The sequence below is a fragment of the Canis aureus genome, chromosome X (assembly GCF_053574225.1).
Source record: "Canis aureus isolate CA01 chromosome X, VMU_Caureus_v.1.0, whole genome shotgun sequence".
NCBI classification, from domain to species: domain Eukaryota; kingdom Metazoa; phylum Chordata; class Mammalia; order Carnivora; family Canidae; genus Canis; species Canis aureus.
The window spans coordinates 92,654,882-93,808,314 of NC_135649.1; the positions used below are offsets into that span (position 1 = coordinate 92,654,882).

Here is a 1,153,433-nt window from a genome sequence, read left to right on the forward strand (position 1 = left end):
CAACACATGAAAAGGGTTTAGCTTATCCTCAGAAACCCCAGCCATGGTCAAGAGTCGAGCTACTTCTTCTTAAGGCTGGTAGTTGTGACCACCAGCTACAGGTGCATTCTCCTGCCTGTTAGTCCTTGGCTTGACCCAAGGCAACTCCAGCCAACCCTACTGAAACATTTTTACCAACTGCTGCAATGGCCTGCTATCTCTTAACAGAATCAGGCAATGCTGCAAGGTGGGAAAACCCAGCCAAAAAAAGAGCCAACTGGCTTTACCCCTCCAGCCTAACCGGTCATCCAGTCCCACCAAACTGTAGACAGCCCAACAAGAGGGCCAGAACCAGGAGTAGCAAAGCACCAGTAGCCTAAGACAACAGGTGAACAGCCCTGCCCCATAGCAACATCGTTGGCTCAAAAATTGGAACATCACCTGGGCCCAGGCCCTCAGCCGCCCTGCTCAGACTCCCAACCAGACTCGAAAAAGGTCCACATCACTGCCTTTCAGCTGCTTGCATGCATAGATGAGATGGTCACAAGTTTCCAAGTACTCTACCACCAATACCAGCAGTTCAATCAGCCACCAGAAGCCTGCCTGTCCAAGCTGACACAGTTCTTCTGCTCCCCATAATCCCAGGTCTCTGCGCTTATCTGTCTGACTTTGTTTCTGGCCCAGCCGATGTGGGCCAGAGGATCTGGGATCTCTGCATCCACCTCCCGAGTATCCTCCTTGGTCAGAATGTGGTGCCGCTGTTTCTGGGTTGGAGGTTTCTTCCCACTGGGCACACGTGAAAAATCACTGGGGAACTTAAGAGGTTCCTCCTCATCATATTCCTCTTCCAACTCTTCATCTTCCCCCCTAAACTGGAGAGGTACAATGGTGGCAAAAGTTGCTAGAAGAGCTATCTCCTCCCTCAGAGTAAGGTCCTTCAGGGATTCCAGGAGTTCCCTGGCAGTTGCAAGCAGATGGAATGAGAAGAAAAGAAGGGTTCCGGGATCCCTGGGAGGCGCAGCGGTTTAGCGCCTGTCTTTGGCCCAGGGCGCGATCCTGGAGACCCAGGATCGAATCCCACATCGGGCTCCCGGTGCATGGAGCCTGCTTCTCCCTCTGCCTGTGTCTCTGCCTCTCTCTCTCTCTCTCTCTCTCTCTCTGTGACTATCATAAATAAATAAAAATTTAAAAAAAATAAAAAAAAAAAAGAAGGGTTCCCATCTTCCTGGTACCCAGCCTCATTCTCTCTTGAGAGTTCCTGATCCACTCTTGACTCTTCTTCTGAAGATGCCTCACTCTGATCAGGGTCTTCTCCATCCCTGGGGGTCCAGGACCCTTTGGGGGGCCATGGCTTGGATTCAACCAGTGGGCTGCATGTACTTGGGACTAGAGTGCTCTATGAGGCAGCACATACTATTGGGAGCAGGCCTCCCTGAGTCCTGAGAATGAAAGTATTTCAGGGTCCACAGAGGATAAGGTAAGGCTGAGAGGAGGACTAATGCTTTCACTCTCCATTGAAAAGGTCACATCTGGGGATCCCTGGGTGGCGCAGCGGTTTGGCGTCTGCCTTTGGCCCAGGGCGCGATCCTGAAGACCCGGGATCGAATCCCACGTCGGGCTCCCGGTGCATGGAGCCTGCTTCTCCCTCTGCCTATGTCTCTGCCCCCCTCTCTCTCTCTCTCTGTGTGACTATCATAAATAAATAAAGAAAAAAAAATATTTAAAAAAAAAAAAAGAAAAGGTCACATCTTGGGCTGCCTCTCCCTTCAAACTTAAACAAGACTCTAGGAACTTGGCCTTATAATGGGCTCTGACAGAGGGAAGCCCTGAAGGCTTGATAAAAGGGGCTCACCGCAGCTCTCAAGCCAGCAGATGCTGTGGTGGATCAATTGCAATCAGTAACTTGTCACCACTGGAGACCAAGTTGAGGTCCAATTGTTCTGACCAAATTAAGAGATAAGATTACTAACTGAATCAGAGACTTCAGCCATGACTGTGAGCAGGGTTAATCACACCCAATGTTTACAAAGAATCTTATCCCAGAGACTAGAAGAATAGAGAGTATCAAATCTGAGGACTTTGGCTTTTTGTCATGTCAGGGAGATAAGTTAAAATCCTTCCCTCTTTTACCCTGGTACCATCTTCAGGAAGGAAGGAAGGGGAAGGGAAGGCTCTCTGAAAGATTAAATATTTTCTTCAAAATTTGATGATGTGCATTGTCTGCATATCTGAATGATGCTCCTCAATATTTTTGGATCACACTATCTTCAAACAAAATTGAATATTTAGTGATTTTTTTCTCCATTGACAAGTGGTGGGAAGGGTGGTCTTTGAATGACAAAACAAATTACATTTTATTTTGACTGACCATGCCAAAAGAGTATAGAAAGTGCTTCCTTAAGTTTATCTCTTTGGCAATGGTTCCTCCTAATTTCTTCTCTGTTAAGTAGGTAAGGGATCCCTGGGTGGCTCAGCAGTTTAGCACTTCCCTTCAGCCCAGGGCGTGATCCTAGAGTCCCGAGTTCGAGTACCGAGTTCGAGTACCGTTTCAGGTTCCCTGCATGGAGCCTGCTTCTCCCTCTGCCTGTGTCTCTGCCTGTGTGTGTGTGTGTCTCTCCATGAATAAATGAATAAAATCTTTTTAAAAAATACTTATTAAGTAGGTCAGTGAGAAAGAGAGAGAACATTACAGGATCCTTGTGTTTCTGACATAGTTTATGCAGTGGAATTGATGTGCAAATGTCTACTTATCTTAAGATAAAAGATTAAGAGAAGGAGCTCTAAGCTGCATCTTCAAAATACAAATCAGTTTTTAAAAATATTTTGTTTATTTGAGAGAGAGAGAGAGAGAGAGAGAGAGAGAATGAGTGGGGGGGAGGGGCAGAGGTAAAGGGAGAAGCAGACTCCCCACTGAGTAGGGAGCTGAAGGCAGATGCTTACCATGACCTGAGCTGAATGCAGATGCTAACCTGACTGAGCTACTCAGGTACCCCACAGATTAGTTTTTTTTTTTTTTTTTTTTTTTTTTTTTTTTTTTTAATTTTTTTAAATTTTTATTTATTTATGATAGTTACAGAGAGAGAGAGAGGGAGGCAGAGACACAGGCAGAGGGAGAAGCAGGCTCCATGCACCGGGAGCCTGATGTGGGATTTGATCCCGGGTCTCCGGGATCACGCCCTGGGCCAAAGGCAGGCGCCAAACTGCTGCGCCACCCAGGGATCCCCACAGATTAGTTTTTAATCAAAGTATAGTCTACTGAGTGTTTACAGCTGTAAATAAAATAGTAAGTGTTCACCCTGGTTATTGGCCTGTTCAGGTTTTCTATTTCTTCCTGTTCCAGTTTTGGTAGTTTGTGGCTTTCCAGGAATGCGTCCATTTCTTCTAGATTGCCTAATTTATTGGCGTATAGCTGCTCATAATATGTTTTTAAAATCGTTTTTATTTCCTTGGTGTTGGTAGTGATCTCTCCTTTCTCATTCATGATTTTATTAATTTGAGTCTTCTCTCTCTTCTTTTTAATAAGGTTGGCTAATGGTTTATCTATCTTATTAATTCTTTCAAAGAACCAACTCCTGGTTCTGTTGATCTGTTCCACAGTTCTTCTGGTCTCGATTTCATTGAGTTCTGCTCGAATTTTAATTAACTCTCTTCTTCTGCTGGGCGTAGGGTCCATCTGCTGTTTTTTCTCTAGCTCCTTTACGTGTAAGGTTAGCTTTTGTATTTGAGTTCTTTCCAGTTTTTGAATGGATGCTTGTATTGCGATGTATTTCCCCCTTAGGACTGCTTTTGCTGCATCCCAAAGATTTTGAACGGTTGTATCTTCATTCTCATTAGTTTCCATGAATCTTTTTAATTCTTCCTTAATTTCCTGGTTGACCCTTTCATCTTTCAGCAGGATAGTCCTTAACCTCCACGTGTTTGAGGTCCTTCGAAACTTCTTGTTGTGATTTAGTTCTAATTTCAAGGCATTATGGTCTGAGAATATGCAGGGGACGATCCCAATCTTTTGGTATCGGTTCAGACCCGATTTGTGACCCAGTATATGGTCTATTCTGGAGAAAGTTCCATGTGCACTTGAGAAGAATGTGTATTCAGTTGAGTTTGGATGTAAAGTTCTGTAGATATCTGTGAAATCCATCTGGTCCAGTGTATCATTTAAAGCTCTCATTTCTTTGGAGATGTTGTGCTTAGAAGACCTTGATAGAAGCGCGAACTCTTCTCACTGTAGCATTCCAGCCGTTCTCTCTTTAAATCTCAGGCCGAATTTGTAGATTTTCAGGATGATTTGAAGGTTATCTAGGTAATTTGGTGGGGACAGGTGATTTGGGGACCCTACTCTTCTGCCATCTTGCCCCTCCTCTTCCAATAGTAAGTGTTCAGTACAAGATGTCATCATCAGTGTGAAATCTGTCCTCTCATGTTCCCTGTCCAGTCTGTTATATATTAAACCAGATCTCCACCATTATTCTAAGTGATATTGTCAGGCTTTCATGTCTATCAGTCTATTAGATCTTTTTTGGTTTCACTAGTGTCTTCCTGGCTTGGACCACACATGCAGTTGTGTTAATGATGAAAATCAAATTTTGTGCCTTATGTTGACATTCTCCAGAGAAGAACCATCAAAAACATCGACAGTCAATAAAGTGAAATTTGTTGTTGCAACATGGGAGACTAAATCAGGAGGACCAGTGAGATACTCCATTAATAAGGATTTGGGGGATTTTTCTAGGATTTGAATTTATGCTGATCGATTTAGGGATGCCCTCAAAAAGTGAATGTCTGTTCTGGGATGCATTAAGAAAGCAAGAATAACTTGAAGATTGCGTCATTACAATTTCCTAAGTGGCAGGAGGAAAGGAGTGGGACTGAAGTCATCAATGGGCAAGAAGCAATAATTACCTATGTTAGCTGAAAGAAGGGGATGTTTGTGGTTGCATGATGACAGAATTCTTGTGTTTGTTCTTGTCTTGTTCAATCACAGTCTGATGATATTCTGTGGTTTTACCTTCAGTTGAGGAGTATCATGGTCTAGCTAGAAACAACTACATCAACTACTAGCTATCTTCTCTCATGGTTCTTATTTTCTTTTTCACATGGAGACGATCATGCTCTGCACTACCAGGTCTGTCATGCCAATTACCAAGCTTTTCAGTCAAGACTTGATCAGGGGATCCCTGGGTGGCGCAGCGGTTTAGCGCCTGCCTTTGGCCCAGGGCGCGATCCTGGGGACCCGGGATCGAGTCCCACATCAGGCTCCCGGTGCATGGAGCCTGCTTCTCCCTCTGCCTATGTCTCTACCTCTCTCTCTCTTTCTCTCTCTCTCTCTCTCTGTGTGTGCCTATCATAAATAAATAAAATTAAAAAAAAAGACTTGATCAGAAGAAAATCATGATCATTTACTTTGAAAATCCACTAAAAATTAATATTTCTTTTTTTCAGATTTTATTTATTTATTCATAAGAGACACACACAGAGAGAGAGAGGCAGAGACAAAAGCAGAGGGAGAAACAGGCTTCCCGCAAGGAGCCTGATATGGGACTCGATCCGGGATCCTGGGATCATGCCTTGAGCCGGGCAGATGCTAACCCACTGAGCCACCCAGACATCCTTAAATTAATGTTTTCTAACCTCAAGTGCTCCTTCACTGCTCCTCTACAATAAAAAAAAATACACTTCTTGCTGAATTTCTGTTATAATGACCATGGAAGCCGTTTCAAACTCTTCATGTACTCCACAGGGTATAATTTAATCACAGCACCTCTTACTCTTGATAAATGAATACACCTACAAACTAGTTGAAAGATTGAGAACATTAAAGATCCTCTAATTATGTCCTCTCCTCATGGCCACTAAATTTCCCTGTGAATTCTAGTTTTTCTTCCTCTCTTTCAAGAAGAGAAGGATTGCCATATTCCTGTCAGATCAACTGAAGCTTCTGATTCCATGCCATCTAATCACTTGTGTGACAATGTCCAATCAGGGATTTCTTCTCTGACCACCATCTTAATTGTGTTCTTTTATTTTCATGTATTTATTATGGACTAAATGGTTTTGTGCCTTCTTCCCCCAAATTCATATGTTGAAGCCTAACCTCCGATGTAACTATTCAGAAATAGGGCCTTTGCAAAAGTAATTAAACTTAAATGAAGCCATAAAGGTGCAGCCCTAATCCAATGGGATTTTTATTCTTATAAGAGTGAGAGGAGAAACCAGAGTTCTCTCAACCAACCAAGGACACAGCAATAAAGCAGTCTTCTGTAAGCTAGGAAGAGAGTTTAACCAGAACACAACAATGATGGTACCATGATCTCAAACTTCCAGCCTCCAAACTTTGAGAAAATAAATTTCTGCTGTATAAACTACCCAGTCTGTGGTATTTTGTTATGCAGCCTGAACTAAAACATACTAAGTAACTGTGTCCCTCTATACACATATATTCTCATCTTTCTCCCAACTAGAAATTAGCTAACTTATTCTTCCTTGTGTGCCCATTTTTTTAAAGATTTTATTTTTATTTATTTTTTATTTTTATTTTTTGAGAGAGAGAGAGACAGAGAGAGAACATGAGCAGAAAGAGGGAGAAGCAGACTCTCCACTGAGCGAGGCTCAATCCCAGGATCCCAAGATCATGACCTAAGTCAAAGGCAAATGCTTAACTGACTGAACCACCCAGGCGCCTGTATTCTCATTTTTATTAAGACTCACTTACTCTCCTTTCCTTCATTTATTGTTTTTATTTTGGAAAATTTTTAAGGATCAAAAAATTAAGAAAAAATAGAACACTGTGTTTTTACCACCAGGAATTAATAAATATTTATGCTCTGTATGTTTAAGATATTTTAATATCTTTAATATCCAGTGTCCTGGAATTGACATTTTGTAATTCTTACTGCCAAAATTGTCTTGGCTGAAGGTCAATATATGTTATAAATATCTATATAATAATACAAAAGCAACTAAGTTCTTTATTGAAATTTCATTTTTTCTTTTATAATTATTTAGATCACTAAGTCACTATAGTCTAAATTCTGATTCTTCCCTCCAGACAAGTACTTTAAATACTAATTATTTTATTATTATTATTATTTAATTTATTTTATCTCTCACAGTGGTACTTTGTATGGAAAATGTCAATATCCAAGTCTTACTCTATTATTTCATGCAGAAGCTATTCTAATATTTTTCTTATTAGCCTTCAAGATCTAATTCCAAATCATTTTTATGTGAAATTCACATAATACAAAATTAGCCATTTTAAAGTGAAAAACTAAATATGATTTAGTGCATTTAAATGCTGTACAACCACAAATTCTATTTAGTTCCAAAACAATTTTATCACCCTTAAAGTAAACAAGGAACCATTAAACAAATCTTATCATTCCCCCTCTGCCTAGACTCTGGCAACCACTAGTATGATTTCTGTTTTAATGAATATCTATTTTGGATATTTCATATATATGGAATCACACAGTATGTGATCTTTTCTTTCTGGATTCTTTCACTTAGCATAGTATTTCAGAGGTTCACTCATGTATCTATGTATCAGTACTACAGTCTATATATGGCTGAAATAAACATTTATTATATACATAATTAATAATATGTATTTCACAATGTATTTATGTGTTCAGCTGTTGATGGATGATTTCAATGTGTCTCAGTGTATATATTTCTGAGATTAGACTACTTGGTTTTTGTTGAGCTCTTAGATGGGTAGAGTCATTACTGTCTTTAAAGTTGGAAAGTAATAAGCTATTATTCATTCAAGTGTTCTTTCTGCCATTTTTATTCTCTCTTCTTCATGGACATCCATAATATGTATTGTGCTATTAAAGATAGTATCCCACAGGTCCCTTTAGGCTCTGTCCATTCTTCTTAATTCTATTTTCTTCCTGTTCTTCAAACTAGATAATAACTGCCCTATATTCAAGTTTGTTCATTTTCTCTTCTACTTGCTCAGATCTGCTATTGAAAGCTTCTAGTGAAGTTTTCATCTTGGGGATTGTAGTGTCAACTCCAGAATTTGTTTCCTCTTTATACATTCTATCTCTTTACTTCTAAACTGAGCCATAGTTTCCTATGGCTCTTTGAGCATAGTTCAGATAGTTGATTTAAAGTCTTTGTCTAGTTTGTCCATATCTGGCATTTATCAGGAATGTTTTTGTCAACCTTTTTTTTTCCTGTGCATAACCATACATTCCTATTTCTTTGTATACTGTGTAATTTTTTTTTGAAAAATGGTATTTCAAATATTTTGATATAGTATCTCTGGAAATCATTTTTCTACAGGATTTCTGCTATTGACTACTGTGGCTGAAGTTGTCCATTTGTTTAGTGATTTTTTCAAATGATTTCTTTAAAGACTGAATTCTCTGTTATGTGTGGTAAATTGAAGATTCCGTCCTATTATCCTAGTGGTCAGCCAGTGACCTAATAGGGAAATCCTTATGTGTCTGGAGATTTAAAAAAATATATATATTCTCCTGGTCTTTGCATATTGGCTCTGAGTTGGGATATTCCTCCAGCATTAAGCAGGCTACAACTCTGTCTCAGCTTGCATCTTCTGCTTGTGCAGAGCCCATAAATCAGACACAAGTGCAAAATCTGGGATCTTCTTAGGTCTTTACTAAGCATATGTCCTGTTCTGGGGCATAAGCTAAACACTCCAGCTTCCTTAGTATATATGAAAGCCCTACAGAGCCATTATTCCCCTAAATACCTTCCTTCTGATTCCTCCTTTCCATACTTTTGGGTTTGTCGGCAATGTGTCTTGTCCATTATCTTTTGCTTTAGATTGTTACTGGTAGTGTAAATCTTCAAATGATTTCAACAGATGTTGCCAACCAGAAAGCTACTCTAGTTAAAGGTGAGCAAAGCAAAAGTGTGCCTCTGTGTTGGTCTCTCAGAGAACCACTATACAGGAAAAACATACAATCACAATGTTTTAAAAACAAACTGTTCTGGGACCCGAAAGTCACACCAGAATCATGGGCTGCCATCTTTATGGACTGCTAATACCAAGGGGGGATGGGAGATTGTTATCTGGTAAGCAAAACATTACAACACTTTCTAGGCAAAATTTAGCAGCCTGTTTCTTCATTAAACACTCCCTTGGTAGCTGCAAGTTCTTTTAATTACATTTAAGAGCTCCAAATAAATTGATACTCAACTTTTTTTTTACAGTTTAATTGTTGCTTCAGTAAAGGGACTGAATCTTTTGAGCCCCCTACTCTGCCATTTTTTCTTCAACTCATTTCTTACACATCCAGATGTGCCTTCTTGAAATATTTCAGTGATACTCTCTCGTTTGTTAAAGCAACAATCAATTTTCTCACAAAATGTGTTCATATTCTTTCATGTGATCATCAAATTTTACCAACTGCAAAGGAGAATTTCATCCTGCTACTTTGGTGAAAGAAACCTGTCACAAGGGACAAAGACAGTATATAATTAAAAAAGGGGCAATTTATCAGGAAGATATAACAATTCATATATTTATGCACCCAACATTAGGGCACATAAATATATAATGCAATTATCAACAGAAATAAAGGGAGAAAAAACAATACTATAATAGTAGAAGATGTGAATACCTCACTTTCAAAAAGCAATAGATCTTCCAAACATAAAATCAATAAGTAAAGAGTGAACGTGAAGAAAGCTATAGACCAATAAACTCAAAATTTAAACGGAACACACCACCTAACAACAGAAGAATACACATTCTTCTCCAGGGTACAATGAATATTCTCCAGGATAGATCACATGTTAGCTCACAAAATAAATCTTTACAAATTTAAAAAGACTGAAATCATAACAAGTATCTTTTCCAACCACAATGATACAAAGCTAGACAGTAAATAACAGGAGGAAAACTGGAAAATTCACAGATTTGGAGAATTAAACAACACACTCCTAAATATCCTAAATGGGCCAAAGAAGAAATCAAATGAAAAATGTAAAAATACCTGGAGACAAATGAAAATGGAAACATTACAACATTACAAAATCTTTGGAATGCAAAGCAAAAGCAGTCCTAAGAGGGAAGTTTATAGTGATACAGACCAATCTCAAGAACAAGAAAAATATCAAACAACCTAACCTTTCATGTCAAGGAACTACAAAAAAAAAAAAAAGAAAAGAAAAAGAAAGAAAAACAAACTAAGAGCCAAGTTAGCAGAGAGAAAAAATAATGAATATTAGAATAGAAATAAATGGAGACTAGAAAAACAATTTTAAAAACATCAATGAAGCTAAGAGGTAGTTATTTGAAAAGATAAAATTGATACACCTTCAGCTCAATTAACTAGGAAAAGAGAAGACTAAAATAAAAAAAATCAGAAATGAAAAAGAGAGATGACAATTTTTGTTATTGCATAAATACAAAATATCACAAAGTACTGCTAAGAAAAATCATATGCCAACAAATTGGAAAACCTGGAAGAAATGAGTAAATTCTAGAAACATACACCCCTCCAAGACTGAATCATGAAGAAACAAAAAATCTGAACAAACCTGTAAAACAAATAAGATTAGATAAGTAGTCAAAAACCTCTCAATAAATAAAATCCCAAAACCAAATAGTTTCACTAGTGAGTTCTACTAAACATTTAAAAAGAAGTAACACCAATACTAATTAAATTTTTCTCAAAAAATGAACAGGGAAAATTTTAAAATTCATTTTATGAAGCCAGCGTTACCTTGATACCAAAGGAAGTAAAACACACTACAAGAAAAAATTACAGGCCAATATCCCTGATGAGCAAGACAAAAAAAATCCTCAGCAAAATACTAGTAAACTCAATTCAACAACACATTAAAAGGTTCACACACCACGATCAAGTGGGATTTATCCCTGGGATGCAAGGATGTTTCAACACATACAAATCAATAAATGTGGGAGCCTGGGTGGCTCAGCAGTTGAGCACCTGCCTTCAGCCCAGGGCGTGATCCTGGAGTCCCGGGATGGAGTCCCAACATCAGGCTCTCTGCCTGCCTCTCCCTCTGCCTATGTCTCTGCCTCTCTCTGTGTCTCTCATGAATAAATAAAATCTTAAAAAAAAAAATCAATAAATGTGATAAGTTCAACACGTTAACAAAATAAAAGACAAAAATTAGATGATGATATCAATAGATGCAGAAAAATAATTTGACAAAATTCAATAACTTTTCATGATAATAAATGCTCAACAAGCTCGGTATAGATGGAATGTACCTCAATAACGGTCATATACAATAAGCACACAACATGCTCAACAGTGACAAGCTGAAAGCTTTCCCTCTAAGAACAGGAACAAGACCAGGATTCTCATCCTTACCATTTCTTTTTTTTTTTTTTAAGATTTTATTTATTTATTCATGAGAGACACAGGGAAAGAGAGAGGCAGAGACACAGGCAGACGGAGAAGCAGGCTCCATGCAGGGAGCCCGACGCGGGACTTGATCCGGGGACTCCAGGGTCATGCCCTGGGCGGAAGGCAGGCGCCAAACCACTGAGCCACCCAGGGATTCCCCCCATCCTTACCGTTTCTAGTCAAAAAAGTACTGGTTGTCCTAATCAGGGCAGTTAAACAAGTACAAGAAATAAAAGGCATCAAAATTGAAAAGGAAAAGGTAAAATTATCACTTTGCAGATGACATGATCCTATATGTATAAGACCCTAAAGACTATGCACATAAAAAAATTGTTAAAATAAATAAATTCAGTAAAGTTGCAGCACACATAGCCAACAAATAAAAATCAGAGTTTAGACACTAATAATGAATTATTCAAAAAGGAAATTAAGAAAACCACCCTATTTAGAAAGGCATTAAAAAGAGTAAAATACTTAAGAATAAATAGGATCAAGGAGGTAAAAGACAGGTACACTGAATATTATAAAATATTAATGAAGGAAATTAAAGGAAGAAAAAATGCAAAAATAACTTGTTTTGATGGATTAGAAGACTTAATACTTTTAAAATGTCCACAGTACTCAAAACAATCTACAGTTTCAACAGTAATGCCACCAAAATCCCACTGGTATTTTTAATAGAAATTACAAAAAAATCCTAAAATTCATATGGAACCACAAAAGACGCAGAACAGCCACAGTAGTCTTGAGAAAGAACAAAGCTAGAGGCATCACACTTCTTGACTAAAAATATATTACAAGCATACAGTAATTGAAACAGAATGGTCCTGGCATAAAGACAGATATAGAGACCACTGGAATACAATAGAAGTCCCAGAAATAAACCCATGAACATATGATCAACTGATCTTTGACAAGGATTCCAAGAACACACAATGAGGAATAAATAGTCTCTTCAACTAATTATGCTGGGAAAAGTGGATATTCACATGCAGATGAATGAAATTGGATTCCTACCTTACACAATGAACAAAAATAAACTTAAAATGGATTAAAAACATATGTAAGAGATATTGATCTTATACCCCTATAGAAAAGTTGAGGCAAAAGCCTCTTGACATTGGTCCAAGGCAATGATTTCTAAGATATGACATCAAAAGTGCAAAGAACAAAAGCAAAAAAAATAGACAAGTGGATCAAAATAAAACTAAAACCTTCTGCACAGCCAAATAAAAAATCAAAAAAATGAAAAAACAACCTATGGAACAGGAGAAAATTTTTGCAAAATAAGTCTGATAATTTATTTCCAAAACATGTAAGAAATTTATACAATTCAATATCTAAAAAGTAAGTAATCTGATGAAAAAGGGGCAATGGAACTAAATAGATATTTTTCCACAGACATCACATAAATGGCTAATATATTTATGAAGACAGTCAACATTATTAATTATAAGGAAATACAAATCAAAACTACAATGAAATATCACTTCACAAAGAAAAAAGAAATATCACTTCACACCTTTTAGGATGGCTATTAAGAAAAACAAAAGATAACAAGTGTTAGTGAAGTTGTGGGAAAATTGGAACTCTTGCATGCTGTTGGGAATGTAAAACGGTGTAGGAGCTATGGAAAATAGTATGATGATTTCTAAAAAAATTAAAAACAGAATTACCACAAGATCCAGAAATTCCAGTTCTGGGTATATTGCCAACAGAATTGAAATCAGGATCTTCAAGATATATTTGCACTCCCATTTTCACTGCAGCACTATTCACAATAGCCAAGACAGGGAAGAAACCTAAACGTCCATTGATATATAAGTGGATAAGGAAAATGTGGTATAAGTAATGAAGCCAGTGTCAGAAAGAAAATCCTACACAATTCCACTTATATGAAGTATGTGAAACAGTCAAAATAATAGAAGCATAGAATACAGTAATGGTTTCCAGGGGCCAGAGTATGGGAGAAATAGTAAGTTGTTATTAAATGGGTAGGAAGTTCTGTTATGCAAAAATGAACAAATTCTAGAAATCTGCTTAATAATACAGTATTGTGCATTTCAAAACTTGAGAGAGTGGATCTCAAGTTAAGTGTTCTTACCACAAAAACAAAAACCAAACACACATATACAAAATCAAGAGGACACAAGGAAACTCTGGGAGATGCTGAATATGTGCATTAACTTGATTGTGGTAATGGCATCAGGAGTCCTTGCATATGTCTAAACTCATCAAACTATATGCATTAACTGTGTTCAATTCTTTGTATACCACTTATACCTCAATAAAGCTGTTATTTTAAAATATATGTATAACCAAAGAGTTTACATAGCTGTAATCAAAAGAAAAACATTAGATATTTAAATAACTATTGTATATATTCATCAATAAAGATTAGTAAGTTAGTTCTAAGAAAGGTGCTGCTGAGCCACAAATCCCTGCTAAGTGGCAATCTTCAATGTTTGGAATTTTATTCTGTGTTTCACATCACAGTCCTAGGAATATGAGTTTCCATGCATCACTGGATCCTTATCACAAAGAACTGTTGCTATTTCTGCTGGCCATATCCCAGCTTCTTTAGTGATTTTTTTTCCCCTCTGAATCATAATGAATAATGAAGCATGTTCTCTGTGCTCCACCCACCTATCTTCTGTTCCAAAACCAAAAATATAAACCTACATACACTTCTAAATATCTTATGGTGGATTTTATTTAGAATTCTATACCAGAGTGCTAAGACTTCCATTCTTACAAATTTTTTACAATGCTCGAACTGGTAATTTCTCCTAAAACTGGACAGAAAACCACTAAATTATTTTAGTATTACAAAAACAGTGTTTAGTCATATGTAAAATCATGCAAAACATTGAGTTTTTATTACTGAGGTTGCTTTGAAAACATGCAGAAAGAAAAGGCTATACCCCCCACCAAGAAGTCAGACTGAAAAATGAGAAGCTATTTATCATAAGTCAGGGAGTCTGGGTTGCCTATCCATGCAGAAAATTGATAATTCTCAGTCACTCATAGATTTGAGCCACCAGTGAAGAACACTGAGGGAGAAACATAAGGAGCACTTGGTCTTCAAAGAGTAGAGTTATGTTTTAGAAAAGACAATGACACCATTTCTGTATGTAAATAGCATGTAACACCAATAAAGAACCTACAAGGCCCACAGACATGAAAAATATCCCAGGAGAACCCCAGCAAAAACAGAAAGCTTCCAGTTTACAGGATAATACTGAGTCAGAAAAACGTTAAAAAGAAATAAATATTCCTAAGTCAGCACTGACCACTTGTCATCTAAGTTATGCTTTCTGGGTAGGAAATTGTTTATCTTTTTATACATACCTGCCTTATCAACAAGGACATACACTCCATTGTTTTGAGTGATAAGATGAACTCATGGCAAATTTTATTTTTTAAGATTTTATTTATTCATTCATGAGAGACAGAGAGAGAAGCAGAGACTTAGGCAGAGGAAGAAGCAGGCTCCTTTGGGGAGCCTGATGTGGGACTTGATCCCAGGACTATGGGATCATGACCTGAGACAAAGGTGGATGCTCAACCACTGAGCAACCCAGGCATCCTCAAAGTTTTAAAATACATACATACATTCATACCGAACTTAAGCAAATCCGTGACTCTGAGGATAAATTAGGACCCAAATCAGGCAAGCTAGTTAGATTTTCATTTAAACTCATGGCTGTTTGGCAGAAAACAGATTAAGAATTTACGTTTAAGGTAATGAATTAATCTTCACATTGTGGATGATGGAGGCATAGTCCCTTGAAATCCATCTCTAGTGTATTTGTTGGCGTGAGAGATGCACAGCATAGTTTCTTGTGGATGCTTATTTTCAAATATCACAATATTCCCATTGAATTCAATTACAAATCTTGGAGAAGAAAGACCACTTTGCTTTGCACAGATTCATATAGTTTATAACAACACTTGGTCTCGGGGTTGTGAATTCACGCCCCACACTGGGTATGGAGCTTACTTAAAAATTTTTTTTAAAAATAGCTATCTAGGGATCCCTGGGTGGCGCAGCGGTTTGGCGCCTGCCTTTGGCCCAGGGCGCGATCCTGGAGACTCGGGATCGAATCCCACGTCGGGCTCCCGGTGCATGGAGCCTGCTTCTCCCTCTGCCTGTGTCTCTGCCTCTCTCTCTCTCTCTGTGACTATCATGAATAAATAAATAAAATCTTAAAAAAAATAAATAAATAAATAAAAATAATAAAAATAGCTATCTAAAACATCCAAAGGCAGTATTACACTAATTCATTTCTAACAAACCTATGATTATACTGGTGATTTTTCCAATTTAACTTTATAGATGTTCTCAGTACTATTAACAGTAGAATCAAACTTCCAACTTTCAAGGTAGACTCATTGTCTTTGCATCCAATACATTAATTAAAGGAATACTGCCATGGAAGCTAAGGACCTAACATTCTCAACTTAAGAGGTATTAAAAGCCCAAGGTTTACATATCTCTAGGGAACCAAATATCCTCTGGAAACTTCACTAGGCATTGTTTTCATAAGCCTGATTGTAATATGGATACAGACTGGAAACTTGTTTGTTGTCTTGGTTATTATTTGAAGATACACAGTTATCCCAAGAGGATCTCTTCTGGATGTCCTCAAATCAGTATGATTGAAAATTCTTGAAGATGCTGAGAAGTAATAAATCTTTAATATTTCCAGTTAGTTGATGATGTTCAGTTAATTAAATTCAGTGGGCATTTCCTGACAAGAATGCATTTCATGGGAAGTGCAGACAGGTAGAGAGAAAAAGCCTATCATCAGAAATGAAGAAAAAAAAAATAGCTCAAAGTTTTAGTTACTTTAATGGGGATGATCACTTTTCCTCTAGGATTTTAAGTAATCTCTACACCCAATGTGGGGCTCAAACCAAGAACCTCAAGACCAAGAGTTGCACACTCTACCAAGTGAGCCAGTCAAGCAACCTGGTATGGTCTTTCTAATGATTATTCCAACATTCATTTTCTCCTGCTATACTTTTGGTGCATTATTATATAGAAGAAAATTAAAGCCATCCTATGAGACAATGCCAAATCCATCTTTTCCACATGAGGTCAAACATTCAATTTCTAAAACCCTGAAAGGTTAACAATGCTCTGAAGTTTTCTTTGGGTTTAAGCAATCCAGAAACTGGTAGAAGAAATGAAAATAATTTGACTGAAATTTTTATTGCCCCAGTGGGAGGGAAACACAAATGACTCAACTACTTTAATAAGGTTAAAGAATCATTTAAAGAATCTTCATGATTCATTTGCATTTATTTTTTGCTATCATGAAACCACTCAAAATCTGTTTCCCACCAGAATAACAGAAATGATAACAGGGGTGATACACCAAAATATAAATATCACTACTGAGAAAATTGTTTAAAGCAGAGCAGGACAGGGGTGCCGGGGTGGATTGGTCAGGTGAGTGTCCCGCTATTGACTACGGCACAGGTCATGATCTCAGAGTCGTGGGATCCAACCCTGGCCAAGGGCTCCGAGCTCAGTGGGCAGTCTGTTTCTCTCCTTCTCCCTCTGCTCCTCCCCTCACATTCTCTCCCTCTCTCAAGTAAACAAATCTTTTTTAAAAATGTAAATAAAAAATAAAGCAAAGTAGTACATAAATTTTAGACAGTAAATGGCAGTCTCAGGTTGATGTTTTTGTAAAGATTTTTCATCTTATGACAACCACATGTTAGTTAAAATCAAATTCATTTCTCCTTTCAAGATGGTAAGTTATTTATTTATATATTTATGAGAGAGAGAGAGAGAGAGAGGAAGAGGGAGAGAGAGAGAGAGAGAGAGAGAGAGAGAGGTAGAGACCCAGGCAGAGGGAGAGGTAGGCTCCATGCAGGGAGCCTGATGTGGGACTCAATCCCGGGTCGCCAGGATCAGTCCCTGGGCTGAAGGCAGCATTAAACCATTGAGCAACCCGGGCTGCCCTGTAAATTTTTTTTTTCTGTAAATTATTTTTTTCTTATTTTGGTCATCAATGGACTAGAAACATTGATCCATTAACACCTAATGATCGTGATGGCTGCAAAGTAACTCATTTAAGTTTGTTTTAACAGACTTCCTTTTTTTTTAAAAAAAAGATTTTATTTATTTATTCGAGAGAGAGAGAGAGAGGGGAAGAGACATAGGCAGAGGGAGAAGCAGGCCCCATGCAGGGAGCCCAACGTGGGACTTGATACCGGGTCTCCAGGATCATGCCTGGGATGAAGGCGGCGCTAAACCACTGAGCCGCCGGGGCTACCCAACATATTTCTTTACAAGCAGGCAACAGAGCTTACAGGTAAGATGCTCTGACTTTCAATGGTGCTTGTAAGAGACGTTGACAGAACACAGTCATTTCCTCTTGAACACCAAATTACAATAGTGAAAACTCCTGCTCATGGATACTTCAAGTTTATTCCAAAAATACTGCTGAAAATGATCAAACTCCACATGCTCCTTGAACTTTCTATTAACTAGATAAACAAAACAGATGGTAAGGTATTTGACAAGGGAAACACTGGAAATCACTCTAGCTCCATTAAACTGAAAGTAATTAAATATATTTTCATAAATAAATAAATAAATAAATAAATTTTCATGTAGTCTGGGATTTTTTTATAATTCTTTTTTATTCCAATACATTTTGTTTGGATACTCTTCAAAAGAAAATTTTCCGGGATGCCTGAGTGGCTCAATGGTTGAGCATCTACCTTTGGTTCAGGGCGTGATCCTACAGTCCTGGGATCAAGTCCCACATCAGGCTGCTTGCAGGGAGCCTGCTTCTCCCTCTGCTTATGTCTCTGCCTCTCTCTCTGTATCTCTCATAAATAAATAAATAAATAAAATCTTAAAAAAAAAAAAGAAAACAAAATTTTCCAACTATGGCATAGTTGTAGTGGATAAGGAAACAAGCAGAAAAGAAACTGATCGGTCTGTTGTGGCCAGGCTGGACCTGTGCCTTCCCAATTATCAGACTACCTTTTATTTCTTCAAATTCTTTTTATATCCATCAAAAAGACATTTTGAGGGCTTCACATTGCTCAGGAGCACAGAAAATCTTATACTTGGCAGTGAGTTCACCAAGTCAAACATGGACCAGAAATGCTATATTATACCAGCCTTGACCAAGTTCTTCCTTTGAGTTCTCTCTTGCTCTTCTGACCCATTCTCATCTCATGCCTGTTGTGTCTCAAATCTGCAGCCAGTCTCCTTTTGAACTCGTCCAATCCCCTCACCACTATTTCTCAACTTTACTATTTCTCATATTCTGCTCAAGACTTAACCCAGATTCTTTCTTGCTCTCATCTCCTTGCCTGGACAACACAGGGATGAATGATTGCACTCTGGTTGTTTTATTTTCAATTTTCCAGCTCACAAAATTCTCAATTCTCATACAACCTCTGAGACAAGGAGGCTGGCTGAAGGATTATTATGCCAAGTGTGGTCTGAGGACCAACAGCATTGGCATCTCCTGGGAGTTGATTAGGAATGCAAAATCTTAGATGTCACTTCAGGCCTGCTGAATCAGAATCTGCTTATCTGAGTTGTAACAAGATTCCCAAGGCAGTTCTGTCTATACATTAAGTATGAGAAGCACTGAGTTAGATCATCAGTCCACAAAATTATTTTTTCTGCTTTATTGATATAATTAAGATATATAAGATTAAGGTATACAGTGTGATGATCTGATACATGTATATATTGTGAAATATCTACAACAATAAGGCCAGCTAATACATCCTTTACCTCATGTAATTACCATTTTACTGTTGCTCATATGACAAGAACACTAAAGCTCAACTCTCAGGCACATACAGCCATGTAGGCCAGTGATATACACTGTGACCAGATCATGCCCATGAGCCTCTGTGGGGGACCTTGGCTGTCAGCCTGCATTTGTGTGGCTAATGGGGCTAACTGACAGTAAGCACAGAGCAGTGGAAGTTAGTGATGGGAGTTTAGGTCAGCAGTGTGCATGTGTACAACTGCAGTGGCTAGCTGCAGGTAGGTGCAGCAGCAAAGGCCAGTGACAGGAGTCAGGGTCAGATTAAGGCCCATGACCTGCTGTGGGAGCCTTGGCTGTCAGCATGTATTCATGTGGCTGCAGGGATTATCCACAGGCTCATACACAGCAATGAGAGTCCACTGTAGGGGCCTCGGCTAGCATCTTATACGTGTATAGGTGAAGAGGCTAGAGCTGGCTGCCAGTGGGGGGCCTAGGCTGCAACAGGAGGGTAGGTGGGCAGGGAACAGAGAAGGACTCAGACAGCTAGCATCTGCAAATGCCAAAACTTGTGGAGGAAAAAAAGATCGTTGTGGAATATGCAGGATGTCCATGATAGTTGTCTTAGCCATCGGTTTCCTCTGTGGCAAATGCTCCTGGGGTCCTCTGCAAAAGAGTCTTCTGGGATCCATGACAAGTGATGATAACTGGGGAGGTCTGCGACATCTGCAATGTCTGGTGAAGTCCTCAGGGGTAAAAGCCACTGGGATCCTCTGCAGAAATGACTGGGAATCCAGGTCACTCCCACCACGTGACTGATACTGGTAGCTCCTGCCCTTTCCTCCTTATTCTTAACTGTCTCTACAGGTCTCATCGTTCCTTCTCTTTTTTTTTTTTTTAAGATTTTTTAAATTTATTCATGAGAAACAAAGAGAGGGGCAGAGACACAGGCAGAGGAAGAAGCAGGCTCCCTGCAGGGAGGCCGATCTGGGACTCCAGGACCACACCCTGGGCTGAAGGTGGTGCTAAACCACTGAGCCACCCGGGCTGCCTTATGTGTATTTTTCTTAGAATTTCCTTCATATGCCTTGTGATGCAATTTGGTATATACACATTGATGGCCATTATTTCTCCATTATATTTTGTAATTTTTATAAAAAATGTAACCCCATATTTGATTTATGACTGAAATCTCAATTTGATAGTAATATTTTCATATTTGCAGTTCATCCTTACCTAATTTTTAAGCTTTTAATTTTGAGATAATTATATATTAACATTTAGTTGTAAGACATAACATAGAGAGGTCCTAGATACCTTTTACCAGGATTTCCACAATGATAACACCTTGCAAAACTAAAGTACAATATCACAACCAGGATATGGACTGTGATAGGTAAGACACAGAACATATCAATCATCACAAAAGTGTGCCATACCATGTCCACATCCATGTCACTCTCCTGCCCTCATTCATCTCAGCAACCACTAATTTGTTCATTTGTATAATCCTGTCATTTCAAGAATGTTTTATAAACAAAACTGTAAAGTATTTAACCATTTGTGATTGGTTTGTTTTAACTCAGCATCACTCCCTGGGGATTCATCTAGTTTGTTGCCTCAATAACTCCGTCCTTTTTATTTGCTGAGAAGTACTCCTTGGTATACACATTTTATAACTTGTCTATCTGCTAACCCATAAAGGACATCTGCTTTGTTTCCGAGTTTGGGCTCTTATTAATAAAACCGCTCTAAACATTCATGAACAGATTTTTGCAAGAACATACGTTTTCATTTCTCTAGGATAAAGGCCCAGATGTCCAATTGCTGGGTCTATGATACTTTCATGTTAGGTCTTTGTTTTTGTTTTTCAAATGGCCAGAACTTCTCCCAGAGAGGCTATACTGTTTAAAAAATTTTTGCGATGCCTGGGTGACTCAGATTTGGCTCAGGGTATGATCCTGGTCCTGGAATCGAGTCCCACATTAGGCTCCCTGTGAGGAGCCTGCTTTTCCCTCTATGTCTCTGATTCTCTCTGTGTCTCTCGGGAATATATAGATAAAATCTTAAAAAGAAAAAGAATTCTCAAAAGTTTAAGAACTATTTTAACTACTCATTATAGATATTAGAGGTAATCCAGTTTCTCCTCAGCCACACTAGCACTTGATATTGTCACAATTTTTTATTTTAATGAATATCAATTTATTCTTTTATTGATGATGCCTTGGTGTCAAGTCTAAGAACTCTTCCTAGCCTTAGTTCCAGTAGAATTTCTGCTGTCTTCTACCGTCTTATTGAAATGTTTTACACTTAAGTTTATGACCTATTTTGAATTGATTTTTACATACTATGTGGACACAGACAACCTTTTTTAAATAAATTGACAAAATTCATATAACATAAAATTAACTAGTTTAAATACTAAAATTCAGTGGAATTCAGTCCATTCAAGATTTGTACAACTACCACCTCCATCTAGATCCAAAAAATTTTAACTACCCGGAAAGCAAATCCTATACCCATTAACCAATCATTCCCCATTCATACTTTCCTTTAGCCCCTGACAATCACTAATCTGCATTCTGACTTTATAGATTTACCTTTTTGGATATTTTATATAAATGGAATCATAGGGCAGCCCGTGTGGCTCAGCGGTTTGGCGCCTGCCTTCGGCCCAGGGTGTGATCCTAGAAACCCAGGATCGAGTCCCGCGTCGGGCTCCCTGTGTGGAGCCTGCTTCTCCATCTGCCTGTGTCTGTGGCTCTCTCTCTCTCTGTGTCTCTCTCATGAATAAAGAAAATCTTTAAAAATAAGTAAATAAATAAACAAATAAACAAAATAATAATAAATAATAAATAGATGCATAAATGTGAACTTTTGTGTCTGACTTCTTTAACTTAGCATAATATTTCTGCAGTTTATACATATTGAAGCATCTATCAGTATTTTACTACTTTTACTTTTTTAAAATAGGCTCCACACACAAAGTAGGGCTTGAACTCAAGAGCCTGAGATCAAGAGTCAGATGCTCTACTGACTGAGTTATCCAGGTGCTCCCGTTACTTCTTTATATGGCAGAATAATACTATCTTGTATTGATATACCATATTTTGTTTATGCAGACATTAATGACATTAACCGATAGACATTTGGGCTATTTCCCAAATGTCTTTTTGGTTAATGCAAATAATGCTGCTATAAACATGTGCAAGATTTTTTTTTAACTTGTTTTAAATTCTTTGGACTATATACCTAGATGTGGAAGTGCTAGTTAACATGAATATTCTATATTTAAATTTTTGAGAAACCATCAAATGTTGACAGAGGCTCCAACATTTTACATTCCCAGCAACAGTGTATAGGGTTGAGGCTTCTCCAAACCCTCATCAACAATTGTTAGGACCTGACTTTTTATTCTAGCCATTCTAATGGGTGTAAAGTGATATTGTGAATTTGATTTGTATTTTGCTGATGAATAATGATGAGCGTCTTTTCATACACTTACTGGCAATTTTTATATCTTGTTTACAAAAATATCAATTCAAGCCATTTGCTCATTTGTAAATTGGGTTGTTTGTCTTTTGCGAAGTTTTAAATGTTTGTTTTTAAAATATATTCTGGATACTAGACCCTTTTCGGATATATAAGTTGCAAATATTTTCTCCCACTCTAAACTATATTTTCCCTTTGATAATTTCCTTTGATGTACAATTTAAAAACATTTTTTTAAAAGATTTTATTTATTTAATCATGAGAGACAGAGACACAGGCAAAGGGAGAAGCAGGCTTCATGCAGGAAGCCTGATGTGGGACACAATCCCGGGTCTCCAGGATCATGCCCTGGGCTGAAGGAGGTGCTAAACTGCTGAGTCACCTGGGCTGCCTAAACATTTTTTTTGATGAAGTACTGCTTATCTATTTCTTTTTTTGTTGCTTAGGCTTTTTGGTGTCATATCTAAGAATCCATTGCCTTATCCAAGGACATGAAGATTTACCACTATGCTTTCTAAGATTTTTATATTTTAATTCTTAGATTTAAGCCTTTTATCTCTTTGAGTTAACTTTTGTATATGTTGTGAGGTAGGTGTTCTACCTCATGCTTTGTGGATGATCTTGGCACTCCTGTAAAAAATCAAGTGTCCACAGATGTATGAGGTTATTATTTCTGAACTTTCAGTTCTATTCCATTGACCTATATGACAATGTATGTGTCTATATACATCATTTTGATCACTATCTTTTAGTTTTGAAATCGAACATTGTGAGTGTTCAAAGTTTATTCTTCTTTGAGATAGTTTTGGCTACTTGAGGCCCTTGCAATCCCTCATACATTTTAGGATTTTTGCACTCTAAAAACCAGAAATTCCAATGGTAACTACGCTAAATGTGTGTATCACTTTGTGGAGTACTGTCATCTTAAAAATATTAAGTGTTCTGATCCATGAACATGGGTGTCTTCTAAACATTAAGTTTTGTAGTTTTCAGTGTATAAGATGTACACTACCTTAGTTAAATTTATTCCCAAATATTTTATTAGGAGAATTGCTTTCTTAATTTCTGACTGACTATTCACTGCAAATGTATAGAAATAAAAATGATTTATGTTCATTTTGTATCTTGCAACTTTGCTGAATACACTTAATAGTTCAAATAGTTCTTTGGTGGATTTTTGGGGAGTTTTCTATATATGAGATCATGTCAAGAAGGGACAAAATAGCTTCATATCTTTCTTACAAATTTCAATATCTTTTACTTTATTATTTTATTTATTACCTATTTTCCTTGGCTAGGACTTCCAGGACAATGTTGAAGAGAAGTGACAAAAGTGAGTATCCTTTTCTTTTACCTTATCTTGGGAGGAAACCATTCAGTCTTTAACCACTGAGTGTATTAGATGTGGATTCCTAGACCCAGTTTTTTTCCTTATGATTTATCAGGCTTTGATATCAATGTAAGGAAGATCTTATGGAATGAATTAGGAATGGTTCTCTCCTCTTGCATTTTTTGGAAACATATAGAAATGATTAGTGTTAATTCTTTAAAAGTTTGGTATAATTCACCAGTGAAGCCATCTGGTCCTGTGCTTTTCTTTATTGGAGGTTTTGTTTACTGATTTTATCTTATTTCTGATTTTTAGTCATTTTAATCTTCTCTCCTTTGTTCTAAGTCATTCTAGCTAAATATTTCTTAAGTTTGTTGATATTTAAAGGAGTACCTTTCAGTTTTGTTGATTCCATTATTCTACCATCTGTTTCATTTATTCTCATCTAGTCTTTGTCATTTCCAACCTTCTGCTAGTTTGGGGATCAACTTGCTCTTCTCTTTTTAATCTCTTAAGATATAAAATTAAGCATTTCCCCCTTTTGATTTGAGCATTTACTGCTATAAATTTCCATATGAGCAATGTTTTCACCACATCCACTTTGAGATGTTTTGTTTTGCTTAATTCATCTCAGATAATTTTCTAAATTCCCTGTGATTTCTTCCGTACTGCTACAATGCTTAAGAGGTCTCTGTTGAATTTTCATGTATTTGTTATTTCTTTTCAATTTTCATTCTGTTATACATTCCTAGATTCATTCCATTGTGGTAGAAGATCCCTTGCATTGGGGCGCCTGGGTGGCTACATTGATTAAACATCAGACTCTTGATTTTGGATCAGGTCATTATCTCAGGGTCAGGAAATTGAGCCCTGTATCAGTCTCCATACACAGCATGGAGTTGGCTTGAGATTCTCCCTCTCCCTCTGCTCCTCTCCTCTATAAATAAATAAAGAAGATACCCTGTATTGCAGGGATATTTTTAAATATATTGAGGTTTGTTTTGTGGCATAACATAAGTTATATCCTGGGTATCCTGGGTATATCCTCTGTGCATTTCAGAAACATGTGCATGATGCTGTTAGATTACATATATCTATTAGGTCTAGTTGGCTCATAGTATTCTTTTTTTTTTTTTTAATTTTTTAAATTTTTATTTATTTATGATAGTCACACACAGAGAGAGAGAGAGGCAGAGACACAGGCAGAGGGAGAAGCAGGCTCCATGCACCAGGAGCCCGACGTGGGACTCGATCCCGGATCTCCAGGATCGTGCCCTGGGCCAAAGGCAGGCGCTAAACCGCTGTGCCACCCAGGGATCCCGGCTCATAGTATTCTTGAAGTATTCTTTTTCCTTATTGATATCCCACCTAGCTGTTCTAGTCATTATTAAAAGTGCAATATCACAGTCTCCATCTTTATTGTAGAACTATTTATTCCTTCAATTTTGTCAGTTTAGCTTTATATTTTGAGACTATCTCAAGTGTGTATATGTTAGTATTGTTATATCTTTTTAAGGGACTGACCCTTTCATAAATATATAATATTCTTCTATGTATCTTGTAATAATTTTTGACTCAATGAGGATTTTGTGTGGTATCAATATTAAGACCCTAGATGTCTTTTGGGTAACATATCCTTATAATATCTTTTTCTTTCCATTCACTTTCAAACTTTTTGTGTCTTTAGATATAAAATGAGTATTTTATAGACAGCATATAGTTGGATATTTTCTTTTATCTATTTTTGCAATCTCTTCCTTTGGAGAATTTATCCTTATATTTAAAGTAATTACTGGTAACAAACAAAGTAAGTAATTACTTATATTTAAAGTAATTCTTTTTACCATTTGGCTAATTATTTTCCATTTGTCTTATATATGTTTTATTTCTCAATTCCTCCTTACTGGCTTTTTTTTTTTTTTTTCCTTACTGGCTTTTTTAATGATTATTTCTACTGTACCATTTGGATTCCCATCTAATTTATTTTTCTATAGTTTTTTAAGTTATTTACTTAGTAACTACTCAGGATTGATTATAATTCAAGTATTACATGTCAACTAGATTTGGTGGACTAAAGGTGTTAGTCAGTTCAAATATGTCCTTGATGTTTTTCTACCTGATGCATCTATAAATTACTGACAGTGGGTAATGAAGTCTCCAACTGTAACAGTGGATTAATCTATATCTCCTTGCAATTCTATCAGTTTTGCCGCAAGTACTTTGATACTCTGTTGTTAGGTGCATACAGGATAAGGACTGTGATATCTTCTTTGAGAATTAATCACCTTATTATTATGTATGCCCCTCTTTTCCTTTATAATTTTCCTTGCTCTGAATTTTTTTCATCTGAAATTAATATAACTATTCTAACATTCTTTGATTAGTGTTGGCATGGTATATCTTTCTCTGCAATTTTACTTTTAATCTATCTGTGTTTTTACATTCAAATTAGGTGTCTTGTGGAAAACACAGAACTAGGTCTTATTTTTTTTACTTCATTCTGAGACCCTCTATTAATTGCTATAGTTAGACCACAGATATTAAAGTGAGTATAGTTAAGCTGTATTGATATCTACCATATTTGTTATTCTTTTTTTTTTAAGATTTTATTTATTTGACAGAAAGAGTAAGAGTGGGGGAGGGGTCATGGGAGAGGAAGAAACAGGTTCCCCCTGAGCAGGGGGAATGATTTGGGGCTCCATCCCAGGACCTAGGGATCATGATTTCAGTTGAAGGCAGATGCTTAACCAACTGAGCCACCCAGATGCCCCTTATTACATAATTCTATTCATTGCCCTCATTCTTCATTTCTTTTTTGTGTTTTACTCTTTTCCTGCTTTTAATTTATCATTTTATATGATTCCATTTTCTTCTCTCTGCAAGTACCAATTATGCTACTCTTACTTTATCAGTGGTTTCCCTTGAGTTTGCGAGTGTATAATTAATTAAAATCCTGTTTCAAATAACAGTATACCTCTTCAAGTTACTGCAAGTACCTTATAATCAGTATTTCCAATTGATTCTTCCTGTCACTATGACATCATTACCACTCATTTCACTTACACATAGGCTACAATCACCAAATGCATTGTTACCATTATTATTTTAAATGCCTATTATCCATTATATCAAATTAAGAATAAAATAATTCTCTAATAAAACCTCCTCTGTTGTCTTTGGGGCTCCCTAGAGACTTCTTTGATAAGGTCGAAGCCAAGCACTTCATTCAGTTATAGTCACCTGTTATTATGTAGGGATGCTACTGATGTACTGGTAATATGTGAGAAGACAAAAAGCATTCTGTGATCCTGTGATTAGTTCTTATTCTTCAGGTTAGTTTATAAAAACTATTTCTTATTAGATAGTCACGATACAGTTAAGTGTATCAAGCTTTCTTTAATGAATTGTGTTTACTTTGTTTTCTAATTAAGAAATGCTTATGCTATATTTTCCTAATTGTTTTAAATTGATCACATTTACTTAGATCAATTGAAATAGATTTCTAAAATTTATTTTTTGGTGAAGAGTTAGACAGCTAATTTTATTAATTTTTGTTGTCTGGCAGAAAGACCATTTTTCCAGCATTATTTATAAAGTAATTCATAACTTCTTTATCTGAAATATCACATCCAACACACACCAAGTTCCCAGATGTACAGGAGGGCTCTTTCTAATTATCTTACAGTGTTTCACTGATTTAGTTTTCTATCCCTCTGCCAATAAGACCGGTTTCAATTATTAGAGAATCTCAATAATTATTTGCTATTTGGTAATACACTTTCTACTTCCTTGAACTTCTTTAGAATGGTCTCGGCTTGGTGGGGGAGTTAAGATGGCATAGTAGTAGGGTGATCCTGGGCTTGCATAGTCCCTTGAGCACAGACAGATCAACATGAAATCATTTTGAACAACTAGAAAATCAACCTGAGGATTAAGAAAACAATCTGCACAATTGGAGGGAGAAAATGTGGAGATGGGAGGTTTTGGAGATGTGAATTGGGGGAGACAAAAGCCACAGTGCTGTGGAGGGGAAAGAGCCCTTTTTGTGGAGAGAAATCAGGGAGAGGGAGAGCAGGAGAGAGAGGAGCACATAGGGTTTTTGCACAAGACACTGTAGTGTGGGGATCCCCTGGGTCACATTGGTAGAAAATACTCCCCTGTCTGGAGTACATTTGGAAGAGGGTATATTGCCTCTCTAAGGACAAAAGACCCATGCAGCGTCAATGAGCTGCCAGTCAACAGCAGGGAATAGAGGTGCATACAGATCACAGAAAACCTGGTCACAGCTTTTCACTATTTTTCACCATAGACTCCAGGCACCTGTGTGGCACTTTCCTGAGACTGAATGGGTGCTGGGCTCAGCACTGCAAGGCTCTCCTCCAGGGGAGGGGAGTAGGTCCACACCTTGCCAAGTCATTTAAGATTTGGACTTTTGAATCCCAGCTGCATTCCAGAGATAAAACACAGGGGAACTGTATGTGCCAACAGCTCAGGTACAAACAGGTTGAGGGCGGGGATCTGACAAAAGCCTGGGACACAGGAGGAAAAATTGATCGCTTTTCTGTGAGGGCCTCCTGAATAGCGGAGGCCAAGAATTCTCCCCAGGACAAGAGGGCAGGGTGATGCCATCTTCCAATCCCTGTGCCAGCGGGGGCATCTTTAGTATAGCAGGTATGATCATGAGCCAGTGCAGCTGGCTTATCCTTCAGAAGAACAACAAGGCACCCTGCATGTACGAAGTCTACAGATCACAGAATGCTCCAAAGCATCAGCTTCAGTTCCAGTAGAAATAGGACCAGGCTTTCCATTTTATTTAATTTTTTTCTTTCCTCTTATTTCAATTGGGTTTTTGGAATCGGGCTTATAATCTTTTGATTGTCAGTTTGTTTGCTTTTGGTCCTTTTCTTTCTCATTTCTTGGATCAGATTTTTTTTTTAAATCAGGTTTATCTTAACAAAAACATCAAAGCACACTTGGTTAAAGGTTGAAATACTGCCCACTGCAAGCAAGAAGGAACTCAATACAACAGCAGAATGCACACATCATACATTGGAAACACTTCCTGAAGCACCAGACATGGACAGTGTATGACCCCTTCTTAATATAGTATTACTCTCAGAAGCAGGAAATATAACAAGCTGAAACACACACATGATGCTGAAACACAGACATGATGATAAGATGGAAGAATTTTTCCCAAAACAAAGGTCAAGAAGAAATTACAGCCAGGGATTTGCTCAAACAGATATAAGCAATATATCTGAACAAGAATATGGAGCAACAGTCATAAGATTACTAACTGGGCTTGAAGGATGCATAGAAGACATGAGAGAAACCCTTGCTGTAGAGAGAAAACACCTAAAACCTTGTCAGGCTGAAATAAAAAATGCTATAACTGAGATACAAAACTAACTGGATATAATCAAAATGAGGATGGAAGAAGCAGAGGACCAAATAGGCAATATAGAAGATAAAATTATGAAAAATAATGAACTGAAAAGAAGAGGGAAAGAAAACTATTAGATTATGGATATAGACTTAGAGAACACAGCTATTCCACAAAGCACAATAATATCCATATCATAGGAGTCCCAGAAGAAGAAGAGTGGGAAAAAGGAGCAGAAGGTCTATTTGAACACATTATAGCTGACAACATCTCTAATCTGGGGAAGGACACAGGCATTTAAACCCAAGAGGAATAAGAGAATTCCCCTGAAAATCAACAAATCAGGACAACTAGACATGTCATAGCAAAACTTGCAAGATACAAAAATAGAGAATTTTGAAAGCATCTAGGGACAAAAGGTCCTTAACTTAAAAGAGTAGACATAAAAGGTTACCAGCAGATTTGTCCACAAAAACATAGCAGGCAAGATGAAAAAGGCATGATATATTCTACATGCTAAATGGGAAAAATATACAACCAAGAATACTATATCCAGCAAAGCAATCATTAAGAATAGAAGGAGAGAGAAAGAGTTTCCAAGACAAGCAAAAACTGAAGGACTTTGTGAACACTAAACCAGTTCTGCAAGAAACATTAAGGGGACATTTTGAGTGGGACAGAGAGCCCAAAGGAAACAAAGACTAGAAAGGAAGAGACAATCTATAGGAACAGTGACCTTACAATACAATGGCACTAAATCACTCTGAATGTAAATGGACTTAATGTTCCAATTAAAAGAAAGAGGGCATCAGAATGGACAAAAAACAAGACCCAATGACATGCTGCTTACCAGAGACTCATTTTAGACCCAAAGACACCTCCAGATTGAAAGTGAGGCAGTGGAGAACCATATATCATGCTAATGGGCATATAAAAAAATAAGCTGGAGTAGTCATCCTTCTATCAGACAAACTAGATTTAAAACCAAAGACTCTAATAAGAGATGAAGAAAGGTACTATGTCATAATAAAGGGGTCTATCCAAGAAGAAGATCTAACATTTGTAAATATTTATGCCCCCAACTTGGGAGCAGCCAAATATATAAATCAGTTAATAACAAACTTAAACTTATTGGTAAAAATACAATAATACTAGAGGACTTTACAGCAATGGACAGCTCATCTAAGCAGATCAACAAGGAAACAAGGTCTTTGAATGAGACACTGGACCACATGGGAGTTCACAGATATATGTAGAGCATTTCATCCTAAAACAGCAGAATACACATTCTTTTTGAGGGCATGTGGAATGTTCTTGAGAAGAGATCACAGACTGGTTTCAAATCAAGTACAAAAAGACTGAGATCATACCATGCATATTTTTAGATCATAATGCTGTGAAAATTGACATCAACCACAAAAAAAAAAAAAAATGGAAAAAACACAAATACATGAAGGATAGAGAACATACCACTAAAGAATGAATGGATTAATGAGGAAGTTAAAGAAGAACTTAAAAAATACATGGAAGCAAATGAAAATGAAAACAGGACAGTTCAAAACCTTTGGGATGCAGCAAAGGTGGTCCTAAGAGGGAGGTACATAACAATACAAGCCTTCCTCACTCAAGAAACAAGATAAGTCTCCAATATAAAACCTAACCTTACACGTTAAGGAGCTGGAAAAAGAACAGCAAATAATGTCTAAAAGTTGCAGGAAGGGGAAATAATTAAGATTAGAGCAGAAATAAATGATATGGAAATTTTGTTAAAAAACGAGTAAAACAAATAAATGGAACTAGGAGCTGGTTCTTTGAAAGGATTAATATAATTGATAAACCCTAGCCAGATTTATCAAAAAGAAAAGAGAAAGGACCCAAATAAATAAAACCAAGAATGAAAGAGGAAAGATCAGAACCAATACTGCAGAAATAAAAACGATTATAAGAAATTAAAAATGATAATATACATCAGCAATTATATGCCAACAAATGGGGACAATCTGGAAGAAATAGATGCACTCCTGGAAACTTATAAACTACCAAAACTAAAACAGGAAGAAATACAAAATCTGAACAGACCTATAACCAGAAAAGAAATTGAATCAATAATTTAAAATCTCCCAAAAAAACAAGAGTACAGGGTTGGATGGCTTCCAAAGGGAATTCTACCAAACATTTAAAGAAGAATTAATACCTATTCTTCTGAAGCTGTTCTAAAAAAATAGAAATAGAAGGAAAATGTCTGAACTCTTTCTATGAGGCCAGCATTACCTTGATTCTAAAACCAGAACAAGACCCTACTAAATAGGAGAATTACAGACTGATATTTCCTTATGAACACAGATGCAGAAATTCTCAACAAGATACTAGCTAATTGAATCTAACAGTACATTAAAAAAGGATTATTCGCCATGATCAAGTGGGGTTTATTCCTGGGTTGCAGGGGTGGTTCAATACCTGCAAATCAATCAACCTGTTACACCACATTGATAAAACAAAGGATAAGAACCATATGATCCTCTCAATAGATGCAGAACAAGCATTTGACAAAATATAGCATCCATTCTTCATAAAAATGCTAAAGAAAATAGGGATAGAAGGAACATACCTCAAAATCATAAAGGCCATATACAAAAGACTCATAGGTAGTATCATTCTAACAGGGGAAAAACTAAGCTATTCCCCTAAGGTCAGGAACATCAAAGGAATGTCCACTCTCACCATTGTTTTTCAACATAGTACTGGAAGTCTTAACTACAGCAATCAGACAGCAAAAAGAAATAAAAGGCATTCAAATTGGCAAGGAAGAAGTCAAACTTTCACTATTTGCAGATGAAATGATAATCTATGTAGAAAACCCAAAAGACTCCACCCCAAAATCGCTAAAATGGATATATTCTGTAAAGCCACATGATATAAAATCAATGTACAGAAATCTGTTGCATTTCTATACACCTCAATAATGAAGAAGCAGAAAGAGAAATCAAGGCATCAATCCCATTTACAATAGCACCAAAAACCGTAAGATATGTAGGAATAAACCTAATCAAAGAAGAAAAGATCTGTACTGAAAAAACTATGGAATACTTATGAAAGAATTTGGGGGAGAAACAAAGAAATGGAAAAACATTCCATGCTCCTGGATTGGAAAAGTAAATATTGTTAAAATGTTTATACTACCTGAAGCCATCTACACACTCAACACAATCCCTATAAAAATAATGCCAGCATTTTTCAAAAGCTAGACCAAATAATCCTAAAATTTGTAAGGAACCAGAAAAGACTCCGAATAGCTGAAGGAATGTTGAAAAGCAAAGCAAAGCAGGAGGCATCACAATCCATGACTTTAAGCTACATTACAAGGCTGTAATCATCAAGACAGTATGGTATAAGCATAAAAGCAGACATACAGATGAATGTAACAGAATAGACAACCCAGAAATGGACCCTTAACTCTATCAACAAACTAAAAGCCAACCTATGGAATGTGAGAAGAAAGTTGCTAACGTCTTATGAGATAAAGGGCTCAAATTCAAAATCTATCTAGAACTTATCAAACTCAAATAATAATAATAATAATAATCCAGTCAAGAAATGGGCATAAGAAATGCACAGACATTTCTCTAAAGAAGACATACAAATGGCTAACAGACATATGAAAAAATGCTCAACATCACTCATCATCAGGGAAATACAAATCAAAACCACAAGGAGATACCACCTCACACCAATCAGAATGGCTAAAATTAACAACTCAAGGAACAACAGATACTGATGAGGATGTAGAGAAAGGAGAATCCTCTTACACTGTTGGTGGAAATGCAAACTGGTGCAGCCACTCTGGAAAACAGTATGGTGTTTCTCAAAAAGTTAAAAATAGAACTATCCTATGAATCAGCAATTGCACTGCTAAGTATTTATCCAAAAGATATAAAAATACTAATTTGAAGCAGCACATGCACCCCAATGTTTATAGCAGCACTATTAGCAATAGCCAAACTATGGATGGGGATAAATGTGGGATGTGAGGGAACGCACAATTTTGAGGAACAGCACGACGCAGGGTTCACTGTTCTGGTGAGGGGTGGGTGTGTAACAAATGTGCAGGGAGTGATTTGGAAAGGGAAGAATGAATAGCAGCAAAGCATACTTAGCCCCTGTTATTATTTGGTATGAACTGTACCCAGTTGGCTACTGTATATCAAGCTCTGTGGAGGTGGGTGAAGTTTACGCAACTGTGGCTTTGGCAAGCACAGTGAGGTGAGGGATTTGGGAGAAATGAGTTGCAAGCTTGGGAGAAAAGAAAGTGGAAGACATTTTCCCAGCAAAATCTTTCATCCAGAATTGTAGAAACATGCCTTTCTGCATCCATTAAAACCTTACATGCCATTTACTTACTATGTAAGTTCAGGAAGTTTTAAAATTATGCACGAGACGTTAAAATTGCATTGGAATGTGACATTGGACTTAACACTTCCACTCATAAAAATACGTACTGCGAATTTTAACCCCCACATATCATCAGAATTGATTTCTAATACTGGCACAAAATCCATTTATGACTGAGGTGAGCATGAACAAAACAGAGCGGTTATGTTATCCTTTCAGGAAGTGGCTGAACTTGGGCTCACATCGAAGCTCACTGGATTTCCCCTACACAGAATCAATGACTGGGAAGAAGACGAACTTGTCTGGACAGCAGCTCCTCAGGTGTCTAACGGCAGCTTCTGTGAGCAGGTGGTGGGTCCTGTCTCCTGAAATGCCTCTGTAACATGCCTCGTGTGACATCCTGATATTTCTATACTTTCGCTCCGCTGTGAGTTTGCCTTTCATGAGCACTAAATGATACTGCAAAAATGTGTTCTTATAAACTCTAACAAGGTTATTGTAAAATACACATCAATTTTAACTTGTTTAGAAATTATTATTTCTTAAAGAGACAAGCTGAGGACATAGCTCCACTAGAAAGATATAATTTAATCTCTTCTCAGGGACAGCAATGAAGGAACTCTCTTCCTGGTTCACAGATATATGGTCCCTTCGCAGGTGTCATTGACAGCTTAGTTCTGGGGGAGATGAAGTTCCCCCCGAAATAAATGATAAAGTGAAAACACCGTTGGGGCTCCCTGAAGAGCTCTTGCTTGTTTCTTCTGACTCTCTAGGCCGGGGCCCATGAACATCTTTATCGCCATTCTTTTCAATCCCTTGTAGGTTCCAGAACTTTTTTTTTTCATCTATGCTTCCTAAGAAAAGGGAACAACTTGTTGTTGCCTGTCTGATATGTGCCAGGAGCAAGAATGGCAGGCTACAGGGCTACAGTACTGGAAGGCATATCTTTTGAGCTTCATTGTCACTACAGTGAATTAGGTTATAATTTACTGTGCCTTAGGCACTGTGCTATGTCCCAGATATCACATCATCTGAAATTCTCATTTTGCACGGCAACTTTATACTGTTTGAGAGAGGTGAGTTAATTCAGATGAGTTGAAATGTTATTATATGATGAGAAGAGCATCAAAAACAAGGACAGTTCTTTATCATGCTCAGGCATCATGCTAAGCACTGAACATACATTAGATAGTTTCACCTACACACAGCCTGTGAAGAGAAGATTTACGGCTAACACTTGAAAATGACAAATGTAAAAACTGAAGGTCAGAGATGTTAAGAAACTTACCCAAGGTCACACAGCTGGAGAGTCTAGAGGCTATGCCCCTATTCTCCAGTGTACAATGGTGTGTCCATCTTACACGTAATCACAGAACCCATCAAAGGCTTCTAATACAGAAAGAACTGAAATATTTCAGAAGAGAATTCATTCTTTCTATAGACACTTATTATGGTTACTCTTGGCCAGGTATGTCTCTGGGCACAGGAGATACAGGCACAAATGAGACAGAGAAAGACTGCAAAGCTGATGATGATATTCTTGTGGATGGATGAAAAATGATAAGTCCCATAGTTTACCTAGTGTACATCAGTGAATTGTTTTCATGAACCAAGAAGTAATCTGGAGGCAGCCCAGGTGGCTCAGCAGTTTAGCGCCACCTGCAGCCCAGGGCCTCATCCTGGAGACGGAGGATTGAGTCCCACATGGGGCTCCCTGCATGGAGCCAGCTTCTCCCTCTGCCTGTGTCTCCGCCTCTCTCTCTCCTCTCTCTCTCTCTTTCTCTCCCTCTTTGTAGGTCTCTCATGAATAAATAAATAAAATCTTAAAAAAAAAAAAGAAGTAATCTGGATACTACAACTTTGGGCTGAAAACTCAGTGCTTTAATCATTATTTTCATTGTGATTATAACAGGAACTATGTCTTTCTCATGTGGACATCCCTCTAACTGCACACAGAACCTTGGTATCTAGCCTCTGATGGCTCCTAAAAAATTGTGTATTGAATGATGGATTATTACAGACTTCAAAAATTATGTATGGGTCTTGTGGGGAAGATAGCAGAGTAGGAGGACCCTAAGCTCACCTCATCCCACAGAAACAACTATATAACAGTCACATCAGTATAAATAACCCAGAAAATGACTCAAAGCCTGGCAGAACAAACTCTCCACAGCTAAATGTAGCGAATAGAACACAGAGAAGAGGGTAGGAAGGGCAGAGATGCAGTTAGGAGCTAAACAGACCCATGGGAGGGTTGCTGCAGGTATGGAGAGAGGACAGAAACAGGCTCTCACACAAGGAAGCTCCCACAGGGAAGAAGAAATCCCCATAACACTTGGCTGTGAAAACCAAAGGGAGCAAATTTCATGAGTTTTTAAAATCAGTGTGTCTAAAAACCTGGAACTTTAAAAATCAGTGGGCTTGGCTCTAAGATAGCAGGGGGGACAAGAGTTAATGGAGTCATCACTTTTTAAAAAGACCACAAGGATGGTCAAGCTGAGAAACAGTATAGAAGCAGCAGTTTGAAAAATACCTGCGTTATACAAGGGAGATTATTTACTCATCTCACAGTATGTGAGGGACAGGGATCATTGGGAGACTTCTCCAGGAGCAAGGAGCTGGCTGGCACCATGTCACCAGCATAAACATATGGACACCCACCAGAACCAACTCTGTGCCAACATTTCCATCTAATTTGCTAACAACGGGCCCTGCCTCCACATTCTCCTGCTAAAACATCACCCCCTGCCTGGCCACCTCCCACAGCAGACCCCTGCAAATCCTACTAACACATTGCGTCTTACCACTGTGTGCTTCTGCAAATCCAATCCCTTGAACCTGGCCTGCTTTGGTCTCTGAGACTGCAAGTCACCTCCTCAGAGGACCAGTATAAACCTTGCTGGTACCATGCACTCCACCCCTGTGTTCTCTTACATTTCCATGATACTGGATCTCTGGCAAATGCTGGTCTGACACAACTCAAGCCCAAGGTGGATCCAGACTGGCTAAAAAACAACATAGAGACCAAACCCTGCCTACAACAGGCAAAGAATACCCTTGTAGATGAGACCCTTTACAAAGAGACAGAAAACATAAAAAAAGAAACCAGAGATGAGTAACTCAACAAATGAGGTGAAAAATACATTAGAAGAATTAAATATTAGACTATACCACGCATCATTTCAGACCACAATGCTATGAAACAAGAATTTAACTATAAGAACAAATCTGGAAAGAAAATATATATGGAATTAAAATAAATTGCTACTAAACAATGAAAGGGTCAACGAAGAAATCAAAAATGAAAAGAAATATTACAGTCAAATGATGATAAAAACAAAATGGTCCAAAATAGTCAAGGATGCAGCAAAAGCTATTCTAAAAGGGAAGTTTATAGCAAAACAGGCCTAACTCAAGAATCAAGAATAATCTCAGGGATCCCTGGGTGGCGCAGCGGTTTGGCGCCTGCCTTTGGCCCAGGGCGCGATCCTGGAGACCCGGGATCGAATCCCACGTCGGGCTCCCGGTGCATGGAGCCTGCTTCTCCCTCTGCCTGTGTCTCTGCCTCTCTCTCTCTCTGTGACTATCATAAATAATAAATAAAAATTAAAAAAAAAAAAAAAAAAAAAAAAAAAAAAAAGAATAATCTCAAATAGACAACTTGAATTTACACCTAAAAAGGTAGAAAAATAAGAACATTAAAATCCAAAATCAACAGAAGGAAGGAAATAATAAAGATTAAAGGAGAAATAAATGAAATAGAAACAAACAAACAAAAAAAACCCAATAGAACAGATCAATGAAGCCAGGAGTTCGTTTTATGAAAATAAAATTGATAAACCTTTAGTCAGACTCATTAAAAGTAAAACAACACAAATAAAAAAATCTGAGATGAAAGAGGAGAAATAACAACTGACATCACAGAACTACAAAGGACTATAAAAGAGTATTATGAAAAATTATATGGTAATAAATTGGACAATATAGAAAAAATGGCTACAATCCTAGAAACCTAAAACCTTCCAAAATTGAATCAGTAAGAAATAGAAAATTTGAAAAGACCAATCACCAGCAATGAAATTGAATCAGTCATGAAAAACTGAAACAAACAAAAGCCCGGGACCAGACATCTTCACAGATGATTTCTATCAAACATTTAAAGATGAGTTAATATGTGTTCTTCTCAAATTATCCCAAAAAACAGATGAGGAAGAAAAGCTTTTAAATTCATTCTATGAGGCCAGCAGGATCCAGATACCAAAACCAGATAAAGATACAACAAAAAGAGAGAACTATAGGCCACTATATCTGATGGACATAGATGCAAAAATCCTTAACAAATCAAATCATTCACCACAGTCAAGTGGGGTTAATTCCTGGGATGCAAGTATCATTTAATACTTCCAAATCCATCAACATGATCCATCACATAGGTTTTGTATCCTGCAACCTTAACAGTATTAATTTAACAGTTATAGCAGTTTTTTGGTAGAGTCTCTAGGATTTTCTCATCTTGTTACATAAGAGAGAAACATAAAAACCATATGATCATTTCAATAGATGCAGAAAAAGCATTTGACAAGGTACAACATACGTTCCTGATAAAATCCCTCAACAAAGTAGGTTTAGAGGGAATATACCTCAACATAATTAAGGCCATCTATGAAAAACCCATGGCAAACTTCATACTCAATGGAGAAAATAGCTTTGCCTCCAAGATCAGTAACAAGACGAGGATATCTACCCTCACCACTTCTATTCAACACAGGACAGGAAGTCTTAGCCACAGTAATCAGACAACAAAAAGAAATACAAGGGATCCAAACTGGTAAAGAAAAAGTAAAACTTTCACTATATGCAGAAGACATAATAATGTATTATAGAAAATCCTAGAGACTCTACCAAAAAACTGCTATAACTGTTAAATTAATACTGTTAAGGTTGCAGGATATAAAACCTATACGCAAAAATCCATTGCATTTCTATACACTAATAATGAAGAAACAGAAAGACAAAGTAGGGAAACAGTCTCACAATTGCACCAAGAATAATAAAATACCTAGGAAAAAAACTTAACCAAGGAGATGAAAGATGTGTACTCTGAACATTATGAAACACTGATTAAGGAAATTGAAGATAACACAAATGAAAGAAGTACCATGCTCATGGATTAGAAGAAAAAATACTGTTAAAATGCATGTTCTACGCAAAGCAATCTACACATTTAATGCAATCCCAATCAAAACACCTACATCATTTTTTACAGAACCAGAACAAATAATTTTAAAATTCGTGCAGGACAAGAAGACCCTAATAGTCAAAGCAATCTTGGGGGAAAAAAAAAACCTGCCAGTATCACAATCCCAGATTTCAAGATCCACTACAAAGCTATAGTAATCAAAATAGTATGGTACTGGCACAAAAACAGAAACATAAACCAGTGCAACAGAATAGACAGCCCAGAAATAAACCCACCATTATATGTCAAATTAATCTTTAACAAAGGAGGGAAGAATATGTAATGGGAAAAAGTCGCTTCAACCAATAGTGTTGGGAAAACTGGACAGCTACATGCAAAAGAATGAAAATGAACCAGTTTCTTACATCATACACAAAACTAAACTCAAATTTGAGACCTAATAACATAATCCTAGAGGAGAGCACAAGCAGAAATATTTGCCATTAGCCATATCAACATGTTTCTAAATAAGTCTCCTGAGGCAAGGGAAACAAAAACAAAAATAAACTACTGGGACTACATCAAAATAAAAGGCTTCTGCACGGCAGAGGAAACAATAAACAAAACTAAAAAGACAACCTAATGAAGGGAGAAGATATTTTCAAAGGTCATAACCAATAAAGGATGAACACCCAAAATATATGAAGATCTTATATAACTCAGAAACCTAAAGCAAATAAAGTAATTGAAAAAAGGGCAGGAGATATGAAAAGATATTTCTCGGGGATCCCTGGGTGGCTCGGCGGTTAACTGCCTGCCTTAGGCACAGGGAGTGATCCTGGAGTCCCGGGATCGAGTCCCACATCAGGCTCCCTGCATGGAGCCTGCTTCTCCCTCTGCCTGTATCTCTGCCTCCCTCTCTCTCTGTGTCTCTCATGAATAAATAAATAAAATCTTAAAAAATAAAAAAATGAAAAAAAATATTTCTCCAAAGAAGATACCCAGATGGCCAACAGACACATGAAAAGATGCTCAACATCACTGATCAGCAGGGAAATGTAAATCAAAACCACAACAAGATCACCTCACACCTGTCAAAACGGCTAGTATCAAAAAGACACAAAAAAAACAAGTGTTAACAAAAATACAGAGAAAAACAAATCCTTGTTCACTGTTAGTAGGAATGTGAATTGGCATAGCCACTGTGGAAGACATTATGTAATGTCCTCAAAAAATTAAAAATAAAATTACCCTATGATCCAGTAATCACACTACTGGGTATTTATCCAAAGTATAAAAAAACACTAATTCAAAGGGTTACATGTGGGACCCCTAGGTGGCTCAGCAGTTGAGTGCCTGCATTCGGCCCAGGGAGTGATCCTGGAGACCTGGGATCGAGTTCCACATCAGGCTCCCTGCATGGAGCCTGCTTCTCCCTCTGCCTGCTTATCTGCCTCTCTCTTTCTGTGTGTGTGCGTGTGTGTGTTTGTGTCTCGCATGAATAAATAAAATCTTAAAAAAAAAAAAACCGAAGGGTTATATGCACCCTGTTTATTACAGCATGATTTACAAAAGTGAAACCATGGAAGTAGCCCAAGTGTCCATAAAGAGATGAATGGATAAAGATGTGGTGTATATATACAATAGATTATTCAGCCATAAAAAGAATGAAATCTTACAATCTGTAACAACATGGATGGATCGAGAATATTATGCTGAAAAAAACGAGCCAGTTAGAGAAAGACAAATATCATATCATTTTACTCATAAGTGGAATAAGAAACAACAAAGCTAAAAAAAAGAGAAACCAAAACATAGAGTTTTTACTATAGAGAACAAACAGATGGTTAAAAGAGGGGAGGTGGGTGGGGGTATGGGTAAAATAGGTGAAGGAGATTTTTAAAAAATTTTTTTAAATTTATTTATTCATGATAGACAGAGAGAGGCAGAGACACAGGAGGAGGGAGAAGCAGGCTCCATGCCGGGGACCGATCGCGCCCTGGGCCAAAGGCAGGCGCTAAACTGCTGAGCCACCCAGGGATCCCAGGTGAAGGAGATTAAGAGTATACTTATCTTGATGAGCACTGAGTAATTATAGAATTGTTGAATCATTATATTGCACACCTGAAACTAACATAATGGATGTTAACTATACTGGAATTTTTTAAAAAGCCAACAGAATTCTCTGGGGATGATTTTTTCTGATAAATTGATAAGGAATTCTTTAAAAAATTTTTTTCCGGGCGCCCCAGGTGGCTCAGCGGTTTAGAGCTGCCTTCAGCTGGGGGTGTTATCCTGGGGTCCCAGGATCGAGTCCTGAATTGGGCACCCTGCATGGAGCCTGCTTCTCCCTCTGCCTGTGTCTCTGCCTCTCTCTCTCTCTCTCTCTGTAGGTCTCACAAATAAATAAAATCTTTAAAAAAAAATTTTTTTCCTATGTTACATTCTGGGGTTTGATGAAAAAAGAGTGGCATTTTGTTCTTGTAACATAAACTATGTATAATTCTTAATAATGGACCATGTGTTTTTGAGTAGTTTTATAGCCAGCCTTGATCACAAACATGGAATTTCAGGGCAGTGCAAAGCTTAAATAAATGCTGATTTAACAGAGGTATGTAAATATTATTTATTATCTAAAAGTACTTCAATTTTGGGGTGCCTGGGTGGCACAATCGGTTAAGCATTGGCTTCCTGGTTTCCATTCAGTGGCTCGGAGCCTGATCTCAGGGTTGTAAGATTGAGCCCCACATCTGGCTCTGCACTCAGCATTGTCTGCTAAAGTTTCACTGCCCTCCCTCTGCCCCTCCCAGCCTCAGATAAATAAAGAAATCTTTAAAAACTAAAAATACTTTAATTTTTCAGTGAAAAAACTAACTAACATATTCTCAATAACAGCATCTGTTCTTATCAAATAAAAAATGACTATAGTCAAGCACTGGACAAATTGCATGCGAGCCAATGCCAGTGGGGGACGCGCTGTCAGAACCGAGGTGTCAAGGAAGGGTGGAAGAAGACACAGGCCCAGAGAAAGGCAGGCTCCAGCTTCCCTCTATAGCAGGCGTCAGCAGGGAGCCAGTAACATTGACAGAACAGCCCCAGTTTTCAAGCATATAGACTTTTAGAGCTGGAAGAAATCTCACTAAGGAAATACGATGCTTTTCCTTGCCTTCTTATAAATGTAGAAATTGAACTGAAGGCAGCACAAGAAAGCAGACAGCCTGAAGCCAGTCAGTTGTTCTTCAGTTCACTTATTTATTCTTATTTATGCAATGGGCTGACTTAGGGATAGCAGAGGAGCAGTCATAGGCCCTGTGCAGAAGAAACCTCATGTCCCCATAAGATGGCCTTATTACTCTGGGGGGCAGAAGTCTCAAAGCAAATGCAACAATGTGCTAGGAAGTGATGAGAAGGCAGTGACTAATTACCTAGAATGGGGCGGGTGGGGGGCCTGGAAAGGAGACTACACTGGAGCATAATAGAAAGGATCCTAACAATGGAACCTAGACAGCTCTGCATTTTGTCCCGATTCCTCATTCATAAAAATGCAAAAACAAAGAAATAAAGAAAAAAATGCAACATATTTTACTCAGAGCTAAATGAGCATTACAAATTTAATCACCTAGAATCACTGTGATCAGGAGTGTGCAGAGAGAAAAAATTAAAACGTGCATACATAGAATCATAGCTGGAGAGTTTTTCAGAACCATGGAACATAAGGCCTGGAAAGATGAAATATGTTTCATTAATAAAAATGAGGGAGGGATCCCTGGGTGGCGCAGCGGTTTGGCGCCTGCCTTTGGCCCAGGGCGCGATCCTGGAGACCCGGGATCGAATCCCACGTCGGGCTCCCGGTGCATGGAGCCTGCTTCTCTCTCTGCCTGTGTCTCTGCCTCTCTCTCTCTCTGTAACTATCATAAATAAATAAAAAAAAATTTAAAAAAAAAATAAATAAAAATAAAAATGAGGGAAATTTACCAAAAGCATTTCTTACTTTCAGAAAATTTTGCGTTTCTGTCAAAGCACTGAACCAAAACTGATAATGGTATGGGGGCCCAGATACGAGGGCTTAAAACCCACAACAACAAACTCTGCCTTCTCCTGCGATATTCTATAATCTCTGAGATTGCATCTACATTCAGTTTATCCTTCCAATGTGTAATGCAATTCCAGAGGAAGTGACCAAATGGGCTTGGGAAATATTAGGCTGCTAGAGTTGTCAAAAACATAGTTAGCTATTAATAACCTTTTAGATTAATTATATTTTCCCTCCTCCTGTTAACTTCCATTAGAAGTGCTTTCAAGTACCACTGATTTACTATTTAAAAGCATATAATGTTTCCTGGACAATCTTTTTTTTTAATTTTTAAAAAAGATTTTATTTATTTGACATAGCAAGAGGAAGAACACGAATTGGGGGAGGGGAGAGGGAGAAGCAAACTCCCCACTGAGCAGGGAGTCTGATATGGGGCTCGATCTCAGAACCTTGGAATTATGACCTGAGATAAAGGCAGAAGCTTAACGGACTAAACCACCCAGGGACTCCTTTCCTCAACAATCTTATGGGGGAAAAATTTTTAAGTCTTTTCTAAAATTTAATATAGTTAGAAAATTCATAAAACTGGATTTATAAGGTCCATAAATAAATACAAATTTAAACTATCTATGCCTGGCCTCTTAGCGAACCACTATAATTTCAATTTTCTAATTTTTTTTAGAGACTGGAGGGAGGGGCAAAGGGAAAGGTAGAGAAAGAATCTTAAGCAGGCTCCACACCTAGTGTGACATGGGGCTCAATCTCACAACTCTGAGATAATAACCTGAGCCAAAATTAAGAGATGGACACTTAAGCAATTAAACCATCCAGGTGGCCCTCAATTTAAATTTTAAATGCTATTTAATGAATAGAAATATACCTTTGTTTAGTATCATAGGTCCTGCTGTAATTTAAACAGGAAACCTTTTGCCCAGAAATGACCCCACAACTATATGGTCAATTTATCTATTACAAAAGAGGAAACAATATACAATGGGGAAGAGAGAGTGTTTTCAATAACTGATGTTGGGAAAATTGGACACCTACATGCAAAAGAAGGAAATTGAACCAATTTCTTACACCATACACAAAATTAAACACAAAATGGATTAAAGACCTAAATGTAGGGGCAGCCCCGGTGGCTCGGCAGTTTAGCGCTGTCTTCAGCCCAGGGTGTGATCCTGGAGACCCAGGATCGAGTCCCACATCAGGCTCCCTGCATGGAGCCTGCTTCTGTCTCTGCTTCTGTCTCTGCCTGTGTCTCTGCCTCTCTCTGTGTCTCTCATGAATAAATAAATAAAATCTTAATAAAAATATAATAAAGCAGCACTGCCTCATCTCCAACAAATAATCTCTGATGCTTACAGAAATGTGAGAAGTCCACACACTGTACTAAAACTCATCATTAAAAAAAAAAAAAAAACCTAAATGTGAGACATGAAACCATAAAACTTCAAAAAGAACACAGGTAGTAATCTCTTAAACATTGGCCTTAGTATTTTATTTATAAATAGGTCTCCTCAGGCAACAGAAACATAAGCAAAAATAAACTATTGGGACTACATCAAAATGGAAAGCTTTTGTACAGCCAAGAAAACCATCAATGAAACTAAAAGACACCCTACTGAATAGAAGAAGATATTTGCAAATGATCTGATATGGGATCAATATCCAAAATATATTTTAAAAATATTATACAACCAAACACTAAAAAACCAAGTTAACTCTATGTGAAAAATGGGCAGAGGGACGCCTGGGTGGCTCAGCGGTTGAGCAGCTGCCTTCAGCTCAGGGCATGATCTCGGGGATCCTTGCGGGGAACCTGCTTCTCCCTCTGCCTGTGTCTCTACCTCTCTGTGTCTCTCATGAATAAATGAATAAAATCTTTAAAAAATGGGCAGAGGATCTGAATAGACATTTTTCTAAAGAAACCATCCAGATGGTCAACAGACACATGAAAAGATGCTCAACATTACTGATCATCAGGGAAAACACAAATCAAAACCACAATGAGATAATCACCTCACACTTGTCAGAATGGCTAGAATCTAAAAGACAAGAAATACTGCTGCAGCCACTGTGGAAAACAGTATGGAGGTTCCTTAAAAAGTTAAAAACAAGAACTACCCCATGATCCGATAGTTGCAATACTGGGTATTTACCCAAAGAATACAAAAATACTGATTCAAAGGGGCACATGCACCCTGATATTTATAGCAGCACTATCAACAAAAGCCAAATTATGGAAGATAATCCTAGGACAAGAGTACCCAGAGTGTGGCTAGAAGTGGATTGCTGGTTGTCCCACAGGATGCAGTCAGAGGTTAGGAAGGGGCCTCTGTTGCCCTGAGGTAGCATTTCTGCTCCTGAAGCATACTTACTCCCAAGAAGACATAATGACGATCATATGTAAATAGTAGTTCCATATACATTTAAATTTTTTTAAATTTAAATTCAACTTAATTAACATATACTATACTATTAGTTTCAGAGATAGAATTCAATGATTCATCAGTTGCATATAACATCCAGTCCTCATTACTTCAAGTGCCCTCCTTTACGCCCTTCACTCAGTTACCCCATTCCCCCAACCACCTCCCATCCAGAGACCTTCAGTTTGTTCCCTAGACTTAAGAGTCTCTTATGGTTTGCCTCCCTCTCTCTTTTCGTCTTATTTTATTTTTCCTCTATACACATTTTTTGGAAATTAACATTTTCTCATCTGAGAAAACTAAGTGCCACATCCCATAGAAAATTCTCTATTCATAGCTTTTAATTCTTCCAAAGGCACTGCAAGTTGGACATTGATTCTCTTACTCTCATTTGCCTAGCACCAAGTCTAAAGCATAAGAGTGTCTGCCTACAAAGTTGCCATTCTTTCCAGTATACCATGTTCCTTCCAATCTCAACTTAAAGGCACACAACTGTATCACCGTTCCTATCTTTATTAATTGATATCCTCCTGGCTGTGCAATTTTCTCTCATAGTCATGCGTTTCTGCTAACAAGCAAGGAGGCTAATACATTTCTTAAGATAAAGCAATGCCTGTTACAGACTTTCATGAGAATTTAAATATGGAATAATATTTACCCAGAATCATTACAGATTGATTAATAAGTCAAAATTATCTAATCTTTTCCTCCAACAGAATTCATTCTTACTAGGCTAGTATATAAAGTGAAGAACATACAAATTTAAAAGATTTAAAAATCTCTTTAAAAGAGTTTATAAAAATACCCACAACATCCTGGTGGAAGAGATGAAGAATCAGGTGTCAAACGTTACTAACATCATCTATGTTCAAAGACACAAGAGTCATTAAAACAAAAATGTTCAAGAAATTGATACTAAATATAGTGACAAATACCATCTGTAAGCATGAAATATATTTCTATGTTCTTCTGTTTTCTTTAATTCCTTTGATTAGTATCTTACAGTTTTCAGTATACAGGTTTTTCACCTCCCTGGTTAAATTTATTCCTAGGTATTTTATTCTTTGTGATGCAATTATAAATTGATTTTGCTTCCTTAATTTCTTTAATAGTTTATTATTTTATAGAAAGGCATTTATATTTTTATTTGAGCCTTCTATTTTCTTGATAAGTCTAGCTAAAGGCCTGTTTTCGGGTTATCTTTTCAAAACATCACCTATAAATTTCATTAATTTTTTCTATTGTTTTTTTATCTCCATTTCATTTTTTTTTTAAAGATTTTATTTATTCATGAGAGACACAGAGATAGAGAGAGACAGAGAGATAGAGACACAAGCAGAGGGAGAAGCAGGCTCCATGCAAGGAGCCTCATGCGGGACTTGATCTTGGGACTCCAGGATCAGGCCTGGAGCTGAAGAGAGTCTCAACCACTGAGACAGGAGTCCCTGATCTCCATTTCATTTACATCCACTGTAATCTTTGTTCTTTCCTTCCTTCTGCTAATTTTAGGCTTGGTTCACCTCTGATGCTAGTTGTTGAGGCATAAAGTCATTTATGTGAGAACTGTCATCTAATACAGTGGTATTTTTATTAAAAACTTTGTTCTTAGTACTGCTTTTGCTTTATACCCTAAATCTCACTATTTTGTTTTTCCATTTTCATTTGTCTGAAGATACATTACTATTTTTATTTGGATTTATTCCTTGTTCCATTAGCTGTTAAGGTATTTATTGTTCAATTTTCCTATATTTACGAATTTTCCAGTTTTCTTGTGATTTACTTCCAGATTCACAGTATTTTGGTCTAAAAACCTGATTTATATGATTTCAATCTTCTTAATGATAGTACTTGTTTTATGGCCTAACATATGATCTATCCTGCAGAATGTTCCATGTGCACTTAAGAATGTGTATTCAGTTGCCATTGAATGGAATTATTTGTATGTGTCTGTAAGGTCCATCTATAAGGTCTGATGTATCACCTAAGTCCAATTTTTCCTTAATTTTTGTCTGAATGATCTATCTATTGTTGAAAGTGGCATAATGAAGGCCCTTACTATTATTTTATTTTTATCTATGTCTCCCTTTTATCTATGTTAAGATTTGCTGTATATTATTTAAGCGTTCCTATGTTTGGTTGATAAATATTTCTAAATGTTATAGACTCCTTTGGTCCCTTTATCATTATATAATAAATTAGCCTCTTGTTATAGTCTGTGATATAAAGTCTATTTTGTTTGATATGAATGTAGCTACTCCTGCATTCTTTTAATATCCATTTACATAGATTATTTTTTCCTATCCCTTCACTTCAGTCTGTGAGTCCTTTTGTTTTTTTTTTAAAGATTTTATTTATTTATTTGAGAAAGAGAGAGAGAGAGCACAAGCAGGGGAAGGGGCAGAGAGAAGCCAATTTCCCACCGAGCAGGGAGCCTGATGCAGGGCTCAGCCTCATGACCCTGGGATCATGCCTTGAGCCAACCATGCTTACCTGACTGAAGCACTCAGGCATCCTTATTTACTTTTTTCTGCTTACTTTAAATTTTATTTGTTGTTTATTTTATAGTCTACTAAGATGAAGGCTTACATTATTAATTTTATATTTTTCTCCTTCTATATTTATATTTAATCTCTCCAAGTATTTGGAGTGTGTCCATTCAGGCTGTTATAACAGAATACTATGGACTGACTGTGTTATGAACAAGAGAAATTTATTTCTTACACTTCTGGGGGTTGCAAAGTCCAAGATCAAGTTGCTGACAGATCCTCTGTCTGGTAAGGGCCAGCTACCTTATTCGTTGATAAATGTTTATGTTCTCAGTAAGTCCTCACATGGCAACGGATCCAATGGAGATCTCTGTGATCTCTTTTATAAGCACACTAATCCCAATCAGGAAGGGCCCACCATCATTATCTACTCACTTCCCAAAGGCAACTCCTCCAAATACCATTTCATTGGGGGGGAGGGGGGGGTTAGGATTTCAATATATGCATTGGGGGTGGGGGGATATAAACATTCGGTCCATCATAGGGTACTTCCAGCTAGCTTTGTTTTTGATTTCTAGTCTAATTCCTTTGTGGATTTCTGATTTCTAATCTTTTGAATTTGTTCAAGTGTGGTTTATTCACTAGAATGTGTTCTATCTTGGTGAATGTTTCATGTGATATGAGAAGAATGTGCCACCTCCGGTTGGTTGATGAGTATTCTAGAGAGGTCAATTAGCTACAGATATCAAGTAGATCCAGTAGATTGATGGTGTTGTTCAGTTCAACAGTGTCTTTACTATTTGATAGAGTTTAAAAATCTCCAGTAGTTGCAGATTCATCCATCTCTCCTTTCTTCAGTTCTATCCCTCTTTGTCTCACATTTTTTGATGCATCTCAAAGATATTTATGTATTCTTAAGAAATGAACTCCTTTATCAACCTGTAATGCCTATATTTATCCCTTATAATATTCCTTACTCTACAAAGTGTAGGTCAATAAATTTCTTTTCTTTTTTAGGGGGAGGGAGGGAGCTCGAAGCTTTTAAAGAAAACTATGTCAATTACTACTTACCACTAAGCTAAGGGAGCAGGGACTTAAGTGAACACAAATTACTAAAATTTCAATCTTTAAAATATAGTTTAAAATGCCACTAGAAAAATAAATGACTATAATCCATAATAAGCAGTAACAAATCTTAGAGAGAAAGGAGAATCTTATTTAAGTTACCACAGTTGCATGGCCGGCTTAGTCAGTAGAGCATGCAACTCTTCTTCTTAGGGTTTTGAGTTCAAGCCCAACATTGGGTGCAGAGCTTACTTTTAAAAATGAATAAAATAAGGCGCCTGGGTGGCTCAGTGGTTGAGCGGCTTCCTTTAGCTAAGGGCATTATCCTGGGGTCCTGGGATCGAGTCCCACATCGGGCTGCCTGCATGGAGCCTGCTTCTACCTCTACCTGTGTCTCTGCCAGGTATCTCTCTATCTCTCATGAATAAATAAATATAATCTTTAAAAAATGAATAAAATAAGATACTACATTATAACATTCAAAGTGTCAAATTTTCAACAAAAAAGTCATCCACAAAAAGAAGTAAGCATGACCCATTCACAGTAAGAAAAGAAATGAGCAGAAACCTTTCTATCTGTGAGGAAGCCCAGAGGTTGGAATTAATAGAAAACTTCTTTAAATTAAAAGTCTTGGATATATTCAAAGGGCTAAAGGATATCACGGGAAAAGAAGTAGAGGGGAACAAAATAACAATGCTACACCAAAAGGGGAATATCAATAAAGAGATAGAAAACATAAACAGGAAGAAAATGGAATTTTTCAGGGTTGAAAAGTACACATACTCAAGTGAAAAATTCACTGAAGAGATCCAACTGTAGATTTGATGAAGAAAGAATTGGTAGACTTGAATACAAGTCAACTGTAATTATGATGTCTGAGAAGCAAAAAGAAAAATAAATGAATAAAAATGAACAGAGTCTAAGAGACCTGAGGGGCACTATCAAGTATAACAGCATATGCATAACTGGTGCCCCAGCAGAGAGGAGATGTAGCATGGGACAGAAATAATATTTGACAAAATATTGTCCGCTGAAGTAACATCAGACAACTTCCCAAATTTGATGAAAGACCTAACTCTTTACATCCAAAAAAACTCACAAATTCCAAGTAGGTTAAACTCAGATATCCACAGTATGACACATTATAATCAAGTTGTTGAAAACCAAAAACAAAGGGAAAATATTGAAGTAGCAATAGAATATAAAATTCTTGATAGTTTTTTTCTTCCAGCATTTTAAATGTCATCCCACTGCCCTCTAGCATCCCTAATTTTTTATGAGAAACTGGCTCTTAATCTTAATGACTATTCCTTGTAAGTAATATACGATTACTTAAAAACAGTATAAGAAAATTCCCAGAAATAACTATATAAATTTCTAGAATGAAAGACCCTAGTGAATGTCAAACACAGTGGATAGGGAAAAATAGACCACTGCCACCCTCTCCCTTGACCCCATGACAACAACTGTTGTGAGCAGTTTATCAAGTTACTCTTAGGATCTGATTTCCAGTACAGACTTACCACGCTACATGATGCAACATTGAGTGAGAAGTACTTGGCAGCTCTGCCCTACCTCAGCCCCATTTGTATGGACCCATTCAGTAGGGAAGGGGGTAGTGAATAGGAATTGGTAATACCATGAAGAATGATATTAGTGAAGGAGATATTACAAAAGAGAGGTGTTTTTTTTTTTTAATTTTTATTTATTCATGATAGGCACACAGTGAGAGAGAGAGAGGCAGAGACACAGGCAGAGGGAGAAGCAGGCTCCATGCACCGGGAGCCTGACGTGGGATTTGATCCCGGATCTCCAGGATCGCGCCCTGGGCCAAAGGCAGGCGCCAAACTGCTGCGCCACCCAAGGATCCCAAAAGAGAGGTTTTTAAGCTGTAAGTTACTTTTTCCGATAAGCATTTGCTTATTTCACTGCTCATGTGATAGACACAGTTTTGGACCTTTCGTAACCTGTTAATACCCAGAATTTTCAACCAATATATAATGAACTAGGCACAATGTTTAGGAATTGTTTCATGATTGAATCTTCCCCTCCCCCAATATAGTTTCCACTTTCCACATTCCATAATTCCGTATTTTCTGAGACAAAGAAAAATGACAGAAGCTAAAAGATTAGTAATATGTGTACTTTGTAGAACCTTACAATATTAAATGTGATATGCAGGCAATAAGAGTTTTGAATTTTTGCTTAAAAATAGGACAAGCTTCCAAAATTTTTGTTCTTTTATTTCTTAGCACTATCTTATTAATACTGTGTGTCCGTAGGATCAATGGGGGTTTCTCAAAACTCATTAGCTAAAGAATGTGTTTCATTCATAGCCCTAGGGATTCCTGGCTGTGTTCTGTGACAATTAACGTGATATACATTATCATCCTGTCACCTTGGATGCCTATTGCAAAGTTCCTTAATCGTCGCCTGTTAAGTTGGTGGGGGAAAAAAAAAAAGTATTATTCAGGCACTTTGGCCGAGAACTAGGGACATTCTACTAGGCAGAAACATTGTGTTTGAAATATTATTCTCTTTGTTCAGAAATTTCAAATGCCAATTCCAGAAACAAAATTAACTAAACTAAGCAAGTTAAACCATGCTGCTAATGACACAACTTGAGGTGTCTGAGGCAGTGATCATGTAATTTAGTACTGTTTTATAATTCCAATATATCCTGCTGTGCTGCAGCTATCAAAACCCATAGAAAACCCTTTATTTCCTCCATTTAGGATTGTAACAAACGGACACCTAACATACAGAGTAGGAGTATTTAAGCCAGAAGTTTATACAGAGGGGACTATCCTGCTCTGTTTTCTTCCTGCCCTCAAGGCCTGACTGGTTTATATAATTTCTTTTGAATTATTTTACAAATCTCATGATCGGTTTTGCTTATTAGCAACTGATCCCAATTTTATTATGTACCCTGCAGGCCAGCGATCCAGTGCAAACTGGTACTAATGCCAATAATTCATCCCATCTTTTATGGTGCTCATATGCTGCCTGGCCCTGTTTGGAGTCCTTTACCACCAGCACAATTCAGGTTCCCTGACCACTAACACAGTCTGTTAACTTCTTCTCCCCCTCAAGGGTGGGTGTGCTCTGTATTCTAATTAAGTTAAAGACCATTTCCTTTAAATCCTCAATTCATCAAAGCTGGGGCATGATATATTGTTGATCAAAAATCTGACAATGGCATTGGAATTGAGGGGGGTCAGCTTACCATGCTAGTCACTGAAATGAATAATTAATAACTGTCAAATACAGGTAATTTAAATGAATATTTTGCCCAATCAGTTTTCTTGAGGGATGGTACAGTGCTCTGATTTAGTCTTGAAAGTATTCTTCTCATTATGTTGATTAAATCATTTCCCTACTGCTATTTCTTGCCTAATGATAGATTACACTTGAACCATTTCTCACCCCCTGGGCCCTAAGTGACCCACTGTTACATTTCAAATATGAATACATTTGTATGATTAGAATTTTGGTTTGGACGTTGAATGGCTCTACCCTCTGCCCCTAATAAGGGCTTCAAGGCAATGACAAACAATTAAATTGTCTCTGAGCACAGAAATTCACAAGTTCTGAAATCAGAAAGCAATCCTTATGTAATTCTTGGTGGAATGCATAGTTAGAAAGCCCAAACTGCTTGACATGAAAGCACATTCAGAGACCTTGTGATCCAATAGGCAGTCCCCACTCCTAAAGCACAACCTAACAGCACCACCTCCTCATTGAGCACTGCAGTGTGGGTCAAATTCTCTTCTGCTTTAGCAGATGTCAGCACCAGAGAGAAATCCTGCATCCTTCCCTGGACCCCTGCAATCACAGTAGGGAATTTGCTTATTGTTCTCATATTTAAGTAGAAAACCCACAGAGACTTGCAAACCAGGGGTAGAAAAATTCACTGAGTCACTGAGGGGAGCCTTCCTTCTGCAGATGTATCTGACTCAGGACAGTGGAAGGGATTCAGGCAAACCACACACTCTCATTTGGAATGTTCCCTGGATTTCACAATTTCACCATTTACCATCAGTCCAGAGGAAGTGGCTTAACTTAAACCTTGTTAGATTTAAGAACATCAAGTTTAACACTTATGAAATCAAACTAAGGGTCATTGACCTAAAATGATCTCAAAGAGATTGACAGGGGAAAGTATATAAAAAATGGATTTAAGGCCCCAAGGTCCCATGGTGGTAGTTCTTCATGGATTTCTCTTCCATTCACTTAAGCACTAAGGCCCCGTCTTGTATACAAGCCAGACACCATCATTGTCACTTCCCCAATAGCTGACAGGTTCCCTTTAACCGTAATGCCTATACTTGTGACATTTCCCAATGATTTCCAATTAAAATCATTTGACATCTGGGTGTTTGCTTTGAGATTTGATTATTGGGTAGTTTTAGAACTGTGCATCATTTGCTCTCAGACTCATTGTTGGCCCATTTTAAACGCAAACCAGAATCCCAGGCTGTCTTCAAATCATGAATACAGAGAGGGATATTGTATCTTGAGGAAGCTTGAGAAGAAAGAGAAGTATCCTTCTGAAAAAGAAAAGCCTGGAGCCTAACTCCCAGAAACCCTATTATAGTGAATGCTGGCTCTGAGATTTCTGAAGCTGACATTCAGCATATAAACAAGAGCAATGTCTCCTGATTACCTCAAGTAATTAGGGAGCACGCCCCACCCAAGACCTCTACATAATTAGAAGTATCTGGTAAGCAAGTATTTACATATCTTCAAGTCATATTATGTCATGAGGACAACTGAACTGATGAAAAGAGACATTTACCATAAAATAAAAACGGATCACACTGAAACCAGGAGTCATGTGAAACTCATAGCTGAGGATTTGGGAAACTGTTTTAATTGATGAGACACAGCAGCTCTGCCTCATGAAGCAAATCAGAGCATTACAGGAGGAATGTAAATATGCAGAGGTCAGACTATCACAGCAAGAAGAGCTGCAGACACTATGAATAGTATAGGTCCCTTGAAAGCGGTTTCTAGCTTTTCTCTTCTCTCCTCACTTGGGATGTATAAATCAGAATTTAGGGGAAAAGATTCTCTCTCTTCCTTCTCTCACTCAATTTTATCTTTGCTGTGCCATTTCTACTTACTAGAGAATTACCACCAAGTGCTTATGGTGATAATGAGTTTTGGACAACTGAAGCCAAGAGAAAGAAGTAGTTTTACAGTTCTGACAAACACACCATCATTTCATGTGACTGCATTTGCATCCCAATAATTATACTCCTTAGAATTACAGCAATAACGGTTTACTATAGGTCTAGCATGGTCATATGAATTCATTTAATCCTAACAAAAATCCTCTGAAGTAGGTGCTCTTATCATTCCTGTATTAATGATTAGGAATCTGGACTAAAGTGTGATAAAATGATTTGTTCAAAATAACCCAGTTTGAATTCGTAATTTGAAATTAACCAATCCAACTTCAGTCAGATTTTAGCAACGCTCGTTTGATTTAGTTGTTATTTTTCCAATATGTTTACACGCATGCATACACACAAATGCATTTTAAATCAATATTATATATGTTTCTTTGGTAATGTTGACTTCTAAGTATCAGTAGTCAACTATAAACTGGGGCAGCCTGGGTAGCTCAGCGGTTTAGCGCCGGCTTCAGCCCAGGGCATGCTCCTGGAGACCAGGGATTAAGTCCCATGGAGCCTGCTTTTCCCTCTGCCTATGTCTATGCCTCTCTCTGTGTCTCTCATGAATAAATAAAATCTTAAAAAAAAAAAAACTATAAACTGTTCTTAGATGTCTATGATGAGTTCATTTAAATCAAACAGCGCGGAGAACAGGGTGCCTCAATGGCTTAGTGGGCTGAGCACTGGATTTCAGCTCAGATCATGATCTCAGGCACCGGGGATCCAGCCTCGCTTAGCACGAAGTCAGCTTGTCATGAAGTCAGCTTCTTCCCTCTCCTTCTGCCCCTCCCTCCATGTGCACACTCTCCCTCTAATACTTCAAAAAAAAAAAAAAAAAGCACAAAGAACATTTTCCTATGCCTTTTTTCTATCTTTATTGGTCACATTTTTTTTTCCGTTGATCATATTTAAATTGTTTTTAAGTCATCCCGTGTAGAGGTCCTCTTGTATCCTTTTCTCTAACAGATTCCTTTTCCATAGACCACTTTCTTATCCGCTTCTGTCAGTATCCTGTGTCCAGAACACACAGAACAGAGGTGCTGGCCTCCGTGTAGAGGTATACAGCCTACCTAGACTAGGAGGAACAGTCAGCTGGTAAGCACATACAATTTGTTGCTTTTTCTGTGTCTTTGGATGCATTTTCCAGCAGTTGCATATCTTCCTCTCAAATATTTATTTTTTTTTTAATTTGTTGATGACAGACACAGAAAAAGAGAAAGAGATATAGACAGAGAAGCAGACTCCCTATGGGGACCACGATGCGAGACTTGATCTCAGAACCCCAGGATCACACCCTGAGCCAAAGGCAGATGCTAAACCACTAAGCCACCCAAGCATCCCCCTCTCTTACATTTGAACACACAAACATACACTTTTTCTCCGAATGTCTCAAGCTAATTTGTATCATGACTTTTCCTAACTATATCCTCTGTGTCATAGGTAAATAGCAAAGAGATTCTGTAAGAATCCTTCCCAGCTATGATAAATTTTCTATTTGAGGGTGGGCATACTTGGATTAAGATGCCTGGCAAAACGAATGTTAATAAACCCTAGAAACCCTAATAAACCCTAGAAAGACATACTAATACCTAGTGACATACAGGAGTTAAAAGCTTTTGGTAGTTTTAAAAATATGCAATCCAAACTCAAAGACAAATGTCCAATTTCATACTAACCTTAACAGTGGATATGTAAAAATTTCATTTTTTCTTAAAAAATGATTTAAAAAATTTTTTTTATTTCTTTATTTGACAGAGCAAGAGCACACAAGTAGGCAAAGTGGAAGGGAGGGATAAGGCTCCCTGCTGAGCAGAAAGCATGACGTGGGACTTTGATCTCAGAATCCTGGGATCACGACCTGAACTGAAAGCCACCTGACTTAGCCACCCAGGCATGCCAATACCTATTTATTTTTAAAATCAGTTTTGGGGATCCCTGGGTGGCGCAGCGGTTTAGCACCTGCCTTTGGCCCAGCGCGCGATCCTGGAGACCCAGGATCGAATCCCACATCGGGCTCCCAGTGCATTGAGCCTGCTTCTCCCTCTGCCTGTGTCTCTGCCTCTCTCTCTCTGTAACTATCATAAATAAATAAATAAATAAAAATTAAAAAAAAAAAATAAAAAAAAAATAAAATCAGTTTTGGATTCATAGCAAAACTGAGCAGAAGGTAGAGGGTTTCCCATATACCTAGAACTCTATATATGCATAGCCTCCCCATTATTAACATACCCCCAGCAGAGTAGTACATTTATTACAATTAATAAACATAAACTGACATGTCATCAGATTTCATAGTTCGCAGTAGAGTTCACTCATGGTGGTGTACATTCTACAGGTTTAGACAGAAGTATAATGACATGAATCCACCATTAGCATTTATTCAGGAGAGTACCAGAGAGGTACAGACACAGGGAGAGGGAGAACAAGGCTCCTCACAGGGAGGGAGCCCGATGTGGGACATGATCCCTGGATTCTGGAATCAGGCCCTGAGCCGAAGGCAGACATTCAACCACTGAGCCACCCAGGCATCCCACCATCATTATAGTAACTTAGAGTAGTTTCACTGCCCTAAAAATTCTCAGTGCTCTTCCTATTCAATATTTTCTCCCTTCTGAATCCTGGCAACCACTAATTTTTTGTACTTGTCCCCATAGTTGTGCCTTCTCCATGATGTCATGTAGTTGGAATTATCCAGAATGTTGCCTTTTCAGATTGGCTTCATTCACTTAATAATAAATATGTGAGGTTTCTCCATCTTTTCATGGCTTGATAACTCGTTTCTTTAACACTGAATCAAAAAAAAAAAATAACACTGAATCATATTCCATTGTCTATCCACCAGTTTATCCATTCATCCACTGAAGGATATGTTGGTGTTTTTTTTTTAAGTATTGGTAATTATGGATAAAGCTGTTATAACCCTCTACATGCAAAATTTTGAGTGGACAAGATATTTAACTTTTTTTGGTAAACACTAAGGAGTGCAATTGCTAGTTTGTATGGCAAGAGTATGGTCAGTTTTTTTTAAGAAACTGCAGTCTTCTAAAGTGTTTTTACCATATAGCATTTCTACCAGCAATGTATGAAGGTTACTATTGCTCCATATCCTCACCAGCATATGATATGTTCAATATTGAGGATTTGGCCATTCTAATAGGTGTTTAATGGTATTTCTTTTTTTATTTCATTGGTTTAATTTGCATTTTCCAGATGACACACAACGAGGAACATCTTATATACTACTTTCCACCGTTTTCCGTTTTTTTGTTTGTTTTTGGTAAGGTGTTTCTTATGGTCATTGGTCCAATTTTATGGTTTTTTTTTTTTTGGTATTGCTGACATTTAGGAGCATTGTGGACAAAAGGAAAATGGTAGTAGAGAATGTATTATTTGTTTATTCAAGAGGTGGGTATTGGTATTTGTAATAAGATAATCATTCCCTTTGGAAAGATAAAGCCACAATACACTATATATTAAACTGAACCCACTTCCAAAACAGGACAATATTGAAGATAGTTATATTTCTTGGTGAAAAGGTACAACACTTAAGTAATAGGTTAAAATTTTAAAAATTACATTAAAGGAAATTGATGTGGAGTAGATCAAAAATGAGTTTGTTCAAGAAAACTGCTTCCAGAACCAAAAACTTACCTATGATTTATATGTCTCTCCTCACATTAAACACCCCCCAAACAAAATCTATAAATAAAAAGCTGTCAAGATAGCTATTACAGTAGCATGACAGTGGAATTTGATCTTTTCTACTTGAAGTGTATGCACTTTCAGATCTGTGAGCTATTTGAGGAAAGACATTTTAAACTACAGCAGTTTAAAACACCCTTGCCTCATACAATCCATTAGAGCTGAATTACACAGGCCTTCAATCATTTGATGACTGAGTTTTGTGTGAGAAAAAGACCGATGTCAAAAGAAGAAGGACAGGGACAGTTTTTATGACATGTTTTAAGAGAAGAAACGTGGTTAATATGAATCTGCAGAAAGTCTTCCTCTGACAAAGTGCAAATTGCATCAAATTTGGGTAAATAACCAACATTTACAATGACAAAGGAAAATAAATGAGAAATTTTAGCCTTGGCACTTAACTGTATCCAGAAGAAACTACCAATACTTTAAGAAACAGCTATTTAGTCAAGCAATTCCTCAGGCAATAATTTTCTTATTGTTTTCTTTGTTACTTTATTCTAAGATCCTCTGGAAAATAAATGAAGAGGATTTTTTTTTAATGAAGAGGATTTTTAGAGAGAAATTCCCTAAGTTTTCCAAAGAGGAGAGGAGAACACCTTTCCCTAAGTTCTAAGGGAACTTATTATTAAATAATATTATTTATTATTTATTATTTATTATAAGATCCCTTATTATTAAGGGATCTTTATTCTAAGATCCTCTGGAAAATAAATGAAGAGGATTTTTTTTTTAATGAAGAGGATTTTTAGAGAGAAATTCCCTAAGTTTTCCAAAGAGGAGAGGAGAACACCTTTCCCTAAGTTCTCTGTAAACCTAAATGAATAAAGCATACACTTCTCCATCCCGAGTGATGTTTGATTTGAATCTTTTCTACCTTTATTAAATCTGTGTGTGATATTTGCCATTACTGTGTAGTTCTGATTATATGAGATTCATACTTCAGAAAGTTTATTTCCAGATAGAGTGTCTACAGTTCTAAGAGCTGAGTACAATCAGTCGTGCATCAGTAAACCTAAGATTTCCCTACATGTGTGTAACAGAAAGCACTGACTGGAACATAATTCAGTATCATGTTTTTTTCTGAAATTAAACTGTGAAAATATTGAATGCATATTGATAATCTCTCCTGGGCTGCCTCAGTGCCTTTCATCAATTCTGCCCCTTCTTCTCATGGACACACCAAATATACACGTGGAACAATTCCCTATGAAAGAGATTTAGAAACTAGCTGAGTAACTTCTACACATTGGGCAAGTAATAAAATACCCATATTGAAATGGTAGGAAAGGCTGAGACAAACTCTTAACATGAACTCCACCTCTGGCACATACCATAATGTCAGGGAAGAGGAGCAAAGGGTTTGAAAACCACATCTAGCATTCCAGCTTTTCAGACTCACACCCAAGGGTGGGCCCTCAAAACATCTAAATTTCAAAGTCAGTGGGGATTGTGTCCAGGAGACCCACGAGACTATAGCAATCAAAGAATATTTCTTATTGGTCACGAGAGCACTCACCAAGGCTATTCCTCCAAAACAAAGTGTAGAGAGATCAGGCAAAAACACCCATCTTTCATTCTTTCCCAAGAGGCTTATCTGGAAACATAAAGAGGTTGCCTCCACAGTCAGGCTTCTAATTTAGCATACACCTAGACGTTAGCTATACTCTTCCTCACAATTCTGTCTTCTCCCTCCAGCCAACTCCAAATCATCAATATCTCTCTGGAAGGAGCTGGTACACAGGACTACATCCCTGATTTTGCTACTGCTGCCCTGGATCACTTACCTCTGATGGCCAAAATGGTTTACATTTAAGAGTCCCATATGACTGTGCAATATAAAGAAGTAGTTTTTTTTCTTTTAAAGCTTTTATTTATTCATGAGAGACAGAGAAAGAGGCAGAGACATAGGCAGGGGAGAAGAGTCTCTAATAAGTAAATAAATAAAATCTTTAAAAAAAAGAAAAAGAAAAGAGAGGCAGAGGAAGAGGGAGCCAACTCCACACTGAGCATGGAACCTAATGTAGGGCTGGATCCCAGTACTCCGGGATCATGCCTGGGCTAATCAAATGAGCCACCCAGGTACCCCTGGAAAGGCACTTTTTTTTTTTTTGGAAAGGCATTCTTAATGCTAAAATACAGCATAATAACAAAAATATATAGATTTAGAAGGAAGAAATAAATCTGTCTTTATTTGCTGTTGACATGATTTTCAATGTAGAATATCTGATAGAATCAATAACAACAACAAAAACTCCTGGAACTATTAAATCATTAGAGTAAGGTTTCAGGATACAAGGTTAATATACAAGTCAAATGCTTTCCTCAATACCAACAGCAAACAATTGTAATTTGAAATTAAAAACACAATGCCATTTATACCAGCACCAAATAAAGATATATGTTTAGGTATACATTTCACAAAATGTGTACAAGATCTATATGAGGAAAATTACAAATCTCTGCTGAAAGAAACTGAAGATCGAAGTACATAGACATTCTGTGCATGATCCTAATGAATAGGAACATTAAATATTCTCAAGATATCATGTCTTCCCATTTTAATCTATAGATTTAATACAATCCCAGCAAGTTTATTTTAATTGGGGTAAAAAATCATCATAAAATGTACAGACTTAACCTGTTTTAAGTGCACAATTCATTAGTGTTAAGTATATTTACATTGTTGTGAATGGATCTCCAAAACCTATTCATCCTGCAGAACTGAAACTGTATACCCATTAAACAATTCCTTTGCCCCTTCCTATAGTGTCCAGTACCAACCATGTATCTAGTCTAATTCAAAGACTTCCTGTATGAATTTGTTGACTTTAGATATCTCAAATAAATGTAATGATACAGTATTTGTACTTTTTTAACTGCTTTATTTCACTTACCATAAAATCTTAAGTGTACATCCATGTGATAGCTTACGAGAAGATTTCCTTCCTTTTTAAGGGGGCATAGTATTCTACTGTATGTATACACCATATTTTTTTTGAAGATTTTATTTATTAATTCGTGAGAGAGAGAGAGAGAAAGAGAGGCAGAGGGAGAAGCAGGCTCCATGCAGGGGGCCCGACATGGGACTCGACCCCAGGTCTCCAGGATAATACCCTGGGCTGAAGGCGGTGCTAAAGCTTTAAGCCACTGGGGCTGCCCTATACCACATCTTTTTGAACGGTTTATCCAGCGACAGAAATTTGGGTTGCTTCCACCTCTTTGCTAGATCTGAAAAACTTGATTCTAAAGTTTATATAGAAAAGCAAAAGACCCAGAATGATCAACACAATAATGAAGGAGAACAAAGTTGGAGGCCTGACATTACCAAACTCAAGACTTACTGTAAAGCAGCAGTAATCAAGTAATCAGAATAGTGTGGGATAGGCAAAGGAACAGACAGACCAATGCAACAGAATAGAGAACTCAGAAGTAGGCTCACACAAATACAGTCAACTGATTTATGACAAAGGTACAAAGGCAATTAAATAGAGAAAGCACAGATTTTTCAATAAATGGTGCCAGAACTGGGCATCATTCACATACAAAAACATGAACACAGACACAGACTTTACACCTTCACAAAAATTAACTCAAAATGAATTATAGGAATAATATAAAATGGGAAGCTATAAAACACCTAGAAGATAACATGGGTGAGAATCTAGCTGACTTCGAGTTTGTTGATAACTTTTTAGATACAACACCAAAAACATGATCTGCAAAAGAAAAATTTGATACGGTTAACTTCTTTAAAATTAAAATCTATGGTAGCACAATGTGAATGGACTTCATGTCACTGAAATGTACACTTAAAATAGTTAAAATGTTAAACTTATATATATTTACCACAAGGAAAAAAAAAAACCTTCCCTTATCCATCTTGAAAAAAGCCCTGTTACTTTTGATGGGTCAATCTGACAATTTTCAAAGAAATATAAAAGCAAAGTCAGAAAAAAAGGCAAGTTTGAGATACTAAAATGTAATCTGGAATCAAAGCATTTTCTCATAATTTTCTAGTTCCCACACATTTTTCCTAATGTTAACATATTAGTTATGTTTTATTTCCTATTATACTTCAAAAATAATGAATTAAAAAGCAAAAAATAAAATTGCTTTAACTTCTAGTCTCCAAAAGATACTGTTAAGACACATACAGCCAATCACGAGAACTCTTTCATCTAGCATTATCTTGAACACAGTGGCTAGAGTCAATATATTATTGTGTACTTCAAATTTTGTTAATAGGGTAGATCTCAAATTAAGTGCTTAGAACACCAAAAACAAATAATAACAACAACAAATGTGATACGAGGTAACTTTTGGAGGTGTTGGATATGGCTATTACCTTGATTATGCTGATGGGATCAGGGATAATTGCATATAATCAAACTCATCAAACTGTACACATTATATGTATGCAGTTCTCTGTATATTAGTAATAATTTAGTAAAGATGTTTTTACAAAGCCAGAGGTACAAATGTGAATTTATAAAACAAATAGTTCACAGAGTTGAAAAGCAAAGCATAGGAAATGCAAGGCAATAATAAAATAATATTGTATGGTGATGGATGTTAACTATACTTATTATGACGAACAATGGATAATGTATAGAATTATTGAATCACAATGTCAGGAAGAAATTGCACTTAGTGATGTACCATGTCCATCTTTATATTATGCACGTGGCTATTCAAAGAATAAACACTTTTGGGCAGCCCAGGTGGCTCTGCAGTTTAGCGCCACCTTCAGCCCAGGGTGGGATCCTGGAGACCCGGGATGAGTCCCAAGTCAGGCTCCCTGCATGGAGCCTGCTTCTCCCTCTACCTTTGCCTCCTTCTGCCTGTGTCTCTGCCTCTCTCTCTCTCTGTGTCTCTATGAATAAACAAAATCTTTAAAAAAAAAATAAAAGAGAATGGAGATCTAATATGCAGATTATTCAGATGCTTGGAAGAAAATTCATAAACAAATGTAAAAGCAGTAATATTTAGATAAAAGAATAAAGTTTTCTTGAGATGAAAAGCGTTAATCTTCAGATGAAAATAACTTAAAATGTTCAATCAAAATTAAAAACTGTCCAATATTTATTTTTTTCTGTCCAATATTTAAATATGAATGTCTGACATTCTGAACTTCAAAGAAAAATAATCCAGCAGGTTTTCAGGAAAAAAATTCCCACAAGCACAAAATCAGGCTCCTCCTGAGTGTCAGAGAGTAAGGAGGATACAAAAGCAACAGCAAATAATAGGTTAAGGGGACAAGGCTGTGTCTGACTCAACAATTCTTTATCAAATCATATCTGAAAGCCCCAGAAATAATTCCAATTATATACACTCTGAAGATTCTACCATGTCTAAAAATATTCATCAAAATTCAAAAAAATTAATCAAAATAAAACCTTTGAAGTAGAAGTGCATAGTTAAAGTCCCGAAGGTGAATGGGGAAATCAATTAAATAGAGGAAGTAAGGCTGAATAGTTACCGTAAATAGGATTTCAAAGAAGTATAAATGTTAATAATTCCAATTTTTACCTATATTGGTTTTTAAAAACCTTTTTAGTCAAAGAAATTTGGTTTAATAATGCCTCCCCCCAAGTGTATGCTTATAACATGTATTTGAAAACGGTGATTGTGTTTGTCCTGGAAAACAATAAAGGGATTTAGTTTTATTAATGTTTTCACTTTATTTCTCTAAAATAATGAGTATCGTGGAATCATTTAGTTCTTTATTAATGTCTAACTCCCTACTTGTAACATAAACTTTTCAAATAGCATTAAAACTATGAATCACAAAAAAACCCCAAAACTATGAATCATCAGTGCCTATAACAGTGCCTTGTACATAGCAAATAGATAACAAATGTTTGTAGAATGAATGTATAAATGAAAGAAACTTACCTGGAAAACTAGAGGTTTCCCAGTAGGTCCCTAATCTTTGATGGAGCTTCCTATAAGATCCAAAGTCCTTTGAAAATGTTTTTGTAGTATGAATTGGTTGGATCTATAATCAGACATTAAATAGAACAGCCTCAGGGCATTAACCTGCATGGTACCTGACAATGTGAACTGGTTGTCCTGCATCAGGAAAATTCCCTTGGCACCATAAACTACGAGTCACCAACAGTTTATATAGAATCTTTGTATGTATTAGCTGGAAGCATTCCCTGGAAGCATTCACCATCAGGGAAGGTGAGCAGAGTGCTGGCTTCACTGTGAAGACCGGAGGCTCCCAGCATAAGGAGTGTTTAAGAAATGAAAGGTTCCCCTCTGGAATGGTGAAAAGGGTAGCTTTTCAGAGTGAAGAGGTACTATATCTAGGGGAATGATCTGGAATAGCTCCTACTTCCCATAAGAAATGTCTCCCTCTTATGAGAAGAGGACTCAGAAAGAAGTGCCTCTCTGCCAGATGTAGCAGGGGGTTTGCATGTTAGAGAGGAAACTCCAAGCTGCATATCAGTGTCCCCACCCCAGTGACTGGGCACTCAGTGCAGTGTGCAAACCACGCAACTGTGCAAGGTGGCCCCACCAAACCCTGGTTACACTCCTCAATGTTATTTTCTCACTTCACCTCCCAAACTTATTTCCTCTCCTTTCTTCCATGAACACCATACCCCTAACTGTTAAATATTGTCTAAAACTTTAGAGTATCTACCCATTAAACTTGATTTGGCTTATCTTTCTCAATCTATTTTAACTTTGGCACATTTAATACAGCACAACAATATAGTGAAAAACATCAATCTTGCTAGGTGGCTCCATGGTGAACACAGTGTTGCTTTCGATTGTCAGCTCCACAACCTTGAAAGAAAGGCAGCCCCTTTATTCCCAGAACAGAAGGAGAAGCATCCAGGACTGGTGTGTGTTCCTGCAAGTCATTCTGCTAACGTCCTGCAGCCTGGCCTGCAGGGATCACTTCCAGACTTAAGAGAATAATTCAGCGTTCACAGCCCACTGACTTCCTGGCCATGTCTGCGGAAATGTCAATAAGGCGCCAACTGTGGCAGGGTTGTCTTGTGATCCATTCTCTTTTCTGCTGAAACTTAATTTGTCAAGGCTGCCAGATAATCCATGAGGACTTTTAGTAACTAGAGCCTGGACTGGTTTTGGGTCATTTACTTGGTTTCCATGTTAGTTACCTAACATTCTAGAGTGTTACCATTGTGCATATTTATGTCAGGGTATATATCTTGGGAAATTATAGTGTCTGAAAATTTAGAACCTCAGCTTTTAGAGTCTTCAGTGATATATGTTACAAGATACACGACAGGCTCTGAGCAGGACGGCAGGAGAACTGGCTTTCCATTAACTATCTCAGTAGTATCTAGAAGGTCACCTCAAGCTCCAAAACAGCAGATCAGTCTATTGAAGATGAAATGTCTTATGACACTGTAACTATAAATCATGCTAGCATGAAGGCACACTTTTAATTCTCCTGGGGCACTGAAGTGCAGCACTCCAGTTCTTCCTAACTTGGGAGCGAACTGAGTTGCTGGCGGCAGAGCCATCCCTGGCTTCCCCCCAAAATTATGGTGGCAGAAATGCTGAGTCTGTAAGAGCACAGGTAGGGGTTTTCCCAGTGACTCCACTGCACCGATGCAGCGGAACTCTCAATAACTGCCCACAGTCACTCTGCTGTATTGATGGGGTACGGCTTCTCCTGTCCATTCTGTTCACACTGTACTTCACTACACTGATATGGTGGAGATCCTCCTAATTGCCCTTGTTCACATACACTGTCCATGTGTTACAGGGCACTGACGTGGCAGGGCTCTTCCTAAATGACCCACTCACATCACCTAACAGTTACTCCACTCTAGAGATGGGGCAAGGCTCAATCTAACTACCTCATTCATATACACTATCTAGTCATTTCATGCACTGAGTGGCAGGAGTCCTCACAATTGCCCTTTTCACTAACTTTATACAGTTACCCTCCTGCGATGAGATGGTAGGACTCCTCCTGACCCTGTATCACAAACTGTCTAGTTACTCCACTGCAGGGCTGGCTCCTCCCAATGGTCCCACTCGCATCTACTGTGTACTGCTCTACTGTACTGATGTTGTAGGGCTTTTCCTAATGGCCTCAGGGACCTACAATCCAGTAATACAGTTGCACTGACAAGGCAGGTATACCCCTACTGTCCCCATTCACATACACTGTCCAATAACTCCACTGTACTTCCGGGGCAGGGCTCCACAGGGCTCCACATATACACTGTAAGTTACTCCAGAGCACTAATGTGGATCATCTCAAACCACACCATGTCATATACACTGCACAGTTATGGCGCTATACTTTTCATCTTCTTTGCCCCATATGTAGCCCTGCCCAACTAAATAAGTTGCAAGACTCGGCTTCTTCATAACCATAAAACATTCTTCCCAATTATACCACTGCAAGAAAAATTTGGAGCTCTTTGTATTTGCTCCATTCACACTCTCCTTCCTATCCAGGTATTCATCTCCACTGACTGGGTGGGGTATTGCTTTTGGCCCAATTCATATCCCCTGTCCCATTACCCTACTACACTGGTGGTCTGGTGTTCTTGCTCTTGGTCGAGTTGCCAGTTCACCACTGTCACATTCACAGACCCAGCCGACCAACACCACCACACTGGAGTTAGAAAACTCTTGACTGCCCTGTTCACATTCCCTGTCCAGGCGCCAGTCCAATGAAGGAGCAGGGCTCTTCGTGTTTGCTCTACTGTTTGATCTCTACTTCTGCCTACTAATAATACTTCGCTGAATGTTCAGAAATCCTGCCATTTGGTATGTAAACATCACTATCCAGTCACCACCACTCCAGTGATGAAGAAGTGCTCCCGCCCTTAATCCCTTTCAAATACATGTCTCATGAGAGCCTTAATCTGAAGATGTGGGTATAATCCTCTTGCTGCTGAAGTCCCCCTCAAATCATGCCATTGAGATGCAAAAGGTTTTCGCAGAAGCAGATTCCCTGCTGAGCAGGGAACCAAATATGGGGCTCAATCCCAGGACCCCCATTCACACACCCTCTTCACTTACATAATTGGGCCAATGGTATGGGGAGGCTCCACTTCACCCAGTTTCTGCCTAGTTTCCATTTGTAGCTTTGTAGTAGTGATATAAGGATGTTAGTCCTTACCCAGTACACACTGTCCCACAACTTACGTGACCACGTCCATGCTTTCAGAAGGTTCTTCTTTGCCCTGTCTTCATCAATTTTCCATTTGCACCACTGAAGTGGTGATAGAAGAATCTTACTCTCCATCCCACTCCCACTACACTCCCAGGTATATATGGCCATGAAGTATTGTCCTCTTTGCCTTTTTTCCCATTCTCTCTCCATACACCCAACCACACATGGATGACAAAGGGCAGCTCCTGTGTGCAGTTCACAATCCCTGTGTGCAGTTCACAATCCCTTCCTGTTGCAGCACCACACTTGTGGTGTGAGGATGCTGCTAATTGATCTCGTTAAATTCTGTGTCATTATACCCATAGACTCATGTTTTGGAGTTCTATTCTTTGCCCAGTTCATATCAACCATCTAGTACTGCACTGCTGAGGTGGGGTTTCTTCCTTTACCATATTCACATCACCACTCCACTTACCCAATGCACTGAGGGGAAGGGCTCCAAAACTTGGTCCTGTTCAACTTCCCTATACTTTACTGGGTGATATGTGGGCTTTCTATTTACTCCTTTTCCATCCCTAACAACTCAGCTGATGATATGGGGTTGTTTCTGCTTGGGCAGTTTACTGTTTCTAACCAGTTGCCGAATCAGACTGCTGGTGCAGGGATGCTTGCCCTTGAGCTCTTCACATGCCAGGAATGCATCACTGTAATGAAGGCCTGAGTTTTTCCTCTTTGCCAGGACCCTAAGATCATGACCTGGGCCACTCAGTTGTCCCTCTAAGCGTCATTTGAATATTTTGCTTAATGACATCACTACACTGATGCTGCTGGAATGCCCTCTGCAGTTACACCTCTACACTGATGGTGTGGGCTTGAACCTCTGCCCCCTTTACATCTGTGGCCAGGCCACAGTGTTGTTTATTGTTCAGGCTCTTCCACTCTGCACTGCTCAGAATTTTGTGCCCTGGGCCCTCTTTCAACTTTACTGAGAAATGGTGCTGGGTCCTCCTCTTGCCTGGTTCACATGAACTGTACACATGCACCACTATGTTGACGGTACCAGGCTAATTTGACCGAGTCACATCCCCTGTCCAGTTACCTTCCTGCACTGATGCAGTCATTCAGAATTGTTCCTCCAGACCCTGATAACATGCCCTATACTGTTGCTTTGTACTAGTGCAGGGAAGGAAGTACATTCTCCTTGTGCCTTTCACATCTTCTGTCACTTATACCATGATAGTGATGGTGCTGGGCTCCTTTTCTTTGCCATGATCAAATTTGCTGTCCAGACTCACTATAATGATGGTATGAGCATGTGTCTCACTTCCGGTACACATCTGCCATCCAGGAGTAGGTTTTCCCTGTCATATCCATAAGGTTTGGGGATTGACATCTCGGCCCCCATCAGAAAACTTGTCATGTCACCCCCACTGCAGGAATCAACTGGGAATCCTCCTCTTTCACTTATCACCATCATTGTCCAGTTGCTCGACTGCCCTGATATAGTGGGGTTCTTCCTCTTTTTTCACATCATCTGTCCAGTTATACCACTACAATTGGTGTAGGGCTTTTACTCTTTGCCCCATCCACATGCTCTGTCTAGAAACTAACTGCATCTATGGAGTAAATGCTCCTATCTGCTGCATTCATACCCTCTGTCCAGCTGCTCTAATGAATTGATGATGTAAGGCCCTTTTCATTTGTCCCTTCTACATTCTCTGGCCAAGCACATCACTGCAATGATGGGGAAGGCCTCATCTTCCCTGCCTTATTCATATCCCATGTTCTAGTTCTCTCACCCAACTCACATTCTGCCATTACAGCACTGATGCCTCAGGGGTCTTCCTCGTTAGACTGGTCATATTACCTTGTCACCTACTCCCTTGGATAGAAAGGAAAGACCTTTTCTTTTTTCTTTTTTAATTTTTTTTTAAAGATTTTATTTATTCATTCACAGAGACACAGAGAGAGAGAGAGAGAGGCAGAGACACAAGCAGAGGGAGAAGCAGGCTCCATGAAGAGAGCCCGACATGGGACTCGATCCAGGGCCTCCAGGATCATGCCATGGGCTGCAGGCGGTGCCAAACCACTGCACCACCGGGGCTGCCGGGAAAGACCTTTTCTTTCCCCATTCACATCCTTTGTCCAGTGGTGGCACTATAATCCTGAAACAGGGCTCCTCCTCTTTGCCTTCTTCACAAGCCCTCTTCTTCAAACTGCTGTATAATACACTGGATGAGCTACTTTCTTAGCTCCATTCACATACTTTGTCCAATTAAAACAGCACAATGACTGTGCAAGCTACATTTCTTTTCCCCAATCATATCTTCTGCCAAGATCCCCCAGGGCACTGATAGCACATGACTTGCCCTCTTTGTTCTGTTCATACATAGTCCCTTGTTTGCTACTCCACTGGACTCACAGGTAGCGATCATTCATATTTGCTGCCAGAATAAACCACTGAATCAACAGATGGTCAGTCATACCCCTTGCCCTGTTTACACCCTAACCAGTTACAACACTGCACTAATGGTGCAGGCTTCTTTACACTCTACATATCACCCACCCAGTTCCTTCACTCCAATAATACACTGGCCTTCCTCTCTATTGTACAAAGAAATCACAGGGTGCATCCTGGATGTCATTAATAACCTAAAAAATGTTAGGAAATAGATCCTTAATGGACAGAACAACTGTATGGAGATGGTTATCATCTAGTTAGATGCTCATTTACCTGCCTTTAGCTCTCGTCTGAAAGGAACACGTGGTAGGAACCAAAACATCAGTTTTTAAAAGATCTGAAATAATGGGCCTGTGTCCAGCTCTACAGTCTTGTGGCCTGCATTGAGACATAATGACAATCATAATAGAAGGTGGAGGGTTCACGGGTTTACACTGAGCCAAGTCCGACAGCAAGTGCTACTGGTTTTGGTTTGTTCCAATTTAAGAGAATTTCATAAATGGTGTCCATGCCTCATTTCAGACAGATCAGAGACAGAGGGGCCACCACGACTGTAGATTTAATTAATTTTATAAATCTAATCATAACATCATGTGTGACTAATATGCTCTGAATGGGGTGATCCAATATGCCCTGCATTTTAAATAGGTTACCTTATTTTTCTTTAAAGAGAAGAGTTACCCAGAATAACTGACTTGTTTCTAGTATCTAAAAGAGCCAGGGAAAATTGGCTATTTTATAGGCTCCAATATACCATCAGATTAGTTTCTCTGCGGCTGTCCCCAGGCAGTGGGACAAGATCCAGGGAGTTGTCATCACTCTAGGGGTAGGGGCTAGGTGACAGCCATGTCAAAGGTCAGAATACGACATGAGGCATGAGGACTCCTTGAACTAGGAACTGATAATGCCAGCCTCTGGCTGAGCAGAGCTTCCCATATCAAATGAAGGAGAAAGAAAAAAAAAATGGGGGATCCCTGGGTGGCGCAGCGGTTTGGCGCCTGCCTTTGGCCCAGGGCGCGATCCTGGAGACCCGGGATCGAATCCCACGTCGGGCTCCCGGTGCATGGAGCCTGCTTCTCCCTCTGCCTGTGTCTCTGCCTCTCTCTCTCTCACTGTGTGCCTATCATAAATAAATAAAAATTTAAAAAAAAATAAATAAATAAAAAAAAGAAAAAAAAAATGAAGGAGAAACTCACTACAACATCTAATAAGTTTTTGAATTGCTGGAGTTTAAGGGTAGATTGGCCTGAAATTTTTTCATGAGGGATGCTCACGTCTCTTATGTTGCCAATATACAAGTTTGTCTGAGGATAATGGTTGAAAGCTCTGTACTGCCTCAGCAGGGGCAGGTTATGGATTAGGAAAAGGTCCTAAATTAAGAAATGCCTTCATAAGTAGTCCAAATATGTGAGATGGCTGCACAGCTATGAAGTCTGTAGAAGCCACAGGTAATCGAAGTTCCCCCAAGAGAAATTTTCCAGAGGTAGAGGAGGTTGCTAGGGGGGGAAATGCCTAGAGGATCCAGCCGGTGGCTGGTTCTGATAAACTAAAACCTGCTTATTGTTGGGGGATTCACTCCAAGTCCACTAGGGTATTTGTTCTCTCCAGGGCTTCCCTAAATTTGTGGGCTGAGCCTGTTAGAAGAAGGACAGGTTTATAACCTGCCAGTCCCATATTTAGGAAAAGTTTCTTGGACTCTGAGTTAAGGAGGGTAGACACTGGGTTTGAAACTACTTCATTATCTGCAGGGTCAGGGTTTTCTACAAAACAATAAACCCATCGAACCATGTCAATCTTGAGTAATAATGTTTTGGCCACCACTACTATTTGCCATTTATCAGGAGCCTTAGCAAAGACTGTGGCTATGCTACAGTGAACCCATTCCCAGGCCATAAAAACTCAATGTAGTAAGGGAAGGGGCTCATTCGGCATAGCAATTGTCTGGGAACTGCTCTGAACCGACTCATAAGTGTCACTTTCATCTGTTTGGTAGGTGTACTGAGTAAAGGTGTGAGTCTAGCCAGGGCATATAGGGAACAATCTAGCCCTATGAAAGACTTCTCTCAGGGAATGTGGACATTCCTGGGTAAAGTTGTATTTAAGGATTCTGGGCTATTCCCATGAATTGCCTCATTTCTTAGGCCACGAGCCAGAGTTTGGAGCCAGTAGTAAAGACCTTTAGAACCCATTATGCTGGGATCCCTGGGTGGCGCAGCGGTTTGGCGCCTGCCTTTGGCCCAGGGCGCGATCCTGGAGACCCGGGATCGAATCCCACGTCGGGCTCCCGGTGCATGGAGCCTGCTTCTCCCTCTGCCTATGTCTCTGCCTCTCTCTCTCTCTCTCTCTCTGTGTGTGACTATCATAAGTAAATAAAGAAAAAAATATTTAAAAAAAAAAAAAAAAAGAACCCATTATGCTCTCTTTTCCTGAACTCTCTGGAAAAAGGCCTAAAGACGGTTTGTATATTTGGCCTTATGAAGTTTTGAATTTTTATCTCAATTTCCCGTTCATTTCTCAGAGTTTTTATCCATTGGGTGTTTACAAGAAATACCTGCAGAAGTGGTTTAGAATTGGCCTGCCTTTCTAAAGGTATCCCACTCAACACACAAACAGTCAGTATCCACCTCCAAGAAGGCAACTGTGACACTGCCTGATTTATGCATATGCTTTGATTTTTAATATGCTGCAGAGCTAAGGATCCATAAATAGTGCTCTTGTAGTATTTTATAAGTATTAAACTGAGTCTATCATCAAAGGGTTTTTGGAGATGCTGGAACCAGAAGCTCCTTATTCTTCCATTTTTTTTCAATAATATTGTGCCAAGGGCTTCTAAGAATATGAACTCTTATAACCCCACAGGCTTCAGAGACAAAGTGCAATACAGCAACAAGACAGACAATAGCAAAGGAGCGTGGCCAACACAAAAGTGTTTGCAAGGAACCACAGTGTCTTTTGAAAAGAGTGGACCACGTCACTAGTCAACAGGTCTTTTCAGTTGTAAGGGTAGCTCTAGGTGGTTGGTTTTCTGCTACAAGAGGACTAATGTGCCTAGGAAGGAAATTGCTTTTAGTTGAGTAGTTCTACAGACTTCATCCTAGTGGAGGTTCAGTGGATTAGACACACCTATATTGGGACATAGGTAACCACTTCCTATTTCTTTAGAAGGACTTTCACACAGTACAATAGCCAACTACCCTAGGATCTCTTCCCCAGATTAGGCACATTATAAACACTTAAGGAGCCAGATGGGGACCACACTGCCCAGATTACAGCACCCTAAACCAGACAGCCACTGGGAGAAGACTAAGCTTTTTGAGCACTGCTATTATTTAGATTGCAGAACTACTGCAATACCATACAGACAGAATACAATGCAGTGGCCAGTAAAGTGCCAATAGCCAGCAGTGCCTTCCCACAGTATCTGCTGCCTGTTGGATTCACTTGGTAAACCCAGAGACATGTCAAGCTCATCTGTCACCAGACTACCCTGTTCATTGCACCAACTGTTTTAAAATGTACCCAAGATTTGCTTTGAGCACATTAAGATAACAGACATAAGAGGCAATCACCTTTCAAAGGAGAGTTTCTCAAAGTTCCCCAGAGGGCAGAAGGACCCAGCAAGCCACATGGTAACTTGTAGGGAGAAGCAGAGAGAGGGATAAAGTAGAATTAGGACCTTTATTACTACAGCAGTGTGAAGTAGCCATGAGAGGACATCACCTACTAGGCAAGAAGCAAAACAAATTAAAGTTAGTGAGTACATGGAGAGTTTAGAATAAGGTTATTACATGCTCAAGATAACACTGGGATGATGGAGATGAAAAAACTTTGGGCCACTAGAATGGCTCAGTGACTTCATGATGCCAAATCATCAATTACAGAATATCAAAAATAGTTATTAAGTGATCACAGCCTACTACTCATAAACCTCTTGGGCCAAATGCTCCCCTAAGCTGAAAGATCCTACCAGCCATACATGCCTTGGTCTACTCCTCCCTTAACCTGTCTGTACCCTCTACCTTATACCTCTTACTGAATACTTTTCCAGGCTCTCTGAATCCTCCACTTATACAGGTCTTACATGTTGCTCACCTAAAATGGCTATTTTACCCATGCACCGCTTGTCCAGTCCTGTCATAGACTACATGCTACCTCTTTCCACGCACCATCTTCTATGTCTGGCCCTAAGGTTCATCTACCATTTAGGCTCTACTAAATCCATCCTTAGAATACTCCTTCATCCTTTGCACTTCCTGTTAAGCCTCACCCAAGGTTATGTCCACCTACCACTCAAGGACTTCTTGCAGGGTTGTCCCCTACATTGGCTACACCCACCACGGCGGTACCTGTTGTTGCATACTGCACTAGGCCGATTTCCCCCTACCAACGCATAGCCTAGAAGTCTTCCTCTAGGCTAGATGCTCCCTTTAACCAGCACAGCCTTTTAGGTCCCAGCACAAAGTGGACGTTTCCTCCATTCATCCAACTCCTGCTCAATCCTCCTAGAGGCTGGGTTCTCCCTCTTGCCATACACCTTTTAATTGATCAGGCCTTACGATGGCTGCACCTTCCACACACACACGACCTTCTGATACATGCCCTATAGTTGCCGTATCCTACACTAATGAACTTCCTGATGATTCTTCACCTAACCTCATGCATTGGGCACCCATGCACTTCCAGCTACATTCTCAACTAGGTTTACTATACCTCCACCAATGCACCCTGTGCCAACTCCTTTCTTCAGGTAAAAAGTTCTTGATTAAATGTTAGCAGCTAACTGATTTTCTATCAAAATACACATGTAGGACTAGAAAACCCATCTGCTGTCCAGATTACACCTGTGAGCTGCCTCTCTATAATTTATGGTTTAGAAATGACGTACTGATGTTCATGGAAGGATTCATCTTTCTAACACCCTTCAAACACCTCTGTTCGCAAAGGTTGTTGTCAGTAAGAGGCCAGCCTAGTTAGTGTCCAGGCCTTGTGTTCATGCCAACACCAAACCCACATTACCCCCGCAGGTTCCTATCAAGTTCATCTCTTAGGCTAATCTCTTCTGACACATTCGTATTTTCCCCTGTACTGATCTGTGTCTAACCCTAGCCTGCCCTGATACTGCTTTGGATCACAGATCTGGTTTGGCAGCCACACCCTCCCCAGACCATCCCTATTCACTCCAGTTTTAATTTTTTTTAATATATTTTTTTAAGATTTTATTTATTTATTCATGAGAGACAGAGAGAGAGAGAGAGAGAGAGAGAGAGAAAGAGGCAGGACACAGGCAGAGGCAGCAGGCTTCATACAGGGAGCCCCACGTGGGACCTGATCCCGGGAAGCCAGGATCATACCCTGGGCCGAAGGCAGTGCTAAACCGCTGAGCCACCGGTGCTGCCCCAGTTTTAATTTTCAACTCACAATAGGGCACTTGTCATCAATAGTGTCCCTTGTCTCAGGCCCAAGCTACAGCTAATCATTCCTCTCTATCACCTACCTCCCAATTTTTGAAATGCACAAAATGCATAAACATCTATGGCTCATTCATTCCCAAGGGTAGTGACTCTCTCTCTCTGCCCACCTTCCTCCCCTGAGGGTGGGATTCCTGTGCCCAGGTAAGAGGGGGATTCAGAAAGGTGCTGCATTTACACCCATGCTATGCTGGCACAGACCCCATGTTTTGTGTGAAACCCACAAGCACAGGAGAAGGACTGTTTCCAAATGGGAGGGCAGTAATGCCCGGTTTGATTCTCCCATGACCCCGTGGCTGCAGAGGGCTCATGAGGTCATTAAGTCTCAAACTCCAAACTCCACCTAGGACCTCGGATAGTCTGAGGAGCCCAGGCAGCCTGGCTCCTCGCAAATGTCATAGTAACCATCAGTGTCGACTCCTGCGTGGACTGCAGGGGACCACCTGACCACACAGGTCTGCTAAGCCAACATAATTTATCAACCTACTCTCACATCTCTGGCCTTTAATGAATTTCTCCTTGGCTGTGCCTTCTGGTGAAGTACCCAGGAGATTATTTTGCACTAAAACAAGCCACTGCCATAGCCAAAATCAATAGTTTATAAAAATCAGCCACTTAACCAACATATCAACATCATAGCATAATGACTGATTCCCTGGCATTACCCACCCCAGAGGGACTTGCTGTTGGCTGAAGGACACTGGAATATGAGACACCATGCCCTGGACACAGAGATGCTCTGCTTCAGGGGTGGGGTAGCAATGTTGGTGCTACCTGTGACCAGGGAAGGACAATCTCACCTGCAGCTGCTGAGGAGAGGCCTGCTTGATACTCAGATGAACAGAAGAGTAATAGTTAAACTTGGCCGAGGCAATAAGGCCTCCTGGATCTCTAACAAATCCCAACGTTATGCGGTGGAAATCTTCACAGGGAGGTTTCTGGAAATATTTGACTGAATGGCATTAGAGAGAAAGAAACGTTTCTTGGATTTATACAGGCCCATATTCCAATGAGCTCTAAACACAACCCTGGCCCTATTATTGTCAGGACCCTCCTGTGAAGAAGGCAAAGGCACAGACAGCTCCACACTTTGAAAGATAACAGGAGGCAGAAAGAGGGGGAGTCACCATGCAGAGGGGAGGAGAGACACCAGGCTGAGACCTACCATGTTCCCAGGCATACTTCTGGCTTCTTCCTCTATTGGAGCACTCCTCTGTGTCTCCACAGGACTCAGCAGGCTGTGCTTTCACAGCCAGTGGCCCAAGCACCCAGCAGTCATGGGAAAACCAGGTGCAGGAACACTTGGGGAAGTACATGTAAGCATCTCGTCTACCAAAAGGGAGAGACACACACAGCTATTCGTTAAGGGCACACTCTGTGCCAGGCACTGTGTTATGTAGCAGTTTACAGGCACACATTAACTTTATGTTTTTGCAAAAATCCAATGATGGAGGAATTCTTATTATCCCCATTTCACACATTAGGAAAGTGTTGCTCAGACAGAATAGAGGACTGTCCAGGATCACAAGGCCAGAAAGTGGTGAACTGGGATGGCCAACCCAGCTCCTCTGACCCCATTGTTGAAGGCACCTGGGCAACCTCTGAGCAGCCCTCTATGACACACCAAGGGGAAACAGAGGGGGGGCCCTGAGCATTCGATGAACAAGAGAAAATGTTAAATGCGGACAGTCACAGGAAGAGTACAGGCTACAAGGACACTTGACGTGACACTATTTTTAACCTAAAACACACAAGACTGTTTATAAAAATTACATGTACTTGTGAGTCTCCCACTTGGGACAGAACTTACAGAAAACATAGTAATATCTCTCCAAATGTGCATTCAGACACTGATAAGTCTAGATTGCTCCATCAAATATATGACCATAGACAGGTTAGGTGTTTCTTCTGAGAATGAGGCTAATGTGCTTATGATGGAGTGTATTTAGAAATAAATCTACCACACATCTGAGTGGCACATGAATGGCTCAGTTGGTTTAGTATCGGACTCTTGATTTTGACTCCAGTCATGATCTCAAGGTTGTGAGATAATACCTTGAGTCAGATTCCACGTGGAGCCTAAGATTCTCTCTCTCCCTCTCCTCCTCCCTCCTCTTCCTCTCGAATCAATCAATCAATTATTAATAACCACTAAGAACTTCTAGGATTGCAAGTCTTAGGCCAGATAATACTTTTGATGTTACTAATGAACATACCAGTGTCCAGAGGAGAGGACACAAGGACATACTCCACAAAATGTTATCACAGCACTAATATTATCTGTCCTAGGTCCCTTTCTGGAATGAGGCAGGGTATCAGTGAATGAAATCAACCTGAGCACCGTTCCACTCTGTATACCTCTTCATGGGTTCCCCATCGCCCCTCAATCTTCACGTAAAACTCATGCCATCAAGTTCACGTCAACTGCTCTGCCATCCTCTCCATCCACCCGCACTGCCATCACCTCCTGACTTCTACACGTTCCCTTCTCATGAATAAAGCTCCTGGCACCTCAGTCACGAGCTTCGAGACCTCCCCAGTTACCACCATGGTTCTGGGAACTCAACATGCCTGGGAAGCCCCCCACCCGCTGCCGACCTCTCAGTCCGCAGGCCTTGACTTGCTCAGAGACCGTGAGGAAATCTCTCCTCTGCAGCCAGCTACTCCCCCCAGGGCCTTTCCCCCCAAACAGTCCCCAGAGAAACGCCTCCCTGAAACGCTGGACTGCAGCCTCCCACACTGATCACCCCTTCCGCCCTCCGCTCCCCACGGGAGATCTCCTCCTGGGTGTCTCACAGACCCCGCCGACTCGAAGGACAGAAACTAGTCAAAGGCACGGCCCTGGGCTTCAACCCTTTAATGGCTGGTGCCCCCAGAGGAGCAGGCCCCCCTCATCTGCGTGCCGCTCTGGCGACTAGACGAGGCTGTTGGCTCTGGCGACTAGATGCGGCTGTCGGCCCCAGTGCCCGGGCCTGACCACTTCCTGGCCTGGACCATCCCATCCCCCTGGGAGTAGGTGTTCTCCTCAAAGAGTTGGCTCAGGTACTGGTTGTTGCCCAGGGCCTTCTGCAGGTGCTCGGGGGTGATGCGCATCTTGTGGCTGTTGCGGGCCTCCTGGCCCGCGAGCTCCAGGATGTTGGATGTCAGGTACTCTAGGATGCCGGCCAGGAACACAGGCGTGGACGAGCTTAAGCGGTGGGCATAGTGACCCTCGCGCAGGAGGCGGTCCACGCGGCTGACGGGGAACTGCAGTTCAGCTCTTCTAGAGCGGGACAGGCCGTGCCTCCTCGGTCTACGGGAATGCCCGTGGCCTCTTTCTCCAGACATGTTGGTGGCTGCGTTTGGTCCTGATCAGCCCAACCCAATGATCCCACTGGCCTTGGTCCGTCAGGATACCAGTGCTCACTCCTGCTTACTGTGGGCCGCACTGGTCAGTGACTGGAGGTCATTGGGAGTCAGCTTTATGACAACTCACATTGTGATGTCATCGGGGTCACTGGGGCCTCATCATGACTGCCTTGGAAACGTCTAGGACAGAAATCTGGCCTCCCTGTTGAAACTCTGTATAAGGGAACGTTAATGTTCTACTTGACTATAGTATTCTAGCAAAACATATGTTTCAGAGAAAAATTTTTCCTTGGCTATAGGACACCACTTCAAGTATTCTAACCTTATGTTGTCTTTGAGCTCTTTTCTATCCTTTTTTATTTTTAATTTTTTAAGATTTTATTTATTTATTCATGAGGGACACACAAAGAAAGGTAGCAATATAGGCAGAGGGAGAAGCAGGCTCCATGCAGGGAGCCTGATGTGGGACTCGATCCTGGATCCCAGAATTACACCCTGAGCAGAAGGCAGACACCTAATATGTACAACCTTCAATGCAGGCTCAATTGATCCCCCTATCATGCATTGGGTAAAACAATTTTGCTTCCTTTTACATATTCATCTCAGTATTCCCAATTAATATTCCTGGTTCCGTTCTTTGGATTCTCTTGTAAACTAGTTAACAATATCTGCCAATTTGCTCATATGATAAACAAAATGTTTTTACCATGTGTTCATATCTGTATGAGTGCCATTTTATATTTCTTTAATAATTATCTTTATTTTTGAAGAAAACATCCATATGTCTAATTGTTTCATCTACCAGAGCCAGGTAAACCTCTATAATAGAAAAGTGGCCCATATGAACATCTAAAGCCCAGATGTCTTTTCTTAGCTCTTTGAAGTGACTCCAATGTATCAATTAGTACACTGTTAACTCTTTATAATTTATTTTTCTCTCTACTTCCTTACTGTTTCTGTTTTGGTTTTGGCTCATTTTGAGTCAGTATGTTTTTCCCTGCTATTGAAAGCCATGGTTGGGAATTTGGGTTTTGGTTTTCTTTTTTTTTTTTTTTTTTTTAATTTTTATTTATTTACTTATGATAGTCACAGAGAGAGAGAGAGGGGCAGAGACACAGGAGGAGGGAGAAGCAGGCTCCATGCACCGGGAGCCTGATATGGGATTCGATCCCGGGTCTCCAGGATCGCGCCCTGGGCCAAAGGCAGGCGCCAAACCGCTGCGCCACCCAGGAATTCCCTGGGTTTTGGTTTTCTTTTCGTTTTATTTTCTTAGTAAGGTAAAGTCCACATAACATAAAATTCACCATTTTTGCCATTTTTAAGTGTACAATTCAATGTTTTTTTAATACATTTGCAATGCTGTGACACTCTCACTTCTGATCCCAGAACAGTTACATCACCCCCAGAAGAAACTCCATACCCATTAAAGCTTTAACTCTTTATTCCTCCCTCCCCACAAGCCGCTGGCAGACAATCTACTTTCTGCCTATATAGGTTTGCCTACTCTAGACATTTATATAAATTGACTCATGTGAAACATTTTGTACCTAACTTCTTTCTCTTAGCATGTTTTCAAGGTTTGTCCATATTATAGCATGTGTCCTTACTTAATGTATTTTTATGGCTGTAAAATAATCCATTGTAAACATATATCACATTTTGTTTATCCATTTATCAGTTGATAGACATCTGGGCTGTTTCCAACATTTTGGCTATTATAAATCCTGCTGATACAAGCATTCGGGTACAAGATTTTGCGTTAACATATGGCTTCAATTTTCTTGTGTATATACCTAAAAGTACAATTGCTAGTCATGTGGTGAGAATTTGTATTTATGGTCTGACCATCTGGAGATCTTTCTAAATTGATTGATTGTTCATAGAGATCTGGTCCCCACTGGGTGAGAGACAACAGAGAATCTAGTTTGTCGGTCTCTTTGTTTGTCTATTTTTAGCACATATCAATGCAGAATTTCATGCCCTCTAGAAAGAGAACATCTACTTGATATCTGTGCCAGGAGTGTTTACTGTTTCTGTGTTAATGCTTGACCCAAGGATGAAATTGTAGGATTGAGGCTATAAACTGTTTTTGTCTGTGCCTGTACATCTATGTGTCTGTAATTCAGAAATGCCTTCTTCTGATTTTGTGAGTATATAGTTTTCCTAACCTCCACATGGTACTAATACATTAGATTATAAATTCTCAGAAATTAAAGGGGCTCTGTTCTGATTGGCAGGTCTAGATAAAAAATTGCTTACATAAATCGAATATTCTAAAATACCCTGAAAGTCATGAAACTAAATTTCTGACCCTTTAAATAAGCTTGATTTAAAAAAAAAAAAGATTCTCACAAAAAAACAAATCAGATTTCAAGAATTTAAATTCACAGTGAAATAAGTCAGTCAGAGAAAGACAAATAAATGATTATACTCATGTGGAATTTAAAAACAAAATAAATGAGCAAGGGGAAAAAAGAGAGAGAGAGAGAGGGAGAGACAAGAAATAGACTCTTGAGAACATAATGGTGTTCACCAGAGGGGAGGCTGGGGAACGAGAGAAACAGGTGATGGATATTTAGGAGGAAAGGTGTGATGAGCACCAGGTGATGTATGTTAGTGTTGAATCACTATACTGTATATCTGTAACTAATAGGACACTGTATATTACCTATAGTGAAATTAAAATATTTGTTAAAAGAATTTAAACTCATAATTTAAATATTTGGTTTAAAGGATTAATATTTAGCTTTTAATAAAAACAGCTGTGTCTTCTCTATCAGTATCAAGTTTAATATGAAACCATTTTTCTTCTTGGGTATATTTTTCCTAAACTTATATAGGTTTACTGATTAAGGATAGTAGCAACAGGCACCTGGGTGGCTTAATGGTTGAGCCCTTTGGCTCAAGTCAAGATTCCAGGGTTCAGGGATCGAGTCTCACATCGAGATCCCCTTGGGGAGCCTGCTTCTCCCTCTGCCTATGTCTCTGTCTCTCTCTGTGTCTCTTATGAATAAATAACATCTTTTAAAAAAGAAAGATAGTAGCATTAATTCTAGTTATTAACATTATAAAAATATAAATTTATATTTAATGAAATTCAAACATTACTCAACCATCTTTTATTGTCAGTTATTAAGGTTGTGTAGCTTGAAGAAAGTTCGAGACAAGATAATATAAAACGAAACAAATCTGTGTTAAAATTTTGCCAAAACTGTCCCCATTTTGATGGGCTTATTCATAATATTATAAAAATAAACTTGTGGTTCTTTTAGAATCAAATATTACAGTAATGCAAACTTAGAATTCAATTTTCTCTCTGGAAAAATAATGTTTCCTTAGAGGATTTCTCTGTTCTTAGTAAAAGGTTATGAAAGTTCACTCTTCATCCCATATGGTAATTTGTTTAAATAAAGATTTCATATCTCACCAAAATAACATTGTATATTTTATTTCTAATTTATATGTCATCAATTATTCTCCTTAAAATAAACAAATACCCTGAGCAGCCCAGGTGGCTCAGTGGTTTAGCGCCGCCTTCAGCCAAGGGCCTGATCCTGGAGACCCGGGATGGAGTGCAACATTAGGCTCCCTGCATGGAGTCTGCTTCTCCCTCTGCCTATGTCTCTGCCTCTCACTGTCTCTCTCGGTGTCTTTAATGAATAAAAAATTAAAATCTTAAAAAAATTTTAAAATAAAATAAACACCCTACATTTCTATACATGCTAAGGATTTTTGTTTTATCTTATTTTTTTTAGGATTTTTGTTTTAAATATTGTGTTTATTAAATATTATATTGTCACTTTTATTAATAGGTAGCTTTGCTACAATCATTCATATGCACCCAACTCCTCAAGGCTGGCTTCCCTCTTTATTCATGCACTTCTTGCTGAACTCTTCCTTATATGGGGTACTTCCTTCATTCTTAATGTTCCTGGTAGATTCTTCTCTAGACTGAAGATCACTCATGCACCTCTTGCCATTCCATCTATGCACTCTCTACCTAGTCATCCACAAGGCTGTCATCACACATCACCTTCATCCAGAATTCATTCTGGACATGTAAATTAGAAAGGCTGGAAGTCCAATATCATGGCACAGACATGGTCAGAGGAGGGCCCTTTTCTGGGTCACAGATATCTCACTGGATGCTCACAAGGCAGATCCCTCTGGATCCCTCTCCAGTGATCCCTCTGGAGCCCCATTTGAGGACACTAATTCCAATCATGAGGGCTCCACCCTCATGGCTTAAACACCTTAAAGAGCTCCTAAAGGCCCCACCTACTAATACCTCATTGGACATTAGGTTTTCAACATGTAAATTTAAGAGAACACAAACATTCAGACCATAGCATCTTCCCTTAGTCTGAATGCATTCAACCCCAGGAACCTCCTGCTGGATCTTCTCCAAGAAAAGATATTCCCTCTTTGAATTTCTCTATCACTGTGCAGTCTACAAACTTGACTGCTCTCTCCACCTAAGTCCTCTATTCCAGATATATCCTAGGCTGGCTATATTCACCATGCACTTTCTTCAATACCCATCGTGTGAATAAGTTGTTTGAGCTCTCCTCTTAAGTACTTCCTGCTGGGTCCTACCCTAATCTGATCACATACTCCACCTCCTGCCATGTCCTTTCCAAGGCAGTATGATCTCTATACCCATATACCTCCTGCCAAGTGTAACCCTAGACGGGCTGCACCCCATGCCAATACACCTCCACCATATGCTTCCCTATGAGGGCTGTAATTTCCATTCATGTACCACTTCCAATAACCTCTCCCATGTTGGATGTTCCTTCCTTCTAGGCATATCCTGCCAAATCCTCTCCTAGGCTGGCTGTACATTCCACCAATACACTTCCTGAAATATCCTTTCCTGGACTGGATTCTCTATGTATTCACGTACTTCCTATTCTAACCTCCATTAGCCTGGCTGCAGTCTCTATCCATACACCTATTTTAGAGTCTTCCCATAGGCTGCAAACTCTTCTAGAAATGAACATCCATTTTTAGACTGGCTGCATCCTCTAGTTATGCACTTCCCACTGAATCCTAATTTAGGCAGAGTGATTTCCATACCCATGCTTCTCCTAATGTCTGCAGTCCTAGGCAGGATGCTCCTCCTTCTCAGGCACTCCCTATTAGAGGTTACAGAAGGCCAGCTGTAATTTCCACATATGCAACTCCTGCACAGCAATCCTCTAGGACACATATGTCTACCAAGCATCATATACTGTCTAGTTCCATATAGGTTGTCTGAATCCTATACCCATATAGGTCCTCGAGTCCCTCTAATAGGCTGGCTATTGTCTGCATCCACATACCTCTACCAGGCCTGCCATAGGCTGGAACCTACCTCTACCTAGGCAACTCATACCATTTCTTCCCCTAGGCTGCCTGCACCTACAGCAGTTATCTCCTAAGCTAGCTACTCCCTGCACCATTTACTTCCTGCCGAATTCTGTCCTCGAATTCCTGAAAACTTCATTCATACATATCCTTCTAGTGTTCCCCTAAGTTGGGAGCTCCCAAAACATGTACTTCCTACCAGCTTATCTCCTAAATTGGCTTCACCTTGCAGGCAAGCACCTTCCTCAATGTCCTTCTTTACAAGAAGGACAAACACTGTACTTGATAGGAGTTTAACGTAGCTTGACTAAGACAGCTAGTCCCTCAACTTTGTGATATTCTCAAACTGTAATTTTCTCCATCTCAAAGCCTAGATATCTGTCACATGTACATGAAAACAAACACCTCCTGCCTAGATCTCCTATTTCACAATGTTCAAAAAATACTCCAGTAATTTTCAGCATACCCTTCCTCTTTCCCATAATCTCTACATGCAATAGCTTTGCTTATTTCCCCCATTCTGAGATATTTTTCCTTAAATTATGAATATCACTGTATTGCAGTACTACTTAATAAAGTCTTTCTTTACTAATATCTGGGTTTGCCTTTTTTTAACCTTTACACTATGGTGACATGACTTGAATGGAGTGGTGACTGTCTTATTAGACTCACCATATTCACCGAGTTAATAATGCCAGTCTCCTGGACCCTTAGAGTCCTTTCATGGATGGGGAAATTGAGATCTATGGTAAGTTGCAATTCCTTATCCTTTTCTCTAACATTTGTCCATTTTAGCACAGGAAGGACTTAATTTTATTTTCCCTTACTTTCTTACTCTCCTGTTTCTCTGTCTTCTCTGTTTCTGACTGAGGTGAATGACCCTTACTCTTTAATGGTAAATTACATCTTGTGTTTAAGACAAAGGACCTTAGCACTGAGAGGTGTTCCTTTCAGTATCCTGGAAAACCCTCAAAATCACTGATATTCACTAGAATATACTCGCACAGGATATATGCTCCATCATTCTAGTTTTACTTCCATCGAAATCTTCCAAAAGTAGCAAAAATTTGTTTAATACAACACAGAGCTTGAGCATCCTCTTTGGGGATCTTGGATTATCTCCAAACTGGTCACTTGTTAGGGGATCCATATATAAGATCTCATCAAAACAATGTTCTACTTATTTTGTCTAGTATGAAGAAGCAGAAAAGATCATATCCAATAGAATCTTTTCAGGAGCCATTATTTCCATCAAAGACCATCTTCCTTACCCAGTCTTCTAAGACAACTCACTTTACAACCTAACCCCCTCTTTCTACTTTCCCTTTTTTGAACCACCTTTTTCTTAAAGATTTTATTTATTCAAATTTTATTTATTTATTCATGACAGACACACACAGAGAGGCAGAGACACAGGCAGAGGGAGAGGCAGGCTCCATGCAGGGAGCGCGAAGTGGGACTTGATCCCCAATCACCAGGATCACACCCCAGGCTGAAGGCTGTGCCGCTGGTCACCGGGACTGCCCTTTTGAACCACTTTTAACCTAACCTAACTCCCTTGAATCCTCCATTCTGTCATCCTTCAACTCTCTGATCTCCTCTACCCTGCCAGACCATTCCCTTTCCCAGATCCAAAGAGTCACTTAAGCTTTAGGCTTCCCTCCTCCCACTATGGGCTCTCAATGAGCTCAAGAGACCCAAGATTAACAAACTAAGACTGTGGTTTTCAAACCCTTATCTCCCTCTGATATTCATGGCATAATTAACTATTTTCTGGATCTCTCAACAAACCAAGAGGAATTTTCCAGTCAGTTCTAACTATTTCTTACAATCTGCTTACCAAGGCATCCTGACCTTTACCAAATGGTCAATCTCCTTGTGGACCCAGGAGATGCCATCCATTGGTTTTAAGGGGCTAGGTAAGATAGCACAAACGAAGTCATTCAGATGGATCAATATAGCATGATTTCTTTTCATAAAGCCAAGAAATTTGGTGACAACTTTTTTGTTTCTAACCCCTAGGCTTTCACTTCTCAATTTGATTGGTCAGAAATATAAGAAACAAGAAGACAAATCTATCTCCAATTTTAAATACAGGTTAACAATATTAGGAAGGACTTTTCAGGTCTCTCTCCAAATGACCAAACACAATTCTAGCCTTAGTCACCAATTTTGCTAGTGGACTAAACTCCCTAATAAAGAAATTGTACAAAAGCATAACAAACTATCATTCAAATCCCCTCTCTGGATTCATGTTCTAATCCAACATTATGAGGATGTAATACTTGAAAAATCTGAATCGACATAGCTTAAGCTCATGGTTCATCAACTTAATCAACTATAAAGAATAATACATAACATATATAGACTTAATTCCTTTTGGAAACCCTCTACTGACAAAGATACATGAAAACCTGTATATTTCTAAGTAACCACTGGACTATAAATGGAAATCCAATCAGCTTCTTAGTGGAAACAAAGGCTTCTTACTCCATCATCAATGTCTCAGATTTTCCTATAAACCTTCCTCAGAATATACAAAAGGTTTAGGTGATAGAATCAGGTCACCTGTTGCACAACCTGCCAGTATTCCAACCACTAACCATCTCACTTGGGTGTCGATACTCGTAACACAGCTTTCTCCTTCACTGGACAATTCTAGTTAACTTTTTGGAAAGAGACCTGCTCTCCATCTGGAACATTCACTTAAGTTCTTCCCTCCAAAGAATTCATTATAAAAATTCCCTATGCCTTAATATATACTTTTGCTGCCTCACAGCTCTCAATGATCATCCTACTTTTCTTACATTCCTTAAAATTCCAAAGACTCTCCTAAACTCTAAAATAACTAAAAGCCTTCCTTACATTTTTGAAGCCCTTTGAAACTCTGAACCTACTTATACTGGCCAAATTTTACATGCAGGGACCTTAAAGGTGGCACATAATCCTTCCATACCTCTTCAAAGACTGATATAATATTCCTTAAATCCAGAGTCCATCCACCAGGAACTCTCATTCAGTATACCATTCATAACAACCTCAAGACCCTGTCACAAATGGAAAAATGATCTAGGCAAATTCAAGATGTACAGGACATCAACAAGATAATTAGACCTCAATTCCCTTCAGTCTCAAATCTTAATATCATCTTAGCAAACAAATACATGGAAATGATTTAATGTAGATCTATGCCCTGCATTTTTCAACTCTCAACATTTGTCTTATTTTACTTGGTAACATCAACAGAACACCTGAACATCAAACCATCACTGAAGTTCCTACCTAAGTTTCTTGTACTCTCAATGCAAATCTTAATAATCTCAGGTTTCCTAAAAAAAAGCTACTAAAAATATACTATGTCAATGATCTTCTGTTATAAGTTTCTAATTTTGATCATTCTATCATGGACACATTAATATTTATTCCAGGAATTACATAAAAAAGGTCTTAAGTTATCTAGGGATAAGATGAAACTCTGCAACCTTCAGATACTTTACCACAAGCATAGCATTTTCTATGAAGGCAAAACATTACCTCCACAGTGTATCTCCACCATTTTTGAGTATCCCCTACATGAAACAAAAAGACAAATTATGGTTTGTGGGCATTAACTGAATACTGTTGGGTATGGGTCCCAAATTTCTTTTCTATTGGCAGTTCAATACATAACATGACAAAGGAAAAGCACTCCAGATATCCTTTAATAGGACTCTCCTATCTTCACATGGACTAACAGACCCTCAAACTGCTGTTGTCTCTGCATGCAACTTATGGCTAACTACTCTATCTTTCTCTGTAAGAGGAAGGGGACACCCTTTGTGAGATTGCCCCAAAACACCGACAGAATCCACAGCCTCATCAATTACATTAGCCTGACTTTAGACAGTGTCTCCTTATCTAGGGACAGTCACCACAGCTGCCTATGCTTTGAAGTCCGTGCTGAGATGGTTTAGAATACCCTCTAGAATTTTATGTACCTCATGATATCCAAACTCTGTTCCTCACTGAAAATATTCAACATTTCTCCACATCCAGACTTACCTCTTGCCAAGTATTGCCATTATGTCCTTCCTAAGATTCTATTCATAGGTGCCAAACCCCCAACCTTGCTACTCTTCCATCTCTTCCTATTAATGAACAACCAAACAACTACATACATGCCACTTAGTCTCTTTCTTTCTTAGTCTCCTCCTTCCCTGATCCAGATCTCCCTAAAACACTTTTACGTGTCTCCTGTCTTTCACTATTTGTAGATAAACCTCTCTCTGAGAAAACTAAATATGTTTCTGGTTCCCCAGACCATCACAGACATTACTTAGAAATTGAAATTTGGCCCTTTACAAGTGTCAAATCAGTTGAGAGAGCCAAACTGACTATTTGTACACAGATGTGTCACTTACCCAAGACCAAAAGGTTAATACTTACACCGAGAGCAGGCATGTTTTTGGTGTTACACAGGACCTTAGAATGTTATGGAAATAGAGAATTTACAACAGCTATAGGCACTCACAAAAAATGGTCCATTGGTAAGCTATTTTGACTATTAGTCAAAAATTCTTAAGAGTCAGACTGATACCTCAAATGAGGTATCTGAATCTAAGGGAAACACACTGGTTGACAAACATAGTTACAAAGCAAGGCACATCCACCCCCACTAATAAACCTTCACCAAGTATTATGGCAACTAAACACCTACTAGAATCCTGATTGAGGTAATTCAAGGTAAAACAAATGTTGACACTAGATAAAGAAAAAGCTAAATGGAAACAAGTTAGATATTTTTTATACCTAGATCATACTCTGGAGATTGCCACAGTTCCCTGGTCTTTCCATAGGCATGCAAAATCAAGTTAATAACTTTCAGAAAATGACCACCACAAGAGAAATACCTTCCTAGGTCTTCTCCCTAAACACTAGTGGAAAATTTTACTTCAATTATCAAACATATCACCTTGACATGTCCCATCTGCCAAATGAACAATGAAAGATTATAAATTCTGAGACGTGGGTAAAAATCTGTTGCTAATGTTCCTTTCATGCACGGGCAAATGGATTTTATCCAACTTCCCAACTCCCAAGATGACAAATATCTATTGACTATTTATGCATATTTTCTGGATGGCTAAAAGCCTTCTTTTTTAGACAACCACAGTGAGTAAGGTACGTTTTGAAACTGTCTTCCCTATCTGGGGTAGCCCATATTTCCTTTCACTGGCAAGATGATTCATAATTGCTAAAATGTATTAATACTTTTTTTTTAATATAGTCTCCTGTAGAGTCCAAATCCAGACTAGAACTCACAACCATGAAATCAAGACCTGAGCTGAGATAAAGAGATGGACACTTAACCAACTGAACCACCCAGGCAACCCTGTAGTTGCTTTCAATGAAGCCCCACTGTCCCTATCACCCCCAATCCTCCAGGAATGTTAAAAGTTTGAAAAAAATGCTAACCTCAAATTAGCCATATTATCAATAAAATAAATCTTCCCTGGCCCAATGTTCTTCCTTTAGCCTTTATGATTCCTGGATCACTCCTCTACTAATTCAAACTGATTGGTTCCTGTAGAGGGCTAAATAATTGCTACCCAAAGATATCAAGTCCTGATCCCAGTAACATTTGTTTATTTGAAAAAAAGAGTCATTGCAGATGAGAATAAGTTAAGGATACTGAGATGAATAAATTGGCCTACACGATCCAGGTGGGTCCTAAATGCCACCGCATCTTTCCTTATAAGATAGAAGCAGAGGGAGATTTTACAGAGAGAACCACAAATACACATGCATGCGTGCGCATGCACACACACACACACACACACACACACACATGACAAGGTAATGTGAAAACAGAGTGTGAGACTGGAGTGAAGGATCAGAAACAGCAGGCATCCACCAGAAGCTACAGATAGCAAGATATAGGTTCTCCATATAGTCTCCGGAGAGATCATAACCCTGTGGCACTAAATCAGACTTTTGGCGTTCAGAGCTGTAAGTGAATACATTTTTGTTATTTCAAGCCACCAATATGCCGGTAATTTGTTACAGTAGGCACAGAAAATTAATGAAGCTCCTTATGAAATTATAACTGGAAGGCTCATGAAAATTTCATATTCTACCTGGAAACTCAGTAATTCAACCTAATATAGTCAGACATCCTTATGTACTATAAAGGACTTATTAAGTATACTCACTTATCCCCAATTGGTTAAGACTGCCTTTCCTTATAATAGGTCTTTCCATTCTCTTCGCAGTCTTCAATTGGAGGATAAAATCTTTTGCAAGTGCATCACCCAAAGATTAATCTTGAACCTAGATGGAAAGAATCTTATAGAACCCCTCCTATAACCAATAACACAACCAAACTTCACGAAATCAAACCCTGGGTTTATAATCCTCAACCTAAAAATATAATACGTACAGATGGTCCCCCACTTACAATGGTTCAACTTACAATTTTTTAACATTATGATGGCATGAAAGCAATATGCGTTCAGAAGAAAACATACTTTAAAAGAAATTATTTATTTATTCATGAGAGATACAGAGACTGGCAGACATAGGCAGAGGGAGAGGATCCCTGTGGGGAGCCTGAGGTGGGACTCCATCCCATGACCCCAGGATCACGACCTGAGCCAAAGACAGATGCTCAACCACTGAGGCACCCAGGTGTTCCAAAAACACGCTTTGGATTTTGAATTCTGATCTTTCCCTGGACTAGAAAAATGCAGTACGATATTTACTTATGTTGCTGGGCAGTGGCAGTAAGCCACAGCTCACATTCAGCCAAGTGATCACAAATGTTAAACAACCAATATATTGACAATCATTTGATAACCATATGAGTAACCACACAAATAACCACACAACCATAGGTTTTCACTTTCAGTATAGTATTGAATAAATTACATGAGATGGTCAACACTTCATTCTAAAATACGTTTTATGTTACATGTTGCACAACAGTAGTCTAATTTAAAAGTGTTCTGAGCATGTTTATGGCAAGCTAAGATAAGCTATGATGCTCAGTAAGTTGTATTGAATGCATTTTTGACTTACAATAACTTCCATTTACGATGGGTTTATTGGGACAAAATCCCATAATAAAGTCAAGCAAGATCTGTATTTTGCATGGGAATCCATTATAACTGGGAACCTTAAAATAGACTCTTCTACGAATCTCCAGAAAGAGATGATATCATGACTTAGGCAACTTTCTCAAGAATGATGAAAAAACAGTAGTCAGCTTCTACCCAGTATGCTAGACAAGACTCCTAGAGTTCCCAATCCCAATATTGCCCCCATTACCATTGGAGGCAAACATAATACATACTCTCTGCTTTGTTATATGTCTCTAACTGACCCTGATGCAACTGAAAGTTCACTTTGTGTTTGGAAATATCCTTACTGCGAACACCAAATTCAGGACTTCCCTTTTATCCAACAGAAAATCTAAATAAGTCTCTGTCTTAAGAGTTCCAATAAAAGTAAAAATGCAAATTCATGGGACAATTAACTCCATGATCCTGGGGTAGCCCCCAGTGAGATGAATTTTAGACTTGTTGATATTTTCCCTGCTAAATAAATTTGATACTGCTTTCTAGCTAATCTTTTTGTTTTGTTTTGTTTTTTTGAAAGAGAGAGAGACAGCAAGAGAGAAAGAGAAAGCATGAGCTGGTAGGGGCAGAGGAACAGGGAGAGAGAGAATCTTAAGCAGGCTCTAGCCCAGCACGGAGCCCAACATGCGGCTTGATCTCACAACTCTGAGATCATGACTCGAGCAGAAATCAAGAGTCAGGTGCCTAGCCAACTGGGTGACCCAGGTGCCCCTACCTTTACCTAATTCTTTAATGAGACAGCCATTTCCTTTCATATTAACTTTCATGTGACCTCTGATTGGGTTTTTTTTTTTTAATTTTTATTTATTTATGATAGTCACAGAGAGAGAGAGAGAGAGAGGGGCAGAGACACAGGCAGAGGGAGAAGCAGGCTCCATGCACCGGGAGCCCGACATGGGATCTCCAGGATCACACCCTGGGCCAAAGGCAGGCGCCAAACCGCTGCACCACCCAGGGATCCCTCTGATTGGGTTTTTAAAACTCCAGATGATCTGAATGATCTAAAAGGGACAAAATGTGTTCTAGTCTTAAGCTTGGTTCCAGTTCCAAAATGTGTCTTTTTTTTTAAGGTTTTGAGAAGCTGCCAAAATTGAAGGAAACAAATATGACTAAAATTGGAAAATCTACCCTAAAATCCTTGATTATGTGTGGACCACCGTTATTCCTGGGACCATCACTGTGTATGCCATGTGAGAAGTTATCTGAAATTCCCTCATTTTCTATGCTTTGTTCCAGGAGCTAACAACAACTGTGGACATCTCACGAAAACCACAAACATCATCATCAGAGGATTCCAAGAACAAGCGGTCCTTCGCAATCACAGAAATGATATGGCTTCCCCAGGGGGCACTTACACTGTAGTTGGAAGTAACTGCTGCGACTATGTTCCTTAGAACCTCCTGACATCTGTGTCATCACCAAATATTCAGATCACAAACTGGGATGGACATTCAACACATCACCACAGCTACCCTCATACCACCGACCTGAAATGCTTTAAACCCATGTCCTGGAATCCATTAGAAAGGCTACCTTATAGTGTAAAGTCCTGGTTTTAATCTCTTTCTTATCTAAGATCCACTAATCTTTATCTTCCCTCTTCTGTTTATTTTTACATGTAATCCCATAATCAAATGCCACATCAACAGAACTATCTGGCAACTACCAATTTAAGCAACATTTCCAGCACAAGTTATACCTGGTTTTCAAGGAACAACACTGAGTGCACTATAAACCTGAGGACTATTTCATTCAACCATTCCCTACTCCAAGATGTCCCTTAACCTTGAGTTGTCCCAGGACAGTCTCTCTGATCATATATTGTACTTGACATAACCTTAGGCTGACTTGAATAATACAGATTGACCTTAAAACACTTAAACAAAAAAACAAAAAAAACAAACAAAAAAGAAAAAAGAAAAAAAAAAAACCACTTAAAACAAAGTGACTTAAAACAAAGTGAATTTCCACACTTTTTTTCTTCCTTCTCATTCCCAGATCCCAGCTTCATGTGCCTAGGAGAAAATAACATTCTCTGTCTCTACTTTCATGTTCTTGTAATGTTTGGTGCAGTTCACTGGGTTACTAGAACTCCCCATAAGTATTTATCACCCTGCTTTCTCTTTCCACATCCATTGTCTCTGTATATAAAAGATTTGCTCATCCACCTCTTCCATGAGATGTTCCTGACTTAGGCTTTGAGAGTCTCCCTAATACAACAGGCTCTCTTAACTCTTTCATTAATATTGTCTAGATCTGCATTTGTTTTGATTTTTGACGTTCACAGGTCTGCTTGCACCCCCTAACCATGTACTTCCTGTTAATTCCTCCCCTAGCCTTGATATTCTCTCCACTCACGCACTTACTACAGAGCAGTCACCTAAGCTGGATATTCCTTCCACTCAAAAGCTTCAGGTCAAAACCTACACGAGGCTGGCTAGACACACCACATAGACATCTCCTGTAAAGTCCCCCTTTTGGCTCCATGCTTCTTCAATCATTTATCTCCTGCCAATTTCCCTAAGCTGAATATTCTCTCTGCCCATCCACTTCCTTCTGGATCATAAATTGGGATGGCTGTACCATGCATCCATGCACCTCTGTCCATGTCTTCTAGTAAGCTAAGAGTACTGCCCACCATTTACCACCTGCGAAGTCAAGCCTTAGGCTGGCCACAACTTTAAATCAGGAAACTACTTCCGTAGTCTCCCCATGATGGATGCACACTCGGTCTTGCACAATACCAAGAGTCCTCCAAAGGCTGGATGCTTCTACTACCCATCCATTCCAACCTGATCCTGTCCTAAGATGATTGCTTTATCCATTCACGGATGTCCTATTAGTCTTTCCCTGAGCTCCAAAGTCCAAACCTCATGTACCTCATGCTGAGTCTTCCCCTAAGAGGGCTGTACCCTGCACCCATAGATGCCATCCACGTTCTCCTCTATGATCAATGCATGCTCCATTTATCCACTACTTGCCAAGTCCTCCCCTAGTCTAGATAATCCTTTTACCCATTATAGTATTATAGTACTTACTAGTACTTACTATAAGTTCTTCCTCTAATATGTATTGTCCACCTGTGTACTTTCTGCTGGGCTATCGGCTAGACTGGCTGGACGAATCACCCATGCACCTCTTGCCAAAAAGGTCTCTAGGCAAGCTACTGCCCCTACACATAAACAGCCTGCTACAACCACCTTTGTACCTCCTCCTGAATCCTCCCCTAGGCAGGTTGCACCTTACACTAATGAACATCCTGCAGCATCCTTCTCTAGACTAGTTGCATTCTGCATTTGTGCACTTGTGCACTCCCTGCCATTTCCTTATGTGAGGTGGCTGAAACATACACCTATACATCTTTAGGCATGTCCCTTCCCTAGAGTGGATGCCACTAATGGACATCATGCCATGATTTTTCATGGAATAAATATTTCTTCCTTTGGAGTCCTGAGGATGGCTTCATCCCACATTCATGTACCACATAATTAGCTCTGACCCCTAGGTTGGTTGCATGTTTCACACATGAAATTCATGCAGAGTTCTTAACTAGGATAGATATCCCATCGACCTATATACCTTGTATTATGTTCTTCCTTGGGCTAGCGGCACTCTCCACCCATGTTCTTTCTTCCATAGAGGAATTTGGCTGCAACTTCCAACCATGCAGCTTCTAATAGGTCTTCCCAAAGGCTGGCAACACTCTGCAACCATGCAACTTATGCCAAGTCTTCTCCAGCAATGTCCTTCCTAAGACTGGATGCTCTTTCCACTCAAGGATCACCTGACTAGTCCTTCCCTAGGCAGGATATTCCCTCCAACCATTCTCATCTAGCAGGATCCTTCCCTAACCTTTCTGCACAATTGCCCCACTCAATGGCTGCTGAGTCCTGCCCTAGACTGGATGCTCTCTCAACCAATGCGCCCATTGCCATTAACACAACTAGTTTAGCTGTGGACTCCATCCATGCATTTCCTATAGGACCTCCTCTGGGGTGGCTGCATTCAATGTTCCTCTATCTCTGCCATCAATCAGGCAAGTCCTAGGATGATTACACCATATCCCTACCCTTCAGACTGGCTTAAACTCTCCACACATACACCTGTGAAGATCACCCTTAAGCTGGATGATTCCTCCACACTTCTGTAGGATCTTCCCCCAAATGAGGCCACAATCCGCATATACAATTCACTCCAATGACTCCATCCGGCTGGATGCTAGGTTCACCCATGAAGCAACTTAGGCTAGCTTCTATGAGCTTACTGTTTAATATTCTCCTGGACTGTTCACTTACCCTAAACACACACTTCCTGCTACCTTCTCTCCTAGGTTGCCTGTAACCTCCATCTATAGATCTACAGCAATATACTACCTTAACCTGGCTACAAGCCCCAGTCATGCATTTTTTTACCAAGGTCTCCCCTATGATTGTGACACCCTCCAGTACTATACCTATTAGTAGATCCAACTGTTAGGATGGGTGCTTCCTGGGTGTTTCCTCCATCCATGCATCTCCTGGTAGACGTACCCTAGTTTGGATTCTCCTTCCAAACATGCACTGTGTGAAGGTTCCTACCACAGGCTGCATCCTCCACTCTCCAATGTACAAACTGCTGTGACTTTCCTTAAGCTGGGTGATCACTTCCTTCATACATGTCCAAACTATTTTCCCCCTGTGCTGAATGAATGTTCTCTCCATCGATGGATGAGCCCACTCTCTACCATACATTTCATTATGGTCATTTCCTAAGCTTGCTAAATTCTATGCCAATGTAACTTGTATCACATCTTTCCAATGGTCCAAATGCTCTATTCCCACATATATTTCTTGTTATTCTAACTTAAGCTAGCTACATCTTATACTCATGCATCACCTGCCATGTCCTGCCTGAGGCTGACTGCCTCCTCCAACACAGCACATCACTGGGAGACCTCTCTTAGGTGAGATATCCTCTCCAACCAAATACCCCTTGCCAGAATCTTCTATAGGATATTGTACCCTCCATTCATGTACATCCCCTTACTTATTCACTAAGCTAGAAGCTCCATACACTCAGGTACTCCCTTGTTGAGACACCCCTCCTGCCACATCCTCTACTTCATTGACTGTACCTTGCACCCATACACCACCTGCTGTGTCCTTTCCCAGATGCAGCCCTTTGCACCTATGTACTTCCTGTAGATTCATCTCCTTAGAGAGGATGATCCCTCAACCGATGCCTCTTCATTATTGTGCTTCTATAGGCTGGAGACATCCTCCTTCCATAAACTTCCTAAAATGTATTCCTCTAATTTGTTTATTTCTATATCCATAAACGTCCTCCACAGTCCCATTCACCTCCTGCCAATTCCCACACTATGATGAATGCTTCCTTCACACACATCCTGATAAATCCTATCCTAAGCTAGTTTCTCCCTCCAGATAGGCATGTCCTACAGGGTTCTACTTTAGGCTGGCTGTACTCTGTAGCAAAGCATCTTCTATTATGTTTGCCATTACATTGGCTTCATCTTCCATCTGCCATCTTCCACTCATCAACCATTTGCCAGTTCCTAGCCATTGCTTACCTACATACTGAACCCCTAAACACACAACCATATCCTCCTCTATGCTGGCTGAATGTTTCATATACACCTCCTGTTGAGACTACTCTAGGCTGGAGGTTTCCTCTACTAAAGCATTTTGTACTGGATACTCCTATACACTCACTGGACCTTTCATCCATGTACCAAGGCTGGATGCTCCCTTCATCCATAAATTCCATGAAGTGTATTTCTGTGGCTGTACTCTCACTCAACCCATCAAATTCTCAAATTGCTAAAGACACAATGGACAAGGACCTAAAGAACACCATCAGAATGTTTCACCAAACAAGTAACAGTGATAATGGGATAGAAATTAGAAAAAGGAACCAAATATAAATCCTAAAGCTGAAAAGAATAACTAAAATGACAAATTCATCGAAAAAGTTCAATGGCATATTTTATCAAGCAGAAGACAATAATCAGCGAAATTGAACATAGGCAATTAAAATGAACAATCTAAGAAGAAAAAAGATGAAAGAATGAAAATCAATAAACAGAGCTTAAGAGATCTGTGGGACACCAACTCACATACCAACACATGAATGGAGCTACAAGAGAAAGGAGTGAAAGTACGGAGCCTAAAGTACATTTAAAAAAATAATGGCATAAATAAATAAATAAATAAATAAATAAATAAATAAAAATAAAAAATAAAATAAAAAAATAATGGCCAGCAGCTTTCCAAATTTGATAAAAGATATGAATCTCTACTTCCAGAGGTCAACAAATTCAAATGGAGTAAAAAAGCAAAGAGATCGATACTGAGGCATATCATAATGAAACTATCAAAAACCAAAGAAAAAGAGAAAATCGTGAAAGCAATAAAACTATACACTTATAAGGGATCCTCAGTCTGATTAGGAGAAGCCAATTTCTCGTGAGAAATGACAGAGATAAGAAGGCAGTGGGATGATGTATTTGAAGTGCTGAAAGAAAAACAACCTTTAACGAAAAACACTAAATCTTATAAAACTACCCTTTAAAAATGAAGCAGATTGACATAACTGAAAGGGGAAAGACAACAACACAATTATAATGGAAGATTTCAATACTTCACTTTCACTTATGGACCAAACAACCAGACAGAAGATCAATAAGTAAACAGAGAACTTGAAAAACACAATAGATCAATGCATGTAACAGACATAAACAAAACTGTCTGGCCAGTAACAGCAGAATATATATTCTTCAAGTGTACAGGAAACATTCTCTAAGACAGACCATATATTAGGGGACTAAACAAGTCTTAACATTTTCTTAACATTTAAGAAAATTGGACTGATATGAAGTATTTTCTCTGACCACAGTGGAATGAAACTAGAGATCAATAGCAGAAGGCAAACAGGAAAATGCACAAATATGTGGTATTTAAACAATGTACTCTGATTCAACCAATGGATTAAAGAAGAAATCAAAAGGGAATTTAGAGGGCAGCCTGGGTCTCAGCGGTTTAGCGCCACCTTCAGCCGGGGGTGTGGTCCTGGAGTCCCAAGATCCAGTCCCATGGAGCCTGCTTCTCCCTCTACCTGTGTCTCTGCCTCTCTCTCTCTCTCTCTCTCTCTCTCTGTGTCTCTCATGAATAAATAAATAAAATATTTTTTTAAAAAAGGGAATTTAGAAAATATATAAAGATAAAAAAGAAAAAAAGTCTTAAATTTTAAAAAGAAAATATTACGAGACAAATGAAAATTAAAACAGGACATTTCAAAAAAAAACAAAACAAAATAAAACAAAACATGACATTTCAAAACTTATGGAGTGCAATAAAAGCAATACTGAGGAAACATTTCACAGGAGTAAATGCTTATACAGGAAAAAAAAAAAGACCTCAACTCGACAACTAATTTCACACCTAAAGGAACTAAAAAAGAACAAATTAAACCCAAAATTAGCACAAAGGAGGAATAGACTGCAGCAGGTAGAAATGAAATAAAAAGAGAAAAACATCAATGAAACCAAGAACTGAATTTTTGGGAAAAAAAAAATCAATAAAACTGATAAATCTTAACCTAAAGTAAAAAAAGAGAGGACTCAAATAATAAAATTAGAAATAAAAGAGGTAGGGGCACCTAGGTGGCTCAGTTGGTTAAGTGACTAACTCTGGATTTCACCTAAGGTCATGATCTCAGGCATGTGAGACCCAGCCCAACCTAGAGCTCTGTGCTCAGAGCAGACAGTCTGCTTGAGATTCTTTTTCTCTCTCTCTCCCATCCTTCCTGCCCCTCCCCCACTCACAAGTGCAGTCCCTCTATAAAATATTTAAAAAAAAAAAAAAAAAAAACATTCTCTCTCTCTCCCTCTCCCGGTCCCTTACCTCTGTGTTCATTTATTTAAGTGTGTGTGGTGGGGGAAGAGGGGCAGGAGAAGTGAAAGCAGTAATATTAAAAACTGATGTCACAGAAATATAAAGGATTATACGATATTACTATGGGGGCACCTGGGTGGCTCAGTGGTTGAGCATCTGCCTTTGGATCAGGTGATCCTGAGGTCTTGGGATGGAGTCCCACATCAGGCTCCCCACAGGGAGCCTGCTTCTCCCTCAGCCTATGTCTCTGTCTCTCTCTCTGTGTCTCTCATGAATAAATAAATAAATAAAATCTTAAAAGAAAAAGATATCAAAATGAAAAAATCCCAATTTAAAAATTGGCAAAGGAGTTGAATAGGCATTTTCCCAAACAAGATACACAAATGGCAAATAAGCACATGAAAAATACTCAAAGACCTTAGTTATTACGGAAATGAAAATCAAACCTAAATAAGATACGACTTCACACACACTGGGATGGCCATAAAATTTTAAAAAGACAATAATAAAGCTTGGTGTGGATGTAGAGAATATTGAAATCCCAAAAAATTTCTTGGAGGAATGAATATAAACTGGTAGAGCCACTGTGGAATATAAACTGATAGAGCCACTTGTGATTCCTCAAGAAGTTAAACACAGAATTAACATAAGAACCAGCATTTATAGTCCTAGATATAAACTGAAAGAGCTGAAAACAGGTCTTCAAACAAAAACTTATTAAAAAACAAAACAACTTGTACATGTCTATTCATAGCAGCACTATTCACAATAGTCAAAAGGTCCAAACGTTCAAACAATCAAAATATCTCTTCACTGATGAATGGCTAAACAAAATCAAGAGACACATTCCCTGCATGGTATCCCTGTTCTCATGAAGGTAAAAAAGAAGCAAAGGCACAGCACCTGACTAACTTTATTACAGAGAGCAGCAAACTAGCCAAAAGGTACTTACTGGAAAGAGCAGCTGAAATTGGGATGGTGCAAGGAACATACCTCAAGAAGGACCAAAAGTACTAGAGAATAGCACCTGTGAACTTTCCCAAAACTGATGCCTGAGCATTCACTTCTACAACAGGACCCCATGATTAGCATGATTAGATAAAGCACCTAGGATGGAAAAAAAAAATGCAGTAGGAAATTTACAAGAAAAATAAAGGCAAGGAAAAAGTCCCAAATTTGCTCTCCACACATATGTACACATGTGGCTACTAAACATTTAAAACGTGGCTAGTCAGAATGGAGATCATGTAACAGTAAAATACATATATTTTACTCCATAATTTTATATTGATTCCATATAGAAAATATAATATATTGGATAGATGGAATTAAAAATCTTATTAAAATTAATTTCACATTTCTTATTACTTTTTGAATGTCTTACTACTAGATAATTGTGAGTTACATGTGTGGCTAGTATTAGGTTTCCTTCAATGGACAGCACTCTATACTACTCAAGTTTGAGATGCCTCTTAGGTCAAGCAGAAAAATCAATTAGGCAGCTGGATATACATGTACATGGAGTACAAGGGAATGAGTAAGAACAAACATACATATTTAGAATTTATTGAATTAAAATGACATTTAAAAACTCAAGACTACATGGGATTCCCTGGGAAGTGAATGTATATGGCAAAAAAAAAAAAAAAGACCAAACACTAAAACCCAACACACAGAGGTATGGAAGGAAGGTCTAGGAAAATACTAGGTAAACATAAAAAAGGAAATCTCTTAAGACCAAGGAAGAATATGTATCAAAGAAAAGGATGATCCAGCTTTGGAAATGCTTCCAAAGCTCCAGGAAGATGATGTCTAGTAATAGGTTTCCTCAGGATTCTGCACTGTGGAGATTTCCGTTAAGATGGATGGTATTTGGTACATTCTGAAAGAGGGAATATGGGACGGACTCAATGTCAAAGGGAGGAGGAAGAGCTTGTGGCCAGTGTGGCAGGCCTGAGTTAAGAACACTGAATTAGGGTCCCCATTCTGGCAGATCAAATGCCCAGGAGACTCATTAAAACACTAGGATGTAGAAGGGTGGTAGGATTTGTGATTCTACCTGCAATGCTGGCTCACTGAAGGAAGGAACCAAATCTAAAGCCTGAAATACTGTTTTCCTCAGCCTCTGGAATATGAAGTGTTCTGCGATCAGGGTACCTCCAGGGATAAAGTGTAGCTTCTTAAATATATAGGCCTGGGTACAGAGCTCATGACATATACAGGCCCACCATTAACCTCTGGTGCCTATGGCAAAAGGATAAATGTAGGCACCTGGTCCATATTCTGGATCTCTTCTCCCCATGGCCAGCTACATCCTACAACATGCAGTGCTTCACACCTAACTCAGGGAGCACTACAACCCACACTTCCCAGCTTGGTCTAGCCCTTGCTCCCATACTTTTTTTTTGCCCAAGATTGAGCACACCATAGGCTCAGCTCTTCTTTTCTTAGGACGGACTTTGAGAATAAGGACTTGCTGGCTCTGAAAACATCCTCAGAAAATTAGGATACTTGATACATTTTCTACAAAACTAGTAAGATGTCTAGACCTGGGGGCAGAGGGGGCCGGGTTCATCTCCTTGTCCCAATGGACTCTTATCTCTGGCATGAAATATAGAAGAGGAAGGCCTGAGCAGGACCCTCCAAAATATGGGACTCAGCCATTAGGGTTCCTCTTGACCAGGTCTAATGCCAGTAGTGGTCACATACCAGAAAAGCAAAAGGGAAGAGGAGAAATACAGGAAAGGAGCAAAAGGGAGTTCATTTTAGTAGTTTCATTTTTTAATCCATTTATTTTAAACATGGTCTCCTACCATGTTTCCACAAGTTAAATTATTTAAAAAACGGCTGAGTCTCATTACAGCAGGGATATGGTCAAGACAGAAAGACAACTGGACAGATACCCTGTTCAGAGTGCTGCAAGCCTACCTACTTTTATACAAATATGTTTACAAACACACTCACACTCCCTTATATGCTCACAAACTCAGTCACAACTATTTTTCAAATGGGATTATCCATTAACATATTTTTTCACTATTTGATCATTTACTCATGTCAATCAATAACCATAAATAGTTCTCCATCCTTCTACTGCCCACTCTTACAGACTTCAAAAGCCCCTGTTCCCAACATAGACATTTCTTTCTTTAAAAAAACCAAGACTTTCCTCCATCAGGTAACTAACCTCTGCCGTTTCTTTCTTGATTCCGTGTCTTCCTCCCTGCTCTCCCTATTCCCTTATCTTTGGTCTGTATCTGTGGTTATTCTCTACACCACATTGACCATGTACTCACTCTCCCTGTCTCTGCATACCATAATCACCTCTGTTTCTCCAGTCATCTTCGGACAAACTCTACTTCTCTTATCCAAGTTGTAAATGACCTATGCTAGAAAGGTATTAAGTGTCTAAATGGGAATTTTATGGTCATAACTCCATTTCAAACAAAGGCAATAAATGATTATTCTCTATCTCTCCTTAAGATTCAACTAACATGCTACTTTTTTTTAATCCTCTAAACAGAATATAAAATGGAGAATTCTGCAGATGTGTTTTTAAATTTCCTTTTTAAAACCGAAAATAGGCCGAGGCTGCCTCCGGAGTCGCCACCGCCGCACTACGCCGCGGCCTCCCGCCCGCTCGCCCCCCCCACCCCCGCCACCGTCGCCGCCCCCGGACGACGCCGCGGCCTCCCACCCGCGCCCGCTTGCTCGCTCCGTGCGGCTCTTGCTCGCCTCGCGCGGGCCCTTGCTCGCCTCGCGCGGGCCGTTCCGGGCCTACAGTCCCCTCCCCCCGCCCGCCGCTCGCGTAACGGGCCCAACGCCCCTGAACGCCGCCCGCCGCTTGCCGCTTGCCGCTTGCCATGGATGCCGGAGTGACTGAGAGTGAACTAAACGCGACTCTCACCATTCGGCTGCTCATGCACAGGAAGGAAGTGGGGAGCATCATCGGGAAGAAAGGGGAGTCGGTGAAGAGGATCCGCAAGGAGAGCAGCGCGCGGATCAACATCTCGGAGGGCAACTGCCCGGAGCGGATCATCACCCTGACGGGCCCGACCAATGCCATCTTTAAGGCCTTCGTCATGATCATCGACAAGCTGGAGGAAGACATCAACAGCTCCATGACCAACAGCACGGCGGCCAGCAGGCCCCCGGTCACCCTGCGGCTCGTGGTGCCGGCCTACCAGTGCGGCTCGCTGATCGGGAAGGGCGGCTGCAAGATCAAGGAGATCCGCGAGAGCACGGGCGCCCAGGTGCAGGTGGCGGGGGATATGCTGCCCAACTCGACCGAGCGGGCCATCACCATCGCGGGCGTGCCGCAGTCGGTCACCGAGTGTGTCAAGCAGATCTGCCTGGTCATGCTCGAGACGCTCTCCCAGTCCCCGCAGGGGAGAGTCATGACCATCCCGTACCAGCCCATGCCCGCCAGCTCGCCGGTCATCTGCGCGGGCGGCCAAGACCGCTGGGGCTACGCAGCCGGCTACCCGCACGCAGCCGGCTACCCGCACAACACCCACTACCTGGAGGGGCCGCCCCTGGATGCCTACTCGATCCAAGGACAACACACCGTCTCTCCGCTCGACCTGGCCAAGCTGAACCAGGTGGCAAGACAACAATCTCACTTTGCCATGATGCACGGCGGGACGGGATTCGCCGGAATTGACTCCAACTCTCCCGAGGTGAAAGGCTATTGGGCAAGTTTGGATGCGTCCACTCAAACCACCCATGAATTCACCATTCCAAATAACTTAATTGGCTGCATAATCGGGCGCCAGGGCGCCAACATTAATGAGATCCGCCAGATGTCCGGGGCCCAGATCAAAATTGCCAATCCGGTGGAAGGTTCCTCTGGTAGGCAGGTTACTATCACTGGTTCTGCTGCCAGTATTAGTCTGGCCCAGTATCTAATCAATGCCAGGCTCTCCTCCGAGAAGGGCATGGGGTGCAGCTAGAACGGTGTAGGTTCGCTTACAAACCACCACCACCACCACCCCACCCCCTTTCTGCTGTTTTCCCATGATCCAACTGTGTAATTTCTGGTCAGTGATTCCAGGTTTTAAATAATTTGTAAGTGTTTCAGTTTCTACACGACTTTACCATCTGCTAAGAATTAAAAAAAAAATAAAATAAATAAAATAAATAAATAAAAAAATCACATTTCTCTGTTCAGCTGTTAATGCTGGGATCCATATTAAGTTTTATAAGCTTATCCCTGTTTTTAGTTTTGTTTTGGCTCATGGATTTTATTTCGGTTTGTCGATAAGAAATGTTAAGAGTGGAATGTTAATAAATTTCAGTTTAGTTCTGTAATGTCAAGGATTTAAAAATTAAAAAATGGATTGGTTAAAAAAAAAAGAAAATATTTTTATTTTTTAAAAAATTCAGGACGCCTGAGCAGTTGAGCATCTGCCTTCAGCTCAGGGAGTGATCCCAGGATCAGGGATCGAGTCCCACATCAGGATCCTTGCGGGGAGCCTGCTTATCCCTCTGCCTATATCTCTGCCTCTCTGTCTCTCATAAATAAATAAAATCTTTAAAAAATTCATTATATGAAAATAGAATTGCCTAGAATTTTAAAAACTGAAGCTATCAAGTCATAGGATCAAATAGGACCCCTACAGACCTCAAGCAAGATAGAAACAAAGAAAACCACACCTACAAACAGATTAACACTACTGAAAAAATTATAAAAAATGTGATTAAAACGAACAAAAAAATGCCTAAATAAGATACACTATGAAAATAGATTCAGTATTACAATATATACTTCCCAAAACAATCTACAAATTCAAAGTAATTTCAAGCATGACCCTATAGGATATTTCATGCAATATGACAAGCTGCTTCCAAAATGTAATATGAAAAATATAGGGTCATAAAATGTGAAAAATATGATCATATTCCTGAGAGAATTGAGACACCTGCCCAACAACATATTAAAATTTTTTATAACACAGAGTAGTATAAACAGAGGCAAATGACCAAACTGTACAAGAAAGAGTCTATAGTTAGATCTATGCATAAATTAAAATCTATTTCATTTCAGTGCTGTCATGACAGATCATGGGGAAAGGAAGGAATTTTAACATTCTAATGGGCAACACATGACCCATATGGAAAATGGCAATAAAATGTGAACCTCTTCACTAAATAATACATGGAAACAAATTTCAGGTGGATTGTATTCTGTGAAAAGCAAGAGTTAAAGAATATAGAAAAAACATGGACTAATTTATTAGTGGTAGTAAAGGATTTCTTAATTATAATATAAAAAGCCAAACTGCAAAGGACAGGCAAAATCAGCTGCATAGTAATTTTCAAACTTTTGGTTACTAAATGAGAGTATTTAAAAGATTCAAGAAGTAGACAAAAAAACTGGGAGAAGTATTTGTCCCATATTAACCAGAAAAGGGGTTATTATTAATAATGTATATTTTTAAGGCAATGAAAAAAATGAACAAAAGGTATAAATAGGAATTTTGCAGAAACATACAAGCCCCCAAAACAACAAAAAAAGTATTTGCTCTTATATGTAATTATAGAAAAGCCAGAAGGAGATACCATTTTTAAAAATTCATTCAGTAAATGTCAACATGGAAAACAGAAATTTCAGCTCAGGAATAAAGGCAGCCCGTTTGAGGGGGCGGGGGACCTGGAATCAAGATTCAACAGCCAATTCAATACTCCATGGTGGAGTAACAGGGAGAAGAGGCTTTAAAATCACTCATAATGAGAAGTGCCTGGGTGGCTCAGTCAGTTAAGCTAATGACTCGATCTCAGCCAGGTCAGGATCTCAGGGTTCTGTGACCAAGCCCCGTAAGGGGCTCCCTGGTAGGCATGGAGACTACTTAAGATTCTCTCTCCCCTGCCTCCTTCTGATGTCCCTACCCCCTCACTCTCTCTTATAAAAAAAAAAAAAAAAAAAAAAATTTCATGATGATTGTTAGTGTCTGACAGGACTCTTGGAAACCTACCAGGTAACCAGCAGGCAAGGCCATTCATTCCAGGGGATGGATGTCCCTTCCAACTTTGCTTTGGAGATTGCTGAGAGAGAGTCACACCACTTGGGTTAGTTGCTCCCTCTTTTGACCTTTTCTGGATTGGCAGGACTCGGGGCAACAAGTTCAGGCAGTAAGACTGGCGTAACTCTAGGAGGGCTAGGCTTGGAGTGTGAGCTCAGGCAAAATCATCATCATGGGAGGACGAGGAGGAAAGGCAGCTCAGGCCAGAAAACCCAATGGAGATGGTGGGGTTCACACCAAGAGACTTACGGAAGGAAGCTCCCACCACACTGCCCAACAAAATGAAAACAAAATGTGCCTGGAGACCCGGATGGGGAGGCACACTATAATGCAGGTGGCATTACTGCCAGGCGGGAAGCAAGGCAAGAATCTCAGCCATCAAGAGAGTTTGAAAGACTACAGGAGACAAGCGTTCCCGAGGCGAACCTAGGAGCAAAAGCAGCTGGCAGAGGAGGAGACAGATGGCAGCAGAGTGCCGTTCTTACCTGTGTGCCGTGCTTGGGGGGATCAGTCTTGGTGTATGGTCGCGACTGGGAAGAGCTGGGCAGAGCTGGGCGAGGCTTTGCCGATGTGGCTGCCACAAGCCGAGCCTGCCTAAGGGCTACAGCTTGCACTGGCCGGGCCCAGCAGGAATCCGCGGCCCTGAAGAGCAGGGCCTGCCCGTGATGTTGCATTCCACATGGAAGCCCGAGAATGATGCCCGCTGCTGGGCTCAAGATTTGGAGAAGAGGGCAGGAAAGGCTGAGACCCCGGAGTTCCGGAATCTCTCGAAAACAGCCCACAGAGAAGTGTGTGTGTGTAGGCAGGTTGTTCCCGCTGGAGTGCTTTTGGGGCAGCCTTTTCCCAAGCCTCGATCACAGTTTATCCACCGACCATGCCCATGCCCCCTGTGGGTTGTCCCGGGACGGCTAGCCGCCAGGGGGCACGGTCTCGCTTCCGGCCCTCCTAGGCCACCATGGATGGAAGGTCTGAATGGTAACCAGGAAGCCTCGGAGGTCAGAACGCCTCTTCGCCAGCAGTTTTTGCCGGGCAAGTCAGCGCCCTCATAGACGATGGATAGGGAGGCTTCAGTGCAAGCCCGTGTAATCCTCGAGAGCTCAGTGGTGAAGGGGAATCTGGGCCGCAGGACGTGGGCTTCCAGTCTCGCTGGCAGCAACAGCGGTAAAGGTGACCTCATTCTTAGGCTCCTCCCTCTGACTCCGACACCCAACAAGGATTCAAACTGCTGCTCCTCTCTTCCTCCTCTGAGTAGGACTGGGCGACCAAAACGCAAGTTTGTCAGAAACAGCAACACTCCGCAGAGGTTACCTCAAGTAGAGCCTTGACTAGAGGAGGGAGGAAGGCGGGCGGGGCCTGGTGGAATCCTCCCTTCTGATTGGTGGGCTGGGGATCACGTGACGCATCTTCAGAAGCCGCCCAACCCAAGCCACATCTGGCAGCAAGCCCAAAGGTGAGCGCTCACCCTGTGGGGTCTACCCTGGACTGGTAGATAATGTGAATGTCCTGGGCTTTACACATAGCCTTTAAAAGCGTGCGTGTGTAGGGTGGTGAGGCTCTCTCTATATAAACAACGTGAGTGACCCAAAATCGGTGTGTCACCACCATTCTCGTGGCTCAAATTCAAGAAATCACTTGAAAGAAATACCACACTGGTCAAAAAGAGCGAATTCCCTAGCTAGGTCACCGTTATGATATCTAGTCAGACCCTGGGTGCATGGATGACTCCAGAGGGGACAGTTCTGAGACTCCTCCAGACATCTGAATCACTCCACACGGGGTTTAAAAGCTGGAGAGCAACTCAAAGAGTAGAACAGGGATGGGGCCCACAGTGTGCCTCCTGTACGTCCCAAGCATGAGAAAAGGGAGTTAGACTTCCAGGAAGACTACTTCTTCCTGCCTGTCCCGCTGAGGCACAGGAAAGAATTGCCTGGGATTAAGAGTGGTACTACCCTTATAATATATATTAACATTTGTATGAGCTAGGTAGTAATCTAGTGATGAATGCATGCTAATTAATTTGACATAGTCTTCATTCTTGGCCACAGATGTTAAATTTCTATTAATAGAAATATGTTCTGAGGCACAGACTTGAAGATTAATATTTGGATATTTTATTCACTATTACAAAAGGGTTGCATGCTCAGTACCCAAAATGGAAAGGCAAACTTGCACTTCCACTTAAAAAAAAAAAAGAAAAGAAAACTTGCACTTAAATTTTCACACACTCATAGGGAAAACAATTTTTTTCTCACACACCAATGGGTAACTACTGGAAATCTTTAATTATATACTGGCAGAACGGCCATTTATGTAGTTGTTTTCTTTTATCTTCCAAAAATGGAATTATTTATCCAGAAATACTGTTTTGTAACCTCGGTTTTGGATCCAGAAAATATACTTTCCATGTAAATAAACAAAGCCATTTTGTAATAGAAAACATTCCATTTATAGAGGTAGCCTGCACTTTCAAAAATTCTTATATTGCCAACATTTATCTTGTTTTCAACTTTGCACTCTATCACTGTGAGTCACATCCTGCAAGCTAAAATATGTTCATATCCTAAGTTTATCCTTGTTATGGATAAATTCCCAGAAGTGGAAAATTTTGGCATAATGCCAGGCACATTTCTGATTCTTTGATAAAAATGTTGGCAAGCAGATGTCCTGAAAGTCATTGTTATAACAATTTTGACAAAATGGAATGAAAGGTTCAGGGGAATGGATAAGCAACTGGAAATATGACACAAAATAGAATGGAATGGTACCTGGAGTGCTAAATAAGGAATGGAAAATGGATTTTAAACATAAAGCAGAATGGGATGAAATAAAAACTGGTTGCAGAGGAAACTGGAATAAAATGAGGCACAGAATATGGACTTGAACAGGATATGAAATGGAAAATTGAAGAGGATGGAAACTGAATGGAATATAATGGGAAAATGGAATGGAAAGGAGGATAGAAATAAATATCTAACAGCACGGAGAATAAAAGATATAATGTCATAGGAGAAAAGGAATAGAATGGAATATAGGATGAAATAAATTGTTAAAGAAAAAGAAGGAAAATATAATAGGAAGGAATGTAGAATTGGACTGAAAATGCAATGACATGAAATAAATGGAGTATGAAACATGTACTATAGATTTAAAAATAGATGGAATGGAAAAAATGGAATGGAATTTGGAATGAAATATAGTATACAAGGTTTTGAAAGATGAAATAGAAATTGAGTAAGAATGTAAAGGCACATGGAAAACAAAATACTGATGAAACAGTATGAAATAAAATGAAAAATAAATTAATAGAATGTGTTTCAATCAGTTACTGCTCTCTAACTTGGTGTTGTGAAATACTATTTTATTATGCTCATAGATTTTATACATCTGGAATTTAGGCAGGGCTTGTCTCTTCCTAGCTAGGTCCTCAGCTGGTAAAACTTGAATTGTTGCAAGGTCATGAGGGAAGAACAACAATCAGTGACAACACCTAAAATTTGGCCAGAAAATCTGAGTAGATGGTGGTACCACTTCTGCAATAGGCAAAACGTGCTTAGTAGAAGAGCAGAATGAGGAGAAAAGGGAAATTGGTGACCCTGTTCTGACCAAGTTGACTGCTATAACCTGTGTGACTGCACTACTAATTTAGGTGAATAAATTCCAATTTATCTCATAAACATTCCATTACCTCTAGAGGTCAGCTGTCACCAGTTTCATAGATCTAGTATTCCTCGGGAGTATCATTCCTCTGGGGTATCATTTCTGTTTACTGTCTGATATCTAGAATTCCCTCCTGTCTGGATCTTTCTGTGCCTTAGTTAGGACCTTCATTAAGTAATAAGCAAAATGCCTCCATTTCTCCCTGCCCTCATTTAAAGAAATATATATATATGTATAAATAGATTTCTCCTTACATATATATATTTATAGAAATTTTCTTTGGGGTACCTATGTGACTCTTGATTTCTGCTGAGGTCATGATCTCAGGGTCATGTAATCGAGTCTCTCCTTGTGCTCTGCACTCAGCGAGGAGTCTGTTACTCTCCCTTTCTGTCTGCCCTTCTCTCCACTCATGTGCTTTCACTCTCTAAAATAAATAAATAAATAAATCTTTTTTAAAAAAGAAATTTTCGGGGCAGCCCCAGTGTCTCAACAGTTTAGCATTACTTCTCTTATTCTCCTAGCATCTCTGTGTCAAATGAGAAAATGCGGGCAGGCCCGGTGGCTCAGAGGTTTAGCCTTCAGACCGTGGTGTGATCCTGGAGACCCGGGATTGAGTCCCACGTTCGCCTCCCTGCATGGAGCCTGCTTCTCCCTCTGCCTGTGTCTCTGCTTCTCTGTGTGTTTCTCAAATAAACAAATAAAATACTTTTAAAATATTTTTCTTTATATACATTATTATATGTGGGTATTTATATAAGATTCATATAAAATTAGGAACAAAGTTTTATTTTTAAAATAGGTCTTTAGGGATGCCTGGGTGGCTCAGCAGTTGAGCATCTGCCTTTGGCTCAGGGCCTGATTCCAGAGTCCTGGGATCGAGTCCAGGATCGGTTTTCCTGCATGGAGCCTACTTCTCCCTCTGCCTATGTCTCTGCCTCTTTCTCTATGTCTGTCATGAATAAATAACTGAAATCTTTTTAAGAAAATAAAATAGGTCTTTATATTTTTTTTAAATAAAAAGAGTGTGTTTTTAATTAATTTATTTATTTTAGAGAGAAAGAGAGAAAGAATGCATGCAAAGGGGAAGGGCAAAGGGAGAGGGAAAGAGAAACCCAAGCAGACTCTGCGCTGAGCATAGAGCTTGACATGGGGCCCAATCCCACAACCCTGAGATTATGACCTGAGCTGAAACCAAGAGTTGGATGCTTAACCAACTGAGCCGTCCAATTGCACCACCCAGGCACCCCTAAAATTATTTTTATTTATAAAAATTTCCTTATATTTCTAGAAGTATAGAAATTTTGCATTTCTTTCTCCTTTCCAATTACATACATAATTTCTTTGAATATATATTTCTATAGAAAATATATAAGAAAAAAAAGAAAATATATAAGAAGATACACATCACATATGTACATATGTTTCTTTAAATGATGGCAAGTGAAAGAAAGAAAATATTTTTCTTTCACTTACTGATTCAATAACCTCTAAGATCTCAAACTTTCTTCTGAGGAAAACCCTCTCTTTAACTCTATTAGTATTTCTTTAATATCTTCCTTCTCTTTCCATTTCCTCCTGTTTGGATGGTATATATGTCTGTATGTACTCAAAGAAAAAGAATATTCGAAAAGGAGGACTTCTTTCTTTATCCATTATGTCCTGTTTTCTATTAATATACATTACCATTATATTTGGAAAAATAAGTTATTTGTATTTAGAAAAATGTATCATTTTTGAATGTTTACTTATGTTTTAAAGTGTTATAAGAAACTAAGCTCTCTCCTATAGTACTACATGGATTTTTAAATTCCTAATATACTGGGCACCTGGGTGCCTCAGTGGTTGAGTGTCTGCCTTTGACTCAGGTCAAGATCCTGGAGTCCCAAGATGGAGTCCCGCATCTGGCTCCCCACTGGGAACCTGCCTCTACCTCTGCCTATGTCTCTGTCTCTCTCTGTATCTCTCATGAATAAACAAATAAAATCATTCAAAATAATAAAAAATAAATTCTGAACATACCGACAGATGGAAAATTGACAATATATATTTTTTTGAAAAATTGACTATATTTAAAGTCATAAACATGAAATACATTGGACTTTACATTTCCTCTTCTAAACATTAATTCTAAAGAAATACTCATATATATACACAAAGTTATTATGTCCAAAGGGGATTATTATACTGTCAATTACTTTATAAAGTCAAAACAGGAGCACCTGGGTGGCTCAGTCAGCTAAGTGTCTACCTTAAGCTCAGGTAATGATCCCAGAGTTCTAGAATCAAGCCTTGAATCCAGCTCCCTGCTCAGCTCCCTGCTCAACGGGGAGTCTGCTTCTCCCTCTGCCCCTCACTCTGCTTGTGCTCTCTCAAAAAATAAAATCTTTTTTTAAAAAAGTCTAAAACAGCCTCACTGTCCAAGAGGACACTGGATGTCCATAGAATCAACTTAAGTAGTTTCCCATGTTTCTTTTAATGCTACGAGAAAATAACTATGATATTATACAAGTAAAAACCATGATTACTATAAATATTGATCAATATTTACAACTACTTATCTGTGTATCCACCTAGTAGCTGCCTACTTATCCTTCTCTCCATCTACCTGTCTTAATTTTCTTTAGTTGCTATAAAAAATTACCACAAATGTGATGGCTTAAAATAACAGAAGTGTACTCTATCACAACCTAGAAGGCCAGATGTACAAATCCCTTAGCATTGGGGCAAAAATCAAGGTATTAGCAGGCCTGCAGTCTTTTGGAGGCTCTATGGGAGAATCTGTTCCTTGCATCTTTCAGCTTCTAGAAGCTGCCAGCCATCCTTGGCTCATTGATATCATCACCCCAATTTCCAACTCCATCATCCCATACCTTTCTCCTCTGTGTATTTGTATCAGATCTGCCTCTTCCTCTCTCTTATAAGAACATATGACTGATGCCCATCAATAGATGAATGAAGATGGGATATATCTATACCTATCTATATATAGTAGATTATTACCCAATCATACAAGAAGAATGAAATCTTGTCATTTGTGACAACATGGATGGACTAGAGGGTATTGAGCTGAAAGTAATAAGACAAAAAAAAAAGGCAAATACCATATTATCTCAATTACACCATAGAATCTAAAAACAAACAAATGAACAAACAAAACAGAAACAGACTTATAGAAAACAAATTCATGGTTGTCAGAGGGTTTGGACAAAATTGGTATAGGTGATTAAGAGGTAGAACCTTCCAGTTATAAAATAAATAAGAGATAGATATAATGCACAGAGTAGGCAATGCAGTCAGTAAATCAGAACAGCTTTGCAGGGTGATAGATAATAACTAGATTTATTGAGATGACCATTTTGTAATGTATATAATATTGAGTCACTATATTATACACCTGAAACTAATACTGCATGTCAAATATTCTTCAATAAAAATAAATGAAATAGGGCAGTCCCGGTGGCCCAGTGGTTTGGCACCGTCTTCAGCCCGGGGTGTGATCCTGGATACCCAGGATTAAGTCCCACGTCAGGCTTCCAGTATGGAGCCTGCTTATCTCTCTGCCTCTCTCTCTATCTCTCTCTCTCTCTCACTGTGTGTGTGTGTGTGTGTGTCTCATGAATAAATAAACAAAATATTTTAAAAAATGAAATAAAAATAAAAAACACATAATATTTCAAAAAATATAATTTTAAAAACTAAAGTTTAAAACTTAACATATAGGATTGCATTTAGGCCTCACCTGGTTAGAACAGAATAATCTCCCCATCTCAAGATCTATAATGTAACCACATCTGCAAAGTCCCCTTTTTTGCCATTTAAGATAATATGGACAGGCTCCACTGATTAGGATGGGAATATCTTTTGATGGATCATCATACAACCAACTGTACTATCAATTTACTTATCCATCTTTATACCTGCCTAGCTTTCAACAAGTATTAGGATCTCATTCACTAAGAAATAGTGACTCACAACCATATACATTTAGCCCCCAAGGGGACATTTTAACAATGCCTAGAGATATTTTTGGTTGTCCCAATTGGTAAGGGTAGAAGTACTATTGGCATCTAGTGTGTAGAGGCCAGAGATTGAAAGTAAACCTGCTCAATGCACAGGACAACATCCTACTACATGGAATTGTCGGTCTTATTCTCAATGTCTACTGTGTCAACTTGTTTGAAACTCTGGAATTTAAATTTAAGGATCTTAGAACAACCAAAAGGATACTAAAGGAATAAAGAGACTCCTAATATTAGTAAGAGACTTCTGTTGCCTTCTTGCTTACCTGCCTACCATCCTATTCCCTAGATAGGTGGTGGCTATGGGGATGACCTGCTGATGCCAACGGGGAATATAGGGACCTCTTTCTCAAACAATTGTGGCCTTGGAATTGATCGGTTTTGTGGTTTCCTACCGGATTAGCTCAGAGGCTGGCCTTGGCTTCACCCACCACCGAATTGTCAAGGCTGGAGCAGCCTCTTGGTTAGCATCTGTTGAAAGCACTTAAGGGCAAATACGATCCACAGCACCTGAGGCAGGAGATGGTGGAAGGGGCATATCCATCCTGGAGTTAGGCAGCATCACTCTCAATGAGACTAGGCTGGGATCCCTGGGTGGCGCAGCGGTTTGGCGCCTGCCTTTGGCCCAGGGCGCGATCCTGGATCGGGCTCCCGGTGCATGGAGCCTGCTTCTCCCTCTGCCTGTGTCTCTGCCTCTCTCTCTTTCTCTCTCTGTGACTATCATAAATAAATAAAAATTTAAAAAAAAATGAGACTAGGCTGCTTGTTGTGTCTTGGTTTGTTTTGCTGATATGCCTGCCACCCTGGTGGCTCTGTGTAGAGTTTCAAGCAGATAAAGGTTTCCGAGACCAAGTTGCTTGCTGTGACTTGATCTCCTTTAATCTATTCCCTGCTTGACACACCCCCAATCCCACAGACCAGTATCTCTGGGCCATAATAAGGACTTCCTGGCTTTTCCAGCTGTGGCACAAAGCAGCGAGAGGAGGAGCTCTTGGCTATGTTCCCAACCACTGGGACCTGAGGGTCCCCTGCAGTCCATGCAGGTCTCTGGACTCACAGAGGCAGCCACAGGAGTGGAACACTACAAACCTGGCAACAGCCTCAGCAAGGTGAATGGCTGGCCCTGGAAATCACTGAACCCTGCACGCTGTAATAGAAGCTCCTGGAATATGTTCTGCTTCTGGGGAAGGAGGGTTTTGCCGGGGTGGACATCTGAATCTGAGTGAAGGGAGGTAGTCATGTGGCACAGATTTCCACAATCTGCCAGTCTACCTGGAGCAGCCCTGGTGGCCTATTATCAGAAATAAGGGATCAAAGACATCCTCATCCAGTCAGACCAGCCCCGGCTGGTTGCTGATCTACGGCACTGGGAATCCAAAAGTTTGGTGGTCCTAGTTGCCAGTGCTCACTACCAGAAATCCTACTGTAAGCCCATCTTTACAGTAAGGGTTCACCTTTATAATAAATAATTGTAAAGGCAGGGATGGTGGTGAGAAGAGTTCCTGAGCCAGACAAAATTTGCCTTGGTCCCATCCCTGGATCTGCCCAGTTGACCCAGTGTTTCTGAATGGAGAGGAGAGTTTCAGGTGCTCAGACACTAAGGTTTTTCTAATATGTTCCTGCTTGGTGTGATAAGGTCTGTTTTTCCTCTTTAAGCAGCCAATCTTGGTTTTTCTAGAGGGGGGAGAAAATCTCAGATCTTATAAGATAAAAAAGCTTCCAGGACCAGGCCCCCTATGGCAGTTGGGTTCTGCCTGCCTACTTAAGTTTGCTCCTTGGAAAAGAGCAGTCCTAGTCCCAGAGGGAAAAGTGCTTCTCTTGGCTACTTCTTTCTGGTGAGGCTACAAATGGCTCCCCCTTGCCAATGCTGTCAGGCTCACTTGTTTGAAGAATTCCCATTTGATCTGGATTAGGACTAAACTTACCTGGATCTTCTGTTGTTAGGTCAGGGGTCAAAAAAATTTGAGTCCCAGAGGCCTTCCACTTTGGGAGTACACAAAACGCTGACCTGCTGTTTGGTTCCTCTGGTACTGAGGTCCTAAACCAGCTGGGCTTCTTCTTACTGCCCTTCAAAAATTTTCCTTTGGTTTTCTCTTATACCATTTCTATGATTTATAGGTGTTTTTGGAAAGAAAGACAATGAGAAATGGAACTATCTAGTCCGGAATGGAAGATTTCATCCACTTTTAAAAAATAATAGACTTTAGGGATCCCTGGGTGGCGCAGCGGTTTGGCGCCTGCCTTTGGCCCAGGGCGTGATCCTGGGGACCCGGGATCGAATCCCACATTGGGATCCCGGTGCATGGAGCCTGCTTCTCCCTCTGCCTGTGTCTCTGCCTCTCTCTCTCTCTCTCTGTGTGACTGTCATAAATAAATAAAAATTTAAAAAAAATAATAGACTTTATTTATAGAGAAGTTTAAAGTTCATAGAAAAATTGAGGGTCAAGTACAGAGGTCCCATATAGCCCCTGCCCACACCCATGCACAGCCACCCCTGCAATCAACGTCCCCAACCAGAGTGGTATATTTGTTACAATCAGTTAACATACATTAACACATTGTTGTCATTCGAAGCCCTTAATTTACCTCAGGGTTCAATCTTGGTGTTGTACATTCTATGGGTTTTGACAGACGTGTAATGACTTGAATCTACCAATATAGTATCCTACGGGATAGTTTCTCTGCTCTAAAAAGCAGCGCCCCATCAATTTATCCTTCCCTCCTGCTAATCCCTAGAAACATTGACCTTTATACCATTGTCGTATTTTACAGTCTTTTTCAGAATGCTATATGGTTAGAATATCATGACATATGTGGCCTTTTCAGATTGACCTCTTGTACATACTAATATGTATTTAAAGTCTTCACCAGGCCTGATAACTCCTTTTGTTTTAGCAATGAATAATAAAATATTCCACTGTCTTAAGGTACCACAGTTGATTTATCAATTCACCTACTTAAGGACATTTTGGTTTCTTCCAAGTTTTAGTAAACATAAATAAACCTGCTATAAACATCCATGTGCAAGGTTTAGTGAAGACATAAATTTTCAACTCATTTGGGTAAAGAGCAAGGAGTAAGACTGCTAGATCATACTGTAAGAGTATGTTTAGCTTTGTAAAAAGCCACCAAAGTGTCTTCCAAAGTGCCTGTACCATTTTGTGTTTTTACCAGCAGTGAATGGAAGTTCCTGTTGCTCCACATCCTTTCTATCATTTAGTGGTGTCACAGTTTGAGATTTTTATCATTCTTATAGGTGTATAGTGGGTCCCAATTCACTTTTAACTAGAGGTCCGACAGCCTTCATTAAAGCAGAACTGTTATGTAAATTAAATCTAAAGTGTGCCTGACAGCAAGAGCATTATGAAACACAAAAGTTTGGGTTTATCAGTCTTTTGTAAAATTTTTTGAGGTTATTCACAGCCGGACTTCAGAGTTGAACCAGGAAGGAGTAAAGTCTGGGGTCTTAAAATGTCATTTATCCCATTAGGGAGATAAAGTCATGTACAGCTTGTACTGGAATATATGTAAAGCATATTGGAACAAGTTTGGATGCCTCTCTCTCTGTGTCTCTCATTAGTAAATAAATAAAATAGAATAAATAAATAAAAAATAAATTAGGGGTCTTTCCCAGAATAAGGGTTATTAGTGGAGATAAATTTTATCTGACTGGCCCATCTGTATGGCAGGGCAAACATCCAATTACCAAACATCTGCTCTTCTTAATTGTCCTGTAAAGTGCATTCCTTTCCTCTGAAGTCCCAGACCCCTACCACCTTCTTCTTAGTTCAGGATGATATATATAACTCATTTTCCCTGACTGCATTTGGAATTCCCATGTCTGTGTGGATTCGCCATACATACCCTATTAAATCTGATATTCTCATTAATGCATCTAATGTAAATTTGATTCATAGAATACCTAAAAGAACCATTGAGAGAACAGGAATTCTTATTCTCCCAACAGAGCAAATATCACAACCATATTTAGATATATAGGTATTCAAAATATCAATGAATTTAATGAGTAATATGTTAAGGTCTTTAATGGATAATGCAGATAACATTTTAGTATAGTGTTGCCAAAGCGAGCATTATAATGTAGATAAAATACAAGAACAAATGTGTAATGTAAGCAGAGACATAGAAACTCTAAGAAAGAATCAAAAAGAAATTCTAGATATCAAAGAACAGAAACAGAAATCAAAAATGTCCTTGAATGATTCATTACTAGACTTAACACGTTTGAGGAAAATGCTTAAGATTAGTCAACAGAAACCTCCCGAAGTGAAATGCAAAGAAAATTTTAAAAAGGAAAAAAAGAGCTGAAATGAAAATAATTAATAAAATAAAAATGAAAATAGAACTTTTCAAAATCCGTAGGCTGCAACTAAAGCAATGCATATGGAAATTTAGAACAATATACATATATAAAAACACAAAAAAAGATCTAAAATCAGTAAGATAGGCTTCCACCTTAGGAAATGAAAATGAAGAGCAAATTAAATTTAAAACAACTAGAAGAACTAAGGTAATAAAACTAAGAGTGGAAATCAACAACACTGAAAATAGGAAAACAGAAAAAAAGCCAAAAGCTGATTCTTTAAAAACATTAATAAAATTAATAAGAAAACATCAGACAAATCTCAATTGAGGAACATTATAAAAAATACTTGACAAGCACTCTTCTCAGATGTCAAGGTTGTCAAAAAAAAGAAGCCTGAGAAACTATCACAGCCAATGAAGACCCTAAGAAGACATGATGTCTAAAAGGTATCCTGGATGGAATCCTCACATTCATAAATAGCACTGAGTAAAAACTAAGAAAATCTAGAAGAAGTATGGACTATCCCAGGGTCCCTGAGATAGAGCTCCTGTGGGGCTCCCTGCTCAGTGGGGAGCCTCCTTCTCCCTCTCCTTATGCCTGCTGCTCCCCCTGCCTATACCTGCACACTCTCACTTTCTCTCTGTCAAATAAATAAATAAATAAAACCTAAAAAAACCCCACATTTTTCTGTAAATGTAACAAGTGAATTTTCAGGAATATCTACTTTTTAGTCTTTTATTTCTTTAATACGTCTTTTATTCTATGAAATTTGTAGATCTATGGAGAACTTGTGATGGTAGTACAGAGATTTCTCATATACATATACCACACCTAGTTTTCTCTATCCTTTTTTTTTTTTTAACATTTTATTCATTTATTTATGAGAAACACAGAGAGAGGCAGAGACATAGGCAGAGGGAGAAGCAGGCTCCCTCTGGGGAGCCTGACACAGGACTCTGGGATCAGGCCCTGAGCCAAAGGCAGAAATTCAACCGCTGAGCCACCCAGGTGTCCTGAAAATAAATCTTTTAGAACAGAAGTTCCAGAGTGTTTAAATCTGGATGGAGAAGAGACCTCTGATGAAAAAAGGTATGGGTGTTCTCTGATAGTCCAGCAGTGGTTGTAGACACATGCATACTGTTGCTACTTCCCCAGCTAAAATCTAGCCTGAGACTCAGACTCAAACTCTAGGAGAGTTGCAGTCTGATAAATGTGCACAGACTCATAGATTACTGGCTGAATCAGTCAAGGTAGCTTAATTGAGGAAGTAATTAATCAACAGGACTATAGCCAAGAGAAAGACACTGAATGTGAGCTTAAGGTGGCCCACTCAGCATAGAAGAGAGGGAGGCCCTACAGAGCCATGCCCCCCACCAGCTATCAGCCCTAAGAGGTCTAGAATTACTGTCAGACTGAGGGGCCCCCTCATTTCCTCTGGGGGTGAGGGAAGGGACTCTGGGAAATGAGTACCTTGCTCAGGTGCGGGGTGGGGTGGAGGGGGGGGTGTCCCAGATAAGCAGAAGGAAAAGTCCTAGGTGAGGACTTGGAGTAAGGATTGAGGGGATTGCCCACCTCAGAAAAGAGAAAGAGACACACCTCTGCTGTAAGCCTTGGAAAACCGAATAGAGATGGAAAGAAGTGGTGCCACTAAGTTCTTCCTCAGAAGCCTCAGGTCTCAGGGTTGTGTAGGCCTGGTCTAAGGGGGTCACCTCAGGTCTGCAAATAGAAGATTCCCAGGCTCTGTCAGAGTCCATGTGAGGATCTTAACTGAAGAATTGTGAAACCACTCATCCAAGAATGGAGGGGCCCTGTAGAGCCCCATGCATGCTACCAACCCTAGCAAGCTCCATTCACACTAAGGTGACACATGACCTTTACTTCCCACAATGTGGGGAAGTGATCCCTGCCCTGAGGGGGCTTGGCCTTGGTTAACAGGGGGGAAGTGACCTAGCACCTTTAGGGTCAAGGTGAATGCTCTGAGAGAGGACTGAGGAGACTACCTGCCCGAGGTCCCACCCCTGCTGTTAGACCCAGGCAGCTCTGGGTAAATCTGTTATGGTTAGACTACTCCCTGATTTCCTATTCACCAGTCTCAGATTAGAGATGGTCTAATCTGAGGGAGGCAGCCCTCGTACGGGAGAGAGAAATGTTCCTATCCATGCCAGGAGTCTAGGTGAAGACCCTTAGGTAGGGCGGAGGGGAGGACACACCTGAGAAAAGAAGGGACCCCAAAGACCTCAAATCTGCCTGCCCTAAGAATTTGCATTCCAAGATGCCTGGCTGCACACTTAGGAGCCTTTTCGCTTCCTCTGTCAGGTTATTATCAAACAGGTGGTTCAGGACAAGAAAACCATGAGGCCCTAGAGTACTGCCCTGTGAAGACCTGTGGAGGCAGCCTCCATAAGAGCGGTTATGGCTGGGGGGCCTGGATGGTTCAGTTAGTTAAGCATCTGCCTTCAGCTCAGGTCATCATCCCGGGGTCCTGAAATGGAGCCCCACATCTAGCTCCTTGCTCAGTGGGGAGTCTGCTTCTCTCTCTCTGTCCTTCCCCCTAGTCCTGCTCTCTCTCTCCCTCTCAAATAAATAAATAAAATATTTTTTAAAAGGAGCTATTATGGTTAAGTTTTCCAGTTAAGATGAGTCATATCCTCCCTCTTTCCCCTGGACTGTGGGCCTTCTTTGCCCACCCTCCTGCTGACATTCCTCTGCTGCCACCAACACAAGTCCTCACATCTTATGGTGGTAATCCCACTTCAGCAGAGCTTTCAGGTTTACAATGAAACCCAGGGCCTGGAGGGAATACACTTTCCAGAAGTTAAAAATGAGACTGCTCCTTCCTCCTCATCTTCACTGATCCCCTGCACCATGGAAGAGGTTTCTACTCCTGGGACACACAGTACTTCCCAGGATCCTTGGAGTGCCTACACCTCTTCCATTGTCACCAGAGCCATGTCAATAAGCAAATCAGATGAGGGCTCTAGCAACCAAGAGATGGAAAATACAAGCACTTTGAAATCCCTGCCAGGGACTGAGAACTTGCCCATAGACTCCATAGATGAACAGATGGAATTGTTTGTCAATTTCCGGCTGCTGAAGTTTCAAATAAATGAGCCCCATCAGAAAGGCAGGCATGCAGAAGAGTGTCATCAAAAAGCACAAAAACCACTTCTCTGAGATCCTCGGGAGAGCCTCTGAGTGCACAGGACGGGTCTCTGGCATTGATGTGAAGGAGTAATCCCCACCGGCCACTGCTTTGCTCTTGTTAACAAACTGGATCTCACCTATGATGGAAGGGGGAGTGGTGGGGAGGACATGTCCAAGACTGGCCTCCTGATAGTTATCCTCAAGTTATCTCCTTAAAGGGCAAACATGTCACTGAGGAAGAAAACTGGGAACTACTGAATATGATGGCTATATACTCTGAGAAAGAGTACTTCATCTTTAAGGAGCCCAGAAGACTCATCACCAGAAATCTGGAAAAGTACCTGGAACATCAGCAATACCCAATAGTGATCCTCCACAGTATGAATTCCTGTAGGGCCCAAAAGCCCATATTGAAACCAGCAAGATGAAATTGCTACAGTTTTTGGCAATGATCCATTGGAACAACCCTAGGTGCTTCCCATTCCAGTATGGGGAGGCTTTGAGAGATGAGGAAGAGAGGCTGAGCCAGAGTTGCAGCCAAAGCCAGCACAACTGCCATGGAAAGGGTACATCCCAAGGCCAGACCCGGCAGCTCCTCCCACCTCTAGTGAAGTAGGAGGCAGATTCTTCACTTCGCTGTTGAAGAGAGAAGTCAACATCTAAAATAGTGAAAGCTGGAGTAGGATTGGAGGAAAACAGTATATAAAATCTTTTAGGGATCCCTGGGTGGCATAGCAGTTTGGCGCCTGCCTTTGGCCCAGGACGCGATCCTGGAGACCCGGGATCGAATCCCCCGTCGGGCTCCCGGTGCATGGAGCCTGCTTCTCCCTCTGCCTGTATCTCTGCCTCTCTCTCTCTGTGACTATCATAAATAAATTAAAAAAAAAAAAAAAAAAAAAAGAGTCTCTAAATAAAATAATAATAAAAAAAAAATCTTTTACTCCTATTCTATATGTATGACCTGGGAGATTTATATCCTTTTTGGATATTTTTTAAATGTTATTTATTTTATAGGAAATTTGATTAGATTTAGAGTCTACACTTACAGAGACACCTGGTGGCTCAGTGGTTGAGTATCTGCCTTTGGCTCAGGTCTTGAACCTGGAGTCATGGGATTGAGTCCCACAGGAGACTCCCTGCAGGAAGCCTGCTTCTCCCTCTGCCTAGGTCTCTGCTCTCTCTGTGTGTCTGGTATGAATAATTCAAATCGTTTTAAAAAAAGAATATAAGTTTATAAATGACCTGTTCACACATTTATTACTATTTAACAGATTTAAGTATGAGATTTGTTATTTTGTAATATAAATTAGAACCATTCATTATCATTAGTGATCTAGAATTAGAGAACATGGAACTGGAGATTTTTAAGAACTCAGCAGTAAAACGGCTGAGGTGCATTAGTAGACAAAAAAGTAAGAGATGGTCAAATCTTAGCATCTTTTATCCCTGTTAGTCCATTTGATAAAACTAAAAATGATATATATCTCATTCAAGAGAATAAATGGAACATTAAATGGACAAATATTCTCCAAACATTAACTGGACAGCTGCCCTTTGGAAGGTACCACATTAGTACTGGGGTCATTAGCTTAAACATGACCCAGACCCTATCCAGAGTATTCTGGCATTGATGAGCAGTAATTATATAACAATAATGGTGGGGGGCAGCCCAGGTGGCTCAGTGGTTTAGTGCCACCTTCAGCCCAGGGCGTGATCCTAGAGATCCGGGATTGAGTCCCACGTCGGGCTCCCTGCATGGAGCCTGCTTCTCCCTCTGCCTGTGGCTCTGCCTGTCTGTCTGTCTGTCTCTCTCTTTCTCTCTGTCTCTCATGAATAAATAAATAAATAAAATCTTTAAAAAAATAATGGTGGGTATCCTCTAAGACCTAATGGATAAGCAAAAACAAGTGAGAGGGATGGGAGATCCATATGAAGCAGTCAGGTGTAAATGCCCCAAGACAAAGACATACTAGAGCCCTATGAAACAAGTCATTCAGTGGCAGAGAATTTTAAATAAAGCTGAGCTGGGGGCAGTGGCAGGGAGATGAGGCTGTGGGAGTGGTGAGCAGGGACCAGAGCCTCCAGTTTACCTCAGAGTTGAAAGTCAATAAACTAGAATGCAAAACTGCACGTAGCATTACTTTGGGATCATGGGTAAGCCACAGATATCTGTACCTGGGGCAGGAATGGAAGTTGTCCTGTGCTCTTGTCACAGTGCATTGGAACATAATGTACAAACTAGGGATCCCTGGGTGGCGCAGCGGTTTGGCGCCTGCCTTTGGCCCAGGGCGCGATCCTGGGGACCCAGGATCGAATCCCATGTCAGGCTCCCGGTGCATGGAGCCTGCTTCTCCCTCTGCCTGTGTCTCTGCCTCTCTCTCTCTGTGTGTGTGACTATCATAAATAATAAATAAAAATTTAAAAAAAAAGATTAAAAAAAATGTACAAACTAGTTGTTTAATGTGCATGGTCTCCAAAGAGTTTCTGAGAAGTAAGGGTAATAGTCCTTAAAAGTGACTTAAAAGTGACTTAAAATAGTCCTTAAAAGTCCTTAAAAGTGACTTAAAATAGTCCTTAAAAGTCCTTAAAAGGTAATAGTCCTTAAAAGGGTAATAGTACCTTAAAAGGTACTTGTCTGGCACCATTTTCCTTGATCTTGGAGAGCCAGAATCCACTTCATTCAAAAGACATTTTTATGAGGTTACCTTGAGTGTAATTTCCCAAACTCTTAAGTGAGATCTAGATTTTTGGTGGGGGTAAAATGAATGAAAACGGAAGTACTTTAAGTAGAAGTGCAGCTAGAAGGGATGGATGGACGGATTTGAGATTTATACAAATAATGGAAGCTTTGAGTTACATCCACCTGAAGAAAACTGTCCAAACCCAAATTATATAATACAGTATATCCTCTAAAGGGGAGGATTAACTTAGGTTTTCTTGCTAATCAGCATTTCCTTTTTGAGAGAGAGAGACAGAGACAGTGTGTGTGTGTGTGTGTGTGTGTGTGCACGTGTGTATGTGTGACCACGGATAGGGGCAGAGGGTGAAAGAGAGAATCTCAAGCAGACTCCATGCTCAGTGCAGAGCCCAACTAGGGGCTTGATCTCAGGACCCTGAGATCATGACCTGAGCCAAAATCAAAAGTTGGAACACTTACCGACTGAGCCTCATAGATGCCCCGCAAATCAGCATTTCTTACTGATTTGCTATATTATGTCCTAGAGCACTTTATATTCTCTGACATCTTCTGGATCAAAAAATACCAGATAAGGTGATAGAGTGTGAAGTCAAAATAATAATAGTACTAAATGCCAATCACTAAAGACCCAATGCATTTCAGGCAGTGAGTTAGTTGCTTTGTATTCAGCACGTACATTCCAATAGTCCTATAAGATAGGACATATTAATCCCACTTCACAGAGGAATAAACCAAGGGTCAGAGCCCTTGGTAATATGCTCAAGTTCACACTGATAGTATGTGGAAGACTTGGCACCAGACCCCTGATCAGAAACTGTCTGAACCCCACACGCTCCCATGCCTCCCAGCCTGAGGTCCACCTTCCATCTCTTAATTCATTTCTCTTTTCACTACTCCAAAACACTGTTCAGTTGAGAAAGAGAAAGAAAGGAAGAAAGGAAGAAAGGAAGAAAGAAAGAAAGAAAGAAAGAAAGAAAGAAAAGATCCTGTGGCCAAAGCACTAACAAGCCTAAAGAAGGGAGGTAAACATGAGAAACACACTTTAGGGTTTCTCTATGAGCTTTCTATATATAGGGTTTTGCTGTCCTTAATGCCAGCACACATGTAAGAGCTACCTCTGCCCAGGCACCATTTTTGTTGAGCTCCAACTCTTTCCCATGTTACAGCATCCTTCACCTGGTTCTTCCTCAGTGTCCCCTCCTGTCCAATTTTGGAACCTGACCTACTTCCTAGCTCTTCACTACGTCATCCTCTGGAGGCTAAGCCCTGCTTGAAGTGGAACAGACAGTCCAGGGGCACCTGGATGACTCATTGGTTGGGGGTTTCCCTTTAACTCATATCATGATCCCAGGGTCCTGGGATAGGGTCCTAATTCAGGCTTACCCCAGGGAGCCTCCTTCTCCCTCTGCCAATGTCTCTGCCTCTCTCTGTGTGTCTATCATGAATAAATAAAGAAAATCTTAAAAAAAAAAAAAGGCACAGTCCAGAATCACCTGCCCTCCGCTCCCCTCCCCCCCCCCACACACACACAATTTTCCAACTCCCTGCAGATATCTCCTGGCCTATCTTCCCCATGACACCCCTCTGAGAGCAGTCAACCTTTCTATATAAAATTCAGTTTGGACACTGAATTGTAAAAATGGTCATCTTCCATCAGCATCTCCATCACTCAAGGGTTTTTCAAATGAGCTGGTTAGTAGAGTATGATTTAGCAGAACCTACGGCTTTTTGGCATATAACTCTGAAGTCAGAGACGGGTTTTCTGAAATCACTTTAATATACAAACTAGGATTTTAATAGTGCCTTCCTTGCAACTGAACATATTACACCTATAAGTGAGAATACCTAAGTGGTAAAAATCAAAGTCTCTTCCATATGTAGTAGATAAGGAAAGACCATGGAAATCACTGCATGAGCAAATATCTAGAGAGAAGCTGAATTCCTAAAAACCCTAGAGTTCTACTAAAAGGTAGAAAAAGTTTCCTTGTCAGACATGCTAGCCTTGACTTAAAAAGAAAAAATAAGGGATCCCTGGGTGGCGCAGCGGTTTGGCGCCTGCCTTTGGCCCAGGGCGCGATCCTAGAGACCTGGAATCGAATCCCACGTCGGGCTCCCGGTGCATGGAGCCTGCTTCTCCCTCTGCCTGTGTCTCTGCCTCTCTCTCTCTCACTGTGTGCCTATAAAATAAAATACTTTAAAAAAAAAAAAGAAAAAATAATTCATCGTCCTTCTCTTGCCTCTTATCTTTATACTTTTCCCAATAGAAAATCCTGATTTTCAACGTGCCTAATTGCCAGCACACAGGTGGTCAGGTATAGTCAGTGAGGTGGTATGCAGTAGGGACTTGCAAATTAAGATACTGAAAATGCACCAAAAGAAAAGAGAAAATTCTCAGTCTACTGAGATTATAGAGGTTATTGCAAAGAGCAGTACAGAAAGGTGCTCTTGAGTAAAGTTGGGTGAACATTTCCTATAAATATTTTCAGAGTCCTTTTGAAAATTAGATGTAATACTAAAAAAAGAAAGAAAGAAAATTAGATGTCCTGTATTTGAAAGCAACTACTGGGGTACCTGGGTGGCTCAGTTGATCAAGCATCTGCCCTGGCTCCAGTCATGATCCCAGGGTCCTGGCATCAGGCACCCTGCGCAGTGGGGAGTCTGCTTCTCAATCTCCCTCTGCCCTCCCCCGCTTGTGCTTTCTTCCTCACTAAAATAAATAAAATATTTTTTAAAAAAAAGAAAAGAAAGCACCTATCACATGTGGGCTCTTGAGAAAAAGTGGGTGACATACCAGATAAATTTGCACTTCTCAGAAACTTCAAGAAATAAAAAAGGTTGTTGTAACAAATTATGTAACAGTTTTTCTTAACTGAACACACACTAACAGTTTGTGCTAGAGACTGTAAATGCTCATCCATATCCTTGCCTTTATCTACTAGGTTCACAGAAATGCTACATTACCACATGGACTCTTAGCTAGAAAGGATTATATGACTAGTCCTTGCCACTGAAATATAGGCAAAGTAGTATTTTCCACCAAGCCAAAACATCTGAGAATCCCGTGTGACACATTCATGCATTTTTTTCTGTTCAGCACCAAACACAGAGAGCTTATGTTGAGATAGTGAAACTAGAAGAAGGAAGAAGCCTAGATCTCTAGTTCAACTGATATCAGAGAGCCCCTACTGACCCTCCTCCATTTCTCAGTGCAGAATGAGTAAAGTTTTGATTTATTAAGTAAGCCATTCAGATTTCGGATTTTTGTCTGTTTCACCAGGTAGGAGAAGTTTTATTTTACTGATGCACAGATGGTATTTCTGTTGTTAGACCTATTTAAACTTTAATTAAAAGGTAATAGTACAGTGTTGTTGAAAAAAAAAAAAGGCGTAACAAAACAGATAAATCACAATTCAACTCCTTAACAATGTTCCTCCAAAATTCAGCCCTTTTTCAGAGCCAACCACAATTAGTAATGTGCTGTTAAAGTTGATTCTAGTTTTTATACGCAGATGTGTTTAGTAAACATATACTGTGATTTTTTTTAACATACATGGGTAGTGATATGTGTGCCACAATTCTACTATGCTTCTGCTGATAAGACACTCCTTTCCCACTTGATGTTATGATCAATAAAACAGAAATAAGCACTTGTGATCATGAATTCTTTGGAATGTGTGCATGTTTGCTTAAAGACATAGGAGAGTGAAAATTGTGTTAAGGTAGAAAATGTGATTATTTTAAATTTTTATAAATATTGCTAAAATTTCACTACATAAATGCTCACCAATTATTTTATGTGAATACCCTACATTTTCATAGACACTTTATTTTGTCATCTTAAAAAATTCTGGTCAAATTTAAGAGAAAAAATGTAATGGAGGCGTTATTTTAATTTCTGTATCCCGGTTTTCAAATTAGGTTGAACAGAAGAGCAACTTGACTAGGTTATGGTCCAAATTTATTTAAACACTAATGGGGGGTTTCTGTGAAGGTATTCATGATGGCTTTTATTTTATGTATCAACCTGGCTAGGACATGGTGTCTAGTTATATGGCCAAATACTACTCTGGATGTTTCTGTGAAAGTGTTTTTGGAGGAGATTAACATTTAAATAGATGGACTCTGGGGTGCCTGAGTGGCTGAATCCATTAAGCATCTGTCTTTACCTCAGGTTGTAATCCTAGGGTCCTCCTGGGACTGAACCCAGGGTTGGTGGGTTGGTCTTCTCTGCTCAGTGGGGAGACTGCTTCTTTCTCCCTCTCCCTCTGCCACTCTCCCTACTTGTGCTCTCTTGCTCAGGTGCTCTCTCAAATAAATAAAATCTTTTAGATAGATAGATAGATAGATAGATAGATAGATAGACTTTGAGCAAAGCATATTGCATGTGTCTGAGCCTCATCTAATTAGTTGAAGGCCTGAATAGAACAAAAAAACTAACCTTCTCAGAGCAACAGGGAATTCTGCGAGCGGATAGTCTTTTGATTGGAATTGAAACATCAACTCTTCCCTTAGTGTCACCATGCCAGCCAACCCTGAAGATCTTGGAATTGCAGCTTCCATAATCACAAGAGTCTATTCCTTAAAATCAACCAATCTCAGTCTCAGTATCTCTCTCTTTCTGTACCTCCCTTCAATCTCTAATGAGATATCACTACACACCTAGCAGAATCACTAAGATAGGGCAGCCCCGGTCCCGCAGCGGTTTAGCGCCGCCTGCAGCCCAGGGTGTGATCCTGGAGACCCGGGATCGAGTCCCACATCAGGCTCCCTGCATGGTGCCTGCTTCTCCCTCTGCCTGTGTCTCTGCCTCTCTCTCTCTAGCTGTGTCTCTATGATTAAATAAAATCTTAAAAAAAAAAAAAAAAAAAAGAATGAAGGCAAGGTGATGAAAACACTTTTAAAAAAAAGAATCACTAAGATTAAAAAGTCATCAAATGCTGGTTATGATGCAGGGAAACTGGATGGATCACTTGTACATTGCTAGTAGGGATGTAATATGCAAGTGCTCTCAAAAACAGTCTGGTAGTTTATTGTAAAACTAAACACACAACTACCATACAATCTAGCAATTATATTCTTAAGTATTCCAAAGAAATGGAAATATATATTTGCACAAAAACCCATGCATAATTTTATGGGAGCTTTTTTATTAACATTTTATTTATTTATTCAGGAGAGTCACAGAGAGAGAGAGAGAGAGAGAGAGAGAGAGGCAGAGACAAGGGCAGAGGGAGAAGCAGGCTTCATGCAGGGAGCCCGATGTGGGACCCCAGATCTCCAAGATCACACCCCAGGCTGAATGCGGCGTTAAACTGCTGAGCCACCCGGGCTGCTATGGGAGCTTTATTCATAATAACCAACAACTGAAAAAAACTCCGATTTCCTTCAATGAATGAAAGGTTACACCCAATGTGTTATGCCCATACTATAGAACACTACATTACTAAGCAATAAATAGGAATTAGGAATTAACTATTGACATATGCAACAACTCAAATGAATACCCAGGGATTTATGCTGAGTATGATTCCATTTACATAACTTTTTTAAATGATAAAGTTATAAAGATGGAAAACAGATTAGTGGTGGTCAGGCATTACAAAGTGGGTGTGGGCAGGACAGAGGGAAGGTGGTTACAGCTATAATAGAGAAATGTGAGGGATCGTCGTGGGGATGAAAATATTCTGTACCTTATCTCCACCAAGGCTCTATCCTGGTTTTATGACTGCACTATGGTTTTGCAAGATGTTGCTATTTGGTGGGCAGGGGTACTGGGTGAAGAGTATATGGCATCTCTGTTTTATTTCTGCCCTCTGGTTAAACGTTGACTTATACACTGAGGGAAAATACTGAATAAAGAAAACAAAAGGAAATACCAAGATACTCACTTCAAGCTGTGTGTGAGGATGGGGAGGGAAGAGACAGATTTGAGAGTTTTAAGTAGTCAATAACTGTTGAAATAGTGCAGGAGGTGCAGGAAGAGTCTGTAATAACAATGTTGGCTGACTAAGTTGAAACCATTCATCTTAGTTCAGATTGAGAACACAGAAGGTCGGTAGCAATTCGAGGTTTAGGTAGATAGGAGGAGGTGTTGAGGTCAGTTTGGGCCACTTAAGGAGCTGGCTGTACAGGTGGGCAATAGAAAACATGGATCTGGGGACGCCTGGGTGGCTCAGCGGTTCAGCGTCTGCCTTTGAATCAGGTCATCCTGGAGTCCCGGGACTGAGTCCCACATCAGGCTCCCTGCATGGGGCCTGCTTGCTTCTCCCTCTGCCTATGCCTCTGCCTCTCTCTCTGTGTGTCTCTCATGAATAAATAAACTCCTAAAAAAAAAAAAGACTTTAAGCATGGATCTGGCTATCAGGAGAGGGTCTGAGGCTGCATATTGGGTTTGGCTGCATTAATGGAAGTCACTTGAGACCATAAATTTGGGTAAAACCTAGAATACATATAGCAGCCTACATGCTCTACAATATCATCCTCTCTCCTCAAAACACAGCTGGAAACCAAAATTAGCTAAAGCTTAATAAATCCATGGGAGAGATTGAAAAGGGAAAGTCCTCACCAGAAATCCACCAATTAGAGCAAGTTTTCCCATGTTTCCTTAACCTCGTTTCTAATCATAGATCTGTGCCTTTGCATAGGCCTGTGTATTTGTGGCTCATATGTAAAGTTAAATATCCTGATTATTCATTTTCACATCTTTTGTCTTGGGTTCCTTTCAGGACTCTACTCCGAATAGCCTTTACCCAAGGCTGAGTTTACAATCCTGCACCAATACCCAGACACTTTATCTGGTATAATGTCTGTGTTTGTTTTAAGCAGCTGGTAGCTCTGCAGTTAACTCAAGTTTCTTACCACATATAGAGCAAAGGACTGAAGGAAATCTTGGGCCTAGAGTACGGGAGGTCAGAACTTCATGACACATTCTTCATCTAACTGGGGGGCAGTGATTGTCAAAATTTTAGACATGTGACTGATTATTCCAGCTGCAGCTTTCTCCAGAAATCCAACCCATGAACCTAAAGAAGGCTGAGCAGTCTGGGTAAAATGGGGACTGCAATCCCAGAGTACTGTACACTCAGCTCCTTCTTCCCTCTGGGGACAGTGGGCCCTCCCACCCACAGAACTCTGGGTTACTATCTGAGCCTTGCTGGGGAAGCTTAGTGCTACAGGATCCTGCCTCACATATGGACTTCATCTAGGGCTGACAGCCATCCTGAACATATACAACATGCCGTCTTTGTAATTTTGTCCTGTATGCTATATTGACTGTCAGGACATACCCTAAATTGTCCTGTATTCAGCTTTTTTCAGTAAGTCACAAAAGTTCAGCAGTTAGAGTCGGTTTTCAATCACAAAAATTGGTTATTAAATCACTTAAGGCAACACTAGTTGAAAACCATACCTCCACAAATAAAGATCTGATTTCTCTGCATTTTTGGCTGAAGGAAGTTCAAAGAGGATGGACTTAGAATTAAAGGAAATATTCAAGAAAGAGTACTTTTGGCCATAGTCCCAAGTCATGAACAAGTAACCATCATTAACTACTTTGTGAGTTTGATATGTACAGCCAGATTGTTGACGAATGCTTCTCCCCAGTAACTAAGCTTCTACAACACAGCATGTCAATGTCAGCTCCAAGCTTCTGAACGTCAGCCAATCAGAGACAGCCTCACACTTCCAGATGGCATCCAATCAGGGGCCAGGATTTTGAACATCAGGGGATTGGTTGCAGCCTTACTCCAGTCACCACAGGAACACCCCTGAATGTCTGTCTGTCCCTAAACACTCTGATCCTGAATGTCAGCCACTCCTTGAATCCCCACATAGCTAAATCTTATTTAGAGTCACCTGTGGCTTTGTTCAGAAAGACTGCGCCTTACAGGTACAGTTCTCCCTTCAGGCAAACAGGGAGTTCACCTTTTTTGGATCAAATAGGGAGTTCAAGTCATTCTTAGTTCACCAGTTCACGACACTTTCAACCGTTCAACCCTTTTAGGGACCTGTTCGGACTTGCTCATGGCAGGCACATTGAGTGATGTGCAAATTCAGTCTTTTCAGTTCTTGCAATGCTTGTTTACATCTGTCTTTATTTGTGTATATGTGAACCTCAAAATGCCCAACACAAGTGTAAATGCTGTGACAAATTTTATGAACGGTGGACATTTCTTAAATGAGGAACAAGTCCTTTCATAGCTTCTTGTGAGTATGCAACTGTTCATTCAATATAGAAAATGAGGGAAAGTCAGATATAAACCAGTATATACTAACAGGTGAGCATGAGATTTCCTCGACTGGTACCAAAGACTGTGAAAAAAATAACTTTTTTATTGAGAAATTCACATGAAGAACATAAAATAGTCACAGTAGAAGTTGTAATGGCCTTCTATACTATATATAAAGACATCAGTCTTTCAGCTCAAATGACTGTTCAAATGTACTACTACCAGAAGTATTTTCTGATTCCAAAATTGCAAGCAAATTTAGAAGTACCAAAGAGAAATCATAAAAACTGTAATAGTTCCATTTACTATCAGAGAGATTACCAAAGATCAGAATGGTAATTCTAAATGATCCACGCTAAAATATCTAAACCTTTTTACACCATGGCTATATTATATATCCAACTAATAACACTGCAGGAAAACTTTTTTCCTTCGCTTGAAGGATAGCTTTCATATGAAAAAACTTGCCATTATGAGCAAAATCCCTTCCAGATGAAACTTCAGAAAGAAAAGATTTTTGCAGACTCTATTAGAGTGAATGAGGAAAATGTACTGCTTTTTGTAAAGGTAAAACAAGTACAAATTTTGTTGGATATTGGTAGATGGGTGTAAAGTTTACAAAAAATTGAAGCAGAACATGAATGATTCTATGGAAAATGTTGGCTGTACTCCTCGTATTCTACAGAATTCTACTCAAATAGCATCTGATGTCCTTTCTATTCACATTAAAGTAATTGGCATAAAATTGTCCTTTTACTTCAGCATTTGTATGGTTTGCATTTAACAGATAATTTTTGTGATTTTATTGGCATCCACTATTCTTCAATCCTCTCCCATTCAGAAAGCAATTGGCTCTCTTTAACAATTACAGCTGAATAGCTCTTCAGCTTTTTTTATTTATTTTTATTTTTTTATTTTTAAAAGATTTTATTTATTCATTCATGACAGACACAGAGAGAGACACAGAGAGAGGCAGAGACACAGGCAGTGGGAAGCAGGCTCCATGCAGGGAGCCCAACACGGGACTCAATCCCGGGTACCCAAGATCACGCCCTGGGCTGAAGACAGGCACTAAACCGCTGAGCCACACAGGGATCCCTCTTCACCTTTTTTTAAACACTGAATTCACACTTTATGAAGAAAAGACCACCCAAATTTTTCTTAACTTTTAAAACTATACTTTGAGTTAAGCCTACTTATTTCTCATTCATGGTTTTCAATATCTCTTTTGTAACAGGATTTTGCAAAGTGAAAGAAGAGCAGGGTTATTGTACTCAATTGCTTAAAGGAACTTGACTGTGTAAAAGAAATAAATGATGAAAAAATTCATCCTCGTAAGTGTCAAGGCTTTTCTTAAAACGGACAATATGACCTCTGAATGGGAAAGAAATTATACTGACTTGAAGTGGGATAATTATTATGGTACTTGCCATGACCATATTTTGAAACAGATTTAATAGAAGAATTTGATTTTTTCACACAGATATTACTATATACTCTTCCAGCATGCGAACAATTGCAATCGTGTAATGTTAAAGAAAGGAATTTAAAAAATGATGACAATGTTCTGTCAATAGACAACAATGAAAAAACTTGTTGATCAGTAGGTATAAATAATCTTGAGAATGGAAAAATAAATTGTCATGCTTAAATCAAGTTGGAAGAAAAATCCTCATAGTTGTTAACTTTATGCCAATACATGTTTTGTATACTGGCTGACAATGCTTAACACTGAATGTATGCTCTTATTAATGATTCTTCAGTAGACAAAAGAATGGAGTAAGTTGATGGCAACCAGTGTGGAAGCTAATGCTACAATGTTAAGTAAACTCTAACTGCAAGGAATTCTACGAGCAAATTTTGTAAGATAAGGAATTGTTAAAGATGCAAACAATCAGGGAAATATAATTAATGAAAGAGATATATAACTTAGATAATTGATAAATAATAGTTTTTATAAGTATGTTCTATGTAATATTTTTCTATCAGTGTATATCATACACATAGGAAATTAGAACTGATTCAACTCAGTTTCCAAAGAAAGCAAGACAGAAAAGGATATATCCAACTCTATTCTGTTTATATAAAGTTCAGGCTAAATTAAACAGCATATTCTTTATAGTTTCATACATACACAGTAAAACCAAAAGGAAGAAAGAGCAAGAAGAGAATTCAAAAGTGAAAATTTAGCAGAAAGAGAAGGAGATGTTCCAGGCAATAAAATCATATGGGGCTTGGGGTGTGTTGGTGTTCTGCTTTCTTACTTAGAAGGGATTTACACTATTTCCTGTTTTGTAATTATTCTTAAAACCGTACATAGGGCAGCCCAGGTGGCTCAGCGGTTTAGCGCCGCCTTCAGCCCAGGGCGAGATCCTGGAGACCCAGGACTGAGTCCCACGTCGGGCTCCCTGCATGGAGCCTGCTTCTCCCTCTGCCTGTGTCTCTGCATCTCTGCCTCTCTCTCTCTCTCTCTCTCTCTCTCTCCTCCTTGTGTATTCTCATGAATAAATAAATAAAATCTTTTAAAAAAACCCAACTGTAAATATATGTATTTTATATACGAATATTGTCTTTCAATAAATATTAAAATGTCATTTTAAAGTTATCTCATAAGTTCGAGGAGGTCTGAAGTGAGATTTTTGAAAATTACCCAACTTTCTATTGATAATAAAAAGCAAAACTGTATGGGCACAATCTCAAAACCTGATTATCATTTGGAAAATATTTAATGCTATAAGGCCACAGAATTAATAATTTAAAGCTCATTTTTGACAATGAAATGGCAAATTTTAAAATAAAGATGGCGCAAAAGATAGCTAGCATTCCTAGACACATTTAAATGTGCCCAACTTTACCTCTAAGGAGATCCTGGTTTTAGGAAATTATAATGAACTCATTATTGCAATGTCTTAATTCAGTTAAGTATCGATGCTGGGGCCATATTCCTCTGTTTATTTCACTATCACATATTTATTATGCTCCATAGAAATGCATTCTATCTCAGTGTCTTTATGAAACTGATAATTGGAAGTGATCTGTCACTCTAAAATTAGGCAAGTTGTCCACAAACAGTTGCTTGAGTAGCTAAAGATACATTTTCAGTTCATGTGTTAATGGGGAAATTAACACTGCTGGTAATGTTAAATAAGAAACAATGCATCCTGAGCATTTTGAGAGACAGCTGGTCTCCCTTTCACTTGTATTACCCTTGTTGCTCTGGGACTTCTGGCCAGAGACCAGTATGCCAACACTACCCTTTATTTTAAGGCTCCCAGTGTGTTTCTTTCTTTTTTTTTTTTTTTTAAAGATTTTATTTATTTATTCATGAGAGACACAGAGAGAATGAGAGACAGACACAGGCAGAGGGAGAAGCAGGCTCCATGCAGGGAGCCCGGTGCGGGACTCCATCCTGGGTCTCCAGGATCACACCCTGGGCCAAAGGCGGTGCTAAACTGCTGAGCCACCGGGGCTGCCCTCCCAGTCTGTTTCTGTAATAAATAGCAGAGCACTGGAGTCTGCGGGGCTTTCAAGATACATCTTTCTGAAAAGGTGCACTTTATATATGAATGAGCTAGGTATTGTCAGTACATGCTTTAGGAAGGAAGGAAGCCTAAAAACAACAAACTAATTTGTCACTTAGGAAGTTTCCCAGTTGGGACGCCTGGGTGTGGTTAAGCATCTGCCTTTGGCTGAAGGGATGGTACCAAGGTTCCCCGATCGGACATCGGACTTCCTGCATGGAGCCTGCTTCTCCCTCTGCCTGTGTCTCTGCCTCTCTCGTGGTCTCTCAGAGAGACAGACATACAGACAGACAGACACAGACAGAGGGAGAAGCAGGCTCCATGCAGGGAGCCTGATGTGGGACTCGATCCCAGGACTCCAGGATCATGCCCTGGGCTGAAGGCAGGCACCAAACCGCTGAGCCACCCAGGGATCCCCAATAAATAAAATCTTAAAAAAAAAAGTTTCCTAAGATATTAAAAGTACCATGCTCATTTTAGAAGCTGCCATCTCACCCAATTTCCCCTAAACATGTGCCAGATAAGAAATGCAAGCACCTGAAGGAACTGGTCAGAGTGAACCAAAACGTGGGACTCAAGAATGTCTTTCTGGATAAGGCGCTGGGCCATGCCTTAGAGTAACAATGGCTCTTTTTTAGTTGGTCCTGAATGATTTTGTCTATTTCCATTGACCAATGGAAAATTTACGACCCGGCTGCTCTGTGATGTTAGTAGGACAGATGTATCACAACGTGGATTTTCATTCATGTCTGAGGTGGAGCACAGCAACATTTTCACAGACTAAATGAAGAGAATATATTAAATTCAGAGGAGATTCTCTCACAAATGAGTGCACCATCTTCTGGAGCACAGCCTAACAGTAGATTGAGTATAAATGGCCTTGGGTGGAGTATGTAAATAATTCATTAGGCAGGAAATGAGAGTTTTACTATTAGAAACATAGTGAGATTCTTTTTGTCTCTATAAGAAAGCTTTTCGTGACAGAGGAGAATCAATCATCTGATCAAATGCCTTTTCTGCCTTTTGAAACAGCACAGTGCTAATGCATTTTCCCTTCTTCCTCTTTGTAAAATGTAAATTCTTATAACACACATTTTATTGTTGGCAGAGAGAAGCTAGGACTTCTAGCTTCAGAGTGAGGACACTCTCCTGAGGTTCAATAGAAATGTAGCAGCATCCTGCCCCTTCTCTGAGCTGACCTATAGCAAGTGAGTCCCCTCTTCCAATGTTTTCAGGTTCTATAGTACAACACTTCTAAGGTAGCACTTTTACTTCACTATAATAAAGAATAGATTTTTCAAAAGGTTTGAACTATAAAATCTATTCTTGAGCAGCAATCTTTTCAATTCTTTCCAGTTTTTTCAACCAATAAACAGCTAGTTTCCCTAAAATTCTCTGAATTCTCTCATACTCACTCTCACACCTGTAAATGCTATATTGTATGAACAATCTTCAAATTTAATTCAAATAATACCTGGAAGAGAAGATTCTATTACTTAATAATAGGTTCTTATTCCTGTCACTTGAAGGGAGAAAAAGGCAAGAAATTAAGAAACAAAAAGATCAGGAGATGGAGCGTTCAGTACACTAAGTCAGTGATGAGCACTGAGCATTGTATACAATAAAAAAATAAAATATTTTTTAAAAACACATGGTTTTTTAAGATTATAAAGACAATATTAGGGAATTTAGATAAGCTACAAGCATAAAAACAAAATTAAAATATGTACCTATAACCTCATCATTTCATTATTCACTTAATTAAGATTTTACATATTTTTTAAGATTTTATTTATTTATTCATGAGACACACAGAGAGAGGCAGAGACACAGGCAGAGGGAGAAGCAGGCTCCCTGCAGGGAGCGGGATGCAGGACTATATCCTGGGACTCGGGGATCACACCCTGAGCCAAAGGCAGACCTTCAATCGCTGAGCCACCCAGGCATCCCTTATTTTATGTATTTTAATACTTTTAATTGTACAAATGCTCCTACCACCACTGAGGGTGAGGATGATAAGAATAATAATGGCTAAGCGCTTTCTTTGTGCTAGATCAGTTTTAAGTACTAAACTGTCCTTCACCAAAAGCCATGTGTAGATATACCATCTCCATTTTGCATGTGGGGAAACTGAGGTCTTGAACTACTAGGTAACATGGCTAACATTATTAGCAATAAAGCCAATATTAGCAATAAAGCCAAAGTTTAACCATTCTAAGCTGCCTTAAATTTGCACGTGTGTGCGGGCATGTGTAATTCCAGGATGTGATTAATATCCAACTATTGTACAGCTGCTTCAAAGCCCAGTCAAGTGGGGTAAATGGGAATAATCTTTCCTTGACACTAGAGGGACATTTTGGTTATTCATACATCTACAGATATTTATTCATACATCCATGGTTGGATACTTTGGCTGCTCAAGTACCTCTTCGCTATTGTAAATAGTACTGCTATAAAAACATGAGTGTGCAAATAGCTCTTTGAAATCTTGATTTCAGTTTTTTGGATGTATATCGAGAAATGGAATTGCTGGATCATATGGCAATTTTACTTTTATTTTGAAGAAATGCCATACTATTTTCCATAGCTGCTGTACCATTACATTCCCATCAACAATACACAAGGCCTCCTATTTATCTACATCCTTACCAATACTTATTTTTTATTTTGATAATAGCTATCCTAAGGAGGTGTGGGGGGATATCTCATTACAGTCACTTTAACCTTTTGAGAGAGGCTTTCCTTCTCGGATCCTCTCTGACAGTGTTATTAATCTGAAGCAAATGGGTAAGCAAATAGACAACATAGGCTATATAAATTGAGCCATCATTAATAGAAGGCGGACTTGGGCAGCCCCGGTGGCTTAGCAGTTTAGCGCTGCCTTCAGCCCAGGGCCTGATCCTGGAGGCCCGGGATCAGGTCCCTGTTGGGCTCCCTGCATGGGGCCTGCTTCTCCCTCTGCCTGTGTCTCTGCCTCTCTCTCTCTCTCTCTTTCTCTCTGTGTGTCTCTGATGAATGAATAAATAAAATATTTTTTAAAAATAGAATGCAGATTTTAAGATATTCACTAGTAACTACAACACAGAGAGAAACACGTTAAATGTACTTAGAGGGAAATTTTTCAATAAAAGGGGCAGATTCAGAATCTCCTATCTACCTAACTCCTTACTCTATCTTCAAGAGACACCGAAAATTACATATCATAAATTCTGAATGCCTGAGATCATCTTTACGTTTAATTTCTTTCAATCCACATGAACAGCCAATTGCTGTATCTAGGCATCTTTCTTTGTGGCAAGGCTAGATTTTAAGCCAAGCCCCTTGTCCAATTTTGGGCTGATTTTATCTAAACCAAAACATGGCAGGTACTAAATTTTAAATCATCTTCTATTTCTAATTTCAGATATTGTATGCTGCTACTCACAGAAATTCAGGAGCACCCCAGGATTAGATATAAATTTCTGACTAATCTTCAACATATCCACCTAAAATTCAGTGTTAAGAACATATATGTCCTCAACTCTGAATAATCATCCCAAATTTATGGGTACAATTCTCCATTTATTCCCGGAAAATATCTTCATCCATTTCTTTTCAGAATCCTGTACTTAAAATGATCGAATCTAGGATCCTTTGGAAGAATTAATAATAGGTTAGTCCAACCATTAACATTTTATACTTTCTCCATCAATCTTGCCCCAGTGGAGCTTCCATTTCCCAACCAATAGAATTGTGTCCCTGCCAACAGTTTGCTAACGAGCTTCCTGTGCAGGAAACTGCCTCTGATGTGAGGAATAAGAGGAGGAAGTTGGGCTTGCCAAATAGTGTCCCTACTAGTAGTTCTAATTCCTAAAGTGCTGTGACAGAAAAAATGAGTCAAAAAGTTTTGGAATAAGGGAATAGAAGTTTGGAGGTACACACACCAAAAATAAAAAAAACAGGGATCCCTGGGTGGCGCAGCGGTTTGGCGCCTGCCTTTGGCCCAGGGCGCGATCCTGGAGACCCGGGATTGAATCCCACGTCGGGCTCCCGGTGCATGGAGCCTGCTTCTCCCTCTGCTTGTGTCTCTGCCTCTCTCTCTCTCTCTCTATCATAAATAAATAAAAATTTAAAAAAAAGAAAATTTCCTTTAAAAAAAAATAAATAAAAAACAAAAAACAAAAACAAAAACAAAAAAACCAAGAATATATCTTGGAGGAGTTAAGCAGGGGCAGGGAAAAGGAGAAGGGAAAGACTCAGCAATGAGAGAATAAAGCAAATTATGTGAAATGTAGAGAATCTTCCACCCTGTATAGGGCCCTGTATGCTCCATAGACTGAGGGTGGGGCTGGAGAGGGGCTGTCCTACTATCTGGCTTTTTCATGAGGTGCCCTTGTATCAGTGCTTCTTCAGATCGGCCTGAAGAAAGGCTGCTGTATGGGGTCTTTAAACTGTTGCCCCATGGAACATTGCAGAAAGACCTCATGAGTCCAGAATGTCCTAAGCAATCCTTCATGTGCCTCAACATCTCTTCGCCAATGACTGAGGTAAGCAGGTTGTGAAGAGGAGCATAGCTGAACAGCTCTCTGTGAAGACTGAAAATTAAGGTCCATCACTGCTTAACTAAAGAAAGACTAACATGCAAAATATGAAACCAGAACAGAAGCCACCTCTTATCTATAAAACTCAAAAGTAGGTAGCTGGAAGGTTGGCAAACCCTCGGCACATCAGGTGCAAGGATTAGAGAAGTAAGATTATTTGCCAGATCTGGGTAGGAGGCTAATGTTACAAGCTTTAGTCAAGATCTAGTCAAGATCAGAAGCTAGAAGTGACTAGCCCTACCATTTGAGCAATATCAGTGTGTGCAGCTGAGTGAAGTGCTGGGTGAATACCCACTATTAAATTAAGGAACACAGGGACGCCTGGGTGGCTCAGGCGTTTGGCGCCTGCCTTTGGCCCGTGCGTGATCCTGGAGTCGTGGGATCAAGTCCCACATCGGACTCCCTATGTGGAGCCTGCTTCTCCCTCTGCCTGTGTCTCTGCGCCTCTGTGTGTGTGTGTGTGTGTGTGTATCTCTCATGAATAAAATCTTTAAAATAAATAAATAAATTGAGGAACGCAGAATAAATGATTATTGGTCAATATTCACTGATAACCCAAACGAATACTAGCAATTTAATCATTATGCAAACTTTCAATTTTGGGGGGACTTAAGAAATATACCATTAACTGAACTTTTCATTCTGTTTTTCCTACTCTCATCTCACATTTTGTCGTTTGGTAAAGCAAGCTTCAGGATACCAAGTGTTTGATTTTGGAAAGAATTTGGGGGATCCCTGGGTGGCGCAGCGGTTTGGCGCCTGCCTTTGGCCCAGGGCGCGATCCGGAGACCTGGAATCGAATCCCACGTCGGGCTCCCGGTGCATGGAGCCTGCTTCTCCCTCTGCCTGTGTCTCTGCCTCTCTCTCTCTCTGTGTGTGACTGTCATAAATAAATAAGAAATTTAAAAAAAAAAGAAATATAAACATTAAAAAAAAAGAATTTGGGTGGTTTTAGTGAGATAGGAAATTGGACCATCTAGTGTTATCTCTGCATGCAATGGGAGTCTAAATACCCCAAGACTGGCCAACTACCCTACCCACATAAAAACCAACAATTCTCTAGATTTTGTTTTTAAAGATTTTATTTCTTTATTTGGGAGAGAGAGAGAGAGCTTGCACAAGCAGGGGGAGGAGCAGACTGTGGGAGAAGGAGAAGCAGACTCCACTGAGCAGGGAGTCTCATGCGGGGCTCTATCCCAGGACCCCAAGAACATGACCTGAGCAGAAGGCAGATGCTCAGCTAAATGAGACAGACACCCAGGGGCCCACCAATTCTCTAGATTTACTGAATTTCTCCAAGAGCTGCACTTCATTATGAGAATTTATTTTCAAGCAGAGCACTGTTTTTATTTGCTTAAAGAATAAAAGTTAAAAGGAATGGATGAAGGACTAAGACTTTTAAAAAAATTGTCGGCACCTCAGGACAACTCGCAGCCTGGCAGGGTGAGCAGAGCCATCCTAGTCTGCATGGAGATCCTAGAGGAAACTTCCTCCAGTTGACCAGGGATCAGTATCCACCAGCTCCTGATGACAGAGGATTTTCCCCAAGGCAATAGCATGAACCAAAATGGAAAATAAATTCCTGTCACAGATTACAAAGTGAAACAGAAGCAGGGAACAGAATGAGGGCTGATGAGCAAAAGATGGACCCCTGTGAAGACCTGGAAAGGTCCAGCGGTAAATCTCTGGATTTCAGGGGGACCAAACCTCAGGAACTTGAAGGACCATAGGACTGTGGAGGAGGTGTGGAGCCAGAAATCTCAACAGCAGAGGCTCTACGGGTAGAGCAGCAACAGTGAACAGCAAGATCGAAGCAGAGTTTCTGAAGAGATTATACCAGTTGTGCAAGAAATGGAAAAACACCTCCCATCAGGAAGACACAGTAAGCCAAGCACTGCAGATGCCCTCAACTATGCCCTTTGCAGTGTACACAGTGTACAAGGTAAATGAGCTGGAGAAAAAGTACTGTTGTGCAAATACATCATTTTGATCATAAACATCGGGCAAGCCAGAAGAGTTGTCAGTGTGATTCTAGTCCTGGAAATGTTTTGAGCTTTTTATGGTGCTTGATGTGAAATGAGCAAATCTACACGGATTCTATTCATGTCTTTGTTTTGCAAATTAGGAACAGCAGGAGAACCTTATTTGTGTAATAGTTTAGGAACTGCTGTTTAGTGACTGTTCCATATTTTGATGATTTGTTGCAGGAGAGTAGAGCACATTCTAAAGACTCACTTTTTAAAGGATTGTCATCTACTAGAGATATTGGGGAAAAATGCATTTGGCAAAATGCAGCTTCACCTTTCCCTATCATCCACATACTGTTAAAATGCATTCACGAAGGGCACCAGGGTGGCTCAGGTTGTGATTCTGGGATCCGGGGATCTAATCCTGCAGGGAGCCTGCTTCTCCCTTTGCCTATGTCTTTGCCCCTCTCTCTGTGTCTCTCATGAATAAATAAAAATCTTTAAAAAATACCAGGATATACCAGGAATTTGCCAAATTAAAAATGAACAATTACTTTAAAAAAAAGACTTAAGGGATCCCTGGGTGGCGTAGCGGTTTGGCGCCTGCCTTTGGCCCAGGGCATGATCCTGGAGACCTGGGATCGAACTCCACGTCAGGCTCCAGGTGCATGGAGCCTGCTTCTCCCTCTGCCTATGTCTCTGCCTCTCTCTCTCCCTCTATATGACTATCATAAATAAATTTAAAAAAATGTTTAAAAAAAAAGACTTAAAAATGCAATATTTTATTCTTTCCATATGTCTCATACTAGCCTTTCAACTTCCTAAAATTACTAAAATGAGCAACAATAGGGCCTCATGAAGACCAAACCTTCTAGAGAGAGCTGAACATTACAGTTTGGAAGGTATGTAGTATCCCTTTTTCTTATCTAATATAGCATTTTTTTCCAACTAAGGAGATTCCTTTTGCAAGACTGTCTCGGGATTGTATCAGAATTCCCCTTGGAGATTGTAGTGTAGTAAAGAAAATTGCTTCCTCTGCTTTTTTACCTGGTGAGTTCTCTAGGGATATATAAATCCACAGCAAAAAACACAACAAAGAGGAAGTCTAATGATTCCAGAAGGGATGTCACCAATGGGACTACTATTGCCAATTCATTTTTAGAGAAGTTCTTGCACAGTGACCCACAGGCACTTTGTCTCTTGAAAGAAACAGGTCCTGTGACTCTAACATATTGCCCAGATTGGATTTTAGGAGATGCTCTAAGCAAGAACCCAAATAAAGGACTCACCCAAAAATTTGTAGAGTCCATAACTTTCTTCTTCATTGGCTATTCTGATACAGAATGATACAGAGTAGTATCAAAGTTTAAATGAACAAACTATTTTCTTATCTATTTCTAGCTCACTCCTTTTTTTAAATGATTTTATTCATTTATTTGACAGAGAGAAAGAGAGAGAGCGTGTGCACATAAACAGTGGGGCTGGCAGGCTGAGGGAGAAGCAGGCTCACTGCTGAGCAAGGAGCCGGATGTGGGGCTGGATCCTGGGACCCCTGAGCCTAAGGCAGCTGCTTGACCCACTGAGCCACTAAGGCACCCCTCTACCTCACTCCTAACTCCGTATTTTTTACTTCTTTTACCTAAATAACTCACTTTATTATGGCATCCAGTTTTTTCATTACTGTTTCTCCTCTTATATATACTCCCAAATTTCCTGGGTGTGACGTCAGCTGTTTTCCATATTTACTTTCATCTTTCCATTAATGTGTGATGCAGTCATAACACTTCTATGACCATCACCTTGGCCAGGTCCCCAAAATACTCTTTTCTACATATGTTCCCTATAGGTTACCAAACTCCAACATTCAAAAATTAAAGTGTCTGCTTATCTAGCTTTATTGTTCCTAAAGAGGATTTAATTCTTAGGAATCAAGTTAGTGAAGAAGATAAATTAAGGCTTATTTTAATAAAATTCACTTTTTGTAAGTATGTAACTCAACAGAAGCTAGGAAGATATGATTGAGGCTAACTTTGAGATCCAGTGCCATTTATTAGAACTGATGCATAGGGTAGAACATGAATGAGAAATCAGCAAGTATTGGTGGCCAACAATCTATCTCAAAGCATTCTTAATAATTTGTTGCTATGAAAAGTTTTTTAAAAATAAAAAAATAATTTGTCATTATATTTCAGCCTAAATTTTATACATGTGTGAGTGTCGGGGATTATGGTTTATGTTGATAGGAGATACAACAATCATATGTCAGATGCTTCCTATTGTCCATTTTCTTAATCTCAGTGGAGGTAATTTCAGACACCTTTTCAGAAATGTGTTACAAACAGTATAACTGATGTGATTCAGGGATTGTAGCAACAGATATTTCACCCATTGTCTGAGTTATTTTGAGGGGAGGCATTTTGATCAAATCGATCTTTCAATTAAGACTAAATCATAAAAAAAAAGACTAAATCATAAATTCAGGCATCGTGGTTAGTACCATGTAAGTATAGGTAACTTGGTTTGTGCTTCACTCTTTTTTAGCTTATCTAATATTAGCCAATCAGTAACTTAGTAACATTCTTAGACTCATTTCTTTTTCCATAGAGGGGATTACACTGTACACTGCATGTAATATAGCTAAGAAAATGACTACTGCTTTCTTTTAAAATCAGTGGATTTTCTCCATAAAGACTTCATTTATGGAAAGATTTTTTTGAACAGTTTGATTTCATATAGTGTTCTCTTCACTTTTTACCTCCTATACACATATATAATTGCAAAAAATTTATTAGTGATTTAATGAAATGAAAATGGGTCAGGAATATCCCCAAGTGTCAATATGCTCAATGGCTGACTCTGCTTAGTGGATATAGTACTTTTAGTTTGAGGGCAAGTGAAAGCACAAAAAGCTCATTGTTGAATGAGAAGACTGGAGAAAGGAGTTGTAATGAGCAAATTAGAAGCATCATGAATGATCTGGTATATATTCAAGGTGGCCCAAAGAGTGTCCCTGGAGGATACTATCTTCCCACTCCCACCTTTGACCCATGGCTCACAACGACCCAAGTATGGTGCGTGTATGCAATACAAAGAATGTTGCTAGATTGCTTCATTCCTTCCCCACCTGCTTTGAAACATTCATTTGATTCAACTATGACCCTCCTACAACTTCATTTGAGTCGGTATATAGTTTGATACTGGAAAAAGCAGGCCTGACAATATATTGGATAGAGGTAGGAAGGGTCTCTCTACCCTTCAATGCCATCTTCCTCTGTGGTCTGCTGACAGATCAAGAACTTCATGCTAATTTAAAACTATTTATTTTAAATAATGAGCCTACTCACCGTTAAACCTGATAATCAACTACAGTTTTGTAATAAAGAGACAGAGGTGATGACCACCTGTTGCCAATATTTTCTGAAAAACTCTATGCTCATTTTTGGTGTCTAGAAAAACTGTAGCAAGTATGAACAAAGCAAAATAAGTAACCAGCTCCCTCCCAACTTCTGAAAGTGTGCAATCATCCTACCTAAGATGCACGTGTGCATGCACTTTATTAAGACCAGATGCACACTATTAAGACCAGAAGCTGGATAAGCATATCAAGCATATGAGTATGTGGGTGAGCCAGGGCATAAACAACTATAATCATAATCAGTGACTAGCCCAATGGAAAAATGCCTTCTGTAAACTTGAACTATAGCACATATTCTTTACATCAGGAGTGATCAACCTTGACCACCCATATAAAATCACTTTGAAAGTGGTTAAAAATATGGATGCTAAGGACAGCTTCCCATTAAATCAGAATCACTGAGGGTTGGGTTAGTCAGCAATAGTTTATAAACTCCCCAGGTGAATCCAATGTACAGCCATGTTTAGGAATCAGTGCTTTACATAATAGTTTACAAGTGAGAAAACCAGGGCAGCCCTGGTGGTGCAGCGGTTTGGCGCCGCCTGCAGCCAGGTGTGATCCTGGAGACCGGGGATCGAGTCCCACGTCAGTCTTCTTGTATGGAGCCTGCTTCTCTCTGCCCCTCTCTCCCTATGAATAAATAAAATCTTAAAAAAAAAAAAACATTGCAGGAAATCTATAATGGACATAGATCTGACATAATGCAGAACTCCAAAAATACACAATCACTTTGACAAGATGTAAATTTGTGGCAGGTGTGGTATTTTCGTAAGTCAGATGTTTTAATATGGGCTGTGGCTCTAAGAGCAAATGTTCTTCATCCACAAACTGCTCTCACAGGGCTGAGGGTTCTGATATGATGCATTCTTCCCGTGGTGCATATTAGCATATACAGTAAAAGCTCACAGCAGCAGTCTTCATTAGCAGGATGCCAGTGGAGTCGGGGGGTAAAAAAAAAAAAAAATCAATGTAGCCCACTTACTGCTAGCATTGCGAAGCATTTGATATTTAATATTCGCTAGAGTACAATGCTGAAATGCCATTTCCTATTGATTTGCATTCTGTGGTAAGGTGGTAGAAGGCACAGCTGTCTTTTAAGAGCTCTCCAAACCCACCAATGTGGTTTTCATGCTATTATATTTAGTGTTGTAACTGGTCTCAGTTTTATATTCCCAAATTCTGACTGGGGACATATGTCACTTATTACTTATTAAATAAGAGTTCAGTTCTACTCTTTAAGAACCTGAGTACTTCTCCTATATAATCTTTATTTTCCAAATTTATACATTTCTGAAATCTGCATAACTTGAGATGAAACACTGAATCATCCCAGATGCTAATTTTTGCCAAGGTAATTTCCCACTATTCTGCTTTTTATCCTTTACTTTTCACTTCTTTAAGTCAGTGTTAGAAGTATAGAGAGCCAAGACAGGGAGATGAAATAATGTACAGTTGACCTTTAAACAAGGTGGAGCTGAGGAGCACCAACACCCAGAACCATCAGAAGTTCACATATAACTTTTGAATCTCCAAAAACTTAACTGCTAACAGCCTACTGCTAAACTGAAATGAAAGCCTTAACAGTAACATAAACAATAGATTAACCCGTATTTTTCATGTTACATGTATTATATACTATATTCTTATAGTAAAATAAGCTAGAGAAAATGTTTTTTTAAAAGAATCATAAGGAGGAAAAATTACATTTGCAGTTCTGCATTGTATTAATCTCAAAGAATCCACACATAAGCGGACAGTTCAAATCTGTGCTGTTTAAGGGCCAACTGTACACTCAATTGGAACTGCAATGGCTTTGTGTATGGGGATGCTATGGGACCACAGCAAAGGCCATGCTGACATTTTTCTGAGATACTCAGCAATATCAGTGTTGAGACAATTATATTTGAGTTGATTTTTGAAATGTGAGGGAGTACACAGGAAAGAAAGGAATGAAGGAACTCCAGGAAGAGGTAAGACACAAGTGACTACAAACAACACAGGGAACGTGGTAGGGACTAGACTCTCAGAAGAAAGCTGGGCCCTTACAAGTGATGAGGCCTAAGGAAGAGCCAGGGCATTGGAACTCATGCTAAGGAGGCTGAATTTCATTCTTTGGGAAATCACTGCAGGTTAAGGCATGCATGGTCAGTTTTTCCATTTTGAATGATGAATCTGACATTAGTAGAGATGTCATGACCCAATGTAGAAAGACAGTTTAGAAGATAAGGCAACAACAGTACAAATGAGAGTCTAAGTATCTTTAGCTAAAAACAAAGCTGCGCTTTAGGATTGCGGATTAGGTGAGGTCAGTGAGATGGCCGACTAGGACTTCCCAGCTTTTGTCCCCTCACAAAAACAATTTAACAATTACCCATCAATTTAACAATGAAATAGCTCTGGGAGAGCTCTGAAGTCCAATGCAGAAGCTGAAGCAACCCAAGCAGTACAAAAACTGAGGATGGCTACAACGGAATGTGTGGAAAGCAGTTTACCCAGGTCATCGCATCCCCTAGCCCAGCACAGTTTATGGACAAGAAACAACCACAATTTCCCTCCAAGGAGAGCAAGAGGACCCTGGCCTGTTTACCACCAAAAAATTCATCACCCTCACTGCTGTGGACACTTAGAGCTTTTGCAACAGAAGATCCACCCCAACCACACATCCTTGAAGATGGTGACTCCACCTTATGTAGCTGCCTGGAGTCCACGTCACTGCAACCTCCTCCAGCTGGAACCACCACACACCTCTCTACTCCTCTCCCTGGGGCTACCACCACCATTTTTACACCAACACAACAGGGTTGCAATTGACAGTAATACAATAATAGTAGGAGACTTCAATATCCCACTTACAATGATGGACAAACATTCAGATAGAAAATTACTAAGAGGGTCACCTGGGTGGCTGAATACATTAAGTGTCTGCTTTCAGCTCAGGTCATAATCTCGGGGTCCTGGGATTGAGCCTGGTGTCATTGGGCCCCCTGCTCAACAAGAAGTCTGCTTGTCCCTCTCCCTCTGCCATTCACCCCTGCTTATGCTCAAATAAATAAATAAATAAATTCTTTAAAAAACAAAAAGAAAATTAGTAAGAAACAACTGACTTGAACAATACTATAAACCAAGTGAACATGACATAAAGAATTTTTCATTCAATAGCATAAGAATACATGTTGTTCTCAGGCACCTGGATGGCTCAGTAGTTGAACATATGCCTTTGTATCAGGTCGTGATCCCAGGGTCCTGGGATTGAGTCCCACATCAGGTTCCCCACAGGGGGCCTGCTTATCCCTTTGCCTAGGTCTCTGCCTCTCTCTGTGTCTCTCTTGAATAAATAAATAAAATCTTAAACAAACAAAAAAAAAAAGGGATCCCTGGGTGGCGCAGTGGTTTGGCGCCTGCCTTTGGCCCAGGGCGCGATCCTGGAGACCCGGGATTGAATCCCACGTCAGGCTCCCGGTGCATGGAGCCTGCTTCTCCCTCTGCCTGTGTCTCTGCCTCTCTCTCTCTCTGTGACTATCATAAATAAATAAAAAATAAAAAAAAAAAAAGAATACATGCTGATCTCAAGTATACTCTGAACATTCTCCAAGATATGTTAGGTCACAAAACAAGTCCTTACAAATTTAAGGTCGAAATTATTCCAAGTATTTTTTCTGACCAAAATAGAATTAAAGTAGAAATCAACAACAATAAAATTTCTTTTTAAATTCACAAAGATGTGGAAACTAAACATACTCTTGTACAACCAATGGGTCAGAGAAGAAATCAAAAGGGAATTTAAAATGTACCTTGAGACAAAGGAAAAAATGATTTTTTGAATATTAAAACAAAATCAACAAACACATAGCTATATTTAATAAGAAAAGAGAGGAAAAGAGAGAGAAGGCTAAATAAATAAAATCAGAAATGAAAGAAAAGACATTACCACAGATGCCTCAGAAATAAAAGGGTCATAGGGACTATTCTGAACAATTGCATGCCATCAAATTGAATAGCCTAGAAGGAATGGATAAACTCCTAGAAATAGGCAACCTATAAAAAGTGAATAAAAAAGAAATGTAAAGCCTGAATAGATCAATAACAAACTTCCCAGTAAGGAAAAGCCCAGGACCAAGTAGTTTCATCAGTGAATTCTATCAGCTATTCAAGTTGGGCAGCCGGGTGGCTCAGCGGTTTAGCGCCACCTTCAGCCTAGGGCCTGATCCTGGAGACCTGGGATTGAGTCCCAGGTCGGGCTCCCTGCATGGAGCCTGCTTCTCCCTCTTCCTGTGTCTCTGCCTCTCTCTCTATCTCTTTCTCTCTCTCTCTCGGTCTCTGTCTCTCTCTCTCTCTGTCTCTCATGAATAAATAAATAAAATCTTTAAAAAAATTTCAGGAAGAATTAATGCCAATTCTTAGACTCCTCCAAAAAACAGAAGAGAGAACACTATGAAACTGATTTGATAATAGCAAAACCAAAGACACCATAATAAAAAGAAACTTTAGTCCAGTATCTCTAATGCACATAGATGCTAAAATACCTAATAAAGGAACGCCTGGGTGGCTCAGCGGTTGAGCTGCCTTCGGCCCAGGGCGTGATCTCGGAGACCATGGATCAAGTCCCACATCAGGCTCCCTGCATGGAGCCTGCTTCTCCCTCTGCCTGTGTCTCTGCCTCTCTCTTTCTCTGTGTCTCTCATAAATAAATAAATAAAATCTTAAAAAAAAAAACTAATAAAATAAGAGCGAACTGAAAATTCAATAGCATATTAGAAAAGCATGACCTAATGGGATCTATCCCTGGGATGCAAGGATGGTTGTAAATACACAAATCAATGTAATACACCACTTTAACAAAATGAAAGGGAAAAAACCCACATGATAATTCAGCCAATGCAGAAAGAAGTATTTGACAAAAATCAACATTCATTCATCATTAAAACTTTTAATAAAGTAGGTATGGAAGGAAATTACTTCAACACAATAAAAGTTATATATGAAAATCTCACAGCTAACATCATAATCAAGGAGGACAAATGGAAAGCTTTACCCTATGATATGGACAAGGCAAGGATGTGTGCTCTGTACTATTCAACATGTACAGGAAGTCCTAACCAGAACAATTAGACAAGATAAAGAAATGTAAGGTACCCAAATTGGAAAGGAAGAACTAAAATTATCTCTCTATGCACATTATATGATTAAACATGTAAAAAACTTTAAAGACTCAACAAAAGTTTGGACTAACAATAATTCAGTAAAGTTGCAGGATACAAAATCATTGTACAGAAATCAGTTATGTTTCTATACACTAACAAAGAAATATCTGAAAGAGAAGAGTAATGAAGAAAACAATCCAATTCACAATAACTTAAAAAACAGTACAATACTTAGTAATAAATTTAACCAAAGAGGTGAAAGCTCTACAAACTGAAAATTATGAGACACTGATGAAAGAAACTGAGGAAACACAAAATGGAAAGATAAACCATGTTCGTAGATTCTAAGAGTTCTTATTGTTAAAATGTCCATACTGTCTAAAGCCATCTACAGATTAAAAAAAAAACTGCATAAAAATTCCAATGGTTGGGGGGCACCTGGGTGGTTCAGTGGTTAGGCATCTGCCTTCCGCTCAGGTCATGATCCCGGGGTCCTGGGATGGACTCCCACATCAGGCTCCCCACTGGGAGCCTGCTTCTCCCTCTGCCTGTGTCTCTGCCTGTCTCTCTCTCTGTGTCTCTCATGAATAAATAAATAAAAATCTTTAAAAAATAAAAAAGTAAATGGTGTTGGAAAATCTGGATATCCACAAGCAAAAGAATGAAATAGAACCCTTATCTCACACCATATACATAAATCAACTCAAAATGAGGGCACCTGGCTAGTCAGTAGAACCTGTGTCTCAGGGATTTGAGTTCATGCCACAGGTTGGGTGTAGAAATTACTTAAAAATGTTTTTAAAAAATTAACTCAAATTAGATTAAAGACATAAATGTAGACCTGAAACAGTAAAACTATTAGAACAAAAGCTTCTTGACAGTGGCCTGGGCCATTATTTATTTATTTTGTTGGGGGTGGCTGGATGACACTAAAAGTATAGACAACAAAAGCAAAAATAAACAAGTGGGATTGCCTCAAACTAAAAAGTTTTTGCACATCAAAGGAAAAAAAATCCACAAAATGAAAAGGCAACCTACTGAATGGGACAAAATATTTGCAAATCCTATTTCTGAAAAGAGATTAACTTCTGAAATATGTAAGGAATTCATGCAACTCAATAGCAGGAACACAAATAACCTTTGCATTTAAAAATGTGCAAAGGGGGGATCCCTGGGTGGCGCAGCGGTTTGGCGCCTGCCTTTGGCCCAGGGCGTGATCCTGGAGACCCGGGATCGAATCCCACATCAGGCTCCCGGTGCATGGAGCCTGCTTCTCCCTCTGCCTATGTCTCTGCCTCTCTCTCTCTCTCTGTCTCTGTGACTATCATAAATAAATAAAAATTAAAAAAAAAATTTTAAAAATGTGCAAAGGAACGGATAGACATTTTTTTAGAGAAGACATATTAATGGCCAACAGGTTTATAAAATGGTGCTCAACTTAACTAATTAGGGAAATGTAAATCAAAACCACAATGATAGATCCCTCACATCTCTTAGAATGACTTATCAAAAAGACAAAAGATAAGTATTGATGAGGATTTGGGGTAAACATATCCCTTGTTAGTGAGGTTGTAAATTGGTAAAGCCATTACCAGAAAAAAGGAGTATGGTGGTTCCTAAAATAATTAAAACCAGAAATACCATATATGATCCAGCAATCCCACTTATGGATACAAAAGAACTGAAGTCAGTATCTTGATGACATCTGTGTCAGACCTCTGACTTCCAGAACAGTAAGATAATAACTTTGTATTTAAGACATTAAATCAGCAGTAATTTGTTACAGCTGCAATATGAAACTAACATACATGCTATCCCTAGATTTTAGATTTGCTCTTTATCTGAGATCAAGGCATCTCTAGCCAATATTTGATCAGAGTCAGCATTTATTAAAAAGAAGAGATAAAGAGAGGTTGTCTGTTGGATAGGAAAACCTAGGGCTTGCCACAGAAACCTTCCTATAGTACTTACGTATTATAAATTTGTCTATTTACATAGCTTCTTCCCTTAAATTATGAACTCTTCATAGACATGAATGGACCAGGATGTATTAATTTTTATATTTATATTGTCTATCATGTGACCTGACCTATTGTAGGCTTTAATAATTTTAAAATTAATGGAAAACAGAAGAAATACAGAATTATGAAAGTCAACATTTTGAGAAACATTGGCCTGAAAAGTGGGTAAATATAGTGGTCCAAAGTGAAAAAGAAAAAAAAAAGGCTTCTGTCAGTTAAATGTTTTCCTTTCCCTTACTTTACAGATATTAGAATGCTTTCTTTGGGAGTCTGACACTCCTGGGCCCAATACTTTCTATAGTCAATTGTGTTTTTTGATGATTTAAAAAAGTGGACTGACATCCATAACAATCCTTTTTTACAAAATTTAGCTATCTTTAAGAGGAACTATGATTCTGCTTCAGAGTAGAAAAGTGTCATTCTTTATAATATCAACATTTCATGAGTTGTCTAACAAAATTGTATCATGGGCATTACAATTTTCTTTTCAGTACTGTGAGTTTGAGATACTGAAGGTTGTAATAGAATATTAAAAGTTTTGGCTTCATGGTGTAAGATTACCTAAGAGTATACACCTTCCCAAAAATTTCAAGCAGTTAATTATTAATCAAAATGCAAAAAGTTTCTGAGTGCAAAGTTTTCAAATATCTCTTCTTATCCTTGAAAAAACTAAACATAGTAAGAATAAATCTTAGCTCTCTGTTTTAGTTATAATCATTGTAATTATATAGTGTAGGTTGTTACTCTGGCATACACAATACTATTATTTACCTATTAGATAATCCATTTGTCTGAAGAAAAAAATCTAAAATGCTCTGTGCTCTGGTAATTTTCAATAGGTTATTTTTTTTTTTTTAAGATTTATTTATTCAGGAGAGACACAGAAAAGAGAGAGAGAGAGAGAGAGAGAGAGAGAAAGGCAGAGACATAAGTAGAAGGAGAAGCGGGCTCCCTGCAGGGAGTCTGATACAGGACTAGATCCCAGGCCCCATGCCCTGAGCTGAAGGCAGACGCTTAACTGCTGAGCCACCCAGGTGTCCCAATAGGTGATTCACTATCTAGTAAAACAATTATTCAGTGAAATAAATGACAAAAATGGAAGTTAGTAAATACTTTAGCACTATGTAATTTGAAGCTCAGATTTCATCCTGAAAATGCAGGTATGCCTATTCTTCCTTTACAGCTAGTGAATGTATGGTCTTAGAAGACTACTAATAATAATGTCTGATTATAAGACGAGGAACCAATTATTTTTAATTAGGGATCCCTGGGTGGCGCAGCGGTTTGGCGCCTGCCTTTGGCCCAGGGTGTGATCCTGGAGACCCGGGATCGAATCCCATATCAGGCTCCCGATGCATGGAGCCTGCTTCTCCCTCTGCCTGTGTCTCTGCCTCTCTCTCTCTCTCTCTCTCTGACTATCATAAGTAAATAAATAAAAATTAAAAAAAAAAAAAAAAAGAGAGAGAATCTAGGATCCAGTCTCACATCAGGTTCCCTGCAGGGAAGCCTGCTTCTCCCTCTGCCTCGCTCTGCATCTCTCATGAATAAATAAATCTTAAAATGTGTGTGTGTGTGTGTGTGTGTGTGTGTGTATAATTTAAGAGAGAGAGTGAGCGCATGCAGGAGGGGGGATGACCTAGAGAGAGGGAGAGAATCTCAAGCAGACTCCCCACTGAATGTGGAACCCAATGCAGAGCTGTAACTCATGATCCTAAGATTATGACCTAAGTCAAAACCAAGAGTTAGGGGCACCTGGGTGGCTCAGTGGTTGAGCATCTGCCTTTGGGCTCAGGTCATGATCTTGGGGCCTGGGATCTAGTCCTGTATCAGGCTCCCCTTGGGGAGCCTACTTCTCCCTCTGCCTATTGCCTCACACCTCTCTCTGTGTGCCTTCATGAGTAAATAAAATCTTTTAAAAAGCCAAAAGACAAAAAACCAAGAGTTGGAAACTCAACCAACTGAGTCACCTATGCACCCCTAATGTGTTAGTTCTAAAGGATCTTAGTTTTTTTCTTTTTCTTAAAAAAAGCACATTAATCATTTCACAGAATTTTATCACCCAAGAACGGTAAAAGACAAGTGCAAATATCAAGGGGGAGGATCATATCAAGCAAGATAATTTGAAACTCTCTGTTAGAACCAGAAACCGAACAGCATCAGGAATTTTATTAGAATTCAATAGCCACTGGGCATAGGAGAATTTTTTTTTTAAGATTTTTTTAATTTATTCATGAGAGACACAGAGAGAGGCAGAGACACAGACAGAGGGAGAAGCAGGCTCCATGGACAGAGCCCAACATGGGACTTGATCCTGAGTCTCCAGGATCACGCCCTGGGCCAAAGGCGGCGCTAAACCACTGAGCGACCTGGGCTGCCCTGGGCATAGTAGAATTATTAGATTGTTATTAATAGAAAGGATCAGAGAGTTCAGATAGATGCTGGAAAGACTGGATCTCGATATAAGGGAAACAAAGCAACAGTTATGATTGTTCCAATCAAACTAGGCATATAAACATTGGGAAACCATGCACAATGGGACTTGCCTGGGCAGTTTCTGTTTTTACTTCTATCCAGTTTTGTGTCCCTCAGTATGAGAAATGATTGTGGTAATGCAGATGCCCAAGGTCAAATCCTGACACAAATTCACATAGATCTGTGTTTTTCAGCAGTAGCGCTCTTATATTTGAAGTAGATTAATTTTGGCCTTATTCTGAGAGCCAAAATCCACCAGAAAAATCACAACTATACACTTCGTTTCAAATGGCTTTTGCTCAAGTCTAGAAAAGTAAAATAAAGCTAAGGAATGAGGTATCTTTGCAACATTCTGGTGCCTTTAGGTAACAGTAATGTATTAGAATGGTAGTGCTGTTACACAGAATTACTCAAAATGGATCGCTGAGTGTGGGAGAAAGTAAGAACACTTGAGTGAACCCAGGAAAAATATTCTTGAGGGTGAAACTTTCCCTTAGTGATAAAATTGCTGGCTACATGGAAACTACCCTGAGATCACCACAATAGTTCTCTGCCAGTTTTATGGGCAACTTAGAGTAATGAAAATGTATCGAATCTAGAAATTCTCATGGCGTTCAGCAATCCCTTTAGCACCTTTGGGTCTCAGTTTCCCACACATGGAGACAAAGAGCTAGCACTCAATGATCCGTAGACCCTTCAATCTTTAACATTTTGAGAGTCCTTTTTTTTTATTTTCAACACAACTCTCTCCCTTTTCTTGTTTTGTGCTCAAATCCATCTTATTTATTCCCTCTCCTCCAATCCTCAGTAAGTCTCCCTGGGGTTTCTTGTCATGTCTGACACAAAGGAGACAACTCTAGAGACTATTCACCAGAATTACTGCATAATCATCATCAGTACCAGACAACCAGTCTTCATCAAGGAAGAGAAGGGCTGAGCGAGCAACCATGAAAGCAAGTCACTGGACTGAAATGAATGAGCAAGAAACATCACCAGGGCAAAAATGAGTATTGCTCTGGATTATCCATGCATCCTTTTCTTTATACTCTTTTCTCTTCTGCCTATTTTTCTCATCTGATAATTCCAAGGATTTTTTTTTGCCAAACTATATAGAAATGGCGAATCATAATGACTTTGTGGTTCTTCTACCTCACTTCCCAGGTTGGAGGGTGGGCACTAATTTATTACAAACAAACCCATGCAACAGCTGGCTGGACAGAGTGCTTGCTGGTCATTTCCAACCGATGGGCTGCCTTTGAGCCTACTGCTTAAATATGTAGCAAAATAAGTACAGACGTGTTTGTGTGTGTGTGTGTGTGTGTGTGTGTGTGTCCACAAGCATATATATTTGTTTTGGCATTAAGGAGAGGTTAAACTTTACCCGTTCGTGTTAAAAAATAATAAGAATCAGGGATCCCTGGGTGGCGCAGAGGTTTGGCGCCTGCCTTTGGCCCAGGGCGTGATCCTGGAGACCCGGGATCGAATCCCACATCGGGCTCCCGGTGCATGGAGCCTGCTTCTCCCTCTGCCTGTGTCTCTGCGCCTCTCTCTCTCTCTGTGACTATCATAAATAAATAAATTAAAAAAAAAATAAATAAAAAATAATAAGAATCATGATATTTAATGGTACATAAATATAGGAATCATTTATACTAGATAGAATTAACTAAATTATTCTAAATTTAACATGGATATTGTTGCTCTTCTATTAAACAACAACAAAAAAGCCTCAATATGCTCTGTTGTTGAAATGAGTTCAAACATCAACTATGGTCCCTTTGAGGAGCTCCAGGTCAGTCATTGTATATAACACCAGAAATTTATTGCCAACTACAGGCAGAAAAAAATTAAAATGTAGCCTTTTGTTTAATGAACAGGATTTTAAATTTCTGAAGAGCTGCAGTCACATAAGAGAATGGAGGAAGATTAAAAGCATTAATTTAGGGATCCCTGGGTGGCACAGCGGTTTGGCGCCTGCCTTTGGCCCAGGGCGTGATCCTGGAGACCCGGGATCGAATCCCATATCAGGCTCCCAATGCATGGAGCCTGCTTCTCCCTCTGCCTGTGTCTCTGCCTCTCTCTCTCTCTCTCTGTGACTATCATAAGTAAATAAATAAAAATTAAAAAAAAAAAAGCATTAATTTATGCATCAATAGTATACTACTATATCCTACTCTTTCTTCAGAGCAAAAATATGAAGGAATATTATGAACTGCTGTTAGAAACATTAACTGGATGTGAACAGGATATTGATAACTATATTAATATTTAGAAAAATGAAAGTTTCTGAAGAGGCTGAGAGCCAATCAATCTGGTTTGTATCGATGTTATTGTACTAACTTAATCCATACAAGACATGCTCAGCGTTGCTATGGTGCTAGGTCCATAATGTCCTTTTTTTTTTTAAGATTTTTAAAATTTATTTATTCATGAGAGACACACAGAGAGAGGCAGAGACATAGGCTTCATGCAGGGAGCCTGGTGTGGGACTTGATCCCAGGACTCCAGGACCACATTCTGGGCCAAAGGCAGGCGCTAAACCGCTGAGCCACCCAGGGATCCCCATAATGACCTACTATCTTAACCAACAACACTCTACCACTCATGAGGAATCCAGAACTCATTTGTCTTCTTAAAGGGCCTACAAAGAAATGTAACTTATACATGATGTAAGGAAGAATCGGGAAAAAGGTCACTTAACTACATGGTCTTCTATTAGGGCAACCTTTTCAGATTGCTGCATTGTGATGCCTTGCAGGGTTTCACCATTTAGAAGTTGTCTGTAAACTAGAGTTAACTCCCAGACACTGCTGCTGCCAATAAATCTCAGGTTTTCATGGATTTTTTAAAAAGGAAAATAAAAGGATCAGCAAAAAAAAAAAAAAACAAACTGGAAAGTATCTATTTGTTCAATCATTAAGCACACATTGTTAAACAATTCCCTAGAAATCAGAGAAAAATATGGTACATCGTGATTATTCTAAAAGAACCTGCAAAATGTACATTAAGACAGATGTGTTAACAAATTATTTGAATGCCACATGCTAACGTTTTTTAATTTAATTTTTTTTAAGTAATCTCTATGACCAATTCGGAGCTTGAACTCATGACCAGAGAGCAAGAGTCACATGCTCCACGGACAGAGCCAGCCAGGTGCCCCAACTCTACGCTAAAGTTAAGTGATATCCACGGGTGCTGTAAAGGGATGGCAAAGGGAGGAGAGAAAGCCTGGGTTTGCAGGTCATTGACATTTTTCCTTTACCACATTTGTTCCTCAAGTGTCACATAGTAAATTGAGAAAGAAAAAAAATAGAAAAGAAAGACAAGAAAAATCACTGTCAACACCATGTATGAATGATTTCCATTTGCTATATTTTAGAATGAATTTAAGTTTACTTTTGTATCTTTAGTTGGATTTGTTTTCCTTTGATGTTTTTCTCGAATGGGACAAATGAAAAGGTGTCAGAGATAGGAGGAACTATGTCATCCTTCTTTATGTCACTGTCAGAAAGAAGTACTCTAATAGCCAAGAGTACTTAGCAACTTCGAAGTTGCTATTTTACTTACCCTTTCTTATACCAGTAATAGGTTTTATAAGAAATGTTTAGAAGGAGAAAATCAAGTGTGACTAAAAGACAATCTGTGCTCATATTTTCTTTAATCTTGCAAAATAATTTGGGGGAGGTTTTCATTAAATTCTGGGCATAGAAAAGGGAACATGTCACTCATGAAAGTGCCTCATACTGGAAAAAATATCCAAGATCCACTGACTTATAAGATTCAAGAATAGAAGGAAGGGGCATCTGGCACATTGAGGAATCTGGGTTTATCAAAATGGGATAAAAATATTTTAAGCAAGTCACTTATATGATTATATTTGCATGTTAGACCTGTCTCTCTTCTAGATGTGTAGAATTTAATTTTGTGTTGGCTGAATATAAACAGGGGCACCTGGGTGGTTCAGTCGGTTAAGTATCTGCCTTCGGCTCAGGTCGTGATACCAGGGTCCTAAAATCGAGCCCGCCTTGGGCTCCCAGCTGGATGGGCAGCCTATTTCTCCATCACCAACACTTGTGCTCTCCCACTCTCTTCCTCTCTCTCTCAAATAAAATCTTTTTAAAAAAGGATCTGTCAATTAAAAATCACTGATTATGGGATCCCTGGGTGGCGCAGCGGTTTGGCCCCTGCCTTTGGCCCGGGGCGTGATCCTGGAGACCCGGGATCGAATCCCACGTCGGGCTCCCGGTGCATGGAGCCTGCTTCACCCTCTGCCTATGTCTCTGCTTCTCTCTCTCTCTCTCTCTGTGTGACTATCATAAATAAATAAAAAAAATATATAAAAAAATAAAATAATAAAATAAAAATCACTGATTATACTAGCGAGAGCAGAATTATGTAAATGCTATTAAGAAAACAAGGTTTCAGTGGGTTCAAAAGTTAATGCAAGGTGATACAGCTGAGCTGAAGCATCAGGTGACCAAACTCCTGGATTTATGCTTCCTTGCAGGGAAGTTCACAAGAGTGACATGTTGAAATCTTTTTCTCAACGTTTCCTCTTTTTTTTTTTTTTAAGATTTTATTAATGTATTAGAGAGAGCACAAGCAGGGGGAGGTGCAGGCAGAGAGAGAGAGAAGCAGGCTCTCTACAGAGTGGGGAGCCTGATGTGGGGCTCAATTCCAGGACTCTGGGATCATGACCTGTGCCCAAGGCAGAGGCTTAAATGACTGAGCCACTCAGGCCCCCAATTTCCTCTCCTTTTTATCATCTGTCATTCATTTCCTAAGATAAATCAACAAAAAGTGTTGATGTGACCAACCAAACACTTTCTACACTCCAGCTCTTCCTTTTACTGAAGTGGCTAACTTATTGAAGGAGTACCACCTTTCCAGCAAGAAAAGAACTTTTGGTTGGGGCAGGCCCAGGTTATAGGATTATGCATGTGCTTCTGCTAAAGTCTCCAAATAAGCCCTCAAGTTTCATTTGTCGGGAGAGAGAACTAGTCAAGGAAGAACACTCAATGTACTGGGGACGCAACCTTATATTTGTGGTGGCATATTCTGGGTGGTTAACATCAGTTTTTGTCAAACAAATCTGAGAGGTTAAACACAATAATGGTTTGATTCTTATTCATACAAAGCCTGGTTATGTGACTCTCCTGAAAAGGTGATAGGGGTCTCCAATCTCGCTCCATGATGTGCAACTGCATTCTCAACAAATGGTTTCAAATTTCATTATACCATCCATTGAGCAGAAGGTGTGTCAGTGAACATGAATCACATCCACTTTTAAATGCCTCATTCCAGGGGCACCTGGGTGGCTCAGCTAGTTAAGCACATGCCTTCAGCTCAGGTCATAATATCAGGGTCCTGGGATCACCTGCATTGAGCTCCCTGTTCATCAGGGAGCCTGCTTCTCCCTCTCCTCCCTGCTTGTGCTCTCTGTCGCTATTTCTGTCTCTCTCTCAAACAAATAAAGTATAAATAAATAAATAAATAAATAAATAAATAAATAAATAAATAAATAAATATCTCAATCCAGAAACAGTAGGTTATTCCCATCTGCTTCCCATTGGCAACAATTTAGCATATGGCTCCAAATAGACTCAAGGTGGCTGAAGAATATAGTTTTAGCAATGTGCCTAAGATGAGGGAATAGGGTTTGGTGAATATCTAGTCCATTTCTACCAATTATACTTCTCCCGATCATATATCTCTTTCTCTACTTCCTCACACCTAGGAAATACCCCCCCTCTTTCAAGGAGCTACCTCAAGAGCTCTCTAGTTGCTTCCTTCATATACAATTATTCTAAGCCCTTTCTGCAATTTTGAGAAAATTAATCTTCCCTTTGATATGCTCATAAATTCTCCCTATTCTTCTAAACCCTTTGTATCTCATAAAGATATATTGGCTGTCTGTGATTGGTTTTCTTTTCTATCCTGATAAATCGACTCCAGATTTACGAACTCCTCTCCAATCCAATTTTTCTTTCCTGCTTTGAAAGCTGATTCTTGGGCAGCCCTGGTGGCGCAGCTGTTTGGTGCTGCCTGCACCCTGGGGTGTGATCCTGGAGACCCAGGATCGAGTCCCACATTGGGCTCCTTGCATGGAGCCTGCTTCTCCCTCTGCCTGTGTCTCTGCCTCTCTCTCTCTCTCTCTGTGTTTATGAATAAATAAATAAAATCTTTAAAAAAGAAAATAAAGCTGATTCTTTAAATATCCAAGATTCCTGGATCGTATGAAAATTTTCAGTTCATAAAGGGCCTTTATTTTTGGTTAGGTAAATACTATTATATCTTCATATACTTCTGTGGTTTTTTTCAAAGGCCCATAGGAATTGACAAAACTAGAGAAAGCTACATACAGGGGAGAACATGTACACAGAAATAAACAGCATCATAGAAAAAGAACAAAGAGCCAAAATAGTACCAAAAATCAGAACAAAACAAAAGATTATGTTTTTGGCAAAAGGCAGTCATTCTGTTGTTTCTTTATTTCCGGTTATTTCAATTTCAGTAAAGAGGAAAAAGAAGAACAGCAAACAATGCATTTCAGAACTTTTCTGAATCAACATTTTATTTAATGGATCTCTTCTGGATCTCTCGAATGAAGACTACTTTTCTAGCATTACCTGTGTCCTGAACTCACACACTGAAGTTTAGCTTCTGGATATGTTTCCAAGAATAACAGGAAGGTGAACAATTCCTGCTTAAAGGTTTTGCACAATCTTTCTAATAACAAATTGAAACGAAATATATTCGACACCTGTCATATTAGGGATTGATATGGGAGTTTATGGGCAAGGGATAAAAAGAGAAGACAAATATTTCTTTAGTCTCTAATCCTATGCTCCCTGGGCTTCATTTAACAGTACCAAGAGATTTCTCAATTACCTGCAAACTTTCCTTTCCTTACCAACTCTGTAATTTTGCCCTTTATTTCCCTTTATTTTTCTGTATTAATTCCCTTGCTATTCCTTTTATTTTTCTTGAACCTGTATTTGAGCCAAAGATACATATCCTGTCCAGATTTCTTAGCAGAGAATCTAGATATTGTGGAACATAAAGCTTCTATAGTTTTGGTGTGGGAGACTCATGAAGAAAAAGGATGTTACATTATTAGAACTAGTCAGAGCCTGGAAGTGGCCTGATAAAGTTAAGGCCCTGAAGATTGGGCTTCATTAGTTTAATGGTAAATCTGCCAATCACAGTCCACCCCAGATCCATTTTCTTTCATACCAATTTCTCATTATATATTCTCTAGAGGCCATATAACAGAGTTTTTACTATATTTATTCAACATCCCACTTTCACTTTCTACGAAGCAGCTACATGTACAAAGAAACAGCAGCAGACTTGTCAAAAATCCTCAGAGATTTAGTTCTTGATGTAAATCTGGCTGTGAATAAAATTGGAGCTGCGTGGGATTCTGAACCAGGTAGGCAATGAAACTTTTACTTTGAAGGAGAGGAAGGTGAAGTTACAGAGTCATAGAAGAAGAGAGGGGACATACAGGAAACCAGCTTTGTATTACTTATTGTGAAAAATAATATATAAATGCAAAGGGAGGGGCACCTGAATGGCTCAGTCAGTTAAATATCTACCTTGGGCTCAGGTCATGACCTCTGTGTCCTGAGATCAAGCCCAGCATGGGGCTCCCTTTTCAGCAGTCTGCTTCTCCCTTTCCTTCTGCCTGCTGCTCTCCCTGCTTGTGCTTTCTCTCTCATTCTGTCTCTGTCAAATAAATAAAATCTTTTAAAAAAATGCAAAAGGAATTTTGTAAATGGTTGACAATAGTGAGTTAACAGATATATCAACCAATATTTTTAATCTTCAACCCCCTATTTCTATTGCTCCAGAGACAGTGTGAATTGAGAGAAAGACTCCAGTCTTTAAAATTAAATAGACCTCAAAGCAAACCCTGGCTTTGACACTTACTAGTTGTGAAATTCCAACATCTTTGCTATACTATTGCACCGAGCATGAATGGAGAGAATTTCCACTTTGTTGTTAGAATTTGTCATATTTATGTGTCACATAAATGATACTAAATAAATCACAGCCATCATTAAATTACTATACTAAACAGTGTGTTGATATACATACATGTATTTATGAATGATAGGTATATTACACACATAACTGATACAATGGCATTAAAAAAGAATTAGAAATTAAAAGTTTATAAATATTCATATTTAAGGCAGAAAAATAAGCCTGTTATTTTCTTTTAAGATTTATTTATCATGAGAGACACAAAGAGAAGCAGACATGGGCAGAGGGATAAGCAGGCTCCCCAAGGAGAGCCTGGTATGGGACTAGATCCCAGGACCCTGGGATCATGACCTGAGCCAAAATCAGATGCTCAACCATTGACCCACCCAGGTGTCCCCTAAGCCTGTTACTTAAATTATTTTCGCTGTAATCTATTTTCTGAAGATCTTTTCTCATAAGGATTTTGCTATTATTTAATTGGAGTAATAACTTTGTAGATTAACAAATGTGTCTTTTACTTCTTAAATTGTACCGCTTGAACCAAACTGCCACACTCCATCACTACCTGCCCCTCTCTCCAAGTTGCATGCTAGCAAAAATAATTTATTTATTTATTTATTTATTTTTTAAGCAAAAAATAATTTAAACCTACGTTCTAGGGACGCCCGGGTGGCTCAGCAGTTGAGCGCCTGCCTTCGGCCCAGGGCGTGATCCTGGAGACCCGGAATCAAGTCCCACATCGGGTTCCCTGCATGGAGCCTGCTTCTCCCTCTGCCTGTGTCTCTGTCTCCCTCTCTCTGTGTCTCTCATTAATAAATAAATAAAATCTTAGAAAAAAAACCTACGTTCTATTAAACATTTGTTTTAGAGGGAAAATTTATCAAAATGCCAACTGTGTTTCCATTCTCATACCACTATTCTGTTATGAACCATCTTGAGTTTGGATTTATAAGAAAAAACTGAGTAAAAAAACTGACTGAGATTGCAAGGTAATTTAATAGAATTTCACGCAGAGTCACAGAATTGAGAGCGGCAATATTTGAAAAGAAAGAGGTAAGTAAGTAACTTCTGAGGAATAAGCTGGAAACCTACATCATAGGGGTACCTGGCTGGCTCAGTTGGTAGAGCATGCGAATCTTGATCTCAGGGTCACGAGTCCAAGCCCCATGTTGGATGTAGAGATTACTTTTAAAAAAATAATTTCAAGAAAAAAATCCTATATCACTAACAGTTTAGTCCAGTGTTTTTCACACTTCAGGTCAGGACTTATAGTGAGACTTAAGAATCAGTGAGTCCTGACTAGCATTTTATTTTATTTTATTATTATTTTTTTTTTCTGACTAGCATTTTAAAATGGAATGGAGAGGCACCTGGCTGGCTCAGTTATTGGAACATGTGAGTCTTGATCTCAAAATTGTGAGTTCAAGCCCCATGTTGGGTGTAGAGATTACTTTTAAATAAGAATCAGGGGCACCTGGATGGCTTGATCGGTTAAGCATCTGCCTTCGGCTCAGATCACGATCCCAAGGTCCTGAAAGCATGCCCTCTGCCTGCCACTCTGCCTACTAGCACGCTTGTGCTCTGTCAAATAAAGAAATAACATCTTAAAACAAAATTGGTTATTCTTTTAAAAAAATTATTTAAAAAAATAAAATGGAAACAAGAACAGCACATTACATAAACAGTTCTAAAGAATATTACCTCCACATCTTTGATCATTCACTAAAAGATTCGCTATCTCAAGAGAGCATCCAATTAAACAAACCTAGGTTATGATCTTGCTTTCTAACATTTTCTAAAATTCACTTCTTTCTACTCCAATAAACAATTAGGCCTGAATATAGTGCAAAAGAATTAAGAGGGTCTGAACTTGGGGCTTCTGAACTAGTATTATCTATTTATACCTGGTGCAAAACACAAATACTTTTGGTCTATATCTCTCATGACTCTTTCTGCTACTGTAAATTTAATAACTTCAGCATGTACATCCAGCTGGGAGAAAAAAAAAAAAAATCACAAAAAGTTTTCTTTCTACCATTTTCCCTAAAGCATAAATGCTTGGAAAGCTCAGCTTGGAAGGCTCAGCTTGTTTCTATGTAGGCCTTAACAAGGACTAAATGGCTTTCTCCTTTGGACAGTTAATCCTTGTGTCAGCAGACCCTGCTTGGTTAAAAAGGCAAAGCTGATGTGGGTCAGGGTGAGGTCAGCCTGATGCTCTGTTGTCTATGCTTACTGAGGCTTGTCCTACCTGAGCTAGTTAAAAATCAAGGTCAAAAAATCCACAAGACTTAGGAAAGCATTGAAACCTGATGCCTCCTGACCAGGCTGTCAGAAGGACGAATCTTTCTTCCTCAAATACCAGTTCAAATTTTCCAGTCAATGATCCAAGGTGCTGGGGTATCAGGTGGCAGATGAATAGCACTCCTGTTCATTTCACCTAAGTTAGAAACCAATTTGGTGACAAGCAAACAAGTCTAACAGAGAAAAAAAAATTAAAGTATGTTTTATTACTGAGGACGCTGAAGGAGGATTCAACTCCCAACATCAGAAAAACGTAAAAGGTATAAATAACTGCAACAAATGGTACTTAAGAATTGAATGGATAGGGCAGCCTGGCTGGCTCAGCAGTTTAGTGCTGCCTTCGACCCAGGGTGTGACCCTGGAGACCCGGGATCGAGTCCCGTGTCAGGCTCCCTGTATGGAGCCTGCTTCTGTCTCTGCCTCCCTCTCTCTCTCTGTGTCTCTCATGAATAAATAAATAAAATATAAAAAAAATAATTGAGTGGATAAAATGACCAAACATCTTTAAGATTCTAAGAAGAGTTTAATAACTTGATTTATCATGTCCTAAAATGAGAAGATGCCATATTGTAAAGATATCATTATCCCTCAATTAATCCATAATTTTGATAGTTCTAATAAAAAAATCACATTAGTTCTCCCTTTTTTCCATGAAACTTAAGGATATTATTCTAAACATATTTGACAAAGTGACTAATACTAATGAAGACCATTTGGGGAAAAAAGAACACGGACTGTTATTACAACATGTTACGAAAATGCATTGTGGTTCAAAACATGAGATTTTTGGCAAAGGGATAGAAAATCATACAGCAGGGGAGGTGGGCGGGGGAATGGGGTGACTGGGTGACAGGCACTGAGGAGGGCACTTGATGGGATGAGCACTGGGTGGGTATATGTTGGCAAATCGAACTCCAATAATAAGATTGGATATATATATATATATAAGAAAAACATAAGCAAAGAATACAACAAAGAATACAACAGCACAGAAGGATACACAGAAATAAATAGGATCTGTACATGTGACAGAGACAATGATTAATCAGTGGAACAGGAGTTATTTATTGATAGTAAATTATCCAATTGAAGTAATAAAATTAAATTGGAATCATTACACTTAACCCATAAAGTAGTTCCAAGTGGATTTAAGCATGAATTTTTTTTTAAATCTTAAGAAATGCCAGATATGTATTTCAGACCAAATGTATGTACAGATATGTATTTCAGCCAAAAAGTTACGGAGTGATTTCTTAAAATCAGTATCATCTATCAAGAGAATTAATTTAAAATGACTACCTTTCTTTTTTTAAAGTTTCATTTACTTAAGTAATCTCTACACCCAAAATGGGGCTCGAACTCATAACCCCAAGGTCAAGAGTCACATGCTTTTCTGAGCCAGCCAGGTGCCCCTTGACTGCCTCAATATTATAAATATCATTAACAATAATCACAACCATCAAAAGGGTAAAAGCTGGATCACTTTTCCCAACTTGTGGCCCACATATCCCTCTCAGAGCCACAGACAGATCTTGGAGAGATGCTAATGGTGAACAAGAGCCACGGATAAAATGCTCACCAAAACTTACCTGCTTGAGAAGTACATTGCAATTGAATGCTATTCAGAACACTTCCTTCTGTCTCCAGAAATACTTACACAGTTACTATTAGAGAATGTCCACATTTCTTCTGGCAAGTCTTTACACACCTTGGGTCATGTATCACTAATAACTACTGTGTGTGGACAGCAACCCTTCTTTCTCAATTGCACGGTCCCAAAGGGAGTTTTGTTTAGAATGGCGTTTTTTAAAAAGGACACTTTAAATTGGATATTTAGGGACACCAGGGTGGCTCAGCGGTTGAGAGTCTGCCTTTGGCTCGGGTTGTGATCCCGGGGATCAAGTTCCACATTGGGCTTCCCTCAGGGAACCTGCTTCTCCCCTCTGTCTCTGTTTCTGCCTCTCTCTGTGTGTCTCTCATGAATAAATAAATAAAATCTTTAAAAATAATAATAAACTGGATATTTAAATACAGAGAAAAGGAAGAACTTCGAAAAACCAAAAATTCCTATGTTTAATGCTAGTAGCAATGTTTTTGTCTTTTCCTCTCAGACAAGAAACCATTTCCTGGATGCTCCACTGCTTGGCTGTATCCCAGTTCAGCTACTGAGTACTTGGAAGATTCATTGGTGTCACCTACAATTTCCAGTGACAAATTGGGCAGGTAGCAATAGTGTTGCTCTAGTCACTGGGCAAAATAAATGAAATCAGTCCTGTGCTAAAACGGGTCATCCAAGAAATACTTTTTTTAAAGATTTTATTTATTTATTTCAACGAGAGAGCATGTGTGTGAATAGAAGCAGAGAGAGGGGCAGAGGGAGAGGGACAAACAGACTTTGCACTGAGCAGGGAGCCCACCTTGGAGCTCCATCCCACCACCCCAAGATCCAACCCACCCTAAGCAGAAATCAAGTCAGATGCTAAACTGACTAAGCCACTGAGGCATCTCCCAAGAAATATTTTTCTACTCAAATTATAGTAAAAAGAAGAAATCAGACAACTTTCCAGTTGTATTCTAAAAGATGTAGCTCCGGGCACCTTGGTGGCTCGGTGGTTGAGCATCTGCCTTTGGCTCAGGTCGAGATCCGAGTCCCTGGAGGCCCCAGATTGAGTCCTGCATCAGGGTCCCAGTGGGGAGCCTGTTTCTCACTCAGCCTGTGTCTCTGCCTCTCTCTGTACCTCTCATGAATAAATAAAATCTTTAAAAAAAAAAGATATAGTTCATTTTTATGTGAAACCATTCCCTTCATAGGCAGATATTACAGTATAATCAATCACTTATGTCATTTAATCCAGGATGGAGAGTGGTAGGAAATTAGGCCCTAAGGCAGTTTTATTTTACTGTTGGTAGAATGTTTAGGACAAACTATCTTGCAACTCCCAAAAATAATGTATTAATGAGCATTGTACACTACAAGGGCACACTTTCCAATGGAATGAGCTAGGGTACAAGAAAACTAGTATATTCTCCCTCCCATGTGCACGGATACTTGCATTTAAAAATCTCCATTTTGGGATCCCTGGGTGGCGCAGTGGTTTGGCGCCTGCCTTTGGCCCAGGGCGCGACCCTGGAGACCCGGGATCGAATCCCACGTCAGGCTCCCAGTGCATGGAGCCTGCTTCTCCCTCTGCCTGTGTCTCTGCCTCTCTCTCTCTCTCTGTGTGACTATCATAAAAAAAATAAAAATAAAAATAAAAAAAAAAATCTCCATTTGAAGAGAAAAATCTCCATTTGGGTGCTTAAATAGTGAAAGAAATAATTAAGCTTTAAATCCACAATGTAGGAATAGTACCCATTGGGATTCAGCAGCGCCAAAAATAGCCCTAAGGCTGTTATTAAATGGATCTGGCATTGTGTGATTAGACGCATGAAGTCATATTACTGGTTATAATTACAAAATGATGTCAGAGATTAGGGATTTGGGTTTATGACAAAGAAAAATCCATCTGTATAAAGTGCAAGTCTATTATGATTTCTTTTGGAATTTGCCAGCTTTTATATAGAATAGCATGTGAAATCATCTCTTTTACCCTTTTATATCTCCATGAGGACTACATTTTTTAGGAAGCTCTTCTGAAAATTTCCCAATTATCTTCAATATTTCATCATCTACTGAGAAGCATAAGGTTCCATCTAAAGTGAAGCAATGATTCATAATATTTCTTTTTTATATATATAACCTCTATGCTCAATGTGGGGCTTGAACTCACAATCTTTTTTTTTTCTTTTTAAAGATTTTATTTATTTATTCATAAGAGACACAGATAGAGACAGAGGAAGAGACACAGGCAGAGAGAGAAGCAGGCTCCATGCAGAAAGCCCAATACGGGACTCGATCCAGGGGCCTCCAGATCCCGGGACTCCAGGATCATGCCCTGGGCCAAAAGCAGACACTGTACCAACTGAGCCACAAGGTGCCCTCTTGACTCTTGTTAATCACAATCCAGTTCATCTACATGGAAGGAATTGAATATAGAAAAATGTGTTGAATTTTGTCTCTTTCGATTAGCCTTTGAATTTTGAGGGATTAAAATTAAATACATTTCACTCCTCAAAGGAAATATGTAAAAATAAATCCAAGTTATATGCATTTCCTCTTAAGCTTCTTTATCTCTAGTTGTCTCAAACACTCAGAGCTAAAATTCTCCCAATTATACAAGCTCAAAAGCTCAAAACCATCTTTCATTTTTCAGATCAGTAATGAACTGGGCTAGGATCTTAGAAGATAAAGTAGAGGATTCTTCTCCCAAAGAAAATCACACTTAAGTAGATAGCCACCAAGATACTCCCCAATGATCCTCTTTTCCAGACCTATACCCTTCCCTTGCGTACTCTCTTCCCACTTCGAATTAGGGCTGACCTATAGGACTTTAATAGGGTTCTTTGGAAGAGATAAGACTTCTGAAGCTAGGTTATAAAAAACATTGCAGCTTTCACCTCGGCCTCCTTGATCACTCCCTCCAGAGGAAACAAGCTACCCTGTTGACAGAATTCTGAAACAGCCCTATGGAGAGGAATGTATGAAGAGGAACTGAAGGCTCCCACTAACAGCCAGCACCAACTTGCCAGCTATGTCAAATAATTCTTTGGGTGGATTATCCAACCTAATTCAAGTCTTCAGATAACTATCCACAATCTAAGGAAGTATCCCGAGCCGGAATCACCAAGCCAAATCACTCCCAAATTCCTGACCCTCAGGAAATGTTAAGAGATAATATTTATTCTTCTTTACATCACTAAATTTCAGGAGCAATCTGTTACACACACCCCTTACCTCTATCTAATCAATCAAGTGCAGAGTCCGCTTGAGATCCTGTCTCCTTCTGCATCTCCCGTTCTTGCATGCTGGTTCACTTGCACTCTCTCTCTCAAATAAATAACTAGAAAGAAAGAAAGAAAGAAAGAAAGAAAGAAAGAAAGAAAGAAAGAAAGTCTACTTTCATAGCTCACATCATCCCCTTTTCCATTTCTCTCATTACAGCTCACAACTTGAGCCCTTCATTACATGATCACATTTGTTCCTCAACTGGTAATGCTCCACAACAAAGTCAGATAATGTGCTGATAATGCAAGATAATGTCAAAAGGTACAAATTTTCAGTTATAAAAGAAATGTCCTAGGGATGTAATATGGGGGGAGGGAGAATGAAAAGAAAAATAATGTGCTGAAATTACAGTTCTTTTTCATTCCCCTGATGAAAAGCATTAAAAAGCTGCCCATTCATTTCCAAAATTGATGCCCAGTTCTTTATCTTAATGTTTAAAGGCCTTATTGTTTATGTAATTTTCTAAAAGATTTCATTTATTTATTCATGAGAGACCGAGAGAGAGAGAGAGAGAGAGAGAAAAAGGCAGAGATACAGGCAGAAGGAGAAGCAGGCTCCATGCAGGGAGCCCGATGCGGGACTCGATCCCGGGATCCCAGGATCACGCCCTGGGCGGAGGACAGCGCTAAACCCCTGAGCCACCCGGGCTGCCCTGTAATTTTTTTAAAGATTTTTTTCAAGTAATCTCTATACCCAGTGTGAGGCTTAAACTCCCAACCCTGAGATCAAGAGTCATGTACTCTATCAACTGAGCCAGCTGGGCATCCTCATGTGATCCTATTTTGCTTAGCTGCCATGTTGACATGTGTTTGCCCAAGGCATGGCCAGAGAGACCAAGTAAATCCTGCCTAGGTGTCTTCGCCTATGCTGTTTCCTCCTTATGCAGGCTCTCTCTACCCATCTTGGATTATCAAAGAACAGATCAAATACTTCTTTCTTGGAGCCATTGCTGAGAGTCAACCTAGATAATGTTTCTGCCTCTTAATTTTCCACGGAACACACTACTTCTCTTATGGGGTTTATCGTGTTCTGTTTCATGTTATAAAATTTTGGTCCTTTTATTTTAGTCCAAGAATCCTCTATTACTCTACTTTTTATTTCCCAAAGTACTTAGCATGGTGACCTGCATATAGTGGACACAGAATATTTTATTAAGTCGAAATAATTTATTTTTAAATACTAGCAAAGGAATCAGTACCATTGCATGAAATTTTTTTTAAAAGATTTTATTTATTTATGAGAGTCACAGAGAGAGGCAGAGATATAGGCAGAGGGAGAAGCAGGTTCCCCGCAGGGAGCCTCATGCAGGCAGGACTCAATCCCAGGACCCTGGGATCACGACCTGAGCTGAAGGCAGGCACTTAAACAACTAAGCCACCCAGGAACCCCCAGGGAAATGTTTCTAACTCAACTTTTTGACTAAACATAGAATTCTCATAAGCAATACTTAGCACATCAATTATGTATCTCAACACTCTTGCCATCCCAAAACAATATTTTCAGACAATTATGCATCTGTTTTAATTATAAGCTTAGTCTTTTTTTTTTTTTTCTGAAGTTTTTTTATATACTCTTTTGAGAGAGAGAGAGAGCACTGAAGAATCCAGGCAGAAAAATCTTTAAAAAGGCAGGGGGGGAGGATCCCTGGGTGGCTCAGCGGTTTAGCGCCTGCCTACGGCCCAGGGCGTGACCCTGGAGGTCTGGGATCAGGTCCAACATCGGGCTCCCTGCATGGAGCCTGCTTTTCTCCCTCTGCCTGAGTCTCTGCCTCTCTCTCTCTCTCTGTCTCTCATGCATAAATAAACAAAATCTTCAAAAAAAAAAAAAAAAAAAAAAAAAGAACCCAGGCAGAGGGGAGGGCCAGAGGGAGAGGGAGAAGCAGACTCCCCACTGAGCAGGGTGCCAGATGTGGGGCTCAATCCCAAGACCCCAGGATCATGACCTGAGCCAAAGGCAGATTCTCAACCACGGAGCCACCCAGGCATCCCCAAAATTTTATCTTGCAAGTAAATCAAATCCCTCTAGAATTTATTAAAGTATGTCAAATGAGTTTACATAATTAGAATTATTTTACCTTGAACTCTATATTTAATGATAAGAATACTTATTTTTATATATTACCTAGTTCTACATTGAAACTGCAAAACTTAAGGCAGCAAATTCTTTTTTCCTTTTTAATCAAACTACAATTGAAACACGATGTTGGCAGCAGATTCTTAAGTAATTGCCCCATTTAGGAACTGTCACATAGTTGATAAGATATATATTTTTGTTTTCTTTGAGCATACACTGTTTTATAGTTTAGGTAAAATTTTATAAGGGCAAAGACTATATTTTTAATTAATTGATTTAGAGCATCTCTCAATTTCTATAGTCATATATTCTGTTTGCTTTTTTTTTTAATTTTGTTTATTTATTCATGATTGAGAGAGAGAGAAGCAGAGACATAGACAGAGGGAGAAGCAGGCTCCACGCAGGGAGGCTGACGTGGGACTCGATCCCAGGTCTCCAGGATCACGCCCTGGGCTGAAGACAGTGCTAAACCCCTGAGCCACCCGGACTACCAGCTTGTTTTGTTTTTAAACCTTATCACATGAAAAATACAGAGTCAGAATGAACAGTATAACAGACATTAAGTAAAATTACAATGATGATCAATGTTTGCTTGTTTTATAAACTATCTTATCTTAAAATTAGTGCATGTTTTCTAAATTTTCCTTTAGGCTTGGTATGAAATTTTGTAGTGGGGAAAAAAAGGCCAGAGAGTAGGCATCTAGAGACCCAATTCTAGGACCGGCTTTGGTCTTCTGACTATTCTATGTTAATTTTCACTTCAGTTAAAAGAAACCTCATTAGGGGCACGTGGGTGGCACAGTCAGTCAAGCGTCTGACTCCGGGTCCTCAGATTCAGCCCCATGTCAGGCTCCCATACTCTGCACAGGGTGTGGCTTGGGATTCTCTCTCCCTCTCCCTCTGCCCTTCTCCACCCCCTTATACATACTCTCTCTCTTTCTCTCTCTCTCTCAAATAAATAAATCTTAAAAAGAAAAAGGAACTTTATTAGTTACTCTGTTATTGTCTTATACAATCCTAAATGCATTCCAAATGTCTGCTAGGTCTCCCAAGATTCGAGCTTGCTGAGGTCACCCTTATGTTTTCTTTAATAGCCAAATAAAATGGTTCAAGTCCTCATCCCAGATACTAGGGAAAGTTCTGGGAGTCCAAGGGTTCCCTCAAAAGAGAGCTGCACTTTTCTTTGTCCCTTTGGCTCCTATTTCTTGTTCCTGCAGCATTTTCAGTTGCTTTTTCTAACTGCTATTCTCTTGCCCTGCACCTTATCCTATGCTGGACCTCATCAATTTCCCTTCATTTTCCCAGAATACAGTTTGTTAAAAAGCTATTGTTTATATTAGACTTTTAATAAAAGTCTGGGATAATGAAGGAAGATTATAGACTACTAAGAAGCACATTGATACTGGAAATATCTCTTCTAAAAAATCACCAGTAAAAGCTCCAGAATATTACTGTTTGTGCTTCTACTCTCTTAACCCCCCTTACATTGCCCTCATATCCTACATCCTCTCTCCTTTACTGCTTGCAATATATTTCTTTCGTTGTATGGCTAAAAGTAATAATAATAAACTTTCTATGGCTCACCTTGGAATTCACCTATTCTCTAGTGGCCTTTCTCTTCTCACCAGAAGTCCATATCGGTCTATTTAAGAGGATTCTAGGGACACCTGGGTGGCTCAGCGGTTGAGTGTCTGCCTTTGGCTCAGGGCCTGATCCCAGGATCTGGGATTGAGTCCCACATCCGGCTTCCTGCATGGAGCCTGCTTCTCCCTCTGCCTATGTCTCTGCCTATCTCTGTCTCTCATTAGTAAATAAATAAATCTAAAAAAAAAAAAAAAGTCTCAGCCTGCAGAGACTTAAAAAAAAAAAAAAGATGATTCTAGAAGGAGTAATTTCCGTGACATAGATTCTGCAACACTGTTTGGGGTGGGGGAAGATTCCTCTCTTAAAATTGAGGTATAATTGACATACAACATTATATTAGTTTCAGGTGTACAAGTGATTCAATATTTTTGTATATCTTGAGAAATGACCACCACAACAAGTCCAGTTAATATCCATCACCTCACATAATTACAGAATTTTGTTTTCTAGTGAGGAGAACTTTTAAGATCTACTCTTAGTGACTTTTGAATATGCAATGGAGTGTTATTAACTACAGTAACGATGCTGTATATTACACCCCCAGTCTTATTTTATAAATGGATGTACCTTTTGACCTCCTTCAGCCATTTTGCTCACCTGCTTTTGGCAACCACAAATCTGTTCTAACTATAAGCTTGTTTTTTTTTCCTTTTATCTTTAGATTCCACATAAAAGTGAGATCATATGGCATTTGTCTGTCTTATTTCCATCACATGTTGTCCCCAATGGCAATCATGCATTCTAGCACTACGAAAACCATGAAATATTAAGTTAATTTTTCCCTAATATTTTTGTTTACCTTATAAATTTTATGATTCCTTTTTATTTCTCATATTATATGGATCTTTGACAACTTTAAACCAAAAACAGCAACTAAGTTCAACTTAGTCTTTCTCATGACAAACACTGATTGGTTGTCATCTTTGTATGAGGGCTTCTTTTCACCCGAAGTCTTTCAGGTCCCCTTTTGCCTGACTGAAAGCCCTGTCTTTAAGTATTTGCTGCTTAACAGCCACTCAGTGAATTTTTCTCCTCCATTGCTCAACTCTAGATCTCTGGGAAAAAGTGTCTTCTCCCTTCTCGGATAGATTCTCTGAATCTTGACTGCCTAGAACTCTTAGGCTTATAACAAATCTGTCTTCAATCCTCATATAATCCTTGATGATCTGTCATACAACAATCTCTCTTAACAAGACAAAGATAAAGGAATAGTATTTTTCTCCTTTTCATCAAAGGAAAAGGAAATTAGTTCAATGCCTCTGATTGAAACACTAACTTAATGTTGGAATAGTCACCTCAACTAACTTTTCAGTAAATATACACTAAGAAAGAAAGGAAGAAAAGAATGGACTTTTGTTGGGACATATATGTTCAAGTCTCTTTGTTTCTAATGGACCCTCCATGAAGCAGCACTTCCAGAATCATTTTTTGGTAGGATTAACTTAAATCATATTCTTCTGCTTCTCAGAAAGATTTCAACTCTTTCCCTACCTGATGAAGACACCAAATCAAAACTCCTTTCAGCAGTTGCTTATGATCTAGTGGGTATCCAGCCTTACCCCCAGGACTCCTTATCCTGACACTTCAACTTTCCTTTTTGTCCAGCAATGTTCTTGTCTGGGATGCCTTTAGGATCCTGCTGAGCCTCTGACAAACTCTTCGAAGCCGGTCTTTTTGATCATCCTACTACTGTTTACAGTATCACAAAATATGATATGTAAAAAGAGGGACTTGACCTAGACTTGCCTTTTATCCCAACCTTATCCCAATTCAAGACCATTCTGAAAGAGAACAATTATCCAAATAGAGTTTCTCTACCTTAGGGCACGGATTTCATAACCTAAAATTGCCTGGTTTCTGAAATTAAAAAAAAAAAAATCAATACCATGACTATGATCTTGGTTTGATGCACAATTAATTAGATGTCTCTCCTTAATAATTCTCAAAGGTGTTCTTTTTTTTCCTAAAGGCACATGGGGCAAATCTTTTTTGTTTTTTTTTTAAGATTTTATTTATTTGGGATCCCTGGGTGGCGCAGCGGTTTGGCGCCTGCCTTTGGCCCAGGGCGCGATCCTGGAGACCCATCGAATCCCACGTCGGGCTCCCGGTGCATGGAGCCTGCTTCTCCCTCTGTCTCTGTCTCTGCCTCTCTCTCTCTCTCTGTGTGTGACTATCATAAATAAATAAAAATTAAAAAAAAAAGATTTTATTTATTTCTTCATGAGAGACACAGAGAGAGAGGCAGAGACATAGGTAGAGGGAGAAGCAGCTCCATGCAGGGAGCCCGATGTGGACTCAATCCTGGGACTCCAGGATCACAACCTGAGCCGAAAGTCAGACGCTTAACCACTGAGTCACCCAGGCGTCCCTCAAATGAGTTCTTTATTAGGATTTTATAGACAACAAAAAGAGGTCACAGTAAAAGTATGAAAGCAAAGGAATGAATTGAGCTATATTCTATTAACCAATAGTCAAGCAGGAAATTACAAATTCATACATAATAAATGAATCATGGCTGTGGTACCAACCTTGATTATTGGGAGTGATTAAAGTAGCCCCTTCATCCCAAATTTCCTCTAGATCTTCTTTCATTGCTCTGATTTTTCATCTCCCATTTGGCAATAGATTTCTCAAATTCTACATCACAACACTCCTTTGTGAAAGACTAGGCCCTACCAGCTTTCATAATTGGAACAATAATCACAGACTTTTTAGTCTCTATTACCCAGATATTCTGCTTCCTAAAGTTCAGCAACTATGTTTTAGTGTTCTAGCTTTTCTACATTCATTTTTTAAGTGGTGTTGTTGAAATCGATGCAATGCATAACTTCAAAGACTAAGCATTTGCAGTTTGAGGGTTTATACATGCTTCTGTATTTTAGAAGGACTTGTATTACCTCCTGGGGAATATGCCCCATCATTCAAATGCTCCTTCTTTATGTGTACTTTCTTGTTCTATACAAAGAGCCTCTCTGCAAATAAGAACAAGCCTCTGGGGCTGAGTTAACCAATTCAGGTCTTTGCTGCTTAACTGCTTTTTTATTTCATTTATCTTACCCATTTATCTTATTTTTACTATGGTGCCAAACACCATCACATTCTCTAGGGGACAAATAAAACACAACTTTATTACAGAAGGTGAATAGAATATTCTACTATAGAAGGTAGAGTATTTCAGACATAGAATTGGTTCCAGAAAGGTCTTAAGCTTCTTCCCCTACAAAAAAAAAAAAAAAAGTTTCTTCCCCTACAAATGAACATGCAGTGGAGATGAAGGAGAGAGCTCTTCAGGCTTCTGGAGGAAGCGATTCATGCCTAGGATATAAGGCTTACAGCAGTACAGAAGACAAAGACAGATGACAACATTAGTAGTAGTCCACACTGCATCAGACCACAGTGCCTCACAAAGGGCGCACATCAGTGGACATGCTCTTATAATACTCAATTCATTAAATTCACCAATGTTCCATGAATGTCAGCTCTCTAACACTGATAGGCCTTGAAAGTCACATTCAAAAACAGGGGATTTTTTTGGCTGATAAATATTTTTGAAGATTCTAAGGGACCTTAAAGATCTGATAGTTCAGAATCTGAACTTGCACAGGTATAAATAATTTGAATTGACATCATGTATAAAGAACCAAGCCGGGGCAGCCTGGGTAGCTCAGCGGTTGAGTGTCTGCCTTTGGCTTAGGGTGTGATCCTGAAGTCCCCGGGTGGAGTCCCACATCGGGTTCCCCACAGGGAGCCTGCTTCTCCCTCTGCCTCTCTCTCTGTGTGTCTTTCATGAATGGATAACTAAAAATCTTTAAAAATAAAAATTAAAAAGTAACAAAGTAAGCTCTATACACAAAAATAAAAATAAAACAGTAATAAAGTAAGCTCTATACACAACATGGAGTTTAAACTCACGACCCTGAGATCAAGAGTCCCATGCCCTACCGACTGAGCCAGCCAGCTGCCCCATTAGTAGTCTATGTTTAAATCATTGTTGCCCACGATAGCCAAACTGTGGAAGGAGCCTCGGTGTCCATCGAAAGATGAATGGATAAAGAAGATGTGGTTTATGTATACAATGGAATATTACTCAGCTTACTAGAAATGACAAATACCCACCATTTGCTTCAACGTGGATGGAACTGGAGGGTATTATGCTGAGTGAAGTAAGTCAGTCGGAGAAGGACAAACATTATATGTTCTCATTCATTTGGGGAATATAAATAATAGTGAAAGGGAATATAAGGGAAGGGAGAAGAAATGTGTGGGAAATATCAGAAAGGGAGACAGAACGTAAAGACTGCTAACTCTGGGAAACGAACTAGGGGTGGTGGAAGGGGAGGAGGGCGGGGGGTGGGGGTGAATGGGTGACGGGCACTGGGGGTTATTCTGTATGTTAGTAAATTGAACACCAATAAAAAATAAATTAAAAAAAATAAAAATAAAATAAATCATTGTTGATACTGACATTGGAGTTACAATGAAATAAGCAACATGTCTTGTCCACAAAGAGTGCCTATCAAGAATGGTAAGTACTACAAGAACCCTTTTGAGACACAATGAGTGTGATATAGGAATCCCTGGGTGGCTCAGCGGTTTAGCGCCTGCCTTTGGCCCAGGGCGCGATCCTGGAGACCCGGGATCAAGTCCCACGTCGGGCTCCCGGTGCATGGATCCTGCTTCTCCCTCTGCCTATGTCTCTGCCTCTCTCTCTCTGTGTGACTATCATAAATAAATAAAAAATTTTAAAAACTGAGTGTGATATATATAACACTCCTCTAATAGGAACAGCTTTAATGGAAAACATGGTGCTTAAGCATAATCTGAATGAATGGCTATAAGAAAATTCTCCACAAAGTACCAAGTGAATCAGAAAACCTGTAAGCATTACTATGTTAATTTTTCCATTTTCCTAGAAATATGGTCTTTGTGCCAAGCTATGTAGGGCAAATCACAGAACTTTTATGTCAAAGATATACTGCATATCCTCCTTGAAGGAAAATGGATGACAACTAATCTGGTTTAAAAACTTCTTTAGGGGCAGCCCCCGTGGTGCAGTGGTTTATCGCTGCCTGCAGCCCAGGACATGATCCTGGGGACCCTGGATGGAGTCCCACATCAGGCTCTATGCATGGAGCCTGCTTCTCCCTCTGTGTCTCTGCCTCTCTCTCTTTGTGTGTGTCTCTATGAATAAATAAATAAAATCTTTAAAAAAAGACTTCTTAAAAAAAATAAATAAATAAAAGCTTCTTTATTGGGACACCTGGGTGGCTCAAGCGGTTGAGCGTCTGCTTTTGGCTCAGGTTGTGATACTGGAGTTCCAGGATCGAGTCCCACATCAGGCTCCTGCATGGAGCCTGCTTCTCCTCCCTCTGCCTATGTCTTTGCCTCTCTCTGTGGCTCTCATGAAGAAATAAATCTTTAAAAATTTTTTAAAAATAAAAACTTCCTTATTTAGTAATACTGGTTGTTCTTTTGACTTGTCTATCTCCATAAATATATTTGGGGCATCTGTCCTGCTGTTTCATATATTGGCCCATATTTTTTTGTTCCAGGCAAAGAATACAGTAATTCTTCTCAAAACAGGTTTTGTGAGAACAACACATACTGTAACAGAGTACTCATTCCATGCTGTGCCACCACTAATAAGGGACTGAACGGTGACAGATCAGAGACACAGGATTGTAGGGACAACAGAAGGCCTACTCCTTTTTTTTTTTTTTTCTACTCCTGTATATAAAGATGGCACATGTTGTGGGAAATATCTGGGTATTTTTAGGCACTCGTGCTAAAAAGGGAATAAAGGATACTAAGAAAACCCTTTTTTCAGTTTCTATCCACTAATTGCCTGAAATGTATGTGTGTTTATGTTTTTTTTTTAAATCAAAGGGTGCTCTGGGGTTGCCTGGGTGACTTAGTTAAGTGTCTAGCTCTTGGTTACAGCTCAGATCAGGATCCCATGGGTGGTGGGATTGAGCCTTGCTTTAGGCTCCACACCTCAGTGGGGAGTCTCCTTCAAAATTCTCTCCCTCTAGGCAGCCAGTGGCTCAGTGGTTTAGTACTGCCTTTGGCCCAGGGCCTGATCCTGGAGACTCGGGATCGAGTCCCACATCAGGCTCCCTGCATGGAGCCTGCTTCTCCCTCTGCCTGTGCCCCCCCCTCTCTCTCTCTCTCTTTCTCTCTCTGTGTCTCTCATGAATAAATAAATAAAATCTTTAAAAAAAAAAACCTCTCCCTCTGCCCTCCCCCAACTCTCACACATACCCTGTTTCTTTCTCAAACAAATAAATAAAACTTAAAAGAAAAGGTGGGGGGGGGGCAGCCTGGGTTGCTCAGTGGTTTAGCACCACCTTCAGCCCAGGGAGTGATCCTGGAGACCTGGGATCGAGTCCCATGTCGGGCTCCCTGCATGGAGCCTGCTTCTCCCTCTGCCTGTGTCTCTGCCTCTGTGCCTCTCTCTGCCTCGGTATCTCTCTGTGTCTCTCAAGAAAAAAAAAAAGGTAAAAATCATACGATGCTCTGGACCAGATTAGGGAGAAAACAGAAACTTAAATAAATGAAGCTGATCATATGTGAAATCTAAAACACAAAACAAAAAGCAGAATCAGATCTATAAATGTAGAGAACAAACTGTTGTCAGACATAAGGTAATGGGCTGGGGGCAAGGGGAGCAGGTAAAATGGGTGAAGAAGAGTGAGAGGTATAGGCTTCTAGTTATGGAATGAATAAGTCATGGAGGTAAAAAGTACAGCACAGGAAATATAGTCAATGATCCTGTTATAGTGCTGTATGCTGACAGATGGTAGCTGCACTTGTGGGGAGCATAGCAGAACATAAAGATGTTGAATCACAATGCCACACACCTGAAACTAATATAACACTGTGTGTCACTCAAATTTAAGAAAAATCCAGAAGTAGCGGCACCTGGGTGTCTCAGTCAGTTAAGCGTCTGCCTTCGGCTCAAGTCATGATCTCAGGGATCCTGGCATGGAGCCTCACGTTGGGCTCCCTGCTCCAAGGGGAGCCTGCTTCTCCCTCTCTTCTCTGTCTCTATTGTCTATTGCTATCTCTGTATCTCTCAAATAAGTAAATAAAATCTTAAAAAAAAAAGTAGGGGCACCTAGTTAGCTCAGTCAGTGAAGCATCCAACTCTTGATCTTAGCTCAGGTCTTGATCTCAGGGTCGTGAGTTCAAGACCTGCATTGAGCTCCATGCTGGGCCTGGAGCCTACCTAAAAAAAATCTTTAAGTAAATGAAGCTGATTTTAATTAACAAAGAGAGAACTTGCTAAGATATTTGAAGTAGAAGAAAGCAGAGAAGAGGTAGACCAGGGACATGGTAAATAATCCAATTTGGATAATACTATGACGTGATACAGTGCTGTAACTATAGTGAGAGTTGGAGACACGAATGTAAAGCTAGAAAGAAATCATGTGGCATATTGCCCAGAGCATCTGGATTTTGTGAAATATGTGTCACATGATCCTCAATGCCATACATGTCTCTTAGTGGTACCGTGTAATGATAGAATAATCCCACTATGGATGTAGGGGGGATGTAGGATCTTGCAAACCAGGAATATACAGGCTAGATCTGAGGTAAAATAAGAGAGGGATACTTCTATCAAGGTGGCATCAACACAATTTTAGATTCACAAATGCGAAAGATGAAGATAAACGCAAGGCAGTAGCAGTATCCAGGGAGCCTGTGTAGAAAGCAAAGTACATGATGAGGAGCTACAGGGAGTAAAGTTTTTAATATTATATGAACAGTGGGAAAGAAAAGAGGCCAAATCATGACTCAGGAGCAGGCTTTAGGTATAAAAGAGCAGGACAAAGTAAGAGATGCAACAATGTTCAATAAAACAATACCAACAAACATGTAATTTCAACCAAAGTGCAGTTTAACAACAGAAGCACCACATTACAACATGGTGTATGTTACAGTTAACTCCTCTTTTCAACATACAGAAAAGCCTACAGAGTATTTCAAGCCAAAGTATTCACCCTGTCATGTTAAGTTATGGGAATTCCTCTGTAGGGCAGCTCTGGTGGCCCAGGGGTTTAGCGCCACCTTCAGCCTGGGGTGTGGTCCTGGAGACCTGGGCTCCCTGCATGGAGCCTGCTTCTCCCTCTGCCTGTCTCTCTCTCTGTGTCTCTCATGAATAAATAAGTAAAATCTTTTAAAATAATTACGAAGCAGTATAATGAACTCTAATATCCCTTCTTGTAACATTTTTTTTAATGCAAACTGAGCCATTTTATAACATAACCACTCCCCTAAAAATATATTAATAAGGGATCCCTGGGTGGCGCAGCGGTTTAGCGCCTGCCTTTGGCCCAGGGCGCGATCCTGGAGACCCGGGATCGAATCCCACATCAGACTCTCGGTGCATGGAGCCTGCTTCTCCCTCTGCCTATGTCTCTGCCTCTCTCTCTCTCTCTCTGTGACTATCATAAATAAGTAAAAATTAAAAATATATATATATTAATAAATGCCAGGTATTGACCTAAGTTCTCTACATACACGATTTTTAAAAATGATTCTATGATAATAAACTATAATTATATAAAACATAAAAATATAGAAATAGTTACTATTCTCATACCTACTTTAAAAGTGAGGAACTAAAGATTAAAATGTTTATTAGCTTAACAAAACCCAAGATTTATACTCAAGATATCATCAGGACCTTCATACATCAACAAAAATTCTATACAGTGTAATAAGGATGAATTTCCTTACTATTCACATGGCTAGTCCCTTAAGTGGAATAAAATTCAGCTATTTATTTAAGGTCACACAGCAAGTAAGAGATTGAAATAAATTTAGATTGTAAAATAACATGTGGGACGATAGCAGTAAAATTAACTGGTAAAAGAATTAATTACTGGGATCCCTGGGTGGCGCAGCGGTTTAGCGCCTGCCTTTGGCCCAGGACGCGATTCTGGAGACCCGGGATCGAATCCCACGTCGGGCTCCCGGTGCATGGAGCCTGCTTCTCTCTCTGCCTGTGTCTCTGCCTCTCTCTCTCACTGTGTGCCTATCATAAATAAATAATAAAAAAAAATTTAAAAAAAAGAATTAATTACTATATAGATTGCCTTCCCATCTCAGGCAACTAGAAAAGTAAACAAAAAATATGAAAACAACTTTTCAGATTAAGGGGAACAGAATTTGCCACCACAACATATGCCTCTTAGGCATAAGGTTATTTTAGGCTGGTTATTTTTAAAAAATAGCAAACACAAATTTATATTCATAAGGGAAATCTGTGTGTAAGAGGGTTTCCCTTCTGCACCAGAAAGAGAAATTAACTAAATTTCTAGAAACTCTTCAATTGGGCAGCCCTGGTAGCTCAGCAGTTTAGCGCTGCCTTCTGCCCAGGGCATGATTCTGGAGTCCCGGGATTGAGTCCCACGTTGGACTCCCTGCATTGAGCCTGCTTCTCCCACTGCCTGTGTCTCTGCCTCTCTCTCTTTCTCTGTCTCTCATGAATAAATAAGTAAATAAATTCTTTAAAAAAAATAAAAAGAAACTCTTCAATGAAGACATGGACTTAAATCCGCATAACCATGCCCTCATCTACTGTGCTTTGCCTAAAAATTGCCTTGAACTGGCTCCCCACCCCCAACATCCTTGGTCTTTAGCTGTCAATGATATTCAAGGTTATGGGTTGGACTATTTGGGGAATTAATCGGTTTTCCTGGGCATCTTCCATGTATACAGGAGGTACACATTTTATTCAATTTTTGTTTTTCTCCTTTATTACAGTGAGGTCTTAGCCAAAAACCTAGAAGGGTAGGAAAAAAAATAGTATTTCCTCCCCCCCACAGACATTGGTCAATGGTAGTGCAAGACTAATCCATGAGAGAAGAGATACATGTTAAACTGAGGCTATGGCTGTCCCAGCTAGCATATAGGCACTTTACAGAGACAACAGGCTCAAAATGAAGTCACTTGTGCTAAGCCGACATAATCAGATCAAGACTTAATACCTACCTTAATTATAGTTTCTTGCCCCCTTCTACCTATTAAAGTTTCTCATTTTGTACAACTCTTTGGAATTCCTTTCAATCTGCTAGATGGAATGCTGCCCAATTCACGAATCATTGAATAAAAGGCAAGAAGATCTCTAAAATCCACTCCCTGAATATTTTTTTTAACACCAAGTAGTTTGAAGTGCAAGAAGGGGGAAAGAAACAGACTCCAGTGATCTTACTAAGTTAAGGAGACAAAAACTCTGAGTCAGAGAGGCTGAGTAATCTAGAATTTAAGCAGCAAAGTACTAAAAAGAGGAAGCAGAAAAGAGGGAGAATTCTGCTCTGTTGTGTTTAATTCATCCTTTTAACTACAGAAAACACCCCTTGAATCTTTGCTGAGTACTGATCTGTGTGTACATGGAAAGAATCTTCAAAAGAATGAGGAAAGAGGAGGATGATGACGATACCTGCCTGATAGGGTTTTGTAATCTATAAAAGTTTATATCTATTAAAAAAAAAGTTTATATCTATGTCCTTTATATCTATTAAGGACATAGAAGAGCAACTATGAAATAATGAATGTTCAGTGAATGCTCGCTGTCCTCAGCTTCAGATTCTGCCACCAAACTAATGACATTAATCAGGTCATTTAAATTCTATTTTGCGGGCAGCCAGGGTGGCTCAGCGGTTTAGCGCCTCCTTCAGCCCAGGGTGTGATCCTGTAGACCCGGGATCGAGTCCCGCGTCCTGCATCCGGCTCCCTGCATGGAGCCTGCTTCTCCCTCTGCTTGGGTCTCTGCCTCTCTCTCTCTCTCTCTCTCTCTCTCTCTCATAAGTAAATAAAATCCTTAAAAAAAAAACTCTAAAAACATGCTAAAACATATTTAATAAATAAATTCTATTTTGTTTTCTTCAACTTTAAAAATTCAGGATTACAGGGGATCCCTGGGTGGCGCGGCGGTTTGGCGCCTGCCTTTGGCCCAGGGCGCGATCCTGGAGACCCGGGATCGAATCCCACGTCAGGCTCCCGGTGCATGGAGCCTGCTTCTCCCTCTGCCTGTGTCTCTGCCTCTCTCTCTCTCTCTCTCTCTGTGTGACTATCGTAAATAAATAAAAATTAAAAAAAAAAAAAAAAAAAAAAAAAATTCAGGATTACATAGATCCCTATGGTCTTTCCAGATTTCTGATACCCTAAAGTCTATAAAGACATGGAATGGGACGCCTGGGTGGCTCAGCAGTTAAGCATCTGCCTTTGGCCCAGGGCGTGATCCTGGATCCCAGGATCAAGTCCCACATCAGGCTCCCTGCATGGAGCCTGCTTCTCCCTCTGCCTGTGTCTCTGCTTCTCTCTCTGTGTGTCTCTCATGAATAAATAAATAAAATCTTAAAAAAAAAAAAAAGACCTGGAACAATTTTTGTACTCTTGGAAGATATCCTTTGCAAAATTGATTAAAAGAAAGTTTCTTTTTTCTTTTCTCTCTCTCTCTTTTTTAAGGAAACATAAGTTTATTGAATACACCATAAGGGAACAGTTGGCAGGACAGCAGAGGAGAGGCTGCCTCTAAGGAAACATTTCCAAAAATAATGGCACCCTGAAAACATTTGTCCAATAGAGAAATTATCTATTTATTTGGCAAAACTGTTAGGATGATATGCACCCTTTCACCCCAGATAAACCATGTTTTGCCCCCAAGATAGACTTAAAAATATTTATTTCACCAAAATCTATTTTGACAGTTTTGCCAGTAGCATAAGCTCTTTGGTAAAGCTTTTACTTTCATTTCTGGTAAATCGTGTAAAATTGTTTTTCAAGATTGATAAAAGCCTCCTGATTTAACCCAGTGCAATTCAACAGGTCCACAAGCTCCTTGTCATGTAGACTACTGAAGACATCAAACCCAGCAGCTTGTAGTTGATTAGCACTTTTGCCCTAGGTACCTAGTCTCTCCTCTCACTTAATGATGCTGTCCTTGATAATGTAGTGATGCTCAACTAGCTGGAGGCCATATGTATTAAGCAGTAAAGTCTTGACAGATATTTGAAAGGATTATTAGTTTTTTCTATTCAGTATGCCTCCCTTAAAGTGATTTATAGGAGGACAAATTAGAATCTAATAGTGAAAAGGCTGAACACTCAAGAGTTATATAGTAATCAGTGTATAGAATCCAGGTGGAGAGTCCATTCTCTTTGAAAAATGTCAAAGGATCTTTAGCTTCCTACAGGAAGAAGGGAACCTGATTCTAAAGCTCAGCCAAGTTAAGTTCATACACATAAATCACACATTTTCCTTCAATAAAATACAATCCCTGTTTTCAAATTTCTTGGAAATATATATCAAGATTAATTTCAATGAATGAAATTTCCAGACATATTCTTGGATTCCTTTTTATGAAAATTCCTGGTGATTGATTGCATGTTTAATAAACAAGAAAACTTACAGCTGTCATGTTCTTGCTAAAACTCTATTTCCCCTCTGGTAATTGTGTGAAGGGAGAGGAGTGTGATTACATTTCTTGTCAAGTATTTCCTTGAAAGGTGTTTTATGCAAGGATATCCAAGCTCTTGAGCCTAATTCACTCAGGCCTGCAGCCAATATAAGTGCTTGGTGCACTGCTGGATACCAATGCATGCTTCCTTCACTGAAGATAAAAATTGCAAATTATTACTCAGCCATAAAAATAAAAAAAAAAAAAAATGGGGGATCCCTGGGTGGTGCAGCGGTTTGGCGCCTGCCTTTGGCCCAGGGCGCGATCCTGGAGACCCGGGATCGAATCCCACGTCGGGCTCCCGGTGCATGGAGCCTGCTTCTCCCTCTGCCTCTGCCTCTGTCTCTGCCTCTCTCTCTCTCTCTCTGTGACTATCATAAATAAATTAAAATTAAAAAAAACTGGAATTTTGCCATTTGCAACAACATGGACAGACCTTGAGGGCATTATGCTAATTGAAACAAAGCCAGAAAAAAAGAAAAAAAAAATCCTATAATCTCACTTATATGTGGAATCCAAAACAAAAAACAAGAACAGAGTTTTCAGATACAGAAAACAGATTGGTGTTTGCCAGAGGTGGGGGGCAGGAAGTAGGAGAATTGGGTAAAGGTGGTTAAAAGGTACAACCTTTCAGTTATAAATTAAGTCCTAGGGATATAATGTACAGCATGGTGACTAAAGTAAACACTCTATTGCATACGTGAAAGTTTCTAAGAGATTAAATCTTAAAAATCCTCATCACATGAAAAAAAACTTTGTTAACTACATACGTCGATGGATGTTAACTAGACTTATTGTAGTGATCACTTTGCAACATATACAAATTTTGAATCATTATGTTATATACCTGAAACAGTATTAGTTAATTTTATATTAAAATTATGTCAAGGGATCCCTGGGTGGCGCAGCGGTCCCACGTCGGGCTCCCGGTGCATGGAGCCTGCTTCTCCCTCTGCCTGTGTCTCTGCCTCTCTCTTTCTCTGTGTGACTATCATAAATAAATAAAAATAAAATAAATAAATAAAATAAAATTATGTCAATTACAGATTAATAAAAAAATTGGGGAAAAAAAAAGATGAAAACTTCACAATGGTTGTTCACCTCACAACTCCAAGAGGCTCTCGGAGTGTGAAATTAAGGCTCTAACTCCTGGGCTTATGTGTTTTATCTTGAGTTGTTCCCAACTTGGAAAATATCTTTCACTTTGAGACATTGCTTCTTAATAGTGAAATCACACATAAGAGTAGAAATGTTTCCTCCCTGCCCAAAGCTTCCATTATTCATTATATAAAAGGGAAAGCATATAGGTATTTTTACCATGCTGCTTCCATGTGACAGTAAAATTGCATTTAAACTCAGGGGATCCCTGGGTGGCGCAGCGGTTTGGCGCCTGCCTTTGGCCCAGGGCGCGATCCTGGAGACCCGGGATCGAATCCCACGTCGGGCTCCCGGTGCATGGAGCCTGCTTCTCCCTCTGCCTATGTCTCTGCCTCTCTCTCTCTCTCTCTCTGTGACTATCATAAATAAATAAAAATTAAAAAAAAAAGAAGTAAACTCAGTTCTCCCATGTTCAGGAAATTGAGGTAATTAATTTTAATTAGTAATTCATCCAGAAATTAATTAGTGAACACACTCTGTGTACATTTGATTTTTCTAGAAACTAAAGCTTTGAGTGAGATTTCAGTCTAGGAGGGGACATAATTAAAGGCAATTAAAAGTAAGCCAAGATAGAAAACACAGGTGGGTTGCAAATTTTACACAATAAATTTAATAGGTAGAGAAACGGCGTTTATTTTTTATTTTGTAACTAATCTGGTCTTTGTCCAAGATACACCTGCTTCTTAGGTGTAAAATACACACACACATACTCACACACACACGTTATATAAAAATATAAATATAAGATGTATACACACATACATAATACATACACATACTTATTATACATATGTATAGGTGTATGTATATATGTAATTTAGTTTAAACTTATCTGATTTCTGACTTAAATAATTTATGCATTTTAGGTATTGCTCCATGCCTCATTTGGATTAAACTTTCACTCAGCTTCCTCTGCCCCTTGTTCTCCTGAAAATGAATTCCTGGCAGGATGCTTGGGAGGCTCACTGGGTTAAGAGTCTGACTCTTGATTTCAGCTCCGGTCATGATCTCGAGGTCATGAGGCTCTGATCAGCAAGGAGTGTGCTTGGGATGCTCTTTCTCCCTCCTCCTTGGCCCCTCGCCACACTGTCTCTCTCAAATAAATGCATAAGTCTTAAAAAAAAAAAAAAAAGATTTCTTGGGTAAATGTCTTCATTGAGGCAGAGAGTGTGGTCTTTGGAGTTGATATCCTCACCCTTCTCTGATATCCAGGGCAATACCCTATAAGGCAACAGCACTATAAACCAAAAATGAGAGAAGACATTGAAGTAAGTTCAAGGTTCAATTTTCACTAACTACATTCCTAGGGAGGATGAATTGAGAAGCATATTCTCTAAACTAGAACAAGGCAGATGTCCCCAAAGATGGCATGAGCCTAATTCTAGGCTTTAAAGCTACAGTGGCCGGAACAATAAATGTCTTTTCCCCACCAGAAGAGAACCAATTTATGAACAAATCATAGTCCTCTCTTCTCCCTTCTTTTATCTATTTCCTCTTCTGGATTTATTCAAAGATTAAAAAAAAAAAAAAGGTTTTTATATCCCAATACGCAATTCAAAAGAAAATAGCAAGAAACCAGAAGTGATTATTTGTATCCAAGTATGTTTGGCTGCCTAAGAAACAACAATGTGAACAGGGACAGAGACAAGAAAGGCTCTGAAAGTAGTAATGCTACAGAGGATAACATTTTATACACTTCATTTTTCAAAACAGAATTGCAAATTGCATTGGAGTCACTTGCTGATGTGTAGAACTTGAAATTCAAAGCAGGAAAAGAGCTTTCCAACTAGGGCCCGGCAGAATGGCTCTGGCAAAGAAGGGTGGCAAGAAGGGCCGTTCTGCCATCAACAAGGTAGTGACTAGAGAATACACCATCAACATTCACAAACGTATCCATGGAGTGGGTTTCAAGAAGCATGCCCCTTGGGCACTCAAAGAGATCCAGAAATTTGTCATGAAGGAAATGGAAACTCCAGATATGCATATTGACACCAGGCTCAACAAAGCTGTCTGGGCCAAAGGAATAAGGAATGTTCCATAGTGTATCCGTGTGTGGTTGTCCAGAAAACGTAAGGAGGATTTAGATTCACCAAACAAGCTCTACATGCTGGTTACCTAGGTACCTGTCACCACTTTCAAAAATCTACAGACTGTTAATGTGGATGAGAACCAATTGCTGATTGTCAAATAAAGGTATAAAACAGCAAAAAAAAAAAAAAAAAAAAGGCAGGAAAGATCCAGCTTCTCTCAAGCATCTCACTAAATGTCTGATTTCTCTCAACAATTATCCTCCTTTGGCTATTCCATATTGATCCAGGTAGCATGCAACTCAACCTCAGATTTAGGACTCAGAAAGCTCACATGATTAACATCAATATTCAGTTCACTTTGACCAAGGCTGAGGCTGAGGGAAATGGTCTTAAAAACTAATGAGGGAAAAAAAAAAACTACTGAGAGGGATGACGAAGGAGGAAACCTCAGAGTTCTAAAACTCCAATATAAGTAGATAATAATAGGCCTGGGTGGCTCAGTTGGTTAAGCATCTGCCTTTGGCCCAGGACGTGATACTGGAGTCCCAGGATTGAGTCCCACATCAGGCTCCCTGCATGGAGCCTCTCTGCCCGTGTCTCTGCCTCTCTCTGTGTGTCTCTCATGAATAAATAAATAAAATCTTTAAAAAAAAGCAGGTTATAATAGAAAAGTTGTAGTAAACACAAAGGTTAAGCATGGAAAATGCTGGCTAAACTATTAAAAGCATGGAACAAATAGAAGTTAAATCAATATTTCATTTGTCAAGTATTTCAGAACTGAAAGTTGAAATAAGACTATGTAAAAAATGCCTAAGAATTCACTTATCTGAATTCTCATTTACTTGAAAAAAAGAGTTAATTTTCCTCATTATAAATAAATTGAATTGGGCAGCCCAGGTGGCTCAGCAGTTTAGCACCGTCTTCAGCCCAGGGCCTGATCCTGGAGATCCTGGATGGAGTTCCACATCAGGCTCCCCGCAGGGAGCCTGCTTCTCCCACTGCTTGTGTCTCTGCCTCTCTCTCTCTGTGTCTCGCATGAATAAAAATAAATAAAATTTTAAAAATAAATAAATAAATAAATTGAATTTATATTGTGAAATACTAAAGAAAACTGTTTATCTTAACCGAATATCCAAATATGTATGGAAATTGTATGCTACATTGTATTGTAAGCAAAGAGTCCTAGCTACAAGTCATGTGCTGTGATTAGCTATAGATGTGACTTTACCCAAATCACTTCACCAATGTCAGCCAGCTCCAGGGTGGTTATGTGAGGATGTGCCAGCTGTCATTGCAAATCTCCAGCAGGAAGGCTTCACTCCTAATCTATGTGAATGATGCTGCCTGTGGTGCAAATATATTCCTTTCTAGATGAAGAAATCAAGTTCCCATGGGCTTTGAATGGGAAATTATGAGAAAAATGAGAATGTGGCAGCCTGGATTCAAGAACTTGTTTGAAAAGAATTTCTATGCAAAAGTCACCATTCTAAAGAGGCAGAACAACTCTCAATAAGCAATGGTTTTGTCATTATCTTGACATCCTTCTCATGGCTAGTCATTTTTGTTAAAGTTTGTTTACTTTTAGTTATCTCTACACCCAGAATGGGGCTCAAACTCACAACTTTGAGATAGTCACATGCTCTTTCCACCCAGGTGCCCCAGGACTAGTCTTTTTTTTTTTTTTTTTTTTAGTCAAATAGTATATAGAGTAAAATGCCATAAAATATAAAATATAAAACTCAACATAACATTTCTGAAATTTCACTGTTGTTACTGAGAATTAAAAAAAGGAATCCCTGGGTGGTTCAGTGGTTTAGTGTCTGCCTTTGGCCCAGGGCGTGATCCTGGAGTCCCAGGATCGAGTCCCGCATCGGGCTCCCTGCATGGAGTCTGCTTCTCCCTCTGCCTGTGTCTCTGCCTCTGTGTGTGTGTATGTGTGTGTCTCTCATGAATAAATAACTAAAATCTTAAAAAAAATTCTTGGCACATTCAAACCCATGCATGCACTTAAAAAACTTAACCAAATTCTAGCATTGCTTCTAGAAGCTTGAGACCATGTCTCTAGGATGACTCCAGCTGCCCTGCCACTGCTCCCACTACCCTACCCCAGAAAATGACTACCTGAAAAAGTTCAAACTGACAGGATAATTTACTGTTTGGTCCAGCTAAAACTTGGTGATAAGCAAATAGGCCTCTAAATCCTCTGTTAAATGCAGTTACTTTAGGAAGCTTTCAATTATAAATCCTTTCTCTGCCCCTTTGAGATATAAATCTTCTAGCACCCACAACTATCTCCTCAAAGACCCTAGAGCCATCTCTTTGAAATGCACACAATCAAGGAGATGACTCTTTTTCTTGGTCTTAGTCCCTATGGGAGAGTAAAACCCTAATTTCAGTGTGTGTACCATTGCCTCCTTTCACAAAGATAAAGGAAGTTTGTTTCTTCTCCAGATAAGCACCAATTAGCAAGTCAGATGGTCTAGTCACACCAACATTCCTCCCCACCCCCTTAATGCCCTCAGTGTCTTTAAAACACCTCAGTCTGGGATCCCTGGGTTGCGCAGCGGTTTAGCGCCTGCCTTTGGCCCAGAGCACGATCCTGGAGACCCGGGATCGAATCCCACGTCGGGCTCCCGGTGCATGGAGCCTGCTTCTCCCTCTGCCTGTGTCTCTGCCTCTCTCTCTCTCTCTCTCTCTCTGTGACTATCATAAATAAATAAAAATTAAAAATAAATAAATAAATAAAACACCTCAGTCTATAAAGTCTGCCTTTTGTTTCAGTGGAGTTGAGTTCAGATGACATCCAGTCCCCCACTGCAAAAGTTACTACCAAATAAAATCTGTCTTTACAACTTTAATGTCTGGCTGTATCTGTTATATTACATATAGCAATATTTTTTATGCTGCTGAATAGAATTTCATTAAAGGAATATGCCACCCATAAATTTCTCCATTCCACTTATCAATCAGTTTTTAACTCAAACTCCTTAAGAATTAATTGTAAACTAAGCAAAAACAATTTGGTTATACTCGATTAATAGATTGACTTGGTGGATATTGGTAACCTCTAATTGAGATAGAAAAAGATCTCTAGGTCTCCTTCCCTGGGATCTCACTACCAAATGGAATGCTACAAGTCATAGATACTATTCTGCTATATACTCCACATTTATGAGAAAAAGTGGGCATACTTTGTCCTTTCAGGCATTTCAGGAAACATTCTGCTTCAATTTTCTAAGACAGACATGGCACTAGCCAGAAATCCTCCAAACGTGGCTACATACAAAAAACATATAATCATAGACCTTGAGAACCAGTGTAAAGGGTACAGGATTCTGGTTTCTCTAGATCTCTCTGAAATAAGTGATCTTATTCATAACATGAATATAGACAGAAATATAGACAATGATTCTAGCCAATCCACATGTTAAAACCACTCAAGTCAGCAATTAAAATCATTCTTTAAAATTTATGGGCAACCTGGGTGGCTCAGCGGTTTAGCGTAGCCTTCAGCCCAGGGCGTGATCCTGGAGCCCCGGGATCAAGTCCCACATCAGGCTCCCTGCATGGGGCCTGCTTCTCCCTCTGCCTGTGTCTCTGCCTCTCTCTCTCCCCTCTCTGTGTTTCTCATGAATAAAAATATAAAATCTTTAAAAAAAAAAAAATTTACTAATTAACGAACCATTTGGTATTGATCAGAGATAAAGATAGCTGAAGGGCACCCATGGAGCCTGAATTTCTGAATACAGATTCTGAAGTGCTAGGTAACAAAGCCCAGTAGTGTACCCTCTTGATTAGGAGACTCAAATGTTGGGACACCTGGGTGGCTTGGCAGTGGAACCTCTGCCTTTGGCTCGGGTCATGATCCTGGAGTTCTGGGACTGAATCCCACATGGGGGTCCCTACATGGAGCCTGCTTCTCCTTCTGCCGGTCTCTGCCTCTCTGGGTCTCTCATGAATAAATAAATGATTTTTTTTTTTTTTTTAAAAAGGAGACTCTGGGACGCCTGGGTGACTCAGCCATTAAGGGCCTGCCTTCAGCTCAAGACATGATCCTAGAGTCCCGGGATTAAGTCCCACATGGGGCTCCTTGCATGGAGCCTGGCTTCTCCTTCTGCTTATGCCTCTCACTCTCTGTGTCTTTCATGAATAAATAAATAAAATCTTTAAAATAAAACAAATTTTAAAAAGGAGACTCAAATGTTCATTTAATGATTTCTAGAGGGTGGACTGAAAGCCCTCTCTTCCACACAGACAAAACATTTAAAAATAAACTGTAGGGGTGCCTGGGTGGCTCAGTAGGTTAAGCATCCAACTCTTGATTTCAGCTCAGGTCATGATCTTAGGGTCCTGAGGTGAGGCTCTGCATTCAAAAAGGTGTCCCCTTGAGATTCTCTCTATCCTCCCTCTGCCCCATCCCCCACTTGTGGGAGCACACTTGCTCTCTTTCAAAAGGAAAAAGAAAATTGAAGACAATATTACAAATTTTCCTGTAAACATCCAAGTCTAACTTGCTAACACTAATCTTTACATTAATGAGTTTGCTAAAAAAATGTTTTTTTAAAAAAGGAGTTTTCTCAGGGAGGCTGTTCTTAACAGATTGGGGAATGCTTGTAGGTGTTCATTTGGCTGACTTTTTCCTGGCGTCTCAGCCTTGGACTGTCTCTGAGGTTTAATTGTCTTTAAAGAATCAAAAGGTGAGAGACAGAGAGCAGACTGTTATCTGTTATTATAGCATATTGCTGACCTAGAGCCTCCGGCATTTAACTCTAAAAGCAATGGGAACATCTGTATTCATTAGCCATTGCCACAACACTCAGTGGCTTTGACAGAAATTTTTATTTCACTGAATCTGCAATTGGATGAAAGTTCCACACAACTGGAAATTGAACAAACTAGGGTGGGCCTAGTTAACTCAGTTCTACTCCACAGGACTCATTTGGGTCCGGGGGTAAGGAAATCTTTATCAGGGTAATGCCTAAAAAGTACAACAGGGCAAGCAGAAACACTTGAAGACTTCTAGGGTCTACATTTATTTTATTTTATTTCTTAAGATTTAATTTATTTATTCATGAGAGACACAGAGAGAGGCAGAGACTTAGGCAGGAGAAGTAGGCTCCCTGTGGGGAGCCCAATGTGACGCTTGATCCAAGTACCCTAAGATCACAACCTGAGCCAAAGGCAGATGCTCAACCATTGAGCCACCCAAGTGCCCTAGATTTAGAGATGAATCTAGGTCCCTTCCACCCTCATGTCATAGGCCAAAGCAAACAAGTAGAACAAGATGAAAATCAAGGGGCAGAGAGGTGTGCTTTTGTCATGATGAGGCAACCATAGAGCAATAGGCACAGGACAGGATGGAGCATTTGAGACCGTCATTCAGTTATCACATTCTCCCTATACACCCATCACTGAATTAATGGTTTTCCTTTTCATTTATAATTATTTAAACGTTGACAAAGAGGGAAAGAGAATTTGCTTTTATTTTTCCCCCCATTTTATGTCTCAGCCTCTGGCAGATATTAAGACCTGATTCAGATCATTTTATAAAATTGTATTTATTCATTCATTGGACAATCAAATATTGAGTACCTACTGTATAGAAATCAACTGAAAAAAATCAGGTGAAAGAGGGGCACCTGGGTGGCTCAGTCTATTAAACATCCAACTCTTGATTTCAGCTCAAGTCATGATCTCAGGGTGGTGAGATCAAGCCCCGCCTCAGGCTCTGTACTGAACATGGAGCCTGCTTCCTGCTTAAGATTTTTTCTCTCTGCTCCTCCCCCTGCTTGCACACACTCTCTCAAATAAATAAATCTTTTTTAAAATATCAAGTGAAACAAATGTGAGAAATATAAAAATGGATCAGATGTAGATTCTTTCTCAATGATCTTGGAGGTTTGGAGGTTGAGCCTGTAAGTTTGGGGTGGGAGTAGCATCCAGTACTGAAATAGAGTAGGTGGATAAAACCATCAGTTTGGGGCTCAAGCAATCCTAGATTTGAGTCTCAGCCCCACCACTTCAAGAAAGCTATTTATTCTCTCTTCCTTAGTTTTAGCCATTGACAAATGAAACAAGAATACTTACTTCATAGATTAAGGATTAAAAGTATATAATTTGGGGATCCCTGGGTGGCTCAGTGGTTTAGCGCCTGCCTTCGGCCCAGGGCGCTATCCTGGAATGCCAGGATCGAGTCCCACGTCGGGCTCCCGGGATGGAGCCTGCTTCTCCTCTGCCTGTGTCTCTGCCTCTCTCTGTGTCTCATGAATAAATAAATAAAATCTTCTAAATAAATAAATATATATATATGTATATATATATATATACACACACATATATATATAATTTATGCCAGTCACCTATAGGTGCTCAATTAATAAATAGTTAGCACGAGGCAACAGATCATTTTTACCAGATTGGACACCATTTCCCCATCAGCTAGACCCTACCTCATCATTTCTTCACAAAAATTATTGAGAGTTGCTTTTAACAGATTTCATTATAGAATATACCCTTGAAAAAGGCTTAACTTCCTATAGCTTGTGTTTGTATCTGTGTATTATCCTTTTTTTTTATAAGGGCATAATCATATCCAATTAGAACCCACTTTAATGATCTCATCTTAACTTGAACATCTGCATTTATGTCACCAAAAGAATTATAGTTCCTGAGGTGCTTAGAAAATAAGAGGAGAAAGCTACAATCTTGTCCCATGTATATTACTTCATCAGAACATCATCTTACCCTCTGGGACTCCATGCGGCTGCTCCAGCAACATCATTTCTCATCAGAGGGGGCAGCCAAAAGCCTCCAGTGATGGATGCCTATGAATATAACCTTACTGAGAATTCGGGTCTTTGCAGACACAGAAGGAAGGACGCTCTATGAACATAAAGGCAGTGCTCAGGGTGATGAATCTGCCAGTTAAGGAATGCCAAAGTCTGCCAGTAAACCACAGAAACCGAGAGAGATATAAGACAGATTCTTCCTCACAGCCTTCAGAAGGAACCAACCCCACCAACACCCTGATCTTGGACTTGCAGCTTCCAGAACCATAGGACAATAAATTCTTGTTGTTGAGGCCACCCAGTTTGTGACACTTTGTTACAGCAGCCCTAGGACACTAATACAGTGATAAAGACTAGGATGGCCCTGATAGTCTGTGAGGTCAGCAGAGTTACAGGTAACTCTATCCACCCTGGTGTATTTTATCGACCCTTTCTTCTTCCTTCTCAAGTTCTGATGTGTTTCAGGTATCCCCTCTACTCCTGCCACCACCCTCCTACTCTGTCAATTCACCTGCAAGTGCTTTCTGGTTGTAACACAGGAGGAATGCAAAAGTAAGAGACAGGACATCTGTGCACCTTGAATTCATTCAGTCAGCCAACAAATAATTCCATCTGCTACATGGAAGCCACTCTTCCAGGTGTTAGGAATGCATCCAGGAAAAACAAAACAAAAACAAAAACAGAAAAAATATCCCTGTCCTCTCAGAGTTTATATTCTAGTGGATTTATGGCCTGGAATTAAATCCAATTCTCAAATCCTTCTTTTACACCAAAGTATAATAGTGAAATGTGTTTATTCTCAAAAAGAATAAATCCTAATTTCATTAGTATTTCTCAAAGTACTTTCCAAGGATGAACTTTATCAGAATCTCTTGACATGCTAGTCAAAGGATTGGTGGGCTTCACAGCAGGCACACACAAACTGTGAGAGTGGGCTGCAAGAACCTTAACATTCTTGGCAGGAATGTTCCCAAACCTTTGGAAGGATCTGTTCAAACTAAAAGGCTTAAGCTCAAATAATGGAGATTCAGGTTCTTCTGTGCAAACTAGTTTGAGATCTGCTGCTCAACCAAAGAGAGAAACTACAATGATGGAGCTTCAAGCACCAGCTATAGCAATATTTCAACTTCCTGTAAAATCACCATGGGAACTGGCAATACTGACGCCTCCCTGACTTCTTTCACAGATTCTGACCCAGAGGGTCTCGGGTCAATGGGTTGGCAGCATTGTTTTTAAAAACATGGAGCTTAAATAAATAAATAAATACATAAATAAATAAATAAATAAATAACATAGAGCTTAAAAAAATAAAAATAAATAAAAAATAAAAACATAGAGCTTTACAATGAAATACAAATTAGGGACATTAGAAATATTCCACGCTTAGGGAAAAGTCCCAAGAGTGATAGATTAGCCACTCTTATTTTTTCCCCATTTAGTGATTTTTTTCTCACAGAGATTTGCCCCCTTTTCTTCTCCATTTTCTTTCTCTATTGAATAGATCTTTAAAGATCAGCTGTGAAAAAATAAATACATACATAAATACATAAATAAATAAATAAATATCAGCTGTGTGAGCCCTAGGCTTGAAGAAACAAGCTTTCATCACAAGGTTCATCATAAAATCTTCAAGGGTGGAGATTAAACTTGCCAACCTAGTACCCACCTCCACCCTCTCCCCAGTAGGTGCCTCAAAAATATTTTCTCAGTACTAGTCTGGTTAGTAATATTCTGAGAGGTTATAAGATTTTTGGATCTAATTGAGACCATATCTTGGAATCCTGTGGCCCTGTAGTCAGTTCTCAACTCTTCAATAAATGAGACACCAAATGTCAGTTCCTTTGCAGAACACCCTGCAATACCCACTGATTCCCCCTAGGGTCTCCTCTGATCCCCCCATCCCAAGGACAAGAGCAGAAAAGAGCAGTATGTGCTGATGGACAAGATCAGACCTGCACATGAAAGAGACTAATTACACCTTTTGATTTTTCTGGCTTTTGGCTTCAAATTGGTTACTACACCATTGCTATAACATTTTAGTAGTAAGTAAAAATGCACTGTTTAAAACAAATGCTTTTATATTTAATTCTTTAGATTAAAAAGTCAGTAAGAGTCTCCTTTTCTTTGATCTATAGGGCAAACTGAGGTTTGAAATTATACATCTGAAATAAATTTGGGGAAAAGATAAAGGATAAAAGACTGAAATATGTCAAGCGAGTTTAAAAAAGGAAACACAAAAACAATGTTCCTTGAAGATAGCTTTCATAAAAACCTCTCTCATGACTTTTCTGAGCAGGAACCATGGTTGAGCAGAGTGGAAAGAAGCAGTTCAAATAAGATAGAACACTTGGCAGATAAGGACAGCAGAAAGAGAACAGGTTTCAGAGGTAGTAAGACCCCTTGAGAGAATCCAGATTTTTATTTGGAATAATGACTATGTAATCGTGGGCACATCACCAACCCCTCAAACATTAACGAAACACCTCTAAATTTTTTTTAGTAATAACACTTATGAAGACAAATATCCATCTTCCCTTTTTTTTAAAGATTTTATTTTATTTATTTATTTATTTATTTATTTATTTATTTATTTATTTATTTATTCATGAGACACAGAGAGAGAAAGAGAGAGAGAGAGAGAGAGAGAGAGAGGCAGAGACGCAAGCAGAGGGAGAAGCAGGCTCCATTCAGGGAGCCCGACGTGGGACTCGATCCCGAGTCTCCAGGATCACACCCCTGGCTGCAGGCGGCGCTAAACCGCTGCGCCACCGGGGCTGCTCTCTTCCCTCCCTTTTAAATGAATTGGTGTCACATGAATTTTTAGAAAAGGAATAATGCAAATTAGATGAATTGTAAACTACTCTATTGATACAGAAAATACAGCTAATGTCTGTCTTAACTCTGATTTCAGCTAAGCAAAGTAAAGTAAACAAATCCATAATCCAGCTGAAACTCATTCAGCTATTCAGATTATCATACGTTAAAACAAAAAGCAGAACAGAGCAAAAACAAAACAAAACCAAAAATAATCTGGATGCCTGGATGGCTCAGCAGTTGATCTGCCTTCAGCTCAGGGTATGATCCCAGGCCCAGGGATGGAGTCCCGCATCAGGCTCGCTGTGAGGAGCCTGCTTCTCCCTCTGCCTGTGTCTCTGCCTCTCTCGGTGTCTCTCATGAATAAATAAATAAAATCTTAAAAAACAATAAAAACAATCAAAATACCTACTTATCACACAAGAGATCTTTTTCTTTTTCTTTTTTTTTTTAAGATTTTATTTTAAACTTACAACCCTGAGATCAAGTTGCACACTCTACTGAGCCAGTCGTGCACACCTCAATAACCTTTGGATAGCCGTGAAACAGATTTCTTAGGTAAACTCCGAGTTCATTACCCTTTAGTACTGTGCCCTTAGGTAGCTACCATTTCATACACAAAAAAGTCATCAACGTATCCAAGTAGGCTATATTTAGATGTAGATCTGGCAACAAAACGATGGGAAAGCCCAACCCCAAGCCCCAAATGGAGTAGGGTAGTTTGGTTTAAGCCGTAGGTAAGGGTAATTAACTACACAAAAGAGTTGCTCAGAACCACGTGAAAACTACTTCAGTCCAACAATGTATTCTTGTATGTTATCACTTGGCAAAAAAAAGAGAGAATATAGTTCTACACAAGTTCCTCCATTTCCAGTTTATCCAACACATCCATAACATAAAGCACGAACAAATGTGTATCATTATTTGTAAAGATGAATCATTACAAATGAGTTGGGACACAGCCTTCAAAGAATTCACATAAATTCAGAGTTCATAACCTGAAGTAGAATAAACACTTAGCTCTAGTCTCTCTTTGGAAACTATGAAATACGCTCCATCTTCACATGTAAAAAAAAAAAGGTTATAAGCAAGATTAATCGGTTTATTATGAACAACACCCATCTTTTGCAAATAAGCTATTGTCATTCTGAAGACCGTATGTACAAATATGAAGTCAAAGCATACATCTATATAAAGGTAAAGGTGTTCTTTTTTTTTTTTTTTTTTTAGGTAAAGGTGTTCTGCACATCGATTCCAATGTGGGAGAGAGGAGAGGGAATTCCCTCACACCAATAACCCAATTCTCTGAACACCAGCCAGATGTCCTCAAATTCAAGTTAATTCTGATACTATCTACCCACAGGACTCAGTCCTACAATACTGCTACCCCAACCTCCACCACTACCAATATAGGTGTCAAGTTCAGGCCATTACCTGTGCTTCGGACCAACTGATTATAGATAAGGCTACAACAGTCCTGTCTTAGGGTTTCCTTAATTTGCTAGAGCAGGTCACAGAACTCAGAAAAACATTTTACTTACTAGATCACCAGTTTATTATAAAATGACAGAACTCAGGAACAGCCAGATGGAAGAGATGCATAGGACGAAAAAGGGAAGAAAGGCGTGGAATTTCCATGTATTCTCCAGGCCCACCACTCTCTCCACATTCACGTGTTGACCAACCCAGAAATTCTCCAAACCCGGGCCTTTGGGGTTTTTATGGAGGCTTCCTTGCATAGGCATGATTGATGAAATCATTGGCCACTGGTGATTGACTCAATCTCCAAACCCCCTCCTCTCCCCTGAGGTCAGGGGGTTGAAACTAAGAATTCTAACCCTCTATCTGTGATTGGTTTCCCTGGCAACCAGCCCCCACGTTCAGGTGCTTTCCAAAAATACTCCACGATCGGAGACCCAGTTGTGTTGGGAAGGGATTTGTTATGAATAACAGCTCCTGCTGCTTTTCGCTCAGGAAATTCCAAGGATTTGGGAAGCCATGAGCCAGAAACCTTGAACTATATTTCTCATCAATCACAATATCACAACAAGAAAAATTCTCAAGAGAGCAGAATTTGACCCCAAATACGTCTCTTTGGCATAAAGGTTACTTTAGGCTGATTATTTCTAAGAAATAGCAGACACAGAAAAAGCTCTGAAAAATGAGAAGTTACTCTTTTGTAAGAGACATTTACATTTATAAGGGAAATCTCCATTTGTACGGGTGACTTCCTCTCCCTACCAGGATGACTAAATCTCTAAAAACTAATCTGTGGAGAAGGCAAGGATTTAAATCTGCATAACAAATTTACCCTTGCTTACCCTGCTTTTCCTGGTGACCTCCCACTCCGGGCCTGCTCATCTTCCAACATCTTCTTTGTCATTAGCGGGAGATATTATTTAACATAGTGACTTGGGCCATTTCTGGGAGTTACTCAGTTTTCCTCGATCTCTCCCATGTATACAAGAGGTGTTTTATTAAACCTGCTTGTTATTTTCTATTAATCTTTCCTATTTCAGGGAGTATCTAGCCAAGAATCTAGAAGGATAGAGGGAAAAAATAGTTTTTCCTCACCCACGTCTTTAAAGGTCTTGCCTGCCATTTAAAATAAAATCTTCAAAAAAATAAAATAAATAAAATAAAATCTTCTAGAAATTAGTCAAATCAGAATTTACCAAGCTTGTGCCTAAAATGTCACAGCTAATTTAAATGAAAAACTGACACAAGTTGGTGCAGAAGTATCTCTTCCAGCGTTTCAATATCCCTGTCTGCCTTTTCTGCTGCAAGGAAAATTTAAGCATGCCCTCACTGAGGGATAGTGACAAAGTAGAAAAAAAAAAAAAAAAAACAACTTTCAGCTAAATCCTTGATGTTCCTCTCCGTTAAAAGATAAAAGTCAAAGAAAATATTTCCTTGTTTGTTAATATTTTATACTGACGAGCACAGAGTTCTTGGGAACTAAGAATGCCATCAGGAACCAAGTAGGAAAATGACAGGGTCTTAAACAAGCTAATTGCTCCTTAGGCAGGGGGTAAATAGTTAGGAATTCTAGCTCACTGAACCAGAAATCAGAAAGTAGGTTGGATACTTCTTTATAAATTACTATCTTAAGGATGGTATATTTATTTTGAATTCTGAATTACCTGCAATTCTCTTTGTTGTACGTCTTACCAAGGCATGTATGGCTGTTGTTGATCGTAGTGGGGCCCGATTTCCTAGCTATTTTGAGGAGACCATGCTCATTATGATGTTGCTAAAGACATGGAAAACAAAAGCAGAGGAAAAATTATTAAATTTCCTTACTATCTACAGACAAGTCCTTGAAACAGGCAGAGTAACATTCATCTAAGGGACTCAGCTGCCTCAAGGTTAATACTTTGCTAAGGGCAACAGGTAATCTTAACCTGATACCCAGGATCTGGTAAGTCTACTTTAACATATAAAAATTCCTTTAGAAACTTCCTTTATCTCTAAAAGCCCTAAGATACGTGTTGGCAATCACGCTCCAAACATATGGCCTACCCATATACATCTGAAGGGTCTCATAACTCACGTTTTATTAGACAGTAATAAATGACCTTTTCCCAACAATAGCTAGCCCCCTCAAGGTCCTGGAAACCTTGCTTAGAGACTTACACCCTTCCTAACCTCCTCCCATCTTGAAAGTATATAATAGGTCACGCCTCACAACCCCAGTGCAGCTCTTCCTGCCCATGGGTCCTGTCCCCTTGCTTTAATAAAACCACCTTTTTGCACCAAAGACATCTCAAGAATTCCTTCTTGGCCATCGGCTTTGAACCCTAACATCTTTTCCTACATCACTTCTATACCTCCTTGCACAGATAATGAACCAGGAAAAAAGCTCTAACTGGGTAAATCCAAGGTTCAACTTAGGAAAAAATGATGCTTGCTTTAATAAAAACTACCTTTTTTAAAAAATATTTTATTTATTTATTCATGAGAGACACAGAGAGAGAGAGAGAGACAGAGACAGAGACACAGGCAGAGGGAGAAGCAGGCTCCACGCAGGGAGCCCGACATGGGACTGGATCCCGGGTCTCCAGGATCACACCCTGGGCTGAAGGCGGCACCAAACCGCTGAGCCACCAGGGCTGCCCAAAAACTACCTTTTTTGCACTGAACTTAAGAATTCTTTCTTGACTGTTCACTCCTTGACCCCAACATTTCACATGACTCTAGACTCTGTTTTCAAGGATATTTGTATAAACAAGCAGTTGAATGATAGAAATAATGTCACTCCTTGGTCACAAGACAGATTTTTTACTAAGGACCATAAAAGATAATGTCTCCCTTGGGGCAAAGGTTAGGCAGGCTTGCTGGAAGTCCTCTCTAAAGAATCTGGTTCTTGGGGCAACTAGGTGGCTCATTCGGTTAAGCATCTGCCTTGGGCTCAGGTCATGATCTCAGAGACCTGAGATGGAGTCCAAAGCAGGGACTGCTCCCTTCAGGGAGCCTGCTTCTCCCTCTGCCTCTCTCTTTCTGTGTCTCTCATGAATAAGTAAATAAAATCTTAAAAAAAAAAAATCTGATTCTTAAGTTCAGGGTTCCTCATTTGTGACATAAATCCACACTGTGCACAGTATCTATCCATTGGGACTGCTCCGTACCAATTCTATGCAACTTAAAGGACAAGGAGAACAGACGCAAATAAGAAGCTCATGCTCCCTGCTGTCTTATGAGCAACAAAGATCTTTGGCTCTGACCTTGGAGTATTGTACCTTCTGCCAGAATCCATTAAAATGTGACAGACTAACTTGTTATCTTGCCAGTAGGATAAAATCTCAGACCAGTGGTAGTTATTGTCAAATATCTCCCCTGTGCTTACTCTGGAAACTATGGTGCAAACTTTTATTTTTTATTTTATTTTATTTTTTTATTGGAGTTAAATTTACCAACATATAGCATAACACAAACTGTCTTTTAAAACCTATTTCAAGAAGGGGCACCTGGCTGGCTCAATCAGTGAGCATGGGATTCTTGATCTTGGGGTTGTGAGTTCAAGCACCACATTGGGCATAGAGATTACTTCAAAATAAAATCTTATGGGATGCCTGGGTGGTTCAGTGGTTGAGTGTCTGCCTTTGGCTCAGGGTGTGATCCCGGGGTTCCGGGATTGAGTCCCACATCCGGCTCCCTGCATGGAGTCTGCTTCTCCCTCTGCCTGTGTCTCTGCCTCTCTCTCTGTAGGTCTCTCATGAATAAATAAATAAAATCTTTAAAAAAAAAATAAAATCTTAAAAAAACTATTTCAGGGATATGTGGTATTGATGTAGTTTTGAGCAGTGTTGTTTTTGGGGTTAAGAGCCAATGGCCAAGAAAGAATTCTTAAGATGCCTTTGGTGCAAAAAGATGATTTTATTAAATCATGGGGACAGGGCCCATGATCAAAATAAGCTTCAGCACTTGGGTTGTGAGGAGTGGCTGATTATATACTTTGGAGTTGGGGGAGGTAAGGACAACTTTCATATGCTTTTTTTTTTAGCACTTTTTTTTATTTTTTATTTTAAAGATTTTATTCATCCACTCATGACAGACAGAGAGAGAGAGAGAGAGGCAGAGACACAGGCAGAGGGAGAAGCAGGCTCCATGCAGGGAGCCCGGCGCGGGACTCGATCCCGGGTCTCCAGGATCACACCCCATGCTGACAGCGGCGCTAAACCGCTGAGCCACCGGGCCGCCCCAAGGTTGTTTTTCTTTAGGAATGTTACACTCTGCCTGCCTCAAATATTTGTCAATGGGCTGCAGATTATAAGGAAATTTAATTTTATTTACATTCCCTTCTACCTTTGTTTCCCACTTCACTATGGAAGGGAAGGTGATATTAGGGCTCCAGGAAATTGACTTATGGGTCTCTGAAAAGCTATTGATAAGAATGCTTTTTCCTTGTAAATCACTGAAACATTTGTAAACTGATGGAGACTCAGGTCCTGCAGGACTGTGATCTCTATCAGTTAACCATTTGTTTTTTCCCTTCCCTTAGTTTTAGGGCAGTCAGGATTGTGTGAAGAGGGGTGCCTGGGTGGCTCAGTGGTTGAGCTTCTGCCTTTGGCTCAGGTCGTGATCCCGGGGTCCTGGGATCAAGTCCCGTATTGGGCTCCCTGCGGCAAGCCTGCTTCTCTCTCTGCCTCTCTCTGTTGATCTCTTATGATTAAATAAATAAAATCTTAAAAAAAAAAAAAAAGGATTGTGTGAGGAATGTCACAAAGATCCCACCCTGGCGGGGATGAGGGTGCAGGGTGTCAGCTTGTGCTTTGCCCTCAGCTTGCCTTCTATTCCTTCATCAGTTTGGGTAAATACACCACAGTGAACATTTCTCAATCCTCCACATTGGACTAAGGATGATGATTTAAGGATCTGACAGTTCAAACAGTCTTTAGTTGACCTAAATGTGTTGCTCTTCCTGTCAGCATCTTTTTCACATTATCCATATTACCCATAATGTAATCACAAAATTTCAACAGAATTCTTTTTTTTTAAGACTTTATTTATTCATGAGAGACACAGAGAGACAGAGACACACACACACACACACACACACACACACACACAGACACAGGCAGAGGTAGAAGCAGGCTCCCTAGAGCCCAATGAGGGACTGGATCCCGGGACTCCAGGATCATGCCCTGGGCCAAAGGCAGGCACTAAACCACTGAGCCACCCAGGGATTCCTTTTTTTTTTTTTTTTTTTTTTAATTCTCAGTAACAAGAGTGAAATCTCAGAAATGTTGAGTTTTATACCACTGAGCCACCTGGGCATCCCTCTCTCTGTGCCTCTCTCATGAATAAATAAATAAAATCGGGCAGCCCCGGTGGCACAGGGGTTTGGCTCCGCCTGCAGCCTGGGGTGTGATCCTGGAGACCTGGGATCCAGTCCAGCATCAGGCTCCCTGCATGGAGCCTGCTTCTCCCTCTGCCTGTGTCTCTGCCCCTCTCTCTCTATGTCTATGAGTAAATAAATAAAATCTTTAAAATAAATAAATAAATAAATAAATAAATACTTAAAAAAAAGAACTGCAAATCTTTTTTTTTTTAATTTTTATTTATTTATGATAGTCACAGAGAGAGAGAGAGGCAGAGACACAGGCAGAGGGAGAAGCAGGCTCCATGCACCGGGAGCCCGACGTGGGACTCGATCCCGGGTCTCCAGGATCGCGCCCTGGGCCAAAGGCAGGCGCCAAACCGCTGCACCACCCAGGGATCCCAGAACTGCAAATCTATAAATTTCATAATCAATACACAATTACAAAAAAGAAGAGTCTAAGGTATGAACCAAAAATCAGTTATTATGTCAGTACAAGATATGACAGACTCCAATGCATTAAATTTTAAAACATTTGAATTAATGTATTTTGTTTTTAATTACCATTTTAAAATATTTTATTTTATTTTTTTTTAAGATTTTATTTATTTATTCATGAGAGACACACAGAGAGAGAGGCAGCGAGAGAAGCAGGCTCCATGCAGGGAGCCCGACATGGGACCCGATCCCGGGTCTCCAGGGTCACGCCCTGGACTGAAGGCGGCGCTAAACCGCTGCGCCACCGGGGCTGCCCTAAAATATTTTAATACTATGTTAAAATTTATAACTCAATCAAACATTTATAGAATTCCTAAGACAAAAAAAAAAAGAATCCCTAAGACAGAGGTGCCTCGGTAGTTAAATGACTGCCTTTCCTTCAGGTCATAATCTGAGTCTTGGGATCTGGCCTCTTGGGGATCCCTGCTCCATGAGGAGTCTGTTTCTCCCTCTCTGTCTACCCTTCCCTGTCCCCCAACTCAGTGTTTGTGCTCTCTCTCAAATAAAAAATAAAATCTGGGGAGCCTGGGTGGCTCATCAGTCGAGCATCTGCCTTTGGCCCAGGTTGTGATCCTGGAGTCCCAGGATGGAGTCCTGCGTCGGGCTTGCTGTGTAGAGCCTGCTTCTCCCTCTGCCTGTGTCTCTGCCTCTCTCTGTGTGTCTCTCATGAATAAATAAGTAAAATCTTTTAAAAATAATAATAATTTTCCAGTGGGAATATTTTATCTCAACAATGAATTAGGAAGTCTCAATTACAGTCTTGTTTAATTGCTAATTTACATATTACCTTGTAGGGGCTATTAACTTCTGCATTTCAATTTATATTGAAGGGGAGCTGAATTTGTCTACAAAATAGGTCTCTTGGGCATAAGGATTATTTTAGGCTGATTATTTTTAAGAAACAAAAGACATAGAGGGAGCTTTAAAAACTGAGTAGGGGGTGTCTGGCTGACTTAGTAGAGCATGTGGCTCTTGATTTCAGTGTCACAAGTTTAAGTCCCATGTTGGACATAGAGCTTACTTAATAAAAAAAAAAAATAGTAGAAGTTACCCTTTAGTAAGAGACATCTACATTTATAACAATGCTTCTCATTCTGTATCAGGATGACTAAATCTCTAGAAACTTATCAGTGGGGAAGACATGGACATAAACCTGCATAACATGGGCAACCTGGGTGGCTCAGCGGTTTAGTGCCACCTTTGGCCCAGGGCGTGATCCTGGAGCCCCGGGATTGAGTCTCGCCTCAGGCTCCTTGCATGGAGGCGGCTTCTCCTTCTGCCTGTGTCTCTGCCTCTCTCTCTGCGTGTTTCTCATGAATAAATAAATAAAATCTTTAAAAGAATAATAAACCTGCATAACAACCACAGCCTTGATTACTGTGCTTTGCCTGATCACCCCCCACAACTGGCCCCCTGTCCCTCAACATCTTTTGTCTTTAGCTGGAGATGAGATTTAAGACAGTGGCTTGGGGCATCTCTGGGAGTTACTTAGTTATCCTGGTTCTCTCCCATATATATAAGAGGTATACATATTATTAAACTCTTTTTTTCTAGTTAGTCTGTCTTTTTTTTTTTTTAAAGATTTTATTTATTTACTCACGAGAGACATAGAGAGAGAGAGAGAGGCAGAGAGACACAGGCAGAGGGAGAAGCAGGCTCCATGCAGGGAGCCTGATGTGAGACTTGATCCCTGGTCTCCAGGATCATAACCTGGGCAGAAGGCGGCGCCAAACCGCTGGGTCATCAGGGCTGCCCTAGTCTGTCTTTTATTACAGGGGTCTCTGCCAAGAACCTAGAGTAATGGAGGGAAAATTATTTTTCCTCTCCTACACTATATTTACAAAACAAACAAAACAAAGCAAAAAAAAAAAAAAAAAAGGAATGAGACAAACATTGACAATGAATCTAGAAAGGATTGAGTTTTTGTTTTTGTTTTTGTTTTTATGAAAGCACAGAGAGAGAGAGAGAGAGAGGCAGAGACACAGGCAGAGGGAGAAGCAGGCTCCATGCACCGGGAGCCCGATGTGGGAAGGATCGCGCCCTGGGCCAAAGGCAGGCGCCAAACCGCTGCGCCACCCAGGGATCCCAGGATTGAGTTTTAGATCTATTCCCTCCCTTAATTCCCTCAATAATTCCAATAGGAATATGTTGTATCTCCATTTTGCAGACAAGAAAAATGAGGCTGAAATATGTTAATTTGTCCGTATTAATATAACTATTAAGAAATCCAGTTGGGACACTTGGATGGCTCAGGCAGTTAAGTGACTCTTGGTTTTAGCTGAGGTCATGATCTCATGATCCTGGAATCAAGCCCCAAGGTGGGCTCCACACTCAGTGCAGAGTCAGTTTCAGATTCTTTTTTTTTTTTTTTTTTTTTTTTCAGTTTCAGATTCTTTCTCCCCTTCTGCCCCTCCCTGCTTGTGCTCTCTCTCTCTCTCTCTCAAATAAATAAATAAAATCTTAAAAATAGAAAAAAGAAATCCAGTTAGAGTCTAAGCTGAGTATTTTCTAGCTCTATTGTAGATGCTCACTACTCTGCTACTGCACATGTATATATACAGCTACTCAGAAAGCTTGCAAGACACATGAACTAAGGATTAAAGCATATATTATTGGGTGCTTGGGTGGCTCAGTGGTTTAGCATATGCCTTTGGCTCAAGGAGTGATACTGGGGTGTGGGATGGAGTCCCATATCTGGCTCCTTGCAGGTAGCCTGCTTGTCCCTCTGCCTATGTCTCTGCTTCTCTCTCTGTGTCTCTCATGAATAAATAAATAAAATCTTTTAAAAAATAAAAATAGGGGGATCCCTGGGTGGCGCAGTGGTTTGGCGCCTGCCTTTGGCCCAGGGCGTGATCCTGGAGACCCGGGATCGAATCCCACGTCGGGCTCCCGGTGCATGGAGCCTGCTTCTCCCTCTGCCTGTGTCTCTGCCTCTCTCTCTCTCTGTGACTATCATAAATAAATAAAAATTTAAAAAAAATAAAAAATAAAAAAAAAATAAATAAATAAAAAATAAAAATAAAAATAGGGATCCCTGGGTGGGTCAGCAGTTTAGTGCCTGCCTTCAGCCAAGGGCATGATCGTGGAGTCCTGGGATCAAGTCCCACGTCAGGCTCCCTGGATGGAGCCTGCTTCTCCCTCTGCCTGTGTCTCTGCCTCTCTCTCTCTCAGTGTTTCTCATGAATAAATAAATAAAATATTTAAAATAAATAAATAATAAAATCTTAGAAAAATAAAGCATATATTATTATCACTGCTTGAAATATATTACAAACAGGGAAGGACTCTATCTCAAGGATTATATTGTTTAATACAAACTAAAATATAAGAAAAACATATATTATTGGAACACCTGATTGGCTCAGTTGGAAGAGCATGTGACTCTTGATCTTAGTGTCATGGTTTGAGCCTCAGGTTGGGTGTAAAGATTACTAAAATATATATATATAAACTTTAAAAAATTATTTCACAAGTAGTACTAAAGAGGTAGATTTAGCTAAATAGAAAACAAGCATATAATGGAAAATAAAAGGAAAAATTCATTTTTTGGACAATCTGACATTAATTAATGAACACTAAGCATATTTTGTCATGATAGGAGATAAAATTACCAATATCAGGGATGCCTAGATGGCTCAGCAGTTGAGCGTCTGCCTTCATCTCAGGTTGTGATCCCGAGGTCCTGGGATCAAGTCCCTCATTGAGATCCCTGCATAGAGCCTGCTTCTCCCTCTGCCTCTGTCTGCCTCTCTCTCTGTATGTCTCTGATGAATAAATAGATAAAATCTTTTTTAAAAAATTACCAATATCAAAAAAAATTTTTAAATTTAAAAAATTTTAAAAAATTACCAATATCAGAGTTTTTAAAAAGGGACATCAATACAAACCTTAAAGGCATTAAAAACAAAACAAAACAAAACAAAAAACAAAACAACAAAAAAGGCATTAAAAACATAAAAAGAAAAAAGAAAAAATAATAAAAACAAAAACATAAAACATTAAAAATAGCTTTTTAGCAAAATATTTGAAAATTTATATTAAATTTTTATTTTTATTTTTTTTTTAAGATTTCACTTATTTATTCATGAGACACACAGAGAGAGGCAGAGACATAGGCAGAGGGAGAAGTAGGCTCCACACAAGGAGACTGATGTGGGACTCAATCCCAGGACTAGGATCATGACCTAAGCCGAAGGCAGACGCTCAACTGCTGAGCCACCCAGGCATCCCTATATTAAATTTTTAAAATAATAGAGAAACACCAATTACCAAAAGTGGTAAAAGAAGAAACAGAAAGCCCAAATAAGGGATCCCTGGGTGGCGCAGCGGTTTGGTGCCTGCCTTTGGCCCAGGGCGCGATCCTGGAGACCTGGGATCGAATCCCACATCGGGCTCCCGGTGCTTGGAGCCTGCTTCTCCCTCTGCCTGTGTCTCTGCCTCTCTCTTTCTCTCCGTGTGACTATCATGAATAAATAAATTTAAAAAGAAAAAAAATTAAAGAAAGCCCAAATAATCCTATCTTTTAAATAAATTGGATTTGCAATTTAATATCTCCTCCCTTCCGCCTCCACCCCCAGAAAGTACTGTTTAGCCCCAGGTGGTTTTACCCATGAATTCTATCAAATATTTAAGGAAAAAATAACAGCAATACTATACAAAAGATATGAAAAATTTCCAAGTCTTTTATTAGTGTAGTGTAACCTTGGTGCCAAAGATGAAAAAGACATTACAAGGGCACCTGAGTGGCTCAGTTGGTTAAGGATCTGCCTCTGGCTCAGGTCATTATCTTAGGCTCCTGGGATCCTGCATTGGGCACCCTATTCAGTGGGGAGCCTGCTTTTCCCTCTTTCTCTGCCCCTCCCCTTGTTCGTGTTCTCTCTCTTTCTATCTCTCTCTCTGAAATAAATAAATGAAATCTCTTTTAAAAATGAAAAGAGCATTTCAATTAATAAAAATATGGGTCAATCTCCTTCATAAACACAGACAAAAAAATCCTACATAAAATATTAGAAAATAGAAACTTTTAACCTAGAGACATTTGGTTTAATACCACCCCCAAATTCTTGAATCCCTAAATTTCCCTAAATCCCTTGGGTCTTATAAAAGTAGCCCACTCCTGGGACACCTGGATGGCTCAGCAGTTGTGCATCTGCCTTCAGCTCAGGGTGTGATTGTGGATTCCCAGGATCAAGTCCCACATCAGGCTCCCTGCATGGAGCTTGCTTCTCCCTCTGCCTATGTCCCTGTCTCTCTGTGTGTGTGTCTCTCATGAATAAATAACATCGTTAAAGAAAAAAAAAAAAGTAGCCCACTCCTATCTATTAATGGCTAGCCCTATTCTCTTGTTTGAAGATGATGTGAAAGTTTCCACTCTACAGGGCAACATGCATCTGCTTCCCCAGAAACTACTATCTTTTCTCCTGGATACTAAGCCACAACTAAAACTTAGTTTATAAAAGACATTCTAGGTCTGATAAAGGAGGAAAGAGACTATTTTATAAAAAATCTGAAATTTCTAGTAAACATACCCCACCAAGAGCTGTAAAAGTTAATATAGGATTGCAATCAGAGGACACTGGATCAAGTATGGGCAGAACACAAATTTAATGTAGGGGCCGAGGGCAGGCAGCCCCAGTATAGGCCACTTTGGCATGAAGATCATTCTGAGTTGAAAGCAATCAAGACCCTATGAGCACAAGACAAACTTCTGCCTCTCCCTTAACTACACAAAAGAATCTAAACTGGAGGTCTTTCCCAAAATAAGAGTTATTACTAGAGATAAATTTTATCTGACTGACTCATCTGTATGGCAGGGCAAACATCTAATTACCAAACATCTGTTCTTCTTATTGCCCTGTGAATTATATTCCCTTCCTGTGAAGTCCCAGACCTCTACCCCTTCCTTAGTTCAGGATGACATACAGACCTCATTTTGCCTGACTGTCTTTGGAATTTCCATGTCTGTGTGGATTCTCTGTTTGTATTAAATTTCATTTTCTTCTGTTAATCTCTCTTATGTCAATTTGATTGTTAGTCCAACTAGAAGGACCCCTGAAGGGGACAGAAATTCTTACTCCCTGATGTTAGAAAATGGAAAGTTTATTGATTTGTGAGAGCTCGTCTGGGATATAGGATTTAACACCTTGACAAGGACCTACAGCTATTGTATGAATATGATGAAGCATGGGAAAAGCAATAGTCTTTATAATTGGATAGAAAAACCAGACATAACACTGCAGACAGTAGGGGCAAGTATTAAAATGCTCATAATTTTTTTTTTAAAAAGCTTATAAAAGGGAAGCCTGGGTGGCTCAGTCAGGTGAGCATTTGCCTTTGGCTCAGGTCATGATCCTGAGGTCCTGGGATTGAGCCCCACACTGGGCTCCCTGCTCAATGGAGAGTCTGCTTCTCCCTCTCCTCCCTGCTTGGGCTCTCACTATCTCTGTTGTTATCTGTCTCTTTCTCTCAAATAAATAAATAAAATCTTTAAAAAAGAAGCTCATAAAATGCTCATAGCCTACTGGACCATCCTATTATACTATGTAATATCAAAAATCCACCACAATGAATATGCTTCAGTAGGACCCAGAGGATACACCTTATATGAAATGGTAAAAATATGCTGGTGATATGGGCAATCATACTACTAACATTTTCAGTGATGATTCTCCTTTGTAGGTAGGGGCTGAGATAAGTTATACTATTATAGAATCTGGCTCGCAAGAAAAGTGGTAGGAACTTAAAACAATAAACAAGTGGCAGCATGTAATGATCAGGAGTCAGATGAATCAAATTATTATTTTGAGCAGAAAAAACAAAGCGGCAGCCAGGAAGTCTGACCTGTAGAAGGTTATGGAGGTGATTAGCAGAATAAAATTTCTCTCTCAGAGCCAAATATATGGGCCTCTGACAAGGGTTCTCTTCAATCAGTACAATCAAAAGAAGTAAAAAATAGATTATCAGGAGACTTATTACATAATGCAAATCATCATCCCCTGCTAAATTTCCAGAACTGAGCCAATTTTAAGACCCAAAACTCATGGATTGAAGGAGAGGCCTGGTCCCCAGAAAGCAGAACACTTTGAAACAATGACAAGTGTATGCAATAATAATTCTTTTGGTGCTTTCCCAATTAAAACTATGACAATTTACTTAATTAGCTGTTACCTGGGCTACATAAATATACAAACACCTCAAGGACTATTGGACATAGGATCAAACTGATGCTCAAATCCAAAAATTCAAAGCATCCCATGGACCCCTGTCCATGAGTTAGGACATACAATGGCCCCGTAATAAATGGAGTCCTAGAGCACCTGGTTGGCTAGGTCTGTAGAGTATGTGACTCTTGATCTTGGGGTGGTGAGTTCAAGCTCCATGTTGAGTATAGAGCTTACTGTGAATGAATGAATAAATAAATGAATGAATGTAGTTCTGGCCCAGCTCCATTTCACAGTTAATCCCTTGGGTACACAGTGCAAAATATGAGATAGAATAGGTAATGTTGGCAGTTGGCAGAACCCCACCTTGGTTCCTTGGCCTGTAGGATAAGAGTTATGATAGTGTGGAAGGCCAAGTAAAAAACTTTAGAAATTGCCCCCATTCTCAACCAAGACAATAAAGAAAGATCAATCCTGCATTCCAAGGGTAGCAGAACCTAAAGAATGCGGTATTGGTGGTCATAATATTATCTCCTTTTCTCAGTCTCACACTTTCAAAATCCAAACACAGGGATGCCTGGGTGGCTCAGCGGTTGAGCATCTACCTTCAGCCCAGGGTGCGATCCTGGAGTCCTGGGATCAAGACCCACATCGGGCTCCCTGCATGGAGCCTGCTTCTCCCTCTGTCTGTGTCTCTGCCTCTCTCTCTGTGTCTCTCATGAATAAATAAATAAAATCTTAAAATCCAAACACATTCCTTATTGTATTAGTGGACTGCTGCAAACTCAAACAATATCCTCAACTGCAGCTACTGTGTCAGATGGGGTGTCTCTGCTAGAGCAGATTTATATAACCAAAGTACATGGTAAGTAATCATTGATGTGGCAACTGCATATTTTTCTGTTTCTATCAAAAGAGAGGATTATAAATAGTTTGTATTTACTGGCAGGAGATAACAATGTATATTTATAGTCCCATCCTAGGTATATATTAAGTCTCCTACCCTCTGTCATAATATACTCTGAAGACACCTGAACTGTCTGGACATTCTGTAGAACATCAAAAATTTCCAACATACTGACTATAGCTTGCTAACTAGACTAAGAAGTAGCAAATATGCTGAAAGTCCTCATAAGGCACATGGATTCCAAAGAGAGGGCCTACAACATTGGCAAAAATGTTAAGAGTCCAGTGGTCTGAGATATGCCAGCACATTTCCTCTGCATTAAAGGGCACATTATTGCATCTCAAACATTCCTCTGCAAAGAAAAAAGCACAATTCCTGGAAAGCCCTTTGGGGTTCTGCACAAAGCATAACTCATAACTGGCAATACTGTTGGATCCCATATCCTGAGTGGCACAAATGGTCTCCGCTTGGAGTGAGGCGTAGAGCAGAAAAGGGCTCTGCATAGGGAAGAGACTACAATGCAAGTGTTCCTACTGCTTGTCCCATATCATCTGGGAAACTATGTTACCTTGTACCAAAGTTGACAAAAGACACAATTTATTTATTATATTTTTTAAAGTAGGCTCTACTCCCAATATGGGGCTAAAACTCAGGACCCCAAGATCAAGAACTGCATGCTCTACCAACTGAACCAGGCAGGGACCCCTCACAATTTACTTTTATAGGTTTTTAATTCCAGTTAATTAACATGCAGTGTTATATTATTTTCAGGTGTACAATATAGTGATTCAACACTTCCATACATCACCCTGTGCTCATCATAACAAGTACACTCCTTAAATCCCCATCCCCTATTTCCATCCCTCCACCCACCTCCCCTCTGGTAACCATCAGTTTGTTCTCCATAATGAAGAGTCTGTTTCTTGGTTTGTCTCTTTCTAAAAGACACCATTTAGAGTTTATGGCAAGCCTCGATGATGACTCGTAACACAGATTCCTAGGGTTCTGGAGTAAGACTCAACCATCTGCAGAACATATTCCAAAAAGAAGTGTCTGATTTTATAATATTGATATTTTTAATAAATATAGTTTAGTTATTGTGTAGAACTTCTACCATTTCTTTCCTCATCATTTGATCATGATATACTTTTTTCTTTTTCCCAGGAATATTACAGCAGTGATACGTGTCCTTTTTTAGTGCATCATACCAGGCAGCATATGACTGGCAATTTACTTTTGATCCCTTAGTTAAAGTGATACCTTCCAGGGTTCTCCATTATACTTATTCTTTTCTTTCTCTTTTGAGGAAGATTCTTTCAAATGATGCCACTACCTTATTGCACTATAGATTTTCACTCACTAGTTTTCGAGTTTATTGATGATTCTAGCCTGGATTGATTTTTATCATGATGATTACCAAATTTATTTTTTGTGCATCTAGTAGTTGGTTTTCTACTATAAAGTATAATTTTCCATCAAATTCTTTGGTTCTTTGGGTTCTGCTTGCCCAACGACAATGTGGGGGGTGGATTCCCCCTACACCAACAAGCAATTAATTCTCAGACACCAGCTGGATGCCCTACACAATTCAGACAGTATCTACCAGAAGATAACATCAGATTCCAGTTGAGGGCTGTCATACAAGGCTGTCTCCACTCTAACTTCACATGCCAATCACAAACCCAGGTTATCACTGTGGGTTTTTTTTTTTTTTTAGATTTTATTTATTTATTCATGGGAGGCAGAGACACAGGCAGAGGGAGAAGCAGGTTCCATGCATCACTTGTGTTTCTGATCAACTAGATACAGGTTACAGTTTCCAATGACCCCCACCTTGGGTTGGATTAATTTGCTAGAGCAGCTCACAGAACTTAGAAACATTTTACAGTTGACCCTTGAATAATGCAGGGGTTAGGGGCACTAATTTTCAGCTGAAAATCGCCACATAATTTTGACTCCAAAAACTTATTAACAGCCTACTGTTGACTAGAAACCTTACCAATAGTGTAAATACTTAATTAACACATATTTTGCAGATTATATGATTATATAATAAGATAAGCTAGAGAAAATAAAATATTAGGAAAATCATAAGGAAGAGAAAATACATCTACAGTGCTGTACTGTATTTATTTAAAAATGTGCAGTTGTTGGAAGAAGAAAATAAGAAAAAAAAATAATCCTGAAAGTTGTTGGAAGAAAAAAAAAATCCTTAAAGTTGTTGGAAAAAAAAAATGTGCATATTGGGATCCCTGGGTGGCTCAGCGGTTTAGCGCCCAGAGCGCGATCCGATCCTGGAGTTCCGGAATCGAGTCCCGGGATTGAGTCCCACATCAGGCTCCCTGCATGGGGCCTGCTTCTCCCTCTGCCTGTGTCTCTGCCTTTCTCTCTCTCTCTCTCTGAGTAAATAAATAAAACTTAAAAAACAAAAAACAAAAAACAAACCACTAGCCTTTAAAAAAAAAATCTTTCTATACATCTATATATACTCTATTGCTTTGACTTGCTCTCTCTTCTTATTTTTTTTTTTTAATTTTTATTTATTTATGATAGTCACACAGAGAGAGAGAGAGGCAGAGAGAGAAGCAGGCTCCATGCACCGGGAGCCCGACGTGGGACTCGATCCTGGGTCTTCAGGATCGTGCCCTGGGCCAAAGGCAGGCCCCAAACCGCTGCGCCACCCAGGGATCCCAGCTCTCTCTTCTTCTTAGAAATAACCTATTAGCTGGGGCACCTGGGTGGCTCAGATAGTTAAGCATCTGACTTCGGCTCAGGTCGTGATCTCTGGGTCCTAGGACCAAGCCCTGCCCTGTCAAGCTCAGCTCACATCAAGCCCCAGCCACATCAAGCCTGGCCTGGGCCTCTGTGTTCTTGTCCCTCTCCCTCTGCCTCTCCCACCACTCATGTTCTCTCTCTCTCTTTCTCTCTCTCTCAAATAAATAAAATCTTAAAAAAAAAAAAGAAAAAGAAATATCCCATTAGATGATGAAAAATCAAGTATTCTCTCTCCCACAATTTTAACTTTATTTTTCTTCTACTACCTAAAGCAAATATCAATAATTTGATTAAGTAGGAAAGGAAACCATGTAAGTTTTTAAGATCTTGTTTGCTTGATAAATATTGATTTTATCATCTTTGGCTGGAAGGTATTTTATTTCTTTCTGAGATTCTGATTTCTTTTCTATCCTCCTTTTGTCCACTGAATATGTTTAAATTTGTGGAATTCAAAAAGATGAAATAGTAACATAAAATCTACTTCTGTGTTTTATATCCATCCCTTCCCTCTTGGATGTTTGCTTCTTTGCTTTCTTCAAATATATACACCCACTGTTTTAGGCTTCTACTGAGACTTTATCAAACTCCTCCATAAACATGTGTGTTATATTTAATTTTTTTATAAGAGCAGCATGATACTTCATTCAGAGTAAACTTTTAGAAATCATATTTACTTATTCATTGAGCACTTATTTTCATCTATATTCTCTGACTTTTAATAATGGAAACTGAAAACTACACAGTAAAATTCTAAGACAGGATATATATAAATTGGGCAGCCCCGGTGGCGCAGTGGTTTAGCACCACCTGAAGCCCGGGGTGTGATCCTAGAAACCCAGGATGGAGCCCCACGTCGGGTTCCCTGTATGGAGCCTGCTTCTCCCTCTGCCTCTGTCTCTGCCTCTCTCTCTCTGTGTCTACACAGAGGGACTAAACCGCTGAGCCACCCAGGCTGCCCTAAATAAATAAAATCTTAAAAAAAAAAAAAAAAAAAAAAGTAAATAGGGATCCCTGGGTGGCGCAGCGGTTTAGCGCCTGCCTTTGGCCCAGGGCCCGATCCTGGGGACCCGGGATCGAGTCCCACGTCAGGCTCCCGATGCCTGGAGCCTGTTTCTCCCTCTGCCTATGTCTCTGCCTCTCTCTCTCTCTATGTGTGACTATCATAAATAAATAAATTTTTTTTAAAAAAGGAAATAATCTTTTACAGTCTAGTTTAGCATCACTTGACAAACTGCTACTGAAGCTAAGGAGACTATTTATTCTTTGAAATTGAAATCTTTCTATTTGATTTTAAGAGCTGTCTTCCTTTTTTGAAGTGTCCTCAATTTTTCAATTTTTTCAATTGAAATTTTTCTTTTTTGAGAGAAAGTGCAGGGGTGCCTGGCTGGCTCAGTCAGAAGTCACAAGTCACAACCTTGGGGTTGTGAGTTTGAGCCCCATGTTAGGTGTAGAGATTACTTAAATCAATAATTTTTTTTAAGTGCAAATAATCTTTTTTTTTTAAGGGCAAATAATCTAATAGAAGATACAAAGACATGAACAGGTTTTTCACAGAGGAAGAAGCATATATAGAGAAAAAATTTTGAAAAAATGGTCAGCTGCAGTGGTGAGCAAGACAATGAAAATAAATACCAGAATGACATGCCATTTCGTACTCATTTTATTGGTGAAAGTAAGAAATTGATAATGCTGGGGCACCTGGGTGGCTCAGTGGTTGAGTGCCTGCCTTTGGCTCAGGGAGTGATCCTGGGATGGAGCCCCACATCAGGTTCCCCACAGGGAGCCTGCTTCTCCCTCTGCCTGTGTCTCTGCCTCTCTGTGTCTCTTATGAATAAATAAATAAAATCTTTAAAAAAGATATCTGATAATACTAAATACTGTAGAAGATCTGGATTATTGTGATCTTGCAGACATTGCTAGAAGAAGTATGGCTTACTATAACCACTTTGGAAAGCAGCTGGCAATATCTTGCAAAGATGAGCATTCATATATCATATAGCCCAGCAATTTCCCTGCTAGTCATATACCCAAAAGAAACTTTTGCATATATCCTCCTCCTCCTTCTCCTTTCCTACTACCATCACCACTATCATCATAAAATGTGTACAAGAATGTTCATAGAAACTCTTAGTCATAAAATCTGAGAACTAGCAGCCACAGAATGGGAAAAGAGAACACATATATGACTGGACAGCAGCTGCATGCAATAAGGATGAATGTCAGCAGTGCAATTTTGAATAAAAAAAAATGAATCCCGGGGATCCCTGGGTGGCTCAGCAGTTTGGCGCCTGCCTTCGGCCCAGGGCAAGATCTTATGTGGAGGCCGAGAAAATGAAGGCCGTTCCACTTTAAGTCCAGCGCTAGCACCAGTACAGCCACCCCAGGCCCCTGTGAATGAGAGCTGAGCTTTACCTTGCTTCAGTTACAGGAAGAAAACAGCTTGCAGCTTAACGCCCTAGAAAGCCCCATATTAGAATAAAAACAGAGCCCAAGCCGAGGGCAGGAAGCCCCTATTAGAATGAGAACAGAGCTCAATGCCCTTGAAAGCCCCATATCAAAATGTAAAGAGAACTTGAGAAATTCCTCCGCCCCTTCTGAAGATCCCCTAAACCAGTCCTTAAAACTAAGTTGAAACCCACCTCGGGGTCCAAGTCCCTGCTCCGCTGTGTCGCTGTGTCGGGTATACTTGGACCCAAGCTCGAGCTGGTAAATAAACCCTCATGTGAAAAAAAAAAAAAAAAAAAAAAACAACCTCGTGTGTTTGCATCAGTGTCAGCTCCTTGGTGGTTTCTCGGATTCGCAATCTTGGGCACAACATTTAGAGTCCCGGGATCGAGTCCCTCCTCAGTCTACTTGCATGGGGCCTGCCTTCTACCTGTGTCTCTGCCTCTCCTTCTCTCTCTCTGTCTCTCATGAATAAATGAATAAAATCTTTAAAAAAAATCCTGTGTCATGTTGGGAGATAAAATCTTGAGATAATAACTGATTTTTCTGTTACTTCTGTCAATTCTTTTTATTTGAACCACATGATCCTTCCCTATTAAAACAAGACTAGGAGGTTGAGGCACTCCATGTTTCTTGCCCCAAATAGCAACATAGAGGAAAATGCTGAGGCAGATTAAAATTGTTTTAGTACATAGGGAAGGAAAAAAATGTTCTTTTACCCATCAAGGTTCCATGGCTAGTCTAATGGTTAAATTAACATAAGACAAATCAACAGAAGACAAATTTAATTTCATACATATGGGAGCCCCACAAAAATAAGAGATCCCTGGGCAATCAGGCAGTTGAGGCTTACATGCCATCCTGAGCTAAGGAATGGAAGAGGGGCTTCAAAGAAGAGGGTAATTCATAGGACAGCAAGAGGAACAGATGTTTGGTGATTAGATATTTGCCCTGTGTTGGGGAGGAAGCCCTTCCTCTGCCCTATGCTCCTTCTAGCTGGACTCAGAATCATACTGACATTAGACAGATTAAAAGGAGAAAAATCAAAAAAAAAAAAAAAAAAAGGAGAAAAATCAAATTTAATAGGTGTACATGCAGGGAATCCACACGGACAGGAAATTTCAAAGACAATGAGGCAAGCTCACAGGAGTTAAGGAGGGGGTAGCCTCTGAGGACGCAAAGGGGAGGAAAAGACCATTAGCAAGAAGGTGAGAGGGGATGTTTGGAAAAACAAAGTTTGCCCTATGATGCAGATGAGGTTCTGAGGTGAAGGGGAGGCTCTGTTAATAGCTCTCTTCCTGCTACTGGCTCTCCTTTCCAATGTAAATTTAGGCAGTTGAGGGAGGAAGAGAGTTTATCCTGTATCTGCGGGATTTCAGATTACTTTTAACTCAAAATAATCTTTATGCCAAAGTGGCCCATCTTGGGGCAGCCTGCCCCTGGCTCCTATACCTACCATACAGATGGGTCATTCAGATAAAAGTTATCCCCGACAATAACTCTCTTGGAGCCAAGCCCTCTGTCTAAATTTTTCTAGGTCAGTAAGGGAAAGGTAAGTTGTTTCCTAAATCTGCTGGGTCTTGATTGCCTTCAGCTCAAAATAATTCATATGCCAAAGTAGCATATTTTTGGGATTACATATCCTTTTCCCCTTCAAGCACCATCAATTTGGTGTTGGGTATTTAAAAAGAAAAAAAATTTTTTTTAAATTTTATTTAGATAGACACACACACACACACACACACACACACACACACACACACACACACAGTGTCCTGGAGCAGGGAAGAGGGGCAGAGGGAGAGGGAGAAAAAATCTCAAGCAGACTCCATGTTCAGCACAGAGCCCTAGACAGGGCTCTATCTTAAGAACCCAAGATCAGGGATCCCTGGGTGGCGCAGCGGTTTAGTGCCTGCCTTTGGCCCAGGGCGTGATCCTGGGAACCCAGGATCGAATCCCACGTTGGGCTCCCGGTGCATGGAGCCTGCTTCTCCCTCTGCCTGTGTCTCTGCCTCTCTCTCTCTCTCTCTGTGTGACTATCATAAATAAATAAAAATTAAACAAAAAAACTTAAAAAGAAAAAAAAAAAAAAGAACCCAAGATCATCAACCCAAGCTGAAATCAAGAGTCAGATGCTTACCAACTGAGCCACCCATGCGCCCCTGGTGTTAGGAATTAAAAGCAAATCTCTAAAATAATTAATAAATACATTTTAGGCTTAAACAATAGCTTAGAAAAATAAGGAGAAATGGCATGCCTGGGTGGCTCAGCAGTTGAGGGGCTGCCTTGAGCTCAGGGAATGGTCCTGGGGTCCCAGGATCGAGTCCCACTTCGGGCTCCCCTTGAGGAAGCTGCTTCTCCCTCGGGCTGTGTCTCTGTCTCTCTCTGTGTGTCTTTCATGAATAAATAAACAAAATCTTAAAAAAAAAAAAAGAAAGAAAGAAAAAGAAGGAGAAACTTACCCAAAACATCATCAACCCCAATAAAAGTTTACACCTGATGGTGACTGGCTAAGACTATTGTTTTTGAAGTGAGGAATAGGAAACCGTGTCTACCAGCACTGCTACCTTTTAATTCTATGTTTTCAATTCTAAGAAATGCAGACACAAGAAGTATAAGGATGGGAAGGAAGGAAGAAAACTGATTTTTCTGCATAAGATACAATAGTCCATATGTCGAGATGAAGCCTCCATCAGCATAGAGTCCTGAATAACCTTATGGAAACACCATCCCCGCCAATCCACACAGAACATTTGGTGTGAAATGGAAATAATTTTTTGTTGTTTTGAGCTACTGAGATTGAGGCATTGTTTGTTGCTAACTTATTCAAACTGGTACAGACGGCTTCAATTCAATCTGTAGTGCTTTCTATCTAACTGGAGAGCTTCACATCTAATCTGGATAGCCAATATTTTAAACACCTGAATTAATTTTAACATGTATTTATAAATAAATAAATAAATAAATAAATAAATAAATAAATAGAATTTTTTTTTTTTGTTTATTTATGATAGTCACACAGAGAGAGAAAGAGAGGCAGAGACACAGGCAGAGGGAGAAGCAGGCTCCATGCACCAGGAGCCCGATGTGGGACTTGATCCCGGGTCTCCAGGATCGTGCCCTGGGCCAAAGGCAGGCGCTAAACCGCTGCGCCACCCAGGGATCCCCAATAAATAAATAAATAGAATAGGGGATCCCTGGGTGCTCACCAGTTTGGCTCCTGCCTTCGGCCCGGGGCGTGATCCTGGGGACCCAGGATCCAGTCCCATGTCGGACTCCCTGCGTGGAGCCTGCTTCTCCCTCTGCCTGTGTCTCTGCCTCTCTCTTCATGTGTCTCTCATGAATAAATTAATAACATCTTTAAAAAAAATAGAATGCATGAAAATACAAATTTCCCTAACCTGGAGATTAGACAAAGTTAATTCAGCTAGAGTAAGAAAGAGTCAGAGGAGGGTATGTAATTGTTAGCTGGTGTGAATCTCTTAGATGGGGGGGGGGGGGTCTGAAATTTCTCCTTTTCTTTCTCAGAGGAGAGACACTGTGTGTGTGCACGTATGTGTTTTAAAGAATGGTTTGGAAAATAGCACACAGAGAAGAAATGGCAGCGCAGGAGATCAGGATTGAGACAACCTGAATCACACCCAGAATCTATCTCATCAAACAGTATCTGCAAGTTTCCTTAGCTTTACCCTATATCCCAGTACGGTGGTGCAGAAGGGCTGAGAGATAGTAAAGGGCCTCGTGCCTGAGAGAAACAGGACACAGAGTGAGTGGATGGACTTACAGAGAGAGTCTGCAGTATTGGCACAACTGGGACCCAGGTGCTGATATAAAGAGCTGTCAGGGACCAAAAGGGGAGTCAAGTGCCTGTCAGATGACATCTGCAAGAAGATCTGCTGACAATCCAGTTTCAGGAGTTTCCTAAAGTGCTATTATTCTACATGAGCCCTTGAACATATTTGCCCCCTTAAGAGAAAGGGGGATATGCAAAAATCCTTAATTGCCTGAGTTTCAATTGGATTTGACTGAGGCAATTCTATAATGGTGCTGACTGCGTTCAATTTTTTGCCTTCATGCTGAACTGGGACTCAAAATGAAGACTGAACATTTACAAAGTTAAAAGTACCAAAAACGGGGCAGTCCCGGTGGCGCAGCAGCTTAGCGCCGCCTGCAGCCCGGGGTTTGATCCTGGGGACCCTGGATCGAGTCCCACATCAGGCTCCCTGCATGGAGCTTGCTTCTCCCTCTGCCTGTGCCTCTGCCTCTCTCTCTCTGTCTCTATGAATAAATAATTAAAATAATTAAAAAAAAAAGTACCAAAAACAGGGCACCTGGGTGGCTTAGTGGTTAAATATCTGCCTTTGGGGGCAGCCCCGGTGGCGCAGCGGTTTGGTGCTGCCTGCAGTCCAGGGTGTGATCCTGGGGACCCAGGATCGAGTCCCACGTCGGGCTCCTTGCATGGAGCCTGCTTCTCCCTCTGCCTGTGTCTATGCCTCTCTCTCCGTGTGTGTGTGTGTGTGTGTGTGTGTGTGTGTGTGTGTATCTCTCATGAATAAATAAATAAAATCTTTAAAAAAAAAATATCTGCCTTTGTCACAGATCATGATCCCAGGGTCCTGGGATCGAATTTGCAACAGGCTCCAGACAGGAAGCCTGGTTCTCCCTCTGCCTATGTCTCTGCCTCTCTCTGTGTGTCTCTCATGAATAAATAAAATCTTAAAAAAAAAAAAGTTTTTTAAAAAAAGTACTAAAAACAAAAAACACAGTTAAAAGTACCATTATTTGCTTATGTGCATTTTGCAGCAAATTAAACACTCCCTCAAAGAGCTTGTTGGGCATCGTTAGTAAATTAAATATACTGAGAGGGAGAACACTGGGGAGTGGATTAGATTTGGATAGCAGAGCAATTAGAAGTTCAATTTCTAGGCATGGTGAATTTGAGATGCCTAATAAACCTCAAAGTAGAGGAAGCTGGGTGCCAGTAGAGAGATGTAAGGTAGATATACACATTTGGAGGTTTTTAGATATGGATGAGGATTTAAAGTGAGGGACCTGGGAATTAGATTATATAATGAATAAATACAGAAAAAGAACAGATCTAGAGATGTGAGCTACAAAGCTTCCAACATTTACAGATTAAGAGGATGCTATTCCAACAAAGAAGATAGAAACAGCAGCAAATAAAGCAGTAGTAGAAAACAGGATCGTATGGTGTTCTGGATGCCAAATAAAGTTTCAAGAAGGATGTGATCAACCATGTCAAATACTGAAAGATATGGATTGAATAATGACCATTGGATTTGGCACCATGGGCATAATAGATAACTTGGAAATGCAGTTTTGTGAGTGTTGGAGATGAAAACATTGTGTAACTGCCCAAATCTGGAATAGTTGGTCTTCCCCTTCTTGTGTGATTTTTCAAAAACGTTTTGTTGACTTGGCATGAAGAAGCTCCTTGATGAGGAGGTTATTCATTTGAATATGTCTAGAAACACAGCATATTACATCCCACAACGTAAGTCAAAAAGAAAATAAAAGATGTAAGAAATCCAAAAAGAGACCTATTTATTTCACCTAGAAATTCTTTTTTTTTTTTTTAAGATTTTATTTATTTATTCATGATAGTCACACACAGAGAGAGAGAGAGAGGCAGAGACACAGGCAGAGGGAGAAGCAGGCTCCATGCACCGGGAGCCCGACGTGGGATTCGATCCCGGGTCTCCAGGATCGGGCCCTGGGCCAAAGGCAGGCACCAAACCGCTGCGCCACCCAGGGATCCCTCACCTAGAAATTCTTAAACTTGTGTCCTATAAAGTGTATATACATGCATGCATGCGTGTGTGTATAAGGCCTCAAAATCTCTTATGTGAAGCCCTTTGGGTCAGATATAATTTGAAAATCAAAATGTTTCAGATTTCAGAAAGGTAATGAAGTGAATAGTGGATATTTTATGTAATTCCACCAGCAGGAAATCAAACATATGAACATTTTTGCAATTTTCTTATACAAAGTTTTACCCTGGGATAAACAAAGACTAGCTTCATACTCCTTTAAATTTATGCACCAAAGAATCGTGTGCCAAAATTTCTAAGAAGATTATTTCAGTTTCAGAATTTTGGGGGTTTCAGAGTTGTGGGCTTATGTTAGGATTCAGTGGAAATGTTTCCTAGGGATCCCTGGGTGGCGCAGTGGTTTGGCGCCTGCCTTTGGCCCAGGGCGCGATCCTGGAGACCCGGGATCGAATCCCACATCGGGCTCCCGGTGCATGGAGCCTGCTTCTCCCTCTGCCTATGTCTCTGCCTCTCTCTCTCTCTCTCTCTCTGTGACTATAATAAATAAATAAAAATTAAAAAAAAAAAAAAAAAGAAATGTTTCCTAGAATGAAGATTGTGTAGGGGTGACATATGACCCTGAAGTAAGGGTCAAGAGCTAGTAGTAACCTTTGGGGTAAAATACAAACATGGGCATTCGTTAAGCACAGTTTAGTTTTAGCAGATAATATTTTATGCAAGCCACATATGGATTCATATCATGAGAGAATAAGTATATGCTTTATAATTTCAAAATGATATATAATGGTATAAATGATGACATGAAAATGATAACAAACACAGTGTTTTTGTGTTTTATTTTTTTAATTTTTAAAAAAATTTTTAAAAGATTTTATTTATTTATTCATGAGAGGCACAGAGATAGAGAAAGAGAGAGAGGCAGAGACACAGGCAGAAGCAGAAGCAGGCTTCACTCAGGGAGACCCACGTGGGACTCGATCCTGCGTCTCCAGGATCAGGCCCTGGGCTGAAGGCGGCGCTAAACTGCTGAGCCAACCGGGCTGACCTGTTTTTTAAATTATTTTTTAAAGATTTAATTTATTTATTCATGAGAGAGACACACAGAGAGAGGCAGAGACACAGGCAGAGGGAAAAGCAGGCTCCATGCAGGAGCTCCATGCAGGCATCCCAGTTTCTGTGTTTTAAAAATGAAAACAAATGGGGTGCCTGAGTCAGTCAGTTGAGCATCCCACTCTTTTTTTTCAGCATTCCATTGTTGGTTTTGGCTCAGGTCATGATCTCATGAGTCCTTAGTTGGAGCCCTGTAGCTGGTCCCAGCTCAGTGGGGAGTCTGCTTGAAGATTCTGTCTCTGCCTCTCCGCTCACTAACAAGTGCACATGCTCTCTCACTCTCTCGCTGTCTCTAAAATAAATAAATAAATAAATAAATAAATAAATAAATAAATAAATAAATCTTTTAAAAAATGAAAACAAGAGGATCCCTGGGTGACTCAGCTGTTTAGCGCCTGGCGCCTTTGGCCCAGGGTACGATCCTGGAGACCCGGGATGGAGTCCCACATCGGGCTCCTGGCATGGAGCCTGCTTCTCCCTCTGCCTGTGTCTCTGCCTCTCTTTCTCTCTATGTCTATGATGAATAAATAAAATCTTAAAAAAAAAGAAAACAAAATTAATTAAAATAAAAGCATTACTGAAACATTTTGAAGGGGATCCCTGGGTGGCTTAGCGGTTTAGCGCCTGCCTTTGGCCCGGGGCGTGATCCTGGAGTTCCGGAATCGAGTCCTGCATCGGGCTCCTGGCATGGAGCCTGCTTCTCCCTCCTCCTGTGTCTCTGCCTCTCTCTCTCTCTCTCTCTATCATAAATAAATAAGTAAATAGGGATCCCTGGGTGGCGCAGCGGTTTAGCGCCTGCCTTTGGCCCAGGGCGCGATCCTGGAGACCCAGGATCGAATCCCACATCAGGCTCCCGGTGCATGGAGCCTGCTTCTCCCTCTGCCTGTGTCTCTGCCTCTCTCTCTCTCTCTCTGTGACTATCATAAAAAAATAAAAAAAAAATAAAAAAAATAAAAATAAATAAATAAATTAATTAATTAATTAATCTTAAAAAAAACATTTTGAAAAGGAAGATGAGGGGAGCAGATGGAGAGAAAGAGGGTCTCCCTGAAACCCTTGGTAAACTAAAGACAAATTTTTTTTTAATTTTTTTAAATTTTTATTTATTTATGATAGTCACAGAGAGAGAGAGAGAGGTAGAGACATAGGCAGAGGGAGAAGCAGGCTCCATGCACCGGGATCCCGACGTGGGATTCGATCCCAGGTCTCCAGGATCGCACCCTGGGCCAAAGGCAGGCGCCAAACCACTGTGCCACCCAGGGATCCCTAAAGACAATTTTTTTTTTTTAAAAGACAAATTTTTTAAAAAGATTTTATTTATTTATTTGAGAGAGAGAGAGAGAGAGAGAGTGCATGAGCAGGGGGAGAAGCAGGCAGAGGGAGAGGGAGATAAAAACTCTCCACTGAGCAGGGCACCTGATGCTGGGCTCCATCCCAGGACCCTGGGATCAGGACCTGAGTCCAAGGCAGATGCTTAATGGATTTAACCACCCAAATAAAGACAAATTCATAAGCAATTTCAAATCCCTATTTTGTTTTTAAAGTTTTTAATATATTTTTAAAGATTTTATTTATTCATGAGAGACACAGAGATAGAGGCAGACACACAGACAGAAGGAGAAGCAGGCTCCATGCAGGGAACCTGATGTGGGACTCAATCCCAGGACCCAGGGATCACGCCCTGTGCTGAAGGCAGACACTCAACCACTGAGCTACTCAGGTGTCCCATAAATTTTTTAGTATTTATTTAAGTAATCTCTACACCCAACATGGGGCTGGAACTCACAACCTTGAGATGAAGAGTCACCTGTTCCTCCCACCAAGCCAGCCAGGCACCCTTGCCTATTTCTTATAATAGTGCATTTAGTGTTATGGGAGACAGCTTTCCCATCCTTTCCACTCCATAAAAACAAAACAAAACAAAACAAAACAAACAAAAAATCCTTAAAGGTGCCCTGGATCCCTTGGAGATTATAGCTAATGGAATGTTCATCTTAGAAAGTGATCAAACTAGAGCTGTACAGAGCCTATGGTTAGAGCAAACCTGGTCATAGGAAAGCCAGTGCCAATCTACTCATGCAACTCCTCATGTTTTTAGGTTGTTCATTCCATCCAAATGCAGCAGTCATAAAGAAGAGCTAAAATATCCCATTCTTATACTTTTTTCTTTTTTTTTTTTTCCATTCTTACACTTTTAAACTGTTTTTCCAGCTTCTGTAAGTAATTTTCCACCCAAAAGTGATGAGTTGTCCTCACTCCGCAATGAGATTCACCAGATGGAGCCAGGATTTCTCATATCCTAACCACAGCCTAACAGAGGGAAATCCCACGGGAACCTGTGACGAATTTGGAAATAGCAGTTAAAATAACTTAGTCCCACTTGCTTTCCATGTGGCCCCTGGGAATGGCTGTGAGAAGCAGGGGACTGGAAGGGGAGCAATGAGGGCCTCGAGGACTAAAATGAAATACTTTTATCCACACATAAAAGAAAATAAAACGGGGGCCTACAGCATCTGAAAATACAAGCCGGAGAGGTTGTATGATGGAGGGATTGGAGTATGGGGCATTTTCCCTGTGCTATGGTCGTGCTGTTTATTGTGGTCACACAACCTTCACATCCATTCCACACTTGCTTATTCTGCTTGATTGGATGCCTCCTTGTGAACACAGTTTGTAACAGTTTGTTAACCGGTCCGTGCAAGTAGTCAGATATGTTCCGGGAAACTTCAGGAGGCTTCAGGATGAGTCTCCCGGAAGGTGGGACCATGAGCAGTTTCAGGAAAGCCTATGAGGGAGCCTCAGCTCGACGGGGCCCTGGTTTCGGAGAAATCGCCTGCGTCCACGCGTTCCTCCAAGGAAGAAGGTGGGGCGATGCCGTACTAAAAAGTAAACAATGCCAAACACCTTTGAGAAATGGTTTCTTTTCTTTTTTTTAAGATTATTTGTTTATTTATTCATGATAGACATAGGGGGAGAGAGAGGCAGAGGGAGGAGCAGGCTCCATGCAGGGAGCCCGACGCGGGACTCGATCCCGGGTCTCCAGGATCGCGCCCTGGGCCGAAGGCAGGCGCCGAACCGCTGCGCCACCCGGGGATGCCCCGAGAACTGTCTGCAGCCACAATATGCTGTGCGGCGGATTCGTGCCTTTCCGTGTGATGAACGGAGTCGTATCTGGAGGCAGGTACTGACCGACAAGGGAAGGCCTCGGGAAGCACGTTCGCGCGGTCCCCTCGTCCCGGGTCCTATTGCGGCCTCCTCCGTCTCGGGATGCAGCACATGCAGGCGTCCCTCGAAGACCTGGCGGCCTCGGGAAAACAATCTATGGCCCTGTGCGAATCACATTTTGTCTTCCCCGGAGACTATCAGGAAAGGAATACATCTGAGAACCATTGCACAAGACCTACTGGCGACATAAATTAAGTTTGATGAAGTCCCGAGCAGCTCGGGGGAAGAGAGACACATTTGTCAGGCTCCTTGGCTCTCCAGAAGGGCAACGGCCTCCGGGATCGGTGCCGAGAAGGAAGCTGGGGGGCAGGTAGGGGCAAAGGGGGGGATGGCGACTCTCCTGGGACCCTCACCGGGGAGGAAAGGCCTCTGGCTGCACAAGGCTCCCCCGCATGAGTCTCGGTGTTATTCCAGGGGACCACCTTCAAGGTCATACTTTATCAGGTTCTACTAGAAACCCTCGATCAGCGGTTTTGGGGTTGCTTGGGAGTCAAGCAGTTGAAACAGAGGGGCCAGGCTACAATCCCGTCGGACAACAATCGCCCACAGCCCGTTTCCCCGGCGAGTGTTTGAGGAGTTGAGCGGCGCTGTGGCGAGAGCACAGCCCCTGGAGCGGGCGGGGGGGGGGGGGGGGGGGGGCGATGCGGGTTTGGCTCGCTACGCACTAGACCCGGTTAACTGGCACTAGCAGCCAACCCTTGCTGAGACTCAGCTTGCGTGTCTCTGAAGCAAGAGTACTTCCCATCCCAATCTCACAGAATCCTTGCGAGACACGCATGCATGAGAGAGTGTGAGAGCGCCACTTGCACAAGGTAAAGCAATATACAAACACTCCTTAGAATTTATTTTAAAATTTGCTATAAGGTAGAACAAAGATTTGACTAGGATATAGACCTAAATCCTCACAGAAAAAAAAAATGAGAAAATTTAATTTAGACAGTTAGGTGCTTATTTTGTAATTTTTATATTATCTCCTTTCTTCAAAGGCAAACTGATGGCTTTTTTGCATACTATATTCATTCTCCTTGCTAATCTTTAATTCACATTCTTCCACCTTGGGGTAATGGTACCCCAATTTCGGTAACTCACTGTTTAAACATCTGAATGACTTTCTTTGATACTTGGCATTTCGCTTTTTTCATTTTGATTTTTTAAAGATTTATTTATTTATTAGAAAGAGAGTGTGTGTGTGTGTGCCAGCATGAGTGCGAGGAGGGGCAGAAGGAGAGGGAGAAGCAGATTCCCCACTGAGCAGGGACCCCAATAACAGGGCTTGATTCCAGGACCCTGGGATCATGACCTGAGCCAAAACCAAGAGTTGGATGCTTGACTGACTGAGCCACCCAGGCACCCTGATCCTTGGTTTTTTAATACTATCAGTACAATGTAATTGATACACAGGATCTCGATACATAGTCTATTAATCATGATGATAAGTGATACCAGTGCTTATTTTGTCCAGGTCCAGCTCACCAGTGCGATGATATCGCTTCTACTTACATTATAGAATTTAGTTACATTTGTCATATATTTATGTGCTCATATTTATGCATCCTTGACCAAGCTCTGAACTTGTTGGGGCTCAATAGTGTGTCTTTTTTTTTTTTTTTTTTCAGCTGGAATGTTTCTCATTTTTTGGAAAAATATGAGATCTTTTAAGGGACTGTATTTCCCTTTTTGCTTTGACTACTAGGAAGCTCATAGGCAAAATGAAAGCCCGACTTTGCTAACTCTGAAGGATGAAATAGTATGTATTTGTGTGCATACACTTTCCCAGACCTCTTACTATTCTACCTTCATCTTTTACAGATTTCTTTTTTTAAGATTTTATTTATTCATGAGAGACACAGAGAAAGACAGAGACATAGACAGAGGGAGAAGCATGCTCCTCACAGGAGCCTGACGCAGGACTTGATCCTCAGATCTGGGATCATGCCCTGAGCCAAAGGCACTCAACCGCTGAGCCACCCAGGTGTCCCTTTTACAGATTTCTTTATTTTCATTTTGTTTCATGGTTATATGTTCTGTCAATCTGTTACAGATTCTTTCATTCTGCTTAGGAGATGGTTCTTTGAGTTCCTTCTTATTTTTTTGACCCTTTTGCCCAGAATGGTCTTCTCCTAAACTTATGACAAGTTCACTCTCTGAATCTGAGTCTAAGCCCAAATGTACTGTTTGAGAATCCGTTTCATCTTTCCCCCTCAGTTTATCCTTTATGAGAGGAGGCAAGGCTTTCACTTTTTCTGTAAAGTCCTTCTCAGGCTGGGGACTTGCCTTTTCTTTGAGCCTGGATCCGCTTTCCCACTAGTCGGCCATGCACTTTTCAGTTTCTCCTTAATTTCCACTGGGTTTGCCAGTTTGAGCCTTTTGTTTTTATTTATTTTATTATTATTATTATTTTTTTTTTACTGTAGACAGCTCTTTGTCCTTCGAACTACCTTCTTTGTGTTCTGCATCTTCTGGCTCATTCTTAGACTTCTGCTCACTATCAGTGATATACTCATTATCACTACTATCTGACTTCTCAGGATCTTCTGAATTGCTGTGCTCTACAGCCATGTAAACATCATCTGAGATTTCATTTATGCCTAGCTGTGCTTTGCAACTCTCTATCATCTTGTCGAGATTTAGCTGGAACTTGCTGTGACTCTGCCAGTTGGGCAAGATGAGAAGAACAGGCACCAATAGCATAGCTAGCTGCTGTGCTGACATGGCTCCTGCCTGCTGGTTTATCTATTGTGTCTCATTCTTTTTTTTTTTTTTAAGATTTTATTTATTTATTCATGAGACACACACACACAGAGAGAGAGAGAGAGAGAGAGAGAGAAAGGCAGAGACACAGGCAGAGGGAGAAGCAGGCTCCATGCAGGGAGCCCGATGTGGGACTCAATCCCAGGTCTCCAGGATCAGGCCCTGGGCTGAAGGTGGCGCTAAACCGCTGAGCCACCCGGACTGCCCGTGTCTTATTCTTTTTATATCCCCCCTTATACTAACTCTAAACAAAGGATGCACCTAGAAATTTCCTGGAGAAATGGTCTTGGGACTAGATACACCAATAAGGTATAAGAGCTTGAAAGTCATCTCAGAAGAAGAAGTGAGGGAGCCCAGAGTTCAAAGGGAAGGCTTCAATTTTAGTATATGTGCTGCCGAAGGGAGCACAAAAGGAAGGCTTTAAAGAGTCATTAGGATGTCACAGGGGATGCTGGATCTTCTTAGTGCATCCTACCATGAGGAAAGACAGGAAGAGTATGCCCTTTTATCGACAATGTTAATCTTTTGGCTTTTTAAAAGATTATTTATTTATTTGAGAGACAGACAGACAGAAAGAGAGAGAGGCAGAGGGAGGAGCAGACTCTCCACTGAGCAGGGAGCCGGATGCTGGGCCTGACCCTAAGATTCTGACATCATGACCTGAGCCTAAGGCAGATCCTTAACTGACTGAGCCACCCAGGCACCCCTGGCAATATTAAGGTGGTATCTGTCATGTCCCTTTACTGTGAAGTTACCATTTTTCCTTTTTTATTAATACGTATTTCACGTGGAGATACTTTGAGACTAGGCAAATATCCTATTTCTTTTTTTTTCTTTTAAAAAATTTTATTTATTTATTCATCAGAGACACAGAAAGAGAGGCAGAGACATAGGCAGAGGGAGAAAGGGGCTCCTTGCAGGGAGCCCAGTGCAGGACTCAATCCCCGGACCCGGGATCATGACCTGAGCCTAAGTCAGGTGCTCAATCACTGAGCCACCCGGGCGTCCCTATCCTGTTTCTTTCTTTCTTTTTTTTAAAGATTTTATTTATTTATTCATGGGAGATACAGAGAGAAAGAGAGGCAGAGACACAGGCAGAGGGAGAAGCAGGCTGTATGCAGGGAGCCCCATGTGGGACTCGATTCCAGGTCTCCAGTATCACACCCTGGGCTGCAAGTGGCGCTAAACCGCTGTGCCGCCGGGGCTGCCCATCCCTATCCTGTTTCTTATCATACCTTGTCCTATTAATTTTAACACCCAATAATAATTTTCTGGGGTTTATCCAGAAATAGGTATTTTCTATTCCACTATCCCTGAGTTAATTATTAATGAGACTTTTGCTCCTAGAAAAGAAAATAGAATTTTACTGTTAGAAAGAGCTGTCCCCTCTTCACAGTTTCAGTTATGGTTTGGTTTCAAAGAAGGTGAAACATTAGAATTCATCAAACACATTAGAAAGGCTAATGCATGAAAATGCTTTTTTTAAAGATTTATTTTATTTATGGGGTCCTTAGGTGTCACAGTTGGTTAAGCATCCAACTCTTGGTTTCAGCTTAGGTCATGATCTCAGGGTCCTAAGTTTGAGCCCTGCATTAGGCTCTACTCAGTGAGGAGTCTGCTAAAGTTTCTGTCTCCCAGAAAAAAAAAAAAGTTTCTGTCTCCCTCTGCCCCTCCCCACATGCATTTTATTTATTTATTTGAGAGAGAGAGAGAGAGAGAGAGAGAGAGAATAGGAGTGGAGGGAGGCAGAGGGAGAGGGAGAAAATCCCAAGCAGACTCCTCAATGAGTGCAGAGCCAGACACAGGGCTCTATCCCGCCACCCTGAGATCACAACCAGAGCCAAAATCAGGAGTTGGACGCTTAACCCACTGAGTCACTCAGACACCACTGAAATTATTGTTTCAAATGCTTTAATAAGAATTCACTCTTTGGGCAGCCCTGGTGGCTCAGCGGTTTAGCCCCACTTTCAGCCCAGGGTGTGATCCTGGGGACCCAGGATCAAGTCCCACGTGGGGCTCCCTGCATGGAGCCTGCTTCTCCCTCTGCCTGTGACTCTGCCTCTCTCTCTCTCTCTCTCTCGAATGAATAAATAAAATCTTAAAGAAAAAAAAAAAAAAGAACTCACTCTTTTTGATTTCCATCCAAGTGAGTGTATGTGGCAAGGAGTTGGTATATATGTGTACCTTGAACATGTAGGCCCATTTACTCTTGAAGTCATGACAGACAAGAATAAATTAACACCATGGGTTTGACACATGCAGAAGTACAACTCAGCAATGCAGACCCTCTCTTGGGTAACATCATATAACATAATGAGAGACACAAGGCCAGCATATTATATCTCAACATAGTAGGCAAAATTGAAAGAAAAAAAAAAGGAACGGTTCTTTGGAAAAAATTGAATAAAGTAACCTGTAGGAGCTTCAGAAAATTGTTGGTTAAATTCATTTTTATTTTCATCTCTAAAGTAATGAATGACAATTCTTTAGGCCTTTCTTCACAAAGTACCTATATTCTGAAAGTGTGAATTCCTTTCATAGAATCACACCCTAACTGTCTAGGACAGAGTCTTAAATGACCTCCATATTTCAGATGAACCATCTTTGCTTCATTGAAAAGAGTGGCATTATGGATGGTCTATACTCTTGGATAGTTAAGAAACAAAAATACTCACTTATGGTACAAATTGCCTTATTGTAAAGCCTGACAGAATTTGGGATCTAAGCCAGAGAATTTTCTAACATTTCTGCCGCAAAAGGGCAGCAAAATCACATGAAAATCTTTTCTGGGCCCAGATCAAACAGTACATTAAAAGGTTTTGCTACTGCACAACTTTCCCAAAGGCACTAGTCCTTCTCAAAATATTTATTCCAAGTGCTTTGAACTTGCTCTAACAGGTGAACACAGGACTGCAGATATTGTGGAAAGTTATATACAACCCCTACTCCCTTGATTTCCTTTATTAAAGAGATTGAAATCTAAATTAGTCACTGGTTTGCCTCTCTTTCAGCCAGCGTGGCCAGAGGAGAGGCAATTCTAGTCATTAGTGAGATGTATGTTAAGTCTTGAAAAAAGGGAGAAAAGGAAAAGCTTTGGGAGGAAGAAGATTTTGGCTTTTCTTCCTGCTTCACACCAGAAATATGAGCAAAGAAAAATGGAGTGGGAAGACAGAAGGAGCCATGATTCCCTGTAGACATCTTATTGCATAAGCTACCTCCTGACAGGTTAGCTAATTAAAATATGCCCCAATGTGTTTAAAGTACTGTCCTTGGGTTTTCTTTTGTTTTTAAGATATCACCCCACATAAGAAAGGTGTTTTGGAGATACTGAATTAAAAAACAAACAAACAAACAAACAAAAACCCCAGAACGCGTAGGTGGCTCACTGGTTGAGCATCTGCCTTTGGCTCAGGACCGATGGGGTCCTGGGATGGAGTCCTGCATCGGGCTCCCCCTGGGGAACCTGCTTCTCTTTCTGCCTATGTCTCTGTCTCTCTCTATGTGTCTCTCATGAATAAATAGATTAAACCTTTAAAAAAAATTTAAAAATAGGGCAGCATGGGTGGCTCAGCAGTTTAAGCACCTGCCTTCAGCCCAGGGCATGATCCTGGGGTCCTGGGATCAAGTCCCATGTCAGGCTCCATGCATGGAGCCTGCTTCTCCCTCTGCCTGTGTCTCTGCCTATCTCTCTCTCTCTCTCTCTCTCTCTCTATCATGAATAAATAAATAAAATCTTTAAAAAAATTTAAAAATAAAAAACCTTTAAGTAACAACTAGTGGTACAATTAATTTTCAAATTTTGTCAACATAGAGGATTCAAATTCAGATTGGTTAGGGCAAATATTTTTGTATATATTTACTTCATATATAAATATCTATTGTATATAGTAGGAATAAAGCAGTCACAGAAAATAAAGGACTGATTTAATAAAAGTAAAAGGTAGTAACATTTCATCAAGTAAATGTTTTGCATTCTACAGGAAATATTTGAGTTACTTTAATAGGTAAACTACAAGGATCTATGATTCAACTAATTTATTTGGTGAGGAATACTAGGTACCAGAACAAGTTCTTTATTTTTTACAGAATGTTTTACTGAGTTTTGTTTTCACTTTTCAATTAGCAGTGTTGGTATTACAAATGAACCATATATAAACGAACCATTTGCAATACATATAATTATTCAAACTTACATGGTAAAAAATGAAAGTTTCACATCAATGTCATTTAGCTATGCACACTTTTGAAATGGAAGTGAAATGGAATATGTTGGTTAAGAATAAATTGGTGAATGTTTCTGTGATTACGTTGTAGGGGTAAGGCACTTTCATAATTACTGACGGGAATGTAAATGTGACAAAAACTATCAAAATCGCAAAAGCACATTTCCTTGGAATCAGCAGTTCTACATTTAGGAATTTATTCTAAAGATGTACTCACATGCATTCATGGAAAATCATACATGCACAAGATTATTCTTGCAGCACAGTTTGCAATAGCAGTCTGGAGACAAATGTTCATAAACAGGGGATTGGCTCTATGAATTACTGTGTATTCATAGAAGAAAATATTGAAAAGAATGAAGTAACTCATGTACTTATATGAAGCAATCTCCAACTTGTTATAGGTAAAAAGAAAAATGTTGAAAAAATGGATGGACAGTATATGGATATACCATATATGGGTATGTAAAAATATATATTTATATATATTTTCCCCCCTGGTATAGATATAACTGTGGGAGAAACTGACATTTGCTGCTTTTGGTGACTAAGAGTGATACGTGGGTTAATGTCACTAGGAACAGGGTAGGAGAAAAACTGCAAACCTATTTTCTTAATTATAAGCAATGTGTAAGCTATTACTTATCTTACAAAAGAGAATTAAAATATATATTACAGGGGAAAGAGTACAGGTTTATTTTTTTATTTATGATAGTCACACAGAGAGAGAGAGAGGCAGAGACACAGGCAGAGGGAGAAGCAGGCTCCATGCACAGGGAGCCCGACGTGGGATTCGATCCCGGGTCTCCAGGATCACGCCCTGGGCCAAAGGCAGGCACCAAACCGCTGTGCCACCCAGGGATCCCAAGGGCAGGGTTTGAAAGATGGCAGACGACGTGGACCAGCAACAAACTAGAAGAAGACCGTAGAAGAGCCCCTGGATCTCATCAGGCTCAGCCTGGATAAGCGAATTTATGTGAAAATGAGAAATGACCTAGAGCTTCGAGGCAGATTACATGCTTATGATCAGCATTTAAATATGATATTGGAAGATGTGGAAGAAACTGTGACTACTATAGAAATTGATGAAGAAACATATGAAGAGATATATAAATCAACAAAATGGAATATTCCGATGCTTTTTGTCCGGGGAGATGGTGTTGTACTAGTTGCTCCTCCATTAAGAGTTGGCTGAAACAAAGAATTTATCGTGTATGGAATATAGGAGATTTTGTATGATTGCCTCTTTAAATGTAGAAGACATCCAAGAGAGAAACCTGCGTTCATTTTGATATTAAGAAATGACCAAGGATTCTTCCACCCTGAAATGAGTTGATTTGCAGATAACTCAAAAATTCTTTATTTTTATTTTTTAAAGATTTATTTATTTTATTCGGGGGGGGGGGGGGGAGAGGCAGAGACACAGGTAGAGGGAGAAAGAGGCTCCATGCAGGGAGCCCGACAAGGGACTCGATCCCAGGTCCCCAGGATCACACCCCAGGCTGCAGGCGGCGCCAAACCGCTGCCCTAACTCAAAAATTCTTTTATTTTTTATTTTTTATTTTTATTTATTTATTTATTTATGATAGTCACAGAGAAAGAGAGAGGCAGAGACACAGGCAGAGGGAGAAGCAGGCTCCATGCACTGGGAGCCCGATGTGGGATTCAATCCCGGGTCTCCAGGATCACGCCCTGGGCCAAAGGCAGGCGCCAAACCGCTGCGCCACCCAAGGATCCCTAACTCAAAAATTCTTAAACTAAAGGGCATTTTAATTTTTTTTCAACTCTTTCAATAAATGTGATCACCAGGATGCAGAACTCTTTGTTCAGGAATTCCTTTGCTCTGTTGTTTTCTCAGACAATTTCTGATATTTTTTTCCTTTGAATTAAATTTCATGTTTTCTTTTTTAAAAAAATAAATAGGGCAGCCCCGGTGGCGCAGCGGTTTAGCGCCGCCTGCAGCCCAGGGCGTGATCCTGGAGACCCTGCATCGAGTCCCACATCGGGCTCCCTGCATGGAGCTTCTCCCTCTGCCTGTGTCTCTGCCTCTCTCTCTCTGTCTCTATGAATAAATAAATAAAATCTTTAAAAAAAAATATATATATATATATTACTGGGGTGCCTGAGTGGCTCAGTCAGTTAAGCATCTGACTTGATCTCAACTCAGATCTTGATCTCAGAGTTGTAGATGCAAGCCCCATGTTGGGTTCCATGCTGGGTACGGAGTCTACTTAAAAAAATAAATAAAATCGAAAAAAAATAATATAATAAATGTGTTTCTACATGCATTAGAGACACCAGACTGTTCAATATCCTCCAGAGTGTGCTTCCTTTTTTGAGACCTTCAAGGACTTTATTAAAGTCTGGATATTAATAATCTTCACTCATTAAAAAATGCACATTATATGTGGCTTCAGTTATAGAACCTAGTTATGCTCATCAAGGATGAAATCCTCAAGTATTCTTTAGTCAGCTACCCTCATTCCCATCTATTCTAATCATAAAACCAAGTGGGTCAACTCCAGAAGCACATGATGGATGCTTAGTAAATACCAGATGGGTGAGGAATGAGTAAATGGGTAATAATAAACTGTATAAACTATATATTATAGTTAATAATATTAGTGCTTCGGCTTCCACTTTAGCTCTTAGTTTAGATACAAAATGGCAAAAGCTTTGCTTGGAATGTCCTTTGTTGTTAAGATTTCTGACATCCCACTCAGCCACCTGAGAGGCCACAACATTCTCTCTAGGTTTGAGAGAATCCTTACAGCCACATCAGAGTTCCTAAATGTTGCTATGAAGCCAACAAGCTGTAATCTTAAACCAAATTCCAATACTGAAATGTGACATGATGAAACAGATTACTACCCCCTTCATAACTGATAATGCAGAACACCAATTATTCTATTGGGAGGTAGTAACATTAAGGTCTGCCCTCTGAGTGAGAACAATGCCCTTTTGTTCTCTGATGGGTAACACTTTCTTCCCCCTGGATATGGCATTGTCCCTCCATTGTTAAATTAAATCTTGCAGAAATCACCAAGGATTATCATGAATGTCAGCATTAATGTCAGCCTCCGTTAACAACAAAGCCAACATCTGGGAGTTTGCAGAAAGGGAGCAGCCCACTCAGGAAAATCAGGCAGAGTAGTTTGATGTGCCTGTCAAATTTCACATCAAAAATGATATAATACAATATGAAATGAATGAAACCTGGGGTGGGGGAGGGGGATATCGTTAATCAGAAGAGTTAACATATTGCCTCCCTAAACCCTCACTGTCAGCTTTGCCAGAAAAATACACATATCATAGAGGAAATACTGATAAAAATGTTGCAATACCCTTGTCTCAATATGTCTATAATTTATCAAGAAGCCAGAAAATGTGAAAGTTAACCCAAAAGTTATCGCAGGGGAAAGACTCCACTTAGACTACTAAGTAGAATGGCAAAATGATCCATGTGACAATGAAACAGAAAGGACTAACCTCACAGGGCAAGCTTAATGACAGGATTACTTTGAAAGATATTTATACAAATTAATACATAGAGATTCATAAAGTTTTATTTGCCTTAAAATCATACATTGCAAAACTATACTTTGTTGCTTGCTTTTCTGACCTGTTATCACAATAACATTTATTCCCATATCAAGCCCATGCTCCACTGGATCTGTGAAATATCGAACTTCTCTGCAAAGGAAGGCTCATCAGAAAGAAATTTGAGGGCAGCCCGGATGGCTCAGACGTTTAGCGCCACCTTTGGCCCAGGGCGTGATCCTGGAGACCCAGGATGGAGTCCTACATTGGGCTCCCTGCATGGAGCCTGCTTCTCCCTCTGCCTGTGTCTCTGCCATTCTCTCTCTCTGTCTCTCAGGAATAAATAAAATCTTTAAAAAAAAGAAATTTGAAATATGATATTCTGAAACTAATAATATAAAATAAAGTCCTTTTTGCTGAATAAGTGATTTGTTTTATACTTTATCTAAAATCTTGTAATATGTTTTTAAAGTGTTCAGTTCAAACAACCAAGAAATAAAAGTGAAGAATAGAAAGAAAATATATAACTAGATATTGGAAAATCTATGGTAAATTTAGAAATATATTGCAAATTAGAAAAGCAGGACAAAAAAAAAAAAGCAGGACAAAAAACATTTTAAAGCACCTTGGATCAAGATCTTGCAACTATATTCACGTAAGATAATTCTATCCTAAGTGAAAATAATGTGTTTACTACTGCAACTAGCTTTCTATATAAGAGTTGGTGAAATGGCACATAGCTGTACCATAAAGTCATATATAAATGATATCCAATATAATGATAAAAACTGACAATGAGTTCCTGTCTTCCCCTCTTTTATCCTTCCTTCCTCCATCCCTCTGTCCTTTACCCTTTTCTTCTTTCTTTTTTAATCTCTGCTTGAAAGTATAGTCTAGACTAGTGTGCATAACATAATTAGTGCAACTAGTTTTTACCGAACCTGAATTAACTAAAATCCAAATCCAATTGATTTTTTAAGATTATTTTTATTTACATAGGAGAGAAATAGAGAGCACAAGGGTTGGGGGGCAGAAGCAGACTCCCTATTGAGCAGGGAGCTGGACACCAGACTCAGGGCTCTATCCCAGGACCCTGAGATCATGACTTGAGCCAAAGTCAGATGCTTAACCGACTGAGCCACCCACTTGCCCCCCAAATCTAATTTATTTTAGTTGTTTTTTGTCACTCCCTCATGTCTTGACACCCTCCAGGAATGTGCCTTGACAGGATCACTCCTTGATCAAATTCTAAGCAGAGAGCAGCACATACATATGCAGCATGTGAATATGCTCTAATGGAGCTAGGTGTGAGAAGCTGTGTGCTGACAAGAGAGGAGGTAACTGATCGAACCTGAGGGAACGTGGCAGACTTCCTATCAGGAGTAACATATGTATGGAAGGGTAAAATAGGAATTTGCCATATAGACAAGATGGGGAGGCAAGATACTCTATACTAAAGGGAGGTAGAGAAAAATGTGGTTAATCTAGTCAATAACAACAGATTACCTGATTTAGGAAATATTTTGTGAAATCTTACTTGAAAATGTGAATTTCTATAGCCAGGGTCTAACCCTACTTGGTCCCTGCTTGAATTAAGTGTGATGTATACAAACTCATGTGGGACCACATTTAAGTAATGCCATACTGCACTTGAAAGGACAAGAAAGTGCTGGTGACCATCTTCTAATATCGTTTACATGGTGCTCTCCATGCCAGGGTGGCCTACATTGTCCTCAAAGTGATCGTGCAAGTCCCTGGGAATGTTAGCAGTTCCGGATGACGAGGTGTTGGGGAAACATCCCGGAAGCTGGCATCTATAAGTGTATATTTCTAATTTGTAAGATTTCTCAGAAATCTGAAACTGCCTGTTAAAATACCAAGTAATTTGTGCAAGACACTATTTGAAGCATTCAAATATTTCCTTTTTTTTTTTTTTTTTAATTTTTATTTATTTATGATAGTCACAGAGAGAGAGAGAGAGGCAGAGACACAGGCAGAGGGAGAAGCAGGCTCCATGCACCGGGAACGCGACGTGGGATTCGATCCCGGGTCTCCAGGATCGCGCCCCGGGCCAAAGGCAGGCGCCAAACCGCTGCGCCACCCAGGGATCCCCAAATATTTCCTTACACATCAAATAATATTGATGGAAACTCTTAGCCATTTATGATGTTTTCTTTTAGAAGCAAGGAACCTCTTCATATTCATATTTGATGTTTTCTTTTCCCCAGACTACTGGCATATTCATAAAAATGCAATTCTCAGGTGGCATGTACTATGAGTTTATTTGTTGTATAAATGCATTTTTATACTCTGTTGGTTGCCTAAATTATATTTTTCTATAAAAACAGACTGGAATGCTATTCACAGAACAGGTGTGTAAGTATGAAAATTGTCTTACAAAAGGACTTATTTATTTCTATATTTTCTTTATATTATTGGTTTGAAACTTAAAAACTATACACTTATAATAAGTAATAAGTGATCTGAAATTATCTTAATGTAATGAAACTCGAATGCATTAAAGTTGTGGAATTTTATAGCCTATATTCATCTTAGAAATGATTTATTTCAGTCACCTCATATTGAATATAGGAGGCTTAGGTCAAATGAGATTATGGCTTGCTTCTGATTCCTTAATTTTGGTAAAAATTCTGAAATTAGAGTATTATTATTATTATTATTTTTAAAGATTTTATTTATTCATGAGAGACAGACAGAGAAGAGAGAGAGAGAGGCAGGGACACAGGCAGAGGGAGAAGCAGGCTCCACGCGGGGGAGCCTGATGTGGGACTCGATCCTGGGTCTCCAGGATCACACCCTGGGCTGAAGGCGGTGCTAAACCACTGAGCCACCAGGGCTGCCCCATGAAATTAGAGTATTAATTTCTACATTTCCAGCACTGTGTTCCTACCTCTGCTCTCTGATGGGTACCCCTATATGACTACCTTTTCTTTAAATAATCATAAAATAAGAAGCTTTGAGGACCCTCAAAGATCCTTTCATGCCCCTGTTCTTTGAGTGGATAGTCCTATTGTGTTCTGCATAGACTTTAAATTATTAATTTCTGGAGAAACTGACATATAGTAAATGAGAGTATTACTCAAATGTCATCCCCAAATTACCATCTTTCTCTTTATATAAATGAAAGTGAGCTTCATTCTTAAATAGGATATTATTGTATCTTGACACAAACATTCTTTTATATTATGGAAATATTCAATGGAAAATGGGATATAATTTGTCAGCAAAAATGCATTCTAAAATAAAGAAACTGTGGCACCTGGCTGGCTCAGTCAGTAGAGCATCCGACTCTTGACCTCAGAGTCATGAGTCTGAGCCCCACATTGGGTGTAGTGATTATCTAAAAAAAAATTAAAAAATAAAGAAACCTCATTATTATCTTTGAAAGAACAGTATCATTAAAAGATGCATATGAATTGTCTCAACTGTCAATGATTCATTTCATCCCAATGAGTCAATAATGTAGTAGAAGTCCCTCCCTCTCGCTCCCAACACCCCCACTGGGATTTTTGGCCACAAAAGTTCAGCCTAGAGATATATATATATATATATTTTAAAGATTTTATTTATTTATTCATGAGAGACACACAGAGAAAGAGAGAGAGAGGCAGAGACACAGGCAGAAGGAGAAGCAGGCTCCACACAGGGAGCCCGACATGGGACTTGATCCCAGGTCTCCAGGATCAGGCCCTGGGCTGAAGGCGGCGCTAAACCGCTGAGCCATCAGGGCTGCCCCTAGATATATTTTTGTAAAAAGAGAAACAGACTGCTCAAAGATCTGATGCCATCAGTTCCCTACAGTTTGTAAGTCAACTCTCGAAAGCACCAGGAAAAATTTAACCTATAAAATCAATGAGTCATTCACCAGGTGATTACCACAAAGTCCACTTGAATTGGATTTGGTCAACTGTGTATAGGTGGCACTGCCACATTATTCAACAAATATCTACTGAGACCATATCCTGTGTGGAGCACTATGCAATGGAGGCACTTTTGCAAATCGGGCCTCAGACTCTACCATCACACTGTCATGGCCCACCCTCCCCTATACCTCTGAGAGAGGGTTTTGGAAGCAGGGGGTCTGGGTTCCAGTCCCTGCTCTAGCACATGCTAGCTGAGCAACTCCTCTTTTTTTTTTTTTTTTTTTTTGAGCAACTCCTCTCTAATCCTCAGTTTCTTTATCTGTAAAATGCAAACAAGAATACCTTATCCATAAAATTTTAAGGGAAGTCAAATAAAATAATGCTTGAAAATTATTTAAGCGAATTGTCCAGAGTATAATGTGGAATGGAAATGTTCAACCACCAAATACTGTGAATCACTTTGGTTATAATAAAACCATAAACCAAATATTTCAGTAGTATTTAATAAGAAAACTTGATACAAGTGCTTTTGACAGTGCAGGATACAAGGTTCTCTGTTAATCCTTATTGAAAAGATAATCGAGAAGATTGAAAAATATTTACATATTAATTATCATTAAGGCACAAGGTATAAGAAGCATTAATTTTGGGCTGATTTAATTTAATATCTCTATATATTATTTATCCTGTCATTGTCAAGTTGATTTGGGGTCAAGTCTGTTACAAATGGAAGAAATTCTCTTAGAACATTTTGTTTTCTTTGCAGGGTTTTAGTTTTATCCCTAGTGCAATATAATCCTTAATCTCAAAACTATAATTACAAGGGGTTTGCTTTCTATAGAAAATGCTGTCAGCTGGAGCATTTATTACAGGAAATTGGATTTACTCACCAAAATTGTGAAGTACACACTAGTCTTCTGATGTTTGGCTCAATATCCATTTATCCTTGCTAAATATCATAACACATTTCCTATATATGCGATATAGATTTGCTAGTCCATGAGTAAGCTTTCTAATTTTGAATTTCTCCATTTATGCCTGTTGGCAAAAAATAAATTTGTGACTAACAAATTCATATTTATTTATTTATTTATTTATGATCTTTATTCATGAAAGAGAGAGAGAGAGATACAGAGACAGAGAGACAGAGGCAGAGACACAGGCAGAGGGAGAAGCAGGCTCCATGCAGGGAGCCTGATGTGGGTCTTGATCCTGGGACTCCAGGATCCACCCTGGGCTAAAGGCAGGCTGTCAACCGCTGAGTCACCCAGGGATCCCGAATTCATTTTTAAACAAAACACAGAGATTCTTTCTTCTACAATGGTAAGTACAAAACCAATGTTGATTGTGATGAGTTATACTTTTGTTACTTATGCTCTCTTCCACCATTTGACAACTATTCTTAGGCTGATGGGATAAGGGAAGTTGAGTCATTTTGCCTTCTCTTAGGGGAAAACAAAGTTTAACAAGCCAGGGCTCAGAAGCAAGTTAACTGTCCTGCAGCCCCCTGGGCTTATCTTAATCCTTGCCTCTACCTTCCTGTAACAACTCCCTGGGAATACTGAGTCCCTCCTGGAATTTGGAGCTCTTGCTATTTCCCTTACTAAATACTGGTGTCCTGGCCAGAAACCCAGGCTTACCGCCGCCTGCTGAGAGTTTTCCCCCAAGTCCCATGGCCTGTTGGTCTGTCTGAAACTCTTTTCTTTTTTATTTATTTATTTATTTATTTTTTAATTTTTTTTTATTTATTTATGATAGTCACAGAGAGAGAGAGAGGCAGAGACACAGGCAGAGGGAGAAGCAGGCTCCATGCACCGGGAGCCCGACGTGGGACTCGATCCTGGATCTCCAGGATCGGCCCTGAGTCAAAGGCAGGCGCTAAACCGCTGCACCACCCAGGGATCCCTCTTTTCTTTTTTAAATTTATTTTTATTTTTTTTCTTTCTCTTTTTTTTTTAAAAGATTTTATTTCTTTATTCATGAGAGAGGCAGAGACACAGGCAGAGGGAGAGAATCAGGCTCCCCGGAGCCTGATGAGGGTCTGGATCCCGGAACCCCAGGATCACGATCTGAACCAAAGGCAGGTGCTCAACCGCTGAGTCCCCCAGGTGACCGTGTCAGCAACTCTGAATAAGGCCCTCCACGAGATTCCCTGGGCGCTTGCCTGCCAAAGACATGACAACAGAACGTGGGCTTTGGTTACACTGAACCCGCTATAGAAAGGTCAAGATGGAAGTTAGGATGGGCACCCTTGTGCTTCGGGCAGGGCCTGACTTTGTTTGTTTGTTTTTTAAGATTTTATTTATTTATTTATTCATGAGAGACACAGAGAGAGAGTGAGAGAGACACACAGAGAGAGGCAGAGGGAGAAGCAGGCTCCACGCAGGGAGCCCCACGTGGGACTCGATCCCGGGTCTCCAGGATCACGCCCTGGGCTGAAGGTGGCGCTAAACCGCTGCGCCACCTGGGCTGCGGGGCCTGACTTTGAACACATTTTCCTCCTCATTGTGGAAGCCTCCCCCTCTCTTCAGTTGTCTTTCTGTAGAATCCTTCGCTCCGGGAACCTGGCCTGGGTAGTGACATGTCGCTGACCTCGACGCACCTTCCTAAGGGGACCCTCCCCTACTCATCGCCTCACGGAGGAGCTCTGTGCGTTCTAGTGTGTCTACGGGAAACGGACGTAATGGACTCACGTGTGAGCAGGAGCTCATCCTCAGAACACAGAAAGGGACCCCGTCGTCACCTGTGGACGGATGTCCGGGCAGCTCACCTGAGCCTGTACTCCTGGGTCACCGCGGCAACCCCCAGCACCGAGCAGCGGGCGGAGCCCTCGCCGCCTCAGGTCCCTCCAGCGACGCAACCTCCTGGGGCCTCATCGGCCCATCCGCAGGAAGCTGCTCTAAAAGACGCGGCTTGGGCAGCCCGGGGGCTCAGCGGCTGAGCGCTGCCGTCGGCCCGGGCGTGATCCTGGAGACCCGGGTTCGAGTCCTGCGTCGGGCTTCCGCGTCGGGCTCCCGGCGTAGGGCCTGCTCTTCCCTCTGCCCGTGTCTCCCCACCACCCCCCCCCCCCCGCCGTCCCGTCTCTCTCTCATGAATAAATAAATGAAAATCTTTAAAAAATAAATAAATACGCAGCTTGAGGGACAAGGCGCGTGATGCGCCCCGCAGGCGCCGGGCCAGGACGCGGAAGCCCCGGGCACTACCAGGGCGCTGGGCGGCGGCCTCGCTGGGTCCCGCGCGTGAGCTCCAGGCCGCTCCAAGGCCGCTCCAAGGCCGCTCCAAGGCCGCTCCAAGGCCGCTCCAAGGCCGCTCCAAGGCCGCCCCTCCCCGCTCCTCAGCAGCTCCCTGGTTCTCACCCGCCCTTGGCCCCGCGCCTCAGCGCGCGGGGCTCCCCCTCCCCCTCACCGCCGGGGGTGGGGGGCGCTGGGGGCGCGGCCGGCCCCCGGGACCCCCCTGCGGAGGCCCCGCTCCTCGCGTCCCCCCCGCCCTTGTGCGTTAGTAGCTCAGCGGCAAGAGGACACACATTCCCGCACTTTGTTTCCCTCGCTTGTGGTTTTGGCACTGTTGGACTTACCCGAATCCTGTGGTCTGGGAAAACAGCAGTTTAAGGAATCTCTCCGGAGCATCGGTTTGTGTTTAAGGTGTGAAAAGAAATGAAATGGGGTCACCACGCCAAGGGGTTTTAAGGCGCGCCGGCGGCCACGAAGGCCGAGGGCCTTAGGCAGGTCCTCATCCGGTGCAACTAGGAGCATTGAACCGGGCCGGGCCGCAAAGCCCGAGGGCTCTGCAGGAACACCTCGCGCTCGCTACCCTAACGCACATTTGCTTAGTGACAACCTTAGCAACCAATTCTGTTTAACCAAGATTAGTTTTCTGCCCCCAACAACAATCAAAATTCTTTGTAAACAACTTACATAAGCATTCTTTTTTGTCTTTTGAGACCTCTGATTTTCCTCCCTAATGGGACACTGGGCTGCTGCCCAAATCTGTGCACCCTGAATGGCAATTCTGTGATCCCAAATAAACTGGTTTGCTTAATTATTGCTTCCTGACAGTTTTAGATTGACAAAGGCAATGGCTTACTGCAAAGAAACACCCTTCTCCAGATGACTTAGAAAAGACTCAGATGCTCCCTTTGTTTACCTAAGACAAGGCCTGATACACAGCCTCCTGATTCCCAGGCTTTGTCTCATAAAAGACAAGCTGATCTGCGTGTTCCCACTGATCAATGGGAACAAAATGCTTTTTAATCAAACTTTCATTAAGCTTCTCTACTTACCCCTGATCCCTAACCTTTGACCCACCTCAGCCTGAGCCAACGTATAATGCCTTTTGTCAACAGAATGGCCTCAGAGTAAAAATTTCTCAGATGTAATTTGCAATCTTCCCTTTCAACCCACTTCCCTGCACCTAATTATTTCTAGCCTTGTTTATTCCTCCCCATGAAAGAAAACTCCTTTTTACCTAATACTCCAAAGGCTCCCAGATCTCATGATATTTTTTTTGTTGTTGCTTGTTTGTTTTGACTGTTTACTGCTTTGCTTTTTCAAAGCAGAGCTGGGCAGGAAAGGTAGGCAGCGTGTAGTTGAAAAACTGATTGAAAACAAAAGTGATGAAGGAAATTTGTGGGTTTTGTGTGTTTGCTTTCATGGACAATGTTCCCCTTATACAAACAAGAGGTGGAGTAGGGAGTGGAGTCAAAATGAGGCAGGCCCAGAAGGGGGTAAGGTAGAAGCAGGCTCTGGATCCCTTAGTCCCAAATTGAGTTCTGCACTCAAGATCTGTGACTATGGGGCAATCTCATCCCTGGAGGTAGGAACTGCCTGCAAACAGTGCCCCTCCTCATCACTTTCTTCTCTATGAGCTCAAGTGTAAATCTTCTCTAGGCTGAATCTATGGGTAGTAATGTTTCCTGTGAAGCCAGCAGGAACCAGAGGAGAGAAAAGGAAATTAATCTCGGACCAAGCTGTTAATCAAATTCAGCAAAGGTCAGAGATGGGCTTAGGGACAGTTTTTTAAAAACTCCCAATGACTCTTATAGTTTACTGTTCTATTACTTTGAAATTCAGTCTTACCAGTTTCCTCTGACTTCTAGAGGAGAATCTTATCTGAATAGACCACTTTCTATCAACATCATAATCACGTTGTATTTTCATCATTCTTTTTTTTTTAGATTTATTTATTTAATTATTGGAGAAGGGAAGGACAGAGTGAAGGGGGGCCAGAGAGAGAGAGAATCTCAAGCAGGCTCCATGCTGAGTGTGGAGCCCAACACAGGGCTTGATCTTACAGCTCTGAGATCTCCAGCTGAGCCGACTTACCCCTATCAGAAGAAAGCCTTCTCTTTTTTTTTTTTTTTTAAAGATTTTATTTACTTATTAATGAGAGACACAGAGAGAGAAGAGAGGCAGAGACACAGGCAGAGGGAGAAGCAGGCTCCATGCAGGGAGCCCGACTTGGGACTCGATCCCGGGTCTCCAGGATCAGGCCCTGGGCTGAAGGCGGTGCTAAACCACTGAGCCATCCAGGCTGTCCAAGCCTTCTCTTTAACAGTAATTACTTCCTTTTTTGCTGCTATAATAATTATGTCCACTTTATGGTCAATATTTGTAAGTCATCTATGTATGATAAAAAATAATGCGTATTGTGTTTTGAGTGAAATAATTTGCATGCACACACACATACATGCATAACCATTAAGCCATGTTTGTTAATGATGTTTACCTCTTCTATATCTAATTGATTTTTTTTTTGCATGGTGATTACCAGAAAAGGCATATGCTAAAATCTCCTACAATGCTTATTGTGTTTATTTCTTGTTATAATTTTACATTTTTTAGATCTATTGATCAATCTATCAATTGATTGAGCAATTCATCTCTCAAATCTGTTTTATCTCTTTAATGAGATGAGGCTTTCGTCTTTACAAACAAATTCTCTTGATCTCCAGTAAAATATTTTTTGTTCTAATGTATAGTAGAGCTGGTCCAAACCTATGGTTTTTTTTTTTTTTTAAGTAATCTCTACACCCGGGATCCCTGGGTGGCGCAGCGGTTTGGCGCCTGCCTTTGGCCCAGGGCGCGATCCTGGAGACCTGGGATCGAATCCCACATCAGGCTCCCAGTGATGGAGCCTGCTTCTCCCTCTGCCTATGTCTCTGCCTCTCTCTCTCTCTCTCTCTGTGACTATCATAAATAAATAAAAATTAAAAAAAAAAAAGGAATCTCTACACCCAACATGGGGGTCCAACTCATGACCCCAAGGAACCTCGAGATTAAGAGTCATATGTTCTACCAACTGAACCCTCCAGGAGCCCTGGGCTATGATATATTTTCACTTCTCTTTTTTTTCCCCATTCTGCTCAACACCAGGATGACCTTCCTACAACTCTGGAGGTAAGATTTGTTTGGTTTACTTTAACACTAAGGTTATAACTCTTTTGGATTCAGGACTTTTCTGCTTTTGACTTCTGTACTCTTCCTTATTTCTTTTTCTTGAAGGGGAGAATATGCTACCCCCAAATGTGCTGCATTGGCATGTGGATTGTTTTGAACTGAAGGCAAATAAGACCCATTAGACTCAGGAAAAGCTTTTACTTCCCCCTTAACTACTTAATAGAATTTATTTATTTTTTTTTAATTTTTATTTATTTTTGGTAGTCACAGAGAGAGAGAGAGAGAGAGAGAGAGAGGCAGAGACACAGGCAGAGGGAGAAACAGGCTCCATGCACCGGGAGCCCGACGTGGGATTCGATCCCGGGTCTCCAGGATCGCGCCTTGGGCCAAAGGCAGTCGCCAAACCGCTGCGCCACCCAGGGATCCCTACTTAATAGAATTTAGATTGGGGTCCTGTGCTAAGAAGAGATAACATTTTTTAAAGATTTATTTATTTATTTATTTATTTATTTATTTATTTATTTATTATTCATGGGAGACACAGAGAGAGAGAGAGAGAGACAGAGACAGAGACAGAGTCACAGGCAGAGGGAGAAGCAGGCCCCACACAGAGAGCCCGTGGTGGGACTCGATCCCGGGTCTCCAGGATCAGACCCTGGGCTGAAGGCAGCACTAAACCGCTGAGCCACCAGGGCTGCCCTAAAGAGATAACTTTTTATATCAAAAAGGCTTTTTTTTTTTTTTGAGAGAGAGAGAGCATGAAAGTAGGGGAGAGGCAGAATGAGAAAGAATCCTAAGCGGGCTCCATGCTCAGCCCAAAGCCACATGTGGGCCTTGGTCTCATGACCTTGAGAACATGACCTTAGCTGAAATCAAGAGTCCAATATTTAACCAACTGAGCCACCCAGGTGCCCTATCAAAAAAACTTATTTGCATGGCTTGGCAAATGCCTGATCACCAAATATTTGCTCTTCCCATCTTCCTGTCCATTGTCTTCTTCCTCTTTGAAGCCCGACCCCTACTCCCTTCTCCTTACCTCAGGATGGTACTATAGAAGCCTCAATTGCTTGACTGCCCAGGAGTTTCATGTCTCTATGGGGCTCCTGTACATATGTAATTAAATTTATTTTCTCCTTTGTCTATGCTTTATCAATTTCATTATTAGATCAAAGAACCTAGAAGAGACAACTCTTCTGCCCAACACCCTCCTTCCTACTCCTTCCAGAAAATCTAGACCTCCAGAATGAAAGAAACTTAGTCTTTGAATGTGAGGGAATAGAAGGTGAGATTGTTCTGTGCTCTGCTGTTTGTTTTATTTTTATTTTTTTAAGAGTATTTTTAAAAATAATCTCTACATCCAAGATGGGGCTCAAACTCACAATCCCAAGATCAAGAGTTACATGGTTTTACAACTGTGCCAGCCAGGCACCCCTGCTAAGCTCCATTTTATTTTTCATTTTATTTTTATTTTTTATATTTTTAAGATTTTATTTATTTATCTATTTTTAAAGATTGTATTTATTTATTCATGAGACACACACACACACACACACACACACGCAGAAGCAGACACACAGGCATAGGGAGAAGCAGGTTCCATGCAGGGAGCCTGAAGTGGGACTAGATCCTGGGACTCCAGGATCATGCCCTGGGCTGAAGGCGGCGCTAAACCGCTGAGTCACTGGGGCTCCCCAAGATTTTATTTATTTACTCATAAGAGACACATAGAGAGAGACAGAGACAGAAGCAGAGGGAGAAGCAGGCTCCATGCAGGGAGCCCAATGTGGAACTCCATTCTGGGACGGCGGGATCACATGCTGAGCAGAAGGCAGATGCTCAACCGCTGAGCCACCCAGGCGTCCCTCATTTTATTTTTAAATTTTTTATCTATTTTATTTTATCATTATTTTTTTAGTTCTTATTTTATTTATTTCTTTATTTTAAAGATTTTATTTATTTATTCATGAGAGACACACAGAGAAAGGCAGAGACACAGGCAGAGGGAGAAGCAGGCTCCCCACAAGGAGGCTGATGTGGGACTCAATCCTGGTGTGGGACTCGATCCTCCCCTGACCCCAGGATCAGGACCTGAGCCAAAGGCAGAAGCTCAACCACTGAGCCACCCAGGCATCCCAGTCCTTATTTTAGAGTACAGGTTTGACCTGGAATTTTTCAAGAGTGTTATCTGCTCTTTGATGTTTTTAAAGTGAGGTTTTAAATTTTGATCCAAAGTTTTGAGTTGTTTTTAGAGGGAACATTCATCTAAATAATTACAGAATTTTTTTTGCATGAAACAGAAAAAAATTAGCTGCATTTCCATGGAATTTAAAAAACTCAGACAAAATATTCTTGCTATCCAAAGCTTCTAACCTTATGAGGTGGGCTCTTTGTATTGAAGAAACCATTAGAAACAGTATTTCCTGTCAACCCAGAAAACCTCTCCACAAAAGAAGAGAAAGACAATAGTTTTATTATGAATATGCAATAAATCAAACTGCAATGTGGATCACAGACACCAGCTAAAGTGACTACTAAGACAAAAGTCTTACCATTTTATATAGCTAAGCAGATATAATCCACTATATACATATTCTTAAGATAAATGATAATTAATCTTCATGTAAAAGGACACAATAGTGCCATCTGTTACACATACTTTATCCTAAATTTACTAGGTAATTGAGATGGCCATTTCTTTCAGCTAATTACTTTTATCCAAAGGAATAATACAACTTATATCTATAGAACAGGTAAATAGTCACAACGTGGTATCATGCTGAAATACAACTTTCAGAGAGACCAGAAGATGGTCTCTGATGGGGGCGGGCAGCTATTTCTCTCTCTCTTTTTTTTTTTTTCTCTCTTTTTTTTTTTTTTAAAGATTTTATTTATTTATTCATGAGAAACAGAGAAAAAGGCAGAGACATAGGCAGAGAGAGATGCAGGCTCCATACGGGGAGCCCAATGTGTGACTCGATCCCAGGACCCTGGGATCATGTTCTGAGCCAAAGGCAGACACTCAACCACTGAGCAACCCAGGTGTCCCTACAACTATCTCTTTTTGATGACTACATTTCAAAGAGATATTTCTAGGCCTGGGTTGTAAAATCAGCAAGAAGCTTACTTAACCTTTATAAATCCTTACATACATCTCAAAGAATAGAAAACAAACAATTACAAGTTTTCTAAAGAAAATAAGGAAAGCAAGGGGAAAGTTTCTGTCCTTTTTTATGTCATGGAGAATTACTTTTTTCCTTATTTTTGATTTCCATTTACGCTAAGATTTGAAACAACAAAGTCTTTCCCTGTGTTCCAAGATCTCTTCTTTGAACACTGAGAGGCAAACCTTGAAGTCCCTGAACAACAGGTTTGAAGGAACCTGTAATGATGAAAGAGCTGGTCTTTCCTCTCCTAGGAATAAGCCTCTTGGAAGAGAAGAGAGAACTTGGAGATTGAGAGTCATTGATGTAGGTCCAGAGGGAGTGCTGTTGGATGATGCTAAAGAATTCTTAATTTATGATAAGCTAGGATCACAGAAATGACGTATTCCCCTCTTCCTATCTGGCATTTCAAGAGATCGACATGCAAACATCTATTAGCCTCACGCTAAGAATGGTCATAAGCCAAGGGTAATTGTAGAGAAATCCTGAGACTGTCCCAAGTTGCCTACATTCTCGTTTCTTGCAGTCTAGAGTGGCTTTCTAAGATTATTGCAGGTTTGGAACCACTCAAGACTCCTGGTGAACCTGAAAGGTATGTGGAAATAGTTTGGGAAAGACTCTCTAGATTTGAGGGGACTCAGTGTTTTAGATGGGGAAGATTTGGTATCAGATTTTGCAGATCTGGCATCAGAGGGCATGTCATCATGGGAATGTTGACCAAATCAGAGGTATCTCTGCAGAGGCCTTTGTGTGCAGAAAGTGGCTGTGGACAAAATATAAAACCTAATGTGTCAATACAAAGCATTCCACTGTAGGGGAGGAGGAATAATTTTCCCTCTACCCTTCTATGTTCTTGGCTGAGACACCTGTAACACAAGACAGATTAACAGAAACAAAACAAGAGGTTTAATTACATGTACATCTCCTGTATACATGGGAGACACCCAGGAAAACTGAGTAAGTCTCCAAATAACCCCAAGTCATCATCTTAAATACTATCTCCAGTTAAAGACAAAAGATGTTGCTTGGGGTGTTTGGGGCTAGTTATGGGAGGTTATCAGGAAAGCATGTTAATCAAGGGTAAGGTTGTTATGCAGATTTAAGTCTGTGCCTTCCCCACTGATAAGAGTTTGTAGGGATTTAATCATTCTTTCTGGTACAGAGAAGGAGACACTGTGACAAACGGAGATTTCCCTTATATATATAAGTTTATTTTACAAAAAGGTAACTTCTCAGGTTTTAGAGCTTTTCCTTTGTCGGTCTCTTAAAAATAATCAGCCTAAAATAATCCTTATGCCAAAGATACCTATTTTGAGATTTCAAATCCTGCTCCCCTCCTCACTGTTCACAGTAAAAGTAACTCATAGGGAAAGAGATGATAAAGGTGAAAACCCAGATTTTCCTTAGAAAATAATACTGAGAAATCAAGAAGTGGCTGAGTTTACCATAAGTGTTTCTTTCTTTTCCTCAGCAAATTGGGAAGTGGAGAGTAAAGTTTACTAAAATGTAACAGTACATCTTTATACATGAAATTATGTAGCTTCAGTAATTGCAGTATGCTAAGTGGGGCCTTGCCAGAGTTTCCCAAGAATTTTTGTGCAGTGTGTATCTGCCTCAAGGACTAACACTGGATGGGAAGAGGGGCAAATCAACTAGAAGCCATGCCTTTGACCTTGTGAGAGAAGGGAGATGGACTCCTAGAAGTCATTGCTGACTTGCAAACAACGGATGGTAATGAGACTCAGAGGCTGAGTGTAAGAATATTGCATAATCCATCACATCCCCTGGGCTGACACAGGAATGTCAGCATAAGGAAAAACAGTTATGGATGGCTATGGAAAAATATGAATGCTTCTATGTGAACTCTGAGCTGCTCCTGCAAGTTATAAACTTCTAAGAAAGGAAAAGGCAATTCCAGCTCAGAGTATAAGTGTGTCTAATACTATGGCTTTCCGGGAAGTGGAAGTCCACACCTGAGCTAAAAAGCCAAATCAGTTACTGGGTGGGGAATTAAAGGTTCTGGGCACCAATCCAATGTGTGGGTGTGTGTGTCTGGTGGGGGGGGTTCCCCACACTGACAGGCAATTCTCAGACACCAGCTGCGTGTTCTACAATTTAACTCAACTCTACCTAGAGAGTACATCAGATACTTCAGGGGAAGGGTTTAAGCACCCCCCCCCCCCGCCCCATTCACTTCAGATGCCAGTTCCCAGGCATCTTATAAAAGGACAGAACTTAGCAACAGGAGGATAGAAGAGATGCACAGGGCGAGATAGGGGGAGAGGATGAGGAGCTTCCCCACCCTCTCCAGGCCTGCCACTCCCCCCACATCTCCATGTGTTTATGAACATGGAAGCCCTCTGAATCCGTTTTGGGTTTTTATGGAGGCTTCATTGTGTAATTGATTCAATCACTGGCTACTGGTGACTGATTCTCCCCTCTAGCCAGTGAGGGGAGAAGGGTAAGTGGGCCTGAAAGTTCAAACCCTCTAATATGTAGCTGGTTCCCCTGGCAACCAGCCCCCATCCTTAGGTGCTTTCCAGAAGTTGCCTTATTAACATAACAAAAGATACCTTTATGGCTCTCACCTCTTAGAAAATTCCAAGGGTTTTAGGAGCTCTACGCTAGAAATGGAAGACCAAATATATATATTCATTATAAATTACAATATCACAGGAATTAGAACATTTCTATGACAGCTGAAGCCCTCATTATAGCACAAGCATTCTATTCTTTTTTCTTTATTTATTTAAAGAAAAGATTTTGCTTATTTATTTGACAGAGAGAGAGCACAAGCAAGCAGAGTGGCAGGCAGAGGGAGAGGGAAAAACAGACTCCCCGCTGAGCAGGAAGCCCACATGCGGGGATGCAGGGCTCCTTCCCAGGATCCAGGGATCATGACCTGAGCTGAAGGCAGACGCTTAACAGTCTGAGCCAGCCAGGTGTCCCTATTCTGTTGTCTTTAAAAAAAATAAAAGCAAAACCAACAAATTATGTAATAAACTATAACCATCAAGAAAACATGGCCAAAAAAAAAAAAAGAAAAGAAAAAGAAAACATGGCCAGTAATATGGAAGGTGAGGCAGTATTAGGAGGTTGCTGAGGCCCAAGAGATTTTAGGTGTAGGGTTACTCTAGTACTGAGAGAGCCTGAGGGTTGTCCTTACTTACTTTCTTTTTTTTTTTTTTAATTTTTATTTATGATAGTCACAGAGAGAGAGAGGCAGAGGGAGAAGCAGGCTCCATGCACCGGGAGCCCGACGTGGGACTTGATCCCGGGTCTCCAGGATCACGCCCTGGGCCAAAGGCAGGCGCCAAACGGCTGTGCCACCCAGGGATTCCCCTTACTTACTTTCTTTGGAGCCAGTTAACCCCAAAAGACAAACCATGACTTTCTTTTATTTATTTTTTTTAAGATTTTATTTATTTGTTCATGAGAGACACACAGAGAGAGAGAGAGAGGCAGAGACACAGGCAGAGGGAGAAGCAGGCTCCATGCAGGGAGCCCGACTTGGGACTCAATCCCCGGTCTCCAGGATCAGGCCCTGGGCTGAAGGCGGCGCTAAACCACTGAGCCACCAGGGCTGCCCCATGACTTTCTTATAAACAAGAAAGCATGGCCAGAGATTTGTGTTGTGAAATCAGACCATTTTATGTGCACTTTTCAAAGAAAGACATACTCTGTCCTGTTTTTGCAATGTTATTTAAGACTGAGCACTACTATCACTAGGATTAAAATTTCTTTGTTGAGGCAAGAGGAAGACAAAGCAGGTGCTGAGAGGATGCAGTCTCCTGGGAGAAAAAAATATCTATTCCCAATGGAAGAAGTGGAGAACATACCCTCCAATAGAAGGAGTTGAAAATGGCATTCAGGATCCAGGTTACCTATATGATGGCAGTGAGCAAGGGTGTTACACTGTTTGTAATTAAAATTCTATGTACACATGATGCACACAGATGTACACACATATGTAATGTGCCTGTTATTTAAATGGTTACTTCGAACACCAACCTGGGTCCAGATATCACACTAAAGAACAAGACACAGATTAAGAATGGTCAGCTGGCACTCAAATAGGAAGTCCAGATAGCCACTGAAAGTGCTTCTGTTGTTGATTTTTTTAAAAGATTTTATTTATTTATTCATGAGAGACACAGAGACATAGATGGAGGGAGAAACAGGCTCCCCACAGAATTGGATGCAGGACTCGATCCCAGGACCCTAGGATGCTTAACCACTGAGCCACCCAGGTGGTCCCCTGTTCTTGTTTTTCAAACAAGTTGTTTGTTTAGCAAACTAGGCTTTGCAAATGAACGTATTAAATGCCAGAAATGGATTGTTATTGGTGAAATTAAGCATGTTGACTACAGCAATCATTTTTGTAAGTGGGTCTCCTAGAGAAGTAGAAAGTAGTTAAGGTTTATGGACTGGGTGAATCTAGTGTAAGTGGTACTGCCCACCTTTGCACAAAAGGTTTTAAGGATCTAAAAAGATTGGTAGACTTTACCCCTTGGCATGGAGGCCAAGGCTTGATGCCTAAACAGTCCTGTGTCCTGAAACTGCTTTAGGAATATAGTTCTTAAACTTGGCTGCACATTAGATGTACTTAGAATGCTTTAGGAAGCTGCAAATGCTCAAGTCACACCTCAGGACAATAAAATGAAAATCCTTGGGGGAGCAGTCAAGGCATTAGTGGTTTTAAAAGCTTTTTAGGTAATTCCAATGTGCAGCCAAGGTTGAAAACCACTAGTTTGAGAGGACATATAGTGGCAGTTACAATAACGTTTGCAGATTCCAGACTCTGTAATAGTTTTGGATCTATCTAGAGTGACCTTCTTTTTTTTTAAAAATATTTTTATTTTAATTTTTATTTATTTATGTATGATAGTCACAGAGAGAGAGAGAGGCAGAGACGCAGGCAGAGGGAGAAGCAGGCCCCATGCACCGGGAGCCCGACGTGGGACTCGATCCCAGGTCTCCAGGATCGCGCCCCGGGTCAAAGCCAGGCGCTAAACCGCTGCGCCACCCAGGGATCCCTAGAGTGACCTTCCTGTGCAAAGAGGTGGGTGAAGAACATAAAGAGACAGACATCTGGACTTCACAGAATCCCACCGAATAGGTTATATGAACTGTTTCAGGTGTGCTTGATAATTGATGTTTGATTATCCTATGGCTGTATATGTGCCAGCAATTGTTCTAAGATTTCATTTATCCTGACAGAAAAGTTTATAGAGAAGCAACTACCCTAACTCACTTCCAACTTTTGGGCAGTGTTGTTTATCAAAAATAAACTATGGATTGTGTAAGACCATATTGGCCTAAGTCAGATAACAGTGGGTGCTGTGGATATGATTTGCTATCCACCCATCTATGAGCAGTTTTGTGTAAGCCAATCACTATTTTAGGATGCTCAATTCTGGAGAGAGACTTAATTACCATATTTATCAAAGCGTAGCGGTATTAGGTAATATATAAATAGTTTGTCTCTAATCAGGAAAGTAAAATTGTCCTAGGTGGAGAAATATTTATTGGATACAGGCACCAACCACAGGAGGGCAAACAAGTCCCTATCTTTTGCCTCTGTAACTAAATTTTGATCTTGAATTTTCATTTCAGCTCAGTTGTGGAAAATGTAATCTTCCAAATTGAAGGTACATTCAGTAAGTTCTGGTTTGAAATTCAATCTTTTTAAGTAGCTCTCTCTTAATTCAGGAACTTCCTGTCATTCCTCTCCTTCTATACGGGTCCAGGGCAGGCCACCCCAAAATGTAACATAATGGCATGCTGATTATTTTGAATTGAAGTTACCCGAGAAACAAACAGTCATGCAAGGACACTCAGACCCTCCTCTGTCCCCCTGAAAGCAGAAAACAAATTTCTCATGTGAAAGGCACCCTCTCTTTCCTAGGAAGTAAAAAAGACATTCTTATCACCGGAGATAGGGACTTCAAAATTGAGAAAGTTATAGAAACAAACCTTGTTACTTTTTCACTAATCTACTACTTCACCCAAATTCTGATTAGAATTACTAATTGAAGTTCCCCAACACCTATTTTCTTTATCCTGTCAATTCCTCACAAATTTCTTATCTCTTTGTCTAAAATGTATAGAACCTGCCTGGGTCATTTCTTTGGGTCTCAATTTCAGTTGTGGGCCTCCATGCTTACATAATAAAGTTTTGCCTTTTTCTCTTATTTATCTGTCTCGCATTAATTTAATTCCTAAGCAGCTAGAAGAACGCTGGGAGGGGATTAGGGAACTTCTTCCTCCCCAACACTTTTATTTGCCCTGTTCTGGGAAGATTTACAAATCACTGGCATTTGGGATGGATGGATAGATGGATGGATCAGACAGATTGGTAATGTATAACTTAGCATTGGAACTAAGAACCTGTTCTGGCTTTGATTGACATGTGTCTTTCTTTTTTTTAAATTAAAAAAAAAATCTTTTCAAGGAATCTCTATGCCCAATGTGGGGCTTGAACTCATGACCCTGAGATCAAGAGTTGCATTCCTTACCTGCTGAGCCAGCCAGGTGCCCCTGACATATATAATCTTAATTTATTTTATTTATTTATTTTTAAGATTTTATTTATTTATTTATTTATGAGAGACACAGAGAGAGAGCGAGAGGCAGAGACACAGGCAGAGGGAGAAGCAGGCTCCATGCAGGGAGCCCGATGTGGGACTTGATCCTGGGTCTCCAGGATCTCACCCTGGGCCGAAGGTCGGCGCTAAACCGCTGAGCCACCCAGGGATCCCCCTAATTGATTTTATTGATTGACATCTATACACTACTTCTGTGGCTCAAACGCCCATGTTGTTTCTGCTCTGTGATGCCTAGTTTACTGCAAACCAATGTGTGTCTTCATTGTCCTATCATTTTGAGGGCTTTAAAAAAAAATGTATTTATTTGAGAGAGAGAGAAAGAAAGAATGAATGGAGGGGAAGGGCAGAGGGAGAGAGAGAACCAGACTCCCCTGAGCAGGGAACCTGATGTGGAGCTCAATCCTAGGACCCTGAGATCATGACCCAAGCCAAAGGCAGATGCTTAACTGACTGAGCCACCCAGGTGCCCCTTGAGGGGCCTTTGAGTCTCCAGCTCATTCTTTTTTTTTTAAATTTTTTTAATTTTTATTTATTTGTGATAGTCACAGAGAGAGAGAGAGAATGAGGCAGAGACACAGGCAGAGGGAGAAGCAGGCCCCATGCACCGGGAGCCCGATGTGGGATTCAATCCCGGGTCTCCAGGATCGCGCCCTGGGCCAAAGGCAGGCGCCAAACCGCTGCGCCACCCAGGGATCCCTCTCCAGCTCATTCTTAGTCATTTTTATATCCCTCTGAAGGGAATAGGCCACTTTTGGATGCTCTCCTACCTATCACATAGAGGGATGTGCACTCACAACTTGCTATTCTAGATTTCAGAGGCCAAAATGGCTTTGGGACTTCTCCAGGGGACTTGCACTAATCCTTCTTTATGTTTGGGCCCACTAATCCTGTCTAGATTTCTACTGCATTCCAAACCCTAAAACACAATCCTGGGATATTTTTAATCTACCAATTAACTCCTTTGATCACCTCTGCCAAATATTTTGCTTTCCCTAAAGCAAATACATGGATTTATTTATTTATTTATTTATTTATTCATTCATTCATTCATTCATTCATGAGAGACAGAGAGAGACAGGCAGAGACATAGGCAGAGGGAGAAGCAGGCTCCATGCAGGGAGCCCAATGTGGGACTCGATCCTGGGACTCTGAGATCACACCCTGGGCAGAAGACAGGTGCTGAGTCACCCAGGCGTCCCAAATACATGGATTCTTTATGTGCCCAGGGGCAGGAAATTGTTCTCACATCCTCATATGGTTTTTTGAGTTAAATGCATATGGCTTAAACTCTAGGTTCTCTTCCTTTGAGGTAGAGTTTACTGGAAGGTAAGTTTTCACAACCTCTGTTTCTAGAAGTTTAAAAAACCTCCTCAGGAATTCATTTGATTAAAAAAAAAAAGGAATTCATTTGATTTATTTATAATCAGTTGAGCTAGCCCTCCCCTGACTCAAGGAATACCACTAACCCAATGGATGGAGTGCCCAAGATCATCAGAAATAATGGGAGAAAGAAAAACCTTGGTTATTATTAAAGTATTGCTTCCTGCCATACTTGTAACAAGGATTTGTGGCTAATTGGATGACTGGGCGTGGGATAACATTTTATCAGGTTATCTGTGTTAGCTGATACAGATGTGAGAAAACCGAAGTTCTCTTATGTTAAGTGACATATCTGAAATCACAGTACTAATTAATAGCAACTCTGGGTTTAGGAAAGTGTAGTGTTTTTCTGTTGCTGGAGACTCTATAAACTTGAGTTGGAGAAATAGAAAGTGATTTCCAGGTATCTCAATATCAATGATTCACAAATATGGCTGTCCATTAGAATCAACCGCAGAGCTTTTGCAAAATACAAAGGACTCTCAAATAGCAAGCATGCAAATTTACCAGGCCTTTATTAGGTTCCACACCTCTGTATTTAATTACACACAGATAATTTCTATGCTTTATAAAATAAACAAAGCTGAAGATCATGTGTAATGCACATGCAATCACCCTCAAATGTTGCCTTCCCTGGGCATCCTTCCAGCAGCTTTTTCCCCTATCTCTTCCAGCCCCCAAAGACCAAATGGGAGGTGGCTAATGCAGGCTTCAGCCCTGATCTGTGCACAGCTTGAGGCAGTGGTTTTAACATCTCTGGGTGTTTCAGGATCCTCTAGGACGCTTGCTAAAAATGCAATTATTAGATGCCACTCCCAAGTTGCATGAATTGTATTATGGACATTTATTTTATTTATTTATCTTTAAAAAAGATTTATTTATTTATTCATTCAGAGAGAGAGAGAGGCAGAGACACAGGCAGAGGGAGAAGCGGGCTCCATGCAGGGAGCCTAACGTGGGACTCGATCCTGGGTCTCCAGGATCACACCCTGGGCTGCAGGCGGCGCTAAACTGCTGAGCCACCGGGTCTGCCCTATATGGACATTTAATAATGGATAATTAATAAATAGGTATATGCTAGAATTTGGTCTGAAGCTGGGGTTTATTATAACCTGGAAGTGAGGCTTTGGGGCCCTATTCATCTCAAATTCTTTGACTGCGCTTGCATATCTACCCAAAATAACTTAATAAACATGCATGACCAAATTGATTTAGATCACAGGGCTTATTTACTTGAGTGTTTACCTTTTAATAGTTGAACCCTCCCTCTTTTGGAGGCTGCAAACAGTCTGTATACTGGCCCTGCCTTTGGAACATAGCTTGGCATTGAGTAGGAAGTGAGCATATTTGTCTACTGGGGGATTTGGCAGGAAAGCACGTAAAAACATTTCCCAAAGTACTTCTGAGCCTGCCCATAGAAATACCAACATTCTTCCACACCTATAAAATGAGCTGTGATGTTTACTAAGTGTTGAGTCTGAAAGTAACAAAGTTGTTGATAAATACCTGTTTGGAGAACAGAGAATGTCTGCCAAGCATAATCTGTCACCCAGTATTTTTCAGGGAACATGGATGGCAAGAGCATTTGGACCTTAAAAGCTCTGATGACCTAGAGAATTTTTTAATACTCTTTTTTTTTTTAAGATTTCATTTATTTATTCATGAAAGACACAGAGGAGAGAGAGGGAGAGACACAGGCAGAGGGAGAAGCAGGCTCATGCAGGGAGCCGGATGTGGGACTCCATCCTGGGACTCTAGGATCACGCCCTGGGCCAAAGGCAGACGCTAAACCACTGAGCCCCTCAGGGATTCCCTGACCTAGAGAATTTGTTTCCAGTTTAATTACTTTGTAGGTAAAACAGAGGATAGATGTGTCACACTGGATCTAGCAGTAGGATGAACCTAGGTATTGGCTCAAACCATCACTTCTTGGCTCCTGGCCTGAATGCCTGGGAGTCGGAAGACAAGAGCACACAAATCTGTGTGGTGAGCTCCAGCTCCTGATCCATCAGACAAAACAGGTAAGAACTTTTTTGAGAAATGGCCCTGTCAGGATAATTATTAGGGCAGCCTCCTTACCAACAGATTGACATATAATGGGAGGAACACCTGAGAGAGGGCGGAGAAAAATAAGAGAAACAGACTAGAAGAAGTGGAAGATGAAGTTGCAAAATTAAACTTGATCCTGGCAAGACACTAAGGAAATCCTATGTCAGCCAGGAAGAGTCTATCTCCTGATTTGCTTTGCTGTCTGCTCCAGATCCAGGAAAGCCTAAAAATAGTAGGGTTGTCAGAAAACATAGGAGAAGTGACACCTGAAGAGCACTGAAAGGAAACAAAACAGAACAGAAAACATGTTCTTATGGAAAAAAATATCTTCATTGTGACTGATTTTATTCACTGAAGTGACAGCGATGTAATTGTCTTTTTTACATATTACACTAACAGCACTCTGAAAACTATGAATGAAGGCATGATGTGATATTTATTGTATTCTCAGCACAAAGCATAACACTTACGAATGGTAGATGTTTAATACACATTTGTTGAAAGAATGAACATAACGAAAATGTCTCTGTTTAAATGGAAGAGCAGAATGAGGCCAGGAGATGAGATAGTAATTCTCTGGGCATATGTAATAACAATCATGTTTCTAAAATTGTATCCCTTTCTTATTTATTGTTTCCTTCCTTTCACCAATATTTCTTTATTTCCTTCCCTTCTCTTTGCTTGCTGTACCTCTTTCTTCTCCCCTCATTAATTTTCTCCCTCCCTTTCTTCCCTCCTCTTCCTCACTCTCTCCCTTCTTCACGAGTTGAGAGAGCTGAGGCCAAAAATGACGTTTCCAAGTTCTTCCACTAAGCTGGTGGCTGATCTGGGTCAAAGACAACTTCTTTTGTCACTCAAGTCAGGTCTCTTTACAATACATCACACTCTCCCTCATTCAGATTTTGCAATTGAAGAGAGCCAAGCTGTCACCAAGACACCTAATGAAGATCCTCATTATGCTCTATGCATTGCTCTGAAAGTACTACATCTAAAGAAATTAGTGGCATTTCACACTCTGCTCTATCTCAGGCAGAGGAAATGCCTTACTGTCCTGGCCATTAAAAGGACAGACATGGGATCCCTGGGTGGCGCAGCGGTTTGGCGCCTGCCTTTGGCCCAGGGCGCGATCCTGGAGACCCTGGATCGAATCCCACGTCGGGCTCGAATCCCACGTCGGGCTCCCGGTGCATGGAGCCTGCTTCTCCCTCTGCCTATGTCTCTGCCTCTCTCTCTCTGTGTGACTATCATAAATAAATAAAAATTAAAATAAAAAAAAGGAGACATGATTGATAGGAAACAGATTCTGTTAATATGTGTCAAAAATTACAATATATATAGATTATTTCTCAAATTGACTGTTCTGAATTTCAGTTATGATCTTGGACTTTGTTACACTTCAGCTGTATCTTCACAACACCCAATTTAGCATGAAAATCTGTCAGTTCCTATTTGTTTGAGTATATAATTCCAGAAAGGTACATGTAGTTTTTCCAGATAAATCAGTCTGTTATTTTGCTATCATCTAGACATATCCACAATTATTGTTTTGTTTGTTGTATTGCCACATGATTATTTCAGCAAGGACAAGACTGGAGTACTCTTAGGGCTTTGACAGCCTCTAGGTAACCTGGAAATAAGTTACTTAGTGACAGTCCTAGCCAGGAATATTAAAACTAATAATAAATACCCATCCAGTATTTCACAGAGGTAATGAGGGCAAATTAAGTGACATTCAATGCATAGGAGGAGTTTTTCAAGGACCAATACAAAGCATTATCCATTTAAGTGGAGAGAAATGTGATATTTGCTAAGGGAATAGGAAGTACTATGAGGAAGTGACCAACTTTATTTTCCCTCATGCATATTCTTACTTTTCTCTAGAACTAATGAGCCCTGACAGTGGCAATAGTGAATATTAACATCTGAAGTTCTATTCAAATTGTGCTGTGCTGCTGATTTTTTTCTCTTGCATTTGGACCTTTCATTTAAATTGGCTTTCTCATATATACTGCATTTATTAGAAATTGTGCTGTAGGGAACCTGTTTTAATTTTTTATTATTTTACCTTTAGCAGCAATTATTGCTTGATATAATTTAATTTAAAGGATTGGAAGGGAAGAATCTGTAGGCAGGGAGGGTTAATTTGGAGGACACTAGATTGTGAATCAGTTAAGTTCTTGGTGAGTGGTAATCAAGAAAATCATAAATTATAAACAAGAAACATAATACTGTTTTTTACAATTCCGACTCAGAATTCTGGCTTTTTTTTTTTTTTTTTTTTAGAATTATTTATTTGGGACAGTCTCAGTCGTGCAGCAGTTTAGCACCGCCTGTGGCCTGGGGCGTGATCCTGAAGACGTGGGATCCAGTCCAACGTCGGGCTCCCTGCATGGAGCCTGCTTCTCCCTCTGCCTGTGTCTCTGCCTCTCTCTCTCTGTGTCTCTATGAATAAATAAATTTTAAAAAATCTTTAAAAATATATTATTTATTTGGGGCAGCCCGGGTGGCTCAGCGGTTTAGCTCTGCCTTCAGCCTAGGGCCTGATCCTGGAGGCCCAGGATCGAGTCCCGCGTCGGGCTCCCTGCATGGAGCCTGCTTCTCTCTCTGCCTGTGTCTCTGCCTCTCTCTCTCTCTCTCTGTGTCTCTCATGAATGAATGAATAAAATCTTAAAAAAAAAAAAGAATTATTTATTTATTTTAGGGGAAGGGGCAGAGGGAGGTGGAGAGAGTCTCAAGCAGACACCCTGCTGAGCACAGAACTGAAGTGGGGCTTAATCCCATGACCCTGAGATCATGACCTGAGCTGAAATTAAGAATCAGACGCTCAATCTAGTGGGCCACCCAAGTGCTCATTATTGGTTTTTCTAAAAACATCAGTGAGTATTTTCTAAAATATCAATATTTCCTAACTATTGGGATTTCATTTTATATTTTTAAAAGATTTATTTATTTATTCATGAGCGACTCAGAGAGAGAGAGAGAGGCAGAGACATAGGCAGAGAGAGAAGCAGGCTCCCTGCAGGGAGCCCAATGTGGGACTCCATCCCGGGACCCTGGGATCACAACAACCTGAGCCAAAGGCAGATGCTCAACCACTGAGCCACCCAGGCGCCCCCCGCCCCTTTTAAAAAAATATTTTATTTTCCAGGATTACTTCAAGGCAGAACTATAATCCCATGCAGAAACTGGTGGAAATCTATTTCTCCTTGAATAGTACACTTACCAGGTTTAAATCAACTTCAAGCTAAACATTCTTCCTCCCCTAAAGTAAGAACTTCTGAAATGTACTGTATGTGTTGTCATATTGTGTTATTTAATGCTTTATTAGTTGTGACTCTTGGTTTCCTATAATGTTAAGCAATGCAATTCGTGTTAGTTCAATAAACTACATCACCTCTTGATTTCTGTTTTGCTTATTTGTTTTTGGCTTTTACCAAATTCTATGGTTTCAAATATTAAAGACTTTGAAGCAACTTATTAAACATAGACCAGGGACTTTGTAAATCCCTCTCTTACTAATGACTAGAAAGGCACTCTGAGGCCACCTTTTTAAACTTTTTCAGTTTTCTTATTTGGTAAATTAGTGGAGAGAAGTGGTATTTGGACTCCTGGTTGATATGGTTGTGAGAATTTCATTACATATCATAGCTCATAATAAGAAAGTGTCAAACTCGTAGTAAGCATTCAAGACATTCATGGTCAGCTACTATAATTATTCAGGATATAAAACCTATTTTCTTCTTCTAGTGATTTGATTGTTATTTAGAGGTGAACTCAGCATGATGGTAGAAGAGAAAACCTCAGACCTTGTTCCCCACAGAGACACTGACTTAACAATCTATGGTCCAGAGAGCTTTTGTGAGAACTCCAGAAAGCAGTTAAGACAACTCAGCATCCCAGGAAATGACAAAGCCAAGAACAGCCTCATTGACATGGGTAAAAAAAAAAAAAAAGTTGTTGCATTTTCCCCATCATGGTTCTTCCCCTAAGCCAGCACAATTTGTCGTGATTGGAAGAAAACACTCAACTCAGTGCTTCTTCCTTGGAAGGGAAAGAGAAGAATGGAACATACATCCAATGTTCCAGCTTTGTGAGGGGGCTGCCCAGGGACTGGATCCTGTCACATCTGATTCATAGTGCTAATGTGGAACCAGCTGACTATTAAAGCCTAGGGACTGCTGAGAGCAAAGACGACCTCAGTGGTCTGTTGTAGTACCAAAGAACCTAGAGAACCATAAAAAACACCAGAAGGAACACAGAAATCTAAGCTCCTGGAAAAGTAACTGGAAAATTTGTATAACTGAGAAATCACATTTCTTTTTTTAAAAAAATTTGATTTATTTATTTATGAGAGATACAAAGGGAGAGGCAGAGACATAGGCAGAGGGAGAAGCAGACTCCCTGTGGAGAGCCAGATGTAAGACTTGATCCCAGGACCCTGGGATCACAACCTGAGCCAAAGGCAGATGTTCAACCACCGAGCCACCCAGGTTCCCTGATCAATGAGCTTTAAAAAAAAAAAAAAGGCAGAAAACAGCACGTGAAGGTGAAAATGTAGAGAAATCAGAACCCTTGTACACTGGTGGTGGAAATGTAAAATGGGGCAGCTGCTATGGAAAACAGTATGGAGTCCCCTCTAATAATTAAAAACATTATTATCCTATGATCTAGGAATCCCACTTCTAGATATATATTTAAAAGAATTGAAAGCTGGATCTCCAAGCAGTATTTGCCTATCCATGTTCACTGCAGCATTATTCTCATCTGCCAGAAGGGGGAAGCAAGCTAAACATCCATCACATATGAATAGATAAAGTAAATGTAGTATATACACACAATGAAATACTTATCCTTAAAAAAAGGAAGAAATCCTGCTTGTGTGCTACAATATGGATGAACCTTTAACACATTAAGTGAAAGAAGCTAGTCATAAAATGACAATGAGCATGCAGTCTAGTTATAGGTGGTATGTAAATTAATTAGTCTCTGAGAAATAGGAAATGGAATGGTAGTTGCCAGGAGCTACAGGGATAGAGAAAAGGGGAGTTGCCTTTTGTATAGAGTTTGTTCTGCAAAAGGAAAATTTTCTAGAGATCTGTTGCTCAGCAATGTACTTACAGTTAACACTACTATATGGTACACTTAAAAATGGTTAAGATTTATTTATTTTATTTTATTTTATTTTTAAATATATATTTTTAAAATTTTATTCATGAGAGACAGAGAGAGAGAGAGAGGCAGAGACACAGGCAGGGGGAGAAGCAGGCTCCACGCAGGGAGCCCGACGTGGGACTCGATCCCAGGTCTCCAGGATCATGCCCCTGGCTGAAGGCGGTGCTAAACTGCTGAGCCATCCAGGCGTCCCAAAAATGATTAAGATTTAAAAAATTTTAAGGATTTATTTAGAGAAAGAGAGTGTGTGTGAGTAGGGGGAAGGGCAGAGGGAGAGATAGAGAATCTCAAGCAGACTCTGGCTGAGTGTTGAGCCCCATGTGGGGCTCTATCTCATGACCCTGAGATCATGAGCTGAGCTGAAATCGAGAGTCAGACGCTTAACCGATTGAGCCACTCAGGGGCCCCTAGATTAAAAACATTTTTTTTTTTTAGATTTAAAATTTTTTTTTTTAAAGATTTATTTATTTATTCATTCAGAGAGAGCGAGAGAGAGGCAGAGACACAGGCAGAGGGAGAAGCAGGCTCCATGCAGGGAGCCCGATGTGGGACTAGATCCCGGGTTGACAGGATCACACCCCGGGCTGCAGGCGGCGCTAAACCACTGCGCCACCGGGGCTGCCCTAGATTTAAAATTTTTAATGTGCTTTTTAATGCAGCAAAAAAGGATTTCATTTCATTTCATTCTGGCTCTGATGGCTCTTGTCCTCACAGCTACACCATCAGAGCGTGGCTGAGCAGAGCTGAAGTCCCAGAGAAGAACTCTGGCTGGCTGGCACAGCATCCACCCCCATCATTGTGTCTAGGAAGGTGACAACTTTGACTGGCAGCCGTCACTAGAATCCCTTTGTTCTGGTGAAAGTGCAAATGACTGAACTGTGGGCATATGCTTTGAATAAGTATTTTGTTCAATCAAAACTAATTTGGAAGAAAGTCCTCTCCCCCTACGCCTTGCTAGTTGAGCAAAACAAAAAGGTGTGGATGGTTCTAATACTATTCTGTGTGGCATTTCTTGCAATCATTTTTCACCCATATATTATTCCCTTTCAGAGAGAAAGTTTAAAACAGCCCTGTTTGAAGGAAATACCTAGTTTTCTATCTGGAAATGATCATTTTTTCCTTGAAAGAGTCTTCATCTATAAGTCCTAAGTTTAAAATTACTGCCTGTATCTCACCATTTTCTCCTCCTCCTAATCCTCCTTCCAATACATGGCTGAATTTTGCTTGTGATATTTTATGTCTCGGCATCTATTCAGGTAAATTTTGTTAACTTATTTCCCCACAGGAAGGAGAAAACCACATCCCCTCCTGGCACATGGGAGGATTTTATCTTATTTTATAGAATGTTTTATACAGCATTCATTTTAATCATCCTTCATATGATGGATTGCAGATATCTCTCTTCTATAATGTCATTTTGGTGCTAAAGGAAAATGTGAACATTTACAGGTATCATTTCAAAAGAAATATTTTCTAGGGGCATCTGGCTGGCTCAGTCAGGAGAGCACATAGGTCTTGATCTTGGGGTTGTAAGTTTGAGCCCCATACTGGGTGAAAAGATTACTTAAACATAAAATCTTAAAAAAGGAGAAATATTTTCCATTCACTCTAAAACAATTAAAAAATCACTGGAGAATGTAGCAGAAGGTGGGAGAAATCTTGATAGTAGGGAAAAATATCCCAGATGTAGTATGTTCGTTTGTTAGACCAGAGGGGTACCATCTGAAATGGTGAGCAGCACAGTGTGCAGAGGGATTTGCATGACAACGCTGCACTCAAAAGTAAACCTCCGCATGACAGGTGTTTGACCCAGGTCATAAAGGGCCGATGTAACAGGAGAGAGATACTGATTTCTGCCTCCTGAAAACATCCTCAAGGAGCTCGTGCTGAGAAACCATGCCATACTGGCTGAATCTGCAAATCCCTTAAGATTTCTAATTCTACCCTCTCGAAGTATAGTCTCCTGCAGCCAAGGGACCCCCTTCTTTTCCCTGGTTACCCTAAGTGGCTTTACCAGTGAGGTTGTTACTTTACCCTTGATTTGCTACACGGGGTTGTGAGTTGATGAGTCATTTGTGAGTGCCATGGGGGTATAAAGCTCAAGACTTCAGTGCCTGGTTTACTGATCACCACACACCAGGTACAGCAGCCCCGGTGGGCAGCAAACGTCCCGGCGGCCTTATGGGGAAACAGAAGAAGCCCATTTCCTTCTCAGACTTGTAGATGTGACCCTACATTCAGCTGCCAACCACCAGGCTGTTGATGCCTGGTCAGGGTGGGAATTGCTTGCTCATAAGAAGCAACTGATAAATGATAAGTCATAAGAACATCTCTGCAAAAACCTACCATAAATATGACCAGCAGATAAGGCTCCCCACTGCTTTTCTCACAAAGAAATTTAACACTCTATTCCTGGGGAATAAAATGGGATCTGGGCCCATCAATTCTAGCAATTTATGCTTTTGAGTAATCAAGCCCCCCACCCCCTTTTTTTCTGAAAAGTGTGTGGAAATTTAGTGGACTACCCCAAGCACATTTATTAGTTTCCTGTTGGCTTTTTTCTTCTTTACTTTCTGTGCCTTCATTCCAGAAGCACTTTGAGTTTTCCTTACCCTTCAACCATTGCCTCTCCTGCTTCAGCATCACCGGGTCACACACTCATTTAGTAAATGGGAAAGACCAGGCACAGAGCAGCTCTGACCTTCAAGATGCCCAGCAGAGGGAAGAGGACATGTGGAAGAAAACCAGAATTGCAGCGCTCTACCATGGGATGAAAACCGAGCAGCTCTGAGTCAGCCTGAGGATGATGAGGATGCCTATGAGGAAGGGTTAGCATCAAGCTAGCCGATTCTTGAGTAACAGATAAGGGTTAGCCAGAAAGATCGGCCTATGGGAGGAAAAGAAATCCTAACAAGTGGAAGAGCATGGCCAAACACTCAGAGGTTTGAAGGATCTTAGCACACAGAAAGAACCGAATATAGACGGTGGATATGAAGCAAGTGATATGTGTGTGTGTGTAAGTGCATGTGTGCACTCATGTGCGCATGTTCACACACATGTGGCAGTGGTGGTGGGGATGACACAGTGGAAGATAAGTCTGTGACCTTATAGATTACCTGGCTTACTACGGTGTTCAAATGTTTCCTGGGCATAGGGGATCCTTTCACTGTAAACAAGAAATGAAAACATTTCTTTCTCTCATGCACATGAACATGAAATGGGAAAAAAAAACCCTGAAACAAACATGTGATGGTCTTTGTATGGGCATAAACCCAGAAAGAGATGAAGAGATGAAAGAAGTTGAGGACTGAGGTGGAGGGGCAGTTTTTAAGCCCCTCTTGTTCTAAATCTTTACAGTGTAGCTTCCTTATTATTATTATTATCAAAATTTCTTTGAAGAGCTGCACATTTATACTGCTATCTACGTTTACCCCAATACTCAATGAAAAATTCAAATATAGACTCCAACGTAAAAATACATTATGTCCCCAAATTCCATTTCTAAGTTAGATGTTTTATTCACAATGTGTTCACCCATAGAAACAGTGTTATAAAAGGCAGCGAGCACGATCACCTCAGTTCATTCACTGCACACATGAAGTCTCCTTCTTTCTACTGCAAAGTTCCATGGGTTTTGACAAAACAATAATGTGATGTGCACACCATTACATTATCATACAAAAGAGTTTCCTTGCCCCCTCAAATCCCCTTTGCTTCACATATTTAATCCTTACCACACCCTGATCTGCTGATAATCCTGATTTATTTACTGTTTCTATAGTTTTACTTTTTCCAGAGAAAAAAAACGGTCAGTCAGATAGAAACAGTCAGTATATAACCTTTCAACTAGCTTCTTTCCCCTAGCAATGATCATTTAAGAGTCATCCACGTCTTTGTATGACTTGATAGTTAATTCCTTTTATTTTTATTTATTTTTTATTTTTAAGAAAGATTTTATTTTTTATTCATGAGAGACATACAGAGAGGTAGAGACATAGGCAGAAGGAGAAGCAGGCTCCTCACAGAGGTCCCGATGTGGGACTTGATCCCAGATTCCGGGATCACGTCCTGAGCTGAAGGCAGATGCTCAACTGTTGAGCCACCCACGCATCCTAATTCTTTTTATTTTTAAAAATTATTAAGAGCAGTATTAGTTTATAGAAAAATGGAGAAAATACAGAAGTTCCCATATATCTCTTCAATCTCCACCCCTCCCCCATTCCAGAGCAGTTTCCCTCTTAATGTGTTGCATTAATATAGTACATTTTTTACAATTGATGAGCTGGTATCAATACGTTTTTTGGGGGGTATTGATACTTTTTAATTAATTAATTTTAAAATATTTAATTTATTTATTCATGAGAGACACAGAGAGAGGCAGAGACACAGGCAGAGGGAGAAGCAGGCTCCATTCAGGGAGCCTGATGTGGGACTTGATCCTGGGTCTCCAGGATCACAGCCTGGGCTGAGGGCGGCACTAAACCGCTGAGCCACCAGGACTGCCCTTGATACATTTTTTTTGTTTGTTTGTTTGTTTTGTTTTTGTTTTTTTTGTTTTTTTTTTTGTTTTTTTTTGATACATTTTTAAAAACTAAAGTCCATAGTTTGCATCAGAATTCATTTGTTATATTTTACATTCTATGGGTTTTGAAAAATGCACAATGACATGTATCCAGCATTACAGTGTCATACAGAATAATAATTTCTCTGCTCTTAAAAATCTCCTGAGCTCTACCTATTAGCCCTCTCTCTCTCCCTATGAGCCCCTAGCATCCAGTAGGATCTTTCTACTGTCTCCATAGTTTCACTATTTTCAGAATGTCATTAGTTGGAATCATTCAGTAAGTAGCCTTTACAGATTGGTTACTTTCACTTGGCAATATGCATTTGAGTTTCCTCCATTCTTTTGGTGGCTTGATGGCTCATTTCTTTTTAGCAATGAATAATATTTCACTGTGTAGGTGTACTTCAGTTTATTGACCTGTTGAAGGACATCTTGGTTGCTTCCATGATTTGGCAATTATGAATAAATTTGCTGTAAACATCCACACATGGGTTTTTATGTGCACATAAGATTTCAGCTCAATTGGGAAAACACCAAGTAGTATGATTGCTGGATCTTATGATTAAACTATGCTTCCTTCTTTCTTTTTCTTTTTTTTTTAAGATTTCATTTATGAGAGAGTGAGAACATGCACAAGTAAGCGTGCACAATTGGGGGACGGGCAGAGGGTGAGAGAAGCAGGCTCTCTGTCAAGCAGGTGCCTGAGGTGGTGCTCCATCCCAGGACCCTGCAATCATGACCTGAGCAGAAGGCAGACACTTAACTGACCGAGCCACCCAGGTACCCCAAACTATGTTTATTTTCATAAAAAATCTTCCAACCTGACTACCACTTTGCACTCTCATGAGCAATGAATGAAAATTCTTGTTGCTCCAGCTCTTCACCAGCACTTGGTGTTGTCAGTGTTTTGGATTTTAGTCATCATAATAGGTATGTAGTGTTTATTATTTTATTTTATTTTTTTAAAGATTCTTTTTTTTAAGATTTTATTTATTTACTCATAGACAAAGAAAGAGAGGGGCAGAGATACAGACAGAGGGAGAAGCAGGCACCACGCAGGGAGCCCGATGTGGTACTCGATCCTGGGTCTCCAGGATCACACCCCTGGCTGCAGGCGGCGCCAAACCGTTGCGCCACCAGCACTGCCCGGTATGTAGTGTTTAATTAGCAATTTCCTAAGGACACAATGCTGAGCATATTTTTAAAAAGTTTTTTATTGAAGTACGGTTGACACACAATTTTAGAGCATATTTGTATAGGATTATTTGCAATTTGTATATCTTCTTTGATGAGATGTCTGTTCAGATCTTTTGCCTATTTTGCTAATTGGGTTCTTTGTTTTCTTATAGTTGAATCTTGAAAGTTCTTTGTATATTTTAGATATTTTATCATTTGTAAAGATTCTAAGTGTGGGGAAGCCTGGGTGGCTCAGCGGTTTAGTGCTGCCTTCAGCCCAAGGTGTGGTCCTGGAGACCCGGGATCGAGTCCCACGTCCGGCTCCCTGCATGGAATGGAGCCTGCTTCTCCCTCTGCCTGTGTCTGTGCCCCCCCCCCCGCCCCCATGAATAAATAGATTAAAAAAAAAAAAGGATTCTAAGTGTGTGGCTCTTCATCTACTAATAGTGTCTTTCACAGAACAGTTTTAAATTTTAATGAGGTCCAACTTATTTTTTCGTTCATGAGTCATCACATTCAATGATACATGCATTGTATCTAGAAAGTCTCTGTCAACCAAAGGTCACCTAGATTTTCTATGTTAATCTGCATTTTAAATTTAGGTCATGATCCATTTTGAATTAATTTTTGAGATGACAAGATTTGTATCTAGATTTTTTTTTTTTTTGCATGTAGATGTCCAGATGTTCCAGAACCATTTGTTGAAGAGATTATCTTTCTCCATTTTATTGCTTTTACCCCTTTGTCAAAGACCAGTTGATTATATTTGTGGATATCTACTTCTGGGCTATTTCATTCCATTGCTCTATATAGCTCTTCTTTTTCAATTCCATATAGTATCTTGATTATTATAACTTTATGTCAGATCTCAAAATGAAGTAGCATGAGTTGTTCAACTTTGCCCTTCTTCAGTATTACTTTGGCTATTCTACATATTTCACTTTTCCACATAAACTTCGCTTTGCCAATACTTACACAGTTGCTTATTGCCATTTTGGGTCGGATCGAACTGAATCTATAGATTAAGAATGATAGGGGATCCCTGGTTGGCTCAGTGGTTTAGTGCCTGCCTTCAGCCCAGGGTGCGATCCCGGAGTCCTGGGATGGAGTCCCACATCAGCCTCCTTGCATGGAGCCTGCTTCTCCCTCTGCCTGTGTCTCTGCCTCTCTCTCTCTCTCTCTGTGTGTGTGTCTCTCATGAATAAATAAATAAAATCTTAAAAAAAATAAGAATGATAGATATTGTAGCAATAGTGAATCTTCTAAATCATGAACATGGGTTAGCTCTCATTTAGATCTTGATTTTTTTTTTCACCAATGCTAAGTAGTTTTCTGCACAGGATTCCTGTACATATTTTATTAGAGTTCTACCTAAGTGTTTGGTGCCATTGTATATAATATATTTTTTTAAAATTTCAGATTTCGATTGTTCATTGCTTATTGACCTTTGTATATTGATCTGGTATTTTGAAAACTTGTTTTACTTGCCACCCATTAGTTCCAGGATTTTTTTCCCTATGATTTTCTCAGAAGACTGAGAATTTTCTAGATAAACATATGTTAATAAATACAGTATTATTTCTTCATTTATAATCCGAGTAGCCTTTTATTTCTTTTGCTTGTCTTATTTATTGCACTAGCTTGGACTTCCAGAATGATGTTAAAAGGGAGTGGTAAAGGGCAGCCTGGGTGGCTCAGCGGTTTAGTGCTGCCTTTGGCCTGTGGCCTGGTCCAGGAGACCCAGGATCGAGTCCCACATCAGGCTCCCTGCATGGAGCCTGCTTCTCTCTCTGCCTGTGTCTCTGCCTCTCTCTTTCTCTCTCTCTCTCTCTTACTGTGTCTCTCATGAATAAATAAATAAAATCTTAAAAAAAAAAAAAGGGAGTGGTAAAGAGGGGATAACCTTGCTTTGTTCTTTATTCTAGGGGGAAGCTCTCCATCTCTTACCTATAAACTACAAATTTTGGAGATACACTTTTTTTTTAAGATTTTATTTATTAAAAAAATTAAAAGTTTTTATTTATTTTTGTTTTTTAAAGATTTTATTTATTTATTCCTGAGAGACACACAGAGAGAGAGAGAGAGAGAGAGAGAGAAAGAGGCAGAGACACAGGCAGAGGGAGAAGCAGGCTCCATGCAAGGAGCCTGATGCAGGACTCGATCCCAGGTCTTCAGGATCACACCTCGGGCTGCAGGCAGTGCTAAACTGCTGCACCACCGGGGCTGCCCTTAAGATTTTATTTTTAAGTGATCTTTACACCCAGCATGCGGCTAAAACTCACAGCCTGGGGATCAAGAGTCACATGTTCTATTTACTAAGCCATCCAGGCCCCAGTAGATATTCTTTACAAAACTGAGAAAAGTTCTTCTCGATTCTTAATTTGCTGAGAGTTATTATGTGAATGCATGCTGTATTTTGTTATTATCCTTTTTCTGCAGGAATTGATATAATTATACAAATTTTCTTCCTTAGCCTGTTGATATGGTGATTTTTTGGGAAAGATTTTATTTATTTATTCATGAGAGACAGAGAGAGAGAGAGAGGCAGAGATACAGGCAAAAGGAGAAGCAGGCTCTCCGTGGGGGCCTGATGCAGGATTCAATCCCAGGACCCCAGGATAACAACCTGAGCTGAAGGCAGATGCTCAACCATTGAGTCACCCAGGTGGCCCTGATATGATGATTAACACTTATGATTTTCAAATATGATCCAGCTTTGCATGCCTGTAATAAATTGTACATGGTTGTTTTCTTTTGTTTTTGTTTTCTTTCTCATGTTTATCCTGATTGGAGTTGTCCAAGCTTCCTGGATTTTTGGTTTAATGTCTGTCAATAACTTTGGCAAGTTCTAGGTCATGAGTATTTCAAATTTTTTTGTTCTTTTTTCTTTTTTAAGTGTATTTATTTTTAGAGAGAGATATTGCAGGGTGGGGGGAAGGAAAAAGGGAGAGGGTGAGAGAGAATCTGCAGCACACTCCCCACTGAGCAGGGAGTCTAGTGGGGGGCTTGATCTCACGACCCTGAGATCCAGACCTGAGGTGAAACCAAGAGTTGGACACCTAACCAAATGAACTACTCAGGCATCTCATTTTGTTCTGTTGTTTTTTCTGCTTTTGACATTCCAATAACACATAATTTATACCTTTTGATAGTGTACCTCTGTTCTTGGATGTTGAGTTGATTTATTCTTTCTTCTCTTTTCATTTATGTTTGAGAGTTATCCATTACCTACAGATAAGCCACTGAAGATTTGCTTCATTTTTTGAAGTTTTATTTATTTGGGGCATCTGAAAGGCTCAGTGGCTGATCATCTGCCTGTGGCTCAGGACCTGATCCTGGGGTCCTGGGATCGAGTCCCACATCCGGATCCCTGCGAGGGAGCCCACTCCTCCTCTGCCTATGTCTCTGCCTCTCTCTCTGTATGTCTCTCATGAATAAATAAATTTAAAAAAATTTTTTTAAGATTTATTTATTTATTCATGAGAGAGACACACACATACACACAGAGGCAGAGACATAGGCAGAGGGAGAAGCAGGCTCCATGCAGGGAGCCTGATGTGGGACTCAATTCTGGGTCTCCAGGATCACACCCCCGGCCGAAGGTGGCACTAAACCTCTGAGCCACCCGGGCTACCCAAATAAAATCTTTTTTTAAAAAATAAAGTTTTATTTATTTAAGTAATCTCTACACTCAACATGGGCTCAAACTTAAAACCTTGACATCAAGAGTTGGCATGGTCTTCTGCTAAGCCAGTCAGGCACCCCTGTAGGTTTTCTTCATTTCTGATGCTGTTTTTTGTTTGTTTCTAGCATTTACTTTTGATTTTTTTCTTAGCATTTCATCACTTTTTGTACTCTACCCATCTATATCCATTCTTTCGTATTGTAATTTTTCTCCCACTAGAAATATTAACATATTCATCATAGTTATTTTAAATTTCCTTTCTAGGGCACCCCGGGTGGCTCAGAGGTTTAGCGCCACCTTCAGCCCAGGGTATGATCCTGGAGACCCAGGATCGAGTCCCACGTTGGGCTCCCTGCATGGAGCCTGCTTCTTCCACTGCCTCTGTCTGTGCCTCTCAATCTCTCTCTGTGTCTCTCATGAATAAATAAATAAAATCTTAAAAAAAATAAATTTCCTTTCTAATAATTCCAACATCTGTGCCATATCTAAGTCTGATCCTGACACTTGTTTTATTTCTTCAGACTGTTTTCCCTTGCCTTTTAGCATGTATTTGTGTTTTGTGTTGAAGTTTGGACATGTATCAGATAATAGGAACTGAGGTAAATAAACATTTAGTGTGTGTGTGTGTGTGTGTGTTTTGCACTTTGTTTGTTTTTATGTTAATCTTACTAGGACTGTGCCTGTGCTTAATGTTTGGTGTAGTTGGAGGTGCCAGAGATTTTTTTTTCTTTTTTTATGATTTATTTATTTGAGAGAGAGAGAAAGAGAGAGAGAGAGAGAGAGAGATTGAGAGAACATGAGTGGGAGATGCAGAGTGAGAGGGGGAGAGAATTTAAAGCAGACTCCATGTTGGGTGTGGAGCCTAATGTGGGGCTTAATCTCACAACTCTGAGATCACAACCTGGGCTGAAACCAAGGTTTGGCTGCTTAACTGACTGCATCACCCAGACTGCCCAAGTGTCAGAGATCTCTAACTCTTGTAGCATCCTTATGCTCTTTAATCCTCTTGAATTTCATTTTCTCTAAGTATACTTCTTCAGAGAAAGCCTATCTTGCAGCTCTTTTATCTTTCTTCCACTCTTATACTGGAGTCCTGTTGGGGAAGTGGTAAGATATTATGGGAATGGGAACATATTCTACAGTTTTTATTTTTTTATTTTATTTTATTTTATTTTATTTTATTTTATTTTATTTTTATTCTACAGTTTTTAAATGCAGTCTAAGTCTTTGAGCTGCCCTGTGTATTGCAGCCTTTCCAAGAGTTTCTCCAGTGGTACAGTTCTCCGTTCACCCCCTCAGCCCCATATTGCCTTCCCTGGCTGCATCACCCCAATCTATGTCCTTGAAGCCATGAATCCTGTTGACTGTGCTTCCCTCCCCCCAATTCTGTGAGACAGAGAGACTGGAGGAGGCTGGCATGGGAGTAATCCCCTCATCTTATATGTGATAAGACTTTGGAAAGGTCCCTTTCCCTGTAGAATTTTGTTATGGAGAAGGTTTAGTGTTGTTTTTTTTTTTTTCTATTTTTTCAAAGATTTTTAGTTATTTATTCATGAGAGACACACACAGATAGAGAGAGACACAGGCAGAGGGAGAAGCAGGCTCCATGCAGGGAGCCCAACGTGGGACTCGATCCCTGGTCTCCAGGATCAGGCCCTGGGCCGAAGGCGGCGCTAAACCGCTGAGCCACCCAGGCTGCCCAGAGAAGGCTTAGTCTTATGTCTGAGAACTTACAAGGCAAAAGTGAAATGAAAGTTTGCTTGCACTAAATTTATGCCGCTATAATTGCATCTGTGTGAATTTGTTTCCAGGAAACATATATATGCTTTAGACTGTGTGTGAAACATGCCACTGTTCTCCATTAATACAGAGATGCATAAGAGTAAAACCACCAAACTCAGGGAGCTGATACTCAGGTGTAGATAGACCAGTGAATAAGGAATATATGTTATAAAGAAATATAACTGTGATGTTATGGGGAGAGTAAGGTGATGCTCAATATGAAAATGCAATCTCAGGGTCACTTTTCCATATATTCATTTAGGTTTCTGTGCTAAGCACTCTGAAATGTTCTCAGTAATGGTGCTTGTTCCCTATAGACTGTGTGACTTTGGAAGATGCCAGGGACATATGTTAGGGGGAGTTCTGCACATAAATTACATTAACATCAGGGTTAATCCCTATTTCCCTCATCAATTCACTGAAAAACATCTCTAATATTGACATTTCTCTATCTTTTTTTCTTATGGTCTAGTTTTTGATAGGAATACATATGTAATTCTTAAAAAATGTACATAGACTGAGATATCACAGCCTTCAAATGGTAAAGAAAAAAAAAACCACCCCCAAACTATTATTGCATCCTTGAAAAAAAATGTGATCCTTTGTCTCAGAGAGCAGAGATAGGCACTCTATAAAGAATAACAGAGTCACCTGACTGGCACGAGAACGTGCATTGCCTAGCAACCTTCTGTGATTTGCATTGATTAAGTCAGCAAGCTCCATGGTATCAAGGCAGAAGGAGATCTCTGTATTATTCTTCAAAGTATATATTAAATTTTTGGCTTCCAAAGTTTGTACTCAGTTATCTCCCTTTGCTTTTATATTGTCCTCCTTGTCTGGGCAAGGATTGATATGTGAATCTCCTTTGTGTTTTGACAATACAGACAGACCACTTGCTTAGAAAAAATGCTATAACTCTGAGCTATCTATCAGGTCACTTAATAAAACTCATTTTTTGGGATGCCTGGGTGGCTCACTGGTTGAGTGTCTGCCTTAGGCTCAGGTCATGATCCCAGGGTCCTGGGATCCAGCCCCACATCAGGCTTCCTGCAGGGAGCCTGCCTCTCCCTCTGCCTATGTCTCTGCCTCTCTGTGTGTCTCTCATGAATAAATAAATAAAATCTTAAGAAAAAAATTAGATTTAGATTTAGCTAGCTGGATTCAGTTTAGATGATCCCTATTTTGTTGGCAACATTCAAAGCATCATAGTCAGCAGCCAGTTGACTCACAGCATCTTATTTTTATTCTTATTCTTCAGGGGACTACCATTTGTTCTTTTTTGCTAGACCAGAAAAATAAGACAGAGATATGTACCCAAGTGAAAGACTTATCAGAATCCCCTTTCAGAGAATAAGCAGTGGTTGTTTGGACTCTGTTCACGCCACAGCCTGCTGCCAAATAAGTAGTGTTCCTTTCCTGCCCTCTCTTACTGCTCTGTCATAAAAAAAAACTGCAAAATTTAAAAGGACTAAAGGTTCTTATAATTCTTGGCACACTGCAGTCCTCTTCCCATATGTTCCCTATCTTTACCGGCCTTTAAAATGTCTCTGTATCTCTAGCTTCCCCTCTCTAAATGCTACAACATGAAACTTGAACGGCTTCCAAGGTGAGCTCCTAGCTTTGCTTTGCAAGCACTGGCCAGCTAGCCAGTGTAGTTACAGCAGGGCCTGAGGCTGGCCTTTGTGAGAGTCAAAGTTCAAGGCTGTCACACTTGAATCTTTCTCTCCATTGGTAAACACACTGGAGACAGAGATTAGAAAATAAATCTTGTCAAGTTGCAGAAAGGCAGAATTTTCTTCCTTTATTAAAGGGACTTGCTTAGCAATTATGAAAATGAAACCCTGCAGCTCCAGGTCTTTATGCCTTTTCAAGTAAGATGAGCTAACCACATGATCTGTTTCTCACCTGAGAAGTGAGTGCAGGTCTCAAGTCAGAGCAGACTGGGAGAAGCCTTCCATTGTGCTGGGTGGAGTCAGGAATGCTCCAAGTTCTGCAGTGGACTTGCTCCTCTTCTGTGGGGATCAGAGCTGCCAATATCTTTTGTTTTCTTAAGATTTTTTATTTATTTGTTAATGAGAGAGAGAGAGAGAGAGAAAGGGAGAGAGAGAGAGAGAGAGAGAGAGACCGAGGGAGAAGCAGGCCCCACACAGGGAGCCCGACTGGGGACTCATCCCGGGTCCCCAGGATCACACCCTGGGCCAAAGGTGGTGCTAAACCGCTGAGCCACCCGGGCTGCTCAGAGCTGCCAATATCTATGTCTACACATTCCCCCTAGATCCAACAGGGCTTATTTGAGGTAGATTTGAAGGATGCTTAGGAAACATTAGCCTACGCCTTAGAATACACTGTCTCCATCTCAGTGATTTTGTTATTAAAAAGTTTTTGGAAGAGAGAGCACATGAAAAAAGCAGAGGCTAAATATACCAAATGTTCACTGGGTTGTTCTAATACTTTCTTGTGAGAATAAATTAATGAATTTATGGATTATTGGTAACACACTGCTAAAAAGTCCCTCTAGTCTTTTGAAAGTCGCAAAAAAGACGAGAACAAACGATACACTTATTTCTTTCATTTAGCATTCATTGATCATCTGAGGCACAACGTCCAGTGTGTGATCCCAAATACAAATGTTAAAAACAACTTCTATAGCATATGTTTAAGAAAGACACAGTCAACTGGGAACTGGCATATGTTTCTCAGAGCAAATTTTAGAGCTAGTTTAATGTACTAGTTAATTCCCTGGGATTATTTGATGTCAAGTGCTTTTACATATTTGGGGAAGCCTGGGTGGCTCAGCGGTTGAGTGTCTGCCTTTGACTCAGGGCATGATCCTGGGGTCCGGGATTGAGTCCCGCATCAGGCTCCCTGTGGGGAGCCTGCTTCTCCATCTTCCTGTGTCTCTGCCTCTCTCTGTCTCTCATGAATAAATAAATAAAATTAAAAAAAAAAAAGAAACTTCTAAACTAAAATTACGTATTTGGCTCTTCCCTACTTCATTCCCCATTATTCGACTTATGTTATTTAAATCTGAAATAAAAAACCCGTCAAAATAAGTAAAGACATTATGTTCAGTAAGCATCCTGTAAGGAACATAGGCCTCTGGAGAACTTGCCTTATTTCTTCCCACAAGTGAACTATGAACAGAACAATTAGGCAATTCCACACATATCAAATTCAAATACTGTTTATTTGAAATATCCAAGAAATGGAGGCTATAATATTTTCTTGACTTGAAGTATTGATATTTCTTCCACCTTCCATCTGCCTTTGCATAAACAGACCCAACTCCAAATCTGAGAGACACCTCTTTGTCTCAAAGCATATCATCTATGGTCATGGCTTCTACTGTGACTGTTGAAACTCCCATGGGCTAGTTGTTGACTGGGGGCATATTGTTGAAGGCAGGTTGACAAAGGAAAATAGAAATGGGAGCTTCAGTGAAGAGAATGTTGTTCAGCTGCAGGTGGGTTGAACTTAGACTTAATTGAGGGCTTGAGAAAGGAGGGTCCTCTGAGAATGTTAAATAAAACTTACCAGCCTGAAGTCTCTTGAGATGAGTGGGGTAAAGGATGGTATTTTTTTTTAAGACTTTATTTATTTATTCATGAGACACACACACACACACACACACACACACACACACACACAGAGGCAGAGAGAGAAGCAGGTTCCATGCAGGGAGCCGACGTGGGACTCGATCCCAGGTCTCCGGGATCACGCACTGGACTGAAGGTGGTGCTAAGCCGCTGAGCCACTCGGGCTGCCCAAGGATGGTATTTTTTTAATGGCATCATACTTACGCTTCCAGCCAAGATCTATTAATGACACTTGGGCACATAACTAAAATGACAACAAAAACAAACCAAAAACAAATAAGAAAAAACCCTCCGACAAAACAACCCCCCCACCCAAACCCTGAAACTGCCCCAAATACATGAAAAACTAGTTTTCAAGGCATTATGCAATGAGACTGGGAAAAGAAACTGGTCAACCTAACTCCTGATGAGATGGATAGGATAAATATAATTAAAAAGTAGCAACAGATTTCAAGTGCTGGGAGATGGGACAGGTCATGTGCTATAAAAGGAAGCACTTAGACAAGCCAAGACTCTATAGACTGATGAAGGGTGATGTTTTATTTTTATTTTTATTTTTTTTAAGATTTTATTTATTTATTCAGACACACAGAGAGAGAGAGAGACTGAGACACAGGCAGAGGGAGAAGCAGGCTCCATGCAGGGAGCCCGATGTGGGACTCGATCCCAGGATCTAGGATCACGTCCTGAGCCAAAGGCAGACGCCCAACTGCTGAGCCACCCAGGTATCCCAAGGGTGATGTTTTAGTTTGGGTTTTACTTTGATTTTTATTTTTGCTTGTTTTATATCTGTTTTTGGCTAGACATATGCTCCAAATTTAGAGGTGAGATGGAGAGGCCCTAAATATAGTGAAATGTATAACCCAAAGATCAGGAAATTAGGACCAGGAAAGAGGAAATTTTAAAAAATCATACACTGACCAGTGTACTTTTTTTTTTTTAAATTTTATTTATTTATGATAGTCACATAGAGAGAGAGAGAGACAGAGACAGAGAGACAGAGGGAGAGGCAGGCTCCATGCACCGGGAGCCCGACGTGGGATTCGATCCCGGGTCTCCAGGATCACGCCCTGGGCCAAAGGCAGGCGCCAAACCGCTGCGCCACCCAGGGATCCCTGACCAGTGTACTTTAAAGCGGATAGGAGTTCTGCAAGGGAGTTCAAGTCAAAAGAGTTAAGCATTAAAACTAACGCATTTTCCCTAGAAAGTTGGTGAGATGTATTTCATTTTATCTTATACCAGATCTTTATAACCCAAAACTGTTGTGGAGGAGTACAAATTGTCCACTGTGTTGAGGTGGTAAATAACTCAGCCTGAATCCTAGTATGTTTTCAATTTTTCATAGCAGAGTAGAAAAGCAGATGTCTAGAAATAGTTCTAATTTGTCTGCATTTGGAAGATTTTCTTCTTATCATTATCAGTGACCTCAGTAGGAAGAAAGTAATTTCACAAGCTAGTAACATTATTTAAATATTCTCCCTCTCTCTCTCTCTCTCCCTCACACACACACACACACACACACACATGCAAACTCCTTTAGTTTTAGCATAAACACATAGGCACTCCCTCCCACTAAAGGCTCTCCCATCTTTATGACATTTGTTTGCTCATTTATAGCTGGGATTTTTGCCAAGCTTCTAGCAAAATAAGGCGTGTTTATGACTAAGGCTTATTTTCACAGCTTCAAAAAACCTTTCAACTAGATACTTGAGGAACTTAACAAAATCTTTTTTCCCTAAAAGTCACCATAATTTATGGATATATCAATGTCAGACAATTTGAATTTCTTGTGGTTGCCAAGAGTTACAATCAGTATTTTATAGTTAAGGGATCTATTACGAACACCTTTAGTTCCCTCTGGAGTTTCCCGGAAGACTAACTCGATTTCTTTGACCCTCTTTCATACCTTTTACCTTATGGTACCAACCCATGGGTTTTGTTTTTTTTTTTAAAGATTTTATTTATTTATTCATGAGAGACACAGAGAGAGGCAGAGAGAGAAGCAGGCTCCATGCAGGAGCCTGATTCGGGACTCGATCCCGGGACTCCAGGATCACACCCTGGACCAAAGGCAGGTGCTAAACCGCTGAGCCACCCAGGGATCCCCAACCCATGGGTTTTATATTATTTCTCCCAATGGAAAATAGAAAAGACTTCCATAGAAAAGAGCCTGATATTTAAAACGTTGATTGCTTATCAGATACAAATATTTGCAAATATTTTCTCCCATTCTGTAGGTTGCCTTTTCATTTTGTTGATTGTTTCCTTTACTGTGTAGAAGCTTTTTAGTTCGAAGTAGTCCCACTGTTCATTTTTGCTTTTGTTACCTGGGTTTTAGTGTCTTATTCAAAACTTTATTGCTAAGATCAATGTCAAGGTGATTTTTCCCCTATACTTTCTTTTTTTCTTTTTGGAGTTTTATGGTTTCACATCTTAAATTTAAGTCTTTAATACATCCTCAGTTGATTTCTGTATACAGTGTAAGGATCTAATTTCATTCTTTTGCATGTGGATATCCCATCTCCCTAATACCATTTATCAAAGAGACTATCCCTTCTGCATTATGTATCCTTGGCACACTTGGCAAAGCAAATACTATATAATCTCACTTATATGTGGAATCTTAAGGCCAAACTCATAGAATCGGAGTAGAACAGTGGGCTGCTAGGGGCCGAGAGAGTGGTGAGGAAAATGGAGAGGTATTGGTCAAAGAATACACTTTCAATTATAAGATGAATAAGTTCTGGGGAATCTAATGTACAGCATGTTGCCTATAGTTAATAATACTATATTGTATATTTGAAATTTCCTAAGAGAGTAGATCTTAAGTGTTTACACCATACATAAAAATTGGCAAATATGTGAAGTGATGGATATGTTAATAAGCTTGATTGTGGTGATTATTTCACAGTGTATATGGATATCAAACCATCATGTTGTACACCTTAAGTATATACAGTTTTCATTTGTCAATTATATCTCACTAAAACTAGAATAAAATAAGTGTTCAGTGCTTCATAATGTTTCCATTTGCTAATGAGATCCAGGATTGCAATGCCACTAGCTATGCAATGTATTTGAATTTTAAAATTTGCTTTAACATGCACTTTCAAAACAATTTTGCTTTGATTTTGAACATGTTACCAGCAGAATATTAATTCCTGGATGACTTAGCTCAAAGTTCAATTCCAGAAGAGCTTCTGGAAACACCCACATGCTCTTTAAACAGATTTTTAAAAAAGATTTATTTATTTATTTATTATTTCTCTTGAGAGAGAGAGAGAGAGAGAGAGAGAGAGAGAGAGAAAGCAAGCATAAGCATGGGGAGGGCTCAATCCCACAACCCTAAGATCATATCCTGAGCCAAAATCAAGAGTCAGACTGACTAAGCCACCCAGGCACCCACTAGTAATGGATTCTAATAAGAAACACAAACATAGGGGCACCTGGGTGGCTTGGTGGGTTAAGCGTCTGCTTTTGGCTCAGGTCATGATCCCAGGGTCTTGGGATTGAGCCCCAATTCAGGCTCCCTCAGAGAGCCTTATTTTCCTTCTCCCTCTGCTGCTCCCCCTGATTGTGCTCTCTCTCTGGCTCTCCCTCTCCCAAATAAATAAATAAAAATCTTTTTTTTAAAAAAAGGAAACACAAACATAAAGCTCTTATAACCCCAAGCTTCAAGCACTACTTTGGAACTACAAGAAAAAAATGGTAGTAAAACAAAAACTATTGTATTTCCATATAGCTTCTCTACCAGGCCTACAAACTCTTATTTTACAGCCCTAAGATCAGCCAGGACACTCTCTATTTCCTGACATTTATTATTTATTTATTTATTTATTTATTTATTTATTTATTTATTTTCATGTATTTTAAAATACTCTTATTGTAAAATTAATTAGTATAGAAAATTCAGAAAATCTAGAAAATCATAAAGAAGTAAAATAACCTAGAGTTCTATACTTTACAGAGAACTTTATTTTTGTGTGTTTGCTACAGATATTTTGTATCTTTTTGTTTTTGCTATGTTATCATGACCATCTTTTCATATCCTTAAGCATTCCATAAAATCAGTTTTAATGTTTAATTTTTTTTAATAATAAATTTATTTTTTATTGGTGTTCAATTTGCCAACATGCAGAATAACACCCAGTGCTCATCCCATCAAGTGCCCCTTGTTTGTTTAATGTTTTATTGTATTCTAGCAATTCATAATTTATTTAGCCATCTCTCTATAGTTATCTGTTTTTAATATTTTTTAAAAAAGACTTTTTTATTCATGAGAGACACAGAGAGAGAGGCAGAGACATAGGCAGAGGGAGAAGCAGGCTCCATGCAGGGAGCCTGATGAGGGACTTGGTCCCTGGTCTCCAGGATCAGGCCCTGGGCTGAAGGCGGTGTTAAACCACTGAGCTACCCGGGCTGCCCACATTTTCTGGTTTGACACAGAGATGCTAGGAGAATAAGAGAAGTAATGCTCTTTTACCTCTAGAGTTCTTAAAGCAGAGAGAATGAGGATCTGCAGCTGTTGGGGGCCATATTTTCCTCTTAAGAGGAAACCTATATGAAGAATGAAGTCAAGTAAAATGATAGATGGTGTCCAGGACAATCCTGGCATATTCTGGTTATTACTGCCTGACCTTGGGCCCTGGGTATTGCAATTCTTCCTTCAATTTTGTGGAACTTCCTTAGTATTCTTTCTAACTTTAGGAGCAGCCACATTTCTACTTTTTGCTTGAATTATTTTGAGTTGGGTAATCATCACTTAAAACTGAAAAATAATTTATTTGGGTATCTCATATTTTTTGGGGGGTATCTCGTAATTTTTTAAAGGATTTTATTTTTAAGTAATCTCTACATTCAGTGTGGGGCTTGAACTCACAACCCTGAGATCAATATACTCTACTGATGAGCACCCCTAATGATTTCCTTTTGAAGACTGCTTTTTAGGAAAATTTATGGCTAAAAGAATAATAATATTTTAAAGTTCTTGCTATGTACTGTAAAGCTAAATTTCAGAAAATTTACATTGATTTGTACTCCGTTAGTAATGAACGTACGCCATAGACAGGTTTCTGAAAAATCCCCATATGATAAAGCATCTGTGGGTTTGAGGCTGTTTATAGCTCTGAATCTTCATTTTATTTATTTTACCAATAATTATAGATCAGCTGCTATATACAGTGTGCCAGGAATTATTCAAAATTAGGGTATGAAGATGAATAATACAAAAGCTTAACTTAAAGGAGCTCATGTCCAGTGGGGAAAGGAGGACTTCCCATCCAAATGTATCATGAGGTGATCAGTGATGTAATAATAACATGGTTGAGGCACCTGGGTGGTTCAGTGGTTGAGCATCTACTTTGGACTCAGGTCATGATCCCAGGGTCCTGGGATGGAGTCCTGCATCAGCCTGCTTCTCCCTCTGCCTATGTCTCTGCCTCTCTCTCTTTCTCTGTGTCTCTCATGAATAAATGAAATATTTTTAAAATAATAAAAAATAGTCAAGTAAAATAAAGTTACAACACTTCTTTTGCAATTTACAGGTGATTTTCCTTTTTCATTTAGCAGTCTTATTCTCCCCTCAATTTGTACTAGTAATATACTATTTATGGTAAAAAGGCATGAAAGAAAGAGCCTAATGGTTGGACAATGAGTACCTTTTTTTTTTTTTTTTTAAGATTTTACTTATTTATTTGTCAGAGACTCAGAGACAGTGGCAGAGACATAGGCAGAGGAAGAAGCAGGTTCCCCATGGGGAGCCTGATGTGGGACTTGATCTCAGGACCCTAGGATCACTACCTGAGCCGAAGGTAGACACTCAACCACTGACTCACCCATGTGTCCTAATAAATAAAATCTTTAAAAATAATGCTTGAGCAGTGAGCAACACAGGAGACTTTCAGCACCTAGCCTGGCTTTGTAGGAGTGATAAAATGTATAGAATCTTAAGATTATTTCCAAAATAAGAAGTATGGAGCATAGTAAAGATCTGAGAAAACCTCAGAATCCCTAACAGAGTTACAGGAAGGTATTTCTCTTGCAAAGCAGTCAGTAAAATTACCACATGAAATCAATTGCATTTCTATACACTGACAATAAAATATCTGAAAAAGAAATAGAGAAAACAATCCTAATTATAATAGCATCAAAAACAATAAAATACATAGGAATAAATTTAACCAAGGATGTAAAAAACCCATATACTGAAAATAAGACACTGAAGAAAGAGATTTCAAAAGACACAAATATGGAAAGATAGCTCATGTTCATGGTTCAGAAGATTAATACTGTTAAAATGTCCATATTACCCAAAGTCATCTACAGAGTCAATGTAATCCCTAACAAAATTCCAAAGACAAGGACGCCTGCGTGGCTCAGCGGTTGAGCGTCTGCCTTTGGCTCAGGATGTGATCCTGGATTCCTGGGATCGAGTCCCACATCGGGCTCCTTGCATGGAGCTTGCTTCTCCTCCCTCTGCCTGTGTCTCTGCCTCTCTTTCTGTGTCTCTCATGAATAAATAAATAAAATCTTTGAAAAAAAATTCCAAAGACATTTTTCACAGAAATAGAGAAACCATCCTAATATTCCTATGAATCTATAAAAGACCCTGAATAGCCAGAGCAATCTTGAGAAAGAAGAACAAGGCTGGAGACACTGAACTTCTTGATTTCAAAATATGTTATAAAACTATAGTAATTAAAACAGTGTGGTACTGGCATAAAAAAAGTAGACATGGACCAGGGGCACCTGGGTAGCTCAGCCAGTGAAGTGTCTGATTTCAGGTCAGGTCATGGTCTTGGGGTCCTGGGATCCAGCCCCAAATCGGGCTTCCTGCTCAGTGGAGAGTCTGCTTCTCCCTTTCCCTATGGCCCTTCCCCCACTCATGCTTTCTCTCTCTGAAGTGAAATAAATAAAATCTTAAAAAAATAGACATAAAAAATAGACATGGACCAATGTAACAGAACTGAAAGCCTGGAAATAAACATTTGCATAGATAGTAAACTAATATTTGACAAAAAGCCAATAATACATGGGAAAAGGACAGTCTTTTCAATTAACAGTGCTGGGAAAATTGGATATTCACATGTAGTAGAATGAAATTGGTCCCTTATCTTACATCAGTCAAAAACATTAACTTGTATGGAATAAAGACTTAAATCTAAGACCTGAAACCATAAAACTTCAAGAAGTCAACATAGGGAAAAAAATCCTTGACATAGGTCTTGGCAATGACTTTTATTTTTTTCTTTTAAGATTTTATTTATTTATTCATGAGAGACACAGAGTGAGAGAGAAAGAGGCAGAGACACAGGCAGAAGGAGAAGCAGGCTCCATGCAAGGAGCCTGATGCAAGACTCGATCCTGGGTCTCCAGGATCACGCCCTGAGCGGAAGGCAGATGCTCAACCTCTGAGCCACCTATGCATCCCAGCAACGACTTTTTGGATCTGAGACAAAAGCACAAGGAACAAGAGCAAAAATAAACAAGTGGGACCATGTCAAACCAAAAGGCTTCTGCACAGCAAATGAAACAATCAACAAAATGAAAATGGAACCCATGGAATGGAATTAAATACTTACAAACCATGTATCAGATAAAGGGATAATGTACAAGAAATGCGTACAATTTAAAAGCAAAAAAAACAATCTGACTAAAAATGCACAGGGAACATGAATAGATTTTTTTCCAAAGAAGATATTCAAACAGCCAAGAGGTACATAAAAAAGGTGCTTAACATCTTTGTAGACATTCCGCTAAAGAATCATGAGATGCAACACAAGATTAGAAATGGTGGTGTGGTATGTTCCACGTATAAGGGGCAATGACTCTCTCTTTCTCTCTTAATAGTCCATGGTTCCAAACAGATAGCAGAGAACATTAAAAAATTCAACTGATGCTCCAAGAGAACATGCACATTAGTTGAGAGAGAAATTGCTGGGAGATCTGTTAGATGTCAAAGCTAGTTCAAGGGAATGATGCAACAGAGGGTGCATTTTGAACTTGCTTTGGGATTCAACTGAGTTTGTCATTTTCTCCTGATGGTGAGGTGAGAGGAAACAAACTTAAAAAAAAGACTGCATACATTCTAGCATTTTAGATGCCAGCAGGGGACCAACATAGAACAAGATAGAGAAATAAATGCTGCCTCCCTACCAAGGACAGAGTAGTATTTGTGTAGGCCAGTAGGGTCAAGCTTCAGTCCCAAAGAGTTGGAGTCCAAATCATGAATTTGAGTTAAAGCTTAAATGAATGAGAAATCACCAAAGTAACTAGGCTTATCTGGAGGTGATGATAAGATCCTATTAATAATAATATCATTATTACATCAGAGAGGCAAAGGGGCTAATGCAGAGTATGCTGTGATAGAAATTAAGTCAATCTGTGGAAAGACACAAAAGTTACATTCTGTCACCTAATGCTTAAGTTTGTGGTCTATCAAATTTACATCGCTAGGTTTTCTTTAACCAAGTCTACTCTATTTTTTTTAAAGATATTTATTTATTTATTTATTATTTATTTATTTATTTATTTATTTATTTATTTATTTATGATAGACACAGAGAGAGAGAGAGAGAGAGAGAGGCAGAGACACAGGAGGAGGGAGAAGCAGGCTCCATGCTGGGAGCCCGATGTGGGACTTGATCCCGGAACTCCAGGATCACGCCCTGGGCCAAAGGCAGGCACCAAACCGCTGAGCCACCCAGGGATCCCCCCAAGTCTACTCTATTTTTTTTTCCAAGTCTACTCTAAATAGAATATTGGATGGATGACTTTCTAGATTTTCATGTACCTATACAATATTATATAAAAATTAAAGATTTCATGTATCTTACTAGTGGGAAAAAGATTAAGGGTAAAACCTATATTATGCTTTTTGGGAGTCAAATGATCAATGTTCCTTGCTAATCTTCAATATCAAAAAATAAATGGATGACCTGAAATCATATAGGAAGAGGACTTGTCCCTTTTTGTAATATACCCCCTTCCAATGGTTACTTATGACGACTTATTCACTCTTTACGGCCAATCAATTTACTCAGGGAGACAGGACCACAGCCTCCCTGCACCCCGCCGCCCTCAGGTGCTTGTCCTTTTCCGTAGCAAGCTGACTCAGGACCATCAGTTCTGCCTTCCAGTTTCTGCCCTTCCAGGTTATGCACAGCCATTATACCCCATTCCCTTCTTTTTTTTTTTTTTTTTTCCCATTCCCTTCTTAAAGTCTAATGGCTCTTATAATAACTTGTGATTTGGAACAACAACAACAACAACAATAAAACAGCTTCCTAAACCTGCTACATGTTATGCATAATACATATATTTAGGAGCATCAATCTCTTTTTCACTGTTTTCATCCCTTTTCTAATAATATATCTTTTCCTTTGAGAAGCCTAGCATGCCCTTTGTGAGGACGAGGCACACAAGGGTTTCAAGAATATCTCTTGCATTCCGTTTTGGCTTCCTTGCCTTGGTGCACCACACATCAAGATCCTGCATAATGAATAAGTCTCCCCTCACCTGACTGCCAAGCTGGCTGCATGGCCTCAGAGCAACCCATGTAATAACACTCCTGATGACCTGGTCCCTCACTGATGGCTCCTTCCCTCTTTGCCTGGGTCCACAATCATTTTACTTCTCAGCTTTTCCTAGAATGTAACAACCATGTTGAGGAATGCTTTCTCTTTCCCTCATTCTTGCGACCTTCTTATAGGAATTTACAATAATCTGCACAGTATATTGTGACACAAGGATGGAAGACCCTCTTTTTATGATCCTTTGTAGGTTCTGATGTTTAAAGATTAGAACTTGGGCATCCCGGGTGGCTCAGCGGTTTAGCGCCACCTTCAGCCCAGGGCGTGATCCTGGAGACCCAGAATCGAGTCCCACATGGGGCTCCCTGCATGGAGCCTGCTTCTCCCTCTGCCTATGTCTCTGCCTCTCTCTCTCTCTCTGTTTCTCATGAATAAATAAAATCTTAAAAAAAAAAAAAAGATTAGAACTTGTCCTAGTAGTCAGGACAACTGTAGAGGAACAGATAACCTGTGTTAACTAATATCACTGAAAAGGTTTTACACCAATTTGCAAGGTACAAAAGATGCCCTTATTTTGATTTGTTTTTTTCATTCTTGTTAAATAAAACTAGATATTTCACAAAATATTCATGGTTACTACACTCCTTTCAGGAATGGGTAGTCTGTTAACAATATTTCCATGGATATATGAATAAGCAAAGGCAATTTATAAAGAAAAACGTATATTGGGCAGCCCGGGTGGCTCAGGGGTTTAGCGCCGCCTTCGGCCCAGGGCCTGATCCTGGAGACCCAGGATCGAGTCCTGCGTCGGGCTCCCTGCATGGAGCCTGCTTCTCCCTCTGCCTGTGTCTCTGCCTCTCTCTGTGTGTCTGTCATGAATAAATAAAAAAAAATCTTAAAAAACAAAAAGAAAAATGTATATTATTGTAATAATAATTACTGTTATCATTCACACTACCCTGTCACATAATTCTCAATTTAAGTATTTAAGTACATTTCCATATAAATTTTACACTCCTCTAAGAAAGAAAAATCCTTTATCATGTGTTTTAATTTTACCTGGGGTACTTACCAAGAGTCTTTTCACATAGGGCTTTCTTATGTATGTACTGTATGTACATGCATGTATATGTTGCAAATACATCATATATAAAAAATATACACATATATTATAGCTCATATATATGTTTAATATTTTCATACCTGGTGTGATTCTTGCTTTATTTTTTTTTTTAATTTTTTTTTTATTTTTTATTTATGATAGGCACACAGTGAGAGAGAGAGAGAGAGGGAGGGAGGCAGAGACACAGGCAGAGGGAGAAGCAGGCTCCATGCACCGGGAGCCCGACGTGGGATTCGATCCCGGGTCTCCAGGATCGCGCCCTGGGCCAAAGGCAGGCGCCAAACCGCTGCGCCACCCAGGGATCCCTGATTCTTGCTTTAACTGGCTTAATTTTCTTTCGTTAGGGAGAGGAAGCCAAAGAAAAAGATTTAGAATCTTAAAGAGAGAGAAAAAAAAAGAATCTTAAAGAGAGCCACGTTAGACCTTGAAAGGTTAACGCTCTGGGGGCTCCTGAGCTGTGCGCTAACCGGGACCGCTGAATGGGTGAGGGCGAAACAGGGTGGCGTCGGCGGGAGCGCCCCCCCCGCCCCCCGCCCCCTCCCTCTCCCCCTCCCCCCCACCCCTCCCCCCCGCCCCGAGTCCCTGCGCCGCGGCCCGCGGAGACCTGCCTGGGCGCCCGCCTGTCCGTGCGCGCTCGCACCTCTCGGCTGGGCCTGTCCGCGCGTCGCCCCCGGCGGTCGGTCGGTCCTCACCGCTCTTCCAGCTCTTTCTCTGGTCCGCAGCTCAGGCCGTGGCAATCGGCTTCCTCGGGCGCGCCCTCCACTGACCTCTCGCTGACCCCGGGACCCGGGACCCGGGGCGCTAAGCACCCTTAGAGCGCGCCACTTCGTTCTCGAGGCTTCCGAAGCGGGTTCTCCTCGTTGCCTCTCCCTTCCCGCCTCCCTTCTCACTTCGGGGGCTTCATCCATGCAAGTAGGGTCCGCCTGAGACCCGAAACTGCATTGCACCGGACACATTCTGGCCCCTTCAGCATCAAAAGGGTATCATCTTTGCCTTAATTTCAGTATCATCTTTGCCTTAATTTCTCTCTTTGGTAAGAGGTGGGAGGATTAGTATAGGGAAGCCAGGCAGGACAATAAACCAAATCCATCCACATTCCACATTTTTCTAAATGGATTACTAAATGCATATTACTAATCACATCATTTTGTGTATGCAAAACAAACCAAGAGAGAGAGAATCAAGATGTTGTTATCCACTGCTAATTACAGATTAGAGGATTAAGTTGGAAAGAATCTCACTGCAGGGAAATGGTAAAGGAAAAACAACAAATAAAGAAGCCTAATATTGTTACTATTCAACAGAGACAACAAATAAAGAAAACAAAGTTTAAGCCTTTCTTCAAAGGATTGTAGAAGCAATTTGATGGATTTTTACAACCCAATTAGCTCGTCTTTTTTGTTGTTTGTGTTGTTTTAAACAATCAAAAGTTCAAACTCTACCATCAGTACATTTCTAAAACAAAAGAACTCAGGGAATGGAGAATCCCCCCGGCACAGACAGAAAAGGGGCTCACTAATTTCATAGCAATGGGTTCCCTACCATGGAATTCCCCATTTCGGTCCCAGTTGTGCCACCTTCTGCAGACTATCCTCTCTTCCCTGTAATATTATCAGCTTTATACCCACACCATCTAGGCAGGTGCACTTTCCCAATATGACTTTGAAACCTTATTGGTCATGCTAAATTAATCTTAGCCTACAAAGTAGAATACATGTTCTTGTGCCTCAGAAATGTATTTGTTCAGTTTTAGGTGTTTCGAGAAATAAATTATATCACTGCATAATGCAACATAACAATTCCATGCCTCGTTGTGTTCGTTATACTGATTGAACTTGTCTGCTAAGAGAGAGGTTTTGAAAGTTAACAGCTTCAAAGCTCCAAACCCAGTAAATTGATATTATCTATCAAGCAAACACGATGTGGCCTAGAGAAGTGACAAGAAAAAATGTGTGCCTTTCATTGAAAATAAAGAGCATTTAAATTTCTGTGAGTCTCCATTACTAAGGAATAAAATGATTCTTCTTTTAATTTAAACTAATAGTTTTGAGTGGGATAGCAGAAAATAAAATTTTCTTACCATTTTTTAAAAATTTTCTTACCATTTTTGAAATTATATTGGCACACCTCGTGATTTACTTGATCCATGTCCTATAATGTATAATGTAGCTAGCCTGTCTAAAACTTCCACTATTCTTCAGACAATATGGAAATACAACTAATCATGAATATTTACAAAAATGGGAGTAATATTTCTTTAGATAAGTTACGATGAGTTCAGTTTTGTGGGAAAAGAAGAACCTAAAAGCTAATGTGATGCTATTTTGTCTGCTAATGCACATAAATCTGCCCCTAATAAAAGCCAGAGGTTTATTGCAAAATGCCATTGCAGGGATCCCTGGGTGGTGCAGCAGTTTAGTGCCTGCCTTTGGCCCAGGGCACGATCCTGGAGACCAGGGATCGAATCCCACGTCGGGCTCCCAGTGCATGGAGCCTACTTCTCCCTCTGCCTATGTCTCTGCCTCTCTCTCTCTGTGACTATCATAAATAAATAAAAATTAAAAAAAAAATTTATAAAAAAAAATGCCATTGCAGAGACGAGTTGATTGTGATGTAAATAAAACAATTTTATCTCGTAGGGGAAGCAAATGTAATTGAAATCTTTACATCATTTCCACATTTTAAGTACTCATTTATCCTTTTTTTCCAAATTAAATATTTTGCCATTTCTATAGTGTTGTAACTTTGGAATCTAAATATAGTGATAAAAGAGCAACTTGGATTTAATTTTTAGAATTGACAAGTCGTTCAATCATTTATTCTAAAACTCATCATGGAACATCTTGTAGATGCCACAGGGAGTTCGAACTGTAAGACATTCGTAACTAGAGCCCTAAAGGAGGTTACAGCTTAGCAGTTTTGTGTTTGCAGTATTTATTTTTCCAAATCCAACAGTCACCTCAATCTCCCTTGACTAGCAGCTGCCTCCATATTAAAGCTGTGACCTGTGGCTGTGGCACAGAATTTTCCCTTTGAGAGGAGACCTCACAGGGTCAGGGGAGAACCTGCCAGTGCTGCCAGCATCTCTGCCGCCAGAAACAGTGACAGAGAAGCTCAACCCGGGCAACTTGGAATCCAAATACCATAGTTTGTGCTTTATTTTCTTTTTTAGGTTGATTTGCATATCAGGAGGAGTTGCTAATCTAAGAACAACCCAAATTCCTCTTATCTTCCTTCATTCCATCTCCTTCATGCCAGCTATGTAATGACTTCTTCCCAGAGGACTCTGCAGCATGGCTTGCTGGAGTAAGAACATGCTTCAGAGGTGAGAAGATATTACTGTTTCCTGTTTGTGCTACTTTGGACATTTTATGTAGCATTCTGTTTGTTTTTTTCCAGTTGTAAGAGGTGCAACTGACATAAAATAAACTATTTGGGTTTAAAACAGTTTGGGAAGCGTTGATACATTTGTGTGTGTATCTGTAAAAGCACATCACAGTCCAGATGATGAACAAATCAATAACCTCAAATATGCTTCCGAATAATGCCCCTCTGTTACTTAGCATTCTAAACCCCGTATTTTTCATTTGTAAAACCAGCGTGAACATATCAACCTCATAATGTTTTAGTAAAAATGTACAAAATTCAAAAGAGCACACTACGTAGCAAGGCTTGTGCTAGATCCTTACCCCCACTGTGCATTTAGTGAATATCCATGCGTAATTGGGTTCTGACTGACTGTACCATTTTATGCTTCTCCTTCTTCTCCTTCTCTTCCCTCTGATAAGTCAAATTTTTTCTCATGCTTACAACCAGAAATAATAGATTCCTATGTAAGCTCCACATGGGTTTATCAAGCTAGCTGTGGAGGAGAGAACTGGGCATTTTGAACTATCCAGGGAGTGTATGGTAACTACAGACACAATCCCTAGTCCTGGCTGACCACTAACCAAAAGTCTGTATGTGAACATGGAAGGGAAGAGTATATCAAGGGCATTGATGTTACTACCTGAAGAGAGTGTGTGATCTTTCATCAATAGCTGACACCGGGGGGTGGAGATTCACAAAATTGTGTCAACAAGGAAACCACTACCGGAATGAACAGGGTGATTCAGAGGGACTCTTAATTCCCAGGAAAAAGCTGTGCTTGCTTGAGTCCACATGGAATCAGTGTATAGTTCTGTAGACATTTAAATGAAAATGGTTGAGACATAACACTTCTTTGAGAATAGACTGTTTTCATGTACCTGTATAGGAAAAACAAGGGAAGAAATGGAAGGGGAGCAGAATCTGCCACCCTAAAATACCCATCTTTGGTATAAAGATTATTTTAGGCTGATTATTTTTAAGAAACAGCAGACATGCCAAAAGGTCTGAAAACCTAGTAGAAGTTACACTTTTGTAAGAGAAATGTCTCTACACAAGAGAAACTTGAAATTATAAGGGTATTTCCCTCTCTGTACCAGGAAGAGAAGGACCATTCCAAATCTAGAAACTCCCATCAATGGAGAAGGCATGGACCTAAATTGGTATGACAACCTTACCCTTGATTACTGTACTTTTCCTGAAAGCCTGCAATAATAGACTCCCCACCCCCTACATATTCTTTTGTCTTTAGCCAGAGATGGCATTTAAGGTGGTGGCTTGGACTATTTCAGGGAGTTACTTAGTTTTCCTGGGTCTCTTCCATGCATATAGGAGGTATTAAACTTCTATTTTTTCCCCTGTTAATCTGTCTTTTTATGTGTGTGTGTGTGGGGGGGGAGGGTCTCAGCCAAGAACCTAGAAGAATAGAGGGGAAATTGTTTTTCCTCCCCCCAAAATACCTTAAGGAACCCAATTGCTTGTGAGAAAAGGAATGGATGGAATTATTTCATATTTTAAAAGAACTCAGAAGGAAGTCCAGGCCTGACTGTAACCATTTTCTAATTTAAAAACTGACATTTAGTTGGTTAGGTTGTTTTGAATTGAATCTTGCTAAGTTTTCCGTTAAAATTCACATGTTTAAAATAATGTTCAAGTAATATATGATTCAAAGTCATATAAGTTTGTCCAAGTGGAATTTGGGAAATTTATTTTAAAAGCACACTATGTCATTAAATGATCCATACCCCAACACACGCAGGCCTATAAAATATGTCAATTCATTGTTTCCCAGCTTGGGATCTCACATTTCTAGCATAGCCCATTTTTTATTGTGTTTTCTAAAATAGTATCTTGAGGAACATTGGAGATGGTAGATTTGGAACTATTTTCTGAAGTTTTGAAAATAGATGAAATGGATTAGATTCAATCATAATAGACAACCATTTTGGGGCACCTGGGTGTCTCAGTTGGTTGAACATCTGCTTTCCTTAGGTCATGATCCCAGGGTCATGGGATGGAGCGGCACGTTGGGCTCCCTGCTCAGTGGGGAGTCTGCTACTCCCCCTTCCCCCGTTCCTCCTCCATCGCATGGTCTCTTTCTCAAATAGATAAAATCTTAAAAAAAAAAAAAAAAAGAAAAAACAGCCAATTGCTAGGTCAAAATCATTCAAGTATAATGATTTTTTTGGTATATTTTTTTATTGGAGTTCAATTTGCCAACATATAGCATAACACCCAGTGCTCATCCTGTCCAGTGCCCCCCTCAGTGCCCATCACCCAGTCACCCCATCCCCCCCGCCCACCTCCCTTTCCACCACCCCTTGTTTGTTTCCCAGAGTTAGGAGTCTCTCATGTTCTGTCACCCTCACTGATTCAAATATAATGATTTTTATGGTTCGTCCTGAATACTTGGGATTCTCTAAGAGAATCTCAGGACAGAGTCTACTTCTAGAAGGGTACATTTTGTTTTTTTGTAAAGCATATCTGTTGACAAACGAAAACAACAGAAAGAGGCTGATAAATACAGAAAATAAACAGGTGATTGCCAGAGGGGAGATGGGTAGGGTGATGGGCAAAACAGGTGAAGGGGATTAAGAAGTACAAATTTACAGTTATAAAATATATAAATCACTGAGATGAAAGTACAGCACAGGAAATATAGTTAATAATACTATAATAACTTTGGTGACAGATGGTGACTACATTTATTGTGGTGAGTATTGAGTAATGCATGAAATTGTTGAATCATTATGTTTTAACATGTGAAACTAATGTAACCTGGTATGTTAATTATATGTCTATAAAAATACTAATGCAAAAATCGTTATCAAATTACTATGAAACAGAATTTACTACCATATTAAAAGGAATATACACTGTGACTGATTAATATTTCTAGAACGCAAAATCATTCCATGTATAAAAATTCAACGTAATATAGGTTAAAGGAAAAAACCCCACATAATCATCTCAACACATGCAGAAAAAAGCATTTGCCAAAACTCAATACCATTTCATGATAAACACATTCAAAAAAGAGATTAAAAAATTTCTTTGAAATGATAAAGACTATGTATTAAAAAACCCAGAGCTAAAATACTCTATGGTGAAAGACAGGAAGATTCCCCCTAAGATTAAGCACAAAATATGAATGTCAGCTTTTGCCACTTGTATCCAACATATAATTGGAAGTTCTAGCCATCAGCAAAAAAGGCAAGAAGTAAAAGACATCTAAATTCTAAAGGATAAAGTAAAATTATCTCTCTTTACAGATGACATGATCTTATATGTAGAAAATCTTAGATATGCCACAAAAAACCATTAGATCTAGTAAACAAATTCTGAACACAAAATCAACAAACAAAAATTAGTTGTGTTTCTCTATACCAATAACAAACAATTTGAAAAGGAAATTAAGAAAAAAAATTCCATTTAAAATATCACCAAAAGGAATGGAATACTTAGGAATAAACTTAATCAGAGAGGTTAAAGATTTATATACTGAAAAGTACTAAATATTGCTGAAAGAAATTGAAGAAGACTTAAATAAATGGAAAGACATTCTATGCCCATGGATTAAAAAATGTATACTGTTGAGATGACAACAGTACCCAAAGAGATCTAAGGATTCAGTGGTATCCTTACTGATACCCCCTGATTTTTTTTTCAAAAAAAAAAAAAAAAACCCATTCTAAAATATATATATAATCTCAAAGGAACATGAATAGCCAAAACAATGTTGAAAAGAAAAAATTTGAAGAATTTAGCCTTCCTAATTTCAAAACTTAAAAAAAAGCTACAGTAATCAAAACAATATGGTACCATTAGTGAGCCCTCTTGCTTCACTGTAGACCCTGACAGTTATTTCTTACCACAGTTTCTTGAGGTGTTGACAATGACTGGAACATTCCAATCACCAGACCAGAAAAGTCCTGATAACAATGGAATGCCTAGAAGGTCCCACCCCACATGTCACCTTCCCAGCCCATGATCACTGCTGAACACAACTGACCCCCCCAATTCATGATCATACACTCTCTACCTGCTCTTTTGCATGTTCTCCCCTGAACCTCTGCCTATAAAATACTAGGTGTCCATCTTAAAGGTGGAGAGGTCAGTAATTAAGGCTTGAGCCACCACTTTCCCTATCTGCCAGCACCCAAAATAAATTTCTCCCTTTCTTTCTTCCAAATTCTTACCTCTTGAGTTATTGGCTTCTCTTGTGATGAGTTCATCTGAGTTTGTTGGGCAACAATGTTGGCAAGCCCAGCCAAGACCCATGCTTTCAATTTGTCCAGCCTTCTCAGGATTTCCCAGGATGGAGGAGTTGGCCACAGCAGTTCCAGGGCTTGCTGGTTCATTCCTGAGTTTGCAGCCATAATACATTGTTCGGTAACAGTACTGGCAAAAAGACAGATATATCAATGGAATAGAAAACCCAGAAATAAACCTTCTCATATATGGTCTGATAATTTTTGACAAGGCTGCTAAGACCATTAAATAGGGGAAAGACAGTCTTTTAATAAAATGGTGTGAGGAAACTGGATATTGACATGCAAAAAAAAAAAAAAAAGTGGGACTCTTACATCATATACACGAATGAACTCAAAATGGGTCAAAGACCTAAATGTAACAGCTAGAACTGTAAAACTCTTAGAAGAAAGTGGGAGAAAACTTCATGATTCAGGATTTGGTATAGATTTGCTTGGGTATGACATTCAAAGCACAGCTTTAGAAAAAGGAAGAGATAATTTGGACTCAGGCAAAATGAACAACTATTATTGTATAGCAAAGGATAGTATCAAGAGAGCGAAGTCATAAAATGGGATAAAATATTTGCAAATTTTATATCTGATGAGAAATTAATATCTAGTATATATAAAGAATTCTTAGAACTCAAAAGCAAAAAAACCTACCTAAATTAAAGCTTGATGAAAGATTTAAATGGACATTTCTCCAAAGAAAATACACAAAGGCCCACATTGCACATGAAAAGATGCTCAACCAGTATCCATAGTCGGGGTGTCTGGGTGTTTCAGTTGGTTATGCACCTACCTTTGGTTCAGATCGTGATCCCAGAGTCTTGGGATCGAGCCCCTCATCAGGTTGCCTGCTCAATGGGGAGTCTGCTTCTCCCTCTCCCTCTGTCCCTCCTCCCTGCTTGTGCTCTGTCTCTCTTAAATAAATTTTAAAAAATCCGTAGTCATCAGGGAAATGCAAATCTAAACCACAATGAGATACTACTTCACATCCATTAGAATGGCTACTATACAAAAAAAAAAAAAAAAAGGAGAACTTCAAATGTTGGTGAGATTATAGAGGAATTAGAACCCTTGTGCATTGCTGGTGGGAATGTAAAATAATGCAACCACCATAGAAAACAATTTGGCAGCTCCTCAAGGTAAAATAAAAACTTCTATTTTAAACATTTTTTATGGGATCCCTGGGTGGCGCAGCGGTTTGGCGCCTGCCTTTGGCCCAGGGCGCGATCCTGGAGACCCGGGATCGAGTCCCACATCGGGCTCCCGGTGCATGGAGCCTGCTTCTCCCTCTGCCTGTGTCTCTGCCTCTCTCTCTCTCACTGTGTGCCTATCATAAATAAATAAAAAAAAAAAAAAAAAAAAAAAAAAAAAAAAACATTTTTTATGATTTTCTTGAAAAACAGTTAAAAATAATAATAGCAACAGTGTATTTGACTATGTATGCAAATATACACACGTACCATCATGTAAGCTTACGTATAAGTGAAGTGAAATGACTTCCGTTATACAAGGAACTGGAGGGAGGAATTAAGAACATTTCGTTTTTCTTCCCATCCTGCAAGGTGGCAGGTAAGAAATTTGGTTAAGTCAAATACCAAGGAGATACCTGAAGCCAAGAAGGCTGATACTGGTGGCAAAATTAAGAAGGGTAATCCTAAGGCTAAAATGCCAAGAAGCAGCAGCCCCATAGCAGCCAAAACCCTGTCCTAGTCAGAGAAATTGGCAGGTATTCCCAATTGGCTATATATTTTAGAAAGGCTATATACAAGAGGAAATATTCAGCAGCCAAATCCAGGATTGAAAAGAAAAAGTAGAAAGTTCTTGCTACTGTCAGGAAACCAGTTGGTGGTGACAAGATCAATGGAAACTGAGTGATTAAACCATAAAACGCCTAGGTTTTATCCTACTGAAGATGTATCTTGAAAACTGTTAAGTCACAGTAAAAAAATGTTCAGTTAGCATGTGAGAAAACTGGAAATGGCATCACTCCTGGCACCATTCTGATCATCCTCACTGGGAGCCACAGAGGCAAGAGAGTGGTTTTCCTGAAGCAGTTTGACAGTGGCTTGCTACCTGTAAAATGGCCTCTAATCCCCAATAGAGTTCTTCCACACAGAACAGAACACAAATTTGTCATTGCGACCTCCACCAAAATTGTATCAGGGGTGTGAAAATCCCCAAACATTTCACTGATGCTAACTGCAAGAAGAAGAAATTGTAAACCCAGATACCAGGAAAGTGAGATCTCCGACACAAAGAGAAATAAGAGATTACAGAGCAGTGTAAGGTTGACCAGAAATCTGTGGACTCACAAATTCTGCCAAAAATCAAAGCTGTTCCTCAGCTCCAGGGATACCTCTGCTCTGTGTTTTCTCTCACAGATGGAGTTTACCCTCACAAACGGTATTCTAAATTTCTTACAAAGAGCCTAATTAAATAATTGATCCATTATTAAAAAAGAATATTTTTTTCTTTTTAAAGATTTATTTATTTTAGAGAAAAAGAGCATGCACATGCATGCATGGCAGGGAGAGGCAGAGGGAAAGAATCCCAAGCAGACTCCCCACTGAACATGGAGCCCAATGTGGTGCTTGAGATCACAACCTAAGCAGAAATCAAGAGTTGATGCTTAACTAGTTAGCCACCCAGGCACCCCAAGAATATTTTTTTTTGTAAGGTACTTGTACTTCATGTGAAGCAGTGTAGTGTTATTTGAATATATACCTGTATTGATCGTAAATATATATTACAAACTCTAGGGCAACCACTAAAGACAGTAAAAAAGTAAATCTACATATTAAGAAAGAAGAATCACATAAAATGCTGAATTAAAATCACAAAAGGCACACAAAAATGGAAGACAAAAATAAGAAACCAACAAATAGAAACTGTAACAGACATGATAGATATTAATCCAACTATATGCCAATTAAGACAGAGACTGTCAGAGTGGCTCAGAAAATAAGACCTAGCTGTACATTGTCTATAAGAAAACCACGTTAGGGGCACCTGGGTGGCTCAGTTGGGTAAGCATCTGCCTTCAGCTCAGATCATGATCCAGGGGTCTTAGAATTGAGTTTCGCATCAGGCTCCCTGCTCCATGGGGAACCTGCTTGTCCCTCTGCCTCTGCCCTCTGCCTTTTAAATAAATAAATAAATAATGTCTTTTTTTTTTTTTTTTTTTTAAAGAAAACCACTTTAAATGTTAAGACACATGTAGGTTAAAAGTAAAGTGATGGAAAAAACAATCCAGTTAAAAAATGGTCAGAAGACTTGAATGGACATTTTTCCAAAGAAGATGTACAAATGGTCAACAAGTATATGAAAAGATGCTCAACATCACTAATCAAATAGTGAAAATATGAACCAAAACCACAATGAAATATCACCTCAAACCTGTTAGAATGGCTGTCAACAAAAATGAAAGAAGTAACAAGTGTTGACAGGAATGTGGAGGAAGAGCACCATTGAGCCCTCTTGGTGGAAATGTAAATTGAGGCAGCCACCATGGAAAAGATTATGGAGGTTCCTCAAAAAATTAAAATTAGAACTACCATATTCTAGCAATTCCACTTCTGAGTATTTATCTGAAGATACGAAAACACTAATTTGAAAAGATCAAAGCACCCACACATTCATTGCAACATTACTTACAGTAGCCAAGATATGGAAACAACCAAGAGTGGGTGAATGGATAAAGCATATGTGGTATGTTTGTAGTTGTGTGTGTGTGTGTGTGTGTTTGTGTAATGGAATATTATTTAGCCATTAAAAGAGAATGAAATCTTGCAATTTTCTTTTTTTTCTTTCTTTTTTTTTTTTTTTTATTTATGATAGTCACAGAGAGAGAAAGAGAGAGGCAGAGACACAGGCAGAGGGAGAAGCAGGCTCCATGCACCGGAAGCCCGACGTGGGACTCGATCCCGGGTCTCCAGGATCGCGCCCTGGGCCAAAGGCAGGCGCCAAACCGCTGCGCCACCCAGGGATCCCTAAATCTTGCAATTTTCAAAGACATGTATGATCTAGGGAGTATAATGCTAAGTGAAATAAATCAGTCAGAGAAAGACAAATACCACATGATTTCACAATCTGCCAAAATTCATGATTGTTAGAAAAAACTTGGATACCAAGTAACTTTTTTTACTCTTAGGAAAGCATCCTACATAAATTGAAAGGAACACAAATTTATTACAGCCTCACCACGTAAAGCAGGTAGATAGTTCTTGAATATCAATGATAAGAGAGTTCTATTTATCCATAGTGATTTTCTCCTATTAGCAGTAGAACTTATGTGGTAAATACTCCTTTCATGTGGTGTTCTCTATTATTAGAAAAGCTCCTGGTTCATCAACTCTTCTATGAGGACAGAAGCTGGGATCAAAATTTTACTATATAGCAGATTTCAGAACTTAAAATGCCAATGGAATTAGTTTAGCCTGCAGTATTATATGCCACCATTTCAGTGCAGGGGAGACATTTTCAAGATGGATACTTGATTGGTAACAGTATGATTCCTCAAGTTAATGTCTCAGGCAAGGGATTAATAAGCCTATTGGCAACAACTGCCTTTTTTGTACACCAGGCAAGCATAATAGCTTAAACAAATGCCATTTGAATGTTTTGGATCTCCTGTTTGTTTTGGAATGGCATAATCCTCTTTGACTTTAGAAAGAATCTTTCATTTGTTTCCTCTGTCACTGATCATAGCCATCATGCCTTCCAGCTCAAAAAGACATATGGCATCATGGGCTATGAAATCCATTGTGAAATAGAGTAATGCCAAGTAAGGAGGCTTAAAAAACAATTGTAAAAAGTTTACCCTCCTCTGCTCCTCTCTTTGCATGATCTGAGTATCTCTTTTACCAGCTTAGCTTAATTGTTCAACCAGTGTCCTTTGGGTGAAAGTACTATTTTGTAGATGGCCCTGTGGGAATGAATTCATGTTCAAAGAGGGGCTAATAAAGAGACTAGAATACAGCAGGGGCTCAATAAATATTTGCTGAATGAATTGTTTTTCAAATGCAAGACTCTTCTAGGCAAATTATAGTTTGGATTTAGTGTTGAGTTCAAGATCATAAAGAAAAATTCTGGGGCACCTGGGTGGCTCAGTCGGTTAAGCATCTGCTTTTGGCTCAGGTCATGATTCCGAGGTCCTGAGATAGAGCCTTGCATGGGACTCTCTGCTCAGCGGGGAGCCTGCTTCATCCTCTCCCTCTGCCCCATTCCCCACTTGTGCTCACTCTCTATCTCAAATAAATAAATAAAATTAAAAAAAAAAATTCTATGAGGCTGTGACCCAAGACAGAGAGATATCACTAAACTGGGGCAGGATATAGAGCAGGAAGTATGTGAACACTGAGGACTATGAGCATCTAGTAGAATTAAGCTTCAAAAAAATGGAGTGACCTTGACTGACATCCTCCTTAAAGACAACCAGTGCCAAGAACAGTGCATGGCAACCTACAAGGTGTTAAGTATTTATAGTAACAGAGAATTAAGTCAAAATTCACTCATATAAAAATTTTGTTTGAGGGCACCTGGGTGGCTTAGTTGGTTAAGTGTCTGCCTTCAGCTCAGGTCATGATTCTAGGATCCTGGGATCAAGTCCCACATCGGGCTCCCTGCTCTGCAGGGAGAATGCTTCTCCCTCTCCCTTTGCCCACCACTCGCCTGCTTGTGCGCTCTCTGTCAAATAAATAAATTTTGAAAATCTTTAAAAAAAGAAAAAAATTCCCTTGAAATTATCTGTTATCTTGCTTTGTATTGTTAACAGCCATTTTCTTTCCAGATCTAAAATTATTGACTAGGGAGTGCTTCACACATACCTTACCCTGTCCTGTGAACAACTTATTTACAATCCTTAGAACGAAGGTAGCAATCAATCTCCAACATATTGATTCTCTGATTCTTCTAGAGAAGCCAGCATGATATCCAACAAAGAGTTCAGTATTCAGTATCTTTAACATCCATTAGAAAAAAAAAAGGATAGAGAAAATGTCCCAATGAAAAAATGTGTTTAATAATGATAGACAGGGAAGCTTGGGTGGCTCAGTGGTTGAGCATCTACCTTTGGCTCAGGGCATGACCCCGGGGTCTGAGGATCAAGTCCCACATTGGGCTCCCTGCATGGAGCCTGCTTCTCCCTTCACCTGTGTCTCTGCCTCTCTCTCTGTGTCTCATGAATAAGTAAATAAAAATCTAAAAAAAAAAAAAGAAAGACAATTCCTGACAGAATAAATGCAAATGCACAATCAGCATATGAAGATATATTCAATATTAATTATTAAGCATAGAATAATGTTATAATTTTATTACATTTGCCTATAAAAACAGCAAATACTTCAATGCTCCCTTTTTGGTGGGTGATGAACAAGACAGATATTACAACGTCATATTTGTTTTTTTTTTTAATTTTTATTTATTTATGATAGTCACACAGAGAGAGAGAGAGAGGCAGAGACACAGGCAGAGGGAGAAGCAGGCTCCATGCACCGGGAGCCCTACGTGGGATTCGATCCCGGGTCTCCAGGATCGCGCCCTGGGCCAAAGGCAGGCGCCAAACCGTTGCGCCACCCAGGGATCCCTACAACGTCATATTTGTTGATCACTGGTACAAATTCTCTGAAAGGCAATTCAATGTGTTATCAAAAGCCTTAAAAATAAAAAAAAAAGCCTTAAAAATGTATGTGCCCCTTATTAAGAAATTTAGAATCTGACAATTTAGTCTCAGTAGATAATTATGAATGTGCACAAACTAGCTACAAGGATATTCATCATAATAACAATTATAAAAGTAAAACAATAAACTATTCAACAAAAGGTGACTGGCTAGTTAAGAATGAATAGGAAAGATTTTTTCAAGATCTATTTATTTTAGAGAGAGAGTGTGTGAGTGGGAGAGGGGCAGAGAGAGGGGGAGAGGGAGAGTGAGAATCTCAAGCAGACTCCCTGCTGAGTGTGGAGCCCAATGTGGGGCTCAGTCTCATGACACTGAGATCATGACCTGAACTGATATTAGGATTCGTACACTTACCTGACTGAGCCACCCAGGTGCACCAAGGAACAGATTTTCTTAGTACAAAACCAAACTTATGGGACAATATCAAATAGTATAAAATACAATGCCAGATAGGGCAGCACATGTATGTGTGAGTGTGTGTGTGTGTGTGTGTGTGTGTGTATGATATAATACAGGAAATGATTAGAGACTAAAAATTGGAGAATGGTCTAAGGGTTCAACAAGAAATTACTCCCTTTCTGTGTAGAAAAATAAAGAGGAATAGAAGTGGGCAAAATAGTCTGTAAGTGAAAGAAAATAAGGGTGAATAGTGAGAGAAGGCAATTAAGAATTTCCTTCTATTCTCTTCTGAGGCCTCAGGTATTCATTCCTTGCATAGTTTGCCAACTATGTTGTGGAGCACTTTTGTGTGTTATCTCATTTAATCCTAACAACAGCTATGAACTTACATCTGCTATCATCTGTATTTTATAGATGTGGAAACAAAGACATTGAAGTTCATACAGCTAATAAGGGAAAGAGCTGAGATACTAGCTTTTAGAGCTTTTGAATAGATTGAACAGAGAGTAGAGGACATGAGGAATTGTTTATGTAAATAACTTCTAGGGAATGGTGATTCTGAATTTTGTGTAGGTAGGCAAGATGGGCCCATGAGCTTCAGGTGGTGCTTTGGCTCTGAGACACAGAGATGCCCTGTGTCCTCAGCAATAACAATGCAGAGACGCAGAGGTTTTGTAAGAGAATGGCATTTGGGTAAACCAAGGTCATGGGGAGAATTTCATCTTTTGTATGCCAGCACTGTCCTTCTACTGATTACTTATTTCTTTGTGAAAATTTAAAAAATCGAACATATGTCTAAGAGGACTCACTAGGAACCATGGTATTTGTTGGGTGGCGGGGCAGAGAACAATATAACGGAAAAGAAGACAATGTATGAGGAGACACAAATATTCCTGGGAATCCACTACACACTAAACTGTCTGTATATTTTATTTCATTTAATCCTCAGAAATAAAAAATAGGGAAAAAGTTAAAAAAATCTTATGAAATCAGGACTAGTATCATTAAGAATTGAAGAGACTTATTTTGTCTTACAAACATGAGAACTTGGGATGCCTGGGTGGCTGAGTGGTTGAGTGTTTGCCTTCAGCTCAGGGCATGATCCTGGGATCCCAGGATTGAATCCTGCATCTAGCTCCCCATGGGGAGTCTGCTTGTCCTTCTGCCTATGTCTCTGCCCCTCTCTCTGTGTCTCTCATAAACAAATACATTATCTTTAAACAAACAAACATGAAAACTTTTTCCCAATGCCAAAGTGCTAATAGATGGCAGAGTCAGAATTGCTCTCTAAAAAATGAACATCACAGTGAATGACAGAACCCAAATGTCTGTCAACTGAGGAATGGTTAACAAGTGTGGCCTATTCATATAATGGAATATTTGACAATTAAAAGGAATGAAGTACTGACCCATGCTACAACATAAATGAATCTTTAAAATATGCTAAAGAAGCTAGTCACAAAATACCACATGGTGTATGATCTATCTGTGTGAAATGTCCAGAAGAGACAAATCTGTAAACACAGAAAGTAGATTCACAGTTGCCAGGGGCTTTGAGAAGTGGGGACTGGGGAGTGGCTGCTAATGTGTACAGAGTTTCTCACTGAGGTGGTGAAAATATTCTGAAACTAGATAGTGCTGACGCTTGCAGAACCCTGCAGAAATACTTTGAATATATTCAAATTCACTCATTTGTATACTTTAAAATGATGAATGTTATAGCCTATGAGTTATAGCTCAATAATAAAAGGAAGAATGAATGATGATGATGTGGTGTTGGGTTGAGGGATTATGAATTTTCTCTTATTTTTTCCAAAATTTTCTGTCACATGGTTAATTAACTTTCAAAATAAAACAGAGAAAAGAAAAAAATCAGACACAGGGCTAAACAGAACCATGAGCACTGGTGGCTGCCACATGGTAACAAGTTACCAGATTGGTTCCCAGCTAAAACTAAGGAGAAGGGATCATTGCTGCACAGGAAATGAGTTTACAAGCACCTGCTCTCCGTTACCATGGCAACCCAAAGGTCCTCACCTCCCTGAGATGCAGCACCAAGTAAAATCTACGAAATCCATGCTAGAAAATGCCTTCAATCTGCCCCTCTAAAGGAATCAAGATCAACAGCTTGTTCTCCCTGGAAGACACATGCATCACCCCTCTAATTAAGCTGAGGATGATGAGAAGAGTGAGGGGAGACATGCTTTTGATTGAGTGAGCTGGCCGATGGTGGCCCTGGGAACCCTTGAACATTATCGTGGACACAGCACTGACCAACTGTGTGACCTTGAGCAAGTTACCTGACTTCTGTGAGCCTTGGTGTCCTTCCTTGTTACCTGTGGCTCAGTTGTCATGAGGACTCAGGGCCACATTAGCATACAGAGTGCTTAGCTCTGTGCCAGGCTCCTAATGAGTGCTTACTAAATATGGCTGGTCCCATTGTGGACTTCTATCATTTCTTCTGTTCCTTTGACAGATGTGTATGGATCGCCCACTCTGCCAGGCACTGTTCTAAACACTGGGAACACAGCAGGAAACAAAACAGATAAAAATTATGGCGCCGGACGCCCAGGTGGCTCAGCAGTTGAGTGCCTGCCTTTGGCTCAGAGCATGATCCTGGGGTCCCGGGATCGAGTCCCACATCAGGGTCCCTGCATGGAGCCTGCTTCTCCCTCTATGTCTCTGCCTCCCTCTCTCTCTCTGTCTCTCGTGAATAAATAAATAAAACTAAAAAGAAAATTATGGTGTTTACATGCTGGTGGGAATGTACACAGATAAGAATTTAAATTAACGTGTGTAGTGTATTAAGTGGTGCTAAGTGCCAAAGAGATAAAAATTAAAGAGAGGATATTAAGTGTCAGTATGGAGAGCTGAGTGGCCAGGGGAGGCTTCACGGAGATGGGACTTTTGTGTTTTTTGTTTTAAAGATTTTATTTATTCAAGAGAGAGAGAGAGAGAGGCAGAGACACAGGCAGAGGGAGAAGCAGGCTCCATGCAGGGAGCCCGACGTGGGACTCGATCCCGTGACTCCAGGATCACGCCCTGGGCCGAAGGCGGCGCTAAACCGCTGAGCCACCCGGGCTGCCCGACTTTTTATACTTTATTCTTTTTTTTTTTTTTTTTTTTATACTTTATTCTTAGTGAATCTATACAAGATTCTTGTGATTAAGGCTCACTTTAAAAAGTCTATTTTAAAAAATGACAGTATTTAAAAATCCTATTATTTATCCATAATAATGTCTGACTCTCTGATGATATTACCGTAACCGGGCTGTAGATCATACCATTTTTTCTCTTTCCCAAACTGAAAACTGGAAATATGTGTGTGTGTGTATCTAACATTCTGGCAAATTTCCCTATCTTTCTGATTCTTCAGAGAAATTAAAACTTCTTTGATAACCTCATTACATATTATTCCTCAATAGAGCAAAATCTTTTAAAAATAAATTTGATTTTTCAAACAATTCTCATACTTTCAAGTCTTTAGGTGCATTTTTAATCTGACAACTTGGCAGTAGAGCACTGGGAGAGGAACAGGCAGGCTGTCCACCCAGATTTCACTTCACATCAAAGAAACTATATTTGGAAAGATCCATCAAGTACTCTAAAAACATATTCCTCAACTGGATACTGTTCTCCTTGAAACACTTCACCAGCCTGAAGCCAGAATTTCTTTTTTTTAATTCATATGTTTGTTCTTCAATTTTCTTTTTAATAATCACTCGATAAGAAAAAAAACCATAAGGAACATAAGATGAGATGTTTCCTTTCTGTAATCTATTATCATAACATCAGACTATCTTTTTCCTTATTCTTACTGTGAATTTAATTCAGAAGTAAGTTATTCTTGTTTTTCACATTACTTTCTCAAGCCTTCATATATTATAGACTTTAATTGACCTGATGCTATTCTTATAGTTGCATTCTTTCTTTTCTATTGGTTCTATTTTCCATATATAATCTTGAGAATGAGTCTTCTTTATTTATAATAATATTTGTTTTATTCTTTTAAAGATTTAATTTATTCTAGAGAGAGAATGAGCTAGCAAGGGGAGGAGCAGAAAGGGGAAGGACGAGGGAGAGGGAAAAGCAGAGGGAGTGGGACAAGCAGACTCCCTGCTTAGTGCAGAGCCTGACCTGGGGCTTGATCCCAGGACCCCCAGATCATGACCTAGGTTGAAATCAGGAGTCAGATGTTTAACCGACTGAGCCACTCAGGTACCCCATAAGAATAATTTTAAAAAATTAACACATAGAACTTCCTAACTGATGAGAAATCCTAACTGATTTGAGAAATTTTCTCTTTCCTCTCAAAATTCATTTATAGTACATATTGGCAACTACAATTGCTTTACTTTATTTCTTTTTAAAGATTTTATTTATTTATTCATGAGAGACACAGAGAGAGAGAGACAGAGACACAGGCAGAGGGAGAAGCAGGCTCCTCACAGGGAGCCCAATATGGGACTTGATCCTGGGACCCTGGGATCATGCCTTGAGCCAAAGGCAGACGCTCAACTGCTGAGCCACCCAGGCGTCCCTACGATCGCTTTAAAACAGATAAAGGTTTCCCTCTGTAATTTTAAGATAGGGATGGCCATGCATATAATCTTTATAGAGCCAACATTCTGGGATTAAACCCCCACCCCATATTAATGACTGATGAAGTCCTTTTTGAAATCAAGTTCTGCTATGAAGAAAAAGAGGGGAGAGCACAAATCTGCTTAAAATGGAAGAACACCCAGGAGATCATGTTCTTTATACCTCTAAACATCACTTTCTCTGACACAACATTCACTTTTGGAAGCCAGCCACATCATTAAGGCCAGGGTCCCACGATTTCCTCTATGCAGTCTCCCCAGTCACCCTGGCCACAGCCGTGCATCATCTTGGAACTGCCAAACATCAGCTTTCCCCTCCTTTCCTTTATTTTTTGGTTTTTATGTTTTATTTGAGTCTTTTTTTCAAGTGTTTCAACAAATTTAGTGAAGCTGTTTTCATTTAAGGAAACACAAATTTTCCCTTCAAAAAGAGTCAAAGCTTGTCCTTATTTCATGCAAAATGGCACTCTGGTCCTGCTAGAAACAGCCTTTTTTTTTTTTTTTTTTTAAAGATTTTTAGTTATTTATTTGAGAGACAGAAAATGGGGGGAGGGACAGAGATAGAGGGAGAAGCAGACTCCCCCATGAGCAGGGACCCCGGGATCATGACCCAAACTGGAGGCAGCTGCTTAATGGACTAAGCCACACCAGGCACTCCAGAATCAGACTCTTTGTAACATTTTCATTGAGAAGAATGACATGTTTTCTTTTTAGATAAACTATTCTCCATCTATCTGCTCATAGGAATCATTGGGGATCTTTAAAAACAGTGATGCCTGGGGATCCCTGGGTGGTGCCGCGGTTTAGCGCCTGCCTTTGGCCCAGGGCGCGATCCTGGAGACCCGGGATGGAGTCCCACGTCGGGCTCCCGGTGCATGGAGCCTGCTTCTCCCTCTGCCTCTGTCTCTGCCTCTCTCTCTCTCTCTCTCTCTCTGTGTGACTATCATAAAAAAAAAAATTTAAAAACAGTGATGCCTGGATCTTATCCTCAGACTGATTTAATTGATTTGGAATGAGGCCAAAATTTTGGAGCTTTTAAAAGTTCTAATATGCAGTCAAGATCCATACCATTGGCCTAGTCCATTTTCACCTAATACAGTTGAATCATAGAAGTAAAGAACTATTTGTCTCATAACCTGCGTAGTCTATATTTTAAGACAAATTCAATCCTACAATACAGCTGCTAATGCTTTGATAATTCCAAACAGCAATTTTTCAATGTCTCTTTGATTTCTCACCGCAGATATTCAGAGAAATGCTTGAGGGCATCAGATTTGCCTCATGAAAATAAAAAGAGGTACATATATGCTTTAGCATCTTTTTCCCCTCCATGAAACAGAAGGAAGCCAAAAGATAGATATGTCTATTACTTAGACTGTGGTGATGATTTCACGGTGTATGCACAGCTCCAAACCTATCAAGTTGTACATTCAATGTGTAGTTTTGTATACCAATTATACTCAATAAAGCTGTTTTTAAAAAGTTATTTCAGCTAATCCACCCAGATAGTTTTCCAGAAAGATTTACTTTATGCCTGTGTAGCAGAAAAAAAAACTGCTATAGGATAAAATTTTTATAGAGAATCATAATGCAACTGCTAGCTATTTATGAAACACCCATTAAAAAATTTAATTTTCAAATGACCAAAGAAATGAAGTGGAAATGATTTTTAGCCCTCCATTGTAAATCTTTCTAGAATGGTCTTGGTTCTAAACTTCACATTTGTTCTTCTGACAGTCTCCCATGGATATTCAGTAAGAGAATTTCTTACTTTTTTCCTTGTAATCATAGATCTTAAAATGATGTCTTAGATTCAGATAAAATATCACCCTTCCAATGTTTGGCTCCCAGTTTGGCAATATAAGTATCTCCTAGAAACATTTTAGAATTTCAGATTCTCAGCTTCACCTCAGAACTACTGAATTAGAAACTCTGGATATGGGATCCAGCAACCTATGTTTTAATAAATCCATGATTTAGATATATACTCAAGTTTGAGAATCAATGATATAGAAGATAATAGACATTTATATTTGTACTTTGGCCCCGAAGAACTTTTCTTTTTTTAAATTTGCATTTAGCTTTATTTTTTATTTTTATTTTTTTCAAAGATCTTATTTATTTATTCATGAGAGACAGAGAGAGAGGCAGAGACATAGGCAGAGGGAGAAGCAGGCTCCCTGCGAGAGTAAACAGCCAAGCCATGCCCCTATCTGTTTTATCTTAACAAGTAACAGTGTTGATTGTAATATAAATATCTGCATGGAATTCTTTTCCTAAAAACCTTCAAGGGCAAGAAGGAAGACAGATTCCTGACAGGCTGCCTCTCTTCTGAGAATTCATATTTGTTCTCTATCAACAAGACTCTTCGTTTCATATTTCAAATTCATTACCCTTCTGTGCCCCTAAGAAAAACCTCAAGGGAAGCTTAATGCTTAAATCTGGCAATTCCCCCCCTTCATGATGTCCATGTTTCTGTTTTCTTCTTCTGTTCCACACATCTCACATTGCCTCATTTCTCTTCGTGATTTTCCTTACAATTGACCTCTTGTTCCTGTTTATGACAAGAAGTCTCCCTCACCTTTACAGGATTTCCTCTTATATATAATGCACTGCATACATGCACTGAATCATTAAACATCCTTATCTGGGTCCAAGTTCCTTAGAAAACAGTTTCTAACAACGCTTAAATTCTAATGTTTCATTGCAGAGGGAGTAGGAGGAGTGAGAAATCCCAGGGAAGCAAGTGATGTGACAGAGAAGGAGCTGAGACAAAAAGGAAAGCACACACGCAAAGAAAGGAACGTGAAGATAACGGCCTGTCTTAACAAGTTGGCCACAGTTTCATAAGAAAATGTAGCTGTTTGCTTGATCTCATGGGCCAGCCCCTTGAGAGGCTATATAAAGCCATTTTACTTCAGAAGAATATGTGTGGAGAGGAAAATAAGTAGGAATTAACAAAATCTTGTTGACTGTATAACACTGATTCAAGGTTGTCACACAGAACATTAATTTCCCCAGCCCCCAGGCTATGTCACTGAGCTTTTCCAGGTAACCACTAGGAAAGTCAAACCCATTTCATGATGCAGGACATCATATCAACTACAAAGGGGTGAGATGTGCAATAGATTCTCTGGGGTGCAGCCTTGGGGTGTCTAAGCTGTGGTGGCTCCTGCTCTGGGACCATGGGGAAGCCTAGTATCATCCTGAGAGGTCGAGACAGCTAGTAGTGTTACGACATGTGTCCATGAAAGTGATAGATGAGGCTGTCCAATAAGCAGGTGGGAAAGTCTTTAAGCAGTGCTTGTGGGGTCATATAGATCCAAGAGAACCTGGGGAAGCACAAAAAAGCAGGGTAATTAATTGTTCCCCTCCAATCTAGTTGCACCATGAAGGTGAAAACCCAATCCTTGTCAGCTATAATCTTCTAAAAATGTACTTTTATGATTACTGTTGAACCTGGTCTCAAGGCTGTAATAGACATACATCATCTTTTCTTTCACTGGAACTCAGAGATTTCCATCATCATCTGCCCACACTGAGTCTCATCTGGGTTGCTTTCCTGGTAGGATGAACCACAACTTCATTTCTGAAGGATCTATGCTCTTAGCAGCTTTTCACTCACTGAGCTGGTGGATTTCTAATACTTCCTATTTATAGCAGTTCTTGGGATAGAGGCAACAAGAAATTCCCCAGTGAAAAACCTGGGTGCAAAGTACACTCCCCTTTGCCCCTATCGTACAGTAGCCTCCTTGCTCTTCACAGTCATCAAAGTATATTCCATCGCCCAGTTCAGTACCTCTTCGCTTGCTTTCCCACTGATAGGAGTCTCAAATTGAAATGTGGTAGTTGTACCTTTCTTTTTTTTTAAAATATTTTATTTATTTATTCATGAGGGGGGAGGGCAGAGACACAGAAAGAGGGAGAAGCAGGCTCCATGCAGGGAGCCCGATGTGGGACTCGATCTTAGGACTCCAGGATCATGCCCTGGGCTGAAGGTGGCACTAAACTGCTGAGCACCCGGGCTGCCCTGTACCTTTCAATTCAGGGGAATTCTTCAAGTGTCCCTTGTTAAGTTTATTCCCCCTCTGGAAACTAGAGCTTGTAATCTGGCAGAGTTAAAGATCCTACAAGTAGAGCAGTGCAAGTGCTGGTGAAATGGGCCAGTGCTACTTTCTGTGTATTCTAGCTACTGAGGACAAAGCACTATATGTTGTTTGTTGCATACATACATACATACATATATATATATATATATATATATATATATATATATATATATAAAACACTTGGGGACATTGCTGCTATCCATATATGTGATGACTCATATCTGTTTTGAGTGGGGCCCATTTTGAGAGAGAGCTTTTCACAAGCCCAGTGTGAAGAATAAGTTGCATTAACACTTGGGCCATATGACTTAGATCTGCTGATGCCAGAGGTATCCAGTGTGGATAACAATACTGTGTGAAGTCTCTGGCAAACCCCGATAGGAAGGTTGTAGAGCAGAGCCCTAGAGTTCTGAAAATATACTATATTCAATACAACAACTATTTCTCTGAAAAAAGCCCCCCAGGTGAGCTCCTGGTGTGTTACTAGACCCCTATAAAGACTGTGCACCTAGATACAAAGTGGCCAAGAGACTTGAGCTGCTCATGTAAACTGGGTGTTATCAAACCCATTGAGTTGTAAATTGAAACTGATTTAAATAAAGATGAGGGAGGCTTATAAATTGGGTACAGAATCAATCATATAAGAGACTGTTATGGACTGAAAATTTATGTCACCCTAAAATTCATATGTTGAAGCCCTAACCCAAAATGTAATGGTACTTGGAGATGGGGCCTTTGGGAAGTAATTAAAGTTAGATGATGGGTCCCTCATGACCTGATTAGTGCCTTTATCAGAAATGATACCAGAAAGCTTGCTCTCTCTCTCTGCACAAAGAATAGGTCATATGAGCTTGCAGTGAGATGGCGGCTGCCTGCAAGCCAAGAGAAGAGATCTCAAATCAACTCTACCTTGCCAGCACCCTGACCTTTGCTTTCCCTAGACTCCAAAACTAAAAGAAATACATTTCTATTGTTTAAGTGGTGTATGGTATTTCACTATCACAGCCTCAGTCTACTAACACAGAAACCAAAACAAAACACAAAGACTTACAGGTACAAAACATTAAATACCAGAGCTAGAAGGGATCTTTGTGAATTTATCAGTTTATAGGTAACTTGCAGAGTTCCACAGAGACTACAGAAATTGAGAGAAAGATCAAATTCCAGATGTCCCAAAGCCAACTAATGACCACACAGGATTAACTCAAGGTCATCAACTCCTATTCTTTCTATTAAGGCACTTGGAGGCATTTAAAGGCAGACAATGTGAATGAGAATCTGGAAAAGCTCCATTTCACAGAACCAGCTATTGAAATAAGGCAGTGTTCAAATTCAACTTAACACATCATCCAGTACCTCAAGACTGTTATCAAGGAAGGTTCTAATGATGTCATAAAGTATACAACTTAGGTAAAAATGAATGTCCTTTAATGTATACAATATCTTTGTAGAAAACTTTATAGCTCCTTTTTGCATCTAATATGAATGGAAAACAAAAAGAGAGAGAGAGAGAGAGAGAAAGAGAGAGAGAGAGAGAGAGAGAGAGAAGGGTAGCTGATTTAGGTATTTTATTTGAAAAAAAACGACTATATAAAACTTTATCAGTACTTCATAAGTATTACACATTTAAGTTTATAACAAACTTATAAAGCTCCATTATCATCCTATTTTTACAGATAAGAAAAGTTGTGACATTGAACAACTCACTTAATTTTCTATGTCTCCATTTTCTAATCTGAGGTTGATAACTGCATTACAGTCTTGGAATCAAATGTCCTTATTCTTAGTAAATTCAGGCAGGAAGTGAACAATGAGAGGAGATTTCATTTTCATAAGTCATACTGAATGTCATAATTCAAAAGTTTCAAAATTATCATAAATCAGCAAAAATCATCCCCAGAGTTTAGCTTTTTATAAGACTCACAAATAATAAAGGAAGGCTAGTACTCCTGTCATGACATAATTAACTGTTCTCCTTTCATAAAACAATGCTGAAATAGAACTCAAATTTTTAGTGACTGAAATGTTAGTAAGCCAGTTATAAAAATGTCTGTGGATTCCAAAAAGAACCTTCAAACTGCAAAGAAAATGTTTACAGATATTGCAAATGGTCCATATTTGCAGCAGTAAGAACAGAGTGTTTTTCATTTAAGTTGAATGTGTGAATGTCACCACTGAGATTCATTTTGGGTGGAGAGGCTAGAACCTACTTTCCCCAAAGTTCTAACTCTGATGGAAAACCAACTTACAAAGACAATAACAATAATGTTGGGCAAGTTTCTCATCTGGGAGACTCAGTAGGGGAGAAAACCATCCTTCTGGCTGTTGACAGACTGCATTAAGCAGTGGATCATGATATAGAACAATAACCTTCTACTGTGCAGTAAGCATACCACTCAGGAATTGCCATGCACTGGAAATCCTCAGCAAGCCCATGAGATTTCACCAGGATACTTAATGAGCAGATTTCCTAAATGGGTGTGCAGCTGTCACAGTGTGTAAAACTGCCCATACATTCTGCACAACACTGTATCTGGCCTCTATCTTCATTCTCTGTGATATTTGCCACAGAGAAATAATTGGCATGCTGAATGGTCTTGCAGAAGAAAAGAGGCTTTCAAAGATTTCTACCAGGGTAATCTAGATTTTTCTGGGTAGGAAATGGAAGTTAATGTTTTTTCAACAGATTGGGGCCCTTACCTGTTGCTGTTAGTGCCTTATCTCTCTACTGTTGGCATTTACCTCAACATATTAAATATTGCCTCCTGCAAACACTTGCTACTCTCTGCCTCAGGGCTTTGTTTGGAGTGGGATTAGTCTCTGTAGTGGGCAGACCAAGATGTCCAGGAAGCAGTTCTTAACCCATAATGGGAAGGCCAGTCGTCTCCAGTGGGTCTAAGCTCTACTTGTTTGAAGTAGTAGCTACCTTACTAATACACCATTTATGCCTTCCTCCCTTTCTTGTCTCACTTCACTATCCCCTAAAGAGTCTCCAAAGAATAACTTGCAAATAAAAATACTTGTCTCAGGTTCAGCCTTTTAGGGAACGCCACGCAAACACAGACTTCCATTGAAAAAAATCTGAAGTTCTTTAGATGGGAAGAAATATCCCCTCTAGGCCATCAAGCTCAGAGTAAATCATATATATCTTATTAAGGATGAAATTATTTTATAGTAAACATGAATTATGTCCCTTAAGAATCTCACAAAATGGGTACACAGCTTAAAAGATTTTTGAAAGGCAGAAGTTATACCTTCTTTGACCTGCTAGCAATATGGGGTTCATCTCTTATTAGATGCAATTTATATTTATATAGGTAAACTCCAGTGTTTTAAGTACCACTTGTAGGAACAATTTTTTTTTTTTCATTTACTTGGCCTTCGCCTTTGCATGCCTCGGGAAAACCCTTGAATGGCTTCCCTTGAGAAGTTGGGAACAGCATATTCAGGGAAGAGGCATGAACCAGGAGCAAAGGAATGAATACAGATTTACATGAGAGAATTAGGAAGGGTAATGTTCCCAATGTTTAGATTTCTCAGTTTTGTTGACATACATTTTCCTCTCCACCAAGCATTATTGCCATTGATGAATTTTAAGCCTTTTAGATTTGTATCATGCTTTGAGGAAAAAAAATCCCATGGGTGCTTTTTTCAAAGTTATGCCTTTATCATTAGGATAAATATAGCACTTCTTGGTGGCCAAGCAGTCCCAGACAAAATTCTACAAGAGAAAGAGTATATATGCTGGAGCCCATGACCTCTTTTTCTTTGACAATTCATGATCCTCTCAATCAAGTACTGTCTTTCTTTCCTACTTTATCCTTATTTGGACTCAGTGTCAGGAGGTATCTTGATTCCAGTTACTTATAAATTAGCTGCACTAGCTCTCCTAAGAGTGTTTGAGATCTCCTAATTATGTACTGGAAAGTTTTGTATCTTGTTAATGATATTTTGAACACAAGTAAGTAGGTGAGTAATGACTGTAGAAGTGGGGAATCTCCTATTTAGGATTAATTCACAATTGCCTGTTTATTAGCCATCTCTTGAATTTCCCACAGCCATTTCTCCATAGAATTTATTTTTCACGGACCTTAAGTGAAAACATTCTGTCTGTAATTTTGGTTCAAATAATCACTTTATCTGACTACATGGCAAGATACATTGGTTCAATGTATATTCACTGAACCAATGGAAATAAAAAGTGTGGTGAGGATAATAATTTCTTTAAAACTTGCAACCTGATTCTTTATGGTCTTTTAAAACTAATTTTATTCGAGGGGCCAAATGTTGCTTTCCTGAGCAATGAAAAGTTTAATGTGAAGTCATCCTGGCTCTTTAAAGGAGAAGACTAAATGGGGTCAGTAGGTCTTCAGGGAAAGCCTGTAGGAAAACCCAGTAACACATGCCTATTCCACACCATTTTATTGAAAAGAGAGAGCTGCATTGACCCCATTTCTACTCCATGAAGCTTGATGCTAACTTAATCTCTACTCAATTTAAGGTAAAACTTAGAGGCAGAGGTAAAAGGTACTGGTAGAGAAGATTTGTTCTCTTCCTTGCAATTGTGTAGCATGTATGGTTACTACTTAATATTTTTTTCTGACACATTAGAGTATGAGAGCACATTACTCTTTTTAAATAATGCTGGTTACAGTTGTATTAGTAAATGAAGGTACTTCCTTCATAGTTAATATAAAGATAAACATTTAAAAATGAATAATGAATAATGGTGTCAGAAGTTTGTCCAGGATTTATACCTTCTGAAAAAAAAAAACCCCACAAATCATATTTGATTTTTTTAATTTTTTAATTTTTTAAGGATTTTATTTATTTATTCATGAGAGACAATGAGAGAGAGACAGAGACACAGGCAGAGGGAGAAGCAGGCTCCATGCAAGGAGCCCGATGTGGGACTCGATCCGGATCCCGGGATCATGCCCTGAGTTGAAGGCAGACGGTTAACCGCTGAGCCACCCAGGTGTCCCTATTTGATTTTTTTTAAAGGATTTTTATATTTCTGTAAAAATGGCACTGGAAATTTTGGTAGGGATTGCGTCAAAACTGTAGGTCGCTTTAGGTAGTATGATAATTTTAACAATATTAATTCTTCCGATCCAAGAACACAAGATATCTTTCCCATTTATTGTCTCCTTTAGTTTCTTTTTTTAAAAGATTTTATTTATTTATTCATGAGAAAGAGAGAGAGAGAGGCAGAGACACAGGTAGAGGGAGAAACAGGCTCCATGCAGGGACCCCGATCCTGGGTCTCCAGGATCACTCTCTGAGCCAAAGGCAGACACTCAACCGCTGAGCCACCCAGGCATCCTTCCTTTAGTTTCTTTTATCAGTGTCTTATCTTTCAGTTTACAGGTCTTTCATCAGCTTAGTTAAATTTATTCTTAAGCATTTTACTGTATTTAATGCTACTGTCACTGAGATTGCTTTTGTAATTTCTCTTGCAGATAGTTTGTTGTTAGTATATAGAATTCTGGTGGGTTTTTACATGTTGATTTTGTATTCTACAGGTTTACTACATTTCTTTATCAGTTCTAACAGTGTTTGGGTGGAACCTTGAGAGTTTTTTATAAATAAGATCCTATCATCTGCAAACAGAGACAATTTTACTTCTTTATTTCCAATTTGAAAGCCTTTTCATTCTTTTTCTTGCCAAATATCTTTGGTTAGGACTCCCAGTTACTATGTTGAATGAAATAGAGAGAATGGTCATCCTTTTCTTGTTTATTTTAGAGAAAAAGATTCAATCTTTTCATTTGAGGAATAAGGTTATCCGTGGACTTGTCCTATATGGCCTTTATTTTGTTTGGGTACATTCCTGCTCTCCTTGATTTGTTGAGAGTTTTTATCATGAAAACATGTTGTATTTTGTCAAATGCTTTCTTGAATGTATTGCGATGATGATTTTTATCCTGCATTCTGTTAATGTGGTGTTTCACATTTAACTTGCATTTGTTGAACCATTCTTGTATCTTAGGGGTAAATGCCACTTGATCATGGTCTATGATTCTTTAAACATGCTGTTGAATTAGGTTTGCTAGTATATGTTGTTATAGATTTTTGCATTTATGTTCATCAGGGATATTGGCCTTTAATTTTCTTCTCTCATATTATCCTTTCCTGACTTTGGTTTCAGGGTAATGCTGGCCTTGTAAAATGAGGTTGGAAGTATTTCTCCTCTTCAAATTTTTGGAAAAGTTTGAGAAGGACTGTTGTTAATTCTTCTTTAAATATTTGGTAGAATTCACCAGTGAAGTCATCTGGTCCTGAACTCTTTTTTTCTTGGAAAATTTTTGATTACTGATAATTGAATCAGATTATTATTAGTTATAAAACTATTCAGATTTTCTATTTTCATGATTCACTCTTATTAGGTTGCATGTTTCAAGGAATTTATCTATTTCTTCTAGTTTATATAATTTGTTGGTGTATAATTGTTCATAGTAGTCTATGATTTGTATTTCTGCAGTATCAGTTGTTATGTCTATTCTCATTTCTAATTTTGAGTCTTGTCTTTTTTTAGTTTATCTCACTAAAGGCTCATTGATTATGTTCATCTTTAAAAAACAGCTCTTAGTTATATTGATCCTTTCTATTGTTTTTTATGGTTTCTATTTCACTTATTTCTGTTTTGATCTGTATTTCTGTCTTTCTGCTAACTTTGGGCTTTTTCTTTTGTTCTTAGTTCTTTCAGGTATTGATTTACATTGTTGAGATCTTTATCAATAGCCATTTGTTACTATAAGCATCCCTCTAGAACTGCTTTTGCAACATCCCTTCAGGTTTGTTGTGTTTTCATTTTTGTCTCAAAAATTTTTTGATATCTTTTAAAAAAAAAATTTGGCTCCACACCCAGCATGGAGCTTGATGCTATGCTTGAACTCATAACCCTGAGATCAAGACCTGAGCTAAGATCAAGAGTTGGACCCTTAAAAAAAAAAAAATAAATAAATAAAGAGTTGGACCCTTAACCAGCTGAGCCATCCAGGTGTCCCTTGATATATCCTTTGATTTCTCCTTTGATCCATTAGTCGTTCAGGAGTGTTTTTCCACATATTTGTGAATTTTCCTGTTTTTCTCGTTATTGAATTTAGTTCCACTAAATAACATTGTCAGAAAAGGTGGTTGGTGAGATGTCAATCTTCTTACATTTGTTAACACTTGTTTAAAAAAAAAACCTGCTCCAGATCCCTGGGTGGCGCAGCGGTTTGGTGCCTGCCTTTGGCCCAGGGCGCGATTCTGGAGACCTGGGATCGAGTCCCACGTCGGGCTCCCGGTGCATGGAGCCTGCTTCTCCCTCTGCCTGTGTCTCTGCCTCTCTCTCTCTCTCACTGTGACTATCATAAATAAATAAAAATTAAAAAAAAAAAAAACCTGCTCCGTGTTAAATGACTATTTTTCCTTAATTTGATCAAAATAGTGTTCAGAGGCCTGTGAGATAAAGTGGGCAGCACCCATGAATTTGTCTGTTTGCTGCCCCAAAAGAAGGATCCTACTATTTATAATACTTTTTGCAACTTTTGTGCTAATAATATAACGTTTGCTTTTCAAATAGTCCATTGCTCACTAAAAATAGTACTCAGCTATGGAAAAATCTGACTTTCCCAGAAAACAACATTTCAACTCGTCTTTTTAAGAGTTTGGGAATTAAATTATTTTAAAAGAAAGAAATTCTAGAAAGAAGGTTAAATAAGACATTAAATCGATTTATTCTCACTTTTCATGTAGCCCAGTATGAATCTTCATCCTTCTAAACTGCAGAATTGGGCACCCCAGGTGGCTCAGCTGTTTAGCGCCCCCTTTAGCCCAGGGCCTGATCCTGGAAACCCGGGATCAAGTCCCACATCAGGCTCCCTGCATGGAGCCTGCTTCTCCCTCTGCCTATGTCTCTGCCTCTCTCTCTCTCTCTGTGTGTGTGTGTGTGTCTCTCATGAATAAATAAATAAAATCTAAAAAAAAGAAAAACAAATATTCCAACTTTATAAAAATAAAAATAGAAATAAAAAAAATAAACTGCAGAATTACTTCAACAAGTGCCCTAGACCAGGGCTTTCCAAACTGCGATGTGCATAGAAATCCCCTGGCTATCTTAGTAACATGCAGATTCTGATTCAGTGATTCTGTTGTGGGGCCCAATATTTTGCACTCCTAACAAGTTCCCAGGTGATGTACCACACTGAGTAGTGAGGAGTTAAATACACTGAATGTTGTGCCCAAGATCGCGAATCCGAGAAACCACCAAGGAGCCGACACCGATGCAAACACACGAGGGTTTATTTACAAGCTGGAGCTTGGGTCCAAGTATACCCGACACAGCGGAGCAGAGACTTGGACCCCGAGGTGGGGGTCAGCTTAGTTTTTTATAGGCTGGTCTAGGGGACCTCCAGAAGGGGGGGAGGAATTTCAAGTTCTGTTTACATTCTGATATGGGGCCTTCAAGGGCATTGAGCTCTGTTCTCATTCTAATAGGGGCTTCCTGCCCTCGGCTTGGGCTCTGTTCTTATTCTAATATGGGGCTTTCTAGGGCGTTAAGCTGCAAGCTGTTTTCTTCCTGTAACTGAAGTAAGGTAAAGTTCAGCTCTCATTCACAGGGGCCTGGGATGGCTGTACTGGTGCTTACGCTGAACTTAAAGTGGAATGGCCTTAATTTTCTCTGCCTCCACACTGAAGGGCAAATTTATTCTGCCAAAAGCCTTGGTAAGAACAAATTACTTTAATCTTTATTGCTTTTCGCCTGTTTTAGCTTGGCATGAGTACAAGTGACTAACTTTGGGATAAAATTGTGGGGTTCAACCATAGTTTTAGGTTCTCTGAGAAAGAACCAGGTTTATTCATTTTTTTTGGTGAGTTTTGCACAAAAGTTGGGCTATCTCTTCCTACAGCCTGAATTGCCACCATTTAGCTTTTTGCATTTTGCTTACTTTGAATTGATCAATACCAATGTACTCCCTTCCCTGCCTCCTCCATTTCTTGCTCTCAGACCTGTAAAGAACTCAAATACTTGCATTCGGCATGGCAGCCACACATTCTTTTGAAAATCTTATAGAGCACATGCAAAAGGAGAAACAAATTGTGAAATGTATTTGAAGCCTACTGTTTGCCTTCTTGTCTCTGCCTTTTTTTTAATCTTTTAAGGATTGTATTTATTTTTTAATTTATTTTAGAAAGAGAGCATGCATACACTTTCTATGGGAGCAGTGGTACAGAAGGAATCTCAAGCAGACTCCATGCTAAGCATGGAGCCAAATGTGGGGCTCGATCTAATGACCCTGAGGTTATGACTGGGGCTGAAATCATTAGTCGGTTGCTTAAACGAGTGAGCCACCCAGATACCTTCTCATCCCTGTTTAGTTTCTTTGAATACTTGCTCAGGGCAACCCCGGCTTTTCTGATTGCTGTAGTCCAAAAGATACTCCACTGGAGAAGTTGGCAACTGTCTCTACAAATGGTCCTTCACTCTGACCAGGGTCTTTCTAAGGCTCATTGCAGTTTGCAATACCCTGCAATGGTGAGTATGACAGTATTTTGATTAGTTGTAGCAAAGAAGATATAAAAATGATGGAGTAGTTTGTACATCAGGAAAACTTGCTAAGACTTTCCCCCCCTTACTATAAGAAGAGAAGCCATTTTAATAAAACTGAGTTGATTGGCCCTATAAAGCTTTCTCATTAGAGGCTAATGTAATAGCTAACCGATTCTGTTCCATCCAATATAGTGTCTCCTTAAGAGACCAGCAGCACATGTGATTTGAGAAAGAGAGGAGGAGGAAGAAGAAGGAGGACTGTTTACAAAGGTTCCTACTAGAAAGGCCTTAATTAATTAAGCAATAATATCTGACAGACCTCATCTGTATACTTTGCAGGGAATGCTGTGAGGAATGGTGCTTTGAGGTAACATAATCTGCAGGATATACACTGCCCACAGCACTAGTTTATTATTAGGAAATGGCATTCTTAATAAAATTAAAGTAAAATGCCAGGGCTTTTTCATTTCCTGGGCATTATTAGCATGAGCCTGACAATTACTGATAGCTAGTCAGAACCTTGTTTGTTTTCTTTGCTCTTTGGGCATTTCTTAATTATGAATAATAATTCCATTAATCATGCATTTGAAACAAGTAAATTATCCAGCAGAACATCCTAATCAGTTGCATCAAAGAGCCTTCAGGAAGCCCCCATATGGCTTTGTTTTAGCTTCCCCATTTGCAGCTCCCCCACCTACCTCCAGGAAGTCAGGACTCAATGTGTATCTCCTAGCTGGGAAAAGCATCCTTCAGGCACACCTTTGCAAATGAAGCCATATCCTGTGACACAACTGATTTTGAATTACCTATTTAGGTTTAAATAGGTATGAATAGGTATGAATCTTGCCAGGTTCATCCTGTGGATGGCCACCAGGAGATGCTATGGACTGATGGTCACCACTGAGTCCCTTCTCCAAAGCTCACCAAGGACAGGTCCTCCTTTAGTAGCTAGTAGGTATTCTTGACATTCATGTTTCATCCAAACTACCAGCTGGCCTTCACTATTGTATGTACAAGTCCTGATCCTGGAAGTAAGCCTCCCATAATCAAAAGTTTCCTCAGTCCATGGACAAAATGAAAGTTGTTAGTAATTTGCTCAGAGAAGCCTCTCAGCCCTCCCAACTTTACTTTTATACAGACTTTCTCCTTTTCTCTCTTCTTCTTGCCTGCTCTTTTTTCTTTCTAAATGTGTGTTGACATGTGACTGCTTGGATCCCTCAGTCTGTAACATATTTTGATCCCAGACATCACTGTGGTGTGCTGGAAAGATTACCTTTCTGGAGATGTCCTTTGCAGGTCCCAGAAAATGGTAGTTCAATTTTTAAAAATATTGTATTTTTTCTTCTGAGTATTTCTTTTATAATGTCTTACTATTGGGGATTATGTTCCTTTCATAAAGAAGAAAACAGACAAAATGAATTGATTGCAAATCAGAACCAGTAATAGCAAGCAACACAAAGGCTATTTGCACTGATCTTTACTGTGATCTTCCTGGGCAGTAGATGCCCTGCCAGGTTCTGTATTTTTGTGTGTGGGGATAAAAAGGAATGAAGAGATATAAAATATGAATAAAAGATATTCTTTTTTGTCTTGGAATCCACACTTTATTTGATCAAATGAAAGGAGAGCTGTGACACAGAAATGAGTCAAGTCATACAATGACTTCAGTTCCATGTTTACTAAATTGACTCTTCTTTATAGCTAAACATGTTGGGTAGCCAAACATTTTTTGGCTGTATGGAAGTGGTTGATAAGCATCTAATGAGGCATTACAAAACATTTATTGCACTTCTAAAACAAATAGAAAAGCTGGGGATACAGAAATTTAATGTGGGAAGGAGTTAAGATCACAGGAGTAGTAGGGGGACCCTAAGCTAGTCTAGTACACAGATAGTTATCAAATCATTTGGAACATCCAGGAAATCAATTAGATGTCTGAGAGAACAAAAACTGCAAGTCTATAAGTAGAAAAGCAACCACCTTTTGCAAGGTAGGAGGTGTGGAGAGTTTAAGTGGGGGAGATATAGCTGTGGATATGGCAGTGGGAAGGAGCCCACTTACAGAGGCAACCACAAAGTATTAGAAGCAGTGGAGCACAAAATCTAAACTTTTAGAAGTCCACTGCAGTGGAGAAGTGCCTGGCTTAATGCTGCTCAGGGGCAAAGAGAGACAAATTCTCAGGAGTCACAATGTGGTCTGAGGATCCCCTGCGTGACAAGAAGAACTGGTGGTGCCAACGTGCTTCACTGTTTCTAGGCATAGGAACAGGGAATCCAGCTGAGAGCAGCAGGTCCAGGTGCCAGCTCTCTCTGTATTTTCACCATAAACTATGAATTGCTGTGCGCTTGTGCAACTGCTTTCCTGGGACTGGCTGGTAAATGGCAAAAAGCACAGTGAGACCCTCCTGGAGGAAAAGGAAGGGTTTGCACCATGGGAATCCCTAAAAGTTGGATTTTTGAAACTCAGTCATGCACTTGAGATAAAAATGGTTGGACACAGGAGGGATAAATGCAGGGTTCAGACAGAAACCAGGAACACAAGTGGGGTAATTGCTCCTTGGTGAGAGCTCACTGAGGGGTGGGACCATCAACTTTCAACTCAGGGGCTAGAGAGGAGGTGTTACCATATTCATCCTGGCCAACAGCACTGAAAGCCTGCAGGTAGCAAAACAGCACCACCTAATGGAGGCCAGAGCTGCTTACACCAAGCATCTTCCACCCCCCCACTACCCCCCCCCCCCCCCCCGCAGGCACATTTTCACTGAAACAAGTCAGCCCCTGAGAATCAGCATAGCAGGCCCTTTCCCCAGAAGACCACCAGAAACAACTTGCTGGCACAGTCTACTGATCATAGAATGCTGCAAAGCTTCAGATCTAAGGGAACTAGGATCTAGCTTCCTGTTCATTTTTATTTTTTATTTTTATTATTATTTTTTCACTTATTTTCTTTTTTAAGTTCCTTTTTTAACTTAAAAATTTTATTTATATACATATATTTTTTATTTATTTCAGTTTTTTTTTCTTTCTTTCTTTTTAAATTTTTATTTGGGATCTAGATTTTTTAACAAGCAGACCAAAACACACCCAGGATCTAGTTGTTGTTGTTTTTTCCTGGAGTTTTTTTCTTTGTTTTGTTTTGTTTTCTTTTTGTTTGTTTTTGTTTTCTGGACAAAATGACAAGATGGAGAAATTCTGTCTAAAAGAATGAACAGGAAGTAGAACTCACAGCCAAGGAGTCAATCAATATAGATATAAGTAAGATGTTTGAAATAGAATTTAAAACACTGATTATAAAAAAACAAACAAACACACTGATTATAAGAATACTAGCTGGTCTTGAAAAAAGCATGAAAGACACTAGAGAATCCCTTTCTGCAGAGATAAAAGAACTAAAATCTAGTGGGGCTGAAATTAAAAATGCTATAACTGAGATGCAATCCCAAATGGAGGCTTTATAAATGAGGATGGATGAAGCAGAGTAACAAATCAGTGATACTGAAGATAAAATTAGGGAAAGTAATGAAGCTGAAATGTATAGAAAAGTAATTAACCACAAAAGTAGATTTAGGAAAATCAGCAACTTATTAAAATGTAATAACATTCATATCATAGATGTCTCAGAAGATGAAGAGGCAGAAAAAGGAGCAGAAGGTTTATTTGAACAAATTATAGTTGAAAATTTCCCTAATCTGGGGAAGGACACAGACATCAAAATCCAACAAACACAGAGAACTCCCACTAAATTCAACAGAAGCTGACCATCACCAAAACATATTATAGTCAAATTTACAAAATATACAAATAGGGAAAGAATCCTAAAAGCAGAAAGGGAAGAGTCCTTAACCTATAAGGGAAGACAGATCAGGTTTGCAGCAGATCTTTCCACAGAAACAGAGCAGGCCAGATAACAGTGGCAGAAAATATTTAATGTGCCGAATGGGAAAAACATGCAGTCAAGAATTCTTTATCCAACAAGCCTGTCTTTTGGAATAGGAGAAATAAAGAGTTTCCCAGAAAAAGAAAAACAAAAGGAGTTTGTGACCACTAAATCAGCCATGTAAGAATTTTTATGGGGGACTCTGTGAGTGGAGAAAAAAAAGATTAAAAGCAACAAAGGCTAAAGAGACCAGAGAACATCACCAGAAATACCAACTCTACAGGGTACACAATGGCACTAAATTCATATCTTTCTATTGCACTGAATGTAAGTGGACTAAATGCTCTAATCAAAAGACATAGGGTATCAGAATGGATTAAAAAAATAAGATCCATCTGTATGCTGCTTACAAGAGACTCATTCTAGACCTAAAGACATGTGCAGATGAAAGTGAGGGGATAGAGAACCATCTATCATGCTAATGGATGTCAAAATAAAGCCAGAATAGCCATACTTATCTCAGACAAGCTAGATTTAATTTTATTTTTAAATTTATTTTTATTTTTAAAAAGATTTTATTTATTTAGTTATTTACTTGAAAGAGAGAGATAGTGCACAAGCATGAGTTGGGGGAGAAATAGAGAAAGAGGGATAAGCAGACTCCATGCTGAGCATGGAGTCCAACTTGAAGCTCAGTCCCATGACTTTGAGATCGTGAGCTGGGCCAAAATCAACAGTCATTTGCTCAATCAACATTGGGATCCCTGCAAGGAGCCTGCTTCTCCCTCTGCCTGTGTCTCTGCCTCTCTCTGTGTCTCTCATGAATAAATAGATAAAATCTTAAAAAAAAACAAACATGATGATTTCACACCCATCAGAATGGCTAAAATTAACACACAAGAGACAACATGTGTTGGTGAGGATGCAGAGAAAGGGCAAGCCTCTTGCACTATTGGTGGGGATAAAAACTGATACAGCTACTGGGGCAAACAGTATGGAGGTTTCCTCAAAAAGTTAAAAACAAAAATACCCTATAACCCAACAACTTCATTACTAGGTATTTACCCAAAGGATACAGAAATACAGATTTGAAGGAGTACATGCATCTCAATGTTTATAGCAGAATTATCAACAATAGCCAAACTATGGAGAGGACCCCAATGTCCATCAACTGAGGAATGGATAAAGAAGGTATGGTCTAAGTATACAATGGAATATTACTCAGCCATCAAAAAATGAAATCTTGCCATTTGCAATGATGTGGATGGAGCTAGAATGTATTATGCTAAGTGTAATGAGTCAGTCAAAGAAAGACAAATACCATGAGATCCCACTCATATGTGGAATTTTAGAAAGAAAACAGATGAACATATGGGAAAGGAGAAAAGAAAAAAAGGAAAGAAGGGAACAAAAAATTTTAAAATTAAAAAAAAATTATTTATTTATTTGACAGAGAGAGAGTACAAGTGGGGAAGTGGCAGAAGGAGAAGCAGAGGGAGAAGCAGGCAACCCACTTAGCAGGGAGCCCAATGCAGGGCTCCATCCCAGGACCCTGGGATCACGACCTGAGCTGAAAGCAGATGCTTAAATGACTGAGTCACCCAGGCGTCCCCATAAGAGATTCTTAACAGTAAAGGACAAAATGAGGGTTGATGAAGGGATGGGCGAGATGGGTATTAAAGAGAGCATTTGTTGTGATGAGCACTAGGTATTGTATGTAAGTGATGAATCACTGAATTCTACTCCAGAAACCAATATTGCACTGTATGTTCACTAACTAAAATTAAAAAACAAAACAAAACAAAATGAAATGTAATGTGCCATCAGGATGGGATATGTGCAGTATATATGTCCTCTCATGTGAGAGCTTGTTTAACTGTAAGACATGCATTTGGCTGACAGCCTCCAGCTGCCTCACCTTCAGGATCCACCTCAGGTGTTACAAACCAAATAGTTATGTCTTAAAATTTATGTGTTGAAATCCTAACCTTCAATGTGATGGTATTAGGATGTGGGGCCTTTGAAAATTAATTAGGTCATGAGGGAGGAGCCCTTATGAATGGAATTAGTACCCTGATAAGAAGGGACATAAGGGATTACTTTCTCTTTCTCTGTTCTCCACCATATGAGAATAGAGTAAGAATAAGATCACCATTTTCAAATGAGGAAGAGGGCCCTCCCCACACACCACATCTGTCAGCATCTTGATCTTGAACTTCCCAGCCTCTGGAACTATAACCTGAGAAATAAGTGTTACTTATTTTATTTATTATTTATTTATTTTTTTCATGAGAGAGGCAGAGACATAGGCAGAGAGAGAAGCAGGCTCCATGCAGGGAGCCCGACGTGGGACTCGATCTGGGGTCTCCAGGATCACACCCTGGGCTGAAGGTGGCACTAAACCGCTGAGCTACCCAGGCTGCCCAAGAAAAATATAATTTTAAATCAAGGCCAGAGATTGTAAAATGTCTGCAAAATTCTCTACTTGCCGCTAATAAATTTCCTTTCCCTGTGAAAAGAAATTTTGTTTCCTTGGACAAATCACTAAGCCAGTATAAAGGTCTTGTGGGGGGGAGTCTCAAATGGCAATTGTGTTAACAAGAAGGAAAGAAGGAGGTTTTGTAGACACTGTTCTAAGTACAGGGACTGCAATGTCTCTAGAGAACAATAAAGTCTACCAAAAGTTTGTATGCGTTTATTATTAGTATGTGACAAATAAAATTTTAAAATATCAGTGTCAAAATAGTTTTCTCTGTCAGGGTGGAATTGCTCCCATACCTTCCACTTGCCACTTTGGTCCACCACTGTGAAGTGACTAAATTATAAATGTGAACTAGTCTAACTACTTCTTACTATGAAATCTCAAATTTTCCCTTTTCCAGTTCTTTATAAAATTTGGTAAATCTTTTCTTTTGGGGGGCACCTGGGTGGCTCAGTGGTTGAGCATCTGCTTTTGGCTCAGGTCATGATCCCAGGGTCCCGGGACTGAGTCTTGCATCGGGCTCCCCACGGGGAGCCTGCTTCTCCCTCTATGTCTTTGCCTCTCTCTCTGTGTCTGTCATGAATAAATAAATAAAATCTTAAAAAAATCTTTTCTTTTGGGCTATTAAGATTTGTCCTATTTAGATTCAAATATCCCATTTATTATTTTAGAGATCTTACAGCTAACATTGAGTTTGTATGTCAAGGGAACTGGAGAGATACAGGTTGTAATCTGTTCCTCTTCTTATTTCTTTCGGTGTAGTACTGTGTGTGTGTGTGTGTGTGTGTGTGTGTGTGTCAGTGGGGTTGGGGATATTTCTTCTACACTGCTCTTACATATAGACCTCCTGTAGGTTTGGGAATGGGGAAGAACATTAGGGGCACAGAAATGCTCACATATAACTGTTGCCCGTTGGAGCCTGATGTCTCACTTTGATTTCTAATTCTGCCTGGGGCTACTGCTATGTAGGTGGTTTGATAGGCATCAGCTTTACTCAGCAACACTCCAGAACCACGGACCCCTACAGAGTATTATCTGTATTGTCTCCCTCTGGCCCCCTGCCAGTACTCCATACTTCCAATACCCCTCTGATTTGAACATCCCAATGTTTAGCCAGCCAGTGGTTTGAGAAATGCTGGAGCTCCTCCTGGAGCTATCAGAACCACTGTTATCCCCTTCTCTAAGGACTATGGAAAACTGGGATGGAAGAAGATGCCTCTGATTCTTTTCAAGCCCCTCCTACACCATAATCTCTAAGGTCTTACTGGTCTAAACCACTTCAGTGGAATCCTCATCTTGAGAAACGTCTAGATGAGAAAACAGCATTGATCTTTCAATTCATGATGCCACGAATGTCTACAGAATGCCTGTCAAACTACTCCCAAAACTCTGATCACTCTTCCTTAGACAGTGGTACCAGAACATCCAGATGATAAAGTAGGAAAAAAGAACAGAGTCTCTCCTTCTTTAAGACTCAGCCACAATTTACGAGTGATTCTCTTAGAACAAACCCATCATTAGGACCACTTGCATTTAGAAGGAATATCTTGGAGAGGGGAAAGGAAGAATCTTTTTGTTTGGCCACTCTTCATGCTCCCCAAACTGTCAAGCATGAGGACTCTCCTTCCTCCCATCTCTACATCTTGGCCAATTATGAGGTGAGAAGGTGCATGACAGTAATAGAGCTGAGTCTATTGCCTCTAAATGCCTTTGTTTTTTTTTTAAAGATCTTATTTATTTATTCATGAGACACACACACACACACACACAGAGAATGGCAGAAGCACAGGCAGAGGGAGAAGCAGGCTCCATGCAGGGAGCCTGATGTGGGATTTGATCCTGGGGCTCCAGGATCACACCCTGGGCCAAAGGCAGGCACGCTAAACTGCTGAGCCACCCAGGGATCCCCTCTAAATGCCTTTGAGTAGATGGTACTCATAGAGAAGCCCTCTTGAGATTAAATGGATTCATAGGGTCTTTTTCTTTCTTTCTTTCTTTTTAATTTTTATTATTTATTTATTTATTTTTAATTTTTTTTTTTCTCATTAAACTTTTGTTTTAATGGGTCTCAAAATTCTGTGACAGATTTTTGGTCAAGTTGTTTCCATTAAAAAGTACTGATTTTAAAAACTAATAATTTAAAACTGCCACACAGACACACACACATAAAACAAATGGTCCACAAAACATTCTCCTTTCCTTCTGAAGGTTTTACGATGCATTGTTATCATTAACCAGTCTTTTACTATTAAACTTAAATGGCCAATTGACACAAACAGTTCTGAGACTGTTCTTCCACCACTGATTAAGACTGGGGCGGGGATCCCTGGGTGGCGCAGCGGTTTCGCGCCTGCCTTTGGCCCAGGGCGCGATCCTGGAGACCCGGGATCGAATCCCACGTCGGGCTCCCGGTGCATGGATCCTGTTTCTCCCTCTGCCTGTGTCTCTGCCTCTCTCTCTCTCTCTGTGACTATCATAAATAAAAAATAAAAAAATTAAAAAAAAAAAAAAAGACTGGGGCGGCAGGTATGGGGGATAATATTCAGTTAGCCTTCTGAGCTTTCTGGGGAGACTTAGTGACTTTGCCAGCTCCAGCTGCCTTCTTGTCCACTGCTTTGATGACACTCACAGCAACCGTCTGTCTCATGCCATGTACAGCAAAACAACGGCCCAGAGGAGGATAGTCAGAGAAGCTCTCAACACACCTAGGTTTGCCAGGAACCATATCAACAATGGCAGCATCCCCAGATTTCAAGAACTTGGGACCATCTTCCAGCTTTCTTCCAGAATGACGATCTCTCTTCTCCTTCAGCTCAGCAAACTTGCAAGCAATGTGAGCTGTGTGACAATCCAGCACAGGTGCATATCCAGCACTGATTTGGCCTGGAAGGTTCAGGATAATCACCTGAGCCATGAAGCCAGCTGCTTCCATTGGTGGGTCATTTTTGCTGTCACCAGCCACGTTGCCACGACGAACATCTTTGACAGATCCGTTCTTGACATTGAAGCCCACATTGTCCCCAGGAAGAGCCTCACTCAAAGCTTCATGGTGCATTTCAACAGACTTTACTTCAGTTGTAACATTGACTGGAGCAAAGGTGACCACCATGCCAGGCTTGAGAACACCAGTCTCCACTCGACCCACTGGGACAGTACCAATACCACCAATTTTGTAGATGTCCTGGAGAGGCAGACGCAAGGGCATATCAGTTGGATGAGTTGGTGGCAGAATGCAAGCCAGAGCTTCAAGCAGTGTGGTCCCGCTGGCTTTCCCATCTTTACGGGTGACTTTCCATCCCTTGAACCAAGGCATGTTAGCACTTGGCTCCAGCATGTTGTCACCATTCTAACCAGAAATTGGCCCAAATGCTACTGTGTCGGGGTTGTAGCCAATTTTCTTAATGTAGGTGCTGACTTCCTTAACGATTCCCTCGAATCTCTTCTGGCTGTAGGGTGGTTCAGTGGAATCCATTTTGTTAGCACCAACAATTAGTTGTTTTACACCCAGTGTGTAAGCCAGAAGGGCATGCTCATGGGTCTGCCCATTCTTGGAGATACCTGCTTCAAATTCACCAACACCAGCAGCAACAATCAGGACAGTCAGCCTGAGATGTGCCTGTAATCATGTTTTTGATAAAGTCTCTGTGTCCTGCGGCATCAGTGATGGTCACATAATACTTGCTGGTCTCGAATTTCCACAGGGAGGTATCAATGGTGATCCCACGTTCACGTTCAGCTTTCAGTTTATCCAAGACCCAGGCATACCTGAAGGAGCCTTTTCCCATCTCAGCAGCCTCCTTCTCAAATTTTCCGATAGTTCTTTTGTCGATCCCACCACATTTGTAGATCAGATGGCCAGTAGTGGTAGACTTGCCCGAATCTACATGTCCAATGATGACGATGTTGATGTGAGTCTTTTCCTTTCCCATTTTGGTTTAGGTTTAGCGATGGTTTTCACGACAGCTGTGTTCTGGCTGTAAACCCATTGCAAAAAAGCTCTTTCTTTCTTTTTTAACCAACAGTTTTTCTTCATAGTCAAGTTTGGACTTAATAGGGGAAATCCCATTCAACATCACAGTACTTCAGGTTCTTACCTATAAAATGAGAGATTAGACAAAATAATCCCTAAAACTTTTTTTCAGTTCTAACAGTGCATGTGTCCAATATTTCTTACCATAATCAGGATTAGAATTCTCCATCTCCACTGAAGCTTACTTACTCATCACACATTTATCAAATTTTAACAACTGGTCTATAGCACATCACTGCATAATTTGTTTACATATGTCTCTTCCTATTATGCCAGAAGTTCCTCAATGGCAGCAGAACTATGTTTTATTCTTATGTCCCTATCACAAAATGGACTCAAAAAATAAATTCTTTTTGGAGGAATGTGTTCTTTATGCAAATTACAAATAACTATCAGATGTAGTTTTTGGATAAAAAAGTAGCAGTGAATACACCAACATTTGTTATTCCCTTTTTATGAGCTTAGCACCATGCCATGATTCTAGAATATTGAGGGGAAAGAGAAGGTATGGTTCCTGAACTCATCAAGAACAAACTATAACTGCAAAAGAAAAAGTGAAACTAAAGTAGACAGTTATGTCTTAGCACACAAGCTAGAGTTTTCTTAGAAAGCATATGAACAAGAAATCCAAAAGCAATACACTTCCAGCCACATGCTCTTTTTTTAATAAATTTATTTTTTATTGGTGTTCAATTTGTCAATATACAGAATAACAACCAGTGCTCATCCTGTCAAGTGCCCACCTCAGTGCCCGCCACCCAGTCACCCCCACCCCCCGCCCTCCTCCCCTTCCACCACTCCTAGTTCATTTCCCAGAGTTAGAAGTCTTTCATGTTCTGTCTCCCTTTCTGATATTTCCCACTTATTTTTTCTCCTTTCCCCTTTATTCCCTTTCACTATTTTTTATATTCCCCAAATGAATGAGACCATATAATGTTTGTCCTTCTCCGATTGACTTATTTCACTCAGCATAATACCCTCTAGTTCCATCCATGTCGAAGCAAATGGTGGGTATTTGTCATTTCTAATCAGCCACATGCTCTTAAAACTACTATGATAAAATGTGAAATAAGTGGTCTTCCACAGTGAAAGAAAAGCATTTATAGTTGAAGACCACCACATCAAAAATATCACATACCTATTAGTTTGTGTGTAGCTGGGCAAGGGAGCAGAATGTTGTAATTAAGCTCCTACACACCTTATTAGTTCTGTTATGCTGGAAAAATTAATATTGCTGTGTCTTAGCTTCCTTATATGTAAAATGAGAATAACAGAATTCACCTCATGGCTTGTTGTGATCATCACATAAGTAAATACAAGTAAAGAACATGGCTTGGCACTTAATTACCACAGTATCAATGTCTGACCTTCCTTATTACCGAATATATTACACTGCTGAGGTTGTGAAAATACTAATGCAAAATTTGTTAATCTTAACTAAAATCAGAGTCTTTGATAAGAGTTACACATACACACACACACACACACACACACATTGTTTATCCACTGCCCTCCTGACTTCAGTAAGCATCTTTATGTTATTTTAAATTCTCTGAGATAGTATTGAGACAGCTAGGAACAAGGAGGAAAGCAGAGGCTGTTATTAGCATACAATGGGAACAATCATGATTTTCACAAACCTGCTCTTCAACCTCAACAGAATTTACCACTTATGAAGCCAAGGGCCAGTGTAGCCATTGCAGATCCCTGAAGATCTCTTTAGCTCTCACCCAATAGGTTTTCACATTTGCTGATGCTAGGTGCCTGAGTCCTTCCCCATCCCTACTGGAGTTTGAGAGTCACACTCACAGCCAGATCTGGCTTTTGCATCCAGGAGGCTGAAGATGCCAGCCTAAGACCCTCTGGCTGAACCCCATCATTGAGTCAGTGCTCAAGACTAGCACATCCAGCTGTGCACCTGCATGCCACCCACCTGATGCCAGCCATTAGCCTCCAGTGTGAATGCCTGGGGGGAGAGTAGATAGCCACAGGCAAGCACGGTGACAACCAGGGCCCTAGCAGCTGCTTGTGGGCCAAGATCAGGTGCTTCTTTTTATCACTGGTCATGACCAATGTTCTTATGCAGAGCTAGGCCCTCCAGCTGTGCACTTGCACACCCCCAATCAAACCTTTGTAATTGGACTCCATGGCAGCATGCATGTCCATTGGAATACTATGCATCCGTAGGAAAGCATGCCAGCAGGCAAGGCCTCCATAGAAGTCAGTGAGCCCGTAGTGGGCCTTGGCCCTTGCTACCTGACTGGCCACCATCACTATGAATGTGTCTGCAACTGGTTTCTGCCACTACACAACTAGCTGCACATGGCCCCATAGCTGAGTGTGTGCAAACCACTGGATCTGGCCACCACCACTGCCTGCCCTGGTCCCTAGATACCAGACCTAAGGCACATATTAGGACCCCAAAATCTCTTGCAGCCATTATAATCCTCTGACAGTGCTCACCAAGGATTACAGGGTTGTCAAAGATATGAACTTAAGTAACTTGAGCTGAAGAGGCCTTACATGCTCTTTGACCTGGTGCCATGATGTGCCTCCACACTTGGCACCCTACTCCACTAAACCCAGGGTCATACTACAAGCTACCATGCTCTCATCCATAGGTAAAAGGTCTTCCTTGCTGAAGTCAGTCCATAAAGTCTGGAACACTTCTTCAAGTGTGCAGACATCTACCCAAGGCTACAGAGATTATGAAGAATCACAAGGGGAAATATCTGTCCGTCAAAGGAATACAGCAAATGTCCAGCAATTAGCCCCCAAAGAAGTGGATAGTCACAAATTACACAATAAAGAAATCAAAATAATTGTTCTATGGATGCTCAGAGAGCTATAAGAGAATATACATAAACAATTTATTGATATCAAAAAATGATACAGGAACAAAATGAGAAGTTTCACAAAGAAATAGAAAACATAAAAAATAACCAAACAAATTTTGGAGCTGAAGAATATAATGAATGAACTGTAGAAGTCAATATAGAGTTTCAACAGCAGACTTAAATAAGCAGAAGAGAGAATCAATGAATTATAAGACAAATCAATTGAATTACCCAGAGATTAAAAAAGGAAAAACAATGAAAAAAAATGATGAAAGCCTATGGAACTCATGGAACATCATCAAAAGAAATAATAAATGCATCACTGCAGTTCCAGAAGAGAGGGAGAAAGGGGTAGAAAGCTTTTTAAAAAAATAATGGCTCAGAAATTTCTGAATCTGGGGAGAGATTTGGATATCCAAGTTCATGAGGGTAATAAATCACTTCAAAATTCTATCCAAAGTGATCTTCTCCAAGATACAATATAAAACTGTCTCAAGCCAAAGACAGAGAATTTTAAAAGCAGCAAGAGGAAGAAAAATCTCTCATAGAAGGGAACCCCAAAAAAGCTATCAGAAAATTTTTCAGCAGAGACCTTATAGGCCAGAAAAGATGCTATATTCTAAGTGCTGAAAGAAAGACACTGCCAGCCAAGAGTACTTTACTCACCTTTCAGAACTAAAGCCAAATAAAGGCTTTCCCTAATAAACAAAGCAGAGGGAATTCATCTCTACTAAATCTGCCTTACAAGAAATGCCAAAATAGTTCTCCAAGATGAAGCAAAAGGTCAAAAAATATAAAAATAAAAATAAATGAATATATATATCACACTGGTAAAGGTATATATGGTCAGATTCAGAAAACCCTAATACTGTAATGTGGTGGTGTGTTACCTGATTAACTCTAGTATAAAGGTATTTGTGGGGGTTTTTAACTCTAGTGTAAAGCTTAAAGGAGAAAAAAATTAAAAATAATGACAATTTAATTGGTTAATGGATACAAAATATAAAAAGATGTAAATGGTGGCATCGAACATGAAATAGGGGAGCAAAAGCATAATTTTTGTATTTGATTGAAGTTAAATTGTAATTTGCATAAAAGAGATGGATATATATATATCTCTGTATAGAGATATAGAAAGTTGTTTTATGTAAGCCTTTTGGGAACCACAAGACAAAAATCTGCACTAGATACCCCAAAGAGGAGAGAATCAAAGTGTACCACAAGAGAAAATGATCAATTTACAACACAAAGCAACAAGAAGAAAAGAAAAATAGCACTATAAAACACCCAAAAAACATTAAGATGGCATTAATGAGTCCTAATATATCAATAACTACCCTAAATGTTAAAGGATTAAATTTTCCAATCAAGAGGCATAGAGAAGTTGGGATGGATAAAACAACAAAACAAGACCCTACACACTGCTGACAAGAGACTCACTTCAGCTTTAAGGACATATATAGATTCAAAGTGTAGGGATATCAAAATATTTTTCATGCGAGTGGAAACTAAAAGAAATCAAGGTAGCCATACTTATATCAGTCAAAATAGACTTTAAGCCAAAAATAGTTAACACATAAAAATGGTCATTATGGGGACACCTGGGTGGCTCAGCAGTTGAGCATGTGCCTTCAGCCCAGGCTGTGATCCTGGAGACCCAGTATCAAGTCCCATGTCAGGCTCCTGCATGGAGCTTGCTTCTCCCTCTGCCCATGTCTCTGCCTCTCTCACTCTCTCTCTCTCTCTCTCTCTCTCTGTGTCTCTCATGAATAAATAAATAAAATCTTTAAAAAAAGGTCATTATGTAAGGGGTCAATTCATCAAGAAGAATAAATATATATGCACCCAACATTGGAGCACTTATATGTATTAAGCAAATTGTAATAGATCGGAAGGAAGAAATAGACAGCAATCCAATAATAGTAGGGGACTTTAATGCCCCACTTTCAGCAATGGATAAATCATTCAGACAGAAAACAAGAAAACTTTGAACTTGAATCCTACTTTAGACCAAATGGAATTAACTGACGTATACAGAACATCCTACCCAATAGTGGCAGAATACACATTCTTTTCAAGCACATGGGGATTATCTCCAGCCAGGTCATATGATAGATCACAAAACAAGTCTTAGCAAATTAATGATTTCAATCATATTATCTTTTCTGACGACTGTGGTATAAAAATATAAATCAGTAATAGGAGGAAAGCTGGATGAAGCACAAGATTTAACAACATGCTCCTTAACAACCAACTGGTCAAAGAAAAAAAAGAGAAATTGAAAAATACGTGGAGACAAATGAAAATAAAAACACCACATACCAGAACTTGGGGGTGTTGCAAAAGCGGTTCTATAGGGAAGTTTACAGAGATTAATGCTGACATTAAGAAATAAGAAATATATGTCAATTACATCTCAAACAAAACAAAACATGAAAGATCTCAGCCTCGTTTTACACCTTAAGGAACTAGAAAAAGATTATACACAAAGTTAGAATAAGGAAGTAACAAAGATCATAGCAGGAATAAATGAAATAAAGACCAGAGGAAAAAAAAATTAAAAAGATCAATAAACTAAGAGCTAGTTCTTTTTAAAAGGTAAACTGATAAGCCTTTAGCTAGACTAGCTCAGTAAAGAGAACCCAAAATAAGAAATGAAAGAGGAGACATTACAACTGGTACCACAAAAATACAAAGGATCATGAGACTACTATTTGCAATTATATGCCAATGAACTGGATAACCTACAAGAAATGGATAAATTCCTAGAAACGTACAACTTACCAAGGCTGAATCATGAAGAAATAGAAAATCTGAATAGACAAATAACATCTAAAGAGATTGAATCCATAATCAAAAACCTCTTAACACAAAGAATTCCAGGACCAGATGGTTTTGCTGGTCAATTCTACCAAACACTTAAAGAAGAATTAACACCAATTCGTTTGAAACCCTCCCCACAAAATCAATGAGAAGTAAATATACCCAAACTCATTTTGCAAGGCCAATATTGCCCTGACACCAGAGCCAGAAAAACTTACCACTAGAAAACTACAGACCTACATCCCTGATAAATACAGATGCAATAATTCTCAACATAATATTATCAAACAGTAAAAGAATCATACATCATGATTAAGCAAGTTTTATCCCTGGGGTGCAAGGATGATTCAACATACATAAATCAGCGTGATACACATTAATAGAATGGAAGATAAAAATCTTTTAATCACTTCGTTAGATGCAGAAAAAGCATTTGACAAGATACATTTCACAATAAAAGACTCAACAAATTGGGTATAGAAGAAATGTGCCTCCACATAATAAAAGCCATATATTATAAATCCCCAGTTAAATCATACTCCATGATGAAGGTTGAAAGCTTTTCCTCAGTGACAAATGTGCCCACTCTCACCATTCTCATTCACCTTAGTACTGGAAATCCTAGCCAAAGCAATTAGGCTAAATAAATAAATAAATGGCATTAAAACTGGAAAAGAAGTAAAATTATCTTTGTTTACAGATGATATGGTCTTATATATATAGGCAATCCTAAAGACTTTACAAAAAAAATCATTAGAACTAATCTGCAAATTCAGTAAAGTTGCCAGAAACAAAATCAACATAAAGAACTCAATTGTACTTTTGTATGCTAACTGCAAAATACCCAAAAATGAAATAAAGAAAGCAATTCCATTCAAAATGGCATCAGATACCTTAAAATACTTAAGAATAAGTCTAACAACATGGTGAAAGACCTGTACAATGAATACTGTAAGATTTTGATGAAAAAAAAAACCCTGAAAAATAAAAAACAGGAACAAATGAAGATATCCTGTGTCCATGGATTGAAAGAATATTGTTGAAAAGTCTGCAATACGTTAAAAAAATTAAAAAAAAAGGGGGGGGATCCCTGGGTGGCTCAACGGTTTCGCGCCTGCCTTTGGCCCAGGGCGTGATTCTGGAGTCCCAGGATCAAGTCCCGTGTCGGGCTCCTTGCATGGAGCCTGCTTCTCTCTCTGCCTGTGTCTCTGCCTCTCTCTCTCTCTCTGTCTATCATAAATAAACAAAAATAAATCGTTAAAAAAATTTAAAAAAAGAAATGTCTGCAATAGCCATCTATAGATTCAGTGTAATCCCTATGAAAATTCAAATAGCATTTTTCACAGAAATAGAAAAAAATTCTAAAATTTGTATGAAGCCACAAATGACCCTGTATAGCCAAAGTAATAATTAGAAGAACAAACCTGGAGGCTTCACAATTCCTGGTTTCAAATTATACTACAAAGCTATAGTCATCAAAAAGTATGATACTGGTAGAAAAATGGACACATAAACATAATCAAGAGCCCAGAAATAAACCTCTGCATATATAGTCAACTAATATTTAATAAGGGAGCAAAGACTATTCAACGATGATAGAGTTTAATAAATGTTGCTGGAGAAACCTTGTAACTACATGCAGGAGAATGAAATTAGATGTCTATCTTATGCCACTCATAAAAATGAACTCAGAATGGATTAAAGACTTATTTTTTTTAAGGTTTTATTTATTTATTCATGAGAGACACACAGAGAGAGGCAGAGACACAGGCAGAGGGAGAAGCAGACTCCCTGCAGGAAGCCTGATGTGGGACTTGATCCTGGGACTCCGGGAATACACCCTGAGCCAAAAGCAGACGCTCAACCACTGAGCCACCCAGGCATCCCATAATTTTTGGATTTTATTTTATTTTTTTATTTATTTATTTTTTTAAAGATTTTATTTATTTATTCATGATAGTCACAGAGAGAGAGAGAGAGGCTCAGAGACACAGGCAGAGGGAGAAGCAGGCTCCGTGCACCAGGAGCCCGACGTGGGATTCGATCCCGGGTCTCCAGGATCGCGCCCTGGGCCAAAGGCAGGCGCCAAACCGCTGCGCCACCCAGGGATCCCAATTTTTGGATTTTAAATTAAAATCTTCCAGGGAAAAAAAAATCTTCCAGGGATAATTTCCTTTACTTCTGCTAATTGATGATGTGTTCAGCCACAGGGGCGGTGAGAATTCTAGTTCCCATACTTTTGAAGAAAGAGGCAATTTGTCAGAAAAAGTATAGCAGGTAGATTAGCAAAGGGGCCAATTACTCTCTAGAAAAGAGATCTGTATGGGATCTTACTTCTTTCCATTTGGTGATCCCACTTTCTCTGAAAACTTTTTATAAATGAACCAGGTCAGAGAGCAGTAGGAAGCCATTTGGTCTAAATCAGATCTTAAACTACTAGGAGGCATTAGACTGGGAAAGTTAACCACTGCAACTATCAACCTCCAAATATTAATGGCCTAATATAACTCAAAAGTAGTTCTACTTTTGAGTTATGGTTCCTCATGGTTCCACATGGGTGTTTGGTGGGTGACCTTCAAGAAGGATGCAGAAATCAGGTACATCCTCCTTGTAGCACTACTGCCTCATAAGACCTCAAGATCTCCTGCTGGTTTTTATGTTTCTTTCTGCCAAAAGAGAGTGGAGGATAGTTTAAGAGATTGTCGTGTTGGGCTTGGAAATGGTGTCCATCACTTCCATCCACAATGGCCCCATCTGCTGCTAGGCAGGTCAGACAGGGTATATATGAACAAAAGGAAATGGGCTTGGTAAACAACGGGCTTGGATCCAAGGTCCGTGATGCCTGGGGTTATAAGCATCACAGGCTGAACCTGAAAACTTTCCAGGACTAAATAACTCAAATACTACAGGATGGCTTTCAGAATAATGGTTGCATATGAATGGCAAAAACTAGTTGTAATGTAGCTTATAACATAGTCTACAGTGATCTATGGTGGTATGTGGCAGCCAGGGCTGACTGTGACAATGGGAGCAGAGAGAGCATTTTATCTCCATTCTCTCATACCCTCCTCACCTCTTAACCCCTAGATGACAACAGGAACCAAAAGATTTTCTTTTGTACTTGCAAAGGGATTACTGTATCAATATGCAGGAATGACACGGGACTGTTGAAACCACCTGTGAGGTGACCCTGTCAGGTAGCAGTAGTGTGGAGTCAGATCTGGCTCTGTGGATTATGCTTACAATGAATCACCTTGGCAAAAGTAGTAGAAGTTTGGGAGCAGTCTGCCCAGACTTCATGAGCAGAGAAGTTAGTCTTTAGCTTCACTGTGAGCTACCTGTCACCTGCTTTCAGTAGTAGATGCAGAATTGCTCAACTTCTAGTTGGGTTTCAACTGCAGACATGAGGTAGTTCCCACAGTATACAATATTCCAGAAAGTGATCCCTGATCCATCTACCAAGAGTGGGGTGATGCTGGTGATGAGCCTATGGGAGGAGAAGTGGATAGTCTTGCAATGCAAAGATGGGAAGGACTTCATAGAAACACTGACTTTATTAAAATCATTGTGACCTCACTTGAACCGCAAGCCTGTGAAGAGGGCTTTATCAGTTACAGTTAGAATTGAAAAATTTTTATTGCTGCCTGTTATGGGGAGAATGAAATTGATCATCATAAAATATAGCCACATTTTCCCACCAGAGTGAGAGAGCTATGCACTTCCACAGTTTGCATGACTACTTGGCATAGCTTTCGTGCCCCTATAACTTGTGAGTCCTCTGAAGCAGCACATAGATATCTGCAGGGGAGGACTTTTCTTTACTCAGAAAGAAACTGTCCTTGAACATTGCTGTAAGCTGGCAAGGTAATGATCCCATTTCCTGTCAAAATAAGATATCCATTTGCTCCAAAAATATCCATTGTAAAAGAGAGAGAGAGAGAAAAAACCCCAAGGTTAAAAATGCCCTGAATGAAGAAGGTTTGAGTTCATGAATACCATGGTTTATACCCCGAATGCTGGAAGCACTGTTATATGCCAATTCTTTTTCTTTTGATTATCTCACAAGGTTGCCGGGCCCATGTGATGGGAGAGTGGTAAGCCAGTGGTCTCCTGGAATAAATCTGGCCAAGGTCAGTTTTTATTTCATTTCATTCGTATCCTGCTTTTAATTTTCCTCAAATTTCTTGTGTTTTTTTTTCATAGTGATTACAGGATGTTCTATTTGTGCTCAGTGCACCTGAAGGAAAGGCTGACTCACAGGGACTCCTTCAACTCTGATGCTTACATCCTCCGTTGCATATTCTGTATTCTAGACCAGGTTGTTAATCCTTGATTTTGAGCTGGAGATTCTCTGTCCCCATAACATCAAACCATATTGCTCACTAGTCCATAGATTCTCAAGAGACTGCACTAATTTATTATAATAAATTATTCCTTGTTTCTGACCTCTGTCTGAGACTTGGCATTAGTAGATGTAAATCACGCAGAATCAAGACTTAGCATCTAGAATTTGACTTTTGCATTATATATTGGAAATATCTCCTAGGCAGAGAGAAGAACTAGGCAAGTATTAACCATGCAAGGAAGATTCTGATCTCGAATTTTCAAGATGAGATCCCAATGGGTGTGACATTTAAATCCTAGGTTCCCTGCAGTCTGAGCTCCAGACACTCATGGGTAAAATAAGCTTCTTTTAGGAATTAAAATGGTTTTATCACAAATCCAAGCAAATATCAGGAATGCAAGGAAAAAAGAAAGGACACTGGGGCTCCACCGGATGCAAAAAAGCTACCATGATATACCATCTAAACAATTCTAGTGTATGGTAAAACAAGGCGGCACTGATTGTATCCCAGGTTCTGTCTTAACACCTATGCCATGAAGATGAGGCTCAGCAACATATGCGCACTCCTTGAATCAGGCTCTAGAGAAGGCCAAGTGAAAGAGTCCTAACAGGGTTCTAAGAAGAAGGTCAGGATGGGTTCTACATATACGCTTTCAGGGAATGAGCCTCAAGTGAGGGCCAAAAGACAAGGAGTCCTATGGTGGTTTCCTTAAGAGGAACATACAGGAAGTGGCCCACTTATTTGCATTCAAGGAATCATAGATAAGAGAAGGCATGGCAAAGGGGCATCCATTACAGGATCCCTATAACTGAAGGAGGGAAAGGCGCGCCTGCATGCTTAGATTCAGGTATCAGACTGGAGAGAAGGCCAAGTGAAAGAAAGTCTATGGTGGATTACTAAAAGGAAAGGAAGGACAGTACCAGCATGTGTGCTCTCAGGAAAAAGGCCTGAGAAAAGATGAAGTGCTTTCACTTGGTCCTACCATAGGGGCCTAAGAAGTAAGGATGAGAAGTGTCCAATATGTGTGCACTCAGTGAATCAGCCCCAAGAGAAGGTCAAGTGATGTCTAGACTGCTTTCCTAAAAGGTAAGAGTCAGAAGAGAACATGAGGGTGGTTCTCTCAGTCACATCTGTTATAAATTGATGAAGAGCATTTGACCATATGTCATATTCAGAGAGAATGGGTTTAACTAAACTCTTTCCTTCCACTTTGGTTTTGCATCAGTGCAGTGAATGTCAGAGCAACTGTTCCTATACTGAATTCGTTTATGAGAGTTTGTGTTATTGAAAACAATAAGGTACCTTTTCTTAGAGGTCTCTGATTAGACATAATTACAGACATAATTCCAGGAGGCAACATATTGATAACACACATCCCAAGGGTGGAAAAATTAGTCACAAAGAAGAGATCAACCTCAGACTGCAAAGCATTAGGACCCAATTCTCCATGGGTCTCATGTACTTCTGTACGTCTTATGAACAGAAGCACTAAATGCCTTCGTTCTAGACTATCTTTTCAAGGATATTTGTATAATGAACAATTTTGGAAGATAGAGTTAGTGTTTCTGAAACAAAGGGCAGGTTCACTTACTGTCCTATAATTAGCATAGTATTTCCCTCCAGATCAAAGGGAAGGCATGTTTATCGCCCATTATAAAATGGTGGAGATTTTTTTATCTCAGGGTTGTTCTTCTGAAATGCAATCTACTGTTTGTGCAGACATCTATATAGACCCATTTGTTGGCTCTATAAAACTTGGTGCAAAGGGAACTGATGCAAATGTTCTGATACACATGCTGCTTGCTGTGAATAATAATGTATCTCTGACACAGGAGTCTTGTGTTTTCTGACAATATCTTTGAAGCAGACTAATTTACTAGTTTGCAAGTAGTGTAAATTCTGAGACCTTTCATAGTTGTTGACTTAGCTTTGGTAAAAACTTGAGCCCCAAGCTCAAAAAGAAGCATATTAGTGATCTAGGGTTTTCACCTTAGGGTATTTTGCTGTGGTTTACAAAAATTGATTACTCACCAAGAACTCAAGACCTATGTATTAGACATCATTCTACTAGAGATTTTCTTATGACGGCATAGAATTTTCTGTTACCTGAACTAAATCATGAAGCTGAGAATAAGGAAAAAGTTTAGGCGACACAAAAAATTTCCTGAGAAAGCTTGAGCTATTTGAGATTTATAATATGTTCATATTGCTAACTAGAAATAATTCAAGGAGAAAAATAAAAAGGCAATTAAGAGAAGGAAATTTGGTGTATGCAAATTATATGCACATTTAACTTAGGGAAATTCAATTTTATGTTTGTAATAGAGTGATAGAGTGACAACCAGGGGAGATGGGGTGGGGTGAAGTTTGAGGAAGTTCAAATGATGTGAGCAATTCTGTCTACTATTCCAATAAACATATCCGAGAAGAAAAACAAAGGCGAGAAGCATTAATATACTGCTGCTTTGGCTGGTCCCAATGCAGGCATGCCTCTCAAAGTTTGTGGCTGTTTGTTTTGAGTATTATTCTAGTGTTTAAATTCGTGTACTTTTCATATAACACGGCTTCTAAAAGCCAGCTGGTTGCTTCATTTGGTGCTGGAGAACAGCAACTTACTCTCATGCTTAGGAAACAAGTCATGTGTTAGACTTTTTTTTTTTTTTTTAAGATTTTATTTATTTATGAGAGACAAAGAGAGAGGGAGAGAGGCAGAGACATAGGTAGAGAGAGAAGTAGGCTCCCTGTGAGGAGCCTGATGTGGACCTGATTCTAGGACCCCGGGATCATGACCTGAGCCAAAGGCAGATGCTCAACCTCTGAGCCACCTAGGTGCCCATGTGTTGGACTCTTTAGGTAATTTTTTAAGCCCCTAAATGTGTCATCTTTCTAAGGAATTTTGAAGCATGGTTTTGACTTAATGTAATGACTTTTGTTCCTAACTTTCTCAACACTTCTTGGTTGGCATGAGATATGGATCCATGATTATTCATCAGAAATCAGTCTGCATGACGGATGCTACTCTGAGCATCTCAAGTAGAAAGGGATTTAATACAGGGAATTAGAGTATTAATCATTGAATGCACTACAGAAGTAAAAGAGAAATAACGCTAGACTTTCAGGAAACTGGAAGTGCTGGAATCTGTCCAAGCCACCAATGATGGCCTCAGCTGTCTGCAGGACAAAAGCAAGTGATCCACAGGAACTCACTGCAAGCCTTCTGCAAACTCATCTGCAACTTCCCACGAGTTTCTTTTTAATGCTTCTGGGTGATAACAGCTTCTATTTCTCTTCTGCTTTTCAAATCTGACATAGATGCTTCTTATTGGCAAAATTTAACCCAGAACTCTACTGGCAGTAGAGTCTTACACATGTAATTTTGAAGCTTCCCTACTGTGATACAGAAGTAAGTGTAAATCAGGGTCTGGATTGTGTTGATTTGACACAATGTGGCACATTCTACCCCTTTGACAAGTCAACTTCTATACATATCATAGTTAACTTTCAAAGGACAAAAATGGCAACAAAATCCTGCTTACACTGAACATGTGGTTACCTCTGATATAAATAAGACATGCTCACTTTCTACCCCAATATGAAATCCTAACCTCCCAATATTCTCTTATTATTCTGTGATATTTATTCTTCTGTTTCAGTCACAATTCTTTTTTTGATATCCTGTAATCTTAATATTAAATTTTAAGGTTAACAATCTTGGATACACATTATAGAAAAAATAGTACTTCAAGAAAAGATAGGGGCCATAAATTGATTAATATAGATGAGTATATGACAAAGCAAGGAAGAAAAAAGAGCTTAAAATCTAACATCTTGATTTTTTACAGTTGGTCACAATGTAGGTATACATAACTGCCTTCTTCCATTACCCAAGCTTTCCTTTGCTCACAGCTGATCATGGTTGTTTATCTTTACTCCTAAAAGATGCAAGCCCTTAAAGATCCTGTCTGCCTTAGGTTGCTCTATATCCCATCAGGTTTTTAAAAAAATTTTATTTATTTATTCATGAGAGACAGAGAGAGGGGCAGAGACATAGGCAGAGGGAGGAGAAGCAGGCTTCATACAAGGAGCCTGATGCGGACTCGACCCCAGGACTCCGGGATTATGCCCCGACCCAAAGGCAGATGCTCAACCACTGAGCCACACAGGTGTCTCCTAGCCTATCAGGGTTTAACATTAGACACAGAAATACAAAAAGTCCTCCAGAGAATCACTTGAACTCCATACTCTACACATGTTCACTTTGGCCCCACTGCAATGCAACCACTCTACTTTCTCCTAATAATCAGGGTCAATTAGCACAGGAAATAGGGTAATATTTTGCCTGTTAATTAACTGGCATGCCAAATCCTAAATGGGTCATTTGGCAATTTCAGTTTTCACATTACTGGGAGAATTATGGCTCTGGTGGAACTAATCTTCTAAAGCAGCAGAGCTCTCAAGGATGTAAAGGATTAATTGTAATCAATCTGCCACCTGTTAAATCATTTCCCTCTCCCTCATGATGGCGCCATTTTAAGTTCTCAGTGTTTGTCTTTGCTATTGGCAGATTTGTTACTTGACAGCATGAGGAATCAGTAGGAAACCCAAGAAATAGTGACTTGCCTAAGGTAAAGGGAAAATCAGGGCAAGCCTTTTTTTCTCATACTTAGGTATTCTCGATCCTAAATTACCATTCACATCATCTATTTAAGGTTTTGTCCCCATTGGATAAAAAAAAAAATCTGTGAATTAATGTAGTATCTTTCCCATTCACACCTTATTGGCTCCAAGGAATCTGGAGAAAAAAAATCCTTTAAGATAGTGCAGCCAGATTATTGTACACCATCTCAAATGGCTAGATCACATGCTTTCTTCATATTGAAAGCTGGAGACTTGACTCAAAATATTTGAATTTTAATAGGTACAATATGATATCTATTGATAATTGATATTTTGGCACTGATAATGCCAAAATAATGTAATAAATAATAACAATTTAAAGGCACTTAAACCACTGTAAATTATTTTCATGTAATGGTTCATTTAATCTTCATAATACCCTCAGGAAGTATGTACTAAGTCAAACCCATTTTACAGATGGAGAAACTAAGGCAAGGTGGTTAAGTTACTTGTCAAAGGCTACACGGTTACAGTCTAGTGCAGAAGGGATTCAAATTCAAGCATTTTGCCTTCAGAGTGTATGTTTCTGTTCTCTTATGCTATATGTCTCACACTCAGCCAACAATAGCACTTTTTTTGGTAAATGCATATTTTTAAGATTTTATTTATTTGTTCATGAGAGACACACACACACAGAGAGGCAGATACATAGGCTGAGGGAGAAGCAGGCTCCTCACTGGGGTCCTGATTCAAGACTTGATCCCAGGACCCCAGGATCATGACCGGAGCCAAAGGCAGACACTTAACCACTGAGCCACCCAGGTGCCCCTTGGCAAACACTGAATTTTCATCATTAATCTACCTCCTAGTTTGCTGATAAATTTCTCTAGGAGAATGATCAGCACACACTCTAAAAGAACTGTCATGCTTAAAAGATGTTGAATTATTTTATGACATTATTCTAAATTGAATATTAAAATTTTTGAATTTAGACAGATAGCCTATTTTGATCATTATTGGAGTTTCCAAAAAAACCCAACCCCAACCCCCAAAACCTTGGATTTCTTTTTTTTTTTAAGATTTTATTTATTTATTCATGACAGACACATACAGAGAGAGAGAGGCAGAGACACAGGCAGAGGCAGAAGCAGGCTCCATGCAGGGAGCCCGATGTGGGACTTGATCCCAGGTCTCTAGGATCACACCCTGGGCCAAAGGCAGCGCTAAACCACTGAGCCACCGGGGCTGCCCAAACCTTGGATTTCTTTTTTTTTATTTATTTATTTATTTATTTATTTATTTATTTATTTATTTATTTTTTTTCCTTGGATTTCTTTTTAGTGATGTTCAAGTCCCTTATTAATCAATTAATCAGATATAGTCTTAAACAGTGTATATCCAAAGGCTTTGTCTATTTTCCTGTGTCAATTTATTCTCTCACTTAAAAGCATCATGCAATTTTATGGTATCTTAAAGCTTTTACATTTTTTAAAAGATTTTTATTTATTTATTCATCAGAGACACAGAGACAGAGAGAGGCAGAGACACAGGCAAAGGGAGAAGCAGGCTCCATGCAGGGAGACTGACACGGGACTCAATCTCGGGTCTCCAGGATCATACCCTGGGCTGAAGGCGGCGCTAAACCTCTGGGCCACCCAGGCTGCCCAGCTTTTACATTTTTTAAAGCTAATCCTGAGCCCAGATATCTAAACAGGTTTGAGAAAATTAAATTGGTAAAGTTGGAAGAAAAGCACAGAAACATTACTGATCACAAAAGCACGCCTGGTTAATAAGTGTGTTGGTACCAAGTGCTGTTTCAACTTAGTATATTAAATTGGAGGGAGAATTGATAGAGTAGAAACCAAATGAATATTTGCCAAATACATAGGATAGCTATTGGCATCCTCACTGCTACTCTGGAGTCATTTAGTCTTACAGTTGAATATACGGCAGTTTGAGACAGGGAGGAAAGATCTGAGAACTACATCTCCACTTTCATCAGTACATTCCGTTTCAGCCTACAGATATTTACAACATACAGACCATGCCAGCAATATTAAGTGAGAGCGTGAGTCTCACATGATTTAGAGCATTCTGCATCGGTGGATGGTCTGAAGGAAACAATATTGGGAATGTAGATGAATCCATACTTTCAGAGCAAAATCTAAATCATACTTCAATAAAGGAATGGAATGGAATTATCCTGGGATGTTTTTGGGAATCTATAACCACAGACCAAGCCCTCCTCTTCTCTGAGGCAGGCAAGGAATCGTACTTTTTTGGTGAAGTAACAGCTGCCTGAGCTCTTTAAATATCAGCATAATTAGCATAAGGAACAAGTGGTCACCGCCAACAAGCCACCTACAAACACTTAATATTCAAAGGAAGAATACTGTCATTTAATTGTGGAGACAGTCACACTGAAAAATGACATATAAAAATTATTAAGAAAATGTGACTGATGTGTAAAAGAAAAAAAAATGTCCCCACAATCAGAAAGAACCTTCACAAGGTTAGATAGCATAAGCTGGATAGCCAGGATAAGCCTTCCTAAACACCTAATGTGAAACGTTCACCCTGGAGCTTTGATCCAGGTTGCCCCTTTATGTAAAATAAAACGCAATTCTCTCTTCTCTCATCTGCCTCTTTCCTTCCTGCTCTATAAATCTTTTTTTAAAAGATTTTATTTATTTATTCATGAGAGAGAGAGAGAGAGGCAGAGACACAGACAGAGGGAGAAGCAGGCTCCATGCAGGGAGCCTGATGTGGGACTCGATCCCAGGACTCCAGGATCACACCCTGGGCGGAAGGCAGGAGCTAAACTGCTGAGGTACCCAGGCTGCCCCTGCTCTATAAATCTAACTAAAATTTCTCACTTTTCTTTCATCTCTTTCAGGTCGAATTGTGTCCCCCCCACCCCCACCAAAATATATTCAAATCCCAACCATTATTTGGAAATAGGATCTTTCCAACTGTAATCTAGTGAAGAGGATATTATACTGGATTAGAGTGGGCCTTAAATCCTTATGTCGTGTCCTTAAAAGAAGAGTCAGAGGCACGAGGAAAGATGACCATGTGATGATGGAGGCAGAGGTTACAGTCACCCATTTACAAGCCAAGGAACACACCAAGGACTGGCTGCTGGCCATCGCAAGAAGTTAGGAAGAGTCAAGAAAGGATTCTTCCCTAGAGTATTCAGAGGGAGTGTGACCCTGCCAACATCTTGGTTCTGGACTTCTAGACTACATAACCTTGAGAGGATAACTTTCTCTTGTTTTAAGCCCCCCAGCTTGTGATATTTTGTTATGGCAGCTCTAGCGAACTAATACAGCATCTATTAAATTATTGGTGGATGACTATAAAAATAAACTGACCCCAAGTTCATTCGTTTTGGTGTGCCTGCAACCTAAGAATTCCTAACTCAGAATTTCTGCTGACAAGTCTCTAATTTTAGGTAACCCTCAGAATATATTTTTTTCTTTGATTGCATTAACGTTATGCATTGATGAAGGAAGTTACAAAAGTAAACTGACTCCAAATCAAAGCAATGCCTCCAACTTCAGCCAGGCCCTCATTATGACTTGGTGTTTGCTGTTTTTATTTTTATATTTTTTAAAGATTTTATTTATTTATTCATGAGAGACACAGAGAGGCAGAGACACAGGCAGAGAGAGAAGCAGGCTCCCTGTAGGGAGTCTGATGACGGAGTAGATCCCAGGACCCCAGGATCAAGACCTGAGCTGAAGGCAGACACTCAACCACTGAGCCACTCAGGTGTCCCAGGTGTTTGCTGTTTTTAAATACGCACGGACTGTTCTGTAATGATTAATATTATGTTCTTTCATCAATTATCCCAAATTCCTAACTTCAATTCTGAAGTATCCAATTCTACCTCTATGAAATTCTGTTCATCACTTGATGTTATACCTCATGTTTTTTTTTTTTACCTCATGTTTTTAATACTATATTTTTCTCCTAAAGTTTCCCTCATTTATCACAACCAAATGTTTTTTATTGACATAAATTTTATCTGGATATGCATGTAGTCTTTTATTCTTTTCCCATTCTAGAGGGAAAATTATCCTTCCTCTTTCCCAAAGGTTTCTTCTTTCTTTTCAGTGAGAATGGAACTATTTTTTCAGTTTTTTTTTTTTTTAAGATTTTATTCATTCATTTGGCAGAAAGAGTGAGAGCACAGCAGGGGGAGTGGTGGGCAGAGAGAGAGGGAGAACCAGACTCCCTGCTGAGCAGGGAGGCCAATGTGGGGCTTGATCCCAGGATCCTGGGATCATGACCTGAGACAAAGGCAGATGCTTAACTAACAGAGCCACCCAAGTGGCCCAGTTTTTTAATTTTTCTTAAGCATTTTAAAAAATTTCATTTATTTATTCATGAGAGACACACACACAGAGAGGCAGAGACACAGGCAGAGGGAGAAGCAGGCTCCATGCAGGGTGCCTGACATGGGACTCGATCCCAGGTCTCCAGGACCACGACCTGGGCCAAAGGCGGTGCTAAACAGCTGAGCCACCCGGGCTGCCCTATTTTTTATTTAACAACTAAAGAAATGTAATTCACAGAGCATAAAATTCACCTATTCAGGTTTGTAAAATTCAGTGGTTTTTAGTATAGTCAGAGTCACACATACTTACAAGGATAATCAATTTTTAAATACTTTCTTCATCCCAGAAGAATACCCTGTAGCAATCATTCACAATTATCCTCTCTGTCCATGCCATGGCATTCTATTTCTATGGATATGCCTATTCTGGACATTACATGTAAATTGAATCACTCAGTATATGGCTCCTGTGACTGACTTCTTTTACTTAGTGTAAAGTGTAATATTTTCAAAATTCATCCATATTGGGACGCCTGGGTGGCTCAGCAGTTGATCTTCTGCCTTCGGCTCAGGATGTGATCCTGGGATCCGGGATTGAGTCCCAAATTGGGCTCCTTGCACGGAGCCTGCTTCTCCCTCTGCCTGTGTCTCTGCCTCTCTCTCTCTCTCTCTCTGTGTGTCTCTCATGAATAAATAAATAAAATCTTTAAAAAAAATTCATCCATATTATAACATGGTCACTACCTCTTTATTTTTGCCAAGTAATATACCACATTTTGTTTGCCGAATCATCTGTTGATGGACATTGGGACTGCTTTCACTTTGAGGCTATTATGAGTAATATTATGAACATTTGAGTATATGAGCAGATATGTAGGAATAGGTTTTCATTTCTCTTTGGTGTAAGTGTAAGAGCAGAATTGCTGGGTCACATGGTGACTATGTTTAACATTTTGAGGAACACTCAAAATTTTTTTTTAAGAGACTTTTTTTGGGATTTTTTTATGACCTTTTTTTTTCAGGTGTCCCCACTCAAACTTTTTTTTTTTTTTTTTTAAAGATTTTCTTTATTCATGAGACACAGAAAGATAGAGACATAGGCAGAGGGAGAAGCAGACTCCTGGTGAGGACCCGATTCCAGGACCCTGGGATCAGGATCTGAACCAAAGGCAGACACTCAACCACTGAGCCACCCAGGTGCTCCACACTCAAACTTTACTAAAGCAGCTGCACCATTTTACGATTCCACTATCAGTTTATGAGTGTCCCAGTTTCTCATATATTTAGGTGTATGATCCATTTTGAGTTAATTTCTGTGTGGGTCTGGGATTTAGCTTTACTCTTTATATATAGATATCCAGTTGTTTTAGCATCATTTTTGAAAAGAAAATTATCTCCCCAGTGAACTGTCCTGACACTCTTCAAAAATCAATTAACTAGAACTGTAAGGTTTTATTCACTCTCAATCTGATTCCATTGTTCTATGTATTTGCCATTATGCCAGTACCACACTATCCTGATTAATGTAGTTTTGTAGTGAGTTCTAAAATCATGAAGTGTGAATCCTTCAAGGCCACCCACCCCATGGTTTTTGCTATTCTGAGAAGCCTTTGCATTTCCATATTAACTTGAAGATTGCTTGCCAATTTCCATAAGAATGCATGTAGGGTTTTGATAGGGATGAACTATTGATTACCTTGGTGAATATTGCTATCTTACTATTTATCTTTTGATCCATGATAATGAAGACTCTATTTAGATCTAGTTTTTTCAACAATGTTTTGTAGTTTTCAGTATACAAGACTTGCACTAAAAAAAAGAATCCCTATTATTTTTTATGCTATTTTACATGAAATTATATACTTATTTTTGGATTCTTCATTACTAGTATATAAAATTGCAAGTGGCTTTTGTATATTGATCTTGTATCCTTTATCCTTTCTAAACTACTTTATCAATGGCTTCTTTAGGATTTTCTTTTTTTTTTAAAGATTTATTTATTTATTTGAGAGAGAATGAGAAAGAGCATGAGAATGGGGTGAGGGGCAGAGGAAGAAGCAGACTCCCCACTGAACAGGGAGCCTGATGTGGGACTCAATCCCCAGACTGCAGGATCACGAACCAACAGAGTCAAGAGCCCTTTTAGGATTCTCTACATACAAGATCTTATTATTTGTGAATAGTTGTTCATTCTTTTCAACATGGATGCCTTTATTTTTTATTTCTATTTTTAAAATATTTTATTTATTTATTCATGAGAGACACACACAGAGAGAGAGAGAGAGAGAGAGAGAGGCAGAGACACAGTCAGAGGGAGAAGCAGGCTCCATGCAGGGAGGCCGATGTGGGACTTGATCCCAGGACTCCAGGATCATGCCCTGTGCCAAAGGCAGACACTTAACTACTGAGCCACCCAGGGATCCCTTTAAATTTTTTTTCTTGTTTAATTGCCACAATAGAACCTCCAATGCATTGCTTAATGAAAGTGGACAGAGTGGACACCCTAGTTTTGTTCTGGAGCATAGGGGAAAATCATTAACTCTTTTATAATAGAGTATGATGTTAGCTGTGGGTTTTATAGACTCTTTTTATGTGGTTAAGAGAAGATCCCTTCTTTTTTATTTTTAAGATTTTATTTATTTATTCATGAGACACAGAGAGAAGGCAGAGATATAGGCAGAGGGAGAAGGCGGCTCCCCATAGGGAGCCCAATGTGAGACTGGGTCCTGGGACTCTGGGATCACCCTCTGAGCCAAAGGCAGACACTCAACCACTGAGCCACCAACACGTCCCAAGAAGGTCTCTTCTATACCTAGTTTGTTCACTCTTTTATATATATATATATATGAAAGTGTGTTAGATTTATTCAAATAATTTTTCTCCATCTATTAAAATGACCCTATGTATTCTGTTACTTATTCTATTAATATTTTGTGTTACACTGACTTTCAGATACTGAACAAATTTGCCTTCCTGAGATACCACTCCTCCACCCCAGCTTATAGTATATAATCCTGTATGTTTAAGGCTGAGTATACATACTAGTATTTTATTGAAGATTTTAAAGGCTACATTCACAAAGGATATTGGTCTGTAGTTTTTCTTGTGATATCTTGACCTGGTTTTGGTATCAGGGTAATGCTGGTCATCTAGAATGAGTTAAAAAGTGTTCTATTGTGGGCAGCCTGGGTGGCTCAGTGGTTTAGTGCCGCCTTTGACCCAGGGCCTGATCCTGGAGACCCGGATTGAGTCCCACGTCCAGCTCCCTGCATGGAGCCTGCTTCTCTCTCTGCCTGTGTCTCTGCCTCTCTCTGTGTGTCTCTCATGAATAAATAAATAAAATAGAAAAAAAAAAAAAGTGTTCTATTGTTTGGATGCTTTTGAGAGAATTCAGGATTATTTATTTTTAATGACTGGTATAATTCACTAGTAAAGACATTTGGGCCTAGACTTTTCCCTGGGGGAATTATTTATTTATTTTTTTAAAGATTTTGTTTATTTGAAAGAGAGAGAGAGAACACAAGCAGGAGGAGTGGCAGAGGGAAAGGGAGAAGCAAGCTTCCCACAGAGCAGGGAGCCTGATGCCTGTGTGGCTCAGCCCTTGAGTGTCTGCCTTAGGCTCAGGGCGTGATCCTTGGGATCCAAGATCGAGTCCCACATTGGGCTCCTTGCACGGAGCCTGCTTCTCCCTCTGCCTGTGTCTCTGCCTCTCTCTCTCTCTCTCTCTCATGAATAAATAAATAAAATCTTTAAAAAAAGAACATCTATTTCTTTAGTGTTGGTACTTTGTCTTTCTAGAAATTTGTTCATTTCATCTAAGTTATCAAATTCAATGACTTTTATTTGTTCAGAATATTCACATATAATTCCATTTTTCTAAGATCTGCAGTAATGTCCTTTTTCATTCCTGATTTTCATAGTTTCAGTTTTCTCTTTTTCTAAAGTCTAATGTTTTATCAATTTTGCTGATAGATTTTGAAGAATCAATATTTGATTTTATCTATTGTTTTTAGTCTTGTGTTAACTCTGTTTTTAAATGTCTTTCTTTCCTTCTGCAAAGCTTTGATTTTAGTTTACTCTTACTTTTCTACTTCCCTAAGGTAGGACAGATTACTTAAGATCTTCCTTCTTTTTTCATATAAACATTCACAGGTATAAATATCTCTCTAAGTGATCCTCTAGCTGTATCACAAAAGTTGTTCTTTTTTTTTTTTTAGATTTTATTTATTTATTCATGAGAGACAGAGAGAGAGAGAGAGAGAGAGAGAGAGAGAGAGAGAGATAAGCAGAGGGAGAAGCAGGTTCCATGCATGGAGACTGACGTTGGGACTCCATCCTGGGTCTCAGGCCCTGGGCTGAAGTTGGCGCTAAACTGCTGAGCCACCTGGGCTGCCCGAGTTTTGGTATTTAAAAAAGTTTTGTTCATCTAAATATATACTCTGATTTTCCTTGTGATATCTTCATTGACCCCTTAGTTCATTAAGAACATGTCATTTTATTTCTAAATATGTGAATTTCTCAAATTTCCTTATGTTACTGAGTTCTAATTTAATCCTGTTTAGTCAGAAACATCCTTTGCATGATTTCAGTCCTTTTACATTTGAAAGTTGTTTTATTGCCCGTTATGTGGTCTACACTGGAGTGTGGTCCATGTGCACCTAAGAACTTATATCATCCTGTTTTGGGTGGAGTACTGTATAGGCCTCTATTAGTTTTAGTTGATTTATAGTGTTGTTCATGTCTTTTATTTCCTCACTCATCTTTTGATTAGTTGCTCTGTCTATTCTTGAAAACAGGATACTGAAGTCTGAGTGTATATATAATTGTATACATAAAATTTTAATTGTTATATCTTACTAATACATTTACTCTTGTCATTTTAAAAGGTTTCCTGCTGTTTGGTGTGATAATTTTGTCTTAGAGTCTGTTTTCTGGTAGTAACAAAGCCATTCCAACTTTTTTTGGGCTACTATTAGTGTATATTTTCCCTTTTTTTTTACTTTTAAGGTAGTTGTGCCTAAGTCCTAAGTGAATTTCTTATAGAAAACATATAGTTAGATTCTGGTTTTTTCTTTAATCAGTTGTACCATTTCTCCCTTTTCATTAGAGTGTTTGACCCTTTTTCATTTAATGGAATTACAAGTAAGGTAGGATTTATGTTTGCCAACTTGTTATTTTTTTTCTTGTTTTTTCAATGATTTTTATGTCTCTAAGTCTGCCATTATTGCTATCCTTTTTTGCTTCATTGTATAACATTTTAATTCACTTGGTTGTTTACCTTAAAATATTTTTAAATTATTGGTTGTTCTTGCTGTTTAATTAGCATATAAACTAAGCTAATTAAAATCTGATACTGTTTTTGTCATTACAGTGACCTGGACATACAATTTATGTTTGTTGCTTTTTGCCATTATATTTTAAAGCAGATAAAAGAAAGGCATAAAAATATACATTTATACTATCTTTTCTATTTACCTAACTTTACCCTTAGTGGTGCTCTTTATTCCCTCATGTAGATTCATGTTCCCTCCAAGAGTCCTTTAATTTCAGTCTAAATGATTCCCTTTACTATATTAGGGCTGGTCTGATGATGACAGATTGTTTCAGTTTTTGGTTTTCTGGAGAAGTGCTAATTTCTCCCATCATTTTCCAAGGCTAGTTTCACAGACTACAGATTCTTTGGTTGTCAGTATTCTTATTTAGCAAATTGAATGTGTTATCCCAATACCTTGTGGCCTCTGGAGGAGAGAGGGATTGGAGTAGGCCAAGTTAAAATACAATAATACCTGCTATTCTTACCAAGGTTCCAGTTTTTTCTTGAATACATGCTACCTAGGTTTTTTCCAACTTTTGGTTAATTTCCAGAGTTATGAAAAAGTTGATTTTGACATTTCTTTGGCCAGTGTTTTAATGGGGGAATAGATTTATGGAGTTCCCATTTCCATCATTCTAGAAATCCCACCCTTTTTATAGTATTGTAAAGCACATGCTTATCAATTATATACAGAACTGAGAATTTTGGATCTTAATCCAAACAAGGACACATTCAATTACAGCTTTGGTTTACTGGGGAAATCTCAGTTTCATGATTATAAGTACTAACATGATTTCAGTACTATGTTGAGAATATTTAGTTATCAAGGGCAAGGCACTATGTTAGGTATAAACTATCATCAGAAGAATAGAAATAAGTGGGTTTTTTTACAGTTCTATCTCTCTTCACACTCAAAGAAATTCCTTTATTGCGGTAATAGGCATACTGATAGACTTATAAACTCCTAAAACACTCAGTGCTCCACTTAGGTCCTCCAAACACATACTATGCTAATATCTAGATGTAAATCAATTATTTTTCACTTGTCTTTATTCTGAACACAATAAAGAGAAGTATAGATATTAAGCATTGATGTGATCTAGACCAGCATTATTTTGGGCCTACGTAGTAGTCACCTTCTCTACCAGAATGTACTCTCTCTATTAGGCCCACAGCAACAGCACTGGAGTATTTAAGGAGAAGCTTTCTGATCTCTACACAGAATCATTCACCTTCTCCACATGGTGATCAAGAGTATCCTGTGATATGATGGCCTTCTGATGAACATTTAGGTGAAATAGAATAATCTGAAAACATTTTGCCTACTCACAGAGGCACATGCCCATGTCTTTCCCAGAAATCTTTCTCCCAATAGTCCAATCTTGTCCCTTCCGGAACTCTAACCAGCCAGCCAGGACATTTCCCACTGTCCAGGAGTCCATGAACAACCATTCTCAAGGCTGCCTCTCATTTCATATGAAGTAAATATGCAAGTGAACTATTCACAGATCTACCACTTGGAAGACCTTCCTTCACTACTGCGTTTTAGGACTATTGCTAGCATTAGCCCTGAATAGGACTCCAGTAAAGCAGCAGTATAGTTTTATATTGATACACCTGTGAAGGGGAAGGGATGCAAGGGCAAAGTCCTTTCTTATTTTTCATTTAATTGTACTGAATTCCTTATGAGGTCATAAGAATAAGTTTAGAAGATAAATCAGTGCAATGAAATTAGGTGATATGGTAGTCTTTCCCCTATGTTCATATAATTTTCTTTTACCTTTGGGCCTACTTAGGTCTGTTTCTAACCATGTATACAATGGTTTTTGTGCCTGTCATAATTTATGACTAATTGAATTTGGTAATACCCATTAATCATAGGAAAATATAGTTGCATTATCATTTAGCACAGAAAGGAGGAAATGTGAAAACCTAGAGGAAGTGCTATCAGATCCTATCATGAAGCCAGAAAATCCTTGCTACCCAAACCTGACAAAAGCATTATAAAATAATTGCAGACCAATATCCCTCATATGTACAGACAAAATACCATCAATAATATACCAGGGAACTGAATAGCTAATGTTAAAAAATATCACAATCAAGATTTTATATAAATAATGCAGCATTTAAAACCCAAGTAATTTACTATGAAAGCAGAATAAAAAAAATCATAAAATCACTTCAACTAGACCTTGAAAAAAAGTTGATAGAATTCACTATCCATCAATGATTAAAATCATTAAAATGCTCTTGCAAACCAGAAATACCAGGAATTTCTCAAAGTGATAAAAGACATCTATAAAACAATCTATATAAGGGATGCCTGGCTGGCTCAGTTGAAAGAGCATGCAACTCTTGATCTTCGGGTCATGAGTTCAGGACCCATGTTGGGTGTAGGGATTACTTAAAAATAAAATCTTTAAAATAAATAAAACCATCTGTATCTACAATGTTATTATTGGTGAGAAAAAAATATATGCTTTCTCACTAAGCACAGAAAGAAACAAATGATGACCATTCTTGCCATGTCTTCTTTTTTTTTTTTTTTTTAAATTTATTTATGATAGGCACACAGTGAGAGAGAGAGAGGCAGAGACACAGGCAGAGGGAGAAGCAGGCTCCATGCACCGGGAGCCCGATGCGGGATTCGATCCCGGGTCTCCGGGATCGCGCCCTGGGCCAAAGGCAGGCGCCAAACCGCTGTGCCACCCAGGGATCCCCTTGCCATGTCTTCTTATTATTACACTAGAGGTGCTACTAGGTACAATAAGGCAAGAAACAGTATAATCTATCTGCATATGACACGATTGCCTAGAAAACTAAGAAAATTACAAAAATAACTAGAATTGATGAATTCAGCAGTCACAAGATATATAGTAAATAAAAAGGCCAATATATTACTATGAAATAGCAAACAACTGAATTATAAAGACCATTAAAAATTATAAAATAACTTTCACAAAATACGGGCAAGAAATAGAACATGAGGATTCACTACTGCTAAGATGTCCAAACTCCCTAAATTCACTTACAGATTCAACACAACTGTAATAAAAATACCAGCAGTCTACTTATAGAAGTGTATAAGCTTGTTCTAAAATTATATGGAATTGTAAAAGACTAGAATAGCCAGGACAATTATGGAAAACGAGGGGATAAAATCAAAATAGCTATACTATCTGATCCAAGAGCTGGTATAAATCTAGAGTAACATCACAGTGTGGTATTGGCATAAAATAGACATACAGATCAATACAACAGAATACACAGTCCAGAGAGACACCCACACATATGTGTTTAATTCATTTTCAACAGACGTGTTGATCTATTCCAATTGGAAAAGAATAATCTTTTTAACAAATGGTCCTAAGGTGCTGGAAGAGTTAGATATCTAGAAGGGAAAAAATAAATCTTAACTCATCGTGCCATACCAAAAAAAAAAAAAAAAAAATCCTAGATTGGACTTAAACATAAAAACTAAAACTGTTAACATGTGTCAAAAAAAAAAGGGGGGGGGAACTCTGATACTACAATATTTTTGTGGCCTTCAGATATACAGAATACAAAAAACACAAACTATAAAGTAAAAAATAAATTGCAACAGGGGCACCTGGCTAGCTCAGTGCGAAGAGCATACAACTCTTGATCTCAGGGTCCTGAGTTCAGGCTCCACATGGGCATAGAGCTTACTCAAAATAAATAAATAAATAAATTGATTAACTTCATCAAAATGGAAAACCTTGGCTCATTAATAAAACTAATAAAACCATAACCTAGGGAAAATTATTCCCAAAGCACTCATTTGACAGAGGACTAGCATAAATTATATAAATATATTTAATATATCATCAATATATATAACAAATGGATGTTTTAAAATTCATTAATAACAAGACAAATGACTTGAATGAAAATTAGGGAAACATTTAAAGAGATATTTCTTTTTTTTTAAAGGATTTTATTTATTTATTCATGAGAGACAGAGAGAGAGGCAGAGACAGAAGCAGTTTCCATGCAGGAAGCCCAATGCAGGACTCAATCCAGGGACTCCAGGATCACGCCCTGGGCTGAAGGTAGGCACTAAGCTGCTGAGCCACCCCAGTGTCCAAAAGAGATATTTCAAAAAAGAACATAAAGGAATGGCCAATAAGCACATGTGATGATCAACATCATTAGTCATCAGGGAAATGCAAGTTAAAACTACTGTGATACACATCTTCCAGAGGACCAATCATTAGTGCAGATGTGGAGCAATTGGAGTTCTCATACTTTATTAGAGGGAACCACTTTGGATAACAATTTAGCAGTTTCTTTGAACATTAAAAAATACTATAACCCAGCCATTCCCAGTTACTTATACAAGAAAAATGAAATGAGCATTTTATGTCCACATAAAATCTTGAATATATATCTCTTAGGACCCCTATTCTTAATGTCCAAAATCTAGAAGTGATCTGTATGTCAATCAACTGATAAATGGATAAAAGGACTATATTATATTCATATAATGAAAAACTACTCAGCCATAAAAAACAATGAACTACTAATATACACAACAACATGGATGGATTTCAGGAACAGGTTTATTGAAAGAAGTCATACACACACACACACACACCAACAACAAACAAAAACCTAGACTCTAATTTCATGTATATGTTGTTAGAAAGGGCGACCTTAATTTATAAAGTAACCAGAGCAGTGTGAGTGGGGGGGTTAAATAGGTTATGAGCATTAGGTAATATATGGAATTGTTGAATCATTATATTGTACACTTGAAGCTAACATAACATTGTATGTTACCTTGAATTAAAATAAAAAAAAAAAAAGAAAAAAAAAAGAGCCAGTCAATATTATCTGGGTCAGGATGTAGGAAGGGTTGACTGCAGGCAACATGGGTAAGCTTTCTTGGGTAATGGAAAAGTCTATATTTTTATTAAAATACTGGTCAAAATGGGATGTAAATTTTTTTTGGAGCTCAAACCATATCCAGAAAATGGGTGCATATACATGTGAATTTTATTTTAATAAAGTAATTCATAAAATAAAATAATTGGAGAGGAGAATAACCTTTTAGGTAAATATTCATCCGAATATGACTTTCAAAAGCAATGAAGTCAGAAAATAAAGTGTATTCTATTAGCTGTAACAAAGTACCACAAACTCAGTTGCTCAAACTAAAGAAATTTATTGCCTCATAGTTCTGGCTTTTCTCCTAACTTTTGGTAATTCTTTGGCTTGTGCCAACAGAACTTCAATCTCCCCGTGGTATTCTTCCTATGTGCAGGTATATCTGTCTTCATGTGGCTTTCTTTTTATAAGGACACTTGCCATATTGGATTAGAAGCTCACCTTACTCCAATAGGACATCATCTTAACTTGCTGCATCTGCAACAATCCTTCTTCCAAATAAGGCCACAGTACCAGGGGTTAGGACTTTAAGATACAGACTTTTTTTTGGGGGGGGGAGGGTTGGACACAATTCAATCCATGTGTTTAAAATAAAGCTTGCTGCATCTATACATTAAATTAGTATTCAGCTTTTATAAATCATATTTCCAATTAAGGATATCATAAAATACTAAGTATGTTGTGTTGTTAAATGAGTAAAATCACATTAATATATACATACACTATATATAGATATATATATTTATGTATGCTTATCATGTATGTGTATGATTTTTATAATTCTGTGCATAATATAGGCATGACAACATTAATATTCTGTTAATTTTGTGGTGGTACAATTATACATTTTTTGAGTGGGAAGCAAATTATTTAGCTTTCTGAATCCTCTTATCCACCTCAACTTCACATGAAATAATGACAAGACAAAATGACACAAATGAAAATTGGGGAAACATTTGAAGAGATTTTTCAAAAAAGAATATAAAGGAATGGCCAATAAGCACATGTGATGATCAACATCATTAGTCATTAGGGAAATGCAAGCTAATTGTTTTAGGTGACAGTTGGAAGCTCTTCTATCATGCAGATATAGTCTGTATCAATAGGCTTATTGCATCATTGTTTGAAAGAAATTTCTCCAAATGTCTCTAGATGTAAGGAACATAAAAAAAATATTTTATTTCAGACAGTATAGCAAATAATGGACAAAGAGTTCACTAAGTCTAAAACTTCAGATCCTATAAGCAAGTTGTCCAAGTCCCTTAAGAAAAGCAATTTAAACTAGCTGGCTTATTCATAATTCTACTTCCATACAGACCAAAGAGTAGCCAAGTTTGACAGGAAAGCAGTGAGTGAGGCAGAAAACATTACAAAGACTCTGAGCATAATAACAGTAATGATTTGATCCTAAACATACTTTAGATATTTCACATTAGTATTATGAATTAAGAAACTAAGAAGAATGAAGAAAAAATTAAGAAAAAGAAAACTCTAAGGTATGATTACATGCAATGTAAAGAAAAATCTCTTTTTTGAGCACTCAGACTGCTTGGGTGCATTTTAAATGGAGGATGGGCATGTAAGCTGCCTCAGTTTCCCCAACAAAACTGAGTACAGTCCAGGTTAAGAGAGACTAAGATTCCTCAAAGTTCAAGATTGATTTAGGCCCCTTCTGGGCTGGTAGAAGACAGACAGCATGGACATGATGTTCATCTGTGAGCACACAGTTCCTGCATCCACACCACTAAGTTTACCCTGAATAAGACTACTTGGTAGTTGCTGAGGTTTTATTTCCACTTACTTGAAAATTGCATCTACACTTTCTCTGGAAGAACAGTATATACATAGTTCTGGGTTTGACTGGACAGAGACCAAGTGAATACCTGGGAACCTTTAACAGTTCCAGTGTCAAAGACCAGACTCTATCTTGCTTAACTTATGAGGTCACACGTTTAGTTTCAAGGTCAATTATGGGCCCATGGCAAAGCCCCGGGGATATACATGTTGTCCTAGGTGATGTCAGACATCTAACCATTTTACTGCATTTACTGACTTCACCAGGCCAGCTCTCAGGTATGAGAAGTTGAGTAGTCTGGACTCCTCATGTTAAAATGCACTGACATTTCCCGTCTGTGAAAGGCACCACTCCTGTGCATTTAATTTTTGCCTTCTTCCTATTTGTGCTCCCATTTTATTCTCTCCTGTAGTTGCTTCCTCTAAAACATTAGACATTAACCTACATGTGTGGAATCTTATAAAAAAAATATTAGTGTACTTTTCTCGGAATATTTGTGTATGTGTGTATGTGTTTATGCATACTTAGGAGTTTGACTTTAGACATGAGGAATTTGAGGTTTCTTTTTTTTAAAGATTTTTATTTTATTTATTCATGAGAGACACAGAGAGAAGCACAGACACAGGCAGAGGGAGAAGCAGGCTCCATGCAGGCAGCTTGGGCTGCCCGAATTTGAGGTTTCTGTGCAGGTATCCAGATGGAGTGAAACTTGCATACCTAGTTCTGTAGTTTCACAACTCAGAATAGAGATCTTGGTTACAGGTAACACTGAGGACTCACCAACTTTCAGGTGACAGTAGCAGATAAAGGACTAGTGTAGAGAAAGAAGATACACATGCATGAAATAACGTGGTGCATTTAAAATTATACTATAGATGCTCTGTGCTGAGGTAAATATGTATAGTGAAATATAAAATTGAAGAAACGATCTGCTAACTTAAGGCCAAAGCAGATACTTGAATCTAAAATGATGACTTGAATCAATCAATCAAGTTTAAATCATCTTCTTGGATTTCAACTGCATTATGTAAGGACCTAGCAATGGTAATTTTGATATGTTACAGCATATTCAAGTAAGGAATTGTTTCCAAAATCTATTAAAAATATTATCTTTGTAGCATTTTTATAAGTAATAATAATTGTCAGAAGAGTATTTTTCTGATATAGAAGCTATAAAGGGGCAATGAAGATATTTCCCTAAGATTTGAGGTAAATATCATGAATGAAATAAGTTAGCCCTCTATTCTGATAATGTTTTCCCAGCAGTTGTAGCTGAGATCTTGTTTTCTTAGTTGGTTCTACTATTGCTTCAAGAGTTTGCACAACTACACTTCAATGTTGTGCAAATATGTACTATACTATACTTTAATGTTGGTTTAGAGAAAAGATTTTATGGAAAACCACTTAATATGTCCAAACAAAAGTGACTCACCATTATTGTCAGATGGCAAAAGCAAGACTAGAGAACATGGGATCATGCCATTGGCATGCTTTAACTTGACTTCCTCCATTAATATCAGCCTCATCTGTAAAGGAAGACTGTATATTTCTATGCTATGAATTTTTTAGAATGGAAGGAATGATGTTCCCTGGCTAGCGTGGGGTCTTTGGCTCGGAGCACAAAAGATCAGAGTGACATCAAAGCCATATGGTTAATGGGCATTAGGAGCTTGTTGGGAATTTCCAAGCAGTGAGTGGGATTTACTCAATGTTCTGCATCAATGCACTAGCTGCTGAGGTTAACAAGAACCCTGTGGAGAACTTTCCATAAATATGACACCTTGGAGAGTGTGACTTCATGCAAATGAGAGTAGTGCTGGTGTCTATATGTTGGTGATAACGTTTCCTGGTTTTAATTATAACATTAAACACATTAGGTGAGTGGCTTAAAGCTGTATAGGGACTACAGAAACAGTGCTACTTTAGCAAGTTCCTGGCAACACAGTTTACTAGCAAATGGGATTTCAATAGGGTCCTCAAGCCAGTTTCCATTTTCAAGTGTGGAAGTTTAGACAATAGTTATAAGATTTATCAGTGCTGACAAGAATAAGACACCTTCTGTTCCTGGCCACACATTGTTCCTGGTCTCATTATGCCATGATGTAGTGTTTGTAGGAATGAGAGGTGCACTGCCCAGAGAGAGGCCAGACTCGGTGGGGTTCATGGTTCAATCCAGATCCTAACATAGAAACTCATGGCAGGAAGTAAATTTAGAACTAAACAGTTTTCATGGACGAACTATTGCTTATATTTGTTTCAGCAAAATTCTGAATGACAGAAGAGAGGAAATTATGAATGATTCATGTTACCATTAGATTTGTATCCTAAGAAGAATCATGTCTTTAGCTAAGTGATCTGATCCATCAGAATAATTTTCAACTTACCTAAGATTTTTTGACTGAACTTAGCTTTTCTGTACATTTCATGTAATACTGCTTTAGTACTTTTTGAAACGGTTCTTCAGGAGTTAGCATACACTGTGGACTGAATGTTTGCGTACTCCCAAAATTCACTATGTGAGTACACAGCAAAAAGATGGCCACGTATGAACCATAAAGGAGCCCTTGACTCTAAATATGCTGGTGCCTTAATCTTGGACTCCTCATCTTTTGGACTTTCTCCCAGACTGTGAGAAGTATCTTGTTGTTTAAGCCATCCAGTCTAAGATATTTTGGTTGTAGAAATCCAAAAGGACTAAAACAGTGTATTACTTTAGCATATTATTCTGGAGTCAAAGAGATCTTAATTAAAATCTTGGTTGTGTCCTTTTCTAGCAGTGTGACTTTGGGTCTCAGTTCTTTTATCTAAAAGATGGAGATAAAATGGTACCTCCCTCATAATAGGCGGCTATAAACTAGTATTATTTTAATTTTGATATATTCAACTCCTTGCCTTTCTTTGAACTACACTGTATTCATAATTACTCAGATTTAACTTTTTTGACTATAGTCATTGAGGTACTGGTGAACTCCTTGAATTCTTCATAAATTGTAGATTTTTTTCTAACCTAAGTATCCATATCATGATTTTCCCAATTACCCACTCAGATATATTTTGACTTTCAATGAAAGGGGTTAATTTAGTTAAAAGGAAATTCTTTAAAAATAAATATCTTTTAAGCATTGAAGATTATTAGAGTCACAGCATACAATAAGGAATGAGTGAGATGTTAGGTCTCAACTCAATGATCTTACAATGCACTGAGGGAGATGAGAATAAAGATGGAAGTAAGAGCATAGAGGGAGAAAGCTAACTCTTCTGGGGAAGGACAATCAAAATTTTACATTAAGGAGGTGAAGTTTGAGCTGAGTCTAGAAGTTCCAGCGCATTAGGAAGACAAGGATAAAGGGCATTTCTGGCAGAGGGAATTGCATTTGCAAAATCATACTGGGATAGGAAGGCATAGAGGTTTGAAAAATCTAAAAGTAGTGTGGTACTTGTAGAGTAAAAGGTATGTGGATGATGGATGGGGTTGACGCAATAGAAATAGGGCTAAAACACAATGTATATTGAGTACAAACTAAAGGCATTCACCTTTATCAATCATCAACTGTATGAATAATTATCTATAGCCTCAGGCTGAGTAGTTAGTGGCAAAAACCTGAACACACATGCAAGAGAATAGCATATACTGAGCACCAATTATGTGCCAATCTCAAAGTGAAGGACCTTTAACATATGGTCATATTTAACTGACATAAAATATATGGAGAATTCCATACCCACTCATATTGCCACAGATCAATTTCCATGCAAAAGTTCTGAGGGAAACACTTTGGGAAGAAAGATCTGTGCCTGCTGGCTACTACCAATGAGCTGTTTAAGAATATTAGTTCTGGGGGATCCCTGGGTGGTTCAGTGGTTTAGAGCCTGCCTTCGGCCCAGGGTGTGATCCTGGAGTCCCAGGATCGAGTCCTGAGTCAGGCTCCCTGTATGGAGCCTGCTTCTCCCTCTGCTTGTGTCTCTGCCTCTCTCTCTCTCTCTTTCTCTCTGTGTGTGTCTTTCATGAATAAATATATTTAAAAAATTAAGAATATTAGTTCTGGTGTAGGAAAGCAAGGACCAGATGAGGATATGATAGTGTATGTCCCTGCAGTGTCTGGCATTGGGTAAGTCTACCTCTCTGGACATATTTCCACTGTAAAAGATGAAGGGATGGATCAGATGGTATCTGGTATTATTTCCTGAAAGAAATTTTAGCTAGACTAAAAAAAGAGGGAAGATACAAATTAATGGACGTAGAAATGAAAGAAGAGACACTATCACCTATGCCACAGAAATAGAAAGGCTCATCAGAGACTACTATGAAGGATTATACACCAGCAAATTCGACAACCTGGAAGAAATGAATAAGATCCAGCAATATACAACCTACCTAGACTGAACCATAAAGAAATGGAAAATCTAAACTGACCTGTAATTGTTATGGATGTTGAATCAGTATTCAAAAACCTCCCATCCAAACAAGCCCAGTACGGGGTGGCTTCATTGGCTAATACTAACATTTCAATGGGAATTAATAACTATAGTTATAATGTTGTATTGTATACTTGAAATTTGCTATGAAAGTAGATATTAAGTGTTCTCACCACATTAAAAAAAATTCACTATGCGATGCAATGGATATATTAATGAATTTGGTTGTGGCAACTGTTTCACAAAGTACACATGTATCAAAATCATGCTGTACACCTTAAAAATATGCTTTTTCAGTCAATTATACTTCAAAAAATCTGAGAAAAAAGGACAAAAGCCAATCCTTTTCAAACTTTCCAAAAAATTGAAGAGGAAGGAACACTTGCAAACTCATTTTATGAGACCACATTGCCCTGATACCAAACCCAAACAAAGAAACCACAAGAAAACTAAAGGCCAATATCCCTGATAAACATAATTTCAAAAATTCTCAACAAAATACTAGCAAACTGAACTCAACAGCACATTAAAAGGATCACATACCTTAAACAGTTAGGATTTATCCTTTGGATGAAAAGATGGTCCAACGTATGAAAAAAAATCAATAATGTGGTATACACATTAAAAGAATAAAGGAAAATTTACATAATAATCTCAATAGATGTGGAAAGAAACATATGATAAAATTCATACTTTTTTGTGATTAAGAAAATCTCAACAAATTAGGTATAGAAGGATCTTACTCTTAACATAATGAAGGCCATTAACAAAAGGCCCACGGCCAACATTGCACTCAGTGGTAAAAAACTGAAAGCTTTTCTTCTAAGATCTGGAACAAGGCAAGAATGCTTATTCCTGTCACTTTGATTCAATGTAGTACTGAAAATCCTAGCCAGAACAATTAGGCAAGAAAGAAAAATAAAAGGCATCCAAATTGGAAGTAAAGAAGTCAAACTGTCCCTGTTTATGGATGATATAATCATATAGAAAACTCTAGAGACTGTAAAAAATACAAAAACAGAACTGAAAATGAATTTAGAAAAATTTTAGAATACAAAGTCAAAATGCAAAAATCAATCACGCTTTCCTACACTTATGACAATATTTGAAAAGGCAATTAGAAAATTGTCCCATTTTACAATAGTATCAAAGAATAAAATAATTAGGAATAAAAGTAACTAAAGAAGTGAAGGACTTGTACACTGAACATTAAAAAACATTAATGCATTAATGAAAGCAATTAAAGAACACATAAATGGAAAGACATTTGTGTTCATGGATTGAAAGAGTATTAAAATGTCCATACTCCCCAGTTTGATTTACAGATTCAATGTAATACCTATTAATATCCCGGTGGCATTTTTTCCAGAAATAGAACAATTCTAGAATTCATATGGAACCACAAAGGACCTCAAAGAGCTAAAATAACCATTAAAAAGATGAATCAAGCTCAACTCATTATACTCCTCATTTCTACATATATTACAAAGATGCAGTAATAAAACCGGTATGGTACAGGCACAGAGACACATAGATCAATGGAACAGAATAGAGAGCTCAGAAATAAGTCCACATGTATATATAATTAACTGCCAAAAATACACACTGGGCAAAGTCTGATCTTCAACAAATGGCAATAGGAAAATTGGATATTCCACATGCAAATGAATAAAATTTGATCCTTATGCCATACACAAAAATCTACCCAAAATGGATTATTTAAATGTAAGATGTGGAACTGTAAGATTCTTAGAAGAAAACATAAAGGAAAATATTAATGACATTGGTCTTCAGTGATTTCATGGACAAAACACTAAGCACAGGCAGCAAAAAACAAAAAGACAAATTGGACTACATTAAACTAAAAAGCTTCTATGTAGCAAACAAAACAATCAACAGAATAAAAAGGCAATTTAGGGAATTGTAGAAAATATTTGCAAAGCACATCTGATAAAGGGTTTATTCCCAAAATATATAAGAAACTTCTATAACTTATTAGCAAAATAAACAATCTTAATTTAAAATTGGGCTAAAGACCTGGGATGCCTGAGTGGCTCAGTTGGTTAAGCATCTGACTCTCGGTTTTGGATCAGGTTATGATCGTAGGGTGGAGAGAGAGACTGAGCCCAGCACAGGTGTCTGCATGAGATTCTCTCCCTTTCTCTCTCCCTCCTCCTCTGTCCCCCATTTCCCCCCACCCTGGGTGCTCTCTCTCTCTCTAAATCTTTTTTTAAAGGGCTGAAGACCTAGATAGACATTTTTCCAAAGAAAATATGCAAATGACCAACACCTATATGAAAAGATGCTCAACCTTACTCATCATCAGGGAAATGCAAACCAGAACCACAAAGACATATCCCCTCACACTTGTTAGGATAACTATTATCAAACAAAAACACAAGATAGCAGATGTTGGGGAAGTTGTGGATAAACTGAAACCTTTTGGTTAAAGATTTTATTTATTCATGAGAGAGACAGAGAGAGAGGCAGAGACATAGGCAGAGGGAGAAGTAGGCTCCCCACAGGAAGCCCAATATGGGACTCAATCCTGGATTCCAGGATCATGACCTGAGGGAAAAGCAGATGCTCAACCACTGAGTCACCCAGGTGCCCCTAAGCCAAAACACTTTTATACTGTTGATGGGAATGCAAAATGGTGCAGTGACTATTGAAAATAGTCTAGAAGTGCCTCAAAAAATTAAAAATAGAATAATCATATTATCTAGGCATCCCATTTCTGGGTATTTATCCATGAAAAATGACAATTAGGGTCTCAAAGAGGTAATAGCTCTCCCAGTATAGCACTGCTCACAATAACCAAAATGTGGAAATAACCTAAGTGTCCATCAAGGGATTAATGGGTAAAGAAAATGTGGAAAATGTGGTGTACACATACAACAGAATATCATTCAACCATAAAAAAGGAAATTCTGCAGTATAAGGCAACATGGACAAACCTAAGATATGTGAAATAAGCTACTTACAGCAGGGCAAATATTGCAAGATCCCCCTTACAGGAGATATTCAAAAGAGCCAAACTCATGGAAGAAAACAGTTACAAAATTTCAGTTAGGCAAGATGAATAATTTGTAGAAATCTGCTACACAATATTGTGCTACAGAATATAATACTGTATTGTACAATAAGATTAAGGGTTTTAAGTTCTTATGTTACACATTAAGCATTTTAACCTCAGTAAAGTCATGAAAAGAAACCAACCTTGCCAGCACCTTGATCTTAGACTTGCAGCCTCCAAAACTGTGAGAAAATAAATTTCTGCTATTTAAGCACTCCAGTCTGTAGTATTTGGTTATGGTGGCCTGAGATGACTAAGACACCAGTAAACTCACTGCCATGTTATGCCTCAAGTCCCAAAGTCACTAGTCATTTCATTGTCTTTCTGCTTTTCAAAGTTTTCCTAGCTTGGTCTGTTAGGTTCAGGGCTTTTGGTTATAAGACTGAAGACATAGGGGCTCATTGGTGGCTCAGTGGTTGAGCATTTGCCTTTGGCTCAGGTCGTGATCCTGGGGTCCTGGAATCGAGTCCCGCATCAGGCTCCCTGTGAGGAACCTGCTTCTTCCTCTGCCTATGTCTCTGCCTCTCTCTGTGTGTCTTTCATGAATAAATAAAATCTTAAAGGAAAAAAAAAGAAAAAAAATCTTAAAAAAAAACTTAAAGAAAAAAATCTTAGAGGAAAAAAGAGGTTTTACCATCTTGGCTGGGATTGGAAGTCTGCTGCTCTGCTCTTTGAATGCAATGAAGAGCCACCAGGCAGAAGTATGGAAAGACTGCAATACTTAAAACCTTTCCAATTTGTAAGGATCACATGAAATAGGCTTATCTCAGATATGTGTCAGGACCAGATACTTTTTCTGTGACCCTCCTCTTTATATCACTATAACCTCAGCATGAATGGGAATAAGCATCAGATTTAGTCCCCACTTGACTATTCTTTTCTCTTTTAATTTACACTCTAAATAAGAATACCTGCCTAGAGACTGACTAGCTTCCACACCTAGACTTGTTTTGTCTTTGCTCATCTGTGCGTCCATGGGGATTTACCTTAAGGCACACATAAATGCCTATTTGTGCCTTTACTCCCAACCCCCATACTTGCAGCCTCATATCTGCTCCTTGTATGGTTGAATTCTAGCCTATTACTGTCAATATTTACAGCTATTATTATTATTATTTTTTACGTTAAGTGTCTCCTTTATCCGTAAGACACTTATAATCCATAATAGGCCACTATGAGGTCCCAGCATATCTTGACACTCTCCTGGTCTCACATTACACTGTTCTTTAACAGTGACTGGAAGGAGTGAGCAGCAACAATTAGAGCCATCCTAGTGGCTTCCAGGCCCCTGAAGTATACTATCAGCATCTGGAGGGTTGCACTGCACGATAAACAGAGGAAGATCTGGCCTTCTTCCTTGCATCTCAATCACATCTAAGAAAATGAGCTCTTCTTGGCTTCCCTACTTCCAAATGCAGCCTTTGGTTACACACCCTTCCAGGTCCAATACGCCTTATAGTCCTCCTTGCTTGGCTATTATTTTCAAATGCTCAGCCATGGGAAGATCCTGGCAATTAATGGTGAAGCTTCATAAATATTATTCTTAGCCCCTGACCCCCAGTTAATGTACCCTATCCCCTCCCTAAGGATGACTCAGAATGGCCAACAGTTCATGATACTTTGAATTTTTAACATCTTTCTTTCTTTTTTAAATTTTTTTTTAAGATTTTATTTATTTTTTCATGAGAGACACACACAGAGAGAGGCAGAGCCATAGGCAGAGGGAGAAGCAGGCTCCACGCAGGGAGCCCGATGTGGGACTCGATCCTAGGACCCCGGGATCGCGACCTGAGCCCAAGGCAGATACTCAACCACTGAGCCACCCAGGTGCCCCTTTAACATCTTTCTTAAGATTTTATTTATTTATTTTTATTTTGAGAAAGAGAGAAAGAGTGCATGAGTGAGTGAGGGGAGGGGCAGAGGCAGAGGGAGAGAGAATCTCAAGCAGATTCCACACTGAGCCTGGAATCCAATGTTGGGCTCAATCCCGTGGACTCTGAGACCATGACCCAAGCCAAAACCAAGAGTCAGACAGACGCATGACTGAGCCATCCAGGTGCCCCATTGAATTTTTTTAAAAAGATTTTTATTTATTCATGAGAGACACAGAGACACAGGCAGAGGGAGAAGCAGGCTCCATGCAGGAAGCCCGATGTGGGACTCTATCCTGGGTCTCCAGGATCACACCCTGGGCTGAAGGCACTAAACCACTGAGCCACCTGGGCTGCCCCAACCCCATTGAATTTTTAACATCTTTTTGTGAACCAGAGGAGTGTGGCTGGCTTGCACAAACACCTGAAATAGTTTGGTGCTTAAAAGTCCTTTAAAAACACCTTTTTGATACATAATAAGATTTTACCTATAATCAGTTACAATTAGAAGCATAAGTGTTAGTTTTTTTTCAAGATTTAATTTATTTATTCATGAGAGACACAGAGAGGCAGAGACACAGGCAGAGGGAGAAGCTGGCTCCTCGCGGGGAGCCCGATGTGGGACTTGATCCCAGGACTCCGGGATCACACCCTGATCTGAAGGCAAATGCTCAACCACTGAGCCACCCAGGTGTCCCAAGTGTTAATTTCTTAAATGGTTATAGAAAGTAGAAGTACCTACTCTGCATCAAATAGAACACAGGACTATAAAAACACAGGTAAATCACCCCTAATCATCTATGCTTAAAAGGAACACCAATGACTACTGTAATGAAAACCATGAAATCCTTTCTATTTGTGAAACCATATTTACATTTTCTGACTGTATTTAGAGATAAAAGTGAACCCTCTTCCAGGTATACACAAAGAACCCATTAAAGACAATTATTTACTTACTAGCAGTTTGCACAGCCCACTAAGCCTCATAATTTTCTGAGCTCTGAAGAGCATTTCCTTATCTAAGTTGTTTGAATCAGAGTCACTGTGGAAGGCCGAACTGGAAAGGGTCCAAGAAGCCAAAAGATTCAGACTTCCTTTGGAGTTGAGAAAACTAACACTCAGAAAAGGCAAGTGGCTTGTCTAAGGTTATACAGCCAGTTGACCCTGGACTAAAATGCATCCGACTGTTGTTTGGAAATGTCAGGAGCTCCCCCTGCTGAAATTTGAAACTGGCCCCTCTACATGTATTTGTGTTGAGCTGCCATAAGACTAGTAGATCTCTGCACCTGTCCATCACAATCTTAACAGTTTCTATAGAGGCCTTAACAAGATTCAGTTGCCTGTGTAATATCAGATGATTTCACTAACACATCACTCTCAAGGCTGCGTCCTTGAAGTGGCTCCTAGGATGGGGCTGGGGTGGGCGTAAGGAGTCTCTGACTGCTTAGGTTCAGCTGGAGGGTGAACCAGCGGTCGTCCTCCCAGTGACTTCCTTCAACATTGGCCAATACTATTTTCACTATGTTAGTGATTTTCACGTTTTTAGAAGTGTATCAGAATCACTTGGAGGACATGCTAAAACAGATTGCTGGGTTCCACCCTCAGAGGTTTGGATTCAGTTTACGTGAGATGGGAACTCAGGAATTTGTATTTCAAATAAGATCCTACATAGCTGCTGATGCTGCTGGTCTCAGGGACTGCTCTTTGAGAACCACAGCACCACAGTAGTTTCCTCCTATATTTATATGTTATTTTAATTTTAAATAATTTATTTTTTAACTTTTTATTTTGGAGAATTTTGAATGTATACAAAAGTGGACAGAAGTATATTGGGGATCCTCACAAATCTATTGAGCACTGGCAGCCATCTAACTACAGGCAATCTAAAGGACTTTAAAAAGCCACTTTATTTCTTTTTTTTTCTTTTGGGAGCTAGGCACTCTCATGAGTTCCAAAATTCTAATGAAAGTTGTATTTTCTAGTCTTACTCTATTAATTATTAGTTTGCACTGTTAACTAATGTATACTATTTCTGCAACTCTAAGAAAAGGTAGAGACAATGGTTTACCAGCTTCCATGTTACCATGAGGGAAACGGAGGCTCAGATGATTATTAAGCAACTTACCCAGGACTCATACTAAAGTCTGACCTCAGAACACATTATGATAGACATAATTATTCAATTGTTTCAATTCAAGTCAAACTCATCTGCTTTTAAGGCAAAAGCACAATTCTGGCTGTACTTCTATTCATATGTGTAGCCAGTAATGGCTTAGCACTTGTGACACCTTAGCTCTTGTGGCCAAGTATTCTGTGGTTGGTGGCCTGGGAAGATTCAGACCTCCCGGTGGAGTGGAGGTGGCTGCATTTTCTTTCTTTCTTTTTTTTTTAATAATAAATTTATTTTTTATTAGTGTTCAATTTGCCAACATACAGAATAACACCTAGTGCTCATCCCGTCAAGTGCCCACCTCAGTGCCCGCCACCCAGTCACCCCCACCCCCCACCCTCCTCCCCTTCCACCACCCCTAGTTCGTTTCCCAGAGTTAGGAGTCTTCCATGTTCTGTCTCCCTTTCTGATATTTCCCACTCATTTTTTCTCCTTTCCCCTTTATTCCCTTTCACTATTATTTATATTCCCCAAATGAATGAGACCGTATAATGTTTGTCCTTCTCCAACTGACTTATTTCACTCTCAAACTCCCAGTGTGATTAATTGCTATTAGGATTCAGATACCACCACCCAACTCAATCTATATGCCAGAGTATGGAGATCTTCCTTTATTTAGCACCTGAGTCTCCCTGGGACTCTTGCTTCTTGCTATAAGAAATGTGCAGTTTTTGTCATTTATGTGCCTTGGACAACTTGTGAGTCTTAATGAACTATTAAGAGCCTTTTAGACAAACGCTCGTTTATAATGGCATGTGTCTCTGAATAGTTCTGTACGTTGTACACACATATTCATAAACATTATGAGCAATACATATGCATTTATGACTCAGTACTCAGAGAAAATTATAGAACACCTATGTGTGTCAAAATGCCACTAATCATGTCTTACAAAATCTTATCTTAAACTCCTAACCTTGCAATACTCTAATAGTTATCACCTTTCAGACATAACTGATTTAGTCAACGTTATCATATGCCTCTCTGATTATTTGTGATGGACATTGTGCTCTGGACATTTTATGATTAGCACAGATAAAAAAGTGAAAGATTGGAAAAGCTCTGAGATAAAGCTTGGCAGTTACAGTCCTTTCTTGTCAGTGGCCTGTGATTTTGTTATGTGATTCTGGGTTCTTTTCTTCAACTTGATTAAATTGAAATAATAATGAATGATCTTAGGGAATTTGTGAAATGACATCTGTTTTAATCTAAGATCTATAAAGAAAAATAGGGGTGCCTGGGTGGCTCAGTTGGTTGAGCATCTGCCTTCAGCTTGGGTAGTGATCCCAGGGTTCTGGGATCCAGGCTGACATTGGGCCACCTGCTCCATGGGGAGCCTGCTTCTCCCTCTCCTCCTCTGCTCATGTTCTCTCTCTCTCAAATAAACAAATAAAATCTCAAAGAAAAATGAAGATATCTAATTTATGATTCCTTATTATTGAGATATAATTGACATAACATTGCATAAGTTTGAGATGTATGTGTTGGTTTGACACACTTATATATTGCAACATGATTACTACAGTAGCAATAGCTAACGCCTTTATCACATCACATAATTACATTTCTTCTTGTGTAAATAGTTAAGATGTAGTCTTTTGGCAATTTTGAAGTTTATAATACAATATCATTGACTATAATCACTATGTTGTGCATTAGATCATCAGACCTTATTCATCTACTAGCTGCAAGGCTGTGCCCTTAAACATGTCCCCAGTTCCCCCACACACAGCCCCTGATAACCATAATTCTAACTCTGTTTTCACACGTTCAGTTTTTTTAGGTTCCACAATGAATGATATACAGTATTTGTTTTTGTCTGACTTATCTCACTTAGCATAATGCCCTCAAAAGACAACATGGATGGACCTTCAGGGTGTTATCATAGTTTTTATATTAGAAGAGCTTGCTTCCAATTCAAATTGCTAATTAGTATATGAGAAGGTGCTCAATGTCATTAGCCATCAGGAATTGCAAGTTCAAACCACAGCGAGATATCAGTAGACTCCCCACCAGAATAGCTAAAATTTAAAAGACTAGATAATAGCATTGTTGGCAAGGATATAAAGTAACTGAAACTCTCACACATTGTTGGTAGGAGGGTAAATTGTAAAACCACATTGGAAAACTCTTTGATAGCAACTAGTAAAGCTATAAAACAAACACCTTAGGATTCAGCAATTCCACTCTTGGTTACATAAACAATTGAAATGTATACACGTGTGCACCAAATAACATGGATAAGAATGTTCTTAGCAGCTTTGTATATAATGACCAAAACCTGGGATCAACACAACTATCCGTCCATAGGTGAAAATGTAAATACATATGGTATCTTCATCTAATGTGGTATGTTCATACAATGAGATATAACTCAGCAATAAAAAGAAAAAACTTGATAGAAGCAAACGTGGCTAAATCTCATAGACAACATATTATGTGAATGAAAGCCAGACAGAAATGAGGATGAACTATCTGATTCCATTTACATGAAGTTCAAAACAGTCATATGACCTGATGGGGAGTGGTAAAGAGGAGATAGTACAGCAGAGCTTTCCTGAGAACCGGTTATGTTCTATATCTTGATCTGGGTACTGGTATCATAGGTGTATACACATGTAAAAGTTCATTGAGCTTTACACTTGGGATGTGTTTACTTGCTAAAATAGTTTTTAATAGATATGATTATATATTCAGAACTGTAGAGAGGCCCAGTTGAAGTGACACGTCTGGACTGGCTGATTTCCAAGCACCCAGCCCCAGAGTGACCTTATTTCTGGAGATTCTCCATGGGCAATATAATTTAAATGTGCTTAGGAGCCAGTGAGGCTGAAATATAGATTTAGTATCATCTCTATTATAAAATGCCACTCAGTCATATGACTCATCATTTTCTATTCTTAAACACAGAAGTTCACAGCTTTAAAACAATTTATAGCCTGCACACATCTATGTAGCCAGTGCAACTTACATAACTCCTTGTAAGCTACTATTTAAGTAGGGACAAGGTATATCTATTCTTGGAGGACTGTGGTAGAAGTCTAAGCTTTGTTTAATAAAAATATTTATCTTTTTTAAGGTTCATAAAAAAGAAATGTCTTATAAACATCTTATTTCCTATATTTTCATATACATACTTTATTTTCAGACATAATATATCACTGTTTCAAAGAATGATAAACAACATGCAGACCTGGAAGAAAGGTACAGCTCACATGTCCAATTTTGTATATGTGCTGCCGAAGCAATCATCAGCCTATATCTCTAAACCACATTCTGGATAGGACAATTTTCCACCTGTACTGGACTATCCTACAAAGGCAAACAGGCAGGAAGGTGCTCTCGACACTGAGAAAATTGAAGCCACTAAGACTTCTGCTGAGGTGTTGACTTTTGCTTTTGCTAAAGTTTTATATGGTCCTCTGTGAGTGGTTGTCCCAGATACAAAATCACTCAGGGATGAAGCCGAAGTCACAGGTTTTGTTTGTCTTTGGGAATTTCAGAATTCTTTTTTAGCACTCCCTTTCTGATCTTCGAAATGGAGCAAAGCCTCATACTCTGGAGACGATTTTTCACACCAGAGAATATGCTTGCATATCATTTTTCTTTTGGGGAGTGTCTGTTTCTTAAATTGTAACCTTGACATATTATTAAATGTGTCACCTCTCCCAATTAAAATATCCTTTTGTAAGCCAGGTGCCACTCTCAGCATTGCAATGGCTGAAACGAAGAATATGGAAGAAGATTTTTCACATCAGTGGAAGTGGTAGAGCCAGAAAATGAATTGGATTCCTTTTAGATGAATCTTTTATGGATCAGCAGGTTTATTCAGAGTTACTTAAAAAGCAGTTAACATTCCATTAGCAACAAACTGTGATCTGTGTCAGCAATAAGACATTCCTCAGTCATTTATTTTAGTGCAAGAAGTCACTTTAGAAAAAATGCAAATATTTAATATCTAAGGGGCAAATAAATACAGAGGCAAAATTAGGTCATTTTTCTTATAGAATTATGGACTTTATGCTTGATTCTTTGCTTCATTTAGTCAAAGCATTCGGCTGTTTTATTTTTGTCAGTAAGTTTATGATCAGGAAAGATGAAATGATTTTAAAAGAACAGTAAAGCTAACACATTTCACAAAGTTCACAGCAATGACTTCAGTAGCAAGTGCTTGGAGCTACTGTACTAAGTGGATAGGAGACACTCATTGGGGTTCCCCAAGCCTGTGTTGTGGGACAGGGCACTTCTAGACATAAAGTGAGGCGTGGTCTCAAATGCTGGGGAATCTTGCAGAAGCCAGAGTTCAGAGGCTCACCAATGCAGAGTGCCCTTTACCTTGACTGCATTGGGTTTAACCTCAAGGCCCTACACTTTAGAATTTCTCTTGGTCTTGACAAGATGGAAGCAGATAGTAGGAAAATCCCAAAGGGCTTTCGGAGTCATGCTGAAGGTCAGCTTCCCACCGAGTAGAGAAGTTAATTGGCACCAAGCTTCTTTTGACTTTTGAGAAAAACGGATGACAATCATGCTGGAGGAAACTGAAAGCATCCATGTTATATTTTCCTCTGAATTAATTTGATGAATATGAAGCTAGAACTCCTCTTCTGGGAAGATGGAGTAAATGTATGCAATCCCTTGTCTTCCCAATAAGCACAACTTCAGTATGTATAATATTAGGTATCTAACTCTGAAAGATGAAGAGAAGAAGGCAAACTGGCTAAGGACAACCTTGGAACTCAGGAAAGGACTAGGACAAGGTCAGCCTAGCAGACAGAAAAATTAGACAATAACTTCTTTTTAAAAATATTTTATTGGGGGGGATCCCTGGGTGGCTCAGCGGTTTAGCGCCTGCCTTTGGCCCAGGGCGCGATCCTGGAGTCCCGGGATCGAATCCCACGTCGGGCTCCCGGTGCATGGAGCCTGCTTCTCCCTCTGCCTGTGTCTCTGCCTCTCTCTCTCTCTCTGTCTGTCTATCATAAATAAATAAATCTTAAAAAAAAAATATTTTATTGGGGCCCCTGGGTGGCTCAGTGGTTGAGCATCTGCCTTTGGCTCAGGTCGTGATCCTGGAGTTCTAGGATCGGGTCCCATATCCGGCTCCTTGTAGGGAGCCTGCTTCTCTCTCTGCCTGTGTCTCTGCCTCTCTCTGTATCTCTCATGAATAAATTTAAAAATCTTTAAAAAAATCTTTTATTTATTTATTTGACAGAGACAGAGCACAAGCAGGAGGAGCTGCAGAAGGAGAGAGAGAAGCAGATTCCCCACTGAGCAAGGAACCCCAAAGTGGGGTTCAATCCCAGGACCTGAGGATCATGACCTGAACTGAAGACAGATGCTTTCCTGACTAAGCCACCCAGGTGCCCCATTAACTTCTTTACTCTAGTCAAACACCATGGACAAAGCTATGGCCCCACACTTACTCTTGCCAATAAAAGTCAAATGGAGGCTGGACTTTCACAGCCACACTTGCCAGACTGTAATAAAGTGCCACAACTCCCTACTAGAGTGGTGTCAGAGAAGGTCGAGTAGGGGACAGTGCTTTCATATTTAACCCTGCTACGTGGTAATAAGATTCTGCCCCCAATGCTGTCAGAAAAAGCCACGTGGAAGGCCTGTACATCTACCTATACTCTAGGGTAACAAGATTCTCCTGCCCCTCCAACTGGAGTGATGGAGAGGCAGGACTTTCACCACTCTCTCTCATGATGAAGAAAACCCTCCCTGTGGTGTCACTGGAGGCCATTTGAGGAGCAGGAACAAGATACTCCTAGCCCTTCTTGTCATAGAGATGTCAGGGGAAGCCAGGTAGAAAGGAGGAACTCCCCCCCCACCCAGCAGTAAATAAGTCATCTACCCCTTGAGTGTCAATGGAGGCTGAGTGGGAAATCTGCACTTGTGCAGTAACAAGTTGGTATCCTACATTCATTCTCCTGCTGGAACGCTCTCATATGAAACCAACTAAAACAGAAGGTTTAAATAAGATTCAGGATCTCATAACATAATATCCCAAAAGTACAAGTTTCAGATGAAAATCTTTCTTCATAAAAATGACCAGGAAGATTTTTATTTGTATGAAAAAAGACAATCAATAGATGCCAACACTGAGGTGGCAGGGTTGATAGAATGATTTGACAAAGATTTTAAAGCAGCCATCTTCAACAAAAAATAAAACAAAAGCTTGAACAAGCAATATGAGCATCTCTGAAACAATAGAGAGTATCAGAAAAGAAAATCTCAACAAAGAAATATATCGGAAGAATCAAATTTTAGAAGTGCAAAACCCAAAAATGAATTTTTAAAAACCCAGTGTTTGAGCCCAAAAATATAAAGCAGGGGACAGATAAAAAGGCTACTGAATAGAAAGACAGAACAATTCTGACTCTAATCTGAATACTACCAGAGAATAGGAGAATAATAAAAAAAAATAACAGAGCCTCAGGGACAGAAATCTAATACTCATGTCATCAGAATGAGAGGAGAAAAAAGGGCTGAAAATGTACTTGAAGAAATAATGGAGAAAACTCCTAAAATTTGGCAAAAGACTTACAACTGCAGATTAAAGAAGCTGATAAAATTCTAAACAGGATAAATCCAAAGCAATCCATACCAACACACATCAGAATCAAACTTCTGAAAAATGAAAACAAAGAAAAAGTCTTGCAAGTATCTACAGGGAAATGACACCTTACCTAGAGGGGAGAAAACCATGATCATGATAATGAATTTCTCATTAGAAACCATGTAGGCACAAAGGAAGTGGCACATTTTTAAGCTCTGAAAGGAAAGAACTGCCAACCTAGAATCCATTTATCCAGTGAAAATTTTGTTCAGAAAGGCAGAAGAAGCCAAGATATTCTTAGCAAGGGAAAATTAGTGGAATTTGTTACCAAGAGACCTACTCTAAAATAAAGGTGAAAGAAATTTCTCTAAGCAGAAAGGATGTCCTAAAAGAAGGAATACTGGAACATAAGAGGGAAGAAATAATACAGTGCACAAACGTATAGGTAAATACTATAAACTTTCCTTCTATTGAGTTTTCTAAATTATAGTTGATGTAGGAAGAACAAATTATAACACTATCTGATATGGTTCCAAATACATGTAAATATTTTTTAAATTATATAAAGGGAGATGATGATACTACACTTTATTCAAGCTGATAAAATGATGATACAAGCAAACTGTGATAAGTTATGAATACTTAATAAGAAAATTATCATAACAAAGTTATGCAAAGAGGTACTCTAACGGCAACCCATAGTAGAACAGGAGAGTAGAGAAACATAAAGTGGAATGAACACTGAAAAATTTTAAAATAAAAAAAGAGGGAAAATAGGGAGAAAACTAGTATTTTTTTCCACAGTAGGAAAGAGACAAGTTGTATCATTACAGACCCTGCAGACATCAGGTTAATAAGGGCATAATGCAAAAAATGCCTACACATACACATGTAACAACTCAGTCGGCAAGGATGTGCATAAATCAAAACCCTTGTGCGGTGCTGTTGCCAATGTAAAATGGTACAGGCACTATGGAGAAGAGTACGGTGGTTTCTCACAAAATTAGAAATAGAATCACCATATATTCCAACAATTCCACTTCTGGATACATACCCAATAACTGAGAGCAAGTACCCAAATATTCATACACAAATACACGAATTTGTACATTAATACCTGTGCACCCAGGTTCATAGCACAACATAGTACTATTCACAACACCAAAATGTGGAGGCAACCCAAGTGCCCATTGACGTGTAATGGATAAACAAAATGTGGTCTATACATACAATGGAAGATTATTCAGCTTTAAAAAGAAGGAAATTCTGTTGTATGCTACAACACGAATGAACCTGGGACATTATGTTAAGTGAAATAAGCCAGTCATAAAACAATAAATGCTATATGACTCTATTTATGTCAAGAATCAAGAGTAGTCAACTTCATAGAGACAGAAGTAGAATGGTGGTTGCCAGAACTGGAAGGAGGGGACAATGAGAGTCATTGTTTAATGGGTATGCAGTTTTGGTTGGGAAAGATGGAAAGTGTCCTGGGATAGGTGTTTGTCATGGTTAAACAACAATGTGAATGTACTTAATGCTGCTGAACTGTAGGACTATACTTAACGCTTAAAATGGTAAACTTAATGCTTAAAATGGTAAATTTTATGTGTATTTTATCCCACACACACACAAAAATGTTAAAAATGAAACAAAAGTACTTCACTCAGATATATAAATATGATACCTCATGGCATTTATTTATGTATCTGGTTATACACTTATCTCCCTCACCCCAGCTTGATCTGGCTCCAGTAAAATGTGGAGGCCATCAACATCATATATCCCTTATTCCATATATTAGTATTCTTGTGCTTCCTCTTTAAACAGATCCAGAAGGAAATCTTTTGGTAAACTCATTTAGAGTAAAGAATTAGTGCCTGAATTTTAAGCATAAAGGAGAAATCTGTCAGGATTCAGGTGTAATTCAAAGATAAGCAAATACAAACAGGCCTCCTCAGGGATATGAACAAACCACTGGAATGGTATTAGTAAGCAAGCCACATCATAGCTTATTCTCTCTCTGAAGTCAGGTCTTACTGGTGTTTTGCCTGCTGCATACATTGCCACTCCTCAGCTCCCAGGTCTTCCTAACTAAATAACTGAGACCAAAAGAGCCTCTTGTCCGATGCCAAATTCCTAGAGAGGGAATCTGGTGGCTTTCCCCAGGTCAGTTCCTTGCTCTTTATCCAATTGACTGTGGGATCATGTGGGAGGATGAATATAGTTATTGAGGACTCGGATCTAGAGTTCAGTGATATAGCCTTTGGAAAGAGATGATGTGCAACAGGAAACTATTGTTTAATAGAGAATTATAGGCATGAATGGAGCAGATAACTTTGGATGAGCACTATCTTGGGGTCTCACAAATTCTGCTCACCTGAGCATGTAGTGAGGATGGTCTTATCTCTCTGTTATATAGATGTCAAAAGTTCCTGTATCAGTTATTAGGAGGTGAGAGTGATTCATCAGTTCCTGTTGTGCCTCCCTCACACTCTTAACACTCATTGTCCAGTACCTGACAACCCTGTTCCATGGCAAATTTCTGCTGAAGGTTTTCTTTCATACTTGTGAAATGTCTTATAGTAACACTGCTGAAGAAATGATTACTGACTTGGAAGATAGCACTGAATACTTCACCTACCACACAGAGAAGAGATAAAAGAGGTAAAATATATGCACAAGCTACAAGACCTAGTGAGGTCCTTTATACTTAAGCTTTAGGCCCTGATATCTTGGGATGTCTTTCCAGAATAAACAGAATACAGGCAATGGCAGATAAGGAATATGTGATAAGATATTAACTGAGAATTTTCTGCCATTGAAGAGAGATCAAAGTACTCAAATTGGTAGTATACTTTGAGTAAGAAGTATAATAATAATAATAATCATCATCATCATCATCATCATCATCAAAATAGTGACATGATAAATCCATTGCTAGATATAACATAGAGACATTTTTAGGAAATCAAGCATGAAAGAAAGAAATCTTAAAGCTAAAAAGAAATATTAGTTTACCTAAAAGTTAACAACTTGACATACGATAGACTTCTCATTATAAACTAGGAAGGCCATAGAAAGTAGCTTCAGGGGCACCTGGCTGACTCAGTGGGAAGAGCATGAGACTCTTGATCCTGGAATTGTGAATTTGAGCCTCATGTTGGGTGTAGAGCTTACTAAAAAATAGATAAACTTAAAAAGGAAAAGAAAATAGCTTCAAAGTGCTGAGGTAATAGCTTCAAAGCTCTGGGGAGAAAAATAATTATGAATTCAGAGTTCTATACAAAGAAAAAGTATAATTCAAAAGTAAGGACAAAATGAAGACTTTTTAGAAATAAAAAGACTGAAAGAAGTTGTGTGAAAGGTGAAATGAAATGGGGTCACTTATGTCCAGGGGTTCTAAAATGGAGTCAGGAGGCCATTAAGGTGGCGGGTCTAATGCATGTCCTCACTGGGTAGAACCGTCAACTTTTGAACGGGGCCGAATAGGAAATACTCCACGGACTCAGGCCGTACTCCTCCAACTTTGCTACAGTAATGCACATTTGCTTCATGATAGCCTTAGCCACCAATTATATTCAGTCCAAGATTAGTTTCCTGTCACCAACACCCATCAAAATTCTTTGTAAACAACATATACAAGCATTCCCTTTGGTCTTTAAAAACCTTTCACTTCTGTTCCCTGAGGGGACACGACTAGAGTTGCTGCCCAAATCTGCGCCCTGTGAATTGCAATTCTAAGACACCAAATAAATGCTTTCACTCCAGCTCTGCCTCTTGTCTGAGTCAACAATTGCTACAAACAAAACCTTACAATATTGATTTTGGTTAGAAAAAAAGACCCTATGACAGAACATGAGAGACACCTAACTTTGGGAAACGAACAAGGGGTAGGAAGGAGAAGTGGGCGGGGGGTGGTGGTGGAGGTGACTGGGTGACGGGCACTGAGGGGGGCACTTGACGGGATAAGCATTGGGTGATATGCTATATGTTGGCAAATTGAACTCCAATAAAAAAAAAAAAAAAGAAAAAGAAAAAAAGACCCTAAATGAATAACACTTTTTTCTTCCTGCAAGTATGTTTCAACAATCTGTTTATAAGGAGGTTGGAAAGGACTCAAAACTTCCCCAGGCTTCTTATGACCTCCCTTTAACACTTTCCTTCCCAGTGGTGAATACCCCACATTGTCCTGCCTGTTCTCTAGGAACTATGCTATGTAGTTAGTTGGCTCAGTGGGCACAAGACCCCTGACTGGTGTACTCCAAAGTCAGGAGTGGGATCTAGGTGTTTCTTCTCTTTTTAGCCAGTGTCTTCTCAGTTGACACGACTGCCTGTTTTCTCTGCTCGCTACTCTTTAAATGTTTTTCAGAGTTTTATCCATGCCCCTCTTTTCTTCTTCAATATTGCATCTTAACGTGCAAACCTTAGAGGCACCTAAACACATATTAAAATGTAGAGTCTTGCATCTAGCTCCAAATATACTGAATCAGAATGAAGAAGAGTGGCCCTTATAACTCTTGCCAAACAAGAAAGAACTAAGGCCACAAAGCGAACCAAATTTTATTTGGGGTCTTTAGAATTCAAATACAGGAGCACAGATTTAGGAGAAACCTGAAATGTGCTCTGAGGAGGAGAGAGAAAGACAAAGTTTATAGAGGCAAAAATGGCACATTTGTATAAATTGTTTTGAAAGAATTATGACTGGCGTAGGCAAAAATAGTTAGCATTGGTATATATACGAGAGGTTACTTTGCTAGTTGCTTGGTCGTAGTAAAAAAAAAGCCTCATTCTGAGAATTACTACAGGCTGTGGCAGTTTGTGGTTGGCAGAGTCTAAAAGCTCATGTTTCACTCCAATGTGGACATGCAGGGATCCCTGGGTGGCTCAGCAGTTTAGCACCTACCTTCGGCCCAGGGCGTGATCCTGGAGACCTGGGATCGAGTCCCGCGTTGGGCTCCTTGCACGGAGCCTGCTTCTTCCTCTGCCTGTGCCTCTGCCTCTCTCTCTCTGTGTCTCTCATGAATAAATAAATAAAATCTTAAAAAAAAAAAATGTGGACATGCAGAAGACCAACTTTCCCAGGGGCCTCCCAGCAACATTTTAGGGCCCCTTGACCTTCCTATGTTCTTTCAAATGTTTCTTTAAAATTTTTTTAAAATTTATTTGAGAAAGAGAGAGAGAGAGAGAGAGAGAGAGAGAGGGAGAGAGAAAACACACATGAGCAGGGTTGGGGGAGAGGCAGTGGGAGAGGGAGAAGGAGAATCGCCCTGCTGGGTGTGGGGCTCCACGCCGGGACCCTGGGATCTTGACCTGAGCCTAAAGCAGAGGCTGAAGTGACTGATCCAACCCAGGCACCCCCTTTCAAATGTTTCTGTTCACACTTTGCATTTTTAGCAGTCAACTCAGATAGTTCTAATGCATACTAGTTTGAGAACCACTGCTTTTGTAAGCTTTCTATAAGCATTATCATGTATAGCTTTGCTTTTGACGCATACCAACTCACCAATAAATCATAAAACTTTTATCAGAATCAAACCCATATTCTAAGTTCCATATGACTATATCTACTTACTAACTGGCCATTTCAATATACATAGCTTATAGTTACCTAAAGTGGTGCATCCAAATTTGAACGCATTTTCTTATCCCATCATTTCATGTAGTCCCTGAGCTAAGAATGCTAGTTTAAGCTCTTCTGTTCCCACCTACATTTGTTCCCATATTTTCTATCACTCCCCTAATCATTTATTCTGAGCTATAACCACTGCTTGTCTCTGGACATGCTATGATCTGTCACATTTGTATGCTTTGGCACATGTTCCTCCTCCCAGTCTGAGAGGTCATACTTCACCTGGAAGACTCCAACTCCATTAATATCATGTCTTCCTTGAGGCCTTTTCTCACTCCTTAGCCAGGTCCTCACCCCTGTGTTTTTACACCAAGGTCTCAATCACAATGCCTTCCATATGGTATGGAAACTCCCTGCTCACACCCGTTTTCTCCATCAGTCAGGGGGCACTTGCAGGAAAGGTCTGATCAGGGCTCATTTGTTTTTATATCAAGGTTGAGTAGCTTGGAGCAGTACTTAAAACCGGTTTATTAAGTAAGGGCATAAACATATGAGTGAATTAATAGATATTTAAACAAGCTACAGATAATCTACAATCAAACTCCAAATCAGCATATGTATATTTAAAAATGTATAGTGGTAGCACATGGAACTTTTAGATTCCCAGAAAAATCTTATCTTTCATTCTATAGGAAATTCACTTGCTAATGAGCAAATTGTGGTCCTCAAATAAGAAACTTCAAGTAAAACCTCTGACTGCTTTTTCAGACTCCTTTTTCAATAGAGAGATATAAACATTAGCACACTATAGCATGTTCTTTGTCCTCTAGAGATAAGGAAGAAGTTTGTGGATATTGTTAGACTTCTTTCTGGTTACGTGCCCTACTCCCCATGTAACTGCTGTAGTCTCTGAATTTATTTGATGCCTTTTGGTCTTCAAGCCACTGATATTCACAAATGTTGTACTAAGAAATAGTGGAAAGTATACAGTGCAATAGTTTCAAATTATTGGAGAATTTCAGATAGGAGAGCAATTATGACTCTTAGAAGGCTCAATATAAGAGGTTTAAGATTATTTAACTATTATGTATTACCATATACACCAAAATACAAAAACACCACTATAAACATTGTATGTTCATAGCAAATATGATTTTCCTTTCCTAAGGATTTGGAGAAGTTTTATAAAGGCTTTGTGAGAAATATACTCAGAGACTGACCAAACCCCTTCTCACAAACGCGATACAGAAAAAGAAAGGACAAATAATCTATGACTCTACTCAAAGAATTATCTTTAGAGAGCCAGAGAATAAGAAAGGCTTTTGGAAATTTACAGAATTTTGGCTTTTATCCTTTCTGAGGATGACAAATCTGGGGTATATGGGCTTCTCCTCTACTGCAGTACCTACAGACAAGACTAATTAATTGCATAGAGGCATCCCTAGAATTCCATTTAACACCATGGGAAGAAATTATAATCAATCTATAGTGGTTCCTAAAGGCCATTCCTGCTGTAGCATAAAGTTGCCATTTTTTTTTCTGTAAAGTACCAGAAAGTAAATATTTAAAACTTTGTAGTTATATGGTTTCTGACCATGGGACCTTGTGGTTACAGCACAAAAGCAACCACAGGTAATACACAAACATATGACTGTGGCTATGCTTTCATAAAACTTTATTTATAGACAATGACATTTGAATTAAAAAAAAAAGATTTATTTATTATTTGAGAGAGAGAGAGAGAGAGTGCCAGCACACGGCAGGGAGGGGGTAGAGAGGGAGAGAGAATCCCAAGCAGACTCCCTTCTGAGCATAGAACCCGACCCAGGACTCGATCCCATGCCCCTGAGATCATGACTTGAGCCGAAATCAAGAGTGGGACACTTAACTGACTGAGCCACCGAGGCGCCCTTGAAATTTGAATATTATGCAATTTTCTTGTTACTCAATATTCTTCTATTAATTTTTTCAATTATGTAAAAATCTTTATCTTTTCATAAGTATATAAAAATAGGTAGTAGAGTAGATCTATAGTTTGCAAATTTTTGTCCCAGTATAGTTCTTTTGTTTTGCACATAAGAAAACAGAACCCAAAAAGGATAAGTGAATTCTTTAAAATGATATGAGTGAATAATTTGTAGCAAAGTCAGTCACTTCATGTCAAATTCTCTTAAAGATGATCCATATTTGCTGTTTATTATTATATTTTTCCTGAATGGTAAGTACCGAGGAAAATACTCTCCTTTGAGAAAATGAATTTTCCCCAGGATCATTTTGAAGTATATCTATATTATCTAAAGATTCAATATAGAAGTGGATGGACTACGTATACTTACATGCATGGATTTTTTTTTTTTACTACAAATGTATCCCTGTACGTTAAAAGTGAACCAATCCCAATAATTGCAATCAGTCCATTTTAAAAGACACACACAGCAGAAATCAGGTACAACATATTCAGAGAATAGATTTAGTCAGACTTTTATTTTTATTTTATTTTATTTTTAAAATTTTTTTAATTTTTATTTATTTATGATAGTCAGAGAGAGAGAGAGAGAGAGAGAGAGAGAGGCAGAGGGAGAAGCAGGCTCCATGCACCGGGAGCCCGATGTGGGATTCGATCCCGGGTCTCCAGGATCGCGCCCTGGGCCAAAGGCAGGCGCCAAACCACTGCGCCACCCAGGGATCCCCTTTAGTCAGACTTTTAAAAATAAAATAGAGAGGGCCTATTATCATTAAAACATTATTCATCAGAAATATTCCAAAAGATGAAAGAACAATCATGAAAATATGTTCAAATCTACTTAAGGCCAAGAAATATTTTGGAAAAAAGTATTTATTTATTCTTCAACATCAAAGGCGCACCCTTGATGGGAGAGGACACCCCTGTCCTCAGGAGTTTAGCATTTTCATGAATAAAATTGCGCTGATGAACTGGCTTGCTATGAAACCTCTTATTAGTTGAGTCAATTTTGGCTTTTACATTCATTGGTGGCATGGTAACTTGAGGTAACCCATTGACATCATACAACCAGTACATGTCCGGTGTCTGGAAACAAAGAGAGGAGAGATTTTACATGAAAAATCAGGGACTGAGAAAACTATAGGAAAAAATTTACCAAGTTAATATGGTCTCTCTTCTCCATGCAAGGTATGGGAGAGGTACAAAACTGGAAGTGTGCCAGTAATAAATAATGACCACGGGAAATAAAGTCAAGAAAGCACTTAGCTTTATGAATTAAGAACCACTCACTAAAAGGTCTCTCAGAGTTAGAGGTCTGCCCTGTGGGTGAAATAAGCATCCATCTGATCTGAGCAGAAGCAGTCTATTTTCTTTGCACGAAACTGTTGCCCAGCATGAACGATATAACTAACTGAAACCATATTTTGCAAGAACTTATCCATGACAATTTAAGTGTGGCTATAGAACTGACTGGTAAAATATGTTGAGCTTCTGTTTTTTTAGATTATGAAAGTCTGTAATTAATAGAACCATTTGAAATTACTGAGAATTGTGTAAAATCATTAATGACAGTCACAATCTAAGTCCAAGTTAGTACAACTTAGGGATTTATTTAAAAATTCATCATTTTTTTCTGCTTATGCATGGATGGCAATACACATCTGGAATGACCCTATTTTAACTAGAACTGGCCCTCCTATCAGTGTTCATAGTAACTGTGTATTCTGAATCAGGAGTCAAAAGCAGAACAAACCAAGGACTATAGTATAACTGGATTGAATAACATTTTACTTCACATAAGGATGTTCAGTTTGAAAAACCAAGCTACGTTCTGGTGATTGTGCATATGTCATGGTAAATTTTTGCATTACAGGTGACCTACTTCATGACTACAGATGCATGAGGTACTTGAAGGGACTTGCATCCATGCCCAACACTCATGTGCAGGAGCGAGGCACATGAAGGGATGTACACTATATGAAATGTAGTGGGTACCAATAGGAATGACATATATGGATTTGTACCTTCACCCGACCCATCTCCAAGACCCTTTGAAAATAATTATCTATAAAGACAGTATTTTTAAAATCCTAAATATTATTGTATGCATTTCAATTAAGATTCAAATAAATTTTCCATAAGTGATGCTGAGTGGGTATGTGTGTGTGTGTGTGTATATATATATATATATATATATATATATATATATATATACATAAGATATATAACCCAAGTATAAAATATATTTGGAAGAAGTCATTCATGTCCTTTATTCCAACACTCTATATGGTCATAAGAATATGTTTATTTTATAAAGATTAAATATTACAGTTCTCATATCTACAGTCAACTTTCTTCAAGTTGTAAATAAATACAATGACTCATGTTTTTGAGAACACTTTAAAGATATAGCTCTATACCTTCCACTCAGAATCTCCCTTTGAAAATATAAATTAAAAAGCTTAAGTTAAAATAATATAAGAATAAATCAGTATCTCCAAGTCACTAGTGCCTCAGAGAATCACTGTGCTGATTTTTTTTTTTTTTAAGATTTTATTGGGCAGCCCGGGTGGCTCAGCGGTTTAGCACCGCCTTCAGCCCAGGACGTGATCCTAGAGACCCAGGATCGAGTCCCACATCCAGCTCCCTGAATGGAGCCTGCTTCTCTCTCTGCCTGTGTCTCTGTCTCTCTCTCATGAATGAATAAATAAAATCTTTTATTTTTATTTTTTTAAAGATTTTATTTATTTACTCATGAGAGACAAGGGGTAGTGGAAAGGGAGGTGGGCAGGGGGATGGGGTGACTGGGTGACGGTCACTGAGGGGGGCACTTGATGGGAGGAGCACTGGGTGTTATGCTATATGTTGGCAAATCGAACTCCAATAAAAAAAATACAAAAAAAGAAGGACACATTCTTAGGAATGGAAACAGCACATTAGTAGAAATGGTACTTCCATTTCATTTCCTGATCCAACTTCCAATTGCCAATATCCATACCTCTCGACTCAAGAGTTTTTCAGAAAACAAAACAAAAACAAACAACCCCCCAACTCTCTAGCCCCATCAGATGTAAATATTCTACAGTGTGTGTTCCATACTATTTTCCATAGAAATCCCATGGGATTAAATTCCAGTTGGTGGTAGCTGCTTTGATAAAGCACCCTTTATTGGTTTCCATTCCTTTTCTGTCTCATATCCTGGCTTCCCTGCATCTGTTTCTTGAGATCACATAGGAAATATGCTACTTGGATTTGAATCCGTATTTCAAGTTTGCTTAAGAGAAAATACAAACCAAGATTTATATATATAAATGAAATGCTATTTCTTACAGTTTCACAATGATTTATTCCTTCAAAAGCAATGCATTTACATACCTATTACTTATGTCTCGTTATATCTCTAGTTATAACAGGTCCAACGATATTACTTTTGTACAAGCATTATATGTTTTATCTTGGATAATTCTAATAGCTTTCATATTTTTGTATAAACTAAGATTTCTCATGTCCACCATGGAAAGCTGAGTGGACTATTTATCCTCTTTGGGTAGCATTGTTTTTTGTATCGATCAAGTTAACATAAGTCTCTCTAAGCTAGTGCTATATGCCTTGTTTAATAATAGGGAAAAGGCAGTTTTTAATCATTCTAAATATGGTTTCATTGAAAGGGAACTTTCTATGATGTTTGCTAAGGAAGTTGAAGTTTCCACAGGCTAATATTTAACTAAACTGTTCTTAAACATCCTCATTTTTATTTCTAAGTAAAGCACAATGAAAGTCATATGTTTCATATATAAGTATTAATTGAATTAATGCTTAAAATCAACAGTTTAAAAAAAGATAATACAGTGAACAGTAATTTTTATTTAGATAATGAAATAATCTTTAAAATTCTTCACATATTATCATGTGGGACATCATGATATTGTCATTAAGAGCAAGGTTTTACTTATTTATTTTTTTTAAGAGCAAGGTTTTAGAATCAGTGTTTGAACCATGATTTAAAAATCATTGATTTGATGTATGCAATAACTTTTATGAATCTCAAGGGCATTATACTCAGCATAAAAAGCCAATCTCAAAAAAGTTACATGGAGTATTATTTCATTTATGTAATATTCTAGAAATTAGAAAATCATAGAGATGGAGAAAAGATTAGTGGTTGCCGGGGTAAAGAAGGAGTTAGCCTTTTTTGGATGTTACCATAAAGAGTTAGCAGGACACGGTTTCCATACTGTTACTGGTTCCCACAGTTGTGTTGGAACAGTTCTGTATCTGTATCTGTTGTTACTGTAGTTATACAGATCTCTGCATGGGTTCAAATTGCCTAGAACCACACACACACACACACACACACACACACACACACACACGTGAAAAATGCTGAAAATGAAATAGGTCTCTAGCTTAGTTCACAGTATTTTGTCAATGTCAATTTCCTTCTTCTGATATATTATTACAACTATGTAAAATCTCACCATTGGGAGAAGCTAGGAGGATTCACAGGACTCTATGTACTATTTTTGTGACTCCTTGTGAGTCCTTACTTTAAGTTAAAAAATATGAGATTTATGAGTCCATAGAAAATTTGAACACCAAATGGTATTTGGTATGTCATGATACTAAGGAATTATTGTTAATTTTTAGATGTGATAAGGGTATCATGGTTATGATTTTTGTTTTTTAGAGAATGGGAAATAGTTGAAGAGAATAGGATGTCTGGGATTTTCTTCAAAATAATATGGAATATGGGGAAGGGGATGAGAATGTATTTGAATTGGCTCAGATAAGTGTTCATACTGGATGATAAGTATATGTAGATTAATTATTCTATTTCTACTAACATTTGGAATTTTCCAAATAATAATAGAATCAACAAAATAGTGATTTCTTAAACACATTTCCATCTCAATTTTCCCTACATAAGCTTTATCAAACTGTACCACTTCAGACTAAATGAAAATTTCACATTTCCATTTGATCCCATATGTCAACTTCTTCTCTCACAGAAACCTTTCAATTGTGCTGCCAGTGATTTAATTGTCAAATCAACATAGGGAAACTGGGCACAGATTTTGTTGGGAAAACCTCCAACATAGTTCATTTCAGAAATGTTCACTGTGCAGTAGGTAAAATAAACATCATTTTCACTTGCAAATCTGTTTTTAAATATGTCATTTAATCTCCTTAGAGTAAGAGTATGTCCTCGCTTCTTAAGAGGCAGGTACAACATGATCATTTTAAATTAAGCATCAATATAGCAAAGGGCGATGTGTAGCAAGGCTCCAGAGGCTTTATATTTTTATTACTTGAGGTGTAAGAATTCCCAGAAAGATGAAAAATATAAATAATTTTCTTGAGAAATATTCAACATTATTCTTTTCTCTATTCATTAAAACAGTAACAACACATTCTTCTGCCCATGGCACTGCCTAATTAGTGTCTGATTTAGAAGTCTAGTAATCACTTTGGCACCAGTAGTTGTGTCTTGAAACATAAATACACATCCTTTGTGCCTGTGCTACTGAAAATAGGCACTGGCATTCATGATCTTTTCATAAATAATTTCAAAGTTGTCTTTAGCCTAAAAGCTATTAGTAAAATACATGTGTGAAATCTGATGGAGAAATTTTGCTTACTGCATAAATTTTCAAAACTATGTTTACCTTAACTTTTAATAAGATGATCACTCAAGCAGACTTTCATATTAATGGCCCACTTCACATTGTGTCTTTCTCAATTCAAAATAAGTTTTATCTTCTATTTAATCTCCTTCATTTTAGACCTTAACATTTTGGCAATACTTTATGCTTTAATTAAAGATTCCAAAATATCTCTCCCAAATCACCTGAAGTCCTTGAATAGATTATTACAATGAAAGTCATATGTTTCATATATAAGTATTAATTGAATTAATGCTTAAAATCAACAGCTTAAACAAGATATTACAGATAACAATGTGTGAATATACAAATCACTTTACAGTCAATATTTATCTCTTCTACATTTTCTTAATATGGAAGGGGAAGAATTCTTTTTTAAAAGATTTTGTTTATTTATTTGACAGAGAGAGCACAAGCAGGGGGAGCAGCAGGCAGAGGGAGAGGGAGAATAAGGCTCTCCATTGAGCAAGGAGCCTGATGACAAGGGGCTTGAACCCAGGTCCCTGGGATCATGACCTGAGCTGAAGGTAGATGCTTAACCGACTGAGACACCCAGGTGCCCTGGGAAAGAATTTCTTACGTCCCACTGGTGATGATAACTTTTTTGTTATATTACATATTTACAAGTTCTTTACAGGGCAAAAGGAAATTAAAACTAGATAGAGTAGTTGAAATAGGTTGGCTTTTGAAAGGTAATGTTGCTATTCTTTACCTGGGTGAAACCTTTTCTCCTTTAATGCCTTCAGGGACATCAAACATCCTTGACTATTAGCTTTATTTTTTTATTATTTTTTAAAGATTTTATTTATTTATTCATGAGAGACAGAGAGAGAGAGAGAGAGAGAGAGAGAGAGAGAGAGGCAGAGACCCAGGCAAAGGGAGGGGCAGGCTCCATGCAGGGAGCCTGACGTGGGACTTGATCCTGGGACTCCAGGATCAGGTCCTGGACCGAAGGTGCACTAAACCTCTGAGCCATCCGGGCTGCTCGACTATTACCTTCAGAGAACTCACCTGTATTACTAATGTTGCTTTGTATTTCCTACTGTACATTTGGGGTTTAAAACCCACCATGATGACAGTTCCTTCAGTATCAAAAGGAGGAAGTTCTCCAACCTGAGGTTTTACAAAAAACTCAGGATCACTGCCAGGTAGAAAGTATGCGGTGAATGGCTCAGGATCTCTAGAACAAAAATATAAATATTAACCTTTAAATTTTATCATTACTGTTTGTGAGAACTTGATGCATTGGACTACAGTTAAACATTAATGCTGCCATGCAGCTGTGAACCTCATGCTTGTTGCTTTATAATAGTGAGGAGGTCTTTTAAAAATTACTGAACAGTGTCATTCTTCCCAGGGTGACAAAATGGAATCTTAAAGATTTTTAAATTATGTCTTACATTTTTAGTGCACAAAGAATAAAATGTTGTCCATATAAAAATTTGAAGAACTCAATGTCCCAAATTAAAATGCAATCATTTGTAAATAAATTCATATCCAAAATGCATGGCTAGAACGGCTATCATGAAGCCTTTGTTTTTATCATGATTCCAATGTGATTGCTCACTCTCCTTTATCTTTCCACTTGTGAAGTGAGATGAAAGTACTTTGCAGGTTCATTAAAGATTCTTGAGCCTCAAGATGACTTGCTATGATTAGAAGTGAACTGAGTGGCATTTAGGATTCAAGTGACCATTTTCAGTCAAGGTTGATTACATTTGAGATGAAGACAGTGAGAGAAGCTGAGGAACTCCTTGGTAGAATAAAACAGGGGAGGAGCACACTGCATGGAAGGTTGTACATGAAGGGTTTTAAACCCAAACTTTCTGAGGAGGTGCAAGTAGAAGGTAAAGAACAGTTTCCTAGAAAAGATCCAGCAATGACTCATAAAAAAGAAGATGGGTGATTCAGGTTGGGACTCAGTGATTCAGCAAATGTAATGAGTATCATCTCAGAGGGTTTGAGAAAGTGGACTATGGTTATGGATGGCCTAGATTGGAACCCCAGCTCCATGTAGGTGCATAACTTTAGACAATTTACTGTTTTGTACCTCAATTTTCATATCTGTTAAATGAACTTAGAAACCCCTACAAAGTCATTAGATCAGTACCTGAAATGTGGGATGTGCTCTATAAGGATTCATCAATATTAATATAATAATTATTATGATTATTGTTGTTTTAAAATATCTTATTACCAGGCAATGATGCATGATGTAATAAATTTTAAAAATGTATAAAACAGAATACCCAGGTGTTCTGGTGCAATAGGAGACTCAGACCCTTTTTACTCCCAAGGAACCACAATACAAGGACCAATTTCCATTGTGAAAAATTGAGAAACCAGTTAAGAGACTTGTGCCTTCCACATGAGCACAAAATCAGCTGTTTTGAAGTTAGTAGGAAATTTTGTGGCACGCTCTCCCCAGTCTCCCCTCCACACCAGTGCAGCAGTACACAATTGTAAAGAAAGTATCAGCTTCCATTTTTTTTCCCTGGGGAATGAAAGAGAGGAATGGATCAAATATCCAAAAATTGGACTCTTGGATGGAATGTGAGGGTGTGCTGCCTGAAGGACTGGCTTCTGTCCTGCTTGTCTTGAAGTACTGATGGGACCTGACATACGGTAGATGCATGAGGGTTTGTAAGAACAAACTGGACAGGGTGCTGGTGCTCCAGAGGTCCCCTGGTGGAGCAGACAGAAACTGATATAGTTCAGAAGCCTCTCCCTAAGTGTGTAAAAAGAAGGGTGGAGGGACGCTTGGGTGGCTCAGCGGTTGGGTGTCTGCCTTCAGCTCAGGGCATGATCCCGGGTCTGGGGATCGGGTCCCACATCAGGCTCCCCTTGGGGAGCCTGCTTCTCCCTCTACCTATGTCTCTGCCTCTCTCTCTCTTTGTGTCTCTCATGAATAAATAAATAAAATCTAAAAAAAAAAAAAAAAAAAAAGAAGGGTGGAACATGTGTCCAGATTTCTGGCTTTTCAGTGGGCTGCTGAGGGTTCTGGTATCTGTCTATCCTATCTTAGTGAACTGACAGAACTTGGTGAAATCTTGATGCCTAAAGGCTGCTGAGGAAAAAAAAAAAAAAAAAAGATCTGGTTGGTGTACTGCTGCTTCAGAGTGCCAGGGTACAGAAGACCGCAAAGACAGCAAGAAGTTAGGAATTTCTGAACAATTAGAAACTAGCAAACCCCTCTAATTAGTAATCTTCACACACAGTAATCTTCACATATATCTATATCTATATATCTATATCTATATCTACTCACAAAAGAGATCTGAGGTGTTCCCAGGATCTCTAGTTGGTCTGAGTGGTGAAGGTCTTTCCCTGCATGAAACTAGTCTATAAAGACCAAGAGAGGCGGCTGTTTTTTTCAAATATGTGAGGATATCAACACAAAGTTACAAAGACCATGAAGAAACAGGAAAAAATTACCCAATTAAAGGAACAAAAGAAATCTCTCTAGAAATACGCTATAAAGAAATGGAAGTATAGGAATTATTGACCAATTTATTCGAAATAACTATCATGAAGATGCTCAATACTATCAGGAAAGTAATGCATGAACAAAATGAAGAGACAGAAAATATAGAAAAAGGCCAAACAAATTTTAGAGCTGAAGAAGGGAATAATTGAACTGAAAAACTCACTAGAGGGGTTCAACAAAGGATTTGATCAAGCAGAAGTAATTGGGGAATCCAAAGATAAGTCATTTGAAATTATCCAGTTATAGGAGCAAAAAAAAAAAAAAATGAAACAGAGTAAAGAAAATCTAAAGGAGTTAAACAGCAACATCAAGTGTCCAATATACATATAATGAGTCTCAAAAGAAGAGAGAAATAGGGGCAGAAAGCTTACATAAAGAAATAACAGTCAGAAAATTCCCAAATCTGAGGAAGGAAAGGGACGTGCAGATTTGTGAAGTCCAACATATTCCAAATGGGATGAAACTAAAGAACTCCACAATGAGACACAGAATCAAAATGTCAACAGTTAAAGACAAAAAGAGTTTTGAAGCAAGAAAAAAATGACTCCTCATATACAATGCCACTCTTGGAAGACCATTAGCAGATTCCTTAGCAGAAACCTTGTAAGCTTGAAGTGAGTGGGGTGATATATTCAAAGTGCTGAAAACAAACTGTCAACCAAAAATACTATATCTAGCAAAATTGTCCTTCAAAAATGAATAAGATAAAGACTTTCCCGTGATTAACAAAAGCTGAGGGAGTTAATCACCATTAGACTTATCCTACAAGACATAGAAGAGGGAGTCCTTTGAATTGAAATGAAAAGATGTTGAACAGCAACACAAAAGTATTTGAAAGTAAAAATTCACTGCTCAAGGTAAATATACAGAAAAATACACAACGTTGAATGCTGTAATGGGGGTACATAAATTATTTTTATTTGTGGCATAAAAGTTAAAAGACAAAAGTATAAAAATAACTAAAATTATAAAATGTATTAATGGATACACAATATTAAAATGTTATCTATATATCACTAGCAAAGTATAGAGATTTTGTATGCGATTAAAGTTATCAGATTTTGCATGCAATTAAAATAGATTGTTAAGCCTATAAGTTATTTTATGTAGGCCCCATATTAGCCACAAACACCTACAGAAGATACCAAAAAGAAAATGAGAAGGGAATCAAAGCATGTCACTACAAAAAACATAAATATGCACAAAGGAAGACAGCAAGAAAAGATGTACAAAAGAGCTATAAGACATACAAAAAACAACAAAATGGCAACAGTAAATCCTTTCCTATCAATAATTACTTTAAATACAAAACAGTCAGACTCTCAGTCACAAGACACAATAGCTGATTGGATAAAAAAAAACAAGATCCAAGTATATGCTGTCTACAAAAGACTAGATTTAAAGATACGCATAGGCTGACAGTTAAAGGAAGGAAAGAGATATTCCATGCAAATGGTAAATGAGAGAGCATGGGTAGCCTTACTTATATTAGACAAAGTAAACTTAATAACAATCTGTAGCAGGAGACAAAGAAGGCCATTATATAATGACAAAAGATTAATTTAACACACACACACACACAGCAGCAGCAGCAGCAGCAGAGCACCTAAATTTATGTACCAAAGATGGACAGAATTAAGGAAGAAATAGACAGCAATAGAATAATAAATAGTAGGAAATTTTAATACTTTGTTTTCAACAATGGATAGAAAACTCCAACAGAAGATCAGCACGAAAAAAGAAGACTGGAACAACACTACAGACCAAATGGATCTCACAGCCATATATAGAAATTCCACTCGACAGCAAAAGCATTTACATTCTTCTCAGGTGCATATTGAACAATCTCTAGGATGGATTGCAGGTTAGGTCAGAAATCAAGTCTGAATTCACTTAAGAAGACTGAAATCATACCAGTTGTCTTTTCCCACCACAATAGAATAAAACTCGGTATCAACAGCAGAAAGAAAACTGGAAAATAAATAAATATGTGGAAATTAAACAATAAACTCTTGAACAACCACTAAGTCAAAGAAGAAATCAGAGAGATATTAGGAAATATCTTGAGACAAACAAAAATGAAAACACAACATCCCGAAGCTTATAGAATGCAGCAAAAGTAGTATTTAAAGAGAGGTTTACAGTGATAAGAGCCTACATTAAAAAAGAAAGATCTCAAATAAGCAACTTAATTCTACATCTCAAGGAAGTAGAAATAAAGAACAAACTCAACCCAAAGTTAGCAGAAAGAAGGAAATAATAAAGATGGGAACAGAAATAAATCAAATACAGAATTTTAAGAAATCAACTAAGAGTCAAACTAAGATTGGGTTTCTGAAAAGATCAACAAAATTGACATTGAGCTAGACTAAGAAAAGAAGAGAGGAGACTCAAATAAGTAAAATCATAAATGAAAAAGGAGATGTTAACTCCAGAAATAAAAACAATCATAAGAGACTGCTGTGAACAATGCTCCAGATGCTTCAGAAATAAAAACAATCATAAAAACTGCTATGAACAATTATACACCAAAAAAATTGTACAACCTAGAAAAAATGAATAAATTCCTAGAAAAATGCAATCTACCAAGACTGAATCATGAAGAAATAAAAAATCTGAATGGACGTATAAATATTAAGGAGATTGAATCAGTAATCAAAATCCTCCCAACAAAGAAAAAACCAGGACCAGATGGTGAATTCAACCAAATATTTACAGAAGAATTAGCACCAACCTATCTCAAACTCTTCCAAAATATTGTAGAGCAGGGAATACTTCCAAAGTTAATTTATTTATATCAATATTATCCTGATACTAAAGCCAGAAAAGACACAAGAAAAGAAAACTACTGGCAAATATTCCTGATGAATATAGATGCAAAAATCCTCAACAAATACTACCAAATGGAATTCATCTGCACATTAATAGGATCATATACCATGTTCAAATAGGATTTATCCTTAGGATGTAAGGAAGGCTCAACATGAGAAAGTCAATATGATAAGCCACTTTCACAAAATGAAGGCTAAAAAATACATAATAATCTCAATCTATGCACAAAAAATGCAAAATCTATGCATTTGACAAAATTCAACACCCTTCTATGATAAAATCTAGGAGCAGAAAGAAATTACTTCAACATAATAAAGACCACATATTAAAAGCCCACAGCTAACATCTTACTCAACATTAAAAAGCTGAAGCTTTTCTCTAAGACCACTATCTCTGTTAGCAGATGGCATGACCTTATATGTAGAATTATTACACAAAAAGACTGTTAGGACTAATAAATGAACTCAGTAAAGTTTCAGGATATAAAGTCAACATGAAAAAATCAGTTGCATTTTTACACAATAGCAATGAATTATTTGAAAAATAAATTTAAAAACCATTTCATTTAAAATAGCATGAAAAAGAATAAAATACTTAGAAATAAATTTAAGCAAGAAGGTTAAAGATCTGTACACTGAAAACTATAAGACAATGATGAAAGAATTTGAAGAAGATAACGAATAGAAAGATATCCCCATGTTCATGGGCAGGAACAATTAATATTGTTAAAATGTCCATAGTACCCAAAGCAATCAACAGAGTCAATGCAATCCCCATCAAAATCCCAATGGCCTTTTTTTAAAAAAATAGGAAAAATATTTTAAAATTCATATTTATTGTCAAATTGTCAAAGGATCTTGGATGACTTAAAAAAAAGAATATTCTTTTCAATAAATGTGGCTGGGAAAACTGGATAGTCACATGCAGAAGAAGAATGAAACGGGATCTCTATCTTACACCCACACAAGAATCAACTCAAAATGATTAAAGACATTAATATAAGACCTAATCCCATAAAAACAAACTGTAAAAACCCCAGAAGAAAACAGAGGGAAAAAGCTCCTTGTCTTGGAAATGAGTTTTTGGACATGACATCAAAAGCATTGGCAACAAAAACAAAAATAAAGAAGTGGGACTATAAACAAAAGAAAAAATTTCTGCACAGCAGAGGAAAAAAATCAACAAAATGAAAGCAACCTATGGAATTGAAGAAAATATTTATAGACTGTAAATCTGATAGGGGGTTAATATCCAAAATATATAAGGAACTAATGCAAGTCAATAGCAAAAATACTCAAATAACACTATAAAAAATAGGCATAGGGCCTAAATAGATGTTTTTGCAAAGAAGACATAAAAATGGCCAACAAGTATATGAAAAGATGCTCAGCATCACTAATCATCAGGAAAATGGGAAATCAAAACCACAATGGGATATCACTTCATTCCTGTTAAAATGGCTATTATCAAGAAGTAAAAAAATAAGAGTGGCATGCATGTGGAGAAAAGGGAACTCTTGAATACTGTTGGTGGAATTTAATATTGGTACAACCATTATGGAAAAGAATAAGAAGTTTCCTCAAAAAAGTAAAATTGAATTATCATATGATCCAGCAATCTCTCTTCTGGGTATATATCCAAAGGAAATGAAATCAGTATCTCAAAGATATATCTGTATCCCCATGTTTATTGCAGCACTAGTCATAATAGCCAAGATACAGAAATAAGCTAAGTGTCCATCAATAGATGAATAGATAAAGAAAAAGTGGTATATATACAAAATAGAATATTATGAAGCCATAAAAAATAACTGCAACAACATAGATGAACTTGAAGGACATTATGCTAGTTAAAATAAGCCAGACACAGAAAAACAAATTTTACATGATCTTACTTTTAAGTGGAATCTAAAAAAAATGCAGAACACATAAAAACAGAGAGTAGAACAATGATGGCCACAGGCTGGGGATTAGAGGAAATGGGAAGATTTTGGTCAAAAGGTACAAACTTTCACTTTAAGATAAATAAGTTCTAGAGTTCTAATGTACAGCATGGAGACTATAGTTAGTAATAATGTATCGTAATACCTGAAATTTGCTGAGAGTGAATCAGTGTTCCTACCAGACACAAAAAAGGTAGCTATGTGAGGTGTTGGGTATGCTAATTACCATGATTGGGAGAATCATTTCACAATACATATGTATATCAAATTGTTGAGTTGTACACCTTAAATATATACAATGTTTGTTTGTGAATCATACCTAAGTGAGGCTGGAAAAAGTTAAAAAAAATAAAATTAAAAAATAAACTTAATGGAAAAAGATAAGCTTCTGAGAGAAGAATTTCAAATCCCAGTTACGACAGTCATAGAAACTATCCCTTCATGTATGTGGCATTTCTTATATTATACTGCCTGGTAGGGTACCTATTCTGCTTATATCTGCCAAAGTTACTGCTGGATATAATCCTCTAAAGGAAGAGAAATGTTTATCAGCGTTCCCAGGGCTATTGATACTGAAAATACAGCTCAGAGGTTGGACATGTTCTCTAGCCTACCACAATCCAGAATGGTCCGATCTGAGGTTCACAGGATACCAAGCTGGGATAAGGATGTGAACAAAGGTTTTTCTGTTGAGATGGGATTGGAGGAGAGGAGACAGGAGGTGAGGTATCTTATCTAAGTGGACACCTTGTCCACTAAACACTATCAGACCTGGTAAGTTTGTACGTGTGTGTGTGTTTAGGTAAACTGGATATCTATTTAGTAGTATCTTAAAATTAAATAATTCTACATATGCTAAATATTTAGTAGGAATGAAACAGATATTTACTATTTTGTTTATTATGTTGTTCTTAGGTAAGGCAGACAAAGGAATAAGAAAAATGAGATGATAATGAATAATTGCTCAAGTGGGCTTATATTGTCCTATATTTGAGACAGCTCTGATCTTTATTGGAAACACATTCTTTTCAGTTTTTTAAATTTTTATTCATTCATGAGAGACATGGAGAGAGAGAAAGAGGCAGAGACACAGGCAGAGGGAGAAGCAGGCTCCTCGCAGGGAGCCGGATGTGGGACTCGATCCCGGGTCTCCAGGATCATGCCCTGGGCCGAAGGCGGCGCTAAGCTGCTGAGCCACCTGGGCTGCCCTCTTTTCAGTTTTTTTATAACAATATCACCAAGAACAATAGATAAGCTGTTTTGATATTTTGAATTCTATCATGTGTTTCTCCTAACTCTTCAGAACACTTTGCATCCATAAATCATCATACCTAAAATCCCTCAACAAAATATGGACTGTGGTCCTTTTTTAAAAGATTTTATTTATTTCAGAGAGAGAGAGCACGAGCTGGCAGGTGGGGGCAGATTCCCGCCCCCCCCGCCCCGAGCAGGGAGCCTGATGCGGGGCTCAATCCCAGGACTCTAGGATCACAACCTGAGCTGAAGGCAGATACTTAACTGACTGAGACATCCAGGCGCCCCATGAAATGTATTTCTTAAAACAGTTTCTTGGCTCCTTCTCTTTCCTCCTCTCCTAGAGACTCTTACATTTTAGAGATAATTTATTTACTTATTTTTTTTAATTTTTTATTTATGATAGTCACACAGAGAGAGAGAGAGAGAGGCAGAGACATAGGCAGAGGGAGAAGCAGGCTCCATACACCAGGAGCCCGATGTGGGATTCGATCCCGGGTCTCCAGGATCGCGCCCTGGGCCAAAGGCAGGCGCCAAACCGCTGCACCACCCAGGGATCCCCTTTAGAGATAATTTAATTTAGGAGACAGAAGAGCTACCACTTCATAGCTTCCCATGCAGTTTTTTTTTTTTCCTCCTTTCCCCTCCCTGAATGCTCAGCAGACAAGAAAAAATGGGTAGCATTAGGACATAGAGTCATTTACCTTCAGAACTTATTTTACTCTTGGTCATTGAAAAAAGAAAAAGGAGATCCTGAGTTGGTTTGTGGGGAATCTGGTCAAATGCTGAATGTGATTAGGTCCATCTGTCTTCCTGACCCATTTTGTGTCTTCCATATGTTTCCCACTAGTTTCATAGATCTTCTGAATGACTTGAGATTTCTAATACTAATTGGGTATAGCCTCCCCAGAGGTAGAAAGTAAACTGGATATATTCAGTAGCTTATTTACATCATTGAGTCATCTAAAATATATTTTTTTCTTTTTAAAGATTTATCTATTTATTTGAGAGAGATAGAGATAGAGATAGAGATAGAGAGATAGAGATAGAGAGATAGAGCATTAGAAGGGGAGGGGCAGAGGGACAGAGAAACTTAGTAGACTCTGCACTGAGCACAGAGCCTGACACGGGGCTCTATCTCACAACCGAAAGATCATAACCCCCAGATCATGACCCCAAGATCACAACCAAGAGTCAGACCTTCAACTGACTGTGCCACCCAGGTGCCCCTATAATAAATTTAAAGACTTTGTATGGGGGGTGCCTGGGTGGTGTAGTCAGTTAAGCACATGACTCTTGACTTCGGCTCAGGTCGTGATCTCGGGGTCCTGGAATCCAAACCCCATGTTGGGAGAGTCCATGCTTAGTGGGGATTCTGCCTGAGGACTCTTTCCCTTTCCCTCTCTCCTTCACCATAAAATAAATAAATAAATCTTAAAAAAAAAAAGACAGACTTGGTATGGGGTAGTTTTCAAGTATTTTAGAAAACTGATCCATGAAGAGAAAATAAGTGCACTCCCTTTTGCTGCTTGGTACGTTGCCCACCATGAACTGAACCTTGCCACTCAAAAAGTATTCCTGCTAGTGATAATATCCAGGAGGAATCTGGAGAGAGTTTATTGATTTAGCAAAGGCTCATAATACTCAAGTAAGTAGATTCCACTGTAGCATGCTTACACATTCTTTAACACTTTTGCCATGAAATGTGGTGCCTCTGTTCCTTTCATAAATCCAAGCCAACACAGTGACTCTTGTAACCATTAGAATGTGGCTGAAGGGATGCTGCATAACTTTTAGATCTACATCAGAAAATGCCACGCAGTTCTTTTGAATACACATTGTTAGGAACAAGTCACCATGTACAAAATCCAACTACTTGAGACACATGAAATGGAGACAACATGTAGGCACTAATTGCCAATAATAGCTGCTCTATTAGCCAACAACTAGCATTAACTGCTAATTGTAAGAGTTAACTGTTTTGATCAGCTGGCTCAATCATGCCTTCAGATGACTGCAGACATGGTCAACATGTAATTGCCTCCCCATGAGGTAGCCTCAATCATTAAAATGTACCAAAACTGCACCCCTAACCTGCACATTAAATGTGCTTAATGAGGATAATTCTATTTCCTGTTAAATTTTTTAAAAAAGATTTTATTTATTTATGAGAGAGAGAGAGAGAGAGAGAGAGAGAGAGGCAGAGACACAGGCAGAGGGAGAAGCAAGCTCCATGCAGGGAGCCTGACGTGGGACTTGATCCCGTGTCCCCAGGTTCATGCCCTGGGCTGAAGGTGGTGCTAAACCACTGAGCCACTGGGGCTGCCCATATTTCCTGTTAAATCTTAAAAAAGATCCTCCTGTGTCAATAATATATGGGGTGCATTATTACATCCTCAGAAACAAAACTGAACAAAGTTAAAATCTATACTTTAGAAAATATTCTGTTGGTATTTTTTATATTTCAGTAATTTTCATTCACTTTCTCAATATAAGAGGGCTATCAGAGTTCAGGACATATGAATCAAATTTTATTTCATACTTTGAGTGCATTTGACATATATGACTATATATTCTAAAATTTCTGTTAAATGCAATCATCCATTAGGAAAATGTTCATTGAAATCTATAGAAGTGTAGTTATATTTAAGATTTCTGTTGAGATTCTCTTTGAACTTAATGCTTGCATAAATGCATCAAAATAAAAGATATTAGATGCTTCTGATTTTAAATACATCTGAAAGAATATTTGTAATATTAATTAAAAGTGAACTCAGGAAATTATGGTTGTAATGAAGCAGAACGACTATTTCCCTTTTGCTCCTTTTACACAAATATATTGCTATAATTGCCTTTTTTTATTTAAAAATTATACAAGGGCATAAGGAAGCAGATCTAATTATTTTGGAAACTGAATTGTATGCCATATATTTTCTGGTTGTAGTCATAAAAAAACCCCTCAAGATATTAAAAAAAATCATGATACCCAGTGAAAACACAAAAATAAATTGAATGGCATTTTGAAGAAATTGATTTTGTAACTGTCTTATTTTTTTCCAAACGCCTACTGAAAATATGAAGGTATGTTCAAAATCAGCTGGGACTGAATTGAGAAAAAAATTAATAAATGTAAAGAAATCAAGAAAATGAGAACTGAGCTCCTAACTTATTACTTTGAGAAGGCTGAATAAAACATAGATGCAATCTTGACCTTTTATCATAAACAATATCAGATTCAGTATATCTGTAAAATATTAACATTAGCATTATTATGGTCAGAACCTATACAAGTTAGGATATTACTCAAGACATTGGGGGAATGAATCATATTGGAATCTGAATTAAAATAGATATTCAGTAGGATGTAACATGCATGTTCTTTCTTCCTTCTGGCAGTAAACATGGGCCTTGGTTGATGTCTCCAATTAACTAAATAAATGCAGGGGATTTCCGAATAGATTTGGAGAGAAAGTAGACCAATAAAAGTAATTTTTCAATTTAGACAGAAATAATTATGATGATATTCTTCTCTAAAACTCACACATTTCATTTTATATCTTTATTGAGTATTTTCCTTCATGAATACATTCAAAATTTTTACTTTTAAAATTGTAATCTGATGATTGAATTATATAATTGTATCTGTCAAAAACAGTCTCAAATGAGGAAATGAAGGATGGAATTTGTGTTATTTTGAATTCAAATGCTTTAGCTCCTATGTTTTCATTAAATTAAATACAGGATAATATTACACAGTAATTAATTAACAAGGACAGAATACAATGGCTCAGATACTCTGAACTCTATGAATTATTTATTTGCTGCAACCTGGAAAGAATATAGATAATTTCACTCATTAAAGGCTTATACAGGTTAGAAAATCAGTTCACTTATATTTTAGGTAGCAACTCTTGCATCTCTCTTTAGTTAATTTTCACCTAGAAGAGAAACATGTTGTAGATGATCTAAAATAGACCTGCAATAACAGGCTGTGGGCAAAGCCCAAGGGTTGTGTAGGCCAGATGTACATATAAAACTGGATGAAGGAGCATTGATGTCCTACTCAAGAGGCAGTTTTCTCAGAGTAACAAGTATGATATTAAAATTTACACCTGCCAATAAACAGAAAGTCATTTTTTCTTCTTGATGGCAAAGGAGAAGGTTATACAGGCCAATCAGTAAAGAATATTAAATAAGTTATTAGACGAGCAGAGTTCTAATCATGCCCATTACTGTGTTTATTTGTAACTGATTAATCCATTAGAAAATTCTGTTGATTGCAATAAACAATATATTTTGAAAAGACTCCAAATATATTGATGTAATGGTTTTATGCAATAAATAAGGATACAAATAAGGATACTTCTTTTAAAGAGCTATGAAATTTAAAAATATTTTAAAAGAGTTTTACAAGATTTCTCAATAGAAATTGCAAATAATCATATGTGCTAGTATTCATCAGAAATCTAAGAAATACAGTAAGCTTTTGTTTTGTCCATAAATACATTTTAAGGCAAATTTATATTAAATAATCACTATTACTTATTGTCATGGAAATCAAGGTACTTGGGATTTTCTTTCTTTTGGAGTATACTTATTAAGCATCTCCTATATATTTGGCACTGACTAAAACAGTCCCAGTCCCTGTCTTCATTGAACTCAAGCTAATGGAGATAGCAGACACTGCATGACAAGACTAATAGTCAAACTTCTGAAAACTAAAATCAAAGAAAACATCTTGAAGGAGACTAGAGAAAATGAAATGTTACCTATAGGGGAACAGTACTAATGACACCTCATTTATCCTCAGAAACCATGCAAGCCTGAAGAGAGTGGCACGATATTTTTCCACTGATGAGAGAAAGAACTCTGAACCATGCATTGTATATCAAGCAAAAATATTGTTCAATAATGAAGGTGGAATAAAGACAATATCAGATTAAGGAAAGTTAAGAGAATGTGTCACTAGCAGAGCTAACCTTATAGAATAGGTAAAAGAAGTTCTCTTAACAAAAAGAAATGAAAATTGAAGGAAGTTGGTACTTTATGGGGAAAGGAAAACAATGGAATGGGTAAAAATAAGGGTAAGTATAATGGATCATCCTTCTCATGAGTATTTTTTTTTAAGATTTTATTTACTTATTTGACAGAGAGAGAGAATGAGTGGGGGGAGGGCAGAGGGAGAAGGAGAAGCAGACGCCATGCTGAGCAGGGAGCTGGATGTGGGGCTTGATCCAAGGATCCTGAGATCATGACCTGAGCCGAAGGCAGACACTTAAACTACTGAGCTGCCCAGGTGCCCCTCATAAGTTTTTACAATTATATTTTACAATTGAAGCAAAAATTACAGCATCATCAGACATGGTACTCAGTATATTCAGTGAAAACATTTATGATACTTACATTTAAAAAGTGAGGAGGGTAAAGGAACCAATAGAAGTGAGCTTATACATTTATCTTGAGGTGGCAAAATGTTAAACAGTAGACTGATCTGTTGTACATGAATATGGCAATATTGACATCAACTACTAAAAACAAACTATACAATGATACATTTTTAAAAAAACTGTGGGTAAATAACAGTGGATTCTAAAAACAGTTCAGATTACCAAAGAAAAGCAAGGAAAGGGAAACACAGGAAATAAATAAAATGAACAATGAATAATAAAATGGCATAAATAAATCTAATATATTAATCATTACTTTAGATATTAGTAATGTAAATTTACACCAATGGAAGATAAGAAATTGGCAAGGTGAATCAAAAATAGATGATCAAATTACATGCTGTCTACAAGAAATATACTTCAAATTAATGACATAGGTAGATTAAAAATAAATAAAAATAAAAGGATGAAAAAACATTATACCATGCAAATATTTATTTTTTAAAAAGCAGGAGTGGGGGCGCCTGAGTGGCTCAGTGGTTGAGTGTCTGCCTTCGGCTCAGAGCATGATCCTGGGATCCAGGATCAAGTCCCACATCAGGCTCCTTGCAAGGAGCCTGCTTCTCCCTCTGCCTATGTCTCTGCCTCTCTCTCCGTGTGTCTTTCATGAATAAAGAAATAAAATCTTAAAAAAAATAAAAAAATAAAAAGCAGGAGTGAAGCAGTAGTGACTATATTAATATCAGATAAAATAGACCTCAAAGCAATACATTTACCAAAGAGATATATGTAACAATAAAGAGTAAATATGCCAAAATGACACAGAAATCCTATATTTGCATGCACCAAATATCAGAACTTTAAAAATACATGTAGCCAAAACAGAGTTTAAAAAAGAAACAGATAATGTTTCTGGTGCCTGGGTGCCTGGGTGGTTAAGTCAGTTGAGTGTCTGACTGGATTTGGCCTCAGGTCATGATCTCAGGGTCATGGATCTGTGCTCAGTGCAGTCTGCTTGTCCCTCTCCCTCTGCTCCTCCCCGTTTGCACTCTCCCTCAAATAAATAGATAAAATCTTTCTAAAAAAGAAATAGATAAATCTACAATTATGTCTAGAGATTTCAACTCTGCCCCCTCATCAATGTTTAGAACTATGGGGCTGAAAATCATCAAGGAAACAAAAGAACAATATGATCAACCTATTAGCTCCAATAGATATTTACAGAATACTCCACCCAACAAGAGAAAAATATATTCATTCTTTTCAATAAATATAAAATGATTTAGATCAGAGTATGTTCTCTGACCATAGTAGAATCAAACTGCAAATCGGTAACAGAAATCTAAAATATTTGTAAATTAAATACTTTTCTAAATAAGAGGGAAAGTCCAAAAGAAACCAAAAATACATTTAGAACTGAGTAAATAAAAAAAAAAAGAAAGAAAAAGAACCGAGTAAATATGAAAACACAACATGTCAAAATTTGTGAAATGCAGCTAAAGCAGTACCTAGAGGGAAATTTATCACAATAGATGCTTAAAAGAGAACAAAGGAAGATTTCAAGTCAATAATCTTTTTTTTTTAAAGATTTTATTTATTTATTCATGAGAGACATAGAGAGAGAGGCAGAGACATAGGCCGAGGGAGAAGCAGGTTCCCTGCCAGGGGCCCGATGTGGGACTTGATCCTGGATCCTGGGACCACACCATGGGCCAAAGGCAGAGGCTTAACCACTGAGCCACCCAGGCATCCCTGAAGTCAATAATCTAAGCTCCCACTTCAGGAAACTAAAAACTGATCAGAATAGAAGCAACGTCATCAAGATCTCTGAATAAGATGTCCCTCGCTCATATATATTCCATAACAACAATAATTTGGGTATCCATCTATAGACAAAAGTACCTTTATGGGAGCTTTGGAATCCAGGCATAAATTGTGAATGAAACTCTAGTGTAGTCTAAGACCATTTTGAGAATGCAGTTCCATATCCTGATGACTGACTTGCTTCCTATGGTCACGGCCACAGGCAAGAAAATAGCTTCCTATCCCTGCAGACTCCTCCTGTCAGGGGACCAGCTGGAAGAGCTGAGCATAGGACTCTCAGAGGACATTAAAGGGACATAGATGTTCTTATGTCACAGATTCTATCAAGAAGCCCACACAAAAGCCAACAGGGGCGCCTCACCTGCAGATGCCCCAGCTGGCCCAGAAGAACCCTGAGCACTCTGGGTGCCTCACACCCAGACATTCTCACCCCATGGCTAGTTCCTTGTGTGTGCTCCCCACTAGAAACCAGAAAGTGGAGCATTGAGAATCGCCTTATGGAAAGCAAAAAGAAGCCTGTCAGCTCTCAGAGTAGCTTGATAAAATGGACAGAATTTGGCCATGAGATTAGAGTAAGAGGTGTGAAGCAGGTATAGACATAGAAAAGCACTGAGAAAGACTCAGAATCCCAAGAAGGACTGAAAGTGACATTTCCTTCCTGAAATTAGTCAGCAAAGACTGGTAGAAGTGATTGCTACTTTATTTTTTTAAAAGATTTTATTTATTTATTCACAAGAGACACACAGAGAGGCAGAGACGCAGGCAGAGGGAGAAGCAAGCTCCATTCAGGGAGCCTGACGTGGGACTTGATCCTGGGTCTCCAGGATCACGCCCTGGGCTGAAGGCGGCGCTAAATCGCTGAGCCACCCAGGCTGCCCTGATTGCTACTTTAAAGGTGAAGACAGTAACATGAGTCAGGAGATTGAATCAATGATTAAAAGCCAGCCAACATAGAAAATCCCAGGACCAGATGGTTTCACTGGTGAATTCTACCAAATATTTAAAAAAGAATTAATACCAATCCTTTTTAAAATTCTTGCCAAATATCGAAGAGAAAGGAACATTCACCAACTCATTTTATGAGATCAGCATTGCCCTGTTGGCAAAACCAAATAAGAGCACTACAAGTAAAGAAAATATCCCTGATAAATACAGGTATAAAAATTCTCAACAAAAGACTAGCAAACTGAATTCAACAGTGCATTAAAAGTTTCATATGCCACAATCAAGTAGGATTTATCAGATGCAAAGATGGGTTGAATAAACCAATTAATAAATATGACATACCACATTAGCAGTGTTAAAGATAAAATTTACATTATCATTTAGACAAGTACGAAAAAGCATTTGACAAAATTCAACATCCTTTCACGATAATAACTCTCAACAAATTGTATTTAGAATGAACACAGCTCAACATAATAAAGGCCATATATGACAAGCCCACAGCCAACATCATAATCAATGGTGAAAGGTTGATAGCTTTTCCTCTAAGATCACAAACAAGACAAAAGTGCCCACTCTCACTATTTCTACTCAACACAGTACTGAAAGTCCATGCCAGAGTAAGCATATAAGAAAAAGAAATGAAAGGTATCCATATCAGAAAAGAAGTAAAATTGTCTCTTTTCTTATGCATGATATGATCTAAGATATAGAAAATCCTGAGAACTACACCAAAAAATTTAGAATCAATAAACAAAATTTTAGGTTATAGGACACAAAACCAACATACAAAAATCAGTTGCCATATATAACTAATCAGTTTCCATATGCTAACAACACATTATCTGGAAAATAAATAAAGACAATGGTCCCATTTTTCAATTGCATTTAAATGAATAAAATACTTAGTAATAAATTTAACCAAGGAGGTTAAAGATCTGTACACTGGAAACTCGAAGATTTTGATGAAAGAAATTGGAGACAAATAGGAAGATATACTGTGTTCAGGGGTCAGAAGAATTAATATTATTAAAATATCCATACAACCAAAGCCATCGATAGAGTCCATGTGATCTCCATCAAAATCCCAATGTCATTTTTTATATATAGAAAAAATGAATCCTAAAATTTATATGGAACCACAAGAAACCCTGAAAAAACAAAGCAATCTTGAGTAGAACAAAGCTGGAGGGATAACACTTTTTGATTTCAAACCATATTACAAAGCTGTAGTAATTAAAATAGTATGGCCCTGGCATAAAAACAGACACAACAGTAGAACAGAATTGAGAGCCCAGAAATAAACTCTCACATATGCAGTCAACTAATATATGGTAAAGGCACAGAAATAACTCCATGGGGAAAGAGGACAGTCTCTTTAATCAATATTCTGGGAAAACTGGATAATTACATGCAAAAGAATGCAATTGGACACTTACATCATTCATGAAAAATTAAAAAAAAGGATTAGAGAATTAATTTAAGACCTAAAACTATAAAATTCCTTAAAGAAAGCATAGGGAAAAGCTCCTTGGGATTGGTCCTGGCAATGATTTTTTTCAATGACACCAAGAGCCCAAACAATGAAAGTGAAAACAAACAAGTGGGACTAACTCAAGCTACAAAGGTTCTGCACAGCAAATAAACAGTCAACAAAATTTCTTGCAAAAAATAGAAGATGTTGTTGACCAACATCTCCCCGTTTCCTCCATCTCCCAATTCCTCACAACCACCATTCTACTCTCTGAGTTCAGCTTTTTTAGATTTCACATATAATTAAGATCATACAGATTTGAGCATTTCTGAAACTCATTTTTTTGAGTACAGCATTACTCATTTAGTAAAACGAGAGACAGCACCCTAATCATAATAATAGTAATGATAATAATAACAATTTATAAGTAAACTATAATCTGATATTTCTCATAAACTTGGGCACAAAAATCCTGACCAAATTTTAGCAAACTTAACCTAGCAATGCATAAAAAGAAATATATACCAAGACCACGTTGGCTTTATTCCAGAAATGTAAATTTAGTTCAGTATTTGAAATTTGACCAATGTAATCCACCATGACAACAACCAAAAGAAGAAAGATGGCCTGATAATATCAATTGGTGCAAAAAAATCATTTGACAAAATTCAACACCCATTCATGATAAAGGCTCTTAGAAAATCAGAGTAAGGAAATTAGGAATTGTCTTCCACAAAATGTATGTTGAAGTCTTCATCCCCAGTGCCTTCAATATGACCTTATTTAAAAGTAGGGTCATTTCATATGTAATCAATTCAAGATGAGGACATTCTGAATTAGGGTGGGCTCTAATCCAATATGATAGATATCATTATGAAACGAGATACAGAGAAAGACACACAAAGAGAATGCCATGTGACATCGCAGCAGAGATTGGACTGTGTCCACAAACCAAGGAAGCTTAAGGTTTACAATCAACCCCAGAAGCAAAGAAAAAGGGATGGATCCAATTCTTCCCAAGAGTGTAGAGACCTGCCAACACCTTGATTTCAGATTTCTATTCTCCAGAACTGTGACAGAATAAATTTCTATTGTTTAAAGCCACCCAGATTATGATAATTTGTTACAGCAGCTCTAGGAAACTACAGCTGAGGGGAAACAAATTTCTCAACTTGATGAGCGTTCTCTGTAAAAATCCCACAGCTTATATCATATGTAATGACAAATGACTAAATCATTTCCCTTTAAGTTTGGAAAAAAGGCAACTATGTCCACTCTCATCATTCTCATTCAGTATAGTACTGGAAGTCCTAGCCAGTGAAATAAGGCATAAAATAAAATAAAGTCATACCGATTGGAAATGAAGAAATAACTGCCTTACTTATAAAAAACACGATTGTCTATGTAGAAAATGCCAAGGAATCAAAAACAAAGCTTGTAGAAACCTTTCAGCAAAATCAGAGGATGTGAGATAAATACATAATAACAATTGTACTTCTGCAATAAACATTTGGAGACAAATTAAAAACAATGTACCTTTTATAATCACCCCAAAATCACAGGTCCTATATCCAACATCCACCCAGTATTATGATACCTTCTACCTTATAGGTAATCCTAGGGTTCATGATTGAATAATCTCTAACAAGGTGTAACATCCTGATTTCTAAATCCATTGCTAAATTCGTAGATTTTATCTCTGTGAAGCTTCTCTCTAATTTATACACATTCCTTTTCTACTTCAGCTCCCAAATATTCAACTAATTCCTTATTGCCTAGACAATAGCATTAGCCAACTAACTAAATGGTCTACCTCCATTTATATTTATCCTTCCTATACATTTTAGCTAAGGTATTCTTTTTCCAAATACACCACTTCTGTGATTTTTAAAAAAGATTGTATTTATTTATTCATGAGATACACAGAGAGAGAGGCAGAGGGAGAAGCAGACTTCCCACAGGGAGCCTGATGTGGGGCTCAATCCCAAGACCCTGGGATCACAACCCAAGCAGAAGGCAGACACTCAGCCAGTGAGCCACCCAGGCGCCCCTGCTTCTCTGATTATAATACTTTAATGACTTTCCATTATTCTTTAGATAAAGAGCAAACTTCTTACCATAGCCAGAAGTGTTGGTTTGCTCAGATCTGCCTGGCTTACTTCGTTGCCAAGCCTGATTATTAATTGAGTCTTTAATTCCAGTTTGGATAGTGAATTTCATGGCCATTTTACCTAAAAAGCCTTGTATTTTCTGGCTTCAAATGACCTCTCCAGCATCTTCCCATCTCCTCCATATCCCTTTATACCCATTTCTCATCCACTCTGGTATTCCTTGGTCATCTGTTCATATCTAGCACTCTCTCACTAAAGAATCTTTGCCCATATGTTTTTTTTTATGTTCACAATGCTCTTGCCTTCCTCCTCATTCTCTTATCTCCTATAAACTTTCAAACCGTTCCCCAGAGAAGTTGCCCTGGCCTCTGTGACTTAGCCAAATCTCCTCATTATATGCATTCAGAACATCCTTCATTCTTGTCACAACAAACTTTTATATTTGTCTAAATGTTTGTGTGATAAACATATCCACTGAATAAATGAATAATAAAAATAAAGGAATGAATGATTGAAAGTACGATGTCCTATTATTGGTTTGAGTGATGAAACTATTTTTTTTTTTTTTTTTTTAGATATGGGCATCATTTCTCTTCAGTTCCCATAGGGTAAGTTTATTTGTTATCTTTTGTTTTCTAGAACCTTGGTGAAAGATTTTAGGAGAGCTCCTCCTTCTGTTTTTCTCATACTTCTAGATACCCTTGAGACTTAGTGACTCTCTTATAATCCAAAATTCAGAATAGATAAGTTATTCATGTTTCTCTAACCAACTGTACCACAGCATTATACCTCAAAATGTCCAGATTTCCCTTCCTTATTATTATGATAATTTCTCATACCCATAATTGCTACATAATCAAGGAGTTATCACCATAAAGTTAAAACTAATTACAGAGCATAGTATGCCTTCTGATAGTAGACCCATCAGTAAGATGGGTTATTTAAATATTCTTATCAAATATACCAAAAGAAGATATATGGATAGTAGTTGACTCTTCTCTGTCTTGTTTCTTTGCCATTTTTATCATCAGCATAAGAAGGTTATCCCACATGGCTAGTATCCTTCTATATGACCTATAATCTTCTTTCCATTTTCTCTTCTTTAAACCTCAATCCAAAGTTCAACATGATGTTTCAACCCTTATATTCTTAGATTTTTACAGGGGAATATATGGCAGACAGATACATAACAGAAGTCTTTGCACTTTGCCTTAGATACTTCTTAAAAAAAACAACAACAACTATATGCATCTTACTGGCAAATTCTACCAAATATTTAAATAAGAAGTATTATCAACTTTCTATAATCTCTTCTAGAAATAGAAGCAGAGGAAACATTTCCTAATTCATTTGTGAGGCTAGCATCATCCTAATACCAAAGCAGTAAATTTGGTTTTACAAGAAAATAAAATTAAAGACCAATATCTCTCGTGAACACAGATGCAACATTCCTCAACAAAATATCAGCAGATCAAATCCAACAATTTGTAAAAAGAATTATATGCCATAAACAAGTGGGATTTATTCGGGGTATACAATGGGGCCTCAATGCTTGAAAATCAATTAATTTAATTTATCACATCAACAGTCTAGGAAGAGAAATCAAATGACCGTTTCAACAGATATAGATAAAGCATTAGACAAAATCCAGTACTCATTCATGATAAAAACTATTAGCAAAGTAGGAATAAAAGAGAACTTCTTCAATGTTATTAAAAACATCTATAAAAAACCTACAGCTACAATCAAACTTAATGATGAGAAAACAGACGTTTCCTTCCTAACATTGAAAACAAGACGAAGATGTTTCCTCTCACCACTCCTATGCAACTTCATACTGGAAGTCCTAGATAGTATAATAAAACATGAAAAGGACGTAAAAGATATCCAGATCAAAAAGTAAGAAATTAAAACTGTCCTTGGTTGTAAATGACATGATTGTCTATATAACAAATCCCAAAGAATTGACCAAAAAATTGCCTGGAACTAATAAGCAATTACGGTAAAGTTACAGGATACAAAGTTAATTACAAAAATCAACCATTTTCCTATGTACCAGCAAGGAACAACTGGAATTTGAAATAGAACACACAACACTATTTACATGAGCACCAAAAAGCGAAGTTAATAGGTATAAATCTAACAATATATTTACAAGATCTAGATGAGGAAAACTACAAAAGTCTTTTTTTTTTTAAGAAAAAGTGTTTATTATTTACACCACTGAAATAGTCCCGTAAGAACAATATACACCATGAAAACTACAAAATTCTGATAAAGAAATGAAGAACTAAATAAATGGATATTCCATGTCCATGACTAGGAAGTCTCAATATTATTAAGATATCAATTCCTCCAAACTTTATCTGTATATTTAATTCAATCTCAATAAAAATATAAGAAAGCTACTTTGAGACATGTATAAACTGAATATAAAGTTACACAAAAAAGTAAAATACCTAAAATAGTTAACACAGTAGTGAAAAAGAAAGTTCTAGGACTCACACTACCTGATTTCAGATCTTACTATAAAAATGGTATAGAAGAGGTGAAAAAATTGACACAGATAGCAATGGAACAGAGTAAATAAACCAGGTATAAGCTTGCATAAATACAGGCAACTCTTCTTTGACAAAGAAGTAAAGGTAATTTAATGGAGAAAGGAGTCTTTCAACAAATGGTGCTATACAAATTGGAAACCAATATGTAATTAACCAAAAATCAATCAATCAAGAACCTACATTCAAACCTTACACCTTTCAGAAAAATTAAGTCAATGTGGATGATAGGCCTAAATGTAAATGGGAAAACTATAAGCTATCTAGAAGAGAACATACAAAAAAATAAAAGCAACTTTGCATTTGGTAATGAGTTTTTATTTTTTATTTTATTTATTTTTTATCTGAGAGGGAGAGGGAGAGAGAGAGAGAGCGCGTGCATGGGGAGGGGACCAGTAATGGGAGAACCAGGCTCCTGCTAAACATGGAACCCAACATGGGGCTTGGTCCCAGAACCTCGGGATCATGACCTGAGCTGAAGGCAGATGCTTAACCAACTAAGCCACCCAGGTGCCCCTGGTGATGAGTTTTTAGATACAAAACCAAAAGCATAACACAGGAAAGAAAAAACTGACTAGTTAGGCTTTATTAAAATTAAAAAGCTTTTCTCTATGAAAGGCACTGGTAAGTGTATGAAAACACAAGCTACACACTGGGAGAATGACTTTTCAGAACAAGTACCTGTAAAGGATTTATATCCAAAATTTATAAATGATTCTAAAAGCTCAACAAGAACAAAACCAAAAATCCAATTAAAATATCTTAATGAAAAATAAAATATGTTAATGATATTTTAAAAAGATCTTAATAAACTACTCACAAACGAAGATATACAAGTGGCAAATAAGCATATAACATGCTCAGTGTCATTAACATTAGGAAACAGCAAGTTATAACAATGAGATACCACTATTAGAATGGCTACAACCAGGACACCTGGGTGGCTCAGCGGTTTAGCACCTGCTTTCGGCCCAGGGTGTGATCCTGGAGTCCGGGGATCGAGTCCCACATCGGGCTCCCGGTGCATGGAGCCTGCTTCTCCCTCTGCCTGTCTCTGCCTCTCTATCTCTCTCTCCCGTTCTCTCTCTGTGTCTCTCATGAATAAACATAATCTTAGAAAAAAAAAAAAAAAAGAATGGTTACAACCCAAAAAACCTAACACCACCAAATACTGGTGAAGATGTAGAACAACGGGAAATCTCATTCACTGCCCCTGGAGATGCAAGATGGTGCAGTCACTTTAGAGGATAATTTGGCAGCTTCTTACATATCTAAGGATATGCTCACTATACAATCCAGCATTTATAATACTAGGTGTTTATCCAGATGATTTAAAAACATACATCTATGCAAAAACCTGAGCAAATGTTTACAGCAACTTTTTTCATACTTGCCCCAAACTATAATCTATCAAGATGTCCATTATTCAGCTATGTAAAGAAGTGAAGTATGAAGCTACAAAAAGACCAACCTTTAATGCATATTGCTAGTGAAAGAAGCCAGTCTGAAAAGGCTACATAATATATAATTCTAGCCATATGACATTCTAGAAAAGATAAAACTACAGAGTCAGTAAAAAGATCAGTGGCTGCCAAGGGTTCAGAAAGTAGGGAGAATAAATAGGTGAAAGATGGGGGGATTTTTAGAGCAGTGAAAACTATTCTGTATGATACTATAACGTTGAACATACATTTGTCAAAATCCATAAAAGTGTATAACACAAAAAGTAAATCCTAATGTAAACTATGGTCTTTAGTTAATAATAATATATCAATATGGGTTTGTCAATTGTCACAAATGTGACACATTGATGCAAGGTATTATTAAGAGAGGAAACTGTGCTGGGGTTTGGGGAGGAGGAATACAGGAAGTCTCTGTGCTTTATGTGCAATTTTTCTGTATACTTAAAAAAATGGCTCTAGAAATAAAGTCTTATTAAAAATGTATGTTTCAATATTATCTATTCCCACCAAATCTCAATGGTATTATACAATAAATTTCTGCTTCACAGTCAAGATAATACTTTGCTTGTTCTCCATTTGTGGTATATATGGCTATGCTAAGCAGCTGAAAACATGAATATTGTTTCTAATAATTTTCCTTCTTAATCCTATTCCTTCAATTAATATTTTCTCTCTTTTCTAAACTAAGGCTTTTTTCCTCCTCTTCTTTTAAAAAAAATATTTATTTATTTATTTATTTGAGAGAGAGATCATGTGAGTGGGGGAGGCGCAGAGGGAGAGAGAAAATCCTGAAGCAGACTCCCCACTGAGCATGGAGCCCAACATGGGGCTCAATCCCAGGACCCTGAGATCACGACCTTAGCTGAAATCAAGAGTCGGATGCTAAATCAACTGAGCCACCCAGGCACCTCTCCTTCAATTAATACTTATGGGATACCTGTTTATGAGCCAGTCACTATACTTGCCATGAATTTCCTGGCACAGACTACAGTCTGTCACCCTTTCTTTTTTTTTTTTTTTTTAAAGATTTTATTTATTTATTCATGAGAGATATACAGAGAGAGGCATTAGCAGATGAGAGAGAGAGAGACATTAGCAGAGGGGGAAGCAGGCTCCCTATGGGAAGCCTAATATGGCACTTGATCCTAGGACCCTGGGATCATGACGTGAGCCACAGGCAGATGCTCAACCACTAAGCCCCCCAGGTGCCCCTCTGTCACCCTTTCTTGTATTACAGGGGCTGTTCTTAATAACCAGCCAGTTTGCAGTACTGTATGTATAAAACCCTCAGCAATTCCTTACTGCATGCTGTGAAGAAAGAGATCTTTATTCTTTACTCCTAAAGATTAAATTACTTAACATGATAATTTTATAGAAGAACTGAAAAATATAATTGCTTTACTCATTTCCTGATCCAAATGAGTTTAGTTCTATGACCACAAAAATTATTAATATTTATTGATTAAATCCTCTCTAAATAGTACTATTTTTTAAAGTACCATCTTGTGATTTAAGGTCTTATTTGCCACATATACTATAAACCTACTCAAAGTGTGTTTTAAACTATTAATAAAGCTGATGCTTTAACATAAAGCAATATTTATAACCCCTGTTTAATGAAGATAAACAGTAATACCTTTGGATTGTTATAGAATGGTAAAGGATATTTTTTGACTCAAGATTTGAGAATTTTACATCATGGTTCCCTCCCCTTCCTTTTTTTTCCTCTTAACTAATCTCAATGATTACATTTTATGAGGGAACATTAGAGCTCTGTATACCTATCAAATTTCAATCAGCAAATTACATTTCTTCCAGATAAAAGTGTTTCTTTTTTTATTATTCACCCAAAGCATATATTTTTTAAGTTGATCACTTATGAATTTTGCTATCAAGATTTGTAACATCTTGATGTTACGTGCATTGACAAAGTTTTAAATGGCCATGTTAATTTTCAGTTAAGGAAAATAAGGTATTATATAGAGATATGACATACATATTTATCGATAAATACTAATATAGACATCAAGATATGGAACAGGAAATTAAAATAATGACACAATAGTATATAATCCATATATATCTATTCAGTACTTTATTTTCTAACTTTTGTGATTCTGAATAACTGACTAGGTGGATCCTCGAGATGTTTCTCTTTATTCTGATTTCATGAATTTATTCATTTACTCACTATCAATATTTACTGAAGCCCTAGGATGTATAAAGCACTTACTAAATGATGATTTTGTGCTCTAGAATCTCATGTTCTGAAGAATGAGAGATAAAGAAGATGCCAAATATTTACTCTAATTGTTGACCACACAACAGACGTATGAGCACAGACAAATGGAACAAGGGAGGTGTGCAATAATTATTGAATTAATGAATTTGAAATGGTCACTACATGGAACAAGGAGATGTGCAATAACTATTGAATTAATGAATTTGAAATGGTCACTACATTATTCTACTCTTTCCCTCAGGCATGATGAATGAATAGAATAATAGAATCCAGGAGCCTTATGGTTCTCTAGTTGAGAACCATAATGCCAATTCTGTTACCTGCTCCCAGTGTCTCCATGGTGCTCCTAACTGCAGCTATTCTAACTACTTTCAGTTCTTTCAATAGAACTCACTGTCTCATCCCTCTAGAACTTTGTACATATAATACCCTCCTCCTGGAGCTCTTTCAATTCCTTCCCTAATCTGCATTTCAAGTGACAACTTAAGTTTCAAGACTTAGTTTAAAGTATCTGTTGATTGAAATAGTTTATTGCATACCTAGGTAGAGAGTTTACAAAGATGAATAAAACATGGTCCCATGGGGATCTTGCTTTCTATAGAGTAAACTATAATTGGAATAAAACACCACCTTATCCAATGCTTATTGTCTATTGATATGCAATAATTACAAAGCTCTATATTCTTTGAATTTGCCTGCAGAAATCAGCTCGGTGCCTTTTAGTTGGTTTCACAATTAACTTAACATTTATTGAATACTAACTTTGATTCAAGCATTTACAGAAGAAAAACACAATTTAGAGTCTTAGAACCTTCGAAAATAAATGAAACTCAAACTATGAGTTTCATTATGGGTTTATATTTTCATATTAAAGTAGAATGTCATTTTGTTCTCTTGCACACAATAACAGTAATTTTTCTAAGAGAATACCGTATTATACTGGCCTAACTGGAATATTTATCTTTGGAAATTTTGTTGAATGAATAAAATAAGTAATTCTAAATTATTTTTCTAAGTTTGATTCATTACTAGATATCTAATAGAAACTAATTTTGAACAAAGCTTAGTATTGCAAATACAAAAGACACAGAAGAAATTGCAAAAAAATTCTATATATTATGCTTAAGAAATACATATAATTACATATATTATATGTATATATATGGTGTATTTACATATGTACACATATATATAAGTATATATAAATTGTCAAGTAAGATTATTTTGTGATGAGAAGAACAATGAGTAGAATTTAGAAATGTGGAGAGGATATGAAGGGCATTTTAGAAGCAGACAGAAACTGAAGAAAGGTGAGGAGTAACGGATAAGACACTCTGAGAATTGTGATATTTTTTTCCTTAAGACTGAGGCAGAAGATCTGTTTTAGGCAGTGGAAAGAAGAAATAGGAAAGGTCAGAATGAGCTAGGACCATGAAGAACATGCATAATTTAGATGCAACTTTGGGTAAGCAACAGGAAACTATCAAATGCTTTTGACAAGGGGAGTTACATGTTAATAACATTGTTTTTGTTTTTTTTTAAAGATTTTATTTATTTATTCATGAGAGACACAGAGAAGCTGAGACACAGGCAGAGGGAGAAGCAGGCTCCATGCAAGGAGCCTGATGTGGGACTTGATCCTGGGTCCCCAAGGATCACACCCTGGGCTGCAGGTGGCACTAAACTGCTGCGCCACCGGGGCTGCCCAATAGCATTGTTTTAAGGAGATTGGTTTTACTGCAATATATAAAGTAAGTTGGAATGAAAGGCCTACAGACAGAGAATCTAATGAGACAATTTCAATTGCTCAAACATAAAGGAAAAACCATCTGAACTATTACTGAGCTAAAATATATATAAGCAAAGGGAAACAACATTGAGTATAATCGAAAAATACAATTTGGGGAGCTTATTTCCAACTGTTTTTATTTTTTTTTTGCCAATATTGCATTTGAGAAAATATTGGTTATGATAAAATCTGAAACTATTTCACTAGTCCTGAAAAACTTTCTGAGTGCACTTAATATATCTACATGTAAACAAAAATATCTAATAATTTGAAATATCTTTGGAAGTTGTAGAATAAGACTACCCAACTTCAAGACTTACTATAAAGCTACAGTAATCAAGACAGTGTGGTATTGGCCAAAGAACACGCAAATAGATCAGTGGAATAGAACAGAGGGCCTAGAAATACACATACATATATTGATCAGTCAACCGATCTTTGACAAAAGAGCAGAAGCAATACAATGAAGCAAAGAGTCTCTTCAACAAATGGTGCTGGAACAACTGCACATCTGCATGCAAGGAAACAAAAAAGAATCTAGACACGTACTTTATACTCATACAAAAGTTAACTCAAAATGGATTATAAACCTAAATGCAAAACACAAAACTATGTAGTAGAAGATAGCATAAGAGAAAACCTAGATGACTTTTGGTATGGTGATGCCTTAGATATAACAGCAAAGACACAATTCATGAAAGAAAAATCGGTTAGTTGGACGCTGTTAACAGTAAAAACTTCTCTGTGATGAACAGTATCAAGAGAATTAGAACACAAGCTACAGACTGGGAGAAAGTATTTGTAAAAGACACATTGATAATGGACTATTATGCATTATATGGAGAGAACTCTTAAAATTCAACAATAAAAAACCCCAAGCAGCCCAATTTAAGTGAGCTGAAGACCTTATCACATTCCTCACCAAAGGAGATATGCAGATGTCAAGTAAGCATTTGAAAAGATGTATTGTGTACCGTATGTTATTAGGCAATGCAAACTAAAACTACAATGAGATACTGCTACACTTATTTTAAAATGGCCAAAATCCAGAACACTAACAGAATCACATGCTGATGAGGATATAGAGCAACAGAAACTGTCATTCACAATTGGTGAGAATACAAAATGGCACAGCCACTTAGGAAGACAGTTGGGGGGGGGGGGGCGGAACAAGATGGCGGAGGAGTAGGGTCTTCACCTCACCTGTCCCCACCAACTTACACGGATAACTTTCAAATCATTCTGAAAACCTACGAATTTGGCTAAGATTTAAAGAGAGAACAGCTGGAAAGCTACAGAGAGAAGAGTTTGCGCTTTTAACAAGGTAGGAAGACAGAAAAATAATAAATAAATAAATAAATAAATAAATAAATATCCAGTGGGGGAGGGGCCCCACGAGGAGCCGGGCTAAGGGGGGCGGTGAGAGCCTCCAGGACAGGAGAGCCCAGTCCGGGAGGAGCAGAAACTTTACCAACCTTCCGGGAAGGAAAGGCGCTCAGGGAACTCGGGCAGGACCCCAAGAGGGGCAGTGGAGCCCCCAGGTTCCCGGGGTCACTAACAGGAGGTGCGCCCAGGGGAGAGAGCCCCACACCCCGCGGGCAGAGCACGGTAAAGGCTTCGAGCCGTCCGGCGTGGCGTCGGGGAGAAGCCAGTGGGTCAGGCAGCAGCTCAGCGCGGAGGGGGCTGTGCGGCCCCGGGAGCGTGATTCCAGCAGCGCAGGCCCCGGATCCCAGGGCGCCGGGGACACAGCCCGGGATCCGACGTTCCCCTCAGACAGGCTGAGGCGGGGAGGGCCCAGGACAGCGAGGACGCTCCTGCCTCCGAAGGCCCCAAGCTGTGCAGATCAGCGCCTCCTGCCTCCGGAGCGCCCAGGCCAGTGCCGACTGGGAGACTGAGGTAGTTACTGTGGGAGCTGACTCTAGGGCTGGGGAGCTGGCCACCGCCTGTGTGGTTGTTCCTCCTGGTGTCACCTCCTGCCTTGGACCGAGTAGGGCCCCAGGGAACAGAGTCCTCACTGGGTCAACAGCTCCCACTGAGCCATGTACCTGGCAGGGGGCGGGGCAGCTCCCCCAGGTGCACACACCTGAGAATCAGCACAGCACCCTCTCCCCCAGAAGACCAGCTGCAAGGACAGGGGAAGAGCAAGTTTTTGACCAAGCAGCGCTGGAAAGCTCCAGGGGAAGTCGAGGGATTTACAGTATATAGAACCAGAGGATACCCCTCTTGTTTTTTTGTTTTTGTTTTTGTTTTCTGTTCCTTTTTTTTTTGTCTGTTCAATTACAATTCAATGTCAGAAAGCCAATTCAGAAGCACAATTATAAAGCTACTGGTGGTCCTGGAAAAGAGCATAAAAGATTCAAGAGACTTCATGACTGCAGAATTTAGACCTAATCAGGCTGAAATTAAAAATCAATTAAATGAGATGCAATCCAAACTGGAGGTCCTAACAATGAGGGTTAATGAGGTACAAGAATGAGTGAGTTGACATAGAAGACAATTTGATGGCAAGCAATGAAGCTGAGGAAAAAATAGAAAAACAATTAAAAGACCATGAGGAAAGGTTAAGGGAAATAAATGACAGCCTCAGAAGGAAAAAATTCTACATTTAATTGGGGTTCCAGAGGGTGCCAAAAGGGACAGAGGACCAGAAAGTATATTTGAATGAATCATAGCTGAGAACTTCCCTAACTTGGGGAGGGAAACACCCATTCAGATCAAGGAGATAGAAATCCCCCCCCTAAAATCAATAAAAACCGTTCAACATCTTGACATTTAATCGTGAAACTTGCAAATTCCAAAGATAAAGGGAAGATCTTTAATGCAGAAAGAGACAAGAGATCCCTAACTTATATGGGGAGAAGTATTAGATTAACAGCAGACCTCTCCACAGAGACCTGGCAGGCCAGAAAGGGCTGGCAGGATATATTCAGGGTCCTAAATGAGAAGAACCTGCAGCCAAGAATACTCTATCCAGCAAGGCTCTCATTCAGAATAGAAGGAGAGATAAAGAGTTTCCAACATAGGCACAAACTGAAAGAATATGTGACCACCAAGCCAGCTCTGCAAGAAATATTAAGGGGCACTCTGTAAAAGAAACAGGAAGTCCAAGGAAACAATCCACAGAAACAGGGACTGAATAGGTATCATGATGACACTAAATTCATATCTTTCAATAGTAACTCTGAACGTGAATGGGCTTAACGATCCCATCAAAAGATGCAGGGTTTCAGACTGGATAAAAAAGCAAGACCCATCAATTTTCTGTTTACAAGAGACTCTTTATAGACCTAAGGACACCTACTGCCTGAAAATGAAAGGTTGGAGAACCATTTACCACTCAAATGGTCCTCAAAAGAAAGCAGGGGTAGCCATCCTCATATCAGATAAATTAAAGTTTACCCCAAAGACTGTAGTAAGAGATGAAGAGGGACACTATATCATACTTAAAGGATCTATCCAACAAGAGGACCTAACAATCATGAATATTTATGCACCTAAAGTGGGAGCTGCCAAGTATATCAATCAATTAATAACAAAAGTTATGACATACTTAGATAGTGATACACTACTACTGGGAGACTTCCACATGGCACTTTCTGTAAATGACAGATCTTCTAAGCACAACATCTCCAAAGAAATAAGAGCTTTAAATGATACACTGGACCAGATGGATTTCACAGATATTTACAGAACTTTACATCCAAACACAACTGAATACACATTCTTCTCAAGTGCACATGGAACTTTCTCCAGAATAGACCATATACTGGGTCACAAATCAGGTCTTAACAGATACCAAAAGATTGGGATTGTCCCCTGCATATTTTCAGACCATAATGTTTTGTAACTAGAACTAAATCACAAGAAGAAATTTGGAAGATATTCAAACACGTGGAGGTAAAAGACCATCCTGCTAAAAGACGAAAGGGTCAACTAGGAAACTAGAGAAGAATTAAAAAGATTCATGGAAACTAATGAGAATGAAGATAGAACCATTCAAAATCTTTGGGATACAGCAAAAGCAGTCTTGAGAGGGAAATATATTGCAATACGAGCATTACTCAAATAACTGGAAAAAAACTCAAATATTCAAGCTAACCTTGCACCTAAAGGAACTGGAGAAAGAACAGCAAATAAAACCTACACCCAGCAGAAGAAGAGAGTTAATAAAGATTTAAGCAGAACTCAATGAAATAGAGACCAGAAGAACTGTAGATCAACAAAACCAGGAGTTGGTTCTTTGAAAGAATTAGTAAGACAGATCAACTTCTAGCCAGCCTTATTAAAAACAAAAGAGAAAAGACTCAAATTAATAAAATCACGAATGAAAAAGGAGAGATCACCACCAATACCAAGGAAATACAAACGATTTTAAAAACATATTATGAGCAGCTATACGCCAGTAAATTAGGCAATCTAGAAGAAATGGACGCATTTCTGGAAAACCACAAACTACCAAAACTGGAACAGGAAGAAATAGAAAACCTAAACAGGCCAATAATCAGGGAAGAAATTGAAGCAGTCATCAAAAACCTCCCAAGACACAAAAGTCCAGGGCCAGATGACTTCCCAGGGGAATTCTTTTTTTTTTTTCCCCCCCAGGGGAATTCTATCAAACGTTTAAAGAAGAAACCATACCTATTCTACTAAAGCTGTTCCAAAAGATAGAAAGAGATGGAGTACTTCCAAATTCGTTCTATGAGGCCAGCATCACCTTAATTCCAAAACCAGACAAAGACCCCACCAAAAATGAGAATTATAGACCAATATCCCTGATGAACACAGATGCAAAAATTCTCAACAAGATACTGGCCAATAGAATCCAACAGTACATTACAAAGATTATTCACCATGACCAAGTGGGATTTATCCCTGGGAGGCAAGGCTGGCTCAACACTCATAAAGCAATCAGTATGATAGATCATATCAACAAGAGAATAAACAGAACCATATGATCCTCTCAATAGATGCAGAGAAAGCATTTGACAAAATACAGCATCCATTCCTTTTTTTTTTTTTTTTTTTTTTTTTACAGCATCCATTCCTGATCAAAACTCTTCAGAGTGTAGGGATAGAGGGAACATTCCTCAGCATCTTAAAAGCCATCTCCAAAAAGCCCACAGCAAATATCATTCTCAATGGGGAAACACTGGGAGCCTTTCTACTAAGATCAGGAACACGACAGGGATGTCCACTCTTACCACTGCTATTCAACATAGTACTAGAAGTCCTAGCCTCAGCAATCAGGCAACAAAAAGAAATAAAAGGCATTCAAACTGGCAAAGAAGAAGTTAAACTCTCTCTCTTTGCAGATGACATAATACTGTACATAGAAAACCCAAAGACTCCACCCCAAGATTGCTAAACTCATACAGCAATTCAGCAGTGTGGCAGGATACAAAATCAATGCCCAGAAACCAGTGGCATTTCTATACATTAACAATGAGACCGAAGAGAGAGAAATTAAGGAGTCAATCCCATTTACAATTGCACCCAAAGGCATAAGATACCTAGGAATAAACCTAACCAAAGAGGTATCGGATCTATACCCTAAAAACTACAGAACACTTCTGAAGGAAATGGAGGAAGACACAAAGAGATGGAAAAATATTCCATGCTCATGGATTGGCAGAATTAATATTGTGAAAATGTCAATGTTACCCAGGGCAATTTACACATTTAATGCAATCCCTAACAAAATACCATGGACTTTCTTCAGAGAGTTGGAACAAATTATTTTAAGATTTGTGTGGAATCAGAAAAGACCCCGAATAGCCAGGGGAATATTAAAAAAGAAAACCATAGCTGGGGGCATCACAATGCCAGATTTCAGGTTGTACTACAAAGCTGTGGTCATCGAGACAGTGTGGTACTGGCACAAAAACAGACACATAGATCAATGGAACAGAATAGAGAACCCAGAAATGGGCCCTCAACTCTATGGTCAACTAATATTCAACAAAGCAAGAAAGACTATCCATGGAAAAAAGACAGTCTCTTCAATCAATGGTGCTGGGAAAATTGGACTGCCACATGCAAAAGAATGAAACTAGACCATTCTCTTACAGCAGACAAAGATAAACTCAAAATGGATGAAAGGTCTAAATGTGAGCCAAGAATCCATCAAAATCCTAGAGGAGAACACAGGCAACACCCTTTTTGAACTCGGCCACAGCAACTTCTTGCAAGATACATCTATGAAAGCAAAAATGCACTATTGGGACTTCATCAAGATAAAAAGCTTCTGCACAGCAAAAGAAACAGTCAACAAAACTAAAAGACAACCTACAGAATGGGAGAAGATATTTGCAAAAGACGTATCCGATAAAGGGCTAGTGTCCAAGATCTTATAAAGAACTTATTAAACTCAACAGCAAAGAAGCAAACAATCCAATCATGAAATGAGCAAAAGACATGAACAGAAATCTCACAGAGGAAGACATAGACATGGCCAACAAGCACATGAGAAAATGCTCCGCATCACTTGCCATCAGGGAAATACAAATCAAAACCACAATGAGATACCACCTCACACCAGTGAGAATGGGGAAAATTAACAAGACAGGAAACAACAAATGTTGGAGAGGATGGGGAGAAAAGGGAACCCTCCTACACTGTTGGTGGGAATGTGAACTGGTGCAGCCACTCTGGAAAACTGTGTGGAGGTTCCTCAAAGAGTTAAAAATAGAACTGTCCTATGACCCAGTAATTGCACTACTGGGGATTTACCCCAAAGATACAGATGCAGTGAAACCACAGGACAACTGCACCCCGATGTTTCTAGCAGCAATGTCCACAATAGCCAAACTGTGGAAGGAGCCTTGGTGTCCATCGAAAGATGAATGGATAAAGAAGCTGTGGTCTATGTATACAATGGAGTATTCCTCAGCCATTAGAAATGACAAATACCCACCATTTGCTTCCATGTGGATGGAACCGGAGGGTATTATGCTGAGTGAAGTAAGTGAATCAGAGAAGGACAAACATTATATGGTCTCATTCATTTGGGGAATATAAAAAATAGTGAAAGGGAATAAAGGGGAAAGGAGATAAAATGAATGGGAAATATTAAAGAGGGTAACAGAACATGAGAGACACCTAACTCTGGGAAACGAACATTGGGTAGTGGAAAGGGAGGTGGGTGGGGGTTTGGGGTGACTGGATGATGGGCACCCAGGGGGGCACTTGATGGGATGAGCACTGGGCGATATGATATATGTTGGCAAATTGAACTCCAATAAAAAATAATTAAAAAAATAAATAAATTGCAAAAAGAAAGGAAGAAGATAGTTTGGCAATTTCTTATAAAACTAAACATACCCTCATCATAAGATCTGGCATCATGCTCCTGGGTGTTTATCCCAAAGACTTGAAAACTTATATCCACAGTAAAACCTGTACCCAGATGTTTGCAGCAGTTTCGTTCACAATTGCCAAAACGTTGAAGCAACCAAGACATCCTTCATCAGGTGAATGGGTAAATAAGCTGTGGTACATCCAGACAGTGGATTACTCAATGCTAAAAAAATGAGCTACCAAGCCATGAAAAAACATGGATAAACCTTACATGCATATGTCTAAGCAAAAGAAGCCAGTCTGAAAAGCCTACATACTATATGATTCCAATTATTGAACATTCTGAAAAAGGCAAAACTAGTAGACTAGGTTTCCCGGGGTGGGAGAGAGTTAAATAGGGAGAGCACTGAGGAATTTTTTAGTGCAGTGAAAATACTCTGTATATTATAATGATGTATATATGCCATTGTTCTTTCCAAATTAATAGAATGTATAACACTAACCTAAGGGAACTATGGACTTTGGGTGATTATGATGATAAATGTAGCCCCATCCTTGGTAAAAAATGTACCATTCCAGTGAGTGAAGTGAAGTTGACTATCAGAAAGGCTATGCATAGAGTTGGGGCAGGAGGTATATGAGAAATCTCTGCACCTTCTTCTCAATTCTGTCATAAACCTAACACTGTTTAAAAATAGTTTAAAAAATACTACATATTGGGCAATTTTATTTATATGAAATATCCAGAAAATGCAAGATTATAGAGACATAAAGCAAATCACTGGTTGCCTGAGACTGGGGGTGGGAGCAGGGGTTGAGTGCAAAGGGGGTTGAGAGATATTTGGAAGGAAATGGAAGAGTTCTAAACCTAGAATGTGGTTATGATTGCAAATTCTATAATTTTTCAAAGAAATTATTAAGATGTATACTTACAATGAAATTTTACGGCATGTTCATTATATCTCAAAAACAGGTGTAAAATGTGTTTTACATGTGAGATTAGTAAAAGTATTGTGGTCATGCTGCCTATGTTATCACAAGTATAACTAGGGTAGCTATGGTGGAACAAATAATAACAAAGAAAATAGAATCAATATAGGTTACCCAGTCATCTCTAACTAGTTAAACCACTTCATAACTCCAAACCATTAAAGTTTACTGAAAAATATTCCATCTATCTTTAAATTTTTTTCTAGATATGTCTTCTTTGGCAAGGGAAATAAAAGCAAATAAACTATTGGGATTACATCAAAATAAACAGCTTCTGCCCAAAAAAGAAACAATCAACAAAACTAAAAGACAACCCACTGAATGGGAGACGGTATTTACAAATGACATATCTAATAAAGGGTTAGTATCCAAAATGTATAAAGAACTGATACAACTCAACACTCAAGAAACAGATAATCCAATTAGAAAATGGACAGAAGTCATGAGCATACATATCTCCAAAGAAGACATACAGATGGCCAAAAGACACATGAGAAGATGTTCAACATCACTGTCATCAGTGGAATGCAAATCAAAGCCACAATGAGATACTAATTCATGGTTGTGAGAATGGCTAAAATTAACAACACAGGAAACAACGGGTATTGATGAGGATGTGGAGAAAGGAGAAACCTCTTGTGCTGTTGGTGGGAATGCAAGCTGGTTTAGCCACACTGGAAAACACTACAGAGGTCCCTCAAAAAGCTAAAAATAAGGCATGCCTGGGTGGCTCAGTTGGTTAATCATCTAACTCTTGGTTTCAGCTCAGGTCATGATCTCAGGGTTATAAAATGAAGCCCCCTGGCAGGTTCTGCATTCAGTGTGGAGTCTGCTGGAGATTCTCTCCCTTTCCTGCTTTCTCCCTCTTTGCCCCTCTTCCCACTTATATGCATGGAGGCTCTCTCTCTCTAACATAAATAAATAAAGCCTTTTAAAAAAAATTTAGAAATAAAACTACCCTATGATCCAGCAATTGCAGTACTAAGTATTTACTGAAAAGAGACAAAAATACTGATTCAAAGAGATACATGCACCTGCATGTTTATAGCAGCATTATCAGCAATGGAAAGAGCCCAAATATCCATTTACTAATGAATGGATAAAGAAGAGGTGGTAAAAGTATACAAAGGAATATTACTCAGCCATCAAAAAGAATGAAATCTTGCCATCTGCAACAATGTGGATAGAGCTAGAGAGAATTATGCTAAGTGAAATAAGTCAGTCAGAGAAGGCCAAATATCATACGATCTCACTTCCATGTGGAATTTAAGAAACAAAACAGATGAACATGGGGGGAAAAGAGAGGCAAACCAGGAAACAGACTCTTAACTATACAGAAAAAACAGAGGGTCACTGGAGGGGAGATGGGTGGGGGGATGAATGAAATAGGTGATGGGGATTAAGGAGGGCACTTGTGATGAGCATCAGCTACTGTATGGAGATAATGAACCACTGTATTACACACCTGAAACTAATATTACACTGTATGTTGACTAACTGGAATTTAACAAAAACTTGAAGAAAAAAACACAATGAGATATCACCTCACACTTGTCAGAATAGCTAAAATCAAAAGCACAAAAAACAACAAGTGCTGGTGAGAGTGTGGAGGAAAAGGAACCCTTGTGTACAGTTGGTGGGAATGTAAACTGGTGTAGCCACTGTGGAAGAGAGCATAGAGCTTCCTCAAAAAATTAAAAATAGAACTACCCTATGATCAACTAATCTCATTATTGAGTATTTACCCAAGAATACAAAAACACTAATCTGAAAAGATATATGTAGCCCAAATATACATTTATTTTTTCTTGCAGCATTTTTTTTACAATAGCCAAATTATGGAAGCAGCCCAAGTATCTATTGATAGATAAATGGATAAAGAAGTGGTAAAAATACACACACACACATACACACAATAGAATATTATTCAGCCATAAAAAAGCACAAAATTTTGCCATTTGCAGTAGCAAGGATGGAGGGAGAGAGTACAATGCTAAATGAAATAAGTCAGAGAAAGACAAACACCATATGATTTTACTCCCAGGTGGGATTTAAGAAACAAAACAAATGAAAAGGGAAAAAAATAAAGAGAGATGAACGAAGAAACAGACTCTTAATTATAGATAACAAACTGATGATTACCAGAGGGGAGGTGGGGGGATGGGTGAAATAGGTGAAAGGGATCAAGAGTACACTTATTATGATTAGCACCGAATGATGTATAGAATTGTTGATCATTATATTGCACGCCCAAAATTAATATAACACTGTATGTTAACTATACTGGAATTGAAAATAAAAACTTAAGGTGAGTGGGCTATAAAAATACATTAATAACATCCTTTGAAAAACAGAGGAGTGCCTGGGGGGCTCAGTCAGTTAAGCATCTGACTCTTGGTGTCAGCTCAGGTCATGATCTCAGCGTCCTGAGATCAAGTCCTTCATTGGACTCTGCACTCAGTACAGAGTCTGCTTAAAATTCTCTCTCTCTCTCTCTCTCTCTCCGTCTGCCCCTCCCAATACTCATGTGCTCTCTTTCTCTCTCTCAAATAAATTAAATAAATAAATAAATAAAACCTTAAAAAAATAGAACTATTATCCTAAATTTCAGCATCTACTAACTTTTGTTACCTGTTTTCTTGGTCCTCACTTTGTAGACTCTATTTTTCTAATTTTTATTGAAAAATTATGAAATATATAAAGCTTTCATTCATAGAAGCAATATTCCTCTGGCTTCACAGCAAAAGAGGACATAATAGAATTTTCCATCTTAAATTTTGTTTCTCAATTCAGCATAAATTACATTTACAAAACCTGTTACATACTTTTGCTAGATATATTACCTTGTCTGACTTGTCATTCTGAAGTCAACAACTGCTTCCTTAAATAAACCAATGCCTTCAATATCAATGACATCATCCACATCAGGCTCAGTTGCAACCAACATTATGGGAAACTTCCAAATCCCATCTGTTATGCACTCAATTTTCAGTGTAATTTGTGTCCTTAAATATAAAAAGAGATTACAGAGGATACTAAAGGAAAACAAGCAAAAAGAGAATACAATATAGCAGATCAACATCCATGCAGAAAACGTTAGCAAACCTTGTGATGTTGGTAAAAAGGCTGGGACTTAAATGCAGGTGACCGTTAATTACATTTTAGGAATAATTTTTAGGTCTTTCGTTATATTATCAATCTCCTTGTGAGATAAATATATTGTAGCACATCTTATCTACTCTCTAGTTATTTACTAAGAACCAGTAGAATATGCAGAATTGACTGCAAATTTTCTGTAACCAGCACAGAATATGATAATATTTAAGAATCCAAGGTGAGGTCAGTGAAGGGAACCAGGTGTTATACAAATAGGTCGGTATGGAAATTTTGTTCAAAAGGAAACATTGTGAGGAGGTTTTTTTCAATTCTTGCTTCATGTAGAAAAATTATATTTTCTGTGAATACTTACAAAGCTCATAAAATTAACTTAAAGATTTTTAAAAATTAAATTGCAATTTTAATTTAAATTATTTAAATTATTTGATTATTTTATTTTTATTTTTTAAAATTTTTATTTATTTATTCATAGAGATGCAGAGAGAGAGAGAGGCAGAGGGAGAAGCAGGCTCCATGCAGGGAGCCCGATGTGGGACTCGATCCAGGGTCTCCAGGATCACACCCTGGGCTGCAGGCGGCGCTAAACCGCTGTGCCACCGGGGCTGCTCTTATTTGATTATTTTAAATTATTTTACTTTCTTCACTTATCTAGGTAAAACATAGCTTAGGTATAATTATTTTCTTGTTGTTTTTCATAATTTAGAGCTGTTGGTTTTATTTTGTTTTTTCTCATTTAACTGTATATCTTCCAGCAAATCACCTCAAATAAATAAGGAAGAAAGAATGACAAAAGTAAACGAATATATACATATTTAAACGGAATTCTTAAACTACATCAGAATATCACAGAACACACAAAAATTTATGAATCATGCATACAAGTTGTCCTAAATCAGGTTTGCAAACATTCACCAAGAAACTCTAAATCCACAAAATGTTGAATAGGTATAAATTCACATGGTAGTGCTCATATTCACCAAGGAAAACATACTCTCTTTCTGGTTGTTGCTGGTAATTTCTATATCACTAAGTCAACAAAATACAAATCTAAATGTGAAAAAAAAATACTTATGCAATAAACACAGAAAACTATCATAATGAAAAAGAAGATAAATGTTTACAGCATACTATCTTCTTGTAGCTTGGTTTTTATTACTGTTTTCTGAAGATGACCCTCATATGTTTTAGTGATTGAACTACATATTCAAAACCACTTTAAATACTTGCCTGGCTCCATAAAATACATAGTTAAATTACAGAAATAATTAAAAACACAGCTAATACTTTAGCTGTCTTTTCTTTTTCTTTTTTTTTTTTTTTTAAATTTTATTTATTTACGATAGTCACACACACAGAGAGAGAGAGAGGCAGAGACACAGGCAGAGGGAGAAGTAGGCTCCATGCACCGGGAGCCCGACGTGGGATTCGATCCCAGGTCTCCAGGATCGCGCCCTGGGCCAAAGGCAGGCGCTAAACTGCTGCGCCACCCAGGGATTCCCTTTAGCTGTCTTTTCATTACTAGATTGTATTTTGTACTTTTTTTAAAAAAGGTTTTATACATTTATTTATTTGAGAGAGAGGGAGAGAGAATGAAATCATGAGTAGCAGGGAAAGGCAGAGGGAGAAGCAGACTCCCTTCTGAGCAGGGAGCCAGACTCAGAGCTTCTGGATCCTGGGATCAATACCTGAGGAGGCAAACACTTAACCAACTGAGCCACCCAGGCACCCCCGTATTTTGTACTTTGTGTGTATTGTGGTACTGATCAGTGTCTGCATTAAGACATAAAGAAATCCCTGTTTCAGATGCAGCATTTGCATGTGCTAAGTACCAGTTGCCCAACAAGTAAATATAAAGACACTGGATGCGGTTTCCCAGAAGAAAGACATTCAAAGGTCACTATTCTCAGAGATTCCAATATGATCCTCTTAAATCTTACTACAGGATGTGCAATGTTATAGTTTTGGTGATAAAAGCAACTACGAAGTAGAACACGGCTGAGGCATTTTTAATCATTCGAACTGGTTCTGAGAAGTAGTATCCAGAAACATCATGTTGGGGTGCCTGGGTGGCTCAGCAGGGTAAGTGTCTGACTGGTGATTTTGGTTCAGGTCATGATCTCATGGATCCTGAGATTAAGCCCCTCACTGGGCTCTGTGCTCAGCAGGGAGCCTGCTTGAAAATTCTGTCCCTCTGCCCTCCCCCCATTCTCTCTCTCTCTCTCTCTCTCAAATTTAAAAATCTAAGAGAGGGCAGCCCGGGGCGGGGGTGGGGGTGGGGGGTGGGGGGTGGGGCTCAGCGGTTTAGCGCCGCCTTCAGCCCAGGGTGTGATCCTGGAGACCCAGAATTGAGTCCCACTTCCGGCTTCCTGCATGGAGCCTGCTTCTTCCTCTGCCTGTGTCTCTGCCTCTCTCTGTGTGTCTCTCATGAATAAATAAATAAAATCTTTTAAAAAAAATAAATAAAAATCTAAGAGAGAGAGAGAGAAACATCATGTTGCCAATGGACAGCACCAAGGCAGTGGTTTTTGAAAAAAATTTACAGAGTGCACCACTCTTTTGTGAATATTCTACCCTAATGACCTTTGGGAGTTCACAGTTTGTGAAGGATTTCTTAGATTTCTAATCATTTTAACTATTTTTTTTCTTTATCAGAATACTTTTCAGAGCTTGATAGCTAGAGAGAATCTAGCCCAAAATATTTACCTCAGTAGCATCAAAGTAGTAATACAATCTAAATATAAAATATGGAAAGAAAAATCAACATTGTTTAAAAGAGTAATAATATGTAGTTTCAAAGAGTCATAATATTATTTAAAGAAAAAAGTTTACCTCAATGGTTTCTTTGGTGCAAACACCACATTGAAGACCAATGTTATCATTTCATCTTTGATGTGATAAATTTTTTTGATCATATATAAAGCTACACAGGATCCCAACTTAGACTTCATAGCTTCAGATTCAAATTGAATTTCATATTCAAATTCACGTTTTAGAGGTATACCTAAGAAAATCAAGATTAAAATGATTTCAACTTAAGTATATATAGATTGAAAAGCAATCACCTGTCAACACTAATCATGCACAGATATTCAGACGGAGGGAGAAGATTTATGTTATTTAAATTGCATTCATAATACCTAGTGCATTACCAGATGTATAATAATACTCAGTAATGTTTTTGTTAAAAGGTTAATAAATAAATTATTGAATAAAAACATAAATGCAGAAGACAACTCCCACTACCTTAAATCTTTAAAATTTAGATTTATGAAATAAGAAATAGCTAGATGGAAATTAATAATCAATACTTACCATAAAATATAAATAATATGGCATGGTCTATATAATAAATTTATTAAAAGTTTATAGATTTGTAACTTATAAAGAAATATTTGAATTAAGTTTAAAAAATATTAAAACGGCATCCTAATCTATTAGGGCAGAATTTTCAAGTTCTGATATATTTTAATAGAAGAGAGAATTTTTCATGTTTTAGTCTTGGGGTATTACAGACCACCTAGTTAACCATATTTTCTTAACCAGTAGCTTACCAGAAGAAAGTACTAGCAGGGTTTTGTTGGATACATGTGAAAAATATCTTAAATCCAGTACTAGCATGTATAAGAGAAGAACAAATATCTATTATATTAACTCTCCACATACGCAAAAGGAGCCCAAATGCCAAATTGAGAAGTTTGTTGCATATGGGTCATGGAAGAGAGGTCAGGAACCCATAACTTGACCTGGTCCACAGCTGAGGTAATTTCTGCAGTCTGTCTCCAGTATATAAAGGTCAACATGATCTTTGGGTTCATAGAACTGAGGCCACCTTTCTTTAAGCAATCCAAGCAGAAAACTGACCACCTTTAAGACGTAGTTGATTATAATATCTGCTGTAGAACTCTGAAAAATAGTATGGCTGTAACAAGCCCAAGTCACATTTAATGATTATCCAGCAATATCTGGATTAATGTAAAATAACTGGCTGACCCACACTCTTATAAGATCTCTCTCTCTCTCTCTCTCTCTCTCTTTTCTTACTTTTTCCACATGTAAAAGTATATTTTTCATCTCTGGAATTGCTGATTTTTTATCCTGGTGACAAAATCAGCAATTATTGTTCCTATCAATAACCTGTCTTTGCAATAGCAAAATCAATGTGTCTACATATAATGTGTCTATTTGTTCTAGGGAGATATGGAAATGTTCCATAGGAAGCCATAATCCATACAAAGAAAGAGCATTTAAGAATTTTAGATTGGTTAATGGGAGATGAAATTTCCATTGCATTCAAATAACATAATATTTTTAAAGCAAATACTGTATGTAGTTGAGCTCTGCATCTGTTTCTACTTAATTACTAAAATCTTTATGGGAATGTTTATGTCAGAATGAAGACAAGAAATGAGAAGCTAAATTTAGTTTCAGAAGCATTGAACTCCCTGTGGAGAATCTGTCCTATGGATGTTATAATTGTAATCATAAGAAGATCCATTGCTACAAAATAGAGACACGATTATCAGCTAAGAGATAGGAGGTGAAACAAGTAGAAACAATGTGAATATATTTTTCAAACTACACATATTCTCCTCGTCTGTAACTGGAATATATTGTTCTGAGCCCATAAAGGAGGGGGAAAGAAGAAGGAGAAAGTCACAATAAACTGACATTCTGTATTGTATCTTAAAAGCAATCTGTTAGTCTCTCCATTTTATTTGGAAAGTCATATTACCAAGTGAGAAATATGGTTTTTGTTATGCTCCTAATTTGGAGAGAAACTATACAGTATTTTTATGTGGACTGGGTGGATAAGAGCGAAGTCAGTGAGGCCAGTTTAAAATAATTATCTTGATTGTTGGATAAAATTAATCTCTCATGGCAAACATAGCTCATAACTCTAAGAGAATACCAGCACATTTCTAAAACAAAATTTAAATAAATGTAGTTTCCCATAATACACTTTACAATTTCAAAATTACAACCCAACAGCGTTTGGGACTACTGTAACAAAGTTTTCAACATGGAGGGAAAATTCTACTGTTTTTTAGCAAACCCTTAAAAAGGCACTTAAATTCATGAACCTAATAGGATAAATATATATTTATCTTTAATTGTGTTTTAAAGATTTTGTTTATTCATGAGAGACAGAGAAAGAGAGAGAGAGAGAGAGAGAGAGGCAGAGACATAGGCAGAGGGAGAAGCAGGCTCCATGCAGGGAGCCCGACATGGGACTCGATCCCGGGTCCTCAGGATCAGGCCCTGGGCTGAAGGCAGTGCTAAACCGCCGAGCCACCCGGGCTGCCCTTTAATTGTGTTTTAACAGTATGTAAAAAACTTTCCTTGAAATGACAAGTATGGTTTTTCCCTCATGGAGCTGAAGACTGAGAGGCAAGAACTGGCAATAAACTAACAGTAATACCACTAGTTTTTAATTACTGTGATAATTGCTATTATGGAGAAGTAAAGGAGGTTATGAGAGCATCTGTTCTGGGATCCTGGCTGCTAAGGTACTGAGGCAGAAACCAATATACCAAAATTGAAAGGTGATAAAGGTTACCTGGATGAAGAAATTTAAAAAATGCCTCCTAAGCATTGGAGCAGCGTGGGGTATTTTGCCAGAATGGAAACGACCTTAGCCCATTTGAGAAAGAACTCATGGATGGAGCAGAGGAAGTGGCAAGAATTTGTCAAAAGATAAAGTGGAGAAAATAGGCAAGACTATACAGGGGACGGTGAGGATTTGGGACTTCTATGAATAACAGGAGCCCACTGAATGTTTTAAATATGTCAGTAACGTGCTCTTTTAATAGCAAATTGAGCAACAGGGGATTGGGAGAGAACTTAAGGAAGTTTCCACAGTAGTTCAGGCCAGGTGATGGCTTGCACCAGGGTGAGAGGAAGATGTAGATTAAGATCAGATAATGCCCTGCTCTGTATAAAGTGGGAGAGACATGAGCAAGCATGACTGGCAACAGAATCACCAGCTTATTGCTTCTGTCCTGTATCCATATCTTTACATATATACAAAATATTTAATCAAACAGGTTTCAGAGAATTTCAGAGTATGATACCTGTATCTTATCTGTATCCATATCCATATCTATCTATTGTGTCACAAAATAATAATGCCTATAATCATTTGGGTATGTCAGCAGAGTCATTATATTGAACAAAAGGGGCATGTCTCCCATCCGGATAATATCCCTGCATAATTATCATTCAACCTAATGCCTGTATCATAGTGCCAATAAATCATGCAGTGGGAGCTACGTTGGCCAACGGTTCCTGTTATTAAATTTACTAAGGTGAATTTTCTCAGGACAATGACTGAATTTTATTCAATGTGGAGGAACATCAGTCATTTTTTTTAAAAAGAACACCTGACTAAATATAATCAGAAACTATAGAATTATAACAAATTCATTATAAAATATGCTTTGAAATTATGTATTATTATAACATATACATTTTAATCTGTAAGAAATACATGTCAAAATAAACCCAACAAAAAGATTTCAATTATGGAGAAATGACTATCAAAGAATAATGAACATTGTATTTCATGTTTTTCCCCTAAATGTCTGTTCTCGCTTCACTAATAATGGGCATGCCCATTTGTTAGAACATCATAATCACATAAGGAATGAATGGAATGCTAGGGACAAATTTGAAACAGATGAAGACAGCAAAGTATTCAAAGAAAACAGAGAAGGCTGGATAAACTCACTAAAGCTATTTTCTTTGAACAAGTAATGAAGAACAAACAACTCTTACTTTTTTTTAAATAAAATTGCAAATCTTTCTGAAGGAAGATTTCATTGACATGTTTTTACTTCACTTTCATAAGGCCATTTAACAGACCAGACATTTTGATTAATTTAATATAACTGCATGTTCCTCTGCTCTGACTACAAGTACAGTAAACTACAAAATGAAAAATTAAAGAAGGTGGCCTCACATCTGATGCTCTTCTTACACATTTTATTTGAAACAAGATACCAAAAAAAAAAAAGATAAGGGAACTTCTTGCAACATAAATATTTGATCTGAGCTTTCAGCAATTAGCATCCAATTTCAGTCTCTATCTAATATGTAGGCACCATATTTTTGTATTTTCTTTTTCCAGGGATATTCTTCTGTGTACTAATGAGAATACTCACTGAATGACAATGAGAGGACTACGTTTCCATTATAAAACATCATTTGTCAGTAACTGAAGATGGTCACTCTAGTATATAACTGTCACAAAATGCCCCCACTAGAGCTTTGAATGACAATAATGATAAGATCTAACACTTATGGAACACATACGGAGAACAATAGGCTTTCTAAGGATTCCATGCATTTACATATTTAATCCTCAGAAACAGCCTATGAAGTAGATGCCATTATTATCTCCATGTCACAGTTGAAGAAACTGAGTTTATAGAGAGATAAAGTAATTTTCCCAAGGCCCTAAAGAGATGAAATAGAAGAACCCAAGGTGTCTGGCTTTATACTTCATAACCTGGGATATGAGGCCAGTCAAGTGGCACAATTGCTGAAAAGATACCGTTAGCAGCAGCTTCTGGAAATATGCTGGACATAACTGGCGCAATGGAATGTGGTGTCCCTCAGGGCAGAGCCCTTGGTCACTCAAACATTTAGATCCTGGTCAGAAGAAGAGGTGCTAACCAGAAAAATGGAGGAGAGGCAACCAGTGAGATAATAAATAATAAGACTAGTCATGAAAACTAAGAGCAGGAAGTCCTTCAACTGGGTCAAATGTTGAAAGGCTGAGTGAGCTCAGGACAGAAATCTGACCATAGGTTTATACTGGATAAAGGTGACCATCTTGTGAAGGGCAGTCTCGTTAGGACAGTTAGGACAGAAACCTTAACAGAATGAGTTGAGCAAAGAAAGTAAAATGAACAAAAGCAGGGGAAAAGATCAAATCTAGAGGCCAAGGTAGGGTCTTGGAAGGGCCAATGACAGGTTTCTCAGGAGCTGTGAGTGATTACAGACCAAACAGGGCATGAGAGTTTACATATGACGTGCAAACAACATACAGCAAGATGATGGAAATGAGACCAGTGTGACACATAAATTAGCAAATCAGACACACAAAAAGGATAACAGATTAATCAAAGAACAATGGCCTCAAGTTATAGAACATCTGGAAAATAAAAGGAAGAGGCATGAATCTGATATGCAGTTAAACAATAAAACCACCCTCACAGAAAAAATCTCATAGAGATAGTTACTGAACTAATCCTCAGGGAGGCACAAAGAAGGCATAGACCAAGAATTACTTAGGAAGAACAAATACAATTATGGGGGAGATTATGCCCACACAGAATAATTTGTAATTTGTAATTTTAAAGAAGTGACATTGCAAAATACAGTCTAAATATCCACATATAATAATATTCCAGTAGGGCAATACCAATTGATTTAAATACTGCAGCTGCATAAATCCAACACGTTGGACAGATGTTCTTTGAATTCCTTGACAACAGTCTGTGTGTCTTATTAATTTTGGTATCTCTGGGGCTCAGCAAAGTATCTGGCAGCAAAGATGCTCACAAGATTGTTGTTGAATGAAAGAAATATAAAAGTGATCAATCCTGGTTAACTCAATGGTGTATATGAGGAATCAGGGTGGAAGGAGAGCAGAGAGGTCCTGGCATTTTCATTTAATGAGGCTTGGTAAGGTTCTTTGGACTCTTAGGGAAAGATGATGAAGATAAAGGGCAACTGATGGGAAGGAGTGTTGGGGATTCTGATCTCCTGCTTATCATGTCTATATAGAGGGGCCTATTCACTCACAAGAAAGGAAAAGTATAGGAGGAAAAAAGTCTCAGCATCAATCTGCCTCCTCCATCATGACTTGCCATTGGGGGAAAAGCAACATATCTGATCAGTGAATATGGGTGAAGGAATGGAACATGAGTAGATGAGCAGACCTCTTTCTTTCCTAATGTCTTGAATCCAGAATGTGCACTTTCTTTTCCTCCTTCATGTGTAGGTTGTTTGCTCCTGCCAGGAATCTACAACTGGCTAGTCTCGGGTAAATGCACTTCACTTCATTTTGGTGGAAGGTATTAATAAACCCAAATGAATCCATAGTGCCAAGTCACTTTATAATGAATAGAGGTAACATTTTGATCTCCATCTGACCTATTTTGAATCTACTTCTCATTTGGTCACAAACCTGTGTGCAGGAATATAAGGGTTTAATTAGTGATCATGCCTAAAACTGCATCATAGTCCAAGCCAGAGAGTTTTAAAATTTCCACCATAATGGATTTAAGAGACTTTAATTTCCACCATAATGGATTTAAGGGACCAAAGGAAGTACAAACTGGCATGAACAACATGACTCTTTTGAACACTATTTAATGTGTTGGGTATACTATAATTAAATTACACACACAGGGAGAAAAGAGCTGGTTTGTCTTTGCATATACTGAAGACTAAAATAGTATTCAGACTTCATGGTCAGACTTGTCCTTAAAGAAATAGGTAAGAAGGGAAAGGCAAGCAGGTAGACTTATAGAGTGCAGGCAAGTTGATTACCTCTTTCGAATATGGGCAGAAAAGGAATCAAGTTATTACCAGATGCCTTTAAGGAACCCAGACAAAGGAGAGGTTAATGGATTTATCAAATATTCAGGTACCATAAAGACAGAGAAAAACATTAAGTTTGGGAGGGGACTGAACAAATCTACTTCTATATAGGACATGCTTCAGAACAGAAACATTCACAAATTAAAATGTCTTTAGTCAAAAAATAGATAAACTTCTTAAGTTTGGTGGTATTGAGCACAGAAAAAGCTATTTTAGAGGGAATCACTGGAAGATATAAGCCTGCGAACCTTCCAAATTGTTATTTTCAATATTAAGTATTATTTTTCATCATGAGACGTAATGAAGCAATAAAATAAGAGCCATATCAAAAGCTGTACTTTCAAGAGCTATTTTCTTAATTTGCCTTTCAAATGTCCCAAAATGATACTGGCAGCTTCCTTAGAGACCCTGCTTATATAGAAGGAAGTAGACTTTTTTTTTTTAGTAATAACATTTAATCAATTTCTATTTTTCAGAATTATAATTTCTTTAGCTTGCAACCTAAAAAAAGGTATAAGTAATTTCATGTAGCAAGAACATATTAAAATGGATACTATGTATAAGCATTTTTTTTACCTTCCTTCACAATGTCACAGAAACATCAATATTTTGCCTTCAACAGGATAGATTTCAAATAGAAATCAAAGTTTGAACACTCAATTATTAAAACTCACTTAAGCACAGCAGAATGACACACAAAACAATTACTTTAGAAATATACTGGACATTTACTGGGGTACATTTACTAAACGTTGGCTGCTTATTAAAATATGTTCCATTTCAATAAAAAGTGCTTATTTTATTTCTCACTGGATATTGACAGTTGTGTTACACATTTGAACTCTGAGGTTAATCTACACTGATATTTTTTATCCATGATCTGCATAAACAAGCAGAATTCCCTTTAGTTTTATCTACTGGTTGAAGAAAAGGAAGTCGGCAGGGTTTCACTTACTTAAAAATTATAATTCCTACATTTCTTTAATGCTTCTACATTATTCACTAAAGCAAAATCTGTATTAAACTTACAACATTTCTGAGATAAATGGAAATGGTTTCCATCAGTCTGATTTCATTTTGAATAGATACTCTTTAAAATAGAGTAATTGAACAGACTTCCAATAGAAAATTCCCCTCTCCTGACATGTTTATTTCATTTTTTATAAATTTAAACAGTCTAGGATTCCGTTGGCATTTCTGCAATTACAAAACTAAAATTCAAAGAGAAAAAAACAAATAACTAATAAATTAACATAATTACAAATTAAATGTCTGTGCAACTTAATATTTTCTTAACTCACACAATACATACTATCAATACCTAGCTAGTAAATAAATAAGACAATAATTAGTGTAAACCATTTTTTTTTGTAACTCCAAAGATTTTATGAAGTACATTGGGTACTTGTAACATAGGTACTCATTTCATAATTCCATCTCCAGTCTTTAAATTATTACCTTCCAAACCATATAAGGAAAGAGTATGGGGGAGATTGTTTTAACATTTTCATAATTCATTTAAGAATATTTATTATTTCCAGATCCTCTCCCATATTTACTCTCAGAATACTTGTTTGCAAACAACAAAACTCTAGTTTGAATGATCTATTTTGGAAGACACCAAGGAGTATCCAGAAAAGTGAAAGGTAGTTGACTCTTCATGACTGAGCCATGTGTATAAGTTGATGAGTAGACAGAGAAAGTAGGCCTGATTAGAGAGGAGAAAAGCAGACATGCAGAGAAAAGAAAGCAAAAAATAAAAAAATAAAAATACTTCTCATCTTTACATATTACAGCTTCAACAAATACAGATAAACAGTAAGGGATTTGACATGCTGCCCAGAAAGTGACTGAAACTCTGTCCTAAAGAGTGGGGACATGAGTTTCACGGAAGGAGAGCTATGAGAGGTATGAGAGGTAGGAGTTTCTAGGCCCAGATAAACATTTAATGTGTAATAAGTTTTTAATAAGTACCTTTGGATAGATTGACCACAGATAGATTTTATCAGTCCATGGTAAATAAAGTAGGGCAGAGACTGCTCACTGTCTTTTCAATATTTATTTTTTCCTTTCTTCTTTTTTAGTAATAGAAAGTACTCAAATTTTATCTGGGCCTGGATAAAGAGATTACATTTCCCAGTTTTCACCACAGCTAGACATGTCCATATGACTGAGTTCTGACCAATGGCATACAAATACAAGAGATGCAAATATAAATGACGTATGCAACCCCAGGCCATGGCTTTTTTTTTTTTTTTTCTGTTTTTTTAGGCCATGGCTTTCAAGGGAACCAGATTGCTCTCCACTGCAGATGTGACAGCACAATTGACCTGCAGAAGGGGACAACACAGGGGATAGCAACAAGAGAAAAGGAATCTTGGTCCCTGGATGATCTAAGGGACCACACTCCCTGGGACCTCCTAGAAGTCCAGGCTTTCTTGTGAAAGAGAAATAAGCCTGTCTTATTTGTCATTGTCATTTGGTCTTGGTTAAAATAGCTGGTTAAATTCCTAGCACGTTTCCACCCCTTGGGTGTGGCTGGAAGCTCAAGAGGGTATATATCAAATTTATTAAGGTGTAACAACCACCCAACTAGGACTGACTTGAGCTGGGGATGACTATTCGTATCACTTTAGAAGTTTCTGGAATTATTTAAAAATGAACATTTCTTATTTATTTATATATTTATTTTAAATGATTATATTTATTTATTCATGAGAGACACAGAGAGAGAGGCAGAGACATAGGTAGAGGGAGAAGCAGGCTTCCTGTGGTGAGCCCGATGGGGGACTCCATCCCGCACCCCAGGATCACGCCCTGAGCCAAAGACAGATGCTCAACTGGGGAGCTACCCAGGCATCCTGAACATCTCTTATTTAATAGAAACAGCCAACATTATAAAAAATAAAAAATTAAAAACTATTTTACTCTTATATACTCTCTCTATACTCATATATTCTATCTCTCTTCACTTATATCTCATTTATATTCTTTGATCACAGAAATAATTAAATCAGACACAAAGATAATAATACTAAATTCAATGTAAAAAAAACTATAGATATGAATGAGAAAACCAGAGAAGATATATTATTTCTGCAGGAATTTCATACTTAATTTTGTGGTCAATTTGTTTTTTAAATAACACTTAAACACTGATTTTCCCCCCTGATTTTAATAAAATACAGCCATAGGAGATTTCCCTTTCAATGAGAAATAGGAACATTCTACCTCAGTTCATCTGGAAGACAGCTGAAAAATAAACCTTGTATCACTGGGATTTGATTTTGCCAGATCTTCATATTAACTTGTTGAAAAGTTTTCTTTAAAATTTTAAATGCCAGAGGGATTATTATACAAAATTTATTTGGGGATTGCATCTAATTTATGTCAATTTTTCAATTTCTTTAAATACAGAACACTTTTTGCAAGGTCGTGTTTCTGAATTTAAAACTGTAAACGTGGCTTCAATCATATTCCTTAAATAAAGGAAGAGTTTAAAAGTGAAGGGATGTGGATTTTAGTTACTACAGTTTTTTCTCTTCTCACTGATGACAGAATAATAATCTATTCTTATAAATACATTAACAACTATAATTATTTTCCTTTTGGAAATGACCACTATATGAAGAGAACAAACATCACTGAACACTTGCTAAACAGTATTTTAAGGATATATTGTAACTGAAACATATTGGGTGTGGATTTTCATGTAACTGAGGAATCAGCAAATCGCAACTATTTTTTTAAATAGAATGAGTTATCTTCTTTTTTTTTTTTAAGATTTTAAATATTTATTTGAAAGAGAGACAGAGATAGTGAAAGAGAGAGAGAGAGAGCAGGAGTGGGGAGGAGAAGCAAGCTCCCCACTGAGCAGGGAGTCCAACATGGGGCTGGATCCCAGGACCCTGAGATCATGACCTGAACCCAAGGCAGGTGTTTAACCAGCTGAGCCACCCAGGTGCTCCAGCAAACTGCAATTTAAAGAAATTGAGTTTTTATTTATTATCATTTTTTATATCCATGACTGTGATTCTCTTACCATCAATATCTTCATAAGAACCACGTGAATTTCCTTTTGGAATCACTATAAAATCTGTCGAATCTAAGATAGGACTTTCTCCAAAAAAATCACCAGTCAGTGTGACTTCCACCTCCTGTTCTATCCTCTTCCTGGACTGACATTCTACGACAACTATAGGAGAGAAACATTTCCAGTTGAGATGGAAGAAAATGAATTATGTCATGAAAAATATCCTTTAGCATACTTTGACTTACTGTGTCTGGCATTAACACACACACACACTAACATTTTGGAAGCAAATAAGAATATTAAATAATATGTAAAAATAGCATGACAAAGATTAACCTGGAAGATATACACTAGATTACAGAAGATTATATTAAGATGTAAAATTTGATTCAGGAACTCACCTAGTTATATCAATAATTCAACTGGTGGTCATGAACATGTGAATTTTTCAGCTATCTGTATGTTCATTGTGGCAAATACCCAGCTCTACTTACATAGTAATACTATAGCAAATACCTTCAAATAATTTTTAAAAATAAGTTCTATAACATTTATTTTGTAATAATACTTTAAAAATATTTCCTATTCTTTATTCACATGTACCTTAAAATTCATATTTATTTATTTATTTATTTATTTATTTATTTATTTTTTTTTATGATAGTCACAGAGAGAGAGAGGGGCAGAGACACAGGCAGAGGGAGAAGCAGGCTCCATGCACCGGGAGCCCGACATGGGACTCGATCCCGGGTCTCCAGGATCGTGCCCTGGGCCAAAGGCAGGCGCCAAACCGCTGCGCCACCCAGGGATCCCTAAAATTCATATTTAAATTATTTCAGTAAAATATTTTGATTTTCTCTTGTGAATTGCTTTTAAATTTACAAAGTACACTAACAGTTAAAAATAAAATTGAAAAAAATGATAATGATTTAAAATTCATGTTAAAATGTGATTATAATTTTAATTTAATATACAACATTAAAACTTTATCCATATATTTTTAAAGATTTATTTATTTATTTGAGATAGAGAGAAAAAGAGAGAGATCACAAACAGGGGAAGGGGCAGAGGGTGAGAATCTTCAAGCAGACTCCCTGCTGAGCAGGAAGCTGGATGCAGGGCTCCATCCCTATGACCCATGAGATCATGACCTGAGCTGAAACCAAGAGTTGGATGCTCAATCGACTGAGCCACCCAGGTGCCCCTGAAACTTTTTATATTTTTTTATATATATTAAATTTCAGTGTTTTCTTATATCAAGTACAGAGGTTGTCAGTGATCTTGTGAGAAACCAAAATATAATTTCTAAATACAACTACTAATTACACAAAGGAGTAATAATGCATTCCCCTGGCATTAGTTCTATAATATCATGGGGCCAAGTATATTAGAGTCCACATAAATAAAGATATTATTTCTCAAAAATATATTAAATGCTTGGGGCACTTGGGTGACTCAGTTGGTTAAATGTCTGACTCTTGATTTTGGCTCAGACCATGATCTCAGGGTCTTGAGATTGAACCCCATGTTAGGCTCTGTGCTAAGGCAGGGTGGGGGGGGATGGAGCGGGGAGTCTGCTTGAGATTCTCTCTTTCCTTCCTCTTCTGCCCCTCTTCCCTTCTAAAAAATGATAAATAAATCTTTAAAATACATATGTTAGATGCTATATTTTTGTCAATTCAGATGCACATAAAACATTAATATAAGGGATAAATGGGAATCATAATATAAAAAAGCTTTAAAAATGTATTATATCATACTGTTGTGGCATCAGTAATAATATATTCATCTAAACTGCACAATCAAATAATGTCCTCAAATTTATGTTTTTTCACAATACATACCACATTTATAAATATCTAATATAAATTCATTTTTAATTCTCAAATTTACAGGTTGATATGGAACATTTTGAACTTAGAATAAGTAGTGAAATGCAAGATGTAAATTAAGAGGGTTGAAATGACTGAGGAAAATGTACAGGCTTCTCTGGTTTTAATTAGCTTCAGTCTTAAAGCATTAAATTGGAAATTAGTGTGATCAAAGTTACAATTAGTATCATGTCACTGGTCTTGTCCTCTAAGTCCTTCGGAAATTAGTGCCCTGGCAATGCACGGATTACTCAATCACAATGGATTCGCATTCCATTGTCTTCACACTGTGACAGTAGTAGAGTCCTTTCCAATTATCTGCCCCAATGGATAGGAGCAGATAGGAATACACAAAAAGAAGGGGTGGCTCACAGTACAACAAAAGTATCCTGGGTTTAAGAATAACCTGAGTGACAGACACACAAAAACAGAAAAGAAACAGTAAACATCGATGATGATGCAGTTGAGCAGGGAAAGCAATAGGTTATGTCTGATGTGTTCAGAAGAATGAAGGATGGACTGTACAGAAAGTAAGCAATATGTATTTATGTAATTGTACTTATTTTTTTCTCAAGGGCATTTGTAGACAAAAATAATTACCAGAATAGGCTTTAGACTTCTGCTAAAATGATTTAATAACTAATACACAATCTGTTTCAGAACACTGATGTTACTACTGGGTTGTGCTAAAGCAACATAGGCTATTTATAGAACTCACACTTGATTTAAAAATTGAGTAATTACCAACAGAAGTGACTTGATGGAAAATGCCTTTTTGTTTCTGCAGCATGTTTAACTTTCTTTGAAGAAAACTGCAAGAAATTTATGATTTTATGTTTTCGCAGGCGTTGTTTCAGACTGAAAAAAATCTGCTTTAAATCTTTAATCTGGGAAAAACAAAACTGTGTCTGCAGTCAACATGAGCAACGTTGCTGCTAGTATTTCAACAGAGTAATGTCTAGGCTTTATTATATCACTTTGATCAGATGACTGTATTATAAATTTTGAACCATTCAGCTCTATGGAAAATATACAAACAATTATATTCCAGAAGGAGATAAAAGAAACGCTTTGGCATTTTTCTGGAGCATTCAGAAGATAATTTAGTATATTTGAAACATTTATGTGTTGATAATTTTTTCACTTAAGACCAAAAATACTTCAAGTAAAATAAATGACATTTACTGTCAAAGGTACTGCTAGATATGTGGATTTTTCCTTCAGTTAAAATTAAATGACATAAGGCATTATGTAACCTTGGCCTTCAGTGTATCTGGGGAAATGTCATTATCCACAAGCAAAATTTACTATTTTCTCTTCTTTTGAAGGGTGGTGAAATAATATATGCCAGTAGAAGACTAACTCTGTTTCACTACCAAAGATTGATACTGGAAGGAGAAGAAAAATTCAAAATTTCAGGACTCCTTTTGGCTCATATGTATTGCTCAAGTGAGAGGCTCCAAAATAGGTATCTCTTTGCGGAGATGAGCAATTCAGTATTCCTTAGTTAGGAAGAACTATGTGTAAGGCCTGGTAAGAGGTTGCTTTACAGATATCTAAAAGGATTTGTGTTTCTTAGGCTTACTCTGGAAAGAAGATGAGAAAAGCAAGCAATGTGGAAAAAGTGAGAAGAGTATTGAGGAAAGAGAACACACAGAAACTTCAGAGAAGTTTGGAGTATGGGAAAGAAAAAGAGCGGTCGCTGAGAAAAAGAAAGGCATTTTAAGAGTAGGAATTTTTATGTTGTGTATATGGTAGTGAAGTGAACCTCCTTGAAAACTTCAGTACATTCCGACTGGTTTTTGGAGGACATCATACAAGTTTAGTGTCTGGGACAACAGAGAATAGAGGGATCAGTGTCCCCATAGGACAGTTCTTAGATGAGACTTAGAGTTACACAGAAGCTGGAATCTGGCAAATAAATGTGACGCAAGAACCAAAGTACCTGGGAATCTTATAGATCCAGGGCAGGTCTCTGAGTCCCTCACAGAATGTGGGATAAAGGGGCCTGAAGTTAATGTTATTTTCTATATTAGCTGATCCCGGGGTTTCAGCAACAGGAAGAACAACAGGAAATGGTGTGGTTTGGTGGAAACATCATTGGACTTACGGTTAGGAGACCAGATTCAGTCCTGGCGCTCCTACCAGTAGGGTTATTCACTTCACGATTTACTTTCTCTGGACCTCAGTTCTCTTGCTTGTACCAGAAGAGACAGGATTAAAGGAGCCTCTAAGATCACTTGGAATCTTAGTGTTTTGTGACTCTACAGCATACCTACCTTGAGGGCATTTAGAATGTAGTGCCTGAGGAAGTCCAAGAATAGGGTATATCCAGTGTATTGCTTGGATTTCTCCACTTTCTATTCCCAGGGTTCTAGTTAGGAAGAGTGAACAAAAAATATGAACACTTTCAATATTAGCATAAAAGAGAATATTCATTATTAACTTAATGGTATTTTAGCAAAGCTCATGAATTTAAACTCTGATAGAGAGAAACTATGAAATACACCACATTTTCTGCAAGTGTTATGAACACTTCAAAGCAAACCCTGGGGAATTATCACAAAGAAAAATGTAATGCAAAGATTGTGAGATGGAACTTAAAACTGAAGAGCTTTTCCCCTGCTTTTAAAAGTTGGTATTTATTGATGTGACTAAAATGTGATTAATCAGAGGTAATACAGTTCCTATGGGTTGTATTCTAAATTGGATAGGCAAAACACAAAACACAAAAAATGCCATTAAGTACAAGACATCAGAAAGTGATAAAGAGGGACGCCCGGGTGGCTTAGCGGTTTAGCGCCTGCCTTCGGCCCAGGGCCTGATCCTGGGGTCCCGGGATCGAGTCCCATGTCGGGCTCCCTGCGTGGAACCTGCTTCTCCCTCTGCCTGTGTCTCTGCCTCTCTCTCTTTCTGTGTCTCTCATGAATAAATAATAATAATAATAATAATAATAATAATAATAATAATAAAAGAAAGTGACAAAGAACCTACTTTTTGGGGATATTGGTTAAAAAAGGCCATTTGTCAAAATATTGTTAAGTCTGTCATACACCATCAAGACAACAGTAATTGTACAAAATGGTTCTGATCATTGTTGACAATTGGCTTTTCTTGTTAAAAATGAAACAGAAGACACAGCAGGCAGGACCAGCTTCACGAGCACATGACTTGAGCAACACACAGCACGTGGACCCCACACCTAGAATTGTTCCATGATTGTTTAACACACCACTGTAACCGTCCTGAAATTCTCAACCACTTTTGAACAAGGGCCCTCTCATTTTCATTTTACACTGGGGCCCACAAATTCATAGGGTGTCTTGACTATAGGAATGGTGAAAATCGTGGCAGAATGGACACTAATGGGCTCACAGAAAAGAATTTTTTTTTTTAATGTGGAGAAGAAATATATACACATAAGGCAAAGACAGAATTTCCTTTTAATTAAGATTTCTAGATCATTATTTAATTAAATTATAAAAGCAGAGAAAACATATATTTTGGATCATTATTGGAGTTGGCTTAAACTTCAGTGAAGCAAAGAGAATCCAAGCAATCTGTATCCTGGCAATAACACAGTACAGCAGTAGTCATAGTGGTGTTGCCTCAGGGTGTCATACACACCTGGCACAGGGCCATCACTTGGTGAATGTCAGCATCCCAAGTCCCAATACTTTGCCAAGACAAGCTGCTTCAGGTTGTTCTCTAGAGATTTATTATTTGTTGTCTCAGCAATAAGTATTTTCCCAGTCAAAAAGAATCCCTTTGCATGTCTCTGACTCTGATTCATTGACATGATACTTAAGGTTGACTTGCTCATCACTCTGAACTTCAAATCCCTCTGAACGTCAAATGATATATATTCTACCCACATAACAAATGTATTTTCCTCTTCGGAACATATAAATTTCAACACCTCAGAGAATATAAAATCATGAGCTTTACATTACATAACACAGAACAGAAAGTGATCACGTCAGCGCCAGTCAAAATAAAACCATTTTTCTTCAATTATCCTTACTTAAAAGTTACCTTTTCATCTCTGGGCTCAATTCGTCAAAATTGTCAATTGGCCAGTTTTCTCTGTTTGCCCTCATCATTTGAACAATGACCGCTGTTTTGTGTAATTTCATAATGTTGGGCATGAATAACACTGGGATATCTATATTCCCCTTAGGAGGCAATACGATTCCTATAAAAACCACAAAAATAATTTTTAATGTGGTAAACATTTTTAGAATATAGACAGCTGAAAATAATCTCCTAATTCCTGTATTGACTACCAGCTTTTCAAAATCACTTCGGAGCAAGAAAATGCTTTATGCTACATTATAAGTACCCTGCACTGGCTTCACCAATTTTCCTCACATGCCATCAACCCTATTAAAAAAACATATTTTATCCTGAGGCAAGAAGCTTCTCCTGAAGAGTCTGGAAGGGATGAGGAAATGTCAAAAGTGAAGGCTTGGGTTTCCCAGAGTGGTAAAAGAACCATAAAACCCACGAGTCTTTCCAAGTCTTTCCACAGTTTTTTTAAGGATTTTATGTATTTACTGGAGAGAGAGAGTGTGCGAGCATGAGATGGGGGAGGAGCAGCAGAAAAAGGAGAAGCAGGCTCCTCGCTGCTGAGCAAAGCTCCATCCCAGGACACTGGGATCATGACCTGAGCTGAAGGAAGACCCTCAACCGACTGAGCCACCCAGGCGCCCCCCAAGTCTTACTACACTTTGCAAAAGCCAAAGCACAGCAATTTTTGACTCTTTAATTATTTTGTGTATTTCTTTTTCCTAGACCATAACAGCTCCAGGTTTCTGTTTGGAGTACTAAAGTTGTTACCAGTAAACTGTTCATTTATTTAATTGATCCACCAGGGAAGTCAAAGCTTATTTGTGAAAGAAAGGGGGATTTGCTCCAGGCTGTAAACACCAGAGGACAGAAAAACTGACAGAAAAACTGACGGCATTTTCTTGTGTTCTAATAAAATTCAAATTTTTCAACCTTCACTTTTCATAAGAACTGCGTACAAAATTTGTTAGACGTGAGCCTGCTCAGCTCCACCTATAGATTCTGGTTTATTCAGTCTGGGCTGGGGCCCAAAAGCTGCATGTTTAAGTACAGCTCCTTATGCATTCCAGAAGCAGATAGTCATGTGGCCACACTTTGAAAGAAAACATGCATCCTACTTACTGGACAAGTATGGGGAGATGGGGAGGTTGGAAGCATGGTGAGCTTCTGGGTATTTAAAGCAGTGAGGATTTCCAAGGGATAGATGTCTTCTTTTATTTTGGAGAGTAACACTATTTCTTTATAAGAACAGAAGAGATTTTTGATTGTATTCTGGTTTTTATATTCTTTGTTATAAAATCAATGATTTTCAAAGCCATTTTGTCTCAGATGAGAACACTGTACTAAACTATTAAGAACATCAAGAAAAGACTTAGAAAATGGCCCTCTGGGGCATCTGGGTGGCTCAGTGGTTGAGCAACTGCCTTTGGCTCAGGGTATGATCTCAGGGTCCTGGGATTGAGTCTCGAGCTCCCCGCAGGGAGCCCTGCCTCTCCCTCTACCTATGTCTCTGCCTCTCTCTTTCTCTCTCTCTCTCTATCATGAATAAATTAATAAAATCTTTTTTAAAAATAAAAATAATAAAAAGTAAATATCAGATAAATATTCATATACATTAAATTCTGGGTTTTTAAAAATAAATAAATAAAATCTTAAAAAAGAAAAGAAAAGGGCCCCTCTGCAAAATGTCCTGTCTCAAAATTCTTATCAATTTTTAAACATCACTCCTTCAGGAAATGAAACTGTTCTATCTCATAGCATAGTTAATAGTAGTTAATAATTAATATGATTACTACTTAATATTTATTAAGTACTTACTATATGCCAGGCTCTGTGCTAAGTATTTTTCACACAATACCTCACTTCATGTTCAGAAAATCACTGTAAATTACACGCTACTATGTTTCTCATTTTAGAGGTGGAGAAACTGAGACAGTTTGGTTAAAAAACTTGCCAAAGTCCCAGTGAAAGTTTGTGTTGCTAACTAAGATACCTAAGCAATGTCTGCCGTCTTCAGCTTTGTCTTTATGAACTCTAGATGTTTAATGAATCATTGCATTCAGTGGATAAAAGCAGCAAGAGCTGGAATAGGATAGGGTAAAGAGTTGGAATAGGATAAGAAGAACAAGAGCTGAGTCAAATAAATGATTTACACATCCCCAAGGAAATCAAGTTCAGGAATGATCATTTACCCTTACAAAATTCTATGTTACCACTAAAAATAGATTTCACTATGGCTAAAAATAAAACCTAGACATTTAGATGGTGTAAGGAGCCAAGAGAAAGATACGAAGGGGTAATTCATTACCAACACCATGTTTCTTATAATATTTGAATTGAAAGTATAGAAAGACAATGCTATGATAAATAAGCCCATTTAATTACAAATCCAGTAGCCTATTTGTGACTGTAATGTCTTACCAGTCTACAAGTAGAAATAGCTCCCTGCTGAAGTGATCTTAAGTTTCCTTAATTGTCATGTTTGAATAGTAAGAATCACTGTGCTATTATTAACTTCCATGAAATCAATAAAATTTAACAAAAAGAACTTGGAGAATTTATCAAGTTCATTTTGTGTCTCACAAATGAGTTTTATTTTCTGTGGTTTTCCCATTATCCTGTAAAACACTATTAGTGTTTCCTTCTTTTTTTTATTTTAAAGATTTTATTTATTTATTCATGATAGACATAGAGAGAGAAAGGCAGAGACACAAGCAGGCTCCACGCAGGGAGCCCGATGCGGGACTCAATCCCGGGACTCCAGGATCGTGCCCTGGGCCAAAGGCAGGCGCCAAACCGCTGAGCCACCCAGGGGTCCCGAGTGTTTTCTTCTAATACCTAAATGCTTTGGTTTTTATAGTTATTTGATCCATTTGTAACTTAACCATACATATGAAATGAGGAAGAAATGTATCCAATGTTGCTGATTTTCTATATGGGACTAATTATACAAAACCACTTATTTAAAAGTTCCCTGACTTGAAATGCTGCCTTCATGGCATGTCTATACATATTTTACTTTTTTTTCTGAATTCCCTAGATTTCTTTGGTCTTTCTTTCTCTTCACTTGTACATGCCACATTGTTGTAATTACACATGTGTTATTTTCTAGTGGGACTAACTGCCTCCTCCTCCAGCTCATTTTTAAAAAGAATTTTTCCACGTATGGAATGAAGGGTTCTTTAGCTCCAGGGGTGGCAAATAGTTATTTTATTTTATTTTATTTTATTTTATTTTATTTTATTTTATTTTATTATTTTATTTATTTTTAAATAGTACTTTTAATGGAATCACCCTACATTTATACTTTTGGGGTAACTGACATTTTTGTCTATTCATGATCTATCCAAGAGCAAGCATTGGCCTTTATTTTATATTTTTCATCTGGGCATTGTATTAGGTGCTTCTAGGTTCTTGGAGTTGCTTTTCTGCCAGTTTCAGTTTTCAGTCTTGCTAGAGGTTTGTTTCAGCATCTTCACATGTATTTAGCAGGAAGCTGAGAGGAACCACATCAATTTTTTCTTCCTTCTGACAAGGAAATCCAGTTAGTATGATGATTACTATACTTCTTAGGTTGATAAACATATTCTAAACTCAAACATTTTCTGAGCTTGCTTCTTTCTGTTTTCTCCCATTTCCATATGGTAACCACACAAACAAACTTACTTTTTTCTATTACAGTTATCATTCTTCAGGTTCAAAACCCTAATAAGCATGGGGGGATATGCACATTTTATTTTACATAATTAATTTTGTGGATTTATATATTTTATGAGAGGTATATATTATTTACAGAATTTTTGAAACCTTGATAATACTTCATGCTTAGTATCTGAGAAATGTTACAAAGTGTGATATTACTGTTTTGCCTTTGAAATCTCCTATGGCCTTGTTGCACTTAGCATTCAAATTTTATTCAGTATATTTTAAAACTGCTACTTTGATTGCTCTTTTGATTAAAGGTGTTAGAAATATTTATGGACTGATCTCTCATTTGAAATACAGAAATTGTACAATGCTTTAATGGCTATGAGGTTTCCTTCCTTCTTAGAAGAAAATCTTCTCAAGAGAGTAGCATAATCCTCATTTTAGAAATGAAAGTATTTCATTCTAGGAGATTCATTTTTAATCACTTTAGTGATATGACATTACTGCTTTCCACAGCATAAGTTCTAATATTTAGCATGGCAGTAGGAATGACCCATGTCAGGTAATCAAAGAGATACTAAGAAACATATTAGCACCCTAAGTCATGCTATTATTTTGGTTATCACGGTTTATTTTAAATAAGAGTACAAGTTTTATTTTTTTATTTTTTAAAAGATTTTATTTGTTTATTTATTCATGAGAGACACACACAGAGAGAAGTAGAGACACAGGCAGAGGAAGAAGCAGGCTCCATGCAGGGAGCCCGATGTGGGACTTGATCCCAGATCCTGGGATCACCCCCTGAGCTACCCAGGCGTCCCAAGAGTACAAGTTTAAATTTTAATTTAATTTAATTTTTTAAAGGGTTTTTGGAGAAATCTTTTTTTTTTTTTAACATTTTATTGATTTATTCATGAGAGACACACACACAGAAAGAGAGAGAGAGAGAGGCAGAGACACAGGCAGGGGGAGAAGCAGGCTCCATGCAGGGAGCCTGACATGGGACTCGATTCCGGGTCTCCAGGATCATGCCCGGGGCTGAAGGCAGTGCTAAACCGCTGAGCCACCCGGGCTGCCCTAAATTTTAATTTTAAATAAGAGTATAAGATGAACATGACTTGTCATCAACCATTTCAAACATGAAATCTATGCACTTTCTACTTGGATGCTTTATAGTTTCAATAACCTATTTCAAAAGTCTTTAAGTTATAACTAAAAAATGGAACAGAATTGTTAATGTGGTAGTTTGGAGAAGAGTCCTTTCATTGGTTCCTGTGGAGATGCTATGGGCTGAATTATGTGTGCCATTGGTCTCCAGCCACTGACAGGATGAAGCCCTGATCTCCTGTATCCCAAAATGTGACTATATTTGGAGTTAGGGCCTTTATAGAAGTGGTTAAGTTAAAATAAGACTGTCAGGGTGGGCCTTTGTCCAATATGATGGGTGTCCTTATAAAAAGAAGAAATTCAGACACACAGACACACACCTGGAATGTGCAAACCCTGAAGGAAAGACCATATGAAGATACAGTGAAAAGGCAACCATTTAAAACCCAAGGAGTAATGCCTTGGAAGAAAACAAACCCCCCAATTCCTTGATCTTGGACTTCCAGCTTGTAGAACTGTGATAAAATAAATTCATTTTGTTTAAGTAATTTTTAATAGCCAGTCTAGTGTTTAGTTATTACAGCCCTAGCAAACTAATCCATGAAATTATATTTTCTTATGTTAGAGGCTGAAGTATGGGATGCCATTGAATTTGCTTACAGAAATTCTACTTCCAGATTCTCATAACATAGAGCAGATAAAGAAAGTTGACTCGGATTGCTGTTTGGCTGCTATGATCATGGAAAAACTAGGGATGAAGCATTTTTCCCTTTCTACTTGTATCTCATCAACTGAATAGAGGCATCTAATGAATAGCAAAAAGGACATATCAGAGATTGTGTTTTCTTCGTCAAGGATTAGAGACTGTTGCTGCTTTGCGTTGTCTATCTTTTGAAGAGCTAGCTAATGCTTGAGATTTAACGAAGAAGTTGTTCAAGGAAGACACTACCAAGGGGACTAGTGTAGAAAAAGTAAGCAGTAAGTGGAAGGTCATATTTACTAAAACAGGTAACTGGGGCAAAGACACATATCCATGCTTCTTAGAAAAAAAATGTTCAGTTTGGGATATATAATGCTTTAAAAGTAGATTTTGGAGTTATTCAACACAAATATGGTTGCTGAGGTAAATTTTACACCAGGAGCTAAGCAACTGTAAGGTGAAGTTTTGTGTTCGCTTTTTAAGTCTAAGAATTCATTAGCAAAAATAAAAACAAAGTAACACTTAAAATATTGATTTTAATGTAAACACTTCATTGTTGACTCAAAATGAGTGAAAAAGCCTCCTGACCAGATGCACAATGAATGAGAGTTTTCCATGATTAAAGGCCATCAAATACATGCTGCATAAGCACTGACAGTGATGAGAGAATGGTTTTGGACTTTGAGTGCTGGAATAGAATATTTTCATGTTCCTTCCAGTCCTAATATTCTATGATAACATTTTTCCTCATAAATAGAAAAGATAAATAAGATTGAAAAATTAATTTCAGGGAATTGAATATTTTCTTGGAAAAGTAGCTAATTTTATTTTCAATTAAAACTATCCACAGAAAATTCTAAGATAAAATAAATGTCTACTACTACAACTAATATACTTTACTGATCAATTACCATGTCCTCCCTGCTCCTGCATCATACTGTGTGTGTGTGTGCATGTGCGCATGCAAGTGTATGTGTATGTATGTGCATGTAAGATCTCTCTCTTTACTACAGGAATACTCTATGATATAGTGTAGAGCATGAGCTTTAGAAGTTTCAATGTTTGCTCTGTTATTTGCTAGCATTGGGAAAGTTATTTAAATTTCTAAGTGAGATTTTCCTCCTATGAAAAAAGCTAATGTAATATACATATCAGTGTTTTGCTATGGAAAGGTACTATTCCAATTCCATTCATATAATCCCATTTTGTACAGTATACATTATTTCTACACTGTTTTATACTTTCATTTATTCATTCAGAAAATATTATATGTCATGCACTATAATAAGCGCTGGGGATAAAATGGTGGAAAAAAATGTATCCCCCGCTTTCCTGAGTCATGCATTCCAGAATGTGTCAGGGGGTGAGGGTAGGAGTCAAACAATAATAAAATGTATTTGTATGTATGGTATAAATAAAACAATAAAGGGTTAGAGAGTTATGTGGATGTAAAGATAGAGTGGTCCAGGAAGGCCTCTCTGATGAGGTGTCATTTGCCTAGAGCAACTAAGGAAGTTTGAGAAGCCTTGTAGACATCCATGGTGGGGACTATGGAGATAGCAAGTGGCTATATGAACTGTATTTAAGGAGAGATTGAAGGGGGACATCTGGGTGCTTCAGTGGTTGAGTGTCTGCTTTCAGCTCAGGGCATGATCCCATCCGGGATCGAGTTCCACATCGGGCTCCCTGCAAGGAGCCTGCTTCTCCCTCTACCTATATCTCTGCCTCTCTCTCTCTGTGTGTCTCATGAATAAATAACTAAAATCTTAAAAAAAAAAAAAAAAAAAAAAGGAGAGGTTGAAGCTGGAGTTATCAGTTTAGAAGTTCTTAGAACTTCATGTGTGACTGAATGGGGAGACCTTATCAGGAATGAGTGTGGCTAGAAATGAAGAGAAGACTGAGCCTTGGGCCTCTAGGAAGTCACAGGACGGGAACAGGGGGCAAACGTGCAAAAGAGAATGAAGAGGACTTACTAGAGAGAGAGAAGGAGAATCAAGAGAGAATTAAGTCCTGGAAACCAGGACTCCAAAAGAGAACTTTTCTGATATAATGGGAGGGAATGCAAGACACAGGGATGAAAATAAAATTAGGCTGGTTGGTATAATGGAAGAACAATTAGACTCTGATTTCACCCTATATTTTCAATGAAACAGGAAGTATATCAGATGTGAGAAGAGGAAATGCTGCATGTCAGTAGTAGTTACCAAGTTTCAATTCACTGTAGGAAATTTTATTATAAGCATATTTTACTACAGGAAAACCATGTCTCACCAAAAGTTCATCATTTAAAATTTCTCTACTTTCCTTTCTCTCCATCCATCCAAATATCAACCATTCTACCTGCTTTAAAGGCCTATAATGCCTGAGCAGATATTAGTCTTCTCTCTTCTCTCTGTCAGAATATTCACCTATATTTCTGCAACTAAGAAAATTGCATGAAATGCCCCCCCCCCCAAAATGGCACTGCACCTTGGGCTCCATTTTACAAGCCTAGACCTTACATAAACTATTTAAATAAGTTCAATTTCTGTTTTCTGAGTAGAAATATTCTAGTGATGTTAGTGGTCTAAATTTCAGGTTTACAGACTTTTCTAAAGGGCAGGCATCCAGACATCTTTGCATAAGCAAAGCTGTAGCTTTGTCTTTTACAATAAAATCAGTAGCTTCACTGACTAGCTAAGAAATCCACCTGCTTTATGCTATAAATCGTAATTACAAATCTATGTGATTGGAACCTGTGCTTATTTGTGTGGAAAATTGGTCATTTGACATAATAGGAAGAGAAATTTTATTAAAAATGTGAAGTCATGCTCAGCTGCAGACATAATTTAATAAACATTCATGACAATTATCTGGAGATCTGGGCATGCTTTACGTTAGGCAGCAGCATGCACAGTAAATGTCACTAAACACTGAGCTCTTTTTTTTTTTTTAAAGATTTTATTTATTTTATTTTTACAGAAAGGGAGGACATGCGATTGGGAGGAGGGGCAGAGGGAAAGGGAGAGAAAATCTCGAGCAGGATCCATGCTGAGTGCAGAGCTGGATGTGGGGCTCAATCCCACCACCCCAAAATCATGAACTAGCCCAAATCAAGAGTCAGATGCCTAACTGGCTGAGCCACCAGGAGCCCCTAAACACTGAGCTCTTAAGGACATTCTCCAATTCATAAATAGCAACATTTAGTTTCAAAAACATATTACTTTTCAAATAACATTTTATTGTTGATTGTCAAACTACATGATATATGTTAACTAAATCAACATGAGACACAGCAATTATCTCTCATAAAGAGTAAGCCAATATACTCTTTTTTTTTTTTTTTTTAATGTATGATAGTCACAGAGAGAGACAGAGAGAGGCAGAGACACAGGCAGAGGGAGAAGCAGGCTCCATGCACCGGAAGCCCGAGGTGGGATTCAATCCCGGGTCTCCAGGATCGCGCCCTGGGCCAAAGGCAGGCGCTAAACCGCTGCACCACCCAGGGATCCCCCAATATACTCTTAATAAATGGTAATGCTAGGGCAGCCCAGGTGGCTCAGTGGTTTAGCGCTGCCTTCAGCCCAGGGCGTGATCCTGGAGTCCCGGGATCGAGTCCTGGGATCGAGTCCCACATCGGGCTCCCTGTGTGGAGCCTGCTTATCCCTCCGCCTATGTCTCTGCCTCTCTCTCTCGGTGTCTCTCATGAATAAATAAATAAAATCTTAAAAAAAAATGCTAATGCTAGAACTCTGCTTATTTAGCTCTGATTATTAGCAGTCATATAAACATAAAAGATGAATGGTTTATCTTTTAAACAATAGATACTTGGATACCAAGCAGTGTAGATCTATATCCTTTGGATTATTCTCTTATATCACTCATATAAGATACAAAAATATTTAAAATAATTATAAATATACAGTTTTAGGATATAAAAGAGAGATCCCATGTATCCTTTACCCAGTTATATCCCACAGTAACATCTTGTAAAACTATAAAACAATATAAAAACCAGAATATTTCAGGGCTCCTGGGTGGCTCAGTTGGTTAAGCATCTGACTCTTGATTTCAGCTCAGGTCATGACATCAAGGTTGTGGCATCAAGCCTTGCATTGGATTCAGCAGGGAGTGTGCTTGAGATTCTCTCTCCCTCTCCCTCTGCCCCTTCCCACTGCATGTTCACTTGAGCTCTCTCTCGCTCTCTAAAATAAATAAATAAATCTTTTTATAAAGGAGAAAAATAGGAAATAAACCCCACAATATTTATATTGATATAGTCAAGATACAGAAAAGCCTCATCACCACAAGGATCCCTCTGTTGACCTTTTTTTTTTTCTCTGTTGACCTTTTAAAGACACCCCTACTCGATCCCCTGTTCCAACCCTGAATCATTATAACCACTAATCCATTCTCCATTTCTGTAAATTTGTCAAATCAAGAATATTAAATAAATGGAATCATATCATAAGTAAATTTTTGAAACTGGCCTTTTCACTCAGCTTTAAATCCCTGGACACTTGATCAAGTTGTGTTTATCAATGCTTCATTCCTTTATATTGCTGTCCTTCATGTTATCAATGGGCCAGTTTGTTTAACCATTCACCCACTGAAGGGCAACTGGGTTGTTTGCAGATTTAGGCTATGATGAATAAATCTGCCATGAACATTCATGCACATGTTTTTATGCAGAAATAAATTTTCATTTCTCTGTGATAAATTCTCAGGAGTGCAACTGTTGGGTGATAAGGTAGCCACATGTCTGCTTTTACAAAAAAACTCCCAGTTTCCCAGGATGGTTGTACCCCTTAACATGTCCACCAGCAGTATATGAGCAATCCAGTTTCTCTACATCTTTCCCAACACTTCATGTAGTTAGGATTTTTTAGTTTAACCATTCCAATGTGTTTGTAGTAAAATCTCATTGTGGTTTTATTTTGCATTTCCCTAAAGACTAATGATCCTGAACACCTTTTCATGTGCTTATTAGCCCTCAGTATATTCTCTTTGGTGAAATACTTGCTTATGTTCTTTGATCATATTCTACTTTAACTGTATTTTTGTGAGTTTTTAGTACTTTTTATGTGTTCTAGATACTAACTCTTTATCTCATGTTTTGCAAATATCTTCTCCCACTCTGTACTTTCCCATTTCATCATCTTCTCATGGGCTTTTACAGAGAAAAATATTTTAGTTTGATGATGTGCAATTTATTAATTTTTCCTCTTACAGAATTTGCTATTAGTGAAACATAAGAACTATTTGCTTAGCAGTGTGCTGAGTTAAATTTGCATAAGGTGTGAGTACCTTTTTTAAAAATGATTTTATTTATTTATTTTAGAGAGAGATAGTGTGCAAGTGCCAGGGGGAGGGGCAGAGGGAGAGGAAGAGAGAGAATCCCAAGCAGACCCTGTGCTGAGTGCAGAGCCCAACTTGGGGCTCCATCCCAGGACCCTGAGATCATGACCTGAGCTGAAACCAAGAGTCAGATGTTTAACTCATTGAGCTGCTCAGCCACCCCAAGGTGTGAGCATCTTGACAGGAATTGCATCAAACCTATGGATTGATTTGGATAGAACTGTTATCTTTACTATATTGAGTTTTACAACCATGAATACAGCATATCTCTCCATTCATTTATTTGTGATTTGATTTTGTCATATCAGTATATAAGTCCTATACACATTTTGTTAGATTTATTTCTAAGTATTTCATTTATTTGGAGAGACTATAAATGGTATTATGTTTCTAATCTCAGTCTCTACATTTTCACAGGTAGTATATATAAAGATATAAATATGATTTGTGTTACTGTAGGCTTGCTGAACTCAATACTTCTACCAACTTTTTTTTTTAAGATCCCTTGGGATTTTCTGATAGATCATTAATGATATGAAAATAGGAACAGTTGATTTCTCCCGTTGCATTCTATTTGCCTTTTGCTTCCTTTGCTTGCCATTTTGTACTGGCTAGGACTTTCAACAGTATATTAAATAAGTGATGAGAATGGCATCCTTGGGTTACTGCCTATTTTAGAAAGAAAGTACTCAATGTTTCATAATCGAATCCCACATTAGCTGTAGTTTTATCAAGTCAGCTCTTTATCAGGTTGAGGAAATTCCTTTTATTCCTGGGTTGTAAAGAGTTTTCTAAGAAATGGATATTGGACTTATTCTAATGCTTTTTTTATATTAACTGACATGTGAATTTTTTCCCCTTAATCTTTTTAACAAGGTGGATTACATAATGGAATTTCAAATACCAAACCAGCCTTTACTTCTGGAATAAACCCCATTTGGTTGTGGATGTATTTTTTTTTTTATATAGTGATGGATTCAATTTACTGACATTTTGTTTAACAGTATTAGTCTGTAGTTTGTCTTTATTGTGGTTTTCTGGGTTTTGTGTCATGGTAATGTTGGCCACAGAATAGGTTAAACAGTGTTCCTTCCTCTTCTTTTTTTGGAAGAGTTTGAGAAGGATTAATGTTAATTCTTTAAATATCTGATAGAATTTGCCATTGAGGCCAACTGGGCCTGAAAATTTCTTTTTGGAACTTTCTCAATTATGAATTCAATTTCTTTAATAGTTACAGGACTATTCATATTATCTGTTTCATCGTTGCTGAATTCTGGTAGTTTGGAATTTCCTAGAAATGGATCATTTTTTCCTAAGTTGTTGGATTTACGTGTTTAGAGTTGCCTGCAATACTGCTTTATTTCTTTAATATCTTAGGGTTATCTGTAGTGATATTGTCATGAGTTACTTGAACATATTTTAGGATTCAAACTGATTTATAGTGTTTTGGGGTATATTCACATAATTTTCTTAGTTGTTTTAAATGGTAATTCAATATACATATACAACCTATTGTTGTCCACAGGCATCAATATTTAGCTACTTTGAATGAAGCGTATATACTTTACATTTTAAAATGCACCCAGGATTTGTTTTAATCACATCTGGTAACACATGCAGACATAGAAATGACTGTCATGAAGAAGTTTTTGTACTCGCCTCTACCTAGAAACAGAAGGCATGCCATGCCATGCAGGGCTATATGGAGAAGTACCAGAGTCAGTCATGAGGTGGAGGAACAGGCAAGAGTCTTTATTGTGGTTTTCATAAGAAGGAATGAGCAAGATATGGTAAACAGGCTAAGCAGGTTTAAGATTGGCTAGTTTGAATAATTTCAGTAGGTTTTGGAATGAAAGGGTTCCCAGCCTGGGGGTGATAGAGGTAGAACATTGGTCTAGAATGTAAAAGCCTTACAGAAAGGTGTGGGAGGCGGGGGCTCTAAATTTGTTAGTTTGCATATAAAAGGTGATCACAAATGAGTCATTTACTATCTCTAGGAATTAGCTAACCCTGGGAGAGGCAGTTCCCAACAAGATTCCAGATACCAGAGCATCAAAAATATAGAAAATAGGAAAATATAATCAATATATCTTATTTCTATTTAGATCAGTTTATGTACTCCATATTTCATATATAATTATCTTAAGATTTTTCTCTCCTTCTAGATAGATACATAGTGATATATAGATAAATAGACTCCATAGCACAAAGTGTTGTAATTTTTGTTTCAATCAGCAAATATAATTTAAGGAATTCAATAGAAGTAAGAGAGTTTACTAATATTTTACTCATTTTGATATTCTTCACTTTCTGAAGTTCTAATTCTCCTTATGTTAACCATTTCCTATGTGTTTAGAGAATATTCTTCAGTCATTTTTTAAGGGCTGGTTTGCTTGTAACAAATTGTCTTTCTTTTCCCTCATCTAAGAATGTTTATTTTTCCTTTATTCATGAAGGATATATTCTCAGGATATAAAATTTACAGTTCACAGTTCTTCCTTTTCAGTACTTAGAATTTAAGTATTACTTTCTTCTTGCCTCTATGGTTTTAGATGAGAAATCTTTTGTCATTTGAATTGCTCTTTCCCTGTAAGTAATGCACTTTCCCTTTGGCTGCTTTCAAGGTTTGTTTCTTTGTCTTTTGTTTACTGAAGTTTATTTTATTTATTTATTTTTAAATATTTTATTTATTTATTTATTCATTCATGAGAGACACACAGAGAGAGAGAGAGGCAGAGACACAGGCAAAGGGAGAAGCAGGCTCCATGCAGGGAGCCCGACGTGGGACTCCATCCTGGGTCTCCAGGATCACACCCTGGGCTGAAGGCGCCTCTAAACTGCTGAGCCACCGGGGCTGCCCAGTTTACTGAAGTTTAATTATTGTGTCTTACCATGGATTCCATTTGCTTTAAACTATTTGGAATTTACTAGCTTCTTGAATCTCTAGGTTTATGTATTTCATCACAAGTTTTCAGATATTTATATCTTTGAATTATGTTTTAGTCACAGACTCTCCTCTCCCTTGGGGGCTCTGATATGACTATTATTTCTTTAATTATTTTCCTACAGGTCCCTGAACTGCATTTTTTTTCAGTTTGTCTTTTCTCTGTTGTTTAGTCTGTGATGATTCTATTGATTTGTCCTCACACTCACTGATTCTATTCTCCATCATCTCCAGTCTTTTTTTGATCACATCCAGTGAAATATCTATTTAACTTAATGTATTTTATCAGTACCAGGACTTCAATTTGATTCTTTAATTTACTTTTTTCCCTTCAGCTTCTCTGTGTCTTCATTTGTTTAATGAGAATTCAAAATTATTTGTTTAAGTAGAATGTGGGGCATTGACTTACATTGTCTCATTGCAGAAGGGTGGGGTGGGGTGGGGGGGTCTTTTCCCTGATGAGCTTAAGAGAAATGACCAAGAGAAGAGATGGGAAGAAGCAGAGTGCCAACTAATTTTACCTGTCACCACTTCATTCCACTTCATTGATGCTAGGTGCAGTTGGAGGCTCAGTTCTCCACTGTTCCTGGCTCACATGTTGAGAGAAGGAAAAGAGAATGCCAACTACCTTGCCTCACATCACTTTATTTTACCTTGTTGATGCTTGTTAGGTGTGTAGACCGTGGTCCCCACTAGATCTCACTGACTCCAGAGAATGGGATGGAATAGGAGCGGCTACTGGCCCTGCTTTATACCCTACTGGATCTTACTGACACCAGTAAAGGGAAGAAAAGTGAACTGCTTACTAGCCCAACTTGCACCAATTTGCTTAGTCCCATTGACGACATGCATAGAAGTGACTAGATCGTCCAGACACCAGCTCTTTAAGTCTCATTATGCCTGGGTGAGGACAAGCTCTCAGCTTACAACAACACTGTTGACACCTTCTTGGTGGGGTACTTTGAGCTCCACCTGCTTCTGCCAGGGAAGAAATAGAAGATAAGCTCCCCTCTTGGCTCCACCAACACTATTGTGGCAAGGGACCTGGAGCACTGCCTACTTCAGCTGGCAGAATGATAGATGAGTTTTCCTGCTTGGCCTCATCAACACCACAGACAGGCCAGGGGAAGGGAATCAGAGTGTGCTGCTTGTAAGGCATGAGGGTGAGAGGGTGCAAAATCAATTACCTGTTTGGCCCTACTGAGGCTATCGAGATGGGGGACATGTGATTTTTCCATTGATGTTTGGCTAGAGTAGGGTAGGAAGAAAAGGACTATGCTGTCTTGGCAAAGCCAGAAATCCAATAAATAGGAGTATTTAAAAATATTTTGGCAAATATGAATTGTTTCCAATATTTATAGACAACCCAAGACAGATCTTTCATTTCTATATTATGATTCTCTTAGTTCTATAATTTCTTTTGGAATGAAAAAAATGTTGTTAAACATTAAAATGTAAAAATCAAGGAACATAAAAAATTAGAAATATTTAATGCAACTATCAATAACAATAGTTATTCAAAATATAAATATATTTCAAAATGGTGATGAGGATTTTTCTAATTACAGGGAAACAGTATCTTCTCAGGGGAGAGTCAGGTTTCAAGAAGGTACAGGAAACATTCCTATTAGTTGACTTGGAGATAGAGGCTATCTTCCCTATGGCAAATCGTGGATTCTAGAGAATTGTGTGGTAAAGTCTTAGAGTTTGGAAAGGAGAGAAAGTTGTGATAAAAGAGTGGATGTACTGATGAGCATTGGGTGATGTGTAGAAGTGCTGAATCACCATATTATACATCTGATAAGAAAAGACTATACGTTGACTAATGGGAATTTAAATAAAAGTTTAAAAGAAGTGGATGCATTGCCCTTGAGGATATGAATGCTGAGAATGAGGGGTGACACAGAGGAACTGGTATTCATTTGGTAACAGATATAAAGAGGGATAACTGTATAATTACATACTTTAACATGGAAGAAAGATAAATAGTGATGGTAAGATCTCACACTCCCACTACTTTTGGGGATGAGACTTTGGAGGTGGGAAAGATTGATAACTTAGTAAATATACATTATATATAAGGATTTGCCAATGGTTTGAAAATAATCCACCAATTATTCAACACTCTCTGACTCCTAAATATATGCATATATTTTGCTATATATGAGCTTAGCGGTCTCAAAACTCAGCCCTCACAAGTAACAAACACAATTGAACCCTTGAGCAATGTGGGGGTTAGGAGTGCTAATTCCCCTGCAAAGCCAAAAATCTGCATAAAGACTTAACTACTAAGAGCCTACTGTTGACTGGAAGCCTTATTGATAACATAAACAGTTGATGAACACACATTTTTATGTTATATGTATTATATACTGTATTCTTACAATAAAGAAGCTGGAGAAAAGAAAGTGTTATTAAGGAAATCATAAAGAAGACAAAATACATTTAAAATATTGTACTGTAAAAAAAATCCCGTGTATAAGTGGACCTGAGCAGTTCAAATCCATGTTGCTCAAGGGTCAGCTGTAATATTAAATATGGAGAGTTGGCTAATGTACTCAGGAATTGAGTGCTTATCTGCAAGATAAGTGTCTTACCATTTACCTTTTATCTCATCAGTTTTCTTCCTGATAGAAGTTGTGATAAGATCACAGTACCATTTACATAAGATAATAAAATGAATAACATGTAATGATGACTTCTGTTTCTATCAAGGACTCAGGGATTCCAATATATGCCCAGTTGCACAGGAAAAAAAATCTATTATAGCTACCAGAAGTCAGGAAGAATAAAAGTGGCAAAAGGTAATGAGTGCTTGTGCCTAGTCAAAATAGAGAAATCCTAGAATGAATGTTTTCATAAAATGCATTTATCATATTCTTTTTTATGAGATAACTAAAAAATATATAAATCTAATCCTTTCTGTAAGATTAAATTTTGACCTGCCCACAGAACTGGTGACAGTAGAGAGTTTCAATTGTGTATTTATTTCCCACTCATGGAGCCCACGACAACTTATATGCATTTGATCTTACTTTTAGACTTAAATATACATAGGATTGTCAGCTAAATGAAGAAGAAGAAAAAAATGATAACAACTTCAGTTCAGGTGTAATTGGATTTTTGACATATCAGATAGAGCTCTGATTCCATTTGACAGATGCATATTGATTTTCATTTTAAACTCTTCTGATCCAACATACATACATATTTCTGGATTTTTTTTCCTTGAAATTAAATAAAGGTTTGAAGTGATTGAAAATTTTAATTAACCTCACTGACTGGATGTAATACTTATCCTGGAATTGGAGTCTGATAGTATATATTTTTCATATAAAAACAATAAAAACATATAATATTTGTATAGCATAAAGCAAAAATTTTGTTTTTTAGAATGTATCAAACAGGTCATAAGACATAGCTTAGAATATGTTCTCACTAATCAGAATCTAAGAATTAAAAAAGTAAAAAGTTTATACAATTGCATTAAGCTTCTCAAAAGTGACCCAAATGTGCTAAAGCTGTCACCACTTTTACTATCTCTCAACACTTTCTTTACAGCTTCCATCTCTTGAGGCTCTTGTACAGAAGCTAATGCCTTTTATGTTTTTTCATACCGGATTCTGTGCCAGTGACCTTCAGTATTTTTGCCCTGATTTCTTCTCTCTTGTATACAAGTGGATAAATACTCAATTTTAAGCATGTTTTATTATGTTTCTCCCAAGACAGGCACTTGAGCCTTGATCCCAACATAATAAAAACATTATTAGACCAATAAAACTTGAAAGAGCATATTCCATTTTACAAAACGCAATTTTACTCTCAAACTCACATCTTATTTGATTCCAAAGTACTCAAAAAGTATATAATTTGTATCTGAGCACTTTTATTCCAAATTTTTCTTTCTTATGTCTTTTCTAGCACCTAAGAAAAAAAGCATTCCATTTTATTAAGAAAGAGAAAACATTGTAAACTTAGCATCAAAATTAAAATAACTATTCTAAAAGGAAACAAACCTGTATAGATCTGTTTTTGTTAATGTCATTAACATAGAATGACAGAATCTTTGAGTTCTAATTTAATGGTCTTCATTTATAACCTCCCAGTGAATGTAGGAATATATTCTAAGAAGTATTCAGAGGATGGCCCCACAACAACCACTTAAACTCATCATCTGATGAGGAATTCCTATATCTTAAGGTACACAGCTCCTTTATGAAATAAAATTGGAAGGTTTTCATTGTTCTAGGCCCTGGTTCCACTGCTTACAGCTACTAGTGTCTGTTTGAAGTTCTGCTATTAGCAGCCATACAGAAAATTAAACTCCATCTTCCACATTTAGAGAAGCCACTTTTCCATGCTCACTATAATTTATTACCTCAAGCACTAGACATAGTTCTATATATTTGTCATGTCTTGCTAGTTATTTAAATCTAAGGATTTAAGATTTGACTGTCTGACTGTCTTCGCTAAGTCCTTCAAGAGGCAAATCCAAGGGGACTCTAGGCTTTGGCCTAGGTCATGGTCTCATGGATCATGAGATGGAGCCCCACATTGGGTTCTGTGCTCAGTGGGGAGTCGGCTTGGGGATTCGCTCTCTGCTCCTTCCCCAAACCCAAACCAATAAGGTCAGCTATGTGTTACATTTCCACCTATGATGAATGATTTCCTGGAACTCCAAATACTGTCCTTGAATTCCTATCTCCATGGGCTACCAGCCCATTGGGACACCACCATTTCTACCTAAATTACAACATGTTGACCATTGCCTTACTCATAATGTAAGATCTTCCAAATTTCTGATTTCACTCTTTCCTAATATAACTATGTGTGGTTTCTTCAGCATCAATGGAAATCCAATCAGTATGTCTCATTGGACATTTTGGTTATAAGTGGAGTTGTCTAGTCATTTATCAGATATTTACCAGCCATTTCTTAAGATATGACAAAAGACCCTTCATACTCAATATCCACAAAAAGAAGTATTTTATTTTCCAGTATCTTAATATTTAGCATGTTTAATTGACCCAAATTATCCAGGTGTGATATAATTAGTGCAAAGCAATTTGGACCAATTACATATGTTCTTACACCTGCAAAAAGCTATTTTGCTATTATGGCTCAAATTTACTTTAAATTTTTAGATAATCTGACTACAAACTATGTTGTCAAAAATTAAATAAGACAAAACCAAAAATGTGCTCCCAAGCTGCACACCACCATATTCAGTTTATGTTACTGATGCTTTGTACCCCCGTGTCAAACATTCTATCATTTCCTTAAAACTCTGTCTTGAAGACTTAAGCCAAATATTACAGAATACAGAGATTAAATATCCATTTAAGCATTCTAGCATATTGGCTTTCTCTTCCTGCTTTTTGTGATACATCAATTTGCTGAATATTCTCTGGTTTTACATAAATCATTGATGGTATGAACTCAGATAAGACTCCATTAGCTATTTATTATAGCCATCTCTGCAGGCTAATTCATTCATGTTGTCCCTTCACTAAGGGCTTTTCTAACCAGTCTCTTCAAAATTGCACCTTCAACACCATGACTTACCTTATCCTCCTCCCCTACCAATTTTCATTCCCCATCCTATGATTATTGTTTATCTTTTCCTACTAGCATGTAAAGCCACTAAGACAGAGATATTTGCCTGCTTAGCTCCCTGCTGCATCTACAGACTTTAGAACAGGATCTTAGCATATTGTAGTTCTCAATAAATATTAGTGTGTGAATGAGTTGAGCAAGGAACTGTTTTAGTTGCTGGAAATACCACATGAAATTAGAGAAAATATCATTTGTGCTGTGGAACTTAATAGAAAGTGGGGGAAAAGAAGAGGAATAAATAAGTAGATAACTACACAATAGGTTTTAAGTTAGTTATTTAGGAAGAGAGAATTGGTTGTGGTTGTTTTCAGGGAAAATTTCTCTAAAGAGGTGACACTGAGTAGAGGCATTTAAAGGTAAACAAGAAGTTAGGGTAACGGTATTTCCAGAAGGGGAAGCAACCTAAACGCTTAAATAGGAATTGACTCAGGGGGCACCTGGGTGGCTCAGTGGTTGAGTGTCTGCCTTCAGCTCAGGTCATGATCCCAGGGTCCTGGGATTGAGTCCCACATTGGGCTCGCCGCAGGGAGCTTACTTCTCCCTCTGCCTATGGCTCTGCCTCTCTTTCTGTGTCTCTCATGAATGAATAAATACAAAATCGAAAAAAAAAAAAAAGAAAGGAATTGACTCAGGATGAGTCCGCAGCAGGTCAGTGAAGGGGGTGGGGGAGATTAGAGAATGTGAGATCAGGGGAAAAAAAAAAAAAAGCAAATGATGGACAAATGATGTGGTGCCTTTCTGACCTCACCTCCTAAAACTGAATGTATAACACAGGGAGGTTTTTAAAAAGCATATTGATATGATCCAGTTTATGTTTTACAACAGATCACTCTGTCTTCTGCATGGAGATCAGAATTTAGGGTGCAAGAGGGAAATAAAGGAAGCAATTATAGCAGTTCAGGTGGTGTAGACTAGGGTAAAAGTGGCAGAGGTTGTAAAAAGGGGCCAAGAAATAAGATATACATTTATGGCTTTCTGATCAGTGTTCACTGATGGGCTGGGAATTTCCACTGAGAACAAAAAAGAAATCCAGTATGACTTCTAGGTGTTTGGCAAGATGAACTAGATAAATAATGGTGCCTTTAAGTGAGATGGAGAGACCTTTGAGGAATAAATTAGCATGAGAGTGAGGGAGGGGACAGGTATATCAAGAGTAATATTTAGTAAGAGATACCTACTAGATACCCACGTGAAAAAGGAAATAAGCAGTTGAAACTCAAGAGAAACTCAAGAGATATAAATGAGGAGTTCGTGATGAATAGACAGGATCCACAAGCCTGAAATAAATGGCCAGGAAGATAATAAACCTGGAAAAGAGACAGGACTGAACCTCAAGTCAAGCCAATATTTTGAGTCCTGAGAGCAGATAAAAGACAGAAAAGATGACTCACAAGGGCTAAACAATGACATAGGAGGAAAACCAAAAGTCAAGTTAATATAGCATTTCAAGAAGAAAAAAGTCAACTATGTCAAAATGCTACTGAGAGATAAAGATAAGGACATAGCATTGAATGGTAGATTCTGCAACATGAAAGTTATGATCTCCCTGACAAAAGTAATTTCAGTTGAGTTGTCAAGATTAAATTCTCACTGAAGTGAATAGGAGAATTGATAATAGAGATAGTGAGGATAGACAACTTTTTCAAAGAATTTTTTTAAAAAAGATTTTATCCATTTATTTATGAGAGACACACACACACACACACAGAGGCAGAGATACAGGCGGAGGGAGAAGCAGGCTCCATACAGGGAGCCCAATGTGGGACTTGATCCCAGGACCCCAGGATCACGCTGAAGACACACTTAGCCGCTGAGCCACCCAGGTGTCCCTCTAAGAATTTTTCTTCAAAGAAAAAGAGAGAAGTGGGTTGGGGGCTACTGGGGCCATCAGATCAAGGTGTTAATATATATTGATATTATCCTGGTATATATATATATATTTTTTTTTTTTTCCACCTTCATTGATCCTAAGCATGACTTGATTTGACCAACAGAATGTGGGTGTAGGTGATAGTATCCAAGTTGAGGTCTTAGAACTCACTTGTGCTCTTGTTCTTCTTCCAGACACAATAAGAAGAACATATTCTAGGTTATGTCCCTTAATAAATAAACATGTAGAGCAGTCCTGAAACTGATAACAAAATCTAAATAAGAGCTACCCAGCTAATCAAAAGATCCACAGGCAAGAAAAATGAACATTTCTGGTTATAAAACATTGAGATTATGAGGTTGTTATGCAGTATTAATGAAGCAATCACTGACTAATTCACCATAGTTGTGCGTTTACTTGGTGAATAGAAGAAGGAAGATAAACAAGGGAGATGAAAGCATAAGGAAGGGAGTGACTATAGTGACAGAGTAAATGACTATTTATCAGAAGTCTTGGATATAAATGTTCAAAATACTAGAATACATATGTTTGTATCCCAAAGATCTCATGATGGAATTTGTCCAATGCCTTGTAGAAAATGAAGAACATAATTATTACATCTTTTCTGAGATTTGAGAGTTTAGCAAAATATAGACAGTCTCTTATGATAGTGCAAAAGTACAGTGGAAATTGTACTTTGAATTTTGATATTTTCCTAGGGTAGTAATATGCTGTATGATACTCTCTTATCATGCTGGGCAGTGGCAGTGAGTCAACCATGAGGGTAGACAACCAATACACTCACAACTATTCTGTTTTATCAGTTTCACTACAGTATTCAACAAATTCCATGAGATATTCTACAACTTATTATAAAATAGGCTTTGTCTTAGATGATTTTGTCCAACTGTAAATGTTCTGAGCAGGTTAATGTAGACTAGGCTGTGCTTTGACGTTTGGTAGACTAGGTGTAGCAAATGCATTTTCAACTTATGATATTTTCAACTTACAATGGCTCTATTGGGACATAATCCCATCGTACATCAAGGAAGATCTGTAAGACTAGGTTAAAGTGTTAGAACTTGCTCTTAACATAAACTAACTGGCTAGCATTGGAATCCTCCTTGTTCTACTTTTTGTACAGTAGCAATCAAAACTCAGTTTATCTTCACATTACCATCCTAAATTTACCTTACACAAAGAAAGACTCACACAGTCTTACAGAAATTATAAAACATGCTATGGATTTTTATTTTTTATTTTTTATTTTTTTTAAATTTTTTTTTTAATTTTTATTTATTTATGATAGTCACAGAGACAGAGAGAGAGAGAGAGAGAGAGAGAGGCAGAGACACAGGCAGAGGGAGAAGCAGGCTCCATGCACCGGGAGCCCGATGTGGGATTCGATCTGGGGTCTCCAGGATCGCGCCCTGGGCCAAAGGCAGGCGCCAAACCGCTGCGCCACCCAGGGATCCCTGCTATGGATTTTTAATAATAAAATTCAAAAATAGTTGGTGTTTGGAATAATTCCAGAGATAATATTTTCTAACAGGCTTTAAAAATAACCTTTTATATGAAAATGTAGAATTATCAAAACTAAGAAAGTAACATTGGTACAATATGATGAACTAACCTATATACTTTATTCAGATATTAACTATTCTATTATGTCATTTTATATCATTTGATCCAAGCCAAGATTCTGCATTGTATCTAGATGGCATGTCCCTTGAATATCCTTCAATCTGTGACATAGCTTTTCCTTGTCTTTTATGCTCTTTTATGATACTTTTAAAGTGCACTGGTCGGGACGCCTGGGCGGCTCAATGGTTGAACATCTGCCTTTAGCTCAGATCCTGATCCCAGGGTTCTGGGATCAAGTACTGCATTGGGGTCCCCGCAGCAAGTCTGTTTCTCCCTCTGTCTATGTCTCTGCCTCTCTCTCTGTGTTTCTCATGAATAAATGAATAAAATCTTAAAAAAATAAAGTGTACTGGTAAGGTTTTTTATAGAATGCCCTTCAGTTTGAATTTGTCTGATGTTTTCTTCTTTTTTTTTTAATTTTTATTTATTTATGATAGTCACAGAGAGAGAGAGAGAGAGGCAGAGACACAGGCAGAGGGAGAAGCAGGCTCCATGCACCGGGAGCCTGATGTGGGATTCGATCCCGGGTCTCCAGGATCGCGCCCTGGGCCAAAGGCAGGGGCCAAACCGCTGTGCCACCCAGGGATCCCTGTCTGATGTTTTCTTATTAGATTGAGGATATACATTTTGGGGAATGATATCAGAGAGATGATTTCTTTTTCTCTGTGTTTAATTATCAGGGGATATATAATGATATATTTTAGTATTGGCCATGTTAATCTTTATTTGGTTAAGGTGGTGTCTGCCGGGTGCTCCAATGTAAGTTAGTATTTTCTCTTAGTATTTAATATACACCTTGTGGAAATAATTTGAGATTATGCAAATATTCCTTCTCTTTGAACTTTCATCATCTAATTTGATGACCTATCAGCAGAACTTGCTTGTATCAATTATGTGTTTAGTATTTCTTCAGACCCCAAAACATTCAGTTGACTATATTTGCTTGGGTCTAAATCTAGGTTTTCCCTCCTGTTCATTTGATCTTCATGCTCATCTTTAGTCAGGACAAATTGTCTGTATGTCTGTTTAATCAGTACAAAATAATGTACATTTTAGGTACAAGCATACCTCATTTTATTGTGCTTCACTTTATTAAGTTTCTCAGGTAACTTTTTTTTTTTTTTAAGTTGAAGGTTTGTGGCAACCCTGCATCAAGCAAGTCTATTGGCACCATTCTTCTAACAGCATTTGCTTACTTTGTGTCTCTGTGTCACAGTTTGGCAATTGTACATTTCAAACTTTTTCAGTATTGTTATTTTTGTTATGGTGATGTTTGATCAGTGATTCTGACTCACTTAAAGTTCAAATGATGGTTAGCATTTTTTAGTGATAAAGTATTTTTAATTAAGGTATGCACATTGTTTTTTAGAGATAATGCTATCATATACTTAATAGACCACAGTATAGTATAAACATAACTTCTATATGTACTAGGAAACCAAAACATTCATTTGACTCATTTTACTGCAATATTCACTTTACTGCAGGGGTTTGGAGCTGAACCCGCAGTATCTCCAAAGTATGCCTGTACATCTTAAAATCTGTTAGTAAAAGCCTTCCAATTTCATTCTTTCTTATTTGTTTTGAAAATTCTACTTTTTTGTCTTTTCGTATATATTTTAGAATCAGCTTATCAATATCTACAAAAATTGCCTAATGAGAAATGGATTGGAAATGCACTGGATCTATATATCAAATTGGAGAGCATTGACATTTTAACAATATTATGTCTTCGGTCGATGAACATGATGCATCTCTATTTATTTAGGTTTATTTGATTTCTTCCATCAGTGTTTTTCTATTATTTGATACACAGATACTGTACATATTTTGTTAGATATTTACCTACGAACTGTAGGTTTTTTTTATCCTTGTTGTAAATGACATTTTTAACATCACACTTGAATTGTCTGTTGCTAGTATACAGAAATGCAACTGGGTTTTGTACACTGACTTGAAGAAGTCTTTTTTTTTTATTTTTATTTATTTATTTATTTATTTATTTATTTATTTATTTATTTATGATAGTCACAGAGAGAGAGAGAGAGAGAAGAAGCCTTTAATTCTACACTGTAAAGAGTATTTTTGGGTTATAGAGTTATGATCGACAGTACTTTTTTCCTTGCATCTTTATAGACGTCACTCTGTTACCACCTAGTTTGCACGGTTTATAAAGAGAAGTCTTTATTCTTTTGTATGTAATGTGTCTTTTAAAAAAATCTGGCTACTTGGGGTGTCTGGGTGGCTCAGCCATTGAGCGTCTGACTCTTGATCTCAGCTCAGATCTTGATCTTGGGGTTGTGAATTTAAGCTCCATGTTGGGCCCATGCTGGGTATAGAGTCTACTTTTAAAAATAAATAAAAATAGGGGGGAGGAGCAAGATGGCGGAAGAGTAGGGTCCCCAAGTCACCTGTCCCCACCAAATTACCTAGAAAACCTTCCAATCATCCTGAAAATCTATGAATTCGGCCTGAGAATGAAAGAGAGACCAGCTGGAATGCAACAGTGAGAAGAGTTCGCGCTTCTATCAAGGTAGGAAGACGGGGGAAAAGAAGTAAAGAAACAAAGGCCTCCAAGGGGGAGGGGCCCCGCGAGGAGCCGGGCTGAGGCCGGGGCGAGTGTCCCCAGGACAGGAGAGCCCCGTCCCGGAGAAGCAGGAGCTGCACCGACCTTCCCGGGCGGAAAGGGGCTCGTGGGGAGGTGGAGCAGGACCCAGGAGGGCGGGGATGCCCTCGGGCTCCCGGGGACAGTAACAGCAACTGCGCGCCCAGGAGAGTGCCCCGAGCTCCCTAAGGGCTGCAGCGCGCACGGCGGGACCCGGCGGGACCCGGAGCAGCTGAAGGGGCTCGGGCGGCGGCTCCGCGGAGGGGGCTGCGCGGCCCCGGGAGCAGCTCGGAGGGGCTCGGGCAGAGGAAGAGGCTCCGTGCGGAGGGGCCTGCGCGGTTCCAGGAGCAGCTCGGAGGGGCTCGGGCGGCGGCTCCGCGGAGGGGGCTGCGCGGCCCCGGGAGCAGCTCGGAGGGGCTCGGGCAGAGGAAGAGGCTCCGTGCGGAGGGGCCTGCGCGGTTCCAGGAGCAGCTCGGAGGGGCTCGGGCGGCAGCTCCGCGGAGGGGGCTGAGGCCCGGGAGCGTGAATCCACCAGCGCAGGCGCCGGGACACAGCCCAGGATCCGGCCTCCCCCGGGACAGGCAGAGGCCGGGAGGGCCCAGGACAGCAAGGACGCTCCTGCCCCAGCTGAGCACATCAGCGGCCCCGCCCGGGAGCCTCCAGGCCCTGCAGACGGAGTTCCTGCCGGAGCTGAATCCAGGTTTCCAGAGCTGCCCCGCCACTGGGGCTGTTCCTCCTGCGGCCTCACGGGGTAAACAACCCCCACTGAGCCCTGCACCAGGCAGGGGCACAGCAGCTCCCCCAACTGCTAACACCTGAAAATCAGCACAACAGGCCCCTCCCCCAGAACACCAGCTAGACGGACAACTTCCAGGAGAAGCCAAGGGACTTAAAGTACACAGAATCAGAAGATACTCCCCGGTGGTTCTTTTTTTTTTTTGTTTTGTTTTGTTTTGCTTTTTGATTTGTTTCCTTCCCCCACCCCCCTTTTTTTTCTCCTTTCTTTTTCTTTCTCTTTTTCTTCTCTCTCTTTTTTTTTTTCGTTTTTTTCTTCCCTTTTTTTCTCTCTTTCTCTTTTCTTTCCTTCTTTCTTTCCTCTCTTTTTCTCTTATTCCCAATACAACTTGCTTTTGGCCACTCTGCACTGAGCAAAATGACTAGAAGGAAAACCTCACCTCAAAAGAAAGAATCAGAAACAGTCCTCTCTCCCACAGAGTTACAAAATCTGGATTACAATTCAACGTCAGAAAGCCAATTCAGAAGCACTATTATACAGCTACTGGTGGCTCTAGAAAAAAGTATAAAGGACTCAAGAGACTTCATGACTGCAGAATTTAGAGCTAATCAGGCAGAAATTAAAAATCAATTGAATGAGATGCAATCCAAACTAGAAGTCCTAACGACAAGGGTTAACGAGGTGGAAGAACGAGTGAGTGACCTAGAAGACAAGTTGATAGCAAAGAGGGAAACTGAGGAAAAAAGAGACAAACAATTAAAAGACCATGAAGATAGATTAAGGGAAATAAACGACAGCCTGAGGAAGAAAAACCTACGTTTAATTGGGGTTCCCGAGGGCGCCGAAAGGGACAGAGGGCCAGAATATGTATTTGAACAAATTCTAGCTGAAAACTTTCCTAATCTGGGAAGGGAAACAGGCATTCAGATCCAGGAACTAATGAGATCTCCCCCTAAAATCAATAAAAACCGTTCAACACCTCGACATTTAATAGTGAAGCTTGCAAATTCCAAAGATAAAGAGAAGATCCTTAAAGCAGCAAGAGACAAGAAAGCCCTGACTTTTATGGGGAGGAGTATTAGGGTAACAGCAGACCTCTCCACAGAGACCTGGCAGGCCAGAAAGGGCTGGCAGGATATATTCAGGGTCCTAAATGAAAAGAACATGCAACCAAGAATACTTTATCCAGCAAGGCTCTCATTCAAAATGGAAGGAGAGATAAAGAGCTTCCAAGACAGGCAGCAACCAAAAGAATATGTGACCTCCAAACCAGCTCTGCAAGAAATTTTAAGGGGGACTCTTAAAATTCCCCTTTAAGAAGAAGTTAAGTGGAACAGTCCACAAAAACAAGGACTGAATAGATATCATGATGACACTAAACTCATATCTGTCAATAGTAACTCTGAATGTGAACGGGCTTAATGACCCCATCAAAAGGCGCAGGGTTTCAGACTGGATAAAAAAGCAGGACCCATCTATTTGCTGTCTACAAGAGACTCATTTTAGACAGAAGGACACCTACAACCTGAAAATAAAAGGTTGGAGAACCATTTACCATTCGAATGGTCCTCAAAAGAAAGCAGGGGTAGCCATCCTTATATCAGATAAACTAAAATTTACCCCAAAGACTGTAGTGAGAGATGAAGAGGGACACTATATCATACTTCAAGGATCTATTCAACAAGAGGACTTAACAATCCTCAATATATATGCCCCGAATGTGGGAGCTGCCAAATATATCAATTATTAACCAAAGTGAAGAAATACTTAGATAATAATACACTTCTACTTGGTGACTTCAATCTAGCTCTTTCTACCCTCGATAGGTCTTCTAAGCACAACATCTCCAAAGAAACGAGAGCTTTAAATGATACACTGGACCAGATGGATTTCACAGATATCTACAGAACTTTACATCCAAACTCAACTGAATACACATTCTTCTCAAGCGCACATGGAACTTTCTCCAGAATAGACCACATATTGGGTCACAAATCGGGTCTGAACCGATACCAAAAGATTGGGATTGTCCCCTGCATATTCTCAGACCATAATGCCTTGAAATTAGAACTAAATCACAACAAGAAGTTTGGAAGGACCTCAAACACGTGGAGGTTAAGGACCATCCTGCTAAAAGATAAAAGGGTCAACCAGGAAATTAAGGAAGAATTAAAAAGATTCATGGAAACTAATGAGAATGAAGATACAACCGTTCAAAATCTTTGGGATGCAGCAAAAGCAGTCCTCAGGGGGAAATACATCGCAATACAAGCATCCATTCAAAAACTGGAAAGAACTCAAATACAAAAGCTAACCTTACACATAAAGGAGCTAGAGAAAAAACAGCAAATAGATCCTACACCCAAGAGAAGAAGGGAGTTAATAAAGATTTGAGCAGAACTCAACGAAATCGAGACCAGAAGAACTGTGGAACAGATCAACAAAACCAGGAGTTGGTTCTTTGAAAGAATTAACAAGATAGATAAACCATTAGCCAGCCTTATTAAAAAGAAGAGAGAGAAGACTCAAATTAATAAAATCATGAATGAGAAAGGAGAGATCACTACCAACACCAAGGAAATACAAACGATTTTAAAAGCATATTATGAACAGCTATACGCCAATAAATTAGGCAATCTGGAAGAAATGGACGCATTCCTGGAAAGCCACAAACTACCAAAACTGGAACAGGAAGAAATAGAAAACCTGAACAGGCCAATAACCAGGGAGGAAATTGAAGCAGTCATCAAAAACCTCCCAAGACACAAGAGTCCAGTGCCAGATGGCTTCCCTGGGGAATTTTATCAAACGTTTAAAGAAGAAACCATACCTATTCTCCTAAAGCTGTTTGGAAAGATAGAAAGAGATGGAGTACTTCCAAATTCGTTCTATGAGGCCAGCATCACCTTAATTCCAAAACCAGACAAAGACCCCACCAAAAAGGAGAATTACAGACCAATATCCCTGATGAACACGGATGCAAAAATTCTCAACAAGATACTGGCCAATAGGATCCAACAGTACATTAAAAAAATTATTCACCATGACCAAGTAGGATTTATCCCTGGGACACAAGGCTGGTTCAACACCCGTAAAACAATCAATGTGATTCATCATATCAGCAAGAGAAAAACAAAGAACCATATGATCCTCTCATTGGATGCAGAGAAAGCATTTGACAAAATACAGCATCCATTCCTGATCAAAACTCTTCAGAGTGTAGGGATAGAGGGAACATTCCTCGACATCTTAAAAGCCATCTATGAAAAGCCCACAGCAAATATCATTCTCAATGGGGAAGCACTGGGAGCCTTTCCCCTAAGATCAGGAACAAGACAGGGATGTCCACTCTCACCACTGCTGTTCAACATAGTACTGGAAGTCCTAGCCTCAGCAATCAGACAACAAAAAGACATTAAAGGCATTCAAATTGGCAAAGAAGAAGTCAAACTCTCCCTCTTCGCCGATGACATGATACTCTACATAGAAAACCCAAAAGTCTCCACCCCAAGATTGCTAGAACTCATACAGCAATTCGGTAGCGTGGCAGGATACAAAATCAATGCCCAGAAGTCAGTGGCATTTCTATACACTAACAATGAGACTGAAGAAAGAGAAATGAAGGAGTCAATCCCATTTACAATTGCACCCAAAAGCATAAGATACCTAGGAATAAACCTAACCAAAGATGTAAAGGATCTATACCCTGAAAACTATAGAACACTTCTGAAAGAAACTGAGGAAGACACAAAGAGATGGAAAAATATTCCATGCTCATGGATTGGCAGAATTAATATTGTGAAAATGTCAATGTTACCCAGGGTAATATACACGTTTAATGCAATCCCTATCAAAATACCATGGACTTTCTTCAGAGAGTTAGAACAAATTATTTTAAGATTTGTGTGGAATCAGAAAAGACCCCGAATAGCCAGGGGAATTTTAAAAAAGAAAACCATATCTGGGGGCATCACAATGCCAGATTTCAGGTTATACTACAAAGCTGTGGTCATCAAGACAGTGTGGTACTGGCACAAAAACAGACACATAGATCAGTGGAACAGAATAGAGAACCCAGAAGTGGACCCTGAACTTTATGGGCAACTAATATTCGATAAAGGAGGAAAGACTATCCATTGGAAGAAAGACAGTCTCTTCAATAAATGGTGCTGGGAAAATTGGACATCCACATGCAGAAGAATGAAACTAGACCACTCTCTTTCACCATACACAAAGATAAACTCAAAATGGATGAAAGATCTAAATGTGAGACAAGATTCCATCAAAATCCTAGAGAAGAACACAGGCAACACCCTTTTTGAACTCGGCCACAGTAACTTCTTGCAAGATACATCGACGAAGGCAAAAGAAACAAAAGCAAAAATGAACTATTGGGACTTCATCAAGATAAGAAGCTTTTGCACAGCAAAGGATACAGTCAACAAAACTCAAAGACAACCTGCAGAATGGGAGAAGATATTTGCAAATGACATATCAGATAAAGGGCTAGTTTCCAAGATCTATAAAGAACTTCTTAAACTCAACACCAAAGAAACAAACAATCCAATCATGAAATGGGCAAAAGACATGAACAGAAATCTCACAGAAGAAGACATAGACATGGCCAACATGCACATGAGAAAATGCCCTGCATCACTTGCCATCAGGGAAATACAAATCAAAACCACAATGAGATACCACCTCACACCAGTGAGAATGGGAAAAATTAACAAGGCAGGAAACAACAAATGTTGGAGAGGATGTGGAGAAAAGGAACCCTCATACACTGTTGGTGGGAATGTGAACTGGTGCAGCCACTCTGGAAAACTGTGTGGAGGTTCCTCAAACAGTTAAAAATAGACCTGCCCTACGACCCAGCAATTGCACTGTTGGGGATTTACCCCAAAGATACAAATGCAATGAAACGCCGGGACACCTGCACCCCGATGTTGATAGCAGCAATGGCCACGATAGCCAAACTGTGGAAGGAGCCTCGGTGTCCATCGAAAGATGAATGGATAAAGAAGATGTGGTTTATGTATACAATGGAATATTACTCAGCTATTAGAAATGACAAATACCCACCATTTGCTTCAACGTGGATGGAACTGGAGGGTATTATGCTGAGTGAAGTAAGCCAGTCGGAGAAGGATAAACATTATATGTTCTCATTCATTTGGGGAATATAAATAATAGTGAAAGGGAATATAAGGGAAGGGGGAAGAAATGTGTGGGAAATATCAGAAAGGGAGACAGAACGTAAAGACTGCTAACTCTGGGAAACGAACTAGGGGTGGTGGAAGGGGAGGAGGGCGGGGGTGGGAGTGAATGGGTGACGGGCACTGGGGGTTATTCTGTATGTTAGTAAATTGAACACCAATAAAAAAAAAATAAATTAAAAAAAATAAAAATAAAAATAAATAAAAATAAATAAAATAAAACAATAAACTGGCTAGCTTCATGAGTTTCTTTTTGTTGCTTGCTTTCTACAGTTTAAATATCATTTGCCTAGGCTTTCTAAACAAAAACAAAAACAAAACCTCAGTTATTATCTTTTCAAATATTTCTTCTTTTCATCTGTGGTGTTCTATCTCTCTGCCTTCTGGAACTGTCATTATAAATATGTGAGGCTGTTTGATACTCTTCTATAACTCTTCAATGCTCTCTTTTTCTGCTTTATTTTCTTCTTATCTTTACATCAGTGTAATTTCTACTAACCTAATTAAAGACCATGAATTTTCTTTCCTTGGCTGTGTCAAATCTGTTGATAAGTCCATCAAAGATATTATTTATATTTTTTTATGTGTTTTCATTTTGAGCATTTGATTCTTTTTAAAATAATTTCCATCTCATTGCTTAAACTAATCCAATCAGTCACTTCATCCAGCTTTTCCATTCGAAGCTTAGAGTAATTTGTATGCCCTATCAGATAGTTTGAGCATCTGTGCTATGTCCCACTTTGGTTCTAATAATTCACTTCTCTCTTGAGAGAATGTTATTTCCCCCTTGTTATTTGTATGTCTCATAATTTTATAGTTGGGAGTGGTACCATTTTGTTTAGCGTGGGGGCTAGTTAGCCAAAGGGCTTTTCTTAGCTGTAGCTAAGCTGTAGCTTTTCTCTCAGCTGTAGGTGTTCCTTTTGTAGGGTAGGTCATATGGGGTCTGCCTCTTGCAACTTATTCAGTGTTATTTGTGATTTAATGCTTGTTAATCCTGCAGTGGAGTTAGTGAAGGCAGGGTTCTCTGTTATTCTGATGAAGTCTGATTCTTTTTTTTTTTTTTTTTTTAATTTATTCGCGAGAGACACAGAGAGAGAGGCAGAGACACAGGCAGAGGGAGAAGCAGGCTCCATGCAGGGAGTCTGACATCGGACTCGATCCCAGGTCTCCAGGATCAGGCCCTGGACTGAAGGCAGCGCTAAACCACTGAGCCACCCGGGCTGCCCCTGAAGTCTGATTCTTACACAGGCATCATGTTTCTTGGTCTTAGGGATGTGGCCTTCTCAGTTTTACTGACCCTCTGCTGGTTGTAGTTCTGGGTCTTACATGAATTCCTGCTCCTCTCCAGGATTCGAAGTTTTTTACTCTGTCCTTCCAGCTGAAATGTTTTTTTTTTCCAGTGCCCTGATGACTACAATATTTGTTGTTCTTCCCTATGTAGGTTAAGGCTTTTGCTCCCTAAGGACTATAAGTGAGATGAGTCTAGGAGATTTTCACGACTTTCACAGAGAAGCTGTAGGTTTCCCCTCCAAGTCTGTAGCACAAGGGATAATTTTTCAGAAGTTTCTCTAATCTTCTTGATGAGCACCAACAGGGGCTTCCAAGAGGGTGCCCCCTGAGATTTTTCTACTCTTATAAATTTAGCCCTTGAGATCTTTCTTCTCTTTCAGGAGTGCATATTCAGTGTCTCAATTCTCCAAACTCCCCAGTTGACGCCTTCTTCCAAGTGTGCAAATGCAGTTTTCTCCACAGATAAAACCGTACTTGCATCTAGTATCTTTCTGTGGGTGCCAGTTGTTGCCTAGATTTTGGACCATTTGATTTGTCTATGACTTCAACTCTCTTGATTTTTTAAAAAAAATATGAACTTTCAGTTTTTCCATCTTTTCATTATTGTTATAATGCTTCTTCCATTGCTAAACATTTAAATATTGCTGGGCAGAACCTGGAAATGTTTTAAGTGAAAAAACATAAAAAGTCTAGAGGCTAGGTTTCTTGCCTTAAGTTATGTTAACTGGCATCAGCGTAGAGTTAACTGTAACCAATATCTGCAAAACACTATTCCTATGAACCATTTACTGGGCCATTAAAACCTTTTATTACAAAGAAACTTTCTCTGAAATATATTTCTCTTAAATGGTATTTATGATCATGGAATTTTGTTTATACAGTAATACCTAAAGACATACTAATTTTTAATCTCCTTTGGCTTGTTTCTCTTCTGGAGATATTTATTTTATATTTTGAAGTCGTATTAGTAACAATCTGTTTTAAGTGTAGCAGCTTTTATTTCTGGATGAAATGGATTTTCACTGGTAAGGAATTATTTATATATCTTTTAAAATCTTTGTATTTTATACTTTACCAAATAGTAATAGCTGAGAAAACATGGTTGTTGCCTTTAAAGCTATTGACTTCTAAACGACATATTCTTTAAGTATATAATTTTTATTCATTATAGCAAAAATTCAAAAATTAGAATAACATCCATAGTAACAATGAATGTGATAGCAACAATAATAAAAGCAAAATTATTATCCTATAAATTCTTTAAGACACAGAGTTCTGGCTTCATGTTTATTATCTGGATTAATGCTGAATTAGAATATGTTATCTTGGTGAATCATTATTAGTATAACTCATATCACTTAAAATGTGCCTTCATTTGGAGGATAATGAATGATATTTTATATAATAATATAGCAACAAAAAGTAAGGAAAATTATATTATTTTATTTTGGAGAAATATTTTAGCTTTCATTCACTGGCAATAATATAACTGAGTTGTAGCTATGAAATTCACTTTTGAGAGTTTATGAAATCATTTTGGGAAAATAAGCATTTAAGTTGAGTGATACATGTCACCAATTAAACATTATAGGCAGGTAATGTAAGTAGAAGAGAAATTAAATGATTTATCAAAAAACACACATAAAACTATGAATTACTGTTTTAAGATGGAATAATACAGTCACTGATCATTTTTAAATTCTTATTATTTTTATTATTTAAAAAAATATTTTATTAATTTATTCATGAGAGACACAGAGAGAGAGGCAGAGACGCAAGCAGAGGGAGAAGGAGGCTCCACGCAGGAAGCCGGATGTGGGACTGGATCCCGGGTCTCCAGGGTCACAGCCCGGGCGGAATGGAGGTGCTAAACTGCTGGGCCACCGGGGCATCCCTCTGTTCATTTTTTTAAAGTGAATTCTATACTCAACATGAGGCTTGAACTCATGACCCTGAGATCAAGAGGTGCATATGCTCTACTGACTGAGCCAGCCAGGCACCCCTTAATATAGTCACTGATAGAATTTTGTTCTTATTTCTAAAACAACATCTTTTTTTAAAAAAATTTTTATTTATTTATGATAGTCACAGAGAGAGAGAGAGGCAGAGACATAGGCAGAGGGAGAAGCAGGCTCCATGCACTGGGAGCCCGATGTGGGATTCGATCCCGGGTCTTCAGGATTGTGCCCTGGGCCAAAGGCAGGCGCCAAACCGCTGCGCCACCCAGGGATCCTTGTTCTTATTTCTTAAATATCCTATGCTGATAATGAGCTATTTTTAAACATCAAAATTAATAATTTATAGCTGTGGGGGGTTTTTATACTTTTTTAAAAAAAAATCTTATTTATTTATTCATGAGAGACAGAGAGAGAGAGAAAGAGAGAGAGCGAGAGAGAGGCAGAGACACAGGCAGAGGGAGAAGCAGGCTCCATGCAGGGAGCCCAACGCGGGACTCCATCCCGGTCTCCAGGACCACACCCTGGACTGATGGCGGTGCTAAACTGCTGAGCCACACGGGGCTGCCCTATACCTGTGGTTTTTGATGTTGTACTGAGAACAGAGAAGGGGACTAGCCTTATTGGATACTAACACATAAAGTAAAAAAAAATCACAATTTTTACTAAAAGACAACCTACAGAATGGGAGAAAATATTTGCAAATGACATATCTGATAAAGCATTAGTATCCAAAATATATAAAGAACTTACAAAAAAAAATCTTACACAAATCAACTCCAAAGGAGGAGGGGCAAGATGGCGGAAGAGTAGGGTCCCCAAGTCACCTGTCCCCACCAAATTCCCTAGATAACCTTCAAATCATCCTGAAAACCTACCAATTGGGCCTGAGATTTAAAGAGAGACCAGCTGGAATGCAACAGTGAGAAGAGTTCGCGCTTCTATCAAGGTAGGAAGACGGGAAAAAAGAAGTAAAGAAACAAAGGCCTCCAAGGGGGAGGGGCCCGCGAGGAGCCGGGCTGAGGCCGGGGCGAGTGTCCCCAGGACAGGAGAGCCCCGTCCCGGAGACGCAGGAGCTGCACCGACCTTCCCGGGCGGAAAGGGGCTCGCGGGGAGTTGGTGCAAGACCCCAGGAGGGCGAGGATGCCCTCGGGTTCCCTGAGACAGTAACAGAGCAACTGCGCGCCCAGGAGAGTGCGCCGAGCTCCCTAAGGGCTGCAGCGCGCACGGCGGGACCCGGAGCAGCTGGAGGGGCTCGGGCGGCGGCTCCGCGGAGGGGGCTGCGGCCGGGAGCGTGAATCCAACAGCGCAAACTGGGAGCACAGGGCGCCGGGACACAGCCCAGGATCCGGCCTCCCCCGGGACAGGCAGAGGCCGGGAGGGCCCAGGACAGCGAGGACGCTCCTGCCCCAGCTGAGCACATCAGCGGCCCCGCCCCGGAGCCTCCAGGCCCTACAGACGGAGAGCTCCGGAGTTACTGCGGGGGCTGAATCCAGGGCTCCAGAGCTGGCCCCGCCACTAGGGCTGTTCCTCCTGGGGCCTCACGGGGTAAACAACCCCCACTGAGCCCTGCACCACCAGGGGGCAGAGCAGCTCCGCCAGGTGCTAACACCTGAAAATCAGCACAACAGGCCCCTTCTCCAGAAGACCAGCTAGAAGGACAAGTTCCAGGGGAAGTCAAGGGACTTAAAGTATACAGAATCAGAAGATACTCCCCCGTGTTTTTTGTTTTTTTTTTTGTTTTGTTTTGTTTTGTTTTGATTTTGATTTGTTTCCTTCTCCCACCCTTTTTTTTCTCGTTTTCTTCTTCTTTTTTTCTTTCTTCCTTTTTTCTTTTTTCTCTTTCTCTTTTCTTTCCTTCTTTCTCTCCTCTCTTTTGCTCCTTTTCCCAATACAACTCGCTTTTGGCCACTCTGCACTGAGCAAAATGACTAGAAGGAAAACCTCACCTCAAAAGAAAGAACCAGGGGATCCCTGGGTGGCTCAGAGGTTAGTGCCTGCCTTCGGCCCAGGGCGTGATCCTGGAGTCCTGGGATCGGGTCCCACATCAGGCTTCCGGCATGGAGCCTGCTTCTCCCTCTGCCTCTGTCTCTGCCTCTCTCTCTCTCTCTATCTCTCTGTCTCTCATGAATAAATAAATAAAATCTTAAAAAAAAAAAAAAAAGAAAGAACCAGAAACAGTCCTCTCTCCCACAGAGCTACAAAATCTGGATTACAATTCAATGTCAGAGAGCCAATTCAGAAGCACTATTATACAGCTATCGGTGGCTCTAGAAAAAAGCATAAAGGACTCAAGAGACTTCATGACTGCAGAATTTAGAGCTAATCAGGCAGAAATTAAAAATCAATTGAATGAGATGCAATCCAAACTAGAAGTCCTAACGACGAGGGTTAACAAGGTGGAAGAATGAGTGAGTGACATAGAAGACAAGTTGATGGCAAAGAGGGAAACTGAGGAAAAAAGAGACAAACAATTAAAAGACCATGAAGATAGATTAAGGGAAATAAACGACAGCCTGAGGAAGAAAAACTTACGTTTAATTGGGGTTCCCGAGGGCACCGAAAGGGACAGAGGGCCAGAATATGTATTTGAACAAATTCTAGCTGAAAACTTTCCTAATCTGGGAAGGGAAACAGGCATTCAGATCCAGGAACTAATGAGATCCCCCCCTAAAATCAATAAAAACCGTTCAACACCTCGACATTTAATAGTGAAGCTTGCAAATTCCAAAGATAAAGAGAAGATCCTTCAAGCAGCAAGAGACAAGAAAGCCCTGACTTTTATGGGGAGGAATATTAGGGTAACAGCAGACCTCTCCACAGAGACCTGGCAGGCCAGAAAGGGCTGGCAGGATATATTCAGGATCCTAAATGAGAAGAACATGCAACCAAGAATACTTTATCCAGCAAGGCTCTCATTCAAAATGGAAGGAGAGATAAAGAGCTTCCAAGACAGGCAGGAACTGAAAGAATATGTGACCTCCAAACCAGCTCTGCAAGAAATTTTAAGGGGGACTCTTAAAATTCCCCTTTAAGAAGAAGTTCAGTGGAACAATCCACAAAAACAAGGACTGAATAGATATGATGACACTAAACTCATATCTGTCAATAGTAACTCTGAACGTGAACGGGCTTAATGACCCCATCAAAAGGCGCAGGGTTTCAGACTGGATAAAAAAGCAGGACCCATCTATTTGCTGTCTACAAGAGACTCATTTTAGACAGAAGGACACCTACAACCTGAAAATAAAAGGTTGGAGAACCATTTACCATTCGAATGGTCCTCAAAAGAAAGCAGGGGTAGCCATCCTTATATCAGATAAACTAAAATTTACCCGAAGACTGCAGTGAGAGATGAAGAGGGACACTATCTCATACTTAAAGGATCTATCCAACAAGAGGACTTAACAATCCTCAATATATGCCCCGAATGTGGGAGCTGCCAAATATATAAATCAAGTAATAACCAAAGTGAAGAAATAGTTAGATAATAATACACTTCTACTTGGTGACTTCAATCTAGCTCTTTCTACCCCCGATAGGTCTTCTAAGCACAACATCTCTAAAGAAACGAGAGCTTTAAATGATACACTGGATCAGATGGATTTCACAGATATCTACAGAACTTTACATCCAAACTCAACTGAATACACATTCTTCTCAAGTGCACATGGAACTTTCTCCAGAATAGACCACATACTGGGTCACAAATCGGGTCTGAACCGATACCAAAAGATTGGGATTGTCCCCTGCATATTCTCAGACCATAATGCCTTGAAATTAGAACTAAATCACAACAAAAAGTTTGGAAGGACCTCAAACACGTGGAGGTTAAGGACCATCCTGCTAAAAGATGAAAGGGTCAACCAGGAAATTAAGGAAGAATTAAAAAGATTCATGGAAACTAATGAGAATGAAGATACAACCGTTCAAAATCTTTGGGATGCAGCAAAAGCAGTCCTCAGGGGGAAATACATCGCAATACAAGCATCCATTCAAAAACTGGAAAGAACTCAAATACAAAAGCTAACCTTACACATAAAGGAGCTAGAGAAAAAACAGCAGATAGATCCTACACCCAGGAGAAGACGGGAGTTAATAAAGATTCGAGCAGAACTCAACGAAATCGAGACCAGAAAAACTGTGGAACAGATCAACAGAACCAGGAGTTGGTTCTTTGAAAGATTTAATAAGATAGATAAACCATTAGCCAGCCTTATTAAAAAGAAGAGAGAGAAGACTCAAATTAATAAAATCATGAATGAGAAAGGAGAGATCACTACCAACACCAAGGAAATACAAACGATTTTAAAAACATGTTATGAACAGCTATACGCCAGTAAATTAGGCAATCTAGAAGAAATGGACACATTCCTGGAAAGCCACAAACTACCAAAACTGGAACAGGAAGAAATAGAAAACCTGAACAGGCCAATAACCAGGGAGGAAATGGAAGCAGTCATCAAAAACCTCCCAAGACACAAGAGTCCAGGGCCAGATGGCTTCCCAGGGGAATTCTATCAAATGTTTAAAGAAGAAACCATACCTATTCTCCTAAAGCTGTTTGGAAAGATAGAAAGAGATGGAGTACTTCCAAATTCGTTCTATGAGGCCAGCATCACCTTAATTCCAAAACCAGACAAAGACCCCACCAAAAAGGAGAATTACAGACCAATATCCCTGATGAACATGGATGCAAAAATTCTCAACAAGATACTGGCCAATAGGATCCAACAGCACATTAATAAAATTATTCACTATGGCCAAGTAGGATTTATCCCTGGGACACAAGGCTGGTTCAACACCCATAAAACAATCAATGTGATTCATCATATCAGCAAGAGAAAAACAAAGAATCATATGATCCTCTCATTAGATGCAGAGAAAGCATTTGATAAAATACAGCATCCATTCCTGATCAAAACTCTTCAGAGTGTAGGGATAGAGGGAACATTCCTCAACATCTTAAAAGCCATCTACGAAAAGCCCACAGCAAATATCATTCTCAATGGGGAAGCACTGGGAGCCTTTTCCCTAAGATCAGGAACAAGACAGGGATGTCCACTCTCACCACTGCTATTCAACATAGTACTGGAAGTCCTAGCCTCAGCAATCAGACAACAAAAAGACATTAAAGGCATTCAAATTGGCAAAGAAGAAGTCAAACTCTCCCTCTTCGCCGATGACATGATACTCTACATAGAAAACCCAAAAGTCTCCACCCCAAGATTGCTAGAACTCATACAACAATTTGGTAGCGTGGCAGGATACAAAATCAATGCCCAGAAATCAGTGGCATTTCTATACACTAACAATGAGACTGAAGAAAGAGAAATGAAGGAGTCAATCCCATTTACAATTGCACCCAAAAGCATAAGATACCTAGGAATAAACCTAACCAAAGATGTAAAGGATCTATACCCTAAAAACTACAGAACACTTCTGAAAGAAACTGAGGAAGACACAAAGAGATGGAAAAATATTCCATGCTCATGGATTGGCAGAATTAATATTGTGAAAATGTCAATGTTACCCAGGGCAATATACACGTTTAATGCAATCCTTATCAAAATACCATGGACTTTCTTCAGAGAGTTAGAACAAATTATTTTAAGATTTGTGTGGAATCAGAAAAGACCCCGAATAGCCAGAGGAATTTTAAAGTGTTTTTTTTTTTTTTTAAAGATTTTATTTATTTATTCATGATAGTCACACAGAGAGAGACAGAGAGGCAGAGACACAGGCAGAGGGAGAAGCAGGCTCCATGCTGGGAGCCCGATGTGGGATTCGATCCTGGGTCTCCAGGATCGCGCCCGGGCCAAAGGCAGGCGCCAAACCGCTGCGCCACCCAGGGATCCCGCCAGAGGAATTTTAAAAAAGAAAACCATATCTGGGGGCATCACAATGCCAGATTTCAGGTTATACTACAAAGCTGTGGTCATCAAGACAGTGTGGTACTGGCACAAAAACAGACACATAGATCAATGGAACAGAATAGAGAACCCAGAAGTGGACCCTGAACTTTATGGGCAACTAATATTCGATAAAGGAGGAAAGACTATCCATTGGAAGAAAGACAGTCTCTTCAATAAATGGTGCTGGGAAAATTGGACATCCACATGCAGAAGAATGAAACTAGACCACTCTCTTTCACCATACACAAAGATAAACTCAAAATGGATGAAAGATCTAAATGTGAGACAAGATTCCATCAAAATCCTAGAGAAGAACACAGGCAACACCCTTTTTGAACTCGGCCACAGTAACTTCTTGCAAGATACATCCACGAAGGCAAAAGAAACAAAAGCAAAAATGAACTATTGGGACTTCATCAAGATAAGAAGCTTTTGCACAGCAAAGGATACAATCAACAAAACTCAAAGACAACCTACAGAATGGGAGAAGATATTTGCAAATGACATATCAGATAAAGGGCTAGTTTCCAAGATCTATAAAGAACTTCTTAAACTCAACACCAAAGAAACAAACAATCCAATCATGAAATGGGCAAAAGACATGAACAGAAATCTCACAGAAGAAGACATAGACATGGCCAACATGCACATGAGAAAATGCCCTGCATCACTTGCCATCAGGGAAATACAAATCAAAACCACAATGAGATACCACCTCACACCAGTGAGAATGGGGAAAATTAACAAGGCAGGAAACCACAAATGTTGGAGAGGATGCGGAGAAAAGGGAACCCTCTTACACTGTTGGTGGGAATGTGAACTGGTGCAGCCACTCTGGAAAACTGTGTGGAGGTTCCTCAAACAGTTAAAAATAGACCTGCCCTACGACCCAGCAATTGCACTGTTGGGGATTTACCCCAAAGATACAGATGCAATGAAACGCAGGGACACCTGCTCCCCGATGTTTCTAGCAGCAATGGCCACAATAGCCAAGCTGTGGAAGGAGCCTCGGTGTCCATCGAAAGATGAATGGATAAAGAAGATGTGGTTTATGTATACAATGGAATATTCCTCAGCCATTAGAAACGACAAAAACCCACCATTTGCTTCAATGTGGATGGAACTGGAGGGTATTATGCTGAGTGAAGTAAGTCAATCGGAGAAGGACAAACATTATATGTTCTCATTCATTTGGGGAATATAAATAATAGTGAAAGGGAATATAAGGGAAGGGAGAAGAAATGTGTGGGAAATATCAGAAAGGGAGACAGAACGTAAAGACTGCTAACTCTGGGAAACGAACTAGGGGTGGTAGAAGGGGAGGAGGGCGGGGGGTGGGAGTGAATGGGTGACGGGCACTGGGGGTTATTCTGTATGTTGTTAAATTGAACACCAATAAAAAATAAATAAATAAAAAAAAACAAATCAACTCCAAAGAAAGTAATCATCCCATTTAATACAGGCAGAAGAAAGTAAACAGAGACTTCTCCGAAGAAGACATACAGATGGTCAACAGACACATGAAAAGATGCTCAACATCACTAATCATCAAGAAATGTAAATCAAAACCACAATGAAATATCACCTCACATCTGTCAGAATGGCTATAATCCAAAACAGAGGAAACAAGTGTTGGCGAGGATGTGGTTAAAAAGGAACCCTAGTGTACTGTTGGTGGGAATGTAAACTGCTGCAGCCACTGAGGAAAACAGTATGGAAGTTCCTCAAAAAATTAAAAGTTGCATTACCATATGATCCAGTAATTCAATTACTGGGTATTTGCCCAAAGAATACAAAAATACTAATTCTAAAGGATATATGTACCCCTGTGTTTATTGCAGCATTATTTATAAGAGCCACATTATGGAAGCAGCCCAGGGCCCATCCATAGATGAATGGGTAAAGATGTGGTCCTATATATACAATGGATTACATAGACCACAAAAAAGAATGAAATCTTACCATTTGCAGTGACATGAATGGATCTAGAGAGCATAATGCTAAGTGAAATAAGTCAGTCAGAGAAAGACAATGCCATATGATTTCTCTTATATGTAGAATTTAAGAAACAAAACAAACGAACAAAGAAAAAATGAGTCAAATAAAAATCAGGCTCTTAATGATAGAGAACAGACTGATGGTTACCAGAAGAGAGGTTGATGGGGGTATGGGTGAAATAGGTGAAGGGGATTAAAAGTATATTTATCATGATGAGCACTGAATAATGTATGGAGTTTTGAATCACTATATTATATACCTGAAACTAATATAATGCTGTATGTTAACTATATTGGAATCAAAAATTTTTTTAATTCACAATTTTGAAAAAGACACTGGCTAGTTATAGACTAGTTAATTGATGAAACAATCTAGAAAATGACCATAAATCAGTTGTAGAGTATGTGCATATGAAGATACTATCTTATTAAACATACCCATCAATTAATTAATATATCAATAATACTAAAGGTACTAAACAGTTCATATATGCAATTATGCATCATTATATTATATAATGATAATATATTCCATATAAATCAAGTTATAAATTATTGATTACATTAAATGTAATAATTAACAATGTATTATTTATATATTAATTACATTAATGATGCTTCCATTCAGTGAAAGATCTAGTTTATTTCACAAATGATACAATTACAATTTGCTATCTGGCTTGGGGAAAAACAAATGGAAAACTTTGCACACCAAATACAAAGATCAATTTCAGATAAATTGCATACGTAAATATTTTTAAAACCTTTAAGTCTTAAAAAAGTTTAATGATCTATTTTCACATTGTTTGAAGAAGAAAAATCTTTCTAACCAAGACAGGGGACCCAGAGGATATAAAGACAGCATTTTACCATAAAATTACAAAAATTATGGGAAAAATTCTATAATTGAAGACAATAAATAATAGATTGGAAGAAATATGTCTCAGGGAGATATCAAAAATGTTTTTCAATGGATAACATGAAAAAGTTTTACAAATTCATGGCAGACGTAAAAACAACCTAGTATCATTTAAAATGAGCAAAAGTTATGCAAATAGAATTTACAAAAAGCCAAATGCAAAGAGCAATATTAGATGTGCAAGTTCTGCTTCCTGGAACCCAAAGAACTTGTATTTGCCAACTGAATGGCTTCATGTTGACAACAGAGGCATTTATTCTCAAAGAAGAAAGAGGGATGTTACCTAAAATTTATCTGTCTGCCTATGTATTTATGCTTATATAAAGCTAAAATAGAATATTGAAAAATTTTAAAGTTACATGGAAATGACACTAGCTAAAATTATATCTGGTTAGTTTTATTTATATGTAGAAAATTATGTGAGAAAATAATGGCCTGATGTTTTAGAGAAAAAAATAGATTTAAGTGGAATAGAGCAACATGGTTAAAGGTATTTTCCCTATGTATTTTTCTGCCAGGAATATTTATGTAACCAGAAGTAGGATCTCCTAATACTGTTATTACTCCAATGACAACCACCTAAACTGAGGCTCGAAATCTTTTCTTTAAGTTAAGTATAAAATTTAATTAGCCCATACAGATATTATTCAACATTCTATAAAATGTTTTGAATATCAAGAAAACAAAAGTGATATAATAGTCATTATATAATAATATTTTTTAATTATATTAATCTTTCTCATGAAAATGATTAAAGGTTTTCTATTCTTTTTTTTTTTTTTTTCAAATACACGAGGGTTTATTTACAAGCTCGAGCTTGGGTCCAAGTGTACCTCACACAGCAGAGCAGGGACTTGGACCAGGTTTTCTATTTTTGAGCAAAGAATACTCTCATTGTTTTAAGTAAAGCCTTTATGTTTTCTAAGAAGCAATAGGAGAAAAGAAATAGTGAGCTGTTGTATTTAAAATTAGTAATAAAATATTAAGTATAAATAAACATAGAAGTAGCTTATAGTATGTGACAACAAATTGTGTATTTACTGTTGCTCTAATATCACAAAAAATGAGATATTATGTTAATAGTCTTGCTATTTTTAAAGGGTGATCTAAAATCGTCTTGAGTATAATTTGTCCATTAGGCAAATGCAAAATATATAAAAAATATATAAAAAAATAAAATTTAAACATTTCTGAAGACATAAAGTTGATTAACTAGTGAAAATACATAAAATGACATTGATACAAAGATTCAGAATCACAGAAATGTCATTTTTCCTACATGTACAAAGTTAAAATTTAAATGACAAATTTAAAATAATTCCAATAAACATTCTATTAGGTTTTCTCTGGAGGTAATTGAGTTCATTATAACGGTCATATAGCCAGTATAACTCTGAAAAGGAAGAGTAATATGAGAGAACTAACCTCAACACATATTAAAACACATTATAAAGCCTCTCTAATTAAAATAATGTAGTTTTGGCTCTCAAAGAAAGATCAGTGGAATAGTAGTGATAACCCAGAAAGAAACCAAGTACACATGGCAGCATAGTCTAGGATAATGCTGGTATATTGAATCAGTACAGATAAAATGGGCTTTTAAATAAATCTTGAAGATTTATTTGGATAAACAGATGGAGGGGAAAACCATATTCTTAGATTTAAAAAATTCATCATTCAATATTTCTAAGATGCCAGTTACCCCCAAGTTGATACGTAATTTCAATATAATTCAAATACAAATCCTAGCAGGGACATGTGTGTGTGTCTATGTATCTGTATAGCTGTGTGTGTTTGAAAGTTAACTAGCTGATTCTAAAATTCTTATAAAAGTACAAAGGATTTAGAATAACTAAGGAAATCTTGAAGAGCAGGGAAAACTTGAAGGATTTATGTTACCACATATCAAGACTTGCCATATAGCTACAGCAATTAAGGAAGTATGGCATTGGTAAAAGGATGAATGAATGAGTAGACAACTGGAACTGAAAAGAAAGTCCAGAAACAGACTCACATACATACTGACATTGGATTTGGGAGAAAAGCGTCCCTGCTATACAATGAAGGAAAGGATGGCCTTTTCTATAAGTGGTGCTAGGGCAATTTGGTATACATAATGAATAAAATGAATCTTAACTTCCACCTCACCATATTTAAAGTTATTGAGATATGTATCAGGAAAAGTAAACAACAATGCTTCTGGTAAAAAAGAGAAATAGATCTTCATGACTTTATGCCCCAAGCTACCAAGACAATGGCCAGTACTTAGTACCTAGATATCAGCTCTCTGGGAGAAGTGCCTTCAGCTGTAGAGTCACCTGACTAAAGCCAAGCTCCTTTCCTGGGGCAGACCATATTTCATGATAGATCTATGTAGGCCCAGAGGGGTCAAGGAAATGGAGGTATAAGATCGGGGCATCCTCATCCCAAATTGGGCAACTCTGAAGAGGTAGCCTAGTTTCTATGCTTGCCATGGTGTGGGCCAACACTTCTGTCTCCACCTTTCCCTCTGTCCGGTCTTACTTTGTTCTCTTCTTCCCCAGGGCTGTTGATCCTGAAAGCACTCCCTAATAGACTTCTGCTTACTAACCCCCTTCTCAGAGACTGCTTCCTAGGAAAACTGTTTTGCAACAATGCTACTTGAGGTAGTTCTGAGTGAAACTTGGACAGATATTTAACATTTTTGTTTCATTATCTGTTGATAGATGTTTTACAGCTCTCTTCTATTTGTAGTAGCAGTATTATGTGGTTGGGTAAGAGCCCAAACCCAAGCTCCAGCATAGACTGTGGGTGTGATCTTGGACATTACTCCTACATATCTCAGCATACTCACCTAGCATAATGGTATGAATACAATCTATCTCATAGGGTTATTGTGAGGACTAAATCCATTAAAATATGTAAAGTGTGGGCAGCTTGGGTGGCTCAGCAGTTTAGTGCCACCTTTGGCCTAGGATGTGATCCTGGGGACCTGGGATCGAGTCCCATGTCAGGCTGCCTGCATTGAGCCTGCTTCTCCCTCTGCCTGTGTCTCTGCCTTTCTCTCTCTCTCTCTGTGTCTCTCATGAATAAACAAATAAAATCTTAAAAAAAAAAAAGTAAAGTGTTTCAAACAGTTCCTTGCACAGAGTACATTGCTATTGCTCACAGCAAGTGACACTGTTTTCCACTAAAATACTATTAAGTAAATTATTATATAGGTGACATGCCAAAATACGTGAAGATGGTATATGAACAACTGAAATTTGGTGATATTTTTAGTGAAAATGTTGAGTAAAAGTAGAATACATAAAGAATTAGAAATATCAAAAGGAAGAACAAAGCTGGATAATTTTAAAAGTATAGATACAAATATAGAAATGGATATCTACTATTCTGTAAGAAATTCTTTTCTAGAAAACTAGTATTCACCTAAGGCAACAAGACTCTTCTCAATGAGTAAGTGATGAAAGTTAAAAGCATCTGTTTACCAATTGTTTCACCTAGAAAACAAATGGATTTCAGAAGAAAAAAGCCTAGTATTTATTTCTTTATTCATTTTTCAGAAATATACTTCCTGGCATGTATTGGCAGAATTCTAGTCTTGTTTCTAATAAAAACTGAAGAAATGAAAAAAAAAAAAAAAAACCCTGAAGAAATGGGGCGCCTGGGTGGCTCAGTGGTTGAACGTCTGCCTTTCTCTCAGGTCATGATCCCGGGGTCCAGGGATTGAGTCCCACATCGGGCTCCCTGTGGGGAGCCTGCTTCTCCCTCTGCCTATGTCTCTGCCTCTCTCTGTGTGTCTCTCATGAATAAATTAAAAAAAAAAAACTGAAGAAAGCCAGGAATTCATCTTTGTGTTGACTTATTTTCACCTATACAAATAATACTCATGACCAGTACATAATTTTAGTGTTTAGAAATGTCTTCACAGGGGCACCTGAGTGGCTCAACAGTTGAGCATCTACCTTTGGCTCAGGTCGTGATCCTGTTGTCCTGGGATGGAGTCCCACATCAGGCTCCCCGAGGGGAGCCTGCTTCTCCCTCTGACTATGTCTCTGCCTCTCTCTCTGTGCCTCTCATGAATAAATAAATAAAATCTTAAAAAAGAAATGTCTTCATATACACAATTGCAATTGTTCTTCAAAATATATCCTGTTTGGTAAAACTAATTTTCACTTTTTATGATGTCCAGGTTAGGACCTAGAAAATACAGAAACTAGCTCAAGCTAACAACTTTTCTAGGTTACAGTCAAAACCAAAACACAACAGACTTTCAGACTACACATCTAATGCCAGTCCCTGTAGCTTGGATCTCCTCCTAGGGTCCTAGAAGTAGCACCTTATTCTCTAGATCTACAGTATGATATCTAATTCAACTAACCCCTTCCCCTCCCCTGGCCCTGATTTTTTAAATGTCACAGTCAGAGGACCCAGGAAAATGTTACAGCTAAAATTTTTTTCTCAAGGGTTTAATCTTGATTTTGCTTCAGTGACATTTGATTACTTCCTGGTGAAGGAGAAAAAGAACACTTCAAGTCTTATAAATGTATGAGCTTTGTAGCAGGATGTCTTCTGAGATCACAATTCACCTCTACTCTTATCTCATTCTTGGTTACTCAACCTAATTAGATGTGTAGACAAGAATGAGCTTCAAAGTGAAAGCCTGGCAGGTTAACATTCTTCACTGACAGGAAGACCCTTTTTTCTCCCCCTCCTGTCTAGTTCCTGTCACCAATTTTGAGAGAAAGATAACAAAAAGGACAGTGAACTTATTAAAAACAAAATGAAATATTGAGCTATTACAACATAGCATGGAACTCATCCTAAAGAAGAAAAATTCTAGGAAGAAAAAGTTTCTGTAGAGGACATGAAACTTTTTTTTTTTTCCAATGTCAAAACAAACAAAAAAACAAAAAAACAAAAAACAAAAAATCAAAACCAGTGTCAACGGCTAGAATTCTAGTCTTGGTCGATATCTTCATATATAGAGATGTGATTTTATGAGAGGATTTTATAAATACAAAGGAACTTAAATTTCAGAAAGAAGTTAATATGAGAAGGTTTGCAGAAATTATTTGTACCTATGTCCTTTTGTCACATATTGATCAAAATATTTCAGAAGTTAGATTGAGACTGGGATGATGCCTAGAAAAGCTTAGCATGAAATGATGCAGCAGCATTCACATTTGAGAAACATATACTAGTCTTCACAGCTGTCACTTGGTCTCCCTTTAATGCTGAGCCCTTCGCTGAATTGAATTGAATGCACTGTCACAGGATATGGCACACTGGAGGGTAGGAGTTTAGAACTTCTTTGCTGAATTAGTTCATCGGAGAACAGTATTTACAAATGTATGTTTCTTAGATATATATTCCAAAAGCATGTTATCTCCTCTATATGGAAATATAGACAGCATTAGAAGAAAAAAGGTCCTAGGAAATCCTGCTATAAAGGAAATTTTGTTTAAGCTGGTATTTCCCAAATTTATCAAAGCATAGAACTTAGTGTTTTGTTTTTTTTTAAAATCTCATATCACACCTATTTCTATCTCTTGAAATTAGTATTTCACTCTACACACTTAGGTAAACACTGGTCAAGAATAAGATAATCTCTATAGTTCTCAAGGACTCACCAAGGAAATGTTCCATGTAAAAGTGGAAAGAGTTTTAAAGTTATAAATGCTTTATATGGTGTAAGAGATTATACCTACAGGTAATTTTTATAGTATGATCAATGAATCTCAAAGTCTCTAAAAATGTCAATAGCAGTATTAGAAACAGAGCTCCCATGAGATCATGACCTGAGCTGAAACCAAGAGTCGGATGCTTAACTGACTGAACCACCCAGGCGTCTCTGGGTGAAATAAATTCTTTAAGAGATCATGAAAAGAAAGAAATGGAATAAGGAAACACAAAAAAAGAAACATAAAATTGTAACATTTAAACTGTATGGCACTTGAGCAAGGCCTGAAATATAGATCCATATAATAGAATATATATGATCTGAATATAGGTTGCAAAAATAAATAGCTTCAGAATGATGATTATTATCAGATGAAAAGATGGGAAGCTTGCTAGTTAAGTAGGGGAATCAAATTAGATTATAATTACACAGCAAAAAAGCAAAACCTGGATGATTTAAGAGAAAATTTAAAAGCTGCCCTTTTATGTATAACTCCTTCCCCATTACAAAATAGAAGAAAAAGAAAATGTAGGTGAATTTTTGATGGATTTCAGGATGTAGGAAGCCTGAAAGTGTAGAAACAATGGAAAAAATTTTAAAGAAGAAAATGTCTCATATACTCAATGGGTAAGTAAAATTAAAATATAAGAAGAAATGTAAATAATTAATACAAATATAATAAAGTTGTTATTTGGCATTCACGGGTTTTCCAACTTTTTGCTATTAATAACAATGCAATATTTTGATTCTTTCTGTAAGTGTTCTCAGCAGAGGGGTGTCTGTGTGGTGCAGTCAGTTAAGTGTCAGACTCTTGATTTAGGCTCAGATCGTGATCTCAGGGTCCTGAGATTGAGCCCCATGTTAGGCTCCACACTCACGTGAAGTCTGCTTAAGACTCTCTCTCCCTCTCCCTCTGCTCCTTCCCCTCTAAAATATATAAACAAATCTTTAAAAAAATGATCTCAGTAGAATTGCAACTGCTGGGTCAAAAGGGTGACAATTTCTAAGTTTCTTTATATACATTTACACAAAGTGCTTTACAGAAGCTATGCTGTGATTTGTATTCCCCAACCATTACGTGTTCAGATTTCACCATGGTTTCGAGGAAATACAAAAGTAAATATCAAAAAGGAAAAAGAAAACCTACATGGCTATCATTTAAATCAACATCTATTTGAATATCAATGACTATGAAAATATTTTCAATCATTCCTTGGCCATCTGCACTCACTCTTTTGTGAACTGCTGTTCACACTCTTTTTAATGTGTTACAAGAAAATTGAAAACAAACACTTTGAAGTCGTCCACAAGGAGATTTTGCTTTGCCATTAAGCAACTTTCTGAATCGCAATCTCCTTGATTTGACAAGAGTAATAATACCACTTACATATGGAGTTGTATCAAATGAAATAAAATAATGAGATTGAGGATGCTGATATAAATAGTACAATAAATAGAAAAAAGTCATGAACCCATTTGTATTGGGATGCTAGTAGTAGTCACTGATTGCAGTTAGTATTTTAGTATTATGCTAATTCATATTTTATCATGTTTACCATAACTATTATGATTAAATTATGTAAATAAAATATTATTATTTTTCAAAGATTTTATTTATTTATTCATGAGAGACAAACAGAGAGAGGCAGAGACAGGCAGAGGGAGAAGCAGGCTCCCCACAAGGAGCCTGAGCATGACTTAATCCTGGACCCTGGGATCACGCCCTGAGCTGAAGGCAGATGCTCAACCACTGAGCCACTTAGGTTCCCAATAAAAATATTATTTTAAGCAAATTAGTATTTTTTGAGCTTTAGATTTTAAGCAACTTCATTATTTATGTCTTAGGTTTTTTCCTATTCATCAATGTGCAAGTGGGATGATTAATACATAGTACAAATAGATGTACACTCCCTAATAATTTTTCAGGGAATCATTAGGTTTGTAAAGATGCAATTATTTTTCATGATTATGAATAGCTTTAACATATTACTTATGTTTAATTTCCCAAAATAATCTTTGATTCACACACAAGTATTTTTTTTTAATTTTATTTTAAAGTAATCTCTACACCCAACATAGGGCTCAAACTCACAACCCAGAGATCAAGAGTCACATGCTCTACTGACTGAGCCAGCTAGATGCCCCTCACATGCTTAAGTATTAAGTGGTATGACTTTTCAACTAGTCAAAATCTCAAAGATAAAATATTTTACAAGTTGTACTTATATATTATGGAAAAAACAGCAAAGATATAATGAATATATATAAAGATTATACTACCCATGTTTTTCTATCAACTTACTAAAATTCATGTCCAAATTTTTAATTGTGTAATTGTTATTAAAATATACTAAGACAACAGACATAATTTCATCATCTCTGAAATACAAAAGCATACAGAATGACAGACTATAAAGTAGAGATCCATACCTTGTGTGTGACTCAAACCACTAAACTTGAAGGCAGAAGTCTCATGGAAGAAGCAATCCCAGTAACAGTTAATGCCATGATACTTGAGTTTTTCCCAACCTAATAAAAATATAAAGAGATATTCTCCAATGTCACATTCAAAAGGAAAAATAGCAGCGGAGATTGAAATAGAATCCAAACTCTCCTCTAATGGGAAATTTTTCAGATGATTATTTTTCAAAGTATATTTTAAGATGAGATTTAAATGTCATTTTTGAAGAACATATTCAACATTATGAAAGTTTTTCTCTCTAATATTACAAAATATTAAAAAAACAATTCATACATTCTTAGAATTTAATGTATTCTACTCAAATAACAGATATTACTGACAGCCTGTTTGAGTCTACCACCTAAAAATGGATTGTAAAAAAAAATGGATTCTAGTAGTTTATATTTACATATGCATAAATGTATATGCATTGACAATAATTTAAACCAATAAATACAAAATCAATCAATTACCCAAAATGTCCTGGCTGTATAACAAGTAGTTGCTTTTAGTGCTGCTTTATGAAAGATAAAAACCTCTTGTCAACACAGACATTTATGATATTAGGTACACTGAACTAGATATTAGCTGACACTGGCCTTGGAAAGGAATGGGAGTGCATATTACAACCCCTATGAAGGAGATTTTTGTAACATATGATAAAATTGTATATATATTTCCCATTTTGCTAATCAATACTGTTTGTAGAAATACACCTTCAATATACATCTGAAACATGAAACAATATACATGTAAGGGGATTATTTGTTTTATTTGTTTGTTTATTTATTTATTTATTTTTTATTGGAGTTCAATTTGCCAACATATAGCATAACACCCAGTGCTCATCCCATCAAGTGCCCCCCTCTGTGCCTGTCACCCAGTCACCCCCACCCTCCGCCCAACTCCCTTTCTACCACCCCTTGTTCGTTTCCCAGAGTTAGGAGTCTTTCATGTTCTGTCTCCCTTTCTGATATTTCCCACTCATTTTTTCTCCTTTCGTAAGGGGATTATTTGAATAGTAATATGCACTGGGGCATTATTTATATAGCAAATTATTAGAAATAATGAGAAGTTCCATCTATTGGAGACTAGACTATAATGCAGCAAAAACTGAGGTACTAATAAGTTATAGAAATCAATGAGAAAGGTGTTCATTAACTATTTTACTGGGATTTCAGATATATACATAATGTTAGGTGAAGTTGGCAAGGCGCAAAAAAAAATGATATGGTACTTCACGTTTGCATGAGAAAGAGGATGACACAGCACAGGACTAGATATGTATATATGCATTTATTCATATATGCTCATTTTTGCAAAACCAAACACAGTATGGATAAATAAGAATCAAATGAAAATGAAGATGGCTACCCACACAGTTGGTTGAGAATGTGGTAGAGGGTATAGGCCTGGGAATGAAATTTCTTTCAGTAGAACTTTTTATATAGTTTAGAGTTGTGAACAATATGTTTCACAAATTCAAAAATATAATTGAATTTAAAAAGTCTCAAAAAGCAAACTTTAAAACTGGATTTAAATTTAAAAAATAGTAAATCCATTTTTTGTGTAAGTTGACAACAAAACTACACAGAATAAAGAATTAATCAAAGAATATTTTGGCCATAGTTCCCTGACTGCTGTACTACAGTACAATATACTTTAGGCAGAAAAAGTATTGTAAAGATAGTTTTAATTTTATTTAGTAGTTTTCAGTTCTTTCTTCTTTTCTTCCCTTTTCTTTTTTTTTTTTTTTGTAGTTGTAAGAATATAGTAATTTTGACAGCATTAGCTAAAATAGTGACTATGATAGAGCAAATAAACTACACTGTTGTGTTGAGAACCAGGTTTCTCATGTGGGAGAAGGGAGAGAGAGTGATGTAAATTAAACAAGAACTCTGTGGTGTAGGATTGAAAGGGAACTATCAGTATGAAACAACATTTTTAAAAAAGATTTTTATTTATTCATGAGAGACACAGAGAAAGAGAGGCAGAGACATAGGCAGAGGGAGAAGTAGGCTCCCTGTGGGAAGCCTCATGTGGGACTTGATCTCAGGATCCTGGGATCATGACCTGACCCAAAGGCAGACGCTCAATTGCTGAGCTACCCAGGTGTCCCTGAAACAACATATTTTTTAAAGTAGCCTCATGCCCAGCAATGAACCCAACATAGGGCTTGAACTCATAGCTCTAAGATCAAGACCTGAACTGATATCAAGAGTCAGATACTTGGGACACCTGGCTTGCAAAGGATCCTGCTGGCCAAACTAGAAAATATCCAAAAGAATAATAATGAATAAAAAAACAAAAACATAAAGACAAAGTAACTCCAATCCTCCTAGGCTCTCCCTCTTATAACTAAAACTTGTCAAACATAACAGACGACCCTGGGGAGGCTTTAAAAGCATGGGAAGAAGGTAATTTGAGGAACAACATGGTAGTGAGGTCCTGATTTCTTTTTTCTTTCTTTCTTTTTTTTTTTTTTTTTTTTTTTTAGGAGGCACTATGCTGGGCATAGAGCCCTATGCAGGGCTTGAACTCACAATCTTGAGATCAAGACCTGAGCTGAGATCAAGAGTTGGATGCTTAACCGACTGAGCCACCCAGGTGCCCCAAATTCCTGGTTTCTATACTGCCTTTTCTATATACTGGACAAGGCATCGCAGAAGCCTCAAACCCAGATCAGCAAAGAGGGGTAGACAAAAAAAAAAAAAAAAAAAAAAAAAAGAGGAGGGAAGAAGCTGATCTTTTAGATCCTGCTGGTAGACACAGGCAGCACTCTGATTCTCTGCTCGGCAGCAGGTTGAGAGAAACGGTAACAAGGGTAGAGTGTATCTAAATGAATGAATGAATGAATGAATGAATGAATGAATGAATAAAAATGGTCCGACAATATTCTGTCCACAAGAAACTTTTTCAAATTTAGTAACATTGGTAGTTTGAAAGAAAAAGGATGGAAAAAGATGTACCATGCAAATGTTAATTATAAGAAACAGGAATGGTTACATTAATACCATATAAAATAAATTTCAGAGAAAATTAAATTACTAGAGACACAGAGAGGCATTACATAATATAAGATATTGATACACGAGGGAGACATACAATCCTAACATATCTATAATAGATAATGGAGCCTCAGTTTACATAAAGCAAAAATCGATGGAGCTGAAAAAAGAAATAAACAAATACACCATTATAGTTGTGTCATCCCTCTTTCAGCAACTGATAGAATCACTAGTCAGAAAATCAGCAAGGATATGGAGGACTGAAATAACAAAATTAACTGACAGAATTTAAATGACATGTGTAGAACATTCTACAAAACAACAGAAGAATACGTATTTGTTTCAAGTGCCTGTGGGACGTTCACTAAGACAAACCATATCCTAGGTCATAAAACAAACCTCAACAAATTGAAAATAAACTAAGTTATACAGATCATGTTCTTTTGACCATAGGAAATCAATAATGGAAAGAAAAAGGGAAAAAAAAGAGGGTCTTAACACAGCCTTTTCCAGTCTGTCCTGGCGCCATTCTTTGAATGTCTTCTCAAAACCAATAAAAATTTGTTGTAATTCAAAAACTCCACAAACAAGCTCAACAGTCCTCAGTGCAAGAGGAAAAATGAAAAAGTAAGAGATTTCTTTTTCTGTTGGTGTAAGAGTTATGGATTTTTACAAATATTAGCTTTAGGGTTTTTAAAAAAATGTTTATGTGTGTGTGTGTGTGTGTGTTTGTGAGAGAGAGAGAGAGAGAATGAGGGGGGAGGGGCAGAGAGAGAGAGAGAATCCAAGCAGATACTGTGCTGAGCACGGAGCCGGACACAGGGCTCAATCTCAAGAGCCTGAGATCATGACCTGAGCCAAAACCAAGAGTCAGACATTTAACTGACTGGTGCCCCTAATTTGTTTTTTTTTTTTTTTTTTTTTTTTTAATTGCTCTTAAAAGTCATAAGGTCCTCCTGGAGATTTGGATACAGAGAAATCCAGAGAAGAAAGAGATAGGTGTCAAAATCAATTCTATTAACATTTTGTTATGTTCTTGTTTTCCCAGACTCAGGGACATTACTCAGAAATAAAATGGTAATGACACTCTTAAACAAAGAGATCAAGTAGCCACCCCTGAATAAAGTGTGGGCCATCAGACAATACATGTTTGGTGGTCAAAGAATCATCAGAATCACTAGCTACAAGCAACCTTAGTGATTACGTGGTGCATCCTACAGTGTGTTAGGAGATGAAGAAGCCAAAACATAAAAAATAATAATAAAAAATAAAAAATAAATAAATTCCTTGCCTAAGGTCACACAGCTTGTGTCTTCTGAATTTACATCCCCACATGCTTTTATACATTAAATATTCTGTGAATAAATGTGATGATGTGATCATTTGAAAATAATAAAAGTTGAGATGTAAAAGACCAAAAAGAAAAAAATCCATGAAGCTGTACTCATACTTAAAGATAGGAAAAGTGGGGGGAAGAGGAAAAGCAGAGGAAAAAGCTTTTTTTCCCCCTAATATAAGAATATCCAGGGGCACCTGGGTGACTCAGGTGGTTAAGCATCTGCCTTCTGTTAAGGGTCATGGTCTGAGAGTCCTGGGATCAAGCCCTGCATTGGGCTCCTTGCTGAGCGGACAGTCGGCCTCTCCCTTCCAATTGGCTAATGCTTGTTCTCTCTTTCTCTCACTGCCTCTCTCTCTCTCTCTCTCAAATAAATAAAATCTTAAAAAATATATGTTACCTCTAGCTAATAAAAAACAGCGAGAGTGATAGACATAGAAACTGATACTAGTAGGGATACTAAAACTTTTCATCAAGTGAAATGTTGTAAGGGAAGAGGTTATTCACATTGTTTCAAATTATCACCCCCCTCATGCACAAATTATTTATTAGTTATAAGGGGGAAAGATGACCTTATGACATAAAGATCTGGTGGACACAACCTTAACCAAGTGATTAAGCTCAGCATCCCCAATAATGGGCCTTGGTGTCTCCTGATGTGTTGCAATAAGTACACAGTATGTGATATTCTTCCCAAAATCTTAGTCATAATTGAATAATAAAGACACAAAGATAAAATAAATCAAAGTACGTCAATGCAATGTAGTTATTATAGAGCTGTTAATATATTTAGGTAGTTCTATATTTTCTAACATAAAATAATCTCCAAGATATGTAACATGAATTTATGAACTGGAACTTTTTGTACAAAAAAAAGAGAGAAATCCATAATGTGCAATATTATATAAAACAACTGGCCTGGACTCTTTGAAATTCCAGTATTGTAAGAGACTAAACAAGGTGGGAGGGAATTTTTAGATTTATGGGACTTAAGAGATCTGATGACCAAATGCAATGCACAGTCCTTAATTGGATCCCAGATTGGAAAAAAGATAAAATTTTTAAGTTATAAGCAACGTTTTGGGGACAACTGGCAAAGTTTTACTGTGGAGTATATGTTAAATATTAACATATGTATATTAAATCTTTGTGTATGATATGGCATTGCAGCTATGTTGTAGAAAGTTCCTTCTCTAAGGCTATAGATGCTTTAGAGATGAAATTATGTCTATAGAGATGGGATATAAAGCAAATTCCCCCAAATTAACAACTGATGAAGCAGATAAGTCTATACCAAAAGTATAGGACTATTCATTGTACTGTACTCTTCTGTAGGTATGAAAATTTTCAAAATAAAAGTGTCTTGGGGTGCCTGGGTGGTTCAGTCAGTTGACCACCTGCCTTTGGCTCAGGGTCCTGGGATCGAGCCCCGAATCCAGCTCCCTGCTCAGTGTGGAGTTTGCTTCTCCCTCTCTCTCTGCCCCTCCCCATCACTTGTGTGCATGCTCTCTCTCTCAAATAAATAAATAGGAAATAAGCTCTATTGATTGACATTAAGTATATGAGATGATAATGTTACATGTATATATTTCACAAATCAATATATACACATAAAACTGAATGCTGAGAAATAGTTACTAGTTGAGGTATATGATTTTTAAATATATTTTGAGACCTCTGTGTAAAGACCAGTGCTTCTGAAAGTGTAGTCTTCTGACAGCCTACACTAGAAAAAATTATGTTGGTAGAGTCTTATCATAGACATAATGAATCAGAATAACTGAATGTGGACCTGGGAATCTAAATTTTGATAAGTTCTCAATTATTGGTTGTTGACTTTTAATAGCTACTAAACAAGAAAAAGAGGAGTTCCAAATATTAAGTCTCCTAAAAAGTATCTAGAGTAAAACAAAACAAAACAAAGATTATAAGCAAGTTGAATCTCAGATTACTTTTCGAAAAAGCGGCTATAACAGTAATTTTATATTTAATTTTCCACACTACAAAAACATTAGCTATTTGCTGTAAGCAAAGCAAACTAAGACAAACAATCTAATTAAATTAGGGTAGAAAGGGACTGCTTTATATTTGATACTCCAACATCCCTGCCTGCCAATCTCAAAACTCCTAGTACTATTTATTTATTTATGTATTTATTTATTTATGTATTTATTTATTTATTGAAATACTTAAAAAGTTGATTATCTCAATTTGGGAGAGACTTTGAGAGTGTGGTACTTTTTCTTACACCTATTTCTCTCTCTTTTTATGTATACATAAAGCTATGCACCCCTTGATTGGCAATATAAAATGATTACTACATATTTAACATAAATATTTTAGATAAGATTCAGGGGGTCTCCAGGGACAAGATTTTCATAAACTAATTCTAACATGTCAAATCAAATGCACTAGACGTTGTCTCTCTGTCCTGTATCATTAATATGTCATAACTACGCTACACTGTGTGCTTTATTACTTTACTGCTGGTGAACACCATGGTCATAAAGAACCCTGAGTCAACAAGAAGTCAACATAGTATTTTGTTTACATCAATCAACTCTCAAAATGGAAGTTGATATTTGAAAAACTAATATGATAATTGGTAGGTATACCTCTATCCCTATGTTACTTTGTTTTTGCTCTTCAGTAAAACTATTGATGTCTAGAAAAGTATCCACTTAAACATTTGAATCAAATCACTAATACTGCATTTAAATTTGAATTCAGTAGGAAGAGTGAATAATCTCAAGACTATAGCTATTTTAGTAGAAATCAAAACTGCTACTTTACATGCATCAGTTACTGCTTCATTCACTTATGTAACTTTGAGGTATATAACCCATAGTGATATTTCACAAATAGATTGCCACATGAGATCAAAATCTGGTGTATATATGTATATTGCCGATATAGTTATTTTGAAATTTGCATATGTTTTCAGCATAAAATAGATGCTCAGTAAATAACCAGTGACTGAAGATTCAATTCCTGCTCTATCAACAATGACAACACTGAAATACTCATTTAGGTAAAAATAAAGCTATGAGTTAATGTAACCCCTGCCATTAATGAGCACAGATTAGCAGGTTTGGAATGTGGTTACACGAACAAGGGCACATACATACATATAATGGAGATGTGTCCTTAAGTTCCTAAATTCATCAGGTCCTATTTTCTAATGTTTTGACTCAGACCCATTCATGGCTACCTTTCCTTTTTCCACCTTTATTTCTGGCTAAGTGGGGTAGCAACTTGAAAGCAGGGATAGGGGTGGAGGGCATAATTACTGATCGGAGAGGATTGTGGGAACTGAGTCTACTGAAAGCAGTCAGAGCAAGGATACATGTCCAGGCTGAACAAGTAGGCCAAGATAGGAAATCCAAACATGTGTTGATGAGACAGAGCCAGAGTCTGATGGCAGAGTTAAAAAGAGAAAGGAAAGATCTGAAGAGCTGAGAAAATGCAAAAGGAGTGGCAGTCAGAGGTATTTCCTGAGGTCCTTTGATTGGGCAGGGGGAGGCTTGTTTTCCTTGAGATCTTAGGGGAGGAAGCAAGTGCCATTCTTTAGAGCCTTATTGGGATGGGGATTTATAAGTACCATCTGTAAGCAGACAACTTAGAATCCCAGTTAGGTGGTCCTGGAGAAGACAGCTAGATGTGATGAGTTCAAGACACTGTTCAATCACTTACTCATTGTATGGCTTTGGGAGATTTCTAAGCTTCAGATTCTACATCTGAGAAACCTCTCAGAGTGTTTTTAAAGATAAGGTATAGTCACATTTACAGAGCTCAAATGTGGTACCAAGTGAATGTATAACAAAGTGAGTTTCGTAGGTTATTTGAAGCTTTTGTGTACCATCCTGCTCCTCATGGGACTCATAATGGTCCCCTTTGGAGAAGTCTCCACTATTCTCTGAGTGTTTAGGCCATTTCCTCTCTAGCCACCCTACCTCATTCACCATTTAAAGGTGGCATGAATTAAGATATGAATAGATCCTTGAAATATAAGCTTTTCAACACCTTGCCTTGTGTAATGTTCAACTGAAAGAACTTAGAGACAACGTACAATAGAATTAAAGAATTAAATAGAATTTAATTAAATAGAATTAAAAGATTTTTGAATGTCAAAAGGCAGTATTTCTGAGATAAGTGATTAAAATGGAAATAGCTAAAATATCAGCAGAAGAAAAGACATTAGAGAATTGGCAATATAAAAGTTTGAGAATGAGTTTGCAATTCTAAAAACATTGCCTTCTTGGAAAATGATGTGTTTTGAAAGATATCTTTTCCTATATATCTTATCTATCTTATCTGTCTGTCTATCAAAAGAAAAATCAGGAATGCAGGATCTGAAATACTGTGAGATCTCTCTCTCTCAGCAGCCACCAACTTGATGCTATCAACTTCCCTTAGGGGATTCTGTGAATTCTGTAGCATCTGCAGAAATACTGACATCTTCTTTCGAAAGATAGCAAGGGAATACATAGTCCTATCATGAGGTAATTTTTTAAAAAGATTTAATTTATTTATTCATGAGAGATACACACACACAGAGAGAGAGAGAGAGAGAGAGAGAGGCAGAGACACAGGCAGAGGGAGAAGCAGGCTCCATGCAGGGAGCCCGACATGGGACTTGATCCCAGGTCTCCAGGATCAGGCCCTGGGCTAAAGGTGGCGCTAAACCGCTGAGCCCCCCGGGCTGCCCTCATGAAGTAATTTTAAGACATTTGTAAATATTTAAATCAGTAGGTATTAATTTATTACCTTTTGAAATGAGTATATTAGGCATACATGTTAAATATTTTTATCCTTGTCAGTCATGTTTCCTTGTGGCCCTTCAACAATTCAGGCCAGCTTATGAGGCTTAGTTGCTAAGGAATATGAATGCGAGAAGTCATGAACATGGTGGCTAGAAAAAATAGAACCCACAAAGAAAGAAGGAAGAGGTGAGAGAGAGAGAGAGAGATTTCATTACCACGAAAAGGAAAGGAGAAATATTTTCATAAAGGAAAAGGAGAAAGTGAAAGAAAGGAAGATTTCAGAGGTTTTGTCTTTTTTTTTTTTTTTTTTTTGTCCCTGGTCTCCTCAGGTTGAAGCAAGGAGGAGAACCAGAGTCTGAACATTTACTCAAGAGAGAGGGAGTTTGGGGCGCCTGGGTGGCTCAGTTGGTTAAGCGTCTGCTTTGGCTCAGGTCAGGAGCTCAGGGTCCTGGCATTGAGCCCCATGTTGGCTCCCTGTTCAGCGTGAGTCTGTTTCTCCCTCTCCCTCTTCAGTTGCCCCTCTGCCTGCTTGTGTTTGCTCTCTTTCAAAAAAATAAATATAATCTTAAAAAAATTTTAAAAAAAGAGAGAGGGAGTTTGCTTAAAAGAGACTGTTTTATTTATTTATTTATTTATTTATTTATTTATTTTAATTTATTTTTTATTGGTGTTCAATTTACTAACATACAGAATAACCCCCAGTGCCCGTCACCCATTCACTCCCACCCCCCGCCCTCCTCCCCTTCCACCACCCCTAGTTCGTTTCCCAGAGTTAGCAGTCTTTACGTTCTGTCTCCCTTTCTGATATTTCCCTCACATTTCTTCCCCCTTCCCTTATATTCCCTTTCACTATTATTTATATTCCCCAAATGAATGAGAACATATAATGTTTGTCGAGACTGTTTTAAATACAAAAGACTAAGAAATCTTTCATTGTCAAACTTACTGTTTTTTTCTGTTATATAGCAAAACCATTTTAGACCAATTAAAGAAAACCAAGAAGCCACAAATTACTTCATATTCTATTTTTAATGTTAACAATCTTGATCCAATATGTTTTTATAACATTCTCATAGTTATGAGGTGATTTGGCTGCAATTCCCTTGAAAATTCCATCCCTTGGACAGATCCATTTATCAGCCTTGTGTGTTGTTCCCATACCAGGAATTTTGAGCACCAGAAGTGGTACAAACTTCACAAACATGTATTTTCTTGGTGCCTATCTAAATTTGTGATTTCTAATCCCAGCCAAATACAATAACTTTTATATTTTAATTGTGTCAGCTCCATCCTCAATTCCTTCCAGCAATGATTTCAAACCACTGGGCCACTCTTCAAATCTCTTATTCTATCGCCTTTCCTCAGCAGATAAAAATATTAACATAACTGCACTTAATTCCCAAGTCCCTCTGCGATCTAACAATTTATCCACAGTCACATTTGTTTTATCCTATTTCCACCTGTTCAAAGGCATAAATGCTGCTCCTGTTCATGGCTCTTCCTTCAGGTCGGATCTTAGTCCTCCTAGAGCCTTACCCATCAGTAAAACCCTAACCCTTTTACAGTTGTAAGTTCTGCTCCACCCTGGCTTCTTCTTTCTGCCTATACATAGGTTCACATCTCTTTCATATTAAAATGCTGACTTCCTTGAGTTTCTAATCAACTTTTAGTAAATACTGCCGTGTCTCTCCTCAGCACAGCCCAAGTCTTCATAAGGGAATTGTACATTAGATGACATTATGTTCTTAGTTTTTACTTAATTATTTCATACCAGGAGTAAATGATCAGGAAATGATCAGGAAAGATGAAAACTTCAACAGGTAAATGATAGTGTTCAGCTTCAACTTTAATAAAAAAAATAGTCATTTGCAATCATGATAAAATACAGCTTTGCCTCAATCAGATTGATGGAGATTAAGGAGAATACTACTGGTCAGGGTTTACAAGGTTCAGGAAAAGTGAAGTGTGTCTGTAATACATTCCTGAGAGCAGCATGAATTGCAACAGTATAACTATTCTGGAGAGCAAGTTGGTTATTTATCTCAAAAACCTTAACATATATGCATTCCTTTTGGCCCAATGTTTGAGCTATATACAATGAATTGTGGTAGTAGTAGTAGTTTTAGTAGATGTAGTAATATTTGAAAAGATAAATTAGTGATGTCTAATACTAGATTTAAAATGTGTTTCAGAAAACTCATAATGAGTTGGTTTTCAGACCTTCATTATTTGATCTTTTAATAAAAAGTAAACAAACTCCACATGATCTTATTTAAAAACATGTATCTTCAATATGACATGAAAAAAAAACACAAGTTTTGTTAGAACCAAAATTTAATCCAAATATGCTATTTATAAAAAAAAACTGGGTGAAAACAGTATGAAGTTTCCTTCAAAAGCTAAAATAGAAGTACCCTACGATCTAGGAATCACACAACTGGGTATTTACCAAAAAAATACAAAAACACTAATTCCAAGGGATACATGCACCCCTATGTTTAAATGATGACGATAATGGGTGATATGTGAAATTATTAAATTTCTATGTTGTACACCTGAAACAAATATAACACTGTATGTTAACTATATGAGAATTAAAATTTTTAAAAAAGAAAAGGGAGAAATGAAACAAGACCAAAACACAAACCAAAAACAAAAACACTAGAATTTCTAAAAACTGTTAAGGAATCAGCACTGGCATATTTGAGTCATATCACAATTATTTCATAAATCTATTACTTTACATATTTGGCTTTACAGATAAAATTGGAAGAACTTGACTTGGTACATAGATTCTTAATTTCTTAATCTGGCTCCACCATTTATAAGCTGTGATTTCAGCCAAGATATTTCGTCTCTCATATCTTGTTTTCTCTTTTATAATATGATGCTGTTGAAATAGCTAATGGATCTCTAAATTGTAAATTATCTCTATCATGGTCTGATTCTGTGATACAATCAGTTCGACTAATGATTACAAAATAACATATGCAAAATATAAAAAAAAACACTTACTTGTTAGTACAATATTGACCAAAACCTCTTCCTTGGTGGGATTTTGGAAAGGTATAACAAGAATCGATTGAAGATGGAGGTATGTGGTTATTCTCTCTGTGTCTATAGGCTGAGGGAATAGTCCTACTCCAGAGAGGCAAAACATCCATTCTTTAAACTGTTTAAAGATAAAATATTCGTGAGATATATATCCTAATCACATACATTTTCTTCGCAACCCTTAATAAATGTGATATGCATAAAAATCTTGGTAGATAAGAAACATTTCGGGGTGCCTGGGTGGCTCAGGGAGTTAATTCTTGATTTCGGCTCAGGTTGTGATCTCAGGGTCATGAGATCAAGCCCCATGTTGGGCTCCATTCAGTGGGGAGTCTGCTTCTCTCCCTCTCTCCCTTTGCCTTTCCTCCTTGGTCTCTCTAAAATAAATAAATGGATCTTTATTAAAAAAACAATTTGTTGTTAATATTTAATATGCATTGTTTTATATATTTTTCTTTTCTGAATTCCTTTTGATTTTATTGAATAGTCAATGTATTTCTACACTACAAAAAGGGGCAAAAAAACAATACTCGGGCAGCCCGGGTGGCTCAGTGGTTTAGCGCCGCTGTCAGCCTAGGGCCTGATCCTGGAGACCCGGGATCGAGTCCCACATCGGGCTCCCTGCATGGAGCCTGCTTCTCCCTCCGCCTGTGTCTCTGCTTCTCTCTCTCTGTCCCTCATGAATAAATAAATAAAATCTTAAAAAAAAAGAGAGAATACTCAAATATTAAACATATTTCTATGCTTAAAAGGTTATTTATAGCAACATAAAAGAGAAATCTTTATGAAAACCTTGCATTTCTGCTCAAGGTTTTTTAAAAAATCAGTTTGCCTAGTGAACCGGATACTAAACACTACATGAAGTTCCCAAAATTTTAGGGTGAATTTCAAATGAAATTCAGGTAGTTATCATATGAAGGAAAAGATGGTGAGGCACAGATTGAAGTCCCACTAAAAGGAAGTGCACAACTGCATGCCATTCTGTTTATCCCTACTGTCTAGTACAGTGTATGTTCCGCTATGACAGGAAAGGAAAAAATGACTCAAAAATGATGTGAAGGAGATTGCATGTAGCCATTGTTCTTATTTGAGTTTCACAAACCTGCAAAGCACTGTTTGAAAATGTTCCTTTGTGTTCATTTAGAATAAAAGTCCCAAGAGTACAACTGACTGTGACTCAGTTCTGCACTGAACACTGCTAATGTTACAGATGAATAAAGAGGTCACAAAATGAAAACCAACAAACAATAACCTAGCCTATAATCTCTTAAACTACATCAATGTGTCCAGGCTGAAACTCCAACAAAAGAGGAAAATTTTTAAGATCATTTCAAACTAGGACAGATGGTGACAGTAAATCCATAAAATGCTGTCTCGGTATAGGAAGGATTAAAGGTAAGTTTTATCTGCATAGATCTTCAAATGATTGCATTACTTTTAGTTAGAGATTCTACTAGAAGAATACAAGTACACTATATTTTCACTTGCAATGTCCTAACCTGATTCCGCACAATTGAATGACTGGAATCAAGCATCAGAGCTCGATTATATTAACAACTGTTCTACACAAGTTACTCGCTTTTTTGGCTACTTAATAAAAATCAATCCTGGATAACAGAAATGAAGTTATTTTAAACCACTGAGAATGAGCCAAACTACAAAAACGAGAAGGTCATGTTTTCACATCTCACCAAGTGGCCTAGAATAGTGGAGCTTCTAAACTAAGCTACATCCCACCATCATTGAACACTAGTATCCAACAACTGCCCTGGCATTGCTTAAATTATGCCATTAGGTTCAGAGAGGGAAATTAAAAAGTATCCAAATGAACATGGCCATTAAAAAAAAAAGTCACATTTTTAGCTTATCTTTATCTCAAACTTTTTTGAAAAAAGACACAGCACCACCTTAGAGACCCAATTCTAGGGGTGCCTGAATGGCTCAGTTGGTTAAGCATCTGACTCTTGATTTTGGCTCAGGTCATGAGGCTCCACACTCAGCAGGGAGTCTGCTTGAGATTCTTTCCTTCTCCTTCTGCTCCCTCCTGCATACTTTCCTCTCCCTCTCCCTCTCCCTCCCTCCCTCCCTCTCTCTCTCTCAACTAACTAACTAAATAAATAAATCTTTAGAAAAAAAAGATCTGCCTTGTTAAAATTATTTTTGTAGAAGGAAATAATCTCCACTATACTTTCCCTCTTCTGTATGAAAAGGATAATTATTTTTCATTCTTTAGTATTTTTGAGAATCAAGCATACTTCCAGAGCATTGCTTCAGTTTACATAAAAGTTAGTCATCATGTAGGAAATTTAATAGCCTAAATTTCTTCTTCTGAAGGTAAATTACACATGTTTTAGAAAAGAGGATATTCCAGTCACCCACAGGTCTTGCACCGACATGGATTATATTTGATTCCCCTGCCTCTCAGGAAATTTTTGTAAGTTCCTTGGTGTCCCAAAGGATTTAAAGCACATTTTAAAGGTTTTGTAAGCTCCTTGGTGTCCCATAGGATTTAAAGAACATTTCTCCACTTACTTCCCTCATCATTAACACTTAAAGAAATAAAAAATAATAATAACTGTCAAAAGTCATGTAAAAACGTATTAGCAGTAAGAGAGTTATAATCACTTAGCAATCTGCAGGTAGCTCCAAAAACAGTCAAGAAGACAGGTTGAAGTCACATGTTCTGAGTTCAGGTCTGAGTTAAACATCTTACTAGCTGCCTGACTTTAATTTCTTTGTTTCCTAATGCATAAAACAAGATTGATAATACTTCTACCATAGGACTGTGGTGAAAATGAGTTGATATAATTCTCTGAATGGCATGTAGCAAGTTGAGAGATGCTTAAAAATTATTAAGCAAAATTATTATTGTTTTATTATTATTATTATTTTTTTTTTCAAAAATTTTTTTTTCCTTCTATTTTTTTTTTAATTTATTTTTTTATTGGTGTTCAATTTACTAACATACAGAATAACACCCTATTATTTATTTTTTTAAAAGATTTTATTTATTTGAGAGAGAGAGAGAGAGCGAATGGGATAAGGGGCAAAGGGAGAGAATCTCAAGCAGACTCTGCAATGAGCACGTAGCCCAACATGGGGTTTGATCTCACGACCCTGAGAACTTGACCTGAGCTGAAATTAAGAACCAGATGCTTGGGACCCATGGATGGCACAGTGGTTGAGCATCTGCCTTCAGCTCAGGGTGTGATCCCGGGGTCTAGGGTTCAAGTCGGGCTTCCTGCATGGAGCCTGCCTCACCCTCTGCCTATGTCTCTGCCTCTCTCTGTGTGCCTCTTATGAATAAATAAATAAAATCTTAAAGAAAAAAGAGTTGGACACTTAACTGACTGAGTCACCCAGGTGCCCCTTAAGTCTTGTTGCTTCTCAAACTTTATTATTAATCAGTAAAACTGTGTAGATGAAATAGAATGAAAAAATAATACAATATTTGCAAGATTACAATTTGTATAGTTTTATATTTAAGTTCATGCAAATATGACAGAATAGTAACATAAATGCCAACAAAATGGCATTTCCATTAAAATACCTGTATTTCAAATCTCGTAGTACATTTCTCCTTCATCCAAGTAATCTAAGAATTTAAAAATGCCTTCTTTAGATGCCTCCAGGTGCACAATATATACTGTATTTCCAAAAGTTCATTTAATTAATAATTTACAATGAACTTATTTTGCTGGCAAAGTACATTAAGTGAATGAATTAATTTTACTTATTCATTGATTATGAAATTTAATGAACTTGACTTGGTCCAAGAATAGTCTATCATACCTGAGCACAGTGGAAGATGATAGAAGCTTGATGACCAGTTCTTCCAAGAGCTGAAGGAAAAAAGTGAACAGATACTTTTTTGCTCGAGTGAGGAGGTAAGGTCAGCTGCATAAATTCAGAGAGGAAAAAAATAATCAATGCTTTTGTTTGAGTCAGGATCTTTGCATGCTAGGTAAATGCCAGGTTGATTTTTGTGTGAGTAGTGTGTTGCCTTGTACGTGTTATCCGTTCTTAGTAGGCCTGTTTGGCAAATATTGGTGTAATGGCCATGGTAAACAGTATTTAGTAGTGTTTACTCCATGTTCTTTCCCCAGACAATGACCACATGGGGTTAACATCAACAGTTGTAGAATGATAAAATAAAAAGGCATATGTCTGAAAGTAAGTTTATTTTTTTCACTCCTTTATTTTTCCAAATAACCTTTGAAAATATAAAATTGCAATATAGCAGTGCTGTTCAAATCCTTGTAGAATATAGCACTTAGTGCTTAATAATTATGCTTTGACAATGACCATGAAATACAAATACAACTTAATGTTATATTTAGAATAGTCACTCCCTTACTATATATATGTGTGGCTTATCTACAGCAAATATTTTTATCTTAAGCTGGCTCTCCCTCTGATAGTTAATCACTTAAGTTTATGCACACATAAGGAATATACATTAATTTCAATATCTACCTTACCAAAAAGAGAAGAAAAGTTGTATTTCATATATTCTTTCAATTAAGCAAATATGAAACAAGTTTTATATATATATATATATATATATATATATATATATGTAAAAGGAAATCATGTATTACATTAGAAAAACCAAATACTACTACATAAACTTGGATTTAATTTTAGTTCCACCACTTACTAACTACATGGTTTAAATAATTTTAGCTTCTCTGACCTCAAATTCCTCTTCCATAAATATATGTCAGAAGCATGTGGTGCAGACTGAGGTAGTGTGTATAACCAAATAGTAACTAAAAAAAAATCCTTTATTTTCACCTAAAATTCACTGAAAAATACCATGGCTTCAGGGAAAGAAAGGTAAACGCTACTGGCTGGAATATATCTGCAGCAAATGTACTGGTTTAGTGTAACGGGATATAGATAATATGCTAAATATAGGATCGTTTTGAAACTTACAAACATTTAATTACAAACAAATGTTATCATAATAACCAATTCCAATATGTGATTTTACACTGGATCTTAGTTGAAGAGAGAAAGATTATTGGGATAGCTGAGTAAACTTAAATTTGGACAGGATACTAGATGATGTGGGAGATTAATTATGCTATTAAGAAATATAATCTGAAGTATTTAGTGTTGAAGTCGCATGATGCCCACAACTTACCTTCAGACTGAACAGTAAAAAATGTAAGAGAAAGAAGAAAGAGAATAATTTAGCAAATCATTAACGTAAGAACCAAGGTAGAAGGTAGAAGGTTTGTGCATTGTATTATTCTTTCAATTTCTGCATCTGTTTGAAATTTTTCATAGAATATAGTTGAGGGGAAGCAAGTTTTTTATATCAGTTGCCTGGATAATGTTTATGCTTACTTATTGTAGCATTTATGAGTAATCATCAATATTTTAAAATCCTTACTTGCATAAACACGAATTCTATGCAACAAAACCAAGAATAAAATTATATATGTATGTGTGTGTGTATATATATAATCTTTCTATTTATTATCATTACCATTAATGTGTTCTCCTATTTGTTCTATAATAGTATTTTTCTCATCTATAAATTTATTTTTGAGCTGTTTCCCAATATTCAAGTTAAGTGCATATTCAGGGCTCAAAAATATGTGATAAATGTATAAAACAATGGATGGATTAGAAACCACAGTTAAAATGTTGAAGTAGAGTCTATATTCTTCATTATGTAATATAAAGTGACACCTGCAATATTACATTTGTTTTCCCTTAGACCACAGTTTATATTCTTCTATAAAAGTGGTGATATAAAGGACATAAAAACACCAGTTTCTAATGAGGAATTTCAGTTATTTGTAAACTATATCCTGACCACCATATTCTGTTTAATCTATGGAAAATACAGTGTTAATAACATGCATGTGTGCACATTTTAGTATAGTTATTCTAAGATTAAACTATATATACAATTTTAGCTATATAATATTTAGTGATATCTAATTTGACACATTATGGAAGTTAAGAACTAATTTCATATCAAGCTATTATTAATTGGTAACCAGTATCATACGTATTAAGATACAAATGAAATCACATTGTAGATTTCTTAAACAATCTTTAAACAGCAAATAATAAAAGCTTTTGTTTAAATACTATATCTATTTACTAGGGCTTCATGATTTACTGTGAGATCCTCTGAAGAAAATAATCTATCACAATTATTTTGGAGCTTATCCAAAACCATGGTTTTGGTATTCACTGTACATATTTGGTATCATTTGCTTGGAAACAAAGATATTGATGTTAAACCTTCAGATCTTGTTTAGTTACTTGTGGGAGGAGAAAAGTGATTGGGGCCCACTGACTGGTTCTAGTGTCTGCTAGGGTTCAAGGAATGAGAAATGGGGTAGAGAACGGAAAGAGGGTCAGAGCTGTTCATTGTTTGGAAGTAGGGGACGGGTGATGGGCAGGAACTCATGAAGGGCTGGAAGGAACTGGCCTCTTGGGACCCTGAAAACATAGAAGATTCCTGAGTCAATATCACATTTAAATCTGATTACGAAAATGGTCAGAAATACAGCACAACTAGTTTATTTAGAGTTTAGTGATAATGAGTATGACACTAGCATATAGAATTCTAAAAATTTAGATGGACATGATTTGGGTTTTTTGATCAATTAAAATTGTGGGAGGGAGATATATAGTATATAAATTCTATTTTTAAATTTTAAGCATTTGAAACCTTATTAATAAATCAAATGATACTTAATAGTGTCCCAAAATCAGTACTGGAAAATGCTTCTAGTAGTGGTAGGTTACTCGGCTTTCCAAATATACTTACTGGTGATTTGCTCATATCAAAGACAAAATTTTCAGGATTAGTGTTTGTTGCTTGCAATTCTAAAGTCTCATGTGTAGGATTAACTAAAGGAATGATCTGAGTGACATACCTGGAAGGAAAAATGAAGTTAGTAAACTTGTTCATAAACTTGTTCAGTGATAATTTTATAAACTTGATGACTATTATGGGTTGAGCTGCATACCCAAAAAAGATAGATTTAAGTTCTAACTCCCAATAACTCAGAATGTGACCTTATTTGGAAATAGGGTCACTGCAGATGTAATTAGTTAAAATGTGATCCTACTGGAGTAGGATCCATTAATCCATTATGACTGGGGTCCTTATAAGAAAATGATGTGAAGACACATGAGAAGATAGCCATATAGTAATGGAGGTGGAGACTGGAATGATGCACTTCTAAGTTAAGAAATACCAAGGATTGCTGGCAAGCACTAGAAGCCACAGGAGGAAAGGAAGGATTTTCCTTTATTGGTTTCAGAGGGAATATGGTCCTGCTGAAAACTTGACTTCAAATTTCTAGCCTCCAGGACTGTGAGACAATACATTTATGTTGTTTTAATCCACCCAGTGTGTGGTATTTGTTATGACAGGTCTAGGAAACTAATACAATGACTTGTATGAGTTTCAAAATAAGAATACTCGTGGATGAACTAATGACATTTTGCTAAATTTGTCCTTGATTTTCTATTTCTGAGACCAAATGTTATTCTACACTGGGCAATGGAATATATCCCAGTTTTATTTATTTATTTATTTTTTTATTTTATTTTTTATGATAGTCACACAGAGAGAGAGAGAGAGAGAGAGAGAGAGAGGCAGAGACATAGGCAGAGGGAGAAGCAGGCTCCATGCACCGGGAGCCCGACGTGGGATTCGATCCCGGGTCTCCAGGATCGCGCCCTCGGCCAAAGGCAGGCGCCAAACCGCTGCGCCACCCAGGGATCCCTATATCCCAGTTTTAGGAGCAATATTTACTCATCATTATTTTATAACTGTTAAATTTAGGCAAAAAAGTTAACATAGTTTAAAAATAATAACAATGAGTAATAAATTCACAAAGTTCTGTTCTTTACATTGAAAAGATCCAAATCAATGATGAGTAAATACTGAAAAAAATGTGGCTGGTATTTTTGCTCAAAGCAAAGGATAATCAATTTTATATTTGATTCTCACTCAACCACCATTTCTAACACCTTTTGATGTATAGCATGAAAACGGTCATTCTGCAGAAATGCAAAACAAAACCACACTGAGATACCAACTCACACCTGTTAGGATGGCTGTCATTTAAAAAAATAATAAGTGTTGGCAAGGACATGCAGAAAATGGAACACTGGTATACCACTGATGGGAATGTAAATTGGTACAGTGACTATGGCAAACAACAGGAGTTCCGCAAAAAATTAAAAAAATAAAACTACCATACGATCCAACAATTCCACTATTGAATATATATCCAAAATAAATGAAATCAGTATCTTGAAGAGATAAGTTTGCTCCCATGTTAATTGCAGCATTATTCACAATTGCCAAGATATGGAAATAATCTAAATATTCTTCCACAGATGAATGGATAAATAAAATGTGAAATATACAGTAGAATATTACTCAAACTCAAAAAAGAAGGAAATCCTGACATTTGCAACAATATGGATGAACCTAGAGGACATTATGTTAAAGGAAATAAGTCAGACAAAGAAAGACAAATACTGTGTGATCTCATTTATATATGGAATCTAAAAAAGTGAAAAATAGTGTAAGTTCTATGGGAATTAAAATCAATTTCATTGCAAAGTTTAGTATAAGTTGATGACATTTGAAATGGGCAAAGATATAAAAAGTAAGAGGTGTATGTAGACTGTGAATGCCAGTGGACCAAGAAGCAAAATATATAAACTAAAGAGGTACTTGATTCATTGTTCATCCAGAAGTTTTTCAATTGAATCAAATCTAATAAACCTTCTCTTTTTTTGCTAGTTTTCCTAATAATGAGAAATGAAGTTTGTATTTACAGATGTGTATCCTGAGGATTGTTGATGCATATATTTATTACTTAGGGACAAAATTAAATTTCTTGAGTTTAAAATGTTGTTATACTTTTTTCTTGGGTTCCTTATTTCTAAAGAGTCACAATAAAATATTTTTTTCATCAAGACTGTTTCAAACTTGTTAATATAGAGTATCAAAGGAAAATGAAATAATATTACCTGTCAAATCAATGAAAACCAAGAAGGTAATTAAAATATATATATATAGAGAGAGAGAAAGAGAGAGAGTGTGTGTGTACAAGTGGAAGGAGGGGTAGAGGGAGAGAGAAGTATCCTGAAGCAGACTCCCTGAGAGGCACAGAGCCCCATCTGGGGCTTCATCCCAGGATTCTGAGATCATGACTTGACCCAAAATCAAGAGTCAGATGTTTAACCAACTGAGGCCCCTAGATGCACCAAGAAGGTAATTTTAATGTGAACCAAGTGGTAGCACCTTAAAAAACCATTTCCAGGATGAAGTGTATGTGTGAACTCTATTACAAAATAAAATGACACTAAAAAAAAAAAAAAAAAAAAAAATTCCAGTGCCAAGGTATCTGGGTGGCTCAGTGAGTCAAGTGTCTGACTCTTGATTTTGGCTCAGGTCATGATCTCAGGATTGTGGGATTGAGCCCCACATCCAGGTCTGTGCTGAGTCGAGAGTCTGCTTGAGATTCTATCTCCCTCTCTCTCTGACCCTCCTCTCACTTGTGCTCTCTCTCTAAATAGATAAATAAAATCTTGAAAAAAAAAAGTGTCAAATGCTTGTTATGAGAAAATATCATGAACCAGTGAGAAGAATGCAGTTACCATAAAATGGTAAAACAAAAAAATGCCTCCAATATGTAAAGGTTCCTGGGGTGACTGAATTCAATTAATTTCATTTTGCAAATTATTTAGTAAGTGACTATTTTAATTCTGAAATTCATTAATAATCTGTAAGGCAAATCATAGATTATAATTAAGGCTGATTCAAAAGTGCAGAGTCCTACTATTTACTCCACTTACACTTGACATAAACCTAGGAACAACTAAATAATGTATCTCCAACATGAATATTTCCACTGTTCTCCAGGCTTTGTCTCGAATTTCCTACACATCATTCAAATGTTTAATAGAAACTTCAAATTTACAAGTCCCAAGCTGAGCTCTTGATCCCTACCCTCAAACCAGCTTTTCTTAGTCTTCTCTGTCTCAGTTAATGTCACATCTTGAGTTCCAAGTGTTCAGGTAAAAAACTTCAGTGTCATCCATGCCCTGCTGTTTTCCTTATGCCTTAAATATTAGCAGTCAGCAAAACTCATTAGCTCTCCTTTCAAAAATAAACCATAACTGAACACTTCTCTCCACACTCACTGGCAAACCTCTGGTCCAGGCTGCTATCATCTTGGTCCTGAGTTAGCGTAAGGACCTCCTAACAGATGTTTCTCTCACATCACATACAGATACCAATTCCAGGTACACTGTGGACCTAAATATGAGATGTATAGACAGTACATTTTTTGAGAAATGAAAAGAAGTTCTTAATGATGTTGGTGTACGGAGGAACTGGAGAAAACAAAAAAGTTGATAAACTACATTACATTAAGAATTTAATTCTTAAGAATTTAATGTCATTAAAAGACTCTATTAAGAGACTGAAAAGGTAATTCATAAGATAAGGTATTTGCAACATATATAACCCATAAAGGTTTGTATCTAATATATACAAAGAACTACAAGATATAAAGGAAAATATAGACAAACTAATAGTAAAATGGTCAAGGGACATGAACAAGAACTTCAAAAAAGCCTATATAAAAATGGATGCTAAACACATGGCAGGTGCTCAACCTCATTAGTCATGAGGGAAATGTAAATTAAAAGTACACTGATGTGGGTGTGCCTGGCTGGTTCAGTCAGAGAAGTGTGCAACTCTTGATCTCAGGATTGTGAGTTTGAACCCCATGTTGAGTGTAGAGATTACTCAAAAACAAAATCTGAAGGTGTGCCTGGGTGGCTCAGTCAGTTAGGTGTCTGACTCTTGATTTAAGTTCAGGTCACAGTCTCAGGGTTGGGAGATCAAGCTCTGGGCTCGGGTTCTGGGCTCAATGTAGAGTCTGCTGAGATTCTCTCTCTTGGTCTCCCTCTGCCTCTCCCCTATTCTCTCTCTCTCTCTCATAAATAAATAAATAAATAAATAAATAAATAAATAAATAAATATTTTAAAACATCTTAAAAATAAAAGTACATTGACGTACTACTTTACACACATCACAATGGTTAGAGTTAGTCTTAAAATACCATGTTCTTGAGGATGTGAAGCAACTGCAATTCATATATGGCCAGTGGAATGTACATAAGTACAACCTATTTTGAACTCTTTGTTGTTATCCACTAAATTAAAGTGATTGCATTCTTATGTTTGTACCCAATAGAAACAATCATTAAATGTGCAACAAAAGCATGTACAATGTTATAAACAACATGTTTCATTATATAACAAACTGGGGGAAAAAACCCCAAGCCCATCAATTAAAAAAAAGGAATTTTTTTTGCAGTAATGAAAAAAAAAATGAAGAATGGTACATGAATGGGTCGGTAAGTCCTGACTATCATTTTAGAGCCTCCCATTTAAATATGAGTGAGGGGTGTCTGGGTGGCTTGATGGTTTAAGCATCCAACTCTTGATTTTGGCTCAGGTCACAATCTCAGGGGGATGAGACCAAGCCCCACATTGGGTTCCATACTCAGCAGGGAGTCTTCTTGAGTTTCTCTCTCCCTCTGCCCCTCCTTCATGCTCCCTCATACACTCTCTCTATATATATATCAAATAAATAAATCTTTAAATATGAGCAAAACAAGTATCAGGAAAGTTTTGAATAGGCAAAAAAGGAGAACAAAATTTATTTATTTTTATTTATTTATTTTTAAGATTTTATTTATTTATTCATGGGAGACACAGAGAGAGGCAGAGACATAGGCAGAGGGAGCAGCAGGGTCCTCATGGGGAGCCTGATGCAGGACTTGATCTCAGGACCCCAGGATCACCACCTAAGTCGAAGGCAAATGCTCAACTACTGAGCCACCCAGGAGTCCCAGAAGAACAAAATTTATGATTAAAGACAAAGACCATGACCATTTAAAATGAAATTATATCTTAAGCATATCAGTAAAAATATTATCAACATGGGATAAGAACAGATTGTTATGATTTAAAAACAAAAACAAAAACATGTAAAAGAAACACCCAAACAACAACAACAAAAATGGTCTTGGACGTTGATAGCAGACATGAAAATTCAACAGAAAGCATGGAAAATAAATTCAGGTTAATGTATCTGAATGCAAAAGCACAAATGTTGGTAATAAAGGCCAAAGAATAAGAAAACTAAAATAGCCCCCACATTCCAAAACTAAAACATGGATGTTGTAGAAAGAGAGAAAACAGAGGGAGAGCATATTTTGAGACTTCCAGAAACTGAAAGTCATGTGTTTCCATATTGAAAGAGACCCCAACTACCTAGAAAAATGTATGAAAATAGAACCACACCAATTCCTTAAAAATTTTAAAGACACTGGATACAATTAATGGCTGTGCAAACTTCCAAAGAGGATAAGGATCCAGAATACAACTGGTTAAAAATGTAGTTACTATGAAACATCTATTAATATTATGCAACTTTTAATTATATACAGTATGACTTAGATAAAAAGAAATTATGCTTTAGAACAACCTGACCAAAAGTAACAAGAACTTAAAAAGAAAGAGAAAAGCACCTTTTAGTGGAGTGAAAACAAACCATCATTATAAAACCGGTTGTGCTAAGTATGTTCACATAAGTGTATCACATTTGTTAATAATTTTATATATACATAATTTTCATACATTAATGAATTTTTAAAACAAGAAAAAATATAAAACTAGAAATAAGTTTGTTAATAAGGTAAAGCAGACACTGCTAGCACCCTTCCCAGTTCCCCTAGAAGATTTTTACCAGTTCTCTACCATCAGACCCCAACGTCTACATGCTTGCTGTTCATCTTCCATCTGAGACTTTCAGATGGTCACCCTTGAGTCCTGCTGCCTCCTCAACTGTACAAACAGTAGAAGTTTATACCTCTTCCCAAGGAAGCTTATAGTGACCAGTATGAGAATTCAAAAGCTGAACATCGTTGCACCAAGACAGGGCAAACTCTGAGATGTGATTTATGCTAGAGCTCTCTGCAGGATCAGGTAGTCTGGGGCTGTCCCTGCAATCACATCCTTGCTTGGTTTCTTCTCTTTTCTCATCCTGCTTCCCCTATCTCTTACTGATTGTTCTTAATGGGACCACTTCCTTAATAAATTACTTGCTACAGATTTATTTGGCTACAGATCTGGCCCTGGGAGAATTCAACATTCTTCTGGAGAGCCAAGGGAGAGAGATTAACAAAGAGGTACTGATTTGCCCACTGGTGCACGTGCTCTTTAAAAGTAGGGATTGTGGGGACGCCTGGGTGATTCAGTTGGTTTAGCGTACAACTCTTGGTTTCAGCTTAGGTCATGGTCTCAGGGTCTTGAGATGGAGTCTCGAGAATAAAGATAAAAGTGGGAATTGTGACTCAGTACCACTATGTATCAGCATCAAACCTGGTACCAGACATCTAATAACAGCTCAATGATGCAAATATAAATGGTCATAACTCCAGGGCACATGGTATTAGCCAAGTGACCAAGTATTCTCCACTGTCCATTGCTGACCCCCTGCTTTGCCTTGACCAAACTTTAGTCAGTCTCCTATGTTTCCTATGGGCCCCTGAGCTCTGCTTGTCCCCAAGCCTAAGCAAGCATAAAGCATAACAGGCCTCCTTCCTTTGGCTTCCTCTGGGAATCGGCTTAGCATAGGGCAAGGCTTTCCCCATCAGTGCCCACCAGTCATTTTCCTTTCCTTGTCTGGCTTTCTCTCCAAACAGTCTGCTTATCTCTTCTTGTCCCACCTTTAACTTCTGTTTGATTTTGAGATGCTTGCAGATTGCTGAGATCAGCGTTCTCCAACTATTTCAATAGTCCCTTTCTCTCCCTTGTTAACAATCATTTTGAAGAAAAGCCTCTCCTTACTAAGTCCTAATTTGTTTTCCTTTCACATAAGTTTTCCATGGGGTAGTTTAAATGTCAAAACTTCCCTGGAAAAGAAAATTAATTGCTCAAAATATATTTATGTCTTCCCAAGAAAGATTAAGGGGATTATAACAATATTCTTTTAGATAATGTTTTTTCCTTCCACAAAATAACTTTATCCATACTTACTTTCCAATGTCACATTGCATTTCTGGTACTGTGGTTGGTTTTGGTAATTCAGTAGTTAATCTCAGTAAATACCAGAACTCTAGAGCCATATCAGGCTGGAAAATAACGCTGGTGGAGAGAAATATACAAAATCCTGTCAGTGGTTTTAGTTTGTGTAATAAAGTTGGCAGAAAAAAAAAATCCTAAATAGGTAGTTTCAAATGCAATATTTGAAAACTGCTCTGTGATCCATTCTATTCTTACTGGAGATATATTTAAAATTTTTTCATTTTTGTTGAGAAGATCACTTCATTATTCAGAAAAACTGTCATCTTTAATATCTGTTTAATAAATGCCTGTTGAATGAATTAAAAATATTTAAACGTTAATGAATTCAAATGTATTGCAGGAGCAAGAACAAGAAAATTCCTGCTTTCTGTGATTAAATCCAACTCAGTTTGTTGAATTAGACACATGTATATTTTCATGTGAAGGCTATCAAGTGACAGGCAACTCTGGAGAGCTTTATTATCAGCATGTGCTTGCCTTTGGGGGAAATAGAGACAGAACCTGTGACAGTCTAAAAGTGTAACTGGAAAAAATAAACAAATGAAAGTACAGCCGGGCTAGTATCTCAGCTCTGTCATCTTTTATTTAAGTAGACTTGAACAAGTCACTTAAAATAATTTAGAAGGCTTTATTTCAAAGTATCAACAATAAAATATAATGCCACACTAAAACCATACCTTTCATCTCTACAGCCTGTAGTTGCTGGAGTATACCGTACCACATAGCTGATACATTCTAGCGGATACAGTATAAATTGCTTGAGTCCATTAAGGGCAGCATTGGATAATTGCACGTCTAAGTGAATCATTGTCTCTTTGGGATTCGAGAGAGGTATTTCAATGCAAATGGTCTCCTAGAATTACAGAACAAATATATAATCAGCTCTTAGTGTCAGCATAGAGTGAATCATTGTTCTTTTTTTTTTTTTTTGAATCATTGTTCTTTAAAGGAAATGCAAAGAAAACTTTTATGCAACATAAGGCCATTTGTTTTATTTTTCTCCTTGATCCGCTATTGAATATGTCTCACTCACTTTTAATCTCTTACATGTTTTCCTTGACTAATCTTGGTAAATGATAATGTTATTTTTTTTTCAACAACAAATACCCCAAGACATTCATCTAGCTAAATGGTAAGGAAAGTGTAAAATTACATTTAAAATATAGTTTTCTTCAGTACTATTGCCATTTATCAATGTTTTCTCTAGCTGTGGTACTCAAACTTTAGCATGGCATAGGAATCATTTGCAGAGGTTGCTAAAACATAGATTACTGGCCCCCTGCCCCAAAGATTCTGATTCAGTAGCTCTGAGATGGGGCCTGAAAATACATATTTCTAAAAAGTTCTGCCGATGCAGAGGACATACTTCAAGTATCTCTGTACATCAGCAACAAATACCAGGGAAAATCTAAACTAAGAAGACAAATTATGTTGATAATTCAACTACCTTCTTGTTTAGATTCCTTCTTTCCATACTGGTTTCTCCTGTCCTGCCTCCCTAGGTACATCCACTCAGCCCTGGAAGACACTCTTCAAGTTCCAAGACATTTCTTGATCCCCATTCTGACCTATTCTGGCTAATGGCTTATGTTTCATCCCATTACAGTCATGATCTCCACTATAGTAAAAGTCATTAGTTAAAACAAAAGTGTTGAAGGTGATTGATAGGACATATCTCAATCTTGAACAAAGATGAGTTGTCTATAATGCCTTAACCTAACAAAATAGAAAATATTGGACATTTCAATCATATTTCAAAGCTTGGTAATGAATGTACTTCAGGACTTGGAGGTATTTTGAAACTTAACACTTTAGAGGAATGACAAAAACAACCTTGCTACTGAGCTGGTAGGGACAGGCGGTGATGAAGAAAGAGTTATTCACAATACATATCTTCAAGATACAGCTTCATCCACGGAATGAATGTTTGCTTGATTACAGATATATAAATAATTGAGTGGATAAATGTTACATTTTAGGGGAATGGAAACAGCATTGAGTGTGGTGAACAACATCTGGTAAGGAAAGATGAAAATCAAGAATATATACAAATTTACAATTAAACTGGGATATCATATGTTATAAATCAGATTTAATTATAAATGCATTGGAAAATGGCCATCTACAATAGTTTCAGGAGATACTAGAATCATGGATTTCTAAAATATATGGGCATTTAAATTGCAATAGTAAAATAACCAATGCTCATAATTATAAAGAAGGAAAATAAAAATATAAAATTTAAAAAACCCAATAATTACATTATGTCACAGAATTTATCACTTCCTAGGCAATCTGAAGTATTTCATGAGACTGTTAGAGAATTTAGCCTCCTAGGAAGTTTCTAAGGGTCTAACAGATCAACAACTAAACCATATGCCAGGATAACAAATACCAACAACCATATATTGGTCTAGAAACTTTGCCCAGGTCTTTAGACAGAAAACCAAAATGAGATATCTTTGGACTAGACATTTGTCCTAGTCTATATTACTTGGATATTTCTCAGAGAAGGTCAGTGTCAGTTTAAAACAATGCTGTGGCTTATTCTTCACAGAAGTAAAAAAAATACTAGGATCTGAACCAGTGATTTTCAAAATGTTTTCATCACAACCTAGAGTAATTCATTTTACATCATGACCTGGCTCACATACACACTGGAAAAAAAAAAAAAGATTCACAAAACAATTCCTACTCTTCTCACATGTGACATTCTCTGATACTTTCTATTCTCTTTTATTCTATTCTATTTCTTAAAAAAAAAAATAATGCTCGTTTTGACCCACTCACGTTTTTGAAACCTATACTTTGAAAAACTCTCATCTAAAGAGGAATGAAGTACTGGAATATCGAATTGCTTTATGTCTTATCACATATAGACTTTGAACAAAAGGTAAAACAAAACCACTTTCAATCTACTGCTATCTCTGTGAACTACAAGTCATTTAACAGAAGCATGCCCTAGTGTTACAAATGTGTTAGGGCATTCTACGGTTGGCCGAATCTTAAGAGATGAAAATGGGGATGGCAGCTCTGGGGCACTTGTGTAACAGCTCCTGTTTGACACATCCGTGGCAAATATCACTACTTGATCACTTCACTCTTACCCAGTATGTCTGGACACTCCCTCAAAATTGAGCAGCCTTCCAGAGAGCAATCGTTAATTGCTTCCAACTACTTGCACTAAGCAGTACTGCAATCTCTAAAGAAAGCCTGCAATCAAATTCTCTGGGGTCTCAAAACCAGCAATAGACTCAATAGAAATGAATGATTCATTACAGTAAAAAGCTTTAAATTTCCAATTAATTAAGAGTGTGGTATTTCTAGTCTGGTAAAATATATGTCAATTTTAGTTACAATATTATAAAAAACAATTTCTAACTTTCATTATAATTTGAATATTTAAAAAAATAATTTGAATATTTTTTCAAGTTTAAATAGATTAAAAACTCCTAAATTACACCTTTAAAATATAGTATTGTATGAATAATCTCTTTTAAATATACATCTGCCAAAATACTGTCAAAATTAATTTAGACAAGATTAATTTTCTAACTATATTTCTTAAGGCCATAAAAATTAGATATTTCTTTAAATATTTCATGTATTCAATAAGAGAAGAGATTTTTGTCATTCGTGATTTGATGAGATGATCCAAATTTGTAAGTTTATTCTTAAAATACCTCCTTTGTGTTAGCTATATTCTCCAAAAATACAGAACTATTTTCAACACATGAAGCAGAATGTATAAAGTCATCTGCAAAGATGGCCAATAGTCTTGTTGTCTAAGGCATTCTGTACCCCCCATTCCATTTTATGACAAATAACTCTCACTCAATAAGAAGTATAAAGCCTGCTGAATTTCTGTGACTATTTTCCCCATATAAAAGGTGTGAAATATTTGGCTAGTGTGTGTGTCTTGCCAATGGTATATTCTTCCAGTTTGTTTTGTTTTTTTTTTTTTTTTTTTTTTTGGTATTCTTCCACTTTGATGGGTGATTTTATAAGGTTTTTTAGAATCAAATGTACATCTATTTGGACTGATTTTGGTTTTGGAAATTCAAGTGAAACAGTGATTATACACAGTGACTTCAAAAATTGTCTTTTTTCTTTACATGGCCTCCTTTGGGTGCAATGACACAGTATTCTTTTATAAGGTGTCCAGTACTTTTCTCTGGATTGTACTGAAGGAATATTTTAACTAACATAATGACTGTTGAAAGAAATTGCTTCCATTTTTCATAATCCTTTTATAAAAGGAATAAATTATGTATATTTAATCCCATGGAATATAAAGATTTTAAAGCATGAAGACGTTCATAAAATGTTGAAATTCAGAATGCCGAAAAAATTCAAACATGCAGCTAAGATTGGAATATGTTTAAAATGTGTACAAACAGATGTATTGAATTTTGCAAATTATAAACTTTTTCAGAGGTAGTTTGAATACTTACATCTATTTTTTTTTAAACAAATTATTTATTTATTTGAAAGAGAGAGGGAAAGAGTGGTTGGGGAGGGTCAGAGAGAGAAACTTAAGCAGGCTCCACTCCCAGGGCTCAATCTCACAACCCTTAGATCACGAGCTGAGCTGAAATCAAGAGTCAAATGCTTAATTGACTGAGCCACCCAGGCGCCCCTCTATATTCATTTTAAAACAAATATAAAATATTTTCAGGGGCGCCTGGGTGGCTCAGTTAGTTAAATGTCTGACTTTGGCTCAGGTCATGATCTCCAGGTCCTGGATCAGACCCCACATGGGGCTCCCTGCTCAACGAGGAGTCTACTCGTCTCTCTCCCTCTCTGCTCACTCATGCTTGTGCTCTCTCTCTCTCTCTTTCTCATAAATAAACAAATAAAAGAATAAATAAATAAATAAAATCTTTAAAAATATTTCAGTATCTAAATATAACTTATATGTTTCTTATTTTCTTAAAATAGGAGAAACATTTTTGAGAAATTTAAAGACAGAAATTTTAGATCAGGTCATTCCCATTTTTCCACTCTCTAGTAGCTTCTAATTGCACATGGAATAAAATCTCTTATCTCACTTTCTGAGGTCCTGAAAGACTTGGCCCTGCCAGCTCCTCTGATTCAAAGTACTTCCTCCCCACTGCTATTTCTGTCCAAGCTCCAGCCTCACAAGCATCTTTTCTGTTCCTGGAGTGCCTGGGCTCTTACCTATTACCTCCCTTCCCACCAAGCTCGTTTTGTTCTGAACATCTGTTAGTTGCTCTACCTGGGTACATTTCCCCAGTCTTCATGCCACAGTCAATGAAACTCTGGACTATTTTTGTTGGTACAATCATCACTAAATTTAGATTAGGCATTTATTGTCATGGTAACAGATAAACTGGATGGACTAACTTGGTAGAGTACCATCTGAAAATGGTTTCTCTTCCACTACTGATCTTCCAATCTGGCAGGATCTCCCTTTCTCCATCTCCTTGTTTTCTCAGGGTAGTTCCTAATGCTAGAGGAGTCTCATTATCAGATCTTGAAAGAGGTACAATAACAATCAACACTTTCATTTGAAATCCAATGAATATTTTTGGTGATCTTTCCTCCTGGCACTCCCTTCTTACCCTTAGGACATGTAGTAATTTTTCAGACTGTTTGTGAGGAAGAAAGTAGACATGACCTGCTCTTTTCAAGCTCCTGCTCTACCTCTCCTGCAGTCACTGCGTTAATATGGCTCCTACAGGTTACAGGATGAATATGGTGCAAGAAGTAAAAGAACAAAGACCATTTACTTAATTGATACTGACTGATCTTTTCCAGTTGACTTTCTAGGTCCTTCTCTTTCTCCTCTTTCTAGCATTACGCCATGTAGACTTTTTCTCTTGGGTTCTTCTTACTCTAGCCAAATGTATATTGAGCAGATCCTTTTAAAATAGCCCAACCCAGTCCCCAGACACTGAGGAGAATCCACTTTGATCTACAAGGTTTTGTCATGTGCCATTAAAAGTGCAGCTGCTGGGGATCCCTGGGTGGCTCAGCAGTTTAGCGCCTGCCTTTGGCCCAGGGCCTTATCCTAGAGTCCTGGGATGGGGTCCTACGTCGGGCTCCCTGCACGGAGCCTGCTTCTCCCTCTGCCTCTATCTCTCTCATGAATAAATAAATAAAATCTTTTAAAAAATAAAATAAATAAAAGTGCAGCTGCTGTCACTCTAGCCATTTTCCCTCCATTCCATGGTCCAGACTTTTAGCGAGAACTCACCAAAATCCAATGGGCATTAAAGTATCAGTTTCCATTCTTTAAAGAAGCCACTCCCCCTCTCTTTGTGATCTGGCCAATGCATACAGAAGCTGGACAAGGGTGATAGGCTAAAGGGTTCTTATCTCTTGGCATGGCAGAAATATCATCCCTCCAGCAAAATTCTGTGCTCTCCTTCATGATATGAAGACATCATTGGGCAGGAGCTGCCCAACCAGAGGTTACATTTCCCAAACTCTCTTGCACCCAGGCATAGCCATGTGATTAGTTCTCTCTAGTAGGTGAGTGGAAGTGAAGTGTGCTGCCTCTGTGACAAGATGATTCAGAAACCAGTGGAAATTCTTTTCTGTTTCCTTTTTCTTTTTCCATCTATATGCAGCTATTGTGTTAGGCCATTGAAATTTTGGACTTTGTCATGTCAACTAAAAACATCATAACTAGAACATTTAGTGACTCCTTAATAAATGGCAGAGCAGCACCTTTCATAACATGGAGACAGAATTATCTATGGTTCTCAGGTTGTGTCTTCACTTGAAAATGTAAGATAACAGAAAACCTTCCCACGAAATATGTTATTCCAAGGTTATTTTTGTTTTCTGTCTGACTCAACTAGAATGTTAGCTCCATGCAAATAGGGGCCTTGTTTGTAATATTCATCACCGTTCCTCAGCACCTAGAACAGTGTGAGGGATACCAGACACAATAAATATTCATTAAATAAATGTGCAATTTATAAGAGACCTTAGTGTTTGTATATAAATCTAATGGTTAATGTGTCTGATATTCTAGATACTTCAAACTGAATAACACAGCTTCCATTGATAAAATCTTACTCAGAAGGAGTTTAAAAATCTTAAGTTAACCTAGGCCACCTCCTTTCATGAAAATTACGGGTAAGGACAGCTGTGAGAAAGACAGTGGGTTAATTTTATCATTTGGTTGCCAGTTCACACCTTCTCCGAACAGGGAAAATTCAATTCACTGACTTTTGCACTGAAAACCTCATCACTTCCCACTCTAACTGGGTCAGAGTAAGTCAACATTATGATTTTTGCCCATTAAAGCCTAATGGAGTCAATGACAATTCAATATGTACCAGCAGGAAGTATTTCCCACCATATCCTCTCCCAGGAGATAATTATGAGTTCATTTAAAATGGACTATTTCTGAGGTGGCTGGCTGGTTCAGATGGTAGAGCATGCAACTCTTGATCTCAGGATTGTGAGTTCAAACCCCATGTTGGGCATGGAGCCTATTTAATTTAAAAAAACTTAAAGTGATTATTTCTGAGGTCCAAACGTACAATATTAATTTAAGTTAGGCACAACTTATATTAAGGAAATTTTCAATTTTAATTTTATTCTATTTAAAAACATCACCAAGTCAATAAACAAACTATATTAAAGGGTATTTAAAAATGTACCATGTAATTCAGAGGAAGTGATAACTATAGCCTATTTCAGTAATTTTCCAAAATTGAAAAGTCAGTGCCAGCAGTTCAGAACTCAGAGGAAACAGGCAGATAGCCGTAAACTAGAAACACCCTTGTCATTCTTCTGCTACTGCCACCTGCATGTCCCTATACCTAAGGAAGTGATGCTTCACACCTCTACATCCAACGTGGACATACAGAACGCAGAGGTGCAATCAAGAAGGGCTGCCAGTGTCAGACTGGGGGATGATGTGGGAGTGAGGATGTACTTGACAAGCACTGAGGAGCTGTGGAAAAAGTCAGAAACTCCTGCAGAGTCTATAGGCTCGTTCACATGTATTCAGACATTTATCATAACCTTGGGGGCAGGGGTGGGGGTGCAGGAACTATTAAAAGCAGCGACAAATAGAAATATAATTGATTGCAGGGAATGCTCCCTAGGAAGTAGCCTCTAGCTTAACTTTTAAGACAGGGTCTCTCTCCCTCTCCCTCTGCTTTCTCTCTATACACACACATATGTATACACATAGAAAGCAAAACGGATCTCTCCTGTCAAGAAGGAGCCTGTGTCAAGCAGTGACGCAAGCATTTAAAGATACTGCAGCTACAAGATACCACCAGGACTAGCATCAGCTGGCTGACACCCCAGAAATGAGAACAAGCAGAAGCAGGGCAGGTCTGCAGGGGCCCAAGACTGATGAAATCCCTTTAAAAAGGGGAGGATTTTTGCAGCAAACTCTCAGACTCTTCAGACATGACTTCTCTATGTCTGACCACTTGAAAAAGGCAGCTGCTGTTGAAGGCCCTGCCTGATTGATCTCTGAACAGAACTGAGATCCTTCACTGCTTGAACACAATAGGCAGTTAGTGCTGAGAGCTGACTCAGACCAGACCTTACCTCAACTGCGTCCACAGACTGACTTTGCGGTTGGTTCATTAACTTCCTATACCCTTCTGTTATCTCGTTTGTTGTGTGGCTTGTCTTATGTTCTGTTCTGTGTGCCATGTGAGAAGCCAAGTTTCATCACATGGTGAAATATCATTGAGTTTGGAATCCTGAACCTGCTTTATAATTATGATTAACTTTGCTTTATGACTGATTAAAGCTGACATTGTGGAAAGGCACAACTCGTGTGTGTGCCTTCATGGCATGCTCAGGACTGTATATGTAGATACATACATGTACATGTACACATAGGGTCTACATTTTATCTTCTCAAGATAAATTCAAAGCAGAATTTTAATTTTTTTACATCAATGTTTCATGAGGAAGAAAAATTTCAATATCATGTACAACACCAATTATATATGATCTTTCACCTGGAAAAAATAAAGAATATAAAAACACAAAGAAAAGAAGAAAAACATAGCAAAATGAGTAAATCAAAATATATACATTTTTATTATGAAGGGTAAAATTTTTTTTTCAGATTTTATTTATTTATACATGAGAGAGACAGAGAGAGAGGCAGAGACATAGGCAGAGGGGGAAGCAGGCTCCCCATAGGGAGCTGGATGTGGGACTTGATCCCGGGACCCCAGGATCACGACCTGAAGGTAGACGCTCAATTGCTGAGCAACCCTGGTGCCCCCGAAGGGTAAAATTTTAAACTAAAAATTAGTTGAAAATGGTTGGCAACTCACAAATGTTTTGTATGAACGTTTTTACATTTGACGCCAAGGGCATTAGTAGTGTTTTTAACTATGCTCCTGAAGGGGAGAAAATTTTGCCATCCCAAGATATGCCTCTTTGGCATATTGATTATTTTAAACTGGTTATTTTTAAGAAACAACAAACACACTAGAAGCTCCTCGGAAAACCAAGTAGGAGTTACCCTATTGTAAGAGACATTTACATTTATACAGAAAATCTGCATTTGTAAGAGTGTCTCCCACACTACACTAGGAAGCGGTGAGGGATGACTGAATCTCTAGAGACTCTTAATCAATGGAAAAGGCAAAACTTAAATCTGTATAACAATATTCCTCTTATTTACTATGCTTTTCCTATTCACCCCCCATAAAACTGACTTCCCACTCCCAACATTTTACTGTATCTTTAGCTGAAGATGGGACTTAAGATGAAGGCTTTGGCCATTTTGGAGTGTTATTCAGTGTCTAGGGTCTCTCCCACGTACACAGGAAGGATGTATACATGTTATTAAACTTCTGTTTGATCTTCTCCTGTTAATTTGTCTCATATCAATTTAATTCTTAGACCAACCAAAAAACCTTCAAAGGTATAATAAATGTTTTCCTCCCTGACACTCTTCTCTTACTAACTTGTAGAAAGACTTCTGAGTTTCACCATTAACAATACAGTGAATTTAACTAAAAGTTGATTATAAGATGAATAAATTAGTCATTCAATTGTCACTGACAGCAGAACAGATATTATAAAGGCTATGACTGATCTAAAGCTTAAAGCATACGTTTTATTCAGACACTAAGGTTTTGTTTTCAGAACACATTTATAACACTGCTGTACATTGAAATTATTGTCAGTAGGAAGATAGTGGATTGCTCTCATCATCCTCACATAGCCAAACTATATGACATACGATAAATTTTTTAAGGTTAAACAAGATGGAATAGCAGATATCATGCTAAAATTTCCAAGAGAATACTAAATAATTTACACCAAGAGATAATGGACTGCTAACAACCAATTATTGTTTACTGTGAATATAATCTGATTTTTGGAACCTACTCTAAGAAGTAACCAAATTTATGTGCCTCGAGGGTATAAATATTTCTTACATGAACCCTATTTTATAGAGATTCTGACCATTCATTTCTAAGGAAGATGTGAAAATTGGGTTGAATGTAGCAAAAGCTGAGATACAGATGGAAAATCAGCTGGCTTAGTATCTTGAAAACTCCATTGCTACATCTGATGATCTAAGGTTTAAATAAAATATTTCTCAAAAGTTTGGCAAAACAGCAAATGCAGTAAAAAAAATATTAGGAAAGAGTATATAGGTAAGGACAATAATTTTAGCATACTTTTGAAAGTATTTGGAAAACTTCTTCAAGAAGTGCACAAAGATTTATGTGATGGGATTATTTAAAAGAATCCATAGGGCAGCCTGAGTGGCTCAGCGGTTTAGCACTGCCTTCAGCCCAGGGTGTGATCCTGGAGACCCAGGATGAGTCCCACGTCGGGTTCCCAGCATGGAGCCTGCTTCTTCTTCTGTCTCTGCCTCTCCCTCTCTCTCTGTGTCTCTCATGAATAAGAATCCATAGCATCTCCACCAACTAAATCATCTTGTCTGAGAGTTAAAGAGTGCGTATGTTTTCACCTTAGGCAGTTACTATTAGAGAGGTGGGAAAATGTAATAATTTGGCAACATCACTGTCATTAGTAGCCTAACTGGACTGAGGTAGTCAAAGAAGATTCCCCTTTGCCGCCAACCTTAGCTGAAAGTGATCGCTTAGTACAGCACACCTACCAGTAGTGACAAACAAAGCAATCTGACAATTCATGCACTAAATTCTGCTCCTGCATTGCAATGTAAAACTACTAAATGGAACGGAGGCTCAGGAATTGCATTTTCATTTATGTAGATCTTGGAAGTAAATTATTAAATATTTTTATGAAATAACTATTTAACTATTCATAATGAAAAATAAAAGCAATATTGAAATTGGTAATAATCAGAAGAACATATGCAAACAGGATGAGTTATAGGTATCACACTGTGGTACCGAAATCAGAAAGTTTTAAAGTAAAAAATAACGGGAAATCAACGCAAACTGAATGAGAATTACATGTGTTTTTTAAAAAACAAAAACAAAAACAGAAACAGGGCGGCCTGGCTGGTTCAGTTGGAAGAGCATGCAACTCTTGATCTCGGGGTTGTAGATTTGAGCCCCACATAGGGGGGAGAGATTATTAAAAAATAATAATAAACTTAAAAAAATCAAACCAAGCCAAACAAAATTAAAAGGAACCATAGGTTCCAAATGGTGTCACCTAGGCCAAGTCTCCAAAGCAGAGGCTTAATACATAATCTAATTGCAGTTTCAACTCCCCCAGAAATGTAGTCTTAACTGGTCAGTTAGGAATTTTTTGATGGGTGTCAATGAATCTGTCATACATACTTTCCATCCCTTAAAGGAAGATGAGCTAATCAGCATGATAAAATCCCTCACTCTTTTCCCTTAAGGAAAAGAGCTACCTTGGCTGAAACAATCTTTTTCTTTTGCTAATAAATTTCTTGCCCTACCTTCCATCTATAATAACCTTCCCTTTTGTACAACTCCTTAGAGTTCCCCTCTACTGCCTAGATGGGATGCTCCGAATTCCAGAATTGTTGAATAAAGCCAATTAGATCTTCAGATATACTTGGTTGAATTTCTTGTTAAAAATAATTTATTTGCTTTAGAGAGAGAGAGAGAGAGAGAGAGAGAGAGCATGAGCAGGAGGGGCAAAGGCAGAGGGAGAGAGAGAATCTCAAGCAGACTCTGTGCTGAGTGTGGAGCCCAATGTGGACCTGAGGACCCTGAGATCATGAACTGAGCTGAAACCAAGAGTTGGATGCAAAATTGAATGCACCACCATGGCACCCCACTTGATTATATATTTTTTAAACACAATAATAATGAAATTTATTACATAGGGAGGGGCAAGTCTTTTATGGAAAATGGACAAGGGCTATTATTTGAAAATTATTTATGAAAACAATGTGCTCCTGAAACTGTATATGCATATATTAAATTTAAAAATGAAAACATATTTGAAGTACATTAAAAGAAACTGTTTTCTTTTTGCTCAGTCTTACTTATCCACATAAAGTACCCTGATGGTGTATGTTTCTCAGTTTGTGTGATAATCTTTACCATTCAAAGTTGAGAGTTAAAAACTCTTGAGTTCTATCAGTTTTGCTTGAAAGGTTAACATCTCTTCCCAAAAGGGGGGCACATTATATACCATTTTGTGAGAATATATGGAGTTGTTTGTCTATTAGTATTTTAGAATCACATCCTTTTTTGTTATTTTGGATTGCATAGCTATACTCACCTCTATATTTTAAACATACAGTTAATAAGGGACTCAATGTCTATCTTTTTTTGAGGTGCCACCTCATGGTCCCAATTTCTCCTGGACCCATTTAAAATGTTTTTTTTTTTTTTTTTTCCCTCCTGTGTCCTGACAAAGAGATTTCTGTTATTCCAGTGATCATTTTCCACTGCAAGTAGTTTTATAAAGTTTTGTCATTTAAAAATAATATTTAAGAAATATTTTATTCTCCAGTGATAACAGGGTCACAGAAATGGGACATTTTCATTGAGTGAAATGACCCTATCATCATCATATTAAATCATTTTCCACTTAGAAGAGAATGCTTTTGCAAGCTACACTTGAGTGCATCTCGGTAGTTTAACCACCCATTTTCTATGTCTCAGTGGAGATTTACCCAGAAATCAAGTGGGCAAGTAATTGATTTACAGACAAAGTATTTTTGTCTTTTTAAAGTTTTTTATTTGTTGGAGCAAAAGTTCAAGATTCTAGGGACGTCTGAGTGGCTCAGTGGTTGAGCATGAGCCTTTGGCCCAGGGTGTGATCCTGGGGTCCCGGGATCGAGTCCCACATCTGGCTCTTTGGTGGAGCCTGCTTCTCTCTCTGCCTATGTCTCTGCCTCTCTCTCTGTGTCTCTCATGAATAAATAAATTAAATCTTGAAAAAAAAAGTTCAAGATTCTAAATATTCAATTTTATGAAAAATCTATCTGCAATTTTTAAAAATGAAAATAACTTTTATCATCATTTTAAATATTTGAGTACTAACAATAAGAAAATTAAGTCAAATTAAAACATGGTTAAGAGCAATTAATACTGTCCTCATGTTTCATTTAAACCAAGACTCAGTATGGGGCACCTGGATGGCTCAGTCGGTTAAGCATCTGACTTCAGCTCCATGATCTTGGGGTCTTGGGATTGAGGCTCCATGTTCAGTGGGGAGTCTGCTTCTCCCTCTCCCTTTGCCCCTCCCCTCTGCTCATCTTGTCTCCCCCTCTTGAAATAAATAAAATCTTTTTTTAAAAAATAACCTACCAAGATCCAATATTTATTTACTTTATTAAGTAATCAGAACAATAATGGACATAGATTTAGTAACACTTTAATAATTCATATAAGACAATCCTATTCTTAGTCACTATTATTTAAAATGCCAAATCTATGTCTGTTACTTCAAATGTGTTTCAAAGTGAAAGGCCTGATGTAGAAACCCGAAAGAAACAGTACTGTAAGAGTCAATAGACTATAGGAACCAAAGGCAGGTCTCCTCAAAATGAACCACTTTGGTACAAAGATTATTTTGAGTTAAAAAGCAACCAAAACCAAGCTGATTCAGGAAAATCTCTTTACCTCTTTCCTCAATTGCATAAAAAGAATTCAAACAGAAGACCTTCTCCAGGAAGATAGCTATCACCACAGATAACTACATTATACAATGAACTGGGTGTGGAGGCAGGGAGGAACCGAGCAAGGCCTGTTTGATCAAAGTTCTCTGTATCACCTTCTTTCTAAGAGGCCCAGCAAACATTTGCATACCAAATATTTACTCTTTTTCATCTTTATGTAAATTGCATTCCTTCCCTTTGAAGTCTCAGACCCCTACCCTCTTCTCCTTAATTCAGAATGACATATGTGCCTCATTTTGCCTGTGTTTGGGATTCCCATGTCTATGTGCATTCCGCATACATACACTATTAACTTTGATTTTTCTCCTGTTAATCTGTCTCATGTCAATTTGGTTCTTAGTTCAGCTAGAAAAACCTTGAGGGGACAGGATATTCCAGATCCCTGACAAAAACATAATTCTGCTTTTATCGTATGTGTGAGGGTATGCATGTAGGCTAAGGTTAAGTTTGCTCTTGGTAACTCTTGAAACATTCATGTAGCATATTAATCAGTAAAGCTACTATAAGATACCATAGAGCTGGAATGTCTGGGTGGTTCAGCGGTTGAGCGTCTGCCTTCCGCTCAGGCCGTGATCTCTGAGTCCCAGGATCGAGTCTCACATCGGGCTCCCTGTATGGAGCCTGCTTCTCCCTCTGCCTGTGTCTCTGCCATTCTCTCTGTGTCTTTCATGAATAAATAAATAAAATCTTAAAAAAAAAAAAAAGATACCATAGAGCTAAAATAGGTTTTCCATAAGCACTTAAGGTCCATATTACTGGATTTAGAATAAAACTGCTATAATTTGAATAATTTAACCTAATATGCTCATTTAATCTGGATTTTTTTAGGGAATCGCAATTTAAATGTACAACAAAAACTCTGTTTATAAAAAGACAGAGTCTATGAACATTTAATGGGTTCTTACCAGAGAAATGCATTTCATTTCAATAACTTTTACTGGTGGTCCTGGAGAGCTATGGATCTCAAGAGAATACCAGACTTGGAAGTTGCTAACATCATCATCTGGGAAAAAAAAAAAAATCTCTTAATGTGGCTTCAGAATACCATACTTAACATAAAAATTTGAGAAACATCAATAGATATCATGTCCAAACTCTTTTTGATAAACTCATTTGTCAAGAGAGCCAAGGAGAGGGTGAAAAGCTGGCTGCATTACAATTTTTGAGTGTGAAGAGAAGCATCATCTTGCATGGCCATGAGCATGCCCCATAAAAGCTCCCCATCCTCTACCTGCCCCTGGAATTCATTATAGTCCCCACTAAAATAAGAATATTTTACTTCTAAGTTAAGAATTAATATTTCAGGGGTGCCTGGGTGGTTCAGGTCATGTTCCTGGGTCCCTGAGATCTAGCCCTGCGTGTTGGGCTCCCTGCTCAGTGGGGAGTCTGCTTCTCCCTCTCTCCCCCCTCACACTCTCTTTCCTCACCTCTGCCACTATTTTCGTTGCTCTTTTGTAAATAGATGAATAAAATCTTTTAAGAAATTATTAGGGGCGCCTGGGTGGCTCAGTTGGTTAAGCATCTGCCTTCTGCTCAAGTCATGATCCCAGGGGCCTCAGATGGAGCCCTGCATCCAGCTCCCTGCTCCATAGGGAGTCTACTTCTTCCTCTCCCTCTGCCTGCCACTCCCCCTGCTTATGCTCTCTCTCTCTCTTTTTTTTTTTTTTATTTATGATAGTCACACACAGAGAGAGAGAGAGGCAGAGACACAGGCAGAGGGAGAAGCAGGCTTCATGCACTGGGAGCCCGACGTGGGATTCGATCCCGGGTCTCCAGGATGGCGCCCTGGGCCAAAGGCAGGCGCCAAACCGCTGCGCCACCCAGGGATCCCTTATGCTCTCTCTCTATCAAATAAATAAACTCTTTTTAAAAAAAGAATATTTCAAAAGAAATAACTAATCATTTCCCCCTAATTGCCAAAACATTCACATATTATACATAGAACTATCTAAGTATTGTGTTATATTTCACAGTGGTACATTTCAAGTACCATAAGAATCCAGTCTAAGGACAAAATCAGGAATAATTGATGAGATTTTTCTTTTCTTGAAAGTGTGAAAAAGGATCCTAGCAATTTAGCCTAAAGGAAGCTGGATTGGGAATGAACTAAGTGGTGACAAAGTAATGTTTACATCTGGGTTCCTGAAAAATTTTTTTTTTAAAGCAAGCATTTCTGTCACTGGTGATATCTAAAGTCATACTTCCAAATCCTGTTACTGGAATCCTGGTCTACTGCAACAGTATTGTGTAGCAGGGTTTGTACTTGCATCAAACTTAAGCTTTCCATTTGGTTAGTCTGATCTGTTCGGTTTCTACTTTGATATTCTTTTTTTTTTTAATTTTTATTTATTATTTATGATAGTCACACAGAGAGAGAGAGAGGCAGAGACACAGGCAGAGGGAGAAGCAGGCTCCATGCACCAGGAGCCCGACATGGGATTCGATCCCGGGTCTCCAGGATCACGCCCTGAGCCAAAGGCAGGTGCCAAACTGCTGTGCCACCCAGGGATCCCATACTTTGATATTCTTTATTCTCCAGTGTTGAGCTAGTATATGGTTTTAGATGCCCTCCAATTTCCATTATTCATATGCATATTCATATCAGTATTGTCATATTTTAACGATTCCAGGTACTGCTGACTTACTTAGGTAAATCATTAGCCTCTTTGGGCCTCATTTTCCTCATCTGAAATAAGGGGCCCAGACTCATGGAATTCTCACTCCCTTCTGAAAGACAGTGTTGTGTATTTCAGTACATAGCATGGCACTGTGTTGTACTGTAAGGCACCCAATGACATTGTGTTGTATGAAATTGTACTGCATGGTGAAGTGGAGTAGAATTTGCTACCCTACAATACATCTTTGGTATAAATTTGGTATATATTTTGCACTGACTATTTTTAAGAAGCTACAGATACAGAAGCTCTGAAAATTGAGTAAAGTTACCCTTTAGTAAGAGACATTTACCTTATAAAGGAAATCTGCATTTGTAAGGGTCTCCCTCTCTGTACTAGGAAGCTGGAATGATTACATCTTTAGAAGCTCATATCAATGGAGAAGACAGTGGCCTAAATCTATCAAACAACCTTACTCTTGTTTACTGTACTTTTCTGCTAACTTTGCATTTTTGGCTCTCCTTCCCCCAACATCTTTGTCTTTAGTAGGAGATGGTATTTTAAGATAAGGGCTTGGACCATTTCAAGGAGTTACTCATTTTTTTTTCCCTGGGTCTCTCCCATGTATACAAGGAGAGAGAGAGAGTGTGTGCGTGCATGCACATGTTGGGGAGGGGGAGAGAATAGCAAGCAGGCTTCACACTCATCACAGAACCCCACACAGTGCTCAGTCTCACCACCCTGAGATCATGACCTGAGCCGAAATCAAAAGTCAGATGCTTAACTGACTGAGCCACCCCGGCACCCCACTTTACTGAACTTCTGTTTATTTTTCTTCTGCTTATCTTTTTTTTTTTTTTTTTTGTTATTACAGGGGGGGTCTTGGCCAAGAATTTAGAAAAGTAGAGGGAAAATTATTCCCCCCTACCAAGAGCATTGTATCTTATTGTACTGCAATACACTACTTCATACCATATTATATTATATTATATTATATTATATTATATTATATTATATTATATTCCATTCTATTCTAATACTTTAGCTATCAAGAAATACTTATCAAGTTAGTGGATCTCAGAACAATCCAGACATTCAGAACAATTAGCTAGTGAGAGGGAGACAGAGAAGGTCCATGTGAATTCTTATTCCAAATACTTGTGAGAAGTTCTTGAGGGTGAACTTACTTCTGCATTTTTATTGCCTTCTGTGTTTATTTGTTTTACAGACACCAACTAAATGGTTACCTTGAAACCATTAATGAACAGAGAATAAGTTACCAACTTTATATTGATATTAGGCTACTGAGAAAACCTCTGCTCATGTTTGAAATGGCTGCTCCTTCAATTCTATGACTGTGCTTTACATGCTTTTATGATGTTTAAATGTGAAATCTCAAAATAAACCAAAGTTGTTGAAATGAAAAATGTTTCCCCTTCTAGGTTGCTCATGTATATTTTACTGGCTTTTCTAATGCCTTAATCCACATTGAACTTACAGGGACAGTAATTCTGGAGAGAAAGGGCTTTGTGACTATAAAGCCTGAATGCCCCACGATTCTGGGTTGGCACAAAGAATAGTCAAACAGTCTGCCCATCTATGGAACAAGGACGGTCTTGGTCAAAGTTCTCCAGAGGAAGAGAACCAAGAGGATATGTGTGTGCATATATAGAGACAGAGACAGAGAAACAGAAGCAGAGAGAGATTGATTTTAAGGAAATGGCTCACATAATTGACTTGGTAGGTCCAAAATCTTCAGGTTAGGTCAGTACGCTATAGATCCAGGAAAGAATTGCGGTACAAATCCAAAGTTGGCCTATGGGTAGAATTCTTTTTTGTTCTGGGGACGTCATTCTTGGTTCTATTAAGACCTTCAACTGATTGGATGAGACCTACCCGCAATATGGAGGGCCATTTTTATTCAAAGTTCAGAGATTTAAATATAATTCTCACCCAAAATCACCTTCAAAGAAACATCCAGAATAATATTTCATCTATTATCTGGACAGTATAACCTAGCTAGGTTGACACATAAAATTAGCTATCACAGAAACAATAACACTTAATATTTGTGATTGCTGTGACTATCACATAAGGCAGTGTTGTAATGTAGCTGATTTAATTCCTACAGTGCTAAAAATGTACACTGAATATGAGTTTGTTGGTTAGACTAAGATTAAAGATGATTTATCAATGAGAACAAAATAATAATTATTAAGCACTGTTTAGCTAAAGGCCTTAAACATATTAAAACTTTTTGCTAATTATAAAATCAATAACATTCACTATAGTGATCTTAGAAATTCCTGAAAAGCTTAAAGATGAAAATTATTCATGATCTCATGACTAAGAGTAAATATTTATTTTTTCTTGTATAAAATGCCAGGCTTGATATATCAATAAAGACATAGATGTAGGGACGCCTGGGTGACTCAGTGGTTGAGAGTCTGCCTTTGGCTCAGGGTGTGATCCCGCGGTCCCAGGATCGAGTTCCACATCGGGCTGCCTGCATGGAGCCTGCTTCTCCCTCTGCTTATGTGTCTGCCTCTCTCTCTGTGTCTCTTATGAATAAATAAATAAATCTTAAATAAAATAAAAAAGGACATAGATGTATAGATACACACACACACACACACATATATAAATACACTGGGGTATACAAATAATATAAATTTGATATGTCCATATCTATGTATTTGTGTGCAAACATTTTTATCGTTCAGACAATATTTGCTATTACAATTTAAGTTTTATCCCTAATCATTAGGGAAATGCAAATCAAAAACAACAATTAGCTATCATCTCACACTCATTAGGATGGCTACTATCAAAAGAACAGAAAATAGCAAGTGTTGGTGGGATACACAAAAAAGGTAACCCTTGTGCTCTTTTGTTGGCAAATACAGATTGGTGCAGCCACTGAAACTGCCAAGAGATTTAAGTCTGCAGAAAGGCATATAGCCCATGGTTAAAGATAATTGAGAAAAACACCAGGAAGGAACTTAGAATATGCTTTGCTTAAGATAATGAAAATGTAGGGGCACCTGGCTGGCTTAGTCAGAGGAACATGAGACTCTTGATCTCAGAGTTGTGAGTTCAAGCCTCATGACAGGTGTAGAGATTACTTAAATAAATAAACTTTAAAAAAGAAAGATAATGGGATGCCTGGGTGGCTCAGCAGTTGAGCATCTGCCTTCGGCTCAGGGCATGATCCTGGAGACCCGGGATCGAGTCCAACATCAGGCTCCCTGCATGGAGCCTGCTTCTCCCTCTTCCCTGCCTGTGTCTCTGTCTCTCTCTCTCTTTCTGTCTCTCATGAATAAATAAATTTAAAAAAATCAGTTATACCACTATGGAAAACAGTATGGACAATCCTCAAAAAATTAAAAATAAAACTTCCATACTCACATTTGGGTATTTATCTGAAGAAAACCAAAATAGTTACTTGGAAAAGATGTATGAACCCCCATGTTTTGCAGCATTACTTAAAATAGCCAAAATATGGAAACAGCTTAAGTGTCCATTGAGGGATGATGGGATAAAGAAGTTGTGAGATATACATATAATGCAATATTATTCGGCCATTAAAAAAAAAAAAAAAACAAGGAAATCCTACCATTTACAACAACATGGACAGACCTTGGAGACATTATGATAAAGTGAAATAAATCCGAAAGAGAAAGAAAAAACTGTATGACCTCACTTCTATGTGGAATCTTAAAAAAAAAAAAACCAACTCAGAAAACGAGATCAGACTTGCGGTTATCACAGGTAGAGCATGGGGCGGAGAGGAGGAAAGGTGGTCAAAAGATACAAACTTTCAGTTATAAGAGAAATAAGGACTACAATGTAATTACAACATGATGAGTATAGCTAACAGTGCTGTATGATATATAGGACAGCTGTTAAGAGTATAAATCCTGAGTTCTTATCACAAGGAGAATTTTTTCCTTCTTTTTCTTTCTTCTCTTTTTATTGTATCTATATGAGAAGAGAGATATTAGCAGGATCTATTGTAAGCTTTTCACAATATGTAAAGCAAACCAGCATGCTGCATACCCTAAACTTATATAGTGATATATAAGTATATATATTATATATACAATATATATAATATAGCATGTCAATTATTTTTCAATAAAAGTGGGAAAAAATTATGTGGGAGTAATATGTATTCAAAATTATATAAATAAAAATTACATAATTACAAAATTATATAAATATAATTGTAAAAGTAAAAACCTTAAGTTTTAATTATTCAACATAATAGATCACATAAGGAATGTTCTTATAGAAAAATAAATGTGCATATCTCTGATTATTTTATTCCAACTAATTTCTTAGACTGAAATAATTGGATCAAGTGTATAAAAAAAAATCTTAAAAGTTTTAGGGGTGTCGGGCTGGCTCAGTCAGTAGAGTATGTGACCCTTAATCTTGGGGGTGTAAGTTTGAGTCCCATGTTGGGCACTGAGATTACTTAAAATTAAAAAAAAAAGTTTTAAACATTGTAAATGCTCTCAAATTCCCATTATAATGCATAAGATTGTCTCTTTAAACGTGACGCTCCTCCAAAAAAAAAAAAAAAAAAAAAAAAATATGTGACCCTCCTCAAAACTGTCACTAATATTTTTCAAGTTTTTCTATTTGGAAGGTTAAAAAATTCTTATTTAGTTGTTTTCATTTCTTTTTTTTTTGTCCTAGCTTTATTGAGGTATAACTATTAAAAATTATATTTAAGGTGCACTTTGGTTTGATATGGTATGCATTATAAAATAATCACTACAGTCAAGCTAATTAACACATCCATCATCTCATCTCACATAATTACTGATTTTTGGTGGGGGTGGTGAAGACACTTAAGGCCTACCTTCTAAGCAAATCTCAAGTATACCCACCCACTGTAGTGTTAACTGTAATCATGTTGCTGTACATTAATTAGTTCTCCAGAACTTATTCATTTTACCTAACTGAAACTTCCCTAATTGAAAAGAGATTCACTGCTGAGCAATTGGTAAGAAAAAGTCCTGTGTTATTACAGGAGATGGAAAGGTTAATACTGTCTGATATCAGCAGACCACTTTGAAAAACTGGGGATACTTGGAATATTATTAGATGCATTTTTCCTAGCTCTTAATCTACCTTGCAACCTGTCATCATGAAGATTTTAAAATTAGATATCACTCCTTTTTATTCCATTAACATGATGCCATAATATTCTGATTTTCTTTCAAACACTTTTACCTGGCTTTCCTTCATAGTTCTTTGCATTAGATTTCTTTCTTTCTTTCTTCTTTCTTTCTTTCTTTCTTTCTTTCTTTCTTTCTTTCTTTCTTTCTTTCTTTCTTCCTTCCTTCCTTCCTTCCTTCCTTCCTTCCTTCCTTCCTTCCTTCCTTTCTTTCTTTCTTTCTTCTTTCTTTTTTTTTGCATTAGATTTCGATGAGGGTTTCACTCCTAGCATAATCCATCTACAACAGTCCTCTATTCTTTGATCTTAAATCTTTACAACCTATTTTTTTTGTCTCAGCTCCAAATATTCGAATGATGACTATTGCCACATAAATGTCTAGCTGTCACATCAAAATCAGGAAGTACAAAACTGTGCCAAGCATTATAATCTCCCAGCCTTTTTATTTCTTCTTATTGATAGTTCAACTAAATTACTCCATAATATGGCTGTCTCAGCATCCATTTTGTGTGGCCACATGGGCTGCATGGGATTTATTTATATATTTATATATATATTTATTTATTTATTGAATGGGATTTAAACTGACAGTAGCCTCTCTGGAGAGTGCACACATCAGATACCAGCCTACATGGTTACAAGTAAATATAAATTTCTGATATGGCTCCCTAACCACCCTTGTGATAAGCACCCTTCTCTGCCTCTCAGGGCCTTCCCTTTGTGCAGCGCTTGGATGAGACCTCCATGATGCTTACCAGAATCCTACTCTTTTTGGTTTGAATTAACCAAATCTGGCCTCAGCCTGGAACCCCGAAGCATTCTGCCTGAGAACCCTAATGTCCAGGTCTTTCTTCTCTCTTTGTCTGCACCCTGCCTCAACCTCCCTATGTGGCCTGTCGAGGAGTGAAGTATGCATTCTCCAAGATCTGTGAGTAATGAGCTCTATTTCACTTTTCCTTGTGGCCTTTTGTTGAACTATGACACACCATCTGACATCCCAGGGGTCTACTTAACAAATGTTATTTTAACCAAGTCCCAACATTTCTAAATGAATAGTTTGATATTTTTCTATTCACCAAGATACAAACAAACCTTGTTCATGTTTGAGATCAATCCTCTCTTTCCATCTCCTAAGAGAGTCATCTAGTGGCACCTGGGTGGCTCAGTCGGTTAAGCGTCTGCTTTGGCTTGGGTCATGATTCCAGAGTCCTGGGATTGAGCCCCACATCGGGCTCCCTGCTGAGCAGGGAGTCTGCTTCTCGCCCTCCCTGTCCCCAATCCTGCTTGTGCTCTCTCTCTCTTTCAAATAAATAAATAAATAAATAAATAAATAAATAAAATCTTTAAAAAAAAAAAAAGAGTCATCTAATGCTAGTCTCTAATGCTTTCCATCCTTAATGGTATGTCTCTATCCTCATTGCCACCATAAAATACATTGTTCTCTTCATTTCAAAGCCAGTTTGCTGTCCCAGTGGCCTGTCTAGCTGGCCTCAACTGCTGTTCCCTTTCCAAATCATTTTGAATAGTGCCTAAATATCACTCTTAATCCATGTATCCTGTGATGGTTAATTTCATGTGTCAACTTGGCTGGGCTCTGATGCCTAGTTGTTTGTTTAAACACCAGTCTTAGATCTTGCTGTGAAGGGTCGCCCTCCACAGTGGAGTTTGAGTAAAGCAGATTACCCTGCATAATATGGGTGTACCTCCTCCAATCAGTTGGAAGCCTTAAAAGCAAATACTGAGGTTACCTGAAGAAGCCATTCTTACTCAAGACTGAAAGAGAAACCCTGTCTGAGTTATAGCCTACCTGGCCTGCTTCAGGCATTTGAACCCAAGATTGCATTAGCAACTCTTTTGTAATTATCTGCCCTGCTTGCTTGCCCTACAGATTTTGGATTTGCCAGTCCCCATAATCATGTCAGCCAATTTTTAAAAATTTCAACACCTGTCTGTCTATATATAAATATGCACCTATTTACATTACATTATATTATGGTAGTGTCTGTTTTATTGAAGAATCTTGACTAAACGCAAAGTCATTCAATAAAGATTTCTTCTTTGATATACCTCATTGTCTCCACAGCTGTGCTCCTGATGACCCACTCTTCTCTATCGTCCTCTTATGTCCCTGCTACTCACCCATAAGAGAATTCAGTCACCCATTCTCCAGGAAATCTGCCCTGTGCCTTCCAATTCTCCATTACCTCAATTTCCTTTGAATTTCTACTAAAAAGATAGGATGTTTAACAATACTCAAATCTTTATAACACAGGAAGGAAAAAAATAGCACTGATTTTCTTCTGCATATGAGGAAGATTGTTATCATCTCCTACGCTGAAGAAAAGCATATTACATTGTTAAAATTATATACTCATTAACATTTTATCAGAAATGTACTGTAATTTTTCTGTTTAATAACAAGTATATGTAAAGCTTTTCACTTATGGAAGAGTAGACAGCCTTCAAGCTGAAGTATTTTAATCTATTAATGTTAGTAGCTGTACAAATCCAGAAAGAAAACTACATAAAGTTAATCCTGAAATAATACAATAAGTTTTATAGATATATGCAACACACAGCTGTATATACATTATGAATGCAAAGCATGTATTCATTTTAAAAGTGAATGATTGAGAAGTGATCATGAAACTCCTTCATCATAAATTTACCTGAGTCTTCCTCAACAGACTTGTGGAATAGTTCTGATAATGAGTTCTCAAAGGAAGGTACTTGATATTGATCTTGATCTGACTCTTCCGGAGAGTCATTGACTTGTCTGCTTTTAACAGAAAACGAAATTGCACCTACAACACATAAGTACAAGATGCCAGATTAACCAGGGATTAATTTTCTAAAATGAAAGGTCAATTTTAGGTACTAAAGATGCTTCAGCTTGAAACTACTGAATATAAAGCCAAACATAAATTCTAGGAGTTAGTATTAGACTTAAACCTGATGGTGGTACAGAACAATTTAATAGAAAATTCATTAAGATTTATTTTTTAAGTATAAGAGATAATCAGTTTTTAATTAAAACCAGCAATGTGATACCTAGGTTCACACCCCGGGATGTCTGTTACCAGCTATGTGCCTCAGTTCACCCAAATATGAAACAGAGGTTGACAGTGGATATTACTAAGTGTCTCTGGTGTTACACTGGCTCCCTCTGGGTCTCTGGGAGTGCTTCCAACAGTGTACCAACTTCTGAGTGGGCAGGATTGGCCCCAGACTGTGGCTGAGAGGGTCTGGAACCAGATCAGACTGCTTCAGGATCTGTAGTCGGATTGAGGTTGGCAGGCTTGGCCACGTGCAAACAGATCATGGTCAATGGGCCTACTTCTAGGGCATGGACAAGCATATGTCTCAAAGATTGTTCTCAGACCATGGCTGAGAGTGGCTGGCCAAGTTACAGGGCCATTTAAGGATCTACAGTTCCACCAAATTGGAGGCCCTGCTTCAGGTGCACAGGCAGGTGTATCTTCCCCAAGGTCCTACGTGGGCAGGAATCGTGGCTGAGAGGGGTTGAAGCTGGGTCATGAGCCACTTCAGGGCCCACAGGCGGGACCAAATTCCATGGGGTTCTTACACAGGATATGGATAGGCAAGGACTCCTGTCAATTCCTCCTCAGAAAGTGCTGGCGGCAGAACGAGAACCCAATGGGACTATAACTGAGTCAACACGGAAACGGGACTGTTTCTTGATCTGTAGCCAGAACCATGGTTGGCAAGTCTACCACACGGGCACAAGCCTGCCTTTTCTTCTTTCTTTCTTTCTTTCTTTCTTTCTTTCTTTCTTTCTTTCTTTCTTTCCTTCCTTCCTTCCTTCCTTCCTTCCTTCCTTCCTTCCTTCCTTTCTTTCTTTCTTCTTTCTTTCTTTTTTTTTTTTTTAAGATTTTATTTATTTATTCATGAGGGACACACACACATAGAGAGGCAGAGACACAGGCAGAGGGAGAAGCAGGCTCCATGCAGGGAGCCCGACGCAGGACTCGATCCCAGGTCTCCAGGATCACACTCCAGGCTGCAGGCGGCGCCAAACCGCTGTGCCACTGGGGCTGCCCAAGCCTGCCTTTTCAAAATGGCCCTCCTCAGTCTTGGATTCCACTGGGGTTTCATAATTTCCCACCTGGATCCCACAGCTCCCACAAAGGCACTTTTGCCATGGATGGCTTTCAAATTATTATTACTGAATAGGGATACAAGTGATAGCTCTCCTAGGTTGCCATCCTGCTGATGTCACTCCTATCTTAGCATTTTCAATTTCTTGATTTTGAACTATCATAAAGTCACTTAAATTTCAGGTTAAATTTCATATCCTATTATAAACACTTTCTTATTTTACATAGGAGCTTACAAACACATTATAAAAAGACAGGGTACATAGTGGAAAGAACACAGGCTTTGGAGAGAACCTGGATTCAAACACTTGTCCTGCCACTATTAATTTAGCCTTGAACATGCTATTTACCTCATCTGTAAAATGGTGCTAGCTGTTTTAAAGATTAAATAACTGAAGTTTATGCTTATGTAGGACTTACTATATAATACATTGTTCTAGGTGATTTAACATATATTAACAAGTTTTTCCAAACAATATGAGGTAGGTCCTAATATCTTCTCCATTTTATTTTTTTTCATCATAAGTGTACTCTTTGATACCCATCCCCTATTTCCCTCATCCCCCCACCGACCTCCCCTCAGGTAATCATCAGTTTGTTCTCTATAGTTAAGAGTCTGTTTCTTGTTTTTTTTCTCTCTTTTTTTCCTTTACTAGTTTGGTTTGTTTCTTAAATTCCACATATGAGTGAAATTATATGGTATTTGTTTTTCTCTGACTGGCTTATTTTGCTTGCCATTATACTTTCTAGCTCTATCCATGTTGTTGCAAATGGCAAAATTTGATTCTTTTCTGTGACTGAATAATATTCCATTATATATTTTATTCATATACATATATATGTACGTATATACACTACTTCCTCTTTATCCATTCATCTATTGATGGACACTTGAGCTGCTTCCATAATTTGGCTATTGTAAATAATGCTGCTATAAACATAGGGGTACATGTGTCCCTCTGAATTAATTTTCTGTTGCTTGGGTAAACACCCAGTAGTGCCATTACTGGAGAATAGAGTAGTTCTATTTTTAACTTTTTGAGGAAACTCCATACTCTTTTCCACAGTGGCTGCACCAGTTTGCATTCCCACCAACAGTGCATGAGTGTTCCTTTTTCTCTACATCTTCATCAACACTTGCTGTTTCTTGTGTTTTGATTTTAAGCATTCTGACAGGTATGAGGTGATATCAATGGTAGTTTTGATTTGCATTTCACTGATGATGGGTGAGAGCAAGTATCTTTTCACTGTTGACTATCTGGATGTCTTCTTTGGAAAAATATCTGTTCATGTCTTCTGCCCATTTTTCAATTGAATTATTTTTTGGGTATTTAATATCATTAGTTCTTTAATGTATTTTGTATACTAACCCTTTATTGGCTATGTCATTATTATTTTTGGTGCAATTGTAAATTGGGTTGTTTCTTCATTTCTCTTTCTGCTGCTTCATTATTAGTATATAGAAATGTAACACATTTCTGTATGTTGATTTTGTATCTTGTGACTTTACTGATTTCATTTATCAGTTCTAGTAGTTTTTTGGCAGTCTTTAGAGTTTTCTATATAGAGTATCATGTCATCTGCAAATAGTGAGAGTTTTACTTCTTCTTTACCAATTTGGATGCCTTTTATTTCTTTATGTTGTCTGACTGCTATAGCTAGGACTTCTAATACTATTTTGAATAAAAGTAGTGAGAGTGGATATCCTTGTGCTGTTTCTGACCTTAGCAAAAAAGCTCTCAGTTTTTCACCATTGAGTATGATATATTATTTCCATTTTAAAGAAGAGAAACTGACACAAGAAAGTTTAGTTGCTTGCCCAAAGTCAATTAGCTCATAATAATACAGCTGGAATTTGAAAACATGTATTCTGCTTCAAAGTTCATACTATTTTTTACTTAATTAATAGATTTAATTTTTTGCGCACAGTTTAAGGTTTATTTAAGAAATGGGTGTAGGGCAGCACGGGTGGCTCAGCGGTTTAGCGCAGTCTTCAGCCTGGGGCATGATCCTAGAGACCCGCGATTGGGTCCCGCGTCAGGCTCCCTGCATGGAGCCTGCTTCTCCCTTTGCCTGTGGCCCTGCCTCTCTCTCTCTCTCTCTCTCTCTCTCTCTGTGTCTCATGAATAAATAAATAGAAATCTTTTTTTAAAAAATGGGTGTAAAGTACAGAGTTCCTATATATCCCCTCTTGTTTCACATATTAGAAACATCTTGCATTAGTGTAATATATTACTTGCAATTGATGAGCCAATAATGATACACCATTATTAACTAAATTCCATAGCTTACATTCTGGCTAACTTTTTGTGCTGTACATTCTATGGCTTTGGCAAATATGTGATATCATGTATCTACCATTACACTATCATGTGGAATAGTTTCACTGCTCTAAAAATCCCCTGTACTCCACTCTATAGAACTGGCAACCACTAATCTTTTACCTCTCCGGAATGTCATATAGTTGGAATCATACAGCATGTGGCCTTCTCAGATTGACTTCTATCACTTAGCAATATATATTTAAGCTTATGTTTTTTTTTGTGTGTGTGTGGCTTGATTGGCTATTTTTAAAAAAGATTTTTTATTTATTTCAGAGATAGAGAGAGGTGGGGGCAGAGGGAGAGGGAGAGAGAATCTCAAGCAGACTCCATGCTGAGCATAGAGCCTGATACAGGGCTCGATCCCACAATCTTGAGATCATGACCTGAGCTGAAATCAAGAGTCAGACACTTAACCAAATGTGCCATTCAGATATTCTAGGCCATTTGTTTTTATCACTGAAAAATATCCTATTGTACAGATATACCACCACTGTTTATCCATTCACCATATAGAACACCACAGTTGCCTCCATGTTTTGGCAACTATGAATAAAGCTGTTATAAACATTCATGAGGGTATGTCTTGGTGGCTCCATGGCTGACTGTCTGCCTTTAGCTCAGGGCATGATCTTGGGGTCCTGGGATCGAGTCCTGCATTGGGCTCCCTGCAGGAAGCCTGCTTCTCCCTCTGCCTATGTCTCTGCCTTTCTCTGTGTGTCTCTCATGAATAAATAAATAAAATCGTTTAAAAAAACAAAACAAAATATTCATGAGCAGATTTTTGGGATGGACATAAATTTTTAACTCATTTGGGTAAATATGAATATTTATGATTCCTGTATCATGTTATGAGTATGTTTAGTTTTGTCAGATACTGCCAAACTATCTTCCAAAGTGGCTGTGGCATTCTATCATTTTGCATTCCCACCATCAATGAATCTAAGTTCCTGTTGTCCCACATCTTTATCAGCCCCTGGTGTTGTCAGGGCTTTTGAATTTACTTATCCTAATTGGCAGGTAGTGGTATCTTGTTTTAATTTGCAGTTCCCTAGAGATATGATGTTGAACATCTTTTTATACATTTATTTGGTATCACAATATTTTCTCTGGTGAGGTATCTTCAGATCTTTTGCCAATTTTTAGAATTGGGTTGTTTGTTTTCCTATTGTTGAGTTTTAAGATTTTCTCTTTTTTTAAGGCTTTTATTTAAATTCCACTTAGTTAACATACAGTGTAATATTAGTTTCAGGTGTACAATATAGTGATTCAATACTTCCATACATCACTCTGTGTTCATCACAAGTGCCCTCCTTAATCCCATCACATATTTAATCTGTCCCCCTGCCCACTCTCCTTCTGGTAGCCCCTTGTGTGTTCTCTACAGTTAATAGTCTGTTTCTTGGTTTGTCTCATTCTCTTTTTTCCTTTGTTCATTTGTTTTATTTCTTAAATTCCACATATGAGTGAAATCATATGGTATTTTTCTTTTTCTAACTGATTTATTTCACTTAGCATAATACTCTCTAGTCCCATCTATGTCATTGCAAATGGGAAGATTTCATTCATTCTAATATTCTTCATATATATATATATATATATATATATATATATATATATCCTTGTCCATTCATCAGTTGATGGACACTTGGGCTGTTTCCATAATTTGACTATTGTAGATAATGCTGCTATAAATATCAGGGTGCATGTATCCCTTTGAAACAGTATTTTAAGATTTTAAAAATATATTTAAGATACCATTCATGTATTAGATGTCCAAAAAGTTTGTAAGAGATAGGTAAGGACACTATAAATTGATAAAGATTCAATTCACTAAAACAAAAACAAAAACACTTGAGCTCATATATACAGAGAATAGATTGTGGGTGGAGGGTGGGTGAAATGGGTGAAGAAGGTCACAAGGTACAAAATTCCAGTTATAAAATAAATAAGTCAGGGGTGTAATGTATAGCAGGTAATTACAGTTAATAATCCTGTATTACATATTTAAAAGTTGCTAAAAGAGTAGACCTTAAGTTTTCATCATAAGAAAAAAGAATTTTGTGACTATGCATAGTGACAGATGTTAACTAGATTTACTATGATGGTTATTTTGCAATATATATAGATATCAAATAAAAAATTCAACTTGGCAAGATTATATAACATTATAGATCTATACAAACCTAAAAACCAAGGCCAACAATATTTGAAACGAAAATTGACAGAACTGGAAGGAGAAATAGACAATTCTACAGTAAGAGCTGGAACCTTCAGTACCTCACTTTCATCAATGGACAGAACAACTAGACAGAAGGCCAATAAAGAAATAGAGGATGTGAACAGCACTATAAAACCAGTAGACTCAATTGGATTATATAGAACATTTCACACAACAATAGTAGAATGAATACACATTCTTCTTAAATCAACATGGAACACTGTCCAGGACAGATCAGATGTGAGGCCCCAAAGCATATCTTAATACATTTAAAAAAATGTAAATCATACAAAGCATCTTTTCTTATCACAATGGAATGAAAGTACAAACCAATAATGGGAGAAAATGTGGAAATTCAATTTGGAGATGAAACAATAAACTCTTAATCTATATTTTAAAGAAGAAGCTACAATGGAAATTAGAAAATATCTGACGATTGAAAATGAAAACACAGTATACAAAACTCATGTGGTGCAATGAGAGCAGCACTAAGAGGGCAATTCATAGTAGCAAAAGCATACTTTAAAAAGATTAATCTAAAATCAACAACCTGTGGTGCCTGGGTGGCTCAGTAGGTTAAGCATCTGATTCTTGATTTCAGTTCAGGTCTTGATCTCAGGGTCATAAGTTCAAACCCACAAAATAAAATAAAATAAAATAAAATAAAATAAAATAAAATAAAATAAAAAACAACTAATCGCACATTGTTATGGAACTAGAAAAAGAAGAGCAAACTAAACCCAAAACTAACAAAAGGAAGGAGATAATAAAGATCAGAGTGGAGGTAAATAAAACAGAGAAAAACAATAAACAAAAATATTGGCTCTTTGGAAAGGTCAACATAATTGGCAGACCTTTAAAGTAATTAAGAAAAGAGAAATGGAGAGTCAAATTAATAAAATCAGAAATAAAGTGGGGACATTATGTTGTTTTCACCAAAATAAAAAGCATTATAAGAGAATACTATGAACAACTATATACCCCCCCACATTGGGTAACTTAGATGAAATGACCTATTTCCTAGAAGTACAGAATCTATTAAAACTGCTCATGAATAAGAGATAACCTGAATAGACATAAAACTAGTAAAGGGATTGAATGCGTAATCAAAACTCTTCCTACAAAGAAAAGCCCAGGACGAGATGGCTTCATTGTTGAATTCTATCAAATATTTAAAGAAGACTTAATATTATTTTTTTTCTCAAACACTTAAAAATTGAAGAGAAGGGAAAACATCCTAACTCATTCTAGGAGGCCAGCAATGTCCTGATAGAAAAACAAAGATAGGACAAGAAAAGAAAACTAAAATCCAATATCCCTGATAAACATTAATATAAAACTTTTCAACAAAATACTAGCAAGTTGAATTCAGCAGCACATTATAAAGATTATATAGTATGGTCAAATGGGATTCATTCCAAGAATCAATGAATGAATGAAGGAAGGAAGGAAGAGTGGTTCAACATACACAAATCAATCAACATAATAAATCACATTAACAGAATGAAAACAAACATGATCACCTCAACTGATGGATAAAAAGTATTTGGCAAAATTCAACATCATTTCATGATAAAAATAAATTAGGGATAGAACTTCCTCAAAAAGCCACATATGAAAATTCGCAGCTATTATCAAATGAGTGGTAAGAGGCTAAAATCTTTTCCTCTAAGATCAGAAACAAGAGAAGGATGTCTGGTTTAGCCACTTCTATTCAACATAATACTGGAATTTCTTGCCAGAGCAATTATGCAAGAAAAAGTAATAAAGGTATCCAAATTGGACAGGAAGAAGTATAATTATATTTGCAGATGACACAATTTCATATAGAGAAAACCTTAATGATTACATACAAAAAAATGTTAGACCTAATAAATGCATTCAGTAAATATGCAGGATACAAAATCAATAAACAAAAGTAGTTGAATTTCTATACAATTGTAATGAACAATTTGAAAAGGAAACTTTTAAGAAAAACAACTCAGTTAGATAAAGCTTATTTAGATAAGCCTACATAATGTTAAAAAATATGTTTGCACTGAATAATAAGGGAACCTAATCAATATTTCAAATACTATGAAATACTCTCAAGAATTAAAAGCACACATTCTCCATTCTTTCTCATTTCAGCCTATTTATATACTCAGCATATTTTTCTTCCTCCAACATACCCATCTAAACATTACAGTTTCATTGTCCCTTAACAAAAAGAAATTGAACAATAATTTGTAAAACAATTCAAAAGCCTTACATGAGTATAACAAGACTGTATATTATATGCCAGCATGAGAAATTAAGTATTTATCTCAAAAATTAGAAATAAATGAAGAGAACTATGGAATTATAGGTCTATATAGTAGCTAATGTTTTAACTGAAAGAACACTTTAAAACAATGTATCTTAGAATTATGCCGTGAATTTATACACAATTTCTTTCCAGTAAAAAAAAACCTTTCTCTTGACAATTTAATTTTATTTCTATACAATTACATTTTTATTTTTTATTTTTTTTTAAAGATTTATTTATTTATTCAGAGAGAGAGAGAGGCAGAGCCACAGGCAGAGGGAGAAGCAGGCTCCATGCAGGGAGCCCGACGTGGGACTCAATCCCGGGACTCCAGGATCAGGCCCTGGGCCGAAGGCGGTGCTAAACCGCTGCACCACCGGGGCTGCCCCACAATTACATTTTTAAATTGCATCTTAATTTTTGGTTATGAATTGCTATGGTAGAAGAGACAAGCATCAAATTCTTCTAAACTTATTACAAAGAGTAACATTAGACTCAGTAACTATCAGCAATGAACCCTTGATCCAAATGCTGGAAATAATGATTATGAAGATACGTGTTTCAAAAGGTGATAATATTTTTCCACACTAAGCATGTGTGGTTATTTGACTTCCTATATTCCTCTGTTCGGGCTAAAGCCAACCAATCCAAAGGGGAACAATAGTAAATAAAAGGTTGTTTGTTGGTGCCTCAGTTTATCAGAGTGATAAAAAAACTATAAGACTATTTTGGAAAAACTCTGGGTATAACAGAAATAATAGTAGTGTATAAAGCAGCTCTCTAAGATAGAGCATCACTGACTTAATGGAGGCTTTCAGTTTGTCTGAAATGAGTGTTACTAAAAAAATCTAATAGGGATTGTAATTACAGCTGTTATATTTTCAATAGCTCAAGCTTTTATTTTGACAAGTGGATTTTTTTCTCTACTAAACAGTCTACGTATTTGATTTTTTCAAAATGCATTTGTAACGGTCAAAACAAACATTTCCTAGTATATAGCTTGTTTTTCATTAGGAATTGTTTTTCTCTAATGTCATACTATCTTGTAAAATGTCAATATCAGGCTCAAGTTTAAAGCCTGAGCAATGCAGTTTTATATCAATGGTTAATCTTTTGAAAATAATGTAAAATACTGTTTATTGAATTTGGGCATATGCTGAATGCCTCCCATTCATTATCTATTGAACCCCTTTAATGAGCATAGACATTAATTCCTCGTTAGACTCATTTTAAAGCTGAGCAACCTGGGCTGTACAGAAGTTCAGTAACTCACTCCAGGTCCTATAGTTAGTAAGTGACAAAGGCATACGTTTACCTGACATAGAACGTGGAAAATGGCACATTATGTCTAACTATCACCAAATATACCACAGAAGAAATGGGCTTTTTGCTGGAAAAATAGCAAAATAGCTCACATACTTACAAAACACTTATTTTGACCTAAAGTAATAGGTTTCAGATACTGCTCACTGATTATCTAAACTATTTCACCCTTTAGAAAACTTCCCAAAGCAAGTTTCCATGGCAACAGCTGAACCTGGCAAGGTCTTTGACCTCTTTGCACTTCGTTCCCCCACACCCATCCTGCTTTCTCTCTGGCTTCATGCTTCACCACTACCTATCACTAATGAGGAATATTATGGTTAAGGAAAATTTCTGAATGGCTGGGCCTTTATCACCTTGTGAATTTCTTGGAGGTATGTTAATTCTGTTGAGAAGGGTTTTCATAAATATCTGCTCTATGCACATTATACTACACATGATAAAATGAATTTTAATTGTTTTGTTTCTCTAATACACTACCTGAAAATATCTGAAGCAAGACTAAAAATGAAAGCCAAAGGATATCTCTGTTAACCCTTTTCCTTCCTTTCTCTCTCTTTTTCTTACTTCCTTTTAACCACATTTCTAACTCATTTTCTTTTGTTTTATTTTCCCTCTCTAGAGGACCAAAAGGCAAGCTGGAAAAACAAAATTTGATGGCTAAGAAACCCAGTGCTGTGGCCATATCTGCTTTTATTTTGTGTATAATAACAGCTCTTGTCTTCTATTCCTTTTAAGCTCTTAATTTTTAAGATAAAATATATAGTAGTCTAGCATCCAATTGTAGTTGTTTAGGAATCCATTTTTTTTTGTGGTATTATACTGTTTGTTCTTTCTATAACACATTTTTGAAGTGTGTATAACAGAAGACACAATAGATAATAGAGAAAGATTAATAAAATCTACAGGATTCAGATTTCTGTTGTAGAGGATGGTTCATTATATTTTAGCTTTAGCAAGAAGCTATGCTTTCATTACTGGGGCAAAATGTGAAAGCAGTAGTAATCTAGGTTGTCATTAAAACCACGTTTCTTCTAGATTCATGAAAGAAAAAGTGATAAATTGCATTTCATCAATATCAAAAACTTGTATAATCTTTCACAGTGTATACATATATCAAATCATCATACTGTGCATCTTAAATATACACAATTTTTATTTGTCAATGCTGGGAAAAAAAATTCTGCTACTCAATAGACACCATTAAGAAAATCAAAGCAAAAACCACACTTCAGGAGAGAAAATTTTAAAGAATGTATCTGATAAAAAACATGCATCCAGAATCAATTTTTAAAACTCTGAAAATTCAGCAACCAAAAAACAAACAACTCAATGTAGGGAGAGGGATGGGCAAAAGATTTGAAAAAGCATTTCAGAAGAAGACACATGATGACAAAGAAGCACGGGAAAAGATGCTTAACATTATTATTCATTATAGAAATGTAGGTTAAAACCACACTGTAATTGTACTACACATAGGTTAAAGTGGATAAAATTGAAATGGCAAACCCTACTACGTATGGTCTAAGATATAGAGAAACTGGAACTTTTTTTTTTTAAAGATTTATTTATTCATTCAGAGAGAGCGAGAGAGAGGCAGAGACACGGGCAGAAGGAGAAGCAGGCCCCATGCAGGGAGCCCGATGCGGGACTCGATCCTGGGTCTCCAGGATCACACCCCAGGCTGCAGGCGGCGCTAAACCGCTGTGCCACCAGGGCTGCCCGAGAAACTGGAACTTTTATGCAGTGCAGGTGGGAATGGAAAAAAGGAACAATCTCCTTGAGAAACTGTTGGCAGGTATTTCTTTAAACATTATAAATTCAACTACCATATTACGCAGCCATCCCACATATAAGTGATTTACTCGAGATGAATGAAAGTATATGCTCATGCAAAGATTTTTAAATGTGCTCATATCAACTTATTTGTTATTACCAAAAAATGGAAAATCCCACATGCCCATCAACAGGTAGATGAACAAATTGTGGTATATCCATTCAACAGACTACTCCTCAGGAATAAAGGAATACTATTGATACAGGCACTGTGTGGATAGATCTTAAAAGAGTTATGTTGCATAAAAGAAAACAACCTCTCAAAAGGGTATACATTGTATGATTTCATTTTTATACATTGCTACCAAATGCACATAAAGTGACAAAAAAAACCCCAGATAAATTATTGCCTAGGGCAAGAGTGGTTTGTGGCATGAAGGGAGGGAAGGGGAGGCTGAAAGGATTAAAAATGGACACAAGGAAATTTTGGGGGATGACATATTCATTATTTGATTTGTAACCTTGGATTCATAGTTGTATGCATGTGTTAAACTTCTCAAATTGTATCCTTTAAATATGCATGGTTTATTGTATGTTAAATATACCACAATAAAACTGTAAAAAGCATACTTTGTATTTCAGATATTTTACTCATTGCTACTGAGCAGGATAACAACAGGATTTGAGAACTGTCACCCCAAATTGAATGTAATGTTTAAGCAGGATGTGTAAGTGAAGTTCACAGCCAATTATGAGTATCTTTCCAGCAGTATATAGTATCGTGTATGAGATAATTAATGCAGGATAATTAATGCAGCATCATATTAAAGTCTTCATTATAAATCTATCTCTCATTTATTATTTTTTTATCTCTCATTTATCTATCACTTCTATTCATTTACATCTCTCAGTTCCATAAATTCATGTATGTTTCACTGATATCAAATGCAACTGTTTGCTCATTTGTTTGGAATCACCATTCGAGGTGTCTTCTCAAGCTTCCGTGTAAAGCCTTCATTTGTTTTGTTAATTTTACTTTAGACTTATTTCTATGAGTAATTTCTGCATGAAAAAATGCATTTAAATATTAAAAAGCATCCTTAGGCTCTATCTGAACAATAAAATGGGGGAGATTGCTTTTTCATAAAAATGCTGTGTGGTGAGAGGCAAATGTTGACAAGTATTTGTAAAATATTTTGAAGTTCCGTGTTAAAAAAATACTAAAAAAAAGTATTAGTTTCAGTATTTCTTTTTTTCTTTTTATTAATTTAAGGGCAGGGATGAGGCCAAGGGAGAAGGAGACAGAGAGAATCTTAAGCAGGCTTCATGCACAGAACAGAGCCCAACGTAACGTCTCAAGACCCTGAGATCATGACCTGAACTGAAATCAAGAATCAGATGCTTTATCAACTGAGCCGTCCAGGCATCCCTAGTTTCAGGATTTCTGAATGATCTTATAAGTCTACTAATCTCAACCAGTTCTGCTTAGTTCCCCACATATTAGGAAATTATCTTTGAAGGGTGATTAGAATTTTAAAATTTTCATAAAAATGTATGAATAAATTATAATAAATCCATGTATCTGAGATTCTTAAGCAAAAGTCTTACATGAGAAAAGCCAATGATCTGCCAAATCATATTTTTCTTTTACTGTAAATAACTCCTCACAAAATACACAATTCTTTTGACTGTTAAAGTAGGACACACACACACACATACATACTCACACATATACACATACCCAGATTAAAAGAAAGATGTCCTTTCCGTAACAATGCTACATATACCTTAGCAGTTTAAAATTTGAATATAAAGAGCAACCTAAATTTATATTCAATAGAGCATCCATAGCCTGCCTTGCCCTCCCAGGAAGAACTATGTTTCTGACACATAATCAAGAATTACAAGTGAGTGTTGTGTCAATTAAATGTGAGCCTCATGGCAAACACTGGAGATGCAAGAGTATCTTCCTTCAGTTTAATGAAGTCAATCCAGTTATCAAATTTATGTTTTTCTCCAAGTTTATAAACCTTTGTTCTCAGATTGTTGCTGCACTCCTATTATTGTACTACCAAGTAATTTCTGAAATATTTTAGAAGCAATTCTATTTTTGAAATGTATTGATTCTTCTATTCAGCATTGACCAGATACCTGCAGCTATATGCCAGATGTTGGTCTGGAGGCCAATGCTTGGCCTGGCAGTCAAAGGACAAATTATCTAACATAAAGGCATAAAAAAACAGTATATGCCATCACTTACTGATCTAGTAATATGGATGAATTTATCTGTAACCAATCATCTGAGTGGTCCTTGAGACTAGAATATTTATTTTGATTTTGGGAACAGGTGCTGGAAGAAAAAGTTTAGTGCTCACAAACCCTGAAGGGTAATGCCACACAGATGGCCAAAGCTGTCATGAAACATCAGAGCACAGGTGGCAGGGGAAAGCAGACATAGTAAAAGCAAAGAGGAGAGCCCAAAGGAGCACGAGAGGATCCAAGCAAACCCAATTCATTCTCTCCACAATACCTCAAGGCCCTGCTTTTGCAAAATATTTCCTTCACCTAAACAAGCAAGAAAAATGCTTTATAGCAACCAACATTTGTTTTGAAGACTAGTGGAATATGACTGGTTTTCATGCCTCCACAACTATGCCCCAGTCCACAATGGCGATGGGAAGAAGCCAGTAAGATCCAAGTTCAGTTTCAGCCAAGTTTCTGTCATTTTCACTGAGACAAACTCGGATAGAGTGGGGATTAAAGAAGCTGCAAAGCCCACTGGAAATTCATATTGTATTAGGGGATTTTTAAAAAATGGGAGATAACATATTAAGTAAGCGTGCTAAACATAATTTGAGCACCTACTAGATGAGCAGTTTTTATAAACTCCCATTTTAATGCCCATGACCACCCTGAAAGATTAAACACTATCAATATTTTACATGTAAGAAACCTGAGGTCAGTGAGGTGAGGTCAAGGTCACAGAACCGGAGAATGATATAATTGGATGCAGAAGTCACGTTTGACTTCAGAATATATTCCTTTGCAACACAATAACAGTAAAATAGGAAACAGCAAAGTTAAAGATATGCAATTTTACCAGTGCAGTGTGGTGGTTCACATGAATATAGTACCCAAGCTTTAAATGAAAAATGCAAATTTAAATAGCACTACTTTTGCTCAGCATCACGCTCTGAAAATACATGTGATAGGCAGTGCCTCTCATCACATACAATATTAGAAATCAAATTTTGAACTTAATTTGTATTTTAAAGATGGCAACTGGTAATATACATCTTTCTGGAGAGTGTATAATTTCAGAGAGTAGCAGAATGCTAAATATAAAAACGATTTCTATCTTGTTTAAACATAGGCCTAACATAAGAACTTTATTGTGCACACAGAAAAATTTTGTTTTGACACTAAACAGAAGTTTATGGGAATTTTTTTTTAAAGTCTTTAGCAAAGCTGACTAAAAGCTTTGTTTGCAATTGTTTGGACGAGGCTTTCTTGTGCCAATGTCATAACAGATTTCATTCCAGTGTAAGAACTTCCGAACTGCAAATTTGCAGAAATGAATCTTAGCTATAATTTACAATTGTATTGAACTGAATGAATACAATCACTTTCCAGCAAGTAAAAGACCACTTTTAGCTGCTATTGAAAAAATACAAGGTAATTGCTGGCTACATCAAAAATGATCATTGCTACCTATTTTCTGGAGCTACCATATTATCAAGGGTCATGGATAACAGGAGAGAATCTCAGACTACTCTATCGTGAATGTTCAGGGCAGAGACTAAATTTACTAAAATGACTGGAAACCACCTTAAACATGGATTCTCAATATTTGGTTTTGTAATGTGGAACAAAGAGTTAAAACACCCTGAAAAGGGCATTGTACCATCGAAAGCCTTGATAGTGTAAGTAAATGCTATGTGAAAATATTCTTTAATTTTTTTCATTTTTAATTTTTTACCTGAGATACAATGAACATATAACATTGCATTAGTTTTAGGTGTAAAAGTATTCTTGTTGTTTAATATTTTTTTTATTTTTATTTTTTTAATTTTTATTTATTTGTGATAGTCACAGAGAGAGAGAGAGAATGACGCAGAGACACAGGCAGAGGGAGAAGCAGGCTCCATGCACCGGGAGCCCGACGTGGGATTCGATCCCGGGTCTCCAGGATCGCGCCCTGGGCCAAAGGCAGGCGCCAAACCGCTGTGCCACCCAGGGATCCCTGTTGTTTAATATTTAGAGATCATTTTAGGCTAACATGCCATGATCAACATACTAAATTGTTTCAGCCTGAGTTTTGCTCATACATTTAAATGACTTGCAATTCAATAAATTATCCTTGTCACTGCCTTTCTCTTTTGTACTTCTGTCAACTCTGTGGACAAAGGTAAGATATTCAACTACTCGAGTTCACGTTACTCCTTTCTTTGGTCACAAATAAATGCTATTAATGATTGTAAGAATTTCTAAAGACTTTTTCCTAGGAGATGAAAGTCTGTTTCTCAAAAGTAAGAGTTCGGAGGAGATAATTATCAGATCTTATACTTAGGTTAATAAAGTCAAATGTACTAATTAACAATTAGATAAAAGTTGTTTAAAAATATTCAGGGGAGCACCTGGGTAGCTCAGTCAGTTAAGCATCCAACTCTTGATTTTGGCTCAGGTCATAATCTCAGGGTTGTGAGATCAAGCCCTGAGTCAGGCTCTGCACTCAGCAGGGAGTCTGCTTGTATTTTCTCTATCCCTCTTCCTCTATCCATCTCTCCATTTGTGCTCTCTCTCCCACCATCTGTCTCAAATGAATGAATGAATGAATAAATAAATAAATAAATAAATAAATAAATAAATAAATAAATCTTTAAAAATATATTTAGGGATTGTCTTTTCTATAATATGTTGGAAGAGATGCTCAGAAAATCCTCTCTCAACTGAAAATTTTAGGTTAAACACACATAGAAGCTAAGAAAGCAGGGATCCATTGTATTGAGTCATCACTGGAGATGACATTTGTTCTGAGAAATGGGCTACTTTGTGATGGCCTGGAGTGTTAGATCTTGGGGCCATAAATGGGAATCAGGGAACAAAACTGTCAGCTAAAGAGCCGACACTTACATGGCTTGGAGTCCAGGTTTCACATTATATTTTTGGACCACCAGGCCCCAAACTAATTATTTAGCTTCTCAGCTCTTCATCTTTCATCATACAAAGGAAATGAAGAGGTATTCCTACAAGTTTAGATAGTCTCCTGTTTGTTGTTATTAGATTTGCTTTTTAAAGTTATATTACAACCCTGATATTCACAAGCTGGAGGGTACTGAGCAGATCAGTGTGATATCCTCATAAGGAGCTCAGAACAGTTATACCAGAGACACAGGCATTCCTATGTAGACTATTAAAGAGCAACTGGAGTGAATTATTAGAAAAGAGTGATATGTATGTTATATAAAATTGTACAAACTTAATTCTTACATGTACAAGTTCATTTTCTTATGCTATATAGGAGTGAGTTGCTCTATGTTGTAAACATATATGATTATAGTTATCCCTAAATCATATTCATGAACCATGTTATCACCATCAAAATAAATTTAAGGATTATTGTTACTAACATATATCCCAACCACTAAAGCCTAATCATCTTCACCTCAACATTAGTCTTGTATAAAAACTCAAGCCTCTACCTGAGACAAATGGAAATTTAGTTATCTATTTCACAACTACAAATAGAAACAACTTATTACTATATCTCTATATTTTGCTACATAGTAATCCTGTAATAATGGGACAGTAATATTAGCTTTTTGCATTCTAATATTGATCCAGACCAATGAGGTCACTATCTGGGCATTAGGGAGAGAGTTAAGTCATCATGTTTTCATGCATTCAGTCATTAACACAGGATTTCTGTCACGCCTTCTTACACAGTAGTTTTGTTTGCTGGGTTTTGTCTGTGTCTGTCTGTTTTCCTCTAAGATCACATGCTTTCATTTCTAGGTTGACCGATTCAGTATTTTTCCAATTTTTTTTGAAATTAGTTGGCATAAAAAGATAATTTTCAAATCAAGATAAAACTAGGCTTTCCCTCTTTTTTTTTTTTTTTTTAAAAAAAAAGATTATTTATTTATTTGAGAGAAAGAGAGCATGCAAGCAGGGGAAGAGCAGAAGGAAAGGGTCAAGCAGACTCCCTGCTGAGAGGGGAGTCTGACTTGAGGCTCGATTCCATAACCCTGAGATTATGAACTGAGCCAAAATCAAGAGTCAGTTAACCAATTGAGCCACCCCAGCACCTACAGGCCTCCCTTCCTGCTCGCTTCAATTTCTAAATTTAATTTTTAATAATTTTTTTAGCTTTTGTCAGTTTTTTATATTAAGGTTTTATTTTAATTCCAGTGCAGTTAACAAGCAGTGTTCTATTAGTTTTAGGTACAATATGGTGTTTCAACAATTCTATACATTACTCACTACTCATCATAATTGTACTTTTTAATTCCCTTCATCTGTATCACTCATTCTCCCGCACCAACCTCCCTTCTTGTAACCATCAATTTGTCCACTATAGTTAAGAGTCTATTTCTTGGTTTGACTTCTTTCTCTCTCTCTTTTATCCCCCCTTTGCTCATTTGGTTTGTTTTTCAAATTCCACATACGAGTGAAATCATATGGTATTTGTCTTTTTCTGATTTATTTAACTTAGCATTATAATCTCTAGCTCCATCCATGTCATTGCAAATGGTAAGATTTCACTCTATCTTTATGCCTGAATAATATTCTGTTATATATCTATCTATCTCACTTCTCCATTCCTTTGTCGATGGACACTTGGACTGTGTCCATGATTTGGCTATTATAAATAATGCTGCTATAAACATAAAGGTGCATGTGTCCCTTTGAATTAATGTTTTTCTATTGCTTGGGTAAACACCCAGTAGTGCCATTACTGGATCATAGGGTAGCTCTATTTTTAACTTTTTGAGGAAACTCCATACTGTTTTCCACAGTGGCTGCACCAGTTTGCATTCCCACATCCTCGCCAACACTTGTTGTTTCTTGTGTTTTTTATTTTAGGCATTTTGACAGGTATGAGGTGACATCCGTTCTAGTTTAATTCCAGTATAGTTTTGATAGTCCTGTTGATTGTTTTCTTTGCTATGCAGAAACTTCTAATTTTGATGTAGTACTAATATTTTACTTTTGCTATTTCTCTTGCTTCAGGAGACATATCTAGGAAAATGTTGTTATGGCTGATATTAGAGAAATTACTGCCTGTGCTCTCTTCTAGAATTTTTGTGGTTTTGGGTCTTTTAAGTATTTAATCCACTTTGAATTTATTTTTGTTAATGGCATAAGGACGTGGTCCAGTTTCATTCATTTGCATGTAGCTGTCTAGTCTTCTTGGCACCATTTTTTGAGGAGACTTTTTCCCATTATATATTCTTGCCTCCTTTGTTGAAGATTAATTAACCATAGAATTGGGGGTTTATTTATGGATTTTCTATTCTGTTCTACTGATCTATGTGTCTATCTTTGTTCCAGTACCATCCTGTTTTAATTACTACAGCTTATGGGGTGTCTGGGTGGTTCAGTTGGTTAAGCATCTGACTCTCGATCTCAGCTCAGGTCTTGATCTCTGGGTTGTGAGTTCAAGTGCTGCACTGGGCTCCATGTTGGGTGTAAGGACTACTTAAGAAAAAAAATTACTACAGCTTTGTAGTATAACTTGAAGTCTGGTATTGTGATACCTCCAGTTTTTTTTAAGATTTTATTTGTTTATTCATGAGAGACGAGAGAGAGAGAAAGAGAGAGAGAAGGAGAGAGAGAGGTAGAGACACAGGCAGAGGGAGAAGCAGGCTCCATGCAGGGAGCCTGACGTGGGACTCGATCCCGGGTCTCCAGGATCACACCCTGGGCTGAAGGTGGTGCTACACCGCTGAGCCACCGGGCTGCCCCCAGTTTTTTTTTTTTCTAATATTTTATTTATGTATTCATGAAAGACAGAGAGAGGCAGAGACATAGGCAGAGGGAGAGAAGCAGGCTCCTCACGAGGAGCCTGATGTGGGACTCCATCCCAGGACCCTGGGATCACAACCTGAGCCGAAGGCGGACACTCAACCACTGAGCCACGCAGATGCTCTTCAGTTTTGTTTTTCTTTTTCAAGAATGCTTTAGCTATTCGGGGTCTGTTTTCAGTTCTATGAAAAATGCTGCTGGTATTTTGATAGGAATTGCATTAAGCGTGTGGATTGCTTTGGGTAGAATAGACATTTTAACAATATTTGTTCTTCCGATTCATGAGCATGAAATGTCTTTTCATTTCCTCGTGTCATTTTCAATTTCTTTCATCAGTGTTTGATAGTTTTCAGAGTACAGTTTTTGCACCTCTTTGGTTAAGTTTATTCTTAGATACTTTACTATTTTTGGTGCAATTGTAAATTGGATTGTTTTCTTAATTTCTCTTTCTGCTGCTTCATTATTGATATATAGAAATCCAACAAATTTCTATATGTTGATCCTGTATTCTGCAACTTTAATGAATTCGTTTATCAGTTCTAGTAGTTTTTTTTGGTGAAGTATTTCAGGTTTCCTACATTGAATATCATGTCATCTGTGAATAGTAGAGTTTTATTTCTTCCTTAGTGATTGGATGCCTTTTATTTCTTTTTGTTGTCTGATTGCTGTGGCTTGGAGTTTCAGCACTATGTTGAATAAAAGGGGTGAGTAGACATCCTTGTCTTATTCCTGACCTTAGTGGAAAAGCTCTGTTTTTCCCAATTAAGTATGATGTTAGCTGTGGGTTTTTCATATAAGGCCTTTATTATGTTGAGGTATGTTCTCTCTAAACCTACTTTGTTGAGGGTTTTTATCATGAATGGATGTTGTACTTTGTCAAATGCTTTTTCTGCATCTATTGAAATGATAATTGGTTTTTATCCTTTCTCTTACTAATGTGAAGTATCAAGTTGATAGATTTGTGAAAACTGAACCACACTTGTATACTGGGAATAAATCCCACTTGAACATGGTGAATGTTTGAAATTTTTAATAAAAAAATTTTTAAAGGAAGTATAGTTGACAGACTTCTCAGTTAATTATATCACCTTCCTTAGTGTTGCTTACTATCAGAAATACATTTGACTCTCCTTTCTCCCTTATCTCTCCATATCCAATTTTCATCAGATGGAACTGTGGTGGACCCTATACAGCCCAGCATCAATCACATTCCTCATCAGGAATGAAGGACTTATTCCTGTAGCTGCAGGGTATGACACTGGAAGACACAAATGATGCCAGCCTTCTTTGGGCATTGCCTTAGCTTGAAAAAAATGCCTTATCCAGGGTCAAACCCACTTCCGCATGTAGTCCACTTTCAATTACTTATTAACACAGCAGCATAAAGGTCCAGTCCCCTTCTCCTAACTTCGGACAATTCCAAAGGCCATCCTAGCTTAAGAGACCCCAATGAATTGACTAAAAGCCTTCACTGGACCTGTCTAGAAGCCTAATTTCTTTGTCTTCCTGGTCAACATACCTTCTTACCTTTCCTTTCACAAGTGTTTATCATAATACATCCCCTAATAAATGTCCAGCTAATCTCCCATCTCAGAGTTTGAATTGCTGAAAACCCAAGTTGTTAGCACATCATTTCCCATTTTTATTTCTTTGAAAACTCTTCCTCTGTTGTTTAATCCACTATCACTGGTCTAGTTCAGCTGCCATTAACTTTTTTCTTTCTTTTGTTTTAAAGATTCATTTATTTGAGAGAGAGAGAGAGAGAGAGAGAGCCCATGCACTGATGCGCAAGCCGGGGGCAGGGAGTGGGGGGTTGGGGTCGCTGCAGAGGGAAAGGAGAAAGAGAATCTCAAGCACACTCCTCACTGAGCATGGAGCCCCACAGGGGGCTCAGTCTAGCGACACTGAGATCATGACCTGAGCTGAAATCAAGAGTTGGACACTCAACTGCCTGAGCCACCCAGGTGCCCCTACCCTTAACTTTCATTTAAAATGATCAATCTTCATTCTTTGTTCCATGGCCAAAGAGGCATTCAAATTCAAGCCTCCATAGCACACACTTGAAACATGATCGTAGCTCACTGCAGGTTGCTCCAAAAATTCCAAATCCATCCATTTTTCAAAATTGCTACCTACCAATCAGTATGACATGATACCCACTGTAGTATGTGCTCTTGGTGTCCCACAAAAGTCCCCTCTGCAGACAGTTTCCAAACACAGCATTGGTTTCCTATAACTTTTTGAGTAGGGATTGATGCATTGCCATGGGAATCTGCCCTAAGAGCAAACCTTAGCCAATGAGGGATTGGAGTTAGTGGATGATTACCACAATTTGCTTGTCCTTTGGCATGACAACATTCCCTGAAGGTTCCCAGTGAGCTTCCCCATGTCTCACCAGTAGTGCGATATCTAGCCTACTTTGTGTTGACGTTGTCCTTATAGCATCTTACCTTCCCATTCCCTCAGAGTGCTTCCTGTGATCAACTCTCATCTAAGCCACTTGCAATTAAACTCTTTTCTCAAGGTCTGCTTTTAAGACAAGAAGCACAAATATTGAGAACTGATAAACTAGAACATTACCAAAGGCTTTGAAAGGATCTCTCAGATCCAACTGCCCTCTCTTGTCCCTCCTATCTGTTTTGTAGTTTACCTTTAGATTTTTCTTTCTAAAACTCTGTTGACTTATGCCCCTCAGACATCCTCAATGGCTCCCACTGTAGTAAGAAGTAAAACAAAATTCTGTCCGCCAAAGTCTGTCTGTATTTGTAACTGCATGTAAGCTGGCATTTTCCTACCACACACACTACAGACACACTTTTCTACTCATTACTGACATGAAGTATCTTCTCTGTGTTTTCAATAAGGTTGTTTCCTCTGCTGTAATGCCCTCTCCACCATATTGGCTAAGAAATCCCAGCTTATCCTTTTTTTTTCCAGCTTATCCTTTGAAGTCCAAATCAAACCCATTATCCCCTAAAAAGACTTCTCATATCCCCAGTGTTAGGGTTAATATTTCCTGCTACTATGCTCTCCAGTCCCATGTTTTAAGCTTTTGGTATATCAGAGTGTACCTCGTACTGAGATGATTTATGGATATATATTTCCACCAACAGATATGAATTCCTAGGAGGCAGGAGCCATGCTACTCATCTTTGTACCCATGGCTAATATTTGATATAATTAACAAACTTATATTCTAGTCTGGCCAATGAGAAAGGACACCAAATCAAAGTCCTGGGGCACCTCAATGAGTCATATTTTAACCCTTTAGTTGCTGCTGGCTTGCTGAGAAGTCTTGAGGCGCCTGAGGGAGGGGCTGTGGTGGTTATCATGGCAAGGGTTTTCTTATAGTGGAGCTGAATTAATTGAGTATTTGCCAATACATAAGGAAAAGCATCTGTTATAATATTTTAACAAACAGATCATAATTGGTTGGATGTCAGCTTTGTTCACAACTACTATACTTATAGAGGCTTCCCAAGTTATAGGCCTTTTGTAAATAATTGTTATATCATTAAGAACAAACTGAAAAGGAACACAAATTTTTTTAAAAGACTGCTGATACATACATGCACATGGATACATTTCTTTAACCAGTACAAATAGGAATATTCTCATATACATATGAAAATTTTATAGTCTGGTTTTTTAATCATGTTAGATTAACAGCTGTTCAGAAACAACTACATTTACACTGCTTCAAATATTGTAGACGTTTTCTAACAATAATATCAATAAAAATAGACTTGCCCTTCTTTCCAGGCTCACCTTCTCCAAATCATATCAACATTAATTCCCCTCTAAGGGACTGCCCTGGAAAGAGCAATCATGATAGTGTCTTGCAAATATTTTTCAAAATTATGAAGCCAGCAAAGCCTCTTGTGTAGCCAGCAACATTTACTAATTCATCCTCAACAGTATACCTGGAGTTGCCTTTAACTCTGCTAAATTCCTTCTAAAGTCCTTCAAACCAGCATATGAAATGAGTCCATATCTGTTCAGTGAAAATATGTACTGAAATTTTATGGTCTCAGAAAGGCTGCCAAAACTAACAAAAATGACTATACAAAGGAAATACATGTTAAATATGATTACTTAACTATTCTTAGCTCCATTTCCATAACTTTGAGAGTTTGATTCACAGGTAAGGGGTTTTGTTTCTGTAAGGGAGTCATAAATATTTCTAATACAACAATGTTGTGCAGTGAGGTTCCTCAAATTCCTTCTCATACATAGCAGAACTCTTTGCCTTTTGTAGAACAGGAAACAGATTTCATATGTTTATCAAAAATAATGGCAAATCTGAATGATTTACTGTCCTTTACAAAAGACTAGTTACCATGCCAAAACTAAGGGAAATCTACCAGATTTGTCATTTGATTATTAAAATGAGAAGTGAAATTTATATTTCACTGTCATTTGTTTATTAAAATGAGAAGTGAAATTTATATTTCTTAAAATCAATTCACATCTTCTGAATTGGGACACTTGGGTGGCTCAGCAGTTGGGCATCTGCCTGAGGCTCAGGGTGAGATCCCGGGTCAGGGGATCAAGTCCCACATCAGGCTCCCTGTGAGGATCCTGCTTCTCCCTCTTTGTCTCTGCCTCTTTCTCTGTGTTTCTCATGAATAAATAAATAAAACATTTTCAAAAAATCTTCTGAATTACATAAAAAATGACATAATGTGCTACTTTATTGAAATGCTAGGAATAGGTTCACTGTAGCTCAAAATCTGCCTATCACACGAATTATTAATTGGTTTTGAAAAGCCAAATGTCTGAAAAATGATGAGAAGATTTTGGAAGATGCTAGTAACTATGACTGGTGATATGTGAGTTCAAGCCTGCTAGGAGACAGTGGGGGTGGGCAAGTTGGCTCTTGCTGTACAGTACATTGTTACTGAGGTATTGAATGGATCACTATGTTTGCCATTCTGAAGTTTCCCTTCTGCTTATTAATAGCATTGGCTATTAATATGCTTGTGTATAGACCCTTCTACGCTAAGTATGAACCCTCTCCTAAAACATTCTTTGTTGAGGCAAACAGGGTTGAGACACTAGTTTTCCATGTAGCACAAGATTGCTACTAGGTGTATACTAACCACACTGCTTCTTTTTTTTTAAGATTTTATTTATTTATTAATGAGAGATAGATAGATAGAGGTGGGGGGCAGAAACACAGGCAGAGGGAGAAGCAGGTTCCACGCAGGGAGCCTGACGTGGGACTCGATCCTGGGTCTCCACTGAGCTGAAGGCGGGGCTAAACCACTGAGCCACCCGGGCTGCCTCACACTTCTAAATTATATCCATTTACCTACATTATAATGATTTCCTCAGAAGGATCCAACAGGGCATTTGATTCTCTCCCGAAGAAGACAACTTATTCCTTTGATAAATCATAGTCCCTTAGTTCTTCTCTATTACTCTTCTACACTTCTCAAGTACCTTCCCTTCAAAAGTTTATAGAAACACCCCTCAGCACTATTCCCATGCAGGCAATTCTGTTCTGGGACCATCAGGGCAATTTTTATAAATGAATACTTTATTAGAGACAAGGAAGGAAACTTCACACACTAAAGACTGTAACCTATTTTTTCATGTATCAATTCAGTGCATATGCTTGTTTTTACACTACCTATTCCCATAAACAGACATTCTCATGAGATGTTGTCTGGCTCATAAATTGGTATAAGTATTTTAAAGTATTTACCACAATTTTAAGTGTAAATACCCTTAACTAGATATTTCTACTTCTAGAAATTTGTCCAACACATACGTTCAAATAAATGGCTAAGAATGTATAGCACTAGACATAAAATGTATGTCCCAAAGTTCAGATTATTCAGAAAGCTAATGACCAAAGTAGAAAACTAAATGTCCCTCTGAGTCATTTATTAGAAAGGGAAAATGTAAGCTATATTTTTAAATTCCTTCTCATTGTGTATCTATCCTAGAATAATATTTCACTAATGGTTTTGTTACCTGTGAATACACCACGTTTCCAAGGGGATACATGGAGAATATATGGAACTGCATTATCAGGGTCTATGGTGATGTTTGGATTTCCCCACACTATTGGAAGATCTGAAGTTACCTAGAAAAGAGATTTCAAAGAATTACATAATGCCAATATTTACATGAAATTTATGTAACAAGTTAAAGCATAGAAAAAAATGAAAATGTAAATACTTCCATTAAAACTGTTCACCTTAAAAAAATAAAAAAAATAATAAAACTGTTCACCTTTAAATGAAAAGCAAACCAGAAAAACACTATATACAGTAAAAGAAAGATCAGAGGAGAAACTTCTGAAAAAATAGGACAAAAAATGATTCTTATGAAAAGAACAATGCTTATTTTCTGTTGCTACTTGTAACAAGATCACTGATGCTTAGATATCCTGAATATCTTTTATAGGCCATGCATAATTTTCTTTATGCTTTTCGATGTACAAAAGATGAACCATTTCAATGCATTCTACATCAATATTAATACAGCAAATAAAGTATATTTAAGCAGCATTCGACCATAACTCTGATTGAATCCAACTTTCAGGTCACTGAATGGTACATTTTACTACCCCCCACTGTCTAGGAAAACACTAATCTACTTTGGGTCTACAGACTTGCCTCTTCTGAACAATTTGTAGGAAAGAAATCATAACATGTGGTCATTTGTGACTAGCTTTTTTTTTCACTTAGCATCATGTTTTCAAGGTTCATCTGTATTGTGGTATATATCAGTACATCATTTCTTTTCATGATACTAAATTGTCACGATATGCCACATTTTGTGTATCCATGTATAAGCTGATGGTAATTTGGGTTGTTTCCACTTTGGTCTATTATGAAAAATATTGCTATAAAAACATGTGTGAGCTTTGAAGTGGACATAGATGTTCATTTCTTATGGATGTGTATGTATCTAGGAGTGGAACTACTGGAGCAGATGGTAACTCAATGTTTAACCTTTAAAGTTACTGCTTTCCAAATCTGTGTTTCAAAGTGACTGTACTATTTTCTTTTCTACCAACAAGGCATAATGGCTCCTATTTCTCTACATCTTCCCTCCAAGTTTTTACTGTCATTTTGCTTATAGCCATCCTAGTTAAGTGTGAAGTGGTATCTGATTGTGATTCTGATTTGCATTTTTCTAATGGCTAATATGCTGAGTATCTTTTCACGTGCTTATTGATCACGTGCATATCCTTGCTGGGGAACTGACTACTCAAAGTCTGTACGTTTTGGGGGTGCCTGATAGCTCGGTGGGTTAAGCATCTGACTCTTGATTTTGGTCCCCCAAGTTTTTCTTGAGTAAACACTCTTCAGATTGTTCTAAGTTTTTGTTTAATTCAAGGTCTGAAAATGTTCACATTGACAGTTTTTTGCCAGGGTTTTATTGCTTTTGAGGAGGAACAGATGTATGCAACTCCTTGCTCTACCATTCTGGAAGTCCCATATCTGCTGTTTTCCATATTGCATAACTATTTTCTACTACTTGATCACTTGGATAAAATGCCACAGCATTTTACCTGTGTCTCAATTGTGTTCTCTGATTTTTTATTTTCTCTTTCATATTAAGGAAGTCTCAACCTGCTACTGAAAACTATTCTTGCAGCAGTAAGATGAAATATAACTTAAAAGGCTATTTAAAAAGGTATAAAAATGACTACTAGCTGGGGCACCTGGGTAGCTCAGCCGGTTAAGTATTGGACACTTGATTTCAGCTCAGTCATGATCTTGGGGTCATGAGATCAACCTCCGTGTGGGCTCTGTGCTGGGCGTGCAGCCTTCTTAAGATTTTCTCTCTCTTCCTATTCTCTCACACTTTCTCTTTCTCTCTAAAAAAAACAACCAAACAAAAAAAAACCCAAAACCAAAACCCTACAGCAATGAAAAATAGAATAAAGATATGAAAAGAATATACTGAGTTTGCGTTGTTAGCAGACTGTCAAAGTGCAGGTGCACAGCAAGCAGTTGAGAATGAGGGACAGAGATAACACATATGTCTTGAGTAAAAGTGTAGATTTGGTATTTGTACTTTGATGACAGTTTAGAGCCAAGAAATTGCCAGGTGAGATGTAAAAACATAAGAATACTTTGGAAGATGGAAACTTGAAAAGACATCAGAAGGTTAGAGGAATAAAGGAACCAGATAAGTAATAATCAAGAAATGGCAGGGAAATGAAGAATACAGAATGATATAAAATAAAAGGTGGAGAGTATTGAGAAGGCAGACTGACACTGTCAAACACTACATGAGTTTTGAGGCAGATCTGTTGGCAGAAAAAGTGATTTTTATTTTCTTCTTTTTTTTTTAAGATTTTATTTATTTACTTGAGAGAGAGCAAAAGAGAACACAAGCAGAGGGAAAGGGAGAAGCAGGCTCCCCACAGAGCAGGGAGCCCGATGTGGGGCTCGATCCCAGGACCTTGAGATCATGACCTGAGCCAAAGGTAGACGCTTAACCAAGTGAGCCACCCAGGTGTCCATAAGTGATTTTTCTTGACCCAAAGTCCAGAGCGATTTCTGTGGCAGCAGTTTCTTTCTTTTTTTTTTTTCCCTGTGGCAGCAGTTTCATAGCACAGCTGTGAAAAACAATAGAGCTATAAATTATCCACCACAAATTAAGAAGTGATCATGTAATCACCACTTTTTAAAAAAGTTTAGCAATCGTGGACAATAAAGATGATAATAGTTGAAGGATAAGTAACATACAGACATGTTTTCTCTGATAATGGAAACATTTGAGAATATTCATAGTAAGGGAAATAATCCCACAAAGAGGAAGATACTGAAAGAGACAGAAAGAGCAGAGGATAAGAGTGTGAATCAGTCTTTTAAAATATTTTATTTATTTATTCATGAGAGACACAGAGAGAGAGAGGCAGAGACACAGGCAGAGGGAGAAGCAGGCTCCATGCAGGGAGCCCAATGTGGGACTCGATTCTGGGACTCCAGGATCACACTCTGGGCTGAAGGCAGATGCTCAACCCCTGAGCCACCCAGGCGTCCCTGTGAATCAGTCTTGAGTGCACTGAGGTCAACTTCATTTCACTGAAGGAATGAAGATGGAGAATCAAAAGCACTTTAGTGGTACCAAAGAGTATGATGAAAGCTGGAAGTATAAAGCAACGATTCTCAGCCCAGCCTTTCTCCTTGTTGCTACCTCAGTTGTTCCTCAAGAGAATTTCTATTGAAATACAAGCAATAAACTTGTATTATGTACTAAATTATGGGGCAGCCTGGGTGGCTCAGTGGTTTAGCGCCGCCTTCAGTCCAGGGCATGATCCTGGAGACCTGGAATTGAGTCCCGCTTCGGGCTCCCTGCATGGAGCCTGCTTCTTCTGCCTGTGTCTCTGCCTCTCTCTCTCTCTCTGTGTCTCTCATAAGTAAATAAATAAAATATTTAAAAAATTATGAATGAAATGAGAGGGCAAATTTGTAATGCTCATTATTCTGTGTTGATTAAAAACAATGGTAAATTTTAAACTGAGAAAGGCGCTACTGTGTCTTTTGACAGTATCTCTAGGAACAAATGTTTCTTAAATACATGTGTGTTCTTTCATAATTGTTGGAGCTCTTTAAATATAAAAAGTATGGAAAATCTTCCTGGAAAAACTATTATGTGATCGATACTATAATTTATGTTTAAAATGTAGATAGGAGAGGCATGCCCCTTTTCTCAGTTTATAATCTGGTGGAGAACAATAAAAAGGTAATAGCAATATGATATAGTATGTTTGATGGTGGAACAGGTAAAAAAAATGTTGTGTAAGCATATGAAAGGCATACTCCCTAATTCTATAATCCATAAATGTTAAAAGCTGTTCAAAAATTTTTTTGAAAATACTGTTGACTATCATTCTTGGAAAAGTGGCATCTAAGACTTACCCTAAAGAATTAAAAGGAGTAAAATAATCCCAGATAAATGGTAGAAAGGGAGTTGGGTAGAGATTTCTTGATGGGAACAAAAGGAAATACTGTTTACAAAGGGCTGAGTGCTGCTGGAGCCAAGAGTGGCAACAGATGAAAATGAGCAGATGAGCTTTTAAAGGACAGTGAAAGCCCATTCAGGGAGTATGGATTCTATCCCCTCGGCAAGAAGCGATACTGACAAATTTCAGCAGAGGAGTGACAAGATGAGATTTTCATTCTTAATATTCACTTCATTTGCCATCCAGTAAGGAGAGAAGAAAACCAAAGCACATATTTTTTTTCAGGATTACAAACAAAAATCAGAGCGCAAACTTGGAAAATTTCCAAACTTCTGCAGTACCCTCTGAAACCCAGGCACCTATGATGAATAGATATGTGAAGCTTCTTTCAAGGATTCTATTAGACAAACAACAATTTATTGATAAATGTGGGAGCAGGGAGTGGGAAAAATTATTTTGGGATTGGTTTGAATCAGGTGAGGGAAGCCAAATGTAAAACTTCAAAAAAAAAAAAAAGGATGTAAATAATTATGCACTTCTTCACATTCCAACTATTATTCACCCTGATAAATGACAAGATACACTTTTAAAACTTGGATCTACAGATTTCACATTAAAATTTTAAGAGCTGGGATGCCTGGGTGGCTCAGCGGTTGAGCAGGCTCAGGGTGAGATCCCCAGTGTCCTGGGATCGAGTCCCACATCCGGTTCCCCACAGGGAGCCTGCTTCTGTTTCTGCCTCTTTTTCTGAGTCTCTCATGAATAAATAAATTAAAAAATTTTAAGATCTGTCAAAAATATTTTGGAAAATACCTTTTATTATCATATATAATTTCTCCAGGTAAAAATACATGATTCGAATAAGTAGATTTCAATGTGCTTTATGATTATGTAGTAATACTTAGGTACAAAACTTGTTTGGTGCTATTTCTTCTTTACAATTGAAATGAAATCTAATAGCTGTTGGCCTAACAAAAAATAGAGTTTTAAACATTTCCTTATGTGACACTTCACCCAGTTATGTAAAATTAAATGTTTTTAAAATTCCGTATAATTCAATAGCCCTTCTGAAAACACTTTCATCCTTAAAAAAGAAAACAATCTTACCTTAAATGTTTGGATGGTCTTTGTATAATTGGGCACCATTATGGACTTATTTGTTATGTTCCCTACTTGACAGTTTATAGTGATGTGTTCCAAGGCCAGGGGTCTTTTTCCAATCCCTTTTATGTCAAAGACATGCTCCATACCATCTACTTCATTTTGTAGAATAAGTCTGCCCTATGAAAAATCAGCCAAATTTCAGCTCTATAGGAGTCACAGTTGGATGTCAAACAATCTCTGCTATCCTATTAACTTTGAATCTGATTAATGAAATGAGCTTTCAAGGAGGTGTCAATCACTGACTTTTCTAGTTTATGTATAAATACTTCTACTGAAAGAATAAAGATGAATATCCTGTAAAAAGCTCTATATTTCTCTTTATATTCTATAAATGAGAGAATGAGAGTTTATATAGGCATTCTCATACATAGCAATTATATGCATTTTTATGTCCTTGTCAAAGAAATATGTCTTAAGGAAATATTCTCTGAAGTACCAACTACCTTAATGAATAAAAACAAAGGAACAATGATTTTACTTTGTTAAATGTGTTATGTAAAGATAATCTAGACATAGGTACTGGCAGCCAATGGCATTGTGAATTTCAGAAATTTTATCCCTTAAGTTAAAAGATTTATTAAAGTTTGAAGCAGAGTAAATATTAAAGATCAAAGCATATAGTATATAACTTTTATGCAAAAAGGCTTATAAATTATAAATGTTAATATCATACATCAGTTTATTGACAAATTAATAGTAGGAAAAAAATAATGAGTTCATACCATAATCTCACATTCAAAAATGGGTTTGAATGTAAGAGGATATTGCACAGTTTCACCTGGTCCAACATATAAAACAGGAGGTCCATAAAACCATTCTCCTTCTATAGTAACTTGACATTTCCATTCATTCTTTGTTTTGTTATTCTAAAGCATGAAAAAATATAGAGAAATATCAGAAGGGTGATATTGATGAAGCTGAATTATGTATTAATTCTTGGTATTTTTAATAAAATTATATATTGTATTTTAAATTACATTTCATAAGAATCACCTTTTGAAAGTTATGGTTGTTAAGAACAACTATCAACAATGTGAACATACAGCATAAGGATGACTATGCTTTCACTGTCATATAGGAGCATCGTCTAATAGGTTGTTCCATGGGTTATTTAATATTTAAAGAGATATTTGTTTGATTTATCAATTATTGTAAAAATTATAAAATGGTCTTAGAATTACACATTCTACTTCTAATTATGGGCAATCTATCTGGTAGATTGTTCAGATAGCAAAGCTTACACATTTCATCATTACAAATTTTTGTTCTTTGAGCAGATTTTTTTTGTATCCTTAATAATTAAAGAAACAAAACCAATTTCTAGTCTAGAAAGTCCAACATTCCTTACAAACATATTACCTTCTTCTATGCTGTATGTCACTTTGAGAGCCAAGCTACAGTCAATAATTGTTCTCAGTAACCATGAACTCATCTTAATTGTGAAGATCACACCTGAATTTGGAGCAGATATTGGAGAGATCATAACGCTGCCTGGTGAGAGCCAGAATTCCTTTTGAGTAGGAATGTGATGATAAGTTAAGGAAGTTGAAGTTTATTTTTGAAGGAAAGAGATCCAGTAGAAGTGATTAGTGAGGTACATAACATGATAACATTTATATTGAAGAATAAAGCTCTGTCCTCAATGTGGAGAAACAAATGGCAGCAGATAATGCAATTAGAAATAGCAATCATTCAAGACGAGAGGTTTGGAGGACTTTAATTGAGACAGTGGCGATGGGAATGAAGAAAAATACCAAAAAAATGTTTGCACTTACTAGTGGAATATGCTGGGTAAGGGCTTCAAATGCTGGTGTTTCAAATTCAAATCTGGCCTCTGGATGTTCTTCATTTACCACACCTTCAATGCAATAGAGACGCACATCATATTGTGATGTCAGCAAAATTTTACAAGGGTACCGTCCAGGACTGACAGGAACAAATTGTAGAGGAACTAGAACAGATCCATCTGCAACTATTAAAAAATTTTAAAAAATATCTTGGTCATTTATGATGGCACAAATCCCAAAATTTATTTTGGAGTAAAACAATATTTAATACTAATGCATTTAATTATATTATATAATCCAGAAAAGATTAGCTTATCCTGAAATTACACATTACCAGTAAATCACTAGGGCATAACCAGCAAGTTTATCAATGACAGAATATATCCTGCATAGGTCACGGGAAGGTCTACTCCATAAAGTCACTCAGGGATCCATGTTGTGAAAGATACCACTATCTTGCAGGTGGTAGTAGGATACCTCTCTTCCTTTGTTGACAGATCAGGGAAAGAAAAGTGGCTAGAAGTTTGCTCAAGGGCTTTTCAGTGCTCAACTTAAAAGTAATACACATTACTGATGACCTTTGCACAACACAGGTTTGAACCACGCAAGTCTACTTATACATGGACTTTTTTCAATAAACACAGTACAGTGCTAGAAATGCATTTTCTCTTCCTTAGGGTTTTTTTTTTAAGATTTTATTTATTTATTCATGAAAGACACAGAGAGAGAGAGAGAGAGAGAGAGAGAGAGAGAGACAGGCAGAGGGAGAGGCAGGCTCCACACAGGGAGCCCGATGTGGGACTCCAGGATCACGCCCTGGGCTGAAGGCAAGTGCTAAACCACTGAGCCACCCAGGAATCCCCATTCCTTAGGATTTTCTTAATATTTTCTTTCCTCTAGCTTACTTTATTGTAAGAATACAGTACATAATACATATAGCATACAAGATGTGTGTTAGTCAACTGTTAATGCTATTGGTTAAAGCTTCTGGTCAATAGTAGGCTATTAGTTAAATTTTGGAGGAGTCAAAAGTTACACAGGGATTTCTGACTGTGTAAGGGATAGGTGCTCCTAACACCTATATTGTCCAAGGGCCAACTGTGCATTTAGTTGGCCAGAACCAACCACATGGCTCTATCTAACTGAATGGGGGCTGAGAATGAGACAGGTACATATATTTGGTGAGCATTATTGCTTGCCACAGTAATCAAAATAATTTGCAGCTTGACAAGCAGATGGAATAATTTTTCCTAGTTAATAACCAAGGGAAGCAGTTAGAGGAATGCCCAATTAATACTTCTCATATCACCTTGTTATACCATTAACCTTAAATCAATAGCTAATATCAATTCTTACAGTAGGCAGCTATCTATGTTGGTCTTTTCTTTCCAAGCAACACTAATTTTTTTCTGAAGGTCACCATTTTCTTATTGTCCATGAAATGAGAAAATAGTTATAAAAATCTCTCAATGCTAAAATAGAATGCAGTATAAGAGTATAATGCAAATTTCACTGCTAATGGCAAAGTGTTTAAGCAATAGATAAAAAACAAATGATTAAAAAAATGTTCAAAGTCTAATTCTATATGAGGAAGTTCTCTGAAACCAAGAAAACAAATCAAGCTTATTAACCAATAGACCAGACAAGTATTTGACATTAATTAGCTATAATTTTAATTCATTCACATTTAACACCTCAAATGTTAAAAATGCTAAACCTGTTGTCAAATACACTGAGGTTTATGCCAAGAAAACCAGTCACTTTGCAAGAACATTAATTGCTTTAAATCAATTTAAAATTAAATGGAGGATGTGTGTATATATGTGTTACATGTTAGGTGTTATATGTTATAAAGACATATTAGTTACATATTATATAGCATGTTGCATGTTGTATACTGCTATATGTCATATACACTACATATGATGGTAGTGTTATACATCATATAAAAACACACTGACAATGGACCACTTTTGAAATCTATGCTACATCTAACTGAAGTTCAAGATTATCAGCTAGTCTAAAGAGAAAACAAAGGCTGTCAGAATGTTGTTATTTTTATTCCATCCTATTCAAGTACAGATTTAATTTTAGAATAAAATTTTTTCCTGTCGAAAAGGACTCCAGGCACATTTTATCATCTGTTATTCATTGATTGTTTTCATTCTGAGAGAATTATTTGAGTTGTGGCAACATCATGAGAACAAAACAGGTGAGATAAACATTCGATCCAAATTTGTTGCTTTATTAACAGAAATAAAGAAACCTCATTGTTCTCTTTCACAAACAGACTGGAATGAAAATATTTAGATTAGGTAATTTAAATAAAGTTAAACTGCTTAGAACAGGAAATTTAAGCAACTCAAGAGTAATTACTATTCTCATCAAAGATAAAGAATAACTAGCCATTTAATAGTAAACAATGATTGAAATGCACAAGTCCCAGTATAAAGCTTCTATCAAAAGCTTTAGGTTATACTCTATTTCCCTTTCCCTAAAAATATCCACTTCCTAATGATATGAGTCTGAAAGTGAAAGCCAAGGACGTTCTTAAGTGTACATTTTCCAACTCATGAAATGTTTATGAGTAAAGACCCTAAGGATTGCACAGTGCCAGCCTCTCTCCTTTACCAGTCCAAACAGGAATCCATCATAACGGAATTCACAGAAATGATCGCTTTATTTCTGAAGGTACATTGGTAAAACAATATTTGTTTCTTTTCTTAAACATCTGAAGTAATTTAATTGATTTGTGCCAGAAACATAAGTAGGAATATTATCATAAATTATCAACAAGAAGTCGCTTCTGTATTAAGCCATTCATTTTTTAAAAAATTTTTAAAAAAATTTTATTTATTTATTCATGAGAGACAGAGAGAGAGACAGAAACATAGGCAGAGGGAGAAGCAGGCTCCATGTGGGAGCCTGATGCAGGACTTGATCCCAGGACTCTGGGATCGCACCCTGAGCTGAAGGCAGATGCTCAACCACTGAGCCACCCAGGCGTCCTTGGATTAAGGCATTCAACAGTCAGTATCCACATTCCCTTAAATATAAAATGGGCAGAAGTAGAAATGATTTTGATTTTTAAAAATTTAGAAATATTACTGGCCACATTATGCTATCAAACTATCATTCTCCTGCAGGGACATGTTTTCTCAAAGTCGCATCCAATTCTGCATTGTAGCAGATGCCATTCATGTCCTGCCTGGTCCCCTTGGCGTTTAAATCCTCCATGCAGGCAAATGGCTTTATGGAAAACCAACTTTCTCTCTGAGGACTTTCTCTGAGCATAGGAGAATATTCAGTCCTCCTATGTACCAGGCCAGAAGTGACAGTTAATGGTTGCATTTGTAGTCCTCAACAAATAACATATTAAATCAGTAGAAAAATAACCCAGGGTCTTTGACCTTTGGTAGGAATAATTGTGAGGTGAATTCTACATGAACTCCTAGGGATTTCCAGTGCACCTGAGCCCAAGTTCTTAACAGTGGCAGCTGCTCGTTAACACTCCCTGAATTGGCTTCTCCTTGCTGTCTCTCACTTTCTCACACTTCTACCTATGGTTCTTGAGATAGCCTCTCAAACTACTTGCTCTCGAGACCTGGTTTCAGAGTTTGCTGCTGGGGATCCCCAACCAAACACACACCTTTAAGCCCAGGAAGGAGACCTTCCAGTCCAGAGCCTCAGGCTTTCTAGGGCCTCTGAGTCTCCTCAGTCATTGTCTCCTTGCACATCCAAGGAGTACATGGGCCCATTGGGACAGGCCCACATGGAACCCAGCTCCATCCATGCTCCCAGTTCATGTGTTGCCATAATTCACAATCCAAAGCATTGGATCCCATTTCCAGGGCTTGCATAGGACTTTTCTCTTTGACAGTCTCCTGTTGGAATGCTCCTAGAATTGAAACCTAGGATGTGACTATCAAGGGGAAGATGTAGACCAAGATTAGTTATGGGCTGAGGCATCCACAAATTTGTACATGAGATCCCTTATGGCATACACTGTTGAAGCTGAAGGAAGGGAGAAAATAGAGTGGGCCCTTGGAGAGGGCCCAGCTATTCTGTGCTATCATATTCTAGTGCAAAACTCTGAGGTGGTCAAAAAAATTCTAAATTCAAACTTGGTCTTACAAGTTGGTATAAAGTTATATTTGTCAAAGTGGGATAACAGAATACATTCTATTTAAAAATATTAGTTTGATTTACCACCTAAAAAATTCAGACATATGGTATACGGGTTTCCATTTGTACTTTTGACCTGATATCACATATGTTAGGGACAATTTGGACCTGTCCTTCCCTACTCTACTCAGATGTAGCTCCCCTACTACCTTTCCTTCACAGATGATTCTGGTAACTGTGGCAGTTCCCAGGGTTCTATGATTCAAGATAACCAAATATATTTCATCCACCAGATCACAGTTATGGAAGGAAATAAAGACAGACTCTCTCTAGTGAAAGAATACATAATTTTAGATAACATCAGCTACTAGAAGAAGTCAGTGTGATCTACACTTTTTGAAATGACCCATAAAAATATGCTGCACTCAGATCCTAGGAAAGGTCATGGTTGGCACAATAAGTCAATACTGCTCTTTGTGTCAGCCATCACTGCAAAAACAAACTACAGCAAAACTAATGTTATTTAAAGAAACAACCATCTATTTGCTTATGATTCTGTGGTCTGACCTAATTTGGAAAAGCTTATCGACTTTCTGTGGTCTTAGCTGGGCTCACTCTTGGTTTGGGACCTCGATTAGGAATTTTGTCCTGGAGCTCTCTAATCTATGAGATGAGCCACATATGTTTCATATAGTACATGAAAATTACCAGCTGCAAAAGAGAATCCGAATGTATAAATAGTTATCGGAAGTCTGCTACTTTCACATTCCTTAGTAAACCATTGGCCAAACCAAGTCATGTGGCCAAGATCAGAGTGAACAAGGGAGAGGAGACTACATAAAAGCTGTGTACAGGTAGATGTGATCCATTTGAGCTTTACTGAAACAATCTACCATGTCTCTTTTTTTAAAAAGATTTTTTAAAAATTTATTCATGAGAGAGAGAGAGAGAGAGAGAGAGAGAGAGGCAGAGGGAGAAGCAGGTTCCATGCAGGGAGCCCGATGTGGGACTCGAGCCCGGGTTTCCAGGATCACACCCTGGGCCGAAGGCAGATGCTCAACCGCTGAGCCACCCAGGGATCCCCTCTACCATGTCTTAATTGCAAAGAAAGACATATGTATAAAACTGGTAAGGTGAGAGTTAAAAATCCTGTTTTTTAGTTTTAGCTCCCATTCCTATATTGTGTGACCTTTGGGCAGATAATTTAAAGAGGGTTTTTTTTTTTTTTAGCACATAAATTCTTAATCTTTAAATTCTTAAAGGAATAAGATTTATTCAGTGGCTTTTAAACATCTTATGTTTTGGCTTGGGGGGGTACTGTGTCTGAAAAATACTTAAGACAGAATCTTCAACATACAAATATAAAGCAAAGTACCCTAGAGTTGATCTGGTTGAAGATAAGAAGCTAGAAGCTTCCATTGATTTCCACAGCCCCCCTATAGATAAACAAAAGCACCTTAAAAGAATGCCAGGGCTCTATAGACTATAATTTGATTAACTGACATCTACTAGGTTTATTTCCACCTTAATATTTCATGATTAGATGAAAGTACATCAGAAATTTGGAAGAGACTGAGTAATGCAGCAAAATGGTTATAATCTTCTATAATTAATTATTTAGATATATTATTAGCAAGCATATCTTAATTCAGAAAATGAGGTACCAAGAGAATTACTATATTTATGATACAAATTCATTTGTATAAATGTATTTATATAATAAAAGTACTTATTTGTTCTAAATTAATGCATGAGTAATTATATTTTCAGAGAATATTTTGGCCTATTTGCTAATCCCACTTCCACTACTACAGGAAAGTTTCAGTGTAGATTTTTTTTTCCATTGTACAAATAAAAAGACCAAATCACATGCTAGCTGAAATTTTATTCATTTTAAGTTACTTTATTATGCTCTTATCAGCACAAGAGCATCTGCCTCACAAATACTTTGGTAAAGTAAGTGATAGATTCATTGTGTGCTAATGATTGCTCATTACTGAGCTTCCTCATTTAATATAAAAAACATTGGGATGCTTGGGTGGCTCAGCTGCCTTCGGCCTAGGGCGTGATCCCAGGAGTCCCAGGATCGGGTCCCACATGCGGGAAGCCTGCTTCTCCCTCCGCCTAAGTCTTTGCCTCTCTCTCTCTCCGTGTCTCCCATGAATAATAAAGTTAATAATAATAAATTTTAATAAATTAAAAAAATAATTTCAAAAACATGAAGTATGCCATAGACTTCATACAGACAAGAAAAGGATTCAGCAATTACAAATTGTAGGGTATGTTTGATTTGTTTTGCGAAATTTTTTTTTTATTAAAGATTTATTTTTTTATTTGAGAGAGAGAGAGATAGCATGAGCATGAGTGGAGGGGAGACAGGAGGACGCAGAGGGAGAGGGAGAAGCAGACTCCCTGCTGAGTAGAGAACCTGACAGCCATGGAGGAGGGGTCTTAATGGGGGTTCCTTGATGCCAGGACCTTCATATCATGACCTGAGCCAAAGGCAGACACTTAACCAACTGAGTCACCCAGGCGCCCCAAATGTTTTCTTTAGCACAAGAGTAGTTTAGTATCATCCACTCGGGAAAAACTGTTTTCTGAAATGACTTGCTGCTTAAATTGTTAAATTTATTATACTATTCAATAGAGTAACAGCAATTTAAAATGATAAGGACCCATATTATTTATTGACAAATTCAATTTTTGATATTGGTTAAAATGGATTTTATCACTTCAAAAGAGGCCAACTACTTTTGCTTTTCTCTTCCAGAAAGATCTCAAGGAATATAACATTTAAGAGTGAAAAGAGAACTAAAGAAAGAGATAGAAAAAGGAAAAAAAGGAAGAAAGGAGGATAAAAATAGAGAATAGAGGGAAGTAGGAATCAATGAAGGGAAAAGAAAGTTTGGGGAATGCTAAGAAAATGGCATGTGACCTTTTTTTCACCTAACCAATTCTAAATGACTGAGAATACTGGACTTTTCTCCTCATGAAGTTTCTATCTATAACCAAGAAAGACTGGTATGGAGTTCCCTGTCAGATTTTGCTGAAAGGCAATACTTGCACACCTCACAGGTGTCCTAAAGCATAGAAAGAAGTCCAGAGAAAGAGAGAGATCAAAGTGCAATAATAACTAAAAGGCAAAAATTGACAATTATTTGCAGCAAAGCCATGGTAGGCTTAATAGGTAGGGGAAAGCCTAATCTCATTAATTGTGCTGGTCAAGTCTAGTAGGGCTTGACTAACATCCATGTCAGCTTGATGTTTCAATTATTGAAAGAAACATAATAAAATCTCCTACTCTGTGGATTTGTTCATCTCTCCTTCCATATTTGTCAAATTTTGCTTTACACATTTTGAGATTATGTGGTTGGGGGAAATAAGTTTGGAATTGTTCTTTACATTGGATGATTCTTTTTGAATTAATATATTTATTTGCTTTAAAGTCTACTTAGTCTAATATATATATGCCAGTTAATTTTTGATTAGTATATACCTTTCTAGATATATACATTTCTAGACATCTTACCCAGTAATTTTGTCAACAGCATAAAGCTGCATTTCACTTTCTATTTTGAAAATATCAATTTTCAGTTTAGTCTGTTTATATTTATCATGATTAACAATATATTTGTGTTGAACATTTCATATGGTACCTTTTTGTACTATATCCTTCCCTCAATTCTTCTCTGTTCTTGCATTCTATTGGACTCATGAAAGTTTTCCTTATTTCCTTTTACGCCTCCACTAGTTCAGAAATTATATATTCTGGGGTGCCTGGGTGGCTCAGTCAGTTAAATGTCCAACTTTGCTGATCAGGTACTAATCTCAGAGTCTTGAGTTCAAGCCCAGTATTGGGATCTATGTTGGGCATGAAGCCTACTTTAAAAATGGGTGCCTGGGTGGTGCAGTCAGTTCAGTGTCTGACTTGGTTTCAGCTCAGGTTGAGACCTCATTGTCTCTCCGGAGCGTGGGATGGAGACCCTAGTCAGACTCTGTGTTCAGCGTGGAGTCTCCTTCAGAAAATGACTTTGTCTCCCTCTACATCTTCCATCCTCAAATAAATAAATAAATAAATCTTAAAAGAATTAATTATATATTCTATTTCTATATTTTTTGCTTGTCCCAAGTTTACAACATTTACACTTTATAAAAAATGTATTAAAATACTTCAAACCTCTTCCTCCCAAATACAAGAACCTTACACGTCCATGGCAATACCCATCCCCCTGATAAAGTTATCTAATAATTGAGTTCACTTTGCTTTTAGAGCATCTGAATTATTCATTATTATTTCCATAGTCAATGCTCATTGAGATTTACACACATTTATTGATGATTTTAATAACCACTGTTACTGGATCCTAATTCTTTTTTTCTGAATTCAATTTCCCTCATTCCTAAGTAGGTCCTCCATTTGTTCTTTTTTTTTTTTTTCCATTTGTTCTTTAAGCAAGTATCTGTGAGTTTTAAATTGTCTCAATCTCATTGTTGGATTGAAAATATTTTTATTTCATCCTTACTCTTGAGTGATAGTTTACTGGGATTTAGAATTCTAGGCTGACAATTTGCTTCCGCACTATAATTCCACTGTCTTCTGGCTTCTATTCTTACTGTTGGGGATTCTACCTTTGGTATAATTTTTGTTCCTTTGAAAATCATGTGTCTTGTTGCTTTTCAGAATTTCTCCTGTCTTTGCCCTTCTGTTGTTTGACTATAAGCCAACTAAGTGGGAATTTAGGTGTCACTCTTTTATCTTCTAGCACTAAAAGATATCATTTCTGCCTTTTCTCGTTTGCTCCTATAAAAAGGAAAGGGGTATCTTTTCTAGGTGGTCACTTGTACAGGGTCTCAGCCTCCTCTTATTCTACAGTGATATCTTAGATCTGCTTGTGGAGGTAGCTCAATGCATTCCTATGGGCCAATTTCCTGTGGCAAACAAGCATCCATTAGATGTAGGGAGGATATTTTCTTACATCCATTGGCAGTTTGCAAATAATCTAGGGAAGATTGACATTTTAGAAAATTGCATTATCTTCCTATTAGTGGATAAACTCTAATGTCACCAGTAACATGCACCACAAATCGCTTGGACTCTTCGCATCACGCTACCACCACCAGATCTACATGCTAGATTCTATACATCCTAGATAAATGATGTTCCTCCACATTTTTCCCTACCATTACAGTCATTTTAAGTCCAGGTGGGTTGGATTTTCAAGAGGGATGCAGAAAAAGAAATGTCAATAGAGGGCTTCCTTTGAAAGTATTTCACATAGATTCATTCACTCATTAGAAAAAAGTTTTAAAACACCTACTACGTGCCAGGAGGGATGCAACGAGGAGGCAGCTTCCTGGTTTTCTAGTAGGTGCAGATAATAAATTTCTGAGGAAAAGACAGATCTTGGGACTAGACTGTTTCCTTTTTATACCTAAATTTTCTTTTAATTAGGCATGAGCTGTGGAGGCTATTAAACGTGTTTTTCAATCAGGCCACATCAGCTCAGTAATTACTGGGAATTCCTCATAGGACTTATGTAAATGGGTGGCTGTTATCTTCCCTTTCCATTGCTACCGAATTTTTGAGTTTCTGTGTGTATTCATGGATCATTTAATGGAAAATTAGAAGAGAGCTTATTATGGAGTTGCAGCTTGCCAATATTTTAACTAGGAAGTTGTCTTTTCTTTCTACATAATTTTTTAAGACAAAATTTCCAAAAGAAAAGAACTGAAATAAAATTTCTAATTAACCCCTCCATGAGGAAGGAAGCAAGGGATTACTGACAGCAAATTAACTGCCTTTTGCATTTTCAATTCTGAATACCATAAACTTTCTCTAATTGTCATGTGTTAAAAATGAAATCTGTTTTAAACAGATTTGATTTTTAAGTTCTCGTAGATTCATTTACCAAGAGTGCAAATTAGTTTAAGCTGTTAGCAAGCCAATAAACAACACATTTTCTAGGACTTAAACTAGGGGAAAAAGCTTATGCAATTTTTGATTAAATGTCTTCCTAAATGTATTATTGCATAGCATATGTTCACTATTGAAGATCTAATAGAAAGATTAAGATGCTGTGTAAAGTTCACATTTGTTTTTGCTTGCAGGCTCTATGTCCATAGATATAAAACAATAAAAGGCAAAGTGGTCAAGAGTTGACATTGACCAAACTCAAGGTATCTTATAATAAAACTAAGAATAAATAATATATACACAGTCTTGGATATTACAATTATGTTGATTTGGTTATAGCAAATGCTTTGACTTACAGTATGTTTTCTTTGATAATATAGGACACAATCTTGTTTCATTAATGTGTGGATCAAAGGAGAGAGACCTGAGGCTGCTAGAACCCTGACGTGTTGGGACAAGACACAGATTAACAACTGAACAAAGCTGGAAGGTCTGCCTCTGGGAGGAGGACAAGTATGGGAGGCCAGCCAGCCGAGAAAGGCAGATTAGTCAAACATCTGTAGCTGGGATTTTCAAAAACAGAAGTGAAAGTATCATCAAGTATGTGGACCAGAGATAAGAAAAACTAGGTCCAATGGAAGTCAGAGACCAGTCGTACACTCAAGAAAGACCCAGGATCCCAAGTTCAGAGGCCAGATTCTTCTTTGAGGGAAGCTTGGGCTGTCCAGGACAAGAGTGGATGGCAGGAAGAGTCTATCAGCTCTTGGGGAGGGAGTGTAAAAACAACTAGCTTGGATTTTAAGAAATAGACTAGAAACTTATACCTGGATACTGAAATACAAGGGATAAAGGAAGATGCATCGCAAGGATAGGAGCAAACAAAGAAGGTACCAGGGCTGCTAGGTTAGTATTCCAGTAGTACTCATGAGACTTCAGGCATGACGAGAGACTCGTGGACAGCACAGATGGGTGCGTAGACCCCAGGTCCCAGATGACAGTTGGCTCAGGACCTGGGATGAAGTATGTGAGCAGCAATGGTAGGGGAAAGGGAAAGACATTGGATATTGCCTATGAAAGCTGCTGACAGTGTGAGGATTCTTTAAAATATCAACAGTGAGACAACATTGCTTCCTGAGATTCCCTGGGTCCTGCCACCTCCAGCAACCTCAGCTACTTGTCTCACCTCTATGCTCTTCTGCCTGAGGATGACCTGCAAATTCCTTCAGAACTAGTGGAGCCAACCACTTGGTTGCTGCTTGATGGACAGGTAGATCGGTCCCATGTTCAGAATTTCTGGCTCCTCTTCCCCGGTAGGGCATAGAACCTGGCATTCTGTGGGGGCCAGGGAAGGCTACTTCAAAGCCTATGACCATTAACTCCCATGGAGTAAAGTCTGGCAGGTTTTAGGTACAGGTACAGGAGACAGGAGGTAAATATGGGGACAAATTTCCTTTCCATCCTCTCTTGCAATGATTGCTTGGGAGCACTTTTCATGTAGTTTTTCAAAGTGACACCTGCTCAGCAATCTGTTGTATCTATTCATGGAGGTAAATCGTGGACATTGAGATAGCAGCTCAAGCATCATTCATTGTTTTGCATCCCATTCTTCCCTTCCTTGTTTCTCTTCTCACTCTCATTGCCCTGAGTTTGCATCTCCCAAGTAAAGCATCAGTATTTAATTCTTGCATCAGGCTTCACTGTCTAGGGGACTCAAACTAAGATAATCACTAACCTAAGAATAAAGAGCCATATGATTTTTTAATGCAGTATTGCATAATGGAAAAGGCAATAGACAAAGACTTAGACTTGGGTGCTTACTCAGGAGACTGGATGTGACCTCTTACATAACCTCCTAAAGGGATTTTAATTTTCTGGGCCTTATTTTCTCCATTTGTAAAATGGAGATGTAACATGGAGGCACTCCACTGCACAGCAATGGTCCCTAACTCTAATACGTGGATTAACTAAGACAGTGATTTGGAAGGAAACTTTTATTTGTTTTAAACATTCATTCAATTATTTTAGAGAGAAGAGAAAAGGGACAAGAGGGAGAGAGAATCTTTTTTTTTTTTAATATTTTATTTATTTATTCATGAGTGACAGACAGAGAGAGAGAGAGAGAGAGAGAGAGAGAGAGAGGCAGAGACACAGGCAGAGGGAGAAGCAAGCTCCACACAGGGACCCCGATGTGGGACTCGATCCCGGGTCTCTGGGACCACACCTTGGGCTGCAGGCAGGGCTAAACCGCTGCACCACTGGGGCTGCCTGAGGGAGAGAGAATCTTAAGCAGACTCCACACTGAGCATGGATCCTGAGGTGGGGCTCAATCTCACAACCCTAAGATCATAACCTGAGCTGAAACCAAGAGTCCAATGCTCAACTGACTATACCACTGAGGTGCCCCACTTCCAATATATATATATATATATATATTTTTTTTTTTTTTTTAAAGTAGGCTCCATACCCAGTGTGGAGCCCATCACAAGGCTTGAACTCAAGGCCCTGAGATCAAGTCCTTAGGTAAGATCAGGAGTTGGACACTTGACCTACTCAGCCTCCCAATGACTCTGGAAACTTTTAAAATACAGGTTCCTAGAGTACCTGCGTGGCTCAGTTGGTTAAGTGTCTGCCTTTGGTTTAGGTCATAATCCCAGGATCCTGGAATCGAGTCTCACATAGGGCTCTCTGCTCAGGGGTGAGTCTGCTTCTCCCTCTGCCCCTCTCCTCTGCTCATGCTCTCTCTTTCTCCCTCTTCTCTGCTCTCTCTCTCTCAAATAATAAAATCTATAAAATAAAATAAAATAATAGGATAAGATAAAATAAAATACAGGTTCCTAGACATCTTCCAACCTAGGAGTGATTCAATAGGTCTAGAGTTGGGCCTGGAAACTGTTTTTTGTAAAAGGTATCCAGGTGTCACTGATGGATAACCAGGGTTGGCAACTAACAGCAACGTGTAAAGAGCACAGGCTTTGGATACTGCAGTTCTCAAGTTATTTCCATTTGTGTCAGAAACTCAACTAAAACTAGTAGGAACCACAGAGGTAATTTGTTGACCTGCAAACTGGCAGGTACACCAGGAATGACCACCTTTACAATGACAGCATCCAGAAATACACCTAAAATCATAAGACTTCATCCTTTTTTCTCTACTGACCTCATTCTTGGAGGCTCCACCCACTTACTCTAGACTTCCATCCTACCAGCTTAGCTGACCTGCGGAGGCTGCAGAGGAGAATCCCTTTTCTAAAATTCCAGGCAAGTTCCCAAGTCTGACTGTCCCCGAATCAACTGTGGACAGCTGAAGCCCTGAAACAATTTCTGTAACCAGGTGAATAAACACTTGAATGACCAGAAAGCTATAGAAACAAGCACTTATCAGTTTGAATCATGTATCAGGGTTATTGTGCACCCAATTGCTGTCATTTTTACTGATCTATAAGCTTCCTGAGGATAAGAACTTAGTATTATTTCTTCATCATTTGAATCCCTTTAAAACAAATCCAAATGAATGAGTTAAACTCTTAAATCTTCATTAAATTTCATGAAGTTTCTAAAAAAAAAAAAAAAAATTTCATGAAGTTTCTAACAAAAATAGATTTTAAAAAGTAATGAAACATATGAAGAATGTAAGAGGTACAAATATTACAATTAAACAATGCATTTTTAGGACAAATAATTAAATAAAATACAACTAAATCATTTTTATTTGTTTAAAATCATTTTTATTTGTTTAAAATCATTTTTATACGTGAGAAAACATATACTATGTCCAGAAAATCAATCCACACAATCAATCCTCCACAAAATTCTTTATTTTTAAAATTTTTTTCTCCATAAAAATTCTTTCCTAACTTTTCTAGTAAGCATTTCTAGTTCTTTCTCTCCATATTAAGATTGGAATCACACAATTACAGACCAAATATTCTGATAACAATTTATATATTACTATATAGTTTCCATCTCAAAAATCACAATGTTAACTGCAAGTCTAAAATCTGTCTTAAGTCAGAGAAAGACAAATATTATATGATCTCACTTATATGTGGAATCTAAAAAACAAAAAAGAATGAATAATAAAAAAAATCTAGAAAAAGAACCACAAATACACAGAACAAAGCAATAGTTGCCAGAGGGGAGGGAGTGGGGGGATGGGCAAAATGGGTGGAGAGGAGTGGAAGATAGAGGCTTCCAGTTATGGGATGAATAAGTCATGGAGATGAAAGGTACAGCATAGGGAATATAGTCAATGATATTGTACTGGCATTGTATGGTGACAGACGTCAATACACTTGTGGTGAGCACATACATGTAGCATAAGATATAGACGTCTCCAATCACTATGTTATATACCTGAAAATAATGTATTATTGTACATTAGATATACTTCAGTCATTCAATCAATAAATATAAAATATCTTTTTCTGGAAAAAGAAAAAACAAGGTTGTTGGCTAGAAACAAAATTTTAAAAACCATGACCTTTCTAAAAGGGAGTTTATACAAAGGGGAGACACTCAAGGTTCCAATCAGGTTATAAACTGCCACAGGTCAGACAAAGGAAAGAACTGAAGAAGAGATACCCTGAAATAGAAAGATATAGTAGTGAACGTTCTCAGCAGCTCAGTCATTTGCCCACCCTAGAGGGGGCTTGGGCTGAGGCCAGAATGCCAGAACACATGACCCAATTTTCAGACTCAGCTGAGGAATCCCTGAGTAGTGATATGGTCTTAACAATAGTTTGATCAACAGGACTGATCCCTGTACCCAGTAGCATGATTAGGGAAGAGGCTCAAAAGTTTCAGTTACTGCCCATGAATACATTCTCTAAAGGTGATGCATATCAGTGACCCAGAATAGGATAAAAGGTGTTACAGGAAAGCAGGATAATCAATAAAATATAAATATCAATGGTCAGACCTTGAAATTTGTACATAAAGTGTTAATAGGTTCATCTTTTAAGTGCCCACTCACCTGCTGACCACTGAAACTACATCATTTCTTCTTTCACTCCATCACCAGAACCCCGTTTCCTAATGTTAGATTCCCCACTATGCATTTACACGAAATCAGAGAATTAGGTGCACCTGGGGCAGCCCTCCACATCCCAGAAGTGGTTAGGAGGCACCTCTCTGAGAAAAGACGATTATTTCCTTCCACAAGAATTGTGATCACACCTGCTGTCATGATACTTATTAAAACACAAAAGAAAAAAAAAACACAAAAGACAATGATCCAAATATTTTAAGCATAAAGGACAAGAAAATTCTCTAAGATTCTATCTTTAACGGTAAAATAAAGAAACTTAGTAAACATAGGAATGGTAAATAATTATAGACATAATACTGAAAAGAAGCTGACTTCAAATACTTCATTATGTTTTAATTACACCTATGTGTGATATTACAATGCAATGTGCCACTAGTTAGCATTCATTGCATTCAAATGAGTACTACCATTGCCCCTAAGCTTAAAAGAACAAAATTCTATTTCAGACATTATTTTTCCACTGGCTTTTTTTTTTTTTTTTAGTTTTTTCTGTTCACACACACACAAAATGATATATTAGAATAAAAACTGATCAAACAGGGAGATAAGACCATGTAATTATTTTCAATCAGATACTATGTGGATAGATACAACTGATTTAAGGTAGAAATGGCTGAAAATTATAATCAGAGCTAACAATTATACATACCTAATATGTCATTCTTTTTTTTTTAAGATTTTATTTATTTATTTATTCATGAGAGACACAGAGAGAGAGAGAGAGAGAGAGAGGCAGAGACACAGGTAGAGGGAGAAGCAGGCTCCATGCAGGAAGCCCAACATGGATTCAATCCCGGGTCCCCAGGATTAGGCCCTGGGCTGAAGGCGGCGTTAAACTGCTGAGCCACCTGGGCTGCCCCCTAATATGCCATTCTAGTCACTAACAACTTGTAGACCATTTGAAACTGAAAATCAGAGGCTGGGTCTTTTTTATTAAAACAGTGAAGTCAAAGTTTGGGTTAAGTTCTCATTCGGCTAGTCATATTTTTTGATGCCACAACCACTGTCAGCATATCCAACCAGCTAGTTATCCAAAGAAGTAATACCCTAGGTCACAAGATAGAATGAAAGAATGAGCCACAGAAGAGCGACAACCAATAATGAAAATGTCATACTCAGCGAATATGCCCCAAGGATGCAAACACTAGGAACAATTTTCCACATGAAATTCTAAAAGACAAGGATCTTCTCTATTGTGGTCACTGCTATGTCTTGGGGGTCTTAACATTGCTTATTTATACACAGTAAGCTCTCAATAAATATTTGTTGAATAAAGTATCCCATAATCTAGCATCTTTGTTCAAAAAGGCTGAAGATAATAAGTTCTAGAGTGAAATATGCCACTATCTACTTGATTCTAGTTAAATTGCTTACCCTCTCTGTGTTTCAATTTCCTCATTTTATAAAATGTGGAAGCTGGGCTAAATCAGCAGCTTTCAAATTATATTAATCAGAACCCCAGGTTTATGAGAATGTGTTTCATGGACCATTGCTGGGGATAAAATAACAGGTCAGAGGAGGATAAGCAGACAGTTCTGAAGCATCTTCTCTGGTTTTGAACAGAGAAGCTTCTCATTTACCTGATTTATATATTGGGAGTTTCATAATATTTAAATCTCCCTTCCAAAACAACTATTGTTATTGTTGATACACTCTCAAATAATCAATGGGTCAAGAAAAAAATCTGGGGAAATTAGAAAATACTTTATAATTAATGAAAATAAAGATAAAGCATACAGAAATGTATAAATTCAGCTCAAGCAGTAATTTATAGCTGTAAATGCCTATAAGGAATTTTATATCTATAAATTCATATAACAAAGAAGAAAAGAGATCTGAAATTAATAACCTAAATGTTCACTTTAAGACACTGGAAAAAGAAGAGCAGCCTAAACTGAAATAAAGTAGAATGAAAAAAAATAAAGATTGAAAGAGAAATTAATGAAATAGAGAAAACAGGGAGAAATCACTGAAACCTAAAGCTAGTTCTTTGAAAAGATCAACAGAATTGACAAACATTTAGCTAAATGAAACTAGAAAAAAAGAAAATATTCAAATTATTAGAATCAGAAATGAAAGTAGGGATGCCTGGGTGGCTCAGCGGTTGAACATCTGCCTTTGGCTCAGAGTGTGATCCTGGTCTGAGGCTTGAGTTCCATATCGGGCTCCCTGCAGGGAGTCTGCTTCTCTCTCTGCCTATGTCTCTGCCTCTCTCTCTCTCTCTCATGAATAAATAAATAAATCTTAAAAAAAGGAAGTAGAGGCATTACTTTTGCCTTACAGAAACAAAATGGAATTTAAGAGAATGGTATAAACAATTGTATGCCAAAAATTACACAATTTAAGTGAAACAAACCACTGAAACTGACTCAAAAAAAAAGAGACCATCTAAATAGATCTACATAACAAGTAAAGATATTGAATCAGTAACTAAAAATTTCCCAAAAAAGAGAAGCCCATGACCAGATGGCTACATTGGTGAATTATACCAAACACTTAAAAAAGAATCAACACTAATCCCTCTGAAATGCTTCTACAAAAATAAAAAAGGAAGGAATATTTCCTAACTCATTCTATAAGGCCAGCATTACCACACAGATATCATAAGAAGAACTGTAGACCAAAGTTTCTTATGATTATAAAAACAAAAATCAATGAAATTCTAGCAAATAGAATTCAGCAACATATAGAAGAATTATCAGCATTATTGTCTTAAGGTGCTTGGGATACTATAAAAAATGTCTTATAAACAACACATTCATTTATCACAATTCTGGAGACTGAAAGTCTAAGGATGGGGTGCCAGAAGAGTCAGGTGAGAATCCTCTTCTGGGTTTCAAATTTTTCTTTGTATCCTCACATAATAGACAGGGTGAACTAGCTCTCTGGGGCATCTTTCACAAGGATACTAATCCCACTCATGAGAGCTGTGTCCTCCTGATCTAATCACCTCCCAAAGACCATACCTTCTAATATACAATCACCTTGGCCATTAGGTTTTCAACATATGAATTCTGAAGGGATAAAAACATTCAAACCATAGCAATTACCAAATGGTATTTATCACAGGGATGCAAGTTTGGTTTAACATCCAAAAATTAATGAATATGCTATAACAAGAGAATAAAAAAACAAAATCTACATGTTCATCCCAATTATGCAGAAAAATAATTTGAAAAAATACAATACTCTTTCATGAGAAAGACACCCAACAAACTAGGAAGAGATGGGAACTTCCTCAACTCATACAGGGCACCTATAAAATACCTATAGCTACCATGCTATTTAATGATTAAAGACTGGATTATTTCTTCACAAATTAAGGAATAAGATAAGAATGTGCCCTTTTATCACTTCTAACATTCCACTGGAGGTATTAACCAGATCAATTAGGTAAAAAAAAGAAATATAAACAATCCATTTCAGAAGGGAAGATGTAAGACCATCTCTGTATGCATACAAAATTATATTGTATATGGAAAATCCTAAGGAATCCAGTAAAACATATTAGAATTTAGAAATCAATCCATTAAAGCTACATGATATAATTTTAATATACAACAATAAATTGCATTTCTATACATTTGCAATGAATAATCCAAAAATGAAACAAAGAAAACAATTTCATTTATAATATTATGAAAAAGAATAAAATATTTAGGAATATATTTAACAAAAGAAGCGCAAAACTTATACTCTTAAAACTACAAAACACTGCTGAAAGAAATGAAGGAATATCTAATAAAATGGAAAAATATTGTATGGTCATGAATCACAAGACTTAATATTTTTAAGATACTATCCTCTCCAAATTGATTTATAGATTCAATGCAACGTCTATTGGGTGGCCTGTTGGCTTGCTTGCAGAAACTGACAAGCTGATTCTAAAGTCCATATAGAATAGTGAGAATATCAGAATAGCCAAATAATCTGGTTAAAAAAGAGCAATATAGTTGGAATAACACTTTCTGATTTCATAACTTACTACAGAGCAATAGTAATCAGAAAAGTATGGTATTAGCCTAAGGAAAGACATATAGATCTATGGGATAAAATAGAGAACCCAGAAACAAACCACATATTTATGGTCAACTGGTTTTCAACAAAGGTGTCAAGATAATTTAATGCAGAAAGAACAGTATTTTCTTTTTTTAAAACCCATTTATTTATTTATTTATTTATTTTAGAGAGAGTGAGAGAGAGAGAGCACAAGCAAGTGTGGAGAAGGGCAGAGAGAGAGAGAATCTCCAAGCAGACTCCCCACTGAGTGCTGAGCTGGATGGGGGATGGGACACAAGACTGTATCTCACTACCCTGAGATCACAACCTGAGCCAAACTCTCACAACCTGAGCCAAAACCAAGAGTTGGATGCTCAACCGACCGAGCCACCCAGGTACCCCACAAGAACAGTATTTTCAACAAGTGGTTCCAAGACCACTGGGACAGCCACATTCAAAAGAATGAAGTTAGACCCTTACCTCAAACAATATAAAAATATTAGCTCAAAATGGGTCAAAGACCTAAATGTAAGGACTAAGGCCATAAAATTCTTAAAAGAAAATAAAATTAAATCTTCATGCCCTCAAATTTGGCAATGGATTCTGAAATATGATATCAAAAGCAAGAAATACAATCAGTAACAAAAATAGATCAGTTAGATTTCATTAAAATCAAGTACTGCGCTTCAAAGGACAGTCTCAAGAGAGTGAAAAGACAACCCATGGAATGTAAGAAAATATATGCAAATCGTATATCTGATAAGGTATCTAGAATATAGATTGGACGCTTGCAAATCAGTAAGAAAAAAGACAACTCAACCTAAACAATGAGTGAAAAATCTGAATAGACGTTTATGCAAATGATATATAAATAGCCAATAAAGATATGAAAAGAAGCTCAACATGCTGAGGCACCAGGTAAATACAAATCAAAGTACATAAGATACCATTTCTACCCACTAGGATCACTAAAATTAAAAAGTTAGATAATAAGTATTGCGGCGATACCCCTCGCGTACTACTGTTGAAATGTAAAATGGTATGGTGACTTTGGAAAACAGTCTGGCAGTTCCTCAAATGTTTGAACATAGTTGCCAGGTGACCCAACAGTTCTACTTACAGCTGTATATACACACCCAAGAAAAATGAAAACATATGTTCACCTAAAAACTTGTACAGAAATGTTTATAGCAGTATTATTCATGGTAAGCAAAAGGTAGGAGCAACCCAAATGTTCATCAAATGATGAATGGATAAACCAAATGTGTTAGCCAAACAATGTAATATTATTTGGCCATTAGAAGGCATGAAATATGGATACATGATACAACATGGATGAACTGTGAAAACACTATGCTAAGTGAAAGAAGCCAGTCATAAAATACTACATGTGACATGATTTCTTTTATGTGAAATCTCCAGAGTAGGCAAATCTATGTAGAGAGAAAAATTAATGATTGTTTAAGGCTTGGGGGAGGGGTGGATAATAGGAAGTTGATAGCTACAGGGTTCTGAGTTTCTTTTTGAGGTGATATAAATGCTTTAAAATCAACTGTGCTAATGGTTACACGTATCTATGCAATGTATTGAAAACTATTGAATTGTACACTTTAAATAAATTGAAGTGTATGGCATGTGAATACTTTATAAAGTTATTAAACATGAAATACATAAGTAGAAGAGTAAAGTTTTAAGCATGAGTACAGATAAATACCCTTTTATTTTTCTCTTGATGTAAATTAAAATTTATATCAGGTATTTATAAGACAGGTATTGTCTTTAATGATTATGATTACAAGTCTTGGAAGGTAGACTATAACAGAAACTATTACATTTATAATTAAATATAAATTTAAAGATCACAGATAGAGAATTACATTCTTTTCTTTTCCTGGTTTTTATTCTTTTTGATCTGATGAGATTTAAATGTAGTATATGGATTGCTGATTTCCTTCTGGAATTTAATAACATTCTTTTATACACTGTCATTGGACTTGATGGTTTACAATTGTGGCAATCCTATATGAAAAATTCATTTGAATTATATTTCTAAGTGAATTAAAGAAATTCCATTTCAAAAAGCTTTTGTAAATTTAAAGAGTTTTTACTAAAACAAAAACCAAAAACCAAACCTGTAACAAATTTATCACCACAAGTTTAACTATAGCTATTTTGAGAAAAATGAACTATAGCACACTTTTAAGATTAGGTGATTTGGTGATATGGACAATAAAGTATAGTGGATCGCTTTAACTCAGTTTAATCATTAAAACTAACATTTTAAATGGTACTCTGTTAAATGAAATTTACTTTTATTTTATTTGAAATGCATTTGTGATTATTTGATATAACTTAAGAGATGTAGGGTTTATTTGTCAAAACAGTTAATAAATTTTAAGTGGGAATTTAAATTCTTTTTTATTGCAATAATTTTGCAGTCTTATTTTCATACTGAAGGATAATTTAGCCATTACAATAATATATAGAATTCTTATAAAATGGATAGAACCATATATAGTGTTTGTTACTAATAATAAATTTTCAGTATAGTTTATAATCACATTACATATTAAATAGCTGCCATGGAAAAAATGAGTGAATATTTGTCACCTATTAGGCTGCTGATTATTAGTAAATGTTAGAAAATTAAGAAAATTGCAACCAAATGGGAGAAGATACAGAACAGTGTTCTTACAAAATGTATTTCTAATATGTCTGCCATAGAGCCCTTGAGAGAGAACAAGAAATTGGGTCAATGTGAAATACTAGAAACTGAAGAGACAACCTAGAAATGAGGGTTTTGAACTCTGTGTAAGTGATCAGCAAAACCAGCCTAGAGCACTTTGAGTGTTCTTGCACATATTTTTCATGGATGGCATAAAATACACAGGACCCTCTATACTGGGGAAGTAATAAGTGTTCCTGGACCCACTGGAGATTTCCTGTTTACCTGTATCCATTTAAGGTCCATAAAACTCTTCATGTTATAAATTTCAACATCCCCAGAACCACAAGTAGATGAGACTTGAGGTCAAGATCTACAACCAGGTAAAAGTCTAGGTTTTATGAGGCCTGAGACTTAAAATTTAGGGATGTTCTTGAAGAGAAAGAATATAAAATTGCAAATATAAAACTAGGTACAGGAACTAAGAAGTGGGGGTCAAAAAAGTGAAGAATCATAAAATTTATGTGTCTTTGGTAGTATAGTAAATCTGCCTCTGAAATCACTAAATGTTTCAGTAATATTTCACGGTCAGATTTAATAGTTCTTGTGCCTAGAGTTGAAGTACTTTAAAGGTGATGAGACTAGAATAGAATTAATAGGTATATCATATAGCGTTTAAATTCTTAACATATGTTATCCCATTAAATCTGCACTTCATTGAGAAGAAATAGATGTGATTACTTTTTCCATTTGTGAAGTACTGATGAAGACCTGAATCATTAACAGTGGGAATAGAGAAGAGAAAGAAATAAATTACAGAAAATTTAGAACTACAAGATGAATTGTAGGTAGGAGTTCAAAAGAGAGAAGCTTCAAGCAGTATGCCCAGATTTCTAATATAAGAGACAGGATGGATATATGTTCCACCATATGAAAAGACGAAGATTATATGATAAGAAACAAATCAATGGAGAATAATAATACATTCATTTTGAATCTGAGGGGTAAATCTCTCTATTTGTGTATCTATTTGCAGATATGTATCTAGGTAGGCATATCATATGCCTCTGAATAAGTTGAAAAGAGAAGAAAAAGGGTAGGAATAAATATAAATGTTAGTGATGTTAAGGGTAATTTTAACTATGGGAGCATACAAAATCCCCGATGGGATATATTAAAAGTAATAATAGCCCCACTAGGACAAGTATAACCTTGAAGATTCCCATATTGATGTAGTAAACAGAAGAACTCACAAAAAGACTAAGAAGAAATCTTGGCAAGGGGATGGAGAAGCAATGCAGGGAACAAGGATAAAGCCTTAATATCAAATGTCTAGAATTCTGACCAGACGCCTAATCATCCAGGTCAAATGCAACAGAGGTCCAAGAAGATGAAGACTGAGAATGATCCACTGGATTTAGTAAGTAGAAAGCAGCTAACCATTTTACTACAGCAGTAAAGCAGAACCCAGATGTGAGAGGTTGCAAACTAGTTATGCAAGAATAGAAACTACAAATGAAGATAGCGCTACTCAGAAGTATGTTTGTCTTGGGAAAGGTATGAATGTCTTTAGGTATTGAAGCTTGAGAAAGTTGGGGAGCCAAAAGTGAAGGAATTACTCTCAGAGACGGAGCCGTGATAAATGGCAGAACAGAACTCAAGAGCAGGCTATCTGGGATAAGATAAAGGTTGATAGAGTAGATTCCTATTATTTGGAGACTGAAGGGGAGGTGGTAAGGGGGTAAGGAAGAGTGTATGCTCATGTAGTCCCCTCTCCTCTATGACAGAGATGACACAGTCATTTGTCCAGTGGACGTTGGGAGATGGGGAAAAACTGGTGTAAAGAGGATGTTTGAAAAGACTCAAAACTGCTTGGAAAGATTGTTATGAGCCATGCAAGGGTCCATGGAGAAGCAAGTAGAAGGATCGATGCCTAGATGCGATCTGAGACAGAATATCTACTGGGAGAACTAAATGAGAAGAACTATAAAACCACCTGTCACAGCGTTTTGCATATTGTTGGTGCTCAACAAATATTAGACCCACTCTGGTCCACTAACAAAAAGGAGTCACAGGATCTTTGAGACCTATGAAGTGGAACAAGTAATACCTCTTCCATGGGAAAATGTTGTCATGTAGGTACATCTGATGCATCTGTAGAGATGGATGCACCTACTTGTGTGCATACACTCTTTCTCTACAGCTTCATCTCCTTCAGTTGAAAGCATGAGAATGTTAAAGGGTGGGATGGGAAAAATAATACCTTCCTAAATGATGGAGCTAAAAGAAATATGAATTTAAGTAGATTATTTTAAATAATTACAGTAGTAGCTATTGTTAACCAGAAATGTAGAATTTTCATTAGGAATTTCAGAAAGGTAAAGACTAATAGGCAACATTAATATGAATGGACAGAAGACAGCCACTTTTCAATACCTCAAAACTAGTTCCTTCTGATGACATTAGAACTTCAAGAGATTATGAAAATGATCCACTTCTACCCCTTTCCTGCAATTAGCAGGAACACTGGGATCTTGACTTCTCCAGATAAACACTTATCATTTCTTTCTTTCTTCATGCCACCCATTTAAAAAAAAGAAAAATTAGAGGTGTCCGGCTGGCTCAGTTGGTAGAGCATGTGACTTGTGATCTTGGGGTATGAGTTTGAGCCCCACACTAGGTGTAGGGGTCATTTAAAAAAATAAAATATTTTTTTTAATAAAACAAGATTTGTTTCTATATTAGTATATTCATTGCTAGGAATTTGCTGGTTCTCTTCAAAGTGGCTTACATCACAAAGATAAGCTTTTTTTCCCCTACAAAGATAAGCCTCTTAAATGCTTAACTCCACTATTCTTTGTCTCAAATTCTAATAGAATGTTATTTATTAAACTTAAAAAAATACGTTCTTTTCTTTTTCATTAATCAAGTCCACTGCTTAACAACAGAATGTACACTGCACTGTTTAGGCTATGTATTTTATTTGACCTGTTACTATCTTGAGTTAGAATATTCTGTTTTTGTAAACTTAATTTATTTAAATGTATGCTGAAGGAAGTGGAAACAGAAACTTGGGCTTCAGGCTTCCTCTATAAAGTCAACTGCATAGAAAATCAAGTTGGACAGGAACCGCAATATGCAAATCATATTTTAAAACTTTTGTGCATGATCTTTTAAAATTCACAGCTCTATTTTTCTTAATTCTCACAATAATCTTCTCACTAAAATGGATAGTTCACAATTGATATGAAAGAAAAATATTAACTTTTGAAAATTATCTGAATGAAAGGCCTTTCAATATAGATAACTTCATGCTTATTTATAATTAAACAGCATCTTAATATGCCAATTTTCATCATCTTGTCCAAAGGATTTGATGCTCAAGAGTATTGAGTGAATGGCTGAATAAGTGAATTGTTTGGACCCGGAATCCTAGCTGGGCTTATACACACACAATTTTATCCAGTTATCTCAAAGGGGTTAAAAAATTATCATTATAAAATCTTCATTTAAAAATTTAATAGTACATTGAAAAGCTGGAGGTAATAAAGATTAAAAAAAAAAAAAGACAACAATTTCACTTAAGAGCTGTCACCAGCCTGACAGCTGATGAGTTAAATATACCCTCACCGTGGTCAGGAGGATTTAAGCTTTTCTGTTTATTGTTTTGATTTTGAATGTTTAGACCGGGTGCCTACTCTCCAGCTTGTCTCAGGCTCCATCATCCTTCTTGCCTTAGACCAGACCTAATTCATAAATCCTTGTTACCTGCTTGGCCACTTAGCATTTGAATCTGGGATCTCAGATCTCCCAGGAAGGTAAAAATGGACAGATTACCCTGTATACTTGTTTTTTGTAACCACCTTTTCAGATTTAGAAACATTTTATAGTTAACACAAAGCCACAGGAAAAGAACAAAAGAAAATATAAACAAAACCTAAGTTAGCAACAATATAGAGTTATTGGAGTTATGATACATTGTGGGAACATCCCTAGTAAAGAAATTACAATCCTATTATCATCCACCAGCTTGGAAAGGAGTGCAATGAAAACAAATTAATTTTGGACACTTTTTTTTTTTTAAGATTTTATTTATTTATTCATGAGAAACACACAGAGAGAGGCAGAGACATAGGCAGAGGTAGGAGCAGGCTCCATGCAGGGAGCCTGATGTGGGACTCGATCCCAGGACTCTGGGATCATGCCCTGAGCCAAAAGCAGACGCTTAACTGCTGAACCACCCAGGTGTCCCAATTTTGGATACTTTAAATTATTTAGTCACATTGTTTAAATTTTATTGTTTATATTTGATAATGTAAATGTACTAATATTCTATGAAATCTGGGTTAGTCTTTCCTAATTACAATAACAGAATAAAGGGGAACCAGGAGACCAAGAGTAAATATTCAGTCATTAAAGGCCCTAGTTCAGATCAAAGATAAATTACTCATAAATAACACATTGTCTCCTTTGATATGCTCTTGCCACCAACATCCCTCCTACACTTTAAAGCTAGCCAGAGCCTCAACTCCAGCACAACTCCTGTAACCAATTTCACTGTCACAGCACGACCTTAATGTTTCTCAAAGAGCACTTACTGTCTTTATCAGACAACTACTTTTTAAGAAGGAGTAATAACAGGTCTGCAAATTTCAGTGCCAGCAGTTTAGCATTTAAACACAGTACATAATTTAGATTATTGTGCTACAGTATGTTGGTTATTTATAATACAAAGTAGTCAATAATTGATATTTATGTACACTGAACTATCTCTTTAATAACATTATAAATATAGCCTATTAGTAGAGATAAGCTCTTTAAATTTTAGTATATCATAGAGCCTGGGACAGAGCTAGATATTGCAGTCCACATGTTACTGATTACCTGTTTTATTTGCAGGTTTAATTCCTCGAGAGTGGGTCAATTTAGCTTGAGTTTCTGAAATCTGAGGAATGTAGATTTTCTTGGGGATATCAAAATGTTCTGGAAGGCTCAGTTCTGCTGTGTATAAAATGGATTTAGGCTTCTTGAGCTTTGAGGTATTAAAGAGCATACAAGTCTGCAAATAAACAGAGAGTAAAATTGGAATGTAATTCTGTTAGCCTTTACCTCCAAAACACACCAAGGAAAAAAAGAGCATTATATGCATTTAAAGTCCACATTTGGGGAAAAATTCACCAAGGGATGGAATCTGTTCAATCTTTAGACACGTTATTATTTTAATTGGTGGAAGATAACACTAACATGTTTTTAAGAACCAATGGAATCATCCTTTATTAACAGATGCTCAATGTCCCAAGCTCTAATCCTTTCAGTGTTGAGGAATTCATTGCTTCAGGGAAAAACCAATTCTACTGCTGAATAGCAGCATTGAGAAAGTGCTTCCCTCCTTCAGTTGGTCCCTGTGTTCCCTGATATCTAACCCTTGAGTTCGAGTTCTTAGCAGAAGCACAGTTAGTCCTCTCTCTTTTCCTAATAACAATTTTGTGAATATATGTGTGTATATGTGTGTATGTACACATATATGTGTAGAAAATTAAGGCCTGCCTCTCCACAGACAACCAAATACATTTTTTATTTTTTCACTTTTTTCTTCCTCCCTCCCCCATCCCAAACATACCTTTTAAATAGGTTTGATATGTTTAGTCCCTTCAACCACTGCTTATAAATGTGGGTCACAATAACTCAGCAACATGCATATGCTCCTCAAGACACAATCTAGTCAACATTCTCCTTCTTAAAATGTAACACTGAAGGGAAAGCCAGTTCTCTAAGTGTGAATCAAGCAATGCAAAGCCCAAAGGTAGGCATTCATTTATATTTATCTGGATGCTCTATTGCTAACCATATAGTACAGCCCAATGGTTAGTCCAAGCACTCTTGAAGACAGACTGGCTGCATTCATAACCAACTTTAAGTAAGTGTGGCCAGCCTATTAACCAAAGCCACAAAGTTTTCATTTGTAAAATATGGGCAACAATAGTACACCCTGCCTATATCCCTGGTATGAACATTTAAAGTGAAAACAAAAATCCAGGTCCTTGAAGCATATTTTGCATACTCAATAAATGCTGGCTATTAGTATCATTATTGTCATCATCGTCATCTTGATCATGGTCATGGTATCTTTACTCAACAAAAATAAATGTTGGTGCCATCAGCAATTTTCCTCATTCACTGGGTTTGTTATCTACAAAATCCACAGGGATTTTTTTTTTCCCCATAAAGTAACATTTTTCAACTACTTTAGTTTGGTAATTAAAATCATGTAAATCAAAAAACTTAATTCATTTACATTCATCATCACTTGTGTTTGGTTCATTTTTCTAGTCACTGTAAACAAATTATATATTCACATTAGCAACCGGCTCTTTAACCTAAATGTGTATCATCTGCCTTTTATATCTTCAAGTCATTAAGTCATGATATATTGACATAGACCCTCTTCTTGGCAAAACTCTAGTCAGGCTCCTCCAACTCCTCTTCTCAAGTAGCCCTCAACCTTGGCCTACAATAACTACAGATTTTCAGCACAAAAAATTTTGTCTACCCCTTTCCCCCCGCCCCGACTAAGAGACTTAATTAAACAAGCACTGACATAATTTCTAACAGCTTAAGGCCATATCCCTAGGATGATCCCACTTCCCCTTAAAGTGCCTACCTGAGAGAGCTTAATACTGCCATGAGAATATACTGTTTGTTCCAGCCAAGACCCAATGACAGGTAGATAGGCCCCTAAACCCCCTCTTATTAGAGCAGTTACTTTAGAAAGCTTACTATTGTAAGTCCTTTCTCTACCTCCCTTTTTTTCTTCCACTCCCATCCATCCCTTTCTCTCTCCTTTCTGAGATGTAAGTTTTCTGCCACCCAGAGCTATTTTCTTAAGGACCTCAGAATGCAAACATTCAAGGAGATAATGATCCCAGCCAGGTAGGTACCTTGTTCTAACTTGTATCACTATCTCCAGTCATAAAGATTCCAAGTTTGTCTTCTGCTGATAAGCATCAATTAACAAATCCAGATCACACTGACCAACGCTCTCCCACTTATAAATGTCCACTTCCCTGATTCTGCCCATTATTATTAAGTTCCCAGCTCATTATCCCTCTTCACTTTCTCATCCTCCCTTTAATACTCCCAGCTCCTTCTGCATAAATTTCAGTTTAGTTCATGCTGGATCCTTCTCCCTATTGCAACAGTTACTGAATAGAGTCTATCCTCATTTCTTTATCTTTGACAGTATCAATAGATTCAGGATTCAGAGTACATTTAAATCGTACAAATACAAAAACCATTTTCTTTACCCTTCTGAATCCTCACAAAGAGATCTTTTAGGCTTCCTTTTTAAAACATATTAAATTTCAAAATTTCAATGATTTTTCCTACCATTTATCCCAGAGTATATATAGCATGGCTTTTAAAACATAAACTTGAAAAAGTTAACAGAAAATAGAAGGAAACTACCCTGTAAGTTCTGAATCTTTCCAATAACACTGAGTATATCGTTAGAGTTGATTTATTAATGGCCAGAAGAATGTGAATTCAATAAATGAGTGCTAAGTGGTAAAGTGTCAGAAACTCATGCTCCTGACAAAAGATCCTGTCTCTCACAGTATAAAGTAGATACATCATACGGCTATTACTCTATAAATATTTCAAAAATTAAAACTTCACATGGTTGTCTACCAAAAAAATTTAGTCAAATGTGTCGCTTTTCTTTGGTAGAAAAGTGATCACATATATTTGATTAGATTTAGTTCTAAACAGACTTATTTCAAGGATTATTTTAGGTTTTGTTATGTAGTTATTTTATGCTCTAACTGAGTATTCTAGACTTTCATTCATTCCATTATACAATTTCCTGGTAGTAGACTAAGAAGTGAACATACGACCTGAAGACTATGCAGGAGAAGGAAAAGAGTAATGGATGAAGGGGCAAAAACCTGGGTCTATTCTTATTCTGTCACAAATCAGTGGTGTGACCTTAGGCTGCCATCCTACTATTTTGGGGTCTTGGTTTGCAGTCTGTAAGAATAAGAAGTTGGACTATGTGTCTCTCTGTGTCTTTGATTTTTTTTTTTTCAGCTTTATTTTTTTAAAAAGATTATAATCATTTATTTGACAAAGAGAGAGAGGGAGCACAAGCAGGAGGAGCAGCAGGCAGAGGGAGAGGGAGAAGCAGGCTTCCTTGCTGAGCAGGGAGCCTGGCACGGGGCTCCATCTCACGACCCTGGGACCATGACCCAAGCCAAAGGCAGATAACCAACTGAGCCACCCAGGCACTCCTCTTTTTCAGCTTTAAAATACAATGATGTCTCTACCATGATATGGGTGTAACTGCCACCTGTCATTAAGGGCAACAGAAGTCTTTTTATGCCTCAGTCATTTTATTTTTTTATATTACAGGTATCATTCTACCTTTTCTACATTTCTCCATGGGGTCATTGAAATAATTTGGAAATGTGCACATAAAAACATGTTGGAAAAAATGGTATAAAATACTATATAAGGAGAGAGTATTTTTGAAGTTAATCTTGTTTACTGTTCCCCTGCAAAAATTATCAGCATTGTTGTATTTCAAGAGTGCATTGATAATTGCACTTGAAAAGAACGCTTTATGATTAGATGTATATGAGCACAATAAGGTGCATTTATGAGTTCTGATTTGCTGCAGCTGGTTTTCTTAAACTGGCACATTCAACTCTTCTCTAGCTACTTTGTAGATTTGGAAAGTTTTTGCTGAAATCGAAAAATGTGTGATATTCACAGAATTCAAAGAAGTAGTAATCTTCAGGTAAAAAAAACTTGGAATTTTTAAATTTAGGGACTATTTAAAACATTTCAATTTTAATTTTAAAGAAGTCAACATTTTTTTCATAAATGATGATGATGATGATGATGATGGTTGCTGTTATTTCCACCAACCAGTCAGAAGTATACACATACAGATACCCATCCTGCAAATGTGGGAGATAAACAAGGATAAGTAAACAAGATGACTGTGACTGAAAAATCAGGCTATGAGGCAAGCTGGATAGACACAAAGACCTCAGGCTTACAATGTTATTTGTCTGTGTGGGCACATGTTCAATTCAATTAAACAGTGACAGAGCACCTGTCACACACAAGACAATAAGGGCTAAACAAAAAACACATAACAAAGATTTTTAATTTCATGGCACTTGTAATCCTAGAGAAGCAGGGAAATATAAAAATAAATATTATACAAAACATAGTTTGATAAATACAATAATAAACACAGAGTGTGCTGGATTCCAGAGAAAGCTAAAAGAAGGAGAAAAACAAACTATATACATGCATAAATAATAGAAAGGGAATCCACTGAAAAAATCCATCTCCTTCTAGCATTTCTCATTTAAATAAAATGTTTTGATAAGAGGTAAGAATGAAGAAGCTCAATTTTTTCTTTTTTTAAGGTTTACTTATTTGAGAGAGAGAGAGAGACAGCAGGGGGAGGTGCAAAAAGAGACGGAGAGAGAGAATCTCAAGTAGACTTCCTGCTGAGCACAGAGCCCAAGAAGGGGGCTTGATCCCATGACCCTGAGATCATGACCTGAGCCAAAATCAAGGGTCGGGACACTTAACCGACTGAGCCACCCAGCACCCCTAAGGAAAACAAATTTAAAAGGAAAGAGAGATGGGATGCCTGGGTGTCTCAGCAGTTAAACATCTGCCTTCAGCTCAGGGCATGATCACGGAGTCCAGGGATCGAGTCCCACATCGGGCTCCCTGCATGAAGCCTGCTTCTCCTCCCTCTGCCTAGGTCTCTGCCTCTCTCTGTGTCTCTCATGAATAAATAAAATCTTAAAAAAAAAATGGAAAGAGAGACAGCAAGAGAGTGTACTATGATAGGGTTAAGGTTTGAAAAGGTCACATATCAAATATTTCTATTGTAATTCTATACTGAAAGTTGGATAAAAACCTTCCCAAATTCACTGCTCTGTAATAGAAGTAACCATGTTGGTATGAACTGAAGAGAGCCATCAGCTTCTTGAATGCATAGTGCAGATGGGTCATTCCAGGGGGCATCAGAGACTTGGGCCTTGATATTTTTGAGCTAATCAGAACTTAAAAGTCCAGGTCATCCATAAGATATCATCATTAAATGTTAGATATTTGTGCTTAGACTGTACTGATTCTAGCATTCTAACAAAAAAAGAAATCATCCCTATGATGCTGAGTATTTTGTTGTAATATATATAAGGTAATATATGAAGGTAAATCTCAAACAAGGATGAAAACATTTACCGTTTGTTCCTACACTGATCAAAGATTTATTGACTACCTTTGGCATAGCATACTTTTCTAGGCACTGGTGACATGAGAGTTAACTGAACAAATATCTTCTCACAAATTCCCTTGCTGGAGATAGATAATGAGTAAACAAACAAATATATTACTCTCAGGTGGTAAATGCTATCTACAGAGAAAGTGGAAGGATATTTAGCATTTGGAAAGCACCTGGTAGAAGTGAGTAATTCTTTTAAAAAAAAATACAAAAAGTACAAGCATACCTCATTGGTAGCATTCTAGCAGGCCTGAAGTAATTGAGGGAAGTAATCTCTAATATCTAGGGAAAACTCACCACAGAAGTGCACAGGGCATGGGGAGCATGCCTTGGGATTTTTAGATGAGGAAGGAGGCCTGTGCTGAGGAAGTGACATGAATGAATGGGCTCCAGTGGAGAAGGTGAGATCAGGGAAGGGATGGGACTGACTGGGAGGGTCATGAGGACCGTCCCAAGGATGTTGGGGTTTATTCTGAATGAGCTGGAAAGCCAAGAGAGGAATCTGTGCAGGGGAGCAACCTGACCAGGTTTACATTTTAAAAGAATCACTTTGGTGGCTCTGTGAGATTAGACTGTACCTTACTTCATTTATACAATGGAGTTCAAGATATAATAATAGAATCAATAGTAATAGTAGTAACAAGAACAACAATGCTGCATTATAGAGAACACTTATTTATATACTAGGTAATGTGGTAAGCATTTTACATAATTATCTCACTTAGCTTCCATCAATTACCAGTATCTTTGGATTAAAAATTTTAAAAAATGAAGATTGATGATTTTGAAGTAACCAGCCCACATTCACACAGGTAGACAGTGTCAGAGTCTGGATTCTTAACCTGGTAGTCTGACCCCAGGGATGAGCCTTTCTGGATGCACAGACTATCCTAGACAACTTTTAGAACCTATCCGTCTTCACTCCCTTCCAGAGATTTATATTTAATTGTTCTAGAGCAGGGCCGGACACTACTATTACTTTAAGTTCTCCAGGGCATTCTAATGTACAGTCAGAACTGGAGGCAACTGGGGATTCAGTGGCCACACTGTAATGCCTAAATGTACTAGTATCCTAAGTCACCACTAATTTAGTTATCACTAATAAAATTAGCAGTCATGCTAACATTCGTAGAACACTTTGTTTCAGACTTATTATTTAATGAGGTAGAAAGAAAGAAGTTACTGAGCTTTTTTGAGAAAACCAGCATTCATCATTTTCCCATGTAAAAATGTTACAACTAAGTAACAACTCTGCATCATTTTATTTATTTTATTTTAAGATTTTATTTATTTATTCATGAGATATACAGACAAGAGAGGCAGAGACCTAGGCAGAGGCAGAAGCAGGCTCCCTGTGGGAAGCCCAATGTGGGACTCAATCCCAGGATCCAGGGATCATGAACTGAGCCAAAGGCGGACACACAACTACTGAGCCATCTAGGTGCCCCTCTGCATCATTTTAAAAAGAGAATAGTTTATGTGCATCACCTGCCCTGCATTCTCACCTCAATCTTGGTCAGCCCCAGGAGCGCGACGGCCACACGAACACTACTGCTTTCCAGAGTACCTGTGATCAACCGTCGCTCATACTCTATATCTGACATCTGCTGCTGTGCTGCAAACGCCAAAGCTTTTTCCTTGGCTTCATTCGTCAGTGGCAACTTAAGGTCCACATCCAAGATTTGACGGAGCTCACATTTCAAATACAGAACTGGATTTTCCTTACTAAGCGCTAGGGGAAGCAAAAGCATTCATGACTGCAATGATCATTTATGCCCTTGACAAGCTATCCAGAATGGACTTGGAAGGTTTGAAATACAGAACTGTAGCTGTGGTCTTTATCAACCAGAGTAACATGGGTAACTCATTTAGAGTAGTTCTGATTCAGTAATTCAAGAAGAGTAAGTCTTCTGGAATTAAAGGTATTTTGCCAGCATTCTCTAAAAAGAATGCTCAAAAGAACTCAAAGGATTCTTTTGTAGAAATATTAAGTTTTTAAGTTCAAACATTAAGTGATCATTGTGCTATCAGTGATTAGAAGGTAAGGGAAGTAGAAATAAATGTGAAGACATCTGTTGGGGACCGGCAAGAACTGGCATTTTCTTTCACTAACAACCTAACACTTCAGAATGTAGGGTAAAGTTCAGGTAATATATTACAATATATAGAATTTGAGAGCATAGCCATTTCTCAATTATTTGGGAAACTGAAAATTTGCTGAGTAAATATTTTGAATGCCACATTTCAATATTTAACAGAAGAATGAAAAATAAGGATTTAAAGAAAAGCACCACTGACATTGTTTTCATTGTTAAACTGGTGCTCTACTCCATGAATGTTGACATAATAAAGTTAAAGGGAGCCTTCCAAAAGACTTCCCAGTTTTTACTGGGAAAAATTTGCTGTGAGTACGTTTGGACGACTCCATGAGGAACAGCACCGTCCTTAACATTTTAAATGAAATAAAACATATGTTTACTCTACCTTCCTCTGGTGAACTGCTGTAGTCAAGTGGAGTTGAAGAATCCTTTGGGAGAAAGGAGGAAGGCAAGGGGATCATGCCTTTTCCTTCCACAATGTAAATTAATTCTCCAATCTAAAACACAACCACACAATGATATTAAATTTCAAAAGCCCAGAAAAAATCAGGATAAATCTTTCTGCTTTGAGAACAATCTGTATGCTATAAAAACATCCATGCATTGTGCATTGCTAAGCAACTGTAAGCCCTAAATGAGGAGTGAAAGGTAAGGCTTAAATATAGCCCTCCCACAGTGTGGAGGAAACTTTGTATGCATCCAGAGCAGGGAGGCCTATTAAGAAGGCCCCAGGATGGCACTGACAGCAATTGATCTTTGCAGCTGTAAATATCCTTGGTAGACTGCTAGCTTAAATCACATAAACAATCAAGGAAGAAAATATTTTTTCCTTCGTTCTGTAATTTATTGTTGGAGAGAAGTAACATCACTTTTGCATGTCTGAGTTCTCAAGTGTTGATATTTTAAAGTGTAGTTTTTTTTTTTTTTAAGTGAGCATATGAGAATCTGTAGATCTTTTAGAATAAGTAATTAGGCAAGAAATACAAAAGAGTAAACAGAAAGAGTAAAAATAAAAGTGGGGTCAATGCAAGGGCAGCAACACAATATGGGGAAAGATCAGTAGAGGTCAACATGCTCGGTTTCAATTCTAGTACTGCCATTTACTAGCTACTAAGCCTCCGGTAAATTTAGTAAATCTCTGACTTTCAGTTTTGGCCTCTGTAAAATGGGATGATCAAAAAAAAAAAAAAAAAACAAAAAAAAAAACAAAAAACCAAAACCCAGTTCCTTTTAGAAATCTAGAGATTAAATGAAAAGGAAGGGGACAGAGGGAGTCTCTAAAGACATATGATCCAATTGGATGAATATTATTTAAATCTTGATTCTGAAGGGAAGGAGAAAATGTCACCCCAGAATATGCCGCTTTGCTATATTAATAATTTTGAAATGTAGGCACTTAAAAGACAGCAAATGCAAGGAGAGGCTTTCTTGAACTTGCCTTATCTGCCTAAAGACAGATCCTCCAAAAGAAACTCAAATATCATAAATTCCCTCCTTGTGGATTTCACAAACCAAGGACTGACTCTTATCAGAAGGAGCCTGAAAGTTGATACTGTACACCAAACTTTATCACAAAGTATCAGGTGTCCTGTCTATTCTTCTAAGGGCCCATTCATCTTTCCTAAAAATCATTTACTCTCCTCTAAGTGGCCAATGTCCCTTTTTCCCTTTTCTCTCTTAAGATGGTATTGAGCCTGAATTCTAAGCTACCTTGAGGAATTCCTCATTTTCCCTTGGGTACCTCTCATGTCTATAGGAAGTATACATGTTAATAAATGTGTATTTTTTTCTTGTTAATCTGTCTTTTATTACAGGAGACTCAACCAATAATTCAGAAGGGTAGAGGAAAAATAATTTTTCCTCCCCTACAATTTGAACAAAGACACTTAAAAAGAAATGACAGAAAAAATGTACAAACAATCATGAGATAATCAGGAAATACAAACAATGCCTGGTTGTTTGATGTTAAGAAAAAAAACTTTACAATATTTTTAGTAATATCAGTATCAATGTTATGTCAAAAAACCAAAGTCTTCTTGTTGTAGAGATTCTTACTAAATGATCTGTGGAAAAAATTATGTGATGATTGGGATTTGCTTCATTATAATGATGTAACAAGTTAGGCCATGCACTGTTGAAGCTGGGAAGAGAGTACAGGGGAGATTAATTGCAGTTTTTGTTTACAGAATGGTATTTTATATTTTCCATAAGAAAGTCTTAAAAATGCTTATTTATATCTTAAGAAGTAGAATCATAGTAAAGCTGTAGCAAAGACTAAACAAGGTAACACATATGAGGAACCCAACCCTTTGCCTGGCACTTAGTAGGCACATAAGAGAGATCCATTTAAATGGAGAGGAATCATTTTTTGAGAGCAAGGCTTCCCAAACTTTCATGACATATAAATCATTTGAAGATATGGTTTAAATACAGGTCTGACTGAAGAGATCTAGATTAGGGCCAAGACTTGGAGGATTAATGAAAAAGAGCACTGGCAAATCTAGTGCTAAGCCATGCAATGGAGAATCTTCTGCCAGAATGACCTTGTGAAAGGCATGTAACTAACTACTGGGAAAGCAAAAGGAAACAAACTTAGCTTCCAAGCTGGGATGGTAACTAGTTTGAACTGCCCCACCATCTTAAAACAATGTTAACTGTATGCTTGAGAGACTATTCCAGAGACAGAACACATAAATTATATAAAAGGAAATTAATCACATAACAAAAATACATAACCTAAGATATTGTAAATATCCTAGATAACATATGAAATGGCAAAAACTGAAAATTAATCTAGAAGTTATAAGAATAAACAATTTCTGATCACGAAGTCAATTTATTTATAGCTACCCTATAAATAAAAACACTGATTGAGATTTGTTTACAATAAGGTTAATGGTCATCTACTCTCATATGATCATGTTCCACAGAATTTTATTAATTATAACCCACAATTATCTTCAGTTTATGCTGAAAAAAGAAGTATGGAAAACTTTGAATATTTTACATTGTTTAGCAAAGGGCAGCCTGGGTGGCTCAGCGTTTTAGCGCCGCCTTTGGCCCAGGGCGTGATCCTGGAGACCTGGGATTGAGTCCCACGTCAGGCTCCCTGCATGGAGCCTGCTTCTCCCTCTGCCTGTCTCTGCCTCTCTCTCTCTGTCTCTCTGTCTCTCTCTCTCTCTGTGTGTCTCTCATGAATAAATAAATAAAATCTTAAAAAAAATATTTAGCATTTAAATCCATACAGTCTGGGTAATAAACAGTACATTACATAAAATTTTCATATAGTACTTTTTCCTAAGCAACCTTGTACTCTGCAAACATAAATCCAAGCTAGCCATCTGAAATGTGTTTTCTGTGTGTGCATGTTTTACTACAAATACAACGGGTATTTGTATTTGTAGCATTGAGTGATCAATACTAATGACATGGAATTTTCGATGATAATTGAAGTACTCAACAAAGACCAGGGAAAATATATTAAGTTTTTACTTTTATTTTACTTTTTTTCTCATTTTTATTTTTATCTAAAGAAAAATCAGTTGTTTTACCCAAAATATAATATTCATAAGAAATCAGACTTGGTGAGTGTAGAGTTGCCAAAATTACACTTTTTCTTAAAAGTGTGCCTGAATGAAACCTGATCTATAGCTTGTCTTCTCAATCAAAATGAATACCAACTCATGGGAGTTGATACAAAAGCAAACTGCTATTTGCCAGGGTATTTCCCTTAAATATACATTATAAAAAAGCCTTCTAGCCATGGATTAGTCAACTAAAATATCAGTAACTAAAACTCCACTCAATTCCATTTAATTCCACCTCTTACACAGACGATATATTATCATTTCTCAAAAAATTATTTTGTCTAACTTGTTCATTTTCAGTGTTCTTTTTCATTAAAAAGAAACTTAATTGAAAATAATGCCTGTGTCAGAAAATTGTTCAGGAAAATCAACTGTGGTATCATCTAATTATTTCCCTCTACTTTTCTTGCAATAAAATCAGACCAGGAAAGGAATAAAAAAGCAATAAAGAACTCCCTTAAAGCAGAGAAGTCCCTTACATTCCAAGTCTGGAAGCTATGACAAGAGAAATGAAATTATCTGACACATAACAGATACTTGTCAATGTGAGCTATTCTAATAGGCTATTAAATTTCCTTTCTGCCCTTAATTTCATATTTTACAGCCAGGATGTTTACTTGGATTTTGATTATATTTTCCAGAAAGATGCCAAAGCCCATTGTCCATTGTAAGAAACTCTCACAAAAGATATTTTGTTCTTCCTGTGTATCTAGTTAAGTGTAGTCCTCAGATAAGACAGTTGCACACAAATTTACAAGACCAGCTGTTAACGACCTAGAAATGAGGAACACAAACAATGAATCGGCAGAAAAATTTTAATCCCAGCTCTGTTACTAATTAGCTGGGTAACCTTGGACATGTCATGGATACCCTCCAGACACAAATAACCTTAATCTTAAAAAAAAAAAAAAAAAAAAAAGGCATTTTAGATAGAAAATCCCCATGTTGTTTCATAGGTCTTCAAATTCTACTTATTTTTTAATCTTGGGCCTAGACTTTGCTGTTTTGTGATTTATTTGTTTAAACTAGCTGAGCAATATTATATTATTTTGATGGCTAAACAGGCATGTGAGAGCTAAGCTAAAATTCTAAAATGTTAAATTCCATACACTAGAGAGAGATCATTAATCACTGTAGGTGGCTATTTGGCATTGGCATAATTATGATGTGAAACTGACCAGTAAGAATAATTGCTGTTCTTTTAAAATATGATCTTTCATAGAATGAGTGTTCTAGGAGACTCAGGGTGAACAGAAAATATATAAAGAGATTTGTAAGCTTGCACTAAAATGTTCAACTTTCTTAACACAATTTATTTTTTAAAGACTTAGTTATTTATTTGAGAGAGAGAGAGAGAAAGAAAATCCTTAAGCAGACTCTGCTGAGCAGGGAGCCAGAGGCTGGGGATCAGTCCTAGGACCCTGAGATCATGACCTGAGCCAAAATCAAGAGTCAGATGCTGCCGGGAGACCTGCACCCTGATGTTTATAGCAGCAATGTCCACAATAGCCAAACTGTGGAAGGAGCCTCGGTGTCCATCGAAAGATGAATGGATAAAGAAGATGTGGTTTATGTATACAATGGAATATTCCTCAGCCATTAGAAACGACAAATACCCACCATTTGCTTCAACATGGATGGAACTGGAAGGTATTATGCTGAGTGAAGTCAGTCAATCGGAGAAGGACAAACATTGTATGTTCTCATTCATTTGGGGAATATAAATAATAGTGAAAGGGAATATAAGGGAAGGGAGAAGAAATGTGTGGGAAATATCAGAAAGGGAGACAGAACATAAAGACTCCTAACTCTGGGAAATGAACTAGGGGTGGTGGAAGGGGAGGAGGGCGGGGGGTGGGGGTGAATGGGTGACGGGCACTGAGGGGGGCACTTGACGGGATGAGCACTGGGTGTTATTCTGTATGTTGGTAAATTGAACACCAATAAAAAAGAAATTTATTATATATATAAAAAAAGAGTCAGATGCTTAAGTGACTGAGCCACACGGGTGCCCCTAACTCAGTCTTAATTGCCCGAGAGATTATTCCACAGACATTTTGAGAAAGCAACATATACTTAAATGCCATAAAACATGAATCATTTACTAAAATGTATGGCATACTGTCGGAAAACATCTCATCAAATAACAGAAAGCTGGGCTTAGGATCCAGAAGTTACTGTGGCAATGAGACTAGCAATCTCTCTTTGTCTTTTTCACCATATTTCTCAGAACAGTTTCTATTCATTTTTTTTGCCATCAGTTTGTTCTGCACATAAATGAAACTTTGCTTCAAGTGTGAACATCATGCAAACTGTCATTAAGATTGATCTTTGTATCAACATTCATCTTTGTGGTTCTCTCTTGTTCTCTTGCTCCTTCCCCCAAATCCAACATCATCACCTCTTCTTCTTTTTTTTTTTTTTCATTACCTCTTTTTTCACCGTTGCTTTTCACATCCTTCTGTCTGTCTTTACTGCTGGTATGCAAAAACCAGAAGGCAGTAGAGAATGGAGGTGTGTGGAGTAGTATCATAGACTACAAGAGTCTCTGAGCCCATCTCTTGGTCTCCAGTCTCTTTCTCCAACTCTTAATCTATTCTCTGTTTTGGCTTCAGAGACACTTTCTCAAACAAAGATGAAATCAGGTCATGTCTATGCTCAATCCCTTCCTGCTTTTGATAACAATAATTATAATAATATAATTAAGTTATTCAGCTAAAAATTTCACTGCCCTCCTCATTATCAGTCTGCCTTATCCATCCAATCAATTTTCTGTCACTTCCAACAAACTTCTCTCAGAATAGGCAATTCAAGTGTGAAATTTCATGCTCAGCTGCTTGCCTCATGTTCTCAGAATCTTCTCCTGAGCACACTTCTCCCCTGCCCAAACTCTGCTTTACTAGCAAATTTCCACTCATCCTCTTAACTAAATTCCTCTCTGAGTCAATTATCCTTGCCTTTGCTATCATATAGAAATGCATTCTTCCCTCTATTCTAGAAATGGTCACAATCTGGCTCTGTTATAGAATTGGTGGATATGTTTCATGTATGCAAGCATGCCTTCTCCATGAAATGTGATTCCCCTGAGTTCAGGCTTCATTTCCTTTCTGTGTTCACTCTCTATATGCCTACAAAATTGGCTTTATACTCTTGGTGAATCAAATTGTACTGGGAGAAGTGAACACAATAATACAATGAAATTATTGAGAATATGGCTTGAGGCTGTTAAATTTTAAAACTTGCAAGAGTCATACTCCATATTCTATAGTTTCCTTCATGAATGACGGAGTTCCAGACTAGCAGCTATCAGATAAATAATTTATGGACATCAAATTCACAGCTTAGTGATTATAGTCAATAATACTATGTTAAAAATGTTGAACTTTCTAAGGGACTAGATCTTAATTGTTCTCCACACAACAAAGAAACAATAATTGTGTGATGTGACAAAGGTGTTAGCTAACACTATTGTAGTAATCACATTGCAATATATGAATGTATCAAACCAACATGTTGCATAGTTCAAAGTTATACAATGTTATCTGTCAGTTATATCTCAATTTAAAAAAAGGTTCATAAAATTAACATGGATTTGGGAAAATAGGTATTGTTCCCTTGTATTCTAAATGTCATTTGAAAGGATATCCCCTGGGGCTAAAATATTGGTATCCCAGAGGCATGCGGAATCTTTACAGACTAACTGGTAGGATCATTGATTAGAAACCCAGAGGATAATTCCAAGAATAAATAACTACCATTAGGTACAAAATTCTCTTTAACAGATTTTCTTCTCATGCTTTTTCTTTACAAAGGCTGCAGGGCTTATTGCAGGATGATAGTTTCACAAAAAGGAGAGTAGGTGAAGAGGGAGAAGGCTCTGCAGTGAGGGGGCTCAAACTATGTGTAACTTGGTGAACCTTTACCACACTGACCTAGAGTTTAAAGTTCACTTATCCTGTTTCCATATTGTCAGCAGGCATCATAAGGTTAATAAATGCTTTCAAAATGTGTATGGGCCAGATGGGATTAAATCTTCTGTTTCCCTGGGAATAACTCAGGGGTATGGGAAGGAGTGTACTTACCAAAACAACAGCAACAACAAATATGCAGTGTAACAAATCGAATGGAAGAAGTCAAAAGGTGAATGAAATGTGGCTTGCCATTAAAAATCATGGAAAATTAAAAAAAAAAAAACACACACCCTCAAATGATACTCAGTCCCTCCAGTTATAAAAATAACTTTCATGGGACGCCTGGGTGGTTCAGTGGTTGAGCGCCTACTTTCAGCCCAGGGCATGATCCTAGAGTCCCAGGATCGAGTCCTCCATTGGGCTCCCCGCATGGAGCCTGCTTTTCCTTCTGCCTATGTCTCTGCCTCTCTCTCTCTCTGTGTCTCATGAATAAATAAATAAAATCTTTAAAAACTTTCACAAAACTGAAATTACTCTGTCTAAATATAAAATTATGTAAGATTTTAACATAATTTAATGTTTTTACCTTCATGTTGAATAAAATTAAACCAAAGCCAGAATTACTGAAGTCTGCATGTTAACTATGATTGAAAAAAGTTGTACTTTGATCATAGAATCTTTAAAAAATACACACAATAGAGACTGCCAGCTTAATCTCTGTACCAGCAGAGACAGAAAGACACAAAAGGCTGAGGGGGAATGAAATGAGGGATAGGGCAAAAAGTCAGATGAGTAGTTCCACCTACTCATGCAAGCATGAGAGAGATGGAAAGACTGACACATAATATAACAACTGGTAAGATGTAGTCTTAGACTAAATTGTTGGAGATCATAAATCAAGAAGAAGATCTTGCCTGCTCTTCTACGTGGGAGTGGGCACCCTTGTCCTGTCAACTGTTTATTTGACTTGGTAAGGCTGAAACTCTCTTTGCTGTATTAGGGCCCTGGTGTGGGACTGGACTGATTCTTATAAGTTGCTCAGGGATGCTGACTCCCATCCTGGCTTTCTCGAGTCAACAATACCTGGACTTTGGTTTCTATTTGTTCAGACCAAATTCTGTTGACAGAAAGGGAGGACATAGGACTGCAAGATAAAGAAGTCTGGTTTGGTTTCATAAAAAGGCTCATGGGTTGGCACCAGAGGGCTGGTTAGGCCACAGAAAATTGTTGCAACTGTGTGGAACCCAGTATTAATGCAGGCCCCATGTCAAGGATTCCTGTTCTTGCTTGAATGGTCCCAACAGTGATAGGTGGCTTCCTATTTGGGAACTGAGAATGATGTAGAGCATCTGCTCTATGTACTATGTTCACACAGGCATGAAAGGAAAGACAGAGCCCCTGGGGTTGTGTCAATATATTGCTTTGTACTTTGCAATGTTTGCATAGGGGTCTGTCAAGCCCTCCTTCCAGAAAGTGCAGTTCCTCAGGGACTGGGTCATATTTCTACTCCAGGTTCCTCCATTCAATCTGCCCCATCCACACATGGGCAAAAATGCTTTTGGAGTCTTGGCATTTGATAGCATAAATGTTTTGGGATTTTGTAGGTTTTCCCCTAAGCTAAGAATTTCTATGAACGTTGATGGAAGTTTTGTAAACAGTTTGTACTTTCAAACAGCTATTACATAAGTCATCTCATTTTTTTTATTTGAAAGTTCAAATGGAACAGCCAAAATGAAACAAATGGCCTTTCCTTGATAGCAATATTAGTAGAAATGTTCCTGTTTTACACATGGAAAGCTATCAAATTGAGGCCTAATTACTTTACAGTTTTCAACAGGTGGTTCTTAATGGCAAAGCAGTTATCACACATTTAATAAGAACAGGAACTAACTAGGTGGACTTGGATGTTTGATTATCTATTTGAGCGTGTAATTGCATTTTCAATATAATTAGCAATAAATTGAATGTGTAAATTAATAGATGTGTTTGCCCACATAAGTCATTGTAATTCAACACAATACTTTAGACCTAGGGCATTATTTCTCAGTTGATAGCAATATAATTTCATGATTACTGTTTTTCTTAATATTTTTTCTGACAGCAACAAAATATACATAATCAAAAGACATATTTTAATAAGTTGAGATACCAAATTAAGTATAATTATTTTGATTAATTTAGACAAAATTTACGGAAGTAAATAATATTCCAATAGTTTAATTCAAATAATAAAACCAGACTCCTTACTATGCTATTGAGAATTAACCCTAGGATTTTCTAGTTCTATATTATAAATTAATATAAAAAAGGGATTGTGAAATATTTGATTAAACTACTAGTCACACTATTGTTACTATTTTCACACATTTTCATGTAGAGGAATTCAGTTAAATCCTGAACTCTTTTAGGGGAAATAAAAAACAAGATTTAGCATTACTATAAAACAGCATTTTTTCCTCCTAAATGGTAATTTTAAATAAAGTTAAACTATTCTTTACATATTTAGTGGGCTATATTATTTTTTCATGTGTGAAGGGCCCTACAGGCACCAGGTCAATATAATACTTCTTTCCAATTACCATTATTTCATTGAGTATGAATTTACTATAGCACATAATTGATACATAATTGATATAGTTGGGGCTATCTACTGGGCATTATAAATTCCCTCCTCAGGTCAACACATGGCAGTTTCTTTCTGGAAGGGGCTAATACCATAAAATGTTTCTTCTACAACCTGTCTTCTCTTTCTGTCTCTCTGCCTCCTTCTCTGTTCTTCCATCCCTCCTTTCTTTCTCTCTCTCTCCTTTGCTGGATTTATTTCTTTTTAAGATTTTATTTATTTATTTGAGAGAAAGAGAGAGAGAGAGATCACAAGCCAGGGGAGAGGCAGAGGGAGAGGGAGAAGCAGGCTCCCCATTGAGCTGGGAGCCAGATGCGGGGCTCAATCACAGGACCCCGGGATCATGACCTGAGCTGAAGGCAGATGCTTAACTGACTGAGCCACCCAGCTGCCCCCTGAGCCACCCAGGCGCTCCATTTGCTGGCTTTAAAGCAGCAAGTTACATGGATGCCAGAGCCACTAGAAAATTAATTCTGTCAACAACTTGAGAGATCTGAGAAGCAGCTCCTTCCTCAGTAGAGCCTTTGAGGATGATCCAGTAGTAGCAGGTCCCTTGACTGAAGACTTACTAGACCTTAAGCAGAGGACCCACTTAGATCATGCCCAGACCTCTGATCCATGGAAAACGTGACATAACACCTGCGTATTGTTTTAAGCCCCTCAGTGTTTGGTAATTTGTTATGCAGTTGCATAAAGCTAATACAGACAGAGCTGCAGCAAGGTTAGGCATGCCACCAATCTGCTCCCGTGGGACTTCCTAAGGCAGTCATTATAAAGCTTACTCACAACTAGTGTAACTCTTCGCTTATTTGTGAGGATAAGCTCTTCGTTTAGCAACCAGGAGGCTGAAATTGTTGTCTACATTACTAGAGTCTTCAGCTACCTTCCAGTCACGTGTACCGGCTAGTCCATTCAATTGCCAGCCTGTGATGAAATGTGCCACAATTCTGTTCTCACCTCTTTGCTGCTGAGGATGATGACACAGTAGCGCGTGTGCATGTCAAAGGGAAGAAACACGAGCTCCAGGCTTGAGGTCCCTTTTACTTCCAGGTGAAGAGTGTGTGTGGAGCAGAAGAACTCTCTGATGAAATTGGACTTAATTGCTACCAAAACATGAAGTAGAGCTTGTTTACATATCATTTCATAAGTGCTGTTCAAATAAAGCAGCTGTTTCAATTAGTGCTTCAAGTTTTGAAATGAATAAAAAAAATGTTCATAGCATTAGCACACCAAATTAGATGACACATGCATTTGTTAATGAAAGTACAGGTGACACCAACACAAGCCTGATATCATAAAAATGTAAAATTATGACCCTCTATTAAAGATTCCTCAAAAAGGAAACTTTATTAGTATTTAAAATTAGCCTAGATATACATATATAAATAGCAAAGTGGTTATCCAGGTAACTTCAACTTTTTTTGTGGACTATGTAAGAGTTCATATAACATGGTATAACAGAAAACTTGAACTGGAAATAGAGGAATGTTATATACATATTTTTTCCTATCGTTTTTGTTGACTTTAAAACATGTCTACAAGTTCTTCAACACTGCTGTGAGTGTGTTGATATGGTGGGGCAGTCTCAGTGACTTGATCCTAACGAATAGTATGCTGGGAGATAGCAATGTGACTTCTGACACTAGAGCAAACAATGTAATACAATTTCTTCCCAATCATCCCTTTCTTGGCCCACTTGCTTTTAGAACCAACTTGTCATCCTGTGAAGAAGCCTAGGCTACATGAAAAGCCACATGTAAGTATCTAGGCCAACAGCCCTACCTGAGGTCCTAGCCAATAGGTATTAACCATCAGACATGTGAGTAAGGAAGCCTTTGGAATGACTCCAGCTGCAGCCTCCATCTGACTATAACTGCATGAGGATGCTGAGCAAGAAGAGTCTAGTTGAGGCCAGTTACTCCAGAAGTGTGAGAAATAATAATGCTAACACATTTTTATTGTTTAAGGCCACTACATTTGGGGTGGTTTGTTCTGTAGCTAGACAGCCACATGACTCCTATATCCATTGTCCTATTCACATTCTATTCATCTTTTCCACATCTATAGTTATTTCATAAAACAAAGTAGATCTGTGTTCTCTTTGTAATTTTAAACATGGTGAGACCTGTCACCTAAATAGGTTTAAACAGTTCAGAATAAGCCAAAAGAAACATAAAAGTCATTTATTTAAATACATTCATCATACGGGTAAGGAAACCAGGACTTGTAGTGAAAAGAAAGCAGGGACAGATTCCTCCAAAGGGTCATGAACAGGAAAGGCTGAGGATCAGCACTTGGGCCTCCCACTCTGCCAGTAATCCCCAGGGCTTGCCTTTCTGGCTATTGTCATAACCATCCTTTGTTGGGCATTTCATTTACTGGTATGCCATGCACACAAAAGTCAGACATGAAGACAAATGAAAGCTTTCATTTGAGGTACTCACAAGTTCTTAAGGCATTTGGGGAATGGCAATCACTCTCAGGGCTATTCTCAGCATTACTGTCATAAGTAAACAGGAGAACAATATCAACAACACAAAAGAAAAGAAAAAAAATAATTCTCTATTTTCATTAAATCTTATAGAATCTTAAAAATTATGGCTACCTACATGATATGCAAAGACCACAGATGTATTTCATATATCAGCCTTATGTTTATATTGTTTCAGAAATTTGAAAAGAAAAATGCAAAAAGGAAACTAATAATCATCCATATTTCCACCACTGTTTCATACAATTTGGTAAAAACAATTCCTTTTTACTTTTGAATATGGAGAAATAAACATTTGATAATAATAATAAAAAAACAACAAAAACAAATCCTGAGGCCCAAAAGTAGTGGTCTCAACTTAGGATTACATAGGTATTTTCTCTAAAAGTGGTTCTAGAACTTGATTTCTTGGAAGATTCTCTTCTTTCAGCTTATTGTTTCCACATTTCTTTTTTCTCATAAAGAGAGGAGATATGGACAGCTGCTTAAGCTCTGGTTGCATTTCTGAAAATTAATTAGCAGATCACAGCCTGAAGCAACTGCCTCCCTTGAAAGTTTCCGTATCTTCCAGAACCCATCAATTTTCCCCCAAACTGCTCTTCTCTTAATATTCATGATTACTTTGCTCAACAAGCTGGCAATTAGCATCTGGGCTCTCAGATATTGTTTGCCTGATTTTTTTCTGAGAATACAAAACTCCATATTTTCTCACCTTGTCATCTGCGTTTGCCTGAATTTGATGCTGTAAAAATATATGGGCTCTTTCCAAGTAAAGTTCTAGCCATATTGATTCATTTCTCCACTGCCTTTTCTTGATACAACATTCTTAATAAGGTTTACAGATCTTGTAATTTTTTCTCTGCTTTATTTCAACTCACAGACATTCTGATTAGCTGTTTTAATATTTTATGTAACTTGAACATTTGATAGACACTTTAAGGCTATCAGAGATATATTAGATATTTTTAGCATTTATAAGGGAGATTATACAGAGAATGGAAAAAACAACAAAGAATGCTTATTTCTCGATGTATGGCTCCACCTCCATCTCAATAATGGAGCTCTGGGTAGAATGCCTGATTAAAATCCTCAGATAATTTCAGAACTTCATTTTGCTCAATACTTGCAATCTCTAGCCCTTTAGTCATTTTCTTTCTCATAATGAATAGAAAAGCAGAGCAATTTGGGCTTCATCTCCCTTTTCTTTTCTTTAAGTATTTTCTTAGAGAATAGCCTTTTGAATAAATCAGAGTTGTCTTATCCTCAAAGGAGATTTTTAAGCCCAGAAAAATTGAGTTACCTGTACTACTTACGGCAAAGATGGATGAAAAAAAAATGCAGACATAGAAATGTTATTACCTTGCTCATATAAATTGATTATAATGATTAATTTGGAGACATCAGAAAAAAAATAAATAAAATAATTTGGTTTAGGAAAATTCTATTTTACCTGATCAACATTCTTGAGTCTAGAAATTCAGTGATAAACCCACCTTGTTTACAAAACCATTATCTTGCAGGTCAAAAGACAGAACAGGAAATCAACTCTGCCTTTTGGTTACTCCCTGTGCCTCAGTCTATGCTATCATTTTCCTAAATGCTTATCAATTATTGTTGAAGCTATGGAAGAAGGAGTATTTTTAAACCCTTGGTTTTAAAGAAGAAATAGCATCAAAAGAGGTTAAAATTATACAAAATACAGTTGATCAAGGAAGAGAATATTTTCTACTCATTTAGCAGTGGGCTAAAGTGAGTGAAACCTACTTAGGAGGTGTGAAGGGATAGCATTTTTTTTTTTTTTTCTCTGCAGTAGTAGTACACAGCTGCTTTCAAACTAAAATAATCAAAATGACATTGAACTGGTTCTATTCAGAGTATGAATGAATCAACCCCAAGAATGACTTCCTATTCAACCCTTTTCCAGTGGGGAGGGAAGATCTTTTTTTATAAGCCTTCATGAAGCTACTCTTGGGCTAGCATTCACGGCCATGCTCAAATCAAAGAGCAAATTTTCTGGTTAAAGACTAGTCTTCAGGCATCATGGGAAGGAAATGCAAGAGGATCGATTTTGATAATTCTCTATCTTCACTCTATCCTCCATATGTCCAGGGCTTCTTTAGAAAAGGACCTAGTGGCCATCTGAAGGGCAATAAAAATGGGATTTTAAAAAAATATTTTATTTATTCATGAGAGACACACACAGAGGCAGAGACACAGGCAAAGGGAGAAGCAGGCTCCACGCAAAGAGCCTGATGTGGGACCCAATCCCGGGACTCCGGGACTCCAGGACCACGACCTGAGCCAAAGGCAGACGCTCAAATGCTGAGCCATCCAGGCGTCCCCCAAATGGGATATTTGCTGGAGTTTTTTGTACCACTTTGCCCCTGAGCCAATTGAGTAAGTCTGTAAAGCAAGGTGTACCAACCTGAGGTGCAAGGACAGAGTGTATCTATGAATTCAAATGGAGAAAAAATTCCATCTTGACTTCCACTCTATTTTTTTTAAGATTTTTTTTTCATTTATTTACTCATGAGAGACACAGAGAGAGAGGCAGAGACATAGGCAGAGAGAGAAGCAGGCTCCCCTCAGGGACCCTATCCCAGGACCCCAGGACCACGACCTGAGCCAAAGGGAGACGCTCAAATGCTGAGCCACCCAGGTCCCCCTCCACTAACTCTTAATGGTAATTTAAACCAAACCAAAGTAGCATTAGCTGTAATATGACTTGGTCACCAAATAATCATGGATATGTTTATATCACATTTCATCCACCAGTAGATTTTATTGTGTTTTATGTTAATGAAGAAGCACATATCTTCACATATTAAAATTTTTAAATATGTATATTATCTGCTGGAGTATTAGTTTCCTCTATGCCATAGACTGAATTGTGTCATCCTTAAATTCTTATGTTAAAGCCCCAATTCTCCAAATGACTATATTTGGAGATAGGATCTGTAAGAGGGTAATTAAGGTTAAAGGGTAGGGCCTGATGCAACAGAATTAGTGTCCCTATAAGAAAAGACAACAGTGAGCTTACTCTATCTATGTACAAAGAGGTCATGTAAACCCACAGCAAGAAGGCTGCCACCTACATGTCAAGAGAAGAGGCCTCCAAATGAAAATTATCTTGCCTGTACCTTGATCTTGGACTTCCAACCTCCAGAGCTATGGGAGATAAACTTCTATTGTTTAGGCCACCCTTTCTATATTATTTTGTTATTGCAGCCTGAGGGAAATTACAACACTCTGTAATCCTTGCATCTTATTTTAAGTATTTATAAAACTTTATTCTGTGAAGTAGAATAGGCTTCATCAGACTGGCACAGACTGTGGTGATATTAAAAACAGATATGAAATCCTCATGTAGAGCAAGACGATCATGGCAAATTGTGACTCTTAGTACATACATTTGGCTTTTGATTCACTGTACTTCCATTGGAGATTTGCCTAATTCTAATTGTCACCAATTATTCAGTGTAGTAAAATAAACTATTTTAAAACAATGGCCATGCAGAATCCATCTTTTCTGGGTTTTTAGCAAGAATCAAGACCCAGAAAAATATCTCTACCAGGGCCTTCTTTTATTTGGGTGGCTACTCTGGGCCAAGTTACTCTGAGAGACAAGGATAAATGACAAAGCCCCTAAGCTCATGGCGTATAGTCTGTCATACAAAGTAAATCTGCAAGAAATAATTACAAAGCAGAAAGATAAACACTTCAACACCTTTTCAACTTCCATTCACACTCTCCTATAATCCATATGCATGAGCATATGTCTTGTATGTCCCCTTGCCTGTCCCTTCTCTCCTTCAGCAATTCTTTCTTCCTATGATCCTTTTCTACTTGTAGGAAAGTCCTCCTCTGCTCTAGATTCGGGCCACCAAAATCTTACTCACATTTCAATCCCAATTTGTATATGATGAAGAAGAACAGCAGAGTATAGCATATGCATGAGAAAAAAGTGCTTCGTACCTCATTATTTTCCTTAAATCCCTTCTCTTTCTAGGTCTGCAATTTTTTTTCTACTAGTCTTTGCCATAAATAATATAGTTAACTCAATTTTTCTGGGTTTGAGGGTCTTTTTGAGGAAAAGGCAACTCTAATTTATTCAAAAGATACTTTCATTAGCTATTTTCCAAGGAAATATGGAAAGAGAAGATAAAGGAGATGAAGCTCAGGAAAATCTCTATATCTAGATAGTGATATTCCTTGTCAATGAGCTCCAAGAACTTTTTTTTTTTTTTTTGGTACAACATATATTACTGAATGCATTCTGCCCTGTACAATTGTCTCCACTTGTGTAGATATTTTTTTCTTCTCTACTTGATGGTTGGCTCCTTGAGAATCAGATCTATGACTTATTTATCTGATAGTCCTCTGATACTATGAGCACTGCTTGAGGGGCCACTTAGTAAGAATTTATTAAATGATAAATAATTCAATGTTGCTGGAAAAAATAGCAAGTCATATTACTATAGGAAATTATTTATATAGTGCTCATTTCTGAGCACCGCTGACCCACCATTTAATTTTATTTTAAAGTGTGGCTAAAATCAATGTCCTGTCCTGATCCTTGCTGGCAATCCTTAGGATTTAATTAGAATAAAAAGTTCTTAACTGCTCTTGCTTATGCTCATTGGATCATTTTCCCATAAAGTAAAAGGTGTGATGAATATAAAGTTTTATCATCCATGTGGTTTCAAATGTGCTGTTTTATATGTATCTGTTGCTTAAGAAGAGTAGCCTATAGATAGAGGTATTTTACAACTTTTTAATAGGAGACTTTACCTTTTTTATGCCACCTGGAAGATAATTTCAGCACTTTACTGCTCATTTGAGAATATTTATTATTTGGGGAGATATTGAGTGAAGTGATCTGAGGAAGAGTATCAGCATCTGCTAGATTGTGCTGCTGTGACACCCCATATCTCAGTGGATTAGCACAATAGTTTACTTCGTGCGCACATTACATGTCCATCTTAGGTGAAGGGTATGTACTCAAAGATCTCTGGTGAAGGGAACTCCATTTCTATATATGCTTCTTTAGTCATTGTATCAGGAAAAGGGAACAAGAAAAATTTTCCACTGGATCTTAAAGCTATCCTTTGGAGAAAACATTCAGTACTTTTTCTCATATGCTATTGGCCAATTAAGTTATATATTCACACATCAACTGGGGGAATGCAATATTATCACATGCCTAAAAAGAATAAAACAGGGATTTTTGTTAAGAGCTCTAAAAAAGATTACTGATAGTTTATGGAGTATTTTTTTAACCTTTTCTTGATCTCTTATATTGTTACCTTGTTGATTAGACCTAGAGATCAGAGTGGGTGTTATTGAGACAATGTAATGCTTATTGTATGGCATATATTACCTGCAAATGTTATTAATCATAGAGGTACTACACCAGACTTCCATTCTGGTCATAATTCAAAATGCATGTTCTTAAATTTTATTTCTAACTGGAAATCTATTCAAGACAAACATTAAGGAGAGCTTTAAGAAAAACGATGTGTAACATTACTAAGTATTATTTTATTAAGACATTTAAAGATCAAAAGGCCTCATTATGCCAATGAAGCCAGACTGATGAAACACTAGAAAACTTTGTGCTATTTGGAATAGAACTCTCTTTGGTGTCCCCTCATGGTGGAACCTGTTGATTGCCTATCCCAATAACCATAGGCCCTTCCTCCTCACTGACAAAACCCTCATTTTGCTTTGATGTGTATGCAGAGAAGGGTGGTTTCTCAGTCTTCCTTCCAGCTAGATTTGGCCAAGTGGCTACAAGTAGAAGTGCTGTGTGCTATTTCTGGGAAGTTGCTCTAACAAAGAAAGAAAGGGCACACTTCTATTGTGCTTCATCCTTTCTGCTGCCTGTAAAGTGGATTTGATTGTTGGAGTTCTGGATACTTCAGCTGATCCTTGAGAAAGTGAATAAAGATTTGCCTGCTATATGAAGGAGCCTGGAGGTGTTGTATAGCAAGCAGTCAGGACTCCAAAAGAAGAAGCCATAATAAGTGTTTCTAATAAATCTCTTAAGAACTGTCAGAAAAACAGCCTTTGGGGTCAATTTAAGACTATTCTGTTTAAATCCAACATATAAATTTGGGGCTCAGCATTCAGCCCAGACCAGTACTGACACGATAACCCAGGTACCTTCCCTTTTCCTTGAAAAACTGTAGCCTTTGACTTTTTAAATCCCCCTCTTACCTTTGATCTGATAGACAGTCTTCACAGAGGTGCGTAGGAGTAAATCCTCAATCCTTTAAACAAACGGCCCTGAGACTTAATCTAAGAAGCCTGATTAATCTATGTTGGATTGTGTCCTCCCTGACCAGTACTCAATATCACTATATCTTTATGTTAATTTTATCACAGGAAGCCTTGAGCAAGGAACTAAGAAAGCAAAGTATTATAGATATGAAAGAGACTATATGAGAAGGAATGATCCATAATGTTTGAGACCATGATAGGCACATTTCTTAAGCTGTACTTCATGCTGAGTTGGTAATTATTTTGGATGAGTACTTGCAAAGTGTCCTTTCTAGCCAAAATTAAATTATAAATGTCTTAATAATTGTTTATTCCATCATATTTTAGATTTGAGAACTATAACATAGAAAATATAGCTTTATCTATAGTTTCAGTAATTATGAAACTTTGGATCTAATCAAAATCATTCCAGAATATTGTATGAAAAAAAAAAACATGTTAAAATTTGGGATACAGGGACGCCTGAGTGATGCAGTGGTTAAGCCTCTGCCTTTGGCCTGGGGCATGATCCTGGAGTCCCGGGGTTGAGTCCCACATCAGGCTTCCCGCATGGAGCCTGCTTCTCCCTCTGCCTGTGTCTCTGTCTCTCATGAATAATAAAAATAAATAAATAAATAAATAAATAAATAAATAAATAAATAAATAAATTGGGATACAGAATTCCTATACTGCATTCCAAATTAAGAAAGACTTGGAGCACCTGAGTGGCTCAGTAGGTTAAACATCCGACTCTTGATTTTGGCTCAGGTCATGGTCTCAGGGTTGTGAGATGGAGCCCCATGTCAGGCTACATGCTCAGCAGGTGAGTCTGCTTGGGATTCTCTCTCTCCCTCTCCCTCTGCCTCTCCCCCTCCATTCACATATGTTCTCTCGCTCTAAAATATATAAATACATATTTTAAAATAAGAGAAAGCTAAAAATAAAATAAAATAAAAAAATAAGAGAAAGCTGATTCAATTTTGCTGTTCATTAAACTGATCCAACTTTGAGTTACTTAAGCTCACAGATACTGATAGCATTCCTTTGAGATTTGATTCCAGTTTAATATGTGATACTATAAATTATTTGTAATTAATGTGGAGAAATTATTTCAAGGCCATTCAGGTAAAATCTACCATGCCACACAGCTGCTTAATCAAGAAACAAGGGACTTGGGGATCCCTGGGTGGCGCAGCGGTTTAGCGCCTGCCTTTGGCCCAGGGCACGATCCTGGAGACCCAGGATCGAATCCCACATCGGGCTCCCGGTGCATGGAGCCTGCTTCTCCCTCTGCCTATGTCTCTGCCTCTCTCTCTCTCTCTCTCTGTGTGACTATCATAAATAAATAAAAATTAAAAAAAATTTAAAAAAAAAAGAAACAAGGGACTAAAGAGATAAAAACTTAGGAGAAGTATTTACTGAAGAGTTTTTAGAAACACCAGCACTTCATACTACAAAGAAATTAACATAAAATACCTACAATATTCTATTCTTATGGTATCTGTACTGATGCTTTATCGCTGAAGGTATTAATTCATATTTTATTGTTCATTAAAGCAGAATGTAAAAGGAAGATTTTGAATGCCTTAGTTAAGCATGTAATTAGCATTCAATAAAACAAATGCTGTGAGACAAAAATGGTTTCCCCTTTAACAATTTTTTTCACAGAACAACCAATGAAGAAATTAAACATAATAAATATAATCCTTATAATCTCATAATACTATTGCCTTAAATTCAATTTGCTTTTGGAAAATAAGCTATATTCGTTTAAATCTTAGCAAGATCTGCACAAATCATTTGCCAAATCCTTGACTCCTGATACATTTTTGCATCTAAAAGGATGATACTATCATTGTTAAACATTACACCGAGACAAAGGTATAAAATATACTAACAACGTAGTAGCTATCCTGCAATTATGTTATAGTAATGGTCAACATATGCATGCATTTCACTAATACATACTTGCATTATTTTCTTTCTGCCTGACTTTCTTTAACCTTGGCTTGGCAGTGTTGTTTTTATTGTATTTCACATTAAATAGTTATACTATAAATTTAAAATAGATAAGAAATATAAAACAATCTAACTTTTAAAAATTCTGCTTCTTTCCTCCGAAGTCAAAGTTTCTTTCTAAACCAAATACAGACCTCATAACGTAGGTGGAATAAATTTAAATACAGTTGATCCTCATTATCCACAAATTCTGGTTATTTGCAAATTTGTCTCCTCACTAAAATTGATTTGTATCCCCCAAATCCATACTCACAGAGTTCCCTCTGTTATTTTTGGACATGTGCAATGTGGCAAAAAGTTCTAGTCAGTGGTCACACAAGTTCCCAGTGAAGGTCAAACAAAGTGACACTGGGCCTTACTGTTTCAGTTCTCATATGTAGAAGACTAGAGGAGGGAGATAGTAGGAGGCAGTACAGAAGTACAAACGCTCAAGGACCTCCACCTCTGGCGCCAAATAGACATGGTTTGAAACAATTTGCCAGCACCTTTTAGTGGGTTAGCCTCATGCAAGTCATTTAATACTACTGAACTTTATTTTCTCTATGTGAAGAAGAAAAAAATCTACCAGGATGGATTGTTTTGGGGATTTACAATTATAACCTATGTGATTAAATATATTTCTTCTAGGAATAATGGTTCAGTATTCACTTGCTGAGTGCCATAATTTTATGGAATATGACTATCACAAATAATAAGAATCCACCGTATTTAATCAAGTGCATATTTATTCAATTTTCATGCACATAGCCTAGTAAAATATAAGAGAATAGAATAAGTGGGAATAATATAAGTTTTATATATATTATAAATTAAATATTTCAAATAAATGAATACTATACAATTAATAAAAAGTTTAGTTGAATGCTAATTTCTTAGAAGTTTTCCTTAGACAATTATGAGCATAAAATATGTTCACATTTACCTATCGTTCATGTGGTGAGTGACTTTTCCAGATTCTGTTAATTGAGATGGTAAAGAGAGAAATGTCGAGGATTCCACCAACCTTACACTAAAACAAATGGAAAAAAGGATTATTTTGAATTCTACTATAACAAAATTAAAATGACCACAAAACATACTTTTAGATTTTTTTCCATCATTCATAAAATATAATTAGAATCAGAATAAATTACAGTTAAAAAATCCACATGCCCTCATTCTGCATCTCAAAGCATATATGTTTTCAAAAAAGGAAAGGTCAGGGTGCCTGGCTGGTTCAGTTGGTAGAGCATGCAACTCTAAATCTCAGGGTTGTGAGTTCAGGGCACATGTTGGGTGTAGAAAGTACTTTAAAAGGCGGGGTGAGGGGGGAGATCTGGAATTGAAATATGTAAAGAATAATATTCTATTATATGGAAAGGCAATGCTAAATTTTAATAGCAAGGAAATTTAGAATATAAATGACTGCCAAAATTATATTCCAGAAACAAAATGGAATCATATACTGGTCTCAGTGTATTGTCAGAGCTGTAAACATTTCATAACTTCTAATCTTATTTCCAAAAAAAAAAAGAGAGAAATGTTTCCTTCAGGACTGGACATGAGATGTGGATACCTACTTAATCAGTCCATTAGTAATTATGCCATCTACAGGAATTACATAGCAATGCTGTCCTACTTACAAGATAATGCTCATTCATTCAAGAAACAGTTATGGGGAATCCATTATATGTTAGATGTGGACTAGCTGCTGGAAATACAAGGATGAATCTGTTATCGTCTCTGCCTTAGGTTGCCCACATTATAGTGGAGGTTAGTTTGGAAATGATCCTCTGGATGTGGGTCAAAGATGTCAGGAATGCCTAATTCTATCTGCAGAGTTGAAGAGAATCTGTATGATATTAAGAACAGATTTATTAAAACTTAATTCTGTAAGAACTAAATGCAGGCTACACCAAGATGGGGCACTTCAGTGTGAAGATTATTTTGAGTTAAAAGAAATAAAAAACTAGCAGGTTCGGGTCAAGCTCTTCAACTTCCTCTCGACTTACTAAATTTTCATTGGAAAAAAGATATCCTTCCTGTAGCAGGAAAAGAGCTATTAACAGAGATTCTTCTTTAGCTAAGAAATGTATCTGCATAATAGGACAACCCCTGTTTTCCAGACATCTCCTCTCACTTTCTTGCTAATGGTCTTCCTCCCCTTTGTATCCTCACACCTCTCTCTCTCTGTTTAGCTCATATAAGTCTCATATTGTCTCACTGTATTTGGAGTTTCATGTGTGTGTGAATTCCCCTTATGTAAGAAACTAAATTTCATTTTCTCCTGTCAATCTGTCTCATGTCAATTGGATTCTTAGTTTAGCTAAAAGGATCTTGAAGAGCAGAGAAAATTTCTTCCTTCTCAACAATTCGTTAAAATAAATCTTTATTATGTAACAGTTATTAATCTCATAATACAAGCTTTACAATAAAAATAGATCAATAATAAAATTAATCAAATGTTTTAGTATTGAAACACAAACACACATACAACTGCATACAAAACTAAAATGTAGCACATTCATACATCTTAATGTTTCAATGTTGAAGGGGTTCAAGGCAGCCTCTGCTCCCCAAATGTACCACTTTGGCATGCAGATTATTTGAAGCCGAAGGCAATCAAGACCCTGTGGGCTCAAAAAAGCTTTTTGCTTCTCCCTTAATTATAAAGAAGAATCAAAATTGGGAGTTTTTCCCAGAATAAGGGTTATTAGCAGAAATAAATTTTATCCAAGTGAATAATAAATTTTATCCATCTGTATGGCAGGGCAAATGTCTAATTACCAAACATCTGCTTTTCTTCTCTCCTTGTGAGGTGCATTCCTTTCCTCTAAAATCTCAGACCCCTACTTCCTTCTCTTTAGTTCAGGATGACATATATATCTCATTTTGCCTGTCTTTGGAATTTTTTTGTCTGCATGGATTCCCCATACTTACATTATTAAATTTGATTTTCTCCTATTAATCTGTCTCATGTCAATGTGATTCTTAGTCTAACTAGGACCCTTAAAGGGGACAGGAATTCTTGCTCACCAACAATGTTAATGTCACTTTCTTTCCTTTTAAGTTGGTAGTTCTGATAGTTTCATATATAAAGATTGTAAGGAATTATATTAATATCAAACACTAAAAATTTTTAAACAGACAAAATTTACTATAGGAAAATGTAAACTATGAACTATGTAAGACATGTATCAGACTACCAGATTTGCTTTTATCATTTTAAAGTTATAGTTAAGCAAATCTAGGAAGAGTTCCTCTTGAGAGAATAATTTTAATTTAAATTAAGGTGTTGAACTCTCATTCAAATCTCATAAAATTATGAGGCAGAAAAAATTTACAATGTTTCTTTATATTTCTATAAATCCAAGGTGAATCATCAGGGCAATTTATTTAGGTCATAATTTGTTCTGGCTAAAAAACAGTCACAAGGATAATACAATTTTATACACAAATAAAAAGAGTAAACCAATAAAGTAAATATTAGGTTTTTTGCATACTGTGCATATACCATTTTGAGATAAAATAGCATTTGAAAAGTCCCTGCATAATTACATTGAAGATGTCCTCCTTAAAATAGAAATATTAACTGTAAAAATGAAATACAAACTGCCATTAAAATGGAGAAAAATCCTATTTGATTACTGTAGTTTCTAAATTGGTGGTTTTCACACTTCAGTGTTTATTATAAACATCAGCAGTGCTTGGTCCAAATGCATATTCCCAAGCTCTATTTGTATGAATTCTGACTTAGTTAAGTCTGGTATGGCTTCCAGGAGCCTCCATTTAAAACAAGCTCTCCAGATGCTTTTTAAACAGCTTATATATGGATTAAACTTTGAACAATCTTAACTTAGACCAGCATTGCTCTAACATTAATGTACAAACAAATCCTTAGGAGATGTTAAATGCAAAGTCTGACTCAAATGGATTGAGGTGGGCCTAAGATTCTGTTTGTGTAATAAGCTCCCAGGTGATATTGAGTTTGCTGATTCAAGGATGATACTTTGGGAACAGTCTAATCTAAAACAAAAACTATTTTTCAATAGTTTTTTTCTGGCTACCAGAAAAAGAAAGGCAAGAAATGGCAGAGTTAGAAGCACCACACATTCCCTCCCCTATAAAAGCAATAAAAACACTGGAAAAGATTGTAAAAATTAACTTTTTTCAGAACTCTGGTTAATTAATGAAAAGCTTGCAGCAATTTGAGTCATATTTATTCAAGGAGAACCACCACACCTTGATAAGTACAGCAGAGTTTGTGGCCTTGTAGCTTTAGTGTTGTAACTCCCATCTTTCCACTGCTCTGTAGTAACCTTGAAAATCAGCAGTCTTGCAACTAAGGTAGTTGTAAAAACGGGCAGGCTTATAGCCACATGAGGGCACAGACTGAGATTGCAGCTCTTCAAAAAAAGTCCCATCCCTGAACATTGTTACTTTTTCTCTGTCTCACAGCTCCCTAGAAAAATTCAGTTTGCAAGGTGTTGTCTTTACTGACCTGGCTCAAAGGAAAACAGCAATATCCAGGATGTTTGCTGAAAACAATCAGTAGCAAATGCACCTGAGTTTCCTATAGCAGTTGCATCAAATAAGAGCTTGCCAAAACATCAAAGGAAGATCTGGGGAACAAGATGATTATGGGAGGGGTTGAAGGAGCTTGCTGGATCCCCAAACTATGTAAAAGGTCTTCAACCTTGTTTATGAATGACATTGATGTTCCACCAAATAAAGAATACTAATAAAGAGAGAAATTATTCAAAAGAACCAATTATAAATTTTGGACTTTAAAAGTATGATACCTGAAATAAAAGATCACTAAAGGGACTCAACAGGAGGTTTGCAGTGGCAAAAGAAAGAACCAGTGTACCTGAAAATAGGCCAGATAAAATGATTATTTCTAAAGAACAGAAAGAGAAAATAATGACAAAAAATTAACACAGCTTCAGAAAACTGAGAGACACCATTAAGCATACAAACACAAGCCTTATCAGAATCCTGAAGAGACAGGAAAGAAAAGCAGAAGAAAATGCAAAGAAATAAGTGATGAAAAACTCCCAATTTTTTTTTAATTTTTTTTTTTAATTTATTTATGATAGTCACAGAGAGAGAGAGAGAGAGAGAGGCAGAGACACAGGCAGAGGGAGAAGCAGGCTCCATGCACTGGGAGCCTGATGTGGGATTCGATCCCGGGTCTCCAGGATCCCGCCCTGGGCCAAAGGCAGGCGCCAAACCGCTGCGCCACCCAGGGATCCCCAAAACTCCCAATTTTTTAAAAAGATTTTATTTATTTATTCATGAGAGACACACAGAGAGAGAGGCAGAGACACAGGCAGAGAGAGCTGGCTCCACGCAGGGAGCCCGATGTGGGACTGGATCCCAGGACTCCAAGATCACGCCCTGGGCTGAAGGCAGACGCTCAACCACTGAGCCACCCAGGTGTCCCGAAAAATTCCCAAATTTTATGAGAAACATTAATTTACACACCTAAGAAGTCTAAAAAATTTGATTCAGGACAAACCCAAGGCAATCCCAAACTAGAAAATAATAGTCAAAGTATATTAGTAAGCCAAGACGTGGTAAGCAGAAACAAGACAAAATTGACTTAACACTTAAATCATTCCTTTGTAAAATTAACAGTTGAATTTCCATCTGAAACTTTAGACTACAGAAGGCAATGGGATGATACAGTCAGTGTGCTGAAAGAAGACTGTCAATAAAGAATACTGTTTACAGCAAAACTGTCCTTCAAAAATGAAGGAAATACTAACAAATAAGCAAAAACTGAAAAAAAATTCATTGCTAGCAGACCTGCCCTACAAGAAATACTAATGGGAGTCCTTCAGGCTGAAATAAGAGGACATTAGAAATTAACTCAAAATCACATGAAATAAAAAGCACCAACATAGGTAACTATATAGCTATATATATAAATCAAAACAAAAATTATAAGTGTAACTTCTTTTTTTTTAATTTAAATTCAATTATCCAACATATAATACATCATTAGTATTTTCTGTGCAAACTTTTAAATTCTGCTTTCTGATTTAAATGAAAAGAATGCAAGACAATAAATATAAAACTGTTCTAGGGGCTTATAACGTATAAAGATGCAATAGGTGTAACAGTAATAGCACTAACAAGTAGCTATGTAAAGCTGATACATTGCAGCCAAGTTTCTGAATTTTATTGAAATTAAGTTGGTATTAATTTGAGCTACATTATGCTAAATTAGGACGATTATAATCTTCAGGGTAACTAAGAAAATAAGAAAAATACAGTAGAAGACAAAAAAGAACCAAAAATTTACACTAAAAATAAATACACAATACAAAACCAAGAAGTAATGGAGAAATAGAGGAACAAAGACATAAGATAGAAAACAGGTACTCAAATGGCAATCTTAAATTATGTATCAGAGATTAAATGAACTTTAAATGGATGGAACACTCCAATCAAAAGGCAGAGGTTGACAAAAGGGATACAAACAGATTAGAAAAAAATATAAACATTAGTTCAAAGACAAACAGATTAGGAGCAAAAGGTCAATAAAGACATACCATGCAAATGATATAACAGAGACCTGGAGTGTCTATAGTAGTAATGGGCAAAATAGAATTTAAAGCAAGCATTGTTCCAGCATGACAACATGAGAGCTCCATCCACCCGCTCCCCAGGAAAATGAGGAAAAGATGTAAGAATCAACTATTTTAATTGTCTGGAGATTATCCTAAGGGTATAGAGGAAATGAAGAAAAATCTATTCAGTAATATTAACTAAATTCAGTAAGAAAGGCTGTAATGTGTGGCATCTGCACCAAGACCCCTCACTCCACCTTCCTTCCCTACTCAGTAAGACAGAAACCCTAGTCCTCACTGGCACAGCTAAGAATACAGGGTCACAACTTCCCCAGCTCCCAGTTGGAGAGCTACTTTTCTGGGAGGCGTAGGACATCAACATTTCTCATCCTGCCCCCAGTACATGCTGCTGAAGCTAAGTTTTGGGCAAGTGAAGCTGAGAGTAGTAGGGGGGAATCCCACTTCTGCCCAGCAACCACTCGCAGGATGGAGGCTCTACATGGGTGGGAAATTGTCCTTGACTTAGCTTTAAAATGGTTGTTCATGGCAGAAGCAAGCCAAGAATACCTAAAGCTATCGTCCCCTCTCTCACCTCATACTCAGATCCTAATGAACGGGTGGTACTCTGAGAAAAGTAAGCGCAACACTATCCCCACCTCCAGCTACAGAGCCAGGGTTCCGAGATTTTGCCTGGAGGGAGAAGCTGGGTTTAAAACAGCTCTTAGGGCAGCCCCAGGGGCTCAGCGGTTTAGCACCGCCTTCAGCGTAGGGCCTGATCCTGGAGACCCGGAGTCGAGTCCCACGTTGGGCTCCCTGCGTGGAGCCTGCTTCTCCCTCTGCCTGTGTCTCGGCCTCTCTCTCTCTCTCTGGCTCATGAATAAATAAATAAAATCTTAAAAAAAAATAACAAAAAATTAAAACAGCTCTTAATCTCTCCCCAAAGGAATCGGTTTCATTTTCAACAAAGTATGAAGAGGACCAGGCCAAAGGATCAATGAAAAACAGTGCAGGTTGTGGTGAAAGGCAATTGGGAGTAGATTGGTAGATTCACTGGAGATACAGACTAAACTGTAGGCCTGCTAGTTTGGTAATAAACTAGTTTGGAGAGGGGAGTCTGCTTCTCCCTCTCCCCACCCACTGCTCATGCTTGCTCTTGTTATGTTTCTCTCTCCCTCTCTCTAATAAATAAATAAAACCTTTTAAAAAAGTTAACCAATACCATTAATGATCCTGTGGGAGATGGGACCAGTACTCAGCTGCTACAATATACATATATTCTAAAATGCATAGTTTTCAACCTTAAAAATGATGAAACACGAAAAGAAATGGGCAACAGAAACTGCATGTTAAAATGACCAGTTATCAGATTTAACAGAACACTGGGACGTCTGGGTGTGTCAGTGGTTGAGCGTCTGCCTTCCGCTCAGGGGATGATCCCAGGGTCCTGGGATCTAGTCCCACATCGGGCTCCCTGCATGAACCCTGTTTCTCCCTCTGCCTGTGCCTCTGCTTCTCTCTCTCTGTCTCTCATGAATGAATAAATAAAATCTTTAAAAAAAAATCATTTATTTATTCATGAGAGACGGAGAGAGAGGCAGAGACACAGGCAGAGGGAGAAGCAGGCTCCATGCAGGGAGCCCGATGTGGGACTCGATTCTGGGACGCCAGGGTCACACCCTGGGCTGAAGGTGGCGCTAAACCACTTTGCCACCCAGGCTGCCCAAATGAAATCTTAAAAAAAAAAAAAAAAAAAAAAAAAAAGATTTAACAGAAAACTGATTCAAAATTGCCATTATAAATGTCTTCAAAAAGTAAGGAAAGTATGACTAAAGAAGCAAAGGGAGGTATGATACAATGTAACATCAAGTAGAGAATATCAAAAAAGAGACTGAAATTTAAAAAAGAACAAAAAATTTCTGGAGTTGGAAACTACAAAAACAAGTATTTTAAAAAATCACTAGAGGGGTTCAATCATAGATCTGAACTGGCAGAAAAAAAAGAGCTAACAAATTGAAGATTGGAAGAGATTATGCAATCTGAAGGACAGAAAATAGAATAAAGAAAAATAAACAATCTCATACACATAATGGTGTACCAACACATGGTGTAATACAATTACTGGAAGGAGCAGAGAGAAAATAAAAGAAAAACTTTAAAAATGAGGTGGGTGAGAGTGAAGCTGGATTTAGCCATAGAAGTTATTCCAGAAGGTAACGTGAATCCATAGAAACAAATAAACCAGAAATGATAAATAAGAAGGCTAATGTAATGAAAATTATAAATGTGTATACTTTCTTTTATGGGCTAAATTGTTTCCTTCCTCAAATTTCATGTTAAAGCCGTAACTTGTAGTACTCTCACAATGTGACAGTTATTTGGAAACAGGGCCTTTAAAAAGGGGACTAAGTTATAATGGGGCCATTAGAGTGGGCCCTAATTCATTCCAACTGGTGTTCTTACAAGAGAAAATGTGGACACACAGAGACTCCAGGGATGTGCACATACAGAGAAGAGACCATGTGAGGGCACAGCAAGAAGGTGGCCATCTATCTGCAAGACAGAGAGGCCTCAAAGAAACCCAATCTGCCAATACCTTGACCTTGGACTTATATCCTCCAGAAGTGTGAGAAAATAAGTTTCTGTTGCTTAAGCCAACCAGTCCGTGGTATTTTGTTATGGGAGCCCTAGCAAACTAATACAATGTCTTTTCTTCTCTCAGCTTTCTTAAGACATAAAAATTACACAAAATTAAATAAAGAAATACCTCAGAATGTTAGTAACATTACTGATTATTGTGACACCTTTGATGCAATATGTCTGACAAAAATACCATGAAAAGCGGGGTAAATGCAATAGAGTTATACAAGACTAATGTAAAAATGAAAAGGCAACCTATGAAATGTGAGAAAAATATTTGCAAATCATATACCTGATAAAGGATTATTTTCCAAAATCTATTAAGAACTCATAGAGCTCAGAAGCAAAAAACTAACCAAAAAACAAACAAGCTAATTAAAAATTGGGCAGAGGATATCAATAGACATTTTTCTAAAGAGGACATACAGATGGCCAACATGTATATGAAAACATTTTGAACATCCATACTCATCCAGGAAATGCATTTCAAAACCACAGTGAGATATCATCTCATCCCTATTGGAAAGGCTATTATAAACAAAGAAACACCAAAACATACAAACAAAAAAGATATTACAATATTGGTGAATATCTAGAGAAAGGAAACACTGGCATGCTATTGGTGGGAATACAAAATGGTACAGCCACTATGGGAAAGTATGGAAATTCCTCAAAAAATTAAAAGTAGAAGTACCATGTAGTTCAGCACTTCCACTTCTGGGTATTTATCCAATGGAGCTGAAATCAAGATCTCAAAAAGGTATCTTTACTCTCATGCTTATTGTAGCATTATTCACAATAGCCAAGATATGAAAACAATCTAAAAAACCCAAATGTCCATCGATAGACAAATGAGTAAAGAAAACATGGTGTGTATATATATTACAGTAGAAGACTATTCAGCCTTAAAAAAGAAGGAAATCCTACAATATGTGACAACATGTTTGAAACATGGGGACATTATGCTAAGTAAAATAAACCAGTCTCAGAAGGACAAATACTGTATGATTCCATTTATATAAGGTATCTAAAATAGCCAAATTCAAAAAGCAGAGGATAGAATGATGGTTGCTAGGAATTCATACTAGGATGAAATGGAGAGTTGTTATATATAAAGTTTCAGTTTTGCAAGATGAATAATTCCTAGGGATGTGATATACAACGGAGTTAATTAACAACACAGTACGGAGCACTTAAACATCTGTTAAGAGGATAAGTCTCATCTTAAGCATTCTTACCACCACCACAGCAAAAAAAGTAACAGAGGAAACTTTTGGAAGTGATGGATATGTTTATTACCTTAATTGTGGTGATAGTATTATGGTTGCATGCATATGTCCAAACTCATCAAATTGTATACATTAAATGTGCGGGTTTTTTTGTAGGTCAATCCTACCTCAATAAACAATAGAGAATATCAAGGAAACCAGAAAAAATGTTCTTTGAAAAGATTGATATCATTGACAAATGTTTACCTAGACTGATCAAGAATGAAGGAAAAAAGATCAAATTATTAAAATTCGGGATGGAAGAAGGGCCATCACTATTGACTTTCCAGGGGGAAAAAAAGGATTGTAAGAGAATATTATGAAAATTTATGTGCCAACAAATTACATAATTTGGAGGAAATGCACAAATTCCTAGAATGGTACAAACTATCAAAACTGATTTAAGAAGAAATAGAATATCTGATTAGGCCCATAACAAATAAAGAGATAGAACTGGTAATGAAATAAATTACCCATAAAGCAAAGCTCAGTCCTGATGGCTTTAGTTGTGAATTCTACTGAAGATTAACAGAATTAATACCAATCCTTTACAAACTTTTCAGAAAAAATATAATAAAAGGGACCATTTCCCAAATCACTCTTAGAAGCTAGTATTAATGACACAAAAAACTGATAGTCATCAGTAGAAAAGGGAATTAAACCATTAAACTCTATGATTATAAATGTAAAATCTTCAACAAAATATTAGGAAATCAAATATTATAGTGTATAAAAAAGTATTATATAGCAAGAAATAGTTGCATTCTGCAAAAGAGGAATTTGAGAACCACTAATCTGGTAGAGAGAGGCATGTGGGCGAATCCTGTCTGTTAAATCTAGTTTGGGTTGCCATTTTTGTTGAAAGTACTGTTAGATTTTGATTAAAAAGTGATCAAATCTGGTCACTGCACTGCATATAATTTTGGGGAAAATATATGGACATTTTTGTTTTATTTTAAAGTATGTGGGATCCCTGGGTGGCGCAGCGGTTTGGCGCCTGCCTTTGGCCTAGGGCGCGATCCTGGAGACCCGGAATCGAATCCCACGTCGGGCTCTCAGTGCATGGAGCCTGCTTCTCCCTCTGCCTGTGTCTCTGCCTCTCTCTCTCTCTCTCTCTCTCTCTCTCTGTGTGTGACTATCATAAATAAATAAATAAATAAAAAATAAAAAAAAATAAAGTATGTTTCATATTAGATTGTTAATAATTAAATTCTGGTAGTTTTTAAAGTGTAACATTAAAAGCTAGTTCACTTATTGTTATGGTGTTTGTAACATTAAAAAATGTCTCTATAAGAGTTAATTGGCAATTAAATCTCCTTTCTTTTCTAGTGTATTATTTTTATATTTTAAAATACATGCCTGTTGTAAAATGCTGATTTTACACATTTTGTAAGTGGTTTTAAAATTTTGAGTTTATATGCCCATTGACTAAATTTGAGGGCCACATTCATACAAAGAAGAAAGAGTCTTGTGCTCTACCAAACAAATCATGCACCACCTCTCGTTGAATTTTAATTTAATCTGAGATAAATCATAAAGTAACAATAAAATAATATAATTTTTGAAAAACATACAATTATAATAGTCTACCAATTCCTGGAACTTTGAGATTTCCTTTCAGCACTACCACTAGAATGTAAGACTAACTATGTTTGATCTTGATTTCCTCTGAAGAACTGCAGTCAGTCATTTGGTTCATTTAAGGGCATATTTTAATACTGGATTAATGCTACATATTCTGACATTTTTTTTGTTCTTTGCATTCTAAAACTTTAATAAAATTACAGTAAATAAAACTCTCCCCACGTAAACAAAAGAACCATAAATTCACCAGTAACTGTTTTAACAAAAACAAACTGTTTTGTCAACAATAAATGATGATTAATAAGAAACTACCAACAGCCTAGGAATACAATGATTTTAAAAACTGGAAATTATCAAATACTAAAATAATAAGCATACTTACAACTTCTAGTCTCAACACAAGTACTGTTGTGAGGATCTGATTTCTAAAGCTGATGGCAACAGTGCATAATTGAAGCAATACATGGGTATCACTGACCAACTTCTCTTTCAGTATGTAAGTTTACAAAGAGATTTGTCTATTGCGACCTTAAATAGTACTTAAGCATTTTATATTCTTTTCATCTCAAATCTGTGTTGCTGTTATTGTTTTTGTTAAATCTCAAGATGCACGAATGCATGGTTAATGCACAGTTTAAATTAATCATGATGCCTTAAGCTAAAATGCATGTTCTGCTTGAATCAATATTTCGCTTTCAGAAATTAACAGATGGAATAAAATTAGAAGTAAAAATGTCTATTAATTAAACATTTTTAAAAATTAAAGGATTAGTACATCTCAACAAACTTAAAGCTCTTAGACAAAAATCATAAATTTGATATGACCAATCTTAGCTTTAAATAGATCAAATAGTATTTCCAGAAAAATTGATTTATCATCATTTGTTGTTTTATCTGATGATGTCCATAAATTTACTATAGTGCAAACATATAAAATTTCTCAAAATGGCTCACATTGAAAAAAGTCACTTATTCCCTTTAAGATTGGATATGACTAATTGCAAAGAAATTATACAAAAATGTTATATTAACACACCTGAAGTCCCCAGCAGTGTGGAAGGGATTTTTAACATTCACAGTGATTTCTTTCCATTTATAACATGGAGATTTGCAATGTATAATTTCCTAAAGTAAAAAAAAAATTAATTCTATATGAAAATAATAAAGAATAACCTGAATTGTAACATATAAACTTAAAGTATCTAAAAAATAGTACATTTAAACATTACACTGATATTAGTTTATGTAATTCCCCTTATCCCACAAATATTGTACTGCTAAAATCTGTGCAGGAACAAATAGAAATAGATCTTACCACATTACTGAATTATTTGTCACAATAGTGTCTCCTAAATTGATTTCCTTGAAATTGCTTTTGTTAATGACTGAGCATGATTCCACATTTGAAAATTAATCAATCATATATATACCTAATATACTTGACATAAGGAAGAGGCAGGGTGTGTGTATGTGCACGCTCATAGCTCATGTGAGTGCATGAATATCTCTTTGTGAGTGTGATATGCCTGTGTTTATGATGTGGTGGCTACACTGACATATTTGTACTGTAATAAAAGCACAAATGTAAAATTAAAACTTCAAATTACCTGAAGGACTTTCATGGAAAATAAGATGCTAGTAATTCTACATTTTTAGACTGATCATGTTATTATTTTATTTCTCCATTATTATCCAGGCCCCTTCCTGGCTTACTAAAACCATGAGTAGCCAGATGGAGAAACTAACAGACCACATGAGCTTCAGGTGTCAGCTTTTCTGCCCCAGAACCATGTAAATGACAAGCTAAAATCATCCAAGTCTCATAGATACATATGGCAGGGCAATGTTTCGTTTCGGAGAATTTGTGTGGGAGGGTTGGGAAGTCTAAGAATTTATCATTTAGGAGGAAATCTGAAGATCAGGACGCACATCTCAGTGATAATCAAATGTCCGCTTCCTGTTCTGAGCGTCTGTACCTTGTCAACCAGCCTGTCCATGTGAGCAACTTAATGCTCTCCTTACACAACTGGCCATTACTGGAGTCAATCTCTTTATTTCCTATTCACCCCAAATCCTTTATAACCCATATGGAAATCTGGCAACATAACAAGTTTACTTCTTTACTATACAGCCATGGTATAAAATAATATTTAGACAAAACAGCTACAAGAAGTCAATGATAGCAATATCACGACCATTTTATAGAGATTTAAAAATCTTTCTCTCTCATTCTTTGAGATATAAACAGAATTCTGTCTGGAACATTATTGCCTCTCAATAAATGCCAGTCTTAGCATTATCTTTCGAATGGATTTGAGCCACAGGACACTCAAGATAAATTGATGAATGTCCCTATCAGAGAAGAGAAACATTTTCTCTGCCACATAAAACACCAACCCTTAATTCAAACAAAAACAGACAGAAGCCCAGGGACTGCTTTACCTTAAATCACAAGTCTCCACAGCAGAAGGGAATGTAAGTTGCTACATTGTATATAGTAAATGATTCCATTATGGAAAGAACAAATATAATCCTAAAAATCTGACCTTAAAGGAACACTCAACACAAGTCCTTTCAATTATCTTATAAAACTGAAGAATTATTTCCACACTCTTAAAAAAATAAATAAAAAAGAATTATTTCCACAGAAAGAATATCAAAGCAAGAATATCAGAGACACAGAAGGCAAGAATTGTGCAAATGTAATTATGTGCACATGTGTCTGTACAAACATGACTTCAAAGAACAGAAGCTGTATAGAGATAAAACTTGGAAGAACAGCTGTGCTTGGGGCACTGAGAAGGGAAGCAAACATACAAAATAGGTAAAATTTACTTACAATGGCTTTAAAATTGAGGACTTCACCCTTAAGAGCAAAAGTCATTGTAGCGCCTCCTATTGCATGCCTACGTTTTGAAATTAATAGTAGTGAAGCTTCAGCGGGACGAAGAAAGCGACTGGTGAATTTCAGAGTGACACTAATTTGGTTTCTATTTAGTAAAAGATAAAAGAGGAAATATTTTACTGAAAAAACACAAGTATCTTTTCAGCATAGATCATGTGCCCAGTGCCTACACTCTGCGATATACTCACTTCTACAATAAAATTGAAGACTGCTACACATCTCAGCAAGTCTACAATCCAGTTTTTGTCATCAGTTAAAACATCTTGATCCTATCTGTAAAATCTACAGTTACCTTCAAATGTACATAGAATTTACCAAGTACTGGATTTCCAATTAGCTGCAGGAAATGATGTAGGTATTTTTGAGGTGAAATTCATGGACTTTCTGTGCTGTTTAGGTGAACTCTTAATCATATCACTGTTTTTTTTTTTCTTTATCACATAGACAAAAAATGAGAAAGATTAAGAATTCAAAAAATACTTAAAGCCATGGTTGAAAATAAAATTTAAATCTGGAACCAAAGTAATAGCACATACGTAGCAGGATTTTTATTGAGACAAACATAAATAAAAGAAGGAAAACAGAAAGTCATGTCCATCTCCCTTGAACCTCAACTTCCTAGTCTAAAAACACAGTAAAATGGTGAGGAGCCTATGGATTTGGAGGAGATTTCACTTACCAGTTTGTAGGGGAATGACTACACATAGCACCCTGACAATCTGGCATGCCAACACACAGGCCACATATACAAGGCTTAACTACAGTGGTTAAAAGTCTTGGCAGAAAGCCAAGATCCACCCATAACATAAGAGCATAGAGACACATGAAGAGCTGCTACAAGAACCTTTCTCACTTGCCTCTCTACCTTCCCTGAGAGGGTATCCTCAGTTTCTCATTGCCTCCTAGATTGTGATACAGTAGGAGGGTTGCTACCTAGCTCCCTTCAGGGGAGAGTTACAGGCTATAAAACTGCTTAGTTGCAGCATGAGATTGGCTGTCAGCAACAGGGTGCCCTACCATGCATGATGTATTCATCAACAAAAGCCCTTTTGCTGTGGCATTAACCTGCACAAGGGACATGGGATCTGGCCCTTTTGAGAACTTTAATGGAAGTAATGAAGTCCTTGAATTAAAAAAAAAAATGGGCTCAGTGTTTCTTAACTGTCTAACTCTTTCAGCCTTGCCTTGCCTTGGCACAGCTGTGGGTAAAAAATCTTGAGGAAATTTTATATTTGCTTTTGCTCTGGCTTCTAGCATAGTTATCACAGTTATTCCTTTGTACAAACTATCACCTACTGCCTTCTCTTAGGATACTCATATTTGGAAATGAAGATGGGAATAGATTCAGTGTCCAGCTTTGGCTTAGCTTCCCTCAGATCCTTGTGGAATTAATGTTAAATAGGTAAGTCTATGGAGCAGCAAAAAGTAAAGTGAATTAAGGACTTTCAAAATCAATAGAAATACAAACCTGCTTTTTAGGGAAAATTACAACTCACATGTAGTGGGAGTGGGGCTGGTCTTTACTCAAATATGTCATCACTAATCTCAACTTGTGCAAAGGGATATTTTGTTGGTCATTAAAAAGCTCATGGATTTGAATTTAATTAAGAACAAAGAATATTTGACCTTGAGATCTTTTTCAGGATGTATAGGCTCAAACTCTGTGTTAGGATACCTGTGAATGACTTAGGATTTTTATAGATATCCTAAAATTCATCATTAGATCAAGTCATTCATTCATTCATTCACTCAATTGATATTTAGAGAATTTATAATGTTCCAGGTACTGTTTTAGATTTGGGGATATAGTAATTAGAAAAATCCCTCAGTATTCCTGATCTCCTGGATCTTACATTCTATAGGGCATTCAGACATTAATTATGCCATCACGAAATAAGTGTGAAAATTATAAATTACGTATGTGCTAGGAAGTGGTATGATATCATATAACAGGAAGTGTGGTATAGTTTGAAAAATCTGAGGAAGGGATCTGCTAGGTGGGATATGAAGGATGAGAATGAGTTAGCCAGAACGAACAGGGAAAGAAAGAAGGCATCCAAGGCCTCTGGTTTGAGGAATTATGTGTTTGAAGAACTTACCAAAGGCCAGTGGTGATGCAGCTTAGAGAGCAAGAGTGTTAGCAATACAGATATATCCAAGAGCCAGTGATGAAAATCACGTTGAGATATTCAGCCTATATCTTAATGGTAATAGGAAGCTATGGGAATATTTTAAGCAGAGGAGTGATAAGCAAATTTGCATTTAAAAAATGTTTCCATTCTAAGATAGAGGATGGATTGCAGAGAAACCTTTTAGTAGTCTATTGTGGCAGTGCAGTTTAAAGATAATGGTACATTAAACTAAATGTGGAATAGGTGACTAAGAAGAAAAGATGTCAAATTTAAGATATATTTGGTAAAATCAAGAAGACTTGCTAACAGATTGGATCTCCATGGAAGTTGATTTAAAAAAGGTATTTGGGGATCCCTGGGTGGCGCAGTGGTTTGGCGCTTGCCTTTGGCCCAGGGCGCGATCCTGGAGACCCGGGATCGAATCCCACGTCAGGCTCCCGGTGTATGGAGCCTGCTTCTCCCTCTGCCTATGTCTCTGCCTTTCTCTCTCTCTCTCTCTCTCTGTGTGACTATCATAAAAAAAAAAAAAAAAGGTATTTGAAAATGGCCATAATCTAAATAACATGCATTTGATAAATGAATTTATGGATCTATACTTAAATCCTATGAAACACATTTTAAAATATAATATCCTTTTTATAAAATCAATGTCTGGTTTTAGGACCATGAAGATTTGAGCCTCTCTTGAGTATAGATGTTTCTTTTGAAATTTTGTAGTCAGATGGAGGCATGTAAATGACAAGGATTCCTTCCTGAATGTGTTAGAAAGTTCAGAATCAAATGGGTGGTCTACTTGGGTAAATGTCTTAGGTCTCTAAAAATGTGTATAATCATAGGCTTCATATTAATTTTCTTCCTTTTATTTTCTTTTTGTTCCAATTGCCTTCCTCTCATTAAAAAAAAAATCTTGATATTACACGTCTCTTGTAGGGTACTTCAACTTGGCTTTTGGAAAAGATGGAAAATAATTTATAACGTATCATTCAGTATCAGTGCCCAAAAGGTTCAGTGAGAATAACGTGGAAAAAAAGAAGCAGACTGCTTTTCCAAAAGTATACTTTTACTTTTATGCAGTAACTCTATGGTTAAAGCTAAATTTAATCATCAAATTAGATGCAAAAGTAAACATGTTTGTTTATATGTTGCTGTAGCTGTTTAATCTATTCTATGTAAATGATTATCTCTGGGAATTTAAATCCACAGCTGCCAGAAAGAGCCATTATTAATCATGATTTAGACAGACTCTAAGGATGTGGTACACATAGATAATTATATAATACCTAATAATAATAATGCTGCCATTTCTTTTTTATGAAAACAAAATATTTTCTGAACCCTATTTGTAAAAAAACAAAAGACTAGGAAATTACTTAGCCTAGCTAATAAAGATGCTTAAAGAACCACCTAATAATAGTACTCAACCCTACAAAATAAAATGCATCTAGAAAAGGAAATAATTATTTTGTATGGGCAGCCTGGGTGGCTTAGCGGTTTAGTGCTGCCTTCAGCCCAGGGAGTGATCCTAGAGACACGGGATCGAGTCCCACGTGGGCTCCCTGAATGGAGCCTGCTTCTCCCTCTGCCTGTGTCTCTGCCTCTCTCCCTCTCTCTGTCTCTCATGAATAAATAAATAAAATCTTTAAAAAAATTATTATTTTTTAAATATATTGAGAATTAAGTTTTATATATATTGAGAATCTTTTCTGGAAACACTTCCATGGTTATTCCAAGAATACTTAGGTGCTTCTTTCTATTTTCCTCTAGTTCTATACACACAATATAGATAAAGCAATTATCAAATTATATCCTCATTGTGAATTGGCTTATTGTGCTAGATTGCAAACACTGTGAGTAGTGTTAATATATTTTCATCTATGAATCACCAGCACTTCAAATTGGGAGTGGGGGCAAATACTTATTGCTTCCTAATATGTTCCAGCTACAGTACTAGGTGCTTTGCCTATTTAATTACATTTATTCCTGACAAAACTGTGGGTAAATATAATGATCCTTGTTTTCTTTTTCTTTGTTTTTTTTTTTTCATTTTTTATTTATGAGAGAGAGAGACAGACAGACAGAGAGAAGAAGAGCAAAGGGAAGGGAGAAGCAGACACCACACTGAGCAGAAAGCCTGACATGGAGCTTAATTTCATGACTGAGATCAGATCTGAGCCGAAACCAAGAGTCGGTCCTTTAACCAAATGCACCACCCAGTCGCCTGATCCTCGTTTTCTAAATAAGAAAAATGAGGCTGGATCATAGAGCCTGTGCATAGCAGTATCAAAGCCCAGCATTTAATTGTTAAATGACATGACAGTAGAGTTCTAGACCACAATGGCTTCTGAAGCTCAGATTTATCGCCTAAGAGAAATCTCATTAAAATTATAAGAAAGAAAAAAAAAATAAAATTATAAGAAAGAGATTTTTTTAAAGCTGCTAATTAGAAGAGGCTATTGATGAGCATCTGAACAGAGGTTAATAAAGGAAACAAAGCCGCCCCACAGACTCCTGGAGAGGCCATTTCCAGAAATGCCCACTTGCATGGAGCTCAAGATGGGGTTCAGACAACTTCACTGTCCTCAAGGCCAGTACAGTATGTTGGGCAATTGGGCATTAATGTTTTTCATCCTAAGATAAAGATTTGTGTGTATACACAGAACAACTATACTTTTCTATTGCCGTGTTATTAAATATGAATGGATAAACAACTACCACAAGGCATTAGAATAAATCCTTAAACATAATACACTGAAAACAAAATAAACATTAACAAATGACCTAAAAGAAAATAAAAATATTTACATAAGAGATGAGTACATCAGAGTCAGAGACATTGATGAAGATAACCCCAATTTAAGAACAGGATGCCATGCAAGAGATACTCAGTAAAAATGAAAATACTCTTGCAAATATACATGTAGAGGGGATTCTCATTTTCTCTCCCTTTCTTTGCTTCTCTCCTCTAAAGAAACACTTAGAAAAGAAAGCTTGTTGAAAAAAAGGGGAAAAAGCAGTGACATGAAAAATACTAGTGATAAGACAGGATACATAAAGAATACAATGAACAGGTTCAATATCCAACAACTAAAGGTTGGAAAATGAGAAATGAGAAAGTAGAGGAGAGAGAATTATGAAATTATTTAAGAGAATTTGCCAGGGCTTATGAAAAACTTCATATTTAAAGGACTCATTATGTACCCAGACAGTGAATAAAAAAAGACCCTCCTTGAGGCATTCTAGAGCAGTCTCAGAACACAATGGAAAATCCTAAAACCTTCTAGAGGTGTTGGAAAAAGAATTATAGTAGACTTTCTCATCACAAATAATGAATACTATAAGGCAGCAGAACAATTATTTTAAGAGTAATGAGGAAAAATCTTTCCAACTTAGCAAAATAAACCAAGCAAAATATAAATCAAAGGTAAGGGTAGTCAAAAGACATGCTTAAAAATGCAAAATCTTGGAAAATTTGTCTCTCATATATATTTTTTTAAAGATTTTATTTATTTATTCATGAGAGACACAGACAGAGGGAGAAGCAGGCTCCCTGTACGCAGCCTGATGTAGGACCCGATCCCAGGACCCCAGGATCACATCTTGAGCCGGAGGCATACGCTCAACCGATGCGCCACCCAGGTGCGCCTCTCATATTTTTTATTAGGCTTCATAAGGCTTTTTTAAAAAGTAAATATATAAGTAGATTAAGAAAGATATTAGTTTCTATCCAAAGAGAAATAAAAAATGTCCAATATTGACATCTCTTCAGTAGGTCTGGAAAGCAATCAGTCCAAATCAGAGGAAAAGGCAAAGTGCTCTAGAAATGGTATACTTGAAAGAAAGAGACTACAAGGATTATATGAACTTCTTTAGAATTTATTGATTTTCTCAACTTAAAGAAGGAGGAGTCAAAAGATACTTTTTATACTGATGGTATAAGAAACATATTAAAATAGATTTTCACTCTTGGAAAAGTAATAAATAGAGGACAGACTAGTGATGTTTGGAGGGATGGCAATAAATCTGGAGAAGTAAATAAACTAGATCATTAAATATTATAGCTGTACATCAACATATTATTTCTGAAGTTGACATAACAAAAATACTAGCAAATATAATATAGATTATTTCAATTTATGGAGGTAACTACTGGAAGAGCTAAAATGAGACCTAAATGAAGGAGTGAAAAGTAGGTGGCTCAAGAAGTGGATTTCTAGAGACAGATTTGAGGGGAGAGGGACTTGCTTTTCATTCTAAACTCCTCTGCAGGGGCACCCAGATGGCTCAGCCAGTTAAGCATCTACATTTGGCTCAGGTCATGATCCCAGGGTCCTGGGATGGAGTCCCACGTCGGGCTTCCTGCTCAGCAGGAATCTACCTCTCTCTTTCCACCTGCCTCTCCCTCAGCTCATGCTCTCTCTCACACACTCTCTGCCTCAAATAAATAAAATCTTAAAAAAATAAATTACTCTGCATTTTTTACTTGTTAAGCATGTATAAGTTAAATTTTGATTAAAATATATAAGTTGATAACAAGAATATAGGCATGTGTGTAATATAGTCAAAACATGAATATATGTACTCATGATTACATGTGTGAGTAGGTATACATGAATATATGGTCAGTTAATGTTCACGTGGCATGTATTAAAATCTCAAGAAGCTAATATTTACAAATATGTCTATATTTATATAGACAATAAGTGGTGCAATGGTGAATAAAGAGAAAACAAGGCCACTACTGAGAAGTTAATAGGAAGTAGCCTGTTGGGTTCACCCAAGTGAAATATTCTCACAAACCAGCTCCTGGAGAAACAGAAAATGATACGTCATGAATCTTCAGGATTACTTACAAATAGTCAAAGACACGTTTTATTGAATGTCAAGGGCTTTGCATGCATGTGATACACACACACATGCATACACACATGATATATACAGGTATCTATTGAATAAGAGTGCCATCTCTGGATTTAGATTGCCTGGTTTTAAATCTCCACTTGATCATTTAATAGCAGGGAAAATTGGGCAAATGATTTAATGTCTCTGCTCAATGTCTTCTTTTGGAAAATAAGGACACTAATATGGCTGTTAGGATGTTTAAATATGAAAAGGTACACAAAGTGCATGTTATATAGATTTTGTACATAGCAAGTGTTTAATAAGCATTGTTTTAATATTTACATATATAATGCATTTATTTTGTAAATATTTAACTATACATATGCTATAATAAACATATACTTGTGCATATAAAAAGACTAGAAGGAAATGAACTGATGAATTGTTTATCTGATGGAGTTCTAGGTGATTTTGTTTCTTCTTTATACTTTTCCGTAACAAATTTTCAACAAGGCGCAGATTTTACATTTATAGTAAAGACTATAAATGTTAATTTTGTTAACTGAAATGTGATTTTTAGGTTAAAATATCAGAGGTTTTATGTGGTTGTTAGGAAGAATTTCCACCTAATGAAAGCTGTGAAATCTGAAAGACGCTATTGGGTTTATGAGTTAAAAAAAGTGGAGAGAAACCTGAAACCTTTTCACTTGTATCAACCTATTTGAAAGGCAGAGAACAGATCTCAATTATCCAAGTCCTGTGGGAAGAAAAACGGTACTGTGACAATGTTTAAATGAACTAGTATTACTAAAGTTGTATTTTATAACAGACACGTAATAACTTAAAAAAAATGAGTGGGTTATTTTTACAAGGAGTCTTATTCTAATCATTCAATTTATAATATAGAAACAGGTGAGTGGAGAATTGTTTCCCCCACATTCAGTTCAATCTGGATATATACCAACCATGAATATTCAGAATTTATAAATTATATACTCCTTAGCATGGAGCAGTAACTGAAGAAAACAAACACAGGCTAATGACACAAGCCAAGGGCACTGTTAGAACTGGGTTTCTTGGTATTTTAAATGTAATTAAAATGGCCCTTATTTCCAATTATTTCTGTATTTCATATACTAGAAGTAATAATAATTACAATGTGAAAAGTAACTCAGGTTAATGTATAATTAAAAACCAAAAAGATAACCAGGTGAAGTAACTTTAGTAGTTATAACCTGTCACTCTGTACTGCAAAAAAAATAATTGAATGCAAAGGCAATGACTAAAATTCTAGCTGGCTGAAATCAATTACTGGTTATTAGTCTGTGAACCATTGTGATACTAGCATGGCTATTCTCTTATCATCCTTGTATTTTGAAATAAGAATATTTGCCATCATTAAAACCGTTGACATATCTAATAGGATTTGTTGATCTGGGAAGAGTCATACATTATGCTTATATTTAATTTCATACATTATGCTTATATTTAATTTCTCAAAATATTCCTAATGTGCACTAACTAACTATTTTTGGGGGTTTCATTTGTGCTTTATTTTTGAAAGTAGGATAGTATAAGAAACATTAAACAAAAGCATCATGAGAAAAGAATCAGATAGAAATGAGACTTTAAAGAAAATCACTACAATTTGTGAGTGTGTACACACTAGGTATACACCTATATATATACACACACATGTACACCTAGTGCATATATATATTATATATATAACATATATATATATGCATCTAGTCACACATACAAACACAATGACAGTGAAGGGATGGAGAAAAATGGCAACAGTGAAGGTGGCTTTGAGGTAAGATTATCAGTCTTTCACTTTCTTTGTTCTTTGTACTTTCATAGTTTCTAAATTTTCTACAATGAGCACATTGCTCAGCAACAACTATATATAACATATAAACAGAATGATATATAATAATGTTATATATAATATCTATAAAATATATATAAGTAAGTAATATAACTATATAACAGATATATATACATCTAAATTTAGCACACACTGATTTGAATTTCCTACAGGAAACTGAAGCACAGTACATAAACAAACAACTTATAATCTAATCTCTATGGCCCATATGCATGTAAAATAAACTAAAATTAAAAGCATACATAACAAGCAACTGTTTTATGTTGTTAAAATTGTTTTAACAAAATTGGTGAGGAATCTCAGCAACATACACATAATTTATCTATACCTGAGTGATAATCTTTTCATTATACATATACTAGTTAAAAACAAATCCAGGCCACTCTTTTATAATTATAATACACATTAAAACTCTAAGGTTATTTTTAGTGAAGCAAAATTTAAAAAGAAAAAAAAAAAACACTTACTTTGGAGATATTGTCACAGTGTTCCTTGCCTGGGAAAGGGAGAAGTCAGAGGCATCTTTTCCAATAATTGTAGCATTATACACTAAGTGTTTCAAGCTTGGATTTTTCAGTAGAATCTATATTGAAGAGAGTATACATAAGATCATGAATTTTAAAAATATATAATTTAGCACTTATTTTCATCAAAGCAAGTTATACACTTCAATCATGAAAATATTCCTAATGTGCACTAACTGGAGGAAAGCAGACTTCGTATTTAAAAATAACACATATATAGATAGTTTACCAGAATAGGCAAGGAGAAAGAGCTTTCAAGCTTTCAAGTAAGGAAATGACAGATGTAGAAACACCTGACCATCAAAGGTTTGAAATCCAAAGTTAGCAACTTGGATTTTGTTCTTACTGCGAAGGGAAATCTTTGGAGAATTTTAAACAGAGAACTTAGATAATCCAATTTACAAAAATACTACTCAGGCTGCTCAGTGTAGAAAGTATTATAAGGAATGTACATTTAAAAACAGAGGCCCAGGCTGAAAATGATGGTGGCCTTGACTTGAAGCAATAGTATAACATTGGGTTGGGTGTTCCTTTCTTTCTGATGCCAAGATAGGGAGGGTACTTGAGGACAAGTTAGAGAGAATATCTCATGAAAACTGTGAATATCCAAGTGTTTATGTAGAATATAATGGAGATTTAAAAAAAAACAGACACAGTGGAAAGATTCCAGGTTATCATGGAAAGTACTGACTCAGAGGAGGAAGATGACATGGGGAAAAATGCATGATTGGCCAAATTAGAGTGACAACAGGTGAGTGCAACTTACATAGCCCAAGAAGTATAGTCACAGAGATCGGAAGAGTCAACAATTAGCACCATGCATGATTATAGTGACTTACAGTGATAATGGTGACTTATACAGAATTTGGTAGATTTGTTAAAGATTAACTAGGGGCGCCTGGGTGGCTCTGTTAGTTAAGTGTCTGGCTCTTGGTTTCTGCTCAGGTTGTGATCTCAGGGTGGTGCAATTGCGCCCTGCATCAGGCTCCATACTCAGTGCAGAGAGTGCTTGAGATTCTCTGCCTCTCCCTCTCTATCTGTCCCTCCTCCTGCTCTTTCTCTCTCTACCTCTCTCTAAAATTAAAAAAAAAAAAATCTTAAAAAAAATAAAAGATTAAATTAACTAGTTTTATATTTCAATGAGAATTTTTGGTAACTACCAGGACAAGTACATTGTTGCCAAAGAGTTTCTTCTATCTTTGGTTACACCGAGGAATTGGGGCTCTCATGTTGTTTGCCTACTTGTGCATATCATTTATACTGGGGGCAAGACAAACCCAGTGTGTTATTTTTTATGTATGTATGTATGTATTTATGTATGAATTTGAAGTACTAGTAAATGATTTTAAGTTCCAGAGAACTAGTTTCTGTTTTCTGAAAGGAAATGTAGAAAATCATGAGGATTCTCTGTGAAATGTTTTTGTTTTATAGTCCTGGAACTTCCATAACCAGCTCTGAAATCTGAAAAAAGCCACTCATTCTCATTATGTCATATCCTATATATGACACAAAGGCATTGGGCTCACCTGTGGTCAGATTATTCCACTCAGGATTTCACATTGGGGTAGTAAGTGGCAAATGGGGACAAAGGAAATCTGTTCAAGGAAAGGAAAAAAAGCTTTGGAGCCTCAATTCCCCTTGTGCATCTTTTGTAACAATAGCTTATCTTTCACTATTTAATAGTTATCTTTAACTACTGTGCTTCTGTGTAAATTCTGCTTCAAAAAAGTAAGAAGAAAAGTTCAATTGCATTTTAAAAATACCTCAGAAAACCACACAATCTACATTTTTTTTTTCACTGATCACTATTTTTTTTTTTACTGGTTCTAGGATTCTATGTTTCTATTAGTGACATATAGTTACACAAATACTTTTTCAATTCTAGTAGCCATTTCTTGAGATTCTTCTTTTTTCTAGAGTGATGAAAATGTTGATTAAAATACTCAACAACTGGCAGGGGGTGAGGGTGACTGGGTGGTGGGCACTGAGGTGGGCACTTGACGGGATGAGCACTGGGTGTTATTCTGTATGTTGACAAATTGAACACCAATAAAAAATAAATTTGTTAAAAAATAAAATAAAATAAAATACTCAACAACTTAAGCACTGCCATTTATGGTGTTGATGCATAGGGGCAAATTATGCCAAACGTTCTCAGCAATTTCCAAATCAGTGATTTTCTTAAATTAAATTTAAAATTAAAGCTTATTGTAACTGACAGTTTTTTGCATTCATATTTAATTTTTGTTGCCTTCAAAAGACATACTCTACATTTGTGGAAAATAAAAGCTGTATCTGTATAATTTCATCTATAATCTTTTTTTTTTTTTTTTTAAAGTAGGCTCCATTCCCAATGTGGAGCTTTAACTCAAGACCTGGAGATCAAGAGTTGGATGCTCTACCTACTGAGCCAACCAGGTGCCTGTCATCTATAATCTTAAGATATGAACATTATTTCTAGTAAAGAGCTAAATGTGGAAAGAACTGTTTCCATTTTAATTGCTTTAATTTGATTTTTTTTTTAATTTTTTTTTTTTTTAATTTATGATAGTCACAGAGAGAGAGAGAGAGAGGCAGAGACACAGGCAGAGGGAGAAGCAGGCTCCATGCAGGGAGCCCGACGTGGGATTCGATCCCGGGTCTCCAGGATTGCGCCCTGGGCCAAAGGCAGGCGCCAAATCGCTGCGCCACCCAGGGATCCCTTTAATTTGATTTTTAACATCACAATTAAAATTTATGTTGAAACAGTTTCTGTTAAGTACTTTTAAAAAATAATGGCAATTAAATGGCATAAAGAAATACAAACACATGGACAGAATTAAAGAACTGGAATTAAACCTTACTATAATAAATCACTGCTTAATCTAATCCAGACTCCTCCTAGTTTCTGCAGGCTTAATCAAAACATTTCTAACTCTTTAGAAATTTTATTTTGAAGTCAAAAGATCTCTCCAACATAATTACAGCTCCAGGCTTTGAGAATCATTGCAGTTAGGGAATTATCAGAGTAAATACTGTTGAAAAAACTTCCAAAGAGTTTTATGTCTTTTTTTCTGACAAAAAAAGAAAAAAAAAATCCTTAAAAGGAATCATATCTCAACATATACTAAGAAAAAATAAGGAGAGGTTTTCCTCACCCTAAACTGAACCCTTTACATGCTGAGACAAGTACCTGATTTTCCCTGATTTTTAACTGAATCCTTACCAACCATCAATCATCTTGTCACAGAGGCTACATATTTATTCAGAGGCACAATTACAAATCAAAGATCACCAAGACATATCTTTTGAAGACCAAATATGGACAAGTTCTGCATCAAAAGTATAAAATCACATCCTCTCAACTAAATATGAGGAGGAATACATAGAATAGCCAAAGAAAAGGAATAGATATGATCTGACCAAAGAGGTAAAGTAACTTTTGTATGAAATAAGATTCTATCAGCCACTAGTGTCCTCAAAGAAACAATGAGAGACCTATAAATCTAGTTGAAGATTTTATGAAAATTTGTAGAAGGAACAATCTGACATAAACATAAGCTATTTGAAGCTGTATGCTAGGAGTGCCTGGGTGGCTCAGTCGGTTAGGCATCATACTCTTGGTTACAGCTCAGGTCATGATCTCAGGGTCCTGGGGTTTAGACCTGAGCCAGGCTCTATGCTTAGTGCAGAGTCTGCTTGTCCCTCTCCTTCCCCCTCTGCCCCTCACCCTTTTCTCTTTCCATCTCCCTTCTTCATGTGCATGCTCTTTCTCTCTCAAATAAATAAAATCTTTTAAAAAAATTGGAAAGAATTTTAAAAATAAAAATTGTGTGCTAGAAGATATTTCAAAGTGTAAATATGAAACAAACAGCTTGAAAAACAAATTGAGGCCAATGGTCCTTAACAAGATATTTCTCCTTTTTTTTTTTAAAGATTTTATTTATTTATTATTTATTTATTTATTTATTTATTTATTTATTTATTTATTTACTTACTTACTTACTTATTTGAGAGAGAGAGGGAGAGAACAAGCACAAGCAGGGTGAATAGCAGGCAGAGGGAGAGGGAGAAGTACGCTTCCTACTGAGCAGGGAGCCAGAAGTGGGGCTCAATCTCAGGACCCCAGGATCATGACCTGAGTCTAAGGCAGATGCTTAACCGACATAGCCATCCAGATGCCTGACAAGATATTTTTCAATCAAAGAGAACACTTCATAAATATAGACATATTTATACAGATTTGTTATTGTCATGGGATTTCAAATTTTATTTTCATTTTTGATTTTTTTCTGCATATTAAAAACTTCACTGTTATACATTTAGCAGCTCCTGCACATATAATATCCTTTAGTGGGAATTAGATGGTCCTGGTTTTTTCCTGAAGTTTTTCCTGAAAACTTTGATTTTTATTTCCATTTCTATATCCTCATCTGAATAAATTCAACTAGATGTGTAAACTGCTCCCTTGTGGAAAGCTGAGTACATTCAGAACACAAGTTTACACTCCTGGGGTCAGTCCCCTTGCACGTGAAATGCGTGTCAAGTACTTTGAGAAAATTTGCCCTTTGAAGTGCCTGACTTTCCATTTTCTACTTCCCCAAGCCGCATTCATCAAATGAATCATCTAGGAATCATCATTTCATTGCAGGTGGTTACTATTATGCAAAAATTGTCTCACTCTGCTAAACCTTCTTTAGAAAAAGCAATATTTGCTAAGGCTTACTATATCATATTGATACTTTCGTTAATTTGGGGTTGGAAAAGAACTAATTAAAACCCCTGTGAAGTGTTTAACTTCACATATTTTGGCCCCAAATATTCCATACCTGTCTCAGCACAGTGTCATGTAGAGTACAATGAAAGGGCACCACCTTCTTGGGGAGATATGTCGGGAGCCTTTCATACATATAGACACAAAGCATGAGCATCAGGATTGGATTAGGGTCACAGATGTCCGTGGCCTAGTTTCAAAGAAAAGAAATATACATCAGAGAGGATATGTCGATGAAATATATAAAAAGGGCTAAGGCATAATACAGCAATTATTGAATTACTTTAACATATTTTAAAATATTACTAATTGACATTGACACTGAACTGTAAACACAGTAAACAGAATATTGCTGTGAATCAGAAAAGCTTGACTCAGGTGTTAAAAGATGAATTAGATGTGTTCTCAGTATAACACTGACCTCACGGCCTCAAAGTCTTCACAAAAGCTTGTCAGAGATCATAAAAATATTAGGCACTAGAAATACTGACCGATGTGACTAAGACACTGCTCCTGATGCAAAGTACCATAAACAGCAATAAAAAAGAACAGAGAAGTAGACAAATTACTGAGGTAAAAGAAGGCAAGAACTTCAAGCAAAAGCTCAAGGCAGAAGGCAGCACAAGAGATGGCCTTGAAGAGTGCTTGGATCTTAAATAGGTTGTGCCTGGGGTGCAGAAAAGGATGTTTTCCATCAGAAAGGCACAGAACTACAGTGCAAGGATATAGGGAAGTATAGTGTTTATTTGTTAAAGAAGTACAATTCGAATCATGTGTAAGGCAAGAAAGGCGAAGCACTGCGTGAAAAGACTAAGGAGCGCCAAGGCCACACTGTGGAGGGTGTCATCGATGCCAAGGTGAGGGACTTGATTTCTGAATGAGGAATAACACAAGAGCAACAATGCAGGCAGATCAGGTGGGGGTGGGGGTGGATAGGGAGTACTTTTTCTAGAACAAATTGTAATAGGTCAGAAAATGTAATCATACTGATAACCAAGGTAAATTAGTGATGGTTGCTGGAAAAGATTTGAGATAAAAGCCAGAATTGCAAAGGAATAATAGCAGGGACAATCAACATAGCCTGAATGTACACTGAATATAAAAAGTAGAGTCAGGAGCACCTGGGTGGCTCAGTCAGTTAAGCTGACTTAGGTCATGATCCCAAGGTCCAGGGATGGAGTCCTGGGATCAAGTCCCGCATCAGGTTTCCTGCTCAGTGGGGAGTTTGCTTCTCCCTCTCCCTCTGCCCCTTCTCCCCACCCGGCTTGTGCTCTCTCCTCAGTCAAATAAATAAATAAAATCTTAAAACCTTAAAAAAAAAAGTAGAGTCAGGAGTAGGAGGAAAGATTCTTTGTATCAGCTCATGTAGTATCTATGATGTCCTAGAAAAATGCGAAGGTCGTAGAGAATTACTCATAGCAAAGAAGTATTGAGAATGGTCTAAGGCATGGATTAGAAGACATAAAACACCGCTGATGGACTAACAACTCTGTCATTGTCAGTACACTTCTATAAAATGAAGATCTAGTTAATGGCTCATATTCAAGTCAGTAACTGAAAATGATCCAGGTCTGGCTTGGAAATGCAAATAGTGTGTGAGCCAAGGAGACCTAAGCCATTATGTGGAACTAATACACTTAACTCTGAAGTATAGCAGCAGTTCCCAGCAAATAAAAAACAGCTCCTCTGATCATCTGCTGGTTCATATTCCTAAATATATTCTTTTACTTATTTGAAAGAATAGAAGAGTTTGTTGTTTCTTGTGTTTTTTTTCTTAAGATTTTATTTATTTATTTATGAGAGACACCGAGAAAGAGGCAGAGACATAGGCAGAGGGAGAAGCAGGCTCCCTGTGGGGAGCCTGATGCAGGACTTGATCCTAGGACTCCGGGATCACGACCTGAGCCAAAGGCAGACAGACTCTCAATCACTGAGCCACCCAGGTGTCCCTGTTGTTTCTTGTTTTGTCAATAAGCAGTAAGGCTAACCAATAAAGGTGCCTGGGTAGGAGATTTTTAGTAAAAAATAAAGGAGCTGGCCTTCCTCGGCAGGGTAGAAAGCTGCTAGTGAGTATGATTTGAGGAAAACGGAGAAACACACCAAGACTCCAAAGTTACTCATCAGTATTCTGTGGTAGCACATTTCTTCATGAAATACAATGTTAGTCAACATGTGAAGGAAAAATATTAAAGATAAGAACAAACTAAAAAACTAAAAACTAAATACAGAGTTTAATTCTCACAAAGTGAAGACTATGGCTCTGCTGGGCTCTTTAGGATGGGCCTACCTATGAGTGGGATCAAAGAGGGCTGTGGGGCACCTGGGTAGCTGTCAGTTAAGTGTTTGCCTCTTGATTTCAGCTCAGGTCATGATCTCAGGGTAGTGAGACAGAGCCCCAAATGGGACTCCATATTGGGAGTCTGCTGGAGATTCTCTCTCTCTGCCCCAACCCCATGGTCTCTCTTTCTCTCTCAAATAAATAAATAAATAAATAAATAAATATTTTTTTAAAAAAGAGGGCTGTCTAAGGTGATGAGAAATGTGTTTGTTGGGGGAAGGGTAAGACTAGTGGCAGAACACTGTAGGCTCAAGTCTGAGGTCAATAAAAAGCCTTTTGAACACTTTTTTAGTGACTACAGCATAAAATATAGGTAATAATATTACCTAGATAACAATATTACCTCATATAGGTAACAATATTATCTAAAATATAGGTAACAATATAGAATTATACCTAAAACTCATCTTTGGAAAATATATAATGGGATGAAAATGCAATACTTTAGAAATTAAAAAAAAATATGTTTATCTTAATGGGAAAATATATTTGATTATTAAGATATTAGACTGAAAAAAAAAGAGAAAAGAGCATCCTAACTTTCCTTATAAGTTTCGATGAAAATGACCTAAAGCAATTACACTTTAGTCGATCCTAGGCTCAAAAATCCAAATGTTAAAATAGGTTTATTATTATTATTTTAAGTTAGGTTTGTTTAAAAGAAGATTTCCTTGTGAAATATCTTTCAAAGATATAATCATTGCTTTCTCTATACAGGTCTAACCTAGAAGAACTTCAACTGTATTGGTCCATTTCCCACCAAAGAATTAAACAAAATAGGTCATAATAGAGAAAAATGCTGGAGTAGAAATCTGGTAAACCAAATTCCAGCCCTGCTACTACACAGTGCCATGATCTTGACTAAATCAATTGGTTTCCCAAGGCCTCAGTTTTTTCATCAGTAACAAGAAGAGGTGAAATAATGTCGACCTTTGTGGAGGATTTAATTTTCTATGACTTCAAGATATTACCAGCTTTTGTACTGGACACCAAATATAACTAGCAGTACCCACTGACATACTTTAATTCTACAGAGAACACTTGATTACCTTCTGCAAAGCAATTTTTTCCTTTCTTCTTCCCTAAGAATCCCAATTTTTGTGGCTGTTTCATTACTTTTATCAAACACTGGTTTGGCTACAAGCATGGAATGTAATTATGGCTAATGACACGTAACAGGAAATATGCAGTTAACCATTAGAAAAGGTTTACCTTATGGAAAAAGAGAAGTGAAAGATGAGGTGCTATTCAACTAGCCCCAAGAGTAACTGTATAGCAGTGTTACATGAGAATTTCAATAGAAATTTGGTGGTTATTAGTGCACACACCTAAAACAAAACCAGAGGCTGAGAAGGGCTGAGCAAAAATGAATCTCTAATAACTTTATTGAGTAACTGACTGACTATTCCTATAATCTCCTAATGCCTGACTTAATCTAACATAAAATATTGAATTTATTTTTTAAAGATTTTATTTATTTATTCATGAGACACGCACAGAGAGAGGCAGAGACACAGGCAGAGGGAGAAGCAGGCTCCATGAAGGGCCTGATGTGGGACTCGATCTTGGCACTCCAGGATCACACTCTGAGCGGAAGGCAGACACTTGACCACTGAGCCACCCAGGTGTCCAAGAATTTGTTTATTTTTAAAGTGTTTTCACTCCTGAATTGTTTTTTAATGCTAAAAGCATCAAATTTGCTAAAAACAAGTGTTTTTTTTTTTTTAGAGAAGGAGAGAAGAAGAGAGAGAGAAGGGGAGGGGGCAGGGAGAAAGAGAAGCTCAAGCAGGCTCCAAGCCCAGTGCTTGTGGCTTGATTCCCACAACCCTGAAATGATGACATGAGCCAAAATCAAGAGTCAGATGCGAAACAGACTGATCCACCCAGGAGCCCCAAAAGCAAATGAAAATTTTAAGAGAAAAGTCAAATTATCTATTCAACTTTAGCTCCCATCACTACTCAGTGAATTAGGTGTAGTACAATCTCTATAAATGTTATATTTATTTTCATATCCATTTCTTTACATGAGGGAATAAAAATACATTCTATACTGAGTCCAAATAATTCCCACTATATTTTTGCTTTAAATATAATGTATGTCATGAAAGAGAAGATATGTAAACAACTGTTATATTTCAAATGGCAAGATTCCACAACAGGACATAACACAGGTACAGAAACTTATCTAGCTGATTCCACAGCTGCAAAGAATATAATAAAGGAGAAACTTAAACATTAATAAATATTTTGAATTTCTTTGGTTTTAAATGTGAACCAGTGCTATGCATTGGCATTAATTCACTATCGCTTAATTTAATATTTTTGAATTTTGTGATTTAATGTGGTTGGTAAATTTAAGTTGATAAAAAAAAAAGTTAAGGAATTGAAACTGGTTATTAAAAGCTTGATAATTATCAGTTAACTGCCAGTTTCTCCATTCATCAAATCTTTCACTGCATTTTTATGTATTATTCACATTTTAAAATATCGTTTGATTATACAATAAAATAAAAATTTTGAGTCAACATATCTGAGGAAATAATAAAGTAAAGGAGAGGGCACCTGGGTGGCTCAGTCAGTTGAGTGTCTGCTTTTGGTTCCGGTCATGATCCCAGGGTCCTAGGACCCAGGGTCCTGGGATCAAGTCCCACATTGGGCTCCCTGCTCTACGAGGAGCCTGCCTCTCCCTCTGTTTCCCTCTCTCTTTCCCTAACTCTCATGAATAAATAAATAAAATCTAAGAAAAAAAAGCAAAGGAGAGAATCACAACATATAATGATTTACATTGTCCAAACAAAAATATTTAAGTTTCTTTTGAGTCTGATCAAATTCTCAAGGGCCACCTTGAACACCAAATGTCTCCTGTAACTCTTCTTGGTTCCCTTACCAGAATGATTTCTGTCCCTTTTGATTCCTATAGCACATTGCTTCTATGTATACTATGGCATTCACTATCTTCTTTGCATCAGATCTTTTTTGTGTACTGGTCACTATTAATAACATCTTTGAAGGCATGATTGTGGTTTAATCATATCTGTACCACTTACAGGGTCTATCCAGTGTCTTTTCTGGAGGATACTCAATTTGTTGAATTCATGAGAACTACAGTATTTTTACTCTTTCAAACCAAAGTCTTTCATTGAAGTTTATCTCTAAAACTCTCTTATAAAAGAAATCTCTAGCCAAAATCCTAAAATACAGTTTCTCTTTACACCTACATCAATATAAAAGAAGGTAAATGTCAGACCTGAAACAAAGTGACTTTAACACGCAAGTGACTTTCATACAAGGAAAAAGCAAATCATTATGAAATGTCATTTTTCCACCAGGTGTGAGGAACAGCTTTATACCAAGCCATATGTGGGCATTGGCATCATCAATGTCTCTTGTGTCATGGAACAGAAAACTCAGTTAGCTGTAATGGTCTTTCTCCCGTGTCCTTCTTTTGTGACTGTTCACAAGGTCTAGCAAACCTCAAATGTTTCCTATATCAACTTATTATTTTAAGTTCCCAAATGACATGAGTAGAGAAAATATCTTCCTCTTTGACCAACTGAAATTATATTTTGTTTGGTCTATGATCCCTGTCTCCAGGCCCTCTCCTATGAGTCCTTTCCAATCATAGTTGTAAGAACAAATACCTTTATTCCCATTATACCACATAATTCTGACTTTTTATGCTGATATCCAATATCCCAATATATATCTATATTGATTTTTCTAATCTCGAAATTCAACTAAGGCACTCTCTTCACAGAATTTCCTTAATGTATGTCATGTATTACATTTGACATGCTGTTTACTCCATATCCTCTGAGTAAACAACTTCGTCTCTTACCACTACCAATCCAACTCCAATCTACCTTCAAGACCCCAAATAAGTCCTGCCTTCTCTATAAAATCTTTGGTGGATCCATCTAGATCATATTGATCTCTTCCCTTATCTGAATTTTATACTTTGTTTTTTTGCATACACCGACAATTACATGAGTAGAATGTTTTTTTTTTTTATCATTGACTATGCACATATCTTGATAATTCAATGGTTTTGTATATTCTTCAAAGTAAGAAATCATTTATTTATTTTTAAAAAATTATTTACTTGAGAGATAGAAAGAATGACCTTGAGGGGTTGGACAGAGGAAGAGGGAGAAAGAAACTTAAGTAGACTCCGTGCTGAGCAGAGACCCTGACATGGGGCTCAATCTCACCACACTGAGATCAGGATGAGCCAAACCCAGTGGGGTGCTCAAGCAACTGCACCACACAGGCGCCCCAAGAAATAATTTGTTATACTATTTCATTACTCTAACAAAGGGCTCAAAATTGTAAGCATATAATGATTATTGCTATTGAGGACTTGATGTGAAAGGCCAGGTGGAATTATAATGTGAAGATCCAAATATAATAATGTATATTGCCATTCTGATCTCAACATGAATATTTATTTTAAAACCAAAATGAAAAGTTGTCTTTTTAGCTACTAAATTAAAAAAATGATAATACATCTATATTCAAAGAAGTCTGCTCCTTTAATTCAATTTTAGAGCTTGGGTAGTGCTACTAAATCACTCAAGCTTCATTCTCGGGGTTTAAGAAAACTGGACAAATCACTAGAACTATTTTCTTATCATGCACAGTTAGATATACATAATTATATATATTTAGAAATATCCAGATTTCTATGTAGTCATATTTCAAATTCCACATTTTAGCTACATCCTACAAAAACACTGCTCAATTTAGATTTAAAATATATGAACAAAGGAATGTTAAAAGGAGTCAACTAACATTTTTCCATTTTTCCAAAGAAGACATACAAATAACCAATAGGTACATGAAAAGTTGTTCAGCATCATTAAGCATGAAGGAAATGTAAATCAAAATCACAATTCAATATTACCGCACACCTGTTAGAATAACTACTATCAAAAAGAGGAGAGATAAAGTGTTGGCAAGGATGTAAAGTAAGGGGAATTTTTGTATGCTGTTGGTGGAAATGTGCCTTGTTATAGTCATTATGGGGAACAGTATGGGATTCCTCTAAAATATTAAAAACAGAACTACTATACAGTCCAGTTACCGTATTTCTGGGTATATATCCAAAGGAAATGAAATCAGCATCTCGGAGATATCTACACTTCCATGTCCAACTGCAACATTATTCACAATATCAAAGATATGGAATAACCTCTCCATCAGTGGATAAATGAGTAAAGAAAATGTGGTATATACTCACAATGGGATATTTAGTCATAAAAAAGAATGAAATCTTGTTGCTTGTGATAACATGGAAGAAACCAAAGGACATTATGCTAAACAAAATAAGCCAGGCACACTAAGACAATTATTTTATGATTTCAATTGTATGTGAAATCTAAAAAAGTCAAACCCATGTAATCTGAGAGTAGAAAGAAAGTTGCCACAGGAGGGGGATGGAGGAAATGAGGAAATGTTGGATCTTAAGTGTTCTCATCACAAACACATACACATACTCACACACACAAAATGGTAACTATATGAGGTGATGGATGTGTTAATTAACTCGATTGTGGTAATCATTTCACATTGTGTGTATACACACACACATATAAATGTATAAATCATCATATTGTATACATACAAAATCACATTGTACAAACTAAATATACATTATTTTTATTTTCCAATCATACCTAATAAAGCTGGAAAAATATGAAAAGAAATTTACATGTATGGAATATGTGATACATAGGCACTCACCTGTATGTCCATGTCAAAGCCAATTTCATGAAGTACATTCACAATAATCAGGCAATTGTGCAGATATTGTTCAGAACTTTTTGGTTGTGTGTACATTTTTACTAAATGAGACTCAATCTGGAAAAGACAACAATCAAATCTTTTAGTGATAAAAGAATAAAAATTACTGCTTTTTAATTGTTCTTTTTTAGTTCAGCAAAGAATCATTTAAATATTAACATCTGTCAGTAGTAAATTATTTTAATCAAAATACCAGAATAAACAAAAAGGGAATGCTGGCCATTCAGATTCAAGTGTAACTTAAATTAAAATATAAAGAATCAGTTTATAAAAAATACTTTGAGTTTTAATTACTAAGTTCTTTTTTTTTTTTTTACAACACACATTTTCTTTATTCATAAATGAATCAGACTCTAACAGAGTCTATCTTGGCTTCCTTCTCTTCTGTCTCCCTTCTCTCAATACCTTCCTTGAGCTTCCTGGGATCACCCCAAATATACTTCTGTTCACATTCCTGGGTGGAAGTCTACAGTCTCCTTTCTCTTCACATCCCAGAGCTCCTTCTCTTGTTCCAAAATATGACCAGATCTGGCTTCCAAACAACAAGACCCAGAAGAGGAGGTGTCCGTAGTTCTCTAACATCACATCCCTGTACAGTTCCCGCTGAGTGTGGTTCAGGCATCCCCACTCCTTCTGAGAGAATTCTATGGCCACATCCCTGAATGTCAGCAGTCCCTGAGAACTGGCCATTTCTTCTTCTTTCACTTTGTCCTCTAGATTTCTTTCTCAGAAGAGATTCATGGAGAAATCCAAGTTCTTTTTTTTTTAAAGATTTTATTTATTTATTCATGAGAGAAACACACACACACACACACACACACAGAGATAGAGAGAGAGAGAGAGAGAGAGAGAGAGAGAGAGAGAGAGACATAGGCAGAGGGAGAAGCAGGCTCCAGGCAGGAAGCCCGATGTGGGACCTGATCCCGGGACCCCAGGATCACGCCCTGAGCCAGAGGCAGGCGCTCATTCGCTGAGCTACCCAGGCGTCCCAAGTTCTTCTTTCAAATAATAGAAGACCATTCTTCATTAAACCGACACTTACCAAAAATGGACAATAGGCTCCCAACTGTGTCGCAAAAACAAGGCCATCTAAAAGGTCTCTGTCAAAATTTACTATCCATCTCTCAGATGGAATAACTCCTGTTCCAAAAAAGAGAGTAAATATAACATTAGTTTTACTTTTCTAAAAAGATCCTTTACAGTATCTGTCTGAATATATTCTGATCTTATCACTATATGATACAGAAGGTATTTAAAATTGACAAACATTATAGAAAAAAATGCTTTCAAAATCATTCCCATTGTGGAGACCTTTAGTGCCTAGTTCAAACACAAAGGAAAACAACATATGTCTATCTTTATTTCACTGGTTTTCAAGGAATCACTGATCCTTAATAGGTTTTCTCCCAAAGTGACATACAAAAGAATAAATAAATGATCTGGAATTTTCTATTCCTTCAAAAGGAAAATGGATCGATGAATAAAGGACAATGGGGAAAATTAAAAAAAAAAAAAAGGAAAAAGGATGTCTTATGGAATTTGAGTAATAGTTTAAAAAATTTTGTCTTTGCTTAGAAAAGAAAAAGTGTAGTATTTTGGGGAAAAAAAAATTTAAACCTCCAAACAATAATAAGAGAATATGAAAAACTATATGCCAACAAATTGGACAACCTAGAAGAAATGGATAAATTCCTAGAAACATATAAATCACCAAAACTGATGATTTTAATCAAATCATTAATTAAAATTAATAGGAATTAATAGAAATTTGAACAGACTGATCATCAGCAAAGAAATTGCTGCAAAGAATTTTTGAATACTCCCAACAAACTAAAGTCCAGGACCAGATGGCCTCACAGGTGAATTCTACCAAATATTTAAAGAAGAGTTAATATGTATTCTTCTCAAATTATCCCATGCAATAGAAAAGGAAGGAAAACTTCCAAATTCATTCTATGAAGCCATCATTACTCTAATATTAAAACCAGAAAATGACACCGTGAAAAAAGAGAACTACAGGCCAATACCTCTGATGAACACAGATGCAAAAATCCTCAATAAAATACTAGCAAATGAAATCCAATAATACATTACAGAAATCATTCACCACAATCAAGTGGGATTTATTCCTGGGTTACAAGGGTGGTTCAATATTCTTAAATCAATCAATGTGATATATCCCATTAATATCTGACAGGATAAGAACCATATGATTCTTTCCATAGATGCAGACATAGTATTTGACAGAGTACAATACCCATTCATGATAAAAATCCTCAACAAAGTAGGTTAGAGGGAACATACTTCAACATAATTAAGGCCATATGTAAGAAACCTACAGCAGCTAACATGATCCTCAATGGGGGAAAAAAAACCTTTTCCATCAACATGAGGAATAAGATAAGGATATCCACTCTCACTGCTTCTATTTAACATAGTGCTGGAAGTCCTAGCCACAGCAATCAAACAACAAAAAGAAATAAAAAGCATCGAAATCAATAAAGAAAAAGTAAAACTTTCCCTATTTGCATATGACATGATACTATATATAGAAAACCCAAAAGACTCTACCAAAAATCTGCTAGAACTGATAAATAAATTCAGTAAAGTTGCAGGATACATAATCAATCTACAGAAAGCAGTTGCATTTCTATAAACTAATAATGAAGTAGCAGAAAGAAAAATTAAGGAATCAGTCTCATTTACAATTGCACCAAAAGTAATAAGATACCCAGGAATAAACATATCCAAAGTGGTAAAATGCTTGTGCTCTAAAAATTATAAAACACTGATGAAAGAAATTGAGGATGATGCAAAGAAATGGAAAGACATTCCATGCTCATGGATTAAAAGAACAAATATTGTTAAAACATCTATACTACCCAAAGCAATCTACACATTTAATGCAATCCTTATCAAAATACCAATAGCATTTTTCACAGAGCTAGAACAAGCAATCCTAAAATCTGTGTAGAACCACAAAAGACCTCAAAAAGCTAAAGTAAGCTCGAAAAAGAAAAGCAAAGCTGGAGGCATCACAATTCTGAACTTCAAGTTATATTACAAAGCTAGTAGTGGCACACAGCATGGTACTGGCACAAAAATAGACATAGATCAACGGAACAGAATAGAAAACTCAGAAATGAACCCAAAACTACTTGGCCAGTTAATCTTTGACAAGGAAGGGAAGAATATCCAATGGGAAAAGGACAGTGTCTTCAACAAATGGTGTTGGAAAACTGGACAGCAACATGCAAAGGAAACTGGACCACTTTCTTACACTATACATAAATATAAATTCAAAATGAACTGAAGATCTATATGTGAAACCTAAAACCACAAAAATCCTAGAACACAGGCAGCAACCTCTTTGAAATTGGCCATAGAAATTTCTTTCTAGATATGTCTCCTGAGGCAAGAGAAACAAAAGCAAAAATAAACTATTGGGACTACATCAAAATAAAAGTCTTCTACACAGCAAAGGAAACAATCAACAAAACTAAAGGGTAACCTACTGCATGGGAGAAGATACTATCAAATGACATATCTGATATAGGGTTAGTATTCAAAATGTATAAAGAACTTATATAACTCAATACCCAAAACACAAATAATTCAATGGAAAGATGGGCAGAAGACATAAATAGACATCTTTCCATGTAAATAGCAGCATTATTTGCAATATCCAAAATGTGGAAGCAGCCCAAGTGTCCATCAATTGGTGAATGGATGAAGACGATGTGGTATATACATACAATGGAATTTTATTCAGCCATGAAAAAGAATGAAATCTTGTCATTTGCAACAATGTGGATGGAGCTGGAGAGTATAATGCTGAGAGAAAATAGGTCGGTTAAAGAGGGATAGGTGCCTTATAATTTCACTATTGTGTGGTATATGAGAAACAAAAAAAAAATGAGCAAAGGGAGAAAAGAGAGAGACAAACCAATAGGCAGATCCTTGATCATAGAAAACAAACTGGTGGTGGCAGGGGGATGGCAGGGGTTAGGGAGATACATATGATGAGGATTAAAAAGTAGTACGCTTGTGATGAGCACTGGGTGATACACGGAGTTATTGAATTTCTATGTTGTACACTTAAAACTAGCATAACACTGTACGTTAAGCAACTGGAATTAAAATAAAAACTTAAAAAGAAATCAAAGCCAAAACCAAAAAACAAACAAAAAAGTTTCCAAAAGGACCTAGATTCTTATAGGTTTGAGAGGATGTCTTGTCTGAAAACAAGGGGAAAAATTGGCTATCTTCCTAAGTCCTTGCAAATTCTTTGTTTCTCATTTTCTGTGAATAAGAAACTATGACAGGATATCTTCATGATATGTATATTAACTTCACAAATCAAGATTACTGTACATCTGGGGTGTCTGGCTGACTCAGTTGATTAAGCATGCAACTCTTGATTTAGGCTCAGGGTTGTGAGATTGAGACCAGTGTCAGGCTCCATGCTGGGTGTGGAGCCTGCTTGAGAGATTTTCTCTCCATCTCCCTCTGCCCTTACCCCTACCCCCCACCCTCCACCTCCCTCTTGCATGCACTCACATGCTCTCTCTCTCTAAAACAAGAAAAAAAAAGATTGCTTTACATCTGGTACTGGAAGACTAATTTCTCTGGAACCACTGATGTTCTTGATACTTCACAAAAATAGTACCTGCTATTTTTTCATCTGAGATACTACAACATTGAACAATTCTGTAGGATTTCTATAGCACGATATTGCAGAAACAGTCTAGCAAACAAAGATCACTAGAAATTTTCAGCTAATGCACAGCAAAGAACTATATATTTCAAAGTATATTTTTTTTTGCTGACAAAGACTTATAAATAACTATATCTGATATATAATGTGATGCAATCAAAGTAATGAGTTCAAAATGCACATTTCTGGCAGGCTGGATGTTTATAACCTAAAAGTGCTTCTCTTAACGTTTATGTGCCACCTATGGCTTTTAATAAAAGCAAACGGTCTCACATTTTTCTAAGAACTGTAAGCAAATCTAACTTTAATCTGAAAAAGGCAATTTACTAGTCTTTCAAGTTGATTGTGAACCGGACAGTATTTGATATAGACAAAGATCTCTAAACATCCCAATATCATCTTGTATCATTAAAGAGACAGAAATTCCCCTAAAAATGTTCAACATCTTGTTGAGGATAGGTCACATCTGTAACAAGAAAACAAGTAATGAAAAATCTCCTAACTGAAAGCTAATAGATAGATTACAATATAACAATAACTGTTACGCTGTTACTTCCAACTCCACCAACTGCAATACAGCACCACAGGACTCATTATAACCTTCCCCCTTTCCTTATTTCTAACTCGGTTCTTCAATACTGAAAAGCCTGGCTCTCATTACCAACAACATATTTACTTATTTGTTCAACCCTAGTATACATATAAAGCAATTTCAAAATTGCAACCCCATACCCCTACAAGAAACTAAAGTAACATGTGCATGCACCATTCCTTTAGTCTTTAGTTCTACAGTATTCAGTCATGATTGTTTTCACAAGATAATTTAGTCAGAACCTTTCTTGTCCATTATATTCAGTGAGGTTGTCAAACATTTGCAATGCAGTTAGATTCACTTGTTATAGTCTACATTTAATCCTGAATTACTTCCATGTTTTGCCTGATTAAAAAAAAAAAAACACATGTACTAGCATTCTTTCTTTGTGTTGTAAATTTCTAGGATTTTGAGAGACATATTGTCATGTATTTATCATATTTCCATTACAGAAAAGTTTCATCACCCCCAACATTTCCATTTGCACTGTAGAGTCAACTAATTGATATCTACAAAAAAAAAAGGGAAGTAGGATTTTTCACTAGGGTTATATTGAATCTATAGATCAATTTGACAATAAAATATCTTACTATTTGTCTTCTACCCCCATGTGCATGGTATATTTCTCTATTTATTTAGTTCTCTTTGATTTCTTTCTTGTTTCATAATGCTTAGTACATATATCCTGTGCATATTTTGTTGGGTTCATACTTAAGCATTTTATTCTATATTGCTATGGTAAATAACATGTATAATTATATATATATAATAATACATATATATATTTTATTATTGCAAATTCCAATTGTTTACTGCCACTATATGGAAACAGTATTTTTATATACTGATTATTTATCAAACTACAACCATAACAAACCCTATACTAATTCTAGGATGTTTTTTGTAGATGCTTTGGGATTTTCTACTTGACTGTCATATTGAATTCCAGCCCCTTTTTCAAGGTTAGAGGTGATTTGTTGTTGTAATTATTATTATTCAGTTTCTTTTTATAGCTGCAATGTGTTTTCATCACGGCCCTGAAGATGACTGTATGTGTGGTCCTTCTTCCTATTTATTAACGTTTTTTGTTCTATAGGGAATAGAGAAGTTGGGCAAGTTGCTTGCCCCTCCCCCCAGGTCTACACTATGAGGAACACATTCTCCAGACTCACTCCTCAGTCATGTCTGTGAGCAACCAGAGACGTTTGTGGGGTAAAACTCTGTAAGATATGCAAACTTTCTCTATTGCTGAGGCCCCTAGGACTTCACGCTCTCTCACTAGTGTATACTTGGTCTCTACCAATTCACCAGCCACCTAACTCAACTCTTCTTATCAGTCTCCAGCTGTCTCTACCACAAGTAGATAATTACTATCATCTAATTTCTTCCTGTAAACACCTCGTCCTTCTTGGACTTCAGGGTACTTTGTTGTCCTACAGCCTTAGCTTCCCAGGAGAGCTTAATGCATTTGGGGATTTGCTATTTAAATGGTATTTGCTGTTGTTTTGTATATGTTTTTGTTGTAATTTTAAGGGTGGTAGCTAAAGGTCTTTCCAGTCCTCTATCTCCCTGAGTGCAAAACCAGTGGCACCTATTGGTGTTCAGTCCACTACAACTTTGGAGCTGCTGTGTTATTTCTTAAACAGCAGTTGGCATGAATTGTTGCTGTTCAAACATGGCTCTCTGTGCAAAGAGAATGGCAATAATCCTCCAAAACAGTGTTGAGAAGTAAAAACCACACTTCTCTGATCTGATCCCACACCTATAGCCTATCATTCACAAGAAGGCTGCTTACAAGCCTCCGCCAGTTTACCACAACCTTAGGTATATCAGGGATTTTCTCTGCTTTTTTGTTAATTCCTTTGATCTAGGCTACTCTCTTTTGTATACTCCAAGATTTTGCTACCCAAAGTGTGCTATGTGAATCAGCAGCACCTTTATCAACTAGAAGTTTGTTATGAATACAGGATTTCAGGTCCCACTTAAAACCTACTGAAATATAAAAAGTTTAGCAAAATCATTTTTTTATTTTAAATTTTAATTTAGAAGTTGTATTTAACCTGTTTATACATTACATTACTTCAAATATTCAGAAATATTAAAATACTCCTAGTGTTATGAATTAGAGATATAACTGCTAAACATAAAACTGAATCATTTTATGCATTAAAGCAATAAGTGCACATATTATGTTTATGAATAGCATAATAATTATTTAAATTGGGCACTTGGGTGGCTCAGTTAGTTAATAATCTGCCTTCAGTTAAGGTCATGATCCTAGAGTCCTTAGATCAAATCCTGCATCAGGCTCCCTGCTCAGCAGGAAGTTTGCTTCTCCCACTGCTCTTTTTCCCTGCTTATGAGCTCTCTCTCTCAAACAAATAAATAAAATCTTTTATAAAAAAATTATTTAAGTTACATTTTAGGTGATTAAAACAGTACATTTTTAGAACAGCTTTATTGATATATAACTCATATAACATAAATTTTATCCAATTCAACTGTCCAATTCATTAAATTATTTAATATATTTATAGAGCTGTGAGATCATCACCACTATTTAATTTTAGCATAATTTTATCAACACATAAAGAAGCCTCATACTCATTAGCTATCATTCCCCATTTCCCTCTTCCCTCACTCACTGGAAAAAAACAAACCTACTTTCAATCACTATGGATTTGCTTATTCTAAACACGTCAGAGAAATGGAATCAAGATATGTGTCCTTTTGTGTTATGGCTTCTTTTACTTAGCATAATGTTTTCTTTTTTTATTTATTTATTTATTTATTTTTTTATTTATGATAGTCACACAGAGAGAGAGAGAGGCAGAGACATAGGCAGAGGGAGAAGCAGGCTCCATGCACCGGGAGCCGGACGTGGGATTCGATCCCAGGTCTCCAGGATCGCGCCCTGGGCCAAAGGCAGGCGCCAAACCACTGCGGCACCCAGGGATCCCAGCATAATGTTTTCAAGGTTCATCCATGCCTTATCAGTGCTTTGTTTCTTTTCATAGCTTAATAACATTCCATTTTATGACTATATATATACACCACATTTTGTTTATCCTTTCATCAGTTTATTGGCATTTGGGCTGCTTCCACACTTTGGCTATTAACATTTATTTAAGAATTTTTGTGAGAATATATGTATTTTCAAACATTTTGAGTATAAACAAATGAATGGAATTGCTGAATCATAGTATTCTCTGTTCTCATAGACAAATAATCTATTTTTTTTTTTTTTTTTACCATTTTGAGAAATGTTAAACTCTTTAACATTAAACTGTTTTCCAAAGTGGTTGCATCATTTACAATTTCTCTAGGAATGTGCAAGGCTCCAATTTCCATAAATCTTCCCCAATTCTTGTCATAGTTTTTCTTTTCCCTTTTTTTAAAATTTTAGTCATCCAAGTTGGTGTCAAGTGCTAGGACACTGTGCTTTTGGTTTGCATTTCCCTAATGACTAGTATTATACTGAGTCTCTTCATGTGCTCATTGACCATTTGCTTATCTCCTTTTCTTCTTCTTCTTTTTTTTTAAGATTTTATTTATTTACCCATGAGAGACAGAGAGACACAGAGAGACAGAGAGGCAGAGACCAGGAGAGGGAGAAGCAGGCTCCATGCAGGGAGCCCGATGTGGGACTCCATCCTGGGTCTCCAGGATCATGCCCTGGGCTGAAGGCGGTGCTAAACCGCTGAGCCACCTGGGATGCCCCCTGTTTTTTCTTTTTAATTTGGTTATTTGTTGTTTTATTATTGTGCTGTGTTTTTATATATTCTTGGTATAAGTCTCTTGCTAGATATGTGTTTTCATTGTTGTTGTGTCCTTTGGAATGGTCTCTTTTACTTCCCTTAATATTCTATTAATATGGAGTTTTGCATTGATTAGAATTCTATTCCTTTTTAGAGATGTATTTATTTTAGAGAGAGAGGGAGAGAGAGCAGGGTAATGGGCAGAGGGAGAGGGAGAGAATCTCCAGCAGACTCCCCACTGAACAGGGAGCCCAACGCAGGGCTTAATCTCACAAACCCGAGATCATGACCTGAGACAAAGCCAAGAGTTGGAGGCTTAACAGAGTGAGCCACCCAGGCACCTCAGAATTCCTATGTAAATCAATCTTGCACTCTGGGGATAAATCTCATGTAGTAATTTTGTTTAATCCTTTTAAAATGTTTCTGGGGGATCCCTGGGTGGCGCAGCGGTTTGGCGCCTGCCTTTGGCCCAGGGCGCGATCCTGGAGACCTGGGATCGAATCCCACGTCCGGCTCCCAGAGCATGGGGCCTGCTTCTCCCTCTGCCTGCGTCTCTGTCTCTCTCTCTCTCTCTCTCTCTGTGTGACTATCATAAATAAATAAAAATTAAAAAAAATAAATAAATAAAATGTTTCTGGATTCTGTTTGCTAGTATTTTTGAGGATTTTTGTGCCTACATTCAGAAGATAACATAGTACATTTTTAATTATTTTAAAGCACTTTAGAAATGCAAAGTAATATATACTTTAATGCAGAAACCATCTTGTTTCTAAAGGTAATTGAATCATGAAGATATGTGAGCTCTAAATAATTATAAGACCTGCCAAATATAATAATTAGAAGATCAGCCACATGAGATTGAGGTAATGTATATAATATTTGGTAGAACTTCCACATTAAGTGCATCATTAAACTAGAAAAAAATAAAGAATCTTGTCATCTTGTGTACTAAGATGATAATTACTATGGACAAAGATTGATTAAAAAAACAAGAAGTATAAAGAAATAATAGGTCCAGATAATCTTACCAGTAAATTCTACAGAATTTAAGAAACAAGCAATTTCACTTTTCTAGAAATTCTCTCAAAGCCTACAAAGAGGGAATATACTACAATTGTTGAGATTTGCAAAAAAACAAAAACAAAAACAAAAACAAAACAAAACAAAACCCTAAAAAGTACAGAGAATAATTACAAATCATCACTCATGTAAACTAAAGCAAAAAACTAAAATATTAGTAAACTATTCTAGAAAGATATTAGAAAAAAGATCAGCTACCACGGCAAAATTAAATTTGTGCCAGGAATGAAAGGTTAGTTTACATTTAAAAATCACTTTAATATATTGTAAGTATGACAGATGGAGAGAGATAGAGATAAATAGAAAGAGAGATACATGCATATACAGTTGACCTTTGAACAATGTGGGGTTTGGGGTACCATCTCCTGCACAGTGAAAAAATTGTATATAACTTTTGACTCCTCCAAAACTTTACTAATAGCCTACTGTTGACTAGAAGCCTTACTGAAAACATAAGCAAGTCAATTAACACATATTTTGTCTATGTATTCTATATTATATTTTTACAGTAAAGTAAGCTAGAGAAAATAAAATGTTATTAAGAAAATCACAAGGAAGGGGACACCTGGGTAGCTCAGCTGGGTAAACATCTGCCTTCGGCTCAGATCATGATCCCAAGGTCTTGGGATCAAGTCCCACATCAGGCTCTGTTCTGCCTGCTTCTCCCTCTCCCTCTGCTTGCCACTCCCCCTGCTTGTGTGCATGCTCTGTCTCTGTTAAATAAATAAATAAATAAATAAACAAGCAAACAAATAAAATGAAATAAATAAATAAAATCCTCTTTTTAAAAAAAGAAATCACAAGGAAGAGAAAATATACTTACAGTCCTGTATCATTAAAAAAAAATCCACACATGAGTGGACTTGCACAGTTCAAAACCATGTTGTTCAAGGGTCAACTGTATATAATATATATAATTAAATAGTATTCATTATAAAAATTCCTGGAAAATTGAAAGGATATAAATTCTAGAACACAATCTACAAAGTAATTGTACAGTAAATATCACAATTAATGATGAAATGTTGAATGTATTTTGCTTAAGCATGAAAAAGGTCAGGTATAAGATCATCCGTGTTAATAAAAGGTTAGAAAAAGCCTCATTTCACCCTTTATTTTTTCCACCCTTTTCTTTAAAAACAAAACAAAACAACTCATATCCTGTAGTGTCTTACAAATATAAAGTCCACCCTTTTCTTTAAAAAGAAGAAAGAAAAATCCTCTTCATGACTCAGTTTCAACCAATATCTTTCACCTCAACAGGAATACAGTAAATACTTCCTATGCCAAATTTACAAACTAAATGTTTAGAACAGGTTTCATACTCTTGTACACACCACCCACTTTGTGAATATAAATAAGTTTAGAGTCAAACAAAGCAAATCACTTATAGGGGAGAAATCATCAGCCTGATCTCCAATCTGCCAAGCTATTTTATAGACATAACACAATAGGACGCCCTACATAGAGTCTGGAGAAAAATAAAGGGTGACTCAAATATTATTCCTAGTCAAGATGCAATCATACTTTTTTTTTTTTTTTTTTTTTTTTTAAAGAAGATATTTACAAACAGAACTCAGAGACCCCTGGAAAGGGTTTTCTTAGAAAAACAAAACAAGGGCAGCCCGGGTGGCTCAGCGGTTTAGCGCCACCTTCCGCCTGATCCCGGAGACCCATGACTGAGTCCGACGTCGGGCTCCCTGCATGGAGCCTGCTTCTCCCTCTGCCTGTGACTCTGCCTCTCTCTCTCTCTCTCTCTCTCTCTGTGTCTCTCATGAATAAATACATAAAATCTTAAAAAAAAAAGAAAAAGAAAAAGAAAAGCAAAACAATTATGAAAGCCAGCCACCCAATAACTGAATCCAAAAAATAAATAAAAATGGAGAATCCAGGTAAAATGACACCTAATGGACTATCGACAGAATAGAATAGAAGTGGTTATAAATACTGACAATATAGGCATAACGAATGTAACGAGATGATACACTTGGGCAGAAAGGTGAGAAGAAATGAGAGCAAGAATTAACTTACCTGTCACAGCAATGGTTACCGTTGCTATGTAAAATCATAATGGCTAGCAACGAAACAGAACCAAAAAACCCTCAGAATTCATAATGTTATTTATAAGTTTCTTCTTTTAAATTTGAGACATATTTTGGAAAATATATTTCTTGTGGTGAACGAAGATTTATGTTATTAGGTACCTCTGCACTATTTAATCTTATTCTCTATTTTTAAATTTGCACATATTAGAGTTTTTAACCTTCACTGTACACCAGAGCCACCTAGAAAGCTTTTAAAAGCTGCAGATGTGCAGGCAACACCCCCACAAATTCAGTTTCAGTTGGCCTGGAGTGGGGCATCCATTTTCATTTTTTTAATTTCCCAGGTGATTGCAAAAGGGCATCCAGATTTGAAAACTCACTCTTGGTGGATGAAAAGGGAAATGAGATATCTCTCTGGACATTAGGAAAGAATTTGCAAGAATTGCACAGATCTAAGCTAAAGAAGAATTAACATTTTGAAGGAGTAGCATCACACAATGATACTTAACATGAGCCTTGGAGGTCAAACTGCTTGGATTCAAAGCCCAGTCACACACTTTCCTAGGAAAATAAATTAACCTCTCTGCCTTAGTTTTCCTGTTAATAATAGCAATAGTTACTTGATCGTGTTGCTTATTCTGAGGATTAAATAAACCATTATATGTAAAATTCTTAGTTCTTTAATCAGCATACTACAAAATACTGTGAAAATGAGTAATGGAAATCTCATTTAAAATTGAGTTAGGGAAGCCCTGAAGGGGGAATCAAAGTAGTACCAGTCACCGCAGCCTGCATAACAAGCAGGAAAAAGGAAGTATTTTATCTCTTGCTCTTAAGGAAAAGAAGGAAGACCCTTCCCTGCCCCAGCAATAATGCATCTGTAACCAATGAAAAACCACCACATCCTCAAACTCTTGTTCCTCTCCAATGAACTTCTGTTCAAAACAACCCTCCTCAATTTCCTCCTAAACCTAATAAAAGTTGATCTTCCCCTTTTCCCCTTGTCTCTTCATACTTCCTATGGTTTGCCATAGTCTGCTTGTCCAGAATTGCCATTCCTCTGATATTCTCAAATAAATTCATTGCCTTAATAAAATTATTATTTTTAAGGTTGACAATACCAAACATCCCTCTCTCCTGACTAATAAAAGTGGTCATTGCTTTTCTACCAATTAAAGAATTGACCTCAATTATAGTCTTCTTTCCTCGAGATAAGATTTATTAAGTTACCGATAGAATTACCACTGCCCCTGATAGCATACAATTAAGGTAAATCCTTTTTTCCTTGAACCTGTCCCCAATTTACCTAGGCAATGCACAAATCCTGTCTTCCATATTATCTTTTACTGTGAGACACTCCATGATTCTTCATAATGTATGGTCTGCCTCATTGCAATGAGCATTGAAAAGAATTCCTTCAACTATCCATGTGTTCCCAGTGGTCTCTGGCTCAGAGCATTGACATTGAGTAGGTATGAACATGAAAGACAGAATGTGGTCTGGTTGTGGATGAATTTTTACATCCTTCATTTTCCAGGACACATGGATATTGACTTGGTTTGCCTTGATTTATTAAACCACACTGCTAATCCACTGGAAATGGCTTAACTTTCTGTTCTCATATTTGTTTGACTGCTTGGCATTTCTCTGAATTTAGTGTTGAGTTTCACACTAATCATGACTTCTACATATTGACTGACAGTCACATTCCCAATATAAAACATTCTAAATGTAACATTAAAATATCAAATTATACCATTTCTATCATCTATGTGCATTTTAATCTTGCATCATTGACAATAAATATTTAATGCTAAGCATTAAAGGGATAATTTGGAACTTCTGAAAAAATATAAAACTCTTTGTAAATAATGACTATTTTCTGGTTTAATAAAGTTGAAAATTAGACACATTTGAAACAACCAACATATACATATTTAAGACCTCAATACTACATTAGTTTTAAGAATAGATACCATTAAAAGGCCAGTACAGTTTCCCAAATGTGTACTGAATATTGTTTTTTTTTTGAATATTGTTTTTTTTAAAGATTTTATTTATTTATTCATGAGAGACCCAGAGAGACAGGGGCGGAGACATAGGCAAAGGCAGAAGCAGGCTCCGCGCAGGAAGCCTGATGTAGGACTCAATCCCAGACTCTGGGATCATGACCTGAGCCAAAGGCAGACACTTAACCGCTGAGCCACCCAGGTGCCCCTGTACTGAATATTGTTTACTTTAACAAACTAGCCCATGATAAATGAAATCAAGGATACCTTTAGATAGTATATAAAAGAAAAGATAAAATATATTTATGACTGCTTCACAAGAAAAAATAGAATAAAAACTATTTTCCATTCATAAGAACTACAATTGTTACTTCATAAAAAAATGTTAAAATAAGCATCAGTTAAATATTATAAGTATTTTGTAGAATAAAGCTCCTTTGAACAGACAGTTCAAAATGCTCCAATTTTGGGATTTTTGTTAAAAGCACAGTCAAATGAAAGTACTTAGTCCTCTCTGAAATTAAACTCTGTATTACAAAAATGGTCTGTTGCGGTTCTCAAAATCACCAGGTAATTATAGGATGATAAAATTTCCATTAGCAATCAAATATAGCAATTAAAGAAAAGGGTCCAAAAGAATAACAAACAGGATATTTTATCACAGGCATGATCTACTGAAGAAGAAGTTGTCACAAAGTTGAAAAAAGAAGGTTCATCAGTGAAAAACACTATTGTGTTAATGATAAAGAGCTTAAGTACATATAATACAAAGAGCTAGCGGGAACAAGAGGATAAGTGGTATAAGGGCAAATATACTCCCTGGCAAGCCCTAAAAAGGTCCCCTACTTATACAAAACAAGTGTTCACTTATTACATGGAAAATGCTGTTGGACTTTCACAACTCTTAGAACAAATCACCATGTTATGAATTTTCAGACATAGGATGGGTAACTCTTTTTATTCGTGTTTTGGTTTGTTTGCTTTTTAACAGCGCCTCTGAGCAACTATCTATAGCTATGAAAGGAAACTCCCAAACTTGGACTTCCAGGCACCACATACTCTTGAACAAATTTATAGAAAGTCCAGGGTTAAGAAATCTCAGTGTCCTCTCAGCACTAAATTCAGCGTGTGCTGAACAAAAGCATGTGACCTCAGTGTACTTTGATCCATGGGCTTGCTGTGGCCACCAGACCAAATACCCATTTTATCATAGCAGTCACTGCCTTGGCCATCTCCCATGACTCTCCAAGGCCAACAGAATGAAGTCCTAAGACATTGTCCTGATATTCAAAGCCCTGGATGGCCAGTCTTCTGAACCAACTGATTCCAACTTTACCACTCCATACTCTCCTTGACAAGGAAACTCCCTCACTTATCACATCCTTCCTTGTTCCTACATCATTACAAAGAAATTCTAATGAGAAATATATGTCAGACTTGTCTTGACTGAGGTGGAGGTGCTGATAAAGACCTCTGCAGATATGTAACATGGAAGCCACTGCCCAACTCTCAAGAGTTTCTGGGAAAGCCATAAACAACTAAAAAATTATTTATTTGTTGCCCCATCATGCTGATCAAGGACAGACTATCCATAAAGATGACTCTGAAAGCTGCCAACTGATCAGTTTACCCCCAAAATTTATAAGCAAGGTCCACTGGTCTATTTTTTGCAATGTTTTCTCCTTCATTATCAAAAGAGAATTTTACAGGGTACAGCATTCTAGGTTAGAATTTTTTTCCTCTTAACACTTTAAATACTCTACTCTCTTCCTGACTGCATGATTTCTGAGTTCAATGTAATTCTTATCTCAGTTCCTCTATACATAAGGCGTTGTTCCCCATCTGTTTTCTTTCAAGATTCTTTCTTTATATTTGATTTTCTGCAATTTGAATGTAGTATTCCTAGCTATAAAGGGTTTTTTGTTTTGTTTTGTTTTGTTTTTTGTTTGTTTTGTTTTTTTTTTAGCATCTATCCTGCTTCATTATTTCCTGATCTTTCTGGATCTGTGGCTTGATTAATTTGGGGAAATTTTCAGTTACTATTATGTTACAGAAATTATTATTTAAAGGAAAGGTTTTTAAGAAATACAATTGTAAATAAATACCATCCTGTGAACTATTTAAAAGCACTAAGGAAACCACTTTTTGTGACACTATAGCTTAACTGTTTCATACTTTAGTGTGCACCAGAATCACACTAATAAAACACAGATTGCTGGGCCTCTTTCTCAAGAGTTTCTCTCTCTCTTTTTTTTTTTTTTTTGTTAAGATTTTATTTATTTATTCATGTGAGACACAGAGAGAGACAGAGACAGAAGCAGGCTCTTCACAGGGAGCCCGAGGCAGGACTTGATCCTGGAACGCCAGGATTACGCCCTGAGCCAAAGACAGATGCTCAACCGCTGAGCCACCCAAGCGTCTCTCTCAAGAGTTTCTCAATCTAAAGGTTCCAGGTGCAGCCCTACCCTCCACATGTTCACATACCAGTGAACAACAAAATAGACAAAACTGTTCCTGTTAAGAAGTTCACATTCTACTGGAGAAAACAGACTCTTCATTTTGTATATATAATTTTGGGAAAATGCTATTGAGAAGAACAGAGCAAGAAAGAGAAAGATGGAAGTCTATGCTATTTTAGAGAGGGTAATGGGAAAGCTTCTCAGATAAAGTGATATTTGAGCAGGGACTTGAATGAAGTGAGAAACGGAATCATGAAGACAAACAGGAAAATAATAGTCCAAGCAGAAGGAAGCAGAGAAAAATGCAAAGGCTTTGTAAAGGCATAAAATTCAGTATATTTTTTAAAGATTTTGTTTATTTACTCATAAGACACACACACACACAGAGGCAGAGACACACAAGCAGAGGGAGAAGCAGGCTCCATCCCGGGTCTCCAGGATCACCCCCTGGGCTGAAGACGGCGCTAAACCGCTGAGCTACCTGGGCTGCTGGAAAATCCAGTATTTCTTTTAAAAAATAAAAGAGGGCTAGTGCCTGTAATGTATTATTCTAAAAATGCAGCAAACTATTTGAAACTAACTTGCATAGACCATTTTGTTGGTAAAAATAGAACCATATTACAACAAATGAATATACTAATTTCTGGTATATATACATATTTTATAGTACTTTGGTTAAGTTTTACACCATAGTAATCTAACTAATGATTTGAACTTTGTTTTTTATATTTTTAAAAAAGCCAAATACAGTTTTATAAAATATGAATGTTATTCAGAGATTCAAGTTGTATTATTTGTATATTATCAGCACATCAATTTGAAGGTACTAAAATATTCTATGTTTATTATTGCCTAATACCAATATATCAACATATCTGTTTCAATTTTGATGTCACTATGTTTGCTGAAATAATGCCTTCAAGTTGAGAGCAATTGTAATTGAAAGTCTCATTTTAAATCACACTCTTAAATCCTCTTACTTCTAAAGTTTAAACTCTGAGGGTTTAGTATAAAAAATAAATTTAATGACTTAAACACAACCCCTTCTAAACATAAGAGGTTTGTATGTACTTGGAAGAGGGGGACTGAATTTAAGCCATAGAAACAACCAATATGCACACTGTCATCCACCTCACTATAATCAGTGGTTATGATGGAGGGAAAAAATACACTACACAGAAAATTGGAACTTAAAAAAGAAAAAAAAAATCCTGAAAGATCTTAGGGTGGAAATTTATAGAGCCTCATTCCACAAGGAAAGAACGAGGCAGTGGCCACCCAAACACTGAATGGGTCTCTCTAGGAACACCCACTTATCTCAATATTTGGACCTAATATGACCAACCTCCCCCCAGATTCATGAAGCATTATTGCACTCAGTGATTTCCAACATGACTGTCACAATGACATGTAAGACGTTTTCTGGTCAAATTTCACTTGATATCAACTAAGGACATACAAGGTTTGAGCACTGTCACCTAAATTTAATACTTTATAGAGCTGAAAATGCCAACAATGATATGAAGGCTATCTTTTGTAGAGCATCTCTACATAATTTTTATCATTTATTCTTCAAAATATATTAAAGAAGCATCTTTTATTATTTCCATCTACATGTAAGGAAACTGATCTTGAAGATGTTAAGAGATCCCGTTTGCAGAAAAAAGTAAGGCCTAGAATCCATGGGTTCTGAGTCCAATTCTACATTGTCACACTAAAATTGGTAATAATTTATTTAAAGAAAAAAATTCTCACCTTTGTGACAGTTTTTCCATATAATATGTCGGGCATTCTCATAATTTGTGTTCATCCAATTAAGTAGAATCCTTTCAGGATTAGAATATATGTTGCTGGATGAAAAACAAGGATTGACTTTTGGAGAATTTTGCACAGGTATTGGGGGCAGATTATTGCTGCAGTGTGGTACAACCCGGGATAGTACCAGAACCTGAAATTGAGAAAAAGGGAGAACCGTTACTAGAACTGAATGGCAAAATTAAAAATTAGTATTTGACTAATTAAATAAAGACTAAATAAAGCAAGTCATCAATATTTTCTGGTTAATTAATCCAATATAAAAGCAAAAGAAATCAGAAGACCCCCTATAAAAAAGATGAAAGTCAGGACACATGCAATAACAACTCACCTATCCAAATCTCAGCTATGTTTGAAATCCTCGTGGAGGTGGGCCAGCAAGTACATAATGCATATGTAAACAATCTGAGCTACAATCTGTGAAGTCTCAGAGTCTGTAAGCTTACTTTCTCCCACTTAGTTCATAAAAACCTGTTTGTGCACTTTAAGTCAGTGCCTATTTGTTTTTTTTTTATAGAAAAGTTTTGTAAGTTGGATATCTAGTCTTTTAGGCTACAACAAATGACAATAGGAAAAAAAATAGGACAGTGATGAAAAGCGAAAGAGAATAGACATATGACAAGAGAATAAAGACACAAACTATTAAAAGCTAAAAAATAATTCAATTGTCCGAGCCCCATTTAGAGAAGAAATAGGCCTGTAGAGAGTCCTGTGGTAACTACTGCACAGGATACTGAGGCAATACGAATGTTTCAAACATAAATTGCATTCTAGCTAAGAGGTCAGAAGGTCTACATCTATTCTTTCGTTCAATTATGACGTACTGAGTGCATGATATGAAGCCATTTACTGTGCTTGGAAATAGGAACATGACAGTGAAACAATGCAATCCCTAGCTCAAGTATATTTAGAAATATACTTAATCCGAAATGGTGGATTTTCAAAATATTTTAAAAGGTAAAGCGTAAGAGGTAGAACAACAATTTAAAACATGCTATTAAAGCTAATTCCTTTTCCAGAGTTCCCAAGAACAAGGTCATACCATGTCTCCATTTGTCAGTGTTTCTGCCTCATCTAAAATTCAAGCTGTTTTTCTACCAGGAAATGACTCTTATATTTTTGGACTATGTTTAAAGAAAATAATATTTTAGAAGTAATGATTGGTCTCATAATGAATAAATGGAATAGTAATGAGAAAATGTCAAGTACTTCCCCATCAAAAAACTGAATACCAAATAGATAAAGACATGAGGTGAAACTTTAATTTTGCTAATCTGTTACAATTTCACAGAATGTTCTAAACTGTGTATAAATTATTCTAGTAAATCTTAACTCAAAATGTAGCCCAAAAAGGCACAATTAATTTAAGTAGGGGAATTAGAAAATGTCAGACCAGATTTAATTTGTAGAAGTTTACCTTTTCTTTGATCTAATAGAAGAATATAAGAAACATTGCTCAAACATACCATAAATGTTTATCACACCAACAAAATTTATTGCAGTCACTTAAGTCTAAATATTATCAAGATCACAAATTTGTTGTAAAGGGAATATAATTTAAGTCCACAGAGTAAGAATTACAAAAACAACAATAATTTTAAAAGGCAAATAGAGAAAGAAAATTTAAAAAGCAGTATTCATGTTTGCTCATCAATAGCCCCTACCAAAGAGGACAACCTGGATGTGATATGGGGGTGAATACATAAGCTTCAGTTAAGACAGGAGATAGAGGAAAAGCACCAAGAGAAGACTGAATCTACCGGGGAGTTTCCTGGTGGTGGAAGGCACAGCAGCAATCTGACCTCAGTTCTAAGGCACAGCACACGCCATCCACAGGGATCAATCACTACAGGGGTTCCAGGAAACCCAGGATGCACCTGTTCCTGATTTAAAGATAAAGCCCTGCAGGTCCAGAGATCTGTTTCCCCTTGTCTTCTCACTCCCATTACCCATAGCGGCTCCCGGCTCCTTAATCATCTCTTTATCAGATCTCCTTCCCTCTCAGCCTATATGCTAGTTTTTCTCAGAAGATCCATCATCACTACTTCAAAGAGCAAATGGATGACATCTTAAATGAAAACACTGCAGTGTCCTACCACTTGTCCAAAAGTTCTTGCATTGACACTCACTTTTCTTCCTTCTCTATAACCACAATGGATGAGCTATCCCTTCTCTTGCATTAGATACCAAATCTACTCATCATCTTTGGCATAGTTCTGCATCAGTTGTCTTTTTTTAGCTTTTGGATCCTTAACTCCTCCCTTCTTACCAGTTCCTTTTTAGTAATATCAAAATATGCCTACTTACACTCAGCTTTTAGAGAGCTCTCCCAAACTTGGCTTCTCCCTGATTCTTTTATCTGTTCCCTCTACCAGTTATAACTCATGAAAGAGTTTTCTACCCTACTGTCTCCACATTTATTCCTTTTGCTCATCAAACCAAAGTCCATCTAATAACCTTCCCCTAATTAATCATTTCAGGCATTCACCCTGAAAGTGCTTTTGGCATCTTTGTTGTCCAATACAACAGACAATTTTATCTATCTATGTATCTATTTATTTATTTTTAGATGCAAAGAATTTTAATTAAATTAGCATAGTTAAGACTAAAAAGATAAAGTGGACACTGCCAGCTTATCTTCAGCCATTGCCTTTAATAGGCTAGGGAATACAGCTTGAAACACAGCTGAGTCTTGCTGTTCTGAGACAGTGAAGGGATTTCCTCAGTATTTAAATATATTAATATGACCGTTATATAAATCTAAATATAAAACCAATCTATACATTTGGAGGTGGCTTTTACCATCTCTCTGAAAAGCTACACATCCCTAATCAATTCCAATCATATTTTTTAGAAGGGGAAAACAGTGACAGCACTTGCTAAACCAGAATTACTATCAAAGTTCAAAAAACTGATCATATTCATTTAACCACAAGCCAATCTTATTTAAATCAGGACTGTCCAAGAGAAACATTCTATCAGCCACTCATGATCTGAATTCTGGTCAATGAGATCAATTTAGATATGGTACACATAAAAAAAGTCATGACACATTTTTGTTTTGTAATAAATAAGGTGATGGCCAACTATTACTCCTTAGTAGCTTTTTTTTTTTGAGATAAGCTATTAAGTCTGTTCTTTCCCCTGTCTTCTTAATGCCAGCGAAGATCATTTTTGTTCCAGGGATGTATTTCTTGGGATTCTCCAAATACTCCATCAGGGTCTCCTTTCCCCAGGTGATGCCTTTGTTCTTGTTGGCACCCGTGTAAGAAAATCCAGGGGCCTGACCAATCTTTCATCCAAATAAACCATGGAGGTTTGGCCCAGTCTTGTGCTTGCCTCCCTTCCACAGTATGGCACTGGGGGCACACTTCTGAACAAAAATCTTCTTGCCCTTCTCAACATCACCCATTTTTGAGTAGCTTTTCTGTCACGCATGAAACGAAGAAGCCCATTTGCAAGCTGGACGTCCTGCTCTCTAACCAACAGACAATTTTAAATCAATATCTTAAGCAACCTCTCAATTTCATCTGATAACACGTCCTTCCTCAAAGATTTTCTTCGCTCCTTGTTCATGATACCATAAAGTATTACTGCTATCTTTTTGCCTATTTCAAGCTCATTTTGCAGGATTCTCTTTCCTTACCTATTTAAATACTGGGTTTTAAAATAGATATTGGGTTCCTAACCAATGATATCTTTTCTTTAAACTTTATAGGTCTGTTTCTCCCAATTTTATCTCCCAGAGACCACTAAATATGCATTAAGAAACCACAAAGACCACCAATTGTTGTAATTAAAAAATGAAGATTCAACAGGATATTTAGAACATTATGTTAGTAGTAAAATGAGAATAATTATAGCTTCATATCAGTGAGATGAATGATATTGTTACTATCTCTATCAAGGTATTTATATCTACCTAGATGATTAATGTATTGAGCTATATCACTTTATATATTCAGTAATCTCTTTACTTACTATGTCCACCAAATGAGAAAATCCTACCTCATAATTACAGGTTAACAGAATAGATGCTCAGTTTGATTGTTATGGATAGTGAGGCCCAACATGAAGCCAGAAATTACGGAGATATCTTTTTATTAAAGTCTACTTCATCTTCTTTCAAATACCAACTAAATGCTAAGCTGGTTCATGATCAAATCACACTGAAAAGCCAAAAGTAAAAACACTCAACTCGGGAAATTGCATTAAAGATAATAGCACTCTACTTTTCAGTGGCATTCATCTTTGGGAAAAGTTTCTTCAGCTTCCATTGTCAGGAGCTCAATAACTTATACAGTATCTTTGTGGAAATTAGAAAGTGGCACACTGTCTGAGAAATTGTTGTCCTGATGGTATCCTTATTTAAAGTAAAAGCACCCCCCCCCTTAATTGTTGAGACGCAGCTTCCAATAGTGTCCATAGCCTTAATGAGCAGCATGTAGGCTGGATTTCAGCTCCCAATTATCAACTCAGCTGTGCAGAAACTACATGATCATATTCAGATTATCTGTCAATTCAACAGTTCAATACATTTTTTCTCCAACTAATCTTGGGAAAAAGCCAAACTTTTGATGCTTTAGTGATTTGTACCACCTTAAAAATAATGATATTCAAATCTTATAGGTATATGTCCAAGACATGAAAGCATCATGTGATGCATCATTTGAACTAGCCACTTAAAATAATGAAAATGATAAATGCAGAAAAACATCAGTGCTAGGAAGATACTGTATTTCATCTCACTATTGTTGGAAAAATGCATGTGAGAGTGACCTTCTTTTTATAATCAGGACATCTCAAAATTGGAAATAAAGACCTTGAATTTACAGAGATCACGAAGCAATTAGGTAACTCAGTAGCCTTAGATTGACAGTACTTAAAAATTTTCTATTTCCTTTAACAATGAATTCACAACAGAAACATATTTTAATGACTTACATTTCCCTATGAATAAGGGTTCATTTGCAACACCCTTTCTTGTGACCAATGGCTAATCGTCTATTAATATGTACCACCAACTGATTTTCTCCCAGTTACATTATAAATTAATCTTAAATTAATGACAAAGAATCATTCCTCCAAGAGCATGGGCTTTCGCTGATAGAGAATAAAACATCATCATATATTTCTTTCTTTTGCATATATTTATCACACATGCAAATGTGTTCATACATTGCCTTATATTCAACCAAAGTACGCAATATTTGCTATTACATGTGAGAATAATTGTGTTTCCATGTTGCATGCCACTGATATTGTGGCACATCCTACAGAGCCATTTAATAAAAGAATTTCATCATTTTTACTTTCCAACCATGTTTTATTGAAGCTCATTTTAAATATTCCACACAGGGGCACTTCAGTGGCATAGTTAGTTAAGTGTCTGACTCTTAGTTTTGGTTCAGGTCATGATCTCAGGGTCGTTAAATTGAGCCCCCATCAGGTCCTGCACTCAGTGTGCAGTCTGCTGGAGATTCTCTCTCTCCCTCTCCCTCTCCCTCTGCCCCTCTCCCCCACACTTTCTTTCTAAAATAAATAAATAAACCTTTAAAAATAAATAAATATTCCTCACAAATATGATCCCTTGTACTATTTTTGCTTGTCTTCTATAGGGACATGAAATTCTAAATAATGCCTGAGTATAACTGGTATCTTATCTACCTTTAGCAACAAATACTCTAATTTTATAGTATTTTGAATTGGTTTGGGGAAAATGTGTTTAAATTAACCATAAAGATCACTATTCTTTGTTTAGAAATATCAAAATATTTGACCCAATTGTGCCACTATTAAAAAAAAAAAAACACACACAACAACTTTATGGCAGACAATACACAGGGAACAAATGAATAAACAGTTTACCTAAACTTATTATTCAGATATTTATTATTGATCATCTTTTTCTTGTCTAGATTCTTCAGTAAAAATATCACATTCACTTCTTTCAGCACAGATTCATCCTTTATATCCACATGAGAGCCCTATTTATACACTTAAAACAGCATTGAGAATTTGAGTGTTTCTGTTATTGTTTTCAATTTCTCTTGTGCTTCAATGACCCATTTTTTAGCCATCAATACATTTTTTGTGAATTGGGAATATAATGCAAGAAAACAGCAACAATTAAACATGAACATTTAACAAGCAAAAGTAACCAAATGACACAAAATCAAATTGGGTGAGACAAGTTGTATACTATTATTCAAACTTTTAGCCAAGAAGAACTGACAAAGGCAATCCTGGAGTACATGCATGACCTCTAGGAATGAGAAAATGAAAATTTAAAGGAATTTGTGTGAAAATCACCATCTATTTATCCAACCTGTGAAACTCATCTCAACAACATTGTTTGCTTTTGCAAGAGAAATTGCCAATCTGCTTCTGATTTAATAGAGATTCTAGAGCTACCTAGGCTTTGGACACAAGACATGGAGAAACACAGCTCTGCAAATGATCTAACTGGGCACTTTTATCTATTCCTATGACTTTATATGGAATCAATGAAGAATCCCAGATCTGTGCTGCCACCCAGATCTCTTTCCTGACTGAAGGATATACCCACATGGTAATGAAACAGGGTAGCATAAAACAGCATAACCAAAATTATTTTTTTATGCTTTCTTGCCCTATCTCATCCTCTATTCTCAACAAAATCCTGTTATTATCCCTTGTCTTACCATTTCAGTGACTGGGATCAAATTCCATTCAGTCACTCCAGTAAGACCCACTGTCGTCTTTTACCTCTCTGTTTTCTTCACCCATCAAGATCTAATGATTCACCAAGTCCTACTGAGACTGAGTTCTATTCCTAATATTTACAAAAGCTGCTCCTTTCTCATTTCTCCCACTACCAACAGTATTCCCAGTACCAGGCACTTAATTACACCCCCAAACAGTTTCCACACTGTACCAGAGTGATCTCTCTAGAATGCAAAGCTGATTATGTCAGCCTCTGTTTAAAATCTTTTAGGAGCTCAGTACTCTGACCCTGGGCTAAAGTCCATGAAGTTCAGATTCCTTGGTTTGGCTTATGAAGTCAATTATGATCTAATTTGTGACTGGGATCACAGTCTATCCCTCCTACCCCCAGCCATAGTGTGCTTCTTCCTCAGAATCAAACGTATCTAACCTCAGGCATTTCCACATTTAATTCCCTTTGCCTTGACAAATGTTACTGTCTTGCTCCCCAACAAAATTCATCTACAACCTCCTTACAGATTGTACACACACACTCCCTCTCTCACCTATGCTCCAACCCTTCACCCTGCCTGGAAAACTCCTAGTCATTTTTCAGGGTCAGGTTAAATTGTTAAATTGTTTTTTTTTTTTTTTTTCCCTAGGAACCTTCCCCAAGGCACAGGAAAGGTAGGTTCCTCTCTATGTGCACTGACCCTTAGTTATTTGGGCTTACCTCATCATAGCAGTTTCATCATTCCTTGTAATTATATATGAATAGTTACTTATATACTTCAGGACACAAAATCCTAGAAGAGACAGACTATATCAAGTGTACCCCTAGAGCTTAGTACAGTGCCTGCACCATAATAGTTGTTAACTGATTTATTCAACAAGTATTTGTTAAGCAAGTACTATGTAGCTGACACACTATCAAATTCTGAGTTTACAAGTAACATTTGGTTTTTAAATTCATAGACTTATAGGTTGGGAAAGATAAATTATTATTATTATTTAATAATTATATAAATTATTATTATTATTTATTATCCCTAAACAATGCATGCATTGATAAATGAATGAATAAGTGAATAAATCTCACAAACTGAAATTAGGACTAGTTTGTCCATAAAGTAGGGCATTTTCTGCCCTTCTGTTTTAGAGTTGCTCCTTTTTCTCAGCAGGCAACATTACAGATGATACAGACTGGAGTTAAGAAAGCAGAAAAGAAAACTTTTCCCAAATCTAAGTTTGGCTGAGAATCACAAATACCCTCATACATCCTTCAGGGAATTACTCAAGAAAAAACATGATTTCTCCCCTTGACATCTTGCAAAAAAGGCAGGGCAGGCTGATGGAAGAAGAAGAGGAAAGGAGTAAGAATCATGCAGCAGAAGGAACTCTCTACAGGGTAGGCTGGGTAGCTGACTGCAGTAGAGGCTTTTGGCTACCGACAGCAGCAAGAGAGCCTTGGGTTTCTGTGCCCCAGCAGAGAACAAAGAAGAGATAAACTTTATCTACATGACATGTTTTGATATGGCTAAAATCAGATGATCTGGGAAGACAGTATGTATGCCTGTGGACCTTTGTTTCCTCATCTCAAAACTGGAGATTAGGATGCCTCGGTGACTCAATGGTTAAGTGTCTGCCTTCAGCTCAAGGTGTGATCCAGGGGCTCCAGGATGGAGTCCCACATCAATTTGGCTCCCTATAGGGAGCCTGTTTCTCCCTCTGCCTATGTCTCTGACTCTCTCTGTATCTCTCATGAAAAAATAAATAAAATCTTAAAAAAAAAACAAAAAACAAGATTATTGCTTGTGAAGAGTAAACAGGCTCACATTTAAAAAGCTTCTTGTGACAAAGAGTCTGACATAAACTATATAGTATTTAGTTATTAGTTTTGTCCTTTCCTTTCAGTGACTAATTGCTACTTCTCTTTAATTTCTCCCTCATTTTAACACCCTTGTCCCACAGCTCACCTTACCTGTGGTTTCAACTTGCAAAGACAGAGCAAGAGCCTCCACTGGTCTTAGTGGGGAAGCTCTGCGGTGCCACAGTTAGAAGCCTAGAAAATAATTCTTGGGACTGAAGTCAGCACTTTTTTATGCAAAAAAAGGCTCATGATGTCGAAGGAATAATTTATGCTATGTTAATCTACCTACACATGCAACTTGGCATGAAGTAAACTGGAGAGTTTCATCAAAACCTGGTCTCAAAAAAAAAAAAAAAAAAAAAAAAAAACCTGGTCTCGTCTACTGGTGGATGATTCCTAGTAAATATCTCTCCAGAATAATATTTATAGCAAGAGTCTAGTGTGTAGCAGAGGTAGAAACCATAATTTTCACTATTATCCATTCTTTAACCCTTCCTTTTAGTACCAGAATATGACCATTGCTATCTATTTTAGGAACTACATTTCTCAACATCCCCTGCAGCTAGGTACAATCATACGACTAAACTCTACCCAAAGGAAATGATTCATCTTTTAGGTGACATCCTTAAATGGTATTTACTTTTCCTCCACTACTCCTTGATGTGTTCTTTCTTGTTCTGAGAAACTGTCCTAGAGATGAAAGCCCAGTACTGAGGCTGGAAGACACACCCTGCTGTCTCTAAACCACCTTTTTCTCAACAGTTTCATGAGAAAGAAAAATAAAAACTCTATCTTATTTGAGCCACTATGTTTCTGAATTCTTTAATTGGCAGTATCACCTATACCTTAACCGATACACTATTCAGGTACATCAACCAAAACAACCAGCAGTGAATAAGAGTGGAGATGTTACCTTGTATATCTGAAGGAATACATCTGTCCATGACCGTTTACTCCAGGCTTCAAACTGACTCATATCTATAACAATATAATGCTTTTCCTTAGGTATACAGGAACATGCAGGCAAGGTATTAGTGGAAGAATTTAAGGAAAAAATATTACAATGTTAATTAAAATGCAATGCAAATATAAGTTCAAAATTTTAACTACTTAGCATATAAGGTTTTTTTTTTTCTTTCTTTCTTTTTACAAAGTTTTGCATGCCCTATCTATACATTCATCAAGATCTCTAATTCCTCATGCACCGGTAACAGAAACTATCAACAGAGGTAACTTTCTGGAATGCATAGCCCCTTACTGAGGTTATAGATTTATCCACTCAATGTATCTACTAGCTTATTTGGTGACAGAAGTGGCAGAATGAGATGCAAAGTTATTCTGAACTCTGAGCCTGAAAAAGAAACACATCCTTTGGATAAGCCACTGTAACTCAGCAGAGTGTCAAAGGACAGGTCCCTGGTGGCACCTGGGTGGCTCAGTTGGTTGACCATCTGACTCTTGATTTTGGCTCAGGTCATGGGGTGAAGCCCCACATCAAGCTCCGTACTCAGCAGGGAGTTGCTTGAGAGTCTCTTTCTCCCTCTCCCTTTTCTTCTTCCCCCTCCACCCCACCAAATAAATAAATACATCTTAAAAAAAAAAAAAAAAAAAAAAGACAAGCCCTGGTTCTCCTGCTTGCATCATGTGTTGAGTATAGTAACAGAGCCACAACTAAAGTAGAGTTGCTTCAAAGCCTGCAGGCTCCTCCAAGAAATTCCCCTTTTCAATAGGTTTCCATAAAATGAACTGTATACTTTGACAATAACTAGACATGTCTTGCTCAATTTCTGCCTATTCTCTCCTTTAACTAAGGAAGGGAAGTGGCAAGTGGTGGGGAAATTAAATTTGTATTTTCCTTGGAAGATACATATTCTAAAAATTTAAGAAAACATTTACATAAGCACACACAATTCATTTCTAGATCCCCTAAAAGAAGCAATTACTTATATATTTAAGAAAGCCATATATTAATTTCTGCATAGCATAGGGGCCAAGGGCAGGCTAGGTGGGTCACTTTGGCACAAATATTGAATTTGAAGGAATTTAGGACAGGTACCCTCAAAACATACCACTTTGGCATATCGGCTATTTTCAGCTGAAGGCAACTGAGACACTCTGGGCTCAAGAGAAACTTTTGCCTCTCCCTTAACTCACAGAAGAATTTAAATTGGTGGTGGTGGTGGTAGGGTCTTTCCCAGAATAAGGGTTGTTAGCAGAGATAGATTTTACCTGAGTGACCCATCTGTATGGCAGGGCAAACATCTAATTACCAAACATCTACTCTTCTTAGCACCTGGTGAGGTGCATTCCTTCCCTTTGAAATCCCAGACCCCTACCCCTTCTCCTTAGTTCAGAATGACACATATATACCTCATTTTGTCTTTGGAATTTCCATGTCTGTGTGGATTCCCCTTACATTTGCTATTAAATTTGATTTTCTCCTGCTAATCTGTTTCATGTCAATTTTATTCTTTGTCTAGCTAGAAGAACCTTGAAGGGAACAGGATATCCTTGCTCCTCAACAATAGGAACTCCACAAAGATTTTTAGACAGATATAAAAATGTGTGTATATGTCTGTGTGTATATATACATATATGTATATATATACATATATACACATTTAAATATTTATACACACACATAAATAAGCTGTCCAGAGAGGCATAATCCATAAGACATTTCATAAATAAAAATACCAGTATTTTAAAATGAAATCTTCTAACAAAGACCAAAGAACAGTCAATTTAATAACTGTGCAGATTATTCCCTAGAAACTGAATTGCCTTACTGTAATTTCAATCCACTTTTTATAATCTTCTGGTTCAAGCAGAAATTCTGGCAGTACATGAGAAATACATGCTCCTTGAGTGCTAAAATCAAAAAAGAAAAATCCAAATTATCATAGTATAATACAGTTTGCATACCACCTGCATTTGAACTTTATTTCAATATCATAGTTTATATGTGTATTGAATTTTAATTTTTAAATTTAAAATTTATACAATTAGCTTTAACCCTTCCCTTAACAATGAAATGTGCATATGATGTTTCCTTTAGAGAATTAATAATAAGAAAGAACTTACTAAGTGCCTACAACCAGCCACATCTATCCTTATATGATAATGGAATAGAGAGTTATAGGACTTGGCTAACCATTTTATTGTTGCATAACATTATAAAATTGGAAAATATCTGGAAAAAGTTTGAATACAATAAAGCATCTAACAGACCATTAGTCACCCAATGCTCAGTGAATGCCACAACACATACCTGAATACAGAAAACCCCCAATATAACATAATCCATCACCTATTTTCTTTGATTATACAAATTTGTAGTAGTACATCTGTTGCAGCACATATATATTTATATTATTTTATACATTTAAAAGCATATATATGAATATATATAATTTATCACATTTAAGATTATAGTTTTTTAGTTGGCATATTTCTTGAAATATTTTTTAAAGATTTATTGATTTGAGAGAGAAAAAGCGTGAGTGGGGGGTGAGAGGTAAGGGAGAGAGACAGAAAGAGAGAATCTTAAGCAGGCTCCACACTGAGTGCAGAGCCTGACACAGAACTCCATCTCATGACTCTGAGTTCATGACCTGAGTTGAAATCAAGAATTGATTGCTCAACCAATTGAGCCAATATTGAGAAATATTTTTATTCAAAGTCTTTATATGCACACCTATCACCACTAGAGCTACTTTCACAGAGTTTAACCCAGTTTTGGCAGGAGTGTTTCCTAGCAGGGATTTAAACATTTAGTTCTAACTCATTTGGTGAGCATAGAATGCCACCCACCATAAGCACTTATCAGAGAATGCCATATCTAGTACTCAACTCTGTAGACATTTTGCAGTCCTATCACTACTGAAAAAATGGGGAAAAGGAAAGGCAGAAAAAAGCCTCTAGATAATTCTGAAAGCTCAAACCTGGAAGGTAGCATAATGAATGAGAAGAAAGGGTAAAAGGAGAGACCAGAGTTCTAGAATTGTTAAGTTTGAGTTGGCCATGGGCCAGTGGAAGCTGGTAGAAGAAATTATGCTGCATACATAAAGCTCCTTTGTTTGAAGGTCAAACATCATCCCTTCTCTTTGATTTTCAAGCATTTCCCATCTGCATCTATATTACTCCTATGAATCTTCACTACACTGGAATGATTATAGATTTAAATAATATCTAATTTTAATGGAACACTATTCCTTAGCGGGAGTAGCTGACCTAAAGCATATTTAAGAACTCAAATGATATGATGGTCCATTAGGTTGAAATCTTAGAGGTAAAACAAAGACAGCTCAGAGACATATATAGCAGCTGGAATACTTCCTTGCATCCAAAGCAAATAAGGGATTTCAGAAGGAAATAATCACTTCTATTAAATGCTACTGAAAGCCTAAGAAAAATTATCAGGGAAGCATTAAACTGAAAGCTTCTTGAAGAAGGTGACCGTGTGATATTCATTTGAGTATTCCATAGTGGCCAGCAGAGGATAGGCCCTCAGTAAAATGTTGAGAATGGAGAATGAATTGTTTGCGTTATTAAAGACAATAGGCCCCAAATGGAGTCACTTATGCTAAGCTCCATGTCACCAAAGTGAGATTTAACTTCATTATGATTTTGGCTCTCCCAGAAATGGAATCTTAAACCAGTCAATCAGGAATCCCCTGAGCAGCATTAGTTAGGTAGTCTGCCTGACAGACCCCTACCATCCCTCCTAGAGAAAGTAACTTTGCAATAACCAATCTGCTTTTGTGCTGTAGGAATAGAAAACTTTTCCCTCTTTACCTTCTATGTTTTTTTGCTAGTCCAATAATCAAATTGACATAAGATACATTAAGAGGGGAAAAAAAACCCTTAGATTTAATTACATATCTAGGAGAGCCCCACAAAGACGTGAAGACTGAGAGGCAGTCAGACAGTTGAAGGTAAGGAGAAGGGGGTGGGGCCTGGGTCTTCAAAGGGGAGGAAGACAATTCACAGGAATACTAGAAGAGCAAATGTTTGGTAAACAATCATTTGCCATGCCAGGTAGTAAAGTCTGATATAAAAAGTTATCTCTGGTAATCGTTCTCTTCCTGGTACAGGCCCTCTGTAAATGCTTGTAGGCAATTAAGGGAGAGGTAAAAAGCTTTTCCTGAGTCTGCTGGGACTCAGTGGCCTTCAGCTCAAAATAATCCCCATGCCAAAGTGGCACATTTTGGGACAGCATATGCTGCTTCCCCATATTGTAAGTACGACTTCCTTGTTCTTGCTTCTTTCTGCCTATAAAATCTCTTGCCTTGTACAGCTCTTCAGCTTCCTTCTGTCTGCTAGATTGGATGCTGCCCAGTTCATGAATTCCAAAATAAGACTGATAAGAGCTTTAAAATTTACTCAGGTGTATTTTGTTCTTTCACAGCATTTTACCGACACTATTATGAAGTGAAGGGTAGCAGAATATTCCATCCCAAAATATACCTCTTTGGCATGCCAATTATTTGGAGAATCTGCAGAAAGGGAGAAGCTCTAAATACAGGGTAGAAGTCACCCTTTTGTAAGGGAAAACACACATTTATTTTAAAATTTTACATTAGAAAAGGGGCCCCACCAGGAAGAGATCTATTGTGAGGAGATAACTTTTTCACCTTAGAGATTTATCTGTGTGACAGGGTAACCTTTGTGTAACAAATATTTCCTCCTCTCACCATTCCTGAATTACCTCCTCCCCCTCTTGGCCCCCTTCTCTCTTTAAAGCCCTAAGCTCCTACCCTTTTCCATAGCTCAGAATGGTATAGAAGCCTCATCTTTTGGCTGACTTTTGAGTCTCAAATCTTTGTGGTGCCACTGTACTTACATACATACATAATCAAATTCTTTTCCTCCTGTCCTTTTATTATGGCGGGGGGGGGGGGGGGAGGTTGGTCTCATCCAAGAACCTAGAAGGGTACAGGGGAAATTACTTTTCCTCTCCTACATGAGACTTGTCTTCTTTTCATTTTGAATATATCTCAAGACCTAACTTCATCAGTCCCTAAGGCAGTATTTACGATTGTCTTTATCAATAGATTTTATTATGTCTGCTCAGTAGTTTTAGAGTGTTGAGTTGCCTAATTGATTTTATCACACTTTTAAAATCTAGGTTTTCCATTTGAATATTTCTTCCAGGTTTACACTAAGTAGAACATAATAAAATTAGATGTAATGAGTTATTAAATTCTCAATTTGATCTCTAAAGATTTTTGAATTTCTCATTTATTGTACAAAATCAATATAATTTCACTTGTATAAAAGTCCTTACCCACTGTCATCAAATTCAAATGTGAAAGCTAATAACATTTATGATTACTTTGAATTTAGTACATTTATTTGCATGATGAAACATATGCATGAATCTTAGATCAATGACTCAATTTTAAGAACCATATTGCTATACTTAAATATTGAGGAATTTTATCACGGTCGACATATCCTGATAAGCATCTATTTGCTGATAAAAGAACAATAAATTTGAATGGCTTGGCATTAAGTCCAAAATCATTCTTCCATAATTGTGTCCTCACACCATAAAATGTCAAAACAGAAACTACCATGTAAATGTCAAGACCACTCACTGGGAGCTAACCAACAAAAGTGCTGCAAGAATAACATGACAATTCCAAGTACCACAGAATTTAATGACACTATCAGAAAACTGTTTCATTTCTATAGTGCACAAACAATAAAGATTTATTTAAGTGTCTGACGTTTTCCTTCAATTCACAGTTAATACTTCATTAGATATTAGAACACTACTTTCTTTCTTTTGGTAAATAATAATTATAATTAAAACCTTCTAAAAGAAAAGTCTTCTAAACACAACCTTCTAAAATAAAAATAGCATTAGAATGTTTGCCTTATTGAATTAAAGCATTTACTTTAATAAATCAATCATCAAAGACCAAGAGTAGGACATGGTAAAATTAAAACAAAAGTTATGTACTTTCAATTTTAAAATTACAAAACCTTTTAAAATGTACCTATTTTATCTAATAAAGACATGCTTGATAAATATTGGTTTTCTGGACATTTTATGTCAATAAAATGTTTCTCTCTAATACAGCAACAGATTTTTAAAATATTCTATTTCAGTGATAATGGTATCACAAGAATCAGTTTTCAGTATGTTGCTAATGGCTATCATATTGAAGAAACTTAAGGAAACATTTTAGCATATGAAAGCCATAGTTCACAGTTTATTGTACTTAAATTCATCCTCCTCCTCCTCCTCATCATCATCATCTACAGTGTGTCATATAATACTTACTCTATTATTTCTAACTCTATTGTTTACCAAGTTTCGAATTATCATCTTCAACTTTACAGATATTGAAATTGAAGCTTAAACAGATTAACTTGTGGAAAGTCACAGGAGTACAAAAGACCTAGAATTTAAGCCTGCGTCTACCTAGTTCAAAAGCCATGCTTTTTTACCCAACTTCAGTGAATTCTCCCAGAATCACTCTTAGACTGCTGCTTTAAAATATTTTCATTCTTAGATGCAATTCCATTAAATAAGATACCATAGTGGTCATGTATAAGTAAGAAGGATATAATTTTTTTAAAGATAAAAGAAATGAAATGACAAATGGAATTAAATTTAATTATAAAGGGCGGTGAGTTGGTTTCCTAAGTGTATTTATTTTTGTGAATGAAAAATTTATTTAAAAATCAATGGTATTAGAAAGAGGTATAATAGTTTTATATTATGTGATATCCTACATTACAGTTTCAATGCAGGATAAATAGTGGTTTTGTTCTGCTTCTGTTTTATAGTTTTATATTATGGAAATTATGAACCAAAATAGTTTGTTTTTTCAGTGAAAGTTAATTATATCATAAAATTATTGTTGCATATAAATAAATGAAGTTATATCAAAGGATATTAGGCATTGTGTTAGCTTGGTCTGTCATAACAGAATACAGCAGGCTGCATATACAATAGAAATTTATTTTCTCACAGTTGTGGAGACAAGAAGTCCAAGAACAAGATGTTGGAAAATTTGGTTGCTTGTGAACATTCTCTTCCTGGCTTGCAGACAGCTTAGAGTCCCATCTTTATATCATGAACCATGATTACATTCTTAAAGGTCCTGTTTCCAAATACAGTTGCATTGGGGGTTAGGGCTTCAACATGTGAATTAGAGGGAGACCCAATTCATTCCATAACATGCACAAATGACAAGAAACATTAAGTATATTCTTTCAAATATAAGGATAAAAATGTATTACAAAATATAATAACTGCTTTCAAAATAGTTATTACAACACATATGACATTTTTATGGGCTGAATTGTTTCCCCCCTCAAAAGTCACATGTTGAAATCCTTACACGGGTACTTCAGAATGTGACTGTATTTGGAGTCAAGGCCTTTAAAGAGGCAATTAAGATAAAATGAGGTATTAGGATAAGCCCTAATCCAAACTTCCTGGTGTCCACATATGACCATGAAATTTGGACACACCGAGAGACATTTAGGGGTATGTGCACACAGAGGAAAGACCATGTGAGGACAGAGAGAAAGTCTGCAAGCCAGAGGCCTCAGGAGAGAACCAATCTGCCAACACCTTGATCTTGCATTTCCAGCCCCCAGAACTGTAGGAAAACAAATTTCTGTTGTTTAAGCCTTCCAGTCTGTTATTGGCAGCCAGGGCAAACTGATATGGATACAGGGGAATAAATGCCTTAATAATTAGTTATTTTTAAGAATTTACAGTTTAATATTATCAATAAAGTTCAATGTATAACTTTCATAGTATATACTCCATCTTTTCCCAATTCAATCCTCTCTCACTGGTTACACCTTTTCTCCTGGAATTCAAGTGCTTTACCTTATCTTCTCTTATCCCTAATTTTTCATATTTCACAACATTTTCTCCATTCCTATATGACTATCCTGAGACCCAATTTCAAAGTTTTATTCCTTTCACCACACAAGCTCAAAAAGCAAGCTCTGTGAAAGACAATCTTAATACATAAATATTTAATGAACATTGGCCCCATTCTTTGTTATTAAGGACCCTGGGTATTAGAGATGCCAGATGAATGAGATGTGCTTCCTGCCCCCAGCTTGCACACAAATTAGGGAGGTATACTCACCTATGAATAAGTCAGTGGTATTGAAAATAATTGACAAAGTTACACACAGCTGTGCTATTTTCGTTAGCTGATAAAATCTTTATCATTCTCTCAACCAGATTAGATATATAGGATTAGGAAGAAAACCTAGACTTAAATGTTCATATATTTTAGAGTCTTCTAACTTGAACAGTCTCCTTATAGTAATTCTGTTCTATGGGACAAGCAATCAAAATTTCAGACCTCCCCCCACCCACACACACAATGACAACAACAAAGAGAGATTTATTGTGTAGTAAATAAAGCTTCAACTTTAGTTTTCATCACATTCATGAGTTTCTTCTAAAGCCATGTTGCTAAAGTTTGTATTTTTAATTTGATGTTAATTTATAAAGGAGGGATCTCCAAATTGTGTAAGGCCTCTCAGAACATGGATCAGTCCTACATTTATGCTTACACGAAGTAGGTGAGAGGGACACTTATACCTTTCTACAAGCAAGTCTGTGATTACTTTTCTGGATCTCCAGTCTCTTTGGCGATACCCCCTATCACTGCCTGGAACCAGTTGCCATGTGGGTAATTGCTGCTGAGGCCTGAGATGAGGATCTTGCATTTCTCCTCCTCCTCAATTGAGGACCAAGAGGTCTCTCAAAACTGACTCAGCCACACTCCAGTTCTCATATATTTGTCATTCATACCACGGCTTCAACTCCTACCCTCCTGTCTCTTTAGTGGAGTCCCTCTCATTTAGTCAGCCTCCATAACAGGCTGCCTGGGTCTTAACTCAGTTCCCTTCAGTGAATTAGAAACTTCTAGGTCCCTTACAAGTCACAAGAAACTCAAGCCAGTTTTGACTATTCACACGGCAGCACCTAAGAAATGAAGAAAATAATTTGTTCAGCTCCATCTCTAAATTTTTAAAAGTTTTTATTTAAATTCCAGTTAGTTAAAAATACAGTGTAATAATAGCTTCAGGGGTACAATATAGTGATTCAACACTTGCATACAGTATCTGATGCTCATCACAACAAGTGCACTCCTTAATTCCCATCACCTATTTTACCCATTCCCCAACCAAACCCATCTGGTAACCATTAGTTTCTTTTCTATAGTTAAGAGTTTGTTTCTTGGTTTGCCTCTTTTTCCCCTCTGCTCATTTGTTTTGTTTCTTAAATTCTACATATGAGTGAAATCATATATAGTATTTGTCTTTTTATTACTAATTTCACTTGGCATTATACTCCCTAGCTCCATCCACGTCACTGCAAATGGCAAGATTTCCTCTTTATGGCTGAGTAATAATCCAGTGTGTTTGTATATGTATATACCACTTATTTATCAACTCATCAGTTGATGGACACTTGGGCTATTTTCATAATTTGGCTATTATAAATAATGCAGCTATAAACATTGGGGTGTATGTATCCCTCTGAATTAGTATTTTATCTTCTTTTGAAAAATACCTTTTTTTAATATTCTTTGGGAAAATACCTTGTAGTGTGATTGCTGAATTGTAGGGTAGTTAGTTCTATTTTTCACTTTTTAAAGAAGCTTCATGTTTTCCACAGTGGCTGCACCAGTTTGCATTCCCACCAACAGTGCAAGAGGGTTCCCGTTCTCCACACCCTCAGCAATACTTGTTGTTTCTTCTGTTGTTGATGTTGGCCATTCTGACTGGTGTGAGGTGATACGTCATTGTAGTTTTGATTTGTAGTCCCTTATGATCAGTGATTTTGAAGACCTTTTCATGTGTTTGTTGACCATCTATATGTCTTCTTTGGAAAAATATCTATTCATGTCTTCTGCCCATTTTTTCATTGAATTATTTATGTTCTGAGTATTAAATTCTTTATAAATTTTGGATATTAACCTTTATCAGATATGTCATTTGAAAGTATCTTCTCCCTTGCAGTAGGAAGAAGAAGGGCAACCTAGGTAGGTTGCCCTTTAGCTTTGTTGATTGATTCCTTTGCTGTACAGAAGCTTTTTATTTTGATGTAGTACAATAGTTGATTTTTGCTTTTGTTTCCCTTGCCTCAGGAGACATATCTAGAAAGAAGTTGCTACAGCTGATGTCAAAGAGGTGTTCTTCTGTGTTCTTCTCTAGGATTTTTATGGTTTCAGTTCACACATTTGGATCTTTAATTCACTTTGAATTTAGTTTTCTAACTTGTGTAAGAAAGTGGTCCAGTTTCATTCTTCTGCCTGTTGCTGTCCAGTTTCCTCAACACTATTTGTTGAGGAGACAGTCTTTTTCCCATGGCATATTCTTTTCTGCTTTGTCAAAGATTAATTGACCAAATAATTGTTGGTTTATTTCTGAGTTTTCTATTCTGTTCCATTGATCTATATGTTCATTTTTATGACAGTACCATACTGTTTTGATAACCACAACTTTGTAATATAACTTGAAGTCCAGAATTGTGATGCCTTCAGCTTTGCTTTTCTTTTTCAAGATTGCCTTGGCTATTCAGGTTCTTTTGTGGTTCCATACAAATTTCAGGATTGTTTGTTCTAGCTCTGTGAAAAATGCTATTGGTGTTTTGATAGGGATTGCATTAAATGTGTAGATTGCTTTGAGTAGTATAGACATTTAAAAAAATTTTTCTTCCAATCCATGAGCATGAATGTCTTTCCATTTATTTGAGTTGTCTTCAATTTCTTTCACTGAAGTTTTGTAGTTTCCAAGTACAAGTCTTTCACCTCTTTGGTCAGGTTTTTTTTCCCTAGGTATCTTAATGTTTTTGGTGCAATTGTAAAAAGGATTGATCCCCCCCCTTTTTTTTTTGCTGCTTCATTATTAGTATATAGATATGCAACAGATTTTGGTCGATTTTATATCCTGCAATTTTACTGAATTTGTGTACCAGTTCTAGCAGTTTTTTTGGTGGAGTCTTCTGGGTTTTCAATATATAGCATCATGTCATCTGCAAATAGTGAAAGTTTTACTTCTTCCTTGCCAATATGGATGCTTTTTATTTCTTTTTGTTTTCTGATTACTGTGGCTAGGACTTCCAGTACTATGTTGAATAGAAGTAGTGACAGTGGATATTCCTGTCTTGTTCCTGACTGTAGAGGAAAAGCTCTGTTTTTCCCTATTTAGCATGATATTAGCTGTGGGTTTTTCATATATGGCCTTTTTATGTTGAGGTACATTCCCTCTAAATCTACTTTGGTGAGGTGTTTTGGTTTCTTTTCTTTTTTTTTTTCTTTATCATGAATGGATGTTGTACTTTGTCAAATACTTTTTCTGCATCTGTTGAAAAGATCATATAGTTCTTTTACTTTCTCTTATTGATGTGATGTACTACACTGATTGATTTGGAGATACTAAACCACCCTTGTAGCCCAAGCATAAATCCCACTTGATTGTGGTGAATATTTAAATTTTTTGTTGAATTTGGCTTATTTTATTGAGGATTTTTGCATATCTGTTCATCAGAGATATTGGCTTGTAGTTCTTTTTTTTTTTTTTTGTGGTGTCTTTATCAGGTTTTGCTATCTGGGTAATGCTGGTCTCAAGGAACGAATTTGGAAATTTTTCCTCCATCTCTATTTTTTGGGAATAGTTTGAGAAGAATTGGTATTAACTTTTCTTTAAATGTTTGATAGAATTCACTTGTGAAGCCCTGTGGTCCTGGACTTTTGTTTGTTGGGGGTTTTTTGGTTACTGATTCCATTTCTTTACTGTTTATCAGTCTGTTCAAATTTTCTATCTGTTCCTGATTCAGTTTTGGTGATTCATCTGTTTCTAGGAATTTATCCTTCTCTTCTAGCTTGTCCAGTTTATTGGCATATAGTTTTTCATAATATTCTCTTATGATTATTTGCATTTCTGTGCTGTCAGTCATTATTTCTTCTCTCTCATTTATAATTTTATTTATTTGGGTCCTTTCTGTTTTCCTTTTGCTAAATCTGGCTACAAGTTTATCAATTTTATTAATTTTTTCAAAGAACCAGCTTCTGGTTTCATTCATGTGTTCTACTGTTCTTTTAGTTTCTTTATCATCTATTTCTGCTCTAATTATTATTTCCTTCCTTCTGGTTTAGGCTGTTTTTTTTTTTTTTCCTAGCTCATTTAGGTATAAAGTTAGGTTGTTTGAGATTTTTCTTGCTTCTTGAGGTAGGCTTGTATTGCTATATATTCTCTCTTAGGACCTCTTTTATTGCATCCCAAAGGGTTTAGACCACTGTGTTTCCATTTTCATTTGTTTCCATGTATCTTTTCATTTCTTCTTTGATTTCCTAGTTGACTCATTCATTATTTAGTAGCATGTTATTTAACTTCCACGTATTTGTTATCTTTCCAGATTTTTCTTGTGGTTGCCTTCTAGTTTCACAGTGTGGTGGTCAGAAAAGGTGCATGGTATGACTTCTTTCTTCTTGTATTTGTTGAGGTTTGTTTTGTGGCCTACTATGTGATGTATTCTCGAGAATGTTCCATGTGCACTTGAAAAAATGTATATTGTGCTGTTTTAGGTTGAAATGTTCTGAATACATCTGCTAAGTCCATCTGGTCCAGTGTGTCATTCAAAGTCATTGTTTTCTTGTTGACTTTCTATTTAGCTGATCCGTCCATTGATGTAAGTGGGGTGTTAAAAGTCTTTGACTATTATTGTATTATTATTGGTTAGTTCCTTTATGTTTGTTATTAACTACTTTCTGTATTTCTGTGCTCCCATCTTGGGTGCATAAATATTTTCAATTGTTATATCTTCTTGTTGGGTTGTCCCCTTTCTTACGATGTAGTGACCTTCTTTGTCTTTTGTTACAGTCTTTGTTTTAAAGTCCAGTTTTTCCAATGTAGATATTGCTACTCTGCCTTTCTTTTGACATCTATTTGCATGATAAATATTTCTCCATCCCTTGACTTTCAATCTGCAAATGTCCTTAGGTCTAAAATGAGTCTCTTATAAGCAGCATATAGATGAGTCTTATATTTTTTTTTATCCATTCTGACACCCTATGCCTTCTGATTAGAGCTTTTAGTCCATTTACATTCAAAGTAATTACTGATAAGTATGTATTACCATTTTAGTACTTGTTTTGTGGTTGTTTCTGAAAATTTTCTCTGACCTTTTGTCTTTATTTTTTTGCTTATTTTCTTCAGTGATATATTTGTATTTCTTTCTCTTTATTCTTTACATGTTTATATATATATATATATATATATATATATATATATATATATATATAGTTATATAGTTGTTATATAGTTATATAGTTATATATAGTTACCATTTGGTTTGTATCTAACCTCTCCTGCATATAGCAGTCTACATTAAGTTGATGGTCATTTAAGTTTGAACCTATTATTCTCTCCTCTCCATGTCTTAGGCATATGTTAGTATATTTTATACCCTTTTTTTGGTGAGTTCTTTGACTGATTTTTTTGCAGAAGTATTCATTTTTACTGCTTTCATGTTTCCTGCATTTGTACTGTCACTTTTGAATACTTTAAAAAAACATTTTATTTATTTATTCATGAGCAACAGAGAGAGAGAGAGGCAGAGACACAGGCCAAGGGAGAAGCAGGCTCCCTGTAGGGAGCCTGACGTGGGACTTGATCCCGGGTCTCCAGGATCACGCCCTGGGCTGAAAGTGGCACTAAACTGCTGAGCCACCCGGGCTGCCCTGTACTGTCACTTTTGGCCTCTCCTTTCCACTCAAAAAGTATTCTTTAATATTTCTTGCAAGGCTAGCTTAGTGGTCACAAACTCCGTTAGTTTTTGTCTGGGGAAATGCTTATCTCTCCTATTCTGAATGACAGCCTTGCTGGATAGAGTATTCTTGGCTTCAGATTTTCCCTTTCAGCACTTTGAATATATCATGCCACTCTCTTCTGGCTTGCCAAGATTTTGTTGAAGAATCCCCAGCTAGCCTTATGGGCTTCCTCTTGTAAGTTAATGACTTCTTTTGTCTTAATGCTTTTAAGAATTTTCTTTATCATTATATTCAGCACATTTAAGTATAATATGTCTTGGTGTTGGCCTGCTTTTGTTGATTTTGTTGGGGGTTCTCTGTGCCTCCTGGATTGGGATGTCTGTTTCCTTTTCCAGATCACGGAAGGTTTTAGCTATTATTTCCTCAAACAAATTTTCTTCCCCTTTTTCTCTCTTCTTCTTCTGGGAATCCTATACGAATGTTATTATGTTGGATGGAGGCACTGCATTCCCTATGTTTGCATAATTCTTTCTCTCTTTTGTTCAGCTTTATTGTTTTCCATTTCTTTGTATTCTAGGTCATTATTTAATTCCTCTGCTTCTTCCAGCCTGCTGTTCATTGAGTCAAATGTGTTTCTAATCTCATTTATTGCACTCTTCATCTCTTCATCTCTGACTGACTCTTTTTTAATTCTTCTATCTCTGTGGTAAGGGTCTTACCAATGTTTTCTATTCTTTCCTCAAGTCCAGTGAGTATCCTTATGATCATTACTTTAAATTCTCCATCAGCATGTTAGTCATCTCTGTTTCACTTAGATCTCTGTCTGTGATCTTATCTTTTTCTTTCATTTGGGATAAATTCTTCTGTCTTCTCATTCTGTCTAAGTCCCTGCCTGCTTTTTTTTTTTTTTTTTTTAATTAGAAAAGGCAATTATTTCTCCTACTCCTAGCCTTATGAAGAAAAATCATGTAGTGCTCAGGCCTTGGCTCTTTAGGGAATGTCTCTGCTGTGTGCTGCATGTGTGCTGCTGCTGTGTCCTGGTCACTTTATCTTTAGGTCAGTCATCTGCAAAAGCTTTCCTTGCCTGATGTGGGCAGTGTTTGGTCCCTGGCCTGAACATGGTGAGTTTTAACTAGGTATGCTTTGGTTTGCTTGTGAAATGAGACCTGTCACTATCTCCACTGGAACTAAGGTACTGCAAAACTCTCTGTTTGGGAGATGTGGTGTAGACTGGGATTTGTACCAGTCTTCTGGAAGAGGAATCTGCCGGCTTGGAACTGATGCAAACATGACTGAGAAGAGCAATCTCACTGGAGTGAAGGGGAGGAGGCTTAGTATAAGCAAGTTAGACAGCCAGTGTCATTCTGGGCTGCTTCCCACTGATGGTTCTGTGCTTATGGTGAGGGGCAGGGGAGGGAAATGGCACCAGCAAGCTCCTTTGTTCCTGGACAGGTGTCTCTGTGAATGCTGCTTTCTCAGGGACACACAGAGAGGGGCAAATGATCTCCCCAATGTGTGCCCCAGTCGTTCTTTACCTTGTTCTTTCCACACTGTATGCCCTTGGGTTGTTTGCCTGCCTTCTCTCCAAAGTAGCACAGTGCTTTCCAGGCTGTATCACAGCCAAGCCCACTGATATTTAAAACTCCAGTGTTTAAGGCCCCCTGGTTGCAAAAACTCATGAAAATCTGTACCTTTCATTTTCCAAGCCAATGGCTATGGGGAAACATTCTCTTTTTGTGTTCCCTGTGTCTTCCTCTCTCACCATTCTCAGTGACCCTGGCTCCCTCCCCTCAGTAGCACCCAAGATTGATTTCTCTCCTAAACCGTATCTCCATACTTCCTACCTTCTTCAATGTGGCCTCTTCCTCCCTTTCCTTGTTCTATCAGTCTTCAGGTCAATTTCTGGGGTATTTAGGATGATTTGATAGTTACCTGGTTATGTTCATGGAAGGAGACAAGTCTAGAGTACTCCTACTCTGCTGTCATATTCCTGTTTCTCTGTATATCATGTCTAATTTTTAAGACCATAATATTGCTAGAGACTCAAAAATTCTGATTTGGAAATTAAAAAAAAATTTTTGAACACCAAATTTTTCATTTGCATTCCTGCTTTGAGATTCCTTTTGTTACCCTCCATCCCCACCCCTGCTAAGGTAGGTGAACATTTCTGGCCAACTATGGAATAGATTCCATACACAAAGAAGCAATGATATAATGACACAGCAATATATTTCAAAAATATGAACCCTACTGCATAATAATTACAAGTAACAAATGTTATTTTAGTGATATAGAAGCATGGTTATGGATGTTCCAGTGGATAAGGATACTGCAAATATAAGCAAAAGAATTAATATAAATTCACCAGTACTCTCCTCAGACTTTTAATGAACACTGCTTTTCTATTTCTTGGCCACTCACCATTTATAATCTCTGCAGAGGAACACAGACATTATAATGACAAATATTTTTCCTATATTTTCTGTCAACCAGTTATGGAAATTTTCACCTGCTGATTATTTTAATATTGAAAGACAACTATGTGGACTAAAAATTCATAGTATAACTTGAGATTATACTAACAATATTCTGAGAAATAAACTTATTGGTATCATCCCTTTTTAGTTCTATGAACTTATATATTTGTCTAGGTAAGAAAACTCAAAATGAGGTCATGGACCAGAAGAAATCAATATCACCTAAAACTCCTTATAAATGCAAATTAACATCATAAATCTGTGGGTAAGGGCCAGAAACCTGTTTAACATGCTCTCACAATGATATGGATTGATGATAAAGCTTGGGAATGAATGCCTTAAGTTGCCAATTCAATAGTCTATGAAATGTTTATTTTCCATTATCTTTCCAGAGTATATATTACAGGATTATGCATATACTGGAAACATGGTAAATATATTATAAAAAAGACAAATAATATCAAAATCTACCTATCTACCCATTTACTTATGTATCTATCCAAGCCAAAATTACATGCTTAAATTAGCACATTCATGCTCTTACATGAGAAAGTCAAGAAGTGAAGAATGTTGAGAATGAAGTTGAATCACCCTTTCAGTGTAATCCTCAGGTAAGGACTGACTTGAATTAATTCCAGGTGGCATTTTTCCACTCAAATGGAGCATCACATCATAAATGGTCTTATTATATTTTGAAAAGTCGTTCTGTCTGGAAATTTTTTTGGATGATGAGGTTGATGAGTAGAATTTTATTTTATACACTTCCCTATGAGAAAACAATTTTAAAATTAAAAAAAAACAGTATGTTATGTTATGAAAAAAATTTTCAATGACTAAATAAAGTTCTATTTAAAATCAAATAAAGTTTCCAAGATCTATAAAGAACTTATTAAACTCAACACCAAAGAAACAAACAATCCAATCATGAAATGGGCAAAAGACATGAAGAGAAATCTCACAGAGGAAGACATAGACATGGCCAACATGCATATGAGAAAATGCTCTGCATCACTTGCCATCAGGGAAATACAAATCAAAACCACAATGAGATACCACCTCACACCGGTGAGAATGGGGCAAATTAACAAGGCAGGAAACAACAAATGTTGGAGGGGATGCGGAGAAAAGGGAACCCTCTTACACTGTTGGTGGGAATGTGAACTGGTGCAGCCACTCTGGAAAACTGTGTGGAGGTTCCTCAAAGAGTTAAAAATAGACCTGCCCTACGACCCAGCAATTGCACTATTGGGGATTTACCCCAAAGATACAGATGCAGTGAAACGCCGGGACACCTGCACCCCGATGTTTATAGCAGCAATGGCCACGATAGCCAAACTGTGGAAGGAGCCTTGGTGTCCAACGAAAGATGAATGGATAAAGAAGATGTGGTTTATGTATACAATGGAATATTACTCAGCTATTAGAAATGACAAATACCCACCATTTGCTTCAACGTGGATGGAACTGGAGGGTATTATGCTGAGTGAAGTAAGTCAGTCGGAGAAGGACAAACATTATATGTTCTCATTCATTTGGGGAATATAAATAATAGTGAAAGGGAATATAAGGGAAGGGAGAAGAAATGTGTGGGAAATATCAGAAAGGGAGACAGAACGTAAAGACTGCTAACTCTGGGAAATGAACTAGGGGTGGTGGAAGGGGAGGAGGGCGGAGGGTGGGAGTGAATGGGTGACGGGCACTGGGGGTTATTCTGTATGTTAGTAAATTGAACACCAATAAAAAATTAAAAAAAAATAAAAAATAAAATCAAATAAGAAATTATAAAATTCACCTTACTCAGCTATCATTTGTTAGTACAAATTAGATGTTTTGATAACCCTGGAACTTTCTATTATCTCATTTTAAACACACATCATAATCTGATGTTGCAATTGTCAGGTCTGGAAGATTGGATTGTGAATAGAAAATGTAACTGCTTTGGATAAACAGTACAGGAGTTAAGTCCTGGACCCATTAACTGCTAGCTGGTTGAGAAGTTATCCAAACTCATTGAATTCAAATTTTATACCATTTAAACTGGAGGTAATAATGCCTATAATAGTTTTCAAGATAGATGTCAAATATTCATAACACATGTATAGACAAAAACAAATTTATACATATTTTCTCAATATTGTATTCTAAAAATTAGAAGGGCTTATCCTGCACATTGGCCTCATAAGCAGAGATTCACATTTTAAAGATAAACCCAGAGAGCTAATGCTCTTATATATTTCTCTGTCCTTTAAATAAGACAGTACAATCTCTATTTCTGATACTTCTCACACTGAGTTACAATGGATGCTAATTATTAAATGGATTAAAAAAAATTCAAACAATTCTTGCTCTCTATAGTTTATCAATTATCTAATACTACAGTATACTGTCTACTTGTTTGCTAGCAATCAAAGTCAAAATGTATCACTAATTTAGACTGACAAATAAAAAGTGCCCAAGGAGTCATTTTGAGTGGCCATTCTCCAGTTTGGTAGCTAGTAGGTCTATATTGCATATTATAGGACAAAGTACATTGACTTAGGTAAGGGTTTGAGTACCATTGCTCAAACTCTGGCTCTGCCTCTTACTGTGTGACTTTATGGAAGCTACTTGACTTGTCTGTTTCTCAAGTTCCTCATTAGTAATGTATATAATAGAGCTAGTATATCCTGAAGGTACCAACAAAGCAAATATTTCATGGAAAATAATTAATACCTGAAAATATTTCTATAAAAAATTATGAAGAAGATAAATGATCTAAACAGAATTAAGACATAACCAGACAATAACTAAAAAAAGAAGAAGAAAAAACAAGTTGAATATAAATAGTAAGAAACAATAAACAATATGAATGGACACACAGGGCCCACATATTATAGTTTTAAGACACAGATTTTAAAGTAATTGTATGTACTATGATTAAGATTGAGAATTTTGTCATTGAACTATAAGTTATATAAAAATATAACTAAATGGAGAGGCTTCTGGGTGGCTCAGTCTGTTAAGCATTTGATTCTTGATTTCACCTCAGATCATTATCTCAAGCCCTGTGTCTGGCTTTGCGCTCAGAGTGGAGTCTGCTTGAGATTCTCTCTCATTCTGATTCAGTCCCTCCCCCCACTTGCTCTCTCTCTTCTTCTCTCTCAATAAATCAAATTTTTAGGGGTACCTTGGTGGCTCAGTCAGTTAAGCACCTGCCTTCAGTTCAGGTCATGATCCCAGGGGCCTGGAATGGAGTTCCACATTGGGCTCCCTGCTTCTTCTTCTCCCTCTGACACTTCCCCTGCTTGTGCTCTCTTCTCTCTCTCTCTCAAATAAATAAATATTTAAAATATATGTATATAACTAAATGGAAAATTTAGAAACAAACAAATCTAGTAAGTAAAATGAAGAGAGCAATGGATGAAGTTAACAGCAAACTAAATCAAATGAAGAAAAAAGTAATGCAATGGAATATAGGTCATAGGAAAGTATCTGTACTATAACAGAGAGGGATAAAAGGATGGAAACAGAAGAGTGAGCAAAGGAGAGGAGCCCAAAAGAATGAGGTAGTCACATAATGGAAAGCATATTGACTGAGAGAGTTCCAAAACTGACAAAAAAAAAAAAATCAGACCACAGATGAGAGAATCACTATGAACCACAATAAGAATAACTACAAAGAACAGGCTCTTCATGATACATTTCCAAATGACCAAGAAAATATAATTTTTTCTTAATATCAAGAGTAGTAAAATGTCAGTTCAAACCTCACTCAGAGCTAATATTGAAAAGACTGAATATATTAACTGTTTCTTGGAATATAGAGCAAATAGAACTTTCATATATGACCTGTGGGAGTGGAAATAGGTATAACCACTTTGGAAAGCTACTTGGAAGTAACTTCTAAAGGTGATCATATTTTTATCTTATGATCTAGCAATTTTACTCAACATATAAGCCTTTCAGAAATATGTATCAAAAGACATATGTTAAAATTTCCATAGTTGCATTTTTCATAATAGAAAAATCTAGAAGCCAGTGAAACATCTATGGACAGAATGATTCAATAGAATATTCATATAATGGCCTAGTGTACAGCATTACTAGTAATCCACTTTGAAATGCAATAATGAATCACATGAACATAATATTGATTAAAAAAATCCAGATGCTACAAAAAAATGCAAATTGTATGATTTTTCCTACATCATGTTCAAAACTAGAAAAAACTAATCTTTGGTGTTAGAATTCAGGATAATGGTGACCTCTCCAGGGGAAGGGAAGGGAAATAGAAGTGGCAGGGATTTGGAGATGTTAGCTATGCTCTATTTCTTTCTTTTTTTTTTTTAATGATTTTATTTATTTATTCATGAGAGACACAGAGAGAAGTCAGAGACATAGGTAGAGGGAGAAGCAGGCTCCCCACAGGGAGCTCAATCCCTGGACCTCTGGATCACACCTTGAGCCAAAGGCAGATGTTCAACCTCTGAGCCACACAGACCTTCCACTATGCTCTATATCTTGGTCTAAGTGAGAGCTACACACATGTTCACGTAGTATAATTCTGTCTATATGTTATGTGGTGACAAGCATGATTAAAATTCAAAAACAGAAACCTTAAACTCTGGAGTTCACAGATCTATGCTTGCATGATAAAATTTTTTTTTTAAAAAAAGGTAAGGAAATGATTACCATAAAAGGCAAGCTGGTGATTTCCTTTCAGTTATAGAGATCTTGTAGATTGTGAGTGTCAAAGAGGCTTCTGGAGTGCTGTTAAAGGGAAGCCTGCACAGGGATTTGCTCTAGGAGTAAATGAGGGGTTGTACTTGGTTTGTGAATCTTTCTCTATGTGTATTTTATTTCATGATTTGAAAAGTCAAGAGGGAACAGCTTGGGTCTTCAAAGTTCCCCAACCCCTTAAAGGCTGACTGAAATTGGGTAGTTAAAATTACTATCTAGAGGATTGTTAAAGGAAAAGGTGACATTGTTAGTGGATTAACTGGATTATAACTGGATTTCCCACTGGGAGTACAAATTCTGATGTATAAACTACAGTCTTTTCTTTAATATCTATATGTACGTATATCTCACAAGTGTGGACTTTAAAATTTTGATAACTGTTAACAATATTCCTTCTCTTCTTGTTTATATATTAAGATATTAGATTATTTAAAGTCTCTTTTCAATTATGAGAGTCCTTCTACTTTGGAGATTGAAAATATGCACAAGCAAAAGGCTCATGTACTTACATCATGATCTATCTTTCCAGGTAAAGAAACCACCTACCACTTACCACTATTCCCAGCAAACAAGTAGTAAAATGGTTAAAGAAGGAAACTGCCTTGAGAAGAATTATAAAATGATTCACTATTCTTACTGTAATGTGGAAAAATGAAAAAAAAATTCAAGGAAGCCAACTCTAATCAGTTATTTAACACTTTTATTTTAACACTTTCACTCTAAAGACACATTTTTGTGATTTTGTTGGACATGGCTGGCAAAAAGAATAGGCAGCCTGCCCAGAAATGGAGGAGAAACTTTATGTTTATATTGCTAAATTTATCAGTGATCTTGCCAGCAGCTCAAAGTGGCAAAGAGAAAAGCATACCACACACACACACACACACAGAGTTTAGAAAATGTCAGAAGTTTCTTATCAAACTGGGAAAAAATCTTGTGCAAGGTAAGGAAAAATATTAATGAAATATCATTTGGTAACTGCTTGGAAAAGATCGGTTTTAAATTTACCTTCCACTGTCAAATAGAAGAGTTGGTGAATACAGTGAATGAGATCAGAAATATATAATGCTGCTAACATAATACTAACTAAATTTAATAATAACAGCTAACATTTATTGAATGCTTATTAGGTCTCATACTCTGTTCTCATAAAGGTATTACCTTTTTTAAATATCACAACAATCATATAAGGTAGGTATTATTATTACCTCTTTTTATAAATGAGGAAGCAGAGGCAGTGAGAAAATATTTCATTTTGCATGCTGTCATTATGAATGGTAGACTATTCTATTGATTACTTTGATTTCCTGTGAGATTCTATATATTTACACTAAATGCACATTTCTGGTATAGAATGTAGCTCTAAAACAATTTGAACCCTTTCCCCTAAGCTTCCTGACTGGCATTCCCAGATGCGCTCTTGGTGTGTGGCAGCTGGAAGGAGGTACATATTGGAATAGAAGTTTGGACTAGCAATGACATGTACTGCAATCACTTCTGCCAGATGCAGTGGAATTTTCATTATGATGTAAATGTTTCTGTGATCAGTTGCTTACAGATCTTCCCAGTAGTGTTTAGAAAAAATGTTAATTCCCACAATTCATCCAACCTGAAGTGAGTGGGCTATTATATTTTAGTACATTTCCTCTGATGATTTTGGAAACATAAATTGTGTTCTCTTATATTTTTTCAATAGCTATTTCCATCTTTTGGTGATTTCAGGAAGGGCAGAAAATAAATAATATCTAGGGGCCTCTAAGAATTGTAAACAGACTACTAATCAATAAAGGTAATCTCCTCAAATAATTGGTTTCTGCTATTCCACCTGAATATCTCCCAAATTAACAAATGAAATGGACCATATGGCCTGTCTGCCACAAATTGGTGTTTGTAAAGAGTGAAATTATCTGAGCTAATATACCAATAAAGCAGCATTTCTGACAATCTGTATCTTCAGGTTCAAGAAAGCTGATGCATAAATATGTCAAAAAATGTTCAAGTCAAAAAATGTTCAATAGTGTTAAAAGGAAAACAAAAAGTTTTTGATGTCCACACCGTAATTCACAATGAATTCTAGTCTTCCAGGTTATACATCCTGTAGTGGATGACTCTTCAGTGGGGGGTTATTGCATATAAGGCCAAGCAATTCCACTTTCCCTGTTAATACGGCTGACTTTGCTAGAATTGAAGGCTTGCCCAGGACTTTGAGCTTCACTGGATCTGAAATCCTAGACTTAGCCTATAAACATTAGGATTATATAACTCTCCTCAGTTCTAGACTACCATATTCTTAATCTTCTTGAACTGATATACCTAACCATAGGTACTTATAGTGCCCAGTCTAAAGCCAAAGACAAAATGCCAAATAGTGGAGCTCATGTCTTTCAAGTGTCAAAGCTCCCTAAATCTTAATCTGATCCTACAATAATTAGCAAGTGGAATGAAGCTTAAAAGCACTAGCTCTAGGATAGAATGCTTGGCTTCAAATCCTGGCTCTGCTATTTATCAGCTGAGTAACTTTGAGAAACTTACTAATTCTCTCTTTGTCTCAGTTTCCCACAGTAAAATGGGGATAATAATAGTATTTACCTCATAGGATTATTATAAAGAATACATGAATTAATACCCACAAAACACATATGTTTTGTTCATAGTAGGAGCCCAATATATATATGAACTATTATCATTAATAAAATACCAACACACAATTTTTTTTAAAGGAACAAGGTAACAGACATATTGCCAAGCAAGTTCAATAGGGCATGGATTACTAGACCACAATAATGAAAGCACTAACAGAAATTACAGATCATTAAGCTGGGATAAAATGAAAGAGTAAAACTGTAGAAAACTATGAGAAGGAATATCAATTTTCTGTTCAAGATGATAAAATGAATATATGTGCTTATCTTCTCTCCTTCTCAAAATATTCCTGAAATGTCAGAAAGACTGGAGAACTATAACAACACTAAAGTTGGGGAAAGAACCATTAGTATAGCAACGACTCTGAAGAATATCTGTAAAACAGAATGAATGGAATCGTATTAAGGAATAAATTAAAACGATGGACTGCATAGCAGTAGGCTGCAGAAAAAAAGGACACCATTTTTCCTAAAGGAACATAAGTCACCAAGATTATGGCTGGCAGATAGAGAGGAAGGAAGTGACCTTCAGTACAGTAATAATGATGATTAATTCAAGTACTATATTTGGAAGAGATATTTGAGAAGATGCATCCGTAACACAAAAATAGGATGCTATTATGAAAGAAATAGATGGAAGAAGGAAGGAAGAAGGATGGAAGGAAGGAAGGAAGGAAGGAAGGCATAAAGAATAACAGAGTTCTTGTAAAACAAAACTATAAACACCAATTAAAAATTTTATAGAAGACTGGGAGAGCAAATGAAGATCTATAAACATAAGAAAGCAAAGACAGAAAAAAATCATAGGACATAACTGAAAGTGGTATAAAGGATCAGTCATGCAGGTCCACTATCATTCTTAAAGGAGATAAAAAGACAGTGAGAGAATAAAGAAAAATTGAGAAAAGCAAAGGCAGGAAAGAGGAGAGAGGGAAGACTAGTTGAATGATGAGTTTTCCTAGTAAAAGGGTCTAATGAATACCAAGTAGATTGAATGATATAAAATATTCTCACAGTCAGATTTTATTTCATAAATTTCAAATTAGCAAAGAAATGGGAGCCATAAAATAATTCTGAGAGAATGAACATGGTAGTCACAAAATATGACATTAGACTTCTTCTTCTTTTTTTTTTTTTTTTGACATTAGACTTCTCATGAGAAAAACTGAGAGTCCGGATGATGGGGTAATGTAGGAAACATTGAGGTAAGGGGTTCAAAGATTGGCAACATTATATTACCTTGAAAGTATTCTCTTAGCCTGAGAGTCCATGATCCAAAGATTCCAAATAAAGTATTAGCAGTGAACAACATTGTTACTTGGACAGTTTTTAATATTCAAAGATTTCTGGGCTAGAAAGGTCCCCATATTCCTTTATTTTATTTTATTTTATTTTATTTTATTTTATTTTATTTATTTTATTTTTTCCCCATATTCCTTTAAAACTGTCTTTCCCCAAGACGTACCCAATGACATGAGCTGTTACCCACTTATCAAAATAGCAAGGTACTCAACTCTGTCAGTTAACAACCAGAGCGGCATTGTAACTCATTAGTAGGGATATAAAATAGAAAACTTACTAGAAAGTCATTCAAAAATAAAATAGATTTTTAAAAGCTTATATTAGTTGATTCAGTGATCCCACTCTGAAATCCTTCCTATGTAACATCCAGGAATATTTGCTACTACTTACAAACAGATACAATGAATCTTGGCATTGTTTACATTAGAAAAATATAGAACAAAATAACATAACATAATAACATAAGTAAATACCCCCATATTAATGTGAATGGGCAAGTATATAAAGATGCATAAATCCAATAACATATTGGATTTAACATAAGCTATAGTTACAGTAAAAATATGTAGAAAATAAAAATTAAGATCACAAGCTCTATAAAAAAAACAACCAAAATCAGAATGCTTAATAGCAAAAATTGTAGGATGCATCTAACATGGAATAAAGACATAAATGTATAGACCTGAAAATAATTAAGCATACAAGTCAAATTTAAAGAAGTGAATAATAAAAAAAATCAGCATTAAATGATTTAGAAAACATGGAAATGGATAAATTAATTCAAAAATTTATTCATCTCATGAGACCTAAAAGTATAACATGCATAATAGGAGCACCTGCATGGGTCAGTTGGTTAAGCACCTGTCTTTGGCTCAGGTCATGTCACGATCCTGAGGTCCCAGGATCAAGCCCTGCATTGGGTTCCTTGCTCAGCAGGGAGTCTGCTTCTCCTTCTGCTCCTTACCCTGCTTGTGCTCTCTCTCTCTCTCAAATAAATAAATAAAATATTTTTTAAAAGTGTAATATGTATAATAAAAATTATAAGTAAGAGTCTATGAGCATATAAACAATACTCATAGTCATTACTGTCAGATAATGAATTTTAAATGTCTGATCAATGATTTCCCCAAAATAAAAAATCATTAAAATTTACTAAAAATATATATAATTTTCAGTAGAACAAGCAGCAAAGCAGAAAACTGAAAAGTTATTAACCAAATAACTTCTCTAAAAAATTCCCTGAAGTCAGATGATTTTATGATCAAGCCTGTAAATTTTCAGTGTATCTGTTGTATTAATTTTCCCTCAGCATAAGTAAAGATGAAATATTAGCTAATTCATTCGATGAAACTGATACAGTCCCATTAATTTAAAAAAACTGAAAAAGATGGCTTTTATAGGAAAAGTATAGATTTAGCATAACTTAATCGCTCCTGAACATAGATGCAAAAATGCTACTATAGCTCTTGTAGCTACAGAGATGAAGTACTTGACCCTATGGTGCCTGCAAGTCACCCCAAGCTCTGAGAAAGGAGGTAGAAAAACTGTGAGAACCACTACACAAGGGAAGTGCCTAAATATCAATTTAAATTAACAACAGAATTAAGTGACTTGATCTAAACCAAAGCAGTTTATCTACTTTAGATATGCTGAGTAATAAAAGCCCATGAAAGAGGGAAGTAAATGTACTGTCTACTTGACTATACTCTAGATCCAGGGCTGATATTTCCTTTATATATACATGTGGGGTTTCTAAAAGTTTCAAATTTAAAACTTACCCATAGTTTACCCCCTTGTCATTTGACAGATGAGGAAAGTGAGGTTTAGTGACTTTCAGTACTTACCTCAAATCTTAAGAGGTTTAGAAGAAATTAAAAGAGTATACCCATACCAGGGGAGCCTGGGTGGCTCAGTCAGGTAAACTCCTGGTGTTGGCGCAGGTCATGATCTCAGAGTCCTCAGGTCAATCCCCGTGTGGAGTCTCATGTTGAGCTTTGTGTGGAGCCCTGCATGGGGCTCCCATCTCAGCAGGCAGTCTGCTTGAGATCCTCTCCCTCTGTTCCTCCTGTCATGTGCACATGCCCGCACCCACAATCTCTCTCAAATAAATAAATCTTTTTTTTTAAGTATACCTACACCAAAGAATTTATATTTGTGTCCTTTTGCTTTTCTTAGTAGCCTCCTCCTAATTTACCAGTGTATAATAAATCATTTAACGTTGTGTTTCATGTAAAACAACCCCAAAATAGATTATATTTTGTTATATGATACAAAGCAAGTTTTAGAGAAACACATAGCTGTTACCTTCTTATTGTTTCTGGAATAGAAAGACAATGGGGTCCTTCAGGCCAGCCGAAGAGACTGAACCAGGTCTGAGCAGCATTTACAACCTTCTCAAAGAAGTCATATGCCTTTGTTCCTTCTTCAGGAGAAAAGCATTGCTCATTTTTCTCCTCCTTTTCCATAGATCTATCATTGTCTTTCTTTGACGTTTTACTTTTGCCTGAGTTCAACCTTTCATGTATTATTTCAATTCCTAAAATTCACATTTGTTTTTAAAAAAGGGTTACATCACCATAGAGTAAAATATCCTGTCAGCTATTGCTATTCATATGCAGACAAATAAAGCTCATTTTAAAAATTATGCTATGCTCTCAAAGAAATTCTGAGTCAATTTACTGTATCTTGAAAACAAGAAAATAGATTTATTTTCAATACCTAACAGAAATACTTTAAAAATAGATGAATTTCAATAAAGAAAACCATTAAATTTTCTCTCGCCATAATGGTATGTGAAAACATTCCCCAAAATGGAATGTTTCATTTTCAATTTCACATGTAAAATATTTTCACCATTCTTCAATTCTACCCAATAGACAGAATTAAACCTTAGATGGAAAACTTATAGAAACAAAATATTGGTGTCATATTCAAAATGACTCTTTATCCAAGTGAAGCACTTTAATAAAACAAAACGTTTTAAGGTAGAGAGATTTTTCAAGAATATAAAATGATTTTATATTCTTTTCACAAATATCTATGTGATGGCACAAGCACACAGTCATTTAAAAACCTCACAATATTTAATTTGGTTTGGTCCATTCAATAAACAGGAAAATTTTCAATATTACCCATATCCAGAGAAAGGAATATTTGAAGAGTTAATTTCAATTGATAATATCAAATTTGTATCTTTATCTATTTATCTGTGCTCAATCTCTTTCTAAGTTAGGTAATACTGTCTCTAGCTAAATAATTGGCAGACAAACCCATAGTCTGGCAGTTCCCAAACTGTACAGAGGGACCTGGGATGTCAGCAAATTTAGAGGGGCTCTACAGGGCATTATTTAACATTATAGTTAAATATCACTACTGCATATATTGGATATCACATGAATTACTACTCTTAGGTTTTTCAACCAAACCATTTAATAAAGGGAATTGCTTGGCACATCTTTTGACCTCAGGGAAAGGTACTGAGAACAGTATACTGTGAACAAAACACATTAGAGAATCGCTGCTCCACATCATTGGAGAGAGCTCCCAAAGCAGATGACCCACTTTTTTCATGGATTTCTTCTTACCTGAAAAAGCCTAAGTTTTCAGTTCAGTAATATTAAACAGATCATGTTATGAACTGGGTTTGCTCAGTACATTATATATTTGCCACATACCAACAGATAATCTTCTCTCTGCAGGCTTAGCATCATTAAATTTAGTAGGAGCAGGAGAGGATAAACCAACTTCTTGGTAGGGAAGCAAAACACCGTCTCTACTCTTCACAGAACTGTCATCCTTATCTACAAAATGATATGTTGGAACATAGTAAGTCAACAAGCATTGTGAATTCACTCTCAAATTATTGAACCTGAATTTCATAGGTTTATTTATAATATGCATATTATATATAATAAATATGTATATATATACACACACACATATACATACATAGAGTAAAAATTTTTTTAAAGTCTAAATGTCCATTATACTTCAAATAAAATGTCAAGGAAAAGACCATAAAAGCTGATATGGTTTTCTGAATTGAATTAATTTTATTTAACAAGGCAATTATTGTGGTATATCAAAGTTTTCAGAGAATGAACAATGCTCACATTTAAGATAAATAAATATATGGAAACCATTAAATGTTTTTACACCAAAATTTTTGGAATTATTCTATATGGTGCTCAAAATTAAATACAAGAAGAGCATCACTAATGAAAGTAGTTTCTTCCTGGTTAATTTTCTGAAATGAAATCACTGTTTATGATTATCAGTTGCCACCATTTTGCATAGCTTTCAATATTTATTCCAATTAGAGTTGCTGTATATACACTAGAATTTGCCACCATGGTAATCTGAACTCAATCAAAGGCAATGTTAAGAAAAGGCATTATATGTGAAGTAAGGCCAGATTATCTATCTATCTATCTATCTATCTATCTATCTATCTATCTACCTATCATCTATCTATGTATTCATATATGTATATATAAATTTATACATATATATGCATAATGTAATTCTGTCAGAAAAGCATAGCCTTTGCATTCATAAATTTCTGATTTTAAATCTTGGCACTACAACTCCTGAGCTATTAAACCATGGGTATGTTATACAAGTTCTCTGAAACATGTTTTTATCCATAAAATAGAAACCAAAGCTTCTGAGCTCATAAATTTGTTGTGAGGGTTACTTTACAGGCAATAACACAGAGAGGTAAGCTGGGTTATACTAAGTTGCTTTCATTTTTTTTTCAATACAAAAACAATCAGAATTTTCCAGGGAATCTGTACCAAACAGGTCTGCATATCTCTGCAATGCTATGCCACTACAGACTTCATAAAAATGAGCCTTAGGAAATTCAATGATAGAATAATTCATCATGGATGTATTAGGCATTATCTTTTCAACTTACCACCAAATGATAAAAAGTTCCTAGTGGGAGACAAACCCACATCTGTACTCTTCAGAAGTTAATTATTCATATAATAGTTCTTATTCAGCATATTAGCTGTAATAAGTAAATCATACTGCTTTACTTTTTGATATATTTAATGTGTTTTAAGATTTCACCTTTACTGAACATATCATAATCTAGAGCATGGTAGCTAAATGTGTAGGTTCCCAGGCCGTTCTTTGGTTAGAATCCCCTGGGGCAAACTGCTCAAACTCTATATGACTCAGTTTCTTAATCTGTAAAGTGAAATTAGTAAGAGTATCGAACTCAGTTGTTGGAAGGATTAAATGAAATAACAAATATAAGCCACTCAACAGAGCACCATATGCCTGGGAAGCATTAAATATATATTATAAATTATTACTGTACATATTTTAAAAGATATTTTAGAATATTTAAAAATCATGTCTTTCTATAATAACATTTACTGAAATGGATGCATTATTTTTAATCCACAGATTTCATACCCAGTCATCATATAAACACTAAGACTCTATTCATTTTTTCCTTTTAAAGAAATAGCAATATTTTATACAGTACCTCCTCATTACTTTTTGGAGTATATTATGAAAAATATGAGTGTTAAACCAATAATAACAGCAGTTATGATAACAATAATAATGAAATGATGATAGTAGTAATAGTAATAATTTCCAAGTATTTACTCCAGGAGTCCTCACAAAAGTCTTTGAAATATTGTTAGTATCCTATTATTCTCCTACCATGCACATTTTGTTAAATAACAGATGTTTGCGGATCTAAGAGTTAACAATAAAAGCCTATAGCAAAATGGTAAGATTAAAACACAAAATAGAATTTCCACCCATGTTCTGTAATACTTCATCCATTGCTCTTTCCATTATGTTGCATTATCTGAAATCTGGCCCCCGGTATTAGAAGAATATAAAAACATTACATCAGAATTGATCAGAAAATCTTTAAAATTTTGAGAATGTGCTTAAATTTTGTAATATATATGTGCTCAGAAGGAACAGTCAGAGAGGCGAGAAGAACCCCAGGGAAGTATGGTATGTGGAAGTCCAGAGAGAGTTTGAAGCGGGGTTGGGGGTGAGAGTGGTCAACAGTGTAAACTGCTGGTCAGTAGTCAAGTAACAGTAGTGTAATGGAAGAATGCTCTGCCTCACGCCTGACATGTCCTTCCTGTTAAAGGAACCTAAGTTATTCTTTTTTTTTTAAAAAAATTATTTATTTATTCATGAGAGACACAGAGAGAGAGAGAGAGGCAGAGACATAGACAGAGGGAGAAGCAGGTTCCCCATGGGGAGCCCCATGTGGGACTTGATCCCAGATCCTGGGATCATGACCTGAGCCTAAGGCAGCTGCCCAACCCCTGAGCCACCCAGGCATCCCTGAACCTAAGGTATTCTAAATATTTAGTTTCCCTTGCGATTTTTCTCCGTCTGGGAAACCAAATGGTTTATCTGATTGCTAAATTTGCAAAGATTAAATCGGGAATGCAAGGCCTGGATTCACCTTTTTTTTCTCTTTGGGAACTAGCCTATCCACTGAAAGGATATAGTCCCCTCTCTCTTCCCTGTTGTTATCCTAGCCGGGCCCCCAAAGCAGCTAAGAGGGAGGCATAATTCAAAGGGCAAGAGTGAGCAAGGTCCCTGGATAAAGGGACCCAGATAAAGGAATGGCCTAAATCAGGAGTCAGTCTTGCCTCCCTTGGCTTTGTGACAGACAATTGTGACAGACAATGGTTTCCGATGCCTGCTTGGCATTTGAAAGTTTGGAGTGTTCTTGCCTGATTGTCTCTATTTCTTCTGCAAAGTCAGAGAAAAGGTCATGCCCTGAGACTGAGGCAGAACAGGGCTGAACAGGTTTCACAGCAGTGGTAAACATTTGAAGAAGCAAGTGGAAAATAGGAGAAAACTAGTTACAAACACAGAAAAGATCTCCAATTCAGCCCTGAAACATAAGGCCTTGACAATCTACACAGATGGAATGTTTTACCACTCCTCATCTTTCCTCCTCCCCTGAGATTTACTCCATCAATCATTTGTCTCTGTGTCTTGCATTTCAAATTTCTCAGCTTAGCAGCTTCACTTCTATTGTTCTCAGTCCCTCACCATTTCCCTGGTAGCAACTCCCACTGGCCTAGTAACCACTCTCTTGCCCATTTTAATTCAGCTCTCATCCCAACAAGCGTTCCCTTTCTAAATCAGTGATACTCAGAAATCACAGAAGGTTCCCATCATTACAGAATAAAGGGTGCCCTGGCCCCTTGATTGCCTGCCTTATGTCACCCATAAGACCCGCCATGCTTTTGCTCCATTATCCTTTGCCGAGATTGTGCTGTTTAGGACCATTTGTCAAACTCTACACAGATGTCCTCTCTTCTCTAAAGTTATCCCAGACCCCAAACATCAATGTTAGCCTCTATACCACACCCACATTTCCAACACTACAATTGGCTCTTACTTCAAACACCTTTGTATTTATTTATTTGTATCTTTTACTAGATTTTCAACTTTTGCAATTAAGAGACACTGCCATATTCTACTCTCAATGATAACTGCAGCTCTTAGAAATGGCAGGAGTTTGATAAATATTAGTTAATTTTAAAGTCACTTTACTTCTAGGTGTCAACTGTGGATAACAAGAACATATACAGTAAGACTAGGAGACAATAGCTATATCTAACTTACCATCCTTTAAAATAATTGTTTGCTTATCAAGATGAGTTGCCATATATGGGTAAATAGTAAGAAGACAGTTTTCTGCTGTTGCAGTAACTGGAAGCGAAAACCTAAAAGTGAAAACATTGCATTTCAATAAAATAAAATTGTCAGATGCAGTAAATACAATGAAATATTTTCTAAGTACCCTGGATGGCTTAAATGATTAAGACATGAATTATTCATCATTTTTGAATTGTCTACCTACTTTGTTTTTCTTAACCACCTACTGTATCTACTTTAATGGTTTAGGAATATTTACTTTTAAAGCTTTTAACAGAGATGGTAAATTTCACTGTCAGGTATGCTCTAGAACACAGCTTGTAATTAAACAGGTTCTCAAACAGATTCAGGAAATTTTAGAATTGAAGGAACTTCAGAGTTAATTTACTCACCTTCTTTTCTAGAATCCCTGAAAAATGCTATCTAGCCTCAGATGGCACTACTAGGGAGACACTACCATAGTGACACTCAGACAACCTATTTCATATCTGGAGAGCTATACCCTCAGACATTTGGTTTCAGGGCAACAGAAAACAAAATCTATCATTGGACCCCATTACATTCCTTCAAATACTTAAAAACAATCATTGTATCTTTTCTAGGCTTTCTCTTCTTTAAATTGAAAACATTTAGAACATTCAAGGTTTCTTTCAACTGCAAGGACTCCAAAAATTTCATTTATCACCTACCTTCTTGAGATGATCTTTTGTGTTTGTCCTTTAAATTCATCTGAGAACTGAATGCAATACTACAGAAGTTATTCAGCCAGTAAAGTATTAATACATTCCACAACCGGCATACTATTAAACTATTTTATAAGAGTATTGTAAACTTTCTTACTAATAAGAGCCATAAAACATTCTAAGGTTATATTGGGCCTGGCCAATTTATGTGACAATTCTGTCCTAGTCCAACTTTTTTTTTTAAAGTAGTCTCCACGCCCAACATGGGGATTGAACTCAAAACCCTGAGATTACAAGTCATACACTCTATTGATGGAGCCAGTCAGACGCCCCCAACTGATCTTTTAATAGAAGTACTATATTTTATATCTATACCACTGTAATACTGGATTATTGGTTTGACTTTTGCATATAGTATTTATCAAGATAATTCTACTCATGAATCAGCTATATATCATATTAGCCCTTCTCTGTAGCTTATGGTCACTGAAAAGGTGAAATGATAAAATCTGTGTTATAATCTAAGTTGATACAAATAAAATACAGGGTAGGATGAGACTAAGAAAAACTTTGTAGCTAAAATACATTGAGCTGTCAGGGACATTAAAATAAACACGTTATATGTAAATGAATTGATTTTCACCTCAGTTCTGCATAGTTTCTCATAAGGAATGCATTCTGTTTTTCTTTACCAACTAACGTGCATTAAAATACTATGCAAACTATACATATTCAACATTGTCTTGTTTGACCAACCCTAATCATCTATTCCATCATCCTAAAACGTTTAAACACATGTTAGATTGCCCTAGTCAGGATTAAATTATATTTCTATACTGTAATTATTTTTTCTATAGGATGTCCTTTTTAAAATGAAATTTAAAATTCCTTGATAGTATGAATCATTATTTCTACATATTATGTATTTATGCTATGTTATCAAGATTCCATTAACTGACCAACTCTGTTTAATATTTTTCAGATTAAATAACATAGCTTATCTATAGATACCATCATCATTGTTATCTTAGAAGCAAATATGCTTTTTTGCTTTAACCGTGATTAAAGGAAGAGAAAAAATAGAAAGGGAAAAAAGACTACTCCAGTAAATCCTGGCAAATGCTGGTTGGTCCTTATCCCCAAGAATGTAATATCTTTGTGCCGGGCTTGCATCCTCTGGGTGGACATGGTGGGGTAACTGTCACCTTCAAGAACCAATGTTGGATTGCCAGAGCTGCTGAAAGCTTCAATTGCCTTGGGAGTTTATGATCCCGGGGGGAATGCTAGAGCCAATCCCTGTGTGGTGCAGGAGTTTAAAATCCCAGGCTTTTTGCTTCAAATAGGACAAAAATTCTGTGGTATAACTTCATCTCCAGAGGATCCCATGGGATCCTGAAGCTGATTTAAGTTTCATTTTATTTGGGATGACTGATTCCGTGTTCTGCTACCTTGTTTTTTCCTGGCAGTTCTTCCTTAAGAAAACCACATATCCCTGAATCTTCATCTAAAAGTTAGCTTGCGGACAGCTTTCCCCAATGCAACAACCACATGAACACATGAAAGATGAAGTATCACTAGAAACAATATATATATATATATATATATATATATATATATATATATATATATATATAGATTTTGTTTATTTATTCATGAGAGGCACAGAGAGAGAGAGAGGCAGAGACAGGCTGAGGGAGAAGCAGGCTCCCTGCTAGGAACCTGATGTGGGACTCAATCCCAGATCCTGGGATCATGCCCTGGGCCAAAGGCAGATGCTCAACCGCTGAGCCACCCAGGTGTCCCACTAGAAACAATTGTAAAATGGTACAGAACCAAAGAAAATAAGGTTGAAATAAAATTCATTTAGGGAATGAAATGGGAATAAATATTCTAATTTTTCTCTTATAAAACTAGTTTGTTGCAGATATAACATTGATTTCAGATACTCCTCGGAGTAAAGAATAACCAGCATATACAAAATTCATTTGACTACATTCTTCTATGGAGCATCATGATATAGAAATTATACAACTTACACAGCATGGGAATGTGGGCACTTTATACGTTAATATCACTATTATTAAAAATACATTAAAACAGAAAAGAGACTTGCAGTCAATAATATTAATACTCTACATTTTAACAAAATATTTTTTTGTAAAACAGGGTACCTTATCAGAGAATAATGGTATTATTTATAGATGGTATTATTTATATATAGATCTTCTCTATATCAATGGTATTATTATGGTATTATTTATATATAGATATTCTCTATATCAATCCATATAGCCAGGAACCATTATTGGTAGACAATTTGCTCTAAAAATACTCGAAATTACAGTAATAGTAAAATGACTATAACATTGTACAGTAATAGTGAAGTGACACTGACACTATCCGTTTCAATTCCATTTGGAGATTTAAATAGCAACCTTCAGGCACAAGTGATTTAGAAGAGTTCCAATGTGCAAGAATCAGGATGGACTGTTCCAATGCTCAAAAATCAGGATGGACATTTCTGGCAACGGAGTTGATATGATGCAGATGTTGGTGGTGATGGAAATAGACTTGAACTATTTGTGGCAGCTACTGTGCTGGGCATCTAAAATGCATTATTTTATTTACATTAATCTTTTCAACATTCTTTGAGGGTGTATATTATTAACTTTCTCAGACTTTGGTTACAATAGCAAGATCCAGAAAAAGTCAACAATTGTTTAAAGTCACACAATCAGGAAAAAGAGAGACAAGTTCAAGTTCAACATACCTGAAACAATGCTATGCTCTTGGCCACTGCATGAGAATGGTTAACTTCCAGATGTGCCTTGCTGCACATATACTCAAAGTTACCGGGTTAGGATAGAGTCATATATATGATGATGGATGTAAGCACTTACAAACAAAACATTTTTCACTACCTTCTTCTAGCAATCATCTCATTTAACAACATGCATTTTAATACTTTAATTTTTAATTGTAATACTTTAATACTTCTGGCTGTTCTAATAATGTTAAGTTATGTAAGTTCCTATTAGAAGCTGGTTAAATAAAAGCCTTTTTTGGAAGCTATAGATATTCTCCTGGATTCTAAGGGAAAAGCATTTACAAAATTAACATAAACAAATTCTCTTGTTGGACACATGAGAATTCTTAGAGGTAGAAAGTCTGCAGTATGTATGGAAACAAAAGGTACTGCTGTACCCTAGGGGACAATGCAAAATGAGAGGATAAGGACAACTCTGACTGCTCTCTACCTCCCACCATTTTAGATATGATTGTCATGCACAAACTATGAATATTTTAGTATGATAAATCAATCAGTAAATACCATAACGTACGGAAAGTCAAACATGGAGTGTGTAATTCATTTTTATTCTTTGTCATTTCAGGTTCACCTGAAATTTCTCATTAATGATTTTTTTCCCCTCCACCTCAACATTGTACATTTTCCCAAATTCACAGAAGAATTGAAAGACTACTAAAATAATCATATATGTACCCTTCACCCGGTTCAGCAATCACTATTTTGCCAGATTCATTTCTCTCTCTTCTATTAAAAATGTATTTTCTTAAAATGTGTGTGTACATAAATTTACTCCTAAAGATTCAGCCTGTATGCCCTAAGAACATTTTTCTATATAATCATAATAATATCACCACTATCATGAAATTTAACATTAGTTCAAGAATATTATCTAGTTTACAGTCCATATTAAAGAGTCCCAGTAATGTCAAAGTCCAAACTGAGATCAATGATTGAATTTACTTTCCTTTGAACCAGGACAATCTCCCAGTCTCACGTGGTGCTTCATGGCATTGACGTTATATTTAAGAGTCAAGGCTAATTATCTGAAATATTTTAATTGTCCTCTCATGACTGGATAATGTTTTATTTCTGATTAAAATTTTTTTTTTTCAGATGTGCTGTGGCATGGTTCTCATTTCATCCCACTAGGATACACAGCAGGTTAGTGTTCCTCCTTATTAGTGACACTGAATCTGGTCATTTGGTTATGATAGTATGCATCAGATGCCCTCCTTTTTTATACCAACATTTAAAATATATAATTTATATATCATGAAATCCATCTTTTTTAAGATGTACAATTCAGTAGTTCTCAATATTTTACAAAGTTGCATAACCATCAGCACTAATTTTAGAATATTTTCATTGCCTATAAATGAAACTCCATATACATATGCAGTCACTCTCCATTTGCCTCTCTCCTCAGACTCTACAAATCGCTCATCTACTTTCTGTCTCTACAGATTTGTCTATTCTGGATATCTAATAATTGATTAGTCATTAGATCGCAATTAAGGGCAGGTAATAAGTAATGTGTGGATAAAATGTTGAGACCATGTAAACAAACATCTCTTCTTCATTAACCTTTCACCCAGTGCATAGAAAGTATATACTATGTATTTCAGTTGTGCAAAACACAGTTATGTCAGTGGCTCTCAAGGCTGACAACTACCAAGCAGGGTCCCCAAACTGAAAAATATGCTGTGAGAGTTTATGAAGGATTGGCTTTGATTCCTTAAATGTTTAGTGGAATTCACCAATGAAATCCTCCAGGACTGGACTTTTCTTTGTGGGAAGATTTTTAAAATAATTATTTGATATTTTTACTTGTTATAAGAATGTTTATATTATTTATTTCTTCTCCAGTCATTTTTGGTACTCTGTGTCTTTCTAGGAAATTATTAGTTTCATCTAAATCATCAACTCTGTTGACATACAGATTATTCCGTTCTTTCTGCTTTAGTTGCATTTAATATGATGCCCTTTTCCAACTTTTTAGGGGAAGGTTAGGCCACTGACATGAAATCTTTCATCTTGTTTAATCTAGGCACTTAAATCTATAAACTTCCCTCTAAACACTGCTTTAGCTGCATCCTTTAAATTTTGATATACTGTGTTTTCATTTTCCTTTATCTCAAAATATTTTCTAACTTAAGATTTCTTCTTTGATCCATTAGTTCTATAAGAATGTGTAGTGTAATTTTCACACTTTTGTGAAATTCCCAAATTTCCTTTTGTTAATTTTTAATTTAATTTCATTATGTTGGAGATCACATTTTGCATATTTCAATATTTAAAACATAGAGACTTTTCTCATAGCCTAGTATATAATTATCCTAGAGAATGCTTCTTGTGCACTTGAAATAAAATGTTTTCTGTTCCTATTAAGTGGTATGTTCTATAGCTACTATTAAGATGCTTGGTTGACTGTTTTTCAAGCATTTCATATCCTTGTAGATTTTCTGTCTAAATATTCTCTCCATCATCAACACTGTGGTGTTGAAGTCTCCAACTATTATTTTTGTATTATCTATTTCTCCTTTCAAATCTGTAGCTTTTCCTTCATAGTTAGGTGCATATGTTTTTAATTGTTATATAGTCCTGATGTATAGACAATTTTATCATTACAAAATGTCCATCTTAAAAAAAATGTCCATCTTATTCTTTAGCAACACTTTTTTGTTTTGAAGTCTAGTTTCACTAATATTAGCATTACTATTCCACTTCTCTCAGTTGTTAACTGCATGGTATAAATTTTTCCATCCTTTCAATTTCAACTTATTCATATTTTTTAATCTAAAGAGTGTTTTTTGTAAACTGCACAAGTTTTTTATTTTTTCACCAAGTCAGACAATTTCTGCCTTTTGATTGGATTGTTTAATCTATTCACATATAGGATTAGGTTTTTTTTAATTTATATCTTCCATTTTGTCTTCTGTGTGTTTCATGTCTCTTTTTTTAATCTCTTCTTTATTACCTTCTTCTGTATTAAGTGGATTCTTTCTATTGTATAGTGCTAATTCCTTAATAATTTTTAACTGTTATTTTTTAGTTAAAACTTCTTGGTGGCTCAGGATTACAAATATGCACCTCAATTTAGCATCTATTCCAGATTTATACTAACTTGATTCCAATACGCTATAAAATGTTGCTCCAATAGATCTCCATTCCTTTCTTTTATTGTCACATATAATTATACTTATATGTGTTACAAACCCAATAATTTAGTGTTGTAATTGTTTTACACAATCTTACGGCTTTTAAAGATGTTAAGAAAGAAAAAAATCTATTTAGTTTTTTACATCAGATTTCATTACCATTGCTGGTTCTCATCTTCTCTTCCTGTGGATTCAATTTATTATAAAGTGTTATTTCCTTACTCCAGTATAGCTTCACTTCTACTGCCCGTGGCAAAATCATTCACATGTTACTTTACTTACACACAAAAAGGGTGGATATGTTTATTTAAATGTTTAATGCATACCATAGTTAGTACTTTTATATTAGTTAGGCCAATCAATTGGACTTAATCTGGTACCAAAATGTATATTTATAACAGTAGATCATTTATGATGTTAGCAGAGAGAAGAATTTCTCTATTACAAGGAGATCAAGCATTATTTTGTTAATCATTAATAAAGTTGCAGTTTTTATTTATTCATTTTTAATAGATCCAAACAGAATGAAAAGATTCTTGATGATAATATGATTCTCACTTAATTACTTTTCAATATTCTTCCTTGAGTGGAGGGAAAAGAAATAAAATTATAGCTGCTCTTCTGGAAATTGCAATAATCCACAATATATGTTATATGCAGTCCAACAAGGCATTGTTATTTATGAACATAAATAATTCTAGGAAATATATGCTCTTAACCAATTTAATGACCTTAAAAAGATTTTAGGTTTTACCTTAATGTGCATAAATCCGTGGAAGTGTGCTTCATATGTGAATGTATTCCACTGATTTGTATCACAGCAAAGTAAGGTAGAGAACTCTTCTTTAGATACATGAGAGACCCAAAGATAATTCATCAAGTCTAGAAATATATGTCCATTTAGCAATATTTTAAGTATATATCAATTCTTTTTACAAGAATCATCTCATTTTTCGTCTACCCAACAACCTGTAAATAATCCCATAATTGATGTAAACCATTTTTGATATCTAAAAACCTCTCTTTAGGTCTATTCTCACAATTTTAAATCATTAACTTTGATGAATACAGTATTCAATACATTTTATTCTTAATTCAGCATTCTTACGGGAAAATATATAGTGGCTAATACAGTTTATGGGGTTTCCAGGAAAGAATTGTGACAAAAAGCAAAATTTACCATTTTTGTCTATGCATAAATATGTATACCATTAATGTATAGACAATGTTTGTTTTCATGAAGGTATATAAATTTATTATATTCCAAAAATACCCAGGAAAATTGTAAACTTTAATCAGAAATACAAATTGCTTTAACACAGTAAAGGGCACTACCTTCACCCCCAAAAGTAAAACTGCTAAGTATGGTGGCATGCTTTATAATGTGATTAATACACTAATGCCTAATAAAAATGAGTTGAAAAATTATTTCTAAGTGGGGTGAATCATTAGTTGTTCTGCTGCTTGGATCATTATATACCTAATGGCTAATTCCAAAAAACATAGAGCCAAAGCTCTAGCTATTAGATACAATAATATGGACTAGCATGTGCAACTTGATGAAACCAAACACTAACATTCTCTCCATGGTAACAAGAACTCATACAAAGCAAAAAGCTTATTTTCATTAAATTATTTTTCTTGGGGATCCCTGGGTGGCTCAGCGGTTTAGCGCCTGCCTTTGGCCCAGGGTGCGATCCTGGGGTCCCGGGATGGAGTCCCGCATTGGGCTCCCAGCATGGAGCCTGCTTCTCCCTCTGCCTGTGTCTCTGCCTCTCTCTCTCTTTCTCGCTCTCTCTCTCTCTCATAAATAAATAAATAAATAAATAAATAAATAAATAAATCTTTTAAAAATATATTTTTCTTTTTTTTTTAAAGATTGAGAGAGAGAGAGAGAGAGAGAGAGGAAGGGTGGGCAGAAGGAAAGAATCTGAATGCAGAGCCTGTCGTGGGGGACATCCCACAACCCTGAGATCACAAAGTAAGCTGGAATCAAGAGTTGGATGTTTAACTGACTGAGCCACCCAAGCATCTCTCATTAAATTATTTCTAGAATGCTGTAGTGCATTTTACTTTTTTATTTATTTATTTATTTATTTATTTATTTATTTATTTATTTTGCATTTTACTTTAGAAGACAATCGTGACCTAGCTAAAACACAAACCAGGTAGTTTTTACAGGTTAGTTTCATTTTATCTTTTAGATTTCAGGATACATATGTATTTTTAATGAAAATAACAAAAAATAAGATTCATGATTTGAAACATCTGGAATCAATTCTAAGGAAGAGTTTTATTGTTGTTGTTGTTTTAATAAACAGTAACACTAAGATCAGAATTGGTCAGAATTGGAGTCATCAACTCTGTGTCATGATGGAACTTCCTATAATAGAATTTCTTGTGAAAAATCATTTCCCTAACTATCTGGCCAAAGGCCTGAAATTCAACTATAAAATATGTATTGTTAGTGGTTAGAGCAAAGCAATCCAGAATATTTGTAGATTATAAATTAGTATCTTAAACGTTAAATATTAACACCTAAGCAAGGGAACACTTATTAGAGATCAACTAGGATATGATGAAATGACCACAAGGGCTTGGGAAACCTAGTGATGATCTGGCATCACTTTCAGAGGAAATATGGTTGCAGAAGGAGCGGTCAGCTGTGGATTCCTGGTGACAGAGAAGTGGTTCCAAAAGGAAGGGAAAAGTAAATTAACCAAGAATTACAATGTAAGAAGTACAGCTGGTCCTTGACTTAGATGGTTCAACTTACGATTTTTAGATTTTGCGATGCTGCAAAAGCTATATGCTTTCAGTAGAAAACATACTTCAAATTTTGAAATTTGATCTTTTCTCAGGCTAGTGACATGTGGGACGATCCTCCCACCTTGGTGCTGGCAGGGGCAGTGAGCCACAGCTCCCAGTCAGCCACCCCATCACAAGGGTAAACAACAGACACACTTAGAACCATGATGTTTTCCACTTTTAGTACAGCATTCAATAAATTACATGAGATATTCAATACTTTATAATAGGTTTTGTGTTAGATGGCTTTGCCTAACTGTAGGCCAATGTAAGTGTTCTAAGCACGTTTAAGGTAGGCTAGGCTGAGCTATGATGTCTGGTAGGTTAGGTGTATTAAATGCATTTTCAACTTATGATATTTTCAATTTACTGTGGGTTTATTGGGGCATAACCTCATCATAACTCGAGGAAGATCTGCACAGCATAAAACACTCTTACCTCATTAATATCCCAAAGTTAGATTATATCTTTCAGAATATTCCCATTGCATTTAAGTCCAGTGATAGGAAAAGAGAAAAGGTTCATTTGAATTGTGTTGTTTTATTCATTTCCAAAAAGAAATAAATGAAATTCATACAAAGTTATCTCCTCCATATCAATAACAGATGTAGCACAGTAAATCTACCAACAGGTTTCATAATTTATGAGAATAGTTCCCGATTTTTAGGACACAGACTCTTATAAAGCAGCATAGGGCATGCATTCACTGAAAAGTAATTGGCCTTGGGATGCCTGTGTGGCTCAGAGGCTGAGTGGCTGCCTTTGGCTCAGGGCGTGATCCCGGGATCCAGGATTGAGTCCTGCACCAGGCTCCCTACAGGGAGCCTGCTTCTCACTCAGCCTGTGTCTCTGCCTCTCTCTCTGTGTGTCTCTCATGAATAAATAACTAAATCTTTTTTAAAAAGTAATTGGCCTAACACATGTTTTAAAAAATGAATTTAACAGATTTCAGTATATGCTTTAATAGTTAATAAAAATAAATTTTACTTTAAAATGTTACTGAGTTTAGAGTAACTTGGTAACATGTTTTCTCAAAAACAAAAAACAGAGTAAAATGTAAGTACTCTCCTGTAGAGGGTCTAGTAAATGCAGTACTTGAAAAGTATAAAACCACTGCTCTTCAGCTAATATATTCTAAAATAGGGCACACTAGTACACCATTAGTTTATGCAAGACTGAGATAAAGGTCATTTGGAGTACATGAAAGACAAGCATTATCAAACCCTAAAGTAGAATCCTGAACTATCTTTTCATTTTAGCATGGGAAAAAATGAATTCAAATTCCTATCACTGATGCTTCTTTATGTAGACTTACCTAATTGTAATAGGAAAACACTATGTCTAGCAAGACCCCAGAAGAGATCAGATTCCATCACCTACAAACACCAATGTGCTGGCTACAAAATACACTTGGGGACTGATTCTCACAGTTACAGGGAATATGTTGTTAAGATCATAGTGCAAACATTTGCTGCTGGATTTGGAAATTAGAAAAGAAAAACCCTTAAAATACAATAACTCTGAGGTAAACAGCTGTCAAGAGAACAACAGAATATGAGAGTAGGGGAAAGGTAGGCATCAAAGAAAGTATAAAACAAGTAAACCAAAAAAGTATAAAACATAATAAATTTGCATGGTCGTTTCAGTAAATTGACTGATAAATTTGGGAGTTTTACTAACAACTACAACGGCTATATTTGAGAGATTAGTAGCATACAGGATATTTTGTTAACAAGTAAAAGTAACAAAAGGGTGCCTGGGTGGCTCAGTTGGCGAAGCGTCTGCCTTTGGCTTAGGTCATGATCTCAGAGTCCTGGGATTGAGCCCCACATCTGGCTCCTTGCTCAGGGAGGAATCTGCTTCTCCCTCTTCTTCTGCCCCTCCCCCTAACTCATGCACTGTCTCACTCACTCTCTCAAATAAATAAATAAAATCTCTTTAAAAAGTAAGGAAACATTTAGTTACACAAAAACTACAGCAAGCTACAAAATTGATTTGATTTGCACCTAATTCATATTCATATTTGCTGCTTTTAAATTCTCTTTCATTTCAAAGGTCTGTTGATGTCAGACATTGCCATCAGTCACCATGTCCTCCCCCCGCCCCGTCACCATGTCCTTATAGCTATTCAATCAAAATCACTCTTTTCCATTCACCCCTTTATTACTGTCACTGTAGTTCTGTATCTCTTCACAGCATCAGTCTGGGATAGCTTATTTATTTGTCTCTCCACTTCCAGTTTTTGTATTTTCATCATCACCTAACACATAAATATCTTCTCTCTTTCATCTAGTTCCTTATAGACAAGGACCAGTACACAGCACATAAAAGATACTTGGAAGTTGTGACTACATACATGGATGGATGGATAGATGGATAGAGTGACTGGCATCCTCATTCGGGATACATAACAGAAAAGACTACTTCATAGCCATCATCAGGGACACAAGTAAAATAACCTCAAATTATCATAGTTTGGGTTAACTGGCACAAGAGGTTTATTATTTATTTTTAAGAGATTTATTAAAATCAATAAATGTGTAGGAAAGAGAGTGGAAGCAGATGGGAGAAAAAGAGGATGAAAATGGGCTGCATGGTGTGGAAACAGGATGATGTAGAATAGCCATATAAGGCCTTGGTCAACTGGGCAGGAAACTTTGAATTGCCCTTCAGAGCTTCTGGCATCAGGCTAAAATGTCTTCCCTCACTCACTTACTCAAATTTGCCTGAATCAGTCAGGGAATACAGGCTGCTAGACGGAGGGGGTGTAACCTTAGGCCAAGTGCAGCTGAGAGAGATTCTATAGGCACTGACAAATGGAAGTCATCAGCTGACTTCATTCTGCATGGTTGGACAGCAAATCCCACCTTGAAGGGGCACCAGGAAGTACAGTTCCATGTGTTCCATACTAACCAAACCACTTTTATTTTGATTTCTAAATCAGAAAAATCTAGCAGGTGAGATGATCATCTAGTAGAGCAAAGGGTACAAACTGCCAAAACTCTTGGTGTATTTTACAACAGAGGAGGTACATGTTGGTCAATTTAAGCAACTCTGACTAAGTAAGTAAGGAGAGGCTGGGTGACCAGCCGAGAGCTTCATATTCCCCCTAAATCTGTGTAGCCCTTTCGAGAACATAGAATCTTCGAGGCACATGTTAGAATTCTACTGACTGTATATGTGAAACACCTTTCTTAGTCAATTTTCCTCATGCCCAGCTCTTTTTCATTAGTATGAACTCACAGTATATCACATATCATTTATCTTTTGTAAAAAGTATCATCTGAATACCTAATGAGCAAGGTAATGCAGCATGGTGTTTAAAACTATGGTTTCATCACGTGGAAACCAACTGAATGCAAGGAGATAATACTTTTATTTTGAAAGTAAGGGTATGACCGAGTCCTCTAAGATTCATTATAATGATATTCCTCTTTAAATTCCAAGCATTTAAATGATTAACTTTAAGCAATCTGCTGAAATTCTGAAACTATATTATTAAGGCACTTTACTATATCAGTTTCTATTTGGTTGTAATACTGAAAGTGTTAAGGCTATAGGTAGAGATCAAGGAATTTTAAATAGTAAAGTTACATAAAATTAAAAATATTAAAATAAGATAGCCCAATATACTTAATAAACATATTAAAATAAGAAATGCTAGTAATATTGTTAGTTTTAAGGTGAATGCAAATTTATAAACAGAAAAACTCAATTAGTTGAATCATGTTCTGTCGTTCTTTTAACTCAAGGGAAGTAAGTGAATTTTGATTTCTAATAACACCCTCCTCTGTAAGCATAGAGCATATGTTTGAATATCACCTAATGTGAAATGATCAAAATTAGAGACAGTAAAATTATTATTAGAGAACTAATGGCCACAGAAATTAACCCAGGTTGTGTTGGGAAAGAAATACACAAGAGATCTTTGGGGCATCAGTGATATTCTATTTCTGGACCAGAGTGGTAGATAAAAGAGTGTTTACTTTACAATGATTTGTTAAGATGTGCAAATTTATTTCACATAGTTTTTATCTATGTTGTTTCAAGAAGAAAAAACCTTTCCAAACAATTACTCAAAAAAAGCAACTTGTAAACCAAATGCCCTCAAATTTATACTGCTGTGGTAGTTGAAAATTATCACCATGGAAATATCATTTGCACTAAGGACAAATTTAGAAGTGATTGGAAGTTTCTTTGTAAATGTGAAATCGATGGTGGCATTTAGAAATTGGGAACGTTAGCACAAACAGCTCCCCACATTATCTCCAAATCAAGATTATAATCAGCAATGACAGCAGGAAGCAACTTTTAGTAGTCAATGGAGAAAAACCCAATACGCCATACCATGAAGTATCTGAACAAACCTCTTCTTATTAATAATAAGTCAGCAACACCAATACACTTGTTTGGAGGAATCTAAATGCAGAACGGACAAACATAAAAGTAAGGATATGTTTAAAAACAAATCCAAGGGGGCACCTGGGTGGCTCAGTCGGTTAAGTGGCCCACTGTTGATATTGGCTCGGGTCATGATGTCAGGGTCCTGGGATTGAGTCTGTGACAAGCTCCGCGATCAGTGGTGAATCTGCTACACATTCTCTCTCTTTCTCTCCTCCTCTGCACCTCCCCCACCCCAGCACACACGCGCTTTCTCTCAAATAAATAAATAAATCTTTAAAAAATGAAATAAAATAAAATAAAATAAAAGCAAATCCAAGGATTTAATACGAACACAAAAGGATAAACGTATCTCTGCACCAAAAGGAAAATTTTGGAAAGTCGGGGCTAGGATGCAGAATCATGTCACCTTCCATACAGTTCCTACTGAAATGACAACTACCAAGCTTGCTGGTGGAAACTGGGCATCAGTGTCAGGGCCTTTCAGGTCTTGCAGCACTTTCAGTGAAGAAGGCCAAGTTTGCAGTTGCCTGAAAGGCTTGACTATATGAAATACAATTAGAACACCAAGAAGGATTTATGGAATGTAAAATTTAATAAAATTCTTAAAGTACGGAAGAGGAGAAAAACCTAGTCCTACTTGGGTTGCAGTCTGCTGTTGCCCAAAATCTATCTTCTTGCTCATAGAAACAGAATTCCTCTCCCAAACCTCGACAGGACACACAGTCATACAGATACACAAACTTGACCTAGGCAAAGCCCACAGGGCTAAGCTTGGGTCAGTGACATATTGGCAAAAGTGATGGGTACATGTTCTAGTTCATCTCCTTAAAATTTTTTGGCCTGAACTCCCTGCATTCTACTCTATTAGACTAGAGATAAGAGTAGCAGACTTCAGAAGCTGTACATTAAAGATAATGGAGCAAGCCCACAAGCCCCAGACTACCTTACATCTTCATTCTGTTGTGTGACATATGCAGGAAAAAACCCACAGACAAATTAGCCAGAATATTATCTTAAAAACAACCTTTATCTATGTCTATATCAATGTACATATATTTATCCATACATACACACGTAGGGCTGCATATATTTGTATAACTAAATATATAGGGGCACCTGGGTGGCTCAGTGGTTGAGTGTCTGCCTCCAGCTTGGGGTGTGGTCCTGGGATGGAGTCCCACATGGGGCTCCCTTCAGCGAGCCTGTTTCTCCCTCTACCTATATCTCTTTGCCTCTCTGTGTCTCTCATGAATAAATAAATAAAATCTTTTAAAAATAGTTAATATATGAAAAGATACCACATTACAATTTTTTTAAAAGATTTTATTTATTTATTCATGAGAGACACAGAGAAAAAGGCAGAGACACAGGCAGAGGGAGAAACAGGCTTCCTGTAAGGAGCCTGATGTGGGACTTGATCCCAGGACCCCAGGATCATGACCCAAGCCAAAGGCAGATGCTCAACCCAGGTGCCCCAAGATACTACATTTTTAATACAACATGTGATCATGTATGTGGAATCAAAAGTGGAGAAACGAACTCTTAATGGTATTTTCAACTTTGTATTGTTTGAATTGTTATAAGTATACTTTCCTTTTGTTATTTAAATGCCTGATTTTCTATGCATAAAGCAATCAAGTATTATAACAGCAATCAAATATTATAATCCTGTTAAGGTATTTTCTTGATTAATCTATTCATATTTCCAAATAGGTGAAGGATTGAGTAGCCAGACAGGGTCTGAGGAAGAAGAGATGTAGAGGACCCTACTAATAGGTCCCAAGGTGGCAATCAACTCCATGGGGATTCAACTTCTAAGACCTTGTGAAGACTAGCAATCAGGCAGGTGCTTATAACCAGTAAGGGAGAGACAAAGGACAAGACATTGGAATTCTCCCTAAAATGAAAAGTCTCTAAGCAGGGCAGAGACTCTCCAACCGTCACTGGCTCCAAAGAGAATGGGGGTAAAAAGAAGGAAAAAGGACCATGGTTAACTTTCCTTGCTGCGACCTGTGTTAAAAGTACCATGATTTTTGTAATCTGAGAAGACATAGCAAATATTACGTTGGAAGTTTCTGGGCTTTTGAAATTTCTATATAAATTTTAAGCACCACCAGTTTACTATAAGTGAATGATGACCAAATCATAATTATGAATTTTTCTGTTGATAGTTTATTATAATACATTGGTATCCTATGTTTTGGTTAAATACAAATAAACATTTTATTTTAAATGTTTAAAATAACATTTTATTTTAAACATTTTAAACTCAATCTATAATTGAGACTGTGCTACAGTCCAATGCTCTAGTTTAACAGATCCACCATGAAAATAATGCTCTTCAAAGAATGAAGGTGCCATTGCAAACAGCTTTCCACAGGGCTAGGTCAAGGAATAAGGAACAGATGATTGTATCAGAACAAAGCACAGCCCCTTATAAACTCTACTCACCCCTCACTGCATATTCTTTCTATACACACAACACCAAGAAAGGTGGACAAATACATAGTGTTATGTATGACCCAGCCCCCCAAAACATGACAGATAGTGTTTCAGGGCAGTATTCCAACACTGTCTTCAGTTATGATCTATTAGGTGGTTATTGAAATATTCTTGGGATTTCCCATTGCCTACATTTTAGCAGCCATGTTGCTAAAATTCTAAATGGCTCATTGTTAATGGGCATCAGGTTTGTGTAAAGAATGGAGACTCCTAAAGATGAACATATCCTAAGTAACTGCTCTTCTTAATACATAAGGGGAGTTTTGAATACCTCAAAAGTTGCTTCTAGCTATCTGGTAGTATCTAGAAAGGTTCTTGACTCACTTTATATACTTATTTTAAATATTTAAATATCCATTTAAATATATATTTCGAGGTTTATTTTAAATATCTGAATATCCCAGAAAGTCACATATAAAGCAGATACTAATTTACACTAGATTTACTAAGGTCACATTACCAACTTGAATGCATTAATGCTCTATGTGTTTGATTCTGGGTCTCATTCATTCTCTGGTAATCTCCTTTATGTGCTGCAGTTTCCCACCCCATCAAAAACAGTAAGGTGTCTGGAAGAGGCACATGAAGAAATACTAGAAACAGAAACTAAATTGCCCAGTGCATACTATACAAATACTAAATTATGTGCTGAGTAAAACAATAATTAGAATCATCTTTCATCATTCATTTCCTTTTTATTGTATTGAATGCTTAAAAAATAATAAAATTTCAATTTGTGATTGTTGATGCCCTATTATTTTAATAAGAGTAAGCATAACAAGTTTTATTATGCATCAAAAATGTTTTTGAATCCATAACAAGGTTGATAAAATGCAATTCTATGTAGAAAAAGATATAATTAAGAGCTCTACATTCTCAGTTTTATACAAAAGATCTGCACATTTTAAAATACATTTCCCCACTAGTGAAATGTTCAGCATATTTATAATTAAGACCATGGGCTTTATCTCTAAATTTAGAATGAATAACTAACACATATCAAAGGAAGAAGGTAGAAAATACAATTTATCATTTAAACTTCCTATTCATGTATTAATTTGCCTACATATGTCAAGTCCTTATGTTACTTGTTTTAATGTCAGAAGACAGAACCCAGTACCTTAAAATCAGCAACTTGCAAACAAAAGAAGACTGTGACTAGTTATTTTTCAGAAATGATCAAGAATTTTGCTAAACCATATCTTGCTCATGATTAGGAAAACTACAAATTTATATTGTTTTAGAGTGAGCAACTAAATGAGGCACCACCCAGAAGTTTGTGTGCCAAGAAACTCAGAGCAGACACTTCAGTGGCAGCTTTGCTGCTAATGACACCGAAGCTTCTAAATACCAGCCAATCTCAAATGTGTGGGACCACTTCTCCTGATGTCATTAGAACTATATTAACTGTGTTTTTTGGATACAAAATCATGTTTCATAATTGTAAAAGGGTGATATTAAAATATTTATCTGTGAATATCAATGAATTCTACAATCTAAAAGGAGGTGCATATGAATATGTAGTATAAGCACCTGACAATTAGTTTTTCTGATTGTAATGTTAAGTGCCTGACATTAGGCTTTTGATTGCAGAGGCATCCACTTCAAAGACATCCATCTCAAATAAACACACTGTCAGCTAAACAACTAGATAAAAAGCCAAGCGACCTCACCCATGAAGTTCCCCTTTCCAGATATCTCTGTTGACCTAGATAACTGACCATCTAACTGCTTGCTTTTCCCTTCCCTCACTTTAATCTCTGCTCTTATATTTTAAATTCACTAATAAAGAGTGAACTCCTGAAATCCTAGCTGCCCTGCCCTCAAGTCCAGGCTTGTACACTCTCTCTCTTTCTACTGGAAACCTGTGTGGCCCTGAGCGTGACTTCTACCCTTAAAAACACATAATAAGCCTTGTTTTTTCAAAGTTCCCTGATGGTTGCTACTGGGGCGCATCTTGCAATGATAGTTAACAATCGCAAAGGTCTTGGTCCAGCCCCAGCACTGGCTGTGAAAGAGGAAATGTCTGTGGGGACTCGCCACAAATAGCACAGGAGCGCGGGAGTGCTTCCAGCATTCCTAGCCAATAGTCACTCTTGATAATGTAGACTGACCCAAAAGAAAATAGTATAGAATCCTCTGACCTCTGGCTATGACAGGCATTAGGCCTTTAATCACTAAGTCTTGGGGCACCTGGGTGGTTCAGTTGGTTAAGTGACTGCCTTCGGCTCAGGTCATGATCTCAGGGTCCTAGGACTGAGCCCTGGCAGGCGTCCTGCTCAGTGGGTGGGCTCCCTATTCAGTTGAGAGTCTGCTTCTCCCTCTCCCTCTGCTACTCTCCCTGCTTAGTCTCATGCTCTCTCTTTCTCTTTCTCTCTTAAACCAATAAATCTTGAAAAAAAAAATACTAAGTCTTGAGTGGGTTCAAGGCTCAAAAGGAGTGTTTGAGGCAAGCCAGGCACCAGTGTAAGGACCTAGGACAGTGGCTGGTTACCAACCAGCAGAGAAATGTTTCTTTGGCACTTATTTCACTGGCAAAAATCTACCACTGTGTGCTAGCTACTCAGCAGCCTTGATTTTAGTTTAACCACATGCACCAAACAACCTGCTTGGCATTATTATTCTTCCTGTACATTTCTAATCAGCGTCTTATTCAGAACATAACATGTGGTTCAATTTGCCTAACAACATCAAAATCTTCCTATTCAAGCGGCCCCGGTGGCTCAGCGGTTTAGCACCGCCTTCAGCCCAGGGCCTGATCCTGGAGACCTGGGATTAAGACCCACGTCAGGCTCCCCGCATGGAGCCAGCTCCTGCAGGATGTAATGTTCCCTTCTCCTCAATCTGTTGTGCAAAATAAGGGATTACAACATTCTGGCAACTCTTTTTTTTTTTTTTTTTAAAGATTTTATTTATTTATTTATTTATTTATTCATGAAAGACACAGAGAGAGAGGCAGAGACACAGGCAGAGGGAGAAGCAGGCTCCATGCAGGGAGCCTGATGTGGGACTTGATTCCAGGACTCCAGGATCACACCCTGGGCCAAAGGCAGGTGCTAAACTGCTGAGCCACCCAGGGATTCCCCATTCTGGCAACTCTTAATCAACTTGTTCACTGTGTGAATTCCCAGATCAGATACATTTTCAAACATAAAAATAAACATCAATATTGAAACACAATAGAAATAATTGGGAGATTCTCCGGAGCAATCCTTAACCCTATGACAACTGTCCTGCCCCTGTCCCTTCTTCCCCCTACCCCAGGGTGTATCTAATTGTTCTTAATAGAAGAAAGCCCCTATATCTATAGTAGCCACTGAGATCATTCTGGAAATCTAGAATACTAATTTTAAAACTAATGCCAATTCTAGAATATTTACTCAGTTACTGCAACATACCAGCACAGGGACCGTTCTAAGCACTTTATATGTATTTTCTTGTTAAATCCTCATAATCACCATCTGCTCAAATATCACATCCTCAGAAATGCTTTATCTGTCTGGTAGATGGAGATATCCCTTACTTTCTATCTCATTAAACTCATATAATTTCCTTGTTAACTTGTGACATAATATTATTTAACAGTTTTTGTCTCCTCCATTATAATGGAAGCTCCATGAGGCCAGGAGTTCATTCTGACCTCAGAGTCAGAAAAAAAAAAAAAAAAAAAGAAAAAAAAACAGGTTTATTATTGCCACTTTGTAAATATTGAATGAATGAATGAATGAGAAAAAATCTATTTGAGAACCAAGAAGCCTTTTCATGAACAAAAGGGATAATTTTGGAAGCACAAGATTTTTGTGGTGGGGAATCCCTGGCTGACCTCATTATCACACAAAAGCCATGGCTACTACATTTTCTTACTGGTTCAGAATCAAGCAATGGCTTCTCAAATCATTCAAGGTAAAAGTCCAAATCCTTACAATAACCTCAAAGGCCCCACTGGGTCCACAGTGCTACTGTGATGTCTCCAATCCTTTCTCCTAAATTCCTCCATTGGCTCATTTCTTTTAGGTTGCACAGGCCTCTCTGTAAGCATCCCCTGATGACCTTGCATCAGCTATTCCCTTGGTCTGAAAGAATATTCCCAGATATCTTTCTAACTCGACCGTCTGTTTCACATCACTCAGATCCTATCCTCTTAAGAGAAACACTCCTTATCATCCTATATTCTACTGAGACCTAGTCATTTCCATTCTGGTACTCCCCAGGACCTGACCCTGCTCTTTTACTTTGTCCTTATAGCCTTCATCAATAATCACATACCAGACTTACACCTTATTATGTGTACTGTTTATTGTCTCTTTCCCCTCTGCTAGACTCTAAGCTCTACTGGGCAGGGCTCATGTTGTGATCTTGGAGGTTACCCCTAGTGCTGAGAATGGTGTCTGGTACATGGAGAACATTCAATAAATATCTGTTGAATAATGGAATGAATGAATAAATGCCTCAATTGTTACTCACAATGTCAGATTGCTAACTGATAATAGTGTTAAAAGTATTTGGGTGGGGCAGCCCGGTGGCTCAGCGGTTTAGCGTTGCCTTCAGCCCAGGGCATGATCCTGGAGACCTGGGATCGAGTCCCACATCAGGCTCCCTGCATGGAGCCTGCTTCTCCCTCTGCCTGTGTCTCTGCCTCTCTCTCTGTGTCTTTCATGAATAAATAAATGAAATCTAAAAAAAAAAAAAAAAGTATTTGGGTGACTGAATCAGAACCTTGCTTTGGTTATTCAAGGTTACCCTTGACTGTGAGCTGCACTGAATTGAACACCTGGACATTCTTTTTTTTTTTTTTTTTTTTTTTTTTTTAGATTTTATTTATCTATTTGAGAGAGAGAGAGAGAGAGAACAAGCAGGGGGAGCTGCAAGCAGAGGGAGAGGGAGAAGTGGGCTCCACACTGAGCAAGGAGCCCAATACGGGACTCAATCTCAGGACCCCAGGATCATGACCCCAGCCAAAGGCAGATGCTTAACCAACTGAGCCACCCAGGCACCCACACCTGAACATTCTTATTTCCCAGCTCCAACGTGAATGTTTATCACTCAACTAAAGCAGAGATATTTATGTACCTATTATAAACTTCAAAATGTATCTTCTCCTTAATTATTTTGTATTGATGATTTGTTGATTAGGGACCACCTGCAGACATTTTAGATTCACTAATTTTTATCAATAATCAGTTAACACTTTTTCTTCAAGGTAGATTACTTCTTAGGATGCTTTCCATAAATCTTTACCTATGTAAGGGAATTTATGTTATTCTATTCAGGGAATATTTCTTGATCCATTCCCTAATTCTAAAGAGTATAACTTATTTAAGACCTATAAATGTACTTAATATAATTATAAACTATACTCCTTGGTGCATAAAGGCAATATAAAAACTAATATACACACATAAATACACATACACATTTATTCCTTCCCTCTTTCTCTTCCTCTCCCCTCCATATACCCCTGCATTGGGACCTCATATGCCAAAAGTAAAAGTAAGGAAACAAGAAGAAAAAGATTGAATTGATTAGTATATAAGGAAGATAATAAGTTAACCTAGAATAGAAGTTGATTCGTAAAGCAGCAATAAAATCTGTTACTATCACATTCCTTGACTCCCTCAAAAACCATTCATAATACCATTTAAACTATTTTATAAACAGATGCAAAAATTACTCATAAAACATATACTTCTAAAATACAATGAATTTTGTTTCAATAAACATGCTTCTTTTATTATTTTGTAGGAAAAGAAAATATTTTAATTTTTACAAGGAATATATGTTTTCCATTTTGAGATTTTATTGATGTGAAATAGTTTCAAAAGAGCATTTTAGCAGTCACTTTGATACTGGATTTCAGTTTTATACATTTATTCAAAGACTTATAAACACTATAAATTTTAAAATATCTGAAAAAGTTATAGTGTATTTCATAAGTACTCATATATAATAAGCTTATTTTTAAGACTTTATTTTTAAGTAATTTCTATACCCAACTTTGGGCTTGAATTCAAAAGCCCAAGATCAAGAGTTGCAATGCTTTACCTACTGAGTCATCCAGGCTCTCCATAAGCTTAACTGTAAGTAAAAATCATCTTCTGTAGTTTACTAATGATAGTTGTAACCCAGACTTTTTCGGTGAAAGTATAAACATTTACTTTATGCTATAACCATGGACACTATGAGTTTTTGCCTCATCAATAAATTAATGTATCAATAAAAATAACTGAATATCTCAGTGCTTATTGAGTAAACTTTAATTGCTATCATTACTACATGTCAAACACGAAATCTTCATTAATGTGTGTTTTTGTGTGAGAGAGAGATGCAAAACAACAGGAAAGAAAGAAATTACACCATTTCTTTATGTTTGTAAAAAATACATCACAGTGCATATAAAAAAGTGTAACTATAATAAAGATTTTTGTATGACTCTATACAATCTAAGTAGTGTTCAAACAAGGTGACTAGGTGCATAATCTTTGGAAACAGAAATTTGGTTCAAATTCCTGGCACTTCCACTTAACATCTGAGTGAGCTTGAATAGCTTTTATCATGCTATGGTCCTTAGATATATCTTATGTAAAGTAGAAATGAAAATCTAAAAACATCCACTTCCCAGGGCTGTTGTGTGAATTCTATGATATCTAGCCTATGAGCCAGGACCTGAGCTGTGTTAATTAATAGCTGTTGACCTCATGCTTCCTTATGTAGCCAGGCTTTGATTTCTAGAACATGACCTCTCCTAGCTCTCCTATGTCTTACTCATTGATACCAAAACAGAGCTCGCAAGACTCCCACAATCTGCTCCTGCTGCTCTTTCAGCTTTATCTCTTAGTTCTGCCTTGCCAATATCCATCAAACCCAAAACACCAAAAATATCCCCCCACATACAATACTGCTTCAGCTTCTATACCTAGTGCATTTTTTTAGACACTTATAATACTCTTTGACCACATCGCCATCCTTTCTTCCCATAGATATACAATCTCTGTTCCCAAATTTTTGGGGGAATTTGGAGAAAAGGCAAGTAGGGTATGCAACCTCTGAACTGAAGGTATACGAGTGTGGAGGGGACCATAATTAGTGGCAGCAGGTCTGTTAGAAAGAATAATAGTGGCTATAATTTATAGCTCTTGGACCAGCTGAGCTAATCCAACTGTGACAAAGTCTAAAAAAGGAAGCAAATAAGAACCCATTCATGTTAGACCACAAAGGGAACCACAGTATGAAATGGTCTTATGTGAGTAAAAGAAAGCAAAGTACGAAGGAATGAGTGTTTTATTTTGTATTGAACCCATGTGTTCCAATATGGACAAATTGGATGCAAAAAAAAAAAAAAAAAAGTTTCAATTTAGGACAAACACCAGCAAGTATAATTTGTCCTTTGAGATTTTACTCAGAAACCTAGGTAGCCATCCTTGATTTCACCACTGCCATAAGACATTTATTAGTAGCTCCTATTGTACTGTCTTTTGTATTCACCTCTTGGCACCAAAGAGTATATAAAAAACACTTATTTAAAGTCTACCTTTACTACACTGACCTCTATCAAGGAAGGGCCCCTTTCTAATTAATCTTTTCTTACCCAAGAGATTGGGCAGGGCACACTTGAATTACCACAATAAATAGAATAGATGAAAATAAATAAAAGAATAAAATTTATTCCAGAGAGAAGTTCTGTGGTGAGAAGGAAACTCTTGAGGAATTTCTGGTGGAAGAAATTAATGAGATCAAAGGTAGAAAGTCTACAGAGAGAAAGGCAAAGACAGCTTTGGAATTGAGAAGAGACAGAAGACTGGCCATATGCACTATGGGAAACTAGATAAGGAGTTAACAATGAATGCAGCAGTAGAAGGATTTGCCAGCATTAAGGTTCCACAGAGTGCTTATGATTCTTGTTCATCTGGTTGCATGGGAAAGTCTTTTGTAGCCCATCTATGATTTTGAAAATTTCTAAATTACTTCTAAAAGCTCTACTTTACCCCAAAGTTGCTGAAGGTTGAAATGGAGTTTAGTGGAATGTAAGGTAAGAAGTGTGGGGAAATCCAGGAAGAGCAAACAAGTCTCAAGGCCAAGAGGAAACACGGCAAGAAAAGAAAAGAAAACATTATCAAATATAGCACCCCCCACCCCCTTCTAGAGACTGTTTTCAGGACTCCTTACTGTCCTATTTTCTGACCAGAAGTCAGCACACTGGCACAATGGAGTCTGTCCATGCCCCTGTTAGAGGCGCTTGTACCATTGTCACAGAAACTTGGTCCACCCACTATTTAGTGAAACTATGTCGTTCCTCGCCCTGTTAATATGGTCTGAAACTTTGTTAGCTTTAAGACACGGATAAATTATTCATTATTTTTATTTGTGAGTTCACAGGTCTACTTTACATAGTGCTTTGGGCAAACTGTGAACTTGTGGACTGGAGTGAAGTAATCTTTTACAAACAAGGTCGGTAATGTACAAAAAGAAAGAAGGTCTCCCAGGACAGAAGCACAGACTTCAGTGCTTGATAGGAGCCTAAAGCAAAACCACTAAAATTTGTTTTTAAATATCAACAAAAGACAAACTGTTAGCATCAAAATAGAAAAACAGGAATCTGAGTAGTGTGACTTAGATGATTTTATCCATCAACATATGCAAGAGACATGGAAGGTGGAGTTCAGAACTCTATGAACTATGTCCTGGATACGGCCACACTTTGCTCTGGATCCAAAATCCCAATACCATCTGTCTCTCTCCCTTTCAATTCCTAACACAGAAATCAATCCTTTGACTATGAATATACCAAACAGCAATAACTCCGCTACAAGTTAATCAATGATCACACTGAGTACATATACTGACACTAAATCTTTAGTGTACAATTCCCTCCAAGGCTACTTCTTACTCTAAACATTTTTAACAAACTATACTGCTCTACCCAATAGCCTCCTATAACTTGGTGAATCAAATCATCCCAGGGTGTAACGTAAAAGTAGAATTTCTGGCCCTACAAGGTAAGAAATCCAGAAACACGTTTTCACCAAGGTGTATCTGAATTTCCCTGAGTCTGCTAAAGCAATATGTAGCAAGATCATATCGTTCAGAAAATTGTTATGTTGATATTTCTCATTTTCATTTACTACTCATTTAGCATTTCCTTTGTGCCAGTTCCTGTCCAATTACTCAATAACTACTAACTCAGGGAATTTCTCATGATTCCAGAGGAGATAGGTTCTGCTATTACCCCATTTTTATGGACGAGAAAATGGAGAGGCTCTCTGAAGGTTAAATCACTTCACCACAGTTAGCAGAGTCAGGATTCAAACCCACACAGCCTAGCTGCAGAATACACTGGTAACCACTATCAAGCTATTGCTCATGGGAGCAATGCTACATTTGGAACTTTAAAATAGATCTTTATGTCCAAAGTCATTATTATAGATGTCTTTCCTTTTAACATTCTACAATAGTGTAAAACATAAACTTATTATTCTCTGCTATCAGATACAAAGAATATCTTACCAGTTATCTCTGTTATCACAGAAAAGAATATTGGTGAGAAATGACACAGGTTTAGATGATCTGAAGCTGAGGTGGCAACTGAGCTCTGCATTTATTCCACTGGGAGAGCCTTTGATGACTATGCCTTTTGGAAACGTCACACCAAGAGGGTGAGCCTCTTCATCATCAAGAAGTCTTGCTGTGGGAATCTGGACATTTATCTTTGAATCTCTGTTTAAAATTAAAAACAAAAAAGGTTCAAAATACATGCAAGTAATCAGATTTAAATATGTCTTCCTCTGATTTTTGAATCATTAGAAAAACTTAGATATTTACAATAATGTGCTCAATTATTAAATATATTTTTACATCATCTATTATTTTCTGTTCACAATATAAGATTGATAATTATTAATTTGACCACATAAGATAATCCAAAGTTCCTTCTGTCTTCTATGAATTAAAAAAGGAGATTAGGGATGCCTGGGTGGCTTAGTGGTTGAGCATCTGCCTTTGGCTCAGGGCATGATCCTAGAATCCTAGGATTGAGTTCTACATTGGGGCTCCCTGCAGGGAGCCTTCTTCTCCCTCTGCCTGTGTCTCTGCCTATTTCTCTGTGTCTCTAACGGATAAATAAAATCTTTAAAAAAATTAAATTAAAAAATAAAAATAAGATATTAAAATCCCTGATTAAATACATGTTTTTATGGATAGCCATATTATAAATAGTACGGTCCTTAAACGTATCCTTATAAAAAATTACCAAAACTTTCCAATTGATAGCTAAAGCTTTAATGCATATAAACTAAATATGACACTAACAGATGCATATACACACAAAAAATTTTTACCATGGATACTATTAAGCACTTGTATACATATCGTGAAGAGTTTCTAATCATTACTACTAAAAAATTACACTTAATGTTCACGTATTTCATTACATACCTATAGTTTGTTTAACCAATCTAAAATGTTTATGATTTCTAATAACACAGTACTTAGTATTCACTTTTAAATCTAACACTTGATAACTTTTAGTGGTCAGTAAATATTTAGCCATAGTACTTTAAAATTGTATTATATATGTAGGTTCTTATAGCAAATAAGAAGTGTTATCAAATGGGAATCATATTTCCCTAGTATGTTAATTAGAATGAAGATCATTCAGCTAATTCACTAAAGAAAGTAAAGAGGATCTCAACTTGAATTACTTTAACTTATATGGTTCATTGCATAAAAAATTAAAAAGATAATTTATAAATTAGGTTTGAATCCAATTCTGTCATTAATTAGGTAAGTGTCATTGGATAAGTCATTAATGCTGACGATCTTATTGTACATACAATAGGAGACCATGTTATATCATGTCTACAGTCCCTGTTACATGTTCATTTCATTATACTGTATTTTTCAAAATTCAACTTTTGACTTGAGATCATCTTTAAGTTGATACCTTGATACATTAATTCAAAAGTTGAAAGAGTAAAACATTAATCCATATATTAGACTATGTTTCTTGATTAAAAAAAAACTTTAGCACAATATAATTCAAGCCACTTATATTTTCTGTTTAACCTACAGAGACTAATGTCTAGTTAAAAGAAAGGGTCTTAAAAGAACCAGGAATCCCAAAGTTGTCCAGTTAATGTTGAACACCTACACTCTTGTCACCAAATGGTATTCAGAGAAAGCTATATGGTGTAAGTAAGCACTCATTGTATCTTGCAGGCCAAAGGTTAGAAACTAAAGGTTGCTCTGGGCTCTACAGCTTGAATAATACCCATTTATTTTCAACCATCACAACACATATGGAACTCTTTTATCTGGATCTCAAAATGCTGAACTGTAAAATAAGAGATTGAACTAGAGATAGAGAGGCTCTGAGGTAACTACAAGATCTGGAAGTTTGTGAAAATTATGCGTACAGGCAATTCACAATGGTGCACAAATCCTCACAAATTGTATAATTTTAGAATTTTTTTAAAAGATTTTATTTATTTATTCATAGAGACACAGCTAGAGAGAGAGAGGCAGAGACACAGTTAGAGGGAGAAGCAGGCTCCATGCAGGGAGCCTGACGTGGGACTCGATCCCAGGTCTCCAGGATCACGCCCTGGGCGGCAGGCGGCGCTTAACCGCTGCGCCACCGGGGCTGCCCAAATTGTATAATTTTAACATGTCAACTAGCCACTCTTTATATATATTTCTTTATAGATATGTGTATATTTCTAAATAAAAAAAATTTGTTTGGCTTTTCTTTTTTGTTTTATATAAGGATATCAATATACATAGTCTTGCTTTATTTTCAAAATAAATTTTATCTCATTACTTTGTTTCTAAGATTTCTAACAGAGTTGTCTCATTAGTTCATCTACATCACAGCTATATTTGTGTACACATATCACAAATTATTATCCTTTCATCGTCATAGAATATTTGTGCAGTTCCCAGGTTTTGCTGTTCTGAATAATGGTACTATGAAATAATTTCAAACATATCTTATAGTACACACATGCAAGGGTTTTTCTTGCATATCCTGCGAAGTGGAATTACTGGGCTGTGAGATATACAAATATTACACTTTGCATTTTATTATTCAATGTGGTCCTAACTCATTGACATTGTAACTAGGACCTGACTTCTTAACGTTTACCTGCCTATAACAGGCAAAATGCTTATCTTATTGTAGTCTCTAATTTTCATTTCCAAATTTACAAAAAGGTCAATTACATGTTTTCAAATGTTCATTATTCACTTATGAATCCTATTCTGTGAAGTACTTATCCAAGTTCTTTGTCAACGTTTCTGTTGAGTGATTTGATATTTTTCTAATTTTTATCATTTATTTTCTTGTTAGCATGATTTTAAGTCTTAAGAAATTCTCTACCCACAGACGTTAAAATTGTTTCCCAAAATATTTTTTAAAAAATTTTCCTTTCACATTTAAAACTTTAAGCCATTTGTAATGGATCTTTGTGTATTATGAGACAGGAATCCAGTTTGAAATATTCCCCACAGATAATCAATTGTTCCAGTGCCATTTATTGGCTAGTAACCTGTCTTCTCCAAAGATCTACAACACCATTTTTTGTCAAATATTCACTATCCATTCATATATTTTTTTGTCAAATATTCACTATCCATTCATATATGGGTTGTCTCTTTATTCTATTCCTTTGGTCATTTTATCTACCACTATACCACTACCATATTGGTTTAGTTTTGATATTTGGTAAGGCAAGCCCTTCTTATCTTACTCTTCTTCAAGAATGACTTGGCTATTCTTTTTCTTTTTTTTTCTTTCTCAAAGATTTATTTATTTATTTGAAAGAGACAGAGAGAGAGAGGGAGAAAGAGAGGGAGAGTGGAAGGGGAGCAGAGGGAAAGTAAGTCCTCAGCAGACTCTGCATTGAGTGCAGAGCCCAACATGAGGCTGGAACTGAGATGAAGACTTGAGCTAAGATCAAGAGTAGGCCGTTTAACAGACAGTCACCCAGGCACCTCAATGCTATGTATTTTAAATAGTGAACTTATATTTGCCTATTTTGATAAATGACCTTCATAGCTTAAAAAATTTACCAGATTCTTTTAATTTCCTATATAAAAGTCATCTGTAATCTACAGATGACAGTGTTTATTTTCCTATCCTTACTTATTTTATTTTTCTTAACTTCATGTATGGACCGTTTTTCAGGAAAATGTTTTAGAAAGGCAGTGATAATAGGCATCCTTGCCTTTTCTTTTTTATTTAAAGGGAATTAATTTATGTTCCAGTATCCATGATAATGTCTTTTTTAGATTCATGATAGAAAATTTTAACAATTTAAAGGGTATCTCATTTATTCCTGTTTAAGAGTTTTATCATGATTGGTTTTGGAATTTTATCAAATGCTTTTCTACTGCTTCTATGGAAATGATCATATCATTATTCTCTTTAATTTGTAAATGTGGGAGATGAAACACAAAGGTATTTTAGATTTTCTAACATTAGGCAAATCTTAAAATCCTGGGATACAACCAAGTTGGTCATGATTTATTAATATATTTATATTATATAATTAATATGTATTACATTAATATGTATATACAATTTAATTAAGGATCATTACATCTATAGTCATAAGAGAGACTGGCCTATAATTTATCTTTCTCATACTGTCATTGTTTGATTTTATAATAAAAATTTTTGATTTCATAAAACAAATTAGAGCACATTGTCTCTTTTTCTACTGTCTGGAAGAATTTCTATAAAGTTTGAGATACTAGTTTCTTGCAAGTTTAGTAAAACTTGCCTGTAAAAACATCAGAAGATGGTATTTTCCTTTTAAGATTTTAAATCTTTGAATCAATATTCAAAGACTATCTATATATTCCCAGTATGGTTTTAGTAAATTCTATTTTTTTCTACAAACTTCTCATTTCATTTAAGTTTTCAAATCTGTTGGAAAAAATTTCTTCATAGTGTTTTAATTATCTCATTTTTCTCCATTGGAGATGTAATATGCTCCATTATTCTTAATATTATTTAGTTGTACCTTTTCTCTTTTTTGTTCCTCATGAGTGTCACTGTATCAGTATCCATTGTATTTTCAAAGAATCAACTTGTGGGCTCACTGAGCCTATCTTCTATATATTTGCTTTCTATTCCTATAATTTCTACTCTTTTTCATTTTACATTCTGTATTCCTTAGGTTTAATCTATTATTCTTATTTATTAAGTTGAATGCTTGAATCATCATGCTTTTAATCATTTTTTTATCTACTATCAGCATTTAAGATCACACATTTCCATCTAAGTATCATTTTTGCTGCATTCCTTAAGTGTATGTATTTGTTTATTGCTTAACCATTGGAATATAACAGATGCAGTTAACACAGATGCAAGTCTAATTGTCTAAAGAAAGCAATAGATGTGACAGTACATATTTCAAGTTTAGTCTTCAACTTTAATACTCAAACACTGTTTATATCAGTGAATGTTGTTTTCATGTTTTGATACATGATATTTTAATTACTATTTATTTCAGAATTCAATATATCTTCTTTGACTCTCTGCAGAAGATATTTTTAGGGGCCCCTGGATGGCTCAATTGAATTGAGCGTCCAAGTCTTAATTTTGGCTCAGGTCATGATCTCAGAGTCATGAGATCAAGCCCCTCATGAGATTTTTCCCTCTCCCTCTCTCTGCCCCTCCTCCTGCTCACATATGCTCACTTTCTCTCTAAAATAAATTTTTTAAAAAAACAAGATTTTTTTTAAAAAAAATAGTTCCAAATCTAGGACAAACCTGTTAAGTTTTCTTTAATGATTTCAACATTATGATTATTATCAGAAACTACAGTGTATATAATGTTAACTCTCTAAAATGTATTAAATTTGAAAGGGTGCTTGGGTGGCACAGTTGGTTAAGCATTTGACTCTTAGTTTTGGTTCAGCTCATGATCTCAGGATTGTGAGATTGAGCCCAGAGTCAGGCTCTGCACTCAGTGGGGTCTGCTTGGGATTCTCTCTTTCCCTTTCCCTCTGTCCCTTCCTTCCTCATGAGAGCTCATGCTCTCACTGTCTCTCTCTCTCTCTCTCTAAAACAAATAAATCTTTTTTTTAACTGTTAAATTGAACTATAGAATGATGTACTTTGCTTTTTTTTAATATCTTCTATATGATTGTGAAAAATGTGTATTCTCTAACTGTAGGATGCAGTATTTTATAGTATTAGTTTTAATACTACTTTTAGTATTTTTAATAATGTTAGTATTAAATTAATGAGGCTTTTAAAATACCTTTTCAAATTTTCTTTATCTATGCAAGTGTTTTTGTCTTTTGGACTCACCAATGATTGAGATATGTGTTAAAACACCCTACAGTGATGAAGGACTAGACACTTTCTCCCTATTATTTTTTTAAGATTTTATTTATTTATTCATGAGAGACAGAGACAGAAAGAGGCAGAGACACAGGCAGAGGGAGAAGCAGGCTCCATGCAGGGAGCCTGATGTGCGTGCGACTCGATGCGGGGTCTCCGGATCGCCCTGGGCTGAAGGCGGCACTAAACCGCTGAGCCACCCGGGCTGCCCTCTCCCTATTATTTTAATCTGGGGTTTATATATTTTAAGAGTATTTTAGTTGTGCATGCAATTTTAGAATTCCAAGTGAGCTGCATCTTTTATAATTAATGCATTTTTAATATTAAAACTTTATCTTTACCTCTTAAATAAGGTTATCACATGTAAAATTAATACTGCTATCCAGCTTTCTTATGGTGATTCTGTTATACCTTTTCCTAAGATTTTGGTTTGTTGATTCTTAACTGGGAGTGGTTATGCATCCCAGGGGACATGTAGCAATGTGTGGAGACAATTTTTTTCTATCATAACTATAGAAGGATGCCACTGGTTAAAGACCAAGGAGGCTGCTAAATATCCTACTATATACAAAATAGCCTCCAGTGGGGGGGGGGGGGGGGGGGGAAGCATCTTCCTCAAAATGTCAACAGTTCCTGAAGTTGAGAAATTCTGCTTTACTTTAATCTTTGTTGTCCTTATGTTTCACATATACCTTTTTAAATAGATAGTTGGATTTTTAAAATTACTTTAACTTTCTCTTTAATAAGAGAAACTTAATTACATTTAAGATTTTGTTGATTTCTATACTGTTTGTATAGGTATATACAATCTTAGATTTAGTGGATGCCCTTAAAAATTTACCCTACACACTTTGTTTTGAAATTCCTAAAAGTGGGGGCACCCGGGTAGCTCAGTGGTTGAGCAACTGCTTTTGGCTCAGCTCATGATCCTGGCATCCTGGGATTGAGTCCCGCATTGGGCTCCCCACAGGGAGCCTGCTTCTCCCTCTGCCTATGTCTCTGCCTCTCTTTGTGTCTCTCATGAGTAAATAAATAAAATCTTTAAAAATAATAATGAAATAAAATGAAATTCCTAAAAGTTATATTTGGTTCATTTTTAAGTCTATATAGTATAATTCCATGTTAATTACTAATTTTTGTAATGCTATCTCTTTATAAAATTTATCTATATTCTGTGTCTGATAATTCCAATACCTGAATGGCTAAAGAGTCTAAGTTTCAAGATGGTTGGTTGTGCTGACTCTAAATGATGGCATCTTCCCTTCCTGTAAGTTTTGCGATACTGGCTAATGCACTCATGTCTGGTTGATAGCAATTATGGAAACTGAAATATGAGCCAAAACTGAGGGTGCCTTCATGTAGAACAGCGGTTCACAAAGTGTGGTCCATGTATCAGCAGCATCAGTTTCATTTGAAAACTTACTAAAAATACAAATTGTTACATACCATTCCAGGCTTCCTAAGTCATAAGTTCTGGGGATGGGAAGCAAAAATCTCTGTTTTAAAAAGTGTCTCAGGAGATGCTAATAGACACCAACATTTAAGAACGACTGATCTAGGGAAGATTTGCTGGCTTCCACTGAAAGGTAGAAGGATTTACTCATGTGACCTATTTTAGTCTCTTCCAGTGTCCCTGGATTAACCCAGGAATTTGAGATTGTTTTCCTACCTTGAAGAAGTTGTCTCAAGTTTTAAGAATAAGCCTGCATTTGGCAGATTATTACAGCTCACCACTTCTACTCTGGTTTCAGCTTATAAGTATGTATTAGTTTGGTTTGGTTTGATTGGAGCCCTTTGGAGACCTCTCGCATTTTTCAGAAGCCAGCAATTAATTAATTAATCAATTTAAAAAACATAAAAAACATAAAAAACAGAATCCACTTGTTTTGTAGAGCAAGGGTACAAAATGTATCTAGGGCAATACAGTATTAGGGTTTGGGTTGCTGACAAATTAAAAAAAAATGAAAACAGATCGCACTCTGCTATAGTATGTACATGTGATAGGCAGAATTTTGAGATGCCTGCCAAGAGTCCTGTCTCTTAGTGTACATACAAACTCTACATAATTCCCACCCTTGGGTGCCAGAATCTGTAAATACAGTATCACTTTGATGATTAAGTTGTGTTATACAGCAGTGGTAAAGGGACTTTCCATATGTAATTGACATCCCTAGTTAAATGAATTCAAATAAAGCAAAAGGGAGATTATCATGGGTGGATCAGAGCTAATTAGGTGAGATCTTAAAAGAAGGTTGGGAAGTCAGGGACTGAGAAGTCAGAGAGATGGTCTACTTCTGACTTTCAGTGAGTAAAGTACCATGATTGGGGGAGGAACCACATGGCTGGGATTTGAGGGTAACCTCTAATTGCTGAGAGTAGGTCCCAGCCAACAGCCAGCAAGAAAATGATATCTTAGTTCTACAATGAAATGGATCAATTCTGCCTACAACCAGAAAGCTTGGAGGAGGACTGAGCCTCAGATAAGACAGCTGCTATAGTTTGCACCTTGATTTCTGCCTACTGAGATTATAAGCAGTGGATGTAGCTAAACTAAGCTGGACTCCTAACGCAAAGAAACTGTGAGATAATAAATTCATGTTTTAAGGCACTAAGTTTGTGGTAATTGTCACATAGCAATAGATAGGTTGCTTCCCAGACCATGAAGAGAAACGTATCAAACACTTTTTTTCATATCAAACATTTTTACAAGAAAATCAAATGACAGATTATGAACTAATTAAGTGGGCTTTTTAAATTTTTTAAGTTAAATGAAGCTAAATATTTTAATGCTTCATTATAACTGTAGAAACAAGTCAGACATTGCTCATGACTCACATAACACAGACACAAACAAAAAAAGCACATTATGAAAATGTGGTTGATTCACATTAAGCATTTACCTGAAATAGTTTTGAGGTAAAATTTTGATATCCATCACAGTTGTAATATCCAGAGGAACGGGAGTGAAAAATATGAATGGAGGGTCAAATAATAACTTGGGTGACTTCACCTCTCCAACCAAGCATAGCATTTGATAGCAAACCGGATTATCATTTAGACGAATGGGAATATCAGCTGTGTATTTTCTAGGATGATCTAATGAAGAACAATTTTTAAAAGTATCTTAGATTTGTTCATATACATAAAAAATTTATATAGTTTAAACCTTATAGAATATTAAAATGTACTATGAGGTTATAGCTCAATGGGAAAAAGATTACCCAGAAACTGGAATTACCCTGCCAAGGAACTTGAAACATGTAATGAAAGGTCATTGACTCAAAAGTATTCTGAAGTGCACTATGTCTAGAAATAGAGCAGGTCTCCTTAAAGCAGATTATCATTATTATTGGAAAATACCTATACCTGAAGGAAACAGTGCAACGGGACTTCTTTTTGGGTTTGTTTTCCGTGCCTTAACAGGAGTTGCCCATCCCTTTAGCATTTGCAGTATGAAGATGAGGTCAGATAGTTGCTATAAAGGTCAAAGGGGACCAGTATTGAGAAATGGGTATGCTGCAAAGAAAGGAATATTGTTCCTCCCAGATTTCTAAGTTTACGGAAAGCTGCCAGGGTTGACTGGCCAATTTCACTTTGTAGGAAAAGATAGGAAATTCCCATATGGCAACTCACTATGAGGAGGCATTTTGTGTTGGAGAAAAGAGCTCAGCATCTGAGGCTGCAGGCTAGTCCCAGACAACAGGATCCATCTCAGCAAGCTGCTAATTCCCTTTTAGACCCAAATGCCCTAACACAGTGTCTCAGAGAGAGAAAAAAGTGATCTGGTGAGCATGAATTCAAGGTATTATCTTAGAATTCAAAAACAGAACACTGAAATGGCCTGGCATAGATCAGGGCCATCAAGAGTATTACCAGAGCAAATGATGAGTGTTCCAGATGATGCATGTCCAAAGGTGACACACTGTGAACCATACACACAAAAAATGGAATCATTGAACTGATCATACCCACTAGATCTCTTTGTACTGGGTGCCTTCACTTGGTCAAATCAGTCTTTTACTTGTTCATATAGTCTGAGAACCTTGGAAAATAAGATATGGCTGGAGAGGGAAGTGAATTAGTGACTTCCTACTAATAATGACAGATGAGCACAGGAAAGACTATGTGAAAACATGAGAAACTATATCTATACCTTGAGCTGGAGAATGAATTATAATAGAATTTATGTATTTAAAGCATTGTAAATCTATAGAGAAATGGTGGTTTCATTTAACAAATCTGATATTGTAAAAATTATTTTGGGGAGAAAGAAAATCAATTTCATTACTTCCAGAGTTAAGCAAGGTTTTAATTAAGACTTACTGAATTCCGAATTTCAAATGGGTTGTTTTGAGATTATTTCTGGGTTTCATACCTGTTAAATGTTTCTGAGGTCATAGAAAAAGTGGGTTCCCTGTGTAACCTAAAACTACTGGATATTCAGTAACACATTTTTCTAAACTCAGGCGGGCCTTCTCTCTCATCTGAGATGTAAGTTATATAAATGTGTTAGAGGCATGTTTAATTTTCTTAAGAGTGAGGTTGAAATCCTAAGAAGGCAACTCATAGATTTGACTGCTTAGGCTTAGCCTCATACTAAAGGAAAAGTCAAATTGAAATGTCTCTTATTTCCTTCTAGATTGTGTATTTCATTTCATCTGGATAAAAATGTTGACACAGACATAAAGGAGAAGCTCTATACAGAAATACAGATGGTGGCTTTAGCTGGATTGGCTTTACTGTAATTTCTTTCAGGATCAGGCATAGTAGAAACTGAGAAGAAATACATAATGAAAAAGTAATTACTTTTAGAAAATAAACTTCAGAATGGGGAGAGTGTGTAATGTTCTTTATTATATTTTCATAGTTCTAAACAGAGATAATAAAAGATGAAACATTTTTCAAACTTATTAATCACAGTACTCCATGTACTGTTTCCCACACATGAAACTAAAGTGATTATAAAATGCCACACAGAAGAAAACAAACAAACAACAAAATGTCATGCTAGTAGATGTACCAGGACACTGAGTCAAGGCAACACAGTGCTAATAGCATACTATGAGAAAACACACAGCTAAATGAACTACAAAAAGCTTAAAAGCTATAAGAGGTTCTTATCCTGCCTTTTCTGTTGATAACATAGCTAGTTCTTGGTATTTTATTTAGATTGCTACATTTTTTTAAACGTATAAAACTGTACTGTCCCAAGGATTCTGATGCAAGTGATTTACTGAGGGTATGCTCTCAGAAGGAACCTGTGACAGGTAAAGAGAGAGAAGCAAAACCGAGGATGTCAAGCAGTTATGAAACTTGTGATTTTATAATCCAGATTCAAACTGATCCCATAGGCAGCTATGGGATGTGAATTCACCAGAGATGTTGTTCTACCTGAGGGAGAGTTAGTTGGGCTAGTGGTGAGGCTTACCCTCCTAGGCATCTCTGCATGTAGCATCTTCCTTCAGCCAAGGGCAACCTTCTAGAGAAAGGGACAGATATAACCTGTCAGGAGCCAATACCACAACTGAGAGATGGATGGGAAAACCCAGTAATGGGAATCTGGATGGGCCCAAACAGCATATACCAGAGACTGCAGACCTAATGCTGCTTTACAAGTAAGAATAATTGAGAATAACAGGTGAATTACTACAACACCCTTTTAAATAGAAAAATCATCTGAAATGGCATTTAGTGTGCTTATTTAGTTATGGCATATAAACTATAAGGGTATTGAAGCAGATGCTTTAAATTAAAGACAAATACCAGTATAGAGTTCTTCAAAAAGGGGAAAAAAAAATATTCATAGATGTCTTTTCAAGCATCATACTGCTGTTTCTTTGCTTCGGCCTGCTTAAAGAATCTAGTTATCAATACCCTCATTTCCTGAAGCTCATTACCGGAAAGAATTCTGTATTTTTATGCAATAGGGATTCTCCTGTTGGGCATTTTCTAAATTATGTGCTCCTGGGTTGTGAAACATTGAGGCTATTTACATGAGAACTCAGAACAATGTTATCTAACCACCCAAATTAGATTCAAGAACAATGGTTTGGTTTCAGAAGGGATTGGAGATCTGCTTAGAGACCAGTATGGGTCACATATTCTATCACAGCCCCAGTCTCTGTCCCTGTGGCAGTCCAAGGAAGAGATAAGAAAGGGGGAGTGAAAAGTAAAAACCACCTCGCTAAAACTTTTGAAAGCCCTGACAGTATAAGGCAGTCCTGCTTGGTGGCCAGTAAGACAGGTCTAGCCAAAGTGGAGTTAGGTAGATCTACTCCACTTTAGGTGATATTGACCACAAAGAATGCATTTAAAAGGCAATGGAAACAGAATGAGACATAAAGGCCCTGACCATGGCTCAGGATAAGAAGCTTATCCCAGTCAGATTATAAGAAAAGAAAATGGCAGAAGCAAAGTATAATCCATTCCCAATGCCTGCTAGAAGAAAATGGCAGATGTTACAGGATAGCCCAAAGAACAAGGCTGAGATCTCACCAGGTAGAACCGAAAAATCCTAAATCAATAATGAATGATCCATATACACACACACACACAAAGGCTGTCAACAGAAACTCCCTGAGAAACTTCAAGCATTGGACATATATACATATGAATATACATAAATATATATATAAGTTGTGGAATTGAAAAATACAATGTCTGAAATGAAAAATTCACTAGAGAAATTCAACAGTAGATTTGAACTAGCTAAATGGAGAATCAGCCAACATGAAAAAAGGTCAGTTGAATTTATTGATTCTGAGGAACAGAAAGAAAAAAGGCGCTTTTTTTGGTCTTTAGCTGAAAATGATATTTAAGCCTGAATTCTAAGCTACCTCTGAGACTTACTCATTTTCCCCTGAGTTATCTCCTATGTATACATGAAAATACATGTTAATAAACTTGGGTTTTTTTTCCGAAAAAGAAGAAAGAATGAAAAATGAATAGAGCCCCAGAGATCTACCGGGTACCATCAGGAACACCAATATATGCAAAATAAGAATCCCTGGGATGGAAAGGAGACGGAGAGGGAGAAACATTGTTGGAAGAAATAATGTGGAAAAAAAAGAAAGAATGGCCCAAAACATCCAAAATTTAGTTTAAAAAATTTTAATTAAGAAAATATTAATCTAAACGTAAGAATTTCAGTAAACTGAAGGAGCAATCAAAAAACTTCTCACATGGAACAGTCAAAACCCAAATGCATTCATTGGTGAAATCTACTAAACATTTCATGAGGAATTAATATCTATCTCTATATAAATATCTTTATATTAATATATATATTAATGTATATGTATATGAGTATGTCCCAAGCCATTCTCTAAGACCATGGTAACAGAAATGAACACTTCTGTTCATGGTCAATTGATTTTGAACTAGGGTACCAAGACAATTCAATGTGAAAACAATATTCCTTTCAACAAATGGTGCTGGGACAAGTGAATATGCCATGAAAATGAATGAGGATTGGAGCCCTACCTTATACCATATTATGAAAATAACTCAAAATAAGCCATAGACTTAAATATAAAAGGTAAAATTATGTGGCTTTAGGAGAAAACGTAAGAATAAGTCAGCATAACCTCGGGTTATGTAATGTCTTCATAGATACGACACTGAAAAGCCAAAGTGACGAAGGAAAATTTGGATAAATTAGACTTCATCAAAATTAAGAGCTATTTTCCATTAGTTATCATCAGAAACTGAAAGAGAAATCTCAGAATGAAATACAATATTTTCAAATTGCATATCTAATAAAATCATTTTATTCAGAATATATAAAGAACAGTGAAAATTCAAAAATTAAAGACAGCCAAATTTTAATATCAACAAAGGATATGAACAGACCTTTCTCTAAAGATGATATACAAACTGACAAGTATATGTAAAGGTACTCAATATCATTAGTCACCAGGGAAATACAAATAATAACTAAAATGACATATTACACTCAATAGGATAGTAGTAATAAAAAAGATCACAAGAAGAGTTAGCAGGGATGTGAAGAAACTGGAACCCTCTTTCTTGCTGGTAAGATTTTAAATTGTTACAGTTGCTTTCTAAGTTTGGTAGGTTCTTAAAATGTTAAACATTCAATTATCCTATGACCCAACAATTCCATTCCAAGAAATATAACCAAATAAATGAAAACATGTGTCCTCACAGAACTATACATGAATGTTCATAGCTATTTTATTCCTAACAGTCAAAAAGTAAAAATGATCCAAATGTCTGTCAACTGAATAGACAATGAATGTCTATGCACAGACAACATGTGATATATCCTTACAATTACTGGTAATAGAAAGGAATTAAATACTGATTGATGCTACAACATGGAAGACCCTTGACATTATTATGCAATGTGAAAGAAGCCAATCACAAGACGACACTCATTGTATGATTCTATTCATATGAAATGTCCACAGTAACCTTTTCCTAGAGATAGCAAATAGTGGTCAGCAGTGGCTGAATGGAGGGGGAGATGGGGAGTGACTACTAGTGGGCATGGGCTTTTCTTCGCAGGCAATGAATATGTTCTAAATTTAGGTTGTGGTGATGGTGTGACTATCCTAAAAACCAGTACATTGTACACTTTAAAAAAATGTATTTTATGGTGTATGAATCAAATTTTAACAAAGTTGTAATTAAGAAATCATACTCAAAGGGCACCTGGGTGTCTCAGTTGGTTAAGTGTCTGCCTTCGGCTCAGGTCATGATCTCAGGGTCCTGGAATCGAGCCCCGTAGCAGCCTCCCTGCTCAGCAGGGAGTCTGCTTCTCCTTCTTCTCCCCACTCACGCTCTCTGTTGCTATCTCTGTCTCTCTCTCTCTCAAATAAATAAATTTAAAAATCTTAAAAAAAGAAACCATACTCAAAAATAATCACATCTGAGTATGAATTTTATCTTTATGGTATCTAATTTTAAAATATAAGCTTTTAAGCAAAATAGAAGGCATCTTCTTCTTCTAGTAGTATCTACACTTTAATGAACAATAAAAACAACTTAGAAAACCAGAAAATAAAGGCATTCTTGATATGGAAAGAACTACTAAGGAAAAATTGTGAGGGCTGTAGTCAGTGCCATATGAGCCAGGAAAAGTAAATATGATCTGCACTAGAAGAAAATAGATGAAGGTGACCAAAAGATCAAGGAGATGCATCCTGGTTCCAAATCAAAAGGCCCCTGTAACTCAATTCCAATTCCTTGAAAATTCCATTCTCCATCCAGCTGTTTGAATTGAAGAACCCAGAACTCTCATCCAACCTGTTGCTTTTGATCTACTAGAGTCTTGCCTCCTGCTACCTCAATGCCTTAAAGATGGAGAAGACTCTAGCCCACTGATCAAGCAATGGGAGGAATGGAATGATGCAGTTACTGGAAATAAAATTCCAAAGTATTTCAACAACTTCTTGAGTAAGAAATAAACCCATACTATAATTTTGTCTGTGGGTAAGTTCACTGATACTGTTCCATTGTATAACTGATTGGAAAATATATGCCCAAAAAAGGTGTTTTCAAAGGTTTAGTGATGACAGAAAATAAATAAAACAAAAATTTGATCAATGCATAAAATTTATGAAAATTAATAAGGAATACAATGGAAATATAAAATGAAACTGCCTGAAAATGAATATATATTATAACACAAAATATGAATAAGTTAAAATCCCCTCCTAAAAATCACATTTCGGTCTTACTCAGGAAGAAAAGCAAGGTCCTTTGCTTTACAATACTTGTATTAAATTTAAGAAACAGACTGAAAATAAAATGATATACCAACCAAAGGCTGTCAAAAGGAAGACAAAGTGGCAATGTATCACATAAACAGCATTCAAGCAAACAGCATTTAGTAGAAAAAAAAAACATTATCTTAGATGCGTATACTTATTTATAAAAGATGTATAAGATATAAACTTTTTATAACATTCAAATATACAAAGCAAAACTATTGGAATCAAAAAAGTTTTAACAAACTGCTGATATAGTAACAATTCAGACAGATTATAATAATATTTGTAATGCAATTGTAATATAATGTAATTGTAATGTAGTAACATTGTATTAACAGATTCAGGAGAAGAATAAGGCAGAGGAAGATATATTATAAATGAAGAAACAAAATCATTAATTACAATGATTTAGATTATAAAACTATTTATTTAGAAAACAATGCAGAATAATCTTTGAAAAATCTCCAGATCTAACCAGAGAAGTTCAGTATAGGAGCCAAGTGCCAAATAAACTATAAATATATTCTTTTTTATAAAGTGATAGCTAATTAAAAAGAATAATTGAGGGGCACCTGGGTGGCTCAGTCAGTTAAGCGTCTGCCTTTGGCTTAGGTTCTGGGATCAAGTCCACCATCAGGCTCCCTGCTCAGAGGGGAACCTGCTTCTCTCTCTCTCTTTCTCCGTGTGCTCTCTCTCTTTCTCTGTGTGCTTTCTCTCTCCCTCAAATAAATAAATAAATAAATAAAATCTTTTTTTTTAAAGGAATAATTTAAAAATCTCATTCACAATAATAATGCATATAAACTAAACTTTAATTACAAAAAAACATGCTATTCTTTGAAGGGAAAAACTCAATGACATGCCTTTTTCTAAAAACAGGAAAAAAATAATCTAAAGTTCACTTATAAAAATAAATGGGTAAGAACTGCCAAGAATTTTTGTAATAGATTTGTAATGATGGAAAATTTGTCACACCAATTATAAAAAGGTACAATAAAGGTGTTGTAATAAAAAATACCAATAAAGAAGTGGACATAGAGATAAATAGACATGCTTGCCAGCTTCCCCTAAAGCAAGTAATCCAAGAGTACAAGCTAGATGTAGCAATGCCTTTTCTGATCTAACCTTGGAAATCACACACCATCACATCCATAATATCCCATGGGTGATATATCAGTCCTATCTGATAAGGGAGAGGACTCTACAAGGGCATGAATACCAAGAGGTAAGGATCATTGCAGGTCATTTTTGGGGACAGTGACCACAAGATTCTAATACAAAACTCCTTAAAACTGTTTTAAGAACACATAAAAAGTAACCTAAACTTTTGTGTATGTGATAAAATTAAATAATATTGAGGGATGAATTGAAATATAAATAACAAATATAAGAAAAAGGTACTTACTTGGACAGAAACTTATGGAAATATTACATTCTTCATGTGATTGCAGAATCCCACTCAACACACTAATCTTGAATGTGCCATCTTTGAAGAGTTTCCTAGAGTCACCAATATCCAAAGTCCATTCCACATCTTGTTTTGAAGTATTGTATAAGACAAGATTCTATTCACACACAAAATAAATAAAAGAAGACATTTATAAAAATTAAAATATACAATATAAAATATAACTGTTTTACCATGCCGACTTGAAGAACTTATGTACAAAGTCAAATGATTAAAAGTGGAATTCACGGGCAGATTATTTTAAAAGTGATTTTAGATTAAAAAAAGAAGGTATGCAAGTATGTTCATAGCCTATTAACAATTATGAAAAATACACAAAAGATAAAGACTGGGTAAAATAAAAATGTCAAAATAGCTACCTAGCTAGCAAGGATGCAGAATAGCTACAACCTTCATTCACGATTGTGAGACTGTAAAATGATACAGTCACTTTGGAAGACAGCTTGGCAGTTTCTTTTGTTAAACATACAACTACCATATAACCCAGTAATCCCACTCCTAAGTATTTATGTAAGTGAAGTGAAAATTTATGTTCACATAAAAATGTGTATGTTAATGTTTATAATAGCTTTGTTCATTACCAAACAATGGAAGAAAAAAAGAGATTTCCTTCAAATAATGACTGGATAAACATTCCATACAATGGAATAAAATTCAGTGATAAAATAAGTGAAGTATTAATTCATACAAAATCAAAAATGAATATTAATATATTTTGCTAAGTGAAAGATGCCAGACCCAAATGGCTACATTTTATATAATTAAATTACCTATCAATCTGGAAATGCAAAATTATGTAGATGGAATCAGTGGTTGCGAAGTGTTGGTGAAAGGAGTAGTTGACTGCAAACGGGTTACACTGAGAATTTTTAGTATCGTGAACTGTTCTGTAATGTATTGAAGTGGTAGACAAATTATTCAACATATTTTTCAAAACCCAAAGAACTGTATACTACTAAGAGTCAACTTATATGTATGTAAATTTAAAACAACCAATCAAGATGTTGAGGATACCAGGATGGATTGTAGATTACAACATGCTGTATTACAAATGTATGAAATAATCTCACTGAAGTTAATGGGGGCAAGGAGGAATGGCCTAAGTAACTGAAAAACTGTGTTTTGACTGGAAACTATAAAGCTAAAGACAAAAAAATAAACACTGTGGTCTAGTTGGTAAATGTGTTAGCAATTCTACCTACACTTTAAAGATTCTGAAACTTCTTTACTAGTACAGTACAGTTAAAAAAAAACAAGCAAATAAATTACAAATAAGAGAGCCAGATTTCTCATTGTCAGAAAAAGTAGTTAAAAATGAGCAAGGAAGAAAGAATGGAATAAATCTTGTAGTGCTAGATTAGAGTCAGAGATAGCAGTTTGAACTCATCTTTAGATAGATAGACAGATAGATGATAGAGATAGAATGATAAACATATAAATTATAGATATATGTATATTTATTTTTTTAGATATATGTATATTTCAAGTTACTATACGTAAAAGTATTTCCAGATTCTATTTGCCAAAAGGGCTTAGAACATGTGATACCCTAGTAGCAGCTAGGATACCTAGTGTACAGATCTTGGTTTCTAAATATCATTCTTCCATAAACGGTACTGGGGTTTGTTGGAGAAAATAATGATTCTAAAGATGGAAAAGGTAAAATGAAATATAAGCCTGGACCATTTTGTAGTGCCAGAAAGTATGAGAATGCTTAATGATGATGAAAGCATGTCAAAGAGCCAGCTTAAAAGAACTCTAAATGGCCAGAGCTGGAACAATTTCAATAACAAAATAAATAATGTAATATTGGATTATAACTAAAAGCATAAATATTTGTGAGGTTGCACTGATATGTTAAGTAATAAAATAACTACTAAAATATTTTTTCTTACAAAACAATTCCAAATAATATATGTAAATATCCCCCTCCAGGTACAGCTCGATTCCCAAAATTTTGAGTGGTGCGCTGAAATCGATGATTCACTTCCAAAATGTAGAGTATGAAAAAAGAAAAATAGTTTGTCCAACTTTTTTTCAATTCTCCTGACATATATCACCAGTGATAAGTCATGCTGATATCATGAACTCCCTTCACATGATGTGACAAAAAAGACATTTCACCACTGTTACATTTTTCCCTAAAACCCATGAAAAATAATAATGCAGCTGAGTCAGATGGAAAAAATCAGACAAACCAAAATTAAAGAGCATGCTGAAACAATACCAAACCAGTACTCTTAAAAATTGACAAAGTCATAAAAAAATTAGCAAGATTGAGAGCCTGCCCCATATCAGAGGAAACGAAATGAAATATGGTACCCTGGACTGGACCCTGAGACAGTAAAAGGACATTACCGAAAAACTGGTGAAACCCAAATAGAATCTGTTGTTTAATTAATAACTTGTACTAATGTTAATTTCTTAGATTTGAAAAATGTTCTATGGTTGTATAAGGTGTTAATAATAATGATGTGTGAAGAGTATACATAAACTCTTTGCACTCTCTTTGTAATGTTCTGGTAAATCTGGGAGCTGTATGCAGGACTTATGTGTAGACTTGTCTTTCCAGTGCAACATACTATCAAAATAAAAATATCAATTAGGTATTCTTTCAACTTTACTCTTCAAGATTTGAAAAGAATAGAATGATTCATACAATTGGCACCACAACAAAATGATGTACTTCATCTTTTTCTAAAGTATGGTTGATTTAAAATATCCAGGATTTAAAAATTAGGCAATTTTATTTCCAATGCCTCTCAGTACTTAAACATCTATTTAGGTCTAATATTTGCACGTTATAAAGAAAACAACATCTTTTAAAACACAAGGCAGACATGAAATTGTACTAGTCATTTGAATGCTTCATTTTTCTCATTCTGAAATGAGGGAATGGTAGGTAAATCAAAATACTATCCACTTTACAATCCTATCCCAAGAATGGAACTAATACAGTCATCCATAAAGAAACATTGTTTAGTATGTGTAGTATTGTGTTATTTTTTATGAATAATTTTATCAAAATGATACATGTCCATTTACACAAATAATTCAAAAATGCTTATAAAAAACAGTTGTCCCAAACAAATTAAAAAGAAAAAAACAGGGATCCCTGGGTGGCACAGCGGTTTGGCGCCTGCCTTTGGCCCAGGGCGTGATCCTGGAGACCCGGGATCGAATCCCACGTCGGGCTCCCGGTGCATGGAGCCTGCTTCTCCCTCTGCCTGTGTCTCTGCCTCTCTCTCTCTCTCTCTCTGTGACTATCATAAATAAATAAAAAAATTAAAAAAAAAAAGAAAAGAAAAAACAGTTGTCCCACTCAACTCCTCCTTATCAATAGTTCTGCTTTTAAGAAGCAACAAATTTCAGCTAAATTTTGGATTTTCTCTAATAGTTACAGCCTTATTCTATTTTTTTAGCCTTATTCTAAATACAACATATCAATGTGTATTGATATGCATCAATTGTATCAATGTGTATCAATGTGTATACTTTAGGGTTTTTTGTATTGCTGCTATAACAAATTACCACCAACTTAGTGGTTTAAATCAATACAAATTTATTAAATTACAGTATTGTAGGCTAGAAGTTCAACAGGCATGTTGCTAGGCTAAGATCAAGGTGTTAGAAGGAACTATGATACTTTTGGAGGGCTCTAAGGAAGACTGTTTCCTCGCCATTCCCAGTTTCTAGAGGGCAAACAAATTCTTTGGCAGATGGCCTCCTTCCACTATCTTCAAATCCAGTAACATTAATTTCTCTACCCTTCGTCTGTCATCACATTTCCCTCTGAGTACAGCCAGGAAAACTTCTCTGATTTTAACCACTCATGTGATTCAACTGGGATCACCCAGATAACCCAGCATAATCTCCCTTGCTCAGAGTCTTTCATCTCCATCACATTACACATCAGTAAAGGATCTTCTGCAATATAAGAGAAAAGATACTCGCACATTCTAGGGATTGGAATTGGATAATTTTGAGGGCCACTCCCCTATCACACAGCTATTTTGTGATTTATCAGACCCAGATATTGTCTCAGTGCCCACTAGTAAAGATGAGGATTTAGTTCATATAAATCTTCACTCCTCCTTCAATCTCCCAATTTTGGATATTTATATTAATTCTTTCATTAGTTACCTGGTAACAATAAGCGATATATTTAAAATTCGAGTTCTTCTGTCAAGTCTAAACAATTCCCTTTACTTACCCACTATGTAAAATGAGTTTCACTCCTCTTTCTTCTTCCATTCCCAACCGTTCTATCAATTTAATCTTCATATACACGTTGCACATATCACACACTTGCCATTTTACATGCAATACACTATTTATGATCAAGTTTTAATTCTGCTCCATAACATATTAAGACTTCTCTGTATTATATATTTGATTATGACTATGTAAATAACATTCATGGCAAATTCAAGCAGTTCATTAGAGTCACATTTCTTTCTCCATGGGGCCAATGTGACTCTTTTGCCACTCAAGAGAGAAGGCTCTTGTCTAGATCCTCTTTTATCATGCCAATTGAACAAAATTTTAATTATATAAAATAAGCTCACATTTATAAAGGGATTGCTTTTCCTTTGGAATTCAATCCAATTCAGTTCACTAAAGCTTCCTTTCTAGCCCCACATACAAAGTCTTTTGCATCCTTGAAGTTATGGTAGAATTAGAAATCTCACTGATAATTAATACTTGCAACAGTCACATTTTAATTTCAGAAGAGATCCTTTATTCTTCTCTAATTTCATATAGTACTGTGCTATTATTTGACACATGCAATGTTAAATATTTTCTCCATATAATTTTTCTTCAAAGCTACAGAGTTCAAAATTAATTGTTGGAAAAGCAATATATATAATAAAGGAGTACTACAAATACAAATTTCTACTATATATGCATGAGCTTCCTTCTTATGCATGTCTCTTTTTTTTCGTTCTAGATGGATTCATTATTAGGAGACACACAGAGATATATAGTAAGAAAAAAGTAGATTGTCATAGAAGTCACTTTATTATATACCTGGACTTTTCCAATTTTTATTATTACCTTTCACCACATTTCCTTACTTGTATGGAACATGTTTCACATTAATTTAATCCTGGCTTCCATTTATATAAGGAGAGACTAGTAACTTAATTCTATTTAAAATATTTTGAATAGTCCTATTAAATATATATATATATATATATATATATGGTTTTATATGTATTTGTATACTTGATAATTATTTCTGAGAAATAGGATATATATGCAAGTTTTCTAAAAATGAAAGTATTCTTATAACACATGCTTCATAATAATCAATTCAATAAACCACAAGCCATATGAAAAAAAGTTGTAAGCTGCAATAATTCTCTATACATACCTCAGTTTTTGTGACCTTATTATTAGGATCCAAAGCATGCAATGGGATTTCAAATATAAAATCAGTGCTGGATAATCTCAATGGTGCTTGCAATACTATGAGAAGAAAGTAAATATACTGGTAAAATATTAAGAGATATTAGGTTATAGACAATTATACTTTTCAACACAAAACAATAAAGAATTTTTTTTATTTTTATGTACCCAGAGAGAAAACAAAGTCATACTTTAAGACATTTATAGAATATGATGGTTTATCACATCTATAAAATTCTAATTTTGTATATTAACGGTAATTAATTACAAGTACAATATAAAGATCACTCGTGATAGTAAGAGTATAAATATACTAAATATTGAGCTGAGAATAAAGTAAACATAGTTAAAATGATCACTATAATAGAGTTTGACCAATAAAGAAGTACAGAAGTGAAAAGAAACATGTCTTTTGCAAATATTTTGTCCCAGTCAGTGGTTTGTCTTTTTGGCCTTTTGGCAGTGTTTTTGCAGAGCAGAAATTTTTAATTTTAGTGAACTCCAGCTTTCAATTCTTCCTTCACAGATCTTGCCTCTGTTGCTGTATCTAAAATGTCATTGCCAAACTTAAGGTCATGTAGATTTTTTGTTTTATTATCTCCTAAAAGTTTTGTAATTTTGCATTTTACATTTAGGTCTGTGATACATTTTAAGTTAATTTTTGTGAAGGGTGTAAAGCCTGTATCTAGATTCTTTTTGTTTTTTGTTTTGTTTTGTTTTGTTTTGTTCTTTTTGCTTGTGATGTACAGTTGTTCAGCACTATTTTTTTTTAGAAAGACTATCTTTTCTGAGCTGTATTTGCCTCTACTTGTATGTCAAAGATCAGTTGACTACATTTTTGTTAGTCTATTTCTGGGCTCTCCTTTCTATTCCACTAACCTACTGGTCAATATTTTTGCCAATACCAAAGTCTTGTGATCACTGCACCTTCGTAGAAAGTCTTAAAGTTGAATAGTGTCAGTCCTCCAATTTTATTCTTCTTCAGTAGTGTGTTGGCTATTGTGGGTCTTTTTCCTTTCCATATAAAGTTATTTTTTAAAGATTTTACTTATTTATTCATAGAGACAGAGAGAGAGAGAAAGAGAGAGGCAGAGACACAGGCAGAGGGAGAAGCAGGCATCATACAGAGAGCCTGACATGGGACTTGATCCAGGGTCTCCAGGATCACGCCCCAGGCTGCTGGCAGCACTAAAACCGCTGTGCCACGGCGGGCTGCCCTCCATATAAAGTTTTAATAAATCTGGTAATACCCACAAAATAACTTGCTGGGACTTTGAGATTGCACTGAATCTCTGGATCAAGTTGGGAGGAAGTGCCATCTTAACAATATTGAGACTTTCTATGCATAAACATGGAATATCACTCCCATTTATTTCATTCTTTTATACCTTTCATCAGATAAATGTCATCATTTGATAATTTTTCTTGTATAAACCTTGTAAATACCTTGTGTTATTTATGCCTAAGTATTTCATTTTTGTTGGGTGCTAATATAAATGCTATTTTGTATTTAATTTCAAATCCCATTTGTTGATTGCTTGTATATAGGAAAGCAATTGACTTTTGTACATTGTTTGTATCCTGCAACCTTGTTATATTAACTTATTTGTTCCAGAATTGTTTTTAACTGATTCTTTCAGGTTTTCTACATAAACAATCATGTCATCAATGAATGCAGAGTTGTAGTTCTTCCTTCCCAAGCTGCGTGTCTTTTGATTCCTTTTCATGTCCTACTGCATTAGCTAGGACTTCTAGTACAATGTTGAAATGTGGTGAGAAGGGACAACCTAGTCTGGTTCCTGATTTTAATGAGAAAGCTTTGAGTTTCTCATCATTAAGAATTATGATAGCTGTGGGTGTTTGCAGATATTTTTTTTTATCAAGCTGAGAAAGTTCTAACCAGCCCTCATTTACTAAGTTGTTTTCATGAATGGGTATTAGATTTTATAAAATGTTTTTTCCTCCTGAATCTATTGATATAATTATGTGATATTTTTTCTCTATCCTAGTCATATAATGAAATACACTAACTGATTTCTGAATGTGAACCAACCTTGCATACATGAGATAAATCTCACTTGGTCATGGTGCATAATTCTTGTTATACATTGTTGGATTTAATTTGCTAATATTTTGTTAAGGACTTTTTTTAAAAAAAAGATTTTATTTATTTGTTCATGAGAGACATAGAGAGAGAGAGGCAGAGACACAGGCAGAGGTAGAAGCAGGTTCCATGCTGGGAGCCAGATGTGGGGCTTGATCCTGGGACTCCAGGATCACACCCTGGGCTGAAGGCAGGGGCTAAACTGCTGAGCCACCCAGGGATCCCCTGTTAAGGACTTTTGTATCTATGCTGATAAGGGATATTGGTTTGCTGTCTTCTATTCTTGTAATGCCTTTGTCTGGTTTGGTACTAGGGTAATATTGACCTCAAAATGAGTTAGAAAGCATTCTTTGTGTTTCTATCTTCTGAAAGAGATTGTAGAGAATTGATAATAGAGAACTGGTAAGATTTCTTCTCTAAATGCTATCAAGCATTTATCTATCTATCTATCATCTATTATCTATCAAGAGTCCACCCATCTGGGCCTGGTGCTTTCTGTTTTTGAAGGTTACTAAGTATTAATTCAATTTGTTTAATAGATTGAGGCCTATCCAGACTGTCTATTTCTTCTTGTGTGAGTTTTGGCAGATTGTGCCTTTCAAGAAATTGCTCCATTTTGTCTAGGTCATCAAATGTGCATGCATATTGTTGTTGATATATGATCCTATCATCCTTTTAATTTGAAGAAGTATTTTCTGGAAAAACTGAACTGCTCAAGATTAAAGTCTTATAGCCTTTGATCTCCTTAAATATTCACTGAGATCCAGATTGTCAGAAAGTGATATAATTGTTGGTAATGAAGCCAGCATTGTGGGACGCACTAATAATCATGAGAGAATAGGCAAAAATCAACAGACATTTAAGGAACTCTGCAACATGAAGGAGAAATAACTTAGCAAAAATTGAGACAATGTAGTCAACAGCAGAAAATTTCAAAGAAATCATCATAATAAAAGTAGAGATAAAGAATGTTGTTTTTATTTTTCAGAATTCTGTAAGTAAAGAAATAATCAGAAAAAAGTTAACTCCCATTAGTTTAAAATTGCCAAAATAATTTCTTAAGACATAATGAAGTCAGAAAAATATCCTAAGTACAACAAAAAAAGATAAGAAAAAGGACAATAAGAGAGAAGATATAAGATAATTAAAATATATAACATAATCTAAGAAGTACAAAATATAGCCAATAAAGTCTTAAAGAAAGAAATATAGAAAATGGTGGGAACAACTTTTCAATGAAATAATCTATGAAACCTTTATAGAACTGGAGGACATGAATATCCAGATTGCAAAAGGTCCACAAGAACATAAGACCAAAGATTCATACTAAGGTTATCAGTGTGAAATAATGGAATACCAGGGATAAAAAGTAGCTTCTAAAAGCTTCTCAAGGGGAAACACTAGGTCATATAATGGATAGAGAAGAAGAAGAATGGCATCAGACTTTAAATGCCATAGTGGAAATTAGAAGATAATGATAATTTTGAGGAAAAATTATTTTCAAACTAGTATTTTATATGAAATCAAATTATCATTTAAATGTAGAAGGAAAAGCAAAGATATTTTCAGACATGGAAATTCTCAAAAATTAGCTCCCTTACACTCTTTCTTTATAAGCTCCTGGAAGATGTAATCTATCTAAACAGTGAAGTAAACCAAGAAATAGGAAGGCAAGGGATTGAAAAAACAGGAGATTCAAGACAGATAAGGGTTTTTCTTTAATTTTTTTAATTTTTAAAAAAGATTTTATTTTATTTATTTATTTTTAAAGATTTTATTTCTTTATTCATTAGAGAGAGAGAGAAAGAGAGAGAGAGAGAGAGAGAGGCAGAGACACAGGCAGAGGGAGAAGCAGGCCCCATGCAGGGAGCTCGATGTGGAACTTGATCTCTGGTCTCCAGGATCAGGCCCTGGGCAGAAGGCGGCGCTAAACCGCTGAGCTACCTGGGCTGCCCCCCCCCTTTTTTTTTATTTTAAATCCCCACAATTATAGTGAAAGGAAATCTTAGACAAAAGTTCTGCCACAGGGAAAGTATCTAGTCCATGTTGAAGCAGGAGGTTGTTGTGTTCTAGGAAGGTTGCTTCAAGAGAATAAGTAGACATGACATATTATGTGACAGACTAGACTATATGGAACATTGTCCAGACAAACATAATATAGAGCTCTTGGCATGAGAGGATTTAGTCAAATATCTAAGGACAATTGAGCACTTAGTAACTGTAGGGATAAACAAAAAGTTGAAAGAAAGTAAATAAAATAATTATGCAGTTACACTACTTGGCTTAACAACAACATATCATCATAACAATTACATTTCTGATAAAAATTTTAATTGAAATTTAGACTATAATTACATTACAAAATGGTAACAGGAGTTAGTGTTTCAAGTGAGTGAAGATGCTTGTCATTAAATAAGTGTTTTCATTAGATAATTAATGAAAAAAAAGTTACTGTCTCTGGGGTGCAGGATAAGCCTTGAGAAGAAGATAATGGATTGCAATTCTGGCTTAGCACTATTTTGATTTTAAAATGAATACATGTAATTTGAGAGTAAAGAGATAACAGCAAGTTTGTGACCCTCCTATAGTAATCATCCTTCTATTGAGGGGGTAGCTCAGGGGATAATAGACTATTGACTAAGCTTCCTTGCAGACATAAAAATGGAATTGACTAGTGGACTATTCAAAAAAATAATAATAAAATGAATAAAAACCACCTCAACATATATTACCTGTCCAATGGCCAATCAAAAATATCTGGAATTTATGGATTTATGAGACATTGAGGGTAGGAGAATGAGAATTGCTCATGTAGACATTTCCTCTATCAAGAGTACAAAAACAGGAAGCTAAAAAAAAAAAAAAAAAAAAAAAAAAAAAAAAAAAAACCAACCCAGCTTCCTTTGGGAACAAGGTTTCTACAAATGATATTCAAAAGTCATATGTTAATTCAAAAGCAAAAAGCATCTTAAGGAGGGAGAAAAGGACAATCTGGAAGCTGCATCTGATAGATACCAACTTCTATAGGAAGAAATGTTACATCTCTGCCTGATTATATTTGTATCATATCATTTGAATCAGTAGTAACCTTTGGGGTTCACAAGTTATATAATATAACCAATTTGCTTTGACATTCCAATCCTTTTTGGAAATACAGCAATATATATATATATGTTTTACAAATTAAGTATAGAAATTGTTAAATGAATTTTAAAACATTAAAAATAGAAAAAAAAACAGAATTACATATATACCAAATCTGAAGATGGGTAGATGTTCTAATCTTTAAACAATGTTAGAAATCACAGAGGAAATGATAGCTAAATTTCACTATAAAATTGCTAAAAGAATCTATTGAAAAACACAACAAAAGGCAAACAATGAATCTTAGAAAAAATTCACAGTAAAAATGAAAAAAATTAATATAGATGAGGAAATCACTGACATCTATCACACAAATACATCACCACAATGATAAAGGTAAAGTTCATGAATAATTTACATATGAAATATATTATTAATAGCAAAGATAGAAAATTTTAATCCTCATAAGTAATTAAAGAAATTTAAATGAAAATTGAAATGATGTACTTTTAATCACATAGAAAAAGATCCAATTTCTTTAATTCAATGCTGGTTAGAGTTTATACTGAAGGAGAGGTAAAACAGCATAAATCTTTACAAAAGCCATTTTGCAAAACATATCTAGAGCTTTAACATGTATCTACTTTTTCTTTTTTGAGAGAGAGAAAGCCTGAGTGTGTGCTCACTGGAGGAAGGGTGGAGAGGCAGAGGGAAAGAGAGAGAACCTTAAGCAGGCTCCATGATCCTGAGATCATAACCTGAGCAGAAATCAAGAGTTGGATGCTTAATGGCTGAGCCACCTAAGTGTTGCTGACATATATATGCTTCAGAAGGAAAGCAGCCAATTCAGAGAATCTCACTTTGAAAAGAAATCTAAACAGGTAAAAAGTATTATACACAAAAATGTTCACTAGCACAAGATTTATATGAATAAGAAAATAAAAGAAACAACCTAAATGCGTAAATAATCTATAAGAGACACTGGATGAAATATTCTATAATAGTTATCAGTGTTAATTTATACAATTAAGAGTCTATAACATCCAAGTAAAAGTTTCTATAGAGTGAAGAGATTTCTTTTTTATTTTTTAGAGTGAAGAGATTTCAACTGAACACAGGCAATAAGATCAAAACTATGCTAAAAATAAATAATGGCATAGAACAAAATAATACGGTACCAAGATATTAATAGTATGTTCTACATATTTACATTCCAGATGTCATATCTGTGTTTCTAACATTTTCCAATTTTTCATAATGACAATACATTAATTTTTATTTGTCAAGTAGGTAAATTTTATTTTTCATGTAAGTAATTTGCCTCATTCAGAAAACAAACTTAGACAATGATTTTTTTCCCTAAACAGATATCTTAAAACAAGGGAGAAAACTCCATGGAGCCTCCCTATAAGCTTCAGAATTCTTAATTCTATATTTTAAACAGGAGGGAAATAAGTCTGTATATTGTATATGCTATATTAATGAAGCCTCTCTTACTAGGTGCCAAGTGCAGTTATCAACTGAGCACTCTTTTATTACTAAGAACAACTTAATGTCAGAATTATAAAAACAAAATACCGCATAATATAGCATAAACTTTTCATGAAAAATACTTAAACATAATAAAACACAAAACCAAAGATTATCAAAAGTAGGGTTCACAGATTGCATTGGTTTTAGATTTGAATATCTGGAGAAAATGAGTAAAAAACACTCAAAAATTTAATATATTTACCCTTCTTTTGTCTGTTTTTACTTACCCTTCTTTACGTGTACTTAGTTCTTTAGTAACCCATTCCTTTGGGGAGAAATTTTTTTAAACAAAATTTTCATCATTTCATTATATATTTAATGTACTTTATTTTAATAATTTATATTTTGATTTAATCATTTAAAGCTACCCACACAATAAATAACTAAACTGACCTTTGTTTTTAATTATAACCTATGTTTTTAAGCAAGAGTCATTGATCTGAGATTATATACAGGGTACTGTCACCAGTTAGATAGACTCCAAGACCTGACCTTTACTGCCCACCTGCTTGAACTCATTAAATTTTGTCTTACATTCTTCCTTAAGCTCTTCTTTACAGCTTACCTCTTAACTCAGGCAAATGAAACTGGAAACCACCCTGCAGGTGATGGTGACCACCTGACAAGACCTCCCACCCATCCCAGGCTACCCCGACATTTTGAGCTAAACCCCCAACTCACACCTGTGCAGAGAGACCATGGAGTAACCTCTGGAATGATATACCATTACCTTTGCCTCATTATAATACTAAAATCTCCACCTAAGGAGGAGCTTCAGCCTCATTTATATAACATACAGTTCATTTATAGATATGTTTCCTTAAGGCTCATCTGTGACTTTATGGCCACCTCTACATACTATGAGAATGTTTCCCTATATAAATATTCATCCTAGGGGCACCTGGGTGGCTCAGTCAGTTAAGTGACTAACTCTTAACCCTGGCTCAGATCATGAACTCAAGGTCATGATACCGAGCCCTGCATTGGGCTCCCTGCTGAGCAAGGAACCTGTTTAAGATTCTCCCTCTGGCCTCCCCCACTATTCACACTCTCTCAAAAAAATGCACATAAATAAATAAATACATACATACATAAATACATAAATATTCATCTAACTCTAAGCAAAAGGTATCCCTTCATCTGATGTTAGGGAGTCACAGCTTTGGAAGTGATCTCCTTAATAAAGTTTTGCCCATGATCTCCTTAATAAAGTTTTCTTGTGCAACAACTTCACCTGGTGCACTTTCTGTAACTCAATAAGGAGTGAACTTCACATGGATTTGGTTACACTATTTCTCAAAATTCATTCTCACAGGTACTATTTAAGTCACACACACAGGAATCATATCAGAGTTTTACTTTCTAATACTTCTATTTTTAAAAAGTAAATAATCATATTCTGAATTTTTAAACTTTTAGCTGCTTAAGGATAAATATTTGGCATATGCACACCAAGTGAATGCTTCACATTACATACCAGTAGCTTGAACATAACACGGTCGAATAAGTGGTGTTTTCTTTGGAATCATAGGAGAATTTGACGAACAATACTGAATGTAAAGTTCTGAAGCCTTGAAGAAATTAATTTGAACTTGAATGCTAAAGTCATATGTTGCCACCTGACAGACAAAAAAGAAATACATTACACCTGTGATTGTTTTTGCTATAAGAAATTTGTGATACTATTTTTATTGAATATAAAATGTACAACATGAAGATTCGGTACACATATCAAATGAAGTAACACCATAATCAAGCTAATTAACATATCCATCATCTCGCATAGTTACCCCTCACCTCATTGTGAGAACACATAGAATCTACCCTCTTAATAAATTTCAAGTGTAAAATGTAGTATTGTTACCAGAATTACTATATGACCCAGCAATCTCACCCCTGGGTATTTACCCAAAGGAACTGAAATCAGGATTTTGAAGATATTCCTTCACTCCTATGTTCACTGCAGCATTATTTACAATAGTCAAGACATGGAAATAACCTAAAAGTCCATCAAAGGATAAATGGTTAAAGAAAATGTGGTATATGCATACAATGGAGTATCTTTCAGCTTTACAAATAGAAGGAAATTTTGCCATTTGCAACAATATGGATGAGCCTGCAGGACATTATGCTAAGTGAATTAAATCTGACACAGAAAGTCAAATGATATATGATCTCTTTGTAGAATCTAAAATTGTCAACTCATAGAAGCAGAAAACAGAATGGTGGTTACTAGGGACTAGAGAGGGAGATTGGGGAGATGTTGGTCAAGAGGTACAAAGTTTCAATTATACAAGATGAATAAGTTCTGGAGATCTAATGAAATACTATGGATCTAGCAAAACAGCAGTTTAAAAAAAGACATTTTCAAAAAGAAAATTATCTTGTGATGGTTAAAGTACTTTTTTTTTTCAAAAAAACCAAGACCTGTTTTATTTTTCATGAGTTTAAAAATAATTCTTAAAAATAAAAACAAATTTTAAAATAGTTCCTATTGATTCAAAATGGTCCAAAGACCTAAATATAAAACCTAAAACTATAAACCATTTAGGTGAAAAATCTTTGTAATCATTGGTTAGGCAAAGATTTCTTTTAAAATTTTTTTTTTTTTTTTTTTTTTTTTTATGATAGTCACAGAGAGAGAGAGAGAGAGGCAGAGACATAGGCAGAGGGAGAAGCAAGCTCCATGCACCGGGAGCCCGATGTGGGATTCGATCCCGGGTCTCCAGGATCGCGCCCTGGGCCAAGGGCAGGCGCTAAACCGCTGCGCCACCCAGGGATCCTGGCAAAAATTTCTTAAATACACTACTAAATCATCCACAAAAGAAAAAATGATTAAATTATATTTTGTCAAAGTTAAAAATATCTTTTCTGTTAAATATAATGCTTAATAAATAGAAGCCAAAAAGACATTTTTGATAAAAAAAATCCAACTTATATCCAAAATATTTAAAAGAACACACAGGGATCAGTAAAAAGCAAAGTTTCTAATGAAAAACTAAGTAAAAGATATGAAAAAACAACTGAGAAAATATACATATGACACATTACCACAAGAAAAAAATGTTTAATATCATCACACATTAGGGATATGTAAATTGATTCACAGGAGAGAATACTTTATACCTATCACAATGGCTTAAACGAAAATGGCATTACCAAGATGTGATAAAGATGTGAGCACCTCAACCATTTATACATTGTTGATAGGATGCACAATTTCATAGTAATTATGGAAAATAGTTTTCCACTTTCTTAGAAAATTAGATATGGACTGAACATAAGGCCCACAATTCCTAATTCTAGGTTACCAAAGAGAAATAAACACTTGCATGTAAATATTTATAGTGGTCTTATGCATAATTACAAAAACCTGAAAACAACTCAAATTCCCTCCAAACAGTGAATGGACAACAGACTTTGGTAAATCCACACAAAAGAATACTTTTCAACAATGAAATGTAATGTACCAGTGTTCCACATAATAATATGGATGAATATCAAATGCATTATTCTAAGTAAGAGAAGCCAGGCTGAAAAGGCAACCTATCTTAATACTTCATTTAATATGATGTATGAGTGAAAAGGCAAAGTTATACAAACAAAATGAGATCAGTGTTTGTCATGAACTGGAACTGGGGTAAAGGTTGACTGCAAACTGGTAAAATAAAAATTTAGGGAAGGTGATATGTGTTCTCTATAATTTTTAAAACAAATGAAATGAAAAGAAGTTAATGCTAATTCCTTACCTTTGGGTAGGATACAAGGCATTTGGACTGGAAAAGAAAGATTAGGACTGTATCTAATTATAAATGAAATGATCCTGCATAGAGAAATTCACAAAGAATCCCAAAGAAAGTGCTAGAGCTAATAAATGAATTCAGGAAAATTGCAACATACAAGGTCAACAAACAAAAATCAAATGTTCCTACACACCATCAATGAATTCTGAAAAATAAAATAAGTAGACAGTTTCATTTAAAATAAGATGCAACAGACTTCTGGGCCTCGGCGATTGGTGGGGTGCGCCTGTACAGTTGTGGACGCCGCAGGTTTTTGAAACATGAATCCTTCACTCTTCTTGACTGCCCTTTGCAGGGAATAGTCTCAGCAGCTCCAAAACTTGATCAAAGCTTAAATGCACAATGGTACCAGTGGAAGGCAATGCACAGATTATATGCCATGAATGAAGAAGGATGGAGGAGAGCAGTGTGGGAGAAGAATATGAAAATGATTGAACTGCATAATCGGGAATATAGCCAAGGGAAACATGGCTTCACAATGGCAATGAATGCCTTTGGTTACATGACCAATGAAGAATTCAGGCAGGTGATGAATGGCTTTCAAAACCAGAAGCACAAGAAAGGGAAAGTGTTCCAAGAACCTCTCTTTGCTGAGATCCCCAAATCTGTGGACTGGAGAGAGAAAGGCTACGTAACTCCTGTGAAGAATCAAGGTCACTGTGGTTCTTGTTGGGCTTTTAGTGCAACTGGTGACCTCAAAGGACAGATGTTCCAGAAAACAGGCAAACTTGTGCCACTGAGAAGGAACCTCGGTGTCCATTGAAAGATGAATGGATAAAGAAGATGTGGTCTATGTATACAATGGAATATTCCTCAGCCATTAGAAATGACAAATACCCACCATTTACTTTGATGTGGATGGACTCAGAGGATATTATGCTGAGTGAAGTAAGTCAATCGGAGAAGGACAAACATTATATGGTCTCATTCATTTGGGGAATATTAAAAATAGTGAAAGGGAATAAAGGGGAAAGGAGAAAAAATGAGTGGGAAATATCAGAAAGGGAGACAGAACATGAGAGACTCCTAACTCTGGGAAACGAACAATGGGTGGTAGAAAGGGAGGTGGGCGGGGGGTGGGGGTGACTGGGTGACGGGCACTGAGGGGGGCACTTGATGGGATGAGCACTGGGTGTTATTCTATATGTTGGCAAATTGAACACCAATAAAAAATAAATTAAAAAAAAGAATTAAAAAAAAAAAAACTTGTGCCACTGAGTGAGCAGAACTTGGTGGACTGCTATCAGGCTCAAGGCAACAAGGGCTGCAATGGTGGCCTCATGGATAACGCCTTCCAGTATGTTAAGGACAATGGAGGCCTGGACTCAGAGGAATGTTATCTGTATCTTGGAAGGGACACAGATACCTATAACTACAAGCCTGAGTGTTCTGCTGCAATGACACTGGCTTCTTGGACATCCCTAAACGGGAGAAGGTCCTAATGAAGGCAGTGGCAACTCTAGGGCCCATCTCCATTGTTATTGATGCAGGCCATCAGTCTTTCCAGTTCTACAAATCAGGCATTTATTTTGATTCAGACTGCAGCAGCAAAGATCTAGATCATGGTGTTATGGTGTGGTTGGCTATGGCTTTGAAGGAACAGATTCAAATAATAAACTTTGGATTGTCAAGAACAGTTGGGGTACAGAATGGGGCTGGAATGGCTACGTAAAAACGGCCAAAGGCCAGAACAACCACTGTGGAATTGCCACAGCAGCCAGCTATCCCACTGTGTGAGCTGATGGACCACAAGATTAGAGGACTTGAGGACAGCATATCGGGAGGAATTTTATCTTAAAACTGACCAAACCCTTATTGTGTAGGATAAGACACTTGAATCATTGAGGATCCAAGTTGTGATTCGAATTCTGTGACATTTTTATCAGGGTAAAACATTACCACTACTTTAGTTACTGTTATATATGGCTTTATAATGTTGAAGGCTCATTACTTAATTCTAAGACTTTGGACTTCTCATTTTTTCAAAGGATATATAAAACTTTACCTTTTGAAATAAATTTTAATTCAATATGTAAAGAAATAAAATAAAATAAAATAAGATGCAAGAGGTGCCTTGGTGGCTCAGTCAGTTAGGCATCTGATTTTGGATTTTGGCTTAGGTCATGATCTCAGAGTCATCAGATCAAGTCCCATCTGGGGCTCCACACTCAACACATAAGCCTACTTCTCCCCTTTTCCCTCTGCCCCTCCCCCTGTTCATACATGTTTGCTCACTCTCTCTCTCATTTTCTCTCTAATAAATTAATTTTAAAAATAAAATCCAAAAGAAGAAAATTTCTAGAAATGTGTCCAAGTTCTGACAAACTTGTACAATGAAAACTGCAAAATATTGTTGAAAGAAATAAAAGAAGTTCTACAAAAATGGAAAGACATCCAATGTTCATTGATTGAAAAATTTAGTATTGTTCAGATGTCAGTACTAAACAATCTACAATTCATAGCAATCCCTATCAGAATTCCGATGGCCATTTTTGCAAAACTGGATAGGCTAACCATTTAATTCATAATAGTAAGGCTCCAAATAGCCGAAACAACCTGGAAAAAGGATGAAGGTGGAAAACTCATACTTCTCAATTTCAAAACTTATTATAAAGCTACAGTAATCAAAACAGTATGATACTGGCATAAGAGTAAACATGTAGACAACTGGAATAGAGTGTCCAGAAACAAGACATACATCTACAGGCAATTAATTTTTTATAAGGGCACCAGGCCCTTATCTCATTCCACACACCAAATTGACTCAAAATGGATTAAAAACCTAAACATAGACCTAAAACTATAAAACTTGAAGAAGAAAACCTAGGGGAAAAATTTATAACATTAGAATTGGCAATTATTTCTTATATATGACATGAAAGTACAGGCAACAAAAGAAAAATAGACGAAAGAGACTATATCCAACACAAAATATCTGTTCATCAAAGTAAACAATCAACAGAGTGAAAAGGCAACCTGTGAAATGAAAGTATTTGCGAACCATACATTTGATAAAGGACTGATGACCAGAATATATAAAGAACTATAGCTCAACAACAAGAAAATAATCATTTGATTTTAAAAAGGGCAAAGGACTTGAGTGGGTATTTCCCCAAAGATGATATACAGATGGCCAACAAGTATATGAAAAGATACTTTATAACACTAATTATCAGAGGAATGCAAATCAAAATCACAATAAGATATCACCTCACACCCATTATCATGGCTGTGATCAAAAATCCAGAAAATAGTAAGTGTTGGTGTAAATGTGGAGAAACTGGAACAACTGTACAGTATTGGTGGGAGAGTAAAACAGTGCTAGCCATATGGAAAACAGTATGGAGGTTCTTTAAGAAATTAAAAATAGAGTTACCATTTAATCTATCAATCTCATTTGTAGGTATATATTTAAAAGATCTGAAAGCAGGGTCTTGAAGAGATATTTGTAGATCCATTTCCATAATAGCACTATTTAAAATAGCTGAGAGGTAGATGCAAAACAAATGTCCATAGACAGATGAATGGATAAACAAAATCTAGTATAAATATTGCTTTGGCTTAAGAATAAAGGAAATCCTGTCATATGCTATGTGAATGATCTTGTTTTTCTTTTAAGGTCTTATTTATTTATTCATGAGAGACACAGAGAGGGAGAGAGAGAGAGAGAGAGAGAGGCAGAGGCACAGGCAGAGGGAGAAGCAGGATCCATGCAGGAAGCCCGACGCGGGACTCGATCCTGGGTCTCCAGGATCAGGCCCTGGGCTGAAGGTGGCGCTAAACCGCTGAGCCACCCGGGCTGCCCCTGATCTTTTGAGGACATTATGCTAAGTGAAATAATTCAGTCACCAAAAGACGAATACTACTCTCTCACATATATGAGGCATCTAAAGTAGTCAATTTTATAGAAACATAAAGTAGAATGGTGGTTGCCCAGGTTTGGAGGAAAACGGCAAAAGGGAGGTATTTTTAAATGGGTATAGAGTTTCAGATCTGCAAGATGAAAAAGCTCTAGAGATCTTTCACAACATGGATACAATTTAGCACTTAAGATAGTCGTCAAATTTTATGTTACATGTTTTTTTCTACCACAATAAAAATGAAAACCCAAAACATTGTGCTAAGTGAAAAAACCCACATGCAAATGGCCACATATTGTATAATTCCTTTCATATGAAATAATCCAGAAGAGATAGATCCAGAGAGATTGAATACAGATTGGTGGCTGTCAGTGGCTAGTGGAAAGAGAGGTGAGGAGAAACTGCTTTAATAAGTTAAGGGTTGTGCTTTGTAGTGTTTGAAATGTTTTGAAATGGGACAGAAGGAATGGTTATACCATACTGTAAAGGCACTAAATGCCACTGAATTGTTTACTTTAAAAATGGTTAATTTTGTTATATAAATTTCCTCTCAATAAATTATTTCTTAAAAATAAAGGAGGGAGAAGTCAATCAAAGGTAAAAATCCTAACCCCCAAAGATAATAGTATTGGGAGGTAGGGCCTTCGTGAGGTCCTTAGCCATGAGTGAGGAGCCCGCATGATTGGGATTAGTGCCTTATAAAAGAGACCGCTGGAAATCCCTAACTCCTTCCACCATGTGAGCACATGTCAAAGATTCTATAATCCAGAAGAGGACCTTCCTCTACCATGCTGGTGCCATGATCCTGGACTTCCAGACTCCAAAACTGTGATAAATAAATTTTTGTTGTTTACAAACTACTCAGTCTGTGGTACCTTGTTATAGCACCTGAATAGACTGAGACACTGGCCATACCACTGAGAATTCCATCTCTGGTCACAGAATCTTTTTAAAATAGACTGTTCTCCTAACAGAATTATAGAAGCAAGAAAATACTATAGCCTGTTTTATTTTCATGAATGTTTCATTTATTTTGACAAATCAGAGCAAGCAACTCATTCCCATGATATTCTATTTCTGCAATGACACCAATACACAGATGTCAAGGAGTAAATTGAATAAAGATATATTTCGTGTATAAATACTACCTGGTTTCATATATCAGTCCTTAAAACAATTTTGCTTGACTTTATTTCCCCTAGAATTTGTCATTATTAATCATCAGTAACTAGTTACATTTTTGTCCCATTTCTTTGTTTCCTCTTCTGGTTTATGTTTTTTTTCTTTGAATATTAATATAAATCAATACTTACTATCATATGTATTTTAATGGTATTTATATTATCTTTAGGTTACTATCTTATTCTTTAAGTTCTAGGTTTTTTTCATATAATATAAATATATATTTTAAAGTCAAATATATTTCCCAAACCATCATCCTCATCTGACTGGAATGGATGGAAGTGGATTCCCAATGGAAGAAGCTGAGGGGAATGGAAGAAGGGACCAATGGAAACCTGAAGACAAGGAAATGGGAGGCCAGGGTTCTGGATGGATCTCCATATGAATACTGAAATCACTCAGAAAATTAGAGGAGTAGAGTATAGACTATACAATGAGACTGGCTGGTAGCAATGTCCAGAGATTACTACTCTGAGTAAGGGAAAATGGTAAACTCCTATAATATGAAGTTCAAAGAAGCAGCCATTTTTAACAGATAAAGACCATCTAGAAAAATCCACCCAGGGAGCAAGACTTCCAGAAAACATCACCTCTAGAGCCACACCCAGATCCAAAGGAAAGGCTACATAAGAAGCAGTGCCCTAAAGAGAGCCATGTTCATCATATGAAGAAACTATGAAGGGAAAGGAAGCTCGAAAAACCACTGAAGACATGTAAATATAGGGATCCTAGAGGGCAAATAGGAAGGGGAAAAAAGCCAAATGTGAGGGAGCTCAGAGCTAGTGGGGGTGAGAATCTATTCACAGAGAGATCCACTTGGAGGGATGATTGAGGTAAAGTGTGATCATGATGGGTTAAAATTCTGACAGTCACTGAGTACTGAATCTTGACTGCCACTGGATCTAGCACTTGGTCCCAAGTCAGGGATGATAGGAGCAGAAGATGGGAGTGGTGAGAGAGGCTTAACACAAAGCATGACTGTGGGCTTCATTTGAGAATGTCTGATGTTGTAGATGATAACGTTGGTAATTCTCAAGATAATTTGATATACTTATCTCAGCCCTTAACTATCTCTTTGATTTTAAATGTGAGACCTTCTTTCCTCTCAAAACATATATATTTTCTAAAACTGTGTGCTGAATTCACAGAGCAGAGATTCATTCTCTGCCTTCTCTAATTGCCAATTGCGTGTATGTGGGAAATTATACTAGACTTGCTTTCTCATAACTCACATCTTCACAGACAATTTACATAAAATGAGTTTGTACCTAAAGTAGCCCTGTAATTATTCAGAATGCAAAATTCAGAGGTTCATGATTTCTCCACCCACATCTTATCCTCTCAACAGAACTGAAAGAATATAAGATTTAACACTTATACAGAAACTCAGTGACACAGAGAGAGAAAAGGAAATGAGGGCTGTCACTGTGAAACCCTGAGCTATCTAATGAAGAGGGAAATCTTGGAAAGTTTTGTGATATGTGCTACACTAATTACTTTCCTAGTTGGTGTCATTCAAACAGAGGAATACCTCAAAGTTTTTAATTGTTGACAATGTTAAACAGGAATTGAACTCAAAAGATGAAAATACCAAATTACATATGAATCCTCCTAAAAAAGTCATATAACAAATTTAAATTGGATTACGTACTTTTTCTAATTTTTAGTGACCCTCAAGTTAAAATTCTGTGGATGAATGATAACATAAAAACCAAATTATAGGGGATCCCTGGATGGCTCGGCGGTTTGGCACCTGCCTTTGGCCCAGGGCACGATCCTGGAGTCCCGGGATCGAGTCCCAGTCGGGCTCCCGGCATGGAGCCTGCTTCTCCCTCTTCCTGTGTCTCTGCCTCTCTCTCTCTCTATGTCTATAATAAATAAATAAATAAATAAATAAATAAATAAAATTTTAAAAAGATTTAGAAAAACCAAATTATATATTTCCACTATATAAAAATATAAAATCACAACATAGACTAATTAAGAAAGCTTACAAACTAATCTTAACATACTTGAAAATGTATAGATTGAATTACTATACAAAATTATTTGCTTCTTTCTCTTCTTTCCCTTAGTTTCTTATTGAAGAATATCTCTGTGTGTGTATGTGTGTGTTTGCTTCTATGTACATACAAAATGCAGGCATTGACTAGGAGAAAGACATAATCCTTCAAAATATTAACCTGTCACAAAAGGATTATTTTTTATTGTGAGTTATTGTCTTTATCAAAATGACAAGAGTACAGATTTGCAAAAATAAAACCAAAATAATCCCACATAGCTTATTTTAGAAATTAGCATTCTGTTCCCTCCACTATCATATACTTACACACATACAAATACACATACATGCACAAACACACATACAAATCCAGATGCAATCATTTTCAACTCAGTAGTAGTTTTAGATTTACCTCAACATAGCTAAATAATCTATATAGATTGTAATAAAACAAGCTTCAATAAATTTAAATTTATTTAAATAATACAAAATATAGCCTCCAATTGCAATGGGATTATATTAGAAATCAATAAAAGAAGGAAATTTGGCAAATTCACAAATAGGTAGCAATTAAACAACACATCCTAAATAACAAATGGATCAAAGAAAAAACTTATGTAAGAAATTGCAAAACTTGGGATGCCTGGGTGGCTCAGTGGTTGAGCATCTGCCTTTGGCCCAGGGCGTGATCCTGGGATCCAGGATCAAGTCCCGTGTTGGGCTCCTTGCAGGGAGCCTTCTTCTCCCTTGGCCTGTGTCTCTGCCTCTCTCTGTGTCTCTCATGAATAAATACATAAAATTAAAAAAAAAAAAAGAAATTGCAAAACTCTTTGCTGAACAGAAATTAAACACAACAGACCAAAACTTTTGAATACAGGTAAAACAATGCTTAAAGGGAAAAGTATAGCTTTAAAACCTATATAAAAAAATAAGATCTCAATTCAATAGCCTTACCTTCCACCTTAAAAAAAGACAAGGTAAAATAAAAAGCAAAGCAAACTAAACTCAAAGTAAGCAGAAGGAAGTAAACAATAAACAACAAAGGGGAAATATATGAAATAATCAAAAACAGTATAGAAAATCAACTATACCAAAAATTAAATCTTAAAAATATCAATAAAACGGCAAAACAGTTAGATAGGCTGACCAAGATGAAAAGAGAGATGACTCAATTTTAAAATAAAATAAAGTCAGAAAGAAAGAACATTATTTCCTATCCTTCAGAAATAAAAATAATAAAAGAACACCATGAATAACTGTATGCCAACAAATTAGATAACTTTGATAAAATTTCTAAAGAAGAAACAGAAAATTTGACCACTTTCAACCATTAAATGAGTGAAATTGTTCAAAAAATACAAACTTCCAGTTATAAGTCCTGGGGATACAATGTACAGATGGTGACTATAGTTAATAATACTATATTGTTATCCTTCAAAGTTGCTAAGATAGATCTTTTTTTTTTTTAAGATAGTAGATCTTATCACAAGAAAAAACCAGCTACATGAGGTCACAGATGTTAACTAAACCTATTGTGGTAATCATTTCACAATATACACACATATTAAATCATTATGTTGTACACCTGAAACTAATATAAGTTATATGTCAATTATATCTCAATTTAAAAAAAAAACAGGGAAGCTTGCCTGGAAGAAGTATTAGAAACCACTATTAAGATATAGATAAAAGGGAGCAGGGAAAGTAGGAGAGACCCATTGACCTTAGTTTTCTAAGGGAAGCCAGAGAACTGATTACAGCAAAACAGAAAGTTCCCGAGAGAAAACATAAATACTAAAGAAACATCATGTCATTTTAGAATGAACAATAGGAAATGAAACAACATTAAATGGGCTCCATCCAAAGTGGAACATAAGTCAGAGGAAACTCATATGAAATCTGTAAATGAAGTCTAAGAGGTAATACTAATAAAGAATTTAAGAATGAGAAACAAGAGAAACTCTCCTTTTGCTCTGGATGCTATATATTTTTAGGAAGAGGAATATATGCAAAAAACTTTTTAAAGTCTGTCCATGATTTGATCTGACACAGAATTGCTACTCATGCTTAACAACTGGGATGACAGATATTTTGTATCAAATAATGCCACCTCTAATGACATGATATTAATTTTTTGAGTTGTCTTGTACACATGTATATTTAAGATAGCATTTCCCAACATTCTACAAATTCCTGACAAACGTCAATTTCTTTTCTTTTTTTCCATTGTATTATGGGTTCTTACTTTATTTGCTTCTATAGATACCCTTGTAGATATAATGAGTTAAGCATCTAGAAATTATCTTCCAAATAAATTTAATCCCAGAAGGAAGTAATTTCTTCCTATGAATATGGAAAATGGAACAGAAGAGAGACCATGTAAAGTGGTAATTGAAATTCAGATGAGTGTAACTTTATGAAATTGAAGATTTTGAGTGCTTATGACTAGGAAAAAAGTTAATAAACCTAAAGAATAGATACAAAAGTTTTGTGTCTATTGGCTAAAGGAATATGTACTATTCTTCATCATGTATGGATTCCTAACATGGTATCATTAGGGTCCAGTGGTTCAGGAGGTTGAGGACGTAACATTGTATTATTCAAGCTGTACAATTCACCAGCAGGTAGCCTTGACAAGTCAGTTAGCTTCATTGTGCATCGACTTCTATGACTGGAAAAAGGGGGAGGAGGCGCCTGGGTGGCTCAGTGGTTGAGCATCTGCCTCGGCTTAGGGCATGATCCTGGGGTCATGGGATTGAGTTCTGCAGCGGGACTCCCTACAGGAAGCCTGCTTCTCCCTCTGTCCATGTTTCTGCTTCTCTCTGCTTCTTTGTGTCTGTCATGAATAAATAAATAAAATCTTAAAAAAAAAAAAAAAAAGAAAGAAAGAAAAGGGGAGAAAAATCTAAGGTATTAATGCTGGTCTTATTGGATTCACATGGAACTAAAGTGATATTAGATATATGAGTACTTTATAAAGTCTAAGTACTATATAATTATCAATTAAAGGATTATAATTTTTTTTTTAAATTTATTTATGATAGTCACATAGAGAGAGAGAGAGAGAGGCAGAGACACAGACAGAGGGAGAAGCAGGCTCCATGCACCGGGAGCCTGACGTGGGATTTGATCCCGGATCTCCAGGATCGCGCCCTGGGCCAAAGGCAGGCGCCAAACCGCTGCGCCACCCAGGGATCCCCAAGGATTATAATTTTTAAAAGAAAAAAATTTGAATAGATCCATAACAAGCAAATAGATTGACTTAGTAGTTTAAAATAAATATGACAAAAGAAAGCCAAAGACCAGATGATTTCAATGGTGAAATATAGCACAAAATTTAAAAAGATTTACAATACAATCCTTCATAAATTCTTTCAAAAATAGAAGAGAGGACACTTCTCACCTCATTCTAAGTCAATATTACCCTGATACCAAAACCAAACAAAGACATTTGAAGGAAGGAAACTACAGATCAATATTCCTTATGAGCATAGATGCAAAACCCCTCAAGAAAATACAAAGGAGGGATCCCTGGGTGGCGCAGCGGTTTGGCGCCTGCCTTTGGCCCAGGGCGTGATCCTGGAGACCCAGGATCGAGTCCCACATCGGGCTCCCGGTGCATGGAGCCTGCTTCTCCCTCTGCCTGTGTCTCTGCCTCTCTCTCTCTCTCTCTCTCTGTGACTATCATAAATAAATAAAAATTTAAAAAAAAAAAGAAAATACAAAGGAAATTGGATGCAGTAATATGTAAAAAAGATTATACTCCAAGTATAATGATCAAGTAGGATTTATCCCAGAAATGTAAAGTTGGTTTAACACATAGAAATCAATCAAAATAATGCATATCAATAGAGGACAAATCAAGATCATTAAAATAGATGCCAAAAATGTTTGACAAAATCCAAATTTCTTCCATGATCAAAATATCCAGGAATAGAAGAGAACTTCCTTAACCTGAAGAAAGGAATCTACAAAAAAAAAATTGTTAACATCATATTTAAAGATGAAAGATTGATGCTTTCCTTCTAATAACAGGAACAAGTTAAGACATTTGCTCCACCACTTCTAAACCACATTGTTCTGGAAATCCGGGGGAAAATTTTCCAGATTGGACAAAAAACTTTTCAGATTGAAAACTCAGGGAGTAAAACAATTTTTCAGATTGGAAGTAAAATTTTCTCTATTTGCAGAAGGCATATTCTTATAGAAAATTCTAAGGAATTTACTAACAAACTACTAGAACTAATGAATAAGTTCAATAAGGTTACAAAATACTAGATCAATGTTTAAAATCAATTTTTTTCTATACACTTAACATGAATAATTTGCAAATGAAATTAAGAAAACAATCTCATTTACAATAGCATTAAAATGTTATAAATAAAATTAATAAAGAAGTAGGAACTTTGTACACTGAAAACTACAAAACACTGTTGAAAGAAATTAAAAACCTAAATCAATGCAAAAACATCACATGTTCATGGCTTAGAAGACTTAATATTGTTAAGATGGTAATACCCCCTCAAATTGATCTATAGATTCTTCACAATCCTTATCAAAATCCCAGCTGGGGGGGGGGGATCTGGGTGGCTCAGTTGGTTAAGCACCTGCCTTCAGCTCAGCTCATGATGCCAGGGTTCTGGGATCACCCTGCATCAGGCTCCCTGCTCAGTTCAGAGTCTGCTTCTCCCACTCCCTCTGTCCCTCCTCTTCATTTATGCTCTCTCTGTCATGCTCTCTCTCTCTCTCACTCAAATAAATACATAAAATCTTTGTTTAAAAAAAATCCCAGCTGGATTTTTTTTTTTTTGCAGTAATTGGCAAGGTAATCCTAAAATTCATATGGAAGTGCCTGGACCACAAATTAGCCAAAAATATTACTGAAGAAGAACAAAATTGATGTACTCACATTTTCCAATTTCAAAAATTACTACAAAATTTACTATACTAATCAAGACATTGTGTTATTGGAATGAGTGAAGACATCTAGGTCAATGGAACAGAATTGAAACTCCAGAGATAAACACATATATTTATGTTTAACTGACTATAGACAAGGGTGCCAAGGCAGTTTAATGTGGTAAAATAATATTTTCAATAAATTCTCCTGGAACAAATGGACATTGCATGCAAAAGAATGAAATTAGATTCTTATAGCATGCACAAAAATAATTCAAAATGGATCATAGATCTAAACATAAGAGGTAATGCTATAAAACTCTTAAAAGCAAACAGAAATCTTTATGATTTGAGCTAGGAAATAGCTTCTTAGATATGACACCAGAAAGCACAAGTGACAAAAAACAAAACAAAACAGTTACATTGGACTTCTGTCGCATGTGTCCTTTACAATGGTAAATGATAATACCCAGTGTAAAGAAGAAGATATGAAGAAAAGACAGCATGGTACCACACTAGGATGTAAGCTTTCTACTATAACCCCAAGGTCCAGAAGACTGCTGGGTTGCTAGTAGGTGCTCAATAAATATTTGTTGAATGATAATTATCAATGGAAATATAAATTGATATAAGTTTTATGGTGGCAATGTGGATATATGTGACAATAATTAAAATACACATACCCTTTCCTCGTTAATTTCAATTCTAAGTATCCAAAAGAAAAAACAGAACAAGTTCTCAAAAGTGAATGTGCAGATTTATGCACTATATTTTAATTTACTTATAGAATAGATACTTAGTGATTATTTGATGGGTACCAAAAAAATATACTAATGCTACAAATATAATGTAGAACTATATCAAACTGCTTTCCTCCTTGAATAATTTGATTGATGGCATAAAAATATTTAACTAAGTAAAAAAATCTGTATCTATTTTGGATTAAATTTGTATTAAATTAGTACTAGAAAAATATTTTGAACATGAGCTTAAAACATGTTGCTTCACAGAAAAGTAGGAATAAGATAAGCCAAGAAAATAATGCGACTTTGTTCTGGAAGTTCTAAACAACATAATATAAGAAAAACAGGTAAAAATTATAATTATTTATGGAAGAGACAACAATATTTGCAGTCTATTACGGTATTCCTGAAAAATCTAAAATAAATTGAAGGATAATTTAAACTAATTGAAGTTGAGACACCTGGGTGGCTCAGCAGTTGAGCATCTGTCTTCAGCTCAGGGTGTGATCCCAGAGTCCTGGGATCAAGTCCCATATCAGGCTCCTTGCATAGAGCCTGCTTCTCCCTCTGCCTATGTCTCTGCCACTCTCTCTCTCTATGTCTCTCATGAATAAATAAATAAAATCTTTTTAAAAAATAAATAATAAAATAATTGAAGTTTAAAGTAGGAAGGACAGTTGGAGTTTTTTGTTGTTTTTTTAAGCAGACCCCATACCTGGTGTGGAGCCTGATGTGGGGCTGGAACTCACGATTCCTGAGGTCAAGACCTGGGCTGAGATCAAGAGTTGGACACTTAACTGACTGAACCACCCAAGCACCCCAAGAGAGACAGTACTATATGTACCTCACGAACATTATTTTTGAAATTTAAGAGCATAAAATACATAAAACCCAAACCATTTACACAGCACAAAACAGAAAAATTATTTCAAAATGTTTCAAAATTTGCTGAGTAGTATAAAACATTTTAATAAAATAAAAGGCTTGGGGTCCCTGGGTGGCTCAGTTCTTTGAGCATCTGACTCTTGGTTTCCTTCAGCTCAGGTCATGATCTCATGGGTCATGAGATTCAGCCCCTCCTCAGCCTCCGTGCTCAGTGGGGAGTCTGCTTGAAGATGCTCTCCCTCTGCTCCTTCTCTAGCTCATGCTCCTTCTTTCTTTCTCTCTCAAAAAAAAACTTATCTTTAAAAAATAATAAATAGGGATCCCTGGGTGGCGCAGCGGTTTGGCGCCTGCCTTTGGCCCAGGTCGCGATCCTGGAGACCCGGGATCGAATCCCACATCGGGCTCCCGGTGTATGGAGCCTGCTTCTCCCTCTGCCTGTGTCTCTGCCTCTCTCTCTCTCTCCCTCTCTCTCTGTGACTATCATAAATAAATAAAAATTAAAAAAAATAATAAAAATAAAAAAAAAATAAATAAAAATAAAAAATAATAAATAAAATAAAAGGCTTATCTTATTTCTGAATAGGAAGCTCAGTTTTATACAGAAATCACTTCCTTGTAATTTTATTAGTTTAATGCAATGCAAATCAAAATCCCCATAGAACTTATAGCTAGCTATAAACTTGAGAAAATGTTTCCAAAGTTTATCAGGAAAAATAAAACAGAAAACTGGCCAATAATAGTGTAAAAAGAAAATAATAGAGGCCACTTATCCTACCAGAGAAATCAAAGAATTTTAACAGTACCAACCTGGCCAAATTGTTAGCAAATAAATCACTACTGTTGTAGGGTAGTTTGTTATGCAAGAGGAATTCAAGATATGCAATTTAAAATGATCTTTCACCTATAAGATTGTCAGAATATTATACATGCATGCATATATAATTGATTCAGCCTAGTTATACAAAGACAATGAGCAACATTTTACACTGTTACTGGCATTTAGTATAACTAGTATAACTTTTTTGGAGAGCAATTTGGCAAAACATACCAACAGCCTAAAATATGTACATAGAGTTTGACCCAACTATTCTCCTTCTAGAAAGATATAATGAAAATAAATAATACAAAATCAAACATTTACCTACAAGGATGTTTCCCACAGTATCATTTATAAAGCCCCCAAAATGGAAATATCTTAAGTGTATAGTAAGAAGGATTAGTGAAGGGAGTATAACATGATATAGCCACTAAATAATAGGATAGATCATCCCTAAAAAGTTAGATTGTATTTAGAATACTTAATGACACAAAAAGTTAACCATAACATTTTAATTGATACATTGAGTAATAAAATGCTGGTTAAAGATAATTCATAAAGTATTATCTCATTGCAATTATAGAAATATAAGTATGGAGAGAGACAGAGGGAGAGGGAGAAAAGCAGAGAGTCCTAAATATAACCAGGGGTCATTGTTAAGTATTGGGATTATTACTACTTATTTTTTTCTTTCTGCTCTTCTAAACTCCCATTTTAAGAAGCAGGAAGAGAGTATCAGTGACATGTTCGATTAAAATATAAGTTGATGCTGACGAAACTTGCAAATGGTCAGGGTATGTGAGAGTTGAGAAGACTTTAGAATACTGTAAAAATTAGGGGCATCTGGGTGGCTCAGTCAGTTGAGTGTCTTCTTCTGGCTTGGGTCATGATCCCAGGGTCCTGGGATCCAGCCCCACATTGGGCTCCCTGCTTGCTGGGGAGCCTGCTTCTCCCTTTCCCTCTGCCTGCCACTCCCCCTGCTTATGCTTGCTCTCTCTCTCTCTGTCAAATAAATAAATAAAAATTGGAAAAAACTACTGTAAAAAGTAAAAAGAAAAACATCTCCTGAATCTCTTCAAGTAACTTGTTGATTATGCTTTTTGTCTGAATTAGAAAGACAAATTAAAAATATTCTGACAATATTTCATGCACTTCAAAGTCCTTTGCTGAAAAGATAAAAGGAAGACCTAAATAATATTTGTACTCTGATATTATCTGATAGCCTAAATTAGGCCAAAGTAAAATATTTGCAAGATAATTTTCAAAAAAAAAGAAATAATTTTCTCTCTCTTCTTGATAACCTTGGTAAAAAGTATTTATCTAGAGAAGAGATGGTTACCAGAGGGGAAGTGAGTGGGTGGATGGATGAAACAGGTGATGGGGATTAAGAGTACACTTACAGTGATGAACACTGAGTAATGTAAAGAATTACTGAATCATTATTTTGTACACCTGAGACTAATATAACACTGTATGCTAATTGTACTTCAATTAAAAAAAATAGATTTTTTCCAAAATAAATAAAATTAAAAGTATCTAAATATGATTGTTCATTAATGTAGATGAAACCTATGGAAATCAAATATAATATAGTATACAACTGTGTATACTTAATATTGTGTATAAGATGAGAATTTTCATGTTCTCTAATGTCAGAAAAGTAGCTTTTGCTACCTCATGCACTACGTTTGCCTACAGCTAGAAGAGACACCAGTGAACTCTGTAGACGATATCGTTCCATGTGAATCACATGTGCACAATATCCATAAAACATACCCCAACCAATGTACTTAAAAAAGCAAAATGCTCTTAAGCATTTTCTTAAATCTAAAGATGTCCTCACATTTCTTTTACCTTTTCCTCCTGAAAGGTAAGTAACAGCTATCGTTGTTCCTAAAATAAGATTTAAATCTCAGGAAACTGTATTTCAGTGACATAACTAAGAATGGATAGACAGTACCTTGCATTCAATAAGCTCTCTTACTGTGTTATTATTTTCACTTAGTTCTTTCTATTCTACCTATTGGGTACAAGGCTTCATGCTAGTTATGTTGGAATATATAAAGTGTTTTGGTGTAAGAATATTATACTCTAGGGATGCCTGGGTAGCTCAGTGGTTGAGCATCTACCTTTGGCTCAGGTCATGATCCTGGGGTCCTGGGATCAAGTCCCACATTGGGCTCCCTGTATGGAGCCTGCTTCTCCCTCTGCCTGTGTCTCTGCCCTTCTCTCTCTCCCTCTCTCTCTCTCTCTGTGTCTCTCATGAATAAATAAATAAAATCTTTAAAAAAGTTTTTAAAAAGAATGTTATACTCTAATTGTCAAGGAGAAATTTGATTCCTATTTAGGAGGATGCAGCAACATGACTTTCCACATCATGGGTAGCAAGAAGCTTTCTCCTTGGCACTTTTGTAGCAAAATCTCTGAAGGAAAAACATATGAGAAATGGCCCCTGAAACTTTGCCAATGGTACGTCTCACTCTTGGGCATATTCCAGGAAAGGTGTTTTCTTTTCTTTTGTTTGTTGTTTTTAAATTATTAAACATCGAGGGACACTATTTAAAAAAAAAAAAACAGTATCACAGCAACCCCTCTTAAATCCTCTGGTAATTTCAGGTCATGATTCCAAGAGCATTAAATATAAGTACAAAGTACATGCTGGCTCAAATATAAGTGATTTTGAGTTAGCCTCGAGTGTCCTTCATAACATGTCATATCTTGAGTTCTCTAGAGAGCAGAACTGAGACCATAGTTTCCTTGTTTATGCTCTCTGTACCTCCTGAGATACTCTGCAAGCATGAGCCAGGCACTTCTAGCAACCATCTTACTGAATTAAAAGATATACTCAGCCATGCGTACAAGTTAGAAAAAGACCCAGAGCAAAAGGAGCTTAGGTGATCTTTGATAGCTTCTGAGTTAGGATTATCTTAACTCCTCTACTCTCCAGTCATATGAGTAATAGAAAGCTGAACATACCTCTTTGGGAGAAAATGCTATGCCACATTCCAGGGATGTGCCTTCCTCTAACTCCAAAGAATATATGTCAGGAAATGCACGGTCTGTGAATTCCTCTATAAGACATAAAAAAAAGAACATATATATTTTAAAAGCCAGATACATATCTATAATACCACTATTAAATGTAGAAATGAAATTTTGAGAAACCTCATAAACATGTTTATAATAGTAAAAAACCAGTTACTGTGCAGGACTGCATATGGTTGCTGTTGGTTAAAGAATGACTCTTAATACCAAGGTTCCAATCAGCAAAACTGATATTCAAACATGCATCAAACATAGATTCAATTAGCAAAGCAAACAGTAAACCCATCTTTTAAAATCTCCAAAGGTCAAGGAGCATATCACAGCCATATTCACAAGGATATAGAAAGGAATGAAGGTCAAAGTCAAGTAAGGGACTGAATCTTAGGCCCAAGAAAGTGAGAGACTCCCTCTCCAGCAAAGATAGCAGGGAAGACCCAGATCTTCTCTGATGCCTCCAAGAGGCCACAGTGAAGATAAAGACAATTTTATCCAAGGTCACTTTTTGACAAAATAGAATCAGTCCAGACATAAAAGCATTAGATGGAGATACAGAAACAATTGTCAAAAAATAATGCAAACTTCAGGGTAAAAAATTATAACCACTTACAGAAACTTCTACCAGTTCCTGAAAGATCAAATGTTTGTTATAGTAGAACCTCTGTCCTCATCTAAACAATTCTAAAAACTCTTATTTTCTCCCTCAAGTTTTCTGATTAATCCAAGGAATGATGATCATTTCAATCACCCCTAGGTGGAAATGAACTTCAATAACTCATTGCACCCGCCTTTAACTTACTCAATTTCACTCACTATGATGAAAAAACTATTACATGACCAAAAAATTCATAAAGTGTATATTAACACCAGCACAGTTTGTAGTGTGGGAAAAGATACACATATTATACAGCAAAGAATGCCCACCTAGAATGGGTATGTATCTGGAACATAGAAAATATAATAAAAACAGATGGATAAATACTCAAATATATTTGGAATATATATAAACATATAGTTGGTGACATGCAATAATCCAAGACAGCTTCAATAAATATTTCTTGAGTGCCTATAATGCACACAGCACTATATTGGACAAGTCTAGCAGAAAACAACAATTATAAACATAGTCCTTGACCTCGTGGATCTCACAGTGTAGTTGGGCAGTCAAACAGGTACACAACTCTCTTTGATATAAGGCAGACATTGTTAGTGCTAAAATGAGACTTACACAATGTCCTAGGGGAGTAAAGATTAAAAAAATAATTTCAACCAACTGGACAGGCATGGGTATGGGGCTAAATACTCATAGGAACTCATGAGTTTTAAGCTATTTTATAAAAGAGGGTGGGATCGCAGACATCAGGAACAAAAGAGGAAGAATCATGCTAGGAGAAGGGGAGCCCAGTGCCATTGGAAGGAAACATGGAACACAATCTGGCTGCAGCAGAGACAGACAGAGGAGCCTGCAATGGGAAAGGTGACAGGAAAGACAAGGTGGAGTCATACCCAAATGGCCCTCAACATTTCCTCTCCCATAACTCCTCTATCCAATAATCTTGAAATGATCATGAGGAAAACCAAGTCTAATTTGTCACAGGAGGGTATTTATGTGTTAAAATACTTGTAATAATGAAACACATTTTCAGAACATTTTAAGTATAAACTTTACTGCAAATTGTTAATAATTATTAAGATCAAGGGAAGTATCTCCTAGACTGTGTGAGTAGCCTGCTGCTAAGAACCCTGCTATTGGTAATAAGAAACCAGCAAAAGTTATTGAGTAGAGGATAGATGTGATAAGATTCTTGCTTTAGGGAGCTCACTCCCAGAAGAGGTCTGAGGAGAAAAGCTTAGAGGCAGGGGAAGCATTTGAAAAGATGATGCAGTGGCCTCAAAGGAGGCTTAAGTGAGGGATAAGGCAAAATTGTAGAAACGAATGTACTTTGCAGACTAGTTTTGCAGATTAACAAGAGTCTGTGATCCAATGAACAAGGTGCATGACTGTATATGAGGCAGTCAGTGAGAGTAAAGTATTAAGCAACTAAAGTTTCAGCATCCAGAATAAAAAAAGAAGAAGAAGAAGAATATGGACTTCATATGTATTTCCAGTTGCCTGCTGCTATCATTCCTGGGCTAGCGCACAGTCTTATTACATACCACGCTCACCTAAACCTGATCCTCCTCCTGTATTACATCAACCATGAATTTTACCTCCAGTCATTTACCTCTTATAATCAAAACCTGAGAGGAGCCTGGCTCCTCCTCCCTAATACCCATGTCCTCTTGGTAACCAAGTCAGAGCACTTCTGTCTCGACACCTTCATACTCCCTTGCTTCCCATCTCTAGCACCACTCCCTGTGTTCGGGCTTTCATCACTTCTCACCTAGATGGCCACAACCCCTAGCTGACCTCCTTCTCTCTGGTCTTACCTTTTCCCATTTCCACATGTTCCTCCAGCCCATTTTCAACTTTGCTCCAAAAGAAAAATTAGCAAAATGTGAGTTCTGATCATATGACTGCCTAGATATATGTCCTCTGATGGTGCTGCCTATTCTCCAGAAGAAAAGTCCAGAAAAGATCCTTCATGACCTGGATCTCACTTGCCCTTCCAGTCCTGTTCTTCCACACTCTGGACATCTTTTTTTTTTTAATTAAAAATTTTTTTATTTATTTATGATAGTCACAGAGAGAGAGAGAGAGAGAGAGAGAGAGAGAGAGGCAGAGACACAGGCAGAGGGAGAAGCAGGCTCCATGCACCGGGAGCCCGACGTGGGATTCGATCTCGGGTCTCCAGGATCGCGCCCTGGGCCAAAGGCAGGCGCCAAACCGCTGCGCCACCCAGGGTTCCCACACACTCTGGACATCTTGAACTACTTACCATATTGACTCATTTCTAGACCCTTGCTTGCATTCTTTTACATATTCCCCCTTTTCTTGTGTATCTGCAAGACTAGGATTAGGCATGAACTTCTCCAAGAAATCTTTCCTTAGGCTGATTGCTGGTCTTCCCTAACATATGGTCCCTTAGTACCATGAATCTACTTGTCTCACAGAACCTGCCATACTCGATGGTAATAAGCTGATCCTTTGACCACTTCACCTACTGTTACAGATGTTCTTCATTTGTCACTTAGATTCAATAGCCACCTTTCTCTGTTCTGCTCTGTCCTGACTTCTATAGGTCAACTCATCTAGGCCCTCTTGCTTTTCTGCCTCTGACTTGGTTCAACCTCACAGAGACACCAGTAGGCTATCAGAAGGTAGGAGGTATTTATGCCTTCGTGTCTTCACTGCCTTGTCTACGGTTCTGGCATAGCTGCAATTCCCTTACAGCTAAAGCTCTTATCAATTGGCTCCTCTTTCATAGTTTCACCGGTCACGGGGTTGCAGTAATACCTTGCCTCCTGTTAGTCCTTCAGGTGCAGAGGTAGTAGCAGCATCCATTCCTGGTTGATTTCTTTTAATCCAGCAACCACCTCCATAGATAATTCCTTCATTAAACTCTCTTCAGTTAAACCCTTTGAGTGAGTCATCTGTTAACTACTAAAATCCTGACTGATACACTTGCTGTTTACTTCTTGAGAACATGTAAAATATCTTATTATCTTTACACACTCAAAGTCTAGTATCTAGCATATGATTGGTATGCAACAAACATTTATTGAAGAAGAAATGACCAAACTAATGGTTGGCAAACTTTCTATAAGGGTCCAGATATGAAGTACTGTAGGCTCTGCAAGCCATATGGTTTCTTTCTCAACTATTAAACTCTGCCATAATAGTATGCAAGCAGCCATAAACAGTACACAAACAAATGTGTCTGTACTCTAATAAAATTTTATTTATAAAAACATGTATCATGCCAGATTAGCCCACAAGCCTTACTGTGCCAACCCTTGGAGCAAACAAATGAAATGTCTTTGTAGAAGTGCCTATCTTTTAAACTTAATGTGACATAAAGTTACTTAATACATGAGTAAACATATATAAAGAACTCTCTAAAGACATTTACCTGAAATTCTTGGGCAATTAAAATTAGCAATTAATTATTTCATTTTCATTTACAGTATATGCTTAACCTTATTTTCTTTTACTTATATGTAACATTCTTAACTAACTATATTAAATCAACTAAGCATGGTTATATGTTATAAATCACCAAAGCATTCTGATATTAACATTGATATATTTCTAGAAATAAAACCATGGTGGGTTACAGAAATAAGAAAAGCATGCATTAAGTAATTAAAAATATTTAAGAACAATTGCCCTTGACTTACAGTATTTTTAGCATTATACCGTAAAGCAACTTAAAACTATCTTATAAGAGTATCATTATAGTATAGAAGCCATACTTGATTTATCTTTAAAATCCAAAGAAAAATATTCAAAGTCTTGTAGATTAAATTCCACTCTGGCACGTGTTATGCCTTTGTTTTTTATTATAAATGGGATAATCTGAGTAGTACCAACATAGGTACCACTGAAGTTGAATACATCCTAAAATTTAAAAAGAGAGAAATAATTAGAAAGCAGAATAATATTTTATGAAAATAATGTAAATCAAAAATTACACTTTGAGAGTAGACCTTAAAGTTCTTATCACAAGAGAAAGAATGTAACTATATTTGGTGATAGATGTTAAATAGACTCATTATGGTGATCATTTTGCAATACATACAAATATTGAATCACTATGTGGTACACATAAAACTAACATAATGTTATAGGTCAATTATACCTCAATGAAAAATGTATACTGTTATTTTTCATCAAGGATATTAAAACTCCTGTTCTCTAGCAAAACTGGTCACATTTTCCTTCCTCTCCCCTACCTCCTCTATGTAATCAGCTACCAAATCCCATTTATCCTGCCTCCTTCACCTCTTATCCTTAACGTAATTGTATGAAATTAATAATTCATCACTTACCATTTCATTTCTAGATTTGTACTTTCTCCAATTCTCCTCTCCACAGATAAGTCACAATTAAATTAATCAAAAATGTGCACTTCCTATCTTAAAATGTGATGATTCTCCTCCAACTACCAGACAATGTCCAAGTGCCTCAGCAGGCTCTAAAGTTCACCTTGACCTTCCTCTGCCTCACCTTTCTCCACTCCTATCCTGTCATTCATACTTCAGCAAGCTATATGCACTGCCATTTCCAATCAATACCTGATGTTTCACCGTTCTGTGTCTTTATCAGTGTGTCCCTTCTGTTAGGAAGGCTTTTCTCTAACTCAGAATTGCCTGATAAAATATTATGTATCCTTCAAATCCCAGTTAGATAAATTATATTTTATTATACTGTGCTTGGAACTACTTCTGTTCCTTCTTTTCCCTCACCATTACAACATCAGAAAACATGTTTATTTGTTTACCAATCTGTCTCTCCTAGTGGATCATAGGCCTGATTCATTTTTGTATTCCTAGCACCTAATGCCTAGCTTTAATATAGGTAAGGAATGCTTATTGAATGTATCTTAACTTTAGCTTACCTGCCAGGTATGTGCCTACATCACAAAGCTCTGTAGAACTCTTCTTATGGCAGATATGGCTATATATATATATATATATATATATATATATAGCCTTAGTTACTTAGTAAAATAATTGCATACAACATTAAAGAGAAAGTGGCAACAGTATCCTAATGTTAAGGAAATTATTGCATTAAGGTCAACCGGCCACTATTTGTTTCACCTAAAATATCAACCCGGTTCTAGAGGTAAAATCTGTAAAATCCAATACAGGTAATAAAAGCTTGATGCTTTGTATATGCAAAAAAAAAAAATTACTTCTCTTACACTATTCTGGCCTTGTACATATGCTCATTTGGATAAAATGTCCTAATTGTTATTAAGATACATAGTCAATGCCATACAATTATTAAATGTCTTACTGATGATGCCAGAATATTATTTTTTAAAAGGCAGCTAGGCAGCCATGTTTAAAACTTAACATAATCAGAGAATATTGATATATCTTAATATAAAGTCTCAAAAATTACTCAATTGTACCATAACATGCAAAGCATGCCACAAATGCCTTCAGAATATGGAAATAAAGTAGTCAAAGTCTCAATACACTTCTAATAATGTTCAAGGAGAAACACCATGGCAATGGAGAAAGCACTCTGGATACCACAGGGTTTAACCTCCAAGAATCACCATAGTCTTGGACAAGCTAGCCTAGTGTCTCTCAATCTATCTATACCTATCACGCCTTCAGTATCAAATAAAATATAGGTTAGAAAATTATAACTCAAAGTCAGACACTAGAATTGTGGTGATGCCATTAAAGTACAGACTAGTAACGAGGCCCTACCTGAGGCACTGGCAGCCTCATCCATTTTTGCTCAATTTAATTCAGTACCAGAATGGTGCAAGGTGCTGTAGTACTAGTAGGAAAGAAGGACAAAAGTGCAGATAACCTGAAAATAATATGGCAATTGCCTTGATGAAGATGTTTCCAGAGTTTAAGATGTTTGTAACACCTTAAGAATGTCACAATGGAGGGGCACATGGGCCTGCTTTGAAGGACCAGGGTAAAGTTTTTAGATAGACAAGACCAGATTTAATTCCTGAAAGACTTGCCAGAAAAAAAAAAAAAGTATGCGTGTATACTCTAACAATTGTAGAACAAAATTTTATCAGGGTACACAACAATAATTAAAAAAAATAAATATAACTATAGTTCAGAAAATACAAATCAAGACCACAGTGAGATATCATTTTATACCTAGTAGACTGGTAAACATTAAGTCTTAAAATACAACTTATGGAGCAATGGCATGTGGAGCAATGGAAACTTGAGAAGAAAATATGGAAACTATCTTGTGAAGCCAAAAATGCACACATTCTATGACTTAGCAACTCCACTCCTAGGGAAACTCTGGCATCTGTACCTCACAAGATATATACATGAATATTTCCAGCTGTAGTGTTTGCAATAACAAAAAAAGAAACATCTAATTGAATGGACAACAGAATGAGTCTACAAATTAAAACAGGCCTATATAATGGACTATTAAGCAGTAGTGAGAAAATACAGCTACACGCAACTTAGATGCATTTTGGAAATGCAATATACAGTTAAAAGTAACTCACCAAAGACTACACACAGCACATCTTTATCATCAAGCTCAAAAGTGAACAAACTAAACTAATGAATTGTTAAGGAATTCATACATATGTGGTGAGTCAATTAGAAAAAGTAAAGGGAGAATAATCAGAAAATTCAGTAAAGCGGTTATCTCTCTCTCTCTCTCTTTTTTTTTTTTAGAGTGGTTATCTCTTAAAGAGGGGTAGAATCATGATGAAGCCTACAGATGACTTTAATGGTGTTAATAGTATTCTGAAAGTTAAGTTCAGTGATGAATTCTGAAACCTCCATTTAATATTCAGCTTCATCACATATTTATACTACATATATTAATTTCTACATGTCAAAGTACTATATAATGAGATATTTTTAAACATAAATAGGCTGACTAGGGATACATAATAAGAGTCACCACACTCAGAAAATGATTACACAAATGGTTAACATACTAACATACTCACCGGATTAATTTCCACGTCAGCAATCTCAACAGATCCACCAATACTAAGGTCTATGACATTTGCATGGTGAATAGCAACCTTATTTGAGAGAAATACAAAGCCTTGTAGAAACCACATTAAAATCTACTCATATACTACTATAGTATTACCTGGCATCTGGCAATTTTTAAAAATGTAAATAACCACAACATATTATAAATATTACAAGATTTATTCTGGTGGTTGTCATCACATTTCTTGTTATGCAGAATTGATATTCCTAAGAGGAATGAGTGTTCAGCTCTTAAAAACCTCCACCACAAATGGGACCAGTTCATAGCTTGTGAATTTAACTGCAGAGTTCTACCCATTTAACTATACATTATTGCCACTCTCTGTATGCCTTTTGTACTTACCTAATTTCAATGGATTATTCAAAATTAAAACAGATAGGGAACTGAGTACAAACATACTTCTTCCTATAGAGAGATACTAATACCCACAATGACCATAATAATAATAATGAAAGTAGCTAAAATATTGCTAAGTAAATGAGCCAAGTATAGTGCTAAATACATTGTCTCCTTTTTAATTCTCAGTATCCTGTGAGGTCAGTAATATTAATATCCTAATTTCTGAGTGAGGAAAACTAAGGGTCAGAGAGGCAGAGTATTTTGTCTTTTTCTTGATGTTTCAAAACAGCAGTGGCTAAATTTCAACCAACGACTGCCTAAACACTCCATTGCCTCTGAGAAAATTAACAGAGTGAACTAAGAATCTAGTTGTATAATTCCTATAAAATTAGAACTGTAGATTATCTGAACATGTAAATGTCTAAGCAAAGTCTCAGAAGCACAAAAACAGCATTCACTGAAAGCCCTACCTGTATAAGAACAGGGAGCATCAATTCTGGATTTAAATCTAAATATATATCTGAGAAAGAGATAGGACTATATCTTACTCTTTCCATAGAAAGACACTGACACCATTCATAGGCAAAAAAACCTCCAAACTGTCATATTTTCTAAATTATTGGGGAGAGTGACATGTCATTTAATTTTATTAACTAAATCACTATATTCATAATATTATATGATTTCCACATCTTATTTAAAAAACATATAGTATATGTTGGCTAATTGAATTTAATTTTTTATTTAAAAAAGATAAAGAATATATAGTGCATAAACAAAATACTTGACTAAAATCATAAAAAGGATAATTTATGATTCAGAGGAAATTACAAATCGACATGCTCTTCATTGATGAACCCCATAATTAAGTCTCAACACCCCATAGCTGGCTTTACCCACCTCCCCATTATTCATTATACTGACTCTACAACAGAAACTAACATAAAATGTGTGCTCAGTAAATATGTGTTGAATGGAAGAATAAACTAATCTTATTATATAATGTTAAAAAGGTAAGCTTTGTAAAAACAGCATACTCATCTAAAATATAGTAGAAATTAATCTTCTAGTGAAATCTTTTTTTAGTGGCCATATTTTTTATTTTTTCCAGAATATTAGATAAAAAAATACTGCCCAAATCTCAGACCATGTACCATAATATATAATTTACAATCATCTTTCAATACATATTTCTTCATAAAAGATATAATCAGTAGGTTGCTTATTTAGGGCAAATTGGTATTTATCAAGTTAAACTACATATTATTTAAAGATTGTTATGAAAAAAAGGGTTGTTATGGGAAATTAAGGATAAAATGGGGATATATCTGAAACTATTCATTTTGACTTGATAACAGTATACATATTATTTTTAATATGAGTAAATGTACATAGTTGATCATCAGATTAAAAAATCAAGAGTAGGGGGATCCCTGGGTGGCTCAGCAGTTTAGCGCCTGCCTTTGGCCCAGGTCGCGATCCTGGAGTCCCGGGATCAAGTCCCACATCAGGCTCCCTGCATGGAGCCTGCTTCTCCCTCTGCCTGTGTCTCTGCCTCTTTCTCCCTCTATGTCTATCATGAATAAATAAATAAAATCTTTAAAAAAAATTAAGAGTATTTCATTCCTTGTGTTTATAATAAATTTTATCAGAGACTAGTCTTCTATGTTTTATTTACTCTATTTAATAAACAATTAGAGAAGCCCCTAAAATCAAAGTAATATCTTTTCAATTACATAATTCCCAGAATATAAATTAGTAAAATATTTTATGTATGCTATAAAATATAGATGTTAACACCATATATAATTTGCACATAATTCATATAGTCTTTGAAGCTATTTAGAATTAACATCCCAAAATTGATTAATTTTTCCTAAGGTATCTAATTAAATCAAATATCTAACTAATACCATGAAAAAAGTTATCCTTCCCTCTGTGACTAGTGAGGACTTATCACAACTCAGAGATGCCAAATATCATTCTAATTTCATGTGAAAAATGCCTCATGTTAATGAAAAGTATCCATTTCAACTTAGCAGAAATTTCCATTACTAATTTTTACCAAAAATTTTCTACAAAACCTCTTGCCAGGTTCTGCTATTTCTACAAGATTGTATAGGTAAGGTTGCTTATCCTATAGATGTCTAAAAACTGCATTTCTTTAGAAATAACTAAATTGCTAACAAAGTAACCGAAATTTTAAAAATTACTCATTAGTATCATAACATTCAAACCTATTCCCATTAGAAGAAATCCTTAAAACAAGTTTTCTAAGAATAAACACACACAACATTTTATAGCATTATACTTACTATTATAAATCTCTGAAACAAATCCACATAGACATATATAACATATGAATATATATGTATATACATAAAAAGTATGAATACATACACACACACACTCACACACTCACATACCTTTGCTCTTGTATCAAATTTTTCTGCTACAGTAGGTGTACAGGAGATATTGAGAACAGTTATACCTCCAAATGGAATGATTCCTTGTGATGGAACAATATTAATGGTAGACAAAAGACTCTGGTCACAAACCTGTAATTGAAAATTTGCAGAACTGCTACATTATCCTTTAGAGTTGCTGTTCTGAAGCTTTCATAGGAAAGCTTCCAAACTACTACCCAGAGAGAGAACTCCTGGGCACAGGACATGAGATGATTTTGTAATAAGTTTTCCAATACCAGACGCACAAATAAACTTCAACAAGGATTTGTACCCCTAACCCAGCAAATGGAACTTTTAGTAGTGGTGGCATCCAGTTCAAATAGGATGATGAAGTTTACTGTCTGAGCATTATTAAAATTTTGCAAAACTTACAGGAAGAGATATATCTGTTAGAGAAGATGATAAAATTCTGGATAGTACTTTGATAGTTTGCTTTTACCCTGACAGTAAACACTGAAAGCAAAGTTAGTGGGGAGGCAGATGATAAAGTAACCTCTTCCTGTTTTTTATTATTTCCTTAATAGCCTAATATCTAAGATATAATTTTGACCTTCAAAAAAGTTATAAGTAGCTTACCAAAGCATTTATGGTATGGTTTCTCAGGGGCTAATTTAGGACCATCTATCATGCTATAAGCCAGAATAATTTAAAGGAAAATTGGCTAAGGTATTTTGGGGATGAGGGAACAAACAGACTTCAGAACTAATTTTAAGCAAGAGTAGAAAAAGGTATCTGCATTTGTTTGGGCAGATGACATGTAGATATAAAGCTTGAATGAAATATCTCAAACAGACACCTAACTCTGAGAAACGAACAAGTGGTAGTGGAAAGGGAGGTGGGTGGGGAGTTGGGGTGACTGGGTGATGAGCACTGAGGGGGGCACTTGGCAGGATGAGCACTGAGTGTTATGCTATATGTTGGCAGGTTGAACTCCAACTAAAAAAAATTAAACAAAAGAAATATCTCAAACACTGACCTCTATCTACTGTCACTATTGGAAAATATTAATATGTTTTTCAGCAAAAAAATATTCTATCACCACTTTAAACACCCCTCACCCTGTAATTTAAATCAGGAGCAACAACTATAAATACAGTATCTTTAGAAGGAACTTGCTTTAGGTTCCAGTTTCTACCATAACAGTCTTGATGAGAGTGAAAATGAGGAGAAGAAGAAAAGTATGTAATTAAATATGAAGTTGTAATAGCAACAACAGATAATTTTTTAAAAGATTTTATTTATTTATTCATGAGAGGCAGGAAAATGAGGAGAAGAAGAAAAGTATGTAATTAAATATGAAGTTGTAATAGCAACAACAGATAATTTTTTAAAAGATTTTATTTATTTATTCATGAGAGGCAGAGGGAGAAGCAGGCTCCCTGCGAGGAGCCTGATAGGAGACTCGATCCCAGGACCCCGGGATCATGCCCTGAGCTGAAGGCAGATGCTCAACCACTGAGCCACCCACCCAGGTGCCCAACAATGGATATTTTTTAAAGTGCTCTTTTTTTTCCAAATTATCTTTTTCTCAACAAGACAAAATGACAGGAAGGGAAAAAAGGCCTAAGAAGAGGAGAGCCTAATGGCGGAAGAAAGGAGAAATTATTTTTGTGGGAAATTAAAAGGACAAAGTAGCTGAAATGTACTCAGATAAGTCTCACATAAAATATCGAAATATTAGCATTAGTCAATTTATAAAGACTACAGTATTAACACCACAGTGTTCATGGAAAAAATTAATTCAAATTATAATGTTATCTGATCCAAATAAGATTCCAAGATTCTACATTACCTTGAAATAAGCATGGTTTTGTCCTACATTGTGAAGAATGGCTTTCCTCCAAGTTGTTAAACCTTGAGGACTATTACTGAAGAGGATTCGTGGCTCCAAAAGCATGACCTTGGTATGACCAAGCTAGTAACAAAAGGAGAAGAGAGAAGATGCAATAAAAATAATAGTAAATTTTTTTTTGCCCCTTCCAAATGACTCAAATTATTTCAGCTTCATGGAAATTTCTAAAACATAAACTGTTATCAGATGTTATGATGTACTTAAAGGAAAGGAAAATAGAATGGAATATCTAAAGTACACTCCTAAACTGAGGAAGGCAGGGGGAATTAGACAACACAATGAAGGAAATAAATCCAGGACTGAAAGTCATGTTGGAAATCATAGAGATATCTATCCAACTATGTACAGGGTGTTACTGTGTGCTGTGCAAAAGGAAAGAGTTCAAGAGTGCCCTAGCATGGTAAAATGTGCCAAATGAAATCATCTAGACGTGTTTTAACTATTAGTCTTCTTCTAGAGCTTTATATGCTGATAATGCACACTTTGCTTATCTGAGAATGGGGAGGTAGTTCACTGTGATTCACAGAGTTACTTAGGTGCAACACTTCTCCTTACTCCCTGCACAAATCACTTCACAGAACTACTGTATCATAGTACAGTTTTTGAAAATGCTGACGTTATCCACCTTTCCCATTTCACAGGAAAGCAAACAATAGCCAAGGGGAACTAGAACCCAAGTTTTCCACTTGCTTATACAGTGCTCTTTACACCCAACTCTGTTTATCTATGATAAATTATTGTTTTGGGAGGTTTTAATACATTCTTATAATTATTTGAGGAACATGACTTGGGTAATTTGAACAATAAGTTTCTGAACAAAGCTAACACATGAGAAAATGGTCAAGTAAGTTCTTCATAAATTAATGACAAACATTAAATGAACATTTTATTCAGTCACTTAACGTTTCTCCATTTGTACTTTTCTTAAGAGAAACACTTCACAGTTCATTTAACTTAAAGGATCTCAAAAATTTACCATAAAATCATCGAATTCATTATTCTCATATCTCAGACTTTAATTCTTAACCAATCCTAGTGTAGGGAAAGCAGAAAGTAAATTTAATCAAAGGGTAATAGCAAAGACGGTGGAGGCAAACAGATCTGGATATGAATTCCACCTAGGGCATTTACTGCATGTGTGAATTTGTATTAAACACCCACTCTAATCCTCCATTTTCTCATCCATCAACTAACTGAGTTATCAGTATAGTTGTTAGAAGGCTTAAATTAGGTAATACATGAAAAGTATTTAACATCCTGCTTGACACATAGTAATTAATAAATGATATCTATTATTAATACAAAGTTTAAATTACTAAATTGCTCATCTTCTAATTGTTAGAAAAAGTACACATGAGGTGAGTATGTGGGCAAATTTATATTGCTAACTTTATCAAACACAGTTTTGTAAGTAATAGCTAAAGAATTGTGTGCATATGTTCACCAAAATACAGCTATAAGAATGTTAAGAGAAGCACTATTATAGTAGCGAATAATCTGAAACAATACACATCCCCACCAGCTGTGTAATGGAAAAATGATGGTATAGTCACACAATGGAATACTATTCAGGAATGAGAATGAATACTCTGTCACCAAATGTATCAGAATACAACAAAGCCCCCAAACCTAATGATGAACAAAAGAAGCTAGATGTAAAAGAGTACAAATGTTTTGATTACATTTATATAACATTTGAAACCAAAATTAATCCATACCCTTAGAAGTAAGGATAGTGATAACTCTGGGAGGGACACAGAGGGACTAGAAACGTGGATGGGGAAGATGGTTCTTTTGCAATGCTAGTCATAGTCTGCTTCTTGATCTGGTTGATCTGGGTGTGAGTTACAAAGGTGCTATCAGTTTATAAAGACTGAATGATACAGAAGTCATAATATGTATACTTTTCTGTATATATCCTGTACTTCAATAGAAACTTTTAAAAAGAATAGCAAGTAATTTAAACATAGGTAAAGCAGTAGGGTCCAGCTTATTTCAAGGCTAGAACAGAGGAAAGACCCTACTGATTTCTGACAGTCACTTGTCATCATTAAAGTGAATGAATGTCTCATCTCTTAAGGCTATGAGTTTCTTCATAGCTGAAATATTTAAAACCATGATCATGGCCTGGAGAGAGAGATGAGAATCAGTAAGAGAGCACTGGCTTGAGTTAAATTACTGAGAATATTGGGGAAAAAATTTGGTACACAAGTAAAGTGGATTCTTGGTGATTATGAGACATGAAGTTGAGGTCTTCTGGGCTCTACCACAAAAAGAAAGTCAAAATTACATATTGAAGCTTTAACTTAACTCATTTTTATTATAAGAGTATATTGTGTAAAATTAGAATTTTCCATATCTCCTTGTTATGTAAATTATGTGATCCATTTCAAACTGAATTATTAATTACTACCAGAATTCTAAAAATGCAATATAGCAGGACAAAAATACAATTTCCTCTATTTTTCTTTGGTTTCTGTCAATGAAATAATTTAATTTCAAGTGGCCCTCATGGTATTGTATGTTTATAGAGGCACTAACGGCAATCTAGTATTATGGTACAAAGGTATTGGATTTGTAAATTGATTCTAGGTAACACAACACATTTTTTTTTTTTTAGCAAAGTCTTCATTTATGGTAGAGAAGTGGCGCCAAGGAGATGGTAATTCAGTTAACTAAATATTGCAAGCAAAATCAGTTTTGTGAACATAGTATATATATACCCAATTGTATAAACATATATATATCCAACCAATTTAGAGTCCCCCAAATAAAAATCATATCCAAAGGAAATCATTACACGTGCAACACATTTTAGTGTCAGCGTGTTTCCTTCATTGACATGAAGAACAAATTCTCCTCTTTCCGGAGAACTGAAACCTGGCTGCCATGTTACTTCACATTCCAATGAAGAGTGTGGTTCAACTGTGCCTACAGAGAATTTAGAAAGAACAGACATTTACCACATTTTAATTATATTCATTTTAATATACAAAATAAGAGCTGGCATAAAAATATATAACATATTGACATTATATAACAAATTATTTAAAGTAAACTCAAAATATATAGAAATGCTACATGAGAGATTATCAAATGAGTACAGACTTACAGGTTTGATTCAAATCTAAAATGCATACTTTGTTTTCCAATTTTATTAGGCAGATCAAAATATTTGATAAAAGTATGCCAATATTTAGCAAAACATCCCCTTCACATGTTTCCCAACACTCTGAAATAGTTATTAACATCAGACACTCATTCAGTTTTCAGAGGAAGGAATTACAATTACCAGAGGCTTTTTGTTTTTAAATGTCCACATCCCTAGAGGTATAACTTCTGATGTAGCTATAGAGTAATTAACACATTTCTATAATTCAAATGTACTGAGAACCTAGGAGGTAGCAAGCACATTTGGTATGAGCTGCTTTATCTGTTTTAATTCATCATTTCCTTTGGAGTAAGAAAATAATACTTGATAGAAAGAATGACTTAGAAGTTCTTTCTTCAAAGAGAGGATCATCGAAGATTCAAATGCACAGGGCATTGAACAGAAAGATGAGTGACCATCGCAAATATACTTTGCCTTAAGGTTAGGTTGACTTGCATGTGATGGCAGTTTCTGTAATCTTAAAAAAGAAGACACAGTACCTACCTCTTAAATTTGCAGTGGCCATGTAAGGATATAATACACGTAAAGCAATCAACATAGTGTGTGATGCCCAGAATCCACCCAGTGTCAAATTTTATTATTAATACTCTGGAATGCCAGTACTATGGTAGGCACAGTAATTTATAAAAAGAAAAGAAACTGCTCATGGAAAAGCTAACGGTCTAGTGGTGGTCCATCAGGATTATATTTGTTTGTAAGTAACAAAAAGTCCCGCTACAGTGGGTTAGGTAGATAGGAGTTTACTTATTTTATGCAATCAGAAGTCCATCGATAGGTATTTCAGGGGTACCTTAGCAGGCTGACAATGTCTTCAGGGAGCAATGATTCCTCTAGCTTGCTATACTACCATTCCTTAACATGAGGTCTTCTCAGTGTAGAAAAGTGTCATAGCATAGTGGTTTAAAAAGCACAAATTCTAGGGTTGGAATCCCTGGTTCCAATTTCAGCTCTGCCATTTTCTAGTTGAAAACTTGGGACAATTTACTTAACATATATATCACACAGCCTCCTCAGACATAAATGGGGGTCACGGTTGTAGGTAACTCAGAGAATTGTTGTAGGGATTAAAGAAGCAAGTATATGTAAAAGTGCTTCAAATGGTGCCTGGCATGAAGAAGGAAGATGGAGCTAAAAGAAACTTCTATCTATATCTCATTGGCAAGAAAGACTGGGGACCCAAGAAAGGCTGAGGAAAAGAAATTTCTAGATATGAACATTGCTTCCTCCAACAAAATGAGGTTCCTCCTAGAAAGGGGAATGGATATCAGATATGAGCATAGCAATATTTATTACAATAGAATATAGATGGGAATAAATAATTATAGATGACATAACAAATACAGAGTGGGAGCAGGTAGAGGGAGCTTAAATTAGCCCAAGGATATAGACGAAACTTCATAATAAGAAGATGGCATTTGAATTGTGAAAAATGAGCAGGAACTCTGCAGGACAAAGCCTGGGGAAGTATAAAAGTCAAGTGACCACACTGGAAGAGAGCTGTGTGTCAAGAAGACTGATAAGAAGTAACTTTGACAAAGCAGATTGGACATGGTCTATAAAGACACCTGAAATACAAGGAAAAGTGCCACGCACTGTGCTTTCTGTACACACTCAGTGCCTTCAAATGTGCTTAATCGAACCTATAACTACTGCAATGTGATGCCTGTTCAAAACAACTAGAGAAGGTTTATCCAGAATCTCTGAAATGTGCAGAAGTATTTTCTCTCTCTTCTCTGATTATTCACTCAGCTTTTCTCTAGTACTGAGGCAGGACTCAGGCTTACCAGTATTAATAATTTAAAAAAAGAGCTTGGTCAAATGAATCTGCCAAGTAATGATGGAAGTATAACTTGAATGCTTAATACATATAATCTGGGATTTATTAAATCAATACATGTTAATAAAAAGATTAAATATGGCTATATCAATGATTTCCAACCTTACTGAAGGTACAGTACTACTTTTCCAATGCATAGATCCATAAATATATCCATACTAAAATTAGGCAAATTGAAATTAATACTGAAGCTTGTTTATAACACTCACTGTTACAAACACTGGTAAACTAATATAAAAACCATGATTTGGAAATGACGGACACTCACAAGAATATACACCTATGGCAAGATTTCTACAAACCAGTACTTCTCTATGATCTAAAATATAGTCTACTTAGATCCCAAATGATGAATATTCCTAAATTAAAAATAAGGAAGGATTACAAGGAAGAAGGGAAGGGTGTAGGGAAGGAAAAAGAGAGGGAAGTAAGCAGGGAACAAGTAATTGGTAATGAGGATGGCTGGCTAGATGCATGATCAGCTATTACTACTCTGAGGATATTTTCAGGGAAAAAAGAAGTAAAAAAAGAATTAGCAAATTTTCATAATCAAATAACTATATTTCCTTGACAACCACACTTTGCCAGTCTTTACAGAAGGAGTTTTCCATATATTTAATCTTTATGAGATATGTTAGTCTCTCCATTTTACAAATAAGAAAACTAGTGCTTATAGAGTACTCCTCAACAATCACAAACATAGCAAGAAGCTAAGACTAGTTTTGAAATCAGGTTTATCTAACCCCAAAGTTTGTTTTATTTCCCATTCATGCAGAAACAGACTTCAGCTAGTTATAAAACACCACATGAGTCACTGCAAGTACAAAAATCCAGATCCTTCCAGCTAGCTGAAAAGGCATAACATGTACATACAATGAAGATGCTGTATCAATCATTCAATTTTTTTTTTTTTTTTAGGGAGAGAACAAACATGCATACAAGCAGGGGTGGAGGGGTGGAGGGGTGGAGTAGGGGCAGAGGCAGAGAGAGATCATCTCAAGCAGGCTCCATGCTCAGCATGGAGAATGATGTGGGGCTCAATCTCATGACTCTGAGATCATGACCCAAGCCAAAAATCAATTGCAGGTTGCCTAACCCACTGTGCCACCCAGGCGCCCCTTCATCATTTAACTTCTAACTTGCCATCTTATTTCTTTAAATGATAGCTTGTATCTTCATGAGGTCCTCATAGTATATCACAATGATGTCTGCTGAATTTGACAGGCTACTTAGATAACACTTTAACAGTTACAAGGGCTTAGTTTTGTAACGGGCACATTATATGGAATTACAGATTCTGGGGAATGGCAGAAACAAGGTTAACAAGACACTTAACAAATATATAGAACCACCCAAAACAGTAAATTGGAGATTATTTTCTATTATTTAAAAAATTACTTGCTTAAATGTCAATTTTAAGTTTCTGATTTTATTACCTGTATTAAATATTGATTATAAAGAATTTATGGATTATAAAGAATTTATGATGATTTATTTTGTCAACTTGGCCATACTTGGCCAAGCTATTGTGCCCAGTTGTCTGGTCAGTCTAGCTATTGCTGTAAAGGTATTTTTCAGATGTGCTGAACATTTAAATCAGTACACTTTGAGTAAAGATTATCTTCCACAATGTGAAAGGGTCTCATCCAATAAACTGAAGTCCTGAAGAGAAAAAAACTGAAGTCCCTTTGGATTCAAGACTGCAAAATTAATTTCTTCCTGGGTTTCCAGCCTGCCAAGCCTACTGGAGTACCCACACAATTGTATGAGCCAATTCCTTAAAATCAATCTCCTCCCTCCCTCTCTCTCTATATATTTCCTTTTGCTTCTATTTCTCTGGAGAACTCTAATACAGGATCTGTATTTTCAAATCAAATTTACATATTTATGTATGTAAAAATAAATGCCCCCGGGCACCTGGGTGGCTCAGTCATTTAAGCATCTGCCTTCAGCTCAGGTCATGATCCCAGGGTCCTGGGATCAAGTCCCAACTGGGCTCCCTATTTAGCAGGAGTCTGCTTTTCCCTCTGCCCTTCCCCCTCCCTATGCTCTCTCTCTCTCAAATAAATAAATAAAATCTTTTTAAAAAATGAAATATAAATGCCCCAATGACCATAGCTGATTTGTTTCTATTTTTAGCACCACTATGCAGCTCATACTCAAGAAATACTGCCTGAATACATGTATAAATCAGTGTCTAAATCAAACAAATAGAATAAACTATTACCTTTAGCTGGACGCATGGAAAACGCCATTCCTCTTTCTGTGTTTACAGGTTGCCATTCAAATTTTGCAAAGTAATTCTGATGATTATACAACCCAACTGTCCCCATAAAACATGTTTTCACCGAGAAGCCTTGTGGTCTCAATACTAGCTCACTAGAAGACAGCTCAAGATTTACTGGCATGACAACTGCCATCACTAGGATATGGCCACCAGGTACATTGTTCACTGTGAAGGTGAAAGACCTGTAATACAGCAAAAGCAGTCAAACTTAATTGACAATAGCTTTTTGCAATTACAGAATTCAGTTACATGTAAAAATGCATGTATTACTGATTAATACCCACAATTAATCCTTTGTAAGCAATACATCAAAATATTTATGACAGACCACACTGAAATATAAATCTACAAATTGATGCACATATAGTTTCTATGTTTGAGGACCAAATATATTCTACAATTATTGAGTTAAATAAATACATATTCTACAAAAGGATACTTTGATTCCAACATATAGAAGTTCAAAAATAAATCCTACTTCCAAAATTTTCCAATGGTGGGAGATTCAAATATCATCGAAATATAAGTACTAGATGTAGGCGGAATCACATATGAAAATTGCTTGGTTTTTTGAAGTTCTTCCAAATTAATATGTAACTGGATCAAAATATGCATGGATAGCATATTAACAACATGCAGTAGACGAGTATTTGTGGAGTTCACACAAACATCACCAAAGTTAAGGATAGAGGGCCCTGAAAAAAAAGAAAAATAATTAAGTTTTATGTCGGCAAATGTATTCAGTAATTTTAAGTTTCCATACTATATTTTCACCAATTAATTTATAAAAAACGGCACTTAGAGAAATATTTCTTATAGTATCAGAAGTTATTAACCAAAATTTTTATCTAAATTCCCATAATGTGGTATTTAGAGATTATTGGCTAAAATTCAACATAAATATATCTTAATTATATGGAAAATTACATTGAAAAATTATTAGCCCTCATTATAACTCGTTTTAGTATACAAATTTGCATACTCCAATATCTTCTCCACTTCCATCAATACATTTATGTTCATTTAACCAGAATTTACAGAAATTGGTGATTTTTCCCATTGCTCAGGACTTAATTTTTCCCTTTTATTTTTTTTAAGATTTATTTATTTAGAGAGAGAGACAGAGAGTACAAGTGTGAGTGTGAGTGGGGCGAGTTTTCCCTTTTAAATGACAAAAGTTTTTATATCATATATTTTTTTTAAATTTTATTTATTTATTCATGAGAGATACAGAAAGAGAGGCAGAGACAGAGGCAGAGGGAGAAGCAGACTCCCTGCGGGAAGCCTGATGCAGGACTCGATCCCAGGACCCCAGGATCATGACTTGAGCCGAAGGCAGACAGACAATCACTGAGCTACCCAGTTGACCCTATATCATATAATTTTAATAATTATAAGTCTTCTACATTTCTTAACAGCTTGATTTAATGGTAACTGATATACAATAAGCTGTGTTAAAGTGTAGAATTTCTGGGGTGCCTGGGTGGATCAATTTTAGTATATGTGCTGCCGAAGCAAGCACTGCCTGGGTGGATCAGTTGGTTAAGCGTCTGCCTTCAGCTCAGGTCATGATCTCAGGGTTCTGGGATGGAGTCCCACCTGGGGCTCCGTGCTCAGTGGGGAGTCTTCTTGTCCCTCTCCCTCTGCCCCTCCTCCTGCTTGTACTCTCTTTCTCTCTCTCTCCCTCTCTTCCAAATACATAAATAAAATCTTTAATTTTTTTTTTTTTTACATAAAGTGTAGAATTTCCTGTGTTGACATATGTAACACCTATGGAACCATCACCACAATGAAGAGAGTGAACATTCCTCACTCCAAAGTTCTCTCATCCCCCTTTATATTCTCTCCTTCCCATCATCCTCACTACTTCTCCTTTCCAGACACCCACTCAAATGCTTTATGTCACTGTAGATCAGTTTACACATTCTAGAGATTTTTATGAGTAGAATAATGTATCATGTGCAGTTTTTCTCTGATCTCTTTCACTCTACAAATTCCCTGGAGATTAATTCAAGTTCTTTCATGTGTCAGTCCATTCTTTTATATTACAAAGTGCTAGTCCATTACAGGTGAATGTTTGTCTCTTCACCTGTTGAATGACAGTTGGATTGTTTCTAGGTACTGGGTATTACAAATAAAGCTACTAAAATATTTGTGCACAAGTATTTGTTTGAATACATCATTTCATTTCTTTTGGATAAATATCTAGGAGTGGAATGCATGGATCATATGGTAAATGTATGTATAAATGTAAAAGAAACTTCCTGTGTTCAAGTGGTTGTGTGATTTCCCATTCTACTAGCAATGTATAAGAGTTCCAGCTCCTTCACGTCTTTGGCAACAATTGAAATGGTGAGTTTGGGTTTGTTTGTTTTAACTTTAGCCATTCTAATAGATTTACAGTAGTATCTCATTGTGGTTTTATTGGGTTTCCCTAACAGCTAACAAGGCTGTGTATCTTTTCATGTACTTATTTCTCATTTGTATATCTTTGTTGATGAAATATCTGTTCAAATCCCTTTGCCCATTTTTAATTGGGTTATTTGTTTTCCTAATATTGAGTCTCAAAAATTGTATAAGCATTCTGGTTGCAGTTCTTTCATGACATACATAATTTGCAAATATTTTCTCTCAGTCTATGTCTTGTTTTTATCCTCTCATCAGTTGCTTTGAGGAGAAGTATTTAAATGTGATCAATTCCAAATTATCCATTCATTCTTTTCTTTTTTTGTCCATTTGTTCTTTTATGGATTGTGGGGTTTTCTAAATATCATATCTAAGAGATTTTTTTCTCTCTTCATCATCACAGATTTTTTTTTTCCTATGCTTCTTTTAAAAGATTTATTTAGAAAGAAAGAGTGCACATGCGTGCATGCGGAGAGGGGGAGGGACAGAGGGAGAGAGAATCTCCATCAAACTCCCTGCTGAGGAGCCCAATGGTGGGGCTCCATCTCATGACCCTGAGATCATGATCTGAGCCAAAATCAAGAGTCAGATGCCTAACCAACTGAGGCACCCAGGTGCCCCTCCTATGCTTCCTTCTATAAGGAAGCAAAAGGTTTAAAATCTAGTTTGACTTAGGTTTGGTATATGATACAAGGATATAAACTCTTTTTTTTTAAATGAGTGGCTCATGTGTCACAGAACTACTTCTTGAAAAGATTATCCTTTTTGCATTGTCTTCGTGTCAAAGTTTACTTGTCCAATATGTATAGATCTATGTCTGAACTCTCACTTACGATTCATTGATCTGGGTCTATGTTTACACCAATACTATGCTGTTTTAATTACTATAGCTTTCTAAATCTTGAAATCAGTTATTTATATCCAACTTGTTTTTTTTCCTCAAAATTGATTTGATTATTCTAACTACTTTCATTTCTACCTGAATTTTAAAATGAGCTTGTCAATTTCTACAAAAGATCTAGATGGAATTTTGACTGGAATCCTATTGAATCCACGGATCACATGGATAATTTTTCAAATCTTCTATGTCTCTGCATAACTTTTTAAATATATGGGATATGGTTATATTCCCTTTTCATATCTTTGTCTGATAATTCTACCATATGTATCCTTATTGGGTAGGTTTAATTGATTATTCTCCTCATTATGGGTTGTGTTTTGCTGCTGCTTTTCATGCCTAGTAATTTTTGCACAGATGTACTTCACTAGGTATTTTTTGTATTCCTATAAATTCTATAAATTCCTATAAATTTTCTTGAGTTTTGTTCTGGGAGGACAGATTGATTTTGTTACTTTCAAACAGATTGATCCTTCCAAGTCTTGCTTTTATGAAAGTTACCTGGATCCAGTATAGTGCTCTGAATAATAATAATTATTCTCCACTACTGAGGCAAGAACTTCCTGAGCTCTGGCCCAATGTCCATATATCATGAAGTTGTTTGTTTTTTTTTTCCTGGTCTACCAGGTGGGAAATTTCAGTTACTATTCCCTGGACTCTATGAGTAGTGGATAATTCCATAATCATTTCTAATGGGTTTTTTCCCTAGTTTTAGATAGTTTGCCTCATACCTATGAGCTGACTGGTATTTTTTAGAATAATTGAGGGGAACCCACAGCAGAATATTGAGGCCCTCATTTTGTGCAGTTCTCTCCTGCCTTGTATTCTGTCCTGTGAGTTCTGGCTTTGGTGACTCTAGTCTCATAGCCAGGTTTCCTCATCTCAAGGATTCCATCAGGCTCTTCTGGGTTCCTTCTCTCTGGGCAATGGACTGGAAATTCTCCCACAGTGGTAAGCTTGGGTAGGACTCACATATATTTTTTCCTGCCAGACATCACTCACTTTCAGTGCCTCATATCCAGTGTCTTAAAAATTCTTGCTTTATATTTTTTTTGTCTGTTGTTTTGGTTGTTTCAGACAGATGAGTAAATGTAGTTCCTGTCATTCCAATGTGGATAGAAGGTGAAGTTTCCCTTCCTTCTAAAACTGAATTGATAAGTTAAACTTTATAAATATGTTAGGATCTGTTTTAATGAATATTAATTTCTGCATATTTAAAAAGGGTCTTTTATCCCTATCTGAAAAATGGAGACTTCAGATTGAGGATCTGGATATAGGGCCAGACATGACAATAGGATGTGATTGATGAACATGTTACACAGCATGATGACTCAAAAACCAGTGTTAAGGGAAAAAGTCCGTGTCAGGCTCAAACATGCATTCTGGGTCTCCAGAGGGTAAATTCAGACAGACATAGGGCAATAAAGCAGGAACAATGTATGAGGAAACTCAAAGCATAATAAGATGTCCTGACATTCTGTATCCCCGGCCAAAGGGCTGCCTAAAGATGTTGGTAACCTCAATAAGAAGGATAGGATCTGAAGAGCAGACAATGTGGTTTAAATAATAACAGTTCTCAGAGCTCCTGGCATTCTTTTCCTGCCTGCTCCAATGGCTCTGACCATTATCCATGATGAAGTCTTATCCACTGGATTTTAATTTTATGCTTTTTTAATCATGGTAAGGCTATTAAACTGCCATTCTCTGTGCTAATGTTTTCCAGTCCCTCACAAAAGAGAAATAGCAATATGTTCGACCCCTGTCAACCATCCCTGCTATGCTCTAGGACAAAGAGAGACATCATTCCTTCCCTTCTCCACTAAAGCGGGAGTCTCTGTGAAGTTGCTAGAGTTGGGGCCTGTCAAACCATGTCTGCCTTTCAATAAGGCTGACAGAGGCAGTGCTCCTCTCCCTCTTGACCATGCTCCCAAGAGACTGGAGGATAGAGTCCCATTGACTACAACCACTCTCACTAAGAGAAGCAGTAGTAACATCCCTCCCCTCCTCACTTGGCACTGCATGGTCTGTGAAATAAATAACTGCTGACCAAAGCTGCCCTGTATTAAACAAATATAAGCAAAGAGATGCTGCCCCTATCTTCTTACTATCACAGTAACCACTCCACACACACTTCACTAAACTAAAGCAGGCAAATAATTGATACCACTCCTCCTCCCACCTAAAGAATAGGGGGACTAATACAGAGAGGTGGGAGTTAGAGAAGGATATATTTTAAAAATATGAAAAAAAATGTGAATGAAGTTATGATCATCTATTGAACAGTCCATGTGTGAAATCTATCGGAACCAACACATCAAATGGCTTAAAAAACAGAAATATAGTATGAAATAATGCCTGGGTTTCATATAGTCTTCTGGATAGCACACAAAAAGGGAAAACCAGAATAGTACCATAAATGCTTTGAAAATTAAACTGACATTTGTTACACAGCACACAAATGTGGACTACAATGTATGTTCCAGAGCCAAATGGATCATCTGCATCCTAAAATAGATTATTTAAATAGTAAACAAAGCCTTAAAACAAACAAACAAAAGCCTTAAAACATAGTACTCAAAATGCCCATAAACCAAAATTACTCATCATACCAAGACTGAGATGACAGAGATGCTGAAATTGCTTGACAGGGTTTTAAAGAAGCTATTATAAAAACAACCAAATAAGCAATTATGAATACTCTTGAAATAAGTAGAAAAAGTGTTTCAGCAAAGAAAGAGAATATCCAATGGAGAACTAAATAGAAACTCTAAGATTAAAAAATATAGTAAACAAAATAGAAACCTCTTGGGTATGCTCATTAACAGAATGAAAGGACAGAAGAAAAAGCTGGTGAACCTGAAGAAATATCAATAGAATTTATCCAATCTGAAAAACAAAAATAAAACAGATTAAAAAAATTAAAAGTCTCAGAGACCCATGGAACAAAAACAAACTGTCTAAAATTCATGTAAATGGAGCTCCAGCATAAGAAAGTGTGTGAGTGTGTGTGTGTGTGTGTGTGTGTGTGTGTACACAGGTGTATGTGGTGGGGACTGGAAAAATATTTGGAAATAAATAATAGCTAAAATATGCCCAAATGTAGCAAAAAAAAGAGTAAACTTTCACATTCTAGAAGCTCAGTGAAACTCAAACAGAACAAATCCAAAGAAAACCATGCCCAGATTTTTGAAAACTTTTGAGAACTAAACATAAACTTTTGAAAGTAAAAATAAAGAATGTAAAATAACATTCCATAGTCTTGGTGTAATAACATTATTATCAAATGTAAATGATACAAATGTACCAATTAAAAACAGAGATTGTAAGAATGGATGAAAAAGTACTATATGCTGCCCACAGGAAACTTACTTCAAATGCAATGACATAGAGAAGTCAAAAGTAGAAACAAGTAAAAAGATATAATGTGCAAAGACTAAACAAAAGAAAGGTTTGATAGCTAGATCAATCAAACTACATTTCAGAGCAAATAAAATTACATGGGACAAAGAGGGATTTATATAATGATAAAAGAGACCAAAAAGACATAACAGTCTTTAATGTGTATGTACCAAACAAGGGAGCTTCAAAATACATGAAGCAAAACTGACAAAATTAAAAGGAGAAATAAAAAAATCTACAATTACACTTTGGGAATTCAATCACCTTTGTCAATAACTGACAGACTGTCTAGACAAAAAAAAAAAAGAAAGAAAAAAAAGCAGTAAGGATTTAGTGGAAATAAATACCACTAACTAATTGGAATATAATTAACATTTAAAGAACACTCCATCCAACAATAGCAGAATACGTCTTCTCAAGTCATATGAACCTTCAACGAAAGAGACCACATCCAAAATCACACTTAACAAATCTTTAAAATTTTTATAAAGACTTGAATACATACATGTGTGTGCTCTGACCAAATGGAATCAAACTAGAAAACAATAGAAGAAAGAAAACAGAAAAATCCTGGAATTTAAGTAACACACTTCTAAATAACTCATGAGCCAAGGAGAATGTTTCAAGGAAATAGTAACCCTTGACCCTTAGACAATAGGAGTTTGAGATGCATGGATACACTTATACGCACCTCCCCCCAACCCCACCAATAAACATGTATTTTATATTGTGATTTAAAAGTAAGATAGAATAGCAAGTCTCTTGCCTGATCGAGACATTCCTCACCTCACTACCTGTTCATTGAGGTCTTGAAATGAGGAGCACAAAGGAACTGGCTCCGAGGAGGGATTCTCACCAAAGCAGCAGGGCCCTTCACTAGCAGTAGTTGATCAAGGACTGAATGATAACCCATCCCTTCCCCTGGATCAAGGGGTCTGGGGGAACATGGACGTGTGTTGGCAGGGGGGATGGCGGCAGGTCAGGATAGCACCAGGGTGAAGTCCAAAGTGTATAATAGAGGCGGCACTGTACATGGTGCTGAAAGTTCTTCTAGGTAAGAAGTTAATACTATCAGGTAACTGGCCCCTCAACACTTGCCAGCATTTCCTGAAAGCAGAAACTGTGTTAGAACCCCATAAAAGGGGTCAGGAAGAGTAAGTGACCTGCAGAAATGGATAAAATTGCTCTGCCTTCCCTGGTTCACTGCATTCCCCCAGACTCCACTTGGAAGAAGGCTTCCCACATTCCTGAGTAGAGGAGTAAGAAGCAGGTGTCACTCCAGGATGCAGCTTTGCTAACTTCAAGTGGGGACAAGGAGATGTGGAGTGCCTCATTCTACTACTGTCTTGTACAGTAAATGTATTTTCCCTTTCTTGTGATTTTTCTGTTTTTTTAAGATTTTATTTATTTATTCAAGAGAGAGCAAGAGTCAAGGAGAAAGAGAGAAAGGGAGAAGCAAACTCTCTGCTGAGCAAGGAACCTGATGCAGGGCTCGATCCCAGGACCCTGGGATCATGACCTGAGTTGAGGACAGATGCTCAACCAACTGAGCCACCCAGGTACCCCCTGACTTTTTAAAAAGATTTTATTTATTCATGAGAGGCACAGAGAGAGAGAGAGAGAGAGAGAGAGGCAGAGACACAGGCAGAGGGAGAAGCAGGCTCCATGCAGGGAGCCTAATGTGGGACTCGATCCGGGGACTCCAGGATCACACTCTGGGCCAAAGGTGGAGCTAAACCACTGAGCCACCCAGGCTGCCCCTGATTTTTTAAAGATTATTTATTTATTCATGAGAGACACAGAAAGAGGCAGAGACATAGGCAGAAGAGGGAGCCTGATGTGGGACTCAATCCCAGGACCCCAGGATCACAACCTGAGCCAAAGGCAGATGCTCAACTACTGAGCCACCCAGGTGCCCCAGTACCCCATGATTTTCTTAATAATGTTTTCTTTTCTCTAGCTTACTTTATTTAAGAATACAGTATATAGTACATATAACATACAAACTATATGCTAACCCATTATTTATATTATCAGTAAGTCTTCTGGTTAACAGTAGGCTATTAGTAGTTAACTTCTGAGGGAGTCAAAAGTTATATACAGATTTTCATCCACATGGTGAAGAGTGTTGGTACCACTAATCTCCATGTTATTCAAGAGTCAACTGTATATTGAGCTAAAAGAAAATGAAAATATATAAGAATATATGAGATATAGCTAAGGTACTGTTTAGTGAGAAATATATAGCTCTAAATGATTATATTAGAAAAAAAGAAGGGTATAAATCAATAATTTAAGCTTCTATCTCAAGAAAGTAGAAAAAAGATAAATCCCAATAAAAATCCAAAGCAAATAGAAGGAAATGACAAATATAAGAAGTGATTAAAATTAAAAATAGAAAAACTATGGAGAAAAATAAATTAAACCAAATGCTGGTTCTTTGAAATGACCAACAAAATTGATAAACCTCTACTGAGACTGAGAAAGGAAAATAACAAGAAAAATAAAAATTCTCAATATTGAAAAAAAAAGAGGCTCTATCACTAAAGATGTTTCTGATCCAGACATTAAAGGGATAATTTGAGAATTCTGCAAACAATTCTATACACATAAATGGGATGTCCTTATGGAGGTGATGAATTCCAGAAAAACCACAAACTACCAAAATTCTACCAAAATGGTGTAGATCATTTGAATAGTTCTAAAATTATTAAAGAATTTGAATTTGTAAGTAAATATCCTCTGAGGGGCACCTGGGTGGCTCCATCAGTTAACCATCTGCCTCCAACTCAGGTCATTATCCCAGGGTCCTAGGATCAACCCCGGTGTAGGGCTCCCTGCTCAGTGGGGAACCTGCTTCTCCCTCTTCCTCTGCCACCCCCCTGTTTATGCTCTCTCTCTCTCTCTCTCTCAAATAAATAAATAAAATCTTTTTAAAAAATCCTCTGAGGGCAGCCCCAGTGGCTCAGCGGTTTAGCGCCACCTTCAGCCCAGGGCCTCATCCTGGAGACCCCGGATCGAGTCCCACATCGGGCTCCCTGCATGGAGCCTGCTTCTCCCTCTGCCTGTGTCTCTGCATTTCTCTCTCTCTCCCTCTGTGTTTCTCATGAATAAATAAATAAAATCTTTTTTAAAAAACGATAAAATAAAAATAATAAAAATCCTCTAAAAAATGAACTCTCCTTTCCCAGATGTTTTCTCCAAAGAACTCTTAACAATTCAAAAACAATATAATTCTACATAATTTCTTTCAGAATATAGTAAAGGAATGAAAACTTCCTAAGTCTCTGAACTCAGTTTATAAGGCCAACATTACTCTAAAGCCAAAACAAATATAGTAAAAACAAACTTTAAAAAAGCAAAAATGCAGACTAGTATGTTTTATGAAAACTGATATATAATTCCAGATTCTGATTTAACAATAATACTGTGAGGTTGACATAAAGGAAGTTGGGCAAAAAGCTGAGACAAATACTGTAGGGAAAAATACAGGTTGTAAAAGAGTAATAGAGAAATTGAGATAGAAATTGTAGGTAGGGGGCGCCTGGGTGGCTCAGTAGGTCAAGCATCTGACTCCTGCTTTCAGCTCAGGTGTTGATCTCAGGGTCATGAGATGGAGCCCCAAGTTAGGCTCCGTGCTCAGTGTGGAATCTGTTTGAGATTCCCTCTCTCTCTCTCCCTGTGCCCCTCCTCCTGCCCATACTCTCCAAATGAACGAATGAACGAACGAATGAATAAATAAATAAATAAAATCTTTTTTAAAAAGTATGATTAGATTCAAATCTAATTTCAAATCTACTCCTTTCCACGAAATATTGAGCAATGTGATCAAGGCTTATCACTTCTCTAGGCTTCTTTTTACTCATCTCTAAAATGACAATAATAGCAATTTCCTTATAAGTTGCTTACATCATTTGAAGTTGCTTACATCATGATTAAATAAGATCATGTTTATACATTGTTCAACATAATGCTTGGCTTATAAGTGGTAACTAAAACCAAAGTGATTGGGTATTTGCTGATGAAGCAAACAATACTCTTTGCACAACCTCCAATGTAACCTAGACTCTAACAGTTTTCACAAATTGATTCAATTCCTCTATTGTGTCTCTTGACAATTACCTTTTTTTTTGAGAGAGAGAGAGAGAGAAAGAAAGAGAGGGAGTGGGGGGAAGGGCAGAGAGAAAAGGAGAGAAAGAATCTGAAGGAGGCTCCAAGCCCAGCGTGGAGCCTAATATGGTGCTCAATCTCACAACCCTGAGATCATGACCTGAGCCCAAATCAAGAGTTGGATGCTGAACCAACTGAGCCACCCAGAGGGACCCACCTTAATTTTTTAAAATATAAATACAGAGCAAAATTTTCTGAAACTGAAATCTTGACAGTACCAGTCCCTGCTCCGTGCAGAGGCTCAAAAAACACTTTCAAGGTATAAAAATAAGAGTGTTACAAAATTCCCACCATCAGAGTTGCTGACCTTGTAAACTCACCCAAGGGCCCTTTCCCCAGAGAAAGGGTCGTTATTAACAAAATCAGGACACCAGGTGAAGAAGAGAGAGAAGCTGGTGGAGGAGTTGCAGAGGAGACACTGGACACACTGTCTTCTAACTTTGTTCCTTTTGAATGTCTATAGATTTGCTTATCTGGTTAATCAGTTACCACTTTGGAAGACACAAAGCATTTACCACCCAATAATGAAGGGTAAGTCCCTGGGTCTATAAAGTCCAATACCTGTCATGTGCCTGGCACTAAAGAAAGGCACAGTAAATCATGTTTAACATGAAATGAACTGCATACACAACCCCAGACAGGCAAGGAACTAATGAGTTCCCAGTCTGGCACGCCCAAGGGCCTCACTGTCACTATGTAGCAGGGAGGTTTGGCTCCAGTGCTCTTACAGCACTGAGTTCTATTTCCCATTCAGAACCCTCTGTGAATTATAGGAAATTCCAACTCTTTTTACCAGTCCATGTCACCTGCTTTTCTCAGGGTCAGATCTTGTTTTGGGCATTTCCCACAGAACTCACTGATCTGAAATTTGACCACTAACCGGTCATAATAAGCCATCACCAACCAGAAATTTAAGTACTTCTTATTTGTTGCCTCTGACCTTGCACCTCTTTGGCTATCACCTTTAGCCTGGATAATAAAAGAAATGGTATTTGATGTTTTGTGTACTGGGTTCTTCCTAGATGGAGAATCAGCACATTCATACCAATTAATAAACCTAACTAATTAGGTTACCCAGATCTCCCTCAGGGCCACTCTAACCCTACCTACAATGAAATGCAAACTTCTTCTTCAGACTATTATAGACTATTATTTAACCATAATCATTCTTTAAATAGGCTTGGTGAAAATGACCTAGGAAGGGACACTGTTCAAAACCTCTCCAAAGGGAATTGTCACTTGTTTCTTAACTCTTGCCTAGGGATGTTGTCAAAATAATAATTACTTCGATGGCAAACATTTAGAGAAGGTCAACATCATGACCTGAGCTTTCAATACTGATTAGGGCAAGCAAGAGCTCCAGAAGCAAAACACACAAAGTGGGTCTTAATAAGATCTGATTCAGGGATGCCTGGGTGGCTCAGTGGTTTGGCATCTGCCTTCCACCCATGGCATGATCCTGGAGTCCCAGGATCAAGTCCCACATTGGGGTCCCTGCATGGAGCCTGCTTCTCTCTCTCTCTCTCTCTGCCTGTGTCTCTGCCTCTCTCTCTCTCTGTGTCTCATGAGTAAATAAATAAAATCTTAAAAAAAAAGATCTGATTCATATCCATAATAGCCAAAGCAATCTTGAAAAAGGCAAATTTGGAGGATTTACACTTAACCAATTTCAAAACTTACTCTAAAGGTACAGTATCAAAGACAGTTACAGACCTGTCATAAGGATAGACATACAGATCAATGGAACAGAAGTGAGACTCTAGAAATAAATGCTGCTACATATAGTTGATTGATTTTCAGCAAGGGTGCTAAGACAATTCAATGAGGAATGATAGTATTTTCAACAAATGGTGCTAGAACAATTGAATATCCCCATAAAACAATATGAATTTAGGCTCTTAACTCACAATATAAAAATTAACCCAAAAGGAGTTGTAGTCCTAAATATAAAATTATAAACATTTTAGAAGAAAACAAGAGAAAATATTTGTGACATTGAGTTAGCTACAGATTTCTTGGGTATGAAATCAAAAGCATGATCTATAAAAGAAAAAATTATAATAAAAAATTTTTAATTGATAAATTCAATTTATTTCTTTTAAAGATTTCATTTATTTATCTGAAAGAGGGAGAAAAAGGGAGAGAGAAAAAGCATAAGCGGTGGGTAGCAGCAGAAGGAAAGGGAGAAGCAGACTCCATGGAGCAGAGAGCCCAATGTGGGGCTTGATCCCAGGACCTGAGATCATGACCTGAGCCAAAGGTAGATGCTTAACCGACTGAGCCAACCAGGTAGCCCAAATTAAATTTTGCTTAAAGTAAAAACTTCTGTGCTTTAAACAACACTATTTAAAAACTAAAAAAAAAAAAAAAAAAAAAAAAAGCCACAGGCTTTGGAAATCATATATCTGATAGAAAGACTTGTATCCAAGATATATAAACAATACTTACAACTCTACAATAAGAAGGCAAATATTCAAATTAAAAATTGGGCTAAGAATTTGAAAAACACTTCTCCAAAGGAGATGTACATCTATTTAAATGAATGAAAATAGGGGTGCCTGGATGTCTCAGTCAGTTAAGCATCTGCTCAGGTTGTGACCCCAGGGTCCTAGGATAGAGCCCCATGTCAGGACTCCCCTGCTCAGCAGGGAGTATGCTTCTCCCTCTGCTCCTCCCCCTGCTTGTGTTCTCTCTCTCCCCTTCTCTCTCTCTCTCTCAAATAAATAAATAAAATCTTTTTTAAAATGCATGAAAATATATTCTACATCCTAGTCACAAGGAAAATGCAAATAAAAACCACAGTGAGAACATTTCACACCACCAAGATGGCTATGATCAAAAAAGAGAGAAAATAACATCTGTTGGTGAGAATGTGGAGTAACTTTAACCCTGGTGCACTATTGGTGGGATTGTAACTTGGTGCACTTTGGAAAGTTTTTGGCACCTTCTTTAAATGTTAGAAATCTAACATACAACTCAGCAATTCCACTCCTAGCAATCTAACCAAAAGAAATGAAAACATATGTTCACTCAAAGAATTGTATATGAACATTTATAGCAACATTATTCACAATAGCCTCAAACTGAAAACAGCTCATGTCCATCAACTGGTAAATGGATAAACAAAATGTGGTATTCCCATAAAATGAAGTGCTATTTAGACATAAAAAGGAACAAAATATTTATACCTATTGGATAAACCTCAAAAACATTATGCTAAGTAAAAGCCTCAATATAAGAAAGACTACATATTATATGATTCCTTTTATTCAGAAGAGGCAAATCCAAAGTGAGAGAACATTCATTAATGGTTGCCTGGGGCTAAGGGTGGGATTTGAGAGTAAATGCATATGGTCCTGAGGGTGATGGCAACATTCTAAAATTGAATTATGATTATGGTTGCATAATCCCTTAAGTTTACTAAAGTTCAGTGACTTCCATACTTTAAACAGGTCAATTTTATGGAATAGAAACTATACTTCAATAAATCCGTTAAAAAACAAAGGCTTTAATAGCTTTTTATAGATGCTTACCAACAATTACTTGATGAATTTGCTTTGGTGTCAGAATCAAGCTGCAATCATGTTTTTCATGGGGTGTGAATGGATCTGATTTAAGTCCTTTGAGAACCTGTGGGAAAATATTACTCCAAAATTAATTTTTAATATTAGCAAAAGATATTTTAAGAATTCTTATAGCTTAATGAAATGTAAAATATTGCACATGCCTTTCTTCTCAGAGCCTTTGACTCCTTGGATTCTATATTTCTGGTATTTAGCAACTGGTTAGGTTTGATCCGACACTGTGAAGGTAATTCCTCTTCTATTTCCGTTTGTGAGAGTGAGGGTGACTTTAGACCTGATGCTGGCTGTAATCCTATGTCTGTATCATTATATGAATACATGCATTCCCTATGAAATCATAATAATAACGAATTGAGGCCAAGAGTTTTAGAAAATACACAGGCAAATCCCAACATTGCTCATAGCACGTGATGCTGTGCTACCACTTACAAGAATGATGCACTTATCTGCATAAAACTGCCTTCTGCTGAGAAGACCTCATTCTCAAAGACCTCACCAAGGAAGTCATTCCCGCCCCACCACACCCAAGGACAGTTCACAATCAATGGCTGATAGAGAACACAAAAGACAAGCCCCTTTAAAAAAAAAAAAAAAAAAAAAAAGGACAAGCCCCTTTGGCTCAATGCAGGAACATCTATGTGGGATAATTTATGCTTCAAGAGACCCTAAGCATCAGGCTGAGTGTAAGCCTTATCTGAAACACGTCATTTCTCAGTTCCCTCCCCTGCCCTATCCTGCTTTCCTCCTCTTGGTTCTCCTAAAAGAACACTGTGCTAGAATCCCTGTCTCAATAATTGCTTCTGGGGAAACCCAGTATAAGACATTCCCAAACCAAAAGTAAGGAGGAAATAACTGCAGTTAAAATAGTACAAGGTTTTGCCATTTTCCTATATGAAAAGGTCATTTAAACCACTAAAAAGAAACTAAGGAGTAAAGAAAAAAATATTGCTCTCCAGGCACCATGATCTGTTTCATACTGTTTGAGGAAGTGAACTTTACCTCTCTGCTTGTTTCTGCAGGCGCACACTTCTTAGATGCTTAATGTATCCTGCGTAATAGTTTCCATGACTTTGCTTTTTAATTCTTTCAAATTTAGTATACGCAAAATCAGGATCCACATAGTTATATCTTGGAATCTTTGTGAAAATCGTCCTACAAGATGAGCAAGTTACATTAATATTTATATATTTGCATTTATTCAATCAGTCTCTATTGAGTGTCTCCTATGCAAGGGGCTAAGCACAGAATGGTGAATAGGGCAGGTCATAGTCCTTACCCTCAAATTCTCTTACATAGTGAAACATCATTACATATAGAACTAGAATAATACCTAATTTTCTTCTTAACCTAATTAGAGAAAATTCTTAAGGTCACAGGACTTCAATGGTGCCTACCCTAAAACTACTCTTGAGGAATGAGTCAAGTAAGCAATTTGGAGAGTTCTAGATTTACATGTGGGACTAGATCTGAATCTGATTAGTGTTTCCTAAGAGTTAATTACTTTTAGATTATTGTGATCAAAATTAGGAAAATGTATATAATCATAAATCCTTTTATTAAGCATATTAATTTTTTAATATCTCAGAGCTTATGCAATTAACCATCAATGGTAAATCCATAGAGAGAAATCAATCCATAAATGAATTACAACTGCTTTATATCTCATGTTCACTCATCTAAATTCATACTCTTCCTTTCACTCACCATATATTTTCCATAAAAACAAAATGTATAATAATTATTCACATCTCCTGACCATGGTCTGTCTCAATTCTCATCAAATGTTATCAATCATTAAGATTCTCACCCTCAATAATTAACTCAAGTATAAACCTATTAGTCACACAGTCAAATGAAATATATTTCCCCCTGTTCTTAACAAGCCCTCAATGATAACAGTAACATAATTTTAACTGAACAACAGTCTTTAGGAGAGTTAGGCAATGAGGCACCTGGGTGACTCAGTGGTCTGCCTTTGGCTCAGGGCATGATCCTGGGATCCTGGGATGGAGTCCCACATCAGGCTCCCTGAAGGGAACCTGTTTCTCCCTCTGCCTACGTCTCTACCTCTCTCTGTGTGTCTCTCATGAATAAATAATAAAATCTTTTTAAAAAGAGAGAGAGTTAGGCAATAAAAGAAACAAATGATTTGCTATTCAAAGAGAGTTGTTGAAAAGACCCCCAAGAACCAAAGCAAATCTTGAGAAGAACAAACCTGGAGGTATCACAATTTCAGATTTCAAGATATACTACAAAGCTACAATAATCAAGACAATATGGTACTGGCAAAAAAAAATAGAGGGCCGAGAAATAAATCCATGCTCATACAGTCAATTAATCTTCCTCAAAGGAGGCAAGAACATTCGATGAGGAAAAGATAGTCTCTTCAATAAATGGTACTGGGAAAACAGGACAGCTACATGCAAAAGAATGAAATTGGACCACTTTCTTAGACCATACACAAAAAAAAAACTCAAAATGGATTTAAAATTTAAACGTGACACTTGAAACCATAAAACTCCTAAACGAAAACATAGGCAATAATCTCTTTGACATCAGTCTTAGCAATATTTTTCAAGATATATCTCCTCAGGTAAGGGAAAGAAAAGTAAAAATAAACTATTTGATTGCACCAAACTAAAAAGCTTTTGCACAGTGAAGGAAACCATCAACAAAATGAAAAGGCAACCTATTGAATGGGAGAAGATATTTGCAAATGGTATTTCCAATGAAAGGTTAATATCCAAAATATATAAAGAACTTAAACAACTCAACACACAAAAAAATAATAATAATCCAATTTAAAAATGGGCAGATGACTGGAATAGACATTTTTCCAGAAAAAGACATAGAGATGGCCAACAGACTCATGAAAAATGTGTTCAACATCACTAATCATGAGGGAAATAAAAATCAAAACCACAATGAGGTGTCATCTTAGATATTTCGGGATACTAGTATTAAAAAGACAAGAAATAACAAGTGTTAATGAGGATGTGGAAAAAAGGGAACAGTCCTTCAGTGTTGGTGTGAATGTAGATTAGTACAACCACTGTGGAAAATGGTATGGAAGTTCCTTAACAAATTAAAAACAGAAATACACACAGCAGACAGACAATAAGAAGAAATAAAAAAACATTCAAATCGGTAAGGAAGAAGTAAAACTTTCACTACTTGTAGGTGACACGATATTAAATATAGAAAACCTGAAAGACTTCACCAAAAAATTGCTAGAATTGATACATATATTGAGCAAAATCACAGGACACAAAATCAATGTACGGAAATCTGTTGCATTTTTATAAACCAATAATGAAGCAGCAGAAAGAGAAATTAAGAAAACAATTCCATTTGCAATTATACCCAAAATAATAATATACCTAGGAATAAGTCTAATCAAAGAGGTGAAAGACTTGTAGTCTGAAAACTATAAAACACTGATGAAAGAAATTGAAGATGACACTAAGAAATGTAAAGACATTCTATGCTCAAGGATTGGGAGAACAAATATTGTTAAAATGCTTATACTACCCAAAGCAATCAACACATTTAATGCAATCCCTAGCAAAATACCAAGAGCATTTTTCACAGAACTAGAACAAATAATTCTAAACTTTGTATGGAACCAAAAAAAGACCCTGAATAGCCAAAGCAATCTTGAAAAAGAAAAGCAAAGCTGGAAGTATCACAATTCTTGACTTGAAGCTATATTACAAAGCTGTGGTGATCAAGAGTATGGTATTGGAACAAAGACAGACATATAGATCAACAGAGCAGAAGTGAAAACCCAGAAATAAACCCACAATTACATGGTATATTAATCTTCAACAAAGTAGAAAAAAATATACAATAGGAAAAAGAATGTCTTTTTAAAAAAAAATGGTGCTGGAAAAAGTAGACAGCGATATGCAAACGAATGAAAAGTGGACCATTTTCTTACATCATACACAAAAATAAATTAAAAATGGAATAAAGACCTAAATGTGAAACTTGAAACCCCCATAAAAATCCTACAAGAGGGGATCCCTGGGTGGCTCCGTGGTTTAGCACCTGCTTTTGGCCCAGGGCATGATCCTGGAGTCCCAGAATCAAGTCCCGCATCGGGCTCCCTGAATGGAGCCTGTTTCTTCCTCTGTGTCTCTGCCTCTCTTTCTCTTTCTCTGTGTCTCTCATGAGTAAATAAATAAAATATTTTTTAAAAATCCTAGAAGAGAATACAGGCAAGTAAGCTCATTGACATTGGCCATAGCAACTTTTTTCTAGATATGTGTCCAGAGGCAAGGGAAACAAAAGGGGGGAAGAAAACTATTGGGACTACTTCAAAATAAAAAGCTTCTGTTCAGCAAAAGAAACAATCAACAAAACTAAAAGGCAACCTACGGAATGGTAGAAGATATCTGAAACCCCAACAAGGGTTAATATCCAAAATATATAAAGAACTTATACAACTCAACACCCAAAAAATAAATAATTCAATTAAAAAATGTGCAGAAGACATAAACAGACATTATTCCAAAGAAGACATCCAGGTGGCCAACAGATACATGAAAAAACATTCATCATCACTATCAGGGAAATGTGAATTAACACTACAATAAAAGATCAACCCACATCTGTCAGAATGGCTAGAATCAATAACACAAGAAACAACAGGTATTGGTGGGGATGTGGAGAAAGGGGAATCCTATTGCACTTAGTGGGAATGCAAACTGGTGCAACCACTCTGGAGAACAGTATGGAGGTTCCTTAAAAAATTAAAAATAGAACTACCCTAAGATCTAGCAATTGTTCTACTGGGTATTTACTCAAAGAACATAAAAACACGAATTCAAAGGGATACATGTACCCCTATGTTTACTGCAGCATTATTTACAGTGAAGATATGGAAGCAGCCCAATAGTCCATCAACTGATGAACAGATAAAGAAGATGTGGTATACATGTAGTATGGAATATTACTCAGTCATAAAAAAGAATGAAATCTTGCCATTTGCAACAACACAGATAGAGCTAGAGAGTATAATGCTAAGGGAATTAATCAGTCAAAGAAAGACAAATATCACATCATTTTACATATGTGGAATTTAAGAAACAAATGAGCAAAGGGAAAAAAGATAGACAAATCAAGAAACAGACTCTTCATTATAGAGAACAAATTGATGGTTACCAGAGGGGAGGTTGGTGGGGGGACAGAGTACAACAGGTGATGGGGATTAAGAGTATACTTGGTGTGATGAGCACCAGGTGATCTATGGAAGTATTGAATCACTATATTGTACACCTGAAACTAATATTACATTGTATATTAACTAACTGGAATTAAAAATTTTAGAAAAAGAATAAACTTCATGAAACACCTCTTCAGCTTTGAGTAGGTGCTTTTTGTAATGTGCAAAATACAGAGGACAAAGTTTATTATGCTACTAAAACATTTTTCCTTATTTATTTGTTAAAAAATATTTACTTAGTACCTATTGTATGCCTGACACTTGAAAACACAGGACATACTGTAGTAAACAAAAATTAGACAAAAATTCCTAACTTGTTTTATTTTTTGTCAAAATAATTAATGAAATACATTAGGAAATAAAAAAGCAATTATGGTTAACAATTTACTACATCATAAAATTTCATTACTAACTAATACTAACCAGAAAGTACCTAAATTTTATAAGTCTATTAATATGGAAAAAAGTAAATTGAGAAAAATAATTTTGGCCATGTGGTAAATAGAAAATGTTCAGTTTTCTTCAAAAAAAATCATAAAAAACTTATCAAATTCAACAACCAAAAAACAAATAATCCAGTCAAGAAATGGGCAGAAAACATGAACAGACATTTCTCCAAGGAAGACATACAAATGTCTAATAGATACATGAAAAAATGTTCAACATCACTCTGTATCAGGAAAATACAAATCAAAACTGCAATGAGATACCCCCCATACCAGTCAGAATAGCTAAAATTAATAAGTCAGGAAACAAATGTTGATGAGGATGTAGAGAAAAGGGAACCCTCTTACACTGCTGGTGGGAATGCAAGCTGGTATAGCCACTCTGGAAAACAGTATGGAGGTTCCCAAAAAAGTTAACAATAGAGCTACCCTATGACCTAGCAATGGCACTACTAAGTATTTACTCAAAAGATACAAACATAGTGATCCAAAAGGGCACTTGCACTCCAATGTGTATAGCAGCAATGTTCAAAATAGCCAAACTATGGAAAGAGCCCAGATTTCCATCAACAGATGAATGGATAAAGAAGATATGGTACATATATGTGTACACACACACACACACACACACACACACACTGGAATACTACTTAACGATAAAAAATAAAATCGTACCATTTGTAACGATATGGATGGAACTAGAGGATATTATGCTAAGTGAAATAAGTCAATCAGAGAAAGACAATTATATGATTTCACTCATAGGAGGAATTTAAGAAACAAAACAGGGTCATAGGAGAAGGGAGGGAAAAATAAAATAAGATGAAATCAGAAAGAGAGACAAACTTTAAGAGACTCATAACTATAGGAAACAATCTGAAGGTTGCTGGAGGGGAAGTGGATGGGGGGATGGGATAACTGGGTGATAGGCATTAAGGAGTGCATGAGATATAATGAGCACTGGGTATATGAAACTGATGAATCACTGAACTCTACCTCTGAAATTAATAATGTACTATATGTTAATTAATTGAATTTAAATAAAATAAAATTTAAAAAAAATCTAGTGGAACTAGTAATACAATATAAGTTACCTAAATTGAATTTAAATGATTTTTTTAAAAATCTGGCATTTTTAGATCATATAATTAAGACTGATTTAGACAGAAAAATATTAATATCAAATTAACATATGTCTATACAAGCATATTTATATAAGCATAGGAAAGAACTAAAGGGCACCTGGGTGGCTCAGTCAGATAAGCATCTGCCTTCAGCTCAGGTCATGAACCCCGGGGGTCCTGGGATCAAGTCCTGCATTGGGCTCCCTGCTCAGTGGGGAGTCTGCTTCTCTCCCTGCCCCTCCCCCCTGCTTGTGATCTCTTTCTCTCTCTCTCACTCTTTCTCTTTCTCAAATAGATTTTTAAAAATCTTTTTTAAAAAAGGAAAGAACAGAAAAGGATACATTTAAAAATTGCTTCCAATAGATACTTCTGTATGGGAGGGAGTGCAATGAGTCAGAGGGAGAGATGAGTTTTCTTTCTTTATACTCTAAAACTATTTAAAATGGAGTCTGAGTGATTTTTGCACTCCTATGTTTCATGGTACTTGTCAAACGAAGAGAGATAGAAAGGCTGGTATGAATAAAATTTGTAAAATAAAATAATAAGACTGACTATTCAAAAACCCAGAATTTTCCAATTGTGGATAATGAAATAATTACAGCCTAAAATCAAATAATAGTGCAAAAACATGTCTGTAAAATTAAGTGAGCTCAATAACTCACCAAAGGTAAAGAGAGAAGTAGAGAAAATCCAGAGACATCATCAAGTTTAGATAGTATAATGTCTAAAGCAGTGCATAAGCAGGCAGAAAAGAAACTCATTTCCATCTCAAATGTGTAAAAATCAGGATGTCTAGGTTTCTTCTCACTAAGCACTTGTAAGGTAGCAATTTCTTTGAGGTTTACATCGATTTAAATTGAGGTCTAACATCACTTTTGATCCTAATTGGTAAGGTTTTAGTTCAGTTTGGAAAAGGTCATAAGAAATGTGACTTTGAGGAGAACAATGATGACAAACATAATGATGATGATGATGACAATGACTGGTTTTTCACAATTGCTAATGTTTATTTTTATCTTAAATAAATTAAAACTATCAGCCATACCTAATGAACATGACTATTCTGAGAACTTGATATATTTCTATCATTCCATACTTTTCAACAGCATATTTTAATAATCATCTGATAAACCATTTCCTCTCAAGTACACAGTACAGGTGATGAGAGGTCAGACAAAGCAAATACAGTAGAATTAAATAACCATCACCTCCAATGTAAAACAAATTAAGAGAGAGAAAATAAAATGTTATTACTATTATTATTATCATCATCATTAATTTGTTACAGCAGGACCTGCTCATATCATGTTGGTAAGTGTGCCTTTCAAATTTTCTGGTTTTTAATATAACATGTTACCTGAAAATTTTATCCTGGTCTTCAGACCTGATACTTGTAGCTCGGTCATTGGGAAAGGCTATCAATGCATCCTTCATTGACTCTTTACATAAGCGATGATTGTGAAGGCGTGTCATGGTTGATTGAAGCATTGCAACAGGTGCGCGGTCTTTGTATTTTGGCAAGTCTCTGACCACAAACTGTCCCGCAGGATTAGTAACCAAAGGGGATATACCTTTTATAGAATTGAATATTAAGTTAAATACAGTTTTTAGAATTTCAGCTTTCCAAATAATATCCGTGTATTAATATACTACACCATTGGTTCTAACCCAAAACTAAATCCCTAACCAAACATATTCAGAAAATATAAGTAATTTATCTAATAAATGGACCTACACAAAACAGTTTAGCAAAATACTGCATGCATAAAAAATAAAACATACTAACTTGAAGGAATGGGTTAGCCTATATGACACAATTTTTTATCGATCAAAGAATATCAGCAATTTCATGTGGCTCCATGTATAAAAAATAATTGAGGTTTTTTTTAAATAATTGAGTATTAAATGAAATAGCAGCAATAAGAAAACCCATGGAATGGTCAAAACTAGTTTATATTATAGACTCAAACAAAATGTAGAAGAACAAAGTATAAAAACCATTAAAATATTGAATAAATTTTATAGATCACTAAACCAGTGCTTTTAAATTATAATCCTCAAAATGGCAGCATCAGCAACTATCAGGGACAAGCTAGAAATTCAAATCTTTAGGTTCTAACAAAGACCTAATTAACAATCAATTATGGGATATAGACCAGTGTGATTTATTTTAACTAGCCTTCTAGGTGATTTTGATGCATTCAAAAGGTAAGAACCACAAGATCAGACCACATTTGATATACATAGCTAAGCAATTGGTGTGTTAAAATAATCCTATATAACCTTAATTTTTTTTAAAAAAGGTATCCACATTAGCTTACCAGGATTAATCTTCATCACAACTTTCTTGGTGGAAGGTTTACAGGTGCTTTTGAAATATAAATATATTTGATGAAAAGGTTTCAGAGATGAAGACTGCAAATTTTCATCTGCCACTGTGCCAATAACCTCTATCAACTGCTTTACTTTAAAGACTCCTACTTGATGTGGAATGAATGAACATGTCACATTCTAAAAAAAGAAAAAGTAACCAATTGCTGTAGGCTGAATGTTTGCAAACCCCAAAAACTCATGTTTAAACCTAATGCCCAATGTGATGGAATTAGGAGAAAGGGCCTTTGGGATGTGGTTAGATCATGGGATTAGTGGTCTTATAAAAGAGGCCTCACAGAGCTCCCTAGACTCGTCTAGCATGAGAAGACTACAACCAGGGGTAGCCCGCATGGCTCAGTGGTTTAGCGCCTCCTTCAACCCAGGATCGAGTCCCATGGCGGGCTCCCTGCGTGGAGCCTGCTTCTCCCTCTGCCTGTGTCTCTGCCTCTCTCTCTCTCTCTCTCTGTGTCTCATGAATAAACAAATAAATAAAATCTTAAAAAAAAAAAAAAAAGAGAGAGAAGACTACAACCAGGAAGAGGGCCCTTCCCTGACCATTCTGGCACCTTAATCTAGGACTTCTAGCCTACAGTACTATAAGGAATAAATTTCTGTTGTTTATGAACCATGCAATCTATGGTATTTTGTTATAGCAGTCCAAATGAATTACAAAAATAATATTATATTGTTGGAAAAAATAAAAAGCAAATAAAATACTGTTTATAAAATATTTAAGGAGAGCTAGTCCATCACTGTAATATAAAAGTGGCTTAGAAATACCATATACAGTATTGACAAACCCTTAAGATATATATTATTGGAAAAGTATTTAAGAAAAAAATTAAAAACGGGGGGAGGAGCAAGATGGCGGAAGAGCAGGGTCTCCAAATCACCTGTCTCCACCAAACTACCTAGAAACCCTTCAAATTATCCTGAAAATCTATGAATTCGGCCTGAGATTTAAAGAGAGACCAGCTGGAATGCTACAGTGAGAAGAGTTCGCGCTTCTATCAAGGTAGGAAGACGGGGAAAAAGAAGTAAAGAAACAAAGGCCGCCAAGGGGGAGGGGCCCCGCGAGGAGCCGGGCTGAGGCCGGGACGAGTGTCCCCAGGACAGGAGAGCCCCGTCCCGGAGGAGCAGGAGCTGCACCGACCTTCCCGGGGGAAAGGGGCTCGCAGGGAGGTGGAGCAGGACCCAGGAGGGCGGGGATGCCCTCGGGCTCCCGGGGACACTAACAGCAACTGCGCGCCCAGGAGAGTGCGCCGAGCTCCCTAAGGGCTGCAGCGCGCACGGCGGGACCCGGCGGGACCCGGAGCAGCTGAAGGGGCTCGGGCGGCGGCTCCGCGGAGGGGGCTGCGCGGCCCCGGGAGCAGCTCGGAGGGGCTCGGGCAGAGGAAGAGGCTCCGTGCGGAGGGGCCTGCGCGGTTCCAGGAGCAGCTCGGAGGGGCTCGGGCGGCAGCTCCGCGGAGGGGGTTGCGCGGCCCGGGAGCGCGAATCCACCAGCGCAGGCTCCGGAGCACAGGGCGCCGGGACACAGCCCAGGATCCCGCCTCCCCCGGGACAGGCAGAGGCCGGGAGGGCCCAGGACAGCGAGGACGCTCCTGCCCCAGCTGAGCACATCAGCGGCCCCGCCCCGGAGCCTCCAGGCCCTGCAGACGGAGTTCCTGCCGGAGCTGACTCCAGGTTTCCAGAGCTGCCCCGCCACTGGGGCTGTTCCTCCTGCGGCCTCACGGGGTAAACAACCCCCCTGAGCCCTGCACCAGGCAGGGGCACAGCAGCTCCCCCGAGTGCTAACACCTGAAAATCAGCACAACAGGCCCCTCCCCCAGAACACCAGCTAGACTGACAACTTCCAGGAGAAGCCAAGGGACTTAAAAGTACACAGAATCAGAAGATACTGCCCCGTGGTTCTTTTTTTTGTTGTTGTTGTTGTTGTTTTTTTGTTTTTTTTTTTGTTTTGTTTTGTTTTGCTTTTTGATTTGTTTCCTCCCCCACCCCCCCTTTTTCTTTCTCCTTTCTTTTTCTTCTTTTTTTTCTTTCGTTTTTTTCTCTTCCCTTTTTTTTTCTCTTTCTCTTTTCTTTCCTTCTTTCTCTCCTCTCTTTTTCTCTTTTTCCCAATACAACTTGCTTTTGGCCACTCTGCACTGAGCAAAATGACTAGAAGGAAAACCTCACCTCAAAAGAAAGAATCAGAAACAGTCCTCTCTCCCACAGAGTTACAAAATCTGGATTACAATTCAATGTCAGAAAGCCAATTCAGAAGCACTATTATACAGCTACTGGTGGCTCTAGAAAAAAGTATAAAGGACTCAAGAGACTTCATGACTGCAGAATTTAGAGCTAATCAGGCAGAAATTAAAAATCAATTGAATGAGATGCAATCCAAACTAGAAGTCCTAACGACGAGGGTTAACGAGGTGGAAGAACGAGTGACCTAGAAGACAAGTTGATAGCAAAGAGGGAAACTGAGGAAAAAAGAGACAAACAATTAAAAGACCATGAAGATAGATTAAGGGAAATAAACGACAGCCTGAGGAAGAAAAACCTACGTTTAATTGGGGTTCCCGAGGGCGCCGAAAGGGACAGAGGGCCAGAATATGTATTTGAACAAATTCTAGCTGAAAACTTTCCTAATCTGGGAAGGGAAACAGGCATTCAGATCCAGGAAATAGAGAGATCCCCCCCTAAAATCAATAAAAACCGTTCAACACCTCGACATTTAATTGTGAAGCTTGCAAATTCCAAAGATAAAGAGAAGATCCTTAAAGCAGCAAGAGACAAGAAATCCCTGACTTTTATGGGGAGGAGTATTAGGGTAACAGCAGACCTCTCCACAGAGACCTGGCAGGCCAGAAAGGGCTGGCAGGATATATTCAGGGTCCTAAATGAGAAGAACATGCAACCAAGAATACTTTATCCAGCAAGGCTCTCATTCAAAATGGAAGGAGAGATAAAGAGCTTCCAAGACAGGCAGCAACTAAAAGAATATGTGACCTCCAAACCAGCTCTGCAAGAAATTTTAAGGGGGCCTCTTAAAATTCCCCTTTAAGAAGAAGTTCAGTGGAACAGTCCACAAAAACAAAGACTGAATAGATATCATGATGACACTAAACTCATATCTCTCAATAGTAACTCTGAATGTGAACGGGCTTAATGACCCCATCAAAAGGCGCAGGGTTTCAGACTGGATAAAAAAGCAGGACCCATCTATTTGCTGTCTACAAGAGACTCATTTTAGACAGAAGGACACCTACAACCTGAAAATAAAAGGTTGGAGAACCATTTACCATTCGAATGGTCCTCAAAAGAAAGCAGGGGTAGCCATCCTTATATCAGATAAACTAAAATTTACCCCAAAGACTGTAGTGAGAGATGAAGAGGGACACTATATCATACTTAAAGGATCTATTCAACAAGAGGACTTAACAATCCTCAATATATATGCTCCGAATATGGGAGCTGCCAAATATATAAATCAATTATTAACCAAAGTGAAGAAATACTTAGATAATAATACACTTATACTTGGTGACTTCAATCTAGCTCTTTCTATACACGATAGGTCTTCTAAGCAAAACATCTCCAAAGAAACGAGAGCTTTAAATGATACACTGGACCAGATGGATTTCACAGATATCTACAGAACTTTACATCCAAACTCAACTGAATACACATTCTTCTCAAGCGCACATGGAACTTTCTCCAGAATAGACCACATATTGGGTCACAAATCGGGTCTGAACCGATACCAAAAGATTGGGATTGTCCCCTGCATATTCTCGGACCATAATGCCTTGAAATTAGAACTAAATCACAACAAGAAGTTTGGAAGGACCTCAAACACATGGAGGTTAAGGACCATCCTGCTAAAAGATAAAAGGGTCAACCAGGAAATTAAGGAAGAATTAAAAAGATTCATGGAAACTAATGAGAATGAAGATACAACCGTTCAAAATCTTTGGGATGCAGCAAAAGCAGTCCTGAGGGGGAAATACATCGCAATACAAGCATCCATTCAAAAACTGGAAAGAACTCAAATACAAAAGCTAACCTTACACATAAAGGAGCTAGAGAGAAAACAGCAAATAGATCCTACACCCAAGAGAAGAAGGGAGTTAATAAAGATTCGAGCAGAACTCAACGAAATCGAGACCAGAAGAACTGTGGAACAGATCAACAGAACCAGGAGTTGGTTCTTTGAAAGAATTAATAAGATAGATAAACCATTAGCCAGCCTTATTAAAAAGAAGAGAGAGAAGACTCAAATTAATAAAATCATGAATGAGAAAGGAGAGATCACTACCAACACCAAGGAAATACAAACGATTTTAAAAACATATTATGAACAGCTATACGCCAATAAATTAGGCAATCTAGAAGAAATGGACGCATTCCTGGAAAGCCACAAACTACCAAAACTGGAACAGGAAGAAATAGAAAACCTGAACAGGCCAATAACCAGGGAGGAAATTGAAGCAGTCATCAAAAACCTCCCAAGACACAAGAGTCCAGGGCCAGATGGCTTCCCAGGAGAATTTTATCAAACGTTTAAAGAAGAAATCATACCTATTCTCCTAAAGCTGTTTGGAAAGATAGAAAGAGATGGAGTACTTCCAAATTCGTTCTATGAAGCCAGCATCACCTTAATTCCAAAGCCAGACAAAGACCCCGCCAAAAAGGAGAATTACAGACCAATATCCCTGATGAACATGGATGCAAAAATTCTCAACAAGATACTGGCCAATAGGATCCAACAATACATTAAGAAAATTATTCACCATGACCAAGTAGGATGTATCCCTGGGACACAAGGCTGGTTCAACACCCGTAAAACAATCAATGTGATTCATCATATCAGCAAGAGAAAAACCAAGAACCATATGATCCTCTCATTGGATGCAGAGAAAGCATTTGACAAAATACAGCATCCATTCCTGATCAAAACTCTTCAGAGTGTAGGGATAGAGGGAACATTCCTCGACATCTTAAAAGCCATCTATGAAAAGCCCACAGCAAATATCATTCTCAATGGGGAAGCACTGGGAGCCTTTCCCCTAAGATCAGGAACAAGACAGGGATGTCCACTCTCACCACTGCTATTCAACATAGTACTGGAAGTCCTAGCCTCAGCAATCAGACAACAAAAAGACATTAAAGGCATTCAAATTGGCAAAGAAGAAGTCAAACTCTCTCTCTTCACCGATGACATGATACTCTACATAGAAAACCCAAAAGTCTCCACCCCAAGATTACTAGAACTCATACAGCAATTCGGTAGCGTGGCAGGATACAAAATCAATGCCCAGAAGTCAGTGGCATTTCTATACACTAACAATGAGACTGAAGAAAGAGAAATTAAGGAGTCAATCCCATTTACAATTGCACCCAAAAGCATAAGATACCTAGGAATAAACCTCACCAAAGATGTAAAGGATCTATACCCTCAAAACTATAGAACACTTCTGAAAGAAATTGAGGAAGACACAAAGAGATGGAAAAATATTCCATGCTCATGGATTGGCAGAATTAATATTGTGAAAATGTCAATGTTACCCAGGGCAATATACACGTTTAATGCAATCCCTATCAAAATACCATGGACTTTCTTCAGAGAGTTAGAACAAATTATTTTAAGATTTGTGTGGAATCAGAAAAGACCCCGAATAGCCAGGGGAATTTTAAAAAAGAAAACCATATCTGGGGGCATCACAATGCCAGATTTCAGGTTGTACTACAAAGCTGTGGTCATCAAGACAGTGTGGTACTGGCACAAAAACAGACACATAGATCAGTGGAACAGAATAGAGAATCCAGAAGTGGACCCTGAACTTTATGGGCAACTAATATTCGATAAAGGAGGAAAGACTATCCATTGGAAGAAAGACAGTCTCTTCAATAAATGGTGCTGGGAAAATTGGACATCCACATGCAGAAGAATGAAACTAGACCACTCTCTTTCACCATACACAAAGATAAACTCAAAATGGATGAAAGATCTAAATGTGAGACAAGATTCCATCAAAATCCTAGAGAAGAACACAGGCAACACCCTTTTTGAACTCGGCCATAGTAACTTCTTGCAAGATACATCCACAAAGGCAAAAGAAACAAAAGCAAAAATGAACTATTGGGACTTCATCAAGATAAGAAGCTTTTGCACAGCAAAGGATACAGTCAACAAAACTCAAAGACAACCTACAGAATGGGAGAAGATATTTGCAAATGACATATCAGATAAAGGGCTAGTTTCCAAGATCTATAAAGAACTTATTAAACTCAACACCAAAGAAACAAACAATCCAATCATGAAATGGGCAAAAGACATGAACAGAAATCTCACAGAGGAAGACATAGACATGGCCAACATGCATATGAGAAAATGCTCTGCATCACTTGCCATCAGGGAAATACAAATCAAAACTACAATGAGATACCACCTCACGCCAGTGAGAATGGGGAAAATTAACAAGGCAGGAAACAACAAATGTTGGAGAGGATGCGGAGAAAAGGGAACCCTCTTACACTGTTGGTGGGAATGTGAACTGGTGCAGCCACTCTGGAAAACTGTGTGGAGGTTCCTCAAACAGTTAAAAATAGACCTGCCCTACGACCCAGCAATTGCACTGTTGGGGATTTACCCCAAAGATACAAATGCAATGAAACGCCGGGACACCTGCACCCCGATGTTTCTAGCAGCAATGGCCACTATAGCCAAACTGTGGAAGGAGCCTCGGTGTCCAACGAAAGATGAATGGATAAAGAAGATGTGGTTTATGTATACAATGGAATATTACTCAGCTATTAGAAATGACAAATACCCACCATTTGCTTCAACGTGGATGGAACTGGAGGGTATTATGCTGAGTGAAGTAAGTCAGTCGGAGAAGGACAAACATTATATGTTCTCATTCATTTGGGGAATATAAATAATAGTGAAAGGGAAAATAAGGGAAGGGAGAAGAAATGTGTGGGAAATATCAGAAAGGGAGACAGAACGTAAAGACTGCTAACTCTGGGAAACGAACTAGGGGTGGTAGAAGGGGAGGAGGGCGGGGGGTGGGAGTGAATGGGTGACGGGCACTGGGTGTTATTCTGTATGTTAGTAAATTGAACACCAATAAAAAAAAAAATAAAAAAAAATAAAAAAAAAACGTATAAAAAAAAAAAAAAAAAGAAAAAAATTAAAAACAATGGTATCGAAGCATGTCCAGAACAGCAAATCAAGGATATCCAAATATCTACTCCTCCACAAAGAGAAAGAGACCACTGGAATAATCGTCAAAATCAACTTTACACGTATTTAAAAATTACCCAAAAGCTTATAAAAATCCAAAGACTATTTAAGAATAAAACAGCTGAATCCCTGAAAGAATAACAGGTTTTGTGGCACTTTTGTACACTGTAATCCCATCCTCCTAGTCCCTGTTTTGAGATCTCCTTAAAAAACAACAGCCTTGTAACTGTGGCAGCTGTAAAAACTATTAGCCTAACTCAGGGAAGGCAAAGATTGGGTTTGCAGGTCTCCAAAAATCCTATCCCCAGAGATTGTCCCTATTTGTCCTGTCTAGAAGCTAGCTAAAAAGCCTACTCATATTTAATTGGCCTGGTTCAGGGATCATTCTTTGTAAACAACTCTCTCTCCCCCTAGTTTTATGCCCTCTTCCCCTACCCTTGCCCCATCAAAAATTCAGCAGCAATTGTTAAACATCACAGCTACTTGAGGTCGCATTACTATTTAAGGCCAATAAGAGGCAAAACAAACCAAAACAAAACAAAAAAAAAAAAAAAAGGAAAAAGGAAAAAGAAAGGAACCCAAAACATTCAGATGATATTTGAAAAGCTCTGACATATTCTTGGGAACCTAGATCACCATACACATGTGTAGAACAACGTATATGCCCAGGAAATATTTGAGAAAGCTCTGATTTCTGACTTCTGGCTGACTTTGAGACTCTGTACAAGGTGAAATTAAAGACCAAAAAGAGCTATAAACTACCTGACAGAACAATGAAGATATGCTTTACCCAATACACCTACACAAAGGTTCTTGGCAACGGCTTTGAGACTTATTAATTCAAGGAATTTAAGAGAAGCTCTGCCCAATCATTAGCTAACCCATAAATTAACTGAGCAGATTCTTGTTTGGCTACACATAACAAAGATAACAACCTTTACAGACTCGTGTAGAAAGTCACTAAAGAAAAAGAACAACAAAAACAAATAGTGATAACAATAAATCTTGGGAACTATCGGATTTCAGAATTGCCAAATTATATCATTTAACATGCCCAGTTTTCAACAAAAAATCATGGGACATGAAAAGAAAGAGAAAAATGTGGCCAATACACAGAAAAAAATGCAATAAATAGAAACTGTGCTTGAAGAAACTCAGATGTTGAACTTACTAGACAAAGATGATAAGTTGACTATTATAAATACCCTCAAAAGACTAATGGAAAATATGTCTAAAGAATTAAAGGAAGACACCAAAAGCAAAGGCAACAAAAATAAAAATAAACAATAAATAAAGTGGGGCTTCATCAAACTTAAAAGCTTCTGCACAGCAAAGGAAACCATTAACAAAATGAAAAGGTAACCAATGAGATGGGAAAAAAATATCACTCATTAATTATCATCACATCAACATCACTAGTCATCATAGATGCAAATCAAAACCACAATGTGGTATCATGGAACACCTGTCAGAGCAGCTATTATCAAAAAACACAATAAATACTAAGTGTTTAGCAATAAAATAAGAACAAAACATTGCCATTTTTTGACAACCTAGATGTACTTTGAGGGCATTATGCTAAGTGAAATAAGTCAGACACAGAAATAGAAATACCATATGAACTCACTTCAATGTGGGATCTAAAACCAAAACACAAACAAAAAAACCAAGCTCATAGATACACAGTAGAGACTGGTGGTAGTCGGGGCAAGGGGAGGTAGATGGGCAAAATAGATGAAGGGAGTCAAAAGGTACAAATTTCCAGCTATAAAATAAATAAGTCATGAGAATATAACATACAGCATAGTGACTACAGTTCATAATACTGTATCACATATTTGAAAGTTTTGACAAGAATAAATCTTAAGAGTTATTATCACAATTGAAAAAATATAATTATGTATAGAGATAGATATTAAATAGACTTATTATGGTGATCATTTTCCAATATATACAAATATCATTACACTGTACACCTGAAACTAATGTTACATGTCAAATATTTCCTGATTAAAAAAAGAATTAGAAAAGGTATGAAAACATCCCACAAAATAGAGACTATCAATAAAGTAGAGAAATTGTTAAAAAAAAAATAATGAGAAGGATATATGGAAAACTCACAAATATGTTAAAATTAAATGGTACACTCCTACAAAACCAATGGGTCAAAGAAATCTCAGGGGAAATTAGAGAATACCTTGAGATAAAGGAAAACTGTAACACAACATACCAAAACTTATGAAATGCAGTAAAAGCAGTGATCAGAAGTAAATTTAAAAGGCCTAGGGGATCCCTGAGTGGCGCAGTGGTTTAGCGCCTGCCTTTGGCCCAGGGCGAGATCCTGGAGACCCGGAATCAAGTCCCACATCAGGCTCCCGGCATGGAGCCTGCTTCTCCCTCTGCCTGTCTCTCCCTCTCTCTCTCTCTCTCTCTTTCTCTCTTTCTGTGTGTGTCTCTCATGAATAAATAAATGAAATCTAAATAAATAAATAAATAAATAAATAGCCTTCAATCAGGGTACCTAGATTGCTCAGTCCATTGGGCATCTGCCTTCTGCTTGGTTTGTGATTCCAGGGTCCTGGACCAAGCCCCGCATTGGGCTGCCTGCTCAGTGGGGAGCCTGCTTCTCCCTCTCCTCCCTGCTTGTGCTCTCTCTCACTATCTCTGTCTTCTCTCTCACTCTCTCTCTCTTTCAAATAAATGGATAAGATCTTTAAAAAGGCTTTTAAAAAGCCTTTAATCAATAACCTAAATTTCCACTTTAGGAAATAGAAAAATGAACAACAAAGTAAGCCAAAGTGAAGAGAAGAAAAGGAATGGTAAAGAAAAAAGCAGTAATACATGAAATAAAGAACTAAAAGCAATAGAGACAATCAACAAATCTGAAACTATAACTTTGAAATGACCAACAATGAAAAATCATTAGCTAGACTCACCAAGCAAAAACAATAAAAGACAAAAACTCAATTTGCTACAATTGAAAATGAAAGAGAGAATACCACTATCAACTTTACATCAATAAAAAGTGAGGGAACATCAAAGTAAAAAGCTTCTGCACAGTGAAGGAAACAATTAACAAAACTAAAAGGCAACCTACTAAATGAGTGAAGCTATGTACAAATGACATACCTGATAAAGGGTTAGTATCTAAAATATATAAAAAACTTATACAATTCAACACTCAAAAAAAAAAAAAACAATCCAATTAAAAACGAGAAGACATTCTTTCTCCAAAGAAAACATACAGATGGCCAACAGATATATGAAAAGATATGCAAAATCACTCATCATCAGGGAAATATAAACCAAAACCACAATGAGACATCACCTCACATCTGTCAGAATGTCTAAAATCAACAACACAAGAAACAACAAGTATTGGTGAGGATGTAAAGGAAAAGGAACCCTCTTGCACTGTTGGTGGGAACGCAAACTGGTGCAGCCACTATGGAAAACAGTATAGAGGTTCCTCAAAAAGTTAGAAAGAGAACTACCCAGTGATCCAGCAATTGCACTACTAGGTATTTACCCAAAGAATACAAAAACACTAACTCAAAAGTATATATACATGCCTATGTTTATTGCAGTATTATTTATAATAGCCAAATTATGGAAGTAGCATAAGTGTCCATCAATATGTGAATGGATAAAGATGTGGCACAAATATATATTTTTAAATATATATTCTAATATATGTATATGCATATGTATACATATACATATATTAGAATATTATTCGGGCATATAAAGAATGAAATCTCACCATTTGCAGCAACATGGATAGAGCTAGAAAATATAATGCTTAGCAAAGTCAGTCAGAGAAAGACAAATACCATATGATTTCACTCATATGTGGAATTTAAGAAACAAATGAACAAAGGAAAAAAAGAGAGACACAAATGAAGAAACACATTTTTTCTAAGATTTGTTTGACAGAGAGAGCACAAGTAGACAGAGCACAAGCACATGGGACTTGACCCAGGACCCTGAGATCACGACCCAAGCCAAAGGCAAATGCCTCAACTACTGAGCTAGCCAAGCACCCCCAAAGAAACATTTAACTGAGAGAACAAACTGATGGTTACCAGAGGGGAGGTAGTGGGAGGAATGGGAGTAAGGAGTGCACTTATCATGATAAGCACCGAGTAATGGATGTATGGAAGTGCTGAATCACTATATTGTACACCTGAAACTAATATAACAATGAATGTTAATTATACTGGAATTAAAAAACAATTTATAAAACGTATTTAAATAAAATAAGTTCATTTGAACAAAGTAGTTGATTTCAATAAATAGAAAACCAAAACTTGACACACACAGACACAAAAACAGTATGAGGTAATATGATGAACAAGTGTATGCCAACAAATTAGATAACCTAGATGATATGGACAAATTCTTGGAAATCTGCAAATTTGTTATTCTATAAAGACAGATTAAATCTATCCAACTTTGGAGGGATGGAAGTCATTCTAATGAAGCAGGAAGAGTTATAAATATAAGCAGGGAGCCTGTTGAGGGACTCCATCCCAGGACCCCAAGATTATGACCTGAGCCAAAGGCATTTGCTTAACCAAATGAGCCACCCAGGCACATCTGAATTATACACTTTAAATGTATGAATTTCATGGTATGTCAATTATATTTCAATAAGCTAGTATTAAAAAGAATAATTTAGGTCACTTCTAAATAATCAAAGACTATCTGACCGTGACCAACCTGTGCACACCACAGTCATCCAGCAATTCCGTTTCCTAGATTAACTTTTTATTAATTTGAAAGTTATTAGTGCTTGAGAAACCCAGAAACGCAGAGAGTTAAAAATTGTATTAGGAACTTGGCTATCAGACACGTTTTGAAAGATGTGCGTGTCCTGGAGAAAATAGAGTTGGTAGATTTAAGCAAACTGACCTAAAGAAAGGCTAAGAAGCAGTTAAAAAGCAAACGTTTTACATAGTGGTTAACATCAGTTATTATTCTATAAAGACGGATTAAATCTATCCAACTTTGGGGGGGACGGAAGTGAGTCATTCTAATGAAGTAGGAAGAGTTATAAATATAATCTGCATGCATTTAAACATGTATACAATAGTTCCTGATTGCAACTGGGAGAAAGCTTCCATCAATAATTTTATGAGCCGTATCACAAAGCGGTGGAGAAAAGATGGTAACACAAGAATCCGAGGTGAAACTGGAAGCATTCATGCTTGCTACTGTTTAGAGCAAGGCTCCAAACTTTTTCTGTAAATGGCCAGACAGTAAATATTGTAGGCTTTATGGGCCATAGAACTGTAAAAATTAATAAAGGTAAACTTCACTAAAATGGAATCAGGAGGCCAGAAGGAGGAGCTCTCATGCCCTGCCACTAGACTTCAATTACAGGAAGAATCATGGATTGGAAAGAATCATGAGCTACTGGTCCCAACCGAAAAAGATGTACATTGCTTCTCCTATAAGAAATCAACTACCCCAGCAACTCAGCCAACAGAAAACTGGTGTCACCCTGAACTGCTTTTCTTCCATGGACTTTCCTTCAAAATAACCACTGCCAACTTCCTCCTCCTCCATAAAACAACGTTCCTCTCTTTGGTTGTTGGACTAGCCTGTGGTTTTTGTCATAGCTTGTTTGCCCAAATTACAGTTCTTTGCTATTCCCAAGTAAATCCAGTTTGCTGGCAAAATAACTATCATATTTTTAAAGTCAACACAACTCTCTCACACCTATTCAACTTTGCCTTTGTAGTGTGAAAGCAGCCATAGGCAACAGACAATAAGAGCAGCTATGTTCCAACAACAGTTTACTTAAAAAGACAGGTGGCAGGCCAGATTTGATAGTCTAAACCTCCTGGTTTAGAGGACAAAGGCAAGAGTTCTCTGAGTAGCGAGAAAGAAGCTGGCCTGGTACTCACAGGTGTTCCTCAGAGTTAAGCTTGTCTGCTCCACACCAGCAGTTGCTCCACACCTAGGCCAGTTAAGGATCATCAGTGGGGCTCTAGGAGGGCACGGAAGTGAGTCTACCACAGGTGCAGCCACAGCCATAAGGAGCTGAGCTGTGCCACCTGTGTCCCTGGGTGGCCCTGCTATGCCCCCAGCACCGCCCATGTGGAACCCCCATACTGATTGTGCAAGGGGATGGTGGGGTTGCGGTGGCAGGCTATTTCTCTGCTATACCAGCTGTGAGATAGTACGAGTCACTCCAAGATTACAAGCACCTGTGCCAAGACCCAAGCCTGTGCCAGGATCTGTTGACTCCCTACGCTCAGATAGCTCATAACTCACCTGATGCTGGCCTAATGATGACAAGCCTCCTGATGTGAGCCTACCCCACACCCACTACCCCTCACTGTGCTGGTGACACAGAATGCCCATGACCAGTGGCGGCAGGATGCCTTTCACATCAGCTGCTGAAGAGCTAGCTGGGGGGGACAAGGAGCATGCACTCATGCAAAAGGTTGAGAAACTCACCCCTCAGCAAGTCGTAGGACTATATATAGTGGCTAGTTTCCCCCAAACCACCTCAGCTTGGCAAGGCTGGGAGCCCTCAGAGGCAAAACTGCCAACCCCCTCCCTCCTGTGGTGGGTTATAACTATAGCATGAGGCTATAGCCCCTGCCCTTGAGGCACTAGACTTCCATTTGTCCCACATGTGTGCATACCAGCTGGGGCAACCTTCAGTCTAGAGGTGAGGCCCAAAGTATCTTGCACCCCCTTTCAGCATCTCTGAGATTGGGACAAGTGCCTGGTTCCTACCTCCTTTTCACTTTTTGCAGCTATTGGCAGCTACTAGCTCAGGGGCATCATCCTTCTGGTCACTGGGTTCCACTGTCCTAGACAAAGGCTTCAGGACTTGTTTCTGTACCCACCAAAGGAAGGGGGGACTAAGGCTCCATGATGAATATTTAAGTTTAGGGGCTTGCCTCCTGAGACATTGATAAATAAATACTCTCTCAGAAAAAAAAAAAAAATCCTGAGAAGCAATAACTATGTTTTCTACTTCTAAGCATTCCCTACGGTGTCAAATGCTTTTCCTGCCACATGAAAGGGACTTAACAAATAATTATGGATACGGTATAAGTGCCAACACAAAAGTATTCATAACTAGGCCACAAAGAGATACAATTTATAATACTGGAACAAAATGAAATTTTTAATTCTTGCATGTCATTTTAGCAAATCTTAAAATATCTGAAGCATGTGAAAGCCTCGAATAATTAGCTTACCTGGACACATCCTTCATCAATCCTGCCCTTCTCAGGATCAATTTTAAAATGTGCAGTCTTTTGAAAGCGGTACATCACAGGAAGTGAGTTGGATCGATTTTGCATGATACACAGAGTCTCTGAATGTTCACCCATGAAACAAGGTGCAAAATTAAGGACCTTTCCTGGATCAAAGTGTAATAAGACAGGAAATCCTGAGCCTGTCAGTGCTAATTCCACTTTCTGAAATCGATCACCTGGAAAAGCAATAATAGCTTTTTAACATAAAAAGTGTTGGGAATCCAGAATATATTTGCTTGGTCCAAAAGGTGTCATCTGAAAGACCTGAGGAGACATGGGTAGTTCATTCAATCTTTCATTCAACAAAATTATTAAGTGCGTTCTCTATGCCAAAGACTCTTCTAGGCTGTGGGGATACAGCACTGAATGAAACAGACACTGTTCCTGCTCTGGTGGACTTTATAATCTAGTGAGGTGACACTGGCAATAAAATAAGGAAATATGTAGCATTTCAGAGAGGATAAGTGCTATGGGGAAAAGTAATGTAGGGTGAAGGGGTGCACCATTTGTCACCCAAAAATATGCCTCTTTGGCATAAGGATTATTTTAAGCTGATTATTGTTATGTAACAGCAGACACAAGAAAAGCTCTGAAAACTACAAAGAAGAAACTCTTATCAAAGAATGCAGACACTTAAATCTGCATAACAACTATACCCTCCTTTACTGTGATTTGCCTGAAAACCTCCCATAACTGCCTGACCCACTACAACAACTTTTGTCTTTAGCTGGAGATAGTATTTAAAGTAATGGCTTGGGTCATTTTGGAGAATTACTCAGGTCTTTCCCACCTATAGAGGAGGCATACTTGTCATTAAACTTCTATTTGTTTGTTTTTTTTCCCCCCTCTTAATCTGTCTTTTATTAAGGGAGGCCTCAGTCAAGAACCTAGAGAGGTACCGGGAAAATTATTTTCCTTCTCCTACAAGGGTAAGACAGAACACAATGTCTGAGGGCTGCTCCTTTATATGAGAAAGTCCAAAAAGGCATCTCTTAATAGGGAGACATTTAAGCAAAAAAATATAAAGGAACTCAGGAAGAAAATCCAGGAAAAGTACATTCCAGACAGACAGAAGAGCAAATACAAAGACTCTGAGATAGGAATTTCCTTGGCACATTCCAAAACCGTTAAAGAACCAAATATGGCTGGGTAAGAGTAGCAGAAGAAGGGTGAGACATGGTCATATTTAACATACAGTTTTAAGGGGAGAGCTAACAAAATTTGCTGATGGACTGGATTTAAAATAGAAAATTGAGGGGGTCCCTGGGTGGTGCAGCGGTTTAGCGCCTGCCTTTGGCCCAGGGCGCGATCCTGGAGACCCGGGATCGAATCCCACGTCGGGCTCCAGGTGCATGGAGCCTGCTTCTCCCTCTGCCTGTGTCTCTGCCTCTCTCCTTCTCTCTCTATCATAAATAAATAAAAAATAAATAAAATAAAATAAAATAAAATAAAATAAAATAAAATAAAATAAAATAAAATAAAATAGAAAATTGAACACAGGATGAACGAGGGTGCTAAGGTCTTGAGCCTGAGCAACTGAAGTGATAGAATTGCCATTTCTTGAGACAGGAAAGACTGTAGAAAAGACAGGTTATGGAGAAACCAAGAGGGTTTTTTGGACATGTTAAGTTTGAGATGCCTAACAGATATCCAAGTGGAAATGTCTGCTAAGTCACTTAATGTATTTAGAAGTTCAGAGTAAAGACAAAGGAAGAAGTCTTGGATGTTTGAGATGAGAAGAGAAGGTGTGTGATACTGATCTATCTGATCTATCGTGAGCAAGCAAATGAAAGGAGGAATGCAGCAGGAATGTTAACCATCTTAAAGGATCCACTTGGGGTTAGTGATTATAGATTAAAAAGTGAACCATCACAGCATGGTTTGGGGGTTTTTCCCAACACAATTAGCTTCCCAGGTGCAGACCCAGGGTAGGCTAAGATTGGAATTTAATCAGATTAGAAATTTGCCACTCAGTCACTATGGGATATGGGCCAAGAAACTTAACTGTACATGGAAAAGAGTGATTAAAATAATGAACAGAGGAATATAAGCTGGGCAATAACATAAGCATGAAGTTTTGGAGACACAGGAGAGAAGGCAATAACTATAAACCATAGGGTTTAATTAAGTGAATGAACAGCTTTGCACGGAGAGCACTGTAACTAGAATCTAAAAGACGACTGTGAATTTTTCTTCACTGAAGCTCTTACTAGCCATCTCTAGACTCTAAATTACCTTTAAGGCAAACTTACCATCTCCATCACTCACCGTTCCAAACTAGGTTAACTTGCAAGACTCAAACAAATCTTCTATGATAGACAGGCAGAGCTCAAATCACAAACCATGACACAAATCATAGCAAAGCACTCAATTTCTGTCCTCGGAAAACAGTTCAACCCTGCTCAATGGTATTACTCATCCTGACACACAATTCTTCTCAACTCCTGACTTGCCATGGCTCATCTTTCTAGATCCAATCCCTCACCTGTCTCTATCTTTATTTTCTCTTTGATCTGTCTGGCTAAGCTGAATTCCAAGTCTGATTACATTTTTTCTCACTATAGCCCATCTAATACTACCTGAGAATATTAAAAAGGGCAGTGCATCTTGACATGTGGCCTGCAAGGTAAATGTACTTATCAATACCCTATAATAAGATATTGTACCCTATTCCTAGAGCTCTGGTTCTAGGTCTTATCCTTTGACTGTTACCATATGTAGATTCTAAGAGCTGAAGTTCTGGTAGAGATGGGAATGGGTTGTTTGTTCTATATTAATCTCTAAGAGAAAACATAGGCTTAAATGGAAAAAGAAGCCAGGTTGGTTCATGCATTTTCTTTTTTCATTCCTTAACTCTAGATCATCATGTTTATCTAATGTCATTTAAAAATAATGAAGTCGTCTAAATTCTAACTTGAAAAATTATTATGTAAATGATTCTGTGGTTGACTTCTTTCTTAACATGCCACAAAAGACTTTTTAAGGTCTCTCGCATGTCTGCATTTTTGTTCTATTCAATAAGTATACATTTTTATTAAATTGCCTCTAAAATATGATATCCACACTTCTGAATAATTTAAACTGCTATATATTTGATGCGTATACTCATTTCATACTTACTTTTGATGGTTTTACTGTTATCGTCCCTCAAAAATCCATCTTTACTTCCCACAGAGTCAAATCTCAAAAAGACAGCATAGTCCTGCCTGTGCGAAGGATCATTATTCTTTTTACCATCAATCATTAGCCTATAAAAAATTACAATCAATTATTTTTAAAGCAAAGATGATACACTCTACTACATCTCAATAAGGATCAACTCAATCCTTAAATCTATGCAAACAGATGAAAGTTCAGGAATAAAAATATAATTGTGATCCATTCTCTAAAATTACTGCCCAGATGTAGAGACTTGCCAAAAGAAGGCCACAAAACGTAAAGATTCCAAAAACGAGCTCATGACAACATCTGCAAGCCAAAAGTAATTTAAATATACTAAATTGTCAAGGTCCAGCTTCAATGTCACTTTCTATGCAAAGGTTTTTCTTTCCAGGCCGAGTTCATGGCTAGCTAAGGGCTCTGTTCAATTCCTACAATAGTCTTTGTTACCTCTGGATGAAACTGCAAACCTCCATTCCATATCTGTCTCCTCCTGTGGACTAAGCACATATTGCTAGCCACATACTCCATATTCTTAGCAGAACAAGCAATTTGGAGAACAAGATTTGATAACAGTCAAATCTTACCAGAGGAGAAAAGGAGAGGAAAGAGGGGAAGAAAGACCAAAGCCAGAGATGAGTTACCTCTCATCACACACACACACACACACACACACACACACAGATAGATGTGAAATACTACATAGGAATGCAAGTCGCATGTTAAAAACATATTTAACTAAGACTTCCAGTCATAATCAGACCTATGAGTTTATGCTAGACTCTCAAATAAAGGTAACATGCTGCCATGAAAAAGAATATTTAGAATTCAAAGATTCTGTGTTAAACAGAATCTTATACATTGGCCAAGGAAATTTCCTGCAGGAAAATATGATTCATGAGGCAATTACAAAATGTACAAATAGAACAATTACTTGATTTATTACCCTCCTTAAATTAAAATACAATTCGGTCTCCAACAATTGGTATCATCATCAAGTGACACCCAGTTGCCCCAGAGAGAAGTACCTTGAACACTGCCTCCTCGCAAAGGTAAACATCCAATTGGATCAATTGTTGCCGCCCCCACATGGCCACCTCTCCAGTAGAGCTGAAATTGCTACTATATATTTAAAACAGCATTTCCAAATATATTTTCAAACTAAATAACCAAACCAAGTACACAGAATTAGGAAAAATATACATTGGCAAAGGTCCTAAAAGTCTGTGTCAATTTCAGCAAGCAGAGGTGGTTGATCCCAGCAGCTGCTATAGGCTTCATATTCATGCTACTTAGCAAGTATTTTGCTGTGGCAAGAGCACTGCATCCTCTCTGGAGGCACCTAAACAACTGCATGCCACTGGCCATCACCTATTTCTGCAGGGACAACGGGGTCTTGCTGCACAGAGTCATCTGAGACCACAATCCAAAACAACACAGAACTTCCACTTCTACCAGGTCTAAAGAGATCTGTAATCTGACATGAAATATTTAGAACAAAATTTTTCAGTATTCGAAATAATGTTAACCATGTTGGAAACTTTAAGAGCCGTAATAAGAAAAAGCTGATTGGTACCTTCTGACAAGTTTTACTATTAAAGTCAATTTGATGAATGTATGATTGATATGCTTTCAATGAATAAAAAACACAATAATTGAATTTTTGCTTACTTTGGGCTGAAACAAAATGTAATTGTAGTCTTTTGATAAGGCAGTAACCTCCCTTCATTAGGAACACATGAGATAAAAGTGGTAATATCTATGTTCTTTGATTTTCTTAAGTAGGTGAGATTATTTAAAGCAACATCTGTTTTTTGGTGTATATTTGTGCCCTGTAATATAAAATCAGAAATAAAAAGAATATTATGGCAGAATGCAAATAAAATATTTTAAGAGGAGATCATAACATGATTGTTGAAATTTTAGTCTAGAAGATAGAGAATATGAATGTCTTTAAAGTAACATACATAAATTTGACCAAGGGACATCATAAAACTAAAGGAACTGTTGAAAAATTGATGAGAACAGAAATCCCCACAACTAGCTACTAATCCATAAGAAGCACTTGTCTGGTTTATTTCAGATACAGATCCCTATCAGTGTTAATTTAATTTACAGAATTTTTTGAGGTTGAAGACAAATGAAAGGGAATCAAATCCGTCCGCATGTTAAAACATACTTAGAAAAAAATTAAATTAAATTAAATTAAATTAAATAAATAAAATAAACATACTTAGAATAATTTAACAGCTTTTTTTGGTTATATGCAAGTTCAAAACAATCTGTTTCAAAACATAATACCTGATCTTCCCCTGTTGCATTATTTACTTACCAGTTCTTCTCCAACTGAGTCACTTTGCATTATGGCCACCCAATTTATAGGTTCTGGGCTGTTATTGTATAGAAGAGCACGTTCAATTTTTGAAGTTCCGAAGAAAACAGAACCAAAGTGTATGCATTCCAACTTTTTGTCATTACTCATGTTTAACAATTCAATAATCTGCTCAACCACATGAGCTTTGACACTCAAGAGTATATCTGGACGACCTTGCAAACTCACCCTACAAGATAATAAATTATATATATTTTTAAATTAGAATTCTATATACTTAAGTTTTCTCCTAAATATTTGGATAAGCAGAAATTTTATAAAATCTCATTATAATTAAAATTCAAAGGCCTGAGAGCAATTCCTTTTTCATACATGCCAGAGAATGCCATGACCTTCTGACTGTCTGAATCTGCACAGTGGAATGGCATATGTACAACCTAATTCATTGTCCCCAAGAAACAACAAAGTTGGAAAACAATCACATGAATTGACTTCAAAAAGGACTTATTGCTAGGTCCATCTCACCAACTATTTTGTAAACATTAGAACTGGATAGGATGATTTAGATGGTCGCCTGTAGTTCTAGAATTCTGAGATTCTTTTCTAACTCATCCCACTCCCCCAAGTCCAATAGCCAATCTCATCTCAATCCTAATAACCCTATTCCCTATGAAGTAAAATCTCAGCAAAATTCCACTTGTTTGTTGAAATGAAGATCTCCCCATAAAGCTTCACTTCCTAGACTAATTTCAAATCCCTTTTGCAACTGCCCACATATGCACATGCCTCCCTCTGTGGCATAAATGCAATCCTTTTGACTCTCACCCCATCAAATACCACAAATAACTCACCACTCCACAAAAATCACGTAAGTCCTTATCTTACACTACATCTGTGTCACAGTGGGCAAGTCTGGCACCATCTAAGCATATCTCTCCTCCTTTAGCTTTCTTGATGCCATACTTTGATGGTTTCCTTCTAACTTATTCAGACGTTACCTTCTCGTTCTTCTAAGGCTTGGATATTTTATAAACTGCATGAATAATAATGTCTCTCTCCTACTCTTTTATACTCAGCCCTCCTTGTCAAAGTTATTTTCAACACTTCATGCTTCAATACAACTTATCCACTGACACTCCTCAAGCCAATACACCTCGACCAAATTCTTTTTCTGTGCCTCAAGATAAGTAAATCTAATAGGCTCCACAGGATTCTGCAAAGCAAATCAATTCCAGCAGTTTAAAACTGAACTCAAGATCCTCTCCCACAGACCTGTCCTTCTTCTTACCTTCCCTCTCTATAACCAGTCCCTACATCTAGTTAAATCTGCCTCCATAACATTTCTTCAATCAGCACACTTCTCTCTATACTTTCCAATCTGTACCTTAGCTGAAACCTTCATCATTTCTTTTCTATTTTACTATTATAGTTAGTAGTCAGGCTATCTCTCCACATATGTACTCCCTGATTTGTTGTGCCCACTGTTATCAGCACGACCTTTCTAAATTGCAAACTAATCAAGACACTCCCATCTTAAAACCTTCCCGAGATTCCACAGACTTCACAATAAAACCTAAGCTTCTATCAGGGCTCACAACTGTTTATCAAACATTTTTCTGGCTCTGACCTTCAGTAAGAAATGTATTTACATTGCAAACACACACACATGCACACACATGCATAGAGAAATACACAGGCACACATGCATGCACACATACACATTCATGAAACAAGTTTTGCAAAAATATTTGCCCTTACTATGTGAGATACATTCTGATATTATCTATTTCACTATTTTGATGCTGGTGGTGATCTATTATAGTGAATGCACATTCCACTAATGGACTGAGACATACAACATTAAAAAAACACTGTCCTATGAAGTCCTTTACTGGCCCCTGCGCCATTCTGGGTTTCTGGTCTCATCTCCTGTCACTCCACACCTCCATCTCTTTGCCTCTACATTGCCTCAGCTCTCTCGGTGTGTAACATTGTCTATTTACCTCCAAGATTTCAAGTCTTCTATGTGCTCTGCCTGAAATTGTTCTTCTAATTTACCCTCACCAACACCCACCTCTCCTGTGCACATGTGCACACACACACACACACACACACACACACACACACATGCACTCAGCTCAAATCACACCACTGCTCTTTGTCTGGCTACTTCCTACTAACCAATAAATATTTGAGTACACTATCACCTCCTTACTGGAGCCCTTTCCTGATCCACTCCCTCACCCCCACAAAATCCAAACTAGGAACTCCTGTTATATGTACCTATAGGCCATCCTCTAGTTCTTCCCATTTTTGAGTCTCTGGTGCTTGGCAAATAGTAGAAACTCGGTGAATGAATTCTGACTGAAAGAACAAAGAAGCTAATATACATTCAAGACAATAAGCATATCTGAAAAGTAAAACTGGAACATATTAAGTACTACATTAGAATTAAGAACCATAGTATATACTTACATTGCCACTTCATTTACAATTCTGGGCTCATCAGCACAGAAATCCACTTTAACAATCATGGATGACTTGGGCTCCACAATACCATTACTCGGAAAAATGACAATGGGTAATTGGCCCTGGTATTCTGTTTTAAATGTACCTAAGGAGAACAAGAACAGATGGTTTACATCTGGATCCTTACAGTGTTATATTCACACTCTTAATAGGAGACAGAGTATATAGTCAATTGTGGACCAAGAATCACAGCTTTGATTATAAGTTTAGCCTCTGGGGTTACCCAACAAATGTGAGCTGATTGTTAGGACTCAAGCTTCATTGATCATTAAAATATACTATCTGCTTACAATGTTCAGACACGTATGCTAAGAGCTTTGTATATGTTAATCTATGTAATCCTCAGAGTGATTCTCTGATATAGGTTCAATCATTACCTCCATTTCATAAATAAGGAAAAGAAGCTTACAATGGTAGAGTGATTTGTGGTAGATTACACAGTTGACTTCAATTCTTCACCCTTCTCTGCATCTTACCATTATGCTACTGTGGGCAAAGTATCTTTTCCTACTCCATGACTTCGGGCCTGAACATGTGATTTGCTTTGACCAATAGCATATGGGTAGAACTGAAAACATGCCAGCTCCAATCCCAGATGTTCTCTGACACTACTATCATGTAAGGTGCTTGAATAACTGATGCCCCTTTGGCCTGTGGTTCAGAATGAGCACATGTAGAACACAGCCTCCACCTGAGTCACAAGACCTGCAGTGAGTAACAGAAAATCCTCAGCTGCCTAAATTTGAAGCAGAGATACCCAGCTGACCCCAGTTTAGATCAGTCAAGTTCCAGCCAATCTGCATACAAATGAACAATCAAAATACAATTGCCTTTCTAAGACACAAAATTGTGGGGTGGTTTGTTACATAGCAATAGCTGACTGCCACAGTTAGAAATTAATAGAGCTAGGACTTTCACTTGGATGTTTCTGACCAAAGAGCTCACACTTATGGACATTGCCACTTTTTAAAAGATTTATTTATTTATTTATTTATTTATTTATTTATTTAAGTAATCTCTACATCCAATGTAGGGCTAGAACTCAACCTCAAGATCAAGAGTCACCTGCTCTACCAACTGAGCCAGTCAGGAGCCCTGTCACTTACTGATAAATGAATTAATGCAGTTCACATAGGGAAAGGGCAAAAGGAATGGGTTTCTAGAATCAAATAGCATGGGGCACATGGGTGCCACAGTCAGTTAAGTGTTTGACTCTTGATTTCAGCTCAGATCTTGAGATTGAACCCCGCACTAGACTCCTCAGTCAGCATAAAGTCTGCCTAAAGACTATCTTCCCCTCTCCCTCTACCCCTTCCTCCATATTTGCTCTCTCTCTCTCTCTCTAGATCTCTAAATTAGTCTTTTTTTAAAAAATAGAATCAAAGAGCATATGAGAAGGAGCCTTAGAAAATGTCTTATTCTGAAAGCAGATATGGTTCACAATTTATGGTCATGTTTAGTCACTGCATGAAATCCTTGAGCTCACACATTATGTCTTCCTCATCTCTGTGGTCCTAGCACCCTACACAGTGCCTAGCACCATGTGGTGCTCAAGATGTGTCCAACAAATGGAAGTAGCCAGCCACAAATTTCCTTAATATCATTATGCGAAATAAATACAAATGAGCATCCTGCCAACATAAACTTTGCAAATTCTAGCTCACCAATTCTAAATCACATTTGATGAAATTTTCCAAAATTACGAATTTCATTCTGGAAAATAAAATATTAGCATAATAAAAGTGTTGAAAGTATAAAAAGGCAAAAAACTTTTTAAAGTACAGAGATGATCTGATGGAAAAGTCAAACAGTAACGAAATTCGTTCTTCTGATCATTTTAGGGAAGTACTAAGAACATATTCAAGAGTTTTTTCCTAAAAAAAAAAAAAAGTTTTTTTCCTGTTATAAAACAAAAATTCAAATAAATGTTACTGACTCAGTTCTTCAGAAAAGGAAAATTATGTGAGTCACAGTTAAGGCTGAGTCAGTGAGATAGTTCCTATATTGTAATCATTTTGATATAATTTGACAAAAGAATTTAAGGGAATATTTCAAAAATTTATTTAGGAACAACCCTCAAACCAAAAGAACATAGTTCAATCTTCCAAATATATTAAAACAGTGGCTAAACAAATATTACTGTGTCTTATACAACTTTATTGCCACTAGTAATAGTGAAATATTTGACTTTTATTTTTAAATCACTAACAACAGAAGCAAGGACATCATACTAAGGGAAGAGTGCCATTGAAGGAAGGATGTTACAGAAGGAATTTTTGTCATCAAATTTTCATTTCTTTTTAGATATGACACTGGCTGATGTTTGGAGAATGAACTAGGAGATAAGGGACTTCAGAGAAATAATTTCAGTTAGTATACTTACTAAGCAAAAGAAGATGTTGGCCCGTTGTAGAAAAGTGGCAACAGGACAGAGGAAAGAGGATTACTGACATAATTAGGAAATTGAATAGACAGGATTTAATAACTGACTAAGGGGGTAGGAGGTGTAAAAAAGGAAGAGGTCAAGGATTTTGCCCAGTTTCTGACTTGCCCAAATACATGGTAGTGATGTTTAATGAAAAAGAGAAAAGGAAAAGTTTTGGGGAAAAGGTGAGGAGCTTAGTTTTAGACATGTGAAGTTTGAGAAACCTGAAGGAAATGAAGAGGATTGTATAGACCTCAGTGAAGGAACAGGAATGGCAGTGATTACCTAGGGGGAATGTGCTGACTCAGGAAACGTGCATGTGTGTGTTTGTGTCCATGCACATCCATGCAGATTCTAAGAAATGCTCACATTTAAGCAACCCCTCAAAAAGGGATAACAATCCACAAAAGAGAATTGAAGAGGAGGAAGGTGGTAGAAATGAATAATTCTCACATCAATACTAAATATTTACTGAACACTTAATATGTATCAGAGAGTGTGCTAAGCATCTTATTAATCATCATTACAATTAGAAGAGGCAGGCACTATGTTTATCTCTACAATAGATGTTCGAGAAGTGTAAATTCCTTGCCTGGGGCTTCCCAGCCAGTAAATATAAGGATTTGAGTCCTGGAAGACCTCACTCTGGAACCTGAGCCACTATTTTATATAAGCCATTGAGGAGTCAAAGAAGTCGAACTTTTGGCTTTTTTTTTTTTTTTTTTCAAGACAACACCAGTGACCACCTGTGTCAAATGTTGCTCATTAAGTCATGTAAAATAAATGCTTAGTCTTGTTCACTAATGAGACTTAGGAGAGCACATGGTATGTGAGTCTACACATAGTTGTGGATGGGATGATAGGTCCTCTACACAAACCTCTATGTTTTTTGTGTCTGAGTTGCTCTACTTTCCCTAGAGAAGCAGCTCAGGCATTGGGTGATGAAGTATATACATTGTTACCTTGTCTTTATTCTTCCAAAATTCTTTTAGAAACTATGAAGTATTCATGTAAAAGTATTTGTAATATTTTATTTTGTCCTTCCCTTCCCCTATGTTCATCTGTTTTGTTTCTTAAATTCCATGCAGACCATAATGGACGCCGAACTTTAGGAAACAAACTGAGGTTCGCTCGAGGGGAGGTGGGGGGAAGGGGTAATTGGGTGATGGGCATTAAGGAGGGCACTTGATGTAATGAGCACTGAGTGTTCTTTGCAACTGATGAATCACTAAACTCTACCTCTGAAACTAAAAACAAAAATAAAACAGAACAAAACAACAAATAAAAGCATTTGTAATACCAAGCCAAGGCAAACAGTCTGTAGTTTTATAAGCTGCTACTGAAAAATCAAGAGTCACAAACCCAAGGTTATTTTTTTTTCAAGTTTCCTTGGGTCTAAGCATTCTGAGGATATACCAGTCTTCATATGTCTCCAGACAACTGCTTTGGAGACTCTTCAGAATGTCCATATGGGATTAAACAGGTTACTTCTAAGTTCAATCAGCTTTCATTGAAAGCTTAATGCTTTTATTGTTATGTACTAAAATGACAAATCATTTTTTTTATTTTGTAATATCCTGGTCAAATTATTTTTAGAATTTTTTTTATTCAACTAATGATTCTTTACTGAAACTCTGAGAGATCACTGAACCAAATCAATTACACAAAGGTTTATTGAATGTCTACTGTTGCCCAGGATTGTATTATGCAAGAAATGTGTATTGAGATTCCATGACATCAGTTTCTAAGAAAACAAAAAATACACATTGAGAATAAGTAATGAGTGTTTCTCTGAGTAGTTAAGGAGGATCCCAAGCACCAGTCCCAGGACTTGGTCCAATTTAGCAAACTTCCTGGTTTATAGATGATGATAGGCTTTTCTAGACTGTGAAGTAGTGAGATGATGCTGATGATCAGGGAAAGGGGGAGAGTAGGCATTAAGAGCAAGAGAAAGGACATATTATCTTGGACAAAATAACCCAAGAAAACCTAAAGGTTGATGAGTTCTAAGGTAGCTGTTCAAACACAGAAATGGTGTGTGAAGATCTCACGAGAGACTTTAAAGACTGTTCTACATTATAACGCTGTAGTAGAAAAAGTCGTCTCAGATATTCAAGGTTACCGAGGGAAAAAGGGAAATGATTGCAGTTCCAGGCATGCTAAAATAATAATGCTTTTTCCGTGATGTTCTTTAAAAGATAAAAACTGAGAAACAATAAAATCATAAAACAGAACATGGAGTTCACCAGCTCAGAAGGTACTAAGAGTAGAGACTTATCTTAAAGACAAAACCATGTCTTCAAAATGAAAAGACAAGCACTACTTTGCACAGTAAGGAGTAAATTCAGGAAACATAGAGGGTGAGAAAGCAAAATGTATTCAACAATATTTGGCTAAATCCATGGATAATTACTCCATAATGGGCTATTAAAATAAAAAATCATGAAGCTGTTACATAGATCAACTAACAACCCTTCTGTCACCACCAGAGAGAAAAACAAAGCTATACATACCATGAATCTGCTGAGTGTGGCTTTTTAATGTCCTCTTAAGCATGCATATAAATTTATAAACATTTGATCTTTGACTCTAAAACTATAAAATATTTGTCACATAAAATCTTTTTAAAAATTTTTATTAAAATCATCTTTGGGTGCTAAATCTATTTTCTGCATAAGTGTTTTTCCTCATGAAAATACATTATTATTCTCATGAATATTTATATACTGTGCTTGTAGATAATAAGGACTTTATGACACCTTACAGACACTTGCTACTGTGAATATAAAACATAATATCAATTTTGCTTATGGTGGAAAAAAATAATATTGTTCAATTCAAAGAAGGAGAAACAAAGTCAACACTAAGAAAATATATTCCATTGATAATAATTTGGTTTACTTTGTAAGGTAATAATTAACATTTCTTGGTACTCAATTACAATTTACAAACTGTAGTATTTACTACAAATCCTGTGAACACACAAAATATTAATATAACACTAAAAGCCAGTGTGGTTACTTTTCCTAAAATGTATGGGTCTAGATCTGAGGCTTAATTTTATTTACTTTATTTTATTAAGTACAATAATACTGAATATTCATTTAAAATTAAAATCACATATACTTGTTACTTACAGAGAGCTTTTATATGTAATAAAGCTGTACAGTTTGGTGACATTTTACAATAAGGAGAGGATATGATCAAAACTTTGAAGGGTTTAGAATGCACAACAGTTAAGAGAGATTTTTGGAAAATAAATAATAAAAATAAAATTCTCTCAATTACATACCACTGCTCTAAAAAACAGAGAGTCTAAAGGACCATACAGTCCATAATTACTAAACATGAGACATCCCATCCTTAACACTGGAGTCAGACCACAAACGAGTCTAATATTCTACAATTCCACAGGCATCAGAAATTTAATCATTTAAAAAACAAAGCATGGAAAGTTGAAATGAGCAACATTCAGGGAAGAACAATTATCAGTTTTATTTGTTTAACCTCAGGAAGAAATCAATACAGTGACAAACTGTCTTTGTCTTAATAATTCCCACTGCTCAATCAAGCAGCCCCAAAGAATATCCCCACTTAGTGTAACAGGCTTAGAATTAAGACCAGTTTTATGTATCTGAGAAACAGTCTCAGAAAAAAATGCCCTCCCTATGTGGATCTAGTCCTCATGTCAGCTCAGCAGAAATGGAAGCCTTGCCAGCCCAGATGCTGACCATCCAATTAGGTCAATGAAGGTATAAGCAATTTTATTATATACTGTATATCATCAATGAAGAGTATGCATGAACACACACACATACAGACATACACACCTTTATGGAAACTCTTAGGTCACAGTAAAAATCTCTAGAAACAATCCAGTCTGGAAAAAAGCATTTACTCTTTCAACAAAAAGTTAGCAAGATCTTTCTAGAGACCATCATGTAAATTCAAAGTTGAATATGATAGAGAAAAAGAACAAATATTTATTGAGTGCTGATGAGTCAAGTACCATATTACAACCATAAGTTCATACATAATTAAAAAGAGTTAATTTTATTAACCACAGTATATAAATGAGAAATATCAAGTTCAACATCCTAAAAGATAACTTGCCCCAGATCACACAGCTAGTAAGGCACTGTGCCCTGATTCTATCTCTGATGGCTCACTCTGAGAACTATGTCATTCCATAACACATATCCTGCCTTCTGTCTGCAGGGAAATCACCAGTCACCTGGGAGTCAGGCTATTAATCAGAATCATAAGGAGACAGATTCATCTTTCCTGCATTATTATCTATCAGTCTTTTACAGCCATTCTATTTAAGGGCCTTCAGTTTTGAGCTATTTCAAATGACAGACAACTTTTGGTGGGGAGTGAGGAATGAATCAGAGAGCCCATTAATTATACAAAGTATACATTTTAAATAATACCAACTTTCTTCCAAAAGTGGAAGTTAATTTATATAACAGAAAGATATACCTGGAACTCTGCCATGGTTAACGATATTAATCTCTTTACAATATACTTTACTATCAGCAACCAATGTGCCAAAATTAACTTCTGACTCGATTTCCAATTGACAGGATGGAATCAACCTAGAGGAAGAGAAAAGTGGACACTATAATTAACAATTATACCCTCATACTTAAATCCACAGGGGGACATACATAGACACCTTTATTAATTCCTTGTAAGACACTTATGTTTCCTTACACGTCTGTTGATGGCATATTTATCAGTAAAGAGAACTGTAAATAGACATGAAAACAAGATAATGAGATGCATTTTAACAAAGAAATCAGACTTTATGCATCTAAGAACATGGTTACCCTCTTAAGTACTCACCTTGATAGGCTACCCACATATCTCAGTAGTTTTGTTGCTCCAAGCATTCTTGGAATCTCCACCTAAACCTATAATACACTCTTTAGGCCCTCCTCAAAAAGGATGGAATTGATCTTAACAAAGCAGTTTGGATGATGCCAAATCTGATGAAATAAAAGAAGGCACTATGCTATAAAATGCCATTTGGAGACTAAAGCAAGGTTTAAGCACAAAGAGATACGATTGATTATTCACCTGTGTCTCTAACTTAAAGGGCTCACTGTAGCACATCTATACCATATATTTCATACACCTTTTAAAAATCCATTATAATCCTATATGCATGTCTCATAAGGATATATATTTTTTGTATATGGCTAATTCATAATTTATAAACATCATTAAATATATTATCCTGTTTGATACTAAAAGTTTTGTGAAAGGGTAGTAAATATTATTATGGCTATGTTACAGATGAAAAGCCAAAGACTTCAAAAGTCTCAATGACTTACCCAAGAAATTATTTAGATATAATATTGGTGACCTTAGCCATGAATCTATTCTATTAGATTTGGAATGCATTACCCTTACAAACCTAAGGATAACAGCACCAATAATTAATAGAGTAATAACTGATCTTTACTGAGTCCTTACATACCAGACACATGATTTAAGTAATTTACTCCACATAGGATACAACCTCCAAGATATAAATACAGACACACATACACACACAATATATAAATGAAAATACCTGAACAAAATATTTACAAATGCTGCTTTATGCACTGGGTCTTCCTTCTGGCATATATGTTTATATGTGAGTGCTTGTGTATTATTAAATATGTACAGACATTCCAGAGATCAGCCAGGACTGTCCTGCATATGCTGCTTCTTTAAGGGATACCATGTTCTTCTCATAAAGACATTGTAATTTTGTAATAGGAAAAGGAAAGATCAATGACCCTAGTGTACTTAATTGCATTAATAAAGAGTTTACAGGATCTAAAGGAGGAACTCATTACACAAACAATATATGAAGCTGAACATTTTTTCAAACTATTTCTCTAGTTGGATACAGAGAAGTGTCTTAAAAATAATTCTGGGGGGCTGCCCGGGTGGCTCAGCGGTTTAGGGCCGCCTTCAGCCCAGGGCCTGATCCTGGAGACCTGGGATCGAGTCCTACGTCAGGCTCCCTGCCTGGAGCCTGCTTCTCCCTCTGCCCCTCTGCCTCTCTCTCTCTCTCTCTCCTTTCCTCTCTCTTTCTCTCTCTCTCTCTCTGTCTCTCATGAATAAATAAATAAAATCTTTTAAAAAAAGAACAGTTCTTTTTAAGATTTTATTTAGTTATTTGAGACAGAGAGAGAGAGAGAGAAAGAGAGAGAGAGAGCAAGTGAGGGCACAAGCCCGGGAAGAGGCAGAAGGAGAGAAGCAGACTCCCCACAGAGCAGGGAGCCAGATGTGGGGATCAGTCCTAGGACCCTGGGATCATAACCTGAGCGGAAGGCAGATGCTTAACCAACTGAGCCACCCAGGCACCCTTAAGAATATTTTCTTAAGAGTCTACTCTCACACACACACACACACACGCATATACATATATATACATATGTATACATATACACACACACAAACACACACACACTAGTCAGAGATTGTAATATGTAACAGTTATTCTGGCTTTCCTCTTGGTTTCTCTTCTATTTGATTAAAAAAAAGTATTTTCAATAATATTTTCTTCTTATGTTAACAGAGAATTTATGTTAAGAGACAGGAGAATAGTAGTTACTAGGGCCTGGGGGTGAGAAAATTGGTGAGATGTTGGTCAAAAAATACAAACTAGAAGATGAATTGGTTTTGAGGATCCAATGCCCAGCTTTGTGGTTACAGTTAACAACACTGCATTATGTATTTGAAAGTTGCTAAGAGACGAGATCTTAAACATTCTCACTACAAAATGAAATGATAAATATGTGATGTGGTGGAGGTGTTAGCTAACTCCACACTAGTAATGACATTGCAACATATAAATGTATGAAATCAACAGTAGATACAGCTTAAACTTATACAATGTTATATATCAATTATATCTCAATTTTAAAAAAGGAAAAAAATTAAGTATCAAACTTGGTAAGTTAAATTTATATTGCATGTCTGGATAGCTCAGTAGGTTAAGCATCTGCTTTCAGTTCAAGTCATGATCCCAGGGTCCTGGGATAGTCCCATGTCAGGCTCCCTGCTCAGCAGCGAGTCTGCTTCTCCCTCTCCCTCTTCCTCTCCCCCTGGCTTGTGTTCCCCCTCCCTCTCTTACACTCTCAAATAAATAAATAAATCTTTATAAAATAAATAAAAAATAAATTTACATTAATATAATTCATAAGAATTTTTTACAAAAAAGTATAGATTTATGATTACAGTAAATCTATTTATATACATATCTGTATACATACTGGCTACACATATTCATATGTACATATACAAATATACATATGCATATATCATATACAAATTTAAAACATAGTTTATTGGTGATCAGCAAAAATCTTTTAAGTATAAAAATGTAACACATTAGGATATGATGCTATGGTAGAGATGCAATGGAAGTACAAAACTGAGGGGGAAAATGAGGTAAATTTTTCAACTGTTAACAAATTATTATGGTATTTCCACTTTACTGGATATATTTGAAAAAAGCATATAATTATCTTATAGTAACATTTATTATGTACAAGCAATTACATCTTTGCAACTATTCAAGCTCATACCGGAAAGCTTTAGACATTTTTAAATGTGCAAGAGGGATGTAGTTTTTAGGGATACATTCTAAAAAAGTGCTCAAAATCATTGATTACATCATTTCTGCTAAAGTACAGATAATACAAACTTCTGGTTTCCTTGTACTGAGTTGTACAGAACTATAAACTCTAGAAATGGTGCAAGAGGCAAGCAAAGAATGTTCATATCAGCCTTATTTATAATAGCCAGAAACTGGAATCAGCCTGACATTCTTTAACAGGTCAATGGTTCAACAAACTGTGGTATACACATACCATGGAATAATACTCAACAATAAAAAGAAGCAAACTATTGATATAAACAAAAACTTTGTTGAATCTCCAGGGAATTTTGCTGAGTGAAAAAAAAAATCAATCTCAAAAGGCTATATAACATATTTCGTGGGGCATCTGGGTGGCTCAGTGGTTAAGCATCTGCCTTTGGCTCAGGTCATGATCCCACGGTCCTGTGGGATGGAGCCCCACATCGGACTCCCTGCAGGGAGCCTGCTTTTCCTTCTGCTTATGTCTCTGCCTCTCTCCCTGTGTCTCTCATGAATAAATAAATAACATCTTCTAAAAAAATAAATAACAATTTTGCATGACAAAATTTTAGAGATGGAAGACAGAACAGTGGTTTCCACAGTGTGGGGATAGGTATGAAGCAGAATGGAGGTGGATGTGGTTATTAAAAAGTTAACAGGAGAGATCTTTATGGTATTGGAACAGCTGAATATCTTGACTATGGTGGTGGATACAAAACCCTAAACACGTAATAGAATTGTACAGAACTTAAAAAGTTAACACGCACAGATACATACACACATACACATCTTCCTTCAGCCCCTTCCATCATACTTTAAGAGAGCAGCGTTGTCTTTATTTTGCAAATGTGATAAGCAGCTGACCTCTGATAAGAGAGGGCATACATTATGGGGATAAGACAAAATTCCTGTTTTCAAAGGAAGAAGTATCTTCAACTCTTCTCTCTATATACAGTACAAAAACAAATCTAAGTGCAACTCATAGTTATATCAATGTGCAGAATGAACCAAAAATGGCAGTAGTTAAAATAAATTGTAAAAGGTAAATTAAGGGGGTGCCTGGATGGCTCAGTCAGTTAAGTGTCTGCCTTCGGCTCAGGACATGTTCCCAGGGTCCTGGGATCAAGCCGCTTGTGGTCTCTCTTGCTATCTCTGTCACTATCTCTGTATCTCTCTCTAATAAAATCTTTTTTTATAAAGTAAATTGAGTATTTGTAATAGGCTAATAGCTTATCCATTTACTATCATGTGTCAACTGTTTGATTTCTTTATAGAATGCAGTGCTGTGCTTAATCAGAACTTCTCAAAAACATAGAGAACCACATAACTGCAGGTCTAAATTTACTTTATAAAAATTTTTTTTTTTTTAATTTTTTTTTTAATTTTTATTTATTTATGATAGTCAGAGAGAGAGAGAGAGGCAGAGACACAGGCAGAGGGAGAAGCAGGCTCCATGCACCGGGAGCCCGATGTGGGATTCGATCCCGGGTCTCCAGGATCGCGCCCTGGGCCAAAGGCAGGCGCTAAACCACTGCGCCACCCAGGGATCCCACTTTATAAAAATTTTTAAAATGCAAGGGAAATGATAAAAAGGCATGTCTAATAGAAATATTAATACTAATATTCCAATATTAATTCTGCTGGTGTTAGACAAATAGACACAAAAGAAGAATATCTATGGAATCACATTTTGCTAAGGGAGAGGTGGCTTCATATGTGTATGAATATGAATAAAAAATACAATTTTTCACACTAGTCTTAACAGGTAATTTTATGATGAACAAAAGTACGCTTTTTTCAACGTAAAATGAAAATGTCAATTTCCTGGTCAAATAAATAATTTGTATCAAAGTTAATCTCCAAATCAGTTACAGTTGATCCTCAGACAACACAGGTTTGAACTCAGTGCACTTACATGCAGATTTTTTTATAATACAGTACTATAAATGCATTTTCTCTTCATTATGATTTTCTTAAAATTTTTTCTCTAGCTTATTTTATTGTAAAATTACAGTATATAAGACATATAACATACACAATATGTGTTAACTGACTGTTATCAATAAGACTTCTAGTCAACAGTAGGCTATTAGTAGGGAGAGTCAAATGTTAATACACGGATTTTCAACTGCACGAGGGTTGGCAGATCTAACTCCTACATTGCTTAAGGGTCAACTGTACTTACTTCTGTGTTATATTCATTATATCAGTCCACATTTTTCAACCAATCTCAAAAGAGCACAATTTAGATTTTTTTAAGTCAAACATCTGCATTATTTAAAATTTAGTGAAGTAATCATGGCAATAATTAAATTAAATTATGGATACAAGTTCACAATCCATTTAAGAATATAGTCATCATAAAAATAGAGAGTAGAATGGTGGTTACCAGAGCCTAGGGCGTGGGGAAATTGGGGAGATGTTGGGCAAGGATACAAATAGGGAACTAGTAGATAAATAAGTCCTGGAGAGCTAATGTGCAACATAGTGATTATAGTCAACAACATCGTATTATAAACTTCAATGTTACAAGGAGATTAGATCTTAATTGCTCCCACCACAAAAAAGAAATGGTGACTATGTAATGTGATAGGGGTATTAGCTCTCCTTAGATTGGTAATCATATTGCAATATATAAATATATCACACCAACATGCTAACTTAAACTTGTACAATGCTTTGTGTCAATTGCATTTCAATAAAACAAAGAAAAGTAAGATGAGAAGGAGCAGCCATTGAAAAAGTATAGTATCAGGGAAGTCAAGAGAATAAAGTGGCACAAGAAGGCAATAATGGTTAATAGTGTCAAATGCTGCTGAGAAATGGAGTAAGGTAAAGACAGGAATTACCAACAGATTGGCAACACGCAAGAGGTAATTCACTGGAAAGCTCAGGAAGACAACCTGTCTGGGGTTTTGAAGTGAGAGTAGAATGTGAGACTGTAAAGACAGTAATAGAGCTTTATTTAATAAGTTTTGCCATCAAAGGTACCAAAAAACACGGTAGAAATAAAATAGGATGTGAGCCAAGGGGAAAAAACAGAATACATGCAATTATTGAATGTTTTTATTTAAAAATACCAGAAAGCTTGGGGTACCTGGGTGTCTCCATGTGTTGTTGGAATCTTGATTTAGGCTCAGGTCATGATCTCAGGGTCATGGTATTGAGCCTCGCAGGAAAGGCTCCATGCTCAGCAGGAAGTCTGCTGGATATTCTCTCCCTCTCTCTCCCTCTGCCCCTACCCTGCTTGCATGTGCCCTAGCTCTCTCTCTCTAAACTAAATAAGTAAATAGCTCTCTCTAAACTAAATAAGTAAATAGAGGTGCCTGGGTGGCTCAATTGGTTGAGTGGCTCTTGATTTTGGCTCAGGTTATATCAGAGTCATGGTATTGAGCCCAGTTGTGGGCTCAGCAGAGAGTCTGCTGGAGATTCTCTCTCTCCTTCTCCCTATGCCTTTCTCCACCCCCGTGCTCGCTCACTCACTCTCTCTCTCTGTAAAATAAATAAATCTTTAAATAAAAATTTTTTAAAAATTAAAAATACCAGAAAACCAGTCCTCCATTTGTTTTAAACACCACAGTTTCTTAAAAATTTGTCCTTTAAGTTTGGCTGTAAGGAAACTATGGACACAACAAGCCCTATTGTCCAGAGAAAATACAAAATATTACTTTGACCCTTATTTTCATTTGAAGAATGCTAAAAACGTCAGCATAAAATATGGAGAATACATACCCAATTAGAGGGATCTCTATTGTTTTATTTCCTATTGAAATAAGTAGCTGGTCAAAAGTGTCTTCATCTTTATCTGGATGGTATTCCACCATCGCTGTCATCTGAAGTCCAGAAGCAAGTGCTTTATCCAGTTTGGTCAACATCAATTTGAACTTTAGTGGAAGGAAAAAAAAAAATCAAATGAAACATCTTAACTCCTAATACGGAAATAATGTGAGCAACAGCAGTTAGAAGTATACATTATTTCAAGAGTTAGGTCAATGAGTTAGGTCAAGAGTTAGGTCAATACACAGACAATATTCCTTCCCTAAAGGCAAAGACTTAATTACCATATATGAATGTGTCAGATTCTAGATCCTGCAGATATGCTTTTAACAGAACATGGACTGAGGGACACCTGGGTGGCTCAGCGGTTGAGTGTCTGCCTTTGGCTCAAGGCATGATCCCAGTCCGGGAATCGAGTCCCGTATTGGGCTCCCTGCAAGAAGCCTGCTTCTCCCTCTGCCTATTTCTCTGCCTCTCTCTCTGTCTCATGAATAAATAAATAAAAACTCTTAAAAAAAAAAAAAAGCAGTACATGGACTGAAACTGACAATGCAGTCAGATGAGAATCATGTAAATGCTCATATAGACTCCTTTCGAAGTCTGAGGTACTTAAATAGAGAAAAAAGGGAGAGCAATCTAACAAAAATGTTGCTCAAACATCTATATATACATAACACACACATGCTTACATATATACATATGTATGTATACACATATACATATAGCATTTTTTAAAGATTTTATTTATTTGAGAGAGAGAGCAGGACTAGGGGTAAAGGCAGAGGGGGAGGGAGAAGCAGACTCCCTGCTGAGCAGGGAGTCCCATGGGGAGTGCTCAGTCCTGCAATTCCAGGATCACGACCTGAGCTGAAGGCAGACAGTTAACCAACTGAGCCTCCCAGACACCCCCATATAGCATTTTATATAGTTTTTCCATGGGGATTTAGAATCCATAATCTGGAGGAAATATAAAAAATGAATAGGGCACCTAGGTGGCTCAGTGGTTGAGCATATGCCTTTGGCTCAGGTCATGATCCCAGGGTCTTGCTTCTCTCTCTGCCTATGTCTCTGCCTCTCTCTGTGTCTCTCATGCATTAAAAACAAAAACAAAAACAAAAACAAAAACTGAATAGAATAAAAGGTTTTATTCCTTATTTTCTCCAACACTTTCATTCTTGTAAACCATTTGCTAGACTCTAGGAAAAATATGAAGGGAGAAAGAGAAGAACTACTATGTGTTGGACTCTCAATAAGTCAAGCATTTTTTTTAAAAATTTATTTACTTATTCATGAGAGACAGAGAGGCAGAGGCACAGGCAGAGGGAGAAGCAGGCTCCATGCAGGGAGCCTGACGTGGGACTCGATCCCCGGTCTCCAGGATCAGGCCCTGACTGAAGGCGACGCTAAACCGCTGAGCCACCAGGGCTGCCCAAGGTCAAGCATTCTCCATCTCATATCTCACACCATATAGTTCTGCAGTCCTATAAGGCTGATGTTAAGGGTCCCAGAATATAGAGGAGCAAACTGGGACTTGTAGAAGTTAATTAATGTCTAATGTCACTCTGACAGTGAAGATTCAAATCACACATCTATCTGACTCTAAAGTGTAAGCTCTTTCCCCACAACTAGAAAGAGTCCCTCTCCTGAATATATAATCTCCTTAAGGAAGTAGACTATATACCCCTAGAAAGTTAAATAATACAAGCCAAGGACTAATTAAGTGTCTTATGGGTAAATGAGACATAAGTAATGGAAATCCATGAAAAAAACATGATTATTATGGGCCAGAAAGGAGTGTACTTGGCCTAGGTTTAGAGAATGGTTGTGAAAGATGAGCAAGTAAGGTGCTCCCTATGGGGGCAAGAATATCTCAGATGCAAACAGAGAAAAGAATAAGCAAAATAGGGGCACCTGGCTGGCTCAGTAAGGCTCCCTGCTCAGCGGGGAGTCTGCTTTCCCTCTCACTCTGCCCATTCCCCTGCTCATGCTTTCTCTCTCTCAAATAAATAGAATCTTAAAAAAAAAAAAAAAAAGAACAAGCAAAATAGTCTCCCAGCAGGCAACTAATAAGCTACCCTTGCTGGGCAAAGAGCTTCAATCAGTAACAAGGGAGGTCTGTTGAAATTAATTATTCAGAGCTTTTCAAAATGCCAGGCTGAGTCTAAGGAGTACTTTCCAGCAATGAAGGACATAGGGCAGTGGAGTGATTTTGTTGAACAGTCTGAAAGCTTCATATTTCCAGCAAACTTCTGATACCTTAAAACCATCACAGTCCAACTCTCAAACCCCCTGCAATTACATAACAGCAAGAAGACAAGCGATCAATTATTCCCTGCATAAGCCTTGAGTGTTAGAAGTACACAAATCGGGTGTGACTATCTTTAAAGAAGCTGTATCTTCAAGAAGAAAAACCAGGACGGGGAGCCTGGGTTGCTAGGCCCATTAACTGTCTGCTTTCAGCTTGGGTCATGATCCTGGGGTGCTGGGATGGAGCCCCATGTGGGGCTTCCTGCTCAGTGGGGAGTCTGCTTCTTCTTTGCCCTCTGCCCCTCCCCTGCTCATGCTCACTCTAAAATAAAATCGTTTCAAATAAATAATTTTTAAAAATTAAAAAAAAAAAAAAAGGGAAAACCAGGGCTTCAGCAGCATGTGCTCCTGGTCAAACTACAAGTTGCTGAGTCCTCTGAGCTGAACACAAAGGTGTATAAGGCACCATCCCTACCTAGGAGCTAATGGTAGGAGGCACCACTGAGGTAAAACTAACATTACTAGACGTCATGGGGACCCAAGTCCAAACTATAATAAATGTTTATTAATTCAACTGGTATCCAGTAAAGAAGAAATAATTTGGAGATAATATGATAAGATTTAGAGAGTAAAAGAGAACTCACTTAGACCCTCAAAGATGGGTGAGCTTTGGAAAAGGGTGATTCTTGCAGGAGGTGGGAATGAAAACATGGGTCAAAAGAAAAAGGAGTCTAGGGGGGCCTGGGGGGTTCAGTCAGTTAAGCATCTGCCTTCGGTTCAGATCATGATTGTGGGATCCGAGACCCAATTCTGCAGTGTAGCTCCCTGATCTGCGTGGGGCTCCCTGCTCTGCGGGGAGCCAGCTTCTACCTCTCCTCCCTGCGTGTGCTTTCTCAAATAGATAATAATAAAAAAAAATCGTATCTCAATCTCACTCTTATTTTAGATCATGTGTATGAGTGAATGTTTACTATGATCACCTGTTATCAGGAGACTTGATATAGGAAAGGATAAGAATTTTTGACATGTAAGTGATAAATATGTTGATTTTTTAGTGGAACATTCCTAATGATAAATAGTATTGAATGCAGCTGGACTTATAGGTACAGAAATAGAAAGGTATCTATGATTTTTTGGTTAAAATGACATATTTGTTTGTATACACATAGGAAAATGTATAGTAGTGATTAGAACAGCAAGAAAAAGGCCTTTCATGTTCTACTTTCTACACTTAAAAAATTTGACGTACGATTTACCTAATACACAAATCTCGAAGGTAAAGTTTGATGAATTTTTATATAAACACACCCATGTAGCCACCATTTGTGTCAAATCGTAGAATATTTCCACCACTCTAGAATGTTCCCTTAAGTACCTGGAATAATCACACCATGGGAGTGACCACTGTACTGATTTAATGATTTAAGATTTTATTTATTTATTTGAGATAGAGAGGGAAAGAGCGTGGGGGGTGGGGGAAGGAGGGCAGAGGGGGCTCTATCCCAGGATCCCGGGATCCTAACTCGAGCCGAAGGCAGAACCTTAACTGACTCGGCCACGCAGGCGCCCCAAGATGGAATTCTGTCCACTATGAAATCAGAAGATGGGGACAGCGTCTCAGAACATTAATTTTGCTGATGACCTGTACTGACACCCCCCTCCCCCAGTTTCTAAGTCCTCTGAGGGTAGGGCTGTGTTCATGTTATATTCCTCACACCTACTGCCTATTACATAGTAGGTGTTCAACAAATGTTTGTTAGACTACGGAATAATAAACCTTTCCACTCTCCTAGAGTATCTCAGGCGCTTCATGGTTCAAAGGGTGGTTAATAGAGCATTTTGTGGATGTGACTCTGCAGTGTGTAAGCATGAATTCTGCGCTGTTGGGACCCAGACACGGGACCCCCCTCCCTTCTTTCCAAACCCAGAAGGATGAACTTGGGAGGTTCCAGGTCGACTTTTCCTCGCCCTGTCTCCCCAAACCACAACACTCACAAAACAAGGCAAAGCAAAACAAAAAGGCTATAGCACACGTCAGCACCGAGACCTAGATCGCCGCTCGCTCCGGGGAAGGTCAATCCTGCCCCCACTCCCGCAGCAGCCGGACGGCCTCTCTCGGACAAAGCGGCGCCCCCCCCCCCCGGGCCCAGGTGGGGAGGCGTTCTCGGAGCCCCCACTCTCCTGAGGTCCTGCTCCAGCACCCCCCAGTGTGTTACCTGCGGCTTGAGGGGCTCCTGAAACCGGATTTTCTGGTTGGAACCGCCGAGATTGTGCACAGTAACTGGGAGGCGGTACACCCTCCCGGCCAGCGCGTCCAGGAACTTCACCTCCGAGGGGGTCACCCGCAGCTGCACCTCCTTCTTTAGAGCCTCCCCGTCCTGGGGGACCAGGGAGCCCCTCTCGGCCTCCATGGTGGCCCCCTGGGTGACCCGCAAACGGCAGCTGACTCGACCTGCCGAGGGCCCGCGCGGACGCCGTCGCTAGGCAACCGACGGACGCCGCGCGCTCGCCCAGCTCCACCCCCACCCCCGGTGCCGCCTCAACTTTGCGAGTCGCTTTCGCGAAAGGAGAACGCGGGCGTCGGGGAGAGAACGCGGGGATGCAGCTGTCACCAGAGAAGCTGGAAACGTTCTAGGACAGCCCAAATCCCAGAGCCATCTCACTTTCTCAGGGCCTGACAGAATTTTAAGACGGCCCTGGGGGTGGGCGTTTTCCTGGACCTCTCTCAGGACAACGCTTGAAGAGCAGTGGAAGTGATGTGCCCACCGAGCCTCTTAAAGCGGCAAAATGTAACAGGAACAGAGGAATTCAATGGAAGCAGAGTCAGGCCCCCTGGGTGTCCCGCTCCTCGGCCTTTAGGCTATCGTAACTCAAACTGTAAGAGCAGTCCTCTGGGTGTTTTGTTAAAATGCAGATTTTGTTTCAGCAGATCTGGGGCAGGACCTAAGAATCTCTATTTGTAACAAGGTTCCAGGTGATTCCAACGCGGCAGGTCCAGGGAACACATACTGAGTACAGAAGCTTTACAAGTTTTGTTAACCACTCTAGGTTTGGGGGGACTTTTAAAAGATTTTATTTATTCATTCATGAGAGACCCACGCAGAGAGGCCGAGACATTGGCAGAGGGAGAAGCAGGCTCCCTGTGGGGAGCCCCAAGCGGGGCTGGATCCCAGAACCCCAGAATCAGGCCCTGAGTCAAAGGCAGAGAGGCTCAGCCGCTGAGCCACTCAGGCCTAACTCAGGTTAGGCGTCTCTAACCACTCTAGGTTTTAAATTTCTTCATTTGTGAAACCAAGATGCTGCTCAGAAGACAGAGATCAAAACTCTTCATCTCTAGTTAGATGAGCACCTTTCCAGCAAGTCCAGATTCACACTGCCCAGTACCTACTCTTTCTTCATTCTTTATCTGCTGTGATGGTTTTAGGGTTTTTTTTTTTAAATTTTTATCTATTTATGATAGTCACAGAGAGAGAGAGAGGCAGAAACACAGGCAGAGGGAGAAGCAGGCTCCATGCACCGGGAGCCCGACGTGGGATTCGATCCCGGGTCTCCAGGATCGCGCCCTGGGCCAAAGGCAGGCGCCAAACCGCTGCGCCACCCAGGGATCCCGGCTTTAGGGTTTTAAAACATTACATGAGTGGTATTTCCCTGCTTTAAATCTCCCTCTTATCATGACATTACAACATGCTGCTTCTATGAACCTTTATTAATTTGGAGTCAAGCTCTGCAGATATATTTATATACTGTGTAATTACACATATATTTATATTTACAAAATATATAGATATAGGGATCCCTGGGTGGCGCAGCGGTTTAGTGCCTGCCTTTGGGCCCAGGGCGCGATCCTGGAGACCCGGGATCGAATCCCACGTCGGGCTCCCGGTGCATGGAGCCTGTTTCTCCCTCTGCCTGTGTCTCTGCCTCTCTCGCTCTCTCTGTGTGACTATCATAAATAAATAAAAATTAAAAAAAAATATATAGATATATAAATGTATTTGTACATATAAATATATATATATATACACATATATATATGTATATATATATATTTGCTGTTTTCATTTCCTCCTTGCTATTGTACATAATTTTCATTCTGAGAGGACTGGCCTTTCATCTGCTGGCCAGTTATTTATCCCTCAAAACCACCGTTTTCCTTTTCTCACCAACTGTTGCAGCCCTTTAAACAGCTCTCAAAGTAGATACTGAAAAATTCTACTAGGGATCATTCTGCTTATTTCCTCATTGTTATCCTTTCCTTGGTATTTAGAAACTCTATCCACCATGAGAGTTTCCACTAGCTAAATATGAAGTAAAATGTCTGATTTCTAGTTCACATGGCAAAATGTAGACTCCATAGATAGCAGTTACATTTTCTCTTAAATTCAGATTAGAAGAATGGTCAAGTCTGCAGTGGGCATTTAGAAGGTCTCTCCTGAACTTCCAAGTCTCCATAACTGTATAGTTCATCATTCATTATAATAAGGGGTAACTTATTTATCCTATTGGTACTGTGGGAATCTTGGAAAACCCTTATGGGAAAGACTTTGAAAGTTTTTTTGAAAGAGGAGTCTGAATACAATCCAGGAAAATCTATTATAGTGGTTAGAGTAGTGACTGAGAAACAAGAGCTATTGAGAGAAGATAAACAGATCTTCCCTGAACACAAGACTATTAAAAATTTGGTAATTGATGTGTTTAAAAAATAATTTGATGGTGGATAGTCATAATGAAATTCACTAAGGTTACATATGATTAAAGTTTCATCCAGATAATGAAAAGCCATGCCAATGAGAATAAACTGATGACACTAATGCCCAGATAGAGTAGAATAGCATGACTTGGATAACAGTGACAAGGACCAAGAATTCTTGTCCCATTCAAGGTACACCTAGCTGGATTAAGAATCAAATTGACAAGAGACAGATTAACATGAGACAATCAAATTTAAAGCATACATACAGGGAACCCACTGGACATGGAAATTCCAAGGACAGTCAGGCAAAATGAGGTATATATGTCATCCTGAACTGAGGAGTAGGGGTAGGGCTCTGAGACTTCAAAGGGAAGGAATGTACCTCACAGGGTGGTAAGAAGAGCAGATGTTTGGAAATTAGATGTTTCTCCTGCATACAGATGGATCACCCAAATAAAATTTATCTCTGCTAATAACCATTATTCTGTGAAAAACTCTCATTTAGATTCCTCTATGTGGCTAAGGGAGGGGCAAAAGCTTCTCTTGAGTCCACTGGTCTCAATTGCCTTCAGCCCAGAATAATCTTCATGTCAAAATAGCCATCATAGGGGCAGCCGACCTTCAGCCCCTACCGTTCCTTCTTCTGAAACTTTCCGGAAGTTTCACATACTGAAAGTTGAGCTAGTAGGTTGTATTATTTCATTGAACCATCTCTTAGTCCTCACAGTAGGTCAATTCAGTCAAACTTATTTCAGGAGGCAGTGATGCAGGTGTATTCCTAAAGGTAGGCCTATGGTTCAAGTAATCAGGGATTAAATAAAAGATAGGTCTATGGAGACAAAAGAAAAATAATGGTTATTGATTGCTTCAAACATTAAGTCAGTTTCTGAGTTCTGAGGGTAGCCAATTGAGAAGACTTCTAGATGTCTTGACTTAAAGCCTCCAGATAGAGTGAGGGCAAGTAGTGGCAATCCCACAGATCTTCCTGGTTTGTAGTTCAAATGTCTGGCGATCTCTGAGTGGTCTATTGAGCAATAGGCATGAAGATTATTTATGAGCTATTGTGGGGATTTCTCTGAAGTTAACATCAAGTCATATGTATTTAGTTTGCAGGACTTCAGGGGAAAAGGCAGTTTTAATTCTCAAATGATTCCAAGTCAGAAAAATGGGAGAAAAATCAGAATGTTAGTTTGAAGAGTTCTGGCCAGTCATTGGGGCACAGTAGAAGAAATCAGAATCTAGTCCAGTTTAGAATGAATAGTATTAAAATCTAATATCCCCCCCAAAGATATATTATTGAAATATACATTCTCTCTATAAATTACCCTCATTTTTAACAAAGACAGCCAAATTAACACAAATTTGTTTGCAAAATAAGTCATTTCAAAAAACCGTAGCCTTTCTCTCTCAAGTAAATATAATCTTTTTAAAAATTTAAAAAATAGATAAAAACACACACTCAAAAAAATCCCATGGCCTGATTATTTGCATAAGTGCAACAAAAACAGTGGTTCATTATATAAGCTTTTAAAAACCTGCTTTGCTGGAATTTTTCATAAAGAATCGCTAGATTGAGATTTTAATAGCCTCTCAACACCAAAAGCCAAGCCAAATATTTGCCATCAGACTTTGCCTGTAATACATTTAGATTTGGATGAATTCCTCTTTTTGGAGGTCCCCAAAATATCCTGAGGTTCCTGCACCTGCCAGGAAGTGGACTTCTATTTTTTTTAAGGTTTTATTTATTTATTCATGAGAGACACACAGAGAGAAACAGAGACATAGGCAGAGGGAGGAACAGGCTCCCTGTAGGGAGCCTGATGTGGGACTCTATCCCAAGACCCCCAGATCACGACCTGAGCCAAAAGCACCACTCAACCACTGAGCCACCCAGCTGCCCCAGGAAATGACCTTCTTTGCTCACCTGGTAAGGCTGCTGGGACCTCTGTAAGCAAGGTATCAGGCTGAGATTTCCAAGGGTCTTTATTGGCTCCATAAAGTCAACCTTAGTTCTTTAAAGCTGTCCGGTCATATCTGAGATTGTACATGTCATTCACCAGTCAAAGCCTTGGTGAAATAACCTGTGTTTCCGATTGTGTCCTGTCATAAGGAGAACAGATTCTTATTGAACTTATGCAAATAAATATATTGCCATAAAAATATGAGAGTTCTCTCTGAGAATTTCTGAACTCTGTAGGGTTCACGTAGGGAGAAAAAGTAAATGTTCCAATTTGTTCACAAAGGTATATTTTATCAAATTGCTGTAAGTCTGCTTAAGAGAAAAAGTTTACTTAAATCTGGAAAAAATAAAACATTTTTTAAAAGTCAGCAATGTTTCAAACAAGAGGTCTTAAAAAGTTTAGTTATCTTCTTCAGTTCATTCAATCCGTGTTATTAATTATTGTTCTGCTTCACTCTATCTATGAGCTTCAGAAATTTTTACTTAGTTCAGTTTATGATCTTAAGATTATCAGAAACCTGTACTCCGAGTTTTTTTCCATGAGTTTCATTGAAGGTGAAGCAAACTGCAGGGAGTTTTTGTAAAGGCACTTGAGTAAAAGTATAACTGTCTGTAAATGATAAAAGACTTAAATAAAGCCATGATTACATATATGATTAGAGATCATTACAATGAAATTGACAAATTTGGCTATTTTTCTGACATATCACTTCAAGATAATGATATCCCAAGATATCAGATTGCTAGGAGTTTCATATAATTCTTAGAAGATTTATTTTAATATATCTTCATAAATATAAGAGGGTTTACTATAACTTCTTGAACAATGTTGCCTTGTAATTTAACATACCCAATAAGCCTATTTAATTTCTCACATTTTTTAAATTTTTAATTTTTTTTAGATTTTATTTATTTATTCATGAGAGACACACAGAGAGAGAGGTGCAGACACAGGCAGAGGGAGAAAGGCTCCATGCAGAAAGCCCGATGCAGGACTCAATCCCAGATCTCAGGGATCATGCCCTAAGCCAAAGGCAGACACTCAGCCACTTAACCACCCAGGCGTCTCTCACATTTTTTTTTTTTTTTTATGTTCCAGTAGTCCGCTGGACATTTTTGGCTAGATTGTGCTCAAAAGACTTCATGTTAAAATCTGATTTTCGGAAGTATGTGAAAAAATATAAAAAGTTTTGAACATTTGATTGAATAGGATCACAAATCATTATGAAACAGTATTTAATTATCCATTTAATCAAAGACACAATAAAATATATCAAAGGCAAAGAGAGGTTACATAGTTGTGAGCAAAATTTTGCTCTTTTAACATTCAGACTCAGTTTTGTTAAACGAAGACCTGAAAAATATAGGAAATTATTTTAACAAACAGAATCATTGTGTTTTAGGCAGATAACTTAAAAATTAAAGAAAAACTTTTATTTATAATTTCTTATGAAGGTGTTAGGGAGGAAGAATTTACTCTGCCTTTTAAGGTCCCTCTAGTTGGACTAAAAATCAAATTGTCATGAGACAGATGAGCAGGAGAAAACCAAATTTAATACTGTGTACATATGTACAGGGAATCCACATAAACATGGAAATGCAAAAAAAAAAAAAAAACAGGCAACATAATGCTTATATAAACGAAGGAGTGGGATAGGGGTCTGAGGATACAAATGGAGAGACCAGTAGCAAGAAGGTGAAAGAAGACACATGGAAAACAAAGTTTCCCCTATTATGCAAATACATTTCTTAGGTAAATAAGAATTTCTGTTAATAGCTCCCTTCCTGATACAAGCAGTTGAGGGGAAGGTAAAGAGCTTTTCCTGAATCGGCTAGGTTTTCATTACTTTTAATTTAAAATAATGTTCATGCCAAAGTGGCCGATCTTGAGGCTGCCTATCCTTGGCCCCTAGTAAGAGCAGATCAATATTTCAAAGAACTTCATACTTTTAAGAACAAGAAAACAAAAACTTTGAATCAATGTACTTTTGAAATTAAAACACATTTATTTATTATTTTTTCTTTAAGTTTTATTTATGTATTCTTGAGACACACAGAGGGATGCAGAGACATAGGCAGAGGGAGAAGCAGACTCCTTGCAGGGAGCCAGATGCAAGACTCAATCCCAGGACCCCGGGATCATGCCCGGAGCCGAAGGCAGACACTTAACCACTGAACCACCCAGGTGTCCCCACATTTACTTATTTAAATTTATCTTATCATTCTTTCTCTCCCTCTCTCTTTTTTCACTTTTTCTCATTTGTTTCTTAAATTTCACCTATGAGTGAAATCATGTGGTATTTGTCTTTCTCTGACTGACATATTTTGCTCGGCATAATACTAACTCCATCCATGTTGTTGCAAATGGCAAGATTTCATCCTTTTTAATGGCTGGGTAATATTCCAGGGTGTGTGTGTGTGTGTGTGTGTGTGTGTGTGTGTGTGTTTCTTTATCCATTCATCAGTGGGTGGACACTTGGGCTATTTCCATAATTTGGCATTGCCCTCCAGCCTCTATCCTAGCCAAGTCTGTTGACCTTTAAAACTCTACTTTTTAGGGGCACCTGGGTAGCTCAGTGAGTTACGTGTCTGCCTGTGACTTAGGTCATGATCCTGGGGTCCTGGGATCAAGCCCAACATCTGACTCCCTGCTCAGCGGGCAGTCTGCTTCTCCCTCTGCCCCTCCCTGTCCCCATGGTCTCTCTCTCTCTCTCTCTGTCTCTCAAATAAATAAATAAAAACTTTAAAAATAAAACAAACTCCAGGCTTTAAGCCCTGCTGGTTGCAAGAACTCATGAAATTCAGTCCATCTTATTTTCCAAGCCAGTGGCTCTAGGGAAATGTTCTTGGGCTCCTCTTTCTCCCTTCTCTGTGACCAGGGCTTCCTCCCCTCTGCAGCAACCAGAATCTGTTTCTCCCTTCAACCACATCTTGGCACTTCCTACCTTCTTCAATGTGGCGTCTTGTCTCCCTTTAGTTGTAGAGTTTGTTCTGTCAGTTGTCAGGTCTATTTCTAGGGTATTTAGGATGACTTGATAGTTATATTCGTAGGATGAAGGGAGCCTAGGGTCCTCCTATTCCACTGCCATCTTCGTGTTTCTCCCCTCTTTATTTTTAAAAGTACAGAACAATTTTGTTCCAATATCCTGATCTTTTATAATATTCACAAACATTTGGACTGGAATAGGTAAAGTTTGGCTATTGGTCAAGGTAGATGGGCTTTAACTTGTTTTTAGAGATGTAGTTCTGGTTTTGTAGAGATTTGTGAGGTAAAGAAGTTGTTCCTAATTCCCCAAAGATCTGGGTTGCAACATGAATATCAAGAGACTGGCTCATCTTTTTAATGAAATTTGCTTCTTTATATAGGGAAAATTTTTAACTAAAAGGGGGAACTGAAAGCTTTATGCTTTTGTAAAGTCTGTGTAAATCATTTTAACAAAAGCCTTTTTCCTGAGTACATAACTTAACCTTGACTTCTGTTAGCCTCTGAATATTGGCCTTTTGCAAATCACGTGTAGGAAGGCTCGGGAAAAATTCTGATCATCTATATCCTCTGTGAAGGGAAGATTGTAAATATAGTCAAATAATCTAATTACTCTCTAAATTCAGTAGGATCTTCTGAAAGGAGAGGTAAAAAGTCTTTATAATTTAAAAGCTCTGCTGCTATCCAGAGGACAAGAATTTTTTTTTTTTTTTTTTTTTTTTTTTTTTTTTTTTTTGCAGTGGGAGGGTTCTAGGATATTCCTGCAAAGGAAAACCTGTGTCTGACTGAGCTTGATTACAGAGTCCTGGAAAATAGAAGCACAGTGAACCTTATGGCCAGTCTTGGGTGCTTTTATTAAATTCATTTTCTGGCTTTCAGCATTTACATGAGCAACCTGTATACTTTGAACCTAGAGATTTGGTTAAAGTGATCTCTCAGTATTGTAAGGAAAAGGAAGTTAAAATAGGCCTATGTGGCCAGATTTTAAGAAGGGGAATTTATATTGGATGGGGACATTTCTTTGTGTCTTATGTTTATATTGTTCTTTTATCTTGTCAAGGGAATCCCTAAGGCCAACCATTATACTAGTAAGGCAATTGAGAGTTCTATATTTTATATATATATGGCCAATATAAAGTATTCATCATCTGGTCATTGATGAGTAGGGTCTATTAATAGTGGCTCAAACCTATAAGCCTTTTAATGGCTTAACCCAAAATGCTAGAGATGCCCATGGGCATAGATGATGCAGTCACCCTGATCCAATAGTTTACTCCCAAAATTAGTCTAAGAAAGCAAAAGCCTTTGTTGCAAAGGTGGTAAGGATGGTATAGTGAAATTGGCACCTCTCGTTCTCCCACGAAAACATGAGATGCCTCCAGTCTCAGACCTGCTAATCTGTGACACAAGGCAGACACTTCTGGAATGGGACATTCAAACACTAACAAGCAACAAATGTTGAAATAACAAAGCTTCCTATGGGCTGGAACCTCTCATGACAAATACCTCTGAGAGCTGGCACAGCCAGACAGAGAGGAGACAGTTGGATCCCTAGTCTATTTGACTGGCCACCGATGTGCACTCCAGTAAGTACACCCTATGGATGGTGGAGACCAAAGAGAATATCCTCACTGGTCACATAGCCAAACTCTGGACACAGACCAAAGCAAAAGGAAAAATCTAGCATCTTTATCTAAGCCTTAGGTCTCGTGAAGCCACACTAATACCTAGGAGGGATGTGCTGCCAGGCTGGGGACTCTGTTGTTTTACGATGTACCTCATTATACAGAGGTTTTCTTGAGGTTGGTGAGGCTGGATGCTTGGTGTCTGGGCCTATTTGGAAAGCATAAGCAGAACTATAGTTGTATTAGTTGAATTATTAATTTAGCTCCATGTTGTCTTATTCCCTATTTAAGTTTTATGCACCTCTTAACCTCATGCACCATCTATCATTAACTTTGCCTTTTTTAGCCCTACTCCCTGTTTACCCACTGATTGTAGAAACTTAATGGGGACTGGACAGTAACATTTCTCTTAAAATTATCTGATATACCTGATTATACCAAGTTCCAAAAGTCACCTCATTGTTCAGAAGCACACACAGTTCTAGTTGTTTCTTTTTTTTTTTTTTAAGATTTATTTATTTATGATAGATGTAGAGAGAGAGAGAGAGAGAGGCAGAGACACAGGAGGAGGGAGAAGCAGGCTCCACACTGGGAGCCCGTCGCGGGACTCAATCCCGGGACTCCAGGATCGCGCCCTGGGCCAAAGGCAGGCGCCAAACCACTGAGCCACCCAGGGATCCGGGCTCTAATTGTTTCAAGGGCTCCCTCTCCAAAGGCTTCAAAAGATGCCTCCTCTCATATATTCACCTCCTTCCCCAAGCATATATAAGCTGTCCCTAGGCTCATGAGGGCAAGGCAATGATGCCCTGACTTCTTGCTGGGCTGTCTTTCTGATAATAAAGCTTTCTTTGCTTCAAAACAGGTATCTCAGACACTGGCTTACTGCACATCAGGTGCATAGACAAGTTTAAGTTTAGAAACAGCTGGTAGGTGACCGAGTGTCAATCCAACTTGTTCTGAAACCAATTTATCTTATCACAGACATCTTCTTGAGCTGGCCAGTACTCTAATGAAGTGTTCGACTCATGCGCACCAATTCTGTGGCTTTGGGTGCCAAGATGTCCTGCAGCAACAGGTGACAAACAACAGAAAAGACACAAAGGAAAACAAAATCTATCTCCAGTAGGAAATGGGTCAATAACCAAAGAGTATTCTACCAAATTTTAGCCAAAGAGTTGCTTAGCCCAAGGAACTAGTTCCACAAGTATTTTCTCCTCCTAATCTAAATTTAGAAAGAGAGAAAAAAGACGCCTACCATGTAGCTATATCAGACTCTGCAGATACCCAGATACCAATTCCGGGAGGCTGATACAGTAAGAAATCTCACTTTCTGCCTATTGTGTGTCAGGTGTCTGAAGGATCTCTCAGCTGCAGCAGTGTCCCAGGTGAGCAGTGTTCAGTGAGTTAAAGTATCTTACCACCTGTGCCAACTGTTGGAGAGCAAGAATTTCTGTCCTCTGCAAGGCTCCTTCCAGCTGGACTAAGAATTAAATTGACATGAGACAGAGTTAACAGCAGAAAATCAAATTTAATAGTGTATGTACTGGGAATTTCCATGCCTGTGTGGATTCCCCATATGTATGCTATTACATTTGTTTTTCTCCTATGAATCTGTCTCAACGTCAATTTGATTCTTAGTCCAGCCGGAAGGACCCTTGGAAGGGACAGGAATTCTTGTTCCCCAACAGCAATAACATGAACTAAGAGAAAAACAATCCATTATTTTCACACGCATATAGTGAATGACAGAAAGCCACCACTGACCCTGGCCAAAGGATACAAGCTTCTCAATTGTTAGTAACAAGTGTGTCTTACTACATGCAGACATCTATTCAGAGATTGCTAATAGTGCTCTGGAATCCATTTTCCCCTTCTATCATGGTAGAAATTTTCAATATGCATATGGCTATACATTTTTTACATTTTACTGCCTCCTTTGCTGCTGGACATGGCCATGTAAATAAGTTCTATTAATGGAAATGATGTGTGCCACTTCTGAATTGTACCCTTGAAGTGGTGTCTTAAGATGATGAAAGATAGCTCCTCCTCCCTCTTATCCTACTTTTCTGGCTCACTGCAAATATTGTAGTGGGCCATGTGATCACTTAAAGATCAAATAAGAATGTAGAAGAAGACTGAGCCCTGGCAAAACTGCATAGTAAAGCCACCAGCCCTGCTGGGATTTTTGAGACTTAAAACTAAATCTTATTTAATCCACTGTTGGTTTGAGTCCCTCTAGAAAAGCCGAACCTGGTCAATATAGACAACAACACAGGCCAGGAACTGAGATGAGCATGTTCCCATGAAAGGGACAAGCTGCAATAACACCACTTCAATAGCCTGAGCATCGTAACTTTTGCAAAACCTTGTTTTATTTTATTTTTTTAATTCTGTTTAGAGATTTATTTATTTATTTATTTATTTATTTATTTATTTATTTATTTATTTATTTATGGGAGACACACAGGGAGATAAGAGACACACAGGGAGAGGCAAAGACATAGGCAGAGGGAGAAGCAGGATCCCTGCAGGAAGCCTGATGCAGGACTACATCCCAGGACCCTGTGATCACAACCTGAGCCAAAGGCAGATGCTCAACTACTGAGCCACCCAGGTGTCCCTGCAAAACCTTGTTTCAGCCATCTGAAACTCCTGCCAACCCTTCCCACCCCCTCAAACTGCTGTGGCCACTCTGGTTTTGCCCCTCCTGCTCACTGGACACAAATACTCAGTGGCAAGTAATACCTCGGGTTGTTGAGTAATTAGTTTCCTGAGTGAAACAATGAATTTAAGGAACAAGAAGAATTCAAAGCACTCTGGCTGTTTTGAAGATGGAAGGGTCTACACGAGGAGGAATGGAAGGCCTTATGGGGCTCAGAGAGACGTCCTGGATGAACAGTCAGTGAGGAATGGTGTTGGTTTGCTGCCTGAAATTTGAAATTGCTCCCCTGCCACCCCTCACAGAAAGGGCAAGGAGAGAGGGAACGAAGAGGCAGGCTACTCCAGACCAGTAGGGGGCAGGTTTAACAAGAAAGGAAGACTTCTGAGGTTTGTCTTGGGCAGCTACAAGATGAGTAGATCTCAGCAATTGCCCTCCAGAATCTTAGTGTATATAGAGGCCTTCACAGAGTTCAGTCTTCCATTTGTATCCATAATCGCATTTTTCTGTTAATGATTAATATATTGGGGATCGCTCCAAATTTTTATTATATTATTTTTTACTCTGGTTCTTCTGTTTCAACATGCCCTGCGTTTTTGCTCTTTGCCTTTGTCCTACCTTTCAATTCTACCCTCCTCGTTTGTCTCTTTAAATTTATGCTTTGGCCGAAGTAAAAAATGCCATTTCTTTCTAGCATTTATTTAAGCGTTCAGTATTTGATTGGTGAACCGCAAACACCAGTGTTTTAGACAGGGCTAGTTTCATAGTAAAGGCTCTGTATCAAATTTTATGAGGCTATAAGATATTGATGTCTATTGAGTTATAAAATGCAACCACCATCAAATCGGGACCTGATAAATGTGACTAGTTGATGGCTGAAATCAATGTGAAAGAAAGTCCCAAAGCGGTGATTATGAAAGCTATTGTTCATCAAATGATTTAAGACTCTTTCAATCCTCAATTCATTTATCTTGCTATCTGTACTCTATTTCGTGTTTGACCCCAGTGAATCCCGGAAACTCTTTTGTATTACTTATTTGAAATAGAATAAAAAATCTGTTTCCAAAGGACTTCTGAGACTGCAAAATAAATGAGACAATTAAAAAACCCATTCTGTAACCAAAGGGGAGGAAAAACCTGTAAAACAGGTAATGAAAAAAATCTTTCCAATTACAGATTCTAAAAGAAATATATACCTATGTATATACAATTTGATATATTCATTTTCCATAGGCTTTCCTTATCTATAAGTTTGTAAGTAGCTGATTTTTCATTATAAAGAGCAAGTCTTTAAAAGGACAATGGCTTTTTGAAACTAAAGTGCCAGGATTTCCAGCAATTCCTGCTTTCAGGGCAAGCCTGGGGAAGTGGGGGGTGGGAAAAGTAAAAGCTCTGTTCCTCTTTAATTGTTGGAGAAAATATAATTGGTTGTATATCCAATTCCATTATATAAGTCAATATTGCATAAAATGCCTTTTTGAACCCTCTAAGAATATAGCAGGAACTCTCTTCTATGCCTGCCTCCTTGTAGGAGGCTTTGAAAGATTTCTTATTTTGTCTCTTCCTCCTCATCTCCAGCATTCCAGCTCCCACTTCTTCTACATAAGTTCAGTTTAACTCATGTCAGGAGGCAGTGATGCAGGTGTGTTCTCAAAGTGAGGTCTATGATTCGAGAAATCAGGTATTGAAAAGACATTTCTATGGAAACAAAAGAAAAACAGTGGATGATGATCGAATCAAAACATAAATCAATTTCTGAGTTCTGAGTATAGCCAGTGGAGACTTCTAGATGTCAAATTCGAAGCATATTCAGATAGAGTGAGAGCAGGCAATGGAATCTGACAGCTCTTCCTGGTTTCCAGTTCAAAAGCATCTGGTGATCTCAGAGTGGCCCACAGAGCAGCAGGCCTGAAGATTGTCTTATATATGAGCTATTGTAGTAATTGCCCTGAAGTTGATATCAAATTGTTCATATTTAGTTTTCAGGGCTTCAGGAAAAAGGGCAGTTGTAGTTCTCAAATGTATCCACCTCAGAAAGGTAAGAGAAAAATTAAAATGTTTGCAGAGTTGTAGTCAGACATTGGAGGACACTAGAAGAAATCAAGATCTAGTCCAGTTTGTAATAAACACTATTCAAATCTAATATTTACACAGGTGAGTTACTAAAACATTTTTCTCTCTCTATAATCACCCTCCTTTCTACCAAAGATTGCCAAATTATTACTAATTTGTTTGCAAAACGTGTCTAGTTAAAAAAAAAAAAAAACTCAGCCTGCTTATTTACACAAGTGCAGCAAGAATAGTGGTTCACCAGGCTCTTTAAAACCTGCTTTTTGGGGCACCTGAGTGGCTTATCCATTGAGCTTCTGACTTTGGTTCAGGTCTTGATCTTAGAGTCCTGGGACCAGCCCTGCATCAGGCTTCCTGCTCAGTGGGGAGTCTGCTTCTCTCTTTCTCTCCTCCTCTACCCTTCCACCCACCCATGTTCTCTCTCTTTCTCTCTCTCAAATAAATAAATAAAATCTTCAAAAAAATAAATAAAACCTGCTTTGCTGGAACATTTCATAAGAAATCTCTAGACTGAAATTTTAACAGCCTCCTGAGGTCAGAGGCCAACCCAAATACTTGCATTAAGATTTTGCCTGCAATATTGATAGATTTGAATGAATTCCACTCTTCTCGAGGTCTCCAAAATACTCCAAGCTTCTTGCATCTGGCAAGAAGTGACCTTCTTTATTTATCTGGTAAGGCTGCTGAAAGCTTTGCAAGCAAGGTATCAGGCTGAGAATATTAAGGGGCTCTATTGGCTCCATCAAATCAACCTTAGTTCTTCAAAGCTGTCTGGTCATATCTGAGTCTATACATGTCTTTCCCAGATATGATATTCCAGTCAAAGCCTTGATAATATAACCAGTGTTTCCAATTGTATCCTGTTACAAGAACTGATTCTTATTTAATTTATGCAAATAAATATATTGCCATAAAAAGTATGAGAATACTCACTGAGAATTTTTTAATTCTGGAGGGTTCTGGTAGCAAGACAGATCAATGTTTCAGTTCTGCTTACAATGTAATTTATCAAATTGCTATAGGTCAGTTTGTCAGTGGGTCCTCTTGCTCAACTGTAGACACCAACAATTAAAACCAGAAATGGATGAGACCACTTAACTCATGCTCTCACTAAAATCCATTGTTATTATTTCTTATTGCACTTCCTTGAGGCATTGAAGATGTTTTGCAATGACCAGAATATTCAGACTGCTATCAGAAATGCCCTGATGGCATCAGAATGGCTAGAAGACCACACCCCATATGTCCTCTCCCCTGCTTATGATCAACACTGAAGATATACGACTTCATGTGTGATCATGTGCTCTCTTGCACGTACCCCACCACCCACCTCTTCTTATAAAACTCTAGGTGTCCATCCGGCTGGTGGAGAGTTCCATTGTTAAGGCTTCAGCCTGCAACTTCTTCTGGCTATTGGCACCCAAAATAAATTTCTCCCTTTTTCTTTTCCAAACCTCCATCTCTTGAATTACTGGCTTGTCTCCCAGTGAGTTTTAACTGAGTTTGTTCGGCAACAGACTTGGGAAACTCAGCCAGAAGCCATGCTTTTGATTTGTTCACCCCCCTCAGAATTTCCCAGATTGGAGCAGTTGGCCATGGCAGTGGCCATATTATATGACCCATTCATATCCTGAGTTAGTGACTATGACAGATTGATTGGTAATAGTTTTTGGCAAGCCAGCCAGAAAGGATATCTTAAAAGTCACCATGATCAGGTAAGTGCCTCAACACCTCCCAGCAATTGCCTCACCGGGGTGGCTGGGAGGTAGTCCTGGCAGCAGCAGGGACCATTTTCCTCAGGGAAGCTCCCTATCCTTCACTTGTAATGAAGGATAGTTGGAAGAAAGTCAGGCAGGGACAAGGGGCCCTGCCCCAAGAGGAAACCACTCTTAAAAGGATTTTATGTGTCCCTGAAAAGACCCCTCCATCCTTTCCTGTGTGATACGTAGATGACACCCGATTGGGTGACAAGTGCAGGGAGGGTTAATCATATTAAAACAGCCCACCTACAAGCCCATAAAAACCCCTAGACTTAGAAACTGTTGGCAACCCTCTTGGGTCTCCTCCCTCTTTGGGAGCTTTGTACTATTGCTCAATAAACTTTACTATCACTTGATAAACTTTCTTTGCTGCCCACCACATTTTGTCTGGTCTACCGCTTCATTCTTTGAAATAGCATGACCAAGAACCATGGGCACCGTAGGAAAAGAAATCCGTAACACTTGCTGATGCAGCTGCCACTTCACATACTATTTGAAAAGAGAAACAGATTTGGGAAGCATCCAGCTTCCTTCTTCAGGGGAAGTAGTATTAGTGTGCTTGCCAGAACCCTCTGATCTCCCCTTTGGGGCTACTTTATAACTCTTGGTACCAAGCAAGGTGAAATAATGATATAAGACTGAGGCATTTGGCTTCTCTTTCCCAAAATTTGGAAGAGTACTCTGGTTTGGTTTCTTTTATTTCCTCCTCATTCTGTTCTTCTCTTTCTAGGATGGAAACTCTACTTCTATACCCTCCAACAGCCCCTTGGGGCACATTTTGGCAGCATGGTCTACATATAGCTATAAGCCTATGCCTAAGAAAACGATTTTTTACTGCAACACAGCATGGCCCATGGCTGTACTAGAATCAGAAGAAAAATGGTCTTTGAATGGGTCTGTAAATTGCCATCCTACCCTCCAATTAGAATTATTCTGTCAAATATCTGGTAAATGGGATAAAATTCCATATATTCAGACTTTTATGATGTCACATAATAAAGATTTGGCACATAAAGTCTTTAAGCTCATAATACAAAGAAAGCCCGAGGTTAAAATGTGTGAGGATAGTAGGCCTACTGAGGAAAAATGAAATGAGGAACTCAGCTTGTTACAATCTTTGAACCACCCTGCCCTGTGAAATCTACTGGTCCCAACCACAGATGATCATAGAGCCCCATCTGCCCCAGTTTCTCCCCCACCTAATTATATCCTAGAGACAGGAATGGTCTCCCTTTCTGAGACCCACCAGAGCACCCAATTTGGGCAGCAGACACCTGATTTAGAACAGGGCAATTTCCTTTGCAACAGTATCCTTTAGGGAGGAATCCCCAGGGATACCAGGCCAGATATTATTGGACATACAGTCCTTTCTCTAACTGAGACCTTTTAAATTGGAAAAATTCAAACCCTACTTACAGAGGGATCTTCAGAAAATGTCTGAATTGTTCACAATTACTGTTGCCACTCATAAGCTTACTTGGGCAGATGTGTAGACTGCTTTCTCCTTGTAGTGCATGATCAATGCCTGGTGATTGATAAAGCATGTGAGGAGGTCAGCATCTGTATGGGAAAAATCCAGGTAATACTCCATTATTGACAGGGGCAATTCCAGTGGTCAAACCTGGTTGGGATCCAAATGTTGCTGAAGGACTGGTTCATTTGAATCATTATCAAAGGTATATGTTAGTGGGATTGAGGCAAAGGATCCCAAAGCAAAAAAGCCTAATGAAGTTCTGAAAGTTCAACAAAAATTAAATGACGTTCCCTCTGAGTGTCTGAAGAAGATATATCAAGCCTATTGAAAATATACTGATGAGGATCCTGAGGCTCCCAAAAATCTGAGGATGGTTAATATGACCTTTCTTGGACAAAAGGCCCCTGATACAAGAAAGAAGGTGCAGAAGGTCAAGGGAGCAGTAGGTATGAACTCTTCTCAGTTGGTAGACATTGCTTTTAAATTACCCAATTAGGGGCACCTGAGTGGCTCGGTCAGTGAAGCATTTGACTCTTGATCTCAGCTCAGGTCTTGATCTCAGGGTGATGAGTTCAAGACCAGTATTGGGCTCCACAATGTGCTTGGAGCTTACTTTTTTAAAAAAGTATTTAATTATAGGAATAAAAATCATATGAAACAAGCTACTCTGTTTCTCACAGACCTACCACCCCAGAAGGGCCAAGCCCAGAGGAATAGAAGAAAACCCCCACCTGTTGATCAGTGTGCCTACTGCAGGGAACAAGGAAACGTACTGGAAAAGGATCCCAGGGGCATCTGGTTGGCTCAGTCAGTTGAGTGTCTGCCTATGGTTGGGGCCCTGGTCCCAGTGTCTTGGGATCGAGCCCCACATCAGGGCTCCCTGCTCAGTAGGGAGTCAGCTTCTCCCTCTCCTTCTCCCTCCGCCAGTTCCCCTGCTTGTGCACACACTCTCTCTCAAATAAGTACATAAAATTTTTTAAAAAGAGTATCCCAAACTTAAGGAGGTAAAGACAGATAAAAGCTGACCTCAGAAGAAAATCCTGGACAAGGATGAGGACTGAGGTCACGCAGAGCCTCCGCTGGCTAGAACAGTTCTGATCTCCATTTTCCCACAGGAGCCCTGGGTACAATTGACATGGAGAATCAGTGGGTTGACTTCCTAGTCAATATAGGCATCACCAATTCAGTTTTAAATTGAAAGGTGACAAAGGAAAGTGGCAGTTCTGTACCTGTTGTAGTTATAACCAGGCAGCCCCAGTGTCATCTGTTGTTGCAATCCTTAGAGTGTCAAAGTGGGGGAAAGACATTAAAACATAGTTTCTTGTATACACCTGATTGACCCATCCCACTGTTGGGGAGAAGCCTGCTATGCAAATTAAATGCCCAGATAATATTCTTGCCCAAACAGCAGCAGTTCCATTTATAGGTGCCTCCTGAGCAAGCTCTTCATTTCCAGTTGCTTCTCACTCAACAGGACAGAAATGAAGAAGAGTCATTTCCACCTAAAATCCATGAAAGTGTAAGTAATGCCACATGGGCCAATGGAATCCCAGGAAAAGCAAAGAATGCTATCCCTATCCATGTACAATTAAAACAACATGCAAAAACAGTCCATAAGAGACAATATACTTTAAAAAAGGAAGCACTGGGGATCCCTGGGTGGCTCAGCGGTTTGGTGCCTGCCTTTGGCCCAAGGCATGATCCTGGAGACCTGAGAGCAAATCCCACATCGGGCTCCCTGCGTGGAGCCTGCTTCTCCCTCTGCCTGTGTCTCTGCCTCTCTCTCTATCTGTGTCGCTCATGAATAAATAAATAAAATCTTAAAAAAAAAAAAAAAAGAAGGAAGCACTGAGAGTATCCAGCCTGTTTTAACTAAATTTTTAAAACATGGACTCATCGGACCCTGCTGGTACCCATTAATATACGCATACTTCCAGTTTAAAAGTCTCATACCACCGAACGTGTTTTTGTTCAGGACCTTAGGACAATTGATGACATTGTGCGGGATATTCACCCTACTGTACTAAATCCATATACCCTCTTGACCATCATACTGGAAAATTATGGCTAGTTTTCTGTTATAGACTTAAAGAATGCCTTTTTTGGGGTTCCATTGGATTCTGAATCTCAGCTATTGTTTGCCTTTGAATAATAGGATCCAGAATCTAAAACAATTTTCCAATACTGTTGGACTATATTACCTCAAGGGTTGAAGAATTCATGCACTTTATTTGGCAAGGTACTAGCCAAAGATTTAAGAACACAAGTAGATCAAGTTTACTCCTCCAGTACACAGGTGATTTGATGATCATCAACCCAGATTTTGAATAATGTCTCTCAAATACAATCCAGATGTTATATATGTGGGTATAAAGTATCTCTTCAAAAGGCCCAGACACTTAAACAACAGGTGTCCTACTTGGGCTTCCAGATAAGTCAAGGGATTCAAAGCTGAATGATGGATCAGAAACAAGCCATTGTGAACATCAAAATGCCCCCAGATTGGAGGCAACTCTGTGGATTTTCAGTAATGGTAGGTTTTTGTCATATTTAGATACCTAATTTTGGCTTAATATTTAGGTCCCTTTATAAATCTCTTAAAGAAACAGACTCAGACCCTCGATTTGGATATCTGGGTGCCAAAAATTTTTAAATTCATTAATAGAAAAACTGATGACAGCACCTGCCCTGGGCCCGCCAAATCCAAATAAACCTTTTAAGCTATATGTTCATGAAAGACAGAGTCTAGGACTAGGCATGTTGTTTTAGATGTTGGGGAATACTCTGAACTCATTGCCTATTTTTCTGAGTAATCGGATGCACCTACAAAAGATTAGTGACTGCTCCCCATAGGTGGCTCAGTCAGTTGAGCATCTGACTCTTAATTTCAGCTGGAGTCATGAAGTTGGGATGTGAGATTAAGCCCTGCATCAGGGATTCTCTCTCTCTCTGCTCCTCCACCTCCCACCTAAATAAATAAATAGATAAAATCTTAAAAAAAAAAAAAAGGTTGACCCCCATGTCTTCAAGCAGTGACTGCTACCTGTGACATACCCAAGCTGAGAAGTTTACTTGGAGACAGCCTGTTACTGTGTTTGTACTATATCAAGTTTTAACATTATCAGAGCAAAAGAGCAGTTATTGGATTATTGCAGGGCACCTAGGCAAATATCACGTGATTCTATTGAATAATTCCAATGTAATCCTGCCACTTTGCTTCCAGTAGTAGAGGACTCAAAGGCAGAACATGACTGAAAATTCTCAAGGCTGTTTTCTCAGGCAGGATGGATTTAACAGATCAGCCTCTACAGGATATGGATTGGAACCTGTTCACTGATAGTACTACCTTCATGGAAAATGGCCAATGAAAAGCCAGATATGCCATAGCCACCATGGAATAAGTAATAGAAGCTAAGGCCCTCTCCCTGGGGACTTGTGTCCCAAAGGCCAAGCTGGATTGCACTGACCCAGGCCTTGTAGCTATCTTCAGGGAAAAAAAGGTGAATGTTTATATAGTTTCGAAATATACCTTTATAATAGTTCAAGTCCATGGCACTAACTGGAAAAAAAAAAAAAAAGGAGCCTCCTTACTTAAAGGAACAAGGATTTTAAGTATTCCCTGGAAATCTTGGCTTTGTTAGAAGCAGTGGCATTACCATCTGAGGTGGCTATTATGCATTGCCCAGGCCATCAACAGACTAATTCTTATGAAGCAAAAGGGAACCAAGCTGCAGATAAAGCAGTCAAGACAGCAGCATCAGAACTTGACCATTCTTTGCAGCATTGATTCCTAGTTTTGACTTGGGTGAATTTATTTTTTTTTAAAGATTTTATTTATTTATTCATTCATGAGAGAGAGAGAGAGAGAGAGAGAGAGAGAGAGGCAGAGATGCAGGCAGAGGAAGAAGCAGGCTCCATGCAGGGAGCCTGATGTGGGACTTGATCCTGGGTCTCCAGGATCAGGCCCTGGGCTGAAGGCGGCGCTAAACCGCTGAGCCACCCAGTCTGCCCAACTTAGGTGAATTTAAACCCTGCTACAGTGAGGCTGATGAAAAGCATGCCCCCAGTGGGGGTTTTACTAAATGGAATGACACTTCTACTTGGAGACTCAATATACATGTTCTGATTCTCTTACCAGAAGTGTTCTTTTACGAGTCCTTAAACATTTGCATAAGAGCATCCACTATGGACAAGATGCCCTACTGGATATAGTGGACCATGTCTCCAAAGATGAAGCAGTAAATAACTTTGAATTGGCCCTTGTATGTCAGGAACAATCCCTAAGACACTATTCAGGTGAATATCCTTTTGAAGACTGGCAGATGCCTAGAGTCCCAAGAAATTTTAAGTACTTACTTGTGTTTGTGGATACTTTCCCCAGGAGGGTTGAGCCTTTCCCCACACAAATGCAAAGAGCATCTGAAGTAGCCCTAGTTCTCTTGAAGGATTTGATATCCACCTATGTCCTACCAACCTCTATTCGGAGTGATAATTGTCTTATACATTTTTTTTAAAGATTTTACTCATTTATTCATGAGAGACACACAGAGAAAGGCAGAGACACAGGCAGAGGGAGAAGCAGGCTCCATGCAGGGAGCCCGATGTGGGACTCAATCCCAGGACTCCAGGATCACACTCTGGGCTGAAGGTAGGCACCCAACCACTGAGCCACCCGGGTGTCCCCACATTTTTTAAAGATTATTTATTCAAGAGAGGCAGAGAGAGAAGCAGGCTCCCTGCAGGGATCCTGATACGGGACTCGATCCCAGAATCTTAGCACCACGACCCAAGCCAAAGGCAGATGTTCAACCACTGTTCAACCACCCAGCTGACCCTCTCTTATACGTTTCTGAAGTCACTCAAGAAGTGAGTAAAATAGTACAGATAAAATGGAGACTCTATGCTTCAGGAGACCACAGTCAATGGGAAGAACAGAAACTGAACATACTTCAAAAAAGACCATTCCAAAGTTATGTCAAGAAACTCATTTAGGGGCACCTGTGTAGCTCAGTTGGTTAAGCAACTGATTTTTGATTTTGGCTCAGGTTATGGTCTCACGGTCTTGAGATTGGGCCCCCTGTTGGGCTCTGCACTCAGCATGGAGTCTGCTTGAGATTCTCTCTCTCTCCCTCTCCATCTGCCGGAGTCTGCTTGAGATTCTCTCTCTCTCCCTCTCCATCTGCCACTCTCCTCGCTTGTGCTTTCTCTCTCTCTTTCTCTCAAATAAATAAATAAATAAATAAATAAATAAATAAAATTTAAAGAGCTGATTAGAGTTCATTATGATGCAATTGGCAAGGATATTTGGTTATTTATGTGACATACAACACTTCAAGATTATATCAGGACATATATTTCTAGGAATGTCATACAATTTCTAGGACAGTTATTTTAATGATATATCTACAAAAATATCTTTTTTTGAGAGACAGAGAGCACACACATGCAGGCATGGTGGGGGAGGGGCAGGGGGAGAGAGAAAATCTTAAGTAGGCTCCAGTCCTAGTGTAAGCCCAATATGGGGCTCAATCTCGTGACCCTGAAATCATGACTTCAGCTGAAATTAAGTCAGACGATCAACTGACTGAGCCACCTGGATGCCCCAAATAGAACCTTTTTTAAGATATGATTCTGCTTATTTTGTTTCAAGTTTTTATTTATTTATCTGTTTTTTAAGATTTTATTTATTTATTTGAGAGCAATTGAGCACAAGCAGGGCAGAGGGAAAGAGGGACAGGGAGAAGCAGACTGCCCACTGAGCAGGGAGCCTGATGTGGGGCTCTATCCCAGGACACTGAGATCATGACCTGAGCAGAAGGCAGATGCTTAACCAACTAAGCCACCCAGGTAACCTCAAATTTTATTTAAAATACAATCTAATAGGGTTTAGTATCATTTGACTGCTTCCCATTAATTTAACATACCAAATAAGTCTAATTAGTTTGATTTCTTTTTTAAAAAATTTATTTGAGAGAGAGAGAAAGCGAGCAAGAGAACACAAGCAGAGGGAGTAGCAGAGGGAGAAGGAGAAGCATGCTCCCTGATGAGCAAGGAGCCTGATGCAGGGTTTGATCCCAGGACCCTGGGATCATGACCTGAGCCAAGGCAGACACTTAACCAATCGAGCCACCCAGGAACTCCTAATTAGTTTAATTTCTAACAAAATTTTTGAAATATACCAAAAGCTCTATGAAACACCTCAGATTGTGGTCAAAGATCTCATTTTAGAATTTGATTTGGGGAAATACATAGAAAAATATCAAAAAGTTTGAACATTTCACTAAATAGAATCACAGATCATTATAAAATAATATTTATCAGGATGCCTGGGTGACTCAGTGGTTGAGCCTCTGCCTTTGGCTCAGATGTGATCCCAGAGTCCCGGGATCAAGTCCTGCATCGGGTTCCCTCTCCCTCTTCCTGTGTCTCTGCCTCTCCCTCTGTGTCTCTCATGAATAAGTAAATTAATTAAAAAAAAAACTATCAAAGGCAAATATAGAAAGTTACATAGCTATAAGCAAAATTTACCTTTTTTAATTTATTTTTTTAAATTTTATTTTAGATGGGGGAGAGGGACAGAGGAAGAGGGAAAGAGAAGCTTAAGCATACTCCAAACTGAGTGCAGAGCCAGACTCAAGGCTCAATCTCATGACCCTGAGATCATGACCTGAGCCAAAACTAAGAGTTGGATGCTTAACAAACTGTGTCACATTGGTGCCTCCAAATTTAGCTTTTTAAAAAATATTAAGACTAGTTGTTTTTCTACAGTAAAACAAAGACCGGATAAACATAGAAAACTACTTTGGCAAAACATGGAATCATTGTTTGCTAAGACAATAACTTTAAAGTTAAAAACATTTATAATTTCTTATTGAAAGAAGATCGATCATTTAAAATATCTTTGTCTTTTTAACAAAAAGAAAAGATTTAATTTTTACCCAGTCTGCTTTTGATATTAAAACTCATTCACTTACTTAAAGTTATTCTAATCCTAGTCAGTACTGACCACACACAAAATTCCCTTCTAAAGATTCTCTTCATGAGCCTTCTGCAACTTTGCCTTTTTACATTCAGGTTTTGTCCTAAGATTTCTCTCCTTAAATAACCAGCCGCACTTTAGGACAAAATCATTCTTTTCTCTCAACAAAAAGGTATTCTCATTCCTCATCTTTTTTTTCTGCAACAACTGCATCTTACTTGTCTTGTATACAGAGTTGTTTCCCTTAATATTTCTAATAGTCTTAATTATATTTATTACAGTTCTTAACTCTTAGAAATCTTGGTTTCTACTGAAAACTAAGTAGTAAGCTGTTGTGAACTCTTTCCTTACACCAGTATTCTTTAGCTTAGTAAATTTATGAATACATATCATACTTTCTAGAAACATGTTTTTTCATAGTACAATTTTTTTAAAGATTTTTTTATTTATTCATGAGACACGGAGAGAGAGGCAGAGACACAGGCAGAGGGAGAAGCAGGCTCCCTGTGGGAAGCCCGATGCGGGACTCAATCCCAGGACCATGGGATGACAACCTGAGCCAAAGGCAGATGCTCAACCACCAAGCCACCCAGATGCCCCCATAGTACAATTTTTTAAACAAAGCACAAGCCAAGTTTATTAATAGAGACATATTTAGATTTAGTGTCTTTGTAATAAGACAAAAGTAGATAAACCTAAGTTTAGTATTTAGTGTTTCATTATGTTATCTTCTTTGGAATGATCTAGATATTCAATAAATTTAAGTTAATTCATCAGTTAATTTAGCAAAACTTAAAATTTCAAGATGCCAAAGATTTTGGTAGCTATTTAAATGTTTACCTAACAAACCTTTTTTTTTTAATCTTATTTACATTTATAAACTTGTTTATAATTATGTTTAGATTACCCACAAAACTTCATGAAGCATTAGACAAAATCAAGTATTAATCTTTTTTTTTTTGACAAATTTGCAACAGAGATACCATGAACTTATGTGACTTCTCATTAGACATAAGTAGAATGAAGGTCTTGCATTTAATGCATAATTCTAGGGACACTTTTATTTAAACTTAAACTAACTAACTTAAACTAACAACCTTAAACTAACTACTAACTAACAACCTTAAACTAACTACTAACTAACTACTAACTAACTAACTTAAACTAACTAACTTTTATTTAAACTTAAACTAACTAACTTAAACTAACAACCTTGAACTAACTACTAACAACCTTAAACTAACTACTAACTAACTACTAACTAACTAACTTAAACTAACTAACTTAAACTAACAAACTTAAACTAACTAACTTAAACTAACAGCCTTAAGGTAGCACTAGTACCAAATATTTTCCCAGATCATGCAAACTTGAAAAAACATTTGGGTTAGTTTCTATCTTTCTGAGTTTTAGAATACCCTTAAAAGCATTTGTCTTCAAACCAACTAAATAGGGCTCTTTTACAAATGAATTTTAGTAATACCATCTAGAGGCAGAGAAAATATCTCACATTTATAATATATATGGATACATACACAGACAAGACACAAGCAATTTTATAGCTTTTGTTCTTATAATATTTGTGGGAAAGACAGGAAAGGCCCAAATTCCAACACCTCTGTTTTGTTTTTTTTTTTTAATTCTGAAAATCTTTAAGTTCTCCCTAATTCTTGGTATTTCAAAGAATGGCTCTTAGGTCCCAGAGAAGATGGGGGTAGGAGATTTACATCACAATTTCACAAATATCCATGCTTTCTCTAAGGTGGAGATTTGGTGCATATCTGTCTCTTATGAGAGGTGTTAATTACCTGTCTGGGCATAAAAGCCCTTTTAGCAGTTTATGTTTCTAAAAGGCCTCTTCTCCCCTCTTTTTTTTTTTCAGTCTCAGACAATGGTGGAGTATGTTTATATTTCAAAGATATTAAATTTATAATTTTAAGGAACAAAGTATAATTTTTTTTCTTAGAGTTTCAGGGTAATTACAATTTAAAATTATCTACATTCTTGGGGCACCCGGGTGCCTCAGTAGGTTAAGCTTCTGCCTTTGGCTCAGGTCATGGTCCTAGGGTCCTAAGATTGATCCCCATGTCAGGATCCCTGCTTAGTGGGGAGCCTGCTTCACCCTTTCCCTCTGCCTGCCCCCTGCTTGTGCTTGCTCTCTCTTTCTGTCAAATAAGCAAATTAAATTTTAAAAGTTTACCATGTTTCCATAAGTATGGAAAATTTTGTTCCAATATTTTGATTTTTCATAATATACACAAACATTATTTAAGAGGAATAGGCATGCTTGTGGGATTGGAAAAGATAGGTGGCCTCGACTTGTTTCTAGAGTTGCATTTCTGGTTTTGTCGAGATTTGTAAAACAAAGGGTTATTTCTGATTCCCCAAAGAACTAGATTATAGTCTAAATATCAAGGGACTGGCCTGCCTTTTAAACTAACTGTACTAAAAAAAAATAAATAAATAAACTGTACTACTTTATATTAGGGATATTTTTAACTAAAATGGGAATCAAAAGATTTTTATCTTTGTGAAGTCTGTATAAAGCATTTTAACAAAAGCCTTCTTTCTAGATACACAATTGAACCTTGGCTTCTATTAAGCCCTGAATATTGGCCTTTTGCAGATCTTCTATAAGAAGACCTAGAAGAAATTTTGGTCCTGTTTCCTCTGTGAAGATGAGTTAGTGAGTAGTCATTAACATTTCAAATTTCTCTCTAAATTTGTTAGGATGTTTTCAGAGTGAAAGTAAAGGGGCTTTGTAATTAAAAAAAAAAAAAAAAGTTAATATCCAGGAGTCTCCAAATTCTTTTGCAGTGGGGAACTGGTGTCTAGGATACACCTGCAAAGGACATCATATAAGAATGTCTGAAGCTGGCAGAGCCTGACTATAGATCCCTGCAAGATATGAGCAAAGCAAGCCTTATGCCAGTCTCAAGTGCTTTTTTTTATCAGCATTTACATGAGCAATCAGTATACTATGAAGGTAGAGAACTACAGAATAGGTCTGAGTGCTCCCTGTAAATCTTGTAGGGAAAGGTAATTTAAAACAGTTAGATGAGGGGCACCTCATCTCAGTTGGTTAAGGGTCTCAGGGTCCTAGGGTTGAGCCCCGCATCAAGCCCAGAGTCAGGCTCCCTGCTTACTGAGGAGGCTGCTTCAGGATTCTCTCTCTTCTTCTGCCCCTCTCCACTCCTGCTCTACTCCTCCTAAAATAAATAAGTAAATCTTTTTTTAAAAAGTGCCTTAAAAAAAAAAACAATCAAATAAAGCAGATTTTAAGGGGAATTTTCATTGAATCTGGGATATTTATTTTTTAAGTCTAATTTCTGTGATTTTATCTTGTGAAGGGACTCCCTAAGGCTAGCCATTACACTAAGACAATCAAGAACTCTCTATAAAGAATATTTTGGGGGTGCCTGGGGGGCTCAGCCAGTTGAGCATCTGCCTTCAGCTCGGGTCGTAATCCCAGAGTCCTGGGATCGAGTCCCATGTTGTCAGTTTCCCTGCTCAGTGAGGAGTTTGCTTCTCCTTCTGCCTCTGCCTCTCCCCCTGCTCAAGCTCACCTGCATTCTCTCTCTCTAGTGTGCTCTCTCTCAAATAAATAAAATCTTTTTTTTTTAAAGAAAATTTTTCTTTTACTTACAGGCAATTTAAAGGATCCATCCTTTAAACAGGACCAAATGGCAATTTAAAGGCCATTGACAAGTAGGATCTAAACTTTAACGGCTTAACCAAAAACACAAGAGGCATCCAAAGGGGGCAAAAATGATGTAGCCCCTCGATCCAAAATTAGTCTAAGAAAGCAAAAAACTTGGTTGCATAGGCGGTAAGGATGGTGTAGTAAAAATGGTGTTTCCAGTCTTCCACAAAAATGTGAGACACCTCCAGTCATAAACATGCTAATCTGTGGCTGGGTAGGTAGTATTAGAATGAGACTTTCCAATACTAATCAGGCAATGAAGGTTGAGATGACAAAGGTTCCCATGGGCTGGAACCTTATGCTAAATACCCCAGAGAGTTGGCACAACTGGGATAGGGGAAGCAGGGGAAAGACTGAGAGAGTCAGAGTCAGATCCCCAGTCTGTTAAATTGGCCACCAAGGTGCACTCCATTAAGTATAAGCCTTGGGTCTCTTGGAGCTAATACTAAAGAGGTATGTGCCATGGTGCTGGAGACTGTGTTGTTTTACAGTGCACCTTGCTGCACAGAATATTCTAGTGGGTAACCTAGTCTCATTCTAATCCACTTGCTGACCAACTTATCCTATCACAAGCATCTTCTTGAGGTGGTGAGCACTCTAATAGCTTTTAAATGCTTGACTCGTGCCCACCAATTTTGCAGCTTTGGGTTCCAAGATGTCCGTTAGCAACCGATGACAATGTAAAAAAACAGACAAAGGAAAACAAAGTCTACCTCTGGGAAGAAATGGATCAGTAACCAAAGAATACTCTACCAAATTTAATCAAACCTCCTATATTTGCCTGTGATAATTATTTTTTTTTGTCATTGTGATTAAATGGATAATTAAATACTGTTCCATAATGATTTGTGATCCTATTCAATTAAATGTTCAAACTTACTGATATTTTTTCATGTACTTCCCGAAGTCAAATTCTAACATTAAGCCTTCTGACCACAATCTACCAGAAATTTTCCAGTGGCCCCTGGAACATTTCAAGAAAAACATTTTGTGAGAAATTAACCTAATTAGGCTTATTAGAGTATGTTAAATTACATAAGAAACACTGTCTAATAAGTGATGTTAAATTCCTTACATAGATTATGTTTGTGTAGATATTTTACTAAAATAAGTGTTCTAGGATCATATGAAATTCCTAGCATGTCTGGTATGTTATTATCTTGACGTGTTGTGTGTAACAACATGACCAAATTTCCTTGTCAGTTACATTACAATGAACTCTAATCAAATCTGTAACCATGGCCATTTTTAAGTCTTTTATCATTTATAGACAGTTAGACTTTTACCCAGATGCCTCTATAAAAGTTTCCTGCAAATGTGCTTCATCTTCAGTGAGACTCAAGGAAAAAAACTCTGAATACAGTTTCTGATAATCTTAAGATCATAAAACAACTATATAAAAATTTCTGGAACTAGTGAAAAAACAACAGATTCAAGCAGAACAAGAATTAAAAACATGGGATTGAGTGAAATGAAGATAATTGTACTTTTTATGACCTCTTGTTTGAAACATGGCTGACTTTTAAAAAAATGTTTTATTTTTTCCAGATTTTTAAATTTTTAAAAATTTATTCATGAGAGACACACAGAAAGAGGCAGAGACACAGGCAGAGGGAGAAGCAGGCTTCCTGCAGGGAGCCTGATGTGGAACTCAATCCCAGGACCCCAGGATCACGACCTGAGCCAAAGGCAGACGCTCAACCACTGAGCCACCCAGGTGCCCCATTTTTTCCAGATTTAATAAAACTTTTCCTCTTAAGCTAATTGACTTACAGTAATTTGTTGAAACATATCTTTGTGAACAAATTGGAACATTTACCTTTTCTTCCTACCTGAACCCTCCAGAATTCAGAAACTCTCAGAGAGTACTCTCATATTTTTATGGCAATATATTTATTTGCATAAGTTCAATAAGAATCTGTTCTCCTTATGACAGGACACAATTGGAAACACAGGTTATTTCCCAAGGCTTTGACTAGAATGTCATATCTAAGAAAGATATGTACAGACTCAGATATGACCAGACTGCTTCAAAGAACTAAGGTTGACTTTATGAAGCCAATAAATCCCTTTGGAAATCTGAGCCTGATTGATACCTTGCTTACAGAGCTCCCAGCAGCTTTCCCAGGTGAATAAAGAAGGTCACTTCCTGGCAGATGAAAGAGGCTCAGAATATTTTGGGTATCTTGAGAAGAGACGAATTCATCCAAATCTATCAGTATTGCAGGCAAAGTCTTAATGCAAGTATTTGGCATGGCCTCTGGCCTTAAGAGGCTGTTAAAATTTCAATCTAGAGATTCCTTATGAAAAGTTCCAGCAAAGCAGGTTTTAAAGAGTCTATATGGTCAACTGCTATTCTTACTGCACTTATGAAAATAAGCCAAGTTTTTTGAAACTAGACTTATTTTATAAACAAATTACTGTTGATTTGGCTATCTTTGGTAAAACTGAGGGTGATTATAGAGAGAAAATGTGTTTCAATAACACACCTTGTAGATAATTAGATTTTAATACTACCAGATCTTTTTTTTTAATTTTTAATTTTTAAAGATTTTATTTATTTATTCATGAGGGATACAGAGAGAGAGAGGCAGAGACACAGGCAGAGGGAGAAGCAGGCTCCATGCAGGAAGCCCGATGTGGGACTTGATTCCGGGACTCCGGGATCATGACCTGAGCCAAAGACAGACGCTAAACCACTGAGCCACCCAGGTGTCCCATGACCTGGACCAGATCTTGATTTCTTCTAGTGTGCTCTCTAATGCCTAGAACTCTCCAGACTAACATTTTGATTTTTTTTATCCCACCTTTCTGACTTGGAATCATTTGAGAACTAAAGTTTCCCTTTTTTTCTGAAGCCCTACAAACTAAATATAAGTGACTTAATGTAAAGAAATTGCCGCAATACCTCATACATAGACAATCATCATGCCTGTTGCTCAGGGGGCCACTCAAAGATCATCAGAAAGATCTGAACTACAAACCAGGAAGATCTGTGAGATTGCCACTACCTGCCCTAACTTTACCTGAAGATACTTTGAGTCTGATATCTAGAAGTCTTCTCAACAGGCTATCCTCAGAACCAAGAAACTTGCTTAATATTTGATCCAATCATTAAGCATTGTTTTTCTTGTATTTACACAGAAATGCCTCTTATTGAATACCTGACTACTTGAACCATAAGCCTTTGAAAATACAACTGCATCACTGCCCCCCTGAAATGAGTCTGAGTAAATTGACCCATTATCAGGACTAAGAGATGATACAGTGAAGGGTGCCTAGGTGGCTCAGTTGGTTAAGCATCTGACTCTTGATTTCAGCTATGGTGGTGATCTCGGGGTCATGAAATCAAGCCCTGCTTTGGCTTTGTTCTGAGTGGGGAGTCTGCTTGAGATTCTCTCTCTCCCTTGTCCTCTGCCCACCCCCCCCCCCCAGAATGGATAGAGAAATCTTAAAAGTAAAGAGATGGTTCAGTGAGATGAAACAACCTACTAGTTCAACTTTTATTTTTAAAGATTTTATTTATTTATTTGAGAGAAAGAGAGAGAGATAGTGAGAGAGAAAGCATGAACAGTGGGGAGAGAGAGAAGCAGGCTCCCTATTGAGGAGGGAACCCGGCTTGGGACTTGATCTCAGGACCCTGGTATCATGATCTGAGCTGAAGGCAGCTGCTTAACTGACTGAGCCAGCCAGGTGGCCCCCAGATCAACTTTTAATGTGTGAAACTTCAGGGAAGTGTCATAGGAGAAAGGGGCCAGGGGAAGGCCAGGGAAAGGCCACTCTAAAATGCACTACTATGGTATGATTATTCTGAGCTGAAGGCAATGGAGATTCTGTGGGCTCAAGAGAAGGTTTTACTCCTCCTTTAATTCTTCTTCTAGAAGAATCTAAATTGGGGATCTTTCCCAAAATAAGTATTATTAGGAGAGAGAAACTTTATCCCATGGCAGGACAAACATCTAATTATCAAACATTGGCTTTTCTTATTGTCCTGAGAATTGAATTCTTTTCCTGAGAAATCCCGGATTCCTATCCCCTTCTCCTTAGTTCTGGATGATGTATACACTTCACTTTGCCTGATTGTCTTTGGAACTTCCACATCTATATGGATTCCCCATACATATGCTTTTAAATTGTTTTTTCTCTTGTTGATCTGTCTCGTGGCAATTAGATTCTTAGTCCAGCTAGAATGACCCTTAAAGGGGACAAGAGTCCTCGCCCCCTAACCGTGTCTTTGGGCCCTAAAAGTGTTTTGTTTATTTTTGTCCAGAAAACAGAAAGCAATCTCCTATAACAGTGAGTCTTCAATAGAGTCTAGTTAAAAACCAAAGCCTAGATCTCCTTTGTGCTGCTGAGAATTAATTCATCTGGAGCTGAACTTAAGCCTTCCTGTACCCATAGGGGTTTCATTCTAACTGGCATGCATTCTGATTGGTCGGCTCCCTTGCTGCACCAAAAGTTAAATATTCCAAATATCACCTATGGCAGTATTCTTCCTTAAGGTCTTCAGAGCAGGACGGCAGAGGCGCGCTATTTTCTCTTGAAGACTGTCCTCAACCTTGACAGGAAGAATGCAAACAAGACTTTAGGAGAAAAAACTAAGAGCATGTTTTGGAGCATAGGTGGTATTATACTTGACAGTATTGCCAAACATCTGAAGAGGTGGTGTTTTTACAGGAGATCGTTTTAGGTTAGGTTCTCACTTTATGTCCAACATGTGGCTATGTTTTGAGAATTGGGTTCTTTTGTGTGTGTGTATGTGTGTGTGTGTGTGTGTGTACACATGAATGCATGTGTGCTATAATAATTTTAATATAAATTTCCATTGGTTCCATTATTCTTTAAGAAGAATATATATGTCACGCCAAATGTCTTTGGCTAATGATTCTGCTGAGATTCCCAGATCTCTCTTCCCTCACCCACTCTATTCCCTTATGGAATTTTTCAGCCCCCAAAATAAATTTAAAAGGATCTTCTGGGACCCCAAATTCACATCTTGGTAATAAGTTCGGTGATTATCCACAACAGTTTACTAAGTGTGATTCCAAGGGACTAAAATAGTTCTTATTCCACTTAAATGCACTGTATTAGAAGGACATAGAAAAGAGTTCACTATATTCTTTTGGTTCTTCTTTAATGAGATGTTGCAGATGGAAGCAATCAGTTGATGAAATCAGTGCTTTTGGCAATTCAATTAGAACTATATTCTAAAAGCAATCTACATAAATGGGAAATATATACTATATCTTACTAAGGCTAGGACCCTGTAAAAGCTAGCTTTCTCATTTGGAATTTGATCCCAAATTGCAGGTAAGTAATGGAAAAAGCACTCAACTGAGAGGTCCCAATTACTGACTGTATACCTTAATAATAGTTACCAGTTAAAGATCTTTTAAATTTTCTTCTCATTTAACAAATATTTATATGGTGCTTACTACACAGTAAGGTGCTTATTTAAGTGCTTTATGAAAAATAATCCTTTTAATCTTCCATAAACCCCTATAGAGGTACTGTTATTATACTTATATTATAGAAGAGGAAACTGAAGCACAAAAAGGCTAAATACATTGCTTCGGTTACACTGCTAATAAGTAGCAAAGCCAGGATTTGTAGCTCAATGATATGGCTCCAGAGTTTGTCCTCTATAATCACCGCATTATGCTACTTACAATAGGATAACCACTATGCCAGAGCAGAGAAAAAGCATTCTATTAGAATCTCATAATCATGCTATGTAGGTGGCTAACTCTTTAGCATATGAAGGAAACCAGTTGGATAGGTCAGTATGGTCTAATACATTATAAATACACACACACATGTATATATACACAGTGTAATATGCATTCATATATACGTTCTTAAGTATATTCTTTTTTTTTAAAGATTTTTTAATTTATTTATTCAGAGAGAGAGAGAGAGAGAGGCAGAGACATAGGCAGAGGGAGAGGCAGGCTCCATGCAGGGAGCCTGACGTGGGACTCGATCCCAGGTCTCCAGGATCATACCCTGGGCTGCAGGCAGCACTAAACCGCTGCGCCACCAGGGCTGCCCTCTTAAATATATTCTTAATGCATGTATCAATATATATTCTTAATATATATTTTTATGCATTAAAATATATACTACCGGGACACCTGGGTAGCTCAGTGGTTGAGTGTCTGCCTTTGGCTCAGGGCATGATCCCAGGTCTGGGAATTGAGTCCCACATCAGGCTCCCTGTGAGGAGCCTACTTCTCCCTCTGTCTATGTCTCTGCCTCTCTCTGTGTGTCTCTCATGAATAAATAAAATCTTTTAAAAAAATAAAAATAAAATATAAGCGCCTTATTCCTACTCAGGTATTTTAAGGTTGTAATATATTAAAGCTCAAGCCTACCAAACATGGGCTTGTAGTGTTCAAATATTACTGATATTTTTTTACATATCCTTATCTTCCATTACATGTTATGTATGTCATGTCTTCTTGTGTTGGGCAGAGGTCATAAAATGTATTGCATGTAATTTTTGACCACTATTTATGATACACATCAGGCTTACTTGATGCTTAAGATCGTATTGTAATAAAGGTAGACATATACCATATACTTACAAAATGACTTATTAGCATGAGTAACCTAAGCCGTTTTTTATTGTATACACAGAAATCCAGGCTAAGAATGTTTCTTCCCTTCCCTAACCACTTTTGAATAAAATATTTGTCTGCCAGGTACCATGACTCAACCAAAGTGAAAGTTATGCAAGCCCTTGGAATTTACCCCACGTAATACCTGAGCAAAAGTAGCCAACATTATTATTTGCTTACTCAATAGTAATTAGTTGATAATAAACTTCTTCCTTGCTAATTTTTTATTTGCTTTTTTTTTTTTTTTTTTTTTTTTTTAAAGAATCAGATGAAGAGTTGCTTGGGGATAAAGTTCCCAGACCTATGGAATGACTAATGATTTTTCGTGGGGTATGAAGATATGACAAATTTGTTCTTTAGATCACCAATTTTCCAAAATACCTTGCATCTAAGCTTGACCTATTAAATAAGTATTTGGGTCAATACCATCTAAGTCTGGAAGAAGTAAAGAGGCCTCTGGGAAGGTTTTGCTTATGAAAAGGCCAAATTTGAATGGCACCACCCTTCTTTATCCTTCCTGCCTTGAGATGAGATGCAATGGCTAAAGATACGATAGCCATCTTTCAACCATGATTCCACAAGCACGAGGACAATGGATGAACACCCTAAGTATGGGGGAGTAGAAAGACAGAAATTACATGAATCATTGATGGTATCATTTAGCATCTAAATCCATGTGAACAGGGCAGCCCGGGTGGCCCAGAGGTTTAGCGCCGCCTTGGGCCCAGGGTGTGATCCTGGAGACCTGGGATCGAGTCCCACGTCGGGGTCCCTCCGTGGCGCCTGCTTCTCCCTCTGCCTGTGCCTGTGTCTCTACTACTCTTTCTGTGTCTCTCATGAATAAGTCAATTAAAAATCAATCAATCAATCAATCAATCAATCCATGTGAACATGGCCTACCTTCAGAGTTCACACAATGTGAGAAAACACTTACTTGGTTAAGCCCCTGTTAGTTTGGATTTCTGTTACTTGTATCAGAAAACATATCCAATCAATGACACCAAAGAAATCCCAGGCACTCAAATACTGATTTTAATTATTCAACTAGTAAAATGTTAACCAATCAGCTATGTCCCTAGCTTACTCACCACATTCATCTCATTCTAGCCACGTCCCAAGATCACCAACATGCATAATACCAGGCTATATAGTATCCCATCAGCAACATGTCATTTATTAACTCAAAAATACATATGGATTATTATTGACCCTTTTCTACATGGCTGATACTCTGCTAAATAGTTGTGGGGAAAATGTTCAGAAGTAGGCTAGGAACATTCTCATCTTAACAGAATTTATAATCTTGTGTGGAAGAAGGTACTAATTACATAAACATATGACAAATGCATTTGATATAAGTCTAAAGAAGAAGAGGTATGTGTTGCTACAAGAGTATAAATTAAGATTTAACTAGTCAAAGAAGTCAGCAAAGGCTATTCTGAAGAGGTGACTCATGTTTTTCTGAAAGCTAAAGAATGAATAACTTCCTAAGAGATATTGGTCTATAGTGTTCTTTTCTTATAGTGCCTTTGTCTGGTGTTTGGTATCAGATTAATACTGACCTCAAACAATTAGTTGAGAAATATTCCTTCTTTTTCAATTTGCCAAAATAAATTTTGTATAATTGGTATTATTGATATTAGTCTTATTTCTTCTTTAAGTGTTTGTTTGAATTTGCCAGGGACGGCACATTAACTTGGGATTTTCATTGTGGGAAGTTTTTAAACTACAAATTCCATTTTTAAAATAGATAATTATCCAGGTTACATTTCTCTTGCATGAGCTTTGTAAGTATCTATCTTTCAGAAATTTACACAATCATGTAAGTTATTGAATTTACTAGCATGAAGTTGATTATAATAACCCTTTATTTTGATATCTGTAATATCTGTAGATTTGCCACCTTTCCCATTCTTGACATTGGAAATTTGTGTCATTGTTTTTCTGATCAGCCCGGATAAAAATTTATCCATTTTATTGAGTATCTCAAATAATCAGCTTTTAGTTTCACTCATTTTCTCTATTTTTTTCTTTTAAATTTCATTTATTTTTGTTCTGATAGTCATTATTTCTTTTCTTCTGCTTATTTTGTGATTGATTGGTTTTTATTTTTCTGGCTTCTTAAAGTGGAACCTGAAGACTTTGATTTGAAACATTTTATCTTTTCTGATACAGGAATTTGACACAATAAATTTCTCACTAAATTCTACTTTAACTGCATTACACAAGTATAATACAATTTTTGCATGAGGATCTAATTTTGAGACATTTATGTAGAAGTATATTACCTAGTTTTCAAATATTTGGAGATTTTTCAAGACTTTTTTGTTATTGATTCCTAGTTGAATTTCATCATGGTCAGAAGACATACTTTATTTGAGTGGAATACTTTAAACTAAATTAGATGTGTTTTATGATCCATAGCATGGCCTATCTTGGTAAATATTCCATGTGCATGTGAAAAAAACTGAGCAGTCTGCTGGGTGCAGTGCTCTATAAATGTCAATTAGTACAAGCTATTTGATAACATTCTCCAAGTCTTCTATATCCTTACTAGTTTTCTGCCTACCTGTTTTATCAATTATTGGCAAAGAAGCATAAAAATGTCCATCTATAATTGTTGATTCAGAGAAAGATGAGAAGTGAAGTGAATATTATTATTCCCACATATACATTTCCTTCTACCCCATTATGCCACTGTGTAAAAATTACATTCAGAAAAATAACAGCAATTTTATGGCCACAAATTAAGAACAGGATATTGTAAATGGAACTAATGGAAGTTGAAACTATGAACAAACTATGAACACAGATATGAGAAATTCAATAGAGAATTTAGAAGAAAAAATTGAAAAAGAAAAAACCTCTTAGAAGAAATGTCCACAAACCTGCGATTAAATTACCAGATATTAAATGTTTTAGGCCCACAGGGCATACGGTCTTTGTTACAACTACTAAACTCCAGTTATAACTGAATGGATATAGCTGTGTTCCCATTAAGCTTTATTTAGAAAAATGGGTGGCTATCCCATGGGCCATAGTGTGCTAATCCCCAACCTAGAAGATATCCTTAAAAGTTTAGGGGATGAGGGGCACTGGGTGGCTCAGTGGTTGAGTGTCTGCCTTTGGCTTGGGTTGTGATCCCAGTGTCCTAGGATCAAGTCCCCATCAGGCTCCCTGCAGGAAGCCTGCTTCTCCCTCTGGCCTATGCCTCTGCCTCTCTCTGTGTGTCTCTCATTAATAAATAAATAAAATCTTAAAAAAAAGTTTAGGGGATGAAAAAATATGTTTAGGGGATAGAAAAACAGGCAGAAAAACATAAAACGATTAGAAGATATCCAGGTGTCCAATTGCCAAATAATAAGTGTTCCAGAAAGAGAAAAACAGAATAAAAAGGAAATAAATATTAAAGATAATTTTATATAATTTAAGGATATGATTTTCCTGATTTAAAGGTCGCCTTACTTCTCAATATCAAGGATCCAAATACATCTATGTTAAGGTAAAAATATGGAAATATCAAAGAGAAGGGGTAAAGAGAAAATTCGAAGAGCTTCCAAAGAGGAAAAGAAAAGAAAAGAAAAAAGAAAAGAAGAGAAAAGAAAAGAAAAGAAAGAAAGAAAAGAAAAGAAAGAAAAGAAAAGAAAAGAAAAGAAAAGAAAGAAAAGAAAAGAAAAGAAAAGAAAAGAAAGAAAAGAAAAGAAAAGAAAAGAAAAGAACACATGCAGAACACAAGAAATCAAGATGGCTTTGGTCTTCCTCAGCAGAATATTGGATGGTAGAAAACGTTGAAGCTATGGCTTCAAGATTTAAGAGAAAATTATTTAACCTATGTCAAGTTAAACTATTGTTTTTTGTTTGTTTGTTTTGTGTGGGTAAATTAATGGCATTTTCTGATAATCAAGTCCTCAACCTTTAACTCACAGGCCCTTTCCCAGGAAAATACCTGAGAGAATGTGTTCTACGTAAATGAGGCCAAGAGAAAGAAAAATAGTAGGATACCCAACTCAAGAGAGTGGTGATGGAAAACCCCAGGATGATGGTGAAGGGATAACAGATATGTAACCGACTTGACAAACAACGAGTGAAGCCTGGAACAGGTTAGGAGAGAGGTCTCCAAGAAGATTAAGTGGATTGAGTGCTTGATGAGTTTGAATATGTTGAGAAATGATTTAGAAAATTGGAGGAGGTTTAGGAAGAATATATTAGTGATAAATACACAGAAGCAAGGTAAAAACATAAAAAATATTAAAAAAATATTAACTTAAAAAAATGACAACCTATGCATGAAAATATAAATTATTACTTGGATTAAAGGTGAATACCATTTATTAAGATATAATAATATAAAAGCAGAATATTGATCCCAAATTATGTTATAACTGTATCAGGAAGATGATGTATGTTATTTGGTGGTGAGCTGTTGGTGAGAGATCATTAAAGCATCATCTTCTAAAATAAGAAATGACAATACAAAATGATGATGAAGATGTGGAAAAACTGGAAATTCATAAATTTCTGGTGGGAGTGTAAAATAGTACAGCCACTCTGAAAAACAGTTTGGCATTTTCTTTTCTTTTTGAAGATTTTATTCACTTATTTTAGAGAGAGAGTGAGAGAGAAGGGAGAAGGGCTGAGGGGGAGGGAGAGGGACAAGCAGACTCCATGGTGACTACAGAGCTTTACATAGAGTTCAATTTCATGACCCTGAGGTCATTCCCTGAGCTGAAACCAAGTCAGCCACTAAACTGAGTCCCCTAGGCACCCGGCTCTTCCTTATTTAACTAAATGCATAACTAACAAATATGACTAAACAATTACACACACTCACAGACATTCATCCTAGAGAAATGCAAACTTATGTTTACACAAAAAATAAATATTCAAAACAGCTTTGTTCATAATAGCCAAAAACTGGAAACACTCCAGATGCCTTTCAACAGGCAGTTAAACTGTGATACATCCATACCCTGGAATACCCCTCAGTAATGAAAGGAACAAACTCTTGATGCACACAACTTGGGCAAATATCCAGAGGATAATGGTGTGTGAAATAAGCTTATCCCAAAAGGTTACATAGTGTATGATTCCTTTATATAACCGGTTTAAAGTGATAACATTTTAGAAATGGAGGGCATATCAATGGTTAAGTACAGAGTGAGGCAGAAGAAAGTTGAGTGTGGTTCTAAAAGGGCATGAGGAGGGATCTTTATGGTTCTGGAATTGTTGAAGATTTTTTAAAGATTTTATTTATTTATTTGAGAGATAGAGAGAGAGAGAGCATGAGTTGGGGAGGGGTAGAGGGAGAGGGAGAAGCAGATTCCCTGCTGAGTGTGGAGCCCAGTGCGGAGCTTGATCCTAGGACCCTGAGATCATGACCTGAGCCAAAGTCACACACTCACCAACAGAGCCACCCAGGAGCCCCAGGAACTGTTCAAGATCTTGGCTGTAGTGATAGACACATGAGCCTGCACAGATGATAGAATAATACAGAGCTGAACACACACACACATACAAATATGACACAGGAGTATCAGTGAAAGTGGCAGTCTGAATAATATCGGTGCATTATATCAATGTCAACAGGCTGATTATGATACTATAGTTTTGCAAAATGTTACCTTTGAGGAACAGGGAGAATATTACATGAGACAGCTCTGTATTGTTTCTTACAATCGCATGTAAACCTACAATGATCTTAATACAAAATTTAAATTTTAAACAAAATGAAATTACTAAAAACTCAAGTAAATACAATTTTTATGAGATTTCCTACTCCCCAAAGTGTTACCATCATGATACCAGGACAAAGTATACACGAGATCTAAGAATAAAAATTAAAAAAATAATAATAAACCCACAAAAACCTCATTGTATTTGTTTACCATACTCTGTATGGCGCGCGTCACACTTTTATTCAAAATCCTAAATCATTCCATTTTTGTTGTGCACTTAAAGTGAGATTTACTTCGTGTATAGGAGAGTAATTCAGTCAGACACTGAAAAGAACATATAAAATCCTGCAGAGACAGCGCACCCTGTGAGAATTTGCTCACTAAATTTGTGCCAGCGAGGCAGATTGATTATCTGCTTTCTAGTCATTTCAAATGTCCTCCACTATATTTATAACTAGCTGCAAGTTGTCTGTTGTTTTTTTGTGGAAATGTAAATAGCCAGTGGGTGCTCTTTCGGTTGACCTGTGTAGCAGGAAAATGTGAAATCAGCAATAAAGGGCTTGATTTATTTCTAGTTGTAACCCTTCCATTCCAATGCTGTATCAGGTTTGGGCACAATCAAAAGTGCTTGTGGGCAACTGCAGTTATATTTGGTATCATGGCTGGACTGGTTTGTTTACACTAAGTCATTCAGACCCCTCCTTCCCTTGTGGGCCACTCACATGTCTTCTAGGCCACTGTATGCAACTGTGCTTCCCTGTATGGTAGCCACCAGCAGCATGTGACTATTTAAATTAAAACTTAAATTAATTACAATTAAGTGAAATTAAAAAAATGTAGTCCTGCCATCACAGTAGCCATATTTTAAGGTCTACATAACCAGTAATAAATGCTCTGATATTTTTTGCTTCTATAATTGTTATAAGAATAAGCTATTTCCAGAAGATTCTATGACAAGAGAAGAAACTGACAGTGGTATATAGTTTATGTAAAATAAAAAACAAATTGAAAATTCAAATGCTTTGCTCAGTAAGGCGATATATATAACTGGAGCTGAAAGTATTCTCTTTTTATTATTTAACTCTTCATCTTATTTTAAAAACTTTCAGACTGTTAGTATGGAATTTATGAGTATAGCATAACACTAGGTACATATCTTCGAAACCATCAATGCTTATCATAATCTTGGAGGCTTAAGTGTGTCAGTGGTACTATTATTCTTCCTTTTCCCACTCTTGAAATATTTGTCATCTTTTCTTATTGTTCTCCTCTTACTTTTAGACACTGACCAAACCACTGAGGAAAAGTTACAGAGTTGATTTTTTTAAACTTATTTTTAAAATGCTTTAACACTGTTACATTTAAATAAAATTAGAACTTACATAATTAAGAGGGTCATTAGAACACTGGGTGTAGTAAATATTTACTTTCCAAAGTTGAAATTTGGGACTAGGACTATGGTGTCCTATGGTGTCATCACATAGGAGTCAGAGAGGGGAAAGGACATTTATCTTCATCTTCGTCCCCAGTGTCAAGGCAGAGTAATAGGTTGTTTTTTTTGTTTTGTTTTTTGTTTTTTTTTTTAAACTCTGACTGCCCAATTTTTCAATTCTTTATTGATCCTTGTAAGGATCCTGGAGTGAGGGAGGAAATTTCTAGTTGCATCTGTGGATTTAGAGAACCTCATATTTTAAATATACTATTTGTCATTTAGAAATGAATCCTTAAATTTCACAGAACCATATTTCAATATTCCTTTCACATGCATCATTGGGTTATGATTGCTCTTAGATGTTTATTATAAATTAGATGTCATTAATTTTTAAGATTTTGTATTTTTAAGATTTTTTTATTTTTAAAATTCATCCATTATTTCAATTATAGAGTAACACAATTACTATCCAGTGACATAGTGTAATGCATATTAATTTTCTCTGTTTTAAATATGTCTTGCTAAAAAAAGGAAAACATTAAAGGAAATTTAAAAAGCAAAATGTTAAAAAAAAAAAAAAAAGGCAGCCCGGGTGATTCAGTGGTTTAGCGCCGCCTTCAGCCCAGGGCATGATCCTGGAGACCAGGGATCAAGTCCCACATCGGGCTCCCTGCATGGAGCCTGCTTCTCCCTCTGCCTGTGTCTCTGCCTCTCTCTCTCTGTGTCTTTCATGAATAAATAAATAAAATCTTTAAAAAAAGGCAAAATGTTTAATAGCCCCATAATTCTATCCCTTATTATAATTATTTGGATTTCTTCAAATTACCTCAATCTTTAGCCACTGATCATTTTATTTTTTTTATTTTTAAGAATACATACACGTTTATATACATCTTTGTTTACCTAATATGTTTTAAAATATCTTCTCTATCACTTTATGCATAAAGTCCATCAGTCTGCTATGCTAATATAACCTAAATATTCTACATCTTATGATTTTTATACATTTTTTCTTTTACTTTTTCTTAAAATAATTGTTAGCTTCTAAGATGGCCTCCAATAATCCTTACCTCCCAATATTTATACCCTTGTGTAGTCCTCGCCAAGTGACCAGGGCAAACCTGTGACCCATGGAACACTGTAGATACGATAGTGGGTGGCTTTCAAAGCTACGTAACAAAAAGCACGGCAGCATCTTCCTTGTGCTCTTGGATTGCTCATTGTGGGACAGGCTAGCAGGCACAAACTGAAAACATGCACGTGACCCTGTGAAGATCCCCATGAGGAGAGGAACTTCAGTCTTTTTCCAGGACCGAGCACTATCTGCCCAGCCATGTGGGTGAATCACTTTAGAATCTGATCTTTGAGTCCAGGTCAAGCCTTCAGATGGCTGCAGCTCTGCAGTTGGAGTCCTGAATGAGACCTTAAAGGAGACCCAAAGCCAGAAGCAACCATTTGGATCACTCCCAAGTATTTGACCTGTAATAACTGTGATAGTTAGTTAGTAATTGATTGTTTTTTAAGCTATTAAGTTCTGGGATAATTTGTTATGCAGCAATACCTTATATGATTATTTCAATTATAAATCATCTGAAGTGCCACTTTGGTTCATGGACAAAAATAGTTTCTTTTTTTTTTTAAGATTTTATTTATTTATTCATGAGAGGCACAGAGAGAGAGAGAGAGAGACGAAGAGGCAGAGACACAGGCAGAGGGAGAAGCAGGCTCCATGCAGGGTGCCCGATGTGGGACTCGATCCTCGGTCTCCAGGATCACACCCTGGGCTGAAGGTGGCGCTAGACCGCTGAGCCACCCGGGCTGCCCCCAAAATCATTTCTAGACAATATATTACTGTCTCCTATAAAATAGATGTAACTTCATCTGGGTGCAAAGTTATGTCAAAAAAATATAAGGGAGAAAGCAAACAAATATCACAGACATTATACATCAGACCTGAATATAATCACTATCATCATTCTGAACTTTTTGTAAAGATACATTAATATGCACGTTTTTATAAAAATGTGAACATACTCTAATACTGTTTTAAATTATTTTTCCTTAACAATACATAATGGTCATCTTTGGACTATACATATATGTCTAAATCATCATGTTTGATGGTTCTGTATTATCCAGTTTTATAGATAAACCTTAGTATATTTTATCAGTTCTCTCTTTGCACATTTAGATTGTTTCCACCTATTTAGTATTATACTAGTACCATAGTCAGTAGCTTTTTATATATTTTTTTAATTAAAAAAATTCTCCTTAGGGATTTTATTTATTTACTTGAAAGAGAGAGACAGAGAGCAAGCACAGAGGGAGAAAGAGAAGCAGACCTCCACTTAGCAGGGAGCCTGATATAGGACTTGGTCCCAGGACCCTGAGACCACAACCTGAGCCAAGACATACACTTACTAATTAATCCCCCCAGGCGCCCTCCCCCAGTAGCTTTTTACTGACATTTATTTTCATACTTGTCTATGTGTTTTTTATGATTAATTCTTAGTGCTTAGAGGAAATCATATGCATGTACATTTATACTGGTGAGAAATATTTAAATCTATTCTCATGGAGGCTGTGGGGTGGGGACCTAGCAACATTTGCTTCTTCAATTTTCCCTGATACTCCAACACTATTTATTGAAAAACATTCATTGTCTGCAGTGATTTAAAATGACTCCTTTATCTGAATTAATTATGAGCTTTTGATCTATCACTCCACTTAAATACTGGAGTTTCAATTTTTTCATTTCGAATTACAACAGCTTTATAATACTCTTTGCTATTTGGTACAAAAAGTCTTACTTCAAAGACATCCATTACACAGATCTCTTGACTCTTCTCAACCCACTTACTCATCTAGGTGAAATAGATAAACTATAGAATAATTTTTCCTGCGTCAAGAAAAAGTCTATAGGGATGCCTGGGTGGCTCAGTGGTTAAGCATCCGGCTTTGGCTCAGGTCGTGATCCTGGAGTCCTGGGATCGAGTCCCACATCAGGCTCCCTTTATGGAGCCTGCTTCTCCCTCTGCCTGTGTCTCTGCCTCTCTCTCTCTGTGTCTCTCATGAATAAATAAAATAAAATCTTAAAAAAAAAAAGAAAAAGTCTATGATTTTAAACTAGGATGACCTTATATATATATAATTTTGGAGAAACTGATATATTTAAGATATTGAGCTTTTTGATTCAAGAAATATGATGTTTTCCCATTTAAGTTTGCCTTATGCATATGTACTGTGGGAATATTTTTCCATTATTCTTTTAAGGGGCACCCAGATGACTTGGTTGTTTAGGCATTCAACTCTTGATTTTGGCTCAGGTCATAGTCTCAGTTGTGGGATGGAGCTCCACATCAGGCTTCATGCTCAGAGTCTACTTTTCCCTCTCCCTCTTTTCCTCCCCTTGCTCTTTCTGTCTCTCTCAAATAAATTTTTAAAAAATTGTTATTACTAGTATAAAAGCCTAATATTATTTATTTCCACGTTGTCTTGCATTTGGTTCTCTTACTCAACTTCTCTGATTGGTTCTTGTGTATTTTCATTTGTTCTTCAAGGTTTTCTAAATAACTAGTTTATCAGTCTCATATAATGGTAACTGATAAATGTTTACCTTATGTCAAGCATTTACTCATCATCATCATCATCATCATCTCCTTTTTTATGGTTAGAACATCAGAATTATGTTGAACCCTTATGCTAATGTTAGGCATCCTGACCTTGTTCCTGCCTGTAAGTAAATGCTTATTGTGTTTACTTGGCAATTGAGGAAATACTTTGCAGACACATAGGGAGTAATTTATTACAGCTGAGTTAATTTACTACAGTCTATTCTTACTTCCTCATCTCCCATTCCACCCTTTACTCCACTCTACTCAAACCACTCTTGCAAAGTCACCAAGGGCAAATCCAGCAGATACTTTTCAGTCTTTTTTGCTAATGGAATTTACTGCATTATTTGACACCACTGATCCTTTCAGTGATTTATAAATACCCTCCTACCTGGGGTCCCCCAATATTCCTTTTTCCCATTTCTCCATTCTCCTCAAGGCTTTTCCTCCATTCATCCTACAGAAGAGACAGGCCTCCTTTCTCTTCACAAGAGATATTCTCTCTGAGTTTTCTTTTCCATTGACAGGTTTCTAGAACTGACCCTAGAAGGTGATCGTTTACATCTCTGAATGTGTTTAAGAGCACTACAGGTAAATAAAGTCTACAGCTCATGGTCCCTTTCATCATAGGTATCTCCAAGTCTGGCCTCTTGGCTCTTGTCCAAAGCTTTGATGATGAATGCTTTAGAAAGCCCAAGAATAGTGTTTGAAATGGTCTGTTTTAAATGGATCCAACCAATTGGTTTCATTCCAGGTTTCAAGATCTCATGCTTTCCTAATTAGTGCTCAAACTTTAACATGAGAAACTGGGCAAGGCTGTGACTTTAACTATCATTGGAATTCATAACCCACACATTTAAATTTTGCATTTGATTTACAGCAGCATCAGCCCTCTGACTACAAGAAATAATTTCTTTTATGACTGACAGGGAAACTTTGATTCTTGGAAAATAACTTGAGCTGGAATTTAACAATCTTCAGCTTGTCATTGTCTCTTTGTAAGCATTCAATTGAACTGGGAAAAATCTGTCCATTATCATGGTCCTTTCAGTTGTCATTACTGCCATAATAATCAAGTGCAACAGTCACCTAGGCTCCCAAAACACAAGTTTCATTTGGCCCTTCATCACAATCAAATTGATTAATTATGAGGTCATCATATGCTGTTTTACTAGCACCCCATTTCCCACTGGCAAGGAGCTCAGCACTGTTCCCAAGCCCACAGTCATGCCCAGACCAAAATTCTATCTTTGAGAGTCTATTTTCTGGTATCACTACTAGTACCAATTGTATACCAGTCTTGGTCCAACCAAGAGAGAGAAACAATATGGTAATTTGAACAGGGAAAGATTAATATAAAGAATCATTAACAATAATGAGATGGGCATGATGATGGATTGGCTAGGAAGAAGGAAAGCTAACTAAATAAGGAATGTAGAAATAACTGATACAAGGAGTAGCCACTATGCTGATGCTAATGTAGAGCACACCAGTTAGCTCCCTCTACCCAAAGGGCTGTAACCCAGACTTCTTAGAGAGGACAGATGCACTGTTCAATTGATGGCAGAGTATCTACATGTGATACCACACCAGCAGAACTTGCTGGAAATCTTCCCCTCTGGAGTGGGGGGGAGAAAAATAACTCATGGGAAGGGTCTCATCAGAGACACTCTGCTACAAAACTGCTTGAGAATGGGTGACAGGGGAAGTTACTTATTGCTGGCTGCTGTTGGCCACCACATACTATAAGAGCTGGGAACTGAAGAAACTGCCTCGCTTCCAAGCCTGATGTTGGAGAGAGCCATGAGAACTGTAGGAGTCAGTCCAGGAAGCACACTTGAACCAGGAAGCAAAACGCTTCCACCTGCAATATATCTCCATGCCCTCTATTGACCAAAGACTCTGTGTCAGGGAGCAAAGGAATACTATTTGAAGAGCCTAGATTTATTTTCATAGAGCAGCCTAAAATGGTGCATTTGGAACTGTGAGGCAATAAAGTGTTAATCAGTATCCGAATATATTAACATGCAAAGCATTTCCTCCAGTGTGTTTCATGTTCTACAACATTGTTTAGAGGATTTCACCTTGAAAAAGTTAAATTTGTAGACTGTCAGGATTATGTGCTTTTTCTTTATGATTTATGGAAGTTTTAATGTTTAAAAAAGGATTATCTTATCTAAAGATTACATAATTATTCTCCAAACTCCTTTCTCTGTATTTTAAACCTAACTGTAGTGATATTTGTTATCCTACACATATTAGATTTAGCCCCGGCAAGCTATCTAAACTCTTGGAGTTTCAATTTCCTCATCTGTAATAGTGGAATGATAAAACTTACCTAAGAGGATTGTTATCAGAATTAGGTATATTTTATCTAAAACACTTATTAGAATATTTGGTACATATTAGGGGTCTAGTATATACTACTGATTATATTGTATTATAGCAATTGTTAACATTATCATCATTGACTTTATAACATAATGACATAATTTTGCATCTTGTATTTTTCACTCAAAATCACCTTATTATAAAAATGTTTCCTCAATGTAATTGTTTCATTTAGCTTTTAAAATTAACTTTTAAAAGGTATTTTGATTTTCATAGATTACCTGATATATCTAAATTAATTTTGATAAAAAGATAGCTAAGGAAATATTTATTATAAAGAAAATTTTGTAGTGAATTTTCACATCATTTTTGTTTTTAAGAGATAGCTCAAGGGACTCCTGGTGGCTCAGAGGTTTGGCACATGCCTTTGGCTCAGGGCATGATCCTGGAGTCCCCGGATCAAGTCCTACATTGGGCTCCCTGCATGGAGCCTGCTTCTTCCTCCACCTGTGTCTCTGCCTCTCTCTCTCTCTCTCTCTCTCTCTCTGTGTCTCTCATGAATAAATAAATAAAATCTTTAAAAAAAAAAAAGCGAGAGAGATAGCTTAAAACTGTAAGATAATATGTTACCCCAGAATTCTAATAGATTCTTGTCCTATCATATACTCTAAAATGATTAAATAACATAATTATCCACTAACAGTTTGGGCATAATCTATTCTCTGATATAATGCTGATACTTTGCTTTGAAATATATTATTAGCCATAGCTTAAATTTTTATATTGGATTACTCAGTGTGTTGTCTTTTGGATATGTCAGCTTGTCTAGGGTTATGTCCCCCATTATTTAAACACTAATCTGGGTATCATTATAAAGGTATTTTGTAGATGTGATTTAAGTCCACAATCAGTTGGCTTTAAATAAAGTAGATTATCAAAGACAACTGAGATGGGCCTGATTCAATCAACTCAATGCCCATAAAAGCATAGCTGCAGCTTCCTTGAAAAAGAGATCCACTGGGCACCTAGGTGGCTCAGTCAGTTAAGCCTCCAACTCTTGGTTTCAGCTCAGGGCATGATCTCAGAGTGGTGAAATCCAGCCCCACATTGGGCTCCTCACTCAGCAGAGAGTCTGCTGGAGATACTCTCTTCCTCTTGCCCTCCCCCTACTCATGCACACACTCTCTCTCTACTATAAATAAATAAATCTTTAAAACAAAAAATAGATCCTGACTGTGTGCAGCAGATTCAGTTCATTTCCAAAGTTCCAATCCGCCCTTCCCAAAGGCCAGCCGTATTGATTTTGAACTTGTGTAGCCAGCTCCTATAATCAGGAAAGCAATAAATCTCTTAACATTAACTCCTACTGGTTCTGCCTTCCTAATCAGACCTTGACTGATACACCCAGCAAAAGATAGAGTGTTTTACTTCTTTAAAAATATCTACCTTCTCGGGGTGTCTGGATGGCTCAGTTGGTTGAGCATCTGCCTTCAGCTCTGGTCATGATCTCAGAGTCCTGGGATTGAGTCGGCATCTGGCTCCCTGCTCAGCGGGGAGTCTGTGTCTCCCTCTCCCTCTGCCCCTACCCACCCCACTCATGCTCTCTTTTGCTCTCTCTCAAATAAATAACTAAAAATCTTTTTAAAAATAAAATAAATAAAATATCTACCTTCTCAAAAGAAAAGTCAGGTGTAATGTACTAAATAGAGAAGTTGTCACTTACAGTGGTAGGAAAGTAAATAAATCTGTGTCTAGCAAAAGATTATTTAGATAAATAAAAACAATAAAACACACTTTTATTTTTTATTTTATTTTTTATGTATATTTTTTAATTGGAGGTTGATTTGCCAACATATAGTATAACACACAGTGCTCATCCGGTCAAACGCCCCCCTCAGTGCCTATCACCCAGTCACCCTATCCCCCCACCCACCTCCCCTTCCACTATCCCTTGTTCGTTTCCCAGTTAGGAGTCTCTCATGTAAAACACACTTTTAAAGCACATTACGCATATGTCCAAACTCATGACAATGCATACAGTAAAATATGTGCAATTTTCTGTACATCAATTGTACTTCAATAAAGTAGTTAAAAAAGAAACTTAATTGCATCTTCAAAGAGTAATATAAATGCCATGGCTGCATACTGATAAAATAAGAGAATTTTCTTACCACTCTAACACAAGCTCTGTTAAAAGCTCTCCCTGTGTGCATCTGTGGATGTGTGTGAGCTGTCAGCAAAGGGCAAATATAATTTTGTTCTATAAAAACATATTTGGACTTCCAATTCTGGAAAAGTTAAAATGGATGGATTTCACTCCATTATTCCTACTAAATACAGCTAAAACCCCAAATAAAATACATAAAGCAAAGACCTTCCAAAATGTTGAGAATGAGGTAAATTTGCTAGGGTCTCTGGGACTTGACTAATAGCATGGCAGTGAGTTCTTTGGGTTTAGGTTTTCTTTTCATTCCTATGTATCCCAAATTGGATGCTAAAGAAGTTCACAGCTCAGAAATGCCAACAGGCACAGAGAAATGTTAAATACTGTGTGACTATGTTATATAACATTCTTGAAATGACATAGTTTTGCAGATGAAGGACTTTTAAAAAAAATCTTATTTATTTATTCATGAGAGTCAGAGAGAGAGGCACAGACATAGACAGAGGGAGATGCAGGCTCACTGCGGGGAGCCCGATGGGGGACTCGATCCCAAAACCCCTGGATCATGCTCTGAGCCAAAGACAGACACTCAACCGCTGAGCCACCCAGGCATCCCAAGATGAAGGATTTGTTAATGGTTGCCAAGGGTTGGGGGCATATGCAGGAATAGGACTATGAAGGGGTAGCATCTTTGTGATGATGGAGCTGTTGTGTGTCTTGATTGTTAAGGTGATTACATGAATCCATATATTTGGAAAAATGCATGGGACTACACATACACACACACACACACACACACACACCACAAAGGAATGCATGTAAATACTGGTGGAATCTTAATAAATCTGTAGTGTTGTTAATTGCATTTTACCAATGTCAACTTTTTGGTTCTGATGTTGTGTTTTATTTTTTTTTTTTTGAGATTTTTTTTTTTTAATTTATTTATGATAGTCACACAGAGAGAGAGAGAGGCAGAGACACAGGCAGAGGGAGAAGCAGGCTCCATGCATCGGGAGCCTGATGTGGGATTCGATCCCGGGTCTCCAGGATCGTGCCCTGGGCCAAAGGCAGGTGCCAAACCGCTGCGCCACCCAGGGATCCCTGATGTTGTGTTTTAATTATGTAAGATATTGTTGTGTAGAGCTGGAGGAAGGGTACACCGATCTTTGTATTATTTTTGCAACTTCCTTTGTATCTATAATTATTTCAAAATAAAGATTTTAAAAATAAAAACATACTGCTTGTTCACATATTCAGGTCATAGCAATTCCCACTTGAACATCATTATATGTTCAACACTAACCATTACCAATTTTGATTCTATCTATTTTAAGATACTCTAGCAAATACCCAAATCATAGAGATACTAGAAATAACCTAATGACATATGTGGAGATGCAATGAAGGTGTTTTGGTCTGGAAAAGTCAAATATGATATATGTTTTTAGCTTCAGAAAATAAGATGTCATAGTAGCTTGATACTTGAGTAATTTTGGAACCTATTAGCAAATTAGTTTGTTAGATTCCAATACATATTTTTTCAGATATAAATATAGAGTAAAAATAATTTGTGATTATTGTTAATGATAAATCATCCAATATCTTAATCATTTTTATCATATAGTGTCCCAGTAACTTGTTTAGTTTATGTATACATTCCTATAAGTGTCTGAGTGGTGTGTGTGTGTGTGTGTGTGTGTGTGTATAGGAGGTGGGTCTGTAGAGAAAGAGGGAAGAAAGAGAGAATTTTTATCTTGGCTTTAACAATGTTCATAAATCATTTCTGTCACAAGGCATAGAAAATACAACTCAACCTAGGGGTTCATCTATGGATGAATAAATAAAGAAAACATTGGTATGTATTATATATACACAGTGGAATATTATTAAGCCATAAAAAATCCTGCCACATGTGACAGCATGGATAAACCTGGGGGACATTACACTAAGTGAAATAAGCCAGTCAGAGAAAGACAAATATTATTTTATCTAAAAATGTCAAACTCATAGAAAGAAAGAGTAGAACAGTGGTTGCTGGGGACTACGGGGAAAGGGAAATGGCCTGGGCAGGAGGGCTTATGATGACCATAATTAGTAATATTGTGTTATATGCTTGAAATTTCCTTGGACAGTAAATCTTAAGTGTTCTTATCACACACACATACAAAATGTTAATTATGTGAGGTGAAGGATGTATTAACTTAATTGTGGTAGTTGCTTTATACCACATATGTATTTTATTTATTTATTTATTTATTTATTTATTTATTTATTTATTTAGTAAAAAGCTCAAATTACATATTTTTTTATTTTATTTTTAAAAAATATTTTAATTATCTATTTGAGAGAGAGAGAGAGAGAGAGAGACAGAGGGCACCTGTGTGGCTCAGTGGTTGAGCATCTGCTTTCAGCCCAGGTTGTAATCTGGGGGTCCTGGGATCGAGTCCCACATTGGGCTGGGAGCCTACTTCTCCATCTGCCTATGTCTCTGTCTCTCATGAATAAATAAATAAAATCTTTAAAAAGAGAGAGCGAAAACAGAAGCAGAGGAGAGAGGCAGAAGCAGACTTCCCACTGAGTAGGGAGCCTGATGTGGGGCTCAATCCCAGGACCCTAGAACCATGATTTGAGCTGAAGGCAGATGCTTAACTGACTGAGCCACCCAGGTGCCCGTCACATACATTTAAAAAAAAAAAAATATATATATAGAATATATATAAATAAATGTAATATATTTATATTATAAATATAATATATGTAATAATTATATAATACATATTATAGAATATATAGTATATCAATATATATTATTATAAATAAATATTATATATATATGTATATATATATATGGAGCATTTTACTTGGAAGTGGTCTTTATTTTTTTTTAAGTAACCTCTACCCCCAGTACGGGGCTTGAACTCAAGCACCCAAGATCAAATATAGTATGCTCTACCAAAGGAGCCAGCCAGCCAGTCAGGTTACATATGTATTTGAAATTATCACACTATACACCTTAAATATATACAATTTTATTTTATTTTATTTTATTTTTAAAGATTTTATTTATTTATTCATGAGAGACACAGAGAGAGGCAGAGATAGGAGAAGCAGGCTCCATGCAAGGAGCCTGATATGGGACTCGATCTCAGAACTCTGGGATCATGCCCTGAGTCAAAAGCAGACGCTCAACCACTGAGCCACCCAGGCATCTCAAATATATACAATTTTAAACTGCCAATTATACCTCAATAAATCCAGAAAAAAATGAAATAGAATTTTAATCTGTTGGAGAGGAAGAATTTACTGTATCTTTCAACATCCTTTTAGCTAGATTCTGAATCAAATTGGCATGAGACAGATTAACAGGAGAAAATAAAATTTAACAGCATATATACAGGGAATCCACACAAACATGAAAATTTCAAAATCAGTCAGGCAGTATGATGCTGACATGAGCTAAGGAGAGGGATGGGGTGTGAAGATAAAAAGGGGAGAACGATCATTAGCAGAAAGGTGACTGGAGATATTTGGAAAACAAAAGTTGCCCTATGACACAGATAAGTTTCTCGGGTAAAGAGAAATCTCTGTTAATAGTTCTCTTCCTGATACAAGCAGGCAGTTGAGAGGGAGGTAAAGAGCTTTTTTCTGAATCTCGGTGGTTTGGATTGTTTTTAACTCAAAATACTGTTCATGCCAATGTGGCCTGTCTTGGGGCTGCCGGCTGTTTGCCACTACAAACCTCAGATCCCAGAAACCTGGTCAGGCTACCTAATAGAATGGATGGATGAGAGAATCAAAATTCAAATCTTCTGACAGTAATAATGGACTGAAACTAACAAGGCAAAATTTAATTAAAAAAACAAAACAAAAAAACACTACAGAAAACCAGACTAAATCCTGGGAAGATAATCTTTGCCTTCTGTGTTCCAGTACAGGCTTCGTGATTGGCCTGCCAGGGTTAGAGTCCTAGTGCTACCAATAAGTGAGTCCTTGGCAATGACACTTACCTCTCTGTGCATCAATTTCCTCATACATTAAGCGTGAATGCTAATGACCATGGCCATGTTTGACAGTGCCTACATTGGAGGATGATTGTGAAGATGAAACAAACTAACCCTGAAAAAGCACCTATCACTCTCTCTGGCACACAATCATTCTCGATAAATATTCTTTGTTGTTTTCACTGTGTGAAAAGTTTGCATAAAAGTAAAGCCTTTAAAGTCACATACAGATAAAGTTGAAAGAAATGAAGAAACTATTACTGAACTCAGGCTTGTCTGGCCCCTAAAGTACAGTAAGCCAATGTCTGAGACACTGGTTTTGAAGTAAAGAAAGGTTATTATCAGAAGGACAGCCCAACAAGAAGGCAGAGGATTGTTTCCAAAGCTGCCTTGCCCTGGTGAGTCTAGTGACCGCTTATGTATGTTTAGGGAAGGAGGTGAATGCATGAGAAGAGGGTGAGGGGTTTCTTGAAACCTTGAGGTGAGGAGCTTGAAACAATCGGTGGTACGCATTCTTTTGGACAACAAGATACTGTTTGGGACCTGGTACAATCAGGTGCATCAGATCATTTCAAGACAAATGTTACCATACGATGCTCATTAAGTTTTTACAGTGTGTAGGTAAACAGGGTGTAGGAGTAAAAAAGGCAAAGTTAATGATTGATTGTGCATGAAGTTAAGAGGTGCATAAAACATAATTGAGTAGAGAACAAATCAGAACGTGGAACTAAGTTGCTAATGCAACTCTAGGGCTGCTTATGCTTTCAAAACAGATGCAGCAACCAAGCATCTGTCCTCGAAACCATAAGGGGTGGGGCATTACCATATCCATTTGAGCCAATCACCTGATGCAATGTGGGAAGTGTAATAATTGCATGGGCTTTGGAGTAGGACTGACTCAGAATCAAGTCCTGACTGATATTTACCAGCTATGTGACTTTAAGAAGTCAGAAATCTCTCTAAATTGTGCCTTGTTTCTTCATTTGTAATAGAGTAATAGTAGTGACCCCATATTAGAGCTGTTGCAAGGACTCAGAGACACTTTACAGTGATTTTTTTTTAAATTGCAACAGAGCAATAGCTCAACAATACTTATTTTTATTACCATTATGTGACTGCTGTAAACCCTGTTGTTTATTTCCAGAATACTTGAAAGTCACAATATTCTGGGAAACTTTTTGAATTTTCTAATCAAGAGAAGAAATATTTCCATTTGCTTAGTACTAATCTGTTAGCTATGCTAACCAGTATTTCTGGAATAGAAAATCCTGTCCTTACTTCCGTCATTGACATTCTTGGTTCCATTCCTTTGTGTATTCCTAATGTTACCTCCTGTATGCAGTTTCAGTTCTTGACAACTTTGACCTAAACCAGGGCAAATTCCTTCTAAATCTTTTCCCCAGTTACTATTAATTAGTGACTCCAACTTTGGAAGGCAAGCTGGGGTTGGGTGTGAGAACCAAAATTTTTCAGTGGAGTGGGTTGACTGTTACCTGATTATATCCATAAGATCACCTTCATTCTTCTTACATCTATCAAATTCTTTCCCTATAGTATCTTCCAGCAATTCAGTTGGCATATATTGCATGTTGTTGATAGGATACGGTAAAAGTCTCTTCTTGCCTCCTATTGAACCAAACGTTTTTTTAAAAAATGCTTTTGGTTGTGTTTTTATAGACCAATAACAGCATATTTATTGATTGCTCACCATTTGTCAGGCTTACAGTGTCACATTATAACCTCAGATGAGAATAGTTCTTCTGCCCATTTTTAATCATGAGGAAGCTGTAACTTAGAGACATAACACAACTAAAAGGAAAGAAGCTAAGATTCAGTGCCAGGTCTGTCAGCCCAGAAAAATGACTATTTCCTGTGTGTAGGGGAGGAAAAAACAATTTCTCTTATATCCTTCTACATTTTTGGCTGAGACCTCCCCACCCCCCCCCAGAATAATATACAGATTAACAGGAGAAAACAAACAGAAGTTTAATAACATGTACACTACACATCTTATATGCATGGGAGAGACAGAGAAACAGAGTAACTCCCCACATCCGCACAGGACCAAATCTAGCACCTTAAAAACCATTTCCACCTAAAAACAAAGCAAGATGTTGGGGGGAAGTGAGGTTCAGGGCAGGGGGTGGATGAAGACCAGTTAAGGGAGGTTACCAGGAAAGCACAGTAAACAAGGTGTGGTGGATTTGCAGATTTAAGTCCATGCTTTCTCTATTGATAAAGAGTCTCTAAAGATTTAGTCATCCTTTTCTTCCTGGTACACAGAGGAAGACACTCTTACAGATGGAGATTTCCCTTATAAATGTAAATGTATCCTTCAGGAGGATATCTTCTCAGTTTTCTGAGCTACTCCTGTGTCATCTGTTTCATAAAAATAATCAGGTCATGATACTCCTTATGCCAAAGAGACATATTTGGGTAACATATTCTGTTCCCCTTCAATCTATTAGAGTTTGCACTGTATTGGATTTTCTATAGATTGCCACAAATGTATAAGATACAGTTCTTGCCCTTTTCCTTCAATTATTTTTAAAAATATTTTATTTATTTATTCATGAGAGACAGAGAGAGGCAGAGACACAGGCAGAGGGAGAAGCAGGCTCCATGCAGGTAGCCCGACGTGGGACTCGATCCCGGGGCTCCAAGATCACACCCTGGGCCGAAGGCAGACACTCAACCACTGAGCCACCCGGGCATCTCAATTATTTTTTTTTTTAAGATTTTATTTATTTATTCATGAGAGACACAGAGAGAGGCAGAGACATAGGCAGAGGGAGAAGCAGGCTCCCCAAGGGGAGCCCAATGCAGGACTCCATCCTAGAACCCTCGGATCACCACCTGAGCCAAAGGCAGATGCTAAACCACTGAGTCACTCAAGTGCCCCACTTCAATTGTTTTTAAATAAATTGGTTATAACTAAATAACTTGAAACATGCAGCATACTTAGTTGCTATGGGTGTGGCATTTTCTCATAACAACAGAGGGAATGCAGGGAAGAAAGAGTGCAGTTTATCAGAGATAACCTACCAAAAAGTTTGGAGTTTGTGCAGGATGTGGAAGATGGAGAAAATAAGTCAGGGAAGTTTTTAAGAAGTCCTAAAAATGGAATAGGTAGAAGCAACTTGGCAATGGACTTGTGGTAATAAATATTATGGTCTGGGAAATGGGAAATAAATTTAATTAGGAATTATTGAGCCATTTAATTGCCATAATTGATTAGTAAGCACTAGGGAGTCATTTCAAAATCTTGAGAAAAAGACTGAATGATTTATGGTATGTTTACAGGAAATTAATCTGGTAGTAAAATGCTGGAGAAATAGGACAGAAGAGAACAAGATGGCGGGGGCACTGGTGGAAGCTGTTATAATAAACTATGTTGGTGTTGGGGAGGAAAAAAATCTCTGCTCTCCAAGATCCTTCTAGTTGGGCTAATAATCAAACTGACATGAGAAAAATTGACAGGAGAAAATAAAATTTGTTCTCATATATATGGGAAATGCACACAAACATGGAAATTCCAAAGATAGTAGCGAGGCAACATGAGGCTTATATGATATCCTGAACTAAGAAGAGGGGTACAGGATACAAAGTGGAGGAAGAGCCTTACCAGGAACATGAGAGGAGATGCTTGGAAAACAAAGGTTTCTCTGTTATGCAGATATATTTTTTAGGTAAAGAGGAATCTCTGTTATTAGCTCTTCTTGGTATAGACTCTCCTTTCCGATGTAAATTTAGGCAGTTGAGGGGAAGAGGTAAAGAGTTTTTTCTGAATGCTGGGTTTTGCTTGTTTTTAACTCAAAATAATCTTCATGGCAAAGTAGCCCATCTTGGGGTAGCCTGTCTTGGCTCTCATACTGGTTACCATAGTGATGGCAGTGCAAGAATACATTCTAGAGTCAGGATGGGGTGACCTGTGTGAGCCCCTTCCTTGACAATCACAGTAGTATTGTCATAGATGAACAATCTGGACATTAATTTTATTTTTAGTATATACTTATAGTCACTTCAGGATTTTGAAAAATGGATCCATCACCTTTCACATTAAAAACCACACCAATCAGGGACACCTGGGTGGCTCAGCAGTTGAGTGCCTGCCTTCAGCTCAGGGTGTGATCCCAGAGTCCCTGCATCAAGTCCCACATCAGGCTCCCTGCATGGAGCCTGCTTCTCCCTCTATCTGTGTCTCTGCCTCCTCTCTCTGTCTCTGTCCCTCTCTCTGTTTCTCATGAATAAATAAATAAAATCTTTGAAAAAAGAACACACCAATCATTTCCTTTTTTTTTTTTTTTTTTTTCAGAGAGAGAGAGCACCTGTGAGCAGGGGTGGGTGAGGGGCAGAGGAAGAGGATGAGAGAGAAAATCCCAAGCAGGCTCCTTGCTCAGTGCAGAGTGCATTGCAGGGCTAGATCCCATGACCCTGAGGTCATGACCCAAGCAGCAATCAAGAGGCAGGTGCTCAAATGACTTAGCCACCCAGAAGCCCAGGAATCATTTCCTTCTAAGATACTTTTTTACACTACAGAAACAAACAAAAAGTATAGCAACCAGAAATATTTCTTTGCCTCTGTACACTTCAGTTGAATCAAAGCTCTTAGACCAAACTAGTTCTCTACTTAACAACCTTCAACGGTACCATTTTGCTTTTTAAAATAAAAATCTGGTTTTCTAGTTCCTTTAAATCCTATTCATCCTCAGCCCCTTTATATGACATCCCACTTATATTCCAATCATGATACCACAAATATTATAACTTTGCTTTTTTACCTCCAGGTCACAAGAAATAAGGGTGGTAAAAATAGCATCATAAATAACACAGAAAATAGCTTGTTTACTTTCTCCCTTTCTGTTGTAATCCAAGAGTGTGGGTTTCTTGACTTAAAATTCCTTCCATTTATATTTGGTGGGGTCTTACCCTTTTACTTTGGGCTTTCCCCATAGTATCTGCTATTTTCTTCTGACAAGTACTGATAACTACACTTCTGTTCTGCCATTTTTTCTTCTTGTAATCTGGCTGTGATGTGAATTTCCTGTTCCACCCATGATGAAGCCACCATCCGTCTGATAGTTCATTTTATCTACAGGCATGGCCAGACCAACCAGGGAACACATGGGCCTAGGCTCAAGATATAGGAATGCTTGCTTATCATTCATAGGAACATGTAGTAAGGCAATCCCACTAGCTTAAAAGTTGTTCATCAGCACTACCCTAAAGATATAATCACCAGATGTACCTAATGAAATATCTAAAATAAAGAATAAAGACAGTTTTTCAGATTACAGTCTCTTGAGATGAAATAGACCTCTGAGAATCCAGACAAAACAGCATCAGAAATTATTAAGTAAAATTATTAAGTAACATCTGCTAACATGACCTCATGGGCCCCCAATCAACAGTGCCTAACTTCTTAAGAGATCCATGCCCTAAATTTTGCCCTTAAAATCCTCACTTGGAAGTGCCTAAGTGACTCAGTTGGTTAAGCATCCAACTCTTGGTTTCCACTCAGGTCATGATCTCATGGGTCCTGGGATCAAGCCCCTTGGGTATGAATTCAGTGGGAAATCTGCTTTAAGATTCTCTCCCTCTGTCCTTCCCCCCACTCACGTGTGCACACCCTCTCTCTCTCTCTCTCTAAAATAAATCAATTAATTTTTTAAAATCCCTCACTTGCAAGCCATTGAGGAATTTGAGACTTTTGAGCATTAGCTCCCTATTCTCCAGGGTGGTACCACACTTATAAATGGTCTATCTTTCTTTACTGCAAAAGCTTGATATCAATTTTTTTTATTGGCTTACTACACATTAGGAAGACAAACTTTTGTTCTATTTTGTTACAATGATCAGGGCTTTGATGTTCCTTTCCATTTCCTTTGCTATGTAGATTCAACCCTTGCAATTAACATTACCCTAAATAGGGTAGATATAATTTATCTCCAGTATGGCTTGACCTTTATACTGGCCACTGAGCAGGCTGCTTATATTGTTGGGGCTTTCAGGGTTTAAGTGAGGTGAGCTTTACTTTTCACTCCCCCTTTCTTGTCCCTTCACTGGATTCCCACAGGGATTAGAACACTGGGTCTGGGATAGTATATGTGATGCACATTGAGTTCTATTCAAATCTGCACTCCTGACTCTGAACTATTGTTCTTGAATTACATTTCTGTGGCTAGACTTTCACTTTCTCTCCTTGGAAAGCTTTTCTCAGAACTTCTTAGTTCTGTGACACCCAGGTGGCTCAGTGGTTGAGTGTCTGCCTTTAGCTTAGGTCGTGATCCTGGGGTCCTGGGATCGAGTCCTGCATCGGGCTCCCCACAGGGAGTCTGCTTCTCCCTTTGCCCATGTCTTTGCCTCTCTCTCCGTGTCTCTCATGAATAAAGTCTTAAAAAAATAAAATAAAGGAAATTTGATCTAAAAAAAAAAAGAACTTCATAATTCTAATGTAAATAGCCCCAATGTTTGGCAAGCCAAACAACCATGGTGCATAAGCTTTGAAAATTCTCAAGCTGAGAACCCCTGCTACATAAAGATAGATAATTTTCCTTGTAATGGACTTCAGGCAATGAAGACATTGACAGCTAGCTTCTTTAAGCAAACCAGAGAGACGAAGTAATAGGAAGGAGCTGGGAAAAACATCTAGGAGGATTTTTTTTTTCTCTTTTTGAGAACATATATACTGGTATGGGTCATTGATTTAAAGCATTTGCCTAAGTTCTTTAATAGGTTATAGCCCATACTAGAAATAAGCAAATTAACTGCCATTTTCAAACTATTTCCTCTAATTAAAGGAGTGGTATAATAACTTGTTTGTTATTCTTCATAGTTAGGCTTACTTATGAAGAGAAATATGGATTGCTATCTCTTTCATATGCTCGTTGAGCCCGTCAAATTTCCATTGTTGGTCTTTTACATTTGAAGAGTAGTAGAACATGCCACCCCCAAATATCCTTCTTTGGCACAAGGATTATTTTGAGCTGATTATTTTGAGAAACAGAAGACACAGCAGAAGTTCTGCAAACCAAGGAAAAGTTAACTTTTCATAAGGGATATTTACATTTACAAAGGAAATTTCTGACTGTAAGGGTGTTTACTTCTCTGTACCAGGAAGAGAAGGCTCTAAATCAAAGAGAATTTTATCAATGGAGAAGGCACCAACTTGGATCTGCGAACAAAGCTTACCCTGGTTTGTCTGCTTTACTTCACTCAGCATCTTCTTTTGTCTTTAGCTGGAAATATTTAAGGTGGTGGTTTGGGCCATTTGGGGAGAATTATTCAATTTTCCTTAGTCTTTCCCATGTACACAGGAGGTACATATGTTACCAAACTTCTGTTTGTTTTTCTCCTGCTAGGCTGTCTTTTAATAAAGTGAGTATTAACCAAGAACATAAAAGAGTAGTGGGAAAATTATTTTTCCTCTCATCCCTACACTTTTATGCTTATTAAGGGTGTAAAAGGAGATCAAAATGCATTTACTTCCCTCAAGTTAAAAATATAGGTAAAATATGACACAACTAAAGGAAATATTTTGCTCTATTTATAAATTTCTATTCAATATAAAACTAAGTGTATTTTTCCATTCTTCTTTCAATTACTTTTATTAAATATATTGAACTATCTTAATATCTTTCATTTTATTTTAAAACAATATTTAATTTCATTTCATCTTTACTTATAGCCTGAATATTTTCAATATTTGAATCAAATAGATGCTGTAGGGGTGAAGGGCAGTTTGTCCAAAGATGGACCACTTTGGCCTGAAGATCATTCTGGACTGAAGGCAATCAAGGCCCTACCAGCACAAAACAAACTCTTGCCTCTCTCTTAACTACATAGAAGAACCTAAATTGGTGGTCTTTTTCAGAATAAGCATTATTAGCAGAGATAAATTTTATCTAAGTGACCCTCTATATGGCAAGGCAAACATCTATGATCTCAGGGACCCCCCATTGGGCTCTGCACTCATCATGGAGTCTGCTTGAGATTCTCTCCCTCTCCCTCTGCCTCTCCTGCTCATGCTCTCTCTCTCTCAAACAAATAAATAACATCTTTAAAAAGAGTTTTAGAATTTCAATAGACTACTTAAAATTCATTGTTTAAATGCTCAGATTTTACTTATAGATGTCATTTTAAAGAATCTTTGAGGACTTATATACCCTTCTCTTCAAAATAGAATTATTATCTATTTGCATTGTTTTTTCCCATTTAATAAAATCATAATCTTATTTTATTTTTTAAAGATTTTATTTATTTATTCATGAGAGACACAGAGAGAATGGCAGAGACACAGACAGAGGGAGAAGCAGGCTCCCTGCAGGGAGCCCCATGTGGGACTTGATCCTAGGACTCCAGGATCACAACCTGAGCCAAAGGCAGACACTTAACCGCTGAGCCACCCAGGCATCCCAAAATCATAATTTTAAATACCATACTAGATCATGTCAGTCATTAGGTATCCAAATAATACTTACTGTAATAGCTGAGTAATATGTGACATACGCAGTGAGGTTAACTTATAAGTAAGAGCTAAACAGGAGACTATTTGACCAAGTCTCAGACTCCTACCCTCAGACTCCTAACCCTCTCCTTACCTCATACAAACATCATGTTGCCTCACTGTCTTTGGAATTTCCATGTCTATCAGGATTCCCCATAGGCATACGATTAAATTTTATTTTCTCCTGTTAATGTATCTCATGTCAATTTGATTCTTAGTCCAGCTAGAGGGATCTTGAAGGGCAGAAGAAATTCTTCCTCCCTAACACAGTAGTGGATAACCATTCTCACTTGTTAGATTTTTCTGATTTGCAAATCAAGATATAAATGTGTTGATTAGTGTAGAAGACATGAAACTGTATTTTCCAGTACCCCTTTGAGTCAGAAGATACTGCCCTGCCACTGTCCGACCAGTGGTGTATGGTCAAGTGACTGCTTTCATTTGTCAACTCCTACATGGTGTCTTTTTCAGCAACCTGGCCCTGAGTTGCACCTCACCAGGCAAACCTGCATCCTCTGACTTACTGAGGCTCTGACCCTCATTGAGTGTCAGAGGCTCAGACATTCTAGACTGATGCCAAAAATTCTGAAGGGCAATTCAAAGCTCCTTGTCATGTTGACCAAGGCCCCATAGGGCCTGTGTAGCTGTTTTACTTCTTACTCTGTCCAAATCTGTTTCCTCTCCATTCCTTACACAGAAATTGATCTCTAATAAATCTCCTATACCTCACAATATCTGCTTGTAGCAAACTCAATTTGTGACAATTAGGGATTGGATATTATACTTTTGGGGTCCCTATTGATAGTTACAATAAGTAAGCATGCAAAAAGTAAGCTTTTCTGGTGGTTCAAATTTATCTTGAATGATGGTGTCAGACTCCATCCATCCATCCATCCTTCCATCCATCCATCTTTGATCCACGTATGCATTCAAAAGTGTTAAGTATCTTTTATGTCTTGTGTGCTGGTCTTTGATTTTAAGGAGCTTCCAGTCTGATGGAGGAAATAAGATACTAACATGCAAGTTGACTCTAAAAGGGGAAACAGCAGTAGTAGAAAGATCTGTAAATAAATAGACCAGAATGATGGCAAATAAACCAAATTGATACTGTAAGGAGATATAGAACTATAGTGGTAGTGGTTTACCGCAGGTTTAATTATATTTTAAGGGATTTATCTTCTAATATTTAAGTTATGCAGCAAATGTTAGCTCCATGATCTTAAAAACATATCCCCTATAACTGTGACAGTCTTCAACTGCATTTTAGAGCCAGCACGTGGCTGTTTATAGATATTGGAATCTGACCTTTTTCAGTGCTTTGCTAGACATACTGCTTTCCCACTACTAGATATGTCTACAGAAATAAGTATTCACCACGACCAAGTAAGATTTATTCCCGGGACACAAGGCTGGTTCAACACTCGTAAAACAATCAATGTGATTCATCATATCAGCAAGAGAAAAACCAAGAACCATATGATCCTCTCATTAGATGCAGAGAAAGCATTTGACAAAATACAGCATCCATTTCTGATCAAAACTCTTCAGAGTGTAGGGATAGAGGGAACATTCCTCAACATCTTAAAAGCCATCTATGAAAAGCCCACAGCAAATATCATTCTCAATGGGGAAGCACTGGGAGTCTTTCCCCTAAGATCAGGAACAAGACAGAGATGTCCACTCTCACCACTGCTATTCAACATAGTACTGGAAGTCCTAGCCTCAGCAATCAGACAACAAAAAGACATTAAAGGCATTCAAATTGGCAAAGAAGAAGTCAAACTCTCCCTCTTCGCCGATGACATGATACTCTACATAGAAAACCCAAAAGTCTCCACCCCAAGATTGCTAGAACTCATACAGCAATTCAGCAGTGTGGCATGATAAAAAATCAATGCCATACAAAATCAGTGGCATTTCTATACACTAACAATGAGACTGAAGAAAGAGAAATTAAGGAGTCAATCCCATTTACAATTGCACCCAAAAGCATAAGATACCTAGGAATAAACCTCACCAAAGATGTAAAGGATCTATACCCTCAAAACTATAGAATACTTCTGAAAGAAATTGAGGAAGACACAAAGAGATGGAAAAATAATCCATGCTCATGGATTGGAAGAATTAATATTGTGAAAATGTCAATGTTACCCAGGGCAATATACACGTTTAATGCAATCCCTATCAAAATACCATGAACTTTCTTCAGAGAGTTAGAACAAATTATTTTAAGATTTGTGTGAAATCAGAAAAGACCCCGAATAGCCAGGGGAATTTTAAAAAAGAAAACCATATCTGGGGGCATCACAATGCCAGATTTCAGGTTGTACTACAAAGCTGTGGTCATCAAGACAGTGTGGTACTGGCACAAAAACAGACACATAGATCAATGGAACAGAATAGAGAACCCAGAAGTGGACCCTGAATTTTATGGTCAACTAATATTTGATAAAGGAGGAAAGACTATCCATTGGAAGAAAGACAGTCAGTCTTTCAATAAATGGTGCTGGGAAAATTGGACATCCACATGCAGAAGAATGAAACTAGACCACTCTCTTTCACCATACACAAAGATAAACTCAAAATGGATGAAAGATCTAAATGTGAGACAAGATTCCATCAAAATCCTAGAGAAGAATACAGGCAACACCCTTTTTGAACTCAGCCACAGTAACTTCTTGCAAGATACATCCACGAAAGCAAAAGAAACAAAAGCAAAAATGAACTATTGGGACTTCATCAAGATAAGAAGTTCTTGCACAGCAAAGGATACAGTCAACAAGACTCAAAGACAACCTACAGAATGGGAGAAGATATTTGCAAATGACATATCAGATAAAGGGCTAGTTTCCAAGATCTATAAAGAACTTCTTAAACTCAACACCAAAGAAACAAACAATCCAATCATGAAATGGGCAAAAGACATGAAGAGAAATCTCACAGAGGAAGACATAGCCATGGCCAACTTGCACATGAGAAAATGCTCTGCATCACTTGCCATCAGGGAAATACAAATCAAAACCACAATGAGATACCACCTCACACTAGTGAGAATGGGGAAAATTAACAAGGCAGGAAACCACAAATGGAGAGGGTACAGAGAAAAGGGAACCCTCCTACACTGTTGGTGGGAATGTGAACTGGTGCAGCCACTCTGGAAAACTGTGTGGAGGTTCCTCAAAGAGTTAAAAATAGACCTGCCCTACGACCCAGCAATTGCACTGTTGGGGATTTACCCCCAAGATACAGATGCATTGAAACGCAGGGACACCTGCACCCCAATGTTTATAGCAGCAATGTCCACAATAGCCAAACTGTGGAAGGAGCCTCGGTGTCCATTGACAGATGAATGGATAAAAAAGATGTGGTTTATGTATACAATGGAATATTACTCAGCCATTAGAAATGACAAATACCCACCATTTGCTTCAACGTGGATGGAACTGGAGGGTATTATGCTGAGTGAAGTAAGTCAGTCGGAGAAGGACAAACATTATATGTTCTCATTCATTTGGGGAATATAAATAATAGTGAAAGGGAATATAAGGGAAGGGAGAAGAAATGTGTGGGAAATATCAGAAAGGGAGACAGAACGTAAAGACTGCTAACTCTGGGAAACGAACTAGGGGTGGTGGAAGGGGAGGAGGGTGGGGGGTGGGAGTGAATGGGTGACGGGCACTGGGGGTTATTCTGTATGTTGGTAAATTGAACACCAATAAAAAATAAATAAAAAAAAAGAAATAAGTACTAACAAAAGGAAGTTGAATTCCTTTCTCCCCTACTAAAATGCAAAAAGTAGTTCAGAATTCTACTGCAATGCTTCCAATGATACCTGTCTGTATTCCGTTCTAAATGGTCTTTTTTCAATATTCCACAAACTAGTGGAATCCTACTGTGCTCTATTTTAGGTTGTATTGAAGCTAAAGAGCAATGGTTCCATGTTTTTCAAAATCTGCAAGAGTTTTTAACCTCAAACCATTTACTAGATCTTCTGCATGAGAGTACCTTTGCTTTACTCTTTGTTGCTTGAGAAAACATGACCAAATGTTACTCTAAATTCATCAATGCTTCAAAATAAAATTTCACTTTATTAACTATTAGAGCAGGCACTGACATTTGTAAGATCATGTTTTAAAATATGTATTTGGGGGCATCTGGGTGGCTCAGTGGTTGGGCATCTGCCTTTGGCTCAGGTCATGTTCCTGGGGTCCCAGGATCAAGTCCCGCATTGGGCTCCCCGCAGGGAGCCTGCTTCTCCCTCTGCCTATGTCTCTGCTTCTGTGTGTGTGTCTCTCATGAATAAATAAATAAAATCTTTAAAAAAATAAAACATGTATTTGGCAAATTGTTTTTCTGTTTGTTTTGAATAAGGACATAGAGCCTCAACTGCTTGTTTCTGCTGTCCCTCCTGTGTCCTCTCAGCCTAGAATTAAGGATCTGTATTTATAAATTATGGAAACCTGTGAGTAATTTTACCATTACAAGTCTATTATTGATATTGAGCAGGAATGTTTTGGAGAGATTTCACTGACATCATATTTAAAATGTGCAAAACAATGTAATACAAATAAAATTTGTCTATTTTCCTATCATTGGACTTACATACAATGGGAGTATTTTGAAAGAGAGCATGTAACTTTGAAGTATTACATAAGTTAAGGCTGTCTTATGCTGTACTTGGTATATCATAGTTTCTGGCTAATTTACTTTTTCCCTTGCCTTCTGAGTCATTCCTCTCTCATCAGGGGTCCCCAGATGACCCCACCCTCTGCAACCATGTTTTGTGTGAAAGTGAGGCCAGACTACGTTCTGGTTTCCCAAACCTCTGTGGTCATTTCATCATGGCTTAGTCGTTTCCTTGCTTAGGCATCGATATCTAACCTTCAATCTAATAATTTATAGTCCATCAGAATTTTTTCTTTAGCATTGCTCTAATCACTGAAAATGCACAGTTTGTGACAATTTGACCAGATGATTAAATAAATATATTTTAACAAGGAATTCCATCAGGGGCAATTTCATCTTTACACGGTATCAATTGCTTCCTTTAATAACTTGTATGACCAGCTTTGACCTTATTCCATGTTACTGTTTATAAGAATCCCTGAATACAATAGATTGATGCCAGGTATTTAAAAACTGATCTATCTCTTCGTTTTTTATGCTCATTAAAAACAACCTGAAATCTTCTAAGAGATAAAATGAAAACAACCTAAGAAAATTACCTAGTCTATGTTTTAGCTAGTTTGTAGATATCTTCTAAAATAAGTACATTACATATTTCTAAAGAATGGTTTAATGAGAATGAACTTGCTGTGTTTATATGAGTTCATGCCATCACTGTGGGAGTTTTAGTTTTTGGTTATCAGCAGGTTGCGGATGTTGATTCACATAATATATTTAATGACTATTGCTTCTGCTCAGGATTCTTTGGAATTAACCACTAAAGAGGTAAACAGCAGAACAGCTAATGGTTCCTATGGTTTACAAATAATTTTTTGACTCGGTTTTATTAGGCATGATAAGGCTAATCGCATTACCAGAGTAATTTGCCATATATAAAAGTTTTATCCTTTGGTTGTTAGTGGTGCTTTTTACTATTTTGTAATTTACTATTTTGTAATCTGTATACCTTTCTGAATATTCATGTTTTGTATTTGTATATTTTTGTAATCATAGTTATATATATATATATATACATTCATTAAACAAAAAGTTTATAAATTTAAGTTGTACATACATACACATACATTTATTTATTTATTTATTAAAGATTTTGATTATTTATTCATGAGAGACACAGAGAGAGAGGCAGAGACACAGGCAGAGGGAGAAGCAGGCTCCATGCAGGGAGCCCGACGTGGTACTTGATCCCGGGACTCCAGGATCACTCCCTGGGCCAAAGGCAGGCGCTAAACCGCTGAGCCACCCAGGGATTCCCCATACACATACATTTATGTATGGGATATTGACCAAACTTAAGTATATTTAGGGAATGCTTATTTTTCAGTTTTTGCCACAATTCATTTCTAGAAACAGTATTTTAAAAACTGTGCTTAATAGATTACATATTTTTTCTATAGGTATACTTTCCTGAAAAGAAAATATACATTAATAGATATTAATAAAATTTAATGATTTATTTTTTTAAAGATTTTATTTATTTAGAGACAACACAAAGAGGGAGAGGGGCTGAGAGAGAGGAAGAGAAAGAATCTCAACCAGACTCTGCGCTGAACACAGAGCCCTATAAGGGGCTCGATCTCACATCCCTGAGATCATGACCTGAGCCAAAATCAAGAGTCAGACTTTTAAATGACTGAGTCATCCAGGTGTCCCTCAAAGGTATGATTTAAAATTATGACAGTAACCCAAAAGCATAAGATACCTAGGAATCAACCTAACCAAAGAGGTAAAGGATCTATACCCTAAAAACTACAGAACGCTTCTGAAAGAAATGGAGGAAGACACAAAGAGATGGAAAAATAAATATTTCATGCTCATGGATTGGAAGAATTAATATTGTGAAAATGTCAATGCTACCCAGGGCAATTTACACATTTAATGCAATCCCTATCAAAATACCATAGACTTTCTTCAGAGAGTTGGAACAAATCATCTTAAGATTTGTATGGAATCAGAAAAGACCCTGAATAGCCAGGGGAATATTAGAAAAGAAAACCAGAGCTGGGGGCATCACAATGCCAGATTTCAGGTTGTACTACAAAGCTGTGGTCATCAAGACAGTGTGGTACTGGCACAAAAACAGACACATAGATCAATGGAACAGAATAGAGAATCCAGAAATGGGCCATCAACTCTATGGTCAACTAATATTTGACAAAGCAGGAAAGACTATCCACTGGAAAAAAGACAATCTCTTCAATAAATGGTGCTGGGAAAATTGGACAGCCACATGCAGAAGAATGAAACTGGACCATTCTCTTACATCATACACAAAGATAAACTCAAAATGGATGAAAGATCTAAATGTGAGCCAAGAATCCATCAAAATCCTAGAGGAGAACACAGACAACACCCTTTTTGAACTTGGCCACAGCAACTTCTTGCAAGATACATCTATGAAGGCAAGGGAAACAAAAGCAAAAATGAACTATTGGTTGGCAGCCCCGGTGGTGCAGCGGTTTAGCGCCGCCTGCAGTCCGGGGTCTGATCCTGGAGACGTGGGATCGAGTCCCGCGTCGGGCTGCCGGCGTGGAGCCTGCTTCTCTCTCTGCCTGTGTCTCTCCCTCTCTCTGTGTGTATCTATGAATAAATAAATAAAATAAAAAAAAAGAACTATTGGGACTTCATCAAGATAAAAAGCTTCTGCACAGCAAAGGAAACAGTCAACAAAACTAAAAGACAACCTACAGAATGGGAGAAGATATTTGCAAATGACCTATCAGATAAAGGGCTAGTGTCCAAGATCTATAAAGAACTTATTAAACTCAACAGCAAGGAAACAAATAATCCAATCATGAAATGGGCAAAAGACATGAACAGAAATCTCACAGAGGAAGACATAGACATGGCCAACACTCACATGAGAAAATGCTCCACATCCCTGTTCATCAGGGAAATACAAATCAAAACCACAATAAGATACCACCTCACACCAGTGAGAATGGGGAAAATTAACAAGGCAGGAAACCACAAATGTTGGAGAGGGTACAGAGAAAAGGGAACCCTCCTACACTGTTGGTGGGAATGTGAACTGGTGCAGCCACTCTGGAAAACTGTGTGGAGGTTCCTCAAAGAATTAAAAATATACCTGCCCTACAACCCAGCAATTGCACTGTTGGGGATTTACCCCAAAGATACAGATGCAATGAAATGCCTGCACCCCGATGTTTCTAGCAGCAATGTCCACAATATCCAAACTGTTGAAGGAGCCTCGGTGTCCATCGAAAGATGAGTGGATAAAGAAGATGTGGTCTATATATACAATGGAATATTACTCAGCCATCAGAAATGACAAATACCCACCATTTGGTTCAACGTGGATGGAACTGGAGGGTATTATGCTGAGTGAAGTAAGTCAGTCGGAGAAGGACAAACATGATATGTTCTCATTCATTTGGGGAATATAAATAATAGTGAAAGGGAATAGAAGAGAAGGGAGAGGAAATGGGTGGTAAATGTCAGAAAGGGAGACAGAACATAAAGACTCCTAACTCTGGGAAACGAACTAGGGGTGGTGGAAGGGGAGGAGGGTGGGGGGTGGGGGTAAATGTGTGACAGGCACTGAGGGGGGCACTTGACGGGATGAGCACTGGGTGTTATTCTGTATGTTGGCAAATTGAACACCAATAAAAAATAAATTTATTATTAAAAAAATAAATATTTTGATCATGAAAAAAATAAAATCACTGGAAGATATTCATTTGCATGGACTTAGGCATACTATTCAAACTTAAAAACCATTTTATGTACTAAATTAATTCAATAACAACATTTAGTCTAGTTCACATTCATAAATACAGTGACATTTTGGGCTTGAGATAACACATAATCTGGGTTATTGCAGTGCCCAGAAGAGTAGCTGTAACTACACTCCTTTCCCCTCTCTCAAGGATTGGAACACAATGAGCAACAGTACATTATGATAGGAAACCTTGGATCTTTAATGCATTAGAAATAAATGAATAAATGAATGAATGAATAAATAAATAAATAAATAAATAAATAAATAAATAATAAATGAAAGCTCTAGAATTTTATCACTGATTAAAAACAGAAACTTTTGATGTCTTCACATGTGATTGAGACTTCATGTTGCATGTAGCAACATGATGGATGAGCCTGGTCAAGGGCTGCTCCAAGATGGACCACTTTGAACTGAAGATCATTCTGAGCTCAAGGCAATCCAGGTCCCATCAGCACAAGACAAACTTTTGCCTCTCCCTTAACTACATAGAAGAATCTAAATTGGAGGTGTTTCCCAGGATAACAGTTACTAGCAGAGATAAATTTTATCTGAGTGACCCATTTGTATGGCAGGGCAAACATCTAATTACCAAACATCTATTCTTCCTATTGTCTGGTGAATTGCATTCCTTTCCTCTGAAGTTCTAGACCCTTACCTTTTCTCCTTAGTTCAGGATGACATATAGACCTCATTTTGCCTGACTATCTTTGGAATTTCCATGTTTGTAGGGATTCCCTATACATACACATAATATTAAATGTGATTTTCTCCTGTTACTCTATCTCATGTCAATTTGATTCTTAGTCCAGATAGTCCCCTTTGAAGGGGATGGGAATTCTTGTTTCCTGACAAGTTGTATTGTCATAAATATATACAGTAACAGCTTTAAAATTCACTTGTCCCATAGATTGACCTAATCAACAAAAATATACTAGGTATAGTAAACATTAGATATTAAATAAACACAATAATGAAATCTTTTGTGTCAATAAGGCTAGATACAAATTATCTTGTTGCCAGTTATTAAATTAAGAAATACGGATAGGTATAAATAGGGCAAGCTGCTTTAGAAAGTTTGCTGAATGAAGTTTGTTTTCTGTAATAGCTTTCTCTGAAGCAAGTACAAGTCATTCAAAATCATTACATTGATTATAAGTCTTTACTTAAAACTAGATGTAGAGTAAAAAGCACTTGTTTTAAATGGTTATGCTGACAGTACTAGGTTTCACAATGAGGAGCAATTTCAAAGGACTGACCCGCATCTTTTCTTCTTTTTCTCCTATTTTTCATTTTATTCAGCTCTACAAATAGAGCTATAGATCTTTAATCCAAAGCAGTGTTAGCAGTGAACTCTTTCTTTAACCCTTCAAACACAGCCAGTTCTGCCAATATGTAAATTTTGGTTTAGCCGAGTTTAAGAGGAAGGTTAAGGTAGGTAACTGTATTAAGACCAGAGGAATTTGCTCCTAGAATCCACACCATAACACCCTGCCCCTCTCCCCCACTATGTCAGTTTCTATGAATTAGAGCCATTTTCAACAGAACTGTGTTCTGAACACAAAGTCTGTTTTCCAATAACATATGTAGGCACATGAACTTGGTTACAATCAGAAAAAGATACATAACAAAATAATATTATGGTACTAGGCATATTGGTAACATGACATCACAGTATTTCATATGGCATTGAAAATGCCATTTATTGAAGAAATTTAGTGTAAGTCTTCAAAATTCCATCCCTAGGGGATCCCTGGGTGGCGCAGCGGTTTGGCGCCTGCCTTTGGCCCAGGGCGCGATCCTGGAGACCCGGGATCGAATCCCACATCGGGCTCCCGGTGCATGGAGCCTGCTTCTCCCTCTGCCTGTGTCTCTGCCTCTCTCTCTCTCACTGTGTGCCTATCATAAATAAATAAAAAAAAAACAAAAACAAAATTCCATCCCTAAAATAATTTGTGAAGACAAGGATAAATGTCTTTTATTTTCAATAATGATGGAGAAGGGCCTAGACTATTTATTTATTTATTTATTTATTTATGTATGTATGTATGTATGTATGTATGTATGTATTTATAGGTTGGGGGGCGGGGCAGAAGGAGAGGGAGACAGATGATCTCAAGCAGCTTCACACTTAGCATGGAGCCTGACATGGAGCTCAATCTCAAGACCCTGAGATCATGGCCTGAGCTGAAATCAAGAGTCAGATGCTTAACCAACTGAGCCATTCAGGCACCCCAAAAGGCCCAAACATTTGAAATTTGAGTGTCACATTCCTCTGGTAATGAATGGAGTGATGAATAAGGAGACTTTCGATGCTTTCTGTAGTGTTTTAGATACAGTATACAGGAAGAAAAACAATTTTCCTTCTACTTTTCATTGTTCTTGACTGAGATCCCCTGGAATAAATGACAGATTAACACAAATAGAAGTATAATAATATTTAAACCACCAGTCTACGGTAGGAGTACACAGGAAAAATGAGTATCTCCCTAAATGGCCTGAGCCACCACCTTAAATACCATTTCCAGCCTAAAGACAAATGACAGATATTTGGTATAGCAGTTATGGGAGGTTTTCAGGCAAAGCACAATAAACAAGAATAGGATTTAAAATGCAGATATGAGGCTGTGCTTTTTCAAATAATGAGTTGCAAGGTATTTATTAGAGTCATCCTTTTCTTCCTGCTACAGAGAGGGAGATACCTTTACAAATGGAGATTTCCTTTGTAAGTGTAAATGTCTCTTACAAGACAGTAAATTTTATTCTGTTTTTAGAAATTCTACTGTGTCTGATTTTTCTCAAAAATAATCATCTCAAAATAACCCTTAGGCCAAAGAGGCATATTTTGGGGTAGCATACTCTGCTGCTCTTCAATAGTCATCATGTCACTCAGTTTGAAAGTTGTGGTTATTAAAACTATCACTTGTATTTTGTTGGTTATCCTCTATGGTGTAGTTAAAAGTTCTTAATCAAATTACCTTATTTTGGTAAGGTAATACCAAAATACTTAGATATTTTTGTTTGCTTTCCCTTCTATAGTAGACAGTGACTTCTCTACAATCCAGCAGTGAGGAAAACGGAATATAGAATTGAGAAAGTAATGGATGTAAAGGATAAACAATGTTCATTGCCATTTAGTGAAAGGTTAAGGAGGAAAGAGATGTTCACACATTCACAATGTTTTATCCACCAATTACCTATTAATTGCCCAATACGGTCATTGAAAGTCAATATTAATATCTCTATACTGTTAAAGAACAAAATTCAAGTGAATAAATTTTAAAGATATTATTGGCTTTATTCAATGATTCATGCATCAGGCAGCATCTAATCTAGCAGATGGAAAGGAGCTCTAAGATGCTGTACAAAATGAAAGATTTTTATAGGCAGCAGGGAGAAGGAACAAGAGATTTGCACTAGGCAAAAAGGTAGATTGGTTATCGCAAGGTTACTTTACTTTAGGGGATGGCAGGAGTCTAATAGGCAGATTATCTAACTAGTGCAGATCAAGTGATTTCTGATTGACAGGTCTAATATTTAATTTCTGGGAAAGCCAAAATTGTAATTAAGTATCAGTTTGGTGGTGTAGAGTTTAGCCCAAGCAATTCCACTTGGGGTTTGTTTTCTTTTTGCTGTTACTGTTTGTACCTTCTTAATCCCCTTCCTCTATTTTGCCCATCATCTCATTCTTCTTTCTGGCCACCATCAAATTGTTCTCTATATCATTGTATGTGTTTCTGTTTTGTTTGTTTGATGGTTTTATTTTTCAGATTCCACATATAAGTGAAATCATACAGTATATGTCATTCTCTAAATTATTTCAATTACCATGATATCACCTAGGTCCATCCATGTTATTGTGAATAGCAAGATTTCATTCTTTCTTTATGGCTGAGTAATATTCATATATATGTATATATACATATACACACATACCACTTCTTTATCCGTTCATCTACACATGCGCTTTTGGGTTGCTTCCTTATCTTGGCTATTATAAATAATGCTGCAATGAACATAGAGGTTCATATATCTTTTCAAATTAGTGTTTTCATTTTCCTCAGATAAATACCTAGAAGGAATCAGTGGACCATATGATAGTTCTATTTTTAATTTTTTGAGGAATCTCCATACTGATTTCTGCAGTGGCTGTGCAATTTTGCATTCTTACCAACAAAGAATGAGCAAGAGTTCCCTTTTTCCACATCTTCACCAACACTCGTTATCTTGATAATAGCCATTCTGACAGGTGTGAGATGTATTTCAGCATAGTTTTGATTTGTATTTTACTGATGATTAGTGCTGTTGAGTATCTTTTCATATGTCTGTTGGCCTTTTGTATGTCTTCTTTGGAGAAATGTCTATTTAGGTCTTCTGCCCATTTTAATGATATTATTTATGGGTTTTGGTGTTGAGTTGCATAAATTCTTTGTATATATTGGATTTTGACCCTTTATTGCACATATCATTTACAAATATCTTCTTCCACTCAGTAGATTGACTTTTTGTTTTGCAGTTTCCTTCATTGTGCAGAAGCTTTTTAGTTTGATGTAGTCCCATTAGTTCATTTTTGCTTTTGTTGTCCTTGTTTAAGAAGACAAATCTAAAAATATATTGTTAAGACCAATGTCCAAAAGTTTAATACTTACGTTTTCTTTCAGGAATTTTATGTTTTCCAGTTTTACATCTAAGTCTTTAATCCACTTAGAGTTTATTTTTGTGTATGGTGTAAGAAGTGGTACAGTTTTTCCAATACCATTTATTGAAAAGATAGCCTTTCCTCCATTGATGTACTTGCTTCTTTGCCAAAGACTAATTGACTGTACAAGTGTGGGTATATTTCTGGACTCTCTATTTATTCTATTCTCTATTCTATTCTTCTATTCCATTCCATTCTATTTCATTCTATTCTATTCATCTATGTGTTTATTTTTGTGCCACTGTCATACTGTTTTGATTGCTACAACTTGGAGTATAGCTTAAAATCAGGAATTGATAGAATAGACAGCCAGACATGAGCAGGGAACATTTGTTTTCTGACTGTTAAGAAGAGTGGAAACCAAGTTTCAAACAGCTGGGAAAAACCCCAGGGAACACACATGGTCTCTTCCCTATAACCTCCAACCTACAGTAACTTATAGGTTCATTATAATACATTTACATTGCAGTTTTGACACCCCTTTGTGGGGAGTGGCTGCCATGATAGTTCCAATAAGGACCATATAGGGCCATAAAATTTCCCTCCTAACCTGTAAGAGGAGATTCTTAGATGATTTCAGGCAATCCCGGTCAGAGACCACCCTAGCTATGATCCATAGACCTTGCAAGCATAAAAAGGAAAGACCACTCTGGAACCTCTCCCACCCCTCACTGCACCTGTGCGGTTGTCATCTCTGTTCCTGCTCACTCTCCCATCCTGAGAGTGTACTTTTGCTTTAACTGCTATTCAACTCTTGCTTTCTTGAGAGTTTGACTCTGAATTCTCTCCTGGCTGAACTGAAGAACTGAGCTGGGGGCGGGGGACAAGGATGGGACATACCACTGACAGGATCATGATGACTTCAGCTTCATTCTTTCTCAAGATCGCTTTGGCTATTTGGAGTCTTTTTGATTCCATACAAATTTTAAGATTATTTGTTCCAATTCCATGAAAAATGCATTGATATTTTAAAAGGGACTGCACTGAATGTGTAGATTGCTTTGAGTAGTATGGACTTTTAACAATATTAATTCTTCCAATCCATGAGCACAGTATATCTTTCCATTTATTTGTGTCATTGTCAATTTCTTTCATCAGTCTTATATAGTTTTCAGAGTATAGGTTTTTCAGCTCCTTAATTAAATTTATTCCTAGGCATTTTACTCTTCTTGATCCAATTGTAAATGGAATTTTTTTCCTAAGTTCTCTTTCTGATAGTTCATTAGTGCACAGAAATGTGCTATATTTCTGTATATTAATTTTGTATCCTGCAACTTTACTAAATTAATTTATTCTAGTTTTTTTAAAAGGTTTTATTTATTAATTTGACAGAGAGAGAGAGAGAGCTCACGCGAGAGAGCACAAGCAGGGGGAGCAGGAGAGGGATAAATAGGCTCCCTGCTGAGCAGGGAGCTGGATATGGGGCTCCATCCCAGGACCTTGGGATCATGACCTTTGCTGAAGGCAGACACTTAACCAACTGAGCCACCTAGGCGTCCCTAGTTTTAAGTTTTTGATGGAGTCTTCAGGGTTTTCTAAAGATTGTTGTCTTGTTTTTACCAATGCAAAATTTTTGGTTAAGATTTACATAGACGTTAGAACCATATGTTAAAAATGATAAGTTCTATAAGATAAAAATAAAACAAACAAATCAGAATTTCAAATAGCAGTGTAAAATGAGTTACTGATTTACATAGCTCTTGAATTTCATTCAGAAACCATGTGTTACTGATGTAATTTGAAATATATTTGGATTTTTATACTTTAATTTCTTCTTACATTATTTACATTAAAAAAATCTAAGGCATGGGAGCTCTAAAGGCAGCATCCTTTAATTATAGCTTTCCAAATTTCATAGGATATTGAGAGCATCTATGCTGTGAAAACATAGACTTTATAAAAGTAAATTTTTTGGAATCATGATATTAGAACTATCATCCCAGCTGTGCATCAATGGCATTTATTGTATACTGATTTACACCAGAAACCAACAGATTCTTTCATTAGAGTCTTAGCCGACTATTAGCTAAGTGATTTGGTTGGATGAACTACCTTGAATCCTACAAAATACAAACCAGCAAAAGATTAATATATTAGGACGTGAAGTTATACAGAAAGGATGCATCACAGTAAAGGTATTAACATAAGAATAATTGATTTGCATAGAAATAGATCAATTATTACAATTCTTAGCCTTATATGGTTCTAAAAGTCTGCTATTCTTAGACAATTCCTTGAAGGAAGATAGAGAAGTTGCAGAGGTCTGCCTGCATGGCCTCAAGTTTGTGAAAAAAAGCAATAATAATTTCTGACTGTTTTACAAGTTCACACATGTACTTCATCCTAATACTGCAGAAGATATTTGGATTATTTTTCATCTTGTTATGCAACTGTTCCACATTATGCTTTTCAGTTTTAGAGCTTGATTCTGCATTTCTTGACCCTAAGAACCAGCCACCCTAAGAACCAGCACAGAATCTGGCATGAATCACACAAGCCCATTTCTATCAATTTCATTAACATCTGTGTCATATCATTAACCCTCTTGTCATCAGGAATGTCCATTTTGCTTTATGCCAGTGAAATCATTCTAAATCATTAATGCTTGAGATTGAGATTTAAATTCCAGAATGACATTGAAATCCATATTAGAATGTGTTCTTATTTAACTGTTGCTCTAAATTGACTAAAGATCCTACTGCAAATGTCCTATTCTGTTTGGATTAGCATAGAGAATCCATTAATATTACCACTGTTTTCTGAAATAGGTATCATATTTTCCAGGAAATCTTTTTATGAAAATACAGAGTATTAGTATTATCAATTACTGGCTATCTTTCTGTTTATCTATATCCATCTCTCTCTCTCTCTCTCTCTCTCTCTCTCTTTTCTATATCTATCTATCATCTATCTATCTATCTATCTATCTATCTATCTATCTATCTATCTTCTGTCTTTTAGTAGAGTTGACATATGGTGTTATATTAGTTTCAGGTATACACATAGTGTTTCAATAACCTTATAGTCATGCTATGCTCACCACAAGTATAACTGCCATCTGTCACCATGCAGCACTATTGCAATACCATTGACTATATTCCTTACGCTGTACCTTTTATTCCTACTACTTACTCATTCCATAACTAGAAGCCTGTATCTCCCACTCCCCTTCAACCATTTTTCCCATTGGCCTACCTCCCTCCCCTCTGGCAACTATCAGTATGTGCTCTGTATTTATAGGCCTAGTTCAACTTTTTGTTTATTTGTTTTGTTTTTTACATTTCACATTAAAGTGAAATCATATGATATTTGTCTCTTTTTAAAAAAATATTTTTAATGCTAATGACATCAATATATGAAGTGCCCATATAGCCATGCTGTATAATTTATGATTCCTATATCATGTGCTTCATAGAAGAATGTGAGCGATTTTGTCTATGTCAATTATTCTTTACTCTGAGAAGAATCTGAAATCAAATGTGATCAGTCAAAAAATGATTTCGTAAAAAGCAAAACAAAATCCCGACATTTTAGTATATTTATTTCCATCTGATCCTGTGAAATAAAATTTTATTTTTATCTTTATTATCATCAATCCCTTACCTATTTATAAGTAATTGAATGGATGAGGCTTGTTTTGTTTCCTTATTTTGTATTTTTCTTGAGTGGGATAGTCCATAAGCTGATCTTTTAGGTGAGGATTCAATGATATGTGATTAACTGAAGAAATGCTTCCAGGAAAAATAAGTAAAGGAGTAGTGAAAGCAGAAGAAGGGACCAATCACCCTAAATAAGTGTGGCATTTTAGGAAATGTTATTGACCTCAGCCTGATTCCATTGTATTCTCTGGAGCTGAAATGACACCAATGTTTTTCATTTGTTTTTGTTTGTTTATTTTTTCTGAGGCAATAGGGCTGAGCTTTTAAAGTCCCACCCAACACAGCAGTTGACTCTGGGCCTGACCCAGGGGACAATAGTTCCCACCTCTTCTGGTTTTGAGCAGCCCCAGTGCCCTAACTGTAAGTCTCTAAAGAAAGTTACATGTATCCCACATGCTGACCCAGAAATGGGAGCCCACCACAAATAAACAAAATGCTAGGAAATGAGGGTCTAAGAGGAGAGCATCAAAAAATTTGTTAAAATAGTCTTTCTTATTTTTTTTTCTTTTCTTCCCCTCCTCCTGGAAGCATTGTTAAAACCAAAATAACACTTTTGATTCTATGATAGCAATGATGATGGTGTCTGTGAATAAAATGTTGCATATAATCAAGGCAATTATTGTTTAAACACAGTTGGTCAGTTAATAGTATTTTTGATCTATTATTCTGCTTAACATGTACATAAATTTAGTTAATAATTCCTGCTCTCTAGGTATTGTAAGTTTCATTTGTAAATAAGAGAGAACATTAAATTATTGTACATATGTGTTATTTTTCTTTTGCTGCCATAGCAATTAGCTCAAATTCAATATCTTAAAACAATACCACATATTGTCTCACAGTTCTGTATATCAGAAGTCCAATATGGTAGGCAATGTTCTCTGCTCTGTTCCAACAGGCTGAAATCAAGGCATTAGTCTGTACAGTGCTCATCTGAGGCTTGGGTCTTTTTCCAAACACAGAGATTGTTGCCAGAACCACCACAGAATTTGTTCTCTCTTGGGTATAGGACTGAGGCCCATTGTCTTGCTAGCTGTCAGGCAGGGGAGGCTGTCAGCTGTTACAGGCTTCACACTCATAAACCACCCCCACAACATGGTATTTTATTCTTTCTTCCTTCAGGCCAGCAGGAGCCTATCCTTCTGACTTCTGGACATCCAGAGAAACTCAACTGATTAGCTTCTCACCTGAGTGAGGCAGGTCCACCCAGATAATCTCACTTTAAATTAAGCTGACTTGTGACTTTACATTTGTAAAATCTTTTTCCAGGGTTTGAACAACTAGGCGGCTGGAATCCTGAGGCACCATCTTTAGAATTCTGCCTAAGACAGCATACAAATGCAAATTAACACTCAGTGAGGTAATCTGATGCATGTGTTTAGGCTGCAGCGAATAGAATGACTGGTTTGGAGAGATGGCTAAAAAAGAAAACCAAGTATGTGGATTTTGCAAAGAGTCTGAAGAATTTGAAAGGCTGAAAAAAATGGATAATGAATTCTACAAGGAAGGAATTTATGCAAGGGCAAGGAAGAAATAACAATGCAATTATATGGGACATATGCATTTTTAATATCTTTGAGAACTATTTATATTTGAGCTAAAACATTTTTCTTAATTCTCTGATAGGTGAATTAGTGTAACGGTAGGAAGTTCGTGAGATTAATTTAGTCTTAAAATTAATTGATAAAATACATGTATTTATTTTTTTAAAAGATTTTATTTATTTATTCATGAGAGACACAGAGAAAGAGGCAGAGACATAGGCAGAGGGAGAAGCAGGCTTCCTGCGGGGAGCCTGATGCAGGACTCGATCCCAGGACCTTTGGATCATGACCTGAGCCAAAGGCAGATGCTTAACCACTGAAACACCCAGGTGCCTGGATAAAATACATTTAAATAACTTTCCTTCTGTATTATATATATTGATCTCACTTTTTCTCTTGTTTTCACAGACATAAACCATTTGTGTGTGCATGTACACCTATAGGTAGACACATGCATACATCTGCACATACATATGCTACACTAACTGGAACACAAAAAAATTTCCTAGCCCATCAATTATACAGCTACACCATTCATCTAGTTGTGAAATCACTCAGTGAATCATTTTAATAAATACATCATTTCTCTGTTTAATTACAATATCCATCAGCCAGTGTTTGATATACTCCCAAACTGGCAAAATAGATTATGCTTATATGAGGAGAAAGAGGAAATTAAGTCCTTAATAATATGTTCTAGATGTGAACAGAATTTAACATTTTTCATCATGACAGCATCTATGTCTCCTAAAATATTTGAAAGTTTAATGATGCTTTCTTCAACAAGAAAAACTTTTATTAGCTGTCATCCAAAGAAATATGAGGAATGGAATAGAACCTGCCTCCAAATAAAGGACAATCAAATGGCAGAGAAAGTAATCTTCAATTAATAAGAGGAGGGCCATGAAATCACTAAAATCTCAGTGCACTGCATCCTTCAAATAATTATGATGGTGTAAAACCTGGCTAATGTACAATTCTATATCTTAATGTCAATTAGTTAATAGAATAATTCTTGTAAAATTCAATGGACTGGTAGTAATTGGAGAGGATTCGAGGACAATATTGAATCAAGGATACAAGTGCAAGGGTTAAAATTCAGAATTTGGTTGATAAGAGGAAGCCTTAGAAAATAATTGACTATTTTGATCTGTTGTGATTAAGCCCCTGTGTCTGTGAACTATTAATTATATTTTTCTTACTAAGGGATATTATACTATAAAATATAAACTAAAATTTTAATGCATATGGCTTCCTTAAAAAAAAACTTTAATGGAAAAGTAAACCCTGGGTGATATAATTCAGTTGATCCAAAAAGAAAAAAAAATAGATGTCATACATGAAAAAGAGAATAGGGAATTTGTGATACAATAGCTAGGATCCAGATGCCATGATAGCAAAGGTCAGGAATAACAAGTTTTCCATTTCTGGGTTAATTCTGTAATAAGCTATGTTCATTAGCACTTAATACTCAGCAGACACTTAATCTAGATTGAGTTTAAATGAATGGGTTTCACTAATTAGAGAGCATCCCCATCTCCATCTTGATGGTTATTAAAAATGAAGAATGTTTTGACAAAGCACCTAAAGCAGACTGGTCATGTTTATTATCTGAAGGATGGCTTAACATATTCAAATAATCAAGGGTTCTGGAAACTAGAAGTATGCAAAGAAAAAGAATAGGTTAACCAAAAAATGCTAATAATTTTAGTTATTTTGCAATTATAAATACTAAATGTAATACATTCCCTGAGTAACTTACAAGCACATACAAATATGTTCTATTTGGACAGTACTTATCATATACCCTTATGTGGTTTACATGCAAATCAATTACTTTTGATTTAGTTAAAACAAAGTTCAAGTATTGTTATAGACACTCAAATATAAACTTAAAAAAAACTGGCATTACTTTTCTGGTTTTAAAAGTAGTATATAATCATTGTAGACAATTTGAAGATTCCGAAAAATGAAAGATGATTAGTTCATCATAATGCTGCTTTTCTGAGATATCTACTATTAATATTTTAATATTTTAGTATTTATCCTCTGTACATGCTTATCTATCTGTATGGTGCCTGTGGGTACATGCAGATATTGAATATAAAAATATATATGTGTATGTAAGCCAATTTGCTCTTCAAATTTTTATGGAAAGTTCCTTCCACTCATTCTCATTCCCCCCAGGATCCTCTACAAGAATATATGCCACTCTCTAAGGAGGTATTTTGTTTCCTACACCCCAGATACCTTAGGTCAAGAGGTGAAGTAAGCTTTTTAAAAAATTCCACTATCCCACCTCCATTTTTATCTAAATTCTCCTGTTGCATTTGCTCTCAAGTCATCTGGTTCCATTGCTCTCTACAAACTTCATTCCTGGAATCAACCAACTTCATCTCTTTGTTCCATTCATTGAATGCCTAGCTCCATATTCACTTTTGTTATGTTCATGCTGATTCCTACCATACCCTAAATGGCTACAATTTTCAGGACTTTATTTTTTTTTAAAGATTTTATTTATTTATTCATGAGAGACACACACACACAGAGGCAGAGACACAGGCAGAGGGAGAAGCAGGCTCCTTGCAGGGAGCCCGATGTGGGACCCCATCCTGGGACTCCAGGATCATGCCCTGGGCTGAAGGCAGACGCTCAACCAGTGAGCCACCCAGGTGTCCCTTCAGGACATTAAATAAACACATTTCTTCAAACTCTTAAGTGTAAATGTCTCTTATCTATGTTCTACTTAACCACTAATTCCATGGCTGTATCATAAGCTCTGTCTCCCCCCAAACTGCTCTACTTCTGACATCACACATTCATACTTCTATGCCATGACCCCAAACACTTGTCCTCTCTCTCACACTGGAGAATTCCCATTTTACCTACCCTCTGACCTATGAGTCTTTTGCTTCTAACTTCATTTCTTTCCAAGTTAGACACAGTTATCTGTCACTGTCTCTCTTGATAGATAGTACCTGAGACCCCTTGCTTCACAGTTTTTATTCATTAATTGTCCGGAAAAGCCCCACCCATGGATTTTTGCAAATCTAGACCTTTCCCCAGCTGCTGAGAATGAGGGAAAATTCCCTATGTATAGATTGTCAAGGTCTTTTTTTTTTTTCTTAAATAAAGATTGTATCTATTCATGAGAGACACACAGAGAGAGGCAGAGACATAGCCAGAGGGAGAAGCAGGCTCCTCTCAGGGAGTCCAATGTGGGACTTGATCTCAGGACCTGAGCCAAAGGCTGATGTTCAACCGCTGAACCACCTAGGCGTCCCTAGATTGTCAAGGTCTTAATGTTCAGTGTTGATGGAAGGTCTCCGTATTCTTATCCAGGTTTCTTTGATTGTCTTACACTTGCTTCTTCAAATTTTACCACTCTTATTAAATATTTTCCACCCTCTGCCACAATCTCAGGGGAGATGTCCTTTTCTCCAAATTTTAGAACAAATAGAGACCATGGGGCAGGAAGACTCTCAACTTCCAAGTACCAAACTTGAACTGGAACCCATGATCTGTCCTTTGGTACCTGTCACAAAGTAGGAGACTGTTACCTCAGGGTACTCCTTCCCCTAATGGAATGAATACCTTTATCCAAGGAACTCATTTCAAATATCCTTTCTTACCCTTGATTTTCAGCTTCTGCTTCCCTTTAGGCTTCTTTGGGAGAGTATCCAGATATGGCAGTAGACAGGAAAGAGGTGACCTTATTCTGTCAGTGGACGGGCTCATTCCCAGTCAGGAAAATGGGATGATTCAGGCTATACATGCCCAATCTACTCTCCAAATTTATCAATCAGATAAGATAAATCACTCCACTTCCAAAGAAGAGAAAAAAAAAAAAAAAACAAAACTAGCAGAAGGAACTAGACAGAGTACATTAGCTCCCTCTAACTGGAAAGAAATGTCAGAAGTGAGAAAGAAGCATTTCTTCATTATATTTTTGTAACTTGACTGCTGAGCAGCATTTGATAGTGTGACTATTCTCTCTTCAGGCTCTCTCTGGGCTTCCACATACTATAGGTCTCTTCCACATACCCTAGGTCTCATCTCTGACTGTTCCTTCTGAGCATCCTTCATGAGATTCACTCCCCCTACCTGTCCTCTAAAATTCTTTATGTCAAAGTGAATTCTCTTCTAGCTCCTTTTCTCTTCTCCCTTTCATAGTTTCAACTATAATCTGTGGGCTATATCTCCAACCTAGACCCTATCCAGAGTTTCAGAAAACTATATTCAACTGCTTTCTGTATATCTTTCATTGGACTCCCACAGGTACTTCAACAGCAACATGGCACAAACTGAACTCCTGTTTCTGAAATCATCCTCTCCCTCCAAATGCTCTGTCTTTGTGTTTGTAACTACTATCTATCCTGGTATCCAACAAGAAAACTAAGTTCCATCCTGAACAAAATTGTCTCTTCTCCATTCCACTTCCAGTCGCCCAAGTCTCATCCCTTTTGTCTCCTAAATATCTGTCAAATCCATTAACTTCCCTCCCTCTCTACTGCAACTTCCCACATTCAGACAACCCTAATAACTTCCCAGGATTATCACAAAGGTCTCTAAACTATTATTTTGTCATCTACAATGTTCCTCCCTTTCCCAAACGATCCTTCACACTGGCCATAGTGGTCTTTTTAAATTGAAAATCTAGTCTTGTCCTTTACAAGCCTAAAATGCATCCATAGAACTCCACTGACATTAAGAGGAAGTCTAAGAGGCCCCAATATCCAGTGTCATGGTCCCAGCCAATGGCTTCATTCTCATTTTTGGATATCTTTCACTCTATATCAATGCCACATTACACTTCCTTGAATTCTTCTAGCATTTATATTTTTGCTAATGGTCTTTCTTATAACTGGGGCATTTTCACCAACCACAACCCACACTCACATAGGAGATCCATTCCTTTGCAAGTAGGGGATTGATTGATTGATTGATTGATTTTTAAAGTTTTATTTATTTATTCATGAAAGACACAGAGTGAGAGACAGAGGCAGACACATAGGGAGAGGGAGAAGCAGGCTCCATGCGGGGAGCCCAATGTGGGACTCGATCCCAGATCCTGAGATCCCAGGATCACAACCTGAACCAGACAGGCGCCCAACCGCTGAGCCACCCAGGCGTCCCTCATGTAGGGGTTTTATGTTTCTCCGGTGTACCCTCATAGTTCTGCAATTCCGCTGTCATGGCCCTTAGCCACACTGTGATTTAGCTTTCCTATTATCCATATCAATTTTAACTATTAATATTTATAAGGTCAGTGAGAACAGGAATCATATCTATCCTCTATGCCCTTGAATCCACAGTGCTTAGCACAGTGCCTGGCATATAAAAGGTTCTCAATCAATACTATAGAATGGATAGTCTGAATTATGAACCATCAGGAAGGTATATTAGAGAAATACAATTTATAAGGGAGTAGATTTTATGTAGAATAGTGTATTTTGAGCGATGAAAAGTTGATTTTAAAGTAATTTATTGAAAAATCCTGTTGACAGGATAGGAAGTCTATTTTTATTTTTTAAGATAAGAGGTTAATTTATTTCCATTTTTTCTTTTAAACATTTCAGTATAATTAATGTATAGTGATGTATGTGTTTCAGATGCATAATATAGTGATTCAACAATTCTTTGTATTTCTTAGTGTTCATCACAATAAGTGTACTATTAATCTGCTTCATCTATTTCATGCATCCCCCCACCCACCTCTTCTCTGGAAACCAACAGTTTGTTCTTTATAGTAAAGAGTCTTGTTTTGGACACTTTTCTCCTTTGTTTATTTCTTAAATTCCACATATGAGTGAAATCATATGGTATTTGTCTTTCCGTGACTCATTTTTCTTAGCAGTATGTTCTCTAGGCCCATCTATATTGTTGCAAATGGCAAGATCTCATTCTTTTTTATGGCTGAGTCACATTCCTATATATATATTTTTTTCTTTATCCATTTGTCTGTCAATAGACACTGGATTGCTTCCATAATTTGGCTATTGTAAATAAAGTTGTAGTAAACATAGGAGTGGATATATCTTTTCAAAACAGTGCTTTTGCATTCCTTGGGAAAATTTCTAGTAGTGGAATTATTGGATCCTATGGTAATTCTATTTTTAATTTTTTGAGGAGTCTCCATACTCTTTTCTACAGTAGCTGTACCAGTTTGTATTCCCACCAACAGTGCACAAGGGTTCCTTTTTCTCCACATCTTTACCAACATTTGTTATTTCTTGTGTTGTCGATTTTAGCCATACTGAGAGATGTGAGTTGATATCTCATTATAGTTTTGATTTGCATTTTCCTGATGAAGAGTGATTTTGAGCATCTTTTCATGTGTCTATTGACAATCTGTAGGTCTTCTCTGGGGAAATTTTCTGTTCATATCTTCTGTCCATTTAAAATTGGATTATTTGGGTTTTTTGGCTGTGGGTTGTATAAATTCTTGATATATTTTGAATACTAACCCCTTATCAAATATAACATTTGCCAATACCTTCTGCCCTTCAGTAGGTAGTTTTTTTGTTTTGTGGATGGTTTCTTTTGCTGTGCAGAAGCTTTTTATTTTGATGTATTCCCAGTAGTTTATTTTTATTTTTGTTCCCTTTGCTTTAGGAGGCAAATCAAGAAAAATATTCCTATAACCAATGCCAGAGAAATTACTGTCTCTGCTTTATTCTAGGATATTCTGATTTTAGGTCTCACATTTAAGTCCTTAAGCCATTTTGAGTTTATTTTTTGTGTATGATATACGAAATTGGTCCAGTTTCATTCTTTTGCATGTTGCTGTCCAGTTTTCCCTTTTTCCCATCATATATTCTTGCCTCCTTTGTAGAAGATAAATTAACCATATAATTGTGGGTTTATTTCTGGGTGCTATTCTGTTCCATTGATCTATGTGTCTATTTTTTGTGCCAGTACCATACTCTTTTGATTACTATAACTTTGTAGTATATCTTGAAATCTTGGATTGTGATATCTACACTTTCGTTCTTCCTTTTCAAGATTGCTTTGGCTATTTGGGGTCTTTTCTTATTCCATACAAATTTTAGGATTATTTGTTTTAGTTTTGTCAACAATGATATTGGTACTTTGATAAGCATTGCATTAAATCCATAGATTGCTTTGGGTAATATGGACATTTTAACAATATTTGTTCTCCCAATCCATGCGTGGAATGTCTTTCCATTTCTTTGTGTCAGCTTCAATTCCTTTCATTGATGTTTTACAGTTTTCAGAGTACAGGTCTTTCACCTTTTTGGATAGGTTTATTCCTGGGTATTTTGTTAATTTTGGTGCAATTGTAAATGTTATTCTTTTTTGAATTCTCTTTCTGCAACTTCATTTTTAGTGTATAGAAATGCAACAGATTTCTGCATATCAACTTTGTATCCTGTGACCTTACTAAATGTATTTATCAGTTCTAGCAGTTTTTTGTTGGAGTCTTTTGGGTTTTCTATATATAGTATCAAGTCATCTGCAAATTGAAAGTTTTACTTCTTCCTTGCCAATGTGGATGCATTTTATTTCTTTCTGTTGTCTGATTACTGTGGCTACGACTTCTAGTACTATGTTGAATAAAGTGATGAGAGTGGTCATCCTTGTCTTATTCCTAATATTTCAGGAAAAGCCCTGTGTTTCACCATTAAGGTTGATGTTAGCTGTGTTTTTCATAGATGGCCTTTATTATATTGAAGTATGATCTCTCTAAAGCTACTTTGTTGAGAGTTTTTATCATGACTGGATATTATATTCTGTCAAATGCTTTTTCTACATCTATTGAAATGATCATATGGTTCTTATCCTTTCTCTGGTTGATATCATGAATCATGTTGATTGATTTGTGACTACTGAACTACTTTATATCCCAGGAGTAAATCCCACTTGATTATTGTAAATGTTTTTTTTTTAAGTATTGTTGGATTTGGTTTGCTAATATTTTCTTGAGGACTTTTGCATCTATGTTCATCAGAGATATTGACCTGTAGTTCTTTTTTTTTTTTTTTTTTTTTAGTGTCTTTAACTGGTTTTGTTATCAGAGTGATTCTGACTTCATAGAACAAATTTGGAAGCTTTCCTTCCTCTCCTATTTTTTGGATAGTTTGAGAAGAATAGGTATTAACTCTTCTTTAAATGTTTTATAGAATTCACCTATGAAGCCATCTAGTCCTGGGGTTTTGTTTGTTGGGAGTTTTTTGATTACTGATTCAATTTTATTAACGGCAATCAGCGTGTTCAAATTTTCTATTTCTTCAGGATGAGATGAAGTTATATATATATATATATAGTATATAGTATACCTATGTCTATATACCTATATCTATATATATCACAATTTTACAAACATTATCAAAATTAAAAGGATTTCCTAAAAAACCCTAATATATTCTAATATACTAGGAAGGAAGAGTTCAGATAGTATAATATAGTGGCAGAGCAGATGAAAAGTTACAGAATCTGGATAAAAATTCTATGTCATGTGTTAACCTCACAAATTTGCAACATAACTTTATCTTTATCTCTCAGAGCCTCAAATTTCTTATCTGCCATTAAAAAAATATGTGTGCATTGGTAGGGAGGACAAGAGGATATTAATAATGTCTGCTTTATTTATTTTGTGAGAACATGTAGACTATAAACACCTGGAAGATGTTATTATTATTCTCATTATTATTGCTATTATACGTGTTATTGCTTTTTTACTATTTTCCCTTTTTCATAAGATCTTTCTACAAAAGCAAATGAAGAATTGCAATACAATAAATAGCATTAAAATATGAATAAAATCTGTGTTTTTCTTGGATTATTGGGCAAGAAGCCTATGGGTTAAAAATAACATCCATTTGGGAACTATTTCTAAAGATGTACATCATGACTTTTAAATACTTCGAGATATCTTTAGAAATATGTGTAATAGTAATCACTAATATATATTTAGTGTTTTCCTGGTAATGGTGCTATGCTATGTGACTTACACCCATTGTTTCACTTCATCCTCCCAATAACTCTGAATTGGATAACCTCACTAAGCCCACCTTACAGATTAAGAAAACGTATTCTAGAAAGATTGAGAAGGTTATACTTACAGCTACCATGATCTGGATGGATACAAGATTGCCTGTCTTGTGAAGAGATGGCTCTGCATGGGTGTGTATACTTTGGGATGAAATCTTACTTTGGTCTTGAAAATATTGTTAACTGAGAAATGCTCTGTTTCAACTGAGGTGCTTAATTTGGATATAAAATTATTTTGAATCTGAAGCCGTTTTTGCTTCTGTCATGTCTGCAGCTAAAGTTTTATTGAGGCTATTTAGGAATGCTAAGAATTTTCAAGATGTTTTAAATGTAGTTGTAAATAAAAACGTATTTCAAAGGGAATGCTTCTACATACTATTCAGATGATAAGAAAAATTAAGCTGCTTTGTTTGTGGAGATTCACCTGCTTTCTGGGCATTTCTATAATAGCTTTGAAAAGAAATATATTTCTCTCAAAATACAGTTAATTGACCCAGAATTTCTTCTTAGCGAACAGAAGAGGTAGAATGGGATCTACTTGCCTTAACACAAGAATGTTTTACAATATTCAAGGAGCTTTATGTGACCTACATTTATGAATACTTGGTGTGGATATATTAAATGAAAATATGAATTTGAAGGAAAATATATCATCAAAGCAAGAAGTTCTTGGATCCATGGAATCCATTTTTTTTTTAAGAAAAAAAAAAAAAAGGTATACAGTTTCTTTCAGAAGCTTTTAAATGCAGCTCAGTCCTGCTTTAGTCACTTTGGCCCCATAGATTTCATTCTTTTTGTATTCCAGAGACAATAAGAAGGTGAATATTAGATCTTTCACCAAATCACTTGCCCTGTGTCATAATAAAATATAATGCATTCTTTAGAATTAAAAGAAATACATTAAATATTTTATTCTAAACTATAAATTATGAGAGGGTTGTTAATAAGAGCAAAAATCTGCAAATATAAATTGTTGAGTACATGCACTTTTTATTTTTTCTGAACATCTGATGATTTAGGTAAGCACTGAAAAACTCTAAGCTTCAGTTTCCTCACTTGTGAAATGAAAAAGTTGAACTATAGCTAAAAGTCCATTTATATATGTAAAATTTAGAAGCTACGCATTTCTATATTAATAAAATATCAATCTTAGATATGTGCATATGTGTCAAGTAGACACATAGTATTAATGAACAGGGAGACTTTGCTTTTTTTTGACACTGTCTCCTCTGTCATGACACATTCACCTACCTTCATTTGGATGTTGTTTTATTACTCAGCATGTCAAAAATAATTAAATTGCATTGGTCTTATCAAGTCATGTATATTTGTTGTTAATTCAACTAGGAATTTAGGTGCATTGATAGTTACAACATAGCAGGTATGGTATTTTGTCAGAAATTTTCTACCATCATCTTCACCTCTAGGGTAATTTCCTGGCACAACAGAGGTGAGTCTTGATCACTGTAAATGGAAAAGCTATATTCAGAATTTCTACATCTATGTTTAGGAGCAAGCTATACTGAGCTGATTTTATGTTTCCTATTAATCTTTTCAGTTTTTTAATAAGCCAAACCTAATTCCATAGAATTCATTAGTTAATATTTGAGATTTCTATATAGTGAGAAATTTAATATAGAAGATATCTTAAAAATTTAAAGACTTCATTATAAAATTACCTTAGCCTGATAATTTTTCAACAATTAATTCTAACTTCAATTTTATGTTTGATTTATCAAAAATTTTACCTATTTTAAGTAAATGTTAATGAATTTCTTTTATTTGGGGAGAAATAATTCATTGGGCATTCAAAATTCATTATTCAACAGTTGTGACTTAGTGTCTCATTTTAAAAATTATTCTTTGTGCAGTTATGTTTTTTTTTAAATCTAATACAGGGAATGACAGGGAGGAATTAGAAATATTTTATTATTATAATGTACTTGTACTACCTATGAAGCAGTATAGTGTTATTTGAAAGTGGACTTAGGTTAGTTGTAAATGTGTATTATAAACTCTAGGACAACCACTTTAAAAAGTAAAAAAAAAACCACAATAAATATAATTGATGTGCTAAGAAAGGAGAGAAAAAGCAATCATATAAAATTCTTAATTAAGGGCAGCCCGGGTGGCTCAGAGGTTTAGCACCACCTTCCACCCAGGGCCTGATCCTGGAGACGCTCCAGGATCGAGTCCCACATCAGGCACCCTGCATGGAGCCTGCTTCTCCCTCTGCCTTGTGTCTCTGCCTCTCTCTCTCCCTCTGTGTCTCTCATGAATAAATAAATAAAATCTTTTTTAAAAAATGCTTAATTAAGGGGCACCAGGGTAGTTCAGTCAGTTGAATGTCTGACTTTTGGTTTTAGCTCAGGTCATTATCTCAGGGTCCTGGGATCCAGCCTTGTGTTGAACTCTATGCTCAGCAGGGAGTCTATTTGAGATTCTCTCTCTCCCTCTCCCTCTGTCCCTCTGCTCTGCTCACTTTCTAAATAAATGAATGAATCTTTTTAAAAAAAAGTTTTTAAATAAAATGCTTAACTGAAACCATAAAAGGTTACCTCACACTTGTTAGAATGGTTATTATCAAAAAGACAAGACATAACAGGTGTCAGTAAGGATGCAGAGAAAAGAGAACCTTTGTGCACTGTTAGTGAGAATATAAGTTGGTGCAGCCACTATGGAAAACAATATGAAGTCCTCGAAAAATTAAAGATAGAACTAGCATATGATCCAGAAATTCCACTTCTGGGTACCTATCTGAGGGAAGCAAAATCACTAACTCGAAAATACAGCTGCATCCTCATGTTCATTGCAGTATAATTTACAATAGCCAACCAACATGAGAGCAGCCCAAGTGTCCATCGACAGATGAATGGATAAAGAAATGTGGTGTATATACACACAATGGAATACTATTCACCCAAAGAAAGGGAAATCCTGACATTCATGACAACTTGGATGAATCTTGAGGACATTATGCTAAGTGAAATAAGCCAGATAAAGAAAGACAGATACTCCATTAAGAACTTTTTTTTTTAAAGTTAGCCTTTTGTTTGTTTTTAAAGATTTTATTTATTTATTCATGAGAGACACAGAGAGATCGGCAAAGACATAGGCAGAGGGAGAGGCAGGCTCCCTGGGAGGAGCCCAATGAGGGACTCAATCCCAGATTCCAGATTCCAGGATCACACTCTGAGCCAAAGGCAGACGCTCAACCCCTGAGCCACCCGGGCATCCCACCATGAATAATTTATACAAGGAATCTAAAATAGTAAACTCATAGAAGTGGAGAGTAGAATGGTGGTTGCCAGGGCCTGGAGGAGGGGAAAATGGGGAGAAGCAAAGGATACAAAGTTTGTAATGCAAGATGAAAAAGTCCTAGAGTACTTATTCTGTGTACAATATAGTGCTTATCATTAATAATATTGTATTGCATAGTTACAGGTTTGCTAGAGTGTAAGATTTATGTTAAATGTTTTTATCACACAAAAATAATAATGAGGGCAGGAAGAAACTTTTGGAGGTGATGGAGACATATATGGCGTAGATTGCAGTGATGATTTCATGGATGTATACCTATCTTCAAAATCATCAAGTTGTATACATTAAATATGTCAGTTTTTTTGCATAGCAATCATACCTCAATAAAGTGGTTTTAAGAAAATGAAATAGAATGGTGTTTCATACAAATCCTTTTAGGTTCTAATTGCCTCATTCCCAGAGATCATGCATGCACTCCAGGACTGCTTTAGTCTGTTCTTGGCTAATAGTTTAGATAACAGGATATAGCTTATCTCACCCAATTTGATTTTGTGTTATTTGGTTATTTTTGCTTGTTAAATTTGGTTGTTCAGTTGTAGCTATCGTCTTGCATTATATTCCAAAATTCACACACAAAATATATTGATGGCTGAAAAATTGTTTTTTGAAACACAAGAGAGATAAAAAAAAAAAAAGGATAACATAAACACTCCAACTCAGACTGTTAATATAAATAGAGCTATCACATGAATTGAAAGGATAAATTTGTGTCTGATTAAACAAGAAGATTTTTGTTTATAATGATTTTACAGAAGAAGCTAGAAAAGAAAAATGTGACAAGGAATATAGTAATAAATATCTGAAAAATAGGTTTAATTGGATTGGTAATCAATTTCTTCCAAGTATTGTCTGTTATAAAGTTTTGTCAAATATTGTCACAATTCCATCACAAAGTTTGACATTTTCAAAAACAGGGATCCCTCTGGTAAACCAATGAGGTTTCCTCAGAGTAGTATTAAATTATGCTTTATAAAATTAAATTGATGCTTTTTGTTGCTAAACATAGGGGAATGAGACCAAAACTACAGAAGCATATTGAGAGGTATATGAAAACGCAGCAAAAATAAAATGAAACAAAATAATATTAATACATGGATTTCATATTGGAGAAGAGCTTACAATAGTATTTCCAAAATATGATTGTATAGAAGCAAAATTGGTGAAAGCATTTTCTTGAATGTCTCTCTAGGATGACCCATGATGTGGAAGAGTAATTACTCAATCATTTCACTGGATAAAACATCAAAAAGGGAATGAATCAATAACTTTACCTGTGTGTGGTACATATATGTGAGGGAGTTATCTACTGACATTTCATTCTGTTTATTACCAAATGCCCATGACAGAAAGGAATAAATTTTGTCATTAAGTTAAGAATTAATTCATGATACAAACAAGACTTTGGGGTAAATATGATAGAGCATTAGCCATGGGGATAGTAAGGAAGAGGGGATTTGTGAATAAGGGAAGTTGCAAATGAAACATTATTAACAAGGAAATATGGACAGTTCTATCTCTCCATTCAATGTTAAGGAAATAATAAAATTGCAAATACTATTAAGTGATGGCCACTGATTTACCTATTTTTATTTTCTCTGTGAAGATAGAAGCTCTAAGTTCCAAACGTTGAATGAAATAACTATTATTTATTAGTATGTCATGCAGTCACAAGTAAGATTATAAATGTTGATATGTAGCCTACATACTACTTGCTAAGTCAATAAACATATTCAAAACTGTACCTGCCTAGAGGAACGGATGGAATTTTCTTTGCACAGATTCCATCAGCTAAAACCATATACATCTAGACCTATGTCCTTTCTGATGAGAGGAAGACGTATTTTTTTAATTAATACAAAGGCTTGGTACAGGTTAGTGAAGTTCTTGTAATAGAATCTGAAGAAACTTTTCATAACACTGCAAATTTTTCTTATCTTTGCCACTCTATCTCAAGTTAAGCCATTTTACCTTCTGCTATTAAGTGTAATAAGTTTGTCAGGACAGCTTAGCATCTGAGAGTTTCGACAATAGATTTCCATGAGAAACCTCAATAGAATGTCTCACTTCATCTTTCATTTGAATATCTAGAACTAGCTTATAGAATCACCATTCTTGTTGACCCATAATTGTGAAATTGTATTTTTTCATGATAAGTAGAAACAGAGTATGTAAAAATTAAGAATTGAAAATGTAGAGTGCCTGGGTCACTTGGGTGGCTCATCTAGTTAAGTGTCCAACTCTTGATTTCAGCGCAGGTCATGATCTCAGGGTCATGTGATTGAGCCCTGCATAAGGCTCTGCACTCAGTGTGGAGTCTGCTTAAGACTCCCTCTCCCTCTGCCCCTCCCCACCTCCTCTCTAAATCAGATAAATAAATAAATCTTTTAAAAGAAAAGAAAATGTAGAGTGCTCTATAAACTCAATGTATTCACTATATATTTAGAAATAAATATATATTATTTAAAGACTAATGGTATTCCTCCCGTTGATATGAATCCATTATTATTGTCATCACTGTTTATATAAAAGTGCTTTTTCTTACTATTTAAAATGATACTGACTCTTGTTTTAATTACGAAAATGAACAATCTTTGTGGCTATTGAATGCATATTAAGTGACCTATGGTGCTCAAATTTGGAATAGGAAACCATGCAGAATGCACAAATGAAAAATGGAAAGTATACAACTCAAGGCATAATTTCCATTGTCTCACTCATTCCACACTTAAGTCAGAAAAGATCATAAGAGATGGGACTGAGTGGGCAGGGATCATTTCAACTTAGGAAAGCCTCCAAGTCTTAGATCTTTTCAGTTTTTATTCTTATAAAGTCAAGCATCACTCTCATAGTAATGAGTAATTATCCATTACTTAGTAAGCAATCTTGACAATGAGGTATGGGTACTTTGGTCCAGCATGTAATCCTCAATTGGATTCTCAATTAACTTGGATTTGGCATACTACCATAAATTCCTTGAGTTAATGGTGTAAAGAGATTCCAACCAAATGTCAAGCCCTCAGGCATCCCTAAGTCTGAAAGAAAGGTCACAAACTATTAATCATTTTCTTCTGCTCAAAGTAAGACTATTCAAGATAACACCACAGAATCAAGCCAAATATTTGTTAGAAAAGAAACGATGGACCTAAAATGGAGTCATTAGCTCCCGTGACAGCAAGCCAAGACTCATTTTAGTTTCAATCTCAGAAATGTGACCTTCAAACAGCCTATTTGAAATTTCCTAATCAGCACTAGTGAGGTAATTTGCATAGTAAGACCCCTATTGTTTGCTTCCCCCCAAAAGAAGGTGATTTGGCCAGTTTCATAATCCTTTCTTTTCTTTTGGTAATAACTTCTTTGCCCCATCCTCCTTTTGCCTAGAAAGACCTTCCATTTTGCATAGCTTCTCAGAATGCCTGTCTATTTACTAGAAGGTATGGCCTAATTCATGAATTATTAGATAAAGCCAATTAGATATTCAAATTCACCCAGTTGAACTTTTGTTCTTCAACATATCTAAATAGTCTAAATAAAGATGGAGCTTTTTACTGATGATACAAAGATTAAAATAATCTTTTTCCTTTGCCTATTTACAAAACGGATTTTTATTTATTTTATTTTATTTTATTATTTTTTAAAGATTTTATTGATTTATTCATGAGAGACACAGAGAGAGAGAGAGGCAGAGACACAGGCAGAGGGAGAAGCAGGCTCCTGCAGGGAGCCCAATGTGGGACTTGATCCCAGAACTCCGGGATCATGACCTGAGCTGAAGGCAGGCACTCAACCACTGAGCCACTCAGGTGCCCCAAAATGGATTTTTAAAGTAACTTTAAAGACTTGCAATTGAATTATGTCACCAAATATGGAGGAGTAGGAAGATCAAGTATCTATTTCTCCTCTCAGAAGATCTATCACCAGAACTAACTGAATATAAATAAACCTTTAACAAGCAAAGAGATTAAATCAGCATTCAAATAATTTCCATCTAAAAAAAGCCCAGGACCAGATAGGTGGTTTTACTAGTCAATTCTATCAAGAATTTAAAGAATAATTAACAGTAATCCTTTTCAAATTCTTCCAAAAAATAGTGAAATATTTACTTCATTAACCTAAGAGGCTAGTAATACCCTGTTACAAAAGCCAAAGAATCATTAAAAAAACAACTCCAAATCCCTTAAGAATATAGATGCAAACCTCCTCCACATAATACCAGTGGATTGAATGTGGCAGAATATTAAGAGGATTATATGCCAGGACAAAGCAAGATTTGTTCCTATAACATAAAGATGAGCCGACAGAACAAAATCAATTAATTTAATATTCTTTATTGCTACAATAAAGGAAAAGATATTATTTCAATTGATGTAGAAGACACATTTGACAAAATTCAACATGCTTCACTGATAAGAAAACAAAACAATTGGGATAGAAGACATTAAAAAGAAAACCACAGGTCCAAAACGGAGTCACTCCTGTTAAGAACTCCATCTCAGGCAGTCCCCCCCGGGGGGGGGGGGCGGCGGGGGGCTCAGTGGTCTAGCGCCGCCTTCAGCCCAGGGCGTGATCCTGAAGACTCGGGATCGAGCCCTACATCGGGCTCCGGGCATGGAGCCTGCTTCTCCCTCTGTCTGTGTCTTTGCCCCCCTCTCTCTCTCTCTCTCTCTCTCTGTGTCGCTCATGAATAAATAATAAATAAAATCTTAAAAAAAAAAAAAAGAACTCCATCTCAGCAAACCAAGACTTAACATCAAACATAACTGCAGTTTTAAACCCCTACCTCCAAATGTAACCCTTAACCAGTCAACTTGGAATTTCTTGGTCAGCACTAGGAAATTTAATGATGGACCCCTTTTAATTTCCCATAGGAAGGCGACTTTGCCTAAAACAATATATTCTTTACTAATAGTTTCTGCGTTTCTCTCCCCTCTCTACTTTCAAAACCTTTCCTTTTCTGCAGTTTGATGGAGCTGCTTTCTATTTGCTAGATGGGATGCTGCCCAATTCATGAATCATTTAATAAAGCCAATTAAATCTTCAAATTTACTTGGATGAATTTTGTTGTTTAACAAAGGGAACATTCTCAACTGGATAAAAGGTATCTATAAAAACTCCAAAGCTAACAACATATTAAATGGTGAAAATGGAAAGTTTTCCCTGTAATATTAGAATCAAGACAATGACACCCATTCTTGCCATTTCTATTCAGCGTTGTACTAAAAGTTCTCAGCAGGAAAATGAGCCAGGAAAAAGAAATAAAAGGCATACAAATTGGAAAGTAAAAAGTGAAATTATCTCTATTTGCAAATGACATGATCTTATATAAAGAAAATCTGGGGCAGCTGGGTGGTTCAATCCATTAAGCATTTCCCCTTGGCTCAGGTCATGATCTCAGATCCTGGAAAGGAACCCTATGTTGGGCTCCCTGATTAGTGGGGCATCTGTTTCCTCTTTCTCTTCCTGTTTCCTCCCTCTTCCTCCACCCCTCTCCCACTTATGCTCTCTCTCTCTCTCTCACTTGCTTACTCTCTCTCTCAAGTAAATAAAATCTTTTAAAAAGGAGAAAATCATGAAAGAGTCCACTAAAAGGAAATTAGAGATAATAAAAAGTTATTCAAGATAATGAATAAACACACATAGCTGACATATATAAAACCAACATACAATAGTCAGTTTTATTTCTATACATTAATAATTAACAATCTGAAAATGAAATTAAGAAAAATGCTCCATTTAAAATAACATCAAAAAGAATACAATGCTTAGGAATAAGTTTATAATGAAGATGTAAGATTAATATACTGAAAAGCACTAAATATTGTTGAAAGATATGAATTAAATAAATGGAAAGACATCCCATAGATCTTCATGGATTAGAAGACAATATTGTTAAAATTGTAATATACTCCAAAACTGATTTGCAGATTCAATGCAATCTCTACCAAAATTCCAACTGCTTTTTTATCAGAAATGGACAAGCTGATCCTAAAATTTGAATGGAAATACCAGGGATTCCGAATAGCCAACATCTTTAAAAAGAAGAACAATGTTGGAGGACACATACTTCTTAATTTGAAAACCTACCACAAAGCTGCAATAATCAAAACTTTCAACAAGAGTGACAAGAAAATTCATTGAGGAGAGAATAATCTTTTTAATAAGCATTGCTGAGACAACTTATATTCACATGGAGAAAAATGAAGTTCGATCTTTACCTCACACCATATAGAAAAATAAAGATCTAAATGTAATAGCTAAAACTCTTATTAAACTCTTAAAGAACAGAAGTTAACATTCATGATAACTTAGGTATCATACTAAAAGCACAGTCAACTAGGGGCTAAGGACACCTGGGTGCCTAGTCAGTTAAACATCTGCCTTTGGCTTGGGCCATGATCCTAGGGTCCTGGGATTGAGCCCCATATTGGACTCCCTTCTTGGTCAGCACTAGGTAAAATTTAATGATGGACCCCTTTTTATTTCCCATAGGAAGACGACTTTGTCTAAAACAATATATTCTTTACTAATAGTTTCTGCTTCTCCCTCTCTCTACCTCCTGCTTGTGCTCTCTCTCTCTCAGAAATAAATAAACAAAATCTTTTAAAAAATTTAAAAAGCACAACTAAAGAAAAATAGATAAAATGAATTCCATCAAAATCAAACATTTTTATGTATTAAAAGATGTTATTAAGAGAATGAAAAGACAATCTACAGAATGGCAGAAAATATTTGCAAGTATTATATTTGATAATGATCTAGTATTCAGAATATATAAAGAACATTTCCAATTCAACAATACAGGCCAGTCACAGAGGGACAAATACTACATGAATCCACTTATATGAAGTTCCTAAAATAGTCAAATCTATCCAAGTAGAAATTAGAATAGTGATTATCAGGGGCTGGGGTAGAGAAGAATTGAGGGAGAAATAGATGACTATTCTTTGATTTGTACGGGAATACTTTGTTTTATTGTACTTTGTAGATACTGTGCTTTTACAAATTGACGGTTTGTGGCAACCGTGCATAGAGCAAGTCTATCATTTTCATTTTCCAACAGATTTGCTAACTTTGTGCCTCCATATCATACTTGATAGTTCTCACAATATTTCAAACTTCTTTTTTTTTTTTTTAATTTTTTTTTTTTTTTTTTAATTTATGATAGTCAGAGAGAGAGAGAGAGGCAGAGACACAGGCAGAGGGAGAAGCAGGCCCCATGCACCGGGAGCCCGACGTGGGATTCGATCCCAGGTCTCCAGGATCGCGCCCTGGGCCAAAGGCAGGCGCCAAACCGCTGCGCCACCCAGGGATCCCCAAACTTCTTACTTATTTTTATATTTGTTGTGGTGATCTGCGATCCATGATTACAATTCACTGAAAGCTCAGATGATAGCATTTTTAGCAATAAGGTAATTTTTTTAAAAGGATCTTATTTATTTATTCATGAGAGACAACACAGAGAGGTAGAGACACAAGCAGAAGGAGAAGCAGGTTCCATGCAGGGAGCCTGATGTGGGGCTCGATCCCAGGACTCCGGGATCACACTCTGAGCCAAAGGCAGACACTCAACCACTTTGAGTGCCATCCAGGTGTCCCTAAAGTAGTTTTTAATTAAGATATGTACAATATCTTTTTAAACATAATGCTATTGTACACTTAATAGATTACATAGCACAGTATGAACATAACTTTTATATACCCTGAAAAACCAAAAAGATTCATTTGACTCACTTTATTTTGATATTTACTTTATTGCAGGGGTCTGAAACCAAATCCACAATATCTCCAAAGTATGCCTGTGAAAGGTTTCAGTTATGCAAGATAAATTAGTTCTAGGTATCTGTACAGCACAGTCCTACAGTCAACAATACTGTACTGTGCACTTAAAATTTTATTAAGAGGGTGGATGTCATGTTAAGTATTCTTATGACAAAACTTCCCCCCAAAGCCCCCCCAAAAAACAAAGGAACACTTTTGGATGTAATGGATGTGTCTATTTCCTTGATTGTGGTGATGGTGTCATGGGCATATGCATATGCTGAAATTCATTAAATTGTATACATTAAATAGTATGGGTTTCATATACCAGTTATACCTCAATAAAGCTGGTTTTTTTTTTAATTTTTTTTTTTTATTTATGATAGTCACAGAGAGAGAGAGAGAGAGAGAGGCAGAGACACAGGCAGAGGGAGAAGCAGGCTCCATGCACCGGGAGCCCGACATGGGATTCAATCCCGGGTCTCCGGGATCGCACCCTGGGCCAAAGGCAGGCGCCAAACCGCTGCGCCACCCAGGGATCCCAATAAAGCTGTTTTTAAAGACAAAAATACTAATTAAAAATGAGGAAAGGACTTGAATAGACATTTCTCCAAAGAAATATACAAATTGCCAAAAAGAAAAAAAAAAAGCCTACATAAAAAAAGATGCTCAGCAGCACTTGTCATTGGGGAAAAGCAAATAATCAAAACCACAATGAGATCCTACTTCACACCCATTAAAATGGCTCCAATGATTGAAAACGAAAAGGAACAAGTATTGGTGAGGGTATAGAAAAGTTGGAACCCTCATACATTGCTAGTGTGAATGTAACATGGTGAAGTACTCTGTAAATTTTGGGATTTCCTCAAAAAGTTAACCATAGAATTACCAGAGGACTGAGAAATGTCACTCTTAGGTATATACCTAAGAGAATTGAAAACAAGAGTTCAGCCAAAAAGTTGTACATGAATGTTCAGAGCAGCATTATTCATGATAGCCAAATAGTAGAAAGAGACAACTGCTAAATGGATAAATAAGACATGACATATTCATATAGCAGAATATTATTTAACTGTAAAAAAAGGAATGAAGTACTGATACGTGCTACAGCATGGGTCAACCTTGGAAATCTTATGCTGAATGAAAGAATCTATAACATCAAAGGATGTTTATGATTTCATTTATATGAAATGGCCATAAGAGGCAAATTCATAGAGAGTGAATACAGATTAGTGCAATTCCATTAGGTAAATTTGGAAGGTGGCATCACCATGATGAAATTATGGTTCATCACTGTTAAAAATATCTATAAATGGCAGGAAATACAAGATAATATTGCAAACAAGCTTAGCTGTAAAAAAAGTTGGTATTAAAAATGTGGATTTATATACAAAAAGAGCTAACATAACATAAAAGATTATAATCTTTACCGGAGCCATTGATAGCATCTCTCTATATATTTACAATATGACTGTCCTCACGAAAATGGATTCATTACAGATTTTGAAGGAAAGTAAGTACATGTAATAAGAGATAAACCTATACATTGCCATCTAGAGATAGAAATAAAATAATTCTCTGACCTTTCATTTAGAGTTTGAACAAATCTTAATCTCTCTGTCTCCATTTCTCTTCATTTCTTTCTAATCTCTCTGTTGTCAAATGCTTTATTTTGATAAAGGTCATGTAGTATCTATTAGATAAAATTTGTTCATGGCCCAAATTGTCACAGTTACATTTTGTAATATTAATTTCAATACATGCATCATTAAAATATATTTACCTATGTACTAATTAAAGACCCCAGGTATGTTGGCAAGATGTCAGCTGGAGACACTCTCGCTCACATTACAAAATAAAATTATTAGATAGCTCAAAATTTTTGTTCAGTGGACACTTAAAAATGTTGTGGAATGACATTCATATTGGTTCTTTATAGATATTTCTCCATAACCAAAAGCCAAATATAGTCCTAATGACAAAGTAAAAGACCCCAAATCAGGTCTGTGGCCAATACCAGCTATATCTGTTGCTTGTTTTAGAGTGTAACTACATAGAACTTTTAGAAAAATCACTGATGGTGTTTGGGCATACACAAATGAAGGGAAATTTTTTACTAGATCACCAGTTTATTATAAAAGGATATAACTCAGGAGCAGCCAGATGAAGAGAAGCACAGGGAGAGATATATGGGACAGGGCACAGTTTCTGCACTATTTTTGAGGCTTCCACTCTCCCCAGTTTTGTATATGTTTACCAACCTAGAAGTTTGGGAATTTTTAATATCAGCATATTCAGTGGAGTCCAGCTTAAAAAATTAAACCTAAGATGTATCTTCATGTAAATAGAATCATTTATGTTATATACATATGTTTCATTGGCCTTATTAGGTGCTGACATGAGATTAGTGCAAGGCCAGAAGCCGTAATTTAACTCAAAATATAAACCTAGGGGTACCTAGATGGCTCAGTCCATTAAGCATCTGACTCTTGATTTTGGCTCAGGTCATAATCTCAGAGTGGCAAAATGCCTCACATCAGGCTCTGTGCTAGACATGGGGCCTGCTTAAGATTCTCTCTCTCTCTCTCTCTCCCCCTTTCTCTCTGTCCCTTCCCATGCTTGTGCTCTCCCTATCCCACTCATTAATAGATGGATAGATAGATAGATGGATAGATAGATGATAGAATAAATATCTTTAAAAAAATATGAACCCAAACCTTAGGCATAGAATCACCTAAGAATGCCTATTAAAATGGAATTTGAGGCTTTGCCCACAATGACCTAAATTAGAATTCCTGGGCTTACTTATTACCTGGTAATCTCCTCTTTAACAAACTTACCAGTGCATTACTTTGCACATTTTTAAAGATTTTATACACTTATTTATTTTAGAGAGAGAGAAGATGAGCAGGGGGAGGGAAGGGAAAGACTCAAGCAGATGGCAAGCTGAGCATAGAGCCCAAAGTGGGGCTCAATTTTGCAACCCTGAGATCACGGCCCCAGCTGAAATCAAGAGTCAGACACTTAACCAACTGCACCATCAGGTGCCCCTACTTTGCACATTGAGAACCGTATTTGCTTAGATGTGGCAGCATTTGTTCTCTTTCTCTCTCCCCTCTACCTCTCTGTGTCTCCCAGTAGTCCTTGAAGTAGTCCAGGAAGTCCTCCTTGTTCTCAGTCAGCCACTAAAATATTACCAGTGGTTTTGCTGCTGATAATCTATCTTAACCTGTGGTCATGTTTCAAAATGCATGGTAATATCTGGAGGGAAAAAATCATAGCAGGAGGGGAAATATTATAACTTTTCCTTATCAGCATAATGTAGAAGAAAGAGTTTAATTGTTCCTTTGAAATAAGGTGTTCATTGATACTCTTATTAAATGAAGTTTAATGCAGTTCTCAAGAAGAAGAAGAATGGATGCTTGAAGGCATTATTGTAATTCTCTAAAGGTCATAGGGGACAAAACACTACAGAGGTACACTTTTCAGCAGAAACTTTTTAGACTGGAATCTATTTTTGCTGAGAAACAGCCAGGATGAGAGCTGTGTGCCAAGCAAGATGTGATTGCTTAGAAGGACTAGTTGTAATGATTAAAAACTCAGGGACTCTTGCTCACAAGTGGGTTCTCAAGAGCCAAGCATTATCCACATCTAGCAAACCTATTGTTGCTACATCATCTCTCACGGTGTCTCACTTGCCTTACACACACACAGTGGTATAACTATTTTAGCTGCACTTCCGGTTTGGCAGGCCAAGTGATGCCCCTATGCCTTCTGGTTTTCCCCTCCAACTCTTCCTTCTGAGAAAAAAGACTTTCATTTTTCCCTTTTGAAGTACAGGATATTTATCATCCATCTTTCTAGTATATTTTCAGGATCCTCTATTTCAACATAATAAAATTTTCCAATATGAGGAACTATGCAAGGTCCTTCAGTGTCTAGAAAAATAAGTAAGTCTGTCCCTGTCCCCAAGCATCTCTATCAGAAAAAGTAAAACCCAGGACAAAATATTTACCTGAAAAATCTAATATAGAGAAAATATAATGAATGCTGAAAGGGAGGGGACAAAGAACTAGAGAATCAAAGGAGAGCTGCCTGGAAGGAGCCTTGGTGGGATTTTGACATGAGCAGATTGCACAGAAATCACGTGAGATAGAAAAATCAGTATAATCAAAGAGCAGAAGGTGAGTAAACTTGCAATGTATATTAAGTGGCAGCTTGGAAAACAGATGAGGATATTTCACAATATGGGAAATAGTGAAAGATAAGATTTTAAATGTTATAGAAATCACTGAAAAGTATTTTTTTTCAACTATTTATTTAGGAAGGCACAGGATCAGTCACATTTTAGAATAACTAGTCCATTGGCTTTATGAAGGAGAAATTATTGAATAAGTGAACATAGACTGATGTGGGGCTCATGGTGGCATTGGAGATGGATAACAGAGAACAAATTTGGGTGCGGTTTTAAGTCCAGACCTTGAAGCATCACCACTGATTGGATGCAGACTATGAAGGACAAAGATATGTTTAAGGTATCTGAATTGAGTCCCTGTAAATAGCGAAAGAAAGGAATTGACTTGGGAGTGAAGATGATGAACTCCGTTTTGATCATGTTAAATTGGAGGTGGAACCATCCAGTGACATTTTGTGGGTTTTTTTTTTTTTTAAGATTTTATTTATTTATTTATTTATTTATTTATTTATTTATTTATTATTTTTTAATTTATTTGACAGAGAGAGAGAGAAAGAGACTGCACACAAGTAGGGGGAGCAGCAGACAGAGGCAGAGGGAGAAACAGGCTCCCCACTGAGCAGGGAGCCCGACATGGGGCTTGATCCCAAGACCCTGAGACCATAGCCTGAGCCAAAGGCAGATACTTAACCCACTGAGCCACCCAAGTGACTCATGTAGTGACATTTTGAAAAGTGGGAATGAGGTTGAAGTTCCTGAGATGGGTTTGGTAGTCATTTGATGAAGGCTGACGAAAGACTCTTGTATGAATATACAGAGTGAGAACTTGGAAAGGAAAATTCCATAAATAAACAAGAAAAGATGAAGTGGTAAAACTAGGGAGGAAATGAGAAAGTAGTCTTACAGACTATAAATAAAGACATAATATGTCAAAGAAGAAGAAGAAGAAGAATACAGGCTGAAGAAGGTGACTATTAAAAACAACTGCATCAAAAATCCTGACCTCAGATTTATTTTGAATAATATTGCAAATTGTGGAGATGGATACAAAATGCCTTAATTTATAGTCTGCTGTCTGCAATCTGGTCAGGGACGTAACTATACACTGTAAACAGCTAAGTGATCATTTAGGGCTATAGATTTGCTAAGTCTTTAAAGCAAGTGGCAGAAATGGAAAACACTAGAAAAATCTAGAGAATGCAGATGGTCCATGGGGGATGAGAAAGCTCAGAGGATGTCTCTTAAACAAAAGGGTTGGGGAGTGGTTCCAAAAAAAAAGAAAGAATGAAAGATAGTTTGGAATGTCAAACAGTAACTCCTAGACCTACAGTTATTTTAAGCACACTGTTTACTTGCATATAAGGAAAACCAATTGTTAAAATGTCAGCCTCAAATAGTCATGAGAGATGGATGAGGTGGGGACTGCATAACATCAATGTTTTATCTGGCAGCAGAACTGAGAAATGACTGAAATGTCTTTGCCCTGAGCTTTCTGTGAACTCATCCAAGAACACAAGGTACTAGACAGTCCATCACAGTTTGGAGAAATTTCTTTTCCTAACCACAGATGGGTTGCAGAGAGCCATGTTAAAAAAAAACAAAAAAAAACCAAAACAAAACAAAAAAGCAAAAACTGTAGTCTGTATTTGAAAATTCATAACAGGTGATGATTTGTTTTAAATGTGGTGAAAGTAAAAAAAAAAAAATCCATTTAATAAATAGACACCTGCTCATGTGACTAAGGGGCCTTTGTAATCCTTGCCAGTGCTTGCTCTTAAATACTCATCCTTCTGTTCCCAGTATCTTGTTGTATTGTGTATGCTTAAACCTTTTTAGCATTAGCTCTATAGTTAACATTTTTCACTGGTTAACATTTTCTCACATATTAGTGACAGTATCTTTTTCAACAGATCATGGCTGTGAAAGTGTCTTCTACGTGATTTCTTGGGACCCTTTGCTTCAATTGCTATATTGGACTGCTAATGGAAATTTTGTCATCATGTAATCACCTAGTGGTTCTGAGAGCAACACAAGATCATTTTGTAACATTAAGTGGAATTTCGAACAGAACTAAATATTTCCACTTGGCTACACTTTTAGCAAAATCTGGCAACTGGGGTATTTTGAACTGTCTGTTCAAAGAACTACTGTTCTACAGAATGAAGTATTACCATTTACCTTATGCTTATTTAGATGTTTACGATGAAATAATAACTTCAGTTCTTATTCATGCAAGATGCTGCTGTTTTGATATTTTTTTAGAGGAGCACAGCTTTCAGTATATTCGGTAACATTTATGCTTAATTTTACATACCATCTAAAGATGCCCTTCATTTTTGAATGAAATTTAACTGCTGATTTTGTAATAGTTTGCTACGGTAAAGAATATTCAATAAGTGTTTGGGACATTGTGTTGGCCTCTTAGTAATTTTATGTATTCTTAAAATTAATGTGGTGCTCAAGTCTTAAATCTGTATGCACTGAGTTCTTCAGTGTCTCTGATTTTCAATTTCATCGAATCAGCAAGGAATCATTATTTACAAAGAAGTGTGTGTTTCTTTCAGATGCCACAAATCATTTCTTTAAATTTCAGCATTAAATATTTATCATCGATGTTGCAAGATTGAAATTCACATGGGCTCAGTGGTTTGGCACCTGCCTTTGGCCCAGGGCATGATCCTGGAGACCCGGGATCGAGTCCCACATCGGGCTCCCGATGCATGGAGCCTGCTTCTCCCTCTGCCTGTGTCTCTGCCTCTCTTTCTCTCTCTCTGACTCTCATGAATAAATAAATCAAATCTTTTTTTAAAAAAATGAAATTCACATGGACAATAGAAATAGGGTAATCTGATATTTGTTTACATTTGTATTTCAGTAGTGTGACCATCAGTCAATAGATGGATGCTGTGATTCATGTGAAGCTCAGCACTACATTCAGTGAAGTGCCAAGGAAACAAAATGAATGTCAAAATAGAAAGGCAAACCATCTCCCGTGGACTAGCAACTTGGTGCCATAAGCCCTGATGAACAAGGCAGTAATCATATGTCCTGGAAAATGTAGGGTGTAAAATAGACCAACTGCCAGACATCAATCTCTTATATTCATACCTACCTGTTATTACCAAGTAGAATGAATCAAGGACTCTAACTAGGACTCCATCTGCCTGAATTAATAAACACTAAACATTTTATGTTTTATTTTTTATTTTTTATTGGTGTTCAATTTGCCAACATATAGAATAATACCCAGTGCTCATCCCATCAAGTGCCCCCCTCAGTGCCCGTCACCCAGTCATCCCCACCCCCCGCCCACCTCCCTTTCCACCACCCCTTGTTCGTTTCCCAGAGTTAGGAGTCTCTCATGTCCTGTCTCCCTTTCTGATATTTCCCACTCATTTTTTCTCCTTTCCCCTTTATTCCCTTTCACTATTTTTTATATTCCCCAAATGAATGAGACCATAAAATGTTTGTCCTTCTCCGATTGACTTACTTCACTCAGCATAATACCCTCCAGTTCCATTCACGTCGAAGCAAATGGTGGGTATTTGTCATTTCTAATGGCTGAGGAATATTCCATTGTATACATAGACCACAGCTTCTTTATCCATTCATGTTTCGATGGACACCGAGGCTCCTTCAACAGTTTGGCTATTGTGGACATTGCTGCTAGAAACATCGGGGTGCAGGTGTCCCAGTGTTTCACTGCATCTGTATCTTGGGGGTAAATCCCCAGCAGTGCAATTGCTGGGTCATAGGGCAGCTCTATTTTTAACTCTTTGAGGAACCTCCACACAGTTTTCCAGAGTGACTGCACCAGTTCACATTCCCACCAACAGTGCAAGAGGGTCCCCCTTTCTCCACATCCTCTCCAACATTTGTGGTTTCCTGCCTTGTTAATTTTCTCCATTCTCACTGGTGTGAGGTGGTATCTCATTGTGGTTTTGATTTGTATTTCCCTGAGGGCAAGTGATGCAGAGCATTTTCTCATGTGCATGTTGGCCATGTCTATGTCTTCCTCTGTGAGATTTCTCTTCATGTCTTTTGCCCATTTCATGATTGGATTGTTTGTTTCTTTGCTGTTGAGTTTAATAAGTTCTTTATAGATCTTGGATACTAGTCCTTTATCTAATATGTCATTTGCAAATATCTTCTCCCATTCTGTAGGTTGTCTTTTAGTTTTGTTGACTGTTTCTTTGGCTGGGCAGAAGCTTCTTATCTTGATGAAGTCCCAATAGTTCATTTTTGCTTTTGTTTCTCTTGCCTTCATGGATGTATCTTGCAAGAAGTTACTGTGGCCAAGTTCAAAAAGGGTGTTGCTTGTGTTCTCCTCTAGGATTTTGATGGAATCTTGTCTCACATTTAGATCCTTCATCCATTTTGAGTTTATCTTTGTGTATGGTGAAAGAGAGTGGTCTAGTTTCATTCTTCTGCATGTGGATGTCCAATTTTCCCAGCACCATTTATTGAAGAGACTGTCTTTCTTCCAGTGGATAGTCTTTTCTCCTTTGTCGAATATTAGTTGACCATAAAGTTGAGGGTCCACTTCTGGATTCTCTATTCTGTTCCATTGATCTATGTGTCTGTTTTTGTGCCAGTACCACACTGTCTTGATGACCACAGCTTTGTAGTACAATCTGAAATCTGGCATTAACACTAAAAATTTTTAAATAAATGAGAGGACAGGAGATAAATGGGAAAATTCTGTACCTTCCCCTTAATTTTACTAGAAATCTAAAATTGCTTGAAAGAAATAAAGTTTTAAAATAGGTGAGAGCTTCTACTATTATTAAAAACCATTATCAGAATTATTTATTAAGATTAAATGACCAACATTAAATTTTGTCACTAATTGCAGTTTGCATCTTAACTCTTTCCCCAAGGACAGAGTAGGGGAAAGGCATAATAATATAATGATAATGTAACCAAATTACTGAAATGGTATGCTTTCTAAGTTTCGTCTGAGTATCCAAAGGTCAAGAACCAAGCAATTGTGCCATATATTCCAAAGGTATATAAAGGTTGTAGCTAATGAGCGGGGCTGACTATTTGCTTGGAGAATTATCCATGTGCTGTTGTTTGTGCCCATCTCTCATGGAGGGAGGGAGAGGGTGCATTCATCTTACCTTAAGCCAAATGAGACAAGAGGCTTTGAGAGACCATATAGGGAATTCTACCTGTGATAGTCCCCAGAACCTGGATATTGGTATTAGAAAAAAATGGGTAGAAGGTCTGAAAGGATTTAGTAAAGGGAGAGAAGGGAGGGCTGCTTTGAGAGGCAGCAACATTCCAGTGATGGTAGGGCCAGGATTCCTGAGTGGGTTTGCAGATGTGGGAAAATGTTGGAGAAAACTGGTGTAATGCTGTGTGGATCCCTCCCAAGAGAACTGCCTGGAGAAGCAAGGGGTCCCCAATGCAAAGACAGTATACCATAGACCACGAAATGTGCAGGGGCTACGCCTTGAAGGGCTATAAGATCAAGTGGAGAAGAGGCATTGCCCATACTTTGAAAAATATAACTGGAAGTCTCTACTGGGTGTATCTGAGGAATCCACAGAACTCTCATAGGAAAGCAAACCTAACAGTGTTAAATAGCCATTGTGGATAACCCTGAGATTCTCTCTAGACTACTCAAGAAATGACTTTTGGTTTTTGTTTCTGTTTTGGTTTTGGTCTCTCCTCTTTATTCTGACTCTGGAGAGCTAGAATAAGTCGCTCTAGTAGGAGGTGGTATTGAGATGGGGTGGGGTGAATGGGGAAATAAAAGAGTCATGAAAGATCAAGGGGACATCCTGCTACATTGCAGGCTTTAAGAATCAAAGCAGAACTGCGCTGGGGGAGGAGAAATATTTCTATTAAAACAGAAATATTTCCATTAGATAATTATGGTTTGTGTGTTTATCATGTTAGCATGGACATTTAATTACTAAAGTGGGATTTTCCAGGAACTGAGAGTGCTTGAAGGACATTCTATTATTTAGGAATTACCAATAACTTTTAGGCGACTTTCAGAAGTTTTATCAAAAGACAGAGAAATAACCAGTACACAGAGTGGGTTTGAAAGGGCAGTGAAAAAAAATATTTTCTGATTTTTACTCTGGGAAGTATAACCCATTCAATATAACTCATGATGATGTGACCGTGACGATGAAGAAAGATTAGTGGAGACATCAGTGACTAATATTGCCTAGCTCATTTTTGTCTCAGGTGAATTCTGACCCTTTCTGAATTTTCTGGTTTTTAAATTTTAAGAACTTATTTACAAATGATACAACACACTATTTTAAGTAGCAGCACCGGTCATTATGCTGTAAGCAAGTCTTTTAGTCATCAATAGAAAAAAAGCCCTCTGTTTACTTCAGAAATAATAGCCATATAATTCAATTCCATTAATATTTATTTAGGACCTGCAGTGTGCCTAATATATTATTGGAAATTGATATTGATTATAATAAAACATATATGGAAATTATAGATTTTATGTTTCCCTTTCATCCATAATTTTAAGTACAATGACCTCAATATCAAATTTATGTTTGGTTATATAATGAAGTCTTCAAAAGCCTTCTTTAACACATTTAATAATGTTAAGATATAAAAATATTTTAAAATTTAAGAACTAAAGTGCATAAATAATGGAAAATATAAGTCAAAATTATAATGGTTTGCATATTATTTGCTTGCCTACCTGGGAAACTCAGAATTATTCATTGAAAACCTGTAAGAACTTAGAGATTAGTGAAATTGCCATTTGTTAAACAAAATGGCAAAAATCAATAGCTCTCCTATATGCCAGCAATAAACAATTTAATAAAAATTATTACTTCAATAGAAAAAACATAGAAAAATAACCAGAACAAGCTTAATAGATATCGACCAATACTACCTTAAGAAAACAAAATAACTTCCATGTTGATATAAGAGAAATTTTTTTTCCTTAAGATTTTATTTATTTATTCATGAGAGACAGAGAGAGAGAGGCAGAGACACGGGAAGAGGGAGAAGCAGGCTCCATGCAGGGAGCCTGATTGCAGTTTCAACCCCCTCTTCCAAGAATGTAATATTTACCAGTCAACATGAGATTTCCTGGTCAGCACTAGGAAATTTATGAATAAACCTCTTGTGTTCCCCTTAGGATGACAACCTTGCCTAAAATAATGAATTCCTTGCTAATAATTTTCTTTTTTTCACCCCACTCCTGGATACCTTTAAAAACCTTTCCTTTTTAAGGAGGGGAACTGAGTAGGAAGAAATTAGAGAGGAAGACAAACCATTAGAGACTCCTAACTCTGGGAAACAAAGGGTTGTGGAAGGGGAGGTGGGTGAGGCGATGGAGTAACTGGGTGACGGGCACTAAGGAGGGCGCATGATGAGATGAGCACTGGGTGTTAACTGTATGTTGGCAAATTGAATTTAACCTTTACTCCTCTCAACGAACAACATGATTAAATATTATCACTACTGTTATAAAACATATGGAGAAAGTGAAGCACAAATAGTTTGTTACTTTCCTGGAAACATATTAATTAGTAAAAAGTATACCTGGGTTTAAATTCAGTGAGTTCAACTCCAGAGCCCATGATTTTCTTCATTGTGGGCTACTGCTTCTTTGTAATAATCAACATTAGACTTCTTTTACTTAGACCTCTAAAGTTCTCACAAAGTCTCTTCCTGTTGCAGCTACTGAAATGTTTTGTCAAACCTGGATGCATATAAAAATCACCCGGAGAGATTAAATAATTACAGGTGCCTGGGACCCATTCCAAAGCAACTGAGCTTGGTAGGGTGTATCCTTAGCATTCTAGTTTGTAACAGCTGTCCAGGTGATTCTAATGCACAGTGAGGGTTGCAAACCACTGACTTGTGTGAATATAGAATTAGAGATAAATTAAATAGTAATTCTCTGGTTGCCTTATAAAATTATGCGTGCAATAAATTACATAGTTTATATCTTTTATACTTGTGATATACTTCTTATCATTTATCTTGCAATTAATTTCCTATGATGTACACAGGCCTAAGTATTTGTTTTAATTTGGGTTAAATTATATATCCATCAAGGCAGCCCAAAACAATCTCCTCTTCCCTTTGAAGTTGAATAGTCTTCACTATTCACCAGCTATTTATGTAAGGTCCTACAACAATTCTTCTGTTTCCACTTGGAACAAAATTTGGGCGGTAATTTTAAAAGTTGGAAGAATAACTTTGAACATATAATGTATACTCAATATTTGCAATTCAATGATGGCATAAAAGTAAAAAAAAAAAATCTCACCATGCATGATTCGTCAACTTTTAATATTGAGTGAACAACCTTACAGGCTTTTCCTCTGCTTACATACAAATGGATGAGTGGATGGATGGAAACCTAGAATTTTTTTCTTTTATTTTCCTTTTTCTAGGTTTACTGAGAAAGAATTGATATATAACATTATGTAAGTTTAAAGTGTAGAGCATGATGATTTGTTACACATATATATTGTGAAATGATCGCCATAATGAGGTCAGTTAACCCATCTATCACCACATAAGTACAATTATGTGTACGTGTGTGTATGTGGTGAGACCATTTGAGATCTAATCTCTTAGCAATTGTTAAGAATATAACACGGCATTCTTAACTCTAGTCACCATGCTGTATATTAGATCTGCAGGATTTCTTCATCTTATAACTGGAAGTTTGTACCCTTTGACCAACATCTTCCCATTTCCCCAACCTCCCAGCCCCTGGAAACTGCCATTCTGCCCTGTTTCTATGAGTTTGACTTTCTGTTTTAGATTTCACATATAAGTGAGATTATACAGTATTTGTCTCTCTCCATACTCAGGAGAGGTGTGGGGAAAATGGTATCTCTGGCAAGAAGCCAGATTTCAGTTAAGTATCATTGCTAAAAAATATTTCCTGGGTTTCAGTATGATAGGTCTCCATGAAACTTGAATTTTAGTAATTCAAGTTCTTACCTTCAAAGTTTTTATTTACATGTTTGTTTGTGTGTTTGTGTTTCTCACCCCCTCTCCAGAGAGGACAGTAACATCTTTGGTGGAAGTAAAGGTGAACTGGCCATTGTGAAAATATTATCCCAGGGTCAAAGCATTAGAGCCCACTTTACTTCCCAACTGCCACTTTGTGCAGAGAATTGTTCATGTTTGACCCCCAGAAATGTTGGCTGTAGTTTCAGTATTTACATGTCTCCTTTTAAGACACACCATTTTGATCCAAATAGTCTATGCTATATTATTCTTTTTTAAGTTTGTGTATCCCATGAGTACTGACTACTTTTAATACTATATACTGTAAGTATAGTATGTAAAAAAAAGATGTGTTTCTGCTAGAGTTGGATACTTAAGAAGAAAAAAAAATCACTTGCATTTGGAATCCTAGCATAAGAGCAAGCCTTGGGAAGTTAGAACTCCAGAAAGATTTAGCTAAATTCAGAGCTATGTACTTGCATTTCAACAGAAAATGAGACCTTGTAGACATCTCTAGGTTGTAGACTCTTGGGGCATCAGGGCTTGTGGGCCCTGGGAAAGATTTATTTATATTCAAAAATTAGAGTGAGGACTTGGGAATTTGGTTTTGTTTCTATCCCATCTCCAGAGAGCAAAGGTTGTTCTCCATAATGTCAAGAGGGGAAAAGAAGGTAGCTGCCTCTTGCTCCTGTATATAAGCAGGAAAAAAAAGTCAATTTTTCTCCATTCCTCACAGTTTATAATAACTTCAAATTTATGAGTATAAGACATTTCATTTGGCTTTCAGCAGGTCATCTGAGGAGTAAGAATCAGGGCATGACAAACAACATGATTATTATTTGCCTTTAAGTGAATTTGTATTTTAAATGAATGATAAGTCTGTGTTTGATCCAGAATATATCATGTGAGCATTCAGGATGAAATTAATAAAGATGATTATTAAAAGCAAAATAGCAAGTTTTATTCTCATTTTCTGTGTGTGTGTGTGTACATGACTGAACAATCCTGAACAATTCTGCATAATTGACAAGCTATTATGAAAGTTCTCCATGAAATTGTACGTGGCATGGCCATATACCATTGAGTGCCTTTATAACATGCATTCTAGGGATCCCTGGGTGGCGCAGGGGTTTGGCGCCTGCCTTTGGCCCAGGGCGCGATCCTGGAGACCTGGGATCGAATCCCATATCGGGCTCCCGGTGCATGGAGCCTGCTTCTCCCTCTGCCTGTGTCTCTGCCTCTCTCTCTCTCTCTGTGTGACTATCATAAATAAATAAAAAAAATTAAAAAAAAAAAAAGAAATATAACATGCATTCTATAACCATCTGATGAATAATCTTTGTTCCTTTACTTCTTTGTATTATTGCTTTGTTCATACATTTTTAATGTCTGAATTGAAAAAGAATTTTCATGGGATATTATTACAGAGCAGAAACTAAAATATGACTCCATATAAATCTACTGCATTTCTAAAAATATGTAGAAGTATATACACCCAAGTATGCATAATTAGAAAGTAGTCTTAGTGAGAGGTCCAGGTTTCATAAGCCAAGAGAATGAAGGTTGAGCACTTTATTAATATAACTCATGCTGTAAGAATAAATTTAAAAAGCACAATGGCATTCATATAGATGCTGTATTATCATTTCCTATTTTAGTAGTAAAAGAAAGTTTTTCATTTTTGTCAGTTTTTAATTAAGTATATGTGTGTTAGTCTTTATAGTAATAGAATATATCCTTGTATTGGGGCCTCCTTGTTATAATTCTACTTGATCTTTCACGTCAAGTTGTTAAGAGCAATTATCAAAAATGTTTTTTTATGCTATTTTGAGCCCTTTGCTCTTTGGGGAAAATTTGATGTTATAAAAATGGTTCGAAGTATATACAGACTGATTGGGAGACATGCAGAAGAAAGAGGAGAATTAAGATAAGGGAAAAGATCAATATAACCTAAATTTACCAACAAAGACTTTTTGATGAGGCAGGAATTATTTAGGTTCTTAAAGAATGTATTAGATTTGGATCAGAAGTAGAGAGAGAAAGAAATTGTATAGTTTATTAGTAAAATATCATTCAACATAAAAGTAACTCTTTTCAACCTGCATTTATAAACTTGTCTTTTGCTCAAATTAAAATGTGAGTTTCCACATCTGCTGAAAACTCTCAACAATGATCGGAACTATATAATTGTGTGATTAAAAGAAAATCAAAAATTAAAAATATGAAATTAAATTGTCCATATAGAAAATGCAGATCAACTGGAAATCTCTTGCGTAGCTTGTGGAATTGTAAACTGGAGCAACTGCTGTGAAAACATAAACTTTTAAAAGTTTTTCTTAAATATAAGTTTCCTTAAAAAATCCTTGTTTGTAACTCAGATTACCTCCTTGAAGTCAGACACTGGAGCAGAAATAGAATGTTTTGAAAACCAAACCAAAACAAATAGCAGCACATGGTTGACATCTGCCACCTAACGCTAGACTTATGAAAGACCTCAGAGGCAAAATGTCATTATTGGAATAAGAAGATAAACTGAAAGAAACAACTAAGTGACTTGTAGCTGCATAAACAATGTTCTGTATATTGTTCTGATGCAACTCTTGTAAGCCTGAATCTGAGCCGTGAGACTGAATGTAATGGAGCAACTTCAAAATCCTTAGATCAGGGGCCACCTGAGTGGTTCAGTCAGTTAAGTGTCAGACTCTTGAATTCAGCTCAAGTCATGATCTCAAGGTTGTGAGATCCAGCTTTGCACTGGTCTCCATGCTGGGCATGGAGCCTGCTGAAAGTTCTCTTTCTCCATCTCTCTCTGCACAACCAGCAACCCTGCCCCTCTCCTCATACTCTCTCTAAAAATAATATTAAAATAAAATAAAATAAAATAAAATAAAATAAAATAATTAGATAGGAAGAGTGATATTGGAGACTATATTGACATAAACCACGCTGGAACATGTAGTGTTTTGTTGTGTTTTGTTTTCTTTTTTCTTTTATCTATTTCCCCCTGGGCACATTTCTACCAACACAAATCAAACTATTGCTATGTCTGTCATCTATTCACTTACTATGGCAAAAGACTGTTATCGGTACTTTATGAATGTTAACTCATTCAATCCTCTGTGGTAGTTGTTACAAATGTAGGCATGAGAAAGGCTGAATTTCTTATCTCTTGGACCACAATCCACTCACTTAATTTTTTTTACTGACTCTGTGTAAAAATAATTTTAAAATGCTTTTTAAAAAGCAATATTTATAAATTATGATAGGTTTTTCCCTTTCAGTGCCTAGTATACAACATGAAAAAAAATAATGTATTTAGTTCATCCGAGATCTAGCTGCTTTCTGAAATGTAGGAGGCAAGTTTTCCAATAATGATTCACATGTGTTAGCAGGCAAGAGGACTTTGTTTGGATTGAAAAAAAAAAAAAAGAAAGAAAAAATTTAAAAACAAAACAAAAAACCTAAAAGAAGTAGAGAGAGAAGATGTTTGCTAGGAGGGAATGGTGTAGCCAGAATATAGAGAGTGCACAAATGATATGCATTTAAGAAATTGTGTGGATAGGTTGTTGTAGTTAAAGTTTGGGATTAGAAAATTACGTATGGGCAGCCCGGGTGGCTGAGCAGTTTGGAGTGGCCTTCAGCCCAGGGCGTGATCCTGGAGACCTGGGATCGAGTCCCGCGTCGTGTTCCCTGCGTGGAGTTTGCTTCTCCCTCTGCCTGTGTCTCTGCTTCTGTCTCTCTCTGTGTCTCTCATGAATGAATAAATAAAATCTTAAAAAAAAAAAAAAGAAAATTACACATGACATGACACTTTAGACCTCCTCAGCTCTTGTACCATTTGTGTTTCCAAAGCTAGGCCTAGATTATTTTCAGTTGGTAACTTGACTATGTGTCATTAAGACATAACAGATCTTCGTTTCATGGAAGTGCAGAGAGCTACCTGTATGTTGACAATGACAGGGTTGATGAAGTGCATGTCTTTGAATCAGTGCTTCACATCAATCCCAAAGCCTCTTTGCTATAAATAATTACTCTCTACCAGTTCCACCCTTTCTTAGGAGATCCTAGTCACTTTATAAACAGATGGAAAGAACACCTCCTTTTTCTGAAGCTGGCTCTCTTTTAAACTGCAACTTACATTCTGGCTATTTATTGTGCCTGATGTTATTCCTCTGCGTTTTTTGAATTTTATCTCAAATCCAATCCCCTTCATAATTTATCTTGCTTATCAGTATAATTACCTTTTCTGCCTTATTATAATATCTCTCCTGGGAAAAATACCTCCCCAAACACTCCTGTCTAATCTGCCTGAATTGTTGCTCTTGTCATATTATCCCTTGTTCAGAAACAAAGTCCCTTTGTGCTGGCATCTGAGCCATCCACAAAGTGACCTCAGTCTCATCCCCCGCTTGTCTCCTAGTTTCTTCTGCATGAGTCAAAGGGTACTTCTTCCCTGAACAAACACTATCTCTTTGCCTTATACTGCATTCCCTTTCTGATAGAATACACCTTTTCCCTTGCCCCAAGCACAACCATTTCAAACTTCTGGCATTCGTATTCTGGGCACCTGGTTCAGTTGGTAGAGCATGCAACTCTTGATCTTGGAGTCATGAGTTCAAACCCCAGGTTGGGCATAAAGATTACTCAAAATTCTAGCATTCTTCAGTGCCCATCTCAAAGGCCACCTCCTCCCTTGGGCTTTTGCTTAAATGACCTTGTCGTCTTTTACCTAATAACACAGTAGTTTGTCTACTTGTCAGTGTCCTTTTATTTAATTACATATTTCTTCAAAGCAGAAATGATGTCTTAGTCACTTTAATCATTATTTATAGTGCACAGTATTCTTTCTGACATCCGACTGGCTTTTATGGGGTCTTTGAGACTTTGAGATCAGTGTTATTTTTAGAACCCCCTTAATTCATGTTTTAACTCCTCTGATTTAGCTTTTAAAACTGAGGCTAAGGTCTTGTGACTGATCTAACTATACTGTTTGCTGTGTCTACATTTCACCATCATTGCCAGTTAGTGACTTTTTAAAGTAATGCAATGTTTCAACTCTTATTTTTTTTTTTAAGATTTATTTATTTACTTTAGAGAGAGAAAGAGAGCATGAGCAGAGGGTGGGGCAGAGGGAGGAGACAAGCAGACTTCTCGCTGAGTGCAGACCCCATGGCAAGGCTCCATCCCATGATCCTGAGATCATGACCTGCGCCAAAATTAAGAGTTGAATGTTTAACTTACTGAGCCAGTCAAGTGCCCCCATTTCAACTCTTTCAATATATTTTAATTAATCTGTATAGCTTCTTAGTTTATATTTTTCTTTTTTGAAACTATGCCACTGATACCTGTGACCCAAATCGAATTCTGATGCTCATGCTTTTTGTCTCCATTTTTGAAAGTTTCCCTATACACCTTCCCAAGAAGGGAAATCCTTTTTCTTTTACTTTTTCACCTTTGTGTTGATACAGGTATACCTGTATGGCCCTAAGGACACATGCTGTTTTAGTTTTTTTTTTTTAATAAGCCCAATTCACTGTAAGGACCAAATGATGCTTCCTCTAGATGAAAGGTTTAGAAGTGTGAAAGAAACTTTTTTCTTTTTTCTTTTAAAAAGCTTTATTGAGGTATAATTGATATACAAAGAACTGTACATAGTGTGTATTATTTGAGGAGTTTTGACATATGCAAATACCTGTGATACTATCACTGTATTCAAGATAACGGACATATCCAACATCCAGTGGATATAAAGTTTCAGTTGTGTTAGATGAGTAACTTCTAAAGATCTGCTGTCCAGCACAGTACCTATAAATAACAATATGGTAGATCGCATGTTAAGTGTTCTTACTACAAAATAAAGGGGCACTAAAAGAAAATGTCTCACTTAATAAGAATCACCACCTGCATGAAATGGATGGGTTTGGGGAAACGGAGGATCAAAGTTCAGCAGTTTTGAAAGTTCCGTCCTTCAAGACCACTCAAGATCCATTTCATGCACTAGAGGGCTGACATTGTAAGTAGAAACATGTGATCTGAACTTTCCTTTGGGGAGCAGTTTATACATCCAATTGGATTGATTCAACTGAGGCTATAAAAGGGGAATAATAATGGAAGTGCTCCTAAACTGGGCTAATTAACCACTAAAGATTTTTATATGTGCTGGAGCTGCTAACTGTGTAGAAATATACTTTTCAATTCACAGAAGAAATTGAAAGTACAATTTGTGAGCCCAGTGGTAATAACATTTCTACATAAATATACTCATGATTATAGATGTCCTCTCGGGTCAGAAAATATTTTGTCAAGGAACACTGATCTCAATTTTTTCCCAACCATTTGTATCTTATTAATACTTATGAAATATTTCCTAGCATAATTTTTAAGTTGTTTATCTATGTCTCTTCACTAGTTTTCATAAAATCATCGACCAGATGTATAAGTCTCTTCGTACTGCTTTCTTATGACAGAATAGCCTTATTCTGTGTAATAATTAATTAACCACATTAGTGCAATCCATGTTTATTCCTTTCCTTCAGGCTATGTTGTGTATTCTTATATTTTCTAGGGAAGAAAATAATTTCCCACCTTTCTTGCAAAACTTGTCGATATTTTTTCTGATGATCTTTGATTTGTATTTGTCATCTTCTTCAAAAATAATTATGCAGCCTCTGTGGGGTGGGGAGTGAGGGTTTATAAGTTTTAAGTTATAACTTGGAAAAAAAGACATTGTCTCAAAAGGGCTTGGTTTAGGAAAAGAAAGCAACCACCTTCTGATTTTCTGCTAGCAAACATTAAAATATATTTTATTTTATTGAATTTTTTCCCACTTTGGTTAGAAGGAAAGATATAATATTCACTAGAATTTTTTTTTTTTCAGAAAATGAGTGAAAATATCAGTGAGGGTGATAAAACATGAGAGACACCTAACTCTGGGAAATGAACAAGGGGTAGTGGCAGGGGAGGTGGGCGGGGGGGTGGGGTGACGGGGTGATGGGCACTGAGGGGGGCACTTGGCGGGATGAGCACTGGGTGTTATGCTGTATGTTGGCAAATTGAACTCCAATAAAAAAAAATTAAACAAATTTTTTTTTTCAGCTGCATTTCTTAGGATAATTCTTCAAATGATGTGCTATTTAAAGGCTTTGGGTCCTCAGGCTAACTGACCTAGAGCTGCAATTACATTGCAGAGGGCTTTCGACTTGAAGCAAATGAGTCAGAAGAATTAGAAGTATTCTTAAATGTAGGAATGACTGGAGAGACTGATCAGATTAAGAAATTGTTATTACAGTTAATTTATTACAAGTTCTCTATAGCTATCTGCATATTTGCATTTCTTTTTATCATTAAAGTATTTAACACTAATGCTAGCTAATGTTTAACTGTGATGTTAAAAATCAAATTAAAACACATTTAAATGGAAACATGCTTTCTTTTCCCATTTACCTTTTTACTAGAAATAATGTTTAGGCTTCAAGACTATCTGTGACAGCACTGGGTGATGTACGAATTGTTGAATCACTATATTGTACTCCTGAAACTGACATAACACTGTATGTTAACTAACTGGAATTAAAATAAAAACTTCAGGGAGCACCTGGGTGGCTCAGTGGTTGAGCATCTGCCTTCAACTCAGGTCGTGATCTGGGGCTCTTGGGATCAAGTCCCACATCAGGCTCCCTACAGGGAGCCTGCTTCTCCCTCTGCCTATGTCTCTGACTCACTCTGTGTGTCTCTCATGAATAAATAAATAAAATATTTTTAAAAATTAAAACATTTTTAAAAAGAAATAAAGATTATAGATGAGATTATACAGATACGGCTTTTATTTTTTACAAATGTAGAGTAGGTTTCTTTGAAAAAATTTAAAAATTAAAAATAAATGTAGTATAAAATTTATAAAAATAAATGTACTATAAGTAAATCAATTATAGCACCTTTTAACTTTAAATTCCATTTAAAAAAATAGCCTTTTTGGAAATTGCTAACTGAAGTGTTAGATGCAGTTTGCCCCTGTGAACCAGCACAATGAAATGACAGTGCCTAAGTCATAGAATGTCATTATTACCAAATGTTTCAACCCTCTAACATATAGAATAATCTCAAAAAGTAGCTATTATAATTGACAAAAGTATTTCTGTACACATGTATTACTAAAGGAAATATAAAATATTGGCCCCAGAAAAAATATAGTGATCATGTTGTTCAGTGCTTTTGATACTGGTTTTCTAAAAACTGAACTTTATATATGTATTTTTTTCTTTTTAAAACAAAATTTACACAGAAGCCCGGTCATTAAAATAAAAATGTCGGGGAATCCCTGTGTGGCTCAGTGGTTTAGCACCTGCCTTCGGCCCAGGGCGTGATTCTGGAATCCCGGGATCGAGTGCCACATCGGGCTTCCTGCATGGACCCTGCTTCTTCCTCTGCCTGTGTCTCTGCCTCTCTCTATGTCTCTCATGAATACATAAATAAAATCTTAAAAAAAAAAATAAAATAAAAATATCTTTCACTGCAAAATAGGAATGGAGACTACTTTTTTTTTACCTCCTTCTCTTGAACAGTTTCCCTTCTCCCTATCTACCCCTCACCCACTCCATGAAATACTGAACTTTGGTGGAACAGGTATGTTCAATGTCTTTGTGTCATTACACATAATCAGACCGGTGGCTTCCTTAAGGTCCTGGTTAGGGAAGTTCCAGGGCTATCAACTAATAATTCATGTTGAGTCTACTATGATTTTTTTAATTTCCCTCCTAAAAATGGAAATCAGCAACTAAGTCTTGTTATTACTGATAAATATGCAAATCAAAATGATCTGATATCATAATGAATATTAGAAATTAATTAATTAACTAAAAGGAAAAGTCCTGCCCCCACTATAAGTGATATTTATAGGTATTTGAGCAACCTGTGGTGGTTGCAAGCTCAAACACTGTCTTGAAGTTGGAACAGTCACAACAGGGTGGTATGTGATACTTCCTGCATTGGGGTGCTCACATCCCCATCACCAAGTCAGTTCAAAAAGGAAGAGTACAAGGATGACTGGGTGGCTCAGTGGTTGAGCATCTGCCTTTGGCTCAGGCCGTGATCCTGGATTCCTGGGATGGAATCTCACATCGGCCTCCTTGCATGGAGCCTGCTTCTCCTCCCTCTGCCTGTGTCTCTGCCTCTCTTTCTGTGTCTCTCATGAATAAATAAATAAAATCTTAAAAAAAAAAAAAAGAATGGTACAATCTCCTTAGGTTCTGAATCTAATCCACAAATCTCTGTACCATAGGCTAACCCTCTCTGTCAGCCAGTATCTGTTGGCAATGTAGGCTAGTGATCACAGTCACTCTCTGGTGGATGCCACAAACTAAGAAAACATGAGAAACATGTCTGTGTTGGGGATACCATCTAGATGATTTTAGGAGACACGTCCACAGCTAATCCTTTATCTAAAGAGCAACTGAGGAAATTAGTACTAGGGTAGTTTCCTTGTTGTTCTTGCATGCTGCCTTCACTGCTTATTGGTACTTCTGGCCTGTCTCAGCTGTTCTATCATAATTCATTAACATTTGTGTAGCCTAGACCTCAATAGAGAGGATGGCCTGTATCAGAGGATGAAATATCTATTGCCAGCAGGAATCAAGACAGATCCCAGCCCTGATACACAGGCAAAAGTTCAGTGGATCACCAGAGTAGTCAAGACATGTAGTTTTCCCAGGATCCACTAGTAACATTATTGGAGGATGCAGGAGAGACAGCTAGCTATATCTGCTCTAACAACAGTACGTGCATGAATTCTACAGAAGGGTGGGTGTTTTTGCTCCTTTAAACCAGTAACCTCCCCACTCAGATAACCATATAATTTCTAGCTGTTAGTGGTGATTCAGAGATTTCCCAAGCCTATCCATGCATATTGTCCTGGATTCTCCATGCAGATTTCCCATTATCTCTTCTTCTGGTCTTTTATCCATCCTACACTGAACTCTTGATTCAGAATTTTGACTACCAGCCTGCTCTGGGATCTCTGGACTTGGATTTCCATGTAGTCTCTCTCATGAACCCTGGACATTGCTCTTTCTCTGGATCTTCATCCCTCATTAAAGGTAAGTATCTTGTCTGGCTCCATTTCCTGTCAACTGGTCATTTTCAATCCTTGCTTTTCAAATTAAGTACTTTTGACATATAAAATAATACATGTGTGTTTATTAACATACATTGATTTGTGAGAATATGAATTGGCAGAGTATTTTGGGATGAAATTTTGGCAATATTTATAAAAATTTACAATCTCCTGGTACTCTCCACTTTAACCTAATTTCCACCTTCTACCACACCAATAAACTTTAGCCCAATAAATCATGTTCAAAGTATCTCAGTTCTAAAAGTCGTAGCAAGAAATGGGAAACAAATTATGTGCCCATTGGAAGGACATGGTTGGGAGCGCCTGGGTGGTTCAGTCAGTTAAGCCTCTGATTTTGGCTTAGATCATAGTCTTGGGTTGAGCCATCATCAGGCTTCCTGCTCAGCAGCAAGTCTGCTTTTCCCACTCTCTCTACCCTTCCTCCTGCTTGTGTTCTCTTTGTCTCTCTCTCAAATAAGTGAATATTTTTTAAAAAGAAAGACATGGTTAAATTAGTCATGGCACATACATGCTATGGGGGCAGTTATAAAAGTAAAGTTGATCTATATGTGTTGTCATGGAAAGATCTTGCCTTCATGTTAAGAGTGAAAGACGTATGGTAGAATAATATGTATATCACAACCCATTATATTTTAAAATCATAGATAATTTTATAACACAGCTATGTATGAGAAAGCCTACAATTAACTTCAAAATAATATACTACATTAATCATGGCTATCTCTGACAATGTGGCTGAATTATGAAGACTATTATAAATATGGAGACTGTGATTTGTCGGTATTGTTAACATTTTTGCACCAAGAATATGCTCACTCTCAGCTTTGTCATTGAAACATTTAACTAAACATAGCAAGAGAAATAGCAGCTGTGTATGGATTAAAGTTTATGCTAGCTGATGGAAGAGACAATACCTGGAATCCGAATGGCTTACCATAACAAAAGTACATTTCTTGTGCACATAAAATCTGATTGACTTGGCAGGAAATGTTTGCTACCAGGTCACACAGAGATCTAAGCTGCTTCCATCCTGCTTCCATAACTCAACATAGGGTCCCCATGTTTGCTGCTGAATGGAAGAAAAGACATTATGGTGGCATCCTGGCTCTCAAATGCCTTGGCCTGTGACAAACATCATTTCCCTTCATATTTCAGTTGCAAGGGCTGGTCATAAGATCCTTTCTAACTATAAGTGAACTGAACAATGTAGTCTTCCCGTGTACCCAGGAAAGAAGACAAGTTGCAGATGAGCATTTGTAGTCTCGACCATAAACTCTTACATAGTAGGGGCCTAGCAAAGAGCAACCATTAGAATTTGTTACATCAACTACCCTCTTCATTTCCTAATAGAGTTTCTTAGGAGGCCAAGTGTTCCTGGCATTTCTCCAACTTTGTGAGACCTTACTAAGTAACAGGTGCTTCCCAATACAGAGTCACATATATTTTTCAAAAGGACCTTGTCAATCTTTGCAGGAAGTGTTTGCCATCTTTCACTTTTGCAAAATAACTATTACACACTGTCCTTTTCAATAACAAATATGATCACAGTACACTGAGTTTTCTCCTTATTCTTGGTGCGTTGCCAAAACTTTACCTTATGATTCTCTGCTATTTATCGCCTGAATGAGTATGTCTAGACATCAGCACAAATGCAATTGTGTACACTGAAAACCAAAGTTTCTATCTCTTAGCTATCTATCCCTATGATCTATCTATTTATCTATCATCTATTTATCTCTATTATCTATTATCTAAAGGTAATTCCAAGGAACCTATATTCTACCTCCTAGAAGTTCTCCAGAATTTACAGAAACTGAGACACTGTAGGTGTTTGCTTACTTAGTTATTTCAATAGTCTTTCCTCCTCCTATCACTTATAGAAAACACTTTGGTTGTTTTTTTTTTTTTTAAGATTTTTTAAATTTATTTATTCAGAGAGAGAGAGGCAGAGGGGGAGAAGGAGGCTCCATGGCGGAAGCCTGACGCGGGACTCGATGCAGGGTCCCCAGGATCACACCCTGGGCTGCAGGCGGCGCTGAACCGCTGTACCATTGGGGCTGCTGAACACTTTGGTTTTTAACAACCAAGTTAAGCTCACTCTTTGGTTTATGAATCAAGGAGCCCTTTCAACCCCCTTACCATCACCCTTTAGCCCCATCTTGCCCTACATCCAAATTTAATTGAAAACTATCATTGAAGAAATGGGAGTTTTTTCCCTTATTCTCAAATAATAAATCCCATTAAAATTCTACTACAAATATCAAAATCCCATTTCTTGCACATACAGCACCCCAACTAGTAGATTCTTTGCCAAATCAGACTATGCTCATCAGATCATTTGGAAATCATTTTGAGAATGTGAAATGATGATGACAATTTCATTGTTAAAATGACCCTTTACATAGAATGGAATATTGCTGGGTTCCATGGTGAGAGATGAGATTGCCAGGAAGCTCAAATACTCTAGGCCAGGGAAAGGGCAAATGATTCTGGGCTATGCAACTGGAAGTGGGCTGCAGACATCAGAGGAGGATCCAGTAAAGAGCTGGTCAACAGATTCAGGTTCCAATTTGGCCAAGACAATACCCTGGAGAACACCCAGGGAATGGTACTATAATGCACAAGTATGGAAGGAAAAATAATTTATCTTCTACACCTCAGGTGCTTGTCTGAGAACCCCCCTGTAATAAAAAGACATATTAAAAGGAGAAAAATATAATTACATACATATACATATATGGGAGCCCCATAAAGATGTGAGACTCAAAGAGGTGACCAAAGCAGAAAGCTTTTATACCTTTTAGACAAATACTAACTCTGTGAAGAATTGACAGGGCAAAGGGGTTTGGGCTAAGGATAGTAAATGGTAAAGAATTAACAAGGTTTATTTATACAGCCTTCTTGGCCCCAAATTTCCTGTCTCTGGTGATAAAGATGCCTTCTACCCTCCTGGTACAGTGAGGGCATCTTTCACGTGGGATAGTTATCTCCTATTTTTAAGGAAATGAAGGAAGGTTGGAGTGTACCTCCTGCACCAGCTGTTTCTCAAGTACTTTTAATTCAAAATAACCAGTATGCCCAAGTGGTATATTCTGGGGTGGTGTATCTTGAAGCCCCATACACAAAAGAGATGAAACTGGACAAAAAGTCTAGCCCCTGGGCAGTCAGCTCTTAAGGAACCCTGGGATCAAAGGCAGCAGGACCGGACCCTAGGTAAATGAAGCCCACAGACAATTCCCAAATTGTATTTGATTATCATTTTCATCTTTCTTCTTTATATATGTTTTTAGTACTTTGGATTCAAGGTCTTTTTATCCTAACAGGCAACATGGAGTAGTGAGAAAAGAAATGAATCTAGAGACAAAATATGGGCCTCCGGCTGGAGGAATGAAACAACATAGGCTCTAAAAGAATTCAGACCACAAGTTTAGCCTCAGCTCTGTCATGTACCAGACCTGTGGACTTGGACACATTGTCAAGATTTGTGAGTCTTAGGCTCTTCATCTAAAGGGTGAGTCTGATAAGCCTTGTCATATTGGACTGTTTAAAAAAGTGCAATAGGGGCGCCTAGCTGGCTCAATCGGTGGTGCGTGTGACTTGATCTCAGAGTTATGAGTTTGAGCCCCACATTGGGTGTAGAGATGACTTAAATAAATAAAGTACCAACAGGATATTTCTAAAAGAAAAAAAGAGTATAATAAATGTAAGGCACCTGTTACAGTGCCTGGCATAACTTACGTCTTTAATGAATGACAGTTGTTACTGTCATTATTTTGACCACTGACCCAACCAACCTCACCTACATGATATCTAAAAATACAGTATGTCTCAAAGAAGACAAAGTACAACGGCCATGGAATATCAGATCAACCAAAATGCTGCTTAGCAAGTAAATCTCAGTAAATATATCCCCTCTGAGGTTGTGTTCTTTAATAAGAGGGAATTTCTGGGGCACCTGCATGGCTCAGTCAGTTGAGTGTCCAACTCTTGGTTTTGGCACAGGTCGTAGGGTTGAGCTCCAGGTCAGGCTCTTTGCTCAGCATGGAGTCTGCTTGGGATTCTTTCCCTTCTTCCCTTCCCTCCTGCTCCTCCCCTCCCCCTTAAATAAATAAATAAATAAATAAATAAATAAATAAATAAATAAAATCTTAAAAAGAAATAGGGAATTTCTTCTCCACCTGGATGCAATTCAAAATTTTTAGAATTTGTGACAAGGACCATTACTTGCCTCCTTAGCTTCTGTTCCATTCAAATCACCGCTACTCTCATTAATTTCCACACTCATAAAAATATAAGTATTTCTTAGACTATGCCAAATTACATTGAAAGTAGCTTATTTAAAATATGCCTTAAGTGGAGTAGTCTCTGGCTTTCCCAGGCCAAGGCAGCAAAAGTCAAACCAATGGCTTCTTGGCATCTCTTCTCAATAAAGTATCACTGTTATCTCTGAAAACTCTTTAAAGACTATGTGTATAAGAATTTATTTATGAATTATGTTCAATGGCACAGGGATAATGTCACAAAACAATTTCCATTCCTGTTCCAATGGAGATTTCTCTCTTTTTAGACCATGCCCCCTAAGTTACTACAAAGAACAGTTTTCCACTCCAAGTTTTTGGGTCTGAACTCTGAGACACACTATCTGAAGGTCTGATGGCTGATCACCACCCCCTCAGGCTCAGCTTGCCCTAAATCTAAAATTAAGTTAAAGATTAACACTCACTACAGGAATTCCAGCTTCCTCAACCCCAAACCTCATTGTCCCAGGGCATTTAGGTTTGACAGTCTCATATGGAACACCTCCACATATCTGCTAACTCCTTCTTTTACTTGCCTCTTAGATATTAGAAGGTATCCCACTATAATTATAGGATTCCTGATCCTAGAAGTAAAAATTATAAGTGCAGTTTGTAGGTATTGTTAATGCTATAATCTCCAAGACTAATGCAGTGATTACTAAAGAGCAAATGTTCAATGAAGGTGTGGGGAATAAAAGGAACAATGAGGATGGGGTCTAATTTTATTGAGGTTTATTTTTAATATATCCATAAGCAAGTTAAGCATATATAATTGAATTTTATAAAACAAATATGTAAAAGGTATAAGATAGCCATAAGATTGACAATCTTTTGTTCTGTATTTCTTGAATCCAACCATCTTTTTTTCTTTTAAATATTTATTTATTTATTCATGAGAGACACAGAGAGAGAGAGGCAGAGACAGAGGCAGAGGGAGAAGCAGGCCCCCCTGCAGGGAGCCCAATGCGGAACTCATCCCAGATCCCAGGATCACACCCTGAGCCAAAGGCAGACGCTCAACCACTGAGCCACCCAGGCATCCTGAACCCAACCACCTTAAAGCTGACCACTCTCACATTTCCAGTAAATATCTATAGGAATTCCATGTTATGTTATTTCAGATGACAAAATAAGATGGTTTCACATTTTAACAAAATAAAAAAAGCTCTTACTATTAAATCTCATTATAACATTAAATGTATGACTATTATCTTTAATAAACTTGGAGATTTTGAAGCTAACTGAATCTATATCAAAAGAAACAATATTTCGACAAATACATATATTAAAAAAGAATAAATTTTCAAGTTACACGTAGAACATAGGAACACATAGACATATATACTGTATTCCTTTCAGCCCAACCTCAGACCTAAATTCTATGAACACTAACTGACCTTTTTCAAACACAAAGTGAAGAACCTGCCTCAGTCTTCACTAGGAGCAAGAGAAATCGCTGGATTTGGCACTAGAATTTCAGTGGCCACTGAAGTAGAGACAGATCATGCAGAAATCCTGACCTGGGCTCTTTCTTTCTTCTTCATCTTGTAAAGCCTCCTCATACTGAGATGGGAAAGAACTCGGGTCAGTCCTATGAACCTTGGCCAGAAACTCCAGGACTTTCATCTTGGTGGTTTCAGCGTGGGCTCTCGGACCCCACAGGAATTCAAACTGTACAGGATCACTGTTGGCCAACTGCCGGTACTCCAGGTACTTTTCCTTCACCAACTCTATGGTCATGAGTTTCTTGGGCTCCCCAAAGATGATGTGCTTCCTCCCAGACAATATCCCCGTCAAGTTCAGAACTTCCTAGACTTCCTCTTCAGTGGCAATGTTGCCCTTCATGAAGATCACACCCAGGATAAGTATCAGGATGCTGGTCTTGGGCATGCCCTCTTCACCTTTCATCACCCCATCATAGGTGAGGCCCAATTTGATGAAGAGGCTATAGCAGTGGTTGGTGGTATCCACTCTCTTCACATCAAGGCCAAAGACCATCTCCATATGCTCAGAGGCTCTCAGGAAGATCTCAGTGAAGTGGTCCTCCTGCTCTTTGATGACAATCTTCATATCTGCCTTTGTCATTGGCTCTTTTATTTGATACTCGAATAGCATAAAATTGACCAATGAATTCACTTTCTTATCTAGAGCATCTATGGGCACATTCTTGGGGTCTGGCCCAGCCCACGAGGTGGTATCCTCCTCTTCTTGGCTACTGGAGCCCTCATTTAATTCATTTGATGAAGTGGTTGTGACGGCAATGGGAGATGAGCAGACACTCTGAGGACTCTCAGTGGTACTGGGTACACCAGCATCAGAAGCCTCCTTTGAATTGCCAGGCATCAGAGGATGAGAGGAGAGACCAGTCTCTTCCAGAGCCTTGGAGACCTGTACAACTTCCATATCCTGGATCTCACTACAGGTCTGAAAGCGCTGATCTCATAAGCATTGTGGATTCTTTTGGCACTGAGGCATGATGACTTTTATGAGTGGCTATAGATAGGAGTGAGGATAGGGAAGGGGGCAACGGGGAATCACGACCTAAGAGGAAGAAGATGTGAGTGGCCTCAGCTGCTGAACTCCCAAGGGTTCCCTGTGAGCTGTGGGACTACACTTGTATGCAGTGACTTTGTCCTTCAGACATAACACAATGACAACTACCAGGTCCTGGGACTCCTGTTGACTTAATAAATCCTTTAACTTCCTGAGCCTCAAAGGATAGGAAATGTTGCCTCTGCCTGCCATCCAGAAGGGCTGATGGGGCACCAAGGGCTGACAACAGGGGAAAGGGTCTGTGGACCCCCTCTGCCATCAAGTGGTCAGTCCCACACTCCTCACAAGTGCTAATCAAATACTGGTTGATGTGCCTGCAGTCATCTATTATCTGACTTTCCACCTTCCAGTCAAGGTACCATGTGTTTGAGACACCCAGAAAGGAAGTGAGGAGACACCTCATCTGCTAGACATTGAGAGCTGACCACAGGTGCTTGATGCTGTGCCACAACCTCTGTCCAGGGTCAGTGGAAACATGAGAACTCACTAGGGGTCCTTGCAGGGATTCCTGTGGGAGTCTCCCGCAGGGTCTGAGACTCTTTTCTTTGTCGACAGGACACTGCCTACTGCAGACTAAGCTCTCATCTCCCTCAGACTCTGAAGGCAGAAGTCCATCAGCACCACTTCCCGCTGCCCCTGCCCAAGACCTCCCAGAGCTGCCAGACTGGCCAAGGCTCAGTGAGTACACCACTGTTTGGGGTGAATGGTTCCCTCAGGACTCACTCGCGGCCGTTTATGGTCAGGGTACTCTTAGCCTCGCACAGAAATACTGTTGCCTCAATCAGATGCCAAAGAGGAAGTGCATAGCAGGTCAGCTTGACATACTGGTCTGGGGACTCCCTGAGCTGGACTGGGGCTCTCGTCTAATGAGTCCTCTCATTTCTGTGGTAGGAAGTCTCCTCAGTCCTTATCTCTTTTTTTTTTAAAGATTTTATTTATTTATTCATGAAAGACACAGAGAGAGAGGCAGAGAGAGTGGCAGAGGGAGAAGCAGGCTCCATGCAGGGAGCCCAACATGGGACTCTATCCCGGGTCTTCAGGATCACACCCCTGGCTGCAAGTGGTGCTAAACCCTTGCGCCAGTGGGGCTGCCTCTCAGCCCTTATCTTACTTGATTCCAAGCAGTACCCGGGACCCCTCCCTCTGCTGACTTGGTTGTGCCCCTCAAATCGAATCCTGCAGGCCTTGGCCGGAATCCGGCCTAGGCCCACAATCTTGAGGAGGAAGTCAGGGAGCGCGATATCCGGTTACCCCAGCCTAGGTTCTTCCGGGTCAACAGCAGGTGCAGGGCTGTGGGCACTAGGGCGTTTGGAAGTAGAGGTTGCCCCCGGTCCTTCTTCATCGTCCTCCTATTGACTTTTGTCAGTCCTGGAATTAATTCTTATGTTGAATCCAGGTCATGCCTCTCATGCCAATGTCCTCATGCCCCTAGAACCCTGAAGAGGAACTGAGGAAATCTCTCAGAAGATATTTAGAGCTGAAAGTAGGCACTGGCCCATCTGTGTGATCTCCCTTTATCTTTGTTGTTTGTCTCCTCCGGCCTCACTTAAAAACTTTAAAAAATATTTTTATTGAATAAATTCAAAATACATAACATTGTGGAAATTTCTGGTGTGCAATATATTACTTTGATATATTTATATGTTGTAATATGATTGCTGTTTTATATGTTGTAAAACGATTGCTGTGTTTTACTTATTACCCAGCATAGTCATGGTACAGTATTAGTATCTCCATTATACTGTGCATTAGAGCTCTATGGCTTATTTATTCCTGGCTGCAACTTTATACCCTTAATCTTTTTTCCCTCTGCCTCCATCCCTTGATAAACATCATTTTACTCTGTGTTTTACAGGTTTGACTTTTTTAGATTCTGCATACAAGTGTTGTCATATTGTTTTATTCTTTCTCATTCTGACTTATCTTACTTTGCTTAATGTGCTCACGGTCCATCCATGTTGTTGCTAATGGCAGGATATCATTTCTCATGGATGAATAATATTCTATTGTGTATATATACCACATATTTTTTATTCATTCATTTTTTTTTATTTTAAAGATTTTATTCATTTATTTGACAAAGAGAGAGAGCAAGTTAGCACAAGCAAAGGGAGCAATAGAGGGAGAGGGAGATGTGGGGCTCCATCCCAGGACCTCGGGATCATGACCTGAGCCAAAGGTAAACACTTAACCGAATGAGCCACCCAGGCACCCGCATTCATCTCTTAATGTGCATTTCGGTTGTTTCCATATTTATCTGTCTTCATTCATGGAATTCTCTTCTTGGCTTCTTTCTCTTTCATTTAAGGCTTCATGAGAAATGTCACATCCCAGCAAACTCTTTGAGTGTACTTACTGAAACCCTTACACAGTTTGGATTTGGTCATGCCCCAGACTTAATGTGAAATGGGAAAGATGCAGCATAAGACAAGCAGGGACCAGGACCGGTGGTGGGCTGTTTCAGAAAAATCACACTATCTGTTCTTTTTCTTCACCAGTCAGACTTGGCCTTTTACATAAATTCTGTTCTAAAAATTTACTTTCTGCATGGAAAGGATTGCAATGAATGATTTTGAAAGCCCCTGATTTTCTGACGTCATGAGAAATTGCATTTGCAGATGATCATATTTTCACTGAATATTATTTCTCTTCACATTTTTCCTACTTCTTGTCTATTTTTCTATTCCTTTCATTTTGAGGGTGTCTTTGGAATAGTTCCAATTTGTATTTGTTGATAAAATGTTCAATTTCTATTGAACTATTTTGTAATTTACATTTTGCTAAAAGGTAGCATTTTCACTTGAGTATTTGATTTTTATTTTTTTAATACTTTATTTATTTATTAACAGAGAGAGAGAGCACAGGAGGAGTGGCAGGCACAGGAAGAGAGAGAAGCAGGCTTCTCATTGAGCAAGGGGCCCAGTGTGGGGCTTGATCCCAGAACCCTGGGATCATGACCTGAGCTGAAGGCAAATGCTTAACCGACTGAGCCACCCAGGTGCCCCGAGTATTTGATTTTTAAAGTATGACATTGAAAATAAATCATTTTTCACAGAAATTCTCAAGGATATAGTATAGTGCACAAAACAGTACAATGTACCCTGTTTACCTGGCAGCATAACAATCATCAATAATTTCAATTAGAAGCTTGATCAGATTTGTGGGGTTTTTTTTTTAAGATTTTATTTATTCATGAAAGACAGAGAGAGAGAGAGAGAGAGGCAGAGACACAAGTAGAGGGAAAAGCAGGCTCCATGCAGGGAGCCTGACATGGGACTCGATCCCGGGTCTCCAGGATCACGGCCTGGGCTGAAGGTGGTGCTAAACCACTGAGCCACCTGGGCTGCCCCAGATTTGTGGTTTTTTTGATCAAAATGTTTGTTGTTTGGCAAGACCACTCCAGAGGTGATGCTTTAGACTTCCATTAGGAGATATGTAATGTATGTGTATCTTCCTTTTTGTATCCTGACACTCTGCTACTTACCATGGTTACCTGTTCCCCATTATGGACTATAGAATGATAATTCTCTCATTCTCTCATTTTTTAAAAAAAATTTATTGCTTGAAATTCTTCAGGTAGAAATCTTTCCTTGTCTGCCCTTTGTTTATCCTGAGATATTCTTATAGCATATTTCTAGTGTTCACTTATAATATTTAAGTCACCTCTGCACCTATATTTTACATAATATTATTTAACAAATACCACTTATTTCTATTTCTTTCTTTTATAACTGATAATACTTATAAAATTATCTGTCATAAAGATCTTTCTTTTAAGAATGACATTTGTTGGGGTGCCTGGATGGCTCAGTGGGTTAAACATACAGCTTGTGATTTCAGATCAGGTTGTGGTTTTGGGGTGTGAGATCCAGCCCCATGCTGGGCTCCATGCTCAGCAGGTGTCTGCTTCTCTCTCTCTCCCTCTGCCCCTCTGTCCACTCATGCTCTCTCTCTTTCTCAAGTAAATAAAAAAATCTTTTAAAAAAATCATCTGTCAGTTGGCTCTACTATCTTCTAAATTATTGGTTTATTGGTTTTATATTTATCTTCATTGTTTTTTAATCTTCTTTGAAGATTTTATTTATTTGAGAGAGAGAACGGGGAGGTGTGGAGGAGCAGAGGGAGAGGAACAAGCCGACTCTGAGCTTGGCATGGAGCTCAACATGAGCTTGATCCCATGACACTGAGATTATGACATGAGTCAAAATCAAGAGTCAGTCACTCAACCAACTGAGCCACCCAGGTGCCCCACCTTCTTCTTTAAACTTTAAGTTTAGTTTTTTCCTCTAGCATTTTGAAATATATGTTTGTTTGTTTTAATTTTTTTAGAGAAAGAACACACCCATGCCTGAATGGGGAGGATGAGGAGTGGCAGGAGAGGGAGAGAATCTTAAGCAGACTCTGTTAAGTGTGGAGCTGGAGCAGGGCTCGATCTCATGGCCCTAAGATCATGACCTAAGCTGAAATCAGGAGTCAGACATTCAGGGTGCCTGGATGGCTCAGTTGGTTAAGCAACTGCCTTTGGCTCAGGTCATGATCGTGGGGTCCTGGAATTGAGCCCTGCACTGGGCAGGCTCCCTCTCAATGGAGAGTGTGCTACTCCCTCTGCCCCTCCCCCTGCTTGTGCTCTCTCTCTCTCTCTCTCTCTCTCTCTTGCTTGCTTTTCTCTCAAGTAAATAAATAAAATCTTAAAAAAAAAAAGTTGGTTACTCAGCCAACTGCCTCATCGAGGTACCCCAAACTATTTAGATATATAATATGTGCCTTAAAAAAAAAAAAAAAAAAAAACCTGTTTTAGTCTATAAATATACCTTAATACCATGCGATCTGCCTCAGGTAATCGGTCCAATGGAACATATAACTTACAATCCGAAAATTTTTACATTGCACGTAAACACTAGTGAGTGGAGAAAATTTTCTTGAGAAAGCTGTAAGAGGATGGGAAAGACAGCGCTGGATTTAGATGAAATTTCATCTCATCTTTATTTTGTTTTGTGTATTAATAATAGAGGAGCCATTAAAACTTGTAAAAAGGAATGCTAGGACAGAGTTGAATTTTCTTGAGAAATTTAAGGACAACTTGATTTAAAAGCAGTTAATAGGGATCCCTGGGTGGCGCAGCGGTTTGGCACCTGCCTTTGGCCCAGGGCTCGATCCTGGAGACCTGGGATCGAATCCCACGTCGGGCTCCCGGTGCATGGAGCCTGCTTCTCCCTCTGCCTATGTCTCTGCCTCTCTCTCTCTTTCTCTCTCTGTGACTATCATAAATAAATAAAAAAATTAAAAATAAAATAAAATAAAATAATAAAATAAAATAAAAAAGCAGTTAACAGGAGTGGCTGGAGCGCCTGGAAGAGACCTCTTTTGGACGCTGGCCAGGTGGAGGGTCGGGCAGGTCACCAAGCGATCGAGCGATCGGGTTCTTGCTTCTGCTGAGCTCTGGGAGGGGATGGGCCGCAGGCCCCTCACGGAGGGAGCGGCCGGGAACGCTGGGTGTGCCCCAGGCAGGAGGAGGGGCAGCCCGCTGGCGGTGCCCACGGCCTCCGGTCGTCCCTCTGCCCCGGCCTCCGCCCCGGCCTCCACCCGGGCCTCCGCCCAGGCCTCCGCCCCGGCCTCCGCATGGATCACCCTTTCACGGAGAATGGAGGGCATGTTTTGGGGTTTGACCAGATTCTTACAATGGTTACATAGGAACGGGCGCATTTTAGGGAATTTCGGATTTCTGCTTGTGTAGCAGCGCCATTCAAATCTAAATGTGATTAGATTTAATAGCTTCGGAAGAAAACCGTCCCCAAAATTAAAGATTGAAAAGCTAAAAAAATAAATAAAATCAGCTAACTCTAACAATCAACTCCAGTGAGTCTAAATATATAAATCAGGGGGCATTTAATGCAGAAAAATGGTTATATAAATGATGTAGAAGTCAAACAGGGTAGTCAAGGAGACCAATGCTTAGTAACTTGTGGAAGTCACTCTCATATTTAGCTTGGAGGTACAAATATAGAAGATACTATTATTGGAGCATAGATGGTTAGAATCAACAGGATCTGCGACCTTGGTGGGCTAACATGATAAAGGTTGAAATCGAGATGTAGCAATTAAAGCAGAAGCTACCTGATGCAAAGGGAAAAGAAAAGTTTGGAGGCATTCCCTTCATCTTGGGCTCTAATCTCCTCTGGGTTCTCCTGTTGGCTCAACTGAATTGGCATCTTAATGTTGGAACGCCTAAAAATTGTGTATAGAACAGAGCAAAAGTGAAGAATGAAGACAAATAGGTCAAAGACTGGCATACCACATCAACAGGTCAATTCAAAAAATCATATTTAAATTCATAGAGAAAAGCGTTGCATAAAAATAATCACTATTAATTCATGATGAAACATGTGTTCTCAAAGTAGATAAAGGGTATCTACAAAAAAAAAATCCCTAGAGTAAAAATCTTACCTCATGTGGAAAACTTGAAATCTTTTATTTTAATATTGAGAAGACAAAAATGCCTGCTATCACCATTTCTATTCTACATTTTAATAAAGACACTACATAAGAAAGTAATGGGAAACAGAAGTAATTGTTGTGCCCAAGATTGCAAATCCGAGAAACCACCAAGGAGCCGACACTGATGCAAACACACGAGGGTTTATTAGCAAGCTCATACTTGGGTCCAAGTATACCCGACACAGCAGAGCAGGGACTTGGACCCCGAAGTGGGTTACAGCTGGGTTTTTTATGGGCTGGTCTAGGGGATTTTCAGAAGGGGGGGAGGAATTTCTCAAGTTCTGTTTACATTCTGATATGGGGCTTTCAAGGGCATTGAGCTCTGTTCTCATTCTAATATGGGACTTTCTGCCATTGGCTTGGGCTCTGTTGTCTTTCTGATACAGGATTCTCTGCTGAGGACATTCTGCAGTTTTTCCTGTAAAGTTCAGCTCTTATTCACAGGGGCCTAAGATGGCTGTACTTGTGCTAATGCTAAACTTGAGGTGGAATGGCCTTGATTTTTCTCGGCCTCCACAGTAATCATAGAGACAGAAACCAGAAAATAAGAAACAATGCCAGTATAATTAAATATGATAAAGTATATATAAAGAAAATATACTAAAGAAAAACTATTAAATAAATAAAAATGTTTTTAAATAAAATTGCTGGGTATGACATCAATAAACAAAGACACATTTTTTGTAGCAACACAGTATAAAGACAAAATTAAACAAAGTATATCTTGTAAATTACTATAATAAATACCTGATTCCTAAATATACATATATGTGTATATATATTTATATAATAAAAAGTATAAGAACTCTATGGGAAAATTACATAGCTATTATTTATTGAAATTACTAAAGACTTAATGGCGAAATATGCTTTTAGATGGAGATTTAATTATGTAAACGTGTTAATTCTCCTCAAATTTAATCTATTAATGACTGTAATCTCTCATCCTTAATAAGGCCACATGATTTTTACATGGAAATATTTATATACATGTGCATTCTGTGTGAATGTTGACAAGATGATTCTAAAATTTAAATCTACTTGCAAATGGTTATGAATAGCTAATATACTTTTGACAAAGAAAGATGTAATATTAAGGATTACAAAAATACTATAGTAATAAGAGTTTGTGGTATAGATGCAGGTGTAGACAAATAGACTAAGAGAACTGAATAGCATGTTCCAAAACAGACCCACTATATCTTGTCCTGATTTATTAAAAGTTAGCTACTCAGAGAAGTAGGGGAAAAAACAGTGTTTTTTAATAAGAAAATACATTGGTACATTTTGATATTCATATTAAAAACAAATGTAACTAAAATCCTCCCTTACATTTAATAGGAATTCTAGTTCCAAGCAGATTAAGAACCTACTTTAAAACTTTTTATTCTGAAAGTTTTCAAACTCACATAAGTGAAGGGAACACCACATTAAAACAGATTAAATGAAAAAAATAATACTTAAATCGCTAGACTGGTTTATAAAAAATCAGTATTCATTCATAATGAAAAGATTTGTTATCGCACTAGATAAAGGATATCTAGAAAAAACCCATAATAAATATATTACATATCAAATCACTGAGAGCTTTTACTTTAAAACTGGGAAGATGAAGATGCCTTCTATCACCATTTCTGTTCAATATTTTAATGAAGATACTACATAGGGAAGTAATGGAAATATAATAAATCAACAAGATTTGGATTGGAAAATAAGAAACAAAGCTAGTATCATGAACAGGTGATTAGAATGTAGATGAAGAAAATCTAATGATAAATTATCAAATCAACAAAAGTACTTATAAAGACTGCCGGCTTATAATATTAGTATGCAAAAATATGCTTGTATCTGTGGCAACAAAAGGTATGAAAATAAAATTAAACAAAATAGGGGCACCTGGCTGGCTCAGCCTGTGGAGCACACCACTCTTGAACTCATGGCTGTGAGTTCAAGTCCCACATTGTGGGTAGAGATTACATAAAAATAACTTTTTAATAAAAAATAAATTAAATACAACTTGTAAATTACCATAACAAAATACCTAGTACTTACAAGTAAATATAACTCCAATCAACTCAGCGAAAAAATACACTGATATTATCTAGAGAAATTAATGAAGGCCTAACTAAAGAGAGAAATATGTTTGTAGATAAAAAAGTCAATACTATGACCATACTATGTCTCCCCCAATTTAATCTACAGATGACTGTCATCCTTCTCTATAAATAAAACCCCAAAAGTTTGTGTGTGAATGTCTGTGTCTATGTGTAGGTGTGTTTGAGACTTGATGAGCTAATTATAAAATTTAAATTGATTCACAAAGGGCCCCAAATACCTAATATTCTCTTGAAAAATAAAAATAAAAGTAAGTGGAGAAAGAGCAGCATTTTTATGAAGAAACGACAGTGGAACAGTTGGCTGTAGAAGAATTCAGATCGGGGTATAATCCCACATTTGTCATAGTGTAGCCTTATGAATTTGGACATATAACCAAACTTTATATTCCTCAGGCTCTTCATCTATTAAATAGGTTTGAGAAGCTCTGTCCTCTAGGACTGTCAGAATATATGTAACATACACAAAGAACATATTAGGGCCTGGCATATCTTAGATCATTAATGAATATTTAGTTTATGGATGCATATCTCAGAGAACCTGACATGCTGTAGGACATGGAATAACAGATCCATCAAAATGCTGCTTTGTGAGTCAAAGTCCACCAATCTTCTCCATTCGAAGATATATCATTTGAGCTTTGGGGAGTCTTCTATAAATGTATGCAACTCCAAACTCCTAAAATTTTTTGTTAAGGGCCATGTTCTTCTGTCCCTCCCAGCTGCCTTTCCATCCAAACCACCTCTGTTCTCACTCATTCTGCTGCAAACAGAACTCTATCCCTTGTGTGTAGATTTACACAATTACATTCAAGATAACCTAATTCAAGTGACCTTTTTAATGGAGCAGGCTCTGGCTCTCTCAGTGCAGGACAAAGAGTGCCAGCCCAGGGTCTTCTTCACATCCTCCTCAATGGAGTATCAAACTTATTCCTCAGAAACTCTTGGACACAAAATTCATAAAACACCTAGTTTGTGTATTGAGCTCCACTGCCTGGGACAAGAGCACACGACTGCCTCGTTACTGCTGCAGCGGGAGATTCTTTCTGGTTTACCTAAGATACCAAAGTAACTGCAGTGAGCAGTTTTTCATTTCAGGCCTACCCTCTTAAGTCTAAGATACATCATCTGAGTGTTTGGCCTTGGCTTACCACTCTGACCGCCTAAGATGGCTTGTCACCCAACTTAACTTAAAATTACCTCCCAATGAAGAAATGGCAGTGTCCAAAACCTCAAATTTCCTTGTTTCATATTTACACTTAACTGTTCTCATCTGAAACCCATCTCCCCTAACCTATTTATTCTTTAGGTCTTTTTTTTTTAATTTTTATTTATTTATGATAGTCACACAGAGAGAGAGAGAGAGAGAGAGAGGGAGGCAGAGACACAGGCAGAGGGAGAAGCAGGCTCCGTGCACCGGGAGCCCGACGTGGGATTCGATCCCGGGTCTCCAGGATCGCACCCTGGGCCAAAGGCAGGAGCCAAACCGCTGCGCCACCCAGGGATCCCTTATTCTTTAGGTCTTACAGAGTATCTCACTGTCTTCCTTATAGGATTGCTGTTCCTAGACGCTCAAATTCTGTGGGCAAGGGCTGAATCTTCTTTATTTTAGCATACCCAGTCTAAGAAGGAACCTTCTGAAGAGCAGATTCTCAATGTTTGAATAATGAAAGGGCTAGGGTTAATTTACGACAGTTTTATTTTTCCTACATCCTTGTTAAGCAAATCTACATGTCTTTAATTTTACTGAAAGAAAGACTAAAATATAAAGGAAACCAATAGTTAAACATTTCTTCTATTTTGTGATCCTATTTTACTGTGTGATTCTTTCCTATTTCCAAGAAAATACCAAAACTATTATTCTTAAACCTGATAAACAGCAATTGATGTGTGATACATGTCATTCATAAACATTGATTCTGATGCTACATAAACCTTCTGTATAATGGACATTTGCAAAATACAAAAAAGATTATTCATATAGAACAGGAACACAAAGACTATATACACTGTATCCCCTCCAGCCCTACTTCGACTTCACTACTTGGAATATTACTGCTCCCTTCATCCACAATGTGAATAATCTGTCTCAGACTTCACTAGGGGCAGGAAAAGCAAATGGACATCACTTCGTAATTTTCCCTGACAATGGAAATAGTGTGAGCACTGGCTGCAACTCTGGTTCAGGTTCTCTCTTCCTCATCTCTCAAAGCCTCTTCATACCAGGACGGGAAGACACTGGGACAGTATCGTTGACTTTGACCCAAACTTCCTTGATTTTCCTCTTGCAGGTTTCAGCCTGGGTTCTTGGATCCCACAGAAAATCCTAGCATGGAGGATCACTGTTAGGCACCTGCCCCTACTCCAGGTACTTTGCCTACATCAAATCTCTGGTGATGACTTCTATGGGCTCCTTCCAAATGAACGACTTCCTCCCAGCATTTATCCCAACAATGTTCAGGAATTCCAAGATCTCTTCCTCAGTGGTATAATTGCCATTTACGGAGATCACACCCAGGAGAGGGATCATGAGCCCAATCTCATGCAACCCCCTGCCAACACTCAAACTCCCTCTGCTGACAATGCCCACCTTGCTGACAAGGGCACAGGAGTGACTTCTGGAGTCAACTTCTTTCACATTAATGCCAAAGATAGCTCCACGTACTTAGAAGTTTTCATGAAGATCTCAGGGTACTGGTCCTTGTACTTTGTTTTGACAATTTTTAGCATGTCTGCTTTTGTAATGGATCTTTCATTTTATACTTGTACAGCAGGAAGTGCACCATCAACTGCATTATTCTTTCTTGTTAGAAGGCCTTAGTGTGAGTTCTTAATTGAGAGTGGGGCCTTAAATAAAAAAAAGAGTGGGGCCTTACAGTGTTTGGTCTTTCTTCATCTTGGCTCTTGGCACCTTCATCTGATATCATACATGAAACACTTGCAAGAGCAGTGGTAGTAGATGTGGCTTTCTGAAGTTCCAGGGGAATACTAGCAGCAGGGAAGCTCTGGAGAATATTCCCCAAATTAAAAGTCTCAGGATAGGGAGGGGGTGTTTCACTTTGGATCTTATGTTTCTCACAAGCACATTGCTTACTTCTTGACCTCAAGGCATGGTAACACTGGTAAGGGCTTCAGGCAGAACTGTGGGCAGGAGAACAGGTAATGCCAGCCCACTGGAGGAATGAGGATGAGAAGATGTGCTCATCTTCAAAAGGGAAATACTTCCCTGGCTATAATAAGTTCCTCCTCTGAAGGTTTCTTTGAAGTTGCTTTCCTAGGAACCCACAAGAATTTTCTGTTCTGATCAACCTATCCCCTGAGAACTCTGATATAGTGGATTGAATTGTGTGTGCCCCCAAAAGGTGTTCAAGCCCTATCCTCCAGTACCTATAAATGTGACTATATCTGGAAATAGGATCTTTGCAAATGTAATGAAATTAAGATGAGGTCATACTGCAATAGGATGGACCTTAAATTTAGTGATCGGTATCTTTATAAGAGAAAAGAGAGAGAAATTTGGATATATGCAAGAGACACAGAAAAGAGACAAAGGTAAGAAGGCCATGTGATAGCAGTGGTAGAGGTTGGAGTGGTGTATCCACAAGCCAGGAATGCCAAAAATGTTGCCAAACCATCAACGGTGAGGAGAGAAGCATGGAACAGGTTTTCTCTCAGAGCCTGCAGAAGGAACCAACACTGCCGATAACTTGATTTCAAATCTCTAGCTAAAGAACTGTGATTAAATAAATTTCTGATTATTTTAGCCAACAAATTGTGGTAGTTTGTTATGGTAGTCCTAGAAGCTAATACACCAGAGAAGGAATTTACAGTGAGCCTTAGGGTGAGGTTTTCCATCTTTGCCTGAGGCGTGCTGGGGTGGCAGCAGGCATTGGCAGTGGAACCCTCCCTATTCTGGAGTGGGTTGTCCTCTCAGTTCACATTCAGGATTATCATATCAACTCTTAGCTGGGTTGGGTCCCCTCTCCTCTACTGCTCCAAATTTGACACTTTAAACAAAGGCACTTACTTCCCTGGTGCCTCAGCTACCACCCTTACCATGGGGTACCTAGTGTTGGTTGTTCTATGAAGTCCTCTCCATTCTGGGATACTTATGGTCAGAAATCAAGGAGGGTTCTCACCTTTTCTCCAGATGGGATCTGGAAATACTTGCTCCCTTTGGTAACCAGTGGCTACATCTTTAAACCAAGGATCTTATGCCCTTTAGACCTGATATAAAGAAGTGAATAGGACCCTCAGACTGACAGTCTGGCTCAGGGTCTTCAAGGGCTGATCAAAGAAATTGTAAGATAATAATTGTGTGTTGTTTTAAGCTACTAAATTTGTGGTAACTTGTTATTGCAGCAATAAAAAAAACTATTATTCTAATAAAAAAACTGGGTTAAGCATATAATATCAGGCAAATTTATTTTGATAAATTAAAAAAATCAGGCAAACTAAGTGTTCAGAACAAATAAAATTATTAGTGACAAAGGAGACTATTATATGATAAAAAGGTTGATCCACCAAGAAAACAAAACAACCTTAATATATATGTTCAAATAGAAGAGTTTCAAAAACATAATCTAAAATCTGAGAGAACTTGGGCAGCCCTGGTGGCGCAGCGGTTTAGCGCCGCCTGCAGCCTGGGGTGTGATCCTGGGGACCCTGGATCAAGTCCCACGTCGGGCTCCCTGCATGGAGCCTGCTTCTCCCTCTGCCTGTTCCTCTGCCCCTCTCTCTGTGTGTGTCTCTATAATAAATAAATAAAATTTAAAAAAATAAAATAAAATCTGAGAGAACTGAATGGACTCATAGACAAATCCATATTTATAATTGGAGATTTAAATGCCTCTCTCTAAGGGATCAACAGTAGTAATATAAAGGAACTCATCAAGGATTTATAGGATATAAATACAAGATAAAGGTATAGAACTGAATAGTGCACAATCCAACGGAATACAATTAATGTTTATAGAACACAACCTAACACAACAGAACACATAGAATATTCAACAAGTTAGACCATATCTTGAGTAGTAAAAAAAAAAAAAAAAAAAAAAACCTTAACAAATGTAAAAGAATGAAATCATACAGTATGTTTTGTGAACATAATGGAATAAAACTAGAAATAAAAAACAGAGATATTACAGGGAAATCTATAAACCATTGGAAATTAAACAGCATACCTCTAAAAAATATATGAGGCAAAGAGGATTTCTCAAGGTCAATTTAAAATTGTGTTCAAGGGATGCCCGGGCGGCTCAGTGGTTGAGTGTTTGACTTCTGCTCAGGGTGTGATTCCGGAGTCCCGGGATCTAGTCCCACATCAGGCTCCCTGCATGGAGCCTGCTTCTCCCTCTGCCTGTGTCTCTGCTTCTCTGTGTGTCTCTCGTGAATAAATAAATAAAAATCTTTTTCTTCAAAAAAAAAAAGAATTTATAGCACGAATTGCTTATACTAGCATATTAGTTTTCTCTTCCTGCCTTAACAAATTACCACATACATAGCAGCTTAAAACAACACAAATGTATTGTTTTACAGTTCCATATGTCCAAAGTCTGACATGAGTCTCATCAGGCAACAATCACTGTGTTGACAGGACTGTACTACTTTCTACAAGTTCTAGGGTCACTCTACCAAGAAAATAATGCAATGTTTACTGTAGATTCATCAAACAACAGAGCTGAAAAATATGTAAAACAAAAACTGATAGAATTGAAAAGAAATACAGATAAATCTATAATTATGTTTAGAGGCGCTAAGAGTTTAGCTAAGCTACTCCATGGTATTGTTGCTTTGACATCCATTTTGTTTGGACAAGCAGCCTGCAGGGACCTTAAACTGACAGTAACCTCTCATGCAAGTACATGCCCTAGGTAGCATCCTGCAGACTCACAAGCAAATATAAGTTCCTGTTATGACTTCGCCAATGGCCCCTTTTTTTTCTAAGATTTTATTTATTCATGAGAGATACGCAGAGAGAGAGGCAGAGACATAGGCAGAGGGAGAAGCAGACTCCATGCAGGGAGCCCGGTGTGGGACTCGATCCCCTCACTCCAGGATCATGCCCTGAGCCCAAAGCCATTGCTCAAACGTGGAGCCACCCAGGCATCCCCCAATGGCTCTTTGATCAAGTCTCTCCCCTGCCTCCCAGTTTCCTCTCTTTGATGCACCCCTTAAATAATATCCCTGTGTAACTTACCAAAATTCTGCTCCTTTGTTTTGAATTGACCAACCCAGCCTTAGCCTAGGATTCACCCAGGAACCCTAATAAAGACATGTTCTCCATGTCCTGCCTCCTTCTGCATTCTGCTTTGATTTCCCCATTTGGCTCCTCAAGGCATGCTATGTACTTCCTCCAAGATGTGTAAGTAATAAATTCGATTTCAATTTCTCTTGTGGTCTATTGTAGAACTGTGCAGCTCAACATCTACTACCTTTTGCTCCACTTAATAAATGTTCATTTAATAAAGACATAACAGGAGTGTTCAATACTCGTTTCTCAACAAATGATTGAACACCAGATACAAGATACAAATCAACATGGATATAAAAGAACTATCAGCCAGTTGAATCTAATAAACATTTATAGAACATTCTACACAAAAAAAAGGAGAGTGCACATTCTTTTCAAGACCCTATGCAACATATACCAAGATAGACCATACCCTAATTAATAAAAGAAACCTCAACCAATTGAAAATAACTACAATTATACAGTGTGTGCTCTCTGATCAAAATGTAATCAATATTAAAATCAATTAACAGAAGAACAAGAAGACACCAAATATTTGGAAACTAAAAAAACATACTTTTAAATAAGCCATAGGTCAAAGAGGAAGTCTATAAAGAAATTTAAAAATCCATAAACTGAGTAAAAATAAAATATATAATATTTCAGAATTTGTGGGGGCACAGCTAAACCAGCGTTGAGTGAAATTTATAGTACTAAGATAGTACATTTAAAAAGTAAGGGGGAAAAGGTGGAAAATACTCAAATCAGTAATCTAAACTCATACCACAAGAACCTGGACAAGGAAGAGCAAAATAAACACAAGAGCATGGGAAAGGAAAAAATGGTAAAGAGCAGAACTTAATGAAATTGTAAGCAAGCAACAAAAAGATGGGGACAACTAATGAAACAAAAAGCTGGTGGGTTTTTGTGTGTGTGTGTGTGTGTGTGTGTGTTTAAGGAAGAATCAATAACATTGATAAACCTCTAGGAAGACTGACAGAGAAAGAATTAAAAAAGAAAAAAGTTACCAAAGTCTGGAAGGAACTGAGTGGCCTGCCTCTTTCTTCGGTTGCTCCCTGACCTCTTGCATATGGGAGCTGGTTCCAGATTATATCCAGGGAAGCTCTCAAGAGGGCTGCCACGTGCAAACCAACATATGGTTAAAGCTACAGGCTTTTGGAGACAGACGACCTGGTTTGAATGCAAGCTTCTCAAGTCATTAGACCTATGAGCTTGGCAAGTTATTCAACATTCTGTGCCTCTGTTTCTTCATTGGTAACATGGGATGATATTAGGACCGGTCTTAAATTGTTATAAGAATTAAACAACTTAATGTATCCCAAAACAAAAACAAAACAAAACAAAACAAACAAACAAAAAAAGAACATCATACTGACAGAAAATAATAATAATAATAATAGTTCTTATCATTGACATAATTCAGCACCTGTTGGTGACAAAAGTCTTAGGAAATAATCAAGGGGGGGTTCCCTTAACTTAATAATGAACATCTATAAAAATCCCCATTATGACATTATACTTAATGGTGAAAGACTGAATGACTTTCCCTTAAGATGAGGAATAAGGTCAAGAATATCCAGTCTTATCACTGCGATAGTGTTAAAATGTCTAGACAGCCCATTAAGGCAAGAAAGGAAATAAAAGTCATAAAGATCATGTATGAGTAGATAATCCCATGCCTCTTTGAAGATGTCATGACTTTGAAGATGATATGTCATATAAAAAAAAAATTCCTAGAAATCTATAGGACATCTCCTAGGTCTAATAAGTGAGTGCAGCATGGCTATAAGATCAACATGCAAACATCTGTTGTATTTCAATACACTACCAACAAACACATAGAAACTACAGATGCAAAGGTATAAATCTAACAAAACATGTACAGGCCTTATTTGCTGAAAAGAGCAAAACCCAAAGATCAAATAATATCTAAATAAATGAGTGATATAGTGTGTTAACAGATTAAAAGAATCAACATAATAATGATACCAATTCTTATCAAATTAATAAACAGGTTTTAACACAATTTCTTTTTTTTTTTTAATTTTTATTTATTTATGATAGTCACAGAGAGAGAGAGAGAGAGGCAGAGACACAGGCAGAGGGAGAAGCAGACTCCATGCACCGGGAGCCCAACATGGGATTCGATCCCGGGTCTCCAGGATCGCGCCCTGGGCCAAAGGCAGGCGCTAAACCGCTGCGCCACCCAGGGATCCCTTAACACAATTTCTATCAAAATTTCAGCAGTATTTTTCTATATATAGCTAATCTTATCTAAAAATTTCTATGGAAGGACAAAGGAACTAGAATAGCTAAAACAATTTTTTAAAAGAAAAATGAAATGGGAAGAACTGCTTTACCAGATTTCAAGACTTATTCTTTAACTGTAGTAATGATTCTTTGATAGTGATGGCTGGATGGACATATAGATGACTGGATCAGAATATAGAGCATAAGAATAACACCACATTAAGTATGTACAACTGATTTTCAACAAAGTTGCAAAAGCAACTAGATGGAGGATGGATAGATTTTATAAAAACTGATGCTGGAGCGATTGAATATCCATTAGGAAAAAATAAATTTTGACATAAACCTCACATCTTACATGAAAATAAATTCAAATATAACAGATTTATTTTATTTTTTAAGATTTTATTTATTTATTCATGAGAGACACACACACAGAAGCAGAGACATAGGCAGAGGGAGAAGCAGGCTCCCTACAAATAGCCCAATGTGGGACTTGATCCCTAGACCCTGGGATCATGCCCTGAACCAAAGGCAGATGCTCATCCATTGAGCCACCCAGGCATCCTAACATAACATATTTAAATGTAAAATGTAAAGCTATAAAATTTTTTTTTAATTTTTTTTAAATTTATGACAGTCACACAGAGAGAAGAGAGAGGCGGAGACACAGGCAGAGGGAGAAGCAGGCTCCATGCACCGGGAGCCCAACGTGGGACTCGATCCCGGGTCTCCAGGATCGTGCCCTGGGCCAAAGGCAGGCGCTAAACTGCTGCACCGCCCAGGGTTCCCAAGCTATAAAATTTTTTGAAGAGATGTTGGAGCGGGGTGCCTGAGTGGCTCAGTTGGCTGAGCATCCATCTATGTAAAAAAAATTCATATATGGAATATCTAAAGACCTCTGAAAGCATATTTTAAAAAGGAAATAATTTAATTAGAAAATAGGTGCCTGGGTGGCTCAGTTGGTTAAGCGTCTGACTCTTTATTTTGGGTCAGTTCATGATCTCAGGGTTATGAGATTGAGTCCCACATCAGGCTCTGTGCTCAATGGGGAGTCTGCTTCAGGATTCTCCTTTGTCTTCTTCCTCTGTCCCTACCCCTGCTCATGCTTGCTCTTTCTCTCTCTAAAAGAAAAATAAGTAAACCTTTAAACAACAACAAAAAAAGAAAATGGATAAGACATTGTGAAATTTAAAAAATACATATAGTGGTCTCTTCTCCCATTCCTAGAACAGAGCTCCTAAAATCTTTATAATTTCCTAAATGATAAGAACACTAGGAACGTTTTACATCTCTTGTTGTAATATTTGTCTTTAACCTCATTCCTGACATAAGGATCCTAAAACCCTTGTGATTTCCTAAGTGATGAGGGTACTAGTTGCATAATTTTTCTAATGAGATGACTCTGGGTGGGCTCCTAGATGGCTTCTAGATGGGGGCTGGTCACTAGAAAGACCAAGCAAGCCATAATTAGAAGCTTGGAAATTTCAGCCTCATCCCTCCAGAGAGGGGAGGGGGGCTAGAAAAGGAGTTAATAATTGATCATGCCTACATGAGGGAGCCCCCATAAAATCCCATTAGTGGACTTGGGGAACTTCCAGGTGGGAAAACACCAGACCTCACCCTAAGTACCTCTTCATTGGCTGTTCAACTGTGTCATTCATCATATCCTTTAATAAAGTCTGTGAAATGTTCTAGAAAATTAATCAAAGCCAAGGAGGGGGTCTATGGCACCTCTGAAGTTGGCCAGAAGCATAGATGACAACCTGGGCCTAAACTGGTGTCTGAACTTTGTGTGTGCTGTCAGGGGGTAAGGGGGGAGACAGTGATAGTCTTGGAGGCTTGAGCCTTTAACCTGTGGGGCCAGACACTATCTTTCAGTAGATAGTGTCAGAATTGAATTAAATTGTAGGATACCCAGCTGGTGTCACAGAGAATTACTTGTTATGGAGAAAAAAAAAACTCCATATATTTGATGACCAGAACTGTAAGATGTATGAGTATTCTGTGTATCTAGTAAACGAGACACACAGGACAGAAATACACAGTAGAGAAGAACTGGATTTTTCCTTACAGAGGAAGGTGGAAAATGGACTTTTTTTCCTATACAGACATGAAGGGACATTTCCCTGAAGAGGATATACAGATAGCAAATAAGCACATGAAAAGAAATTCAACTTCACTACACTTCAGGAAAATGTAAAATAAGGATCATGTTGAGATACCTCTATATATTTATCAGAACAGCTAAAAAATTTTTAAAAATGGTAACAATATCAAATATTGGTAATGATGCAGAGAAACTGGATCACACATACATTGCTGGTGAGAATGTAAAATGGTACAGCAACTCTGAATATAGGTGAAAAGTAAAAACAAACAAACAAACAAAACAAAACACTAAATATATATTCGCCATATAAACTAGAAATTACACAACTGAGTATTTATCCCAGAAAATGAAATCTTATGTCCACAAAGAAAGCCTATACATAATTGTTCACGGTAGCCTATTGCATTATTTAAAAACTCTGATTATGAAAAAATTATTCCTGGTAACCACACTCTCTGATGTGTCAGCTTAGGATCACCTTTTCCAAAGTAAATATATATATATTATATATATATATATAATATATATATATTTTTTGCACACTGTAAATGTGATAACTGCAAATTTGAAACTGAAAATTTGAAATGTGCAGCTAAGTATAAAGAAAAATACAGAGTGGGGAGGGGCAAGATGGGGGAAGAGTAGGGGTCCTCAACTCACCTGGCCCCACAAACTTATCTAGATAACTTTCAAAACATCCTTAACACCTGTGAATTTGACCTGAGATTTAAAGAGAGAACAGCTGGAATGTACAGAGAGAAAAGTCTTCACTTCTAACAAGGTAGGAAGGTGGAAAAAATAAAATAAAAAAGAACAAGTTGGGAGAGGGGAACCGTGAGAAGCCAGGCTAAAGCAGAGCAGTGAAAGCCTCTGGGGCAGGAAAGCCCAGGCCTGGAGAAGTGAGAACTTTAAAAATCTGTGCCAGAGTTTTCCCTGATGCTTAGCAGGGAAATCGGGCCAAATTGCAGGAGGGGCAGTGAAGCCTCCAGTTTCCCAGAGTCGCTATAAGACTCTGGGCGAAAGCTCAGAAGATGCAGGGCGAAAGCTCACTGCAAACCGTGGTCCCACATTGGTAAAGGGCTGGAGCGCCGCAGCCCTCTAGGGCATTTAGGAGAAGCCAGTCCGTTAGGCAAGCTGACTCCGGATGGAGGTGGCTGTACCCAGTTCCCTTCATGAGATCCAGCGGCACAGGGCCCCAGATCCCAGGGCACCGAAGCAGACAAAGCCGGGATCCTGCATCCCCCTGGGACAGGCCAGGGATCCTGCATTCCCCCTGGGACAGCGAGGTCGCTCCTGCCGCCGGGCGCTCCGCAAGCTGTGCAGATCAGTGCACCTGTGCCTATCTCCAGGAGCATCTAGGCCAGCGAGGACTGGGAGACTGCGGTTAGTTACTCATGGGAGGCTGACTCCAGAGCTGGAAATCTGGTCACCGCAGTTGTTTTTTCTCCTTGTTTCACCTTGTGCCCGGGAGAGGGGAGGCCGCCAGTGAACAGGGTCCTCAAGGGATAAACAGCTGCCACCGAGTTCCCAACAGGGGCAGCTCCCCCAGGTGCACACACCTGAGAATCAGCACAGCAGGCCCCTCCCCCAGAAGACCAGCTGGAAGAACAAGGAAAGAGCAAGTTTATTGACCAAGCAGCACTGGAAATCTCCAGGACTAAGAGAATATAGTATATAGAACTAGAGGGTCCTTTTTTTCCATTACGACTCTTTTATATCACACAAAAAAATTCCAATATTTTTCCCACCTTAACTAAAATATTTTACTAGCTCTTCATTTTTAAGTTTTTCCCTTTTTAACTTTCATATTTCTACAATTACATGTCTTAGATATATTTTTCACTTCTGGATTCCCTTCAATGTATTTAATTTCATTTTGGGAGATATACAAGATATGGGTTTTTGGCTTTTGTTTTTTATTTTTTCTGCCTCACAATGGTGGAAGTTAGTACCTTCTAAAACATGGCCAACATACACCCAGAACCAAGTGGAACACTGTTTTGGTTCATTCTGAGAGATTGTATTTTCTCTTCCTTTCCATTCTGCCCCCCTCTTTTATCTTGTTTATGCTTTGGTGGTCAGTGTTGGGCCTTTCTATAAGTATTGCTGTTTTATATAAATTTGGAATTGAGCATCTTCTAACATAAAGAACAAAATACACTCAGACCAAGAGGATCACCCTGTAGGACCCTTCAGGTAGACTACATTCTCTCTCCACTACCACTTCCTCACCACAACCATCCCCCCTTTTTTTCTCATTTTCCTCTTTTCTTAACTTTTTTCTTCTTCTTCTTTTTCTTTATTCTTCTTTGTTTTTGGTTTTTGGCTTTTTATTTTTACTACTTTGTTTTAATTAACAATAATCGTGCCTCAGATAGACCTCATTGGCTACGATACTGCCACTGTGCAAAGCTACTACTTTGTTTTAAAATTTGTTTTTCAATTTAGTGGTTCTTTTGTTTTATTTTGTTATGTTTTTTTTTTCTTTTATTTCCTGGTCTCTGACTTGTTTGGAATCATCTAGGGTGTATTTTACTTAGGTCGTGGTTGATATTTTTGACTCAGTCGGCTTATACAGCCACTCTGCACTGGACAAAATGACTAGAAGGAAGAATTCACTGCAAAATAAAGAACCAGAAACAGCACTCTCTGCCACAGAGTTACAGAATTTGGATTCCCATATGATGTCAGAAAGTCAATTCAAAAGCACAATTATAAAGCTATTGGTGGCTCTGGAAAAAAGCATAAAGGACTCTAGAGACTTCGTTACTAAAGCATTGAGATCTATACAAGCCAAAATTAAAAATAGATTAAATAAGATACAATCCAAACTGGATGTTCTAACTGCTAGGTTTAATGAGGTGGAAGAGAGAGTGAGCGACATAGAAGAAGTTGATGGTAAAGAAGGAAGCTGAGGAAAAAAGAGAAAAACAATTAAGATCCCACGAGGAAAGGCTTAGGGAAATAAACGATAGCTTGAGAAGGAAGAATGTACGTCTAACTGGGATTCCAGAAGAGGCTGAGAGAGAGAGAGGACCACAAAGAATATTTGAACAAATCATAGCTGAGAACTTCCCAAATCTGGGGAGGGAAACAGGCATTCAGATCCAGGAGATAGAGAGGTTCTCCCCCAAAATCAGTAAAAACTGTTCAACACCCCGACATTTAATAGTGAAACTTGCAAATTTCAAAGATAAAGACAAAATCCTTAAAGCACCGAGAGACAAGAGATCCCTAACTTATATGGGGAGAAGTATTAGATTAACAGCAGACCTCTCCACAGAGACCTGGTAGGCCAGAAAGGGCTGGCAGGATATATTTAGGGTCCTAATGAGAAGAACATGCAGCCAGGAATACTCTATCCAGCAAGGCTCTCATTCAGAATAGAAGGAAAGATAAAGAGCTTCCAAGGTAGGCAGAAGCTGAAAGAATGTGTGACCACAAACCAGCTCTGCAAAAAATATTAAGGGAGACCCTGTAAAATAAAGAGGAAGCCCAAAGAAACAATCCACAAAAACAGGGACTGAATAGGTATTATGATGACACTAAATTCATATCTTTCAATAGTTACTCTGAATGTGAATGGGCTAAATGATTCCATTAAAAGACACAGGGTTTCAGACTGGATAAAAAAGCAAGATCCATCTATTTGCTGTCTACAAGAGACTCATTTTAGACCTGAGGACACCTCCAGCCTGAAAATGAAGGGGTGGAGAACCATTTACCATTCAAATGGTCCTCAAAAGAAAGCTGGGGTAGCAATCCTCATATCAGATAAATTAAAGTTTATCCCAAAGACTGTAGTAAGAGATGAAGAGGGACACTATATCATACTTAAAGGGTCTATCCAACAAGAAGACCTAAGAATCACAATTATTTATGCCCCTAATGTGGGAGCTGCCAAGTAAATCAATCAATTAATAACCAAAGTAAAGACATACTTAGATAATAATACACTAATAGCAGGAGACTTCAACATGGCACTTTCAGCAAATGACAGATATTCTAAGAAGGACATCACCAAAGAAACAAGGATCTTAAATCATACACTGGACCAAATAGATTTCAAGATATATACAGAACTTTGCATCTGAATGCAACTGAATACACATTCTTCTTAAGTACACATGGAACTTTTTTCAGAATAGACCATATACTGGGTCACAGATCAGGTCTTAACCGATACTAAAAGATTGGGATTGTCCCCTGCATATTTTCAGACCATAATGCTTTGAAACTAGAACTCAATCACAAGGAGAAATTTGGAAAAAAACTCAAACACATGGAAGTTAAAAAGCATCCAACTAAAAGATGAAAGGGTCAACCAGGAAATTCAAGAAGAGCTAAAAATATTCATGGAAACTAATGAAAATGAGGATACAACCATTCAAAATCTTTGAGATACAGCAAAAGCAGTCCTAAGAGGGAAATACACCGCAAAACAAGCATCCCTCAAAAAATTGGAAAACCTCAAATATGCAAGCTAACCTCACACCTCAGGAAACTGAAGTCAGAAAAGCAAATAAAACCTACACCATGCAGAAAAAGAGATAATAGAGATTCGAGGGATGCCTGGGTGGCTCAGCAGTTGGGCACCTGCCTTCAGCTCAGGTTGTGATTCTGGAATCCAGGATTGAGTCTTGCATCAGGCTCTCTGCGGGGAGCCTGTTTCTCACTCTGCCTATGTCTCTGCCTCTCTCTCTCTCAGTCTGTGTCTCTCATAAATAAATAAATAAATAAATAAATAAATAAATAAATAAATCTTAAAAAAAAAAAAAAGATTCGAGCAGAACTCAATGAAATAGAGACCAGAAGAGCTGTAGAACAGATCAACAAAACCAGGAGATGTTTCTTTGAAAGAATTAATAAGATAGATAAACCCTTAGCCAGCCTTATTAAAAAGAAAAGAGAAAAGACTCAAATTAATAAAATCACGAATGAAAGAGGAGAGATCACAACCAATACCAAGGAAATACAAATGATTTTTAAAATGTATTATGAGCAATACACCAATAAATTAGGTAATCTAGAAGAAATGGATGCATTTCTGGAAAACCACAAATTACCAAAACTGGAACAGGAAGAAATAGAAAATCTAAACAGGCTAATAACCACCAAGGAAATTGAAGCAGTCATCAAAAACCTCCTCAGACACAGAAGTCCAGGGCCAGATGGCTTCTCAGAGGAATTCAATCAAACGTTTAAAGAACAAATGATACCTATTCTACTAAAGCTGTTTCAAAGGATAGAAAGGGAGGGATTACTTCCAAACTCATTTTATGAGGCCAGCATTACCTTGATTCCAAAACCAGACAAAGATACCACCAAAAAGGAGAATTATAGACCGATATCCCTAATGAACTTGGATACAAAAATTCTCAACAAGATACTAGCCAATAGGATCCAGCAGTACATTAAAAGATTATTCACCATGACCAAGTGGGATTTATGCCCGGGATGCAAGGGTGGTTTAATACTCGTAAAACAATCAATGTGATAGATCACATCTCCAAGAGAAAAAACAAGAACCATATGATCCTCTCAATAGATGCAGAGAAAGCATTTGACAAAATACAGCATCCATTCCTGATCAAACTCCTCAGAGTGTAGGGATAAAGGGAACATTCCTCAGCATCTTAAAAGCCATCTATGAAAACCCCACAGTAAATATCATTCTCAGTGGGGAAACACTGGGAGCCTTTCCCCGAAGATCAGGAACATGACAGGGATGTCCACTCTCACCACTGCTATTCAACATAGTACTAGAAGTCCTAGCCTCAGCAATCAGGCAACAAAAAGAAATAAAAGGCATTCAAATTGGCAGAGAACAAGTCAAACTGTCCCTCTTTGCAGATGGCATGATACTGTACTTAGAAAACCCAAAAGAGTCCACCCCAAGATTGCCAGAACTCATACAGCAATTTGGCAGCATGGCAGGATACAAAATCAATGCCCAGAAATCAGTGGCATTTCTATACACTAACAATGAGACTGAAGAAAGAGAAATTAAGGAATCAATCCCATTTACAATTGCAGTTTACAATGCCCAGTGTTTAATTAACAATTGGTCAATTTTTCTCTCATCTTTTAATATGTACATGTCTGTGTTTATTATACATGTGTGTATATATATATGAGAAGCTACATATACACATTAATAACTATTCCTTAATGTTTGCTACATACCATGTGTTAAGAACAGGTACTTTATGTACATTTTCATATTTAATTCTCATTATAAACTTATTTGCCTTCACATGTTTAAAAAACCTGAAACAAAGAAAGATTTTTTAAAAATTCCCAGTATCCACATTAAGTTACTAAGTGTCGCAGTACAGTTTCAGAATGGCACTACCATTAGCCTATCTGTCATACAGTAGACATGTAACCATCATAAATACACACATATACAGACATACATCTGAATATATCCCAGAAAACTTGGCATTAATTTAACAAAATTATTGACTTAACTATCTGTAGGAAGTTGTGAAGGTCCATGGTCTTTGATATGTAATTTATGGGAAAAAAACCTTAATCATATTTTTTTGCAGAGCTAGTTTGTAAGAACAGATCAGTTATGTGAATCCAACAGACTGATTCCCACCAAGTGTGCCACGGACGTAGAGGGAAGGGTATCCGGAACTGAGAATGAAGCCATGAACTGGGAACATGCAATGGAGACTTGCAACAATGGGAATCCATGAACTTAACAAATGTTAACTACATGGAGATTTATGATAAATCCCATCTAAATGGAAAAAGTCTATATGAGCTTTTAAATTACACAGAGAATGAATTATATTTTGTATTTCTAATTACAAAATAAATCATAAATTATTTGCATCATTTGGTTAACCTAATTGATTTTTCTTTGCATACTTCTAATTTCCAAAGATCCTGATGATTTAAATAGTCTAAGTCATCCATCAGATAACAAACATGACCAGTCAACCTCATGCACTTCATAAAAGCATTTTTCTTTCTTAATGATCATTGGGATGAATATCGAGACGCTCTAATCATTGAAACCCATTCATTAGCACTCAGTCTCGGTGGTTTAATTGCCTGCAGGATATTGAGTACTCATCAACATTGCTTATTTCAGGATTAAAACTTATTATTCCTGCAGAAATTGAAAACTTATTATTCCTGACCTTTGCTATCATAATATCTGGATACTATTATATCACAAAGTGTCTATTTCTTTTTCATGTATGACATCTAATTTTTTTGTTTTTGTGTCAACTAAATTTATCCAACCCACCCTTGCTTTACCTTTCCTTTAGATTGCTTAAGGAAGCTATAATGTATGAGAACTTTAAATTTTATTTTATGAGATAATATAATTTGGTTAGGAAAATGTAATTAATATGATGGATCATGGAAACAGAGACTTACCACAACAGATCAAACCAGTCATTTCTTTTCTAGGGCCTTCTCTTTCTTTAGCAAACCAATTCCAACTCTCTTCCATAGCTTTCCTGAATTTTAGAAGTTTTTCTCGGATCCTTGATTCACTAGTTGTCCTCTAGTCTCCCCGTCTAACTACTACCAGTTCATCAAATTTTACAGTAGTCTATTAGCTAATTTACATTATGAAACAGATAGATTAGTCGATTTCTTACCATTGTAATTATGTGATCACAACATTTCACTAAAATTTTAGCGATTATCATTGCCCTCCTCCAATTAACTGATGGCTACTTCCCCTGCCATTTATTTGTCCTTGATTTGGAGTGAGATTCTGTTCCAGTCTTCATACTCTTTGCATGATAGATAATGGGGTTTAGGGCAGGCTGCCGAAGAATATGCCACTCTGGCTTGTTGATTATTTTGAATTAAAATTACCTGAGGAACAGCCCATGCAAAAAGAATATTCTGACCTTTCTTTTTGTCTGCCTGATAGCAGGAAATAAATCCCCAATGTGAAAGGTACCCCTCTCTGCACCAGGAGGTAGAGAGACATCCTTATCATCTGAGATAGGGAATTCAGGGCTGAGAAAACTATATAAACGATTCCTGCTTAGATTCTTCACGAATGAATAACCAAATCTACCTTTCTTTGTTTTATTAATTCCTCAAAAATTTATCATTTATTTGTCTAAAAGTTATAAAAGCTGCCTGCTTTGGTCCTTTCTTAGATCCCATATCTATAAGACCTCCATACATACTAATTAAAGTTTTTTTTTTCTCCTATTAATTTGTTTTGTGTAAGTTTAATTATTAGAAGAACCAAAATAACTCAAGAGGGGTAGGAGGGATAATTTATCCCTCCCTTACAAAGCTGATAAGTTCTTTGGTGAATGAAGTATCTGCTGAATAATTTTCTATCTTTCTAGGTTCTTGGGTGAGAGCCCCCCTCCCATGAAAGACGAAGTAACAGGAGTAAAAAAACAAAAGTTTAGTAACATGTATACCTCCCATACACAGAGACCCAGAAAAATTGAGTAACTTCCCAAAATGACCCTAGTCACCACCTTAAATACCATCTTCAGCCTAAGACAAAAGAGATGCTGGGGGTGTGGGTAAATTATGGAAATATTTGCTACACAAAGGTTGCCTTGCAGATCAATCTCTCACATGAAAAAAGTTATCTCTGGTAATAGCTGTCTGTCTGTTTGGTAAGGACCCCTTTCCAATATAAATTTCCTTTATAAATGCAGGTTTTCCTACAAAGAGGTAACTTCTCTGTTTAGAGCTTCTCCTACATCTGCTGTTTCTCAAAGCCATCAGCTCAGATTAATCCTTATGCCAAAGAGGCATATTTTGGAGTGGCATATTCTGCTCCCCTTCAAAAGCATCATTGGACTTTCAACCATTTTCAACGTTGTTGTTGCCATGACAAAAAATTTCAAATTCTGTTCACATTGCTCCTCCAGAACATTTCTTTGATTTCTATTATTCCTCTTTTTCCTTACATGAGCATAGTCTATTTTTCCAGGCCTGGATTATGCCAAGCACTGGTTGATGGATTTTGTAACTGAGCAGAGAAGCAACTATATTTATTGAAATAGTTCACTGAATGACCTTACAACTGGATGCCATGCTATAGCTGTGTAATTGATGGATTAAGAAGCTTCTTTTGTGTTCTACTTAGTGCATGTGTATGTATGCATGTGTGCACATGTACATATGAATGGTGTATGTTTGTTGCAGAAAAGAGGAAGGAAGTCAGCACACATAATGCAGAAGGAAAATGATGTAAACTTATTTTATTAATTAATCTTAAGACTAAATTCATCTCACTTGTTTCTGACCTCTACGCTAACTCACTTATCACAGAATCAAGAAAAATATTTCAGTTCAAATATAAGAAGTTCTCAACGACATTAAGCCCACATATCTTCTCTATGTATCTAAATTGTTATTTATTTCATGGTCCTACATATGTTATTTTTTCCTTGCAGAGTACATTATTCATTCATATTAAACACTTAAAAATCTTCAAAATTTTATGCAAAATACACATATTAGGTGTTCTTTTCAAAGCATTTATCTAAACCAATCATTCTATTAACTGTAGCCTACACACATATATTGGATTTCCTTGTTGAGTGTTAATTTGCATTTATATGCTCTCATAGGCAGAATTCTATAAATAGTTCCCCAAGATTCCAGCCCCCAAGTTGTTCACTCAAACACTGATCTATGTCCTGCTAAGAAGTTTTACAGATGTAATCAAAAGTTCCAAATCAGTTTACCTTAAATTATGGTGGGCCTGACTCAATCAGGTGAGAAGCTAAACAGTTGTTTCTCCAGATATGCAGAAATCAGAGGCATCTGCTCCTGCTGGCCTAAAGGAAGAAGGAATGAAGCACCATTGAAACAATGCCCCATACACGTAATGAGGTTAAAAATGTCACCAGCAAGACCCTCACTGACCCCTTTGTTCTTCACAGGAAGGTTAACCTTATCTTTTGGGGGTTTTAAAGATTTATTTATTTGAGATTGAGAGAGAGAGAGAGAGAAGGGAGTTACAGAGGGAGAGGGAGGAGAATTCCAAGCAGACTCCATGGAGAGTGGAGTCCGACTCGGGGCTTGATCTCAGGACTCTGAAATCAAGACCTGATCTGAGATCAAGATCTGAGTTAAAACCAAGAGTTGGATAATTAACCAGCTTCACCATCCAGGCACTTCTAACCTTATCTTTTATAGGTAAACATCAAGAAGAGTTCTGGCTGGCCTAGACCAGTTTGAGCTTGGCCCCCTCCTCACTCCTGCACAGATGAACCATGGAGTGCCAGCTACCTCTACCTTATTATAAAGTTAAAATCTCTGCCCAGGGAAGCATACATCTCATTAATGGAATATATAATGCATGTGCAAGCATGTTTCCTAAGTAGGCACGTGTGACCTTATACCTACCTATACATGCAATGAAAAGCTTTCCTTTCTGGATATTCCACCCTAATCCTAAATATAAATACATACATACATACATACATACATAAATTCATACAAACTGCTCACCTCTGCTTCAGGAGTCACAGTTTTGAAAATTAATCCCCATGATCTCCTTATTTGTGGAGATAAAGTTTCCTTTGTGTGACAACTCCACATGGTGTAGGTTGTATCTATAACTCACCAAAGAGCAAACTCACTTAAGTTTGGTTGCACCATATTGTGGGATGACTTCTGAGTGTGAGGCCTTTACAAACTGACAGCCACGCCTGCTTGACAACCAGCAAGAAAATAGGGCCTTAGTCTTAAAACCAAAAGGACACAAATTCTTGTAAGAATCATTCTATTTGGAAAAGGAGCTAACCAAGACTTAGATGAGCACTGTAGTCTAGATGATACCTCGATTTCAGCCTGTGGGACCTGAGCAGAGAGCCCTGCCATATCAGGTTGAAATTTGATGTACAGAACTGAAGTAAGTGGTATTATTTTAAGACATTGAATTTCTGTTAATTTTGTATGACAGTGTTGTGGAAGAAGAATTTCCTCTGTCCTTCAAAGTCCTTCTAGTTGGACTAAGAATCAAGTTGACATGAGATGGATTACCAGAAGAAAATCAAATTTAATAGTGCATGTACTTACAGGGAATTCACACAGACATGGAAATTCCAAAGACAGGGACGTAACATGTTGCTTATATGAGCTAAGGAGAGGTGTAGGGGTCTGAGGATATAAAGGGGAGAAAGACCATTAGCAGGAAGGTGAATGATGTTTGGAAAACAACTTCTGTATTATTTGGATAAGTTTCTTAGATAAAGAAGAAAATGTTAATAGCTCTCTTCCTGGTATAAGAAGGCAATTGAGGGTAAGACAAAGAGCTTTTCCTGAATCTGTTGGCTTTGAATTGCTTTTAACTCAAAATAATATTCATGCCAAAGTGGCTGATCATGGGGCAACCCGCCCTAAGGCCCTACAAAAGCCCTGTCAAATAAATGATATTAAACCCTCGTAGATTAGTAGGTATGTTATTCAAGTAAGTGTTCTAAAAATTAAATGGAACTCCTAGAAATCTGATGTCCTACCTACTATGTTATTATCTTGCAGTTTTGTGTGTCACAGAAATAACAAATTTCCTTGTCAACTGCATTCTAATCAGATCTGTAACCATGTCCATTTTTAAGTCTTTTATTATTTACAGTTATACTTCTACTCAGATGCCTTCATAAAAACTCCCTGCAAGTTTGCTTCATCTTCAATGAGACTCATGGAAAAAACTCTTGAGTACAGGTTTCTGATAACTTTAGATCATAAAACTGAACTACATAAAATTTCCAGAACTAATGGAAAAATCAGATTCAAGCAGAACGAGAATAGCATGGCATTGAATGAACTGAGGAAGATAATTATACTGTTTATGACTTTTTGCTTAAAACATTGCTGACTTTTAAAAAATGTTTTATTTTTTTCCAAATTCAATAACATTGTTTCTCTTAAGCTAATTGGCTTACAGCAGTTTGATAAAATATACTTTTATGAACAAATTGAAACATTTATCTTTGCTCCCTACTTGAACCTTCCAGAATTCAGAAACTCTCAGTGACTATTCTTATATTTTTGTGGCAATATATTTATTTGTATAAATTCTATAAGACTCTGTTCTCCTTAGGACAGACCACAGTTGGAAACTGGTTATATTACCAAGGGTTTGACTGGAATATCTTATCTGGGAAAAACATGTATAGGCTCAAATATGACCAGACAGCTTTAAGGAACTAAGGTTGACTTTATGGAGCCAATAAAGCATCTCTTAGCCTGATACCCTGCTTACAGAGTTCCCAGCAGCCTTACCAGGTGAGTAAAGAAGGTCACTTCCAGGCAGGTGCAGGAATCTCAGGATATTTTCAGGACATCAAGAAGAGAGGAACTGACCTAAATCTGTAAATATATTGCAAACAAAGTCTGATGGCAAGTATTTGGCTTGGCTTTTGGCCTTGAGAAGCTGTTAAAAGTTCAATTTAGAGATTGCTTATAAAAAGTTCCAGCAAAACTTTTTCTTGAAAAAGTTCCATATAGTCTTTTAAAAAGACTATATTCTTCCTGCACTTGTGTAAATAATCAGGCCAAGTTTTTTTTTTTTTTAACTCATCTTATTTTGCAAACAATATTAATTTGGCTATCTTTAGTAAGATAGAGGTGATTTATAGAGAGAAAATACATTTCAATAATATGTTTTTGTAGATATTCAATTGTAATAGTATTCATTATAAACTGGACTAGATCCTGATTCCTTCTAGTGTCCTCCAATATCTGGCTACAACTCTCCAAAGTAACACTCTGATTTTTCCACCACCATTCTAACCTGGAATCATTTGAGAACTAAAACTTCCTTTTTTCCTGAAGCCCAGCAAACTAAATATAAATGACTTGATATAAACTTCAGAGAAATCCCCACAATAGCTCATAAATAGACAATCTTCATGCCTATTGCTCTGTAGGCCACTCAGATATCACCAGAGACATTTGAACTACAAACCAGGAAGATCTTGAGATTGCCACTACCTGCCCTCACTCTATCTGAAGATGCTTTGAGTCTAACATCTAGAAGTCTTCTCAGCTGGTTACCCCCAGAACTCAGAAAATGGCTTAACATTTGAACCAATCATTAACCCACTGTTTTTTCTTTTGTTTTGATAGAAATACTTCTTATTGAATACCTGAGTACTTAAACCACAATCCCGAGTCTGCCATCATCTTCATAACTAGCCTGGTGATCTTTAAAGATGTTCTTAAATTCATACGATTGATTTACTAACCCTTCTTGTAGATGTATAAATCTTACACTTCTTTCTAGAAGAACAGAAAGTCCCTGCAAGTCACAGAACAGGAATTAGGTCTCTTGTACAACCCTCAAACACTGAGATAACATCTAAAAGCTGTAAATAGGTATCATTAAATCTACATGGAGTCAGGAAATGTTACAGGCCACTGCACCCCCTCACTGATTAATGACCCCTTGTTCCTTTAAAACCCTCTTGGCTAGGCAGAAATGTCAGAGTTGGCTTTGGAAAAGATCCTGCCCTCTCTCCGGGTGGCCTGCCTTCTAAATAAAACTCAAAATCCTTTCCAATGAGCACTTGTCTCTTGAGTATTGACCTTTGAGTGAAGGGCAGCCAAACTTGGAATTTGGTAACAAATTTTGGCCAGCTAGCCAGAAACCAATGCCCCTGTGGGGTCTGATTACCCTGGGAATTGCAAAGTGGAGCAGTTGGCTATGGCTGCTCACTAGGGCTCACCCATATTTGGGCAGAGGAAGTAGTTAGCCTTGGCAGTATAAATTTGCTTCCCAGGCTATTAACTTGGATGAAGGTTAGCTCCTCAGGGCTAGTTGGTCTTGAGGAGGGAATCTGAGGGATCTGTCTCTTCAGCGGCTGAGGTTTCTTTTGTCTAGAGGAAATTCCTTGTTGATTCCCTACTGACACTGCCAGTTTCACCTTTTGACTTGAATGGAAAGGAAAAGAGCATTTGGGGCAAGAGTGTCTGTACTGGGTACAGATGTTTGTCAGAAGTGCACATTGACAGTTTCTCTTTTGTGAAGTGTTAGGTGTTTTTGTTTTTGTTGTCTGTGCTTTTCCCTTCTGGAAGAGGCACATTTGGGAGAAACTAAGTCAAGGGCAGATCTGTCTCTGGTGTATGTGTTTGTGTTTATCATCTTTAGTATAATGGGAGGTTCTATCTCTATCCCACCGACCAACTAACTCATTGGTTCAAATTTTGAATATATGTAAAGAATATAGCCAGGAACCTCTAACTAAGAAAAAGATGATTTTCTATTGCAATACTGTCTGCCTAATGTACCATCTAGAATCAGATGAGATAGTCCTTGATGGATCTTTAAACTCTTACACCATTTTGTAATTTGAGTTGTTTTGTCAAATGGCAGGAAAGAATGATGAAATACCTTATATTCAGGCCTACATGTCCTTACACAAAGATGATGCTGCCGGGGAAAACAGAAAGTTAATGGTGCAGAGACAAGGAGAAAAACCAAAAATTTGTCCTGATGATGCAAATGAAAAACAAAGAGAGAAGGAGGAGAAAGATATATCGTAAATCTAGCTCTACCATTCCCTCCTCCAGGGCTTTGACCTCTACCACCTCATCCCTCTTTTGGGGTTTTGGCCTCATCATCCCATGGGATATGATTCCAAGCAATCCTGGAATGGTCTCTCCCTTCAAAACCTGACAGGGCTCCCAATTTGGACAAGGAGTACCCACTGCAGGTGCTGGGCAACGTCCTTTAAGATAATACCTAGTAGGGTAGGGGGCATTGGTGCTCAAGGACAGTTTCTTGGATATTATTGGATTATTGGATCTATACGCACTCCTATTTCAACTTCAGACTTGATGAAATAGAAAAATGTCAATTCCTCTTATTGAGACAACCCCCAAGAAATGATGGAACTCTTTTTGAGCATTTTTGTGATCCATCAACTGACTTGGGTGGACATACAAGCTTTAATGAATATGATGTTAGCCACCAATGAAAGATGGCAAATATTGGCCAAAGCATATGAAGAAGCCCAGCACCTGCATCATGAGACCGTGGACCCAGCTACTGCCATCCCATTGTTTGAACCCAACTGGGACCTACACCAAGGAGGTTTACCCAGGTTTGAGCATTAGCAGTGGTATGTCTTGGCAAGTTGAATAAGGGGGTACCTAAGCAATATAGTTTCAACAAATTCAGGAGTTGAGGCAAGAAACAATGGAAAACCCAGCAACCTGGTTAGAAAGAATTTATCAAGCCTATTGGAAATATACAGATATAAACCCAGAGGTTCCAGAAAAAATTCACATGATAAACATGACATTCATTGGACAGAGCACCCCTGATATAAGGACAAAGGTCCAAAAGTAGAAAGTTATTGTCCAAAACAATAAAAATGAATGAGGAGACCCTGGGACTCCCTACCACCTCACTGACCATTTCCCCACAGGAGCCCTGGGTACAGCTGAGAGTGGGGATCCAACTGATAGACTTTTTAGTAGACTTAGGGGCTACATACAGTGTCTTGAATACTAAAATTGACATGGAATGCCCAGAAGGTAGTCTCTATAGTTGGGGTGAAACACAACAAAGGAGCCACAGAAAATGGTCCATACACCTGCACCCCGATGTTTATAGCAGCAATGTCCACAATAGCCAAACTGTGGAAGGAGCCTCGGTGTCCATAGAAAGATGAATGGATAAAGAAGATGTGGTTTATGTATACAATGGAATATTCCTCAGTCATTAGAAACGACAAATACCCACCACTTGCTTCGACGTGGATGGAACTGGAGGGTATTATGCTGAGTGAAATAAGTCAATTGGAGAAGGACAAACATTATATGGTCTCATTCATTTGGGGAATATAAATAGTAGTGAAAGGGAATAAAGGGGAAAGGAGAAAAAATGAGTGGGAAATATCAGGGAGGGAGACTGATATTTCAGTCTGATATGATATCAGAACGTGAGAGACTCCTAACTCTGGGAAACGAACAAGGAGTGGTGGAAGGGGAGGTGGGCGGGGGGTGGGGATGACTGGGTGATGGGCACTGAAGGGGGTACTTGATGGGATGAGCACTGGGTGTTATTCTATATGTTGGCAAATTGAACACCAATAAAAAATAAATTTATAAATTAAAAAAAAAAGAAAATGGTCCATAAAGTCCTCCAGAGATGCCTGATATGTGGAAAGAATAACACATACACATATACACATACACACACACAAATGAGAGACACCCACAGGCCAAAGGATACAATATAAAGGAGAATGTCCTTTTGAGGACTGGCAGATAGACTTTCCCCAAAGGCCTAGAACTACTGGGAATTTTAAATATTTACAAGTGTTTATATACATCTTTTGGGAATGGGTTGAAGCTTTCCCCACCCAAATAGAAAAAACTTCAGCCATTGTAAGACTCTTGCTAAAGGAAATTACTCCTAGGGTTGGTTTATCCAACATCATTCAGAGTGATAACAGACCAGGTTTTGTATCAGGTGTAGGGTAAAAGTAAGCTCTGCTTTACATATCAACTGGAAATTACATGCTTCATGGAGATCTCAATCAATAGGAAAGACAAAAAAAAAAAATGAATGCCATATTGAAAAAGACTTTGACCAAAATCAAACCCCAAACGAGGTAAGGATCTACCTATTGCCCTATTCCACATTAGGGTTGCTCCCAAAAGTGAGCTAAAATTAAGCCCTTTTAAGATTATATACGGGAGACCCTTTCTGGCCTTGGCTCTAGGGATACCACCTTTAGACTTAGAAAATGATAACAGGATTAGACAGTATATACAACATTTGAGTCAAATATTAACTGTGTAGCACAGGTTTGTTCTCTCCAGGTCTATGCAGTGTTTAGATGAGCCACTTCATCTTTTCAGGCTGGGAGACAGTATTGTTAAAGATCTGGAAAAATCAAGGACCCAATCATCAGTTGGCTGAGAAATGGCTGGGGCTTTATGACATCTTATTAACCACTCGTACCTCTCTAAAACTAACGGGCATAAAGCCATGGCTACACCACACCAGAGAGACGAGGGCTCAACCTACTGATGACAAAGAAGCCAATAAAACCCACCGCTGGGAAAGCTATCCTATTCTGGATTTAAAATACCTATTTAGGAAAGAAACCCATGACAATAATATTCATTCTATGATCCATATTAACCATGTCTTCTCTCTCCCTAGGTCAGAAAGACAATGCACTAGTACAGGTAACAGACTACGGCTACAGCTACATGTGCTGTCGGTTGTTGGACATGTCATCCAAAAGCCCAATCAGTACTGGACCATAGCGATCCCTTGATTCATTCAGTTTATAATACCTCAGAAATCCCCAAAGGCAATTGGTTTCTGAGGCCCAAATGTTAATGTATAGCATTAGAACAGCTAGGTTCTCTCAAAATGATCATTAGGCACCTCTATATCTAATAGTCCCTCTAATTACTGTACTAAAGAGGCTATTTTCAAAGGACATATACTCAGACATATATTCCCCAATTAGAAACATTGGGCTAGCTCCCTGAAATTATTTGCCAACTTGTGACCTTTCAAGCAATATCCCTGATGCAGATAAGTATTTCTTTGGTTATACTTTATTGCCATGGTGAGGGCTTGCTGTCCACCAGCATATGCTTTGCAACTTGTCCCAAACTTTAACCATCCTGACTAAATGAAACTGCCAAATCTTTGCCTAACTTACAAAAACCATTAGATTCCCTTCCTAAAGTTGTCCTAGATAAGCGTATGCCCCTAGAGCAAGGGGGAGTTTGTTGCAAGTTGCTAATTCATCTTGCTGCATTTTTATAAATACCTCCTTGGTGGTGGAAACCAGTATTGATAAAACCAAACAGCAAACCCTAGATCATCATACCCCATGTTCCAGGGAGTATGGGATTGGTTTACGAACTTATGATCCTGGATACCATCAGGACTTGGGTCCATATTAGAAGGCATTCTAAAATTAGGATTCATCCTCATGCTAGGGGCACTATGTGTTTACATAGGAATTAAGCTCATTACAAGGTATATAACAAAACTGTGCAAGCAAGCCACATCGTTGTGCCTAAAGAAATGCTCCAAACCCAGGTTAACATATTCCATTCCAAGGTCCTGACTATGCATTATTTCAGCATGAAGAAGCTATAGAGGATTGGCCTTCATCCTTAATCCCACAGATATGGAATGGTAAAATTAACAGTGGAGAACTGAGGCCACCTTGATCTTCATAACCAGCATGGTGATCTTCAAAGATGTTCTTAAGTTCATATGATTGATTTACTAACCTTCCCTGTGGATCTATAAATCTTATATTCTTTTCTAGAAAGAGAACAGAAAGCCCTCACATGTCACAGAACAGGAATTAGATCTCTTGCATGACCTTCAAGCACTGAAATAACATCTAAAAGCTATAAACAGACACCATTAAATTTACATGCAGTCAGGAAATGTTAGAGGCCACAGCACCCCCCGCCCCATTGGATTAAAGACCCCCTGTCTCTTTAAAATCCTCTTGGCTAGGCAGAAACCTCAGAGGTAGCTTTTGGAAAAGAGTCTACGTTCCCCCCAGGTGGCTGGCCTCCTGAATAAAGTTCATATTCCTTCCTTTTCCCACCAACACTTGTCTCTTTCAAGCAACAGGAAGTCGAATTTGGGATTCGGTAATAGGTCTGACTTTGAGATTACACCTGCATCATTGTCTCCTGAAATGAGTTTGGCTAAACTGACCTATTCTCAGGACTAAGAGACTGGTACAACAAGATAAACAACCTACCAGCTCAACTTTTAATGTGTAAAACTTTAGGAAAGTTTCAGAAGAGGGAACTAGAGGAGCTGAGGGCAGGCTACCCTAAGATGGCTATGCTGGGGGGATCCCTGGGTGGCTCAGGGGTTTAGCACCTGCCTTCGGCCCAGGGCGTGATCCTGGAGTCCCGGGATCGAGTCCCATGTCGGGCTCCCTGCATGGGGCCTGCTTCTCCCTCTGCCTGTGTCTCTGCCTCTCTCTCTTTCTGTGTCTCTCATGAATAAATAAATAAAATCTTAAAAAAAAAAAAAAAAAAAAAAGATGGCTATGCTGGCATGAAGATTACTTTGAGCTGAAGGCAACTGAGACCCTGTGGGCTCAAAAGAAGCCCTTTGCTCCTCCCTAATTACATAAAAGAATCTATGAGGGGGTCCACCTGAGGGAGGGGTCTTTTCCAAAATAATGGCTATTATCACAGATAAGTTTTATCTGAGTGGTCCATCTGTATGGCAGGGCAAACAGCTAATTACCAATCATCTGCTCTTCTTAGTGCCCTGTCAATTGCATTCTTTTCCTCTCAAGTTCCAAAACTTTACCCTCCTCCTTCTCCTTAGTTCAAGATGACATATACACCTCAGTTTACGGGACTGTCTTTGGAATTTCGATGTCTGTGTGGATTCTCCATACATATGAAATTAAATTTTATTTTCTCTTATTAATCTGTATCATGTTAATTTGATTCTTAGTCCAGTTAGGACTTTTGTAAGGGACAGTAAATTCTTGCTCCCTGACAATGTTTTAATTTTAAATAAAGTATAATTTGATATTACTACTTCTTCTTCTTCTTTTTTTTTTTGAGAGAGAGAGTATGTGTGCAAGCAGGGAGCAGGAGGGGCAGAGGGAGAGAGAATCTCAAGCAGGCTCCACACCCAGCATGGAGTACAACTCAGGGCTCCTTCTCATAAACCCAAGATCATGACCTGAGCTGAAATCAAGAGTCAGACACTTAACTGATTGAACCACCCAGGTGCCCCTGATATTAATACATTTATAGTGATTTTGTATATAATACCATAATATATTAATATATTATAAATGATAATAAATGCTATTAAAGTTTTTAAAATTAAATTTAAGTAAAATAGCTTATTTTGGTAAAAATATTTCCTGAAATATAGGACAACTTGTGGTACTTTATCAGGAAACAATGGTAATATTTATGGATTCCCTATGGCAATCTACAGAGATGAATAGTTAGTGGTAAGGATTTTATTCTAAAAATAGTCAATATTAGAGTGGCAGCAAAATGAAAAGGCACAGGAAACCATGAATTTCAACTCCATTCTGGGATTTAAATTATAGTCTTCTGACATTAGTGATTTAGAATGTTTCTACTGGGCATAAATGAGGATGGACATTCTTAGTGACAACAGGGAGGATGATCTGGTGTGGATTTTGATGAAAGTGATGGTAATGGGCTTCTCTATTTGTGTCAGGTACTCTGGTGAATACTTAATGTGCATTATCTCATTTTTATAAATCCTCTCAATATTCTTATAGGGTAGATGTTATTATCTTTCTCAGACTTTGTTTATAACAAGGCCCTGGAATAGTCATTAATTGTTTAAAGTCTCACAATTAGAAAAGAGTGGGGCCAAGTTCAACTTGACTGAAACAAAGCTATATTCTTAGTCACTGAATGAAAACAGTTTCCAGATCTATATTGCTGCACAAATGCTTAAATTTAGGAAATCTGGGTAAAACCATATAGACAATGATAAGTGTAGGCACTTAGAACCTTTTTCCACTAGCTTATTTTCTCACTTATATAATTAACACACACTTTGGTCATTTCTAGCTGTTCTACAAATGTGCAATTGCATATATTCATAGTAAAAAGTAGTTTAAATAGTAGTCTTTTTAGAAGTTATAAATATTCTCCTGGTTCTCAGGAAGAAACCATTTGATTTAAATACTCTCCAGGGGAAACAGCAAACCCTACTTACAAAATTGACTTGACCGAATACTTTTATGGAGCACAGAAGTTCTTACAATGGCAGAAAGTTTGAAGTTTTGTACAGAAAAAAGGTACTCTTGAATTCTAAGGAACACCATAAAGTGAAACGATAGAAAAGAAATTCTAGGCAATTTCTGTCTAATGCTGATTCACATGTCATTCTCATGTACAAACTCTTGATCTATCAGTGCAATAAATCAAACAAAAAATACAGTAATGCATTGAAAGACAAATCTGGAATATACAGTTTAGTTTTTATCCTTTCTTTCTTTTTTTTTTTTTTTTTTTTTTGAGAGCAAGAGAGAGAGAGAACATGAACAGGGGGCAGAGGGAGATGGAGAAGTAGACTCCCCGCTGAAGCAGAGAGCCTCACTCCAGGCTCGATCCCAGGACCCTGGGACCGTGACCTGAGTTGAAGGTAGATGCTTAACCAACTGAGCTACCAAGGCACCCCTAACTCTCTACTTTAAAATATTCTAAACTTGCACAAGGATTGAAGACTAGGACAATAAACACATAAGCATCGCACATTAGTTCACCAATTAACACTGTGACATAGCTGCTTTCTACTGTTGGGGAAAAAGAATGCCTTGTCCCCTTTGAGGTCTTTCAAGGTCAAGATTAACAAGAGAAGATTAAATAGTGTACATATAGGGAATCCACACTGGCATGGAAATTCCAAACACAGGCATAATGAGGTATATATGTCATCTTGAATTAAGGAGAAGGAAGGGGGTAAGGGTTTGGGACTTCAGAAAAGAGGAATGTACCTCACAGGGCAATAAGAAGAAAAGCAGATGTTTGGTAATTAGATGTTTGCCCTGCCATACAATTGGGCTACTCAGATAAAATTTGCCTCTGCTAATAGCCTTTATTCTGGAAATGACCTCTCAATTAACCCTCCCTCCACCATAGATTCTCTTATGTAGTAAAGGCAGGGACAATAGTTTCTCTTGAGCCCCTAGGATCTTGATTGCCTTTATCTCAGAATATTCTTCATGCAAAGTGGCCCATCTTGGGGCAGCCTGCCCTTGGCCCCTACAATAATACCTTCCTCTTTTATTTACAATGTACTTTCTTAAGGTATATGCTTGTGTGCGAATACACATGCACACACATGCACACCTCTAAATGTCTAGCATGCATCTTCTAAGAAAAAAATTCTCCTATATAACAGCAATTCCATCACTACAGCCAAGAAATTTAACAATTCTATAACAACATTATCTAGTTTGTAGAAATTAGATACTCAAGAATCCCAGTAGTGTCAGAGTCCGAACTGGGACCACCCATTGAATATAGTCTCCTTTAATCTAGGACAGCCTTCTTTGGTCCTTCATGGTGTTGACATATTTTAAGGGTCAAGGCCAGCTATCTGAAATCTCTGGCTGTCCTTTCACGACTGGAGGAGTTTACATTTTTTCTGCAAGAAAAATTTCTATGTACTGAAGTATAGTTCTCAGGAAAAGAACCATCAAGAAGCACAAAAGGGGGCAGCCCGGGTGGCTCAGTGGTTTAGCGCTGCTTTCAGCCTAGGGAGTGATCCTGGAGACCCGGGATCAAGTCCCACATCAGGCTTTTTGCATGGAGCCTGTTTCTCCCTGTGTCTGTGCCTCTCTCTATCTCTCAATGTGTCTCTTATGAATAAATAAATAAAATCTTTTTTTAAAATAAATAAAATCTTAAAAAAAAAAGCACAGAAGGCCAAGAGTGCCAAGTCATTAGTAATGCTGAGTTTGCTCATTTGCTTATTGTGGTATGCATCAAATGTTCTCATGTTAACTCTATCCTTCTCCTCTGGTAATTAATAAGTAAACCATAGATGAGACTTTGAGACCATGTAAACACCCATTTCTTTTTTTTTTTTAAGGTTTTTATTTATTTATTCATGAGAGATACAGAGAGGCAGAGACATAGGCAGAGGGAGAAGCAGGCTCCATGCAGGGAGCCCGATGTTGGACTCAATCCTGGGACTCCAGGATCATGCCCTGGGCTGAAGGCAGGTGCTCAACCGCTGAGCCATCCAGGCGTCCCAACACCCATTTCTTTATCAACCTTGCCCTCAGTGGTCCTGCATGTGGGCTGTGTAAAGCCTTCTGGAAGGGCTCACTCCAAGCAGTTAGGTCAGTAGTTCTCAGGACTAAAAACTACTGAGCCAGATTCCCAAACTGAAAAGTGCAGCACAGGACAGCAGCAACAGAAAATGAGAAAGAAACCAGATGCCTCTTGTAACAGTATGAGGAAATAAGTACATAAATTTGTTTTATATCCTATAGGTACAAATTTATAGAATCAGTGCATCTCCTTTCAAGTAACACAGTCAGAAATTATTGTCCCTCTGTACAAACTTCGGGCCATGCATGCAGTTCTCCAATTGAGATCTATAGGAAATAAACTTTTTGGCATTCCTCCAAGGAATTAATAATAGCAAGTCTTTCAGAGCCACAAGAAACTAAGAATTAGGAAGATAGTTGATCTAATTCATTACAAACCAATTATTCTTATGATAATACTTTTAATATGATGTACACTTTTTGTATAACTTAATTTCTAAACACAGTGGATTAATCTTGGTCCACATTTTGTAGGATTTAAGTTAGCTTATTCAATAAAATAATTTGTCTAAGTTTAGCTAAAGATTCTATGACAAAAATCTGTTGATCTCTGGTATAAATCACTATACAATAGATATCACAGATTCACAGTTGGAATGTTAGTTCTAATACCATGATTATCAAAATGAACATTTATAATGACTATGTTTTCACAGCATGGATGCTTTCAATAATAGCTTATTAAATACAGAAAACTAGGATAATGGACACTGCCTTTACAATTTCCATGTATCTTAGAGGATTCCATTGTTTCTTTTATATAAATAATCAGAGAAGTAATTAAAGAATGATAATTCAGATTTGTTTCAGATCAGAAAACTTCATTAACACAGTTTCTGAATCAAATTTAAGAGCTATGTAAATTAGTAAATTATTTAAAACTATTATTATGGAAATGAGAATGTATTTACTTCAATTTTATTTGTACAAATTTCATTTGTTTATTTAATGTATCATTCTAATGTCTGTAGATTTTAAACAAACCTAATATAGAGATACTAATATTTTCTTTCAGTGAGTTTATAGTTTCATCCTAGACAGTATTTTTTTGTTTTTGTTTTTGTAGTTTTATGGTTTTATTAACACAAATATGGCATGCACATAAGCTGTCTATTCATTTTCTTCACTATGCAGCCTGGCATTGGGATTGGTGACTCTGATGTCCAGCTGGGCTGCTCTTTCCACAATGGCTTTGTGGTTCTTGGAGCATACATTGTGAGCAATCTCTGCACAGTAAGATTTGTAGCACATCTGCACTTCAAGCTCCTTGATATTGTGGACTAGGAACTTCCAGAAGCCACTGGGCAGCAATGTGCTTTGTTTTCTTGTTGCTCCCATAACCAATGTTGGGCATCAAGATCTGACCCTTGAATCTTCTGTGTACCCTATTGTCAAAGCCTCTGGGTTTCCGCCAATTGTGCTTAATTTTGACATATTGGTCTGACTGGTGCCGGATGAACGTCTTGGTCCTCTTTTTAACAATCTGAGGCTTCACCAGAGGTTGAGGGCAGCCATGATGCCCAGCAATTGATGGCCGCCACCTCCGCAGGCAGTGCCAAGGAAGAGCGATAAGTAGTTTTTGATGCTGGAACACTCAAGCATGTCTCAATCTCTTATGACAGCATCATATTTTTAGTTGTTAATAAAACAGAGTTTTTGAGATATATATTGACTTTTATTGAATTAAAGTAGACTCAAAGGTTTCCTGATAATGATGTAACTCTCACTCATATATTGATACCTTCATGATGTTATTTTGGGCTTCTATTTCCTCTTAGTTAAAAAAAAAGATAACTTATGGATAGTGTGAGTATAATTATGGTATATGCCTGAAGCTGTAGTGGCACTTATTATTAAGTCATTACTAAAGCTGGTTGCATCAGAAGAATTTTTAAATATTGGGTTGAACCATATGAAACTGCCAAGTATAAAAATGACAATCTGATTTGATTCATTTAATATATCTATCTCCCAAATATGTTGTACACACACACACACACGCATACACACACGCACACAGATTTGCACGCACCTATAAATACCATATCCCTCTCCCCATGTCTAGGTAAGCATTACTATCTTAATTAAATTTTCCATTTCTCCCCATTGCCAAATTGTAGGGAAAAGTCACTCTCCTATCAAAGGGGAAAGCAAACAAACAAAAATATCTTTTAATAAACAAAAACATCAGTGTAACTCACTCAAAAAGTTTTAAATTCACAGTCAAGAATAACCAATACAATGCAAATGATGGTTTTGAGCACCATGATTTTGAGGTTGAATGACATGATGAGTATGTATAACACATTAGAGAAGGTGTGCAAAGTCTCGCCATTCATCACCTTGGTCATTAACTGGGTAATCGAAACACTCAAATCACATATCTGACTTTCCCCATCATTAGTGAAGATAAACAACCCTTATCCTTCTCTTTCCAAATTATGGTGGAGTTGAAACTTTGAGTCCTCATTGTAAATATCTGTGATAAAGGGCTCTGTAATTACAGTATTTTATTGCTTTCCAATAGCATATGAACTACAGTGAAGGCGTATTGAAAATATGCTATGTACTATAAAATTGCGAAATTATTTATATCTTTCTGCTCTTAGCTAAGGTTCCATTCCTATTTGTACTGATGAAAGACAGACCTTGGGTCCACAAAGGAATTTAATTAAATGCGGCTTTAATTCATAGAAATAGGGTCGGAGCAAGAGGAGGCAACAAGACTCCAGTATGTGGTTTTTAGGAGCAGGTCTCTCTAGTCTTAATATGGTTGTGTTATCTAAACTTTCTCCACAAGGCAGCTAAGCTGAAAATTACATGTTGACAAAATGGGCAGTGCCTACAATTAATGAAGAGTTTACTGCTAACACTGCTTTAGACTGACACACCACAAGTCTTTTAATAGGGCTAAATAAACTCAGAAAAACCCATGCTGGGTCAACCCTTTGAAAGTGCTTTATATTATAAAATCCACTACTACCACTACTGCCATCCAAAAGAAATGCTTATTACTATCCATCTATTAGTTAAGTGAAAACAAAATCAATAAAATTGATTTTGAATGCCTGTGCTTGCTGCAGAGAACGTTATTACAGACAGCAAACTTCATTCAGCAAGGTTTCTAAAGCTAATTTTAACTACTAGTATCTATCTATTCAAAATATTTTTCAGGGTGCCTGGGTAGTTCAGTCAGTTAAGCCACCAACTCTTGGCTTCAGCTCAGATCATGATCTCAGGGTCCTGAGATTGAGCCCCATGTTGGGCTTCACCCTCAGCATGGAGCCTGCTTTGTCCCTCTCCCTCCTCCTCTTCTTTCCACTCTTTCTCTCTCTCAAAAAACTAAATAAAATCTTTAAAATATATATATTTATCAATTAAATAATGGTAACAAAAATATTCACATATAAATTCACTTATGCACAAAAGGGTTAATGAATGTTTATTTAAATATGTAATATGAACTATGAATAGCCTATTTATGTTAGGACAATTGACAGGATAAGTAAATTTTAATTCATATGCAGTAATATATTTGTAATGATAGAGTTCATCCATGGTGTTGTAGAACATAAGAATATTTCTATCTTTTTGTTAATGAGGAATAAAGTTCTTGTTTTCATTTATTTTCAAATACAAAGCAGACTCAAATATTCCTGGTAAGAATGTGACTCTCATTTATTCGTCTTTTTTTTTTAAGATTTATTTATTTATTTCAGAAAGAGAGAAAGCAGGGGAAGGGACACAGGAAGAGAGAGAATCCTGAAGCAGACTCCCCACTGATTGTGGAGCTGGACCCAGGGCTCAATCCCAGGATCCAGAGATCATGATCTGAGCTGAAATCAAGACTCGGTCCCCTAACTGACTATTTCACCCAGGAGCCCCACTTATTTGTCTTTCAATATCCTTTCTTTAAAAAAAAAAAATCCTTTCTTTAGAAGAGGAAATAGAATGTTACAGCTACTCTTTTAGGTATTATAATAACTCAGAAATTATGTTATCTGCAGTTCATCAAGTCACTGTTATATAGGAAAATTAATAATTCTAGCAACTATAACTAATTTAGTGCCCTAAAAGAGATTTTTTGGTTTAATCTAAAATTTCCTAAATCCATGGGAATACATTGCATGGGTGAATGTTTTCCATTGATTGACATCAACAGAAGAATAAGGGCAGATAATTCTTTAGGTCACATAAGAGATTTGTAGATATTCAACAAGTATAGAAACATATGTCCCTTTAGCAACAACTTAAATTTATATTATTTTCACATGAATCATCTTACTTGCTAGATACCAAATAATCTGGTAAAATAAGCAGAAACTGCATTTTCTATAAAACATTTGAGAAATCTGAATATCTCTCATGGGGGTATCTTCAGTATTTTAAAATATTACCTCTGATTAGTATCTACCAATATAAATTTTCAAGAGTATTCCTAGAGGAAAACACTATAGTCTATTGTTAACAAATTCCGAAATGTCCTTTTAGGAATGAATTGTGACAAAAAAGAAAAATTGTCAATCCCTAAACATATTTCTGTTTGAGCAAAATTATATAAATATGTATACTCTAAATTTATAAATCTTACAAATTTTTGTCTTTACAAAAGACATATGTAAATAACTATCAATACAAAGAGATACAAAGGTAAAATTTAAACTTTAAGTATTCAGAAAGATATATATAGTACTTTAACGCAGGACTAAATAACATTGTCTTAATGCCCAAGAAGTAGGAATGTCATATATGGTAGATTGCTCTGGTAATGTGATCAGCCTTAAAATGCCTAATAAAGCTAAATCTAAAAATTATTTGTAAACTCTATGATACAATAGCTTTTCTTCTCTTTTCATCCTTATATCTTTAATAGTTAATTTCAATGAATTTTGAGAAGAGGCAAAAGCCATTAAATATATTATGTGAATCAACATCTGCATCCTGCTGGTAACCAAAAGCTAAAACTCCCACTGTGATGACATAAACTCATATGAGCACAGTAAGCTCATTTTCATTAAATTGTTCCTTCAAATTTGTTAATGCATTTTATTTTAAGGCAGCCACAATCTAGCTAAAACATAGAGTAGGTAATATTTATAGGTTATTCCCATTTTATCTCTTGGAAAATTTTAGGAATTTTTTTCGACGAGCATAACAAAAAGAAGGTATAGTTCTGCTTGAAATACTTGGACCTAAACTAGTCCATTGAACTTCCATTGAAGAGGCTTTTATAAACAGACAGAAACTAAGGTCAGAGCTGAGTTATTAAAGGTCATCGGGGATCCCTGGGTGGCACAGTGGTTTGGCGCCTGCCTTTGGCCCAGGGCACGATCCTGGAGACCCGGAATCGAATCCCATGTCGGGCTCCCGGTGCATGGAGTCTGCTTCTCCCTCTGCCTATGTCTCTTCCTCTCTCTCTCTCTCTCTCTCTCTCTCTCTCTGTGACTATCATAAATAAATTTAAAAAATAATAAATAAATAAAGGTCATCAATTCTGTATCATGATAGAAATCTCTGATAGAAACTCTTATTAAAATGTATTTCCCTAACAATGCAATCCAGTGCCTGAAATCCCACCATGAAATGTGTCCTGTCATTGATCAGAGATGCTGAAGGAGAAAAATTGATTATAAATTTGTAACTTAAAGGTAAAATATTGATGCCTAAGTAAGAGAACATATATTAGAGATGAACTAGGCTATTATGAAATCAGTACAGCAGCTTGGGAAGCCAGCAGGTAGTCACATCACTTTCAGAAGAAATATGGTTGTAGAGGGTGGTATCACCTGGGGACTCCTGACATTCTAGGAGTGGCTCAGAAGGGAAGCAAACAATAAAATTAACCAGGAACTATAGTGTACAAAATATAGCATAAGACAGTCTCCTCATGTAATTTTTTGAAGATAGATGAGATTTTTCAGAATATTCCCATTGGATGTATGTCCAGTGATAGGAAAACAGACAAACTATGTTTGTACTGCATTGTTTTGTTCCTTTCTAATACAAGGTCAGTGAAATGCATCCAAAACATCTGTGTTGAATCTCAGTTAAAGACTTGTGATGACAATATTACCAGCAGATTTCTGTCATCTTTGAAAATAGTTCCTAATCTCTGGGCTACAGAGAGCTAAGGGGCAGCAGAAACCTGGGAAACAGCTTAGGTTTTCTATTGTCTTATGTACATGAAATAGTTTGGCAAATAATTTGCCTAACATATGTTTTTAAACATGATCTTATGGGTATCAATGAATGCTCTAATAGTTAATGAAGTTTCTACTTCAAAGAGTTGCTGAATTTAGAGTAAACTCTGGTCAGATTTTCACACACACACACACACACACACACACACACACACAAACCAGTAAAATATGCTCAAGTAGAGGATCTAGTAATTGGTTTGCTGTTAAAAGAGTTTGCAGTACTAGAAAACTATGAAACCACTGCCCTTCAGCTTGAAAGTAGTCTAGAATAGAGCACACCAGGATCCCATTAGTTTATGCAAGACTGAAATGAAGATCATTTAAAGTGCATTGAAAACAGGTGTAGCTTTAAGCCCAAAAGTAGAATTCTGAACTACTTTTTGTACTTCAGCAGGGGAGAAATGAATTTAACTTCCTGATGTTAATGCTTCTTTATGTAGACTTTCCCCATAGTAATAAGAAAGCAGTATGGCTAACAATTCACTGGAAAAGGTCACATCTGAGCGTTTACTAACACCTATGTTATGGCTACAAAATCCAGTTGGAGACTGACTCTCATGGTTAGGGACTAGATTATTAAACTTGTGGAGCTAAAATTTACTGCTGGACTGGGAAACTGGAAAATAATCCCTTAAAATACAATAGACATTGAATTTAGCAGTTATCAAAAAAAAAAAAAAAAACAGAGTGTAGGGGGAAGAAATGAGAGGCATCAAAAAGGATATAAAACCAAATCAATTTGCATGTTCGTATCAATAAATTGAGTGATTAGATTTGAGGTTTTACTAGCTACTGTAACAGTTCTATCTGGGAGTTGAGTAGCATAGAGGGCATGTTATTGACAAATAAAATTTTAAAAATACTTTATTAATCACAACAAACAAACAAGAAAAAAATCCAGCCATTTTGAAACCGTGTACTAGTTACAATCAGAACATGACTTCTGTTATCAAGGCTTAAACTTTGTTTTAATGACTAAGTTTTCTAGGTGTTTAGAGCAAGCTACAGAGATTGGTCTATGATTGCACAGGGCCCTATTCACATGTATACATGGTGCCTTTCAGTACTATTTCCTTCCAAAAGATTTTAGTTTTTTAAAGATTTATTTATTTATTTTAGAGAGAGAGAGAGAGAGAGGAGCATGTGCAAGTGGAAGAGCAAGAGGGAGAGAAGCAGACTCCTTGCTAAGGAGGGAACCTGACTCCATCCCATGACCCCAAGATCACAACCTGAGCAGAAACCAAGAGTCAGATGCTCAACAGACTGAGCCACCTAGGCGCCCCTCCTTTCAAAAGATTTTAGAGGCCCCACACATTGCCATCAGTCTGCATATCCTGTTGTTTATTCTATCAAAAATTACTCCTTTTTACTCTTTCCAACTCCCACCACTGTAGATCTCACCTCCACACATCTGTCTGGGAGTTTATTTACTGCTCTGAACTTTTGCCCTTTCTCTTTCCACAGCCACTTGCACATAAATATCTTGCCACTTTCATCTGGTTAGAAGTGTCTTAAAGGAAAAGACCAGCACACAGTATGTAAAAGATACTTTGAAGTTTTGACTGTATATATGAAATTAGATGGATAGATGGGTGGATGGAGAAAGGGTGATATCCCCAATTCAAGACATATTTGAACTACCAGAAAAGACTGCTTTGCAGTCATCAGCATGAATTCCAAAAGTGCCACATTCAATCCCTAATTGTGACAAGAGGTTGCGTGAGTAGGATTAACCTCAAGCCAGGCGGCCAAGATGTTGTAGGAGGTGATAAATAGAGGCAGTCAGCTGATGACACTCCATATGACTGGGCAGCATGTCCCACACCTTGAAGAAGCACTAAGAGGTGTACTCATCAATCCACTTTTTAAATATTGTGATAAAAACACATACTTTCAATTTACCCCCCAACAATTTTCACATATACACTACAGTGTTTTTAACTTTGTGCACAATATCGCACAATAGATCCCTAGAATATTTGTATCTCACATGACTTAAATTATATACCCATTTGAACAACTCCCTGAATCCCTCACCAGCATTCCGTGGCAATCACTATTCTATTTTCTGTTACTACAAGTGTAATTATTTTCGATATCTCACAGAAGCGGATTCATGCAGTATTTGTCTTTTTTGTAATTGGTTTATTTTCTTTAGCATAATGTCCTCAAGATTCACTCATGATATAGAATTTCTTCTTTTTTAAGGCTGAATAATATTCTATTATATGTATATACTTCATTTTCTTTATACATTCATCTATCAATGGACTTTTAAAAAAAGTTCTCATTTGAATTTCAGTTACTTAATATACAGTGTTATGGGGCAGCCTGGGTGGCTCAGTGGTTTAGCATCTGCCTTTGGCCCAGGGCGTGATCCTGGAAACCTGGGATCAAGTCCCACATCGGGTTCCCTGCATGGAGCCTGCTTCTCCCTCTGCCTGTGCCTCCCTCTCTCTCTCTCTCTCTCTGTCTCTCATGAATAAATAAATAAAATCTTTTAAAATAAATATATATATACAGTGTTATATTAGTTTCAAGTGTACAATATAGTGATTCAACACTTCCATATATCACCCAGTGCTCATCACACATGCACTCCTCAATCCCCATCCACACTATTCCACCCATCCCTTCACCCACCTCCCCTCTGGTAACCATCAGTTTGCTCTCTATAATTAATCTCTCTTTTATCTCTCTCTCTCTTATTTTTTCCCTTTGCTTGTTTGTTTTATTTCTTAAATTCCACATGAGCATATTCGTATAGTATTTATGTTGCCCTGGCTCCAACCATATCATTGCAAATGGCAAGATTTCATTCTTTTTTATGGATGAATAATATTCCATCATGTATATACCACATCTTCTTTGACCATTCATCAATCAAATGACATTTGGGCTGCTTCTATATCTTGGTAATTGTAAATAATGCTGTATGTATCCCTTTGAATTAGTGTTTTTGTATTTTTGGGTAAATACCCAAGAGTACAATTGCTAGATGACAGGGTAGTCCTATTTTTAACTTTTTAAGGTACCTCCATACTGTTTTCCACAGTGGCTCCATCAGTTTGCATTCCCATAAACAGTGTATCAGTGTTCCTTTTTCTCCACATCCCCACCAACACCTGTTACTTCTTGTGTCAATTTTAGCCATTGAGAAGGGTCACGTGATAGCTCATTGTACTTTTGATTTGCATTTCTCTGATGATCAGTGATGTTATGTTGAGCATCTTTTTGTTTGTCTGTTAGCCATCTGTATGTTCTCTTTGGAGAAATGTCAGTTCACGTCTTCTGCCCATTATTTAATGGGGTTATTTGTTTTTTAGATATTTTTATAAGTTCTTTATATATTTTGCATACTAACCCTTTATCAGATATGTCATTAACAAGTACCTTCTCCCATTCTGTAGGTTGTCTTTTAGTTTTGTTGATTATTTCCTTCACTGTGCAGAAGATTTTTATTTTGATGTAATCCCAATAGTTAATTTTTCTTTTGTTTCCCTTGCCTCAGAAAACATATCAAGAAAGGCATTGTTATGGCTGATTTCAGGAAGTTACTGCCTGTGTTCTCTTCTAGGATTTTTATGCTGTCAAGTCTCACATTTAGGTCTTTAATCCATTTTGAATTTGTTTTTGTGTATGGAATAAGAAAGTGGTCCAGTTTCTTTCTTTTACCTATAGCTGTCCGGTTTTCCCAACACCGTTGAAAAGACTGTCTTTTTCCATTGGGCATTTTTTCCTGCCTGGTTAAAGATTAATTGACTATATAATTGTGGGTCCATTTCTAGGTTTTCTATTTTGTTCCATTGATCTATTTTTGTGCCAGTACCAGACTGTTTTGATTACTAGCTTTGTAATGTCAGTTGAAGTCTGGAATTCTGATGTCTCCAGCTTTGCTTTTCTTTTTCAAGATTGCTTTGGTAGGATGCCTGGGTGGCTCAACAGTTGACAGTCTGCCTTCAGCTCAGGGGATGGAGTCCCACATCGGGTTCCCTGTGAAGAGCCTGCTTCTCTCTCTGCCTATGTCTCTGCTTCTCTGTGTCTCTCATGAACAAATAAATAAGATTCAAAAAAAAAAGATTGCTTTAGCTATTCAGAGTCTTTCATGGTTCCATACAAATTTTTGGATTATTTTTTCTAGCTCTAGAAAAAGGTGTTGATATTTTGACAGGGGTTGCACTAAATATGTAGATTGCTTTAGGTAGTATAGACATTTTAACAATGTTTGTTCTTCCAGTCCATGAACGTGGAATGTCTTTCCATTTCTTTGCATCATTTTCAATTTCTTTCATCAATGTTTGATAGTTTTCAGAGTACAGTTCTTTCACCTCTTTGGTTAGATTTATTCTTAGGTATATTATTATTTTGGGTGCAATTGTAAATGGGATTGCTTTCTTAATTTCTGTTTCTGCTGCTTCATTATTAGTGTATAGACATGAAACAGATTTCTGTACATTGATTTTGTATCTTACACTTTACTAAATTTATTTGTTCACTTAGCAGTTTTTTGGTGAAGACTTACAGGTTTTCTATGTATAGTATTATGTCATCTGCAAATAGTGAAAGTTTTACTTTTTCATTACTGACTTGAATGCATTTTAATTCTTTTTGTTGTCTGATTGCTGTTCCTAGGACTTGCAGTACTATGTTGAATAAAAGTAATGAGAGTGAAAAAAAAAAAAAAAAAGTAATGAGAGTGGACATCTTGTCTTATTCCTGACCATATAGGAAAAGCCCTTACATTTTCCCCATAGGAGATGATATTAGCTGTGGATTTTTCATATATGGTCTTTATTATGTTGAAATATGTTCCCTCTAGTTCTACTTTTTGAGGGTTTTCATCATGAATCAATATTGTGCTTTGTCAAGTGCTTTTTCTGCATCTATTGAAATTATATGGTTCTTATCCTTTATCTTATTGATGTGATATATCACATTTATTGATTTCTGAATATTAAACTACACTTGCAACCTAGGAATAAATCCCACTTGTCTGTGGCGAATGATTTTTTTTAACATATTGCTAGTATTTTGTTGAGATTTTTGCATCTATGTTCATCAGGAATATTGGCCAATGTCTCTCTTTTTTTAGTTATATCTTTATCTGGCTTTGGTATCAGGGTCATGCTGACCTTATAGAATGAATTTGGAACTTTTCCTGCCTTTCCTATTTTTTGGAATAGTTTAAGATGAATAGGTATTAATTTTTTTCTTTAAGTGTTTGGTGGAATTTGCCTCTAAAGCCATCTGGTCCTGGACTTTTATTTTTGGGGAGTTTTTTGATTACTGACTCAATTTCTTTGCTGGTTATTGGTATGCTCAAATTTTCTGTTTATTTATGTTCCAGTTTTGGTAGTTTTTTAAAAAGATTTTATTTATTTATTTGGGAGAGAAAGCCCATAAGTTGGGGAAGTAGCAGAAGGAGAAGTAGAAGCAGACTCCCTGCTGAGCAGAGAGCCTGATGCAGGGCATGATCCCAGCACCCTGGGGTCATTATCTGAGCTGAAGGAAGACACTTAACTAAGCCACATAGGTGCCCTTAGTTTTGGTAGTTTGGGGTTTCTGGGAATTTATCCATTTCTTCTAGGTTGTCCAATTTTGTTGGCATATAGTTTTTCATATTTTCTCATGATTGTATTTCTGCAGTGGTGGTTACTTCTCTCATTTGTGATTTTATTTCAATCTTTTCTCTTTTTTTCTTCAGAAATCTGGCTAGATATTTATCAATTTTATTGATTTTTTTTTTCAAAGAACCAGCTTCTGGTTTCATTGATCTGTGCTATAGTTGGGTTTTTCAGTTTTCATTGTTTTTTAGTTTCTTTATCATTTATTTTTGCTATGATCTTTATTATTTCCTTTCCTCTGCTGGTTTTAGGTTTTGTTTGTTTTTCTTTTTCTTATTCTTTTAGGTGCAAGATTAAGTTGTTTATTCTAGATTTTTCTTACTTCCTAAAATAGGTCTGCATTGTTATATACTCTCTTCTTAGAACCACTTTTGCTGCATCTCAGAGGTTTTGGACAATTGCGTTTCCATATTCATTTATTTCCATGTAATTTTTTATTTCTTCTTTGATTTCCTGGTTGACCTACTCATTGTTTAGTATCACATTATTTAACCTGCATGTATTTGTGGTCTTTCCAGACTTTTTTCTTGTGGATGACTTCTAGTTTCATAGAATTGTGGTCAGAAAATATCTATGGTATGATTTTGATCTTGAATTTGTTGAGGTTTGCTTTGTAGGCTAATATGTGACCCATTCTGGATAATGTTCCATGTGCACTTGAAAAGAATATGCATTCTGCTGTTTTAGGATGCAATGTTCTGAATATATCTGTTAAATCCATCCATTCCAGTGTGTCATTCAAAGGCATTATCTCCTTGTTGATGTTCTGTTTAGGTAATCGGTCCACTGATGTAAGTGGGCTGTTAAAGTCCCCTACTACTATTGTATTATCAATTAGTTCCTTTATGTTTCTAATTAATTGTTTTAAATACTGGTGTATTGCCATGTTGGGTCCATAATTATTTACAATTACTATATCTCCTAGTTGGATTTTCCCTTTATGATTATATAGTGCCCTTCTTTGTCTTCTGTTACAGTCTTTGTTTTAAAGTCTAGTTTGTTCAATATGAATTCTGCTAATATGGCTTTCTTTTGACATCCATTTGCTTGAGAGATGTTTCACCATCCCCTCACTTCCAAAATGCATATTTCTTTAAGTTTAAAATGGGTCTCTTGTAAGCAACATAAAGATAGATAATTTTTAAAGTTCATTCTGTCACTCTAAGTGTTTTGATTGAAGCATTTAGACCATTTATTTACATTCAAAGTAACTATTGAGGGATGTCTGGGTGGCTCCGTGGTTGAGTGTCTGCTTTTGGCTCAGGTCGTGATCCCAGGGTCCTAGGATCAAGTCCCTCATTGGGATCCCCGTAGGTAGCCTGCTTCTCCCTCTACCTATGTCTCTGCCTCTCTCTCTGTGTCTCTCATGAATAAATAAAAAAGTAACTATCAAAAGATATGTATTTATTACCATTTTATTATTTATTTTGTGATCATTTCTGATTCTGATTTTTTTTTTCTTTTTGATTCTGATTTTTTTAGTCTTTCATGTTTTGTGATTTTCTTTAGTGCTATATTTGGATTTCTTTCTCTTTATTATTTGCATATTTATTACTGGCTTTTGATATATGGTTACCATCAGTTTTATATATAATCTCTTCTGTATATAGCAGTCTCTATTAAGCTGATGGTCACTTAAGTTAGAACCTATTCTTTTCTCCTCCTCTCCACATGTTATTATATTTTATATCCTTTTTTTTGTGTTTGAGTTCCTTGAATAATTTTTATATTAATATTCATTTTTTACTGCTTTTGTGTTTCCTACTCCTATACTGTCACTTTTGGTCTCTCCTTTCTATTCAGTGTCATTTTTCATATTTCTTACACAGCTAGTATAATGCTCATTAACTCCTTTCATTTTCGTTTGGGAAACTTTTTACCTCTCCTTCTATTCTGAATGATAGCCTGCTGGATAGAGTATTCTTGGTTGCAGATTTTTCCCATTCAGCATATTAAATATATCATGCCACTCTCTCTAGTTTGCAAAATTTCTGTTGAAAAATCTCCTGCTAGTCTTATAGGTATCCTCTTGTAAGTTACTGACATGTTTGTCTTGCTGCTTTTAAGATTTTTTCTTTATCACTATATTTTGCTAATTTAATTATAATATTTCTTGGTGGGTCTGTTTTTGTTGATTTTGGTGAGAGTTCTCTGTGTGTGTTCTCTGTTTCCTTCCCTGGATTAAGGAAGTTTTTGGCTAAATTTTCTGCCCACTTTTCTTTCTTTTCTTCTCAAACTCCTAGAATATAAATGTTATTTATTACATTTGGTGGAGTCATTGAGTTCCCTAAGTCTATTCTCATTTTATATAATTCTTTTCTGTCTCTTTTGTTTCACTTGATTACTTACCTTTACTCTGTATTCTAGGTCACTAATTTGTTCCTTTGTTTCTCCCATCCTGCTGTTTATTTCCATCAACGTGTTTCTCAATTTATTTATTGAGCCCTTTGTGTCTGCTATGTTATTTCTTATCTCTATATTAAGGGTCTCACTCATGTCTTCTACTCTTTTCTCAAGTCCAGTGAGCATCCTTATGATCATTGCTTTAAATTCTCTATTAAGCATGTTACTTGCATCTGTTTTGCTTAGATCTCTGGCTGTGGCCTTGTGGCCTGTTCTTTCATTTGGGATAAATTTCTCTGTCTCAGGGCACCTGAGTGTCTCAATGGTTGACCATCTGCCTTTGGCTCAGGTCGTGATCCTGAGATCCTGAGATTGAGTCCTGCATCAGGTTCCCTGCACGAAACCTGCTTCTCTCCTCTGCCTATATCTCTGCCTCTCTCTGTGTGTCTCTCATGAATAAATAAATAAACTCTTTTTAAAAAAATTATCTGTCTCATTTTGTCTGCCTCTCTGTGTCTGTTTCTATGTGTTAAGAAAGTCAGCTGTGTCTTCTGCTCTTGAAAGTAGTGATTTTATGAAGAAGTCCTGGGGTGCCCTAGAGTGCAACGTCCCCTGTTCACCAGAACCTAGCACTTCAGGAAAGTATCCTATCTGTGTTACTTACTCCCTGGTGTTATGTGTGAGTCACTTCTTTTTGGTTCAGATATCTGCTACTGACTCTGCCTGTTGTGAGCTATGCTTGTTCTCTGCGGTGTTAGTGGGATCCAGGCAGGCTAACTCTGAGGGTCTGTGCCCACTGGGGAACTTGGTCACAGGGCAGGAGTATTAGTGAACTTTGTGCTGGGCCACTCATACTATGTTAGATCACCTGAAGTACTCTGGCAGCTGGGGGCCGTGTGCCAGGGCTGCCAAAGGTTGGGCATGGTATGTGACAATGGCTGGGTGCAGTGGCACCCAGCATACCTATTAATGGACTTTTGAGTTGTTTCCACATCTTGTCTGTTGTGAATAATGAATGAATACTATTGTGCAAATACCTCTTCAGGATCCTGTTTTTGGTTTTTTGGATATATAGCCACAAGTGAGATTACTGAATTATACAGTAGTTTTATTTTTTGAGGAAACTACATATTGTTTTCCATAGTGCCTACACCATTTTATAATCCTACCAACAGTGCATGAGGATTCCAGTTTCTCTACATCCACATCAAAACCTCTCTTTTTTGGGGGGTGGGGTGTCTGGGTGGCACAGTCAATTAACCAACTCTTGGTTTTGGCTCAGGTCATGATCTCAGGGTTATGAAATCTAGCCCTGTGTCAGGCTCCATGCACTTTTCTACTTTTTAGTAGAAACTAAAAAAAAAAAAAAAAAAAATTAAAAGGAAAATACAGAGATCTCCCATATATCCACTGCCTCTTCACATGTATCACCTCCCCCATTATCAATATCTCACACCAGAAAGTACATTTATTGCACTTGATAAACCTATATTGACTATATAGTTACCCAAAGTCCATAGTTTATCTTGGGATTCACTCTTGGTGTTATATATTGTATGAGTTTAGACAAATATTTGCTATGTATCCATCATTATAGTACCCTGGAACTCCAAATACTCCATAATTGTGTAAGCCAATTTCTTTATGTGTGTGTATAGATACATATATAGATATATAACCACATCCTATTTTGTATACACACATCCTACTGATTCTCTGTTTCTGGAAAACCCTGATTAATACTTCACCTCTGTTACACAAAATGCCCAAAATTATAGAAAGCAATAGTTGAAAATAACCAATAACTACAGAATTTATAACATGCTTTTATTGGGAAAGGATATCTATACATTAAACCTCCAGAGTCCCAATATTGTTCTGTTTTTTAAAAAATGTATTTTTAAAATGATTCTATGTATTTACTTGAGGGAGAAAGAGAGAGTGAGAGAGAGAGAGCAAGCACAAGTGGAGGGTGAGGGGGAGAGCAGAGGGAGAGGGAGATGCAGACTTCCTGATGAGCAGTGAGCCCAACATGAGGCTTGATCCCAGGACCCTGAGATCATGACCTGAGCCAAAGGCAGACACTTGACCGACTGAACCAGCCAGGTGTCCCAGTAGTGTTTTATTTCTTGACAAGAGTTATAGATACAGGAGCATTTACTTAATTTTTAAATATACAAAATAAGTTTTAAGTCATTTCCTCTTTGTAGTTTCAAGGAAAAAAACTTTTAAAAATAAGCAAAAAATTATTTAATAAACTAACAATAAATCAAAATGCCCTTAATTCACACTCCCCTGTTACAGAAAATTAAATTTGGTATGGTTTCCACTGACTGCAATTTTGAAGTGATTGGAAATTTCTCTGCAAATATGAAATTGTTGCTGGGGGTTCAGAATTTGGACATTTTAAAATATACCCCTACATTGTCCCCAAACCAAGATTATAATCAAAAGCCATAGACAACATGAAGCTAATCTTACTAGTCAGTGGGAAAAAACCCAACATACTCTACCTAATGTATCTGAACAAAACTCTTTTTTTTAAATAATAGAACAACAATATCAGATAATGTGTCTGGAGGAATTTGAAATTCAGAGTAGACAAACCTAGAAGCTAGTGTATGTTTAAAAGCAAATATAAACATTCAGCACATTCTTAGTTCACACTAAGTATGAGGTTTCCAAAAGATGAAAATATCCTAGAGTACTACTCTTCTTAATCCTTAAGGGAGCTTTGAGTACCTCAAAAGTTGCTTCTAGCTATATGGTATTGGTCCTTAGATGTACTTAACTAATTATATATATATATATATATATATATATATATATATATATATATATAAAATACTGCTCTCAGACCAGGGTTTTGACCTCATGAACAAGTTCCTGACCTACTTCCCTGGGCGGAGAGTCAGTGCAGAGAGTGGCCTCAAGCATGAGTACTTCCAAGAGACGCCCCTCCCCATCGACCCGTCGGTCTTCCCCACGTGGCCTGCCAAGAGTGAGCAGCAAAGGGTGAAGCGTGGCACGAGCCCGTGGCCGCTGGAAGGAGGTCTGGGCTACAGCCAGCTGGGCGACGACGACCTGAAGGAGACGGATTTCCACCTCACAACCACAAACCAGGGGGCCTCAGCCGTAGGCCCTGGCTTCAGCCTCAAGTTCTGAGGTTCTGCACGGAGCCCACCGCAGCCCCACGGGGGGCCGCTCAGGATCACTCGGCGGGGGTCGGTGCTGGAGGCAGCATGCAGGTCCAGACCCAAGCCCTGCTTTGTGTGTACTCAGCTGCCACAGGCCAGGACAGCTCTGGATCTCCACCTCACGTCTCAGACTGCCTGTTCTGTTTGCTTTTCCACGTTTCATTTTTATTTTATCTTGGCTTGTAAATTTGTAGAATTAAATCACATTTTCCTTGTTGTGGGAAAAAAAAATATATATATAGCATTCATCCTAGAAAACCACATAAGGATCAGATTTATCTACATTACAGTTACTATGCTGTTGCCAACTTGAGTGCATTCCAAATGGTTTTACTCTGGATCTGATTCATTTTTCTGCTGGTCTCCTCTATGTCATGTGGGTTCCTATCTCTTTCAAAAACAAAGATATTTAGAAGAGGCATGCTTAAAATACTTTAATAAACACTAGAATCTGAACAAACATGCCCAGATGCACCCTTCCCAAATACCATAATATGCATTGAAAGATTTTAAAAGCATAATTTTCATTTGAATGGCAATGTCTTGTTAATGAAATGAGCATAAGAAGGTTTATTATTCATATCAAAGTTTTAGGATCCCATAACAAGGCTGACAATATGTTACTGCCATATAAGAAAACAGTAAATATAATTAAGAGTTTTACATGCTCAGTTTTAATATTGGATGTACACATTTTAAAATATATTGCCCATCAGCATAATATTTCATTTTTTTATGATAAAGATTCAGCATTATTTTAGCTTTAAAGTTAGAGTAGAGGGGGACCTGGGTGGCTAAGTTGGTTGAGCATCTGCCTTAGGCTCAGGTCATTTGTCTCAGGGTCCTAGAATAGAGTCAGGTGTCCGGCTTCCTGCTCAGTGGTGAGTCTGCTTCTTCCTCTCTCTCTGCTCTTCCCCACCTGCTAGTACACATGCTCTCTCTCTCCCCCTCTCTCTCAATGAAATAAATGAAATCTTTGGGGGATGGGGTAACTAGGTGATAGACATTAAGGAGGGCTTATGATATAATGAGCACTGGATGTTATATAAGATTGATGAATCACTGAACTCTACTTCCGAAACCAATAATACTCTATATGTTAATTGAACTTAAATTTAAAAAATGAATCAACAAATTAAATTAATTTTTTAAAATAATATCTTTTTTAAAAATTAAAATAAATTTAGAGTAGAATGCTTAATTATCATATTAACAAATGAGGTATAAATTATAATTTAATTATCATTCAACCTCCTTATTAACTTAACATATTTAAATGTGTGTGCAAGAACCCATTTATATGTGTTTTAAAGTCTGAAAAAATTATATAATCTAGTACTTTAAACCTAGCATATATCAAAATAAACAAGATTATGTCCAATTGTTTTTAAGAAAAGCTCAAGAATTCTGCTAAAACATATCTTGCTCATAACTAGAAAAGCACTAATTAATATTAGTTTAGAGTGGGTAAATAAATCAGACACGATGAGGGAGTTTGTGTGCCAATAAATTCATAGAGGAGACATTTCGGTGACAGCTTTGCTGTAAATGTCATTGAAGCTTTTGAACACCAGCCAGTCCCAAATGTGCAGGACCACTGCTCCTGATGCTATTAAAATATAATAACAATGTTTTTTGGAAACACCATCATGTTTTATATGGAGAAAAGGCAATATTCAGAAGAATTAGCTTCCATAATGAATCCTACAAGTAAAAGGGGAACTACAGATAAATAGCTCAGGATCCTGGAGAATCCCAACTCTGTCAGGCATTAACCTTTTGTTTACTAGTTCTTGAATAGGTTATGAGGTCTAGAGAGCATGGGTAGATTGCCCAGACATCAGGCATGGGCAGTGAAGACAGTGGCCAGTTATCATCTAGCGAAGAAGTAGCTCAAGACTTTATCCAATCACAAAGATATGCCAACTGTGTGCCAGTGGAACACCAAACAGCCTTGAGTTTAGTTCAAACTCATCTACCAAATATACTCTGTAGTATTCTTACTGTGCGTCTTGAATTGGCCTCTCATTTAGGACATAATATGTAGATTAACATTCACTAAATCAAAGTTTTGCTATATAAGTAATGGATTTGTGCAACTTGAAAATAATTTTATACAAGTTTCTTAGTAAGCTGATGATGTATTAGCATTAAAAACATGGTTGATAAAGCTGGTTCCCATGGTGTTGCAGGTCACAATACCAAAAGCACTACACATGTAAACCAAATTTAACAAATAGATGGAGGATGATGGATACAGGTCCCTCACTATTGGATTGGGAAGTTACAGAAAAATAATGGGGAAAAGTTAAAATGATCCATGTGGTATTGAATTAGAATTGGAGATAGCAGAAAGAACTCATGTTTTAGTTTAATATAGATATGGATGAATACATATAGAAATATTTATAGGGGGATGCCTGGGTGGCTCAGTGATTGAGCATCTCTTTGGCTCAGGGTGTGATCCCAGGGTCGCAGAATCAAGTCCTGCATTGGACTCCCCACAGGGAGCCTGCTTCTCCCTCTGCCTATGTCTCTGCCCCTCTCTCTGTGTCTCTCTTGAATAAATAAATAAAATCTTTAAAAAAAGAGAAATATTTGTACGTATGTGTATGGGTTGGAGTTAGTACACCCACATGTATTTCCTTCCTCTGTCAGCTGAGATGGCCTAGAAGTATTGACACTTGGCACCCATTCTCCAATACATAATACCATATTCCAATAAAAGGAACCAGAATGAAAGAAATGGCCAATTCCAAGGTTGGGACAGGAATATACATAATGGCTGTGAAGCAGCTCAGACTGAGAGTATGAATATTCTCTCTCTTTCTTTTTTAAAAAATTAATTAATTATTTATTTGAGAGAGCATGAACAAGGGGGCAGGGCAAAGGGAGAGGGAGAAGCAGGCTCTCCGCTGAGCAGAAAGCCCAATCCAGGGCTAGATCCCAGGACCTCAGGATCATGACTTCAGCTGAAGGAAGACATTTAACCACCCAGGTGCCCCAAAAGTATGAGTAGTCTCAAAAATAACCACAAAGATAAGGAAGTGTCAAAGGGACAAAGAAGCCAACAGAACAAGTTCTCAATAGCCAAAACTAGAACAATTTGAGCAACAAGATACATAAAATAGGATAAGATTATAATCTAGTGTTTAAAATTATTATCTAAGAATCCATAATAATATAAATAAATGATTGAATAAATAAAAATAAATGGAAGAAAGCAGACAAATCTCCTTTGAAGAACAATTCCAAGTAATTCATGTATGTGAATACTCAGGCTCCTCAAAGAGGTGGAATGTAACTTCCAACTCCTTAAATGGAGAAACAGCATAATGATTTCATTCCAAAGGGTGCAGTATAGTTAGGAGGAAGAAAGTGTAACTTACGTGGAGAAATCTGACGGTTAACCTCAGGTAGGTGACCAAGGTTAACATTAATGGTGATAAATCCTGCTGATAGCAAGTTCCCTAGACATGAGGTGATGAGAGTGGTATTTTACCTCACTGTTTTTTTTTTTTTTTTTGCCTCCAAGCCTATCTAAGTCAAGTCTAATCGTGAGAAACACCTCAGACAAAACCAAAATGAGGAACACTGTATAAAATACCTGACAAATACTCAAACACAAGTTGAGTCTGAGAAACTGTCACAGCCAAGTGGAACCTAAGAAGACAGGATAACTAGATGTGATGTGTTGTGCTAGATAGGCTCCTCGATGAGTAAACCATTAGGGCAAATCTAAGGAAATGTGATAAAAGTGTAAACTTTAATAATAATGTATCAATATACATTTATTAGTTGTGACAAAGGTGCCATACTAAGGTAAAATGCTAACAAGAAGGGAAACTAGGTGTGAGTGATATAGAAACTGTACTATTTCCAAAGCTTTTCTGTAAATCTAAAACTGTTATTAAAAAAAAATGTTAAGTTAGAAGAAGGCAAAATATTACACTAGGTATAATAACACTTGATCTCAAATCTAGCTTCTTTCATCTAAGAACTGGTTGAAAATACAAAAACTAAGTAGCCTAGTAATGTTTCTGTTTCTCTGCTGTCATTTGGAGACTACATACTGTATGATGTGGAGCTATTAGTAAGATAAAGTTAATATTTGTTTTTGTACTTCATTAGGTTATATATAAAAAGAATTATTAGTAGGAGAAACCAAATCTGCTCTAATGTCAGAAAGATATGTTTCTACCCTAAAAATTCCCACATCATTGCTAGCACTAATGTTATTTCCTGCCAAAGCGTTTACCAGTGTTTAATATAATCGTTCTTGATGGCATTTTTCCCCCTTATTCAGTCTTTCTAGATCCCATGCTCCACAAACTTTCCTGAGCACCTGAGTCACCTGGGAATATTTTAAAAATACAAATGCTGCTGATTCTTTAGATCTGGAGTGGGACCTAAAATTCTGCCTTAAAAACAAGCTCTAAGTCTGTCCTCTACTATCAACCTTAGCATGGAAATTTTCAGGTCCCACCAAAGACTTACTTAACCAGGAGCTCTGGCTCAGAATCTATTTTAATAAGTCTTCCAGGTGAGTCATATGCAGGGTAAAGTTTGAAAATCAGTGTTCTAGAGCAAGGGTTCTCAACTTTGGCATCCCATTAGAATTGCCTGGGGAGCATTTAATACTTTCAAAGGCCCCATCACCCTTCAAATAGATAATATCAATTTTGGGGTGGCAAGAACACATGTGCAGTTTCTAAAACTCTCCAGGTGATTCCAGTGCCCAAAGTTGAAAACAACAGCTCTAGAGAGGACAAGGCACTTCTTATGCCGTCTCCAGGTGCTCCACTCCTCCCAAATGGCCATGTGTTCAACCAATCTGAAAGCTCTCTGAATCCTGTCCTTTTAGTTTTTTTATGAAGGCTTCATGGCATAGGCACAATTGAATAAATCATTGGCCATTGCTCATGAATTCAACCTCCAGTCCCTCTCCCCTTCTCTAAAGTCAATATGTAGAAATAAAAAATCCAACTCTCTGTGATTGGTTCCACTGGCAACCAGCCAAAGATGCAATCTCAAAGTCACTATTAACATAACAAAAGATACCATTGTCATTCTTATCACTTAGGAAATTCCAAGGGTTTTGGGAGCTCTGGGCCAGAAACTGGATGTAGATCAAATATGTGTGTGTGTGTGCGTGTCATACTATAAATAACAATAGCATAGGATCTCCGAACTGCACGATGCAATCCAATAAATACATTAACCACATATGAGGATGTGCAGCAAAATTTAGAAAAAAAAGCTTGCAAACTGAAGCTTTTGAAAGAATATGTAGATTAGAACAAGAGAAACTGGAACTGAGTAGGAAGTTACCAGAATGTACAGACTCTACATTCCTTTCATTGTTCACTTAATGCTATAGAAACTCAAAACCAGAAAAAGAAATTAAAAAATTAAATGAAAAAATGTGTATATTTGAAGAATAAATAGCTGATTCAAATAGTCTCAAGAAACTTGAGAATACAGTGACCATTTACCAAGAACGTGAAGATCCACACTTATATTGAAAGGACTAGAAAACCAGGACTGTGGAGTGCCTAGCTGACTCAGTACAGAGAGCATCCAACTTTTGACCTCTCGGTCGTTGAGTTCAAGCCTTATGTTTGATGTGGAGATTACTTAAAATAGTAATAGTAGTAGTAGTAGTAGTAGTAGTAGTAGTAGTAATAATAATAAAAATCTTTAAAAAAAAAAAAACAGAACTGAATCACGAGCCAGGAAAAGTAAGATTTTCATAAACAACTGGTTGAACCTTCAGATAGCCCCAAATCCCAGCAAAAAAAATAAAAAATAAAAACCACAAAGATACCTCTCAGTAGTAAAAGCTGGCCCTGCAGGAATTCTCAGAAATAAAAGAATAAATACCTGGCTTATAGAAGCTACTTTCCGTAAGAAGAAGAGGTGGAAATAGACTTGCAAAAAAGTGACTCCATGAAACAGGAAATCTCTGACTCCAAGATGTTCAGGAAAGAACTCATTTAGTGCACAGATACTTTTGCCAAGGCTTGAAAGGAACAGAGGCCTTATCAATGCAGACAGAACTTCTTCAAGACAAATAGGAAGTGAGCTTGAAGTCCTCATGATGAAGCAAGGAGGTTAAGATCCAGGTGTCACTTTAGAACATCAGCAAGAGATTTTAAAAATAAAATCTGAACTTGAAAAGAAAGTCTTGTTTTATGAAGAGCAATATGTTGGATGTGAAGCCTCCAGTGTCTTAGAAGCAAAAAAGAAAAATGCAAAATATGAGGTGTGTGATTCAACAGCTTATCCTGCAGAAAGAAATATTAAAGTTAGAAGAGAAATTATAAAAGTCAAAACAAGACTATCATGATAAAATGGAAAAGGCAGAAGACATGGTAAAAGGTACATATTTGAAAAAGAAAGTGCAATGAGGTGTGAAGAAAACAAGAAATTAATGGGTGAAAATGAAAGGCTTTGATCTATTGTGGATAATCTAACAGCTCAAAATAAACCATGTGAAAGTGAGCTTAAGGATTTGGCATAAGAGAAGGTTGCCTGGAGGCAAGCTTAGATTGCAGAATCATGCATTGGATCAACAATAAGAAATGTCCAGGAGTATTTTCAAGCTCTTGTTTCTAAGATGATCAAAAAGTGCAAGACAGGAAAGTTCTAGTCTGAGATCAAGAACGCTGCTGGATCCGCTTTGTAAAGGTTAGGATAGTTAGAAGCTGGGCATGTCTGCAGGGTTTGCCATCTGCTCTTGTGGCAGGCTACCAGGCCAGGCAACTTGTGCAAAATTAACTGAGAAAAGTCAAAGATACAAATCTCTTTTATGGAAATAAGCTAAGGGATTTTGAAACAACAAATAGAGATTAGCTGACTTGGAGAAGAATTTAAAATACATGCAGAGCTCAAAATTCTAGATTTTCAAGATTTTCCAAGTATAGAACTAGTTCAGCTTGTAAGAAACATAAACTCCAAATCCAGAAGTGTCCTGAGAAGAACAAGGCAGGTCTCAGCTGCAGCAAAGACCAACTGCTGTGCCATTGACACCACACAGGTTCTCTTGCTAGCTGGACCAAAGTCAAAAGCTCATTGATTTAACATCCCGTCATTTTCCAATCTTACCCACTATGGTCATTGCACCTCACTATGGTTGGACTAATGCAACAAGGCTATGGCTTGGAGATTTGCTCATTCACATGCCATGCATTCTGCAAAGAGAGTGCTCCCAAGGTCTGTCCAACCTCTGTGAGTTAGGGACACATAGGGCTAGGCAGGGAGAGATAAGGAAAAGGCCCAGAGTCAGGCTCCCACAAATCTCCAGGCTCCCATAAAACTCAAGGACCCTGAGAGGCCCCAAGGTCAGGCTCCCATAAATCCCAAGGACACTGAGATGCAACAAAAACAGAGATAAGGAAGTAAATCTGGCTCCAAAATGCTAGGGAGTATCTTCCTTTGATGGCTATCAAGTAATCACTGAGACTCAAAACAGTCATATATCATTCACTCAAGATGGCACAAAAAATCTCAAGTCCATCAACTCCCTACTCAGGTTTTCTATAAAAGGCCAGCCAAAAAAGCCCTCAGTGGCAACCCTGCTGGGACCCCTCTCACTTCTGAGAACTTTCTCTGTATCTCTGCTTAATAAACTTCTATTGCTTTACTCATTCTCCTTCGTCTGCAAGATTCATTCTTTGACTCCATGAGTAAAGAACCAAGCTCTCCTGCACCATATGCATTCCCAGACACCTCTTGAAGTAGACATACAGAAAGTTATAAGAACATTCTACAAAGTACACATCAAGGTCCAGAACATACCAGTGGAGAGAGAATGGCAAATGCTCATGTATTGGTACACGATTTTTGTATTATTTGCCCGAAGGCAAATCTACCCAGCCTGACTTTGTTGTGAACCAATCTTATACCTTAGAGATAAAGATTTTTTGATGAGCTCTGTCCTACCTTTAGTTGTTATATGTGCTCAGAGCTATTCCTTGTATATTCAGGATGGCAGTTTCTGTCTTAGATACAACTTAAAGACCAGTTCCCTATCCACTCTAACAGAAAATGAGAAAGCAAAGAGGAAATTGGCTAGGGTTCTAGAAAAACTTCAATCTATCCTACATAAAAATAGACTGAAAAATAAAATTGTGCATATTCTACAAAAAGCCTATGACAATATATTACCTTTTACTAAAGTAATTCCGACAGTCATTATCAAAAATCATCTAAGATTGCAGTTGGTTTATAAAGACTATATTTAATAGAGATTACCTATGATGTGATCATTAAGCTACTATTTGTGAGAGAGTGTACCATATTGAACTTGTTCCCAAAGAGAAAATTAAAGTGCTTCTGTTATTGGAATAGTTGGGTTGCTGGGACTATGCTCCATTTTTTTTTTTTCATATTCTTCCTTTCAGAGAGTAGAAGGGGGCTTTGACATCAAGCTCCCAGAAATAAAAGGCTGCCTACTCATTGAGTTCTTCAACCTGTCTATAGCAGTGAAATGCCTGATCTTTTGTTATGAAATCCATAGAAGTAAAATTTCTCACAGAAAGTTCAACGAAACTATGGTTCCAGGAAATGTACAATGGATGGCAATGTTCAAAATAAACCACTGTGTTGCCTGTTCTGGGTTCTCCTTGTTGAGCATCCATGAAGATGAGCAATCTCTAAGCCTAGTACATTCCAGTTGCTCCTCAGTTAGATTCTTAGCACTATAATCTTTTTTTAAATTTATTTTTTATTGGTGTTCAATTTGCCAACATATAGAATAACACCCAGTGCTCATCCCATCAAGTGCCCCCCTCAGAGCACGTCACCCAGTCACCCCCACCCCCCGCCCACCTCCCCTTCCACCACCCCTAGTTCGTTTCCCAGAGTTAGGAGTCTCTCATGTTCTGTCTCCCTTTCTGATATTTCCCACTCATCTTTTCTCCTTTACCCTTTATTCTCTTTCACTATCCTTTATATTCCCCAAATAAATGAGACCATACAATGTTTGTCCTTCTCCGATTGACTTATTTCACTCAGCATAATACCCTCCAGTTCCATCCACGTTGAAGCAAATGGTGGGTATTTGTCATTTCTAATGGCTGAGTAATATTCCATTGTATACATAGACCACATCTTCTTTATTTATTCGTCTTTCGATGGACACCGAGGCTCCTTCCACATTTTGGCTATTGTGGACATTTAGCACTGTAATCTTTTGATGCCCTTTGTTCTTCAGAGCTCTGTAAGGATGAATATGTGCTTTGCTTCAGCCATATGAGATTACACATAGACTTGCACCAAAAGTCATGCATGCAGGAACTAAGATGTCCTGCAACCTATAGTTGCAGTTCTCCCCATATCACAGTATACAGTGAGTATGGTTTTAATATACCACAATGATGATAAGACTATGGAATAAATCCAAATTAGTGGGCTGAGAAGAATAAGACCTCTAAACTCTTAATGTATCCTCAACCTTCTCAACTGTGAGCTTCCCTGCTTAATCTACTTTAAGTTCCCTGGAACGGTCCTAAAGGTGCCAGACACTTGCAAACGTGACAACAGGGATTATAACAAGGGTGAACAGTGTTTGAATGATGTCTCAGAGACCCAGAATGAGGGGCAGCTGAGTGGCTCAGTTGGTTGAATGTCTGACTCCTGATTTTGGCTCATATCATGATCTCAGGGTTGTGGGATTGAGCCCCATATTGGACTCTGCACTTGGCAGGGAGTCTTCTTGAATTATCCGTCTCCCTCTGCCCCTCCCCCTACTCTTTTTTTCTCTCTCTAAAATAAATAACTAAATAACTAACTAAATAAATAAATAAATCTTTTAAAAAAGAGACAGAGGGCTCAAAATGAGCTTCCAAATTGTATTAACCCAAGCAATTTCAGCTATGTGACTCACACAGGGCCTGGCTTATTGAAGAGGGGACACCAGGACAGGTCAACATTCAAGGTCCATGTTTTCAATGATGGCTGTGCTTCCTGACAGTAACTTGCAGGAGAGCAGGAGCCTTCCCAGTTTCCCACAGCATCCTCAGTGCCTAGAATAGAGCAGGCACTTGGAAAATACTGGGTGAATGAATGAATTGTAGGACTATTGGCCAAGAATCCTGCGGGCATGCTGGGATTCAGCCTAGAGTCAGTATTTCCTGGTTGGGAGATCCAGGCCCATTTCTTAACCTAACCTGTCCAAGCTCAGTTTTTTTCACAGAAACATAGTGGAAATGTCAAACACTATCTCACAGATGGGGGCTGCCAGCAGGTGCAAAATGTTTTCTATGGTGGCAGCATTGGGACAAGGGGGGCAAAGGGGACATCACCAAATATACTCAGTCAGCATCCCTGACATTAAAAGGGTCTACAGGGATGCCTGGGTGGCTCAGTGGTTGAGTGTCTGCTTTCAGCTCAGGGTGTGATCCTGGGGTCCTGGGATCAAGTCCCACATCAGGCTGCCCGCAGGGAGCCTACTTCTCCCTCGGCCTGTGTCTCTGCCTCTCTCTCTGTGTCTCTCATGAATAATAAATAAAATCTTAAAAAAAAAAAAAAAAGTAAAAACTAGAACCCTAAGCATGTGCCAGTTCCACAGAATCCCAGTAGAACAGGAAGGGGCAGGCAGTTGTCAGGTGTGGATCATTCTCAGGCAAAAAATTCATGGTATTCAAAAGAGTTTCCTTCAAATGAGACATAGATCATCTATAGGCAGAGTTGAGCATAAGCTTTACTAGATTTCTTAGTGTGTTCTGAATAGAAGATATACATGGCAGTCTTTTAAGGGCAAGTCTCATTGTCGTCTCATAGCTATACAGAAGAAGGGATTTTGCCTACCATTATGGAACAGAGTGACCTAAAACTCATTATCACAATAATAAATAGTTTCTTTCTTTTTGTATTTATAAATCAATTCTACTTTTCCTTAGACAACAATATAATAATTTCACCTTAATTTAAAATTCAAAACTATCTTAATATGTCACAGATTTCATTAGTGTTTAGCAAGTTTATACTTTAAGTTTCATGTCAAGTCAATTATATCTATCTTTAGTAATATCTTTTTAAAGTTTTATTTATTTATTTTAGAGAGAAAGAGAGATTGAGATAGTGTGTGCGTGCATATGAGCAGTGTGGGGGCCAGACGGAGAGGGAGACAAGCAGACTCCTCGCTGAGCTGGGAGCCCCACATGGGGCTTGATCCCAGGACTCTGAGATCATGACCCTAGCCAAAATCAAGAGTCAGATCCTCAACTGGCAACCCAGATGCCCCTTTAGAAATATTTTAACTTCTCAAAATAACAGTTCATTAAAATTTGAGTTGTTCTATATAGTCAGCTATATTAATTCTTAGTTTTATTTATAAACAATTCTATATAAATGACTCTCTCTCTTAACAGCATATATTCCATAATACTTATCTGTGAGACCTCCAAAAAGAAAACTATTGCCATTTCATCTTTTGGCCAAGGGAATTGATCTTCAATAATGTTGTTAAATGAATGGCTGAATAAGTGAATGGCTTGGACTGTCAATTAATTCTCTGAGTTTAAAACATACAAATCTTTCTCCATTTACTTCAAATGGGATTACAAAGTTGCTTGGGTGGCTCCGTAGGTTAAGCATCCGCCTTTCACTCAGGTCATGGTTCCAGTGTCCTCAGATTGAGCCCTGTATCATCAGGCTTTCTACTCACCGGGGAGACTGCTTCTCATTCTGCTGCTCTTCCTGTTTGTGCTCTCTCGTTCGCTCTCAAATAGTCTTAAAAAAATAGAGAAATAAAGTCCCAAAAAATTCACTTAAAATTTTAATAACACATTTATAGTTTCAGGTCTCACCTTCAGGTCCTTAACCCATTTTATGTTTATTTTTGTATATGGTGAGGGAATGGTTCAGTTTCTTTCTTTTGCATTTGCTGTTCAGTTGTAGAGACTGGTATTCCTCCCCCTCCCCCCACTGGATATTCTTTCCTGCTTTGTTGAAGATTAGTTGAGCATATAATTGTGAGTACATTTCTGGGTTTTCTGTTCTATTCCATTGATCTATGTATCTATTTTTGTGTCAGTATCAGACTGTTTTTGATTACTATAGCCTTGTAATATAACATGAAGCCTGCAGTTGTGATGGCTCCAGTTTTGCTTTGCCTTTTTAAGATTGCTTTGGCTATTCTGAGTCTTTTGGTGTTCCATAAAAATGTTAGGATTGTCTGTTCTAGCTCTGTGAAAAATGCTGGTGGTATTTTGATAAGGATTACATTAAATATATAGATTGCTTTGGGCAGTATAGACAATTTTAACAATATTTGTTCTTCCAACCCATGAGCATGGAATATCTTTCCCTTTGTTTGTGTCATCTTCAATTTCTTTCATTAGTGTTTGATATTTTCAGAGTACAGGTCTTTCACCTCTTTGATTAAGTTTATTCTTAGGTATCTTATTGTTTTTGGTGCAATTGTAAATGAGATTGCTTCCTTAATTTCGTTTTCTGCTGCTTCATTATTGGTATATAAAAATGCAACAGATTTCTGTACATTGATTTTGTGTCCTAGGACTTTTGAATTTGTTTACCAGTTCTAGCAGGTTTTTGGTAGTCTTTAGGGATTTCTATATATAGTATCATGTCATCTGCAAATAGTGAAAGTTTTACTTCTTCCTTCTTACTCATTTGGATGCCTTTTATTTCTTTTTGTTGTCTGATTACTGTGGTTAGTAATTCTAGTATTATGTTGAATAAAAGTGCTGAGGGTGGACATCTCTGTCTTATTCCTGACCATGGACAAGCTCTTAGTATTTCCCCATTGAGGATGATACTAGCTGTGGGTTTTTCATATATGGCCTTTATTACGTTGAGGTATATTCCCTCTACATCTACTTTGTTGAGGGTTTTTATTATGCATGGATGTTGTGCTTTGTCAAATGCTTTTTCTGCATCTATTGAAATAATCATATAGTTCTTATCCTGTCTTTTGTTAATGTGATGTATCATGTTGATTGAATAGATAAAGAAGATATAGATTATAGATAGATGATAGATAGATAGATAGATAGATAGATAGATAATGGAATATTACTCAGTCATAACAAAGAATGAAATCTTGCCATTTGCAAGGACATGGATGGAGCTAGAGAGTATTATGCTAAGTGAAATAAGTCTGTCAGAGAAAAAAACACCATATGATTCATTCATATGTGGAACTTAAGAAACAAAACAAATGAGCAAAAGGAAAAAAAAAGAGAGGGAGAGAGAGAGAAGCAAACCAAGAAACAGACTTGTTAACTATAGAGAACAAATTGATGCTTTTCAGAGGGGAGGTGGGTGGAGTGACAGGTGAAACAAGTGATGGGAATTAAGGAGTGAACTTGTGATGAGCACTGACTGATATATGTAATCATTGAATCACTATATTACATACCTAAAATCAATATAACATAGTATGTTAACTAACTAGAATTTTAATAAAAACTTAAAAAAGAAAAAAATGTTAAAAGCACATTTAAAAAGCTTCAGGTAACAAGGATCAAGACAAAAATAAAAACAAAACAAGCAAAAACCACCTGAAGATGAGGGATCCCAAATTGGCAGCTGGTAAGCTGAGTTTGGCTCATATTTGTTTGGCTGGCTCAAACATTGAAATTTTCGTTTAATTTGAGTATTCAGTCAGAGCATCTACTTTCTAATTTGCCATTTCCCCATAAATCACCTCTTTTGCTTATGCTAGATCTAATTCTAACATCTTTCTTGTCTATTTGGCCACTTAGCATTTGAATCTGTGATCCCACGACTCTAGGAAAATCATGTGAACAGAGTACCCTGTAACTTAAAATTTGTAGCCCTCACTCTTTCATACTTAAAAATTATATTATGGTTAACATAAATCATCAATGAAAATTTAACAAAAGCAAATTTAGCACAAAAAAACCCTTAGAATCCATATATACTGGCTATAGTGTACATTCTAGGAATAGCCCTAGAGAAGACATTACATTCTTATTATTATGCAGCAATTTGGAAGGAACTATAAGAATAAAGAAAGGTAATTTTGAATAGTTCAAAATCATTAGTCACATTGTTTATATGTTATCACTTGTATGTAATAATATTAGTGTATCAATATTTATATTAAATCTGGCTTATTTCTTCTTGATCACAAAAATAAAACAACAAAGCACCAGGAGTCTCTTGAGTAAGTACTCAAAAAATACAGGCTTGGTCTAGATCATAAATAAATTACTCATAAATTATATATTGTTCTCCTCTGATATGTTTTTGCCATCAATATTCCTCCTTTCCTTTACAGCCACCCTGAGCCTTAAGTCTAGCACAAATTCTATAACCAAGTTCACTGTCAAAGCAAGAGCTCACCTTTCTCAAAATACACTTATTGTCTTTATGATATATACTCTTTAACAAAGACAGGTCTTGGGCAGCCCTGGTGGCTCAGTGGTTTAGCACCGCCTTCAGCCCAGAGCATTATCCTGGAGACTCCGGATCAAGCCCCAAGTCAGGCTCCCTGAATGGAGCCTGCTTCTCCCTCTGCCTCTGCCTCTCTCTGTGTGTCTCTCACGAATAAATAAATAAAAGTCTTTAAAAAGAAAAAAAAAAAAAAAGACAGGTCTGCAAATTTCAGTACCAGTGTTTAGCACCCAAATTCAGTACACAATTTAGATTAATGTGATGTAATATGTTGCTTATTTACAGTGTAAAATATCATCCAATAATTGATATACATGTAGCTGAACCTCTCCTCAATTGTATTATAAATACCTTATTAGTAAGGATACTCTCCTTTTAGTACTTTGCAGTACTTGGGACAGTGTTAGATAGTGCAGTACACGTATTACTGATAATCTTTTTTTTTTTAAGTTTATCTTACTGAGATTGAGTCAATGTATCTTGAATTTCCAGAATCTGAGGAGTGTAGATTTTCTTGCAGATATCAAAATATCCTAGAAGGCTCAGTTCTGTTATGTATAAAATAAACGTAGGCTTCTTCAACTTTTTTTTTTAAGATTTTATTTTTAAGTAATCTCTGCACCCAAGGTGGGGCTTAAGCTCACAGCCCTGAGATCAAGAGTCACATGTTCTACTGACTGAGCCAGCCAGGTGCCCTAATCTTCTTCAATTCTGAGATATTAAAGAGCATAAAAGACTGCAAATAAATAGAGTAAAATAAAAGGTAATTATCTTAATTTTGAGTTCCAAAATGTGAAAGAGAACATCATGTATTTAGACTTTATATTTGGGGAAAGATCCACCAAGAGATTGAGTTTGATTTTTAAATTTTTAAAAGTCAAATTTTTACTTAATTAGTCAAGGATAACACAAAGCTGTTCATATAACCAGTGGAATCACCTTTATCGACATGAGAGATGCTTAATGTTGAAGTATATAATCATTGCCTTGGAGGAAATCATTGTACTGATGAACACCTTTGATTAAAGGATTCCTTCCTTGATTTGAAACTTATACTCCTTAACATCTACCCATCAGATATTTTCTTATTAGCAGTACAGAGTTCCCTTTCTTTTACTAATGACAATTTTGTGAATATATAAAAACAACTAGTTCTCACCTCTCCACAGCTGTCCAAAATCTTTCTTATGTAGGTTAGACATTTTCATTTTCTTTAGTCATTACTCATATTATACCTCCATGCATATGCTTCTCTAGACATAATCTAGTACAAAGCAGTTCTATCAAAAATGGCACGCTGGAGATAAATTCATCCATCCAAGTGTGAGTTGGGGAGGTTAAAAGTGCTATTTTTTGTTCAGTTGTTTGTTCAATTCAATTAAACAATGACAGAGCACATATCATGCATAAAACATTGGGAGACAGACAAAAAAAAAACTTTAGATTTCTAAGAATTTACAATCTAGTGGGAAATACAGGTAAATGTAAAAGTAAATAAATACAAAATATAATTTTGTAAATGTAATAAATGTACTAATTAACACAGTACATGTACCAGATTCCAAGGAAAGAGCCAAAGGGAAAAGAAGAAAAATTTGCACTAAGTGCTTTCATCATAGAAAGTTGGTTCTTCTACAGAATCTACCTTCTACCACCATTTTTCATGTCAAGAAAATCTCTTGAAATACATAAGAATGAAGAAAATGAATTTAAAATGAAAGAGAACACCACCTTAAGATAGGTTTAAAGTTTGAAATGGCCCATCAATGAACATTTTTATTTTAAAGGTGTACCAAAAGTTGACACAAACCTTCCCAAATTCACTGTTCTGTAGTAGAAATAGACCTTTTGAGATGAGCTGCAAAGAGCCACCAACGTCTTAGTACAGTATGGATGGATCAAGAGGGCATCAAAACCTCAGATCTTGATGTTTTGGTGCCAAAACAAACTTAAAACTTCAGGACATCCTTAAAAAGCCATCACTAATTGTTGAGAAGCCTCTTGCTTTTCCTTCTATATCGATTCTAGCATTCCCACAAATACAAAAGAAATTATCCCCACAATGCCAAGGGTTTTGTTGTAATATATGTAAATTAAAGTTAAAATTAAACAAGCAGGATGAAAAAAATGTTTTTTATTCCTCTACAGAACACAAATTTAGTGACTGCCAGTGACATAGCACACTTTTCTGGGCAGTTGTGGTATACAACAGTTCACTAAACAAATATCTTCTCACAAATCGCCCTGTTGGAGACAAAGAGTAAACAAAGAAATATATTACTTTCAGGAGGTAAATGCTATCTACCAAGAAAGTTGAAGAAAACTTAAGATTTGGAGCATGGCCGATAGAAGTATGAGAGGTAAAAAAATAAAAAATAATAAAAAAATTAAGTTGATAAAGCAGAAGCTCCTTGGTACCAGTCTAGCAGACCTGAAGTAATTAAGGGAGGCAGCCTCTAATATCTAAAGAAAAGCAACAAAGAAAGCACATAGGCCATTGGGGTGTATGTCTGCCATATTTGCAAAAGAGCAAAGAGGCCTGTGCTAAAGGAGAGACATGAGTGAATGGGCTTCAGTGGAGATGTTGCAAACCAGGGAAGGGGACAAAACTGACCAGGAAAGTCATGAAGACCATCCTGAGAATGTTATTTTTTATTTTGCCAGTAGAAGTGCAACATGAGTAGGTTTACATTTTAGAAGAATCACTTTGGCAGCTTTGGAAAGTAGATTGGCCTTATTTAAATTATAAAATAGAGTTCAAGCTATAATAGAGTCTATAGTAATAGTAATAACAATAACGATGCCATACATATAGAGAGCACTTAGTATATACCAGCTCATATGCTAACATTTTACATAATTATTTCACTTAGTTTTCATTAATGCTATGTATCTTATAAAACAAATTGAGGCTTCAGGTGTTTTAGGTAACCAGCTACAGTCAGCCAGCTTATTAGAGTCTGGATTTTCAGACTGGTGACCTGATCCCAGAGACAATCCTCTCTGGATGCACAGAACATCTTGGGCAACTTTTATTTTTAAAAAAAGATTTCGGGATCCCTGGGTGGCGCAGCGGTTTGGCGCCTGCCTTTGGCCCAGGGCGCGATCCTGGAGACCGGGGATCAAATCCCACGTCGGGCTCCCGGTGCATGGAGCCTGCTTCTCCTTCCGCCTATGTCTCTGCCTCTCTCTCTCTCTGTGTGTGTGTGACTATCATAAATAAATTTTAAAAAATAAATAAATAAATAAATAAATAAATAAATAAATAAATAAATATTTCATGGGCAGCCCTGGTGGCTCAGCGGTTTAGCGCCACCTTCAGCCCAGGGTGTGATCCTAGAGACCCAGGATCCAGTCCCACATCAGGCTCCCTGCAGAGCCTGCTTCTCCTTCTGCCTGTGTCTCTGCCTCTCTCTCTCTTTGCCTCTCATGAATAAATAAATAAAATCTCTTTAAAAATAATAAATAAATAAATAAATAAATAAATAAATAAATAAATAATAAAGATTTCATTTATTTATTTGAGAGAGAGAGAGAGAGCATGAGCTGGGGGAGGGGGAAGGAGAAGCAGGCTCCCCACTGAGCAGGATCCCAGGACCCTGAGGTCATGACCTAAGCCAAGGGCAGATGCTTAACCACCTGAGCCACCGTGGAGCCCCTCCTGGGCAACTTTCAAAACATGTCCCCACCTACCCCTTTGCAGAGATTCATATTTAATTGTTTGGGGCTAGGGCCTGGATACATTATTTTAAGTTCTCCAGGGCACTCTAACTTGCAGCCACAATTGAGGGTTACTGTGCAATAATGGCTACATGCAATGCCTAAGATTACACAGCAGAATACTTTGTTTCAAATATATTATTTAGTAAGAAACAAACAAACAAACAAAAAAACAAAAAACAAAAAAAAACACCTGATCTATCTTTCCAGGGGGAAAAAAAGCCTTCAGTGCAAACCTCAACTTTTTCTATGACAAATATTGATACTGAGTAAGTAGTGACAGCTGTGTACACATTTCAAAAGAAAGCAATTTAAGCACATCATCTGTCCTCCATTCCCACCAGGACCTTGGTCACCCTCAGAAAGGCAACGACTATTCTAACACTACTGCTCTCCGCGGGCCTGTCACCGACCTTTGCTCATACTTCATATCAGACATCTGTTGCCTTGCTGCAAAAGCCAAAGTCTTCTCCTTGGCTCCATTAGTCAGTGGCAATTTGAGCTCCACATTCAGTATTTAAAGGAACTTGCATTCCAAATACAGAACTGGGTTTTCCTTACTAAACACTAGGGGAGGCAAAAACATTCATGACTGTGATGATCATTTATGTTCTTGTCCTTGTTATCCAGGATGGCCCTGGGAGATATGCAACATGAAACTGCAGTTATAAACTTCATTAAGCAGGGTAAAATAAATGGGTAACATATCTGTTTGCTCTAATTCAGTGATTGAAGAAGAATTAAAGAAAAGGCATTTTACTGATAATATCAAATATGTCTTCTGATCAAATGGTTCTCTCAAAGAAACATTAACACGCTCAAAACATTAGTGACCATTATGCTTATGCATTAGAAGGCAAAGGAAATAGAAACAAATGAACTGAAACGTACCATGTCAAAGAAACTAACAAGTCAATAAAAACAAATCTGGACTTAGATAAGGAGAGACTTGGGGCACCTGGGTGGCTCAGTGGTTGCGTGTCTGCTTTCCGCTCAGGGCATGATCCCAGAGTCCTGGGATTGAGTCCTGCATTGGCCTCCCCTCAGGGAGCCTGCTTCTCCCTCTGCTTGTGTCTCTGCCTCTCTCTCTGTGTCTCTCATGAATAAATAAATACAATCTTAAAAAAAAAAAAAGAAGGTAAGGAGAAACTTTATTCAAAACAGTATTAAGGAAAAAAAAAAACAAAAAAACAGTATTAAGGGCACCTGGATGGCTCAGTGGTTGAGCCTCTGCCTTCAGCTCAAGCCATGATCCCGTATCAGGCTCCCCACAGGGAGCCTGCTTCCCCCTCTGCCTATGTGTCTTCCTCTGTCTCTGGATCTCTCACAAATAAATTAAAAAACAAACAAACCAAAAACCAGTATTGAAATAGGGAGAATGCTCTGACCTTAGGATTTGAACATATCTCAAAATCAAATTTAAAAGCACTTTTCTTGGGCATCTGGGTGGCTCAGTGGTTGAATCTCTGCCTCTCTTTATGTGTCTCTCATGAATAAATAAAATCTTTAAAAATAAATAAATAAATAAATAAATAAATAAATAAATAAATAAAAACACTTTTCTTTTAAATGAAGAGATAAGCAGGGCTAGTAGGAACTCTTGAAGGGAAATTGGGCAAATGAGAGAGTGAGCAGACTACAAGATCAGAGCTGTTTCTCAGTGTGGTCAGCTAACTGTCAGGATGACATGCTAAGTTGTGGGAGGATGTTCTGCATTTTAATGTTTAATCAAACTTGAGGGCAAGCCAAAATTAAGGAGTCTGTGGGGCAGAGAAAATCCTGACTAAAGGTTAGTTGAGCTAAGGGAAGTGTATATAGTGGGCAATAGTGAATACTTGGTCACAACTTTACCACTTAATACTTGATTCTTTAGTGATTATTGATGAAGAAAATAGAACACAGACTTCCAGGTCATATTGTAATACATAGATTATGAAAGTATAGTGGTTTCCAAATCATTTGAGAAATAGAATGTTCTGCTGAGTAAATGTTTTGCATATCAAATTTTGATATTAATTTCAAGATTGAAAATTAAACTTTTAAAAGAGCACCATAATCAACATTTTTAGTTGGTAATATGTTGCTCTATTACATACATGCTGATATAATAAAGTTGAAAGGGTGCTTTCCAAAATCCAATTGTTTACTGGAATAGTTTACTGTGAGGATAGTTAGGTGACTATCTGAAGAATAGCATTATAAATGAAATGTAACATATATATATTTCTAACTTCTTCTGGAATACTGATTAGTTAAGTAGATTTAAAGAATTTATTGGAAGGAAGATGGAAGGTAAGGGAATCATACTTGTTCTTCACACAATGTATATTAATTCTGCAATATATAACATAGTGACAAAAACTTAAGTTCATAAAAATTGTGTTGTCATAAAACAAAATTGTTTCCATATTCCATATGAGAGCAGCTCACAGAACTCAGAGGAACAGTTTGCTTACTAGATCACTGTTTATTATAAAAGGATAGACCTCAGGAACAGCCAGATGGAAGAGTTGTATAGGGCGAGGTAGGGGGAAAGGGTGGGGAGCTTCCATAACACGCTCCCAAAATCTCTATGTGTCCACCAATCCAGTTCTCCAAACCCCATTCTTTTTTTTTTTTTTTATGGAGGTTACAGTACATAGGCAAGATCTTTCAACTTCCAGTCCCTCTCCCCTCCCCTGAGGTCAAGGGTCGAGGAGGGGACCAAAAGTTTCAAACCTTTAATAAGTGGTTGATTCTCTTGGCAAAAAGACTCCATCCTTAGGTACTTTTCTAAAACCACCTCATTAACATAAACCCAGTTGTGGTGGAAAAGGGCTTGTCATGAATAAGAAGACACCTATTCACCTTTATGGCTCTGAAGTAATTTCCAGAACTAAGACAAAGGACCAAATATTATTGACAAAAGATGCTTTTGCTGCTCTTACAGATCCAAAAGTTCCAAAGGTATTGGGAGCTGTGATTCAGAAATGGTGGGCAAAGACCAAATATATATGAGAAATACATTTTGATCATCCCAATGACCAAATATATATATTTCTTACGTTAAGAAAAAAAGAAATAACAGACTGAAGATGGAGTCGCTTGCCGCCTAGGACAGCAAACCAAAAAATAAGTGCAGTTTTAGTCTCTCTCAGTGCAATTTTAAACCAGTCAGCCCTGGTCAACACTACTGAGGTAATCTGCCTGATAAAACCCCCTGCCTTCCCTTTTGGGAAGGTAAACTTAACTGAAATAATTCTATCTTTTCTTTTGCTAATAAGCTCCTTGTTCCATCTTGTTTCTGTCTATAAAATCCCTCCATTTTGTACAGCTACTCTAGGTGCCTATTTACTATTGGGATGCCGTCCGAGTCATAAATCATTGAATAATGCCAATTAGATCTTTACATTTACTCAGTTAAATTTTGTTTTTTAACACTTATAAATCACAATATTACACAGAGAGATAGTCAAAAGATATATCATACAATAATAATGGATGAACCTTATTTATATGCTAATTGAAACATAGGTACTTGGAAATGGCAGCAAACACACAAACACAGTTAGGAGACAATTAGGGAAATATGAACACTGCCTGGATGTTTGATGATATTAAGGAAAAATTTTAAAAATATTATTAGTAATGGCTGTGTCAAAAAAAAGAGAGAGAGAGAGTCTGCTTGTTTTAGAAAAACTGAACTATTTAAGGATAAAATGATGTGATGATTGGGATTTGATTTGAAATAATCATGAAAATGTTTGGCCATGTACTAGTGAACCTGGGAGAAGGAGATAGAGGGATTTATTTTTAGTTTTATCTCTGTAATCATATATATTTTATATTTTCCTTAATAAAAAAATGTTTTTAATTCCTATATCTTAAGAAGCAGAAGGATGGAAAGGATGTGGTGTAGACTACATGAGGCAACACATATCAAAAACCTAACCCTTTGCCTAGCAGTTACCAGTGAAGGGGTTAAGGACTCCCCAGAATGTACCACTCTAGCATGTGGATTATTTTGAGCTACTTAAGGCAATCCAGACCCTGTGGGCTGAAGGGAAACTTCTGCCCCTCCCTTAACTACACAGAAGAATCTAAATTGGGAGTCTTTCCCAGAATAAGTGTTATTAGCAGAGTTAAATTTTATCTGGGCAATAGGGTAAACATCTAATTAGCAAACATCTGCTCCGCCTATCACCCTGTGAAGTATATTTTTTTCCTCTAATGTCCCAGACCCCTACATCTTTCTCCTTAGTTCAAGATAACATATATATCTCATTCTGCCTGACCATCTTTGGAATTTCCATGTCTATGTGGATTTGAGGTCAGATGCTTGGTTCCTGGATCTATGTTTTTTTTTTTTTTTTTTAAGATTTTATTTATTTATTTAAGAGAGAGAGAGAGAGAGAGCAGGAGCAGGGGAGGGGAGGAACAGGGAGCCCAAAAGGCTTGATCCCAGGACCCAGAGATCATGACCTGAGAGCCCAAGGCAGATGCTCAACTGACTAAGCCACCCAAGCATCCCCTGGACCTGTTTTAAAGTTTGTTCCTTACTTAATTATGTTTTATGCACCTCCTAACCTCGTGTATGATCAGTCATTAACTTTGCCTTTTTACCTCTATGCTCTGTTTACTCATTGATTATAAAAACCTAATGCAGACTGGATGGTAACTTTTGTCTCAAGGTATCTGATCATACCAGGTCCCAAACAGTGCTTCAACATCTGAAAGAATGTTAACCTCCAGAGAGTCCCAAGCCCTCCACCCCCTGGCCCCCACCCCTGCTTCAAGTTTTCAAGAAATACTTTACTAAGTATTTCTTGAAATAAGCTGTCTCTAGGCTCAACAGAGCAAGAGAGTTTTGGGAATGATCCTCTGCCTTTTTGTTAGGCTGCATTTCTGATAATGAAGTTTTCTTTGCTTTATAAGTGGTGTCTCAGGGTGCTGCAGTCAGTTGAGCGACCGATTCTTGGTTTCGGCTCCGATCATGATCCTGAGATTGAGTCCTGCATCAGGCTCTGTGTGCTCAGCACCGACTCTGCTAAAGACTCTCTCTCCTTCTCCCTCTGCCTCTCTTCCCACCATGTGCGTGCATGTGCAAGCACTCTCTCTCTTTCTCTCTCTCTAAAATAAATAAATAAATATTTTTAAAAAAAATAAATAAAAGTGATGTCTCAGACATTGGCTTACTGTGCATCAAGTGTACAGACAAGTTTAAGTTTGTAACAGATTCTCTCTTGGTAGCTATGCTATTAAATCTGTTTTTCTCCTATTATTCTGTCTCATGTCAATTTAATTCTTATTCTGAGGAGCACCTTGGTGGCTCAGTGGTTGAGCATCTGCCTTTGACTCAGGTCATGATCCTGGGGTCCTGGGATAGAGTCCCACATCAGGCTCACCGCAGGGATCCTACTTCTCCCTCTGCCTCTCTCTGTGTGTCTCTCATGAATAAATAAAATATTAAAAAAAAAAATCTTATTCTGGCTAGAGGGACCTTTGAGGAGACAGGAATTCTTGCTCCTTGACACCAGATCCATCTAAATGCAGTGGGACCATTCTTTGAGAGCAGGGCTTCTCAAATTATCATGAGCATACACATTATCCGAGGATCTTGTGACTCAACTTCTGACACAAAAGATCTAGAGAGATCAAGACTTGAGAGAACCAATGAAAACCAAAGCTAGAAAACGTGGGTTTGGCTCCACAGTGGAGAATCTTGCAACTGAGTGGGTTTGTAACAGGCATGCAGATAACTACTAGAAAACCAAAGGGTATCAGATTTAGCTTTGAAGAAGAAATGTAAGGTGTTTAAGTGCCCCACAACTTTAAAACAATATTAACTGCATGCCTGAGAGATTATTAAGACAGATATATTTAAATAGGCAACCAATTTTTAAATGGATCATGTGTAAAATGTTCCAAAGAATATAAATATCTCAGATAAGAAGTGAAATGGTGGAAAGAGAAAATTAAATAGGAAAACAATGTAGAAATAAATCATTTGTTTGCAAGGTCATGCTGTTCTTAGCTTCATTACCTTCTTCTCAAATTGATGTTTGTTTATAATATAATTCATTTGATAGTCTGCTTCCATAGGATAAAGCCTCTTAGAATATCATTAATTAAGATATACAATTGTCTGCAGTTCACTTACTCCAGGAAATAAATAATATTTTATAGAATAAGCATACAGTATATTTTCTAAGCAGCCATGCATTTTGAGGGAACAAAAAACAATTTTTTAGTACTAATTCAGCTGAGTGATCAATGCCAACGATGGAAAATTTTCAGTAGTAATTAGAGGACAAAAATGCATCAACTCAACAAAGCAGAGGCTTGAGAAAACAAGAAATCAGTTTCTTAGTTTTATCCAAATTGTCTTGGCATCCTTATTTTAATTTAAAATTCTGTTATCTTCACTCCCAAATATAGTATTCATAAGCAATTAGACTGAGTGATTATAACATTGTCACAATTTTCAATGTTTTTGTGTGTGGCTGAAGGAAACCTGAGCTGAAGTTTGAGTATTAAGCCATGAGAGTCTATTTAAAAAGAGAAAACTGTTTGCCCAGATATCTTTCTCTAAAATAAATTACAGTGTCCCATCTATTGATTAGCCAATTTTTATTAAGATGTCAAGAAATCACTCCCCATTCAATTCCATTTATTTCTACATCTTACACAGATGGTGTTGTAGTGACCAAGGACAGACTGCCCCAAGATGGGCCAGTTTGGCAAGAATGTTATTTTGAGTTAAAAACAATCCAAACCAAGGAGATTTACCTCCCCTCAACTGCCTTCTTTTACCAGGAAGAGAGCTATTAACAGAGATTCTTTTTTATCTAAGAACCTTGTCTGCATTATGCAGGGCAAACTTTGTTTTCCAATGGTCTCCTCTCACTTTCTTGCTATAGGTCTTTCTCCTCACTATCCTCAGACCCTTACCTCCTGTGAGCTTCATGTTGCCTTGCAGTCTTTGCAATTTCCATGTCTGTGCGGAGTCCCATCAGTATGTACGCTATTAAGTTTGATTTTCTCTTTTTAATCTGTCTCATATCAATTTAATTTTTAGTCCAACTAGAAGGACCTTGAAGGACAGAGGAAATTATTCCTCCCTAACAGTGTATTACCATTTGCCTAAAAATTATTTTATCCAACTTGTTCACTTTGAATATGTTCTCTTATTTATTACGTAACAATAATTATTAATAATTAAATAATTATTTAAAATAATTATTATTTTGCTTATGTCAGAGAATTTATTCAGGAGACTATAATCTGAGTATAATACAGTCTAATGTAATAATTTTTCTCTACTTTTCTTGAAATAAAATCAGACCAATAAAAGAGTGCAAATACAATAAGGAATGTTGTAGATTATGAGATGAATAAGTCCTGGAAAAGTAATGTACAGCATTGTGACTATAGTTTATACCGTGTTGTACCTCTAAAAATTGCTAAGAGAATAGACCTTAAAAGCTCTCTACACACACATACATGTAATTATAACTATGTAAGATGATAGAGGTGTTATCCTCAGTGTAATCATTTTGCAACATATACGTATAGCAAATCATTATATTGTATACTTTAATGTTATGCCAATTATACACCAGTAAAGCTGGAAAAAAAAGAGAAATTCTTAATTTTGAAGTCGAGAGGTTGTGACCAGAGAAATGAAATTCTCTGAAAGATAACAGATGCTGGTCATTGCAAGCTGTTCTTATAGTCACCTGAACCAGTTCCTTCCTGGTTTTAATTCCAGATTTTCAGTACACATGATTAATTGTAATTATACTTTCCTGGGAAAAGCTAAGAACATTCACAAAAAATATTTTCTTCATTCTGTCTATCTGGATAATTGTATTCCTCAAATAGCACAGTTGCATGCAACTTTGCAAAAAGACCAACTACAAATGACCCAGAAAGGAAGGACACAAAACTGAATTGGCAGAAAAGGTCTAATCCCAGCTCTGTGACTAATTAGCTGAGAAACCTTGGACATGTCACGGATGCCCTCCAGATACAAATAACCTCAATCTTTTAAAAAGATTTTGACCTAGATAATATCTGTATTGTCTTTTAGATCCTAAATTCAACTTATTTTCTTATCTTGAGCCTAGATCATGTTGGGTTTTGTAAGTTATTTGCTTGAACTGTGTAGACAAATTATATGAGTTTGAAGGCTAGATAGGCCAAATGAGAGCTAAACTGAAATTATAAAATGTTAAATAGTATAGCCTAGAAAGAAGTCATTAATCATTCAAGATGATTACTTGACTTTTAAAATTATACGATAACCTGACCAGGGCAAATTAATTGCTGTTATTTTGAAAAAAAATAATTTTCAGTTGAATAACTGGTAATAAGTCAGAGAGATACTCTGGTAGACTCAATGAGGGTTAAAAACTCAAAGATTTGTATGCCTGCACTGAAAATTTCAGTCATTTTAACATAATCTTATCTGTATGCTTGAGAGATTATTCCATAGACATTTTAAAAAGGTAATACATATTTAAATAGAATAACATATAAGTGGATTGCTTAACCAACATAGTGTGCTATATGACATTATCTCAGCAAATACCAGGAAGCTGTGCCTAAACTCTAGAACTGTGGCAACGAAATTAACACTTTTCCTCCCCACTATTACTATGTTTCTTGGAAAAGAGTTTCTGTTCAAAACTTTGCCATCGCTTTGCTCTGCAAGTAAATTGAAATTTGCTTTCCTTCAAGTGTGATTATCACCAAAACCATCATCAAAATTGATCTTTACAACCAGATTCATCTTAACTGTTTTCCCCTTCCCCTTCCCTCCTTCCTATTCCTTCCCTCAAGTGCAATATTGTCACCTCTTTTTTCACTATTACTTCTCACATCCTTCTTTCTGTTTCTATACTAGTAATCAAATATTTGCCCTAGGGTATTCCTTGCCAGAATCATGTAAGGAAAACCAGAAAGCAGTAGAGATAAATTGCCAGAGCTAATTAGCCAGTGTGCCTGACTCTGGTGTCTATCTCCAACTCTTAATGCACTCTCCAGAGACTCTTTCTAAAACAAAGATGAAATCAGATTTTACCAGTGATCGATATCTTCCATTGAGTTCCTGCTTTCAATAAAATAAAACCTAAGTCATTCAGCATAAAATTTACTGGCCTCCTCAATATCATTTTGTCTTATCCATGCAACTAATTTATTGCCATTTCTTACAAACCATTCTCAAAATTGGCCACTCAAGTATCCATGAAATTTCATGCTTAGCTGCTCTTTTTGCAGTCTTCTCCGAAGCACATCTGTCCCTTGCCATCTCATTATTTTACTGGCAAGTTTCTACTCATCTTCTTTGATCAAGCTTTTTTGTTAACCAATTATTCCTGTCTCTATCATCATATAAAAATGTATTCTTTACTCTAGAAATTGTTAGTGTGTGTCTAACTGTATTATGGAAATTAGTGACTATGCACTAGGACACCATGTATACTAGCAAAAATTATGCTTTGCAAGGGGCATCTTATTGAGGGCAAAGTTGTTCTACCACAAGGCTGGCTGCATTCACTGAAGCAAGAAATGTATTCTCTAATTCTTATGAATGTGACATATGCTCAGCAAGCTATTCTCATCCACTCATTCAGGCTTGAAAGTGGCAAACATTAAAATTTGTTATAGTCTTTCTCTGTATCATACAGTTTACTTTGAGAATAAGTGAGTTCAAAAGAAATAGTAAGTAGATCCATACAATTAACATTGTTAAAAAAACAATAATTCAACTGTGTTAATTTTAAAGATCTAATTGACTGTATCAATTAATTCATGAGTTGGGCATCATCCCATCTAGCAAGTAGAAAGATGCTCCAATGGGTTACAGAAAGGGAAAGATTTCTAAAGGCAGGACAACAAATCATAAATAAGAAAAAAAAAAAGGATTGTTTAGGGTGAGGTCCCCTTCTTTTGGGGTCAAAAGGATCTTATTAAGTGGATTACCTCATCTTCCTTTAAAGGATGGAGAGGGTCCGTGTGACAGATTCCCTAATTGGTGCTGATTAGAAAATTCCTGACCGGACAGAGCTCCATTTCTGGGAGAGGTCAAAAACTGCAATTAGGTTAGGGGCACCAGGGTGGCTCAGTCAGTTAAGCATCTGACTCTTGATTGCAGGTCAGGTCTTGATCTCAGGGTTACAGGTTCAAGCTTTGTGTTGGGAATGGAGCCTACTTTAAAAAAAAAAAAAAAGTTAAAAGAAAAAACCTGCAATTAAGTTAGGTAGTAAGGCAATGTTTAGTGACATGGCCTAGCATAAATAACTCCATTTTGGGCCTGTGGTTTGATTTTGTTTGTTTTTTAACATCATCAACACTTTCTTCATCTGGCAAAAGGCACTTGAGGAGATGTCCCTTTGTACTATAATATTAGTACCCTCAAAACATGTGGCATCTTACAGAGAAAATAATAGTGCCATTGATAGGAACTCAGATGCAATCTCCAATAATAATTAAATACCAATTGAATACAAGTTTCTCATTTCCAGATTTTCTCCTCACATTGTTCTTTAAAAAGCATGCAGTAGCTTACTGTGGGATGACAAGTTACGGTAAAAGGGAAAGGAGAATGGCTGAAGTGGGAGAGGCTACCACATGGAGAGGGGATTTGTATTATGTGTAATTTTATGAATATTTACTGCTTTGATTAAGACTTTAGCTTTCATGTAGCCTCCTCCCAAATTCCAACAGTCACAATGAAATCAACAATTGCTTTCAGGTGTTTGATAGTCAGATGAGATTTCATCTCTCTTTTACCCAGATAATTCATAATTCACTGATTTGGACATGGGGAGAGGAGTATAGCTACAAAAAAAAAAAGGAGCAATGATCATAAATTGAATCAATATCAAAGAGCATACAGATTTGGAACTTGTCATCAAATTATGGAAAAAAGAGAAACCACCCTCAAATAATACTTAGTTCTTTTAGATATAAAAATAATGTCTATAGGGGCACCTGGGTGGCACAGTCAGTTAAGTGTCAAGTGACTCTTGATTTTGGTTCGGGTCATGATCTCAGGGTTGTGAGATTGAGCCCCATGTCTGGCTTTGTATTCAGTGGGGAATCTGCTTGAGATTCCCTCTCCCTCAGTCCCTTCCCCTGCTCTCTCTCTCTCTCTCAAAAGTAAATAAATACATCTTAAAAAATAAATAAAATAAAAAATAAAAATAACTCATAAATAATCAAAAAGGGCAGAATAGGACACTTCAAAATTTTGCCCCCTCACAAAAGGAATGGATAGGCTGATCTGAACTTCCAAAATCAAGTTCTTTAAAATTCTAGAATCTAATAAAAAAAAACTAAAACAAAACAAAACCCAGGGAAACTCAATGGAAAAAGAAGCTGCTGAGTTTTGGTTAAAAAAAAAAGCTCTGATGTTTTAACTGTTTACCATAACCTACTCCCCAGCTTGGCAGCAGCCATGAAAACAAAAGCCCATATTTCTGGTAAAAGTTTCTGGCACCGGAGAGACTAATACAAACCTCATTCTCAAAGAAAAGTGGTTGTGTGTTTTGAACTGTGGTAGATCCCTGAAGGTTCAACTGAAGCACTTGCATTTGTTTCACCTGCATACAGTATTCCCAGGGCTTATTTTGCTTTCTGAGCATTGTTGAAAACCAATCAAGTGCAAATGTAATAATAATAATAATAATAATAATAATAATAATAAGTCACCTGGGTAAAGGACAAAAAATCTGTACAAACAATATACTGAATGATAAGGAAGAAGCTAGTGAAGAAGATGTTTGGAGAAATTAAAACTTTTAAAAGGGCAGCCCTGGTGGCTCAGCGGTTTAGTGCTGCCTTCAGACCAGGGCATGATCCTGGAGACCCAGGATCGAGTACCGCATCAGGCTCCCTGCATGGAGCCTGCTTCTCCCTCTGCCTGTGTCTCTGCCTCTCTCTCCGTCTCTGTGTCCCTCATGAATAAATAAATAAAATCTTTTTAAAAAAAGAACACTTTGAAAAGTTCCTACATGTACTGGGAAATCTAGAAGGCTATGTATATGTCCAGGGCCAGAGGCATACTCAGAAAATGCCTAAGAAGATCATGATCTTCCACTACTGGCTGATATTTTAGTTCCATGCAGGAAGAAATTGAATGGTATGGTAGAGTTGTAAAAAACATGGTTAAACTCTGAATGAGTGTTCCAAGACAGACCCAACCTGCAAAGAATGGAAGGTATAGATAATAGATAAGAGGATGGATGGATAGATAGAGGGGTGTTTGCTTTTTTTTCTTTTTCTTTCTTTCTTTCTTTTTTTTTTTTTTTGCTACTGCTGTTTTAGAAAAATAGCTGACCTCTAAACTAGAGGAATAGAGGAATAAATAATTAGTAACCACACATGACAAAGAATATAGATTTTACAAAATTTACATCAGTGATTCTCAAACTCTTCTAAAAACAAAAAAGTTGGGGTGCTGGGTGGCTCAGTCAAATAGGCAACCAACTTTTGATTTCAGCTCCAGTCATGATCTCAGGTTCTCGGATTGAGCCCTGCTTCAGGCTCACTGCTCAGTGGGGAGTCTGCTTCTCTCTCTCTCTCTCCTTCTGCCCCTTCGCACACTCACACATTCTCTATCTCCTTCTAAAATAAATAAATAAATCTTAAAAAAAAACCAGATTTTTAAAAAACAGAAAAGGTGGGAACATTTCCTAACTCTTTCTATGAGACCAGTATTATTACTCTAATACCAAAACCCAAGACATCATATGAAAATAAAACTACAAATGGATGCACAACTCCTTTTTTTAAAAAATATTTTATTTATTTATTCACAAGAGACACAGAGAGAGGCAGAGACACAGGCAGAGGGAGAAGCAGGCTCCATGCAGGGAGCCCAATGTGGGACTCGATCCCAGACTCCAGGATCATGCCCTGGGCCCAAGGCAGGTACTTAAACCACTGAGCCACCCAGGTGTCCCTGGATGCACAACTCCTAAACAAAATACTAGCAAACCAAATCCAGCAGCAGATTAAAAGAATTATGTATCATGACCAACTGGAATTTATCTCAGGAACTCATGAGTTGTTCAACATCAGAAAATCAATGTAATCTACTATATTAACAGAATGAAGGAAAAACTACATGATCATCTCAATTAGTGAAAAAAAAAATGCATGTGAAAAAATCCACCAGCCTTTAATAAAAACATTCAAACTACTAGAAATGGAATGAAACATTCTGAACCTCATAAAGGGCATTTAAGAAAAAGCTGTATCTAACGTTTGAGTCAATAATGAAAGAGTGAAAGCTTTCCCCATAAGATCAGTGACTTCTGCCACTTCTATTCAACATTGGATTTAGAGCATTAGAGCAAGTAGGCAAGAAAAATAAATTAAAAATACCCGAATTTGAAAGGAAGAAGTAAAACTAATTATAAGCTTAGATAACATCATGTAATGTATAGAAAATCCTAAAGAATTCATACGGAAATCTAGAGTGAATGATGAATTCAGCAAAGTTGCAGGAGACAAAATCAACTCAAATATCAGTTATATTCTATCAATTAATAATGAACAATTAAGAAGGAAATTAAGAAAACAATTCCATTTACAATTACATGAAAAAGAACAAAATAGGAATAAATTTAACAAAAGTGGTACACTAAAAACTGCAAACATTGCTGAAGGAATTAAATAAGGTCCAATAAAAGAAAGACATTCTGTGATCATTAATTGGAACACTTAATATTCTTAAGATGACAATACTACTCAAAACAATCCATATATTCAAGGCAATCTTTATCAAAATCCCAATATGCAGAATCCCTATTATGCAGAAATGGAAAAGCTGATCCTAAAATTCATATAAAATTTCAAGGGAGGGGACACCTGGGTGGGTCAGTGGTTGAGCATCTGCTTTCAGCTCAGGTTGTGATTCTGCAGTCCTGGGATCGAGTCCTGCATCAGGCCCTCTGCAGGGAGCCTGCTTCTCCCTCGTCTATATCTCTGCCTTGCTCTCTGTGCCTCTTGTGAATAAATTAAATCTTAAAAAAAAAAATACAGGGGGATCCCTGGGTGGCTCAGCGGTTTAGCACCTGCCTTCGGCCCAGGGCGTGATCCTGGAGTCCTGGGATCGAGTCCCACGTCGGGCTCCCTGCATGGAGTCTGCTTCTCCCTCTGCTTGTGTCTCTGCCTCTCTCTCTCTCTCTCTGTCTATCATAAATAAATAAATAAATAAATCTTTAAAAAAAATACAAGGGAGCTTGAGTAGCCAAAACATAGATTTATCATTGACCTATCAATTTACTCCTAGTTATATTCTCAAAGAAACTAAAAACAAATATTAGAATCTTGTACACAATTGTTTATAGCAGCGCTAATCACAAAACGTTAGAAATAGCTCATGTGATCATCAATTGATGAATGGATAGCAAAATGGGGTATATTCATAAAATTGAATATTATTCAGCCATAAAAAGAAATGAAGTACTGATACATGCTATAACATGGATGAACATAAGAGAGGCCAGGGTGACATTCACTCTATTTAACAACCTGTATGGTATAGCCTACATCAAATTGTTGTAGAACACAAATCATCAAAAAGGCCTCACAGGGTCTTCTACCTGGAAATGAGGAGCCATGCCCTGTCAACCTTTTGTTTGCAGTGCCAAAGTTGAAACTCCTTGGTATGTGGAGCACTAGTGTGGGCCTGAAATAATTTACATAAACTGTCAGGAATTCAGACTCCCTTCCCAGCTTCCTTAACACAGCAATACCTAGATTTTGGTCTCTATTGTTTCTGACCAAGATGTGTAGACAGAAAAGGACAAAAAAGGGGTGCCTGGGTGGCTCAGTCACTTAAGCATCCAACTCCTGATTTTTTTTTAAAGATTTTATTTATTCGTTCATGATAGAAATGGAGGGAGAGAGAGGAGCAGAAACACAGGCAGAGGGAGAAGCAGGCTCCATGCCAAGAGCCCAACATGGGACTCGATCCTGGGACTCCAGGATCATGCCTCCAAAGGCAGGCGCTAAACCACTGAGCCACCCAGGGATCCCCCAACTCCTGATTTTGACTCAGGTCATAATCTCAGGGTCATGAGATATAGCCCTGGGTAGGCTCCATGCTCAATGGGGTGTCTGCTTGAGATTCTCTCTCTCTCTCTCTTTCTCCCTCTCTCTCCCTATGCCTCTCCCTTACCTCACATGCATATGCACTCTCAAATAAATAAATAAATAAATAAATAAATAAATAAACAAACAATTTTTTTACAAAGGACCAAAAAAGGCTTGGAAGTAAATCTATTTGGGGGAAGGAGGAATCTCAAAAAATGGCATAAGGTTTGGTTGAGAGGGACGATTCTGACCAAGCAAGTGGCTGAAATTGGAACCTTCTTTTAACCCAGCCCGAAGCTCAAGGATTCCCTGCTTCCCCCGCACCCTAATACCCTAATAATTGATGCCCACATGGATTTGACCCTCTCTCATACAGATAAGCCCGGCAATGCCTGGTGGTTTCCTACCTGGGAATCCAGGACTATGCAGAGCAGGTGCTCACCTGCAGGGCACCACAGTAAAAACAGAGCCCAAGGGTTATGTCAAGACATTGTTTTGTACTTTGCATTGTTTGTGTGCTTTGTGTAGGGGTCTGTCAACTGCTCTTCCCAGAAGGTACGTGTTCTGATGTACTGGGTTATGACTTAATCTGCCCTGTCTACACAAAAAGAGAAATTTCTTTGGATTTCTAATATTTGACAGCATGAATTTTCAGGGCTTTTGTAGGATTGACCCTAATCTTAGAATCTTTACAAATCTCAGTGGGAGTTTTGTAGAACTGTTTCTACTTTCACAGAGCTTTTACATAAATCATTTCATTTTTATTTGGAAGTTCAAGTTGAATAAAAAGAAACAAATGGCTTTTCCTTGATAGCAGTGTTTGTAGAAATGTTTTTATTGTACATGGATAAAGCCATCAAACAGAGGCCTAATTACTTCATAGGTTTCAACATGTGGTTCTTAATGGCACAGAAGTTAATGCACATTTAATTAGAACAAGAGCCAACTAGTTGGGCTTAGAGATTGATTACATATTTAAGCGTATACTTCCATTTTTCAATATACTTACCAATATAATTGAATGTATGAATTAATAGATCCATTTCTACATAAGTGTTTGTAATTCAATATAATCTATTATATTGAGAGCAGTATTCATTTGACAGCAATATAATTTCATGATTGTTGTTTTTTCCTGATATTTTCTGTAAGAAGACAAACTACATGCAATCAAAAGTGATGTTTTAGTAAGCTGAGATGCCAAATTAAGAGCAATTATATTTTGATTAACTAATATAAAATTCTGGAGTAAAATATTAATATTCCCATTGTCTAATTCAAAGAATAAAATTGACTTTGTTACTATGCTATTATAAATTAACATTAGCAGTTTTCTAAGGCTATATTATGAATTAGTACACGGGGACTTAGAGCCTTTCATTAAATCACTGATCATATTGCAGTTCATATTTTTCACAATTTTTTATATAGGAGAATTTGGTTAAATCAGAAGCTCCCTTATTGAAAAAGAGAAACAAAATTTACTATTACCATACAACATCATTATACGTGTAATTTTATGTGTAAAATTAAACTGTATTTTACATGTTTAATATGCTCTATTTTTATTCATATGTAAGTGATTCTGTGTAAGATAAGTCTGGCCGATGCTTTAACTGAAAATGTATGAGCCCCTAAGCACATGACTGATCTAAGTCTTGTCTGGACTCCTAACCCAAGGAAACTGTGAGATAATAAAAGTGTTTTGTTTTAAGCTCCTAAATTTGTGTTAATTTCTTACACAGCTATAGATAACTAACACAGATAAGTTCAAGGTAAGATCAGGCATGTCTCCACTTTGCTTCCATGGGACATTCTACGTAATCATTTAGAATTTATTCAAAACTCTTCGCTCATCTGCCTTCCTCCCTAGTCTATATGCAATTTAAGGACTGAGATTGTTATATATAATTCTAGAGACCCATACAGTGACTGACACATGGTAGGCACTCAAAAAATGTTTATTGTCAAATATTAATCACTATGGTGGGGTAAATTAGGAATATTAATGAGGCCATCATGACAGTGAAGTGATAGGAAGATGTTAGGAAAAACTCTGCAAAAGGGATAAAATTTGGTTCTTGAAAGAGTGGTTAGATCACCAGTTGCTATCTTTGAAATTTGGACTTCACAGGTTGAAAAAAACCCAACATGCTACATGTTGTCGTCATGTCGTTAATATGCTACATGTGACGTCAAAACATGTCAAAACATGACATGTTGTCATGTCGTTAATATGCTACATGTGACGTCGAAACAATGAGTAACCATTTAATCACAACTGAAAACTAGATTCATTGCTTTATAATCAAGTTTCCAGTATTCCCCTGAGGTGAGAAGAGTGGAGGCAAATAAATAAATAGATCTTCACAATAAACTGTGAGGTGAGAACAACTGCATGGGACTACAGAACAATTTTTCAGAAAAGAAACACAGAGATAAAGAGAGAGAGAGGACAGATTGCTTAATACCTACTGACTTACATCTCACCTTAACAGAAGTGGGTTCAGTATTACTTAGATTCACACAATGATGACAGCAAGCAGGGATGGTATATTTTTTAATAAGATTTTATTTATTTATTCATAAGAGAGAGAGAGAGGCAGAGACATAGGCAGAGGGAGAAGCAGGCCCCTCACGGGGAGCCTGATGCAAGATTTGATCCCAGGACTCCAGAATCACTACCTGAGCCAAAGGCAGGTGCTGAACCGCTGAGCCACTCAAGAGCTCCGGGATTGGTATATTTTTTGGGCACATTATATATGTTTGGGGGACACATTATATATTCACTGTTAACTGACTGATTTGCTATTACTCCTTTGAAAGAAGAGTATACTATGTAAAGGGCTTAAAAAGCTAGTAAACTATTTTCAAATCGAAAGGCATCTTTGTTTTCCATAGAGAGAAAATGAATGATGGGTACACAGTGAGAATCTTAATTATTATTAAAAGCTATGGATGTTGATCGCACATTAAAAGAAACATACTTCGTTTATAGACATTAGGCCAGGAAGAAATAATGATGTTAAAATCCATCTACTGGGTTGAATTGCATTTGACACTTAAAAATATTAATAGGTTTCTAGTAGGGAAAATATTTTAAAAATCCAAAAATTGTAGAGTTTCAACTAATTTTATATTAGCTACAAACTTCTAGTGATATTTTGATAGACTGATTTTGCAATGGCATGTTATGAAAATACTCAAGGGTATGGCACCTCAGATGAAAAAGTACCAGGCACTATTACTATGAAGCATCTGAGACATTTGTGGTTCCAGAGAAATCTAAGTCTTCAAATTTCAGGTGTAAAACAATCCTGGTTTGTGAAGTGATTACACATGTAAGGGCTCTGATCACCCACTTTCCAATGTGTGGGAGATATTTCCCCGTACCAACAATTCTCAGACACACCAGCTGGATGTCCTAAAATTCAACTCAATTTGACACTACCTACCTGAAGATAGTGTCAGATCCTATAGGCTCAGTCCCAAAGATTGCCCTCCACTTCAGATGAAATGGCAAGTGCGGGTTGTTACCTGTGCTTCTGACCCACTGGCTACAAACTGGAATGTCCCACCATCCCCTACTCAGGTTTGATTAATTTGCTAGAGGGGCTCAGAGAACTCAGAGAAACCCATTTACCCAGTGGATTATCAATTTGTTACAAAAGATATTAAAGGATACAAATCAACAGCCAGATTAAAGAGCTGAGTGAGGTCCTGGATGAAGGAATTCTGTCCTCATGGAGTTTGGGACCCAGCATGGTTGTCTATGAAAGCATTCTGGTTCTCCAATCTGGAAGCTCTTAAACCCTGTTCTTTTGGGGTTTTATGGGGGCTTCATTACATTGGCATGATTGATTGAATCATTGGCCATTCATTAGAACAAGCTACCACTTCAGGTCTTAGTATGTGAAGCTTCCAGGGAAGTTTCAGGGGACAGAACCCTAGGGACCTAGGGCTGTCCAACCACAAAATGTTCCACAGTAATGTGCTGCTTATTTTGAAATAAAGTTACTTAAGAGGGACACCTGGATGGCTCAATGGTTGAGCATCTGCCTTCAGCTCAGGTCATGGTCCGGAGGGCCTGGGATTGAGTCCCATACTGGGCTCCCCACAGGGAACCTGCTTCTCCCTCTGCCTATGTCTCTGCCTCTCTTTTTGTGTCTCTCATGAATAAAGAAATAAAATCTTAAAAAATAATAATAATAAAGCTACTTAAGAAATGGCCAATGCAAGAACACCTAAGACTTTCCTTTGTCTCCAGAAAGGAGGAAATAAATTCTGCATGTGAATGCTATTCCCTCACACGCCAGGAAGTAGAGAGACAACCTCATCGTCAGTGATATGGAACTCAGGGCCAAGAATCCTGCATAAACAAATCTTGTTACTTTCACTAATTTACTACCCAGTCCAAATCCTGTTTAGAATCCCTTACTAATTATAGCTCCAAAACAAAAGAAGATAATTGTCCTGCACATTCTTCACAGATTTATGCTTCTTTGTCCACGAAATGTATAAAAGCTTCCTGCCTCAGTCGTTCTTTGCATCTCAATTTCATCATTAGTCCTCAGAGTACATGTAATAAAACTTGGGTTTTTCCTCTTGTTAAAAAAACGACAACAACAAAACACATTACCAGAACTCATGAATGAATTTAAGGAGTAGAATTATATGCATAGAGGTGGGTTTTTTTTTAAATCATTTTCTTTTGTTTTAAAGATTTTATTTCTTTATTCATGAGAGACACACACACAGAGAGGCAGAGACATAGGCAGAGGGAGAAGCAGGCTCCCTGTAGGGAGCCCAATGTGGGACTCGATCCCGGGACTCCAAGATCACTCCCTGAGCTGAAGGCAGGTGCTCAACCACTGAGCCACCTAGGTGTCCCGTTTTTATCATTTTCTAATTTGGTAGCAAATATTAAAATATCATTTTTCTCACTTTTATTTTTAAGTAAGTTATATGTGTGAAGAACTCTATAGTAATACTATATTTCATTTTATTTGGACCTCTGAGTTGTAATTCTATTTGGGCTTTCACATCCAGTCCATAATTGCAACTATCTAAAATATTTTGCATACTTACTGTATTTTAAACCTTTTTTAAAGTTTGGTTGAATGCAGTGATATAAGCTTGGAGGAATATAAAACTCATTGTAAGTACCATATATTGTGATCCAGTGTTTTGCTTTTTTATAAAATTTCCAAAGATATGTTGACTCAAGACATGTTTGTTTTATTGCATAGCCAAAAATTTAAATTTGCAAGTTTGAGCATATTTTCAGCAAAAGCATACAGATGTCTAAGATTTGCTGAATGGAGAAACAGTCAGTTAACTTAGCAAATAATAATCCAGCTTCCACCAGTCAGTCCCAATACACTAATTTTTTATCAGTCAAATTTATTGACCACATTACATGGTAGAGAGAGTTAAATTTTAAAATGTCAATATTAAATTGATGTCTCCACTGGTAATTATTACTAATGTTTAGCACTGTACCACAACAAAATACTGTGTGATTCAGCATTGTGCTTGTTTATTAATGTTTAATTTTTTTCTTATGTCCTGTTGGGCAAATGGAAGGGCAGCTGGATGAGTTGCTGCGCCAATGATATGTCCCGTTGTAGAATACTGCCAGTAGGAATATATCGTCATTATATATTCTTCTTTTCCTGTCATTTTTCCCCAGTAAAATATACTTTAATTCTTAAAATGGGGGGGATCCCTGGGTGGCGCAGCGGTTTGGCACCTGCCTTTGGCCCAGGGCGTGATCCTGGAGACCTGGGATCGAATCCCACATCGGGCTCCTGGTGCATGGAGCCTGCTTCTCCCTCTGCCTGTGTCTCTGCCTCTCTCTCCCTCTCTCTCTGTGACTATCATAAATAAATAAAAAAAATTAATAAAAAAAAAATTCTTAAAATGGTTTCAGATTCACAGCAAAGCTGAGCAGAAAGCACAGGGTTCTTGTGTACGCTCTGCCCCAACACATGCACAGCCTCCCCACTCTCAGCACCCTATGCCAAACTGATATGTTTATTACAAATGATGAACCTAAATTGACACATCATTATCACCCAAAGTAGATAGTTTACATTAGGGTCCACTCTTAGTGTCAAGTATTCTCTGGGTTTGGACAAATGTGTAATGACATGTAATCCACCATTATAGTATCATACAGGACAGTGTCACTGACCTAAAAAATCCTCTGTGCTCTCCCTATTCCTTCCTTATCCCACCCAACCCCTAGCAATCACTAATCTTTCTACTATCTTCATGATTTTTCCTTTTCCAGAATGTAATATAGTTGGAATCATATGGTATGAGGCCTTTTCATATTGATTCTTTCACTTAGTTATATGCATTTATATTTTGGTGGCCTTCAAGTTTTGGCAATTGCAAATAAAGTTGCTATAAACATTTGTGTGCAGGTTTTTATGTTAAAATAAGTTTTCAGGGTATCTGGCTGGCTCAGTCAGCAGAGTATGTGACTCTTGATGTCAAGGTTGTGAGTTCAAGTCCCATATTGGGTGTAGAGCTTACTTAAAAAGCAAAAAGCAAACAAACAAACAAAAACCTTAAAGAAAAGATAAATTTTCAACTCACTTGAGAAAATAGCAAAAAGCGTGACTGCTATATCATATAGTATAGTGTGTTTAGTTTTGTAAGAATCTGACAAACTGTCTTCCAAAGTGGTTATAACATTCTGCATTCCCATTAGCAATGTATGGAAGTTACACATTCCACATCCTCGTCAGCATTTGATGTCAGTGTGGGGGATTTTGGCCATTCAGATAGATGTGTGGTGGGATCTCACTGTTGTTTTAATTTGCATTTCTCTGATGACATAGGATATGGAGCATTTTTTCATATCCTTATTTTCTGTCTGACTATCATTTCTCGTGAGGTATCTCTTCAGATCTTTGGTCCATTTTTTAGTGGAGTTTTTGTTTACTTATTGAGCTTTAAAAGTTCTTTGTATATTTTGATTATAGTCTTTTATCACATTTATCTTTTGCAAATATTTTTAATATTTTAACAAGTTCTGCTTATCATTTATTTTTTTCATGGATCATGCCTTTGCTGTTGTATCTATATTTTTTTGCCCTGCTCAAGATCATCTAGATTTTTATTTTATATTATCTTTTCAGAGTTTTATAGTTTTGTATTTTATATTTATTCATTACAAGGTAAGTTTTGTAAAGAGTATAAGGTCTGCATCTAGGTTATTTTTTTTTTTTTTTGCATGTGGATGTTCAGTTTTCTTTTTTTTTTTTTTAAGATTTTATGTATTTATTTGACAGAGAGAGCACAAGCAGGGGGAGTGGTAGAGGGAGAAGCAGACTCCCCTCAGAGCAGGGAACCCAAGACCGGGCTCCATCCCAGGACCCCTGGATCACAACCTGAGCTAAAGGCAGACACTTAACCCACTGAGCTACCCAGGTGCCCTGGATGTCTAGTTTTCTTCAGAACCATTTATTGAGAAGACTATCTTTGCTCCATTGTACTACCTTTAGTCCTCTGTTAAAGATCAGTTGGCTAAACTTATGTGTATTTATTTCTAGAATTTCTATTTTCTTCCATTGGCCTGTCTATTCTTTGATGAGTACCACAATGTCTTGATTACTGTAGCCTCATAGTAAGTCTTGAGGTCAGGTAGTGTCAGTCCTCTGACTTTGTCCTTCTCCTTCAATATTGTGTTAGCTATTCGGTATCTTTTGCTTCTTCATATAAATTTTATAATGAGTTTGTTGATGTCAAAAAATAAATTGCTGGGATTTTGATTGGGATTGCAATGACTCTACAGAGTAAGTTGAGAAGTGACATCATGACAATATTAAGTTTTCTTATCCATAAACATGGAACATCTCTCCACTTCTTTCTTTGATGAGTTTTAGAATTTTCCTCAGGCATTTCTTTTGTTAGAATTTAGCATTTTCTTCAGGTATTTCTTTTGTTAGATTTAGAAATTTTAAGATTTTGTTAGATTTATTTATAAATCTTATTTTTTAAAATAAGATTTTACTTTATTTATTTATTTTAGAGAGAGAGCATGAGCAGAAGGAAGGACGGGAGGGAGGGTGAGGGAGAGAGAGAATTTCTCAAGCAGACTCCATGCTGAACACAGAGCCCATGTGGGACTTATCTCACATACCTGAAATGATGAACCAAGACCCAGATGCTTAACCGACGGAGCCACCCAGGCATCCCCCCCCAAAATAAATAAAATAAAATGAAATTAATAAACATTTATGTAGATTTTACTATGCAGTATATACTGAGCAGTGAGGGGACTTAAAGGTGAATAAATACTCTTTACTTTGTTCTTAAATAATTTTTTTTAAGGATTTTTATTTATTTATTAATGAGAGACACAGAGAGAGAGAGAGGCAGAGACACAGGCAGAGGGAGAAGCAGGCTCCATGCAGGGAGCCCAATGTGGGACTTGATCCTGGGACTCCAGGATCATGCCCTGGGCCAAAGGCAGGGATCCCCTTAAATAATTTTTTATTTTTGTTTTTGTCACTTAGGATTTTTCAGCCACAAATAACTGAACACATGAGTCCAAGTGGTTTAAAGATAAGAAAATTCAGGGGCACTTGGGTGGCTCAGTTCATTAAGCATCTGACTCTTGATTTCAGCTCAGGTCATGATCTCAGATTTGTGAGCTCAAACCCTACGTCAGGCTCTATACTCAGTGGGGAGTGTGCTGAAGATTCTATCATTTGCTCAGCTACCCTGCTGGCTTCATTTTAGGTATATACACTAATAAACCCAAAAAAGCTACAGAAGATCTTATATAACACTTTCATTCAGCTATTCCTGGTGGAAGACAAATGTCAATTCTCTTTGCACTTCTATTTTTCCAGGAGGCAAAACTTTTCCAGTCCCACACAGCAGAGTTCCCCTTGCATTTCATTTTGAGAAATGTATACCACGCTTGTGGATAAACTAGTCTTTGGTAAAAGGCATGGTATATTCACAAAAATTGGGATAATTAGTGAAGAAGAAAGGAAAAATAACTGCTAGGAAGGCGAGCAACAGTGTTCTCTAGGGTTACAGTATATCAATGGTACTGCTACTTATAGTTGGAGTCTAGCGTGAAAACTGGGGAAATCATGAAATTATAGCATATTAACTCCACCATTAAGCTCCTGATCATCTTTCCTCTTCTAGTTACTGTCAAGGAAAGGGAGACCCAGGTAATCCAATTCAACACCATCCAATCCGAGGTCATAGTTCTATGTAGTAGCAGGACTTGCACCTAGTTTACCTGATTTCCGCTCCAGTATCTTTTCTATGATAAGATTCCCCCCAATTTGTTGGTTTAATTCTCTGGTTTTTGCGAGTCAAGTAGTGTAACATGATCCTCAGAAGAGAGATATCAAAGATCTAAACAATTGAAATTCTTTTTGGTTAGATAAATACAAAGAAATTGCTATGTTTTGAAATATATTTCAGAGTGCCTGGGTGGCTCAGTTGGTTACTTGTCTGCCTTCGGCTCAGGTCAGTCCTGGGATTGAGCCTATATCGGCTCTCTGCTCTTCAGAGAGCCTGCTTCTCCCTCTCCCTCTGCTGCTCCCCCTACTTGTGCTCTTTCTGTCAAATAGATAAGTAGCTAAAATCTTTAAAAAAAAAGAAATATATTTCATATGTGAATCTTGTTTTAAAAAAACTTGATATTTATTTGAACACTTTTTAAATACAAGAATGGCAAAGTGTAATTTCTCTTGCTTTTCTCATTGAAATATATCACAAGGAAAGTTATGAAAGTTCTTTCATTTAGAGTCTTATCTGGTTCCCCACTGTACTGTCTTAATTATCAAGTATATTTTCCTTTAAGATAAACATTATTTTCATTTACCAAATAAATTATTACATGCTCATAATATATTTTTTCAAAGATTAGTTTTTGAAATAAATTTTATATTGCTATTTTAAGTCATGTATACTAAGAAAGGGTTCAAAAAATTATATTAACCCCAGATTTTAACCTTGAGTGTTCTGCTACCAGTTTCCCCGATTTCCCAAAAAACACATTTCCCATCACCAACAGCGCTTTTTGCATCACACCCATAAGCTGGTCCTTCACACATAAGGCCGTGAAGGGACATATTTTTCATTTTGAAATTTACCTCCTCAGGCTACAAAAGTGAACCTGAAAATCAAATTCTTTAATTTTGTTTTTATTCTATTAATCTCTGAAATCATTTCCCTATGTCTATTGTCTAATGTTTTCTCTACTGAAGAAATGTGAGATCACATCTCACATACTGATGAGAAACTTTGGGGTCCTGATATATTTCTTAATCTTCCTTGAATAATAATCACAGGCAAATTTCCTATGGAGGCAAACCAGCTGTCTTATTCTTTTTATTAACAATCCTTTTCCAAGGCACCTTTATTGGTAAATCTTACTGCTTGTTGACAAAAAAAATCCGAAACAACCACCACAACAAAAAACCCTTTCCTTGACTTTGGATTATTACAGAGGACAGTGTTATTCTCCAATAACTGCTACCAAATATCATCTTCCTACTTCCACATGACACTTTAAGTCCCTTGTAACATTTAACCACTTGTGTTTCTAGGGCAGGCCCAGATCACTTTAAGTTGCTAACTTGAATATGTGCCATTAAAACACAGGAAATTTTCATTTCATGGAAGTGCAGAAAGATTACAGCTCACTTGGTGTCAGTGCGTCTTTTAATCTCTGCCTCACACCAACCTCAACACTCTTTTGCTCTGAATAATTCTTCCCCACTACCTCCATCCTTTTCTAGATCTTAGGCACTATATACACTGACAGAAAGAACCCTTCCTTTTCCTCATCCTGGTCCTCCAATAAGTTGGAGCCTATTTTTGATTCCTACTTACATTTTGGTTATATTTATTGGCCCTGCTGCTTGTTATTCCTCTATAGTTTAGGATTTCTCAAATTTATTCCAAACTCCATCCTTAAGTTATCTTGTTAATCAACACAATTATCATTTCTGCTTTATTATAATATGTCTTTCCTGGGAAAAGTATTTTTCCTAACCATTTCTGTTTGATCTACCTGACTGTTGCATCATTTCTTGTTCATATACCAAGTCCTGTACTCTGATATCTAATATCTCCACAATGCGGCCCTGACAAGACAATCTTTTCACTCACTACTTGTCTGCTCTTATCTTAGGCATGATCCAAGTTGTACTTCTTTTTCTTTCTTGAATGGCACTATGTTACTTCTCCCCTTCCATAAAGTGCTTTATATAGCTTATACAGACTCATATATCTTTATATCGTGTCTTATACAGCTTTTCCCTTCCAATAGAATACACCATTATCCTTGCCTCAAACACAACCTATTCAATATCATATACTCTTTAAGGCCCATCTCAAATGCAACCTCCCCCAATGGGTTTTTCACTCAGAATCTTTTGCCATCCTTTTTTCATGTCTACTTGCCGTTTGAATTTTCCTGCATTATATGGTTCTGTAACAGAGTGATAATATTTTAGCCATTTCAGTCATTTCTAGACTATAGTAATTCTCTTGGGCTCTGAATGGTTATTATAGAGTCTTTGAAGCCATGAGGTCAATGTTCTACTTAGAACACGATTCATTTATCTTTTAGCAATTCTAATTAATCTTTCAGCACATAGGGCAAGCTCTTCTGATTTGCTTTCATTTTCCTGTTTGCTGTTTCTACATGTCAGTGCTATTGGCAATCAGTAACTTCTTAAAAAATAATGCAATGATTGCTGTACCGTTTTAACTCATTTTATGTATTGTAATAATCTGTATATCTTCTAATTTATATATTTCTTCTTTGAAAGTGGGTCACTGACATTTGTGACCCAAATCCAACCCCAATGTTCATACTTTCTGACTACATGTATGAATTATTCCTAATGCATGTCTCCAAGAAGGTGATATCTTTTCACTGTACTGTATATGACACTATGCTGAGACAGACATGGATATCTTTGGTATCAAAATAAATGTTAGTTAAGCACCTATCTTGAGGTTTTTATATTTCTTTTATAAGCCCCAAATAACAGCAATTTTCTATATAATTTTATTAAAATTGAATGACTTAGCAAATGTGCCCCTTTTAGGCCCAGGATTTATGACTAAAAGAGATATTTTATACTTAATAATAACCACTTTCAATGAATCAGAGTCCTTTCTTATTTATGAAATTAATTGAGCTTGAGGAGGTGGAAAATGAAAGTTAACTACTTTTAAAAATCCTACCCCTTCAGGCTACTTGAGACTCATTTCATGCATGAAAGGACTGACACTTTAAGGGGAATCTAGTGATCTGAATATGTTCAACTTTTCTTTAGTCATTTACAGTTAAGTTTTTTTTCAAATGTGGACACAAAAAGAGGAGCAAAGATGAAAATTCTCCTGAACAGGATCATCTTATTCCCAGTAATTGGTTCTATATACACTAGAATTGCTGAAAGTGTAATTATATATTTATCAATTTGCAGAAGAAATTGAAAATGAAACTTGAGTCTGGTGCTGATAACATTTATATAGAATTACATCAGTGTTTGCAACTGTCATCTTTGTGGTGGAAATACTTCTCTATTCTTGTCTATATCTTGTCAGGCTACATTAAACCCATTTTTCTTCGAATTATTTGTTCTGTATTACCACTTTGGAAATATTGTCTAGCATACAATTTTAAATTGTTTATATTTATCTAAGATTTTCCCTACTACTAGTTTTCATAAAATCATTAACCAGATTTATCTGTTTCCCCATGCTTTTTTTCTCAGCACATAATGGACTGATATAACCTTATTTTGTATAAATATTTTACAGCTTTGATCTGATTCATGTTTATTCTTTTTCTTTTTTTCAATTCTTTTTCTTTAAACTGTTCTATGTATTCTTATTCAAACTTTTATTAGGATAAAAATATTCTTATGTTGAAAACTTATCCATATTGATCTTCAAAAGTGTGTTCTGGTGATCTTTAATTTATAACTGTAATCTCCTTGAGAAAATAATGGTGCAGCCTGCAAAAGAGTGTGAGTGATGCTTTATAAAGATTCAGTTATAAATTGGGAAAAAAAAACAAATTCTTGTCTTATCTAAATGTGAGACCTGAAATCATAAAAATCCTAGAAGAGAACACAGGCAGTAACTTCTCTGACATCATCTATAGTAACTTTTTTCTATATAGGTCCCCTGAGGCAAGGGAAACAAAATGTGCAGAACATGACCAGACATTTCTCCAAAGAAGACATCCAGATGGCCAAGAGACACATGAAAAGATGCTCACCATCACTCATCATCAGGGAAATGCAAGTCAAAACACAGTGAGATATCACCTAACACTTGTCAGAATGGCTAAAATCAACAACACAAGAAACAACACGTGTTGGCAAGGATGTGGAGAAAGGGGGACCCTCTTGCACTGTGGGTAGGAATGGAAACTGGTGCAGCTACTGTGGAAAACAGTATGGAGGTTCCTCAAAAAGTTTAAAATAGTACTACGCTGTGATCCAGCAATTGGGTATGTATTAGGTATTTAACCAAAGAATACAAAATCACTAATGCAAAGGGATGCATGCACTCTTATGTTTAGAGCAGCATTATTTAAAATAGCCAAGATATGGAAACAGCCCAAGTGTCCATCAATTGATGAACAGATAAAGAGGTGGTATAAGTATACAACGGAATATTATCCAGCCATGAAAAGGAACGATGTCTTGCTGTTCACAAGGACATGAATGGAGCTAGGGAGTATGATACTAAGCGAAATAAGTCCATCACAGAAAGACAAATACCATTTCACTCATATGTGGTATTTAAGAAACAAAACAAATGAGCAGAGGAGAAAAGAGAGAGATAGAGACAAACCAAGAAACAGACTTTCAACTATAGAGAACAAACTGATGGTTACCAGAGGGGAGGTGGTAGGGGGATGGGTGAAACAGGTGAAGAGGATTAAGGAGGGCACTTGTTGTGAGCACTAGGTATTGTATGGAATTATTGAATCACTATATTGTACATCTGAAACTAAGATAACACTGTACTATAATTAAAATAAAAACTTAAAAAAAATTCTTGTCTCAAAGTGTAAAGGGCCCAGATTAAAGAAAGAAAAGCATCTCCTTTGCCATTTTCTGCTAACAAATATTGAGATGTGTTCTTTTCTTTTGGCTTTATTTCTTTCTGTTTTTGTCCAAAGAAGAGATTCAAACCTTATAAGAAAATCTCTTCAGCAGTATTTACTAAGATGTATCACCAACTGCAATGACGTGCAAGGGCTATAGAGGCTAACAGGCCAAGTGCTGTAATTACATTGCAGTATTTTTTACTTCAGGATAAAGTTTCAGAAGCATAAGAAGTTATGTTAGTTAATATTTAAACACAAATTTAATTATGATGTAAAAATAAAATTAAAACATTTAACTGAAAACATACTTTCTTGATTTATTTAGCCCATTACTAGAAATAATGCTTGGACTTAAAGAATATAAATAAGATGTTAGAGACAATACTTTTTACACCCAGACTTTAGAGCAGACTATGTCTAGGAAAAGGAGAATTACATAGATTAATTTCAATGTAATATTTATAATGAAAATCTTTGCATATTTTTAAGTTTATAGTTTCTAATCTAAGATACATTTTTTGTTATTATCAGATATTATAATTTATTTGTTTTTTATCTTGGAAAGTCATAAACTACAAAACCCCACAATAGAAAGAAATCACCATGAATGTCAAACTCCTTCCAAAGAACTGAGGACTTACATAAGTTATTGTCTTTGTATGTATTCACTGCAATTAGCATTTTCCACTCAGGAAAGATACATAATTGTCTGCATCTTTTCAACAAGAACTGTTTTGAAAAGAAATTATATGTATTTATAATCCTATAAATGTATAAGCATCATCAGATAAAAATAAATAAATAATAACAGTAAATCAATTCTCCTTGAAATATTGTTTGATCTGTATGATGTTTTTTGGGAGAGTTCCTTGCATGATGCTTGCATGATGCTTTTTGGGAGACTTCCTTAACATGGTTATACCTCTCAGATGGCTAGTTATTGTGGTTTGTGAACTCATGTGAGTATAGATAAGGGAGGTCAGCCATCTTGTCTGGCCTGCTGCACTGGAAAAGCACCCAAGCTGAGGCATGGTCTGTGTCAATCCCAGGAAATTTAAATGCAAACCCCTAGGCATGACATGAATGGCTGTCAGTCACTCCAGTTTCTACCCACTTCCCAGGCAACTCCTCTTTTCAGAGCTTTTCTTGAACTCCTCAGAGATTAGCAGTAGTGCTAATTATATCTAAAGGTATAATCCACCAGTTCACTAACCCTTGGGGACCTGGAAGGAGTGGGTGATGAGGGACTATCTGAAAAGTCCATGTGCCCGGCTTTGCATTACTTCCTCACTCCAACTTTGGACTCAGGCATCCAGAGGTCTAGCTTGTTGACACTTTTTTCTGTAATGTAGGGAGGGTGGTGGTTGTACCTAGATAGCCCAGGGAAAAGAACCTCACATGCTTGTCCAGTATCTCCTCTCATGGCTTCCTTCTTGTCTCCTTCAGCTGTTCACATGATCCTCAGTCCCCAAACAGTCCTAAACAACCTTCCCTCTCTCCAGGTTCATTGTGGTTGTTGTGTAAGTTGCTTCTCACCTTACAGCTTTTGCAGGTTTGATGTTGCCTGAAGGAGTTAGCAAGAACATTTTTCTTATAAATTATGACTGTTCATAAAACTTATGTATACTAACATTTGCCAAAGTATTTAGTATTGCATAAAATTATGTCATTAGCTAAACTTAGCATCTGTATTTCATGTATTGCCAAAGAAAATCACAGATTTTTTTTATACCCAGCCACCTGAACATATTTGAGATCCTTAAGTCTACCTGAGGCAACTCAAAGAAATAGACCATAAGCTGGGAGTTCCTTCTCCACTCTACACATAATATAGGAAGCATTAAATCTGTTTGTTGTTAAATCAGGGGAGTGGGGTACCTGGGTGGGTGGCTCAGTGGTTGAGCATCTGCCTTTGGCTCAGGTCGTGATCCTGGGATCCTGGGATCTAGTCCCACATTAGGCTCCTCACAGGGAGTCTGCTTCTCCCTCTGCCTATGTCCCTGCCTCTGTGTGTGTGTGTGTGTCTCTCATGAATAAATAAATACAATATTTTAAAAATAAATACATAAATCAGGAGACTGAGTTCTCCTAATTGTTGAATTCATTTCTTAACATAAAATGAAAAAATATAATAAAGTCAGAAAAAAGGTACTTAAGAAAACTTAAGGAAAAAACTCTGCTAACCAAGCTTTTATGACTTAATAATCATCTGTCCTGTTTTGCTGGGCAAATTCTCTGCAGTAAAGGGGAAAACTTCCCATCTGTAGCAGCATTTGTCTAGGTGGCATAAAACTCCATCACAACTGCTATAACCAACACTTAAAGCTGAAAAAGTGCTATTATCTTTGAATGAATCTCACTGGACCTGACTAAAGGCTCTTTTGTCCAATGAACAGTAGCACTAATTTTTTACCCAATAGATACAGACCAATGGGCTATTCAGATCCTCTCTAAATTGATCATTTTCAATCCTTAATTAGCATGATCACTAAATAACCCCCTAGCTAAAAATCCCTGAATCCTACCCCTCATTTCCCATCTCTACTCAGTTAACTTACTGGTAAGTATTGACTTTGTCGTAAGTTATTTTATCTCTGAGGATCTAGGTGTAAGTTTATCAAATGATTAGGTTTTAGAAACTTGACTCTCAAAAAAGTGTGGTCCATGGATAATAAGCATTGATCTCACTACAGAAACAAGCTAGAATCTTCAGAACCCTCCCCTAGAACTATTGAATCAGAATTTGAATTTTAACACAATCCCCAAGGGATTCCTATACAGAATAAAGTTAGAGAAGGGTAGGTCTAGGACAGGATTTATCAGAGGTAAATCCATGGACAACCTACATCAAAAGCACCTGGAGAGTTTGTTTTAAATGCAGGGTCCTGGGCAGAGCTTGGTGGCATAGTCTCTTAAGTGTCCAATGCTTGGTTTTGGCTCAGGTCGTGATCTCCGGGTCGTGAGATCTAGCCCTGTGTCCAGCTCACACTCAGCATGGAGTCTGCTTAAGACTCTCTCCCTCTCCCTGTACCCTTCTCCTGGACCCCTCTCCCTCCCCCTCAAATAAATACAGCTTTAAATGAAAGGTCCTGGGATCCATGTCAGATTCACCTAATCAGAGTCTCAGCCGGTAAAACCTTGGGAATCTGAATTTTAAACAAGCACCCCAAGTGATTATAATGTACACTGAAATGTGAGAACTACTACTTTAAAAATTGCAATCATCAAGTACATTTTTTATCAAGCAATTTGTATCTCACTTTTACAATTAATTTTTCCATTTATTTTAAGGACAATGTGTTTACCATAATTAAGGCTAATCAAACAGAAGCAACAGGAATGCTATTTTATCTCTAAATAGTACATTACAGCATATACAAGATTAAATATTTATTATATTGGCTTAATCTTTTGATCTGTGTGTCAAAATGTCTTATCATTGTGCCTGTGTAATAGCCACAATAGATTATTACCCAAATAAATTGCACCAATGATTCACCTTAGATTCACAGAAATATTAAGAAGCATTGGAGGTTTGTTTGGGTTTTTTATTTTTTTTTGGCTTCATAATTTTATGAAATTTAAATGAGAATGCGGTGCCTGATTTTAAATTTAAATTACTATCTGGAGAGGAACACTTCCTTACATATTTGTCTAACTATAACTTCATAGTGATATAGGTACATCTGAAAGTCTGTCATATGTCTTGCATAATTCATACACTGCCTTTACTATAATTAATTTTATAGAGTGAAAATTTTGTAGTAAATAATAATGGTATACCTTGCAACTCAAATAGGAAAGCACTAGGAGCAATTGGGTGGCTCAGTCAGTTAAGCATCTGTCTTCAGCTCAGGTCATAATCCCATGGTCCCAGGATTGAGCCTTGCATTGGAATCCCTGCTCAGCAGGGAGTCTCCTTTCCCTCTGCCTCTGCCTGTTGCCCCTCCTGTTTCTTTCTTTCTTTTTTTTTTTTTTTTTTTTGCCCCTCCTGTTTCTGATTTCTCTCTCTCAAATAAATAAACAAAATCTTTTAAAAAAATAGGAAAGCATTAGAAATATCAGGTTAAAGGGGTGCCTGGGTGGCTTAGTTTAGTTAAGCACTTAATTAGCATAATTAAGTGCTCTTGATCTCAGTTCAGGTCTTGATCTCAGGGTTATGAGTTCAAGCCATAAATTTGGCTCCATGCTGGATGTGGAGTCTACTTAAAAAAAATCTATATCTATATCTATATCTATATCTATATCTATATCTATATCTATATCTATATCTATCTATATAGATAGATATATTTCAGGTTAGAACAAAAGGAGATCTCTTCAACAAAGGTGTTGGGAAAACTGGACAGCAACACACAACACACAAAAGATTGAAACTGGACCAGTTTTTTACACTATGCACAAAAGTAAATTCAAAATGGATTAAAGACCTAAATGTGAGACCTGAAAACATAAAAATCCTGGAAGAGAACACAGGCAATGAATTCTCCAACATAGGCTATAGCATTTTTTTTCTATATATAGGTCCCCTGAGGCAAGGGAAACAAAAGCAAAAAATAAACTATAGGGACTTCATCAAAATAAAAAGCTTCTGCACAGCTAAAGAAACAATAAAAAAAACTAAAGGGCAACCTATGGAATGGGAAAAGATATTTGCAAATGACATAGCCAATAAAATGTTAGTATCCAAAGTATATAAAGAACTTATACAACTCAACACTCAAAAAACAAATAATCCAATTATAAAATGGGCAGAAAAATAAAAATAAAAAATGTGCAGAACATGAAAGGACAGAATGACAGATACCATTTCATTTATATGTGGTATTTACAAAACAAAACAAATGAGCAGAGGGAAAAAGAGAAAGAGAGACAAGCCAAGAAACAGACTCTTAACTATAGAGAACAAACTGATGGTTACCAGAGGGGAGGTGGTGGGGGGATGGGTGAAATGGGTAACAGTGAATAAAGAGTACATTCATCATTATGAGAAGTAGGTGATTAAAATAAAAACTTAAGTGGGTGACTCTTGATTTCAGCTGAGGTCATGATCTCAGGGTTGTGAGATCATGCCCCATGTTGGGCTCTGCACTAGGTGTGGAGCCTGCTTAAGATTCTCTCTCTCCCTCTCCTTCTGTCCTTTCCTCCCACTTCCTCTCTCTAATAAATAAATAAATACATACATACATACATATATACCTACCTACATACATACTTAAAAAAAAAAGAGGAGAGAATTTGATGTTAGTTTTCAAATGTCAAAAATATTACAGTTGTGTGACTGTGGGTGTGTGTGGGTAGGTGTGCACCTATGTATGCAAAAATGTAAACAAACTTTCATTAATCTTATTGCTGGGGATCCCTGGGTGGCGCAGCGGTTTGGCGCCTGCCTTTGGCCCAGGGCGCGATCCTGGAAACCCCGGATCGAATCCCACGTCAGGCTCCCGGTGCATGGAGCCTGCTTCTCCCTCTGCCTATGTCTCTGCCTCTCTCTCTCTCTCTCTCTATGTGACTATCATAAATAAATAAAATTAAAAAAAAAAAATCTTATTGCTGGCCTGTTTTTTATTGATTCGATTTTTCTGCATTCAGAAGTTGTCCTATATTACTTATTCTAAATTTTTGCTAGTACAGCTATTAAAGAAGAGTACCCAAATGTTGATATAAGGAATAAAGTATTTAAATTAAGATTTGGCATAAAGATGATAAACAGAAGATATGTACAGGACAGCATCATGTGTATACATGTTATGGCTTCTTCCTCCTCCTCCTTTTTTTCTTTTTCTTTGAATATTGGTTTGAGGAACGCCAAAATGATTATGAAAAAGTTGGCTAGAAGAATAAACCTTCTTCACTTACCCTAAGATCTTTCTGCTGATAGGAATGGGCAGGGCAATATGAAGAGTGATTGACAGAGGCACAGAAGTGGCCTTTGGTAGATTATGGGCTTTCCCAAAATCTCCTTAGGCTAGTTCATTTCCTCTCAATTTCTCTGATAAGGCTACTCTGGGATATTTACTTTAATACATAGATTTCTGGTCCCCCTTCCACATCAACTGAATCAGATTCTCCAAGGACCTGGGAATCTGTGTTTTCTCTTCAAGCATACATATTTTGAATGGCAGAGTAAGAAGACTTAGACTTTTTAAATTTTTTCATTCTAATTATAATGATTTTTCATGAATGGTGGGAAAGGGGGAAGAATTTTTTGTGATCATGTGGATTTTGGTGCAGTAGATTTCTAAATAATTCTTGTTTCATTTATTCCAGTGCCATTTTGGTGGACTCCTGACTAATTGTATCTTTACCATAACAATGAACTAAATCTGGACAATTAGCTAACTACTTGAACCACTGATATTTTTATTTTATAACCGTTAATTATCAAAGGGAATTCAGTATCATTTCATTTTATCATTTATCTAAATTTACATATTGAATCCCCAGAAAAAATAAATTTACATATTGATTTTAATTCAATCAAACAATTTATATTATTCACACTTTTATTCAAATATATCTGGTTATGTGTTACTAGGTTTATGTGCATGGTAACTGAATAAATATGCACCTGATAGCATTACTATTTAAGCTTCCTCCATCAGGTTTGTGAAGTCAGTGTTTACAGTTTAAAAAGAGTCTGAATTCTGAATATAGAAGTAGTTTTTAAAACTTAAATTGCTTTATAATTCTAATATCTTTTAAACTACAGAAAACTCTCAAGGGCAAAATCGATTAAGAAGTATTGTTATGATAATTATAGAATGTCAAGGCAAAGGAAAATAATGTAGATTTTTACTAATGAAATGGATTGATATATTAGCCTTTACTGCTATGCCATTAACGTATTTTATACCTTTGTCTCTGTCTGTGTGATCCTCTTAGATGTAAAAATGGTTCAACAGGTAAAAGCTGGGGTAGTTTTGGTTAAAGGGACTTCCTAATGTTAAAGTCATCTGAAATTATTACAATGCTTAGTCTAAGCTCACCAAGGTTAAAATTAGTGTATTTTAATTTTCAAAAGTGAATTGTACTTAAGCCAATAATTTTAAGAATTACTAAAGGTTCTATAGGATGTATGATTTCTCTATTGATTGTTCTGCGAGAAAAGATGTTAAGATACCATTTGCTTTCTCATTTGGCTTCCATAAACAATACAACATGAATTAATAAGTTGAGCTTTAATACTATACCGTACCATACCATGCTACATATCATGCTATAACATATCATACCAGGAAATTTTAGATATCTTATGTTAACTTATTTGTAGATAGCAAATATTATCATTGCCACTTTAGTAAACAATTCGTCTAGAAATCTAAATTTCAGTCCCTTGCATCTTCTTAACTAAATGCTTCCTTTGTGATGTAGATTTCACCTAAGTAGTCTCAATAAATTTTCTTTACTTGTAATTTTGAATAATTTACAGTATCACATATTAAACTACAGTCAAACTTCAAAGCAGTGGAGTAGGTATCTCTGAGCATACGTAACAAAAAATTGACTCGGTTTAATGAACAGCAAATTTAAGTCTACTTTCACAATTTGGGATGCAATATAAGAATTCTTTCTGTCTTATAAACTTTACCATGTTTGTTTCTTTTTTTTTTTTAAGATTTTATTTATTTATTCATGAGAGACACACAAAGAGAGAGAGAGGCAGAGACACAGGCAGAGGGAGAAGCAGGCTCCATGCAGGGAGCCCGACGTGGGACTTGATCCGGGGACTCCAGGATCATGCCCTGGGCTGAAGGCAGATGCTCAATCGCTGAGCCACCCAGGCGTCCCTACTTTCTTTATATAATGTTCTGGAATGCCCAAACACATTCCTAGATCCAAAGTTCCAAAGTTATTGAAGCCATAGACACTAAAGTTATAGGTAAAGGTATTTTCCTTGTTATGGTATATTTGCCAAGCCAAAAATAAAATGGA

General features: G+C 37.4%; 4 protein-coding genes and 8 pseudogenes across 8 annotated transcripts; 5 read left to right on the plus strand and 7 right to left on the minus strand.

Moving 5' to 3' along the window:
* Positions 1–2,376, minus strand: part of LOC144307677 (dnaJ homolog subfamily C member 14-like) — a 4,428-nt pseudogene extending 2,052 nt beyond the window's left edge.
* Positions 2,377–77,648: 75,272 nt separating this feature from the next.
* Positions 77,649–78,264, minus strand: LOC144307875 (histone H2A-Bbd type 1-like). Its single transcript, XM_077887919.1, has one exon. It carries the CDS (start codon positions 78,133–78,135, stop codon positions 77,749–77,751), a length of 387 nt encoding a protein of 128 aa, XP_077744045.1. The 5' UTR covers positions 78,136–78,264; the 3' UTR covers positions 77,649–77,748.
* A 24,051-nt stretch (positions 78,265–102,315) lies between these two features.
* On the plus strand, positions 102,316–103,872 carry LOC144307782 (poly(rC)-binding protein 1-like). The gene has a single exon (XM_077887772.1). The coding sequence runs from the start codon at positions 102,376–102,378 to the stop codon at positions 103,462–103,464; it is 1,089 nt and encodes a 362-aa protein (XP_077743898.1). The 5' UTR covers positions 102,316–102,375; the 3' UTR covers positions 103,465–103,872.
* Positions 103,873–189,047: 85,175 nt separating this feature from the next.
* Positions 189,048–189,437, plus strand: LOC144308940 (large ribosomal subunit protein eL31 pseudogene; annotated as a pseudogene).
* Positions 189,438–237,468: 48,031 nt separating this feature from the next.
* Positions 237,469–237,901, plus strand: LOC144307785 (U6 snRNA-associated Sm-like protein LSm3 pseudogene; annotated as a pseudogene).
* A 59,621-nt stretch (positions 237,902–297,522) lies between these two features.
* Positions 297,523–304,297, plus strand: LOC144308941 (large ribosomal subunit protein eL6 pseudogene; annotated as a pseudogene).
* A 31,786-nt stretch (positions 304,298–336,083) lies between these two features.
* LOC144308942 (elongation factor 1-alpha 1 pseudogene) lies at positions 336,084–337,517 on the minus strand (annotated as a pseudogene).
* A 57,524-nt stretch (positions 337,518–395,041) lies between these two features.
* On the minus strand, positions 395,042–908,444 carry CFAP47 (cilia and flagella associated protein 47). Of its 5 annotated transcripts, XM_077887394.1 has the most exons (64): positions 908,156–908,432; positions 903,648–903,799; positions 896,753–896,868; positions 889,792–889,930; positions 887,317–887,545; positions 886,656–886,816; positions 884,946–885,073; positions 881,766–882,001; positions 867,257–867,446; positions 866,293–866,506; positions 859,138–859,290; positions 858,282–858,465; positions 858,088–858,184; positions 844,160–844,376; positions 843,622–843,863; positions 839,186–839,316; positions 836,326–836,448; positions 834,492–834,623; positions 831,674–831,751; positions 828,462–828,606; positions 824,040–824,134; positions 804,350–804,491; positions 796,117–796,211; positions 790,677–790,836; positions 782,435–782,630; positions 773,690–773,899; positions 747,792–747,892; positions 743,834–743,959; positions 742,464–742,695; positions 732,041–732,262; positions 717,038–717,119; positions 715,162–715,248; positions 705,635–705,827; positions 688,262–688,359; positions 687,160–687,276; positions 679,135–679,269; positions 674,270–674,385; positions 664,872–665,022; positions 663,069–663,157; positions 650,909–650,995; positions 641,660–641,715; positions 640,173–640,318; positions 629,480–629,591; positions 628,501–628,727; positions 621,571–621,745; positions 594,925–595,121; positions 593,872–594,015; positions 593,093–593,266; positions 588,031–588,142; positions 562,644–562,778; positions 553,077–553,174; positions 538,772–538,947; positions 538,047–538,154; positions 530,730–530,838; positions 527,723–527,827; positions 523,892–524,048; positions 511,739–511,837; positions 460,109–460,268; positions 458,353–458,447; positions 454,212–454,364; positions 443,390–443,561; positions 440,287–440,448; positions 400,861–401,029; positions 395,042–395,272 (listed from the first exon to the last, which is right to left on the minus strand). In XM_077887394.1, exons 1-64 carry the CDS (start codon positions 908,348–908,350, stop codon positions 395,060–395,062), a joined length of 9,450 nt encoding a protein of 3,149 aa, XP_077743520.1. In that variant the 5' UTR covers positions 908,351–908,432; the 3' UTR covers positions 395,042–395,059. The 5 variants fall into 5 exon arrangements, 3 of the variants coding, with proteins under 3 accessions (XP_077743520.1, XP_077743521.1, XP_077743522.1); XM_077887395.1 differs by lacking the exon at positions 679,135–679,269 and having other exon boundaries at positions 908,156–908,433; XM_077887396.1 differs by lacking the exons at positions 628,501–628,727; positions 629,480–629,591 and having other exon boundaries at positions 908,156–908,433.
* LOC144307863 (cytochrome c pseudogene) lies at positions 708,415–709,110 on the minus strand (annotated as a pseudogene).
* LOC144307639 (procathepsin L-like) lies at positions 806,917–808,734 on the plus strand (annotated as a pseudogene).
* Positions 908,445–1,037,042: 128,598 nt separating the features above from the next.
* On the minus strand, positions 1,037,043–1,039,309 carry MAGEB16 (MAGE family member B16). Its single transcript, XM_077888646.1, is given in 1 exon segment — positions 1,037,043–1,039,309. A coding segment is annotated over 1 exon segment (999 nt). The 5' UTR covers positions 1,038,674–1,039,309; the 3' UTR covers positions 1,037,043–1,037,674.
* A 21,013-nt stretch (positions 1,039,310–1,060,322) lies between these two features.
* On the minus strand, positions 1,060,323–1,060,393 carry LOC144309358 (U4 spliceosomal RNA; annotated as a pseudogene).
* Positions 1,060,394–1,153,433: the final 93,040 nt, after the last annotated feature.

Excerpts from the sequence above, each read along its gene's own strand:
- LOC144307875 (XM_077887919.1), bottom strand. The coding sequence starts at position 78,135 with ATGTCTGGAGAAAGAGGCCACGGGCATTCCCGTAGACCGAGGAGGCAC.
- LOC144307782 (XM_077887772.1), top strand. The coding sequence starts at position 102,376 with ATGGATGCCGGAGTGACTGAGAGTGAACTAAACGCGACTCTCACCATT.
- CFAP47 (XM_077887394.1), bottom strand. The coding sequence starts at position 908,350 with ATGGAGGCCGAGAGGGGCTCCCTGGTCCCCCAGGACGGGGAGGCTCTA. Across the intron at positions 896,869-903,647 it reads ATAGAGATCCCTCTAATTGG|GTTGATTCCATCCTGTCAAT; the intron begins GTATGTATTCTC and ends CTCTTCCTCTAG. Across the intron at positions 717,120-732,040 it reads TCACTTCTTGACTTTCTCAT|CACTCAAGGAGCATGTATTT; the intron begins GTAAGAGCATGA and ends TTTTGATTTTAG.